The sequence below is a fragment of the Corvus moneduloides genome, chromosome 8 (assembly GCF_009650955.1).
Source record: "Corvus moneduloides isolate bCorMon1 chromosome 8, bCorMon1.pri, whole genome shotgun sequence".
Classification (NCBI taxonomy): domain Eukaryota; kingdom Metazoa; phylum Chordata; class Aves; order Passeriformes; family Corvidae; genus Corvus; species Corvus moneduloides.
Genome location: NC_045483.1, coordinates 28,158,492 through 29,270,680, shown reverse-complemented (window position 1 = coordinate 29,270,680; position 1,112,189 = coordinate 28,158,492). Strand labels below are relative to the sequence as shown.

Sequence of the window (1,112,189 nt, the reverse complement as noted above, 5' to 3'; positions counted from 1 at the left end):
AAGTATTTGTAACATCAGCTGGATTTGTGCAGTTGCTGCTTGGCCTGGGTTATGGATATTAGCTGCTGTTTCGAACAGGAATTGGCTTGTAGCAGAAGGCACTAAACATAAATGCTCCAGCTCTAAAAATCAGTTACTCAGATATTTAGTGCTAATCAGTCAATCTGAAAACTAAAAAGGTGGGTTTCTGTTAGGATTTCCAGGAGTTTTCTCTGAAGCCACAGGCAGTAAGAGCCCTTGGGTCTTGTACAATACGTGGGCTGCCCTGCATGCTTGCTCCAAGTCCTCATGGAAAATACAGTATGAGTTCTTAGTAAGATGCTGAAGGCAGAAGTAATTGACCAGAAGCTCTGTTTTAAGAAGGATTCTGAATTCGATCATTCCAAAGGAGAGCACAATCTGAAAACTTCTGAGCTGTTTGAAGTGCTGCCCTCCCCCACAGCCTCTGAGAATCGCTTCAGTTGTTGAAAGCATTTCATGACACAGGTTGGCTTTTAAAGCCTGTTACAGTGCAAGCCCCTGAAATAGTCCAAGGTGAGAGGCATTTAAAACCAGTTGTAGACATGGGAAATTCCAACAGTTACTTCATTTGGGTTTGGTTTGGTTTGGTTTTTTTTCCGAAAATTCCATAGAAATGCACCAATTTGGGAGAAGCATTTAGATTTCAGTGGAGCTTCAGATTCTGACATGTTGTTGTCAGCACCTCTCCGATCAAAACACTTATTTAGATTTTATTCTGAAGAGACCTGATAACATTGTTATCTTGGGTGCTACAGTTAGAGGCACCCTTGAAAAGCAGCCCTCATTTCCGCATGAGCATCAGAGTGCCTTTTGTGTACACAGTGGTCAGTCTAGGGGTGGTAAATATATTAATTTAGCTGTATCAGAAGCATGTGCATATTAAACCTATGAGCATTTAAGGATTTGGATCATTTGGTGTGATAGATTTCAGTGCTTAGTAATACGAAAGTCGAGCTATTCCCACAATTCCATTTTAATTGCTACTCAGTTTGACAAACTGTGCTAATTATCCCATGCTACCTTTAATCTCTCTGCCTTAGTTTCCTCATAAATAAAATAAGAATAGCACCAGTGTTAGCAAAGTCAAGGCTTGCAAGATTCTATGCTGACAGCATGAAAAAATTCCCTGAGGAAATGAATCCTCCCTTGTTTTCTTGAACACTATATTAATCTTCCTGCATTTGCCTGCTCAGGAGTCTTAAATTTTTTTTTTTAAATTCCTTGCATGCAAGTTTTGTGGACCTCGTTGAGACTCTTTTATTAGATCCAGTGAATTTCCATCTTGTAAGGGTTCTGTGGCAGTTATTTACAGGAATTCATGACATGTAAATGAGAGGGAATGGTTTCTCTGTGTGAGTTAAATATGGCACAGTGAACGAGTTCTCTGAAGCTCTGTAAGGAAATCCTCATGGAAATCTCTATCCCAAACAGTGCACTGGCAGTCTCATGGGGTGGTAGGAACCTGTGGCCCCACCTTCCAGGAGGATCCCTAAGGTGTTCATCATGTTTATACCAACAGCTGTGTGTGGGATCCTTCCTTTTTAATTCCACTCACCTTTGGCTGAGTGATTGTGTGTCACTGAGACTGCTACAGGCAACCCTGAGCTCAGCCCTGGTTTATAACTCTCTGCTAGGTAGTTTCTGGGGTTGTTGCTGTGTTTTCCTGTCCCCCAGTGGCGAGGCAGCAGCCCGCAGTGACAGGGGACAGCCCGTCATGTGAGACGCTGGATCAGGCAGGAGTAGGGAAGCAAGAGACAGCAGAAGGTTGTCAGGCTGAGCTGATCTGCCAGGATCTGAGCTTATGTTTCTAGAAAGTCTGATGTTCAAACCATATGCTGATAAGCTGTTGCAGATTTGGTATTCTCATGCAGAGAAGCCTAATGATGCACAAGCTCTCTGCTAATCATGCTCCTGTGCGTTTTATCCCGGCATTTGATTCCCGACTTCAAAGGAATTAGTTAAGGTCTGTGTGTGAGCATTATATCAACAGCTGTTAAAAGCTCTGTGTGTGGCATTTCTGGGACATGCAGGGCACTGAAAAAATACTGTATGTTTGGAGTTTGTATTTAGGCATGAAAAATGTGTATTTCCTTTAAAATGTGCTTCTAATTACACTTTTTTGAGCTGCTTTGAGAGTGTTCATTTTCTCAAGGGATTACCTTCACAAGTTATTTTTCTGTCATGTAATATAGTCTGATATCATAAAAATTTATTTGTTGTAAAGGAAAAAAAGGGTCATGGAAGTTATTTCACAGAGCTGCATTACACTCCTTATATTGCTGACACAAAAGAACACTGCATCATCATTTGTTCCATATGTTTTCTTGTGTCCCATCCTGGAATGTGCTAGTGCGGGAACAAACTAGCAAATTTGAGGAGGGGTGGGTGTTGGAAATACACGGATGGCTTCATGATAAATGTTATAGAAGGGCCTTTCAGCAGCTACTGTGAGTAGGAGCGTGGGTCTCTGTGTTGTGCTAAGCGCTCTAAGCTCAGTACCAATTGCCCAGGCCTTAGCAAACATGTTTTAGGCAGCGTCTGAAGGGTAAAACCCAAAATCTGATCGTAAACATTTTCTTGGTAAAGCACTTGGAGTCCTACTGACAGGAAAAGACAATAATTAGGATTATTACTTTAATTGTAAATTCATAGCAGGCAGGTGGGTAAGAGCGAGCAAGACGAAACACTTTGTGTGGGAAAAATCCCGTGGGGAAATACTTGGGTCTATTCCCTTTCTCTGTAGGTCAGCTCAAAGCGAATCGGTGTTTTCGGGAGGTTCGTGCGCAGGCTCCTGTGACAGCAGAGGGCAGTGCAATGCAAGCAGCCGGCCCTGCCAGCTCCTGTCCCCGTGTGTCACACACCTTCCCAGGCATAGGTGGGGCTCTGGCGCTGCGACGAGCACGGAGCAGGCGTCTCCTCGCCCTGTCCTCCTTGCTCTGATGGGCCAGCCCCAAACTAAGCACTGCTGATTCACTGTTTGCAGCGAGCAGGAGCAACGATGCTCAGTGGAAAGAAGCAATCAACTGTTAGGAGGTGGAGGAGGTAAAACAGAGTTTGGAAGCCCCAGCTGAAGAATCTGTGTAATTTGAACTGGAATAAATTAGTTGTTTTCCCTGCTTGGTCTCTGTGACAGGCTTGTCTTGTTTCAGCCGGCTGTATTTATCATTCAGCTCACTGACGGCTCAGGTGGGAAATCCGCAAGGGAGATGTGAGATAAAGACTAAACGCTCAAATGTGTTGGCAACTCTAAGTCCTTGTAGAAATCTTTGACTGCTCTTTCAGTGCACAAACCCTGCCGAGCAAATCCTGCTGGGAAGAAGTGATCATTTCACTACACCAACACAATTTGTTGTGCTGGTGGTCACTGTTGGAAAATTACTCAAGGAGAACCTCTGTGTATTTACTTTCCTGTTTAATCGTGTGTAAACTTTCCTGTACATAAGCAGAAATCAGTCTCACTATTGGGTCCTGTTTTCATTGCATTTTAAATGAGCCTGATTTCTTGAGCATACTTCTGTTGTATCTTTAAACAGAAATAATTACTTGCTCATAAGTTTCCTTTAATTTTGTATCCAGAAGGTAACACTTCCTCCTCAGACCTTCAGCAACAGAAGTCATCACTTGTGCTTGGGCTCAAAACTTTATTTGGATTTTATTCCTGTGAAACATGAGGCCTGTTGTGATCAGATTTAATTTGAAGATAAGATTTCTACAAGTAGAGCAAGTACTAATCAAGGTTAGAAAAACTTACAAATTCTACATTACTGCCCTGAATTAAGATACATGTAAGCAAGCAATTTTTCAGGGAATTCAATTGCTAATATATTAGACCTGGGGCTTTACATTGGGAGTCTCTTGTTTGTTTGACTTGTAGCTCTGTGAAACCTTGGACTCAACCTTTTTTATTTTTCTAGCAGTTCCAGTACTCAAGGAAAAGATTCTTAATAACCCCTACAATGCAACTGTTTAAAAATGTCCTTCTGACCCTTCAGGTAAACTGAGTCCACATTAGCCTGTCCCCATGTTCACATATAATTTTTCCCTTATACTGTTTATTCAGAAAATCTTTCCTGGTCTCTCTTCTCAGATGGAATCCTTATTTTAACCAATAGCAAGCATATCACTCTTAAATGACAATTTATTTTAATTTTAGCAGTAAGCAGCCAGGCCTTTATACCTTGACTGTTAGCTCTGTGGAAATACAACATGGTACTCAGCAAACATGCTGCTGCTGGATCTGTGTCATCTCTCAGGACAGTTGTGTTTTGTACCATTCTGTAGAATAATTCATTTTTTCAGACTGAATCCAGCAGAGGGAGTTGTTTGGGTTTTGGTTAGATTTTTTTAAAGTAGTGATGGCTTTTTCTCCTATGTTCCACAGACGCTATAGTATGAGTTACTGTTGGTACCTACCAGCAGCCTCAAGAGCAGGAAGCTGGTGCTGCCTTATGTCAGTGTAGAAGGCTGACTTTTCCTGTCAGTCATAGATTACATTTGGTTTTTGTACTTTGTAATTTGGTTATTGGTAGCTACTTCTTTGTCCCTCTCTTCCGCACTGAGCCGTGAGCATTACTGAGTTTATCTTTTCATTGCCTAACTACAGAGGACACAAACCTTTCAACAGCAGAGTGCAGACTGACAGGGAATTAACCTCTTACTTGTGGAACCAGGAAATGTCCCGAGTCTGCTCCTCAGAGATGTGTCCTTGCTGTCCAAAGCCCTATTGTCAGCCTCTGTGCTATCAAAGATGTGGGAATAATTAATTCTCAGCTTCGGGGTTTGGGTGGTTTTGTGGAAAAATGAAGCACACACTGTCTGAATTCATTTTAACTCAGCTATTTATGAGTCTCTTTGAAGCTGCAGCTTCAGTATGGATTCCACCTCTGTTTTCTTCCTTTAATTTGCTCCATTAAAACATGCCTGACCTCTCAGCATACCTTTGGCACTTGCTGTGTTCTGGCTGGCTGCAGCTGAGCCTGCTGCCATAGCAGGGCATCTGAGTGAGATCTGGTGGAAATGCACAGCCCTGACTCCCAGAGCAGCTGGCCCAGCTGCTGACAGATCTGTACAGGGCTGTGCCTTCTCTATTGCTTTTGTTTTGGAAGCTAATGGCCCTGGCTCAAACAAGACCATTTCCCAGGATGGACCATTTATTCTGACATGGTCTTCATGGTTGGTTTTTTGGGGTTCCTTGGGTTCTTTTATTGTTTTGTTTGGGTTTTTACCTGCACAACACTAAGGTGCCTTCCTGCCATGATGGAAGGTACATGGAAATCTCTGGACACTTGCCCGTGTTGGATGTCCCTCAGACTTTGTTACTTGCCTGTTCAGCAGTTGTTACGTTCAGGTTGGGTGCACACTGGTGCCTTGGCTCTCTGGTGATCACAGTGACCACCTGTCATGACTGACCCGATGAATCTCGTGATGCTCAACGTGGCCAGCAGTACCAGTGCCAGGGATTAAGGAAACTCACTCCCTCAGCCCAGGGTCTCTCTTAATTTTGTGCTTCTCTGGCATGTTTTGTGGTCTGGGGCTGATGCTTTGCAGAGGCTGTGGCTTGGTGAAGGCAGCCCTGAGATTTCTGTGATCCCTGTTAGACCAGGAGGGAACTGCACACTGCAGCCAGGTCAAGGCAGCACTGCTCTGGTGCAAAGATCCACATCTCGGGAGGTTTCTGGAAGGGGAATTGCCATTGTTAGGCATCATACCAGTGGGTGACAGCCCCCAACTCCCTCCTCGTTGGCCATTTCACATGTGTGACACAGGGCACTCCCAGGGGCAGGAGCCAGGGGTCTCTCTGGGTGCTTGGGAGAGTGGGGAGAGCTCCCTGCACTGCACTGCAGAAAAGGCTGTGAATAACCAGCTGCTGGGGCAGTTTCTGGAAGAGGTGCTGTAGCCCTTTGGTCTTGAGGTGCAGAGGCTTTTAGCTAAAACATTGCAGCTGGAGCACCTGGTGTTGGACCAGATTCAAGGAAAGGATTAGTGATGTGTGTTATGGTACGTGGGTGTAATTCATGAGGGGTTTGAAAGGTACAGAGGGTTTCTTGGCACTTTGAAAGGCCTGTTACCTTTTCCCCCTAAATAAGGGGATTGAAGAAAATAGTTGCTCAGTTTTAAAAAAGGAAATGGTTTACCTTTTCTTGTCTTGGTGCCTCAGATACTCCATGGAAGCCAGTTCAGTCTCTATTTACCTTGCACAGCATCGGTCATTCAGGTGACATTTCCATTTGTTTCACTTCCAGCTGAACAGCACCTTATGGGCTCTCGAGGAGCTCAATGACATGAGTGCCCTGACTACAAGATGCTCCTTTTCCCTCTTTGGGTGCCAGAACTTTGAGCCAAGCAGATTGCTGAATGTCAGACTTGGTGGTAGATTTGGAGATTAGCTGGTGTATTCCTGAGGATGAAGCTGGGGACAAAATTCTGACCTGGCATCACCACTTGTGCTTTAGTGGATTTAATTCTGCAAGCAAGTGATCTGCTCTATGCAAATAGCTGATGCTGGGTGTCCTGCACCAAAGTGGAATGATTCCTGCCTAACATGAGCATTCAGTGGGCTTTCTGTCTTTATTTGTGAGTAAATGCTTTTGCATCATGCTAATGAGTCATGAATGGCCTCAGTTTTTTCCTCCTTTCCAGAAGGTTCTGCCACAGGAAAAAAAATGCATTTTATTTCTCAGGTACAATGAGCTTGCTCACTGCTCTTTGATAGCTTATTAATGAGTTATGGCTGTGAAAATTAGGGATGCAGCCACTTCCGGGCAGGTTCATGAGCTGTGGTGCTTTGCTAAAGCCCAAAAAGATGTTATTTTTGGCAGTGCTAGAGACATTTTGAAAGAACATCAAAGATACAAAGATGCATCTTTTGTAAACACCGTCTCTTACTAATCTCTGTGCTTCTGCTTCTGGCTGGATAAAAGTTGCCTGCTGAGATTCCTGCTTCAGCTGGTGCCCCTTTGGGGTCTGATGAGTGTGAGGCTTCTGAGCTGGTGCTCATTATTATTAATTAAGGAGCAACTCTGTTCTTGGCAACCTGAGGCATGGTTTCATGAATCAAATGCAAACTGTGCTGAGCTGATCAATAAGAGTCTGTTGCTTTCTAAAACTGGAACCACTGGTTTATACTGCAGTGATTTTGGGTTACTTTATTTGTAAGTTAATTGCTATATGATCAGCCATAAAAGGTGGTCCAGGAAGATCCACTTTCTCTTGACAATCACTGCCCTATAATTGTCCTTCACTTTCCATTTGACTGATTTGGAGGCAGATGTGTAATTTTTAATTGGTTTTTAATTCTCCTCGGCTCTGGGAGGTGGTGACTGAACAGATCTCCAATTTATTTATTGATTTGAGTTCACAGCTCTAAATTATTCTTTTATCAGCCTTTATTGCTGGTTCTTCTCCTAGCTCATGCAGGAAGCTAACACTTTTTTTTTTCTTTTTTCAAGAAAGAATTAATAGAAAACAGTTAAGTAAAACAGCAACTGAGAGTTTTGAGCTGGTGCTCAGCTAAGTTCTCATCTGTCTTTTCCAGAAGCCAAACTCAGGACTGAGCACAGCTTGTATGAAGGAGCCAAGGGTGAGTCACTTCTGGAGCCAAGAATTGAAGGATCAGATCATAAATTCAGGCTGACTAAGTGTTTGCTGGAGTTCCTTTACCAGAAGGTCTTAATATCCTTCCTGATAGACTGTGGTGGCTTCTGTACACACTGTTTACCACGCTGCAGTTTGAGACCCATAAAGCTGCTATCTGAGGCTCACTTTGAACCCTTGCAGAGCAGGGTTTTCTCAACACAACTGCAGCTGGACTGGAGGCACTGTCCAGAGGGGCTGAGCAGTGCTGGGTCCCTGTTTCAATCCATCCTATCCCCTGCCTTTTGCTGGGAGGTTGTTACTGCTGGCTGGTGTTGCAGAGTGCAGGCTGTGCACGTGCATGCTCTAAAGGTGAAAATACAATTGTTTGCGTTGTTTCTGTTTTCTGCATGCCTTGCTGTGTTTGATGTGGACTTAGATGGTCCCTCTCCTCCACTATTTAACACTTTTAGGCTGTTTTGAGTCAGGGCAGCAGCTGGACCCACCAGGGATATTCATTCTTCTTCAGGGCTCTGGGCATGATCTCCTGTAGTGAAAGGGCTGGGGCCTGGGATGTGTGGGTTCCTGTCTGCCCCCTCCCAGGTGTAACTGCTTCCAGGCTGCTGAGCTCCCATCAGGATGTCTGGTCTTGCCCAACTCCACTTTAGACACCAACCATGGGCGTGTTTCAGGAGGGGAACAGCAGACTCCTGGAACATTTGAACTTCCTACCCTACCTTTTGGGGAGTTAGAAGAAGAGAAATCTGAGAACTGGGGGAGAGAGCATCAATATGGACATTGCCCATCAGGAAAGTTGCAAGGATTTTCCTTGCCATCAGCAGCACTCCAGCTGTGGGGTGACCAGCTGTGCCAACCCCCTGCTTGAGCAGGAAGAGGAACAGGCAGAAAGACCTCTCTGCTTCCACCAGCAGCTGCTTTCCCGGGTTGAGTGCCACAGGATGACACTGCTGTGTCATTGAACAGCATTTTCTGAGAGCTCCTGCTGCAATGGCCAAGCTGGGTCACTCTTGGTGGGAGCCTGGTAATTAAATCTTGTTGTTTCCACCCCTCGCATGCATGTAGTAATTAAAAAAGCTTGTAATTAATGGGGACTGGGGAGGGAAATCAACTGGAACCTGTCAATTTGAGCTCTGCTCTGATGGTGAAGATTTACTCAGCCAAGTAGCTGGTTTTCTTTTACAGCTTTCTTGGGTCACAGCTGTACCTGGCCCTGTGAATAGCCAGTGAGGCTTGTCATACTCTCCCTGTCTGACCAGGGGAAAAAACCGGAACTCATTAAGGATTTTAACTATCCCAGACATTTCATTTTACCTGTAAGTATCTGAGACAGCAACTCTGATGGTATAAGAACATATATGTATGAATGTTGTGGGAGGGAATCCTTGTTTTAAATACATGTATATTTCCTTTAGCAATAAGAAAAGCTACTAAAATAATAATTAAAATAAACTGCATTTGTATTCAAAAAGGGGTACATATATGTGACTCTGAATGGAGCCAAGAATCTTTAGAAATCACTGTAAAAAACCACCCAAAAGAATTTTTCTGCTGTAAAATAACCATGAAACTTATGCCTAATTTTGCATATTTTGGTGGTTTTCTTCCCTTTTTGCAACAGAGACAAACAAATTCCCTGTATTTGTAGGAGCCATAGCTTGCAGGTTCCAACGGCTCCTGTGCTGGGAATCATTCCTGGCCTTCCCAGCAGTCCTTAAACAACTGAGAGAGTAACCAACCCTCTCAGCAGGAGTGGCCACAATGGGGTTTCTGCTGTGATCTTTCTAGGAACCTGCTGCTGCAACAACCACCTGAATTTGTACTTCAATGCAAATTTTACAGCATTGTTCCCAGCCCCCAGAAGCCTGCATCCATCAGGAGAATTGATTTACAACTAGGTTAAGAAAATAATTGATCTGTACTGGCCAGAGACAAATCAGGCTCCAGGGCAGTGAGAGGAAGAATGTTGGTATTTCATGCAAGTGGACAGACTTGTCTGTATCTGAGATAATTACCTCACTGAAATGACGTGTCACCACTCTGGGATTTCAGAAGTGTTCTATTGGAAGGCATCCATCCTCCTTGCTCTAAGTGGTCCTGAGAACCAGCTCACAGGATGGCCTGAGCCATGACACGCATTGCAGGGCTTCCAGCTGCTGATCCTCCTGCCAGAGATGCTTGGAGGCTCCACCCTGCCCTGGAAGCTGCTGAGGCAGTTTTACAGGCTCAGTGTCAAAATGCAGGATGCAATGGGCAAAAAGCCCAAGCCAAACTGCAAAAGCCCAAATCAAACTGTCTTGGAAGAACAGAACAAACTGCTGCTTCAGAAGCCTCAGTAACTTTTCCCACATCTGGGAAGCTCCGCAGAAGAACAGTACCCGGTGTAATGAGGCACGAAGGGGAGCTGGCAGACTCTTCCTCAATGTCTTTTTAGAGCTGCTCGTTTCACAACAGCCAAACTCAGCTCATATATTCCTCCTGTCCCCTTTCCTACTCTAACTGCTCCCTCATTCCTCAGCCTGCCCTCCCTCCTGCCACCTGCTGACTTGCAGAGAGACACCTGAACATTTAGCGAGTAGCTTTCAAAGCCTTTTTAGGGGTTTTAACTGCTCACGTCCTGCTGTTCCTAGTGGAGCCAAGCAGTTAAATCCTGAACTTGAAAACCTGAGAAAGTCAAAGGAAGTTAAATTCCAGGTTAGTGGTGTTCCGAGGTTGTCCCTGTGCGCCGCAGGAGCAATGGTGACTGTGTTTAGTACACAAGCTGCCTGTCTGCTGAGCCTTTCCTTAAGCCTCTGTGGCACTGATATATCAGCAGGGCCATCAGTCATCGTGCTGCTCAAAGTACCAAACTTGCCCTGACTGCTGTGGGAAGAGAATGCACAACACAAGTTTATCCAGGTAGGCGTGGTTCTAGCAAGTACAACCTTTTGAAAACAACTCAATATGGACTTGCTTTCAGTTTTCTAACTGGAAAGTGTCTTAGCCAAATATGAAGTGAGCTGGAAAAACCTCAGCTGCTGAATGAATGGCAGAGAGGCTGTTTTGTGGTGTAAGCTGGAAAACAACTTTTCTACTGGAGGAATATTTACAGGCTAAATCTGTACCTTATTAGCGTGGAGTGACTTGATTGCAGAAGCACTTGAACAAATTCCCTAGGAATTTATGTGAAAGGGTCAAGTAAGACAGATGGCTTTAGTGAAGGATTTATGTCTTTAAGTATTTTAATTTGCTAAGTGTTTTTTAAAAGAATTGCCTTCAAATTCCAATCTTCCTATGGAATTTCTCTTCAAGGTTTTTACAAGTAGCAATGTTATCTCAATTTGGGCCAGCTGGCTGAAATGTGTATTGCCTTGTGATGTACTCCTTGTTTTGCAGTCCTAATTAGACTATTGAAAGAGTTAATAGATGCCCATTTCAGAGCCTGCTTTTGACATCTTAATTGTAGTATAACTAATTCAAGCCTGTTCGAGGTGTACTTATCGATGTAAGGTAATGAAAGCAGCTTGAAAAGTGCTAGTAAGTGTTTAAAGAATTCTCCCTCTCGTTGATATTATGAATCTTTTCAGTTTGTGTAGGAGTCATCAGTGCTCAGTGTATTGGCAGGTCAAATATTGTGATTGACACTGTGTGACCTTCCTATCTCCAAAAGCTACTCAATGATTTCCTTTTGGATTTTGAATACTTGGCTACTTCCAGTGAAGTCTCTGTTTGATTTTATTATTCTTCTCTGTCCTGGAATGAAAACAACTGCTCAAAGCTTATTCCATTTTATTTGGTGTTATTTTTATGTGTTCTGTTTGTTTTGTTCATGGACTTCACAGAATTCAGTGGAAGTAAGATGTTATATCCCCTCACAGATGAGGATATTTAAAGGAGGAGAATGCTGAAGCACTTTAGTTACTACCAGTATTTCAGACATTTTCAGATATTTTATCACTGAATTTCATTGCATATTTCTTGCCATTTTGAAATCATAAAGAGAACTTGTATAAAGAATGATAAGACAGGAGATAGCAGCTTTCTTTAGTCTTTCAACCATGCACATTCCTTCAAAGATAAAATGTGTTGCTGCTGGTTTTAGCTTTTACAAGCTTGATGGTGGGTACAAATAAGATAGAGATTTAATGCTGTGTCAAAGTAATATAACTGAAAAAGGTTAAAGGGTCAGAAGGAGAAATGTTAATTTCAATATTCTGTTAATCACCCCTTAACAGCAAGCTGATGATATGCTCTTTCATTCACAAGAAGAAATTGCTATTCACCTTGAGGGACTCAGAGCTGAGCATCCAACCAAACAAGAAGATGGGGCTTTACAACTCTGCCACTCTCACTGCATCACTCTGTGGAACAACTGGGTGTACCTTACTCTGTGTGAACTGTGTATACATATGTTTCCCATTTGCCCATCTGCTTCTAGTCCTGCATTTGGCTCAAGGTACTGACTATGGCACAGATTGGTTGTTCTCCAGTCTGGGAGGTACCTGTTTCTGTGCTTTTAGCAGTTTCATGCTTTTAGCATGCTGTTGGCATGTCTGAACTGAGTCTCAGGGCTGACAGCACTGAGAATGGCTTCAGATGCATGGGTCTACTTTTCCTTTTCCAGATGTGTTTCACCAGCCCTCAGCCAGCGCTCCCTACTTTCCCCGCGTTTTGTTTCCACAAACCAAATTGACCAAATTATGCTCAGGGATGCAGGCTTGCTGATTAGTTTTAGATTGTGAAAAGCTGCCAACTCCATAAAAGCCTTAGCAGCATTTTGGACCATTCCCTTGAATTTAAATCTTAACTGTGGATTAGCTGCTTTAGAGGATTAGGACTGCGACACACCCAACTTGCCACCTTGAGATTCCTACCTTAAGTGGTTCTGAACTGAGCCTGGGTCACTGATGAATGTGTTTTGCTGCACGAGGCCTGGGTCCACATACTGATCTATCACCTGTGCCAATCCCTTCATGGACAGCTGTTCGCAGTTTAAACCTATCTTTCTGATCAGTGAAATTGCTGCCTAATGCACAGCGTCTCTCAGTCTGTGGCATTTATGCTGCTGTGATAAACAATGCCCTTAATTCTAAGTTAATGAATCGATGTTAATGAGCACTCGTTGTCCACAGACGCCCACACTCCTTCAGAAGGGGGAGAGAACAGTCACTTAACATCCCAGCGGCCACAGGAGGCACAAGGGAGTTCTGTTTGTCTGCAGCTTTTGTTGGAAGCTTCTAAAAATATTCTCTTTCCTTGCCTTGAGCTGACTCTCCAGCATTTCTTTGTTGTGCCTTCCTTGCAGCAGCTTTCTGCTCCCATGGACACGTGGACATCTAACACACATCCAGCCTCTGTGCTTTGTGAGGTACTTCTGGCTGTGAGCCTGCTCTGTGCCTGAGGTTGGCTTTCTGACTCCTGCTGCAGGGTGATGATCCTGGTGAGGAGCTCTGCAGGGCAGTTCTGGGTTTGCTGGAGAGCTTTGTGTGGGAGTTTAAAGCTGCTTTCACAGCTTTGGTAATGGGACTGTGTGGGAGGTACTGCCAAAAGAGATGAGAAATCTGCACCCAGAGCTATCTCTGAAGGATTGGAAGGAGTGCCCCAGAAGATGTGAGCTTGTGGAGCTGAAGGTTCACGTGCCATGTGACAGTGTGGAAGGGAGCGACCCTCAGCATGTTTGAATCTCTTACAGCCTAATGTGTTGTACAGGAAAGCACTCTGAAGAAGTTAGAAGCACAATATATAAAACCAGAGAGCACTGTTTCTAGGCAGTATGAAACAGCATTCACAAGCCTTGTCTCATGGTTTGTGTGAAGGTTTAGTGCACATCTTAATCTGTGGTGCTGACAGTGCTGACTGTTTTAGACATTTGCATCTCCTTGTTTTGATAGTGAGCACATCCTGGAGGTAGGGGTCATTTTTTCTCCACAGAAACAACACTTTCTCCAACAAAAGACTTCTGGATGCATGTTTATAAAAGGTAAATCTCCCTGGGTTTTATTCTGAAATATTCTGGGGTATGTGCTTTTCTGTCCTAATATCCTGAGTCAGGCTTGAAGAATGAGAGTCCACGATCCGGTTACACTGACTTGCATAGAAAGAACTCTTCCCTATACCAATTTACCAGGTTAAAAAAAAAAAAAAAGAGATCTGTGAAGCTTTTTTGCTCCTTACTGAACTCTATTAGCAAGTCTCCGAGTAATTCTGCAGGTTTTGCCCCATTTTCTGTACCCCTGGATCTTTGCAAATCAGCTTAGAGGAGACTTCAGAGAGGCAAGGTTAAGAGCTGCCTGGTAAGTGAAAGTGCGTAGTCAAAGGCTGCCTCAGTCTGTTCACTCTTTCTTCTTTTTTGGGGAAAGAGAATGGAGCTGAGCTCCAGCAGTGATGGAAATGAACACTTCTAAATGAGGGGCCATTATGAACACCGGTGCTTAAAGGAAGATGGACAGTGAGACTTGACTACCTCTTCTAGACCACAATTTTGTAGGTTATTCAGAGTGTATTGATTGCCAAGAAGTAGTCTCTGAGCCAAGTGGATTTCTTTTTCTTTCTTATTTTCAGGTCCGTATTTATTATTGCAATAACAAAGATTGTGAGAACAGCTAATACACTTGTCACTGCACCAGAGTGAAGCCAGAAGGGGTCTTTATTGCTCTGTTTTTCTACTTGTTACTGTGGCAGGGAGGCTGTTTCTAGCAGGGCATGTCCACGACTGTCTATTTTCTCACTTAATGTTTAATGCAGTTATTAATTGTGAAATCACAATGTTTTTGCAATGTAAGGTAGGTCATGTATTGTTGTAGCTCTGCTGGTTAGACCTGAGGTTGTCTGCGCTGTCAAAAGGACCAGGCCTTGCCTACGTGTGCAGTGGAAAGGAGATACATGAGAGGCAAGATGGTGATGGGATGGCAGCCACGCCCTAAAGATGGAAGTGGCACTGTGGGTTCTTTCAGTCTGCCTTGCTATGGGCTCAACTGTGAAAAGATCATTTTGCAATGTAATGGCAGGGAGAGTGTACAAAGGACAGAACCAACATCTTCCTGGAGCTGTTTAAGGAAAGAAAGAAAGGCATCAGAGACAAATTACAGCAAGGGAAATTCTCATTAGTTATCAGGGAAGAAAAATTGGTCATGACAGTGGTGAAATACTGAAATAGGTTATCCTAAGAGCAAGCTCAGCTGACTAACCTGACCTTAGAGCACCCTGCATTGAGGAGGTCTGGATTCCTCCTGCACTTACTTTTTCTATATTTTTTGCTTCTAAATCTGAGAGTTCCTGTGCCTTTTGAAGAAGTAATGTGAAAGCCCAGTTGAAAAAATCACGTATCTTTAATGAAGCCTGCTTGTGCCCTCCGAGCAATCCTGAGGGAATAGCCAGTGCAGAAAGCAAGGCCTGCTGCTGAGTCTGGTGTGAGCAGGCTCCAACTGTTCATTCCATAAGTATTTCAGTGATATTACAAGTTTTGCTGATATAAATCAAAGTGCTCCTTGAAACCCAGCAAATAACAAATCCAACCATATTTTTAGCCCCTACCAGCAAGAGACAATCACCCCCCACAGTTAAACACATCCCTGAGGCAGCTCCCCCAGCATTAAACACAACCCTGTGCTGCCTGGGCCTCACTTACTGCATGCTGTAAATCCAGGAGGAGAGGGAAGGTTTCTGATATTTGCAGATATGCAGTGAAATATGTCAGGACCACCGTGGAACCATGCAAAAAGAAAATTGTGGCACAGAAACAATGTCTCTCACAAGCTTTCTGGATCTGCTGAAACTAACCTGGGCTGGGCATGACAAGCAGAGGGGGATGGTGTGGGTTAGTTCATGTTGCTGTCCCACAGCACTGCCTTGAGCATTCCTTTAGGGAAATTAGTTTCAGATGACTGTTTTCTTTGTTCCCGTAGTGAAGGTAACATGGAAGTTGTGCCTCTGAACAAAGTTCCTCAGTAGCAGGTGACAGTCTCACTCTTGGGGCTGGAAGGAGCTGTGCTGCATCCGTGCCAGAAAGCAGCAGGACTTGAGGTAATACTACCAAATCTAACAGAAAGAGGTGGAAACAAAACAAGCAGGAGGGGAAAAAAAGTGGAAATCAACAATTCCAAACCAGAGCCTAAATCAAAGAAAAAAAGGATATATTAGTTGTGAACGAGCTCTGGTCTGTTGGAATTTCATTTTTGGACATGTTGGTATGGGTGGGGAAATGGATCATAAGGCAGAAACCATAACTTTAATATGGTTTCTATGACGCCAATTTTGAATTCAAATCACAGAGCACTTACTCATTGTCAGATATAGAGGACTGTTGACTTCCAGGCCATTAACAAAATGATATCATGTCCCAGACAGGAAATAAATCATCCTTTGGAACTTGTCAGGTCGGGTTAAACAGCTGAGGCTGGCTCTCCTGAAGGCTCCCTGCAGCTGTGAGGTAGCTGGGACTGGATTCAGAGTCCTCAGCTTCTAAATCAGCCATGGAGCAAGAGAGCTGGAGCACTGGCCCTGCCACTGTGTGCCTGGCAGGGGCTGCATGGCCCTGCCCACCCCTGGTGGAACAGAGGGCTGACAGCAGGGGCAAAACAGCCAAAAGCAGTGTTCCCTGGCCTGTCAGGCTTGTCTGCAAGCTAACATGGACTGTCTGTAGCAATCTTCTCCTAAATGCTGCACTTCCAATATTTTCAGCATGTTCATTTACTTGTTTTGGCCTATGATGTATAAGAAGCAGTGTTGTCTTCCAGAGAGAAATGCATCCATCCTGGCTTCAGCTGGAATAGAGTTCATTTCTTCTCAGTAGCTGATACAGCACTGTGTGTTGGACAATTTGTGTTTTAGACTTTATCAACCTGTGATGTTTTACTTGCTGTGGGAGTTGGAATGAGAACCAAACATAAAACTTTTCTTGACCCATTTTAAGCACAGCTGCAGTTTATCACCAGACAATGGTAAATAAATAATATGGGGCAGCAGGGCCGGGTATATAGTATGGTGATTCTCACCCATTTTTCAGGTTTCTCAGCACTCCGACACAAGCAGTGTTTTGGAAAGCTGATCAGTATTGTGTAGTGGGTTGAACCTGAGTTGATGGACAGTCTTTTAGATTAATGACGCTTCCCACAATTTCCATGTTTAAACCGCGTGGAAAGGCGGGAATTGCCTTTCGTTTGAGCTTGACTGCTGGAAGGTGGGGGGGTCTTTGGGCCCTGGTCCTTCCCTGCCCCCTTTCCCAACGCCATGGCACGGACCCTGGGTCGCTGCTGGGGGAACTGTCCCCGAGCTGCAGGCAGCTAAACCCAGCCATGGACTGCCACAGAGCTAAACCCAGCCATGGACTGCCACACAGCTCAAACCAGCCATGGACTGTCACACAGCTAAACCAGCCATGGACTGCCACAGCTAAACCAGCCATGGACTGCCACACAGCTAAACCAGCCAAGGACTGCCACACAGCTAAACCCAGCCATGGACTGCCACACAGCTAAACCCAGCCATGGACTGCCACAGAGCTAAACCCAGCCATGGACTGCCACACAGCTCAAACCAGCCATGGACTGTCACACAGCTAAACCAGCCATGGACTGCCACACAGCTAAACCCAGCCATGGACTGCCACACAGCTAAACCCAGCCATGCACTGCTCAAACCAGCCATGGACTGCCACACAGCTAAACCAGCCATGGACTGCCACACAGCTAAACCCAGCCATGGACTGCCACAGAGCTAAACCCAGCCATGGACTGCCACACAGCTCAAACCAGCCATGGACTGTCACACAGCTAAACCAGCCATGGACTGCCACAGCTAAACCAGCCATGGACTGCCACACAGCTAAACCAGCCAAGGACTGCCACACAGCTAAACCCAGCCATGGACTGCCACACAGCTAAACCCAGCCATGGACTGCCACAGAGCTAAACCCAGCCATGGACTGCCACACAGCTCAAACCAGCCATGGACTGTCACACAGCTAAACCAGCCATGGACTGCCACACAGCTAAACCCAGCCATGGACTGCCACACAGCTAAACCCAGCCATGCACTGCTCAAACCAGCCATGGACTGCCACACAGCTAAACCAGCCATGGACTGCCACACAGCTAAACCCAGCCATGGACTGCCACACAGCTAAACCCAGCCATGGACTGCCACACAGCTCAAACCAGCCATGGACTGTCACACAGCTAAACCAGCCATGGACTGCCACACAGCTCAAACCCAGCCATGGACTGCCACACAGCTCAACCCAGCCATGGACTGCCACACAGCTCAACCCAGCCATGGACTGCCACACAGCTCAAACCCAGCCATGGACTGCCACACAGCTCAACCCAGCCATGGACTGCCACAGAGCTAAACCCAGCCATGGACTGCCACACAGCTCAAACCAGCCATGGACTGCCACACAGCTAAACCCAGCCATGGACTGTCACACAGCTCAACCCAGCCATGGACTGCCACAGAGCTAAACCCAGCCATGGACTGCCACACAGCTCAAACCAGCCATGGACTGTCACACAGCTAAACCAGCCATGGACTGCCACAGCTAAACCAGCCATGGACTGCCACACAGCTAAACCAGCCAAGGACTGCCACACGGCTAAACCCAGCCATGGACTGCCACACAGCTAAACCCAGCCATGGACTGTCACACAGCTAAACCCAGCCATGGACTGCCACACAGCTAAACCCAGCCATGGACTGCCACACGGCTAAACCCAGCCATGGACTGCCACACGGCTAAACCAGCCATGGACTGCTCACAGCTAAACCAGCCATGGACTGGCACACAGCTAAACCCAGCCATGGACTGCCACACAGCTAAACCCAGCCATGGACTGTCACACAGCTCAAACCAGCCATGGACTGCTCACAGCTCAAACCAGCCATGGACTGCTCACAGCTCAAACCAGCCATGGACTGCTGCACAGCTAAACCCAGCCATGGACTGCCACACAGCTAAACCAGCCATGGACTGTCACACAGCTAAACCAGCCATGGACTGCTCACAGCTCAAACCAGCCATGGACTGCTCACAGCTCAAACCAGCCATGGACTGCCACACAGCTAAACCAGCCATGGACTGCCACACAGCTCAAACCAGCCATGGACTGCTCACAGCTCAAACCAGCCATGGACTGCTCACAGCTCAACCCAGCCATGGACTGCCACACGGCTAAACCAGCCATGGACTGCCACACAGCTAAACCAGCCATGGACTGCCACACAGCTCAAACCAGCCATGGACTGCCACACAGCTAAACCCAGCCATGGACTGCCACAGAGCTAAACCCAGCCATGGACTGCCACACAGCTAAACCCAGCCATGGACTGCCACACGGCTAAACCCAGCCATGGACTGCCACACAACTCACACCAGCCATGGACTGCCACACAGCTCAAACCAGCCATGGACTGCTCACAGCTAAACCAGCCATGGACTGCCACACAGCGAAACCCAGCCAGGGACTGCCACACAGCTAAACCCAGCCATGGACTGCCACACGGCTAAACCAGCCATGGACTGCTCACAGCTAAACCAGCCATGGACTGGCACACAGCTAAACCCAGCCATGGACTGCCACACAGCTAAACCCAGCCATGGACTGTCACACAGCTCAAACCAGCCATGGACTGCTCACAGCTCAAACCAGCCATGGACTGCTCACAGCTCAAACCAGCCATGGACTGCTGCACAGCTAAACCCAGCCATGGACTGCCACACAGCTAAACCAGCCATGGACTGCTCACAGCTCAAACCAGCCATGGACTGCTCACAGCTAAACCCAGCCATGGACTGCCACAGAGCTAAACCCAGCCATGGACTGCCACACAGCTAAACCCAGCCATGGACTGCCACACAACTCACACCAGCCATGGACTGCCACACAGCTCAAACCAGCCATGGACTGCTCACAGCTAAACCAGCCATGGACTGCCACACAGCGAAACCCAGCCAGGGACTGCCACACAGCTAAACCCAGCCATGGACTGTCACACAGCTAAACCCAGCCATGGACTGCCACACAGCTAAACCCAGCCATGGACTGCCACACGGCTAAACCCAGCCATGGACTGCCACACAACTCACACCAGCCATGGACTGCCACACAGCTCAAACCAGCCATGGACTGCTCACAGCTAAACCAGCCATGGACTGCCACACAGCGAAACCCAGCCAGGGACTGCCACACAGCTAAACCCAGCCATGGACTGTCACACAGCTAAACCCCGCCATGGACTGTCACACAGCTAAACCCAGCCATGGACTGCCACACAGCTAAACCCAGCCATGGACTGTCACACAGTTAAACCCAGCCATGGACTGCCACAGAGCTAAATCCAGCCATGGACTGCCACACAGCTCAACCCAGTCATGGACTGCCACACAGCTCAACCCAGCCATGGACTGCCGCACGGCTCAACCCAGCCATGGACTGCCACACAGCTAAACCCAGCCATGGACTGCCGCACGGCTCAACCCAGCCATGGACTGCCACACAGCTAAACCCAGCCATGGACTGCCGCACGGCTAAACCCAGCCATGGACTGCCGCACAGCTAAACCCAGCCATGGACTGCCACACAGCTAAACCCAGCCATGGACTGCCACACAACTCACACCAGCCATGGACTGCCACAGAGCTCAAACCAGCCATGGACTGCCACACAGCTCAAACCAGCCATGGACTGTCACACGGCTAAAACCAGGCATGGACTGCCACACAGCTCAAACCAGCCATGGACTGCCACACAGCTAAACCCAGCCAGCGCGGCTTCCTGGGACCGACGGGTCCCTCTCCTCGCCACACGGAGCCCACGGGAGCCACCGCAGCCTCCTGTCTGCAGCCAGCACACTTCACGCTGAACTGAAGAGGACACCGTGCAGCCAGCAGCACAAAGGGAGAGAGGCTTTCTCTACCGTAAAGCCTGAACAAGAACACTCTTCAACATGGCGGCTTCAGAGTCAGAGAGAAAGAGAAGTGAGTCACGTGGGACGGAGCTGAGCATGGCGACGGGAGAAAAGAGGGCAGTGCCGCGATTCTGGCGCGTAGCTTAAAAAACTTCTTGCAGTCCGTGGTAAGGAACTGTAATATCACAAACTGTTTGTCTCTTTAATCCATTTGAAGAACATGGGGGGATGGAGAATTCACGTGTGGCCCGTGAAGATTGTGAAGAGTGCCTGTACCAGGCTATATAGAAGCAGTGAGAGGCTTTTAGAGACTTGGTGCGAAGAAAGCCTTTGTGTGCAGGCCAAAATAACTCATCCTTAAAAAGATTAATAACCCCATGTGATGGCCCATGTTTTGCAGTGTGAAGGAACTGTAAGATTTTTCATGGGAGAGATGTTTTACACCACAGCAGATTGTTTCTTTCCGGGCAGATCTGCTGTTGGTGGCAGTTTGGGAACCATGTAAAGCAGAAGAAAACCATTCTTTTTCCTTAAGCATAAGAAAGATGCTTTTCAAGAACTGCAACACTGACTAACATCCCATGTTCTGTTATCCTTTGGATGAGTTGGGTAAAAGGAGGAAAGTGCTGGAAGGGGGAGTGGGTTTACTCTAATTTCTTGTTATTTCTTTCTACTTTTAATTTTATTAGTAATAAAACTCTTTCTTTGTATCGCAACCGTTTAAGTTTGAACCTGTTTTGCTTTCTCCTAATTCTTATCTCATAGAAGGGAAATAAGTAAGTAATGGATATTTCGAACCAAACCACTACATGTTCTTATTGGGTTTCCCCCCATCGTTTTAATAATAACACCTTATCTTCAAGCTTCCTGTCTTTGTCCCAACATCGTGCTGATAGTCTCAAACTATGTTAAGACCCCTCTGCTAATATTAATGGCAGGTTTCAGTTCTGTGGAACTGCTCTGGATGCTGGAAGAAATGAGGGTAGAAAATGGCAAAATTGGCTTTCCCAGCTACGTTCTGATGAGATGTGCACAAATTGTTTCTGTGGCACTTGGAATCAGGACTCAGTAGCAAAGAAAAGGAGCAGAAAGGTGTGTGCACACATGTGGGTTGTGGGGGTGGGCCAAAATCTGAGGACGCCTGGAATTAAAATTTATATTTACAGAGCGTGGTCAGGTTTTGCTTTTAGATGTTTTGCTGCCTACTCTTGCCTTTGCCTCAGGGAGTGGTGGAAGACACAATTCTTGTTACTTGAGAGGATGAATTTTTTTGTCTTAGTTTTGTCATTTGACATAATAACATGCAGCTAGAGACAGTAGCTTTCTGGGAAGGAATAAATAATTAGCAGAAATATGTGGGCTGTGCCTCTACAAAGCTTATTTGTATTTCAGACCAGGATGGGAGCAAGATCACAATTGTTCTTGCACCACAGCTGTCTTGTCTCCTTGTCAACAAAATTCCCATGTCTTTTCTTGGTCCTTCCTCTATTGTGTCTCTCCAACAGTTCCTCTGCTGGGGAAAAGAGAAACCTTGGACTTGTGTTTGCGTTAAAGATTTTGTTATACATTTGGAGCAGCTTTTCTGTACAGAATTCTTTACTCCCTCTGCTCTAAAATGCCAGCATTTCTCTTTCCTTGAACTTGTTTCTTTTGAAGAGCATTTTGCAATGTTACAGAGAAGAATGTGACACAAATTTAAACTGTATGGAATTTCCTCAGTGTATTGCTCATATTCCAGCTCAGACCAGGTTATATTCTGGCCAGGAACAAGGCAATCACATGAGAACCTAGTGCTGACTGTACAGTGTTATTTTTTATTATAGACAGAATAATAGGCTCAACCTTCTGCCAAATGCCCTTTCTTTGCCACACCCTTCTTACCTTCTTCTGTTTGTATAAGATTAGTGAAGTATAGAGAATGTTTAATTAAGTTTAATTGCATGACAGCTTAAAAGTGGGAAGGTAATTACTCATTTAATTATTGTGCTGCTCCGTGCTTGAAGTGTGTGTGTAATTGCTCTTTTTATAAGGACAGTCAACTTTGCAAGCTTGCATGAAATTATAACAGCCCCATACCTTTTTAAAATGAAACTAAGCAAGGAGAGAGGTGCATTCTGTTACCCCAGGCATTCCCCCTTCTGTCAGTTTTGCCCTCCCTCCATGACATTTCTGCACAGGGAAGGACTGTAACATTAATCACATAGCCCATTCTCTTTTGCCTATTTTTCATTAACAGTTGTAGAACATGCTGAGAACTTGGGATTCCAGACATGCCAGTGTAAATTATTATTTCCTGCACTGTCTTCCTTAATTATTTCTACCGTGGCAACCCAATATATCATGGAATTTGGCTCTGTTATACAGTCAAAGGTTAAGTGATTCCTAGTTATGAGTGCTAATAGGAAGAGACTTTTCCAGTGTGCATAAGGATTCTCAAAGGTGTCTAAACAACTGCCCTTCTTTGCAACAGTTCAATTCTCTTCTGCCCTGACTAGTACTAGCAGCAAGGCTGAGATACTGAGCTTTGGACAACCCAATAATGCCTGGAGCATCTACTCGTGATGTCCAAAGGATGATTTCCCTGTAGAAGTCACCAGAGTGGAAAGAAGCAGAGCAGTGAAGGAGAAAGCCAGCTACTCAAACACAGTCACTTTTGTAATTGCAAGGGGACTCAGTCCAAGGTAGTTGCAGGCTCTAAAAGATTATTTTTTGTTTAAATAGCAGTTAGATTATATGAAATCCCAGTGCAAAAAGTCCCTCTGTAGCCATTAGGCAAGCCAAAGAATTCCCCGCACTCTCTCAAGGTTACTGTCAAATTAATTTGTGTTGATGAGTTCTCTTCCCTTTCGCAAGTGAGAGGTGATGGGGGGTTGCCTGTTGTTGTGGTGAACCATGACCAAAGCCAGGGTCAGAGGGATCAAGTGGACCCAAAGGTCCATTGGTTTGATGCTGCCACAGCCCAAAAGCCTTGAGCATTCATAAGGCTGTGAAAAATACATAAATCTGTGCCATACCATTGGCTACAGCCCTCCCCTCCCCTTATTTCTCATATTTGGTTGCTTTCCAGAGAGTTCTATGTTATTCGGTAGTTAATTGGTCCTTGTTATTCCTCCCCGCCTACCCCTTCTCCCATTTGCTGTAATTCCTTCTCCCCACCTTGGTAACACCCTGTGGCTGATGTTCCATTGGTTACTGTGTGTTTTCCCTGCCCATATTGTCGAAGTACAGGACCCCCTGCAAGCCACCTGGCTTTGGCTTTCTCTGTGGGTTTTTCCAGTCTGATAAACCCTCTCCCAGCACGTAGGAGTCCCTCCGCTCTTTCCTTCCTCCTTCGCGCGCCCTCGCCATTGGCGGGCAAGGCGAACCCGGCCCGAAGCTTCGCCTGCTGTCCCCACACCGTGATTTGGCTCCCGGCCGCCCCTTCGGAGCAGGCCAAGGCTGCCCGGTGCCCAGGACAGCGGGCTAGCCGCATGGCACCGGGGCAGCCTGTGGCAGGAGGTCTTCATGGTGAGTTAGTGCTTTGCTGTGGCGACTCTGATGTGACACAGCTGTCACAAGGCCAGTACTGTGTGAAAGCTCCTGCAGGAGCTGCAGACACCCAAAAGACGGTGAATGTCTGGACTGGGGCCCTGTCCGGCCTGCAGCTACCCTGGTCACTGTCCCGGTGCCTCCAGGCACTTTCCCTGCTTTTGACAGTGAGGTGGTCTGGAGTGATTTGGGCCTGTCCCCTTGGTGCAGCCCAGAGCCCCTGTGGGACCTCTCTGCTGTGCGGAAGAGACTATTCCTTGTCACTGGCAGCAGCTTTCAGCCTTTCCAGTCCCTCAGTCTGTATCCCTGACTCCTCTCCCACCCTTTGATACTCCACTTCACTGGAGTGCTTCTCCACTGCAGCACTCCTCCTGCAGCTCAGGCTTTTGTTTCTGAGTCAGTACATGAAGGAGGTGATTTGGCCTTTCAGTAGCTCTTCAGGAGCTGCTGGCATTCAGACCATATACTTCCCACTGTGAATCCTATGGATGTTATGGAAACTTTTGTCAGCAAGATAAGGTTTAGTGATAAGGCAGTAAGCACATTTGTGGCATGAGCACTAGGGTAAGAAAATTTTAGTTAAATACATCTCATCCTTTCTTGCCTCATTCTTTTACTACTGTCAGAGGGGAAAAATACTTGCTATTTCCTGACAAGAAATTAAGAGAGCACCAGACTTGATGTTTGGATATTTCAGCTTTTGTCAGATACTTGAAAGACCTGTAGGAACATATTGCCCAGTGATAAGTAATTCCTACTAGTCTGTCTGCTGCAGGAGTGGAGAGGCAGGATTTAGAGGGTGGTGACCTGAGAAAGCAAGTTTCATTGCATGGTCTGGAAAAGAGAGTGGGTAGTTGGCATTAAAAGTGGCATAGGGGAAGAGGAGGATTCCAGAATCAGTAGGACTCCTGATGTGTTTGTAGAGACAAGGAAAATTCTCCTTTGTGCAGGGCTGTGCCGGCCTCCGGTGAGGCCCAGCGCTCCTGGGAGAAGCACCCTTGATAAGGCAGCTCCATTTAAGCACTGGCTCCTGGCACCACAGGATATTGCCAGTTCTCTGCCCTCTGCAAGTCAGCATCTCCCAGCTCTGGATGGGCTTGGAGCGAGCTGTTCTGGGAAATGCCCTCTCAAAGGCAGTAGGCTTCAGAGTTAGCAGAGCTGGAGCAGAAACTAAGGCCCAGAAGATCGTAATGTTTACAGCCTGGTACTGCTGTTAAATCTGTGTTAAATTTTTTTCTAGGAGAAACTGTGAAGAGGAATAGAGAGACTCCGCTGTAGAAAAATGAATTTTTTAGTTTTATTTTTGGTTACCTAGAATAAAAGCATAACCACGGGGTGTGCAGAGGTGTGGGAGCAACAGAAATTGTGCTTAGTGAATGATTAGGTAATGAGGTAACTTCAGGCAGAATTGACCAAAATGAGTGACATGTGAATGTCATTAATGTCATTAATGTTGAATTAACCTCATATGAAGATTGTTTGGGTAATCAGCTGCTTCATTTGATGAACACCAGGTGATCTTGATTTTCTTCCACTGCCACTTGAACCTCATCTGCTGATTTGGAACACCAGGTGATCAAGTGCTAATTTCATCAGCTGTGTGGCCTGGGCATTTATAGTCTCTGGAGGGTTCTGTTGACCATTTAGAGGCTGTGGTTCTCCAGATTTGGATGTTTTATTTGTACATAAGTGCTCTTTACTGTGTTTAAAAAGACTGTCTCCAGGTACAGCCATTTATCTAAGAGTGTTTCTGGAAAATAGGCATTGCCTGGTGTGGTGGGTACAGCATTACTGCAGAAACAATTAGAGGTAAAGATCAGCAGTTGGAAATGTGCCTGAATGCTTTGCTTGAATCCTTAATTTGAATTGTTTGAACAAATGGGGTTTATTTTTTCAGAGGAAGAACAATCAAAATCTTTCTTAATGGGTGTTTTGCAGATAATAATAGTGTCACAGAGTCAATAAAGTTAATAAGGGTGTTCTACTCCTGAGATGCTTTTTGATCAGAAGCTCTGTTGGCAATTGTGATTTTAGATAAGCTGTGCTAATCCTATGCACTTTTTCTCTCCATTATTTTTTCATTTGGTGCAAAGAACAGATCCTCACCTCAGTCCAAGTAGCAACATGGCAACTAAGATTTTTTTTTCTCCAAGAAAGGAAAATTTTCTCTCATGCTTCATGTTGAAAATACAAAAAGAAGTTGATAAATTTAATGCCAGTAATTTGCTTTCTTGGAAATGTCACACAGACTAACTAAAAAATCTTGAGTCGAAAGACCTATAGAAATAAGTCTTGATAGATGGTTTTTATTATTATTATATATGGTTTCTTCAAAAATGTAGAAATAACATGCTGGAAAAGGAAAGGTCAAGGGAAGGTGGTTCCATCTAATTTTGCTCTTGGAATGCATGAAGCATGACTGGAATTTAAAGCAATCTTCTGGAGGTGGGTCCAGTTACCTAGGGGTCTGAATGAGTGTAAGAGATGGGATGTGTGATGACAGGCTCACTTTCCGGGAGAAAATAGATTAATCTTGCACAATGATTTCTGAGAAGTGAATTCACTTTATAATTTCAGTTCTTATTTTACTTTTTATTCGGAAAGATTTCAGGAACACCTGAAATTTTCTGCTGAAAAACTCTTCTATATGGGAGAATCACACAAGCATAAGAAGCTGAAAACAAATCGATTTATACTACAACTTATTGGATACAGTAGCTTAGCAAAATTAGCTGTTAGGTTTCTCAGATGCTGCTGGCCTGAAGGGTAAACATTATTTCTGTGTGGTCATTGGTGCTTGCCATCCCATGAAGTGTAGGTTTGTTGGCCGAGGTGGTGCAAATGCTGCCTTTATCTAGGAACAAAGCAGCTCTGAAGTAGCTTTTGTGTTTCTAGGCTGGCCCGGGCGTTGTTTTGATCTCAACAACTATTTAGGCACTTTCCTTTGCCTTTAATGGCAACCATGCAGTTCTGCTGGGCAAGTTCTGGTTGCTTTTCCAGATGCAGTGCCCCTCGCCAGGAATGTGCCCAGGAAGGCCCTGGGCTCCCAGGGCTTTTATTTGTTGGAGGAAAGTTGATATTCGCCTCCCAGCAACTGCAGAGCAGAGAGGGGCTTGGAGGGAAAGCTCCCCAGCCAGGGAATAGGCAGGAGAAGCTGGCAGAAAGTGCTGTGCAGCAGGAACACAGGAGCTGATTTGTTGAGGGAAAGATGAGGGAAGGAGAGGTTTTCAAAGGGCAAGTACTTACAAAGATTAAATGTTACAGAGCTTGATCCGCAGCTGGTAAACAGGAAAATGCCAGGGTGATATTTCTGATGTGAATGTCTCTGCAGATTAACAGTAATTAAAGCTGGTTTTAGTCTTCTTGGGGTTTTCTTTTCCCTCACTGTCCACGTGCTTAGCCATTAATGTTAAGAATCAAGTATATTAATACCATTTTAAAATGTCTATATTTTTTTCCTCATATAAAAGCTCTAGTAGATTATGGATCAAGTCTGTACTGTGTAAGCCCAATTGCTCCAGAGTGATACTTCCTCTGTAATCATATTTCTTTTTAACTGCATTTCTCATTTATAATCCCATATATTTATGACATGACATCCTTAAACTGTCCCATACAAACCACTCAAAAATCAGTAATATTAGCTAAACTGGTAACATGAGTTGCAGACAAGTTGGGTATCATTACTAAATTCTCCTTTGCTGTAAACAGGAGCAGATTTTTTTTTTCTGTTTTGTTGGTTGGTTGCTTCTTTCCTCCCTTCTCCTGCTTTTGCCTCTTTTTTTTCTCTTTCCAAGAATATTTGCATTGAGGAAGAACACAGTGGTCTCTTGAAGATGCTCTTTTTATGCAGGATGGCTTGTTCTTGGGAACATAGAATCCATACAGCTGCAGGCTTGTTAAATGTGTGCAGAATTGTGCCCTGCATGTTCTCACTGAGCCACGTGGGGATGAGTTAATCTCCTTGACCTGGGCCCTGATGTGAGTCCAGCTGAGTGTTTCTCTGTGTTCACCCCCTGCAAAGCATGAGAAATATGATTCTGCCATCCTGGACACAGCTCTCTGTCTATATACAACAAGGCAATTGCATCAAATTCCAGGGACAAGGATTGCAGCTAAAGCCCTGTATTAGCATAGTATTGCATATGTACATATTCTAGCACCATCTAGCAGTTTTCCAAGGTAATGTCTGAAATAATAAACATAAAATAATAAAGCAATGCCTAATCAAAGTTCATATGTAGTCTGGAAAGAAAAGCCCACTGGGTTATCTCTCATGTCCAAGCTTATGTACAGCTGTAATCTTACTGCTAGACTGGGACTGTTGGATCCTGTTTGTTTCCCGTTCAGGTGGCATTTGGAATCAAGCAGTTCCAATCTGCCTAAGCTGTTCTACGGATAAGCAAGGTCACACCACCAAAGTATTTGCACTTCTCAGAGTATCTGTTTGGCCACTTTGCTGTCTTCCACCTGAGGGCTGTGAAACATCACGTGAAAGATGAAGTGCTGTTCTGAGCCACAGCAGGGGGAAGCTGGAGTTTCAGCGACCGAGTCCTTCCAGGAGGTGCAGTGGAGTCTTCCTGAAGCCCGTGTCTCTAATAAAGCTTTTGTGAGAGATGCAGATTGATGACACACCTGGTCTAATGCACAGCTCTTCCCCCCTTCCCTCAGGTGGTATCCTGTCCTACATGTGCAGTGGGGCTCGCTTCCAAGAGCTAAACTGGCAGGATTTAACCTCACAGAAACAGTTTTAGCCTGTGAAGAACGTCAGTGTGCTCAGCAGCTATACTCAGTGTATCAGACCCATTAGACCATAATTACCTGGTGGTGGGGAGGAGTGTCAGTGGATTATTCACTTTAGGCAGTTTTGAATCAAAAAATAAGAAATGCGCAAATCATTGCATGTGACGTGATATGAAATGAGACCCGTGACAGATTAAAACCTGTGATTTTTATTTTTTTTTACTGAGCATATACCTCTGGGATCTACCCTGTTCTCACTGCATGTAATAAAGTCAAGTAAAGGGCAGAGAGATAACTCAACAGTTGCTGATATAAAAGGTTAGGATATAAATGCTATAAATATTAGGTTGCAAGATTAGGCTGTGTAAAGCATAAGGTATGGCTGTCTTTTTTTTGGAGGCCAATCAAAGAAACAGACAAAAAAAGTCCAGCCACAAGTATCAGATTTTTTTTAAAAAGCCCCAAACATTACTTTAAAATAACTAATAAAACTAAATTTCTACTGGCTTGAAACAAACAACCTAAAGCCAAAGAAACAAAAATAGCAAATCAACAAAAAGATAAAACAAAGCCCAAGCAGGCAAGTTTTGGGATCTTTGTAAATCACAGCTTCCTCAACTTATTTCTAACAGGCAATGCAAGACCTCAGCAGTTGTCCTTCTGATGAGCCTTTAAATCACTAAGCCCTTATCAGCGCAGAGTAGAGCAACTTTTCTTCCAGCAGATCTATCCTGCCATTTCATTTGGATGCAGCAAGGCACAGCACAGAGTCACTCCCCTCAGAGTTACTGCAGCTGGTTTATATTTGTCTCTTTTTGGGGTGGGGGAGGCTTTACTCTGCTTCTCATAATCTTGTCTGTAATGTTGCCCTCATCCTTATAGGTTTATCCAAAAAAGCAGATTACAGGTGCTATGCTCTGATTTGGGATGTCTGTTGGCCATTTTGGCTGAGTGTTAACAGGATTTTTGGTTTTGAAGGAAGCTGTTTGGATGTTTCTCTGCATTCTCCCAGTCAGTGTCTTGGATGAGAGTGGAAGCTCAGATGAAATATGGCAATGTGTGTTTTGACAAAAGGTGGGGGGGTTATGTAGAGGGCATAAAGTTTTACTTAGCTAGAAATAGTAGCAGTAGACTGAAGAACTTTGTTCAGCTTTGTCCTTTGGGCCGGGGTAGGAGCGTCTGAGTGATGTCTCTGAACTTTTTCTCAGGCTGAATTGTGATTACATGTTGAGGTATGCACCTTAGGGCTTTAGAACCTTGAGACTATCCCAAAACAAGGGCTGTGATCCCATTCATCACTGCAGAAGGGAGAAAACTTGTCACACTTGACCTTATTAGACTGCTCTGTGTCCCTGTAGTCCTAACAGGTATCCAGGAGCTGCCTTTCCTAACACACTGTCCTAAAGCAGTTTATTCTCAACAGTGGGAAGTGAAAGTCAAAACCTTCTGCTTCAAAACCATGATCTTTTCTTGTACTTCCAGGTTTTCACATCTGACCAAAGATCTCCTTACCTACCACTGCATCTTCCAAAATTACTCAAACCCACTGGATTTTAACTTGCTATTACTTCTAGTGCAAATGAAAATGTGGTAGGCTTCCAATTCCTAAATTCAAGTAGTGTTGGGAGACAGATGTCTTTTTTTTCCTGTGGTGTCTTACATGGAAAAACAAAAAGTGTGTGTGTTAAATCTGAATGGGAATTGGAAACAGATTGTCACCTTAAGGTGTTCTGCCTTTGAGACCAGCTGGTTTTGTCACACCTGTGGTTAAATTCTGACATCAGGTTTAATTAGTTGTTGGGACTTTACAAGATTTCAAGAGGAGGAAAATATATTTCTTTCCATGAATTGTGAAATGACATAATGATGCCTTTTTGTAGATATTCTTCACTGGAAAGGGAATAGACTCAAAGATCCTCTAACCCTAAGTGTCTCGGCCAATAAACCTGCACACAGGTATCAGTTTTACCTGGGCTCTAGAAACAGCTCTGAGTATTTCTCTGCTGCCTTAGTCTGAGGAAAAGAAATGCAATTTCTGTAACACATTCTTAGTGTGTGTACACACTTGTAATGCTGTTCCATTTTACCTCCTGTCCCCTTTGTTGAGCTTTTGTGTGCAGGAGGGTCCTTTATCTGTCTCCTGTAAAGTTAAGGAATTGCTCAGTTGTTTTTTCAGAAGGCACTGGGAGTCATCTACAGAAGGAATTCCTTGGAGTCCTTTGAAAGAAAGACTCCTGAGGCTACCTGTGCTCAGTCTGAGCTCTTACCTAATCTGCCCTTGAGACTGTGCACTGGCCTGTGGTTGCTCCTCTGTGCCCTGAAAATTACCTCTGTAGCTGGAGTTGTCACAGTGGCTGCTCCTAAGTGCCATGACCTGTTGGTGAACATCATGTAAATGAGGTAAATGCTTCCTGCAGGTTTTCCACATGCCACTGAACTCTACAAACTTGCTCTTCCTCATACTCCTCTAGCCCAGTTTTCTTGGTTTTACTGCCAGCTCCTCTGAAGCATTCCTCTGGTGCCTCTACTGCCTTTCCAGATAAAGAAGAAAGTCTGAAACTAGACATAATATCCTTTTGCTGTTGCTTAAACGGCAGATTTCAAGTGTTCAGGTAAATAACCTGTTTATCTGAAGTTGCATAGACAATGTACTACTTTCTCACCTTCTACTCTGCAGTTTAAAGGGAAACCAAAGAGGCAGAGCAAACTCTGAGGTTTAGAGTAGGAGCAGTGAGTAGAGTGAACATGAAGGAATGAAGTATTTTCATGACACGGAGTCTCACCAATCACCTCTTTGTGATGACGTAAAATCACTTTGCCAGCCTTCCCAGCTCTTTCTTTTCTTCTCAGCTCTCCACAGGTCCTGTTTTGGTTGCTGCCTGGTTTACCTTTGCTCTCCTCCAGCTTAACAGGGTGAGTTTCTAACAACCAGCTCAGTGGAGAGGAGGAGAGCCACTGACCTGTGTCACTGCAATAACTTTGGTAGGCTGGCCATTGGCAGCATTACCCTTGCATTAACCATTTAGACACACAATTACATGCAATAGGAAGATCACTGTGTAAATGAGAATAAAATTGTTCAGGCAGTATCAGGAGAGGACAGAGGCATCAGTGAAGCAGTCACTTCCTGTGAGAGCTTTCTGTTTCAGATAGCACGTTAAAGTCAGCTTTGGAAGCTTGGAGGGACAGAGAGAAAGAAAGAGGGAAGAGGAGATGGCAGGGATTAGTACAGGCATTTTCCAATGCAGACAGAAAATGCACTCTTAAAATGAGCAAAGTAACCTCTGGCCCGAAGATTTTCTGGAGGTTTATGAATGACCCTGTAGTAGCTTAATGTCGAGAAGTGACTGGAAGGAGCCACAGGGAAAATCCCATGGCAGATGAGTGAGCTGATCCATTGCAAATAGCAGTTTATTAATTTTCACTCTAAAATGAAAACAAAACAGGAGTAATGTATTTAGTGTCCAATACATCTGGGCCACAGCTTGGGGTAAAATGCTCTCTTATCACCTACTGAGCAGAAGTGAAAAGGCTCATCAGTGCTGCATTCTGAAGACATTTAGATGAACAGTTGCTGCGAGACTGCACAGATGGTTTCACAGTATCCGAGTGTTACAGCTGCACTTCAGCCTCTGCCTTCAGACACTTGGGCTCCAGGGGAACCTGAGGCTGGCAGTGCAGGATGAGCACCAGCCTGACTAGAGAGGAGGGATGGTTAAATCTTAGGAAGTCAGGCTGATTGGACACATGGGCAACAGAAGATCCATTAGGGTTCCGCCATGTGCGACAGGACTATGGCTGCTGGTAGGGTTGGGAAAGATTGATTTCTCTTCCATTAAAAATCTGATCTTTGCATTTAGAATTTTTTTCCCCTGGGTTCATGCTCCTCATTGGGTAAATACATTTTAAAGGTATGAATATTTGACAAAATTTCTCTCCCGCTCTACAAAAACAAAAGGAGCTTGTTTCAATCTTGTATCAAGATAGGAGTTGTGTTCCCTAGAGTGGAACACTTAAATACACAACCCTGGTTTCTCTGAATACTATTGTAGAAATTCCTGTGCAAAGGGGGAGAGAAAATTATGCAAAATAAGCATAAGGCCTAATTTAGTTCAGTTAGAGATTAACACCTTTAAGCACAGAGGTGGGGTTGTTGGAATTGGTGGAATTATTGTGTTTCTAAATCATACATTCTTCCAGGTCCAGCTGAGTGGGGTTTGGGTGGTTGATGAGAAATAGCTTCTTCGTGTGGGGAGGACACAAGCAAAAGGGAATAATCTGAATTATGTTTTGGAGTGGAATAGTTACTTCACACTAATCCTTCTGATAATTCTCTCAAACTTAATTAACTGCATTTTAATTCAGTTGGTGTCGATTCCCTTCCAAAGCCAGTTAAACTAAGCTAGAGATAAACTTTTACTAATGGCTGTAGCTCACATGTTTGTTTAGCAAATGTCTGTGTTGTGCTGTTGCCAAAGGCGACCATTCCTGTCCAGCACAGAGAAAACAAGTGCCTTGCAGCTCTATCAGTCCAGCAGCTGGAAGATGGGGTGATTTGCCCAGCCTGGTAAGATCTGCTGACACCTCAGCCTCAACTAAAAACCATTGAGATAAAACCATTATCAGTGGCTCACTTGCTCCTCCGCATCTATTTCACAAAGACTCTTCTGCAGCAGTTTATATGGATCCTTCAATTGGTGATATTAAAATGATGACTCATTCATTTAAGCATTGCATTCAGAATTGGAAAAAAAAAAGGGAGACAGCATTTAAAGGAAGTTGGAAAACTTTACTGATACTTCAGATGTTCTCACTGGTATTTCGGGAAAAGAACAATAATCAGTTTTTCAGAGCCTTCCTTCTCTGACTTCTGTTGCACCCCAGAAAAAACCAAACCACATATCTCATGTCTGGGACTGTCTGATTCTCTGCATTTTATATGCTGACATGAATATTTTGAGTTAAACATAGATTTTAAAATCTAAGCAATAATTAAATGGGGACATGAACAATCTGTTCTGTGTCTTTTCTATTGCATCTTGAAGTGGATACTTCTCATTTAATCTTTAAGTGGAGTTGTACTGCTTGGGAGAGGTAATGTGCATCGTTCTTAAACTAATGGCAGAATAAATAAAATTAACTAATTACACAATTCCACTTCCATTCTACAGTAGTTAAGAGAAAAATAACATCTTTCAACATTCTTTAAGAGGTTGTTCATCAAAGACTGATAAGCAAGTACTAGCAAACTGAGGCTGCTTAATCACGTCATAAAAATACAGAGAGAGTTTCCAGATGTGTACAATAAACACATTTGCAGATAAATACATAATTTTAACATTAAAGTATCAATCTAGGAGGAGTAAATTTCTTCAGTCTCTTGTTCCTGTGAAGTTGTCCAGAATGATGTTCATTGTCAGACAGTTTGCAAATAGAGCCCACAGTGTATTTGGGTGAGACACTATTTGCAAGTACTATTGTTGTTGTCTCCGTTTCTGTGGAAACAGAGGGACAAATGTCGTCACCACTACTACAGGGAAGGCAACTGGATCCTTTCAAAGCTCTGCTATTCTGCCTTGGTCTATTACTTAAGATCAAAGTTTTGCCATGTCTAATGAACATCCAGTACATAAAACTGGAGCTGGGTTGAAGCTGTAGAGTAAAAGAAAACATTAGTGATTTACTTTTTTTTCCCCTTGTATAGCTTATGGAAGACTCTGTAATTCCTGTTTGGGTTTTTTCCCTTTAAGTGCTTGCAGTGCTTTCTCTTTCCTGGTTTTGTGGCTCTAGAGCTGCAGTCTCAGGTGCAAACTGAACCTGTATCAGTGCACATCAACTGTTGACCCTGTGACTAGAACCACTGACAAGGTTCTAAGGGAGATCACTGTGCAGAAACAGGCTCAATAGAAGCCAGAAATAGCATAATTTCTGAGAAGGGCAGTTAAGCCTCACAGATCCGTCAATTTTTATTATTTTTTTAGTAGCTGGAAAACAAATGGATTGGACATTCCCAATAATGCAGATTGCCTTAATATTGAAAAAGTGCTTTATCTTCACTAAAGGAGCTTCAAGAAAGAAGATTCCCCCTGATTTGCCATAAGTTGCATGTTCTTTCCATTGCATGGATACAAAATTGGAACGAACATAGAAATGGATGATCAGTTTTCAAGTGGAGAATATTGTTGTTAGAGAGAAGCTTGTATTTGAGTCAGTGCTGATCAACACATAGTCTTCAAAATGGTCACTGTCAAAATAATTCTGGAAGTGCAGTGAATAGACAGGAGACAGTTTGTTGACTGTCCTAAGAATGTCAATATATCAGTGACAAAGGCCAACCTGAAAGAAATGCAGAGAAATCCTATGAGCTGAGGCCATTGAGTGAAAGGAATGTCAGATGTAACTGTGTGTAGATAAATACAAAATGATGAACATAAGAGAACAATAATCTCATCTGTGCATATAAAATGATGGATTCTGAGCTGTCTCTTTCAATTAGGAATCAGATTTTAGCGCCCTGATGGATGGTATTAGCTAAATTCTCATTACTCTCCTAGAAAACATATATGTTAGATACATTGTGGAAAGAATAGAGCAAATCAAACCCATCCAGAATCCTATGCCTATTCCCGGTTTTCTCTGCTCAATAGGCTTCTGGCTGGAAAAGTTACATAGGAAGGTGTAAAGGAGGTTCTGAAACTTCTGCACAATCAGTGATCCAGAGGAAGAGCCTTTAGGTTAGAAAAGAGGTTGCTGAGAGAGAATATAATGGAGAGGCAGAAATACAGAACAGTTTGGTCATTTTTTTCCCTCCTCCAATAGAAAAAGTAAGGGATATCAAATGAAATCAGCAGGTGGTCAGTTCAACACTGATAAAAAGCGATAGTAGATTACACAGCTTGCAGAATGTTCTGCATGCTAAAAGCTTGCATGAGTTCAGAAAAGCAATGGGACAATTCCTCTGAAGACTTGGAAATATCAAGACATTGTTTCTGGCTCCAGAAAGCTCCAAACTTGCCATTTTCTGGAGACTGAAAGGGCACTTGGGGGAAGTAACACTGCATTTGTCCTGAACATGTAGTGTGACCTGCTCCACTGTCAGATAGGCTGGGCTGGCTACTGGACATGAGGGGTCTTTGATCTGTTCAGGGGTTATATCTGGTTGTATATGAAAAAAAAAAGAAACAAAGTTCCCTGTGTTCTGCTTTGTCCCTTCCCTTTGCAAAAAATCCCTATATATCAAAGACGAAGAAAAAAAGCAAAAACTTTGGCTCGTTTAAGGAGAACAGATTGTACAGCTTCTTATGCCAATTCCTTTTTGAAGTGTTGCCAAACAGAGAACTATGGGAACAATGGAAAAGGCTGAGTCCAGTGATTTTTCTCCTTTAAAAGACACACTTTGAAAGCTTGTAAGCATTCCTGATTTGCTGGCTATACTGGCAAATGCTATCTCTAATGGATCGTGGATTAGTGTTTCATAAATTTAAGCTTAAAATTAAAACCTGAAAAGGTAATTTCTCCTATCTAACCCACAAGGGAATGGTGTTTTGTTCAGCCTGCTGGAGCAGTCTTTTTGTGAAAGCATAGCTAATCTGAAATACAATAAGCTGTATTATTTCCCATTCCCTCTGCTAACCATTTTGTTAGGCTGTCCATCCTTTCACATTTCTTAGCAGGCTAAGAAAAAAGAGTTTAATTCTACAAGGGAGATCATTTGCACGCAATTGCTTCTCCCAAGAAAATAAATCATTTCTCTTCTTCCTGATCATTTCTTCAAGCCTTTCTCCTTTGTGCAACAAGCCTTGTGTACATGTTGGATTTGAACTCCAGAGGTACCAGCCCTCTTGGCCGGTTACCTTGGGTACGAGCAAGGTGTGTTTGCCCCTCACTGCCACCTGATCCTCTGGGGACCAGGCAGCAATTTCTTGTGGTGTGTCAGTATTGAGCAGGGAGAGTTTTTGCTAACATGGCAGGATGGTTCCTCTTCATCCTCAGCCAAGAAGGTGTTACAGGTCAGCCAGTGAAGATTCTCATCAGAGAGAGGCACTGGCTGAACAGAAGTCTTGCAGTGGTAGGAAAAGCCTGGTTTTCTGTTAGATTTCGGTGGTACTTCCCAAGTTCCCTGTGCTTGTTACCATTTCTGTGAGACAGCTGTTCTCTAGCTCCTCCATTTGTATTTTGTGATTTGGCTTGAGGAATCACAGCAAATGAATTAATGAAGAGCTAAACATTTGTCTTCACTATTTCTAAGTTTGCAGAGCAAAAGAATAAGCCCAAGAAAGCCAGGGAATGGCTATAATTTATTGCTGTTGTTATTATCTTTGCTTTCCAGACTCTGCAAACATTTGTCCTACCACAGGGCCAGCCTGTCCCTGCCTTCTTTGAGCTGCTCCGTGGGATTTATGAATTTCATTAGAATTGATCCCACTTTCAGGGGGATTTCTTGTTTCTGTGAACAAGCAGGAATGCTTTCCAAGCTACCCAGCAACAAACAGTTTTATAGAAAGTGCTGTGAAGGGGCTTTTTGCTGAAGATTTTACTCTTTCAGTTTTTCTACATTTTCTCCATTTTCTCCATTTTTCTAGCTTCCTTTCATGTTTTCCTTTATCCGCCGCTGACTCACAGAACACACAGGAGAGGCAGCTTTTAAAATGCCTGTATGTACTTAAAGGGCCTTACTTTTTCCACAAAAATTCTAGCTGTATTTCAGCAAGGAATTAATAGAATGAAAAAAGGGAGTGAGGGGAAAGGTTGTCGAGTTTTGTTGCTGAAGTTGATTATACCTTACGTTTGGGTAATTTGTTGCAGTCTAAGAAGGCTGAAATGGACACTTTGTTCCTAGTTGTTTTTTTTTTTTTTTCCCATCATGGGCAAATAGTTGATTTCAATGACTGCAAGGGTAATTATTTCTTTGTTTGCCGGGAACATTCAAATTGCCATGGTTTCCACAGCTGTGACTCCCTGAAAGTAAGTACACAATAGGCTATTACAGCTGCCTTTTCTACTGGAATTGTTTTAAACAAAAATGATGCACAGCAATTAACCCTTTGTGCACATCATAGTCTCAATCAATGGGCACTTAACAGAATAAAGGGACAGGATGAGAAATTTCAAGATTCACTTCTGAAAAGTGTCTACTTGAACTACTGGGAACTTCAATAATAGTAATCTTTCAATAGCATATTGGATTTCTCAGACAGCTGTCTCATGGATTACATCAATAAAATACTTTTTTTTTTTACTCACTTTGAAAAATGTGGAGGTGAAGTTATAACTTGGAAGATTGAGATGCCACATGTGCTGCTGGAGACAATTCTCTTGTAAGTGTAGGCTTTCCTGACTTACAGCCTTTGCCTGAAACCTGGCCAAAACACAGGCCTCCACCTAACTCTGCTAAAATCAACCTCTCCTCTTCATTTGCCACAGAGATAATTTCTGTTCCCCTGAGAAAAGGGGACCACTTGAACAAACACCTTGCAAGTGTTATTTTTCACTTGAAAAAAATGAGACTGAGATGTTTCAATCCAAAGCTGAAAATGGTTTTGAAAATTTCCAAGCAAGTGTACTAGGTTACTTCAGCAGTCCTGGGTTAGAGAGCATGAAAAACTGGTGCTGAAATGCTCCTCTTCAGGGGTTTGAGGCAGGCAGAGAGTCCTGTGCTCTACACAGGAATGCATCTGACATTGGTTAAGTTTTAAGTCCAAGTTAACTTGAGATAATGGAGAGATTTCCATGATTGGTTTCATGGGGATGGATGCAATATTTCCCTGCTTCTGGTACTGGTAAATAAGCAAGCAACTGAAAGGCAGCAGAGTCTCCTGGAAAATTCATCCTTCTTCAGTGTAGAAGTATCCTAATTTAAGGTATAATAAGGTATGTTAAAAAGATGCTTTCTATTACATTTTAATAGAATTCCTAAACGTGCAGAATTTTCTGTGGGTTTTTTTTAAAATCACTTTATGGTGCAAGAACCTGTAAAGAGACCTCCCTGTGATTGCACCTGCTCTATTAGGATCACAATGGATTTCTTCTTACCTGGTTAATTATGCTGAATGCAAAGAGAGAACCCCTCATTTTCCCTATTTATTGCAAATCACTGGTGGTGTTGGTAGTTGCACGTTCTTGTTTACACTTCAATTTCCTAGAGCACGTTTTTTACAGAGAAAGACTGAGTAAAGAAACACAAAGCCTGGTGGCTTGGCTGGAGTTTCTGCATTGTGTACACACGTGTTAAGTGTACTGACATTTTCACATCTGGTAACTGTAGACTTTAGGACTATGTTTGCAGTGACAGAATTTTTATTTTGATAAAAGAAAAGCACTAAGTTTAATGAATAGAGGGGGAAAAATGGGCAGGAAATGCAGCTGCTTTTGACAAGCATTTATCTTTTTAAGCTGAGTATATTTTCCTCTGTGCATCCCAATTCCTCAGCTCTGCAGTGAAATCTGAAGCTGCTTTGACTGGTGAGGGAGAGAATAGGAACTGTACGTTCATGGGCCCTGTCAAAATTAAACTATTAAATTACTTGATTGAATGTAGTGCAATGACAAAAAAAAAAAAATCTTTGAAAGCCCTCTGTGCTGTTAAGGTGCAGGAAAATAGTCAGGGTTCTCTGCATTCAGTATTCCTGCCTCTTCAAATTTAACTAAGTGTTGGCAAAATATTTACTTGATACCTGAGATTGTTCTGTGTTGAGATATAAATTGTGAGGCTATTCCTACTGATGCTGTTTTCTTAAAGACTTGAAACTCTTCTTGATAAACAAACCCCTTTTACAGATCAGATGCGCCTTGTGCTTGACTGCATCAGTGATTCAGATAATGACTTTGATAGGGGATTTATTGTGTTTTAATGTAACTTACAGTTGGGGGTTCTTTTCCCTTCACTGGGTAATTTATACAGTGTAGTTGTAACTATTGTTGATTATCTGTCAGACAGGATCTTTGGTGATGATGGTGAGAGCGGGTTAGGAGAGAGCTTCTGTGAGAATATGTTGGTTTTCATGCTCTGTTGAGGGGGTTTGTTGTGTTTGATTCTGTTTGCGGCAGTGTGTGCTTGTGTTGGGGGAAGAGAGCAGGCAGAACAATCAGAACTCCTGTGCTTAGGGCTTTCCCCTGGACAGTAAGGGATCCAGAAGGTCAAAAAGCCTGTGGTAAGGACTGGAGAGACTTGCAGCTGGATCCTAAATAATACTGCGTATTCTTACTGGCTCTTCTAGAGTGTATACGGTTCTCTCATTATGAAAATGGAGAAAAGGTCTTGGGCTTACATGGAAAATTCAGTTTGTGCAGAAAAGCACTGAAAATATTAAACCTTTCTTGTCAGATCTAACACTCAGCACTCAGAAAATTGACTTGAATTGTAAGCAATAATCACTCCAGGCAAATCCTGGGAAGAGATGTGTTGGGGGAACCTCAAAAAGGTGTGCAGGCAGGATATCAAGAAGGTAGAGCCAGGCCATTTGTGCCTGGAAAGATGGAGGCCAGAGCCATGTGAAAAAGAAAGGCATGCAAGAAACTCCAGGTTCTGCTTGTCAGTGTGAGTGTTGCTGCTCTGGGGAGTCACTGTGAGGAGCAGCAGTGGAGGCACAGAAATCATGGAGACAGGAAGAGAGTAGGCAGGTGCTGAAGTACAAGTGCAGGTCCTGTAGCTGTGTAGCACATATGCCTTGGTGAAGAAGATAAAACACACCAGGATCTCACCAAGGTAACTTACTACAGCAAGAATTTCGAGGAAGAGGCTCAGAAGAAATGTTCCTGATAAAGCCTTTGTTTGTATCAGGTTTCTACCTGGGGTGCAGCAGATCAAAATGTGATGTGTTGGTGCAGCACAGAGACAGGGTAGTTCATGTGCTTGACGAACAAGTTAGATTGCTCTTGGCATGTGTTTGTTACCTGGCATGTGTTTTACCAGACAGTCAGTGTTTTGCATGTGTAGTTACCTTAATTTCTGCATTTTGACTTACTTGCATTTCATTATCATGAACTGATGATAAAACTGAAGCTTTTCTGAATATTTTACTAAGCCTGAATTGCCTATCTCTTTGCTACCTTTCCTTTGCTATATTCCTCTTTTCCATCTTTAGATTGTTTTCTAATAGTTCAGGTATTATATTGCCATTTCATCTCCTAATTTCTATTTTTAGTTCTCATTAGATTCTGTCTGATTTTCTATTACTTTCCCTCTTCTCATATAACCTTTTCCCTATTAGATCCCTTCCTTTTTTTCTAAAGCAGCCTTAAAACCAATTCTGTGTAATTGGGAGCATCTCAAAATGCGTCACTATTCACTCAGTGCTCTCAAAGTTGTGGCTGCTGTTCTCAAAGAAAGATGACTGCTCTAAGCAGCATCGGTGCTTAGAGATGTTGGTGAGGATATGTTGGTGTTTGGATATGGATTTGGGCCTTGAGATGGTATTTTATATCAAAAGGTAGGGTAGAACAGGAATTCTGAGCTCTTCTGAAGTTCTGCTACAACACTGTGCAGTATCCTTCATGAGGCACTTTGCTTTAATTAGTTCTGCTGTGCTTGTCTCTCTGCAGTAACTAATCTCTCCCTGTATTTGCTGGTTAATGAAGAACAGGCACCAAACCTCACAGCCCAGTGGGTTTGGTTATACAGGAGCAGTTGTACCCTGTAAACCTTCCTAATACTTGTGTGTCTGTCTTGCAGGGATTTACTGCAGGATAGAAAACTCTGTAGAGCAACAGCACTAGACAAACCTTGAATTTAATTTTATGTGTGGGTATATATATAAAGATGCAGCACCTTGATGCCCTGAACCAGCACTATCATGCAAGACCAGCCTTGCAGACAATGAACAGTGAATGAGCATAACCAGCAAAAACAGGGAAGCCACTAATGGTTGCATTTAATCTTTGATTCTGCGAATATGGCTCCGCTTAATGCCAATTGAAACTGGTTATAAATGCAAACCCCAGACTGCATACCTGATTAGAGACTGGGACTGCAAAGAAGTGAGAATGTGCACTAGAAAAGACATATTAAGGTTTGTAATTTGATTGGGCCTGGGTAATCCAACCTAAACAAGATTTTAAACCAAACAACAAACACAACCCTGATCAAAACAACAAAAATCCCAGCAAAATAAGGAAGGAAATAACCTCCCCAGGCCTAAAATGGGTAGAACTGACCGTGAGTTGTCTCTGAACATTGTAAGGGTTAAGTTTTTCGTTCCATCATTTATGTAGCTGCCTGCCCAGACTGGAATGGAAGCAATGAAACAGACTGACCCTCTGGAGAGAAGCAAAGAGTTGTGCTTGAGAGATGGAAACCAAGGGACTTTTCTGACAAATAAATTCAGTAAAGTACCTGGAGGTATTGAAGGAGCAGAGAGATGCCCCAATAATGCCATCCAATAAAGCTGCTGCTCATCAGACTCCTATTTTGTCTCTGTGATCGATGTCTTCTCCTGGGAGGGGTGTTGCATTTAGGTATCTTTCTTTCCATGCATGGTTTTTTGCACAGCAGCCACTTAACCACGCCAGGTAGATAAGACAAGTCACTTTAAATGAACTGCTCTGTGTCTGAGATATGAAAATAACTCACAGTGTCTCACAGGTAGATGCATTCAGGTAGTAGATAGTATTAAACTCATTATGGGCCAGCAGGAAGGCTTTCATTTCCCCTCTCTATGGATTAATCTGTGTGTGAAGACTCACCAGCTTCTGCACATTTTTTTTTTAGGGATCTGGAACTTCCTACGCAAAATACTCTAATTGTATTTTATGAAATAATAAGTTTTCACCTTGAAACCAGCAAATACAGAAAAAAAGCAGCCCAAGTGTATATTTTGAGTTGACAAGATAGCTGATTGCTTAATCTCCCAAGAGTCCAATGTGCTATTAAAGAATTTGTGTTTTGCTGTTCTTCTTTCAATTACAGAAATAATTCTCTCTCCCAGGCACAGAGTTTGAATCTTTTCCAGAGGTTTTTAATGACTCGAAGGCTGACAGAAATTATTTAGCATTTTAAAGTCTCTTTCCAAAGCCAAGAGGGTCTTTTAAGAGCCTGTAATAATTTTTATTGTCATGGTATATTGCCTCTTGATTGAAAAATACTCTGGAAATGGAAGATTTAGGAAAGGAAGATACAGGCAGCAAAGGAGACATAATTTTTTGTATTTCCCTTGATTATAGAAGGGTTTTTATACTTTGGTACCTGGATAATTTAAAGATAATGGAACTGGTGTTGAGGAAGTGTCCTCTACCAGCCTGCGTGGCATTTTTGTACTTCTAAAGCTCTCTGCAGAAGAGAATGGATTTTTGCACATCTTGAACATTTCTGTTTCTTGTGATATTTTATAATCTCACTGAAATGTGGTGAGAAATAACTTTGGGTGGTAATCTCTGCTGAATGGCATTTAAATATCTAGATACTTTGTTGGTATGGAGATTTATTCCATAAAACATTGTTCTGTGTGGATGTTTTGCTGATGATGTGAGTGGCAGGATACTGAGTGCTTAATCTGCTTTTATTACTATAATTTAAGTGGTATTTTGAGATATCAAAGAGTTTTATCCCTGAAGTGTAATATTCTGGATATGGCACTTGCAATATGGAGATGTTTTTCAGGACTGATTCAAGAAAATGCTGGCAACAAAAAGTCTTGCTTTGAGACAAAACCATCAGAGGCTGTTTGTATGCTTATAGAATTTTTTCTCCTGTCTACTTTGCCTACTTACTTTAAGAGATGAAATTGGTTTTTTTCAGTTTTAATACTGGGGAATTTTATCAACCCTTTAGACAGCTACCAAAAGGAAAAAAAAGAAAGCTGAGCTGTAACATTTAAAAAGCGTTACCAGAGGAATGGCTGTATTTTGTTACCTCACTGAGTATCGCAGTGTTTTGCTTTTCCCTTCTTGTCTCAGGCATGCTTAGAATAATAAATAATAATGATACTTTGCTCTTACATGGTGCTTTTGTCCAGATATACCAGAGAAGTTTATGAAAAAGAGGTTGGTGTTATTGCCCTGTTTCAAGATGGAGAAACACAGAGAAGAATTGAGTTTCTGAAGGTTATCCAATGTGAGAGAGCTGGCAGAGAAATTTCTGTCACTGTCATTTTTCATTAGGAAAAGCTGATTCACTATAACTGAAACCTTTCATGGAAATTCATTAGTGTCCAGGAAATTCTGCATCTCTAGAAGCCAAAGAAAATGTCACATGCTGTAGCACAGGAGCAGCTAGAAGCCTGGTGGCAAGGACATCTGGTGTGGACAGGGGAGACCTGGGTTTCACTTTTAGAACTGTGGTGAAAAGGGACTTGAATCTGTCTCTCTCAAGGGAACATCCCTGGCTGCAGATGTGAAATGTTGCTTAGTCATCCCCCCATTGGGCTCAGCATGGCCTTTCTCAGACAGCTCAGCCAGCAGTGGGTCTGCTGAAGGGTTTCAGTCTTCTAAAATCTGCTTTGATGGTTGATCCTTGGTGGGGGTTGCATTTTCCATGTGTTAAGGAGTGAGTGGATTTTATAGCTTGTATATCTTTAGTGTGTAGGGAAGAAAAAAAAAATTCAGCTAAAACATGTACAGCCAAGAAACTTTTTGAAGGTGTTTATATTTCTACTTTGGTAATGGAAAGTTTTGGAAGAAAGGATGGAATGAGAGCAGAAGAATAGATGGGCACAAGCATACTGTAAGGTCATGCATGATATTTTCCTCAAGGACCCCAGGCAGAGTCATCTCAGGGTATTGATTTTACCATGACTCCTCTAGGAAACTTTGGAAACAAAAACCAACCAAATGTTCCACTTTCCAGTCCACTAACTCCACCGATGATCTTGGACAAGGGATCATGTTTACAAGCAGAGAGGGTGGTTGTTTTTTGCCAAGGAAAAGCTGAAAATAAAAATCCAGACTGAACCTCTCAGGCTGAGTTTTCGTATTTTATATGGCAAATTCAGTCAGACTTGAAAATACAAAGTTCAGACTGAATGTAAAGTTACTTTTGCATTTCATGCATGTAAGCCTGAAGACAAGAGAATCTGTTTTGCTCAAAAATGCTGGAGCAGCCATTGAGCTTTGGGATAGACAGCTGGAGGCAGCTTGGCTCAGCAGAGAACAAGAAGATAAATAAAAAATAGCAACTTATTTTCAATAATTTAGACTGAAATACTGAAGAAGGGCTTTATTTTTGTGCAAGTCTTTTGAAGAAGTGTTGGCAGTGTCACATAAGGAAATTGTCCTCCAAGAATTTTTAGCAACAGGTTCCCATCACAGGAAAATGCTGCTGACTCCTCTGCCTTTTAAGAGATCCTTGCTAGTACCTAAATCAGTAATAAACTGCCCAAGATTCAGTCAGTGTAACAGCCTCCCTGACTGTGGCTGGGAACCTCATTATAACTTTTTTCCCCATACTGAAAGTCCACCTCTTCTTCATCTTTTTCATATATTTGTAAATCAATTCCTGTCATGGGAGAGTATTACACAAATTTTCAAAAAAAAAAAATTGTGCAGCTGCATTAATCAAAGGAGTAGTGTGCTGAAGGAAATGTCAGGCCTATTAGCTTGTCAGTGATCAGTGGCAGAAAAGCTGCTTTCAGCTAGTTTGCATTGTATCTTTGACACTAATTAACAGACTTGCTATCTTTTAAAATACAATAAAAGGGAGAGGAGGGAAGGCCCCAAGATGTGTGTTGCTGCAGTGGGAGTGAACAACAGGTCTGGCACACGTGAGGATCTTTAAGATGGATGTCCTGTGTCTTTTTTTGTTTGCAGTATGTGTGATTCTTAGGAAGTCAAAATCTTAGGCAAGTTATCAGACAGGTGTCACTTTTTGCTCAAAGAGGAATTTTGGGTTGCCTGGACAGATGGGGACAGCAGCAAGGGTTCACGACTTGCTATGATTAAGCCGTGTGGTAGCATCTGGCTGTGCTGTCCATGTGGACACTGTGCCATAGGCCTGGCCTCTGCTGTGCCCAAGCAGCAGACAAGAGAATGCTCTTTGATTCCTGTTCTCACCCAGCCTCACCCCTGTGTGAATGGTCTGTTCGGTGCATGCAAGGTGCTGTCTATAATCATCTCATCTAAGCAGACTAGAAACCTTTCTGTGATCCCGGGTGTTCTCTACACTTCCTATTATCAGAAAACACCTGAGAAAGGTAAACTTTCCACCCTTTGTCCACCCCTGCAGTGGTTCATTCTCTAAGCAAAGACAGAATCATGCCTGGTTTCCTGAGCCCTGTGAGGAAAAAGAAATTCATGAGCTGTTTGGGTTTAGTGAGTTACTAGGGAAGCACTGAGCACCTCATCCATCATGGGGCTCTTCCCTCAGCCACTGTTTAAATAAGATATCCACACACCTTCTCCCCAGTACTTTATCCAGTAATTCTATCCCAGCAAAGCAAAAGAGATGCTTGGTGCTTTACTTGGCTCTGGGAAAAGGCAGTGGCTGTAGCAAACCACAGCTGAACAGGACCGCGCTGACAAACAAACCAGCTTTTTCCCAGGAGAGCTGATATAGGAGAAGAAGCCAGGGGTGTCAGTGAGTGGACTTTAAGGTGACTTAGAATCAGAATTAGGAACGTACTTGAGAAAGATAATTACGAAATACTTTTATCACTCATTTTGTGGCCACTCAGGAGTCTCTTGTAATCCATGCCTCACTTTCCAGAAACTCTGGTGTTCTCAACATGTGAGCAAATGGGCTCAAGAATGAATATTTTTTGTATTTTTTGTTCTCTTTCACTGAGATACATACACACACACTGAAACTAATAGTTCAGAGATGAGGCAAATAATTTCAACCGTGAGAGTCACAAGGAAATCCTTCTTTTGCCTCAGTTAGGACATTCAGTTGTATAAATATTCCTTCAGAGAGAGAATTTTGTTCATGATTACTGCTTACTTTTTAGATGTTGTAGATTCCTGTGGGATTACTTAAAGCTAAGTATGTATTTAATTGCTTTTGCTGGATAAGGATATTTTCAACTCTGGAAATACACCTGAGCTATGGTGTGTACAGAATCGCTGTTATATTTTCACATTCAGTTACTGCATTTATTCTTCACTCTGACAACTCATAAACCCACCATGAGTCACAAGAAGTTTCTACCATTAAGTTCCCCATTTTTCTGATATATTTCAGAGTGGAAATAGTTAGAAGTTGCATTACACATTACATACCTTGTAGCCTTGTAGTCCCTGTAAAGATAATTACCAGTTGAAATTCAATGGGAAATGAATCAACATATTTTTTATTACTTCCTAAGAAAGGACAGTATGTGTTGATACATATTTAAAGCTATTTAGCATTTTTAGTAAAGATTGTACCTTTTCAAAGAGTATTGAAATGAGTCCTTCCCACCTTTTGGTGGTCTTTATGTGCCAGGCATTGTGAAGGGTGCTGAAAGTGTGACTGTGCTGACAGGTTTTCATTGCCTCTGCTCATGAGAACTCCATACTGCTCATAAAAAATGCTTCACCTCCGGGGCTGGCAATTTGGCACTTCTAGCTAGTTATTTTCAAATGGGCTTTTAATGCAAATAGACTGGGTTTGATTGAATTCAAGTATAAAAAAATCAGGAAAAGCTTCAGACCCCAAAATGTTCCGTAAGAAGATACTGAAATAGCTTGATTTAAGGGACATACTTTAAGAAGCCAGCCTTTCTCCTCTCCCTGGTTCCTCAGTGGGGAGAAAGAGCTTTATCAGAAGTGATACTCTGAGGGCCTGGTTACGGGTCCTGCTCTGAGCTACCCTCCAGGAGAATTCCTTTCTTTGCTTTAGCTGCATGGATATTAGTCTTTTCACAGAAGCTACCTTCTGGCACTGTAAATCCAAGGCAGCAGGAATACCTCCCAAGGGTGGTGAATAAAGTTGGGCAGATAGGCTAGCTTGCCTGAAAATAAAGAAAAAAATGAATGTCCACATCTGCTTCTGACTTGCACCTGGGCTTAAAGGGATGCCATGTGAAAGTAACCAGTGGTGTTATATGTAGTGCATTTTAGAAGCCTTCTCTAAAATCGTTCAGATTGTGAGTTACATTAAAACAAACACACATGGAGGTTTGTGTGAACTTTGTTATAGATACCAAAATGAGAAAATAGAGCTGGCATCCTTATTTTGCTCCATATGGTGCATTCCATGTGACCTTTCATTTTGGACATTTGCAAAAAACGAGTAGATTTGTTGGAAGTTTTTCCACCTGTGCAGCACACAGAAATGTAGAGTGTGTTCTCTCTTGAGAAGGCTGGGCTAAAGATGACCAGTCTCAAAATTCACCTTAGGCCCCTGATGCTAACACCAGTTAGGGATCAGACAGGGGTTGTATTTGAAGGCAGAAGAGCTTGTGTGTGAGCAGGAAATGTGCACCTTATAGGAATACCTAAATGAGTCTCGTATAGAAGGTGGCAGGATAAGCATTGCCCTATTTATCTCCTGGAATTAATATCTTTTTCCCAGCTTAGTGGCTACTACAATTTTAATTTCCACTCAGCAGCAGACTTCTCTAGTGTCTGTCTCTAAAGCGTGAAGGGAAGCTTGTGTCCTGCTGCAAGGAGCAGCATGGGACTAAAGTAGATAAGCGTTGTCATGGAAAAGATGGTCTTGTGACTCTTGATGTGTAGATAGAAAATGGCTGTAATTTGGGGATGTTTTATCCTGGACAGTGGCTGCTGCCATTGTCCAGTAAGTGCTGAGTCAAGTGCTGTAGGTTGTCCAGCAAGTGCTGCTCATGATTGCTGCCAGGGTTTGGGAGTGCAATCCAATCAATGCTGCGCTTCCAGCTCAGCACTTTCAGCCAGCTTCTCTTAGGGTCAGTTTTGTGATGGCCAAAGCATTGAGCCTCAGTGGCAGAAAAGCAGGTTTGACAACTTCCTCTGCTCCTGTCTCAGTAGGAGATTAACTGGTGGCCTGGTGCCCTGTTCCTGTAGCTCTGGCTTCTCAGCTGGATGAATGCTGATTCCTGGTAATCCTTGGTGATTAGTCCTTGGCTCTCGAGGAGAATTTAAGATTTTCCTCAAGTACAGGGAGTCAAATCCATCGGCCATGACTGAAGCCAACTGTTTGGGATAATCCATTAATGTAAAACCAGTCAGCCCCACATCCCAGGGAGGAGTTCCTGAGTTGCTGCCCATGCTAACATGTATCTCCTATAATGGGCGTCGTTTCAGTAAAAAGGCAGAGAAACCCTTTGGCTAACTGCTGTATGAAATTAAGGGGCAGATAAACCCCTTTCTTGTAGAGCAGCTATGAAGGATCTCTGTGTTGTAAATTATGACTTAACGTTTCGGTGAAAGAAAGAAACATTTATTGCTTTTTTATTTGTCAGCCTTGCAGATTCAGCCCAGCTGTAGATGAGTGAGCTGGAGTCTGCTTGCAGGTAGCTCCCAGGATCGTTAACTATTTGTGCTCTTCACTGAGAATCATTAACTATTTCCTTGTCTTTACTGTTGCTGAGACTGCACAGACTCAGAGTCTCAGAAAACTCCAAGAGTTTTCAGGGCTGGCAATTAGGAAAAACATCTTTTCTTTGCTTCTAAATCGAGCAAGGTTGATTTGGAAGGCAGGGAAATAAACACATCCCTGATTTTTCACAAGGTCACCCTAGAGAGTCTAATCATATTTTAATTTGGAGCAGTGCCCTTTGGAGGGTGGCAGGCAGCACTTTATGGTACAGTAAAGGGTGATTCCCTTTCATCAATGGCTTTGACTTTAAAAAAAAAAAAATCAATGAAGGAATGCTTTCATGAAGTCAAGACATGAAAGAAAAGTAAATAGTAAAAGTTCTCCACACCAATAATCTGTATTACTTTCCCTTTCAGAGTAAGGAAGAATGCCTGTAGAAGTAGCATTTGCTCTCACTCACAGGTGTTGTGTTGCTGAATGGAATGAGAGCAGCTTTCTGAAAGTCTGTGTTTTGTTCCAGGGTGCTAAACAGGTTGGCAAAGGATAAATCAATGACAAGTTCTCCTATACAACTTGCATAAATGTATCCAGCACTTATGCAGTTTATCTGTAATTGTAATGGATTGCATTACTGGTGAATTAAAGCTTGGCCTCTGCCAAGATTTCAGTGGTGACTTTGGCTCTCAGAGTACCAAGGAGACCAGTGGAAGCAGGAAATCAAACTCAGATGTAGTCTGTTACTGAAAACAGTGCAAAGCTGAAGAGGAACAAGGAGCAGATGCACACTGGCAATCCTATTGTAAAAGGTATATTCCAGAGATCTCCTGCTAGTTAGAATCAGAATATGAATGTCTCACAAAATGCCATGTCTCCTTTGGATAAAGCTGGGGATAAGCAGCTAATTTTTAAAATCTTAACATGCTGAAGAGGAGGTGTAAGGAAGGTAAGAGATTTGCTGATAGACTTCAGCTTTGTCCTGCAGACAGTGTGGTACTTGAATTTTTTAGGGTAAAGCACGGCAGTTTTTGTTTTCAGAGTCGTCTAATAATTTGTTTCCTTTAGCTCAGAGTGCCAATTCTGAGTGCTCTGGTGGAGCCTGTCCTCAAAGCACTAGAAACATGGTTCCCTTATAAGGCATACATCTTTCCAGCTCGCCTTATTTCCCATTTCTGCTAGTAAGGAAAATGAGCTCTGTCTGCTTATCAGTCCTCACCCCCAAGTTCTCAGCAGATCCGTGAGCCAGGTGTAGTGATTTGGTGTCATCTCTTTCCTTACAGTGGGAGACTGCTTTCTTTAAGCTTTCTTGAAGTCTTAATCCAGGAGAAGCAGCAGAAGCTCAATTGCTCCAGTTCTTTTTAATGACAGGAGATGTTTTACCTGGGATAGTTGCTCAGATGATGTCCAGGTGGGGTTGGCCACGTCATGTGCTTATCTTAATGAGCCTGAACCATCCATCAGAGCAAGCAGCTCTCAATTCTGAGCCAGCACTGGCTGATGGAGCAGGGAAGGCTCTTCTCAGTTTCCATGTGTGCACACACTGGAGCACTCAGTGCTGAGCTGCACAGCAATTACCTGCCTGTTGCCATTAAAATTCCTGCTGGGCTGCTGTCACACATGGACAGGACTCTCAAACAAGGCTTTTTTCCTTCTCTGTGTTGCCAGCCTTATGCTCTCATCAGGCAGTCTCTTCTGACAGTGAAAGGGTTTCAAAAGAGTTTTCATCTCCAACTTCTGATGGAATAGGGAGAGAACTGTACGTGTGAAAATCCATGTGAACAACTGGCACCACTGGAGGAAACTAATACGTGGGAAATTAGGAGCCTTTGAGAAAGAGAACAATTGGCTTACAGCATAGTATTGCAAAGAAATGTGTTTTTCAATAAATATAAGGACTTCTATTATGTTGCAGAGCATTTCTGTCTGTCCTGGATGGTGCCAATGGTGTTCTGTTCTCCTGTGCTTGTCATCTGAACACAGCACTGACCTCACTCTGACATTTTGCTTATCATCAGGGCATGCTCAGAGTTTTGTTTCAAAAGGGGATGGGAGTTGCAGGTCTTTACAGCAAAGCATTTTGACTCAGAGGCAGCAGGTGTAATGCCTCTCCGCTGGAGATATAAGACTTCCCTTTTTTTTTAATTTCAGTTGTGATTTTTCATGGGGTTTGTCTCTGTTTTATTATCCCACACCTTTGATTTGGTAATAGAGACAATTAGCACATAGCATTAAAAACTGTTAAAGCATTAATGTATTTACCTTCTTTGCCAATTTTTTTTCACAGTCAAACAGATGGGCCATCTGTGTAAGGAAAAGAAATGGCTAGGGTTAAACCATGGAATCACAATTTTGAATGAGTTTTGACTGACTTTCAAAGCCATTCAAGTCCTTTTATGTCTTTGCAGGCGTTTTCTGTGGTGGACGTCTTCAGTGAGTGTATTCTTTTTGAAGTTATCAAGCATTCTGATTGTCAGATGTCTTTCCTGAAATGCCTGGTAAGTATTTCTGTAGATCTGTGGGTTTTTTCACAGTGTCCTAGACCTTGGATGCCTTTCCTTATGTAAAGCAACCTGAAGCACTGATCCTGAAGGAACAATCTATATAGTTTAATGGATTTCCTGAGTACCTACATGGTGTTCAATTATAGATTAGCATTAGCTGATGGACATGTTGAAGTGTTATGTTGTGATTTGGGCAGTTTTGTGTGGTTCTGTATTTCCCCCTGCCAATAGGAATACCAATAACAGTAATTTAAGAAGAAGAAAGTGAATATGTGTTTTCTAGAGAGCACATAAACATTTCTGGGTAATGAATTCCCCCAACATAAAAATAAATATTAAATTAGGACCCTGTCACTTAATACGAGTGCAGACTTTGATGTCATAATTTATTCATTTCTTGGCTCACAGTTCAAGTCACTTAAAGTATCACTGATGGACTTTCTGCTAGAGCTTCTGACTTTTGCCCTTCCTCCTGTTTGCTCTGAGCTCCTGTCTGGGCTGATACCAGCAGAGATGTTCCCGTGGCACAGGTGTGAAGGTTTTTCAAGAACGCTCTTGATTGCCAAGTTTTTATCTTGTTCCTTTGCTGCAGTACCTTTATTTTCACTATGGGATAACAGTCCAGGCTGCCCAGCCCACTGGTAGGTGCAGCTGGTGCTGTGTGATCCTTTCCCTGCTCACTGTCAGAACAGGGCCTGTGAAGCTGTAGAGTGTTCTGGTTCCTCAGACACACTGGAAAATCCCAGTGATGTAAAACCACTTTTCCTCTGATCTCTAGTTGGAGTAATAGCTGAAGTCTTTGAATTTTCTTGGATTGATCTTCTCATTAGCCTTAATTTTCTCTTCATTACATTGGTCAAGAGGATTGATCTTCCTTCAAGCAATGTCTCTGTGATATTGTTCCTCTGCATGAATGTGCAGCAGTGCATGTTCATCGAGTGCTATACAATTTCTGCATTCTACATATGGATTATAAATAATTGTGCTGCTGTTCTGTGCACTTGCAGAGGTTTAAATGGGAACGATTATGAGCTGCGGATTTTAAAAATTTATGTGTAAAAACACTTAGTGAGGGAAACTTGGATGGGTAGCTGTATGAAAATCTACCTTTTGCCCATAATTTGTGGAAAGACAGTAGTGATCATATTATCATGCACATATAACACCCAATGACTTTGTCTGCAGCTCAGCACTTCTCAGTAATCAGCCCCATGTTTCATGATGATTATGCCTTTGAGGCTTTCTCATCTCAATTTTTCTCTAACTAATATAATCCAAACTATATTATCCTATTAGGAGGCTCATTTTTTAACTCCAACAAGCAGCATGCACCTGTCTGCTTACCATGAGGGAAGCAGTGGCAGTGTTCTCCCTCTATTGTTTCAGTGTTAAAGGAGATAATTTAGGCTGTAAACAGAGAAGATTGAGCTTGTTGAGTTAAAATGAGCACATTAATTCTTGAACAGAGCCATGTTTTATGTTTTTCCCCTTCATTACTCATTTTACATATCTTGGCTATCTCTGTGGTGGATGGGGAGAGAGGCTGCCTCAGACTACGATTTGGAGCATCTCTCTGAGGCCCCTGTTTGGAATAAACAGGCTGTGCACCAGCTGGGGAACACCACCCCAGAGCTCGGTGGTGGCATCTCCACTTAGGCACGTCAGCTCCTCAGGGTAGAGTGGAGAGAGAGCAGTAAAGAGGAGCTGCTGTGATTTAAAAAGTGCTCCTACATTACAGTAAGTAATGAATTGCCAGTCAGGCACAATGCCAAGTTTGAGCTGCTGGGAACTCTCATCACAAGTAGATATAAATGCAGCTGTGTTGTCAAAACTTGGAGGTGTCACACAGCCTTTTGAACAAGGAGTAGTGTGTTACAACAAAGCAGTTCTTTTTCTCTCCTTTCCCACCTCCAAGATTACATCCTTTCTATTCCTTCAGAGCCAGGCAGCTTGAAATACTCTGCACTATTTCCATCTACATCATAGCAAGTTAAACTTGCAAAGAGAAACAATGCTTGGGAGGTCAGAATTTAGACAATTGAAAAAGCTGAGAGACAAAAATGTTAATTTTAGCTAACATGATGTGCATCCCAGAGCAAATGTTGTTCAGGTTTTCACAGAAGGACTCTGAAAACAGGTCTTTTTCAGGTGTCTAAATAGCCCAGTGTCAGGTTGACAGATGACTTGCCAATCAACAGCATCGTTTAATGAACTCCTATAGTGTCTGAATTTCTTCTTCATCTTTTTATGTGAATGGTTAAGCGATCCTGATCTTTGGGCTTTGGATGTTTCTGTTAAACAGAGCACAGGCTGCTCAGATAAACCTCTGACTGAGAGACTGAAACACCCCTGTTGAAAACTGTCTGCTTGCACTGGCCATCTGCTCTCTACCTCTGTGTATGAAAACTTAATGTAGAGATAGAGCTGGTGCCTGAGGCAAAGAACTTTTGAAACAGGTTTGGATGTTTTCACTTTGCAAATTGTTCACAGAAATCTTTAAATACCTTCTTGAACACCCTTGGAAGCATGGATGGTGTTTGAGTTTGTTCTGTGTATAATTTAAACACACATTTCAGCTGCAGCTTATAGCCAACATTATACTGTGTATTTGTTTGGTCAGCAGTGACCAGGTTTTTTAAAGATTTCATCCTTCACGAGCAGGACTACAACTTAAAAGGACTGATACTGTTTTCCCTGCTTGCTGAGGTGGAAAAGTTACAACCAGGCTGTTACCTTGTGAATTGGGCACCTGGTGCTGAGGGTTAACACCTGAGAATCTGTTTCTCTGCACAGTCTTAAGAAGTGGTCTTGAATTTTTTTCCCCCCTCCCCTTTCTCACAGGTCAGTGCCCCAGTGCTGTAGAGAAAGCTACCCTGGATTTTGCCTGTTGACCAAGTTTATTGCCTTGGCTTGATTTTACAAACCAGAGTTGTATGTCTGCAGCATCCTTCGTGTGACATTCCAGGCGGGTGTTCCTTGGGGCTTGAGAATAGTTGTGAGTCATCTAATGAGACTTCAGATAAAAATCTCCTGAGTGAAATAGTTGGTTTTGAAGTTTGTTGTTTTCGAATAGACTTCATCTTCCTTAAATTTACCTCTACACAGTGTCTAGTAAAAGTGTGTGTCCCACTGAAAGTTTCAAGCTAAGGTTAATGAGAGCCTCATAAAAACTTACACATCAGCTCCTGAACAGAAAATTTCACCTTCAGAGTCCAGGATCAAAAGCGCCATGGAAATCATTCCTCTGATGTCTCCATCAAAAAGACAGTATCATTAGTGCATTTTTCTAAGTGCTATTTCTCTCTAGTGTACATTACCATTAAAACTTCCAGTACTAAAATGTATATTACTTTCCTTTTGAAATGAGGTTTCCCTCAGCGCCATCCCTGGTTGCTTGAACTGTGAATGATTGGCTCTGCATGGAGCATTTTGTAACCCTCCTCATGGAGAGAGCCACATAAAAATAAGCATTACCATCAAGTCTGTTTTGCATACTGTAGCTTGCCGGAATTCCTGAGCCTGGAATTCACCATTCTGCTGACCCTGACTGCCCCAGCCTGCTCTGGGCAAGTTTTGTGACAGTTTAAACAAATGTAGTGTCAAAGGATTGCAAAGGTTGCAGTTGTTATTTCTGTTATGCAAGACAGAAGAACAGGAAACTGTATATAATATATACACTGTTATTAAAGTGCGTCCTTCTTTGAAGGACAATCACTTAAGGGCCTGTCCTTATGAAGTTATTAACTCATCATTTTCAGATTATTCTCTATGGATCCCTGTTGGTCTATTAGCTGCTTCTAAGAGATCTGAGAAAGGTAATTAAGAAAGGCAAGAATATTATTATTGTGCTGACATTGGGGGATCCAAAGGGAAATGCTTAAGGGTCTGCAAATCAGCAGAGAGGAAAAATAAACCCTGAAACCCACTGAATGAGAATTTCGAGGGAATACATGGGCATACCCTGTATTTTTCAGGTCATTCTAACATGAAATGTTTCATCTGCCTCAGCAGATTTCAAATTTTGTAATCCCATCATAGCTTGGAGGCATCTTAAGGGTAGATGTTGTAAAAGGTCATATTAACTTGTATATTCCTGGCAGAAAATAACACTGAATGACTGAAATACTGGCCTGGTAACTTATATAGGCTTTTGTGAATAATGAAAACTGGTTTTTTTAGTAATGCTCCTTATAACTGTTCTACAAAGCACAGGCATCTCAACAAGGTGCCTGGTATGTCAGTGGTAAGGATGCATAAGGGGAAGAAATAAACAGTGTCATATGCCCATCTGACATAAATCTGCTCTTCTTTGGTGGGGCTTTGTAGTGAAGTGTACAGATATACTCCAGCAGGATTTAAGCAGGCAGACTGGAGATTTTTGATTTCTGTTTGTGTGTTGAGAATGTCTGTAAAGAACAGGTCTTACAGAGACTTTGGTTACATCATGTACTGAAGCAGGAAAGTATCAAATTGCTGACCTTGGTTGTGATCCGTGGTGTTGTCTGCCTAACCCAGAGCAGGTTAGGTGTGGGGGTTTGTAGCTCTGGCAGTGGGATTCCCAGTGATTCCTGAGAACAGTCTTGTTATTTCTATGGGTAATTTCATGAGGGTCTGCAGTTGGTGTATCCTGTGGGCATTCCTGTGTGTAGGTGGAAACAGCATGGCTGTGGTTGCTCCCTGTTCTGCACTGCTCATGTTAATGAGTGGCAGAAATGGTCTGGACTTCTCCCAGTCAGCATCAGTCTGGGCTCCTCTGTGGCCTTGGGAAAAAGGTAGATGGAAGTACAGCACACACAGGAGCCATCTGTTTCCAGATTTATAAAAGACTCCCTCCCGCCAAATTTAAACTCCTTGTGTTCTAGGGAGGCTGAGCAGTTTGTGTAGCCCCTTAGTGTGCTTTGCTGGCACAGCTGAACCCTCCTCAGCTTTGTCCTCTCTGTGTTTGCTGTTCTGCACAGGGCACATTTACCAAGAAGCTCAGCTGGGGCTGGGAGTAACTCCTCTGACTTGGAAAATGCCTCTGAATAAATTACCTACTCTGAAAGAACAATATATATTCTGCCCAAGAGCCAGAAAAGTGAGACAATAAAGGATATTCTTAGAATAGTTCTTAGGAACCTGGGTACTGCAAAGGGAAATGGGACTTCTGGAGGGTGTTACAGAGAATCCATGTTAGGAACCTGCCTCTCTTTTTAGTAACTGTACATGGAGGTATCAAACTGGGAATGTCTGAAGTTAAATGGTGTGAACACCTATCAGTGCGCAGCTTTCAGGGTGTTGAGCAGCACAGGGACACCTCTTTGGATAATTTTTGGATGATTATCATCTCTTCTCTTCTGAGAGCAAGAGCATTCCCAGGAGCTCAACGCTTCTTCCACTGCTCGGGCCATGTGAAAGGGCTGTAACATTTCATTTGTTTCCCTCTGTTGTTGTTACAACATTTGTGTAGCTGGATTCAAGCCTGTTTCAGTGCTGAATGCATATGTGTGTTTCTACTCAAAACCCAAGAAATGTTCTGAGGAATGCAAGCACTTGTGGTGAAATTTGTATCATTTTTATCCAGGAAACAAGATTAGATGTTCATAGGAGCATCTTTCGGCCCTGCAGCCAACAGATATGTAGAATTATCAACTCAACCCTGCAAATAATAGTTCATTTTTTGAGACTGATACTGAAAACTCCAAATTAAGATGCTGAAAACAAGATCTTTATTTTGGGCTATTTAGAAGTCTGCCTCATAGAAAGCTGACTATTGCCAAATGTCACGGGAATGAGGGACTTAAACACGTCATTGAAGTGTGTGCTGCAAGTTCCTTCATGATGAAGTCTCAGATAAATTGGAAACATCTCAAATGTACATCTTGGGAAAGCCAAACAAATTTCAGATGAAAATGAATGGAAATTAATTCAGGGTGTAAACTTAAACCCAGCCTCTAGGGGCACAGTAATTGTGCCTTTTAGGAAATGGCCTCCTGCTCTTTGCATTTTAACTGTCTGTAATTACTTTTGTGGTTTGTTGGTTGTGGAAGAGCTTGACAAGCTGGGAATTGGCAGATTCAGTGTTGCCTTTATTTACAGTGCCTTTGCCAAGTTATTAAGTCAGCTATAGGAGGTTTTGTCCTGACAAAACTAATCCCTCAGTATGGCCAGACACCACATTTTCCTTTTAACTTCGTGGTACCATTCAAAACTATTTTGGCTGAGGTTTGGGTTGGCACGAATTGTAAGAAAACCACCAAAATCAGCATGGATAAACCAGGTTTTCTCTCCTCCATTCGTGTCATATTTTGTCTTCTCTCACAATGCAAAGCTGATTATGTCTCGGGCATTCTGTGGCCCTGGCTGACTGGAGTTGCTCCAGTGAGGGTATTCTGATAGTGCCAAAGGGACAGAGGGCAGGAAGTCGGTCCTGCAGGAGGCTTGGAGAAAGCCAGGTAGCCCCAGGAGCTTTCAGAGGCTGTTGGATTCTCTTGCCCCGTAAATGCTGCAGTGTTGCACCCTGACCACTCCGTGTGGTATGCCTGGCTCTGCCAGTGCTGCCTGGGAAGGAGGAGGAAGGGCAGATGCACAAAGTGCTGCTGACCTCCAGGACTGCTGAATGACCACGGTGGGGCAGAGATGGGCTTTGTGAAGTGCTATGGGGTACTTTGACACTAAGTGTGATACAAATGCTAATCACTGCTATAATTCTTCCTTAAGAAATCGGGGCATGTTTTTATCATTTATTCTTCAGGTCTCAGTGTCCTTGTACAATTAGGCCCTGACCTCATCAGAATAACATTTGAATTGGTAACGAGCAAATATCCAACATCCTTACACTGGAATTTCCTCAATTTTATTGACCCTGGATACATTAAAAACCGGCATTAATGGTGATTCTCTGGCACCAGCAGAATCTAAAAGTGCTTTACACTTTCTGCAAAGTGACTTTTAAACTCTGGGATAAAACCTGTACAGGCTACTGCAACTGTGCCTCTTGTGCTTTCTGCCACAGATCATAGAATCAGTTAAGCTTCAGACTGGGTCCAGGCTGAGTTAGGGAGAGGAGGAGCTTGCTGAAGAACTTTCCTGTCTTCAGGACTAAGCAGTCTTCATGAGTTTCATACAGACCCAGTTCTGAAGCCTATCCAGGTCCCTCTGGATGGCATCCCTCCCCTCCAGTGTGTTGACCACACCTCACAGCTTTGGTCATCAACAAATCTGAGGGTGCACTGAACACACTGTCCATGTCACCAACAAAGATACCAGTGCTCTGCTCCCAGTGCCAATCCATGTGGAATGGATTTATCACTGCTCTCCTCTTGGACTTTGAGTCATTGAGCAAAACTCCTGGAGTATGATCATCCAGCCAATTCCTTTTCCACACATCAAATCTGTGTGGGTGTGAATCAACACCTAGAGCCAATCTGGTTGAGCACCAAGCCCCAGGTGCAATGCAAAGAGCAGATTTATTTTGTTGCCTCACCAACAACACCAGGAGGCAGAGGCATACAGGGACACAGGATCTCTCAGGCTTAGTTTGTCCTAGCAAATACTAGTTTTCCCACACTGATACTCTTAGCATTCCCAGATGCGAGGTCACTTCCAGTGAAACTGTTCCCTCGTCGCCAAATCTTCAGGTTTTAATCCTTTTCTCCCAGCAATGTCTCTCTCTGTTTCAGACACGAAGACATCAAACCAGACAGTGTCAAATGCTTTGCAGAAGCCCAAGTAGATGACATCAGTTGCTCTTCCCTTATCCACTAACACAATAACTCTGTCACAGTTTGCCATCCAATTTGTCAGGCACCACTTGCCCTTAGTGAAGCCATGGTGGCTGTCACCAGTTACATTCCCATTACGTTCCCATTACCACTGATGTGCCTTAGCATGATCTTGCTGGGCACCAAGGTGAGACTGTAGTCCCCCAGGTTTTCCTTTTTTCCCCTTTTTAAAAGTGGGGTTATATTTCCCCTTTTAAAGTCAGTAACTGTAAAACTGCCATGGCTTCTCAGATATGATGGATTGTGGCTTGGCCACATCCTCTGCCAGTTCCCTCAGGACCTGCAGATGCATCTCACCAGGTTCCAGAAGAGATTTCCATGATGCAGCTCCCATTAGCTTGGCTTGTATCTCAGTGGTAAACCAGTGTTTAAGAACAAATTCATTTTGATTGATATTTAAATAACCCACAGTTTTATCCCTGACTTGGGGATCTTGCACTCTGGGGTAGATTACTTCTGTGAATATTTGATCCTCATTTTCTCAGTGAAATAAAGCTTTGTTCATGCAGCTATGAAGCATTATTAGGTGGTAATCCCACACAGAGTGGTCTTCATTAGAGAGCACTGTTAATTACGAATGCTGGGCAATTTGCAGACCATCTATTCTGATGGTAATTATGATGTCGCTTGCACACCTGTGTCTTGAGAGTATTTTCCTCTCTAACAAGAGCTCATTCTTTTGACTCAGCAAGGAGCCTCTCCTGATTGTGGAAACAGCTCGTTTGTTGTCTCCATGGGCAGAGAATAAGAAGGGAAGGAAAATTTGGGAAACAGCCAGCAGCTGAAGCAGGCAGTGAGCCCTAAGTGACTGTGTGGGCCTACACAACAGAGGGAGCATGTCTTGAAATGTAATATGATTTAAAAATAGGGTTAGAACAGGCCTGTTTGCTGGTGTGCTTTTTGCTCAGTGCAACTCATGTTAATTAGAGCTTTAGCACAGCTTCCCAGTAAACAGCATTTTCCTTCAAGGAGAGAAAAACAAGGAGAGGGAAAATTCTGATGCTGGGAATAAGGTACTATGAATATGAATCAGTAACAATGGGTTTAGTTTAAACTGAACTGGAATTTATTGCAGCTTTATGTTTTTATAAAAAGGAAACCTGTGTGTCAGCTTCTAGTGGTGACAGGGATGCTGAGAGTTGGCATGTGAGGATAATGTGATAATACAGAGACACCAGGGAGCATGTTCACACAAAAATGCATCTCAGCCAGCCAGAAGGCCATGCTGTGATTTCAGTAAAGAGTTGTGACAGAAAATCAATAGCTTTGAGAAAGGCCCGTGGTAAGGCAACAGCATTATCGGTGCTTTCTGCATTCTGCTTCCCCCTCCCTTCCCTTCACAGAGACAGAGCTGCATGAACTCATGTTTGAGTTTTGTTAACTCTGTGCCTGTGTAGCTCAAGCAGCAAGGCAATTCAGGGAATACAAAGTATCTGCAAACCAGATGGTGGGGATGGAGAATAGGGAGGGATGGGTATGGCTGGGTATTGGTTTATTGACGGGCTCTGATTGCCTGGCAGGCAGGCTGGGGACTGCAATCTCCTGCTCAGTGCTTCCAGCACAGCTGTGTTCTGGTCTTTAGAAAAACTTCCCACTACCTCAGAGCAGCTTCACTCTGCTCTGTATTTTGATGTGTGGATCAACAGCAAGTCCCTTTTCCAGGTTTCCATACGGGGCAGGGCGTTCTGGAAGGATGATCTGGCCATGTAGTCCCACGTTACAGAGTTTACATTAGGCACCAATGTCAAGTGACGTTTTCTAGGATGCCTTTTTTTTTTTTTTTTCCTAGTTCTTCTCCAACTCCTTTTTCATCTAAAAAGGTAGAGTACGAATTGTTAATGAAAAGTAGAGCTAAGAGTGGACTGCTCAGCATTAGCTGAGACGTAGTTTGTAATCATGTTATTGTATTTCAGTTTGTGATACTACCTCTGTATTTTGTCCAAAGGCATGCAGTACACTCAGAGGGGATGCTGACCTTTGGGCAAAAAAAGTCCACCAGTAACATTCAAAGAGAGGAGACTTTTATTTAAATGCATGTAAGCCAGAACATGACGTACAGGAAGTCTGCAGGAGAGGGGAAGTAAAAGGGATGAATCTGTTACCTGATTGGTGAATAGGGCATCGACAGGATTGAATCTTCTTTTCATTGAAGATGATACAATATCTCACTTGTAGATGATGTCATAAAGCCAGGAAATCTTTAAGATTTCATTATTCTTAAATATTTCCATGTGCTTGGGTATATAAGCATTTTTGGACTAGGAGACCATTTCCACGTTGGCACAGAGAGGTAATGTTAGCAATCCCATAGCATTAACTAATAATCCACTTGGTTTCTTTTGCTAACCGATAATACTGAGAAATGTGTGGTTTTCCAGAATTAAACTGACACGGCAGCTAGGAGAAAGTGTGTTGTTTTTGCTGACACTTCTGATTGCTTCTCACCTCATCCAAGAACTTGGTTCTTCCTCTATGGAAAACGATGAGAAACAGCCATAGACACAGGGTCATTAAAAAGAGATGATTCTAATTTGATTTTTTCCATGAAGCCTTCTTTTTGTCAGAGCTTAGTATTTCAATACCCCAGAGCATAAAAGATTATTCAAAGAGCTCCACAGTGAAAAACTCAGAGGAAGGAGGGCGCATTCTCTCGCATCTAGGAAAATCTTCCGTAAGTAAATAGAACTTAATGACTGCTTTTTGCTAGTCTATGAACACTGAAGCTGAGGCAGGTATTTGTTAGCTGCAAAACGTACTTGTAAGCCAAAGTTTGTTAGGGTTTTGCCCTTAGTGCAGCTGAGCTGCATAAAACACATGAAGTACAAGAAAGTAAGAATATACTATGTATTTAATCACTGAGCTTTCAGGGGTGCTGGGGTTAGCTGGTATCTTAATCGCCCTCCAGTCATAGTTATACCATAGTGTGGGTCACAAATACTTGGAGAAGTGTTTGAGAGACAGAAACACCTTCACAGTACACCCTACAAAAGGGTAGGGCTGGGCCTGTGTGACTATAAAGTACTGATCAGTGCCACATTCAGGTTTGCTTGGGCACTAACTGAGCAACTTTTCCAGTCTCCTAAATGCTCTGAAGTGCCCCTGCATCCTAGCTGGGAGAATGGAGCCTGCTCGATTGACTGATCATTTCCTTCCTCAGCCTCCAGACATCATAACTCACTGCTCTTGAGCAGCAGTGGCATGAGGAAAATTAGAACTTGGGAATTATTGTAGCAGGGGAGAAGCACTGTGTGAAAAGTCTTCCTCAGAGATCCCATCACCACAGGCTGCATCACAGCTCAGGGGAATGCCAGCTATAGCAGCCATGAGAGCTTCCTTTGGGAAATGGAGAGCTGAGGATTAAATGCACGGAGAGGCAGCATACAAATCCTCGATTTAACTGTCATGGAAGCCTCAGGGCATTGGAGCATGGCATGCCAGCAGGGTTTAGAGGTCAGGAGGTACTGTGGTGGGACACTGCTCCCTGAGGATGCCCACAGTCCCCTTGAAGGTCCCTTGGGTTTGTTTCCCTGGTCTGTGCTTGCTCATTCATGTTCGTGGCTGAAAGCAGGGACAACTTCTACTGCATGAAATCAATCACAACTTCTGCAAGCTGTCCTAAAACTTAATGTTTTATTTCTTTTCTTATTTCTCCTCTTTCTGGATTCCTAAACGTTCCGTAATTCTTATCCTTGTCCCTGGTATCTTGCTGCTTCGGACTTTTAAAATAACTTGAAGTTAATATAGATGTATGAAGTTAATATATACCTAGGTTATGTTATGTTGTTATTAATTTAAATAATACACTCTTGTGCGTTTCAAGGCAAATGATTTCTAAACAAGGAATGCCAAGCTGAAATCTGAGGCTGGTTCTTTAATAACAGCCCAACACTTTTAGAATCAGTGGCAGTTCTGAAACACTTATATTTCTCAAAATAGAAAATGTATCAAAGTGGATTGTGCCCTTGGGGGAAAATTACTTTTGACAATTTGGTTTCTGCCAGCTCACCAGAAAGCTCTGCCAGTGAGCACTTTCTACAACAGCACTAAATAGCATGGGTAGGAGTTGCAAAATCTTGCACTAATTGGCTTGCCAAGGCCCCAGCTCACTCAGTACAGAAAACTTGCTTTCATTAGGTGAGCAGAGCACTTCATTAATACTTAAAAGGTGAGTGAGTTTGTTCAGAGACTGCAGGCTGGAAAGGAAAGGCTGTCATTTCTGTAGCTGCAGAGCTCCTGAAACCATCTGTGGGGTCTGAGGTAAGGTACCTGCTGGCTGGATACCAATACTGAGCTGCCAGTGTCCTTCCTTTGTAGTGGTTACACAGACAGAAGGAGCTGTTGAAATTCCCCATCATTTGGGTTTTTTCACCTATATTGTGAAGGTGGAGGCAAAGCCACAGCACTACCATCCTTGCTGATTCTAAAAATAGAGGTGAAGGGGTGCAGGGGCATTGCAACAGCTTCTTTTGATGTGTCACCACGTTTGACTCCACATCCAGAGCAGGTCCGACACATCCAGGTGGATCTGCCCCAGCATGGCCCCACATCAGTGATGTACAGCCAGGGAGAGCCATGCATGGTAATCACTCTGGTTTTATTATGGATGTGAGGGTTTCCTAGGAGGTGGAATCTTCAGGTCACTTATGCCAAGTTCATCACTTGCATAAGTTAACTGCTGAGCTGCAGTTTTCTGGAACTGTGCTGTCTTTGCTAATTTGATACTCTGCCTCTTAGTGGAAACATAGATTTCCTGTCAAAGTTGGCATTATATATTCAGCAGAACTCACCTTTCTTCTTGATGAGTCACAAATTCCTCTGTGCAAAACAATCTCTTCACGGATGTTGTCATCTTATGCTGTACATGGCACGTGTTGGGTGAAATATGTCTTAGGGAAACAAAAAAAATACAGTCTGCCCCATGTTTTATCAGTTTGAGGAAGACCCCAACCAGGAATGTACAGCCACCAGAAAACGGGGCTGTGCTGTTGGCCAGCTTGCCTACAGATTTTTGGTTGTACATGCAGGCACTATCTCATCTCAGACATCCTGATGTGCTGCTGTTCAGGTGGAGGACCTGCAGCCACAGCCAAGTGATCAAATTAGAGTCCCCTAACTGAATCCATCCTGGAAGCTTTGGCTTGACACTGAATTTGCATTATGGCAGTGAAAAATGTTGCTTAGAAATCTACACTGCAACGTCAAGTCTTTGAACTGCATTCCATTTACCAAGGGTCAGGCAGGGTCTGACTGCAGGAAATATCAGCCACTTGCTCACAAACAAGAATGGACTTACTGAAGCATATTAATTTACTGGTCTAAGGAATTCTCTCTCCCTCAGAGTTCAATGCTGTAGGTCTTTATCCATGCCTTGCAAAAGTTGTTAGATCTAATTGCAATATAATCTGCTTAAAATGAGCTTTACTTGAAGTCAAGCAGTCAAAAAGTAATAAACAAAATAGTTTTTTATCAGAAAAATCCTGTTGTGTTTAAAAAAGCCAACTGTCAGGATCTGGCAGCTTTCAAAGAATTTTTCAAACAAATTGTTTGGAATGCTAACTGACCAAACTAGAGCTTTCTCATTTCTGTGATTTCTTCCTTTTTTCTTTTCCATTTCTGAAATATTTCATTTTGATTCATTATATTTTACAATAAAATGAAATTTGAGATGGCAGATTTTCATATACAGTGTGTTTTAAATTATGAAAGGCAGGAATAAACAGAGGTAAGTACTTCAAGAAGTTTATGGTGATATTTTTGACTCGTGGAGTTTTTATTCTCAGGCATTTTTGAGACCTGGAAGTTGAAGACAATGACATTCTCTCAGTGTCTCTGTATCCTTCCTTATCCCGGCAGATGTGTTGCTTTTTTGTACCATGATTTCATTTGGTCTGTCTTTAGTTGTGTTCTTACTTACACACTGTTCTGATCCCTGTTTCCATCTGCTTCTCTCTAAATAACAAAGATCATCATATTTGTTTATGTAGTTAAAAATTCAGAACATCACCTGAGGCCTTTAGATGATAATGCTGTGTTTTTAGTAGGAACTTCCTAAGTACATTTTAGTTCCTGTCCAGGCTGCCATAAACCAGTGCACAAAGTGCCTGGAATTGCTCACTGGGAGTATGAAGGGCTTGGATGTGGTTTGTATCTCTTGTACATATGATGGGCAGTGATTTTTTGACTTCCCTGCACTGTAATTGCACTGAGTTACATCCCTTTGAAAAGGAGGTGACCAGGCAGCAGAGGAAATACTTGCCTGTTTTTTTTTTTCTCCTTCAGCTTCTGCACTTTTGGCTCACTGGGGTCTCAGAATGGAGGAGATTGCTCTTCCACAATGAACAGCTTTTTGGTGGCTGGGAGGAAAAAACCTAACTCCCCTGGAATTTTATGAACTTTTGAAATCTCAGGCAGTGCTTGTTGTTAAGAAGAGATATGTGGATAGTTCCACTTAATTCTCGCCTATTTATGTCACAGCTGTGTTTTGGTGGCTGCTTGCAGAGTGTCTGATGGGAAAGAAGAGCCCAAGCATTGGTAAAATATCCACCCATGGTGTGTGCTGAGGGTCCTGCATGGTGTGAGACATGTCAGCCCCAGAACACATCCCACCTACTGCCCTCTCCAAACCCCTCATCCTGGTCAGACCTGTTCCATTTGGCTAACCCAGCCATTTCTTCTGAAGCAAGAAGGGCTCTTCCAAGCAGCTCTGCCAGGAAAAGTGAGGTCCCCCCAGTTCAGCAACAGCTCAGAGATGGTGGCAAGAAGCTGAGGGCTGAGAGCACTAGATGAAATACCCTCTTTTGTTGTAGCTGATGGTACATCTGCAAATAAAACAATGGCACAAAACAAAAGCACATCTGGATCACAGAGCTGTCACGTATCTTGACTGTTCCTGTGTAGAAGATGCCCAGGACCAGTGTGTGTTCAAACCAGTTGTAGGAGAAACAGGTTCAGAACAAGAGACAGCCTGCCATGATTCTGCAAGTTTGGTTTGAAACAAAAGGCTTTTGCCCTATGAATGACTCCTTTGTTTATTGTCAGGCCCTGCACTTCCACATGCAATCAACTCCCTCAAACTTAAATCAAATATGAAAATGAGTGGCTCATAAGCCATTCAAGTGTTAACTGAGCAGAATCTTTTAGCTTGCCCATTTTAACAAACTGTCATCCTGATGCTCCTGGGTTTGACACCTCCACGACAAGTACTTCCAGAAGATAGATGTGTGAGTCCAGGGACCCTGGAGCACTTAAGTTGCCACTGTTACATTATAAATATAGACATTCCCAGTACTAAATAGCTCTAATGTGATTCACCTGAACACACACAACTCCGGTCCATTGCCATGGAGGTGGCTGCAGGGCAGGTTTTGGATACAGCAAAGCCTGGAGCTGCCCAAGGCACTGGGCTGCCTTCCCTGCCTCAGCTGGGGTAGGGAGAACAGCTGGGAGAGCAGCACAGGGTTAAGCCACTCATCCCTGCCCACCCCTGTCCAGGAAAAGCTCCACACGTGGGCTGGGGCATTCCTGCAGTACCAGTTCCTCCTGCCCTTGCCCACAGCAGGAAATGGCAGAGTCAACTTTTCCCTTTTGTGCAGTGAGAGAGGGAGTCTGCATCACCCTGGGGGCAGGGAGGAGGAAAAAGGGGTCCATAGGAGAAGCTGGGCTGTTGGAAAAAAAGATGCTTTCAAAAAGATTCTTTTGTCCTGCTTCCCACAGATCTTTTCAAATCGTTATCCTTTTTACAGTGTTCAGTCTGTTCAGAGTAGCAAGGAGACAATAACAAGGCATCTTTCATCACGAGCATATGCAGCGTGGAGGGAAAACTGAAGAAAATTAAAGAGCTTTTGTATTTATTATGGAAAGATGTCTGTGCACCACAGAATGAAGGTGTGATGGCAGATTGTGTTGGGACTCGTGGGCCAGAGCGCCCTAGCCAGGGCAGGTGGTGGTTGTGATTGAAGAAGTGTTGGCACAAGTTGTGACACATGTGGTAGCTGCAGCACAAACACCTTCCAGGCACTAGCAGAAATTGGAGTAGGAGCAATGTTTGTGCCTTTTTTTTGATGGTGTAGAAGTATCAGGCAGTGTACCAGAAAGGTGCCTCCAGTTTCTATCCATTTTTGTAGAGAAAAATTACTGCCAGTCCTTACAAACTTTGCCTGGATGTAACGCAAGATAAAACAAAGTCTGCACTCTACATGTTGGATGCCAAAGAAAACTGAACATAAGGGACACATTTTAATTAACTGCTACAGTAATTTATTGAGGAAAGTGATTTGTTGATCACTACTCACAGTCTTTAAATAAGAATTTGCTTTCTAAGAGGAGTGCTTTTAGTTCAGCCACATTTTATTCCTTTGGGTGTAGGAGTTGCTGGGGACCATTCCACATACACAAGCAGATCTGATTAGGTGATTGCCACAGTTCTTCCTGCCCTTAAAATTAAAAATTGTTAGCATCTCCTGCTCATGTATTTCTGGCTAAAATTAAAAGATAAAGGATGGCATGTTTAATGAGTTATTGTGTTTTATTTTAAAATCTGTTTGTTCATTTCTTGTTGGAGAGGCAGGTAAGGCATCTCCCAGTTTCAGTAGAGAGTTGAGCTTCTCAGCTAAAATCAGAACTTTTTGATCTTTCTGCAAGAGAAATAAAACTTGGTGGGACCAGTTTTAACACCTCTGACCTCCCTAGTTCCCCAACACTGAACTTGTATTTCCAAAATCTCTTTCTAATAATGCAACTTGGGTGGTAGAAATGTGGATGTCTAGAAAAAGGAGGCTAATAACTGGCTGATGATGTCATTTAGACTTACCCAGAGGAATCACTGCTGTTCATGTCTTTAAAATAGTTGGGATGATTTTGCCAGTATTTTTGTCTGATTCTGCTCCTGCAGAATGATGCCAGTTGTAGGTTAAGTGCTTGTATAGATGATGTATTAATAGGTTATTGAATGGGGCTTGATGTTGATCAGACCATTTATTTCATATGCACTGCTTCAGTTATGTTATTACTGTAAGATTTCCTATTGTTTAGCTTAGGAGGAGTAATTTCCCAACAGATTATAGGAGCCAGCATGTAATGAATGTTTCTGACATTAAAAAACCTTATTGATGGAGATAATCTATGTTAGATATCATCTGGAATAAAATACAGACATTACAGATTACAGATATACCTTTTGATCAGCTTGTAATAAATAATGAAAAAATATTTATCACATCCTGTCACTTTTATTTGATAAGTTTGCTTAAAATCTGTAGAAGTTCGTCTCCATATGCATGAACAAACTTGACTTGTTTGAGGTGAACTATTTTTTGTTGAGCCAAGACAAAAGAAGAAAAAAACAGAAGAAGAAATGCTACTTAAATTTATTCTTATGAGAAATTATTTTTATATTATTCTGTGAAAAAGATCTGGATTTGGATGGATTTGAGAAAAGAGAAGCCTGCTGTTTATTGGTTACTCTCTGCAAGCTGGTAGTTCTATTGCATATGGATTTTGCTAATAGGTGGGTATGATTTTTTTGGGTCACACGGATTGCTTTTTCACGAATTCTGTTTTTTTAGAGTTGAGTGAGCCTACAGAGGTTTTCAAATTTGTGACTGGAAGCTTTTCCCAAACAGTTTTCTTCTCAGCTGGAGAAAGTTGTGTGTTGTTATTTCAAAGTCTTACTGGCAAGGCACTTTGGTCAGTACAGCATGATTCTGCTCTCCTTTGAAAGAGAATTTTTCACCAGATGGGAGCATACTTGTCATTTGAATGTTTTGAGCTCTCTTTGAAATTCTGAGGCAGCTAATTTGCAAACGCAGGGATGCACAGCTCCCATGCATTCAGTGAGCTATTAGAGCCTCTCATTTTTGGCTGTCTCCCTCCTGTCTGTGTCACCAGGTTACTCTGGACATGTTTGGGGACACGTTGAAGCTGTTTGGCTGCCTGTGCCTGGTGAAGCAGTTTGGCTGCCCAGACATGTACAGTGGGTCAAGGCTGCTGTGCGGTGGAACGTGCCCTGAGGTAGGGCATGCACCCAACAGAGTGAAAAGGGATGATAATGGAGGTGTGATTGAATAGCCATTGCCTTGCATGGGCAAGGGATGCTGCTACACCTCTGTTGCAGATGTCCATGGCAGCTTTCTGTGCTGAAGTTCTGAGCAGTGAATGTACCTGGCACATCAGAGGGTTCAGGGTACTGTTATTTTAATCATGTGAGGAAACTGCTTTTAGCTGTTTTATGTATCAAAAATACCTCAATGGATTTTCTCATAATTGTTACCTTTTAGAAGAGACAGGAATTAGAAATAATGATCCATAAAATTCTGCCTTTTCTCAGAATCATTTTGAATAATCCAGTATAGTAGAAATCACTTAGTAGATACAGTCTCACAAACAAAAATCACATTTATAATCTAATAGTTCCTGGTGTAGACTTGCTTGAGTTTGCATTATCTGTGTAAAAGACTAGGGTGTGCAAAAATAAATGTGGACTTATGGAATTGTAGATATTTATATCTTGGCATTCTAACAAGCCACACATAAATGCAGTCATGTTCCTCCTAGATATTGACCTGTAAACTTATGATACCTGAGAAGGCATTACTGATCTTGGTTATCCTAGAGAACTTTTCTGCACTTGTTGCACACTGACCCTTAGGTGTGTGTACAAGTAAGTAGCCTCTAGAATATGAGAGGGAGGAGCTAGAATAATGGAACATGATGCTCTCACATCCTAAAAGTCAGTGAGACTGGATCCTCTCTACATTTCCTCCTCACAGTGAAGAGGATGTTCTTCACTCCCACTGTCTTTATCTTGAGATTCTTATTCCCTGTGGTGGCCTGGACAACAAAGGAACTTTCCTGGAGAAAAGGAGACTCAGAGGTGACCTTATCACTCTCTACAACTTCCTGAAAGGCGGCTGTAGTCAGGTGGGGGTTGGTCTCTTTCTCCAGGCACCATCTGACAGAACGAGAGGACACTGTCTTAAGCTGCACCAGGCAAAATATAGGTTGGATATTAGGAAAAAGTTTTTCATGGAAAGAGTGGTGAAATACTGGAATTGTCTGCCCAGGGAGGTAGTGGAATCACCATGCCTGGATGTGCTTAAAAAAGATTGGATGTGGCACTCGGTGCCATGGTTTAGTTGAGGTGTTAGGGCATGGGTTGGACTCTTAGAAGATGTGATGTGATCTTAGAAGTCTCTTGCAACCTGGTGATTCTGTGATTCTGTAACTTTACCTAGAACTCCAGACATTCACACAGCTGATCTTTCAGTAAACCCAAGCTGCTGGAATGCAGAGGGAAAGGTGTGGAAGTAACCATCTGTCTGCAGCAACCCATCCAGACTGAACCTGGGCAAGAGCTGAGGTGTTTGATGGATCTGACATTCTGTAGGCCCCTGATACAAATCTCTCAGTGCACCTATAACAAAAGAGAGGATCAGAGCACAGTCCTGACATCCCCCTGTTAAAAAGTTTCTCTCCCTTTCTTTTCAGCAAGTTTAAGCTTTTGTCTGCATCTTTTTTCAATAGGATCTGGAGAAATGGTTTTTCTCCCCCATGGTGGGGTGGTTTGGTGAAGCAGCACTATTCTGTGCTCATGGAAACTGGGAAGGTGCTATTTTTCCTTAATTTCATCTGAGTGGTTAATTTGTCTGGATACATCACTGGCTCCTTCCAGCAATGGCAAGTGACAGATGCAATAAAAACTGGGTCTTATGTCCTGTTACAAAGATCCAGGGATTTGTAAACTCCCCATTTTGCCAGGCCTCTGGTGAAGAGGGGACTGGTTGCTGTGCTTTGTAAACACTGGCTCTCATTACACACGTCATAACCTTCACACCCAGTTCATAGGAGCTACATTCTCACCACATTAGAAAGGTGGTAGAGTTTTCAGGAGCTGTAGATTAATTGCAAAACAACCCTTGATACAATAAATCTAATATGAGCCAAGAAATAAATAATGTCTTTGGGCTGCTTGCTCAGTGCTCAGGTGCTACTTCAAGCATAGTTGTAGCTGTTATTAATAATAATCATCACAGCACAGCTGTCAGTGGGTACAGAAATGTCTGCAACCTGGAACTTCTCATCCTTGTGACAAGATGGTGAATTTAATTAGAAAAGCTTTTGTTTTGTTTGTATTTATGTATTGTGAAAAAAGGTAAAGGAATGAAAATAGTGTGATTGGGGTGGTGAACAGGAACTCTTCTCCTCTGGACACTGCAGTGGCTTTATTTTGGGAGAGCAGCCTTGTGAAATGGGTAGGAACTGCTGACCTTGTGCCCTGTGTTAGTCCAAGTCCTGTTTGGGCTTCAAGCTGGTTGTTGTAAGCAGCAGCAAGACCAAAGTTCCCCAAAATTGCCTTCTAGCAATCCCAGACTTTGTATTTGGTGTAAAGCAGGAGGGGGAGGAGAGCTGGCATTTATTCACACACAGGTTTTTGATGGTTTTTTGCTCCACCACTGAGCACACCTGAGGCTTGAGCAGAGCAATCTGTATGCAATCCCACAGACAGCACTGACAGAATCCTTTAGGCCAGTCTGCTAATTCTCATCCACCAGCACCACCTTTCCTGAGGATGTTCAAACAGCCTATTCACACGTGGGGCCTTCAGCTGGGAGAAAAACAACAATAAAGTAGGTTAAAAAATGTTTGTTCAGTTTTAGTTGGGAAGAATGTGGAAAGGATGAGAGGGGTTGAAATATTATGGGTTGTCAGAAACTCAGCAGGAACCTGGGAAGGAAGAGAGGAGGATGTGGATTGAAGAAACTGGAGCCCTGAGGGCAATCCTCTAAAAATATATTAGAACAGCACTGTCAGTAATAGTATTCTCAAGACATGCAAGTCCTGCACTCTTAATTGAAAAGTGCCAGGGGTAAGGTGCTCACCTTGAAACTCATTATCTGTTTAAAATAATTTCTTTCATTTTCTACTGCTAAGGATTTGTTTTAAACTGAAGTAAGAGTTTGAGCCTGAAATGCCATTTTCTTGTTGTTCTGAGGGGCAGTTCTTTCAAAGGGAATGGTAGAGTACAGCTAATAGAACCTGGTTTATTTAGGGTATATATTTATGGTTTACCAGTTATTTAGTGCCTCTGAGTTTAATAATATTCCTCTTCTCATCCCAAAATATGAGAGATTTAACCATAAATCTAGTTTAAAGTGCCATCTTTATGTGTGTGTATATATGTATTTATCTTTGCATGTATCTTTGGGCACTACTGTGGTTTGGGGGCTGCTTTAGGGACCTTGTGCTGAAGTGGTTGAGGTCTAACTAAACAAAAAAAGCAGAAAAAGAGAGAACTATAACTTCTCAGAACAGACTGAGAACAGAAGCATAAAAAAATCCACTGACTTACGTAAAGTCACACACAGAATCTTATACACGCACAAGGCTTATTGAATATGATTATTGATTACTAAATTTTTCCCTGATTATTATGAAATGAGAGAAGATTTTGTGCTAGGATTAGGAGTCTGATATTCTGTCCTTAAAGTTCAGAACAAATAGTTGAAAAACTAGAAAAAGGACAGTTTACTCCCAGGACAGCGATAAAGTCTCTCTGTCAGTTGAAGGCTGAAGCCCAGGGCATGCAGTGATTATTGAGTAATTCATATCAATGTGTTGCAGAGCAGAAGAGAAAGAGAAATTGAAGACTGGGAGGAGCAATAGGGTGTTCCAGCTTTAAGGGCTACTTTACTTATCTCTGGGCTCACACTTAATCCAGAGTTCAATTCAGCAGTTTGCAAAATCAATCTCTCTGTTCCCGATTCACCTTGAGATCCTTCGGCATCTCTCATTAACCCTGTGATTCGGGAATAAGGCAGCCATGTGTGTCTGAAGACAGCAACCTGTAGTAGAGTGCTGCTCTGATTTCTTCTGGGCTCTATTTGCACAGTTATCTTAGTCCCACAAAGCAGGAGCTGAGTGAGCCATGAGCTGGGTGACCCTTCTGCAGCTCTGTGCACGGCTGGGAGTAGCAGCACTCATCTGACAGGCTGCTCTTGAGACTGGTAAAGTAATTGGCTCACTCAAACTGATAAATACTTCATGCTTCCTGAGCCATACAGTAGCAACAGGAATTAGTTTGGCCTTTTTTTGCCTTCCCTTCAGACTCACCAGAAGGCAGGAAGGTAACTGCCCCACCAAAGGCCGTGGATGCTGAGGCAGGATGCTCCCTGCTTGGCAGGGGACCAAAACCTGACAGCATCCAGCCATGAGCTCAGCAAGGATGGGGCTGGGGCAAACTACTGAGCATCTCTGATGGTTTTGTAACACCCCTTATGCAGGGAGACAAACAGCAATACATGGAGCTTGCTGTTCCCTCTAGCTTTTCCCATGTTTCATTTAGTATTTAAGTTACAAATCCAAAGTTTGTTTTGTTGTTTATTTCTTTTTTTCTTGGTGGTATTGAGCAGTGTGACAGTGTCTGTGTGAAACAAACGGACAAAAAAGAATCCTGACTCATTCTGGGAGGAAGGGAGATGGTGGCTGCTTGATTTCACCAGTGGGAGCTGCTCTCCAGACTTCACTAATCCTTAATCCTGTCAGCCTGGGACAGAAGGAATCATACAGCTCTTTTAGGAACACAAAAGTCATGTAATCCATCACCTCAATACCAGGTGTTGGGCTGAGGAAAAGGGTTCATTACTGGTCCAGAACACGCTGAATTCCACAACAAGTTCTTTCACCTAAGCCGTCCCTGTGTCATGTCCTCACTTGTGTCAGCGCTTTTCAGAACAAAACCTGTCCCTGGCACTGAGCTACAGGTCTAGGACCAAGACATGTCTGGAATCCTAAGGTTCATTTCTCCCCATCTCACTACACTTCTTCTTTGTCTTTTAGACCTGTTCATGGCAGGAGGAAGTTACTCTTTAAGGCCACTTTCATGAGCAGCTTCAAGCTGCGCTCACGAGGAGCTACCATTCAAGTCTATTTTCTGTGACTGCTTTGTACTTCAAAATCAGTCCTCAGTAAGTCTTTTGAAATCTGTTTTTATGCAGAAATTTCCAATATACTTGAAAGCTTTGGAAAGACCTGATTTTGTGGGATGTAGAGTTGCGTCAGGAAAGCACTAAAGAAAGTTTCAGGCACTTTCTTTGTGCCTCCTTAGCTTCTATTCACACCAAAATACTTTGTGTGGTTTATGTAGTTTTTCTGAAGAACAAGACAATCTAATTTACTTAAATATTTAAATAAGCTTCTGCATGTTTACTTCCAAGGGCTTGAAGGTAAATAACTCTTATCACTTTCTAGATCAGTGACTGTTCAGCAAAGAGTGACTGCATATGTAGAGGATGGGCCAGTGGCCAGACATATAACAGGATTAAACACTGGACAATGAATATATCTGTGTGGTTGAGAGCATACACACACATTTTTTAGTCATGCTCCAAGCTGGCTGAGTCCTGCTGTGGAGGCTTGGTGCTGCTCTTCAGCAGTTGGAAATGCAATTCCATCCTGTTGCCAAAAGCACCTCAAGAACCCTTGGCTTGATATGGTTAGTCATTGCTGTGGAGGTATATAAAAAGTCACCCAAATTAAATATGCCCTAGTTTATCAGTTTTTTTCTTTTTATTTTTTGGTTGGTTGGGTTTTGTGAGGTTTTTTTTCACCTACATTGAAAATCTCAATCATGGCATCGTCAGTTTACATTTCAAATTAGAGCCATGATTTTCTTCTCTTGTTAAAGAGAAATGTTAAAAGGTTTGACCAGAGGTATTTATAGAAAACCTCGCATGTTTTTAGTGGAATAATAGGAATGTAACTCTCTCATAATATTCAAATTATGTGATTTACCTTGGGGCAAGCAGTGTGAGAAAGAAAGAAGCAGGGAGCTGGCATAGTGAAAACTTACCAATACTTGTCTTCTGTGAGGAGGAACAAACATTCCTTTAGCCCTACACATTTCTAAGTGCTCATCCCGGGTTCTGGGAGCTAGTGGTCTGGGGGACATCCTATTTGCAGCATTGTGATAAGCAGCTGTTTCCTTGGCGAATTCATTTCTGAAAGTGAGATAATCCGATTTGAATGGAGCTGCAGACACACACCCATTCAGCCAAGCCAGGAGAAAAGGGGGAAAAGAAAGATTTTTTTTTCCTCTGTGTCTTCTTTCACACTGCCATGATTCAAGGAGAGATAAAAATCTTGGCCTTGTTTCTCTCTGTCTTGTTTGTGGCCCTTGACAGCTTTGTAAGTCTGTTATTTTGCTGGAAAATACAGACTCACTTAATTCTCCTTGGTAAAATTCTTACATCTGTAAAGCTGAGACTGTGCCAACACACAGGATTTTCATTCTGATTCAGCAAGGAATGTAGGCAAATGTTTTAAATTAAAGCATATTTTAAGCCCACCTGTATTCAGCAGAGCTCTCAGGCTATTTGTATTGAGGACTTGCAGTGCCCAAGAGTGGGAAAAACTCACAGTATTGGAAATGTGTGTGCATATGAGTGCTGTACACCTCCAGGAGCCCATCTCTGATTTATCAGATGCCACAATTGTTCAGAAATTTCACAAGAAGTTTTTGGATGTTTTTCACCTTCATGTAGAAGGAAAAAAAGCTTTTGTATTTCACTATATCTTTCCTCCTACCCCTTCTCTATTTTTACATTTTCTCAAGCTGTCACAACATGCAAGAACTTGAGTGACCCTTTCTCTGGGTGCAGATTTCTCGTACAAGCTGCCTGAGCAGTTTGGTGTGCAAGCCACACTGCTCTTTTATCAGGTTCCCCCAGGCCCTGATCCATCAGCAGTCCCTGGGTTGTTGTGGTTTCTCCTCCCTGCACTCCCCACAGTGCTGTACATGGATGTAAACTGAGGTCTGAGTGAGTCTGAGCCTTGCTTGGTGTGAACTTGGAAATATCCAGTGAGGAACAGACATGGAAATGGTACTAAACAATGGGTCAGAGGCAGAGGCTTTATGGAAGGTAGACAGAAGAAATTCCTTTTCTTTTTTTTTTTTTTTTAAATGACAAATGGTTCAGAATGTTGTTGGCATACAAGAGAGAGCAGGAGGATGGGCTGGCAGCTGGCCAGGCCCAGCTGCTTTACTCCAGGACCAGAAGGAGCACAGGATCAAGGTGCACTCACAAAATACTGAGGCCCACTCTGGGAAATGCACATCCTGGTAAAGAAAAGTGTTTGAAAAAGTTTATGGCTAAGACCTGGTTTACTGTCATTTAGGTGGGATGTTAGGAAAAGCTTCTTTCCCCAGAGGGTGGTTGGGCACTGGGAAGGCTACCCAGGGAATTGATCACAGTGCCAGCCTGACAGAGCTCTGGGAGTGTTTGGACAACGCTCTCAGGCACATGGTGTGATCTTGGGGTGTGCTGTGCAGGGCCAGGAGCTGGACTAAGATGATCCTTGTGGGACCCTTCCAACTCAGGATATTCCCTGATTCTATGATTCTTGCTGAAAGAGGCAGTAACCAAACACAACCCATCTGACACAGGCTCTGCCATGTGACCTTCACAGATTTGCTCCTCCAGAGTCCCATTTTTTGGGGGGAATGGTCTTGATCATCGTGAGGGCACTGTGCTTATATTTGCCTGACTGTGCTGGGAGCCTTTTCAGAGCCTTTGTGCCTGTCACTCCTGTATGTCTTATCTCTCTGATTTTAATGTTATAAGCTCTCTTCTGTCATAGACACGTTTTTTAGATTAAGGAAAGTAACATTCCACCCTCCCTGCAGCATGTACAGTGTATTTACCATTAGATAACAGCATCCCAAAGTCAGGATTCACCCAAGCCTCTGTCTGTAAAATTATATCCTAGCCTTCCTAGAACATGTCTCTGCTGTGAAAAAGAAGCTGCTTCAGTAATGTGAACCCATGCCAGGAGCAGTGAGTGTCTCTACAGTAGAAAAATACATTTGTCTTGCCTGCTTAGATGAGGAACTGTCTGCCTGAGACAGAGTAACATTTCCAGATTTAGAAGTATGTTAATTTTTTGTACTTGTAAAGTATTTATTAGCTATAAGTGATTGAATCTTCTCTCTGGGGACTGAGTGAGTTAGACTTCATGGGAGTAGATTAGGTCTCTCCCAGCTGTAGCTTTGACCACTTAAATGTTTCACATGGATGCTTTTGTAGCTGTGTAGCAGTGGCAGTCCAAAGGTTAAATGACTGCCTTTCAGCTTCTGCACAGCAGTTATAGGGGATTAGGTTTTCTCAGTGGGTTTCTAGGTACTCATGTATCAGAGTTCCCTTGCTATGATTTCTTCCTTTTTCTGTAATCTTTCCAAGGAAGCCAGTGACCTCTTCTCACCGAGATTGTTGCAGATGATGATATTTTTCCCTGTAGCAAGCCACAAAACTTTTCTGTTGTGTTCTTAGAAGGTTATTGTTGGGGGGTTAAAATATCCCGATGCTATCTCATGAGAGAGAAAGGTGGTAACTCACTGATTGATGAGAGTCCCTGTTGCTCTCCATGTTCTCCTGGCCCACACGTCCCTTCGAAGTATTTGGTTGAGCTCTTCTTCCCAGCACACTTTCTTTGTTTACTTTCTGAATTTCCTTCTGGAAATACCAGAGTTTCTTTTTGTATAATAAAAAGGATTGAGCAGTTTATATGTGTATGAGAAGGAGCATGGCAAAGGGCAGTGAATAAAGTATGTGCCTTTAGCCAGCAGCTGGTGTGACTCTGCTGGGTGGTCTGGCTGCACTTCATTTGTTATGCTCCTGTGAAAGGATCAGCAGATTTAACACTTAGTTGAATAATTAGTTCACAGTTATGCTTTTTACAGGACACTTCTCAGCACCTGTCAGGGGTGGTTTGAAAGTGGAATACACTGGATCGAGTCCAGCCAGCTTACAAGAGATTTTTATTATGTTCAGCCCATGCTCTCCTCTTGGAGCATTATTAATCTGGTAATGATACTGGAGGAGATTCTGAAAGAGAATGTTGCTTCCCTGCCTGATATGTGTGGAAGTGGGAACTAGAGGGCAGAACTGGACTGGCACCATGTTTGTGGACTTAGACTTGAGCCTGAGAAAAATCTTTAAGGCTCTAGGCTGAATGGTTCCTAAGGGAATGGAAGAGCTAAGGTTTAAAATTCAGAGGCTGAAGAAAGAAGTTGGCAGCCTGGGCACTTACCTTGGAGGTGGCTGGGAATGCAGGTGGTTCCATGGCTGGGATGTGCAGATTGACAGCATGTATTTGACAGTTAAGACTTGCCTTAATTTGTCTGCCATGGCCTGGGATTGCCTTGGATTCTGAAAGCTGGAAATTCTTTGAGAAAGTGTTTATTTCTTGGGAAAAAGCATATTTGTTAAGTCTAATGTATATCACAGAAATCTGCTGGTTTTGAGGAGCTTCTGACAAACCACGCACAGGGATTGCTGGAAATGAACCTGGTTTGCTGCCATTAAAACTGGAGCTGGGCTCTGGAGCAGGGAATTTTGGAGTCCCTGGAGTTCTGCTGACTCCTCTTTGAGCACCAGCTGGTCTGCAGGTGGCTCCTGCTATAATCTGGTGAGCAGGCTGTTTGTCACAGGTTTATTTTATTTTATTAAGGTGGTGTGGCATCCAGGGACTAAGAGGTGACATTCGGGTGCAGTTCCTGTTGATTTGGGTTCTGGAAGCAGAGTGTAAACCAGAGAGGACCTGTGATACCAAGCTGCAGGAGGGGTGATGGGAAAGCTGTCATGGGTCAGCAGATTCCTCAGATTCCTGCCCAAAAACCAGATGGGTGTGACCCACCCAGAAGTCACCAAGGCTGGATGGTAACTTTGGGACATAGATGGATGTCTGATGCTTGCTGGAGGAATTGCAAGGCACCTTGGCATAGAAACCAGAGATGAGGTCTGGGAGTAGTTTCTCCTTTAAAAGGAGAGGAAATAGTGGGCATGATGGTAAATCATGTTTTTCCTGATTTGAGGCAGCACTAAATCACTTAACTGAAATTATTGTCAAATACCAAAATTGTATATGACAAGTAATGGATTGAAGAATTAACAATAAATGCTGAAAAAGTCAGAGAGGAAAGAACAAAATAACATCTTTCTGGGAAATAAAGATTATTATTTAAGGCACAATAATCTGCATGAACTGATCTTTTTTTGTAACAGCAACTTTAAAAAGAGGTCACAGACCTCAGTCTTTAGAATTAATTAGCTCTCAGGCTGAAAGCTCCCATAATCAAGAGAATAAGAGAAAGCAGATCAGCTTTCTCAAGCTATAATACAGAAAACTGCTGCCAGGCAAGTAAATTGATCTCAGAAAGGAAGGAACAACAGAATCTGAAAGTGCAATAAAAAATGTGATCATAAAACACAACATAAAAACATATGTTTAATGCATTTTTATTCTTTATTTTCCATTTAGGGCCGTGATTATGCCGTAGCTAACATCAGCCATTACACAAATCAGTGGCAGACAGGCTGAAATACTGTTTCAATTACCCTGCTCACAGCAGCTCACCCCAGCCCTGTTATAAATAACTAGCAGATCCTCCATGGCTCCCTGGATTGAGATTAAAGATATGCAGATAATTTTAACCCTCAACATGGATTCCTCCACGGCAGAACGTAGTTTGGAGCCAGCTGCTTGTGTCCCCCAAAAGAGAGCACACTGCTGCGAGGCTCCCATGGAACGAAGCATTAGGCTAATAGTGTTTTATGACAAGGTAATGATAGACTAAAGCAAAGCAATTCATCTCTCTCTCTCTGTGTTGCATTGTGTTAGATAGGTAGGAAATGTGTTTTCTCTTCTCCAAACCTTTCCAGGCTCCTGGGGAAACGAGGCAGTCTGTGCCTGTGTCATGCTGTCTCCACAGAAGGGAGCTATATTCCACCAGCTAGGCTGCAGGGAAGCTTGTTCCTCAAAATTCTAGTGTGTTTAATCTGTTTCAGTTAAGAGGATAACTCATACAAACACAAACATAACTCCTCTAATCCCACTTTCTCTATTTCTGGAGAACCGGTGTGGTACCTGTAGGACACCCAAATGACAAGAGAAGCTAAATTATGCATGGAACAGCATCCCCCAAAAAGTTTTCTTATTGTTTGAATACCTCTGGGCTTAAAATAAACTGGATTGTGAGCTGTGGAAGGGGAAGGAAAGATGAGCCATTCTGGGAGCTGAGTCAGATGTGAAGCCAGGCTGCTGAGCTGTGTGCTGTGAGCGCTTTGCTCGGGGCGAGCGCTGCCTCAGTGACAGAGAGCATGGAATTGTCCTGGATGGAGCTGGGCAATTCAGGGCAGGATATTGCAGTGTCTACTTTGAGCTGACCAAGCCCTCCTCAGGTCCTTGGCCTTGGCTCTAACGTTAGCTTGGGATTTATATTGATGAACAATTTGCTATGAACAGGTCCTTGAAACAGCTCTTTCTTACTAGGCAAGGGAAAGAAGAGCAAAGCTATTTTCTTCCTACTCTTCAGATTTCACTGAATACATCAGTGTTAAGAGCTCATATGCAGGATGTGAGAGACGTGACTTTGCTGCCCTTAACCTGACAGGACCGCTGCCTGCATGTTTTATGGGCTGGTGAAGTGCCCTAGCCATCAGTCTGCTGAGTTTTTTGGTTTTCAGTGAACAGCAAAATATTGATTGAAGCCAAGTAAGTAAGAGTGAGAAGTAATGTGGTAGTTAACTCCTTTGTTTAGCTGCAAATTCATGGATTTCAGGCTTATTTATCTCACAGTAAATGTCCTCAGATTTAGCTTCTTTCTCTTCCAGATGGAACTTGCAATCAGCATGCAATGCAGTAATTAATTTTCCTTTTTTTTTTCTTTTTGTTTTCTGTGATTCAGAGAGTATTTTACAACTTTAACAGGGAGGTCAGATAAAACATTTTGGTTTAAATTTTAGGGAATTTAACTGGGATCTTGTTTATAGTCCCCACAAAAGGGAATGTTGAATCTAAATCTGCCACATTTTAGATAAATTTGCCAGTCACTATGCTAAGAGGTAAGAGAGGAAGATTGGAGGAGAGCCATGCTGAGGTGTAAAAAGCAGTGAATTAGTGAATTTGTGAGCTTTGACCATGACCTGCTCAAGGTGTTGTGGATCCTCAGAGAGGCAACATCTATCACACGTGAAGAACTTAGATAACTGGGAAAATCCAGTTCCTAGGTTAGATGGGCTAACTCTGACCCTCAGTAGATGTCCTTTTCCTTCATTCCCACCCTGCTCTGTACTACTTGGGTATAATATGTTGTTGAAAGTTCTAAATGCTTTATAAATCCTAAAGGAGTTTGAAATGTCTACACCATTTACTAATGCACTGATTAATTAATCCTGTGTATTAGCGAAGGTAATTTGCTCAAACATCTCAGCACACATGTGCTGTGTCTGTGACTACTTTTATTCCCAGGGAGTAGGTTTAGATTGGATATCAGGAAGGAATTCTTTACTGTGAGGGGTGCCAAGGCTCTGGCAGAGTTGCCCAGAGAAGATGTGGATGTCTCATCTCTGGGAGTGCTCAAGGCCAGGCTGGAAGAGGCTCTCAGTAACCTGGGATAGTGGAGGGTGTCCCTGCCCATGGCAGGGGGTTGGAACTGGACAATGTTTAAAGTCCCTTCTTTCTCCTTTTGCAGAGAAGTTGTGGTTATTTATATGGTGTGACCAGATGAGTGTGTGTGAGTGTGTACACAGCAGGGAAACGCAGTGAGTAAAGGAAGAAGAGGAAAACAGCGTCATAGGAATGGATTTGACTCTGGTTGTTTTTCAGTGAGTAAAGGAACCCCCTCAGATACGGCACTGCCTTGTGGGGGTGCGAAATGGTCAATTAGACATAATCTGCTGGAGGACATCTGTGACACTTTACTCCTTTCTGGTCAGCATGCTTGCCAGAATGATGGATGAGATGTTTGCAGGAAGGGAAAGTCTGTTCTCTTGTGTTGGCTTTTGTTGTGTTTTTGCAAGACAAAACCCTTCCCCTGTTTTGGGTTGCAATGTTGAGACATCACATTAGAGACACCAGCCCTGTTAGTGGGACAACAAAAGTACAGCATGTGGTAAATAGTTCAGGAGTGAGAGAGGGTATTGGTAACCATGACAAGGAATACATCTATGAGGAAAAGAACCAACACTCTCAGAGAGACCTGAGAGATTTAGGGACCTCACGCTGCTGAAGTTCCTGAAAAAGGCAGTTATGGGCAGCTCCACAATTGCATAGGTGGGTTGGTGTGTGTTTAGACACACAGATTTACTTGATTATCAGATGTGGAAGTGTCATACTCACAGATCATTAAGCCAAGGCTCCAATACATTGCCTTGTGATGAAATAATTTGCTGTAAAGAGTAACTGTAACTCCTGTACTTAAGACATAAGTGTAACAGCCCTCCAGATGAGGTCAGAAAGTTCTTTTCTGTGCTGCAGCTGGTTTTGTAGTAAAAATAATGCTGTGAAACAGCTATTTACTTTTGTTCCAAATGTGACTTTTAAATGAAAGGGAACTTGTTTCAAAAATAATGACAAGGGGTTTTTTTTTTTTTTCCAGAAACACAGCCCCGAACCTTTTGTTGTGGTAGGACCGAGCAGAGCCCAATCTAAAAATATGCTGATCACCTGAAAGTCCCAGTGATTACTGAAAAGTCTGAGCCCACGAGGAAACTCGGTACTCTTGTACTCTTGCCAAACTGAGAATTAACTCTGGTTCTGTGGAAAGACCACAGCTGCCCCCTTCAAGGAGTGAAGCTTTCCCCCAGCTGAAGCAAATCCTTGCACCTCCCAGGCAAAGCAGTAAGGGAGAGGCACCCGAGCTGCACTGTTTTCCATGTGCAGAGGGACAGCTGGGAAGGAGTCACAGCAGCCACAGTACAAGGCAGGGAGAGAAGCAGCAGTCAGGTCTTGCTGAGAGTTCTCTGAACAGCTCAAGATTTTGGCTGCCTCTAGGAAAGGGTTGGTATTACCTCTGGGTAGATACAGTGAGGGAATAATTCCTGTGGTGGGAAAGCTTAGGTGCCAGAGGGCTCTTTGAAGGGAGTGGTTGAATGACCTTGAACAAAGACAGGCAAGCCAAGTTCCCCTCTATTCCAGTTCCCACCGTGCATTAATCTCCTGACAATGCAGTTAAGTGAGAGAATTCTCTCTAGTCCCTGAAAACACTAGCAGACAGTTACCACAGTGGAAAGTGCAGAGACTTAAGAAGCCAAAGGGAAACTGACAGAGCTTTGCAAAGCACTTTTTTTTCCCCTAAATTTTGTAGGGCTGAGGAGGTGTTGAGAGTTATGAAAGCTCTCAGTTTCTTTTCTGCCAGGGTTTTAAAATCACATGAAGCAGACACAATTGATGAAGTTTTCCATTACAAAAACGAAGATCTGCCATGTACAGAGAACCTGGCTTCCTTTTAGAACAGCAAGCTAAAGAGGCTGGATACAAAGTGCTCCTTGCTTATCTATATCGAGGACTTAGCTGCTCCATCCTAAGTGCTGTCACCCACTCCTAATGGCCACTAATGGCTCTGGACCAGATGTAGAAACCATTTGAAAACCAGTCATCTTTCTGACAGATGTCTCTTTTCATCATTTCCTTGAATCCGCTCAGACTGTTGCATCTTTTAATTTCAGGGAACAGAGTAAGGTGGGGTCTGTGCCCATGCGAGGGAATGTTTTGAAAGTCAAACAGCAGACAGAGAAGCCACAGTCTGTGCCTGTCTCTGCTTGGGTGAGCAGAGCCTGCTGTCACCAGCATTTCTGACCTGAATGCAAATTCAAGATTCAGTTCCTGCAAATAGCCTCTACTTGAGCTTATTATTCACTGTTCATTTGCCTGATTGCTGCCAACAGTCACATTCTCTGGTGTGTTCAGCTGGAGAGAGCACGCAATGGGTGTAAATACTGCTGATGTGAATTCACTAAGGGATCCAAGTGACTGTTTCTGTTAGTTTTGCGGCATTCCCCAGTTCTGTTGGTTGCCATGCAGTCAGTTCTCAGCCATTGCTCCCTGGAGATATACACCAAGGCTCAAAACATTGTAATTTAATGCAAAGGAAGAATAGGAATAAGTTCCTATCACAAGTCAAATCACTCATTGCTCAGCTGGTGACTGATAAAAGTTTTTAAGTCCTGGCTTTCTCAGCTCCTCATTTTATCTGAGCTGGAAGACTCTCATTTATTCTGCGCACATGCCATGAAAGCTTTTGCTCCTTTCACCCCCTTTTTACCCATTGTCTGCTCAGAAGTCTGATGCTGTCCTTCAGTTTGTGGTTTTCCTCCCTCAAAGCAAACCAATAAGGGAAGTGGGGTTCTTCCAATGCCTGCTCCACTGCCTGGTACCCATATCAGACAGACTGTTTGCTTCCAGTTGTACCTGGCAGGATGTAAGCAGTGGCCATGAGCTTGTAAAATGGGGACCTAAGTGCCTTTTTAAGTAACTGGTACCATTACCTTATTACTTTTGTTTCTTATACGCTTAGTTTTGAGCTGAAAGCCTGTTCTCTTCTCTTGTTTTCCATACAAGAAACCAATAGTTCTCATCCCTCTGCCCCGAGGCTGTGAGTAAAGAAGTCTCTAGTTTTGTTTAACGGTTGAGTTGTTTGGCAGGTTCCCTTGTGCTGTAATGAATTAGAGTCATTGCAAGGTTGTTTCTCTTTGGTATTTCTGGACCTTGAGAGAATGAAGCCACCTGGTTTAGATGCTTTTTAGCCTGTTTCTCAGTTGACACTCTTCTCCCCAGTCCAGAGAACAGACAGTTCTGCCATTGCCTGAACTCTCTGTCTTTCACTTTTGACAGCAGCAGCACTGTGGGTCAGTTCTCCTGGGATACCATATTTCCACAGCACTGATTTCCTTCTGGTCACTGCAAGTTCTTTAACCAGAACAGGACTACAGGACTGGGAGCCTTTTTTTTTTTAAATCTGGCCACATCCACTGAAGTTGTCCCAGATCAAAAGATTGTGTAGCAACAGAGGAGTTCAATGCTGATCATCTCAGGCAATTGGTGCGGGGATGGGGTTAGATCAGGCAATAGCACTGCAGTTGGAATTCTGATGAGAACATGATGCCACTGGAAAATGCCAACCCAGTCAGTAAAATGTGGAATGGCAAATGTTTTTCTTTATGAATGCACTTCCCCACTCGGAACAAGCGCTTTTCATTGTGGAGTTACTCTTCTGCACAGTGATTAATGTCGTTATCTGCAACTTTTTAAAACTAATTGAAGGAAATTCAAGCTGACATCAAGCTGCCAAAAGCCAACTGTAAGTAGGTCTGGGGCCTGTGCTGGTTGTATTGCTGCTTTCCCTGTGCATGTGTCATTCACAGCATACAGTGAAGGCAGAGGTCCCTAAGCTGTTCTTTTCCAGCTTACATGCTGAGATGGGATCAAGTGGTTCTTCCCTTCCAGAAGAACAGACACGCCATGGATAAGTCCAGAAAATGAGATCAAAGTCTGGCTGCATTCTTGATAGTTATTCTGAAAGAAACCCATTCATGCTTTTGCCATTTGATCTGCAGCTGAAAAAAGTTTGAAGAACAAGTGCCTGTAATGATGCTTTTAATTGTGGCTAATGCATTGTGTGTTATGGCATGGAGTTAGGAAACGTGGCTCTTCTCTGGGAATTCCTCTGTCAAACAGGCTCTGGATGAACAAGAAGCAACACATGGAATTCTCCTCCAAGGGCTGCAGCAACTGTGGCCATCTGCCAAGAAATAGTGATTCCTACAGCAGTGAACTATTTCTGAAGCAGCTTCAGTGAGCTGCAGGAGCTTCATTTCCACGGAATCCATTCCCAGGAGGTTTCTCTGGATCTCAGGTGGCTGCGGTGTCGCTCCAAAGCAATGAGCCTTGTGAAGAAGCTCAGCAGGAACAGCTGCTGCGTGGAGGGAGAGGGTGTGGGGCAGAGGACCTGCAGTGGTCACCACATCAGAACATGTCCAGCACCCGGGAACGTGTGCGGTCCTGGCTGTAGCTCATGTGAGAAGAGGAAGGAACCCAAGGGCTCCTTGTCTGTCGTCACAGGTACCTGATTCTTGAAACCTCTTACAGCTCTGGGATTTGATTCCACTGTTGATGTAACCAGAGTCTGAGTTGGGTGCCCATCTGCATTTAGATCTCTGCATGCCTGGCCCTCCTGCCCCACTGAATTCCTTTGTGAACATTGATTGCTTCATCAGAGCACACTCTCCCCAGCTGCCTTTGGGCTCCTTTCAGATTTTTCACAGTATTAAGATCCGTTGCTTTGTGGGAAGAGATCAGTGGATGTCTTCTGTTCCATCAGGAAGCTCAGACTTCAGGATTTTCTCATTTGCAAGCAGTATCAAGATGTCACCATTGCATACACAGGTTGTTGCAACCCTTCATACCACTTTTTTAAGATGCCTGTGCAAGGGCAAAGCAGGAATCTGGAGGAGACCCCACAGTTTGCTGGGGCCAGAGATGCAGCCCTTGTGCTAGCAGCAAACACACCTCTAAATTAGGAGTGTTGTCTCTGCCTGGCACCTCACACCAACACTTTCCTGCCAAAAGCAGCACAGGGGAGTGGTGTCTAATAACAGCTGGAGCAGTGGCAATGAAAAGGTGCTTCTGCCTTGTGCTCAGTAAACTGAAGAAAGCCTGAGCAACTGTGCTTTTGGGAGAGAAAAGTGAATCAATAACTCGATGAGGACTGTCAAGTAATGCTGTTGTCTGCAGTGCCTTTAATGGCTTTGGTCAATAAACTGCAATTATTTTACAAATATGTGTTGTGTTCTCTTCTAAATCTATCTCTCAGCTTCCTATATGAATTTTTTAAATGAGAAATATCCTAAGAGCTTGCATTGTGTAAAATCTGTACTTAAAATCAATTGGTGTATAACAAAAGGCCTGGGTTTGCTGTTCCAAAAAGCACACATATAAAGTACCATGTCTTCTGTAGTACATTTTCTTCTTTTTTTAAAAGGAAAGTTCATAATATATCGTCATTAATAAATTTTCAGAAACACTTCAGACATATATATTTTTTCTGTATCTGTTTTCTTTAGAGGCTGGAATTTGTCTAAGTACCACAATACATTTTGCTTCACAAAATTTAAAAGAAGAAAGTAGTCTCCACACACCTCTACTGTATGAATTTCTCTGTCTGAATAATTTTTACTTTTGCTGTGCTGTAAGCTGTAGTCTGTACCTGCCTTTATTTTAGAGTAATAACAATATAAAGATTCTTCTTACTATACCTAGAACTTAGTTGCTTAAGGGGAATTTGCTTTTCCCTTTAAATATTAAAAAGAAGCAATGGAGAGGTAGAAGAAAAGGACACAATTTATTCAAAACAGAAACCAAGCTCAGCATAGGAGGCTGCGTTTTGCTGTCTGCTCTTCAAAGCATATCAAGATGATAGCTTTCAAATATTTAAAGGTGTGCTATTTACTCAAATGTGCAGGTGTCTGTAAAAGAAAATCCAGCAAGAATGATCTTATCCTTAGATAGCAGTGTTCCCCCTCAGTCCTACCAGAGGATCAGCAAGAGCAAGGAAAAGCAAAAGATTATTGACAACGAGATGATCAGAACATTTTCAAAGATGAAGAAAGGTGCTAGGGGTTGTTTCAAATTTCCTGGGCATCCAGCTCCTCTGTAGATTGGAATATTTCTCCTGTTTTATTTACCTTTAGTTAAGTGAGTAGTGTACACAAGCCCCTGGCCTTACTGAAAGAAAATATTCTGGTAACAGTCATTGAAGCCTTTTTGCTTTTTTTCTGCACAATGTGTTGATTTCCTAAAGTGTATTTCAGTGGGAGCAAGAGCTTCTTGAATATTCTTGACATTTTATCTTTGAAGAACCACTAAAATCTGATCCCATTTGCCCAAATGGGCTAATCTGGTTAAAGTGGGAGGGGGAAGAAAATAGAGAACCATTGCAATAGGCAGCAGCATTGAAATTCTATTGGAAAAGGAGGAGTGCTGGCCCCCTGGGGCATCCAGCCTCTCCCAGCCAGCTCCTTTATGTAGAAACTGGCATCTCTGCATCCAGCCAGCCCTCCCTGGGGCTCTGGCACTGGGGGTTCATCTCACTGAGGAGAAGGTGCTGACAACAATGCAGAGACTCAGGAGTTCTCAGAGAAGGACAACATTGTTGCTTCAGAACAAAATGTCTCTCCCCAGCAGCCTCTGCTCCAGCAAACGTGTCCCAGCACATGCTTGTCTCCATCAGCTGATGGGTCTAAGCTGCAGCACGCTTACCTTTCTGCTTTAATAGCCTGGTAATGCCACTCTAAATTAACAGTGTTCACTCCAAGTAACCTCTGTGTTTCACACACTGCTCAGACTGTTGCAGGAAATGTAAAGATCTGCTGAGGTAAATAAATTTGAGATTAGCTACTGTGTATTTTGTAACTATTGTATGTTTTTACATAATATGGAAAAATAACTTGATACCACTTGATACATCAGGTTTTATTCTGTTTGCAAAAGCAGTCTTGAAAATGTGTGGTATATTTTTAGCATGGACCTTTTGCTTCTTTGCTGAGGAAAAAAAAATAGTATCTACCTACCTTACAACTCAAAGGGTAAGAAATTTGAGAAATGATGATAGAGTTCAGAGTGCATGCCTGCCTGTCATGAGCTCAATCACAGGCTTTTCCCTGTTCAGTTTCTTTCCCAACATCTGGCAACAGTGCTGTGAGTTCTGTAGTTCTTTGATATTACTACAGATACCCTTTCACAAAGCCGATAGTTCAGTGGCAGGAGAGGTGGGAGCACCTCGAGACCCCATTTCACTTGGCAATGGAATGGTAATGTATTTCTGGGACTGCTTTTCTGGAGTTAGGAAACATAGGGTGTACAGAAAGGCATTTGCAGGTCTGCTCTTGGAGTATATTCGTGTGTGCAACCTGAAAATGCAGCATCAAATTGCATCTTGAGATAGGTAAAGGTGGGAGATTGACTGTCCAGAGGCACAAGGACAAAAAGGACCCCACATCAAATCATCCCTGTTTCCAGAATGCATGATGTGTTTATGGATCCATAGGATATAGGCATTGCTATTTGAAAACAACAGCTTAGAGGGTTTTTTCCTTATACCCTGTTAATGACATGTTCAAGCTTTGCATTAACCACCTGAGAGACAAAATTAAGGAAGCTTTTTTTCAATGGAAAGGAATTCTCCTCATGTTTAGCACTTGTTTGATAGCTTCTTCATGGGTTTCCTCTGAGATAATTTAGAATATGGTTACATAGGTCCTAGAGATGTACTAGGACCATGCTCTAAGGATAGGAAGGGCTGGATATTGCCGTTCTCTTTGTGGTCAGTGGGAATTTTGTTAAAGCTGAGGCTTTCCTGGAACAAATCAAGACTATTGAATTTTTACTGCACCTTTTAATATTTCAATATTAATTATAATTTAATAATTAATTAATAATTTAATAATTTAATATTTTAATACTTTTCCATATCATGTAAAAACATACAATAGATACAAAAGATTTTGTAGTTGCTTCAGGGTGTTCGAAGGGTTCAACGATTGCAGTACTGGACTTGCAGGCTTTGGGAAGGTAGCAAATTGATTCACAGAAGAGGGGTGGGAGAGCACAGGGCCCAGTGACTGCCTTCCCTAGAGCCCAGGCTGTGCTTTGGTATTTAGGAATTCTCATGATTCATTCCTTCTTGTACACCTAGTCTCTTTAAAAGATGATAGGATAATATTCTTCTCTTTCCAAAAGCTGCATAGAGAGGCAATGATGCTTTCACACGTGCCAGCACCGACAGAGAATGGGGAAGGCTTGAAAATGGTAAGAAGAGGCACATCAGAATAGGCTGAACCATTTTCAGAAGGCTTTTGAAAATGACAATCCTATTTGACTCCTTTCCAAACTAGAGGAAACTTTCGCACGGTTTTCTGGCAGGATTCGCAGGTGCCCTCAGTATTCACTGGGTACAAATAAAAGACTGAAGGGGGACTTACGGCTCCCTGGTTTGAGCCTGACTTTGTTCTGGTCTTGGCCCAGACTAGAACAGCTTGAGTGCAATCCATTAGGTACGGGCCACCAGAGGCCAGCTGGGACATGCTGTGGCCACGCCTGAATGTGCTCAATGGCTCCATGGACAATTGCTTTCATAAAGCAAGACATTTTTTCACATGGAATGAATAATGCTGTCTCTTCTTTACCAGTAAGTGTTGTATGTGTGTGTACACCCGCAGGAGTGTTTACCTTCCATGTATTTGAGATGCCCTTTCTGTGTGATGCAGAGGCCAGCGACACCAGTCACTCTCTCTGGACCCTCTTTATTCCCCTCAGTAACTCAGCTGGCATCATGGTACCTGTTTCTCTACAGTGATCCTGGGGCACAAAAAAGGAGCTAATGCAAATGCCATGGCTTTTTCATCATAGCAGAAATGTGGAGAGGAAAAACAAAAATCAATGTTGTCAAGTGAGCAGAATCAATAGGGAAAGCAGAGTTAGCATCAGGCTGCTTGGAGAACGTTACCAGCAATATGAGGTCGCTTGTATCCCACAGAACAGCCACAATAAGGTGACTTAAAAACTTGCTAATGAGTCTGGCAGCCAGTAAGGGAGAGGCAGTGTGTTGAATTCACATTTGTGTCGGTTTCATCAGGCTTTACAAGCCCTGGGAGGCTTTTTAAAGGGAAGATAATGTTTTGGCTCTGTGCACTATTTGCAGCTGAGGAATAATCAGAACAGAGAAGTATGACTTGCCTTAGTGCCTGTGCCTTGCAAAGGTGCAGGCAGACACTGCAAACCCTGATCTTCTTAGTAGCTGTGTTTATATGCTATTTTCATGTTGTGCAAAGGGCACAGTTCTTAAGAGCTGACCTTTTGAACAGAATAGGAGGGCAATAACCCCTCTGGCTTGTGAGCAGAGGTCTGCAAGGAGGGGAGAGGGGTGAGCCACCAGGAGCAGCACTCCAGTGCAAACACTGTGATGCTGCTTTCACAAATTTCTGCTGGGAATTCTTTGGTGTAATTGCAAGAGTTTTGTCATAGAGAAATAGGCCATATGTTCCCTCGTTGTCTGCCTGTGTGAGTAAAAAATGACAGTCTTAACAGCAAGAAAGAGGAGGAGATGTAATATTCTAGAAAACATGGCTGGTTTTATTCAGAGGACAGAAGGTGAGTGAAATTAAGCAAAAGCTTTCTGCCTCACCAGTTTCCTCCTTTTAAGTAAAAACTTATAGACTGCTGACAACTGTTATGCAAAACCAGAATCAATAGCTCATACTAGGGCTGAAATTTCTAAAGACTGCCAGCTTGATTCATTTTTAAGTACTGTATCTGAACCACTTGTGCTGATTCAAGGTCAAAATTCGTAGATCGTATGCAGCATATGGTGAGAACCTTTGAATTGTTCCTAAAGCTCAGTGTCTTGTCCAAGCACAATGATAGCACAAATTCACTACTAGTGGTACTCTTTTTATTTGCATCTGCTCATTCAGGTGACAAGTGTAGGATCAAAGTGGCTGCTGAGGCAAACTTTGTAGCATAATGATGTTTAAGTCCATAAATCTGTGTTCAAGAAGACTGTGGGCTTAAATACTTTTTTTTCAAGGATTCCTCATAACTGGTGAGTGGTCAGTTGAAAGGAAAGAATTGTTTTCCTGGAGAAAGATGACCCTGGGCAGGTCTTTTCTTTGGACTTGTGCATTCATAGTCTAAAATCCAAACATCAGTATTATGCTTTTGTAGCACTTTGTGGATTGCATCTCTTCTTTACTAGCTGAATAGACCCTCGTAGATATTGTTGCAATGGGCAGCCTGAAATGTGAGAGAGAAACGTGCGGCATTGCTGTGCATCATATTTGTCCTGCCCTGCTGTCAAATTTGAGCCTAACAATGAGGACATCTGATTCCAGCGTGTGAACATATGTGCTGGCCATTTAGCTCCATGAACAGCGGTATTTGCAAATACTAATTTGGTGTTGAATCTCGTAATATCAAGGCCACTTCTGACTGCAGACACCTTTGATATATTTTCCAATTTAATGAAATAGGACAAAAAGCAGAAATTGCTCTTCTTGTCAGACTGAGAATTAGTTTGAATGGTGTTAGGTCAAGCCAGACACAAAAAATGTCAATAGGTCCTGTTCCCCAAAAACATGGACAGAGTGGTACATCTGAACATCAATGCATTGGGGTTATTTTGGATTAACATGAGAAGCAAACCCCAAATTCACACTTTGGTTATGGGAATTCTTCGCTAGCCTGTTGATGTCTGTCCACAGGAGCAGAAACTCTGGTTCATGGCACAGACATTGGAGTCATCTGAAGGATTTAGGCAAATAAATCTGCACAAGCTGCTGACTGCAGAAGAGAGGCTGCTTGCCATCTTGTGCCTCACAGTATACTGGACTTCCATTCTCTTGCCAGCTTTATTTTGATTGTGTTTTGCTCAATGGCAGCACTGAGGAGGAAGAATCCCCTTACAGAACTGTGTTTTAATTTCTGCCACAGGGACACAACAAAATTCCTTATGAAATGAGCAAGAAGGGAATATGTTAGCCTGCCTTACTGGAGGCCACTGTCCATCGTTCCTGCACAGTCCTGAACCTGCTTATTCCAGTCCTCCTGCATGGTGAATTTCTGTGGCTTTTCTCTGGATCTGTCCACGCCCACTTGCCTCTTCTGAGTCCACATGTGTTTTGCTGATTTCCAGCAGCTATTCCTCTATGTGGGACTTCAGTCAGGGGTTCCTGTCCTCTCTCTGTGTTAGTAGGTGGGGGGGACAGATATTCCAGGAAAACTCTCAACTTTTAATTTGTCAGTAACTGCACAGGCCAAAGTCTTTGATGATTCTAATTCAAGCACAGGTTCCCAAGTTTCCCTGGAATTTAATGGCATTTGAGACGGGGAAATGCAGACTTGGCTATAGGCACAATGCATGCTTGAAAGTTTTGAAAATAACTTTTCTCTGCCTTTGTGTCTTCACTGTTATATTCCTCTCTGTGGAAAGCTCTGCCTTTCTTAACCAACCCTTAGCTGGAAATTGATACACTTCTCTTCTAGAAAATTTGCTCTGTGGGGATTGGAATATATTAGCTCTGAAAGTTGTCGGAAATGTTTTCCATTATTATGGGAGCTTGTCAAATTCACAGTCCATGTGGAATGCAGATGCAGCAGAAACATCGACTCTTGTGTTGATGGCATTGCATTCCAATTATCCTGGTGTGGTGCAGGGGAGGGTATTTTTGGTCCTTGGGAAGCACAGTGGCATGATGCCACATGTTACAGGATCAAGCCTCTTCCCTGATTTCAGCTGTAAGTGTGGGGGTAAGTGATACATGAAATCTCAGCCTGAAGGAGTCCAGGAGCGAGCGGTGAAAGGAAACTGATGGAATTACAATAGCATATGGAGACAGAATTACAAGACTGAATTTCAATTTCAGCTACGCCTTTCCAGCCACTCAGGAGTCAATCAGGCATTTTTCATAAGCTAGGGCTCTGTATGGATTGATTTGTTATTGTTGCAAAGCCTTTTGTGCTGGGCTCAAAAGTTTTAACCCCTGCTGTGGGAACAGACCATCTCCCATCCCAGAAGCTGGGGATATTCCCAGATTTCTGCAGCAGAGCTTTGCCAGGGATGGTAACCCTCCTCTGGTCTTGTCATCGCTTGAAGGCAGGACCACGACACTGTCCCTGGCAATTACATCCCCATATAGGAGGAGCTGTGTTCCTAAGAATGAGTTCTGCTCCTAAAAAGTACTTTTGGAACACTGTGGGATAATGTTCAGTTTTTGGAATTCACCAGAGTTCATAAAGCATTCACTGGATGTTTTACTTCCAGTCATTCTGACTCTTTTCCTTTTGTTTTTTCCACAAAGGCAATGCAATTTACAATCTGTAAAGGAGACTTCTGGGGCTGCATTGCACCAGCCTGTCAATCACAGTTCAGATCTCACTGAAATACTTACATTTGGGTGCCAAAAGCCAGAGATTTCCGAAATCATTGCTTCATTCTGACAACTGAGTACCCCAGATTTGCGGTGAGTGAGGAGGCAATCCAATATTTTTATTATAGTGTTGGAAATCTTTTATTAATTTAAAATGATAGTGGCAAATAAGTTTTGTGTGAAATGTCTGTTCTGACAGGTCTGAAAAGGAAAGATGTCAGAAATATGTGTAACTAGAGGATAACTTTCCTAAACTCAGATTTGTCAACAGCAAACCAGAAGGCAGAAACAATGTGAAAATGTCATTTCCCAGTGGAACCAGTTCCTAATTGACACTTGTAGTCTGCAATGCCTGTTTCTCATTCAACAGCTTTCACAGCAGAGGTACTTAAACTTTACTCCATGTTTTCTTGTTTAGTCTCAATTTCTTACTTTGACACACAGCAGAATCCTAAGGGGAAATGAAACAACAACCCTGCTGCTTGTAAGCTGATGAAACCTTTCCGGGAGAATCAATCCAGAAGAAAACTTGATATGATAGACTGCAGCTGGTTCTATGCAAGGTTTACAGAGCAGTGTCTTGAAACATGTTGATTTTTTCTTCCCCTGGAAAATCCTCCAAGTAGAGTATGCAGTTCATTTTCAGACTGTGACTTGAAAATCTGGTGAATCCTTGCATGTTTTCAAAAGACATTACTGTTTCTCTCCCTCCCCATTAAAAAAACTGCAGATGTTGGATGAGCTGGTGGCAGTAAATGAAACTATATTTTTTGTAAGAATTTTAAACACTCAGATACTAGAAAGGAAGATAGTGGTGCTTTTTGAAAAGAAGGAAGGAGAAGATTTCCCTCAGCTTTTGAAAAATGTGGTTAAGGGAAGGGGTTTTGTGGAGAGGGAGCAGGGGCAAAGCTCCTCAAAGCAGGTGTATTACTCAAGCTTTTATTTCTGGCAAAGGTGAGATTTTAGGTTTGTCCTCAGGAAATCCCTGCTGGCTCAGGGAGATGCCTTTCTGCTTGGCTGACTCTCTTGGCTCCCAGTTTGTTATCTGGCTTCTGTGGTTCAATTCTGGGATTATGACAGTCAGGGGAAGAGCCTGGAGGCAACTGTGTGGGGACAATTCCATTGAACACCTGTCCTGACAGCAATGAACCTCACCTCAGACCTGGGATGACATTGCTTAGGTCAGAGCAGATTCCTTCTTCAAGGGGACTCGTCAGATAGTCATGGTTTTCCCTGGGCTCTGTAGGGTTTTCCTGGGGTATCGTACCTTTAGTTCTCCTCGTAGGGAGCACACATATCCCAGGCAGCTGAACTGGGGCTCCCCTGGACTTCCTGCTTGGCAAAAGTTTGTGACACCCAAAGGTGCTGGCAAGTCTGCACCTTTGATTTCTAGGCCTTAATTCAGAAGACAATTGCGTGAATGATTTAACATGAATCAGCTCCTCAGAAACCTGTTCTTGATGATGAATGTAATTATTTGCCTTTCTTCTGCTCTTCACCTGGCCACTGTAGGGTTTCAAATTATTAATATTTTGTGATCATTTTTTCTCTTCTTTCCTGCCTCTTTCCTTCATCATACTACTTTCTTCCTTTGGTCGAAGGTGCTGTAGAGGGTTATCTGGTTTTTATACTGCCATGCAGCACTCTGCTGCCTCATATGTTTGTTTGTTTGCCATTAAACTATTCATGTGTTTCATGTGGGCTATTTCCCTGTGTCTTTCAACTCCTGTTTTTTAAATAGACAAGGCAGCAAAGTCAGTGCTAGGTTTTTTCCTGCTTACAGATTCAAAGAGTGAAGATTCAGTTGGTCATCTAAAATGCAAAGTTACTTGCAGGTCTTTTCATGTAACTATGCGGGTCTTAAATCCACATGTCATAGAGGAATTTAAAGAGGGTTTTTTCCTAACAATATAAGATATAAGTAGTGCGATTAGTTTGTTTAGATGAATACTAGATCAAACTAGGAAAACATCTCCAAACTCATCTTCCACACTGAAGTCATTTTGTGTGTGACAGCTCTGTTTTTTCTGTTTACCAAAATATCTTTCATCTTTTTTTTACTTCTTTTACTGAAAGACATTTCAGTTGTTTGAAGGTCCTTGATCACCACATTCAAACTTCAGTAGTGACAGCTTCTGTGCACAGGACTCTTGTCATGTCCTTGTGCGTTTGCTTTGAGGCTCACCTAATTTAAGGTGAAAAAGAGTTTTGGGCTGCACCACATTTGTCTCTAAACTTCCAGAGCTTGTGTTGTGTGCATTCCTGGAAGCTGGAAGGCAGCAGTGGATAGGATACATGTAGGATGTTTTGGCACAAACTAAATCCACTCAGCACCAAAGAGAGAAGTCTCGCCTTTTTTGGTTGACTTTTAGCCCATGTTTCAAATTCTCCCAGCTGTCAGTGCCTGCCCTCACACATCTGGCTGAAAGATAATCTGTTTCTTTGAAGTTTAGCAGTTTAATCCAGGTTTTAGATTACATTATCTGGCCTAAATTTTCATGTTGATTTGGATGTTCCCTTTTAAGGACTGACCTCAAATGCTGAAGTGGTATGTGCAGCAGGGGCTGGCCTGTGTTTCAGTAAGGCCCCGGCCCTAGGAAAGCCGAGGTGTGTGTTTGACCACCCCTGACTTTGGCAGGACTCACAAGATTCAGGCAGAAGGGCAAAGCATGTAGAATCAGTCCCTAAATTTCACTTGGGGTTTGTCAGAGTGTTTAGCTCAGCTGCCTGATATTACACAAATCTTTAAAAATACCAGTTCTGCTTTGGTAAGAGGGAAAAAAGTTCTGCAGTGCCACCTTTCATGTGGGAACATCCCCAGTCCTTTTAGAATCATAGCTACCTTTAAGAAGGCTCCCTGTGCTGCAGGGAGTCCCAGCAGCAGGCAGGCCTTTTAGCAAATGTATTTTCTGTTAGTCTGAAAGGAGCATGCCAGTTATTCACTTCCTTTTATCAGCTCTTTCGTTTTGTTTTGTTTCCCTTGTAAAGTTTAGCACGTTTTCATCCCCACATCTTACACTTAGTTATTTCTCTTCACAGCTGCCTTGTTTCCCCTTTCAAATTGATTTTGCATGAAATCTGGTCTGTAGGTGGCCACAATTGGAACTGTTAAGAATTTATCTTAAAAACAAGAAGCTCCCTCCTGCTGTGAAGACAATTTGTTAAAATAATATGCACAATTGAATATGACCTGCTCCTTTTTTTAGGCAGCCAAAGTTTCTAAACAGAAGGGAAACTGGCCTCTCTTATCCTGAAACAAGGGCATTTTCCAAGGTTGTCTTCTCTGTAGTGTGAAATGTCTTGAATTTCACTGAAATGCAGTAAATTTCAGGTGGAATTCCTTTATACTTTATTTTGACAACCACTGAGGGAAAAGGCTTGAGGCTAAATCTGAGATCTGTATCTTGTGCATTTTAGAACTAAAAGCTCAGTGAATATACTCTTCAGGGAACTTATCCATGTGTGAGTAACACATGAGCAATTAAAAAATGAAATGATTGGCTTCATTTGGTTTGCCTGAGACTAAAAAAGGAGTAGCCTTAGCAAGCAGATGTGATGTCTTAAAGTGCCACACAGGTCTTACAAATATTTCTCTGGTTCACGATCCTTGAAAAAAATATTCAGGATGGCTGTTGCAGAAGTCACTGGAAAAAGTAAAGAAATAACACTGAAATTTGAGATACTCCTTCTGTCTTGGTTTGAAAGACAGGTGTCTGCTAAGGAAGGCAGGAGCCCCCCTTGGAATGGCAGATGTCACCCCCTTTCCCTCTGAATTATTATAATTTTGAAATCAAGGGGCTTTTAGGCAAAGATGTGGGAAATAGGAATAACAGTTCTTTACTCTCTCTCTATATATGTATATAACCAGTCAAACAAACAACAACAACTATGGCAGTAACAGCAAACACAAACCCAGTCCCAGCCTTCTCGGCTGTCAGGCCCTTTCCCCTCGGGTGCAGTTCCGCTCGCAGCCGGCAGGGGCGCTGGCGGCTCCCGGTGAGCAGGGCAGGTGCGATGGTTCCCCCGCGGCTGCAGGGGGCGCTCCGGAGCGAGCTCGGGGAGCACGCGGCACCGGTGCCCTGGGATCCCGGGAAGGGATGGAACAAAGGCTTCACAAACCCCTGGGCAGCTGATCCCGGGCTCTCGGGAACAGCAGGCTGGAACGGCAGGCTGGAGCGGCAGGGATGAGCACAAATCCCGGGTGGCAGATGAGATGCATCCAAACGGGGAACCCCCCGGGGGTTGGGGCAGGCAGGGCGAGCACGGCTACAACGCAGCGAAGGCTCGAAGCAGCAGGGCAGGGCGGCCACGGCCCAGCTCCCAGCGGGGCAGGGAAGGCGGGCTGGGGATCCTGGGGTTTTCTCCGCAGAAGGATAAAACAGTCGATGAAAACCAGCCTCCCTCTCCGGTGTTCGGGACTGACTGCCCCGCACACCCGGATGAAACAAAGGAGTACCCAGATGCACCCCACCGCCATAGGCACCTCTCTTGTTTTCTTAAGTACCCAGCCATTTGTCCCCCTAGCAACACGTATGGGGAAAATTCCTTTAACAGGAAAAAAAAAACCAACCAGGAGAGCTCCTAAAACCCCAACACCTTCTCTCAATCTTCAATACAGATATAACTCAAACCAAGACTTTGATTTGTTGATGTGAACAGAGTGGCTCATTTAATTGTTGAAACAACTGACTAACCAAGCAGCTCCCTGCCCCAGCTATCCTGTGAGGGGAAGTTTTACACCCTGTGCTCTTTCAGTTTTCCAGAGTTAAATAACACTGCTGGAAAAACAGAGCCAAGAGCGTTCACATTGTGTATATAAATCAGTGATTTGCATCTGATTCGCCAGGTTCTGATTTACTAATTAGCAAATGCTATTTAAATGTGTCTAAACCACAATTTCAAATTAGTATGTGTGGTAAAATAAACAAGCTAATTAAAAACAGGCAAATTAAAGTTCACATGAAACCGTATCTATTGCAAAAAAATCTGTTCTCTCAGTCATAGAATCCCTCACCATTTGCCTGAGTACAGAGTCATTTCTGAAGGGGGCGGCAGTGGTGCTGCAAGTCACAGCTCCTGCCTGCATTGGGAATTTCTGGTCCATGGTATCGGTATGAAATGCACCAGTACAGTTGTGTAATACACTCTCGGTATCTGGGTTACAACCAGCTGGGCTTTGCCTTTGAAGTATGCTTGGAAACACTTTCAGTCATTTTCATATATTGAATTCTCAGAGAATATTAATACCATGCTTAATGTTTTACTTACTCATATTATGAAGTGAAGTGCTCAAGTTAATTAGAAAATGTCATGAATTTCTCCTTTCTGTCACTCGGGAGTAGCATCGAGTGTCAAAGAATGTATCAACCTTTATTATCACACCCAAATGGGATTATGGAGCTACTGAGATGCACCTTAGAATTCTGATTTCCTTTTTATTCTAAGTTTTCAACAATAACTGTAGACATGCCATTCTGGCTTGTACATTACATTTACAAATTATCTGTTACAAGAGTACTACAAATATAAGACCATCATTTAAAGAGTCATTTTGATCAGATGTCAAAGACCCAGCCCAAAACTGTCTTACAAAAATAATGAACAAATTAGGACAGTTCAGTTTGGTATGAAATCTCAATTAATATCCAATCAACTCTTGTAGGCAAGATTCAGCAGAAGCATGTATATATATTCAGGCTGAAGCCCTGTAATCATCAAGTTCAGGGGAAATCACAGTCCCTCAGTATATTTAATAATAAGGTCTTTTCCTCATGAACTGATGATGCCAGCAAAAAAAGGAGGTGTTGGGTCATTGAAAAGAGAGTGGGGAGGACACTAGGCCTCAGCCAAAGCCAGGAATGATATGCTTGCCTAATTCAGGAAAAAGAAAAGGAGTAAAGGAACCGTCTTCCCTGCTTGCTCTGCAAGTTCACAGCTTGTGTTATTCACTCTTGTGAAGGAACCAAGAATGAAAACATCCAGCAGCACCAAGAAGAAACAGGTACTTAAGGTTTTCTTTCCTTGGAGCTTTAACCAAGAAGATGAGGGCAAGAACCTCAGCAGCCTGAGACTGCTGCTCACTTTTTTCTCAGCAGTGATGAGAAGGGATTTGCTATTGCAGTTTGAACACTTCCCAGGTTAAACATGGGACACTGTGTTTCTGGGAAGGGAGCACCAAGCCACTGGTAAACGGTGGTATAAGTTTGATTGATAGATTTAGCACTCATCATGTTTGTGTTCATCTTGTGACACCATACATGGCACTTTTTGGGGATGTGGAGAGGCTTCCTTGGAGTCTGGAGGGTCTTGATCTCATTGATGTTTCCCCCTCTCAGACTTCTTGCACAGTTCTACTGCAAAAAGGGGAGCTTTGCTCTTTTGTCTTTCTTTATTGCAAGGAACAGGTTTAAGAACTTTTGGCTAAAAATTCTTCCTGTTTTAAATTTTAGGACCATCTGTATTTGCCACAGGTCTGTTGGAGTCCCTGTAGAAGCAGAAAATCTGAAAGCAAGAATCTCAAGAAATCTCTATTGAGCACTGGACCCATTTCTTCTTTCCAAGCCCTAAGTTCTATAACTGCAAAATTCAAAAGTTTCGCAGAGTTGATGCATGGGGAAGCTATGTGTTTGCCACATGTTTTTTTTTTTTTTTAGTTGAATGTTCTCATCCTAAGGAAAGTAGGAAGACGTTGTTATTTTCATAGCAAAACTAGTCCTTTTTCCCTACCCATGGGGACAGCATTTTAGTCTTGGAGATAGTATGAAACAAGACTTAAAATACTTGGTTAATGCTGGAAGTTAATTGTGAATGTGGAACCCCTGCATTTGATTATAGTTGATTGGAATATGTGGCTCCCGACTAGCCTGGTTTACAAACTTTGTTTCTCCCAGAGGCTTGGTACTTCTGGGCCAAATTGTGATTTAATTTTTTTTCAGTGTAGACTTCACATGACTTCCCCCAATTCTTTCCACCTCCACAGTGAACTGAAAATCCAAGGACTGATACAGGCCAAGAAATATGAGGTTTTCACATCAATCTCCATGTTTTATTGATTTTTCTGTTGCCTCAAGCAAAAAGTAATTGTATTAAGAACTTTTACAAAGCCTGGGTGTTATTTCCATCCACTATTGCGTGTCATGGGGACAAGTCAGAGTAACTCAATTCTCCTACTGCAGAAGTGAACTACCATGAAGGGAAACACCTGTAATGAATGTCAATGAAAGAGGGTCTTCGCCCCTGAGACTGTACCAGAGCAATCAATGAAAAACATGTTCTCAGGGCCTACTAATACTGCTAAGTTAAAATTAAAAGCACCAAAGTCCTGGTGTTTGGGACACCAAGAGAAGAAACTTACAGTGCTTCATACAGTGCGACCCTAGAATAAATCCCCAAAATAAATTTATTCATTTTTTTTTACCAACTTGTCTTCAAAGCTTTACTTTGATTCTGTAGCTTGCCCTTTTTAGCTTCACACTTATTTTCCTTTTTCCTTCCTAGTTTTGCCTCTTTAGTTACTGCTGGCTGTGGCCCTGGTTAAAAGAGCAAGTTTTCTTTTGCCTCTTGCAGACCTCTCCAAGATCCTGTAATCCAGGCTGTATGGCTTCTTGTGATTCCCAAGGGAAGCCTGCTTAGAACTGACATTGAATGGAGTGTAGTGTGAGACACCAGCTTAGCAAAATTTCCAGAAGGAGAGTCATGAGGTCTGTTGCAAATGGTGTCAGGGCTTAGAAAAATACCTGCTGCCTGCAAAATCCCAGAAAATAGGTGTTGGAACTCTCCAGCTGTCATCGGGATTTCCATCAATGCACAAAGGCATCTGGATGTACCTATATATAGATATATATATATATTCACACAATATATACACAATTTACCTGAATAATTTTCTTTTGCACCAATGTCAGCAAGTGTTAGCATGACAAGGAATTCACCTTTAAGACTTCATCAGGGTTTGAGGCCATCTGTCCTTGATTTGCAGAAGTGTTTCTGATTCAGGGCACTGTTGAACAAAACTTTCACCATGATTTTCTCTCCTGGGCTTTGTGGTCCTTGGAAGGATCACAGCTTAGGAAGTTAAACTTCCAGATGTTTTCCAGTCACAGCCTTCTCCTGTCAACAAGATTCATCTCCCTGCAAACGAATTTAGATGTCCTTAGAAGGAGGAAAAGCCTTTGGCATAACCTTGAACTGTCTGGCAGCGCAAGGTTGACTTATGTGGAGGATGGTCTAATCTGTTCAGTGTTTCATCTCAAAAGCTGTCAGAGCTGTGAGTGTTCTGACGTGTAACTAAACCCAGCAGTGATTTGCAGATTTCTTAGCTACAAAGCAGTTTAGGTTTGAAGGCAAGACAGACTTGAGGACTGCAGTGTGGACTGCTGTGAGTTAGCTGAAGGTCTGTCACATGTCCGTGTTTCTGCTTTGAGCAGCGAATTGTGTACACACGTTCCGCAGGTATTCTCCAGCAGCTTAGGGATGCTTCATCTCTCCTATCTCCCTTGTAGCCATGTCCACTTTCACTTTCATTAGTCCTGTTCTTTTAACTGAAAACTCAGTCTCTGTCTTCTTGAGATGCCTCCAAGAAGTACTCTGGAGCTCCAAGAAGCCGTAATGTAACTCACTAAAGGACACCGTTCATTTCCTCTGTGATTGCTGCTGAAGTGACAACGGATCACCTGCACAGAGGTGGTTTTGGGTAGAATACATGCTTTTTCTTTAATGGAGGTGGTAGAAAGAGAAATAGCAACTTGCTAATATTATATTTTCAACCCTCTAGGAATGGCACTGAGTGTTTGGGAAGAGTTTCTTACCGGGTATCATTTAGAAAATGTGCTGTAATGGCCCTTTCACTATGAAGGGTATTTCTTGAGTATGTAGCTTCCAGCCTCAAATCAATCACTGGCTGGCATGAACTGTCATAATGATAAAGAATTGAGCACTAAAATAAAACACATATGTATAAAGGCAAGTGAACAGCCTTGATTTCTGTGTATATATTACATTGCAGTACCAATATAATTCTTTACATCTCTTATTCTCCCTTATTTACCTCCCTCACCACAACAAGTACATCAGGGATTTTATTAATTCAAAAGTAGAAAGAAATGTTCTCAGAGCTTTCTGTCCTTAAACAGAGAGACATAAATTGCTCCTGGTTGATCCAGGCTTGACTTTGTCCTGCTCACGGAAAGGAGCCAAGGTATCTGTGTCACCCTGGCCACTAAGCTTGTCAAGTGTAGGAAAGTAACACAGAAACATAAGGAGTCCAGAATACTCTGATTGACCCAGAAACATATTTCCTCATCTTTGTATATTGAGTACAAACTATTTTTGTGATACTCATGTTTCAGAATTGGACAACTTTTTAAAACTTTAACTTTTGTGCAAGAAGAAAAACGTATTTTCCACCCAGATTTAACTTTTTTATGTGCCATTTAACTTACTGCTAGAGGAGGGGGGAACCTTTCCTTGCCCTGTTCAGAAGCACTGCGAGAATCTGAGCATTCTCTTACAGAGAAATGTTTCTCAGGGGCTTGTCTGAACACCAGGTAAGGTCAGTCATCTGTGCATGGAGGGAGCAGAATATGATACAGCAGGAAATATAAAGATGCAAGATGCTGCTTATGGCAACTGAATTTCAGAAGGTAAAAGTGAAATTGTGAACTTTGGGTTGAAGTAAAGAGAGTCCAATAACCTTTTCACAAAATTGGATTTTTTTTTTCTGTTGTGCCAAGCAAAATCTTCGACTTTTAATAACTGGTTTATTTTGATTGCAAACTGTGGTACAATGTTTAATAAAACCCTGAGATGAGCTCAGCTGGTCAGAGCATGGTGCTGGTAACACCAAGGTCATAAGTTTGATCCCGGTACAGGCTATTCACTTAAGAGTTGGACTTGATGATCCTTGTGGGTCCCTTCCAACTCAGAATATTCTGTGAAATTATGCAGCAGAGAAATAAGGAGTAGTGATTGAGCCACATGGAATAAATTAGATGTCAGAGGAGCTGCTCTGCTATCAGCAGGTTTCTGTAATGTTATCACATCCTTATTCATCAGGTTATGCTTCTCACAGCTGTAAGCACTACGGATAGAATGATAAAGAACCTTCAGCTGTACTTCAGGCTTCGAAAACAGTGGTGCTGTTGCAATGATGCTTTTGTTCTGCATGTTTACCGGACAAAATGTACTGTATTTAATTTTTTTTTTTGCAGGATAGTACAGTTGTTTTTTTCAAATATCAGGGAAGTTATCAAAAGGAAGTGGTGCTCGCTCAGATGTAAGCTGCACAAATGAAACCTAGGGGTTCTTTTAATGGCATACCTATTTTCAAGATGTTCCTTGCTGTTTCTGTGATCATATTTGAATAACCTCACAAGGTATTGGAGGGAAAGGCTATTTCATTCTCCCATCTCCACCACCTCTTCTGACACACGCAAACTGTGAACTGTGGTACTGAAGTGTTGGAAATGTTTTAGGTTGTATAGAGGACAGAAGAGAGTCCACATTTCCTCTATAAATAGAGGTCCTGGAAGGTAAGAACAAAAGCAAGTTTACAATCCAAATGTAAACTTGTCTGGCTTTCTAGCAAGAACCAGCTGCCTGATCCAGCAGTCTCTCTGCTCTCCAGACAGTTCTGTTATCACTTGCATGGTTAAACATGCCTTACCAGAGAGCCAACAAAGGCACTCTCTTTCAGAAGCAATCACTATTATGCTGCGGGAGGTGAAATGCAGTTCACTGCCCTGGCCATTCTGGGTGAGTGCAAAAGGTGCTCTTGTGATGGCCACAAGAACCTGGGCAGTTTCTTCTCCTCCTTTCAAGAGTTGTTTTAGTTTAAACTGCTTTTATATTTGAGCTGTAAACTCCAAGTCACATTTTTGCTTTTTTTCTAGCCTAGGACTCATGGAAGGTATCTTACCCTGCCTGTGTTAATGCCTCTGACATTACTGAGAATATTCCAGAAGTGACACAGACAGAATAGTCCTGAGCACCAGATAACAGATCCATGGGAAGAGTGCCAAGACACAAAGGGATGTGTTCTTCACTGGAGGTAATTTCTTTTTCATTTTCACATTTCTTTACCTGCCAATTCCAATTGTCTTGCAGCATGTTTGGAAAGATATTTTACAAAATATGGCCCCAGCCCTGAAGTCAGAAAGAAGTGTGTGACCTTTCTGTCTGTGTGAGGATCCTTTTTATTCCAGTGACCCTCTGCAATGGTATTGGGGTCCTTTCTCACATGTCAGACTGACATAGGTGAAACAGAGAACTTGTGAAGATGGCACATTCAGTCTTGTGCTGCCTAGATTCTTTTGGGAAGGCTTCCAAACAAAATTCGTAACAAGGAGTTGAGAAAAGTAGGTTGTTCCATCCTGGAAACAACTAGGGATTGCCAGCTTATTGAGGCTACAAAACAGGCACAAATGAAATTCACTATTCTTGTGCCTCTTTTTCCTTTGTGCAAGGGTCATGTGAAGCAGGGAACGGTTCTCCCTCCCTGTTGGGGAATTCTTTAGACAAGGGGAAGGAAAGTTTGCTGCAAAAAGAAAATTCCTCTGAAGAATAGCTTGGTTACTTTGACAGTAGAGTATTGCTGGTGGAGACACAGCCTAGGGCTGATCTAGGCTGCAGCTGGATTTCATTTGCCTGAAGAACTACCAGTGGAAAGAGCAGTTCCCTAGCTGAAATATAAAGAAACTGTGGAGAAGGACTTCTGGAGGGAAATATAACATATTTAAAATGAAGAATAAACCCATGTGAAAGAAAGAACTCTCTTTTCTCCCCTTCCCTACTGTTCCTACAAGGGACATGTCTGTTCTTTGTTCAGCTTTTCTTCTTTCTTTCATTGCATTGTCTCTTCTGCCTTCACAGCTGTGTTCTCCAAAGGGTTTGTTGCTGCAGAATTACAAGGAGTTCCTATAAATCTCACAGCTGCCATTCATCTAGGCTCTGCTGGTCTCACGAATTGCTAAGATTTAGATGCCTTGTCAGAAGGTGTCCTGTGTGGCTGGGTCAGCATTCTGCCAGACTCTCCTCCCTTCCCCTGTTGCCACCATGCTGAGCCCTGAAATTTCCATGCTGTGCTGGGACAGTGCTCAGCACTTCTCTGCGCAGGAGACAGACTCCAGGGAGAAGGCCTTTTATCTACATATAGGAAATTAAATAGCACATCACCCCACCCATCCAAATACAGTCTGTTTTCTGAAATGAAGTTCAGAGGTGTTAAGCAGACTGCATTAGAGAATCAGCAGCCCTACGTCAGCCCAAACTTGTTGATCAGACTCCAAAGGCTTCTGATTAGTCCATAAAATGGGAGCTGCTCCTCGGAATCAAGCCTTATTTTGTCTTCCAGTCAGGTCAGGAAGCCAAACCCTTTCTGTCTGTCACATCAAAAACCTACGTGTGAAGCCTCAGTTCATTGAAAAGTTTCACTGAGCAGCTTATCTCACCATAGAGTATTCCTTACTACCTACACACCTTTACTGGATACTTGAAAGTTATAGATCTTCTCTTTGGGTCTGAGAAAGAAGTAGACTTGGAAATAATGCCAATCAATGTTTTCTTGTAGCAGCATAAGATAAGGTCATGCCAGGGAATAGACAATACAAAGATAATAGGCAGGCTGGTTTTTATCTCATTGAGAAGTTATAAGGGCAGTTAAACTTTCTAGGGATTTTCTCATAAACCCCAGAAAATGCCACTAATCTCATAATGACTCACATAAAGATAATGTAGAGAGAAGTCTCCTGCAAAAAAAAAAGTAAGCTCAGAGCAACACACAGGAGCTTATATTTGGATTGAAATTGGCGTAATTCAACACTGAAGGCCAAACTTTCTGCTGGGAAAATTCAATCTAAAATACAGTGCAAAGTCCATCAGGCTCATTTGGAAGCTGTAAATTAATTCAGTTTTTCATACTGAAAGGGGGTGTGGAGGGAAAAACTTTTCCAAACATGAGTGATGTTGCTGCAGATATGTAAAACTCACTTGGTGTGTATAACACTCTTTGGATAATGACTAAAACATTTAAAACAAGGCCACAGGCAGCAGGATCAAATTCATTACGAGACAGTGTGCAAATTCCTTTTGAAAGGTAGTACTGCCATCATTAGGGTCACACATGAGAAGATTATTTAGAGCTTTTACCTCCTGCTGAGACCTGGTCTTTGTAGCTGACCAATGAGCAGAAACTCTGAATTAGAGAGAGGGAAATGCTGATCTGCTTTGTGCTATTTAAGGGGCTTGGAAAGGTTTAACCTACTGAGTAACTTAAACAAATGCCTTGAGACTTTTCAGATTCAAGCAAACATCAGTCAGTCAATCAAACCCTCAAATTTGCCAACCAACGGTGCAAAATTCACCATTAAAATACCTTCAATACTTGAGTGAATATGCAGTCAGCTACTTTTGCTATTTGTATGTTATCTTTCTTCCATTTCTTTTATTTCATTGGTCCTTGAAATTCCCTTTATTTTATTATGAAAGCTGACAATACTAAGTAGCTTTATTAATCCTTTCCCCCTGGCTTTCCCAGTAGTTTAATCAGATGTTTACTAGAAAATAAGCACAGATTGAAAGCTTCCTAATCCATATGATACAGCTATCCCTGTCAGAAACACAAAACCTAGCCGGTAAAAGCAAAACCAATGATTCCCTATGGAATCAACTCCGTTGAAATTCCAGGTCCTACTTTTGAGAACTTTTATACAAAATCCTGGTTTTCTGCTTGTGCAGCGAAGGATTTCAAGAGCTCATTTGAGACCAAATGAGTGGCAGCCCTCCCTTCTTTCCCCTTGGTCATGCCAACCATCAAGTGGTGGCCATCAAGAGTCCTGGCTGTTCCATACCACAAGGGATGCGAGCTGGGAGGAGAAAAATTGCTCCTCATAGATCACCTGATTTCTGCAACTGGAACCTAAGGGTGAAATCTGGAAGGCTACAGAGGGCAGAACAGGAACAGACATTTACAAAGAGATGTGAAAAGAACTATAACAACCCTAAACACTCACATTTACACAAAAATTCTCTTGCATGCAGGCACAGGTAGAGTCATATTTCCAGGAATTCACATACAGTGAACTACAGCACTGAAATATGACGCTAACTTTGAATAAATTGGTGGTTCCAATCTCATCTTTCATAAAGGTTAATGACAAAACCCTTTTGAACATCTCAGATTATCTGCATTCTTGGATCTGAAGCTTAGGAAGTGACATTTATGAGATTTTGGCTTGTGCTTGCCATATAAATGACAGAATTCAGTTGGCACAAGGTACCAAGATGCAGAAATGCTTTTAATAGTGAATAAACAAGTCATGCCTGGGATATACACTGCTTTTCATGTGGCTTTGTGAATCTTCAAATTGTTATTCATATATAATTGCCAGGTAAGGCTGCAGGCTCTCCAGGGTATGGCAGTCACCATTTTACTGGCTGGTTGTTCTCATTTCTCTGCAAAAGTTGTGTGACAGAGCCAAACGTAAGAGCAGAGGGAAAAAAATGGGTGGTAGAAACTGATAGTGAAAGCAGCAATTAAAAAAAAAATAGTGAGAGTTTTCATGCGCATCTCCACAAAGGTTATACATCATTGATGACAAAAATTGAAAGAAATTGCAGCAAAACCACAAAAATAACCACCTTCCAACATCATATTTGCTTGGTGGTGTTGCATGTTTAATCATATTTTTCATCATCCTCTATTGTCATGACTAGGAAGAAATGAGCTTGTGTGGCAGCAGAGCGATCAGGACAGATGGGGTGTGGACTCAAAATACTTATTGTGTATGGGGGATGAGTCAGGTATTTTGCACTGTTGTTATGGCAAGAAGATCATATAAACCTTAGAGGGTCTTAGCACAGAGATGAGCGTGGTAGCAAAAGTTGGAAAAAACCTTCAGTTATTTCAAAGTTTTTCCTGCAGCTACCATCAGGAACTGAAGGGCAATTGGGTTTGATTTTTCATTTAGCAATCATGTTTTGAGCAGGAGCTGACTTTGCCCAGCTTTCCTATTTCTGCAGCAAAATATTCCCATTTCTAATGATGCAGAGCTATGTGGGCACAAGCACTTGGCCAGTGCATCAGGTTCCTTGCCAAACTCTGAGCCTGCACACAACTCTTCAAAGACAGCTTAGTTGCACAATGGAGGTGAAGCATTTCTGTGTGTTAGACAAACAGTCATGGCATTGTGGCCATGAGATCTCTACCAGAAGTAGTTTACAGTTGGAGTAAGTCACAGGAAGGGAAAGCATAGTGCAATTTTAGTGTATGTTTTCTATATGCCAGGTTAGATACAAACTCTGTATAAAAATGTCCTTGTGATTTCTCTTGCTTTGTTTGTTTGTTTCTTTGCTCCAGAAGATGCACAGGACCAATTGGAGTTCTAATGGTCTGGTATTGATCTGGAAGTCCTTGTTCAAAATCCCTTCAGACACAGCCTTTGCGGTCTGCTGACAACGCAGCCCCTCCGAGGGCAGGAATGAGCGTTACAGAAGCAGAGCATGCAAATATCATCTGCAATTTCTCCAGCGTCCTGCAGCCCTGGCTTCAGGCTCCACCTAGGAATCGAGCATCCACCACCCAGATGTTCAGCCTCAGTTGGCTGCTAGGGATATTGCCTTTAAGCAATTGCTTGCAAAGTTTGGAGAATCAAGGTTTAATGTGTTCCCAGAAGCTTGCACACTGTCCTGCAGGATATTTTTGCAATATTGCTATGCCAAGGGAACATGTTAACAAATACATCTGGGGTTTTTTGTTTTTAGGTAATTTCTTCTGTCTGTTCTTTCCCTTTTGAAAGAGAAATGAACTCTGTGCATGTTTGCAGGTTTCTGCCAGCAAGAGAACCTTTTGAAAGTGAGTGGACAGGAGCTGCACAAACATTAAAATACACTGCTCTCCATCAAAGTTAAGAACCTGTATCTAAACTTGGCCAGGTTTGTTCATGACTGCTACTGACCCCTGAGCAAATTTGCTTTGGCAGGTGCTTTCACGTGTACTGAAAGCTTGAAAATTACTGTAACTGTCCTTTGTTTCATGCATGTGACCTGTTGTATCTGCTTATTTTTGTAGGTACTTACGTTTTGCCACAGCTTGGCGGTGTAATTGTTAAAAAGAGCTTCTTCTAATTACAGCAGGAGAAAAAAACCCCTCAGACTATGCTAAATCCGTATGTTTGCCTGTCTGACCTCAGCAGTGCAGTCCCTGGTTGCTTCCCTTGAACTATTTTTTGGCATTCATTCCCTCCCCATCCTGGTCCTATGAATATTTCAGTCCTCCTTTCTGTATTTATTCTGTTCTTTGCTTCTCCTCCCTCTTTCATACTTTTGCCCAAATGATTGAATACTAATTTTTTTTATGCACTAAACTAATGTTTAACACTCACTTTGCAGGCTTATCTCTCTTTTTAATGCAATCTAATGGTTTTCTCTGCTTCGTTTGTTCTCACCTTTCCACTTAACTCTCTCTGATACCACACCTCTTAGTTCCTCTTCTCAAATATCTCTAGAAATGAAAAGACTTTTGACTTCTTGTCATAGCAAACCAAGATGTCATACATGAAATCCCTATTTGTGCTTGGTCTTTGCATATTAAGTGCTTTAATTAATTAATTTTGAGTTAAATATTTTTAGATTAAATCTTAAAATTAACCCATCAGCCCAGGTACAAAAATCCAGTTCCATTATCAGTGTTTTCAATTGTTCAAAGTAGTTTATTAAGAGAGTTGCACCCTTCCCAGTTAAAAATTCCCCAGTTAAAAATCACTAACTTGCCCCTTTCAAACTTCAAACCACCGGTACACCATAAGAGTTACCTTTCCTGTGTTTACTGTACACTTTTACAAGTGTTTTAAGATGTGTTGGATGTATTTTAAGACCTTCCTTTTTTTAAGTGTTTTCACTTGCATTCTGATTCCAAGGCCAAAAAACCCCAGTTCTAATAGCCAGCAGCTATTTTTAGCCACAGAGCCATTACTCTGCAGGCAAGCTCCATGGCAACCTGAATACCTGAATTTTAATGAAGGCATTGTAGCTCCCTTATCTCAACCAATACCACCCCTCTGACAACGATGAGCCATTGGTGGACGGAGATGATCTATCAGAGGGAAAGCACCAATCACTTACAACCGAAGGGGCGGGCTGTGGGCGGACTGGGGGGTGAGGGGGGGCGGAGCAAAGACACTATAAAAAGAACGAGGCAGAGAGGCGGGGTCTCTTCTTCCTCTCTCTCTCTGCAGGCTACCTGTAGTAGATGTCGGTGCTGGGCATTCAAAGCCTTACTCCTTTTAAGGGGCCTTTAGTAATTTTTTTTAAGTCAGCCCAGCACTGCAAGTTCTTTTTCTCTACCTGAGGTCTAGTGCTGTCTCAGCCAGAAGATCTCAAATCCCTGCGCTCCTGGGGCATACCATCTACTGAGCCATAGGATCCCAAATTTTTATATTTTTCTAATTTCTGTAATTTTTCAATTTTTCTGTTTTCAATAAATTAATCTTTTTAAGAGTTGTCTCATTTCTCACACAAGACTTCTCCCTTTTCTGATGTGAGACCTGCAGCCCAAAAGATTCCCTCGCTTGTCCTGCTGAGTCTGGAAAGTCTGTTTAGAGACTAACAGGTGAAGGGAAATAATGGTGCCGTTTCTTTGCTTGTCTGTATTGGATTTACAGAGGAATCTGGGATGATTTTGGTTTGCACATACCTTACCAGTGAGGGAACAGCTCCAGCCACACAGGGATGACCTCCTTAGTCTCTCAGTCTGGATTAAGGCAATTGCAATCACACCTCATCCAGAACTGTCACACCTTTCTTAGCTCTCTTTTTCCTTCCACAGTGTGCAGTAATCAATATCCTTTCACTGCATATGGTGTTCCTCTGAAGTTTAAGTGCTAATGGTGCCATTTAGCAAGGTGAGCTGCATCAACTATATACAATATAAGTGTAAATTGGAAATTGTTTAAGCTTTCAAATTTGTTTTATGCCATTAGATTTGCTCATGATTCATTTGTCATTCTAATTGGATTCTAACATGTACTTTACATTTCAAAACTTGAAATTATGAAGACTGCATAACAAAGAATGCTTAAGAACAGGCAGCTCTCCAAGCTGTGTTTAATTTACAACAGATGAGTAAATGAGGAAGGTGAAGAGTCACAAAAATACTGAGTAACAAAGTGATGCTGCCTTAGAAATCCAGTGATTAATTGCGATGATAATAAGAAGAGCGATTAAGTTGATTTATTTAAATCCTCCTGTAGTATTGGAATAGCTCAATTGAACAGGATGCAAGGATGATTTTTACCCTTGGTCTTCCAACTTTTTAGATCTTTCTTCTACTCTTGATTGACTTGACTTTGCACAGGATTACCTGAGGAGTAAATGGAAAACTGTTTCTGCTAGAAATAGAGCAGGACAATAACTTGTTGATTCTCCTTCTGAAAAACAGCAGAAGAGCTGTAAGTCCGTGTGAGAAGGGTGTGTTTCTGACTGTGGGAATCTGGCTGACCACATTAACTTACAGCAAAGTTCTTTAGAGGATCCTGAGGTCTCCATGGGCCTGAGCCTGTTCCCAACCATGGGCAGTATCTTTGTGTACCCTGGCAGACTTCAGACTTCATAGACTTTATGTCTCCTTTTCAATGCAGTCACTGCAGTTGCATAATCATGAAAACTCAAAGTGTATTTTATTCTAGTGCTTTGAGACCTTAAAACACAAAACCGTATATATATCACAGTAGCATTTCATGCTGTATCTTGAAAACAGATAATTGAATCATAAGCTGTTTTTTCAGCCAGCTAGGAAATGGGCAAGTTTGCACTGGTGGCCTGCTAATAGCGGACTGGGGCGTAGATGGAGTTTGTTTCCATTGCCCAGGGTGTTATGCCAGTGACCGCAACACCGTCTGTTCATTCTTTCCCAGTCTTGTATTCTGAAGTGTAGAAGTCAAATCTTAGAGAACAATGTTCCGCTGCACTTCTCTGACAGTTAAAAGTACACCACTGAAAAAACCCTATCCCTTGTTTGGGATAGTCCTTCGTCCATTTTTTGATCTTTTTGTTTTCTCTCCTCTGTCCAGCACACCCATCTTTGTGTGAAAACCCTTTCCTTGAAGAACCCAGCAAAGGCATGTACACTGAAGTCAAGGGTACATCAACAGGCAAGCATATTAAAAAATAAATTCCCTTTATTATCTATGACGTATTTTTACAACAAAGAATATTTAGCACTTCAAGTATGAATACAGAAAAATTTACATAGGTGCTGCATGTTTTTAGACCAGATGGGCCTTTTAGGCAAGAGACAAGAACATACTGGATATAGCAAAGCAAATTTGCATTTTTTTAAGGTTCTTTTTTTTTTTTCCCGTGTGTTATTTCCCATGAATACATCAACAGAGAGTTGTGCTTCTCTTTCTCAACCAAGTGTAATCCAGGCAGCAGATGTGCTGATATCCCCATGTTGCTCTGCCAAAGCAGTGCTCACCGAGCCATATGGATGGATTGATATTTCTGAGGTACCAGCTCCAGAGGTATCCAGGCCTTTCCCTATCAGCTGTAACATGACAGAGGAGCAACTGTTTATGGTGGTGATTTGAATAACTCTGGTGTTCATTCCCAGGAGTTGGAATGTGACTTCTGAGCAGTTCTTAGTGAGCAGCAGCTCCTTACCTGGGCTCATCTCAAATCACTGACTCCCTAGTGAAGAATCCCTGCAGTGAGTGATGGAAAGCAGCTGAGTAATTCGAAAACAACAGTTCTGGGTAACATTAGTCACAATTGGTATTATAATGATTTCCAGATGAAGGTTCACCGTTGTGCAATGTGCTATATAGACCGTGTGAGAAATCACAGTCATCTTCTGTTGCATGAGGGCCTTGCTGCCTTTGTACAATCATGGCTCGGGCCTGTCACTTCGGCTAAGTAGAGAAGGACTATGGGAAAGAGACACAGTTGAATTAGGGGTAGAAAAACATGCTGTGTGTTCACATCGTGGTGTGTGGTGGTTGGTTGAGTTATGTTTGTTGTGCTTTAAAACTGTGTAACCTGATAACAGTGCTTTAAAGTGCTTTAAAAGGCCGGGTTTTTGCAATAAAGGGCTCTCCTTTGCACCTGCCTGGGGACTCTGCGTCGCTCATTATTGCAACAATCTTCCGCTTTGGAAGATGGCTTTCTGAGAGGACCACTCATTCCCAGCAACTTGGGATTTTATGGAATCCTAAAATGTTCCCCTACATTCATAATGTTCCCCCCACCACCCAGTATTCCCAGCTGCAAAAGTCTTTATTACAGGAAGGAGCAATTTAGTTTCATTTTTTGTCCAGAAGGACATCACGTCTGCTTTCCCTGGTACTGTGGTTCCCTGATCAGCCAGACAGTTTGTTACAGGGCTGTGTGCTGAGAGAGTTTTTCCAAGGAAAATGTAAACACAAACCAGGCCAGAACATTTTTTATCTTCATTTGCCTTACAAATTGTCAGCTTCTCATCAGAGAATGTGAAGAGCTTAACTTAAAAAGAAGTTATTGAACAGATTTTTTAGGAACATATAATATATACCACGAGAAAGACAAATTTCATGAAATGTTTTGTTTTGTCAGAAACTCATTTTTCCCTGACAAATGGATTTCAGGGGGAATTTTCCAGAAGGCCCTACTCATTGGTCTGTGTGACTGGAAAAAAAATGAAAAGCCTGAACCAAGAGAAACAGAGACACAAAAAATTTTGTCAGAGAAGTTAATGTCTGATGGCAGCTGGCAAGGGACGTAGTTGGAGTTCCTAGATCTGTTATTTTCCAAGGAAAGCTGTCATAGGTTAGCAAGCATAGTCCCGGAAGGGATGTCCATGCTAAGGGGTGCTTACAGCTTCCTCTGGGACCTGATAGAACCTATCAGCTGGCCAGTTTGAATATGGACAATTCTTTAAGCCACTTAAAATTGTGACCGCCTCTGTGATCCACATTAAGAATAGGCAAACTCCCCCCCAAGCTCTCTCTCGTTTCCGGCGCTGGCACAGGTGGCTGCGGGCCCCGTGTGGGGGCCAGCGGGCCCGGCCAGGCCCTGCTTGGGCCAGGCCGGGCCGGGCCACGGCCATCCTGGAGCCGATGGACCTGTTCCAGCCGTGGAACCCCCCCCCCCCCACTGCCTTGCCGTGGGCAGCCAGAGCGGCTCGGCTCTCCCCCCTCTCCACTGCGATAAGAAAAATTCAACATTCCAGCTGCAAAGCTGCAAGGCCGAGGTGAGATTAACCCTTTTTACTGCTGTGAAGAGCTGAAAACCTGAGGGAAGAGAGAGAGGAGATGCTTAAAGCTGAAATTCTGTTGTGAAGCTATGATATATCAGAGTATCCTGTTGTAATTTCATGAAGATACGGGGGGTGGAGTGTTCAGCTCATAAACAAAAGCACCTGCACTGAGATAGGCAGATGCTGACGCAGCTGTAATTTCATGAGACGTTTGGACAGGGAGAGATGAACCAGATGAGGACTTTTGCTCCAAACGGGAAAGGAGAAAACCTCAGTCCCTAGAGATGCTCCCAGAGATAGTCCTAACGATGAAGATGATGAAGACCCTTTGCTCCCAGGGAAGGAGAAGGGCCTCTGTTTTTGTTTCTGAACAGCTCAACCTTAAAATTGTACCCCAAAAACCTTCAAGAATGGACCCTCGAAAGCAGTTGTGGGAAAAGCTGCAAGTCGGGGGAAGGGATTCACATGCGAGCAGAGAGACTCCTCTTCCTAAATGGACTGAACAATATTTGGAAGTGGGTGGCTGTCTCGTTGTGATAATGTTTTCATAGCATGAGCAAGAAGAGACTTCTCTTTCTAAATAGACTGAACAAGGTTATTATGGAAGTGGTAAACAGACTGAACATCTTAAGGGTTGTCTTTTTACATTGTTAGTGGGAGAAGGGAGGAAGGTGGGGGGAGAAGGAGAGTTCTGAAGGTGGTATAATTTTTTTTTTTTTTCCCCCTCTTTTAGGTCTGTTAATAAACTTCTTTATATTCTTTCAAGTTTGGTGCCTGCTTTGCATTTCTCCTAATTCTTATCTCACAGAAGATAAACAGTAATGAGTATTTTAGACCAAACCACTACAAAAGCTTACACAGGAACTTACTGCTCTACAACAGTCATGTCTGGTTTTAGGCATTGCTGGAGTCCAGCATATTTCTACAGACTCTTTTAACATCTCACTTGTAATTTTAACTGGAGAAGCAACACCTACAGTCTTTGGTTTCTAAAAAGCATAAACCACAGTCAGGAGTTAAGCCGGGTAATTCTTGACCTGTTGAGGCAATTCATTTAACCTGTTTTAAAAACCCAAAACCCCCCAAAAAACAACTTTCTGCAAATGCTTTTGACCAATCTTTGGCTCCTATGTGAAGAAAGGCATACCTTGAAATTTTGAAGTGTTTTTAAAAGCATCTGTGTTTTGACTCTGTGTATCTGCTTACCACTTTATTTTGCAAGAGGACACCTACTATTTGTTTTCTTCATGGGAGACTCCTGCAGCTCTGCTGTGCTGTTGGGAACTAGACTCCAGTCTGTTTATCTCTTTGATGAAATAAATTTAAAAAGAATGAGAGGCTCTCTTGATGTATGCACAGATGTGATCAGAGATTTGGAGAATGCTCTTGATATCTGTTTGATCACATGTGGGTTCTTTGCACACTCCTAAAAAGTAAAAGCAGCAGCAGAGCTAACTCAAAAGAGAGCACCATAATGGCTCAGACTTAAAGACATCTTATTTTCCTTACATAATGAAACCATCCCACTCTAATATCAGTCCTTTTATTTCCCCAGGAGGACTTGAGGAGGATGTAACAGAGGTGATTGTTGCCTGTTGCCATGAAACACAGCTGTTTACAAGGCAGATACCTCTCTGATGAAGGGATTTAATTTTTCTGTATATGGACAGGATGAAGCCCTCCCCTGCATGTGTCAGAAAGGGCTCTGTGTGTGTGTGTGTGTGTGTGTGTGTGTGTAGGAGGCTCCCTCAGTCATGTTAAATTCATATTAGGTAGCACTTCCAGAAATGACTGGAAAGTAGAGCTGTTGTTGATGCAAAAGGTCACAGACATTAATAGCCTGCAGAACAATTCCAGGGTGCAGAATTATTCACAGCTGCCAAAACACAAAGGAAAAGAATAAAAAAAGAGTGAGGGAAATAAAAGGTTTGAAACAATGGCATCTCTCTGTTATTACTGCTGTTATACTTTGGGTTTTTTAAAAACACTCATCTTGGAGGGGAACCAGGGGGTTAATTCTGAACTGTTTTCTGCTTTCATCTTTTAAACAGCAACAGGAAATGTGTGTCTTTTTTTCTCTGCTTTTGTTGCATTTAGAAGTTTTTGTGGAAATATGAACAGCAGTGAGTCTTGATGAAATGCATGTTCTTCTGACTGAGAATGGCCTTTAAAGGGGGTCCAGTCTTTTTTTTTTCCAAGGCTCCAGACCAAGACAGAAGAGGTGGAAGGTCAGAAAAGGGAAAGGATGGAAGGGAAGAGCAGGAAAGCAGTGAAAAGGAAGGTAGGTTGTTGAAGGTTCAAACAAGAATATAGGCTGTTCTTTAGGACTGAGAATATCTTGCTGCTCAAAGAAAATCAAATTCATCTCTTTTTAAGGCTGGTTGTGTTCTTGTGGCAGAGGCACAGAAGGGAAATGCGTAGCTTTTGAAAGCCTTTCCAAAAAAAAAAAAGGAATGAAAAGCACCAAGAATTTCAAATGGTAAAGTTATGTCTGTGCTGGTCTCCCTCCCTCCCGTTCACCAAGGCTCACAACCCCTCTTATTTTCCTCACAACCCCTTGCAGACGGTCAGGGGTTCCAAGCAGGAGAGACAATAACAAAACATCTGTGTTTACAATCCGATATATAGCTGGTAAGATTTGATAGCCCACATAGCTGGTAGCCAGTGCTACGCATGATCCTCTTCTATGTACACTGGCATTTATTATGCCAACAAAGTCACAGATCAATCATTTTCACCCCTGCTGCTGACAGATCAGGTGTAGGCTTACAGCAAGGGAGGAATCAGGCAGATTAGGAGCAAGGTCTGTTGTTTTGATTACGAATCACAAAGTCTTTGATTTGCTGAGTGAAATAGGAACAGACATTTTCTCTTTTTCCTTTCTGACTGAAAAATGGGAATTACTGTTATATTTTTAGCCACCCTTTCCCTTCCCACCAGAATTGCTGATCAATAGTTCTGTCCTTTCCAGCAGGTATTTTCAAAACTCCACCAGTCTGCACTCACCCTGTAAAGGGAGAAAGCCCTGGTCCTTATCTGCATTCTCTTAATCTGACAAGTGCACTCCCTGACTGTCTTTATCTGTATTCCTCCACTGTTCCTCCTACAAAGAAATCTTTGCAGGGATGGTTCAGGAGACAGCCAATGGTCTGTAACACCTTTCCCTTCTACATTTGCTTCCAGCAGTGATTACTGTCTTGTGCTGTTCTGGAGAAGTGAGCTCTCTTCATGCTCCTGGCAGGTAAGTGTCTAAAGAATAGGATTCATGGAACTCACAGATGGTAGTTAATGGTAATACGTAGAACTGGAGCTGATATTAGCTGTCTAATGCTCTGAGATATGTATGGACCAAGTGCCCCTTCCTGGAAATATTTGGGTTGCATAAAACTCGGTAGGTAATGGAAAATGATTGTATTAATTTTATACTTTTTTTTCTATCCTTACACCAAACCTGCTGTGTTTGAGGTGTCTGTGAATTGGCAGACTGTGGTGTGCTGTTACTAATCCCAGCACATATGAAAGCATGAACTGGCCTCTAATGAGTGTAGAAAAGTCTTACCATATTTGTGCAGAGACTGAATCATCTGGTGTATGGACACTTAATCAAGAACTTTTCCCAGGAACTTGCAATCAGGTGCCTACACAAAAAAAATCCAAAACACAAAAACCCAAGCAACTCCTCCAAGCTAAAATAGCTAAAATAGATGTTACTATTGATAAGAAAATGCAATAGCTCCTAATAGTTTAGCCAGTGTTCTTGCTATAAATACGGCCCAAGCAGTGTACATTGGTTTGTCCAAACTATTGACATGACACACAGAATCAAATAACTGTCACTCTGAATGAAAAGGGGAAGGAGATGAAAATCCAGCCCAGCAAATCCTCTGTCTTCTCAGGGAGGGAAAGTAAGAATCTGTATTCCTGTTATGTGCCTGCTACTGATGGAAACTCTCCCATCCTGCCCTTTTCTTTCCTCTAGTCACTGGTAATATAAACAGCCAGGGTATCTGAGATGGGCTTGATGGGGAATTAGATCCCATGTAAATGTTGTCAGTGTGCTTGCCTGACTCTGAATATCAGTTTGTACCTGGCAAGGTGATGAAGAAGGCTGGAGAATTTAAATTTAGCTTCTGTTCAAGTGGTTGCTCTTTGCTGGAGCATTGATTGGAGTTGTAGTTGTGGGTGTGTGGAAGGGACATGCAGGGTGTGTGTTTGTGGCAATCTCAGATGGTTACCATCTAAGGAGTTAAGGAATATTCAAGGATGGCAGTCAACCCTAACATTTATCTTATGTAAATTATGACAAAGAGAGTTCAAAAAAATCTGTTCTCTGCATCACGCTTCCACTGAAGTTGATGTGGGGTATGTGGGTAAAGATATCAAGGATCAAGTAATAGTCATCACTAGAGCAGTGGAGATTTCACCACTGCTGGCAGTTAAATCTATTTATGCAAAAAGTTACAGAAATATTTCCCATAATTCAACTGCCTCTGTAAGAGTTCCAAAACATGCTCTAAAATGAAGGGTTTTGGTTTGGTTGCTTTCTTTTTTTTTTTGGTAGTAACTGAGAGCTGATTCCGGGAGACAGATCCTGTAGGAAATAGGCTGAGGTATCCTGTTGGGGACCTGCCATGTGGTCCTGGGAGAGGGGCCCTGGGGGAGAGACACGGGATTTCCCTGGCCCCTGGTCAGCCTCGTTCCCCATTGGTTTGTGTTCCCCTGCGTGGGCAAGGACCCTCGGGTCCCATGATTGAGCAGTTCCTTGGCAGAGCCCGGCCATGCGGCTGGAGAAATAAACATCTCTGAAACATCTACCAAGAATCAGTCCATAGATATTTCTTTTCCATGGGCCTTGTTGTCTGATATGCGTGTTACAGTATCTGCACTGTAACAAATGGTGGGTAATGCGAGCAGAACGATCCCCGATCCCTAAGGACAGTGACTGATTTGTGAGTAAATTCTGGATTTCTCTTCTTGTTTTTGTTTTGTTGTTCCATCTCTAAATTATGGAGGGACCGTGGAAAGACTCTTGACTCTCTGAGCCGCATATGGACATTTATCTTAAACTTGAAAAGATTCTTGAACAATGATTTGTAAATTTTAGCTTAATTCAAGCTCAAAAGGAACTGAAACACTTCCTGGAATGGTTGTTTAAGAACTTTGTCTACGTTTCTTGGGGTTTAATTCTTACCAAAGACTTTTGGAAGACCGTTTGGACACAGTTAATTTCTGAGTCAAAATATATGCCGATGGAAGAATATTTTCGTGAATATTATTTAATTACCAAGACTGTCGAGCAATGTCAGCTGTGTCCTGGCGAAGGGAAGCCTGGCTCAGAGTCTGTGTGACCCAGGCCACATGGACCAAGCACTCTGTGAGCAGCAGCGAGGCAGTTCCCGCGTGCAGGCGGAGCGAGGCGAGCTGCAGTGTCGGCAGCAGAGAGAGGTGCAGCGGGAGTGGCGCAACCTGGCAGTGCCCGCCTGGCCCCGAGCAGCGCGTGGTGGAGCGAGCCCCGGGAACGCCCAACCAAGAGGGGTGGCACGCGGGCGGCGGCGGCGGTGGAGTGGAGCTGCGCCCAGCCAAAACGCGCGCTGGAGCAGGGCACGGGAGGGTCATCGCTCGGGGGCCTGGCCAAGACGTGGGTGTGGCCCCAGGCAGTGACAGCACAGCTTAGAGCAGAGGAGACGGCGCACAGGGAGCTGAGTGGTGCGGCCCAGCCTGACCCGCATGGCCCTGAATGCAACCCCAGGAGGAGCGTGCAGGCACCAGCAGCCCTGATGGCCGCAGCAGCCCTGGTAGTTCCCACGTGGGAGTGAGCGAAAGTGAAAGAGAAACCAGGAACGCAGCGAGACAGAAAACAGCAGCCACTCGGAAAAAGGAAAAAATCATCGTAGCTAAAGTTTTAGGAATAGTAAAATGGTATAATGTTAAACAAAATTATGGTTTTGTAACAAGATGTGACAAGCAAGAAGACATATTCGTTCATAGAACTGCTATTAAAAGGAATAACCCTAAAAATTACCTGCAAAGTGTAGGAGATAGGGAAGTTGTACAATTTGATATAGTGCAAGGAAAGAAGGGTTTACAAGCAGCGAATGTTACTGGGCCTGGAGGTATTCCCGTCAAAGGCAGCCGTTATGCACAAAATTATGAACAATATCCATCCCAGCAATTTCCCTACCCACAACCTACTTTCCCCTTTTACCCTCTACCCAGTATGAACCCTTTCCTAAGTTTACCCCATCCCCAGTTTATTCCTAATCCATTTTTCACCCCATGGCTTCCCTATACAATTCCCTTTCCCTACAACTCCTCTCCGATGCCGAGGGGGGGATGAAAAGGGGAAGGGAAGAAATTAAACCCTCTCCTGCCTCAGTTTCCCCACAAAGCATGCCCGGAGAGTTCTGTCTCCCTTCTGTCAACCTTAAGATGTTCCAGAGAATCTGTTTGGACATTTAAAGACTCAGGAGGGTGGCTTGTTTTGTTTTGAAACAGTTCTTGTTATGTTTATCCACTTGTTTTCAATGTTAAGTTTCAAATCTCTTTTTGTTAAAAATAAATGGGTGAAATGTCGGGGTCCCTTCCCCCCTGCCGTGGGGTCCTGGGAGAGGGGCCCTGAGGGGACAGACACGGGGTTTCCCTGCCCCTGCTCAGCCTCGTTCCCCGCTGGTTGTTTTGTGTTCCCCTGCGTGGGCAAGGACCCTCGGGTCCCGTGATTGCCTCAGTTCCTGGGCAGATCCCGGCCATGTGGCTGGAGACATAAACATCTCTGGAACATCTACCAAGAATCTGTCCATATCTATTTCTTTCCAGAGCCTTGTTGATTGATACGTGTGTTGCAGTATCCCCACTGTAACAGTATCCCTTCCCAAATGTCAGTGAACCAAGTGCTACACTTGGTGTTTTGTGAAGTGAATATGAGCCCAGGCTCAGAGTGCACCAGATGTTCCTTGGGATGGCAGGAATCTCATGCATTTGAAATGGCTCTACTTTAGCTATTGCACAAGCTATTTTTAACTTTTTACTTCATATTTATCTGTCATTATGTCCGAAATCATCTCATAACAGTCTTGGTGTCACCACTCCAAGCTCCAGACTCAGCAGTCTCAAAATTCTGATGTTCTGTTTGCCTGATCTCAGAGACAGTGGATAAAGAAGCCCTGAGGATGTGTAGGCACCACTCACCAGGAGAAATGGGATTGCAGAGGCTTTTTCTGCAGCAGGATTTCCTCCTCAGCATTTAAATAGGGGCAAGGAAACTGGTGAGATTCAAATGTACAGTCCAGCTGTGCTGCAAGCTTTCCTGGCAATGCTAGTACTTGATTCGCTCAGTCCAAGAAGAAAAGTCAGATTTTTAAACAAAAGTCCTTAAGAAAATTCTGGTCCCCAGTCTTTTCATGCTAGTGTCCCATGAAGTTCACTGAAAGAAGGACAGAAAGTAAAGACAGGAAAGGCTGTGACTTACTTTTGCTTACGTTATTGCATCCTGTCTCTCCTTGTTTCCCAGAAACCACGAGTGTTAACAAAATTTGGAGAATGCAGAGCCTGACTGATTACATCCAATGTTTTCTCTCCTGCTTTAGGCTGTCATGCAAGTCTTTTGTGACAGTGCTTCTGAGAGACGTAAGGAAGGACAAGTCTTAGGTGATGTTTTTTATGTTTCATTGAAGTTTCAGCTTACTTGGGTTTGAAATTCACACTAAAGACAATCTGAGAAGAGACAAAGGCATCTGTTGCTTACTGTCAGTATTTCATTCTCATTCAAATCATTGCAGGACAGATTTGAAACTCAGCTGACATCTTCCTGAGGTGTTGACACTGCTTGATAGTTCTTCATCTCTGTGAGATTAATAGAGGGGGAATACTGTGGTTTTTCTTCCCTCTGGCACTTTGCTCCAGCGTTTCTGTTTTTGGACACATGCAGTGCATCAGGCTGAGCCACTGGAAGATGTGGTGCAAGTATTTTGGGAGCATCCGTTCTCCATGAGACTGGCTTTGAGAAACAGCATGGTTTGGAAATTGATCTGCGTATAACACACCATCTGAGGCATGGGAAGGTTTGCAAAGCATGACAGGGGTTTTGGTTCTCATGACAAAGAGCCTCCTTTTGCAGCTACCATGCCCTGGCTCATTTTCAGGAGCTGCACAGCCAGAGGGCTCTGGGGGAGCACCCTGCAAGGCTGACCCAGCCAGGGGCTCCTTCCCTCACACACAAGCCTGTGTGGCCTCACTCCTGCCTTATCCTGGCAGAGCCAGGAGCCAGCACCCAGGAGTTCCAAACATCCCTCCCAGCCATGCAGAACAGTGGGTTGGCAGATGAGAAATATCTTTGTGAGGCTGTCCTTGTGTGCAGGCGCTCTCCGAGATGAGTGACCTCAGGGAGACTCTGGAGACAGTAAAAGGCAGAAAATCTTTCAGCTGGTGCCATTTAATAATGAAAACACATTTCAGCTCCTCATTTGCAGTCACATGGATGGGCTGCCTCTTTCACTTGAAAAAGAAATCTTCCAGAGAGGAAGAATTAACTGCTGTTTTTGAAAGAGTTTTGCTACATGAGCTGTAACAAACTGACAGCACTATAAAGCTATTTATAGATCCGTAGTTTCAGACCAGGATGCTCAATAAAGGCTGATGAAGTAGATTTGTTATGTGAATTTAAGATAACCTGTGCAAAGGCAGTGTTTCTCTGGGAAATCTGGTTCTTTTTTCCCCTTTTCTTAAGTAGTTCTTCCAAGCAATACTTTGACACCTTCTCCAGTGCAATGGGAATGAGGAAGGAGGGGATGCCCTTGATTGGCACTAAATGGGAAGTCACACACTGATAAACTAAGGGTGAAGAAAATTTCTTTGGAGAGTTCTGGTCCTCAGTAGTGTTTGTACATCCTCTTTGGCTCTGCTACTTCCCACATAGTGGCTACTGACACACTTCCCTGAGGTCAATAAACATTTATCTGGTTCATTTTGGGAATAGAAGCAGTGAGAATTTTCACTGTTTTCCTCCTCTTTTTTTCTCTGTCAGGGATGAGACTTAGCCCATCTTCCTACTTTCAGTGCTTTGGTTTGATCACTAGGCAGTGTCCATCTCATTCAGCTGCCAAAATATGCCTCGTTGAAAATCTGCGTCCCTCCTGTTCTTGAAATCAGGCACACTGGACTTGCTCTGCTGCTTTCCCAGAGCTCAGTTCCTGGGAACAGCATGGGAAAGTTGTGCCACTGGCAGCAGTACACATCTACTGGCATGACTATGGCTGTGTAGGCACCCCTGTTCCTCACCAGGATGCTGCATGCCAGCATGGGGATGAGCTGCTTCTGCTGGAACTGCCCTCCAGGTGTGCATTCCTGCATTCGACACAGCATGTGTGTAAAAGCTGCAGGATTTGCAGGTTGGGCATTTTGCACTGAAGGTTTTGCACACAGGTACAGATATAATGTCAATTCTTTCAGGAAGAGACTTCTACAGCTGGGAAAGTGGCGAAAAATATTATCTTAAACATCTAAACATTGGGCAATTTACTAATAATGAGATATATTTGGTATGTTGGCCCACAGCTTTTTCAGACCCAAGGCTTGCTGTGAGTATTATACTTCTTCCAGTGTGGGAGTCCAGAATAAGACATTATTTCTTCTAAGTGTGTAGATATAAAAATTAAAGGTCTTTTGGCAAAGGAAGGCCATGCTATTCAAGCAAAGAGCTGCAGCAAACCGCTTACTCCACCACAGAAACCTAGCAAATGTGTTTCTCAGCAGAGGAATGTATCTCGGTAAACTAAATCTTTTGCCTGCACAGATGCAACAGTGATTAAGAAAGCTGTATAGCTGTGTCTGTTTATACAGGTCAGAGGGGCTTTGTTCAGTGTGGCTAATTATGTTGATTCTTGGAAATTTAGAGGCAACATGAAAAGAATGTTGGGAGGAGCTGTGATGACAATGGATATTAAGGAAAAAAATCCCCTTTGAATGGGTTGTCAAGTATTGGAATAGACTGCTCAGGGAAGCAGTTGAGTCACCATCCCTGGAGGTGTTTAAAGATGTGTAGATGTGGCACTTAGGGACATGATTTAGGGGTGGACTTGGTAGGGCCAGGTTAGTGGTTGGACCAGATGACTCTAAGGGTGTTTTCTAAGCTAAATGGTTCTATGATTCTATGACAAGAGTAACAATAATTGGGCAATTGTGCTGCACATCACATCTTTCTTTTGGTTGCCTCGTAATTGGTTTTGCATAAAATGTTCCCAGTGTTTGCCTGAAGTCTGTTTACAAACACAGGAAAAGTCCTTTGAAGGCTCGCTGGAAGGGCAGTTTGGATATTTTGTTGTTACTAAAACCCTCCTGGTTGAGTTTATGCTGGTATGTACAGGCCATTCAAAAAGATACCTTCTAACAGGAAAAAACCTTCTCACAAGGGAAAAACCAGTGTAAAACATAATAAAACCTGAATTGTAGGGGGCAAAAAATCACAGAAAGATTTGTTTTGTCCATTCAAATCAAAGGTTTGTGTCTGGCTTTGTGTATAGCTTCAGGCATCCCAAATTTTCCTTTTAAAAATCCTACCAATCGGTACAAAGGAGGTTTAGCTCCTTGCAACAGGAGAACTGTATGAGTAAAGAGTTATGTGAGGCTCCCGGGGTCCATCCTGCCAGAGAGATGACAGGGCAGCCTCCTGGGTGAGTGTGTGCAGAGCTCTTTGATAAACGGCCTGAATTTGTGGGGAGCCAGCACTAAAAACTGGCAGATTTACATTCTTTTGAGCACTCAAGCAGTCACCAGGGAATATGTCCGGCTTAAAGCATTTCAAAATTCATGAGCCAGAATCCCACAATCATTGCGGAGTTTGTGTAAAGTAATGATTAGGAAAAAAAGTTGTGATCCTCTGCTTTTTGATGCTTTAAACTATATGTAACCACGCTTTCTTTGTTTGTTTTCCACTGAGCACCTGCAGTTTGTCCTGAGGCTCACATCTCTCACATTAACACCTAATTCTACCAGAATAAGGTTTGAAAATGTGAGTGCTCCTAGTGAAACTCATGAAAAAGTATCACTGGTCCTCTCCAATACTTTGGGGAAGAGATTATATGCTGTTTTGAGGACCTAAACTCCAGAGTCAACCCCCAGGTTTTGCAGTGTGGCTTATTCTAATCAGTAAGACATTCATGTTTTTCACTTTTACCTCAAGTTTGCTGTGCAGTCTTCAGCTCCCTCCCGACTGCCAGCCAGGGGCTGGAGATGTCACTGTTGCTTTGACCTAGACAGCTGCAGATATTTCTGTACTAATCTTGCCACTGGCTTTTCAGCCAAAATCTACCAGAAGTCCATAACCATCCAGACTGGGAAAAGCGAGATGGATTCTGTTTGTGCCCGGGTCTGCCCTACATGAGCTGACTTTACGCATGTCCCTGCTCAGTGTGAGCTCAGCATCGCCGCTCCCCGCCCGCATTACCACCAGCTCTCACTTGAGGGCCGCAGATCTTCAGTTTAGCAGCTCCTGCCTCCGTCAGATTCATTCCCTTGGAAAGGGAGCCGGATTGCTCTCTGTCTCGCGGTAGCGTTAATTTTCAAACAGAAGGCAGGGTGATCAATAATCTATTCTTCTGGCAGTTTTACTTAGTTTATTCCTGTGTCAGATGCTAGTTTCCTCAGCAATTTTACCACCTGCAGGGTTGATAGCATCTCTTCAGTCTGGCATGACCATTGGCCTGTCCCTAACTCTAGTGTGTCACACCAGTCTCCACGTGGCCCTGAGCCACAGCAGAGCTTGGCATAGTGGGTAAGATTAAATAATTACGAGCTGCATGTAACTGGCCATCCCTGAACTAAGCAATCATTTGTGATTAATCCCAAAGCATTCAGAAAATGGAGCTGTTTCCATCTACCTGTACAGCTCTCTTAAGTTAGGGAGCTGCAGGAGCTGAACCCAGCAGTTCTGCTTGTTACAAGCTGTGTTGTGGTGTGTTACTCATTTGCTGAAGGAACTGAAAGGTCAGATTTTGAGGTCCTTATTCAGAAAGGTTAAATACAAAAGGCCTCCCTAGTAAGAACACAGATTTAGTTTCTGTTTTAGCATAAAAAGGGATATTGTCAAAGTAAAAGCACCTGAAACTAGTGAAATGAAGGGCTTAAGGTCATGATTCTATTTTCCTTATTCAGAACAAAATTAGCAAAAGTTGCCAAACAGACCAAGAAGGATTCCTCTGCAACCACCTAAAGCATGGGCTGTGCCTGGCAGAGGACCTGCCTGTACACCTGCCTTTCCAGCTCTGAGGAAGGAAGCTGTCTGTCCCTCATGCTAGGTCTGTCATTTAATACTGTTTCAAACCATAGAACACAATGTAATTTTGTACTGTTAAGCAGCAGCAGACAGACAATGACAGAAAAAATGGGCAGTCTCTAAACTCTTAGAACAATCACATTTTTGTGGCAGATACTCTCTGTATTTCTCTTTCTCTCTTGTTTTTCAGAGTATTTATGTACATGGAAGAGGAACCTCTGTTTCCTGAGAGATCATCTGTCCCTGCTGCTTATATCCTGTTTGATGTCATGATCTTGGTTGCTGTGGAAATGATTAAGCTGTCATCAACAGATTCAGATAGGGAATAAGCTCTGGGAGAAGATGATAAACATTCCTTCTTTTATGCAAATGTGTGCAGTTAAGAATGGCAAACAAACAAACAAGCAAAATGCAGAGGCAACCTCCCTTTCCCCTCGCAATTCACTATTCAGACTGAGCACAATGTTTTAAATAAGCAGATTTGTCCCAGGGGGTGTCAGATGGTGCCTAGGAAATGTCACCCACTGCTGTGGAAGAGGCAGAGGAGAGCCAGAGGCTATGAAGGTCTCCTCATCCCTTGGAAGGGTACAAATTCCAAAGCAGATGCCAGAACCCTTTTAGTCCTGAGCTTTGAGCAGGTCATGACAGGTGCAATAAGTTGCACAGGTAAGTAAAAGTAGCACCTTTTTTGTGAGTGCAACCAAATATGCAACAGGCAGAGCACCAGAGCTGTGTCCTCTGCCCTTAAATAGCTGCCCAGGGTTGTGTTAAGCACAGCAAGTCACAGTGGGAAAAGTGATGCTCCCAGACATTAGATGAGGTTATGTTGACTCAGGAAAATGAAATGCCGCCCAGAAGTATCTCTGGGTTTAATTAATATGTGTTCAGAGTAGATGGCCATTCTCCAAAGAGGACTGGTGTTAACCACCACCTGACTGCATCTGCAATTGCACAGGGGATTTTTCAGTGTTTGGTGAATATAGATGGGGAGCGGGTCACCTAGGTTGTGTATTTGTAGGTGTAATTAGAAAGACAAACTGTGTGGGAAGAGAAAGTCAACAATGATCCTGATAATGAGTTTAATACTGCTGCGCACGTCTGCTGTGTTCTTTGAAGCCTGCAGTGCTCCTGTCTCAGTGGTGGGTGTAAATACCTTACAGTAAGTCAAACCCAGCTGCTATGACTTTCAAGTCTTGGCAGCACTAATGTCTCAAACATAGTCTATATTCAGGAAAGGGTCAGAAAATGCTCAAGAGGAAGCAAACTAGGGTTGTTTTCTCATTGGAGAATTCTCCTAAAAATTTGGGGCTTTTTTCAGGATCTCCTGGATATAAAGTGCAAAGCCTTTAGCTGCTCTTCACCTTCAGCTAAAATTATACACACAGCATAAGGAAGAGTTGATATGTGACTAAGGTGCTCTTATTCAGACATCAGTAGGACATTATAAGGCATCAGGGTTATAAAGATTAAGGGTAACACCAGGAAAATACTTCTTGAACTTTTTAAATAATTCCTGATGCTTCCAGAAATGTGTTGGGGGAGTTTCCACTCAAGAAATATGTGCTGCTGCTTTGTTCTTACTGATAGTAGCTTCTCAGAGAGGGCACGGCCTGACACGTTTTAAATCAGGGACTTCACTCTCTTTGGATGGTGCTGTGAAACAGTGCAGAGAATTCATTTTGGATGTCATTTTTGTTTCTTGATGTTATTTGAGGGCATTATGGGAATGTTTGGGTCCCAGGCTTTAGAAACCCGCCTACATCTTACTCTTTTCCCTCACTGAACATCTTTAAGACACCTCCACGGGAACTTTTGAAATGGCAAAATGTTGTATTGCAGGGTGAAAATAAGCCCATGCACAAAGGGGAGGGGGTGAAACTGAACGTCACACTAGGTTATTCCTTGCATTTCTAGTCCATAGCACACAGTACTGTAATATCAGAACTCCTGCCTCTCTCCAGGAAGGGGAAGGAGACAGATTGTATCAATGTGCTGTAGAATATTGAGCCTTGTCCATCAGGCTCTTCACACACCTTCACATGCAAATGCACAAGAGCAGTGAGAGAGAGAGGAATGCAACCACACGGCCTCAGGAGGGATCTCAGTCCCCTGACCCAGAACAGCACCTTGTTTTCTGGTGTCAGCTCCTGTGCATTTTTCTCAGCACAACTCCTCTGTACAGCCACGTAGAGGTGAATTCTTCCTCCCTTGGATGAATATGCAGTTCATATACACACACCACAGACATGGTATTACCCAGTTACCAGGCATGTCTGACTGCAGACATGAGAAATACGTTCTCATTAAATAGCAAGACAAAGCAAAGTTTCCTTTTCTTTGTTTTTGACAGGGGCTGAAAACAGATTTAATCTTGGATTTAGTCAAAAGTGCAAGGCTCTATCTGCCTTTTTGTTTTATGCTACACAGTCTTTCCTCCTGCATGTTTTACAGCTGAGAAATTCCACTGAGTTCAGGGGAATTCTTATTTACAGCAAGAGAGGCAGCAAAGTCATTCGCAGTGGAATGTGAGAAAGCCGTAGAGTACGAGGTGGGCTTCTCTTCAGGAGCTGATGTTATTCCATTAGAAATATCACAGGGATTTCTTATATGGCCTTCTTGTTCCCACTGCCTTTTAAATGCTACACTACAGTTCTTGGTTAAACAGTGGGACACACACAGCACTTCCTGTGGCATCCTGGAGAGCCAAGAGTTGTCACTGGCAGGCCAGTGAAGGAGAACAGGAGTGGCTTGGTCCCTTGGCAAGGCTACAAAGTGCCTTATGTTTTAATGACAGAGGCTGTCAAACACTGCACAGATATGCCTCAGAATTAATATATTAGCTGTTAGCACAGAAGGTCCTTGTCCATGACTAGGAGATGTGGTTACAGAAATCATGCAAATATTGATAGCAATTAATCATGGGACTCTCCGTGTAGTTTCTCCTTACCCTTATATCCTTTTTCTTAGTTTTTTTTTTCTTGAGGATTTTTTTCTTTCACAATGTCATTTCTTTAAAAAATCAGTGGCTTCCATGATAAGTCTTTGCACTTGGAAATTATATCTTCATCATCCTTTAGTCCAGTTGTTTAGTTCTTGGGGGTACAAAGACTGCCCTATGTAATGAATGCTTCACGTGTTTTAGAAACTATTTAGTAGATGAGTTCAGAAGCAGAAGTTCACAAATTGGCAGGGAGAATAGTCACAGCAATGGTCCTATGCAAGGGGCTGAGGGCATGTGGGTCAGTTTTGGTGGAGTGACTTAAGCAAAGTGGGGTTCTTTGGGGGGTTGCAGACCTCTCACATTCCTCTCCTGGCTAATGTAGGAACAGGTTTGCTACAAAAAAAAGAAAGCGCTGCTGACACCTAATTCTATGGAGAGTCCATGGCCACTGGTCACTTAATCACCTGTCAACACCTTGCCAGATGGCAGGGGGAGGTATTGTTTTACGCCTGTGGGGCAGCTCAGCAAATGCTCATTTTCTCTCAGAGGCTGCACGTTACCAAGGAGAAAATATTCGCAGTGTCAAACCCTCTTACTGTCTAAGGCCCCAGGCCTGTGGGTGTGGTTTGGGTTGGCTGGCAGTTTTTCAGTGCCTCAGCACCCCTGTTCAGAGCAGTGAACATGGCTCAGATGGCAGGACTGTCCACAGCCCATAAGTCAGGTGCACCTGCTTCCTGCTTGTTGCAGCATAGGAGAAGTTTGATGGATTGCCTTTGGTTCACACAGTAAACAGATCCCATTAAAATCACTCTTCTGAATCTAATGTTTTTCTAATAGATTGCTTTCCTCACATCTCAACATATTTAACTCCTACTAAAGAGTTCAGGCCTCTTGGGAGGCCTTGCTGTTATTTGGCATCTTCTTAGCATGAACAGAAACACAGATCTTACAGGGACAGAACTTCCTCTGTACTGGAGCGGTTTTGTCAGATGCTATTCATGCCCTGAAATGGGAGGTTTAATCGGGTCTCCTCATTCTGAGAATCAGATTGAAGAGATAAAGAGCTTATCCCTTTTCCCTTGCTGCAGCCTTGCATTCCTGAGCACTGTCTTCCTTGAGAGTTCCCGTTACCCTGCACCAGAGGCAAAGCCTTGCAGCAAATGCACACGAGAGGGGCCATGTGCCAGCTCTGCTGGAGCCCTGCAGGCAAGCAGCTGGAACGGAGTCACTGTTCCTTTTCCTCTCCTCCTCCCTTGCTGGAAAAATACCCATTGAAATCCATGTCTGGCAGAGGGTTGGTGCCTGGACTACCAAGATGTAGGACAAGGGAGATGGATTGCTAAAACACAGCCAGGAGGCAGATAGGGGCTTTAACAAGATGTAAAATTGTTTGACATCTTGGTTGGGGCTGAAGGACCTCTAGCAGCACAGCACTGGGGACTGGCAGAGCTCAGCAAATGCTGCTGTGTGTCACCCTTGGTTCTACCATTCCTTCCAGGTAAGGAAAGAAATGCCTCAGGTGAGGGACTGGGAACCTCAATGGAGAATCCAAGAGACAGACACATCTAAGAGCACTGTTCTCTCTGCTGCACTCAGAGCTCAGCCATCATCCTGGGCAGACCCTACTACTACAGGCTTTGAAAGTGTTGTTTGTTTGTTTGATTTGAAGAGAAACCTAAAAGACGTAATCACCATACTGCCTCTATCTCTGTTTTAAGCAGCAGCAGAGATGAGCCGATTACACCAATCCCCCTCAAAGTATGGAGCTTACAAGAGAGGTAAACAATTATCCAAGGATTTTTTAATCACAGCAAAGTAAATTCCCTCCCTTCAATTTCTTCATTAAAGCAATATTTTTCTTTCCTGGTTTAATCAGGTTTACTCTGTGCTGATGTACTGTTTATCTAGATTTCACCTCCACAGGGTTGCCTTGCTGTTCTGTAAGTATGTCTAGCAAGTGAATATTTATCCTGAGATTTAATGTTTTGAAGACTGAATCATCCAACCACAGCTTCCATGTGTTCAGTGTAGCATCCTAGCCCCATCAGTGTTACACATGCTTCACTCCAGGCAGCAGCTCAAACAGAAAATAGATTATTCGGACTGAATGTCAGAGGACAGCAAGTTTCCAGATTTGATTACTTCCAGAACTTGATTACTCATTGATGCCTTTGTAGAGGCAGCATTCTGAGGGACAGTTTTCATGTAAATACTGTCTCCTTCAGAGTCCTGGGTGCTTTAATAGCTCACCTTCTTCCAGGTGGAAAACAATGCACTTGGTTTCTGTTTTTCTGGTTTCTATATGTAGTAAGGAAAATAGAAAGAGTGATATTAAAGAGAAAGAAGGTAGAAACCACAGAAGATCTCAGAATGAAAAAAAGTTATGAATTTTAAAATGAAGCTCCAGATGTGTGTTTGTTGATTAAGTAGCAAATATCTCAAGAGCCAGGAATTCATTGTTCATGTGCAGATCCAGAAATGCTGAGACGAAAATCAAGAGATTGCTTAGCAAACGCCTTGCACCAGGTTCAGCTCCAGTCAGTGGATTTGGTGTTATGATCTGTTTTGTTGTCAGCATTTTAATCTGATGCTGAATTTTTTTGCTGTTACTCCACAGGAATCTCCTGCGTGAGCAGTGTGGAGGGGGGCACATGGGTGTGCAGGCTGGTGAGTGTAGACAGCAGCTTGATTATGCTCAGGAGAGATTCATGTGGCTGCAGTGACACAGCTCTAACCAGCTGCCAGCTGATTCCACACTCCACAATCCCCCAGGTGCATGAAGATGCAGTGGGATCTGGAGTCCCACTGAACAATTGTGGTGGTTTCTCTCCTTTCCCCTCATTCATGCTGTGACTTTGACAGTTTCATCAGGCATCAGAGAGATCTCTGATGAGCAGGGGAAGGCAGAGGAACTCCAGAGGTCTTTACAGAAATCATTCAGATCTGTATGCTATGCCTGAGTTCATTCTGGATCTGGTTTCCCTGTCTGAATGATGCACGGATAAGTAACAAGTATCTCTCTAGAACCCAGTTTATGTGGGCAAAATCTGAGATAATAATGCTGTCCTCCTCCAGAAGGCAGCTTGAGAAAAAGAAAACAACCAACCAAACCACAGCCTTATAATAAGCAGATTTTTTAAATTATACCTTGATTTGCCATTCCTTCTTTCCCAGTTTTTTGGTTGAACACTTTATCACCCACACATCTATTAATTTAAAGTTATCTATTTGTCTGCTAATTTCTTCACAAAAATCTTTGCAAGAATTAGATTAGAATCATCTTATTATAGATGCTGGTTAGTGGCATAGTATCTCAAACTGAATAGCTTTGTCCTTTTGACTGAGTCTGTCTTCTGACTCAAGGCTATGTGTAGCTGCTGTTGAGAAAGCAAAAAGGAAACTAGATTCCACTGATTGTTTCAATGTAACTGCTAAAATATACAGCTAGAAACCAAGGGAAAAGCTTTCATTTTCTTCAGAGATCCGGAAATCAGATATAAAGAATGAAAAGGTACTTTTCAGCTTTAAATGTGCTTTTTCTGTTCTGATGTGTCACTTGACAAATGTCAAAATGATGTAACTGCAGTGGAGTTTAAAATCAGGGAGCCACTGAGTGGTTTGGTACAGCAGTAATTGTTTCCTTTTCAAGTTCTTACAGATAATTATCATGAGTGACAGCAATAAGTTTTAGCGGAGATACCAATTGCCAGAAGGGTTATATCATGACCATCTCTAATGATGATGTTGGACTGGTGAGGTTCAGTTCAAAATGATACAGTGTAATTGCTGTTTACCCCAGTGGGTGTGCTGGACAGCAAATCGGGAACAAAAGCTGAAGAGAAAACCAGGGTTTTTTGAGCTCACATTCTGTTTAACAGAAAGATTGCTTAGAACAAGAATCCACAGGCTCCTGGATCAAGCCCAGTGCCGAGCAGAATAAAATCTCGATTGAAAACTAAAATTGCAGTTCTCAACTGTATGCTGATCGTTGCATTTTAAAACCAATTCCACCAAAAAAATTCCTTAGATGGAGCTGCTCCTGTGACAGACAGCACTGGTTGCACCTGAAAGCTGCAGAGCTCTGAGGTCAGCATGGTACCCGCCCACTTCTCACTGCTGAGCTCTGGGAAGGGTTTTGCACTCTAGAAAAGCCTTGTTGGAAGAGGTATCCCCAAACCACTTTCTCAGGAAGCCTAAAAGTCAGCACCTGTCAAATACGAGGAAAGAGAAATTACATGCTTAAGGCCATTAACAGCCCACAACACAGATAAAATAACGAGAATTAACAATGCTGAAAGCAGGATTAATCTTAAATACAGGGTTAAAAGTGGCAATAAACACGCAGTTTCCCACTGACTGAAGTGATCAAGTGAAGAGGGGTAAAAACTTGCTCTGCGTCAAGTTCTTCCTAATCAGGGCAGATTCATTACAGCTGGCTCCAAATTACAGGGAATTGAGACAGGTGATCTTGTTCCTCTGTTGCTGAGGGGATCTGCAATTAGGGCCTAGGGCAATGTATTGGCTATTAGTGTATTTTTAAGAACTATGTCTTCTGCCACACTGCACGCCTGGCTACATGCACGAATATTAAAGTTGCATTGAGGAGAGGGCAGCACTGATGCAACAGGTGCAATCAATTCTCCTGATTGTGTAAGTTATTAGGAACTTGCTGGTTCTTTTGGGTGAAAGGTCAGGGTGGAGGGGAAACAGCTGTACCTTGTTTATTAATTAGTGGATGATGATTAGGGGAGGAGATGAAAAGCCAGCAGAGCGCTTTTCTGAGGGCTGGTGTTGGCAGGTGACTGGGAAAGGGTGAGTACTTTTTTTAGGAGGCTTTGTGGCGTTTTCTTGTCTGGGCTTTTTTTGTTTGATTTTTAAAATAATGTCTAAGTAATAGGCTAGATGTATTTACCAAGTGTAAAGTATCACTGTGAGGGGGGCTGAGAGTCTAGGGTCTCTTTTTCTTTCCTGTGAAGAGAATGCTGTCTCCTCCGGTAATTGGAGGATCTAATTGCTGATGCCAAGTGTTGCTGGAGTCTGTATGATGGCAGTATGCCTGCCTTCAGGAGGGTCTGGGAGCCTTTGTTTTGCTTTTTTACTGTGAAAAATGTAGATTAGTTTTCTGCCCGTGGCTTCCTTGTGCTAGCAAGTTGTGGTCCCTCTCTCCTCTTCCATGGTGGCTTTTCTTTTCTCCCTGGAGTTACCCCAATCAGCAGTGACTGTGTTGGGCCTCTCAGCCCCAAACTACTGCTCTTTCCAGGGCTGTTGGGATGAGAGAAATGAGATACAGCACTAGCTGTGATCCCATGAGCCATTTTTTGGTTTCTTAGAACACTTTAAACTTCTGTTTGTATTTGAAAACATATTTTGGCAGACTTGTGGGGAGCAGGGGCTGCCTTAGTAGATGGAAAATATTGCCCATTTAAAGTTCTCCATCGCAGCATCCCTGAGCACCCTGTGCTGCTAACACACTAACTGGATTCCATATGAGTGCAGCTTTTCTGCGTGGAGATTTAGGAAGCATAGCATGAGAGATAATCAGAAGAGGTTAAGATGCAAGATACAAGGAAACTAGTGTTTCTGTCTAATAGAAATAAAATTCTTCAGATTAAACTGAAGAACTGTTTGTTGTAGGGTTGTCACTAATTTATTATTCTGAGAGAAAAATAAGCTCCCAAATTTCATATAGTGCAGTACTTGGCTTGCTGAGCACTTTCCATAAGGACTCATTTGTAGTATTCTCCTGGTGCAAGGAGGGGAGGATGATGTTCCTAACTAGACATGGTCTGTCGTTTCCTGTATTGGCAATTGTATTGTAACTCATAAGTTGCAGATGGAGGACTTGAAGTACTCGGCAGCTTTGTGATAAAAGGGGGAAATGTAATGCTTTTATGAAAATAACCTTGAAGGTAAATGAAAACCTACATCCATCCAAGTGCAGGTCTAGTAAATGTTCCCTTGGTGCACATCACAATAGAAACATTTAAGCAAGCTGTATAGCAAAAATTGAAAGAAATATTAAGTGTCTGAAGTCACTGTATTACCTCACTTTTTGCAGGGCTATTTTTGTGTCAAGTAGGTTGATTTTCATAGTTTTAGTTGCTGTCTTGGTAGTGGAGCAGTTGTCTTGTCCTGTGGCCAGGTGGAGAAAACACAACTGCAGAGATACAGGGCTTTTTCTATGTAAGAATATTTAATTTCTTTTCAACTTCATAACTATGTGTGCTATTATGTAACTATGAGCATTCAAAATGTTTCCCTGTACTGCCTCAATTGCATTACTTATTGTCATTTTGGAAAAGCAGATCTGACCTTCTGGGCTTTTTCTTTAGAAGTGATTTATTTACAGCTGGCTATTAATGAATGTGAGGAGGTTTCAAGAAAATTAGAGAGGCAGGGGCTTAGGGCAGTGGGAGAAGAAGGAACAAGAACCCAATAATGTGACACTCAACTGGAGGTGGTGTTTTGGATGTGGGCCCTTTCTATGGCTGTTAGAGTGGCAAGAGGTGTGTGTACATATGTATATAATGCCTTAAGATCCCTTAAGCAACCATGGTGTGAAATAGCCTGACTCAGGCAGGTAATAGCTGAATTTATTGGTGCTAGAATGGGAAACTTGGCCTGAAGGTAAGGATGGAAAAGTCCATTCAAGTTTCTGCCTCAGTACCTGAGAAAGTGCCCTGTCCCTAATGTAGAGGACAGGTGACTTGCCCAGTAATTCTCCTGCCATGAGAACTTAGTTGTGGAGAAAACCTTGGAAGGGTGCCTGGTCTGAAAGAAGTTTAAGGACAGGGCCCTGTGAACTGGACAGTCAATTCATGGCTCAGGGTCTGGGAGACTCTGTTAGCAGCCTGAGGGCTCCCAGAAATGTGTGGGCAGCCCCAGGGCATTCAAGGACAGAGGTATGGGGAAGGCACAGGTGTTTTCCTGCTCTCTGGACACTGAGGGGAATCACTGCCAGATCAACATCGATTGTAGCTTTGTGGAGAGGAAAGGGATGATGAATTATCAGCTTGATGCACCATCCTGGTCCTATATTAGCTTCTTCTTTTAAGTGATGTAGATGTGAATTAAAGAAGGAAAGAGGACAGGAAAGGGTCACTCCAAAAGCAGGTGCAGTCTTTTACCTTTCATCCCACAGCAGTGTCTCTAGAAAGGACATTTTCTGTGTTTCTGTATGTTATCTCTACTAAGTTAAACTTTCAAAAGCCTATGGACAGGTGCTTAGACACAAACATTTCATACAGTGCTTTGGGTTGGATGACTTAAAAGTCATCTGGTTAAAACCCTCCTGCCATGGGGAAAAGGTGGAAGCATTCTAAAAAATAAGCAAGAACACCGTGCTCTTGGCAGTGGGAATGCCTTTCCTGACTGCTGTTTCTCTCCTCATTCAAAAAACCATGACTCTCCAAAGCTTGTTTCAGAATTGCTACTACCCAGCAGAAGTTGAAGGTAGGTCTGCCTTTCCAAAATGACACTAGGTAGTGCAATTGAAGCAGTACAAGGCAACATTTTAAATGCTGGTATTTAAATAATGGCCCATATAGCTATAAAATTGAAAAGAACTAAAAATTATGACTGTCACACAAAGCTATCCCTTTAAGGTTGAATAATAATGATGTGAATGACTTGTGTGAGTGGTGGTAACAATACAATGTTAGCCATGATTCCATGGCAGAGTTAAGAGACATTTCCATATATTTTTGCTAGGAATACCAAGGCATCTTCTCTGAAGCTAAAATGAATAGAGGAAATTACAAAACAAAACTGATAATATATACATTAAAAGATCTGAGGTGCTATCAAGTCAATGTCTCCTCCCACAAACTATTACTGCACAGAAATAATACATATGAAAATGATGGGGTTTTCTTTTTTTTTCTTCTGCCAAGTTCCTGGGGAATGAAAAGTGAAAATAGTCTTCATTGATACATATGGAGGTTTTGAAGCAGCTGTAAGGGCTCAAAATGGCTTGTGCAGGGTTTAAGTGTTGCCGTGGGCCCATAAATTTCTGTAAATGGACATGGCCCTAACACTGGAAGATGTGGTCCCAGTAAGAGAGATGAATGTTAGCAATAAAAGTTAATTTTGTCAGCATTAAATTCTTATGTCTCATTGATAATAGTAAATCCCCTAATAAGAACAATGATGAGATTTAGTATCTCTCAGCAGCCAATGCTCTCATGGCCATCATTGAAATGGCCATGTTGGTAATAACACTAGGAAATATTTAGAAGACAGAAATGCAGTGGAGGGTGAAATTTTTGTGTAGATAAAGTGCTCTAGAAATCACACAAATGTTTTTTGACTGTTCTCAGTTCCTTGGTATCAGGATATTTGGACTAAAGTGATTTCTAGTGGCTTGTGATACCTTCTGGGTCATCATGCTGTTAGGATCTCTCTTACTATCTTGGCAGATTCTCACAGAACTGGGCCCACTTCTAATTTCAGTGACCTTGGATGTGTGTGTGGGAAATGCACTCAAACATTAAACTATGTTTCTAGGTAAAAGACTGAGATGCTGGAGCCTAGTTGCAGTACTAGGTTTTCATGAAGATCTTATTTTAAAATAAATCAGGCACTCATTTTTCTTAGAAAGCAAGGCAAAGCACTTGTTACCTTTTGTTTCCTTTCCTCAATTGCTTGTACAGCCTGTTTTCTGTAGAATTTAAATGGTAGCACTTATATTACTTTCTTTCCAGTACTATTCTCAAAAATAAAATTAAGTGTTGTGACTTGAGCTCAGGCTTAGATGGTGGTTCTTAAAAATATGAGCTTGGGTGCAGCCAAGATGAAGTATTTGCTTTCAAGAGAGTCCATCTTAGAAAAAGGTAAGAATACTTAAGAGTAGCAGATAGCAGAAATCTGCATTTAAGTAGACTCATGATGGGGCAGATTACACGTGTTTTCCTCTGTGTAAAGCTTGATATTAGTTTTTTTCATAGCTTAAATCTGAAGTTTTATGATGGAGGGTTAGTGGGTACCTGCAGGGATCAGGATGATTTACTTGGTTATGAACTGGATGTTGTATTGGTAAGGGTGAGGGGCAAGACCAACAAAGGGAATTGTCCTGAAGCCCTGAAATTAAATCAGATACAGTTCCCATGTTCTTTTTTTCAAGAAGATCCTAAGCAAAGGGGATTGATGAATTTAATTGGACCATGTATGTATAGAGCTTGAAGGCTGAATTATGTGCTGTTTTGAGATTTTCTTTAGTGCTGCTCATGTATATTCGATTTATGTAATTGGGATTGAAGTGGGTGTACTTTCTGACAGCACACTCTCCAAACAGCAGCACTGTTTTGGGACCCTGATAAAAATGAACCAAGTGTCAGGAATTTTTCTAAACTCTGAGTTTATAATGAGGGGAGAGAAGGGAGGTCAATGCCTTGTGGGTCCTAAAAGCAGCCAAAATAAAACCACTTTTTTTTTTTTTATTAGTCTTGCTTGAGAACAGAACCTGCTGCTCTGGTCAGCTAATGTCTGTGGCCAGGGACACCTCCTGACCCGTGGCCGTGGAGGCAGAAGTGCCACCATCTCGTGTCTCAGCAGGTGTGGCTGGGCAGCGGATCCTGCCAGTGTCACCTCCCTGAGGGCTCTGAGGGGTGCTGGGAACCTGCACACAAGTGGAGTTGGGCAAGAGGGAGGAGAGGGGAGTGTGTGTGTGTGTTTTGGTTTGTTTTTGCGGTGCAGGGGGTGCCAGGGGTCCCTGCTGTCCCTGTGGGGCTCTGGGAGAAGGTGGGTTTGTGGCATTGGTAGAACTGTGTGCCAGGGCTCTGTGGGGGCACCTGGAGCAACAGGGGGCAGGGGCCCTGAGACAGGGCTGTCCCCACCTGTGGGATCCTGGAGTGCTGGACTGGGAGTCCTGGGGCTGGCTCTGGGGTGTTACTCCACGATTTCCTTTACCAAAAGGGTGGCCAAGCAGTGGGACAGGCCGCACAGAGAAGCGGTGGAATCATCATCCCTGGAAGTGTTCAAAAACATGTGGATGTGGTGCTTAGGGAAATGGTTCAGTGGTCGACCTGGCAGTCTTAGGTTAATGGTTGAACTTGATCTTAGAGGGGTTTTCCAAACTTAATGATTGTGTGATTTCTGGGGAGCAGTGTGAGGTGAGAGGGTGCTGTGGGACAGCAGGGCCAGGGCAGATGGTCTTTGGGTTCTGCCACAGTGCAGCTGCTTTTGAATCTGAACTGGTTCAAGCAGCTCCTTTTATTATTTCCCTCAGTTAACGTTTGCTTACAGGCTTCTTCAGATGCTGCAGAGCAAGTCAGTCATGATGAACTGCTACAAGGCACAGGAACAGTACAAAATATCAGGAAAAAACAGTTTCTGTGACAGGAGTGGAACATGAAGCTCTGAAAATATAAAAGGGTAGCAGCAAGTGTCAGAAATAATACTACTTTGAACTTTACAGACCTAGAAATTTTTCTGTAAGTCAAGCTGTTTAGGATCATAAACAGTTATTCTCAGTACTGCTGGAACCACTGTCACACTCGTATCATCATTTTGATGTCTGTCATGCATCAGAAGGCAAACACAATTACATATCAAGAATATCTCAGAGCTGTTTAAGAAGTCAATGTTAGTCACAGGATGCTTTTGATGCTCTTCTTCTCCTCATGACTGTAGAGTTCTAAGTGTAGTGAGGATGTTCTAGTTAAGGTTTGAGAGATGGTTGTTGGAGAAACAGGGCAGACACTTCCACTTACATGTCTAACAAATGACAGAGTCAGTGACCTCTTGTCAAACTGTGGGGAGATGATCAGTAGTACTGTGGGCTCTGGGAATCTAAGGTGAAAAGGTAACATTTCATTTTGGAAGAAGTAGAGTTTTTTAAATGAGCCTTGTGCTGTTTGGGCCATGTTTTGCAGTTACCATGCGTCAAAACACCCCTGGTTTGGATTCTGTCCCAGTGATGCAGCCCCCTGCAAGAGAAGCTACTTTGCCTCAGTAATTTTGTTTTGTGGTTTGAAGGAAAATGGCTCCTATGGTGTTGAAATTTCTTCCATGCATGCTCACATTTATGTGCTGATGTAAGACAGAACCAGAACTGCCCTTTCATCTTGGCTAAGGGTGTGTGCAACAGGTTCACTGTTGTACTCAGTCTATTGTTTTAAAACTTGGGGGCAGAAAAGGCAAGGACAACATTAAGTCTGTTTTGATTATTAGGCCACAGTTGTTTCAAAGGGACTTTTTGAGAACCTGAATGTGTTGAAAATCCTTGAGAAGTCTACAGCAGTCCTTGGCATATTTCCTTCTGCCTCTCTTTCCCATGCCCTTCAAAACCAAGTCCTACATCTTGGTGTTGAGATCATCAGTGGTGATCAGATGCTGCTATTATTGCTGCTGTGTTATTCTTTGGGATTGTTTCATCAGTGTGTAAAGTCAGGCTGCTATCTTTCAAATGTTTTCAGCGCCTTTTTTGTACACAAGAGTCCCTTCAGAGACAACAGAATGGCTTGGCAAGTGCAGTGCAGCACATGTAGAAGCACTTACAGAATGAGCCCATCAGTATCATTAATATGCAAGATGGAAAAGCAGATCGTGAAAGCTCAGTGTGGAAAGAGCAATGCGAGAAGAAATACATTCACACAAAGAAATATTTCATACACAGGAAGCAATGTTGCACAGAAACAGGCGATGCTCCAGTAGTGGGGATTCAGGAGTGAAATTGCCAGATATTTGGAGAACCCACTAATCCTTAGCAGTTCTACAGACACAAGAAAATTTCCTTAGCGGTGTTGGGCTTTCAAACTGGTGTGATGGACCATTTAAGCTTTGGTGAACTCCTTGTATTTGTGAGCAAATTGGAGTTGTAAGTATTGATCTGGATCTTTTTGTTCTGTTGGATTTAGTGCTGTGTGCAGAGGAGAGAAAGAGCAGTGAACTGGGTACTAAAAAAATCCAACACTGAGGGTGACTTTTGGGAGGAGTTTGAAGCAGGAAGTCAAAAGGTTTATTCAGCTAAAAGTAAAATATCAAATAATGTGAGAGAGATGTGCAGTCAGTCTGCCAGAGGAATTTCCAGAGAAGGAAAAGGAGAATGGATTGTGGTTGGAACACTCTTTTGACCACTGGATATAATCAAATCTTCCTGATTTAGCTTAGGTTATTTCTCACACCAGTAGTTGTCTCCTTCCTTCTTGCTACCTCCTTTATTTTTACTTGCTTTTTGACGGGGAAAATTTTTTTTTTGTTTTAAATAAGTGGTCCAAAGACTGGATCATGTCTTTGTGAGGGAAGTGTGGAATTCACTTTGGTCTTTAATCCTTTCCTCCAAAAAGGTTATAACAGCTGTAATATTTTGAAAACAGATTTAATAATGAAGAGTCAGTGTATCATGATGCCTTCCTGAGAAGGAAGTAATAACTAAGAAAGGTTTCTGTTGGAAACCTGGAAATGCTGTTATATGCCAGTGTGCTGACGTGGGATGTGCACTCACTTTATGGCTGTTATGTTACTAATGTACATAGCAATAAACGAAGCTTTTTTCCCTGCTGTAAATCACATATTTACAAGCACAATACAATAATGCAGGTGACTGATAGTTTGAGCATAGCTTTTGTTGGCTGTTGCTAAAAAAAAAAAAAAAAAGGCCAAAGAAATAAAACTGAGCTCAGTCTGATTGAGGTGCTTCCTCTTGTGGCTGGCACAGCCTATGAACTCTTTATGCCACCATTTAGCAAGTTTTCTGGCCAGCCACAGAAAGATAAATCAGCTCCAGCCAGATTCCCTCAAGACTGATAAAATCAGAAGTTTTTCACCCAACAGCAGGGTATAAGATGGGCAGGTGTAACCTTGGCTGTTCCACCAAATACAGAGATGTGAAATGGAGTAAGGTGACTTCCTTCTTTTCTCTGTTTGATCCCCTAGTTGTTAATGAATGCATGGAAATAAATGCTGACTACAAAACAAATCCTGTTAAATTTGGAAATTTCACCTCACCAACGCTGCACTTTTGTTGAAGCAGGAAAAATAATACAGAAAAATATTGCATTTCAAGGCAGTAATTTTATCTGGAATGATATATGTAATATAGGAGACAAAGATGAAAGGGTTAATCAGTGTTCTGCAGACACAGCTGATTAAGCAGCTCTACTGTCAGCAGAACTAAAGTCAGATTTCCATATTGAATATATATTGTGGTTCAAGTTTTCTAGTAACAACTAAAACATCTTTTGTTTGGAGTTTCAGTAATGTCTCTTCTTTGCACGGAGTCCAAGATCTGCCTATCATGAATTGAGCTCACATTACAGCCTTTCAGGAGGTAATTATTAGGAATTACCTCCTTTGCTGGCTGTAGTTCCATTAAATGTTTAAGTACTTAACCTTGTCAGATCTTGTTGTCAGATTTAACTGAAATTAGTAATTGGATTCAGGAGATATCCTGTCCCTTGGTCTTGTTATGGAGTGGCTGAAAACACTTGTTTGTTTCTATGACTGGCCAAATGGCTCTAATATTCACAGCAATATCCTGCAACAGGTAACTTCAGGTGCCAAAAATAACAGGCTCCATTTTAACCAATTTCTTCAGTGATCTCTACTAAGCCCTGCACATGGAGGATAATGTACAGTAAGATGTAGATTACTGCTCCCAATGCAATCCCTACAAGCTGTATTATTCTGGTACAATTTAATAGTTTTCAGTTTTGTCTGCTGGGAGAGCTTATTGAGATAGTTTTGGTTTTTGTGAAGGTCCCAGGAAAAGGCAGCTGTACAATGTCACTTGTCATACTTAAGCATAATGAAATGCTGGCTGGAGTGTTGCAGTGGCAAGGATAGAGCAGCCTGCTGCATTGTCTGTTCCTGTCTGGAAAAGCCATTCCAGTCTGTGTCCTGCTTCTTCCATAAAAGTGGAAGCTACTATTGTAAAAGCAGCCAAGTTCTTTCAAAGTGCAGCCTGGTTCGCCCAGGGTGGGGTGCACATCTTCTGTCCTGCAGAGATAGCTGCTGCTGGCGTGTCGTGGCGGGTAGTGGGGGAAGAAAAAAGATGGATTTGCTTTGTTGTTTTTGGTTTTAAAATTCTTAGAATGAAACAAACCCAAACAAAACCCTGAAATCAAACTGCAAACACCAATACCTCAAGCCCAACTCCCCCCACCCAATGACAAGCCCAAAACCTTCAGCTCTTTCCAGGACCACTTTGTTCTGGCAGTTCCACACAGCACACAGTATTGTGAGAAGTGAGCAGATACATTGGATGAAATTGAGGAGCTGGAGGAAATCCAGGTGTGCTGCCCAGCTGAATGGGGACACAAACCTGTTTTACACTGCAGAGGGCTGCGGTGCTGAGCCATGGCAATTTGTCCAGTCCTGAGTCTGAAGAGCTGCAGACCCTCCTGCCTTTTGTGTGCTGTGTCCCGTGGGACTGTCTGCTTTATGCCACCAGATGGTGAATTTCTGTTGTGAATGTGTGGTGAAAGGAAAATTTGGTTCTGCACCAGCACCTTCACAGCTAACTAATTGAAAAACATGTGTGTGCCAGGGATGGGTGAGGAACTGGAAGGTGAAGTCTTTACAAAGGCAGGGGAGATGGGAGGTTGCAGTACAACCTGAGCCCTAGGTCTCACATTGGTAAACAATTGTTTCCTTAATGTTGATTTTCTCTTGGGACTTCTCTGCTGGTTAAAGATATCCTGAAATGATTTGATGGACCAGGGAACTGAATAAGAAGTGATAAACTTGAAGTCTAACTTGGTGTTTGTGTTCTTCCTTCCACATCTGATGGGGCTCAACAGTTGTCAGTATGGCTTTGTACAAACAGGAAGAAAAGCCCTAAATATTTTTAATAATAGGGTAAGGATCTTGTGTTTATGAAACATTTAATGCAAGATCTAGCATTTCATAACCACCTTTAGGCCACCCCATGAAAGGCCCCATGAAGCAGTTCAATTTTAGGTATGTTTAGGAAACAAAGGGAATGACAAGAACTCAGTTGTCCTGGTTATAGATGTGGTGGGTGATAAGACTTGAATCTATGGTGGCTGCTTGCTTTTAAAAAGAAAGCTGTGTTTTTATAACCTAGGTATTTCCTATTAACCCTGTGATGTTTACAGGAACAAAACCTACTTTTTATAAAAACTTATATTTTATTTCAATCTAGTGTACAAAAAAATTTTAATTACTTTTATTGTTTCAGACAAATCACACAGGTTTAAGTAGCAGTGTCAGAACTTAATTAGCATGATTAACAGGGAAATACGCATAGACAGTTTTAAAGAACTTAGGTTTTGGCCTCCAAAATCTTTCAGTCTTTCTATTTGAGAAATGTTCTGCCTTAGGGTCTGGATGCCTCTGAGTGACAGTAAAATGCATCAGCCTTTTGCCTTAAATCACTGGTTCAAGTAGTCAGGCAGGGTGGAGGACTGAACCAGTCTGCTTTTCCCAAACGGAGTTCTCCAGCAGCTCTGAGGACTGTTACAGATAGAGGAGATGTAGTTCATGCTTGTTCTCTTGCCCTCGGCCTGGGCAGTTGTTATAAAATGTTAGTGCTGCTTTTAGATTTTTAGAATTGGTCAGGAATTTCTATAGCAGTGTCAAGCCATTAAGGAGCCATCACATCATTATGGTCTGAACTTCCAACTTCTGAGAAGCAGCTTGGAGCTGAGAACATTCCTTGGATCTTAGTTTCAGATTTGCCTTCCACCAGCTTTTGTACAAAAGCGACTTCAGCATGCACACTTGTTGCACATGAGCACATGTTCACTGGCCACATTTGTAACAGTCATATGCCAAAATGCATTCAGTCAAAAATGTCTTTGCATGACTTCCCAGGCAAAATCTCTTCACAGCTATCAGATGTTTCGACCCCCTTTTAAGGGATGGTAATGAGCTCTATGTCATGTCTGGAAGCCAAAGAAGTTGGCTTTGTTGCACCTCGTCCATCTCTGTGGTCCTGGGTACTATTTACTTTGTCATTCTTAAAAACACCTTTTGGGCCTTTAGGTGCTTTGGGGCAGTTGTGACTGGTGAGGGAACTGGTGTCTGCTCAGCTGTTTCAGGTGACTTGTGTAGTCATTTATCAAAGGGCCTGTGGTGCTCACTGCTTTCCTTCCCAATGGCTCTGAGAGTTCCCTTCTCAATTAAAATTCCAGCCTGTAGAAGAAATAGTGGCTGCTGCCTTCATGGCTGTAGTAATTCCATGATTGCTTGAGGAAATAGGTGGCCAGCTGGGATGAGGATAAATCAACCATTTGTTCTCCTGTCTTTCAAGCAAATGGTCCATTAATCACCTCCTAATAGTCTTGTTGGACTAAGTCAAGGATCTGAACTGTAGCACTCTACTAAAATGGCAATTCATCCTGCAGCTATGCAGGTGCTGTTAATGGCACCAAATGGGAAAGGCTATGAACAAAAAGAATTCTTTAATTTTTTTTTTTTGTATAAGGCAGAGAGGGAATGCATCCTTAAGAAAGCGGTTTTGCCGCAAGTTTTCTTCTCCATAGAAAATCCTCTGACATGGAGTTACTCAGCCCTGCAAGGAGGTGTAAAAATGCATTCTGTAAACAAGCATGTGTCCCACTCTTTTCTAGTCAAAATAGTGAGTTTTTTAATTAAAAGGTGTTATAATTTTGTTCCCTCTTCCTTTTCAGTCTAAGCACCTTTTTTGATTGTATATTTTTCAAACCATTTCAGTTGTGAAGCAGGAGAGGTTACTCTGGGTTGCTATTTGGACACTTGAGTCTTGAAGGTACAGGAAGACTCCTTCAAAGTTGAGAGCTGCTAAACCTTTCTCCTCCTAGAAAACTCCATCTGTTCATCTGAACAAGCCCTTTCAAAGGATGCAGGATGCACTTCAAATCAGACTTTGTTATCTGGAGGAGAGTGGCTTACACAGAGGTTGCATTTCAGACTTAAATGCAGGGCAAGGAACAACAATCACACCTAAGGCCTTCTCAGTGCAGATATTCAGACCTGTTCCTTTACTTTGTGTTTGGAATTTCCATTAAATTAGCTCAATACTTGGCTTCTTTCCTGATGTCCTATCACACTTGTCTGAAGATATTTTCTGTGATCCATAATGAGCCTTGCTGCTATTCCAATACTAATCACTGCTGAATATCAGCCAGGTTAAGAGGTAAAGCAGGGAGCTGGGTAGTTTGAATTGAGAGAACTCTGGGCCCAAAGAGTTTGTCCCAAGTTCTTATGACTTCATGTCTTGTATTTGAGGCTGTAGATCTGTGTGGTGGGGAAGGAGTTACTGGGTTTGGGGTTTTTTGTTAAAAAACCCCAAAACATCATATTTATTAGCTTCATTTTACTTTCATTTTGTTTTGATGTAGATGCAAAGTGGTACATGCTGAGAAGTTAGTGGGGAGGAGGGCGACATTGTGGAAGAACAGTGAATAGCTCTGGGTGAGGTATTTCATCCAGGGTAGGGAAGAGACCCTTCTCCCTTAGGGGGTTTGTGCACCTTGTTCCTCTTGATAACATTGATATTGTTAGAAACTTTTCATTCCTTCATGACAGAATTTATGTCCTTTATTTCTTCATATTTACACTGAAAGCAGATGCTGTAGAATTGCACAACTTGTCTCTTTATGTACAACAATAGGAGCTACTGACTCTTCTCTTATTTGGGAAGGAATTTGTCAGCCAAAGCCAACCATTGTATATATTTCATGTAAGTTCCATTTCCTAAAGTGTAAATTAGAAGCTTTTAAAGCAAACTCATCTTGTTATTTATAACAATCATAAGTGGCTTTAAGATGTATTAAAGCATTTATTAGTAATTAAATACTGGTGTCTAACAGCTACTGAGCTTCCACAAGGATAAAGGAGACAGATATGGTCTGCAGGGTGTTATCTCAAATGTTGCTGAAACGTTGAGCACACAATTACCATCTTATTAGGATAATAATGTTGAAAGAACTGTTCAGACATTTAATTGGTATCCAACAACATGTGATTGTCTGTTGATTAGATATCAATTGCAACAAGGCACAAGCTGACATTTGATAAGCATGGTGAGTGATAGCTTGCTTTTCTTATGCCAATTAAATGTCTAAATAGAATGATAAATCATTAGAAAAATCTCTAAAGTGTTTGGCAGCTTGTCAAGTGATCTGTAAACATGGGGGGTTCTGTCTGTGTGTGGGAACTTGGACATTTTCTCACAGATTGGGACTGCCTTTAGCACAGACACTTTGGATAACCAAATACCCAATTTCATTGAAGTTATGCTATTCCTCACTAGCAAATTAATTTGTTGAAATGGAGGTATAAATATTTACAGAATTGAGTTAAACACAGTAAAACCAGATAGTTCACAAGATCTTCTTACCCAGCAGACGTCCTGTCTGAAAGTTGTTCCTTGCTATGGTTTAATCTATGTATATCTATATACGTATCTGCCTACACGTTGATTTACATTTCTCCATGTAAATTAAGATTTCTTCCTTTGTGAAGTTGACTAGAGCTTTAAGACAGAGTAGTCTGAAAGTCTTGCAGGAGAGAATGTAATTTTCTTTTGCCATGCAAGCAGGATGTTATTTTCCCACATGCTCTGTAGAACAAGGATTTTGTTTCAACCTTGAAACCACTTGGTGCATGTTATAACTGTGACAAGAGTTTAATATAAAAAGTAAATTAATGAACATATAGGAAAGGGAACTTCTGAGGGAAGGAGAGAAATCTATGGGCATAAACCTCGATAAGGCTCTTCATTAACTGGTATAAATGAAAATATTTCAGGTGTTGTGTTTCAGCCCAAGGCTTACTTGGTTTAGTTGTGTTCTCATGCTGCAGCACGGAAAGGTAAGGGATGTGTGTTCCTGGAAGTCTTGTGGGAAGATGCAATGTCCTGCTCTCTCTGTAGTTAAGTTTACAAATACACCCAGTGCACCTTTCCTCTTCGGAAAGAAGCTCCAAAGGGAAAAGGGCAGAAAAGGAGTGTGTCCCATCAAGTTCCAGTATAGATTTCTTCTGGCTGCCCTTTACTGTGGCACTTCTGAATACAAAGGCAGAAGCTCTTAGTCCTGTGACTGACGCTTGGCAGCCTTGTCTCTGTGTTGAGCCAGGTGAGGGTGGCCAGGACAAGAGGAAGTGCCAGTGATCCACAGGGACCACTATCCCTTTTCCCCTTCTCTGTCCTGAGCTCCTTCTTACTGCCTGGGGTTTCCTGAGACAGCTGATGGCTGATGTGGGTGCCTCTCCTCTTTCATATTTGCTACCCTGCAATGGATCTGGCTTTTTGGACTTTGCATCTGCACTAAAGAATATATGTGGTTTATACTATTTTTTTTTCCCAAGTTAACTCAGAAGGAACAAAGGAAGCATTTCTGTCAAATGACAGCTGATGGTGGTGTTTGTCTGAATTTAGTTCCCCTGCATGTGCAGCTGTGTAGAGCTCTATCTTTCAAAATGCCACCATATTAACTTCTCAAGCTCCTGAAGGTTGTGTCCTATGGCATATTTGCTCAAACAAACAATGCATCTTGCCCAGAGCAGTGAGAATAGCTGTGTGGGTAGCATTTTGGTGCTTTTGTCTGTATGAAATGAAATTATATTTACTGCCTATGAAAAAAAATTAATTCATCACAATGCAAGAAGGCTTGTCATTGAAATGTTGTAAATGTCAACAATTGTTTTTATCATGATGTAATGTCAAAATTAACTTAAAATAGCTCTATTACATGCAAATGAAATGTTTCTTTGGGAAATGATCCATTCTGTGTCAACTTAATTACCTAAACTGACTTTGATTACTTTGATGTATAACATCTTGCTGTAATTCAAATACCTTAAATGAGTTCTCTGTAATCATGGTGATGCTTTCAGTAGAGGGAAGATAGATGATTATGTGCTGCAACCTGTACAGCAGAGCAAGTAGCTCTTGGCTATTGTTTGCTCAGCTGGGTTACTGGCATTTGTTTAAAACAATGTTGCCGTCCCGTGGCTGGGAGGATGGGCAGGAGTGTGGTTTTGATTAAGTTTGGAGTCCTTTGAAAAGTTGTCACTAGAAGAGTTGCTGATAACTTTGTATGAAGGGTTCCAAGCGCTACTGAAGCCAACAGCAATCTCGCTTTTTGTTATGGTATTGAACAGAAAGGTTATTCCTCTCCTGTTTCAGATACTAAATATGCAGTCTTGCAGCTCTTCTGTGCAAAACGTTGCTTCTGGGGAGAGAAATGTGCCAGATGGAACATTACAAAGTTGTTGTGTTTGATGGTTTGTTTTGTTCGGTTTGTTGGGTTTTCCTGGTGGCGTGGTGTTTTGTTGTTGTTTTTGTGGTTTTGTTTTTTGATTGGGTTTTGTGAGTTTTTGTTGTTGTTTGGGGTTTTTTTTTCTGTGCTTTCAGGAAAGAAAGAAATCCAGACAGACATGAACTCTGTGACTTATTTTTTTGTTAGAGAGTCTTGCATGGAATCTGGGCTCAGTCTCTGCAGACCTGTCTACAGTGAAATGCATTATGTGAAACTGTGGTGATTCACTGGTATATAATTCTAGAATAGAAGAAATAAAACCAATCTGATGTTAGAACATTCTATTTCAATGTTTCCCAAATGGTGCTTTATTTTCTTTTGGCTGTGATTTGAATGTTTTGTCTTTAGATATATTGATACAGACTGGAGAAGTAAAAATCAAAATAAGGCTTTCCAATTCCCCTGCAAAAGTGTTTTGATTAGTCAAAAATGAATAGAAATAATCCCTCCTTGCTTTCCCACCTACAATTTATCTTCAAAATGTTTAATCTGTATGGGGTTTTTTTTTCTATATTAGATGAAGCAAGAGAGTTGAAACAGAACTTCTGTTGCCTTACTGCTGCTGTCTGCATTGCCTCAGCTGTGCTCTCTGATATGTGTCTCTTCATATTGAGTACTTTGTGCTTCACAAATATACATCAAATAAATACATAACTGCTGTTAATTTTATAACTCTCTTACAGTACAGCTTGTACTGTAAGAGAGAGTCCCAAAAGTGTGTTGCTCTGTCAGCTCACTGCACTGCAGGAGGTAAGAAGTCCTTCATTTCTCCCCCTACTCCTCTTGCAGACCAGATTTTCACCCCCTCTGTGTCCCATGCTGAGTTTCCTGGGTACTTGAAAGACGTTGCTGTGAGTCCTTTTGACCAAGAAGTCACCCAAAATGAGGTAAAGTTGTCACAGCATCTCACTGTCTCTTCACTATCCTAGGAAAAAAATCTTCCCCTCAGAAAACTTTGGAGAAACACTCCTGCTTGCAGCAAATGCTTAATTTCTCCAGTTAATTCGCTTCAGTGTAGCTCTGAGCAATCAATCTCATGCTTGCATTGTTGGGGTAACTTCTGTGTCTATCGGAGGATCTCAAGTTTTGCTTGTGGCTTGTCAGGAATGGTTGGGGAGGGGGGAAATCCTGTTGTGAGCTGCTGGAGGTAATTAATGCTGACAAGGGTGGTAATTCTCCAGCTGGAGACGGGAGATGGTGTTAAGGGGCAAATTTCTGGGCCCATTCAGGTCACTTTTGGTGCCAGTCTGAGGCTGGAGGTGAGGTGAGAGGCGAGTGCCATTTCCCATTGCCTGCTGCTGATGTGAGACAGCCTCACAGCAGGCACTGTCCTCACACACTGCTCTGATTTGAAAGGACATGATGAGAACAAACAGGGCTTTAAAGAGCCTTCCCACTTCATCGTTCTTCCTAACCTGTGACATCCTGATCCACCTTAGGAAAGGAGCCCTTTTTCTGTTGTGTTAGCTGAGATGGATGGAGCTGGATTCTGCTGGGATCTTGAGTTTTCTGTTGTTTCAATTTGTTTCCTAAAGTACTCGCTTTCCATGAGGAATTTGTACAGAAATGCAATTTGCCAGTGAGTGAGTTTGTGTTTTCAGTTAGCTCTTTTCCTTATAGTATGTGATATATGACAATGAGATACCAGTGCAGTTCTCAAAATCACTAAAATGGAGCTGTTCTGAGTGGGGAAAGAGCACTAGCTCTTAACTTGCTCAACTGTTGATCATTTTGCTTTAGCAGAGGTTGCTTCTTGAGAATTTAAGAAGTGTTATCACCTGGATGTCTGCTCTGCTCTAGCTGCACTGTAAATTGGCTGTGTAAGACAGTGCTTTAAAAGAAGTACTTTTATCGATGTAAAGCATGGAGTGGAGATGGTGTTGATGGCATTAGGAACCCCCAGTTTCTCAGCCTGTACTTCGAGGAACGTGTGAAGCTTGTGTTCCTGCTCTCAGTAGGATAGGTGTGACCCTCTTCCCATTACAGATGACTTATCCTCAACTTAAATGCCCTTTCTTCCTGGCAGAGGTTTCAAACACTCCTTTTCCCTGGTTGGCTCACAAAAGGAGGCTGCTGGTGCATTGCTGTGAACAGTGAGAAAAGCAAACCTGCACCTTTTGAAATGTGTGTGTTGGGACTATGGACTCCTGTTAACTTCGGTGGCTCCTAGATCATAGGTGAAACTGTATTCATGTTCTTTTGGCTTAGTACTAGCAGCAATACCTCAAAAATAACATAAGAAGTAACAAAAGATGTGGTCATGGCAGACTGTTAATTTGAGTGCTCTGTCTTAACAAAGAATGTTCATTAGAAAACTCAAAATTAAATGTAGTTAGTTGAGATGCTGAAAACTACCTACCAGGAAAGATCTTTCTTTTTGCACAACCTGCTTAAACTTAGAGAGGGGCTGAGAAACTGAGAGAGTAGGGGAAAAAGAAGGCAGATACACCCATTAATCTTCTTTGGATCATAAAAATAAAGGTGGAAATACCATTTACTCAACTAGGATTTGTTTGAATGGTATGCACTGACACTATAAAACCCATTACACAGGTCTGCCTGGAGAGAAAATAAGAACACTTTGTAAGAGATGGATAGGATTCTTTTATCCAAAAGCAGATTTTTTTTTTGCCCTTCAAAATCTGCTGCCCAAGGAGCAAATTTCATCAAAACTGTTCGATAGTTTGGGATGCTTGTGTGTCACCTTACAGAGCAAACAAAACTTCACTTCCAGAACTGCCACACTACTTGTTGCCATAATTGTACTGAAGTTGAGTGGAATTAGCTAGTTAGCATCTGTTTAACACAGAATTATATTCTGATAAGTATGTAAGAAGCATCTCTTCTTCAACACAATCAATTTTGTTCTCTTGTCTTGGAGCAAAACAGCCCAGGTGCTTGTCTTGCATCCTCTGCAGCACGTATTCCAGCCCAGGAAAAAATGGTTGTACAGAGCCAGAGGAAAGGATCAGAAGCCTTGCCATCTGAAAAGTGTATCTGAATAATGAATGAACCTTTTTTTTTTTTTTTAAATCAGTTGTCTCAAACCCAGTCAGCAGCAGTCAGTTTAAAGAAGCTTGCCCTTGAGCTGAGAGTAAGGATGATGAATTGCATAAAGGAGAGCTTTTCAGTTTGAAGTATTTGAAGAGAAACTTTTGAAAAAAATAAGTGTAAATTCCTGAAAACAAACCAGCAAAAAATAGACGGTCTTCTGTGACAATGATCAAAGCTCTAGGACAGAAGATGAGCTTGCTGTTCTTCTCCATGCTCTGTTTTAGCTCACTGTTTATAGGTAGGTGTGTTGAACCTGTCATCTTGAAGGACTCTGACCCACAAGCACTCAGATCTACTGTTTGCACTCCTCACCTTCTCCTGGGGAAGAGAAATGCATGCAGCTTCATTATAAATACAAGCAAGGTCTGCTTAAAGAAACTAAAACCTCACCTTTCAAAAAACCTGGAAATCACAATCTAGAAGCATCCCCAAAACTTGGATTCCCAGTACCTTTCAGTGAGTACTACCACTGGACCAGATTTATGAAGTGTGTCTTACTTTTCCTGATGGAGTCATCTGATTTTGTTGCATTTAATTGATTTGACAGTGCATGTTGCAATATGGGGACCCAGTTGAATACCTCATGACTTCCATGTGATCCCTGGACTGCTGGATCTCCCTTTGGGATCCACAGTATTGGTCTAGGTGGAGGAAGGAGAAGGCTGGGGCAAATTTAGATCTTGTCTTTATAAGAAATATGGTCATACCTAGGAAAGAAGCCATGCAAAAAAGTTTGGTTACAATCCTTGTGGTGAAGCTGCTTTAAAAGCTCAACCTGAGCTTGAGTGTGCAGTGTCTGGGGTGTACTTTTGCTGAGTGCATTTTAATGTTTTCAGTTCTGAAAACATCTGTATCTTTTAGTGTAGTCCTATTAGACATCATCATTCCATGGATAAAATCTGTACCTTGCTGAAGCTAGTAGCAAAGCACCTACTATTTTATTGGGTCGTGATTGACTGCCAGCTTATTCTGCATTTTACTGACACTAGATGGCATTTAAAACTCTCATATTAGCTGGAAATGGTCCATTGTCTAGGAATTCTTTCCTGTAGTAGTCCCAGTTCAGTGTAGTACCCTTTTCTTTGCCTCTTTTGCTAATAGAAATTGAATTCCATACCATCAGACTGTTTGTTTGTTGTTTATTGGATTTAGTGCTACTTGCTGAAACCCAGATGCATTTTCTCTGCTTTTATTCCTCCTCATGATCCTGTATATTGTGAAAATCCTTAACTTGCCCTGTCCTTTGCATACAGACAGTCCTCCACTCTTTCAGTGGTTGTAACACAGTTGTTATCCCTTGTTACAGTTACAAATTGGGGTTTTTTTTTGACCCCAACATTGTGCCCATTGTGGAAGTGGAGTGTTATATGGACAATTCTCACCTCTGTTGAAAAATAAAGTGAGGCTGCAGTGGTTGGTGGGAAATGGAGCTTATGTGTAAATTTATTAGGCCTATATTTATTATTTCTAGGCCTTGGATTTTCATTTGAGACACTATTTCTTCCTCTGCTGTGCTTTGGAAGGCATTCTCCATTCAGCTGATTTGTCTCTTTCCTTGCTTGACTGTCTGCCTCCAGTCTGATGTGAGAAGTGCGCTTGGACTGCAAAACTTCTGTTGAAACTTGATAACCTTTTTTACCAAAGAAAGTCCTAAGACAGGTGTTTATATTTCTTCAAGATTAGTCATGATGAAGTGGAAGACTGGAGAAAGATGAAGGCTCTCTGCAGACCTGCACCTTCTAATAATCGTGAGGAGTTTGCAAATGCACCTCTCCCCCATGAATGTTTCCAAGTCCAGGTACCACCTCACATCCAACAAAAGCTCATGTTCTGACAGCCCTTCTGTCCCAGTTCCCAGCTTCCTTGGCACTGCCATAGCTATTTGCACTCACTGGTATTTTTAATGATAAAAGAGAAATCGTGGAACAACATCAAGCTAGAAAGCAGGGGAAACACTTTTTGATTTTTCTAGTCTAGTTAGTACTTTAGTTCACTGAGGTTAATATCCCCAGGGTGAAGGTACGTGGGCAGAACACCCAAAATTTCTGCAGTGCTGAGACCTGTTTATGCAGGCCAATATTTTGCTTTGCGAAGCCTGAGTTAGTTTCTCACAAAGCTTTTGGTGTCTTGAGCTCCAATCTTACCATTGCCCTGAAAGTGAGTATCTCTTACTCCACTTTGGGTTCTGAGATCATGAACAAGGACATGTTAAGCACTGTGTTATGTAACCATCTCCTCTTGTTGTGGCCTGACCCTTGAACCACCCCTGCAGCCTTGGGTTTAATTCATAATAATGCTTCTGAGATGCACTGGCTCCATTTAATAGTAGGAAAAAAGGTCCAAGGCCAAAAGTTCAGCCTTCTCTGAGGCCTCCAGTTGAGTCTGGAGTTCAGCTGAGGGCCTGTGCTGCCTGCTGACCCATGTCTTGTCTCTAATTCTAGTCTAATTCTCTATTTTCCTATTTCTCTAAGTCTCTAATTCTCTATTTTCCACCTGTGGTGCTGACGGGGTGCTGGGCAGCCTCCTCTTGCCCCATTTACTTGATTTGCTGTTTGCTTTGGTACATTCAGGTCATTTAAATATCTCCACAAGGGGCTCTGAAAGAATTCAAATGCTCAGACACTTCTCAAGTTGAGAACTGCGCAGATGCCCAGGTGTGTCAGGCGGCGGTGTACCAGACTTAATGAATTCCTAAATTCCATAAGAAAGGAGTGTTCTTCTGTGTCGCTGATAAATGCAACAAACCAAAGGTTGAATTGCAGCCTAGAACTTCAGTCTTCCATCAATGTGCTTAAATATATACAAGTTGCTGTACTAGTTTGAAAACAAACCAGTGGGAGGCACCAAGTCAGAATAACAATTTAATGGGGAAATTAAAGAAAAGGGGGGAAAAAAAAAAAAAAAAGAGAACACTGGTTCAAACTGACAGAGTCAAGATACAACCTGAGTCCCTGTTGTAGCAGTCTGGTAGAATGGTGGCTGCAGTCCTCCTGAAGTGGTGATCCTGTAGAAAAAAGGGTCTGCTCTTCCTCAGGTCCAGTGGTGGCTGTGTAGCTCCTGTCCTCTGGAAATCCAGTGGAAAGGGTTGTCTCTGGTGTTCAGAGTCTCAGATTATATCCACAATGGGATCCTTGGTTCCTCCCTCTGGGTGGAGCATCTCACAATGGGGTAATGAGTCATGAGGCCAAGTGTTGATTAGGCTCATTAACAGAAGATAGTCCGGAGGGAGTTATCTCTGAGTCATGTGGCAGGACAATGATGGGCCATTAACAGCAAGATAGTCTGGGGGGAGGAGGCAAGGAAACACTGCCCCTCCTGATTTCAACAGCTCATGAGGATGGTGATAGAATACACTGCAACCCAGGACAGTTGCTTACATAAGCATTTACCAATACAATGATGGCTGCACCAACTTGTTCTCAAGTTTGATTTGGTGTTTACAGATAAAAATTTTCTTCTGACACAGCCAGGAGATTACACTGTTTGTGTGACATGGGAAGAAAAAGATTACAGTAATCTTTTCTTGTTTTACAGCTTTATGTAGGAGGAGAAAGATTATAGCATGCTTCTGTAGGAACGTGGAAATGATGGGGGAATTATCTGCAAGGTTTTGAATAGCGACCTGGCATACATTATAATATTGTCACACCACTGCTTTTGCCACGTAATCAAGTCCCTTGTGAGCCACTAGGCACAGCTCTTGAAAGGGAAGAGAATTATCACTTATTTGAGTGCAGACAGTAGCAGTTTGAGTAAAATCAGGCATTTCAGTGGCATGAAGGAAAAGGCCTGGCTGTTTAATAGAAATGCAGATTTTGAATGAGCTGACAAAGACATCCTATTACTTGAATGTGTACATTCCTTGTTTTTTCCTCCTTAAAGAAGTCAGTCAGGAAATAGGGACACATTAGCATTATAAATGGTATTGGCAAGGAAGGGAAGGGGCTAGAATGATTTATTTTTAACTTTATATTCAGTGAAAAGCTGTAGATACCTTTTTTCTATTATTTTCTTGATATTTGGTGTTGTTTTACTAGGGGTTTCAAATGAGAAGTGTGTGGCCTCTGATCAAAGGATCAGAAAAGGGTGTTTGGTTTCAGAGAAGGAATTCTTCCTTTTTTTTTTTTTTTTTTCTCCCCTTCATGGAAATCTCCTTTGTGAGCTCTGATAGCAGTGCTCATCAGGGGATGTCCCAGACTTTGTTGCAATTACATGAACAAAACCAGTACTAAGCTGAGATGTTCTTCCAGTCCTGCAGGATTGTTTCCTTACAAGTGTCTGAGGTCTCTTCTCTGAGGAAAAACTTCCTTCCCTCCTTTGCTCCCACCTAAAGTCATGGAAGGACTACCTTGGGCCACAGGGTGATAGCCCCGTTGCCCTGCATACCTAAGTCACTTGGAACACCATTGTTTACTAGAGCCAAAGCATGACTTTTCTAGTGGGTTTGGGTGGGTTTTCTTTCTTCTTTCCTATCTTTCCTAATGCAATATTCAACCATGTGGCAGTAGTCTGAATTGGTGGATCCCCATGGAGGTTTTGGTGATAATTTGGTCTGGAGCCAGTTCTCCTTGCCTGGTGCTGTTTCAGCAGATCTTTGACTGGGCAGTGAGGGATTTTGTTGGGCTGCAGTTACCTGTGAGACTTGTTATTCAGGAGACTGGAGGACAGCAATGTTATCATGTTGGGGTCTGGTTTCTTCAGCGATCAAGCAATGTGGGAGTTGCTCCCTCTGCCTTTGAAGCTGGATAGAGAATCTCTTATGAAAAAATACTCTTAGCTACACACCTGGGACTCTTGTATTAACACTATAAATCATCAGAGACTTCTGCTGGGTGGATGATGTAATTTTTCTTGCTTTTTTTCCTGTTTGATATTTATAAAAAAAATTATTTGGTACTGGAGAGAAGATGGAAATAGGAGTGCTAGTAAGAAGGCCAAGAGACTGACAGCAGGAGTGAAAAGCAGACTGTAACAACTGGTGGAACAAAACTGTGAATATTAAAGAATCTTGTTACCTTGGTAATTTAGAAACAGTGGGCTGCAGTGCAGAGAGGGGAATAAAAGGAGCTTGTAAATATGAGCAGGTCAAGCCAAATCTGAAGCAGGAGGAACTTGTCTATAAATGTGGTGTATCCCAGGAGAACATTAAAGTCTCTGTTAAGAAAACAGTTAATAAAATTCCTGGGCAGCACAGCTGCAGGACTGACATGATACATAAGGTTCCTGCCTGTAGCTGCAATGCCATCTCTGCTCCAGGAGGGCTTGTTAAACACCTTAAGTGCCTGGTGCTGCTGAGTTTGCAACCTAATGTTTGCCCACAGTGGGTTTCCCTATTACGTTAAGGACCTTTGACTCTTCGGATGTTGCAGGTTTCAGGTTGGCTATTGGGTTTCCTTCATAGATATTTATTAGGTCTTTGCTATTTCAGGATACAGATATAATTCTTCCTAATTTTCCTTTCTTCATTTTCCATGTTGCTTCTTTACTTCTGATCCCTTCCCAGTATCTTGCAGCAGAGGTAAACTAGTATTTTGCTTTCTAGTGAAGATCCAGTTCAGACACTCAAGGGTATGAGAACCTTAATACTATGCTGGAGCTGAAGTCTGCCATGGAAAAATCATTCATTGCAGGCCAATTGCATTCAGTAAATTAGACTGTTTTATGCTGATTCTTACCTGGCAGAGATACCACTAGCAGTGAATCCAGTCAGAAGTGTTTTTCCTTCTCTACTCTGTTTTTGCTGTCGTGTTCTGCTTCTATCAGCAATAAACTAGTCTGACTGAGCCACTCTAATAGCAGAAGTAAGAGATTCTCACTAGAATTAGGGACATTTTGTGGTAGTTTCCCTAAGAATTGTAAGTGTGATTTTTTTTTTTTTTTTTTTTCCCTTTTTGCCTTGATGGATGTTTTTCTGCAGGTTTTTAAGAGTTTGAGACTGCCTCTTTCTTCCAGTTGTTAAAACCTGTTTTAGAACAAAACCCAGAGACCTTTGAAGTGCAGAAGATTCTGGGCTGCCAGAATGTTCCTGTCACTGCAATGTCACAGCTACCATAAGGACAGGCAGCAGTGAGAGAGCTGCTGCTTCTCTTGTGTCTCACCCAAGCTACACATCTCAGAAACTTTCCTTGGGGTGTAGTAGGAAGAAGTGGTTTGGGTTTGGTTTTTTTTTAATGTAGTTGAAAGAGAAGGTTATTTTTACAAAAGATCCTAAAAATACACTCTGAAATATTTCTTCAACTCCACAGAACTTTCTGTGATTGAAATGTGTTTTAATCAAGTCCCCATGGAAAGATTATTTCCTCTGCTGAAGAAGATAGGAAGATCAATGTCCCACTTCCATTCTTATAGCCAAAAGACACAGAGTTGATTAAAGCTGCTTTGTACACCCTGCTAAAGCTGAAGAAAAGCGGTGTTTCCTTTTAATTTGGAGGTGCCAGAGGCTGCATCATATGGGATGGACAAAGGGCGGTCTGGGAAGCTCTGATTGCAAAATCTGAGATTTACATAATTGCATTCATGTTTACTTTTGCCCTTCAAAATCCCAAGAACAAGAAGAAAAAGGTGCCCCAACGATATCTGTTAAGAGTTGCAAAACATAGTCTACAATTTAAGTTGTTAATGGGCATCCCCATTATGTTGTAATTTTTATTGATTTTTACATGGTATATCCATTTTATGCACAGCACTCACTGAATGGATGCAGTAGTCAGCAAATTTTAAAATCCTCTTATCTGACCCATTTTTATCCTCTCAAGCCAGTTGTATAACAACGAGATTTTAAATTGTCATAAATGAAAATCAAAGTAAGTGGAGAAATGGGCAGAAATAATTGGTAGAACATGCTGTTGTTGTTTTTCCCTTGCACTCTGAAAAAGCATGTGTGAGCCAAGCCCTACCAAAAAGCTTTCATGGTACTTCTGCTTCTTTACAATTGCTTCATTTTCCCAATAGCCCATATAATCTTGCATTCTATCCCACAGAATGGCCATTACCAGATGCGTCAGAGGATAATTCAGAATCTGTCAGGGAGATAATCAGCTAACACTGAGAAGCAGAAATTTTTTTAGTCCTACAGGCTGAATGTGAAATGCAGCCTGGAAAAGGAAATAACTGTTTTACATACTAGGTAGTGGGGTCACCACTGGCTGAATGCCTTGTATTCACCACTAGGGTTTGACCCCAAGATTTACACCCATTCTTAACTTCATATCATCAAAAAAAACCCCAAAACCCCCTAAAAACTTTGGGAAATATTTGAAGAGCTGGCATTTTCCACCTCTTTTAAAATTATTTATTTCTAATTTGAAATTTGTTCGTGCAACAATTTCTTTCTCCACTGGGCAGGATAGTTTGCAGTATTTCATGTATGTCTGCATGCACACAAATGTGCAGAATAATTTTATGGATTGTTGGCTCAAAGTAAGCTTCTGCTCACTTTTGGAAGTCTTAGTTTAATAAGAAAATGTGGGTTTGGTATCTAAAATGATACTGGGGAAGCTATGAAATAGGATTTAATGCTTATGAAAAATAAAGCCTGTTAATAAAATTGACAAATTCCCATCACCTCAACTCGTGGTGGGGCAATTATCCTTTGTGATGTTTCAAACAGCCCTTGCTTTATTGGTCCCATAAGCCTCTTGACAGACCATGGGGTTTTACAGAAATAAAGCTTGCTCTGCCTTGCCTCTGTCCTTCAGTGCTCTTTAATCAAATCAATGAAGGGACTTGAGGAACTTGCAGCTCTCAGCCTTGTTTTGATTTCTTTGGTGCTGTGACTGAGGGTGCCCTGTTGCCCTCTGAGGAGCCTGCACAGCAAGTGCAGTCCAAGATTGTTGGCTCTGTGACTTCTCATGTAACTGTCATACATACTGACTTTTGATGCATATCTCTTGTAAAATTTGCAGACAGGTCCTCTGGGGATCAAAGAAACCTCAAAATAGAAGCAGAGAAGTAAATTGCTGTCAGGGCAGAGGTCAAAGCCCTTCCTCTTTCCTTCTTCCATGTATATAGGGCAAGAGCATGTTCTTTTACATTCTTTGAAAACTCAAATTCTCTCCTAGGCAGACAGTGTGGCGCTATCCTTGTGGGGTTTTACCTCCAGAAGCTGTCACTGAAGACAAATCTGCAGGCTATGAAGGAGACAGAGCACAGGATCAGCCCTTTGCTGTCCTTGGGGAATGACAAATATTTCTTGCTGAGGAGGAGGCGGATGACAGAGATTGCCAGAAAGCGCTTTTTTATGGTAACTGAAGTAATGAACTCAAATAAAAGGATTAAAATAGAGGTTTAGAGTGGAAGTGCCATTTCTGTTTTAACTACAGTGTTGCTACTGCAAAGCTATAAATTAGAGCAGGGTAGTTAGGTAGGGTGAAATAAAGGAAGAAAGGCAGAGACCTTGGTGATAAGAAACTGAGAGGAGCACAACCTCTGGTAATTGCTGTACATCCCCCACTGGCATGGTCTGCTCTCAGCTGGTAATTAGCAGGGTTGGCAGAAAGATGCAAGGAACAACTTGCACAGGAATGCATGTGCTTTCTTAGCTGGGACACTTGGTTTTGCTGATGATTAAGTGCCTGGTTTTCCAATCTTGGACTAGAGATTTGTAGCTGATTCCTACAGCATGTTTTTCTGACAGTGATACTTAGAGAAATCCATAGGCCACTGTGCCTATCCAATAGACACTCCTCATATTTTTTACCTTCAGCTGTTCCAGGCCCATCCTTGTGACCCAGAGTTGTTGAGATCCTGGTATTATACCATTTTTCTCTGCCCAGGCAGGGAGAAGTCTGTGGAACTCATTGGCCTAATCAATCTCAGTATCATCTATTTTTTCCCCTTCTGCTTTATTTTCTTATGGGCCTTTCTAAGAGTTCATGGAAACCTGGGGGGTGCTGGATTAAGAGAATGGGGAAAACACAGACACTCTTCTTAAAAATCAGAAAAAAACCTCAGAAAATATTAATGTGGGTCAATTGGTAGTTAATAACGGCTTACAGATAAAGGATGAACAATAGCCAAATCCCACAGAACACAGAAAATCCATTTCTTTTGATCGATTTAGTGTTGCAGCAGATGGAACTGCAAGACATTCAGATGCAACCTCCCTGACTTTTTGCTGCTCTGTAGTTTACCCCTGCTTTATTGATAGTGCTCACTGTAGCTGAGAGGGTACCTATAAACATTAAAAAGAAGGTGAGTTGAGGAGGTGCTAAATCCCAGGGAATAAAGGACTGAGTTCTAGTATGTAAGAAAATGCTTTATTTTCTCTAGAAACCTTTAATTTCCAAGAACTCTCCTGTATTTCAATTACTTTGGGGGTTCTAGGCCAGCCTTCCAGCTTGCCTCCATTCATTAGGCTCTCAAATGAGACTGCTATGCCAATTTACACTTGTGAGAATGTGTCCCTGTGTATAAAGTACCAGCTGTATGTTGTCTTACAACAGCCTGGTGCCTGATACTCAATGAAGGGAAGAATGGAAGTGGAACAAACAGTGATAACCAGTCATACTTGAATACGTGCAAGGCTGTGGGTAAAATTCAATGAGCTGAACTTGGTCAACTTCTGGATGTTTTGTCAGGTAGCTGAAAGCCTCATACGTATAAGGATGAATGTCTGTCAGAACTGCTTCCTTCTTGTGGCAAACCAGAAATGCTTCTATAGTTCTCATGTCACAAATGAAACATGTGCTGCTCAAGGTTAAGTTGTTCTTGTCACAGAAAGCTGGTGAGTGTCTCGTAAGTGGATGTTCCTGGAGAATTGATTGCAGGTAACTTCCTACAACCTCTTTCATTCTGAAAAAGTGCTGAGTCACTTAGCAGACAGAGGTCTGAATTTTTTGAAGGAATGATGAGATGACTTCAGTGAGTTTCTGGTTAAATGTGTCATCTGCTGCTGTGTGATTCAAGCAGGATGTCTCTGAAGGACTTCTAGTCACCTCATAGTAGAACACTTGCTTTCCTTGCAGGGGAAGGGTTACAGCCCTCTTCCAAATTAGGTAACCAAGCATTAGTTCTCAACACAGCTTGATCTTTACTTACTTTTCAAATTACTAAATAGAGTGTCCCCAAAAAAGCTTCTACAGTTTAGCTTAGACTTTTTCCTACTCCTCACCCCAACCTGCTGTAGTCCTCATGCCTAGTAATTCTGTGTAATTATGGCCAGAGATTTATGAACCTGAGTCATAATAGCTATTCAGCTTTGTCCTACAACACAACAGGATAGAGCAATAAGCAGGAAACTTGTACTGAAATGGATGGGGGTTTTTGGGCAGAACTTCTGTTCTGGAATTTGAGTAGGACAGAGCTCTTTTCCCAAAGTGTGTAGAGACTACAGGTATCAATGGCTTTCACTTCTCTCTGCAAATCTACTCCATGGCAACATCTTCCACTTCTTTGCTCAGCACAGGGCTCGAGACATCTCCATCTGTTGTGTCATCCTGATGCACTGGCCTGCACCAGAGAGAGATTGCTTAAAGCCCACACGCAGTTGGCAGCAGGGCCTCACTCCTGCCTTTCTGAGAGCTAATGGGATCACAGCCCAGGATCAAAAGGTTACAGTAAATCAATAGTCACAAATCTGCTCTCATAAATCTCTGTGCAGAGAAGAGCTACATCAGGGCCTCTGTGCAGGGTCTTACAGATAGATCTCATTCATAAAAGCCTTTGCCTTGTTACTGGGGGGCAGATACCTGTTTTGACAGAGTATCAATGGGTTGGTGAGCAGCCTTGATCAAGCTGTTTGTGCTGAGCTTGCTGGAGATGATGTGCACCTGCCTGTCATTGCCACAACTTATCCTCCCACTAGCTCTCTTCAATTTAGTTTTTATATTAGTTCTCATACAGTAAAACTTGAGGGAGTGGGAGGGAACACCCCACCTATCACTGCAGGAATTTCTGGGAAAAGTGAGATACTTTTTTTGACTGGTCTCGTTGAAGAATTTGGATAGCCATGTGTGAATTATTTCAAGGGACAAAGATCTTAATGTGTGGATGTTTTCTGTGCAACCTCATCTTTTATGGGATGGGGGCAATTTTACAGGGACAACTGACACATGAATTAGGTTGACTCTTAGAAGTAAGCAAATATCTTGTGTTCAGATGTTAGATGTGTCATCACATCTCATCTGGTCCTCTTAAACACTTTTAGAGTGATTTTGTACAATTCAGAGACTACTTTCAAATTTTTGGGTAAGATTCAAGCCTAATATACTCTCTGCTGCTGGAAAGCAAGGAGACAATGTTCCTCCCATGCTTGGTGTATCTGGGGTCAAAAGCTTTCCTCATTGTACTGCAATGCCAGCTTTATTTGAGTGGTGGGGTTTAGCTGGTCCAGTTCTCTGCCCTGCAGATGGGCAGGAACAGCAGGTGCACTTCCTCTCCCCTCTGTGTCAGAGGGCCTCCTGTATCCCAGGAATACTCTTTATGGAGATGTAGCTCATATCTGAGGGCAGGGATAACAAACCTGGTGTGACCAAGTACAGGTCAGTGCTGCTTGGGGCACTGCTGGAACAGCTTGCAGGAGCACACGGCAATAGATCATCCTTTCCTGTCTGCTCTATTTTTCTTGAGGAAATAAATTACTTGGCTGTAGGTGAGAAGCCATGTGGCTTTGACACATATTCACTTCCCTTTTTGTCTTAAAAGGACTGGGCTTATGAAGGGACAGGACAATGCTGTGCCCTTGATTTGCTATTGAACATGGAAGGGATTTAAAATAGGATAAAAGATACACCTAGGAAGTGTGCAAACTGCAATGCACAACTTCACGTGTTTTGAACTGCAACATACATAGGGCATGGACTTGGGTCCCTTTGCAATGCACTTACCACAGAACCTGCACGAAAAGTAAATATTTTTTTACCTATAACTTTTTGTTCAGGAGATGAAAATCCACTAAGCCACAGAAAATGGAACTTTAATTTGGTTTCTCTGGAAATCTTTGAGCGTCACCTTTGGGTTTCCAGAAGTTTATCTCCCACTGTGATTTTATTGCTTGGTTCCTGGCCTGGATTTTTCCAAGGACTTGAGCTGAGACCGTTTAGGAACCTCAGGTCCAGTAGTTGGTGAGCACTAGATGACAAAAGCCAGAGCATCTAAAAGAGTTGGCACTGTAGTTGAAGCTGTACTGATAAGCTAGCAACAGAAATAGCAGAGGAAAAGAGAAAACAGATGATTATCACTGGTGTTACTGACGTTCCTGATAAATGCAGTTTTTTATAATCTGAATTACAATCTCTACAGTCTCAATGTTGGGGGTTTTTGGGTTTTCTTCCCTCTATTGAAAAGACTTTTACAATATGGTGGGAGTATCTGTTTACTGCTGATTATCTGAGCCTGAGCAGCCTCTCTTGGCCAGCCTTTCACTATTTCAGATTTGTCTTGTGTTGCCAGCATATAAAACTCAGAGCTGGATTTCCTTTCTGAATCCAGCATTGCACTCACAGGTTCTGTAATACACTAAAAACATCAGGTTTCTATGATTGTTTTTTCTGATTTTGTTTTTTTTCCCCCCCCAAACTCTTACAGGAGTTGTGCTTTCATGCCACAATAATTCAAGTGACCCTCATCTGAACAGGGATTCAGGGGTTTGTTCCCTGAATACTGCTTACAGATAGTTTTGTTTCTTGAGTTAGTGTTGCTTCTCTTTAATATTTTTGTTTTGTCAGTTTAAATCATGTCATTTACAAGTACAGAAATCCCTTGTTGTGCTCTTTTCTTTGGCATAAAATGCTGTTTGAAACAGAATTCTCTATTTTATCTCCTGAGATATTAACTTTTTCCCACATGTGCCTTTAGGCACATGAAGAGTCTGCCTGCAGTTGTTCTAGGGCAGCAGGAGGTCTTGTCCTATGGAACTTACTACTCTTCCTTGATTAATCATGAGCTCATGGCAAATAACTAAAACAGTGAGGGGGAATTAAGGGTGAGAATTCAGGATGCTCGGCACTGCAGGGACTGGTGCTGAGTGACTTGACTCCCGAGCTAGACCAACACCCTTGATGTCAGTCTGAGCTCCCCGGAGGTGAATTGGAGCATGTCCCTGTAGTCAGGTGCAGAGCCACATTTCAGAAGGAAGGGCAATTGGCTGGGTATAAGCAATGCTTTGTTTCAATATGTAAAGATGAGTCCATGTGATTTGGCTTTTTTTTTTTTTTTTTTGGATGGACTCTTCTCTGAAAAGCTGTATGACCTCTGTGTTGCTTTGACTGCAAAACCTGACAGATGTGGATAACAGTTCTTGTTTCAAATTTGCTTTTCTGTGTTTTATTTGTGAGCTTTTAGTATGCCTTTGCTTAGGCCATGGAGTTAAATTACTTTGCTTCTGTTTTTATCACCATGCCGGTGTGTCAATGAGTTGGAGTCTGCACTAACTTACAGGATTCCTGTTTCTGACTCCCTTCACCTTTTCAGTTGTGCTTATAATAGGTGAATAAAAAAGCAGGAAGTGTAAAACTATTAAAATTGAGCTTCCAGAACTACTGCAGGGATGGGGAGAGAAAAAGCTGCTTGTACTCAGATGCTGGAGGCAGTGCAAGTTTTACGTTGGTGTCTCTGCATATATGCAATACTTGAAACTGCTCTGTGTTTATCTTAGATCCTTCTTAGGCTATTTATGACTCTAGTATGTCTATTTGTGTCTTTGCATTTAGGAATAAATTAGGTTTTACTTTAGAGTGCTAATGGGACTAATGTGTATTTCAAGTACCGAAGAGCCAAGACATTTCACTAGGCAGACAAATATTATTTTATTAAGGAGATGGGAGTCAATAAGTAGATGAATGCCTTTGCAAGAATTCATTTAATAATGGACAGAGCTATGAAATCAATCAGCTAAAGTGCTAGTGGCAGACATCCTGGCTTAAACATTCACTCTGTGTTGGCTGACTCATGCTTGGAAATGTTGTAGCTTCACTTGGGACAGTATTTTTTTAGTCAACAATATCAAACATTGAAATAGATTTTTTTTTTTTTTTAAATTTCTCTGTGCTTTAATTAGACTTGGGAAATAGTTGTTTTATGATTTTCTGGTGCTGGGAGTCCCTTAATACAGCCAAAAGCTGGTCCTCCCTTTGAGGTTATCCTGTAGTTGTCATAAATGTGTCCAGCTTCTTTTAATCTAGCAAACAGCTGTGGGGTTTTTATCCTTTTCATTGTTTTCCTCTGAACTCATAAGCATAGCTATTTTTCTAGTTATATTCCTAAAAATTAACTCACTAATAACCACATAGCTGCTCGAGCCTGGAAACTTAACTGACACAAACTGGACCATGTGGCATAAACTCAGGAATGAAGTTTAGTTTGTATTATGAAACTGATAGCCCAGTGTTACTGTCCTTTGATATTAAAGGCAAACTAAATGTTAAATAAATTTTTGTCAAGGGACAAAATCAGTTTTGGAAAAGTTCAAAATTATTTTTTTGAAAGTGGTTGTGTTTTTCTATCAGAAAACAGTAGTTTTCTGATAGTCCCATGAGTTTTCTTCTAATCAGAGGATTTCTGCCTGTATATGGTCCATATATCTATATAAACACACACATTATGAACCTATCTGTCTCTCTACAGGAATACATACATATATAAACACATATATTTTTATGATGTTATCAAGTTCCAGCTTTCCTTAATACAGAAGATGTGCAGACCAGCTTTTTGGATTATTTTGCTCCAGATGTTTTAGCCTATGACTTTGCAAATTTCATTTTGTTGGCAATTTCTGCTCATGTTTCTAATCCCTCTAATCTGGAGTTTTCATTACTATGCTGTTTACTATCTTCCTGATCATTATTAAAAGTATTAAATAGGACTAGCAATGATGCCTCCAAACCTCAGTCATTCGTCATTTAATATTATCTTTTGTTTGCACAACTAAGCTGTCTTGTATTTTGTAGGGTAGATCTCACCTCCAACATGATAAGAGTTAATTGAGAGGAAATTTATGCAACACAGTTTTGAATCTCTAAAAGCCACATCTTTTAAATCTGCTAATGGCCTTCATCTACTAATCTTGTTTTGCCAATAAAAATAGTAATGCAATCAGCTCAGTTCAAAGAATCTGCCTGTTGCAAGCTCATTCTCTTCTAGAATTTGAGAGTTGAGGTTGCTGCTGGTTCAAAGATGTCTGAACCTGTTTGCTCAAATGAAAAAAAAATGAAGCTGTGTCTCTATTCTGTAAGAACAGAATTCCAGTGGCAGAAAAATGTATTACGTGTTCTAAAGCTGCTCTACAATTATTAGCTGTGCCAGAGCATAAAATAGTGTGTTGGCAGGTCTCTGGGCTTGTCAGGAAATTTATGAGAAAAGGATAGAAATCTCCACAAGGAATACAGGAATTTAAAAGTATTCAGGTGTATCACCTTCACTTCAGGTGTAACAAGCGAAGTTTGGTCCCATGGTAGTCTTTCCAAAGCAGAAAATTAATTTCAGCAATAGTTGCAGGTGGACGAGAACAATGCAAGATGCTTGAAAACTTTTACAAAAAAGGCCATAGCGAAAATTTTACTCCTGCTTGTGAGGATTGACACTCCCTTCTCTCAGCTGCATTTGCCAAAACTGTTCTGTGGTACTGGCTGTTACTGGTTTGTGAAGATCTCACTTACAGAAGGCTAGTTTTTATTTCTGTGGCTTCTTGCTGATGGTCCAAGTAGTTATTTATTCTCTGTTCATGCAGTGAATGTCTTGTGTCCTTTGGCTCTGTCAGTAGGAGCTGAATTTCAGAACTGATTTGTGTGAACATACTGATTGGGAATTCAGCTTTTCCTGCCTGCTTGCTTGAAGACATTGCTGTGATAGAGCTGTCTGCTCCTCAGAAAAATGCTGCAGAGAAGTATGATTTTCTTTTTTTTCACCACACTGGGCAAATTTTTGAATTCTAGATCAACTGAAAAATCGATTCTGCCTGGCTTTCACAGAAGAGCATTAGCATTGCTGGAAGGCCCCATTTCTCAGGGACTTCAGCAGCAGCAGCACCCACCATAAGGCAGAGGATAATGTTCTTCTCTGTGGTCTTTGTTTTCTAACCAGATTATACTGAGTTAGTGGGAGGTTTTGTCTCCTTTTCCAAAACTGAATGTCTCCAGTTTTGTTGGATCAGTCAGAGACCTCAAAGCAGCCAGTCAGGACAAGCAGAATTTCTGTTTTCTTTGTTAGGGTCACTCTACTCTGGTTACTCGCTTCTCAGGCCCATCTTCTTCTAATCACAGCATCTATTACTCAGCTGGAGGTGAAATCTGGATATTCTGTAGTAGCAATGTTCCATATTGAACAGCCATGGCAGGAGTAAGACATCTGTAATTAGTTCATAAGACTGAGGAGAGCATAATGCAGATGTAACCTTCTGAAGGATTTGACCAAAACAGATGCGAAAAAGTCTTACAGAGCTTTCTAAATTGAAGTTTTAGGCCTTTTCTTCTAGATTATTTGGTATTTAAGAAAGGCTAGAGAAGAAGTAGGGAAAGGAAGGAAAGAACTGATCTAGTCTGTTGCTTCTCTCTGCAAACTACAATTATAATCACATCAGGAGCACAATTCATCTTCAACATTTTCTCTTCTTTGTTTTTCACTGTGTGTGTTTAGACATTTCATCTTGTTTAGAGACTCTGGCTTCAGTTACTTGCTTTTGTAAGTTTGGAAAAGAGGTGAACTTTTGGAATAATCAATGTGTTGCCCCACTGCAAAGTTAAGATGAGGTGCATTTTGCTCTTATCTCTGTAGATTGAGCCAATTAGTGCTTATTGGTGCTACTTAGAGAAAATCTGGTTTCATTAAAGTTAGTAGTGACAATAATATGCAGTTAGTTACTGACCTTTTGGGACAGCAGCTATTTCAGAAGAGAACAGATTAATTTTTAAAGAGCTTCTGATACCCTATAGTACAAAAATTTGTTTCAGACTATACATCTGCCTGGTTTTGTTAACACAATTAAAATGCTGTGCCTAAATAAAAAGTTCTGCTTCTCTGGCTGGTGTTTTAGTATATCCCTAAATCCTTCTGGACAGGAAAGGAATGGCAATGCATGCTTGCATTATTTTAGAAGCACTGTGCAAGGCTTTTTAAACTTTCCCTTTCCTCAGATTGTTCACCAGGAAACTTTTTCCAGGTTTCTTTCACTCTTGCTTTATTTGCAGGCTTTTAAAGTATAGATATTGGTGTTCTCAACAGTGCAAAGGCTATGGGGGGGGGAAAAAAGTTACTGTGGTTCCTAATGTTAGCTAAGCATATTTCTGACAGGCCATGGGGGAAATGGTTTTAAAGAATTGTCTTTTTTTGTTGTTGTTGTTTGTTTTTTTTTGTAGGTGGGAAGAAAGCTGTGTATGGATGAGTCAACCAGAGGCTGACTGACATCAGCTCAAACAAGGTACTGCTTTGTGACTTACATGAGCTAAAGTCATAGGAGAAGTCAATTTTTGAAGAGAAACCACTTTGTTACAGTTTTGGACACGCTGCTGGATTTTGAGTGTTGGAAATGTTTGTATTTTTTCCTTGCCTTTTCACTGTTCCAAGTGAATTCAGTGAGGCTTATGTTTATTGTTAAATCTTTGTATTAGGAAGATGCCTGACTGAAAGGTAAGTGTTCCACTAATGAACACAAAAAGGCAGATTGCAAATAGTTGGAAAAGCACGGGATGCAAACTGTTCCTGCAGATATCAAGGTTCTGCCATGTGTGGGATAATAGATAAAATACTGTTTTGTCATGTTCCAGTAGTAACATCAAAATGCCCCAGAACTGCCTCAATGCAAAGGAACTTGAGTCACAAACAGATTGTCTCACACAGAGAATTGTATCAGTGTTACATTTAATTTAACTTCATCCATACTTGGAAGCTGTGCCTATATAAATGCTTGTCTCACCAGGATAATTTGTTATAATGTGGTTTTTTGAGTTCTGCTTTAGCTTGCTAAATTGAAAGTACCAATAGAAGGATGCAGAATGCTGTGGGGGTGACAGCATAAACCAGAATGCTGATGGCTTGATAAAGCCACAAGGTAGCCTTTGAAATATGTGTTCAGATTCCCAGTTCCTGGCTTTGTCTGTATTCATCCTTTCCCTGGCTCAGTAGGTTTCCAGCATGGTTTAGGTTTTGAGGTCCAAAACAGTGACTTAATTCAGCCTTTTTAACCTTTAAATTTACCTTCAGTTCTTATGAACCTGAAAATGGCTAAATACATCTGCATCTTTTGTCATTTTGGGTTCTTTCACCTGGTTTTGGGCTGTACAGGTTTGAAGTGGATCTTAGTCTATGTTGACCTTGTCTGCATGTAGACAAAGAAAAGGCTGCAATTCAGTGTGAGTGGGTGTGGAGGGAAGCCTAATTTAATTCACTCTGTGGTGTTCAGAACAAGTACAGTGCTGGGACTTGAAAAAGAAACTAGAAAAATCATGGTTGATATTCCTTTTACAATCTTTTCTAAAATTGTGATGCAAATCTGTAGGCAGAGTCTAGAGTAACAATCACTGGATGTATTTTCGTATTCCATTATTCATCTCTTTCACAAGATTTTTTTTTTTTTTTAATGCCAAAGACCCCACAAGTCTTCACTACAAAATAGGATATTAAGGCAAACTTTTATATGTCTCAAAATATTATGGAAAACTGTGTCTTTCAGTTATTTTGGCCCTTTTTTTTTTTTCCCCCAGGTTAATGAAGAATGGTCTTTACAAAACGTTATGTCCCTGTTTTAATTTTACCCTTGTTTTCTTTTGACTTGATATATGCTCCTTTCTTATAGGTATAATTTATGTTCTGTGATGTTAATTAGAAGGAGCACACACAGCAAGCAGGGTAATTTAGCTTGCATGTACAGTTAGAAATCAGATTTTTAGGCAAATGACTGCATTTTTGGCATGGAAAGCATAGGGACATATGGCCATGTGACTAAATGTAAAAGAGCTAATTTAGTTTGTAACTCTTCTGACCATGTCTCAGAATTAAGGTGAGAAATAAGCCACAGATTTGTATAAATTAAGGCTGTAAATTACTACAGTGATTATTTTGTGAGCCCTGACCTCTCCTGCATGCTGGTTTTCAATCCAATACCTTTGTTTGAATTAGACCAGGTGCTGTGTTTAAACCTATTCAAGTGTGATTTCAAAGTGTGCAGAGATGGAGAATTCTGGGTAACCTATTAATGAACCTTACCATAACAAATGTATCTCTTACTTCTTATCTGAATATGCCTGTCTTCAGGTTCAGGTATTGCAGCCTTGTTCTCTCTTTCATTATGACACTGAAGAGCTTTCTCTGCCATCAGATTCTGCTGTCCCTGAAGATTCCTGTTACACCATGATGAAACCTTCCCCTAGCCACACCTCTAGGATAAACAACATTTGGAGATTTTCCATTCAAAATCTTAAGTAATTATTATGGTTTTGTTGCTTTATAAATATTTTCAATTCTTCCACATTCTTATTAAAAGCTGTGCATCAGAACTATATGCAGCATTCCAAGAAGACTTTTTCTGTAGACAAGTACAAAATGGAAATACTTCTTTACATCTCAGTGTTTCTTTGCTTTAGAGTGTGTAGCTCTTTCAAGCTGTCACAGTCTGTGCTCAGTTTTCAATTTTTGAATGTCTGATACATGTAAATAGGCTATGAAAATTCTGCCCTTAGCTGCACCTTCACTGCTGAAGAAAGATAGGCACGAATAGTTGCTGTTATCAGAAACTTCAAGACATTGGAAACCTGTATCACCATCTGAGGTATTTAAAGATTTGTTATATCTGTGGTTTTGGTCACAGGTCTACAGCAGTATTTCAAAAGATACAATCTTGGGTGTAGAGCCTTTTGAAAGCAGGTAAAGAGGGAACTAAAGGGAGGAAGATGTGAAAAAAGTTGGTAGCAGGGATGCGAGTTTCATACAGTGATTAAAGTTTGGCAAAACATGATGGAGATTGTGATGCCATCTGTTCTCTCTGTCTCCATTTGATTACATCCTCTTGGGATCAGTGACAGCTTGATATTCCAGTGGACTTGGGGACAGCACTTCACAGTAGATCAGTAGCCTTGATGGTAAACTTTGCTCCTTTCCATCCTGCTCTTCTCTTTAGTGTCAGATTAAGGGCTGCAAAGCCAGGGGTGAGGCACGAAAAAACCCACTTTGTCCATGTTTTGTTCTCATGTTAAACTTCATCCCTGCCCTCCTTGTGTCTCTGTGTTGAGTTGTGCCCCTGTCCCCTGTCACTCATGGGTCAGAGGCTGCCTGACTGCAGTCTCTTTGTGATGCTTCATTGTTTACCACTCCACTTTTTAGTCACCTGTAGTCTTCATGGTAACAATTTTATGGATAGCATTTTATCAAGTTATTGACAACATTTTAAAATAGATGTTCATTAAGCAATCACTTTGCCATTCACACTTAAAACAGTCTCTTAACAATACTTATTGAACTGTTAAATTTTTATTTTGAGAGCTCTATAATTAGATGGATTTTAATTGATTTATGGCCAGTCACACACTCTTTGATATTTTTAGCCATATTCAACTACTCTTACACATTAGAGTAAAGTTTATATTTGGTACAGCAAAAGAAAAGTAGGCTTATGTCAAGGGCTTCTGAAAACCCTCCCTCAGAAAGAGTTTAAGTGGCTAAAACTGTTGTTTCATTTAAATGACAAACACAAGAAACTAATAAATACAGCTTACCTAAATAAATCAAAGTCAGGATGCTTCTGTTGAAGTGCAAATCTGCTGTCATAAAAGTTTCTATAAAGTTATCTAATTTCCATAAGGAGGCTTTCTATTGGATAATGATTTATTCATCTAATGTTTCTCCAGAGGTCTTAGCTAGCTGAAAGAGAAGATATCTTGAATAAAAAGAAATCCTTACTGTTTTTTAATTTCTGTAGAGAAGGTTGATGCTGCTTTCCAAAGATGTGAGAATAAATGTTTTGTTTCTATTATAGTTTTGTTTCAGAAAAAAGAGGTATCTCAGTCTATTCAGCTCTGTGGTCTATGAACTTTCACTAGTCATATCTGTACTTTTGCAGCTGTTTCATCTCTCCAAGGTGTGAGAGGGGACCTTTTAGGTGTCCTGTAAAACTTCCAGTTAAAATTGTGTTTGAGACGACCAGACTAAACGAGAGCTGCTCTTTTGTTTCAGTCCTGCAAATTGTATAAAACAAGAGGCAGGTAAATGCTTAGGTTTGCTACTTGAGATTGGTTTTAGTTCTGCAAGTGCACGTCATTCTTACTGAGTGACAGTGGGAAGGGCAGAGAGATAGGCTGAGGTGAAATCATTGAAGTAATTGTGATTGGGGGAAAATTGTGGTTGCAGGCTTGAGCTGTCTCTGCTATTGTCTGCAATAAAAGAATTTCTTACTTCTGGTTGCTTTTTTTTTTTTAAACTCTATTATTCTACTGGTGTTAGCAGTGTACATTGTAATCCTTGTGGTAGACTTCTGACTAAATGCTTAGGTAAAGCTTTTATTGTCCATAAGTGGAGATGAGAATGAGTTCATCAGGATATTTCATCTCTTGGCAAAGCAGTAGGAGTACTTGGAAAGGAATAGGAGGAATACTGGTAACATTAAGCTTTGGTGCTTTTGGAAAGAGGGAAGGAATCCTGAAGACTGGTGAAAGCACTCAATGCTCTGCCAGGTGTCATCCTGCTATGTTATCCAATAAGCAGCAAAGAACAGCTTAAAGGCAGAGGGTGGCTGGAATATTAGTCAGATCTGTTTGCAGGCAAAATAACTTTCTAATATTCCCAGGTGGCTGGAAACAAAAGTAGAAGCATATCCACAGGCCCACCTTTTCAGGGTGAGATAATGCACTTCCTTGCTCTTAAAGCCACAAGCTGCCTTCCCAGAGGACTGTTCTCAGAAGAGGCACATGGTTGTGACAAATAATGGACCTGAGGAACTCTTTGCTGCTTAAGCACAAGCAATACATGGAGGTGATGAGAGTATCTGTGCTCACTGAGCTGTGCAGTGGAACTGCACTTCAGCTGAGGTACCCTGTCAGTGAGCACTAAAACTGCTTATAAAAAAGTCCCCCACTGCTGCAGATAATGTTATGACCGTGCCTTGAATATGACAGAACATCAATGGCCCTTGCTGAAACAGGACTTCAGATAAAGTGAGCCTCAGGCTATATGTACTCATTGTTATGGTCCTCTTTCAAATCTGGCATTTCAGAAAATCACTGCAAGTATTTTCTGAGGTGAGCCCCTTGGCTGGCTGGTATTTGCCAGTGCAGCACTCCTACAACACAGTGCAGCTCCTCAGCTATCACAGGAATGCTTTAGACTCTGTGTCCTCAATAAGCGAGCAACCTCTCCTCTGCAAAGTCGTGTCCAGAAAATGTTTAGTGATGAAACAGTTCATTTCCATAGAATGTTTGGAATATCTCGTCAATGCAGTGTTCTTGCAGTGAAGTGAGTAATGAAGCTCGCTTGAAGGGACTCATTTTCAGAGGAAGCTTTGTATCCCAGGTGAGGGCAGAGAAACCTTCTGAGAGGTTGTGCCTGGCATTTGACCACTTGCTTGTGAAACCCTCTGAAATCCAGGCACGGTGAGAAACTTTTGTACACTCTGTCTTCATATGGATAAAAGTTGGGGGGGTTTAGTTCTTTTTTTAAATGTTGTGGCTTCAAAATTATGGTCACAGATATTTAGACACTCCTGAAAGCCAAGTATGGGATGTTTCTTGTAGTTGCTTATCCTTTCAAAGGTAATATCCAGGTCTATGTGGAAAGGTTTATTAACTACTTGCTTTCTAGTTATGTAATAGAAATGGAGTTTGATACACATGCAATTGCTTGAGAACTGACACATTTTAAAAAAGCGTCAGATTATTTTTTTTCTTAACGTTAGGTTCAGAGGCACCTGGATCTTCACAATAAGTAGACATTAAGTTGGATAGCGTGCTGCAGTGGGGCATAAATGTGTTATTTTTTCATTACTTCTTAAAAAAAAAAAAGGTGCTTTGTAGAAATAATTTAAAAGAAATGGAGTGTGATCAGTCTTCATGGCTTGAATACTATGAAAAAAATTCCAAGTGATATTTACAGAGTCACACTCAACTTAGGATGTGAGGCTTTTTGTGTGTATTTGCTGCTCAATGGGGACAGTAGGAAATGTTTGACATTATGTAGACAATATTGAAGTGAAGGAAAAAGTTGTTTCTGCACTCTATCTTTCTGTGAATTGAATAGCAGCACTTGTGCTGTGGCATTGTATAAATGACAAATATTATTTAAATGGTGTGCTTGCTACTGTAAGAGTAAAACAATGCTACCTACATGATGCTAATAATTTTTAGAGGTGCTGCAATTTCTCAGTATCTTTCATGGTATCACTAAAGAATTTATATGAAATGTCTATTTTCCTGGGATTTTGTCTTTCTTAGATCCTGTATACTTATATTCATTTTATCTGGCTTGGTAATGTTGTCTGTCTTTTATAAACTCTATCACCTTCCTGGCCCATCAGTGCATTAGCTGACTGCAGGGCTGGTGATTTTGCTGTGCCTAATGGAAGGCAAATGCTTTTTATGTTCTTTTTTAGCCAAATGAGGTTAGGTGAGTTGTGAACTAAGCAATTTGTACGAGGGGAGGTGGGTAGGTTTACACCGAGCGTGAGGCCTAATAGCAATCTCCAGGAAAGAGCTTGAAAAAGATGCAAGTATTGTGGACATTTGAAAACTTCTTGAAATTGTATTGACCCCAAATTGGATCCATTTTCTGTTGCAGAATAGTGTTCTGCTGGCTGTAGTCACCACACTTTTGCTAAAGCTTCAGTCTCTTTCTGTGAAGAGATTCTTCAGTGATCCAAATTTGCCAGTAAGATTTCCCTGGGCACAGGAAGGAAGTCCTTACTGTAGTGGTTGTCTTTATTCAGCCATATGCCAACATTCTTTTCACTTGTTTTAAGAAGGAAAGAAGCTGGAATAGGTGCTGATTTCTAAAAGGCTGAAAATACAAAAAAAGGGTTGGATTAGCTGTGTTAAGTTGGTGCCAGGAGGAGGAGGTTTGGTTCTAGTTCTTGCTCTTAAAAAAAAAGTAAATAAGACTACTTAGCTTGCCTTTTAAAAAAATTTTTATTAAAGCCATTAAACTGTAGATGCAATAGAATTTAGCAAAACTACTCTCTGTAGAGCCAGATAGCCAAGATATAATGAAATATAAATCTATTATCTTTACACCAAATGGGACAATCAAATGCAGAACTAATCCTCTGTGTACAATAGTAAATAAAACGAGCAGTATGTATTAGCTGCTGAGGAGGAAAAAACATGTGGGAAAGGAAATTTTGGCATCACATTTTAATCCTGTGGCATATTTTACATTCTTCAAAGGCACTGGCCATGTCCATTTCTGGACCTATAACATTTTAAAGAGAGGAGCCACCCCAGCTAATTGATTTTAACTATTCACTGTCAACTTTCAGGTCTGGAGGTTGTTTCTCTCTCTTTTTTTCAAACCCTTTATATTGTTAAAAAAATACGTAGAACTTTGTTCAATTGACTGCAGTGCTCAAACAGTTTACAGCTTCTCCTAAATTGACTTTACTGTTCTAATTAAACCTGCTTCTGAAATCTACTGTATTAGTACAGGCCACATGAAAATGAGACCCTCAAATTACACCCCTTTCACTTCTTGTATCTCTTGTTTTTGGTAGATGAAGGCTCAGCAGTAGTGACTCAGAGCTGTGACTGGATGACTGAGAGCCAGGTAATGTGACAGTGAATCAGTCACCTCTGCTTTGCTTTGCCTGCCTTCCAGGGCAGTGGGGGACAAACCCACAGCAATCTCCCTGCTGGCTTGAATTGGTGTATTCCTGTTCCTGTGGTCACACATGAGCTGCCATAACACATGGATCCCTTGATCAATCTCTTTCCTGTCAAATTGTTCCCAGAGCTGCCAACTTGTAACAGTGAAGGGACAGTCTAAGAGAAGTGTTGTGGGTTTGATTCCAAATCATTATCTCATTGTGTGCCTTTAAAACTAAAAGGTGATCATTATGGAAACTATTTTGCATGATGCATTTAGGATAGTCTGGATCCTTAGCAAGTAAGAGAGCATCTGGAACCAGATAATTCTGAGGAAGGTGGAAAACCATCTGTGCTAGGCAACCAATCAAGCCCAAGACTAAAAGCTCCTCAGAGTCCCAATGGGAAATATTGAAGTCCAGCCTTGAAGTGTCAAGGCTGCTTTGTCTTCCTGGGATCACTGCTTGCTATTCAGTGTTTCAGCTCTTGTGGCTCAAATCAGTCACACCAAACACTACTGCAAGCCTTGCTGCATTCTAACTGTCAGAAAAAGTTTGCAGGAATAAGTCCCTCAAAGTTTGCAGTAATGAGTTGCTTAACTGTGAAAGATATGTGAGCAGTACAGACAGCAAAACAACAGGAGGGGAGAGGTGCTTGCTTCTGCTGCTTCACTGAAAGTATTGATGAGGACTGTGATTATGTTGGTACAAGAGCAGAATTGGTCAGAAGGGGAAAAAATTAAGAGATATACCTTTCTAAAACCTGTTTGGAACTGATGAGATAGCAGGGAGCTAAATGCATTATTAAATACCATTTTCAATAAACAGGTTTTGGGGCTAGTTTCACTACTACAGAGTTGGCTTGTATATCATAATCAGTCCTTCACTATAACCTAGAATTAATCATCTCTTCCTTGGAGCTATTGCTCCAAGTACAAAAATAAATACACCAGAACAGATAAAGGAATGTTGGCATTCATAAGTAATGCATTGTGTGCAGTTCTTTTATGGCACCTGTGGCAAAGTTCCAGCAACAAAAGCTTTGGTGCTTCTGAGCTGCCTGTTATCTCTGAGGGAAGTAATTATGGTTATTTAGTGCAGGAGACTTAGATTTAGAGACTGCAATAGCCATGAGGACTGCATGAGGTATGTGTGAGCAGGAAGCATGTATCTGCTAACTGTACGGATTATTACTCACGGCAGGCACACAAGAAGATCTTTAGATTTTCAGGCTCATGTTTTCTATGAAATGTTTTGATTGTTCATTGGGTATGTGTCAGTAGAAAAGTGATTCACACCCTCTAATTCATGCTTCCCATCAGAAGTGCAGGTTGATGGTGCTCTACAGGAGCCTGCATCTTTATCTCCCTGCAGAAATGCCATCACACTCCAAGAGTCCCTTAAATCCTCAGCTTTCTGCCGTTTAGAGTTGTGGTTCTCTTTGCCTGTTGTTTCAAGGCCAGTACAATGCGTTGATTGTCTGTGCTGCCAAATTGCACTAGGCATGCTTGAAAAGGTGCACCCCTCTTTCCTTCCTGGCTCCCTCCCTCTCAAAAAAAACCCCAAAACTCCAAACAAAAAAACCCCCAAAACAAAACAAAAAAACCCCCAAAACAAAACAAAAAAACCCCCAAACAAAACAAAAAAACCCCCAAACAAAACAAAAAAACCCCAAACAAAACAAAAAAAACCCCAAACAAACAAAACTCCCCCCTCCTGCCAAAAAAAAAACCAAAAACAAAACAGTAGAGAGAACAAGAGTTGCCATTTCTTACTGTTCTGTTTTCTTGTCTCTGGTAATGGAATAAAACTAGGCAGACTCTGATGACTCCTTAGACCCTATTTTATCTCCTATCTCAGGCTGTTTTGCTCTTCTAAGAGCCTTGGAGGGCCCTGGTTCTTCACAGATTTGGTGAAGTAAGGCCATGCGTGTGCTGTGGTCGGACAGTTCACCCTTTGTCCTGCCTCCATGGTCATATTGACTGGAGCCCTCTGAAGGCCTCTGTTTCCCTGTCCAGGTTTTCCAATGGAAACTAGATGTTCTGGGCAGCAGATAACCACCTTTTGACAGGCTTAAGACCCCAAAGTTGGGAAGTATTCCTGGGTTCTTTGCTGCTTGCAATAGTGGCCCCTATCTTTTTCTTCAAAAAACACTCTTTCCTGCAATATAGATTATTAATTTTGGAGACCAGAAGAAATAAAAAAATGACTTAGTAAGCACAGAATTAAGAGAGCAAAACAAATTACTTGGGCAATTTGCAGAATGGGGAGTTAAATAGATTACAGATAAAGCCTTATTAATTAGTATCAAATCTGCTTTGGTGCCATATGGATCACAGTACTTTCTCCCTTTGCCTCTTCTTCCTGTCATTATCTCTCAATTTCCTTTTCTCTTTCTGATGATTGTAAGTGATTGTGTTACTCTGAAAAGATTAAAAGATGGCTTAATCATATTGAGGGAAAAAGTTATGAATCCTCTTGACTTTAATAGCAGCGAAATCTAAATCCAGAAAAGTGCTCTAATTGGCAGGTAAAAATTGTTTGGGTCAAATAATCTTTATCTGATGGAGAAAAGATCAGCAAAGTGGTCCCAATTAATTCTGTGGTTCATTTCATCAGGTCAGCAGAGTGTAGTGCTCTAGCTGTACTGTAATTAGCATTTAATGTTTTACAGAAACATGCAAAAGTGTGCTTGAATACCTAATTTTTAATTTTTTTTTTAAACAATGTCCTACAGAATAAAAAAAACAACAACATGTAAGTGTAGTACAGGAGTTCAGAGAAAGGCAAAACTGAATTTGTTAAAACAACAGAACTTGTGGTTTGGGCTTTGGAGAAACTTGCTTAATTCATCTGTTTCCCTATTTTTAACCTGTTTAATTATGTGCCATGGTAGCAATTGAGCTCAATGCTAGAAAATTTTATGTATAAGTAGATTCTACCTGTTAAAAGCAAAACGAAACAACACCCCAAGAAAACTTTTATTTCTAGATTAAAGGAGCAAAATTTTGATGAAATTGCCAAAACTTTGATTTTGAAGAATATGCACAGGGGGAGGCATCCATAACTTGACAGCCCCCGTGAGTTTTACTGTTTGATGAATAATCCTCTCACAGCTGCTCTTCCATGGAAAGCTAGAGATTAAGTTCTCCACTTTACCTTTTCCACTACCAGTTTTAACCTCCATAAGAGACAAGAGATTTTCAAGTCTAGGAAAAAATATATGGGACCATATAAATTGACCAACAGTCAAGTTACCACAGAGCTGGTGGACTTGCAGCTGTTCCTGTTGCAAAATACATTTTTATCATTTCTGTAAAAGAAATATATAGGTGTAATTCTGCAGCACAGAAGGAAAGTTGGGAAAAATGTGCAGTTATGGGATTTTTATATGTACACTGATGTATGTATTCTTATTGTATTAAAATATTAGACACTGAAATCACACTCGATGCACCCATGATGAAAATCAGCAGATTTGATTTTTATGAATGCTTCCCTCAAGAAGTGAAAGATCAGAAATTATGTGAACAAAAGCACATGCTGAAATACAAAAAAAAAAAAATCCTCTTTATTCCAAGTGAAAAGCTGTATCTTCCCAAATCTTGGAATGCTCGGGGAAGCAGCAGCTTCTGTGAGGTGTAGGGTGAGTAGCAAGGTTGTTAAAGAATTAGAGAGGACAGGGAATATTTTTGAAGGAGTGGGAATGCTGTGTGGAAATAGACAGCCATGATGTAAAGTTATGACATTTGGCAATAGTGTGCAGCACAAATTGGGATTTGTAATGATTCCAGCGAGCCTTCCCAAACCTTTATAGAACTTGAATTAATCATGTACCAGAGAAGCACATCAGAGCTATAGGAAACCAGCAGACATTATGGCTCTGTTCGCTTTATATATTGTTTTAAGTTCTGCTGTGGCGTTTGAGGGCCGGAATTCAGAAATTGGACTTATGCAGGAGCGTTATATATTTGTAAGCTCTGTATGTGAATGTAGCATAAATTTTTATTCAAGAGTAGTATCTTGCTGATGGTGAGCGCAGGTTGGAGTGCTCAGGTGGATTTTTGGAATTTGTCACTGTGGTAAAAAAAACCCCATATATATATATATATATGTATAAACAGCATTCAGGCAGCAGATTCAAAGAACTTATAAACCACCTTCTCTTGTGTTAGTTTTGAGCATGGTTTAGATAAATCTATCTCCATATGTAAAATAGCATCTTAATTGATATTGAAGCATTATCTTTTTGTATTAATTTAGGTTACTTGAAAACTGGATTTGTGCTCATAAATAGAGCAGCACATCAATAGTACTAGAAGGACTTGTTGATCTGGAAAGATTAGTCAGTCTGGAGACTGAACATTATCTATGCTTCAAGAATCTTGTTCTGCCCGTTGCTTCATTCCCTCATTGGAAATTCAGAACACTATCAGCTTGAATAAATGTCCAAATTCCTGTTCCACCTTGGAATTTTTTTTCTTTCCTTCTTCCCACAATATTTCAGAGAACATGTTAGAACAACATGGACGTTTCTCACACTTTGATTTAGCTTAATCAAAAGCATTTGGCATTGCTATGTGTACTGGCACTTGGTTGCTCCTTCCACATCAGATCCTGATTGCACAGAAGCCTGCATCATTCTCCATGCTTCCAGGGCTTGCCCTAAAAGCACACAAGGAAATATGTACTATGTAACACCTGTCTTCTGTCTTAAGCTAAATAAGTGTTAATTAAAAGCAGGAAAGAACACCTAAAGTTAAAAGAAAGAAAAAAAATCTTTTAAGGCTTCTGGGTTTTGATTTAATTAAAAACAAAACAAACCCAAAACCCAAACAGAAAAAAACCATGGGAATTGCATGTCCAACATAAAGGTAAGGGAAAATAATTACATCATGTTTCTGCTTCAATATCCTCTAGTCCATCAGAAATGCTTTTAGTGCAATGTATGTAATTGCTGCTCAGCTGCTCTGATTGCTCATTACATGACAGGCTCTTACAAGGAGAAGGGATCATTTGCCTGTCAAGATTTAGTCACAGTCATTAGCACTCACCTTTATCTTGACAGAGAATAAAATGTTTTACTATAAGCTGCTAGTGATACATTCCATGCACTGCTGCATTTCCTAAACAGGGAATTAAAACTGCTATTACCCTGTACCCTTTCCTGGTGTATGTGGACACTAATTTTGTTTCACTGAGCAGTATTTTTTTTAATTATTCACCCTTTCTGTTACACTTAGATATGCACAAGCACAACGTAATGAGAAGGTCACAAGTGCTATGTCAGAGTAAGGATTGAGATGTGAGATAAATCTCAGGTGTTCACTTCTGATGCATTTTGGTTACATAATTTCATACTGACTGCCCAGTGCCAGAACTGTAGTACAAAGAATTCAGGCTCTATATAACGAAACTATATAGAAGAAGGATTAAATATATTTTACTCATCTTTGGTGGTATGTGAAGCTGTCTGGTTCTTACCAGGTGTTTTGTTCCTGGTTCTAGTGCCCCTGCAGTGTGAAGGTCCCACAGAGGCAGGCACATGAGTAACACTGTTCACAGCCCTGTGATTTCCTTTGGATGGAAATAACTGCACTGCACTTGAGTGCTCCTCCACCGCTCACTGATACCAGCTGGTGATATTGACAGTGCTCAAACACCCTCGGAGCTGTAATTTCAGAAAGGATTTTGTTGGTATAAACTAATACAGCTCTGCTGGCTCAAAATTTTGATTTAGTCTGAAGCCTTCAATTATTAAACAATTGTGTTTTTACACATTGGGAAGTTCAACTCTCAAGTACCCTTAAAAATTTAAAAGGAGTGAAGTCCACTGTGTTAATTTTAGATCAGCCCAGTGAACAGGGAGTGTGTGATCTCCTTCAGTCCTAATTTCAGGGAACTAAAATTATTGCATCAGGAACATTGTTGGGGTCCCTCCCCTGCCGTGTAGCCCTGGGAGAGGGGCCCTGAGGGCACAGACACGGGGTTTCTCTGCCCCTGCTCAGCCTCGTTCCCATAAGTTGGTTTGTGTTCCTCCCCGCGGGCAGAAGGACCCTTGGTCCCGTGACTGGAACAGTTCCTGGGCAGAGCCCCGGCCATGCGGCTGGAGAAATAAACATCTCTGAAACAGCTATCAAGAATCTGTCTGTCCATATATATTTCCTTTCCACGGGACTCCTGGTTTGATATATGCGTGTTGCAGGATCCCCACTGCAACAAATGGTGGAGAATTGAGAGCAGAACGATCCCCGATCCCTAAGCGACTGATTTGTGTGAGTAAACCCTGGAAACTTTGGATTCCTCTTCTTGGTTTTGCTTTGCTATTCCGTATCTAAACTATGGAGGAACGGTGGGAAGACTCTTGGCTCTCAGAGCCGCATATGGACATTTATCTTAAACTTAAAATGATTCTTGAACAACGATTTGTGAATTTTAGCTTGATTCAAGCTCAAAAAGAACTGAAACACTTCCTGGCATGGTTGTTTAAGAACTTTTTCTATGTTTCTTGGGATTTAATTCTTACCAAGGGCTTTTGGAAAACCGTTTGGACACAGTTAATACTGGAGTCAAAATATATGCCGATGGAAGAATATTTTCGTGAATATTATTTAGTTACCGAGACTGTTGAGCAATGTCAGCTGTGTCCTGGCGAAGGGAAGCCTGGCTCAGGGACCGTGCGGCCCAGGCCACGTGCACCGAGCGCTCTCCGAGCAGCAGCGAGGCGGTTCCCGCGCGCGGGCGGAGCCACGCGAGCCGCAGTGTCGGTGGCGGAGCGAGGCGCGGCGGGAGCGGCGGGACCCGGCGGTGCCCGCCCGGCCGTGTGCAGTGCGTGGTGGAGCGAGCCCCGTGAACGCCCGACCAAGAGGGGCGGAGCGCAGGCAGCGGCTGGCGGCAGCGGCAGTAGAACGGAGCCGCGCCGAACCCAAACACGCGCTGGAGCAGGGCGCGGGGGGGTCGTCGCTCGGGGGCCCGGCTGAGATGTGGATGCAGCGCCCGGCATCGGCAGCGAAGCTGCGACCAGAGGAGGCGACGCACGGAGAACTGAGCGGCGCGGCCCGGCCCGGCCCGCGCAGCCCCGAACGCGACCCCGGGAAGAGCGCGCAGGCACCAGCAGCCCCGACAATTCCAACACGGGAGCGACCGAAGGAGAGAGCAAAGACGCAGCGAGACAGAAAACAGCAGCCACTCGGAAAAAGGAAAAGATCATAGTAACTAAGACCTTAGGGATAGTAAAATGGTATAATGTTAAGCAAAATTATGGTTTTATAACAAGGTGTGACAACCAGCAAGACATATTCGTGCATAGAACTGCTATTAAAAAGAATAACCCTGAAAAATACATCCCAAGCTTGGGAGATGGAGAGGTGGTGCAATTCAAAATTATACGAGGTAGAAAAGGGTTACAAGCATCGCAGGTCACTGGACCTGATGGTGTTCCTGTAAAAGGCAGTATATATGCAAAAAATCGTAGTCATGTTAGACAGTATCTCCATTGTAAGTCCCCCCTACAGTCTCCCTTTCCTAATCCCACCTTTCCCTTTTACCCTATGTCCTATTACCCCCAGTGTATTCCCAATCCGTTTTTTCATCCATGGTTTCCCTCACAAAACCATGCTTTTGCCAATTGTTTCCCCAAAAATCCCTTTCCAATGCCGAGTGGGGGATGAAAAGGGGGAGGGAAGAAGTTAAACCCTCTCCTGCCTCAGTTTCCCCACAAAGCATGCTCAGAGAGTTCTGTCTCCCTTCTGTCAGCCCTAAGATGTTCCAGAGAATCTGTTTGGACATTTAAAGACTCAGGAGGGTGGCTTGTTTTGTTCTGAAACTGTTCTTGTTATGTTTATCCAGTTGTTTTCATTCTCCTTTTATTAAAATAAAACGGGTGAGGTGTTGGGGTCCCTCCCCCGCCGTGTAGTCCTGGGAGAGGGGCCCTGAGGGCACAGACACGGGGCTTCCCTGTCCCTGCTCAGCCTCGTTCCCATGGGTTGGTTTGTGTTCCCTGCGCGGGCAGAAGGACCCTTGGGCCGGTGACTGGAACAGTTCCTGGGCAGAGCTCCGGCCATGCGGCTGGAGAAATAAACATCTCTGAAACAGCTATCAAGAATCTGTCTGTCCATATATATTTCCTTTCCACGGGACTCCTGGTTTGATATATGCGTGTTGCAGGATCCCCACTGCAACAGAACATCTTCCTTCCTTGTCATATGTGTCCTTTTATGCCTTTTTCTGTTGACATTAGTACCAAAAGTGCCAGCAATAGTGCTTTATTTAGTGCTGTGCTACACTGAACTAAAACCTGCTGTTGAATCCTTGTCCTCAGAATGTACTATTCACTTTACCTGCTGAGCTGGCCTCTTAGGGCTGTTCAACAAAGTGTTCTGCATTGCATTTGGGCTGATTTTTTGTTTGTTTTCTTTTCTGATTACTGGAATGAAGAGAAGAATGAGATTATCTAACAGTATTGGACACATATAAAATCCACCCCTTATTTTACTGAGGCTGTAGCACTGAACACAGACCTGCCTGGGAAGAGGTTATGGAGAACACCTGATGGTGAGACAGGAGTAAACTCTCTCCCAGAATCTGCACAGCACTGGGCAGCTGTGTGGGCTAGTGATGGAAGGAAAAAGGCAGCAGGAGGGCAGGGAGTGTTGTTGTTCCTGTGTTCAGGGCTTTGTAGTGATGCAGCTCTTGTATGGACACATGGATCTTGCAGTTTTGGAAGTATTTTAACACTTCCATGAAGTGTACTTTATGCCTAATGTGAATTTGGCCTAGATGTCTACCTGTTTAATACTCCTCATAGTTGTATCTGAGGGGGAGTTAAGGCTTTTGTTTAAATTTTTTTAGTGTCAGGAGTGAGCTGGGAGAAGGCAGCCTACACAGCATACAGCCCTGGGTGCCTTCTTCAGTGAAATATTGTCAGGCATTCATTGGCATAATACCAGCACCTTCAATTCAGTTTTGTCGATGTTTTCTTCCACTGAGTAGCCAGGAACAGACATACATAATTTCCAAGTGTGGAAGAATGCTCACAGCAACTGAAAGTCTTTAAGAACTATGAGACTAAGTGCTTGTGAGAGTGCCTGGGGAAGGAATGAGATGTCTGCAGCGTGTTGCTTGTGCTCTGTTTCTGTTTAGAAAACTACAGCCAGCCAGTTAGGAAGCAGAAGCAGTGGCAGCTCAGGTGATCAGTGTGAAAAATGGAGTACAGATAGCACAAATAGATGTTGTTTGATGTATTAGTTGCAGTGGATTGTTTCTGCAAATCTTTGTCTGTATTGGTGGTTGGTGGAATAACTCAGTATCAAATTTATTAGCAATGGTTTTTGCTTGTGATTGGTTTGTGGACAGAAAAATGAGCTCTGTTAGTTATGTAAATGGTGAATACCTCAGCAGAGGCATTTTGTCAAACTGCCTCACCATTTTCCAGGTATTAGTCAGAGCAGGATCTGACCAGTGCCTGCAGGACTCCCTATGGCAGTGGGAGAACTGAGGCCTTCTCATTCTGTAGGCTGACAAGACCTAATTCCATAGAAGGAGTGTGTCCTTAGTCAATCTAACATTTTTATGGTTGCTTTCTTTATCTTTATCATAATCTTCCAGCGTTATGTTCAGTTTCATTTTGAAATAAATATCACTCAGTTTAGGTTGAGGTTAAAGAGGGACTCAAAATTTGTAGTGAATGTGTTTCTGATCAGTGGTACTGAAACCATTACAGGAAGTCACAACATGCCAACTGCAGGAAGGGTGAGCATCCTTTAGTGCTGAAACTGAACCAGCTTGTTTGTCTTTTTTACCCTACTGCAACCTGGTAGGCCCAGGACATCTAGAAACATTGCTCTGGTGAAAACTCCAAGGAGCTTTCCTCTTTGGTTTGTGCACTGTACCTTCATTCATTTATGTGCTTTGTGTTTCCCTTGCTGCTGTCACTGACACTGCAGGGTATCCAGTTCTGATTTGCCACAGGAACTGTCACACTTTTGTTGCCTCCCACCCTCCTGTGTGGCTGCTAAGAACACACTGGAGAGAGGAGAGTGGGGAGAGTTATGTGACCAACTGAGCTCTTTGCATGATGCCTTCTTGAACCTGACTCACAGGCTGCCAGGGACAGATCTCCAGGTAAAACAGAAACCTGAACATTTCAGTCTGTGCATACTGAACTCTTAGTGGTGAGTTTTTCTTGTGTTTAAATGAAGCAGAACTTGAACCAGGGTAAGAGCTATGTCAGTGCACAGTGGAAATCAGGACTCTTTAAACAGCATAGCAGTAGTCTTCCAAAATACCCTGATGCTGGACGAGAACCCCAAAAGTTGCTATTTTCACCATAACTGGTGAGCATTAAGAACATGGATCATTTTTTGTGGATTTTCTTTTCCATTTCTCAACCACATCTGAAGCTGCCATTGCAGAACAGAACAATTCTTTCCAGCTATTCACACTGGATAAGTGGACAAATCTTGTTAGGCACACTTAACTTGTCGTGGTTTGTGATTAAGCCAGAAAGCACTTTTTTCCTCTCTAAAACACACATTATCAAATGAGATTGAAAATTCAATCCATGTAAAGTAATTCATGGAGCCCAGGAGATTATCCTGGGAAATTTCATCTGATGCTGGAACCCTTTGGGCTTCACAACAGCAGCAGTAGCAACAACTTCTTAGTAATAGCCATATCTACACAAAGCAAAACAGAAACAGTGGTCTGAACAGAAAAAAACCCCACTAGATCCAAGTATCTATGCTATAAAGCATTATTAATACAGGAATGGTGCATATTCCTTGTGGCAGAATGACATTCCTAAGTTTTTCTAGGGAATGTTTTCTCAAAGCCACGTTTAAGGCAAGTAACACGTGCAAACAGATACAGCTGGTAGTGTAATTTGCTTGTATTTTAGTTATAGCTCCCATTTCTTCTTAGAAGTTCTGTTTCTGTGCTCCAAAACACTAACGCTAACAGTTTAAAAATAGATTTTTTGACTGGAATACAAGTACTGTTAGGGAAAAGGATTTGTTTTGCCCTGTGGATTCTACAGCAGAGATTAGTGGTGTGCTGTAACAGGTTCTCCATACAGTGAAATGGGCCTTGATTTTGTATTGTATGGTAGTATCTGCACGCTCTGCTTGATACTGGTCAAAAATAACTGGCCTGTTTTAAATGTATCCTCCTTAAGTGTATCCTTTTAGTTTTATTTCCAGATCTGAGGTGGAATAAACAAGGGTCATAGTTCCTCAGCAGTCTGAATTTGTGAGTCTGTTGAAAAGTTAACACAGCATGAGGAAAGAAGCTCTGAGAGCTAAAAATTATGTTCTGTTGAACTGTGACTTCTTCCTCATTTTACTTACAGAACAACAGTCCTGGAATTCCAGCATCTCAAGAAAGATTTAAAGAACTTTAGGATCTTACCCTTTATGACAGAGCTGCAAAGTCTAAATTGCTCTGAATCCAACAGGACTTAATTCAGGAATTCTTGGAGAGCGTTCTGTGACGTAGATAAAAGCTGGGACACTGCTCAGCTGAGAAAGCATTGACAATATGTCAGCATATGAGCACAGAGATGTGACAAAAGCAGTAGGTGAAACAGCAATGTGTAACTGAGATTGCTAGAGTGAGTAGTCTGAATTCGGAGGGGAGGGAGAATTTGGAAAAAGAAAAGGATCACAATCAGTTTCAACTGAGCAAGCAAAAAGAGATTTCATAAATATTACATGAAAGAAGAAAATGAAGGGACGTGTGTAGTCTTCTTTAATAGAGGGGAGGAATAAATTGGTCTCGGGGAATTCAGGAGAGTTATACTGCTAACAAATCCTGGTCCTTCTTTCAGAGAATAGTGGGAATATAATTTGGACAGCATGGTTTTGGGCACCAAGACTCCCCATAGGACCAAACCCCACATAGTGCCAGGTGCTCTCTTCCCATAGGCGCATCAGCTGAGGCTTCATTTTTCAACACACTGGTTCCCAGTCCTGACAAAGCAGGAGCTGTGTCAGTGCAGCAGTGCTAATCTGTCTGACAGCTCTCATGCAGGACAGTTGGCATCTCTGAATTTTGCATCAGTGTGACCTGGAATGAAATACCAAAAATGGGCAAATGTCTGACAGAACGGAATTAATTGGGACTGAGCTTGCAATCTGTTTTCCTTGGAAAAAAGGAATTTTTACCAGTGCAAATACTAAATAATTATTTTTTTAAAAAAAATACCTAACTAATGAACTTCCATATGGTAACGCTGTAAAAATTTTCCACCACAGGGATCAGTGTTAATACCAAAGCAGGTCACTCATCAGCCTCACAGAAATTGAGGAGATCCTTTCTTAGTGTCTCCATGCAATTTCAAAAACAGGTTTACCATTTTGTTCTCTTTAAAATGAGAGTTCTCAGGTCCTCACAGTAAGATTTGCAGACAACAGTTTGTAAGGATGAAATAAAGTGAAAAAGTAATGAAGCATCAGAAAAAACAGCACAGAAAAGGGTTCAGGGTTTCTTTCTTTGTCTCACTTGTTTCTACACTCCTATTTTAAATGCAAAGCAATGCCTTTTCCATATTTCATGCTGACATTATAGTTTTTCTGACGTTTAAAGTATACTGTTTTTACTGTAGAAAAAAAAAAAGAAAAGGAATAAGAATTATCTGAGTGAAAAATTATCCAAAGAAGAGTCAGAACTAGAACAGGTAGTCAGGATGTGCATGTGGTCCTGGAGATGTGCCCTAAACATGGAAGTTGGATTGGAATCTCACACCAACGAAAAAAAGAATGTATAACTAAAACTACTCAGAAGCAAAATCTGAGGGAGAAAGCCAGAAAGGCCAAGACTAAAGAGAATTAAAAACCAACCAAACACATGTAAACAACCCTAGCGAGATTTTATTAATATACTCAAAGTAAGGAAAATGAAGGGAAATACAAGCCCAAGTATGTAAAAAGACTGAAATATTCTTTCTGTTTTCATTTAAGTCATTCCTACTTATATTGGGTATGTATTTAATGAAAATGGGATTAATGAGAAGACAAAAGTGCAGGTCAAATACACAAAATAGTAAAGAATGGTGTAAATCCACAGGGACAGGACCAAGAAAGTCACCCTAAGGCATTTAAAACCAGGCCAACTGCTAATGAATTCCCAAAGGAATTCACTTATTTAAAGGGACTCGAGTAAATTTGCAGCTGATCATCTTCACTCTAATCCCCAGGAGTGTTGTGTACTAAATTATTACCTAGGCAGTTCTTGTGTAGCTTCTGGATAGAGAGGCAGTAAAGTTAAATCCAGCCAAGGTATATTTACGAGTACCAGATTACATTAATTTATCCCTCACTCTCCTTTTTTTTTTTTCCCCTTGGTCTTGTAGTCTTGTCTCTAAAAAAAAAATCAAGTTACATTTTTAAAAGACAGAAAAGAAGACAGTGATAAATGGTCATTTTGGCCAAGGGGTAAAGTTACCAGAAGGACTCCATGACAATATGTTGTGGGAATTACATCATTCCATGCATTTGTAGCTGAGCAAAAAATCAGGTTGAGGATTAAACCAAAAATATTTACAATTGAAGAAAAAGGTCTGGGTCGTTCAATATAAGTCTGCTTAGGAAGAGCTGCAAAATGATTTTTCAGTGCTGAATGACTAGGTGATGAAATGGCAGATGAAATCCAATGCTGATAAATGTAAAATAAGGATACCAGGAAAAATAACTTCTAAGGCATATGCCGTGGTAAGTTTTACCTTAGCTACTCCCTTTCAGAAGGACCTTCTTTAAGGTCACTGAGTGTAGTTCACTGCAGACATCATTTGTGTGCTCAGTCACACTGAAAAGGCAAATAGACTCATAAAAATTATTAGGGGAAAAAAGGAGAACAAAATAGAAAACATCTTTATGCCATCTATAAATCTAGGCTTTCCCTGCCCAGTGAACTCAACAGGCAGTTCTGGTCACTCCTTGAAAAATGGCATAGGGAAAGCAAATACAGAGAAGGGCAGCAGAGATGCTGAGAGGTAGGAATGCCTTGTTTGTGCAGATCTGGCTAGGCACACCCTGAGGACTTGCAGAGGGAACGCAGCTGGGACACACAGACACAGAAGGCACACAGGACATTTCAGTGATTCCCATGGTGTAGTCAGTGGTGCAGAGCACTGCTGCATTCAGTTATAGCTCCTCCTTCGTTCAGCTGGAATTGAGTATGGATATAGCCTCTGTGAAAGTACATGCCTTGGTCCATGAAACTTCACTTGTTTAGGCATAAGTATATTTTGGTAGGGTTTTAAAGAAATGTCTGTTATGGTAGGTATTGAATGTATTTGCACAAAGTGATCACTGCCCTATGGGAAATTAGATGCTTTAATAGTGCTCTGGGTGCTCCTCAGGCATGACTCACATGAGTCTCAATGTTTTGGTCAATGTTACGATTCTGCAGTATGAGCACATCAGTCCTTGAAAGAGGACTGAGTCCAGGAAGAGGAAAGACTGGCTGATTAGTGAGTTCTATTCTGTCAAATGTAATGTTATCTTTGCCACTGACTTCCGGGTTGAGTTGGTTTTTTTCCTACTGTGAATTTTTTTTTTTTTTTTTTTTTTTTTTTTTTTTTTTTTTTTTTTTTTTTTTTTTTTTGCAATAAAGCTGTAATGTCATCATTTTTGGTGTTAGGGACCATAGCTACTAGAATAGAGGACATATGTAGTATAGGTATAGAAGAAATTGTTTCTCATGGGGGAAGTAATTAGCTGAATTAGTATAGGAGTTCTAATGATCTAAATATATTTTGCAGGGGTTAGGGGTAATTGCTCTTGCTTCATTTGCTGGGATAATAGTGACTGGCCGCAGTTCTGTGGTTCACAGTGAAGTCTGCTGTAATGATGCTGCTAAGAAAGTATTTTACTTATTTATGTGAGGGGCACAGCATTGCCTGGCCAAACCTTCTGCCTTCCCCACTGATTCCCCAGCCTTGCTCACTGAATGTAGCCTGAAAGCTGCAAATCTCACAGACCTGTGCATGAGCTTGTGTCAGTGCCTATTACACCACGCTGGAAAGGTGTCAGCCTTCACTATTATTGCAGAAAAGGCACTGAATGCTTCAGCCTTCTCCGTCTCACTTTCCCCTGAAACAAAGTTTGTGCTAAAATGCGGCAAACTTAGTTTGGACAGAACAACTCCATGCTCTATTCCTTGAATAATGGTAGGAAATTGTGGGCATTTTTCAGGTTAAAAAGTAAGACATGAGAGTTAATTTTTACATGTCAGTGCTTGGACTAAAGGTTTGGCAGAATCATTTGTCAGAGACGTACTTATTTTTTTGACAGTAAGACCTCTGTGCATACACTGAAATCTCAATGCTGCTACCATTCATTGATATTTTGAGTTTGCAGCGTCCAATGGCAGAGTCAGGCAGAGAGTCCCTTGGGACTGAGCCATCTCTAAGGCAGGCAGCTGCAATATAGAGGCGTTGGAATTAATCCTGAGAGGTTGTCCTTGTGCCTCACATGTCACAGGGACCCCTCCTGACACTGGAGACCTGGATGACAGATCTTGGAACAGGCATAATCCCAGTTCACAAAAGGCTATGTCCAGTGATGAAAAATTTGTCAGGAAAAATTAGGCTTTGTCCCAGGCACTGCTTTTAGTCAGCTTAATCAGCAGTATGTGATTCTGTGGCACTTCATTTGTTTTAAACCCAAATTAACCTCTGTTACAGAGCTTCTGCTTAGTTTCTGTAAATTAACAACAGGATGTGACTTTTTCCAGCTGAGGTTACGTTAAAAAAACTACACGTGCAGAAAATAATAGCCAGCTAAATGGGAAGCTTGTTATGCTTCTCTAGCAGTTATGTTCCTAATTACTTATTTTAAAGACAAAGTGAAGCTACGAGTTTTCTGTTACCTTGGTTGAAGCAGCTGTATATTGCTGCCTACTTTTAATATAATTTTCCTTCTCCTTTCCCTACTGCTTCTTCACCTCCAAAATGACCCACCCCACTCAAGCAAGCACTGAAAACACGGTGCAGCAGGACACCATTGTCTCCTCTCTGCAGCGGCTGGGTGAAGTCAAGGCCAGGATCTTGCAGAGCTGGGAATAGTACAGTTCCTTCCCAGGGCTGGTGTGTTGTTTGCTCCAAGCCATCTGGCAAAAGAAGCACTGCAGTTCACAGGAGTTCCTAAACCTATAGCTGTGACCTGTACAGGAGTGGGGTTAGGGCACAGCTCAGCTGTGGGGAATAGTGTGGTGTTCTTCTGTCACCTGCCTCTGTGAGACTGAGGCTCCTTGCTGTAAGAGTTATTCCAAGTGCTGGCTTCAATTTTGAGATGGCTCTTCTGTTATGACCACTTCTTGTCATCCTTCTGCATAGTGAGCTGTTCCTGCTCCTCCCAGCAGTGAGTTCAGCACACAGGCTGCCCTTAGAATTGATCCATCTGTTATTTGTCCCATGGATGTCAAAAGAAAGAGGCCAGATATGGAAATGGGCAAGTACAAGTCTTGTACAGCGGCTGTTTGGAGTAAACTGGGGTAGATAACTGGCAATACATGTTAAAAGAGCTTTTCCTTTGACCTTGTGAAGTAAGTAGGGGGAAAAAGCACTTGAAAGTTAGAAACAGACTAGGAGAGAACAGAATATAAATAGATTTATGGCAGTGTCAGTGAGTGAAGATGGAAGACAAAGTACTGTTACAATGCTGCTCTCAAGATGAAAGCTGTTAGGCAGAGCGAGTCCTGTGCTGGCCATCTCAGCACGGTAAAGCTGCCAGGACACAGTTCCTGGCAGCACCAGTGTGTAATCTGAAACCCAGAAGCATTGGAAAGGATAATTTACCCATCCTTGTGTGCACTTCAGAGCTGGTTAAGCATGCAGGTGGGCAAATTAATCCTTATGTTGGAATTAAGATTTGTTAAGAATCTAACTGCTCCTTTTTAATCTGTTGTAATGGAGGTTTCTAAATATGCTGGTATTGCAACTGGTTTCCAGCTTTGTCTCATGAATCTGTGGCTCCACAGTGAAACACAGTTTACAGCACAGCAGTCACTCCTGAACTATGCCTTGAAGTCACATTGTGAGAGTGCAGAACTCCATCAGCTGTAATTCCAAGGAAGGATTGTGGTGATATTACAGACACTATCATTGCCAGTGAGTAACAATCTTGAATGCAAAAGGCCCAAACCTTTGGTTTCATTTCATTACGAAATTTTTAAAGACTGAGCTAGTTACCTGTTTAAACTGTTTTCTATGATCATATCAGTAAATGGAAGAAATCCTGAGTCTGCTGTGGACCGCTGGAATTTACCAGCATATGCATTTTAAATAAATATTTGTGGAGCAGCTCTTCAGCTTGTGTGAAATGTCAGAGTATTAAAGGCAGCTTCCCTTAGCTGCATGTCTCTCAAGACTCTTCAATCTCTAGCTGTGAAAAATAAAAAAAAATAGTAATAAAAAAAAGTTGGGAGGAGGGGAAATGTGCTCAGGCTGTGATTGCTTCCCACCTTAGTGGTGGACTTAGATGTGCCACTAGTGATATGAAGTAGCAAATGCATTTAGATTTCACTGTCTATTACACTCCTTTTGCACTCAAGTGAGTAACAGGGATGGTAGGGAGCCAAGAACCTGTATGTTGTTACTGCTCATGCAGTATTTTTGAACTCTGCTCTTTGCTGGAGCCACAGGACTTATTTCCCACTCAATGCACCTAATCAGTGAGATTATGCAGAAACTCATAGGCCCAGCTCTGGAAACTCAGGAGAGAGGTGCTCAGGAACAGCAGAGGGTGCAGGGTACAGTGGAGCTGTGAGATCTTTTCATGGGAGGCAGATTTTAGCCAGAACACTCAAGGGAAAGCTACCCACAAGGGAATGTTTGTCCATTTGGTTGAAGGAGAAATGAGAGGAAGGATGGAGACAAGGCAGTTTTGCAGTTGCCCTTTTGACTGAGATTTCTTTAATGATTCAAGTCTCCTCTCTGCTGTGCTGACAGAACGGGATTACAAGAAATGTGGGTGGAGAGAGAGGAGGAAGGCATACTGAGTAGATTTTAAGCAGGCCAGCTTCAAAGTTTGGAAGAGCAAGCACCTGTAAGTACATTCATGAAAGCATTGAGCATTTAATTTAGAATACTGATAGGTTGCATTTTTCTGCTGAGTTTTGCTACTGAAGTAGGAAGTTACACTGGAGTCCCTTCACAGCATGTCAGTAATAGCACGTTATGCAATATCTGAGTCTTGATGTCGTGTGTGTCATTGAGGGCTTCAGAAATGTGGTGAAGAATTAAAGACAAAGCACAGACAGAGCTCATTCAGTCACACCAAAGCTCCCCTGTAGTATGCAAGTGGTACAGTTGGTAAAGAGATGGTGCAAGGCTGTGCCAACCTGTACCTTTCTGTGAACACTGGGGTTGTGCAGGGTAAGCAGGAACTCGTTGTGAACTTCTATTCAGTGGCATCTGCCCTGAGCCCTAGAGGGAAATAGAATGGTAACAATTCACTCTGAGCAGAAACTGAGGGAATAAGGCTGCAGCTGACTCCCTGCCAGCAGCTGCTCAGTGTGATTGGGACCATTTTACGAGATTTTCATGATGTTGGTACAACTGAACTAGTGGGTGCTGAGACTTGTAGGATTTGTTATCTGTTCTTCACTATGGGAGAATTGCAATCAAAACAAGTCAGGTGTTCCTAAAGAAATGTGGGACTTCACTCAGAGAGCTGAAGTAAGATAAAAACCACGAGAGCTCAACATTTCTCAGTGGGATGCCAAACCTGAAAGTGTAAGATTAGATCATTAGATTCAGACAGTGGTTTATGATCTAATAAAAACACTAATGTGCTTTGGTGCAGCAGAAGCAATAGGCGTGGGAGAGACCCTATGTCTTGTGTGAAGCAGCACGTAAAAGGATGAACTGTATGGTGTAGCAGATGAAACTTCACAGAGACAGTCAGGAGCTGTGGACTTTGCGAAGTACAGCTGGAAGGGCCAAGTAGATTTCGCTGCGTAGAAGAGAGGAGATACAATGTGCTTGGCTGGTTAGTGACTGAATATTCAGTGTATTTTTGCTCTTAATCATTCATCTGCTTAGTGTCAATGTCAGCTCTGTCAGCTGCTGTAAAAATATTTTTAACTGGAGAGCTGATCACCAGTGAGGTGATCACTCTGATATTATAAACTGCTAGTATTAGTAATTTTTGGCTGTTTTAGCATCCTTTATATCATAACATAGGTCTGAGAGGGGCATCATACTGTATCAGAATAATTCCAGTAAAAAGTTTTAAGTACTTTAAAAGTATTCATTTAATTACTTTTCTTGATTGAGATATCATTAAACGAAGATAATTAAACAGTTGTTCGCAAGCCCAAATTCAGGTCTGTTTGGCAGTGAATTAGAATGAATGTGGTTCTCTTGGTCTAGTTCTCTTTTGTAACTATTCAAGGACCATCTTTTCCTGGCTATATACTCCAGGGGAAATATACAGAGGATATTCAGAGTAGAAAATGCATTGTAAGGGCACTTAAACAATGTTTCCCTCTCCCCTCATACTGACTGTAATCATGTGAAATGCGGAGAGACTGTTAAGGTTGAACTGGAGTCGAAGTAAGTATGCTTGGATAGTTAACATGCTTACTGTGTTCATTAATGACAGATAAGCTAGTCAAGAATGAAAAATCTTTCTCTGTATTCTTTCCCTCTAGGAAAGAAAATGGAAATAAAGTGCTAAGTTTGTATGGAGAGGTTATAAGTAGAAACTGGGGAAGATGAATTATAGAGGATTTTTTTACTCTAAACTTTTTCCTAAATGTCTTTTCTATTTAGTCTCTAAAAATTCTATGAATACAAAGTTTTTTTAACTTAAAAAATGTTTTGACAACATTTTTCATTCTTACTTGCTGCACAGTTTACAAACACTTTAAAGCTTTTATTTTTATCATCACTGTGAAGGCTGATTTTTTTTTTTTTTTTTTCCTGGAAGGTAAGAGGAGGACAACTTCTATCAAAGGCACAGTCTGTTTGCTATAAGGCAGAGAAATAAAATATCTGCAAGTTATCTCAGTTCTTAATAATCACTCGGAAAGGACTACAATTTTAAGGCCAATGGTGAACATTTGGAGAAACTTCCGTGGAGTAAAACTATAAACACCTGATTGGAATTAGTGTGTGAACAATTCAGCAGCAGAATTTTCCATCACATTTTTTGGGCAGAGACGATGCCTTAATTTTTCTGAATGTGCCTAGAACATTTGTGTTGTATGTTTGTAAGTGAACTGAATCTTTAGTCTCCTATGAAAGTTATGGTATTTACCTCCTGACAGGGAGATTCCTAAAATCTTATTACCTAGGCTACATAAACTTTTTCTTCCACTGCAGATCAATCCCATACATGGGAAGATGACCAAGTCTTCTGTCCAGCGCAGCCTCTGATTGAATAGATGAGATGTGGTTCAGGGAATTGTGAGCTTTAACTTGATTTTACTTCTGTGATATGACAAACAACTTGGCAAGTCTGTTGATTTGGAGTTTTTTACCTCACTAGAAAAGTAGGATTGATGCTCCTGCTGTTATCTCCATCCTAGGGAAGTATCTCTGTAGATGGCAGGTTTGGACCACAGGCATATTTTCTATGGCTCTTTGCTGAGGTCATCTGGATGTATTTGGGCCAGTTCTATGCAAACAGAATTTCCTTTGAGGACTATTTTATATATATAATTTTCTCTTTGCATAATGCTACTTTAACTTAATGGTAATTACCGCTATCTTTGCCCACTTTGCTAGTATTATTCTAGCAGGTAAGTACTAGAACAGGACCCTGAAACCATGGACTAGCTTTGCTTTAAGAGCTGGTGGTTGGCTCTACTTACCGTTCAAAACAGCGTGTCAAGTCAAAGTCAAAGGGAGAACATTTTGGATTAAATCACGGGGGGAGCTCTACAGTCTGCCAGGGAGAAAGTCTGATGAGTACAGTGTGATCCTGATGCCTTTCCAACGGCCTGATGTTATCCTGCCTGACATTATCCTATTAGGTACATGATGTGAAATGGCATTGTGTTGCATGTGATAAAACCATGTTGCATTAAAAGCTAGAACGGTAATGACAAAGCCAAACAGGCTAACAGTAACTTCCTTGAAAGCCAACAAATAAGAGTTTTCTAATCTAACTATGGATCTTCCCATTCAGCTGAAGTTAATATAATTTCATGGAGGCTTAGCTTTTTACCATTACATGTACCTTCACACCCACACACAGTTTATTTCTGGTTCTGCTTATGAATTTATAATGTTTAAGGTTTAATAGGAAATGCACTGGCTGAGTCAATTAGTGCTGCAGCTACTACTTGTTTTAGCCCAACTGTAGCTGTTATAAAAGAAAATGTTATAACCTTCACAGCTGTCTCCTGTATCAGTCATGAATAAAACAGGATCATCTGCAAGTTCATCTGGTTTGCCAACCCTCCTGCGTCTTAGCAAAACACACTTGAATTTGATACTGCTTCTTAAAAAAAATCAGAATTATTTTGCCATCCAGCCCTTCTCCAGGCTATTGCAGCAATCAGCATGTCCAGACCTTGCCTTGATCCATCACGAATGGAGAAGTTCTATGACTTGGACTTGTATGAAATTATCACTGGCATTAGGGGAAGAGGGAGGTTGGCCTGCGCCTTTGTAGTACAAGTGAAATGTCCCAAGCATTTTCCCATATGTAATCTGCCACATTCCACTATTTGCAGCTTTCAGGATGAACTCATGAGGGGCTGATCCTTTATGCATTAATGGCAGAAGCAGAGCACTTTTTTTTTTCCACAATGTGTGTGTTTTACTGGGTCGTTCCTCAGTTTATCATTTGCAGGTGTCATGTAATTAAAGTTTAGTCTAGCCTAAGGTTTTTTAAATAGTATTTTTCCCATTCAGACTATCTCAGGGTACTTGGTTGGATTGGAGAATGATTATATAGGCAATTAACTCAGTCATTATGCTCCCAGCAATAGTTCACACACAGCTTTGTACATTATGACCTGAATTTTATAGATGAAACTAATGTTAGTCTAGACATCAGGGTCATTTACTCCTCTTTTCGAAGAAGCCCTGTGGGACATTTAAACTTCTACTTAGAGGCCAACAAAGAGTCTGGCTTTGATTGCTATTAACAGAGAACAGCAGCTGGACTTGCCTAGATGTTAAATGCTGCAGTGTCAACAGCTGGTTATAAAACCATGTCCCTACTCCCTCTAAAGCCCATGACCTACTCCCCCAAAAGGAAGAAAGTCAATCAGTGAGCAGGACTGCAATGATTGTTAGTTTGGAATTGCGGTTGGCTCTCTTGGATAGCGTTACAGCTCCAGATGCCCTGAAAGTCCTTTGCTGTTCTTTGATGATGAGTATTCATCTGTGATACTGTGATTTTTAGGCCCAGCATTTTGGCCAATAAATTTATGCCCATCAGTCACACAGGGTGGATAATGAAGCATTCCCATAAAAAGCCTTCTATGAGAGGATCTCTCGGTGAAACAGTCTTGAATTATATGTGAGGAGCTTGTTTGTGTGATTGACTTTCTGTTTCAAGAATGGCATAACCACGAAAAGATCCTTTTCAGTCTTAGAGTCCAGAGTAAGGCAATGCACCAGATCCTGCTTGCTCTGAGAGTAGGATGCTGATGTCCTGATTGACAAATCATGCAACTTACTCTCCTACTGTAAGAACAGAACTGCTCTGTGGCCACGTGGGCTTAAGGCATTTTATTTGGGGTAAGGTAAGGGCTATTGAGGTCTGTACACTTGGGAGACCCTCACTGAGGGCAGGGAACACCATCAGTCTTGGTCAAAATTAATAAAACTCTTCCACATGTTTGAGATGTCCTTTGCTCATCTTCTCCATGATGGTGAAGGAAGCACCAGGAGAGGGACAAAATTAAGTATTTTCTGAAGAGAAGGACACACCTGGAAGGAATGCAGGTTCCTGCTCATTGGCGAGGAAGGGAAAAGAAATTAATTGTGAAATGTGTTTCAAGAGCAAACAGTTCTAGAGCACAAAAAAAGGTCAAAACCAGAAAGAGTGGATGTCTGTCCAAGAAGGGGTAGGCTCCACATCCTTGGAAGCAAGTAGAGATGGAGAGAGAACAAACTGAGCATCTTCTCAGCAGTGGACAATTTCTTTCACTTTTTAGGGAAGGGAGAAAAGTCATTGTAGCTGTGCAAGTGAGAAGGGAATTTACAGCTGTCATAAACACCCACTGGGCCTAGCTAAGATGATTTTCTACTGCATGTCTATAAGCAGTTTGAAGACTTGATAGTATTTCTGGCTGTGGCTTTGCAGCAGCAGGAGCCATGGGACAAAATATATCTGCTGCAATTTGCGACTTGTCAAAAAAAAGTTGATTACCCTACAGTTCATGTATAATTTCACAGCATTCATTCATACTTTGTCTTCGTGGCACCTCATCTGTTTTGTGGCTTGTCTCAGATGTATGTAGGGAATTTTTTTTTTTTTTTTTGCACTCCTGTGTAAATGAACCAGTTCTTTAAAACTTAGCTCATTGACACAGTCCCTTCCAAAGAGAGTCCAAATTGGGTTTGTTGACTGGAAGGTGATTGCTTTGATAGTCTCTGTGATCTGGCTATAAACTGGAAGTGCCTGATGAAACCCAGGGTAGTTTAGAAGAGCTGGCATGTAAGAAGTGCTTTCATAAGAGAGGATTTTTTGACAGCAACATTAGGCAGTGAGATTTCTCTGAATGCATGGATCTGGTACTTGTCTGAGAAATACCAGTGCGGCAGCTCTTGGTAAAACTGTGTGTGTCACCAGCTGCATTAACACATGAATGGAATATTATTCAAACCTCAACGAGCCCTAAAAAGGGGAAAAAACAACCCACATCCCTCTGGCTTGCAATTGATATTCTCACAGGTGAAAGTGGATTTGTTTTCAAATACTGTCTGAAGTCAGGATGCAGCCATCAGTGTCCAGCTAGCACCAGCTCATTTTAGTCTCTGGAATTTTTTTGGTATTTTTTTTCAGACATTCTCCTATGTTAAAATATTCTGTCAGGGACTTCTCTTGCCTGACGATTTTTGAAGTGATGTTATCCCCATGCTTGTTTTTAATAGCCATTTGGCACCTGACTGCATATATTTTCTTATATATCGTCTTCCATTCTGTATGCACAATGGTTTGTTTATTTTGTTGCTATTCATAGGAGGGTCTCCCACAAGGCTGTGGGCACTGGTAATGATTTTTAGAGAACAGAAATATCCTTGGAGGAATTTCATAAATGGAAAATAACACAGATGATAAACAGATGCAATGAGAGAGCTAATATATGTTATAAACTGGCTTTTCATGCCCACATCACTCAGAGGAACCTGTCAGTCCACAGCTGAACTATTATGGATCTGTCTCAAGGAATATATGCTTTATCCTCCAAATATGATTATTTCTCTTGCCAAAAGAAAATGGCAGTAGACCTACATTTCTTAGGCAATCCAAGTAGTTTTAATATGGAAAACATGGAAATCTCTGTAATTTACATGCAACGATCATTGCTTTAAGTGCTTTCCATAAAGGACACCACAATCTATAATGCTTTCAAAGATAACAGAGGAGGAATTAATAAGTTTGCTGGGATGGGATGAAGCCAGTCATAAAGACTCTTTTTTAAGACGTTGTAGATGTTGTATATGCGGAATTATCATTGAAGAGAATATTACACTGAAATGCTGTTGTGATTCCAGCATGATAATAACAGTTTAGTGCTTAGCCTGTCCCAAAACACTGGCAGTATTTGAATTCAAGACCAATTGCTCACCTGGCCCCGGGTGACACAAGTCAACCCTCTTCATTTACGCTGGCAGCGTGCTGGAAAGTTTAGCAAAGCAAATGCCTCCTTCATTTAGGCTCAGCTTTCAAAACTTTTGTCATGTACCTCTCCATGAAGAGGACAAGCAGGCAAAGAGCTTCAAGGACCTCTCACTCCTTCCTAACTTTCTCCCGTGACTGGTTCATAGGGATCCCAAAGCCAGAAGTGCTGGGACATACTTTTGTACTCAGAACAGGGATTTTTTTGTGCTGTCTTCTCAGAACACAGCCGTCCCCTATGTAGCTTTTAAATTCTTAATCTTCAGGGTCTGTATTTGTGTGAGCACACAATGTGTTTGCAGTGTAAATGAAGGAGGGCTGAACGGACATCTGCTTGACTTTTAATAATTGCTTACATTTCCAAATATGTTAGTTCTAAAGTATCCAATCTGTACCCAAATCTCAAACTAGGCATTCACACACATAATTATAGAGTAAAGCAAAACATTTAGATTAGGAACAGATGCCTCATATTAAAAGCCGAATTTTGAGTGTGCTGCTTTTCTTGCTTTAAGAGGGCAATTGAGCTGTGTGAGTCATTGTAGCCTTCAGGTCAGGTGTTGGGGCATTATCTCTGGACAGAGCCTTCTTTCTTTCCAAGCCAAACAAAATGCTAATGGCAACTAACTGGTAACAATGGGCCAATCTATGTTTAAGGTAGGTCTTTTCCCTCATAAAGCTCTAGGCCTACAGTTCTTCTATGTTAAAGATAGCTTAAGAACACAGGATGAAACCTTTCATCTGGAATAAATGGAAGTTTGTCCAAATGAATTCACAGGTGTGATTTATAACAGCTTCCTCTGCTCTCCAGCACTTTCCTTTTCTGCCCTGTCAGTATTCAAATAGACAAAATTATTTTAGCTGCAGGTTGCATCTCCATTCAGCTGTGTACCTTAGACAGTTGTTTTTTCAGGTTCTCACTGTGAATTTGCCCAGGCTATTATGTAAGCATGAAAATGTGGGCTGGTGCTTGTAAACAGTTTGCATACTTTAGGTATCTTATGTTTATGCTGGGGTAAGGCATTAGCAATAAGCTGTCTCTTCCCAAGACAATGAAGTGGGGTTTTAAAATTCCAAACATGGGAGCCAGCATGAAGCAAGCCACAACTTTTGTACATTAGATCAAATTTTTTCTGTTTCAGTGGTGCTGGCTGAGATCAAATGTCATGATACTGGTGGGAACTCCTTTTTTACCAATATCTGTTAGAAAAACTCTGTTAGGAATTGTGATTGGGCGTGTATCTGTGGATATAGATACAGGTATTGGGCAGAATACCAAATGCAGTTAATAATCAGCTCCAGCAAGTTCCTCATAGAGAGGAGCACCTAACTAGGGACAAACGATCAGCAGTCCCCCACTCCCAAACAAATTGGTTGTTTCTGATTTTTATCATGTTTATTCCAATAATGAACCTTTTTTATTTTTTCCACTTGAAACACAAATTTTAACTTCAAAAGGAACATTTCCCTGAGCATGGATCAGTGGTCAATCCAGAAGGCACTTTGCATGCACCCACATTTTACTAGATAGAATAATTACAGCCTAAAATCTGCAGCTTTTCTAAAACTGGGAATGTGATTAAACCCTGTTAGTTAAGAGAAATATGAGATAGTTGGCAATTTAGAAGTTACTTGTATGTTTTGTTATACTGTTTGCATGCTCAATATATGCTCTCCTTAATAACAGTCAATAGAGAGGATCAAATGTTGCGCTGATAAAAACTGGTGAAGCTCTGTTGAAGTCAGTCCAAGTGTGTCCATTTACAAGTGTTTCACTTCTTTGGACTCACTAAAGGAAATTTTCCCCTTTTGTATGTATAAACTGAATGTTCAAAAAAGCCTGAAGAAGATGAACAACAGATTTGATTCAAACCAGTAAGGAATGAGGGAGGATTTCTTAAAAAGAAATGTTTGCTCTGGTCCATAAGGCAAGGAGGATTCCAAATTTTCTTTGGTCTTCTGCCTCTCCTAATCTGGTTAGAAAATCCTGATGCATTTTTATGGCAACAGAGCTCTGATGTTGCCAGTGCTGCAGAGTCTGGTGATGAATAGTCCCTGACATTTTACCTAGCAGTTTTTTCAGCAATATTTAGCTAAGTCTTGGAGAAATAACTTTAAAGGATTATTTGGGGTTCAAGGTGACATTCTGCCCTGATGGTGTCTTTCTCCTGCTTGTAATTAGTTTAACTGGTTGGGAGTGTTGGGGGCAAGGTGTAAAAGCTAGTTCACCCTGCTGTCTGCTTATCGTTCATTTGAGGGAGCATTGGCTTTCTCTGGAGCTTTCTCTTCCTCTTTTGCCTGGATTCCCCACTCTGAGTGGAATTTAAGCATTTGTTTTCACATGTCTCCATCACAGCAGAGCTTGGGAACTTTGCCATGTTGCATACTTGAATACCATGTAGGAAGTGATAACATCCATGCATGTTTATGGTGTTCGTGCTGCAAAAAAGTCACATGTTCTGGAGAGCCATGGCTGGATGTGGTTATTTCTAAGGAGCTTTTCCACATTACTCCTCAGTTTCCTTCTCTTCTGTCTCCCTTCTCTAGAGGCTGCTTTTGCCAAGTGTGGCAGTAGGAATGAAGTTCTTCGAGCATGTGCAGAGAGCTTAAACAGCATCACTGGCTTATTAAAGCCTGCTTATTCTGCATCAGAGGCTTCAAATTTGGCTGTGGTCTCTAGCCAGACTGACACAGAGTTCATGTTCTCTTTCAAAATCTGCTGGGTGTCTTGGTGGAAACACAATTTTGTCAGTAATAAAACACGTTCTCCCAGCATCCAGGCCTTGTCCTCTGCATTGATTTTTTTTTTTCCCTTCCCATTTGAGAGTCTACTAATCATAAGAACAAGATTCTACTTTTGTGCTTACTGATTTCTACCATCCTCCTGGTGCCACACATAATATCCTTCTACATAATATAGTGGAATATAGTTATTTAATTATAACTCAAAGAGTGCAATTCAATTTATAAAGATACTTTCCAGCAACTTATGTATCAATTATCACCCACAAAAATAAAGTAAGAGCAAAGAAAACCCTCTCCAGCAAAACTGGGATTTATGTATCAGCCACATTGTTGGTTTAGTGGTGGACATTTGACTAATTGGAGTGTCTGTCACAATGAAGAGCTTTCCTTAGCTGGGCTAAGTTAGAGAGCCCAGGAAACCTGAGGCAGGGCCAGATGTGAACACAATAGATGGAAAGTTTTGAGGGTTAACAGAAACCCTCACTTCTTCATCCAAAGTGCTCAGACAATTTTTATTCTATTCTTAATAAGCACCGTGAGTATTTTTGTGGAATCAAAATTGTTTCCTCATTGTCAAACACCTCAGCTCTTTTTTGTTGATCTGGACTGACTTGGCAAAACACCAAACTGGGTTTAACATATTTTCTGTTCCTTTAGGGTCCATTCATCGCTGACAACTGCAACTACTGAAGGGCTGTGTAGGGAGATAAAAGGGTAGGTGGGGCAAACAATCTTCCCTTGCTAATACCTCTAGGGTGGCAGTGTGGCAAACCTCCCCTCCTAATGCTTTCTAGGAAATTCCTGATGTTCTCTAAGTAATTTTTAAAGGCCTTGCTTTGAGTTCCTCCACACTGAATGAGAACCTGGTACACTAGGGAAAAGTATGTACTCCTTCTTGCTGTTCTTACTTGGGATCTAATGTGGATTTCTCTTGTTAATGGTGGACCTAAACCTAATCTCTGCATCTCCTGGAGCCTTAAAAGCCTTTTATACTTCCTCTGTTTTCTTATATTCAGTGACCGATAGCTGAAAACTGATTAATTCTTATGAAACTCTTGTTTACATGGAAGGTTTCACCAGCACAATTTTTATGAAGGACTGACTAAATGATTAAAAAGCTCCTTTAGAAGTGATTGGTCAAAAGTCATAGGTTTTCCAATGCATCAGTACCATGATTCTCATCAGGAGTCTTGCTTTTAATGTTCTGTGTTGCTCGTGGAGGAATCAGCCTCTCCTGTTGGGCATAGCACCATGCTAAGAGGAGCTCAGGCAGATAAGGCAGATGCCAAGAGCTTTGTAGCTGACTCAGGCTTCTCCACTCCTGGCCTGTTTTGAAGTAAAACCTTTCCAGGATCCTACCTGAAAAATCAGGGGATTTTTCTCTTGTGTTGTAAAATAAGCTGAATTCCTGGCTCAGTATTTTCATGGTATTGCAGCTGGACAGCTTAACACATCCAAACAGAATTATTTGGAAATTATATGTGAGAGTTTGCTTGTTTATTCTCATTCTCTTTTGAAACACAAACACATTTCAAGATGTTAGAATTTTCTGGGGAGCTGAAGGTCTGAATTTTGGTTAGTTCTAATGCAGGGAGCATCTGTGGCTCAGTGTGTTCTGTGGGTGCTGCAGGATTATTCCTGTAACTCTGTACCCCAGTTGTAACATTGATAGCTCTGCTCAGTGCTCAGGCAGCTTCTGTCTTACAGCCAGGCTGTTTTCAGCTGAAGTAATCACATCCAGAAGTTCATCATAATTTTTAATAAAGAGAACAGAAGTTTGACAAGATAAGAAATGGTTCATTTACACTTTCCCTCAGAAGAAAATGAAACAAAAGACTTTACTTATTTTAATGGGATTACAGATTCTCTTGAGCATCTGGGGTTAAATTTGCAAAAAGGAACCTAAATTGTGAATTTTTCTTTTATTATTTTTTTCCAGAGAAAAAACCTCTTGTAATAGTCTGTGCCCTATACTCTGTGTCTGAAAAATCAGCAAACAGGCAGTAAACAATCCAACAATGCTGATCTCTGGACTGAGGTTTTGGCCCCCATACTGTAGTGTGTCTTTTGTTCCTGAGGTGGGCAGGCTCACTGACACAGGTGCTGCGGGACAGGGACATGGACAGGTGTTCAAATGGAAAGCAAACACCTTGGAAGTGGATGTCTCTTTTATCCCTGTCCTGACATGCTGGGCTGCACACTGTAGCATTTCTCCTGCATGCTCCAGTGTTGCATTGATGGTGTAATCTGCTGCTTTTCTCACAATCACTTCTGTTTAGCTGGAAAACTGCAAGTGGTCACCACGGGGGGGGGCTGGCCTGCTGCAGTCCATCCTTTCCTCTTTGCTGTGTTAGACATTGGTTGAAGAGTTTATCATTTAGTGCAAAAGGCAGGCGTCCCCACCGTGGCCTCTCAAGGGCTCTGCTTGTGTTTACAGTGCCAAATGTCACCAGATCCAAAGACACCAGGCATTCACCTTGCTGCTTGTTTCCTTGTGCTGAAAGGAGGGAAGGTCAGTCGAGTCAGACCTGTTCAATGCACAGTGGGAACAGCCTGTGGTGAAGGGTTATGAGCTGAACAGGAAACGTTCTTTCTTATTCCTGGGATCCCAGAAATACTCCTTTTGAGAGGGAAGAATATTCACAATATTGCAATGGAAAAAAAAAGAGAAACTATGTTTTGGTAACTATGGTTACCAAATTTTAGTTTGGTTTGGTTTAGCTTAGTTTGGTAACTACGGTCTGTGTCACCATTCTGTGCCTGAGATGTAATCAGTAACCAGCCCCTGGCAGCAGTGACCTGCAAGACTGAATAAACCAGCTCATTTGAAAGCTCTATGCTGTGCTAGGAATTGAAAACATGCTCAGCTGCCTGTTTGCTCTGGATCCTGACTGGCTGGCTTATAATACCAGAATCATAAGCCTGTTTTGTTTTGATTCTGCAGAGGGTGGAAAAAGAGAGACAACAGGAGGAGGCAGGAACTGTTTGTTATTTATGACCATATGTCATTGTACGAGCTATGCAGAAACCAGAACAGTGACTTTATAAGGAAACTCACTGAAAAGATTTGAAAAGGATTTAATTAATTCCTCCCTCCCTCTCTTTTATCTCTGTCTGGAAAGAGCTGGCCTGAGCGGCTTTTTTATGGTTCTGTGCAGGATCAGGTGCCATACTGTGGTAATTAAAATTGGGATTGAGGAGGATGTGGTAAGACAAAAAGCCATTTTTCTTGGCACGCACCGCTGTTACAGTATTATAATTTGCTCACAATTTTATCCAAATTTTCAAAGCTTCAAAATCTCCTTCAAACCACCTCCTCACAAGAGGAGGGGGAAAAAAAAGGGCAAAATTCCACACATTAATTATCTTCTTCAAACTTGCACATCATTTCAGAGCCTGTTCTCATTATAGGCGGTTTTGAGAGGACCTGGCTTCAATAATGGGTAAATCTAGACATTCTGAACAGGGAGTGTTGCTTCTCTAAGTTGTTCATACCTGTAACTGGCACACCCCTGCTGTGCAGTGTGTTCCAAAGAAAACTGTCACTAAAAGGTGGCAAGCTCAGTAAGTGCTGTTCCATAATCAATATGAAGTGAGGAGAATTTGTACCACTGTGTGTCAAGAATTTGAGAGAAACAAAGATTTGTTCCCAAAGAGAAATGCAGGCTGAAATGATACAGGATAAATCAAACAAGTGCAGAAGCACTTACCTGCACTCCACAATTTCTCTTAAAAGTGACTGTAGTATGTTTTTGACACTGTTGGGGCTGCCCAAGGCAGGGCAGCTGCAGACGTCCTGGGCTTCTGGTGCTGCAGGCAGGGGTCAGCTGCAGACTGCAGGGAAAGCTGTTGGCTGCAACAGGCAGGGGTTGGATGTAGCCTGCAGGGAAAGCTGTTGGCTGCAACAGGCAGGGGTTGGCTGTAGCCTGCAGGGAAAGCTGTTGGCTGCAACAGGCAGGGGTTGGCTGTAGCCTGCAGGGAAAGCTGTTGGCTGCAACAGGCAGGGGTTGGCTGTAGCCTGCAGGGAAAGCTGTTGGCTGCAGCCTGCAGGGAAAGCTGGCTCCTTCGCAAGGAGTGAACCCCAAACAAAGGTGGCATAAAAGTGTCGGCAAAGGATGAGAGTGGGGTTGCTGTCCAGGCTCCAGATGATTTGCAGCCTGGGGAGGCACTAGGGACAAAGACCACAAAAAAGCGGCAAGCACAGCATTATATATAGGGGTGGAACAAAGGGGAAACAACCAATGGGGATCGACTGAGGGGGAGGAGTGGATAACAGGGGAATAACCAATGGGGATAACTTAGGGGAGGGAATTATGTGAGTAGACCAATGGAACATCGAAGAAAGGAGAACTTTCCAGAACTAATACAGAAGCAACTAGGGGAAATACATGAATATGAACTTATACATAAAACTGGGTGGAGAAGTCCTGAACCAATAAACTTAAAACATGTAAGAACTGCTAGGAGCATGGGAACTTGCCGTAAGCGTGGGGTGAGAATCGGACTTCTGTGTTCTGGAGGCCTGTTCAGCAGTCCTCTGAAAGCTCTGCTGTAGTGGCCACAGCCACATGCACTGCAACATGTTTTATTATTTGTGGACAGTCTAAACAATGTTCACCATCACTGCTCTAGAACAGCAAAGGAAAAAGAGCCTATATATAAAAAAAAACCCATTAATAATATACAACTACATCCTTTGCACTGTGTCTCAGCATAGCCAGCTTTGCTATGTTTTTATTTGTGGGAATCTTTCCAAACTCTGTCAGTCTGACTAAAAGCCCTTTGCTACACAATATAGCTAAAGAAAGCCAGATCAAGCTATTCTGTAGCTTGAATTTCTTATTGTAGTAAGTAAAAGTCTGCTGAAGTGTGTGAAAGGGTAGAAACAGCAGTTTGGTCTCCCAGCCCACTAATTTCCAGTCCACCATATGGGGATTGTAGTGTAATAGCATTATAGGTAGGCAGGGGATTTGTCCTCTACGTGTAGGGTGGCTGCTGCTTGCACAGTTTATGCAAAACCTCACATTTATTTGAAGCAAGAAGGATATCCTGGTTACTTAGTGAGAGTAAGGCAAAGCCTTACTCTCATTAAGGGTAAAAGCATCATTGCTGAGGTGAAAGCATCAGCACAAGTCGCTTAAATAACCCCAAATATTTTTGTCACGTTCTGCACCCTTTCCTAAGAAGTACTTCACAAGAAGGGTTCTTCAAATGCTAAATAGATTGTAATATTTAAATTCACATTCATATGAAATTTGTCACAGCTTCGACACCATAATGAGCTATTCAGAAAGCACAATCAAGTCATGTTTACAATGCTTTTATTGGCATTCTGCTGTGAGTTACAAGGTGCTTGACAGCTTTTTTCTCCTCCAAGTTGTCCTTTTTGCTGTTTAATAAATACTGATTTGTGTCTCCAGCCAGCAGCTACTGTGACAGCATCATGTTGCTTTATCTTGATGAGAAAGTGTCCTTTGCAAGCAATCCTGGGGATGGTCACAAAGACAGATGGGAGGCAATAGGTGCAGAGGTGGAGGGCAGAACTCATGAGTGCTCAGCCCAGTGCTGGTGCTGTTTTACTCCAGAACTACTCTGTGCTTTGCCGCTGGCGAAGGGCAAGTATAATTCAATGTATTAAGTATATAAGTGGCTTTGCAGGATTAAATTAGTTATTTAGCCATGTGGAAGGAGAGCCAAAATGTCACCCTGCCTTCCACCTGGAGATGAATTTGTATCTGTAGAAGCTGTTGTTGGAAGAATGTTGAGATTCTTACTGAGATGGCATGGGTGAAGTTTTTCTGGTTGGACTCTAGAGAAACAGAAAATATGTCTGGAGGCTACTGGAAATGAACTTTCTTGGTGTCTGACATGAAATGAAAGCTCCAAGGAGATTTAGCTGAGAATAAAGTTGTGATAGAGGTATTAAAATGTCCTCAGAGGCAAATCCCCACACATGAATTTAATGGCTTTTGTCAACTGAACTCACTGTGTGTGTGTCAGCAGCCTCCCACCACCTCAACAGGTATCTCAGGACTTTGACCCATTCTGGTCACAAAGTCAAAGGCAAGGGGAAAGTAGCAAATGGCCTGAAAAACAGTGTGTTTCCAGAAGATATATTTGATGAAGTTGTGCCCGTTTTTCCTTATTTATAGCACTTGTTGACTTCTTTGAATGGGAAGGTTTACCTTTGTAGCCAGGGATGCATGTGCACCTTTTCATCTGATGTCTCACCTTGTCTGACTGTCTCAGAGGTGGAGACTACCTTGGACTGGTGCCTAAAATGAATCACATGTAACAGGAAGAGTGGGCCAGCCCTGGTGTGTTGGTCACAAGCAGGTGTTGCTCCTGGGAACACACACATCCTTTTCATAATGTGCATTATTGCTGGCGTAGGCACAAGGCTGCCCCCAGAGTTCGTCTGTTTTTCTCTGCCCAGGCAGATAGTGGGAGTGCTGGAGTACCAAAAAGCTTGGTAAGTCAAAGAGCCTAGATATATATCGATGTAAGAAGAGTTTCTCAAATCAAGGTCCAAAAAGAGTGAGAGTAAAAACACACTCAAAACCCTACAGACCGTTAAGCATTGTAGGAGAGCAGTTCATTGAGGAACAGCTCATCCAGCAAACACCTGCACTGTGTGCCTTTGGCAGTAAATGAGAGAGAAATTGCTTCCCTTCATGCTACACCCCTCTCCCCTCTGCATTACTTCTTGAAGCACAGGACCTGTGAAGAATGCCAGTGGTTTAGCAAGAAATAGTTCTGGTCCACAGCAAGTACAAGAACTCGGCGTACTCTCCACCGTGTGTGGTAGAGATGGATGGAACACGTAGGGTGATGCACTCTTGCTTTCTCTGCCTCCTAAATCTACCAAGCTAAGCATTCACTTTGAGATAAGCCAGTGCTTTGTACAGAAACCTAGACACATGGGAACATGCTGTCCTGCGGAGTGACAGGCGGGCGATGAAATCCCCAGAACGTGCCTTTGCAGAGAATGGGTCCTTGGTGCAACCTGACAACTCCGTCAAACAGCAGTTTGAAATATCACCAGAGGAGATGTTGTCCTTTGCCTCCCCTACATGGGCAAAAAAAAAAAAAAAAAGCTTTGTTTGCTTTCGACAGTGACATCTTGCTAGTTGTAAATGCGAAATTTCCAAAGTCTGTAATTCACTGCCTTAAAAGCACTCTCTCTGCGTTGTGTTGGCAGCTCTAGATAGGGAGGTGTGACATGCCACGAAGGCTGACTATCAAATGGTGGTCAAAAGACTGGGGAGTGAGAAAGTGACCCAGACAAGTGCCAGGATTCAGTCAGTTTCAGTCTTGAGTTGTCATTACTTGATGTACTCTACACAATTACTTTGTCTATCACCTGCAGTGACAGTCTCGTATTTACTGAGAATTATTTTCACAGGAGTTTCTGAATAGGAGGCATTAGTTTATTTCAGATTCTCTTATTTTCAAAGAAACCTTCTGCTATCCAGCCCTTTCTGGATTCTCTTCTAAGCTTAGCTGAAAAGGAAGACACTACTTTCTTGAGGAACTCTTGAAGATACCAGCATGTATTGGACTGTCAAGCAATTGAAACAGCTTCTGCTCTGAGCTGCTGGATGTTACTGGTGCTGCAGAAAGCGCTGCTGAACAGGACATGTACCTGCTCTGTCACACTGCAGGTCACTGTCCAGCACAGGAACAGCTCCCCCTTGGGGGTCTTCATGGACCTAATACATTCTGTTATGTTCTATTCAGCTGAGAGGGATAACTGCTGCTGCCACTTAGTCAAATATGCTGGAAGGCATTAAACAACGAGGTTTCCATCTTGCCCAGCAACTAAATTCTCCATTGCCCAGCCAGCAGGCAGTCAAAAATGCTGCAAGACTTCCTTTAGTGCCACACTGTGTAGTGTAGTGATTGGTTTGTGAGGAATGTTATTTATTATTTGAACCTACAGCTCATAGGTTGCTTTGTGCTTGCTAGACACTGCAAGCAAGTTTTCAGGAGATAAGAGGCACTGAGGCCTCACACAGTTTGTGGAATCGAGCCACAATTCAAAGTTACAGCATGGTTGATTCCCATTTATCCAGGTCCACAGGTTTCTTTTCTTTTATCTCATTGTTCACAGGGGTGCAGAACTGCACATGTGAGAAACAATTGGAACTTGACTTTTGGTGAGACTTTCAGAAATAGATGTAAGCATGTTATCCTGTACTGCTTACCTTTCCAGATTCTTGTACCCTTATTTTGTTTGGTAGTAGGTTTTTTTATGGCAGAAATTACTCACCTAGCTGGTTCTTCAGGGTAAATATGAATTAAATTAGGTTTTTCAGGTGTGTATATATGTTTATAATAGTGTATTTAGCCAGAAAGAAACCCAAACCACTCTAGGATGCTACTAATGGCTTATGCAGTTATAAACAGTATTTTGCTTGATTAATAATAAAAATCAAGATTTGTGGAGATCAGTAACCTTTCCCCTGTTTGGGGGGAGAGGAGAAGTTTTTCAGAGAGACAGCAGGTATTTTTGAAGGCAGAATGTACACCTGGATAAAGCTTAGCTTTCTTTTCAGAAATAACTGAAGCGCTTTGGCTAATATTGAAAGCAGCAACAATATTAAATTAAAACAACTAATCAGGCCAAGAGAGATGCCAGGAACAGAAAACATCATTCCAGAGAGTAAATTTCTAGCTGAGCCCAACTGCTCAAGAGGCTCTGGTACTAGAAAGCATCAGAAAAGGCCTCCTTGTTCCGTGATTTTGCCAGCCTTCTTTCCTCTCTCCTCTACCTCTGCTTCTGCTCTTGTCAGATGCATCTGAGTTGCACATTCACAAACCAGGGAGTTTCATGGGTCAATAGATCTTTTTTAGACTCTTTGAGATTACACAGTATTACTAATCCACTTTGTTGTTTTAGTCCAGTGAACCAGTGACCTTGTGAAGGAAAGAAGCGCTTAAAAAAAAAAATAAACCTCCCCCAAAAAACCCAACCAAAACAAAAAAACCCCAAGACATTGGCCTCTTTATTACATTTGTAATATTTTATAACATTTAAATCCATTAAAAGTAGAGTTTGGGAGTGCAAACAAGTATAGGAAGGTGGAATACTTGCTAGTAAATTGCTTGGCTTTTGATCCTTAAAATTCCGATTGTTAAGGATAGAGATAAATTTAAAACAGGATCTCATTTTAAGGGAACCTGTCAAGATACTCTCCCATCATGTGTGGAAAACACCTCCCCTCAGGCTCTTCATTATATAATAATACCCTAAGTATTTTGAAATTAAAATCTGTTTTGACTTTGGTTTTAGCTTTTATTTTTAAAAATGGTTACTTCTTAAATGTTAAATGTAGTTAGTTTGCTTATTGTAGGATAATACAGAAAACATCACTCTTGTTTTAGTGTGATAAGATAAAGGAATTCCAAAGAATATGTTTGAAAGGAAAACCTGGAGAAATAAAGAATCTGAAATCCTGTTTAAGAATGCTGGAAAATTAGAAAAAATATATATATTACATATGTTTATATAATATACATTACATTATATAAATTCCGATTCTTTTTTGAGTATGTAATCACATAAGTGAATTCATCAAAATATTTCTTTCTGGTTATGCTGAAATGAAGCCAACACATGCTGCCAGTATGCATTGTGTGTGCTTGTACAGTTTGTGTGCCTGTGCTCACATAGAGTAATCCACCTAATAGAACCTGAGAAAGCTGGAACAAAATGTCCACTTTCGTCTTTGAAATTCCTCTGGTAGCTTCACTGAAATTGGCAGGCTGCCTCCCAAACTCCTTCGCTGCAGTCAGAACGTATTACCTGTGGAGGGAAAAAAGAATCAAGCTGACTAATTCTGAATGCAGTTTTCAGTATGCCATATGAAGAAGTTTATTTAACTTAAATATTATCAACATTGCGTAGAAGGGTGTGATGTTATTTTCAAAATAACTTTTGTTCTTTGTTTTTGTGCATGCTTAGTTATCTTAATTTCAGAAACACAGATATTATTTTGAAGTCTTGCCCAGTGCACACGAATATTTTTATCTGAAATGATAGAAGAGCTTTAATTTGATTGGTGGCAAAGAAGAAAGGAAGCTCAGGCTGGATCAGGCTTGTATGTCTGTCAGGCAAAGGGTGCAGGAGAGTTAAGGGCAAGTGCATTGACTTGTTTGACTGAAAGATAGAAAACATTAGGAGCATTAGCTTTAAAATGTGATTAGGAGTGCTTGTAAGGTAGTATTTCCATCTTACAGCAACTCCCGAAATGAACAGGGACAGCTAAATTTTAGTACACAAACATTCTGCCTTTCACGTGTACAGTGATTTATTCAGCTTCTTAAATCACTTTATCACTTCACTGTTTAAAATATTGAACCCAGATCAGATGTGGTGGACTTTTCCCAGTGATATCAATATTTAGCTTAAACATCAGCAAAAGCAGTCAACACTGGTCCCTGTTAGACTTTACCACTGTGATCCTGAGAGAGCAGAGGCAGGAAGAGCCATAAGCTGTGTGAACAGCTCAGGGGTGGTGGGAACTCTGGCTTGCCTGGTTTTGTCACAGAGGAGCCCTGGGCAGGAATTCAGACTTGTATCTGCGCAGGTCCAGCAGATTGTTGCACAATGTTGCCCTCAAACACAGCCTTAATTTTAATAAGTCTCCTCCAGAAAGTCACTGAGCTGTAGCAGTGTTTGGATGGGCTTTTTACGTACAAAGTAGAAATTATAATAACCACCCTTTTCAACACCCATGAAAAGGAACCATGTCCTTCATTAGCTTACATTAGAAGTATCTTGCTAGCTCAAATATTTTATTTTAGCAACAAGGCAGGGGGTTGAGTTATTTTTGCATTTTTATTGGTGTCCATAATTATTTTTCCCTGGTTTTGCTCATCTTTTCACCACTGGCCACAGCGTGCTAGTGGTTGCCCGCAGGTCAGTTTGCAAATGAGACAGCTGTTCCGATTTGGACACAGAGTGGACAGCATCTCCCTGGCAACTGGAGCTGCACAAAGGCTGCCTGCATGGCTCTGCCTGATACTTTTGTTTCTTCCCTCATTTTCGTACCCATCACTCACGTGGGAAGGGACCCTGCAGGATTAGGTAGGACATAATGCACAGATAAGTAAGGAATGGAACCTAAGCAATGGCATATGCTTTCATTTCCTGCACAATGGGACCCTGATACCCTTTCAAAACTTGTTTTGTGCTAAAAACGTATTCTTGTGTGCTCAAACATGTATGCATGTGGATGGGCTTCATTGTGTGTGTGTGAAAACACTCTCCAGGCACGTGCCATCAGTGTAGGGTTTGCTTTAGTTACCTACAGCATTGAAGCCAGCGCGGGGGGCAGGGGGACGTGAGCTGCCTTGTTGAATAAGAGACCTTTATGCACGTAAATTATAGTTCTGCTTTTTAAATTCTCTGTTAGAGAAAATTAGCAGTTGTTTTTGTTGGCATAAACCACTGTTGAATTATAGGAGGCCTCTCTTTCCTGACATCAGCATCCCCCCTGATGCCAACTCCTTCACTCACCAGTGAATCAGTGGCAACTAAACACTTTGAAGCCTTCTTTTCTCGCTGTGTGGACACTGTCCCGACCGTAGGAAAGGGAAAACCTGAGGTCATGTGTGAGCTTGGTGTATTGTCTAGAGACAGAAACAAGGTAGTTGTACCTGGAAAAATGTCTTGAAGGATGGACTCTCCATTTGCTGCCAGTGAAGCTATCAGTGAATCCTCTCCACTCTGCCCCTGTATTTCCTTCTGAGAACTCCCAGATGCAAAACTGGAGAGGAAGGATGTAAAAGTAAGTTACCATGGGTGTTACCAAAACCTATGGTGGCTGTTCCCACAATTAACATCTTTCATCCTGTCGGTTCAATTCTCTCTCCTCATGGAGATTTGCCTTTTAGACACCCTTGAAAGCATTTTAGTTACTTTTTTTCATCGGTTTGTATACACTAGATGGCTTTGGATGTAATTGCTGACAGATGCCTCGTTAGCTTAGGAGTGAAACATACACTACAGGAAAAAAAAGCCCTGCCAAGAATCCTTACCTAATGACCCGGCCTCTGCTAATTGCTTGCTACTGCAAACAAGAATTTCACTTGCCCCATGTAGTGCTGAGTGGTGCAAAACCTGAAACAAAACCATGCTCATACAAAAAGATATTTTTGGGGGATGTGCATAACAGCAAACCCAAGACCCTTCACCCTTCTTGCCTCGGGGTGTGATTACTCCTTTCTAGTGCAAGTGGGTGCTAATTACAGCTTTATGGCAGCGCGGGTGGTTTGGGAAAGCACCCAGGTAGCTTTGCTGCCTGAGAGCGGATCTTTGCTCAGGACACAGGGCTTTTCTGTCAGGAAGAAGTAAAGAAATAGATTTCCCTACAGTCATGAGGTCTCTGGCATGCCAGAAGGCATTGTACCGCTTTATTAGAGAAAGGGAATAGGAAAGCAGCATGAGATGGATATGACTAATAACAACGGGAGCCCTCCGGCCTGGGTTTTTGGTTCGTTCTTTTTCGGTAGTTTGACTCTCTCTTGTGAAGGTTAACTAGGGAAAAAGCCTCTTCTCCACCAGCAACCTTTCCAGACTGAAATATTGCAGCCATGTCTCCTTGTTCTCTGAAGGCGGCAGAGCCGATTTTTTGGTTGAACAGCTTTGCGAAAAACAGAGGCAATTCTCCTCTTCTGAGAATTTAGGATTTAAATAGCTTTAGAGTCGCTTCCATGTAGGAAAGTAGCACACATGTGGGCTAGTCACCTGTGTTATTTTAATATAAAGGTACTGTGTTGGAAACCTTAAATGGAAAGGCAGAGAACAAGAGAGCAATCCTAGTATAGGATTTTGGAAACCAACAGTTAATACAATTAAAACGTTTGGGGGAGAAGTTTTGGTGGGAGACTTAAAAAATCTAGCTGGGAACACACAACTGCCATCCATCTATGGAAGCTTTGGAAAGTATCAGCAGCAGAGTAGCAAAGTAAGTCGGTGTCTGTGTATCCAAACATGGAACAGGCTAGTTGGTGTAGCTAGGACTTTTTTGGGGGAGGTGGATCAAGTTCTATGGGCGCTGAGGGCTTCCCAGGTGTCCAAGAGAATGGGTCAGGTGGTTGCTGGCTCACCTATAAAAAGGCTCCTTATTTCCAAGGGCAGAGGAAATGGCTCAAACTGGGTGGCTCATGTGCTCCTCTCTTCTCACTGTGCGCTGGAAGTGAAAGACTAATTCTCTTGGCATGCCTACTTAGTGTTTCATCTCTCTTGCAGAAGTTTTAGGGACCTTTCTGTGAGCTGGTGTCAATATTTTTGTGCCAGCAGCTGTTGAGAGCTCGAGCTCCTGGGAGGAGCAGGGCTTGTTAAAGTGCAGTCCCTGGCTGTTGCAGATAGGCTGCTTGATAGAGTGCTGTTTCTTGGTGATTTCTCATTCCTCTGAGGTGGCAAATGGAACAATGGAAATAATTTATGCTTGACTCTGATCCACATCTTTTGTCAGCCATTGGCATATATCCATTAGGAAACAAGTTGTCCTGGCTGAATTCCCTAGTGGAAAGGAGGTGAGCACTTCATTTAATACCCTATCAGTGTATATCACAAAAGCAGTCTGGCATTAATTGCACAGCAATGGTTGCAACAAAGCATCTCCTACTCCAGCGATGGGAGGAGAGAGGGTGTCACAAAGCAAGCCTGAAGTGCCTGGAGTTTCCTCCTAAACCTAATTAGATTTAGAAGATCTTTCTGTTTGGAATAGACTTGGATCTGACCCAAGAAGGGCAGCCTGAGGCAAGGATGATCAGTAAAGACAGATTCAGAGAGCTGGGGGAAAACAGTCCAGCTCTTGCCTGTGCTACTCGTGACTGAGATCGTTGTTAGAAGTCCCAGCTTGCACCAACATTAAAGACTTTCTCAAATGCTACACTGAGTTTAATTTGTAATCTCTAGTGAAATCTTTTTTTCCACTGGTACTTTTAGGAGGAGAAACAATCAAGAAAAAGTTCTTCATGGGAATGCATGAATCCTACAATATCCCATGGAAAAAGCTCTGTTTCTACCTGCCTACTTCATTTTTAAGAAACGTTTTCTGTCTCTCCCTCATGGAAAGGAGAAGCAGGGAGAAGGACTTTAAAAAAGGATCAGAGTTCTCAAACTTTAGTAGTGATCAAAGCAGAAGTCTCCAAAGGCCCCAAGAAGATTATTTTAATAGGAAAAATTTGGTTTTGTATATCCAAAATTGTTTATTATTGTTTATTATGCCTTGCTCCATGCCAGAGGAAATATCTGTCAGTGTCCAAAAATCTTTCAACAGCAGCACTCTTGTTTTTACAATTTTCCATTGATTTACTTCCTGCTGCCTGCCAATCACGTAATTCTGGTTACATGCTTCATCTTTCTGCTTCCCAGGGCTCTTTGTATTTCTCTTGAGTTCTTCTTCTTCTTTTTCAACCTTGTGTACGTGTTCCGGTCAGTGAAATCAGAATTCATTCAGTTTTCTTCTGGCTTCCCTGTTTCAGACATCAGTATCCTTGTCTTCCATGTTTTTCCTCTCCTCAGAAATCCAGAGGGACAGTTTTGCTTTACAATGTGAATGCCTTCCCCTGTTTATTTACTGTTTTTCTGAAATCTCTGTGACTTCTTTTGCTAAGGAATTAAAACATCCACAAAGAAAGCAGCAATCCTAAAACTTAATCTTTTGAAAATTAGAAAAAAAGAATGAAAACAATCAACTGATTCTGTACTTTTTCTTTAGTAGTCTCTTTTGCTTTTTTTGATAAACTTTATGGATATCTATCCAGCTGTGACAATTCCTCACTAAGTCTTGGGAGGAAAGCTAATCAGATCAAATGATGTAACATGACATTCAGTCTCAATTCTGAAGAGTAACAGTTTTGCAGTCCCTGGACATGCAGCTCCAGATTCTGGGTATTTTTTACTTATTGGAGTAGATAGCTACTTTAGTTTTCAGCGAATTCACCATGTAAGTATGGAATCATACTCGCATGTGATCGGGGAATGCAAGATGCCTGACTGTCTCCAGGTCAGTGATATATGAGAGCAGAAACAAGACAAAAGGGCTAAATTCTAAATCATTAAGATTAATCAGGTATCTGCACCAAGTGTAAATTACCTCAGAATTGCTACATTTGTATAGTTGTGGAAAAACCTCCTGGTTCAAAGAGAAATAAGCAAAAATGATTGGGGATTCTGGAAGAAAAAGCAACAAACATTAGTCATAGGGAAATAGGATCATCCTTTTTTATTTGCTTTTAAGCAATTTCCTAGAATTTTTTACCAGAAATACATGCTCACATGAAAGTGGTGTTTCTCCATTGAATTTTAAAAGGGTATTCCCCCCCCCGCTAAATCTAGCTGAACTATTGGTTTTCTCCTGTTTTCTCTCAGAATTGTTCTGCACAGCTCATACTGCTACCTTTAGGCAAATTAAGAGCTGGGGAAGTTTCTCTAAGAGGCATTCACAGTCCTCTTTTAAAAATGCAACGAAGATGCAATCTTTAAGGAGGTGGAAACGGCACCTCAAATTCTCCAGGGATGTTTTGACTAAAGGAGCAAAACCTATTTTCCCCTCAATTGACTCAGTAATGAAAGGATGGAATCCTGGAAACATTTATTAGCTGCTAGGTGAACTGGAGAGAGACAAGCACTTCGGTGTGGTCTCACATCTTTATCAATTAGTAAACGCAGGTGTCAGAGAGGCACGGGACAATACAAATCCTGTAGCAGCAGTGGTGCAGTTGCCATTACCTGCCTGACTTTCTGCAACCTAAACAAATCCCCTGCACGTTAGTTTGGAGAGAGGTGATATTTTAAAAATCCATTTTTCTGAAATGGTTGCTATTGACAGAAGATCGGTCTTCTCAAAAGTGTTAGTAACTCATCAAAGCACATTACCAGCTGGCTGGTTTCAAAGATGTCTCAATGTGAAATCTAAGTTTGATTCCACTGGTGTAATATGGTGTTTGTGTTTGTCAGAGATTAATTGCAAACAACGTTTCACTTGCTTGCAGTGTTGCTTACAGCAGTTTCAAGTTGGCACGCTCAGACAGGCAGGGAGAATGAGAAGATAAACTTGCAAAATCTGCAGCTTGGTCGAGTGTTGTGGCTCTGCCTTTTGTCCCTTGTCCTGTTTGTGAAGGGTCAGTCAGCAGAACCGTTGCCACAGTCTCAGTCTTCTTAGGGTGATGGGCCAGCCCAGAAGCTGCATGCTGGCACCAGCACAAATAATTGCGGTGCTGACATCATCTGTCAGGAAATAAATACATGAATACTGGTGAAAGACAGCATGTCTCAAAATCCAAGCTGAAATAATGAGTCGACCCTTGTCATTATTTTGTTAAATATTTTCCTTCCACTTGAATTTGAAGTACCCACCGCCTTTCTGTGATCTTACAAGATACATCCCTTGCAAGATTTCTGGCAACATTTTCACAGCTGAACGTTGTTCCTACACCTGGGGAGCCTGACTTTTACAATTAAGAACTATTCTTTACTCGACTCTTTCATACACACCTCTCACTTTACATGTTTGCTTCCCTGGGCTTCATTCCGTGGTAGCTGGGGCAGCACGCCCAAGCAGCCTGTTCACAGTCCCTTTTAGCAATTCTCTGTCAGCCTTAGCAGGTTTCTGGCCACCACACACCCTTTGGGCATGCTATTAGTTTTCCTTTGTTTATTCATCCCTCTGCCAGGGTAATCCTGAGATTAGGGTACGTGAGAACATATGTTTGGTGCTGCCGTATAGAAATCGGAGGTACCGATGGGAGGCTGTTACCTCAGAGAAATACCAAAGCGAGACCATCATTAATCTTTCATTTAGGATCCAAACCCTGGATCCAGGCATTCTGTTCTTTTGCCTGGAAGAGAGAAATGCGAAGCATGGATGCCAGAGATTAGTGTACGCTATTTCCCATGTTTCTCTTTTCTTCCTTGTCATTTCCCAGCTCTGGTGTTCTGCTGCAGAGTAAGTGAATGTAGAGTTAAAGGCACTACTATCCTTCTCAGCCTATTGAACAGCACATCTGTAGTTCATTAGCATCCAAATACCTTTAAGCTGATTGTCTCCTTGGCCACACTGCTCCAGAGCTTACAGGATGAAAGTACCAAAAGTTCAGAAATAACGGGTTGTATTGTTGCTGGAGGGAAGATCTGATTAGTGGAGGCTTGCCCATATGCTGTATAGAGGAAATAAAAAAATGCAAAGGAATTTTCTCTTTATTATTCATGTGTAATCATATTTTAAAAATACTAATAATTAGGCAAGTGTTTCTGGAAAACATGAGGCAGTTTATTCATAGTCTTCCCATGTTTTGCAGAGCTTTGATTTTTATGTAGGTAATTAAGAAAGAGGTTATGAACTCTAATAATTGCTAGGCTGGTCTCTTTTAAGGAATTAGTTTGAATAGGAGTAAGAGAAAGGGTTCTTGCTAACTTCTCTCACAGATTCCCACCTGTGCCAGGCTGGAGTTGAAGTGAGGATGGACTCATTAAGAAGAAAATGGACTAGAATAATGACTGTGTTTGGTTAGCAGGTGTATTAATCTGTGGTAATTGAAGCACAACTGAAGTGTAACATTTTTTTTATCGGGAGAGGGGCTCTACTCATTCAGTAATGGACTAAAAGAAGATGCTGCAGTGTGAGAGTGAAGTGCTTAACGTGAGTGCCGAGCCTGGGCTAGCTGGGTGCTGTGCCTCGGCAAAGAAGTGTTTTACGGATCTGTATGAAAGAATTTCTCATGCCTGTTCTCCCCAGGTAGCAGCATCAGAGGTTCACTCAGCGATATAAAAATATGGTAACCAAATGGTGCAAAGAGATAAAAGCTGCTATCTGCTCAGAATAAAAAGGTCACTGGGGTCATGAAAAAAAACCTTAGCAGGAACCATTTGCATTGTCAGCTCTTTCCGTGGAAATCCCTGACTGCAAAACTTGGAAGTGGCCCAGCCCAGCAGCTCTGGGATTTACCTTCATAAGGAAGGATAAGAAAATCAATCTATTAAAGTGTTGGCATGTCTTGCCCATGAAAAATTATATATTCTGTCTCCTGCAGCAGAAGAGCAGGGGAAATACCTGAGGTGGTGGGTGGGCGAGAGGCAACACCCAGTGAGCGGCAACACTGATCTGGGGCCACAACCTGCCAGGTTCTCTGTGGCAGCCCCATGCCCCCAGGTGTGGTTGGAGGTTCTGTTTCTCCTTGTTTTGCTGACTCAGGCCCTGGCAGCTCACGCAGCCAGGTTGATCTGCAGCAGGAATATACCCAGGACCTGCCAGCCCAGCCTGTGCGAGGAGCACAGCGTGGCCTCTCCTCTTGCTCAGCTGAACGCTTTATGCTTTGCCTGGTTGCACTGCTGGGGCATTCTGTCATTTTTCAGCTTGCTGAACACAGATACAAGTAAGTAATGTATACATTTCAGGCCTGCCACTGCCTGGGGTTATTTATGAATTAGTATTTTCCTTTATCATTAGGTAAAAGTAGTTTAAGCGAATACATACTGAACGCATAAATCTGCCAGCTCTGCTCAAGTAGGGGACAGCAGCTGGAAAATAGCATGCCAATTTAGGCAAATTTCAGGGAAAATATTTTTTCTATTTTCATGGCCCGGGGTCAACCTGATTTGAAGGCTCATTTCTGATGCAGTGGTACAGAGGTATAGCTTCTTTAAGGAAAATAAACCAGGATAGCAAAGCCTGCTGAGGGTATCAGAGAATCAGTGATGCAGGAGAGCTGATCTGTCTCAAGATGCTCTGCACCAACCCAAACCACATTTAACTGATGCACTGATTTCTGCTTCTAGATAAAGGAATCTAAAGGGGCTGGAGATCAGCTGGCTATTTAAAATAAAACCCTATTTTGTTGAGACATTTCTTTCTAAAGCACCACAAATTTAGTAGACAAGAAAGAGAAAGGCAAAGATAGTGTTATAATTTGTTATCTCCATTTTGCATACAGGGAACAGAAACCTGGGCTGAAACCTCCATCTTTTGTGAAGCAGGCAGACCTACTGCAAGCTGCAAATTCAGAGTTACTGTCTGTCTAGACAGCTGGAAATGAGTCTCCTGTGCTGACTAAAGGCTTCTCTCCAGCGAATGCAATATATGTCCCCAAAAGTGCCTGGCAGCCTGGCTCTGTATGGCAGCAGCACACAACCAATATACTATTTGCAGAACTTTGGATGTAACCAGTTTTCTGCAGTGTGAATTTCCATCACGTGCTGACTGCCTCCCTCATATTTTCGGGGAGAGAAGATGGATGGATCTAATGTCGCACTGTCCACAAGCTGCGCTGTGGCATAAACCTTGTCACAGGGATTACATGTTTTGTTGCTCTGTCCTCAGAATGCAAATTCATTGCCTTAACAAAAGGCTTCTATTTCTTGTCCGTCCCCTCAGCTGTGTCCCTCTGGCAGCTGCCTTTTGCTCAGGTGTAGTTTAACACCTCAGCAGAGCCGGCGTTCAGATGCTGTTAAGGCAGGCAGGTAAATTGAGTGTGTCTCCTTCATGGCACAGTTCCTCCCCAGCGTGTGGCAGTGAGCTATGCTGCTACTTGGAGCTGTAATGCTGTAAAGACTTTGAGACCATCTGTTTGAAAAAATGCCTCTTTTACCTTGCTGGGCATGTCTGATGGAAGCCATCACAGCAGAACAAGGTACTCTAAAGCCATTTATCTCATCTAATGCTGCCGCTGTTCTCCCTTTATCTTTTTATCTTTCATTCTCTCTTTCCTTTGTGAAATATCAAGAAACAATATCAACACATTACACTAATCAAGGAAGCATCTGTAGCACCTGCTTTAGCTTTTGCATCCGGCCTGAATAAATGCAAGATGTGACAGGTTTGACAGATGTAGTTGCCACAGAAAGGAAAGAAGGACTTGCACTCTGGGGCCAGCACGGGAAGAAAAATAGGAAGAAAAGAGTGAAAAGGACATCCTTTATGTCACACTGGCAATTTACATCCAGTGCTTTCCCTGTTAGCATGCAGCAAAGAGGAGGGTTTTGCTCTGGCAGTGACTTGGGGAAAGCTAGGGAGCGATCAGAAGGATGCAGTACATCTCTTCCCCCCACAGTCTCGGAGGAAATGGACCCATGGTCAGCTCTCTGAGTCCAGCTCTTGTTCTGTAGCACTGGCCAGGAGGTCTTATGGACAGTGTTTTATATAACTGGTGGAGGTCTAGCCCAGGGCCCTGCACTGATTGACTTGACAAGGCACCCCTGTGGGCAGAGCTGCTGCTCTGCACTTCATTTCGGCCTGTGGAGAGCTGCAGAGCAAAATGTGTGGCACTCTGCAGTCTGTCCCTGCTCCTGCCCCACGCTGCTGCCATGGCTGGGACAGACTGTCACAAGGACAGGCCTGTGCTTGGGAGGAGGCAGCAGCCCAGCTCTCCTCTCCTCACCCTGCCTGTGCTGCTGCCTTCTCCTGCAGGGGAGCCAGAAACACAGAAGTGGGGTTCTGCAAAATCTGTTTTGTGCCATAGAAGTATCAGCCGTGTTGTAAATAGAGCAGTAAAGCTCCACTGATCTAGGAGAGAAGCACAAAAAAAGGAGAAAGCTGTGTATGTGTGTTTTGTTTCTTTTTTTTCTAAGTACCAACCTTAAATCAATCAGATATGTTGGGTGGTTACCAGGAGTGGCCAGTAAAAAGACAGAAATTAGTAAGCAGATACATTTCCCTGCTAGGCACAGTGTCATTCCATATGAAAGCAATCGTAGGAGATGTTCTGACATGTTCATAGCCCAGAATGGGCTGTGCTGGCCCAAATTATCTATAACCCTGTGAAAAAATCTCTTCACTTTGTAAAGATTAGGTTATGAGTAATGAGGATTATATTCGGGGACAGTTAGAAACTTTAACTACTGCAAGCATCTGAAGAGAAATCGGTGTGCACAGACTGGGTTATGTTTCTGTTTAAAGGCAAGAGCAGACAAAATACTGCTATAACCAAGTAGTATTAAACTGCACATTAGCAGGGCTTACTATTCTCAAAGGTACTTTATTTGATCAAAAGCAGGCTTTTGCCTCTAAAGTTTACGTGTCTTCATCTTTCTTTCCTCAACTTTAATTCATTTTATTGAAATGGAAAAAATCAAAGTGCTAAGGTATTGTGGACCCAGTTCAGTCAGAAACTTTAAAAATATTTTTAATCTTATGCACTAAGGAAATCAATAGATGTGTTGAATCTTGATCTACAAAGCACATTGGAATGAGGAGGACAAAGTGACTGGGAAGAACGAATTAGAGAAATGACAGTTCTGGCTGCCATCAGTTTTCTGCAGAAGTGACATGTTTATCATGGAAGTCACTCCAGCATGCAGCTGCATACCCAGCGAGTGTCACATATCTGGGATGATGCAATCTCTCTTTCCCTCGTGTCGGATACGTACGCCAGCTGTAAAATGGCCTTTGGAGACAAGCAGGTTTGGGCTTCTTTTTGAGCTGACAACACATTATTCATGTGTTAGACACTGTCAAGATGGCTGTGATTGCTGTCAGACTAGGGAATCTTCTTCCAATTTTTTTATAGGCAAGCATGAGCAATAGCACGAGGGTCAAGCCTTTTCTTCCCTTCTCCTTTCTGTTGTTTCCCCAGTTCTTCAGGCTGTGTAACTTTTTGAACATGACATTTTGATGAGTAAAATACAGAATACGATTCGTGAGGAATCCCAAAAGTCAGGCAGAGCATGGTACTTGACTTTCATGTCCTGTTCACCTTCAGCGATAATTTGGTGTCTTAAATGGTTTCCATCCTGTAAATTTGATGATGCGTGATATGGGAAGGGGAGGCAGTGTGAGGGGGCAGGCAAAAAGGAAGGATGAGTAATACAGCAGCTCAAAAATGTGGTAACTACTAGAAAGTTCCTTTGAGGTGGTTGTGATTTTTGAAGGAAATAGTTTCCAAGAAGCAAAAAGAATTTTCAGACTGGAAAAAAGAAAAAAAATCCTTCTTTTAGGTTTTATACTTGACAGAACTTGCAGGCAGTTGTCGTAGTTAGTGCAGCATTTATGTTAGATATGAGTTTAGTGCTGCAGGGTCCAGGCCACAGAGTGGAAAGAAAATGGAGTGTGCCATAAGCTTTGAAAGCTCACAGTTGTTCGGGCTCTTGTGGAGATGCAACGTGAGGGCATCACAGCAGGACAGTCTGGTTTTGGCACCAGCACAGTCTTCACCATTTTGTTAGTTTTTCTTCTGTAAACCAGAGGTATACTTTAGTGATTAAAGACAAAATCTGTTATGGACTATTAGTTGTGCTCCCTGCTTGTCACGCAATTTATTTACATAACAGATAGTGCTATCTTTAATTTGAACTAAGTGTGTAAAAAAGTATGTTTGTTGCAGGGTATAAGTGCCTGATGAACAAAGTCTTGAAAGAAAGCAGAAACTACGTCAAGAGGAAGTGCTTTATAAATAACTAACACATTTAAAGTCCATTAATGTTTATAAGTCATTTGCATACAGGCTTAGGTTTCTGAGCATCTGAATTGCTTTTAAAATATATGCCTTGCAAATACTTTGGAGTTTAAGTAGTTAGGGTTTTGTTGTTTGTTTTTACTCCCTCAGGACCGTGGAGCAGTTGGGGGACTATGAAAAAAAAAATTAATGTTGCTGGTAGATAAAATGGATATTCTAGAGGGATAGCCCACGCAGTCCTTGCCAGAGCTGGGAATGTGAGACCTGCAGGAGGTGATTTAACCTTTCTGACTCTATCAGTCATTGACAGACTGAAGTTTGCTCAGAAATCTTCATTTCATTCCTTTTCATGATCCAGTGGTGCTACTAGTCACCCATTTTGCTGAGAAGGGTGCACAAGGCTCAGTTCTTAGAAAGCATATCCTGCCAAAGCCAAGAAGAAACAAACAGGTACTGCAAGAAGCATGCCCTGCTGTAAAAGAGCTGTGAAGGTAAATTTTCATCATTTGATTTCAACAGATTTTACAAAAATGCAAACATGTTTACCCAAAGAAGCTCAATCAGACAGAGAGTTGAGTTACAAGTAGGAAATCTCGGAGCTAGTTAAGAATTTGTCCTGGAAACTCCTTGGAATGGTTAATTAAATTGTTTTTTCTTGTCTGCCTCTTTCAGTACTTCTCTGTGGAAGGAAGAAAATTTACTTCAGGGAAATGTTTAAAGTAGTTTAAAATTTATCCAGGCCATGTAAATCCTTTTAGTTCCATTTTTATGCCACCAATGATTTCTGTGAGCTTTCAGTTTGAAATGCACTTAGGCAGTGTGTTTGTAGAAATAAACAAATGAAAGTCCCTCTTTTTGCACGTTGTTCTTTTCCCACTAAAGGGGTGCAGAAGAAACATTATATATGAGAGAGACATGGGGCAGATGAACCTGAAAGGGACCAGGATTTGCTATGTTTGCTGGGCCTAGGAGACGTCATTGAGAATGTATCTTTATTTTCCATCTTTGTAAATGTTTGCCTTTACAAAATTGCTGATAAATTGATATATAGCCTCTCTTATACAAGTCCATCCTCATTTCAAGACCTGTAGAGACTTCAAGTCCTGCATAGGAAGTAGTATAAATTGTGTGGTAAACTTTCAGGGCAGCTCAGTCACAGCAGAACATGAGAGACTGTCAGTTCAAATGGCTGAGAGTGTGGTGGGGAGCAGACTGACATCGTTGTTGAGGTTCTTTTAAAAAAAAAAAAAAAATCAATCCATGGTACTTTTTTTTTTTTTTTTTTTTTTTTTTTTTTTTTTTTTTGGTTATAGAATTGGCAGGAAGCAAAAAAGGATGCCTCAAAAATAAAAAGGCTTGGAAGATGTAAAATGACTAAACCATAGTGCTTGGGGACAGAATATTCAGGCTGTTGGGGAAGTTTTGCAGTTTATAGTGGCATTTCTGTTTCTGAGCTTGTATCATGAGCCACTTCTCCTGTAAGGAGCTGTGGTGACAGTGGAGGTGGGAACGAGCCAGTGGCAGCAGTGATGATTTGGCAGGAGGTAGAAATGGGTGGTTTATTTAAATGTTCAGGCATGGCCACTGAGGTGTCTCCAAGTATGGTGGGTTTATGCCATTTACTCATCCACGGCACAGTGAGGTCTCATCATCTGGAGGTACAGCAGGGCCAAAAACCTAACCAGAAAAGAGAGGATTCCCCCAAAACCCAGAGGAGATGCTCCAGCATGGCTGAGATGTTTTCCATTTTCATATTTTCACTTTCAACTAAGAAATTGAAGTGGCTTGGTGAAAATGCAAGTGTTCAATTGCATGCCTGGAAATTATCTTCAAGTGACTTTGGAGCTAAAATGTAGATACAGAAGCAGGAAAAGTACAAACTCTGATTTGTCTTAGGATGTCATTATGGGAAAAATCCTTTTTTCCTTTCCTCTCCTGACCTCATTTGAAATGTTTCTGAACTGCCACCTGTAAAAACAGGAACCAAGTTGCAGTAAGTGAAAGTGCCTGAGTGTATGACTGAGTGTTGCCTATGTTTGTTGGTGCAATTACTCTAACTTTGGAAACAAGATGCTGTTTTTGACCTGAAAAGCATTATCTTCTGCTTCCAAAGTTTTGAAAAGAAACAGAGAGTTCGGAATTAATTTCAAAACATTATTTCTATTTAAAGTACATTTTGGCTAAATGTTTAACAGGTTTGGCATTTTTAAAATAAAAATACTTTGTGAATATTATTAATACTGGGTAAAATGTAAATTATTTTGGCAGCTGCCTTATAGATCAGTTTTTCTTACTTAAAAAGAAAAACAACCAAGAAAACCCCTTCTCCGTGGAGATTTCTGCTTGTCCAACTCTAAGCCTTGTCAGATGCTGTCAGCTAAGGATAATTGCAGAGCAGCAGGTCAGACAGGAGAGCTCAATATCCATATTGCAGGCTTGTCTCTTTTCCAGATTTGCTCCATGATACCTGGAGTATCATCACAATGAGTCAATCTTGCTTTGGAATTACAATACAGCATTTTTCTTTAAGACCACAGAACTGCTGTGATAGGGATCTACACAAAACCAGAATAAAACAAAATCAGCTCCCCCAAGGAAACAATCCTTCCACACACAACAAAATAAGGAGCTTGTTTATTGATAAAAATGGGAGTTTGTGTTGGGATATTTTCAATTATGGTGACTGGTTTAAGTTTCCGTAAAGCAAGTGAATGCTTAAGTTAAAAATTCTTGCAAAGGCAGAATTCCCTTCTTCTCACACCTGTGCCACCTGCTTTATCTGTATTTATACACATGTGCTATATTTATATATTTTTCTAGACAGTTCTCATTATTACCACCAACCAGGGTTGGGAAAAAGAAAGTACAGATGATGAAATAAATTGGAGTGGGGGATGAAAATTCTGCTTTTTCATAGGAAAGCTGTCAGATGGATTAATGGCTGGGCTGAGCCAAATAGCTCCATTATCAGATCAGATAAAGACCTCTCCCCTCCCTGACTAAAATAATTGAGAAAGGGGGCTCTGATATGGATTTTGTGAGAGATGAACTCCTTGAGAGTAAATTAAGACAGGATAATAGAGTCCCTCACTACGCATGTGTAACCACCACTCTGATAAATTGGGATGAATGTAATCTTATCTAGGCCAGCAACATCCAGGTCTGTCCAAAACCCAGGTATATCTGTATCTATCAATACAGATGTGTTTTATTTTCTTGCAGGACTAGGTGGGAAGCTACAGAGCATATGAATGAAATGGAAAATCACTGCAGTGGGTATGCCATACCCACACAGACAGAAAACTCCATTATCTTCCACTCAACCATAAATAACACCTTTGTTCAGGAAAAAGTGTGTGTGGGGAAGTGCAACAACTTCTCCCAGCTGAGCACAAGGAACATAGGGAAGAAAGCAAAGCAATGAAGGGAATGAATTCAGTGACCCATCCTGGGGGAAGTGTTTTGGGAGGAATTCTAAACCTCTGTGCCCACAGGGGTCACTCAGGCTCTGAAGTGCCATGGAGAGCTGCCTGGATGTGAGCATTGGTGCTGCTGGGTGCTGTAATGCACCGTGTAATCCCTTGGAAGGAGGTGCCTTGCACAGGCACGGTCCTGCCCCTCATGTGGGACCAAGGGAATCAACTCCTCCCAGGCCTCACAGTGATTGCACTGTGGGCAGGGATGGAGAGAGGCTGCTAATCTCTACTTAACACCTCATGGGGGTGTGCTGAAAAATTAATAAAACAAAGTGAAAGGGGAGGTCAGAGAAACTAACTGAGAAGATGAACAATTATAAAGGAGGGGGGAAGAACTGGCTGGCTGTGTGCAGAAGGGCTGCAGATGAGATAGGAATGCTCCAAGCAGTGATTGCAAGGTGACTTGGCAATGTTCTGCAAATATTTGAGGGAATAAACATCGCTGGGGAAGAGAAATTAGTACAACAAGTTTTATCATAGAGAGCAGGGAGATGATCTGCCAGAAAAACCTTTTGAAAGACATTAACAGGTGGTGAAATGAGCCTTTCAGGGGCAAGAGGAGGTGTAACACTGGGTGAGATTGTTTTAAATGAAATTGGAAATCAGCCACAGAAAGCAGTCCTGCTTTGGGTGAAACAATGAAGGTGTGGTGTGCTGATGAAGGGATTCTCTAATGTAGGCTAATGTAGGTTTTGATTCACCTGTACACCGCTACTTCACGTAGGTTTGTCCCTCAGGGATGTGGGTTCTAGAAAAATGTAATAACTAAGAAAAGCAAGTTGGACAAAAAGCATCAGCCCTTTGACAGCATGAGAATTGAATGTATAATCATGCTCAGTCTTGTTCAGAAGCCCAGAATAACAGCTTGCAGTTGTGTGTGAGGGCTTTGTCCCTCATTTGCAGCAGGAATGCTCCATGTTGATGACTTTTTTCAAATTGTGGATGTATAAAATCACTGAAATTTCTTGATGTACACTGATTCTTTAAAACCAGAGTGCAGCACATCTTTGTGACACTGCTTGTCTTCAGAAAAGCTGTGTTAATTCCCCACCACTACATTTATTTGTATCTCCCGATTTTGTTGTTTGTTACAGCTTCTAACAATTTATACTGTGCCGTGCTACAACTATAGTTGTCTCTGGCTCCTCACGCCAGTGGACCCATGGAGGATTGCTCTCAGCAGAGTTGGGTTTAAATCAGAATCTCTGTCAGATTAATAGGTTATGAGCAAGCACAGAGGCAGGAGTTTGCTCTCTGGAGCCCTGTGATTTCTGCCTTCTCTGCCTGGCAGTGCTCCTGGCTGCTGGGGGAGCTGGCTCCCTGTTTCTGCTCACCAGGTGGAACAGCAGATGAACATGTGTCTGAGCATCCCCCCTGGCTGGATCTAAACTGCTTCTTTTTCAGGAGTACTTTACTCGTCACAAAAATATTATCTGTATTAAGATCTGAACACTGATATTTTTTTCCTTCATCTGTGTTCCTGTGTTTTTCTGCTGTTTATCTGGGTATGCTGTATGTCATCCCTTTCAAAATACTGTATCTTCCCTTTTCTTCTGTTGAATCTCTGCTTAGGGATTTGATTTCCCTCCTGATACCTGGTGGTCCAAAAATGATTTATTGGTGAAAGCTCTTAAGGGGGATCTGATTACCTTCAATGAAGTCCACTGTCATCATCACAGCTTTTGTTTGCCACTGTATCCATCATTCCTGAGTCATAGTAACAATTCAGAGATCTCACTGCAGAAGAACCTCATGCTTGTCTTTACATATCATCTCTTTCCAAGAAAATGTTCCATACTACGAAGTGTCTTCTCTCTGTTTTGCCTTCATCTGTTTTTTAATTTAGCATAAATTAGTTACGTAGCCTTGGTAAGAAATGCTTTAGCAGAAATCTCTCTTCAAATACAGAAGAATTTTCTCATTATCTACCCTGCCTTTATTCTGTTCCGCTTTGAAGAAAAGAAGGGATAGATGGACGTGAGTCACAGCATGCTACAAACTGCCACCAGAATGCTCTAGCAAGCATTTCCTGTACGAGGGGTAGTCCATCTGACCCCTGTTAATTGCAGTGGTGCTTTCCTCTTGCTTGTTTGCAGATGAATGCTTGAAATGAGGTGTAGTGCTATAATCTGTTCTGAAAAACCTCTCCAAGAGGACTGGATTTGTGGATGTTGATTGGCTTTCCCTAGCTGGGAAGCCAAGCAGAACAGATTAACACACTTAGTGGTAACACACTTCTGAATCTCAATGGGTGCAACTTGTTCTTCCTTCTTCAAAGCAATTAACTGTATATAAATTTGATTCTGTATGGTGTATGCCTTTTGACTGTTTCAAGATCTTTTCTTGGGGATGGTGAGGTTTTCAATAAAACATGAAATAATTTACGTGACCGGATTACCCAAGGTCCTTTTTCTTACAGCCCAATGTGAGTAATAAAAATGTGAGACCTGAAATATGTCTGTGATCTCCAAAGCCATAATATCCATGCTACTTAAAACTTATTTAAATTGAAAAGAAAAAAAAAAAAAAAAGAGAATGGAAAAGTGAGCTGGTTTTGCTCCATGCTTCTATCTGAGAAAATGACCTGCATAACAATCAGATGCATTTTACTACTTAATTCTTTATTACAGGGTTTTGGAGAGCCAAATTATTTTCTATCTCCCATCCAGAGGTTTTGCTCTGAATGTTCAAGTCTGTCACTCTCTTGTTATCTTGCTTTCCAAGTTCTCACTTTCAGAATATTAAAAAAATGAAATAAAATTTGCTGCTCTGTATTTATATAGAGGGAAATGGAAGGAAGGCAAAATAACAGGAAAAGCTTGTGGGAAAGCAAAGCAGTGCTCGCTTCATCTCCTATTTCTCTGCTGTGACTACATGCCCATTTTGTTTCCCAAACATCTCTCAGCTGGGTTCCCTCTAGGCTGTCTCAGATGCACACATCCCTCGTGTGTGCTTCCTGCAGGAGCGGCACCGGCTCGTACCCGCGGATTGTGTGCCGGTGTCACAAAGCACGTCCTCTCTGTTTGTTAGCAAGATGACCAGCACTAGCAGGCTGCTCAGAAATGCCAGCTTTAATTACAGATTTTGCTTTCAAGGGGAGCACACAGATTATGCCTGGGTATCTTAAAAGTGCCTCTCTCCTTTTGAACTCTCGTTGTTATGTTTTGAAAAATAATAAGGCTTCTGTTCTCAGGGTTACTGGTCCTTGCTGTCACCCTGTCCTGGGAGGAACCCAAACAGAAGCAAATGACAACAGACAACCTTGTGAATCTTGAGCTGGATGATGGTAGGAAATCATGCAATTTCCCATTAAAAAGAAATAAGAAAAAAGCATTGGGGAGTAAGCTACTTGTGTTGTTTTCTCCAAATAAAACTGACCCTTTGGTTCTTGAAGTTAACCATTGTAGAGGGTGTCTGAGAAGTGCTCAGTGTGAAATAGAGAGCACCACATTCCTCAGCTGGCATGACCCACAGCTATAGACTCATCACTATGCACAGTAATGTGAAAACAACTGTCTACTAATTTCTTCCTGGATGATGAACTACCTTGTGTGTAATCATGCTTAATAAATGAGTACATAATAGTTGTATTAGTTACCATTTTGGCAGAGTAAAGTGAGTGAAAGTATAATGATGATATGATATATAGGCCTATAAGAGTTTTAGAGAAATATAAAGCAAATTTGAGAACTGGGTCACAGAAAAACATATTGCCTGAGGTATGCATCTATTGTATTATCTTAAAAAAAGAAAAAATATATATAAAATCACATACACTTAGCACAACACAGGTCCAGGCATTAGGTGATGACGTACTTCAGATTTGACAAACTCAGTACCAATACTGACTTCAAACTCTTACTGTTTTGGGCCAGTTTTACTGCAATATATAACTCAAATTGTTGAGTCTTTCTATGCAATGCTTGAGAAAGATGGCTGGAAATTGATCTGCTTGTTCAGAGTTTATTCTTCAGGGACTTACACAAAGAGGCATTGTACATGGTGAGCTGACCAAAGAGTTCAAGGTCAGTCCAGAAGCTTGGCAGGGCTGTGTTCTTTCACCCATGTTATTCAATTATCTTGCTGACTGGATGTGGAGGTGAGCCCTTGGTGATTACAAAGGAGAAAGCAAAATTTGGGGATTTTATTAGTCTGTTGACAGCTTTTTTAGACTTTGCTGCTGACCTTGGGTATAATCAAACACACAGAATTTGTAGAGAAATCACTGCTTTAAAGAGGAAATAGAAATTATCCTGAAATAGGGGGCTAAGGGTTTCATGGTCAATGACCAGGAGAACTTTTCTGATGTCTTTAAAATTATAGGGGTAAGAAAGGCTGGAGGAAAAAGTCATTTAAGTGGCTTTCTTTCAAACTAACAATACTTAATCCTTCGTAATTTTCTTGGATTCTTATCTTCTCTATGCTGGTATAATTCCACTAATTCTCTGTAACATCTCAAAAGAATGAATTGTCCCTCACTCAGGAGATACTAAATAAAACCAAAGAAGGTGATTTTCATCACTCTGAGCTGCCTACTGACACTATTTTTAGCCGTGGAAGGTGATGGCTGCACTCCAGCTTTGAGGAAAACAGAGATGAGTGCATTGATTCATTCAAACATTTATGCACATTCTTAATGTTTTTCCTGGCTCTCAAACTGGTCACTCAAAAACAAGTTGTTGGTGGTCTTTTGGGGGTCTTGTTTGTTTGATTGGTGTTTTGATTTCTTTTTTGGTTTTGTTTTTCTGAGACAGCATAACAGGATGTGCCCCAGGCTGCGTAGGTTCTAGAAAACAAAGTGCAGGGCATATATTCAAGGGATGAAAATCCACAGCCCTAAATTTGCTTCTTGTTGGTTTATGGGCTCAAAGGTGCGAGAAGAAGAGACAGAAGTCAAGAGAGTAAGGTCGTTGCTTGTTTAATTGGTAGGGATGCAGTCAGGTGAGGTACAATTCTGATTTGAACAATTTATTTTTTGTGCCATAACTGTCATTGCATTAATAAGATGAGAAGAAAAAGATTTAAATTAATTGTTATGGGTTGATTTTCTTTATGGATCTTTTAGGAACAGGTCTAAGTTAAAATCTGTATATTTTTAATGACCTTCTGCAACTTTTAAAAGAAGATTTCTTCACCTCTCCTTTTTTAAACAATTTAGTTCTCTGGTTAAGACTTTTGAGTCAAAGCCGCTACTTCTAGAAGAGTCAAGCTGCCCTCATACATATTCCATTGCAGAATATTGACATCATGTGAAAACGGTGGTGATTAGTCCTAAAATACTCTAGAGTAAGTCACTGAATAGCTACTGCCAGGGAAATTAATTCTAGCTTTGAAAATCTATACTTACTCTGGGTTGAAAAACAGGGAAAAGTACTACATGAGATTCAGGCAGTAGAAAAGTTTTCTTTTGAAGGTAAATAATATTTTCTCATCCGCTGCAGCCATTTGGAACTAGTCTTTTAGTCTTAAGAACCCCTCTGGCACTCCCCAAGTTCTCTTCCTTCCCCACAGTCCGTGGGTTTGATTAGTGCCGTAGGGGCTGGATTTAGGTGACCAAACACACACTGATCAAAGTCTCACTTGAGAGCCACCAGAAAGAAATAAACACTTCCAGGGCCTGTGTCCTCTTTCCTAAAGTGTCTTTATGAAAGTCAATTCTGTTCTAAATCATCTCTTTCCTTCTGCTGACTCCCAGGGAGTTTCTGGTCATTAGCACAGATTTGGGTGTCTGTACAACAGCTGCCTGAACCTCCTGAGCTCCTTGTCACTGTGTCTGAGACAATGTCCACCATGGTCATTAGCAGGTTCCTTAGGCTGACTGTATGAAAAAGAAATAAGTGGAAAACATCTAAAGAATAAAATGGAAACATTTGTGCTTTGATGAAAAAAATGGTAACATTTTCTACTTTGGTTAGAATTTCCTCCATAAACAAAATGCTTGGTGGTTTTGTCTGGTTGTAACGCTAAGGATATTTATGCTAAATCTGGTCTTTGAAATACGAGAGTCTGTGGATCAGGGCAGTGGTCACCCTTTTCAAAAAACCAAAATTAACTGCCCTTATTATAGATTAAAGAATATTCTCACAAAAAAACAAACAAACAAACCCCCAAAAAACCAGAAAAACAAAAAACCCCAAACCAAAATTAAAAAAAAGTGAGGGAGCCATGTCGGCTGCTCAGGTATTTTCTACCTTATTTTCTGATTAAAAAATGACTGTGGCAGAAGTCAATATGCCTCGATCTTATAAATCCTTTGCTACCTCTACCCAATTTTATCCTGATTAAACTTCTCCTAAAATAAACATTAAATACTAACTCAACCAAGAACCACGTGACTGATGGACTGAGTGAAAAGTTGTATTGTCTTATTTCAGCTAGCCCTGGTTTATTCAGGAGTGCCAGAAGCTGCCAGCTAGAGGGGCAGTAGTTGAATATCCATGGCAGAGACAGCAGGCACAGTGGTAGAGCCTGTCTCACTTGTGCCACCCTCCCAGAGGTAGATCCAGCTGTAGCGAGAGGGGGAGAAGTATTTTCTCTTCCAGCTCAGTCAGTCTTTGGATCTTTATGGGAGCTGGGGAACAATTAGAATCAATATAGCATCAAATCAAAATAGTGGGAATGTTAATAGGAAAACCAAATTATTCTGTATTAAAGGAAAATGAAAAGGTTTTTTAATAGTTTTGTGACAGTGAGTGCACCCAGCATGTGTTAGTTTTGACTTCAAGAGAATAAAAGAGCAGCAGCCAAAAGGCACGGAGTTAGCCTTGTTCCAGCATATATTATGAATAAATGAAAGAAGAAGAAATGGCATGATCATCCTGCTCAGGTACTGAGAGGTTCCTCTGTGCTGCTTAGCAGGACAGGGGAGGGTGCTGGTGTGCAGTGGTGTGTATGACACAAGTGGAGTGAGTTGCTCCAAGCAGCTCTTGTGGCTGGAGCAGAGCGTTTCAGAAGAAACCTCTCAGGGCTTTCTCCATGTAAAATAAAATGCCTACAAGTTTTTTCTCTGGAGGAATATAGCTGTGGTCTCTTACACTCCATTCAGCCTGCTGCTTCACAGTGTGTTTCCCAGAGCACGGTGCATGTTGTAGCACTGGCTGGGAGCTGCCCAGGACACAGTGCTGGCAGACAGCATTCATCTTCATTGCATCATCTTAAAACTGCTGGGAGGCCGCTGTACCAGCCTAAACATGACTTTGGGTTTTTGAAAATTGGAAAGTGCTACTAGTCACCTGTCTAGGATCAGCTTTCCAATATCCTGATGATTCAAAGTAAAAAGGCTGATATTCCCTTTCAGTCTGAGGCTCTGTTTTATCTCACAGTTGAGATTTTTTTATATTTAAAATGTCTGTTTTGCTATAATAGCATAAGTAAGGTTAGACTAGAAAATGGTTCCTGTTCTGTAAGGATACAGTTTGATATCACTAAACAATATGCAGTAAGAATGATATGGATGCATTACCAAAAAAAATGTTCATGGAAGTTTGCTTCCATCAAGCTAAAAAAGTAATGCAAATATAAGAAAATCTCTGTGGGAGAAAAGTACATAAGGAAACTTTCAAAAGAAATTGTTTTTAAAATAGATCACTGAAGAAAAGATATTTTAGGCATTGGTTGTATTGTTAAGACGTAGCATGAGAGTTCGTATGCCTGATCCAGGCATTGTGCCACAGAACATCACACTGAGCAGGGAAAAAGAATCACAGCTCTATCTTTTTTTCCCTAGGAAATACTAGGGGGTATTTTTTGAGGGGTGAAGCCATGCAGATGGTTTCTCCAAAGCATCCTACTCGAGTCACAAGAGCTATTTGCAGTAATTTGTTTCTCCCTGTGTTGAACTGGTTCTGAACAGGCACAGTGCTCATCTAAATATTTTTATTTCCCTCCAAAATAATAGAGAGATGCGTTTAAATGTATGTGACAAATGAGTTCATTCAGTGCTGTTTCTGTTCATTATTCATAACAGGCCACTGAGGATAGGTTTGCAAGCAGTAGCACTTCAGATAGTGCTGACAGCCCTGTGACTCGAAATATTCTCGTGCTGTACCTCTTCCTCTAGTCTGGCTTTTTTTGACAGTCACAAAGCTGAAAAGCTTTGAAGTCCCAGAATCGGACTGCACTTTATCTACTTCTGGCTGTGGCCCATGCTGGGAGTCTGTCCCTCCTAAGGAAGTGCTTGTCTTCACCTGGGCAGTTCTAATGGCTGTAGCTCCACCACGATTTTCCTCGAGAGCCTGGGATTCACTATTTGGCCTTTTTTTTTTGGCGTGTCTTTCTTTTTATGTCTTCATTTCACATGACAGGAGGATGTTTCCTCTTTACAAGTATCTGGGCCCAGGGATGAGAATTCACATTTTCAGGCACATTCCCATCACCACGGATGTGTCAGAGGGAGGCCAAGGGCTGGCTGTGTGGGAGGCAGAGCTGTCTGCTTTCTGCATTGCTCACCTCCCCTGGGTCAGGCCCTGGTGGGAGGGCAAGGGGGAGTAAGTGGAGTGGGCTTTGCCTCTGATTATGCTGTGTTGACTTGATTGGTGTCAGATAACAGCATCTCAACATGTGTCAGTCCAGCAGCTTTTTAAAAAGCAGAATTGCTGTTTAAATCCCTATTGGAGATAAAGTAAGACTTGAAGATCAAGCTCAACTATTTTCTTTCTGTAACTTTTGCCACCAATCCTTTTGTCACCTGCTACAGCCTGTTTAATGTAGTACTGGGGCCATTTTTATGCACCCTGCCAGTTTTACTGGTCTGCTTTTTTCCTGGAGTGCAGAGAGAAGTGGATGTCTCCAACAGAGTGAGATCTGCTTCTCAGATTCTCTGTTTCCTTTATAGCTTCTCTCTAACAAGAAGAGAGCTTGTTCTAACTCACATCTGCTGATGGCAGATTTCAAGGGCTTCCAGCCTGGGATAAGGAGTGGGCTTATACTCCCCCAGTGCATTCCCTGTGGCTGAGTGTCATTGGAGAGGGCAGCTTCAGGCTGCCGTGAACCTGCTGGAAACTTCTCTCTGTGTTAAGACTATATCTAACAGAGTAGTTTGCCAGAGTTTCCTGAGTGGTGTAAAAGGAGCAGAGTGTGACAGCATGACAGTGAATTTTTTGGTGTAGCTGAAATCTTCTTCTTGTTGCCACCTTTATTCCATGCTCAGTTTCTCAGTAAATTCATTTGTATTTTAGCTCCACAAAAGTCTGCTGACCTCACGGAGCAAGTGAAGGAAAAGCAGTCACCTTTCCAGTTCTGGAAGTGTTGAAGTGGTTCAAACTCCAACCTTGAAAATGCTCTAATCTACTGACATTTTATTTTCTTTCCCTTTTTTTTTGGCTATCATAGGCATAATAGGTAAAAAAGCTATACTAATTCAAATTCTGATTTCATATGTCTGCCAATGAAAGATTTCTCCCAGAAAATACCTTAGTTACAATTAATCTTCAACTTAGTTGTTCTTAAAACAAATTCAAATGAAGTTTCTGCCATTTCTGCTACAAAACTAAAACACAATGATGAATAACTTTGTGTGGGCAGTCCTTGACACTTTTTCTTTTAATATGATGTGTGGCAACTTATCACTACTCATATTTCTGATTGCTTCAATGGCTTTCAATCCAGAAGATAGTATTAGTACAGCACATTTTTCTATTTGATACAGAAATTTGGGGTATGGGATATTTGACTCAAACCCAAACACTTGCATCCAGCATATTCTCACTGATTTTGTCATTGCAATATCCCAATCACTTAGGACACCGTGGTTTTTTTGCTTGAGTTGCTTTTGCAGGTGATAGCATTGCTCACCAGGAAGAAGTTGTGCCTTAGGTGTGCAGTGCCTCAGGAACAGGAAACCTTTCCTGACTGGTGTGGTGAGAGAGGTTTGCATTGCTGTGACAAAGGGGGATCTGATGTGACAGGCTGCTGTACCTGCAAGAGGCAAAGGTCTGCCCAGGACAAGTAGCGAACATACGAAAAACAAATTATTTCGAAGGCATTTCTGCGTGCAGAGTTATCTTGAGGTCTGGAAAAACAGGATCAGGATGAAATGGAGAGTGAAAACAAGCAGTGTAAAGAAAAGGAGGCCCTCTGGGCTTGCCTGTCCTGTACAGCCCTTAGGAAGGATGAGTGATGCCTCAGCCTGTGTGGGGACAAGTGTTGCCTGTGCAGAGAGTGAGGTGCTGCCACGACTGGAGAGAACATCTGGGATCCTGGCTGCAACTCTGATCACCCACAGTGCACACCAGAGGACTCTGAAGCACCACAGGCACAGTCTGCTGCATTGACAGCCCTGATATGAGGAGATTAGAAAGGCTTTGTCTGTTCATTTGAGCCTAATGAAGGCTGAGAGACACTATGGAAACTGTCTGTAAATACATCAGGAAAGACGAGAGGTGTGTGGATGAAAGGAGTGTGCTGGCATAGAGGCCAAGAGCAGGTATGGTGCCTGTGAATAAACATGGGCTGCAACAGACAAGCAAGTTCTGATCTATAAAGGATGGAATTCTGACAAGGTGGAGACAAACTGTAGCTTTTGGGGAGGAATGTGACTGGTTTAGGGGAGAGTTTATTTCCTAGGTTGTCTACAATAGCAAGGGGACCAGGCTCAACTATTTTATCTAATCTAATCTTTTGTCACTGTCCTGGACTTGCTCTGAGTTGGAGCTCACCAGTCAAGTCAGTCCTCTCTCTCTTTACCTTCTTCCTCTGCTCCCGCTCTCAGGAGTCTCCTATGCAGGGATGTATACCCTCCTATAGCCAGTGACATCTGCAAGAGGGGATGTATACCAGTGACATCTGCAAGAGGGGACGATGTCTCCTTGCAATGTCTCTTTTTGCCAGTGATTTCATCAGACCCAATGATAAATCTGCAAAATATTTGGTTTTCTTTCAGTATTTTTCTAAGAAAAAAAGTTGAATCCCATAGGCTGGATTTTTCAGTGAGATCTTCCTTTATTTTCTGTATAGGGAAGCCCTTTTAGCACCTGTGACTCTTTGTGTGTCTCCCACATTGCTTCTGTGATGATCTGTCTAATGTTAGACACTGATAATTTACTAGATAAGAAAAGGAACATTACCTGGCATAGTAATAGGAGTATAAAATGAAATGAAATTGATTGACTTGGATTTAGCTATTTGACTACGCATGTAAAGATCCTCTCCCTTACCCTAAAATTCAGCATCCCATTTATTTCAGCTGTGATACTGTACCCTGTTTATTTTAGCTGCAGTACTTTGCTAATAAATAAGGCGTGGGACCTTAGTTCTAGATGCTTCTCTGAAACACTTCAGCTTGTAGCTTTTAATCTAGCTAGTTAGATAACACAGTAATTACTCACAGGAAAGATCAATGCCTCCAAAGCTCAGTGCATCCAAGGAAAAGCTTCAGTTATCCTACAGAAGAATATGTTTCTGCATTGACCTACCCAGCAGCACCAGAGATCCTGTTTTAGCTGAGGTGGGTGAGTGCTTAGAGGAGTGAATCTGGATTGAAGTGTGGTCTCTCATGTTTTACAATACTAAAATCCCTTTTACTTGCTGTACCATCCATACTGCATTTCAGCTCCAGGCCTTTTCATATTTTGTTTGTAGCTGTATAAAAATCTGTTTAGGGTTAAGGAGTTATGCCCAACTCTATGGTGTCTGGTTTTATTTCTCCGCTCCCCATAAAGATAAAGGCAAAGAAAGGGAAAGTCTCAGTTTGGGTATATTATGACAGTATGACAGTCCTGTCTCTTAACAGGCATGTGATTTAATCTTAGGTAGCTTTAATATGTGGATACAACTACTGGCATTGTTTCCAAATAGGTTTTCTTGCTTCTGTTCTTACTATTGATCTTAATTATGGTGGCTAAATAGTGCCATATCACCCATATGGTTTAGTTCTTGGAAATTTTCTTGAATTACAGCTGAAGTAAGGGTGTAGGTACTGTGGCAGCAACTTAAAATCTCGGTTTTATAAAACCAAGGACAGGGCCGGCTAACAGAATATGAAAGCAGTAGGTATCTGTAGACTCTGCTTTCTCCTCAGCCTGAGAAGTAGCTTCCATCTGCACAAGGGGTTCCCCCCATGCAGTTCTTGTTCAGCTTCACAGTCTGTTTGCTACTACTTTCAACTTGATTATTGTTTAATTTGAGATACTTCACCTAAATGTTTGTTACCAAATGGGGGACACAAAGCATTGGAATATGAATTCAAAGAGACAGGAACCGAGAGGGAAATCAATGCTGGTTTTCCAAACTTGATGTTACTGCATCCTTGCTGAAACATTCGGAAATCTGCTGGCCTCGTTTACTGTCTCAGCGGGGTTAAGGGCCACAAGATGTCACTGTAGCACCAAACATGAAGGAATGGCAGGCGGGTTTTCCGCAGCCCCTTAAATTGTCCTGCTGGTAAAAGCCTGTTGACTCTAACTACAAAGAGAGGCACAGGGGTCAGGAAGTGGCCCATGTGATGAGGAGCCACTTCTGAGCCTGGAGCACGGGGAAGCAGCCGGGGAAGGCAGGCAGAGCAGGCACTTCCTAGGGCTGTGTATGGAGGTAAAAGGCTGCGTGTGCCTGCAGGAGCTGGGCAGCGCAGCTCCCAATTTCCTGTAAAGCACAATCCTCTGGGCTTGCCCGGCTCCGTTAGTCCCACTCAACCTGTTGGTTGCTATTAACTAGCAGCAACAGTCAGGAGAAGCGTGTTTCATTTCACAGGTCCTACTCTATTACTACGTATAAGGTAGTAATCCTTGATACTGTGGGGGCACGTTACTGAATAGTGGTGAGAAAAAGCAAGTGATAGAAGAACAGTTCCCTGCATTGTCCTCTGGGTGACTGCTAAAGAAAATCTGGTTCCTAAGTTCTGAGACTGATCATAGCTAAAGAGACATCTCCAAAAGCTTGGGTTTGTTGTTAATTTTTTTTTCCCACTTTTCTATTTCTTGGAGAAACTATAGTATGAAAAGTACAGTATGAGTCCAATACTGAACAACCAAGCTGTTTGGAAAAGGCATCTTAGCACACTGGAACTGTGCTTCTCCAGGAGTCACTGTTTCTGGATGCAAAAGGAACTGTTTACCTGTGTGTATCTGTACCCCCAAGTGTGACAACCCAGAGAAAATGGCACTGAAAACAATGCAGAGGTGTCTGGGCCTGATTCTGTAAGTTAAACCAGCTGTACAAGCTAGTCCATTCCCTCACTCATTTCTTTGTTCTCTTCCCTTTGCTCTTGCCTCAGAGGGGGTGCCTCTCTTGGCCTTGCTTAGTTTTCCTTATATGGTTTCCTTTTCCAGTTCAGGTTTGTTCAGTCACAGTATGGATGATTACAGAAATGAGAGAGAAATTGCAAATCATGGCCTCACTGTTGGCTATCGGATTTTAAAAAATAATTAAAGGAAACCAGATATTTTATGATGTGCCAGATGAATAATTCCAGAACATATTTTATTAAAGAAGATGAAGTGCGGTGCTAATCTTTGGGAAAGTTTCCCTTCATTAATACAGAGCTGTTAGCACAGTTGTGGCCTGGAGCTAAAGTTGTGACTGAGCACCACTCTGAGACTCAGACATCTGTGTTTGGGATCTGTTTGGCACAGGGGCTTCCAAAATAGTCCCTGTCTCTTTTATGGACTGAAGCTAAAGCCAGTGCCACAGATATGAAAGACTGAGAACCTAAAATCCAATGCTTGGCCACCATTTTCAGTTTGTACCTCATTAAATCTGTGTTTTTTGAATTATGATTTTCTAGGCCGTTTGTCCATGAAGACAGGTTATGGATATCACTGAGAATTGGGAAGTGGGAGCCATGGCTGGGAAATGAAGACCCCAGTGGGAGCTGCTAACCCCTCTCTGTTTCTCCAGGGCAGAGACAGAGCTCATCTGTAATGATCGGACATAATGACATGCATTTCTCTAACCCATATTTTCTCACAAAATTTGTGTTTGGTTTAAACAAATCTCTCAGTGTTGTGATTTTTAAAGCTGCTTGGGAAATCTGAACTGAGGGTAACAGAAGCTACGGTGTTTCTGTCTTTAAGCTAAGTTTGAAGCAGTACTTCATGCAGAGCTACCAGTCTCATCCAAAGCAAAGTAAACTCAAGCAATCTACATGACAGAAATGATTTCTGAACATCACCGAAGTGTGATTTCAGTGTACATAAGTATAGTTTAGTTTCAGTGATGGAAATTGTGAAAAAGGTCAAAACAGATAATAGTGACACAAAGACCAGACTCGCTCAAGCACTTTTTGTCTCTGTGACCATGCAAGCCAGCAGCTACTGAATGTTGCAGGGTGAGTGCCGAGCTCTCGGCTTGGATGTTTTTGTACAAACCACTGGTTCAGTGACAAAATGATGACCTGATCAAACTTGTTTTATTGCTATATTACTCATTCCCTTTTTCATTAGATCTGTGCTATGGTAGGATATAACCCTCAGAATAACCAGGTAGTTTTGTTTTGCACACTAAAACCTAATCAGGCATTACCTAAACACTTTCTTAGCATTGTAAGTGATAGCAACATTTGATCCCATTTCTGCCAAAATCAATACAGGAAAACTCACAACGATCATGCTTGAAATGAACTATGGCACTTATCAATTCTCCTCTTCTCTGATTTTATGAACATAAAATATTCGTCTTTAGATTGGGGCTTTTAGAACCCACATATATTTGGACTTTTTTTGTGGTGAGAATACAAAGTGCTAAGTCTTCACTAATGTAGGGGCCCCTCTAACAGATGCATATTGATAGATACTCTGGTTTTTATTACAGCTTGTTAAATTATTACTAGTCTGCTCAGCCAAAGTATTATGCCTTAGGTAGAGGAATTAAGTATAATTAGCCTGCTTTGTTATCTTCATTATGGTAGCAGAGATGGATGAGTAGTTTGTGCTGGCAAATATTCTTGATAATATTTTAAGGTTGTTTCTCTTTAGTACTAGTTAAGGACAATCTGGTGTTGGTGAAACATAGCAAAGTGAGCTAGGAGAAAGGAAAATCAAACAGCTTGGCTTGAGGTAACCTTCTTTTCAGTTTTGTCAGATGTACGTTACACTCCTTTTAAAAGCTGCTCTTTGATTTCATGTAAGTGCAGCAATCACATATTGCTATCACCCCAAAGGAAAATGCAAGGAATCTTCTAATCATATGGTAGATAAGAAAAATGTGAGTTACTTTGAAGGCCTCATTTGAGAATGCTAAACTGAAATACGTGTCCTGTGATTAGTATCTATCCATAAATCCAGGCATGAAAAACTGGGAGTGCTGATGCACCTAAAAGAACACATCCAAATGATACAGAGAGAGCTTTATGCAGTGCATTTGTCTGGCAGAGACATGAATGGATTTCTGTTTCTCCTCCTTTTGTATTAAAACACTTTGGTTCACCACACAATCCAGTCACCTTTTGGTGTGAATGGAGGTAATTGCTTCATTGATGTCCTAATTCCCATCAGGCTGTATTGTTTTCAGTGACAGATGATCACTGTATACTTGACCACAGACTTAAAAACCCCTTTGTCCTTCATGTTGCTCTCATATACTTCACACCTGGCACAAAATCTGCCATCTTCCTTTGTGCTTTTGGGAAGGTGTCCTTTGCAGGAAGGCTGGGATTCAGAGGAAATCTTTGTCATTCAGGCTTGCATTGCTGCTTTATCCTTTCAGTTCCCTGTTCCTCTTCAAGCCCATTTTCCCAGCCACTCCAGAAACAAGAAAAAAACCCGAAATCTTCTTTGACCAAATACCCACCAACCCCACCTCTGCCAAGCTGCAGCTCCAGGAGTTAAAGGCTCTAAAAAAAGTTTTGGTTCTGAATTTGAGCAATCTCAATTGCTCAGTAGAACCTGGTTATTAAAAATACATGCTGCTCCTTTCAGGGCTAGCTTTGGATTGTATATGATGTCAGCAGCTGCTTGTCCTTCCCTATCTCAGTCTGGTTCTAAAGAAACGTAGCTGTGGGCCCCTGCCTGCCTGGCACTTTGTGTCCTGCGAGGTGATGCAGCAGCTCAGAGATCAGTATTAACGAGTGTGGGAACAGAGCCATAGCTACATGATGCTATCAGCAGGTTGTGCTTTCCTTGACAAGGGATGACAAATTGTCCACGTTGTGTCTCCTTGCTGATTTGCGTGTGTGCGTCATGTTTGTTTCCAGCACAGATGTATTTCAGATTTGCAGTATTCTGATGTGGCAAGTAAACCAGGCTGAATGCCATGCAGATGAAGGCAATCTCCACTTCTTTGGCAGCAGAGTTTTGCAGTATTGGTGTATTTATAAATACTCTGAAATGGGACACTGAAAACTAATTACTGTAAAAAAATGCAAAAAATTAATAATGCCCAAAGAGAGCTTATGGAAAAATGGAAGTGCTGTGTTCAAGAGCTCTCCAGTGTAATTGCCCAGATAATCCAGGGCCAGATGATATCAACAATATCAATGCTGCTCATGTCACTGCATTGTCCCGCTGCCACCAACAGCACTGCTGGGAGTGCTCAGCCTAAGGCTGTCAGCACTGCTGCCCTACAGAGATTCTAGGAAACTTCTAAATGTCATTAAAGCTCTGCTAATCCCAGAGTCACCTCACCAGCAATGGGACAGCTGACTAAATACAGCCATTGTAAACCTGATTTCAGGTACAGTTTATAAATAAAATGGGATGGATAAAAGTGTTTCTGATATGTGAATTACTGATGACAATGTATTTGTGATTTTTATTTCTTGCTCTACTCATGCTGGGCCAAAACCATACATACCATATCAGGGTCTGTTGCAGATTTCAAAACATGCAAATTTACCCAAGGATAAAGACAATCTTGTGTATATCAGTTTAGGTCAATATTCAGGTCAATAGCATGAAGAAATTACTACAATGGCTGAGCTAAATTTCAGTGAGGATTCAGGTTTGGGTGGATCTGAAACTTGTTAAAAGCTGGATAAAGAAACGGGAATTGTGTAGAATTGCACTGACCTGTATGAATACCTGTAGTCCTGAATGCTGCTAGTAACTGGTGTTCTGAGCAGAAGTGTGTGTTCAAGTATAGCTGCAGTTTAATTTAGGAGAAAGGCTGAGTAGTAAACTTAAAGTAAGCTGATGGGAGGCTTGTTCCTCCTAGAAGTTTACAGGAAATCGACAGCATGTGTTTTAATAACCCATGTTAATAATAATAACTGTTAATAGTCACTGATTTGCACTTAGCCTCAAATAGAAGTGCTTAATTTCCTTTATTATTACATGAAATGCTTTCCTCCTCTTTCTAAAGGAAAGCTTCAAAGTCGTCAACCCAAAGTGACAATAATGCTGTTTGGAAAAACTATCTGTGGCATGAAATTTCACACCAAATGCTATGAAGTGAATAAAATCATCCTGAAAAATAGCACTTGGAAGGCCATCTCAGCATGTTTGAGTGATTCATGCAAGATATAGTCAAGATTTATTGGATCTGAGTTTTTCCTAAGAGCATAAAAATTCCTAATAGCTAGAACAAAAATTCCTCCAGTAACATCTTTGGGATACTTGGGACGCTTGTTGGGAAACATCCTGGAGATCATTTAGGTTTTATTTCACCACTAATAACATGGCTACATCATTCCGCATCTCTCATCTTTCTTGGGAATCAGGAGGAAGGTAGTCTGCCTTGTGATTTAACCCAGAAGACAGGTTGTGCACAAAGCAAAACCATGCTGGGATGTGCATGTAGGTACTCATGAATCATGACCAAATCTATCTTTAATTTCAAAATCAGCAGCCACAGCCATCCCTTTCAGTGAATTTCAATGAATGCAGAGTATTTCAGAAATAATCTTATAAACTGCATTTTTACGATGGAGAGCTTTCTGTCCTTCTGGCCCTTGGACATTCTTTTCAACAGATCAGCAATACCAAAAAAATCTGTTCTTTGCTCTTTTACTTTCTTTTCTTCATATTTTCTTGAATAAAGCCAAGTAGGTATCTGAATTAGGAGCTTTTCATGTTTGGGGCTTTTTTAAAATAATAGCCTGTAGAAAGAGGTTTGAACACCTGCCGTCTCTTGATGGAGTGTCACAATTTGATTTTCCCAAGCCCTGATGTTCTTTCCCTTTCCTCTCTCCTCTTTGGTGTCAGGCTAATATTTGTACCTTTTTTGATAAGCAGACCTCCACAGGGACTTCTGGGCCTTAGCCCCAGCATTCTCAGGCTGTGTTACTTTTGATAAAACCAGACAGTTTTGTGATCGCTAAAAGCTTTGAAGAAAAATTCCAGAAAAAGTCTTTTTTTCCCTCTTCTCTTTTTTCCTTTTTTTGGGGGGGATTTAAGGCCCCTTAACACTTCTCCAGAAAAAGGAATAAATTTTTTAAAAAAGAGGAAAAAAAAGGGAACGAAGTGCTGTTCCCTTGGAGCCCTGAACGAAGCAGAGCAAGGAGCACAGAATACTTATGTGCCTGATAAATGGCTGTGTTGCTGCAAGCTAAAACTCTGAAATGGAAAGACAAGGCACTGAGGTCTTATCTTGTATAAAGGATGATGATGTACACATGTTTTAGGGAAATCAGATTGTTAGGCTGACTTAGGGCTTTGACTTACCTGGAACTTGATTAATACCACAGATTACATATAAAATAGTTCACATGATGGAAACCAGGAATAGTTCTTTGTGGAAAAGCAAAAGCATTTGATAATCCCCTAACCAGCCTATGAGAAAGGAAGGTTTACTGAGCTGATTCTGATGCCTTGAGAGGCCACCTAAAAACAGAGACTAGACAAGAATAAGGGAACAAAGATAGGTATTTATTTGAAGGGTCTTCAAAGCTACACCCTGGGGAGCCAGAGGCTATTGCCAAGATGGACCCCAAGTTGGACAACAGGTCACGAGTTCTTCAGACTTTTATAAGTTTGGTTCATATGTGTATCGGGGTTAATTCTCCAGTTAAAAATTGAGTTAATGATGCTGTTTCCCCAAGCTTGCCTCCCCTTTTTAGAGGCTTTGGTTTACACATTTTGGGCCTAGGACAGTCTGAGTGTCCTTGAAGAGCAGGCCTGGAGAGGCTTTGTTATGTCTACCTAGCATGAGAGAGCAGAAGCCAACAGGCTGCAAGAAGCTTCAGAGTTATACTCTACGCAGTACAGGATTTGAAAAATATGAAAGTTAAAACCTAAGGCATGAATTCCCTTCCATATGAATCCAGTGATGTGGGACTACTTAGGGAAACTCTCTTAGTACCCTGTAAAGAGGCCAGCACCTCATTGGAGCCACGCAGCTTCCCTGGGGATTTTAATTCTGGGGAATTTTTTTTGCCAGCTTCTCCTCTAATTATATTTGGATAATACTTCCTAGACAGAAACACTGGTTGTTGGGAATGTGGTAAGAGATTTTACAAGTCCTGCACTTTGATTTACGCCATGTAGAACTCCTGCTTTGTTTGCCTACAGAATAATGCATGCTGTTTTCCCCTTTGAAACTTTAAAAGTATTGCTTACAATTGGAGGGAATGAAGAGTAGGGCTGCAGTAGAGCATGCACGAGACTGGAAATGCGAGCTTTGAAAGGTGGGGGCCAGACCATAGATTGAATCAAATAATGGAAACGTGAGTTCCACCAGAACAGAGCAAAACAGGGCCAGGAACTGGGAGATGTACAAATCCTGGTCATCAGCAGGGACCCAGAAAACTTCTGGAAATGATCCCTCAAAAGCAGAAGGGACATAAAAAAATGAGAAACCAGCAAGAAAATAAAAAGCTTGGAAAAGAAGAGGTTAGGTTTTCATCGTGTCTCCTCCACAGGATGGGGATTATGGGTAATGGGGCTGAAAAGGCGTGGAATGAGCAGTCCATTTTGAACTGGATCAAAGCTACTGATTTTGGACAAAGTAGGATTTGTCAGGATTGTGACAAGGTTAGAATGTGGGCCCTGAACTACTTTAAGGCATGCTCAAAGCTCTGCAAAGTGAGAGAAACTAACCTACTGCTACAGCTCTCTCAAGGAAAACTGCTGTGTGACAACTTCAGGAATTTAGGACAAAATGAGCAGGGAAAAGCAAAAATATCTTTAAAATTTACTTTGCTATTTTCAAAGTCCCATTGTGTTCCAGAAATTTCTCATTTCCCCATTTTTGCACAGAACTTATTGTCTCCCAATTACAATAAGGCATTCAAATTTCGCTTAAAAGCTGGCCTAAAAAGAAAAAAACTCAAAACCTCTCAGAAAATTGAATAGCACCAAAATCATAGTATAGTGAGAGGCTTCTGTCTTTCTTAATTAAAACTCCCAGCAGTTAAAATAAATAAAGTGATTTGTATTTGATCTAACTTTTTTTAAAAGTTATGTTCATCCACCAAAGTAAAAAAAAAAAAAAAAAAATATCCATCGTTCCCCCTGATCTAATTCATTCTGGATACAGGTACAGATTTTCTGCCTTTTTTTCTTTTGGTTTCAGCATTCACCCAGCACGGTATCTCTTGATCTGTCAATTTTTCTGAGCCTTAACTTAGGGAAGATAGAGTTATTGTTGAAAAGTCTATTGTAAAAAAAAAGATTGATCTAATGCTAACAGAGGCATTAAACCCCAAGGAATTGAAAGACACCTGTGGATTTAAAATAGACCACTTTCTGTGCCAATAAACTGTGGAAAGAAGAGTTCTGTTTACTGCATCTGGCCAGCAGTTGCCCAGTACCAAGGTGTACGCTTCAATGCTGCATCCAGGCAGGAGCCAGTGCTTCAGAGAAAAGCTTGGAGCTTCAGCCCTTAGCCAAGCAATCACCAAGTCATTTAAGCAGCACTTCTGATCCTTGAGACAGCTGTACAGGTTACATAAATTTCCTTCTAGAAAGGCCAGTAAAACTACCCAGGGCAGCACCTAAGCTTTCCCTGTGCAATGTCACAGAGACAGACTGGCTTTCTGCCTTACAGAACATCCCCATTTTCCCTCCTGCTGTGCTCTCCCAGCTGAACCCCCCAGGCTGCAGAGATGCTCTCGTTTTCCTTCTGCCTCGGTGAATGCCTAAGCAGAACCTGCTCCAACAGAGAGAGTAGGGGACTGTGGACTGGGTCAGGGTGGAATTTGCCATTCTTAGTGGACAGTGAGGATTTGCCTACATGTAAAATTGCCTTTATGTAGTGGTGCTTACAGGGCAGGAAGACACTTGGCCTCAATACGCACTTACTTTGTCCTGTCAGTGCAATAAACTGCTGCAAGGGCCGTGTTTGGAGTGAAGGAGCTCAGAGACTCCAGTCATACTCTGGGATTCTCTCTCTTCCTAGCAAATAACAATTAGTGGTCAGTGCACTTCAGAAAGTTAAACCATTGCCAAGCCTAGCAAATCTGTGGAAAGGCAAAAGACAATTTAATTCTGCAAAATTTCCCCCTACTCCTCCAGATGAAACCCGTGTCTTCTCTCCTTCTCTCAGTGTTATAATCTGTCATACACTTGTGGTTCAGACAAGGACCAAGGACCTGAGTGCTGAATCTGGCTGAAGCAACTCAATCTGCTACCAAGCCCTGTGTTCTCCCTCCCCCGTGGCAAGAAGTTGCCAGGTCTGTAGCAGGGTCGCTAGAGAGGAGCATATGCAGCACCTCAGCAATGACTGTAGCAGCTCCTGCATAATTGCAAGCATGTTGTCTTTGACTCTTCAGGCTAATTAGGCCAGAGAGGTGAGATCACACTGGTTAAAGAGCCTGTGAGTGGGAATGGCTGAGATGTTTGCACACATTCACTTCTGTTGCTTTTCTTCAGGCGTTCGGGAGGTCAGCCAGGGAGCAGGGAGGTCAGCAGGGTATGGGAACAGCTTTAAACACTTCAGCTGGTTTCACCAGAGCTCAGGAGTCAAGCCCTAGGCTTATCCTTGTGGGCTTGATCAAATTGCCTATGGTTTCAAGGTCTTTCTTGAAGATATTTTTTCCTGAAATTCTACTTCTTAAGGAAAAGTTGGAATATTAAAAATCAGAATTAAAAAACACACAACAGGAAATTTGCAGGTCAGTTTAAATCCTTCTCTACCTCACCTTCCCATAGAGCAAAAGCCTTTTTTTCTGTCCTCCCGAGAATACAATACTTTTCAGACACTTTTTTTATTTTTTGTTTTTAGTTCCTTTAACAGAATAAGTCCTCTTCACTCATTCTCCTTTATTTAAGAAAATAGCATTACTCAAAACCACCGGTGCCAAATTTTCAGCTCCTTGCAACACTCCTCTGTAGCAAACATCATCCCGGGGAATGTTCCATCTCCTTGTGCCTGCTCTGTTTGCTGGCCTGATAACGTTTGGACAACAGGAATATGTGACCAAGGATTCATGGCTTGGATTACAGCAAGGGATGGGCATCCAAGTCCAAACTTTTAGACTTGCTTCTCTCCTTCCAAGTGAAAAAAGAATGCCATTGCTTTCCCTCTAGTTTTCTGTCTCTAGGAATGCCTGGTTAGAGTTCACATATTTGTCACTGCCACCAAAGCTGTGTCGTACCAGGCAGAATGATGAAGAAATGAAAAGAGCTGGTTAATTCCTTTGTCGCAGTTCCCCGGCTGTGGAGAGGCGACATCATGCTAGAGCATCCCCTGGCAACCTCAATGTTGCTTGAGCCAGAGCAGATGTGGTTTTTCTGAGAGGCTGAGCTGTGTGACAGGGAACAAGCTGCTGGGATAGTGTGGACATCTGGTATGGGCTGTGCTTCAGAAGATGTACAGAAAAGTTGCTGCAGTTTCTGTGCTGCCTGTAGCTGCCCGAAGCAGCACGGTGAGGGAACTCTCACCCCTAGGATGAACTGTGGATGGCAAGAACAGCTCCTCTCCTGTCTTTGCCAAGAGCAGCAAAACCAGGATATGAGCTGGCAGAGGCACAGGCTCAAATGTCTGTGCAATTAAGATTTTTTACAGAGATTTCTGTGCTTGAATAATAAAACCACAACTTTTGGAAACACAGACATAACTCTTCCCCACTACATTCATCATGGAGTGATGAGGCAACTTTTGATTTTTTCTTTCTGATGCCATTTCTCTGATCCAACAAAAAAGGAAAGGAATCAGTAGAGATAATCCCTTGGGAGCACAGTATTTAACAGTCATTTGGCTGGTGATATTTACCCTGTTTTAAGAGGATTAGACACAGTCATAGTCCAGAATACTAGTCAAGGTATCTCCAACATCAGTGATTGCTTTGCACAGTCTTTGCCCTTTTAACCACCTCTTTTGTAACACTGGGGGCCACTCCTGGTTCATCCTCTGTGCAGGGCCCAAGGTTTTTTGAAAAATGAGTGTGAGAGAGAGAAGCTCTGCAAACAAGACCTATCAGTGCAGTTGTATTGAAGTTGCTATCAAGGCATTTATTGGTATGCCAATTGCACTTCAGCTTTCCAACAGTACAACTTCCTTGTTTTTCAAACCCGCTCTTGCTTGTAGCATTTGAAAACACACCGTGGACAAACCATTTACAGGCAGTAGTGCAAAATGCCAGCAGAAAAATAAACGGGAAAGTAGGAGAAATGAAGAGGTTTGTCAGTTCTTGGTTGTTTCTTACTTATTTATTTATTACTTAATTTGTATTTGGAGTGGAAAGTACGTGTAATCGCGTGGAAAGTAAATTGACAGCTCACTTGTGGGTGTTAAAGAAACACCTAATTTTTCTGAAAGAGGTGTCTGTTGAGAGATGATAAGGTAAATCACATTTCTAAGCTGAACTCCACTCTAGAACCTTTTGTAGGGGAGTGAGGGTCCCTCCAGCCCCAGTGGTAGCACCGGGGCCAGATGATGATCCCGACTCCGTGTTGGCAGGGTGTGCTGTGAGGCACAGAGGGGAAGGGGGACTCTTCTTCTTTTTGTTTTCTTTCTTTGCTTTTTCTAAGCCTTCTGCATGTTCCCCTCCTTACCTCTTCAGCTGAGCTGCCACTGTGCCTACCTGGCTGCCCAAGCAATGCTCGGCTGGCAGCTGTGCCGGGCAAAAGTCTGTGGAGAAGGAGTGTCTGAGACCATGCCTGTGGCTTTTATCTGTGTTATAGAAAGGGAAACTGGTATTATTCAATCAGTTATCTGAATTCATGAATGGGTGATGAGAGCAATGCTGCAGCTCTTGGTTAATGTTCACTGCAGTCAGACCTGCTCCCGTAACTGCACCAAAGGACAGCGTGTTTAGATTCTCTTAAAGCCTTGGCAGAAGGGAAAAGGAAAACCTTTTATCACTATGTCTTTATCTCAAAAGTATGAAAAATGGAGCAGGTTGAAAAAGAAGACTCGAAGGCTGCTACATCTGTAGCAGACAAACAGATGGGGAATACAAACAGAGGAGGGATCAAGCCCAGGGCAAGCGAAGAAACAATCTCTGCTGAATGCATTTCTTGGTCTGGGTCAACCCTTTTAAGCAAATGTGTCAGATGTTTGAGGCAGTGCACACCTCTTACATCATACATGGAAACTGGGATGTGAGGCTGACTTTGGCTTGAAAGGTTTGTACAGTGTTCCGTGTTCAGGACTGTGCTAGTGTGAAATGACGCTACAATAAATGGCAAATACTGCCTTTTGTGCATGTGCTTGCTATTCCAGCTGCTTGAATAAACATTCCATCAAACCTCAGCCTGGGGATTGAACCTGAGCTCAGATTATATTTTGTTTTGCCTACCTTATCCCTGAGCTTCCCGCTAAGGGTGGAACTGGCACCTTGAGGCCAGGCCCAGTCAGTTATTTATTGTGGCATGCAGTAATTAGACATCTGACTTAGCAACCTCGAGCCCAGGCAAGGTATCTCCGTGTGATGTATGGAGGGTGAGGAGTCAGTTGTCTCGGAATGGGAAAAAAGGCAGAGGATACACCGAGTGGGGAATTTCAGTCAGAATTCATCAGGCATCAGGCAGAGCAATAAAGATCCTGGAAAGGTTTTACTGCCCATCAGGGAAGTTCTGCACATTTTCTCAAATCTAAAAAGATACAGTGGGAAAGACTAGGAGCTTAATGGCTCATTTTCTGGCTTTCATTAGGTCATTTCATCCATTCTGGGGAATATTTCCCACCTATTCTTAAACCCTCTTTTCATTTACATTTCATGTGCTGCGTTCTGCAAGCACATCTGCATTAATTATTTTCTTGAGTTGCCCAAATATGAAACAATGGACTGAAATGATGAAAATGTTTCATCGGCTAAGACGTGCATTTTCTATTAAATTTAAATATGTGCAACTTTTCTTAGTCTAATAAATAAACTTCTGTTGAAAAATCACTCTAAAAATACTTAATTTAAAAAAGATACTAAATTAATTACTTTGTCTGGATTTTATAATAAAATACTAAGAAAAAACCATATCTAAATGCTGTAATTGTAACAGATTGTTTTTCTTTCTTTTTGTTCAGGCAACTGCTTTGGTAAATATTTCCAGTTAGTCATAAATTCATTATGAATTTGTACTAATAAAATAAGATTTTCTCATAATTATTTAACATTACATGGAATATTTTTGGGAAAAGCTATAGAAACAATAACTGTGATTACATGAGCAAACAGAAAATCTGAAAGGTACTCAGTGGGTATTTTTATTGCTTGTTGCATTGTGGGTCCTTTTTTGGTTGGAAATGCTGACAGGGAATGTGTGTGTGATATGAATGCAGAGTTGTGTCCACAGCCAAGGCTACGGTTGAGTGGGTGGGATTTGAAGTGTGCTAAGAATGTTGTAGGTTTCCAAAGGAAGTTTTTAGCTCTGATAGTAGCCAAGCTCTTAGGATGAATTACCTACAGGGGTGTTGGGAGGCAGTGGGAGTGTTGGGGAGGCTGTTTAGGGGAATGAAAACCTTTATCTCGCTTGCCATATACAAAATGAATTGATGGAGCAATTTTGGCTCTCTGAGTCAGTGAAAATGCCACATGGGCTCATTTGCTAAGAGGTACTTTTCTGCCTGCGCTTGGAGTGCTGCTGAGTTCGGTGGGAGGAGTAATGTATATAAACATGCATTTCATGTGCCCCCAGTGCCTCCAGAGTGGGGCCCCCGTGCAGAGCCACGCGTGTGCTCAGGCTGTTGTATGTCACCTCTATCTGTGTGAGCATGGGGACCGGGGGAGGAACACCAGTGGGGTGGTCTTGCCTCTGACAGTGATTTGCTCCACGGCCTGTCTCACTGTCTCTGTGAATTTTATGTTCTTGGGTTCTTAAATGAGGATAATAGTAAACACCTTGAAATGGGAGCCATGCAGCTTAATGAGGCTGTGTTTGTGAGGTTTCCAGCTACAGAATGTGCTACAAAACTCCAAATAGTCACCAAAAGCAGGATTTGAAGGGCCGAGTTAGTGACACGAAGTACAGGATGCATAGCCTTTGTAACATTGGGTGACCATCTGGAGATGCTGCAGAAGAAAAAGGAAAATCTTACATCATCATTAACTGTAGATTGAGTCTTCTGTCTTCTAAACCAGGGGGGCAGGCACGCCCTGCCCTGGACATCAAAGGGAATGAGATGCTCCCCCGTGGTTACCCTGGTCTGGGCAGCCTCACTTCTGGTGCTGAGCTCTGCTGGGCAAAGTTACTCCTAGGCTTTAAATGAGAGCTGTATCTGAATTATTCTGCTGGATGTGAGCTTTTAGAATGAATCTGTGTAGTGCTCTGCCCCACTGCTGATCCACAGCCAGTGATGCTGGAGTGTGGCTGGCAGCCTCCTTTCTGTGCCAAAATGCTTGAAGGAGCACCAGCAGGGCACTGGCCAGCCTGATGTGCTTCCTTTCTGGATAATGCCAGTGTCACTGTAACATTAATCAGGGCACAGAAGAGAAATGAGCCCTGGAAATGTTAGTGGTATACAAAGTTTTCTTTACTGATATGAAATTTTCCTCAATTTAAATAGAATTTTTCATGTAAAAGTTTTGTAGGCCAAAAGAATTTACCCAGCTGTTCTATTGTGCTAAGGTGCTGGCTCGCATTCAGGATATGTTTTTTGCTGTTCTGAAGTCAAATAGGAAAGCCAATATTCCTTATCATATTTAATGTGTCCGCCTTGGGAAAACCAAAAGGTTCCTGTACCAACACAGCCTCTACAGCAGGGCCATCTAGGTCTGCTCTTCTGTGAGTTTTAATATGCCAGTGCTGTGCTCACGGCTCTCGTTCTTTACCTACTTTCTACCTGGCGTATCAGGAAGAAGGTTTTTTTCCCTCCCCTTTTATACAGTGCTGAGCTGATAGATGTTTTGAACAAGGTAGCTTTGGTTCAAATTGGGTGTACTGCTAGGGCAGGGCAAACTGGTGAATTGTAAATGCTGCTTTGGAAAGATGTGGGCAAGGCACCGCATGTCGTTTGAACTCTAGGAGACCACTGCATCTTCTCACAAAGAGAGGAGAAGGAGGAGGGAAAGGAGGAGGTATCTGTAGCAAAAATACCTGGCAGTGTTACAGAGCATGATAGCCATAGCAAGAATGAGGGATCTGATGTTAAGCTGGGCGCTGGGGTGGCAATCACCTCACCTAGTGCTGGAAAGCTGCTTCTCTGCTCCCGTGCTCTTAGCCCAAATTCCCTTTCAGAGACAACTCATTTGGCCTACTTCAGTGTCAGCTATCAAATGAGATTAATTAGGATCTAGGAAGAAGCTTTGGTCAATACAGACAAGCAGGACATGACTAAGGAGAGCCTGGCTGTTTCTTGGTCATATCAGGTGCTTTCCACCTGGGTCCTGCACTGGGGTCACAATGAAGCAGGGGATTTTTGCGCCTGTTTAGAAACACTTCAGCTATTCCAGGGAGTGCTGGTCCTCTGGGCCAAAGGACAGGGACCTGCTCAGAACCCCCTGGGTCAGCAGGGTAAGGGCCACATGGGGAAGTACATGGACACCACATACAGCACAAGCTGTAAAGGATTCTGTCCACCTGTGCAGTAAAGCTGCTTCTTTTGGGGAGCGTTGACACTGGCACATGTGCTGGCTGTGTGACTGGAAGGGACTCACAAACACACCCTGTTCTGACACTGGAAGAAGCTGGATAATTCACTTCGGTGAAGAAGGAGAAGCCAGCAGATTTCAGTAGTTCTGTACCACCTTTCTTTATGTACCCTGAGCACAGTTCTCCTCTACTTCACAGTGCATAGCACTGTATTTCCCAGTGTAAGACCCTGATCTGAAGCCAACTCAAATAAATAGGAACATTTTACACAGAAACATAATTGAATGAAATTTTTATTGCGTTTGCTTCTCAAGTTGCTCCAAAATTCACTTCACAATAAATTCTTAGAGCTGGAGGATGATTCCATAGGTAAAAAAAAAGGGGGGGTGTGTTGGGGGTGTATGTTCCTAATGCAAAATCAGGAAATGTGTAATTTCTTTCTAGTTAGGAACCTTGTTCAGGTTTTCCCTTCATGGATTAAAATACTACTACTGCTGTTACAGTGCACATACTGCAACACGCATATCAATCAACAAGGCCTGTGGAAAGAAATAGATATGGACAGATTCTTGATAGATGTTTCAGAGATGTTTATTTCTCCATCCACATGGCCGGGATCTGCCGAGGAACTGAGGCAATCACAGGACCCGAGGGTCCTTGCCCACGCAGGGGAGCACAAACCAACCAACGGGAACGAGGTTGACCAGGGGCAGGGAAACCCCGTGCCTCCCCCCAGGGCCCCTCTCCCAGGACCCCACGGCAGGGGGGAAGGGACCCTAACATTTCATCCATTTATTTTTAACAAAAGAGATTTAAAACTTAACATTGAAAACAACTGGATAAACATAACAAGAACAGTTTCAAAACAAAACAAACCACCCTCCTGAGTCTTTAAATGTCCAAACACAGAAGGGAAACAAGACTCTCCGGGCATGCTTTGTGGGGAAACTGAGGCAGGAGAGGGTTTAATTTCTTCCCTCCCTCTTTTCATCCCCCCCTTGGCATCAGAGAGGAGTTGTAGGGAAAGGGAATTGTATAGGGAAGCCATGGATTAGGAACAAACTGGGGATGGGGTAAATTTAGGAAAGGGTTCAGATTGGGTATAGGGTAAAAGGGGAAAGTAGGTTGTGGGTAGGGAAGCTGCTGGGATGGATATTGTTTATAATTTTGTGCATAACGGCTGCCTTTGACGGGAATACCTCTAGGCCCAGTAACATTTGCTGCTTGCAAACCCGTCTTTCCTTGCACCATATCAAATTGTACAACTTCCCCATCTCCTACACTTTGCAGGTAATTTTTAGGGTTATTCTTTTTAATGGCAGTTCTATGGATGAATAAATCTTCCCCTGTATCATCTCGTGTTATAAACCCATAGTTGTTTTTGACATTGTACCATTTCACAGTTCCTGTGATTTTCGTGGCTATAACTCCTCCTATCACGTGCTTGCGTGTTCGTCGTGGGTGCCGGTCCCGCGTGGCTGCCGCCTCGCTGACTCCAACGTCTCGGCCGGGCCCCCGCGTTGTGGCTGCTCCGCGCCCTCCGAGCGGCGCTGCTCCGGCGCGTGTCTGGGCTCTGCGTGGCCCCGCGTTGCCATCGCCGCCGGCCCTGTGCCCTGTGAGCGGTTCCGCTCCGCCAGCTCCACACTGCTTTGAGAGCGGCCCTGTTTCAGCTCGGCGCTGCGCGGCTTCTCATGTCGCTGTGGAAACCACTGCTCCTCTCTCCGCAGGGCTCTCCGAGCCGTGTGCTCAGAGCGGGCTGCCACGCCGATGCCCGGTTCCTGGCTGCACGTGGCCCACGGCACCCGGGGCACCTGCGGCGTCGCTCCCTCACTCGCGGCCGCGTGGCCGGGGACCCTGAGGCAGGGATGGGGTCCGCGGTAAGGCGCGCGCTCCCGAGGGGGGCGGGCGCATCCAGCACAGGCACCTCCGCCGGCACGGCTGCAGTCATGTGCTCCCGGGATGGCGGCTGGGCGGTCTTGGCCACGGGATTACGGCCATCCTCTGCTCTAGGGGTAATGGGACCATACAAACGCTCCTCAAGAGCTTCACTGATTACAAGGGATGCACAGAGAGGTTCTATCACCAATGCATGTTTTGTTTGATCCCTTATCTCATCCCAGATCTCGTGCCAAAACCAACCGTGATTAATTCCAGTAATTCCAGGGGGATTAATATCAAAAAGTAAGTTCCGAGAAATAGAAAAGAAATTTTTGAAAAGCCAGTTAAAAACTGTTCTAGATCTCCCAGAACAAATACTTTCTTGTTTTGTTGTTCAAGGATTCCTTTAACTTCTAGATACATTTTTTTCTGTGGCTCAGAGAGCCACATTTCCCACGATTCTTCCATAAGTCCAGAGAGAATATCCAAACCAAGGTGAGAAGAGAGAGATCTAGAGTGGTTTTTACTTACGAATTTTCTGTCCTTAGGGATCAGTGTCTTCCCCACAATTCTCTACCATGTGTTACAGTGCAGATACTGCAACACACGTATCAAACCAGGAGTCCCGTGGAAAGAAATATCTATGGACTGATTCTTGATAGATATTTCAGAGATGTTTATGTCTCCAGCCGCATGGCTGGGATCTGCCCAGGAACTGAGGCAATCCCGGGACCCGAGGGTCCTTGCCCGTGCAGGGGAACACAAAACAACCAGTGGGGAACGAGGCTGACCAGGGGCAGGGAAACCCCGTGTCTGTCCCCTCAGGGCCCCTCTCCCAGGGCTACATGGCAGGGGAAGGGACCCCGACACACCGTAATCAGGCTTTTTGTTTCTATTGTGCATTTAGAAGGTCCATTCATTCATAGGATTAATTTATCTAACTGGATTTAAAAGCAACGTGTCTTTCATTATACAAATAACTATGGAGGCTTTTCCTGCAAGTAAGTACATAAATGCTATCTAAAACTTCTGTTGTCATTCCTGACTAGGAAATACAGGCAAAAGCTAAAAAAATGGCCAACTTCAAATAAGCGGAATCTTTCTGCTTTGGTTGTGTTTTTTTTCTTGATCAAAACCCAGTAAAGAATCAGTGGCCTTCCTGCTCTATGTGTATTCCACAAGCTTTCTTATTTTTCCTCTGTAACCATTATAAGCATCTGGCAGGGGATGAACACAATTATATCCCTCTTCTTCTTGTGCAATCCCCTTTTTCATTCTCCCAGTTCCCCTCTCAGCTTTCACCGGAGCACCAGCCATCTGGTTAAGAACTGGAATGTGTCTCCCAAATGGAGACCTGGATTTGTAAAAACCAACCTAACTGTAAGTTTTTTGTTTTTTTTTTTCTTTGCTGCTGATGAATAGAACATGGGCTTGAAAGTGGGATTGCCTTTCTGCTGATAGACTGCAGGACTTATCTGTAAACAAAAAAGTATTTATGGTAGTAGGTGTTAGTTGTGGCTTTTCATAGCTGCCTTGAGGTATCGAGGAACTGTGGGTTTATCTGTTTTCGGGGGTTTTTTTTGCCCCTCATCTCTCCAGTATCTGTACATCTGTTGTATAAAACAGACTAGGAGAACAAAGGCCATTGAGGATCTCATGGATATTTGACTCATCAGAGCTTTTTCTGCCCACAGAAAGTTTGGCCTGGTTGAAAAATACTGTTTATAAGTGGCAGGAAAAGCTTTCAGTTTCTCTGGTCTAGTTTGAGATTTTAAAACTTTTAGAGAGTAAGGAATTTAGAAGCATCTTTTAAAAATACCCACTTACACATCCAGCTATTAGATTGAGAAAAGTGTCAGGGAAGAAACCTTTCATGAGCTAGCAACCAGATTTGTTTCCCGAGCAGCTTTCACTGCAGTGTTAACAGTGTCTAATGTGGCAAGACCAACATTCAAACAAAGGTCCAAACCACAAGAAATATCAATAGGGAAAAATACATTGTTTCTTTCCCAGAATTTCTTTTGGTGAAGACTTTGCATGACTTGTGATTTATTGTCTAGTTCTGTGCTCAGAAAATGCTTTGTCTCTCAGTTTTTTTCATATCAGCTCTCCATAATGTATGACTATTGGATTTTATTTATCTCCTAATTTACAGTCTAGAATCTTTAAAACAAGCTTAGGTGGTTTTTTTCCTTTCCTTGGTTACCACCAGCAATAAAGATTATTCAGGCCAAACTAGAAAGACAAGTCTTAAATTTAACAGAGAAGGAGAACAAAACAAATGAAAAAAAATGAACATTAGCTATTCTCTCATATTTTACTCTTTAAATGTGCCTGCTAGTTTCACTTCCAGCCCAAGCCAGTGCACTCTGGCGCTTAAGAAAACACGGTAAGTAAATAGGAGGGGAGACATGGAATGAAGAAAATGTTTTAATCAAGTCAGGTTTACCTGCAAACAGGTAGGCTCAGCTGGGCTCAACTCTTACTGCTGAAGGATAAAGGAAAGGATCAGGGATGGTGGGTCCTCTCTGAGTTGTGAGCTGCCCAATATTGCATCCCAAAGCAGGACTAGCCCTGCCAGCTGACCTGCTCTGGTTGGATAAGTCAACTTTGCTGAAACAGTAGGGTTTGGTAAACATGGATCATTTTAAATGAAATTGCTGAGGGGATGATTATGCTGGCAGCTTAGCAGCCAGGTACAAGGGACAGTGACTTTTAGAAGGCATTTTTTCAAGCTCTTTTGGGCACAAAACTGCTTAACTGGGTGGGGTTTTTTTGTTGTTGTTCATAAGTAATGCCCTAAATGGGATGTATCCATTTTGTATGGCTTTTCTGGCTCTTTCTGTGTATTAAAGAGAGCAGTCATTTTCACTGGAGGCCTAACTGGAAAAGAGAAAATGGTCATGTGGTCTAAACATCCCATTGGGGAAGGCAGCAGTGATGCTCTCAGGTCTCTGAGAAAAGAAGCTGCAAATGTGAGACTGGAGGAGGAAAGGAGAACGATGCAGATGCAGATAACTTGTCCAGCTATGGAAAAAGTAATGCTTAGGAGTATCACAGTCTGTTCTGTGATTAGTCAGCAAGTGAAAAGAGGACATTGGACCGGCACAAGATGATGATATTGAAAACAAAGATTTTGAGGTAGAAAATGGGAAAGGAAGTTTTGCTGACAGTAATGGCCAGATGGTGACATATAAACTTTTTTTTAATTCCACTGTTCTATTCTTTAATATTGAAAATTTTTCTCATCATGCCAGTTAATCAAAGTAGCTGCATATCAGGGCTACAATTAAGACAATCGCACAAAGCTGGTTTTTTCTGGTGGAAGGTGTTCTGTTGAAGCTAGCATGTCCTTGCTCATTACTACTAAAAATAATAAATACATAAATAAATGTGAGATGTTCCAAAGCCCAAGGCTGGCTGTGTGCAGCACATGGTTCACCTGCTGGCGGGGTGTGTGCTTCTGGGCTGTGTTTACTTTCCCTCCAGTAACAGTCTGCACTGATGTCTTTTTCCAAAGCAGAAGTGAAATCCTCCATCAGAGATGTGCAATGCATTGGAATCGCTGTTTTCTGGCCGGCCATCCTTGCTGTACCTCTGTGTTAGGGGGTACTCACAAATACACTAGCAGGAGAATAGTAATTCTTTTTTAGGCATCCCATAAATCAGCAACATTTGTATTCTGGCTTCATCTCTCTGTATTGTTTGGTGCCTATGCAATTATATTTTGTCTTCTTCTGGGGTCACTGTTATTGCAATTTTTTTAATTGCAGCTGATGAGTCGTGGGCTTTTGAAATCATTAGTGGTTCCTATGAGATCTAGAAACAGAATAACATCGTTTCTTCCTTGCTGTTCTTAGTCTTCCATGAAAGTGCAATCTATACAGAACTTAATTACATTTTATATCTTATGTGTTGTTTTAACTGAACTAATATTTACAAATGGATTTGACGAATATCATTGCATTTAAAGGAAGGACCCCCTCTGTGTTGTCTTTTTAAGTTGCTGAAAAGAAATCAGAAAGAATGAGTTCTTCAGCACTTTAATTACTAGCTGATTTCATTGACCTGCTAGGCTGGTGGCATCTGCCTTCCAGTCTTTTTCAAATCATTTCTCTTTCATTTAGATGTTTAGGGATGCATTAGCATGTGGCCATAATAATTACAAATTATAATGTTTAAAAATTAGGGGGTTTCTGCTATCAAGAGTTTTTCTCATTCCAGCCAAAGGCAAAATACAAGCACAGATTTCTGTTCTCTTCGTTGTACTAAGGGGATGAGATTTGCAGATGAGTGTAGGAGGAAGGAAGCAGCTGATGGCAAGTTTGAGGAAGAAAGGAGGCATCTTGTGGGGACTTTTTGAAATCCCTGACTCACGTCCCTCTGTTAGAGGGCACTCTGGTTTCTTGTTTCTGGCCGCAGTCTGAAGCAGCTCTTGAGCAGAAAAGGTTGAAGTCTTGGTTTCTGTTGCACTTTATGATTGCAGTTCTCTGACTTAGCCTTGTCCATCAGTTTTATGTTTTGCCTTCATGTTTCTAAACTTTTAAATGTGGTAAATGAGGTGACTGCAGGCATTTAATTAACAGATACTAACGAGTTCATCTGCTGTATTCAGCCTCTTTACAAGTAACTGCTTATGGCGAGAAAGGACAACTGTGTGTCGGTAAAAGCAAACTGTGCATTTTCATAAGTGAATACATCTGTCAATTAAAGCAGTCCTTGGGGTGCTCCCTGAACCCTCTCTGACCAGTCTTTTGACCCCCCTCATCTGCCTTCAGATGTCTTGTTAGGGAAATTGATTTTTTGGACTTTTTTCCAACCTAAATCTTCAGAATATGCAAAGGTATGACCCATCTTACAGCCGCTCTACGTTTGAGATGGGAACCTTCAGCAATTAGACCAATTACATGAAGACGACTGTCCTGTTCCTCTCCTAAATGGGATAGAAGGAATTTGGTTAAACTAAGCAGCTGGGAGATGGGAAAAAATTGCCCCTATTCTTTCTCCAGTCCTAGACTTTTCATACACACGCCCAAGAGAGGAGTTGGGGTAGAAGCTTTGAATTATTTCTCATTCTCTGGCTGTGAAAGGTGAAGAGGTTGGTTTAGCCCACACAGCCAGCACTGCCAGAGCTTCACACTTTGTAATAAAACTTCTGACTGTTGCAACCCATCTGTAATGAATTCTTCAGTAAGCAGAGAAGTCCACAACACCTCAAGCGTCCCTTGCTTGCCCTGGCATTCCTGACTGCGGAGACCTGCTCTGTTCACACCCTGCAGAAATGGAGGCTTGGTGTGTGCAACGCTCAGAAGTCTCTGTTTGCAAATATTGGACTATGACTTGCATTTTTAACTCTACCACTTGCTTGTCATTCTCAATTTAATAGTAGCAGCTAAGTAAAAGTTACTTTCTGAATTTTTTAGGAAATATAATGATCAAATTCATTTTTAACCTGGCTGCTTTCTCTGTCCTAGTTTTAGCTTCATACCTTTGTTGCTTTTTTCTTTCCTTTGTCACCTTTGTAGGCAGCTGAAATGTTCACTTTCCTTTAGTAATCCAGGCCTTACATTGTACATTAGGCTGAATCAGGAAGGGAGAAACCCCTACACCAACCTGAAGACAATTCTTGCTTGGTAAGTGAATTAATATCTTTCCAAGGAGAAGAGAGAGGAAACCAAACCACAATTAATTTAATAAATTTTCCATCTTAGTGTTTCAGGGGAGGTTGATGCCTCTTACGTAACATGGGAACTTGCCTACCTTTGTTCCAACACAGCTGCTCTTAGCCAGATGTGACTCAGAGTTGCCCTCAGGGCAATTTTTTGTTTAATTGGGCAGTATATCTCTTCTGGGGCATGTAAAGTGTGACTGACAAACATGTGCCATGAACATGACTGCCTCTGCACTAGAAATATGAAAATAGATCTGCCCTGCTCCAACAGCCACTGGCATCTTCTGGAAACTTTTCAAACATATTAGTGAATATTTAGAAATATTTCTGACTTGAGTGTTCTATTTTCTCTCATTTTATTCTCTCAGCATCCTTTATTAGCACAGTCATTTACAGGAAAGTTGAGATGCTGCAGGGATTCTTCTGTTGGTTTTGCCTTTGCTGATGCTGTTATTGGCGTCTCTTTTTTTTAGTATCACTCACCTTTATTACTTAACTAAAATTTGCAGTACCCTGGCTGTGACATCTACTTCATCACTGCTGCAATGTATGAATTTTTCCAAGAGTTTACTTTTCTTCTCTTTAAACAGAGCTGTGTTGATGTACGTGGTGAGAGCTGTAGGCAAAGTAAGCTGTGAGTGTCTGTTATAAAGGTGATTTTTTAATTACTTTTTTTTAGGTAGAGTGGGGTGCTGGTTTCTAGTGACATTGCTGTTTTTCCCTGGGAGTAGGACGCAGGTGTGGCTCTTTGAGGAGTTGAATGAATCAAAAATCCCCATTGTCCACACCAAATTTATTTTTTGTTCTGTGTTCTGGTGTGATTCGGAATGGTTACTAACAGTGAGGCCAACATGCTACAAAGCAACTTGGGAAATGGTGTACCTTTTCTAAATAGACCATTTAAGAGAAGCTGCTGTAGTACTGTGCTTTCATTTTTTTATTTGGTAATTTGATTTTAAATGAAACAAATCCAGCATTCAGAGTATAGCTTTCTGTGTGTTGGGTTCACTGTATTGTCTGTGCCCACTTAAATCTCAAACTTGTAGCATTACAGTTTGAAGCAGGATGGAGTTTTTTGAATTAAGTGTTAAGGATTGCAGAGAGAGTGAGGCAAATTCAGCAGTCACTACTGCATCAACACAATGGCCATGAAAGTAAGTTTTATTGATCCACACCTAAATAGGTACATAAAATATTTTTTGTTTTATAACTAATCGCTGTAGAAAAGGCTAAGATATATTTCTAAATAAAAATGTTTCCTGAAAGAGATGAGTGTAATTCAATTCTGAAATATTTTCCTTTTGCAGTACTTACAAAACAGCACTAATAAAAATCCCAGAGTAATTGGTCACAAAACAACAAGCTGGTTTATGAAATACACACTCTTGTGTAAATAGATAACCCATAGATCCTGAATGAAATTGCCTTTCCTAATAAAGGATCCCTGTTTACTTGCACTTCCTTCCAGATATCTTCTCTTGCTGGTAGAAAGCAGCCTGTGGCTGCCTTCCACACTCCCTCAGCACTGTGCCAATGAAAGCTGCTTCACTCTCATTCTGTTGTCACTTGCAGGACATTTTGTGGTATAAATCAAACTTTCCTGCTTCACGTGTGAAACCTGCATGGAATTAAACCAGGCCTGTGTTTCCTGGGGAAGTGTCAGATGCAGACTGTTCTGCAGCGTTCTTCTGTGCCAAAGAGTTCCCAAGTAACAAAACAGCTGTGACAGGCTGGGGTTTGTGTGTGTTGTGGCAGGGAATCCGTCCTTGTCAGGCATTTATAAGTTCTGCCATGGCCACTGTAAGGAGTTTATCTATCCAATTTGTGCTCACAGATATGAGGTCTTCAGGGAGGAAAAGGCTGCATTGTGGCTGAAGCAAGCCTGGCACAGAAGCCTTCCTGCAGTGTGAACTCACACTGTCAGAGCTGAACTACGGTTCTGTTCCTGGAGAAGCTGCATAATGCATTAAAATAAGAGCTGAGAAAGGCTGAGCAAAATTTTGACTATTTCTGACACAAGGGCAAAAAGACAATTACACGAATACTTGTTTGAATTTCTGCAAAGGGCTGATATGGTAAATGTTGTTACATGCAGACAATCACTAATGCTTTTGCTGCTGTTTTTTAATGGGGTGTAGACTCCTGGCAATACTCACATCATCTTTAAAGCAAGAATAAAATCAGGTAATATACCATATGTATTCCTTTTTATATTAAAATGTCTTTTGGGATACCATCCTAGACCAAAACAGTTTCTCTCCTATGTAAACTAATTTCGTTGAGCTTGCTTGGATATATACAAAATGAAGATGAAATATCTTTAACCTTTCACAGGTTTTTCCAGTTGTTAGAGTGGAAAAAGACAATTCTTTCTTCTTCATCCCTGCAGACAGTATTTCTTGAATAAACCAGGAAGCCCTTCCATATTGTTTACCAAGTAATTCAATGACTGATGAATTTCAAACTGGTATCAAATATTTCTGCAGTTCTGCTCAATGAGTTCAGTCAAAACTCAGTTTACCTCTGAAAAATATTTTAGGTGAAAAATTTCTAATCTGGCCTAGATGTTTTCCAAGTAATGGATCTGACACATTTCTTTCAAGTCCTTATTCCAAAAGGCTGCTGCTTGCTTTTCCACTGATTTCTACATTTCTGCAAATAACTTGGATTAGCAACAAAATCTGTCACTGTGAGAAAATAACGATTTGGTTAGCTTTGGAAGGTAAAACACCCTGTGCTCATGCAAAAGGGGTCCCTACTTCGTCTTCTTGACTTGGTGATTTTATCAACTGGTAATTGAAGAACGAGGGATGTCAGCAGGTCGCCTGCATCAGCTAAAAGGAAACACATCTGGAAAAGTGGGGGAATTTAAAAGGAAAAACTGTTTTGAGGGAGTTGACTGTTTTCTCTTTCCTTTGTTAGTTCTTCCTGAAAGGAAGGAAATGTCATCACAACATGCGTTTCCAGAAATCTCAAAACCAGCAAAATATGAGGTTTATGGGCGTATTTTTGTGTCCACTGCTTTTCTCTAAATACAGTAGTAATAGGCACAGACAAACCTTTTTCAGCTGTAGTCTCTGAAGACTTTCCAGAACAAATATTTAATGTTCCAGTTTTTCTTTCAAAGTTCATCTGAGCATAGAAATCTCACCAAGAGCTTCAAAAATCATGGGGAGTTTCCTCAGCAGTTTTTGGTTTAGCACTATATAATTTCTGAAATTGTGTTTTACAGCTCTCCTCAATCTTACAGATACCAATTTCCTACAAAATGCTTATAATTTTTTTTTTTTTTTGGTAACAATTGGTTTGATTATGATTTGAACAGCAAATCATCAGGCCTTTTGGAGCTTGGCCTCTGTGTCCATCTCACGTTACTTGTGCTCCACTGTGGGTATGTAACAGCTTCTCTTTCTGAGACAAAATAGAAAAGAGATACAACAGTTGCATGTATTTTGTGGTAGAAGAAATAGCAGGAAGGAAAGGAAATTTAATAATCTCTTTCAAAAAGCATGAGAGAGAAAAGTTCCACACATCCTTTATCTCTTTTAGGTGACCTTATTAAATTTTTTGGAAGCTAGAAGGCAAGTTAAAAAGAAAATCTAGCCTACTTAAACACTTGCACTGCTTCAAGAAGAGTTCAAGATATAGTGCAAGGCACAATTAACATTGGCCCTGGCAGTGGCTGTAAAGTGTAAGTTTAAAATGAGTCATAGAAAAAAAATATAACAAGTAGTTTTACTATTACTGTCAAAAATGCACTTTATTATTAAAAAAAATAAGTAGACTTAATTTATTCTAATTAGGACGCCTGTTTTAGAGAGGAGCATGTAAAATAGCGGCCAAGCACAGCTGAATTTTGACTCGTGTATTACTTTTATTACCACCTGAAACCCATATTTAACCTCCTAAGTACAGGAAGCAGGATAGATGATGTGAGAGGGGGACTTCTGTATTAGTTGTGCTTGAAATATTAATGCCTTCCAGTTGTTTTTTTTTTTTTCCTATACACAAGCAAAAGGAAAAAAAAAGTGCAGAAATAAGAGATAGTCTGGTAGACAACAAGGAATGAGGTGACAAAACTAGTGAGAACTGTGGTAAGATAAGGAATGCAGCTGGTGAAAGAGTGGTCCTAAAGACTGAAAAGAGAATGGATGTGATTAGTGAGCCAGCCCTGCAATACCAGTTGTGCTAGTGACAGGAACCTGGGGAAAAGTGGAGAAATGGGAGCTCCTGGGGCAGAACCTGAGGGTGGATATCTAGGATGGCAAAACCCACGGTGGAATAAAGGTTTTAATGGGAATTTCAAAATTGATGGACCTGTGCAAATCAGGAGAAACAGAAAATGCTTGTAATGGGATGGAAGCAGGATGGTAAAGCATGGCTGAAATAGACACTTCTGGACTGAAACTGCTTAGGGAGAGGGCGGTAAAGGAATTTTCAGGTACAAACTACACTAAAATTGTTATCAACTACACAAGTTAAGGAGAATTAGAACAGAAGGATAAAAATTGGTCTGTAAATAAGTAAGATTGAATTGGCAACCCTGCACTAGAGAGCTGAGAAAAGGACCTTGAAATGGTTCTGCCCTGCTCTCCCCACCAAGGCAGCACATAAACAGGGATGACTGGGAGCAGGGTCAGCCTCTGTGGGAGATGGGCATTTGGTGAGCTGGCAGCTCAGAGGCAGGAGCAAAGTATTTTAGGACAAGAGGAAAGTATTTGAGGGGCCATTGAAAGAGCTGACCGAGAAGAAAATGGCCTGGGAGGGCAGTGTGGAAATGGCAGAGAAACTTTCAAGGAGCTGAGGAGGGAATTTCATGGTGCAGAAACACCTCAGCTTGTGCAGTGGTGGATGCACCTGGACACAGTCAAGTGCCTCCCTTAGTCATGGGTTAAGAACAACAAATTAAGAGGATTAAGAAGGATGTGTGAGGACTCTTTGGGATTGCTCTGTTATTATAGGGCTAAGTAGCTGAGGCTCTGTGGCATCACTGTTGAGGAACAGAGGAATGATTAAACAACCTGGGGCAGTGCCCATTGTATTAAGGCTCTTGAGTTCAAAAAAGCTTTGAAAATATGTCATCTACTCTAAAGCATTTAAATACTAACAGTGTCCTCAAGTTACAGGTAGAAAAGTCATCTGGAGTTTATTTTAGGAACAGCAGAAAAAGCCTTCCAGGCAAAGGGCTGTGTGTTCAAACGGGTTATGAAATCACTGAAATAGAAATCAGGAGTTATGAGTTAAAGTAATGCAGAAGAATCTAACCAGGAAGTAAGGCTGCAGCACAGAAAGTCAGGACAAGGTGATAATTATTTCATCACGTTGACCTGGACACCAGTGTGGCTAAAGAAGGGCAAAAACCTTATCAGTGATATAGGTAGAAAAGAGGAGGGGGCTGCAGGTGTTACTCGTGGCCCCAGAATAAAATGCCTGTTTTCAGCAAGGGAGAGATTACTGAACCTGAGACCAGAACAGAATCGCCGATGACGTGGAAATACATTCAAGGTAGAAGAAAACCCAGAACAAATCCCAACAAAGAAGGCAGGGAATGACTGCAATCACGTGGTCATGTGTTAGAAACCAGCTCTGAAGGAGGGCATTGAGCTCAGACTTGCAAGAGAGTTCCAGGATGCCAGCTGGGGTGCCCCAGGAGGCCGGGTGTGTACCTGCAGCCTGCTCTAGTTCCAGATAAAGGCTGTTGTCTCAAAGCACAGGGAACACTCTACCCTCAGAGAAGAAGGGTGATGTTTCCTGCTGGAGCAATGGGCGCCAGACCAAAAACAATAAGCTTGCTGCTGGATAGTTCAGTCATCCTAAAAGGCAGGTATGATACCATAGCCTGATCCAATTGCCCAATACAACAGGGAACTCAGCTTAGAGAGCTCTTTGCTGACTATTTTTCTATTGTAGCCAATAACGACATTCAGTGCAGGTCTAAGATGCTGCTGCTCTGACTTCATTATTCAGTGGCTTAAATACTTTGACCTAAGATTCTTGACTCTTGATCCTGTCCTGTCTAAAATGAAATCTGTACCCAGAAAATACCTTGAAGCAGCACTTCAGAGCTCTGTGACAACCAATGAGCCTTATCAGGTCAATGAATTAAAGCTGTAGCAGAACTTGTTAGCCAGAGCCTTGCAATCAGTGATACAACGTAAAGTCAATTTTAGAAAACTTCCTGTGCTTCCAAAAGACAGCTGCAGGCTATAAAGTTATTCTAGTTTCTCCTAATTTTTGTACACAAGGTAATGGAAGACAACTGGAAGGGTTTCTCACATGTCTCTCTTACAATTAATGCATTTGAAGCCATTTGCAAAGTCCTAAAACTCCACTGGTTATTGAAGATGTTTATTGAATATGAGAAAACAAAACCATACAATTTGCCTCAGAGCCTAACCAGTGGAGCAGTGGGTTAAATTAAATGCAGGTCTCTATGCTAACCTGTTTCTCTAAATCTGGGAGGGAATCCTCAAAAATAGGCTATTTGTACAAAACTCTGGTGTTGAGGGGGTCAGTCAAAACCATCACACACACTGTAGTGCAGCCACTGTGTGAGATTTGGGTGGGATAGTTTTTTCTGAATAGTATCTGCATCTTTTCTTACCTCTGGAAGGTGTCTGTTCCTAGGTAAGCTTTGTCCTTTATTTATGTATTCACGTGCTTATTTTTGGAAATTGCTATTTTATGTACTCGTGTACCAAAGTTGCTGTGCCTCAGCTGTGGACCGCACTGTACTGGCATTTAGTACTTTTGCCTAAATTCACGCACTCAGAAGTGAGACCACAACAGGATGGTGTAGGTGGCTGTGCTGAAGGGTTTTGCCTTTTCCAAGGAACCAGAGGTGCTGGCTGCACTCATGTTGCTGCACAGCTCTCTCAGCACTTGCCTCTAAGCAGAAATTGGCCCAGCATGCATCGATTCCACACTAAGGATTGTCTGCTTTCCCTTTTTTGGCAGATATGGGTCTCCCAACTGGTTCTCCAGAGCTGGTTCAGGAGAACTGAGTCTCCAAGGAACAGTAAATGCTCAAATACTTTTTATTCTGAAAACTGTGAAACAGCAGCTTCATCAGGAATAAAAACTAATCACAAAATGCAGTAAACAAGCTGATAAATGACCAACTGAGTATTATCTAAGTATTCATTTGATTGTATAACACTGCTGGTCTCTCAGAAAAGCCACACCTTTGGATGAGATCAAATGCCCAAGGTGAAATCAGTCGAGGTAATTAGTGAGCATCTGAGAAGCATCAAGAAGCAGAACTGTTCCATTGCGGTATTAGAGGTTAAGTGCCCTGGCCGTGAGTGTCACAGGAATGCAAATATGTCCACATCTTAAACCAGAGAGAACATGAAGTATTAAACATAGACTGCTTAATTATCCATCTGTGAAATCGCACAAGCTGCTGTTGATTATTGTTTTAACCCTCACATTTCCCTGTCGATGTCTGTGGGGCTGCTAAATATATGTTGCACTGCCTTATTTGTTTCAGAAAAAGGGAAGCAAAATGGATGGAGTAGGAAAACAGAATAAAGATCTTTTAGGCAATTCTTTTTCTACATCCCAGAAGAGGGCTGAGAGCTAAAGGGTTCTGATCCAGATCAGCAGGGTGTTACAACACCGAAATAATACATTATGTTTTGAACGAGAAAATGCGTTGTGTAAGTCAAATTAGAATTCTATGCTGAGTCACAACATTTTAAACCTTTTAATTTACTTTTGTAAGGTGATCCAGCTCAAGAGACGTTTGACAACAAAAAATAGAGAACCTTTTTGAACACATACTTCCTGTTAGCTGCTTAACAGACTTTTTTCTTTTCAAAGCTGAAATAAATAAAAGATGGGAAAAAATCAATATGTAAACAGGTGGAGAAATTTATTGGCTGAGAGTGTGGGCAGAACTAATTTAGATAAGGCTATGCTTCTGCAGTAATCCAAGGTTTCAAAATAACCTCCTTTCCAAATGTTTGACCTTATGAGTAATCCACAGTTGATGAAGGTGTACCAGAAAAGTTTGCTTCTGTTCTGGTACTTTGATTAAGTAAAAATTGATTAAGTAAAAATATAGGTATTACTTGTTTTAACCAAATTTTCCTGTTTGTTTGTTTGGTTTGTTTTTGTGGGTGGTTTTTTGTTTTTTTTTTTTTTTTAATTTCTCACTGAAATGTTATAATTGCCTAGCAGCTTGGAGAATGTACCTTCTACTGCCTGGCTTCAGGGAGAGCTCTGAGGAGAGTGGAATCTGTTTTGCCATGTGCTCACCAGAATCCATACAGGAAACCATTCAAGCTGCTCTCCTGTGGACTCCTGAAAGGCCTGAGACACGAGAATGTGCTACTGCCCCTGTGCCAGTTGTTGGCCTAAATGCTCTTCCTGAAACAAGGTACCAGTTCTTTGACCGGTATCCCATTTAGAGGTTTTATTTGAAATTAGGTAGAGGAAAGCATTTCTGTCCCCATGGTTTCAACTTTATAAAAGTTCAGTAGCAAGGATCTTTTTTGAGACAAAAGTTCGTTAAAAGAACTTAGAGTGTGATCCTTTAAAAACAGTTTTTCCATTTGAAGATGCAGCCTAATTGCTGCTCATTCTCATGAAACAATTGTATCTGACAATCCACCTGTTAAAATCTTTTCAGTTTGGGGCAAAAACCAACAACAACTACAGAAATCAATGATTCCACAGAAATTGTTACACCTTTCAAGACTCATTACAGACCCAAGGTATCAGGACTTTCAGCGTCCCACCCACAAAGATACTCAGTTCTGCAAAAAGTATGGGGACAAATAAGGCAAGAATGTTACTTTAGTAGGGCTTGCTCCATAGACCATAAAATCTCTAGGATTTTATTATTTATCTGTCTGAGTGGCTGTGCAAACTTTATGAAACTTCAGCACTTAAAACTCAAGTGAAAATGAGTAATATTTAATTGGTGTCTTTTTCTATACTGTACTGGGCCTGTCACCACTGATTTTAAATAAATGACTAGACTAGCAAAAAACTTAAATTTTCTCACATCCTCTGCTGCCTCATTATAAAGACATTTCAGACAAGAATACCGTAATTTTTTTTCAAGTCCTTTTATTTCCTCAGATAGTAACAAACACTGGAGGGGGAGAGGCTTCTTGGATGAACCTGTCTGCCAGATACAGGAGAACGTGAATCTTGACTTATCAACAGAGTTATCAGATCTCTCAAAACTTAAGTTCTGGCCTGGGTAATATGCACATATTATTTCAGACCACTGACTAGCAGTATATTATCAGAAAAGGAGAGGAGTTTGAGATCGGTTTCCTTCACACATTGGCAATAAAAAAAAATCACTGTTTTTTTATGTTCTTTCACACTTCTCAAAACAAAAATTCTCTCACAGATGTTTTGTTCAGAGCTCAGCTTGATAGGAAAAGACATATGTGGGGAATACATGAATCAGCATCTCCACACTCAGACTTGTTTACTGCCACATGCTGTAGAAAGTCTTGGCCAGAAGGTAAGGGGCATCACCACCAGGCAGTGACAAAAGTGTGGCTCTCTATGATTGAGTGTTTTCCTCTGGTTCTAGTACTAGGAATTTCTGTAGTTTTCTTTTCACTCCTGTACATCTGTGTGATGAGAGACACTCCAGCAGGAGTGAAAGAAGCACTGCATGGCAAGGGTTCAGTGAATTCAGCCCTCGGGTTTCCCTGGTGGAGCCTGGGCACTGGGAGGGAGGCTGGCTGCTGATAGGAGCGTGAGCAGCGCACCAATCCACTGCATCCTTTAGAGATGGGTACTTTCAGTTCTTCTTTCCCGCAGCTGTAATCCCAAAAGGAATAATTTCCTAGAGCTGTGCTGTCAGTGTCAGTAATGGGGATGAGATTCTTTCCTGCAGGAATGGTGAGAGCTCAGTTCAGCGTGGCAAGCCCCATCACAGAGGTCCCTCAGCAGCAGAGCATTGCCCCAGGCATCACTGAGTGTGGGAGCTCAGCAAAGTTCCCACAAATCCTTTTAGAGTAGAAATCCTGTAAAGGTCATAAATCCCAGTCTGGGATAGATGTGAGGATGCCAGTCACAGGTATTTGCTTTAATACTTCAGCCCTGCTTAGAAAGGGAAAGGTTGCTGCTGATTTGAGGGCCTTTCTGTGAGTGCCCCCATGAAGATGGTGAGGTCTTTCTGAAGAGAGAGCAGCCAGCCACACAGCTGGAGTCACCACCAGGCATTGTCCTGAGTGGCTCTGTGTCACTGGAATTGTTTGGCATCCTGTACCACAGTTGTAAAATCTCAGTCTGGGAAGAGCATCACTGCATAGTACCCTGCTAATGTCAGATACTGTTTGTGCTACTTCAGAACATCACTGTAATGGGCACAGAGCAGGGCTCTGGAGCTTGTGCTCTGCTTTTCTCCTGCCTTCTGGAAAACAGTGGGTGACCTGAGGCTAGGAGTCAAGAGCATCTAAATATCAGCAATTCTGTAAAATTCCTCTCTGGCTTTTGGTTTCTTTCATTAAATCCCAGTATTAACATTTGCATTCCATCATGGGGAGTTGCAAAAAGGAATTCTAACATTAAAGAACTTGAATATCTGAATTTGCTGTCCTGAATACTCTGTCCTTTCCTAACTGCAATCCTGAGTCTGTGTCTTTCTGAACTGATTGCATTCCATAGGTTATTTCCAAGTGTTTCTTTCTCTTTTCCATCTCCTCTCAGAGATGCAAAATAATGGTTTCCTCTTTGAGAAACTTAAGAATATCGTCAATTTCTCATTTCTTATTGTATTCAAGTTCCAGTGAAGTATTTTCAGACTAAAGAAGCAGGAATTTTACAGTGACAGTAAAACTGGAAATATTTATTTGAATCTATATTATCTAAATATTTTACTTCTGGGTTCCAAGACACAAGGAAATTGTTCTTTGTTTCTTTTGCTTGAAATCATAATTACTACACTGATAATACCTCATTTTCAAATTCACCAGTTTCCTGTTAGTAGACTCATTTTTATCATCAGTGTCTGGCCAGTTCAATCAACTGTTCCCTGTAGGATATTTTTCTGTGTTTCTGTGTATTTGTTAGAGAGGAAAACAAACGAAAAAAAAACCCCAAAACCACACATTAAATAATCCATCAGAAATCTCAGGAGGCTGAAAAAGCCCCATATTTCTCTTACTCTTTTGTTTGTTTGTTTAGAAATAAAATACCAGAACAGAGCTTCTTCTCCCCTCAAACTCAATACAATTTATATAATAGGGTATCCTATTGCAAATAATTTAAACATGTTGAAAATAAAAATTAGGTTTATATAAACAAGGCAGGTTGAGTAGCCTGAAGGGAGCATAAACTGAAATAATCTTATCACAGGCACGATTTAGACTTTGTTTTGGTTTACTTTAGAAGATGTATATTTTTAAGTTATGCTGTATTAGGTATTTCTTTGCACATCATTTAACATTAAAATACAAAATAAGCAAGGTAGTGTCTCATTTAAATATCCATAAGTGGCTGACTCTGTGTGTCTGTGTGTGCTTTCAGAGCTGTGCTGTATCTCTAAAGAGATGAAAAATAATTTATTATTAGTGCATATTCTCATAATCTAAATATCACCCCAGAACAGGAAGTTTTGGCAACACAAAGTCTGTCTTGCACACTATGCCAGGAAAAGAATTGTCAGGAGATATTTGCTTGTTCTGTATTGTGAGTTCTTAACCTGATGAAAGGCAAGGTGACCATTTTCTCGTACCTGGAATGTCAAGGTTTCAAGACGTCATCAGGAGTCCAGAATGTGTCTTCTGGTGGTCACTGTGCTTTCTAAAGGAAATATATAAACTAAATCAGGAAAAACTGGCCTGTCTCTTTACCCCATTACTGAAATGAAAGTGGCAGCCCATATGCTGCTTTAAGATCAGCTGAAAGTAATGATTATAGTGTATCATATTTTGTATTTCTGAAAAGAAAAAGTAACTGCACTTGGGTTGGTTTTTTTGGGGGGGATACATTTTTTTTAACCCAGTAGCAAAACAACTTTTCTCTCAAGGAGGATTTCATCTTTTTGAAGATGGAAAACTGAGGGCTGAGAAATATCTTATTTCTTCACTTCAGAGTCGAAAAACCTACCAGAAGAGCTTGGAAAATTACAACATATTCAATGTTTGATCCATTCTGTTCTCAGCCTTAAAAAGAAATGATTAAAAATTCATTTTGAAGTTAGCTTTGCATGTATCCTGTAGATACAAGCCTGGTTGACAGAGTGGGTTCAGATTTGTAGACATCTTTGTACATGTAAGAATAAATAAACAAGAGGGCTAAGAATAGACCAGAAAGTGCAAACCCGTTTGTTGGGTTTTGCTGACAAACTCTTGGGAGTGACATGTAATACATTGCACCTGATGCAAATTTATCATGGGGAGGTGGCTTTAAATATTTAATGTGATTGTACAGGGCAGTTTTTCTCATTAGGGATTAACACAGATAATGTAGTTTACTTTGCCTGTGCAGCTTCTTTAGATAAGTTACTTCTGAATTTTACTGCTTCAAATACTCATAAGATGAAACCTAGAATAAGCCATAACCCCTGGTAGCTGGAAATCTGACTAATGAGCCATTCTTATACCTTTGCATGCTATTTGCAGGGCTCTTGTGGAAATTGAAATGCCCAGGTCGATCCTTTTTAGAAGGATGGGTGGTGGAGGCTTGGAACTCGCAGTCAGACACAGGAGTCCTGCCCTTTGCCAGTGTATTCACTGCAAAGCGAGGACGCTCTGATAGTGCTGCACTTCTGAGGAGCTACTGCAGTTCAGAGAACTGACTCAAAGTTGGTTTTGAGGACTTTACATTCTCAGTTAATGAAAAAATGCCATAATTAGCAGACTTAGCAGGAGAAAAGCAATAATAACTTGAGAATGCTTTCAAGCAGCTCATTTATTTATTGCTCTTAAAAGACATCATTAAACTCCATAAAGCAAGAGAATATACCCCATCAGAAGTTTAATATTATTCTATTACAAGACAAATTTTGGCTGTAGTGTTTTCACCTTCCTCTTTTTTCCTGTGGGCTTTCTTCTGTGTAATGATGAGGATTAGTTGGGAGGGCAGAGGCTCCTTGTTCAGATGAATGTGATGTAAAGTCAGTGTCACTCCAAACCCAATGAAAAGTGACTCAGGGTTGATGGAGAATTGCCAGTCCCATCTGGTGGTGACACTTATTCCCTAAGTGAAGTCTGAGCTGAGTGTATGTGATTTTATTTGGGATGTACCTTCTGTAATTGAGGCAGAAATGACAGCATAGACATGAGAGAATCTTCATACCCTCCTCGCTGCTCTCTACACTTCAGCCACTTTCCTTCAGCACAGTTTTCTTTTCTCTTTATTCCTAAATTCGGATTTGAGTGTAGCTAAGAACTGCAGGACATATTCCTCCTCTGCTAGGGTGAGAACTGAACCAATGAAACAGTCCAGAATGCAGGAGGGAAACTGAATTATGGGAATTCACCTGGCACTTCACCTGATACTTTGCCCTTTAACGTGTAGGATTTTTCTGACACAGTAGCCTCATATTTTTCAATTTCCCTTCTTTAGCAGGCTGATGGGCTTGCCTGTATCAGGCAGCAGAAATTAGGATGCAAGAGTGGCCTGTGGCCTCACAGAGTGAATGCTGGTGTGCTTTGTGTGGTGCTGTGCTTGGGAGCTGGGGGGTGCTTTCTCTGGAATATCAGCTAAGCATTGCTTCAAAAGGCAAAGACAGTAAGTGTGGGGGGAGGAAAAATAAAATTGAGTTTTAAACACACTTAGGCTGTAAGATTTGTTTGAAAATCAGAAAAGATGACACAGGGCTAAGAGCCCTATCCCTGGACAGCAGTACTGGAAGGTGAAGCAAACAAAACAAACAGCAGTGACCGTTAATTGGCAAGTATTTGGTATGTGGGATTCTGGTTCTGTCGTCAAAATAGCTTGGTATCTAGAACAGCCACTGTTGCTCCATGTTTTAGTTTCAGCTCTCTGGAGCAAAAGTTCTAGGAAGAAAAGGCCAAGGTAGTAGAAGTTTGGACACATGATGGATAGATGCATGGGTGGGGGGGGACAGGAATGGGGGACGCAGGATTATTTAACATGTGCTGACAGAACTAACACGGCATGCGAAATCCACATTTCAGTACCTGTCCTGAAGCCTCTGGTTGCCATCAAGAATGTACTAAGACCTAATTTTTGTCTAGACAAGCAGTGAAGACCAGCTGCTGTGATTTCTCTAACAGTTCATGCTACCATAGTACTCCACTGCATTATTCATGTTTCCCTGACGCATGAAACATTTGGTGTCAAGTCCAGAACATCTTTCAATTTGAAAAAAAAAAGAGAATGGGAGGGAGAAAGAGTGAGAAAGACAAGAAAAAGGCACCAGGCCTTATGCAGAACTGTGATTAGTCGTGTTGGCATAACTGCCAGTATGAGTAGGGATCTTGAGTTCCTTACAGAAATAAAACCAGAGCAGTTAACTTTTTGCTTCTTTGCTCTTTTTCTTCCTCTGTGTTTTTTGGCTTCTTAAGGTGTTGCTGAAGAACTAAGGATGTCCTTGAATTTCCATTCTTGATGATGAGGCTAAAACTCCTCTAGATGGGGGAGTTTTTCAGAGAGACACTGCATCTTTGGCTCCCAGCATCATCCTGACAGTGTTGCTTTGTGCCACATTTCTGGTGTTCTCCAACTTACTGCCTTTACACGACACTTGGGCACATTCTTTATTTTCCTTTCTTCCTGAAAAACCTTCCCACTCCCCTTTCTCTGTAGGCTTCAAAATTTAAGGCTGCACATTGTAACATATATGATACTTCTGTATGCCTGCCCCAACAACTGGGCTCTTGAATGATATTTATCATTAATTTGGCCATTTGGTTCTTCCCTGCTGGTCAGCTGTCAAATAAAAATTCTCACTTTACTGTGCATGTCTTTGAGTTGATGGAGATATTTGAGCATTTTCAGGAAATGCTTTAGTGCATTGATTTTATTGTCCATGACTTTTTTTTTTTGGTGATGAAAAATGTCATTCAGGGAGCAAGAGAGACCAAAACCTTCCAAGTTTCCCCAGAACACCACAAAAACATTGAGCGGTGCTAGTGGAAGTATCCTCACATGAGTTCAGCCTTTCTGCTCATTCTAAATCACTTTGACACAGGGCATTAAGCAGTTTCCTGTGGTGGTTTCTCAGTCCTTGGTCTCTGGTGAGATTGCAAACAGAGGTGAGAATTTCTGTCAGCTGTGATTGTGTTTTGGAAGGTAGAGACGCTCCTTTTTAAAATTCTGTAGTTTCTCTACAGTTTTCTTTTAGCAGTAGCTCACTTTCTCCACTCCCTCCTTGCGACTTGCATGAAAACTAATTAATGATACAGTCTAATTAAGTCTTTTCTTTTTCTTTCCTGGCAAAAAATGAGATTCTCTTTCAGTAATAGGAAGATCTTCAGAAAAAAAAAAAAAAAAAAAAAAAGAAATCAAATATAAATATTAACTTTCTCAACTGTTCTGCTAAGGTCAGAATTATCAGAGAAAGTAAAAGGAAGATGTCCATGTCTTAGTAAGGAAACTTTTTTCATCTTTTTGGTATCAAAACTGGACTGTGAGGTTTGGGTTTTTTTGGATAATTCAACCCTTTCTCACTTTCTTCAGTATCTTGGGACAAAGTACATGATGTCTACTTGTTGCTAAATAGAAAAAAAAAATAGAGACATTTTGGGGCAATCTTTCTTTTTCTTCTCTTCCTCTCCTTCTGTCTTTGTTCTTTTCTACTGCATCTGCTTTGAATTTTATTTTTTTATCTTCATTTTATTCCTGGGCTTAATTTTCTCAGAAAATTAGGGTAAGGCTCAGTCTGTGACCAATATTCTGAAGAGACATCTGTGTTGTAGTAACAGTGGGGACTGTGTTCTTTGCTCATATTAACCAGTTTGTGGTAGTGCAGTGTTTTTAAATTTGCAGGAAGGACAGCAGAGCTTGCAACTTAGAATAGTGATGTTAGGGATTAGCTCTTGTTGGATTCAAGTTGTTAAATAAGGTGAAGTCCACAAATCATGTGTTTTATCTCCTATTTCATTTGACTAAGCCAAGCCAGTTGTCACACCTGTTCTGTGCGTGTGTGGACAAGGAAAGAGAAGAAATGAAACAGGATGAAAAGGAGTTTTGCGTGTCTCTTCTGTTGGGATTATGGTTGGAAGCTTCCTCCTAACATTCTTGCAAGATCAGAAAGCTTCTGTGTCCAAAGCTGAGGTTGCCTGGAATGTTGCACAAGCACTATAATTTAAAGAAGAAAGACTCCATAATTTAAAATTCAAAATAGACAATCTATTAACTATTTCATTTAACATAAAATTTTGAAGAAATATAGAATGGAGTAGTAAAGGTACTTTGCCACAGTTTATCATTTGATGTGGATCTGGGAAATTGGGGCTTTCCTGGTCTCTTATCTTTTCTTCTATTGCAGCTTCTCTAGTTCTCTTCTGGATTTTTTTTTTTTAACTGGTCTGCATAGACAGCTTGTGAATTGAAGAGTTTAACAGCCTAAAAACAGGTCCTCCAACATCTGCAGTTGTAGGTGAAGGACAAATCAGCTCTTATTGGAGACTGGAGGGAGCAGGGACCACGATGGTGAGCACAGACTTGAATTGCAGGAATATCTTTAAAAAACCATTGAATGGCTTCCTGAATTCCCATTTCTGCTTTTCAAGCTTGCTGTGTCACATTAGGAGCCTTTCTCCTTCATCAGTTCATTGCCATGAGAATAAATGAGCTGTCACGCACTGAGTACTCTGGGCTAAATCCTGCCTTTAGATGTCTGAAATTTTATTTGTGTCAATAGAAGTTTCATCCACATGCACATCCATGCATTTTTGTGCCTTTGGGATGGCATTTGCTTAACATTATGGAGTTAGTAGATGGAGATTGGGAGGAGCTTTAATTTTTAAGGGAAAGTCACGAGTTACTCATCTGCAAATGGGATACTTCTTACTTTTTAAATCATCACATGAATTAATGAAAAAACAAATCTGCAAACAAATTTATGGATTTCTATAAATGGATGGTCTTTGCAGCAGTAAGTTAGATCAGATTTATTTTGTGTTGCACGTGCATTTTGAAAACCCATGATGTTGCAGCTTTCGTATGTACAGCAGGTATCTGTTGCAGCAAAATGTATTAAATGCAGTATTGAGCACCAGTGGTGGCCAGATGATTAGAGCTGGACTTAGACCTTATTGAATCCAATCAAATGTTTTTGTTGACTTCATTAGAGATTTATTTTTTTAATGCTAGACATAGAAATAAGCTGTTGCTATTATGATATTTTCTGCTTCATTGCTAACACTGAAAATTCAAGGATCTATAGCTACTTCCTAGAGTAAGTCTTTGAGAGAATGTGGAATTCTTCACAAGCATTAACTCTGTAAAAATGTATTGTCTTTGCAACAAAGTAAAATCCCACTATCTAGACCAGATAAAATAAAATTTATTATTACAGCACTGAAAAAAAAAATAAAATCAACTTTTCTAAGGCTAATGGAGTTCCTGAGATGAAAGTGTTGTATTTGAGAAATAATAGATATCATGAAAAAGTAAATCAGTTTTAGCAGAAATAGTACTCAGTGAAAGATCAAGGGGGCTGGGGGAGACTTTGGTGACAAATTTGTTGTGACAATGCTGTAATAAGGTGTTTTCATTAGTACTGTGTTTCCTCCTTCCCCTTGCTGCCAGAGCATGGTGGGTTTGTGTCTGGAAATGAAAATAAACCTTAACATGATGGATCAAAACTTGGAAAGAATATTTCTATTTACTTTTGGGTTTTTTTAGTTTGTTTGCCTGAAAACGTCATCTACTCCAGCCTGAGAAAGTAAACTCCCCTGCACCAGACCCTGGCAGCAGACTTGTGATAAGGACGCTGAATGTGCTAAACCAACACCAAGATGATCTATAATACAAAGGTCAAAATAAACTTTACAGGGTAAATAGGAAGGATGACAAGTGCAGCTATTTCAGAAACTTTTAGAGTGACTCAAAGCCTGCTGACTAAAATCAGTGGGAGCCAAGGCTGGGGCATCAAAGAAATGTGAAGGAAAAGTTTGTTTCTAGAGATTCTCTTGCTCACCACGCTATTCTTTTTATTTTTCTCCCTGCTTTGTAGGTAGGGTTGGACTTTGTTAATTTGTTTTTTAAAGTTCTTTTGTTCTTATTCCATAGTTCTCCTCTTAAAAAGCAATAATTTGAGAACTGAATTGCTTCCATCCCATTGGATTGAAAGAAAAGATTATCTGATTACCCTATACTTCGAGATAAAGTACGTTAGTGTTGTTTCCATTTTAAACCTAAAAACTTAATAAAACTGTGTGCAGAAAATTACAAACAGAAAATACTAGCAAATCCTCCTGAATAACAAGCATATCCCCCAACATTAATTTTTTTTCAAGAAAAAAAGCTAAACAAATCTAATAAATTAATTGACAGCTTTGGTTACATCAATATATATCAGGGATAAACTGCCAAGAAAAAAATTAATCGAGAAATAAACATTGCAATATTTATGCAACTATCCTCAGTATTAAAAACAAAAGGACAGACCCCAGAAAATGTGTGATGAATAATGGAGTTCTCTCTAAATAGAATTAGTTGTTATTTTAAGTTCTCTGTGTCACATCACGGTAGTTTGTTAGGATGAGAAGTGACAGGGAAGACTGGGAGGCCAGTCTCTCCCAGTGAGTGCCTGTCTGCTTCTCATGCACTTTGTAAAGGTAGCAGGAGCTTCATCTGGGAAGTCCTGGCGTAAACAGCCCTGGATTTTTTTAGAGCTGGCTTGGTTTGAATCTATGATTTCAAAATTTTGGAGGAAATAGAGGTCAGAGAGGGTAAGACTGCACTAGAAGCTCAAAATGGAAGCAGCATGTCTGAAATTCGGGCAAAGAAGCATTTTCCACCCATCTTGCCCAGTATTCCAAGCGTATACTTGAAGGACTTGGCAGTATTTTAAGTATCCATTAACACACTTCCTTTTTGGAATTACTGCCACTAAAAGGGTTCAGGCTCAGTGGGTATATTCAGTGTACAGCTGCAGAAGCTGGCACCAGGGCCACCACCTGAGCTCTTCTCTCGGTGGCAGCACAGAGGTCAGCCTGTCACCCAACCTTGCTGGCCTTGCCAGCCTTGGAAACATTCACCTCTAGTCTTTAAAAAGGACATTGTAGCTGAGCGGTGGCAAACAGCACAGGATGCCTAGAGCCACCTGTGTCTCCATACAGTGACACAAGCAGCTCTTCCCCTGTCTTCTTTGTCACTGTCTGCTCTGTTTTGCTGAGCAAGGGAGGAAAGAGGAGAGAGAGGAGCTCTGAATTACACATTGCTGGCCTGGAGACTGTCAGGTTTGCACACTGGACCCAATGTGTCCAGTATGGTGGCTACATAACATCCTTTATCAGTCAGGTTCTTAGCGTCAGGGCACAAATAGCATTACTTATGCTATGGAGGAGGCTGTGTCATGGGAGCCAGGTGTATAAATAATATTTCTGGAAATTAATTGTGACCTTTTGTAATGCAGCCATTGACAGTAGCCCTAGAATAGATGAATCTGTGGGGTGTTTTTTCTACTTGCAAAGAGTGAGACACGCAGATATATGAAAATTTTTCATCTTTATTTATCCCTACCTGTCTGTATTTTCTGAACCAACACCCAGTTTTCAAAATGCTTTTTGTTCCTCTGACCATAACTAGGTCCTGGCTAAATAACTTATGGTTTATTTGAGTGGTATCAAAAGATATGCTCACTTCCAAGGTGCTTGGAAAAGTGTCAGGTGATTTTCATTATACCACCTACCCTGTTTTGCATGAGGAGAACAGGCATTCAGGAGAAGTTTGTAGAAGTTAAGAGTTCTCAAACTGCCAAAATGACTTTCAGATTTCAGAGCCTGATTCTGCCTCCTTTCTTGGAACTTTCTGACATCCACAGGTATTCCTTTGGAGTCTGCAATATTTCGTGAGCTGGAGCACCTTTTTTATCCATTCTCTGTCTCTGAAACAAGGGTGGATGTGTCTCACTGATTCCATTCCCTGAGAGGAGGGCATGTTATCCAGAACTTCGCACATGCACAGCGTGTATGCCCCACGCAGTACATAACCAAGGTTTTAGCTGAAGCTGTAGATTTTCATCCTAGGGTGAAAGGCTAAGTTAAGTTTCCTGAAGAACTTGCAACACATTTGAATGATGTCACTGCTATTTTTCTTCCATGTGTTCAGGGACTCTGAATTGCCATAACTTTTTCTAACATTAGCAGCCCTTCAAATTTCTCTCCTCTGTGCCGTGAGTTCCACACATTAATCTCTCTTAGATATTCTAGGGAAAAAGAACATGTTTTCATTTTATTTGCTCTTTCTGACATATGTCAAAAATGTGCTTGTATTTATTATTTTTTTTCTGCAAGGAAAGAAACCTTTTAGCTTTCATTCTTCTCTCTTACAGAAATCAGCAATGTCAAGTAAAGTCTTCCCTTTTTACGCTGATGTATGTCCCTCATGATAAAAGTAAGCTATGACTCATACATAGGGTACTGCAGAAACATCTCTACACAAATGGGCTGAGGTAAAAGCACTCACTGGAAGCTTCTTATGTATGTGTAAGAGATGGTCTGAAGGTCCCTCATCTGTGGGATGCAGTGTGTGTCCGGATTGAAAAACTGGCCAAGGTGTGAGTGGGTCTCCTATGGGGCTTTAGCTGAGGACGATTTCTAGTGAAGCTCTGGCACTGATTGCAGTGCAGGGCCACTCCAGGATCCACACCACAGATATATGATAGAAGATCCCATCCTAAACAGCTGCATCTAGCACGTAGGGTCTCACAGTGAGACAGGGAGCAAAGATGTGGCAAAAATGTGCCCAACTAGAGGAGCTGGAGAGAGCTGGAAAGGGAGGGATTTGACATCTGGGAGCACTTCAGTAGCTGGGAAACTCTGTGCAGCCCCTTCAGACTGCTGACAAGGGAATGACAGCTCAGAAAAAGTTGACTAACACCAATTTGACAGAATTTGCTTTTGACAGACCATTTTGTAGTTTTAATTCCTCCTGAGACTCTTTTAATAGCATAAAATATCTCAGTTATGATTTTACTTATCCCTGTAGCAAGCAAGGGATCAGGATATCAATGTTGACTTCCAGAGCAGTAATTGAACATCAGGGTCACCCCTGACAAATTCTGTTCATAGGTAGATGGTTAGGTGCAACTCTGGACTTGTTCGGTATCATTTTATCATGGTACAGTGATCAGAAATTTATCACAAAATATAACCCTCCAGGCTACTCATGCTAAAAGCAACTAAATGGTAATCATATCATTTTTCTCTTGGTGCATACCTAATGGGAACAGAGTACAAGTAATTATTGTACAAGGGGAAAAGCATCTGTTGTGAATACGACATAGGAAAGACAAGTAGTTGAACTGTGTATTTGAGAGTGTTTCCAAGAACAATAAATGTACTATATGTATTCAAGCTTGAAATGTGTTGCTATGGTAGATACATTGGTTACTAAAATAGCAGCACATCAGTGAAAAAAAGACTTAAAAGTCGTTCTGATATTGTGGGGGGAAGCAGCGTGGAGCGAGGGGGATCTGTCTTTTTAAAGTAAATACGTACCTGAATGCTTTTTGCTGGCACAAAGGCATTTTGAGATTATCTGGTCTATTTACAGCTCCTTCTTTACCTGCCTGATGCAGGGGGGACTGGGAAGCAGGAGGACAAGGATAACATCTTCATGCCTGTCCATACCTCCATCAATCTGTTCCCATTTTTCTCCACCTCTGGTCAATAGGCTATCTCCCATCCAGCACTGAGCAGAGCCTTGTTTCCAAGGAAGTGCCCATTCTCCCATTTGACAGCAAGCAAAGCTGTTCTCTGTCACTGAGCTCTGCTTTATCTGCATATTGAAGGGATTTTTGAGATTTTTTTTTATTGAGCCTCACAGTGACCACTTTCTTTGAAAAAGAAATCTGTCGCCTGACTGTGTAAGCAGACAAGTTTCCTGACTCCAGAGGCACTGCAAACTATTAGTAGTGGAAAGAAGTGATCTGTCAGTATCTAGTTCCCTGGAAAGCTCATGGTCTGTTCAGGTGTTTAGAGAAAACAGCTGTAATGGAAAACTGCTGGACACTTAAATAGTCTTTAGAAATTACTCAGGTGCCCCTGCAGAGCTCATAAGCCTTTGCACAGATGTTCTGAACTGAGAACTTGGTGCCAGAGGTACAGTTTTCTCCCAAATTAAAATTGGTGTCAGATCTCGTCTTGAATGGCAATCTTAGAAGAAAATGTCAGTAAGATCTAGTTCAGCCCTTCCTTCAGAGTAAAAAGCAGCAGTGTAGGAACCTCTGTGGGGCAGCAGCAGAGCATTTTCTCAGTTGTTCACCTTCCCATCGCATGCAGTTTAAATTTCTTCTTTTGAATTATGCTAAGATGTAAAAAGGCCCAAATGTCACACAAAATGTTGGGTTTATGTAATTCTGAGATTAGTGGAAGAAAAAAAAATGCCAAGAGAAAATCCATGAGGAAAATCTATTTTGTAGTCACAGAACTAAAACACAGATCTAGAACAATATTCCAGATTAAAAATATTTTTATGCTTTACATAAAAACATGTGCACACACACAAAATGTGTCTGATGCCAAGTGTGGTAGTGGTGCCCAGCTTTTATGGATGCAGAGGTGGTGTCCAAAATGTAAAATGACTTTCAATGAAATAAGTTTTGGAAGGGCAGAAAGAATGGCCTCACTTTGTCTCTGGCTCTGAAACATAGCGATGACTGTGTAATTGTCAATGAATAATCTGTATTTTTATAGTTTTTTGTTGCTGGATGCATGTGAAGAAACAAGATGGCCCTACAGCACGGCTTGCTTTTACTGTTCCATTCCCTTTCTCCTCACAGAAGTCCACTCTGTAACAAGACTCTTATCCATAGCAGGAAAGCCTCAGGATGCTTCCTGGAATCCTGCACACCTACCTCTTTATCAATAACCACAAAATAACAAATCTACCTGTCATCCAAATTCTTCTAATAGTCTATGTTAACTTCTATAGCATTTGCAAAATGAAATTTTACCTGTAAAATAAATTGAGGGGGAAAAACCCCCGAAGATTTTATGGAAACAGGTACCACAAATAATCAAATACTAAAGCAGAGGAGAAAAGACTAAAAAAAGAGAGAAAATAAGAAAGAGAAAAGAATATATTTCTTGCAATTTTTCTTAAAGCTTTGCCATTTCAGCATATGACAGAGCCCAGTCCTCCTTGGCCATATGTCTCAGGTATTTTCGTATGAAGCTGAGCTCTTATAAAGATGCTCAATATTTGTTCGATGATTATTCCTCTTTTAAATACTGTTGTGGTTTCTGTGAACCTTCCATCCAGGTGGTTTTTGAATACAATATAGTAGTTTTATTAAAGGAAAGAGCTGCAAGCAGAACTCTGAAGAGATCTTATTCATGCACAGTGCAAGAGAAGGAACAGAAAGTCAATTAGTTAGCTGTAAAATTCTTGAGGAAAGCAATTTTAGGGGATAAATCCAGAATTGGAAGACTGGAGAGGAAGTGCACTGGGACTGGGTGATTAAAATTTATCAGGGAGGCTAGAGACCAGCAGTTATGTTCCACGAACATACACCATCACCTCCCTAATCCACTCAGCTCTAATAACTACAGCTATAAAAGGACTGTTAATGAGGGGCTAGTCAAACTAGATTGAAGGGACTTGGCCAGACCCCAAAGAGACTTGGTGCAGCACCCTTTCCATCAAAGTTTCTGATTGTTCTCTAGCCAAGCAGTAGCACAGCTGAATATTGCAGCAGCAGTTGGTTCTGCTGACTGTGTTACCCTTAGTGGTTCATTAGAAGTGCAGCGTCAGTGGTAGAAAATCAGCAGTGGTGAATGTTTAGCTGGTGAAAGAAAGCTGGTATTTCAAACTCTAGAGAAAGAATGAATAGCTGGTTTTATTTCATTTTTTCCTCATGAAAGATAATGCTGTAACATTCCTACCACTGAAGGAGGTGAGGATATTAGATATTTGGTGTAATAGATTATACTTCTTTTTCCTTCTTCCCATTTTCTTTGGGGAAACGGATGTGAAGCTTGCATTTTCACTTACTCTGCTGTTGACCTCAGTCATATTTACTCATTGCTTGGTTATTTTGTTTCTTTTAAGATATGTTTCTCTTTCCCTGTCTCTAGTGTCTTGATGTGTTTTTCCAAATAAGTGGCTGTCGGAATGAGCTAATAGTGAGAGTCACAGATGGACAGGCTGCACTTCAGAGTTGGCAGACGGGGACTTGAGACAGGAAGATAAATCTCTTGCAGACTGCTGGGTTTCTGGGGAGAGTTGATTAGGGGGTCTCTGAAGTAAACACACACTGCTATGTATCTGAGGAGTGGAGAGATCAAATGATACTTTTGGTTGGATTGACTCACTGCTGTGGGCCAGTGATGGCACAGAGCAGGGTGGCCCATGGGAGCAAAGCTGCTGTGGTCACAGCCCTGCAAAAAGCAAGCCATGGAATCTGAAAGCACCAGGGAACAGAGTCAGGGACTTAAGGACTTAGGAGATAGAGACATCCTGCTTCCAAACACACTCTGTCAATTCCTGCCTATTCACATTTATGTTTTCTTCCTTCTTGTGTGGAAGGAAAATACCCTATATAAATAGGCAGAATGGCATTTAAATGTCACCACTTGCTGTCCTTTTGACTTGAAAGGAAAATGAGAAAAAGGATTAGTTATACCAGGGCTAGAGGCAGGAGTCCTTTGCCTTTCCCTTCCTCCTCAGTGTCAGAAGAACAGCCCAGAGAGAGCTGTGGCTTGGGCTGAGCTGTGGCTGTTCTGCAAACACACTAACACACCTGCAGACGCGGTCCTTGGTGACACTGCCCTCCCAGGAAAGCCTGCAGATAAGCAGGAGACCAATTTACTGGCCTGGTTCTTTTAATTCTGCTTCCCACCAATGCCCAGTGGCAAGGCTTGGGAAATGTTATTTTTACCAAAGCTGAGGATTTTGTGCATATTATTGAACAAGCAAGAGTCAACATCCGAAAAAGAAATTAAATTATTTACCCTCAAGCTTTGCAGAAGTCAGCCAACATGCAAAACCTTGCATTTTCAGAGCACACGAGGATATGTCTCTGTTCTTTAACAGTGTTTTATACGTCCCTTACAAACTGCCACTTTCAGAAACATTATATGTGTTCCTTGGTAGTTGTTGTAATCAAGAAGTTTTGTAACCTTCTTTTAGGAAGACAGAAGAGTGGGAACCACTTGCAGAGATACTTAGTTTTTCTTTTCCATGAGTAAGTCATGGCAATACAAGGGGATGTGGTGGGAATGCTTTTAACAGAGCTTCTACAGCATTGTTATGAAATGTGGGAGGTCAGAAAATATCTACTTCATATATGCACCATTGTGCTGATCCTTGCTTGTTTCCCGCAAGACATCCGTGATGGTCTCTTGTGATCTTTCAATTTGAAAAAAAATGCAAAGAAGGAGGTTTTTTTCTGACCTTTAAAAATATAATTTGTATAGTCTCAAGCTTCCACTGCGAACGTATTTTGTGACTGCACTGCATTTCCCTCCCTTCCTGTTCAGCTCCAATTTCTTTGCTTTAACGTTCTCTGTTTCCCCCAACAGCAGCATCATCTGTGGCCATACACAAGGATTGGACTTTTCCACCTTTTCCTTGCCTGCATTGGTATTGACAGGCACATGCCTATAAAAAGGAGGCACCTTGTATTTCTTAAGCCGTGTCAAATCCTGAGGCAGTTCTTAGTGTCTTAGGGCACAGAAAAGCAAAGGGAAAAAATTAACTTGGTGAAGTGACCACTCCTGTTTCTGAGTCTCACTGTGAGTGTTGGTGCTTTGTTTATGTGCCACAATAAAAGGCAGGGGGTTGGACTTATTTGAGATTTCCCCCTGTCACATAATGAAAACCTTAAATCGATAAAAAAGAAAAATCAGTAGAAATTGAACCGAGAGGAGATAGATATATGAGGCTAAACTATATTCTTCATTTTGTTCCTGCTTTGGAGTTTGGTTGGACTTTGGCCTGAGCAGAAGAAATGCCCAGGAAGTTTGGACGTGGGAAGACACCTGGAACAGACACCGTGTGGCCTCCTGGCCATCTCTTGGTGGATGTGCCCTCTGTGCAGGCTGAGATCCATAGAAACGTATTTACTGAGTGGCATTTGTTGTTTCTAAAACACAGAACACAATGAGTCCTGCTGTAGCCCATGATCAGAGAGAAATTTCTTTACTGTTATTATTAGTTAAGCATTACTTCAGTATCAGCTGAATATGCACAGCTCGTTAAAAAATTTTTCACGTTTTAAAAGTAGATGAATTTTAAAGGGTTATCCCTTCAAAATCCCTTTGCTACCCTTTAGAGTTAGGGTTATCCTTCTAAGGATAAAAGGATAGCAAAGACTCGTGGCTGTCAAAAAGAGAAATTAGTATGTATGGATTTATTGACTTCATTTCACTGGTAAAACCTGCTTTTGTGAATAGCAGTTGTCTCAGCCCCTTGCTGGTCATTGGTTTGTCACATCCTGCTGACAATACCAATGCTGTCCCTGTGCTGACAGGGCAGGTGAGGAGTACTGGGACTCCTGAAGACCTTACCAGATCTTTGGTCTGGGCACAAAAAATTAATCTGTTTTTTCTATATAACTTCCAGGGAAGTGATGATAATTCAAACTCTCTTTGATCCCTATGTGTAGACTTAAATTTGTGATTTTAATATAGGTCTGTGTTCGAGTAGCTGGAATCCTCAAATATAACATTTTTAGGTTCTACCTTTTAAAGGCTCACAGCAGTAAGCTTTATTATTTATTCTTGGAAAATTGCATTTGGCAAAAATAGAGGGTGAGCTGAGATTTGAAGAAAAATCCGGAAGATGAGTGCAATCTTGAGAGACAAAGCGTGGAAGAGTGTATGAGTGTGTTTTTGTGTCTCTTCACACATCTTACGTTAAAGTTAATAGAAAGGTACTCCCATTGTCACCCACTTAACACAAGTGTTTTCCAAAGATAAGGGAAGACTCTGAAAGTTTCTTTCTGAAGTCTCAGAAAGTTTTTTTTCAAGCTAATTCCAAGTGTGGTGCATAAGCCTGGTTATAGAGTGAGGACAGTCACCTAGAGATGTCAGGTTACTGTAAAAAAGAAGTTAAAGTTTTTTTTCAATGTGTATTTATGCCATACTTCTTAAAAAAAAAACCTGTAAATTTTTTATTTTAATAATAGGCTTTTCATTCTCAATAATTCAAACATTTAATGTTCTATCAAACTTTAGTTTCCTTTTTAATAGTATAAACTACATAACATGCATAGTATAAGGGAAAATATTTTTTGCTTTCATATATTCAGGGACACACTTTAAAATGTTTTCAAGTACACTTTTCAGGGAAATAGGAATTGCACAGAATATTAATTTCCTTGATTACGACTCAGAACTCATCTAAACACTTAAAAGGAGGGGAAGGTATATAGAGAAAATGTTGCACTTTGTACTGAACCTTAAATCAGACTTTAAGTGTTTGCAAGTGTTTGTGTTCATATTGGCTTTCATGAATCTGAGGCCACATTTATCATTCCAGCTTTTTTTAGGATGGCCCTAATGCTTCATTGCACCATACTTGAAAGAAGGAAATAAATTTCTAATAAGCAGCCTCGGAATAAGCATCGAGAGCAAAACAGTTGCCTGCCCACTTAAATGAGAGCCAGGTCCCAGCTCAGAGGTGCAGGGAAGGTGTGGTGTTTTCTGAGGGTGGGAAATGGCTTCATCAGAGAGACCTTTCTCATCACTCCTGCCTGAACTTAATGCATCGAGGGGTTGGCATTAGTTTTCATAAGCGTTCTGAACCAGTGACATGTGCCGCGTTCATCATCAAAAACAGCCATAAGTCACACAAATGGTTTGCTTTTGTTGTTATTTTGGAGTTTATTTGTAGGATTTGTTGCCTGCTGTACAAACAAGCTGTATTGTTTGAGCTGCCAGTGTAGGACATGCAGACAACGCCAAGGTGCACGCTTACTTGCAAATGCTTTTTCTTAGAGCCAGTGGCCATAAAAGTTGCACATAAAAGTTCTTCAGTGTTGACAACACATGATTAGAGTTGCACAAGGAAACCTAACTGAAGATCTTATCCTTTTGATATCTGTTCAGGATTTCCACAAGTACAAGAAAAATTGTACCTATCCCGTATCTACAACAATTTGCGCAGGCTAACAAATATACTTTTTATAAAGGAAGGCAAATTTCTGAAAAATCTGGGTGGTTTTTTCCCCCCATTATTTCCTCCTATATCTTTTGGCAAAGTGCACTTGATTCTTCATGAAACAAATTTTCCATTCTTCATTAGTGCTCACGCTTGACTAGAAAAGCCATCACTGCCAGGTGTGTGAGCCTAGGTTGTGTGATGATTAGCAGGAGGGTAATGAATCAGCCTGCGCTTTACATCTGTGGGATAAATGACGGGCTCCAGCTGAATGTAAACAGTGTGTTGTTCTTCTGTTTTATAGCATTTCTTCCTACCAAAACCTTGTGCTTAAGAAAGAAAGAGGTTACTAAAATCTCCAAAAAGTAAGGATGGGAAAACTTAATGTTGCTTTGCTTTCAACAAAGTCTGAAAACTATTTTCACCAGGTAAGTTTTGTAAAATCCTTTCTTGGTTCATGATCTTTTTCACTTCTAAATATGAATGTTATGTAAAGCTTTTTTAATATGGTGAAAAAGCATTTACTTTTTCTCCTAGACTTCATAAGGGAATAGTGTAAAAACAAACCCAAACCAAACCTTTATATTTTCATAAAAGCTAGATTAAATTAAAGCTTCAAAAGTTTCGAGTTCTGCTCAGAAATTCTGATTTTTATTTACATTGCCTCTTTGTCACCTTGGAAACAGTACTCTATGCAGAATAGCACTGTGGAAATGTGGGTCCCAATTGCAGTTCTTAAATTTCTCCTTTGCAGAGCACCTCCCAGAACCTGCAGATGTAGAGGGAAAATTCACCTATGAGTATTTCAGTCTTTTTCTCCAGTGTTGGTGTTTACATTTATTGTTTGCAAAAGGGAAAAATTGACCCTGAAATGCACACACACATCTTGCTCCACAGTCGCCTTCCTGTAATACAACAGAAACCTTTCCCCATAAGGCAGAAAACTGCACTACATGAGCAATACAGGCTCTTGTTGCTGATGCTGAAGTATTAGGTTTTTCCTGAGACACTGATGGAAGAGATTAGAGAGAGAGACACATATTTCTGCAAAGCAATAATTCAGCCCAGAATTTTAATATAAAGAACACCAAGGCAGTATCCTGTTATCTGAATTTTAATGACTGTATCTTTTTTATTCTGTCAGTTGTAGCAAGGATGTGAGAGGTTTCATGAAACATTAATGGCTCTAACTGCAGTCCTCTCCCTTTCCTTTTTTCTTTCCTTTTTGTGTTCTCCTGATGTGATGTAAAATATGAATTTGTGCAGTGGAACTGCTTTCTGCACAGGGCTGTATTGCTTGCTTGATCTTGCAGCAGTGACTGTGGTTCCTGTTTGGGTTGGGAGCTTCCACACAGGCTGCCTAGGGAGAGGGAAAGGGCTGGAGGTGCTTGGAGAGGGAGATCTTGCTGATGACAGATCATAAACAATTTTAAATATTGTCCATATTTTAGGGACTTTTAAATAAAGGGCCAGCTGGATGCTCTGCAGTAGCCTCAGTCTCATCTGTAGACTGCTGGTTGGTGGCTGGATGAACTGCCCAAAAGGTGAAAAGCCACAGGGGATGTCAGATTCTCTCTCCTCCTCAACCCCTGAGAAATAGGACTGAGAATGGGGTAGAGAGGGATTAACCTGAATAATTTTCAGGGTTCATTGGGTGCAAGGGCACACCAAAGATGTGGAGATTCCTGTATGTGCCAGGCACTGCAGTGGGGCTGCTGGGCAAAGTCCTGAGGGATAATGAACTCCTCCGACAGCCAGCCTCTCAAACCTAAAACCTGTGCAAGGAGTTGTTGGCATTTGACTGAGTGCTCTCCCATTATAACTTCCAGGGGAGTGTTGTAGGAAAATAAATAGTTCCCAAGCCAAGTGAAGAAACCTAGAGGCAAACAAGCATAGTTTTACACAGGCACTGAGGCCAAGCGTGTTTGGAATCCAGTAGGTGAGGTGCTGCAAAAAGCAAATTCAGCACTCTGATCCACAAGATGCATAATAGGAAATGCTCCTATTTATTCAGAGGAAGCCTGCTACAAGCATAAATATGCATTGTGTGATGCCATAATATAGTGACTATAATGTGGCAGCAGCAGATGTAAGCCCTGATGTGTTTATTTTCATCCTAAGACAGTATGACACTGACACGTTTGGTGACAGGGCTGTCACCACGCCGCTGTGACATGTTTGTGCCATGCTGTCTGCCATTTCCTGGGACTGGGATATTTGCCAGCAAGTGTTCTGCCCTCTGTGAACATCATCCTGAGAAACAAACCCACAAGGCTTTGAGGAGCAAACACACCCACAGTGGCTCTCAGGCTCTGTGCTCTCCTTACCTCCCCATTCCTTAGGCACCTCCAATGACTTGGGAATAGCCTGGCCTCCAACAGTTTCCCTTTTGTTGTCTCTGGAAAATAGATGGCAAAAATATGGCTTACTCTTCCAGAATCTGGAGAGCAGTTTTCTTCACTCTGTTGGAGTTTGTGTCTGTCTGGAGGCTCTGGATGAATTGGGGATAGCAGGGATGCACTGAATGACGCTGAGGCCTGCTACCATGAGTTCATTTTAATTAAAGCAGAGGTTTATATGGAAAGGTGGATGGACTGATGAAGCATTAGCTGCTTTGTTTTGTTTTTCAATAAGGATTCTTTCAGTTTTCTGTGATTTGCTGCTCTGGGAGCTGTGAGGAAGGTCGGACAGGTGCACTGGGTGTATCACGGCCTGTGCGCACCAGGTGTATGATGGGCTGCGAGAAGGAGCTTGGGATTTTGGGTCTGCACTGGTACAGCAATATTTTGTAACAGCACAGGCTTTCAGCACTGAATTTGGTTAGAATGGGCACACTGAACAGCTGGAGAAGCAAATGGTGTGGCAATGTAGTGTGCAGTTTAGCCATGGACCAGTGGAGTCTGCTGCCGTCCACAGAGCTGAACTGATAAATGCGGGTGTCAACAGGTCTGATGCATATTTAGATTTCATCCATTAGAATGATCTATTTGGGAATAAGCTTGCAAACAAATAATCAAGTTATGTTCTCTGTGCAACAGACTTGACTGCTGGTATACTGCAGAGCTTTGATAAAAAGAACTGCAGAAAAAGTAAGGCCCAAAGAAAGTCGATTTGAAATAAAATTCAGTTCACCCTGACTATGCTAATTAAGGGAGCTTACACATTTCACCATGATTAACTGAGATGCAGTGGTAGAGCTCAATATATGTGGGAGTTCATTTAGTTGTCTGTAGTTTTACCTTTTTGTTTAACAAATGCTTCTTGATTTAAATGGAAATCTCTAATTGCAAAATGATCTCTGATGCAGCGTGTCACAACAAATACACACATTCTGTTACAGAAAGAAAACTTTGTTTATATTATTTTCACTATTGTCCCAGGCTTTCTTAATTCTTCCACTTTCCTTCATTCAGCATAAAGTTTACGGTATGTCCATCTGAAACAACAACAACAGCAAAAAAATGGGATGCCTGTTATCAATGAATCAATGGCATTTAGAAGTGGGATGTAAACAAATCTGGTGTTTTGGTTTGAAATCTGAGTTTTCTTCCTGATACAACTAGAAAAGATTTTGATGGAAAACAAATACAGAGAAGGAGACATTTTGTGCTAGGTGACATGGATGCATTTCCCTGGACTTTAAAGAGATTCTCCTTATTGCAGAACCAGAGATTAAGGGTTTATATGACAGGCAGTTAATAGAAGGATGTTTGTGGGAGGAATGTCTGGTTGTCCTAGAGTAAAAAACAGAGGGAGAATATAAAGTGAAGGAAAGGAAGGGTAAAACAGGAAAAGCCAGATAAAACGAAGGGGAAAACCCTCTGAAATGGAGTTAGGCCAGTCTGAGGGCTTCCAGGCACTGCTGTTTTGAGGAGGAGAGTGGATTTGCGTGCAGTGTAAAGAACAGTAGAAGCATCCTGTGCCTGGCTTGGTGTGTCCCCTCAGTGCAGCAGCAGAAATCCCTTCAACGTTAATCTGGATTCACTGAAAGCAGTACACACAAGGGAGGGAAATGCTTCTGTTGCTGTAATATTCTTTGGGAAAACAGGAAGCACTTGTAATGGAAAATGTGCAATACGAGTGATAAAGAAGGTCACCGAGGTTCAGTCCTGCAGCAAAATGACCTTCATTTGTTTTCTAAGTATGAAGCAGGAGGGAGATAATATTTCCACTGTGTCAAAGCTGATTGCTCTAGAACTAATGTGAAAACCCCAAATTAAGAGGAAGGACACAACAGCCAAAGAATAGAACACAGACTAAGACAATACTTCCTGTACCATTTATTAGATGCTGTTTGTAGTTTCAGCCAATATACATGCAAGGCCTGATCATATATAGAAAATCACAGTACACTGAAAAAATGTTTTTCTGATTCTATTTAGGACTTTAATAATAACTGACAGCTTTATCACAATATAAGTTAATTACATGTAGAGCTACATTTGCATAACACCACAGCTGCCATTTGAAGCAAAAGCACACTCAGATGTTTGGTAGATCTAAGCATTTTGTCTGGATTTCAGAAAACGTGGCTGTCAGGAGATTTAAGTAGACCATGAAATAAGACAATTTCCCTGCTGTTTTTGCCTATGTAATTTATTCAGCACAGGTGATGAAGAGATACCAGATACTGAAGGAGGTGTATTCCTATTGCCCTGTGGTCACTGGGGAGTCTTTTTTTTTCCATTTGGCATTAAATTCACTGCAAAGTTACTACTCAATGTGGTATGCTCAGAATGTTTAACAGATGTAGGGGATTTTGGGGGTTTCTGTTTTGTTGGTTTTTTTTTTTTTCATTTTTTTCCTTCTGCCCAATATCAAGTCCTGAAACAGGAAAATAATGATATAGTATATAGAATTCGTCTTTCATAGTGATGGTCTTTGTCATTACTGTATAAACCTGTAAATTAATGTCCTGCCAGGTGTGTAATATTTTAAATAATAGCTGGCTGTGGAGGCAGGAGGTGTCATTTGCCTCAGGACAGACAGACAGACAGACAGAGGAGAGCTCCAGGTCTGTCCACGACGAACCATTTCCAAGCTCATTTTAGATGCTGTATGGTGCCACATCCGGCATCTGTCACACTTCTTTGCAGCCCTGCCTATGAAGCCTGCAGTGAGACAGGGATCACTGCCATCACTTCCTGTCTCTGGTGGAGCTCCTACTTCTTCCTGAGTTAGTGTGCTGAAATGTTGACTTTTTAGAAACTCCTGGCATGTGAGTAAGCGCAAGAGTAGCAAGAAAAATAGCAGCAGTGTTGAATACATTGGTTGTTTCCAACTCAGCTGCTGAGTATGCAATGCTGTTGTTTCTGACATACTACTCTCTTGCATAATACATTTGTATTTTTCTTTTCTTTGCACTGAAAATGAGTCATTGTGCTTATGGGCCTGTGTGTAACTGGAGCCTCATTCACCATTGCACAGAGCACAGTCCCCAGACAATGAGCTGAGCATTAGGTTTCAGACAGGTTTTGAGTATGTTTGGGGATCTATCATCTTCACACAGCTGCTGCTCTCTGTAACAAATTTGTGTTAAGTACTTGCCCTTAAGTGTTTCCATTGCTGGAGATCCAATTTCCAGAAAGTCAGCTGTCCATTAAATACTAGTTGCACAGTTTTTTGGTCTCAATATCCCTTGTTCAATTTCCATCGAGAAAACTGACTTCAGCTGAGTTGCTCCAGGTATAAATCAGCGTGATAGAAGGCAGAATTTGTCCCTTTCCTTTTCAGCCAAACTGTGTGCTTTGAGTGTCTGGAAAACTATAATCTTCCCTCTTTCTGCCTTGTTTGATGCTTATCAGAATCCCCTGAAATGTACAGCTGAGATTAAATAATCCACTTTAGTTGCTGCCTCAGTGATGTAATCCCACATCTTTAAATATTTGCACTGCTCTCCATCTTGGTATTTCAACATTCTGCTGTTTAAGTACTCCTTCTACAAGTGAAATACCTGTAAGACTGATGCTTAAAAAACACATATGGGGAGAGGTGCTCTCCTCAGAGACCAAACAACTTTTTTCCCTGTTTGCCTCTTGCCTTTCATTTTTGCCTTCTAAGCAATGTGCTTTTCTCTCCAACCCTTGCACATTATTCATCCTTCTCACCTCATTTTCAAGGCCTTCTCCTGAGCTTGGAATTTTCCCTGGGACCGGATAGTCTGCCACCGCTTTTCCCTCTAAGACTGTCAGTATTCAGTGCTAATTCAGTACCATATTTCCACTGCTCATCGGCAATTCAAAGCTTTTTGTCCAAATTTCATATTAACCTGAAAATCTAACTATCAAATGTCAGCTTCCTTTTGGGTCAGCTGGTAGAAACTGATGTAATAGGCTGGAGCTGGGAAAGTATGGTGCCTGGTGGCCTGGGCATGTGCACTGTATTCCTTTGCACTAACCCAAATGGAAAGCAATGAATAGAGAGCTCCTGAAAGTGAGATAAGGTTTGGGTCCCAAGTAGAACGTGTTCTGGGTGCATTCCACATCAGCACGTGGAATACTCCATGCTCCCCTCCCTGGGGCTGTCTGGCACTGTAAACAGGCAGCAGTTGCATGTCTGAATTTACACCAGAAGTAGGTTAACTGCAAGGAGAGACGAGATCAGCCCCAGCTAATCCCTGGTCCTGAAGCAGCGGCAGCTCTTACCTTCTTAAAGTGAAAATGGGCTGTGCATAAAACGTAATCTCTGTATTAAAGATGGTATTTATGTTGAATATAAGTGATGATAAGCCTTGTGGATATATGGCAGAGTGCCAGGGTGACAGCAGCCTGTTCTTGCTCTGGTAATCAGGAGGGCTGGCAGAACTCAGTGTGGGGCAGATATTTACTCTTGTCGTGTGTACAGGAGCCGCCCAGTGCTGTTCCACGTACTCTCATTTACTAATGCCTATCCTACAGTGAATGGAACTGACTCTCCCTTTCTCACCAAGTAAACAGGTATGCAAACAGGTCCCCTGGCAAACCAAGCAAACAAAAATGAAAACCCTGATGGAATCCGTGTGATGATGGAACGCAGTCAGTTAGTGAAACCACGTGGATTTCTGGATTTGTCTAATACTCACCCAACTTTCACAGATGTTTAGAGCTTAGGAAAATTTCCTTGACCTGGGTTCAGATCTGGGTTTAGGTTCCCCTGCCCTACGAATTTTCTCATTTCAGGGAAGGCTATTGGAGAAGATCAGATATTTTGAAATTCTTTTGTACTAGAGGTTTTGGGGTGCAGAAAAATAACCTGTAACCACTTCTCCTTACTTCCTTGTTATTTCAGTTATTTAAGCAGCTATTCTTAGGTTCAAGCAAACAAAGCTTTCCTGTTTTCCATAGCTGCATAATTAATCTGTAAGAACTTTGACATTTCAAAGAATGTGCTGTTCCTAGCCTTTGCTGGTATCTGCATATTTCTCTCTAGATTTCTGGCCTGATATTTACACTTAATGAATGAACATGAACCCAGACTCTTGAGGTCTGATCGGGTTTTTTGTGATTGACTAAGCCACAGAGGATAAACATTTAGATATTGTTTCCTTTATTAATATCTAGTCCAGTCCAAACTGCAGTAGTGAAGAACTTGCTGGATCCCTTAGGAGTTGTGAACAGTTCAGGATTTGGGTCTCTTGGCTGCAATGGTGAGCTGGAAAATTCTCCATTTTGGTGTTGACTGCTGTGCCTCAAACTGGTGTAAATTTTGTTACAGCACAAAACTTTGTAGCCTTGTGAGGACCATGGGTGAAAGAACAATGAGCCACAGCTGGGCGTTTCTAGGCCCATACAATGAATGAAATCACAGTTAGACCATTGGTTGTACATCTCACAATGTGTGGTTTTATTGGGAGAGGGCTGAGAATATAAGAAATTTGCTTTTCATGACCTTCTACCTTGTTTTTTCATGGGAGTGTGAAGACTGGTACTGCTACCCCAAGGCATGTGGTACAAAAATAATCACATTCCCCCAGTCTGTTGAAAGTTCAAAGAAAAATCAGTGTACTTTTTTGCCCCCTTTTTTTTTTTTTTAATATTTTGGTATGCTAAAGGGAATGGTGCACGTGCCCCTCTGAAGAGCAGTTGTTTAAGAACAGTGTTTGGTACCTGAAGCCCAATGGAAAATTGCAAAGAGTTGCCCTTTGCACCCTGAATTTCAATCCCCAGGTACCCACTGGGTAAGAAGATAGTGTGTAAGTCAAGGCAAAGATCCAGTGAGATATCACCCAGACTGCAAAATCCTGGTCAGTAATTATATAAAATCCTGGGTGGCAATTATATAAGATATTGCACTTCCTGGTTAAACTTGGGTTCAACATGTGTAGCTGAAGAAGGTAAACTACCTCAGCATTTATTGGTCTATTTATTTAGGCAGCACTAGTCCCCCCACAGATCAGGTTGTTCCTGTAGGTCTGCTGCAACAAACAGAGGTGATTGGCATTAACTTCAGTGGTCTTTGGATCTAGCACAGGAAGAGCTGCAGGGAATCCCTGGAATGCCAGGCTTTAAAATGCTGGGCAGTAGTGGCTGGTGATCAGCTAATGATGAAGTGCAGACCATGCTTGTTAGCAGTAACATTTTCCTTGGGAGGCCTTAGCAAATCAGCCCTCGGGAGACTTCAGTGCAGCTACAAGAACCACCTCCTCCCACCTCAACACCTGTGGGCTCTGCTCTGTCCTGCTGCATTCCAGACAGGTTTCTGTGGTGCCACACCAGCTCAGCTGTTGGCATGAGCAGAAGGGAGCTGCTCAGCAGCAGCTGGCAAGGGCATCCCAGCAGGCCAGATCTAACCTGGTACCAGACACTGAGCCCACTGATCCAGAAAGGGTTGTCATTTCAAGGTTAAGTGCACAATGTGGAGATGTTATGTGGGAGAGCCATTCCTGTGTTCATAGAGTGTGTGCCTAACAGGTATTTAGCTTTACTACATCCGTACAACTTTCCTTCAGTTAGTAATGCTGTACAGATTGAGTGCTGAAAATGTTATTTACGGCTGAGGGACAGGATAAGTGTTTAAGAATAAGCCTTTGAGAGTGGTGTGTGCAGATGCTGGTGTTGAACCATCAGTGAAAACAGTCCTTTAATAAATATGTAAGGTATTTCATTGAAATCACATATAATTTCATACCCTGGTAGTTCCACAAAAGGCAATGGAGTGGTCTGTGCTGCTAGAATAAAATCAAAACATTAAACTTAATCTACTCATAAAATCAGGGAAAAAATGCTAACTAGCTCTCTTTGGTCTCTGTATGTGAAAACCTTCTGTCTCTCCTGTAAATACATACACACATACTCTTCCAGGGCAGAAAAACTGGAATTAAAAGTGGGAAGAAACTGCTGTTGAACAGAAAACTGCACATGTGGCGTTTCCGAATATATCTTAATCTTTGACTGTGGGGGTGACTCTCAAGAGTGGTTCAATTTTGGGTTTGTCAGTCTTCTGGGAAGAAGTTGTCACCATCTGCAAAGGCAGCAAAAAATCGGATAGAATATTTATAAGAGTATGTTTTTGTTTTACTGTGTAACTTTGATAAAATCATTTTCTTAATAATATGTAGCAGTTTTTATAGGCAGGAGGTGACATCATAAAACATTTTAATGAGAATTAGGTGAAGGTATTTGTAGAATCTGTATTTCATTCTTGAATACAATAGAGAATAATTCACTTTCGATCATTCGACCAGCAGTCTGTTTTTTAGGGGGTTTTTTTGAGTAAAATAGATGAAATCTTGCATCTAGATGTTTTCAAAACATCATTGGATCTGCTATCTTTTATTTTTTCCTCGTATCATCTTAGAATATGCTGTAGGACTACCAGCACAGGTTAATCATAAGCAAGATACACACACAGATAAATTCAGTCAAGAAGAATTATCAGCGGGTCACTGCTAAATTTGAATCATGCTAAAATGGAAATTCTTCAAGTATATGACAATTTTGTTGTTCTTCATAAAGCAATGAAGTAGCAGAGTGTCCAGTGCAAAAAGCTTAGCTTTACCCCTGCGTAACTGAGCTAAGAATTCCGAGTGAAGGAAAAACTCCTGTGCAGTGACACTAACATCTTTTTCACATGCTGAGACAGAGTTCTAATACAATTATCATTAAACATGTCATAATATTTGCAACACAGATGTTCATTTTTGCAGTCGTTTAGACAGGTTATTAGAAGTAAACTTAGAAACCTCATTATTCTTTACTTTCTTTCTGAATCTATTGCAGGTAATAATTTTTCTCCCAACAATAGGCTGTAATTTTGTTATGGCTGGAGAAATTTCTGTATCAATGTACTAACAGGCATAATTCTCTGATAGCATAATAGATCCATAACAGATTAAGTTAATTTTCTGTTGTTGCATTGTCTGTGATCTGTGCTCGTTAATTAAAGTGAAACAGCGCAGGATTACGTGTCTTCCATTAAACTGCTGTTGCTGGGGTCTGGCCTCATGTAGGGGCTGCCCCAGTGTCAGGTAAAGTCAAATCACAGCTCCCATTAACATCACTGCACAAAGTCTGTGTCAGACAGCTGCTGCTGTCATAGGAAGGTTTGTGTTCTGCCTTAGTGGGGTAGAGGGGAATGATCTGTCAGGCCCCTGCCCCAAAGAACACCCAACATAAAGAGCACGAGAAAATGGGCAGAAGCAGGAGGGGAGGATCAGTGTTGCAAGGGCACTTAGATTTCCTGCCAAAAAATGCCAGTATTTCAGATTGTCCTTCAAATTTTAAAGGATTACATTTGACTTAACGGAAATTACTGAAAATTGCTAAGAAATATGGAAATATTTATTTTCTTAGCATTTTAAATGTAAACAAACAGTAAAAAAAAAAAATCTCAGTATCATAAATTGGGTTAGGCTGGGGATATTATAGAAATATTTCCAGTTCACTTTGTTCAAAATCCCCCTGAGTGTCCGCTCACTCTCAAGTATCAACATTGGACTGTTTTAATACCCAATCTGCCTTTCTTGCTGAGATCCTTCAGACAACTTGCACATATAAATTTCAATCAGCATTCTCTACAGGACTTTTTGAAAATACTACCGAGATCAATTTAAAATAACATTTCCAATGAAATTGTAAGCTTCCTACAATTATTTTCAAAAAGTACTTCTCATATACAATTATGTTATTAAATTGTTGTCCATATCATAAAAGGAAAGACAACAAAATTGCTGTTAAGTGGAAATACAGAACAGTTTTGTACTCATTAAAGAACAGGATTGCAGAAATGGGATCTTGATATGACACATCAATTTTAATTTCCACAAAAATGTACCTGCTGTATATTTTGGTTTGTGTGCTTGTTAAGCTCTGAAATTCTACAGGCTGGCCTTGTCTTCAGAAATGCAGGAGTTAGGATCACTGAAATGGAAGTGGGGAGAAATGTGTGGGAAGCAGGTGGATATAAAGAAGAGATACACCCTAACACCCCCCAGCATAAATAGACCACTGCAAAGAATAAATTTGCTCTTCCTTATTAGATTCCTCTTCCTTATTTTGCTGTCATTCTCCCTCCATCCCCCTAACCCCCCAGTTGCCAGGCAGTTACATCCTACTCTTAAAGAAAATCTTTACAGCTCTCCTCTGGCCTTCGCAGGTAGAGTCACAACCACCTCATACAAGTGGCTCTGTTGCAAAGTTTGTGACGTGTGCCAGAATAATGTGCTTAATAACGATGCTTAACTCAACACTTTGGCTAAGGGATGCTGCCAAGGTGATATTGCCTTGGACAGACGAGGCTGGGGGGTTCTGAGCAGCTGATAGAAGCTTCCGAGAGGCAGAATATGACACTAATGGGATTCTGGGGTTAATTAACCCCAAATAACGAGGTTAATTAACAGGGTAGCAGTCAGAAATAGAATATGACAGGTTACTGATGGCTTACCACGTTCTTATATTGTGTCAGAGACAACTCTGCATGTCAGGAGATGGGATTCCAGACCAGTAACTCATTTAGGCTTGTCTCTCATCAGCAGGAAATAACTGTTTGATTAGTTTCAGTGGTCAGGAATCATTTGGGCGACAGTGATTACAAGATGAGTAGGAAAGGAAGGAGTGAGAACAGCAGGACTAGATGTAAAAGTCCTCACAAAGAAAATTTTAAGAAGTGTTTGATAAGTTGGGTTTCCAAGGTCATTTTGGGGATTGAAGTGTACAAAATGCTAAACCAAACCAAACAAAGAAATCCCAGCAGTTGCTCTGAGGGACTGGGCCAGAAGAAAATCAGTGATGTCTCTGATGAAAGGGAAAGAGAAACTGAACAATCATAAGAAGTACTGTGGTTCCATCAGGAGTTTAGAAAAGACTGGACAGTGAAGCAAATGAATAAACAAGGTAAAAATGAACCAAGTATAAATAAGACACAAGGTTAAGGATGATTGGCATGGACATGCTGAAAGAAAGCTGGAAAAGCTGAGGCCCAGAATTAATTACCAGAACATAAAAACAGAGTAGAGGGCTGGCATCGTCACAGAGTAGATCTCAGTGCAGGAACAGCAGCCAGCCCAGAGCAAGGAAGGACTGAGATGGAGAACCTGTAGGCTTGAAGTGACAGGATATGAGGATTTTCATCAGACTGAAGAAGGATTCCTTCTTGGCCCTTGATGTACTCAAACATCCCCACTGAAAAGAGCAAGCCTGTGCTCTTGCTTGCCTGGAGATTCAGTCTGGCTCACTGGTTACTGCTGAGCAGTCTGTTGCAGCAGCCAAGTTCTCTCTGCCTTGGGCCCTCTCCTCCAGCCAAACACCATTATTCACAACAACAGTGAAGTGTTCAAGAGGTCTGCTTTTCTTTCAAACACGATCTAAATTGTTTTCCAGGTTTGCAGGCTGGGTGTCTGCCAGCTGTTTTGCAGAAGCATTGTCTCTTTAGGAACCCAGGATAAAAAAGAATTGGGAAAATGATAAATCTCAGTTGTAAAAAAATACAAGAAAAAGAATTCAGTAAATTTCTTCACACCAGAAGAGTAACTTGTTGAGAAGCCTGCACTAGTCTTCCATTTCATCAAAACAATATCTAGAGCAGCTATGATGTGTTTTCCAGATATCTTCAGTTGAACTGTGGGAAAATCTTCAATAAACCCCTGTTTGTGATTTCTGACAGCCAACAGACTTGTCCAGCAAAAAGTGGTTTAAGCAAAAAAGCAAATATGCAAACCAGTTCTCAGGCCAAATAGGTTGCAGCACTTCCAGTGAAATCAGCATGGTTTCTATAATCTGTAGGCAAACTGCAGTTCCTTGCTTGTGCCAAAGATGTGGCTTTATACGGTGATCTCTAAGTTCTTAGGAAGCCTCAAGTAATGCTGTCCTGCATGGCTGAGAGTGTGAGACCAGCACACATCTTCCTGCAGAGGTTTCAGCTTGGGGCTCATGTTCTGTGAGGAGAAAATTGCCACTTCCCAGCTGCTGCTCATGGTCATGTGTGGTTTGAAAGAGACCCAGAGCTGCCGAGGAGGTCTGGGCCCGATAATATCAGGCTTTTTCTCTTTGCTAGTAAAACCAGTTATTCTCACAATAAGATGCAGTACTTGCCAAAGGAATAAAAAATGGCAATTTTTACCTCAACAGGAGCAATTTGGGAAACTGGAGTCATTTTAGGAGCACACTCCAACATGGCTGGAAATGCATTAAAGGTGTTGGCATTTGTTGAAAACGAGGAGGGCTAGCAATAGCAGCAGCCAAGTTGAAAGTGAGCGCTGCACTGAAGGAGCTCAAGCACACCAGCAAACCTCGAGCAGGGTCTGAACCTTGCTGCAGCCTGAGCAAGGAGACTTCAGGGTAGTGTTGCTTTTGTCCGATCTAAGCATTAATTTTTAATAAATGTGACTTCAAAGATTCATTCCTGTCCACTTGTATGTGCACCTTTGCCACTTCCATCCAGCTCTCTCATCCCATGTTTAAGTAAATACTGTTTGCAGCAGTGCTCCTGTGACAACCCTGGTGAGTCAGTGGCAGCAAAGGCCTGGGACTGGGTTGATGTTTATCTATGAGATATTGGAGTCGTATCTAGCAGAAAAATCACACTTTGGTGGTTGCAGAGAAGATGAGCTGGTGTCTTGGAGATATTGTTGAGACTGCTGGGAGTGCATTGTGGAGCATTAATACATCTTCCCTACACAGACAGTGTCTGGTACTACAGGAATCTTAGCAATAGCACAAGGAGTGAATAACAGCTCTGGAAACTGTGATTTCTTTGTCTTCAGCACAGGCACCTCCTAAGCAGTAGCTTTGGGTCCCTTTCACTGTCCTTGTCATGAAATGGAAACCCCCTTTTTCTGCCTTCTGCTCGTTTGTTACCATGGCAGGTGACGCTCCTGATGCCCCTCCCTGTCCCATCCTTTCTGTGCCAGGGTCACCAGCACAGCCATGGTTATGGGGGGTGATCATTACCTGTACAGTTATGCTGAGCTGTATTCTGTATTACATTGTTACTATCAATAGTTAAAGCAACACATCATCTTTAAAGTACAGAACCACTACATTTTAGAATCCATTAGCGCTTTAAAAATAATTGGATATCTTCTCATCTCTGTTAATTTCCAGCCTTTGGTAATTCACACTGGGTGATCTAGTCATTAGTGCAAATTATATTTAAGAAGTAAAACTTAAATATATTCCGTTCTACAAAACCTTCCAAGTATGGTAGGAAAACAATTATGCTGCCTGTTACTTGATTCACGTGGTATTATATTAAAGAAACCCTGGTAGAATTTAATTTGGTGCTCTGGGTTTATGGTGTATCACAGGTTATGTTATCCTCAAAGAAGTAAAATTTAATTATAACTGAAACACTAAAACAAGCATTTTTAAAAAAAATTGTCAAAAGAAAGAGATTTACTTATTTTCTTTTTCTCTTCCAATATCTTGTTGGAAAGAAGAAACCATCTCTCACTGATTTTTTCAGAGTGGAATAATAAACACACAGACAGACTTGCAACACTATTGTTAAAGACCATAGAATTATTGTTTCAAAGAGCTACACAATTGCTACAGTAAAAAAATTCTTGCAGCTCTGGTGCCAGTATAATTTCTTTTTGCCATACAAATAAACAGGTTTTTAGCTACAGAGTACAGGTAATAAAGGTGTTGTCAGATCAGAAAAGAGGGCTTTGCATTAGCTGATTCTGAAAATATAAGTTGATGTTTTTCAAATGGATAAAATCAGAAGAAAAAATGCTTCTGCAGCTCTGCAGCTTTGAAAGCAAAGAGTGCTAATGGAGAGAAGGAAACTGAAGTTACAAAATAAGTTGAAGGAAAATAAGATATCGGAGGATGTTCTTGTACACATGTTCTTCTTCTTATAGGGCTGATATAAGGACAAAAATACGTCTGCAGATCTTTACTTTTTACTGTGTGAACCATTTAATACAGGATCCCAAACTAGGCTGGTGGTAATAAAGTGTAAATTCATAACATACCTCTTCGAATTAGCAGTCAGAAAATGACAGGTAAAAAAAGCAGCCCTGCTATTTCCAAATTTTTTGTTTGTTAGTGGTTTGGTAGCTCTAGATCAGCCTCAGGGCAGGAAGGGAGGCTGCAAATTAAACCTGCAGGGTTTAGGATGCAAATCTCTGTTCTGTATTCTGAAGAGTAAAAGGACAATTTTCCTAAGTAATGAAGCTGGCACAGCAGTGCAAATTCTTCTCTGTTCCTTGTCCTTCTGTTATTTATCAGGGAAATTAACAGCTGTATTTACAGCCTCTGAAGTGCTCGGCTGAGGAGGAGTCCTTGGAGACTGCCGAAAGACTCCTGAAGGATGGCATCTCACACACCACTCAACTGTTAATTCAAAGGAAACAAGACATGAAATGAGAGCAGACTATGGGCACAACATCAGCATGGCAGCATCTGCAACAGTATCTGCCGCTGCTGTTGGCATGTGAGACCCAGCACGATCAAACAGCTCTGTCACGGTGGGTGGATGCACCAGCTCCCACATGCTGCTGCCAGCTTCCCAAATTGTCACATTCCTCCGTTCTTTATGTTTTAGGACTAAAGGGTTTTTTTCACAGCCTTCTAAAAGTGTGGTATGGAGAATCGAAGTCAGCTAAGTGTTTGTTATTTCTATATCATGGGTAAATAATTATTGATATTGCTGGGTTTAAGTACCACCTGTGCTGTGGTTAAGCTGCAGCAGGGGTTGCTGTAGGTCACAGGGTTGGCAAGGGGAAGGAGGAAACTGGTGACAGCAAATGTCAGGTTTTTTCCACATAGAAGAAATAAGATAATTTACAGGGAGACCCACTATAAATTATCCAATGAATAGACATAGTATGACCTCCCTTACCCTGTCCTGATTTTCTGTCTTTCTGAGGGAGCAATCTTTCCTCTGCTTACTTCAGTTGCTGCAGCGTGGAGTCTGAGGCTGCCCCTCACCACTGTCCCAAGAATTCGCACAGCAAGTGCTTGCTTTTCCTCTTGAACTCAGTAAGTGGCAGGTATTGGCCCTTCCCAGCTTGAATGTGTAAGGTGAAAAGTCTTCCAGGATACTTCAGGGAATTTCACAGGGTCACAGAATCACAGAATATCCTGAGTTGGAAGGGGCCCACACGTATCCATAAAATAAGAGGAAGGCAACCCTGCTTTTTAGTAGCAATTGTCAATTGGCAGATTAAATCTATAGTAGCTATGGGAAGCTGGCCCTTATAAGGAGCATTTATAGCCCCTTTAACCTGTTCCAGGGGAAGCTCTGGGCTGGCACAAGAGTGGTTGTTCTAAAGGTGTTACAAGCAAGTGTCTCTATAAAGTGGGCAGAGAGGTCAGTAAACGACTGGGAACTATTGCAAGGATGATATAAATTTTGTGCTGGCCTCCTCTGAAGAGTCACCTTCAGAAAGAAACTAAGTTTTGTAATATAGCCCAGTAAAAAAAAAAAAAAAAAAAAAGATGAATTTGCCAAGTCAGAGACTGTCAGAGACAGGAAAATTCTGGTACACTTGATAAAATAATACAGATTTATTCACACAGATATGGGGGAGCAAATCCCAGCAGTTTATTTATCATAAGCTAGTGTTTGGCTATGCCTCTTAGCATAGTTGTATTAGAAGATTGTAGAGTTCAGCAGCTGATAGTTTGTACTAGATCTGCTTTTGCTAGCCATGGTAAATCTGACATAATTTTGTCAGACAACAAGATGCCATTTCACGAGCATATGCTTAAGCCATTGCAATGAATTATGGCACAGTACATCCCCATTATCCTCAGTCTAACTTGTTGATAGAAAACAAAATAATAAAGTGTCTACTAAAATGGCAATGGAGCCAGACTCTGACCCATATTTAATGTTGTTAAATTACAGAATGACATCAGTGGAGCATGGGTTGTCATCTGCTGACATCTTGTTCAACAGAAAACTGAAAACAGGGTTGTCTGGGCTGCTAGAAGTGTATGTCAGAGTCAGTGGGTATTTGTGGACATGCAGAGCGATAGATAAGACAAAACAAAGATACCCAGTGTGATTTAAGGCCCCAGAAGCTGCAGCTGCCTCACGAAAATGAAGCTGTGCATGTCTGTGCTGGGCAGCCGTGGCTGTGAACGGCACAGTTGTCAAAACACGTAGCCTTGTCTGACTGTGTGTGTCATCACTCAGGTGTGTGCTGGGGAGAACTAGGTGACCCTCTTCCAATCCCAGCAGGCAGGAGATACAATGAACTGGTGCCAGAGAGTTAAAATTTCCAAGGGACTGCAATGAACAGGGTCTAGAACAGAACAAAACCAGAACAGCTGAAATCAGAAGACAAAAAGGGAGTTGTGCTTTTTTTCTCAGGGAGTCAGTGCAACCCCAGTCTGAAAGGGATGACTGTGTGGTCCTGTGTCTGCACTCCTCTGGAAACAGCTCCATGTCATTCCAGGGGAGCTATGCCCAGCTCCCATCAAGTGCATGTTTCCTCTGCCATTGGAAATTACCTTGTCATTATTGGGTGATGCTGTTCCTTACCTTCAGAGGAGTTCTTAATTGTAATGGCTCTTTCAGCTTGTAGGAAATGGCATTTTCTCCTCTTTCTGTGGAGTCTGCTTTGTGCAATGGAGAATCAAACATTGACTTTAATCATAATACGTTTTCTCTGGCATGCAGTGGCTAGTCTGATATATTTAACTACAGCACCATTTCCTTTTCTGCTCCTCCATTCTCCCCCAAAAAGGAAAGGAGATTCTCAGGCCTGTCATGGAGGTTGAACTGTCAGCTGGTGAACTCCATCAGGTTAGATTATTCTTTGTTACATTTTCTCCATAGCCTCATACTTTGCAATAATATGCTATATAAAATGTAGGGACAGAATTAAATCTTTAGGAAGCAGTGATCATTCAGTAGATATTTCACTCCTTTCTCAAAAGCAAAGCCTTCAGGTTGCTCCTTGGGGCTTTTTGTTGTTTCTTTTTTTCCTTTCTTTCTTTCTTTCTTTTTTTTTTTCCTGAGCTTATGTTTATTTTCAGCATCTGGAGATACACAAAAGCAAAAAAAGAGAAGGAGGGAAAGAGAGGAAATGGATGAGACAGGTCTTAAGGTGTACAAGCATTCAGACCATGAGGTTAATGGATGCACCAGCATCCTGCCTAGCTGTGCTAGATCACTAACACTGTCTCAGTGGTGCCATTTGAGAGTTGTTTTGGGACATCAGCTTCCTTTAAGAAATACCTCACCTCACCACTGACCTTATTTTTTGAACATAATGTTAGAGGATAACCTAGAGGATAGAAGGTAATGGATAGGAACTAATTTAATCTGAGCAGTTGTGAGTGTTGGATGAAGCTGTTCTGACTGCATGTTGACTTTCCAGGTACTGTCAAGGTACAAAGTTTTGTTCAGATTTCAAAACTGCCATCAGTTCAAATTGCTGTGACAGCACATCGAGTCAAGTAAGGATGTTCCAAGCCTCTCCCTTAGCCATCCTGACAAAGCTGCTATTTAGCATCCCCAAATGCTGGTGTTCATTTCTTGATCAAATCAATCTGGGTTTCAGATGTGGCAGAAATGCCATGCAGGAACTGAGATTACTAATATTTTTTGTTGCAGTTGTTTTTTCTTATTTTGCTTTCAAATTATGACTTCAGAGAAAATCTCTTTAAAAATGCAGCTGGGTTCTACTTCATGCCATACTGGTGTAGCTTCATTAATTTGGTGCTTTTTCTCCTTATTTCTGTGTTAGCATCAAAAGAATACAGCTAATTATTTATGGAGCATGGAAACAATTCTGAACAGGCCACACTTGCCTCTAGCATATCCTCTCAACTCAAACTAAATATGTTTTGATATCTAAAGGAGTCATTAAGAAAAAGTTCCTTTGTTACATGTCTCCATTTTATTGATGTTTGAAAATGCTAATGGTGAAATATATCATAAAAGAGTAACTTAATTGTGCTTGTAGTCCAACAGAATACAGATAATACAGGTTTCCTCTACAAAATGAAGTAGTTTGTTAAAATATCAATGTATTAACGAGAGATCGCTGAGTGGTTTAGTAGCTATTGTGGGAGACTGCTAAGGGTTTCTTGCTTAAATAATCAACTTTCTGCTAATGATGATTACTGCTCTTAGGAGGGAGAAGTAGCATTAGAGAAAAATATCCTTTTTGTCTTTTATGTGTCATTTTCCAGTATTTATAAATTACTTTATAGCTCCTAGTTATAAGTACTAGTGATTAAAAATATTGAGCTATAAAGTCAGATTCTTTTAAAATTAAGACACTTTCTGGGGTGGAAGCATATGTAAGCATATTTCACAATCTCTGAAAAAAGGTGAAAATTTGCAAAAATATAGATCTTAATTACTTGATTTTCATGTGCCTGTGATCTATAGTACCAACTGCTTGCCAAACCTCATGTCATATTATGATCCCATATGTAATATAATTGGTTTCAGCTACAGACTGCCCACACAGGGAGTTAAACGTGCTCAGTGCTCTTTTGGAAGAGGCCCCACATAGCAGAGATGATGGTTCTGCTCCAACAACACAGTTTTTGTGCTCATGCCTTCAGCCCAAAAGCAAACCCCTACTCACAAGTGTAACTCATGGCAAATACTTGGTTTAGGTTTCTTGGTTTAGGGCCTATTCCAAAAATATCTTCCAGCAACCGCTAATTTGGGTCTCTCTCTTCAATCCAGTCCCCAGTTAATAAGTATCCAAGTAGTTTTGGTTGTTTGCTTCTCTTTGTGACATCTCAAGACATTGGTAGGGATAAAAGGTCCACATTGGCGGGTTGTGGGGTCTTGTGAGCATCATTTCCCCCAAGCACTCCTGGGAGGCGTGGCACACACGTAAGGGACCACGGTATTTCTCAGCCTCCCCTTCTCCTCAAAGATATTAAACTCTGCCATTCCTCTCTCCAGGCTTTCAGTCTGCATCTCTCTGAGTTCCTCAGCCCTCTCCAGGGAACTAAGTTTGCCAGGGACCCTGTGTTTTCCAAGCTACCTTTCACCTGTTGCTGGATGGCATCCTATAGCTCACCTTCACCAGGAAGTGACAATGTATTACGGTACCAAATATCACCGTGTCCCGCAGCCGTAGGGAGGAGAGAAGATCCAGCAGGCAGGAATTGTGCAGCAAGATTGATTGATTTAATTATTTTACAAACTCTTTTATAGACTTTTTTCTTCATAGTCTAATTGGACAAGGATCACCCACCCCCTGGGTGGATTGGCTAAAATCCTAAAACATCCATTGTCAAAATATTTTTCTACTGTACCACAAACAGCTCTACAAGGTCACAGGTGTTCATGGTTTATAGAACTTCTGCTGATCTCTTCATGACAGAAAAGTATCCCACGGGCTTAGAAAGAAGCAAGAAAATTCTTGCCAGCAGCGATATTGTATCCACAACAAGGGGTGTCACTTCCTTGCTTATTATGTGGTGACTGGGATATGGAAATCACCCTCACAGAGCATATGGGGGGGGTGAGAATCACAGAGAGCTGCTTAGTCCTGAAGTGGGATCCTTTAGAGATAACACAAAAGGAAATAAAATATTTAACCTGAGGGAACTTATGTAGTGTGGCTCAGGGGATGGGAGAAGGCTCCAGGGCACAGAGGGGGAAACTGTCAGGCTGGAAATAGTGGGGTTACAAGGATAAGAAAAGATGAGCCTGATGTGACAGACAGAGAAGGCTTGGATATACATTTCAGCTTTGAGTGCTTGGACAAGCAGAAATTTCTAACAGCTTTTGGCTTCTTCCATTAGCAGGTTTTCAGTGCAGCACTCTGAAAACAAGTGGTTAAACCAGCAGTGGAATAAATATTTTTCAAGCTACATCTGAGAATCTTCATCTTTCCAGGACAGAGAGCCTCCTGCACTGAGTAGAACTGCGGGATCTAAAATTAACAAATGCTTTGTTCCCTGCTGTTTTTGGAGAGAGCCAACAAGGAAAAGCTCTTTTACTTTGCCTAAAAATGGGTTTCAGGTCTCACAGTTGTCTAGAGAAAGGAGAAGGGAGAGGAATGGAAATGACATTTGCATTTTAACTACAGACAGGGGAAACAGATGTTGGCAGAGTTGAGTACTCAGAAGTACAAGGGATGTTCAGGCAAAGTTGCTGTGGGTTTCAGTTTGGTTTTTTTTCAGAGTGGAAAGAAGGGCTCTTCGTTTTGTTTGTGTGTTTACTCTGAAGGGACAGCACTGGGGGGGCAGGGGGGAGAGGAGGCCTTGAGACAGTACATGAAAAGGAACATGAAATGTGCCCTAGGGTTTGCTCTACCTCCTCACCAACAAAAATTTGTGCCTGGCTCAGGTTCTCCAGACTTTGTCTGAATGCTTTCAGCAAGTTGAAAGCAGCCTTGAGGGGTGTCAAGTGGGGCGGAGAGACTGTCACACAGAAACCACCATTTGATTAGTTTGGATACACAACTGCCCTGAAATCTGCTGGCTGTGAGCAGAGACATTAAAGTAAATTAAGATTTCTTCCCTGTTTAACTCTTCAAAACCTTAACTTTTCCTTTCCACCCTTTAATTGGGAATAAACCAGCACACTGTTCTTTGAAATATCACTGTAATCAGCCTTTCTTTGTCCCCTGCCCCTGTTTCTGGCAGGAATACAACCAGTGAAACTCTGTGGTACAGCAAACCAGCGGTCAGCTATATAGCAAATTACTTTCTTATGGACTTGGGGTAAACAGAAACACATTTTTAAAAAAGTGAATAAAGGAAAAGGCAGAAGTAATGTAATGTATTGTATAAATTCCAGAGATTAAAGAAACTCTTTTACAGTTAGGAAGCAGCAAAAAACTATCAGTGATAAAATTAGAAGAATATTCATAGTACTACTACTAATTAATGTGTGAAATATTCTGAAAAAAGCTTTTGAATTATGTATGATAGCTCATTGCTTAACTGGAGACAAAAAAACTTGGCTTTTAATTCTGGCAAAGCTTTTATTATGCAGGCTTTTGGTAAATCACTCCCTTTCAGTTTACCCTTTAGTGTCAATGGGGAGCAGAAGAGCCAGAATTCAGATGAAGCCCCAGCCCTTGGCAGGGAGGTTGGAATGAGCTGATCTTCCAGTTGCCTTCCAGCCCAAACTACTCGATGATGAGATGAGGCATCACCCCAACACCCATTTCTCTCCCAGGCAGCAAAGTCACCTCCAAGGACCAGAGAGATGCTTGGGACTGGCCCCTCATGCTTCGACTCCAAGTGGCTGCTTTCACTGGCAGCAGAAGCTCCCAAGTACTCAGCAGGCAGGAGCAGCTGAAAGCACAATTAAGGAGTAAGGCTGGGGAAGCGTTTTGCCCATTCTGAAACCTTGTGTTTCCCTCCCTGGCAGAACCTGCCTAGTGCAGATCAGGACATTCCTTGCTTGACTTTGCAGCAGATCTGCTGAGTCCTCCAGGCCTGCATCTGCCTATTATCACATTTGTGCCACGTACCAGACATGGCTGGATCTGGAACTTTTTGCAAGAATACTCTGTAAGGGAAGAATCAGCCACTAGCTGTTCCAAAGTGTGTTCGTGTGTGTCACAGGGGCAGCGATAAATCTGTTCTGTTCTTCCCATCTAAACATACAAAAATATGCTTTGCTGGTTTGGTCTGGTGTTTTTAACAGGTGAAGGGTCGCAAGACTCCGATAGACACACATAGACAGGCATTAATAAATAAAGTATTCCATAGTGTTGCATCTAAGACCTAGACAAAGTTTTCCCAGCGCCTTGGTTTTCTTTTCAGTCCTATTTTTATTTACATAATTTGTTAACTTCAGTGCTTCTGGGCTCCTGTTGGAACAGAAGATGTGCTCATCGCACTGGCGTTGGTCACCATAGTTACTGGCTGCTGCAGGGAGGAACGCTGCTCCTATCTCTGCAACTTCGGGGAAGTGAAATTAGACATATTATAACCCGAAAGAAATACACGAAAGCCAGACAATTGAGGTTATGTTGTGCTGGTTTGCAGCGGTGTGTCTTGAATTACAACCATCTTCCAGGTGATTCATGCAGCAGACCATTACTTGAAAACAAGGTGCTGGTGATTAACATTCACGGGGAGTAACAAAAGGCAGGAGTGAGTGTGTGTGCTCGCTGAACACGGTGAGCTCGATGAGGAGTCAGGCTCCGCAGCCCACATGGCGCAGCCCACGCAGGGATGATGTGCACAGCACAGGGACGATGTGCACGGCGCAGCCTGTCTTAAAGGAAATGTTCTTGTCCCCGTTAATCCCATCTGCTGCTTCAAGGAGTGGTTTCTGTGCCACAGGAGCAGGCAGGCTGGGGCAAGGGAAGAGTGTGCTGCTGTGGGCTGTCCAGAGATGCTGACAAATGCAGGCAGTGCTGCTGCCTCTCTTGGCAAAAATGGAAATATTCACAAACCCTGATCTTCGAGCTGGTTTTTTCTCAGCATCTTCCACTTCCTCCTCTGGAGCTGTGTGCTCTAAGCGAGGCGGGTGCCTGGTCTCAGGGAGCTGCACAGAGCTTTCACATGCAAGTCAAGCACAGCATCAGCAAGGCCTTTCCCACTACCTGTTGCTCTAATAATCCCTCCTTGCTGCTCTGTGCTTTCCAGCCCAAACTCTGGCTGCTGCCTGCAGGGTTAATCATTGCCTGAGTTGTTCTACAGACAGGCAAGTGGGTGTCTGGTCAGAGATTCCCCAGCAGCCAGGCCACCACGAGGGGAATGATTTTGCCTTTGTGCAGCTGGTCGATGGCCACTGGCCAGGCACCACTCTATATTCATTCGATTTTCACTGGGCAAGTCTTCTTGCTGATATTAGTGCTGAAGCAGAAGCGAATCTGCAGCTCCTTCCTTTCCCTAGTGACATTTTGATCTAACAATGCTATCTTTCATTATTTTGGGAGGGAAAGTCCTTTAACTTCTGCTCCTCTTACTCTGTCACTACTGTTTTGTCAGCCTTGTAGCCAGCTCAAATGAGACATCTGAGCAGCCAGAGCCTGCTTCAGGCTGCAGAAAGGCAAGGGAAAGCCAACATGGCTTTCTGAAGCTGAATTTCTTTTAATTTGAACTTCATGTTCAAGTGGCAGAAAAAAAATCTAAGCAGAATTAAAACTAAGTCAGGATTGCCCATCTCCTGTGGATTTGGGAACACAGTGACCATATTTTGCCCTGGTGAGTAAAATAGTGACCATTTGCTTTAATTAACTTAAAGATACTCATACAGAATTTCCATGTCTTTTGGAAGTAACAGTTTAATTAATACTTTGAAGTCTTATCTGGTAAAATCTAGCAAAGCTAGTTCATTCTTGCTGCCTATTTAGGGATAAAGGAATATTTTGTATGGTACAAATACTAGAGCTTGTGCAGGACCACCATAACAAGTTGCTCTGGGTTACCAGGCTCCCCTTTTTGTATTCCCCAAAGCGTCTCACTGATGTGTCTGCTTCACTACTATTGACAAACTACTTCCACAGAGTAACCAATTTCTGTCGGTACCTTGAGCAGAAATTTAAGAGGCTTTGCTGTACTGTACAACTTGAATGCTCAGCGTGTATCACCAGGGCTTTTTGGAATTAGTTTCAGCTGAAATTACTCACAAAATGATGAGCTCTTTTCTTCCTAAATTCAAACACTTTGAAAGCTAAGGTAAATACTTCTGGATAAAGAGAAGAATGATGGAACCTCCAGGGATACTGACACCAAGATTTATGGCTGAAAAAAAAAAAGAAACTGCCTTGCTCCTGGAGATGCAGAACACTGAGTTTTGCTTCAATTGTCTTCATTAGTGTGCTGAGAGGAGGGGAAGTAACCAAAATTTCTCTTCTCTCACTTATTTTATTTTTTTCCATAATTAAAAAGGTTTTCTGAGAAAACAAAAATACATTTAGCAATAAAATAATTATCTATAATTTTAAAAGGGTGATGTATTTGGAAATTCCCAGACTTGAAATCACATTTTGTCCTCTTCATCATCTAGCCTCTCCTTAGAAATTTTGACTTTAATCAAGTTCAAATACACATAAATGAAAAAGAAAGTATAAGCAGAACTTCAAACTTTAAAAGATGAAAGTATGCAAAAAAGCTAAGCACAAAAACGAATGCAACCTCACTGAGATTTTTTTGGAGAGCAGACTACAGCCTCAGCTGGGTCTCAAGGCAGTGCTGCTCTGAGATGAGGGTGATGGAGGAACTGGACCTTGTGGTGCTGCTGAGGGCACAGGCAGCTGCTCTGCTCACAGAGAAGCCCAGAGCAGATGAGAGCAGACAGAGAGGTCAGGCCGTGGCATCCAGTGTGAGACAGGGAAGGAAGCCTTAAATGCACTCCTTGCTGAAGCTGCAGTGCTGTACCTTCAGCAGAAGCTGTTGTGGGTTTGGGGGTGGCAGTGAAGATTATTTTCTGTACATATGTCTTTCTACTCTTTTTGGGTTTGGCATAAACAAGCAAACAATACCTGTTTGTTTGCTGCTAAGCTATTGTAATTTGTCTCTAAGAATTGGAAAGTTACCAGAAATTTGTGTGCAAAACTGATTCTTGTTTCCCTCAAGACCTAAGCAATTAAAGGCTTATCTTTTTATTGCCAATTTTTCTAGAGTCATTCCTGTGCACAGTTCTGAGACCACTCTGAAACAATTTAAACAGTCTTAATATCCCTGCTTCAGGAAGCCACAGCACTGTGGCAGCTCCACCTTCAGCCTCAATGACTAGGAGTCCTTCTGCTGCTCCTACAGATCTGTCAAACATATCTGATCAATTTTTTTTAACTTAATGATACCAACTTGGTAGTATTTAATGAGGATATTTAACATTGTCTAATGACTTTTCAGTAATATTTTCTCCGAAGTGTCTAGATCAGTGATCAAAATATACTCTTAGAAAGAATTTTGTTGGCAATAGACATTTTGTAGCTCACCTGTAAGGCCTGATGGTTTCTTTTAAAAGTATCTGTCTGTACTCTATACTACAGAACAGGATGAGACTGCAGGAAAACTCCAAACCCTTCAGTTTCAGGAAGGAATTTCCTAACCTAGAGCTGGGAATTTTTAGAATTCACATCTCTGAGGTGCAGTGGTGAACAGGAAAATGATACACATGGCAAAAGAGATGGCAATGCAGCCATGCCTTATGTTAGTATCTAGTTTTAATGTAGAATTGATATCCATCATTTTAATCAGTGTATGACATTGCTACAGTAGCAAAATCTGGAATATGATGTTCGTTCTTTCGCAGTTTTGGTAAATATTTTGGCAGGTGTCTTCATGCCTGTTTCTATCTCCAGTCCGTAGTGCAAGTGCTACCTCGCAGGACCCTGTGCAGTTCAGTGCCCTCTGCTGCACCTGCTGTCTTTCTCCTCCTTCCTCTCCTCACTGACTGGCCACTTTGGTTTCCCACTTTGCTGGTCCTTGCCCACCAGTAGTTTGTGCCTTCACCCCAAATCAGTCTTGACAATAGGAAAATAATGAAGCTGTTTCTGTCACCCTGAGAAGATGTTTTCCAGGACTGCTGTGTTCCCAGCCCTTCTGTGTGCTTGGTGTTTGTGGTGGTGGCTTTTGTCTTGTCTGGCTGTGAGCTCTTCAGAACTCACACCAGCTCTTGCTCTCTGCTGCACAGTGATTTTTGCATGACAGGGCCCTACACTCGTCATGTCCCTGGGCATAACTGTAATGGATATAATAAACAAAATAACTTATCCACTTCCTTCCACTTGGCTGAGCTTTGCTTTTCACTGTCACTTCTCCCCATTCGTAATATGTGAAGATAGGTCTGAGTGAAGAATGTGTTCTTTATTACCTTCAAATCCTTCTCTGGAAAAAAGAAAGCCAGGTGGGATATTCCAAATGTCCACAATGAACTGTGTTCAGAGGAGGCTTCACTGGGCTGGTTTCAAGTAGTGTAACCCTCAGTTCAGGGCTCTCCTTCTCTTCTCATCACAAGTGATTGGAAGGATGTTTATTTTTACCATGTCTCCTGATCTTAAACTTCTTACCCTTAATATGACATCACTACAGCTGCCACGGATATACATGTATTCTTACACTTCCTTAGCATGGGGAACACTGGGAGGGTGACCCTACTGTAGTATAAAAACAAGGGTTGTGTCATAGAGGGATTCATCTTACAGTAGTGGGTCTAGTACAGCCTAGGGTCTAAGTACATGCCATAAGAAAGTAGCAGTCTTTGAAATTCATTATCAGTGGGCCTGAAAAATATCCCAAAGGAGCTTTTCCTTTTCGGTTGGTATCTCTTCCCTCCCTGTCAGCTGTGTTGGCTGCAGTTACTTAAACATCTTTAGGGAGAAACAGATGTCAGCAATAAAGGCAATAATAGAGCTGATTCAGTTTTTAGGTATTTGCCAAGATCTGCAAACACATATCTTGATGATACTCTGCATTTGCCATGATAAATGTGAAAGCATTTAACCTGGAAAGCCTTCAAGACAATGCAGCTATTTCCACAGGGATTTGATGTAACTCGACCATAATCATCTTCAAAATCATCTTGTTTTGCCTTTGGCAAAGGTTGGTCTTCACCTTTTGAGCAATAAGTGGTATTGCCTAAAGACAGCCACATCCAGGAATCCTCCCTTGGAAATGGCATCAGTGTGACTTCCAACATTTTTTTCTCTCTTTTGAAAAATTTTTGCAAGGAATGGAATTTCAGGGAGAAGAATTGGTTGTACATACTCTGAATAATTAATTCTCATACTGAGTACATACCAGTGCTGCATTGCATGGGTTAAACACCACAGGAGGTGGTGATCAGCACATGGAAATGTATTACTGGGAATAAATTCAGCTACAATACTGTGTTTATTCTCCTCTTGGGGCTTGAGTGCTCTGGGAAATGAGGTCTCTGAGCCAGCCCCTGCAGCCACCCAAGCCATTTACTGCTTGTGTTACACAGTCAGGACAAGTGTGAGGCAGAGAGATGGGATGCAGAGCCCAGCTGAGCCCAGCTCTGCCGCCTGCCTGGGAACCAGCTGAGGGCAAAGCCCAGGCCAAGCAGGAAAAGTCTGACTTTTCACCACTTCCCCTTGTTTTGGATGTAAGAGGTGCTGCTGCTGATCCCTGCAAGGCAGTAATCACATGCACTCCCAACACAAAGCAAGGTAATCAACTGACAAAGTGAAATAATCTAAGAAACCATTAGCTTTCTAATGACTCTTGGAAGTCTCATTAAAATTGGTCACTTACTGATTGTTCACATTACTGGAAATTTGAGCAAAACGTTGTGGGCTTTTTCCATGGCTGAAAAGTTAGGACAATTTTCTGTTTTCTACAAACAAAATTAAAAAGAAAGAATAATGGATTTTTCTCAAGAGGCTTTAAGAGCTCCATTTGCAACCCCTCCCTTTATTATTATAGTAATCCCAGTACCAATATTAACTTTTCTCTCTCAGTTCCTCCATTCCAAAACACTCCCCTGCCCAAAGCCAGTCATGTTTAAGTGTAAGGTTTATTACCCATGCTTCTCTTGGCCAAGGAACTTGACAGTTTCCTGAGTTTTTAGTTCATGTTTCCTGATCAGACTGTCTCCTGCTAATTACTTTTTCTGCCTAATCATCACTAGCCAGTTTTATTCCCTGATATAAACTCCCTTCATGGATGGCAAATAATATGGGAAGTGAACAAGAGAGGGCTCATTCTCTCCAACAGCGTGCATTGTAGGCTCCATCAAGGAGAGAGAAAACCATTAGTGCAATACAGAGTTTACAAGTTTTGTGTTTTCCTCAGAACTTAGAGAGTCTCAGTTCTTCTCTGGTTTAGACCTAACTCCTCGATGACTAAATTAGGATAAACATTCTTTGCAGACATTTTGGCCTCTATTTTCATGACTGCTCCTCAAAGTGCTCAAAACTTCTTTTCCCAGACTGGAGGAAGGAAGGTCCATCATATTACAAACCAGGGCAGTTCTCCCCAGCCCCACACGGGAGCAGAATGGTCTCAGGGCAGTGAGGGGGACTGTCAGAAGAGTCTGCTTTGAGATTTGGGAGCTAGATAAACAAATTGACATATGTATTCCTGAGTAGCTGAAAAGACCCCTCAGTTTAATGCTTCAGTGCCTTAACTGTCAGTGCATCAATAATCAACTTAACAGGTGTATTTGTAATATTCTTAAAAATAATGGAGACATGCTTCTCCATTTTCACTATCACGTTTTTTATTTGTTTGATAATGGAGTGGAAAATTTTTGTGAGCCTGGAAAATGCTCTCTAATTTGCTAGAAATGCAGAGAATTGCTTCCATCCTGTTATACTGTGCACCATTGAGTGATTGCATCCAGTTGACTTCCCCAGCTGTTAGATGAAATTTCACTGGCACTGGCTTTTCCGTGTTGTCTGGCCTCAAGCAGTTCTGTGGTTTGTTTTTGATAGTGTCCATCAAACTGAATCCATACTCTCAGGCAGCAAATGAAGCTTGATTTGTGCCAAATACATTGTACATTTACAGGTAGTGAGTGGGCTGTCAATGCATGTTAATAATAGGGAATTGGTTGTTAGGGAGTAGGAATTTAATAATGCCTGGAAACTATCTTCTAGCAATAATGCTGGAAATAAATAACTACCTGAACTGCCTCTCCAGATGAGAACTGTCTGGCATGGTTTGCTAGAACTTTGCTACTGGGACTATAGAAATTGAAGTATTCTGTGTTTTGTGATGTATGTAGCCTGTCTGTGCATGTTACACCTGGAAGGGCCAGCGAACTATAACCCCTTTGATGGCTGCAATACTGAAATCTGGTGTGTAGCTGTATGCCCTCGTGGATAAATACCACAGGATAGGTGACACAAACCCTGCCAACGTGTGTCATCCATTGCCTGGCTCAGGGACCATTCCCATGATACACTCAGACTAAACTCTGCTTTTGCTATTCACTCCAAATAATGCCTGAGTTTGCTGAATTGTTCTTCGACAAACAGTGCTACTACAGCCTATGCTGAGTGGTACCTCTTTGCCCATGTGCATTCATTCCAGAAAGCTTATTCGAGGAGCAAAGCAGTATGGTAGGTTTTATTAATGCAGCCTGAACCTTTAGACAGTCTGGAGGCTTTATATTAAAGCAGTCTTTTTTTACCACAGTAATGAAATGTAGTCACTGACTATTTTATCTCTACATGTAGTGTCAAATTTAATAAAATTGCAATGATTTCAGACAGGCAGCTTCCCCAGAAATCTGATTCAATATTCAGATAATCATGTCCTGTTGTGTTTCATTGTCAAGTCACAACTGAAATCCTTGGTCTCACTCCTAAACCACAAAAAGATACGTACTGGATTTGGGATTCCAGATAGCCAGGGAAGCACAGGTGTTGCCCTTGTTATGACAGACTTGCTGCTACTGTGCCCTCTTCAGAATAGTTCCAAATAACTTTTGAGGATGTGTCTTGATAAGAGCGACTGGGAAAAACATGCACCAGGCAGGGAGTTGGAGGATCCTGTTTGAGGGCTTTGTTGTATATCTGGAATAAGGACTCTTTCTAGCATTTTTCTTATCAAGGTATTCTGAGTATTACATTAAAAAGAAACACAGGCTTTCAGTGATACACTGCAACTGAATAATGTTTTATTATTCAGCTCGAGCTATCTTTGTCACTAAAAATACACTGTATGTAAGTACGGATACCAAAGTGACTGGATATTTATTGATATTTTATGGTGTAACTTCAGTTACCAGGCTGAGAAAAAACTTGCAGAAATTGTTGTGATATAAAGGTGACCCTTGAATCTGAGCTCCTTAAGCAAGTCCAGAGCCTTGATCAACAGAGGATTTTCCTTGCTCATAAGTTTAATGAAAGTACAGACTAAGCTTCTTGTGCCAAAACCCAGCCTTTTTAGTGAAAAGAAAAATTCTACAATAATTTCTACTGCTGGATTTTGAGTAAGAACTTTCCTAAATGCATTAGTTTAGTAGCCCACTAACAGTTTCTAAAGTACTTTATCTGAATTCTATTACTTTTTTTCAAGAAAGTTGTTTTAGTTTTTTTTTTCTGCTACATTTTGTGAAATTCTGTTTGTCCAGTTTTCATTGATCCAAAGCATAAAAATCTTCTCTTTATTTCTTTTAAGAAGTTTTTTTTTCCCATTCTTTAAAAAAAATCTTCAGGAGCTATGTATGCACTCAGATAACTCAGAAATAGATTCTCTTAGAACTCCTGTCTTGCCATGAGCTTGCCCCTCAGTCAAGGAAAAGTGGCTTTGACTCAGTTGAAAAAAATGTGTCTCAGATGTTGAAAAGTCAGTGTTTGAGGAGCTCATACTGTGCATGGGCAACAGATTTGCCACAAAATTAGCAAGATGCTCCTGCAGAGTCCCTGGTGTGGAGGGAGTTCACCAGTGCGAGATAAAGAATTCTCGGGGACTTCTCTCTGAACTACACCTAATCAATTCTAAACCACAGCTGAAACCTTTGGCCAAAACACAACAGAGTAATACCAGAATACTGGAGTTTGGTTTTCCTCTGGATTTGTATTGTGGATGTCAGATTCTTAGCTTTTCCCTTAGAGCCTCTTATAACCCACCAGTGAAGGCAGGACAACAGACTTCTTTCTTCTCATTTTTATGTTGTGTGGCTGTCCCTGCCTCATTCTAAACTGCTGAAATAAAACGACAGTACTAAAATCATCTTACTGTAGAGGTTGTGGTAGATAGCACATTTGAAATACACATAATAGAAACTGGAGAAAGGAGAAAAATAGGAAAGCATTGGTAGCCGAATTCTGAACCTCAAAGCCAATTTAATTTAGTTCAGGATCCTAATTGAAGGCTTTGCCTTTATTTTGCATTTTTGGAGTTGATATTTTGTCTCACTCTTGCATGCATCACAGTGCCATTTTACCTTTTAAAACATTTTAGAGGTATTCAGACATTTTTAGATAGTGGAAGTACAGTACAGCCGAGGAACAATACCAGTGTACATTCACTTTCAGAGTTCCATTTTTCCCTGGGATTTTAAGGCAATGTAAGATCTAAAAGTTGTTTGTTTATGTGCTGTGCAGACTATGGCCTTGACTTTCAAAAGCAGTTTTGAAAGCTTCTTTTCAGCAGCAGTTTTGAGGTCTGAGAGCATGTCAGTCAAACACACAAAGGCTGTAGCTTGTCCTGATTGCTTCTGAGTGCACCAGCCTTGCTTCTAGGAGTCTGCAACTTGCCCTTCATACGTGAGCTTTTTATCAAAAAGGTATATTTATCTGGAAGCTAATCACAGGCTTTATTTTAATATGTGTATGGTGGGGAGCTGAGTAGAGGGACTGTAGCTTGTTGATACTGCCAGAGATTCGGAATAGAAACTATGTGAGGCTTTTTCATCTCCATCCCTGTAGAGAGCTTGGGGAGGAGGAGCTGTAAGAGCAGCCACAATGACCATGAAACCAGAGAGCCCCTCACACACGTGAGCTTGTGGCTCTGCCTGGAATTGTGTCTGCTCTGAGCTCTTGGTCCAGCTCTGGCAATTCATTTTCCTGAGCTCTGACACCCTTACTTTCCACTCAACACCTGGCAGCCACTCAGCAACACTTCAAAGGGAAACTTCCCAATGGAATATGTTATTAATTTAATATCCAGTGCCAAGGTTAGTTGTCATTCCTCCAAGAAAAATGTGATCGAACCATGAATCTTGCCATTGTATTTTTACAGAACTGTTATGGTCTGGCATTTCTAATCATGTCCTGGTGGTACAGTATAACAGAACAGAGATGAGATGTTTTCAAAAGCAAAGCCAGGGTTGTTAGCTGATAATGCTTTCCTTTGGCTTGACAGTATTGCAAGGAATTTGATATCAACTGGAGATTAATAATGAATAATGTCTGTTCAGCCTTGCCTTTTTTATGATGATGCTTCTGAATGCAAGTGCATCTTATCCAGTGGGCTCAACACAGCAGACATCTCTGTTTTGGCCTCTAGATAGATTACGTTTTATATAAAAATATTTTCTTTCGTGGTCTTTATATGTGTTCAGCCAATAAAAGTAGACATAAAATTGTATTTTACTTCCCAGAATGCAAGGAGAGGTAACAAGAATGAATGAATGTGGAAAATGTACGAGACTGGTTTTAATATGAAATTAGCTTTTGCAACAAAGAGGTGGCCCATAAAAACTTGAAGTGTCTGAGTTTGGTGGGTATGATAAATTCAGGTAGAGGAACATATATATGTAAGTTACTGTTTGTCAGGTAGCAACAGGCTGGGAATATCAGGATCAAAGGAGTATTAACAACTTGATAAATTCCTGAGTTTTACGTGAGACCACCAAACAAATCAGTGATGACAGAAAACAAATAAAGCTAGTCAAAGATAATTTTGGAGGTGACATTAAAATCAGTCTGTGCAATAGTGATGAATTGGGAAATTTGACAGGCTGAACCCCCAAAAGGTACTTGGAGCAAAATCTATTAACAGAGAGGTGATTTTATAACAAGTGAAGAACATGAAACTGTGGGACACGATGCATGTGAGTGTCTGCACAAGGATTGCTTCTCCATCCATTCAAGTTGTCTCTGTGCTTCTTAGGGATCCTTTTAACAGAGGCCTGATCAAAAAGTTGCTATTAGAAGCACAAAAAGACAGGGCTAGGTTGATGAAAAGGAAATTTGAAGTTTATTATAGCAATTTTACCAAAAGAAATGAAGACAAAAAGAAAATGAACAAGTTTTATACATTTCAAGGAACAGCAAATGCAGGAGGCTTCTTTTTTGATAAAATACCTGAAAAGGGATGAAGTTTATGAAGGAAATGGCAATTTCCCCCCCTCCCCATATTATTTTATAGCCAGATTTGCAAAAGTTTATGCTGTTGATATAAGAGGGAGTGTCATCAAATCACTGGATAGTGAGGCAATTCAGAGTTTCTACAGTTGGTGAATAAGGCAAGATCAGTGGCTTGGCATTTGCTTCTGATCTGGTCATTTTAAACACTTCAAGTTAAGAAGAAAATTATTGTTAAATAAATGAAGCAATGTGGAAAATTAAGCCGAAAATGTGCCATAAACTTTGTATTAGTCAAATTCAGGAGGCAGGTAAGGACAGCAAAGTGGGGCTACCTGGATCTGAGAACCTAAATATGACTTTTGGGGGTGAAAGGTTATAGATATTATAAGATATTAGAGATATTATATGTCTCTACATGTATGGAGGTAGTCAAGACTGTTCTTTGTGTGAACTTAAAATTCAGGAAGGATCTCCCTCCCCTAACTGAAATTGGATTTACTGGACAAGTTTGCAATTTTAAGGTTTAAGTAAAACATCAATAATGCTGTTTCTAGGCCAGCCTGCTTTCTCTTCATGTATCTAAAATATGGAAAGCTGTCAAGAAATGGTCAGAATCTTCATAAATACTTTGTTTCATTTTAGTCCTATAAATGAATTCGTTAACTGCAGTGTGGATTTCTGTTGCTGGAGGTGAGGCATGTATCGATTAACCTAGTAAAAATATTATTCATTGTGCCGTTTGAGATGAAGATATAGATCTGGGATGTGTAAAACTATGGATCTGGGCTTGTGAAAATGAAAGTCAAATATTTTCAAACCTTTTGACAGCTGCATTAGCATCAGTCATTTGAGAAGCTTTACATGAAGACCTAACTAAAGAAGCATAATACCACTGGAAAAAAATATATCCTAAGCAGACAAACTGGAGAAATTGTTACTTGTACAGAAAAAACCCACAAGGACTGAATACTTTTTGAAAGATTGAATTAGTAATAAAGGTAAATGCAGAACTATTGTTAAAAGTTGCTCTGGAAGTTGAAGTGAAGTATGCTTTCCCCGGGAATTTTTATCATGGGGTCAGAAAAAAAGTAGAAAAACTTCCTCTGGCAGAAGTAAAGTTTTTCTTTACATGTAAGGGGACTCTTGGGAGTCTTTTGAGGCCAAAATTAGGAGGTATGGCAACTTGTATTCTTTTGAGACAGAAAGAAAATAATAGATAACATATTATAAGCATCATAATATAGATATTAATAATAAATATGAGAAGCCAGATTTGACTTTGTCAAGTCTTTTATCATCTGGCCTGGGGGCTAGTGTGAAACTTGGTGTGAAAAAATAATGTTCTTTTCAAACCCAGTCTTTCAGAAAGTGTTGAAAGTCTGCGCTGCTCTGCACAACCCATGGCATTGACCAAGTCCCAGGTGTGGCTCTGCTTGGCTTCCTCTCAGAGCCAGGCACACACAGAGGTGACCAGACACTGTCAGGGGCCTGGCTGAAGGAATGCCAAACAAGGCTCAACCCTATATATTGACATTATAAATAGATTGTTAGATCTGTAAGATATGGGCTGGTAGCATTTATTTTCTGGTTTGTATTGAAAATGTATTTGTCTCTTTAGTTTCACTGTGTCATTTTATGATTTTCGCTTGTTTCACATGATTAAAATTTTCTCTGTCTTTTCTCCCTGTATACTTTTATTTTAATCTGGGGATCTCATAGTGATTCTCTATTGATGGATCTTTACATGAACTTAGACTATGGTGAATGAACCTTCCTGGTAACTCATAGAAGGTTTTCTCCTTGAGGCAGATCTTCATGGAGCTTTTTGAACAGGTACTTAAGTCAGCTCTTTCACAACCTCTCTCGTATTCCGGTCCTCTCCGTGTGGCAGAAGTTGTTACACTCAGAGCCTGATTCTGTCGCTTTGCTGCTGCTCCAGGCTGAGGTACCTGACACTTCATGTGCTGAAGGTGGCACGTGGCTCCTGGCTCCTAAATCTGGCTTTGCTGCTCCACGGTGCTGTGGATCTTTGAGCAGGAATGTGTGTTCCTCCTTTTGCTGCTCCGGGCTTGGGGCCCACGAGTTCCAGCCTGGCACAGAGACAAGAGGGTGATTGGCAGGTTTGGGTCTTTTTGAGAGACAGCAGCTCGCCCCTCCTGCTGCTGTTCTTTGCTTCTGCTTTGGGAAAGAAGAGTGCAGTCCAGCTCACTTCTCTGGAGAGCTTGAGAAATTCCGTGAAAATAAACAGGGTTGCAGAGGTGAGGTGTTTCGTCTGAGTAGAAGCGCAGACCTGTCCTACCTGCTGAGCCTGGGACAGCAGTGCACAGTTTGCTGGGACTTTATTGAATTTCCTGGGGGAATTGAAGCGCAGCCCTTAGGTCTGGCATTGATCCTGGCGCTGGAGGCTGCACCAGGATTGTTTCTGTGGGATCACATCCACGTTTCGCAAATGAGTCACCGCAGTACACTCTGCTGTGCGCAGAGCAGTCCCTGCGCCAAAGCGGGGCCGCCGTGGGAGGGGTCACCAAGGGCTGCTCGGTGTGTTGCTCTGAGTCCCTAATTTATCCATGGAAGCAACACATTAATGCCATCAGCAAGGGAAGAACAAGCGTTGTGGCGATGATTTACGTGCTGTGAGAGGAGGTTTCCACAGGTTCCTTTTGCTTAGTCACCCGCAGGATGCTCATTTGAAAAGGAACAAATACGGAGCATGATGATTACTGCAGGTAAAGCCTGTTCAGAAGCTGTTAGGTACAAAAATCAGATACACATCCACAGCAGTCTCACACAGCACAAGCAGCCATCTTTTAACATGGATATATGAATCTTCTTTTTTTCTCCTGCATATAGAAAAATATTACATGAACATGTTTCTCCTCTCTTGGAGGAGAAGGAGGGATTTTTTTACCTCTTTGCAGCAAATAAAGCCAGTATGATCACCCTCTTTATTGTACTATATCCACTTATACTCCTATATCCATTTACATACCAGAGATGTGTCTTTATGAAGTTCTTCAGCATTAACCCTCATGTGCAAAGAGCTTGAGTGGGCAGTCTGTCAGTCAAAATGTATCAGAACATTTGTAGTAAAAGCATCCCTTGTATTCAGGTGTGGGAGTGTGTCTTGTTTGGTTCAGTCTGGGTCTCCCCTTTGGGTTTTGTGTTACTGTACCATCCCAGTTTATACCCTCCTGGTTTTGTGTTCATAACCCTGCTTTCTCTATTTGTCTCCTCCCAGACCCCTGCCAATCGTTCCGGCACCCCTCCCAAGCTTCTAGAAAGTTCTGGCAGGGGCGTCGAGTGATTGGTCTTGGGGGGAGGATCCCTCCCTTCCTTTCCCAAGATAGGTTCCCTTGTGTGTCCCTCATCCCGCAGACCCGTCCTTCTCCTTCCCTGATTCGATGCCGTTGTCATCCCTCCCCTGTCGCCACCCCCCCATAAAACCCCTGGCAGGCGCGCTCAGGGTTGCTCATTGCTGGACACCCCCGGGGGGCGAGGTCTCCTGTTCGGAGACACAATAAACCTTCCGGATTTCATCCACAATTGAGCCTGCCTCCTTCTTCCACCACCTGCCTCTATTGCCACGGTCCTGTGGAAGGACCCACGAGCCAGACCTCTGGTCTCCCGGATTCCGAAGGCTGGTCCCCGCAGTCTGCTGCGTCCAGAGCTGACCGGGCAAAGTGGGAACTGCTCCAAAAAGGACGCAGAGGCATTCAGGGAAAACCTTCGAACAATAAGGAAAACCTCTAAGCTCAACAAAACCCCAAGAGGCAGTCTGGCAGGGATGGGGCAGCATGGGATTTGCCTGTTGTAGGCTTAATACCCTGTCTGGAGGCACAGGAGCAGCTGGTGACTGATTCCCTGGGCAGCAGCATCTGTAGGAAGGTGGTCAGTGACAAAGAGTTGTCCCTGTGAGGAAGCAAGAGTTGTGTAATGTGCAAGTAACAAAGTCTCCAGTTTAGATTATTTTATTTATCTGCAGCTTGGTCTCTTACAGATGGGAAACTTTTCTGTTGCTGAGGATCAAAGGTGTGGTTCACATTTGTTTGATAGGATATAGAGCAATATTTATTTTCATATTACCCCACAGTAACATGAAGGACAATAAAGCCAGAGACATGAAATGTGTGAAATGAAGACTCTGCCTGTATGCAAATTCATCCGTAGATTTCCAAGTCTCTCCTGCATTCTTTATTTCCACTTTCTTCTTTCTGGCCACAGAGAAACTCTTTTGGGAAGGGCCTTGAAATTACTTAGCAAAATGGGATGCTCTCTTCACTCATTTTTACTGAATAAATGCTGCTTTCAGGCCTTAATGACATCAACTATCCAAGTTCCTACCAACCAGTGTGACTGTAGGCAGAGTTGGCAGAGGTATCTTATCCCATCGAAGGCTTAATGAGGGAATAGGGGCTGGCTATGGGAGCACTGGTATGGAGCAGAAGGCTATTTCCACACCTGCATTAGAGTAGCTGCTCAACGAACACAACTGCTCTGCTTTCACACAAGAGGTGCAATTAATGCTTTTTAATGGAAATTAAATTCTATAGCAGCTGGTGATCCAAAATGTTGACCAAAAAAAATGGACCCTAATGAACTGTGCAATCCTCTTAATTCAGTTAGTTTACATAATTACATTTCTACCTCCTACTCAGCTTAATAATGGCACCAATGCCCTATCTTGAAAACCCATCTTCATGCGTTAATGGAAAGGTTTAAATTATGTTGATCCACTCTGCTAATAATAGTGATCAATAGCACTGCTTCATCTCTGTTTGTTTGCGAAGAACTATCTATGTTGCTGTGTTGTTGTCACTGTAATTGGGATCTGCAGTTCCAATCAGCTCTTCTAGGTGTTGCAGAGGTGGGGAGGATTGTTTCTGTTCTGGCTGTTTGGGACAGTTTGAGGTTTGTTTTCTTCCCTTTTCCTTTTGCTTCCTCAGTGTCTGAGAAATCAGTGAGCAATCCACTGTTGTTTTGTAAACAACTCCTTGGGAGCAGCTTAAGTTTACAAAATAGTAGCTTGATGCCAACCAGCTGGTGAGAGCAGCTCTTCTCATGCCACATGGTGACACGTGAAGTCAATGCCAGGTCACTGTTTATACCAGCTGGGTGTCTGGCCTTACAAACCTCCTGATGCCTCTGTCTATCTGGATCTCTCTCCTGATGTCAGGCCTGTGACCAACATCAGTGCACAAGGACAGACAATGGTTTTGAGAAGTGCAAGGTCACAAAATTGTCCCTCCCATTCAAGAAGAAAACCCACTTTTTACTCCTGAGCTGTTACATGTGTTTTGCTGGTTTGGGTTTTTTTTCAGACTGTTTCAAGGTGAAGGATTAAAATCTGCAATCTAAAAGCCATGTATGAACCTGCAGACCTAATGTGCTCTGCAGGAAGTGTTTATAATTACTCGTCTTCTTGAACCACTCTGCATGTATTATTGTTCTTGTTGCCTTTACAAACACTACCACCCCTTCTGTTCAAGCAGCACACGCTCACATGCTCAGCAGTGGTGAGCTCATAGGCTGTAGTAGCTTTGTCTATTTATTTAATTTAGAAATTGTTGGGGAAGATGAAACAGGAAAGCCTTATAAAGCCTGACAAAAGATTTTGGGACTATGAAAACTACAGGCGACATCGAAATGAAAGCCACTTTTGAAATACCAAGTCTTAGTTACTGAACAACTGGAAAACAATGGTATGGCCGACTGAAGGTAATCCCCTCTTGATTGAACAATACCCTCTGCTTGCAGGCAGGTCCAAGGGTCAGAGCAGACCCTACTAGCTCAGCAGAAGGGGTCCAAAGAGTAGTTTTTAGAAGTTAAGATGTAACACTCTATGGTAATATAAGAACTCTTATAGGCTGTATGTAAATGCTATAGGATTTGTATCTTGTATTAGATTGGTTAGTGACAATTACAATATTCAGTACAGAAGATGATTTATTGTATTGTAACCAAGACTTCACCATTCCACTCTTACACACTCTTCTTACTTCTTCTTCACTCTCATTCCTCTCGCGCTCTCTCTCTCTCGTTACTTACTCGCTTACTCTCTTGCTCTCTTGGGCCTGCTCAGAGCTGCCAGCTGCAGCTCTAAGCAGTGCCCCTATACCTACGCCCTTTGCAATAAACTGCATGTTCCAAGATCTGACTATAGAGATCTCTCATCACCGACCGTCTACGCCCAGTCCAGACTGAACCCCAAAGCTCTTACAAGAAATGAAAGAGATTTTATTTTTAGTGTTGTAAGTCTTTGAAAAACTAGACAAATAATGGTTGAGCTACCAAAGGAAAAAAAAAAAAAAAAAGGACTTGTTGATCTTAAACCCCAGAAGGGTTTTTTCTTGGTGTTATTTTTCACTGTTATCCCTGCTCATCCTGCAATGTTATTGGATGTATCACTCTAAAGGAAGCCAGGAAAAAATCCTGCTAATGATGAAATAGTATGCCATAAATCCTGTCAAATCGCCTTCGTATTAACGATACCTTTATCACTGCCACTGAAGCTTTGCTTTGCTGCTGTTGTTTGGCCACTGTCCCTCTCTTTCAGGGGTCATTTCAAGTCATTCCCTTTTGACTTCTTCACCATGCACGGTGAGCCATGCAAAAGTATCTGCCAAAAATTCTGTCAGCTTTCTTCCCACATGTATCTGCAGTCGCCTGTGCAGGCTTCGGTCACAGTTTATCGGTGGATCAATCAGTTCACACTCACTGGCTGTGAGAAGTTTTAGTTACAAACAGAAATCTCACTGTAGGTTACGGGCGGGTTCGGTCGGGACGGAGACGGATGGAGAGATCTCTAGTTTATTGTAAAGGGCGTGGGTATTGGGGCACTGCTCAGAGCTGCTAGACTCAGCTCTGAGCAGGCCCAAGAGAGTAAGCAGGTGAGAGAGAGAGAGAGGGTGTAAGAGCAAGAGTGGAAGTAAGAGTAGAAGTGGAAGAGAGGAATAGAGAAGAAAAGTCTGAAGTCCTGGTTACAATACAATAAATCATCTTCTGTACTGAATATTCTAATTGTCACTAACCAATCTAATACAAGATACAAATCCTATAGCATTTACATACAGCCTATAAGAGTTCTTATATTACCATAGAGTGTTACATCTTAACTTCTAAAAACTACTCTTTGGACCCCTTCTGCTGAGCTAGTAGGGTCTGCTCTGACCCTTGGACCTGTTTGCAAGCAGAGGGTATTGTTTCATCAAGAGGGGATTACTTCAGTGGCCATACCATTGTTTTCCAGTTGTTCAGTAACTAAGACCTGGTATTTCAAAAGTGGCTTTCATTTCGATGTTGCCTGTAGTTTTCATATTCCCAAAATCTTTTGTCAGGCAATCATATTTCCAAGGTTTTCCTGTTCCATCTTCCCCAACATCTCACCAGCCTAAAACATGGCTGTGTGGGATACTGTGAATACTCTGGGAAAATACTGCCATGGCAAAGAGGTTGAGGTGTAGGTGTTGACTTTTCCTCTACTGGAACATATCCAGTGGTCACTGCTGGATAGCAGTGCAGTGATGCTGCAGCTCCTTGTGTGGCCATGAGCTTCCTTCAGTGGACACCTCACATGCTCTTGAACCATGAAGCTGGGCCATCAAACCTAACTGCAAATGGGGACCTTCAGCTTCAGACGGAGAAACTTTTTCACAAGCTCTGGAACAGTCCGAAGTAGCTGCAGGCAATGGCAAATCACTTCTCTGGGAGAGGCAATGTACAACAGTATTTCAAGGCATGAGGAGAAGGCAGGGCTCCTAATTTGGAAAACAATTGCCTCGAGACATCCTCAGGAAAACCAACAGCTTTTTTCTTAGCACTTCAGTGGATGGAGTGAGTTTTCTCTGTCTTTATTTGGTGTGACCAGGCAGTGTGCAGGAGATACTGACTTCTATACGAATGGTAATCCCTCAGCTTTGAAAGGAAGGCAGAACATCTCAGAGGCTCACCTTGTTGGTGCAAATGCCTGGAAACCTGCTCAGTAAAGGTTCTGTGAATGTGAAACAAAGAAGCTACAAAAGCAGCCCCACCTATGCCAGATCATCAGAAATACGCAAAGTATTTTTTTTCAGGATGTCATAGGTTAGCAGGCATAGTCCCGGAAGTGATGTTGTTGCAAAGGGGTGCTTACAGCTTCCTCTGTGACATAACAGAACCTATCAGATGGCCAGTTTGAATATGGACAATTCTTTAAGCCACTTAAAATTGTGACCATCTCTGCGATCCATACTTAAGAACAGACAACCCTGAGGCAGAGCCTCTCTGTCTCATTTCCAATGCTGGGACAGGTGGCTGCGGGCCCTGTGCAGGGGCCAGTGGGCCCAGCCCAGGCCCTGCTCGGGCCAGGCCGGGCTGGGCCACGGCCACCCTGGAGCCGATGGGCCCTGTTCCACCCGCGGAACCCTCCCCACCCCCAGCCCTGCTCTGGGCAGTCGGAGCAGCCCAGCTCCCCCTCTCCAGTGCGGCCAAGATTCAGCTGAAGCTGCCCCACTGTCCAGCAGAGATCATGCAACCAACAGCGATAAGCGAAATTCCAGCTGCAAGGCCAAGGTGAGATTAACCCTTTTATTGCTGTGAAGAGCTGAAAACCTGAGGGAGAAGAAAGAGGAGATGCTTAAAGCTGAAATTCTGTTGTGAAGCTATGATATATCAGAGTATCCCGTTGTAATTCCATGAAGATATGGGGGGTGGAGTGTTCAACTCGTGAGCAGAAGCACCTGCGCTGAGATAGGCAGATGCTGACGCAGCTGTAATTTCATGAGAAGTTTGGACAGGGAGAGATGGAAGCGATGAGGACTGTTGCTCCAAATGGGAAAGGAGAAAACCTCAGTTCCTAGAGATGGAAGCGATGAGGACTTTTGCTCCAAATGGGAAAGGAGAAAACCTCAGTTCCTAGAGATGCTCCCAGACATAGTCCTAAAGATGAAGATGAGGAGGACCCTTTGCTCCCAGGGAAGGAGAAGGGCCCCTGTTCTTAGAGATTAAATGCTCCCAGAGATGGGTGAAGAGAACTTTTGTTTCTGAACAGCTCAACCTTAAATTTATACCCCAGTGATTCGAGAGTGGACCCTCGAAAGCAGTTGTGGGAAAAGCCGCAAGTCAGGGGAAGGGACTCGCAGGCAGAGAGACTCCTCTTCCTAAATGGACTGAACAATATTTGGAAGTGGGCGGCTGTCTCGTTGTGATAATGTTTTCATAGCATGGGCAAGAGAGACTCCTCTTCCTAAATGGACTGAACAAGGTTATTATGGCAGTGGTAAACAGACTGAACATCTCAAGGGTTGTCTTTCTACATTGTCAGTGGGAGAAGGGAGGAAGGGGGGGATGGGGGGGAGGAGGAGAAGTATTCTGAAGGTGTGGTATGATTTTTTTTTTTTTCCTCTTCTTTTAGGTCTGTTAATAAACTTCTTTATATTCTTTCAAGTTTGGTGCCTGCTTTGCGTTTCTCCTAATTCTTATCTCACAGAAGGTAAATAGTAATATTTTAGACTAAACTACTAAACAGGGGAAAAGAAATATATATATATATATATATAGTTCTCATTAGTAAGTGCAGCCCTGATGGTATGAAGAGGATTGTGTTGACTTATTTTATAGGAGGATTTAGTTTTGCAGTATGTGTGCTTGGATACTAAAAAAAGCAGCAGGTTTCTTCACAGAGTGCATAATTTTGCAAGTTTTATACTTACTTCAGGCTGATGATTTCCTGATTATACTGTGTCCTTTTGCTGCAGAAGCTGTTGATCTTTGCAGGAAAAAAAAAAAAAAAAAGACAGGACTGAAATGTAGAAACTGTAGTGCTGTTATTCTGTGGTGACAGGAAAGATGCACCAGCATGCAGGTTTATTCTTATGTGACACATAATTGCTCAGAAACTATTTTTAAAACCAGGCTGAAAGAAATCACAAGGGTGGCATAGATAAGCTGTCATTTGACAGACCTGCTTAGGTTGCATGCGGGGAAAGTTTTGAGTGGGGTAGGAACCATGACTGCAGCTACCAAGGAAGGAGGAGAGAGGGGAACAGAGCATCGCTCTCCCAGCCTGCTCAGCTCACATTAGTGACCACATCACCCTGCCTGTAATGTCCACTGCTTCCCCACTGCAGCATGTAGTAGGCTCACCACCCCAGGGAAATTCTGGCTGAGCAAAAGCTTTCTAGATGCTCTGCAGACCCATCTCATTCTGTTCTAACTGCAGTTTGCAGGCACTATAAGCATTTGTAAGTCTCCATAATGCCAGACATTGCCTCTACTTATAAACCTTCCATCACTAATGTTCTTAGACTATTGTGACTGCAGCAACCTTATCTCCGCTGTATCTTTGGTTTTTGCAGTGCTTTGTGCTACCAGGAAGTTTAGAATGCCCAGCTCTCAGGGAAGCCAAGCATGCTTTCTTTAATGCTTAAGAAACACTTTTCAGCTTTTCATCCACTTCATTGTGTTCCCCATTTCCTATGGAAACCCTTGATGCGCAGCTCCAGGAAAGCAGGATTCAAAGGCATCTGCTTTATTTCTCATGCATCTGGCAGTCCCTCCTTCGGTGAGAATTGATAATACCTGAGTAGGATTATTTCTGTGTCCTGTATTCTGTGGGTATCTGACATGACAGTCAAATGTCCTTCCTGCCAGCCCCTTCAGCCCTCATGAGAGTGAAGTATCCTTACCAAAAGAGGAACAAAGTTCAGGTGCAGCTGAACATTCATGCTTGTGTCTGCTCGGGGTGAGAGTGAACAGCCTCAGCTCCAAAGGTCACCTACCACACTGACAAGGATCTCCCCATGCCAAAGCTCATTTTACTGAGACTGTCAGTGCTGGTGAGAGCAGAGGGATTTTGAACAACCTGTTGATATGACATTTAAAAAGAAAAGGCTTTGGGTTGCATTATGTCCAGCCTGGTACTCAAAGTCCCTTTAAGCAATCCTAGATTGCTTTAAAGCACAAAGCACGCAGAGTGCACCCCTGCTGCTGTGCCATTCACAGAGTGACCCTGTGCTGTCCACCCAGAGAGGCAAAAACCAAGCTTAGACTGAAAGCTGCAGTCCTTAAGCTGCAATATGAGACAACAGACCTTTGCCAGAGATGTGACACTCCCAGGAGAAGCTCATTCCATGGGCCACCTTGGTAGCCATGCTGATTTCATAGACATAGCACAAGAAACGTGTCCTGTTTCACTATGATACGGTACATTAAAAACTGATTAGCCTTTATAAGATGCAAAGACATTGTCAGAAGGGCTACCTTTTAGTATCTGTGCAGCTCTGCCACGTTCAGTCAGCCATGATAAACCATCCATCTTGGCTTTCATCTGGCAGCCAGCAAGCTGGACAAATATGTTTATACATAAGGCACAGAACCTCTGTGATGTAACTAAGAAACTGAATTATTACTTCTGTCCCTGAAGGCTGACTGTTGTTTAAAATTCCAAGTTATTCGCTTTTATACACTTTTCAATACAATTTATTCACTTATTCTTCTTGTAAATTTTCAAATACAAGTATCAGAACATGATCAAGGGTACTGTGGAAACACACTGATTCAATTTAAAGAGCAAGCAACTAATCCTTATAGAGCCATGCTTCTATAATTATGTACTTATAGTTTCAGAAAGTCACGAGTATACTTGGGGGAAAATGTTCTGTTAATGTGAATTACTCTAATTTCTCTTGGGTAGTAGTAGGACAGTCCCTAGAAAGTGTGAAAGATAGGTGGTAACTCACAGTGTCCTGCAGGAAACAGCAAGAGAATGCCTACCCAAAATAGCTTGTTGTCTCTATAGCCAACACTCAGAGAAAAATGGATGAAAAATCGTTATCTTACCTACTTTCAAATGTGCTGCTGAGATGGAGAAATGAAGTGACTTGGCCAGAGACATTAAGAAAATCTGAGGAAGAATTTTCCACTGAACTAAAGAAGTCTCCTGAAAAACTTTCTGTTGGGACCTACCTTGTACTAGAAAATTTGGGGGCATTTGTTTGCATTTTTTTCCTCGTAACAAGGGTGTCCTTTCCACATTTGTTTTCTATGAATTAAAAATGAAAAAATCTGACATAGTGTTTCAGCAAAAACATTTCAGATTGCAGACAACCTTCTTGGAAAATTTACAGAAAAACATACAAAAGCTTATTTTATGTCATGGACATTCTCTAGTAAACATTGCTAATTTTCAGGTAGCTCTGGTATTGAGGCCCCAGAATTTCGGTAATCACCAGGCAGTCTGTAGCCCTAATTGCTTCACCAACAGTGTTCATCCAAAAGCAAGAACGACTGAAACTCAATTCTTGCCCCATGTGTGTGATCTGTGAAACAACAGTGAATATTTGTGGAGTCACTTCTGCGCAGTCTAGGAGAAATAACGTGCCTGAAGGTTATATATCTATTTATTTTTTAATCTAGGTTGAACAGCTGACTGCGGAGTGTGCAATCCACTAGGGGAGAGAAAAAAGAAAATCCACCTTTACCTTATAATTAGCACGAATGAGTACAGTGGCCTAGGGACAAAAACTCTTGTGCCAGTGAAGTTTCTGGCACAGGGATGGTTCCCCAAGAGAAGACCATGTGAATTGGAAAAAACATTGAAATAATTGTATCTCTTATCCCAATCCTTTTCTCCTTATAACAGTTAGAATCCCTTGCAGACTGCAGTAACACAGTTTTTCCTGGCATGCAAATGAACAACTCCAAGTGCTGCTCCAGCAGAGCCCTGCATTCCCTGAGGCTCTGGACCACTGAGGACGCAGCACTGGACAGCTCTGTTGGCTTTGTGCTGCCCAGCATTTGACCCATTGCTGGAGGGGCTCTGCAGAAGGTGGCTCACAGCCTCCTTGCACAAGAGAAATTGCACAACAGTGGCTGGGATACAACTGAGAACTGGGCCAACAGTGACCTGGAGCACATTCAGACAGAAACTGTCTGGTTTCATGCTTGTACACAGCTGTTTCTTGTAGCTCTGGGAGTTATAAAATGTGCTCTGCTTTTGCTGTCAAAGACCCTAATTTAAAACCATATTCTTTAGGACCTGGAGTGGCTCCTAAAAAAAAAAAAAAAGGGTGACAAAAAAACCCAACCACCACAAAAAAAAAAGCTGGACTAAGATAAAGTAATTTGTGTCTATGTGCTTCTCTCATCAAGTTAATAACTCATTCTTGTAGTTCAAAATGACACAGCTTCTCAGAGATCATAGCAAATAAGGATTTAAATGGCTAGCTACAAGGGAGAGGGCTACACCTTGTAATGCAGTAGTTCACATTTCATAGGCTCTAGAAGATGATTTTTTCAGATTTGTAGGACTTTTTTGCATTCTTGAAGAGGCAGAGGCAATGACCCCATTTAAAAACAGTGTGACAGAAGAGAGGACCTGTGCTTTTTTGAGAAACGTATTTTGCGTGCACAAAATGATCATTAAGAGATTTAGTTCTTTTAATCAACTTATGCTTGCTGTAAAGATACAGCCTGCCTTTGGGTTTGTCATCTAGGAACAGGTGACAGAATAAAATGCTAGCACATAAAGAGACAGGAGGACAAAAAATCCTCCAGCTTATATAAATTTCCATGCTGATAACACACCAGAGGGTCAGTTCATTGCCAGAAAAAGATAAGCGTTTAAGCAGAATAGAAGCTTTTTCCTCAAAATTGCCTAAAACCCCAGTTGTATATACATTCTGACAGGACTGAGCACTTGTATTTTCTTTCATCTTCCTCGGTGCTTTCTTCCTTCCAGTGTCTTCTGCAAGGTAGAAGAGTGGTACAGGGCTCTATGGGGGCAGCCAGTCTGTCCCCCTGTGCTTACCGTGCATCACTTCTTGGCCTTTCTGGGCTGACACCTCCTCAAAGCTCTGGACATGGTGGTTTTCAACCACCTCACTGGCTGGAGATGGGCTGCCTTTGTGCATTTCAAGGTAGCTTAGTAAAGAATTCTTTGTGTTTTGTTACTTTTGGCAGAATTGGGTGGTTCCCCTATGGCTCTTCTCTGAGATGCATGACACAGGATTCCAGGGATTTTTTTATATGTATATATTTTATTATTTACATCCTTGGGCCCAGATGCATAAAAATTTTTCAGTACCCAATTGATTAGATTAAATTATGAGACAAATATGGAATCTCTTTCAACAGCACGTGAAGTCCCATAAACAAAATTGAATGCTGGAAAGTTGTCCTGAGTGAGACTGCTGAGTTTGTTAATGCCTATTTAGCTTAAAATGATTAATGGCAAAATGAGTTTGGGGCAAAGAAGACGCTGATAAAGATTCATATAGTTCATATCTCAAGCTGGGTCTTGTGTTAAACACTGCTAAGGCCATTCTGAGCTTAGGAACCGAAGCCACATTTGGTGTCTCTGTTACTGCTATCAGCTACAAGCTGTGACAAGCAAACAAAACCACCACTTACTTTAAATATGAAAGAACAGGAGACGCAGTCTTGGTAGTTTAGCATGGCTTATCCAAGCCAGCTTTAAATATCTTAGAAACTCTTGCAACTTAGGTGTTTATGTTTTCACTGCTTACCTCAATTAACACAGTGATTGGCTGTAGAGAGCCCTGCAGCTGGCACAGCTTTGAGGAACATATGTTAGGAAAACATCAGTTTGCCTGGAAGCTGATTTTAATGGGCTGGTTTTGTGGCTGCTGGCAAGATGGGGAAAAGATTCAGAGCTCTTTTTTTGGGCTATTTTTTGAATTGCAAACCAAATTTCCTTTCCGTGCTTTATGGGTAGATAGAAAGGTAGATAGAAACCTCTGATACTGCAGAGGAAAATGCAATTTAATAAGATTACTTAATGTTCTCTGCTAAAGTAAGGGAGAGCTTCTAGCAGTTCTATTCTTTGTCAGGGCTGTAAGGGAAGACTTAAGAGATGTGAGAGGAAAACCAAAAAGACCAGGCAACTATATAGGTAATCTACCTGCCTACAAATAAAGAGAAGTGATCACTTATTCTCAGGGAAAGGGTGACAACTGAAGACTTAGAGGTGATAGACTGAAGACATTCCAGCAAAATATTTGGAGAAAACATTGTTATTTATAAGTGAAGGAAACTGCTGTGCCGTTTATCAGCAATTTGTGGAACAGGTGGATCGTCTCTGTCTGCTGTAAGCTAACCCATGATGAGGTACTTTGTCTTTCTGAGAAAGGGTAGGTTGAATCTGTAGTGTCAGAGAGTTAGAGGGAGGCACCAGCCCTTACTGGGAGGTGTGTTTCTGACTCAGAAATGTGGAAGAAAGTGAGTTTTTGGGTTGGTCTTTCTGCTGCTTTTTTTTTCCTCTGCCCTGCACATGCTTCTCCACCCCACCCCCCCCCCCCCCCAACATTTTTTTTTTCACGGAAGTGTTGGTCCTTAAAAGCAGACACTGTTTGAAAACCACTATCCTCAGGTATGGGCTTTCATTTTTTAGATGGTAGGGTATAAACTCTGAGCATGTACCCACTCAGAAACAAAAATATACTTAGTCCTTCTTGAGTAGCTTTACCATTGCTGCCCCAGGGTTGCTGTTGGATAGGATAACAAGGATAGCAAGGATAGCACTGTCTTCACTAGCCCACTCCACTCTGCAGTTGTGAAAACCTGGCATTCTGGTTTAAAAGGACAAAAGATACTTTATCAATTACTAGTTAGCACCAAGTACTTGTGCTACAAATGGTGCCAGAACTGGGGAACTAGTTACAAGAATTCATGTCCTCTACTTTCAGTTCTAGAGTTTGAGTTTAGTTTTTAGCCATACATTATACCCTCTTTCAACTTGGCAAATGATTCAAAAAAGTATCTTCCTGATTAAAAGTGATTCAGGGATATAAAATGCTTCAAGATATGTTTAGATTCCGAGATTATCATAAAGTATGAAACCTGAGCAGAATGCATGGGAATAGCCCTGGTTTGTAGTCACCTGTCCGGTGTGAGAGAGGGAATACTGTATCCCTGTGCTTCATTTAGTTTCTAGAAGGATCCTGGGTTCTCAGAAGTGTTTGCTGAGCCTACTGGCAGTGAAAACAGAAATAGGCAGTGACTGATTTAATTAAATGATAAAAATCTCTCACCACCCTGCCAGAAAAAGGTACTCGAGAAAGAGGCAGATGGATAGCTGTCATTTCTGCCTTTGACAGGTGCCCCTGGGTTCCCTCTGGGGCTGAGGGAAGGCAGCACCAAGGGGTGGCAACATGAAGGGGGAAGTGATTTATTCTTCTTGCTCCGAAGAATTTTTCATGTGTTGAAACTGACCCTCATAGGGACAGTGAATTGAGGGAGCTCAGCAACACAGAGCTGGAAGGACACTTCTTCCCATGTGGTGTGGAGTCCATAGGCTGCTGCTGTGCTCTCACATACATCAGGGTAATGACAGAGCCCTTACTTTCTGACAGGAGAAAGAAAAATAATCCTGAAAAATCTGGGGTAAACCTAAGGTTGTAGGTCAGCAAAACAAAATGCTGAAAATACCTTGGTGCAGACTTCAGACAAGCAAGGAAATGGGGGGATTCCCATGGCTGGTGAGTCTAAATGAAAAAGCCTCCTCTAATCTCTGAGGGGTCTTTAACCCTGCTACAATATGAGGTGGTGGAGACTGAGCTGCTCTGTTGCTGATGTGAGGATCCCATGCTCAGGCATTGGGGTCCATGTACCATGGTAATCACACAGAAGAAGAAAATAATGAGAAAAGCTAGTAAAGCAGCAGAACTTTTCAATATCTCATGCAGGTAGCCAATTACATGAAAATATTTAATGATTGGAATGAAAACTGATGCTTACCAGTTTTTGGCTGCAATCTGATATTATCCCTTTAAAATATTTTTGTGGAAGGTCAGTGTTCCAGCTAATTTTAGCTGTTTATTTTAACTTTTCCTCCTGAATGAATTTGACAGTGCACACTTTTTTCTTCCTTTAGAATTAGAATGTATTTTTTTTCTTCCTCTGAAGAAAAGAAATATAATTACTGCAGTAAAATTGTATTATTGGGAAAAGGATGTCTTGACAAGAGACTTTAGAGTTGATCAGTAGGTCTTGAACAGCCTAATCCCCTTGCATCCCACTGCTTTTAGAACTTTCTTTTTAATGTGACCTTAGATTGATTTGATATGCATGTTTTATATATATATATATATATATAGTTAAGAAAGGTTGAGCTGTGAAGAAATTAATAAGTAGAGTGAAGCAGTGTGAGATTTTACACCAGCTGAAGTGAAAGTTGGCCCTTTGGGAGAATTCAGGAGAGCCAGAGATGTCTTTTTACTGAGCCTGTTGTGGAGAAACAGCAGTGATGAGCTCCAGCTGTCTCTCTCACTAGAGGCAATTACAGGTGTACTTCCCCACACTTGACATCTCATTTTCTGGATCTGTAAAGCTGGGATAGCACTTAGTTCATTAGCTCCCAGTGGTAGTGTATATATGATTTAGGTTTTAATGAAAGTTAGACATAAAGCCATAATACATTCTGAGCTTCTCCAGTGCAAGGAGACAGGAATTGTTCTTGACAGATCTCATGCCTGCTATATTTTAATATAATGGGGTAAACACTGCTGTAGCCTATACGAGCACCAAGAGGGAGGAAAAAGTTGGTGTCTGTGTGGGGATGTATGGGATAATATGGCTTTGTAAGTTTATTACAGTCAGTCTTGAAGGAACCTGTTGGGATTGATGTCTTGTTGCACTAGACATGGTATGCAAAGAACACCAAGAAGGAGGGATGTCTTGATGAGAAGTGATCATCCTCTCTGGATCGCAGTGACAAGGAGGAGACAAAAAGTCAATTCCCTTGGCACATGCTATTCAGTCTTTCTTTTTCCCCCCTTTTATTATGTCTCCTCTTTCCTGTTACACAGTGGTTTTCCCCAAAGAGTAACAAAAATATGACATACTCATTCTCTTCCGGGAAAGGGTACTATATTATTCACAATACATGGAAAAAAATCGGAAGGGTGCTATTTCTTTGTTTCTTCTGCAACTTAGAAAAATTGAATAAAATCATAATTTTAGTATACCTTTCTACAAAGCTCACCTAGTCCCAGAAGAAGACCTGGAAAAAGGGACACCAAGAAAGAGAAGTAGACAAGTAGACTGAAAACTAGAATAAAGAAAAGTAACTTAAATACAGTTGGGACCTTAGAACTTCTCTCAAACAGAAATTTTTCACTAGATTACAAAAAAAAGTTCTGTTTGGTAAGGATGTTAAAGTTTCTTTTGTGGCAAGTGATTTGTGGACGTCAAGGTTTCTTCCCAGTCAGAGCAATTGCAAACATGTTAATAGTGCCAAGTTAATCTCACACAGCTCAAATTGCCTCCAAAATTAGTAGTTAATGTTCATATATGTTAAATAAATCCTCTGTATCATGATGAACTTTTTATTAACCAGAAATGTTAAATTGTAAAAACGGTGGGAGATTAGAATACAATAACAGAGCTGAGACTGAGGAAACACGTTCTTCAATTAGTGTACTCATGCATGTCCTGCTTTTCTACTAAAACGCTATTGATTGAAAAATACTCTTCTCTGAAGGTCATTCTACACCTCAGTGAAGTTGTTCATGAGTCAGAGATTAAAACCTTTAAGCATGAAAGAGCAGCACAGTTGGAACTGCTGCCGGTGGATAGATCAGTCAGTGGGAGTGCAGTTTGGTCTCTGTCAATAACACCACTCTAAATAATGTGAAAATTGCACGTTATCCTGGTAGGTACAGGTGAAACAAACCAATGAACTTACAACTGGGTTTCTTTGCTGAGAAACATGGAAGAGTTTACACAGGAAAAAATGTAACATCCTCCTGAAATTCCAGCATTAGCTTCTCCCAGCCACCTGGCTCTAGTTGCACTGTATCCAAAGTGGATTTAGTGCAGACCAATACCATTGAATATTAGATACCAGACTTTTCCTAGAGTGCTCTCTGCTGGCATGGATGTCAGGCATGAAAATGAGAACATCACAACAGCAACCACAGCCTAGGACATCTGTGAGTTGCTCACACAGGCCAGGTAAATCCTTGGTATGGAATGTGTTCTGCACAGAGCTGTTTGGCACGGAACAACGCACAAAGTCTGGAAATGGCACATGCCTTTCTTTAGATCTTCATGCCTTCTCAGCTTAGCATTGAATGTCGCATCCTGGTTTTATTCTCCAGATCACATTTCTAGTTTTCACATGGGCTGTGCCTGAGCTCTCGCCTACCTCTTCTGTTCACATCTCTTTCTGCCACTCATCTCCAGGAACCACCGCTCTTATCCCACACCCTCCACCCTGGCTTTGGTGCTGGCCAGGGACTTTGATCTGTGTGGTGTGTGGGAGGTTATTCTGTGTCTCCTGAAGAAATCCAGTTCCTTCACTAGGAGAGCCATAACCCCTTCACAGGACATTCTCTCCACATAACTAAGAAAGGCATGTGTTATTTCTGCACCCACAGAACTGCCCCTGGAACCCCATGTTCCAGAACTTCTCCAGATATGTGAGGAACAGCAGTTTTCCAGACATTTGGAGAGTTCATTTTCCCTTGTGCAGATCCTACTGCACTACGCACCATGATACCTGACAAAGTTCACACAGCAGCTGCCTGAACATTCTTAAAATTTTATTTTATCTACAGCTGAGAACTCGCTCATATTGATTTTTGGGTTTCATCTTTACGAATTCTCCGAGGGCCTGGATGTAGCTGTTCAGTTCAGGCGGCTCGGAGTGCGGCGCTCAGAGCTGAGCACGAGAGGCGGCCAGTGGCGCTGGCGGTGCGTGCCCGCCTGGCCAGCAGGTGGTAACCAGCAGCTGCAGTTCCCAGAGGAGACACCGCTGACTCCAAGGAATGCAGTGTGAGGCACTGATATTCAGTGGGAAGGAGGAGCATGGAAATAGTAATACCAAAAAGACGAGCTAGAAATAGCCAGCGGTAAACTAGATCTGATTTTGTTGGATGGTATATGGGGGGAGGAAAAAAAGCCCAGTGGGCTTTTATGCTTCAAATGTGGGCTTCTCAACACACAGCTGTGGCATACTTACTCCTCTTTCTTTAGCTCTAGGGGTGGCAGTACCTAGAATAATCCACTGGGTTCTGACGATGGAATATACATACTCCCCCAAAGGAAAAAACAGACAGCCCTGAAGAGATCAGGCATGGAGAAGAGTATTGCTCAGACAGTCTGCAAATGAAAGGCTAACAGAAGTCCATGGATTTGTAGTGGAATTACATATGGGCAGAAAAAGGGGTGACAACCTAAATTTATGACAGAAAGATGTGAACACTCATCTACTCATAAAGAAAATGAGTAGAGTAAAGTTGTTAGTCACACAGGACAAGATCTTCTCAAAGTAAGAAGTCAAATTATTAGAAGTCTCCAACATATTTAAAGATTGGGAAAATTTTTAATGTAGAAGAATACGAAGATGGACAAGCTACCAGAAATACAGGCAAAGAAGAGGTAAAGGTATGATGTCCAGTTGCTTTGTTTGCCTTTTTCTGGTAAAGCAGTAAGATGCAGCGAGGCTTTGTTTTTCAAACATGTTTGGGGAGTGTTGTGTCATGAAGCAGTGCAGGAGCTCAGACATCTGTGCCCAAGTTCACACACAACTGTGCCTGACTCCTGAAATTTGCCAAGTAAGCTGATTTTCTCCTAAAGCATCAAAGTCTTTATAGCTGAGACTTAATAGTCCAGGGGCTACCACTAAAAGAAGAATTGTGAGATATACTGAGAGTTTAATCATCCAAGTAATCAGGACAAAGATGGTATTGCCCTGTCTGTACACAGACACGGTTCTCCTCTTCTGCGAATGTTTAAATGACCAAGTTAAGGATGATGCCTGTTAAATGTCATCAAACAGAACAATTCAATGGCTGACAGAATAATTGAATAATTTAGATTGAATAGGATTTTAGGAGGGCATCTTGTCTGTTTTCTTGCTTGAGCTATGGTCAACATTAAATTCAGACCATACCAAGATTTTTTACAAATGCTTAAGTATAAAGTATCTGGACTAGCAAGTACAAGTACTTTTGTAAACAATTGAGCAATAAATCTTTCTAAAACATACTGAGAAATCTGATCTTAATAAAAACTTTCTCCTAAATTCACAATTATTTCACTTTAAATAGAGGAAGTATTTCTGAAAACTGTTAGCACTCACCTTCACCTTCTGCTGAAAGTGCATCTTTTCCTAAACCAGCACAGTTAGATACTGTGCCTAGATAAGAAGTTACTTCAGCATCCCTTGTGGTCAGACATGTCTTTTTTGCCTGAGATGGGAGAATTTTGACCCCAGTTAAACATGGCAAGGACTGTCCCTCATCCCTTGGGAAGAGTGTATAGAACCACAGCTCAAGTCGTCGTACAGGAGCTTGCAAACCTCAGAGTTTGTAGAAACAATGCAGGGAGTTTGTGGTTTGTCTGGTGTCTCTGCACCAATAACCTGTACTTCAGTGTGTTCCCACTGTAGTGCTTTAAGACCTTCTCCTGTGTCCCCAGCTGCACTCGTTTTAGGTTTTGTATTGTTTGTTTTTTCTCTACCGGTTTTCTTCTTTCACTTTTCTTCTTATCTTCGTACCCCTTTTTGTCCCTCAAGGCACAGCGTTGCAGCCGCCAGCAGAGCCTGATGCAAGGCTACCATAGTACAGTGAACTGTTTAATTCTCCTAGACATTTCCCTATGGCAACTATCCATAAAAATTTGTTTTGCTGAGGGCAATTCATGTCATCTAATATAGAGCCGAAACAGGAAATCTTATTTAAGGTAAGAAGGCTGTGCACTTCCCATATCACAAGCATGATGCTAAACTCATTTTGACTATCACAGATTTTCAGTTTTTCTCTGAGATTATTTCTCCCTCTTGGCCCTTATTTGAACAGAAATAACTTCTCATATTCTCCCACCCATGAAGTGAGGTTGTCAGTTTAAAGGAACTTTTATTCCTCCTGAGCAATGCTCAAAAGCAATGTTCCTCTCCTCCTTGAGCTGGGCCCATCAGGAAAACAGTGTGGACAATACCCTCTGAGACAGCTGTCTCAGTAAAGGAGAGCAGAGCAAGGGCTTGCATTAATACTGTGAATGGATCTCAGAAACCTTCCAGAATAAGGAAATCTAGTATTAATGAATTTGCAAGGCCAGTGAAATCATGCTCCATTTACAACTGATCAAGCAGCAAGGAAACCATTCCCAATTTCCCTGCACGTGAATTTTTGGTCTTATATTGGTTTGGTTTTTTTTCCCCCCTGTAATACTCAGTAGTTCCCAGGGATGTTGTCTGCAGAGAGCAAGGGCCACTATGTTATTTACTGCCATAACCCCGCACATCCTCCGTGTATCTCAACTACCCATCTAGACTTCTATTTATAGCTACTGAAAATCAACATTTCCAAGGTATAATGTAGCCTATTCTATACAGAGAGCTTTGGTGTCTGCTCCTGTGGGACAGTCTTTGCTCAGGAGGGGTCATCTTATCTCAGAAGCACACACCCACCTCTATGGGCGTGTCCCTGCTTTGAATCCTGCCCTGTGCCACTTACAGCCAGTAATTTCCTTCAGTCTTAGGGTAAGGAAAAGGAGGCCATGAATTGTTCTGAAAATCTCATTTCTGTTTCAGTCCTTGAGTCACATGATGAGTGCCAGCATAATGTCATGCTGGACTTCCTGCATTTCAGTGCTTCTCAGAGCTGTGTGAAGAACTGCTTAGTTCCTGCAGCTGAGGAATCATGGCACTGGACATGTTGCTCTTTCCAGTTTGTGTTTGGAAAGAATTAACTTGTGAGTTGAGATACCACGGGAATAAATGCTTCAGTGTTCATGGCATAACAAAGTCATCTTCTTTTTAAGCCAGTATTCTTTTACATGGACAGGTCACAGGCATTTTTCTTCAGCTGGGTGAGAGGAACAAAAATGTAAAGCAGTTTCTTTCCTTCTCGGGAGAGAATACTCTTGAAACAAATCTGATGTAATAGGAAATATGGTTGTCCCTCAAACACATTATAATAACCTCATGGTCCTTTCTTAGATTTTTTATGGAGAATTGGACCAGAAAGTCACAAATGAATGATTCCACCCCTCCTAGTCTATACATAAAATATATCCCAGCTGGCACAGCTCCCCTTGCTTGCAGCCTAAGCTTTTGAAAGCGGGTGGTTGTCGTGAACTCCGGGTCTGTTTTTTTTATTTAAGTGACACCCCTCTACCCCCCATACATATTCTTTTAACTTTTGCAAGTTTAAAAGAAGGCTTGGAAATGTAAACCAGGCACAGTGGGAAGCAGCTGCCTGAGCTTGCAGATGACTGAAACGCAGCTTTGAAATGTGCAGCAGGCTTCCCAGGCAAGACAACTGGTGTGGTAGAACTTGGGAGTACAAGGAACTTGGGAGCAGTTCAGGCCTATGTCTTGTTATGTATGGCCCTACTGTCTTCCAGATTTCCCCTAAAATCAGACATTCCGTTCACCTTAGCACACTCTGCTAGATTGTTACTGAGGCAGCAGCTACATGACCAGTGTGAAGATGTAAGAATTATTCAAACTGAGTACATTTTTCCAATAGATAATGGATTTGATTAATGTAGCCTCTTCATCTTTGAATTGAATGTAATGTCCATCTGCAGATCACTGCCTGACTGAGTTAAGTTCTTACATTACTGCCTATCATAGAGTACATATATACATCATTTTCTCATTATTAAAATTTACTTGGCAATTTTTGTTAACATATTTTTCCATTTCCTTTGGCCTCATTATGAAGAAGTCATTGACTCCACATAGCTTGTCTAGCCATGAGGTCTATTAGAAGTTACTGGAGCTTTTTCAGAGAAGATTTATAACCAAACAAAATAACAGAATCTTATAAAATGTCTTCTTTTTATTCCTAGCCCCATGGATCTTGCAAAATACTGACCTGTACCCATATTGCAGCTATATGTTAAGTATATATATTATATATCACATATATTAATTGCTTTAATGATATCTTGTTCGAGAATTTAACATGAAGTTTATTAAAAACATAATTTTTGAATTAAAATGGCATCAGTGTCAAATATACCATCACTTTCATTGCTCTGAAATAGCTGTAATCCTTAAACACTCTAACAACATTATGAATCTACCAGCACTCCAAAACATCTTTATCAGAGTGTTGCTGTGTTTGCCCAAGCTGATGGATATTTAGAAAGGAATAAAGGAATAACCCAAATGGTGATATTAGGTGTTCTATAACTGCTCGCCCACACATCATCCTGCTCTCAAAAGCAAAGCTCTGTCTCTTGTTGTCATGCTTGATGCTTCATTTACAACTGATTTTCTGAAAATGCTTCCATTGACAGTTTTGGAATTTGCTCTCTACAGATCATCATGCAGGTAGCACTCATTTTCTGCCGTGTTTCCTGCAGAGCCAGTGTGGACAGAGGGCACGCATAGCAGAATATGATTATGCTTCCTTGTGGAGAAGCATTCCCCAAGAACTGGTCACCTGGCACAGGAAGCCTGGCAGTGACTGCTCAGTTGTGTCCACTAGAACAAGCCTTCATTTGTTGTAGGTTGGTTAACAAACATCTCTTATAATCTTCGGTGCCTTTACAGGTTTTAATGTTTTTTGGACGTGCCATCTCCTGCTTACAGCCCCTCACATGTCTAATTTATCTATTTTAAGCACAGACCATTGTGACTTCACTAACTTTTATATGAGGCAGGTGCATATATCCTGTAAGATTTCCCATTAATCCATGCTTCCCATTATTAGGCATGAAGCTGCAACTTTATTTCTGTCATAGTATTGAAGATGTTTTGCATCTCTTTGTGTCCCCAAGTGTTGACTGGAAGGTGACAGGAGTTATCTGTGTGCTTTCCTTTTAATGTAGAAGGAAGCATTAGTAAGTTCCCCTTGTGCTGTGTGACATCATTGAAGTTCTCCATTTGTGCAAGGTTGGGGAGCACGAAAAACTTGGGGTAAAATGCAAGTGGTTTCCTAGATGGGTCATTGTTTTTAATGGTCTCTTTCATTTTAGTAATCTCATGAAAAGGCAAATGATGGTCAAAACCAGATTACCTTTAAGTGCTAAGACTTGTCAAATTATAATTTCTTTCACAATGATGTACAATATCAGTGCCTTACATTTAATGATATGTAGGCAAATTTTTAAAAAAAGGTGTAAGTTTCATCAATTTTTTTAAAAATACTTCAGTATCAAAGAAAGTACTCACGTCTGAAGAAATACAGTTTACATAACCAGTCCTCAAAAAGCTTTGTTGGAACTTTTCCAGAGGGGCAAAAGTACCTATTTAATGACACGATAAGAAAGTGAGAGAATATCGCATTAAAAAAATTAAATTCCCCTTTTCTTCTGTACCTTTTTTGACCTACAAGTCAGCAACTTGTCTTCTCAAGAAATATCTGAATGGACTGCAGTCAAACTGCTGAGGTACTGCATGTAAAACTCAATAAATAGGCCTTGATAGTTGCTGCTCTTGCTTTATAGAATATATAGCATGAATTCTTAGGAAATCTTGCATTATTTGAACACAGAAAAATTGTAAATGATTTTATGCAATGGTACAGGACCGTTAAAATATTCTTACATTGGCTCATATTTATTATGTAGTAAATCTATTGGTGCTCCTCTTAATTCTTCTCCTTCACTCTTCCCTGCTTTTTATCTAATTTGAATCTAAGTGTAACAACATGGCATTTACATATCTATATTTCAAGCACAAGCACGTATAAACATTGCCCTTGCTCCTTTTTCAGGAAGGATTTCTCAGTCTCTGGGGTACGATTACACTCCGTAGTGTGTGTCAGTTAAATTTGTCAAAGCTCGAGAACAATGGCAACATCCCTGTTCACGTCTCCTTGCAAACCCTGCTGGGAAATGAGCCCTTTCTGCAGCTTAGCTGCCAGGGATCAGCCATGTGCCCTGCCAGGCTGGGGCTGTTACAGTCAAGTCGTGAGTTATAACTTCAGGAGCAGTGACTGCGCCCATGGCGGGCACCCTTGCTGTCTCCTGGGGAGCTCTGCGGGACCGCAGGGCTCGAGCACAGCAGCCAGAGAGTGCCTCAGCCCATGCTTTGGGCACTGGGCGCTGCAGGGTTCTGAGGATGGAACCAGAGGAAAGAAACAGCCCCCCCCCTCCCAAGAGCATCCCAGGGCCCGTGCTCTGAGCTCCAGCTCCTCTGGGTGTGTTTCCAAGCAGCTCCATCCCTCTGTTGGCAGCAGCCTCCAGCGCTGAGTGCCCCGTGCAGTGCCTCGCTCTGTAAACAAAGCAAGTCCCTCTCACCTACGGTTTGCTTCTCTGCTTTCCTTTTGGCCAAGGTCAAACAGTAATTCGATGAGCGCAGGATGTGCTGCTGGCTTTCTTCTCACACAGCTGATGGAAACATTTATCCGAAGGTTTCTCACTTAGATCACTACATCAATGGCTTTAATCCAATACTTTTTAAGTCCATCACTAACAGAGGGTTTACAAAGACCACCAACTTTCCAACAAACTCCCTGCCCCCAGGCTGGTAAAAATGCCGTCAGTCTTCCAATAAATTCAGTTCTCTGCATTTTCATTATTCTCTGCTGTTGTTTTTAAGACATTTAAAGACATTAAAAGCACTCCTCCAGTGGGTGTGCTTCCTTGTGTTTTTACTCTTTTGTGTTTTGTTTTAGTTGAAAGGCTTGATAGCTTTAGGGCAGATGTCTTCAATATTTTTGATTAAAAATGTGACCTCTAGTAGATAGCTTCTGCTATTTTTTCCCCTACTTGATTCAGTTACTGCAAAGATCACATATTGCACCTAAAGAAAAGGTTAACTGCCCAAGATGTGTTACCTATTAACTTATTAGTCATGATAATCCTGAGCCTTCACTATGAAAGTGTTTCTGCTACAGATCCCAAATGGAATTTAGTTTGTCCAGGCTCCAAGCATGTCTGGTTAATGCATATATTTTTTTTTTGAAAACAGTTAACAATTTTCATGTCATGTGTGGTCTTTAATTCAAACTGGGATTGGAAACAGAACTGCTGTGATGTACAGAAGGTCACTTAAATCTTGACGTTTCAGGGTGTACCAGGTGGTCATATTTAGCACTTGGAGCAATCACCATGGGTGATGGTACTTTTGTACTGAGTCTCTTAGCCTGCAGAGCTCGTGACCTGCTGGAACAGGCCACATAGAGTGAGCAGCCCCTCTGCCCAAACCCCTCAGCTGTCCAGTCCACTCCTGCCTTGTCTCTGTGATGCTGCTTTTTACAATTGTGTTTAGTCAAAGTATGTTCAGCCACACAGCGTGTGAAAACTGAATTTCAGGCGCCTGTCCGCTTTTTGGGTGCCGGGGAGCTGGATGTGCAGCTCTTCAGGCCAGAGCTAAGCAGCTCAGAGGAAGTTCAGCAACCCAGTTCCTAATGCCTAAAGGCTTCTGAGATCAGAAGGAAAGGGATTGATGAGTTTTGTTCTTACAAAGGTGAGTAGTCCTGGGGTAGACGTTTTGGGGTCTCTTTTCAGGTTGTGCATTGAAAGTCCTCAGCTGTTTTTCATTCGTGTGTCAATGCTCCTTTTTGAATCCCTGAGTCACATCTGGGAACTTGGGCAGAAGCAGCACTGCCTGCATTAAATACTTGGCAGTAAGTTAGCACTTTCTATGCAAGAATATTCTAGTGCATTGCAAACATTAATTACATTTTACAGACCCTCTGAGGAAAGACGGAAAGCTAACTCTGCTTTTGGAAGACATGCTGATTTTGTTGATTGACTGCATGCCGAAAGAAATGTAAAATCAACCTTTATGTTGCCCAAATATATAACCAATGTAAAGTTAAAAGAAAAAGCAGCAAGATTCCAAACCCTGCTGCTCCAGTGCCAGAGAGGAAGGAATGAAAATCAGTTTGTGACTAGGAAGGAGTACTTTGATAATTGGGAATATCACATTACATATGCTACCTGATGGGTCTCTTTTTTGTCAGTATATATGACACTGTTTTTTCTAATTATCCCTGACATTTCCTTTTGGGCTTTATTTTTGTTTTGTATATACACATTGGAGAAGAAAGGTCTGTCAGTCCCTGGGAATCATGTATAATTCAGAATAACTATTAGCCCTTTTATGGATAGAAAGCATATTTAAAACATAGGTACAGAGCAGCAAACAAAAAAGGGAGGGGGAAAAAAATGAAATGCAATTAGTGTGCTCAGCACACCAAATACAGATCCATGTTCTCGTGTTCAGTAACTGTCTGAAAGCATTAAATACTGCATTTGGGTATTGGCCAGCATGAAGGAAAAGAGGAAGCTCATAGGAATCCTTCAGGGAAGTGTGAGATATCATAGGATCTTGTCCAAACCCATTCTCACAGCCATGCTCCATTCAGTTTGTGGTGTGGAAGTTGGCACTGCATTCCTGCCACGCTTCCCTGTAAGCCTGAGCCTGGAGCAGCTCATTCCTTGCCTGTTGTCATGATCCCCATTCCCAGCCTGCCCAAGTGAGAGATACTTTGATCTTTAGTTTCCAAACACAACAGAGGAATTGGCAGATGTTATTAAGACAGAAACAGCTTTTAAATTTAGCGTGTGTTTAGTTGTTCTTTTTCTACAGTCCCTTTTGTAACACATTGTTCTCTTATTATAGCTTAGATATTCCTTCTAATGATAATAGAATCCTTTTGGGTTTTCAGCACCTGTGTGAAGGATGTGGTTACTAATTTGGAATAACAGTCAAGCTGCTGGAAAACATCCCACTAGAGGTTAGATCCATGTTGTGTTTTAACAGAAAGAAACAGCCCTTGGTACTTTCATATTTTTTACTTACAGGAAAAAGATATTACAGAGCTAATGTACAATGATTTTACTCATTTAATTAGAGATAGAATAGTGCATTGGACTAACTGAAATCTATAAACTCTGAATTAGTTACTTTGGATGGTACAAGCGCCAGTGTAACACAATAGGTGATCAGTCTAAGTGGGGAGCCTGACAAACAATATGATATTTGAGCTGGTTGTGGAATGAGAAGGATATAAGAGAAGTGGTATTTTTGCTCTATTTGTGGCCATATTTTTTTGGTGCAAGGCAGAGTGATTGAGGTTTGGTTGAGCAAAAAATGTATGTGTGGCATGGGGCAACAATCTGTGGAGGCACTTGCTTTGTACTGGGAAACATTTCAGTGGCCATAACTGACAAATGGATTCATGTTGGTCTGATTCCTGACAGTTCCTGCATGGCAGTCAGAGATACTTAGGCATTAATAGCCTAAGCAAGCACTAGCACTATAGCATTTGAAGCAAGCCATTCTTTGTGAAATACAAAGTGTGTACAATAATATACAATTTACAATAATACAAATTATTGCATTGACTTCCTTGGGAATTTAACAATTTCTAAATTGTTAAATTGCAATGAGTTCCTGTGTTGCTGTGTTTGTAAGCACAGCCTGAAGTCGGGGGTTCTTGCCCCTTCAGACTGGACTTGTGAACTTCTCATCACCTGCCAGCACTGGCCTGATCCAGCTTGAGTTCCATGCAGATTTTATTGTGTCTTTATGTAGGTCCTGGAAGGAAGGGGAAGCATCTTCGCAAATTAAGGTTAAAGTAGTGAGATGTTATTGTTTTATAAGAGCAGGATGAGTCCATGCAGTGCCTGAATGTGACTGTGCAGCCCTGATGTTTTCCTGTGGGCTTAGCTGCCGTATCACCAGCTTTTGTGAATCCTCGTCCCATGGCCTCCAATTGCACTGCTGTTCACAGGACCTGCATACTTCCTGAAGCAAGAACTCTGATTTAATTTGGTGGAGAGTTTTGAGTGCTTGTGAATTGTGGAGTGGAGTGGTTGTGAGGCTGAGAGTGCAAACCATGGGTTCTTCCTACTGTAATCTCTATTATCGAAGCACAGAGCTCAGCCACAGTTTTCTCAAAGTCAAAGCAGGCGAGGGATAGCTGCATGTTCTACAGAACAGCAGTCTCTCCCAACTTATTTGTAAGGCTCGAGATGATAATTAATGAAGAGAGTAACACTGAATTTTCATTGGGCTGTAATTATAATACAGCAATTTATAAAGTGAGACTTTCGAGACTGTTCATCCCCTACAGCATTTTGTTCCTCAGCTAAATCGAACTATAAAAGTTAGAGGGAGATAAATAATTGGTTCTGAAACATACTTATCACAAGTGGGTCAAGTGTATTTGTGTGTGTGGGCACCATTTATTATGATTTACGTGGAGGAAGCGCCTCTGTGTCAGATCTGATAGCCTGGAGAGCAGGCAAGAGTGCATTTGCTAATAAACAGGCAGAGCTGACACTGGAGTAGCACTGGACTTACCAGAAGGCAGGAGACTTCCAGCTGGATTCTGTCCGTGCCACAAGACTCAGAGAATCTCAAATATGACCCCCAAAATTGCCAAGAATATGAGTGGGATAGATGCAGGGATTTCCTTCCCCAAAATATTACAAGCTCCATCTAAGGGAAAATTCAGTCCACCTAAACTTGGATTAGCCGAGAGAGAAAGCAGTGAAGCTGATGTAGTTCTGTAGATAGGGGTCTTCTTAATTGGGCTTTAGATATTAAGAAACTGCAGATCAAATCTCTTCCCCTTATTTGGATTTTTGCGTTAGCAGCATGAACAGTGGTGGATTTTTGCTGCTTCAAAAAGGTGTCAGGACTTATGAATGGGAAAATCTCAAAAATGTCCACTGCTGGGCTGGCTCAAGAGATGTTTATTTCAGATACCCAACCATTTGAAGATTTTGATCTCAACTTCTCCTGTGAGATCTCTAATTTTTCTTGCTTCCAACTGGGCTAGAAATGTTAGCAGGGCAGAGTTTCCTGTGCTGTGGAAGAAAGATGTAAGAATGGTGCTATTGCTTGCTTCTGTCTTTATTTGTAAAATTCCAGCTGCAAATGCTGCTTTTCCTCAAGTAAAGGCAGTCTCTAGGAGAAAAAAATCAAAAGATGGCCAGCTGGTCACAGTAGAGGTCGGCATTAAGGATTCCTGCAGGAGGAAGGTAAAAACAATTACCTGTCCTCAGGCAGAAAAAATCCCAAGAAAAATAATACTAGCAAAGTCCATAATCCAGGTTGAATCATTAAATAGGTCAGGTCCAGAAGGCTGTAAAGACCCCTGCCTTCAGCTAGCTCATTAAGAAGCCTCCCAGATCCCACAGGAAACTTCTCTTGTTTACTGAGTTTTCAACCCTGAGATGACAAATAATGGAAGAAAGTAAATGCCTAAGTATGTTGGAGCAGGCTTTTAAACCTGAGCTTGTAAAAGCAAGTCGAGAAGCTGGAATCCCATCACTGTAGAGCTTCAGGAGAAGTTTAGAAAAAAATCTGAAATGGAATAGCAGATATCACTTGGGAGACACCTAAAGTAGTTAAATTACAGAGGATATTGGCAGGCCTACTTTTCTATAGTTTGTGGTTAACCAAAATTTTGCCATTTTATGGGCTATATTTTAAGATGTAACCATTATTTTCCAGCAATTAATAATGAAGGGATTTCTGACTGGGTTTTTCTGGAAACTGCTGTGGGCTAATTTTGGTAACTTCTCAAAAGGAGTTAGGACAAAAAGGAAATAACAAATGCCTCAATTTGAATAAAAGAATGTCATTTTAAATTGTTGTCCTTATAGAAATACAAGAGACCTTCATGAAAGATCTCCCAGAGAGGGAGATCACTCGCACACACAAACTTCCACCACTAATTCTGCATGAGCCATTTCTGCTTCATACAAGGAAATATCCTTTTAGGAATCTTTGCATATACCAAAAGAGAAAGCTTTGGATACACGGAAAGCAATATAGGTGGTTACTGCAACTGTTATTTTGTATGGTTGCATTTTTTGTTACTCCCATAGAAACCAATCATTTCAGTTTAATGTGGAGTCAGAGGAATCTTTTCTGCGCAGGAATTGAAAATATCTGGAATGACTGACATTTGGTTGAAGGAAAAAAGAACAGAACATAAATCTCTCAGAGCTGAAGCTCTCTACTCAATAAAGGAAATAGTTTTTAGGAAAGAAAAACATGCTTCTTTTGTGGTGCTTGATTATGATTTCCTTTACTGTTGGCTGGCAGAGGGGGGTTGATGTGTATTGTTTTGTCTGGGAAGGGGTTCTGCCTCTTCTGTACCCGCAACATCAAAATTGAGAATTATCGCAGTTTACCACAGAGAACTTAATGAATTCAGACTGCACGAACACGCCGTTTCCAACAAGGACTTGTGTTTATTTGCTCGGTTCATGGTGTCGTGAAACTGTGTCTATTCTGGAAACTATCAAGGCTATGCAATTTGGCTGCTGATAGAAAAATTTTCTTCCTTTATGTTTCCTTTCTCTCATGTGGAAGTGTTCAAAGTTATTGAAATTAGTAAAAATGCTTCAGTTTGTTTCTTCAGATGTGTCAGTTAGCAACAAGTCAATTTGCAGCTGCCACTCATGTTTAACCAAGCAAGTGAGCTAGTGAGCCAAGAAAACAAAATTGTGGTTGTATGCTGACTGGGTAAAATCTGTGCTCTTGTTACAGTTTCCATTCTTTCAGCTTCTACAGGAATTAACCGGGCATGGACACTGCAATATCTAGATGGGTTTTCCACCAAGGGGAAAAGCTTAATTAGGCTGCAGGAAGCAGCAGCAACATGTATTCCACAGTGCTCCACAGCGGGTGACATGGTGTCATGAACAGCTCTGAGGCTCTGGGTGAAAATTAGGACAGATTTGAGCTCACACTGTCTTTTATGGTGACTGTAAACTCTGAACAAGTGCACACTAAACACAGCCAGGTTTATCACATCCTCCCTTACTGGGGCTTCCAGTAATGATATCCAAGAATTGGACTAGGTCGGATACTCCGAACTCAGGTAGTGCTGGGAAAAGCAACAGCTCACTGAAATGCCCTAGGACAGGCCATATGCCAAAATGCAGCCAAATGCCAAAATGCAGCTCAAGGGTGCACTGTGAGTCTGTAGCCCCTGGAGACCAAAGCCTTGGTTAGCATGATAAAATAAGATAACAGGATTGCCAGGAGATATTGAGAAATCCAAAAATACTGCTTGCAGGCGGTGTAAAATCAAGCCTTAGAAAATGTTTGACTGTGGCTGAGTTGGACTATGAGGGAAAAGACCCTTTGTACAGAGGGAGAGCTAGGACAGGAAAGGCAAGTATGATTTGGAGTTGGAGAGTACATGTCTGATGTCAGACTGCTGCTAACACAGCCTTGAACTTTCAGCCCTCCATATCTCCTTGCTTTTGATCACCTCTATCATAAAAAGGCCAAAATGTTGCACTATTAAAGTCTGCAGTGCCTGTAGACATGGGAAAACTGTTACTTGTCAGCAATTATCATTTTGCTTATTGCAGAATAATCCTGAACACCTTTCAAAATCCATATACACGTAAATCTGGCATGCATATGCATATTTGAAACGGTTACTAATCAGCTTTAATTGCTCAGGTCTGTGGTTTTAGGATGCTTCTCGATGTTGCTTCTTGTTCTTTAAAATACTACAACAATTTGTTGGAAGATTATAGTTATCTTTGACTAGTTTAATGAGCATAGCCCATATGGAGAATCTAATATGCTGCACGTTCATGCAGGAAACGAAAGCCAGCAGTAAAACCCAACACCATGGCAACTTTTTAGCAACAGAATATCAGCAAGAATTTTCCAGGATTTTCTAGGACTCTGAAACAGATAGTTAAGGAAAAATCTCCCCATGACAGTGAGAATTTTTTCTGTTTGTTTCCTACAGATGTAATTTCTCCCTAAATTATTGGTTTTGTTTGAAAGAATTTATTCATTTTTTTGACAACAAGGCTATGACAAAGTGATAGTTTACCTATTCTTACTAAAACAAAATGGCATACTGGATTTATTTTAGTGTGCAAACTTGAATGAAAAGAATCTCTGGAGTTTTAGTGACAATATTTTAAATAGCTTTCTTTTTACTATTACTTTCCCAGAAAATACTGTAGCCCTCAATTTATTGAGGGCTTTGTCATCTTGAAGAAAAGTTATTGTAGAAATGCAAGTAAGGAAGCCTTAGACATAAGAATTGTTATACAATAGATTATATGTTAACATACTGAAGCTACTCTATAACTAAAAGGTTGTAATGACCTTGTTAATTTAGAAATTAAAAAAAGTTTTGTATTTTTTTAATTGTTCAGATTGTTACCATGAAGTTTTTGTGTGTGTGTGGTTTTATTTTTATTCTTTTAGTTTCTGTTGATTTTGTAATGAAGTGCAAGATTGATTTGTGGTAATTACTTGACAGTACTAGCAAGTGCTGATACTGGTTTGCCATAGACGTAAAGAAAGGATTTGTGTTTCTAGAATTGGAACCTTAATATGCAGATCACATACAAGCTTGGAAGTGCCTGAGAATGGAAATAATCATGTAAAACTGAAGTTAGAAAAGATACAAAGACATGCATGAGGTAAACAAATTCTAAAGCTTTCCTCAGAGCAATGTTTTTGTCAGAAGACTTTCTTGCTGTGCCAGGTCACGCTACATGCAAAGAAGAATTTGTGTCAAAACCAGGATGGAAAAGTGCTTTGATGATAGAAGATTAGCTTTGTCTTGTTTTTTTGCTGAAGAAGGGCCAAAATAACTTGTAATAATTTGAGGAGCAGGTCAGAATCAAAGTTAGTAAAAGGATCAGAGGCCATGTGATTCGCAGCCCGGGCTCACAGCCTGCAAGGCTCTTGCAGATTTCCCGGATCTGGCTGCAGGGCTGTGTGTTACTGGAACCTGGGGAGCTTAAGCCTCTTGGATGCTGCTGTTTCATTGGGCTGGCTGATACAGTCTGCAAATTAATTAAGGGTATAACCAGATTGGCACTGAATTTGTGTCCTCACAGGAACACAGCCAGCTTCCAAACAGATTGTTTCTGCCCTCAGAAGCTTTGTTTCCAGGTACAGCCCAGAAATCGGCATATTTGCTTAGGAAATGATTTTATTTTTGAGTAGTTGTCACAAGGAGCTTGCTATAAAATTCTGCTGTGAGTTAATATTCTTGGAATTTAGTTTAAGATGCTGGTCTTGGCAGAAACTTGTTATGCAAATAATATCCTCCAGATGTGAAGTGTATTATGGAAAATACTAAAGAAATCGTCTCTATGAGTGCAGCAAGAACATACAAAGTAATCTATGCAATGTCTTTTTATAATAAGAAACATAAAATAGGAATAAGAATTGAGACCAAGGAAATGTACATTATATTGGTCTCACAAAGCATTGACCCTACCCAAATTCTGAGCAGGGATTTTTCCTGATACTTTTCCTGGAATAAGTTCCTTATAAAATAATGTGAATTACTCATGGATGGATTCACCTGTAGAATCCATGCACTCATACTAGGTGGGCACTAGAAATGAGGAAAGACACACTTTAAAGAGCTCATAATACCATTGGCTTGGTATTAGCCCACAGTGAGTCAGAGAGGTGTGAAAACCATAAGTCTAGGAAATAGCAATGAGATCTTCTGTATTTCAAGATCATTTTTATATAATTCGGAAAATGAAAAATGAAACAGATTATTTGTTTATACTGAAAGAGGAATGCATTCCTCAGTGACAGCTTTTGTCTTGAAATAGAGAGGCGAGGACCCTGAAAATATATCCAGCATAGCAATCAGCTTTGAAACCCTCAGAGTTCCTGTTGCAACATGTGAAAATTTTGATCACTTTTTCTAGCAATTATTATATATCAGGAAAAAAAAAAAAATTAGCTCTCACTGTAACAGGGCTTAAGGCACAATCATGCTTGATTGAGCCTCATCGTGGTGATTTCCACCCTCTACTATGCCACAAAGCCCCATCTCAAGCCAAGATGTAATTTTTAGGCAAGAGGGATAAACGTGTTACAGGCTGTCAGGATCCAGCAGAAGTGAAATGAAAAGTTCAGCGAGGAATGCTCAGTCCCAGCTCACAACTTGCTTAACAAATCCCAGCTCTGCCACACTCAGGGCTGCCCCAGCAGGATGGGGATCCTCACCACCTCTGCAGCCTTGGCTTCAAGGGTCATGACTGAGAAATCTTTTTAAGAAGGCTGATGAGATGATGTCAGAAATAGTCCAAGTCCAAAACTGTTTATCAGCAATATTTACTTATTTTACAAAGATTTGCCAGGTCCTTCAATGGATCTTTAAATTGGTCCTAGAATTAACCAGAACTCATGATGCACTTTATACGAAATGCTGGATCCTGACCAAAGATGCTCATAACCTGGAATATACCCTTGTCTTCTACCTTAAGAGGGTTTTGTTCCTCTTCACATCATAATTGTAAGCGTTTCCATTTGTTTCAGCCTGCTTTTTTTTTTATTATTTTAGCACAAAAAGGAAGGCAGTTGTAACTCAGAAAAGTTACATCTATATCTTATAAAGCTCTCATTTGTTTCTTTCTTCTGCCCCCATAAAAATTTGTTTATTAAATATAATAATAATAATAACAACATTAATAAAGTAGAGATAAGCTCTTTCTTAGCTGGCATTACTTCAGATTCCAGTGTATTTTTCCCCAGCCTCACTTCATCATAGCTCCATTTCCCAGTGCATAACCAGCATGTGTCACACTGAATGAAGGCTGGCTTTGGAATAACACATCAGTAAGATGATTGCTCTTGGAACACACAGTGACCTTACTCTATAATTAAATGTGAAACCTGTGTGGAAAAAAATTATGTTAAAAATCTTAACTTGGGCTCATCAGAGACTGGTAGTGCAGAGACAAATGCTGTCACATTAACCTCAGTTGCTTAGTTTTGGCACCAGAGGACTCTTGCCAGGTTTTGGGAAACCACAGGCTGAAGTGGGAGTGCAATGGTTCAGCTTTCCTGTTCAGCTGAATTTGTAATGGATAGAGCTTTAATCGACAAAACTTTTATAATTTCATTATCACGAAGGATACCAAGCCCTCAGATTCCTAGAATGGCATTTTTAGATGAGTTCATTTGGAGAAAGTTTTTTCTGAGATAAGAAAGAAAAAGGAGGGGACTATGCCAGGATTTCTGGGTGCCAGTGCACATCTTGAACTTTTTCATAATTCATTTCAAGCATGCTGGAAGATACCCTAACAGAATCAGTCCAATTTTAAGCTAAATGCAGAATATATTGCAATATTCTCCCCAAGTAAAATGGGTTTTAGGGAAATTTGAAATTTTTTGTAATTTCTTTAGATTCATTTGAAAAAGTCTGAAATTAGGAAAATAATTTTAAATAGTAGCTCCTAACCCAACTTTTTCAGTCAGTACATCATGAACATTTAGATAAGTGAACTGGCTTTCTGCAAGGTGAACAGAGTGAAATTATTTTTTAAAACATTAGAAATGTATCATGTTTTCCCCTTTCAATTTCCCTTCGCTGTCCCCTGACCTTTTTAGTAGAAGTGAACAAAGTTTGCGTTCATCCAGGACAGCTTGTAGACTTCCAGACTTGTAATTATCTATTTTTTTCTTGTAAGGTTACCTTCATCCCTACCAGCCCTTCCATTCACTCAGTTCTCGTAAGTCGTAGCCACATCATCCTTCAAATCAGCCCAGCATTTGAAGGCTGTGAGGTGCAAGCTCCTGAGACAGCCGACAGGATCTGTTTGTCTGATACCCTCTGTGTCCTCTCTTGACCTGGCTCCCCCACTTCCACAGCCATCTTTTCACTCTCTCTCCCGAGACAAGACATTCACTTTTGATCTTGTCTGTGTCTTCTTCCTTCACACACAACTTCAGCTTTTCAGAAAGGCCATCGCAGTCAGCTGTCAGTTGGAGGAGCCCACCTGATTTCCTTCCCGACTTAGCTTTGGAGTTACACTGTGAAACAGCAAACAGCAAAAGGAGTCACCTCAGTCACCATCTCAGTCAAGACCAAGGCCCTCTGAGATGTTCAGTGAGAGTTTCTGGGTTTTTTTCTCCCACTACCTTTTAAAATCTTTAATTTCTGCTCTTTGACTGTGTTAAGTTGAGGAAGCCTAGTTCTGTAGCAGGTTCAGCTTAGAATGCTGTATGTTGCTGAAGCACGGAGTCAGTAGGAAGTGGATGGCTTTTATCAACAGCTTTTTTTGGCTGAGGAAAATAACAAAGAAGTGTGAACCTTGGCTGTGTGTCACTGCTATCAGTGTTCATTTTGGTTTTGACATCAAAGTGCTCTAAATGACCAAGAAAATGATCTGAGAGACACCAAGAAAATGTTATGAAATTTTCTGTGACATTGCCAGCTCCTTTCACTCTCTTCCTTCACATCTCTGCAGAAATCTGAAGTAAAGTGGTATCAATGGATGAACTCTGAGTGTCCTCTTGGGCAGGTTAGGTAAACCTTGAGGGTCAGACTTTGACTGGTCCTTAAACTGCTTTTCACCAATAACAAATACTGCATTTGGTAGTCTTTTAAAACCCTGACAAAGATTTCTTTTTTAATTTTTATTTTTTACTGCCACTCCAGGCTATCAGTCAGGGGTCTCCCTGTCCTCCCTGCAGGAGGCTGTCTGAATAGAGGAGCTCACCATGTGGAACAGGCACAGTTGTCACCCTGCCTTACTCTGTGATGTTGTTTCCTGTTTCTGTAGAATCCTCAGGTACCACAAAGCCCAGCTGGTGTAGCCCATATTCCAAAAGGCTTTCACTGGGTTTGCAGTAAGGGAGCTGGGCAGGCAGTACTGCCTTGAGGGTCAGCTGGCTGCTGCTGTGTGATCAAACCCCTCAGGAATGAGAGAGTCAGGGTCTGATAGGCCACGTGAAGTTTCCTTGGGTTAAAACTTTGCCTCTTCCTATCCAGCCAGCAGCCAGTAGAGAGCAATATTGCACACACATGAGAAATTAGTTCACTAAACTGTATTATTCTAAGGGGAATTAGCCACTATAATTATTGTTTTCCTTCTCAGTACTGCTGTAATAACTAAGCTATACATAAAGGAGTTTAAGCTTTGCTAATTTTTTCATTCTTCTCAATACTTACTTTTTATCTTGTGTGTAGTCAATGGCTTGTCAAACCAGCAGCTGACTTATTTGGTATTACATATTTGAAATGATTTATTCACTAAGAACCCACTAATGGGATGTAACACATAAAAATTAGATTAAAGAAAAAATCCTTTAATCAGCTAGTTGAATAAAGCTTTCTGCTTCTATGATGAATTTATATAGGCTCCCTATTTTGTATAAACTAATATTATTTTCAGAATTCAATTTGGATTAGATTACCACAAAGGAGTCACGGAATTGTAATGTGTGTACATATTACGTTAGTACATTAGTACTTTGGGATCTCCTTCAACTCATATTTTACCATCTCCATTGTCAAATTTAGTCCAAATTTTTCCTGATATAATATTTGTGATATAAATATATACGTGTTATATATATGTACATACAGACACACATAAAAAAAATATATAAATATCTATATCAAAATGTACAAGATGACTCAATTTCTGAAGCAAAATTACTTATTACCTTAATACCTGTCCATAATCATAGTTTTTAATCTGGAGTCTTTCAAGTAAAGAACAGATGATCAAACTTGAATAATTTATCCAATACGTCCTGGAGTCTCTGAACATGGTGAAGAAAAAAAAAAAACCATGGATACACACTAAATATATCTATACAGTTTTATAATAGACCCTCTCTTTGAGTGACCCTCAATAAAAAATAAAAATCCCAGCCCATAAACCAGCACTGGTCTTCTTTCACACATCTTTTCTCGAGCAGAAATGATTCTGATCCAAAAAATGACAACATCTTTACTCGTTTGGGTCCAGACTCTGAGAGTGGCCTCTGCCTCCCTGGTAAGTATTGCAGGTCTAGCTTTAGGATGTGAGCATCTGCTCCCAGGATCTGAGAGCTCGTCCCTTGCCTGACTGGAATACCCTTAATGAAATAAAAGAGCAGTAAGATCAGCTACATTACTCAAGATTATTACTTTCTGCCACATTGTGTATTCATACTATAATTTACCACCACAGGAGATCACAGGAGCAAACTCAGGGTTTCACAAAGGCCTTTGTGGTGTTGTGGCTGCAATCAGAGGCAGCTACACCATAATGAGGGCAATCAAATCCCACACTCCAGCACGCTTGGGGCTTGCAGAAGGGGCTGAAGGGACCTCCCTCCTCTTCCCCACCCACCCACCCAGGAGACAGTGCACAAGTGGTTGTGAATTACATGGATTTTGGATTTTATTCACGTATCAAGAGCCAGAGGCTCCTGAAGGCTAAGGAAAAGATGAATGGAATAAGTGTCCATCAAATCCACAACAAAATTTCCTTTGCTTTGGGAATTCCTCCCAAACTGTTGAAGATCTATTGATTTAACTGATCATCTGCCAGAGAGAACATAGCAGTGGCCTTTGAAGCAGAGATACTGCAAAAGAGGAAAAGAAATTAAAATGTGGGGGAGAGCCAGTATATGTCTGTTAACAGAAATAGACTGGAACATGTTTTTGCTCTTCCCATGGAAATCTTTCACTGACTTCTGAGGCATGAAGTTTTTTATCTTCAGATTTCAGGGGATCTTTCAGCTTCCACCTGTTGAGTCTTAGTTTGGTGGGGAGTGCTGCTATTAGCTTTGGGATATCAGCATAAAGCTCACATATCCAAGAACATCTGACTTGCTGGGAGTGGAGGAAGACATTTGTTTTTTATAGATTCAGTCCAGCTTGTCCAAAGACATAAAGGGTCACAGATGTGCACAGTTGGCTGAAAAGAGCAGGGTGTCCCTGTCTGAGTCCTCAGAGCTGGGCAGCAAAGCTCAGCTCTCTGTAATGACTTCCCCTGCTGTCCCTGTGCCTGCTGGCCACCCCCCCTGGGTAGCACATCTGCTGGCCTCTGTTCCTTCAATGTGCCTTGTGGTCAGCAATCTGTACCATATTCTATGCTATTCCTGAATAAAGGCAGCTCAGTCTTTTGCTCCATTTGCTCTATTATTCAGAGTTTTCTTTTTTTAGGCACTGGTCTTTATTAAATTTTAATCTTCCGAGACATGATTGATACAATGACTGGAGAAAATAAAAGAAGACTGCAGAGCTTCCTCCTTAGGTCAAAAAGCTGTGACAGGATAGCTTGGTAACATGAAGCAGAAAAGAGCTAACAAATCTCACTCACTCATTTCTCCTTCTCTCTGATGAAATCTTTTCAAAAGCTCCTTAGCTAAGCCCAGATTCTTACTGTCTCCATCAGCCTACCTAAGTGAAGGCCAGGAAGGACCCCAGGAGGTCATGTTGGACACCAGAATGTGAGATGCAGGGTCAGCTGGAATGAGGCTCTGCCATCTGCTAAGGTTTGTGATAGCAGCGTTTCCCGGGGGGGCGTGGGAGTTGGGAGGTGTCTGTGCAGTGGCTACGAGGGGAAAAAGGAAACCTGAAGTCTCTGCAGTGTATTACTCTCAAAGTGCACCTTTTTGCAATGAGGGGTCCTGGCTTCTAGCTCTTTCTCAACATTTCCTTCTATCAAAAAGAAGGAAACTGAACAGAGAGGTATTTTCAATATGTAGCAGGACAAACGTGAATAGGAAAATAAATAAAGGGGCATCTGGCCAACTTTCTCCTACTCCCACTGCTGAATTCTGGCTTTTCTCTCTTTTTGAAATGGTTTTACTATATTGTTTGAGGGAGGGATGATGAACCACTGCAAGTTATTTTGGACGACTTTCTAATAAATCAGATTTATGAAGAGATCCAGAAGTAAATTAGGATTAATTTTTCAGGGAAAATTAATCTTGAAAGAACTGTGGAAAAAATGTACCTTTCAGAACTTTTTGAGATTTTCTTCCAATGACAACCTTTTGTTTGTCCTAGGTTCCATCCAGACCATTAGTAATTATGATAACTTTAAAAAATAATAAAAGAAGCCTCTTAAAAAATTCCTACAGCCAAACCTGATTTAAGGTATACATGTATGGAGACACTTCTATTTGAGGAAAGGTCAGGTCCTGTGTGCTTTGAGTACTCCCAATTCAAACGTCCTTCAGAGGATGTGAAGGGTTCTGAGAACCAAACAAAAGCCACCATCCCTCTCAGGAACCTTCTCTCCGTTTAACATCATCTCTTGATATTAGCATGGACTCAGTTTGCAGCCTTGAGAACTCCATTCATTGCTCCAGTGTGGCTGTTTTCAAGCAAGAGTTTGCTTTCAGTCTGAATTTGTTGGGGGTTCCAGGTAGATACCCCTGGGACTGAGAGTTTGATGCTCATGATGAATTCATTGGAGAGGAGATGGATGTTCCCGTGACAAGATGGGCATCAGCTGTGTTTTTCTGGCCTGCTTGGGATGCCTCCCGTGCAAGCCCTTCCCACCCATTCTGTGCTGCTCAGGCATGTTGTGATGGCTGTGTGCATCCATAAATGCACAGAATTAGCTCATGATGCTCAATTTAAAAGAAATTGCTGTGCAAAGAGTCAGTCAGGCTCTGACCAGCATCAAGGACCTGCTTTGACAAGATGGCAAAGCAAACAGCAGAAATACCCTGTTGTTTCCTTCGTGTTCTTGAGTTCTTTTTCCTTTGTATGGTTTTTGAAATATGTTTAACAGTAGAACTGCATCATACTACAACTTCTCCTTGCCTCTGAGGAAAGCTCCAGAGGCTTCATCTAGACAAAAGCAAAAGATTTGTACTGTGAACGTCTAGGGAGAGATTCAGAGGACTGAAGTTGACATTAGCACCTTCAGAGGTGAGTGAAACAAAGCTTGAGAGGCAGAGAACATCCTCAGCATTAAAAGAATGAGAGAAAAAGAGAGAGATTGTCCCCAGCAGGGATGATATGGGGATATGCTGGGTCAGGTAGGGAGTCAATCCTGAGCAAATTTCTCCTTTCAGCTCATGGTATTATAAAAGGTTATTTCAAATTCTTATTTCGGATTTACGGTAGTTAGTCTAATCAAACTGGTTGAATAAATAGAACTGTGCTGCTGTCATCTACTGAACTAAAAAATCTTCTCAGTCTACCGTGGTGATCACCTTCTTACTGGTGTGCATCATAATCACACACAATTAAAATCATAAACCCAGTACTTGATCTACGTTAGGTGCCGTTTATTTTTCTCACTCCCCCCAGGGCTGCCAGTCCTGTGGGACAAACCTGTGTGTCTGTGAGTGTCCCAAGCACACAGACTGGCAGGGTTCTGTCTGCCAGTGCAGCCCAGCTCTGTCCCTGTACTCTCCCTTGCTGTCAGCGTGGGGCACTGGTTTCTCTGCTTTGTGCATCGTTGTTCCCAGGCTGCTGCAGTGATTCCACAATGTCAGCCCAGAGCCTTAATGCAATGAGAAGAGAGAGAAAAATAGATATTGCTGCTGTCTGAAAGTTCAGAACAGCCATGTTATTTTGACTTAGTAGCAGTATGATGTCAGAAGCCACTTGGATTGCAAAATAATCTATGGACTGGTGTGTGTTTCTGCTGTACTTCATGTACAGCCTATATGTATGGCACAGATACATTATGAAATGACAAAACAGTTCAACACAGTGAATAGGCAAATGTCATAGAGGAATTTCACATCGATTCAATCCCATTTACAGCTCATAAATTCACTTAACGTTTCCACACACTTCTGCCTTTGCCACTGCCTGGCACGAATGGTCTGATTCTGAGGAGACGCTCCCAGATTCTCCCCTCAGCCTGTATTTTTGGCAGTGGGGATGGGAATATGTAAATGGGTTTTATGCCTTCTTTTTGGTCACCAGAGCACAGAGCTGAGGCAGAGAGCATCCCAGGGACACAATCAGCAGCCATCCCTGTGTAAATGTTAACGGAGGGGAGCTGCAGCTGGTGTGCTCCTTTCCTGGGAAGGGGCAGTGGCTCCTGCTGAAATCTGCATCCACCATGTGTTGGAGGGAATCCTGGCCATCCAAGGGAGCCCCTGAACTCCCAGTGAGCCATGTGCTGTGTCTGACACCCTGTGCTGCCAGGTGTCTTGGCACACCGCTGTACAAGCTGGTCTTGTTTTTTGGGAATTCCATTATCATTATCAGTACTCTGGAAATGTGTAGGCTGCGTGTGTACAACCAGCACAAAGGCAGATAAAGCAAAGGTTAATTGGATAAAGCTGTTAGTGGTCGTTATGCAAGGCAGACAGGAATGTTAGTTTTCAGTGTGTGTGCATGTTCTCCTCAGCAGATGCAAAGGCAGGTCCTACCACTTCTGGCTAATAGCTCTTCTTGTAGGAAGCATAACCCTGTCTTCCACTTAAGAGTGAGGATGGAAATTGCTAGAGAGAAAAAAATACCATTATTCTGATGTTTTCTTTAGGAGGAAAATATAATTGTGTGAATGCACTAATTTATTCAGAATTCTGTGTGTAAGGACAGTAGCAAAAATAAGATACATTCTCCTAAGACAATGGGGAGCAGCATGTTATGGATTTAATATGGAATAACCCATAGAATAATCTGTGAAAACTCTGTGTTTATTTCAAATGTCTCTTACTTGTTATCATAAAATCCAAATACATCCTATATCACAATGTGAATATTATATATTAGAATATTTTAATTATTTAGAAAGGTTACTTTAGAAAAAATTGATGAAATAAACATATGTGATAGTTTTACATTGCAAATATATTTTGCTATTTTATTAGGCCTGTAAATTCATCTCAGCAGCAGCTAAAGCAAACAACAGAGAAAAGTTACTTGTTTATAGCTACCAGGGCAATTAATTAAGAATAGGGAAGTTTTAAGCTCCTTATATGCATGGAGTGAAGGCCATGATATTTCAAGGTGGTTTTGAGGACAAACACTTTTTAGAAAGATTTTGAAATGCCTAATCAAGCTCATGGATGTTGCATATCAGAAACAATCCCTTTCCTTGGAGCTGTCTTCCTCCCACAGTTGGCATCCTTGCTGCACCTTCCTGCTATCTCACTTTTGCAAAGAACAGATGTGGAGATAAAACTACTTTTTCACCTTCAGAGCTGTTTTTTACAGGTCAAAGCTAAAGGATTCTAATGAAATGTTATAATGAAAAACACACTACATGCTATGTAAATTCTTAGGTGTGGAAAAGCAGAAGTTATCACTTGCTACTGCTGTGAATCTGGCACCTTTTAATAGAATAATTCTCTTTTAAAAGAAAAAGCAAGAATTACAGTTAATTCTGTGCTGTACAGTGCACTGGGAGTGATATATGAGTCTTATTAGTATATACAGATTTATGAGAGACCATACAGTCCTTGAGAAGAAAAATCTCTCAAATTATTGCATTTTACCTCTCTAACCTTTGCTCTTATGCAAGGTCAGACTGCATATTTAAAATGCGTGCTTGTCACATACTTTCTGTAGAGATTAAGACTGCTGAAGACTGGGCTGAATTTGCCACCCTAAGCACCCTCAACACTTCAAGCAGCATGAAGAGTTTGTCAGGTCATGATTCCAATTTGCCTGAGAGACAAGAAATGATTGCATTCTCTGGTACTCAGATCCCCACTCAGGCAAACAGAAACTTTTCCAGAGATGGTATTTAAGACAATTAAACCTTTCTTAACCATTTGGTGCTTCTCTCTTGGTGAAACCAACTAAATATGCATAGAAGTAGCAAAGAAATAGCTAAATAATTGTTATTTGTACTGGTGGAAGAAGAAATGTAGGTGTAGACCTGCTAAAGAGAAGGAGACAGTGGAGGCAAAAGGGAAAGGTAGAAGGCGAGAGGAATGGAACTGAATTTCTTATTTTCCTCTCAGTAGCTCGTGTGTTGTAGTAGCCCATTTAAGCATTAAATTTTGCTGTATGTTGAAAGTCATCAGCTATGGGTGTGGGAAGATCCAATAAAACTAATTTCTTATTGGCAGATAAAGAAAAACTTTCTGAATCTACAGGCAGGTTGTTAGGGGAGTGTGTCAAAAGGCAGGGTTTACCTAAGCTTGCCTATGAATAGATTTGGGCAACTGGAGGTTTAATGAACAGGGTTGCTTTTAAAATTGAGCTTTTCATAATAATTTTCATAAAGAAATGCCCAAGCATCCCCCTCAGCAGTGAAATTAAGCTTTGCCATCCAGTCAGAGGAACGCTGGCAGTGCTGCTGGCTCCTGGGCCGGGTTGGTGCAGGGCTCGCTGCCCACAGGAGGTGTTTGGTAAGAAACCAAGCACAGAGGAATTAGTGATTTAGCAGAGATGACTCCATGACAATTCCTAGGAAACAGCAACTCACTTAAAGGAGTACAAATGAAGAAAGCTATTTCTTATAAGCTTGGCCACTGCTTCTCTTTAATGATCTGGATAATCAATTCATACTAAGGTTAGAATGAAGGAAATCCAAGCATAATCTCGTTTTGACACAGAGTAATTAGGCACTCCCCAAGAGCAGATGGTTTTGTATTGTAATTATAGTGCCCCCAAATGATCACTAAAACAATACTCACAATTCCTCTGTGACGTGTCTTGACAGATTCATAAATTGAAGAGAACTTTCCTAGGTCCCTTACTGCTGCAGTATTCTTAAGTTTCATTTAGAAAATGCACTCATGTGTATATGTTAATGACTTTTCCTGCTTGAAATCAGTCACTAGAAGTGCCCTGCAAAGGTTAAATCTTTGATTTGTCCGGTATGCAGGCACCTGGGCCCTGCAAATGCGGTGTGGAGAGGATGATTTGCACAGGACGCAGTGCACTGGTTTCCAAGGAGACACGTGCATCGTGCTTGGGGTAACAGAGACCTTGGGAGAGTGAGGGTGGGTAGAACAGTTCTCTGTTTATCAGTTTCCTTACTGATGGGGAGCTCAGAGTAAGAGCCTGGTAGCTTTCTAATGACGGTCCCGCTGGCAGGCGTGACCTGTCAGCTGTGTCAGTGACCGCTCACAGCACCGATGCTGAGCTGCTTCACATCCAAGTTATTTCCTGTTAAAAGAGACACATGTGGGCCTCCTTGTGTGATAAAAATCATCGTGGTGTTTGTCACCAGTAACATGCAGTGATTAAGGGGCTGGTTGCTCTCTCTGCTGGTCACCCTACAGCTGACTGGCAATGGGGCTGCAGAGCTGCTCCTCGTTCCTGTGCCGCCCACCCGCTTCCAGGCTGGAATAATCTCCAGAAGGACATGGCAGGGTTCAGATTAGTGAGGCAAACAGGAAGATTCTTGCCATCAAGAATCGGAATAATACCCCAGTGTAGATACTGCCTTTAAAGCAGCAAAAGCTTGTGGTGGAAATCCCCTGGAAGAGTGCTGGAAGTGGATTTAGAATAATCTCACTGAAAATTAAATAGAAGTGCTGTCTAGACACCTTGTTCTGAAATAATCTTTTATTCTGTGGACAATTTAAGTGGATTTTCTAGTCAAATTGCATTAAGCCTGAGTTTAACTGTGTGCCTGTGAACATATATATGAAATAAGGTACCAAGCTGGAAAAATCGGTGTTTCAAATTGTATCCAGCAGAGGTACAGTGTAACAACCCAATGTCATAATGGCTTCAGTGACAAGCCATACTACGGCTAAGTGGAAATTTTTTTATTCCTCCTCAAAAAGTGAAGTTATTTGTAGGTTATTTTGGTGGGTATTCTGAATGGAGTGCACAAAACTGCAGTGATGTAGCTGACAGGTAATAGGAGGGAGATATGGACTATAAAAGCAATCACATTCTCATCACAAGGTAGGTTGTAAAATCTGGATTTTTCCTTACGCTGTGAATTCAAGCAGTAGCACTCTCTGGAGCAGATCAGAAAGTAGCTGTAAAATACACATTCACTATCAGGTGCTGCTTTTAATTCCTTTAATGTAAGATGTCTCTCAGCTTATCCATTCTCATTGCCCTCCAGAATTCAGCTGAAGTGTAGATAATGTGGATAGTCATGGGGTCTTTTTTTTTGTCTGTTGATAATAATGTATTTATTAAAAGACTTACAAGAAGCCAGACCTTTCTAATTCATTGTTTCAGTAAAGGAGGTGAGCATAATAACTCCGTTTCTTATATGTGCCCTGGTGACAGTGCTGTGAATTCTCTTCTCTCTCAGCTTAATTCAAAGATAATTTTCACAACTTGATTTAGTCTTGTACCTTCTCCAGATATGTTCATTGAGGTAATGGATGGGCAAAGAAAAACAAATCAATGCTCATATCACCGTACATGCTATATTTGGCTCAGGCTAAATTATATGTAGTATTTTAAGTACATCTATCTTGCCCTGAAGAAAAATAAGTGGGAAGGACAACCCTTTTGGGGTTGAGTGATTGCATATAGCATTTTCTGTAGGAGATTCTGCAGCTTCTTTTAAAATTCCACAGAAATTAAAGGAAAATCTACGCAGAATAAAAGCGTGAAAGAGAGAGTGCAAGGAAATGAAAGACTCTCCTAAGACAAAATCTATTTAGTTCGGGGCTTATGGTTGAATGTTGGTGTGATGTGTTCAGATGGCACTCGGTACACCAAGTATAACCTGTCTGCATCAGGGATGGCAGGAGGCAGTTGTGCTGCATTGTTTGTGGGTTGATGTTGCCTGCCAAGAGCAGTCAGCGTAATAGCAAAGGCGTGGGGCATTTCTAATGTAGTAAACACCAACGAGTGTGAGTAAATGTCTCCACGGGGAAGACAGAGGCAATGCCCTGAGGGGAGGAGTGTGGGCAATGCAGGGGAGGAATGTCTGTGTGGGCAGGGGAGGATGGAGAAGAGCAAAGTGAACTCTCTGAATGAAGCACATCAGAGCAGGGTTTTATTTCGCAGAGCTCATGTTCCTTTTGCAATCACGCCGAGGCAGCTGAGCACGGTCTGAAACCTCATTCTGGTTATTATTATGTGGTTTATAAACCTGCTGATTTGGAATGCATATGGTCATTTCAAAACCATGGCTTTGGCAGAGCACTGTGACCGCAGGAGGATGATCATTATTACATTTGCAGTTGTTACCATGCCAGTGTGGGACTGTATGAGACAGAAGTCCCCAGTGCAAGTCTTTTATAACCATATTGGAACAGTTAAATAAGAGCATGATTTGAACGTTCTGAGCATTACTGTTCCATCAAAATAGATGGAGAAGTTCTTCTGATCACATAAAATACATCGTGACTACAGGTTGATTTCTTCAGAATTTCGTTGAGGAAAAAGGCAGCATTCCTGCAAGACAAAACATTACAGTTTAGCATTGCAAAACAAACTGCTTCAAATATCATTTAAAGTGGGATAAAAATGAAATATTTATAACAGGGAGGGGAAGAGGCAACATCAGAAGGAAAAGAAAAATGAGATGTTTGGATGAGATGCGAACATTCCCTCATCACTGCCCCTGCTCCCTTCATTGGGAAACATCTTCGTATCTGACCTGACTTTAAAAGAGGTCTTGTATCTTCTAGCAAAAAAACAAAACCAAAAAAAAGCAAAACACACATTTTTATCTTTAAGAAGATGATGGTATTCCTTTCAGTGTTTTTGAAAATGATGTCACTAGTCTAATCTATGAAGACAGTTTATGGTGGTCTTTAACAGGACTACTTGCTGTGTTTGCTTCCAATCTCATCCTCACAGGGTGAAGGCAGGCGATGTAGATCAGGTCACAGCCCTGCTGCTGCAGCTGGGTATTTACCTTTCAAGGCAGCTGTCCATGGAGAGCTGGATTTCCTGGCCAGCAGGGCTTTGAATCAATATTAGGGAGGTGTCCTGCAATGGAGCAGCCGGAAGGGTGCCAGGCTTTCCCTGCTGCTGGAGCACAGGGACAGCCCCCTGCCATCCCCTGGGCTGCCCGTGCTGAGGCCAGGCCAGGCCAGGGCCAGCAGGACAAAGAGGACAGGGCACAGTGCACAGGGCACAGGGCACAGGGCAGCTTCCCCCAGAAGGCAGGACCTGCACTACATCACTGAGTTCTGAGAGACATCCCCAGTGTGCAGAGTTAATCAAGTTCTGGCCTAATTAAACCACACTGCTGCTGTTACACTTTCTTCCCGTGGTGTCCAAGACAATAAGCTGCAATAAAGGAGACCTGGCAGTGTGGTTTTATGCATCTCTTAGCAGGTCAAATAGCTGTGGTATATGAGTGCTGACCATACAGAGAGACAAAAAGCTGAGATTTGTTAACTTTATCCCTCCTGCCAAGTTAAATTTGGTACCTATTTGACAGTGCTAATTAAAGCATCTTTCATTCTTTTCCATTCCCTACTAGATAAATACTTACAACCAGAACTATTGAACAGCTGAAACCTATTTAAAATTACTTCTACTTTGTCATATCCAAAATTTTGTGATGTGTAAAATACTTTAAAGTCAAACGGAAAGTCTCCCTTTTAAAGACACTAGAATGTATTTATGCTGTCAGTCTCTCTGAGATCTCTAATGATCGCCTAAACACCCTGAGCACCACTAAACTAGGCTTTATTTGTACTTCTGGCTTTGTGGAGAAATCCAGTAGTGTTCAATGACACATGTAAAATTTTCCCTCGCTGCCTTTCTCAGTGCTGTAGAAATAACTATACTAAGCTGCAAACAAGAACTATAACAACACAACATATTTAAGAAAGTGATGTAGTTTTGTACAAACATAGAACTGACAGGCAGAAATCATTAACAAATAATACTTAATTCCTTGTTTATTTCTATTGAAATTAAATTCAGAGCTTAATTTATTTTTTCTCTATTACGAGACAGTGTAAGGGTGTAATGATGGCACGTTGTGCAATTTTCTTGTGAGTTTTCCATATCTGGTATTTCTTTGTAAGTTCAGAATTCATCCGGAACCCCAGCTTGGATTTCTTTTTGGGGTTTTTTTTTTTGTTGTTTTGTTTTGTTTGTTTGGATGTTGTTGTTGTTTTTTCCAAGCAAGTTTCAGCTTGCTAAAGGAAAGGACTTGTAAACCAATTCTAATAATTCAACAGCTAATAAACTAAAGAATTAAAAGAATTTGAAATGCAACCACTTTTTAGTAGTACTGTGATCTCATGCTTTGCAAATAATCTTGTTCATGAATGGTTACTATTTACATTTACCAGTGTGACACATTCAATGCAAGGCTAGACTTTTTTATCAATTGGTGGCAGAAGAGCCCTCTGCCTGGAATTCTTTTTCAGTTTTGCACCCAAAATCATCTTGGAAAAAAATAGAAAGTGCTTTAGAAAATGGACCACATAATGGTCTTGTAATAAAGCAATTCAGGTACAATTAGTCTAAAAGCAAAAGAACAAAAATTTTATTAGCTCTTATGAGAACATAATGTGGTTCTTTGTTTTCATTCTGCCTGTGGTATGCAAAGTAAGTAATTTATTATTTCTGTGGTGCATTCTTTTTAGTAACCACTGTTACCTCTTAATTCATACATCAAACACCCAAAGATCTGCTTACTAAAATCATTCCAATTTTCCCCATAAGCTACTCTTCCCTTTTTGAGGAGAACATCAGAAAAAAAAAAAACCCACACTAGAACTGAATGACCTAATTTTTTTTTATCTGAGGGTGACGAAACTTTATATTTGTTCTTCTTAATCGCCCAAGGAGCAGTGAGCCCCTCTCACTTTTCTTACTGCTGGAAGTGCAAAGCAGAAGCAGCTGACATCACAGAGTGGCAGGAGTAATTTTTGATTGCTTCCACTTCAGGCTTCTGAGCCCTGGAGATTCTTGAGGATTTTGTCTTTCACGGTGCAGCTGCTCAATATTTGAGGACCTGAAAACTACCTACAAAGAATCTGAAACCTTGACACCTGAAAGTAGATACGTTCTGGGAAATGGGAACTCAAAATTGAAGGCTACCTAAATCAAGAGTCCCTTTTCCACAGCACAGAATTCATACAGCTGCTTTAAACCTTTTGCCTTGGCAAGTCCATCTTTAATTTTTCCACAAATTTATCTCATCTGAAAGAAACACAATGCATATGTGAGAGTCTCTTGCAGGGTCACCATAACTGAAAATTATGATTTCACTGATGAAAACAGTGAAAGCTCCTCATGGGGAGGCTTCAGATTGGCTTCCCCTGAGCAGTTTGGCACCAGGGAATGTCTAGAACCCCTTTATTGGCTCTGCAGTGTCCTTCTGAATTTGTGTCTCAGAAATGCTGCTCCCCATATCTCAACATTCAGCTACTCTGGAATCCAGGATCTGAAGCACACAAAGTACCCAGATGAGGGAGGGAGGGCAGGAAAAGAGATGGAATTTTGCCAATGGTCATACAGATTCCCGTTTAAAAATCCCATTTTATATTTGTTGAAACTACTGAAAGGGTATATTTTTCTAATGAAAAGGTTTTGGTTGATTAAACAGAGAATAATTGGAATATTTTTGTCCATCTAATTAGACAGAATGAGAGGCCACCAAATGTTGAGGAATCAATCTGATAATGGAAAGAATTTTCATTAAAAGGTGCCTGAGTCTCATAGAGGCAGAGAAACTGTACATGAAAGTCATGACGATTTAGCAGGTTAGCTCTAAGTATTCGTGTGACATATATAATTTAGAAAGCAACTTTTTATATCTGCTCTTAGCTAGTTTTATGATGATTTGCTAAAGAAATCTGCCATCTCTAGTTATGCTAGAGGTCCATTCATCTGCCTGCCAACTTCTCTTTGAACCTGATCAGCCTGACAGTAAGACAGACCTCAGAAAACTCTTTTACTATCAGTGTACACAAAAACACGTGCCCAAATAATTCCATACTCTACTAGAGGGAAGGCTGCAATATCAGCTCAACCGTGCTGGGAGATTCCAGAGAATCAGCTCTTGAGAAACCTGTGGAAAAGTAGCCTGTGTAGATGCTGCTAATTGTGCTAAACTTGCCTTTTTCTTGTCCAGTTTGCTATCATTGATTAGCAGAAACAAATTCATCTCAGACTTGGGTGTTTTCCTCAGAAAGGAGGAAGGTTGCTATGTGGAAGGAAAGTCTGAACCAACTGACCAAGTGCTGCAGGACCCCTCTGGTGTTTATGACATGAAGAGGTTTCCAAGGCTTGGCACGTTTGCCATGCCAGCTGTAGGCACGTTTTGGTCAGATTGGTGGCTATTCTGACAAGTCATGCCAACCTTGCAATGACACAAAGGACTGGATATGTGTTGTCAGATGCTATTTTCTGTTCTATTTTCTCCCCTCTTACCCTGGTCCCTTCTCTTGCTTCCAGGATTTTACAACATCTGAAATGACAATGTCAGAAATGACACAGAACTGCATCACGCAGGATGTTGCCACCGCAGGAAAAGATGACTGAGGCAAGCTCAGGCTGTCTGAACATCTACAAGAGCACTGTCATGTCTCATTCATTCCCTGATCACAGCTGCAGGACCAGTGATTTTTCCTAGCACTGTGCTTTATTTCTGGAGAGGAGGCTTATTTGAATGAAAATACTAATACAAGCAAATACGTATGGGGCACGCTGAACTGAGATGGAACCATTTGGTTTTCTGACTTATTTCCTGTTCAGTAATTCAGGAGATATATATGCATTCTGTCTCTGAGTGATTTTTCTTCTGATGGGACTCACAGAAGTGTGCATTTAGAGTGGGTAGCCCTGAAAACTCAGCTTCTCACACCAGGGTGCTGATACGCTGAGACCAGACACAATGAGGTTCCTCTGCTCTCTCCTTTCCTCTGCAGAGTCTCTGGTATGGGTCAGAAAGCCAGGAATCACCTTTCTGACCATGCAGCCTGACCTTGGGCATCCCACAGAGCTCTTGCCTTCCCACAATAGCTCATCCTTTCTCTCCCATGAGCTGTATTTGTCGCATCGTCACTTTATTCTGTAACACATTCTCTCTCTGTCCTTTATCAGCTGTGGTTGTTGTGGCCTTTCATGGGCTACAGGAAAAAGAACACAATAGACACTGAGAGAGATGTCATGGAACTTCCACACATTCATTCCCAGCATGCTTTTGAGCAAGAACTGGGGAAAGGGCCATGATCTGTATGAAAAATGTGTATGGTGGGGGAGTATTATTGTAGCTGCCAGGTACAATAGCATTTACTCAGGGAACGCTTATGAATCAAGAGGATCACTGCATGCAATCTATGAGGACACACATCTCAGGGGTGAAAGGAAAACTGCTGTTAGTGTTATCGCGTTGGTTTCCTTATCAAGAAAAGAGATAGCAAGTGTACAGTGTTGAAGGGGATGGAGGAAGTCCAGTAAATGTGGAATAATAGGTGTCTTGAAGTATTAGATCAAATCAACCTACTGGACAAGTTTTGTAGAGGTTATTTCTTATTCCTTGAGTTTGCTGCTTCTGAAAATAGTTCAAGTCCTGTATCACACAAGGCAAGAGGCTGCTGTCATATTAAATAGCCCGAGGAAATGTGAGAATTACAAAAATAAAAATTAAATTAGAAAAAGAAAGACTAAAAAGGACAAGCTTGCATTCAGACTGGGAGTCTTTGCTTCCCTCTTGCTCTGACTGCAGAATAGCTTCAAGTGAAGTCAAGATGTTGATAAAGTTAAAGCAAGAAGGGGAGATGGAGTAATTTCATTTTCTAATTAAGTATGTCCTTCTTTGGAGGTAAAGTATGTTAAAGGAATAACAGGAAAACTAACCATGAGGTTACAGAAAAGTGTTGAAGACCACCTCATGATTCCAGCAAGCCTGGACAGTGGGTGACAAGGCCAGCAGTCTGTTGTAGGAGCTGGAACATGGGAGCACTCCTCCTGCTCTTCACTGCTCCCAAAGATGCAGTCAGAGCCAGATTCTGGCCCACCATTTGTCTACCACTGCTTCCTCCATCCACCAACCTTCATCTGGTGAAGTTTCCATGGTTTCTTTGTTGAAGACTGAAGGCTGCTCTGTGGCTGGAACAAGTAATAAGAAAATGTATTTACAGTCCTGCAGAAGTTTTAGTGGGCACTTTTGCAAACAGGACTCCAGAAACACAGGAAAAGAAAATTATCTAACACTTAAAAATGGTTTAAAAAGAATTTATAAGAAGACTTGTATGAAAAATTTTAAACAACTGCTCCTTAAAAAGAAGATACTCTATAATCTGGTGGCATATGGTTTCCTATGTGCTCATACCTTTTGGTCTTCTAATCCTAATTTGTGTTCTCCCCTTGCTTTTTTAGCTAATGTCCCTATTGGCTACTGAGGGAATATTATGAGACTTCATGGCTCGTTCACAACTTCTACAGGATAAATCTACACTGAGTTGTAGCTGACTTTCCTCCAGAAAGTAAGTAATTTTCTTCTATTTCACACAGTTGCTAACTAATGTTTTTAGGGACTGGATATATTTGAAAGTTACCTCTGTCGAATTTGAATTTGAAATTGCCCAATTGCCAGAAATTGTTAGTGAGTGGACTGGAACAGACACATGTAGATCGACAGTGCAAGTCTTGGTTTAGCTGGAAACCAGAATACAAATGAAGTAAAAAAGATATCACTTCAAAGAAGGGTCATCTTGGGAACTGCTGACTGTCTTTCCCCAAATGTTGCAAGTCAGGGCTTGCTCGTCCAAAAAAGAGAGGCAGGTTGTTAAGGAGTTTGCTTTATCTTGCTCATCACATATCTATTCTAGTTAGGGATTAAGATAAAATATTTAAGGTACCAGGAAAACAAGATGACTTGCAGTGGCTGTGCCCCAGCAGATTTCCCCAGCCTGCTCATGTATTTTGGTGAGACAAAGTGGAGCAGTTGCTGCAGCACAGAGACTCGGTGCCAGAGGGGCTGCAGGACATGCTGCTGCCTCCCTTAAGGCAGTAGATACCTGCTGCAAGATGTGCTCATCATTTTGCTATCCCTTTCCTTAAATAATAAATGTGATCACTGTTTTTTCCTGGCCTACGTGGCTAGGAGTGCTGGGCTTTCATGTGAGTTGGGGCTTTGAGCAGGCTGAGTTGGGTTCTGTTGCAGTGAGAGCTGTGTGATCACCTGCTGTGCTTATTCATGGGACCTGACATCATCCAAGACCTGGATTTTCAATAAAATCATGATACACGTTTTTTTCTTCAATGAAAAAAATATATGCTTTCAGGAATAATTTTTAAAAATGCAATTTATAATTTATCTCCTTTTTGTTGCCAGTCATGTATAATTAGTTTGAAATTAATGTAACATAGTTAGTCTAACTATTGGTGAGTCACTTCCAAGAATAATTCTTGGCTTAGAGTTTGTTCCTTTTGTGAAATTCAAACAGACCAGGTAACTGTTCTCTGTCCAGCTAAACTCTTCAGAATGATCCTTCTGGTAAATCCAGGAAAATTGCTAATCACCACAGAAAATGGACTTTAAAATAGGCAGTTCTCTCTCTACAAAACTAGCATGTTTAGATATATTTGTGGTTCTTTGCTGTGGAGGTATACAAAACTTCAACTCAAATGACATGAGGCATCCAAGTAGCCAGCATTTAATCCAGCCAGGTGTGAGATGTGTAAGGCTCAGGCAGCTGCCTAGGATGGACTGTAGCTAGCTAATGGAGAGAGATGGGAATGGCCCAAGCATCCCCTGTTTCCCACAGGGGGAGATGGGCCCCTTCTGTGATACTTGTGTTCTTCACTGACTTGGAGGGAAGCCTAGAGAAACTCCCTCAGGCAGAAATCTGCCCTAGCGAGGGAAAAGGATAGTTCACATTAAGGCTTTTAACTTCTTTTCACCAGGGAAAAAAAGAAAACCCCAGGATTGTTTGTGAGTCCTGCATATGCATATTTGCAGAGAGGCACACGTGTGCCTCTGGTATGTTTGCCAGGCTCTGAACCACTTTACTATAATTGTACTTTACAGAGTGGAAGGGCTGGGCTGGTACTTGGGGTTATGGCACACTGGCACTTCTCCCAGCCTGTCGACACATACAATTGAACCTTATTTTTCATTCCTGCTCCTGCTATGAAAAATAAGCCTTAAAAACATTTATTGAAGTGCAGAGTGATGCAGCAGTGTCCACCCACATTTGCTGCCTGAGCCAGAGCCAGTGAGAGATGTGAGCTGGCCCTTCCATTTCTGTGCTTATCGTGGGGGTTATGTGATGGTGCAGGAGTCAATATTAAGTGCTGCTTTGCAAAAGAGTGGGGAGGAATCTCATCAGGAAGATTTACACACCTATCTCTGAGTGGTCCTTCATTGCCGTGCAGATGGAGCTGGGTAACAGCACCTCTCCCTCTTATGAAGTCGTAAATAGCATCCCTGCATATCCCACTCATCTCACACGTAATTTTTAGGCTACAAATAGATGTAAACTCCAGATTTCTGTTTTGTTACACTGTTAATATTATTTCTTCATCTGCTTGATATGATCAACATTTTTACTACCTTTGGTGTTAGATTTTCTTGCAGCAAAAACTTATCTTAACTGTGTTCCAAATTAAACTTTCATGCCTTTTCAGCCTGCATACATTTTTTTAGTCAAGGATGATATTGGAAATATTAAGGAGTTATTAAAAATTATGATTAATCAATTTTATTACAATAGCACTTAGAAGTCCCTGCTGAGACAGGAGACCTATTGCACTGGGCACTGTAGGGAGACATAAAAGACTGAGTTTCTGCTTCAAAGAGCTGAAAATTGAAGCAGAAAAGACATGTTTCTCTTGGCTTCAAGGGAAACAGAATAAGGGCTTTTGTGATATTCTTGAGCAAGCTGGAAGCCCCATGTTTCATTGAAGCCTTTTCTTTTTCATTCCACTGTTTCATAAAAAATATATAATGAATGAAGCTGTATTGAATTTTCAATTAAAAGGATCTCAGTCTATCTCTGCTCTATCTCCCCACAGCCTGCTCCTTTTGCTCTCTTCATTCTTCCTGTGCAGGAGCTGTTCAACAGCCCTATGTTCTCTGTTCAGCAAACCTTTTCAAACAGCTACATTTGTGTCTTCTCATCACATTTCTAATATTGAATTTTCACGTTTCAAAAGCCATTTTACTTCTCATTTTTGTTAGCTCTGTAATTATGTGAAAATAGTCAAAACTTTCAAAGTAGTGAAGAAAAGGAGCAAGAAGGGAATGTCCTCCCCTCTGTCATTCTCCTCTCTATCAGCTCTGTTAGCAGAGGAGTTACCAAAATGCTGCATGAGAACTGCAATGGTTAAAGACTATGCTCTCTCTTACCACTAACCTTGAGTCAGTTTTTCTTCATTGTACAACAAGAGGAGAAAAAAGGAAGGGAGCAGAGCTGAAGGTTATTGCCTCTGTTGATGCAAAAGCAGAGAGAAATCTACCTTGGGAAACGAAGTAGAGATGGCAAGCTACCAAGTTCACAAAGTAAATGTTCCTTCGTGCTTGGGTTTAGCCTTATGCTTCTGAGGTTCCTGCTCTGCATCTGGTGACTTGTCCCTCTGAGTTCTCTCCCACCAGTCTCAGAAGTTGGGAAGAAGTTGAAATGAGAGGGTAAGGAGAGGCTGTGTGTGGGGGGCAGCCCCAGAGGGTGCCAGGCAAACTTTGAAGTGACTGATTAGTGCAGACAGTGACAGAACAAGTTCCAGCCAAGCGTGATGGCTGCTAAGAAGAAACGGCCTTGTTTTAACTTGACTATTGTTCCCTGATAATCTGTGAAACGAGTGGAATTCAAAGCAGCATTGGTCTGAGTGTTAATCTAATGCACAGTGGTTCCTTGCAACTTGCTCTGATCTCCAGTGCCTTTAATCTGGCAGTAAATTTTGATTTGGTTTCTTTTGATGATATACCTCCTCGTGGAGATGGACAAAGGAGAGCTGAGGGAAACTGCCCAGGCCAGTTAAGTATTGGAGGACCTGCTTGCAGCCATTGTGAAGAAAAAAAGACAGCTTCTCAGGCTTTGTAATCTATTTTCTCTTATGACTAACAGGCTGACTGTTTTAAATAGAGTAAAACAAGTGGCTAAATCACTTTCTGAACATGAACTACTGAACAGGAACGCAGAATCTCCCATGAATTTCTGTAGACAACAACCAAGCTCCCTGCAGTCTCTCTCTGACACCAAATCCTGTTATTTAGTCTTCTGTGGAATCTGCTGAATTATATTAGCTGACTCAGAAACTCCATCAGGACTCCTGTCTGCTTCGAGGCATCTGGCTTTCTGGTGTGACCACCATCTCCCCCTCTAAGTGTGAGGTGTCGCCGTCCCAAACCAGTTGCAAGGCTCGTGATGCCCTCTCAGGTAGACTGGGTGGTCCAAACCCAGGCAGCAGAACTGGGAGCCAGCTCCTTCCCCACATTTCTTGCTGTCAACGCTTTCTTGCTTCTCCTGGGGGAGGAAAGCTGCAGCCTTCCATGTGCAACTGTGCCAGGCTCTGGCAGAACTTTGTTCTAGGAGGGGCAGCCCCAGCTTGCCCTCAGCTGGGTAGTGCTGCCCAGTGGCAGGAATGTGGCTGTGTCTCTCTTCCCTTCGATTCAGCGCGTGCTGTTAACAGCCTTGTCTTGTACTCAGCCTGGTGAAAACTTGGGATCCGTCGGGCTCGGCCACTTCAGTGCTTCCTTGGGAAATACAACCAGGCAGCCTCTTGCCAACGGCTCAACTATGGAGCCAAGTGGAGCCTCTGAAAATATCTTAGACTGTGTACATTTCTTCCCCATCCATAAATGCTAGGAAGGTAAAAAAAAATTTTAAAAATTCTTTGTAAATTGAATTATGCTGCTGTGATAATTTTGTAACCTTCTATTCTCATTCTGTACGATTTCAAAACAATGAGCAATTCTTTAATGGAAAATTAATTGGAATCTTTCAACACTTTTTAAATGCTTTCACTGTTTTTCTCTCTCCTGTATCAGGAATTTTATTTTAATTGATATTTCCCATTTCTGTTGGGTGAATTCAAATCTCTTTTTCAAAAAAAAAATAGAAAGGGAGTGGGAATATTACTTACTGATAATCACACCTGGGGTGAACCTGTTACTGTTATGCTTGTGGATTATTTAGGAAATAGCACAACAGCAAGGTGGACTGCTCTTAGCTACTTACTCAAATTGGCAGCAGCTGAAGCTCGCAGAGGAGTCCTTGATGCCACACGCCTGGGCAGGGGCTAGGGAGCCATTCCTGTGCCCTGAACACCTGCTGCAGCTCTGCTCTTCTGTCCTGGGGCCACATCAAGGCCTTCCAGTTAGCTGAACTGTCAGTAATGGTGTATTGAACAGCAAGTTTCAATAAACAGGGTGGTTCAGCAGATGTCTGGATTAAACCTGAAGCAAAGGTGAAAGCAGGAGGTGTCTTTCAGGAAGAAAGGACAATGAGCATAATAGGAGGAGTGGATTATTTTGTTCATTCCTTTGATGCCTTAGAGTGTCTGTGTTCTGCTGTTTCCAGGTTCTTGGTGCATGCCTCCAGTTAAATTTTCATGGTACTTCTCTCCCCACTTAGCCCTGCTGTGTTGCCCTGCCCTGTAGCACCAGGCATCAAAACTTAATAACAGAACAAACACAACAATCACTTTAAACTAACGCTGCCCCTCTTTGTGAGTCACATCCTGGGCTGCTGACAAAGATGATCTTGGAAGTAAATTTAAATGCATATTTACTTAAAATGTCTATGTGTGTATCTAAGTAAGTAATTTCAATGCTCTTTTTCTGTGCACTCAGTTCTCCTCTTAGGAGAAAAAACTCCTCGTTCAGTGAGGACATGAATAAAAGGAAGAGGGAAGAGGCACAAACATGAATTCTTGAAGAAGAGCTTTATACATATAATATACATCTTTAAGCTCAGCTTCCTGCATTTTCGGAAGGTTTGCATCAGCCTCATGTTTAACATTGCCTTAATTTACAACTGCAATTTGTAATATTATCCTACTTCAAAAGTCAAGTGCCTTGCGGATGAGTTAAATCAAGATTGTGCTATTATTGTTTGGTGAAATATTTATAATTAGTTGGTGTTGTGACTTAAGAAAATAGCAAGACAATGCTAGTGGTTTTTTTCTCTCTTCACACAAATGCTGGGAGAATGAGTGTGAATGGCAGAATTGGCAAAATATTGAGCTTGTAAATGAACACAGTAATGAAATTAACAGGCAAGTTGATCACAGTATGAAGTCATACTGATCATTCACTTGGCATGTGTGGATTTAGTACTAATTATTTATGATACTTTATACTGTGGTAATGAATGTTCTTTGGTATGCTTTGGAAAGCTAATGAAGTTCTACTGCCAGATTCTGACACCTTTATTTTTAATTATCTATCAGTTGTCATGTGCACGGCCTCCATGATTTAAGAAGGAGTACCATGTCTCTCAACATGGAAAAGAGGAACAGCTTTGGCTGTTCAAAAAATTGGATAAATATGTGACATAGGACAGTCTGGTTCAAAAAAAGGGTTTGCACTGATGTTCTATGAAAGTAAGAAATAAATCTATTTTGATTCAGAAGTCTTGCTGGAAGAGTTAATCAAAAAGAGCTCCAGCAGAGGACACAGAAGCATTTAGAAGAGGCACAATGAATTTTGACTGCCTTTGAATCTATTTATCAAAGCCATAGCTGTTCCCATTTCAACGGAGGTGGAACAATAATAAATATCGAACAAAGCAACTCAATCTGTATTCAGAGCATTTCAATACATGGAAAGTTAACTGTAAAAAGAAAGCAGGCTTGCAGAGTCAGAGCTATTGACTCCTGCTACTTCTATTCCTCATTGAAAATGAGTGGTGAATGGCGCACAGAGATCTGCAAGATATTTACATTATTGCCATTAACATATAATAAGAAACTCATTCAGTAATGTGACTTTATTATTTAACAGAATCAATAATCTTTTACATCATAGGAACCTACTTCAGCTGTAAACCTTGTCACTTTCTTTCATTTTAAGTGACTAACTTTACATGCCAAATTTCAGGCTCAGTAGGGCCGTGTTATTTGCCTACCTGCCACTTATCCCTCTAGGATGGACTTTTTGCCTTGAACACTGTACGACTAAGAACTGCTTCTTCTGTGGAGGATGGGCAGCAGGAAGACTCCAGTTTCAAGTGGTGAGTTCTGGCTGCCACAGCTGCCATCCCCTGCGAGCAGGCAAGTGTGGCACCAGTGACTCTGCAGTCCTCATTCACAATCTTTTTAAGACCATAGTGTCTGCACACCCCCCCTCCCTTGGATTTTTCTCCCACTGTCACTATAGTAGATACTTAAAGAAAATCACTGGAGAGAGTTCCACCTGGCTCAGGCCAGGCACAGCTGAGGCTGATGCCTGCCAGGCACTCAGCAGAGGTTATCCTAAAGAACGCTCCTTCAGAGGCAGCCTGGGGCCTGCATAATTCCTATTTCAACCACAGATCCAAAGTAGGTCCTTGATGACACAAGGGGAAAACAAATGAACAAAACCTGGGTATTGGGTGATTATAAAATGCAGTTGAACACCTAAAGGACATCATCAGATCACTGACAAAAATAACTAATGTTCAGTTCATTGCTGCTGCTGTCTGGGCAAAAAACCAAACCACGACAGCTCTCGCCCCACCTCTCCGAAAATGCCCAAACCAAAAATTCACTACCCCTCTCAAGACAACTTAATCCAAAATTGTAGTGTATATGTCTTCTGGCCAGATATAAAGTGCTCTGAGACCAGTGGCAGAAACCTCATTGCCTTCAATGCTTCCTCTGGCTTTTGGGTCAAGTCAGCCAGTCTAAATGAGTCTTTTATCTCCATGATTAGTGCCTTTCAGCAGATGATAAAAATTCAGTCTCTCTCTTTTGTCTTGAAATTTCCAAGGCTTATGGGTTTTGTCTGATTTCACCTGAGTATTCAGCAAACAGCCTGGCACATCACTGTTTGCTTTTGGTGATTTGATCTGTCCTTTGGGCAGCCATTCAGGCGTTTTTCATTTCAGATGTCCTCATTCACAGTGCGCTGCAACACTTCCTCAAAGCTGGTTCAGACCCTGGGAGCAAAACAAAGCAGTGGATTTTAATTTTGAGTTGCAGCTGCTGTTGTCAAAGTTCAGTGCATTAAGCATGGATTTCATTTTCATTGCTCTCTCACAACACCAGGAACTACATTAACTACAAAACACATGTGCTTAAAGTAAGTAAAGTAATGGGGAAATATATTGTTCTCGTTATTTGAAACGTCGCACAAGATCTTGGGTTTATTTCAGCAGCACAATGAAACCAAGCTGCAGTTTCCACAGAGGCATAGTTAGGGATGCTTAAAGTGAATAGATGAAATGTTCTTTTGTTTTCTTTTGCTGTTGCTTCACAGCAACACAGCAACCAACTGCCTCCATGCTGTAGTTATGAAGTTATGGAGCCTTTTTCTAGCTGCCTTGAGTTTTCTGGGAGTTCAAGGGAGAGGATTGGATGATCCCCATGCCTTGTTTGCAGCAATATCCCGTCTATTCAAATTGACCAGCTTTGTAGCATCTTTGACCGATGTATTTTCTCAGCTCAAAATCCATTACACGGCAACTAATTACCATGTTAAACTGTAACTTGAATAAAATGGAAATGGGAAATGGAATGGGTTGGAGAAGAGCCCACAGTCTTGGCAAAGGATGGCCTGGACATCAAATGTACAAATGTTAAGGTGTAAGTTCCCCAGCTGGCTTAGCCAGAAAGAAAAGGTGGTGCTGCACACCCCTGTGAGGCTGTCATGAGTAAAGGTGTCCAGGCTGTAATCTCAGTCTCTGCTCACTTCCCCAAATGCTTCTGTTCCCCCTGGTAACATTTTTCATCTTTCCTACTCTACTTTTGGAGGGTTTTTCTCACCCTTTTCATTCCCTAGCTGTGTCATTGAATAGGTGAGACAATGCCTGAGACAGCCTCAGTGCCTGGCTGGCAGAAAGGAGGAGGGAAGATTGGTGTTGCTATGGAGCAATGCAAAGGTTACTTCAATCCCTTTAGTATCATTTTGGCTGCAAAAGTGTTGCAGGGGAAAGCTGCAATAATCCTATTATTTCTTCTATTTTTTTTCAACCCTTGACTTTAAAAAATATGTTCTCTAGAAAGAAAAACAGAACACATTACAGAACAATAACGTAAAGTGTTGTAAAGCTCATCCTGTGTGTCTGATTGCTCTATTCCACATTCTCAGTTAATCTCTTTCTGTGGCCATCTCTGCCACTAAGGTTGTAATACAAATCAAGAGTTGTTCACCTCCACCCATCTTCAGGCACCATATTTAAGAGATTAACATTATGGAAACCAGTTTCAAGTTTAAAGTGTCATCCTGAGCATTTCAGCCCTGGAATCTCATGCAATTACTTATCTAAATCTTGTTAGTGGTGGATTCCTTTGTTGCCAAAAAAAAAACCAAAACCAAACACTATTTGAACTGATGACTACAAATGATGAAATTGATATTATCATATTACCAAGCACAGATATGTAATAAAATGATAGTTCTTTTTGTGTCTTGTTAAAGAGGATTTTAAGGCACCAAAACAGTTCCCAATATGCAGATGTTCATGACAAAAGGAGAAAACATTTTAGTTCTTGTCACCCTTATAGGAAGTCTCAGTCCAAAAGGCAAGGAATGAATACAGAAGGCAGAACCACGCAGGTGGAACTGTGGCACTCACTAGTTCTTCCACCATTTCTGAACTAAATTTTCAACCTAGGCTGACTCTGCAAGAAGTTTCCTTGGTTGTGGTAGAGCCTTCACCACCATGCCCTGTGCAGCTCATGCTTAGGACTTAGGTACAGAATGCTGTCAATCAGGCAATGTAAACTGGCTTGAAGGATCTCTCACAAATCAATTAACTCAATGATAAGTTAAATAAGAAATAAAGGTTGGCCAAATATTAAACAGCCCTGTGTTCCCTTTCACTGACTTCTTATCTCCACTTGTCGACTTGGTTGCATGAAGTACAAAAACCATCCTTCAGGTTTCAGGGAGCCAAAGAGTTTCTTCCTTGTAGAAGGTTTTGAAGACCCTTGCCCATGGGGCTGGGTTCTTGACATTTCCATGGACATCTCTTCCAAATATGAAGGTTTGTTCTCTCTGTAACAGTTTGAAAACTTTGTTTTGTTTTGTTTTGTTTTGTTTTGTTTTGTAAGCCTCCATTTTTGTATCTTTGTTGAGCTTTTTTTTTTTTTTTTTTTTTTTTTTGAAACACTTCAGAAGCACCATAAACCAAAAAGCACTTTAAGGCCATAACTGACTATGAACTAAAACCTCCCTTCTGCAGTGTATGGATGTCCCATGAGCTGACTGCAAGACAGCTTTCAATGAATAATCTCATCATCCTTCACTAGCTTTTACATCCTTTTCCAGAGATGGAATTCTGAATGCTATTAGTCTGTTCCTGGGATTTCCTTTAATTCTGTCTGTGTGCATCCGGTGGGAGTCTGTCAGTGTGCAGAAGTTTCTCATTCTCCTGCCACCTATTACAGACAATCCCAACTGGAAACTCATTTGGGTGACTTGAAACTGCAGAGATGTGAGGAGAAACTGAGACATGTCCCATATTTGCTGTGAAATGGTCTGCCTGAAGTGCAGATGCACAATTAGAAAAAGATATACAGGCTTAACATCCTGCTTTGCTGAGTTACAGACCACAGACAGACACATATGAAATATGAAGGATGTCTCTTTGCCAGCTTCTGAATAAACTATTAGTTACTCATCTGAATGATTGGTTTGATGCAGTTTTGGATTAGTGTCTCATGACATGTTAGGTCAAAACTGAAAGTCTGATGCCCCAAAGTACTCATGTTTTCAATGCAGCCCAAGGCAGAAGTTTATAGACTTTTCAAACCTGAAATTTGGTGCCTTGGGAGGTTTGTTTTATACAGACAGGCTTTGGAAGCCCGAATTCACAAATAATGAGATACCCAGGAAATGCCAGGGAATTAAACTATTCCAGACGAGGTTTTCCATAGAATTAATAGCAGAAAATCACATTTGTGGTATGATGCCATTGTCTCAACTAGAATCCCTCAGCGTGAGACAGATGATGCATGGAGAGAGTTGGGAACTGCATAATGCATGAGTTGAGAAAGAATAGTTTTTACTTAAATGTAAGGTTGAGAAAAACTGCACAAAATTTAAGAAAGAATGAAACAAGCCAAAGCTGTTTTTTAAGGCTTTACTTTTTTAGATATTTCCTAACCAAATTAATACACGAGCACAAGTAAACACAGTGTAACATGAAGCCAGTGTGCATTATGAAGCCTGGCAAAAACGATGGCAATTCATCACTTCATGCTTCATGGCATTTCCCAGCTCACTGCTGTAGAGGGATTCCTTGTGGAGCAGGGGCATATGATACCCCTGGAAAGATTGGACAACCCAGGGTTGCTGAGGAAAAACCCCTGAACTGGCCCCTGGCTGCAGGCAAGCCTGGAAAGCACCTGAGAGTCCTTGGCAAAGCAATACACTGGTCGGCTCCCCTGCGGATTAGGGGCCATCTAGAGGGACTAGGGTGTGAATCTTTGCAAAAGTAGATATGAGCTTGTGTAGGTAAACAATAAAGGGAGAACGATGCTCAAATCATATGGGTCGTTACTCTGGCCAGCTCTCCAGCACTCAGGCTCCCCTCAAAACACTGACATTTCACATCACTGATAGAAACTGCTGTGCTCTCTGCCTGGAATATCTAGAACACTGTCCTCATAGATGAGAGAGGACTTTTGATTCAGCTGCACATGTAACACGAGCATGCAGAGTGAACTTGTGCCTACCAAGTAGCATTTATATGTCATGGAAAGGTAATCCAGGCCATACAATGAAGTATAAGCATTGCTTTTGTTTGGTTAGGTTTTTTTCCCTTTTTCCCCTAGGTTTTTTTTATTTAGAGTCATCATTGTATTCTTGAATCTTTCCTTTTCACTGTGGTAAATAACATCACCAGTAACAAGTTGAATGTGCAGCTGTTGCCATAAATGGGTCACTATATTGCTAGTAGGAAAATATGACAGACTTAAAAGCTGAGGGTGGAGAAACACAAAATAAAACATCAGATGATTCCAAAGGCTTTTACAATGTTGGCCACTCTTTCAAACACCATATGTTCAATATCATCTGTACCCACAAAAAATTCTGGTATTTCAAAAGCTGTCTGCAAGCTTTGCAGCACAGATGCTGTACTTTCCCTTGGTATTGCCATGGAAATGGATAAGTTCGAAGGCAGAGTAGCAGCTCAAAATCTCAGCAAACTTGGATAGTCTTTTCTCTTTCCCAGTCAAGACTGGGATTAGTTATCCTACTGCTGCACCTGTAGCAAAGGAAACCTTAGATGGAGACCAAAAGGATGTATCTCCTTGACAAGGACAAAGATAGACCTGATCATATTGGCCATAAAATCTCAAAAACCTCATGAGTTAATCATATAACTATCATGAAATATTTAACTTGCAGTCCACTGAGCTTATTCATTATCCCAGAAATAGTCAGACAAAGAGGTTACTATTCATGTGTTTGAATTTTGGGACAGTCCTGTGCTGTTATAATTTATTTTCACCTGATAAGTCAGAGCTGCACAATGATGACAAGTAGATAGTAGCAACCTTGGTAACACGATTTGTAAAAGCACATCTTCCCATAATAATGGTGTGCATGCATGTGTGAAGAAAGAAACTTTGGGGTTAAGAGAAGATGTCAGGGAGTTAATGAACACTTTTCCAACTCACGTAAAAGGACAATAACTCTAGACATGGATGATAAAGAGGTTTCCACGGCAATAAGTAAAGTTATCCCCCTCTTACACTTCCATCACCTGAACTCTGCAAAACTGCAAGTGGCACAGGAGGTTTATATGGTAATATATGTGAGAAAAACCCTGACTGAGCAGTCTGCCCTGAGTGGAGCCATAAATGCTCTGTTGCTCTGTAGTCTGCCATAGTAATTCAACATTTTTTTCTTTACAGTTACGACTGTTCCTTTAGCAATGCAATAATTTTTTATTCCATCATAAATGCAGTTTTGATAAGGCAGAATACTGAAAGTGTATTCATATTTACTCTATATCTTACAAGCTTTATTGGAATTATTTTGGTTTTAGATTTGTCTCTTGCTCATGTATCCCAGAGCTTTCTTTATAGCACCAAACTTAGAATTGAATTTTTACTTGGGTTTCTTCCTGTTTTATGCCACTCACCATAATCATCAAAACTGAGCCTGAATGCCTATGGATTCCCCCACCCCATCCCATATGGCTCAAAATGCCTTAAAAATGAGTAGAATCTTTATGAGTCCTTAACAACTGGGAAGACAGAAAACAAAGAGGAAATATTTAGCCTGTGGTCACAGAATGAATGACAGAGTTTGGAATAAAACTCTAATTTTTCAAACCAGTGAGAAGACTTAATGAGTTCAGGGCTGTGTTGTGCAGACACAACCATCATGCTGGAGCTGGCATGGGCACTTCTGGTTGGATCACAAACACTGTAACTCATCTCCCATGCCTTGCCCACTTGTAGGAGTTTTACAGAAATTGCTTATACTGGGATTAATATTTACAGAGCTGGTTACAGAATAGGCAAGCATTAAAATATGCCAGGTAAAATAGAGGGATAAATATGGAGGTGAAAAGGAAAGAAAATTAAATGATTAGGAGAAGGTTATTTTTTGGAAAGAAATTCAGATGTTTTATTTACATTTTTTATTGTTAGACTGCTAGTTATTGTGTCACAGTGAGTCTTGGCCAGCATAGGTGTCTATACATACTTCATGCCTAGAACTCAGAGCACCAGTGCCCCTCTCTGTGCAGGATAACGACTTAAGATCTGCCAATGTTTGGCTTCATGCATTAATTTTCTTACCAAAAATGGGCTGTCTGGAAGAGGATGTTCAATCTCACTTGAGATATTACCTTTGGGAAAGCAGAAAAGAAAAAGGGTGGCCCAGCTGAGTCAGATCTGATAGGGACATGGAAGAAAATAATGGAGGGTGTCTTTATTCAGGGCTTCCTCACAAAGGCATCTATTAAAAACTAACAGTAATAATAACGAAAAAAGAGAGGGAGACTGGCCCAGAACAAGAGAGAGCAATGGAAGAGGAAATAGTCCAGTGCTTTGCACTTGAATCCTGCTGTGGTCTGGACTCATAAGAAGTATATCCTTGGTCATTAACTTCTATGAAGTGCTGATTTCCCTTTTGGCTTCCACCCATCCATCAGCCCTGCAGCAAGGGCTGCCTTTCTCTCTCAGCTGAGCCAAGCAATTGCTCAGTGTGATCCTCCAGTACAACATTTTCTCGCTACCAACCTCTCCCCACCACCTAATAGCCCTGAGACAGCCGTGCTCTGTCTGACTGAACGACTGCTAATGGCCCAACTGTTCTTAGGAAGACATTGAGGGGTTTTGTGCCAAGAGTTTAAATGTTGCTGTTATGTTTAGTACTCACCGGGTACTTGGTGCAGTGGAAAGCCAGCACAACCAGCCGGGTGCTCTCAAAGACATCTTTCTTTCCCTTCCTTGTGTATGTAGCTTCTCTACTCGCTATGAATCACCTGAGGCTTGTGTCTTCAGCACTCTGAAACGTGCAAGTCTGGGCTGGTGGAGCTCTCCAGGGCCATTTAGTGTTGGTTTTCAGAAAAAAAAACCAGTTCTGAGATGAGAAAACTTTGACCATCCCATGTAAGTTGTTTTCTGCTTTTTACAGAAGAGCACAGGTGGGTCTGAAGCCTGAGTTGCAGTAGTATAAACCACAATTTCCTTCATAACCTCACCATTACTCCACAACTCACACCATTTAAAGCATCAGACTGAAAAAGGTTCGTGCTGTGTGCTTTGTAAATATTCAGGGAAAGAAAAGGATATACCTGTAAACAGTATTCTATATAGAAGGGGTTCTGACACTCCTCCTAAATGCCTAAGGAATGGGGAAACAAAATTACCTGTTGATAGTAGTCAAGGGATTCTCTTAAAAAAAAATCAACCCAACCCAAAAAACCCCAAAAAAACCCAAAAAAATCAAACTAAAACTAAAATCTCCAGAAAATGTCAGTCATCTGATGACTGGAGGAAATGTGGATCCATGCCTGGGACCTTGTTATCACAAACTGGCCATGCAAGGGAGTATCCAAGGAAGGCAGAAATTCCTAGAAGGGAAGTCGGGGGTGGTTCAAAGTACCTGTATATCCTTAAATGACTCTTTAAAAGTCACCAGATCTTTTATTGTCTTTGTTTTTGTCACACCAGGAGTTTTAAAATCACACTTGTGTGGCAACCAGAATGATAATGGGCAGAAGCATAATGGGAGTTGAAAATAAGGCAGCCATTCTTAATGGCCAGAGTGCACAGAAGTGCTGCTAATATTCAGCAACTAAAAAGGGAACTTTGAACAATTTTCTCTCAGGAAAACAGTCAGTGGTTTTTCATCAAACGTTGTAAAGAAACATGGATTAAAAAATAGGTTAAGAAAATAGAGAGATAGCTTTATAAAAAGGCATTTTTATTTAAGTGTCTGCTCTAGAACAAACTGGGAGAAACAAGAGAAGGATATGTTTTTATACTATGGAAATCAAATGAAACCCATGGAAGAGATTAGGTTTTTAAAGATCTAAATACATGTCATCTCCCATACATTTTTCTCTCAAAAAAACCCAAAGAAAACACTTTAATTAGGTATTCTTTTTCAGATTCTCTTTCTTAAATAAGAAAGTCTCCCATTTTAGACAGAACTAGTTTTTGCATCTTAGTGATAAATTGGCTTCTGTAGCCTGAATTCTAAATCCCTTCACTGAAAATCCAGACTTGTTTTGGGGTTTATGGATTCAAGAAATAAGTAAAGAAAAAAAGTAGTGCATTAAGACTTCAATAAACTAAATACTTTTTCCAGCAATACCTTTTGCAACACTTAAGACATAAGATGAGACAATTTATACTCATTGTGCACCATTTGAGTGTGTCATTTCTGGGTCACTTCACTGCTGGATGTCACTGGACGTGACCATCACATCACCCTCACTTTTCCCCTTTAACAGTGCCATGGCTCTGCCTCTGTGTTTGTACACAGTAGCACAGTGTCTGAAATGCAGCAGTAAACATGCCTTTCTTTCTGAGCAGGTATTTCTCCAGGCTGTACCAGACTGATTCTTAGAGAGGAAATAATTAATCTCATGTTTCCACTGAAGACCTCAGTGGCCCCATGTGTAAAGGGGGGTTCTTCTCTCACCCACTTGGTCAAGAAACTCAGCACCTCTTTTTTTTCCCTCTTGGCAGCACTGTTCTCACAAAAAGGATAAACTTCCCAGACACTCGCTGTCAGGGAGCACCAACCATACAAGTCCTTCTCTGAGAAACCTGGCAATAGATTGCTGGAACAGAGAAGGAAGTCAGTGATGCTAATAATCCTCCTGCAGCAGGGAGAAGCTGATATTTTAATAAGCATTGCCTTTTAATACGAACTTTTTCTCTCTCATGTTAGGAGGATTGTTTATATATAACAAGGGAAAAAATCCAATTCTCATGTCTCAAAAAAAAAAAAAAAAAATTCCTCCTGTGGGTCATCGGAGCTGAAAATAAACCAAGCTGGCTGCCTCTGGGGATTTGTTGAACTTCAAGTGCCCATGACTCATTCCATGATTACAAAAAGCAGAGTAACTTTCAAATTTGCTACATGAGAGACTGAAACAAGGTCTTCCATGCAGTTGCATGCTGGAGAGAGGAAAAATGGAGAGACCATACCAACTCTAGTATAAAATGTGGCTCTGTTTTACTTCCCTAGCAGGCGGTGCCCACTGGAGCCAGTGGAAAAAGGTTTTTTAAAAAATCCTATCTGATTTAAAGAGGGGAAATCTAAAAGTAGCTGTGCATGCACTTTACAAGGCTCACCATCAGAAAGCAAGTGAACTCTTTGTGCATTGAGTGTAGCGGATGTGGAAACAAAGATGCTGTTAAGAAGAGCTTTTCTGAATCCATAAGGAAAGAGCAAAATGTATGGCAAGACTCTTTCATCCTCATCCTGTTGAGGGTGGAAAAGAAAGATCATTTGCTGCAAGGAGAGCGCAGATTGAATAATACTCTGGGAGCATTTCCAAATGTAATGGTAAAAAGTTCTCAGAAACAAGGAGTGCTCTAAACATCACACCTTTCCTGAGTCAGTCACTGAAGAGTTAATGCTGCTTCTCTCCTCCCAAGGTGTGTAATTAGAATAAAAGGTTGCAGCTGTGCCCTGGATAAGCCCTTTTTAGCTACCTCCAGTCCTATATGAAATGTAAATTGTGTCTTTCTGGGTTGGAGCTGTGCTTGGTTAGTGCTTGTCACAGCTCTTCTTCCTTAGGGGTTACACAAATATCTTTCTGATTTGTTGCAGTCAGTGAAACCTGGATCTCTGCTCCTGACTGAAGACTTGTTGGGATGATGGTCTTCAGCTGCTTGGAAGCTGCAGGTGAACTCTGTAAGTACCTCCCAACTATTCATAACTCTGCACGTCGTAGGTGGGACACTGCAACATTTCATTTACACCCCAGATACTGGAAATGTGGACCACATCTACAAGAGAGTGAGAGAGGTGAGAGAGTGTTGCAGCTTGAAAAGAGGATAAATCAGGGAATAAGATTAATGTGTTTGTCTGTGGGGCAGCCTGTATTCTTCAACAGGTGGAGGTGTCTGATAACCAAGGCCTTCAGCTCCTTTTGTGAGTATATCTGTAGTTGCTTACACATGAGGTGGTCCCTGTACAAACTTCTAAGTCTCAAAATCAATGCCCTGGTAAAAAGGATAATGTAGATTAAGGCTGCTTACTTCCAGTCCTTGTTCCACCAGTCTTCTTTCATTGCAGCAGGAGGCACCTTACTGAGAAAGCTGGGAGTTAAGTGAAAAAAAAAGTGAAGGTCTCAGACTTGAAGAAAAAGAATGGCTTATTATTTTATACACTTTTAATGCATTTTTGTCTTTCTGGGAGAATCATGAAGATTCATTACTCAAGAATCAGTTCTTAAGGGAATTAATAAGTAATTAGTAGCATGATGCCCATCTGTTTCTGTATTTTATGCCTGCATGCCTCAGTGCCAACCCCTGCAGTGGTGTCCTACAATCCACAGCAGTGAACTTGGGGTTGCTGGCCCTGGAGGAGCAGCGTGGGGTCAGTGAGGGAAGGTGCTGATAATGTCCCTGGCCTGGTCAGGTGTGGGAGCTCGTGGGTGGCGGCAGTTCAAGAACTGGCTTTGGGAGCACAGGTGATATGGGTCCCTTCAAAAGAGGTTCAAGTGACTCCTCGTCTGTATAGTCACAGCTGTAAAGTAATTTGGCTTCCCTGTGAAGCCCTGGATTGTTCAAGGAAAATAGAGAGGGCAGTGGAACATTTATGGATTAGGAAGAGCTGTTAGTGGTCATGGTTGAGTTTCTATCCTTTTTTTCTTTTAGTGTTCTTGATTGTTAAACTGCTGTGCTTGATGCAGGGAGGGGCACAATTTGCTTTCTGCTCCTTCTGCTAGAAAGAATTTAGAGGAATGGGAAAGGAGACAGGGGCAGGGAGACCAATCTTCTGTCTAGTGAAGGTGGTAGTGTCCATGATTGTGGATATCATCTGTAAAAGGCTGTCCAAGGAGGATGGGAAGGACTGAAAGAGAAAAGGAAGAGATGTTAGAACTGAAATATCTTCCTTCTCATTTCAGCCCAGTTACTGAATCCACTGAAAGTCTGCTTTTAACGTCACCTTCTCTACTGTGTCTTTATTTTGAAAAGCTCACCTCTAGTAGACGGTATGATACAGTTTTGTAATGGTTGATCCAATGGGATCGTTCCTTCATGAAGTCTGCACTGAGCACAATGCTTTGGGTAAAGCATTCCCCAGAAAGCAGGCTGGCTTTCATCTGAATAGGAGTTGTCTACTCATTCTCTGAGTAATTTCGTTTCTAACCTAAATGAGATCTGTAGAATTGGCTACGTAAGATACTATGCATCCGGTGTTAGTAAGAAATCCCAGTTTCTGTACAATTTCAGAGTAAAATGCAAAGTAGTCAGTGTGAAGAGTAGACTGAAAAAAATAATTAAATTAAGATTCAGGTCTAGCTTTTTCCACACTTATTTCAAAGTCTGTTGTCATAGCTACTGCAGCATAAGGCTGGCTTAGTTTGTTCACTTTTTCTTTAAAGACATGTTCACCTTTTTAAGAAAATTGAAGTAAGTGAGCAAATACCTGGAGAGAAAAAAAATCAAAGTTGTCCTTTGTGCAACCATAATTCTATTATGATTTATTATTTGGATCAGGGATAGTCAGCCTTTATCAGCTAGGAGTCCTTTGTTCCTCAGGCCACAAAACCAGAAAATAGTTCAATGAATATTAAAGTACACTGTAGAGCAAAACAGTTGCAAACTTCAGCATGGTTGTGTCCCCTCAGTCTCGCTTGTTAACACAGGTTATCTAAACATAGTATGACCTCAAACTTTTGGTTTATAAGAACAAAATAACATTTCTATTTCTGGACTCGGGAAGTACCCAAGGTTTAGACATATCTGAAAACATTAACCTTTTAAATGTGGCTTAAGCTGTGACAGATACATAGTATTACTTAGCTCTTTATTTATACTGCTCATCTTATAATATCAATCTTTTACTCTGGAATTAGTTTTTACATCCCATTATTGGACAATTAAGATGAAACATTCTGCTTAGGTGAAATTGTGGTCTTTAGATCGGACTGGAAGTTGGAAGTTAATGATTATTTTATCGCAGGTCAAGTGTAATTTATGTCACCTGTCTGAATCAGCTTGTGTGCCTGGCCTGTGAGCTTGCTCCTGTATCCCTTGCCTCTCTTGTGGCACTGCCCCTGTGCATGACTCATTTCTTGAGCGAGTTTCTTCACAGCTTAGGGCACTCTGCCCCTTAGCTGAGCTCTATCCTGGTTTACCACATTTGGGGAATTCCCTCTGGCCAAGAATTCCTTTTTGTATACAATATGTCAAATAATAAGCACTGGCAGAGATCTTATCTCTCATTGCTGTAATGATCTGACAGATGCGTGTCTTATCTCAAGAAAAGATGGAGAAAGGAATGTCTTGCTGTGCAGATAGAAAATATCTCTAAGCCCCAAGTGTCACCCACAACTTGATAACATACCTTGTTTCTGCTTTGCCTGGTGGCAAGCAGCTTTTCCTTGCCCAGTGTGAATACTTTGAATCATAATTTAGTCTGATTTTTAAATGTTCCTAACTCTAAAATTTCATATATGTAGTTTCCTGAAGTCTGCAGTGCCAGTAGCTGTTTTATTCCTTTACAGGGAAACTTTTTTTCTATAAAAGTGAGTGAGAAATGAGGAGGAATGAAATGAGGTGTTAATCAGCTTCAAGACAGTTTTCTAGAACTTTCAACTAGGCAATTCTCTGACAAGAGGGAAAGCAATGATTGTGCAAAATGCTTGAGGTTGCAGATAATCCTGAACCTATGAGATATCATTTGTAAAAACTGAAACCCATGCCATATTTAGCTTTCTGCTCTCTTTCGAGGCAGTTATTTTAACTTGTTTGCTGTCCATAGGCTCTCTTGCTGGCTTAGAGATATGTATATAGTTCACTGGATCTGGACCTAATTAAACAAATTCCATCTGGTTTTGCCCCTGGCTTTTCTGGCTGATAGTGATGCAGTAGTTCTTGGGGACTGTATCTCCCCAATTTTTACTCTGCTCCATAAAATGAGATCATTAACTGTTTTCTTGTGTGCTCTTTCAAGGCACACAGAGTGGTTCTTCAGACAATCTAGAGAGAAATAAATGAATGTTTAATGCAGTTTTTTACATGTGGCAATAGTTACATGCTATACATTGCCAGCTATGAAATACCTGACTGCAAGTGGAAGTTCTTTCATTTTCTTAATTATAATGCACTCATGTTCTGGAGCTTGGCTCTCCTAAGCACAGTCCTAGAAACAAGCACACTGTTGGTTAACTGGCTGGGCTGTGCTCCTGCTGTTTTGTCTTTTTTTTTGTCCAGTATAAAGCTGAGTATGACCTGTTGTTCAATATTTCGTGGTTCAAAAAGTGAAGATTCCTATGGCAATAGCAATGAGCGTGGGTGGGTTTGTGTGTTTTGGTGTAAGGGTTGGTTGCTGTAATGCTGAATGATCAAGCTCTAAGAGGGTTGTGTGCTGTGATGGGGCTGGGAGGGGGCAATGTGCAAATTCAGGTAAGTAAGCATGCAATTACTCACTGATGTCAAAGTGAAATTTTGTAGAAAAATCAGATTTTGTTAAGCAACCACTTTTTAAAGACACCAAGCCACTTTTTGGTGTAAAACTAAAAGTACTGAATGCACACCTGTTCTTTCTTCCTCCTAGACACTTTTTGTGCCTAGCATAGCGTGGATGGATTGGTTTCCCTTACACCTGGCTGCTTGAGGGGTGGGCAGGGAGATAAATTTAGCAGTTGCTATCCCCACCAGGGCCCCTTCATGTTATCCAGCATCTCTTTAGTATTTAAAGAGCTGTTTCAGCTTTCCCTGAGCTCCCTTTGGCTGGCAGGAGGGCTCTCATGGCAGACTCAGCTGTAATGCGACAGAGAGGCCACGCTGTGCTCTCAGGAGGATGGGGTTAATGGCAATCCAGCCAACCCAGAGGGCAGCTTGATGTAAACCCCTTGTACAGCACAAAGTGCTTCCACCTCACCTGCACACGGGGCTGTGGCAGTGTATGCTTGACTGCTGCAGATGGCACCGGGAAGGAGGACAACTGTGCACCAGAGGCCCCCAAGGCACAAGAGCAGCAGCCTCCTCCCTTCCTGCAGACAAGCAGGGCCAGGCCATAGTCAGCAATACTGGTGCATTATAAGTGTCTTAATTCAGCATGTCACACCAACTTGCACTTCACAAAAACTGTGATTTCACTGAAAAAGCTTTGAAGTCAACTGTAACAAGAAATTTTGCTTGCCAGCTGTCTCTGTGTTGCTGTGAAGTTAATATAGCCAGGTATAAAACACTGCTAGGCAGCCAATCGGATCTGGAAATACAAATTTTGGATGTGCCTCCCTTTTCTTTCTCTAAGGAGTCAGCATCCCCCATTGCTGCTCCAAACAGGCTCCTAGGAACCTCTCCTCCAGCAGGGTGGTCCATGAGGTGAAGAAATCCCTGCTGAGAGTGAAGATCTTAATGGTGATATGATACTAGGAAAAATTTCTACTATCTTATCTTGTCTCTCTCCCACATAATGACATGGCCAGAGAAAACTTGGGCTGCAGCATTGTGGCCAATATTTTGCAATATTTTGTCCTTTAAGCAAAATAGAATTGCAGCAATAGCTTTGGTGTCCTGTCTGATTTAGTAGAACTAAGACTGCTTGGCTTTATGAGGATAGATGAGTAATCTGGAGTAGATTTGGAAGGAACAAGACAAAGCTCTCTTTGCTGGTAACAGAACTGGATGAAACATGCTGCATTTGAACTGTTAGGTGATTCTTGGAGTCCTGGCAAAGAGACTTTGGGAAGTTGAACTGTATTTTTCTGATTAGATCTGTAGATATTGAAGGTTTAATGTTTGATTTGAGCATTTAGCTTTAAAAAACAATCTACCTCCCAATGAATATGACTCTTCTTTGGCAGCAAACAATCTGGCTGCTTTCTCCTCACTTTGAAAACTCAGTTATGGTGTCCCATTTAAGAGGAAAATTGTTAGCTGGCCCAGGTAGGAGGGGGGCTCTAAAAAAAACTATGAAGTAGCAAGAAGGAGGAATAAGGATATTTTCAATCTCTTTTCTAAATATTCCATTAAAACTAGAAAAATCATAAGTTCAGAGTCTTAAACAGAGATAATATTTCTGGTTTTGGAACTTTTATTAAGATGTTGAAAACAAAATATCTTCATGTGACTAGCTGTAACTGTTTTTTATAAGCTGCTGTGCCCATTTGGAGGTGGAAAAGGGTGAGAAATTAAGTTAGTTAGGCATGTGAGTGATGAATCCAACAGAAATTTAATAGTAACAGTCATCATGAAGGTGGTTAATGATGAACTTTTACAGAGTAAAACTCAAACTTTCTGGTTAGTCAGTGAAAAAGACAGCTTTTATCTGAGGTGTTCTGAATCACCACTTGGCAAACACCCCTGAGAGGACAGAGTGTAGACTGGTAGCTTAGGTGCACAAGTTAAACAGCAACATCTCAGCAAGTGCTCCCTGAGTTTTTTCAGCAATGAAATATTTGGATGGTTTTATGTGGGATATTTTTTAGGTAAAGTGATTTGTTCTGTTGCAGAAATATCTCAGTAGGTGCTCATCAATTTTAGGAGATATTTCTAACTTTATTAATATTTTGTGTGGTTGTTCCCCAGAAATTCAAATTCTTTTTCTAAATGACATGTCTCAACCTTTCATTTTTAATCCTTTAATATCTTGTCGAGGCATTGTGTTCTTTGACCTTGTGCACCCATTAAACACTGAGAGCAGTTATCACATATGGGAATATTCACCTCCTGCTATCCCTGAGCAGTGCAGAGCAGTTGCTCAGGATCATTGTTCATGTCTCCATTTCACTTGCATGTGTAAGCACACCTACTTTTCAGTTTTTAGATAGTGCAATAGTGCTCCATCAGTAACTTAGCAAAGCCTGAGTGACTGGGAGACTCTGTGTCCCCAGGCTGATTTCCCTTCAGGAGTTCCCATCTGAAGGTGCCCAAGGGTGGGGACTGCAGGCAGTCCAGTCAACCACCCTAATGACAGAAATTCAATATCACATTACTCAGGTGTGTGTCAGGCCCTGTACAGGTATTTTGCTTCTTTAACAGATAAAAAGGTTTCACAGCTTGAGCTCTCTCTAGGTGGGCAGCAAGCAGCATGGATGACACAGAGGCCTTTAGGAAGGTTGCAAATAAAGCCAGCTTTGATCCTCTTATCCTCTGTTAATTTCTATCACTGGCAGGTATCTCAATCAAAAGTGTAGTATGAGAAGGAAAAGGAGACTGTGGCATTCATATAAATAAGGCAAAGGCTGGGGATGTTTAACCAAAAGCGCTCAGAGAACAGAGCTGTGCAGAAGGGCCTCGCCGTGAGGCAGGTGGGTTGGCTCCTAAAGAAATCTGCTCAATTCTAAACTAATTGGAAGGGAGGAAAGAGGTAGATACATAACATGGATGCTTTGTGGCTGTCTCATGTGAACTGGAGAAATCCAGATAAGTTGTTGATTACTTGAGCTTATTTTTATTTTTCTAAAGAATAATAGCTTCATGGAAAATCAATTTTCCCGAGGAAGCAGCCAAGGGATATCCAAGACAACAAATAAGTGTACAGCCATAAAAAAATGTCTTTTGCAGGTAGAATTAGTACACTGGGGGATGGGATCTTGATGGGAAATTTAACACCAGAAAAAAATCATCAGAATAGCTGAAGAAAGCAGATATAAACAAGTTCTATAAGAAGTGCTTTGGACTTATGTGGTAATCCCAAACACCTGCAAATAGGAAACCAACCAAAGTCAGGGCACCCCACTGCTGCTGGGTGCAGGAAAAGCCAGGTGTGTTGTTCAGGCAAGCTCAAAGAGACAAAAAATAAAAATAAATTTCTAACTGGTCTGTAAAATCCTCAGCTAATGTCAAGACAAAAGTAAACTGCATGGCAGAGGTGAAAGAGAGGGAAAATTCAGCTTGTAGCACCAGTATCTGTTTGACATGTGGTAGAGAAGTGGTTTCCCCTGCACAGCAGGGAACAGCACTGATATGCACAAGTGAAAATGTTGCCAGCTAGGTGCTGCGTGGCACATGCATCACAAAAAAAGGCAGTGGGGGAAAAAAAAAGTGTGATTTTTCTAGATGTGTGTTTCCTTAGGGTACTCTACTTGCCCACTGCAAAAGCTTCAAGCACAAAACTGACTCTCATTAGGAGTAACACCAAAAGTGATGGATGATAACGAAATAGAGGAACTTTTGTGAGGTGATTTGTGGCTATTTTGAGAAATGATAGATGTGACCCAGACATGTGAAAATCTTCCAAAGGAAGAGACTGAAATTACCCAATTTACCCAAACAAATGGAGACTCTTTTGTGCTGGCTTTGGCTGGGATAGAGTTTTCCCTTCGCTTAAGCCAGTACAAAGCTCTGTTCTGGATTTATGCTGGAAGCAGTGTTGGTAACACAGAGGCATTTTTGTTAAATCTGAGCTTCACTTATACAGAGCCAGGGCCTTTTCTGCTCCTTGCCCCACCAGTGAGGGGTGGGGGTGCACAAGGAGTTGGGAGGGGACACAGGCAGGACAGCTGACCCCAAGTGACCCAAAGGATATCTTGTATACCTTGAGGCCTCATGCTCAGCATGTAAAGCTGGAGGAAGAAGAAGGAATGGGGGAGGGATATTTGGAGTGTTGGTATTTGTCTCTTCAAGTAACCACTGTGCACAATGGAGGCCTGCCTTCCTGGGGATGGCTGAACCCCTACCTGCCCATGGGAAGTGGGGAATGAATTCCTTGTTTTCCTTTGCTTGCATGCATAGCTTTTGCTTGCCCTGTCCCATGTGTTTTCTCCCTTTTACCCTTCAGATTCTCTTCCTCATCCCACCCAGGGGTGAGTGAATGAAGGGCTGGGTCATGCTTAGTTGCTGGCTTGGATCAAATCATGACATTTGTCCAGAAGTGTAAAAATATATTTATTCCAAGCTTGGTTAGATAACTCAGTCTGCTGTTTCATTTGGTTCAGCTGGGCAAAAAAGGGAGAATTTACTGCTTTCAAAACTCCATTTGGTAGATGACATTTCATGGGCTATCTGTTCAGCAAAAGAGACATTCCAGAGATGATACCATGTACATTTTGCATGTGACAGGATCTGAGAAAAGTGCAGGATAAAACTACTTGCATGGCTACAAAGGAAGGGTTGAATGTTAAAAGCAATTAGAAGCAAGAGTTCTTTCTGGCCCTTAGAAATGAGGTTAGGAATGATTAGACAGCAGTGATGTTACTCTAGATAAGTAGAAAACAAAGCACTTCTGTAGCACATTAGGGACAAGGATGTGGGTGTGTCTCTAAGGAGCAGCTGGAACAGAGAGAAGATGTTCTGAAGATAACTACGTTTAGAAAACAGATTGCTAAAAATCAGATGTCGTAGCTGGAGAAGTATTGTTGCAAAAATCCTCTCTGGTGGGATTTGTCTCATGAGTGCAGATGTCAGCTCTGCTGTCCTCAGCTCTTGTCACTGTCTGTAAGAAACGTGTCAGGGTGCTGCATTGTGTGGCTGTATGGTTAAAGTATATAACTAAATACAAAAAAGGTGTTCTCAGCATAGCAGCAGCTTTTACATTGCTGAGATTGCTGTGTTTGATCTTGAGCCCACAAAGGTGAAGCCTAAGGTGCAATATTGTTCTGGAAGGAATTTCCAGGGGCCAATCAATTCCTGCACTGTTTCAGAGAGATTGAAATAAAACCAACAAGAACAAAAGATAAAATGTGGAAGACTCAAAGGAACAAGTGAATGAAATACAATAAGTGTTCTGTATAAAGATGTTGTCAGAAATAGCAAAAGAAATGGGTGAGGGTTTATGTAATTGTCCTGAAAGCAGCAATGCAGGCAAGATTTCCTGTAATGAGTTCAGGCCAAGGTAATATCCACCTGATGCCATGCCATCTTCATTGTGGTTTGTGGATCTGCATGTGCTCCTGAAAAATTTCAGTGGTTTTCAGTTCATCCTTCTGCAGGCAGGCAGAGAAATAATCCCATGGCCCAGTAAAGCAAGCAAATAAGGCTGGGGGAGAGGCTCAAAACTTTTTGGTTTTGCAGAGCATTCAGACCTCACCTTTATGGCCAGAGTTTTACCCATGCAATTTGACATCCTGAGCATGATGCAGTAGTCAATAACACCTGCAAGCATCTCTCCTGATCCCCAGCATTACCAGCCATGGCAAAAAGAAAGATGCTTGTATGGAGGAAGGCAGCAAAGATCCTGTTATAATAAAATGCCACAGGTCCGGAACCTCTGAAAAGAAACATCATAGCAGGAATGGGAAGTTGGCGTATCTGGAGGTCTGTAGCAAAGCAGCTGAGTCCATGTGAAGTTAGGGAATAAGCATCTGTCCAAGTGACCTGTCAGACACCTGAGGGTGGCTTGTATTACTGCAGCCACACCTGACAATGAAAATACTGGCCTGAGGTGCTGAAGCAGCCGGTGAGGAGAGCACTCGCTGGGGTCCTGAGAAACCATTAACAAGCACCCGCTGGGCAGAGAGGACACTCTGCAATTGCAGCTGCCACCACAGGGTCCTTGGATGCCACTAGTGGCCATGTGCTTCCTGCACAGGCCTGCTCAAAGACTGAAAGCCCTGTGATGCTTCTACACAAGATTAATAGGCAGCTTCGTTTGTAATGACACCTCCTCCCTGCCTGTGTGCCTGAAGTGGATATCCTGTACTTATGCCCACAGTGGTGACTTCAGATTAATGTAATCAGGTCCTTGTTTTTCTGTCCCAGCTTTAGATCAGCCTTATTATGTTCAGTACTCTGACATCATCTCCCCAACCATGTTTAAGAATCCTGTGAGTTCCCAACCAGCTATTTAAAAAAAACCCCAAACCTAATCCTTACCTGCAGACAGCAATGGTTGTTTGCATGGGAGGAAGGCAATTCATGGCCCAGGCAATGACTAAAACATCTGCACCTCATTGCTAACAGGCTCTGTGCATTGAGTGTCCTTCCCAGTCACTTATAAACTCCTGGAAAGCATTTCTGCAATGCTTTCAGTCAGTAAAAATTTGCAGGTCAAATTTGGTAAAAGGGGAAGGAAGTGAAAATTATGATGAAGATAGCATAGCAATCGGAATAGTGAAGGTGCTACTAAAGAAAAGAATAAGAAAGTATGATTTTTTTTTTAAAAGGAGAAGAAATTTCATCAAAAGGTGGTTGCATATATCAATGGTTGCCTGATATTTCACAGAACATGTAATACAGGTTTTCAGTAGTGATGGCCAGGAAAGCAAATGCTGTCATTAGGGATCATTTTACGATGTAAGGGGTGAAGAGTAGATAAAAATATTGAATTATGAAAATTTCGAATTTTTTAAGATCTTAGGGATTAAATTAATAGGTTTATGAATATTTTTTCAGAACTTAATAAATAAAATCCACATTTAGCTGCTACGCTATGGGTAAATTTAATTTGAATGATTCTCCTCTATCTCTCCTGCAGGCGTTCATTTACCTGTACTGAAATTAACTTCCCCACCTCATAAATAAGCAAGTAAATAACAGGGCTTTTCACATAAACAGAGGGGAGTGTTGGCAGAAGTACCTGTGTGCAAAGGGGAAAGGACAATTTGGAGACAAAAGCCGCCTTCTCCAAGTCTGACTGCAGGGAGAGAGGACTTCTGAGCGCTCCTTCCCTTGTGTTCAGCCAGCTCATGCTGAGAAGTTCAAAAACAAGGTTGAAAGGAGAAGGGAAATGTTGAGAAGTTAGTGGGGAAGTGGCTTAGAGTGGCTGAGGGGTGGCAGCTGGACCCACATGAGAGAGATCAGCCCCAGCTGTTTCGCCTGCAGACTCGGGGTCTCTCTGCACTGTGATCAAGTGCTTCCCCCGTTGTTCCTAATGAGCTGCCCTGCTGAGACATGTCAGACTCACACTGTCCTTTTCCTTGCCTGCCTTTGAAGAGAGCCCTCATCACCTACTAAAATACCTCTGGACAGAGAAGCTCCTATTTTCAAGCTGGTGCCTGCAAAATTGTCCAGACTGTGTGCCCTGTAAACAGCAAGGTGATTCGGGCATGGAAATGGAGGAATCTGTATTACACACAGGAGTGGATTGCAGTTCTGGCTTGGCGTATTATAAGTTGATTTTATCTTTTTTCTGTATCTAATGCACTTATTTTATCTCACATTTATTTCACCTTCTCAATTTTCCTGCTAGAAAATCATTTGCTGTCTCAATTGCAGCTCTGTAATTCCTCAAAGCCACGGAAGTTTGCTTCCTTCAGTGCCTGCGTCTATCCAGCCCATGCTGTGTATCCGAGCTATTGAATGGCACAGCAGCTGAGTTAACGGCTTTGTGTCACTTTATTTGAGCTCTAATACTTTATCCACAAACTAAGTATGATATTAGAGGCAACCAACCTGAAGATAATACCTGTAGTTTCAAATAAGCACCCTATTAAGAACAGTTTTTAGCAGTGTCCTGGTATGTGTGTTCTGAGATCAGGACAGGGGAGCCCTTGGGCAACAGTGTTATTGTTAGAAAGGTATTATCTTGGTTTCATTTCTGTCATTTCTCAAGGCTCAGTTCTCTTAGTTTTGTGGTTGGCTTGTTTGTTTTTTTTCTTTTTTTGTTTGTTTTGTTTTGTCTTTCTTCCTAGCTAGTCTTTTCCAGCTCATTGCGTTTTGAAGCAGTGTTGTGTGAGGAAGCAATGGCAGCACTCTCATCTGATGCCACAAGTACTTTCAACCATTTTTGCCCCTTAGCACCACCCTGGAATCCTTTTCATTTTCAAAGAAGAACATGTTCTATGAGGCTGCTGGTGTTATTCACCACACGGGCTGCTCCCATTTCTGCACATCTTCGAGCTTTGTAGGTGACTTCCTGCAGTCTCTTTGTGAGGACTTAATTGAGTCCAGTGCTCATGGCTGAGAGGAAAGTACAGAGAAGTTTCTTAGTAGGGATTTGTGTAGGCTCCCAAATTTCTAAGATTGTTTTCTGAACTCTAAATCAACTATATGTTTGAAAAGCCCCAAAATAGCCAAACATTTCCCCCTCTCTGCCCCTCCCCCCCAAAAAACCAAACAAACCACCCCCGCCACCTTGTCTCCTTTGTATGTACAGTCAGCAGTCCCCAAAGTATGGTAGCACAATGTGTTAGGCTCCTAAACACTCTAAGTCTAATCTTTTAATCTACATGTTCCTTTTCTCTGCCATGAAGTCTGGACTTCAGGCCTTGTTCGAGGGCTTTAACCTTCTCTACTCATGGTTCTCACTGGTAAATTCTTGTCTCTCTTTTTTTTTTTTTTTTTTTCTTTTTTATTTTTTCTTCTTTCTGGTGTTCCTTCCCTCTCTCCCCCCAGCTTTGGCAGAGCTGTTGACTGTTCTGAGGGGATTTTCATGTTTGTTTCCATTTGGAGTGCTTTCCTCTGTCACACTCCCAGTACTACTGCCAAGGTGCCCGCTGGGTCTGCTTCATCCAGTGGCTGCTCAGCAGTGCCTGACATGACCCTCCCTGCAGTAGGACACCAGCATTCCCAGCTGCCTTTTGCCAGAGCTGTTTAAAGCACAGCTCTCTGCAGCTGGCATGGAGAGTTTGGTAAAGAGACAAAGCCAAGCCTTAAGGGAGTTAGAGGAACTGGGAGCTTTTACACAGGGAAGCAACAGTTTTGATTGAAAAACTATGGAGCTGATAGACTCCACAGGAAGCCTCTGGGCCCTGCAGCAGTTTGTGGCCATACAGACTGATCACTTTTTTGGTGACTTGAAGTAATTTATCACCTTAGCATTTCTATGCAGCCTTTTCATGCTGACAGTGATTTAGCTCAATAACTAAAATTAGCCAGTGTCACTGCCACAAATATCTTAACACTTGCAGCCTAGCAGAATTTAAAAAGACACCTTTCCTTCCCTGTCAGGAAGGCCTTATTCTCCAAATGGAATCCTGAGTTTCTGAGAACCAGGATCCCAAGCCTGACATGAAGCCAAAGCAGTCAATTATACCTCAGGTGACCAGAACTTAGGTGCCTCCTCTAAAGGTGCCTTTCTCTTTTGATCTTGAGTACAGGTCTCAGACCTAGAGCCAAAGGACTGAAAACAATTTGTTTTATGATGGGGAGTAAAAAATATCAGTAGGTTTAGCCAAAGAGCCAAGGATTAAATTAACATCAATATGATTTGTCTTCCAGAGAAGGGCTGAGGCATATTGGCAAGAGAGCTTGCAGAGACCTGGCTTGCAGTCTCACAGCTTGGCTTGTGCAGTGCTTGTAGTGCATGGCCACTTCACATTTAGCATTCTCTCATCTGCCAAATGCTGCTATTAGATTTTTTTCTTTACTTTTTTTCTTTTAATGCTGTTATCAGTTTATATATTCCAATATGTAGCCTGAACATCAGTGGATCTCACTATAGATTGCCTCTTGTTGACAATTGCACCTTTCCTAACTCATAACCTGGGAAGGATTGGGACCCGTGCCCTCAGGCCAACCCTTAGAGTGCAACTGTTCTGCAACAGAGTTTTAACTGGACTCTTTTGACAAGAAATGCTTTAATTGCCACAAGGATCCTTTAGTGCTAAAAGTTTTGTTCTCTCTCTTTGCCTTGTTTTGTTTCACTCAGATGGAAAAAAAGGAAATGCATGTTTTCTTTGTTAGGAAATGAGAAGTGACAAACAAAAAATTATATTATTGTATAATATCTTAAAATATTTGACATTTAACAATGTTTACAAAGAATAGTATTATCAACTACATGTTTTTGAAGAGCATAATTACTTTTACATGTTTGATGAAAAATCAAACAGCAGTGTATTTTTATTTAAACAAATAAGTATTCAAGCATCATTGGATGCACATAGGATTAATAATAACATAGAAAAATATTTCCCTTAGGGAAAGTATGGAAAGCTGTGGCATTGTTCCCTCTTCCTATTTTTACTTCCTGAAATATTAAATTCTTCCAGTTCTGCTTTGTAAGAAGACACATTACTTGGAATCTGCGTGCAGTCAGAGGGAAAACCCTGATGGGAGACAAGCACTTGCCATAAATTAGCAGCTTTATGAATATTTGAGTTGGTTGCACTCCTGGAGCATCCTAGTGGGTCAGCTCTGCTGTGGCTGCACAAATGTGCTTCTCTGTGGCGTGCAAGTAGTGTGAGAAATGGATCCAGGCTGACTGGAGGCAGACTCTATGTACGCTGATTAACATCTGAGCGTGATGTAGGGGAAGATTAAAATGAGGATAAAGGATCTTTTCTGTTAAATTATAAAAGAAGAACATGTTGTATGAATTGCCCTCCTGTAATTTTCACTGTGTATGTATGTAGTGAGATAATGTGTGTTAATCCTCATGAATCAGCCAGCAATATGTTAAAAAATTTAACTCATTTCTTCCCCTTGTGGGTGGCATTCTCAAAGATTTCAAATACCCTGGACATATGCCTTCAAAGGAGTAAGACTTGAGAGGGTAATAGCTGTGAACTCAGCACTGTATTTCACCTAAGAAGCTCTGAGTAATTTACAAGCAGCCTGTTCCTAAGGTGTGAAAGTGTTACTCGATCACCTAGGACTATATGAGGAACCCGCAAGGCACGCTGGTCACCATCTGATTTTGTTTGTTTGTTTGTTTCCTACTGTGTAGATAGAAATTTTGGGGTTTAGAATGAGAGAGATGACCTGAGAAAGTCAGTGTAAGAAGTCAGGGTCAAGTTCTAGGGATAAAAGGGTAATTAACAGAAGATTGATTAAGTAATGAAAGACTGACGTTCTGTGCAAAGGGGCCTGGATGACACGGTGAACTTGAAACGCAGAACAGCAGAGGTTGTTTCATAGTTACCAGAGGCAAGAGCCTTGAAAGACAATTTTCCTTTTCCTGAACATTGGATTTTTACTAATAAATAAATAAATAGTGTGTAGGCAGCTTACTCCTGTCTCCATTGCTATGTGATGTTGATCATACAGCAAGCCTCAGGACTGATGTTGCCAGTGAAAGGAACTGTTGTGAGGGAATTGTGTATCTTTCAGTCTCATTTTTAACAAAATAGCTGCTACCTTTCTAAGTCTCCTTAAGTCTGGCAGATGTTTTTCACCCTTCCTCCCTAGAGTTATTTTTATATATATATATATATATATATATATATATATATATATATATAATCTTCGGTAGAGACATACATAATTCAAAAGATATAATTAGAATATTGAATATAAACACTTAGTGATAACTTTATTATGAATGTTATTGTAACAACGTGAAGCGGTGTTCAGTCTGCTTGTAATGCTACTGGTTTAAACGAGAGAAATGGGCTGCCTAACTTGGAACACCAGTCAGATCTGGGGCTTCACATGGGATTGGCCTGAGAGCAGGGTTGTAGCCTACTTCTGTCAGACCTTTCCAGGCAATTTTCTAAAGAGGGAGGAGAAAAAGCCAAAATACATAGAATTGCTGTTGTGATTTGTCTTAAAAGGAAACGCGTGCGCGTGCAAGTTTATGAAGCACACAGGTATTTCCTTTTTGGAAGAGGTTTTCTTTGTTAGACATTCTTCCCACCCTTTAAAGCTCTTAGATTAATCCTGATGCAAAACAGGAAAACCTATTAATTACGAAAAACCCTTCACAGGATGGAAAACCCATTTTACATAAATCCTTATTAGACATATCTTCTCAGTGTAGCAGAACTTTACTTTTCATGCCTCTTGACAGGTCCCAGTTTGACAAAGGAGGCTTAGCTTCACTAAAAAAGCAAATCCATTTTTTGGGGGGATTCCAATTAATACGCTGACATTGTGTTATAAAGCTGGAGGTGTATGAAATTATTCCCTGGGAGTTTACCACCACTGGGAAAGGTGATTGATTCTGCTACCTGGAGAAAGTAATAGATAATGTATTAAGTAACACAGGGATGGATTTTTTTTGTTCCACCTAAGCAAAAGACAAATTCCATCTTCATTTTAATTTTTACATGAGAGGCAGCACCGCACAGAGGCACAGCTGTGAAACTCAAACTTCTGCTGCTCCATATTGGGACCCCAATGAAGCAGAACATTAATTTGTACAGCAAACAAATGACTATGATTTACATAATTACATTTAGTCACAATTTATAACATATTCATAAGCGCATGAGTGAGAATGATGCATTTGCTGTGTAAGGGATAGAAGGTGTGGATCAGCCTGGGCTTTGCCAGGACAGGAGTAACACAAAGAAATGATTTTCCGGTGCGTTAGAAAATTCACACTTGTGGTTTTGGGTCCAGCTGTCCTTACCTGTCCTTTCTGGTCTTTTTGTACTGATGGGTTTTATTTTTGGGAGTGACTGTGGGCTGAGGCTCTTTTGTGTAAACCTATGGTAATTCTTACAGTGGCAAAAATGTGTCTTTCTCCAGAAATGTTTCCGTCGACAACTCATGATTTACTTGAAAATGAAAGAAAAGTGACTGGAAATCACAGGGATTTCCAATAAATCTGTCTTTTATCTTTATCTATGGCCCTTATGATTACCATAGTTGCACTACACCAGCGATTAAAGAGCAGAGTAAAGCTTTCATAAAGTTTAAGTCCTCTTTCCCCAGAACAGTATCAACTAATAATCTTAGGCAACACTTTTATCCCTACTAATGTTTGCTTTCTCCTGTCTTATGTTTTTTCTTATTTTTCTTATTTTTAGCTCTTTTTTTCTGCTTTACTCTCCTTTTTTTCCTCTTGATTTTTACAAGTCTAAAGGGAAGCACTCATACCACCAAATGATAGAGCTGGTAGAAATACCATAACAGTTGCTTATATCTCAGTCTCCATATTTCACGTTTTCCTGTAATTCTGCCACTTTTTGAGCAATTGGACAACTACTTCTGAGATTTTTTTTTCCATTTTTAACTTCAGTTGTTTCTCTGGGTTTTAGAGTTCTCACATAAATGCCTCACTCTGTAGTTCTGAAGAACATCCAACCACAACTCAGATTTTGGAGAAAACAGAAAATTAAATGATATAAAAAAGACTCTCATCTGATATAATCAATTAAAATAAAAAGGCAACATTCCACTGAAACTATTCTTTTGTTTTCTCCTGAAAGTTAGAGCCCTGTCAGATAACTCTCTGTCCAGAAGGAATCAGTCTCCTAATCAACATTTTTGTGTGTGTGGTGGGTTTTTCAATTGGTTGTTTGTTTGATTTGGTTTTTTCCACCCAGCAACTTGCTGAGGGATTATCACTCACTCAGAGAGCAGATCAATAACACAGCTAGGAGTAGCAGGTTGGAGATTTCACTCCTTTTCTCTGGCTTTGCTGGGACACTTAGCTGACAAGGTGCTCGGAGATTGCATGTTCAGCTCTGGAAGTCTGAGGGGTTCAATGACAAAGGATGGACTCACAAAAAGGTAACACTTTAGCGAATGGGAACTACTTAGATGGGATGAAGAAAAATGTCTTGGTTTGGGCTGTACATGACTTCACTTGTCCACTTTGCCAATCAGCAAAGAGCCTTAGACGCTAATCTATTTCTCATGAGTAGTGCTGCATTTAAACACGAGGCGAGCAAGAGGGCTGACAGTTTTCCTTTTGAATCAAAACCTTAGTCTAAATTCAGCTTTGGGAACACTGCCTGCCAGGAGGGCTAATATTCCTACAACTCTGAGTTACTCATGTCTTTTTAGACTGTTGTGTCGGGAAGAGACGCAGTCAAAGAAATCCCGAAGAGAGCTTTTAAATGCAATAGCAATGTTCATTTCCAACTCCCACCCATTTTATAAGAACTTAAACGTAGTAGTTCCTAGAGTAATTTTCATGCAAATCTATTGCATTCTTCATAAAATCCAAATAGACACATTTTAGTTGCACTTCACATGGCCTCCCTGTTTTCAGAGATTTAAAATCCCAAAATCTCATAACTCTTCATGCATTCCTAAGCACTGGGTTTGGTTGAGGTTTTTTTGGTTGTGGGGGTGAGTGTTTTGTGGGGGTTTTTTTGTTTTTTGTTTTCTTTTTTCGTAAAAAAAAAAAGTATATTGTGAGAAGAAAAACTGTTCCTCAATCAATTTTTTTTTTAAATCCTGGAATCTAAACTTAGTGAATTAAAAAGACATCTTGGAAATGAATTCACAATTGGTGTACATTTCAGACCATGGATACTGGGGTTTCTTTTGTTCTAATCCAAGTAGTTAATCTGTGGGGGAACATGAGAAAAGTTCTGTGACCTCTGGAGTACTTCTGGATTCAGCCTTTTTTTCTCAAATAAATCTTTTGCCTTTGTGCAACTCTTATTAGCTCTCTGGTAGTTCCAATGATATAGTGTAGCTTTATGCAAAGCAGGACATTATTTTTCCTTTCAGTGGGGTATCTTGTATTGGTTTATCTTGTGGTTAATCTCCGGCCAAAGGCAAGGAAGTGCTTCCACATGGAGCTACTGCAGTCTGCTGTACATGAGGTTCCCTTGAGGGATTTGGTACTTGCCTCTGGAGTTTTTGAAGGGGTAATCCTAATTGATCCTTTTGTTTCATTCTGTTCTTGAGAACTGCAGGCATTCATTTCGACTGGCCACCTGGCTCTATGACTGACCAGGACAGCTGAAATTTGAACCATCAAAGAATAATTAAGATCATGAAAATTCAGGCCAAGCTTTGAAGGCATGTTTTCCTTAATTTAGTTCTCGACAAGAGGTCAGATGACTCCTGGCCTTCCTTTTTTGAATATTGTCCCAAAAAGCCTCAGGCAAACATTTCTAAAGTCCAAACTTTGCTAAAACTTATAAAGAAATGCATTGCAAAACATCTGTTCTCTCTGGACTCAGTCCTTTCAGTCACATGCGAATGATGTGATACTTGATACAGAGGAAATAAACATTACAGAGATATCAGGGGCACCAATGGAAAATGTCAGGATTTAGAAAACAATACTTGAACAAGCGAAGAGAATGAAAATGAGGCAGTGAAGGGTAAGAAAAGACCATGAAGAAGGCTGAAGGAGTGGGGAAGACATAACATTACAAATACATAAAAGGCTTCTCTATATAGAGAAAAAAATCTATGGAGAGAAGAGTTATATTGTGGAAATTGTTTCCTGAAGGAAATGGTAGAAGTTTTGTGACTGAAAATCCTCTTAGGGAAGGTTAGGTCAGCAACTAACAAGGTTTTGAAATGACAATCCTACAATTCAGTCTGTTATGGACCCCTTTATCCCATGGAAGCAATTCCTTTTCTTTTGTCATTGCATCTGGTGCTGCATCTCTGTCTGGGCTGTGCTTGGTTCTCAGAAGTGTGGTGCAAATTGGACTCATTGTTATGAGAGGGGGAGGGATTACTGTGGCTTCCATAAGCAATGGGAAAGAATCTAATGGGAATTATTAAAATGTGCTTGTCTAAAATACCATTAAAGGTTCTCTGTACTGCCCTACTGTGAAAGGTTTCTTTCAGAGAATCTTATAATTATTTAATCTATGGTTCTAAGTAATTTTGCTAAGTTTAAGTAAAATTTAAAAAATAGGGTAAATACTTTTCTGGTGGGGGTAGTAGAAATTAGGTATAATAGAAGCATATTCCAAATGATCAGTAACCTTATAGCTTAATACTGGGTAGTGAATTGTTTTACTACGTGTGGTAATGTGTTATTGGAAAATAGAGATGCCTTTCCCCATATGCTTGTATCAATGAAATTGTATAAAGAAGATCCTTAATGCCAATCAACCTGATCATTTAGTGCTAATAAAAAGCTATCTTCTCATTTTTATTCACCATGCAATTACGGAACTGTGTTTCAATAGGAAGCTGACAAGCCCCTTGGAAGCAATAAAATAGACAGGTTCTTGGAGACCAGATTCCAATCCAGCCTTCTATGTCTCTATAATCTTTAACAGGTTTTAGAACCTATGGGATTTCTAACTGACTCCTGTAAAAATGATCCACAGTTGTGAGGATTAAATAACACTCGGAGAGAAATGTGTTCTCAATCCAAAAATGACCAGATCTGGAATGGTGGTGATATCTGTCAAAGAAATGAGAGTAAAAATATAATGAACACTTCTTTTCTAGCCATTATGAAAGGGATATCCATGCTGAAGAGACAACATCTGTACTGCACAAGAGAAATCCAGACGCATAATTTCCTTCTGTACATCGGTATGCTCCAGCCCTGCCAAGAGCCAGGTTGTGGCATTTTGGGAGGATGAGAGTGAGAGGAGGAAGGAGAACATGCTTTAAAAGACTGCTTAATAGGATTTAGTCTTCATTTCCTGATGAAATGATAACTATTGTTTTGGGCTATTCTTAGAACCTAAATTTGCTTAAAGTATCCCAGCGCCCTGATGACAAACTCACAGCTGTAACAAACACTGCAGGATGGCTTTTGGTTTTGTTTATAGAATTTGGGACTTGGCAAAAAAGAGTTAAAACCCCCAAACACTGAAATGACTAGGAAAGGCTTACAGCTTTCTGTAAAGCTACTGTGGTAGATGTGGGGGAGCAGTGAAAAAGAATGAATTTACCACACAGTAGAGTGATTAATATCATGAGTCAGTCATAATTTATGCAAGTGCTGTGGCAACTCCTTGCCTCTGAGATTTGTGAGCACAGCCCAAGCTCAGCAAGGGAAGTGAGCTGCTCATCAGTCAATGCAGGTGATAGTGTTAGCTTTATCAAATCTCTGGGAGTCACAGGGCAATTTTATAATCCAATCCAACGTGCTGCATGGTGGCATCCAAGAGGCATTCTAGGAGGTTGTCTAGGCCTTCTTTTCTTGTAACTTTGAGGAAGAATAATAGGTTTTGCACATTTCTCTCACACTGTTGCAGTTGCACTTTTTGATGTGGTTATGGTCCCCATCTCAAAACCCAGGGTCCTTTTTCTCCAATTTGCACAAGTGGTTCAGATCATGCTTACTTACAGTATCCTGTGCTGCTTCCTTACCCCTATTTCACAGTTATGTTCTAGCAAATAGAAGGCTATGGAAAATGAGTAGAACTTCAAAATTTACCGTGATGTTCAAGTGCATTTGCCCTAATGACCCATGAAGAGAGTAAGGCCTGATGGTTTTTCCTTTTGGAGTAACACAGCTCAGAGTGTACCTGCTTCCCCTCAGAACGCTGTTACAGTGGGATTATCATGCTTGATGGCAGTCTAAAATTCATCTGTACCACATCCTGACCTGATGTGCTGTGCAGCCTCAGTTGAGCCCTGGCCTGGCAGAGCTCGGGCCTCCGACCTGTTCCTATTTCTTCATCCAGTCTGTTCCCGCCTCAGACGCATCACAAAATGACAACGTGTTCACCCCAGGATCAGTTTCCCTTTGTTGTCTATTGACTTTAGACTCTGCCCATATCCTGCTCTCTCTCTTGAAATATTTCCCTTTCAGATCTTAGTACTGAGAAGGCACATGAATTATTCAAAGAACGGGTGTATGCAGCTGCAGTAATCACAAAACTCTTCAGAAGTGGAACACCTTTTTTATTTTTTCGAGTTTCAGTAAACTCTAAAAAAAAAAGATCTTTTCTAACAAGCTGGCAAGAATGTATGCATTATTGAAAGAAAGCAATAATTCGGTAACAGTATGATAACACAAATTAGAAGTTATCTTTTATAGTACATTGCTGTAAGTTATGAACTTTAAAGGTCACATGACAGGCTGATGGAAGATGATGTAGTATATTCAGTAAATGTTTACTGCTCTGGAGGCCTGCATCTCTTCTCAGCTCTGAGGCTTTCTTCAGCCCCAACACACAGTAATTGCCATTTTCACGAAGTCCAGCTTATTAGAGTATCTGAATGTGTCAGGGCAATGGAGGGCATGTTGCAGCTGAAAGATCAGTGGGAAAACAGCTTCCCAGGAAAAGTACCCTGTAATTGAAAAGAATGGCTAGTTACAAATTAATAATTTGCCTTCCCTGGAAATTACTGGGTGTGATTACACTTCAGGCCTGTAGCCATTCCACTTGCAGTTGGCCAACATTTAATGTTTGCTCATCATGATCCCATTAAACCAGAAAAAAACCTGACAGCAGACTCCTGTGGTGCTACTTGGTGTGCTTTTCAGAAAGGGGATGGCAAGGTTCATATGGAAATGAGTCTTGAATGTTGGAAAAAAATTTATCTTTGCATGGCTCACCACCTCATTTTTGCATGTGTGCAATAAAATAAATCAGTAAAAATTCAGAGGCAGTCCAAGTGCCAGGAAAAGCTGAGCACATTATAGTTTCACTTGAGTTCCACAGAAGTGGCAAGGCGGACAAGTTTCCTCGGAGAGTTGCCTGGAGATTATCAGTGAAAGTTTTGCCGAGTCTCCACAGCACTGGGCAGTTTGAGATGCTGTCTTTAAGGCACTCTTTGAATCTTTTACATTCTGAAGCTCAATATCCATCTATTTTTTGTTGCCAGAGGTCTGGAGACAGACATGGTGAAACTCACTGAGTAACTTTTCAGCCTTGAAGCTGCTATCCTAAGCCCTCCCCCTCCTTCCCAAACCTTCAGTGCCTTTTGTAAGGCACTACTTTGAGTGGCAATAAAAATGCTTTGCTGTTCAGCAGAATTTGGGAAAACTCAGCAGTGAAGTGTAGCATCTCTGTCCTTGAAGCAGATGCTGCCTTTAGTATGGAAGGGGAATGGAAGCTTCAATTAGATATTTGTTTCCTTGCTTTTCCCTTAGGGTACCAAGCCCCCTGCCAACACAAGGGAGTTAGAAATAGAGGAGGTGGATGAAAGGCTCATACACACATACTGCAGGAACTTCTTCAGGACTTAGTTTGCACCAATGGAAATCTCAGGAGTCTAATGACAAATCAGTATGGCTGGCATTCTTTATTGACATTATGAACCCTCAGTTTAGAGGTTTTTATGATCAAGAACCATAATTGTATTTTAAATTTCCTAATGCACACTAGTGGTAGAACCAGTATTTTAAACTTCAGGGCCTGCAAGCTGAAACAAAATTCAAAGTAGAAGCAATTTCAACTGAAGGGGCGTTTTTCTTGGAGTCAATGCACAAAGGAGGAGGCAGCAACACTCTCTCTTAAAGGTTTCTGAACAAGAGAGGAAGAAATGCTTTGGCTGATTAGAGGCTGTTCTGCTCACTGTGGGAGGAAAGTGTGCTTCCTCTTAGACTGATGTTTAGTTGCAAGGACAGCGTGACCTAGCCTAATCTCAAGTCTATAAACCTTTTATCTGTACAAGAGCGCTTGCTGCTGAATCATAGAAAAATAGAATGGTTTGGGTTGGAAGGGACCTTAAAGATCATGTGATTCCAACTCTGCTGCCGTGGGCAGGGAACCTTCCACAAGCTTCAGTGCTGAGGGAGGAAAAGAATGCACAAAGAATTGACCAACCGGTGCTGAAGTGCATAGGGCCAGGGAAGCCTCATTTGTCAAGTGAGCCTTCATTGACTGAGCAGAGTCCAAATTCCCCCAGGAATTTTATCAACAGTGCTTGAAAACATAGCTCTAAATACTGTAATGTGTTTCCTCAGGAGCTGCGTGCAGAGCCTTTGCCACCTTGCCTCTGCTGTGTTGGGAGTACGGCCAACAAGACAGGGAGGCATTGAGTTTAAATATTTCTCTGCAAACTAGATTAACTAAAAATGCTTCTCAAAGCACCTTGCCCTATTGCCTCGTTGCAGCTAAAGCCATCAAACTGCTGCATCAAGCCTGTGGCACAGCCAAAACTCTCATTCAAAGCTCTGTTGGCCTGGCACAGAGCATGGCTTTCTATCGCTACCTACCCAGTGGTGCTGCCTTACATCCCACCTGCCTCCCAGGAGGAGTTTCAATGAACTCTTCACCACCATCCTGCAGGCATTAGCACAGGAACAGCTTCTGGTTTTCCTCAGATTTCTATTTTTGAGGAATAAGAGGTGAATATTGCAATGTGGCTTGGGTACCTGGGCAGCCAACAGTGCTTCTGACCCCTGTGGAGACAAACATCAGACGGAGCATGTATACCCATGTGGATGCTGCCTCTCTGCTCATCTTCTGTTGGAAAATTGGATAATAACTGTTGGCTGTGACTTGGGGCACATCAGTAAGTCAGAGTGAGTTCTGCCTCGACAGCCTTAACCTCATGCACACTCAGCTGTACATGGAATACATAGATATTTTAGCAGTGCAGCCAGCTTCTGTCCCTACCCCACAAAAAGGCTTTTGTTTAAGGAACTTGCTGTTTCTCTTTCTTACACTGCAAGCAGGGCTCAAGGATATGCAAAAAGGGGAAGTAATAGCAGAGACCTTTATTGAAACTGGTCCTTTCCCTTATTACCTTCTGCTGAAGCTGTGATGGGTAAGACTTAACTCATAATCTTTTGAAGTTCTGTTTTTTTTCCTTTTTCCCCCCTCCTCGGTTATCTATCAGCCACTGAACTGAAACTTTGCTGAAAGTGTTTAAGGAAAAAGTGTTTAATATTTCTATAGTTTCCATTAGATATGAAGGGATTCAAAATCTTAACAAAATAGTTTATTACCTTAGATCATTCCTGTTCCTAATGGTTTCCTTTTTGTCCTCAGCATCCCGAATTCTATGGCTTTAAAAAGTCTTTGACTAGATATTGCATTATGTTTTATAGTACATTAATTTCTCATGTTTTACCAGTAACTTGCTAATTAATCTTACAAAAAGCATAGAAATGTGTCTGGTACAAAACTGATAAACAGGCCTATTCTACTGAGCAGCACCCATTCCCTGTGTACACAGGCCTTCCTTTCAGACCTGGGTAAACTTTAAGACTTTGGTCCTGTTTTGTGACACAGGCTTCTAGAATCTTTTGTGTGTTTTTAAGATAATTCTTTCCTCTTGAAAGCCTTTCCCTGCTTATCTGTTTCCCTTTTTTTTTTAATATTGTATTTATTTAGTTGCCAAGCCATATTTATAATTTTGCTTCTGTTTTCATTATTTACTACATTAGTAACTGCTTGGTTCAAATCTTCCCACACATCAAAGTGCAAGTCAAAATATTCAAGTGAAAATGCAGCTCAGATTTCTTCTATTTACGTTATTAAGAACTAAGCCTTGAAGGCAGGAGGTAAATTATTTGAGTAGTTACTGAATCATTGCCTCCTAAATATAATTAACTCATGGTAGTGAACTTCTATGGTCAATTTTTAGTGCTAGAAGATCAGTGTTAGCAAAGCTGGAGCTTTCTCTTGCAAAATCTCTTCCCAGTTACTCTGTCACGACTCTGGATTGCATCTGCCCACTATTCTTATGCTCAAGTTTGAGCAAGATCACCAGATAAGGTAATACAGACTTTGTTACTGGACACCTCAGAAAGATATAGTGAGTGATTACAAATATTTATTGTGGAAATTTCTCCTGACCTTCCGTTGATCACTCTCTACAATCATTCTAACACAGATAAGATCTCTATTGTCCGTGTGCTATTTGACTGATAAAGCAGACTTCCCTTGGCCGCAGGGTACACCGTGGATCTTATTTCTGGGATTTCTTTCTAATCACATTTCAGTTTTCTTTCACTGCTATTAGCTTGCATTGTGTTAAACTCAACTGAGATATTCTTTAAAAACAAAAGTCTCCTGCCTTTCTCTTACAAGTGTATATATACATACATATTTTATCAGGTGGTTTCCTCTCCCTTCTTGTGGTGTCGTGGGGTGACAGCTTAGAGAGGATGTCCGTGGGCACTGGGCAGGCTGCTCACACAGGAGACTTCAGTGCTTTTTAGTTTCTGGAAGGGCTAAAGCAGGAAAGACACACATTCTGCATGGTTACACATTTTTATAGAGCATTGTAGGTCTTCTGTTAATACAATTTAGAGGCTCAACAGTTTGCTTTTTGAAACAAGTACTTTGGATAAACATGTCTCACCCTTCTAAATTTTCCATTCCTTTGACATACAAGATACAATGAATAGGAAGGAATTTTCTCCTGTAAGTGAAGGGGAAAAAATATATTCCATACAGTTTTTAAAATCAACAGAGAGGAATTTGTCAAAACAATTGAACAGGTTTTTTGGGTTTTTTTTTAGGAAAAAAAAAGGGAAAAAAAGCCCAAACCTCTATACTCTGCAGTTTTTTATTATAAATAAATCATAAATTCTGTGCTGGAAAACTACGATTTCTTGTCCCTTCAGTTGTCATTGTGGAGTTTGCCTCATGATTGCACAAAGGGATAGCCCTCTTCCCCATATATGCATGATTTATTTTCACATGTTCTGAGATAACATGTGAAACTTCTCCTACTTTTTTTACTTAGTTAGCAAATACAGTGCTCTAGAATTCAAATAAGTAACACCTCTCATCCAACAGCTTTCCAGGTCACTGCAAATACCCACCACTGCAAAAATGAGAGCACAAGGGGGCTGGTTTGTTTGCTTTTACGTAGAGCCAAGAGTTCTATGTATATATCCTGTGTATGACCCTGCCAGTTAGAAACAACAACAGCCTGTTTTTCATTTGTCATTTGTTTGCTTCTTCTAGAAACTGGGTAATGCTAAAATAGTGGCCTCTTTGCCCAGGTCAGAAGCGTGGTGACACATTTTTATGGTGTCATAAATTTGCATGCCTTTGCATGCCCTATAAGACATGTTTTTGTTTGCCACTTGGTTGACCTCGGAGTACATGGGATTTGGGCAGCAGGTTGGCACGTGTCACTTGATCCTTTCTGGATGAAGTCGAAGAGGTGATACAGGTCCAAGTAAGGTGACACAGGAGTAAAATCCATATTAAAATAGGCCTCAGGTGCCCACTGGATGGGGAGCAGTGCAATTATCCCAACAAAGTCGGTGTTTGTGCACTGCAGCACACAAACACTTCTTGTGAGTTGCCTCTGAGTGACTGTAAATGAGGAAGTCCTGCAAATGTTCAGTGGTTAGGGTTGAAAAGAAAAAAAAGAGAATACATAGAAGCAACAGTCTCTTGGAATGGAGCCTTGTGGCTGCTTCCCACAGTTTCCCTCTGGATTGCCATGGGACAGGGCGGGTGAAACCTGCACTGCCTTTGTTCAGCTGCTTCAGGGCATGCTGCAAAATACCAGAAGTGTGGGTTTGGGAGCTGCCCCCTCCCTAAATTCACCTCTTTATTGTCCAGATGTGCAACACCGTTGAACAAAAGACAGCTATAAGCTTTTTCTTCATTTTGTACATACAGGTGTGGAGAGAGGGATGAGGAAGGTTTTGTTTTCAAAGAAAAAAAAAATGCATAGGGCAGTGTTTCTCAGCTTGGTGAAATTTGCACATATGTACATATGTACACAGATATGTACATGCACAAGGTATTCCATACCTTACACTTCTTTGTGACACAACCCTGCATCATCTGAACATCTAAAAAATATTCTTTTATTACAGTAAAGTTGCTGAAGGTCCTTTTCTCATTTACTTGGGGGAATGAGGGATGGCAAGGCTGAGGGCCACAGTCAGATCTCCTATAATATTAAGACAATCTTGTTACCCTGTTTTTGTGTTATTTGATTTTAGCAGCAATTTATTGGGCTTAAGGGGAAGTGGATGTTGACTTTTTTCTTTGGAATTTTTTTAAATCATAGAAAGGAGTTTAATTTTCAGTGTTTGAAATTGAGAGATTAAACTCCATGTACATTTGCACTTTAAAGATCTATCTGCAGCTGTAAAACAATAAAGGGTGGGTTTTGGTGCATCTCTTGTGTTACTCCTTTCTAAAATTTAATTTCTCAGTTTATGGAACCTGAGGGGGGAGGTGGAGGTGTGCAATGCAGTGTGAGAGGATAGCTGGTCAGGGTGGAATTCATCCTGGGTTTATATCCTCTCCCATCTATGTAACCCCTTTGACTGCAGCAGTCATGGCAGCATGTGACTAGAGGAACATGTCTGAATAAACTGGATTATGTAAAGTAAGAATTCTGGGGCATGAATTTGTGTGGATTATTGCCAGAGTGAGATCAAGAACTCCCACTTTTGTACCTTCCTCTGTTCTTATAGGAAGTGTAATTTTGGCAGGACTGGATATATATGTTAACAGAAAATGTGTATTTTTATAAAAGCACTGTACATTCTTGTAGGTTCAGCCTGTTGCATGGCCCTGGCAAACAGATTTGTTTCAGATTTGTTCTGGGAAATCTGTAGCTGGAAGAGGGCTCAGCAGTGTGGTCTTGGCCCATTTGTCACAGCTGCTCAGGATAAGTGAGTGTCACAGCCTCTCGTGGACACCTGCCTGCTGGCTCCTTGCCAAGATCCTTCCATGTGTCATTCCTAATAAACCCTTTCCGTGATACTGTCACAAGAGAGGGGGGATGGCACCTAGGGCAGGCACTCACATCTGGGATAGGACCCAAAATTTTTGGTTGTAAGTGCATTGACAGGACATTGGATGTCTCTGAATTATGCTAAATTTCTATTCTATTTTGTTAACTGTGCACAGCCTACATAAATGCATGGAAAAAAAGATTTTTTTATTTAACAAAGTGGGAGGTTTGCTTTTTTCATTCCATAAAGAAGTAGATGTGGGTGGATTTCAATACGTGGGCAGTTTTCAAGAGTAACAGAGGCACAAGAACTGAACAAGGGGAAAACAAGGACACCACCAGTCCATACTCAGCCAAGCAATTTAGGCCATGCCATGGTGGCCACAGCAACTGGACTTGAGCCTTGTTTCAGCATGTTGCTAGTCACACCTTACATTTACTGTGTCAGCTTCAGCACCTGATGGATATCAAACTTCTCACTTTTAGATCAGCCTGAATCATATTCTGTCATAGCCTTGGGGAATATTAATCAGCATTTTATTACATTTGTCTGAAGAAGCCGGAATTCATTATTGTAATTTTCAGCTAAACATTATGGAGTAACAATGAGATTGAACTAACATATATTTACTGATTAGCATTAATGGTAATTAGGAGGAGAGGAAAAAAAAAAATTGCCAGTGATAGCTTTTCCCATATGATTCTGAACAGGGTGGCATAGAGCCATCAGAACTACCTTACTTTGAATACTTTCTAAAAATCGTTGCTCAGCATTTCAGAAGTGTAAGTTCTTTCCTTGTGAAATACAGGTCAGATTGTATTAGAATGGGATCTAATTTAATGTAGCTCCTACTACTCCCTTCATTTCCCAAAGCACTTTACAAAGCAGTAACAGGAACCAGTAGTGTGGTACAGGAGCAGGTAAATCTACAACTTATGTGCAGCAGGCCAGTTCCAGGCTTGTTTTTAGCTTGTGTAGCTCCACTACCTGTGGTGTGGGACTGATTTACACTAGTTAGGATTTGGTCCAAAGCCAAAGGTGTGCACATAAAATGGCAAAGCATATGAAATGCTATTTTAAAGAAAAATGAAAGGTTAGCCAGGAGAACCCATTTATTCCTATTACTTTTTAGAGCCTTGTGATCCAACACCCATGGAATTTAATAAGAGGTTTTGGCTCGGGTCCCATGTGAGCCATAAGATGCTAAATTTTTCTCTGAAAGACACTAGCAAAGGAGATTTCATCCCATCCACTACAAGTCCCTTTTACAAGTGCAGGTGTGTTGCAGGCATAGAAAAGCACATGGGAGAACATGTATCATTATATGTTCAGAAGAGGAAAACAAAGCATCGTTTCTAAAATGATTTCTTGTTTGTCACTGGCACTTTGCACTCTAAGTGAGAGGCAGATTTGAGGACAAGAAGCTGATCTACCCAGGTACTAGCCTGAAGTACTTGCAGAAGTATCCTTAGTCTCACTGTCTTTGCAGACCCTCCCTGACAGAGATCAAGACCTGAATGAGGAATTGTTCTTGACACCACAATTCATCTTACTTTTTTGCCTCTCTCTTTTTCAAACATCTTCTCCCACGGAGGGCAGCAGATGCACATCTTTACATCAGCTGCCACTGGTGTGTACTATCCCAGGGAGCCAGCTTTTTTTTTTTTTTTTTTTTTTTCAGAGTTGTGGATGCTAAAAAGCTAGGGGCAGAGGAATTTTCCAGCTGCTGTACAATTCAGTGAAGTTTTTCCTTTCTCATGCAAGCTAGCTGAAAACAGTGTAGAGATTTTTGTAAACTAATTCTCTATCTCTGCACCTGCAATTTGTTTTCCAAGTCTTGTTGTGGTATATGGGAAAAAATATTTTGCATGGGTGTTAGAGAACCTCAGCCAATCCTTCTAAGGGGTGGCTGGTCAAAGGACCAATGACCTCCTGCCACCCTTACGTACAAAGGTATATAAACTAGCTTGTAATTAATAAAATAATTCCATATTCTCCTTGGATCTGTGTCATGATTCTTGCCCTTTCCCAGTACAACAGTGACTTCGAGTCTCTTCCCTTTTTCACTGAATGAAAGGCTCATAGATGACAACTCTGCTTCCTAATGTTAAAGCAAACCCAGTAGCCACTGCAGGTGAGTTGGAGTTAACAAATTACCTGTCCATTCTTCTGGCTGTTAGAAACATCACGTCTGTTTGCTTAGCACCTTCTGAAAATCTTGTGCTTGACCCCTGGTGCTGTTGATATCTGAATCAAATGCCTTCCTTCTATTGTTTGGACATTTTATTTCTTGACTGAACAGCATGACCATAAGTGTACCACAGGAAGGAAATGCGAGCCTTGTTTAGGGATTGTGCATGAAATTTGTTTTTTCATGGACTTCTTCAGCATTATGTGTACACAACAATCTCCCTTTAGCTGTACCTCAGTTTGAACTTTCTGGTTTGAAAATAAGAATCATGTTATTTCATAGTGTACTACATATTTTGCTTATTCATATTTTAAATTTCTTGGGAAGGGCAATTGCTTTTTCTGGTGTTTTTTTCCCTAATAATGTTGTACATTTTCTACACTAAAGCATTGATTCAAAAACATTTTTCTTTTTTAACAAAACTTATCTTTTCATCACTTTTCCCTCTCATATATGCAAAATCTGCTTAATAATACTTTGTCCAGCTTTCCAAGAGTGTTCTCTTAGCACCTATCTTTAGCAAATTGGAAAAGCTGACTGATTCCTCCAGCATTTCAGTTGGAGGCTTTGGAAGTACTGATTATTTCAGCCTCAGCTTTATCAAAAGATCTTCACATTCAGTCAAAAAATATGCAGCACTAGGATCTACAGTACTGCTATGTCTCCAGAGAAATGGGAAGTGAAGGAATCTCCTGTGGGAATTCTTCATGAACAGACAACAGCAGCATATCAGCTATTTTAGCTACTTCTTTGCAGAGGGTTTGACAATCTGCTGCAAGTTGTACCCCAAAATGCAGCCTTCCCCTCTCTGCTTTTCTTCAAGTGATGATGTGTCCAGATATCTAGCTCCAAAAAATATTCCCCTTTGATCCACTTCAAATGACACTTCTTGTGTGATGAGCTTTCTGCAGATGCCCACTGATCAGCAGGATGGCTCCAAACCCTATTGTAATCTGCCAGGCAGAAATAGATAAATCTATTAGCCCAGACTGGGCTTGTTTCATCATTGTGACAGCTTCCCATGAGCCTGCATTCATCAGATTCCCTCAAAGCTCCCTGCTTCCACATCATCTGACAGTTAAATTTCTATGACTGGACTCTAGGTTACTACATCTTTAATCTGCGTTTAATTGCTCATTAATAATCCAGGTACTTATCCACCCCCACCACCCTCCTCTCTTTTTTTAGTTTTAAATTGATTATGGGATGTTTACTGGGATACCAAACCAATGGCTAAAATTGCTGCCATGAATGTTTTTACGTGAACTTCCTGAAAATTTTGCCAATCAAAATAAAATAAGCAGTTAAATATCTTTTGTTGCTTACTAAAAGATGCTGGGCACGTCTAGTTCAGCCTAGCAACCAGTTTCTGTTTAACAGAGGTGGCAGGAAGATTACCATGCTGTTGTACATGCTGCCACAGCCACTCTGGAGATCCCATCAAACACATGGATAAGCACTCTCTCTGCAGATTTAAAGCAATTTTGCCTCTCTTTGCCTCCTGTGTTAAAAGAAGGAAAAATAAAAAGGTCAAAAAAACAATGAGGGGAAAAATACTACTTGTAACCATATAATGATATGTTGTCAGAATTGTACTATGTAAAATACATAAATTACATCTATCCTAGTGTGTTGTGTATGGGACATGAAACTTTTGACTCAGTCATGTGAGAGGACAAGTGACACAAATCAGGTTTCTGCATGGCATCCACGAGAGCTTTCCTGGCACCCAGCACGAGCAGGCTCTCCTGTGGACTTTTACTGAGATATGTAGCACCTTTAACCCTGGTGGGCCAATTCCTTATTAGTCCTTCAGAGCTCTCTGTCTCACCCAAGCCAGAGTCGAGCCATTTTCTATCTACTTTTCTACAGTTCAAGTCACTGGGGTTCATTTTCCACCTTCAAATCACTCTGTTGAATAATTATAAAAGCTAAAATAAAATTAGTTCCTTCAGTTCTTTACAGATGGAAAAATGAGAGGCGTTGATGACCAGGGTATTGCTGTGGCTCTTTACTAGAACTGTGTGTTTAGTAGAGTGGCTTTAATCCCACAGCCAACAACAGTCACAGTGGGTTTGGTCACAGCAAAATATCCAGGGTTGTGTGTCAGCATTGCAGCTCTCTGTGGCTGCAAATCTATTCATAATGACATGAGATGATTGCATCAGGCCAGTGTGAAAGTATATTAAGGCAAGACATTTTACCTCCTGCAGAAGAAAGCAGTAGATAGCTAAGAGTTGTATTTCCAAGGTATGTTCTCCTAAACTCCTCTGAGTTGCAGCTTAAATCTTCAGATGTGTCGAGTGCCTGCATGGAGAGGAATCTCAGTGGGGGTTTTTTTCCAGTATGTTATTCCCAGAACTCACATAAACTTTTAGCATCTCCAGCATCCCGTGGTAATGAGCTCCACAGTTTTAATTGCATTTTGTGTGAACTTTTTTATATGCTTTCTAAAATCCATGATCTGTTCACTTAACTCCTCTTAATCCTTGCATTAGAAGAAAAGTGAATAATTGTCTTCTGTGCACTTTTCCATTGGTCCATTGATTTTATAGATCTCTGTCATTTCTTCCTTACTTATCTGTACTCCAAACTGAAAAGTCTCAATCTGCTTAGCCCTTCCTCATATAGAATTGTTCCTTACCCTGGTAAGATCACCATCTCAGCTAGTTATTTGAATAGACATTGCAGTAAGTCTAAACTATTGGAAGATTATTTCCTTTTTTTAAGCTGGCTGTAAAGTTATACAAGAGGTAACAGCTCTGTGGTAAATACTTGTCTTCAAAGATTTTTTAGTAATCAGTGTCTCTTAAATTTTCTGCACGGTGAGGGGAAGTAGTGCTCCTAGTCTCCAACTGCTGCATAAATATTTTTCAGCCCCAGGATCCTGAACTGATTGAAGGTATAGCTTAGTGTCTGTTGCTCTCTCTATTAATCCACAGATCTCATCAGATATCACAGTCCTCAGGCAGAAGACTTCCATGGAAGGCAGAGGATGTGGAAGAAGCATTGTGGCCAATTAGCTGAATAAGAATATCAATTACTTCATTATTAAAGCCACTGTTTCTTTGTAACAGCAGAGGGAACTCCCTTGTGAGCAGCAAAACCTGATTCACGGTTTCTGGTGTTTGCAGTGAGCCTCTGGCCCTTGCCTGTTTCTGGTCAATGTGCCACTTTGTCCCATCTCAGAGCTGCAGTCTCTGACAGCAGTGACCCACCCTCCATTCCACCCTCCCAGGGCAGCAGATCCTTCAGCTGTGCTTGGTCTCCTCAGGGCAGCTTCTCAAATGAAGTTCATTCTCTCCATAGGTCTCCAGAAATTAGTCTGATCCTTTTAAGCCACTCTGTCTTTAAATGAGGTCCACACACCTTCTAAAATGCAAACTTTTCTTTTTCAGAGGTTTTCTTATCTTCTGAAGGAAGGTGTGATACTAACACATGGCAGCATTCCTCACACTTGTAGCCCACCACAAACATGGGACAATAATTGAGGCTTTTGAACCCAAACTCACAGGCCTGTGTGAGAATCCATCTACTGTGTTACTGTGTAACAGGGTTGCACCAGCTTTCCAGGCAGGCACTACACAGCAAAATTTTTGTAAATCTTCATTCAAATTCCACCTCAGGAAGGGACTGTGTGGAAGCAAACATGGCACCAAAGCTGTGGCTCTACAGAAAGATGAAGAACAATCCTTTCCTGCAGGGAGCTCCTGGGCTGGGCATCCTCTCAGCAACATTGCTCCAAGGGACAGGAATTTTTCCCCAGCTGCCAAATATTTCCAAATGCTGGACACACAGGCATCGAGCTGTGAAAGGACAGGGTGTTCTCTGATTTGTGTTTCTCAAGGAAACTGCCAGTGATCCACTCTTTCTGTGTTTGGCATCTGAGGACATGCTGGAGCAGAGAGGGGCAGGGACAAGCAGTGTGGCAGGGAAAGGGCACATGCAGTAAGTCACACAGGGTGTAACATATGACAGCTTGCAAGTACAGAAACAGAAACGGATAAAAAAGCAGCAGTTAGCTTTCTCTGTTGATCTGAGTCACAGAAGAAGACTCTCCAATATCTTCACAGGACACTTTTTTTTTCCTCTTAGTTTGAGGGATTGAGTTCTCATCAAAATAAAAGACAGAAAAAAAAAACCCAAAAAGAAAAAAACAAACCAACAAGAAACCAAACACCAATCAAACAAGACAAACATGAAACTGGATATAAATTCTTAAAAAATTAAAACAAAAAAGAGGAAGCATTTATATCAGCCTAACAGTGGAGAGAGTACTGTGGCTGTACCCTTGAGATATGCTGTCCATATTTGATCACCTTGCCTTAAACTTCTCCTTCGTGGCTCCCCAGGTGAACACTTCAATGCTGATATGAAATCCCTAAAAGGACTAAGGTCCTGGCTCCTCCCTTCCATTGATCATACTTTTGGTGAGGAGTACATTTAGTGATTAAAGTGCCTGCACTCATTTTCACTTGTGACTTGAGTAGGAATATTCAATTTAAATCTTAAAATCTGGCAGTTAAAAGCTGTCAGTAATTGATTCAGTACTCAGAATGCTTTCCCTTTCCAAGCAATGGTTCAGATTGATTTTTATTTCTAAATCCACATCACTGTGTCTACCCTGTTATGAATTACAAAGAACCTCCCTGGCTGGTTTCAATCCATTCTAATCTGTCAGTCTTCGGAAGAGACTACAACCAAAGGCACTTGAAATTAGATTAATTTCTACTAAGGAGAAAAGAAATTACTGTTTTATTGTTAGCATCTGTGTCAGAACTTTCTGAGCACCTCTGGGGTATGGAGTTATCACTCTCAAACCTCTGGCCCAACACTTACCATGAGTGCCACAAATTTGCTCCACCTCAGGTCATATCTGACTAACAGCAGGGTTAGATCGAAGCATTTTGGGTTGTGGTTAATGAATGTGTCAATATTTGACCAGTTATCATCTACTGACCATGGCAAAAGCAGCAGTGCAGCTGCCTGGGGTCTCTGCGGGTCTCGGGGTGCCGCTGCTGTGGGCAGGCTTTGATTGTGCTCCCCAGCCCCTTTCCCTGAGGACATTCACTGCAGCCATTGCTGTCTCCTTATGGGTTACGTGGGGTGTGACCCTGAAAGTCTTTGCCTTTTGACACCCATGATTTGTGGTGGGATACCTAAATCACATGGTTTGTGTTCCTTCTTATGCTGTCTGCTAAATCTCTCAGTTTTAAATCTATGACTGCTCAATCAAGGGAACAAAGGAGAAAATGCTGACTGCATTGTAAAACTCTCTGAGCTGTGAGGCTCATAGATCAGCTTTATTTGAGCAGTAACACTTTTTGGAAAAGCTACTGGCAGTATGTCCCTGGGTTAGATGCGTGGTGAATGTGTAATTTCCTTTCTACCTCTTCCAAAAGGATGCAGATAGAATAGCAACCCAACACTGTTAATAAGCCCTTTCTTCTGTAAAGACAAGTTGTTCTCTTCCTCATGCTGGAGAGTGGCTTTTTTATATTGGTGTCCCTTTCAGTTGCAAGAGGATTTCTGGGAGTGGAAGGCACAAATAAGTAGTGCAACACAAATTAGCATTGAGATGGCAAAGGTTATGTGCCTGGTCAGAGACCAAATTAATTACCTTCATATTTCATGTTTCACCAGCTTTTCTGCTCACCTTCAGGTTAAGCTGGCGTGGCTGGTAAAAAAAAAAAAAAAAAAAAAAGGAAAAATAAAACTACAGCATGAAGTTGTGTGCAAACTCAATCATTTTGCCTCTGTAGGAGATTCTTACACCTGCCTGATGACAGTCAGCCATCAGAAGGAAAATCAATATATCTGAATCTATTTTTTTCATATGACTGGACCTGTGCAATACAGGGAGGATAGCTGAGCAGAAAGGTGGCAAGCCAAACTAAATTATTTCTGGATGAAAACCAGTTTTCTGTGAACAAATGAAAATAATCCCTTTAGCACTTTCTCACTGAAAATGATGCTCATTCAGGTTAAGGTACTGTTGTAAATTGGGGCTCCACTGAATTTTAAGGTAGTAGGAACTAAGAGCTGCTGGACCACTATACATAACCTAGAAATAAATAGTTCTGTCTCTGTGAAATTTTTGCCTCTATTAAATTTAAATCTCACAACATGAAGTAGATTTCATATAGTGGGAGAAAATCTTAAGAAAATTTTAATGGGGTCTGTTTATGTTTCACTCCTATTAGACATTTCATATCCATAAATATCATCATGCAGAGTTCCTTCCATGGTCTAGGATGTGGAAGAACATTTATGGCTCACTGAGAACAGGAAAAAAATCTCTGCTATCCATCAGGTAGTTGTTTTTCTGCATGGGACATTTGGGGTATATGAGCTAATCATTTAAGAGCAAAACATTTTTACAAGTATTTTATTACTTGCTGAATTTCACTGCTGCATCCAAGTAGCCCATTTAATAAATATTTACTGAACAGTAAAGTACATTCAGAGTGAGTTCAAAATAAGGAACTGCACTGAAATCTGAAGGAGATGAACATGCTGAGGGTTGATCCAGTCCTGGATCTGTATAAGAGTTCTTTGTTTAAGCACAGTAGAAGAGAATTTGCATTAGTGAAATGCAAAGTAGAGAAATTAATCAGGAAACATATTTTCTGAATAATATTCTACCGGATCAACTTCTGATGGATTTGTTGTTGACAATAATGTAAGATTAGCATATGCCACAACTCCACCTCCCTGTAACAGATCCATGAAGGGTTTGAGCAGGAGCATCTGGCAGGGAAGAGTCTGTAGCAAATCAGAAGGGTACAATTACTGGGAAGCTATTTGAGAAGAGGTGGACTTCAAACATGCTCATCAATCAGGGAACTCTGGAGATGAAAACAACGTCTTGGGAAAAGCCTGAGTGAATCTCAGTCAACATCTTGGATAAAGATGGGTTTATAATTTCAGGGCTTTACATCTCCATGAGTTCTATTTCTGCGGTACTCATGAAACGCAGTGAAAAGATGAAGTCAAAATGGTTTTTTAGATATACTGTTACCAAAACATCCCTGCTACTCTTCTTTTCTTACTTTGACAGCCCCATTTCTCTCTCCAGATACTGGGCCTTGTAACTCTTTCTTCTTTTTAGACAAAAGTGCCATGCTGAAAATAAATAAGTAAACACCTCTCATTGCTACCTGAAGGTTCAAACACTTTCTAATCATCATTCCTTTTAAGCTGCTGAAACCACTCTATATTTTGCCTACCTACACCTGTGGATCAAACTCTGATCTAAGGTATTTTGGCTTACTTTGATCAGCAATGCTGCAGCTCATGTTCTGCACTCTGCTCTCGCCAACTGGTACATTTAGGAAATAAAAAAAAGAGGAAAAAAATCCATTATAACGAATTTCCAAAGAGAGCCCAGGAAGGTGTTCTGGCCAGAGAAAGTACAACAGAGGGATTAGAGTATAATCCCAATTGTTGGTTGTATCAGCAAGGCTGAATTTTTCCAAGGACATCTTGTACTCTATTTTCCATGCTGGTGTTATGCTGTGGCCATACTTGATTGACCATATTTCTTAATTTTGAATATTAGTTATTTATTTTGTAGATAAGCACCAAAATACCAGTTCTGGGTACTCATGCCAGGTTATGCATGTACCAGTGGTGGTCAGCAGTGGGGAAATGCATGTCCACCTTTAGCAGTATAGAAGTCTAAGTCAGCTCACCCAAAACAAGTGTTTCCCTCTTCCTCAGATGATCCTGTGGTCAGTGGCAGAAGGGAGGTGCCCAGACGGGATTTTCATACCCCCAGGGAGTGTGACAGCAGGCAGACTTACTTTAGACAGACATTTATCTTTTGGGTAGGTAACATTAGCCCTTCTTCAGGTATGCAAGGGCTGGCACACAGCCTAAGAGCACCCTTCTGAGTATTTTCATCTGCGTGAGGGGAGAAATAACATCCTCAAATCCTCCAGCAGAAAGGGCTCTTGTTAGAAAGCGGTGCTAACAGCTGCTGTAATCTTTTCCTAGTGAAATTAATCCCTACAAAGAACTCCAGCAAAGCTCTGTTCATAACCTGTACTTTGCTCACATCCTCTCAACAGCATCGAGCAGACATTGAGTGGTGCTCTCTCCAGCAGTTTGGCTGGCATCCTTGGCATGTAAATAATTTAATCAGTAAATTGTGGGATCTTGTGATTCCTTTAGAGTCCATAGCATTACGAGCACGCTAAACTTGGAGAGTTAAGGAGACTGCTAATCAGAAAAAATCTGTGATAAGGAAGTAGTAGTTGTGGTCTGCAGAAGGTCAAATAGTCAAAGGTTCTCATTGGCTTTTGGTGTATCTTCTTGGATTAGTGTTTCATCATCTTAATGTGGATTAGATCCATTAAAGCCCCAGAAACCTGAGAGGAAAACAGTTCCTGAAAATCCACAGATTGTCGCTGTAATACTTGCAGCACAAGGATTGCTGGTTACACATAGAAATATCTGGAGTTTTTACCTCACAGTGAAAATTCTGAGTGAAACTACAGTGAAGGCAGGATCAATCCCTCCCTTCCTTCCTTCCTTCCTTCCTTCCTTCCTTCCTTCCTTCCTTCCTTCCTTCCTTCCTTCCTTCCTTCCTTCCTTCCTTCCTTCCTTCCTTCCTTCCTTCCTTCCTTCCTTCCTTCCTTCCTTCCTTCCTTCCTTCCTTCCTTCCTTCCTTCCTTCCTTCCTTCCTTCCTTCCTTCCTTCCTTCCTTCCTTCCTTCCTTCCTTCCTTCCTTCCTTCCTTCCTTCCTTCCTTCCTTCCTTCCTTCCTTCCTTCCTTCCTTCCTTCCTTCCTTCCTTCCTTCCTTCCTTCCTTCCTTCCTTCCTTCCTTCCTTCCTTCCTTCCTTCCTTCCTTCCTTCCTTCCTTCCTTCCTTCCTTCCTTCCTTCCTTCCTTCCTTCCTTCCTTCCTTCCTTCCTTCCTTCCTTCCTTCCTTCCTTCCTTCCTTCCTTCCTTCCTTCCTTCCTTCCTTCCTTCCTTCCTTCCTTCCTTCCTTCCTTCCTTCCTTCCTTCCTTCCTTCCTTCCTTCCTTCCTTCCTTCCTTCCTTCCTTCCTTCCTTCCTTCCTTCCTTCCTTCCTTCCTTCCTTCCTTCCTTCCTTCCTTCCTTCCTTCCTTCCTTCCTTCCTTCCTTCCTTCCTTCCTTCCTTCCTTCCTTCCTTCCTTCCTTCCTTCCTTCCTTCCTTCCTTCCTTCCTTCCTTCCTTCCTTCCTTCCTTCCTTCCTTCCTTCCTTCCTTCCTTCCTTCCTTCCTTCCTTCCTTCCTCCCTTCCTTCCTTCCTTCCTTCCTTCCTTCCTTCCTCCCTTCCCTCCCTCCCTCCCTTCCCTCCCTCCCTTCCCTCCCTCCCGCCCTTTCTCTTTGCTTTCCTGATATATTTTTTCAGCTACTGTGATCTCCTAATGTCAGACCTCATAACAAGAGGGGTAGTGGACATGATAGGGATAAATGAAGCCAATAATTCCAGAGAAGGGAAAACAATCCCACACAGATCAGTCATATGTTCCAAAGCAGCGAAGAATTGACTGCAGTAAGACAAAGAGACAATCTAAGATTAATAAGTCAAAAGTTATAAATAAACACACAGTTTAAAGATAAAAATATCTGGAGTCACATCATGTGTGTTGATCAGGATGTGTACATTTTTAAGTTTTTGGTCCAAAAAATAAATATAATTCAGAATTCTCTAAAATTTAAAGTAGCCACCCTATTTTGTCTTACAAAATTCATTAGATTGACTCTCTGGTTCATAAACTGAGACAAAAAAGAAGCACTGATGGTAAAGCAAGACAAAGTGAGCCTACAGCCTGTGATGTGCTGTTTCACCCATGACACCAAGGTGTCCAGCTAAACATCACTCATATCACCACTTCCTCTGATGTAGCTGAATTTTCCTCAGCTTTTCTGTGTATGCAGTGGATATTTCAGATGATGATGTATTTTTCACATGATGTAAGTTGAAGACTGCAGTAAGATGAGTTTGTAACCAAAACCATCTGACTGGAAGGTCAAAGCGTAGGCTGCAAAACATTACTTGCTCAACTCGTTACCTAAAGGCCTAAAAAAAGGTCAGAGACAGTTCAGCTGCATATAGAGAAGGTGCATGCCCCAGGCAGCAGCAGAATCTTCTATTTTTCATGCTAGAGAAAAAATAATTACATTATAGATATAATTTTTGCCATGTAACCAGGTGGGGTTTTTTTCTTTCCTGTATCTTTTTCTTTTCTATATCTTTAGGAAGTCAATTAAGTAATAAAATGTATTTAAAATTAAAAGTGACCCTCTGTTAGCCAGACATTTTCTAATAAGAACCACATTATCTCCTACTGAGTATCACACCAATACACCTGCTTTCTCTGGGAAAATTTACATTAATATAGATAATTCTACCTTGACTTGATGTAAAAAATGAAATAATATTTTCAACTACTGATAACTATTTTTTTCAAATTATAATAGGTAGGAAAGAATAAGGTGTAGTTATAAACTCTTTTATCCCACATGAAAAATAGATGAGGCTTCACTGAAATTTGAAACACTAAAATCTACATGAAGAGAATTATCATGGAATATTGAAATCATAATAAAACTTGGATTTTAAGTGCAAAATACCAGTAGTTTCAATGCAGAAGTATTAATATTTAATTCCCAACTGGCGTTAATATTGCCTAAAATGGAATATTTAGAGATTACACAAGCAGAATCTAAGGCATTTTTCCTCTCTCTAGGGAGACTGAAGATTTAATTGTAACAGAGACACATTTTAGTTGCAACAAAATAGTGAGCAGTGCCTTGCTTTTCGTTACATAGCCCCTTCTCTAACCCAGTTATTCTTTCTGTTCTTTCTCTTACAAAGCCACCCAAAATGTAATTTCAAATTCCTCAAATGACATTCATAAAGGCTGCCCAGAGAAGCTGCAGATGATCCATCCCTGGGACTGTTCAAGGCCAGGTTGGATGGGGCTCCAAAACACCTGGGATAGTGGAAGGTGTCCCTACCCATGGCAGGGGGGTGGAACTAAAAGGTCTTTAACGTCCCTTCCAACCCAAACATTTCTGCAAGTCTGTGATATCACCAGTGGCACTTCATGTTCAGATGGAGTGCAATATATCCAGTCTTGAGAACAACAAATGTCACACAATTCAGATGAAGAGTGCAATTCTAAAAGAGTTGGTTTGTGGTTCTTGAAATTCAAGATACACTCAGAACACTTGCAGAGATTTCCAGATGTGAGACACCTGTATCTCACCTCCTGTGGGGTTTCTGGAACATCACTGAAGTCCTGCCTTTGCTTTTACTCTACAGAAAAAGTGTGCAGTGTGAACAGTGACACAAACACAATACCTCATATTTTACTCTGCCTTGTGTAGGGACTGTCCCCCTGCAGTTCAGGGAAATCCAGGTTCTCTCTTTACTGATGTTAGCCTTTTGTCAGAGAATCGTGGCTTCCCCTTTAGAAATTCAGCTGGATACAGCAGTGTAGAAAAGTTGAAATAACATAGTTTTGAAAACAAGTGGATATGGGGTTTTTTTAGAAAATGTTCAATAGTTTATATAGCTCTAAACCATAAAAATAACATTGTTTTATGGAAAGAATTTACTAGCAATATGGCAGCAGAAGTTCTAAAAGGGACTGGGGAAGGGGGAGAGAAGAAATGTATACTGAATGACAGGAAGCTGCATGCTTTCAATGCTTCCTAACAGCTACCTTCTGTGCCTGTGCAGCACTCAAGTTAGAAGTTCAAAGATTGATTAATCATCCACTCAGATGCACCATAAAGTTTTAGAGTTTTTCCCTTGGTAGATGTCTGGAACATTTGGGGGAAAAAAAAAAAAACAACTAGGCAATTTACAAACAAGGACAAGGAAACCTAAATAGCTGTTATGATTTAAAACCAAGCATTTACTGATAAAAGCTGCCTACTCACTTTCAAGTACTTTGATCACAGAGAATTGAGGGAGCTGACTGCAGTGTGTCCTACCTTCCTGAAGACTTCTCTAAACTGGGGCATGCCAGTCCTGTGAGCCATTAAGTGTTTCTTGGCATGACGTGTGATTTCAGACTGTGTTGGTTTAGTAAATGATGCACTTTCATATTCAAGAGTGCTTCTGAAAGGCTACCAAAAAAAAAAAAAAAAAAAAAAAAAGAAAGAATAAAAGCCCCACAAAACAGAGAAATTAGATCTATGCTAATTCAGATGAAAGCAACACTGCTGAAAAGCTGCAGGAAAGTATTTTGAGGAAGTTATATCCTATTGTTGTGGTGTCAATGAAGACAGTTTGCAGGTGTCAATGAAGAACTGAAATAGGTCTGTGCACCTGAGTCTGAGACATCACTGTCTAGAAGGCCAGCACCTGGTCATTGGTCACGATCATCCTTCTGCATCCTCTTCTTCACTGGGATTCTTGCATGGGAAATCTAATTTTAAGTGCATCCTTGACATTTTCTCCCTCAGCAATAATTTGACATTTTCCACATCTTATTACTTATGAAACCTGACATCATGTCAGTCTTCCAGCACGAACCTTCAGCCACTGCAGTTCTACTTAATTACAACCATGACTGAAGGAAAGTTGTTAGCTGCTCTTGTACAGCAAGCACACTTACAGATAAATGATGACATTTCCAGATCATTCTTCTAAATTTATTAGCATATTAATACAATAATGAAAATATATCATTTTATGTATATTTGGCTACACATGCATACACGTTTAGCTACACATTTTGCAGCACATGCATCTTTGACAGTGAAAAACTGTTCTGACTGTTTTCTTTTCAATCTTGTTAAGGTAAGCACTTCCAAAGCTATCTACACCATCACTTTGCAAATACCTCTGGTTTTCAGTTCCCACAGGTTACCTGTGGCTTGGTTACTGCCTTGCAGGCAAGGATTTACAGAAACAGAAAACTCTGCCCTAAATAGAAGTGAAAGCAGTGTGACTAATTTATAACAGATCCTTTTGACTATTGTGCTTTGATACAGCATTATCAGAGAGACACAAAAAACCCCTCTCTTGTGCTTGTGTGATATCTAGAATTTCAGTGTTTGCACCTGCAGCTTTTGGTATTGCTTGTGGCTGTTTGGAAAGCATTAAGTAATAACGAATCTAAAGATGTTTTCTGACTTGTTTTTACATGAAGCAGAACTTATATAAATGGTCTGATAGTAAGGTAGTGCTGAGAAAAATGTATAGAGTGAAAATCCTTATTGCTTCTCTGTAGAAGAAGCCAGGAACTCTTCAGCAGCTTCCCAGGGATAGATGTCTGTGACCAGAGACACGCTGATGGGTCATGGTGGCTGAGCCACACTCAAGGCAGGGATAGCAAATCCTGTCCTTACCCTGCTGCTCCAGAGGCTGCTGAATCCTGGATGAGATCCCAGAGGCTTTGGGACACCTTGGCTGAGCTCCAAGTGTGGCTGGAGAAGCAGCAATTGTGTCAGTCTCACTTTGTGCCCCTTTCCCTAACTCCAGGATTTCTGCTGCTTCCCAACAACAGTGTGAACGCTCTGGCAGATCACAGGTAGCATGTTACACTGCATGTAGCTTATTCTCCTGTTTTGCTTTCACAAAAAATCCAAACCCTGGTGGATTTATTTCCCAGAACAGATATTTTATTGTGCTGATTGAGGAATTTTAAAAGTTTACCCATGCTCCATATTCAAGCAGTGGCACATCCCCACTAGCCAGAAGTGAAACAATGCACGCTGTTCAAGCATTTTGGGATGGGGAGCTGGCAAGGGAGTCCCAAACTTCAGGGACAGGCTGGTTGGCTGGCATGGCTGTGCTCTTACCCATCTGCTGAAGTGGCAGAGTGCCTGCTTAAAAATTACTCAGCGCTGCAAAAGTGGATTGTGCACTGTAGGTGAAAATGGCAACTTAAACATTCCTATTTGTCTTGTGAAGAACAGGCATTTCTCAGGAATTTTTCATCTGAGTTCTTTTACATGTCTGCACGTGTGTGTGTATTTCTGTTATACATATATATGTGTGTGCATGTGTACACATGGAGATTTATGTCTCTTGCTTCTTCCAAGGAGAGAATATTTCCAACATTTATGTCCTTAGAATTTTAGATTCCTGTTTCTGTGCCCTTCACATGTAACTCAGTGCAGAGAGTGAGGACTGCTCCACTCCACTGAGCCAGGCTTTAGCCTTAGCTGGGAAAGACACGCTCTGCCCTTCCCTCTTTCTCCCAGCTGGCTACTGAAATCTATACTGGACTATTGCTACAGTGTGAAAAACAAACTCTTTGAAGCTGTTGAGCTCCAGAACCCACATTTCATATAGTAATTGAAGAGTTTGGGGTTTTCATGCCGGCTGTTCTGCTTCCCCTGGTGACTGAACAGAAGCAGCTGAGACTGATTTCTTTCCCTTACTACCATCACTCACTTTTCATCTAAAAATGTCAACTGAGTTTCAGGGTGAAGTCTGGATTCATCTGGTCAAATTAACCTTCTCAATAGTCTTAAAGGGAGAGCCGACCTTTGCTGAGGTATAACCTACATCAAAGGCTTTAAGGAAATCTTTAGAACTTACAGATGGTTCTGTGAGTGAGCTGCTGTCTTGAAATTAGGAACATTATTTGTTATATACAGAACTTTTGTCAAAATACAACACAAAACCCCATACTTTTCTTATCATCTTGAAACAGAACCTTTAAATGGAGCTTTAGTTTCCACTGTAACAAAAAATTTCAAACTGTGAACCTGTTTTTCCATCTTATATGATTGATACTTTATGCAGTGAACTTTAATTTGAAGCATATAGTTTTCACTTCTGTCTATGAGGGATTAATCTTGAGTATGATCTTATTTCTTGACTTGGCATTTTGGGAGGAAAGGGAAAGCTGAGAGGAATCTCTGTGTGTCCCAGAAGAGGGAAAGGAGAAAATCCATAACTGACATCCATGGTTTTTGAAGACTGAACCCAGTCTATTGCAAGCTCACTGTTGGATTGTATTTCAGCAAAATGAAAATGGGGAAAAATACTGGTGGAAATGATAGAATAGCTAAATTTGATACAACTGCCGCAGGTTTTATATTGGATTTTTTTTTAGTCATCACAATACTCAGGGCAGCACTGTGTCCCAAGTCTGTTCAACAGCAATTTGTTACTTTGCCCTTTTGGGTTTGGAATCTGAGTAAATGTTGACTCTTGACTTACCTTGATCAGTATCTTATATTATAGAGGCATTGTAAGGAAAACATACCCAGGGTCAGCTGCAAGAATTCATTCAGCCTAAACCTTGCACATATGACTCCTTTTTTAAAAAAGCATGAATTGCAGGAGTTGCAGTTCTCTGCTATTCACAAACATCTGTCCCACTTTTCCTCCCAGACTACAAGGAGCAGTTTAAAGAGGTCCAGGAGCATAGAAATGCATCACTAAGCCCTGCCCTGAGCTCAAAAGTATTGCTGACATTTTCCTTTTACTGCAAATGTTGAATAGATGGTTATTTCAGCAACTGAAAACCGGGGGGATGATGCTGAAATTTAACTGTCCCTGCAAAAATCTCAGCTGGGAGTAAAGTCACAAAGCAGAAATTGAAAATAATCTGAGAAAACTAGAAGAATGTATTTCCATGCATTAATCAAAGAAACCTTGCTCCAAGTGCAAAACGGCCTTGGGAAGTGGAGAGTGGCAAGAAGGAGTTATCAGTAGCAGGTTTTAGTATCAGTTTGAAATTTAGGTTCCACAGAGATGGACTGAGAATCACAAAGAAATGAGCATCTGTTCAGCTTCCAGTGATGCTAAGCAATCTTATTCCTCTGGCACAGATTTATTTATATGAAGTGAAGCACTGAAACAAAATGTTGTCTTAGCCTCAATCTGTTTTTTATTTTTAATTTTTTTTCAATCCAGCATCATGAAAACCATTTTGTTTTGCTGCAACTGTAAGTTACATTTCCATTTTCATTTTTGGCATTGTGGAAAATTGTTCTTACCAAGTAAATATTGATAATTTATAAAGGAAAGCTGACCTGAAAACTGAATTTCCAAATTGTGTGGAAGTTCAGGGTCTGTCCTGAATTTATAAACTTCTGCTGACACAATCCTCTAGGAAAATAATCTGGAGCTACACTTGCATTTTCAAGTGCTTCTGTATGTGAACTCAAAAGCCCAAGGTAGATTTCAAATGCATAGTTTTTGGTCAACTTAGAAATTGAAAAGCAGCTGTGTTTTGTATCAAATAAACCCCCCAAGGTTAAATAGTTGGTTTCAAAGTAGGTTGTTTTAGATCTGCCTATAGCCCAAGGATTTCAACAGAAAGGTTCAAAGGTCTTAATGAAAATTTGATCTTTGTCTCCTGAGAGTGCAGGGTTTTGTGCGAGAGTTCAGCCAGTCTGCTTGGGTTGGAACAGCACTTAGAGCTGTGTTTCTGCACCTCTCCAGAACAAAAATGAACGCATAACTTACATTTTCTGCAGCCTCATTAAAATTGAACCAACTTTTGAGAACGTTATGCCATAGTTTCATACTTCATAATAAACTGTTTATTTTCTCCCCGTATAAATGCATGTGAACCATTAAGCTTTCAACAACAGCACCTAAATAATGAGGAGGAACACATTTTTATAATGAGGATAATTGTAATTGCAGAACTTTCCAAGTGATGCAGTGAATTTTCTCTCAGCTGTAAGATTGGCCTTTCTGTAAAATAAATGCTTTAGTTTATCTATAAGTTATTAAGCTCATTACAGAAGGGACTGTATGAAGTTTGGTGGCCTAAATTTTCCAGAACAAACTGACTAAAGTTTATCTTTTGCTTAAAATCTTTGAGTCTTTGAAAGTATCATTTACCTTATCATTGAAATGAATTGCATTTTTGTCACACAAATTTTCCTCTGCTACCTGCCACGTTATTGCTAATTAATATACATTAAAATAATTTATAATGAAAAACAGGAATCAGAATTTTCTGCACAGGAAAAAAAGCCACTGGTGTCCAGGAAAGGCTAATCCACTCTCACTAGCTGCTGTCCTCGTCAGGGATTCCCTGCTGTGTTCCCTATTTCCAGCCACATGAAATGCTAAAACTCAGGTTTCTCTGGGATGTAGGATAAAAGTCACACAGCTGCAATTGAGTCATTACTTGAAATAACGTTTTTTTTCCTGCTTTTTTTTACATATTAGCCACAGGGTTAGAGGTGGCCAATTAGATAGGGTCTGTTCTGGTTCTTCATGAAGACAGGAAGACAATTAGTAAGAACATCTTCCTGCCTGCTCCTGCTACACAGGCTGTCACATTGACTCCTTTCTTTAGGGCTTGGGTCATGAAGGCTTGAGAAAAGCTCCAGTTCTCCTTCACCCTCCCGTTGTCCTTTAAGTTACTTGGCAGAGCTCCACAGAATATGTGGGTGGTTATCCTCAGAGGTGCAATGAATGTGTCTTCTCGTATTTATTTCTAAGGATATATTTGATTTCCCTTTCGAGGTCAAGGCACGTAAGTGATCATACAGCATTTGGTGCTTCCAATTAGTAGCCTTTCTGGTCCAAAATCCAATATCAAAACCTAATGAATGGCCCTTCAGGGTTTAACTGAATTGCCAGAAAAAAAGGAACAAATCTTCCCACACTCAATGAGGAATTTATTTTCTTTCCTCTTGTTTTTCCCTCAGCTTTCAGGAACACAGATGCATAGGGCTTAGCTGCTCAGAGTAGCAGACAGATTGATTTGTTCATGTGTCAACATAACAAAACAAACAGAATGGACAACTAAAGAGGAAGTATCAGAGAGAGCTGAAGAGAGGATGAAAAACACTGACTGATGATACACAAAATGATGTGATTATTTATGTAAGGGCTTCCACCCCCCACGCCCATCTACCTGCTGCAGTTCAAACAGGTTTTTCCTTTGAGTCAGTTCATCCCATAAAATATGAATTAGGATCCAGTGGAACGTTTATTTAATTAACAGTCACCAGGCTGAGATAAAAAGGAAAAGTCTATCCTATCAAAATATGCTAAAAATAAGGATGGCAGCACAACAAAGTGATTGTGTCAAGGATCTGAGCTTTTGTGCAGAGCTCTCCTGAATATTGGTTTGGTTTTTCTGTCTGAGTGCTTTTCTGTAGTGTTGAACAGTCAAACTGCAGCCCCAAGGCCTGAGGCGATGGATGTTCATTTTCACCAGACACCCAGCCCAGCACTCTGTGATTAGCACCTCCAGTCTGAGGCTCTAGCAATTTGGGCTGCTAACATGCTTTGGGGCTGCCAGTTCTGATATGGGCATTAGTCTGTGCATTGTCCCCTTTAATGTCACTTTTAAATGTTTAATAATCTGATTTTGATAAATGGTCTGAATATTTATCTCCTTCTTCACACAGAGGGATCCCATTAGTGAATTCAATAATTTCAAGAGGGTCAGGCTTGCTTGCCAGAGGCTCAGGTCGAATTTAGCACAGGATTCATTTCTTTCCATGCACTATGCTCCTACCAGAGGTATCGTAAGGGCCCATTTTTTCACCATAAAACAGACTGCAAGCTGCCAAATGTTGGTGTAAAACCAGTCCTGCTGAAAGGATGCCCAGCAACCCTGAGGCCCTTCAGCCCAGCTAACCCTTTGTTTCCCCTGACACCCTGGATGTTTGAACATTGATTACTTGTTCCTGGCTAGGAGCCAAGTGCATCTTTTCCTTCAGAAGGACACCCATTTCTGCTTGTCTCATGGAAGAGAAATTCCACTTAAGTCAACAGAGAGATTTCAAGTAAAACAGAATACAGCTAGTAGACTTTTCTTGTAAGGTGCTGCTGCACAACCTCAAGACAAGCTTTGTTAGTTACATAAATAATACTAAATTACTGTTGTACTGTGTGACTCTTTCTTCTTGCCATTCACACATTTGTCCCAAAAATAAAATTTATGTTTAGATAACAATTAAATCACTCTCGACTGTTTATTGCCTGTGCCAAAGTAGTAGCTGTAGGTTTGAAAAAATCATCTGAGGTAGGCAAGTTTCGAAAGTCCCCCCTGAGACTGCCAGCACACACTTCACTGAATCACATTGATTTAGCCTAAATAAATTCCCATCTGCAGGTGGCTCTGGGCACACTGGCCTTCTCCAAGTGCTGTTTTAATGAGTTACTTGGATTTGATTATGGTGACTCAGAGATCATTAAGAGGGTGAGGAACTGCCAGGCCACATCCTGGACCAAAACTAAGGTATCCTGAGGACTCTGTGTCCCAGGCTTGCTGTGACGTCTGTCTGCTGCCATCAGTTTTCTCGGGCTGCTAAATTAGTCTTGTAACACTGATCTGTCTTGCAGATTTTAGTCAGCTGATTTATGTTTAATATCACTGACTTTTAACTCAGTGTTTTTTCCCCTTTTGCACTCGTGTAAATTCATACAGTGAAATCCTTCCGGAGCACTGGCTCGTGTCCTAGATTTCCCCTCTGCTGAAGATAAGAACGTACTTGAATGGTCCCTGTAATTTTTCTTTCCATGGACAGAAATGGTATTAAAATGTAATGCAGAAAATTATAGGGAAAACAGGAGTAATGAATGACAGCTTTTGTCTGCTCTGAGATTTGCTGTGTGGTTATAAACTCATCAGTGTATCACAGATGAGTATTTTGCCCTATGTGGCCCATGTTCACTTTTTTTTTTTGCCTGGTGCCTGTCATGAGGAGCAGCTGTAAATTCCCAGGGAGAGAGAGACCCTATGAGGTATGAAATCGGATGTTTAATGCAGTACCCTGGGCTTCTCTCCTAAGTAGGAAAAGCCTTGCAGAGGACACTGAACACGGTACCTAGTAAAGACAAAAACTCTCTCACAGAGGAAATGCCAGTGTAAGATAGGTTTCTTTGTGCCAGTGGTCCTTCTGTTTTCATGAGGCAGATGCCTCATTCACATTCATATAACACAAGGAAAAGCCCAACGTTTCTAGCTTGTGAGGTTAAAAACATGAACTTGGGCAAAAAGAGCAGGGCAGATATTTCCCAGCTGCATCTCCAAATTACTTCCCTCTGGCAGCCTGCTGGGTGCCTGAAAACTGGCACTGCTGATGCCTCTCTCCAGAAAGCACATCGCTGGTGCTCTGAGTGCCAGAGGGGGGGAACACTAAAGAAAATGGAGTTCTGCAACCTCCTTCCCCCAACAGAGTGGGCACCACCTTTCCCTTCCCTTCCCTTCCCTGCCCTGCCCTGCCCTGCCCTGCCCTGCCCTTCCCTGCCCACCGTGACCTCCTCCCATGCACTGGGCACAGGGCACAAGTCCCTGCTGCAAACAGCAGAGCTGCTCACTTGGCTCCCTGGCAGCCCCAGCCAGAGCCTGCCAGTGGGGCTCACATTTTAGAAATCACTATTTGAGAGCTCAGGCAGGCAGGGAATCAAGATAGACAACACGAGACACAGCTTGATTCCCCCAGGATATTCAGGGTACAAGTTGGATTCACAGAGGCTTTTTTTAGCTATGGCCATCTTTCTGTGCTAAAAGTTGCCTAGTTCTTTTTCCTTTCTTTTTTTTTTTTCCTACCCTGCAGATAGACGCAAGTTCAAAGACATTTACAAAATAGAGCTGAACTAGTGTAATGCTTATTATTATGGACAAGTACAATCTTATATCGGGGAAGTGTTTAGCCTGAAGACTTGCATTTTCCCTTCTGCTTTTCCTAAAATTGAAACATACACAGCAATGCAAGTGATCTTTCACCAGCGTGAAAATTCTGACTCAATTTCAACTTGAAGTCTGAGAGCTGCTGAAAGCACTCAGTGAACATTGTTATTGGAATTTATCATGCCTATCTTAAGGCATGCTGTTGAGTTATCTCAGTAGCTTGGATTCCTTCTCTGGGTGGTGGGTCTTTGCTAGAGGAATCACCCAGGTTTCTTTTCCTAGCTTTTCCTTGACTCTTGACACAAAACTGAATGCTTAAGTGACTCTTCTTAGGGAAATCTAGGCCTTTGTACATGGTTATTTTTAAATGGTGAGTAGTGATTTGTGCTGTTTTGGAGTGTGTTGTTTTCCTAGTTTGTATGCTGCCAGCATCTGTGCTTTTATCTGATTTGAGTTTTTTATGTGACTGTGACCACCCTTGTTTTCTGCTTTCCTATCAGAAAACAATGACTGAGCCTTTAAGAAGCCTGTGCTGAACAGTCACCCCAAATGCTCTCACTATGTTTCCTGTTAGAAAGTGTTAGCAACTCCTGCAGTGGAGTTTCCTTTCTTTTTAATTTTTTTTTTTTAAATATTTGATCTTCTACTCATACTTTAAAGAGATGTTCAGCTCCCAGTTGTCATCATCTACAGCACTACACGTCTCACAAGTAACAAAAAAGTGATGCAGATGCCTTATATGAAGAAAATATTTCTGAGGTGAAGGGATGATTTGTTGACGTCGGGGAAGCATCCTCCAGTTAAAATTTTACTTAAAATAGAAAGAGCATCCTTTGTAGCCTAATGCTAACTGAAGCAGCTGCAGAATATCTTCATTAGTTGAACCACCCTGTATTTTTTTCATGGGAAGGCAATATGGGGTGCAGTGTGAGTCCCTGTGCCTTGTCTCAGATATGGATGTTGGTATCCACTACACTCAAATTGCCTTGGTCTCGGGAAAAAACATTACACAAAAAGTAGTTAACAGAAGACTGCCCTGGCTCTTAGTGCATCCTGTGCCCCAGAGCACAGGCAGGCTCAAGGGTGGGAAGAGCAGGTGACAGGTCCCTCAGCAGCCCCTGAAGCTGTGCTGGGGCATGTCCCTTTGGAGAAGAAACAGTGGCAGGGAACAGGTGTAAATGTCCCCTGTGTTAAATGGCGATGGTTTTAATCAAAAGCACATTTCCTCCATTAACCCATATTTTTCTTTCTTAAAGAAGTGGCACTGCCGTTCATCTTCTAAACAAACACATAACCAGGTAATTCCTGGGAGATGGAAACACTTGTGTTAGATATGTGTATCCATGAGCACATAGGAAGTGGCTGTGAGCCTAGAGAAGCCATTGCCATTTCATGTCAATTTTTTGTACATTTTATAAGTCTGTTTTACTCTCCTGTTTTCCCCCAAATGATTGTTACCTTAGCAACTGCCAAGTTGCATACACACGCTTGCTCCAAGAAGCAGAGCTTAACAAAGTAAAGTATCAGTGTTTAAGGAGCCACCAGGAATACAGTGTTTATTGGAGGCCTTTTAAATCTCATATATACTCACCTACATAAGTGGTGCGTTCTTTCATTTTAAGTTTTCCAGAACTTGAAATAAAAAAAACCCAAAAACAACTCCCAATCCTCTTAGCAGCTAGTCAGCCATAGCATCAATTTTGCCCTTTCCTCTTCTATCAGCTCCCCAACTCCTTTCAAAAACGAATACTTCATTCATAATAAGGGTGAGTGAGCCTGCAAGGTCAGTGATATGTGTGGACCAGGTCAGGACTGAGCTGAATTGGGTAAACCAGGCAGCTTCGTGTGCCAGCTGGTTCATATTCACTTCTTGTGTCCATCTGAGAAACATTTTGTTCCACGTACAGATTATGACTTTTGGCATGAGGAACATGTTGGGATAAAATTCAATTTAATTTTGAACTTTTTACCAACCACTTAAATCTAATTGTTATTTTGTAGGATTTGAAGAAAATAAGATAGAAAACCATCTTCTGTGTACTGTTTAATTTAAATGTGCAGGAACTATAACCTTTTGTGCAGTAAATGAATACAGGTGCATTTTACATCTGTTGTGTTTTACTCTTCCCCTTCCCCCACAAGGCAGCCCTCCATCTGAAGAAATACATGTCAATTAGGGCTGTCACAGGAGCATGTCTCAGTTTGTTCCAAGCAGCTTGTCAGAGAGGCCAGGCTTTATGTTCCTTTTCCAGGCAATTTCCTGAGATGTAATCAGACAAGTGATTTATCCAAGGTCGTACACCAAGTCGTTGGCTAAGCCAGGACCAGGAGATCCTGGGATGCTCCTCTTTCACATGCTTTTGTTTTCTTTACTTCTGCCACAACACTCCATTCCTGTGCTGAAGTCCCAAGACAGTGATCCTAAAATTGAATATTATTAATATCAATGAAGTTTTTTCTGCCCAGAGTCTTCAGGGTTGTTTTTTTGTTGGTTTATTTAGTTGGTTGTTTTACAGCAATTGTCTTCCTGGATTTGCTTTTAGTGCGACACTTGACTGGAAAAAATCAATTCCTTCAATTTAAATATCCTGCTGAATACACCATTTGGACGATATTTCTTACTTCATTTTGTTCTAAATTCACTAGAGGCCACTTCTGTGGGACATTATACCTGTAATCTAAAGCATGAGCCACTAAGAAGAAATAGACATCAGGAAATTACACCAAGTGTAATGCATTTAATTTGAAATCTATTTCAAATTGGTTTTCCCATACAATGACTGAAGATCATCAATTCAAGTCAATTTTGTGGAGGAGTCACATAGCCACACCACTGGTACTCTCAGAGAACCTGTTCTTGGGACTATTGAGGCTTTTAGGTATAGAGTTACACAGGTAAATAAAGAAGTGGGCAAGGCTAAGCCTTTTAATTTTGTACAAGCCTTTTAATTTTGTATGCGCTTGAGTCACAGTCATCCAATTCTATGTTAGCCAAGGGAGGGGAGAAAAACGAAGGGCAGGAAGAAGAGGAAGAGAGATATTAAAATTCAAAGCTTCACTGCCTTATTACTTTCTCTTACAGATTGCCCCATCATAGGCAAAAAGTCAAAATCAGCATTTTAATAAACTGCATTACAAAGAATTTTTTTCCCTTTCCTACAGGTGAAACAGAAGTGAGTCCTCCATTTATCACAGCACCTCAGCATTCCAACATGGTGTTCAACCAGAGTTTTATTTTATTGAAACACAATTTTAAAGTTAAGGCATTTCTTTTTTATCCTCTTCTCTTTCAGTCTTCTAGCTCTGGTCTTTTGCAAATATTTATATCAAAATCTTTTGCGTGGTTGAACATTCTAATCACTTTTCTTGGGCCTATGTGCTTTCTTTCTGAGCATGCGGTAAAGGAGTGCAGGACCTTAGAGCTCAACACTGAAATGGGCTATACAGTCATTCTCTTGCAAAAGATTTTATAAGAAAAGAAAATAAAAGAAAAAATAGATTTAAGTCTGTTAACACTGATGGTTTTCATTGCAGGGTACTGCAATTCTTTCAACCTGTCATAGGTCTGTTTGGGGTGTCAGGGGGTGAAGTACCTGTGCAAAGATGGCAGAGAACTAAAGCCAGAGGAGAATAAAACAGCAAATAATTGTGTATTTCCATTAAATGTTAGGAAAGGAGTAAATAAGATCTAGCTTGACAGCTTGCAACCAAAAAATATTATCAGAGAGCAATAAACTGCAGCTGCAGTTAGTGCAAAACATGATGTCCAGCCATGTTTTTTCAAGGAAAAATTTAAATGAAAAATGATGGGGTTTTTCCAGTTACAAAAACATGGCACCATAAACCATTCTTTGGAAATATTCTTTCATTTCTGATCTCTCTTCCCAGTTTCAGAGAAGACCATTAGCATTGTTATATACATAAATCAACATTGTATATTCTTCACCAATGGTCTCTAAAATGTGACTTCTCAAGTATGAGGTCAAAGGTGAAAGCTGTATCCTAATTAAAAAAAAAAAGTCCCCATCTAACTGAATTCGTTTTCTTGGGCAGATAACAGCAGAAGCTTGGGTACTGTACTGATGTAATGATGAATCTCACCGATGAACTAATTAGCCTGCCTACGCACACTGTGTTGTTTCTCAGTGCTGTATCTGATCAAGATATTTGAAAATAAAAGTATTGTCATGGGACAGAAGAGCACTGATCCTCTTGCTTGCCAAGCTCCAGTTAAGCTGTAGTCTGCCTCCCTTAGATTTTCCTTTTATTCTGTCACACATAAACAACCTTAGTTTGTATTTTTTACCTCCACTTTTTTGTTGCTTCTTGAAAGTCAATAAAATGTAATGGTTATCAGGAAGGACAATAAGCTAGAAAGTATCAGATACTGAGAAATTACTTACTAAATTTGGTATTCACATTCTTCACAGGTATGATAACATTTTCCAGACTTAGAGCTGTGTAAGGGCTAACATTTGCCAAACTTTTAAAAATACTTAAATACAGGCTATGCTGAAGCTGAAGAATAATATTTTTTATTTTTATTAATGTAAATAATGGATGAACTAACCACTGTGACAGTAGCTCTGCATTAGCAAAATTTGAATACATATGAGTGGAATATATATTTACTTAAAGTACTTTTAAGTGGCAGCTGATATTTTATGAAATGGGAGGTGCTAGTCATAAATTAATAATCTCAGCACTGAAGTAGCATACTTTGCTTCTGGAGGGGGTACGCAGAAGCTAAATGGTCCAGTTCATACAGATGGGTCTGCATTAGGCTGAATTCAGAAAAGCTCAGTTGCCACCTCTTCATATGTGTTTCACTGCTAAATCTATTAAACGTTCTGGCACAAATGCAGCAGCGGCATTCTGGATGGCTCTCTGTGGAAATGGACTTGAAGAAAGTCTCTATGGATCTCAAGCATCCATTTCAATGGTTCTTCCAGAAGAAAGGAAGTAGATCTTCTTCTGAAGTGCTGTAGGTAATCTTCCTATCTCACATCTTTGGGGCCACTATTGTTTATGGAAATAGCAATGTGGAAGAAAAGAGATGAAAGCACAACAAGATTTTAGCTCAAGTCCCCAGCAAAATTCAATTCAGATCCAGTTGTCATGAATGAAGCCTTTTTTCGAGGTTGGGATAAATCACACATTCCTTTGGTTCCACTTCCAAGGCTTCACTGAGGATTTGAGGTGTAGAAGATCTATTTTCAGCCCAACTTCACTCCCATGGCCATCCCAACCTTCCTCACTTCTGTGCTCTGGGACACCAGTGCCCAAGAGTGTAGATTAACAGCTATCTACCATTTAATAGAGTTGGTGCTACTTTTGAACTTCAATCCTTTGTGCAGCCAAACTGCAACAAAACAATCATTCCAAACAGTAAAACGGAATGGAGTGGAAAGTTGATTTTGTATTTCTGAAGTGTCAGAAGAGCTGCAGGGTAATAAAGAGGCTCTTCGGAGAGCAAAGCATCTTTAAATTCATGGGTCCTTTTTCAGTCGAAGGTGCACAGGCTGAGCAGCAGCCACACTATCTCAGACAGGAGAAATCTGCCAATCAATCATTCAATAATAGTGAGTTCAGCACTAGCAGAACATTTTGTCAGATCTGTGCTAAAGGAAGTGGGAATTAAAAAAGTTAAAAGTAATATTGGGCTTGAGGGCTTTTTCTAGAGCCCACTGTTTCAAGAGAAAGGTTTAAGCTGACTTCAGGATAGTGAGGATGTCATGTCTCATGCCAGACATGACTTTTGTATCTGATCTTTTTCATACTGTGCTTTTAAATTTTTTTTTTTCACTTTCTGGTAAGATAGTGACAGAGAAAAACCCAAGCACTATATAAATAAGGAAGGGAAAAAGGAGTAGGAGTGTGATTCAAAGCAAAGAGGGCTATCTTGTGAATAAATCCTGTCTTAGAATAGGATCTATTCACTGACTCGACTGATGCAAACAATCATTGGTGGCTTTCTCTTCCTTCCTAAATCCTTGACTAAAGAAATTAAGTTTAAGGCAACTCAAATGCTCTTCCCAGCCTTTACCTGAGGAAGGTGTAAAGTTTGAGGTAAAAAGTTACAGAACAGTGTGAAACCCACATCACTGGAAGCAGTGAGACTTCCCCACAAAATGGGGCCAAATGACCCAACAAGTTCTGCCTCTCCAGAGAGAGTTCCTGTGGTTCCCATATCCCTCCCTCTGCTCTCCAACCTCTTCCCTGGGCAGCTGAGAGATGGAATAAGCAGCTCCTGGAAACAGAGTCAGAGCAGTGCAACAGCGAAATGGAGGTGATGCTGGCACCCTGAGTGTTTCCTGCATTGCCAGAAGTTGGAGCAATGGGTTTCAAAAGGAAAGGGGGACAGAGAAAGGAGCACAGTAATTATCCCCACCAGTGACTGTGGCAGGGATGGAAACAAGCAGAAACTAACACCTTGTTAGAGTCTAAGGTGCTACTGTGTGCCAGTACTGACAACAACACTGCATGTAAGGCTAAAACAAAGCTATTTAAAATGAGGGAAATCCATATGATGAGCTCTGTGGGGAGGTCAGAAAATCCTGTAGCAGAAGAAATTCTTACTATGCAAATGGCTGGAAAAACAGGTGGCAGTTGGGGGGATGAGGATTATTGCTGCTGCTTTACTTAGAAATCACCTTGTCTGCACCAGATTTTAACAAGGAAAAGTGAACAAGATCACTTCTTAGCCAAGGGTTTATTTTGTACATACACATCCATGCATTGCAATCTTCTAAACATTTCAGTTTTTGCTCCCCTTTCTAAATTTTCCACATTACAATGTAGTTATGATACGACGGGCAAGGTGTGATTATTTTATTTTTCCTCCATTGCCTTCTCTCAAAAAACCTATGAAATGAAACATTACATAGGTAAGCTATCTGCATGCTTGATAATTTCACTCTATAAATGGAAAAAGAAAAATAAAGCAGAGAAAATTGTGATTCATGGAATCTCTTTGTTCTGCTGATCTTCTTATTCCTTGAGTAGTTCTTCTCTCAGTTCAAGGGGAAAAAAAATCACTTCTCATCCCGTTTCTTCACAAATGCAGCTATTTTACTGCAGAAAAGAGACATCACTGAGAAGCTGGAGATTTACCCAGCTCCCAAATCTAGTCTTGTGTACTGCTCTAAGTGTCTGAGCAATTCTCAAGAACTATACAACCTCTTTTTGCAATTATTTGAGATTTTTTTCCTTATCTGCTTCTATTTAATCATCAGGGTTGCAGCAGAGAAGAGGAGCAGATGATGTGCTAGAGGGAGGAAGTTGGATTGGGTTGCCCAAAGAAGAACCATGGAAATGTAGTAGCCATGGACCCAGCCTCAAGTTTTTCTCTTTCAAAATGTTTTCCATGATAACTTTTCAGCCAGGTATATCCAAGAATTACTACTAAGCTAAGAAACACTGCAGTAAATACCTGTTTTACAAAAACTACATTGATATTTATATCCTACCTTATAATGAAAACATCATCCAAAATTTTTATTCTTTCCCTTTAATTTTATTTTGTTCTGGTTATTATTAATTTATGTAGCCGTACTTATAATCAATACTTGTATCTCTCTGAACTATGCCTCATTTCTGTTCAAGCATTTTTAGATTAAGGCATCTGAAGCTAGAAACCAAACTTCTGTGGCAGGTGAGAGTGTGATGACAAGCCTTTGCCCACTTGTAAGTTCATATTCATTGGTAAGATCATATTCAAGGGCAAGATCCCACCTAGGCCAATGTGTGATAATCAGGCACTGAAGGGCTCACAATTTCTTCTCATGAGAACTTCCTCTAAATACCATCCAAACATGAACACATTTAGCAATAAAGTTAAGTTATGAGAGCCCTTGGGGAATCTTTTTGCCCTATGAGCCTGAGAACTATAATTTCCACCTCATTCTTGAGGAGAATGGGAAACCTTATTTCCTAGGAGCTACTGCAAGTGTAGAGTGATGCTGTGGGTTTTGGTGTGGGGTTATTCCTACATCATCACAGTTTCTCTGAGACAGGGCAAGGCCACTCCTGTCAAATAGTTCTGCCTGGAAAAGGCAGTGGTCCCTCTTTATGTTTGCTCAGCATTTTGTAGAGTTGAGTAACCAGCTCATTGCTCATAAAACTGAACAAAACTACTTTAGCATTTGCAATACAATAAGGATTGATCAGCGGGAGATGGAAAGTCACCTCTGTCTTTTCTTGCACTGTAAGATAGAATCTGCCTTACATTTATTTGCTGTCTTTTCACCTGTTTAAATCTGCATATCTCTAAACAGTGCTTATTCAGGTGTTTCATAAAACTATGTTTATTAAATTTAGGGAAACAATTCTCCAAGCATTTCTATAAACATGTAGGATGCTGATAGATATCTGGAGTACCTGACAATTTATGGATGTTTAAGGGAACTCAATTACATCTTACAGGGCAAAATGAACAGTACTCATAACCAAAATATTTATCACGAGAACACTGAAATACCTTCCTGGTCTAGAAGATAATGGTGGGTGTTGTAATGACAAAGCATGACTGGTCCTGAACATTTCAAAGTGGCAGGCCAAGCAGCTGCAATATTTCTTATTTTGGAGGATGATAAACAGAGCTGTGTTATGAACCCTTCTCCTTCTGATGGAAAAGAATTTGTTTCCACTAAGGCTGCTGTCTCCATCACCTTAGTAGGAAAAAAATAATAAGAAATGTTCTCAGTTAATCCTGAAGGCTTTCAAGATGAAAGTCAGCAAGATGAATGAGCACAGAAAAAAACACCATAATACGTGGGCTTATTTTTTCCATGCTCTGAAATGGAAATTAATCCATGCCCTGAGTATTGGGAGATGACCATGTAAAGGGTGAAAGGGAGGTTAGAAATGTGGGATTTTTGAAAATTTTATTTATGTCTGAATTATTCAGATAGCCGCTTTCCTAATGAGAGAGCTGTGGGTGAGGAGCTGCAGATCTTTGTCCAGAACATGTGTTTTTTTCAGATACATGTAGTTTCCTGGAGAAAAAAATCTGAACAAATTCAGCAACAAATTCTGAAAAGCATGGAGGCCCTCCCCTGATGCCTCATGTTTGTTTTACTGCTAGGCCTTATAGTCCTCTTGTAAGCATCGCCCCTGGGATTAGGTTAAGCAGTTTAGGAATAAAAAAAAAAAAAGGAAAAATGACCATGAGGAAAAAAGATTACCATGAATAAGAGGAGCAAGGAGAGACCCAGAAGGCTGCTGTGATATACAGCCCAGAACCCAGCGTGAAGGTCACTTTGCCATTGAACTGTGGGTGAGGACAAAAGAGGAGAGTTGAAAAAAGGAAGCTGAGACCTGGAAACCACCACAGGACATTGAGGAAATTGTACTAATGTATATAAAAAAAAAGAAGTGTATGAGGAAATGATTGTCTGTATTATTGAGGTTTTATTTGGTCTTGAACAGGGTTTCAAAGAAGGGAAGGGGACGGAAATAGGAGGTGGGAAGGCATCACTCTTGGAGTACCAGGCTGTTGTTCTGGAAGTGGGAAGCAAAGTGGGAACACCATGAACTGGAAGGAAGGCTCTCCTCTATCCATTTGAGATAGTCTGGAAATACTTTAGAAGCCTAACCTTCAAAAACTTGGTGTGGGTCACAATCTGGTCTCCTTAGGAGAAATCGCTGGTACAGATCTGCAAGGATATGTTCCAAGGGTTAGGAGGAAAATGACAAGATATAAATCTCTTGAAGACAACCATTAGAGATAATTGAGAAATGGATGGTACAAGGAATGATGAACTCACAAGATGATACTGAATTCACATTCATCTATCTCATCAAGATCTATAATTACACAAAATTACAAATTAAGTGTACTTTCATTAGGCTCACACGTAAAAGGAAATGGCTTTTCTAATGATACAAGTAAATCTGCACTGGAGGCCCCTCTGTCCCAGCGCCAAATCTTTTCTGGCAGCTTAGAAGGGCCCCATTACCTTTTTAAGGTGAACTGGAAGAGCTGAACCCCACACTAAATTTGGAAATACATTAAGCATAACTAATTACACTGAAACCTCCCCTCAGCCCATCTCCTGTTTTGTCTCTGCCGCTGGGGCTCTCGTGTCTCATTTGTGAAGTAAATTAAGGCCATTGTTCTGGGGCCCTTGTTTCACCTCGAGTTCAGTCTTGTGTAAAAACATGGAAGACGAAAATTTAAATAAATAAATGGGATTATTTTGTCTCAGTTTTTGCACAATAATATTGCAATTCTCTGTGAAACGCTTCTTCTCCTATCCCCACAGTCTCGATTGCTTAGCTAAACAGTGTAAAGTACATTTGGATAAGAGAAAGGAGAGAAACAAAAGTACTCCTCTGAGTTACCTGGATGTGTGAAATAGGTACAAGACCCTTATCTGGTTGCAAACCCTGGGGTCAAATCCACCAATTAACATCTAACACAGGACTAATTGCAGTCAATTTGAGTTCCTGTTTGATAGCTGGAGCCCAGTGGGAGCAGACATTCTTAGTGGGAAATCCTTTGGAAAGCCCTTACCTGGACCGGACTGCTGTCTAAAAAGGCACCAGGGCTGAGCTAAGTTGGATTGGCATGGATGTGTTATCTCCATGTCGGAATGGGTGGAGTTAGGTAGCCTTCAAATCCTCTTAAAACAGTTTTCCTTGGATTTTAATGTAAAACAATGGCAACTTTAGGAAAACTTCTTTGTTGCAGAAGCAAACATCCAAAGAATGTGACAAAGTTAAGGAAGGGAACAATTTCAGGGCCTTGCCAATTGCCTTGTCAGAAGCTCTGCCTTGTGTGTCCCCACAAACTGCAGTCATGGGGACCTATCCAGCAAGACAAGCCCCTCATGGAGAGCTATCCTGTAGGACACCACACTTCATCTTTTGGCTCTATGCAGAGCATGTGGAAAGCTGAGAAAAAAATGCCTGAGTAAGTGCCGAGACTATTAAAGTATTACTTGGAGAGATGGGAAATTAAGGGATTGTAATTTTGCCTCTGTCTTCACCAGAGTTAAGATCTCAACCAAGATATCTAAGTCAGTTTAAATACAACTAGAGTCTATAGTGAACTAAATTAATTATATTAAAACATAAATTATGCCAATGAGATTACTGTAGATTTAAAATAAACATAAAATCTGATAAAGTGTGTGAGTCTCGTGTATGAGAGAAGTTTAGCACTCCCTTAGATATTGCAACTGTAGGCTGCAATGATGAGTAAAACGAAAAAAAAAGGAAGAAAGGGGATATTTATAAAGCCTTATGATCAGTATTTTCTGATTTCTTGACATATTTTCACAGCTTTAAAATATCCTACTTTCCCATGGAATTTACCCTGAAATAAAACAAATATCATAGCTGCAGCATCCTTTACAGCAGCGTTATCATGGGCAGGCAAGGGTCTCTAAAAGGTTGCTGAAATCAAATATGTATCAGACATCTGTCTAATCCCATTAAAATAGAGCTTTAGAAAAGATGACTTTAAAATAATCCCTTTGGATCAATTTGCCAGTAAGTCCCCTTTTGCCACACCCTCCTCAGGTTGCATTACACAGCTCATTTTCTTCCTGTAATCCTACCAGCCTCCTGTGTACTGCAGATCAAACAAAATGGAGAATTAGGAAAGCAAGGAGATAAAACTAAATAGGCAATTTGCAAGTGTGTACTAAATCAGGGACGGCATATTGCTTCAACTGAGGAAGTATTAATTTTCTTTTGCTTCTTAAATGGACAGAAGCATAGTGAAGAAAAGCAAAATTCAAGTGGGATAAAGGGAGAAAAAGGAACGTGTCCCCTTACTCCTCATTCAGAACATAAGAAATACTGTAAATATTTAAACCCTCTTTTTCTTATTGCTAGGAACACAGTGCTATCGCCAGCTGATCTGGAAAGAAAGCATTTCATTTTTCAGCAGAAACCCACATTTTCCCTTTCCTAAGTGTTAGAGAAGGTCTGTGCAAATATGCTTTTCTCTCAGCAGAGTGCAGATGAGTAGCAGGCAGTTCCTTGTCTCTGTGTCCCTTATCTGACAAAGTCATCATTTATTAACAGCTCTGTTGACAGAGCCACCTGGAGCCCCATACTTCCCCCAGTTGCCTTAAATCCAGATTTGTCCAATGGTCCCTACAATTAGAGAACCAAATTTGGATTCTAGCCTTTTCCTAAGGATTCATGTTCAGGGCTCACATTTTTGCAGCTTCTTCCCAGCAGAATTAGTTCTCTTTTTCCTCTCCAGAAAGACCTCATCTTTTTCCCATCTGAGGAGAGGAAGGAACAGGCCATTTCATCAGCAGAGAGCACCTTCCTCTTCTCGGGGCTGGTGGACAAGGGTGCAGTGGTCACCTTTTTAGGGAGGGGCTGCAACTCTACCTCTGCTGACAGAGATCAGAGATGCTGGGTGGCAGAAAGAAGAGAGAGAAGCCCATCTTACTGCTTCTGTTGGAAAATAAGAGAGACATTCTGGAAGGGCTTCTCTAGAACTTTTAAGGATTTAGGGGCATAAAATTTGTCAGATAAAGTGTATTCAAAGCCAAAACATTCTAAAAAAAACATTTTAAAGTCACATCTAAGTTCATAACATAGAGGAAGCTGACGAGTAGTAGCTTTTACATAGTTAGAAAACCTAACTATAGGCTTCAACAAGCACATATGTTTTAATTACACTTTTATGGGGGGAAAGGAATGTATCATAAACTTTCTTTTAGCTTGTCTGCCAGTGGGTTTGCCCCACATGGGTATCAGGGACACATCAGTCTCCAAAGAATTTGACAACTTTGTCCTTTGCCTTTTTCCTATAACTGAACCATCTACAATTTAACCAGTGGTTTTAGACATCTTTTTATCATGGAAGAGAAAGGGCAGCACAGTTTTATAACTACACATTTATTTAAATGCCGGCAAATTGTCCAGGGCTCTTTTCATCCCTGTATGACATTGGGATCACCACTTGGGTGACTGATCCTTCATTACACTGTCTGCTTTTTGTTGTCTTGAAATCATCACATTTATGAACAGAAATAGCACCCGAGATAGGAAAATGTTATAGAAAAAGATGTGTTAAGAAATTAATATTACCTTTCCATATTGTGGTGCCTTCAGTGAGAAATGTCCTTCTATGTGTACACCTGAGGGTAGTTTCAGCTCAGTTTTTGGGTGTTGCGTTTACACACCTTTAGATGCAACCAATTGCTGAAAAGTGAATGAGTAAATGTTTGCTTTAAAGGAGCCTTTTTTTCTTTTAAACCAAGCTCAGACTTCCAAAAGGATTGAATTTTACTGCCAATTAATTTTCAAATAGTCTATATTGAATAACACTAAAGGCAAAAAGAAGAAGTAAGTCCTGGAGATCCTAAGTCAATGAGAAACTGATTTTTCAGGTCTTCTCTTCTGCTGATTCATCCAACAGCTATTGAGATTTATATGGTGTTGGAGAGAGACGGGAAAGAACATTGATCCATTTGTACATGCATGAGACACCCCTGCCAACTGCAGTTAACTCCTTCACTCTATTTTTTAAAGCCTTAACCTCATTCATGGCAGTTCTCACCTGGTTAAATGCACCCACCTCTACGGGTTTCAATCAAACTGAGCAGCAGGCAAAGTTCCAGTTGTATTCCTTCAGCCAACTAATACCACATTCCATTATCTCTTCTGGAACTGATGCTTTGCACTGAAGATACTCTGCTCCCTTAGTCCATTCTTACTGCTTTCCGGAAGCAATATCTCTGCTGTCATCCAAAATCTTCATTGAACTCTGGAGTTTTATAATTCAATGTATCACCAGCACTTGTGCCTTGAACTTAACATTATACATCTGCAAAGCATGGTTGGGTTATCTCACATATTTAATTTAATTTCTTTGTCTCCATCTCGTTGTCGTGCCTATTTTAGTTGTGCATCAGAATAAATCAATATCCTGTTTCACAGGAACTATCACAAAATGCAAATAAACTGCAGGGAAAGGATTCGGGGGAAAATTAAGATGAGATAAACCCTCAGGTTATAACAATATCTTATTTTTATCATAGTCCCTTTAAAAAAAAAAAAGAAAAAAAACCAGAAAAATCATAAACATTTGTGTGGCTGTGGGGAAACTTGCACTCCACTTGTCTGTGAGAGTTTTCCTGAGATTGTTGCTATCAGGCACGTAAATTTCTACTGGGAAAGTTGTGTGGCTTCTGTCCTTTGCCACCAGCTTCTCAATTGCTTCCTAATTTTTGTGTGATACCACAGTTTTTACAACTCCCCTTGATGCTGGAAAAAAATGGATACACTGGCTACTTTGCCCTACCCAAAAAAGAAGGACAAGGAACAATTCACATACGCTCCTCCTTTGTGTTGACCACTGAAATGAAATGCTGACTGGGCACAGAGCTGTCTTGGGCAGTCTTTTATTTCTGGTTTCCTCTGATGGTGGATTTCTGCTGTAAACTGAGAAGACTTCTCCACACAGAAGATTGTACTGCAAAGAGATGATGTTAAACCTTGCAGGGTTTTAATTTCTGAACAACTCAGAGGCACTGGGCCTTGCTGAGATGGGGTTCCTGTGTGTCCCTCTGGACGAGTGGCACACCCAGCAGTGCCACCTGCTTACACCCAGGTGTCTACACGTTCCGTAAGTGCAGATGCCTGGGTAACTGCCTCAAATCCTCAGTATCATGCTGATAATAGTATTGTGAGCACAGAAAGGTGTTGTACAGTTCCAATGTGCTCTTTGTGGCACCACAAAGTTTGGTGATCCATGCCTCAGGTTTTCCTCAAGGGAAGGAGCTGAATGAAGACATAAGAAATGTGGCAGTACCATTTCAGGTGAAGCCAAGCATGTGCTTTCTGTGCTTATGGCAATTGCACCTGTCTCTGGCAATATGAAAGGCAGAAGTATTTAAATTAATATTTAGGAAGAAGTCTGAATTAAGTTTTTTGTTTTCTGTCTCTGTGCTTTAATATTACATACAGCTAAAGCACGGTATATAAAGATACATTGAGAAGAATTATCAAACCATGGATTCTTGAGAATCATTTAAAAAAAATCTTTAGAGAAAATGTCAAGGTAGAGAAGCTGAAGAAAGGTGGCGGTCAGAAAACTAAAGTTTTAGACTGTGGTTAAAAGGAAAGCCAAGAAATCAATCACAATTGTTAGAAGTTGCTGCAAGAAAGCGCTGCATATGACAAAAGAAAGGGCACACTCAGAATACATCAGAGAAAAAAAAGGCATGATCAAGACATCTTAGAGGGGATGTGATGTCCTCCAATTCTTATTCTACAGCAGAGTAGAAATAAAGAAATGACAAATGGGGAGCATTTGGTTCACCTCAAGCATGTACAAAAAAATTTAAAAGAGAAAATTAGAAAATTAAACATGATCCATATCTCAATTAGAGCTAAACAAATGACAAAATAAAGTTACACATCAGAGTAGTAAAATGCCCTTTGCAATAGCATGACCCTTAGGGATAAAACTGAAATGCTCTAGATATTTCACTGTTTTCAGACCGGCAAGTAATGATGAAGAAAATCACTCCCATGAGAAAAAATAAGGGGAAAAAAAAATGGTAAAGAGAAAAGAGAAGGGAAAAATTAAATTTCATCTTTCTCATGAAAGTCTTTTTATGTTTAGATGTATGCCTCAGCCACAGTTAAAATTTGCCCTCTGTAGCTCTGACTCCTCTTCTGCCAGATGGAGCACCATACTCCCTCAGCTGGATTTCTGCAGAGAAGAAGTGACATCCAGTGACTTTTCCCCCCTGTTTTCCAGGAGTTTGATCCATGCAGGCAGCCCACCTGTTGCTGCTTTTCAGGAGCAGTCCCTTTTTTCACAGCTGAATTTCCTTATCCCAGACAAATGCTCATAAATACATTGATGTATCCCTTGCTTTGATACATCTGTCTCCTCTCCTATGGACTCACTCCCTTCTGCAATAGTTTTGCTCTTTTTAATTCCTTCTGCTCAAATGCAAGCCATTGTCCACATGCCTTTTCAGGACTTTGTGCATTAAGTATTCAAGATTACACCAGCTGTTTAGAATGATGTAATTGCTGCCATGTGCTGCAAGGATGAGAGTGGCAGAGTCATCTCCAAGCCATACATATTGATTTGCTTTATGAATTCTAAGAAGAATTTTAAGGAACTCAAGGGGGACCTCGCAGAGCTAAGGTGATTAGAGGAGATGATGATGCAGACGTCAATTGGGAAGAATAAAAATGCAACACAAACTGTAAAGAAATGAGTTGTATGAAGGAAACCCTGTCACAGTGAGTGACTCAGCAGAGGTATCAGCTCTGTGCAGTGAGGGGAGTGGAGCAGAACCATCATGATTATTGACAATATATGCTTGTCTGTTCCATCTGAAGGATGCTCCTGTGAGCAAAACAAATGCAACTCTAATGTTCTCCCCACAGAAAACCATATGGCAGCAGAGCTAGAAAGCCTTGAGGAGTGATTACTGGATTAGTACAGGAACTTGTAGAGAGAAATTCATTTGACATTATCTCTGAAGTGTCTCAGAACAAGTTCTGTTTGCTTTAGTGAGAACTATGCATATGAAGTGTTTTAGAAAACAGTTGTATAGGTTGGTAAAAATGGATTTATTACTATTGAAAATACGATGCCTTATTTGGACAGCTGGATGAGTGTTCTCATTTAAGCTTCTGCATTTTAATCTTATTTTCTTTATCAAGAACACTTATTGGGGAAAAACTTTAATAGAAGCTGTCTCACAACCTACAAAATGGAAGGTATTCAAGCATTTGATCTTTAAGAGTACATATATTTCTTTCAGTTTGGGACAAACAATACTGAACAAAAATTCAGCCAGAAGTTTCTGCATGTAATTTGACTGTGACAGCTGTAAAGTTTTGACATTTACAAGAGGTACTGACTAATAATAAAAAACTGTTATTTCATATAGATGCTGGAGCACACAATTGTATATATGGGGTTTTTACTCTAGTGCAGTACTGATATGGACATTCAAGCAAATCAACAAATTAAACTCAACTCTTCTTAATACATTATATTCCTTGCCTGAAGACATGAATAAGGCAAGCAGTGAAGTTTTCTTTAAAACATGAGATACTTATCTGAATAGGAACAAAGAGCAGCCTGGCTCTGTTGTGCCCAGATGATATTTTTTAAGTTTCTTAACTTTTAGGAAACTTACACAGCAACTTAATAATATCTCAAGGCTGTAATAAATGCCTTGATTCAAGTCAAGTTGAAATCAATGATAAAGTCAATGAAATCAGTGTAATGCCAGTGGAAATTCAGTCAGGTCCAACATTCTGGCAGGCAATTGCTCCTGTACAAAATGCTGGATTATGTCATCCTTATACTGATTTACTTCATCAGAATCAAGCCCCATGTACTGAAATGCCCCTAGAGGGCTGTAGTTTTAATTCAGTCTAAACTACTCAGACTAAAAGGGGGGAAAGACTTTTCTAAGCTTGGGCTTCCCTAGACCTCCCATGTTTTACTGCACTCAGTCACCAGAATAGTCATCTCTCTCACAGTCATATTGGCTCACTCATTTACAAACAATCTGTCCATCTTTCAATGGGATGTGCTCATGTAAAAACCGGCTAGCATGGAACAAGAGACATTTTCAGAAGATTATTTATAATTCATTAATTTAGAGCAAAGGATTTGTGCTTCAGCCCATGTGAAAGATGATTCCATCAGGTTAGTAAGACTACTCTCAGGCTGAAGGTGTTGCAGATTTACTGTTAGGATTTTGTTCCATTTATTTAGAGTAGGAAATGCCTAAGAAATTAAATGGCACAATGCATGATGTGTAGTTGAGAGCACTTCTGTGCAGCAGTGGGATACAAGACAAGATCTTCCTGTTTTAAATGAAGCTCCAGCAGTATCTCTGAAAGCAAAACAAAGGAAAAAAAAAGGGAAGAAAGATTAGAATCATAACACTATACTTGTACAATTTCTTGTTCCTTCAAAATTAACAGAAGCCAGAGTAGAAGATAAATGATCAACATGTTAAAAGTATGTCTTTGAACTGTTACAACCCACTAGGATAATGAAAGAAAGCAGCTTAGTTGGGTAGATATTCCCACTCTGCCTTTGTAGATAGAAATTGATTTTTTTGCTGTTGTTTATGACATTAATAGGGACATAATGAATTAAGGGACATAATTAATTCAGCCTGAATTTCAGTGGAGACTCTAGAGAAGGAACCTAAAAGTTCACAGGAGAGTGGTTACATCTATGCCAGCAGGAATTCAGCTTCAGAGGAGTGGCTTGGTTGACCAAAACAACTCATGCAGAGTTGTTATCTACTGATATTTTGCATGTCTTGGGGGGGGTTATACCAGATGAGAGATAACAATGTGGTCCTTGAGGATAAAGGCCTCTAGGGTTTGTGATTTGAAGCTTTGTGCAAGGAAGAAGCATTAGGGATGTACTGAGAGAGCTTTGTTGAGGCGACAGGGCCTCTTGGGCTGCGTGACTTGTGGCATGGAGCCATCCCAGGCGTTCATTCCTCCCAGAAGGAATCTACCCTGGGAGCATCAGGTCACTCTGAGAACTGAACCAAAGGCCTGTCAGGGGTTTCACTTCACAGCTGCCTCACTGGTGTCCAGCAAACCACTTGAACACAGCCAGGCATCCCCCATTCTGTCTTCAGACACTGTAGGGATTTGTAATTTTCCATAAATAATGGCATAATAGGGCATTTTGATGCAAATTGGTTTTGAGCATCTCTGCAGAACAATGATAAAAGGGAGAAAAAATAAATCAACTGAGTGGGAAATAACAGGGAATCTGTCTAGAAATGTCACTAAGAGGTTTCACATTATTAAATAGAACTGGAGTTACCAGTGAGATAACACAGGAAGAGCCAGCCCCAAAATTCCCTGCATGTCACACCTCAAAGCAGTGCAAGCAGTAATGCTCACAGTAGCTCCAGTTCTTGATTTTGACCTCAGTTATCCCAATGGAGCAGCATGGGGCTGAGTTATAGGAATCCTTATTTCCACCAGCATTAGTAAGATCAAGCTCTTGTTTGCAAATGAGGGAAATCTGACATTTGGAGCTCTGCAAAGAGCAGTCAGTTGGCTTGTGCTTTCTGTCAGCTTTTATATATGCACCTAATGAATGGTGGGAAACGATTACAGTGGAGGCATGGAAGTAAGCATGGGTGCTATAGCTTACAGCTTATAGCAATAAATAAGAGCTGATATAAATCAGTGGCATTTTATTGACTTCAGTTCTGCTGGTCTGATTTAAATCAAGAATGAATTTTGCCCTAGGGCCTCCAGAGAAATCTCTGGGACTGAATCCTGCCGTCTTGGCTCAAATAATTTTTTCCTAAATTTCAGTGAGAGTCATGGTTGAACAAGGATCTCGGGATTCTGCTGTCACATAACACAAAAAACAGCTCTCATCAGCAGCTCATTTAGATTTGAAATGTATCTAAATGTTTCATGGAAATTATAAGCTTTAAAATAGTTCCTGTTGTGTTTTTAATGCTGAGGTATTTCCCCTCTTCATATGTTCAGAAATGTCACATTCTTCAGTTAAAAAAAAATCAGAAGCATATATTAAAAAACCTCCAAACAAAATAATTTTTTTTTTGGTGTGTTACCTAAAATGTAGAAGTTGCACATTGAAGAGCAACAAGTAAAATACCAGTGGGTTCAGCACTGTAGGTGGGGAAGCCAAGCAATGTGAGGTTTCTTCATTTTCCTTTCTTGCAGCTTTTCTTTTGCTGTTTTCAATGCAGACCCATCAACTTTACAGAGTGTCAGACTCTGAACAGAACCACACATTAAGATAATTAGTAATTATGGAGAAAGGAAAAAGGCATGAAAACTACATGAATTTTTTAAGAGACCTGGTAGTCTCCAGGTTTTCTACTTCCCAGGGTAAAGTAACTGCATTGCTTTTGAAATCACAAACTAAGGCGAGAGTATAATTCCATATTGCAGTTAAGTGCTAAAGCAGATCTACATTTTTATGATCTTCGGCCTCATTTTCAGGAGCCCATCCCTGTCTGTGTGTAAGAGAAGGATGGCAGGTCAGGCTCAAAACTTGCTCAGAAAGGGCAACTTCCATAACCCAGCATCCAACATGGAGCACACGCGCCCCGCCCCAGGATGGTAAAGGCTGCCAGGGCCCAGGGGAGAGTGAGCACCAGGGCTGCCCTCACACCTGGGCCTTGTGAGCCTTAATTAGGCTCAGCTGCAAAGCACCAATCAACCCTGACGAGGTAACAAGGTGTGAGGGCAGGAGGGACATAAATGCCTGAGCCACCACGGCCTCTAGTCTGCTACATTGGGATTCCTTCTCTTTGTTGTAAAGAAGCTTATTTCTCCTTAGATTGAGCCAGGAAAGGTATTGTCTCATTTGTTTTATGAAATATGTGGCTCTAAATAGGCATTTGAGGGTGGTGGGGTTGGGTTGTTTTTGTCAGAGTTTGCTCAGAACAGAAATACAGTTCAGGTTAAATAGGAAAGATATTTCTCTTTTTTTTTTTTTTTTTTTTTTTTTTTTTTTTTTTTTTTTTTTTTTTTTTTTTCGGGGGGATGGAGAGAAAGGAGAAAGACGACCAATGTAAGTAACTAGCCAGTTTAATATAATCCTCAAATAGGCATTTCACTTTCTGTGGGGAAGAGGAGATTGTGTTAAAAGTAAACTTGTATGAGTTCCATAACAAAACCATTATTCCCCTAAGAAAAAAGGAGGGACTTTATTTTTAAGATGTTGCTCTGATGGTTTTGGTTTCCTTGCAGTTTTGATCTGTTGGAATTGCTTGACCAGTTATTGTACACTCACATATTGATTCAGGCAAATGCCTGTGAGAGGTCTTTCTAATTCAAAGAAAGTAGCCTCCTGTAATGTTTTCCTATTTCTTCTTCAGAGCACGTATAAAAAGTTCTCAATTTGGCCTTTGACTGGATAAGGGGCTCTGAAGAGGTCTGAGTGTCTAGTTTCCATTGAAGTCATGAGATAATGTTCTGAGAGCTTGTAGCATTTCCCAGGGTTATGTTACTAGCTCCTGCTGAAGTTCTTACACGTATTTTAGCTGCTCCCATAACTTCGTGGCTCTGAAATGTCTGTCCCACTCAAGAGTGTGCTGCTTTCACAAGCATGAGCAAATTGTCTGGTTTTGTATTGCAATATCTGTAGGCTGTGCCTTTTTTTGTAGCAGATAGATTTTAGTTTGGGTTAGGGATGAGTAGCTCAAGGAAAATAGTGAAAATATCTGAGCTTTATTTCTTAATGATGCTGTGAGGGGATATCCTTCTGTCAGAAATCCAGCCTTATGTGAGTGGTTATGTGCTGTCCTCACCCAAGTTTGTCCTGGGAAAATTTGTGTGTCTCTTGAGATGTGGTCATTCAGAGTTTTCTAGGAAGAGGAAACTCCTGTTTAATTTACTTTAAATGTATTAAATGCAATTCCCCCTAGGAATCAGCCACCCTGGATCCCTCAGACTCCCTGTTTTCAGAGCAGCCCCTTTCTGCTCCTTTCCCTCAGCACAGATTGCTCCTTTCCCATCACCTGTTGGGCTGTTGCTCATATTCCCTGACCTGGCTCATCACTAAGGCTGCAGCCAGCAAAGCCAGGTTTACTTTGCTGCTTCAATTTTCTGGGAAAGTGCAGTATTGATCCTGAAGCAACTCACTTCATTGCTGTGGTTTGCATATCCTGATGATGAATCCAGACTATACTGCCTGTTGCTGTGCCTTTAGTGCGCAGGCATCTCAGGTGTGCAAATGCAACCTGCAGAGGGGTCAGGGCAGTGCAGGGCATGCTGGAGCTGCCTGTGAGCACCGTGAGGAAGGGCAGTGATGTCGAGGACAGAGACAGCACTTGGCTGTCAGGCCTTGCTCTCCAGCACATTCCACAGCCTGTGCTTTGTGTGACATTCACTGCCTGCACCTGCTGACTCTGGAAAGCACAGGCTTTGCCCAGGGAGGGTTTCAGATGATCTGTCGCTGTGTTTAGGAAAACAAGTCGCATTATTTTTCTTTTTGAGGTTGTAAAAATAAGAAATAATTAATGGAGGATAGGAAGTAGCTATTGAAATCAGAAATAAATGTATGTTAATTGGTCTGTTTTCTTCAATTCCATTGGAACACTTTTGTGTAATATCCTTGGAGTTCCAAAGTGCCCTTTATCTGCCAGAGAAAGCTATCCTTTGCCATTACCATTTGCTTAGCCCTCAAGTGAAAACGTGTCAAAGAAATGAGCAGAAGTCAGTGACATTTATCAGAGTGGAATGATTAATTCTGAGTTATGTGGCTTAGGCATGGAGAGACATGATCAATGTTTCAGCTGAGTGAGAGGAGAAAAGCTAACCCTAAACTGCCCAGGGGAAACAGTAGGTTATACAGTGAGGGGGTATTTTGGCCAAGTGGGGTAAAGCAGCTTTGGGAACAAACATGACAGCAGAAGAGGATTCTGTAAAACAAAGAGCTTACACTTGGAAAGGAATACCGTGTGATGATGGTCTTCCCTGTTTCTTTCAACTTTGAAAAGAGTATATTTAGTTCCTGTGCTGTCTGGGTGAAGGTGGGATGGTGTGCATATGATCTCAGCCCAGTTTTTGCAGATGAGGTAGGTGCACGTTTCCATGTATATGGATGATTGAGCTGCGGCAAACTTTAGACTCTGCTGAGGCTGATGCATGTGCTAAGCCTGGGATGCCCCAAGATGTTAATTTCTGTGACACTTCACTTCTGTGACAGAAATCTTTGGATTGCACATTGCTCCTGATTTATAGCCACGTACCTCCATTATGAAGATATGTAATATTCAGCAATACTAAAGATTTAGAATGCTTACCTAAAACCCCAACTGAGCTGGGAAGAAGCTTCTAATGTCAGTGTGGGTAGTTAGGAAAATGCTGGGGATTTGGGTATTTTAAGCCTTAGTACACAACTGCACTTTAGTGTTCTTTGAACCACTCTTTCTGTATTCTCTGAGGGAAAACACAATGATTTGTGGACACATATCACTCTCTTAAAGAGTATTTAAATGTTTTCAGTGACAGGAATAGTGAGGGACTGTTGTTGCTGAAAAACATGTCCCTGCTTTGAGGGCAGAACCCTCCTGACACCCCTCAGCTCCCTGGGATGAAAGGGTGGGATAATGCCTTAGGGCACAGCAGGCTCATGAGGGACATGTGACAGCCCCAGGTAAGGCAGAAGGATGTTCTGGATTGCAATGGGATGGGAAATAGCCAATTGCAGGCAAGCACAGAGGATACTGAGAAAATGTGGAGGTCAGCGTGTGACACCAGATCAATGTCCCTTAGCTGGGTGGATTAAATAGCTTAAAGACAGGGTCTAACATTAAAGTGACAGTGAGGAAGAAGACATCCTTCCCTTGGCATGCAGAATTTAGTCCAAAGCCACAGCCCTGTTCAGAGCATGCTCCAAGCACAAGGATCACTGTCAGTTCTGGTGACAGCAGCCACCTGGCTGCAGCAAGGTGATACAGGGACACCAGGTTTCCAGTGCTTTTTTTGTATCGTTGTCTTGATTCTTCTTGATAGGTCAGGTCTGCTTTTTGTAAGGGCCATACTCTTCTGTTAAGGTGGAAACATTTATTTATTTATTTGTTTGGTTTTCCCTGCAGTGGGACTGTTGCCATGCGGCACTTTACACGTAGAACTGTAAAGGACTTCCCTTGGAAAAGGTGTGTCACTGCCACGGGTTTGTTAATTTATATGCATGTGAGATCACCCCATCTGAGCTTAGGCAAACTTCGTTCAGCAACTGAACTGTATTATATTGGCATCAGTGATCTGAAGAGCTCACTGATGGGTTGTGAATGATATTGTGTTTATCAATCTAAGCCATGATTTATTGTACAAGCTTTCCTGTTAATGGCTGTTTTCTGGGATGTGTGGCTTCTGAAAAATGAAGAGTTGAAAGAGCTGCATTTATCACTTGGCAGTTTTGAAAGTTCATAAAGCTCTGAAATAGCTGAATATTGTCCTCAGTTTCAGTTCCAAGCAGCCCTAGAAGACCTCAGAGAATAGTTTTTAATGGAAACACTGAGAAATCCCTCTGTTTTATGCTAAAACCAAAAACACATGGAATATTTAAAATATTTTTACTTTGGGTCTACCTACCAATATGAGGAAGCAAATAAAAAATTACCAGAAGAAATGTCCCTGAAAGAGCAGTCTGAGTATTCTTCCTTTTAGCAGGCCACAGCTGGAGTGTTTACCAGGCTGCCTCCAGCTGAAGTGTGCCACTGCTGTTGTACAGGGGATGAAACACAGAAGGAAAAAAAAAAGGGAAAAAAACCCACAAAACAAAACCCAAACAAAAAACCAAACAAAAAAATCCCCTGTGACTTACAACATTTGCATATGCAGGGTTTTCTCTTTCTTTTCAGTGTAGCTGGTTTGTTAGTTTGCAAATTGATGGGAGAAGTTGTGTTAGTTTTGTCTTGTTGGACTAATTCTCTAGTATTTTATTTTTGATTTTAGCTGAAGTGAAAAACTCAAAGCAAGTTAAGACTTAAAGAAAGCACCACTTCTAAACTGTATTTAGTGGTTAGTATTAAGGAAGATAATTGTGGAAATAACAAGGAGATACTGATGCTAATGTTTGAGCCTTTGTTCAACATGCCTCAAGAGACTAAATTTTCTGCTTTAATTGATGTCAGAAGAGATACGGTAATTAAATAACAATGTTTAGAAATCAGGCTGAAGATGTTTAATGGGTTTAGTTGGTTTAAAGTTAATGCTATTTGAGTGTGGTTACTGTTTTCTTAATTAAATGTAATTTCTACTACTGAGTAAGCTAGGACATCTAAATACATCCTTTTGCATCACAGCTCTGTTTTGTAAACCCTGTCCCTTATCCTTCACAAGATTGAGACAGTGGGAGTTTAATCTCCTATGTTTCTGCCTTTTGCACCAGCTGAAAGGCACAGATCAGTGTTACAAGGCCTCATGGAAAATCCCAACGCTCCTCTCTACAGACTTTGTATTCTCTGCAGAGCCTCATGGTGTGAGGAGAGGCAAGGAAAATAATCATGTATAGCAGCTGGTGGGAGCTTCCCCTGAGCTGGGCAGGGACAGGTTCTCCAGAGGTGATTGTTTTCACAGCAGGGTGCTGGGCTGTTCCCAGATTTGCCTGGTTAAGTGATGTTTGGGATGGGTGTTAGCCTCTGTATTATCTCCTGGGTCAAACTGGGAGGCTGGGATGTCCCTTACCAGCTCCACAATGTGCACCTTGCCACATGTGACCCTGCCAAGGCCTTGCAGCTTCCTCCAGCACAGCCAAGGGGCCTTCAGCCCCTTCTTGTTCCTCACAGCAGCCCACCATCCACACCCCAGCTGCCTCCATGCAGCAGATGAGTCCCCTGCCTTGTTATTCTCAGAGAGCTTCTCCCAGATGTGAGCAATCCCAAATGCAAGATTTGACCCTTGTTTTATCTTCCCTATTTTTACTTCTTTGGTTGTGTTGTTAAAATACTAGTTTATTTTGGGGATTTGTGAGAAATGTCTGAAGGTAATTCTGGTAATTTAACTTATATTTTCACTGCCTGATGAGTTGGTTATGGTGAGAATGGAAGCAGATGAGATTGTTAGTACAGAGAGTGACTTCAGCTATTCCAGAGCTAAGTCAGCTCTTTCATGTAGCCAGTGGGAGGTTACATTTAAAACTCATGAAGATAACCCTGAAAAGACTAGATTAGTTCTGATGTGTTATTTCAGCCTTTACCCATTATACAAGCAGCAGATGGTTCATCATGTTATATCTTATTGACCTAGAGGAAGTGATAGAAGAGGTGTTTTTGTCGCTCCTACTTGCTATAAAGCCTACAAAAGTTGCTTTTAGCTGTTAACCAGTGACTTCAAATTGGGTATCTGTCTTGTTTAATGAGGAGAGGAAAAGAGAAAAAAAAAAAAATCAATGAAAGTAGGGTTTGTAAATATATTATCTGAATCCCCTGGGCTTATTAGGTAGGATAGTCTTGTAGACAGCAAGATCCATATGGAAATCCTTGAGGTAATTTCATGCAGTGTTGTTCCATACTTGTAATTCTTTGGCAGTGCAGATGATTTCTGATCTGACCAGACTAAGTAAGTCGGGTGAGTCACCCATTAAGAGGATTAAATGCTTCTGGCTAGAAGAAAGCAGAGACCAAGCTTTCATGTGTGGCATGGAAGCGAGCTGGTGTGATAAAAGGAATGCAAAAAACAATCTAATTTTCATTTCTGACATGCTTAGATAACAGAAGAATTTGTAGCTGCTCTATTTTAAATGGGAAACATAAATGGCTTACAAAGGACCATTCAGGAGTAAATCAAGTTTTGAATATAAAAAAAGCAACCTTTGTAACTTTTCTGTGAGTTATTCTCCTGAAACAAATGTAGTCTGGAGCTGTCTGTCTCTTAAATGTTTTATAGCCTAAGAAAGTTATATCAAAAATCTGTGCTTTGACAAAATTCTGACCTTAGGGCATAGGAACTCTACTTTTTTAACTTGTACAGAGAAGTGGTTCTGTCCAAGCCAAATTCAGAGATACGGAGACTGGGAAGTGTGGTTGCAGCTCCTGGAAGTGTAGACAAAACCCCTCAGATATGCAAGTGCCATAGTTCAGTAAAGTTTGCAGATCAGCCATAAAGCTGGAAGGAATTTATGGATATATTAATTTCAATCAGCGGGGCACAGGTGGCATTTACATGTGAAGGACTGAGGCCACAGGGATGAACAGACAGGAAAGTGGACTCTACGAACTGGTACCAATCCTGATTCATACCCAGCTTTGATCTCTTTGGACACCCTGAACCTGCAGTGGGAAGTTGCATATATTTAATGTAAATAATTTCTGAATGATGAAGACTCCTAGGGGTGGCTCTACTCTGCAAATTGCTTGACAGGTTATATCCCCAAGGAAAACTTTGGAAAGCAAAATGCTCTGAGGTATTTAATTTCCTTGGAGTGGGTTTTGAGAGCATAACTTGAGCCAATGTCTGTCCAGCTTTACTGTTCCTCCATGTGTGCCTTGAATGGGTCACCTTTGTGTTCCTCCTGCTTCAAATCTCACTGTTTACAGGAGGATTGCTGGTGATGACTTGTGCTTTCTTGCTGTAGTAAACAAGCCAGGTGCTCTCATTTCACACACAGGGAGAAGTGAGAGCACATTTCAACAACCCAGAAAAGACAGTTCATTTGGAAATCCTCTTGAATTATGGTTGGTGCTTAGGGAGAGATGCCTCAAAAGCAGGCAAATGTAGTATGAGGCCAAGGCAACCACGGGCCTCTTGGAGATCTCATGCCTCAGTCAATCCTCTCTGCTGTGAAAGAGGCACAGTGGCTTCCTGATGAAGTAAGGTACTTGCTCAGCGAGTTTCGACTGGTGCTCAGTGTGTTTTTCAGCTGGGAAATTTCTTGTCAGCTCTGTAGCAGCTTTCATTGACTGAGCAGAGAAGTCCAACCCAGTCAAAGACAATGAAGCAAAAAATAATTGACTTAGAGTAATGCCCATGTCACGTGAAAGCCTGCTGTAGTAAAGAGTACAGCAAATCTTCTTAAACATTTTTCCTACTTAAGTGCATTTTGAGTTGCTGAAGAAATGCAAACAAACAGCAATAAATCAGGGACTGAATGAAATGTGTATTTGAGCCAATTTTCCTGTGCATCCCAGCAGCTTTACTAGAACAGTTTGGCATCTATCTCTTTTATCCAACAAAGCTTTGCCTTCTAAATACAGCATAATACTTTTTTCTTTTTTTTTTTTTTTTTTTTTTTGCAATCTGAGTTAAGTCACTTGATGTCAAGATTTTTCTCTAGCAAATCCAGTTGGTCTATTAAAAAAGCAGTTTATTATACATACATGAAGCTTGATACAGGCTTGGACAGGGAACAGAATGAAGCCCTCCTCTGCTGTTGTGGCACCACTGTGCTACCCTTTGCCCAGAGAAACTGTGGATGCCCCATCCCTGGATGTGTTCAGGGCCAGGTTGGACAGGGCTTTGAGCAACCTGATCAAGTGAGTAGCAAATGACTGAATGAAATTATAAGAATTGGGTGGTCAGAGACCAGACTGCAGTTTCTTGGAGAAGGTACTTACTCGTGTTAGGGAATCCAGCCTGCTTGGTCTGTATCCCTTCTCATACCCTGCAGCCACATCCCAGAGTCCTTGAAGTGGATCCCCTTCCACCTAACCCTCCGTTCCATCTGCCTTGCCTATAGGAACAGGCATGATGCCCAGTCCACTGGGGTCTGGGCACTAATGTGTTGTGTGCTATGAGTTATTCACAGCCCCACTGGACTCGGTGTAGGAATGGAGAGATTGCAGCTCAGAAAGTGTCTGTAAATGTGTTAGCTCTGTAGCGTGCTTGGACTTGAAATGCAGTCGCGGGGAGAAAAATAACTCTAATTTACTCACTGAAGGTCAGAAAGGGGGAGCAAATAGTGAAAAATAGCAGAGTGGTGGCTGTAGGAGGTACTTTATCTGATATTCTTAGAGAGAAGCCCTGCAGAGCTGTAGGTGTGTTGAGTTCAAGCCAGTAATTTTTTTTTTTTTGAACTGTGGGGTTAACTGCAAAGCTGTGTGAAGTCACCCTGCACTCACAAGCAGTGGTTTGAGGCCTGAGAGCTCAGGGCCTGTCTGGCTGGTGCCAGGCTCCCTCCAAACTGTCCTGCTTCATTTTCCCTTCTCAGCAGGTCTCAGCCAGCTTACTCACTGAATGACAGCTTGGGACAAACCATGGTAATTTTCTATATGAGCTTTGCTTTGAGCAACCTGTGCATGTCGTGAAAGATACCTGCATTGCCCAAGTGTTTTTCCTAAATTACAAGCATCTAGTCATATTGAGAGCACATTTCCTATTTGAGAGCTGGATATGCACATGAGTGGTTTGGCAAATGTTTTCTGAATAATGGACAAACAATTGGAAAAACCCAGTGTACATTGGCCACACACACAGAGCACAGGTGTGGTATGTGAGCTAGGTTATTTTTTACTGATTTTTTTTCCAACAGGATCTAATATACTTTTCCCTTCTCTTGAGGAGAGACCAGGGAATATGTTCTGTGGTGTATTTCTATTTGATTTCTTCTCTCACTGAATGGGGTTTACATTTAAAAATTATCTGCTGCAGATAAACTTTGCCAAAATGGCCTATTCCCTCATGTCAACCTGCCATTATTTTTCTCTCTCCTTATAGTATCCCACTTTTTTTTTTTCCCCAACCTTCAAAGAGTAGAACAGTATTTCCAAAATCCCAAGCTACAGCACATTACCCTAGGAGCATCTTGCAGCCAGAGCTCTGCAAGGTGAGGCATGGAGGGGAATTCCCACTGCTGTTAGAGTACAAACAGACAGAAAATATGCTGTGCTGTTATTTGAAACATCAGTGTCTTCCCTTTACTAAAGTTAATAGATGTGTGCAGGATCAACATCAGTGAAAAGGTGGTTTCTTCACTCTACTATTGCTGGAAAATGTTATTATTTTCTTTTTGAATTAATAGGTTTAAATCCTTTCCTCCCAGAGCAGTGAGTGCTGGAAAATAGCGCACCTTGGAGGTTGTCAGAATTAGGATTTGCTCACCCCTCGGTGCCGAACGCTCAGTGGCAGTGAGCTGTGTCTCCAGCCAGCTGTTGGCAGGGCCCTCAGAGCCCACGCAGGGCACAGCCCAGAGGTCAGATAACTCAGTATCATTTGCTCTTTCTGGTAGCTCTGCACTCAACAGCAAGAGCTAAACCTCAAAATGAGCTGCTGCTATGAATGTGGCTGTAGGGGGAGTTGCTTGTTCTGTGCTTGTTCCCTCTGGGTGTCCTTGGGGAGCTTCCTTTTCCTCTGCTGCTGTTCAAGCCAGGATCCATGGAGTATTTAGCATTGCCTGTGTCATGGCTGCTTCCCTGTGTTCCCAGTGAGGATGGCATGGGCTGGCTTTGCCTGGCACAAGCTGTGACTGCTGTGTGTGACATGGTTTGACAGCCTGACCCCTCACCTTGGGGCTGCCAGGCCCCCTCTGCAAAGCTGTGCTTGCACAGCCCTTGACTGCAAGCCAGAAGGCCCGTGGGACCAATATTTGATTATTTGCCAGGTGGCACGTGAAGCAGACTGTGTGGTAGTGCTGGAATGAATTCAGAGGCCAGCAGAGCTGTGCCCATCACCTGCCCTGACTTTGGAGGAGAAGGGAAACCGGCCACCTTTGCCTCTGCAGCTGGAAACAACAGACCTACCCCAAGTTCCTTCAAGAAGTGATAACACTTCTCCTCCCAGCTCACCTTTCCCCCAGGTGCTCCAGGCTGTTACCATTTTGAGGTATTTGAATTAGAAAATCTTCATGTTTATTCTTTTGGGTGCTTTCTCTCCCCACCTTTTTTTTTTTTTTTTGTGTGGCTTTCTCGACATGATATTTGAAATTATATCTCGAGGTGCTTCAATATTGAATGCTTTCCTCGCAGCTAACCTTGGCAAGGCACAGGCACAAATATACACATTTTCTATTTTGATGTTGTGTGCAGTAAGTGATATCTATGCTCCTTCATTGCTTATTTTTATCCACTTATCCATTTTCATCCTCTGTTGCTACATTGCAGCTTTGCTAACCCTTTTCCCTTTCTGTAGCAAAAAAAGGACACTCAGATGAAGAGATCTCTTTCAGCTTTTGCAAAGTTTACGTTTTTTAGGTTGTCCTTTTCAAAAGTGAGATTACTAAAGGTAAAAAAAGAAAAAAGCATGAATGATTCTATTACATGCAGTGAAAACTTTAAAGGGTAGGTTTTTTAAGCTCTCTGGTGTGGGATTTTCTGGTGGGGGGAGTAGGGGGTGGAGTGTATAAAAAAACTATTGAAAAAAATGAGCATTTGCTGTTAAGGACATAACTGAGAATTCAGGGTTCCCCAGCATGAGCATTTGGATGATTAGCAAGGAAACAGTTTGAGTATCCTTGTGAAAAACATAAGGTGACCAGGCAGAATTTGGCTTGTAATGATAGCTGCTTCTGGAAGTTACTACACTCTATTCCTATTCCACAGATTGCATGTGTGTAGCTGGAGGTCAAAGGTTACCAAAAGTCAGGAACAATCAACAGACTGGGATTTTTGCTTTCCAGAGCTGGCTTTTTACCTTGGGCAGGCATTCATTTCTCATGTTGTTGGATAAGAGACATGTTATTGTTTGCTGAGTCATTCAGTAGCTTGAGGTCTGAGCCGGATGGGTCCCCCCCACATTACCCATTGAGGAACAGAGGATTTCAGCTCTCCCAAGAACTCTGTGACTCTCTGTGACAAGGAAGGCTTATGTTCCTGGTGGAACTGGTGATGTTTGTTTCTGTAGGAACTGGTGAGGTTGCTGAGGAATGGTTTGCTTCTCCAAAGGCAGGGCAGTTCTGTGGGATGGAGTGGGGCTCGTAACACCCAGGATTTTTACATCCCACCACCCCAGCACACAGGTTTGTATCTGTCTCCATCTGCTCCCCCCTACAGACTGAGCCAGCTAGGTGAAACAATGCAGCATTTGCATTTCTTGCTGTAGGGCTTGAGAAATTCATGACCAGTTACTGATGCTTATTTATATTTGGATGTAAACACTGCATCAAATGTGCTTTTATTGCCATTTGTTCCAATAAAAAGGTAAAAATACATAATCTAAATGTAAATTTGGCAGTGAATAAAAGGGGGCCACAAAAATAGCTAGAAAGTTATCAGTCTTGCTGAACATGAAATACTATGGAAAAATATCGTAAATGCATATGGAAGGCGAAATGGAAGAAAATACATTTGTTTGGGGAAAAAAATTGCAAAGAAGGAGACAATTGTACTCCATTCTGCCAGAACATAATATAATAAGCTCTCCTGATTCTTCAGGGTAATTTTCTGTAGCTTTTAAAACAGTAAACAATAAAAAACTAAGAATGCAATATGGATTACTCCTCTCAGGAGTGTCTGCAACTTTAGGCTTTCACAAAACCCTTGTCAATAGAACTTCTTGGCCTTTGTTAGGAAAAAGAAAAGTGTATTTGCTGTTCAGATCATCTTCAGAAGAGCAAAGCAAGGCAATAAGAAGATACTTAAAACAACAGGTTTTCAGCAGCACAGAGCATTCTAACATGCTGCTTCTAGAAGTCTGCATGGCTGGTGTGCAGCCCAGAACTATCTAAATGTAACTTCATTCAGAACTTTAAAAACAAGCCCACAAAATCTTTGTGTTAAAGCTGTGTCCTTCCCTGTGCTGATACAGGCTGGCTGGTGCTGCAGGGTAATGCACTGTCTGTTCCCCTTCATGTGGTTGAGACCCTGGGTAATTGCAGAGGAGCAGGACTCCCCTGGTCCCAAAGGGAACTCCTGAGCAAGCACAACTAATGAAACTGCTTTCTTCTTGACTTGGGTCACTTGGGTCAATTCATTTTTAAACTTGGTTATAGATGGAGTGTTTTGCTGACTCTGCATACACCAGAATGATTTCTCTGCTTTTTTTGCCTTGAAGCCTTTCCCCTTTTCCCCACACTGAGTATTTGGCAGGATTCACCTGCAGAAAACAGCTGCAGCAACCATCACCTGGGTTTTGTAAAGTGCCAGCCTTTGTTCTCTAAGTCCCCGTTTCTGTAAAACTCCCAGGAAATTGCTGACCTTTGAGAAACAGGAAACAGGGGCATGGTTCATGTAGCATTATTGTGTGGTTCCTGTAACAAAAAAAATCCCTTGGCTTTTTCCTATTCCTGCATGGATGGCAAGTGGGTTTAGTGGTCATTTGGGGATTTGCAATTTGGGTGTATCTGAGTGTCCTGTGTGCCAGGTGAGCTGCATCTCAGAAATGAACTCAGGGAATGTGTGCAGAGCCCTTGTCTGTACCTTGTCAGCCCCAAACCAGCGCTATGTAAAAGCTCATGCCTTTGTCTCTTACAGACCTTAAAGTGGCTATTTTTCAACTTTGAAACACTGCTTGAAATCATTAATAACCTGGAGTTATAGGGTGCTTCACAATCTGCTTTCTGGAAGCTTTCCTGACACCTGGAAATAACCTCCATGTGAGGGGACAAACCAGGCTTGGTTTAGAGAGTTTTACATGCAGTAGTATTAATTTTGGAGGTTGAAAGTTCTCACGACCTAATCTGAGAGTAAAGAAGTATTTATCCTATCTGATTGCACTTCAGGGTGGGTTTTTGTCCTTTTCTTAGCACATGGTCATAGTTGCGCTGCTCTAATGTAAGCCAGGAGATAGTGCTGAGATTAAAGAGTTCTGAGCTGCTTGACAGTGCAAGTTACAATCAAGACATAAATTATTTTTATTCTAGATTGGAACAGCAGATTAGAATAATTTAGTATTTTAATAGTACTTTATAATAAATGTATTGGCTTTTATTACTTGTAAAAATACTCAGAGGATGCACCAAAGACTTGAAAACAGAACAAATACCAAAGCAAAAGGGAATTCTTGCTAACAGAGTGATATATTTGAGTAAGATTCCTTTGGTTTACACCAGTTGTTCATGTTCTTGGTTTTATGTTGCAAGTCTTGTATTTGGATAGTGGCCTTTCCTTCTAAAAACTTTTTTTTTCTTTTTAATTCTCCCTTGTTCAACTGCAGAGCAATATGACTTAAGGTCCTGCCATGTCAGAGGCAAAGGTTTTAAGGATTTAGTCACTGTTGACATCGCTGCTGTGCTCCCAGGCCCCTCAGCCTCCTTTTGAGAGACCAAACGTTTGTGTGAATCATGAGGGCGGCATTGAAACAATCAGGCAGGGTCAGGCCAGGAGTGCTGAACAGTGTTGTCCCTTTCGTGCTGGCTTTTGTCCCTTCTTCTTCTGGGAAGCTACTTACAGTGTCTTTCTTTCAAGGAGAGCATTTAATTTTGGTTTGTGTGGAGCAGCATGGAAATGGGATTGAAGGGATCAGCTACTGAATTGTGTGTCCTTTACCTTTTATTAGAGGTGTTAGTCCACATCTTGATGAAGGATGTATTATGTGATCACAAAAATAGAACAGATTTAACTCTTTTTAAATGCCTTTTATCAATTTCCTCTTGCCATAAAGTATGAATTATTGACAAACCCCAGGCCTTCTGTCACACCTACTCCTCTGGTTTAACAGCCCTCTCCTACGTGCCCTTGTTGCTATGGTGCTCCGTTTCACAGCTACAATGCCTTATATATTGTAATAAGTGACATATGCTCAAGGCAGCCCAAAAAAGTCAGCACACTAGCAATTGATAACTTTGAATTCTTTGCTTAAGCAAAAAATTGTGAGGTAGTAAGGCTACCAAAGGATTGACGGTAATGGCAAAGGTGCTCAGGAGATAATTCCCATGCTACCTTCCTCTTGAAAAAGCATTATGGGATGAGGGATTTGACTAGAAGTGAATAAAAAGACAGTTTTCTCAGATGTAGATTATCATATTTTATTGATGTTTTTGGCTAAAATTAAATAAACAAACCTATTTTCTATGCTGATTTCCTTCTGTCTTATAAGTAAATATTAACAGGAAGAGTGCTGATGGCTTAAATGTGTGTGAGATCTCAGATGTTTTTGTGCAACAACTCGAAATGAAAAGTCTGGAATTTTTCAGATAGGAAAAAATACCCAAGCAACTTTCCATTACCTCCTTTCCTATGATAACAACTTGTATTCTGCACCTTATTTTGCATAGAACTGCCAGGGTTATTTTAAAAAGAAAAAAAAAAAAATGGAAAGCAAAACTTCGGTCTTGGGAATTGAATCTTTAGTGTTGTTCCAGGAAAGTTTTTGAGATAGTGCTGTCCTCGTTTGAGAAGCATAGGCCATTGAGACAGCTGTCCATGTAAAAAGCATTTTCAATCCCCAGTGTTTGAGCATGCGCCTTCATTGTAGTGCTAATGAAAAACTTAGTAAAGCTACATTTATTCACTGAATATTAAGGTTTGTGCATTATTATTCATGCACAATAAAGTGAAATAATATAAGCATAAAAAGTAGTATTTGACATGAGCTCCTAGAAAATGTCAAAGAGAAATGGGTCCAGGTGTAAATCAATTCTTACTATGTTAAAACACATCTGTGAGGGGTCTTTCTAGATGAGTATTAATGCTAACACTATACTGAAGCAAAATATATCACCCAAATTTTAATTTTTTTTTTCTTCAAAATATGGACTGTAAAAGTGGGAAATAAACACAGTCTTAAAGATCATGTTCCCACAAATTAATGGAACTGAAGCACAGGCCAGCAGTTCTCCTGACGCTCAGCTGGACATGCTCTGTGATGGGCAGCCCACCCTTCTGTCAGCCTGAGTGGGAGCATTGGGAGCCACATGGACAAGACACGTTTTAGAGAAAGTGTTGAGTGTCTAGTCTTGGTGGACATTGAATTTTCTGGCAGTGGTGAGTCCCCTGGAGGGCAAAACCCACTTAGGATATCCTGCAAAAGGAGGGGTTTGTCTGATTTTTGTCCCATTTGCAAAGTCCTCTCATCACTGTTTTTCAAGGTTTAGTTGCCCAGCCCTTTTCTGGCTGCCCAGTCCTTGTTCTGAGCTGGTTCTCAGCCCTGCCAGCCCCACTGCCAGGCAGGTGCTGCTGTGACCCTGGTGGGGAGGGCAGGCAGGTGGTGGCACACGACTCCCCAGCGGTGGCAGTGCTGCTGCTCCCACTGTCCTGCCATGAGCTGTGTCCTGCTGCCAGCACAGAATGAGGCAGACATCCTTGTCTCTGTGCTTTTTCTCCTGTGTCACCTTGTGATGTTTATCTAGCGAGCAGGAGTAACCTTAAAAATAACTCTGGGGAAGAAGTCTAACTCTGGCTTTGTTCTGTCTTTAACCTCAGGCAGACTGTGTCAGCAAGAGACTTTGAAATGATTTTTTTTTTCCCCTCATACCAGCTTTTTTTCTACCAGGCAGCACTGTACTGAGACCCAGAGACAGACTGTATTCCCAGCTCTGATGTTTTTGGTACCTCTCTTTATCCCTTTCCAAACCTTCCACTGTGTATCTGGCTTGTCATACACCACCCCTCTTGGGCATCAATTTTTTGCTCTTTGCTGCACGATTTTACGCCGCCTACCAGGTCTCTACTGGTTCCATGCAGAAGATAAATAACAAAACTAAGGGGAAATTGCTAATAGGACCAATCTCAAGATTTCTTTTTTTTTAAATATTCTACCAAAAAGCCTGAGTAAAAGGCAGGAGGGGTAGATAGTGAAAAGCACAGGCTTTATTTTAGCAAGACTCAAAGTGATGTGTGTGCATGCACAGCAGCTGCCAGGCAAACTTAACTCCATGGAAATTTCTGATCTCTTAAAATATGTTTTCAACCCAAAATGGACAAAGGCTGCATTTTGAGAACCTTAGAACTGACATGTTCCTAGTTTTTGGTATGTCAGATCATTTTTCAGAGTACACAAGAGAATTCCTTGCAGGGAAACAAAACTGAAGTCTTTTTGGAATAGGGTCAAGGCTCTATGATATAAACATCAAATAACATCCATTATTAAGCAGGCTGTATAAATAACAATTGCCACTAAGTTCTTTCACTCATTAAATCATTGAATAATTTAGGCTAGAAGGGGCCACTGGGAGGGTTGAACAGTCAGCTTGCTGAGGGGTTCATGCAGCCCTGCACTGACCACCTGTGACGGAGACGCCACAGATGTTTTGGACAACCTCTGTAGTGCTTAACCTTTTCATGCTGTTCTGTTTGACTTTTTTCCCCTCTCACCTTATAGACAGCCATGATTTATGAACATTTCTTTAATCTTTCACTGACCACTTCTGAGAAAGGTCAGCTCCATCTTCTCTGGATCCCTCTCCAGCTGATTGAAGACTGTGGCAGGTGTCCCCCTTTCTTCTCCTTGCCTGGAGGCTGAGCAAGCCCAGATCCATGGGCCCCTCCTGAGCTGTGTGCTCCATCCCCCTCCATGGGGTATCAATACCCCTCTCCTAGGGAAGGACAGTGTTTTAGGCACTACACGTGTGATTGAACCTTCCAGATGCCCCATAGTAGGAAATAATTAATTTCCAACCTGCTGGCTGCTCCCTTGCTGAAGCTGCCCAAGGTGAGGGTGCAGGGCTTGCATTTGCCTTTGCTGAGCTCCTTGAGGCTCCCCTGGGTTTTTTCCTCAGTTATTTGGTCCCTGGTAGAGGTGCCCCTGTGTTGATTCCTAAGGATGCCACTCATAGCCAGCCCCTGGTTTGAACCACTGCCCACCCAAACACTTCAGCCCCATTCAGGCTGTTACCCATGCCCAACGACAATTAATTGTTACAGTGCTTCTAAGAATTATTCTTTCTAATTTAATTAAAAGTGAAGGCAAACAGAATGGAAATGGGAACAGTGGCATGTTTTCCAGACCTGAAATGGTGTTTCGGCATGCCTTAAAACTGGTGTGAGTTATTTTGATATAGTTATCTTTCCTTTTCCTGCTTTTTATTTAAAATTCAGAGATTGCTAGAATCAACTTCTGAATTATTGAATTTTTAAACAAAATTAAATAGGCACTGTCTTGGCTGTTCTGAAAGTAAAATTAAGACATAGGAATGATCCTTTGAATTTGTAACAGAGAATTTCAGGATATATATATTAATTTTTTTTTATTAAAGGAAAAAGACAGATATGGTTGCCAGCCTGGACCTGAAATTATGAACACCAAGGAATAATAATACACTGTTGCTCAGTTTCTTGCTTTTTATTGGCTTGCTTGAGTGTTATGGCTGCTCTGGAGTACCAGTTCTGCTGAGAATGTGTTTGACAGCAGCCAGACAGGTTCCCTCGGCAGAGCCGGCACGAGGCCGGCATCAGCGCTGCTACTGCTAGGAATTCCACGAGGCATCTCCCCATAGCTGGTCTGAACGTTGTGATGTCCAAGATTTATCTTGGTAATTTTAGTGCTGGCCCATTGGAAATGTTTTTTAGCCTTCAGGCATGCTGCTGGTCAAAGCTTTCCAATGGGATGTGAGCCACAGACTTTCTCAGTCGTCATAGCTGAGTTAGTTTGCTACTCAGCTATGCAGAAGCAGCAGGCCTTTAGGCTAATTAATAAATCATCAACGCATTTGTGGTGTGAAAAATGAAATATTTATGCTTGCCAGAGTAATGTTTCTGTCTTGCAGCCCCATGCTCTGTTGATGCCTGATGGAGGATGAAGTAAATACCAGCTGGTGCAGAATGAGCAGAATATAATTACTTTCTACAAAGTTAACTGAATATTAAAAATAGAATTCAGAGAAGCTGGCAAAAAGGGAAAAAATATATAGATACATGCCTGTGAGGCAGGACACAGCCAATACATGAAGGGAACACTTGCCTAACTGGTGCTGTGGGGCTAGGAAACCTGCAGGATCCATATTGTGTACAAATGTGTCACACAGAGGCCTTTTCACAGAGCAGTTAGTGGCCAGCTGGAATAGTTAAAAGGCCTGAAGGGAAGCCAAGGATGCTCTCCTTTTCTGGTTGGTCATCATTGGGGGACCAGTGAAGGACTTAAAGCATCAGCTGTTGTTGCTTTTCAAAATTGTGTCCACTAATAAAAGAAAGAAAATATTACTTCTAGGTTTTAAGGCAACCAGGAGCTAGTTTCGTTCTTTGTGTTCTGACACAATAGTAGATTTACTGGGGCTGTGCTGGGTGTCATTTTTGCAATCACTGCCCTAGTCCTTCTCCACAGAGTTGAATGTATGAGCACCAGGCCAATCAAACCCCTTGAAGAAAAACATTATCATGCAACAGAAAGAGGATTTAACCCCTTATTTGAAGTGGAACCTCTTTAAAATAATCAGCTAAAAGTGATTTACACAAGTGGCTGATTTTAAGTGCTGGCAGTTGCAATCGGAGGGATTGAAAGGGTGAGCCATCAAAAAGGCTTTTCAGACAGGTGGAGGGGTGGCACTGTGCAGGTCAGGCATCAGCCTTCCCCTGTCTCCCAGTTCTAATTTCAGGGGTTTTTTTCCCCTGGGCAATTTAGTCTGACTTTTTCCCTTTTGTTTTGTGTGTACAGTCTGGGGTTGTGATAAAATTCAAATGTTCAAAATCCAGGAAGAACATTTGGATTTTTGTGATTTTTATTTTTTTCATTTACTTTCACAGCCTTTTCAGAGATTTTGTTCAGGGGTTCAAGTCCTGTTGAGTAAATGAGCCTCTGAGCCTGTCTGGGCCAATCCTCAATTCCAAACCCTTCTGACTGGTCACACCACCTGTTGTATTTGTTCAAGTCTGAAGATTTGTAGCAGAATCTGTATGGAAGGATGGACTTCTAATGTGGATTATTGGTCTAGTTAATGAAGCATTTGTTTTAAAATAACAAAGAAACATAATTTTCCTTTTTGGTTGTGACATTTCTGAAAGCAGGCAGTGGCCTGAGGTGGGCACACAAGACAGTAGACAGGTTATCAGGCTGTTCCTCTTAAGGGGAGTGGTTGGCATCAAGAGGAAGAAAAAAGGTTTGCGAGTTGTGGGGTTTGGTCTGCTGGGTTTTTTTTCTCCTGTTAAAGATTTGTTGTGGAATATTCTTACAGCATCACTGTAGCTGTTTAACAGTTGTCCCTGATGTGTCCTCAGGGCTGTTATGATCCAATGTCCCCATGGGATAAAGCATTGTCCCAAGGCACTGCTCCCTGCCCTCGAGCACCTTGCTGAAGGAGTGGAGGAAGCTGGAGGTTTTGCCCATTTTCTCCCCATCACTTCGAGTTTGTGAGCACCAGGGCAGTCATGCAGAGAGGGGAAGTGACATGCAAGAAGCTGGAAGTCCTATTCCCAAACAGGGAACAAACAGGATGCAGCCAGGTCCCTTCATCCCTGTCAAACTGCCTGCTAATTAAGATTTGAAGGAGCCAGTGGTATAGGAACAGAGAGGGATGGATGTACCCTTTTGCACTTGTCTGACAGATTAAAATCAACTGCTTTCAAGGAATTTGAGAAATAGATATAAATATTTCAGGAAGAAGTAAATTTAAGATCTTCAAATGCTACTTTAAAAGGATGCTGGACCATTTGAGAATACTCATTTTAAGTAGAAGAGTTACAGAAGCAGCAAATGATCTCTATTTGCAACAGGGATTAGAACTAAATGTCATATTTTAGGTCCAAGCTTCATGTTTGCTTCTACAAGAACAGACAATTTAAATGTCAGTTATTATAGCTTGTCAATAAATTTCAAAATCTAAGCAAATCTGGAAAACATGACTGACAGCTACAAATTAATTTATCTTTGTTAAATAAGCAGGCAGCACTTCACTGCCATTGCTGACATGCATCACAGTATAACACTACTAATTCAGAGTGTGAGCTGTTGTTTTGTCATGAAGTACAAATTATGCAGATTCTACTCATTGCCTAGGAAGAGGGAAATCTTTGAAGTTGTGATGCCCTTTAGGAGAAGAAATCAGTTATCCCAAAAGCTCTATGGTTTTATACTCACAGAGCAATGGTATGGTTTAAAACAAAGCACGCCTTCATCAATGCATAAAATCATAACTACTAGTGGGGATGGTAAAAATCACTATTTGCTGCTTAGTAAGAAAAGAAATAGTGTGGAAATAAAGGCCTTCACAAAGTTAGAAGTGAGTTAAAAGCCAGCATGAGCCATTGGTTGGTATGAATATGAAGCCATTAATTTAATCACTTAAATAAAGACACAGCAGACTAAATACAGGGGTGTGTGTGAAACACCAGGCTCTATCCATACTGGGGTGTTGTACCTGAAAATAATTCTAAGATTAATGCCAGTAGCTGGGGTTAGAATTGCCAGATGCTTTTGCTGCAGATTATACAATAAACAGTGTCCTTGACAGCAGTATTGTAAAAAAGAAGAGAAGCAGTGTAAGAAGGGGTTTTATTCAGAGCAGGTGGCCAAACCGGGATGATGTAGAAATTCCCAAATTGCTTCAGTGGTTCTTAGAATGGTTGGGATTGGAGGGGACCTTAAAGACCATCTAGATCCAACCCCCCTGCCATGGGCAGGGACACCTTCCTCTAGACCAGGATGCTCAGAGCTCCATCCAGCCTGGTCTCAAACACATCCAGGGATGGGGCATCCATGACTTCTCTGTGGCTGAAGAAGTTCTGGTGAAGACCGAGGCAAAAAAATCATTGAGTACCTCAGCTCTCTCCATATGCCACTTTATGTGTGCTGCTCAAATTCTCTGCAAATATTTGACCTTTTTTGGGTTTTTTTAACTCTTTTCTATGTTTAGGTGGGTGGGCTTTTTTCATAATTTTTCACTGTTTAGCAAAACATTATGAAGAAGGAAAATAAATTCTTGTTGTTTTTATCATGAGGCTGCTTCTCCAGAAGGATTCAGCCTGATGTGTGTTCTCCCATAGAACATGCTAAGTCAATCTACAAAACTTACAAAAATGCTCAGTTATTTCAGCTGGCTGTTAATCCCAGGGTTTAATGATGATGGTTCAAATGTCAGCACTATTAATTATTTCATAGAGATGTCTAGAAATGTTTCTGTGGTTTGAAGCTTTTTAAGAGACCAGTCGACAGAAGTTAATTTTGGGGCTATAAAATACTCCAGTTGAAAATTTTTGTACTTCAGTAGAAAGCCTGAGAGGAAAGCAGAGAGAGGTGTGATTTGTAGAGCTCAGAGGGGAAATAAAGATATTCTAGGAGACTGGACAATTGGAATAGTTGATTTTGTTTAAAATTATTCCACCACAGTATGACTGCTGTATTCTATAATTTATCTGGACTTTGAGAGGCGTTGTGAAACCAGGTTTGAAAGCACCTGAGCAATAATCTGAGGGGAGAACATGGCAAAATGGACACAGTTTCTCTCTCTGCTCTAGCAGCCACCATGTAATTTAAAGTAACCTTTTCCTGCTACTTGCCATTCATCTGGCTCACCATCCTTCAGGTCTGCTTGCCATGGGATTGTGGTACCCTTTGGATCTACCTGGTGCTGAGCATTTTGAAACTCCAGCTGTTTCTTGAGGGCCCAAAATAAGAGGTGGCCTGTGTTTTGATGACACCTGCTATGTGCCACTTGTAGGTGGCAGCCTAGGGGTGATATCCTTGCAAGTCAGGAAGTGTTTTGAATGTTTTCAGTGCTTGCTTAGCCATTTTCCCTGACTAGTCTCACAAACTAAAGTTTTCTGTTACTGTCAGTCTTTTCAATGCCCACAAGCATCCCTGTGATGTCTTTACTTTTAACCACTGGAGCCTTATCTCCTCAAGCATTAAATTAATGTGTTATGACAAATAACACACTATTTAACACTGTTAACCTCTTGGGTTGGGAGGTTCAGAGCTTTGTCTCCTCTGTCCAAGGGCCCAGAGTCACTGTTCATTTGATAATCACTGTAGTTAGCTGATCAAATTTGCATGCCATGAACGTGTCAGGTTTGAGTGTTGTTTTTTTGGTGTGGGTTTGTTTATTTTTTCTGTTCTCCTGTCAGATGAGGGAAGAAAGAAAGGTGATATAAATAGAACATGTAATGAAATTGGTCTGAGCAGGAAACTCATCAATCTAGAACTCATAGGTGATGCAAACCCAACAGGTAATAGATAAAAGGTCATCCTATTTCATGGACATTGCTTCAGATAAAATACCTGTTGGAGTTAATAATTCTCACAATAAATCTTGCTAACATAAAGAGCTCACTTGTACAACTGTAGTTATTTTTACATCAATGGCCTTAATTAATATGAACTGTTTGCTGTACTGGATTTTGCTCTGTCACCTGAGCGTGGAGGTCCCCAAAATGACCACTAGGGAAAGGAGTTTGTATTATTGCAGTATTTAATTTGTGTCTGGTACCTTAAATTCCTCTAACTTACAGTGAACCGTATCAGATGGACCAGTAATTAGGTTCAGCATCAAACAAAACATTAGCAAGGAGCCATATAAAGCACTCTCAGTTTGGAGTCAATCAGCCTGGTTTAGACTTTGACTTACCTCAAAAAGAGGTTTTGGACATATACAACATCTATATGTTTGGACACCTATAAGTTTTTCTATGCTTTTAGGTGATATGAGTTGGCCTAATGAGAGCTCCCACCTCCCACTATGAACCCAGCTTCCACATATCATGCTTATACAAGTTAAATTTATTAGTTAAGCATAAGATTAGGTCTGAGCACCTCTCTGATCAACCCTTCATGGGGCCATGTTTATTCTGCCTGCACCACTAGGGTTTTCAGGTCAAACATGACCCTCTCTCTCTCCCTCTCTCTCTCTCCCCCTCTCTCTCCTGAAGCTGTAGAGCTAGACTGTCTGGAAGAGGGTAGCAAAGAGCTGAGGTGGTCAGAGTTGTTTGAATTTAAGTTTCTCTGGTAATGGGTTTTTTGTCAGCATAATGTGTAAATACAGAACATTATTCTGATTTATGGAAAGCTTGCTTTATTTCTACACTCTCTTGTGAAAGAGCTGAAAGTTTTCTGCTTGCATTGGGGAAGCCTGAGAACCACCCTGGATGATCAGGGGCTGAGTGTTGGTATTTTGTCTTAGTCAGCCTCTAAAATGAGCTTCCTGGAACTAACTATGAATATAAAGCATGTCTCCTGCAAAAATTATCCATCTCTTCTTTTCCTGAAAACAAAAACCAGGTAATTACAGGGAAGACTACAGGTAATCTCCAGGTTATTGCCTTGCTAGCTGTGACTTCATTCTGATATTTTCCTTGTGTTTTCTGTTCAGAGATAAACCTTCCTTCCCTCTTAGGTTGGCAGTCTCTTTCATGGCATCAGACAGATCCTGCTCTGGGTATCACAGCAGGCATTTGTTCCAGGGCTGGCAAACACCTTTGCTGCTGTGTTCGTGAGAGAGAGAGGCAGATTTGGAATTAGTTTTTGAGGCTCCAGGACTTAGATTAATTGGTCAAGAGGTCTGATTTGAACTGCTGTAATTGTGCAGCCAGCAAGTGTCCACTGCATGTGTTTATTCTTTCCTACTTTTGAGCCAGAGGGCTGAGATCAAGTTTCTTAATTAGTTTCTGAAAATAGGAAGAAACCATTGTTCAGTCAGTTCCTACAGAAATGAGGCATGCTGCATATGAAGCAGGGCAATGGGCACAAAAGTTACCTACAGATGGAGGACAAAGTATGTACTCACTTAGTGTCCTGGGTTGCAGTGTATTCTATCACCATCCTCATGAGCTGTTGAAATCAGGTGGGGCAGTGTTTCCTTGCCTCCTCCCCCCAGACTATCTTGCTGTTAATGGCCCATCATTGTCCTGCCACCTGACTCAGAGATAACTCCCTCCGGACTATCTTCTGTTAATGAGCCTAATCAACACTTGGCCTCATGACTCATTACCCCATTGTGAGATGCTCCACCCAGAGGGAGGAACCAAGGATCCCATTGTGGATATAAGCTGAGACTCTGAATGCCAGAGACAACCCTTTCCACTGGATTTCCAGAGGACAGGAGCTACACAGCCACCATTGGACTTCCTGAGGAAGAGCAGACTGTTTTACTACAGGATCACTGCTTCAGAGGACTGGAGCCACCATTCTACCAGACTGCTACCACCACCCTGCCTAACAGGGTGTCAGGTTGTACCTTGACTCTGTCAGTTTGAACCAGTGTTTTCTTTTACTTTTTTTCCTTTTCTTTAATTTCCATTAAACTGTTATTCTGACTTGGTGCCTCCCACTGGTTTGTTTTCAAACTAGTACACTTAGGTATCTGCTGATAGCAGTGCTGCCAGCAATAGCTTATGGGTGTGAAGAGGTAAAGCAAGTTCTATTTCTGGAACCTTATAATTTCTAAGCTTTTTTCTTTTTCTTTTTTTTTTTTCCCCCCCCAAGACAATTCTTGCTTTCTGAGTAAAAAAAATAACAAGGAGAAAGGGTTACAGTACCTTAGAGTAGGGTACTTGTGTGCAAAGTACCTAAGAAGACTTTGTAATGAAAAGCAAATTAAAGGTAACTTGTAAAACATTCTTCTCTAGCATACAAGATTTTGTGGTGTTTAGTTAAAGGCAGAACTAGGTGAATGGTTATGCTTTATTAAGTGACATTAGTGGAAAAGGAACTATGGAGAGTACAAGAAAAAAAAGTTGTAAGAAGCTAATAGAGTTACTTGCAAATTTAACATGGAACATTTCAACTTTTCCTAAGTAGAGATAATCAGGCCTTGCTAATCTGTTTTACAAATTCTCATCACGTAGGGATGATTATATTAAAATTGCTTCTTAGTATAAAGCAGAATTCCCTACCCATACTAATATGACAGATCTCTCCTCAAACTATTTGCTTCAATGAGTGTTCCTTTAGTATGGTTCAAGGCATCCCAAAAGCTTGCAGTGAACTGACAAAGGTGCCTTTGAATACTTTAATCATGCATAGCCATCTTCACCCTCTTTAGACTGAGACTAATCTAGATTACATGATTGGTTAGCCTTTCAGAATAAGTTGACCCTTAAATTAAAATGTTGCCTCTTTGAAGATTACCAATCAAATTAAAACAACCAGTCACACTTTAACCTCTAAAATAAATTGGGGTTTTTTTAAGTGTTCTCTTTTAATGATCAGTTCCTATAAAATAATTTGTAATTGTCAGTGCTCCACACTACAGAAATTCAAGCTCATTTGAAGACTAGGACTGCAGTGGGCCCTTCATCCAGTACTTTCTCATCTTTAGAGCTATGGTTTTGGTAAGATCAGAGAAAAAATTAGGATAACACCACTCTCTAAACTGGGTTCATGGTTGAGATGAACTGAGTAGAATGCCTGAAAACCGGTTCTCTTCTGACCACCACGTGAAGAATTCTAACTGCAGAGTCAAGATCTCTTCTTCCACTGCTCACTGAACTCCAGCACATTTGGAGGACTTTCCAGCATCCATCTAGTTCAAAGCCTTTTGAAAAGTTTCTGCTTTTGCACCCTGCCTCTGAAGCTGGCTGTGTAATCCCAATGCTGGCAAGCTCCTCTCCTCTTCTTAAGTGGCTTTTTTAGGTGGTATCACCCACAATGGGGGAGGCTCCCTGAGCCCCTGGTGTGTTCTGGGACTCCAGAGACCAATGTTTCTTCCTCCTCCTCCTTGCAAATTTGTTCATCAAGAGGCAGCAGATAAAACGAGAACATACACTCTTTTCTTTTCTTTCATTTTTTTTTTTGAATTTTGTCTTTCATAAAATCTCTTAAAGTGTTCTGTGAAGTACTCTTAAGGTACAGCTAGAGCTAGCTGGCAACAGCTATTTTTTTTTTATTTTTTCACATGCATGTCTCAAAAATACTTAACCATAAGAGAATTTCATCTCTATATTGACAAAACTGGTAATTAAGAGCTGATGTAAAATTCTTGCATGAAACTTGCACATCTCTCCTTCAGTGTTATCCTTCAGATAGTAATTACTATTACTCATGTTGGTTTAAGCCTCAACATTGACAGTGTGAGTTTGCATCCAAAAAATGTGATGTTTGATTTAAACCAGTGTTTTTCAAGTATGCTTGCTGAAGTTGTGAACTTGGGGGATATGCTGGGTGCTTCTACAAAACATCTAATTCGACTTTTTTTTACACAAAGTGATCAGTATCTTTAAATCAATACAATATTTCAAAATAGCTTTAAACTGGAAATGTTTTTCACAATAAAAATGTGTCTGTGTGTCATGATGCCGTATGTGAGATTGGGGGGATCTGCTGGATCTTCATTCTGGTCTCTTTTTCTTGCCAAGGAGAAAACTTGGGGATCTCTGGGAGGGGTTTCTCCTCTCATTCCAATTTCTGACAATTTTTGAGCTATTTTGTTGCACACATCATGCATATGAGCTTATGCCCACTCTGGTCAGTATGTATCATCTGAATTATTCCATCAATGGATAAATAACTATAATACAATATTATATAATGTATAAATAGCTATTTCAGTATTTCATAGACATGATTGTGTTCCTGGGTATAGTTATTATTTTAACTCAGAGTTAAACTGTGTCTTGGGCTTGAGCATCATAAGGACAGACCTCATGAACAAGGGTTTATTCAAAAGCTGAAAGCACAGGCATGCCCTGGTAGATGTGGCTCTACTTAACAATTTCAAATTAACTCAGCTGAAGCTCTGTTTGAGATGTTTAGCAAAACCTAATCAGGGTGTGTTCATCTGGATGTTATTTCTTCCCAGTGAAAGCAGGAGAAAACAGTGCATGAGAGAAAAGAGCATCGACAGCAGTATATAAAGCATAAAAAAAAATCAATAATTATAAATAATAGAAGGTACTGTAACAATGAAATAACCTTTAATGCCAGTTCTCTATCCACTTCTATGAACTTCTGAGAAGATACTTTAACTGCTACTTCCTTCTTTTCCATCTCCCTCACCATATGTGGGGTTATACACAATTTTTTCTTAATGGATCTAAAAAGCCAATAATACAATGGCCTGAGCACAGAAGTGCAGTCAGAAAGGCTTTTCTTTCCCACTCGACAGAGAGATTCAGAGGCTCTGCTATCTAGCCCAGTGTATTGATCTCTGCTTCTTACATGTTAAGTAGGAAATTCTCTCCAGAGTTTATTTGTACTGACACTTTGTTGCCTCGAGGTTTCAGTAAATAGCAGAATTGCACAAAGCAGTTTCTTCTTTGTAAAAATATTCCTTTTAAAGAAAAAAAGGTGTCTATTGCTTTGCAGTTGCATCTTTTCAAGGATCTTCCCTCTTTTTTTTTTTTTTTTTTTTTTTTTTAGTATTACTTTAGACTTGGAGCTCTGGAGGCAGTTCAGAGCATCTCTTGAAAGACTGGATAGAAAGTTTATGTAAATGAGCTTTGTACTTTCATCTCTCTCCTAGTACACCTTGACAGAATATTCTTCCCCTTTTTCTCCATGGTCATCAAAAAAAGCGAGAACTGTGTTCTCTTCTAAAGGTTCCCTTGCTGTTCTGTGATTTTGTGGACTCCACAGGTTTTATTAGTGTAAACTGAAATTGCTTTCAAAAGCTCTTAATTGGTTTGTCCTGGCTTAGCATATGCCTTGTAGTATTTTTGCAGGTTTTGTTTGGTTGTTTGCCCAATCCTCCCACAACTGTCTAGTTGATCTAGGAGACTTTAGATCAAGTGTTGAAAAATGACATCATGGCATTCTGTGCCTCTTTGTTTGAGCTAAAAACCATCTGTCTGGAGTCTCCAGGGGGTCACAACCCAGCCACTTCAAAGAGAGGTTCTTTTAGTGATTTACTCTCCGGATTCTACTTAGGGTCTATAGATATATATGTGTCTTCTCTGGCTCACAGTAAATAATTCACTGTACTTTGAGGAGAAAAATACATAATTATATATATAATATACAAAAGCCCACAACAATATTGAACATGCTTTGAATTTCTATCATTTTTACTTTACTTTGGGTATGCCAGTAGAATGGAAATTAAAGTGCTGTTAAATGGCATTAATGTTGACCACAAAGCAACTGCTTTCAGAACGCCATTCTTGTGGGCAATGTTTTTGCAAAATGGTTTGATTTTGTTGTGACCTTTTCTCTTTTATTGTTTGAGGCTTACCCAAATGTATAAAATTGATTTTTTTTTTCTTTTTTTTTTTTTTTTTTTCCTTTGTGCAATTACATGTTGGGGGAACTTCTTCAGGGACCTATAAACCTGTATTATGCTTTTTTTTGTAACTTATGGCCGTTGCAGTTTGAAACCACTGAACAAGGGAGGTTCAAATGTGAATTGAAAGTATCTGACCTGGTGAGAAGAAAGTTCTGACTGACTGTACAGCAAATTCCTCATGTACCTTCTTATGCATAAGGATGATTATTGTTGGTCCCAATGCACATGGAAACCTCACCTTCTTCAAAAACAGCAATTTTAGGGACACACTTGAAGCGTTCTTTCCTGCTGGTGTGCAGTCCTGCCATACGTTTGGGGAAAATGGGAATGCTACCTGGAAAGATTAATCCTTGGCACACAACCCTGAAAGCAGCCAAGTCTGGGAGAGATTATGACTGAAATTTGTCTTGATTCAAGTTTCTCTGAAGGGCAGAACTAACCTCAGTAATGCATGGAGAGCATAGGGGACCTCTGCATCTCAGTGGGTCATGCCCCTTCTGGAAACAGCTTATCAGTTTCTGTGTTTATTCAGTTTTAACTCAATGGGCTTAAAAAAAAAAAAGTTTTGGAACACTCCCTCCCAAGGCATCTCAGAGAGCAGTAAATGAGAAAATATATTCAAATATGTTTCTGTGCTCTTGCATGACAAAAAAAAGGTCTTTAGGGAAAGAGGTTTCACAAAAACATTTCAAGGAGTTGGACACCTTTTCCCATTTTTCAGTAAGTCACAGGCACTACAGGGAATCCCAGAAATTATGTTTGGGGGGATTCTTCTGCTTCATGCTGGAGAAGCCAACATTAGGATATGGTTGATTTTGTAGATACTTTGGAAATAATCTTATAATTATGTGTAAAGACCTTGTTGAGTAAGGTTAAGAGCATTTGCTGTTATCCTTTAGGGAGAAGTTGTTAAAGCTGAGGTCCTAATCTCTTGCCTGGTTCCTCTCTATATCAGGTTGAATTTTATTCACAACAGATGCTGAAAAGTGACAAAGTGTAATTTCTCCATCTACTGCAGAAAATTGCTCATAATTTTTTGATAGCCATTTAGTCTTGATAAGGTCACATCTTCCAGCTAAACTAGGCTTAGGCATATTTATTTCTCTGCATTTAAGGCTGATAGCAAACACTATTTTAATTTTAACAAGTATTTATAGTCCAGGTCTGCACTGCAGTTTATGCCAGGGCTGTGGCTGGTTCCTGGAAGGTGTGAGCTCACCTGTGTTAAGGAACGGACTGCAGGATGAGTGGCCTTCTTTGAGGAATCCCAGGAAAATAAGTCCATGTACTTGACTCAAAGAGACAACAGTTTATCAGTTACTTAGATGTGCACTGAAGAGCTTGGTGGGCTGTGTTTAACTGGTGGCTTGAGATGCTATAAACAATGGAATTGAAAACACAAGCACTCCCTGATAAGTACAAGCTCCAGTCAGTAACAGGTGATCTTTTACATTTGCCATCTTTGGAGGGAAAAAAAGTCCAGTGCATTACAGAATTAATTTTATTGAAATGCTTAATATATTTTACTTTTTAAAAGCTTCCAAGTAGTTTACCAGTTTGCAATTCATCAAGAAATGCATTTGATGTTCCTCCAAAAGGCACTTTCATCACTCCTTCTTTGAGAACATAACTGAATGCAAAGTAAAATATCCAATTGCTAGTAGGTTGATGGGACAAAGGGTTTTTTCCATCGGGGAAGAGAACAGAAATAACTCTAAAGGCAGCTTTGCTAGGCGTCTGGGGACAGAGCTGCTGCTTGGGGTGTAGTGTTCATGAGCTGTCCATAGCAGGAGGGAAATAAGCAGTGTCCCTCTCTTTTCCATTGACTTGCAGTCTGCACTGTCCAGGAGCAGGAAATGAGATTGCACTGGCTGGAACAGAGAGCACCAGGCTGGTCCCAGGAGGTGCACCAGGCCCACAGCCTCCCCCAGGCAGTGAAACAGCCAGGCTTGGGTGACATCTGAGGGATGTGGAGTCCCAGAGACCACCTGGGAATTCTGACAGCATTACATCAAGGTGAGAAATGCAAAATCCAGCATAGATGCTAGAGGTCTATTTCCCTAATCAAACAGATGCAGATGAGGTGAACAGGACTGGGACTGCCAACAACACTGTTTTGACTGTCAAAAATTAATATATTTAGCATATAAAATTAAGCTTATTGCAAATGTGTTAGATTTAATGTAGGATTTTTATCAAAAGTGCAGTATCTCTTCATGCATTAGATAACTTAGCTTGCAGGTCAGGGCTTTGCCTCACTGTTGGACTTTTATTGTGACATTTGATCTGAAAGCCAATATTTGAAATGAGGGCACAGAAGCTTTCCTTCAGGCCTGCAGGTAGCTAAAGTGACAGCTCCATGTCCCAGCTTCACACCAGAGGTTCAAAATTCTGCACAACCAATGTAACCTGGGGTGTTTTGCTTCACAGCTAAGGGACTGTGATCCTAAATATTATTTACCTACTTAGTAGTAGTTATTTAAGAAATAGTAATTAGGCACATTGAAATAGTTAACACATATAAGTAGTTTATGTTAATGTAATACTTTTAAACTGACATCAACAATGTTCTTATCAGACCCATTTGTTGATTACTAATTATTTTAGTCTGAAAGCATTTTTGTGGGTGTGGGGAGAAGTGACTTTAGCAAACAACTTCAAGTGCTCCTGTAGTGAATGTATACGGTGATGTCAGATAGAACAAAACCTTTCTGGTCTTGTGGCCTTGTCTCAGTTCCTTTGAATTTAATTATTGAAATTACCTACTATTGTTCCTAAATTAAATATTTAAGCTTTCTAAATGGCTGCCGTCCTGGTTTAGTTAAGGTGAGGTGATTGGTACTGACAGAAGAAGTGAGTTGGATCCTGGTATTGGGGGGGATCACAACTTGTCACTGTTTTCTCAGCACTGCCACCCCTGTGAGGGCCAGTCCAGCACTCTGGTACTGCACAGGCTAGGAATTTCCATGGAGATTTGTTTGCAGTGTCCTGGCTGGGCAGAGGAATATCTGGAGCCAGCTTCCACCTCTGGAAGTACCATAAAAGTGAATATCCTTTCTGCATTACCCGAGGTTTTTTCAGTCTGTGTTTTTCACTTCTCTGATGTTTAATGAGATAATGAAGGAAAGTCACGAGGGGAAGAGAGTCAACTTAGTAATGCATTCTTTGTTTTTGTATGATTTGAATGGAGCTAGGTGTGAATTTTATGCATCTATCTGTCATTCTAATTATGGGGGGAGGGAGGTGGTGTAGATATCTGCAAAGTCCGAAGGCTGTAAGGGTACCCCGTACACAAGAACTTAAATTAAGGAGTAATAAAATAAAGTACCAGTTTATTGCCACTATGGTGCTGAACAAAAGGGCTGGGAATGTCAGATTTATCTTTGTTGCATGCCTTTAGTTTTTTTTAAAAGGCAGGTGATTATGTTCTAGCTACATGTTTTCTGATTTTGGTTTTTTGGGGTGTTTTTTGCATGCATCTTAAAACTTTTGAGGGCATGTAGAAAAAAAATATTTTTAAAATAATTTTAAAATGAAGACTGGGAGACAGTCACATTTTCTTGAATATAATGTGAGATTCTAATGATAATTTAAATTATTCATAAAGCCTAAATAATTAGTCACTCTAGTTTTCAAGCAGACAGACAAGCAATATATACTGCATAACTAAGGTTAGAATTCTGTTTTAGGTGTTAAGTAGCATGAACACATTTATAAAATCTTATTTTTAAGAGATCCACCTTGTGCTTGTAACAGCACAGCCATCACATATTTCTTCTCAAATTTTGTATCATCAAGCACAGATTCCATGCTAACAGACTTTAATAGTTAGAGGAACTTGAATATTTTTAAGCCCCTTCATTTGCTGGCCAGGCTGCATTAGCCCAACATGTCCCTCATCAGATCTCCAGGAAACACCTGAAGAATGAGGCAAGGGCAGACTGATGTCCCCAGGGTACTCTGCCATCCATAAAGGATGTATGGCAGCTGATTTCTGAGCCACACATGCCGTCTTTTGACTTCCATGTCCTCCGTGGTTTTTGGTGTTCTCCATGGCTGTGTCTTGTTTGGTTTTGATTCTCTGCAGCCTTTTAACTGCAGGCCATTCAAAAGCAGAGCTTTTTCTCAGTGTAAATTCACACTAAGGGAAGAAACACTTCCTTTTGTTTGTTTTGAAACTAGCAATGGTACGCTCATATCCTTCTGTTGTTCCTAATCACTGCTTTACAGATAGCTGTGACTGTTCCTGACACACACTCTTGCCCAAGGCCCATATTTTATCATCCTCTTCCAAGTCATGTTCAGACACATTAGGCTCTGGAGTGGCCTTGTTAACGTAGTCCATCACAGAGAAACTGATTGATACCCGATCATCCTTTGCACCACCTTTTGTTTCTCTACGCCCTTTCATGAGACATAAAGAGGCAGGAAAGCAGCACAGCAAGCAGTAATCATGATACAGGCAAAGCAGAGATTTATGTATTGCCTAATGAAGGCTTTTCTTTGTGCTCTGTGCCTGGCCTAGGATTGCTCATATCAGTTTTCCTTTATTCTGTTGTTGTTTGACTGTTAGCACTGTGCTGAAGCTGCCCTAAAGCTGGCTTGGAGGTATGGCTTTTCTCGGTCATTAGGGAGGATGCAGAGGCAATCTTTTCATATGAAAAGCTGTCTGAGGGGTGGGGGCTGAGGGTAAAGGTCTCTCATGTTCATTTCTGTCACTGAATTTCCTCTGCCTTTTTTTTTATGCCTTAAATATGATTTTTAATCATTTAATAGTCACGAAGTGGTTCTTTCTGTGGTCCTGAACACGTGCTCCTCTCCTTTGAGAACTGTGTTTGCTGTCTTGAGCAGATGTCATCCATCCCCTCCCTGTTAAGCCCCTCTGAGTCATTTATAACAGTGTCTGCCTGTATTGGTCCCTGAAACCTCTCCTGTAGCCCTCATCTCTTCCGTAGAAAATTATATTCACATGTCACACTTGACCCTATTCTTCAGGATCTGGCCTGGAAATTGTAAAAATTCAGCCTGACACGGAGCCTGGCACTTTCCAGTTTCTATTTCCTGGGCAGTGTTAGAGCTGTGGATGGCACATGGCAGCCAGGAGTGCAGGCACCCCACTCCTGTGATGGGTGACAACCACTGAGCCACCTGCTCTGTGCCCATTGCTGCCTGGCACAGAGCAGGGTTTGGGGCACGGGGGCCTGCCGAGGCCCTTCCCAGCTGGGGTGTGCGTGGGGCTGGGACTGCCGCTGGCTCTGAGCGATTGGTGCTCACCTCTTGGTCCATGATGGCTTCTGCCACTAACAGCTGTGACAGTGTCTTTGTTATTTCCCTAATCCCCTCCCCAGGTAAGTGTTCCCAGCACAGGACATCATTAACATTCTCTCACATCATCAGAGATACCAAGTAAGACTTTATTTTTCTGGCGGGAAGTCAAATATGCACTAAAAAGAAATGAGAACCAATTGTGAGTATTTTAAATCAAAAACCTGCTAGAAATGGCATGGCAGTATCCTGTTGCCCACTTCTATGGGAATTAAATATGACTCCTGACTTGTAGGTACTATTTGAGTATTTCCCTGTGCAATATGCTTGGTAATGCAACGAGGGCTGGAGCTCAAATACATTTTCACATGTAAAGATTGTAAGGGAATTTTCTCTAGGAAGAAAAAAATAAAAGAGGCACTGGAGAGCAGAGCAGCCTATAAACCATGCAGAGACACAGCTCAAAAGTGACTTTATTTTGAAACAAAGGAGTTGCTTATTTCCATGAAGCTGAACTGTGTTTATTTCAACTCTGATAAATGGAGACACATGTGACAAATGAATGTCTTAGTAGTTTTGGACAGGGAAACTGATAAGGTCCTATCTTGTTTGCATCAAAGTCCTAAAATCCATAGAATTTAATCAAACCAGAAGTGTTCACCGAACTTTATAACAAAATAATACCTTCTATTTTCCTTAATAAACCTGACATCAGCATTGTTAACATTTGGCCTTCAATTTCTTTAAAATTATTTTAAATGTCACCTACTATCAGTATAGAAGGAATGATTTCTAGTAAGACACCAGGATTGAATCACTCTGTAATTATAATAATTGTATTTACAGAGGAGGAAACAGGTTCTCTCATAGGGAGAATATTTTAATTTGTTCTGCTGTTTGTGGTGTCTCCTTTTCTTTTTCTTTTATTTTTTTTTTCTTTAATTCCCAGTGGGTAGGTTACAAAGTAAAAAGACAGAATTTTCCCCAGGAGACTGATTCTCCCCAGGCAGAATACATATTTTAAAGTGACTACCATCAATGTGATGTGGTAATAGACCTTCATCCCTGATGCAAGCACTGGCAGTAACTGAGGCATCCGAGGCATCATTTACTAGAATATAACTGCAGATGACTTTTTGTGGCTTTTTGTAGCAATCTGACTTCAATTCAAACCATAATCAGCTAATCACTGGCAATTTTCAGATATGAGTCAAGCTAATTTCAAGACAATCCGCCTTAGTTTCATTGAGCAGCCCTGGGGATGATGTTTATGTTGATGTCCATTAGTATTCCAACTGACAGTAATGTAAGCTCTGCAAAAAGGAAAAAAAAAAAAAAATCCCACAAAAAAAAAGGCCTCTCTAAAATGAGCAATAACAAAAAGTCTGCCAGCCTTTCTGCAGAAGTGCAGAAAATGGAAGTTTATTTTTCACCACCTGTGTTCCCCCAGCAGGAGATCTGAACCTGGGATGGAGCTGTGTAAGTAAGCAAAGGGTCATTGAGGATACTTACCCTGACTGGAAGGGGTACTTTAGCTTCTCTTCAGCACTGAACGTCAAAACATTTGCTGTGCCTAAAATCATGGAAACTAAGAATGGGGTTGGAATCAAGGCCTCACAACATGTCTGTGACTTTTTGCAAGAGCTTTTAGCTTCAAACCACCAACAACTCCCCTGCCATGCACCACTAAGGTATGTAAATGAGTCTAGAACCTGATAGATTGAGGGGTCTTTTTCCTTGTGTTTTGCCTTTTAACCATTACTTGAATTGTTTCTCTCTTTGCAGCCTGTAGACTTAGATATACACAACACCCCATTTGCAGAGAAACAACCCCCACCACACAGAGGTGTGGGTCTTCGAGTCATGCAGCCAAAGAGATGCTGTGAGACTGAAGTGGATAACTTAACCAAACGAGCAGATTTCTTTTATGGAAACACTCTATAAGTCCATTAGTTTATGAGCAGAAATTGGGTGGGTAAATCCTGTCCCTGGCACTGCTGAACACACAGGGGGGTGTTTTTGGCATCTATTTCATGGTGGGGGGAGTAAACACTGAGGTCCATTTCGTGATGCAAGATAATATTGTTATTGCAGTACTAACCTTGCCAGGGAGCATTTGTTTCATTTTGCCATCGTGGTTAGCAACTGCAGCTTTGGAGCTATTGCCAGTGCTTCCTTTGTCTTCAGCATGCCAGTAAGAGGAAATTCAAGTGCTGTGGGATCTCTTGGCCTCTTCTTGGGAGCCTCGGAGAGAAACTTCTCAGTGCCTCAGTGCCAGAGACACGCAGGGTCTGTCCCTCCCCCCTCAGAGGCCTTAGTGGTCTTGGCACCTCACTGTGGGGGAGGAACAAGACAGAATTTTCACCTAAACCCTGATGGGGAATCCCCAGAGAGAGGGACAGGAGTCTCTTATTGCAGCTACTATTATTTGATCAAGCTTGAAAACAGCAAATCCCACAAAACCCCATGAAATATGCAGCACTAAAAAAAAAATCTTTATTCCAAATCAATCACCACTTAAGCAGACTGAAATGAACAGTAAAAAACTACACCCCCAGTGTGTTGGGCAATCAGATATTCAGTGCTTCATCTTGAGTAACACCAGCCAGGAAACACTTCTGTGGCCATCCCCTGTTTGGATCTCTATTAACTGTGATCACTGAGGAAGTGGACCTGGAGTCATAAACAACTTTATTCAGGGTACAAGGGTGGTGAGATGGCAACCAGAGTGATAACACAGCTAAAAAGGGAATACAGATTAATAGAAAGTGTTCAGAATGTCATTTGAAAAAGCAGCGGTCCTTCACCCTTGATAGCGTGTTCAGCTGGCTGCATCTCAAAAACATGAAGAGCAGAAACAGTTCTACAGAGATAACATGATTGGTTCTGTAGGAAAGCTTCCATAAGGAGAGAATGTGAAATGACAGTACCTGTTTATCATGGATGAGATAAATCAGGCAGAACAAGCTCCTGTTAGACAAAGTAATTAACGGCATCCTTGTTCTCAGAAAGGTCTTCTTTAAGGAGATTTTAAAAAATAAAACATGATTTAATTATGGTGGGTAACAGCAATTGTGAAGCTTGCACTGATCATGCAACATAAACATTATATTGCATGTCACAGCTGCACATTAGAACATAGGCAACATTCTTGTGCTATCATATATGTTTTTATGTGGCATATGGCATAGAATCTTCTGATGTATTATATTGGACCACATTAACTTTTATTGCAGTATTACACTGTGATAAGTTGTGTGTATATATCCACATTACAATACATTATGTATGAGATGTACAATGTATGCACACAGTGTTATAGGTCCATGTCTATATAAAACATAATTAAAAATCTAATCTTAATATATTAATACCAAATTTCTTTTTGGTCACATTTAACAAAAATATAGGAGAGAAATAAAAGAGAGGAACCTAAGATGGATGAGAAGAAACTCCCTAGGTGTGTTAGATATAATTATGTAATTGCTATATGAGTTTAGATTATATGAGTATGTATATTTTTATAGACTCCAGATGTTGGACTATATGTCTAAAATGCATATTTCAAATATATATACACAAATAAAGCATGTTATTATTTTTGTATTTATAAAATCTACAAATCCTATACATGCAGATATTTTTATATATGACATACATAGAAGAAGAGGTGCCATCATGCTCTATGGGTATATGGATTGATATAACAGCAGTTTTTTCCACGCAGGTCATTCCATAATTGCTCATTAGGAAGGAGGTTGCCTGAAAAACAAAAGACTGAGTAGCAGCAAAAAAATAATTACTGTGGAGTACTGGACACAATTTTTTCTGTGTGTCAATCTGAGACACAGTTGAGATAGTTACACGTTGCCAATGTCTTACAGCAGTTACAAAAGAAAGCTTCCAAGGCCCTTTTTGAGGCGGCTCCCACCACACCCAACCACAAATCCCAAGATCTGTCCAACTGCAATAGTTCTAAATGTCATTCCTTTGTCATTGCATGTTGATGCTGTAGCCGGAAGAGCAGACTTGGTGCTGTGTGCTGGGGCCCGTGGAGGTGTTAAGAACATTTCTGTGCATTTGGGAAGAAACTTCTGCTGCCCAAAGAGGCTCCCAGCTCCACAGAGTGCTGCAGTTGATCCCACAAGGCACCTCATGCCACTTTGGCCTGATGGGGAGTGTGGGAAGGTGTAGTGCCAGTGTGACTGGCCCACAGAGTGATTTAAAATACCTTCCGTGCAGATTTTGCACAGCAGCGCTGCCAGCGCCATAAATATTCATGGGAAGCAAATACAAGAGGAATTTGTGCACAATGAATGTATTTTAAAAGGGTTGTAAAATACTCAGAGAAAATATGTCCAGCATGAACTAGAGGCCCAAGTCTGGGAGTTACTGACACATTCCCCCAGCACTAAGCACCTGATTGCAGCTCCTCAGATTCCTGAGACAGGCCTAGGTCCTGAGCAGAACAAGTACCCATAGGCTTGCTCAGTACTTTGTATATTCCAGCCCTACCAGAGTGCTTGATCCAGAGATACTCTGCTAGAAGCTCTTAAAGCACTCTCTGACCTGTGGTGCTGCCATATGTCAAAGTCAGATATTCAGTGAGAGAAATGTGGAATTCCCCTGAATAAATAACACAAATGGAAGATTATGAATACAGTTTTGCTATTAAAATGAGAATTTTGTTCCACATTTAAGTAATTTGTCATTAAAAAATACAGCCCAAGTAGTAGATCCAACAGTACGAGAGAAAGGTAAAGTCATGTTTGGTAGCAGGAATGCTAAGCTGTTTTTACCTGGGCTCCTCTCAGAACTATCTTTTAGCAGGATCACGATTTATTGAGCCCTGCTTGTTTGAGATGAACAGTGGCTTCCCCTTCATAGCTTTTTGCTGGGGGGGAGGTATTCATTCCAAAGGTGAGGAAATGAATCAATATCCATTCCATTGGATGTTGATTTATTGCCATTCTGAATTCCTCCTTCCTTGAAAAATGATGAAGTATTTCCATCATTTGTGTGTGTGCAGAATGCACCCAGTAAAGCCTCCAATAGGATCAACATTGTTAAAGGATGGTTTCAAGCCCTGGCAAACACAGAGGTCACAGAGCTCTCCTCAGTCAGACTGATGGGTGGAGTATCTCAGGAACACGTGTGCAATACCTGGGCACTGCACCTGGAGGCCTCTGAGGAACAGAAAACAAAGGCTGTGCTTCAGCACAGACCCCAGCGAAGGCGAGGGCACAGCCAGCAAGCAAGAGATTGAAATGGGAAATTAAGCAGCAGCAAAGGCCAGTGCTGGCAGTGTCAACCCAGCTGTTTCCTGTGCTGCAGGAAGGGCTGGGGACAGAGTGTCCCAGGCTTTCCCATGTGCAGCTGGCTTGCCAGGGTGCAATTCCAGCCACCAGCCCAGTCTCATCACTGTGCATCAGCTGTGTGACCTAAAAGGGGGCGAGGAGCTGAGTGCAGACAGACCTGCATCATTACCTGCAGTGAAAATCCCAGATCCAAAGCCTTCAGGTGCTCTGCAGTGATTAACAGTATCACAGCATCCTGGTGATACATCTTCCTAAAAAACACAGGCTGGGAATAATCCTAAAGTTCATTAATTTATTAATGTGTCAGATGGCCACCCAAACACCTGAGCTGAAACCAGGAAAAGTCTTTAGCAAACTTCAGTTGCCTCCAGGCTAAAGTCTCAACTTGGAGTGCTACTGGGATGGCTGGGAAGGGGGTCCACAGAGGCACAGTTGTCTCACATGTGCTCTTATTAGCACCCACTCCTCTACTGCCATATGGCACCTTCTGTTGAGATATGCTGTAAACAAAATTGCAGAAGTCTAAATAATATTTAAGTAAAAGCAGCATAGGCCCAAGTGCTTCTTGGTGCAACTGAGAGTTGTAATCATTCCTTTTCATCATTACAGCTAAGTCTGCTCAGCTGCCCTTACAGTGAGTTTCATCTCGGTCTAATTCTTTTCTGAAGTTAGAAGAGAAAGTTCATTTGACAATAATCAATGAATCACACACTATTGGCACTGGGTTAGTTGAGTGCTGATGTGGATGGCAGCTCAGCTGGCCTTCTATTGTAGTAAAGAGATTGAATTTTCAGTAAAACTGGCATCCTTGTAGAGCCCGCGCTGAATTATGGCGCCTGTGGGAAGTCAGCCTTTCCTGGCAAGGAAAAATGAAGTGAAAAGCAATTTTCAGTTAAGAATTTCCTTTCTTCAATGATGAATTCTGGAGCAAGTCTTCAAGTTTATTTGTGCCAGACACCCACAAACACAGGGCTGTGCAGCTGCAACCCTTCTGGAGTAATAGGTCAGTACAGCAGTACAAGGAGAGGTGAGACGATGAAAGTAGTAGTGATTACAAACACTATTCACAGAATCACAGAATATTCTGAGTTGCAAGGCACCCATAAGGACCTTCAAGTCCAGCTCTAAAGTGAGTGGCCCATACAGGGATTGAATCTACAACCTTGGCATTATTAGCACCAGGCTCGAACCGAGTTAATCTCAGGGTCAACTCCAATAACATTTCAAGGAGATTTTTGTTGTTTGGAGAAGATAGCAATATGTGAAGCAGGACACATGGGCAGCAGTTCTAGACAAAAACTAACCAGCTTCAGCATTTGTTTAACACTGGCAAATCACCAGCTCCTGTGGATTCCATCAGACACTTCTACTGATTCCTGTCATGCTCACACTAAACCCACCGTTTTCCTGCCTCTTTTCAGTAACTCCTTCCATAGCATTAGTCACAATAAAGGACTAAACTGTAATCACTATAACTTTGTGGTACACCTGCATTTAACCTGACAGAACAGACAGTCCAGAAGAAAATAAAAGAAAATCTTGCTCTAGGTTGGGAAAAAACTTTTTTTATTAAAAATGGGTCTTAAACCCTGTGTGAAGTTAATTGCCAATAACTTTTTTTTTTGTCCCGCTCCGTTCCCTGTAAGGATGCTTTTTAACTTTTCCCTGCAATTGACCTAAGCCTTGTCCTCTGCTTGCCATGGCTATACAGTGTGTGTGTCAATCAGCTGCAATGACATACATTTAGTTGCAAGTAATTATGTTTGGCCAGATAAAATTGTACAGTTAAACTTAATTATCACCAGATGTGTTTCAATATAGCCTTTCAACCTCTGAATTATCCAATATACTCTCACTCACACTTTTACTTTATCTCATTAATTGACTCAGTAACTAATCCCAGGCAACTATCTGTACTGTAACCATAATGAGGGAGGTTAAGCTAGGTCATAGGACTACAGGCTAGGCTGCGGCTTTGCCTGAGCTTCAGAAGCCTGAAAGCCTGGCTTTTGAAAGGGCTGGCTTATGGTCCCGAGTTACTCCAGTACCTTAGATATTACCTGTTACTTCCCAGGCACAGCTCCATTGGAATGTGGAGGTGGTTTTGTTTGCATCTCCGTTGATGAGTCAGAGGAAGCTGGGGACAAGAAAAGAGCTGAATACATCAGTGTTCCCATTCACTTGGCTGAAGAGAAAGCAGAGGAAGAGCTTTGCCTCACAGCTTGACTTTTGGTTCCCAGGACAGTCTCAGGGACACTTATGTGGAGTCCATGGATCATTGCTGGTCTTGGGGCTTTTCGTCCCAGAAGAGCCCCTCAGATGTGAGGAGCAGGAAGATCCTTTGAAAAGAGAGGAGCCAGGCCACTGCGACCTTTCTTCTGTCAATGCAATTGAGTTGCTGCCTTTTTTATTTTTAATGTATCTTCCAACCACTTCTTTTTTAAATTTGCACTTCCTCTAGTAATGATGTATCCCACTGGGGGGGAAGAAAGGGAAAACTTACTGTTTACCTTGGAATCTTTGCTGAATTGATTAAAGGTATGATAAAATACCCAAGCACTTATTGCCATGATTTATTTAATATGGCTATATAAAAATAGACATTCCAACACCAAATTTTATTCAGAAGAGATAATTCAGAAAGCATATGTTTTATTAAAAAGATAATAAAATGAAGGCAACAAATCTTCATAATTCAAAGTATACTAATGGTCAGATTCTATGATCAATAGTGAGCGCTCTCTTCATTTTGGGTGCCAATTATTGGTAGATAGGGTTACTACAGTAAATTCATATTGAACATTTCTTTCATCTCCATACCAAGAATGATGTAAAAATGGAGTCATGAAAATTCCCTGCCTTAGAGAAAACTTAAAATGACGAAGGTAACATATTTTTGGAGAGTGTTGGCCCAAAAGGCCTAGGAGAACAAGGTTTAAACTGAAGAGGTGGAAGAAGGGTGGGAGGAGGGGTGTGGAATTATATTGTCAATTAAACCCTGGGTGAGGGAATGGAAAATGACATCACCTGCATATTTCTGACACCCACGCCAACACACAGGGCTGATAAACACAGCAAATTTCAGCTTGGTGAAGTGGGACACTTAAGAGTAGATTTAAAGGGACAAATATGCTGTTTTAGGGGACAAAGAGAACAATAAAACGGCTGTGTTGTATGTTTGATGCTCATCCAAAATGATTTTGTCTGGCTCATGAAATAGTAAACTTCTTGCCTTAGAGGTGGTCATTCTTCTCATCCTTTGCTTATTCCTTTCTTTCCCTCCCGCAATATCAAGCTCCTTAAAGAAACAACAAAAACCACCACTTTGAATGAGTGAGTTACCTCATCTTCAGGAGGCTTTTATAAATGGAAGGATTAGAGGTACACAAATTAAGGATAGGAAGACCAGGAAGACAGGCATTTATTTTATTGTATGTGTGCCATGTCACATAAACTGTCAGATGATCTCAAACTTGTGCTCATGTTTCTCACTACAGAACAGTGATCTCCCTTGAGAAGGTGAGGATAAATCTCCCTTGGAACTCCACAGGATTTTAGAAAGCAGCTACTGAACCAACAAGCCAGGAGTTCATGGCTTGCCTTTGAGTCCTAACCAACAGAAGCATTTAGGAACCTTGGACAATCTAAGCCTCTGATACGGGGGTTATCAACATCTGGCTTTTAGTGAGTGTGCACAGACCTTCAGGGACAGGAGATGGGCACAGGGCAGCAGCTCCATGCTGAAACCTTACAGCTGAGGTAATGCTAACCTCAGACACCCATGAGTTGTGACTGCAGTGATGAACAGCAAGACACCTGGGTGAGTGCCTGGATGGTCACACCTTTTCCCAGCTCTGTGGTCACTGCCAGTGAGGAAAAGCAGAGAGCAGGGAGGGCCCAATGCAATGCACAGGCTCTTGAAAATCTCAGTCCTCAGAGAGAAGGAAAAAATCTAATAATAATTACAGATAAAATGTAGTTTGTTCAGGAAGCACTGGTTTCCAAAATTAGAATGGGCTCCTTCTACAGCAGTAAAAGCCCACTACAGTAACAAAAATTTTAAAATTCCCTGTCTGTTGCTCAGAGTGGAGTCATGAGTCAAGCATGGTGTGAGCTTCTGCCCTGCACACCTCTCCAAGCCCCTGGCTCAGGAATGTCTCATGCAGCCTGGCTGGCTGGCAGCACCCCAAGGGCAGCCCCTCACCCCATGTGCCTCACACAGTCCTGCCCAAGGTCCCCCTCGTGCCCACCACACGTGGCTGGCTTTCCCCAGGTGGGGCAGGGCTCACTGCTGCCCACCGTCCCCAGCCCCCTTGCTGATAAGATCGAACACAAAGGGCATTTTCAGCACCATATCCATGGTTATAGCCAAAGAAAAGCAATTTTCCCCTCAGGAGGTGAGTCCTATGAGCTCCTTTGCACAGTAACCTCATTGAGCAGCTCCAGAAGCACAAGGTTACTGCACTTACTTAATATGCAACCCAGCACTGTGTATTTTCATACTTAATATGCAGATCTAATTGCTTGCCTGCATTTTGATTACCTTCTCTTCCTGGAATTTGCTCTTGTGTGGCTAATCCTAGTGAACTTCAAAGCATGAACTCGGTGGCTTTTATTTTTTTATTTCTGCAGTTTGTGTCTGAGGCCAATGTCAAAACTCTTTGTAAGGAGCAGGATTTACGTTTTTTAGTTTAGAAAAGAAAAAATAAAGTCTCTTAGCAGTCAGTTGTCCTCTTTTTTTAACCTCAGGACCTTTATGTTACTGACCTGGAAGGTTACCCATTTGGTCTGGCCTTAATTAGCACTTCCACATTGTCTCCTGCCAGCAGTATCCTCAGTCCTGCCTACCTAATACCAGCTTCAAGAATGGCTCATATGTAATCCCTTTCAAGACAAGGGCTATTCTTCATTTCTGTGTAAATGCAAAGCAATTTGTCTAAGTACTTCTCTGTCTCAAACTGCTAAACCCAACCCACACAAATGCATTTCCCTGTAAGTGCCCCCACTTCCCACACTCTCCCTCACTTTTCACATCTTTTCCCATTATCCACCTCACCAGCAATAAAATGCAATAAATTTGTTTGCCTCTTTTGATGTGGTGAGTGTCTACTTTAAATGCCACCTTGTTTAGAGATTAAAAAAACAGAAAAAGGAAAAATAGCCACAGAACAAACTAATCTCCCTTTCCAAATATAAAATAAAAGCTGTCTTATTTTTAGGCTTTGCAGCAGCTCATGTGTCATTTTCATCATTTCTTTCTCTCTCGATGACTGAGAAGCAGTGAGAGGAGGCGAGAAAAGACTTTTTTTTTTTTTTTGTTCCCCCTGGAAAATACATATTCAGAGCTTTCCCTAACCTGATTTCCTTCTGTATTAAATCACCCATAGCCAAAGCTAAAATGAGCCTCGATAACCTGACGTATTTGTCAACTTTTTGTAAAATGTGTATCAGTGATTAGACATTAATATAAGAGCATCAGCAACGTGAATCATGGAGGCTGTAATTTTTAATGTTGTAAATCATTAGATTTGCAGCACATGGCAGCAAGCTAAGAGAAGCAGGGCTTCCAGGGGTGGTTGAGAGCAGGCTGGGAAGTAGGGCAATTTCATCAGAAATGAACCGTCCCTTTAGCCCGAGAGCAGAGGGAAGAAGTAGTGCAAGAATCAATTTTAGACAATACTGGGCCCATTCAGTATCTTGCATGAGTCACACAGGACCTGACTCCTGCTCAGCTGGACCAACAATGAGCTGTTCCAGCAATTCCAGGGACAGCAGATCCAGCCATTAACTCTTTCAATTTCTTGGATTCCTCATGAATAAGAGGAGATTTTTTTTTTCCCTTTTAGTTTTTTTTTCAATACCCTTCAACAGGGAGATACCAACACCAGATGAGCTTCGAGCTCCTGCCCTTGAGACTTAATTTCCCCAAAATGACAACTAATACCTTCACAGAGAGCAGCATTTCTGGCAGGTAACAGCTCAGTGAACACAGGTGGTAATTCATTCTGATGTCTGTATGTCTCTTCACAGGAGGTTTTGTTAGCCAGTGTACTATGCTAGTAGAAACATCTAGCTGGGCTGCACAATTACAAACACAACATTCTGTGCCTTAAATATTTGACTTTTAGGTTAAACTGCCAGGAGAAAAAGGTGAATGCTTAGTTCATACTACCACAGCTGCTTTGCATCAGAAAGCCCTTTCGGTGTGTAAACACTGAATTTTTCTAAAGGTGTTGACTACCCTAGGAGAAGAAAGCATGAATACATCCAATAAACACCCTTGAAATCCATTCTTCTGCCCTCTCAGCTGTGGTGAAGAAGGTTATTTGGGGAATCTGCCAGCTGATGCACTTTACAGTGATGTCATTTGCCTGTTGGGACCTTTGGCTGTTGATTACAAGTTCCAAGCGTAAGGAGCGAGGGCAGCTGCAGAAGGGCTGGCTGTGCTGTGCTGTGCCCCGGGTTTGTCGCTGTGCCCCTGAACAGCAACTCAAGATCTGGCACCACACGCTGCTGTGAAGGGGTGGTACTGCTTTGCCCTGAGCTCTGTGTGCCTCTCCCCCCTTTTAGCCCTAGCACCGGGCCTATTTGCTTCCCTGGTAGTTAAGCTGAGTATTCGCTGACTAAACCATAACTCCAGCTCCAGCTTCTTCCTTAGTCTTGCTCCCCAAGCTGTCCCCAGGCCTCTTGCTTGAACCTTTGTCCCAGCTTGCCATCAGCCATGCACAGCCCCAGTCCCTCTGTGTTGGACACGCACCACCCTCTGTCACAGTCCTGCCTTAAAAATAGAACTTTTCCTGTTTCTCTCAAAGACTGCCAATGTTTCTAGTGGAGGAGCTGGAATAAATAGCACATAGCTATTAATTAACACTGGTGCTTCATCTGAATGTTTTAAAGTCTGACAGATCTATTAATAGTAAAGAGTCAAGGCACCTAATTTCTGGGTACTCTAAAATTCAATATCAAGTCTGTTTGACTGTCCTGGATTTCTATTGAAAATTATCATGCATAAGTTTCTGCTAAGCTGTGTTTCTTTGTCTTGATGTTATCAAGTTTGGTGCTTATTTGTTCAATGGATAATCTGGATCCTGCAGCAGACTGTCCTCAGGACTGATGCAAGATCCAAAAGGATTGAGGAAAATGTCACTCTGCCAAACTAAAACCACCAAACCTCAAAACAATCTCCTGAGATTAAAAAAAAGAGCAGAAGAGACAGTAAAAAGCAAGAAGTCTTGGAGGATCTTTTTCAAGACTCCAGAACTGGACAGGAGTCACAATTTTCCTTTAAGGACTGCAATTAACCTCCAGTCTTGTCAGCTGTTGGTAAGGGTTTTGCTCTATCCTACTCATCAGCCACAGCTGGTTGAGGCCCTAAAGCACAGGGCAGCACAGAATCTACATTTAGCTGGTTTTAACTCACAGCAAGAGCATTAGGACAGGAGTAGGTGCCCTACTAGTCTTTTCTTCATATAGTGGAGGAAGTAGTTTTCTGTCATTCGAGAAAAAGAGAATATGTGGCTGGATAAATGATGATGACAAATAACATGCCCAATAATAATAATAAGCAGACTTCAGGTGCAAGATAACATTGTATTTTCCTTTAATATTCACTATTTACCTATCCTCTTGTAGAAGGTCTCATCACAATTAGAAATTTCAGTTCTCGTTCATTAGCACTTAAAGCAGCATAATGTTAATGCTAATTGGACAGAGCAAACAGACATCCTGCTTTTAGAATGATAACTCCCTCTGTGTGCATTACCCTTCTTCTCGTATGTATAGCATGGATCTTGCACACTGTGTCTTGTAAAAAAAGAAAGAGAAAAAATAGAGAAAACACTATGTTTCTGAAAGCTAGAATAAAGATTTAACACAATATCTTAAAAAATACAGCATTAAAAGTGAGAAATGCTGAGAGTGAACAAATGATTTTGTTAATTTTTGCATCCATGCGTGATGGAATTCACTCTCTCATCACAGACTGGATTCGTTCCTCCGTTGTGCACTGTTCTGGACATAATGCCACAGAAACTGATAAAGATAAATGGTGATAAAGAAGCAGGAGCAAAGATAGAAAAACTATGAAGGATGAGGTTTTTATATCCAAAATAGGGACCTGACTTTTAAAGATAACTACACCAAATAAGATCAATAAAGGAGTAAATTAGACTTGAATTAGGTCCTGCAATGAATCTGTGGGACTTTGTTATTATTTAGCTAATTCCGTGCCAGCCTGAGGAAGCTGGAACAGGGGTTTGTGTGAACAAGGACCCCCAGGTCACACCAAGGGCACCAGCTGCATGAATTGCCCTGTTTCTTTAGCCACCAAACCAGTACACAGGAAAAAGTGCACATTGGGTCCTCTGGAAAAGCAGAAATCCAGATGAACCACAGGGACTGTGGGACCTGAACCAGCTGGAAGAAACGCTGAAGTGTGGAATGATCTCCCCAAGGACAAGATCTTTGCAAGCCAACAACCAGGGCTGTGCCAGGACTAAACCCAACTGCTTGTTCAAAGACTATGGAAGAGTCCTTAGCTATAACTGTGAAAATACAAATTGCCCTGTTTTATTGTATAAACTCGGGTTTTTTTTCTTTCAAATGCAACTCAGGAACTATACACCCCTGAAATAGATGAGTATGTTTCATTCATCCTGAAACTTCTCTACACTCAGCTCTCCCTTATAAATAAGAGCTCGTTCCTCTGATCAAACAGTGCCATTTGGAGCACATCCAGAACTGTGGATCAAAATCCACACCTCTTGGGCAGTAACTCATGCCTTGGGAAGCCTCCTATCCGTGCTAAGAAACCATTCAGAAGCATAGCTGTCTAAACAAACAGGCTAAATAGAATTTATTATTTTTTAGTATAGTTTAATGCTCTTGTATTTAGCCATTTTTCAAGTAAAATGTCTCTCTCTACAATAATTAAGTAATTCCAGGTGCATATGAGGGACAGTGCAAAGGCCAGTGTCCAAAATGATTTTGATTTAATATTAATGTAAAAAATATCATATATTTACTATAGAGAGTTTGAAAGAATGGCATATATATAGGTGTCACGTATATTAAAAAGAAAAGTAAAAGGAAGGGACACTAGGGAGAACTAGAATTCTAAGCTTGTTCAAAGATGATAGAATTTTGAAATTGGATAATTTTAAAGCTTTTCTCATTTTAAAGACAAAAACCCCATGATATAAAAACCCTCCAGCAAAGGTGCTTGCTTAAATACTGAGTCTGTATCATAATTTTCACAGCCAAAAAAAAAGAGTAACACAAGAGGCACTATTCTCCAGAAAAGACACTTCTGTAAATTTTATGTATTCTCCACCCTGGACTTCCATTTCTGACATGCAGTCCATATTCTCTTGATATGGAAGGATGGAAGGAAAAACAACATTTCTTAAAAATACTTTCTTTGATATGGTTTCAAATCAAATTTAGTTTGGAGTTAGACAAGACTTTCAGTAAGAAGGTTCAAAAGCAGATTTTAGTCACAAAATACCCCAGAGGCCTGCTGTATTTTTAGTATCTACAGAGGCATCTCCAGGGCAGGAGCTCTTCATTCTTTCTCTCTCATTTTCCTGACCTCTTGATTGGGAGAGTATTTTCTAGCCGTCAGGATGTTTTTAATGAGAAATATTAAAAACTTCATTACTGTGAGAAAAAGTGGGGGGTTTGGGAAAACACACAATGATTTTGTATTTAAAACTAAGTCTTTATAAAGACTCTGCTCTTCCAATTCAGTAGACATCTCTATTCACAAGACCTAAAAAATGGTAATTACCCCTGACATGCAGTTTGAGTTGAAAATTTAAACGATAAGCTTTACATTAAGACCACAGTACAGGAAAGGTTTAGTAATAAACAGAGAGTTTATAACAAAAAGTCTTTATAATAAAACTTATAGAAGAGATAAAACATTTCAGCAGAATTTTCAATAGTATTTTTTCACAAAGTTTTCTGTAAAGAACCTGCACCTAATTTTATCTCCAAAGACCAGGGGTGTTAACCACTGATTGAGTCCTTATGTCAATTATATCCAAATTTCCCAGATTGCCTAAAAATATCAGTCATTAAACTCAATGGCAGCTAATCTAGTTACATCCACAGAAACAGAGTTTTCTATTTATTTCTTTTGCCTTTTTCATCTCCATTTTTATCCCTCTTAACGAGTTTGGGTCCAGAAAAGATGCTCTCTAAAAACTGTACGTGTAATTTCTCAGCTCTAAACAGGAAAATATACTCACAGTACACATAACTGAATTTCTTTTCCCCCCACATGGAGAGCTTGGATCCCATTTGCAACACTTTGACTCTAAAACATTCCTACTTTTTCCTCCTGGGGGGCACTGATAAATAGACTTTGGTGTTATTGCTCCACAGTGACTGAAGTGTGCAGTTCATTGACCTAAGTTTTGAGGGCAAATTGCACACTGAGGCTCCTCGCTTTCCATAAGGGTGAGACTATTTTTTTTTTTTAAACCTGCCAAAATATTATTCCTATTTTTTAATGACCTTATAATGGGTTCAGCATACTCTTTCCCATATTGAAGAGCAATGGCAAAATTACTCCACTGTTGCCCAGCATGTCTGATGCCAGAGCAGTTAAATTAACATTTTTTGAGAGTATTGAATACACCCATGGGCACAGTTGTACACATTCGTACAAGTTATTAACATAAATAAGAAAGAAATTACTGTAACACTTGAGCTGACCTATGATCAAATTATCTGCTGACAAGTCCCACTATATATCAAATAACTTGCTTTTATTCTTTAGCAAAAGTGATGCTTGACAGAGGCACAGTTACAAAACATTGGAAGAGGAGTAACCAAAAATTCTCCGGCTTTACAAGAAGTAAAAATTTTGCTATTTTACAAAAATAGATTTTAAAAAATATATACCCTGGGAGAAAAAAAACCCCAAATCACTATAATCTTGATATATGCCACTTAAAATTCATCTCATTCCCCCCACTTTCCCTCATAAATCAAAACTGAATGCAGAGATCCCAGGGATGAGGAGCAGGTGGTAAAACAGCATAAAAATCTCTTTTCTATACTTCCACAGAGAACCAAATTCATGTTGAAAAGAATGGGTCATTTTTACTGCTAGTTTAGCCACATGGCTCCCAGGTACCAATTTTGTGAAGTATTATCCATTTTTACTGTGGGTCATTTGTTTCCTCTACAGATCTCCTTGAGACTTACGGAACCTACAGTCATGGATTATTCCAGTTATGCTTTTGAGCGTAGAATGATGATCGGACAGGTTATCTTCCCTTTAATCTGCACAAGGCATGGCAGAGAATGCAGAAATTCTATCCTCTCTAACATAAAACAATTCTCCAATCCCAGCACCTGAAAGAGACATGGGCACTGATACTCTGTAAATTGTCCATGCCTCACATTCCTCTAGGCCAGCTGTAACTGCTAAAACCAAACCTACCAGGCAGGTAGCTCAGAAATAAATGTACACAGTTGGAGATTTGCTATAGAAAAGCTTATAGCTTGGATTCACTTGAGAAGTAAGAGCCTTGTCCTTGAACAGAAAATCTCTTTCCCTTATTAACCTCCAACTCTTCTCCAGCTTCTGTCCCGATCACATAAAATCATTTGGTTTCCTTCATTTTTTAATATCTGCTCTAAATCCCGAGGCACGTGTCCCAGGTCTCTCGCCCTAAGTACTTCATGTCAAAAACCTAATGATATCGAGACTAGCAAGTCATGTATCCCTGAGAGCCAAGAGATGGAACATGGATGTCACCAAGTCATGGGTGTCACTGAGACCCTGGACTAAGCAGTGACACAAGAGCCCTCATGCCACCACCACAGAAGGCCCCTGGGGACAGTCCAAACCAGAAATCTCGGATGCATTAAGGCTTCTAGTTTTTCTACATCTCTACTTATGTATGTAAAGAGAGCTTGGGGTGGCTGCTGAGACATTTGCTGAGCTATTGCCAAGACAAATTGCTGTGCAATCCTGGGACCAAAGGCAGGTCTGAGAGTTAAATTCTTCTTGGTCATGGAAGGTAATGTTCAATCCTCAGGCACGGGAAGGAAAAAATATCACGACAAAACACCCCGAGAGAGCAAAGCAAAGCAGTGCAAGGCTGAGCAAGCATTCTGTTTCCGTGATCTGTGTGTTCAATCACACAGCACTGGAGAATTAAGTAGTATTCAGGAGGCTGAGAGCACTGAATAGAAATTCATATCAAGTTCATTCTACGGTATCAGACATGGTTTGTCACCACATAAGGAAATGTATTTGAGCTACATGAAGGTTGATGCCTTATGTTTTTTAATAAAGTGGAGGACAGATTACAAACCTTTGCCTTCAGCCCCAGCAGTAGATGGAAGCTATTTCCTTTGACATGCAGAATAACTTGCCTTTTTTGAAGTTACAATAAGATAATGTAAAAAGCTTTGAATACCACATAATGTGAAGTGGGAAGGTGTTAAACTACAGCATCTGAAAGAAAATACTGCTGGATGTAAAAGAAGGTAGGGCACTAGAGCGAAATAGACCAGCAGAATAAAATCCAAAATGACCATGTGGTACCAGTCTAAAGGGAAGAGTAGACTGATGTTTGCTCCTTTAATTATGGTTTCTTGGAAAGTTCTAACATTTTAATACAGTGCTCCTCATTCCTATCTATGCTCCAGAAAATAAAAAAAAGCAAACCCTTCCAGAGCAGTTAAATCAAGACCTGCTTCCTCCTGGCCATGCTCCTCAGCCACCAGGTCTCTTCCCCTCAGTGATGGCCCTGCCCAAGGCCAGGCTGGCCCAGGCACAGGATGGTGACATATCTCCCTCCTTTCTCAAGTGCAGTCAGCAGCCAGGAGGGATGCTGCAAGCATTCAGCTGCACGGCATGGGCAGATTCCTTGAAAGAACCCACTCTGGAGCACCCCTCCATCTAAACAGTAGATATGGAAGACAGGCAAGGATAGGCATCAGGAACTCAGCTACTGGCCCAGTGAAGAGAGAGAAAAATGTTTAATTGTCTCCAGGAAGTTCAGAAGTTCACATCAGCCCTGGGATAAAGGCAGGAAGGTTGTAGGTGTTACAGGAATTATGTGACACAGTTACTGACAAAAGTCTACTAATCCCTTAGGGCACCAAGTATTTTGAGACCTTTAGTATGCTTTATATCCAGTCTGTCTAAAACTCACAAGCTTAGAGGCACAGCTCCCTTCTAGGGCATCTGTTTTGTTTTGGGGTTTTCCTTTTTTACTATTGCACATGCTTTAATTTAATTTCTTCACTTCAGCCAGTGTTGATGCTCCCTTTTTAAGAGAGCTTTCGAATACTGCAAAGAAAGACTTTGCAGAAGCAGCTTTCAGAAAGCTGTTTAAAGATCTGCATCTCAGTGGCCCTGACATCCTCCCACCACAAAGCTTTCCAAACACAAACGTGCATTTTTATGATGTCTCAGAAGAGGCATGTCAGCCTTCAGGGCTGGCTCCTCACAATGCTGAGGAGGCTGTACAGCAGATGTAGGGAACTAAATCAAGCCAGTTGATTCCTGTGCAGTGTCATGGCTGTAAAATCCTCCACGAGGAACAATGTGGAAAGCAGTTGTATTTGTGCATTCATCATACATGCCATGACAAATGACAGTTTTATGGTTAAATGCACTTGAATGGAAGGTTAAGGTTCATCTCTCTCCTCTGCCCTAGACTTCATATATCACCTCAGGTAGAACTAGGAGTCAAATAGTACCTTAAACAGCAGATTTACTTTCCCCTGCCTTGTATTTTCAAGTGTGTAGTAGCAATTCTTCCCAAGCTTGTCTCTTTAGATTAGGCACGTGTGCCTGGAGGTTTGCTTGGGGCTTGGAGCAAGGGCAAGCCTCAAGTCAGGCAGGGACCCTGGAAGCTGTAGTGAAAGCAAAACCAGCAGCACATAAAGGAGGCAATACCTGAGCTCAGTCCAGCTCCAGGGAAGACAGTGTCACGCTGTCCTTTTCTGGTTCTGAGCACTTCCCCAAGTCAGCTCTCAGCTGCAGAGAGCTCCTACAAGAAACCAGGCCCTGGCGCTTTTTCAGAGTTGTATCAGAACTAAGGTTGAATTAAGGCCCTGACAGTTCCTGTGGCATTAGACACATAACAGACAGGTTTTATTTTCTTGTTTAAATATGTGAGTTTCAAAATACTCATAAATCTGGGAGGAGTAAGTACACAAATTCTCTGTATGCAATGAGGAATGCGCTGGCCAATAAGTTTGTTAAGGCTAAAAACTGAAAAAAGAAAAAAATAATTAAACCAGAATGCTTCTGTCATTCTTGAAGTAAACCCAAAGATAGGATTCTGAACTTTTATAAAAATCAGAAGGCAGTGAAAAGGTGGGGATTTTTGCCAGCTGACTGTTCAGCACTTTGCCAAGTTGTTGGTGTCTCCTCTCCATCACCTTTGCATGTTATGAACAAATATATTTCTCGGTTGCAGAGGTTCATCAGTTCAGTAGTGTTTATGTAGCCCTCAAGAAACCAAAGAACTGCATACTTTAAGTACATGCAGATTTCTGGAAACCACGACATTTTTTGGAGCTGCTCGTTTCTCTACGGGTAAAATAAATTCTGAATTTAATTGAGTGGGTTTTTTTCCAGCCACGGTGAAAGATAAGGGGGATGCTGGTTAATGACTACACAGGGGCTGGGCTCCAATAACATTGTGGGCATGGTGGAAGCTGTAGAATGCAGAGATATTGCACATGATTTGTAGGTTGTGAAAAGAGAGTTTTGTACATTTTGCCCTGTGTACTAAAAGAAAGGATTTATTTAATAGGCTGGTGGGGATACTTTAAATGGATAGCACTGTACCTTGAAAGTACTATCCTTGTCTACTTAAATAGATTGGAACTATGCTCTCTTCCTTGTTGCTCCCATCCCAGAGAGATGTTTTAGAGGCCTTGTGTGTTCGTTCTGCAGGCACAACCGTCAGGCAGATTTTGCTGCTTTACTTCCAGCAGTTAACCAAATCCACATTTCTCCACTAGTAATAGCAGCTGCAGTTTGGCATATTGAATAGGAATCAGAGAGAGACAAAAATCACACTCAAGGAAAGCACAGCAGTGTCTTCAACTAACAGCACTTACCACAAGAATGATAATAGAAGATATGTTAAATGGAGGTATAATTCAAGCAAAATAAAAATGTGTTTGCTAGAAAAGATTGTAAGAAACAATCTGGGCATTGATTATCCATGTCATAAACAGTTTAGGGGAAGAGAGAGTCCTGAATCAGTATTTCCCATGCTTTTTTCTCTGCTGAATTCCCTTAGTAGTGTAATAAAAAATTCCTGGGTAGCTCATACCCCTCCTCAGCATGTTTCCATTTATTTGTTGGGGGTTTGTTTGGTTTGGTTTGGTTTTTTGTTTGTTTGGTTGGGTTTTTTGGGTTTTTTTTGTTTTTTGGGGTGTTTGGTTGGTTGGTTAGTTGGTTTGGTTTTTTTGTGGGTTTTGGTTTGTTTTTTTTTTTCTTGGTCGGTTTGAGGTTTTTCCTCCTTTAATTATTTTTTTTACCCTTTATATCTGTTTTTATCCTCTCTCATGCTTTCAGTCCTCTTTCTCCATCTCCTTCCTTGTACATTTATTTTCTTGTTGGCAGTTCTCTTAACTTCCTTTCCTAATGTATTTATTTTTCCAGGTATTTTCCCCTCTCCTGGTTTTTTTCAGAGGTGCTGGAGATGCAGACAGTGCTGCTAAAGCTCAGGGCTGAGCTGCTCCTCGCTAGGAACAGGGTGAAAAAAGGCTGAAGAGAGCAGGAACAGCTGCCTGGAATCTGAGCCTGTCACCTGCTCCTTATCAGCTGTTCCTTCAGGAGAGTGCCCTGGGGTCAGAGGAGTGGAGAGTTCACTGGGAAGGGGGGAAGGATGTGCAAAGCCCTCACTGAGGCCCAGACCCAGATCCAAAAGCTTTTCACAGCCATGAATTGTGCCCTACACAGGAGTGGTCTCCTGGTAAAAAGAGGCAGTAGTTGCCAGGTTTGGGAATTTGGAGCATTTGGAACATTTTCTCAGACATGCTGTTCTTCAGGCTAATTATTTCACATTTTTCATCCAAGATGAAGGTCATTTGATGCATTGAGCTATCATCCAGGGCCTTAGGGGCTTTGGGGGGACAACTGCACGTTATGGACATCAGCTGTGTTTCTTCCCAATTATGCTAAGAGATGCTAAGCCCTAAGAGAGACCTAAAGAAACAAAACTTGCCAGATTGTAGGGGATTGTATCATTCAGAGGCTCTGACAGGCACCAGTTGGATCAGCCATCATGCAATGCAGCTCCCATGATCCAGGATTAATCAGCCAGAGCTCAGTCCCTAGAAAACCCCTGCAGAGCAGAAATTGCCAACCAGCTTCTCCTGCAGCCCTTCAGCTCATCAATACCTCTGAGGCTTTAAGAGTTATCCTGCTTTAATAAAAATGCAAAGCTACTAATAGAAATCTCCACGTGGAAATTCTTTGTGCTGATTCAATTTCCTAATCCAATAATTTTATAGAGTCTTGAGGAGAGCAGGTATATCTTGATCAAAATCTTGGATTTTTTCAGAACGGGAAAGATGCAAAATGTAGGAAAACATTTGTGCATTGAGGCTAATAAAAGAGCCAAAAAAAAAAAAATATTTCATTGGCCTTCAAGGCTTTTGGAAAAGCCATTCCTGTGGCCAGAGACAAGCAGTGCAAATATGACTGTGTATTTACACAGGTTCTAGTGTTAGAAATCACCAGTGTGGCCCTCAGACCAGAAGATCCCTGTATCACCATCCACTGGCTGCTGGCACCTCCGTGGTGACAGGCTGTTACAGCAATGGATGAAGAAGAATACTCAGTTTTTTGGTGGTATACTAATCTGCAGTGAAATGGTTAATTTTTGGGAGTTTCACTGCACATTCATTACAAGGCAATTTGACTGGAAATTTAATAGGATTATTTTTGACTGGCTGAGGTTAATGGTATTACCTGTTTAGCTTTTATGAAATCTCAGTAATTTAGCAATATTTATCTGAGTCACCATAAAAGTATAGAAATTGATAGTAAAATTAGAGACAGCTGGGAACAGGAGGAAATGAGACAAATTAAACCAAACCCATGCTCTTAGGAAAACACAAATGCCAAATTAAGTATGTTAGGATAACAGTTTAAATAATCCAATTTAACACTAATAAAGGTACTTTAGACCCAAGTTCTGCCTGATTTTATATATGATTGTGCAGAGGAAAACATCAGTCGAGAGGCAGAGAGCCTGGGCCCCACAGGGATACCAAGGGAACGGGCAGCTTGGACACCTGTAACTTTCCATACTCATTTCACGTATTCCTAATAGTTTTTCACTAAACTACAAAGGCACAGGTTTTGTCCTAGAGAATTGCTAAGGGACAGCATTTATAATGAAAAAGTATATAGAGCAACAAATGGTTTTGGTGTTTCTTAAGGCTTTGATTATTGTAATATTTCTAATTGGTTTCTGGGTTACACAGAGAGTTAGAGATTGTTTATCCCAAAGGTTTTGCCCCTGTCTCGTGGCTGCACCTCTGTTTGAAAGCGATGATTCAGGAAATTCTTTTTTTTGACAAAATCATTATTTAGATGGAGGTTCCAGCTAAAGTTTTTGCTTTTTATTTGTCCCTTCATTTTCTTTGGATATGGGCAAGCCAACTGAAGAGAATACTTACAGGTTTTACACTGTGGTGCCACTTGGTGAATTTTACTCAATGGCTGTTCAGACAACGTTCAATGCATATAAATCTTCCATTCCACAAGCAGAACTGAAAGAAAAGGAAATTTCTTTTCAGGGATTGAGAGCTTTGTTTCACAGTACAGTACACATGTACAGTATGTGGCCAGGAAGCAAAAGTCAAAGAAATATAAAGAGAATTGTTACATGGCATACATCAAAAGATGTCAACAGCTGTTCCAAAAAGCAAAATAACTGAGTATGACTATCACCCACAAAGGATGATGACACTGTAACTTTCACATAAGATGCAATTCCCAAAGATCCTTGACTCTTCTTGTTGTTTTATTGTTAATGTTTTATTCCTTTTTCTGTATTTTCATGTAGCTGTGATACTCTTCATATCTTGCTGTTTACATCTAAAATGGGTACCTGAGATTTTGTACATGTAAAAGATCTGTTTGGATCCATGCTAGAAGAATACCCTCACAGGAAGGCCTGCAAGAAAAGGAAGCAAATAGAAAAGGTGCTTCATACAGAGGCCTGCAATGACTGTCAAGGTGTGAAACCACTCCAATCTTCCCCTTTGTACAAGCAATTTCACAGACATCACTAGAGCAGGCCACTCAAGTTATGTTCATGAAGAAGCTTTTACTGTAAGCACCTCTGATTCAGAGCCTCGTGAGTCCAGGTCTCCTGAGGACTTTTGGTAGATTTACAACAGAGAAAAGTTGTATGTGTTGACTTGCTGCAGAAAAAAAACCCCAAACAAACCCATGTATTTATATTGCTGCATAAATGTTAATAAAAATATGTTCAACTCTAGAGCTATGACACTTGGAGGATTCCCAGGGTGCAATAGTTCAAGGAAAAGAGTACTGATACTTAATTGTGGGGACATTTGCTATTTCCTATCCCAAGATTGTACATCCAGGGCTCATTCTATGGCTGAACTCCTAGACACAAGGATGAACTTCCCTTATTTAGGCTAAATTGAAGAAAAATATTTTAAAATCAGGTTAAATTTAAGATTTAAAGAAAGGAATTTGTTCCTTGCAGCTGGTTTTAAGAGCTACTTTATCAAGAGATTTGATACACTTCATGATTTTGAAAAAGGAATAGCAATAAGGTCCTGTGTCTGGACTTCTGCCTGTGAAGATATTGCCTATATATGCTGGCAAGTGCTCCAGAGCTGGGTCTATGGGACTTTCCTGGCTAGTGCCAAGCTGGAAGAGCATCTTTTCTTCTTCTCTTCCTGCTGGAATTTGAGCAGCGAGAAGAAGGAAGGGTAAGCCAGGGAAGTTCATTTCTGGAAGGAAGACACTCATTAAGTTCAAATGGGTCCTGGGAGACAAAAAACTGCTCCTTGACCAGACCAAGGGATAATGGAATGTACAGAGAGTGAAATGCAAAACCAGGAAAAGGAAACCTGTGTTAACATTCTAGTTCATACTGCCCTTGTGCTACTCCACACCCCTGTGTTTTGGTTTCCAGCAGTGAGCAGGACAGGCAAACCAGGCCCCTTTCAGACAGAGTTAAACTGAAAGGTGTGCTCTGCTTGCTCCCTACAGGACCAGGCTAGAAGCTGCCCAAAGCAATATCTCCTAAAATGTGCACAGGGTGGATTTCAACCACCAGCTGCATGCCAACTCCTATCATCTTCAGATCTTCTCCTCATTTGCTAACATCAGCATAGTCCCAGAGACCAGGGCTTCTTGGGATAACAGGAATGGGAGGATACCCACAGTTGACAGTCTGGGACTTTGCTGACTAAGAAACCTGGAAGGGTAACATCTGGTGAAGCATCAAAATAACAACACAAAGCCTTGCTCCCTCTTTAGCCAGTGGAAAAGAATAAAATGTAGTAGAGGAACTGGAGTGAAAGGAAAGAGCTGATGACCTGGCACAAAGGGGAAGAGGGAGAGGGAGGGGAAGGCCGAAACAAAAAAGAACTCAGACATCGTAGCTTGAAACTGTGCTTATGTTTTACACCATAGTGAGTGTTTTATCAAACATTTCCTTTGATGCCAAAGCAAAACATCATCTCTCTCCAAAAGCTCTTGCCCTATAATGGAGTCTGTTTAAAGTATTTTTGAAAAAATGCTGAAAATGCTTGAGGTTACCCCATGATCAAATTACAGCTTAGGGAGTTAGACTCATGGTCTATTAGAATTCTGGTTAGCATGCACATTTTATCACAGATGTTTTATTAAAAGGGGTTTCCTTGTCATTATCTAATGACTTGGTTTTTCAATCATGATAGGTCCCGGGTTTGTGACGTGCTCCTGAGAGTTAAACAGAAAATAAATATTCCAGTTCTTACCTGCTGCCCTTCCAGTTTGAGGTGGAAACAGTAAACAGTCTCATGGATGTATCTGATTTGATTTGCATTGCTGAGAAAGTAAATCTTACCAGAGAGAAATCTAAGCAAAAGGATATGCTACTTTCTTTTTTTCAGTCTGTGTTATTCCATGCTGGATGAGACTATACCGTGCCACATCTTCAATTTAACTGCATTCCTCAGTTTCTCTGCTCCCCAGTATTTTCATCCAAGGCCCTAAAAGGGGTTGCAGGTCTGCAGATGTTGGCTTGTGGTGCCTGAATGTTACTTGACTGAGCAATAGAATGATGGGATACTTCCCCCACGTCTCGGAATGAACAAGGAAACCAATTAGCTTACATGCATCAGCTGAGAAAAAATAAAGCAAGTTGGACAGCACCCAAGCAGAGATACTCAGCAGGAGGAGGTGCAGCACCAAGCACATCAGGAGGACAGCAGCATTTGAGAGGTTTGGTTCAACCAGGTGACAACTTAAAGGTTTCAGGAAGCTGGATGGAGATAAACTGAGACTGAAGAGTAGATTCATCTGTCTTCAGCATCCAGTAATGGGTACCAGACGCTGGAGAGCTGCTTTGGTCACTGAGAAGCCTAACTCAGGCCATGACCTCCTGACAAGGCAGAGCTCAGCCTGCCTGGCCCCAGTAGACTGTGGCTGATCCCAGACTGCAGATCTACCCTGGTGCTGGGTAACTGAGGGCGGAGCAGCGGGATTTGGCACACATCAAGACCCCAAGGAGTAACACCCCCATGGTTTACTGTCTGATGACAGCTCCATCCATCACATCCTATCATTCTGCCATTGCCTAGAGGTCTCGATTCAATAAAGGCAGTAAAAAGGAGTCTCTGCATTACTGCTGGTAGTGGTGCAAATGGAAAAGATTTCTTTATGTAATCATATAATTTATGAAAATACTTTTCAGTATTTTCTGAAAAGTTCCAAAAGTCAGGAGTTCTGCTCACAAGAGCAACTGAACTCACATACTGTTCCCATGGCCAGTCCTTACAGACTCCCAGACAGGTAGATTTTTAGCAAGGACTGGATAAGAATTTGCATAGCCAGATTTCAAAACTTATTTTTAAGTACTTTCATGCCAGCAATCAGGGACTGGTTTCCACTCCCTTCCCTTTTCCCACACAAATATGGCTTTGCACCTCAGAGTCCCAGCTACTCTGCTCGAGACATTGCACTCTGCTCAGCTGCCTGCCTGGTGCAAGTTTTGGAATGAGAGCCACTGAAGAACAGTGAGGAAGGCTCTCCTCCCAGGAGGATTCATGATGGGAGACCCGCACTGCAGGACATCTGAATATATCTGTATCCCAATCAAAACCCAGGCTTAGTTACTGTTACATTGCAATACTGCAAGATGTAAAAAGAAATAACATATAAAATGTTATACAAGCAAAATAAAGAGAAAAAGAAACTTACCAAAAATACAGAGACAATATATATGTGACTCATCATCCCAAAACTGTTTGAATGCCATGCCCACCAGAACCCTAGAAAAATCAAGAAAAATAATATCATTTGTGTTTGTTTACCAACCAGTTTAGATTTATTCAGTTACAGGGATTTTTTCCCTTTTCATAAAGAGCACATTAAGGGAGGAGCACATTCACAGTGTGCAACATTCACACTAATAGGGCAAAGGAAGCTACGGTAAATTGATTAGGGAATTCACCATTCAGTGCTTCCCTCAAGTGTTGCATCCATCTTTTACTGATTAATAATGAAGCATTAATGAAAATGTTTCTGTGTCTCCATGCTCCCACCAATTAAATGTGGTGCAGAAAAAAACATACTGCCTTTGGAAATTTTTATTTGTCTCACTTGCCAGACAAGCAGTAGAGTAATTCTTTATTGGGAATATTGGTAAAACAAGATCTGCATTTAGGGGTTCAGACTGGTAAAGATGGATTCTTAAGCTGACATTTAAGAATCACTGACTCTCAAATACCACATTAGCAATCAAGAAATCAACAGTGTTTAGAAGAAATATAATTAGCTCGGCATGCTCTGCTTGAAACAAATACTGTAGCTATCAGCTGCACCAAGTGCCAGAAGAAAAGAAATGGGGAATTTTTTTTCCATTGTAATACATTATATTTTACTTTATTAAAGCCATAAGAGCTTGAGACATTAATATTTCTGAGAAACTGCTGGAGCCAGCTTAGATCAGGGTGGATTTTTCTCCATTAGCTGAGCGAATTCTGGGAAAGCAATCTGTCTTCTTCTTGCTTGGTCTGTACTAAATGCATTGCCATGACACTGGGCGAGACAGCCGGGCAGGATGTATGCAAGGTTATTAACGTGTTTTCATTTCATTTATGTACAGAAGTTACTGAGATTGTGTTTGAGACGTAATTGCATTAGGCTTTATCTAAATTGACCTTCTTATTCTAGACTTAAGTGGGGAGGATGTCAAGCAAACAGGCCATGAAAGGCAGTGCTGCTGGGTACAGATGGCAAAGCTTACAAGTAAGGAGAGAGCAGAAATTGGAATCAAAGTAGTAAATATTTACTCAAAGCCAGTCAACACTGGAAGGGCTTTAAACTGACTGCTGCTTTGAAACTTGTTTGTGTGTATGGTGGTCTCAGACCACTGCAGGGTTGAAAGCTGCCACCCTTCCTGGATTTCTTAGCAAAGAAGGTGTAGATTAAATCCTAAATGTGTTTGGGAATTGAACTGTACACACAAAGCTGATCGCTCCAGTACATAATACAGGATGACCATTAGCTCCTACTGTGCCTCTTCTCCAATCAAAAAGGGGCTTTCAGTTCCTCACTGTCTATCACTTTAGCACTTCTCACAAGTACCTTTTGTGCATTTGGAATTGGAGAGAGAGCTGAAGCATGAAATCACACTTCCTTAGCTTGCTCAATGCCAGCACCACACTTTTCTCATCAGGGAATAAGAAGGAAGTAACACCCTTCATGGCCGTGGACCTCCCCAGCACTAAAGGTTCTGTCCCTGCCGAAACCACAGGGTGCAGTAACCCGGGGAAACAGGTCACCCATCACTTGCTGACAAAGCACCACTTCAGCCAACAGGTACCAAGAGAGCGAGAAGTCTGTTGATAAAAATTTCATAGAGCCAGAGACTGACAAAGAGTTTTCTAAAATAAGCAAGAAATTTGAAAAGCACTGGGTTGGAGAAGAGTGACAGAAACAGGAAATGTGCATTTTTAGGAGGAGGGCAGGGACACAAGTTGTAGTGAGTGTTGTGGTGCTCTTAGACTGCGAGCCAGTGTGCCTAGGTGCCCTGGTCAGATAAATAGCAATGCATTAGTTTTAAAACTCTGCTCTGAAATGTCACCTTCATCTCCATTGATCTCTATTACCAAACAGGTCCTTCACTGTCACTTGTGACGAAAAGCATTAGTCAATGAAAAGCTCTAAATAACTTGAGGAAGACAAGAAAGCTCTTCTCTCTTAGCCACACAAAATAACATTAGAAAAAAAAGGCTGAGAAAGTAGGGCACTGAAAAAAAGCATCTCATACTGAAACTAAAAATTGAAATATTCTATTCTAATCCTGTCACATTTATCAAAAATATTTGGTGGTAGGGTTATTTTTTTCTCCTCTAGAAAGGATGTTTCTGTCAATGAGGAAATAGCCTAGTGAAATGTTCTTAATATTTAATCCCCACACTACACCAACTGCTACACCAACCAGGGCAGCTGGTGCCACAGATCTACTGCAAGACTGAAAGTTACCCAAGATGTCCCAAGGCTGAAGTTGCATTTGAACCACTGAATGATCTCCACCAAACCACTGAGAAAGAACTGGTGGCTGGCAGATGGCAACAACCCAGGCGACTTCAGCAGCCTCTTCACACCAGGTGTCCTCCATCCCCTCTTACTGAAACACAAGCACCACGCTCCCTGGCATCTCTGCTGCTGCAGGACAAGATATTCCCCTGGTGTGTAACCAGCAGGATGTGCTGTTCCTCTGTGTGCTTATGAGCACACCCTTCATTTTAGGATAGGCAGCTCTCTGGCTTGTGCCACAAGCTGTATGTGCTTCCCCACTTCAAACCCAAGCGTGCATCCACCACTCATGGAACAGACAAAACTTGTATTTTGGGTGAGACTAGGTCACAGGCTTGCTCACAAATCACACCCTGGAGCTCTGAGCTTGGGAAATGTATCAGCAGTGTTTAAGCACAGCTGCTTACGGTAGGGAAGAGGGCACTGTTTAAATTTATCCCAATTGCAAAATGAGCACTCTGCTTTCCTGCCGTAACAGTCTATTGCAATATTTGTTCCCTGAGCAACAGACTTGGTGCTCAAGATAGGCAGTTTTGCTACCTGTACTTGGTGCTCAGTCCAACAAACATTGTCAGCAGAACCAGGGTGGGTCAGTTGTGACGTCCAAACACTTTTGTCCATCAGCCTGCAGTCAGCCTCCCCTGGGCTGTGCTCCTCCAGCCACGCTAGCTGTGGAGTACTTGCCTGCCATAGTGCTGACCATGCCACCGTTTGGGGGGCATGCAAAGTAAAAACTTGGTTTTAGCAGAGCAGTTGTCCATCAGGAATAAAACAGGTGTGTTTAGGCAATGATTTAGAAATCTGGTTGCACCAATTCCTATGACCAGTTTGGACAGGCACAGCTACATAAGAAAAAAGAAACAACCAACCAACAGAAAAACCACAACCAGTTTTGGAGATGTTTTTGTCATTGCTTCAGGACTGAGAGCAATGGCCCTGCTGTAACCACTAACATATCCATGAACTGCCATCATATCCATCTGTCAGAGCTCGGTGTTTCAGAAGCTGTCACTAGAGAGGAGTTTCCAGGGAATTTATGTTTCTCTGTTCTTCCCTTAAATCTTAAGCCAAAGGCAGACGAAGGTGGCTGTAAATCCCCCTGGTGCTGTCCACTCAGAGGGACATCTCCACAGAGCTGAAGGCTGAGGCACAGTTCAGAGCAATCCTTTCTGTGACACAGCTCTGAGACTGATTTGCTCTGCTGACACATCCTTCATAGCAGAGAAGACAAATGGAAGCAAGAAGAAGATGTTATGAGGGAGGGGGTGCATGTACTGGCTCCACATCACCCAGCAGGATACAAAGGGAAGGTCTGGGCTCTCTGAGGTCTCCCCAGAGCCACCACCCTGCCCTACAGCTTTTCTTAGATCATGCCTGTACCCCTATACTCTGCAGCATAAATGTTGAACTACAGCTTTTGTTCCTTGTTTTCCATAAATATTGCACTAATTAGCCGAATTTAATTACAGTTATCATGAAATAACAAGCATTAATCAGATTCTAGGAGCAGCTGTATTTTGCTCTTTTGAAAGCAAGAAACTATTTTAAAACTATTTCATTAAAAGCATAAAATTATTTTAAAATCAAAGCAAAAAGCATTCTATATATAGAGTGGCATTATCCCAATGCACACAAACACCTCAAAATAATAATAAAAAGGCCATCTTGATAGGATGATGTTGCATTAAGGACCTTGTACAGGGACAAAATCAAAAGTAACATTTAGCTGGATAGTGCACTGGACCTAAAAGAGACACAGAGAGAACAACATAAAATACAACAGTTTTCTCATCTTTTCCATTTAGGCTGCTGACATGTGCTTTCTGTAGAGATGCCCATCTAATTACAGAATCATGGAGTTCTTTAAATGTGCATAAATTGCTCTAATTCACACATCAGTTCCTCCTTTGCATTGCAAGAAACGTGTCAGTGCAATGCAGATCAAGCCCTTTATAGATAAAAAGCAGTTTGCTTTTGAGATCCTCTGCTCATTAGCTTTCCGTTTTCCCTCCTCCTCGTGTAATGTGGGATCCATCTGGGATCAGACATAAAAGAGCAGAAGTGCTGTGGAAGGTTCCCACCTGCAGGCCACTGAGGACAGTGGGCAGGACAAGGTGTCTCCAGGGAGTTTCTGGGAAGTGCCTGCACATGATCACACTCGGTATGATTTGTTGCCTGTCTCCTGCACATGTTCAGGGTTCTGAACCCGTGGGATTCTCCTGGGAGGTTTTTGTATGCATAAAACTATAGATGTGTGAATGAGTCCTGATTTAGGCTCAAAATTAAGACACTGCAAACTGCACAGCATGTGGAGCATCAGCTACTCATTGTTATTCACAGGAATTGGGATTTAGATCCCATTTTTGTCTTCTGAAACTGATTATCTCATCTTACATGAGCACCCCTTCTAAGCTGAAGGTGCTGTTGTTAGGATACAACTATTGCTACTTATGATGAGAAAATGTACCAGACGGTGCAGCAATTCCAGAAAGATCTGTGATGTCATGCAGTGACCTGGGCAGCTGCACCACAGGCAGAGGGAACATGTGGTTACTGTACCCCACACATCACCATACCTGGGAGCAGAGAGAGCCCCTCACTCACGGTACAAACCCCAGGAGCACAACAGCCCGCAGGACTTCTCACTACGCACACACAGGACAGGCCCACCCGTCTGCTTGTCCACAGGACTTGCAGAAGCACTTTAACAACTGGTTCATTCCCCTCCAAGCTGAAGTGTCCTATAAAATGTGTCAAGGCACGGTGGCAGTGCTTTACAGACAGGCAGTCCGGGGCACGAGGCCAAGGTAAGTTACAGCTTTGCATAACTCTCAAGTTGTAAAACAGCTTACACAGATTGCTATTTTAACTCCGGTAGTTTTGACTCTCCTCCTGGCTTTGAAACCAATCCTGCTGCTTTCTAGAGCTTCTCAGGAGAAGCACCCCAAGTTGTAACATATTTCATAAGTGCAGAGATATTAAAATGTGAAGTATCAAGTCTCTTCTTATCCCAGATGAAGAGGCTTCCTGTGATTCTTCACTACAATGACACAGAAAGAGAAATACTTACCATTATCAGACCAATACCTGGAAGCAACATAAGCAATATAAACTCCCTTCTCCCCCTTCCAAGTTAGAAGTCAAAGTTTAAATCATACTTTAGGAGCTCATATAATATATTTATTCCTCCAGGCCACACACTTGCATTAATAGTTTTCCATTTCTAGCTCCTGACACACTGTGGAGAGCACTTTGCACTGGTTATTTCCTCCCTTGCTTGACAAATGAGCCCACCCCTTAAAGATAAGTTTGAGACACAGTCCTGTCTTCCCAAAATCCAGTTATTAACTTCTATACATACTTCTTAGAGAATACTAAACATCACAAATACTTGCTGGGGACACAGGTGGCTTTGACAAGTAACAGAAAGTACACGCAACAAAACCTACACAGATTTGGGGGCTGGGACTAGATGATGGTCAAGGTCCCTTCCAACCCAAGCCATTCTATGATTCCAGGATTCCATTCCATGATTCCACCAGGTTGCCAGGGAACCTGCCTGCACTGAATCACGTTTACACAGGGAAAGGAAAGGGAATGTTAAATATCTCTGACTTCAAAGGCAAGAAGGAAAGGGCATGTGCACACCCTTATACACACACACACAGACACACACATACATATATAGCCATCCTATATACACACACCAACAGCCTCCTCCACTCTGTGTTCCCCTCTCTCTTTGCCACAAACAGACCCCTGCCTTCCTTCATTTCCATCACAGGAAACTTGATCCAGGGCCCAGTCCAAAGTCTTCACTGCCTGAAAAGTTTAGACAAGTGTAATGGTGAGGGCGAGATGCTAAAGGAGAACTACCCAAAAATACACCTGCCTTCTGATGCAAGTCCCACTGCCTCCTGTTTTTCTTGGATGACTCCCCATGCAAATTCGCACGAGCAAAGCCTTATTTAGCAATTAGATAAATCCCAATTGTCACTGCAGGAAAACAAAATGGTTGATTGAAGCAACTCCTCTGAATTCTAAAAACAGTGCCTGGGACTTTGATTTTAAAATGTCCTGTGGTAGGTAAACAGAGAGATGGAATAGGTCCTTGGATGAATGAGTGCTGACAGCCTTAAAAAAAAAAAAAAAAAAAAGTAAAAATCAAGCTTTGGTTTTGGAGCCTGCTGTGCAGCGGAACATTAACCTACTTTAAGCAAAGTTTGCTAACCAAGTAGCAGAGAAAGCAAGCAGGGCATGCTAAGGGGAGCTGCATGGAACTCCTTTCTCGTGCCTTCAGAGCTGCAAGGCCTGAACACAAGAAGAAAAACCCAACTGAAAATCTGGCTGCCATCCAAAAGTTTAAAGCCTTTGAAAGAACCCTGTGGTGAAAATGAAGGTACTTAACATTTTGGTGTTTCCCCATCTGTTTGGAAAAAGGAAAAGGCTGACTTTAATTAGATTTATTGGCCAAAAATTGAGAAGTTTTATGTGTGTGTGAATTTTGGTAGTGGTGACTGTAGAAATCTCCCCCAGGTTGTTTGTAGGGGCTCACATACCAGTTTGTCTCTATGATGAGATACCAAAAATTATTACTTATTGAAATGTGTAATCCCTGCTAAGAATGGCACTGCTGACATTTCCATCTCCTTCAGAGCACTACTGACATTTCCTAACTATTGGAAGGGATAAATAACTATGGACCCCAAAAGGTGCTGAACGTTTTTATCTTGACAAAAGAAAAGCATTGGGCTGTAAAGTGGGAAATAGTTTTTAAGATATCATTTTCCTGGAAAAATTGTTTTCTTTTATGGATTATTTTTTACAACTCTGTAATAAAGACTTCAAAAAAGGACTTTCCAACTGCATATGAAAAAACCTTATATGCCCCTCTAACATAACTCCCTTGACTTTTCACTTGTAGCTTGCTTCTTCATGCTAATTATCATGTGCCCTTTAATTATGGGAACAAATTCTTGCAGGGAATGCAATTAAAGATGTAAAAGAGAGTTTCACCCAGGTTTCCTTTTTCCCTCATGGAGTTTCTAAGTTTCCAGCATTTGATTTTTAAGAAAGCTTTTAAGTCTGCCTGTGTAGCATCATAGTTTACAGAGCAGGACTCTCTCTCATATCCCAAATAGCAGCTGATGAATTTCAAAGGCTTCTTTCTGAATAAACATCTTAAAGTCTGGATAGTTATTGAGCTCACTCAGCCTCCTTTTCTCTGGAAAACAGAGAGCTGTGTGTGCAGACACAAATTGTGTCACAGGCTGTCCAGCAGCTGAATGTCAGGCTGCTGATTTTAGACAGGTGAGAATTCACGTAAGGAATTTTGATATTTCTATTTCAGAAAACTAGATGTGTACAGAGTCAGAGAAGACAGAACACCTCTTGGCTTTTTACCTAACAACTCTGAAGCCCCTGAAAGGCTTGCTTTTGGTTAGGAACAGTAGTCAGATACAGATATTGATTGCTTTTTATTTAGCCCACTCAACTGAAAGCAAGCTCAAATATTCTGCACTAAGTTTTATCTCTGCTTGAAGCCTAGAAGATGACATTTCTATTTAGTGCATACATAATTTAAAGAAATGCAGTGATGAAAAGGAACAAAACAAAACTCAGAACTGCAGGGTCCTTTGTAAAAACTCCGCCCTTCTGATTTTTGGCTAAACTGTAAGAAGGAATACAATAAGGGTTGAGGAGGAATGATAGACCATAAATTATTCTGAAGTCTGAGGTGGAGGAATCAGTGTCATTGCCTGGACAGAGGCTGAAATAACAATGCAGACTCTGAGTTCTGCATCCTGTCTCCCCAGCAGTCCCTGCTTGGCTATGTGGGAAAACACGCACTGAGTCAGGGCTGTCACAAAATCCTTGGCAGGATCTCACTATCTACAGGACAGGGATTTTCTTTTCCTTTTTTTGCCTCCCTCTGACATCTGTGGACTTTAAATCTCAAATACCTTGTGGCTTCCTTGGGAGACAAACAAATAAATGCACATTGGGTGCACAGGATGCCTCTGCCCTGCAGCGTGCAGTGTCCAGCATTTAAGGACACATTTGGTGGGAGGGTGTGAGGGAAAAGGCTACTTGGTACTTAGTTGCTGGCTGGAGTTAAATCACAAAAACAGTGGACAGTCTTATTTTTCTGCTTATAAAGTGACTGGGATGCCAAAAGTACTCAGTTTTTCAGAATTTTTCAGATTATGTGCTTGAAAGGTGCTTTTTGGCAATGGGCTTGCATCCTTCTTTGCACAGCACTCAGGAAAACGTTCCCCAACTCCCTCACTGCAATGACTGGGTGTTTGATGGAGAAAAGTGAATCTTAAGACAGAAAAAAAAAGTCCTAATGAATGTTGAATGAGCAACACAGTGGTGACTTTAGCAAAAAGCCATACAACCACTGTGAAAAACAATCCAGAATAATGGTGTTTGTGAAATCGCTTGTCCAAGTATGGGGAATTGCTCAAAGAGAGTCAGACTTTCCCTGGGAACTAAGTTGAATTCCACTTAAGGTTTCCATCTTTAATTGCTACCTCAAGTGTGAATGTTGCCCTGACTTAGGAGAGCACTGCAAGCACCAAAATCAAATCTGAACAGAAATTTCAAGCACTTAAGGGTTTCTTTTCACCTTTTTTCAGAATAGACCTCTCTTTTTGAATCTGAATATCTTTCCGGGGGTAAAAAAAATTAAAATATTAATTTGTGATGATTCTCATAAGATAATATTTAACAAAAATGATTAAAAATGAGGGGAGAAGATGGGGAGGTTTTTGAAATGTTTAAAGGAAAACTCTTTTTCAAACACAACTGAATAGGAAGAGAAACAACAGGGAGGCAGGAAGAGATAAGGACAAAAGCTCTGGTCTGTTCAATTTTTGTGTGAGGTTGTAATTATTCTGTTGTACGTGGGAAGAACAATGGGACACGGAGGAGCTACACAGGTAAATCCTGCAACTTTCCTCTGTGCAGGAAGGAGCTGCTGCAGCCAGGCTGGGCTGCTGGGGAGCACATTTGCAGGGGTGCACAAGTTTATCACCCCAGTTATCCTAGAAGCCTATCACCAAGGGACAAAGCAGAAGTTGCTCCCTGCTGGAATTTCCCTAAGGAAGGGTGTTCAGGGTTTGCAGTGCAGACCAGGAGCTCGAGGTCAGGAGATGTGCTGCACCATAGGTGCACTCCTCGGAGCTCAGGGGCCAAGGATGGAGGTGGGCTCTAAGCCATCATCCCCGTTTTCATGTGATCTCTAGCTGATATTTTAAAAGAAAATGACTTCTGGCCTCACCAAGAGAGAACTCAAATTACACAGAGTTGGGTTCACCCATCGAGGGCATACAGATCTGAAATTTTTCTCTCCTTGTCCTTGAAAATTAATCTGACTCTGCTCTCTGCTCAGCATCCTGGAAATGCCTTGCTCATACAGAGGTTTCATGAAAGATCAGGACTGAAGCCAGCAGTTTCTCTCTAAGCAGCACTTCTCCAGGCTCTGCAAATCACTTCCAGAGGAAGTTTTCCTGTCTGAATTCCAGGGCCCAGAGCAGCACCAACAATTAAGTTGCTGCTGTGCTCCCCAAGGACTCACTGTGCAGGGGACAAGTGATCATCACCCGTGGGCTGCTACTAAACACATTTTGGTTTTTTTATACCTGTGTCCATCCTTCCTGCTGAGCTACGAGGTGAAGGTCCAAAGCACAGTTTGTATGGAGATGCCAGGAATGGGATTCCTTCTCCATACACTTCCCCAGGGCTTGGGGAAAGAGCAAGCTGTAGTGCTGCCTCACTCCCGCCTCACTGAGTGGTTTGGGGAAGCCAGAGGACACTTTTAATGAGGGAATCAAGGGAGTTACTTTCATTCTTTATGATCTTTATTTAATGATTTAGCTTCAGAGTAATGGAAGATGGGTGGCTTGGGAAGGTAAATTGTGACTGGGAAAGACATTGGAAAGGGAGCAAATATGCTGTAGGCATCAAAACCACCAGAATTAATTAGACCAATAAGTTCATGGTACAAGCCAGTTTAGACTTAATGAAATGGGAAATCAAAAAGAAAAACCAACCAAACAAAAAAAATCAAAGTTTTATTGAATCTGATGCATTCCCATCACTGAATTTTTTGGGAACTTTTTTTTTTTTTTTTTTTAATTGACAGAAAACCATTCAATTAGAAAATTATCATCTTGAGCAGTAAGAAAAAGTTTGCAAGTGATGCAAAGGCTGGTTAATTCATTGCTTTAAAATAGCTTTCTAAACCACAAAAAAGTTATTTGGATTTTTTCCAGTGTAACCTCTACTGCTAGGGCTCATCTAGAAATACATGCTTTAGTTTTCCAGTTAAATGGAAACCTATATGGGAGAAATGTGGGAGGTGAAGGAGGGGTTATTGCAAATAATTCTGGGGTAAAGACTGGCACGTGCTACAGCTCTCCCATGTGTTTTGTATGTTATGTTCTGGATCAGAAGCAACAGTCAAAAAGCCTACCAGCGCAGTAGCTTTTAATTAGATCAGAAGAAATACAATTCTTCTCCTTTTGTAAACAGCATATTGGGCTCCTTTCCACCATTTAATTTTATCTAAGAAGACAGCACCACAGTATTTTCAGATGTCTACACGCACATGCCAACGTTTCAGAAGTTCTTTCAATTTCTGATTAAGTGAATAGATTTTATTTTCAAAAATTACTGTTCCGTTAACAATGCTTGAGTTTAAAAACAGTGTTTCTAAAAGACTCAGCTTTACTTTCACAGCAGGAATGAACAGAAACGACCTTTAGAAGTCGAAAGTTGAAGGGAATGCGTCAAGTTTCAGTCTGAGGATTTAACCACTCTCATTTCTCCTGTCTCCCCACTGAGAGGAAGTCCCACCTCACAAAGCATGGTGAAGGGCTTTCAGCCTGGCAAATAGAGGATGCAGAAGAGTAAAACACCAGTGGGGGTGGATTTATGTCTTTTAGAGGTCATGTCAGGCTAATGACAGCCTGTGATTGATTTCTGGGGTCCTTTTACCACAGGGGACAGCAATTGTAACTCACACCATACCTGTGCTCATGACAACAACTGGCAATAAGTAGTGTTTATTTTACAAACCCTAACACTACTAGATAATGGTTGGCAGTTCAACTGCACAGCCCTACATTACACAAATGCTTTAGCATGAAGTATACAACAAAATCACCCATAGGAAATAGTACAAAATGCAACGAACCTGGTAAATTCATAACCTGAAGCTGTTTGAAAGCTGACATGGTTGAAATAGCACTTTTTTTTTTACTAGAAGGGTGAATCTACTTTCAGTTTCGGAAAAGGGATATTTTGTGGGTTTTTTCCCCAAAAAAACTCACAGGAGTAGGAAGTCAGAAAATGACCAGCTAAGTTGCTAAGCCCTGTTGCACCACATTTATTGATCACCCTGCTGCACACACATTTTGTTTTGATTCTGGCCATGCTGGGTTTACAGTGTTATTCACTTCTGTACAAGTTTCTGAAATAGATGCAGGGCTTTATGGGCCGAATTGACTCAGGCTTTGCGTGAGTGTTCCTGCTGATTCCAGTGGCACTGGCCCAGCTTCTCCCGGGTCTCCACACCCAGTGGAGGTCACAGCTTACCTTGAACTCCGCTGGCAAAGCTCCCAGTGCATTTCCCATCCCCATCCACCTCATCTCCACGGCACTAGCATCGCAGCAGGAGTTCTCTGTTGCACAGCTTTTTGAGTTTTAGCAACGAATCCTAAGCTGCTGTAGGTATGAGTGTTAGTGCATGAATAGAATAGAAACATTTGATTTTGTCATCAATCACCCTGTTTATATGTTGATGTAGGGGAACAAAACCACATACTTATTGCTCAGTAATAAGCATCACTGAATCATAATGTTACTGATACCTAATGTTTAATTCGGTCCTTTCAAAGGCTGTTTGTTTCAAGTCTTTGTACATTGATGACTGTTTATGCTTAAGGATATGAGAGTGACAAACTATGGCAGAATGAGTGCTGGAAATCCACTGGGATAATAATGAATGATCAATTACTATGTGGTTGTGAGGGATTTGTTGAACTCTTCAACTACTCTGAGGCATGCACCACGATGCAGACCTCAATTTACATTCACCTAAGTAAAATGACTATTAAATTTTCCTGTACAGAGAACCTCCCTCTCCTTCCTTCTCAGGATATAAACGAACGTGCACTCCTCTCTGAATAGAAGTTCTTACCTAAAATAGCTTTCACAGTAGTGACCGAGCTGAGCTACAAGTTAATGTACAAGCTACTATTCTTGAATAATCCAGATTTTTCTCTGAATTTAAAACCAATTTTGCTTCATAAATTACATGAAAGATAACGTTTCTACAGTGTAATGTATCATGAAAGTAGATTTAATGTACTGCTCACGGAAGTTACAGCAGTGGCTGTAAGGGTCTGAACACTGGGTAGCACAGGAGTTACATGAGGCAGAGGATGCTCAGCTCTGACAAGGTCTGCCCAGCTGCAGTTTTTGCAGCTTCCAAGAGTCACAAAAAGAATCATAGGCTAAGTCACATTGGAAGAGGCCTTTAAAGCTCAGCAGCTGCTGATGGAATACAGGTCAGGATCTGCTGCATCAGGATGTCAGAGGGTGCTGTGTCCTAACAGCAGGGAAATCCTTGCGTCAAGGACGCATAATCAGAAGACATGAAATATCCATATTGTGCTAAATAAATTAATTGTGATGGGATCTATTATAGTGAATAGCAAATTAATTAATAATAGAGATGCCTGAAATGCAGCAAAGTGTTACTGAGCTGGGGAGCCTTTCACTGGAGGGAGCAGTTAATGGAAAAGTCATGTAATGGTAGAAAGAACTTAGTTACAGGCTACAGTCACGGCTTGTCTCTGATGATAATAATAAGATTAAGTGTCAGAATCCTACAACTACGATTGATTTTTTTTCCCCCCAACAGAAAGAAGGGGCAAAAATGCAGTTTCTCATTGCTCTTCCAGGTTGGTCCATTACACCAAGAGGAAACCAAGCTTGCGTGTCAAGGGGAAGGGTCAGCTCTTTTCTCTGCTTGAGCCAGCGAGCAGGAGCAGCAGCAAGCAGCAGTGGCAGTGCTCTCACCATGCCTGACTCATGCAGTAATGAATGTGGTGTGTCACTTTTGGAGACTGCACAGTTGACAACCCTGCCTGCAGCTCTGGCTGCTCCTCAAAGCACAGCGAAGGTCACAGTCAGCGACTTCCCGATTCCAGGTCACCGTTGCGCAGAAAGCTCCCCTCCAGCAGTATATGCATTTCACACCTAGCTGCTCCTTTTGTCAAGCTGTCATATTTAATTAAAATGCTGACAGCCTTTAAGGATCTCTACAATGTGCAAAAAATACATAAGATCAACACTTCACACTTCTACCAGCGACTATTTTCTTCCAACAGTAATTTAATTTGCTACCTCTGCTTCTGAGGTTTTTAAATTATTTTTTCCTTTTGCTGTTCTTCATGAAAGGCAGAGGAAGAGTCTTCTAATCAGTGCCTTGGACTCCATTGTGCTGGTCTGCTCTCAGCCAGGACATTCTCCACCCAGAGAAACTCTCCTGCTGCCCTCATCATTAGATTTCTGCAGAACTTGGGGTGCTGAGAGGAAAGTTCTCACTTTGCACTCTCTCTCCAGCTACCTGATCAAAGAAGGATTCTCTTTTAAACCCACAAGTTCTTTACTTGGCATTAAATCCATAGATGGTTAAGGCATTTAACTCTCTTTGAGGTCTCCAAAAGCCTTAATCCACTTCTGTGGTATTAATTCAAGTGCTTGGTTTCCTGACACTGTTCTTTGGGCTGAACCACGAGGTGATGACTTCACCACCATGTGTAATCACAGACAAACCCTTTCACATCTCTTTCTTCCAGGCACCATAAACCCTCAAACTCATCATCTATTTTATATGATGTTATATATCAACTAATTATCATCTCTTTGTTTTTCTAAATACAGCAATAAGGTGCTGTTGTAATTACAAATAATTTACGAGAGCTAGAATTTCTCTCTGCTTTCAACGAGGTCTAGGAGATATTAATCTTTACCAGCACAGGGCTATCAGCACCATAATTTTATGCGTGTCCCTGTCCCTGCATTAACTCGTGCTTTGTTTTGGCCATTCATGCATAGCTATGGGGACTAATGACACCTTGTGAGGTTGGGTCCCAGTTGCACCAGATGCTCTACCTCAGTAATTTCTATTAAAGCCACCTCTGACCATGCAGACAGACAGACCAGGCAGGCTGGGAGGAGGAAGGCTCTAATCCTCAACACAAGCCCTGCTGTAACACAAGAAACCAGAGACAGCATCTGAAACAGGCCTGATCCTTGTGAGCTCCTGTCCAAGTCCATCTACCCCTCCAATTCCTGCATCCTCTCGTCCATGTGCAAACTTGTCCAACCTTAGCTTGCTCAGGCCACCAGCTTGGCTGCTGTCATGATCTGCTAATACAAGTGAGGGTTGTGATGCTTCATTTATAGATCTCAGAGTGCAAAAGCACACAAGGGATTTCAGTTTTAATCAAAACAGTGCACCTTCATTAAGTGCCCAAAACACAGTAATGCGATACAGGAGAGAAAGAGAGAGAGAGATAAAGGAAACAAAGTAAAAGGGTAGAGAGGAAGAAAAAGGGGGGTTAATAGCTACCAACAGATGAGACAAAGTCCTCATGGCCTTCTGCCAATAGATTTGTCTTCTTTCCATGGGGAGATCTCAATCTGAGTTGTTTCAGAAAGTCCCTTTATAGTCCTTTTCAGAAACGAGGGGCAACTGGCCAAGACCATATCTATGTTTTGTAATAACATTGCAAAACTAGGAGCTAGCGCTGGCTATCACAGGTACATACCAAGCACGCCTTTCATAGGCAGTGCTGCCTGCTATGTTTTGCAGCCTAGCAGTGTTAGCTGACATGAGCTTAGCAGTGCTCTCGCTTCTGCTTTCTAGCTGTATCTCCACATCTCCCTCCTTTCCCCAAGAGGTGGGGAGATCCACAGCCATTGTTATGGGGCCCATTGCTTTGGGAAACAGGTACAGGACAGGCGTACAGGACAGGTCATTCCTTTCTGCTTCAGCGCAGTCCTTCCCGCCTGGGCAGCAAGAATGGCGCAGTCCACTGTGACCTGCACTAATTATCCTCAGGAATGTGTACCAGTTCCCAGTGGGCACACCCGCAGGCAACACTTGGCAGACATCCCACCTCAGCCAGGCCAGGACTCCTGTGCTCAGTCTCTGTCCTTGGCAATGATTATGAGGCAGATGAGGGATCTTCAGACTGTCTCTTACAGCTGCTCACCAGGGCAAACCTATCCCCAAAAATATGACAGAGGACCTCTAAACTGAAGACAGTTCAGGGAGAAAGCACTGAGGAAATAGGAATATTCAGCCCCAGCACCTCCCCCCTCCATGAGGAAGTCAGTAGGAAATCACTCCCTACACTGTCTCTCTGCTGGCAGAAGGGTAGGCATTGCTACAGAAACAGCCTTCCCATCCACTTTGGGAGCTCCTCTGGGAGCAGGTCAGTGCCCAGGCTGTAGGATGGGGCAGGCGGGCCCTCTCCTCTGACCTGATCACCTTCCATTCCATCAGCTCAAAAGAGCAACACCTATTCCCAGCCCCAGTGCCTCTGCTCCATTGGAAATCAGGTGCAAATAATTTCTAAAGCTGTTCAAGGGAGACACCTAAAAATGGCCAACATACTCAAAAATAGTATCTTTCAGCAGTTCATCTCTATAAAATATGCTCAAGGGAGCATTATGGTAGAAAATGGATTTTGCTTTGCAAATGTAATGATTCATATCATGATTATCTGTGCATTCATCCAGTCACAGCAGAAGAACAATGCCATATTACACATCTGACCAAACACAGCTAATCAGTATAGATTGACTAAAAATTGAGATCCTCACAGAGGGGTTTTGTTGTTCTTTTCTTTTCTTCCAACTCAATGTGTATAGTTACATAAATGTAGTACAAGACACCAAATTGGTAAAGAAAATTATGTTTTTCTATGAAGTCTGAAGTAGAAAATCTGTGTAAATTACTCATTTTGATTGAAATACTCCTCAGGTGTTAGAGCTACTTATTCTATAAATACATCTAAAATATATATATATATACATATATTTATATAGACTAAGTAAAATAAAACTGGCTGAAAGGTCTAAAACTCAGGAGGATTTACTTCAAAAATTATTTATATCTGTTAATTTAGAATATGAAATATCATTCAAAAACTTAAATTGAACTGAAATTCTTTAACACACATGAGGATTGTTTAAGGCTCCAGACCCCATTTGCTGATTTCAAAGGCCATGATTTTGTGAAGATGTCTGTGCAAAACCTGGTGCAAATACATTCACATTCTTGAAAGAGAAGCTAACAGGAGGTCATCCAAAAGTGAATGAACACACTTAAAAAGGGGGAAAAATGATAAAGGAGACAAAGGAATGTGCTTCAGCCCAGTCTGCTTGGAAATACCTCTCTACCTGAAAGTTTTCAGAGGGCTTGTGCCTGCACAGTTCTGGCTCCTGAGTGGGCTCCTGAGAGTCCCCACGTGCACTTAAGGGTCACAGGAATGTGGGGTGCTTCACCCAGCAGCAAGTCTGCTTAAAGCTGGCTGAGAAGGTACACCCAGAGGCAGATTATTCCCCCTTGCAGCCTCTGTTCAGAAGCAGCAGAATATCCTGCATTCCTAAAACACAAAATACAGGCCAGTCAGCTCTGCAAAGGCCTGGATCCAACTCTCACTAATGGCTCAAATTGATTGTGATGTAGCTGAAGTTCTACATATGTTAGGAATTAGGAAACACGAAGCTGCCAAGCCCTTTGGTGTCTTGTCAAGCTCCAGGATGCTCGGTGCACAGGCACTGAAACAGGCAGGTTTTCCAGATGGCATCTGGGCACCCTCATCATGGCTACTCCGTGGAGGGAGTCCGTTCACAAAGGCTGCTCCCCGCTGGGGACTTGCAGACTCAGATCCCACCACTTAGAGGCTGAGCAAAGTGCCTCACGTTTCCTAGGAAGGACATTATTTTGCACACCTCCTGGTTTAGACAGCTCCAGAGCTGGTGCCTGTTCTCTGCTGATTAGAGCTGAGAAGTTTGGCTGCACCTCCGGCCAGCTGCAGGGTGGAGGAGCCCAGTGTCCTCTGCTGTGCTTGTCACATCTGTTTCCTGATTCCCCCAGGAGTCACCAGGTAATGAAGAGCAAGTTGTTCTCTGTCCTCACAGATTTCTGGCTGGCAATGACAGGACTCTGCTGCCTGGCAGAGGTCCTGTCATTGCTGTGAGAGTCAGCTGGCAAGTGGCACTGACCCACAATGTCCAGTCCCCACTCCCAGGGGCTGCACGTTGCCCTCCCCACACCTGCCAGCTGGGCTGCAATGCCCCGACGCAGAGATGTCCAACCCTTCCTGTTGCAAGCAGAAATCTTGGGCAGTGACAGCTCTACTTGTAATATCGTTTCCTCAGCTTGGACTGTTCACAGGGATACTGTTCTAGAAAATGTCTGAGAGCCTCATGGGAATCTCTTTGGCCTCTACCATTGGATGGGGACTGCTGGCCAAGAAATAATTAAAACAAAGGATGCTCAAGATCTTGGAAAAGGGAGGAAAAGGAGACCTCTAAGTTATTTTATACACTGTCAGAAACTGGATTTCTGGGTGATTCCATTGTTTCTTCAGGTGGTTTTTTTCATTTGTTTTGGGTCTTTTCAATCATTAAAGAGTGTCATAAAATAGTCAAGGACCTCATAACGCACAGAACTATACTTTGGCTTGATTCAAGCATGTACTCTTAACTATGATCACATAAAAATACACATCAAAAAGATCAACTTTCATGAATCTGCTTTTTTATTTTCTTTGTTTTCCTCTTTTCTCTTGAATATACTGATTGTTCTCAGAATTTTCCAAAGTCATTGAGAATCCCAGTGACATGGCAGAAGGAATTGAAAGTGATTCTTACCTAGCACGTGTCAGCTCATTGTCAGCTACCTGCTCTTCAGATGAGCTCGTGTTACTCCCATTTCTCTGTCAAGCCCTGCTTTTTTATCTGCACATCTCAGCAAAAGCCTCTCTTTCCCCTTCTCTCCCACACTGTAGTTCCATCATAAATCTCAGAGTACAATGAAGTGTCACTGTGTTTATCCAGAACCAGCAAGGCAGGAATATATCAGAGCATGCAGAACAGGCTCTTAACTCTTCACTTGTTTATTAAACTGCTTGAAATGCATAGGGAGAACACGTCAATGCTGCTAAGGTTAATGACATTGATTCATAGCAAGAGGGAACTAGCATTTACAGTCAAATGATCCTTAGTAATTGTTGTAATAAAGTCTGCAGATAAGCTTTCAAGGTACCTGGTTATGTACAGCGTCTCTCTTCAGCTCAGCTCAGAGGAGGGACAACACATGGGGTCCTCTTAGAGGAGTGGCAGGTGCTGGAGGAGCAGAGGAAATGTCCAGCACACACCTAATTGTCACCAGCCTAAGCCATCATCCCTTCTGTGATACAGGGCAGGGAAAAGCCCACTACTCTCCCCAACAACCCTCTGATGCAGAGATTAGTTCTTGCACCTCCCGCACTACAAGAGATGAAGCTGAGGACCAATGCATGCTCCATTTTCTGTGTGGTTTATAGCACAGATATATGATGAGGGGAAGAAAAGTGGGCTCCACAGAAACAACCATTCTTTAGAACAGATTTGTGTCGTCAAGCAGCATGTGGGAATTAACAGCACTCACTGTCACTGTTCAGATAATGCTGTCCCTTTCTGTAAATGAATATTCTAGCTATGTAGTTGGTGTCAAAAGGATGAGATTTTCCAGAGAAATTATTTTTAACCTGCAGCTTCAAATACAATGCAGACAAAGTTATCGCAATTCCCACCAGTGAATGAATGACATCACAGGAGTTGCGTGAGGACAGGTCAGGTACAGGTGAAAGAAGCAGAAGCAGCTTCTCATCTGATGGTTTAAAGTCAACAGGAGGCTACATTTGGCAGGGGGACGGTTTTAAAATAACAACACCTAAAACTGGGGCTTTTGGTGTCCCTAGCTTTCCTCTCCAGAGATACTCACTGAATCACATGCTGCTTCTACCACAAACTAAGAAAACCACCTGAACTCTTCCTGTCTCAAAGATCACTGCCTTATTTTAGCTGCAGTAACAGCTCTGAGTCAGAGATGAGATGAGATTCAAATCTCCTTTGCAGACTCCTCTAAGCTCTGGACTATTAAGTGAAAGGAGAGCAGCCCAGGGCTGCTGTGTGTGACGAGAGCATGCTGTGCTGGCCTGCCCCAGAAAATGTTGTGTTTGCTGCTGAGAGGACTCTGCCATCACATACAACTGTGTAGCTCAGCACTCAGGCAGTTGTGTGTGTGATGAAACACAGAAACTGAGGCACTTGCTTTTCTGCCAGCAAACTTCCCAAGTGCCTTTAAAGCTGATGTGTTCCCAGGTGAGACATGGGAGACCATCACCCTGCCAGCAAGCATGCACCAGCCTGAGTGAAGGGGTTCACTACAACACCAAGTGGCAGCAACTTTGTGTCAGGGTGGGGAAAAATCCCTCATACTCTGACTGCTCTTTGTCCCCTGAAAATTCTGTGGTTTGCTGGGGGTTGTTTCTGTGCTTCCCTATCCAGCCACCTCCAGATGAGAGCGGCAGTGGTGATACATGGCTGCAACGTCACCCTCTTGTGTGGCTAAAGCCACATGTTCATTTAGGTAAAGTAACCACAGACTGGCCGACAGTTCATTTAGTTGGCCTTACTACTTCAACACCAGTTATATCCTGGAGTCATTCTATGTACATAGTTTCCATCTTTTAAATTTTGAAAGTTATATTTTTCAACTGTTTCCACACAGACTGCATAGAAAAAAATCATCATTTTGCATAGGACACATTAGTGTGACCTTCACTGACATGAAGTCAGATGCACTGTTCTCCTCAGAAACAGAATTTCCCTCAGTATATGTGTTTGGAAGAGATATAAGTGTCACCCTGTTCTGCTCAAAGCCCTAGAAGAAAGAGTGAACCTGTGATAAAAGAAATGCCTTACTCCCATTTTAGGCTTTAAAATGGCATTGTTTTTTTACAGACATCCTCTCTGCCTCTGAACACACGAGAAACACCCTTCCTGTGCATTCCTGCATGAGCCAGTCTGGATGTGAAGAACAAGCAGGAATTGCTGCTTAATTTCAAGGACAGAAAATGGAATGGGATTTGGACATTATTTAACCTGCATCTACACACTGTGCTAAAAGAAGATTTGAGCTCTGGCTGAAAGGGAATAATTAGCAATAATTAATTTCTGCTGCAGATCATTAGCAATTTACAACTCCTACGAGCAAATGAAAGGAAAACCATGGTTCATCAAACTCCTAAAATTAGCCCTAACCAAGTCTCTAACACCAAGGATGGCAGCTCTTCCTAAAGGGCTGGAAGGCACAAGAGCCCTCCTGTCCAGCAGCTGCTGGCTGGCTGCAGTCCAGCACACGGAGAGGGCTGTGCTTGAATTCCAGCACACTCATGACACTGATTCCCTGGCACTGGCAGGTTGGATTCAGGGAGTCTCTGAGGCCTTCAGCTATTCAGTTTTTAATACCTACAACTTTAAACACCATCAGTTGCATTCCTGGTGGTTCCCCTTTTTCTCATTAACAATTTTTCAAAGTTAGAAACCAACTCACTACTGCAGTGGATTATGTTAAAGCCCTCCAGATTTAGAGCTTTATTTGGGAAAATTAGCTGAAACAAGAGTTTCTGTTCAATAGGTCTGTAGGATAAATGACCTCAGTTATTTTCTATCTGGTATTAGGGGCTTGAGAGTTTTCTTTCAGGCCACAGGAATGCGATGATGGATATAGTTTATTTCTCTGCATATTCTAACTTCTCTTGACAGATACCACAATTATAATAATAATAATTTCCTTCATATGTTACTTGGGGAAAACCCCAAAGTAAAAAGATAACTACTGTATAAGCATGAAATAGGTTGTATTATTTGAAATTAAGTACTGCCAGGATGCTAGAAACTTCAGCAGAGGGCTTTACTGCAACCCTCATTTTGCATCATGCCAAGATTCTCTTCAATTAGGAATTCATTAACTGAAACCTGGAGCAGGTCTTTAATAGCCTTGCCCTGCCAACAAAATAAACAGTCCACATTTGAAATCCCTTGAAGAAAAATTGTAAGCCAGAAGTTCGCTGGCTTACAGAAACACACACATCTCCACCTGAGTCATACCTGGAATTTATTACTCATACTGATTTCACTGAAACTCTTACTGAGAATCTATTAAAATGGATGGGTACTGTTTAATCAGCTCAGCTACAAGCAAGACACTGACTTGTGGTGTAGAAAGCAGACTGAGCTCCAAGTTTTCTACAGCACAGGCTGTCCCCATTCTTCATTACAGATGTTGCTATGATTAGACTGAAACCCAGAGCTTTAGGCTTTCCTGTGGCTGCTGGAAGCAGGTAGGAAAGGTATTCTTTATCTTTAACTGAAATGCTCAGATAAGCAGAGCTTCCCATCCCCATCTTGTGCAGCCTTCTAGACCAGCCATGACCCAAGAGATGCAGGGATGCCACAGCCCAAAGCCAGCTGGAAGCAGAGAACAGCCCCCTGGGACCCCTTTCACTGCTGAATGGGGTGGAATGCTCAGGACAGGGACTCCCCTGCTTCCCTGCAGCAGGACTGCCGTCCCTCAGCAAAACAGAATGTTACCCTGAAGCCAGGATCTCCAGTGCATTTAATGGCAATTAGTAAAAACCACAGCAGCATCTCAAAACAAAATTTTCCGTATCACCAGCTGTTACCTTTTCAAATGCATTCAGGATTGTCTATGTACTGTGCATATATATCAGGATTTTGAAAGACTGCTAAATTAAGAAATGCAATCTATTTCTGCAGGGCTCAGGTTTTAGCTTCAGGTAGAATGTATTCATGAGTACAGATCTCAACCCAGGAAAGATAACTTGAACTTTTAGCTTGAACTTTAATAATAGTGAAATGCCAGAAAGCACATTTTAGATTCTAGACTTGCAGATTAAAACACTGTAATCTCTTTACTCCAGCTACTGCACCATTTTATTGCTACTTATGTATACATTTACAGATACTCAGTATCAATACCTATGTGGACTGTTAAAATAAGTGATTGTTTATGGATATAGTCTGCAATCTGAAGTATTTTTGGCTGAATTCCCAGTCTCCTATATGAAATTCTTTGAGACCCATGGAAAAAAATAATTATTCTATTTCAGGTTTCCCATCTGAAAAAAGAGTGAGAAAATAATGGAGATAATGCCTCTTTAGACATTCTTCGTCTTACAGAATTACATATAATAAGAATAACCTCTTTGAGAATGAAGCACTTTTTACAGTATAAATTTGTGCAGAACTAGCAGCCTTGGGGGATCAAGGATAATATTGCAACATAAATGATAATTAATTTATATTTTACTGGGGAGTTTTTACTATAAATATATCCAGAACAGCAGTCAATGGGAGATCATGCTATGAATCCCCAAACCAGATGCAGTTTAGGTAATGTAGGTAGAAACACATGCATTTCTAAATACAAGAAAGCAGCAAATCCGTGTTGCCTGTAGTTTTGATCAGCCAACACACATACCTGCTTCTCCAGAGCACCGAGCTCTCTGTGCAAAGCTCCCTGCCGAGGCAGTGGGAATGGGGCTTGTGCAGGACAGGGCTCCCCATCCACCAGTGTCAGCAGCCCAGCTCCCAGCTCTGCTGAACACAGCCTGAAATTACATGTGCCACCTGCATCTGCACAGGGCACAGGTCCCTAAAAGCTGTTTGAGAATCACAGAATCAACTGAGTTGGAAGGAACTCACAAGGAGCATCGAGTCCAACTCCTGGCCCTGCATAGGACCAGTGCCAAGGATCACACTTTGTGCACAAGAGCATTGTCCAAACGCTTCTTGAACTCAGCCAGCCTTGGAGCTGTGACCACTGCCCTGGGAGCCTGTTCCAGTGCCTGACCACCCTCTGGGTGAAGAACCTTTTCCCGATATCCAGCCTCAACCTCCCCTGGCACAGCTCCAGGCCATTCCCTCGGCTCCTGTCACTGTCACCACAGAGCAGAGATCAGTGCCTGCCCCTCCTCTTCCCCTCACGAGGAAGTTGTGACTGCAGTGAGGTCTCCCCTCAGTCTCCTCTTCTCCAGGCTGAACAGACCAAGGGGCCTCAGCTGCTCCTCATACGGCTTCCCCTCAAGGCCCTTCACCACCACTTTTGTTGCCCTCCTTTGGACACTCTTTAATGCCTTTATACCCTTCTTAAATTGTGGTGCTTCAAAACTGCCCCCAGCACTGGATGTGGGGCTGCCCCAGTGCAGTGCAGAGCAGAGCAGGACAATCCCCTTCCTTGCCCGGCTGGAGATGCTGTGCCTGATGCACCCCAGGACACGTTGCACTAAAACTGTGCTTTGAAGTCCAGTCCTCTGGGAAGAGCAGTTCTGACCTGCCCATTGTGTCAGCTCTACCTGGCATAGCATTCTCTCATTTGGGGAGCTGTTTCTCCCTTCTCCTTTATCCCAGCTTTCCAACTGGTGTCCCCCCCATACCCTCCCTAAGAGCTAGTGAAAGCAGCCTCAGCCCACAGCGGTGTCCGAGGATCTTCCATTGCCACATTGTCATCATGCCGAAAAAGCCTTTGGAGCGTGCTCTGTGCTTTCAGTCACAGATCTGCTTTATGGCTTTTTCTTTCTTTTTCTCTCCAGGGGAAATAAAGGAATAAAGAACCTTTTGAAGGACGGCGGCTCCTGGGTACTCCCAATCAGCTGCGAGGCAGGGAGCACAGACTTAGTGACACCATGCAAAATGCTTAGAAAACCAACATTAATGTGATTGCTGTGGGTGAAACCAGCAGCCCAAACACCTCCTAACTGATCCTGCCTCCCCATGCCATCTCCTCTGCTGAGCCCAGAACCAGCCATGGCACCTGCAGCACTTAAGGACCACGATTAGGACACGCACCTGCCTACCAACCTCTACTTGGTGAGGTTTGTGTGGTGTGGTATCAACATGCACTACACAGCCACAGGCGTGGTAGCGCTCTCCTTTCAGCATTTTCCATGGAGACTTTATTTTTCCATTTTCACGATTACTTATTACTATTATATTGGTTCCTAGAGCAACAAATGTAATTTGGCAGAGTCAATTTGGCACCTACAAAACCTGAAACCAACTATACCACAGTGAAAGAAAATGGTCTCTGTATCCGTGCCGAATTTATCATTGCAAAAAATAAAACATTGTATCATACGACGTTTTTTCTATTGTATTATTTCTTTTACTTCATGTATTTTAAAATATTACTAAAAACATTTTCTAATTTAAAGTCAAGTAAACCCCATAAGTCAATACATTCTTTTAAATGCTGAGAGTAGAGTTTTGAATCTTTCAGAAATAAAAAAACAAAATTACTGATGTCAGAAAGTATTAGCAAAATATTTTATTGTTGTCAGGTTTGCATATTTTGTGGAAAAGTTTCATGTAAAAAGCTTCACTCAGTCCTCGGCCTCCATGAATTTTCCCTTTACAGTCTGTTAGATGTATATCCTTCATGCTACCCTCCCACAGAAAGGGTCTGTTAATGGGTCACTGCTATGGCTGAGAAAGACAAAATTAGATCTGTCTCAAAATTAAATATTTCATTCTTTTTGTTTACCTCCATCAGCCTTATGTAAGCATTTCTATTCAGCATCCACAAACTCTTCTGAATTCCTTTTCCTGATTTGTATCCATTTCACACTCCTAAGGCAAGGATACTGTCTTCCCTCAAATATTACCTCTGCTAATACATCCTAAAGAAACTATTTGAACAGTGTCTAGGTCGTACAGAAATAAGAAATTATGAGCTAAGTCTCCAAGGAGGGCCTGGAGCTACAGAGCCCACGGCAGAGTCTGTTTGGCAAAACTTCCTCTCGGAGTGGGAATAGAAGCAATGAAGCTCACTTTGCTTGCCACCTCATATTTGCTACACCCCTTCTTTAGCCTCATCAATAGCTAAAACACCACCTCTTGTGCTACCCCACCTGGCAGCTGAGCTCAGGCCATCAGGGGCTTTTTGGTGTTTTTAAGGCTGGCAATGCAGTGGCTCATGTGACAGCAGACATTTGAAGTCACATCGTTTGTATTAATTGCCTTACGAAAAAACATGAGCCAGAATTGATTTTATAGTTTTGAAATCAGATTCTTTGTAATAATTGTTTGATGAACAACATGAAGCAAAATTGATTTTACAGTGTCAGAGACTGATTTATTCAGCAGTGCATAAGTCATCACCCAGTGCCTGTAGTTAACTAGCACTTTTGAATGTCTTTTCCAAACCCTTCTTGCATCCACTTGAATATGATTACAAGTGCTACATATAAATCAATTTGCTTAATTATGATTAAAGGTTTCGAAAGAAACCCTCCTGAAGTGACTAAATCCATCTAAGTGAGAGGAGAAAGTGCAGAAGAAGAAAGAGTTAAAGTAGCAGCAAAAAAGTTCACATCGGTGCAGCTACTGCTCTGCAATAAATAGGGACAATCAAGGATTTCCTGTTGGAGTCTGACAAAGCAGAAGCTTTCTACATTCATATCCATTTTTGAACTTGCTTTGCAGAGCAGGACTCAGCCTGGAGACTCAGGTCCCATTTTGGATCCCCATCTAAGCCCCATGGCACTCGAAGGTTTTCTTGGCATTAATTACAAAGGCTGTCAGCACGGAAGGGCTTCCTCTGTCCAACGCGTTGGAACCAGATACAGACTGACACTGGATCAAACATCTTTGGTTCAGCCTACAGCAACAGCATTTCTGTCCAAGCCAATGCAACTTAAGAGACAACCTCTTAATGACACCAAAAGTGTTAAAAAATTTATTTAAATGTCTGTTACTCCACTTTTTCATACTGGTTTAAATTAAGTGACTTTTCTCAAGTTGTATCAGATTTGCAGCTCCTTAATTATTAGTAATAAGAGTATTATCGTAACATTTTAGTAAGCCCTAAATAACCCCTTTGTTTTCTGCATATACTAATTTTAAAATTCTAATTTAAATATATAAATAACACCAGAGAGCAATCAAGATTTCTTCACTGTGTGCCTCTCACAGGATAATTTTCTCATACATATGCATTAAGGCCAAAAGATGCATTCTGCATACTGACAGTAGTTACACAGCTTGGTGTTCTTGGGTGCTGTGATAGGTCAACGCTTTTTCATATTGAGTTTTTAACTAAGCACTTTTTTTTATATATATATATAATGATAAAATATTACTTGCTTTGGTAAGTTCACTTTCTTATCAAAATTACAAACAGCAAAATATCTCCATGTGAATAAAACCACCAATACTTCACAGAAAATGACTGTGTCTTTCCCTCCTTTCTCTTCTTTATCTGTCATTAAATTATATTCACACTTCTAGCACCCCACTCCACCAAGTCCCATCACAAGAGAAAAATCGTGATGCGTTATTGAATATAGAATCCAAGGATGGCACACACAAGCACAAGGCACTTAAATCATCTCCCCAGAGGAAACACAGTGGTAATTCAGAATTAAAATATTTTTTTCATTTGCTACTGGAATATATCAGCTTTTGATTTGCAGCTGAAAACAAAAAATATTTTCAGCTGAAGTTTTTACGGAAAGTTCCACATTTTCCAGCAGTCACTTCTATTGATGATATAAACACCAGCTGAGAAGCATTTGTAACGGCTGAAGGATATGCACAAACTTGCAGCATTTCTGGAAGAGAAACTTCAATTCTGTAAGAAGCTGTTAATAACAAACTTTATTATTACCCCATCCATGATTCATGGTATGCAGACTACAGCCAAACAGAGCCATGTGGGTGAAGGGAGAGGACAGTTCTCTTCACAGATGTGATTGCTAATAAATTAGCATGGTTTATATCAAACACTGACAGAACTGGTCTCCTTGCACCACTGAATTATCCTTAATAACTTAGTGAGAGCAACAATAAAAATGATTTTGTTATTTTTTCCAGTATCTTAATGTTCACCTCAGGGCATTTTTTTCACAAAGGCATGTTTAAAAAGCAAGTACTCTTTTTCAGCAATGACTTAGTGAGCTAGGCCTGATTTTCAGAAAGGACCAGGCATTCTTCAGTGAACTGAGCCATTTTTTTAAATAAGAATTTAATAACACCATATTTCACTGAGCATTAGTGTTTGTGGAAATGCCCTACCCTGTATATCCTGCCAGCAGATGAACTACTCATTGAATGCACTAACGTCAACACTGCTGTACATCCAACACATGATATACACTGGTTCTGTAAATATGGCTTGTGGTTTTTCAGAGCAGGAGCTGAAGGAGAAGTAAGGATTTTTGTGGGGTTTGTAGGTCCTGATAATCCTTAGGCTCCAGCTGCCTAGCCTTTAGGGTTTTTCTACAGTTTGAAGAAAAACTGTTTATAACAAGGAAGTTTTGCTAAGAGAACCATGACCAGTAACACAATTAAAAGTAGTCCATGGTTCCTTCCTGTCACATAGGAGGCCATTAGAGACAAGATATTTTCTGCCTGTGGATTTAATCTTTGCATTATTTAGAGAAGTGTTTTGTTGCCAATAAGGAGGAAAAAGCAGTGGGAAATGAAGGATGAGGTTTGCTTGGAGGTAAGCCTGTGTGTGATCTCTGCCCAGAACACCAGCAGAAGATTCCAGAAAAACTCACCTCCCCCATCCTCCATTCCCAGAGAGCCACAAGTCACAAAGCTATCATTCAAATGATATTTCCCTCAACCATTTATAAAAAATTTAAATATTCAGAAGAGGGAAGAAAAAAAACCTCACATATGCAACAAAATTACCAGGACAGCCATTTTGCTGCTAAAAGTAGTATCCTCATTACTGACCTTCAGAAGAGGTGGGGAGGAAAGACAAGAAGGTGAAAATCAATAACCCTTCTTGCAGACAGCAGAGAGCTGTCACGAGTTATGCAACCTAGGAATTTTTATCCACTCCCCCCATCTTCCAGAAAGACATAATTAATTTACAGTCATTTTAACCTGCAAATAACACTTGTACGTTTCGAGGACTGACAATCAGCTTCCCGTGCTGGCAGCGGGGGGCAGAAGTCTGAGTGTTGCAGCATTCATGCGGATGCAGTGGAAAATATAATTGATGGGACTTCCTACCTTGTTAAGTGCAGTAGCTATAACTGCACGCAAGGCGTGAGGGATACACACATTTCCTCAGCAGGGAGAATCAAAAGAAAATAAATTAAACAGTCCTTTAAAATACTGCCTTAAGGAAGAGTTCCCATAATGCTTGCATCTCTGTTTTAACTCATGGGATGTGGTGGTGTGTATATGTACACAAACTGTCTGGTGCACAGTTTTATCTGCTTCAGATTGCAATAAAATTGGGACATGATGTACGTAGTTTCTGCTAGAGCCACTGTAAATTGCAAAGGTTAATGATAGTTCTGTGAGGAGAAAAAAAAAAAAAAGACTAGGAACAGTAGATGTGTGCGTGTATTTGTATAATAATTCAAGGAACTATGGGTGACAAGGTCTCCTTTACTGAAAAATTGTTTGAATAAAATGAGCCCACTTTAACAAGATTGTAAATACCAGACACCATTTTCAACACCTAGAATGCCCAGAAAACAGCCTTAAACTTACAAATCCCTCCAACTCTCATCACAAGTGCACTCAGGGCTCTATGGACAACACTGTTAAGAGTTGAAACTGCCAGTCTGAAGAGTGGGAGAGCCTTACAAAGGCTTAGACTCCTGCTTTATTGGGCCAGACGTTTTTGGTGACCCTCCCAGGTTACTGAAATAGCATTAAAGCATTTTAGTTGGAAAGTGTCTTTGCTGGTTTTGTTATGGAGAGCATATTCACTGCAAAGTTTGTCTTCAGTCAGAATCTGCAGTCTTGTCAGGTGACCCCGCATAATCACAGAATTCTATTCACAGACTTTCTGGTAAATTCCTTACAGCTGCACATTTCCATACCCTCACCCCACTCCTTTTTGCGTCCTCTACAGCCTGGCCTTGAATCCAGTATGGTGAATACCAGGCACTCCAAGAGAACAGCTTCAGGTCAGGTTTTGCTCAATAGCAAAAGAAAAGAGGCAGTGCCATTCAGCTCGTTAAGCAAAAATCCTCCTCCGTTTACCTGAAAAGTTCCCTTTATTTGTTGGGGAAGGAAGATCTTTTGCACTTTGGAAAAGCACACGTGCAACCAGCTTTCCTTTCTGCCAGTTCTGCCAAAGGGTCCCTTCCTTTTCGCACCCTTTCCCAGTTTTACGTGTGGAGTCAGCAGTACCACACTCCTCTGAATTTTGCTGCTCTGCCAAGGTGCTAAAGGGACGATATTCTCTTTACAAATGCACCTGGTGCATGATTGTGCTCTCCACGTCAAAGGAAGACCCTCTGCCTAAGAAATATCTGGGAGTGGCAGGCAAGGGAGACACCCACCCTGCTCTGGGTTGGGGAATATGCACACGAGATGCTTTTTCAAAAAAAAAGTTAGAGAAGCAAGCTCAAGCATGATAAATATCTGGTTTAAACTGGTAGAGAAATGAAATAAGTGATAATCGATTCACTAGTTCCAAGCTCAGGTACTTAAAAAGTTTTCTTGGTTGTAAAATGTGAGGTTAGCCAGGAGTTTGTTATATTTCTTGAGCAGCATGTCAAATACGAGCCTGCCTTCCGGGGGTGGGAGCCCTCCTCTTTTGAGGGAGCAGCGGATGCCCTCGGGGCAGTTTGTCATGTGATACTGTACCACAGAGCTGAAAATAGGGAATTGTGTCAAACTAGATTTACAAGAGATCCCTTCCTCTATGTGCAGACAGATGGATTTTGGATTTATTTAGCTGCTTCAACTGCATAAAAGTGTTCCCTCCTGAACACCTTCAGAGGCCATAAAAAAGTCCAGTGTGATACAATTGTAGTGATAGAACCGTCCCACTGTCGCCCACTAGGATTAAAAAAAGAAAAAGACAACCTAACAAACGAAAGCCCAAAACAACATTCTAAACACAAAACCTGAAGGGAGAAAAAGGGTAGATCTGCAAGTATATGCAGCAAATGTCACGAGCACCACTTTCTGATCCAAAACTACACATAACCCCAGACATTTTAAAACATGCTATCAATTTTATCAGGTCAAAAGCAGAACACACTTGCTTTGGTTTTGGTGGTTTTTATGATCCCCACTTCAGCTAATCACTTTTAATCACAGTTGAATTTAGTTTCTATTTTAATTTTTCCCTTAGAGGATCTACAAAGTGTTTCTGCTATGCCCCTGTTTATCTCCTCACCCCAAGAGCAGAAGACATGACAGTAAGGTATAAAAGTTTTATTGGCCTGTATTTTGGCTGACCAAATTACTCATGAGCAGTGAACTCATGAATAAGTTATGAAAGTCATTACTACAAGTGCCAATAAAACCTTTTTTATACGGGATTGCCGTATATTCTACATATGCAACTTATTTTACAGGACAGGCAAAACTCTGTATAAGACACTTTTTAGAGAGTCTTAAAAAATTTTATGGGGATCATTTCTTCTATCTTTGCAACTTCAAACCAGGCTTTAATTAAAATAAGCCATGCTGTATTGTGCTCAGAGGTACAGAAAATTTAAAACATCTCTCACAGTTACTGCTGTCAGCTTTTACTTTCTCAGAACTCACAACTCACCAGAATCTGAAGAAAGTGCTGTCATACTAGAAAATAATAGTTTTCCTCTTCCTGTAAGTGAAAAACTTCTAGATAAAATTCTGGATGGTCAGGTAGTTAGAAACCTTGCATTTATCAAAAATCCAGGATCAAATATGGTATATTCTGAACATTAATCATTACAGTTTTCAAATGGATGGAAAATTCCAAAAGGAAGAGAGGGACATGTTAGGTTAAACTAGTTTTATCAGAAAAATGCCAACTTTCTGATGACACTTGAAAATAATCAAATCCTAGGAAGATGAGTCAGGAGAGTGTTAATGAGGATATCTATCCTGCTCCATTTTCATTTACCCCACAACTATAGGACAACAAGAGGGGAAGAAGAGCAAGAAGGATGAGTGTACAGACGTTCCCCCCCCCCCCCCCAAGATTTACAAACCAGTCTGCTTTTAGTCAACACAGTTGTGATAGAAAATATGTTTCTTGATACATGACCCTGTTCAGCATTCCTCACAGAGTTAAATGCTTGCAAGTATTTTTTTCCTCGCTGAAATGTCAGACAAAGGCGCAAATCCCCAGGAGCTGGTAATTGGCATTGTTTTCAGGGAAGCTGTGGGCACACAGGGTGCAATTAAATATACATATAGATAAAGATAGGTTTTTCCATCTGAATGGGTTATCTACATTTTTTTTTTCTTCAGTAAGGAATAAAAGTAAGAACTTTATCAGCACCCGAGATAGACCAGTCTGAAGTAAACAATTTGAACTCTGAAAGTGCTTTCTTTCCCTCAGCAGCAGAGGCTCTCTCCACAGCTCTCCACCACCTTTTAGGCATTTGCAGGCAAGGCAGAGGTGAATCCAGCCCACAGAGTCTAATCCTGGCTGCCAACTTCTCCACGAGTTTGCTCCACACACCACCATTTCCACACATGTAAAATTAGGAATCAAAGACCTTATAAACCCAGTAACATTATTAATTCAGATCCTACCAGGTCTGCGACTGCAGAGTGGACATCAGCAGTTAATTTATCTGTGATTTTCCTTCTAGCAAGAGTAACAGCCAATGACAGGGCTTCTGCTGATGCTGGATCTGCAGCGTGGAGCACATTTTGACATATTTGCAAAAATATGTTAAGATATTTCCTGGTGATTTTTTTTCAGTTATCAGTTGCAGTACTGTAATACCCTTTGCTTGCCTTTGTTGATTTCTGAAGTGATTTGCCACTGCTTTCTAAATACCAACATATCAAAGAACAAGAGTGCAGACGTCAGCAGTCCTTGATGATTGCTAGTTCTGTGTCCCCAGTGTAATTCTTTCCCAAGAAGTTTACAGGCACAATTTACTTAAGCTATCATGTTTTGTCTTACTATCTTTCAAACTCTGAGATGTCAACTGGACTCCTGTGCTCTTGCCCAGGGATTTCCAAGATACACAGTCGGTGGGGAAAAGGAAAGAAATGCCAGACATGTGCCATGCTCCCACTGCTCTCCTGACTGCTGCATGGAGCAAAACCTCCATCCTCCTGCCAGAGATCCCGGGGTCCTGCTGCGGAAGGGGGCTCCTCAAAACAAGACTTAGCAGATGTGACAGGTAATGAAGGAATGGCACAACGTATCCAGCAGCTGAATGAATAAAAGCCCTGGTAAAGCACTCCCTGCGCCCAGGCAGCCAAGGCATTTCAGCCCTAGAAAAACTGGGCTGCTGACTAAAAAGCCAGCAGTGACATCTTCCCTTCAAACCCATGGGGAATGCTCAGTTCACAGCACAGGACAGCAAGAACACAGGAGGAGGGGCCATTTTACAGGATTTAGTCTGCTATGAAGAACTAATGTGGCTGTACTCTGTGTCTTACTGGCACGGATTGAAACCTGCTGGACAGTCATTCGTACACTTTGATGGATCTTCACTGACCATCATTTAAATCCGATGTGTGTCCTTTATGTTAGCAGTAGGAGGCAGTTGGGGATTCACAGGCCAGAGCTACACAGCATCCAAGCTGTGGGCACATGGAGCAATTTAGATTATTTCCATAATGGCTGTTCCCACCAGACTCTTCTGAAAATGTGATCTCTAATCCTGATTTTTTTTCCAGCCTGCCATCTTCTAGCCTGTGCTTTGCCTCTTGATCTCCCATCACGTGTCAGCGGAGATTTGCCTCAACCTCACAAGCAAGCTGGTTGACTGCTTTCAGAATTTCCTTTTCTTTCCAGTTAAAGTGAAATGACAGGGAACTGCACAACCAGGGAACAGAGCAGAGCACCAACGGTGCTGAACTACAAAAGATGGAAGCACTTGGGAAGAGGGCTCAGCTTGTCACAGCAAGCTCTTATCATCTACGAATGAGGAACTTACACCTACACTTGTTGAAGGAGGGGAAGGAAAGCAACATGAATCTGAGTTACAGAGCTTTAGCAGAAGTTAAAGGAAGAGGTACAAAAATTGTTAGTGGGAAGGGAAGAACAGTAGGGAATTGGAGAACTGTGGAAAGGAACGTTTACACTAGCTGGGACACAGATGAAAAGAGCTTGCTTTTAAAATGCGCACCACCAGCACCAAAAGTAAAAAAAAAAACAAACCAAATCAAACCAAAAACAACAGCAACAAAAACACCCAGAAAACCACAAAACAAAACACCCCCCAAAAAGCAACAAGCTAAACTTAAAAAAAAAAAAAAAAATGTTTAGAACTATATGATGTCACTTAAGAATATCTGGACATCCAAAATATTAGACATTATCTCCAAAACCTGATATTTGGGATGGTGTCTTGCCCTCTAAGTCCTGAGCCCACTCACTTCAATAACATAGAAAAAAAAGACATGCAGGACAGACAACTTTCTTCTTTTATGTGCTTTGTTCTGCAGCCTCATCCATGCCTGCTGTTTGTTTTGCTCTGTTCAGGTGTGGTTGTACCTGCAGCATAGTTTAGCAAAGCCCAGCCTGGCCCAGCAGATCCAGTGCAAAGCCGAGCAGTAATCCAGACACCAAAGCAGGAAGCTCAGCACCAACTCACTCTGGGTTCGAAGTTCAAAGCCAAGCTACATTGCAACCTGCACTCCAAGCATTCCCACTGTGTTTCACAATCCTAAAATGCTCTTCTCTGTTTTTCCCTCCCAGTTTTACTTGCACTGATCTGACATGCAGCCATAAAGATGGAAAATGAGTTGGAGGACGCAGAAAGAACATTAACATTTTACTTATGCCTTTTTTATTTATACCACGGTGACCCAAAATAACTTCTGCACATAGATGTAGCTGTAAACACTGACTATATTTATGCCAATTATTCTGACTAGCTCATTGATTTTTAAGGTAATTCTTCATAGGTTTAACACTTCCCTGAACTTTTCTAAACTCCAAGAAAGTCCTGCCTGTCAGCAGGGGCAGCCGCTACTTTGCTTGAAAGGAAAAGATACTGAGGGATCAGGACTTAAGTAACCAAAGTAAAAGTTGTAATGGTAAAGGAGAATCAATATCAGGCAGATTAACCTGATCCGGTTTGTGATCATGGTCTGTGGTCAATCTTAAGCACTGTGTTTTGGGAACAGTCCTTCAGAGATCTCTGCATTCCTTGTCAAAAAAAAAGCAACTCAGGAAAACACAAATCATTCTCCCAGGAGACAGTACTGAAAATACTCATGATACATTCCCTGTGTAGGGCAGCAGTTTCAGACTTTCAGACTTCACAAAGGTTTTTCCAGCCCCTGGGGCTGAGACAGGCATGGTAGGCAGCAGCTCTGCCTGACGTTTCTTCAGACAAACAACCAGCTTCTGCTTCTGCTCCAAATCTGGGGCACTTTATTCATTCCTCCCAACTGAATGCAAATCTCTCCCCAGAAAACCAGACTGAGCAACACTCGGCCACAACCCCCCAGGGCGGTTCCTTTGTGACAGAGCACATATACGTACATGCAGCAGAATCTAAACTCAGTTAAGTCAAGGGTTTGCCTCAAGTCTGGAAAGGCCAATGAGTTATTCCAGATAAGGCACATTATCTCACATAGCTCATGGAAAGCAGACACAGGCCTGCTGCATCCATTGATCCCTCACCCCCAGCTCTGAACCACCAGCTGGCCACGCTGAAGGCAGCGCTCCCGAGCTCAGCACCAGGCTGGCACTCAAAGCCCTGAATCCCAACCACCATATCTTAATCCATATGTGCTCAAGCAGCATTGCAGACTGTGCAACAGATGGCTGAGAACAGCTGTCTGTGAAACACCCTGAGAAACATGAATGAGCACCAGAAGGAAAATAGAGATTCCCAGGGACTTCTTCCTCAGCAAAGGGGTAAGTTACCGCTTGATCTTCCAAGAACCAGATAGCAGACAAGCTCTTCTGCTCTGCCACAGAAACTTCTTGAAAAGTGATCCATATTACGAAGATACACAAGTGGTTAACAGACTTTGCAAAGTGTGTTCAAGAGAAAATGAGAACAAAAAAAATATTTTAAAATTGCCACTTTTATTCCACTCAGAATATGATTTCAATTCAAAACTGGCTTATAGTCCAGTACAAGCTGACACAAGGCTTGAAAGATGTGCCTGAAACATCACCCTGAAGAACATTTTCACTGACTTCCTTAGCAGAAATATCTTTTATCAAACATTTCATCAGCAAAACTAGACACATATTTACAAGATTAAATTCAAAGCAGAACTATTGATTTTGAATCACCTTCTCAAAAGACAAAAAGAAAGATGAAAGGAGATGAATGAGAAAAAGCTAAAATATGCCCACGGCAGAAGTACCATACTTTTTTTTACAGGGCTATGTTTCTGTATGCCTGAGAAAATTTAAAGTTAAACCAACGTTTAACATAGGCAGACGCTTGCCTAAGTCACTTCATGCCTTTGGTAACATGCAGGGAATGGTGCCTCCTGAAAACTCCAAAGGCTGGAGTCCCTGCGCAGATGGAGCTCTGTGGCAGCAGCTTTGGAGAGCCAAGCAGAAGCAGCAGGTTCCATATCCAGGAGCACCTTGCGTGCACAGTGGGGATTTCAGCTGCTTCCTAACCACACTGAAGCACAGCAGCAGGCAGGGCTGTGAGCAGGAACTGGCAGCAATGCACTGGGCTCCTGGGTCGGCTAAGAGCGAGGTGGGCGGCTGGACAGAGTCTGAGGCTCTGGCTGGGTAACTGCACGAGGCTGCCAAAGGGGAGAGCTGAGGCAAGAACACTCTCACAGACCTTCCTGCAGCTCTCAGGACCTCAGCAGGGGTAGGGTGGCAGAAATGCTGAAAAGAGTGGCCTGCTTAGAGCAGGAGAGGAATCTGCACAGCAGTGGGGTTCTCCCAGCCTCAGGAGTTAAGTGTAGTTAGCAAGGTCCTTAGGCAGAGCTTAGAGCTGTGGGAAGAATCCCAGGCCAAAGGATCCCAGCACCCAGGCCGGTGTGGCTTGGGTGGATGAAATCTGCTCACTAATATAGAATCATTAAGGTTGGAAAAGAATTCTCAGGTCCTTGAGCCCAACTGTTAACCCCACACAGACCATTAAACCATGTCCCCAAGCGCCACATCCACCTGCCCTATGAATAGGGATTGTGATTCCACCCCTTCTCTGGGCAGCCTGCTCCAATGCTTGACCACCCTTTCAGAGAAGAAATTTTCCTGATTTCCAATCTAAATGGCCCCTGGCACAACATGAGGCTGTTTCCTCTCCTCTGTCGCTTGTTACTCACACTGACCTTAACCTCAGGTAGTTCTAGAGAGCAAGAAGATCCCACTAAGGTCTCCTCCAGGCAGGAGAAAAGGAGGCACAAAAGGAGTAAATGGAGGCACATTTCCTGGATTTTTGTGCATTTCTTTCTTTGCCACTTTTCTTTTCTTCCTCTAACCCCTTCAATTAATAAACGTGGAGAAGTCCTTGGCTGTGGCACCACTGTATGTTGCTACCTCACTTGTATTTATGGCTAGTGCTAACTTGCAGTTACATTCACTATTTTCAACAGAAATCCCTAGAAATGGAATCTCGCTCATATTACAGCCAGTCAGTTCCCAGCAAGCTGACGGACAATGCTTCCTCATCTATTAAAAAATGTGCATTTAGCCAGCTAACATATGTGATTTCCTGAACACAGCAGCCAATACATTGAGTGTCCAGTGAGTACACCTCACGTCTGTGAGGAGATTTGCTGATAAATAGCGATGCACTAACTGTTCCTGTCGTGCACTTTTTGATACAATTTTAAGCGACAGACTGGGATGTTTTGTTCCCAAACAAGACTTGGATATCTCTCCAACAGCTGAGAGACCACAGAGAGCTGAGAAAGCAAAGGGTTTAGCTTCCAACAAGCTCCTTGAAAGCTCTTGTAATTTCATTTGCTTTCAAGGAGAACATTCAGTGGGAAAGAGTTTGACTTTTCTGACCGGCTCATATTGCCAGCTCTGCCACCAACCCTGCTGTGAGACCTTTTGCAAGGCTTTGTTTCACCATGTCCTCTCTGACTCTTCACAAGTTTTTCTTACTTAGAAATAAGCTCTTCGGGAGGCTTTTTCTTACCATGTATTTTTGCAAGTCTTGGCACAATTCATCTTTAATCTCTAGATGATATCAAACAACACAATTGTGGCACTTCAGGGTTGAGAGCCAGACCCAGGCAAGGGTGCATCTGCCAGGAACTCTCACCAGCAGCACCTCCACTGCTTGGGCTGGGGCCAGCTCTCAACGGGATCCCTTTCCACGCCTGAAGAGCCCATATTTTGCAGACACAGACCAAACACACTCTTGGGTGGTGTGAGCATTTAGCCAAACAGCAGAAGAGGGGACATGGCTGCCAGCCATAATCTTCCAAGCTTGCAAAGCACCTCAGAGACCCATTCCCAGAGACAAGTCCTTCCCTTCAGCTTCACGTGGCTGCACTCGTTAATTATCCCCTTTATTACTGTGGAGGGTACACCGGTAACCTGTGCATCTTCTGCAACTACATGAGTGTGGTTGGTTTTATACTAATAGCTCTTTTCCAGAAATTTGAATCTTGTACCAAAAAAAAAAACCAAAACCAAAACTATTGCTCTGAGTTACACCCAAAACTGGATGTAGAAAAGCACAGTGGACCTAATTTGGCTTCATTTTGTGCATGATCAGGCTGTGTTAATTTTGGCAGAAATTAGCGCAGTGCTGGGATTGCTGGAGCCTGTCACTGTGCATAAACAACCCTGGGCAAGAGCCTGAGCCCTACATTGCACTTCTGTACTTGACAAAGGCAGTAGGAGCCCGTATGTCGCTTCCTTGCAAAAGGCACACACAAAAAGACACAACCCTATTTAAAGGAAAATTAATGGCACCTTTTATCCCTGCCACCAGTCCTGTGGTTTCTTGAAGAGCAGATGGCAGTGCTGTGTGGAGCAGCTCTGCTCCTAGCCAGGGCCTTCGGAAGCACGTGGCAAGGGATGCCTGCAAGGGTAGGCAGACAGCTGTCCTTAAGAGCAATAGGATTCCTGCTCTCCTTTGTCTTGCTCAGAGCAGCCCTTTCCCCACACTCCTATTTGACATAAAAACAATGAGGTCTTATGTACAGTTAAGCATTTTTTTATTCTTTTTTTTAATAGGACTTTTAGAAGAACCATTCATTCATACAGACTGCTACTTCAGTAATATTTAGAAGAATGATTTTTCTTTAACCACCTCTATCTCTGCCAAGAACACTGGTGCAAGATTGCTGTGCTTTCAAATAGCCCTTCCTGAACCTGAGGGGGGAAAAAAAAAAAATCTAATTTCCATTGCAAGTGCTTTCCATTTTTAATTTTTTTTTAAGCTTGAAATGCAGCCTAAATAGTTTGTGTGGCTCTTTTGAGAAAGAATACATGGTAGCAATGCCTTTCGTGTTGCAAGGGTGACCAAGGCAGGATGTTGGATAACTTGCTTTTAATCTGACAAGAAACATACTGCAAAAATGTCTTATTACAGTCTGTGCAGATAGTCCCTGTATTCTTTGAAATGTGAAAAAGCCAAAAGCAGCAAATGGTTTCTACAACTCTCACGTAGCTGTTTTCTTCATTCTCTGAGCAAACTTTAGGAAATCTTCACCTGGGCATTTTTTCTCCCCTCACAATTTATGTGACCCAGTGAGCATCTTCCAGAATTCATGGAATTAAAGTCTGACTAGACAAGTTTCAAACTACTTGAACGTGTGTCTCAGATGGAAATGCAAAAGAGAACAAGCTGTGGAAGATTAATATTTGGTCTTGCAGCATTTCTCTAGGCAATTCTTCCTTAGCCCCCAGTTGCACTTGCACATCTATCATCAAATATTTTCAGTGTGTGATCAACAAGCTATGAATGAGGTGGCTTGTCCTGCCTGCTTACCCTCCTGGCTGCATTGTAACAAAAGCAGAGATTTGCAAAAGCAACCTGCAATGCTAAGTGCCCATCCTTCTTTCAGCTTTCCATCATGTAAAGGATCTAAGTCATACATCAGGGAAATGCATGTTACCATTTGTCCTACACTCATGTTCTGAGATGCACTTGCTTGCAAAATCACTGGATTATTTGCCATCTTCTGACTGCTGCTTATCTGCTGCCTTTGACCACCTATTGTACTGAAGCCCTCCCAGTGATTTCTGACAGGCTGCTGTATTAGTCCTTCTACAGGAATACTTTGTGTGCCTCCTTGTAAGTTCTTAACTATACGGATTCCATATTCTACTAATTTATGACTGAAACCCAGGAGGAAACTTATATAATTTAGCAAATCCCCAAACCCCCTTGATTTTTAACTGTTGAGTGGTCCTTGATGCCAACACCAACCACCAGCTCTGACATTGGCTGGGCACGCAGCTTAGCTACTCTGTGTGGTGGTAAATGTTCTCTAATCACTACATTAAACTTACTGAAGGGGTTTGTGCTTTGATCAAAAGAAACAAATGAGCTTGGACTCAGCTGGGGACCAAGCTGGTGATCTGCAAGATGAACAAGTAGCATGGCAACCTCTTTTCCAATGAATTCCAGTTACAGATCACCTACAGGGCTGAAATGGTAACCTGAAGCCTGGTTTGGTTTGGGGTTTTTTTTTTCTCCCCATCACTGCAAATTTCCCCATGACTTCTTTTAAAGACATTCCTTACTATAGCAACAATTATTTTTTATGCTTTTCACAATAACTGAGAAAATCACTGCCATTCATTCCCTTTGTGGGAGCTGCACAAGTGGGAAATATTGATTTCTTCAGTTATTGTTCTGCTTGGTATTACTGCTTGGCATGTTTCTGCTTTCATCTCTCATCCCCAATATACTCTACATTTCTAGTAGTCGAGCACTAGTGAGCATTGTCATAGCTACATAATCACATTTAGCTCCAAATAAACTTTTTGGGCATCTGGAAAGCGTGACTGCTTTTAGTAGTGCATGTGCTTACCACATGCCCTGAGTTGGCTGAAAATATCAAATATATAGGATTATAAACATCTTTTGTTGAGCTTTGCAAAAAAAAAGAAAAGCTAAAATTATTAACTTCTGACACACATACAACTCAGAGTAAGGCAGATCATAGAAGAGAGAAAAAAAATCACTAAAACCTTGACCAGCTGTCCTCCCACCTGCTTTGTCTTTGCAGGCAGATTCATGATATGGTTTTATTTGCTCAATAACTTTCTGAATTACCAGACACAGTGCAGTGCACTTTGGACCCTAATAAAGCTCTGCTGTCACCTCTGAAGCCAATGCCCTCTCCTCCTCACTGAAATGATCTCCAGTAGAAGTTAAGCCACCCAGCTCTGCACCACATTCCTCCCGTCCCCATGGACTTTTCTCCCCCAGCGCAGTCCTAGAAGATTCCTGGATGCCCAGGGTGAGCAGGAGCCCCCCACACCACAGCTGGCCCTGATGCTTGTGCAAGCCACGATGGCAGAAAGGTGGGAACAAAACAGTTCCAGCCTTGGTGAGCAATGTACTTATCACAAGGAATAACATAGCCTGGGGCGCCTTGTCAAGAAAAAGGAAATACAGCCCACAATGAGTTTGAAAAGCTTATAAAAATTAAATGCAATCAGGAAATAACAGCCTGTTCAAACAAGGAACAAAGAAACCTCCCTTTACCCCTCTGCACAAGGCCACCCTGCCTGTGCCTTGCCATACGCACAATAATGAGGAAAAAATTTTGTTCCTCTGCTGCAGGTTCCCCGCAGGGTGATGGTGTCTGAGAAACACCTCTCTATTAGCCAAGACAGGAGTAACATCCACAAGATGTAGCCTAAGAGGCAGCTGAGCACCTTTATTGTTGATGCTACCTGCCAGCATGAGGCCTTGCTTCCCTAAAATGGATCAAGGAACACCAAAGCTCCTTCCAGTGCAGACAACATCTGGAACCATTTGCACCTATTCACTTTAGAGCAGAGTCAGGAAGAAAGAGCAGGTTTTCTACTCTCAAGGTGAGTGTTTATTTATTTGCCTCGATCTCGAATGAGTGGTAATTCCAACTGATCCCACCTTGGTCGAGGGTGGAAGAACTGGGTCACACTCAATGCAAGCATCTTCCTGGGTCAGTTGATGGATTTTCCCCACATCTCACAAGCACAAAATTCTATCTACCCCGAGATGAAACTCAACTGCCATTCTCACAGAAATATTCCTGCTTAACATCTAGGTAGTTTTTAAGTTGTTGAACCACATCTGTGCTGGATGCAGCCCATGCAGAGGGACTCTGCTTTGCCGTGGTCCTACTGCCCAGCCCTGAGCTACCATCCCTGCACTGGTCAGTGCCAGGGTGCTGGTTTCACCAGGAGCTCTGCCATGGCATCACATGGCATGAGGACAATTACTAACAGGCACTTTGACAAGTTCAGCAAATGTAATTGTCCTTGTTTTGCCTTGTACTTTAATGGCATTGATTTTCCCCCTTTATTTTAGCAGTTCCAGCTAGGCTTTGACTTCCCCAGCTTTTTGCTTCCTTTGAACCACACTGCTCCCGTTATTGCTACAGTCAGTGATGCCTTAGTGTTTATTTTGAATCCTTTTATGAGTATGCCTTGAGTATACAATGTTCTTCTTGACTATAAAAGACACAGCCTTTAATTTGAGACATGTTTGTAGTTTAAATTTAATCTTTGAATTTTACTGGTTTCTCTACATCTATTAAAATGGTTGAAGAAACGTATTACCATTTCTATACTTTTCTTTAGATTTGAGGTATTTCTGTACAGACTGGGTAGATGCTGTTGGGTTTTTTCCTTCATTCTTCTTCACTCTGTCAGAGCCAACATCCGTTGCATAGTTTCAAAAGCAGGTACCTAAATTTCCTCTGTAGCCAGGGGAGGTACATAGGAAACACAGAGACTGTTCAGAGCACCACAGTTCAATGCTGACAAGATAAACCCACACGTTTTTTGATGCCATCTAAAGCTGTCATGTCGGTGTCTGCCCTCTAAAAAGCCCTCAAGAGAATGCTCTGCACTTACGTGGGATAGGTTACTGCAAAGCAATGGGATATACCTCCTGCTTCAAATGCAACTAGTCCTGCCAGAAACACCATGGAAGATAAAACACTGTTCTTTGTTACAAAAAAGAAGTTCCCCGTTGTCACACCTAGTGTTAAATTTTCATATGTATGGAGTTCTCCCATGTTATTCCACGAGTGAGAAAATCCTTCTTTGCAATACCATTATAAAGATCCAACACTGTTGGCCCTGGGTCAGAGATGGGAGGAAGAGGAAGATGTGCTTTGCCCAGCACAGACCATAGCAGGAGAACTTGGCAGCTTCTGTGTGCCTGCTGCAGGGCACGATTCCCCCTCAGTTTATTTTACTCCTGCACCTGTGCCAAGGGGCTGTTTGAATTCTGCACTGGTCCTAAGTTCTGGTTCGACAACTCTCCAAGCTGAAATAATTTATTTATCTAGAGAGCAGCTCTTTCTGCCCTGTTGAAAGCACTCAGTTCCTACCTGGCCTTCTCCTGTAACAGGGAGGAAAGGACAATTCATCTCCCGGGCTCATTCATTATTCATAGATCTCTAATGAGACTGCAGCTGAAACAGCCAATCTGCATCAGGTGAGACAATGACTACTGCCAGGAGAGGACCCCTGTGAGACCAGGGGTTCGTTTCACACAGTGCTCAGTGCTCAGCTTGTGGCTACAGCAGCGCTAGAAGCTGAATTCACACTGAAGATGCTGGAAGTTAATTCAGCTCTGGGGGCTTCTAAAGAAGAAAGAGGAAAAAGCTGAAACCAAAAGAGTCTGAAATTAATTTTCTAAATATACCTGGGAGCTGTGCAGAGAATGATAATTCCCAGAGAGTTGGTGAAGTTTAATATTTTGCTTTATTCCAGTTTGGAAATGGTGGGAACCTTCAATGGCTCAGGAGCCCAGAGCACCAGACACTTTTTTTCAGAGTTTTGGGATTCTTGTCTCCCCTTCAACACACAGATTGTCTGGGTCCTCTCACTCTGAGAGATGACCTGGAAGTCTTGGAGCTGCTGCCTTCAAGGAGGTCATAATCTTGGGGTCTTACACAGCAAAGTAAACTGGTAAGGGGCCAGAGAGGACTTGGACAGTCTCTCAGCAATCAAAATAGCCCCCTGAGATAGTTATATCCCAAAGAATCTGCATGCACTGACAAACTTCTGCTGCACAGGGGGGTTTTGTAACACTAATGACATTCAGGTATCGAAAGCACTGACCCACTGTCACTGACTTCTACAGAAGCTGCTACCTCTGGAGTGCTTCTTCAAACAGAAAAACATCAAGGAAATATTTCCAGACCCTGCACAGGCATTCAGAAACCTTCCTTCCAATGCCAGTGCTCCTGCCTGGTTTAGGTTTCACTATCAGGATCACTTTAGACAGGAAATCAAAACTTTGAACACAAAGGACAGCTCCTGAATCTTTATCACTAATTATCTTACGAGGTCGGAGTGGAAGGACCTCTGGAGCACCTCTACTGGAGTTTCACTTCTCTGTGCCCAAGACAGACTCCTTTGAAGCACTGCCTGCCTCGCTGCCGTTCCATTTCATTTGGCAGCCACTGACCATCAGTCCCACGAGCACCTTTGAAACCCCAAGTTGTTCTTGACAAAACCCCTGACAGCACCATCAAATGTAACTTATGAAAGCTTTCCCAGTAAACACAGCCATGTGTCACTGCTCGCCCTCCCACCAGCCAAAAGCAGCAAGCATTTTGCTTTTGTTCTTCCTTTTCAAAGAGAAGTTGTGAGCAAAAGTAAAAGTGTGAGGCTTAACTGGGTTAATCAGGTCAAGAAAAGAGGGAACAACTGAGACAGAGCAGAAATGGCACACTTATTTGCCATGGCCAAAGAATAAGAGCAAGGCCCAGTGACCCCCTAAGGCAGAAGGGGGACAGGGAAGGGTAACACTGAGCTCAGGTCCTGCTCTCAGGTACAGGTGAGGCACCTGGGGTGAGCTTGGTCTGATTTGCCTCCATGGCCAGGTTTCAAACCTGACAGAATCGGTGGCAGCCCTTGGTGGGCACTTGGCTCCTGTGAACCCAAAGAGAGAATTATGGTCAGTGTCCACTTCCATGTACTTCACCATCATCTGCCATGCCCAGGAATGGGTTCTGAGAAGGGTCAGATCAAGGCAGGTCAAACAGCGCCCAGAGCCCTTCTCTGGATTTATAGTGAAAACCACTGTACAATCACTCTTCAACATGGTTTTTCCTTCAGAAATTTCCTTTGTTCTTTTTCGCTCAGAAATTAGCATGCACCAAGTGACTAAGTCTATTAGAGAAAATTGACCTTGGAGTCATTCAGCTAAGGATTTGCCAAAGCCCAACGGTATTTATTATTCTTATAAGCAATGAGGCATATGGTTGACTTTTCCAAAGACCATTTCAGACAGCAAAGTAAATGACCATTTCTTGAAATGGAAACAAGAGATATTTAAGAACCTTTAGTCCAGATCTGGGCAGGAAGATTTCATCATAAGGCTATGCAAAAATGCACAAAATGTGGAAAATTAACACTTGAGAGATCACATGTTGCGGTTCTCAAAGGATGTTACCACTCCACCCATACTGCTAAAGCACAGAAAGGTCAATGTCAACAGATGGGCAAGTATTTGTCAAGTGGCTTTCATACCTCTGCTCCAAAACTTAAATGGAGATGGTCTAACAGAAATAGAGGAGGTTCTTTATTTAAGAGTGGCCCAAGGTCTAACACAAAAGCCTGGAGAAATTTCAGTTTGAGTGAAGTTTGTAACTCAGATTTGAATCTGCAAGAGATTGGATTAGACAGCAGGTTCCAGATTTTCACCTTTTTTTTTTTCCTCTCATTACCAGAGATCGAATGCCGCCTATAAAATGCTAAAATAGTGCTTTGGCAAAAGCACAAACCAGAAAAATGTCATTGACAGAAATTTAACCCAAGGCAAACAATGTTTGTTATCAAACAGCAAAAGAGTTTGCAAAGGAAGATAAAAGATTCCATATCCTCAGCCTCAAACCAGAGCGACACCTCTGTATTTGACAATCTTCTAGTGTTAGTCAAGAATGTCAGAGCTTCTGTGCACAAGAACAAGGCAAGCAAGCAAAGTTTAGGAAAAAAAAGTAAAGAAAAACCCTTTTGTTTCTTCAGCACTATTTTGATTACTTATCTCTGCTTCAGATGTCAAGGAAGGCCAAACTTGCCTTAAAGAGAGAGTGTAATAGACTTAAATAGTAAAATGCAACATCTGTGTTTGAAAATAAAACTCAGTACATTTAACAGACAAGCTCATTCAACAATTTGATGAACATGGGCACCAGTGAAATTTTTTGTTAGTAGAGTAGGTCATTAGTCTCAAAAAAATCCAGAGCTAGGTTTTTATACAGACATAGCATAAAAGATGTTCTTCAGATATGCTACACTCAGCTGACTGCCTGTGGCAGGAGTTGGTGCTGCCTAATGTTAGGGCTACTTTCCCAGAATTTAAACAGCCCAAGATTTTAACCAAATTTTTTGGTTAAAAAAGAGGTGCAATAATATCCAGGCTAGGGAAGTGCACAAAAGAACAAAGCATGAAACAATGCAAAGAATCCCACTGCTCAGAGGAAATCAGAGCCCCATTTCTCCACGTAAAGATGCTCTGTGAGCTGACATTGCACATTTCATGGGGACAGAAAGCATGTTTGCCCTTTTTTTGCCGCACACAAAGACTTCTATAAACAGGGTTTGCAACCTTCTTGGCCAGCCAATGGTCCTTAAGTTCAGAGCCCAGCTGCTGCTGTCTTTTCAAAACAAGTAAACTGCGCTGCTCTTGTGTTTCCAGTGCTACAGCCAGCCACCATCAGCTGCCAGATAGTCTTCACAGCTATAGAGAGCAACACTGGCCCACCTTGGAAGGCAGAAAAACCTCCACTTCTGAACTTCAAGCTACAAAGGATTATTTTTTGTCATGCACTCAACCGGAAAGAGTGCCAAAGCATGTTAAAATACTACAAGAAAAACACAACCATTATGGTTCTACACAACAGGAACATTCACATGGAATATGCCAGGCATGACTGGTTCAACACACATTTTGCTTTGCTGGAAGTATTAAAAATGCACTGGGATGCCAAAACAAAATGCACCAGTTCCTATGGAACATCATTTGCTGCTTTTACAGAGACATTTCTCCACCAGAAAATAACACTTTGTTAAAGCTCAGCTACTTGTGGAAAGAGAATCACTTACAGCAAGTTTTGTTTGCTAGGTTTTTTAAAATATTTAAGTTGAAAGAGTGGAATACTATGACCCTGCTAAACACAGCTCCTTTTAATGAAGGAGAACATATTTTTTGTTTCTTCAGAAGAGAAGTTAAATTAAAGAAACTAGAAACTAAGTGTTGTAAATGAATTTGGTTTACGTATCTGTTGGGCATCTTGAATTCCTGGAAGTTTCCAAGACAAGCTGTTCAAGCTGAGATCCAGAACTAAAACCTTTTCATTTAAAACATTATTTTGCAATACAGATTCATTTCAGCAACCAATTCTGTCGAAAACATTTCAGAACCAGGCCAGTGTGTTAACCTGAGGAGCAATTCTCATGCACAAGATACTCTGCATAGCAAACTAAACTCATTTCATCCCATTGCCAATGGAACAATTACTTGGGTTTTTAGGAGTCCCTTCCCCTGCTCTGTGTTCATGATACAGAGTCACTTGCGAGTAACTCAGGATTAACTTTCTTTGACTCAAGAAGCTCGTTAGGTGCTGGCATTACAGTTTTCTTTGAGCTGCTAATCTGGTGGTGCTAATTAAGGCTTCCAAAGACTATTGCAATATTCTAATTACAGCAGCTACATGTCCTTTAAATCCATTTACTGTAGAACAAAGTGGGGTTTGTGATCCGTGTTCCTCAGTGCTACGCTCAGAGTGGTATGCTACCACTTACCCAGGTCAGGATTATTTTAAAATTCCAATGATTAGACAGACAAAGGAGGAAGAAATGAAGAGGGCAATAGATACTGAATATCAGGGTTATTTTAACTAAACATGCTCCCAGAAAACGCATTCTTGCAACTATGCATCAAGGTACTGTACCCCTTACAGGCACCTCCTGAGTCCCAGATGCTCCAGGGATGACAGAATACTTTCCTCCCACCCACACCCTCCTGCTCTAGCCCCAGCCCAAGAACACCTCCTGGTCCTTGGGTTATTACTCATGGCACAAATAAATTGGTCTTTCCTGGACCTCTCCAGGAGTTCAAAGTCACCTATCTCCATCACAAAAATTTGCAATACAGAGTCAGCGCTCTGCCCGGACAGCTGGGTGCATGTACATTTCTGAGGAGACACAGCTTTGAGGAACAAAGCATTCTTTCGTTTCTGAGATTTTATTAAACATTTCATTTTGCAGTTTCTAGTTAAACTTAATGCTCCTGATCTAGTATATTCCAAAGCCTCTGGTTTTCTTGCCCACAGTGCCGAAAAGTGGCAGGTTCTCAGTTAATGGCATGTGATTTGTTTTCAGCTTATGGACTTTTAGCCATCTCCTTCATATCTTTTGCAATCACTTCCAATCTGGCAGAATTCAGATGGCCCATGTTCACTTTGCCTATTTTTGCCAAACCTGCCTTGTTCTCAGCACAGCGAGTAACAAGGGAGCAGCAGAATGCAGACAGGACAGGGAACTTCATTCCCTTATTTTCCATCACTTTAAGCCTGCATGACCCACTTCAGCTCACAGATCCACAGAACAATTCTGCAGTTCTTGCCACTACAAACTGGGTTAAAAAAGAAACCTTTCAGAGGAGCAAACCAAAAATCTGAAGAAAAAAACCCTGCACATCCAGTGCGTTCAAAACAATTTGTTTTTATTTCAGTTTCCCCAATCACAAATTCACTGATCTTTCAAACTGGAAAGCTCTCTTGAAGTCCAAAAGTTTCCTTTCCATATGCGTTAGAACTAAAATAAAATCCACTACAGTGTGAAAAGGAAAATGAAATGCAGTGCAAAGTGTATGGCTGGTGACACACCAAAGGGCTGGAAACCAGAGTTTGAGAAGTTTTTTTAGCAGTGCTGAAAATAAGGGGAGGCAAGACAAATTTGTGGAGCATCAAAACTTAACTTTTCATTTACTACCAAATTACCAAAATTACTACCTGTCACACAGCTGTGAGTAAAGGATCAGGTGAAGTTGTAGGAGGGTATCCCTTTAACAGAGCAGTGAACTCATCTAGTTAACTAATGGCAGGACAAAAGGTAAATTGTTTCTAATCCTCTGATGTAGAGGTGTCAGAGGGGAAAAAAAGGTGTAAAACTCAGTATCAGTAATGTGGCTCTCCACACTCCTCAGCACAGAACAAGGGACTCACATAGAGCACGCCTAAATGTCAAAGCTATTCAAATATTACATACAGCTAAGTATAAAGAAAGCCAGGTTAGTCAGGTGGCCACTCCATGAACCTAATGACACTTATCTTTTAATGTTTCTCTTACTTTCTCTCTTTTGCAGTGTTTTCAACCGTGCTGTTTGGAGGAAAATGAAAAAGAATAAAGAAAGGGGGAAACCATGAAAACAAGAAAGTCCTCAGCACTATTTCTATCCCACAATTAATATTGATTGCTTTCTGATTTTCATAGGAATTTGTCAGAATCCTGTCAGTGCAAGATTGATTTCTGTACTTCTGGGAATGGTAGGTTATCAATATAATTGCTACCATCAGTGCTTTTTCACAATCTTTCCTGACATTTCTGCTCCAGGGGCAAATTAGTGCCACGTTGACTATTTCCTCAACTGAAGCAGCTACCAATTCATGAGAATTTTAGTTTTATTTTCCCTCCCCAATAGGAAAGGTGAACACCTACTCCAGCCCCAAAGTACCATTTTTCTATTATTACTGAGCACTAAAAAAGCATTTACCAAAAGCCTAAAAAACCCAAATATCTTTCTGACACTTATTTCTGCAGGTGGTTTTTTTTTCCAAATAGCAATTCTGTATGCACACAACTTACACCTGCACAATTTTTGTGCCTCCTTTGAGAGCACAGGGAATTTAGGGAACCTTAAAGCTTATGCTGCATTACTGCACAGGTAAATAACAAAGCAGCAGAGTCAGACTGGTGTTCATCATGCAGATAAACCAAGCATGTGTTGCAATCAAACCCTGGAGGTGCTGAGCATCTCCAGGCCAAGAGGAGATTTTTAGATGCTCATCGCCTTCCAGAATCAACCTACCAAAATGTACTCAATCCCCTATCAACTCACACCTCTGAGCAGGGATCAGGAGGTCTTCATCACCACCCTTTCATACAAATGGCACCCAGATTTTCATCATCCTAGGTACACTGTGAAAGAAGAAAGCATTCTGCAGGAGCAAGAGCACTCATCCACACATGAGCCAAATCCAAAGCAGCCTCCTAAGGCCAAGCCAAGTTATTTATGACCTTCTCTCCAACTTCCCACCAAGAGAAAAGCACGCCATAAGGGCTAATCGGGGACCTTTTGAAGCCACTGGGCTTTGGAGAAGGCCTTTAACTCCAGCCATCACAGCTTACATGTGGCTTCCCTACCTCCAGAGAGGTGCCTTGGAAACATCACATCCCACAGCAGCAAAAGCCTCAGACTCTCACTTCAATTGAGCTTTGATTCACCTCTCAAGTGTCAAAGGATTTAGGATCTCCATTGAGAAGTAATAGCAGGAGCTTTACTTCTGTGGTATCCAAGCCTTCGTAGTAGTACATCCTCTGAAATACAGCAGGTCAGAAACCTTCCACAAAAAAAAAAAACCAAAAAGGAGCTGCTATTCTTTCCCTTTTCAATCTGAGAATCTATCAAAGTAGAAACTTTCTGTGGGAAAATATCAGTTGGAGAACAAAGTATTCCTCAGGCCAGCATTCCAAATGGAGACCAGCGCTTACCCCCTGAAAAAAAAGTCAGGACATACAGCTGAGTAGAACATGACTTAAGTCCCAGCCTGTTTGCCAAAAAGGCACCTACAAGTAACATGGCATCCCTATCCCTGGGGTTCTTTAAACTCCAGCACTACTTCTGGAGACCTCTCTCAGAACTTTAAACATTCACATGCCCAATCTCAATTCCACAGAATTCAAACAAACAAGGGGTGAAAAATCCATATATTTCTTTTAGTTCAGTGGGAGTTTGTTTGCAAGTCAAGCCCAGCTCTATAATTCTACCATTTCTCCACCTCCCTCAGAGGCTTTTCAGGCACCTCCAGCATCCCTGCCCATGTGTGGTTGCAGCCTGGGGAATGACATGTTAGGAATTCATCAGGTGATAACAGGACTGGCAGCAACAATCCCTCACTGTGGTGAGCAGGAACTCACAAAGTCTCTGATAAAATCCTGCTTCGCTCCCTGAGACAGGTTTGCTGTAAATCTCTGTAATAGGTATAAAGGTGGCCTGAGCCAACTCAGGTAATAGAGTCTGCTGGCAGCTTGGGAAATAGGCTGAGCTGAAGCTGGACATAACACCAAGCCACCATCCCAAGGTGCACATCGTCCCCTAAGCTTTACTGTCAATGTGTAACCACAAATAATTCACCCTGAGCTCAGCACAGAGCCGCTGTTTGCGAGGAGGAGGCTCATTTGGATGTTAGCAGGGCTGGGGAGCAGCACTCCCAGCAGCATTTCAGGCTGCAGAGACCTCTGTGCCTGAGAACTGATTTGGCAGCAGCTGTGGTATTACAAAGTTAGACACAAATTCTCTTTTACTGAACTCCTGGCCCATCAAACATACATTTACAATAGATAAATATGTACAGCACAAACAAGTCAGAGAGATTACCAGGATTAGCCAGTCTCCTCTGCTGCTGCCAACGTTTCAGGCAATCCCTCGTATACAGTGAGGGCAGCACATCACAAATGCACTATAAACCACATCCACTTGATGAACCAATGCACTCACTGTGGAATATCAAAGATATATGTCAAAAGATGTATGTTTGGCAAGGAGCTGCTCCTTGCCAAAAGGAAAATATTGGAAACAGTGCACGCCTATGGATAGCATCACAAGGTCAGCCACTGCCAGGCCCAGCTCCATGCTGGAGCTGACAAACCAGTTCCAGCATGTGAATCTCTTTCAAGTGAAGCCTTGAACATGTTAAGTTATTCCTGTTAGCCCTCCAAAGCACCGGAGACCTGCTCCCTTTGGAAGAGCTTACAGAAGCATCCAGTTATTACATCTAGTTTCTGCTGTCTGAACAACACTGAGGAGTTGGAGAGCCCTGTACCTCCCTTTGCCAGTTGATGCTTCACACCCCAAACCACAGGAGCAGCCCTCTCTAGGACGGAGAGGAAACACCAGAAGCTACTACCAGCACTGGAGATTGGCTTCAAACCAAACAGATTTTGAGTTTTTTCTTTGGTTTGGGATTTTTTGCCTTGGTTTTGGTGTTTTTTGGTTTTGTTGGGGGGGGGGGGGGGGGGGGGGGGGGGAAACAGGGGGTGTTTCTTTGTTTGTGGTTTTTTGACTTTGAGAACTTGCCAAGTTTTGTTCCAATCCATTGCAAGTTAACACATAACTCAGTTAAGCATCTCATAGAATTTGGGGTGACTTTGGGTGGTTCTGTAACGAGTTACTGTGATCAATTAGAAAGAGACCCCTGGTCCTGAAAACTAGAGGGGTTTTTCTTCTATAAAATAAAATAAATGCTCTCTGTAATATGCAGGCATGGGCACACATCCACGCCCACCCACCATTTATTTAACAAATAATGCCTCATTTATTAGTATTCTACAGTAAGTTAGGCTTGTCTAGTGAAGCATTAATATAACATTTCTCAAACAAAGTTCTTGTTCTGCTTGATCTATTTGGCAATCTATCTTGATACACTCCTGTCTGTCAGGGGCTGCTGCCTCATTCATGCTTTTGCTAGACAAGGCAGGCAGCAGCACTGGGAATTACCTTCCTAGGACACTGTAGCCCTTCTTCCTTAATTATATATGAGAACAGTTTCACGGATTTCAAAACTGATGTGAAATATGAATAATTAGAACTAATATGCAGTATTTATGATCAGCATTTAACAGTCTGTAAAGAAATAGCAATGTTTAACGTGAACTAGAAATATCTCCAGTCTTTGTTTCCCACACTAAGGATGAGTACCAACTTCTCACCAAGGATTTAATACTGTAAAATTGCAGGATAACTTGCATGGAAATATATGGCTTAATTTTTGAAATTTATTTCTGCAGTACCTTTTGGAAGCAAATTTTTGAGGAGTATTTTTTTTTTTCTCCTAATAATTTTGGATTTTATGGCCTAGGCTAATTTTACATCTTCATCCACTCACTATAAATAATATCTAATTTGATAGACACATAACATGATTCACCAAGGATATTTTCAAAGAAAAGACTTCACTAGATTCCCTCTATGGGGTTTACTGTGCATTTTTCAAGATGCTGGCTGTCCATATATATTTTATTTTGTCAAGGAAATGATAAAACTTTTTTTTTTTTTACTGTGAAAACCACAACAAGCCTCTACATTATTCCAAATCACCAAACCTCTACAACACTTCACTGTCACAAGACTCTGATCAAAAAACAATCCACAAGGACTACCTGTGTAGTCAGATACAGGAAGCTCCTGACACAGCACCCCACTCAAAACCAGCAGGTCACACAATATTCGTGGTGTTTTAGGAAGCTTCTGGAATAGATACTCCTCCTAACAGGTGACTCCCAGCACACCAGCTGTGCAACTGGTGCCATCCACTCTGATATCAAGGCCTTTGTTCCTGACCAGACAAACCATCTTCAAGCAAAGGAGCAATGCCCAAGGAAAACCACAGTGACTAGAGAAAGATGGCAGCACCTGTGGTGGTAGGGTTGGCCAATGGACAGGGCACAGACAGCTCTCACAGTGTCACTTGTCACTGAATGCCTGTAAACAACAGGCTAAAGTTCCTCAAAAACACCCAAGTCCCTCTGAGCAAACTGGAATACAAGCCCAGGCATTTCAGCACACTGTGGTTTAGAGTGGATTAAGAAATCAGGAAGCAGAAAGAAACCATTTCACTTGCTTTTTTCATGTTGTAACTTCAACCAAGACCAAATATTAGAGAACAGAAACTACTGAGACAAGTTCTCTTGCACAAGCATGGATGCCACTGCACAGAGCCCTGAGGACCTCAGCTGCCCACTCTGGCACAGGGCTGCACAGCTCCAGCCAGGACCACAGGGTGTTCCCCCAAACAGCATCTGCACAGGGAGGGAGCACCTCTGAACAGCCTTGAGAACCTGGCAAAGGCAAAACAAAGGTACCTGCAACAGTTTGAAAGAAGGGAAGGAGCTGGATGGGGAAGTCCACTTAGCTTTGACACTAATGCAAGCTGTTCTTCCTGCAGCACAAGTCCTCTCTCCAAAGGGCAAGGCATCACTTAGCTACTACACCTGGACTTTGTGTAACTCCTAATACTCCTCTGCCATCTGCTAGTGGAATTTCAGTGTAAGAGCTCCTAAATTGTCTCTAAGTGCTGCAAGTGGTATCTTTTCCACGCAACTTATCAGCACAACCTCTTAAACAGCAAGCTGCACTTGCTTGCTAAGTTTGCACGTGTTGGCAGCAAATTGAAGCTAAGATATGAAGCCAGGGCCTGTGGATTTAAGAGACAGGATCTGTGGTACACAAGAGCTAGGACTGTGCATGGTGTGCTGCTGAGCATGGCCTCTGAGGAGCACCTTCTCTGTTTTTTCTCCCCTGCACTGTCCTTGAGTTCCTCCTTTTGAGGAGAGTTGTAGAGTTTCCTCTGGATTCTCAAGCAGCTTCCCCTTCAGAGATACAAGTGCTCCAGCACAAAAAAATAAGGATGATTTTTCAGAGGAGTTTTAGAGGTGTAGAAAATTAGCCTCTCTTTCAGAGGAAAGAGAAGTCTCCTGACTGTGAGCCAAGGTCATTGCTAATCAAAGAACAAGACACAGAACATTTGGAGAGGGGCCTACTTTTCAGGGAGTCAACACCTCTTGGCATGTGGAAATAAACAAAAAGATACTTCATCCGACAGCTCCACTTTTTAGTGAGGAGAAAAAGGAACCCTTTTTCTGTAAGAGGCAATAGATGTCCAGTACCTTTTCTCCTCTGTGTAAGGCAGTTCCAGGTGAGGTGTCACAGGGATGCAGGTGGGGACATATTCTGGAGCTCACACTTCCCCAGCACTGCCACTGGGTCAGGAAATGTAACTGCTGGTTAGCCCCAGACCATGGGGGAAGCATGCCCTGCCCAGCACTTACACTGTGTTCCCCATATTTTAAATAAACTGTGAGTGCCTGCACCCAGTCACACGCACAGGGGAAAGACAGACCCTGTGGTTGCTTGAGGGGAGGGAAGAGGTTCCCCAAGAACTCCATGTGAAACAGCCCCATGCTTCCCATCCACAGACATACATCTGATACTAACAAGGGCTGGAAAACTAGAGCAGAAGAGGTGGAAAGCCTTAAAGATGTTGGGAAAGTTTGAAAGGTAGGGTTCTTTGTCAGTGAAATAAGATCAGTGTTTGGAAAAAACTTCTACAGATCTCAGGCCTGGGCACCTTGAAACAAGAGCAGTCACTTCTCATTTCTGTTTAACCTTGAGATCATAATTGCTAAAGCAGCATCACTGTGTTTCTGTTGGTAATTGGCAGTCACTGAGCTGAAGATGAGGCTAGCATGAAGACTGAATTAGCACTCAAGTCTTATAATAAATTGGCAAAACCAGCTAACTAGCCTATACTACTGCATAGGAACTAAAGGTTAAAAATGGCAACTCCTGCTCTTTGGGTTCATACGTTACCTGATGCACTGAAAATAGGATCAGAGTTGACTTTACCATGATACAGCCTACAACAAAGAGAGAGAAGACCTTTCCCAGCTATACTAATACAAGAGCTCTGACTCTTTTTCTCTGTGCTTTATTTTAAGTGTTGCATAAAATATGCAGTGAATAATGAAAGGATGCTTGGAGATTTTGCATGGAGTTCCTTGCTAATTCTGCAGTTTTCTAAGGAGTATTTCACAGCAGTGGAAACTGAACTTTTTGTAGTTATATAATTCCAGGAGTAGAAAAACCAGACCAAGACAATGGGATATATTTTGTGGAATTGAAGAGCACCTCAGACATTGTTTTCCTCTCCCATGGATTTAAGCCAGCTGTCACCACACTAAAACCAAGAAAGCTGCTTGGGTAAGGCTAAACAGAGAACCAATGGACTTCATCAGCTCCCTACTCAAATGCACTTGTAGTTGCAAGCTGTAATCTACCACAAATAGCCACATTTAGAGAATGCAATTACATGGAACAAAGCTGATGACTCTTTCAGTGCACAGAGATCATTAGAAAATGGTAACCAGTTGCAGCCTATTATTTCTTTGCACCAGAGAAATAAATTGATTATGCGTCACCTGATTTTCCGTCACACGTAAGTGGAGGTGTGCTTATAAAAAACTATTCAAGCCTGCCAGCTCTAGCCCTGCTGCTTGCAGGACAGGCATGCAGAAGGAAGACAAGGTGGCTTGAGGATGCCAAGGAGGCCACAAGAACTTCATTTGCTATGGCAGACACTAATACCCAGCACAGGTGAATACAAATTACAGCATCATTGGAGCTTGCACCAGCTTGCCCCAGACAGCAGATTACTGCCCAGAGTTAGGGCTGACAAATGCTGTTATGTGCTACTTGTACATGAAGGTCTATTAAGACAGTTTCTGAATGAGGCTGAACTTGGTACACCTTCACTTTTTGCCATCCTTTTCCAGGAAAAATAATATGGTTAACACTGAAGGACCTCCTGGCCATTTATTGGGCAGTCTGTCTCTCACTGCAAAGGGAAGCAGTCAGAGCTTACAACAAACACTGCCCATCAGGTGACTCCCTAATTCTTTTACTTTTTAATAATTAACCTGAGATGTTCATTATGTATTCATCTCACCCAACAGAGGAGAGCCTAAAGAAGCTTAGGCTCACTTCAGAAGGTTTTCTGTGCAAAGGTTGGGGACATCACTGTGGGTTTCCAGAGTAACCAGAAGATAGGGGCTCCAGGTTTTACAGCATCCCAAAAGAGCATGCTTAGGTGATTCCCAAACCATAAGCTGTAGTAAACTAAATTCTGAGGTATTTTCTATTCTTATTCAAGCATCTGTTCCATTTATTAGGAAGCAGTTATTGAATCCATTGCAGCCAAAAAAGACTCCACTGTCCTTTGCCATGTAGTTCAGCTGTGCTCAGTGATGAAGAATTTTTGTCATTTAGAAGGAAGATTTTTTGAAAGCAAAGGTTTTGCTGCAGAAAATATTCCAGCAAAGTTTCTTTTATTTCAGTTCTATTGTTAACTCTCAGTACAGGAACAAACTAATACCCTTTGTAAATTTTTTCCAATACTATGCATTCAAAGAAAACAGGATTTTCTCCCCATTTTAACTGGGGTGGGGAAGTCTTCCAGCAGTGATAAAACTCACTCAGCTTATCCACAGACAAACTCCACAGAGGCACCATTTATTTTAAAAGTTCTTCACTGAATTTGTAAAACTTTAAATAGAAAAAAATTTTGACCATGAATTGAAATATCAAGTAGTTCACATAGAGTAGAGAAAAACCAAACCACCCTCAGAACCTCACTTTAAAAATAAAACTCAAAAGGAATAAGTCAAAGTTTTGGCTTTAAATTAAGACAAATCTTGGGTTACTCCATGCAGATCAACTTAACAAAGCCACAGGGCTGAAGTGCTCCCAGACAGCCTTGGAGTGACCCAATCCCCCTCAGGAGCCCCCAACCTTGCCAAGGCAGGTCACAGCCCCGTGGCTGCTGAAGGTGCTCCTCTCCTGAGATATCATGGGCATCGCTCTGCCTGCCAGGCAGGTGCTGCTTATCTCTGGCACAAGGCTCTGCCCAGAGCCACGACCTTGAAAAGCAATTTTGCAGATCACTATCTGTCAGGGCTTAGATTAAGGGAGAGCATGTGCTGGTGGAGAGACTACAGAAATCATATTGGCCATTTCAGAGATACCAAGAAAACCTGCTGTTTCCATCACCCATCCACAGAGAGAGGATGTATCTTAGGAATCTGCAGATGATGCATCTCAAAGATCAGTTCTCTTTCCTTTAACCTGCCTTCTTACTTGCATTAAAGGGTTAAACACAGTCTCTCTTGGAGCAAACAGTAGATTCCCCTTTGGATTCACAGAAAGACTTGCTCCTGCTAAGCAATTTCAAGCTTTTCAGACAAAGGAGCTATAACCAAAGGAAATTTTGCAGCAAGTAAAACCTGGGGGAAAATAAAAAAAGCATTGTTTCTAAAAATATTTAAATAAATACTTTATATAAAATGCTTTCAAAGAACAAAACCAAATAAAACACCATTAGAGAAATTTATTTTCCAGATGTCATGGTGGCATGGTCACAGCTTCATTACTGTCAAAAAAAGCTTAATTACTATAGACTTTTCCCAGCTCCATCTACCTCTCACTTCCCATGCAGACAGCCGTATTAAACATAAAATAGAATGGCTTCTCTTCAGGAAGTGTAATTAAAGAAAATTGGGAATATAACTAAGGAAATGAACTCTTTAAGATTCATTTAAGGAATAGCACACTGGTTCTGGGAATCTAGCAAGGACTGTAAATCCTGGCTGAAGAACAGGCACAGGGACTTCCAGAGAGATTGTTGGGAGTCTTCCAGAGGCAATAAGTGATTGATAAAGACAGACAAAAAATGTTACACCAGTGGACACTCAAATCCAGGATTTGCTCAGGGAATTTTACCCTAAAGATGCCAGGTGAACTCACACAGTGCCAGCAGTTGGATGTCTGGAGAAGGGAGGCTCCACAGCCGGTGGCTTGGGGTCCCACCTGGGTCACCATAATGTTAAGGAAGCCTCCCAGTGTGACCATTCCTGAGACTCCCTGGCAGTTACACTCCCAATTCCAAGACTTTCACTGCTGGGGCTGAAGCCCCTTCACATCAGGCAGCTCCAGTGACCCGACAGGTCCCATTCAACTCCTGCAAATCCCACACTCTCAGCTAGACCAGGTTTCCTCACCACCTCAACCCCAGGCTTTTTAATCCCAAATTGCTCAGGCAATGTTGTAATAATAATAAATAGTATCTGGGAATATAGGCAGATTATTAGGTATTAATTCCTCCTTTCTCCAGGACAAAAGTTTCTTGCAAAGAAATAGTGCCTGCCAGAAATACCAAGCTGAATTAGAGATGTTGGTGTCAAATCATTCTCTGCTCTTAAAAGGCCTTGGATTCAATTGACCACTGGCCTTACTATAGATAGAGGAATAAGTGAATCCATGCCATATGTGAGCAGATCATGCCTCTGGTATATTTTCACTCTTTCACCTTTTGAAACCTCTATTTGTGTAACCCTCCAAGGCATTTTTCCTCATTCTACACAGAAATTGTTGGGGCTTTTTCCTGTTTAAGAACCAATGGTAACTCTTAATACTGGCTCTCAGCATGCTAGGAATGGCTGTATTTTCTTACCGTTCCTAGCCTGTGGAAGTACCCTGACTGGAGCTCTGAATCCTATAAAAGCTCAGATTTCACAGCCAGCATAGAAATCCTTTCAGCAAGATCACTCTGAAAATATATTTATATTAGTATACATCTCTCTCTCAATCAACAATCAGCTCCCACAGTGAGTTAGCAGTGACCAGGAGGGTCACCTCTGCCATGCTCTGATTGTGACACCCATAACGATTATTGGCATTGCAAAAACCACAGTGACAGTAACTGACCCCTCATCTCAAACAGGGAAAGGGGTTTTTCCTGCTTTGAGATGCAACCAAGTGGTTTGTACCCCTGAGTGCTCAGCATACAGACAGAGCCACAGCTTTTAGAGAGCTGCCCTGGGATAGAGAAGGCAACAGTCATAAACTGTTTCTGGCTGAAGGAAACCTGAGCCAAACCAAGTGGCAGATGAGGCAATGATTCTTTATCCTGGCCAGAACAGGCAGATTACAGCAGTTAACAAGCTACAAAAGCAGCATTTAGTTTTTCATCCTGAGCAGAAGACAGGCCCCAGGCCCAGCTCCTCCACAATTAACCCTTACAGCAGGGTAGGCCTTTTAGACATGCCTCAGACTAAAACAATCTGGTGACTTTGGTAGGCAAGAGAGGCAATGCTGCAGAGGAAAAATTCTGATATTCTGGAATAAACTTGTCATTACATTTGACAAAAACTATTTCATCTTCCATCAGAATCACCATTTCTCAGACGGGGCAGTGAGTCTTCAGCAACAGGCATCATTAAAGAGGCTTCATTCCCCTAATTAGCTATTACTACAAATAAAAATATATCATATCACCTAGGAACTGGAAACAGAGGGTTTACCCTGAACCCACAAATCATAAGATTTCAGTTTAACAAAGAAGGCATTGAAAGTATTGTAGTCGGTGACAATAGCTAAGAAGATAGCAAGGTATACAAGGTAGGAAGAGGAAAAAGCTTCAAATTTAAGCAGACTTAAAGGACAACAAAACCCCTTTCTAGCCTTCCCAGATTTTCAGCAGCATCTGACACAGAAGCTTTCCACAAGATGACCAGTGAGGGACAGATGAGCTTCTTGCCATTTCCCCTGCCTTGGTCACTCTTGACTCGGCAGCACAGAGGGAGCTGTGGGTCAGATTTCAGCTCCCAAGAAGATCATTTGCCTGCACACTCCAGAGGGGAACCTCCACCTAGCAGTAAGACAGCAAGTTCCTCATCACTGCACCGCACTTTCCTCTTGAAAGCATACGGATAGCCACCAACGGAACAGGCACTGAAGTCAGATGAAACAAACCCATTTTCTCCCCTCTGTATAGGCTGGTCATAGCTGACAATTGTGCAACCCAAACTTTCAGACTTTGGGCTTTAAATACTGCACTGGGGAGAGCACACAACTCTGCTGATCCCTTGGGCTCCATCCTTAACACGTTATTCCCCTGGGGAGAAGAGCTTCCAAAGTCTGCTGTAGGGGCTTCAACTATGCTGGCACTTTTATTTGGGTGTTTGAAATAAAAACACTGACATCACCACAAATCCATCTGATTCTAGCTGGACAAATAACAGTTACTGGAAGCCAATGTCTGCTTAAAACAGTTTTAGCTTTATCATGAACTTAGAAAAATAACATTGGTGGTGAAATATCATTACTCTCTCCAAAATACAGAGCAGCTCTGAGTGACAGGGAATTATTACATTCTTCCAGACAAGAACACAAAGACAAGTAGCTTCTTTATGAAATCTCTTCTCACAGAGACACTGGCTCAGCTCTGAGCCAACAAGTATTTTGGACCAGAAATTTTCAAAGGAAACACTAACAAGGTTCTGAGGACAGGAACTGACCATGGGCAGAAGCTTTAAGGGGTGGGAGGTGTCTACAGCCAGGAAAAGTAGAAGTGATGGAGAGCTGGATAAAGTAAGGGGGATCCCCATCCAGTACTGTTTGCTACTCGTTTATCCCACACCAGAAAATTTCTACATGGAGTTCAGGCCCACCAGAGTTTTACTGACCCAGACAGAGACAGTCAGGGGAGCACAACACCATGGCAGAGGGGAAGAGGAGCTGGGCAGGAGCAGAGCCAGGAGCCTCTGCACACCATCAGCCCCACAGCTCAGCAGGCTCTGGAAAGGCAGCCCCACTGCAAGCTGGCAGGGAAACCATGACTGAGAGCAGGGAAACACTCAGGTCTGGCTCTTTTTCTAGTCCCATCCTCTCAAATTACCAGCACAGGCTGTGCAGCAGGGCCTGTGCAGGAACAGGTGTGTGAGGCAGGACAAGAACCCCGCACGCACCACGCCGGCTTCTCAGGAGGAAAAAGCCACAGTTCTTAAACCCTGTGGCCTTTTGAAAGGGTCACAAAGGATAAGCCAGTTGACATAACAAAAGTGCATTTTCAAAAAAGCATTTGAAGCTGTTTCTCAAAAGTTCTTCTTAGTGTAACTTGGTTGTTAAGAGATAGCAAAAGATGTTTTCTTGGATTAAGAATGGATTAATCTTTTAGCAACTTATCTCTTTACACAACTAAAAAATAAAAAGTAAGGATAAGCAAGTGGTCAGTTTCCAAAGGAAGTGCCTTCCAAGAAAAGATATCTCCTAGCTTTCTGGCCAAAAATAGTCCTCATTCCAGCTTCATACTTCAAAAATATTCATATAAATTCTGAAGGTCTAGAGGAAAACAATAGCTTTCTTAATACATAAAAACAGCTCAAAGATACATCTCAAATAGCAGTAAAGGATTCATTCATTTTTTTGGCAAAGGGAGGTATTTATTTAATATACCACAACCCCATTTTTCTGATTATTATTCAGCATTGAAAGAAGAAAGGCCTATACTGCTGTATAAGAGTAAATATTTCGATTAAACTCCACCGGGATGTGTCAGAACAATTCCAAACACATCTATATTTTAATAATGTATCAGTGAGATATCAATTATTACGTACCAATAATCCAATTAAAAATGCACTCTGAATAAACTGTCTGGCCCAAATCCAAACCTCCAGACTATTTAAACAAGCTAATGGAAACATTAGGTGTCAGGCTGCATATTTTGTTTTCTAATTAAGGTAGTATTTGGCTGACATAGAACCAATTTACATGTAAAAGCCAAACAATTAAAAAGGTCACACAACTAAAACTTTGGCATTTCACACATGCAAATTGAACTACCCAGCAGAAAACAAACCCACACAGAAAACAAGAGTGAGTTACACTGCACACGTAAGCACAGAAAAGAGCCACAGAGACATACACCCAGCCTGTGATCTCATCAGTGTCTGATAACTGCCTACAATAAAACCTAAAAAGAAAAGAAGTGTGCAACAAGATTTTTATGAGTGGTAGGTGAAGATTCAAGCCAGCCTTCTCTCTGCAGACACCGATGGCCTGTCCTCTGGATCAGACTGACCACTGAAGTATTCACAGCTGGGATCAATCCTGGGTGCCCCAGGTCAAGTGTGCTCTCTTCTGGGTCTCCAGACAGACTCAAAGTGCCTAGAGAGGCTTCAAGGAACATGAGACACGCAGGCTTGGTAGAAATCAGACCCCAAATGCTTCTTCCCCCAGGGGTGGGGAGGAGAGGTCTGGTCTGGAGCAGTAGGGGACGAGCCCCCAGGCTCCGGTCAGCCCTGCAGAGCCCCAGCGAGGGCCAAGCCTCTGCCCAAGCCTCTGCCCAGGCACCCCAGCTTTTCAGCCAGTGGCGATGTTCAGAACAAAGGGGACTGTGTGATGGCTGAGGAGGTAACTTACTAAGAGGGGAAAAAAGAAAAAATCAAAAGAAACGAAAGCAGCGATTGCCATGTCTCAGAGCATGACAACTTTCTTAATTTACCCTTCATCCAGCGCTGACCCCATGGGCGAGGCTGTGCTCTGCTGCTGCAGCAGCTCTGGTGCAGCTGCTTTGCCCAAAACCAACCTCAAGGAGATGCACAGGCCAGGCTGAGAAATCCTCTTGCTTACACTGATGATCATTTTAATGCAAAACTGCTGATATACTGTACTCAAGGGACAAAGTCACAAATCTTTACTGGCTAAACTGAATTATCCCCAGAGACCAAAATTTAGAATTTTAAATGATTTTATTATTAATTTTCTGCTGAATTGCCCCACACACATCCCTCATCATTTTTCCACGCCCTCAGCCGCACAAGTGTATCAGCCAACAAGAATATAGGTATTCCTAAATCCCCAAGTTATTCTGTGAAAAAAATAAATTACTCCAGTGGAAGAAACATCATTCATGGGAGCCATGTCAAATGTACAACAGATCACTCCTTCAGGAAGGAAAAGGACTTTCATGCAGGCAAATCCCAAAAAGAGAAGGAAGGAGCAGTTAGAAAGCATGGATAAGCTCTCTTGGATAAACACAACTGGGATCGTCAAAGTACAGGGGAAGATCAAAAGAAAAAGCCCAGTTAGAAATCTCATCTTCCTGGGCCACAAGGCAGACCTCCAACTCCAGCAAATTTTGCTGACAAATAGAGCAGCCCCAGTAAGGAGTCACACCTGATGTGCAGGCACACAGGACAGCAGCAGCGCTGGGAGGAGTGGAATGCTTCTCTTTCCCACTGCTTTGCTTTTCCTTCAGCTATAACCAGATGGGGATTTTAGTCTGGTTGGAACATCTGAGAGAATTGCCAACTGTGCCTGTGACAGTGCAGAGGGGTCAAGCCTGAAGGTGACATAATTAAATCGCATTTCATAGAAAATTATCCTCATTTACACCAGCCATAGCAATACATCAAAGCTTTTAGTTCTCTAGAAAGTTGAGTAAGAGTTGATTATGATTGAGTCACAGAGAGGACAGATCCTGCCAGACACAAAATAATTCCATGATGTTAAGGCTGAGACCTGGTGGCCATTTTCTTTAGACATTATTCTTCATTACAACAACAGGAACACCTACGCAACCCACAAACAAACAACAAAAATCCCAACCTTATAATCCCCCCAAATCTTCATATGCCACATGTATCACACCAACCTTAAAAACAAACATGCAAAGGAAAGCCAGAGAAACACTGCGCATTTTTCTCTTCCTGGCCAAGATCAAGAAAAGGCATTTCAAACACTTGAGAGTGAAACTAAAAATCTACCTAAAGACAACAACAAAACATTTTAATTTCAAGGTTTTCTGACAGGCCTATTATGTGCCCTATTACTCAAAAGTGCTTTAGATTTTTCAGCCAGATCAATTCACTTACACAGGACGATTCTCTGTGCTTTTAAAATTAGTGCACTTTGAACAACAGCCACAGTACAGCAAACAGATTCAAAAAATTATTCCTTCCTTATCCCACTGAAAGCAGCAACATCACCTTTGTGTTTAAACACTAATGTAATATTTTAAAAATCTATTCTATGAGGAGCTGCAGAAATTATTGAACTAAATTAACTAAAGAGGACTGAAACGTACAAACAACATTAGCATTAATAGAATATAAGCAATATTTACTGCAGTTTATTTCATGGCCTCTGCATTAATAGTCCTTGAAAAGCACTTTCTCTCCTCTACACACAGCATTAGGAGTGAAATAATAGCTGTTTACAGTGCTGAAAGGCTTCTGTACTGCTTTTACTTTTGAACAGTTGGATTTTTCCATGGGATTTAAGGTCTCTGTGGCCCATAAAGGTGGGCTATACAGGATATCTAATAGAGGACACAGGTAAACATTAAGTATTTGAAGATTCAGTCTATCTGAAATATTGTGCATTTGTGAATTCTGACAGGGTACATCTCTTTCTATATTATGTATTATACCACAACAGAGACCAAAGACCCCATGGCATGAAGCTCTGCTCAAAGACAGAGCAAAATGGCAAGTACTTAAGGTATTTCAGGTAATAATTGTGGTTTAAAATCCTCTTTTCAGTATTGCCTCCTGGCAGAAGGATGCAAAACTTGTCTGAAGTTTTCCAATTATTAAGATGAAAACGTATTCAAACTAATGAAACTTATCAAATTTAAAAAAAAACCCAAACAAACCCCAAACCAAAAAACCCACCTTCCATAAATATTGGGGTAAGGGTTTGAATTAACAATCCAAAGCAGTGAAACGGCTTGGAAATCTCAATCCATGCCTCTGATGTGACATGCACAAGATAATGTTGAGCTGACATCTGCTTTGACCAGGAACTATCCAAGGGGCTCTGTAGAGTTAAGCTTATAAATCCCATAGAAACTTAATAGTTGGGAGATTTTAAATGCCTTAGACTCCATTATAGCACTAACCTTTACCTTTTTTTTTTCTTGGCTGTCAGAAGACTTGAACTATTTCTTTCTAGTGCTTGAAAAAACAAAGGCAAGTGACATCTAAACATAATCAACATGTGCCAGCATTCAATCTCTCAATAATGACTTAATAAGCCCATCATAACTAAAGCCAGGTAATTTAATGCTAATTATTTCCAATTAACTGCTCCTTTTAAAAACAAAAGCAAAGCAAAATTTTAATGTTTCTTTATCAACTACAAATACTTCTAATTTGCAAATCAGAGTAATAATTTTGATTTTTGCTGGTGTTTATATAATTGACCATCTCATTTAAAACCAAAATCCTATACAATTCCTAACTAGATAAACTAGAGACCCTCAGTTCCAGTGTAAGCTTTGATCAAATCTCAACTTTAGAAAATTTCAAATAATATATTCCAGTGCAAAAAACATCCAGAAGCACAGGAAAAGCAGAGTAGGAATTTTTTTTTTTTCCTGGTATTTCTTTTCTTAATATATTGTTATCTTAGCTGTTCATCAAATCCCACATATACAGAAGCTTTTGTCTTTGAGAAAATAAGCACCCCATTGGTGAGGAATAAACTAGAATTTTCCCTTAAAGTTTATGAATTTTTTTTTTTGAACTATCTTAATGTTTGTTCTTAAAACAGCTTGAGGTCAAGCCAGAAAAACAAAGTCCCAGCCACTGACATGAACCCACCAGTCCCAAAGTGTTTGGTGTTGAGCCTATTCCTGCCAAAGGCACCAGTGTACCCTGACAGGTGCTGCTGACTCAGTGTCAGAGTAAAACCAATTCCTGTTGCCCATCCTCAGCCAAACTAAACCTCCAAGATCCCAGGTCAAGAGAGATGTAATTCCTGGCTGCTGGCACTGTGCCTCATGCCTTGCTCCCCCCAGGCTCACTGCTGGCCACATTTGTCTGCTCCACCATGGCTGTATCTCTCACTCCCTGCTCATGCATTAGTCCTGCTCAGCTCTGCCTCCACCCCTGTGTGACAGCATTCCCCAAATCCCCTCCCTTCCCTCTCCCCGCAGGACCTCTGCAACCTTCTGCAATTCTTCCCTGAAAAGCAGAGAAGGGTTTGCCTTCAACAATCCACACAGGTAAAGGGATTACGTGATAAAGAGTAATTGTATTGACAGTCTAATTTAACACTTTCCCTTTTGCATGCTTTCGCTGTGTGCTGTTTGAGTTGTTAATAAAAGGTTTAATACACTTTTCATGGCACTTAATACTGTGGAGCTAAGCAGCTTTATACCTAAAGGTCTGGGACTTGCCCAACTGTTTCATATCCAGGCTGGCACTTAAGGATGCTTCTTTTGCAACTTGAGGGCTTTTCATGGCAAAATCCCTATGCCCTAGTGGAAGTTTTGCTCTGGGGCCAAGCAAGTTGTTTACCTGTCCCACATTCTGGTACTGGCTCTCCCTAGTTCTGAGATCTTTCTATCACTGCCTTCCACCACCATTTTCTGGATGTGATATTCCAGCCCTTAGAGGTGTACCTCAATGCCCAAATCCCACTAGGCAGGGCACAGGGAAACCTTCACCTTTGGTGCTCCTACAGATTTGTGGCCAGATACTCCCTCCAATCCAAACCCCTCTTTCTGTGCTCAGGCAGGTGGTCTCCCTGAAACCATGGGACCTTTGCAGGTATTGTCTCAGAATAACTGAAGTCATTGACTGCACCAGCCTTCAGAGCAGCCCAGGGACAATCAGCAGCTGCATTGAGCTGTCAGGAGCCAGAAATGACATGTCTATGGATTAATGACCCGGCTTGTCAGGATGGCATGCATTTGCTGTGTGCAGAAGATGAAACATCTACTTTCCAAAAAGCAGGATTTGCTTTACAATAGACCTCTGCATTGCCCAGAGCACCGACATTTTTCTGTCACTGAACATAAACAAGCTACAGTCTGGAGTAAAATATGGTTTACTAAGTCCCTGAACTGATAGAGCTTCATATTCCTCCGTGGCAGATGTTACAAATACGCAGACAGACAGTGCTTATTGATCCAAATGGTTTGCAGAAACTCCACTTGAAAGCTTATGTTTCTCTGCTTGACATTTTGACATAAATGACGAGACAGAGCTAGGAATACAAATGCACAAGAAGAAACTGTTCTTGTGTTGTAAAAGCACATTCCCCCTGTCAAAGACTTGGGTAAATATTGCACAACTAATCACAGCCCAGAAAGATGTGTGAGCCGACCTACAGACACAGAACAGGAGGGGAAATCAAACAGCACGGACTTAAAACAGCCTGATAGGATCTGCACAGCCCCATACAGCCACTACTTGTTCTCTCCATGTGCCAGGACCAGTCTGACAGCAAGTTCCACCACTTAGAATCACAAGAATTTCAGGAAACCTTTATGTAAATAACGACAGCAGCATCCAGCAACTTGAGTGTTCCCCAGTCCACACTGCATTCGTACTCCAATACAGAATTTTCACCATTTTATTTCCTCACCAGCTCTTGTCAATGGGCCTGCACCCTCAGCACTCCTCTCTGGACACCTGCAGCCCCCTAGCTCTCCCCAAAGTTGTCTCTGATTCCCTTTCCCCAGCAGTTTCCCATCCCAGTGCTGCTCTGGGGGTCCCTTCCCTCCCCTGCTCCCACAGCAAAAGGCAGGAGGTCTCTGGGAAGCCTGCAGCAAACACGGCCTTTAAATGCCACCTCACCCCACTGTAAGCACAGCTGGGGGCTCTACTGCCACCTTAGTGTCTGCTAGACAGGAAGCTAAAAGCTTTCATAACCGAAGCACTCTCCCAAAAAATTGGTTCTCACCATCATCCAAGCTGGCTTTAGAATCAAGCAAAACACTGCAATACATTTTCCTGGCCAGCTCTTAAGTGGCAGCTAAAATGCAGGAACTGCTAAATTTCAACAGCCTGCCCTTGTCAGGAGTGTCTCCTGATATGCTCTCTGCCCCGCAGCAGCAACAGAGCCAGCACTGCAAAGCAGCACCCTCATGGATGGGCAAAACCCACAGCACACACGGACACATTCCACTGCCTCATCCCCAGCAGGACACCCCGGCCCTTCTTCTGGGGGCAATGGGCAGCAACCAGGACCAACCCACTGCTCTGGAATCCTCAGTAATGCCCCAAAATGAAAAAGGGCCTGCAGCTGCAGATAACCTGTAACCATACCCACTACAGCAGACTGAACACCAAACATTTCAGTGTCTGCTTAGATCTACTCGCAATTACCCATCTCAGCACTTCGGTGGGCTGGAATATTTTGCTTCTGGTAAGCATTTAACTTGACAGAATTGCTTCAATATAAATCATATAAAAACACATTAACACATTAAACAAAAGTCTTTCTTTTTTTTTTTTTGCTGCTGATATATAGAAAAAGCTACATAAATCTGGGATCTCTTTTCTTCACAGTTCTTTGTCACAGCATATAGACCTATAGTTCAGTGTAGACCCTGGTGCAGGAAAGCACTCAAGACTTAAGGTAAACTTAAAGCAGCTGAGTAGTCCACAGGGTGTTTGGCCAGCTCACTCACCTGCTTACAATTAGGCACATAATTCATTTGAGATGTGTTTTAACTCCATCAATCCCTTTTGTTCTTTTAGCTGCAATTCTCACCTGAAGTGTCAGACTCTTCTACTTAACCACTTTGGACATAATTTCATCAGGAAACAAATACACACATTTTACAAGATAAAAAGAATTGTAGAAAAAATTCCAGGATGCTTCCTTTCACGACTGAGTGACTTTTTAGAATCAGAGTCTAAAAGCAGACTGATAATTACCCACAGCTATAGGTAATAAACCCTCAGATTCCATCTCCCCTCCCATACAGTTTCAGTTATGGCACCATAACAAAACAGTTAAAAAATTAAATGAAATTTTTTATCTTGAAAACAATTTGGGGACACAATGAGCTGCAATGTGGAGTTTCCACCTAGAAATGCACAGCACAGTCACATATAGCAGATTAGTCAGAAATCAGATTCTGTCCCAGCCAGTCATCCAAGCATTTGAAACTTCGGCAAAAAGAGCAGAGATATTTTTTTTTCTTTTTTGTTCAAGCTTTTTCCTTACCTCTCTGTGTGTATTTATGATTCTGAGGATTTCTCCCCCTCCTTATGTGATATAGAGGCCAAACAGACCTCCTCAAAACTACAGAGCTTTATAACTGCAACAACAGAACTAGTTACTGAAAGATAAGACATCTTTCAAAGAAACCTGTAAAACAATAAATTAAAGAAGACAAAACAAAACAACTTTCTCATAGTTCTACTCTACTACAAGGTGATGTGAAGCTTCTGCCAGCATTAACTGTTTCCAAAGAAAGCTATCAGCTTCAACGGGGATAAAAGTAAGTAATTTAGGCAGTACCCCTGAAAGCACACAGTTAAAAGAAAAACCCAGTTAAAAAAAAAAATCTCTACGAAGACTGAGAGTAAATTCAGGAGAAAACAAAGCTCAGTAAAAATCTGAAGCTTTATACATTACTTGCTTCTCTCAGTGGTTACCTTGCAAGCTTGGAGAACCCACGTGTCTGTTCTGCATCCCTCCAACACCAGAAAAAGCAGCATCCCTCTCTAGGAACCCAAAGGTGTATACAACTCAAAGCATAAAGCCTGAACTCTTCCCCACAGCCAGCGAAGTGAGAGGTTTATGTGGAGCTGATTGAGGCTGATTTGTCCCAGCTGCAGACCTAAACAGTCCTTGGGACTGTCTCCCAGCAAACAGCTCACAGCTGCTTTGGGTGAAAGCACTGATTAAAGCTCATTCTCCCCAGCTGAGCAACAATCAAGCCAAAAAACAGGCACCACCACACAAATAATTTCAACTCTTAAATAATATAACAACTGTTTCTGGTAGAACAAATGCTGTTTTTATTTGTTTCCTAAAAATTAAGAAAAATAATAATTAGCTGAGGCAACTGCTTGTATGATGGAATTGAGGCTTCTCATACAAGTAATACAGCTTTACTAAACATGAGTTGTAACGATCCTTTTCTCCCTCCCCCTTCACCACATGTCAATTTTTACCTTTAATTTTGCTTTTCTTCAGAGTTTTCTTCTGACTTTCTCCTTGCCTTTCCCAGGGCTGCCAAAGGATGTGGTTTCTTTGAGAAATGTACAACAGGGTCCCCCAAATGTGTTAAGATTTATGCCACTCTTTAGCTGCTCACATATAAGTTCAAGTCAGTAAAGGAAAATAAAAGAAAATAACAAGGTCTGAACACTGTCGTTGCTGTACTGCCCCACTAACATGATTTCCTCTGAATGCTCCTCTTGTCACCAACCCAACAGCTTTAAACCTGTCTCAGAGAAGAGATAGTCCTAAATTTGAACAGATTTAAGGAAGAATTTTCTTTCTTTAAGCAATCCCAGCATAAAGTTTAAACTGTAATCCACGTTGCATGCTCAAAATTTTAATAACATTCCTCTTTCTGGTTAATTTTTGAGACGTTTTCCTTTTCAGAGCTACCCCTGAAGACCAGTTTATGGAAAGCAGTGCTCTTGAGCCCATTATTAAGAGCTAAACCTTCACCTGCTGAAACTCAGTATGCTTGACCCATTCCCTGGAGGGAAGCTGATTTACACAGGTGAGAACCCAGGTTTAAGTGGTTTATTCTATCAGCAGACTAAGAAAAAGTGAGCTGTTTTGCTGAGACTTCACCTACAGTGCAGCAATGGTTATCAAAGCAAGGCAGATATGGGGAACTTCACTTTGCAAGACAAGTATTGCACACATGTAGTTGTAACCCAGCATAAAAACATTCTATCAAGTTTCAACTCTGAAATTAAAAAGCACAATTACTCTTTTTTTTCCCATTGCAATAGGAAAACATGACATACTAAGAAATAAGAGCAAGGCATTCTTCAGATCAAAAGCAGATTCCCCATGGAGTGCAAGCAAATAGAAGAAACTGAGTCACATTTTTGTAAGAAAATAATTTCTAAACTAATGGGTTGATAGAACAAGACGCACTAGAAGTGCTGTGCCACAGATGTCACTTTTGTGAAAGCTCATCATCAAAAGAGCACAATAAAAGGAAGGTACATTTCATGTACAATCACCTTTGCAGTGTAAACATCCTGGAGGAGCTGCAATATTTGGGATCATATGTTATTCCCTATTTTAAGTACACTCAGGGGAAGTTCCATTTGAAAATCAAGGGCACAGTTTGGTCTTCAAAGTTTTCAGAAACTTCTGCCGTTTTTCTATTTCAACTTGCCAGATATTAAAGGTGAAGGGTCAAATCTGCAGGTGGTGTAAACAAGCACAGCTCTGTGAAAGCTTTCACCTTATGCTCATTTACATCACATGGAAATTATATTTCTCACTTCTTCTGTGAGTAATTGCACATGAATATATATATGCATGTGTGTGGTGAATACATATTATATAGAAAGTGAATGCTTTGATCCATCAAAAGGAAGATACAAATATAAAACAGCAGACAGAATACGAAAATCATACATTCTGCATTTACTTTGAAAACTGAAAATTATGAGGAAAGAAACATTGCTTATGTTCAAGGAGAACCTGGTGATTTGCTTAAATAATCTAAAACCAAACCACTAGCACATGAAGGATTTAACAGCCTCCTGTCAGGGCTGACAGGCCCAAGCTATGACTTGCTAACTTTTATATAAACAAATAATTACTAGCCAGTGAGAGATCCATTGCAGATTCCTACTTTTGCAGTGTAGACCCTGGTGCAGCAAAGCACTCAAGAGGTAAGGTTATCTTCAAGCAGCTGAGTAGTCCCAGAGTTTGTCGAGCTCATTCACCTGCTTAAAATTAGGCACATATTTAATTTGCGTTTTAATTCTACCACAAATCAGCAATCCACTTCCCCTGTGCATAAAGCAGGTGCTCCCTATAGGGCTCACACACATGCTTAAATACTCCTCTGAGAGAGGGCTGCGTGGGTTGATTCTTCAAGATCCTGCTCATTTTAGATGTAGCCCTGCAAAGCAGCCAAACAGGTGTGTAATATTCTGTGCATGAGAATAAAGGAGATCTGACATTGCTTGTAAGTTAAACCACACTCCCAAACTTTACAGCATGTAGCAAGATTAAGCCAAGAGGAGAACACTGAAGAATGTTTAAGTTAATCCCCCAAATATATTGTATTCACAATTTCTTCCACAAATGCAGGTCCGTTAAAATTACTCAGTACAGTGTTTTAGTCCATAATATGAGAAAGGTCTAAGGAGAAAGCAAAGGTGCCTCAGTAAAAGAAGCTTTCAAGCCCCTGTTCTGGGCTTTGCTGCAGCAAATCAGCAGCATGCTTTGTTTTGTGAGGAACAGCTGGGCAACAGCTCAGGAAACCTCCAACAGGTTTGTGTGCCACAACACATTGCACCCTCGTGGCCACCCAAGCACCTCCTTGCACCTCTGCCTCAGCACGTTCCTCTGCTGCTCCTAAAATCTTAAACTGGTCATGAAATGAGAGATTTTTCCAATGCAAATCTTTGCACTCTTTTGCCAAAGCATCTTTACAGATTCCTGTGTGTGCTTAGACTTTTAGTGCAGATATTTCTGTCATAACTAATACATGTATTTATGGAAGATTTTTTTTTCCTGTGGCCATAGGTTTGTTAGGACAACAAAAAAGAAAAAAATATGACAAAAGAAGAAAAAAAATCCAAAGTTTTTGTGGGCCAAGTCTCTAAATAGCATAAATCTAGTCAGCTTTATTATTCATTTTAATTAGTTTGAAGCAAATAGTGAAATTTGTGCCAAGCTACAAAATTGCCCTGTCTTCATGAGGAACCAGCTTGACAACAGAGACAAATTAATCCCTGTAAGAGTACTCCCTCTGTAAGCTCACCATCAACATTCCTCATTTAAAAAGTAGTAGGCTGAGCATGCTCTTCCATAAGGCTGGTTTTATGTCACAGTTTGACTTTTCCTCCCTACTGCTTAAAGTGGAAATGTAAAAATGTGGGGACTTTAATCACCCCATAAATATATGTGTTGTGTAATTATGCAAATCAAATTAGGAGCAGTGAATGGAATGTTTATTTATCCAAAAACCTGACCCGGATCACCTGCTGACTTTCCTGGGATGTGAATGCATTTTTACCTCTGTTCAAACAGAATTTTTCACCTTAATGTAGACAGTGATTTTGCTGCACCAGGATCTACAGCCTTTTCCAAATAGCGGTGTTCTAATAAAGTGAAGAAATCCAGCTACAAAGGGAAATTACAGCCTAGTACCAGGGATACATTTGAGAAGACACTAAATTATCCCAATCTTGAAAGAGAGTGATGGTCCATGAAGAGGAGGCGGGGGGACAGGGATCCATTATGTTTGGCATTCAAACTTCTGTTTGGGAAGGAAGCAATGTGTTAGATTTTGTTTTGGTTTTTTTCTGCCATATGAAATTGCACTGGTAATATTTGCATGACAAGACATTAAATTAGCTGTATGTGTTGCTCTGTCTTTGTCCTCTGTGTTTCACAGACAAAAGGTTTTGTACAGCCATTTGTACCACGATTATAGACATGGCCATTAAAATGTTCCTCTTTACAAAATCAATGGAAAAAAAAGCAGAGCTGTGCTTATAGTCTTGTCATTCAGGGATATGATGTCAACAGGGAGCACTGCATCCATTATGCAACAAATTCAGTGAAATCTTAAAGAAAGAGATGGCACCAGAGGGCACAGTCACTGCAATGCCATTATCTCCTGCCCTTACAGTTCCTCCTTGCCTCACTCCATTGGTTCCTCCCCATTTTCAGTCATGTACACAAGAAACAAAAAAAAGAGCTGAGCAGTTTTTCTTAAAAGCTTTCCCTTTAACCTAAAACCTGTTCATCAAAGCATTTATATATATAATATATGTCATAATATATATAATATATATTATATATATGTATAACAAAACCCAGAAAGTTAAATTAAAAGAGCCACACAGCACAGCAGACACGTAAAAGCACAATCCAATAATCCTGTGCGTAAATTTAGAAACTGTGTGGAAGTTTAAATCCTTGTTAGATGGAAAACGTTCTCTGTTTATTGTTTGTTGGATTTTAGTTATAATTCACCTTTAAAACATTTTTTACTGCTATGCTAATACCAGCTGTTAAGTTCTCTGAGTGAATTGTCATTTTGGCTATAAAACAGGATTCTGGGGAAAGGAAAGATCTGAGCATGGTGAATTTTTCTAGCAAGAAACAGATAAATTTTTTGCTCTTAAAAAAACCATACCTGTAAGGGAATAAGTGTTGAAATCCATGAAAAAAAAAGAAAAGTATGGCCCTCAGTCCCAGTAACAGGTCTTCTTTGGCACTTGAGAACGACCACAAGTAGTTTGCCTTTTTATTCATATAGAACAAAATTTACAAAGTCATTCATACATTTTTGTTTGTTTTTTGTTTTGTTTTTTACTTACTTCGAAAATTGGGAATATTCAAAATACACTTTTACCCCACTTCATTCTTTCATTATTTACAAGTATATACAAGAAAAACGTAAGAGTTTGTTTCCTTTTTTTTCCTTTTTTTTTTTTCGTTTCTTTTAAATTTTGTATTAAAAATCTCTGCTGGTTGTTTTTACTGTTTGTTTTCGTCATATGGATGTTCCATGTGAGGGCTCCATTGCTTCTGGAATGACTCCCCCCGGCACGGACTGGAATGACATCGGGATCGGGGTTTTCACGGGGCTCTGCCGGAATAGTCCTCCGTTGGGTGACCTGTGTTTGCACTGTATGGAGGGCATGGTGGCTGAGCTGCTCAGTGGCAGCGGCAGGTTGCTGCCCGAGGCAGCTGTCAGTGTCCTGCTGGCACCATGAGCTGTCTGTTCTGGTAAAAAGGTGGTGACAGAAAGTTGCGTGTTCTGGTACTCGCGCACCGGCTCCAGGGTCTGAGCTGGCTGCATGCCACCGATCTCCAGCGCCGAGATCTCGATGGATGCGGGAGAGATCTGCTTGTGGGCTATGTCTTCATCAATTAAACTGTTCATGCGTCTGTGGACCTGCTCCAGATTCACTTCTTTGTCCTAGTGAGGAAGAAACCAGAACAATCAGTCCAAACCCAATCTCCAACCCCGTCTGGTCCCCCTTCCTCTCCTCTGTGTGACCAGAGTTGCTGATCACTCACTACATCACTTGGATTTCAACTGTGCCTGTACAAAACCTCAAGCTCCACCGACCTCAAGGTCCGCTGACATCTCCAGATGAAAAACCTGCTGAAGGAAATGCTGAAGAAAACACCAGCTCAATCTCAGCCCATTGGAGCTCCTCATGTTGTCAATCCCATCCTCCTGGGAGGTAAACTGATGGCTGTGCTTCAGCTAACAGGGTCTGGCACCAGGGACCAGCACATCCCTTGAGCCCTTGGCTCACCTTGCACAAGCTCAGAAAAAAGCCTATGGCAGGCAAACAAATGAGCTGGGACTCCAAATTCCAGTGGGCAGCTCAGCCCCTTGTCACCACATGACAGCTCCCCACTGTCTCATCTATCTGCAGAGCATTTACTAAAGAACACATCAGCAAAAAAGCCCTGACTTCAGGGCAGTTGCTTCATGTGTCCAAATCTACTGGCCAGGGGTTGCAGTGGTGATGAATTCTTGCCTTCCCATCAGGAAGCCCTGTGTCACCTGTGTGACACAGAACATAGACCTACTGGAACAGACCTGAGAGACACCTACTCTGAGAGCCCTAGGGAGGGGACCACACATTTGATTTGTGTTTGGAACAGTTGCATGAGAGACCATAAGATGTCTGTCACCTTGACACGTCATATGAAAAAAGTCTGTCTGTAGTCAGAGCTCAGTAAAACAATGCTGGTCTTTAGAAAATGCATCAGCATCTTCTGAGAATGTGTTTCCTAAGGTTCCCAGAGCAGCCTCTTCAACTGACTGTCAGGACCACTTACTCAACACATTTGAGCTTCCATGAGGAAACATAGCAAAAGGAGTTGTCTTTAAATCCTGAGGTAGCAAAGACCTACAGTGGGCTGTTTATCATCTCAGCACGGCATTCAAGACGCTCAAATTGTGAAGCAACAAAACTGGCAGGGTGAAGTCAACCACCTGGGATGCTGTATGACTGAATTTTAGCAGCTAGCATTGTATTGCCAATAAAAAGGTATTACATTATATCATTTCTCTACATTTCATAAGGACCAGCTGTGACTGCAGTTGTAGTTATTTGATGCAAGTGTAACAAACAGCAGAATAGCAGCAAAGCATAACAGCCTAACAACCCTGGAACTGCAGCAATTCCCTGGTCCAACAGAAACCTGTAATGACATTAGTCAGACAGCAAGACTCCAACCTAGGGAGCAGGACGACCTGAAACTTTTGTGTTCCAGTAACCCCTGGCTGCCCAAGGTCAGCTTGTGCTTAAATGTTGGTTTAACTCAACAGCAGCAGCCTTAATGATTCAGATCTAGGCTCAGGGAATGAAGAAGTACAAGGTGTCACTGCCACTCACTCCTCTTAATCTTTTGCCACTGGTGTTCAGGTGGAGCACAGAGTATTACAATCTTTTTCCAATGGTATCCTCTGCTCTGCAGCTTTGCTTTCCCGTGTAAATTGACAAGCCAACTTCAAAGTTCTTGATTCCAGTCAATGTCAACTACAGATTCAATTTAGCCTTGTGATTTAACACCCCTTCTACATTACTCAAGAACCATTGAATTTGCTGATCCCTCCATGGGTTTGGAAATGAATTAATGTTACATGATGTACAGTCCAAACCTGTGTCCTTAGCTTAGGCTAAATCCATATTGATTTCACCTGGAATACAACTGCTCCACAATTACAGGGCTGAGCTGCATGTTGCAAATTCTTTGCTAATCAGTGGAAAATTAATTCCTATTTAATTTATGTCATAAATCCACCAAAATCCCAATGAAGCTCCCAGAAACCTGGGGGATATAATCTTCCTCACCAAAGAAACAAATAATTTTTTAAAAAATCTTGCTTTTTCAGCCAAATCCTCTAATCAGATAATTTTGAGTTAGAGAAAAATCAGTGGATAATAAAATAAAAAATAAACTTTTTTGACATGAAGGGATCACACAACACTTGATCAGATAACCCCTGCAGCTGTACTAAATCCTTCCTGACAACAACCACACCTGACTTGTCAAGCCCTTCATCCAATACATTAGACAATGCACTAAGCTGATGATAACTCAGAGGCTCTTTTCTAAATTCTGTAGCTAGTAAAATTAAGGATTTATGGTACAGTGGCCAGAGGATTACACGGATTTAATTCGTAAGTTCCTCAGTTCCTCTTTCTTGAAGTAAAATTGTAGACTTGGGGCAAATGTGAGAAAAGTTCTTGCATTATTCCCCAGTGGGAGTAAGAGCTTGACCTCTCTGGGTGGGTTCCTTTTGAACAGATGTCTAGCTACTCACTGCTGCATTTTCCTCACCTGTTTGCCAACAAAAGCTTGCTGCAAAGTTCTGCATGTCCACAACTTCAGCTACCACCATGTATGACGATATTGTGTCTAAGGAGCTAACCCCCAGAAGCCCATAATGCAATGCCTCTTTAGGTATCCTGTACTATTTCTTTTCTAAACGAGGCTGCTAGCTGTGATGTAGACTCCTAGCTGGCATTCTGGGTGTCTGGGACTCATATTCTTGTCAAGCCTCCACTACAAAATAAGAAAACAAAGGAGAACTCAGGTTAGAACTGAGCAAATATTGGAGTAAATATTCCTAAATGAGGCTGTGGAGAAATGTTCATAACTCATTAGCATTTTTATGAGCTTTTGCCAAATACTGATGCCTTCTTCAGATCATTTCAAGTGAAAATATACATCATTTTATTTATATTTTAGTTTTTTTGATTGCAGATACATTCTGAGTGCATTCATCCTGCTTTGCTAGTGGAACAAGTAAAATGTGACTTGGATAAAGCCAAGCCAGAGGGAAAGGTGAGGTTTCAATAATTGCAACAAGCAGTCATTAATTGTTTGCAGAGCGAAAATAAATTTATGAATGAAGCAGGATCTTCACTTGAAGCATCTGTGCAAAAAAGGTCATAAAATTCAAAGCATGAATTAATCCTGGTTGCATATTTAGCTGAGCCCTTTTAAAATGTAAATATAAAGAGGCACAGCTGGGATGCTCTTAATACACATCTCCTGGTCCAGACCACAGGGATTATTAAGGACCACATTGGTTTGAATATTCCCCTCTCCTGGCCTAACAGGCCTTTTCTTCTGCTATGCACAGTCCACCTCGGGACAGCATTGCTCAGAAAATGGTGCATTTGCAGCTGCTTATGTTTCACAGTACAAACTCATGTTTCACTGTGCTAAAATTTTCCTTCTCAATAAAAATTAAAACCAGCTCCTGCAAACAGACATCACATTCTATCTGTATCAGAACACTTTATGAAGTATGTAGAGAAGTAGATGCTTGGGATCTCTTTAAGAAGTAGGGGTGAGGATTTCATTTGCCTACTTCTCTTCCTTCAGCATTAAGGACAACTTTCTGGCCTTATTAAGATCAGAGAAAACTTTTTAAAGGCTTTCGACAGACCAGGAATCCACATTATTCCTTCTTTTCATTGTCAAAATAAAATGTTTGCAAAGGTTATGGAAAACAACTCGTCTCTGAGGAATTATAAAATCACATTTTTAAAGGTTCTTCCCTTTTTCTTTGTCTTATTAGACAAAGAGCAGCTAAATAACCAAATGTCAAGGTTTGCATGAGACTATCTTAATGGTGACTGAATGATTCTTCAAATACTTTAAAAAAAACCAAGATAAAATTCAGAAACCCTTGAAAAGATTAGTTTGTCACTGCACACTGTAAAACTGCTATGAATACTAAGATTTCCAGAAGTGAAGGTTTTGGATGGCTTTATGTGACAAGACAACCTTTCAGAATTTGTGAATTCTATAAACCTAATCTTTTTGTTTCCTTTATTGTTCTTCTGGGAAATTCAGTAGCATAGCATATGTTACTGAAAACTAACAAGCTAAATGGAAAAAAGTTTAAACAGCAATAAAGCCAGAAAAAATAAATCCTAAAAGTTACAGTGTTTTGCTCCATTGTCAGCTCCACATTCTCCTTTATTTTTAGTTCTGTGCTTCTCATTAAATATCAGTAATTTGTTGAAATTTCTTTTTTGCACTTAATATACAAAATTTAGTTAATATTATAAATATGTCACATCTCAGCCATTTCATGCCAGTTCAGCTTCACTTCTCTTCTATGGCTGTGCTGGAGACAAGTATATGCTTGTGTTGCCAGAAGAAGATAAAATATTTTTCCTTTGCTGGCTTCATAATTCTATTTTCAATATTAATGTTGTACTCCAAATAGATCAGTTGAAGAAATTAATCAGTGAAGGAAAGAAACGTGTAAGGAAAAATTAATTACACACCCAGGCTTAACCTCTGCAGGCTTGAGGAAAACAGCTCACCAACCACTGCTCCTGGTCAGGAAATTCTCTTATTCATAAATACCAAGTGAAATGTCACCGTCCCCCAACGAGTTTGAGTTCTGGAAGGGCTTTTGAAGGGCAGGTTTCTGATATGTCCCAAACACTCAATTGTGAGCAACAGGTTCAGTGGCCTATGACTGACTGCACGAACACACCCTGGCTTGGAGTGGATTTGCAGGATGCTCAACAGAATGATCTGAAAATAACTAAACCTGCATGGCCACACCTACAAGAAACTCTCTTTCAAGTCTGGCCTTATCACACAGAGAGAAATTAGAGCAAGATACAAATGCAAACAGCATGATTTACAGAGTAATCAATATTTTTTTTTCTAGCTTATTTTCTGTGCCTCTTGACAGTGGGTTCTAATAAAATCCCATGGGCAGTCATATTGAAAGAATATGGAACTAAATGGGACGTCTGGAGTCAGTTAACGCGGTCAAATTCAAGGGTGTTGGAAAAGAGGAACTCGCTGATGTTTTCAAGAAATTGCCTACATCACCCTAAACACAATTAATTAAAAGGTAACACTGCTCAGCTGACAGGCTTGCAACACTGGGGATTTTCCAGGGGAAAAATTTTTTGAGAAAAATATTTTTATTAAAGACACCTTTAATAAAAGATGCAGCATCTGGTTTTTTGCTTGTGATTTCTCTGAGCTTATCACAGAGCTCAAGAGAAGCCACTTGAAGACGTAAAAATGCTACAAGATGATGAAACAGTTCCAGCAAGGCAAAAAGGAAGATAAATGCCCAAACTGGAAAGTCTAATATCTGCAGAAATGTGATGCTAAAACTATGCCAAAACTGTGATAAGTTGCATCTGCATCCAGCACATGCAAATAAAAGCACACTAGACTAGAGAAGAAAAAGATAGATGGCCCTGACCCCAGAAGGACTCAACTTTCAGAAATGTAGCCAACGTGGGCAGACAGGCTCACACAGGGAGGGAATATCTTGAATATGTCAATACCTCCCAGTCAGGTGCCAAGAATGAAAAGCCTGTTAAAGTAGTTCTCAGTAAGACTCAGGAGACATGCAGGAAACAATGCTGTTAAGGTAATATAGCCTTAATCATCAATCAGGGCACGTTTCTGGTTTGTTTGTTTGTTTCCTGTCCTGGGTGACAATATGAAGGATTATCTTTCGGTGAGAGAATGAAACCAAGACACAAATGCTAATATTAGATTTTCATTCTGTACAAGAACTATTTAAAAAAATGTGGTAATTTTGTGATTAGGGCTGGCCTTCAAAATTTGAGACAAACACAGTGTCAGACACTTGCTCTTCTGCCCTTGACCAGGAAACATGCTAGTTTCTCTCCCACTCCTATAAAAGTCCTCTTGACTCATATATGTTGTGTTCATAATGACATGGTCAGAGGTCATGCGACACAAGTGCTGGAAGTCACACCTGTACCCAGTTAGAGAGAAAGGAACACTGAGGCACTTCCATGCACAGATAGACATACTGCAAAACTGAAAAATAAGGCAGAGAAATAAAACTGAAACAGCAAAGTTTCCATGCTCAGGTACCCACAAACTATTCTCCTCCTACTCAGCATCAAAACCCACAGCTCCACCAAGCAACCACCTTCAGTCTTTGAGGTTTAAGACATCGTGAACTCAAACATTTGCTTGTTAAGGAGAAATAAAGCAGCAGCAGCTCTGCTTATGTACAGTTGTTTAGGATTATTTTGAAATCCTGTATTCACCCAGGGTCACTATCATTACTTTCAGTTATAGCCACCGCATATGCAAAGCTGTAATTTTAATTTATTCCAGGAGGCTCTGACAGACTGGCAAAACCAGGCATAATTGGCTTGCTCAAGAAGAAAAAGCAGTGATGGTATATGTAATAGATGTGCTGCAAAACAATGACAGTAGAGTATGGTGTTACATTAATACAAATAACCCCTTTTTAATATGTGTGTGACACTCATTATTCCAGAGATTCTGCAGCCGACAATGCAGTGAAATGCAGAGAGACGTGTAAACAGATGCAGTGATGATCTATGTCTGCTGTCATTAATTTAACACAGGTAACTGACCCAGTCAAATGGCACTTAATGTTACATAAAATTTGCTGAGTGGTTTCTGAGTGTGCTCTGCTCGAAGCTGGTTTGACCATAACAGAATCTTATTAGAAATATGCAGGGATGCACCTCAAGAGTCTACTTGAAAAACTGCTTTTAGAAATAGGCCCAATCCTGCAATCAAGCTTCTGCTCTTATAAGTGGAAGCTCTACCATGTATTTTAAATCAGCAATTAGCTAAATTATTGTCCATAAACCAGCTGCTAGAAGAATGCACTGAGACTGACATCAGGTGAGGTCCAGTTGGCTGTTACCTGATTGAAAGAATAAAAGAAATGAAAGTTTTGCAGTATGTTAATTTCACTCAATGTGGAATCATCTGCAAAGAAACAAAACATAAAAACTGTGTACAAGAGGCCACCTTATTCACTAGGTGATGCCCTCCTTCACCAGAGAGCAGAAATTCCTTTATGAAGAGACAGTAACACTCTTTTTCCTTCTAAGTAAACCTGAAAAAAAAGTAAGATATTACAGAATACTGCGAAGTTGATGTTAATGTGATAGAAAATTGTTTCAAATACACTGCCAAAGTTTATTTCCAGCTACCCACAGAAAGAAAATAGATGCAAATGAATTATTACTAAAAGCCTAGACACCAAACAAGAAACAGTGACTTGCTACAGAACTAGTGCAAGTAGCAAGAACCTTCATGAAGAAGTTCACATCTTCCCATGCGCCTGTTGCGCACCTTACCCAGGTTGGATTTATCTAACCTGGAATCACATCTAACCAGGGGTCTAATTCTGACATGTCCCACGGGTCCTGCCTGTGAGCCTTGCTAGGAATGCTCCAGACAGTTACCTCCCCAGCAGGCCAGTGAAGCTGACAATGCACACCACTTCAAACCAGCCAAACCTCTCTGTCTTATTTATTGTCTTCAGCTGCATCCCCGTCTCTGGCACTGTGTGAATAAATACACAGGACACAGTCCTGATGGGAGAAGAACCACACATGAGGTGACAGCAGGTCTCTCCACAGTGTCTTGCTGTGATCTGCTCCCACATTCACCACCATCCATTAACTAAGTGCAATCACAGAGATCACAGTCTAGTCCTCACAATTCACACCAGACCTGCCAGGAAAGAGGCTGTGATAGCATTTTCATTTCTTTCTTAGTATGAAAGGGGGCATTCAGCCTCATGCTGAGATATTCAAGGTTTAAAATCCTTACCAACCTTGGTTCACCAGCTGGTAACCCAACTACAAAGAGAATGAGTGAGCGGTTCACATGGTTCAGATGTTTCCACAGTTTTCATGAGGTTAAAAATAAGAGAATGCAAAGAAACATTTCTCAACACAAGCAGCAAAATGCAGTACAGAATGAGTGCTGGTTGATGAGCATGCCAATGTCTCTGCAAAGGAACTTGGGAGAAAGGAGAACTTGCAACCAGAGAAACCTCTACTGTGTACACACTACAGACTGCAGTTACAGGCATTTCCAACAACACAGAGGTCAGGAGCAAGGGGAGTTCCAGGGGAAGGTAAAGATGAGGAGAAAACTAACAGGGATTCATCTGTGCAGGCATTTTCAACAGGAAACCAATTATCTGTATATTTATTATAAATTCTCACCATGCTTCTGAGGCCCAGCCTCACATCATTGGCCATCTCCAGATGGAAAGGGAAAGGAAGATGTGGGGAGAAAAAAAAAAGGATCAAGATAGTGAGGCTAATAATGTAATTAATATTTCACTCTTTTCAGCAAATATATACTTATTATTTCTTATTATATCTGAAATAGCATTGCAACAAAGGAGGATGGCCCTCAAGAGGGTGGTGTTTTAAGAATTTGACATCATCTAAAGTTACACTGTGAGGTGACAGATTACTCTTTCATGAAGGAAAAATTAAATTCATGAAGGTTCTATTCCAAAGCTCACTAAAACTTAATGGCTTCTTTACATTGCTTTACACAGTTTTTAAACCAAAATTATAATCTAGTCCATAAGGGATGTAATTTTTCACTCTAGTGAGCCCAAATCAGAGCAATGCTATCCTTTAACACTACTGAATTACTCTACTGGAGCATCAGGCATAACAGATTGCTCCACACCCTCCTTCTTCACTGCTCCTGTCTAGTCACATCCAAATCTCAAAAGTTCCCATTTTTTCCTATTATGCCAGGAGTAAAAGAGAGTTGGCACAGGAGACAAAGAATTGCTTCTACAACCTGTTTGATGCCCAGTGTTAGCTGACTTACACAGCCTCTTGTCTCCACTCCAGCTATGGGAAAGTCTTACTAAATCCTTACTCCTGACTATTAGGCACATTTTTTTAAATTAGAAAATGAATTTTGAAAAGGTTTCTGCGCTTCCATTCAGGGTTGTATTTTGGAAACTACCCAAGCTCCTATTTTGACATAAGACAAGACATGACCAGCCAAACCATTAAAATAGCTCAGCATAAAAATCTGGACACCAGTTTCCCAAAAGATAACTCTTGCATACTGAATAATTCTGAAGATACAATACTTCTTATGTTGAGTGAGTTTGAGTAGCTCTTTTCTATACATGTGCCTAAAAATATGTGTCTGGAATTATGGAAAATCATAACCAAGCCATTGATTAATTAAAAAAAAAAAATATTTTCCACAGTATTGGAATCTGTGATTCCTTAATATTTTGCTGATATTGACCACAAGTTATTTCAGGTACTATAAAATTATTTAAATTCAATTGGCAAAAAGGTTTATAAATTGCATGGTAATATTATTGCATTATAAGGTCAATCTTCAGCAAATAACTTCAATGCACAATTAACTCCCAGTTTCTGCTTCATACATGTTGGTTTCAAAGCAACTGAAGTTTGATCCTTGCCACTAAAAAGAATGGAAATGTTTTGGTGCTCTGGGTGAGATCAGAATACACCTCTTATTTAATTTTATGTACATGCTTAAATGCTTAGTCAGATCAACACCTAAGGCATTTTACAAACCACAAAAATGCAAAAGAAATTTGAGAAAAAGTCACATTTTATGCTTCTTTTTTTTATTTTAAACTTTTACTGATTTTGTTATTTTACACCCCCTTCAAAAAGTCAACTTTAAAATACCGCCGTAGGCTGAGATAAGACATACAAAAATTAGCTCTGTAAACATTGTGTGAAGAATCTAAAAGAATCTGACACATTAAGGCTCCAATTCAGTAAAATACATAAGCTCATGCCAAGCTCATGAGTAGCCACAGAAGTTCTCTGGGATAGGCAATGTAATGCAAATTAAGCAAGTACTTACACTCATCACCAAACTGAAACTTTAAACAGGTTATTTCTTTTTGATCTCCCTGCATGGCAACATTCATTTTTTAAGCTTATTTCTGTTGAATAATTTTCTTCCCCCCCCCCCCAGGTTCATGCCAGATAAATCCAGATTATATCCCTAAGGATCCCATTAGCAGGGTTTTCTTACATGACAGAGAAAAACTAAACCAAACATAAAAATCCCTTCCTTGCAGTTAGGGAAATATGCTGGTACAAAACTCAATTGCTTCACCACTGCTTTGGGTAGAAAAGCCTGGGCACAGTGACATAAATCACATGGATGACATGTCACTTTTAAATCCATTACAGCCTTGACCAAAATCTATGGTGATCAATAGCAAGAGCTGACTGATTTCATTCGATTCTGGATGTGCACCCTGCCAGGGACCAGGAATTACAGAATTTCTGCTTTACTATAGGCACCTCCAAAGAGAAAATCTTGTTTCTTCACTCACATAAAAAGCCAACATGGAGTTTGTTAAGATGCCCTTCCAGCTATTATCAGTTCTGTACAAGGTAATTTATATATTATATATTATATCTTCCTTTTTTTGTTTTTCCTTTGACCAATTCTTCCAGCTTATACTTTATCATCAAACAACATTAAACTTTGCATTCTGGGATGACTGATTCCTAACACCACTTTGCTGATTTAAAAATGCTAGTTAAATGAAGTTTCTCAGCTTATTACATTCAAAGCTGGTTGAAACAATTTCTAGATGGCATTAAAATGCATTATTTTGCCAATGCTTGCATGATTTATTTTCCCCAAAAACACCTTTATTTATTCTTAGAAAAGTAGAATACAATACAGTGGTACAAACAAATGATAATTTATATGCAACTGAGCAAAAAATGTACAAGGATTTCAGACATGTCATTAAAATACAGAAAAAAAAATTTAAAATAAAAACAAGATAAAATATAGAGAACATGCAATGAAGGGAAAATAAAATATCGGTTTGATGATCTCGTGTTTCCTTTCACTCTCAAAAGGAACCATCCTGGGGCAAATCAAATTGTCAGATAAAAAGGTAACACCACAAAGGACACAAGGTCAATGAAGTGACAAGGAAAAAGACAAGGAAAGTGAAAATAATGGTGAAAGCAAGAGACTCTTTAACAATCAAAACCAACACTGCTGACACCATGCTGAAGGTACAGAAGCCTCAATTGCCATGGAATAGTATCTGGCTGGAGAGCTGAAGTGAGATGAACACAGTGCAAACCACAATTCTTAGCAGTGAAAAATTTGGATCCATTGGACTCTTGTCTGCCAGCTCCTATTTCCATTTGTAAGGTACACTGGGATTCCTGCTCTTCTAATACCAGAAAAGAGTCTTAGTGGGTAACTTTCACGACTGCTAAAGCTGGAAGGATGGATTTTTGAGGTAGGCTGGGTAGGGACATCAGTGGACATAGAAACAGGGGAGTTTAAGGCAGATCACAAGAGGCTGCCCCGGCCAGAGATACAGGGCTCCTTTCTTTCATCTTGCATACTGCCAAAATACTTGTGACAATTTTTAGAGCAATTTTGCTACCTCCCACTATCTCGTGGAGCTCACAGAGTCTAGACTTTCTGAGATTCAAGACATCATTAAGCTTGGAGTAGCAGGATATAGGAATTACAAGGCGCTGTTCTAGAACACAAGACCATTCGCACTCTGGACAGTACCTGAAATGCTGCCCCCTTTTAATAATTTAAAAATAAAAAGGACAGAAAAGTGAGAAGAGTCTATTGAATAAAATGATTTTGTAGAAGTATGAGAAAGCAAAGAAATCACAAACTAAGCTGTGAAGACTGTGATTGTTAATGAATTATAAATTTGACACAAGTTATGAGACAATGACCAGTAGCAACTCAGAAGGTGGAAAACTATGCTATGCCTTAATCAATAAAACCCCCAAATCTTCTAGCACTACAGAATTCCAAACACACAGTGACCGGTTTCTGAAACACTCACATTGCTAGGAATAGCACAGCTGGTTTGGAAAAAAAAGATTTCTGATTAATCATATCTATTATCTGTGCAATGAAAGAATCAAACCAAGAATTCTTGAGGTCATTCTAACACTGTCTTTCAAGAGCTATATTAAATATAAGCGAACCAATATCATCTCTTGTGAGAGATGCAACAAGTATCAGTTCCCAGAAAAGAAAAAATCATCCTGTATAAGTGACTAATTTTGTTTAACATGGGGCTGCCCGTTAATTTTTTTTTTTTATTGACTAATCTCATGCACAGTGAAAAAGACGAGAGTTTAACTTTCCTTCCATGAATAGGAGGATATTTTATCTTTGCTTACAAGTTTCCATTGTTTTGTAGTATGTGGATGAACTAGGAATGCTTTGTAATGGTTCTGAAGAGATCTCAGAAGTAATAATCTTCAGAGGAATAGCACATCACACAAAGACACAGCTGATAAAGCACAGAGGATGCTGGGGAGCCCATTGCAGGAAGCAGCCACGCTGGTTCATAACGACAACAAAGATGTGAAAACTGCCTTTCATTCCTTCAAAGGGGATAAAAGATACCAACAATCTGATGATGTGGCAAAACCCTTGGCTGTTAAATGATCCAAATTACATTATGGCTTACTGATCTTGTGAAATAAATGCATAGAACTCATACAAAAAGTTACAGAAATTCAGAGGCAATTGTCAAAAGTTCAATATTTTTATGGTACCAGGTTTTAATAACTTTAGCTGATTGCTCAGTCATTTAAAAGGGATGTAAAGTGACTCCATGTAAAAAGACTCCATAATAAATACTAATTTATCACAACTCTCTAATTTTCTGAAGCTTATCAAAGTCAAAAGATTAGGTATCAGTATTTCAGGCTGAGTAGCAGCTGTGTAAATTCCAGATTTTAACACACAGAGACAGATGTATGAGCTGCCTAAATTTCACTGTGTGTATCATATGGCTGGGAACTAACAATGACGAGAGGGTGATTATAAATTCCAGAATATCTTTTTGGAAAAAGATGGCCTAGTGTAAGTTTTTCTGAATTAGAAAGTAATAAGGCAATTTTAACATTACCAGATATTTTCCAGCGTGAAGAGATTGCAAACTTGAGCCCTAATAGAAGAATGTGGCATGATGTTGCAGCAGTACATTTTTTTCTGATGCTGGAGCTAATCTTTCTTTTGTTAATCTGATCTGATAAGGATTAAATGAAGAATTAATAGGGGTAACATTAAGATTTGTACAGCAGAACTTATTAGAAACATTTTTACGAATCTCCTTCAAATAGAATAAAAATATCTTGTATCAACATCCTGAAAAAGATCAACCCAACCTTCACTGTTCTAGCAAGAAATTTCACTATTCTTTAAATGATACAATTGTGAACCAATGGCAACATGGAAAATAAAGGGAATTCATCTTTCCTGGAGGTTTGTCTTAATGAATTGACTTAGTGCATAGGAACAATACTATTTTTTTTTTTAATTTTGTGGGGTAGAGTTCCTTCATATGCAAAAAATGTAAAAAAATATTCTAATTGGAAGCAGTCTCCCCCTGACATAACTCTTCCTATGAACTCTCTACAAATGCAGATCAGGTTAATACAAAGTCCAGGTTACATTGTCAGGTTTCAAAAGACAGGCTTCCTGTTCCTCCCAGGTGCATGGTTAACACTAAATTCCTCACACTCACTGTAATTAAGATCTGTGATTTATACCATGCAGACATCCGAGTCATTGGACATCAGTGTATTGGCTCTGCCTAACCTCCACAAAAGCCTAAGGAATACAAAGTGGAAAAAGAAAAGACAACAAACTGGCAAAATCCACCACCTTAATGTCAGCTGAAAACATTTCTCCAATGCCAATGAAGGCAGTGCACATTCCTCTGGCCACAGACTTCACAGACCCTTGACATATAAAAGAAGAGTCTCTAAAAAAAGCTTTTTCTCTCTCGCCACCAAGCAGCACGCCACCCAGCCCTGTCATAAATCTGCCATAGTAGTTGTGCATTCATTGTCCCACATTTCTCTTTTTTTTTGAGTTGGCAATTGTTGACATGACACAACCAACTAAGTGGGTCATGCCAAACAGAGAATGCTACACAAGGGCTTCACAAGTCAGGACAACTCCTCGTTCAATTCTGGTTCCACCATAATTTTTTCCAAGGGATTTATAAAGCTCCTGACAGGGTGAGGGGCACAGAAGCCAAATGTTGCCACCTTCTCTTTGCCTCACGGGCAACACCGAAATCTAATCTTAGACTGCAAGAAAATCAGCCTTTTCTGTGACTATCCACAAGCTCTGCTTCACAGAAGAAAGCAGTTGGGAGACATTCCAGTTCCCACAATTTTTAGGTGATATCACAACGCTTGTGTTTTGCCAAAGCCTTCCCAAAAGCAGAAGAAAATCAGCGGCATGACTTGAGTTTGCAGCTGCTATTGAACTAATGACTTGGCTGGAGTAGCAGATGCAGCTAAGAGGCAGATTTTAATGGTCTGTGTATGCTACTCGCACTGAAGCTCTGTCATTCTGGCTCTTGCTGTAGAAATGCTGGGTAACACACAGTGCTAGAAATGAGATATCCTGAATACACTCCTCCTGGACATCAAATCCTCCTTGTGCTTTTGGTCCCCTATGCCAGGCTCAGCCACTGCTCCTGGCTCAAGCAGAGTGCGAGCACCCAGGGCTCCACACTCCCCTCAGCCCTGGATCCTGTTCTTTCCACAATTTTGAAACTTGGTTCTTCTAAACACGTCAAAAACCTTCAACCTATATTCACCATCTCTTTTGAAACTTGGTTTCCTACCTTAATTGCAGTAGCTATCAGATATCCCACTTCAATCCCTCCTCACTGGTAGCACATAAATAAAATGTCTGGCCACTAATCTGCCAGGATATACTGCTACATTCGTTTACCAATTTAGTTGAGTGGATGTTGTGGTCACTGTGACCAGAGCCCCCAACCCCTGGTCTGCAGTGGGGCCGGAGCAATGTGGCCATGTGGCCACTGGCCTAGGCAGAGGGTTCCTGAGGATCCTGCCTGTCCCTGGCTCTGGGCAGCAGCCACCCTTGCCTCGGGCTGCTCTGATCGATCCAAAGGTGCCTCTAGCTGCCTGTCTGTCATTGCACCCAGCTGTCCCTTTCAGGGGACCCCTCATTCCATCCCATCCTGCCTGGCATACCCTCCGTACATCTTCCTCCTGCTGGCTCAGCCCGGCCCGGCCCCGCCCCGTGCCCTCTCACTGGGAACATGCACTTCCTCGTTCAACCTTTACACCTGCTCATGCCAGGGCTCCCACTGACTCTGCTCCCCCTCTCCTGGCAGCACCCCCGTCACTGATCTTTCTGGAACCTGTCCGTGCTCTGTACCTGAGTTTAATTTGCCTCTAACCCAGCCTAGTTGTGCTCCAAGGGCAGGCCCAGCCCCATACACAGCGATCTCCCCAAGCACAGCTCTACCATGGGGGTAACTTCAGATTCCTTTAAAACACAGAAGGTCAAAAGTATTCTATTTTTGTCAAAGAAACTGCAAAAGAGCACTACAGATGTACAGAGCTACCTTGATCACTGTATGGAAAGGGGAGGAGGAGGAGGATGGGAAAGGGAGAAAAGATGGGATGGGGTAGGCACAGGTATGCAATAATCCTTCTTACAGTTATTAAAAAAAGAAATGAAGGGGACAGGTGAAAAAGAAAATATTTAAACTCAGGAAGACAGAGCCTTTTTCAGTAACGGAAACTCCTTGCAATAAAAGAGTGGATTACTTCACCTTAGCTATATGAAACTGCCTTTAGGTCGTGTTCTCATCTCACTCTACAAAGATACACAAAGGCAAGTCCCTGAGCGTAGAGAGGGGAACACCACCTAGTATGGCCAGGTAAGTGCTTGTGCACACAGCATGAGGACACTTTGGAAAGCATCTCTGCCCTTGCCCAGCAGGATTTCACACCTACTGCTGGGCTTTAGGCCTTCGCAACGCTAGCATGGGAGCACCTTTGGGGTTACAGCAGGAGCAACTTCTACAAGGCAGAAGGGCAAAATGGTTATGGAACCGTTTGGGTTGGAAGGGACCTTGAAGATCCCCAATTCCAACCTCTCTCTCATGGGAAGGGACATCATCCACTAGACCAGGTTGCCAATTGGCCAAAATTGCTTACAGGTGACAGGTATGTCAATCAGTCTAGTGCTCCTGCAACTTGAGAAACAGAGATTAGAAGTGATGGGCTATGTACTATTTTCCAACTGTAGTGCAGCTCACTGCTATTATTTGCTTGTAAGAAACATCTATTCTAAGATGATGAAAGCACCTACGAACACCTCAGTGTCTCCAAAATTACAAGAGGTTAGTTTGTTAAACATTTAATCTACTTAAACAAATACAGACTTCATGCAAGACAGATCTGAGTATAGACTGATAATTCTATCTTAGCATTGCTAACTATCACTGGCTGCTGTGCATGGAAACTCCAAACCCAAGAAATTCTCAGATATAATTTCCTAGATAAAACATGTTATATGAAGGTCAGCTTCCTCAGAGGCTCCTACTTTTAGACATAAAACTGACTTTAAAAGAAAGGAAGCATTTAAACAGTGTCATGGCAATATGGCTTATTCAATTATTAACTAGCTGATTTATTTTTAATTACTCATGTACCTCTTCAAACTCAGCCTAGGTCAGCCATGAAGGAGAGCAGCTACCAGATGTCTGGCAGCTGCAGAGCCTGCACAGGATGGACATGGATCTCCCAGCCAGTGGATGGGGGCTCAGATCAGAGAAAACATCACCACAGATGGCACAGCCGGGTGCCCGTGACTGGCCCCCCGTCACTCGCAGCAGAGTGGCCGAGGGCGTGTTTCTGAACCACTCTCTTACCCCTAAAGGTGGTCTCTCCAGGTCAGGGTTGAGGCACATTGGTGGGGCAATGAGGGGAAGTTTGCACTGCTGCTGCCCATGCTGTATCTGCTCTACAAATAAATAGAGGACTTTAGTCTCCAGGGCTGTCAGTTTGGCACCTTCCATGTGCACAAAAGACACTTTCGTTTGTTTGCTTTTATTTTCTTAGAAACAACCACCCAAACAGTTATATGCAAAGCTTAGTATGGCAAATCAAAATAAATCAAATTTATTGCATGAGAGCACCTAAAATCCCACAACTTCCACTTGCTCTCTCTTTCTTTTGTGTTTTCTACTTTTAATTGTGATAAGAATAAAAGTTATGGACCTCTTTCGGTGTTTCTTGATGACAACGGTTGCTGTTCCACCACAACTCCAATGCTGCCACCAAGCAAGCAAGAAGAAGGCCTATTGCTAAAATGCAGAAAACGCCTGCAAAACTGTGCAGCTTGAGTGCCTTCCCATCTGTCTGTGCATTGGTATGGCTATTCAGGTCACAACGTCCCATCCGTGGCCACCACTTCTGTTTAAGAACATCCAAATCTCCACTTTCTTGCAACTCTAGGATCCTGCAGAAGTTTCAAAAGACAAGTATTATTTGCAATGACACTTTTTTACAGGTTTTTTTTACAGGTTTTTTTTGTCTTTTCCTTATGCTTCACAACTCTTAAGTCTACCATCCCACAGTTCAAAACTCCATCCCCCTGCACCACCAGTGTTGTATTCTTTCTCTGAAAACTCCCTTACACCAAGATTTCTTTCTACTCACAGCAGCAGGTACACTCCACTGGGTAACTTTGGGAAAAAAAGAGACTGTCAAAAATTACACTGCAATGCAATCAGCATTTCCAAGGGAAATCACCACATTCCAGTTAGTTATGGCTGGTCTGGCTACATTCAGCTGCAGCAGCTGGTCCCACTAGTGAAATGTTCAACCCACTCCACTGCTGCTCTCCTACAGTAATTCCAAAAATATGTGAGGCTAAACATGCTACTGTTTGTGCACCACTTAGTGCAAATCTGTTTAAGCAGCGACCAACTCATTTACTTCAGCAAATGTAGTTTATTCAAAAGGATTTTACTTCAGTGCTGTTACTTAATGCCTGAATTACTGTGTTAACAGTTGCTAATTAATCATTGTTTTGTCTCTTGTGAAGTGTCCCTTCTCTGCATGAATGATTCATTTTGGATTTGGTTTGATAACTGTTTTAGCTGTTTACTAACAATCTTTTCTCTTGAGGCAGCTTTGTCTCTAGTTATGCAGCTGGAGTTTTGCTCCTGTTTCTAAAGGAAGAGCAAGATGAGGCAACCTTGCTTCAGTTCCCTGCCTGGAGCAGAGCACCCGCTCACCTTCTGCTAAGGCCACACATGCCTGCACAACTGCATGTCTTCATTTCAGGGTGCACATTCACATGGACAAGAGACACCCAGCTGATAGCTCAGAGATCACTAAATGTCATAGTTTTATAGTCTCCTGGTCTTGGCAGTCCCATGCAATTCTCAGCAATTCTTGTTTCCCTGTACCATTGTGAGTCTTTGACCTGTCCCTCTCCCCTAAAGGATAACCCAGGGCATTGCTACTTGCTTGCTGCAGGGAGCAACACATTGCTTCAGAGCCTGCAGAATGTGGCATGAATCCAGGATCTCTCTTCAAACTCCCCTCTACCTCACACAGAGCTCTGAGGACATCAGTCCTCTGCCAGAGGCAGTGCTGCCTGAAGGTGTGAGGCCACACATCACCTCCACTCCCCTCCTCCCAAACCAGATGCACATGGAGCAGAAGTAGCAGCAGCTTTGCTGGAGCTTGAACTCATAACCTCTCTGCTGTCATGTATTCATTGTTCTCTATTAATGAAACACCAAAATTAATGTGAACCACAAACAGTTGCTGGCTGCAGAAAGGAATCCTATAAAACAAGGTTTGCTTCAGTTTACCTCTGGGAGAAAAGATCTCTGTAGGGACTGCCATGCTGGAGTGCTATCCCATATCCTTTGCTGCTGATGCTGTTTCCAATGACTGTCACAGAGCATTCATCATCTGTCAGCGCCGCATATTCCACCACCGTCACATCCCACAGGAAAGCATAATTTCCTTTCTTTGCCTGTAAATACAGCATGAACACAACACAGTCTAAACTAAACTCCATTTCTAGGTAGGGCAAAACCCAAGCCAGCAAACAAATCCGGATCTTGTCATTATTCTTTGGTGGTATTTCATCAGGTCACAGTTTACCTGCAGACCTTCAACATCTTAATACATTTCTAACACTCTTCCCTCCCAGCAGGACCTCACCTACTTCAAACCTTGCTAAAATATCTTCCTTTTTTTAGTAGGAATACACAGAATAACAGAGCCAACTATGAATGTAGGTAAGGCTTATGGAACAGGTTATTAATTAAAAATGAAAGCTATTGCTTTAGATGATGGAATTTGATGCATGTTTTGTAGGAGACACAGAATGTGAGTGGTTCCATGCATTTATGTGACAAGACTGGCCTAGTATGAGCATTAAGTGATGAGCATCACAGGCACCAAAATTGTAACTTTGCAGCTTTGTTCATATAAACATGCAAATAAACAAATTTCCCTTCCAAATAAACACAGCCGTTCTGAGAGCTATGTTAGTCCTGTAACAAAAGGCACGCACTGAGCTGAAAGTGTTCCCTCTTTTCTTCACAGGCAAGAAGATTCACAAGCATCTACTATTATCTCAGTTTTGAGGTAAATATTGTTTTCTTTTAACACACACCCCATGCAGATATCCTTAAACATCAGCCTTAATTGGGACTGAAACCAATGCCTGCACACAGTGTATATAATGAATGTAAATCACCTTAACACAAGATGTAAGAAACACATCTGGATAGGGATTCAGTAAAATAAAATATCATCTTGTTGGTTAAAGTAACCATTGGCTGCCAAATAGATTAAAGTAGCTGAAGTCCTGTATATATTTCTTTATGTTACTGGTTCACAAAGCTCCCCTAGCAAATGGCTACAGCTCTGGCACAGAATTAGTTAAACCTTCTGCACACTTTCTGTTTTTATGTAAGCTCAGTTTTGAATTCACCTGTAAGTTTGAAAGACTCCATCCATTTTTTCATTACACTGGATTCCTCAGTTGAGCAAATAAGATAATTTACTTCACCATAGTTTGATATAAAACATACCTTTCTAAAGTCCCTTACAGTTGCTTACACATGGCAAAAAATCAAATGGGTGAGGTATCTTCTAGTAGGCAGAATTCAGGGAAACAAAGATTTAAATTATGTTGCCTGGACTGTCTGTAAGGTACTTGCTGCAATCCACCTCCTTTCCCTGCTTCCCTTTTAACAGCATAGCGGCAATCAAAGATCCGCAAATTCATTTGCTTCTGGGTTAAAACAGAGTAGAAATGTTATATCCTTTCTCTTTAGTAAGATTTGAATGAGTCTGTACGCTGAACCCTTGGAAAATATTATTTTTATTATTCAGGCACGTTGTGTTCCATGGTAAATAATAATACATAGCATTTTGCTACCTAAGACAGGAAACTGTCAGCATTAATAATATGTCCTCATGGGAACAAAAACAGCAGCCCTTGTTACTGTGCACAGAATTTATTCAAAATCCATGCTATTAGAGAACAAAAATCCTGCCTAATGGATATATAGCAATCAGACACCCAGGAAAGATTTGGCCTTAGTCACTGTGGTAAAATGTGTTTTACATTTCTCTGGGTATTTTTTTTTTGTTGGTTGGTTGAATTTTTGTCTTTTTTTTTTTGTATTGTTGTTTTGTTTTGAGGGTTTTTTTGGTTTTTTGGGGTTTGTTCAGTTTAAAGAGCAGTATCTATCTTTTGTTCTTTCAGAACTGGTCAGTAAATCATCTTTTCAAATTTACAATTTAGAAAAGAACCCTGACAACACAATACATTCCTTGCCTATATCTTAGTAATACTTGGGGAGCACAATGTTCCTCAAATATTCAACTTCCATTACAATGCACTGGCTAAAGATAAAAATCACATTAATGATTCTACTTTTCAAGCCTCAATCTTCTGTATGTTATTTTATATAGAAGAGCTTTGTACACTGACTTTTGATGCTGGACAGCGGATCTTTTGTAAAGGTCTATTTCTCTTGCATTTTTGGTATTGCTATCCTAAATTACATCCTGCGACTGTAAATGGTCAATAAACCAAGTCTGCCAGATCTCTTCACATCTATTTTACATTTTTTTAATGACATAAATCATTCTATCCAATGTCATCACATCTGTAGAGCATTGTTTCTCTGACAGCCTGATCATTTTAGCATAAACAGGAATCTGACTTTTAAACTCTTGGTTGTACGTATGTCTCAACTCCCAGAAATCCCGAGTGCAAGACTGCATCCCCTCCCTCTCTGATTGCCAAAACCAGAATCTCCGAAGATCCCCTTTTCCTAAGGGAAGAGTTAGTTCTTTCCAAACTTCTTCCACTTGTGAATTTTTCTTCCCTGAAGAGTGGAGACCTCACACTTAGTGCGTTCATTGTGTGGAAAGTTTTCTCATAACAAAATGTTTAGTTGCTGTCTAAATTCAGCATCCTTCACTTCCCTGTTAATATCTGTTGTGACAGCTAAGCAGTATCATTTGTTCAATTTAAGGAAAAGCTGTCAAACTTTGAAAAACATATGTACAAGACACATAAATGCACACATACATGTGTGCTTGAAGTATGCTGACATTTTATATACCTTCACTAGGCAAGCAGTAAAAACCAAATAAAATCAAATTGACATTTATTTTCCATGAAAAATCAACCTTTAATTTTAAATGTAGTTTAAATTTTATTTCTTTTTTTTTTTTTTAACAAAAGACTGCATGTGTGCATATGTGCCTGCCCCTTAACCTCCAGGCCATCAGGGTAAGAAGAATGGCAAAAGGGCCTGTGGCAAACATCAGCTGAGAATAGGTGAGATAGCTTGAATAAATGACTGAAATTAAACACAGTGAGATCATATTTATACTTCAGTCTTCTAACTGTATTTCATATTTGACTCTCAGCATACAGGCAGGCTGTACGACAAAACAAAAATGACTTGGTTAAACTTTCAAAAACCTCCTTATCAGAAAGTCAGCCAAAGCAGCACTCATTTATTCCACCCAGGCAGAACAACTACTTTGGCTTACACCAAGGACACCAGATTTATCTTCGGTTCAAGAGATTTAAGAAAACAGATAGAAGAAAAAAGAACCCTCTGGGCAAAACTCATATTAAAAAAAATATTTCTTCTTCAGAATCCTAAAAAAATTAAAAGGCCGAAGAAGATTGCTTCCTAGACAAGAGAAGGACCACAAAGAAAATAATACTCCAGGAAAGCAGTAAATTACCCCATAATGTTACTCTTCACTGCAGATGGAGATAGAAGAATATTTGTTCAAAGAGGCCTGGCTTACTGATGGCTAAATGATGTTGCTTCAAAGAAAGCATGGTAAGAAATAATAACATGAAAAAAAATTGATTCCAGATTGATCACTGATATGTCTGTGATTTATCTGAAACTATGAAGAAGCTATCACACTAAAGACAGAAGTGCCAGAATAATGCAAAATTCATCATTAATTTGCTGTCAGAAGAGAGTGCCACTGCAGCTGATCCCATTATATGGCTGGTACCACAGAAATATCAAAAAGTGACCTTTACATTGGCATTAGAGGAGTAGTTTAAAAACATGCTTGGATAACATTTATTATCTATAAAAAGTGCTTTAAGAGAAGCAACACAGTTCTAATAAAAAGAAAAACATGCCATTTAATCCTATTGAAATGTTCCAAACACTAAAATAATTACGGAACCACTGTAGGATGCAATAGATTCAGGTTTAAGGAAGCATTTGCTCTTGCTTCAAAGGCTGATGGATCAAGAAATGAATAAATTTATGAAGCTCCATGAGAGCAACTGCAATTCACAATATAAAATTCATTGTGGACAAAGTAGATTTTAAAAAATCATATTAAATGAACTTTTAAATTACTTCTGCTCTCAAAATTAGAATGAAGAGAGGTGGCTGCTCAAGAAGATCACTCTGATTTAATGCTCAGTGATCATTAAGGAAGCAAAAAAGAAAAGGAATAAATTCTTACTGTGCCATTGCCTAAATCAATGATGCATTCTCATTTTGTGCTCTACTTGGTTTTGATCGCTTTTGATCAAAAGTGATATACAGGAAGTAAAGAAACGATTCAGAGAAATTTTGGCACCAAATTGGTTGGACAGGGGAACAAACAATTTCAACCAAAGCAGGGCATTATAAAATGCATTAATGAGTTTAATTCTGCTATCTGTATATACAGCAGATGCAGGATCACATGACATGGGGATCATATGAGTTCATTCTTTCAAAGCAAAAATGGGTGCTCCCAAAGGAAATAAAAACCACAGGTTATTATGTATGTTGGTGTAATCAATAATTACCCTGAATAACTGATTGCCACTGGATGTAACGCAAACATCTGAGATCCTGAGATCCTGCCTGTAGAAACTTTCCTGTGGCAGCATTAGTCAATCGTCACCTGTGGTAGTCCCAGACAGCTCAAAGTGGAAAAACAGCAGTGCGTATGGACTGGTGGTTTGTGTGGTTTCTGCTCCTGCGCTGTGCAGAGGTACTACTGAATAGGAGGAGGTTTTCCATCTTCAATGACCACTTTCAACTATCTTGGGAACAGCAAAAGCAACTTGCCCCCCACAGCCCTCGGCTCTCAAGAGTCCTCCTGTCACTTATGTGACACTGAAGTGCATTCCTGCCTTTTCCGTGGCTCTCCCAGTGCTGCAAAAGCTGTGCCTTGCCCATGGGAGGTGGTCACTGTGGCTGCAGGGATGCTGCTGTGTCTGAAGAGACACCTCTGCTATGGCAACCAAATGCCATAAAAGCTCACAGGACTTTCTTCCACTGCCATCCTTTAGTTTTCAGACAGTCAAAGAGAGTAAGAAAATCTCCATGAAATGGAGAAAGATAAATGGAATGGGGACAAACCCATGAAATACCTGTCTGTGGCATAAATAACCAGCACTCCCTGTTTTGCACTGAGGTGGCATTGCTTTGTTTGGCATTTGCAGCTGAACTGTGATACTGAATGAAGAAAAGGAAAGGAGAAGGAGGGATGAAAGAATAGTAGTGATTATTTTCTTTTTTTGCATTCTGTCAGGCAAGTCCTCATTCAGAAAAATGTTTTATGAATCTTTCTATGCTAGAGAGTTTAGAGTTCCCATTTCCTACGAAACACATTTTTAAGTCATATTTACATCTCTTTCATGCAGCAGTATGTGTTTATGGATGGAAACTCTTATTGCCTTGGCTGACATCAATTCTCCTTTAGAAAAAAACCAGAATTTCTAGCCATAATACTTGACATGGAAAACTTGTCTGTTTATTCAGAGAACTCAATGAGCTAGGAAGAGTGACACTTAAACTATAAGCACAATAGTTTAGTTGACAATGTTATTAAATATTAATCCCAATTTATGTAGGTGTCTAATCAAATAGCGGCCTCGGTCATCTTTGGGGACTGAAATAAAATTTAGTTGTTGTTGACATTAATTGAATGAGCTGATCTAGTTATAAAAAATCACCCTACAACACTGAAATCAAACTTAGTATGAAAAGTTATTATCACATAGATAGGATGGAGCTGCCAGCTCCATACAGACAATATAATTGGTATTCTCAACTGCCTGCCAATCTACAGTTACATTTCTGGCTTAGCAAATGTAGCTATCATAAATGGCAGCATGCACTAGGCTTACAGAATAAGAGTTTTTACAATTTCATGGATAAAGAGCATCCACTGCCATGAGAATGTTACAAAAGAAAAAAGAAAAGTAAAATACTCTACATTTTTCTAAGGTGAACTGTTTTATTATTGGCTTAAATGCTAAGGTACGTAGACAAGTACTTAATGTCTCTATTTTTCCTCTAAATGCTACGAAAACATCTCAAAAGAAGCCTCATTTTAATAAAGTGCTGAGAAGATTAAGAAAAAAAAAAATCAACCACTGCTGTGGATACAAAATGCTGCTAGAAAGGATTTTCTTGCTATTTTCTAAGTCTGTGAGAGACTTTTCTCTCTCACAGAAGAGGTAGCAGAGTTATGTAAACAACCAAACACCTGCAGCCTTGAAAAGTCTTGTTTATGGTACAGTAGAAAAATATTTTGACAATGGATGTTTTAGGATTTTAGCCAGTCACCCCCAAGGGGTGGCTGATCCTTTGTCCAATTAGACTATGAAGAAAAAAGTCTATAAAAGAGTTTGTAATATAATTAAATGAATCAATCTTGCTGCACAATTCCTGCCTGCTGGATCTTCCCTCCTCCTCCTCCCTATGGCTGCAGGACACAGTGATATACCGTAGGAACCAGGCCTGTGGTAATATTTGGTGACCCCGACGTGATCTGCACTCTCTGACATGTCCTGCTGCTGCGAGCCAAGCTGAATTCCTCTAGAGGTATGCTGTTCCTTTCCCACCCCGGGACCGGGAGGTCCAACAGGACTGAGAAATGGCGAACAGCGGCTCACAAACCGATGCTGTGGTACTGGTTTGGAAAGGTGTGTTTAGCATATTGCAAACCTCCATTCCTGAAAACTCACTTCTAGAATTATTAACTTGGGCTGCCTTGCAAGGGATTCCCATGGGCAGAGACACTGCCCTGGACTTTGCCTTATGGCAGGAACTTGGCTGTGCTGTCCGACACGAGCTCCCGTCTGGGGACCCAGCAGAGTTAGAATTATACCAAACCTGGCGTTTGTTATTTATTCTGCTGACCAACTTCGACTGTGGCAGCAGAGCTGGCTCGCCTGTTTCAGTAATACACTGCAGACCTTGCTATTGCCAGAGCTCTACCTTGTCCCATGGAAGAGAGGATTTTGGAGCTGAGGGCAGACGGCTTTGGGGAAGATCAGCTGAGAGACAGGCAAAAAGGCAGGGTGAACCCAAACTTTTGACTGAATACTCCTATGTTAAGACATGAGAGTGTTTCCATAAAGATTTTATCCAGAAGTCAAGCAAAGAGTTGGGAATCTTTTGCTAAAGGAATTTGAATTGGGAAATGGGATGGCTTGCATTACTTGTGTTCATCCTCTTTACGGCACTGTAAAAACAGGAGATTTGGATACTTTCCCTCTGACTCTTCCGAAAAGGTTTCAAAAATTCAAAGTAGAAAAACGAAACACAAGCCCAAACCATTTTATTATTTCCCATGTACAAAAGCATAAAGAACTAGTAAATCAGTGTTTCACTGACAAGAGTGTCTCTGATCAAACATTCACTATGGTAATAACAGCTTGTTTTATGAAAAAAATCAATTGCTAGATAAAGAGGACACTTTTCACTAAAGGAGCAGCAGCACATCAAGGCTTTCAGCATGCCTGCATCCCTTCTGTGTAATGTACTCCTGGACGTGTGTTTGATGTAAGGTACTGTCTGGTTTTGTTGAGGTTCAAGATGGAGAGCAGAGGGGAGAGGCAGGCTATGAGAGAGAGAGAGGGGATTTGTAATGGCCAATATTCTTTATCACAGTACTCAGAACTAAGATGCAGCATCCTAAGCTGTTATACACCTGTCCTTGAATCCCACATTAATTCTCTGTTCTGGAAAAAAACATGTCGTTTTATCTGAGAGAAATAAAATTTTGGTAAAACACGCTGTCATGTGAATGCATTTTTCAAAGTCTGGAGTAAACAAAGAAAAATCTTGCATTAAATTTCTGTTTTAAGAGAAATGAGTATACGTTCTGCGAATCCCTTGATTCTTACTCATGTTTCCAATCATGAACTCAGAAAAAAGAAAACAAACTCAAATGAGCAAGGGACAAGAGTCAGTACTGGATAATGTAAAGAATTACATTCAAAAAGGCATTATCAAAGCTCCCAAGAAACTGAGAAACCTTAGGACCAGATCCAAAGAAGGACTTATGTACTGAAGACTTAGGCAGAGCTGAAGTACTTTAATTCAGAACAATGACACCAAATACGAATCTTATCTGCCATCGAGATACTAAAAGGAACTTTAAATAAGAATTTAGGGGGCTTTTAAATGACTATAATTTTTTTCCTGTGACTTAACGTTAGCTCCACAGAAACAACATTGACACAGAAATTAAATGAAAAGCCCTGTGATCCAGTCTTACCTTCCTGATGCCTTCAGAAGGGTTTGATACGCAATTATCTGCCCCATTATTCTTACTGATAGTCCTCCACAGTTCAGCAAATGTGTTATCCTGCTCCAAAGGGTTGGTCCCTTTTGCTTTAAAGTATTCATACACTGCTGAGTCCCTGACTGTACCATAAGATATATCCATTTGTTTGGACAGATCCTGAAATGTTCTGAAATTCAAGCGACATTGAGAAATTAGTATTATGTAGTACATTAACAAGATTGCATTAATTAAATGGTTTCTTTCTATGTCTGTCATTCTTCAGAAAACACTTACCCTTACCAAGTAACATTTCCATTTCATTTCTCACCATAAAAGAAAACGAAGTAGTTATTTAATTGTACTGAGATCATATGATTTTAACTACACCCAAGCTCTGTTTCACCCCAGTGAAGATTTCTTTTTTTTGACAGATAACATTCATGTTAAATATGCCACCATGACTGCACAAGAATATAGTGGGATAAAGACTTACCTGAACACAGGAAAAACTCAGATTATAAACTTCCAGCCCCATCAACTTCACCAAAAATACCTTGCAGAATTCAGTGGAATTAGTTTGCAGTTATACCAGTGCTTCCTCTGACTCCAAATCAATACAACTGTTTTTAACAAATAAAATCTTGCTTCCAATTTCCACTAAGTCTCTCTTGCTCTCTCTTTTCACAGCCTCTGGTAAAACAGGCATTTTTCATTCACACAGAGGCCTAACTTTCATTTACTCATCATATACCACTCTGGAAGTGTAAATGGGCCTCACCCTGAGTGGCTGTGAATGCACAATTTATTTTCAAATTGTACAGAATGTAATTCACTCCTGTTTTACAGCCTTTTCTGCACCAAAAGGTGTAAATCACTGCCTGCATCAATGAAAACCAGCCCAAGCTTCAAAACATTTAAGGTGGTATCACAGCCATCAGAAGCAGCATCCTGGCTGTTTTCCCCCTCTCAGACGTTCATTCCCATTCCCATGCCTTCTTCCTTTGCCATCAAGTATCACCTCTGTGCAGTGCCCCCATTTTTCCATCTGAGCATACAAATATACAAACACACATTCGACCACTGACCACCACACACAGCAGCAGGGACCAAACCGGATCTCACAAATAATGGCTTATTTTCTGCTTTATAAATGTGTGACTTCACATATTAACAACATGCTTCTGATATAGCCAACTAACACTGCTTGACATCAGTTAAACTAAAGCAACTCTCCCTGCCTCACCCCTGCCCCCCGCCTCCTTTCTTTTTTCCAAAAACAACCTTTCTGAAACAAAAACTTCCTGATCAATAGATTTGAAAGGCCTACTGTCACCACCTCTCCCACACCTCCAGTTTCTGGAGCCACAAAAGCAGAACATTTTGGTTTGCAGCTCGTGCAGATTTTTCACAATGCTCCTGAGGAACCTTCCCTTGGCCCATGAGCTAAAGCTGTTTTCCACAGCTGAAGACTTGTCATAGACAATATTTTTCTGCCACCCTCTTCCCTGTTTCGCTGGGGAGATGCCACTGCTGACACCTCACATGCCTGTAAGATTCCCTGCTAAACTATTTAGAGCAAAGCAATCTGGGCATATACACAATGCCACATAAAATATGTAGCAAACTCTTCCCTCTTCTCCCTCACATCACCCTCAGGCCTCCCAAGTTTAGCTCCCAAAGGCACCCTTTTCTGGGACTCCTGGCATGGGAGCCCTGTCCCCAGGCTGCAGCTCCACAGGGCTGCCTCTCAGCACACCCCTTGCTCCGAACTCTTCCAACTCACAAGCTGCTTCAAACAGTTTAAGTGGTTTAAGTTCTTAAGTTGTGTTAAGGACTTTTTATCATTTTAAGCTGTTAAGCAGCTTTAAGTAAGACTGTGTGAACAGTTTCTCTCGATATACATTGCACACTTGTGGATTTAGGCTAACTCTAGGAGTTCCACCAAACCCCAAACCTCCTGTTATTTCCCTAGCTCTGTATATGGCAATTGATAAAGTACAACACAAACATCCTGGAGGTTGCTGGAAATTCAAAATGCTAATGAAAAATGGGAGAATTTTTTCAGATTTTATTTCTTTCTATAAGAATCCTGAAAGGTCTATTCTGCTCCCCTAAATGTTTCCTGTACATTTTATGGAACCCTTTTTCTTCCAGTCTTGATCTACATGATTACATGCTGCATTTAGTTCTGTCTTTATTTTTTAAAGTAAGTTTCATCACATCCTAGGGAACTGTTAAATCCCAGGAATAGATGATTTGGCTGTTAAAAGACACATATCTGCCTACAGGGCAAAGAAAGGTACTCGATATACACAGGAGGGTTTCCTGTGGCAACCCTTCCACACCAGATTTAGTGCAGAGATCTTGGTGTGTGTAAGAAAGCATTTTTGGTAGAAGCACAGCAGCAGAAATATGTTTAACTAATATACTTTAACACAGCTTGCAGCTGGTAACAACTTTACAAATGCCTACTGCTACTCTGTTTGAAAGTTTGAACATGAGGGTTCGGATAGTTAGAAAAATAATTAAACCTGCAATTTTAATACTATCAGTATTTTCTGTTTTCCTTTATTGCCATGGAAGCTTTTACTCAGAAATTGCATTTTGTTTTAGCTAAATTGCACTTTATTGACAATCAGTATTTTTATTTTAGCGAAATTACATTTTATTGACAATCAGTACTGCACAAAAGCACAGTACATGTTGCTTTACGAGCAGCACAGTTTGTGCAATTCTCTAAGCATCACAGGGCAGAGCGAGCAAATCTGGGATTTAAATCAAGCGCTTGCAATAACCACACAAGCATACAGGTGGCAGGGAGTGAAGCACAGCTGTGGCCTGGGTGTGGAGTAAGGTAACTACCCCTTCAGCCAGCAGCATTTCCTTGGGACAGAATATGTGGAGTATTGTGTGTCTGAAAGAGTTCTTGCAGCGCACTGTTGGATGTTTTGGACCACTTAGCCAAAAAAAAATCCCAGAAATTATCCTGACAGGGAGTGGTCTCAGCCACAGTTCTTACCCAGTGTAAAAAATAGCTCTGTGCTGTATTTCTGCAGTGCAAGTGGAGATGATGCTCAGCACCTCCATGGCCAGAGAAGTGGTCTAAAGATTTGGGCACGGTGGGGATAGGCACATACATAAGCGATATTGAATGGAGATGAATATTTCCTACTCTTACAGGGTGAAGTAGGACAATCACAAGGGCAAGTTTTAAATACTGTTATTTTAACTCCCTCAGATTTGCCTTTGCCAGACAAAATTATTCACTGCTACTTTTCAGATACTGGCTGTATCTTACAATTTTGTCATTTTCCAAAGGTAGCTGCTGTCATTGTTCTTAAGCTTTATTTCTGCAACCAGCTGTTAGCTGGACCCGTCTCTTTTAGCCACTCAAATTCTTGTCTCACCTTCCTATGGCAAAGATTTCATGCATTTAATATACAAAATTATTTGCAACAAAAATGTGCAGCATAAGAAGATGCCCCATTACCACCTCAGTTATTGGATGTCACACGCCATTAAAGGCTCTTTGTAAGTGTGACTAAAGATAAAGCCAGTAAAGCAGAAAAAAGCCAATGTTCCTCACTTACAGTTACAGGAGCACAACTTCAATTTGTAGATAAATACATCCACTGTGTGATTGCTATAATTGACAAGTACATGTAAACCAATTGATTTAAGTAAATGTATCTGCAGTCAATGTAAAGAAAAATTTTTTCTTTTAAACCTGTATTACCAGCCAAAATATTTAATGCCCATATTTATGCTTACTAGATGAATGCAACAACTGATATGTATTCCCAGTGGAATTGCAATTTCTTCATGCAGAGTCAAGTGAAAACTGGGCTCTCTGCTTGTTTTGTTTGTTAGAAACTTATTGACATAAAACAAACGCTGCAGAAGACACAGACAGGCAATAGCAGTATTGGCATTCATAATTAGACCACTAGAAGTAATTGCCAGAAAAACAATACTGGTTAAGATACACTTTTTGAAGATGTTTTCTTACTTGTAAAAGCCTTGTGTAGCTGTAGATATACAGACTAAAAATATGCTGCCAGTGTGGGTTTATTTTACTCTGTTACTGCTATATGCCCAAGACTTCTGCATGAATAATAAGTGACAGACTAAACTTGACACCAGGTGCTTTGAGGTAACTGCTGATCAATTAACTCAGCAGGAGGTACTGGATCATCAGATGCGATCAAAGCATTTTTCAAAAGAAAAACATGTTCCTGTCATTTCAGAAGAAAAAAAAGGGGGATTTTTTTTTTTTTTTGGTAGTGACCCTGAGATTTTTGCTCAATGCAGCATAATGTTCTAGGTGATGGCTGCCATCAAGATAAAGTGTCCCAGATATGATGAGGCTTTTTAAGCTGCTCTGCCTAAATGAAGCCTTAAAAATGTATACATAAAATATATAGTTCAAGACCTAAATTTCTATCTTTAAATGCCTTGAGGCTAGTTTATTTTCTTTTAAACTTTTTTCTCCAAAAGTTAGGAATTCATTACATCTACAGAATTAAATATAAGTGCAGTTCCTAACAAGAACTGTTTTCTCCACACAATTATGTGAGAGGGAAATATGTGTTCCATGGACTGGGAAAACAGTAAACCCAGTAAACTTCAAAGTAAAAATAGAAGTATCTGAACTGATTTGAACAAGCTTATACCACCACTGCAAGCCTAAGAAATACGTATGAGCTGAAACCTAGAATATAAAATCCTATCTGAAAGGAGATTTATTGGATAAAGTTATACCCAGTGGAAAGCAATGAGCTGAAAGAGAATTCTGCCTACTGTGAACTGCAGAAAAGTGCAGAATTTTGAGACCTAAAATTGCTCAGAACTCCTCCCTCAAAGGAAGAATTTTCCATGACAATGAAGACAAATAAGAAAACGGTGTTAGTTGTTGTCAACCACATCAATCCACCCACTGAGAGATGAACTTAGAAGCCAAGCAAGCCTTGCCAGATCAGATTCTCATTTGTAGATGCCCCCAGAGAGAAAAGAATCAAGGTTGAAGTGGTACTGCAAGAGTACAATGTCTACATGAGCAGATCTTACCATTCAGAACCTCAGTCCTGACCTGAGTCCTGATTCATTTTTATATCCTCTTATGAATCTGCAAGGCAAAGGATTTGAGCCTCAGTCCATTGTTCACAAATGAACAATCTTTGGAACTACAGTTTTAAGTAAAATTTATGAGTGGGAAGGGTAAAGCTTGTCTTCAGACATCCAAAACGGAGTTCAAACTTTCACAAAGACATCCTCCAGAGCTAATCTGCCCAAGTTGAACAGTTTAACTGGCTGAAGAGCTGGAAGAAAACAAAAATTCCCTCTGTTATGGATATAAAGTACCACTAGGGGATGATAGTCTCATTGACACAGACTTGCATGAAGAGTTTCACTGTCTTGCTAAATGCGAGTTAAAAAAGCACAAGCCCACTTAGAAATGGAAAAGACAGCAGTTAGTGTCTCTAAACATTAGTGCAACTGATATTTCATGAGCTTTCAGTTGTACAAGAAAGGGGGATATAGTGGCTGAACAATGAGGTAACATTAGAACTGACCTATCTTTAGCACCTACAAGTCTAAAAAGTAAATATACTTTAAAAAAAAAAAAAAAAGTATTATGACATATTTTGATAGATTTTCAATGCTTGTTCCAGGTACATATAGGAATGTTAAACAATGTGTGTTAACCTGGACATACATCAACTAAAAGATGGACTACTTTAAAGATTATTCTTAGTGGGGACAATAAAACTGTTCAAGGTATTCTTAGAATGGCAGTAGCCTTAGCACAGAGAATATTAAAATGAAAACAAGTTTATCTCCTCATCTTATAACCTTAGACTTCAGAAGAATTGGGTCCATGATTTTAATATGGACATCTCTGATTTTCTTTGAAATTATGAATAAGAGTAAGCTGGACTCTTAAATCAATCCTTAAATTGTCAACCTCTCCATAGTGACGTGATCAAATTCCGCATTGTTCCATTTCACTGCAAGTCACTTTAAATGCTCTTAATTCTGTCTCAGTGCAGTGATGTGCAGAGCAACAGGCTTCTTCACCAAATACTCTTAAAAAAAATTTAAGTTTAGCAACAGAGGGAGTCCAGTAGAGATCAGCAGCAGTACTTGCATGCTTAGTATACACTTTTCTGGGTCAAGTCCTTCCCCAGCAAATATATACTGCTTTACAGTTCATATGAAACTCATTTTAACTGCTCTCCATGAAAAACACCATCCACTTTAAACAAAAGGTTTAGCAGAAGAAGCCACATGGGAGTTTCTACAAGGGAAGCCATAAGTATTGACAGATTAGACGACACTGAATCAGTGGAGTTGCAGCCCTTCACAGCAGGACTGAACATTTCCAAATCACAGGAGGAGACAAAGAGTGCAGACAGTCAGGGCTGTGTCTGCTCTTGTCCTCATCGGTGGGGCAGGAACAGCTGCTACACAGGATTTCAAAGAAGCAGGGATTTTCTCCAGTGGCAAAACCAATCAATTGTCATGTGTCACAGAACACGTTGCCATGTCAACCACCTACTCTTACTACACTTAAAACAAATAGTGATTGAACTCCTCAGCAGGTAATGGCACTGCAGCAGCTTTTTTCATGATCATAATGGTCACTGCTGCCAGTGTGGTGGCATCTCTGAGACTCTCACTGGATTGGGACTCACTGCCCTATACTAGGTGCAACCAAAAGTAAAATGTAACATTCAGTTCTAGGGAAAGGAAGCTAAAGCCAGCTTTATTTCTGCCCCAGGAGGGAGGGGTTTGCCACACATCCTGCATGCCATGTGTGATGGCAACAGTTCTGTCACCGACCCAGTGCAGGATTAGGACCCTCTCTCCCCTACTGCCCCAAAGAAACTTCCTTTGTAGGCTACCTAACAGACTCAACAGGTAGAGCAGTACTGCTGAGACCAGCCAAACTAGTCATGCACACAAAAGCACATGCTCGAGGTTTCCAGGACTGGAGACAAAAATACAAACAGGAAGAAAAATGAAAAACAAAATAGACAGATCATATTTACACAAAGCACTAGAAGCACTGAACTTGTACAGCCTCCAAACAGATTTTATTTCTTTCAAACGACTTCCAGTAGCCTCTGTTCCTAAATGCAAAGGGAAAGACAAGTAAACTAAACTAAACTGTTTTCTTAACTCCTGATACAGCAATGACTTCCCTGCAGATTGTTTTCACTGGGACTCTGCTCCTGCAGAGCTACTGCCTGATTAAGTTTTAAAAGAAGGGAACAAAATGTAAACCCACTGAAATGCAAAGACAGTCAAACCATTAATAAATGATACACTGTCATGTTTATGATTTTAGTAGTCATTAATTACTAGCTACACACATTGTATTGGCAAAACATTTGGAAGCTTTGTGCGCTTTCTTAGAGTCTGAGATGCAGCAGAAATACATTCTATTACCAGTACTTGAATCTGCTTTACTGATCTCAGAACAATCTGCAGCACTTTTGCTGAAGTCAAAGTGCGGAGGATGTAGGACAAAACCCAATACAAGTAGGCTGTGTCCCATTGCTCATGTAAGTTCTTAGTATCTTCCAGCAGTTTATTTAGGAAACATGCCCATTTTCAAAAAAGGACTTAACATTATTTCTGGCTGTGAGACTCAAATTTGGATCCAAAAATCAAACTGGATTCTCATCATAATCAGTAAAACAGGTTCTTATGTAAACAAAATTAGACCTCTGGGTATTCCTATCCATTGCTATTTCTAAATTATGCCCTCAGGACCACCTCAGCAACTCCAATCATCTGCAGTGATCTGCGTGAATGTGACTTCACTTGTCACTGGATCCTAAAAGTTCATTTTGCCTAGAGCTGACACTGGCTCTACTCCAGTACTGCACATAAAGAAATCTGTTAAACAGCTAGAAATAAGCTAAACATCTCCTGTTTGCCAGTCCAGTGTTTCTAACTATACTTCCAACCCTTCTCCTCTCCAAACCTCCTCCAGGCAATGAAAGCATAAGTCACTTAGATTGCTGATTTTTTCCATTAGCTAGCATTCTTTTTTTTATTTTGGTGCTTATTTGTAATTTATTTTTTCTTTCTGGATGTCCCATGTTCTCTGAATTGTTATCACATTGTAAAGAAACCACAATGGTCCTTACTGTACAAGTTATGATTGTTTAGCTTGAAATGTTTTCAAAAACATAAAATAGCGTAATAAACAATTCTGTTAATAGTGGTAGCAATGGAAACTAGTTTCTGAGCATTTGCATCTCAAAGCTGGATCCACTGGGCCCCATAGCTTGTGATCCCTGGATGAAGTTTCTCTTGTGACTGTTTATGATGGTATATGAATTCATCTGATGTCTAATTAAGGGATGAAGTCAGAGGGCAGTCTTTCCTTTATATTTACAAGGGCTGTTTACAGAACCCCTTTTAATCACTCCATTTTTCCATATTTCTAGAAACTTAACTACCCTGAGATATTACCCAGTTTGTCCACCATGTTTGCAATTTAACAATGAAAAGTATCAGACTGACAAAGAGACACTCAAGAGCATATAACACATTAGAGTCTCTTCTCAGATGCAGGCCCGGGTTTTCAAAATCTGGAGCTTTAATTTGTATGCTCAGATCCACATTTAAACTGCTACATGACTGGGCAGATTTTCAGAACAGATCAAGGAAAGATTTGGCACAACAGCACATCTGTACAACACTGGCAGATTCAGCTAAAAGTCTGGAAAGGGATTCAGTGCAGCTATGAGCAGTTGCTGTTCATCCTGCAAATCCAGAATAACCAGACCCGCTAAAAAATCTGGGTAATCCTGGATCCTTTATCCATACTCCATATTCCATTCAACAGCAAGCAGGAAATTAAAATGCAAAGAAAAGGTGAAAACATCTCAAGAGCATGTTTGGAAGAAAAAATACTCCTGTTTGGACTACCTTTGGGTATTTTCTTGCTTTACTTTTAAACCACTTTGCCACTGTGGCCTTTCTCTGAGTAGCTTGAAGGGTTAACATGTCAATTAAAGAAAGGTATTCTACTCCTTAAATTATTAATTAAAATAAGAACTGCAGCTGGTGTTTAACAGCACCTCAGTCCCAACAGCAGGTTTTAGTCACTTCACCTAAATCAAATATATCATAAAGTTGGCATGAAAATCATATTGTCTGAATCAAACACATCTGGCAACTGACACATGCTTTTACCTATAATGAAAATAACAAACTACCTATTATATACACAGATGCACTTTAAATTGTTTGCTACACTGATGTCTTCTACCGCTCCCATTCAGAAGCTAAAAATCCTAATGAAGATTAATGATTAAGATGTAGAGGGAAGAAACTGCCTTCTTCCTTTTCCACTGCTGTTTTAAGTACTGATAACGCTGCCATTCTGTTTTGCGCTCGGATGACAAAGAGCAGCTTTTTAATTAAATAGAATGGGGAAGAGATAATCTTGGCTTCTCGGTGCTGGCTTATAAAGTCTTTACTTGGGGTTAGTGGTACTTTATACAATGACTGTTAGGCTATCATTAAAGTCCATGAAATCCCAGTGTGGAATAAGGTCCTACACAACTCTTTACTAGGTTTTGATTTACCAGGAGCTGCTGCATGTCATCAGTCTCATAGCTGGGGTGGAGGGGCTGGATGAATTCAGATCTGTCAAAAGTACAATGTGACGCTGGAAAACAGCTTCACACCCTTGCCTTACCACAGGGAGTCAAGCAGAAGCTACCGCTGTTGACAGAAAGAAGAGAAGAAAACAGAGGGGCTCTGAAGAGGCACCTTGATTGCCAGAGCATGTGCTGCATACTCCTGGGAAATCCAAATATAGGACTCTTCATTAATACTGAAAGCACATACAGCATTCATCAGTTATCACTGATGTCTAAAGTGCACGCATTACATACGCGTATTTTAAAGTCTGGATGCACACTTGCTGTTTCTCAGAGGACCCAGACTGAGCACACAGTGTGTGGTGCACTTCCCATCTCATCCTGATGTACAGCAAGGTAAACAGGAAGAGAGGCCTTACTGGAGACCTTACCCTTTGTCCTCTCTTCCTGCTCACCCTGAACACAAGTCTCCCTGAATACTGAACCTCATCCTAGAAAGCACCAAAAAAGCACATCAAAAACAACTGGCTGTTCATTATATTGAGATTAATTATTTTATTCGGGTAGCCTAATTATATACTTTGAAATATGAGCTTGGAAATTGCATTATTGCCATATGCAAGAAACACAGTATTTAACATCCACCCCATTCTAACTGATGGTTTTCTATTCTTTTCTAGATAGGCATGACTATTCATTAAATCAATTAAATTAAATCAGTGGCACATTCTCTGGTTCTAATGGTTTAGAAGGCAAACAACTTCAGTGCCTGTGATTACATTTCTTTTAATGCAACAAACTTTGTCAGCTGTATCAAAACAGCTTTTCTGAGGCAACACCATTCTCTCCCTCATCTCCAGAAGAGTCTGGAAACACTCCTGTATTATACTATACAGGGGGCACATGCACAGAAGAAGAGAACATTGCTGAGTAAGGCAGATGAGCCCAGGAAACGGAAAGAACACACGCAACCCTTCTCTTAGCAACACAGTACTATTCCAGTAAAGTTTTCTTTCTCTCCAGAAAATACTTTGCAACATAAGAACTGAGAGGAAAGCACCTATGGCAATAAACAGTAGTATCTTAGTTCCCAAGGAAAATAAGTTCCTTTCTCCCCTAAACATCCATAAGCTGCATTGATTAAAAATGTTTTGCTGGGCTTTTTGTTTGGTTTGGTTTGTGGCTTTGTTTGGTTTTTGGGGCTTTTTTACATCATCAGGACTAGTTTCTAAATCTCTTTATAAAGATATTCAATTTTTAAAGCCTTTTCTTTAAATGGCAAGTTCACAGATTTTCGCTTCATGGCAAGATGGTTGATAAATATTTGAGAATGTATTAGAACAACTTTTTTTCAGCAGATGAAATATCATCCTATGTTTCACTTAATGTGTTAAGAGTGTCAGGTGTGAGAATGAATGATCTTCTGTCATGGAGACATTTACGAGGGGAGTGGCTATTTTAGACTAAAAGTGTTTGCAAGATGCTGGAGCTCAATATCCTGAGGCAGAAGAAAAACCCAAACAAGATTAACAACATAAAAATAATGCATTTCAAAAGACCAGACTCTGTAAACATCAAGAACTCGAGGAGAAAGCCTCTTGGGGTGTTGCTTTAAAGGATAAAGGCTACAGAAGGGCTGGCAGTTCCTGAAAGATACCATATTAAAGACACAAATGCAAACTATCTTAACATGAGGAACAACTAAAAGAAATTATAAACAGCTGCAAGAGCTGCTGCAAGAGCTCTTTCAGGACCTAGAAAATCAAAAGCATTCTCTTTAAGTTTCAAAGGGTAGTGCAACCATTTGACTAGCTAACCCTACATACTATAAATGTATGGGAATTGTGCAAATGCATGAGATAAAAAGAATCAAGAAGCAAAAATAAATCCTCCTCACAACACCAGTAAATTTAGTTTGCATGATTTGTCACTGCAGAAAGTGATTTAGTCATCCTTTGACTGAAGTTCCAGTGTCCAGAGCAGAAGTTGGAAAAATTACCTTTGCTGTCAGGTGGGTGAGAAAATCTGATGCTGAACAATCATGGTACAAAAATGACAGAACCCCTGCTCATGTGAGGATGTTGGTGACGAATTATGCAAGGTGAGAAGACAGTTTTTTTACATGAACAAATGAAGCATTTCCCAAAATATTTCAAGAGATTAGCAGAGTTGGAAGCCTACATGTCTGAGCTGACAGTAATTAAAAAACAGGTACAACTTCTTGTAAGTGAGAACAAGTGACTTTCAACTTCATCTCATGGTTTTGCAGGAATTAACTTACTGCGATTAAGTGTTTACTAACTATTGGTAGTTTTGTGAATACAATTTACTTGTTCTGGCTTCAGGAATGCTCTCAGAGAGACCTTCTGGTAATTTGTAAACACTATATTACCCTGTAACAGAATCACAGAATCATAGAATAACCTGCATGACTTTTATAATACGGCCCACTGTTACACTAATGACTGATCAGTACAGATAAATTATATAAAATACAAGTTATTTTACAGGGGATTTGGTTAGGTTGGGATTGGTTTGATTTGGTTTGCAGGCAGCTGCTGTGCATTAAGATATCTGCCTGAAAAGTGGAAAAACAACCCCACTGGCCAGCATCTTTAATGATTGTTCAGACATAGAATCATTTCCAAATAAGAATTCACTACAGAGTTTTTCTTCTTACTCCTGTTTTTTGTCTTTAGAGATGATGAATTGAGTAATTAGGAGACATCTGAAGCTTTAAGGCCATTTCTGTTTGATTTGCTATAATAATAATTATTTTGCCTTTTTAATATCCTGCTATATTAGATCATATTATCAGTTCATTTAAGACGTTAAATCAGCTTCTTGAGAGAAAAATAATAGAAATATAAGTATCCTATTGAGCAAAAATCTTCTATTACTGTGTTATGTATTGTTTATCCCTTAGGAGTCAAATAGAAAATATAACCCAACAAAACAAGTCATAGGTGCTATCCATGTAATAAAAAGAAACCTCATCCTACCACAAGGAAGGTGTAAGTCAGGGGCCAGTGGGATTTAATGCATGCAGAAAGCATACAGCTACTCTACAGACAGCCAGGGAATAACCTATATTGATATGAGACAATCTAACCCAAAAGGTGACTCCATCCGAGCTGAGGAGAGACTATGTATCAAATATCAGATTTAAACCAAACCTTGTACATTTTGATGGGCTGTCCTGAGGGCTGCTATTCTTGCTAGATTTTCATCCTTTCAAAGCAAAAGAAAAAAATAATAAAGGTTTTATTACCTGCACAGATGGTAGATTTTGCTAATGTCGTATCCAAATCATTTTCTTCTCTAAACTGTACATGCATCTGAATTTTAATGCCTCAACCCACCTCAGTCACAGAACTTCTCAGAACCAGAACAAATGAAGAGATGCTATGATATAGGTGTCTCAAAAGTCAAGCTGGAGAGGTGTGGAATCACAAATCTCTTGGTTTGCCATTGATCTCCAATATACGCCACATTTTTTAATGGCAACTGAAGAGATGGAACGCAAGCTTGATTTTCAGCTGTGCATTCTCATTTTTCTCAGAAATGTCCCTGGGAAATATTTGCACTTAGATGCTTGCCGGCTTGTTCAATTACGGGAGTAATTAGGATCTATTTGAAACCGTGCTTGAACGGCATATGCCAACATTCAGAAAGCTTTTCAAAAGGCTCCAGACTCTGTGGCTTTCCCAGCAGCACCCACTGGGCAGCACCATCAATAGGAGTGAAATGAAAAGACAAACAATGGGAGCTGGAGCACTGGCAGCAGACCAATGTCTTGTCCTGAATAGAGCCTGAAGGCAAATGCTGGCAAGCTCTGGCCCTGAGCACTGCTGTCCTGCTGCACCCAGCATCTCCCAGGAAATTTCACCCCTGTGCTCCAGACAGGGAATGTTCTGGAAAGGAAAAAAAGTTTTGAGTTCTTGCTCATTCACTTGATTCTGCCTTACACTATTTTTTAGCCTTCGTTTTTATGGAGGGACCTAATCTAGTTATTTAATGATTGAAGCTTTTGCTCACAGGCCTTTAATAATAATCACAATAAATACTTTTTATCATGCTCATTCATACATGCCTCCTGCCAATGTGCCTGAGGTGCTGCACAGACACTGCAAAACACAGTACAAATTAAACATAAGAAAAGAAAATCCAATGAAATATTTAAAAAGCCACATATGATATTAACAAGACAAAGGCTGCTTTCAAACATGAGGAATTTCAAGACAAAATTGCTGTGAATACAAAGGGATTCTGGTGAGGTTCTTGCCACCAACCCTATCAAATCCACTTAACTACAGCAGATGAAATGTTTGTTCATTTCCCTCTGGCCAGCATCTTCCAAGTACTTTTCTCATTTATTTTAAAATATTTTGAGATTGCTTCTGTTTTGTATGCATCCCAGAAAATCTTTTTTTTTGATACCTGCAGTGCTACTATAATATGGTCATTTATGGCCATCATCTTTAAAGCAGCTAAAATGACAACATGCCATATAAGAAAATATTATTACTGCGTTATACAGAAAGAGAACCAAGACAGAGATGAAGCTAAGCTTGCCACATCAAACAAACCTTGTGGTAGAAAAAGAATGTGCACCCAAGTCTTCCAAGTGCCAGCCTATCACCCCAACTAAGCTGCACTAAATCTTCAGCTGTCACCAAAACACAAGAAACTGGGGGATTAAAATAAAATAAGATAATCCCAAATCATGAAACAACAGCTGTGATCTTAAAGCAGATGTATTATGCATTTGTATGCAGTCTGTTAATGCATATAATACAGATGCTTCTCAAGGCATCCACAGCATGGGGAAATGTTAAGGATCAATTTGATAAAATCTTAAATTTAAATCCTTTTGAATTTGCAAATAGAATACCTTTTTAATGTCCTATTTTTCTTGCATGATTCTTAACCTCTTGTCAGACAAGCTCTCCTAAACCTGAGTTTCAGAATATCTGTGCAGCTATTGAACTGCATGTAGTCTGCTTGTTAACAAGAAATGAAGCTGGAATGTGAGTCACTGCTAATTAAACTCATAATTACAAATGGAAGGTCAGACAGCAGATCCAAGAGCTGTTTGAAAATGTAGTAAGACAAAAGAAAGAACAAACTCCCATGTAATAATTCTGCCTTACCTGGCACACTGACCCATTAGAAGACTCCTCAGTTGCATACAGTACTGAAGGCAAATATTAGAATAATAAATGCAAATCATTTGGGTTTAAACGAGTTTGTAGAGGATTAGCACAGGCACTAAACATTACCTAGATTTCTTATTAAAAAAAAAAAATTGAGAATTGATCATTTACAAAGTTAGAACATGGATCACAGCTCCCTAACCTGAGCTCCAAAGTAGTTGCCACCAGCACATTCACATTCCCTTTTTCATCCTGAACTGGATAACATCTCTCTCCTCTGCCCAGAAGGGGCCAGGAAATCTGCTTGATGTTTCACTGCCCTGCCTGTGGACCTCCAGAAACACAGAAATCCTGAGATAACCACGACATTGCCTTTGTTCCCTGGTTGGGAGGTGGGGCAGAGAGAAGATGGGAAGTGCAGGAGGTAATTTGGACAAAGGGATTAGAGAAGCAGCATTAAAAGATCAACAGGGAGCAGAAGTACCAACCACTAGCGAGTGAAAAATTGAGGGTAGCCAAGGAAGGAACACCATATTTCCTGTTAGCTTTGATCTCCTGAGGGGATAGAGGTTTTCATGTGGGTCTCAAACTCCACATTCAGACCCTTCCCACCACTGTGTCACACCAGGATGAATGATGGGCATGCAGAACACAATAGGAGCAAGGAAGCATGTACTACCATGCCAGACCTGAAAGCCAGTGCATCTTCTTGTTAGCACACTTGACATGAAGCCCTTGAGGTTTTGGGAAAATCTAAGGAGAATAGTTTTTCTTTCCAAGTTAAGCATGTTTCTTACTTGGGATCTAGGCACCTGGACAAAAATTCCTTCTTTGGGATTTACAAAGTATCTGTCAGGAAACAAATTCAGGTGGCAGATCAAAGCTGCTTTCTGCCACGCCTCTGACACTGGTATTTCACCTTTCTATGAGCCACATGCAGCCTCTGAAACTCACTGCAGGGTGGAATAGCCTTGTGAGACTTGCCAATGCCAGATTTAAAAAGCAAAAAAAGTATTCTCTTATCAGCAGGCTTTCATCTCACATGATAATTCTAAAAAACTGCCTTCCAACAGTTCAACTTCGCTTCAGTCAATGTCTCACCAAGCCCCTTCTAATAAATATTGTTTATGATTTCTATGACACACTTGTTTTGCAGTGAAATTGTGGAGGCAGTGATCACTGGATTGATTGACACCCAGTTATTCAATCAAACATACTTTTTTACATAGTGATTTCAGTAGTCACAGACCACACATGCCAAATTTGATACTGAAACAACTTCTATTAGGCATTTTGGAGAGGGCTTGGGAAGAAAATCGGTCTTGTAATGAAAATCTTAACTATGTGGCAGCTACTGCAGCACCATAATACTTATTTCTCTCCTGCTGACAATTTGGAGGCAGCAGCACTGAACACCAGAGGACTTTTCTATGGAAGGAGAGATAACAGCACACATTTACTGAGAGGATGCGGGTTGTTTTCCCTTAACAATGGAAGTACACACAGATGGATTTGGTAGTTCTCAGCTGGTGAGCAAATATTCCGCTCTAGCTCATTGTGCCTCTTTGGGTGGCAAAAATGGATTTCACGTAAGTATTCCTTTCTGGGTTCATGAAAGACAGAATGTGGGCAAGCTGAGTGGCAGAGATAGGCAAAAGCAGCCACTGAACATCATATGACATAAAGCCAGTTTGTACTGGCAGCCAAGGCACAAGGCCACGATTAAGTCATGTAAGGCAGTTATTTCCTTTCTCAGAAAAAAATTTTGTTCTAAATCTGACTAATCATACTATAAGCTGTTTCACCTAAAGAGTGGGGACATGAAAATATATCCATCATAGCTCAGAGATGGATGAAGGTTCAACAGAGTTTTCAGAGAAACTACTACTTTACCCTACCTCCTCTCCCCGAAGGCACCCCAGGAATGATTTGGGTGCCTAAGCCACAGCATCCAGGACCACTTTTGACACCTCAGGCAATATGAACAATCCACATTGTGCCTGACAACACCTGCTAGAGACCCCTGCCCTTACAGCCAAGTAAGTGGAATGCAGGCAGTGAAACTTCTGGCAACTTAAATTTCTTTTGGCATTTATGTTTTGGCACCTGAATAACTCTGCTGATGTTTTCAAACCACAATAGACTGTTTTGTGACTTCTATATCCTCATCTTGTATGAGGGGATGTGATAAAGGAACCTGGGAAGTGGCAGCTACCATTAGGTATAGAACAGCATTTAATTACCACTCTCCAGCTGCCATCTCTAACGGTACAAGGGCGCCTGAGTTCTGTACTTGTGAAACAATCCCAAGCAGTTCCTTTACCAAGTAACTTCTCTCCTCCTCAAGATTCTTAGCAATGTCCTTTCATGTTAATAAGAAGGGGAATTAAAACCCCTTGTAAATGTTGTAACAGCTCAGACTCAAAGGCCTCCTCTAAAAATTCATAGTTTTGCTCTTAAACCTCTTTTTTTGCAGATTCCTCACGTAATTACACTCCAACTTTTGTCCTCCTCTGAACTTTGCTGAGTTTTGGAAAGTGCTGATTAGACCAAACAGAAAATTTCTTCTGCAATGAAAGAAATAGAACCTTCAGAAATTTTTAAGAATATCATTATTCAAGCTTTCTGGATAACTATTTGTGTCCTGCTTTTCAAGAGCAATTTATTCAGAGCTTAACCTTATTCCCAGTACATGCAAGTCTCACACACAGTTAGTTTTATTCTACACAGTTTCTCATCCTGCTTCCAGAAATTACTTGGAGTACTTATTTCTTTTACTGTTAAGACCCATTTATTATGGTCCAACTAACAGAAAGTGAATTTAAAATCAAAGTCTGTAATAGTTTTGCTTGGTTTTATTACTATGATGATGATGATGCTATATCCACACAAAGCATTACATTACCTGCAAGTACACACTGACAAGCTAAAAATTGGAAATTCTGTTGAACTCATGTTTAGAAGAAATGCACTTATGTCCTCCTGTGCAGAAATCACAGAGAAGGCAAAAGCATTTTTTCAAGTGCCCGCCTCACCTCAGTGACAATTCTTCTGTTTCAGGAAGTGAGCACAAACATTCAGTGCCAGTCTTCCCAATGCAATCCCAAATGAGAGCAGCAGCTTAACTGTGTCACCCTCTAACACCTGAACTCCTTGGCTCAGCACTTTCTAGGAGGAGAGCCTGTGTTGCACTGCCACTGCTCCACTCCATCCCCATCACATCAAACATGAGCTATCAGGCTCTAACCCGGTCAGCACTGGGTGTGAAAGGCCAGTGACCCTCCCAGTACTCCACACCAGTGTGAAGGTGAAAATTTTGTCCTCGTCTTGTGAGAAAAAAAGTGAAAGCCTTTAGCCTTTAAATTTGCTGAAAAAACCCCCAAGTTACACACACACAAATTACAACCACCCAACCAGTAGGACATGAAAGACCTGTCTTCTGGAAAAATACAGAATTAAAGTGCCATTGTTCCCCCCATCAAAACTGCTTGGGGGCTGTTGGAGTGAAGGTGAAGAAGGGGAGAGCAGAGAAAAACAGCCACTGCAAATAAGCAGAGTATTTTATTAGAGAGTTATCTCCTTCTTGCAAGAATGAGTGCGCAAATGGATAATACCTTCCTGTGAAATCCAGGTTTCCAGCTTTGTGTTAAGAAGAGACTCTTACCTTATGGGATTATCCATCCTTGATACTGTGAGAAATGCTGCTAAATTCGCTGTGTAGGAAGAGCACACAATGAGAGTGAAGAGCCACCAGCTTCCCATTACAATGCGCATCGCCACAGAATTGACAGTGGATTCACCCCCTGCAAATAAACAGAGGAAAGTAGGGTCTCTCAGCAGCTCCTATTTACAATCACCCCCTGTGCCCTGTAACGTTAAACTTCGTTGGAGTTCCTCTCTGCTTGCCCTTCAGTCTGCCCTTTCACTGTGGGAAAAGCACTGCTTCTGTCAAGGCTGATAATGTGCAAGTATTTTCGCCAGTCAACCTCTTGCCCCAGACAGTGTTCTACAAAATCATCTTCCAAAATATTTCCCTTGAGAATTATTGAGGATCAATCTAAAGAACATGAAAAATGTTTTAAATAAAGTTGAATGGTGAAGCACAACGAATATGCAGGAATTAAATCATTACAGTGCTCAGAATATTGTAATATTCTGTTTTCAATTACCCTTTTAGAATTGGAAAAAAAGCGCCACGGAAATGCCTAATGGTTTGTGTGCTATCTTTGCTGTATTTAAATCTGCAAAGACTGAAGCATTAGTGTCATTACTTGTTACTCTTTACAAGATTTCAAATCATGCAAAGATTTCTTTCCAGCGGTCTTCAAGAAGAGTTATGCTTGAGCATTGTTGGAGACTAAACCTTAGCATAGAGCTGGTCCAAGTTACTTCAGCATATGTTTGTGCTGATTATATCTTACTGCACTTAAACCCATCAGGGCTGCCACCTTAATGAGATGAGGGACCAAGTTTCACAGCAATAGGATGGATTTTCCAGCTGAAGCTTTAGAAACTTACAATCACAATGAAAAGAAAAGAAAAAAGTTAACAACTTACCCATATATCAGCATGCAATACAACCTGCCTTCCAAGAATACAACTAACATTATAGATATGGCACCAAAACTGCACGGGCAGATTTTGTAAACAATTAGTTACAAAAGTAACTTTGTTAATGGCAGCAGTCCTACTGAATTCAGTAGGATTAGTCCTATGCTTAGAGATTCCTGAGTGTAAAGTTAGTTACATACTCAGTTCAAACAACCAAGAGATGAACTGTCTCACGTGAGTTCAAAAACATATACATTTCTATTTCTATTTATAAATTAAATTGAAACAATTAAAAGGGTGCTAGTTTCAGAGCTGGAGAAGTGTTGCAATTCTGTGCCAGGCACCACTGGAGTTTATCTCTAGTGTAACAATTTTCCCAAAGAGGAAAAGCCTGCTAGTGCTTTTTCTGGAGTTACTGCGAGAGAGAAAAGGCATAAAAAAAGACATAAACCTCCAAACTTGCCTACCTTTCTCACTTTTGATCAGCTGGGCTAATAAAACACATTACCTCCCCATATGGGCCTTCTCTTTCACCTTTAGCCCATCCTGGGCAGGACTGACCTGTCCTGACCCGCTGCCCCCAAGGCAGAGCTTTCTGGAGGCCGCCAGTGGTGCTGGGGAGGGGGTGAGTACCTTGCTGGACAAAGGCCCCGTACACCACCCAGATGGCGCTGTGCAGGGTGGAGGACACCGAGGGGCTCGGCTGGGCCGCGCTCTGCGCCCGCACTGCCTGGATCCGGTTCAGCACAAAGATCAGCACCCCAACAATCGGGATGGCCGCCGCAATGCAGGCCCACACCGCGAAGTCGAAAGGAGCGAAGAGAGAGAAGATGTTGATTTTCTCCTCGGGCTTTTTGATCAAGATCCCCACGGAATAGTCCATGTAGCGCTTGCTGAAGTCCACCACGCTCTCCCGTTCGGGTGTTATGGTGATGGCTGAGATGGCCAGGTCTGCCCTCTGCAAGGCAAACACAACGCATCACATCGCTCCCTGCCACCAGGAGTTTGGGCTGCGAGAGCCTTAAGGAGAAGCTTTTTAAGAACCAAGTGACTCCATGCATTTCTTTCTGTAACTTAACACATTTAGATGCATTTATATAAATTGTCTAAAAATAAAACCAGAATCAGTTTTCACCATGAAAACATTAGTTAATTGCACTGGTCTAAAGAAGAGCAATGAAACACAACCTGTCAAGGTACTCTTGAACAGAAAGCATGACCTTGACTTCTTTCTGGAAGAAGGGCAGCTTGTTAACCTTTATCCCTCGCTTCTTTTCCAAAGGAGGCCTAAAGCTCCAAACCATATTAACCCAGTGCACTGTAAGCAATAAAGAAACACCATTTACTTAGCTTGTGTATTTGATAGCAGGGTGGGAAGAGCTAATGTTTGTTTTTCTCCCTGCAGAATTGCCAACTTTCCATATTCATGAAGAGATTTCATATGACAGCTGGGGAGAAGATTTTGTTTATTTTTTAAAATGAATAAAGTGATGGAAAAAGCTCGTAACAGGAAGAATGCACAAAGGCAACTTTGTTCCTGAAACTGCTTTGACTTCAATATTTAAAACAAGTAGGTTTTGCATGTAGACAATCCTTAAAGAGTATGTACACTTGATGAAGGGTAAGATAGGAGTTAATAAATAAGATTCCCAAAGCTTTTGAAGAGCTTCAATTAGATTTTCAATATTTTCTGTCTTAATAAAAAGAGTTCTCTTAAAAAAAACCAGAATATACATTCCATTTCCTATCTCTAATTGTGTTGGGAATGTAAAGCAAATATTAGATGAGGGAGGTTTGCTTTGAAATCCTTTAGAGTCTGTGGAACAAATGGTAGCAGAAATACCATCTAAAAAATACAATAATAGATACTTTATTGCTTCAAAGAAAGCAATTTCCAAAGAAATTTAACAGAATTTCTTACCTTATTTTTAAATCAATGAAATTCAAACAGTTTATGTCAATGCAAAATAAGTTAAAAATTCTTTATGTTCCCTGGCGCCAACCAAGATCATCCCATTATCACACACATGTTTGCTATTGCTTTAATTGCTTCTATTTCTTCCTAAACATCTCCTTACAGATAGTGATCCGCCTGCTAACTAGATAATGAGAAAGCTTTCACTTTCACTAGTAACTCCACTGCAGAAGAGTAAGCTTTTCTACAAAAAGCAGCAACATGAGATATTAATTCCTTTGACTCTTCTTCTTGATTAACGCTTGTCCCATGTCAGATTGCGAGAACATGAACAAAATACACTTATTTAATTCTCTGGGAGATTCTAACCTACAAACTCTACCCATTTACTTAAACGGAGTTCAATTAACTTACTCCTGGATTTGTCATACTTTAATTAAGAAATTTGGTCCTCTCTGTTTTAAATGAATGAATGATCTTGAGACCAGTCTAAATTCTGATCCCCTGTTACTGGGGCTACTTTTCCTGTTTGGGTGTCAAACTCATTATCATTACTCATGGATCATTATCAAATCCATTGTCGCAGAATGACAGAAATAAGGTCCCATCTACAAAAAAGTTTCAAAGACATAATGACAAAAATAAAATACTAGTAGTTAATATTTTATGGAGAATATTTTATTTTTTCTCTATTTTCTATAGTCATTCCCTCACACACACAAACATGACCTCTACTCTTATAGCAATGTAAACACTTAGATTTACACCAATATAATTAATGTTGAGAGCAGCTGGAAGCAAATAAAACAAGAGATTGTCTAGTTCCTGTCCTGTATACAGGGTCTTAAATTGCAGTTTATATCACACTCAAACCATCCATAGCTCAGAAGCATTCTGCACTGCTGCCTTCATCCTAATTCATTCTCTTGTAATTTTTTCAAATGCAGCTTCTTCTCTGTGTACCTTATTGATGAGTTCTCCGATCATGCCATTCCAGGAGCTGTTTTGGAGCTGGTGTCCATATTTGCCATCAGGAGCTTGATATATCTCATACTTGAAGCCCAAATTCTTGGCCAGTGCATCCAGGACGTCAATGGAAAATCCTTTATATCGTTTTGGCTGCCCAAGGATGTTCTCTGCCACCATCACAAAAGGTTCTTCCTGAGAACAAAACAGTATCTTAACTGACACTTGAAACAAGATTTTTAGTTTGCTTCTCTGAGCAAAAGGGTGTTTTCTGAGTTAATTCTGGACAACTTGGAGCAAATTTTGAGACACTCATAACCTTCTGAGGCAAAAATTTTAGGTCATGTGGGATACTGTGAAGCTTCCCAACCAGGCACCACTGCCTCAGCACTTGAGCCCTATTCATAGCCTTGGTTTTTCCATAGTTCTTGAGATGAGGCAAAGACTCCAGAAGAAATTCAACCCCAGATTTAGAAAGCCATCTTTTACATACAAGGCCTAATCTTTTATCCAGGAAACATACTGAAACACAAGCTAAAACCACAGCAATTTTGTGAACATTTAAAATTTTGAAAATTCAGAGAACAACCTTCATGGGTACTGGTTTCTGGAGTATTTTAATTTCAGAAGTCTGTTTTGGGACCAAGGAAATGCAGCATTTTGTGGTATGTTTTCTGCTGGGGATGGGTCTGCAGGGGAATCCCAGGGATGTTGGTGGCATGGCCACTGCAGTTGGCTGCCTTTTTAGCCTGCTACTGTCACAGAAGGGATCTGCTCACCTCTCACACCAGCAACAGCATAAATTGAGGAAAGAAAACTGGGGGCTGGAGGGAGTGCTTTCATGTACATAGGTACTCTTAGGTACTCCCTATTAGTACCATGATTCAGAAAAAGAGAATTAAAAACAAACAAAAAAAGACCTCATATTCTGCAATCTGCAGATAACAATACCTTAGCCAGGAATGCATTCAAGCCCTAATTTGCCCCAATTTGCCCCTAATGTAGCACTTGCCTGAGAGGAGCTCTTTACCACTCCAGAGTCTTACAGAGAGTAATTCCAAAAGCGTAATGATTTTTTTGGAAAGATGACACCATTCTAAAATATATAGTTTATCTCAATGGGAATTTATGAGCTTGATGCAGGAAACACTTGATTAAATTTTACAGCCTGCAGTGTACAAGAGCCAAGATTAGATTATCATAATTGGCCCATCTGATCTTAAAATCCATGAAATGCTGAAAACTGCCTATCCAAGCTGGAGCATGGTATCTGGAATACACCCCTGTGCACTCAGGCCCTGTGCTGGTTTGATGCCTGCTAGGAATTACAATGCAGAAAAACAGCATAAGCAAACAAACAAATGCTCTCTATCACTGACACTGCACAGCTTCACATAAAATAATAAAAGGCCATCATCGATCTTCTTTGCTTATGTAACTGATCATCTAAAAATACAGAACTGAAAATGATAGGGGAAAACACTGCGGGAAGTGCCCAAAATATTCAGTCAGATCCTTTTTATTTTGAGCATTTTGTTTCCTGAACTCAGAAAGGATCATACCAACACAGTCACCACTTTGAGTGTCACTCCTTGTAAGTCGTTGCCCAGACGTCGCTCTTGGAGGCTGCCATTCAGTCCTTTCTCAGAGTCCCACGTCGCCAACTGGAACAGAAAGTACAGAGAGTCTGAAGCACTGCCAGGCAGCAATCTTTAGCATTTACAAAACATTTAACAGCAGCTTGACCCAATCCAGAGCTGATACAGAGAGGCTGAGAGGTGTGCGGCTGTTTTCAGTGTAGAATCAGAATTAGTGCAATTCAGAGGACAGACATAAACAAGTACCTTGCCTGAATGTATTTTCATTGATGCATGCAATATAAATGCTCTATTATCTGTAGTATTTGTCATATTATTTCACTCAGTTCGTTCTGAGATTACATGTCTCTTCAGTAAGTTTATATTGCCTGAGAGTCCTCAGGATTACCCGTGGTGGCACTATCCCAGATTTCTCTCTCTGCTCAGATTCCTGTCTATTTTCAAATAATTCCTTATGTTTATCAAAGACCAACCTTGTTTCCACAGTGTTTTAGCTCACCTACACTCATAAATTCTTGACACAGGTTCTACACTGTCAAACTGTCTCAACACGTATTTTTTTCAACTCCTATCTTAAGTCCTATTTTCTTTGTTGCCCTACTTCTACCTCATCTCTAAAAGAGTAACAGCCTCTTGAGCTCCCAGGCTCCTGATGAACAACTATCTCATATCTACCACTACTTCAAGCATCTACCAGATGCACCCAGATGCACGTTTTCAGGATATCTCCCTGGGACACTACATCGAAATATTTTATTTTCCAATTAAATGTATCATTTTAAAAATCAAATTTACTGCATTTTCTGAAGAGAAATACAGTCCAATTCAATAGAGCAGGTTCAATAGAAAAGTCAATCTTAAGTGACCTTTGGATTATTCAAACTAAATATGCTCCTGAGCAGCAGCAGCAGCAGTCAGACACTCTTTTTGCCTTCAAACAGAATCCACAGTGTCATTTTGCTCAGAAGAGACATAAATAGTACCAAGTAGAAAGTGTTTTCTTCTTCTTCTTTTCAGCTCTACTCTTAAACACCAATACTATGCTCACATATTTGGAAGCAATGTTGTTAGCTGAAGGCATGCCCTGTAGAAACTAAACACAGTCCAAGATCTGTGAAATATGGATTCCTCCTGCCAGAAGCTAATTTTCATGTAACAAGTCAAAATCTTGTTGGAAAGAACTTATTTCAATGAAAACGCCCGTGGGTAGATGTCTTACATGATTTATTTCTATGACTTCAGTTTTATCCTAAAGCCTCACAAATCAAATCAACAAATAAAATGTGATGGAAGAGATCTGTATAGTTTTATTTTTGTTTTGTTGCACTAAACTGATAAACAGGGAACTAGAAAAGAACAAGACACTCAGTGAATATTCAGCAACTATCACAAATGATGAAAATTATTCCATAGTCACTAAACCTTGAAAGCTGAGACACAGGAGAGGAAAGACTTAAGGTACTCCTCCTCTCATCCAGATGACCTGGAGGATGGAGGAGGAGAATGAATGAATAATATTCAGCTTTCTAATGACACTCCTGGAAGCTAAAATGTCTCAGATTGCACACTGTCCTCCTGTGATGGCAGGTTAGAGTGAAGAGGAGAGTGTCTGCACATCCAGTGGCTGTAGCAACACAGGCAGATAAATACCTGTAGCCATGGTATCTTTTGAATTTGAATTTAGATGCTTGTTCCGAAACATGTCCAGATGTTCCTCAGCCCTTGCTACCGCCAAACCAAATGGACAGATCTTTCCTTTGACATAAATCAGCATGGTTCAACAGACTTCAAAGATCAGTGTAGGTGTGTGTAGTACCTGTTGTGTCTCAAATCTGTAAAGAAAGCTCACTGTTTAAGCCTTCTTCCCTTGTCCTAGGCATATGATTAATATTTTTGCCAAAATGGCTTGCAAAATCTACAGGTGATGATTAAATAGTCATTAAAAAATGGGAAATGTAATACATTCATGTTATTTCTTCACCACTGGTGGACTGACATATCAATTCCTTCTCCCACACCTTTCAAAATCTGATTTCATATAAGGGCCTTAGACTTCTTGAATACCCTATGTTTCACATTCTGCACTACCTCGAAGGGTTCCAAAAATATACTGGAGACAAGACAGTGCAAACCCATAAATTTATTCTTTTTTTTCAAAAGGAGCAGGCAAAGATTCTTCTTTCATGCAGCAGGGGTAAGTGCAAGGAGAAGGAGCATATTTTGCTTCAGAACAGTACACCAGAGTGTTCTCTATGGAGGCACAAACTTTCCAGTCTCTTAGAAGCAAACTGTACAGATAAAAATCATAAATGGAACATAAGGGAAACCATTTCCCGAAGGGATTTTCCCTGTGCATCCTTGTGCATTGGAACACTTCATTTGTTAAGAACTGTGCCAATTTTATCTTCTACGTCTTGCAGACAGAATTTTGTTTATAGGACTGATGTATTTACAGATATGTATATCAATTTGTGACAGCTGACCTGTCATGATCAGCTCCTGAGAAACTAATTTCCAGCACTGTTACACACCATGAGTAATGGTGTTAGGCCATTAGAGTTTCATTCTTTGTAGAAATACGTACAAATTTCCTACCAGAAGTCTGGAGCCAAAGGTTATAGCATAGCCATCAGCTGATAGGAGATAAAGGGCTTTTAGACCTGATTATGAGAAACAACTGCTTGCAGAATCAGCACTTGCAGGATGTGTTTAAAAAAAAAAAAAAATCAATGGTCTCTGGAACATGTATTTAATAGCAGTCTGGGTGCGATTTTTTGATTCTCAAGTCACCTGGTTATGTGAGTTCAAGTTTTGAAATCAGCTACTTTATGAAAGATTTTCAGCTTAAAGCTTCCAGCTTCTCTTTCTAAAACAGCCCTGTTGCTGGGAATCCTCTAGTTCTAGCCATAGAGCAGAAGCTAAATCATCCAGTAAAGACTACCCAGAGGAAACAAATGTGGAATTCAGACAAAAAAGTAATTTGTTGGAAAATTCTGATTCAAAACATGCTTCCAATTTTTGTCAATATTTATTGCATTTTCAACTAGAACTGCAAGGAAAGGTTTGGAGAGAGAAAAATCACAATTTTAACATTGTTTTCACCCTCCACAAGCTATGCAGGATGAAACAAAGACACTTACTCAAAACACAAGCAAAACAAATGTCTGTCACAGGCTCAACCAAATGGAGATGCAAATTATCCCAAACTGCTAGTAAATTCAGTTGAAAACAGACATTAGCAAATAAAGTGTTTAATGTTTCTATCACAGTATTGAATGTGATTATCTACACTATTTTAGTTCATGATGCAGTAGTTACTGTCCAAATAATGCATGTCACTGCTATCTAACACCATTTTAAGTATGACACCATCCTAAACATGATCTACTTTTCAGGGAAAACATGATTCACATAAGAAATTAAAAAAGATAATTTTCAGCAGAAGTATATTAATGTTTGAACTGGTTACCATCTATCCAGAGTATACATCTTCTATTTTACCAAAACCCAAAAACTTTGATTGGGTGACTTCTATGGAACTAAGGTTACACTATCCAAAGAAAGTAAATTTGGGAACCTCTGACTTGAAATCTGAAAAACTTCTAAGAGAGAGGAAAATGAAAAGAGTGCAAGACAGGCAGTTCTCACACCAGGAGACAAAGACACCCACATCAACCAGAGCACATTATCTGTGAATACGAAAGCTGTTCTGTCCATGGAGTTAAATAAGTTAATCCATGCCACTCACAGTCTAAAAATGCTTTTAGATTAAAATTGGACTCAAACAGATTGCAGTTCAATGACAATTTGTTTCTTAAGCTTGAAGTCAACAGAATTTATGTCAAGTATGGTGTCCTTGTACCATGTACATGTATTTTACATGTTGGTGCCTCATTCCCTTTGCAAGCCTTGCAACATGGCTAAAAGCAGATTTTAAGAGAACCTGATTAATAAAACAACACATAAACAAGAAAATTTACGTTTACAGGAGACAATCATGAAATAAGGGAGCAGGCCGTTAAATAAATGGAGTAAATTGGACACTCCTCTGTTGCAGTTCTAAGGAATAAAAGGAAATTCATTTAAATGCTAAACCAAATTTAAGTCCACAATTCCTTTTCAAATGCAGTATAACAGTAATCTACAGAATTTGCTGCCATTCACAACAAGGTAGTAGTAGGACTAACAGTTTGAATTAGTAGTAGCAGTAGTAGTAGTAGTAGTAGTAGTAGTAGTAGTTAAAAACTCTTTCGCAGTAAGAGTAATATAAAACAGGATTATAAAACAGTAATATAAAACAGGATTCAGAAACAGAAAAGGTATTAAATCTCTTACTCGCAAGCAAATCCAAACACTGATGCAATTCATTTCCATCAGAGCTACATAATTATTAGGAATATTCTAACATTTCTACTCGAAAACACAAGCTTATAGTCAATATAGGGATAAGATACTGGACAAGATCACCAGATGAACTGATTTAAGATACATTCTGTGGTCCAGCATAACTCAACCCTGTTTGCAGTGAAATACCAGCCAGTCATCTACATCTGGATATTCTATTCTGATATTTTGCATTTGTTTGTATTAAAAATGTATCTTGCTTCCAAATAATTGCAGTGTGACTGGAATACTTGTGCACCCATAGCCACACTCCAAAACATGTTAAAACTGTGAAGCAGAGGATTAAGAACCAAGTCTCAATTGATACATAAACTCCCAATCTTTTGGGTGAAAATTTTATGCCATCCTGTTCAATGCTCAAGAATCTCAGTTTGCCATTAAGTGGCACCGTAAGGATTGTATCTATTTGATAAAAGGTCAGAGAAGGACAGGGACATCATGGAAAGCTGCATAAAGTTACAAAAATGGAAGAGAGAGAGCCTCATCACTGCTGCTTCTCCAAGAGGACCCTGGTTTTGTGTGCAGGACAGTGAAGGACATAGATGGCTGTTGATGCTTTAATGGGCCTTTAAGAATTCAAGATATTCAGGGAGAAGAATGCCAATTTTTCCCATTTTAGTGCAATTTTTTTTGCAAATTTATGATGCTGTATCAATGATAATAAAATTTCTCCAGAGAATCACAGGAGAATGAGCATGAAGCAGTAAGACCTAAAAATTACCAAGTCATTCTGGAAACACTTGACTGCTTCTTCAATAGTACTGCAGTTTTTCAGTACATAGGTGGCTGAAATGAAGAGGACAATATGCTTGTATCTGAATTTTAGTGTTATTTGATATGAGGTCTTATGAACCCTCAACTAGGGCAATTTGTTTCCCGAATAAGGACAATATCACATGATTTACAGATTAGCTTCTATGGAACAATGAACAATGATGTATCAAGATGAGGAGAAAAGTTCCGTGTAGCTTAGAGCAAGTCAATATTAAGATCTTGACTTAATAACTTTTTTACGTTTTGGAACAGGAAATAGGAAATTACTAATATTAAAATGGCTAAGATGCAAAGACATCTCAAAACTGGGGAGTACTGAAAATATGTCAGACTAGTGCAGTTAGAAAAAGAAATGGGAGTGGTAAGAACTCCGACATGGCACAAAAATATGCATCTTGCATAAGTAGAAGTGAACACTTACGGAACAGAAAAATGGGAAATAGAGATACTTCAACTGAAGAAAAAAGCACAGAAATTCATGAACAAGTTGTGCAGGGTGATGGTGAGATGTAAATGATGATGAGCTTGTAAAACGGTACTGCTTCAAAAGCACCAGTGTGGTCCTGGACTCCACATCTCATGGCACAGGCTGAACAGAGCAGCCACAACACAGCTGAGAAGGATGTACAGCCTTAACACTGTGTTAAGCATCCGTCTAACAAGAGTTGGGCATGCTGGAAGAATATCAAGAGAAAACAGGACAACTACTACTGTGACGGAGAATTCAGTTCATACAAAAAGGATGAAAGATGCAACTGTGAATATTTAAGATAATGATAAGTAAGAAATGGGAAAATTAGAAACAAAACTAGATATAAGGCAACAGAACTACTGCTGCAAACTTCTTGTAATCTACAGAGACCCTTTCACATGAAATACAAATTGTTTCCTAGAAACATTTATTCGTTCTCAATGCAGACTGTAAAATGAGAAATAGATAAAAAGGCAGGGATTTTTTCCGTATTTCTAAGCCAAACAATTTTTCATGGGAAAGGCTTGGCACATCTAGGATTTGAGGAAGTACATATATAAAAGAAATCAGAGAACACTCTGGTGGTTTTTGAATTCACCAGAGATATCAGATCCAAACAATTTTTCCACATAATGCTGGATCCCAGCCAAAGGTGATTAGGATGGTTTTGTCCTATATGGAACAATTTCATACAAGTCCCAGCATGCAAGATTTAACCTGTGACGTCCTCAGTTTGCCATTTCTCAGGTGAGTGGATAGATTGCCATCTTTAATGCTGGTATAGGGGCATATTATCCACAGAGTTAAAAGGTATTGGCGTAGTCTTTTCAAAGAATGTCATAATTCCTGAACACTTGAAAACGTCAGCTGCTTTCATCTCCAAAAGAAAAATCCATTCCCCACTGCTGAAACAAAGCCATTCCTAGAACTCTGCCAGAGAGAAATTCCATCAAAAGCGCACAGGAGCAATTTGAGGTTCCAGCCTACAACCGTTAACTTCGCAAGCCTACGTAACACCACTGGGTCCCGAGAGTCACACTTCTATAAAGTTAATTGAGCATAGACCTAGAATAGAAAATAGAGAAAGTTCAAGAACGCTGAAGGAGGGATTGGAGCAGGAAAGAGCAATTGACCTGAACTGACATATCTAAGGAAACAGATATACACCACTGCTCGCCTGAGCAGCCAGCGAGACAAATGGCAAATGTCTAGGACTAGGATGGCACATGAAGTCTGCCCTTGAAGCAGCATAATGCCCTTCAAGCCATGTGAGGGAATGGGCTCACAATTAACACAGAAAAGCAGCACTAACGGAGTCCCCACCGTGTAGATAGTCCCATGAAACTCTGATTTAGAATTTAAGAAAACTAATCTCCAGTTGTGCCAACAAAATGCACTTTGGCAAGAAGCTGCACAGCAACAAGCGGAGAATTTACACAAGTTGGAATAAAAATTTCAAATTAATTCAAACAGCTCAAAACCAATGCAAAATACAAAAAATTACACTGCATTGAAACAAAGTGCAAATTAGTATCAGAAGTATATTTTTGCAGTTTAAGATCAATTATAGTATTTAACTGCTATTATCTAGAGAATAACTAGAGTCTAGGATATAGAGTCTCCCTCTCCATGTCATTTACAATACATAATAAATAGGGAGAACCTAGAGGGGGAAAACTACATTAGCTAACCCAAAACTGTGGGGATAATTTCGGAGGACAGAGGCTTTGGTAGAGCTATTTCAGCATTAATATCCTTATTCTCAAGAAGCCTGTGTATTTTTTCAGGTCTTACTCTACGAATTCTGCCATTCACTGCAGCTAAAAATTTTGACCCCACCTACCATAACTCAGCAGTATCTTGCTCTACTATTTTTATGGTCCTTCATTGCAGAGAATATCAAATATTTTGATGTGAGAGGAAATATTTTCCCTGATGTTTTTCATTAGCCAAAGATCAATTCAACTAAATGTAATGACCATACTATTAAAAGCCAGCTATTTTACATATAATAGAGCTCTACAACATAAATGAAAATTAGACACATTATGCCTTCTACTACTAATATTAAAGAAGTCAAGGTATTCTCACATACTGCTTTCTGCAGAATTGTGACTGAGAAGTTTCATGCAGAATTGAAGCAATAGTTTTCTGTAACCCTATAGGTTTTATTAACACAGTGTCAGACTTCTTACACCTCTTGGGAATGGATCAGCACCACATACTTTATATTGCACATACATCACATTTAATATTACGTTGACGGACGTAAATTACGAGAATGATCTCTTTTGCTGAAACAAGATAGTGCTCCATTATGTGGCAGAATGAGACATTATTGTGCTAGCAGGTAATGAAGGAGCATTGATACCAGGTCAGGGTTGCTCCTCTTTACATGTTGTGATAGCTGGTGAGCATCTCTGACCTCTTATGCAACACAGAAAACACCTGTGTTCTACTGTGCTGAGCCTGGGCAACGCACGGCCAGGGGAGCAAACCCACACTTGGCAGAAAAAGGAGTTGAAAGGACATGACAAGATAAATGTATTCTGTAATTCATTATATAAAAGTATAAAGAGGCCATCTTCAGCTCTTCTAGAATAAATTGCTTCAATTAATACTAGTCTTTGAAGGAGCAGTGACTGCAACATGCTGATGCTATTAGTGCAGCAACACAGACACTGAGAAAGATGTAATACTAAATGAAGCAATCATGAGAGTGATGAAAACAATATAAACAAGAATCTTATCCTCTGATGGCTTCTTTATGAAGTGCAGGGAAGTATTACTCTGTCCCCAAATTTTTGTATTTCATTTCCTTGACATAAAATCAAAATGTGGCGAAGAAGGTGTTGAAAACAAATTGGAGGTATTTTCTACTAGACTCTCACAGGCTTCTCTCTTGAAAAGCAGGCAGGAACCTTCCACCCCTGTTCATCTGCACTTTTGTCACTTTTCAAGGCATTAAGATACAAACAATATGCCACAGTGCTGTTGCTGAATCAGATGGCAGCATTGCTATAGCAAAAGACGTGTGTGCATCACCACAATTCTTTTAAGGGTCAAATAAATTAACTGTGAGTACCCAAGGTACTGCTGAATCAGGCACTTCCAGGGGCATTGTAAATTACCCTTTGATATGAACAACCAAGTCTCCAAGCATAAAATTAGAACTGATAAGTAATCATAAAAGTTAGACCAATCAAGGTATAAAGTCCTCAACAGATGTCACAAGTTAACTGGCTAAAAAACATTGCCACTGGGTTACCTGTTTGAAAGACAAACAAGCTCCTCTTCTTTTTCCTGCAGTTTAAAAGACAACGTCATTGTCCAGTGAGATCCAACACATCCTGGACTCCAAGGACACTCTGAATGCTATGGCAAATTACTGAACATCAGGTAGCTCAAGAGTAGCTGCTTGTGGGCAAAACTGAACCAATTCCCTTTACCATTTCTCATCATGTGTAGGTAAAATGGAAACAAATCCATTTCACACAGAGAACAGATTGTTTTCAAAGCTTCCAAGTGCTTTTTTGTGGCCAATTACTAGCTTTTGAGAGCAGAACTATCCTCGTTATTTATGCAATAGTGAACTCAGCAGACTGTTTGTAAACAAAACAAAGTCATCATTGAAAAGTTGGATCTAACAACAAATATAAATTCATGTTGATTTCCTATAGGTTCTTGTCCTGCTCTGTGGAGTGTAGTAACCAAATAACTCCCTGTTGTGATGTTCTGAGATTTTACTTGGGAGGGAGAGCACGAGAGGCTTGTGCAGCTGGACAGCTGTCAGGACCTATTTTTTCCAGTCCTTTTATGAGAGAGCTCTGCACGTAGGAATTAATCGGCACACTACAATGGGTTGTGTCAAAATTGCTCTTTTTTTTGCAATTCTTCACTGGATTTCTTGGACATTTCCTGAGCTGAATGCTTTTGATGTCTCACATTCAAGAAACCCATCCATATTTCTGCAGTTCTAACAACAAAACTTTTCCTAGCCTGGCTCCTGAGGCACAGACCACGGTGTGATTTCACCAGCTGTGATTTTCACCTTCTGAAGCTTGGCCAGCATGAATTCACTTTCTGATTCTGGTTAAAGGCACTGAGTCATCTCAGAATGAAAGCAAAGTTCAACCCACTCCTGGGTATCACCTATCAAGCCAGTTCTCAATCCTATATTGAAAACTGCTCTTCTCTCAAACTCCAGACACTTTTGAAACGCTCCACAACATCAAGAGCAATTTTTTGTAGAAACTCATTGAAAAAATAAGTATTGGTATTATCTAATTACCTCATGATATTTTGGTGGCCTTGATATAGCAAGGACAATGTTCTAGAGAAAAAGATATCCTCATAGATGGATTCATAAATGTAATTTATAAACCAAATTCAAAACTTAAACACAAAGAGGTCAAAGTCTTAGATGAAATATTGGTACTTAAAAAAAACCAATTAAAAAACTAATAATATATTAACAGAATTGCTGTTAAGACAAGCTAGTACTCTCTCTTGGCATCAGTAAAAACCCCATGTAAAAACCCCCAGTAAAAATCCCTGCTAAAGATTTCAAGTGAATTTTGACCAGCTCTGGTTATTGGCACTGGAATCTACATCTACATGAATGGAACACTGAAAATTCTTGTAATAAATTTAAAAGTTCCATTTTTACTGAACTTTCCCTTATTTTGATCTTTACCATATGACTTCATATTTATCCTTGCTTCTCATAGAAAGTGACACAAAATGGCTTCAACAAATTGCAGATTTTTTTCCTCTACAACAAAAGCCACTGAGTGAAAAAACCATAACTTGGTGTTAGGTAATGGATAATTGCCTCTCCAAGAAACAGAAGAACTGTAGATAGTATCAAGGAAAACATGAATTTTCTTCTCTGTAATGACAGGCATTTAATGGTTTTAATTAACAACAAGCTATATTGAGACAGCTTTCAAAAATATATTTATCCCTTGGGCTTTGTTACATACATAGAACAGGTTTTGTAAGGCAAATAAAATCAGCTTGCTCACAAAGCCAATTAGCAGAGAATATACAAACACCAGATCCACAGATATTATAGTTTATATAAACTATGTACCAGTTGCTAAGTATTCACAAGGAATATAACAATACACTTAGCTCATCTTTGCACAGTCTTCATGCAGAAGCTGTGGTAAGCATGAAAAATACTTGTCCATGTTACTGTCTACAAACCTTTTGCTTACTACCTATTGCCCTACTTCATTTTTCCCTGCTTCAAATCAACATTCAGGAGAATTTTTAGCTTTTTAAAAAAATACTGGACAATCAGAACTTCTGAGCAATTTTGCACAGTGACAGACAGTGCACATAGGGCATATAAGAAAGATTACAGTAGTAAATACATTTCCCCAGCTCCACGTACCAGCAAAACTCCATCAGTAGAAAGGACGTGGTAATTTCAGCAAAGTAGTCAAAGGTAAGAAATAAAAGCAGGTAAGAAATACAGCTTGTACTATGTGTAATGCTTAAAGGCTCTCCTTTCAGATTCCTTATTGCAGCTTTAAAAATAAACACTGATCTCCAGGAAGCTTTATTAGAGTGCCCTACATCATTTGTTTAGGAGGATTCAATAATTTAGTAGGTTTATGTAATTACTACAGAGCTTATTTAATATAGCACCTGATGCGTTGTTGTTTTCCAAGTCTTGAGAAAAGCTTCTAGAAAGGTCAAAGCTGATCAGATTAGAAAACAAGACATGATTTATGCGTGGTCCAAACTTCTCAGCGGAGGGAGAGAAACTTTGGGTCCATGGAGGGCCACAGATAAGCAGCAGAATCTCTGCTGAGGGAAAGGCAGCAGCTCTCTGGGAATGACCTGGTGGTCAGACCTCATTTGAAGATCACCCTACCTTAAAACATTACAAGATTTATTCCTGCACTCTAAATGGCTCTTGGTCACTGCAGGGCAGGTGGTTCTTCAACAATGAACAGCAGAGCATTTGTACGCAGAATTACGGGTAAAATGGGCAATGCCCTCAGAGAAATATGGATGTGGAAATATGGCAAAGAATAACCACAAACATATCTGAGGAGGAAAAAACCACACACGTTACATTCATTAAATCCCTTTCTTACTGCCTTAACCTGATATTCTTTCCGTTGCTATGGTGATTGTTATCCAGCCATTTATACATTTAAAGAAAAAATCAGTATTCCCTCTCATGAAATTCAAAGTGTGAGAAATATCTCCTTAATGCAATATAAAGACTATTTCCTCAGTGGACCCATCAGACATTCATTTTCCTAAGGTCTTCCGAGTCCATTTAAACTTCTCTCTTCCACACATTATGTGGCAATGAATTTCAAAATATAAGCAGGCAGTCTCCAAAATTGTACTTCTTCCTATAGGTTGTAAGCCGCCTACCAGTTCATTTTATTAAGTATCATCTAGGTTTCCATTATGAGAAAAAATGAATAATTGTTCCCATTTCATCTTTTAATCTCTTTTATTTCCTAAGCACCTAGACACGCTCCCTCCTTTTGTCTGCTCACTGAGCCGAAAAATTGTGGCCTGTATGTCTCTTCATATAGAAGCAATCTGATATCTCTAGTCACCCTTTTTCCTCTTACATCTTTTCTAGTTCTTCCATGAATTTTTTGAAAGGGGAAAAGAAATAAAAATCACAAATAATCCAACCCAATCCAAATTATAGACTAAAAATCAGACCATGGAAAATTGGAAAACTGACTTAGGAAAGGCAATGTTTGAGTGCATTATTAAGCCTATATTTTAAAACGATCTTAGAAAAGTTGTCTTAAAATTCTTCAACACTGCATTTCAGCATTAAAATGCAGAAACAGCTGAACAAGGAAAGTAGAAAGCAAATGTCACCAACAGAAATTGTATACATTTAGATAATATATACTTAGGAAATGGAAAATAAAATTTTACCTACTATATGCACAGTAAAATGTAGAATTATTTAATGTTTCTTGGGGAAAAAAAAGCACTTTCATTTATTAGAAAAAAATGATAACACCCTCCATTGTATTTGCTGGGAACTCTTCCTAAATCCCTTCCCTTGCACAAGCAGAAGGTGGTACATACAAAGTAGGAACTATGAGCCTGCAGTAATCCCCCTCCTCTCACTAGGTCTACAGTAAAACAATTTGTTTGTAATTGATGCCTGCAACTTTTCATAAAGTTAATGGGAATTTGCAGCAATTGCTGAATTTCCACTGTTTCTGTTTCCATTAAGTCCATCAGGCCTATAAAAGTGGTCCAGCCAATGTGGATTTTTTTTGTAACTCATAGAATTGCCTTATAGATCCCAGAATGTCTGAAGGCTACAGACTTTGCTCAAAAATCAAATTAATTTAAGGAAACAAAATTAACAGTGTGTTAATAATTATGTGTGTTTGTCCATATCTCCATGGCAAAATATACCCAGCTGCTTTGAAGCAGGCTGGGGACAAGCACTGATTGCTCAAAGGCCCTACAGTCTGCTGGCTGTCCATCAACTTAGGAGCTCGTGATACTCGAGTGAAACCTTGCTCATTACTGAACTCTCAGGGTCTGCATTAGGGACTGACAATGAGCCTCACTGCAGACTTCAAACTGCAGCAGCTGCCAGGAGGGATGAGTGAAAGGGTGACAAATACAATCATCACATCAGCCCAGGAGATGTTCATAAAACGCTGCTAATTAGCACTGCCAAGTTGACAGTTGAGAATCTGTGCTCTGATGGACCTACAAAATTGTCACGGTCAAGGACTGGGAAGAAACTCCAGTAACTGAGGTCCTTCCAGAACTGGCAGCTCAGACCATAAAAAAACTACATCTGTTCATTGCTCAGAAGCAGAAGAAGGCCTCCTACACTGAGGGCTGTCAGGCTGGTACCAGCACAAGTACACACTCACTTTTAGAATTCAGGAAGGGAGAAAGATTTGACTGTTTCTCATCCAGAACATATTGAAAAGCCTGGCTAAGAAAGATGGTTTGGGTACCCAGGTCACAGACCCTGCATCCCAGAGTGACAAGATGCAACTCTTCAGGAGGTCCTTTAAAAGGCGTATTAGAGATAGCTCCCCCAGTGGGTGACCTTTCCTTCACCCTGCTGAGCAACACAGGCTAAATCTAAGATCATAAATGAATCAGCTAAAATGTACTCCTGTAAAAATATACCCCTTCCCACATTCACCTAGGGCTGTCATAAAAATGGCATTTCTTCATCTCTCCTTTAGGAAACACAGCTGTCATTAAATATATATGTATTATATACATGATATATGTAGACAGATATATAAGTATATACGTACGCATAAAGAAGCATGTGCAGCTATCCCTCATAAGAATCTGGGTGAGTTTAAATTGCCTTTCAGTACTAAATGTCACAGTCACTATAGAGAGCTACAATTTTAAAAAACTTACAGGGCTGAAAATATTTTTCTCAATACTCCTAACTAGTTTTCATAGTTTTTAGACCTAGTTACTTGTTCTTTTGGGATGTTTCTATCTCCTTATGCCAAATCTCCTGGTCTTGAATTGGTGCTGCATCAGTTAGGAGAAAGAATATCAGATCTCTCAAAACAGGAGTTTGCTGTTAATGTGAATAAATCGGATGTTAATGACTTTCATGAGGACTTCGGGCTGTGTTAGTCTGGCAACATTACAGAGGCTGCATGTGCACACAGAAAATCAAAGAGCACCAAAGCTTATTTGTATAATGGGCTGCACAGCAATATGTCAGAACCTTTTGGTTAAGGAGTCTCACAAGACTAAGAGACCAGCAATCACATCAAACAATGACAGCCACCAGCACATCACCCCTGTCCTCCTAACAGCCCGCCATATCAACACAGATTTCTTCACAGGCACATAAAGGTCACTTAGTGGATGCTGGACAAAGTGCTGACACTACAGCTGATGCAAGATTTCACATTCAATATTCTTCAATAAAATAAACTGACACTCTTCCCGTCTCTGGCAGATATGGCTTAGGATCTGATAATCATTTCAATGATCAAATCATTTCAATTTCAATAAATTGCCACAGCAGACTCGCTATTAACGTGTTCCAGGCTATCACACTGTTAAGCCAAATAGATGTAAGAGGACTAACACCAGACCCATATTTTAACCAGACTTCCTAGGTAGCAAAGTAGCTGCATATGAAAGAAATAAGGTAAAAAGGAAAAGAAGAAGGCATATGATACTGGCTTCCTTGCTCTTCACAGATTTTCTATTTTTAACTTTTTCTATGGAAGTGCAAAGCTAAATTGAAGCCTGCTGTGAATATATTTAGGAACTTCAACAGATCTGCACTCATTTTGTTTGAGCTGACCTGTGGTCCAAACCCTTTTTGTTGCTTCATAATCAACACCTTCTATGTAGCAACACAAACCGACAGGATCTACCTTTAACTGCCACCATTCCTGCCTCATAATTCCTGATATCTGCTCTAGATCTTGTCAGCTTTCTCCCAGGATACTTGCCCTAACACAACGTGAGCATGAAACTTCTCAGGCTTACTGCACACCATGCCATTCCAGCTGTGGAACTGCTTCCCAAGCATTGGCACTCACTTCATTTGTTTATGTATGACTTACACAGCTTTCTGTCACTGCCAAGAAAGCATTCTGGCCAAGCATCTTAACACCACTCTAAATTTGGACTGGTTCTGTTAAGGCTGTGACCCAGGTGGCTCCTTCAGTTTAGGGAGTGCCTTAGGCTCCAGCCTGCCACCAGGGTGGAATTGGAAACAGGAGCAGTGCTTCATTTTATAGTTCAAGGGGGAATATTTCCATAACTAGTCCAAATCAAACAGGAAGATGGATGGAAAAGTGAGGAGAGAAGACTGAAATGGTGAAGTAGAAGCCTTAGGTTTTCATGAGAGGATTATTATGAAATAGCATCAGCATATGATATATTGACATATGTGCAGTTCCTGCAGCTGAAATATCAGAATGAGGAGCCGTTGTTCTTCCACTACTGTAACAATTTGATTACTCCTGGTTTCACCACTAGAGTGATACCGGAATTGGTTTAAGTACATTAATGCCACTGGAAGTCATAAGGGCTTTTAGCAGAACCTAAAAAAAGGGGAGAGTTCATATGTTCCATTATGCTGATGATGTTGAAAAGCAAAGTGTGCCAGCCAGAATGCACCCCATACAACCCCAAACCTTTAATTAAGAAAGCCTGATATTAAGTTGTACTCAATTACAACATCTGTAATTTGCCACTGTGCTCCCAGAACTAGGCCATATGCTTGTGAGGCACCTTTTCAAACCCGCTTTTGGGCACACTATGACTATCATACAATGCACTTGTATTATAATTAAATTTAGTATAATTACTTTACAGAGTGATCAGTGACAGTCTATTGTTCAGAAAGAATTAATCCTTTGAGCCTTCCAACATCATTTTAGTTCCTGGTTCTAAATGAGATTTCAAAGAATGCAATTTATAATAACCAAAATCCCCAATGCATACTTCAATATAGCCTTCCTTTGTTCCAGCAGCTCACTAGTAAAATGCTTCTGAGTTAGAGCGCTCCTGGCGTAATGATTCACCGACGCTGCACAGGACCACTCAAATGGGGAAGAAAGCAAGCAGGAATGTTTAAATGATCACTTTGATGCCTTCTCTTTCTGCCTCCTTCCCAAAACATGGGTGTTCTAGAACCCTTTCAGAACCAATTCCACTGTTACAATAGAATCCTTCCCCTAGGAGAACGCTTGCCTTTCCAGAAGCAGCCCAAGAAATTCTCTCATCTGAAACATTACATTAATTCACGGATATAGTTAAAGGAGGTGTGATGGCTGGACTTGAGAAAAATCTAGAACTGCTACCATACGAGAAACCAGGAAGTCTGATTTCCTCATAAAATGAGCTGCTTTTCCACAGAGCAAAATCTAAGTTGAGCAGTGTCAAAACATTTTGTTTAGACATTTTTAATTCAAGGAAAATGTTTTGACAAAGTGGAATCCTTGGAAAAATCCTTTGCAGATCTCATCCATTCCAGTATTGAAACCTATTTCTCTGTTCTATATTCACTGCAATCCTAGTTCTCAATTTCTTTCTCTGCACCAGTTGTTAAGCATATTGTGTATCCCACTGAATAAATTCCTCCAGTTGCACTCCAGTCCCTCAGGACCACCATGCACAGGAAATATATGAGAACCTGACCCACAATACAAGGCAGAAGATATTAAAACAGGTCAATATTGTGGTGTTTTTTAAATTATCTTGTCAAAATTAAACCCTTCAGGCCAGTTGAAAAATTCTAAATTTCAATTTAATATCTTTTTACCAAAATAAAAGTTTTTCTTGTGCAGCTTTATCCACCAGAATATCATTTCAATGAAAAACTGCCAACTGCCGACTGTAGCTATCACTACAGCTGATTTTATTGATGTGATTTTTTTCTAAACACCATGTTAAAAAGCTCTCTTTCAGTCTACTTGACTAATTAAGTTTTCTCAGCTATCAAGGCTCAGTCCTTTTTACTGTCAGCAAGCTCTGTTTGTGCAATCAAGGATGTTGGCCACAGATCTTCTGGAGGTGACATTCCAGGAAAATGTCACTGTTAGGATGATCAGCACTCAATAACATGTGATATTGAAACTGAATCAAAAGACATGGCAGAACACATTTTGGGCAAAGCCTGAAAAAATCTGCATATTTCACACTTCTGCCACCTAACAGAACAAAAATTTGCTCAAAAAGCATATAATTTTTTTTCTTTATTGGCTGAAGTAATTTAGCAAAATAAAAGAGAAGCACTGGCAGTCATTCCGTTCATGCCTCGTGTATGAGGTTAGCTGGTTTATGAGTTAGTTTGTGAACGTCAACTGCAATGTCACCAGCAAGTGTGAGTAAAAGCTTTGGAGACTCCAGATGCCAGAGTAATATGGTTATAAGGCCATCACATCTCTAATTTTAAAGAGACAAATCAGAAAGCTCTTATAACTATCACCCTGTCTTTTTTTTCTGCGTGGATCTATGAAGGGAAATATTTGTTGGAAAACGTAAGACGTATCAAATGCATTTTCTGGGAGAAATAGAAGGTTTTAGGTACTGATACTCAAAACAAGATCAGAGTTCAGCTTACCCTCTTCTCTATGGTAAAGTATACGATAAAGAAGAGAGGGACATAAGCGAAGTTATAGGAGGAAACACAAGTGCCAAGAGTAGCTTAGTGACAACATCTCTGGGTCCTATCTGACTTCTTGCTGAACCTAAACAGTAACATTATCGGGTTTATCAACTTTCCCCTCCATAAAGATCTGGCCATGTCTATCCATACATCAGAAAAGGCCCGAATACACAAGAATAAATGCAGAGAATGAAAAAATGTGGCACCTTCAGCTGGAACAAAAGCCATCAACTCTGCAGGTTCAATCTTAGTTGCACATTATGTGCCTTCCTCCTGCAGGTTCCCTGTCTACTCTTCATGATAATTTTAAAGTTTCATATTACAATATTCATTCTGAATACTCTTGATAATCAAATAGTTCACTGCGTAAAATTTCAACTACATTTTCACCTATGAAATAACATTAGAGGCATTTTTCTAAGACAGTGCAGTTCACTAGACTTGGGTCGCTTCCCAGAAGTGGAGATTGAGCATTCTTCATCAAGAGATATAAGACGAGTTTCCCAGGTGAGGAGTAAAATAAAATAAATGCATATTTAAAAAAAAAAAAAACAAACAAACCCCGCAACAAACAAACACCACTTGCTTTGAAAGGTTTGCCAACAAACTTAATACTAATTTACTGCAGAAACAACAGTGGAAAATGACAGCTTTTAAAAGAAAAACAGCTAGAAAAGGTGACAGGAAGTTTGTGGGGACCTGCTACACCTGATGATGTTACATAGTGGATGGACATAAAAGAGAGAACGTGAATGTTTGTATGGACAGTTTAAATTGCACAGAGCAGTGGCACAGAAGGTTGACAAGAAGAGGAGGGGAATGCCCACGAAAAAAATGAGCGAGAAGGCCAGGAAGTGGAAGGAAGATGGACAGAGGAAGACAAAAGGAAAGGCACTAAGGGCTGAGTAGACAAGAGTTGCACAGCACAGAAGAGATGGCAGGCAAGCAGGGACACGCAGCTTATTTTCCTTGATGGCAGAGTCAGCAGAAGCATCACTTACTGCTGATGCACCTGACAGGCTGACCAGCTCAGTAACCCAACAGAATCCTTTAGAAAGAGAGGAGTATTTGTTTGTTCCTCCCAGAACACCCTCCAGATGTCATGGCAAAATACTATTAGTTGTGTCTCTGATGAGATATCTAATAAAGAGCCTCTTCAAGGTTCTTCCTTCCACCACTATTCAGGTACCATTAGGTCACAAACTTCAAATTAGTACTTGATAAAGATGCTGTATTTTAACATAAAAAATTTCTCTGTGTAAGCAGAACTCCACAATATAAAATATCAAGCATTAACATCTGCAAATATGATTTGTATTAGACTGTATCAGTTTACTCTTGCAGAATAAATATTCAAAGGAAAACCGTGGACATGCCACAATTATACTACTTCTGTTCATTTTTTTCTTAAAAATTGGAGATGTTAGACAGTTTTGAAAATGTCTAACTCTTGAACTATAAGAGTAGCACTGACATTATAATTTAATCCATGATACAATAAACAAGTTCAGTAAATTCTCCCATGCTCATAAACAAACAGTATTATCTTTTGATACCAAGAAATGCTAATACATGGTTAAAGAGAGCTTGCAAGAGAATTACTTGTAGATTGACACAATCATCACATTCAGTCCAGATTTTCTCTGTAGGCTGGAATTCAGGCCTTACCAGCCATGTGCCCTCGGAGACAAGCATGAGGGGCTCACTGGAGTCAGCAAGAACTGGGGATGTTAACAATGGGCAAAGTTTCAGTCCCAATTCAGCAAAGAAATTAAACACGCCAACAGTCACTCTACATGTTTAGGTTAGACTCAGGTTAAAGGCCCTGCTGAATCAGGACCCCTTCCTTGAAGTGTTAAACATCATAACAAATAGATATCATTATTAGCCTTTTTCATAAGCTGCCTAGATAATTCCTCTGATGTATAGAGAAATCTGACAAGAACAAAACCCACAAAATAGACCTTGGTTTGGGTAGTCAGAATCTTATGAGCAACATAAAATCAATTGGATAAAAAAACCCCAGCCCTCACTTTGAATTTGGTATGCTACTGCTTTCTACACTTTCTGACTGTGAGCATGACTCAGGTAAAATGGGAACATAGGAGGCCTAAAATGAAGCCAGATCAGAATTCTTGTCTTCAAACCCCCCAACAGTCTTGAGTTCACCACAAGAGGTGTAAGACAGACAAGCCCCACTGCTCCAAGATGTGGTAAAAGACAAGTTTTTCAGAAGGAACCTAGTGTGCTTAAGACAATTAAATACTTAGTAGAACGCTGATATTCTCCTACTTAACCCCCATTTATTAGCATAATGCCAAAAGGAACACAAAATTTCATGAATATGAGCAGTTAATATAGCAGTCCTGTTTACAATAATTGCATTGTATTTACTGCATCCACAGAACTGTACTCGCTAGGTTTTTAGCAGCAACACAAGTGGGTTTTGAAGTCTTTGTATGAATTTCATGGTGTTGTGGAAATAAAACTAGCAATGCCTAAGCTAATTTAAAGCTAGGTTAGATATGGTTAGGCAAACTGTTATTACACAGCCAGCAGAGCGAATAGAAGCCATAATTCTACTGGGAAAATATTCCAGGCAAGATCCTTAATTGGCAAAATCTGATCAATATCCCTTGACTTGACTGCCCTTCCACAACTGCACAAAATCTGAGGTTCCAGCTCACTCTTCAGCAGTGATATCTTTGCTAAGTACTCCTACTGATTTTCTGTATGTGCTAACAGGAACAGTTCAGGAACTGGCTCTTAAATTATTGCTACAATATTCTGGACATCCATGTCCTAGATCACATTACCAAACTATCATAGTGAAATCTGTGAAACTGGTATCTTAGAGATTAATTATCTTATTTATAGCTTTCTTCTTTTGAAAGCTTTTTATTGGCCTCATTTGGTCATTCTTAAATTACCATTAAGAGAAGTGAACAGCAAATCAGTCTCTCTACACCTCCTACAGTACAGTAGAAGCCTTAAATTGTTTTAATGTAATGAAAGCTGTCAACATGACATTCCATTTATAGAAAAGGACAGTTTGGAACTACAGCACAAAATAAAACTGCACTTAAATTTACAGATCTAGAGACATTTCCAATGGTTTTTATATGAAAGGAAAAAAAATTTTTACAAATGTAGTCTTAAATGTAATGTTTACCCAGCTCAGCATATTGCTCAAGACATAGGGTAGACTCACAGGAAAATAAGAATATTAGTGGTCTTTCTTTTTTATTCTACACTGATCTCCTCAATTCTCTCCTCAATTCATTAGAAGATGTTGAATATAGAAAAAGCATCCAAACATCTGACAGTGTTACCCACTACACCAGCAGAAATATGACAAGGTTAATCGTCTGGTTTAAAGGAGTCTGACTTCCCCTTGCAGGAGATTGCTGCTATCAGTTTTCTTGTTGAAGAACAGTCAATAATGTCTTCTAATCTCTAATAACAGACACAGGACAAACATTCTATTACAACCTAAATAAATGAGACAAACTTTAATTTTAGACCTGTCTATCAAAGGGCTATTCCAGTAATTATTACCACTATGCTTGGCATTTTCTTTTTTTACTTTTCCAGGTTAATGTTTTTAGATACTCCTTCAATTAACTGTCATTATGGTTAAAAACGAGGTGAAATTATATTTTGAGATGAAAACACAATTTGCCACTTATCCTCTGTTTTCTAACTTTAATTTCTTCCAACTCTCTTCTCCCCTTTTCAGTCACTTCTGTATCTTCCCCCACACTGCTCTCTAATTATTCCCCAAGTCAATTTATGGGGACCTTGTTCTCGCCAACAAGGAGGGGCTGGTGGGGAATGTGAAGCTCCAGGGCAGCCTTGGCTGGAGTGACCATGACATGGTGGAATTGTGAAGTGTTAGGACAGTGAAAAGGGTGCACAGCAAGCTCACTACCCCAGACTTCAGGAGAGCAGACTTTGGCCTCTCCAGGGATCGGCTTGGTAGAGTGCCATGGGATAAGGTCCAGGAGGGAAGAGGGACCCAGCAAAGCTGGTCACTATTCAAGGATCACTCCTCAGGAGTGATGCATCCAAAAAGAGAAAGCCAGGCAAAAACACCATCAGGCCTGTGTGGAGGGACAAGGAGCTCCTGGACAAACTCAAACACTAAAAGGAAGCCCACAGAGGGATGGAAGCAAGGACAGGAAGCCTGGGAGGGATACAGAGAAATTGTCTGAGCAGCCAGGATCAGATTAGGAAAGCCGAAGCCCTGAAAGAACTAAATCTCATCAGGGACATCAACTTCTGTTGTACTGCTGTATTCAAATAAGTTGTTTCTGACTTTCTGAACAGTCACATATAAATTGTATAGCACCACCTGATCTCTACACGTATTGCAAAGCAAGATATTCAGGGCAGATACAACACACAGAAAAATAACCATAGCTCAAAATACATAAAACAATCAGACTTTTCCAAGAGCATATAAAACACCACCAAGGTTCTGCACCAGCTTTTCACTTCCTGCATTTTGATATTAAATATACATTCTGCAACATGAAATTAAGACACATAGATCAAGTCTGAGGGGAGAAGTCAGCAAGCTCGTATTTTGTTTCCACTATTTATGTACGGGTGTTAGGCACTGTCACTCTTGTGTTTCAGATTGTTCTGTCACAATGAAACAGGAAAAAGTGAACTGAACAGATCCCAAAATTCTGAATTAAAAACAAAAATGTAAACAACATTTCTACTAAAACCAAGCTGCAAGTGTTTTCACACTAGGACAAAGAATAACTATTTTTGAAACAAAGTTTTCTATTTATTAAGGCAAAAAATATCAGATAAATAAATATATTTGGATATTTCCCCGTACTGCTAGGTTTGGACCTGATTCTGAGCTGAAAAATAGGAAGCCCAAACAAGGTAAATCAGAGGCAGCTGAAACCCAAAACATTGGGTTTTTTCCCCCCCATGACAGAGACCAGCTGTGAAAGACAGTTCCATTACCACATTTTGGAGATATTACACTTGATTTTAAGACCAGAAGAGGTCACTATGATGACTCCATTTTGGATTCCTGTACTACAAGGACTGAAGATAAACACTTAGGCATGTAGTCTCTATTAAAATAATAGCATGTCTCTGAGACATCTAACTTTGACCTGATAAGTGAACTCATGGAAATGTCATGTCTGTAAATAGGTTATTCTACCATTTATTTTCCTCATGTAGAAAAACTGATGAGGAAATTCATGCACTTTGCTCTTCTTTAAAAATAGAGAAAAAGACATACACAGATTTGAAAGTGCCACTGCTCTGCAGTCTTTGTCCAATATGAATTCTAGAATACAGAATAATTATTATGGCTGTGGTGTTGATAACATTGATCAAACTACCCTGAGCATTAACAAAACACTGCATTTTCTGCTTATGAAACTGACCCCATGGCATCTTTTCACTGCCATTAAAGTAGAAGGTGACAAGAGAACAGCGCTGAGAGAACACAGATCCTTTGATTTTAACCACAGATCTCCCAACAGCACAAATGGCAGCTATTGTTGTGTAATGAAAGAAACACTCTTATTAATAATTTCACTCTTTTCATCTTCAACCTACTAATTTTCTACATGTTTCCTAAGAATTTATTTCTCCTTTATTACAGTTCTTGATTCAACCCAAAGTTAGCATCTTGTTTCAAAGATCCTGGATCATTCTACCTCATACTGGCAGAAAGCTTTTAAACAATCATCAATTCAGTATTACATCTACTGTGCTATTAGCATGGAAAAAATCTTACTGTTCAAGAATATTTCCTCCGGGTCATAATTATAATAAGAATAGATTCCTGAGGGCATAATCTAACAGAGTACTGAAGTTGAAAGGTTGTTTAAAACCTTATTGAGGTAGATGTCTACCATTTTATTTCAAAAAACAACATCAGATGTTCGAAACACATCAGAAAGTTTTAATGTTTTAATTTATTTCTTGTTTTGAAGAAAAAAGAACCACATGCAGTTGAGAGTTTCATCAGTCGGCATAATCACTGTAGTATAGAGATTTTCATCCTAAAGGGCCCTTCATCTTTTTGCACATGTTCAAATATTCAGTAATTTTTGCAGTGAATAGTAACAACTACTTCACAATGTCAACAGTTTGAAACATGACAGGTAAATCATTTCAAAGTACACAACAGTTGGAGAAGGGGAAAGTCAAGGGAGTTTTCAGGAGGATGGGAACTAGCAGCTTATATTTATCTCAATAGAAGTCAATTTGCATCACAAATTAACTGATAGAGCTAAGAATCTGCTTCAAACTCAGAGAAACAACACAATTGAGAATAAACTTCAAGGAGAAGCTAGCTAGGCACAAATGGGCTAATTTGCACTGTAACACAAGCAAAGAAGTTAAACAAGAGTTTATGTCGAGTTTTATACACATAAAGGAAACATGACCTAGGTTGGGAAAGGGACAGAGCCAGACTGTGATAAGATCCAAATCAATTTGCACTTCATTCACTGGACTTTGGTCACCTTAAAGACACACTATTTTCACAAGGAGCCAGGCAGCTGCTCTTCTCAGATGTCCTTTCTCCCCCGCCCCCCTCGCCATATTCTCCAGATATATACCCTAAAACATGCATAAAAAACCAACCTACAATACTGATGCAGTTGGAAGAATTTTGGTAAATAAGGTAGTTTCTATACATTTGTATGCTGGTCCCCTATATTTAATTAATAATTTAAATTATATAAGTGGGTCCCTTACAACTCAAGGTAGTCTATGATTCAATGTAAGTCATTATCTACCAAACACATCTATTAAGAGAATTAGAAATTATCTAGCTGGGAGATGTTCAGGTAGAGCACATCCTCTGTCATTGCAAATAAACAGGTTTTGGTTCTTTTAAGCAGATTACTACAAAACAGTAAGAGAAAATATTTATAAAAAGAGATTAAATGATAGAGTGAAGTAATGACACATTTGGAGGCAGAGGGAATTTAAAAATCCATTCAACACCCATTTCCAAGGCAGCCTCGTTTTCTACTAAGGAAAAATAAAGATCTGCAGATGTACAATGGTCTTCATATGAAAGTAACTTTAGGGAGACCATATTTCTATGAAGACAAAAGGCTGCAGTAGGAAGAAAGACATTAAAGTCCAGCTAGCTAGAATTCAATGTTTTAGTCTCTGCAAAAGAAAAATTAAAAGAAAAAAAATGTTTGCCCATTTTCTCTCAGATAATTAAAAGAAATGCCAAGTGAGAGTAAGTTTTAATAAAGGAGATTTTATAAACTAGAATCAGAGACACATTCATGAATAGAAAATACCTGGTTTTAATAAACTCTCAGCTGAGGCATATATATGCATGGTAATGATGCACAGCCAATCAAAGGTGTTTGGAATGGCTGCAAAGAGAAGCGACAGGCAGGGAAAAACAAGCTAAGGACTGCTCTATGCTCTGTGTGTTTATCTGGATGACCTTATATGTGCTGCCTTTCTGAAAACAGAACCCCCACTTGCACTGGTTGTACTCGCTGCCTGCCAGTTACAGTGGAAGGAATTATTGCTTGCTATTGGTGAAACTGGGGTAAAATTTAATTTGTTTTTTACATAAAAGCCTTATCTTTACATGAAAGAAGCTAATGTATGTATATATATACACACACAAAAAATCCCTATATGGAATTAGTTCCTGAAACTGAAAATCGCAAAGATAAAAATGATGGCCAAAACATTTCTTAGCTTCCTGAAAATGAAGAAAAAAGTTGACCTAGAAGATGAACTATCCCTTAAGTCTATGAAAAACTTCTATTATTTTTAAAAGATGCCATCTGATTTAAATAAGAAATATTTGCACACGTGCTAAGATAGCCTGCATTTTCTTCAAATCCAAATTTGCCCTATTTTTCTTTCTAAACTATTATTGGACAACCTGTTGCCCTTTTTTTTTGACATTGTCCAAAAATATCCATCAAATCCTCATTGTTTGATAGATGATACAGGAATGTAGCAATTTCCTATCCTGGAGGAAACTGAAGCATCCCAGGTGTGCCCACGTTTCCAGTGTTTCCCAGTGTGTCTGCCCACCCCCTGAGCAGAGGTGAGGCTGCTCTCCCTGTGCAGTAAGCACACCAGGAGTGCCCCAGGTGTGTTACCCTGACGGGAGCTCGGATCCTCTGCTGAGGGCAAAGGTGAGTGCTGAGCCCTGTCTGTGCTCCAGCCAGGCAGCTGTGCCAGCTCAGAGAACTGGGTGGGACACTGCAGGACTGTCTGCAAAATATTATACAGAGATAATACAAAAAAGCCTCTTCCTCACAGCAATATTCAGTTCTATAATAGAATGTACAGTCTGTAAAGCATAGCAGTGTTTCTAGCCTGTAATCAGCTAAAGGAAGCGCTGATATTGTCTCTCAGGTTTATTGATGACTTGTATCCATAAATTCTTTCTGGTTTTCTCATATCCCTGCATTTCCACTGGGCATGTCTTGTTTCTCAACATTGTATTTTTGACAGCATTAGTCAGCACACCAAAGTAAAATAATGACTTTTAACTGCTGTGCTTTTTTCATCTTAAAAACGTGTCCATATAAAGCCTTCAAAATGCTCCCAGAAGAATTGCTTTTTGTTGATTTGTCATTTTTTAAGTGACTGACAGGAAAATCAGATTTTAATATGCCACAGAGAAAATTTAAGAGACAGTGAAATCTATAGATGCAGAATACATGTATAGGAGTTTGCATGCTTTACAGTCTTGCCCAGAATTTAAAGATTCAGCATGTTTATGCAAATGGCTAACAGCAACAAAAATAGGGAGACCATTTGGATTTACAATTGAGCACATTGTGACATAAAAAAAGTCTGAGACAGCCAAGACCAGACATCCTTCAGTACAAATACATCAGGAAGGCAACAGAACTAGTCCTGAAGTGGATTTCAGCAGAGATGCTGTCAATCAAACCAGTATTTAAATCAACAGACTTTGTCAGCTTGCTTAAGTTGCAGGCCAGCTGGAGGTCCCTTCCTCAAGAATCACTGCATCCCCAGGTTTCTGGGATTGCTCAAATTAGCTGCCTGTGCTCCTGGTGCTCTCCCCACAGAGCATTGTGCTGCTGCCTGGCTCTGGGGGCAGACACTGACCTCTGTGGAGACAGTGACAGGAGCCAAGGGAATGGCCTGAATTTGTGTTGGGGAAGGCTTAGGTTGGATATCAGGAAAAGGTTCTTCACCCAGAAGGTGGCTGGGCACTGAACCTGGGGCAGTGGTCATAGCACCAAGAAGTGTTTGGACAATGTTCTCAGGCCCATGGTGTGATCTTGGGGCTGCTCCTGTGCAGGGCCAGGAGTTGGACTGCATGATCCTTGTAGGTCCGTTCCAACTCAGCTCATTTTGTGATTCTGTGATTTTGAGATGCCTACAGAAAAGCAAAGAAATTCTGGAACTAAGATAGATCAAACTAACAGCCATCCCAATTTCTGTCTTGGGAGACATTGGTAATGCCTGTTTTTGGTGATGGGAAGCATGGGGAACAGGGAAGGATTTGAAGCTACGACAGGGGGCAGAATCATGGCTGTACACAAACACACAAATGGCTTTGGGTTTAAGGTGAGTTTACTTCTAATAGAAAAGGAGGAGAAAAAATCTCTTCCTTTTCTCATTCATCTGGAGCAGTATTAACCCACCCACTGTCTGTCTGGACTGGACCATGCAATACCTACTGAAGAAAGCCAGAGCTAGGAAAGGGAGACATCCTAGAGTGGTGTTTCAAAACCAGAATTAAAACAGCTCACTTCAACTAGAAGGTCAGGCTCTACAGAGCCTTGCTAGTAGTTTGATCCTATACTTCTAAGTAGGGAAATACCCACAGCTATTTTGAATTCAGAATAGATAGCATTTCTGAAATAATTAAAGCCAGAGAGGAAGTAGGTACACTGATGTACCTGTTTTATACCACCTACATCTAGAAAGTTAATTCAGCTACAGGAAAGGATATTTAATCTCTGCTGTAGCCTAACTGCTGTGGAGCAATGAAGATTATTAATGTGGGCAGGCTGAGCTGGGAGACACAGGAGAGAAGGAAGCTGAAGAGATCCTTGCTGCTCCAATTCTTCTCATCCTTCTAGGAGATCCTGCTAGCTCTATTTCTTTGCCAAAAAAAGGGCAGCTTATCTTCAAAATCCAGTATCAATACTCAAAAGACCTACCATAAATCCTCCTGTACAGAGACACAAGCAAAATGAGAGCAGGTTCTTAAAGAATATTTTGCTCAAAATCTGTGAGAAAGAGAATGATAATCTGGCAGGCAGCAGGAGCAGTGGGCAGGTGAAGATCCTCTCTGAAGTGCTGTATATTATGAAGAAACAGGCTGTACCGTACCTGTTCTTGGCAACTGATGGATTTTAAGCAAGAAAATTTGTTTCCTGATAATATTAGGATCCAGCTCTGGGGTCCCCAACATAAAACAAAGATGTGGACCTGCTGTTGCAAGCCCAGAGTAGGCCAAGAAGATGATTGGAGGGCTGGAGCACCTCTTCTAGGAAGACAAGTGGAGAGAGCTGAGGTTATCCAGCGTAGAGAAGAATCCAGGGAGACCTTATAGCACCTTCTGATACCTAAAGGCAGCTACAAGAAAGCTGAAGAGGGACGTTTTACCCTCATGGAGTGACAGGACAAAGAGGAGCGGTCCCTTCCAATCCAAGCTGTTCTGTGTTTTGCCTGCAGTGTGCTTGCTAAAACAGCTCACTAGCTCTGCAGTAACTCTCTCCCGTGAACTTGAAAAATCATAATAAATTATACTAAAAAACTAATGTAATTGCAATAATTATTCTAAAGCCCAAACTATTTACTGCCTTAAAAATTTGATTAGTTCTGAAAAATGCCTCTCTAGTCTAATCTGAGCTCCTTTCCTTATGAAATCTGACTCTCACCAAAAAAAAAAAAGAATGTATTAACAAAAGGCCATCCAATCCATATTTCCCATTTGGCCTTCTCTACTGGCTACAATAAATGACTGTTTTGCACTGCAGCTTGGGAATGGAAGAAATAGAACAGGAGCATGGTATGTGGATAATTAAAAAGATTCAACAAGAGTCATCATGGAGCAAGTGTTATGATGGTGTTAAGTCCTGTCTGACACAGTAGGATTGGTAATAAAATCTTGTCATACCACCCATAGGAAAAATATACAGAAGTACATTACATAAAAAACGAAAACATATATGAAAACTTCTCCCCTTCTTCTTCTGAGATTTAACACTAGGCATTCTACACTTTTTCTTTACTTTTTTAATAAATCAAACCCTAGTTAGCTACAGATCTTTGAACAATTCATCTGTCATTCAAAATAGAAACAGGAGACATACGGATTTGTGGAATGGATGGAATCTATTTAATCTCTCAGTTCAAGTATGACAATATGTTTTCTATTGAAAAGTTGTGGTTGGGCAGCAGAAGTAGGTAGCAGTCTTTCAGAGCCAGACTGCACACAGAGTCACCCCAGATTTCTTGCCAAAATGTGGGGCATTGTGGCTTCTCTCCTCAACAGAGAGAAGTTTATGGGGTGCAGGACACAACACACAAGTGAGAGCTATCAACTAGGTCTGAAACTGGGGGATGCATGAGAGGAAGAGAAGCAAACTCAGAGAGCAAGCCTCTGACATAAGAAACTCTTCTTGAGATCCCAACAAGACTAGACATTTTGTTTTAATTAAGAAAGGAACTGAAATGCGCTGTAATAAGAGCCACACTAGAGCAGCAGAATCTGTGGGCTGTACCCTAGATTCAGATTCATGTTTTCATTTTAAGCCAGCTCAGCCAGCAAATCTGTGTTTTTTGCTTCACTGGTTACTGTGCTCCTATTTGAGTTCAAAAAAAGAAGAAAGCCCTGAATGCTGAATGGTCTTTCAGTGAGTCTATTGAGGAGCAGTCCTCCACTGAACACTCAGAAACCAATCAGAGCTAATGAAAAATAACAACAAAATCTCAGCGCACTTCCCTCATGCTCATAAAGTAAATGTTTTGTGCTCTCTTTTGCCCTCTCTTACCCTAGAAAGAAAACCCCAAAGCCATCAAGTAATAAGATTTGTTTCTCTAGTGCAATTACCTCGCAGTATTACTGAGAAAGTTTGGAAAACCTACTATGGAATACTTCACTCCCCATTATTTTAAAATTTAGGAGAAAAGAAGGAAAAAAGCAGACACAGCTTCAGATTCTATTCCATAAGGGAGCTGCTTTCTCCACAAGTTTGAGCTGTGAGCAGCACTGTTTGTTACACCTACCCTGAAAGTCGTACCTTACACCTGATCCAGAGAAATATTCATCCCTATCTTGGCAAACACCCTGGAGAAGCACCAATATTGAATGTTCTCCAAACTTAGATTATGACAGCATTTTCCTGTCAGAATGGCAAAACTGCAGTAGCAGATTTCTGTACACACAACCACATGGTTTATATATATTACACAATAATTGTACATTTAATTACCTCGATATCTCTTGGTGTAACAAAACCACAGCCTCCAGGTGCTACTGAAGTGTAAATAGCTACAGTGGCCTTGTAGCTTGGTATTGAATAGCATCTTGAAAGAGAACATGAGCTCAGTTTAGATTCAATACAGCTCAGACAGCAATCTTGCAAAGCAAACTTGTGCCTTACTGTATTATTAATCTTATGGCAGAATAAATTGCACATAAAGCTTTAAGAAAATTATAGATGGTGCTAGAACTACTCAAACTGAAATGTTCTTATACAATTAAATATCACCCACGCTCCTAGTTACTAAATTTTATCATTTTTTCTTCCATGTAAGCAATTCGTTATTGTTGTACTTGTCTAGGACTACTTTCTGGTAAGGCTCCAGGAACCAAAAGCATCGGTACCTTCAGTCACCTCCCTGGCCAACCACAGTATTTGGAGAGCTTTAGGCTACTTTGTAAAAGTACACCTAAAAGTACACCTGTTTTTGCATTTAGCCAACATCATGTATATTTAGATGACGATCCTTACTTAAAAACAACTCAGACAAATGCCCAAGAACTGGTATCAGCCAGATACCATCCCTAGATTGTGCTATTTCAACTCCTTTAAAACATATCCACTTCTCTCAGAGCAGAGAAAATATACCAATGCATAAAATTTGAAAAATTTAAGATTTTAGAATGAGCAATGCAGGGAGATATTGGTCAACCTGCTGAAACCAGATATTCCCTCAACAGGCTGGCGGACTCGCCAGTCCCTCAGGCAGCCACAGAACACAAAAGTGTCACTGCCACCTTCACCACTGACACAGTATCCCAGAACACAGGGCATCTAGGAGAAAAAATTTGACTCCCCATTTTTTTCCCCTATAGTTCTGTGGTGGTGGGAGAAAGGCAGGATCAGAAGACAGCTCAAGAATTTCAGACACAGCAAGAACAAGTGCAAGTGTTGTCCTAAGTAAAGCACAACCTTTTGGGACCTTTTGGTGGTATTTCAGTTGAGAGGAATTTACTGCCATAGGAAAGCAAGCTCTCTTTCTTCTCATTCTGCTTCTATTCAGGGAAACTGATCTTGGTAAGTAAATGAAAAGCAAATAACTGGTGTCAGATTTAACTATTTTTATGCTCTTTCTTTGCCTAAAAGAAAACCTATATCTGGCTACCTGCTTTGGTCAATAATGAACAGCAGGATATTTTCCTAACTCCTTCACAGAGAATCCCTGGATTATTTGTTTTCCCTGTACTCCTCATTACATTTGCTTTCCAATAAAGCCAAATACTCACAAGTTCTTCAGACCTCATCAGTAAAGTCTGTGGGAGTTTGCAATTTACCTTTTCATAGGAAAGATACTGTTGTGAGTTAAGCAGATGTTTGTGCATCACACTCATTAACATACTAAAAACACAGATGTACTATGGCATGCTCAGAAAGAATATTCCATTTGAGTTATGTAAGCCTGTCTTCATTCCAGTAAAATGATGTCTCAAAATGCAAAACAAGTTTTATTACATATCATCTGTGTATTTTACCCAAATACATAAACTCATCCACTCCCACTGCAAGAGATATTGTGGTATTGGACCAGGCATATTTTGGAATTCTTTCCTTGACACAGGCTCACATTCATTATAGATTGTACCTATTTTAAGGTAAAACTCAGTGTTTCCTGTGTAGTTTGAAAACAGAAAGTCCTCACCTTCAAGGCAGTTCAGTGAGAAACTGGAACAGCAGCAGGCAACCTCTGCCAAGTACTGTAATTGCAGTGAATTAGCTAATAAAGACAAAGAACCCTCATCACAACACTGATGCCCTTTTGAACGTATCTTTCCAAAAATGTAAACTGAGGAATTAGGATTATTCTTTTTTTTTAAGCATAATGAAATTAAGGAACCAAGCCAAACCAAGCCAGACAGTTTGTGGCACTTTTTGCCACAGAAGTTCCTCATGTCCCGCATTTGGGCTAACCACTAAGAAATCTTGTCATTAAACTTGTCTTTTAAAACGTGCATGTGGAAGTATTTACTCACATACAGTAATATAGTCTGGCATGAAATGGCAGAAATAAAAATACAAATAGAAGGGGAAATCTAGATAACTTCTATTTATGTTGTTTATTTTAATAAGACTAAAGAGAAACCATAAGGTTCTTTCATTTTTCTTAACTACAATGGAAGCATGACCAAATAAATTAACTACCTATATTTAAAGATCCACTTTTTGACATATTGAATATATCAGAGCAATATACACAGGCAGGCACCAGAGTTACCCTGGATTTTAATATTACTGCTGAAATAAATTACTTCATAAATTATGTTTGGCCTACATGTATTTGCAGTTTATCAAATGATACAAGGCAGCGACCATTAGAAGAATTAAATACATTTTTCAAATACTGCAGAGAAGACACCCTGAATGGTGTCCCTTAACATCCAGTCCTTGCAACTGTCCCTGACACTGAAATCAGGCCACAAATGAAGAGATGTTAGATCTCCTTAGTTTATGTCTTTATAATAGCTAAGATGACATCTATTCCATCTAACAGTTAAGATAACAGTATTTTGGCATTACTATTATTATTATTATTATTGTTGTTTTCTTTCAAAGCAATTTTGCTAAACAGACATTATACAAAAAAATGTTACTCTGGCATTCAACAGAAAGTTCTGGAATAGGTGTGAATTTTAAACAACAATCATGGATCAAAGGTATTTCTCATGGCAGGAAATTAAAAAAGACAGACTGTTTCTCTTTTCTGGAGTAGTGAGCTTACTGCCTTTGTTCAAGATTGATACTGTGAAAAAGAAAATTGCAAATAATCTCCATTTTTGGATTTTCAAAAAAGGTAAAAAGAATTTGTGTAGTTTTTTTCAAATACTTTTCTTTTCTTTGTTAAGCTCAGTAAATCTTGACCTGTTGCTGTATGAAAATACCTTTTTTTCATAGTGTCCACACTTTAGCACAGATCCTTCATGAGCTGAGCTACAGAAAGGGGCTTTTCTTGTTATCCCACTCTGATACCCTCCTAGGATTCATCAATAAATTGCAGGAGCTTTGGCGAAAACTCCAAAATTAAAGATGCAACTGTTTTTACAAGGCTGATTTTAGCATTCCTACTATCACAATTTTATGCACGATTGCCTATATGTGAAAAAAGGAGAATGTTATACCCAAGATTCATTATAACCTGGCAGGTATGATATGGTATGTGACTTATAAATTAAACAGAATTTCTAAGCATACAGGTAGTGGTGCATGTGGCCTGTGGAAACTTCTGCAGTGTCCTAATTGTCCTGGCCCCACTCTTAGCTCAGATATGGCTGCTTTTTAAAATCTACCCACAAGCTTCACACTGGGAAAATGTCATATAGACAGTCTTCCAAAGGGGAAGACCAGCATGATCTTACTCTTGGAGAAGTTTCAACTCAAATTTGCAGGACATCCCTTTGACTCTGTGTTGACACTGGCATAATTTGCAAATACAAGTAACAGTTTATACACAAGCATAGTCCCATGGGCAATGCTTTCCAAAAACACCATAAAATGGAATTAAGAACAATTTTAAAAGAACTAAGTATCACATATCTGCAACAGAAAACACATTTTTTAAATTGCCTACCTACTTTTCAGTGAGTGTAATAATTCAGCTAGAATTTTACAATGAAAGCATACAGAACATGAAGTATATTTCAATTAGAAAAAAAAGCCCAGTTTGCAGAACTTGGGCAAACAGCGACCCCACTTCATTTCAGGAAAAAAAAAACAAAACAAAATGCTCAAGGTTATTATGTTCCTTCTTTAGTTTTCTTCTATAATTTAAAAATTGATCATAGCCATTTCCTATATGTTAAACTGTATTTCTCACCATGAATAATTCAACTTATGGAATATGCAAGGAATGCATTTAATTTTATTCCTCATACACATCATGTACAGAAAATCAGAACTAAAAATTTAAGGGGGTTTATTATTTTGAGCAAAATACTTCAGTTCTTTTTTCAGTTTGACACAACATGGTTATAGGATGAATCTCAATGGTCTTTTTCCAAATTGTTCCACCGTGACACTCAATCAACTGAAGCAGAAAGTTTAACCAAATTTAAATATGTGGAAATTGCATTCTACCCAGAGGGAGAGGACTATTAGCCCTTCCCCTTTCAAAGTAATGGGGGGTTTTCGTGGTCAAAAGTAGCCACGACTTCACTCTTACATTTCTGCTGAAAGATACCTTGGCCAAACAGGTTAAACTAAAACACTACACCCAAGTGCCTGTTTATGAAGCGCTCAAACAGGAGGCAGGAATCTGTTTTACAGCTAAACTCAGGCAATTAAGTTATGTATTTTTCCATGTAAGTAAAATTGATTCAATTACAGTAGGAACCACATAAGACAATTCTTTTGGTGTATATAAAACTTTTAGCAGCATATGATGGGATTTGTCAATATTCTTGGAGGTGAAAGCACTTGATACTGCAGATCTTTAAAAATACCATTCCTTTTTGCAATGAATAAGAAGCATAGGATTTGTCATCATGGTAATAATGAGATTCTGTCTAAAAGTAACAATCCCAAATAAATCACGGTATCAAAATTCAAAAATGTGGTTCCAACAACTGTGAAACATATCACAAAAACTACTTAAAGTGACTTCTGCAGTCTGCCTCAGAAGTGTTGTAGGAAACAACTATAACTGTTTACAAAGCTGATGATATTTCAAGAAAATCTAATTTAAAAAAAATTTAAACATACCAACTGACAGAAATGAATAACCAATCATAAACATTATCATTTTGAACAGAATGCTTCTTATGAAATACAAAATGTGTGCAAACCATTAGTTCTGCCTTCATTACAGCCAGCTTGGGAAAGAAATGCAGATTGCTTTAGAAAAAATATGTTCCCTATCATAAAATAAGCTAAATACCCACATCGTTTCACACTTACAGAAGATCTTCCTGCCAAGGATGAAGATGAAGATTATAATAAAGCTCCTTACAGGCATTATCTAACTTAGCCTAATCACATCCCTGCAAGGGATGTTAGCTGTTACGGTGTTCTCTGCACACATGGTCAAACAAGAACAAATATGTTTACACCTCAAGAGCTCGTGGTGAGGTGGTGACTTGCTAGGAATGCCACCCTGGAGTTCCAACTCCCTTAGTTTTGCTTTCCCAGCTGGGTAGTCCAACTCTTACACTGTGCAGAATCCATCCAAGTGCAGGAACATAAGAAGTATGAACCATCCCAGATGTTCTGAAAGTTCCATCAAGGCTTTCATTAATAAGAACTAATAATACAGATGGTGGCTAAGGAATGAATTAATGTAGCCCTGCTTTCCTTTCCCCTTTTGATCATTGGACTGTGAAAGTAGGACATCAGCTTTATTCTCGGTCTTTCCTTTTTGATTTATTCTGTTCCCTTATCACTTTATATCCACTTATTTTTCTTATTCTCTTAAAATATACAGATACTCTGGTTGCTATTTCTGAAGGTGTTTACAGACACTGGGAACATAAATCATAGTGGTAATCATCAAGCACTAGACATTTAAGCCTTTTCAGTTTCTCTAGCAATCTTCAACTTTCAAATGCCCTGATAAGCCACCACACAAATCTCTATTTTAAGCATGAATACACGATGCTTTCCAAACTTCCACATGTACACAGTGAATAGAAGGCAATTACCCAAGCCTTTTGTAAAACAAGGTGATATACCTTAAGGGACATATCCTGTTCTTTTATGTTTAAACCAAAGAAATTAGAGCATTTTCTGAAGTTTCCTTTTCAATAAAGTACACCTAAAGGAAAAACAAATGGTAACACAAAAAATACACAGAAGCCTTTGTGAGCCTTTACCAAAAACACATGGTGTTAGACTTCTGTAAGAAAGAAGAAGATAGACTAAGTGACTTGTGGAATAAAGACCCCACACTAAGAAATCAGATACATACATTTATGTGCACTCATACCTAAATCACAGCTAGAGGAAGGAAAAATGGTCTGTGGAAAGACCAGATCTCAGGACAACTGGAGAGTCAAGATGCCCCTGCAAAACAGCTCTGAAAATCCCTGCAGATTTGTTACTGACTTGGACATCCTCCCAGGAATCTTTCTGGTAGAAATGATCCCCAAGAAAGTTTGTAGGTGATGCTGAGTGTTAAAAGTCCAGTTAAAAGCTTTTGACTGGATTCCGTCTAAGGTTCAACACTCAACTTTACAGTCTTTTGCCCTACCCTGTCACTGATCCTAAGTGCAAAGATTTTTTGTAGGGTCTGGACAGGGATGAATAACTACAGATGTTCTCCATACAGAATTAAATAAAACCATGTAGAAAGAGCCCTCTGTTTTCTACCCAAAATACATGCCTCCACAGCTAAACCTGAGCAAAAGCTGAAATGGAAACAGCTGACAATAAATCAGAGCTGGTCTCTCACTCAAGTAATATAAATAAGACAAGCATGACTTTCTGAGCCTTTAAAAGTACTTCTAAGCTGTAACATATTTTTGCTGCAATAATAAAAAGTAAGGCTGCCTAAATAATTGAATTCCAGTAGTTCCATGGTAATTTTGCTCTAAGAGGGATCTTCTCTTCCAAGTTCTTCTCCAAACTTCCGTAGCATACTGCTGACTTTTTATTCTCTCTATATATTAGACTGAAAGGATAACTTCCAGAACCTCATTTTAGCTCAGAGCAGTATTCTGCAACCATTAGCTTTTTAGCCATTTAGAATTATACTCCCTTTCAATTTTTCGGAACTCTATAGTGTTCTGCATTTAACACCCAAAGAGTTAAGCCTTCTGTATTAACCACCTAGCAGCACCACCTCAAAGTAGCACATTAAGGATCAAAAGTAATCAGTAGTATATCAGGTCAGCCATTTTAGTAATTTTCCCATTTAGTAATTTTACTTATTTCTTTGCCTCGTGTTTACTTTTGAGCGATATTTTAGCTATCTCCACCTCACACTTTTGGATTATGTGTCAATTTGGTCAGTGTGCTGCACATACCAAAGTGAAAGCATTTGTATCTGTGGTACCATATTTGAAATGCACATTAGAAAACACCTAATAATGTACACTCACACACCCCAATTTGTCTGTAAGGCTCAAACCTGTGCTCTGTGGTGTTCATGCCAATGTTACTGAAAAGTAAATATCAAAGCATCAAACACTTATGTGACTTAAGCAAAGTCACTTGGGAATTCTGTAACAAAATGGGACCAAACTTGACACTTTAGCGTGCCATAAATCGAGTCTCTTCTGATGGGAGAGAATAAGTCCTTGCAAGGAGTTTGAGAGATAAAGCGAGACGTCTTCTGTAGTTTCAATGCTTCTAGATAGTTGTTTATTAAGTCCTATCAGAGGAACTGAGCCACTAGCGTGACCCAGGTACAGCATAGAAGGAGGAAAAGTAGGAGCGAGAGCAATTATCAAGATTTATACAGCCTTTTAAAGATATTTTAACCAATAGTTACTAAAAACATACATTATTTTCATTTTCCTACCAATTATTCAGTAACACGACTAGGAACTGAGGAATTTTCTATCCAATCAATCCAAACCACTTTTACTGCAGAATATGGAGTAGTAGAAGAAGGAGAAGAAGGTCTAGAGAACAACAACAATCCTCCATTTTGGTATTTTTTACTCTTATTCATTTGCTATAAAGAGAAGTCTAAAACCTCTAAATTTTTCACCCTGTGACAATCTTACATAGTAGTCTATCACCTAATTCACACCACTGTATTTTCTAGTTCTTGTCTGACTGTTGGTAATTTTTTCCAAGGTTTGAAGCTAAAACAGTGCTGTTCAGGGGGGTAAGAACCCTTAAAAACAGGCAGAGAAATATTCTCGGCACTCTGGGTTCCTACACAAACTTAAACGGCCCATGGCATCCATGTTCTAGGGATAACACAGCACTGACAGGACACTCAGGCTTTTCTGGAGGGGCAGCTGGAAACAGTGGGATAGTCCACAGCATCTCACACGGCACCAGATACTTCTGGCTTGCATACTTGTGCATAAAGTGAGGAGCATACTTCTGTCTGAGAACCAGGATTGATTCCTACACTTCCTAAACCAACCTTGTTTTATTAAATAGGCAACACTTTTTCCAAAATTAAGACAATAAGATAGTCTTTTATAATTCACATAATGTTTGAAACTCAAGATTTCCTCATTTTCAATCATCTAGAAATGAAAGTGGACCAAGAAATAGCCTTTTCTGGTCACCACAGTATAAGAGGTTGCCTAGCCAAACTAAAGTGTTCAGAGACATATTTCTGGCAACAGAAAATTTTCAATTATATCTCCTGGAACTTTATGTATTTCAAATACTTGTCTCCCTTCTGTTGAATTTCTAATAGATATTGCACAGCTTTGGCTCCGTGTCCAGAATCCTTGTGCCAAATTAGACTCTGAAAGAATCTCATGTTTAGCTGATAAAGATGATTATATAAACACACGTTCTTTGCTTGTTTTTCCATTTACACTTCTGTAATTCAGGCAAATCAAAACAAATCACAGAAACCAATGGCCAAATGAAAGTAAGAAATTACATATGTTTTAATTATTTGTGAAATCCTCTTCACTCAGCTCTGCTTAATGTAGGACCCATTGATCATACCACAGTAATGTCTGTATTTCAACCAGCTGAGCAGTTTAGGAACTATTTATAGCATGAGTTCCTATGAGAACCTCACTGTTCAACTGAGAGTTTCATGTATTTTTGGAGCATCCCCTCTGCATGAGCATGTTCAAGGTAGCCTTCTCAGAACAAGACAATTTTTGTTAATAAGCCCATGGAACCACTTTAACTGCCTTCTAATCCTTGGCTGTCCTTGTTTTATCAGCTACCACTGATAGGTCAATATCTGTCCTGATATAGCAGAGTTCGTTTTGGAAATTATCTTCTCAAGAGCTTTCTATTTATCTCAAATTCTCGCAGCAGCTATGCTTAAAACATCCTAGTGTGTTTATGTGATTTATATTCTCAGCTAGCTTCCTTAGTAAGACAAGTGCCAATTGTGTTGTATCTTCCATATTTACACTACAGTAATCCTATCTTAATTAACAATAAAATACATAAGCTAAATTGTGCACTCTTCACTATTATATTCACAGGATGCTTATGGCATTGCATCGTTACTGCACATGGGAAATAACTTGCAGGATTCCTGCCTACCAGTATAAAACTAGTTTTCAAGATTTAAGTGTGTAATAAATTAGAAAATATTTCTCATAAAGTAAATGTCTTCTGCAGCATAGCACTAATTCATTCTTAAAGAATAACATTTTCTCCTGTGAGGCAGGATGTATATTATTTAGAGGAAAACAAAAGAGAGGAGGAAGCAGCATATCTTTACCCTCCGCACGTCTTTGCCGAATGTTTCGCTGTAGCTGGTGCCCAGTATTTCAAACTGGACATAGGGGTTGGCTCCATCTTCTCTGAACTCCATCACACCAGTTAGCCCAGTTATATGGCCCTAAGGAAATAAGTTTCAGGCATTTTAGAACAGAATAAGTTTGCATTCATAAACACTCCTCCGCATAAAATGTGTGCCAAATATGCTTTAATCATGTTTACGGTGAACTTAAATGTGGCAATTACATGTTCTTCAGTAGCTCAAACCCAGCACCACACAAAAGACTAGCTTTTAAAGTTTTTTCAGAAAATTACTTCAGCACTAACACACCCAGTGTTTATGGCCATCAGGTCATTATTGTCCACAGAAACAGACCCTAAAGAAAAAGAGAAGGGCCTTAGGGGATGGTGAGACAACAGCCCTCCCAGTGTAACTGAGGGCAGCAGGCTCAGTTCTGGGCTTTAGTGCACAGGCAAAAGAAAGGGTCTGCCTGCTGTGCTCCCAAGAGAGGCAGGAAGTAGAGATAAAATTGCATCTCTGTGAAAGTATCACAGAGTTTGATTATGGCTTGTAGCAAAGAAGCTTGACGTGACACTGAAGTTTGAATTAATTTAGCAACAAAGGATGGCATCATTAGGACTTGTCAGAATGATCAAATTGCATCATTTTACTAGAGGAAAATGATTTCATCAATGCATATTTGGGAACAGGGGGTTTCTTCTGAACAATTGCAAAAGTTAGTATGGTAAAAAATCAGGGATTTTTCTACTGTTACTTTTGATCAAGTAACTTTTATACAAGAAGTTCCATGTGTCTGCAAAGCCACAGTTCTGTCCATATTTGAGTATTTCAGCATGGTGCAAGAGAGTGTAACTGTTAGTGACAGCTTAGCCAAATCAGATCCTTTCTGCTCTGCTCTGGGCTACAGCACACAAATGGATCCTTACCAATGATCAGCTAACTTACAAAGCTATCTCAGTGTAGAAAATGGAACCTAAGTCTTAAACCCCATCATTGGCTGCCCCCCACCCTGAGCTCCTTAAATTGTTTTCTTGCAAAAATTCATGAATCAATTCCCATGACTACTCCTAATCCTACTTCCTCCACAGAAGGCAGCTTTGAGAACAACAGAAGTGGAACACACACCACTGGACTCACACTGCACTGTGTGTAACTTGTTTATCATAAATCATTTGCTCGTGTAATAGCTGTAGATTGTCCCTGGTTGTTGTAGATCACCTGCTTGTAATAAATCAAAGAAAAGTTGAATAGAAGTGAAAACCCTCTTCAAATGCTCAAGTAGACATGAAGCAGCTCTTTCAATTGCTCACACATTGGTGGGTTGTCTTTTCTCACCTTCTTAATAGTCTCTAGCATGGATCTTCCCCCATTCCAAGGTTTGGTGGATTTCCTCATGCAGTTCAGACTTGCCATGCTGTGCCATTTCCTGTCCTCCAGTTTTCTGTGGAAAGCATTGGCCAGCATGAGCACACTGTCATACAGGTACAGGTTGGAAACCTGCAAACAATAACAAGAATAAGCCTCATTTTTTTATGTGAGCACCTTCCAAAGAAACTACAAAAACCAGCAAACAAACAGAACAAAAGAAGGCATAGGTAAGAACTAAAAGCTGGGTATGTTTGACACGTTCAACAGTCAAGGCATTTGAGACAAATGCCTGTGCTCCTAGGTCCCTCTGGCCAAGGGATTCTGGCACACTGGCACTGCCTGAGCATTACTGCAATGCAGTGCTGTAAAGAGAGATCACACTCCACGTATAAACTCAAGCTACAGAGGGAGTACAGCTATCTGTCAGTGAAAGACAACGGTTGCTACTTTGTCAGTCCTTTCAGCAAGGAGGGGAAGATAGAATGGACTTAGGTTCTTGGGGGATTTTATTCATTTGAGCAGTTGGTAATTTCTGGCACAGCAAAATCTAATACGCAACTGTTTAAGAACAGAGGGAGCAGAAATGACAGTATTATTTTGGTCTTAACATCTCTCCACCAAATATACAGGACACTGGTTACATGCTGCTTTCTCTGGAGCTATTGATTTTAGCCTCCTTATTCTTCAATTAACATGAGAGATACAGAAATAAACAATTGATGACAAAGACTCCAGTAAGAACAGAACACCACACTAGTAATGTTGAGCTATGTATTAATTTTTCAAACCAAGACATGTCCAGCAATACATGATCAGAACTTTGACAGGCAGTGGTATCCACCTCAAACGGTAAAACTTTAGCAGTGGAAGTTGGCTGAGACAAGTGATTTAAAAAAATAGATACTCTTCGCCTGTTTCCACAGTTCACGTGCACTCTTCATCAAACCTATGCACAGGGGGTTTGATTTAGTCTTTACTGAACTCAAATCTTCACTTTACATCATTGTCCAGATACATATTTTTCTATTATTATTATTAGTAATAATAATTTGTCTTTATCTCCTGATTTTTCTAATACACCTTAGAAAGTAACGCCTAGAGACCAGGAAAGGAATACAGGTGGAAGTTAATGCAGCTGCATGCTTCCTACAAATGTGACTCTAGGTGTCCCAATAAAAGCATCACTCTTTGAAAGCTTAAACATATATTACTGTTGAATCATTGGCTGGAAGTAAACTTCTGATGTCTGTAAGATGCTAATCTTCAGAAACAAAATGTTTCATGTTCCATGATCTAGAGTTTGACATAAATTGAGAATATAGGCACTTTGAAAAATCTTCTAGTATAAGTAAATCTGAACAAAAGATATATAAGCAAAAATTAATTTTGAAAGAATCAAAATACAAAGAAAAAAAGATGTTGCAAAATACACACTTTTTAAAGTGACTAAACATAAAAACAGATCTTAACATGAAAACAGTGCAAAACCTAGAAGATACTATCAGGGAGAATCTCTCCCATCTGGCATTGCCATCTTTTTCTCCTTCTTTTCGTTCCAGCCTTGCTGAACAAGCACTCCACATTGCCTGTATTTGCTATTTTATCCGGTTAAACATTGTCCTTTTACAATGGTTTCCAAAGTAGCTATACGGCATACTTCCTCTCGTTTTAAGAAAAGTAGTCGAAGAGTTAATAAGAGTCCCAGCAACCAAGTTTCTTCTGCTCAATTGCATTTGTTTCCCTATTCTGCAGATATTTCCAAACAGCTTTCAAATAAAGCAACCAAGCGGATCCTTATTATTCACAAGGGCACTTTTCTTCTGGGTTAAACAACTCTTCATAGAAAAAAAATCAAACCAAACCTCAGATCCCACAAGATCCAAAGATCCACCCCAAACCACACAGCACAAAATCCACTTTCTTAGAAATAGGTTCTACATACATAAGGAAAAATTCCATTTCTTCTAAGCCTTCGTGGTCCTCTTTGTTCCCAAATGAATTTGTTTTTACACACTCACTTTTAACTAACAATTCAGTGGCTGTTGCCTTGGAACTCCCACAGACCAGAAATGCTTTGTGTTTTCTCTGTTTGGCACTGCTCTTTTGCAGTTCTGGAGAACTGCAGCCTCATTCCCAAAAACAGTGCTTGGTTTGCTAGCAGAGAGCTCTACGGCAAAATACAAGATGCACTTGGATACACTGTTTTCTGCTTTTCATGTGCTTGGAGAAGACGCCACAGTTGTGCACATATGACTGACCAAGAGCTTGGGAGAATTGCACTGAGGATCTTCGCCTGCCTGACCTTGCACCCGACTCAAATTACCTCCCTCTGCAGAGCAAAACAATCCTGTGTTTGCCAACCTAATCCTCATTGTTCAGTTAGATTTATAATGGACTTTGCATCACTATTGTTCCATTAATTTCTTTTGAAAGAATGATAGAGACAGCAAGACAGGGTCTGCACAAGAGGAGTCTCTCACTACATTTGTCCTTATTCTACATCTGGAGATTCATCCCACAGCAGAAGAAAATGTTGCAGAGAATGCAGCAAGTTACTTTTTGCCATGGAAAGAATATTCTGCATTCTGTTGTACACACTCATCCATTGGTATTTTGCCACTCTGGTTCTCTTCTGCCGAAAGCCTCATCTCAAACATGAGTAAATGGTGGGTTTTAATCAGCAAAATTCCTTCCTTCATATAATCATACTCTATTTACTCCAGTAAAAATGACATGCATGCATAACTACATTTTACTCATTACTCACTGAAGAGTCAATATCCTATGGAAGAGTAAGTTGCATCTTATTCACACAATCAACACTTCTATTTTAGAACAGAAAATATGCAATCTAGGAAAAAAAACAGCATCAAAATTTCCACAACTAAGGTTGGATCTGTAATACTAAGAACAAAAATTAAGACACAAATATTCTAGTCTGATCTCACAGTACATTCAGGGCTATAATAATTTCTTTTATTACATTTAAGTACAGCAAAATCTCTCCATATGTCCTGGATCATATTTGCAACATGAATTTGCTGTAACCTCCAGAATAGCGATGCTGTGAAAAGAAAACTGAATTAGCAGACATGGCCTGTATGCACTCGTTACTGCACCTGCACACATATTTTAATTTTCAATGAACTGTCAAATTCCCTGGGAGTATGGACATGACCACTGAAAGGGAATTTTTGAGATGCCCAAGGGTTCAGCTGTACTCTGATTCCACCAGTACTATCAGAGGCATGAGAAAACAGTGAATTTAAAATATTCGTCTTCAGGTAGCTTTCAGAATTGGTACCAAAGCAAGAGAGAAGAAAAACAAGGCAACATACTTGGCTACTTTGTGTTTTCAAAGCTCTGGAGCATTTTTTATTTCCCTCATTTGGATATTCACAGGGGAACAGAGAATAGAAGGACATGTATCTACCTGAAGAGATTCCCCTTAATAGAATAAAAATTCCTAGACTATAACAAAGTATTTCGTTACAGTCATGTTTGGAGGAAGTGACATTAATTTTTAGTTCTTCTTTCACTCCACTGCTGACAGTGTAAGAGCTGGAGGTACTGAAATGGTTTTTGATCTATCTGCTAAAAGAATGATGGTGACTGCTTCACCAATATGTTGAAGAATATACCCTGTAAGTGAATAATTTTAGGCATGTTCTGGTTTATCTTCTGGAAATTATTCCAGACTTTATGAAGCTCTTTTTTGCACTGGAGACATAAATCCACCATACACTAGTAGAGCACAGCAGAAATTTTCAAGAATGGAAATCTGTCACAGTATTAAATGTCATTTCATAGAAGTTTCTATGTGAATTTCATGAGATTTTCCAGAATGATTTTACTTTTAAAGTTATATATGAAGAAAGGTTTTAGCTCCTTCACAGGGACTAATCATAGACAAGTGCTCTTCTAAGAAGGCCAGCAAGCCACAAAGACTGACCCCAACTCCTGAGCAGCCAGCAGAGCCAGGAGTCCTGCCAGAGACTGCTGAAGAGATCAGCTGGAAGGCAAGCTGACGCTGAGATGCCACTACTTCAAAAACTCGTTCCCAAGCTGGGCATCTGTACCCTGCTGCTGCCAAAACCGCTCAGTGAGTGGCCACAGCAGTCAGCTCCAAGGATGAAGCAGATGGAAGAGGAGTTCAGACCAAGCGCAGCCTGCCAGAAATGCCTGCTGCCTGAGAAGGGAGATCATGGTGACTGCTATGCACACCCCAGCATGCCCTAAAACTGTGTGGCAACTTTCAAAGTTCAAGTACTGCCAGGTGCAGTTACACACTTGTCTCTAACGAGAGTGCATCTTATCAGGAGCAGCAAAGATCAGTGGTTTATTTATGGTATAATGGTGTGCTAACAAGGACATTGTTAGAGTGGAGAGACTGAAGAAAATTTGACCCATTTCATTTTCTTAAATATGTTTCAAAGAATGGCAGAATGTCTTGGGTTGGAAGGGACTTTTAAGATCATCTAATTCCAACCCCCCTGCTGTGGGCAGGGATGCCATTTGCTAGACCAGGTTGCTCAAAGCCCCATCCATCCTGGCCTTGGACACTACCAGGGATGGGGCATTCACAGCTTGTGACTGGAGGACTTGCCAGTAAAGACTGAGGCAAATAAACCATTGAATACCTCAGCCTTCTCCTTATCCTGAGTAACCAAATCTCCTATTTCCATTCAGAGAGGGCTCATATTTTCCCTCATTTCCTTTTTATCACCAACTGTACATATAAAAGATTTTGGGTTTTCCCTTGACATTCATGGCCAGACTTAATTCTATCAGGGCTTTAGTTTTCCAAACCTGATCCCTGGCTGCTCAGACAATCTCTGTATTTCTCACCAGCTTCCTGACCCAGGTTCCAGCCTCTGTAAACTTCCTTTTAGTGTTTGAGTTTGTCCAGGAACTACTTTTCATCCACGCAGGCCTCCTGGCATTTTTGACTGATTTTCTCTTCCTTCTAGATCCTCCTCAGACCACTCCTGGCTGTATCACTGGTGCCCACATGGATCAACAGCAACACATAATGGTCCGTGGACTGTATGAGGCCTGGTAGTCTCTCGGTCACATCACTGGTACAATGTCAAATCAACAAACAGATGCCTCCATGTCTCTTAGAAGAAAGTCACCTGCTACTCTCACCTGTTGCCTTTCCTTAGCTGAGCCAGTTGTTACACATGGAGCAGATGGGGCCACCTTACTCAGCTCCAGCCCCTCCCCTGATGTGAAAGGTCTTTTCAGCCTGCAGAATGGTGAAGTGGCTCTGCAAGGGCACCTCAGACTCTGGGGAAAGTCTCTTGCTGTTGCAAGCTTTCACTCTCCTCATCACCGGCCCCCCTCCCTCCCTTCTGGGTGTGCCAGCGGGAAAGTTTGGGTCTGTTTGGCTGTGGTTCCACTGCAGACTGCGCTTGGAGCCTGTGCTCTCCAACCCATTCCCAGCCTCCCTGATGTTCCTCCCCCTTTCCATCATCTCCTGCAGCTCAGCCAGATGTGTCTGTAGGTTCTGTGCCTAGGCACAGCTTTCACAGGCAGGTCCCTGCACCAGGAGTAGTACCTGGCATTCCTGGAGACTGACGCCTGCACTGCAGCCTCCCCCTGCAGCAGCCCCAGCTGGGTGGAGGCACACAGGTGCCACACCACATCCCTGTCACCACTGCCCCCAGGGCTGCCTTGGGAGGCTGGAGGCTGGATGCTGTTCCTCCTGGCCCTGCCCACACCTATCAGCCTCTCTCGTGGGCAGAGCCCACTGTGAGACTGTGCACCAGTGACTATGTTATAAATACATAAATACACAATGAGCTGCTCAGGAAGAGTGAAATCACAGCCAACAGTCTGGCATTCATGGGAAAAACAGTCAGAAAACAAACATGCACATTAAAGACTCAAATGTCAGCTTCAAACTTACAAGGGGCTATTAATTTATTTATTATCGCTGAGGCAAATGAAATAAAACTACTAAAATTACTAATACCACCAAAAAACAGGCCTCAATTGTATATTTATTCAAGCCTTCTGACAGTAAGGAATCTAACTAGTGTATTAGTGTTTTGTCCACTCCAGTTTTAAGTATCTCGATGAGCTTTCCAAAGATTTCTTTTCATGACTGCGCTCTCAGGATCTCTTTTTAATTGATAAGCAGCTCTTCTTTCCTTTTTAATTTTCTCCTGTTTTTACATAGTTACTGTCTTGGGGTGACTTTATGATGCGTATCCCCTATCTATGCCCAGACATGATTCCTCCTGTGCCTTTCTGTGTCTTTAAGCTGGGTCCAAGAGAAAGGAAGAACAAAAAAACGGAGTGGTTTGGTGTTCAAGGACACAGATGTACACTCTCCTGTGTTCCTGGCTGCTACAGAGCAGAGGAAAGCACCTTCCTACTTTTCCCAGCTCTTGGCTCCTTTTCTCAGAAGAGAGAGACGGAGAGTTAACTTTGTTTCCCTGGGACTTTGGCTTCTTCTTCTTCTCTTCTGGAACTGTTCAGAACACCAGAACATCAGAACCTCACTGGGAGACCTTACACCAGCCCGGAGGGGGGGCCCTCCACGCCGAACTCCAGCTCCAAAGGGGAGAGAGAGAGACTACAGCCACAGAAAGGACTAAAATCTTACCAGGTTTTTCTCCACAGTGAGAGGTTTTATTATTTAGCATTATTCTTCCCCCTCCTTCCCCCCGCCCCGTGCCTGTGTGCACTGTGTTTGTTAAATAAATAGGGGTTTTTTTCCTCTCACTTTCCTCCAAGGAATTTTTTTTTTTCCCAAACCTGGTGGAGGAGGGGTGGCTGTAACCTGCCTTCTATCAGAGGACGTTCATTTCAGATGTTCCTCCGAATTTGCCTCAAACCAGGACTGTTACACATATCACAACACTCTTCCCTTCTTACAGGTTCTATTCTGTGAATGCGCACTGTCCTTCAGTTATTTATTATGGGCATTTAACATCATTATGAGTGTTTTCTTTGCCAGTATGTTTTGTAACAACATGTCAACAATAATACAAGGCCTGGATTACCCTGTAATGCTCAAGTTTGTTAGCTGGAGGCATTGGCTTCACTCACTAAACATCTCAGGAATTTGGCACAGCTAACACTAACTATCCAAGGAAAGTCTAGTAGGAATGCCTCGATAGAGAAAACTGAACTCAACTAAGAGTAAAACAGGACAAGAAGCAATGCTGGAATTGCAAAACAGCATACAAGATCATAATTTTATCCTACCTCATTTATAAATAAATATAGGTACAACTTAGGTTTCAGAGGCAATAACAAATGAAAAATGGAGATACTGATGCTTTCTTATCGCCACTGTTGTCTGTGTCCTGATTGAGCACTGAACAAAAATTCAATGAAATAATTATGCAAACAGAGAAACCCAGCAGTCAAAAGAGGCAGAGAGGAAAAGATGACTGCAGAGCCTACCTGGGGTTTTAGCCTCCAGCATGGTCCCCCACAGCCACGGGACACCCGCAGTGCTTTGGGGTTTTTAATGAGTTCTTCTGCTAACACACCTTGTAGAAAACACACGTCATTGGGCTTCAGGGAGAGATTTGTGCTGTGCAATGGGCAGTAAAGTCAGTTCAAGGATACTTTACATTCACGTTGTACTCAGAAACAATTTTACTGTGACTGAACATCTGGCCAAAAATCCAAATTAAACTTTGCTAAAGAGACAAGCAAATATAGGTTTGCATTGAAAGAAAAGGAAAAATGTGGCTCATCAATCCTTTATGGGAGAAAGTGAATGCTTTAATAGGGTTTAATCAATATTTACTGCCCCTCAGTAGCACTTTACAGTTGTGTAATAACAGCAGTGTTAACAAGTCAAGTGAGAATAAGACCATTTAGTTGGACAAAACTGCAGGATCAGGCCCTTAAGTTTAGGCAGTCAAACACATGCTAAAAAAATAACTTCACTTACAGTAGTTAAATTGCAGTGACTCCTGAACAGAAGATAGATCAGAAATAAAACCCCAGCTTTGTAGGAGCAACTGCTAAGAGATGCCTACACAGATGTCTGATGGACATATTGCTGAAGAATGGAATTTTTACTCAAGGAGATCATCAGCTCTTTCAATGAATATCCTCCCACACTTCTCAAGATCTCCTCAAATACGTCAAAGCAATGCCTGGAGTAGTTCTTCAGTAGAGAGGCTGGACTCTCAATCAGGAACAACCTCATTAATTTTGTGACACAGTATGTTGGGGTTTTCTTTTTGCCTTTTCAATCCTATTATCTATTTTGGACCATGCTGAACAATTTCAGATACACTGTGTCCCTGTAATATATTTTAATATCTTTAGAATCTAACATGGATTGAACTCATCGAATACATAAATGGTAAGCAAGGGCAAAAACAAGTTAATGGGAATTACATTTCTAAAGAGAATTCTTTCTTAAAAAAACGTAAACAGAAAAAGATCTGATTTTGAATTTATGAATGCATCGTGACTAACCTGATGAAAGAAAAAAATACCTTCATTGAAAATCAAGTTTGTAGAGTGCCATCAAAACGAATACTTAAAGAGAAATACTTTGGAAAGAAGCAAGTTATACAGTAAAATTTCTTCAAATTGAGTCTGTAAGAACATTTGTGAAATAATCTACAGTTTAATAGCAATTATACCATTGTATACCATTCAAATGCCATGTGGGGATACATACTAGGTCTAGCTAGGACTAACTAGATTTAACTATAAATCCTGAAGTGCTTCAGTGCTTTCTCTCCAGATGAGTCAACACTGACAACACTGATGGCCCAAACCACAGGATACCAACAGTCAGTGGAAGAAAGCAAGTTCTAAACTGTGTCTTTTCCATTTACCAGAAGTAAATGAGATGGACACAAAAAATCCTACCTGAAGAATAAGAGAGCAATGCAGTCCTCTGAAGTCAAATAAAATGGTCAAGACAGGAAACTTTATAAAGCTTTTTCTCCACTTGAAGCAGAAACCCAGATGAGTATATTATATGTGCAAGAAATAAGGGCATGAGCAAAATTTTGACAAGTGGGTTGATGGAATAAGATTGGATTTCCACAAAGCATTCAGAACAGATGAGTTTTTGGATGAGCTTGCAGAACAGCCTGATCTTTAAAAGGCTTGTCAGAATGCCAAACCGGGATGATCACCCACTGAAAAACAACTTTCCAGGATATGGTACTAAAGACACAGAGAACAAAATCATTCCAAAAAGATTTTCATTAATTTAGCCAGAACAAAGTTAATAATCCATGACGTAAATGTTTCTTTTTTCACTAGCTTGTTAAAAACGCTAAATTCTCCCCTAGAAAAATACTACAGCTAGAGGTTGACAGAGATTAGCTTATTCTTCTTCAAAGTCATTAAATAAATAATTAACCAACAATAGCTAGTAAGTTACCTTGACAACAAACAATTATTAATATGAGACCGCCCAAGGGAGAATGAGGCAGGGATTTCCAAACTGTGGTGTTAATCAAAGTACTTCAAAGCAACACAAAGACTCGGTGCTGGCAGGCAGGGCACTGCCTCTGGTGGATTCATGCAGCCTGATACAGAGCTTGGAGCTCCTGCAGCCTCTGGCAACGGGGGTAATTCAGTGATGTACTTCTGTACAACAAAAGGTCACCACTATTTTTTTTAAGCAAGAAAAAGGAAACAGAAAATTGCAAGTACCTGAATTACAGGACCATTAATAACACGTCAGTCACACTCGGAAATTAATATGAGCCGTAAGTCCACAAGGTGTTACATAAGGTATACTGGCAAAACCTATAAAACATAAATGAAGCTATACACTTCAGGTATAACTGCTGTCTTGGGTTTTGAGACAAAACTTCAGGAGGAAAAACTCCGGATTGAGTGTCTCCTCCAAAGGGATAATGGCCTCCCTTTTTCCTCCACCAGTAAGACAAGTGGGTCACAGCAAGTGAGAGTGGAAAAAACCAAACTGTTTATTAAGACCAAACAAAACAGGGTAGAACAGGGGGAAAAAATCCTCAAAATACAGGAAATTCCCAGAGAGGGAACAGACACGCGGGCTCGGACCAGCCGGGGCCATCCCGCGGGCCCGCTGGGGCCGCCCCTGCAGGCTCCCCGGACCGGCGAGGAGGGAAGGGAGGCAGTGAGGCAAGGGGAAGGAAAGGGAAAAAAGAACAAGAAGAAAACCAACAGAACCTTTTCCCAGCTGGCTGGAACACAAAGGAATCCCAGAAAAGCAGCACAGCGCTCCCGGGCACTCCGTGCCGAGCCCCGGAGCCCCCGAGCCGCTGGGCTGAGCCGTTCAAAGGCCCCGCACCCGGCCCTGGCTCCGCCCGGCCCCGGGCCCAGCTTAAAGGCACAGCGGCCTTGGGCACGGAGCGGACGGGTAAGGAATAAAGCGGCTTCATAACGTCACCCCAGGGCACCTGTGCACGAGAAAAGCGCCCTGCATCCAATCTATAGACACTTAAAAATATACTGGGGACGGCTAATTCAGAGAGCTCTCACGTGTGCCCTTTGTCTTTCATGCCAATGCAACTGGACATGAAAGTTATGGAATCAGCTGCCAAAAGGTGAACATTTTACTTCTGCGCTTCTTTGTCTCTCTCTCTTAAGTTCATAGAGAAGGCACTAATGGGCTAAGCAGAACATTACCATACCATTCTCTCAAAGACAGTTTCTAAGGTGGTATCATATTTCTGGAAGATAGAAGCTGAGAATGTTTTGCTTCCCAAAATCCACATTTGGGAATCATCAGGAAGAGGGTCCTTATCTAAGGGTCCTTATCAATGAAATTTAGTAATAGGACATGAGGCTGTTGGTGCTAGCAGACCAGTTACAGTTTTAGCAAATTAGAACTTGCTCAGAGGCCTGTCAGAGCCCTTCAGATGAGCCTCTGAATTAGATTATGCACAGACGAGCACAGGCAGCAATACTCAAAATCCCGCTGTAATGGAAGATTATTCCCCAATGAGTGATTTGTTGGTGCAGCACGGATAATTTTTCATCATACTGGAAATTGCTTTGATCCTCTGAAATGAGCGGCCTTTGTTCTCATTACAGCATACCTCAGAGTTACTAACAAAGATCAAAAGTGTCTTTTCTTTCTGAGCCAAGACAGGCATAGATTTTCCCCTGTCCAGAAAGAATACAGCCACATTCAGAACTACAGGGGGTGTGATTGGCATTTCCCAAACTTTGCCATGGCTAGGGCAGAATCTGAGCCAGCAGAGCTTCTCTTCAAGGAGGAACTCTTCATATCTGTCCCTTAAAGGATTTCAATTTCAGCAGCTACAACTTTTTAGTAGAGTGCAAATAAGTAAAATTAACACCCCTATCCCCCTGGGACATCTTAACCCACCTCCATTCCTGACCATCTCCCTGCCTCTCCCCTGGGCTTCTATAAGCCTCACACCTTGTTCTTGAGAAACTCTTCCAAGCCAGGACTTGAGTTCCCTCTTGCAGGAGCCCTGACCCCACACCACCCTCCTGACCAGGCTGTGGCAGCCCAGGCTGGTGACAGCCCCTCCCCAAGCCCTAACCAAGCCCCTTCTCGATCACTCCACCACACACACCCACACTGGACAACCCACAGGCTCAACCACTGTGTCCTCACTCAACCCATCTCAGTTTAAGACTAAGTTTGCAATTAGAAGATATCAAGCAAGTTTATATTCTAAGTCCCACTAAAGTTTACAGCTATATCCAACACCTTCAACAGTGATACAAATGAGATTTTTAACTGTGTCTAAAGTAAACCAAAACACACAAGGCCCATTGAAAGTCCAAGGCCTGTGTTTCTAAATTATTGCACTATCACTGGAAGTAGCACCTATTAAATAATATTTAAATTACTGCAAGAAAAATTCTGGTATCTGGGATAAATTGCCAAGAAATGTCAAGATGGTGCTAACACCAGAGTCAAATGTGTTATCAAACCCCGACACTTGAACTAGCAGTGCATATTTCACACGCTCAGACAATTATCTGCTGGTGGAAACTTCTGAGACTGTTGAAAAGGGACAGACTGAATACATCAGCTTGATTCAGTCCATTACCTAAATATGAAATGCTCTACAGCCCAATACCTATCAGAGTTCTGTTATCCTTCCAGATTAACTCTTTCACAACAGAGGTCTAATAAGCATAAATACAGTAAGCAAGCAGTAATACCACAGGACTATGATGGCACAATATTTTTCAAATATAGAAGGATTCTTAAGACAATGAAATATGCAAAATCAGCTCTGGGTTAGTGTAACCACTTCATGGACGTAACATCACAACTAAAGCACTCAGTCCTGGGAAATAAAATAAATTGATAAACTCAAGGAAAGCTGACCAAAGGTTACATCCTCAGATTTATCTGTACTCATTTGATTCCCCCTGTGAGTTAATACAGTCGAAGAAAACTGTCCCATGGCAAAGTCCTAAGATGGGATTTTTTCTGCTGTGCACAGCTACTGACCTGCAGCATCTGAAGATAGCCTTCCTGTGGATCACACAGCAGGGATGAGATACGGTGGTTGTTCCTCATGCACCTCTGGTTGTTGTCCCTTGAGAGAGGGAAGATTTGCCGAATAACTGTCATCCTCCCCAGAGCACTGTGCACCAACTCTAATATTTCATTATCAGTGATTTCCTGTGAACGGAGACACAGCCATTTAAAAACATATATTTGTCCAGACAATTTATGTTTTTCTTTCATTATTGGTTAAATGTTTCTAAAAAGACAATAGGAGAAAAATATTACAGATGCACATGCTTAGTCTAGGCCAAATGTTATTTTATGTTTAACAACAAAAATGCTATTTTTTTATACATCATATGAAACCAAAGAACACAGCCTAGCACAGTACCATCTATCTTGGCAATACTACAATTTTGCAGATATAGTTCCTCGAAGGAAAGCACCAAAATGGTCTCAATAAATTTCTTAAAAAAAAAAAAAAAAAGAGCCTTGAAATGAAATTTATATAGAAAGAATTTTTGTTTGACAGACTAGAACCTCACTATATCCTCAGGACAAAATAACAATTGAAAAACATAACAGTCTTCAGGAAATATGGCTCTTTCACCTGTGAACAATGGTACAAGAAAGCACTTTTCCTGTTAGTACAATAGATCATTTCTGCAGACTAATTCTGATAATGACTCAAGGAAGTCTTTTGAGCTTGTCTGTATTAGAAAATAAAAAATAGGAGAAACTTTATGGAGGGGTTTGACACATTTAGGAACACCAGTTTCTGCACACAGAATAATTTGGGATAAGATATAAGGAGACCTCAAGGACAGGCTGCTTTTCTTTCCAGGCTTCACACTTTCCAAAGCGCCCCTTCAGACACCCCAACCCTCTAATCCATCCTGGGGCAGAGCCTGCATCTACTGCTCTTACAGGGAGACTGAAGCCAGCTCAACTCCATGCTTTACACATTTTGTATTTAAAGAAACACACAAAACAAAAACCCCTTTTTTTACCCCAGTTTGAAAATCAGAGGCTCAGCTGATCCTGAAATCCTAACCAAGGTGCAGCTTGTGATGTTTTTTGTCCTGGCAGGAGTTCACTGTGAGGAAAGGCAGGCACTGCTGCTGCACTCACCCCCCAGGCAGCTACTGTCCATCCCAGCCCCTCATCAGGGCCACCAGCAGCATCTGCAAGTCACATCAGCCTGTCCCCAGCACAGCTGGACTGCCCTGGCTGCACAGCTGGGCCAGCCCAGTGTCCAGCCTGCACAGGGCTCTCTCAGCCCCTTGCAGTTCAGGGGGCTGAAAATTACTCATGTTGCTGCAATTACTTGGTCAACAGGGCCCATACCTTGTGTCATCAGCAGAAGTGAACTTGGCCCTGGACATTTAACATTCAAGAAAAAAAAAATATTTTGTTTTCTTGCTATTTTCTCTGTCAAGCTGTGAGTGAAATGACCATGGGGTTATAATAATTACTTGTTATGGTTGACTAGTACTGTACCTTGGCTCAATTTAGAGTTTCTTTGCCAATTTCCCATCTTTTTTTAGGAAGGAGAATTTTTAACTTTGCAGAAGGTGAAATTCATTGCATTAATGACAGACCAACTGGTGTGGCATGAAAACAGTAAATCAGAAAACAAATATATTCTTATAGAAGGCAAAGATTTTGAGGCTTAATAGAAAATGCAGCACCACCTGCAGCCTTGCAAGGAGACAGTGTAGCAGACCCCCAAGCTCTACAGACCCCTCCAGATTTCTCCTCTGTGGAGCTGAGGGCTGTTAAAACCACACAGCGTGTCAAAGCCGAAGTCTGAGGGAGAGACAGTTTTATGGCACAGCTTTAACTCATAACCTCCTAGACTGCATCCCTTGGTAGGCACACTCAGACCAAATGGCTGAAAACAGAAAAAAAAAGCACCACAAATCACCCAAACCTTCAGTTCTGCTCTCACCACACACATTTTGTGTCGCCTCTAGGTGATACACAGCCTGTCAAAGATGTCTCAGAAACACAAACGTTGGTCATTTGTGGAATGGGTTTATCTGTTTATTTATCTGCACACACAGAACTTCAGTTAGTCTGCAATACCACGTCATATTGCTCAGGGGAATACTTAAATCCACTTTAGTCGTGCTCAACTATCATAACACAAATCACAAAATAAGACAATTATGTTTCACATTACAATCTCTATTTTCCTAGAGGTAATGACAGAAAATTATAAATTTTAATGACATTAATAATTTAAAGAACTGAAACATATTTCCAGAGAACACATCCCTGAGAAAACTGGAGGATTAAACAGAACAGCAGTGAGAACAAGGATGCCTGTGGAGACAAGCTAGCGATTTATTTGGATATTTCAGTAGTATTAATACTGTTTTCTGGGTTATTCTAACTCCCCTCAATGCACTATTTACATCTATAAATGAACACTTGTTGAAAATCCAGAAAACATCATTCAATTAGCTATTTTTCTAGAAGGTTCACCACAGCTTACCCTGTAGATAGATTTATTCAACATTTACATTTTGCTGGCTTCTCTGCATCCCACATGAACAGACACACACACACACCTATGGATACACACATATATGTAAATAAAAAGATCAATCTTTTAAAGAAAGGACCCCATCCACTTTTCTTACCCCAGAAAACATTCTAATACAAGTGTGCACGATCACCTGTCCAACTCCCATCCTCATTGTTCTCCCACACATCCAGCACTACCTCACTTCTTTTTACCCAATGCTCCTCAAAATATCTGCAGGGATGTAGTCATAATTAAAATTAATTAGCTCTAGTCCTAGAAATAAGGCCTCTGCACTGGGTGTCCAGATGTCTTTCTCAGATCATAGTGAGTGCTTATACAGTAAGAGATCCTCTGATTTAACAAAATATTATTCCATATTAAAAAGTAATTCTCTTGGGGGGGAAAAAAAGCACACAAAATGATAGTAAAAGCTGGACAAAGCAAACAAAAAACCCCACCACTGATTTTAGTGTGGAACTCACTGATAAAACAACTCATCCAAGCTCATCTCTGACCTTGCTCCTAGCTGACAAAGACTCTTTCTGTGTAATTTCACAGCATTAGAATTAGGTCAGTTCTAAGCCCTACAAATTTCTTTGGGCAGGATGCAGGTACACATGGAGTACAGTTTCATGTCTATGTATAACTTTCAAGCATTTATCAGAAAAAGAAAACCCACAGATTTTTGTGGAGATAAATAAATCAATAAAAATTCTGTGGTGTTAAAGAGAGTGGCCAAAGGAGACAAGTGAGATTTCCTTAAGCAAGTAAAAGAGTACCTGGAATACAATTAGAATAAAGTGTAATTGCAAATTGCTACATTTTGCACTGAAATATGTCATTTACTAAATCTTATGAAACTTCCACATTGTGTTCCTTGTATTTCTATTCCATTTTTAAACTTATTTTTTACTCTGTATTTTTGTATAATTTGAGAATATCTTAAAATGCTTGCCCCACTTGCATTCATAAATGATCATTAAAAGGTCTGGATTTTTCCAACGAAAAGTAAGACAAGGGGAAGTGTTAAAGATTTACTAACTTCTGGTTATCAAAGTGAACATAAATATCATTACACAGATAGGTGCTTTAAAATGAAACAAAGAAAATAATCCTAGGTACCTCCATATGAAGAGAAAAAGTGAGCAGAACCCCAGTCCTGGCTCTACCCAAACAAAAATTAGGCCATAAAAATTTGCACAGGGCCTAGCTGCTGATCACCCAAAATGCATATAATAAAGGCATTTCTAGAAAAATATTTTCCAAAAAAGTGAAAAAACCCCACTGCATTCATAAGGTTTTTTTTCTTCCAAAGTGAGTTTTCCCAGTGTTGCTCTACAGCCATGCTCTAAGAAAACTCTGCTCATCATTCATTATCTAACACCTTCCTACATGCTGCCCTTGGGGAAAAAAGTAGCTTGCTGAGATAGACTTTATCTGATAATTAGTATTCTATTTTCTGCTCAATTTTTCTCAATTTAAAAAAAATATTTTATAAAGGAAAATAATAAAGAAGTGCCCAGATGACAGCTGAGAAGCCACTTGATTCTCAAATCAAGAGGACCAGTACCTGCAGACATATACTGGGCATGTGTGATGTGGTGAAAGGAAAGAATACAAATATTGGCAGAAGCAAAGGAGATGTGGGATAGAAATAGAAAGTAAGAACCAGGATGTTGATGGGACACTTTCTTGTCCCTCATAGAGAAAACTGCCTCCTATAGACAATGAAACAGTGGTGAATAGAGACCTGTAAAACCAGCAGAAAAAAGAATTGAGCTTGAGTCCAGAGAAGGACTAGAAGAAAGATGCTTTGAGTGGATGTTCTGAGAGGGAAAAGGAAAAGCATCAATAGCCATTTTTCTGCACTATGCTCTGACTGATCACCTGGGCTGAGCTTGGGAAAGTTCTATCTGTCCACTAAAGATCTATAAATTAATCTGCTGGCAACACCACCAGCATCATTTGGAAGGTGTCATCTGTCCAAAATGGAAGAATAAGGTCAACTGCTGTCTAAAATTTTTGACTGGTAGTCAAGAGATGAGGACAATGTCATCCCCACGTGGCCCAGAGCTCTCCAAGTCCCTTAGCACTCTAACTTCCTGTCTAAGGCTTCTCTGATGAAATGTGTGCTCTTGCTATATTTCCAAATTTTTTTATTACTTTTCCTTCAAAAAAAATTCCAAGAACTTTTCCTCCTACTTCACTTCTCCCTTCTCCTTTTCAGCTAAGAGAGCTTTTCTGGCAAGTATCATCATAGCTGGGAAGAATTTAACCAAATACATTACAGCTGCATTTACTTTAGTAGTTTCTCTGTGCTTACTGACTCAAATATTTTCAAAACAGTATCTTATTGAGGACTGAAAAGAGAAAATATTTAAAAGCAACTTTTAATCAGAGTTTAGTTTGATTTTTTAATTAAAGCTTACAAGAATTTCAGTTGTCTTCTTACCACTGAATACTTTGCCTTCCTAAGGGCTTGGAATTTGTATAATACTCTATTTCTACAGCTATTTGTTTCAAACTTCTTATTGAAAAAAGATTTCCACCAATAACAAACTGGTCCCTAACTTTTTTTTTTTAAGACTGTTTTTGCTTATATATATATATAAAAGCTTTTGATGATTTTTAAAAGCCCCAGTTATTCAGCTCATGTTCATACACGAAGATCAACTGGCTTTCCACATTGTATGTGTAAAAAAAGCATCTTTGAATTTGCAAGAGCCATTAAAAACACTACTTATCTTTCTGCTATCCACCCCACAATGCTGCAGCATAAGGTGTTTGATTTTTGTTTGCTTGCTTTTAAATGGGACAAATAACAGCACAAGTTTTTCTAAGTGACAAAGCAAAGAGCCCATTTTCAACCTTAGATTCAAGTTTCTCTGCATAGCATTAAACTATACGTTGAAATACAGGAATTCAGAAATTCAGTCACCCATTGAGCAGTCCCTGTGAACACCTCCTCACTTTTTAAACCATTGTGCCATCAGAAATACCCACAGGGGCTGGCACTTAACCTACAAGGAGGACTTCTTTATCCCATAGTACATTCCTTTCTAGTGCCTACCTGATCTTTTAGGCAGTAAAATAACAAAATTTCTACTAGTTCTTCCCACTATTCCTGTGGTTGCAGTTTGAGAATTTAGAAGCGAATACTGAATTTCAGCATTTGTTAGTCCATATGGTAAAGAATGTGGTGATTCTAAAACTAAAAAAGAAGTTATTTTGTGTTAATGACAGACGTTCCTTTGTGTCTGCTCTGATGTGGATTGATCTGAATCAATGAGAATCAATGTAATGCAAAAGCAACAAATGAAAACAAAAAATCAAGAAGGAGCTCTGATCTTTAGCTTTCAGACTTATTTTTTACACCTTACAATTAAATCTATTTTTAAAACACTAAAAGTGCAAGAAATTCATTACTAGGCATACTTCTATCCAAAGCACACACAGTTACCACATAATCCTCCATTACAAATGACTGATATCAGGAAACACAACGCTCAGTTCATCCCTGGCTAAGTCAAATCGCTGAGGTGATCCCAAGGGTGGATTTAGCTGACTCAAAAAGAGTCATTCCAGCTTATTCACTGGTAGGCAGAGAAGGATGGAGGTCTGTGATGACTGGAAATCAACCATGAGTCACAGATCCCAAACATTCTTGTTTACCATGAAAAGTACAGAATAAATGCTTCGATAAGAAATATATGCAGTGACTCTTTGCATAAACTGCCACTGTCATAACCATATTGAAAAAAGCTGTGTGGACAGACCTAGAACAGAAGGTGCAGATCAGAAAATACCCAGTGGCATTCCAAACACTGTTGTATTTGTCCTTGCATACTGACACTGAAATTGTTTAGCTGACTTATATAATGTGAGTAGGATGCTGAAAAATAAATAATAAAAAACAAGAGCAGAACCAGGTATGAAGAGAGATAATGGGACGGAAGAAGGTAACCAAGGAAGTTGTTCCTATACGTTCTCAGATCATAAACCATTCTCCAATACTAGATCTAGTTTCCACTGCAGAAGATTAAATTGTATTTCCTTTATATTTCCAGAGTGGAAATGGGATCATATTCTTGTTTTATTTGTACTGCTATACCCAGGTTTTTCAGCCTTTTCACATGGGTCATATTTTACCAAGCTTTTATCACACTTAGTGCTCTCCTCTACATTTTCAACATTGTTCTGCATGTCTTGTTTTTTTTTCAAAGTGTTTTGCCCAAAACTTGCAATATTGTTCCAACAAAGCCAAGCTGATATCAAACAGAGTGAAATAATTGCCTGCCTTATCTTACAATGGATGTTTCTGGTATCCTATCTGAGGACTACATTTGCTAACTCAGCAGGACCACAACAGGACTGATTGTCACTCTGATTTTATCCACAAGCATTCTAAGCTGCTCCTGCAGATGCTCACCACCTATACCCCATTTTGTAGCCACAAGCAAAACACTCATCACTTCTCTGTATTAAATCTCACCTGGTGGAATGCCTCAGATTCATCTAAATAATCTGGAACTACCAACAATATGTTTTTAAAAGTCTGGTCATAATTAATAGTCTCTATAAAGTCAGAATCAGGGAACTAAGTAAAAACATTAAATTCTCATTTTTCAAGTAATCACCTCTCACTTTTCTTTATCTTCTGCTATACCTAAACTTTTTCTTATTACTTTTCATGGTCTCTGGTATGAGTCCTTTTGCAACACAAAGGGATTATTTTATAATCCCTTACTTTGTTACACCTTTACAGTCTTCCCTAGCCCTTTTTTACAATCACTTTTTCTTTAGAATTCATCTCTGATTTCAAGTTCTGTGAAGATAAGCCACTGGCACCATAAGGATACCTTGTTATGCCTTCATCTTCAGAGAATCCCACAGTTCTTTTGCCACCCTTTGCTTACTGTATTATCTTTCCAAAAGCATTAATAGTTTCCCAAAGCTGTGAGGTTGGACAATCTTTTTATTGATGTCTGTTAACCCTTCTGTCCTCTTCCCACCTCTCCCTCTTCTCCAAAAAGTGCATGTTGCCATGGCATGACCACTTTCACACCAACTGTCTTCTGGCTTCTAGCCCATTCTTCCTCAGCCATAATGAAATCTGTACTGATGACTGCCTTAACTTTTTAAGCACGTACAGATAACGTCAATCAAAGGAAATTTGTGAAGCCCTGCCTGTATCTCAACCCTACTTTTTCAGCTGCCAGGGAACTTAAAATCTTCCTTTAATTTCTTGTCTTTGGGGCATTTTTGTCCAAAAAAATGCTCTTTCAAAAAGAGTCTTCCTCAGTGTCTTCTGTATATTTCCAGGCAAAGGTTTTTCCTTCTCTTCAGCTCCAGAGCAGATATGGATGGTTTTGACATGTTACGCTCTTCATCCTTACCTGCCCTTCACAAAAAGTGCTCTCCTATATCAATGAGTAGTCTTGGGCTTTGCCTGACCCTGTCTTACAGCTTTCAATTAAACTTCTGAATAGTTAAAAAAGAAATCTAAAAGAGGGCATCATAGTAGTGAAACAACTCATTCAAATTATCTGCCAAATTCTGTACCATTCCACTTGCAGGAAGAGTAGCTCATTACCTTTTCTACTGATTTACACATAAAAACAGTGAATGTTTAGAAACCTGGAATCAGAATTAAATACATTGATAGAAGGAATAAAATCCTGTGTTTAATTTGACTATATTTTTGTTCCATATTCCAGTTTTGCAGAATAATTTATCTTTTCTTTACCCTTGGAATGGAGATTTCAATTTCAAAACCATGAAATGTCCCACAAAAAGGGAAATATGGTTTCTAATTCTATTTATACCCCCAGACCTACTGCTGCTGCTAGTAAAGAAGCAGACACAGGCTCCTGGAGCACTGTTCCTGATGCAAGCACATCCAAATTCAGTTTCAAGTATTGCTCTTGTACCTCTCCCACAGACACATGCCCTGGGGAAGGCACAGCATTTTCTCAGAAAAGGCAGAAAAAGAGAAGGGGAGAATAAAAAATGTCATGAGGAGCCAGCAGAGATGCTTGATGTCAGGTATGAAAGAGAAAGAAAAGTAAGAGAAAAGTAAAAATAATAAAGAAAACTAGGGAAAAAAACCCAGGAAACAAACATCCAAAAAATAGGGGCCATCTGCAACTGTGCCAGTCTTGCCAAAAGAAGCAGCAGCAGATGGCTATCAAAGCTGCTGGGTCACTTCAACCATTAAAGGTATAAACAGCAAAGGTTCAAACAGAACACCAGATATGTTCTAACAGATCTTCCATTGGGTCAAAACTGCAAGCAATTGGCAGTTCCCAACACAATCGATGATAATAAAATGTTTTGGACTATTCTGGAGACACAGCTAAACATGGAGTAATCATAATTTGGAAGAGTTTGCTTTTACACAGACAAGAATCACAAGCATTCTTGCTTTTAACAAGCTACCTGGCATGTTTAATCCAGAATTCAGGTAGCATCACTACCTAAATGAAAGCAAGGGATTATTTAGTAATTCTAGATGAAGAAAAATAAAAGTGCAGATGATGAAACATGAATCAAAAAGAGGGTGGGTAGTTAGAAACACATTTCTTTTTTTTCCCCCCTCTAATCTCCACTACTTTTGACAGATCTGCAATTTTGAAGCATAACATTTGAAACCAGAAAAGTGGACACACAAATATGTATTTTTAAACCAGGAGGGTTTTTAGGACTTTGGCTCTGAAGAGCACACATGAGGGCATGATACTGTCTGAAAAGACCAATCCCTGTGTATTCTCTTCTCCTAGAAAACCTGCCAGGTAATGTTTCAACCTTCCAACCCCACACAATAAATTCAACTCCCAATTCGCCAGCCTTTTTCTAAAGATGACCGAGTCCTTTCTCACCAGCATGCCATCCAACCTGAACAGTTACCTCAGCACAGACCCAGGCTATTGAAAACCAGCAAAGAGCATTTTGTCAGTACAGCTGTGTAATTCAAGATCAACTCATGTTCCACATTTGTTCATTTGTTCTGTAATAAGTTTATCAGCCATACGCATTTAAATTAGCTCAACCAAACCTTGGTGGTCTTGCTTAGGTAAGGAAAAAGTGATAAAATATTTCTAACTCTGAAACTTAACTCCTATTCTACCATATGGGAAGGTGCACAAAGGAAAAAAAATAACCAAACACAAGTGTTTATTGGATTGTCAGTACAGAGAGAGTAAAGTAGATTTAATTAAAGTAAGAAGACAATAAAATCTCTTACTGAAAAGATACCATGCTATATAGTCATTCTTACTACAGCAAGGTAAGTCCAAGTTTCAGATGCTCACTGGCTTGATGAGAGGTGGGAAACAGAGCTCACTGTAAGGTGTTCTGGGTCAGGAATCTCAGCAGTTCAAACTGTGCAAAGCCCTTAAATGGTTCCCTGAAGTGCAAAAGGCCTGAAAAGCCTGTTTACAATCCAGTGCTCTTCATACAAGGAACCTCAGTGGAAAAAAATTGTCCCTGTGTTCTCTTCCTGCTACTGCCCCTTCAATCAGCCAGCCCTGCACTTCTGTTTCCTTGCAATGGCATCATTAGGTCACGTGGTGAACAGGGAAATAAATGTAGGGTCCTTAATCTATCCAGGACAATAAAAGGACTGACTAAGGTTTTGGTCCATTTGCATAATGGACCTTTACTCTTGTGGAAACACATCAAAAAGAGATGATTTGACTGCTGGGAATTAAGGGTTAATTCCATTCCACAAATCACAGTTAGAATCAGCATCATCTTTTCCATCAAATGTTCATGCAGTTCCCACTACCACCAACAGGAAACATGTACATGGAAAGCATGATCAGTCTGTCTTCTTACTAACATCGGAGGATGCACACTTAAATAAGAAGCAAGCCCTAAGAAACCTCCATTTTTCTATGGATGCATCCATGGGGATGCTCAATGCACCTTCTTTTCACAGCAGCTTTAAGCACACACCCAAACTCCAACACTTCTGTTAAAGAAAGGACAGCCAAGACATTTCCTCTTCCTTTTGCCTGCAAAGATTTCTCCAAAATTTCATGAGTCTAAAAAGCTTCTATAATTGTCTGTTTGGACTTAATTGCATTTTGAGACATAAATTGTGTGCACTGGTATTTTTCACTAGAAAGTTATACTCTAAATTCACACGCTGCTCTCGAGCTTCTCTACCCAGTCTTTAGGCCCAAAGGAGACAAAACAAAAGCTTGCAAAAGAGAAGCAGAACTGACACCCTGTGTGATGTGTTCGTGTGTGTACGTGAGAGCACACGTTAGCGCATGAGTGCCGAGGGCTTTTATCACGATGTTACAGACTCAGGCTTCGTGAAGTGAGGTTTAACATCTGAACAATAACAGCAGCAGTAAAAAATTCACAAACACTCCCTCTCTGTAAATGTTTAGGGAAATATGCACTGCATTATCTTTATGTGAATATAAACACTGGCTCTCTGGGCATCTTGCTGACGTTTTGTAGTGGGTCATTACAGCAGCTGACAAACCAGGAGGTACTTAAATGTAACAAGGACTAGAAAGAATTTATAAAGCCGTTACAAGCAGGGATTTGACTCGCTTTCCCTAACCCCTCTTTAATTACAGAGCCTCTCTAATGCCACTCTATACAGTTTATAGTTACTATTAAAAGTTGCCTATCCAAAATTATTAGCTAGGTGCAAAGAAAGGAGTGAGAAATTAACAAAGGAATTGGCTGTTAAATTAGAAGCTATGCATTTATAATATAAAAATAAGACAGTGAACACTGTCCTTTTTAAATTAGATATTTTGTATCTTTTAATAAATCATTATTTAAACCAGAAATTTATAAAACACTGCCATTTATCAGTGATTTATAAATGACTATATATTGTGCAACATTTCATTGTCTTTTAAATGAGAATCTGAACAGATTCCCATTAGGGTATCATGGCACTAAGGTAAAATAAATAATCATTGTAGCAGGACAGGATACCATTTGCTGCAGAGGGAAAACAGCACATTTTGAATTTAAGCTATTCTGGATCTTGGCCAATACACTAACACAGTTCTGCACTAGAGAAAGCCCGTGTATCATGTAAATACATATTTCAATGGACTAAACTTGCAAGTAGCCTCAGTGCTCTTTCCTCTCCTGGCATCTGTGTGCAGGCTTTCACAGCAGTGGAGGGTGAGCTTCTGGCAGAGAGATGCCTGTATTTGAGATTTCTTATGAGATATTCTCTGCTTCCTAAATAGCTAATGAAATAGTGCCAGCAGGAAGGTAAAAAAGAAGTCTCCCAGCTGCTCTGAGGTATACTGGAAGCTTTCTCTTGACCTCTGGTGTTCAACATATGCCAATTCAACTAAGACAGACAAGCAATGACACCACTGAGTTTGAACCTTGTGCCATTCAAAAAGCAAAAATGCTACATGTATGCTCAGTTTGGTGTGTCAAAACATATGAAACAAAAGATGGTGGTGAGTGAATGTAGCGAGCTGTGCTTTCTCTTTTGACTTTCTTACCTCATTTACATAGACCCAGTGACTATCCTTTGATGCAAGGTTGGTTTCCACAGCCTACAAAAATAAAAAGAAACATAATAATAAAAATAAATAAAACATGGAAAATATATTCCAGAGAGAACTTATATAAAAATGTACTGTAAAGCTAATTTTTATTGTTTTCAGTGCTACTGACATTGTTTCAGTATAGTTCTTTTCATCTCTTCCTCTGCTGCTTCATAACTAATTGGTGGTAGCCACCTTTCTCTGACTTCAGTTCCTAAACCAAAGTACCCTGACTGTTTACATGTACCACAAAAGCACACTGGGGCAGGGTGTACCTCAGCATAAGGGATCCTGTGGAGAATAACTGCACAGAACATGCCGTTCATGAGATCTAACTTATCTGAGGTATATCTAATGCATCCTACTCGGCTGGCTTTCTTTTCAATATGCCTCCCAAAATATATTGTCTCTGGCTCACTACGCCTCTGATAGCTTATCTGTTAACTAACCTAGTTAATTCAAAACATGACTGTGAGATGCTCAAATGAAGTCCATGTGTGTCATCCTCTCTTCGTATTTACATAAGGCTCAAGACAAAGTTATGATTTGCATGGTCACTTTTTTTGTCTTCCTGGTACGAACTCGGATAATCACTATATATTATAAAGAAACAGCCCATCTCAGCAGTTTGAATATTTATCCATACACATATAACCCAGCAGGAAGTTAAAACTGGGGAAGACTGCATTACTAGTACTGAGGGAGAAGCTCAGTGGAAGGATCCAGCAACATACATAGAAGTTCCCTTTGTTTGACATAGATGAGTTCACTTCAAGACACTTAATAGTCCAATAAAATGATAGCAAGCATGGAGAGATGTACACTACACTGCCAGTGATATTGTTAATGCCCTGCTTAATACATGGTTAAACAATTACTGCTGTGTGTTCATCTCTCCTAATAAAACAGTGCACACATGTATTTCAGGAAGCAGTTCATTACACAGTTTTGAATGTTCCTGCCTTCAACCACTTCTTTCCTCTGCGCCAGTACGACCCCATTTATTGAAAAGATATTCTTATCTCTCTGTTATAAATGGCCCTATGAACCCAGTTAAAAAAAATCCAAACAAATACAGACGAAAAAAATACTTCGAGTTACTGGGTTTTAACCTGGATAATTTCCACACTATTTCAAAAACTACTGCACTAGTACAGAGAGGCTCTGTAGACTGTAGCACTGGGCTGAGCAGGAACATCATCAACCACCTTCCTCTTCAGAACACATTTGCATAATAAGCCTCTCAGATATTTAGTGTCAGATGGGATGAATCACCTTCTCTTACGACACCGACTACAGATGACTGGCTCAGAATAAACACCCACGACTTCTAAGGCTGCAGTGGAATGACAAGAGATCCATCCTTAATACAGGCTAAGGGATATCCGATCCCTTCAAAAACATGAAGCAGAACTTCACTAAGTAACCAACACCAGCATCTTTAACAGTAATCTTAGCTTACACCGTGTCCTTAAAAATGGTATCAATTACTTGCCTAAGTAACTGTGTTGTAAAATTTTGCTCATTTGTGTAGCCCACACAAACATATGAGAAAATTGTGGGCAACATACATACCTCCACCTATTTCTCATGTCCACAAGCTGAAATACTCCTTTAAAGAGACAAAAATCCCAAGAGAAACTGCAAACTCATCAAATGACGAAAATCACCACAGACAGAACACAGTAATTCTCTTCACCATAAAGAGCATTATAGGAAAGTAACAAAACCTGGTGTCAAAGCAGATGAGACCCACTAGAGATAACACTTCTGACAAAATAATCCTCTCCTAAACATGCACTGAAAACTTGTCCCCTTGGTAATTGCCTCCCTTGCATTTCTTTAAGCTGGGAGGAACATTAAGCTGACCACCTAATCGAGGAACAGCAGCTCTTAGGAAAGATAGAAGTGATGAACAGGAGGGCAAAAATGTGTACATTTTCTCCCTATTCACCTCCCAAACACATTCAGACAAAGCCAAAAGAGCCAGGTGCTAAAACACATAGAGAAAGAGCAAAGTGCTTCTAGCATTAGCAAAGCAGAATTAAATAATGCTCAGGTGCAGAGTTATTGCACTGGCTACATTTTGTGATTCATCTGCAACAGTGAGCAATTTGTATGAATAAATGCTCAGTCTGGGGAGATGCAAGAGCCAGGGAATTTGAAATGAATTACCATATCTCATTCTTCTGGGTTCACATTTCTGGGCCAAAGTTTTTAAAATGAGGTGCCTAAATTTAGGCTGCTAAGAGTTTATCTTTAGTCATCAGAGTGCCAGACCATTCAGCGCTCCTCCTACAGAGCTGAAGGGAGGGAGGTGAAACTTCTTGCATTTTGTGCTTCAGATTTTGTACCATGTTTACAGACTTGCCATCCTAAAAAATCTTTAAAAAAACCCTATTGAAAAACAGCTCTCCAGTTTCAACTTTCTGGTAGCACCAGTGTATTGCTGGAGGCTCATGAAAGTTAAGCAGTGTGAAAAGCAAGGTCCTGAAAACCTGTGTTATCATAAGGAAATTTATTGAGAATTTTCAAAGTAAGAAAGAATTTCATGTTCGTAACTTACCAAGGTTTTTTACTTTAAAGAGGAAAAAGGTATCAGCACTTGGGAGATTATGGTCATCCATCTTTAATTATTCAAGCTGTTCAAGATCTTGCCATTTGTTTGAGATTGTGTCCATCCATTCAAAATAAAAAAAAAAAAGTCTATGAAACATCCTTGAAGGACCTATTCCATCCTACTTGATAAATGTACTCTGTATAAAGAAAGTAGGCTATGAATTTGTGAGATCATTGCAGCTGAGTAAAAGCGCTGCCATCTATTGGGGAAGGATTCACGGGTTTAAATATGTTCTACTTTTGTATGGAAAAATTATTAATATGGGTGAAAAATGTCCCAGTTCTTTTCATACTTTCTATGCAGATGGGTTCTAGGTGACACTTGGGAGTAATGCTTCATAATATTTCTATCAAATAGAAAATCTGCTTTTGAGATAAACAGCACACTGGAAATTAAAGAGCATCCACTTTTCATTTGTTTTATCTCAGCAGCAAATAACTTCCACAAATTTGGGAAAAAAAGAGGTTTATTTGAGATTGTGCCCTTCTCCCTCCCCAACTACCTTTCAAGAGCCAAATGTAAAATGCAGAACCCAAACATGAGAATTGTAATTCACTCGGTGGACCACGACAAGTGACAACATATAAATGATACTATCAGAATCAGGCCAGAACTGGAAGACGGGAAGGGGAGCAGTGAATGCAGGAAACTGTTTAAAATTTCTCAGTAGAAAGCATTTGCAATAGAAATGAAATAAGAAGACACTGAAAATCTAAATACGAGTATTTCAGATCTCATAGCAACACCAATAAAAGAAAGGAACAACAAGCTTCATGAAAAATAATCAAAGATAGTTTAACGTATATAGTTTTGTTTACTTTTAAATGTATAACTTAAAATAATTTACTGCCAGTAATCCATGACAACATTATTTTATTGAAATACAGTGGAAAACAAATATTTACATTGCCTTTATGAGTAAGTAACTCGGTTCATTATTTTATCTAATGGCAGTTGCAAGATTAAAAGGAGAAGTTAGGAAAGTAAGCAATAAATACTGCTATGTTCAGAAATAATTCTGCAGAGAAAAAAAAAAAAGGGGGAACAGAAACAATCGTTTCCTGACCTTCTAAAAAAGTCTGAAACTGAAAACCTCTCCAAGCATATAATGGCTGGCCAGTAATAGGGAAGGCTCTTTTCCACAATACCTGGCTGCTTTGCCAGGGTCAGCACCTTGCTGTTCCCAGCAAAATCCAGGCTGCTTAAAAAGGGATGCAGGGCTGAGTGGCCAGACACAACTGAGAGGAGATGCTATGGGTGTTCAAGCAGACCTGGGCAAGCTGCGTTCCAGTGACAGCAGGATGTGCTGAAGAGTTCAGAATTACATGCAGCACTGTTATAGTTACAAACCTGGTGTCTCCTCACTGTGCACCCAGGGGAACAGGCAGTAGGAATGTCTGGAAGTCCTGTAACCAGCCCTGGGATCCTAGAAGGAAAAGTCTTGCAGATGGCAAAGAGATGTTCCTGTTGCGTCTCAATTTTTGGAAACAAGGGTTGCCACCCTGAAATCTATGATATAAATGAACCACCAGGCTGTTTTGCTAGGAGAGATATCAAAGTAGCAAAAGTTATTACTTGCACATCCTTTAACTTAATGGTGAGGATAAGGAGCATCATAGCTTTCCACAATGAAAAAACAAAGCAGAGGGTAAACTGGGGAGTTCACAGTTAGAAAATAATTTGAAAAGGGTGTCCTTAGAGAGGCTGGAAGAACTTAAAACCAAATCTCTTGGCAACTGCCATGGTTTAACCACAGCCAGCAGCTAAGTACCATGTATAAACTTGCTCACCTCCCTCACCTCTCCCAGTGGGATAGGGAGAAGAATCAGGGAAAAAAAAGTAAAACGTGTGTGTTGAGATAAGAATGGTTTAATAATAACAACAACAACAACAATCTTAAAAAATGTAACTGTAATGAAAAGGGAGAGAACAAAAAGACAGAGGAAGATAAACCCCAGAACAACAATGATGCACAAAAGAGCTGCTCCCTCCCTGCTGACCCCTGCCCAGCCCTTTCCTGAGCAGCCATCGGTGTTCCCAGCAACTCTCCCGGTTTATATACTGGGCATGATGCTCTATGCTATGAAATGTGCCTTTGGCTACTTTGGGTCAGTGTCCTGGCCATGCTCCCTCCTGGCTCCTTGTGCACCTCCTCAAGGACAGAGCATGGAAACTGGAAAGTCCTTGATTTGGAGTGAGCACCCCTTAACAACAGCTACAACATCAGTGTGTTATCAGCGTTATTCTCACACTGAATACAAAACACAGCACTGAACAGCTACTAGGAAGAAAAATTAACTCTATCCCAGCTGAAACCAGGACATGAAGTGATGACTGATTACAGCTGTCATCAGGGAGCAGATGCACCTGCATTGCAGTGAGTGCTCTGTGGCACCGGATCATCCCTAGACCACAGCTCCAGGCCCCAGGTCTGGTTACAAAGCTCCTCCTCCACAGATGTACTCCCATTGCAAGACCCCCCACTGCAGACCCCCACCATCCAGACAGACCAGCCCCAGGGTGCCTGTGCTAAGGAAACTTCCCTGTCTGAGCATCCAGGAGCCCCTGTGGCCGTCACACTCACACCACCTGAGTGACCACCTGAGGGACAGAGGCCCCCTCACAGCTGCACCCCCCTCACTCACACAGATCAGGTTCCCTTTCTGACTTGATCCCAGCTTTCCCATAGCAGTGTCTCAGACATCCCAATCCTTAAAATAATTTAATCTTGGTGCAATAACTAAATAACAACAGCTTGAGCTGGTGCCTTTGAGGAGACACCACAAACAAAGGAACTCCTGAGTTTTATCCCCTCCCAGTGTGAAGAAGGAGAAGTGTGGGGGTCATTGGCTTCTGCCATGTCCCTCAGTGTCCCTCAGCTGGCCAGGCCACAAGTCCCTGGGCCCTTTGGCATGCCAAGGGTTGTCAGTTCAGGGCCTCTGGTCTCAGGCTCCCACCCAGAGCTCCTGCACCAGATGTCTGCCTCAGCACTGAGAGCAGAAGCCAGGCACAGAACTGCTGGCCGTGGAGTATCTGAGGAAACAGCCCGCAGAAGAGCTGAGTTCTTCCCGGAGAACAGCATGACAATGACAGATAAACCCATTTTTTACTTTTTTTTAAAAAAACTTTTTTATTATTATTCATATTGAAAGTGTGAGCAAAGGAGGGCTTGGGGAAGTAATCAAGTCTAAATCTCAGCTCTTTGCAAATCTTTCATAAGGGATCAGTCTCATTAATTCATTACCTGCTCAATTTACATTTTCCCCTGAACAGGTTTCAAAAGAAAACTGTTTCCAGCTCTTGTCCCAAGTAAGGTTGCTTCCAAAAGCAGCTTTTTCTTTTTTTTCTTTTCCCTTCACATCTTTGGAGAAAATATTCACTTACTGTGTTTTCTTTCCCTCATCCCTCAAAAATAAGAAAATTTCTTTGGAATCATTTTGAAATCTACTCCAAAAAAACTGCAGTAGGGAGAAAAAAAAAAAAAATCACTATCTTCTTTATAGCATTTTGTAACCTGAGTCAAGCTTAGGTCCAGCTGCTGGGATTCATTGGAAGAGATGGATTTGTATTTTTTAAAATAGCTTTGTTCTTGATTTAAATGTCCAGGAAAGCATCCTAAGAATCAGGGAACAGGTTTTGAACCCAAAGAAGAGCTACAGACCAAATTTCTACTGCATTACAACTGACAGTAATTAATTGGACAATATCAAAGTGCACCTGTTTATCTGAGAAGCTTTGTATTCATCTTGGATACAAATAAGATAGCAGATATGGAAAAGTCAATTTTGGTTGAACAGATGGGTTCATTCTACATCCCCTAGATACCCAATTTATATTTAGATATTTCTTCAATTAAAATAGTGCGGTTCTTGTCCAGGTGTGACTTGCACAGGTAATAGCAGTTCACAGAAAAACAGTTTCTCTGTAGCAGTAACTAAGATTTTTGTACTTCCCCAGTACCGTCTTTCCTTTATATTTTAAATAAATACCTCTTGGCTCAGTATCTCCAGAGGAGCATTATTAGATTAAAAATAAAGTAAGCATTACTAGCCACAATAAATAAATTATTTATATAAATATAAATCTTTCAGGATACTAAAGAGCACTCCAAACTGATACTATTTCTAAAGCTTAATTGTTAATGGTACCATTAGAACAGAAATCAAAACAAAATTTTCCAGTACAACATCCCAACTCTAGATAAAAAGTCATAAAACTAAGATAATTCAGACTAAGAATCTCGAAGAGAAAAAAATCAGTTGCAGTAAACTGGATCAAACCTTTAAGCTTATTTTATTATTTAACACAGGCTAACTAAAATTTCTAAGTATCACTTCAAAGCGAAATATGAAATTTTTCTTCTCTAACCAGTAAAATGGGACCTTAAAGAGTTTCCATGATGTATTTTTTCAGATCAGAACATTTTCTGACTGTCCCTTACTTACTGAACCTCATTTTCCAAGAATTTGAACTTTTAATAGAAAAGTTTTGCCTGAAATTTTATATTTTTTCTGGACATACTCCCAGAACTGTGCATGCACATGTTTCTTCCAAAGCACCTAGCAGGCTCACCTGTGTTTCCCTGAGCACCACACCTCGTGTCAATGGTGGAGTTCATTTCCCTACACTTACACCAGAAGCTGTCAGCTCTGAACCCTGGTACATATGAGCTTCCTACAAGCCATTAATGAACCACAAGCATAACCTGCCTTTAGCATCCACACTTTTTGGTATTTCTCTATGTGTATGACTTCATTCTTGGTCAGCACTCTATAAACACATCACTGACAGCCCTCTCTCTGCAGGGACATAAAGTCTGAGACTTCTGCAGAACCACACTGCTGAGAAAAGCTGTTCTTCCCTCCATGGTCCTGATGAAGCACAAGTAATAACTGAAAGGCTATCACTGGTATTTTAACCATTCCAGGCTCCTCCATTAATACAAGCCTATAAACCTGGCATATTCAGCCTGAATCTCCCACAAAAGAGAGGCCAAATCGGGCATGGAGATCTCTATGCTCTCATTAGTCTGAGTCAGCTCTCCAGGGTTCCTGCTCCCCATAAACTCTGTAATATTTCATTTATGTTCTCTGTCCTAACGATATGTGATGGTCCTTTCTCGACCTCTGTCTCGGCTCCTTCACAAGATAAATAACTCAGCCTAATAGGGTGGGGAAGAAAAATAAAAAAGAAGGGTGGGAAGAAGTAAGAAAAAAAAAAAGAAAAAGAAAAAGAGGAAAAAATAAAACACATCCCTGAGCAAATTCCCAAATACTGTCCACAACTGAATTCCATTTTTGGCTGCTAACAAGGCATTTCACACAAAGAAGAGTAAATATGACCCAAACCTTCACCCGCTTTTTGCACCTACCCCTGGAGTTGATGAATGCTAATTAGAAGGTGTACCTGACATTTTGCACAATGTAATTTGATAACAACACAAACCATCATATACAATTTAAAGTTTGCGCTGCACTAGTTGCCTGTTACTTGGGTCATAGGTGATCACCAAAAAAAATAGGCTGAAGGAAACCTACATAAAAGGTAAATGTTAATCAAGAGAAATACTGGAGGTGAAGAAAACTATAGGAAGATTATGAGAAGACTGCTGAAACTTCCTCTGGCTACACAGCTGCATTGTTCTTGAGTAACTACTGTAATAGATGTGGCACTGCCTATCGTTTTAGCCTTAATCACTTCGATGTAATGCCCTGGGATTTCTGTTTAATCTGATTCCCATTTCATACGTAATGCTTATTAGAGTCAATCTCCGCTGCCATTCCATTTAGTGCACATTCCACGGAACGATGCATGAAAATACCGTATATGGAACTCTTCCAAAAGCATTCAGTAAGAATTTACTCTTCAAAGCTCAAATGTCACACAGTGTTTATAAACATGGTAACTGTTGACCATTTAACTGCATGGCACAGTAGTGACACTGGATAATTGCACGGCTGTCAGAAAGCAACATTTCCGCAAAGACATGAATCTAATGTTAACTAAAGAACAAAACCTCCCAGAAATATGGTACTTAAAATTTTACCACAGCTACATGCCAAGTTGAATTTGAAGACCTAGCTATTAAATTATTAGCTATTAAAAGAATAGCTAAATTTTGCTCACTTCGAAAACGCTTTTTTTTTTTTAAACAACACGTTTGTATATCCATATTCTAATAAAAAGCCTCAGCTTTTTGGAGACTTTTTACAAAGAATTTTGTAATGTTTTGTTGAGAACTGTACCCTTGAAAGAGTCACAATCCGAAGAATAAACTGAAATTCGTCAGAATTGCCCAGCACTTGGACGTTGGCTTTTTTTTTGGTTTGTTTGATTCTCCTCCTATCTTCCATTAAGAGGAGAAACTGCCATTGAAACAATACAGCAGTTTAAGTCTTCTGTTTGGAAAGCCTACAGGGGGTTGAGTAGACATTGGTCTGAAGGTTGAAAGTGCTTTTTCAGGCATAGACCCTAGGCAAAGAAACCTATTTTAAGCATGGACAATTGCTCTCCATCCTTGTAATGAGCACCACTCCACAGTCATGATACAACACTCAGTGCATACCACCAGTCCCATTCACTGGGCTTTCACAGCTCTGCTCAGAGCAACAGCTAAAACTCCAGCTCCAGCTCGCACTGCAAGTTCAACATAAATATGTAGAGTTTGCACAGAGGTTTCCAGAGTTTGATCTTTTTGCAGGTATAAACAGAAGATGGTAACTATTCCATTAAAGATATAAACTTCTTACCTCTCTAACATGCACGCAGCACCAAAGACCTAGCTATTAAGTTAAGGAGTGAAAATACAATTTACACATTCCTAATTCTCCCTTCCAAAAGGCTTATGCTTTGTCCTGATAGAACGATAGCTGAAGCTCTGAGAGTCACATACCACAAACTCTGAAATGAAAGAATCAGGAGTAGGATGAAGGGACCACATTGATTTTCAGGAACTTACAGCTGAATACTGATTTACTGCCTCTAGCACAAAGCTGCTGATCATACTGATGAAGCTGCTATTTTACATAGGTTATGGGGTTTTAAACTATGGACTTGGAAAGGTACATCAACATCAAAGGCTACCCTGTCCAATATTCATATTTTCATCCATTCACATACATTCTATCTCTTCTCTTAAATTTCTTAAAAATCATGTCTGGTTTTAAAGGAAAGATGGCAATAGTCAGCCTGAAACATAATCCCTTTCAAAACAGTCTTTTTCTGCCTACAGCACTCTTCTGCTTTAAATTGCAAAATAAATACATAAATAAAGCAAAGTCCTTACAGGTCTGAGGACCTTCTTGTCAGTCACAGGGCACTTTACATGCACAAGCAGTACCAAAGGCTGAGTGAGTGTTAAAGAACACCTTAAAGATCACCTTAACCATCTCAAACCACAAGACTCTTCCTGACCAGCCTTGCCAAGAGGAATGAATATTTGCTGTCCTTCAGACTGCCTGAGGATACAGGCCTGCTGTGCATTTGCCAAGTGATAACTTTCAGGATGCTGTAGGAGGAGGAAACACTTGGGGATCAGCAATGGTGGTATGGAAGGGCTGCCTCTCCCTCAGTATGTCCACAACCTTAAGGACTTTATGCAAAGCCTCACAAGCTTATGAAAGGCACATGAAGGCAGCAGTCACCCAGCATGGTGTGCATGTGCAGCTCATGCCAACAGGGAGCAGACACAAATAAATTTACTTTTTGTTCACAGATTTTTCTTTCAAGCAGATGTTCAAATATTCACCACTTGGGTCCAATCCCGTCATGTTTTGCACCTATACTTTCTGAAAGCTTGCAGAGATACAGTGGAAGCCCCACAGTGATCTCATTACTGCCAGTCTGCATCAGCTTTATCTTTGGCAGCAAGAATGATATTAAAAATATACATTACAGTAATGGGGCATGATCAGATTTGACTGGAAAACATAATTACTTTTCCTAAAGGCTTGCACACAGTTATTCAGAAGTGTATAGCAAAGTTACTAATTTAAAAAAAAAAAAAACATATTTCATCCTTGGAAAAAATTTTGCTTCATCTAACTAACACAAGCTCACACAATGTTTGCAAAGTTATAGACAAATGGGTTTTGAGCTCAAACCTTTCCACACTGTCTGGAGCAACAGCTTATCTTCTGACTCAAGGGACACCTGCATGCATTTCAGACTAGGCCTTGATTCTGCTCTTGAAACTAAATAATTTCTAGCATTTTAAGTACTGCAATTTCCCCCCAATGTTTCTGAGGTAGAATTTAGACAAAATACGGATTTTTGTTAGAATTTCCATGTACCTGGGTTTCCCAAACATCCAGAGGAGGAAAAAAGGGAAACTGGTAAGTTTCTAATTTTAGAATATGAGTTGGTTTGACTTGTGATATACTATCCTTAGCACGGATTTCTATCAGTCCATCCATGCAGGTATGAAAGGATCCACAAGGAAAATTTCTACTATGTTTAATTAAAGTAGCCTACACCTCACTGACAAAAAAAATGAAGTCCACTATATGGTACATCATTTATGCAGGATAATTTATGTAGAGGACTACCAGTCTATGTTTTAAACCTCTAATGATTTGCTTAGAGAGAAGAAAAACAGTCCCCAAATATTATGGAATGCACAGAGTTTTAATATAACAATTACATTTGTGTCAAGTTATGACTAGAAAACAAAAAATTGTCTCAGTGTATATCCCATTCAAATTTCAGGTTAATGTATGAAAGCATCCATCAAGTGTTAATTTCTTTTTCTGAAGAAGAAGTGACAGCAACCTGTTGTGTAACAACACAACAAACAGTGCCGAACAATGAATTTGGCATGAAATCCATCCTCCTTGAGGGAAAATCTGTGGGAGATGGAAACAACAATCAAGCCTGTTAGTTGATAGCTTTATCCATAAGGTCTGTGCTGTGGTCAAATTTCTCTGTTTGCAGAATCTACTTAGGCACACCAAACTTTTGGGCAAGGCCATGCATTTGACCACATATTCCAGTTACCTTCATCTGGGACTGATACTCTTCTCTGCAAAGAGAAACAGAGATGCTGCAGAGAGCAAACACATGAGCAAATAAAGAGACCACAAGAACTCAGCAAGCACAGAGGAAGATAAAATCCAAGGGCTGAGACCTGTGGGTGGTGGGGACAACACAGAGAAGATTAAAAAACATAAATGAAGAAGAGGGGAAAGAGGACAGGGGAGGTAGGAAGTAACCACAAACTACATGAAGGAAAAATAAACTTAAGAAGATTGGTGATTCACACAATCCCAGGAACTGTTGAATTGCATGAGGGACAAATTGACTGGCCTGCCATCAGAGAGCACAGAAGGAAGAGGTCAGCTAGCTAGGACAAGAAATACAGCCTTGAGACAGAAAAGAAATAATAAAGAAAGAAAAAAAGTCTTTCTTCACTTAGGTCGGTCAGGTGTCACTGTAAAGTTACTTCTGGATAAAGTAAGATTTATATATAGGTGAGATAGATGTACAGTGCAAATTGAACTAGGATGCAGCTAATGAAGAGGAACAGACAGATAAGACTTGTGATAGAAAGAAACAGTCAGCAAATGCAACCACTGAAAAGTATTTTCATTAAGTGAACATTTCTTAGCTGATGCTTTTAGGTAAGGCTTCTGTGTAGGGTTTGAGGGACTAAATCTGAAACTACAAGAAGAAAATTAAACATTAGAAAGCACACAGGGCTCACAGTCTCTAAAAATACTTTTAATTTGTAAGACTATAAAAAATTTTTAATGAGGATATACTAACAGCCATTTCCAAAGTGCAAGATGTAAAAACATCAATAAGAAAGGGAATGATACTTACTTAGTAAGATAACAGACAACAAAAAATAAACAGGGATATCATGGAATCTATGTTATGTGAGGGAAGTAAAGAAAGACTACTTGGGATAGCAGCCTTATAGTCGAAGCTGAATAAAGAAGACTAATCCTTACCTATTAAAATAATCTGCAGGAGTGGTGTGAATTTAATAAAACCTAAATTCTTGAAGTCAGAGAGAAAAAACAATAATATATCTTGTAAGAAAGTGCAATCGTTATTTAAATGAAGCTAAGTACAGTCAAGGTTTGTAGAGTCACAACAGAGACCTTAAGAAATTCCAAATTCCAGATTTTTACATTTTGAAGGTTTCATTTATCCAGTTTACCCAGCAGTTACTCCTTTGGAACTTGAGAGCTTTAGTTGCTTATTTAATAATATCAGCAATGAACCTGACAAATACTATCAAAGGAATTAACTATGATAGCAAACCAGGAAGTACGATAAATACAAAAAGTATTTAGAGAACATTTAAAAATTGATGGTTTCTGAAGCCAGATAATATAATTACGCTGAAATTCACTACTATGAAAAACAAGGTCATGCACTCTGATAACAAAGTAAAGTCTATTATTTGAAACTTCAGCAGTTTGAAAAACACCAGAGGTGTAATTACATTATTTGTGGCCTAGCAATTTCTACACTCATGAACAACTAGACCTTAAGACATATATAGATATAGACATAGCTGGATAGATAGGTATAGATAGATATGGATGTGTAACAGATGAAATGTTGTCAATAAGAAAGTACGAATACCAACAAAGAGAGACTTCTGTAGTCACTGGCAGGTTGGAGTAGAGTTTAAGTTTGATAGTTGAGTGGCAGAACCATAATAGAATATGTTTCCTGTATTTCAAGTACTATATTAAGTATGCCAAGAGGACAAAATAAAGCATCCCACCTGCTGAAATCACGTGGCCATGCTATGAAAGACATATGGATGCAAGTATTATCACAGATATATTCTGGCCTAGAATGAAAAGGTTTCTTAGTCTTATGTGGAGACTTTATATTCACCTTACAACAGTAGTGGCAGGCCAAAACACACAGTTCCATTTCAGAAGACTGCACAATCGGTTTATGAAAGTGATTATAGAATACATATTTATGGCCCCTCTTCTCAGGGGGCAGAAGCATGCAAGCCAGGAGTTCATATCTTATCTCGTACCACTGAGACAATAGAGAAACCCAGCAGCAGCCTCCTGGGTTTTATGAGGAAGACACAAAAATATGCACTTTACATATTATAGACTAAGCAGAGCTGAAAGAGTTAACACTAAAGCCCTATTTCTATTAGGAACTTAGGCATTCAAGGTTTAATATCTCAGATGCTGCAAATTGCATCTCCTGGAACTTGGCAGGCATCTTGTCAGCTTCAATGTAATTTGTTTTTCCAAACCCAAATTGTTTTTAAAAGATTAAGGTGTTCTAATTTTTTAAAGCATTAAGTACAAAAGCAGTAATCCTTTACCATTGTGATAAGGATTGTCTACCATAATGTTTATTATTTACTAAAGCTTGACTGCCAAAGAAAAGGAACTCATTTTTCAAAGTCCATTTATTTATGTAGCTGAATTGCTATATTCTGAATTTGGGGCTGAGAAGACTGATTACTTCAGCTCTGAAGAACTTGCACAAAAATAAGTATGATTCAAGAATTAATAAAATAATATGGGATGAATATTAGCTCCATTCAAGTCAAAGTGGGCAAGATTTCATCCTCTGGGGTCTTTTTTTTCCTCAAATATTGCTTCAAATCCTTGAGAACTGATGGATTTAGAAGACTATTAAGACCCAGTTTGCCCAGATGTTTTAGTAAAGTAAATCAGTTAATAGGTCCTTATAAAAGATTATCTATTACCACAAAAATACATACCAAAACTAAGTAAAGAAATCTGGGGCTCTACTTTCTTGATGAAAGTAGGTATGACAGTTCTGGGGAGGGGGAAAACCCACCCACCACGATGTTCAAATCAGGCTGATACCACTCCCACTGCAGAAAACCAAGATGACACAGAAAGAGTTTTCAATAGAAAAGAGCAGGAAAAAACCCATAAATACAGTATGACAGGACCTTTTCTTGCAGTTGGAAATTGGGGCAGAGAGATCAAGTCCATGGTAAACATCACCCACAACATGTAACAGAACAAGGAGCTCAAGTCACTCATCCTTGTCCAAGACCTTCAACAGTATCCTTGCTTTAAAACCTTGGAATATTTCTTGCCTTCAGGAGAAGAGTTTGTCACAGCAAAGGATGTGCTTAACCTGCTGCTTTCTGCCCCAGAAGAGGGAAAAAAGAGCACACACCTGGAGATACAGTGTCCCAGAGGCTGTGACCAGAAACACATCCTTACTGTTGGCTCACTTGGTATCTCTGCTTGAAAAGTGCTTGAGAGATGTGTTCTGGCTATGCACATTTATCTGTGCCTTTTACCACTTTCTCCATTACAGCATTCAAACTGAAAACTAAAGCTTAGCTTATAAGAATATCACTGCAAGTTTGCACTTGCAAATTCCACCCTGCAGCATCACTCCTGCAGCTACTCCTAAGTCTGTGGCTTGATTGTTAATTGAACACTGGAAGGTGGCAGAAGGATTGTTCCTTCATGAATCTGAAGCTCATAGCCAGAACTGTCAATCCATAATCCATACCTACCCCTTCCCTGGGTAAATATACACACTTATGTATGTAAAGCTTTTTGTGGATATAGTCCCACACAGATATATATATATACACACACCCACATCTGTCTGGGGACAGGCACATAAAATAGAAAAAAGGAAAATGGAAGTAAGAAAATCGGGTCAGTAGTGACATCCAAAGCCAAAAGGGTATTTTAAACAAAGTTGTGTTCTCACCACACTGAACAGAGACTCAAAAATTGACTCCTGGATTTATCACACAATTCCTGGGAATATGTGAGCAAATTTTCTCAAGTTTGACGTAACTTGATAGTATACATGTGCATTTTGATAGATACATACACAATATATTCATGCATAAAATGTTGCAAATCTAGCACTGACACAGATAGGAAAACCACTGTTGCAACTGTTCAGGGATCATACAGAACAGCAGGATTGTATTAATAGGTATGCTAACAAGTAAAAAATGTTGGCACGTCCTAGTCATTGATTTTAAGTTTGGCTATATCTAAGTAAGATTTATTGGTCTAAGTATACACTTACCTGGAAATCCAATGTAAATTATCAGAGCACAGAGTTTGTTTCTGTTCTACCTATGTGTCATGCCTTCATTCCTTTCTGTAGCTTTAGGAAAAGGAAAACAGAGGAGGGCAGTCCTTTTGAAACAGTTTGAATAACCACATTTTTATGTCAGCATTTGTTGGCTTCTGGGAGAGAGATGCCTCTCCCATGCAGGGCGACACTTCTAGGACGAGTGGCAAGGAGCCATTTCCCCCACTAGATTTCCTCCTGCCTTGCCTTTGAGAGCACATTCCAGCCCTTCAGTTAGCTGTGTCAGAGGAGATAGCACATGGCTGAGCTCTGTGCAAATTGCCTCTCACAGCAGCCTCGTACCATGCTCAGACATCACCCTCCCTCACCTCCCATTGTTCCTTGTTTCTTTTCATTAAATCTGTTCAGCAATTCTCTCTAAAACCTGTGTCTTGGCTGTCTCTCTGTCGGCTGATTCCTTCCTGTCCCTCTCAACAAGCACAAGACATGACTCACCTGTCTGTGCTGCACAGCTGAAACAGAAAAACTATCAGTCAAGTGAGAAGACTGCAGCACATTCCTATACCATTATTTTGCTTTCCCTTAGCTACTCTGTACTCCTATTCCACAGAAAGATTTATTTCCCAAATTAATTAAAAGTACACAGCCTGTCTTCATTCTGAAACTCTCACCAGCTATTTACTCCGTTCCAAACCCAGAGACAGATTGAGCAGTTTGCTCCCAGCTGTAGATAAACCTCTACAAACATCCAACTCTTCCTCCCCCTCTACAGCATCTCTGGCCCCCTGTGTCCTCAGACAGATTGAAGAGTCTACTGCAGCTGTGTGAAAACTCTAGACCATTGGCTCCCCTGCTCTTTTTAAAATGGAAGACAACCTGGAATTTTGAGCCACGTGTCTCTTGCTTTCTGGGTCTTGCCTAAATAAGGTATACTCAGCGCAGTAAGGTGTACTCAAAGAGATGAATTTGTAACATCAACTTTCATTTACTCAGTTTTGGTTACTCCAACAGCTCTGTACTGTTGTCCTCGTACTCAAGCCTTCTTGCCCAGAGACCACTGCCACTGTTCTTGGGATGGAATCCATAACAGGATTCCCCAGTCCTCACACTTTCTTTTGTTCAGAGATGTGACCTTATACCACTGAAACTGCGCTGTGAGAAATGAACAAGCAGAACAAGTCTTTACCAGCTTCCAAAACCCAAACAAAGTTATTTTCTACTCCACCTACCTACCGAGTTAAAAAATGAAGAGGGCATTTCTTTTCTTGGGCTCAGTAAACATAAATAAATAGCCACTGCAGTTTGCAATTCTCATTTAGCCTAACTACAGATGCTCAGTCTTAGTTGAGGAAAAGCTATGCATACATACTCTGCCAAATACCCTCTACAACAGGGTACACCTTTCAGCCAAGCCAAGTGCCATAATTTTGCCAGAAAAACCCTACTTGTTCAAAAAATCCAGAATAGTAACAACAACCAAAACTACTCCATGGCATTGTTACACAATTCTTGTTTGAAATTCCACTGATATAACCTGTGGTGGGTTAAGAGCAACCAAAAAATATAATCTCAGAATGGATTTTAAACTGTTTCATTCCTGTAATTTAAAAACAATTAGAACATCATACGGCTTTCACAACTTTCACATGGTCCTGAATCCTTCTCTCTGACTACTGAGCATTATTAGTTAACAAAACCTGAGCTTTCATTTAGTAACTGATTATGAATTGCTCAATATACTGATGCTTCTCAAGTTCTGCTTTTGAACTCCATGTCTGTGCAGCTTGGGAAACCACTACGTGCAATCTTGAACTTTCTATTCCATCCTATTTGCCAAGGAAGGCTCAAAACCTTTCTCAGATGAATAATTGTGGTAATAACTGAAATAAACTAAAATGTCTTGTTTTTATCACTGCTTGAATTACTACCACAGAAAATGAGGAACCTTGGGAAAAAAAAAAAAGATGTTAGAAGCATCTGTCTGATGCAAAAATCAAAGTTCCTTCAATGTTTTAAGTAAAGTGACAGCAACTCAAAAATGGCTATAAATTTTCAGTACCATACTTTTTAAATCAATAGGATTTAAAATGCATGACTAATTGGGCTGATACAAATTCCCCTTTTGAATTTACATATATAAATGTTTGCAGAATTATCCAAGTAATTATGCCACCCTCAGTTACATGATACACATCATATACAGTCTAGATAAGATAGAAACATTGATAAATTACTGATCAATCTTTCCAACAAGCTTTTCTTTTCCAGTAATCTTATGGCAAGCACGGGTACAAGAAGAAAATCAGAACAAAGCACCGCCACTCCTTCCATCCGAGTGTGTCAAAGGCACACAATGCATAAATACCATGTGGTATTTTCAGAGCAAGGCAAGACCTGTCAGCTTTTCCTCAGCCTCCGCCCTGACAGAGCTGACAATGTGTTGCCACCACCAAAGTGTTTTCAGAAGACCCATCACCTTCCCTCTCTCTCCCAGACAGGACTGCAGCACTGAAAGTCTTTGTGCCACATACAACTCCAGGCTGAGGAGACAGACTCGATATCAGGAGCTGTGTTTGATGCAGAAAGAGCAATAATTGAAATTTTCACCCATGTTTAAACAGAGAGAGCGGTGGGGATGGCTGAGAAGAGAGCAGCAGGAATTCCCTTCCATGCCCTGTGTAGGGTTTCAGAGGAAATGCTGCAGGAATATCCACCATAATTCCAGCAGCTCTGGGGGCCTGCTAACTTGTTTGCACCTCCCTACAGCTGCTGTACACTACATTCAGCCTCTCTGACCGTGTAGTTTCCAGTTTGCTCCTCAAGGAGCTGTTTTACAGCCCTTTCTGGAACACCTGCACTGAGGATGCTTTCCAATACCTCTTCTTTCTTTCTATTCAGTGTAAGGGGAGTTGGATACTGAAAAAATTACTCCCCTCAGCTTTCTTTAGATATTACTGCTTTGATCAGAAATCTACTGAAATTAGTGGGTCTCTCTTCAGTTGTTTTCAACAAACATGGGGCCAGATTTAGAAAAAAGAATATGAAAAAAGCAACAATTATGTCTTTTTATTAGACCCTATCATAATCATCTTGGCAGAAGAAATAATCATTTACATGAGAGGACAAATTAATATCTAAATAATAAACTCTCCATGCTCTAGAGTCATCTCTTCACAACTGAGCCCTCTATGCATAATGTAAGACTGCTGAGTCGATGACTTTGAATAATCACAAGTGACCTGAAATAACAGCAAAGAAACACAGAGAACTGAATCTTTACCATCATCTCCCACAGGGACTAGAATCCATTGTTCCACACTGTAAAATGTTGTTTGTGTAGATAATAATTTTATCTTGTCTAACTTTAAAGTTCAAATTCATAGGCTTTTTTGATTAATCAAATGGCTTTGACAGCCAGAAGCTTCTTTCCAATGTTAGAGAGAAAGTGGTGGGTGCTAATTTATGATTATTCAAACTAGTAATCTCCTGTGTCTCTGACTGCTATTACTCCCTTGCCTGTGACCCAGTCACTTAATGAAGTGAAATTAATTTACAGTAATAGGAAATTCTCAGAACTACATGAAAGCACAAGCATTAATATGAGAAGAACAAATGGCTATTTCATGCAAGGCTGACCACAAGCATTGTAAAGAAATTCGAAAGGACTTTATACCTTTTTGAATAGGTATGGTATTAGCTGGAACAATATACTGCAGTAAATACGATAAATCAAATGCCTCTTCAAATCAGAAAGCACCAATACAATTTTCTCCTTTTGTCACACAGCAGAATTTCTTCATTTGCATATAAATCTATGACACACATATATTTTTATAAAGGTAAAAGCAAGATCTCATCATCCCTCAAATCCCTTTTAACTCTTCTATCATAATACCAAACTCCCAGCAGCAAAGCAGTAACAGGGAGGTTGACATTTATTTTGCTTACTTGTCCTTTAGAAATGTATGTATTGGGATGCATTAGCACTGAAATAAATATGGGTGTATCTTAAATGGCTAAATAAAGCTCCCATTTTTGTCCAAAGATATTGTTTCTCTACAAAATTCTATAGAACTGTGCAACTGTAACTCAAATCCCTTGCATTTTTTAATTTCCTTTCATATGGCAAAGTATCGCTTTTCTAAATTCTGCATTAATGTTCTTTCCCCACCTCTGCCCAAAGAAAACAAGAGGGTGTGGAAGCAGAGAGGAAGAGGTTTGCAAGAGCCACAGCAGCTGAGACTGTGTTTTTTTTCCTCAAAATAAATTCCTTTATTTGAGGCTTTAAGCAGTTCAGATCATTTGCTAACTAGCTCTAATATTTGTTTTGTTCTCCCTCATATACTCTGTATTCTTATAATAATTTGTCAAGCCTTCTTAGGTCCCCCAGGAGCAAGAATGGTTTTCAATGCAGGAGTTAACATGATGATCCTTCAGTGTGTCTGGGGGCTGAGGGACAAAAGCCACCACTCGAGTGTTGGTGTATTCACATGCTCTCATTGCACACATATGGTGGGGATGCTCCAGCAACACACTGCGAACATCCTTCGACATTTCTCATCACCCTCTTCCCCAACCTGAAACAAGCTGATTTCTGGTGCATTGTCACATGCTGCAGCTCCTCCCCTTTCTGTTTCGCTTTTCCCTAGTCCCAGGATAAACCTCTTCCCTTCAAAAAACCTAAAGTGGCAACAGGATGCTGTGGTGACACTTCTGCTTCAAGTGGTGGCTTTTCTATTTTGCCCAAAGTTTCATATTATCTCCAGGTGAAATCAACCTATCACTGCACAAGTCTTGGCTTTACAATTACCAAGGTTGGAAAACAAGCTGTTTTGCACTGCTAGCAAAAATCTGTGCCAACTGCTAACCCTGGATGGACCTCTTTTTTCCCCAAGAGACTGTTAATTTATGGAGATACTGCATGGAAACCAGGCTTACTTCCTACCACACCTGGGGATCTTTATGCAAGGTGTCGGCTGCTACCCAAGGTGTTACCAGCAGATGTAACAGGTCCAAGCTTTCTTCTGCTTTTATCCTTACGTGCACACTTCTGTAAAGGAAAGAATCCAAGCTGCATGGGTAAGTGGAAGGGCACTCATACTCCTTGGCAAACACAATGCAAACTCCAGCCTCTTTCAGGTCCTTAAGCAAACTGACTCTGATTGACAGACAGCCACAGAGAGATACATGAAGAAAAGGCTTTACAAGATAGAAAATGATTCATATCTAATGATAATTCAAATATTTCTCTCTCTCTTCCCCTCTATTCATTTACTTGTTCAAATAAACTGAAAAGCTCCTCAGTCTACTTGATATTACAAATTCATCCTTTCAAAAACTGCTTTTCAAAACTGTGATTTAATTTCTTTTCTGGCAGTGCATCTAAATCTTCTGTAACCCAAACACAGTATACACACATTACCTCACTAAAGCTGAATGGGATGCATTAGGTCAGCAACGTGTTCAAAGCACTCTTTCCTCAGGAATCCTAATAGATAAAATGAAGAATCTTCAACTGCTAGCTGGTGGAAGCTCAGAAAATATATGCAATGAAAAATATTTCAGTATTATGAATAAATAAAAAAAAGACAAAACAGAATCTTAAAGGAGTTAACTGATGGGTAGTTTAAACCACTAATTTCAATTTTTAACTAATCTCAAAAAGCCCAGAAAAATCCAAAGTATTAACAGTTCTAAAACAGACAAATATAAAATAATTAAGGGGTGGTGTAGGGAATTATATACCATGGATCAATCATGTCAGGTAATAATTTATCAATGACTGGTCAGCAAATAATTAGATATTTAAGAATGTCTGTATCGGGGCTTTCTGAGGTGGTTCAGCTTTTTTTTATTTTCCTTTAACAGGGTTACTGGTAAGATTCAGAAAAAGCAATTACTGATACAAATTGTTCAACTATATACAATGTTTGTTCTTTTAAGAGTGATTTTACACAGATTTAGGATAACGAACAGTGGAAGGATTAGCGACTGGTTAACTCCCCTTGCCCTATCACTGTGCTAATTCTGATTAAAAGTGTGGAATAATTTAGACACCCTGCAACAACCACAAAGGCTAGGTTACCTTTTGCTACCCTTTAGCACTATACATTGTGAAGTTAGAAAGTATTCAGGCCAACTCAGAGATAGTTAAAAATGCTTTAGCCCACACATCCCTCACCATTTGCCTGTCCAGCATAAAGGTGTTACTGGATTCACAGCAGCTTCAAGAAATACTTAAATCAGTATTTGCAAAGGTCCTTCCTGTCACTTGTACTTAGAAAAAACATGTGGTTTGTTCACCAAACAGTCCATGTTTCTGACACATGAAGACTACAGGTTACAGGGAGGAAATTCAGTTGAATTATTACACTTTAGAGAAAAAAGTAACTTTGCACATTCATAAATGTGCCTAAAAATACTAATTGCAAATTGAAGCTCCATTCCAAAGCACAGTGCATTCATCAGGGGAAAAAATTAAACCTAAACTGGTAGTCTTCAATTTACCTTCTACATTCCGTGTATCAGAAAGCATCTATCTCCTCTAAAAAAAAAAAAAAAAAAAAAAATCATGACTGTAGAGGCAGTAGCTTGGAGTATTTTTACTGTGAATGTTTGTCTATTTAAGCAAAATACAACCTTATAAAAATAAGCAACTGTCCTGAGATTAATACATATTACTTTAAATCCCTTGACCTTCACAGATTTCATTTGTAACCTTGAGCAGGTGATTCAATATCCCAATACTTGGTTGGCCAGAGCAAAAGAGCATAAAAATGCTTTCTTAGATCATAAGGTGCTGTGTGAGTAAAATTTATTTTTTCTAAGGACTCAGAAACTGTAAGTGCAAAACCTCAAAAAGTACACAAGACACAGATGCATGCTAGAAAGTTCTCATTTGAAATATAAATATAGAAATCTTAAATCAAACTCAACATTAAGAAAAAAATATTTCTTCAGCTCTAGCAACTGAAGCAGTCTGGAAATTTGTATGCATGAAAGTTAAAAATATCTAACTCCTGTTACGATTTGCCTCATAAATTCCCCATATAACTGTATCTCAGCATCTGAAGGTTGATCAGAAGAATCATGAGACACAGAAGACTGGAAAGACCCAGACAAGCCAAGGTCCTCTCTGAGCAGCATGCAAAAAACAAGACTGGACTGAAGTAAAGAAGATCCCAAATCATTAAAATACATGAAACTCAACACCTTGTGGACACAGCTCCTCTGCAGGCAGTTGCATGTGATTTCTAATGGGTAAAGCATAATGTATTTAGAAAACCATCTATAATTTTGGGGGGTTAATGGTTTAAACCTTCCTGAAAAATTCAGGCACTGCCTGAATACCAGTGAGTCTGGAGCTTAATAAAACTCTGAGACTGTGATTTAGCTGTACACAGAAATGTTAACTCAGATCCTGCACAAGGAAAGCAAGTGTTGGGGTGTGAGCCTCTAAGCAGCAAGCGTAGGTAAGGTCTGCCCCTGAAGTTTGCTGCCTGGGACATACACAGGCTGGGTGTTAACATAACTGTAATGAAACATCTTGCTTTTAACAAGTAACTAACACAATCCATTACATTTGCAACAATTAGTAACAACAGGTGAAAAGCTTATTAAGGCCTGGAATTATTGTTTCTTTACCCTCTCCCTCCCTCCTCCCTCTCCTCAGCATTTACCCAGCTGCTGTAGAATGGTTAAGGTTGGAAAAGGCCTTTAAGATCATCAAGTCCAAATAGTTCATTTTTAAAAGAGCTAAACTATGGAGCAGCTTTTCAGAATGAACACTTCTTGTGAGCTTCTTCAGGTACAAAATTTGTATTCAGACATGAATTTGCAGTCTCTTTTTCAGTGGGGTTTAGGTGTTTTCTGTTCTGGGTGTTCCAATAGCGGTTCCTTCAAGAGCATTCATCTAAAGCTATTTTTGTGCAAAGAGATAATCAGAAGAATGCGTAATAAAGGATCTTTCAAAAAACCAACACATTCAATATATGTGTACTCAAATGCAGAGCTAGAATACTATTCTCAGGAAAACGTTGCTCATAAGGATTACTGAACAGAAAGGCTTCAGAGAAAAATCAAGAACACCTGAAAAATCTTCTGGAAGCGGACTTTTACATATTTAAACACAATCTGAACAAGTCTTTCTTTGCCAAAAGGAATGCACAAATTCCCCGTGAATTTACTCATAGCAGGAAATGAAAACAGACCTTTTGTGTTCCCCTGCAGACTTGGCAGCAGAAACTCACAGCCAATTCACACTTGAATGACTCCAGAGCTGATCCAAAGCTCGCAGTCCCTCCCGCACTTCCAATGTGCTCTAAAGAAAAGCTGAGCATCCCACAATTAAGTAAATACAGAAAGGTAATGTCTGATATCTAAAAGTGACAGGATGGGCAGGACATGTTGATACAGGATATAATGGCAGAACTTATCAGGATCACTAACAGCTTAATTTCGGAAAAGATGTAAAAAGAAAAAACAACCTGCAAAATTTTTTGGTTTGGATGAATCATCTGGAAGTGGAAAAAACTGCATGACATTTTCTCTGATAAAGTAACCACTCAGACTTGTTGGTCTGCAGCTTTTGAATAGGTTTATGAATGTTTATACATTATGAGATGGTTAAGATTTACCACCTGTGTGCTTCCTACTAGGAAACTGATGCATTATAGCAATTGCAAGACCATGGAAAATTTAGAGTTTCATTACTCAGAAGTACAACTGAATATAGAAATTATATATGTGTATTACTGATTTTTATATAAAAATATTCCTCTAAGTGGGATTTCTTGCCTTTCTTCAAATGTCTGTATTCATCATTAGCTAAAAAATCACCTTTATGACTTCAATATTTTGACAAAACGTGACTTCATTCCACTTGTGAACAGAAAAACAGCATGATAAAACTGTTTCATACTGTAACATACTGACCTCTTCACATCTGACTCTGATCGAAAACACTCTTGGTCAATAGAGATCATTTAGCACATGTCTAGTTATATTAAGATCTTTGCTGGCTAAAGTTATACCAAGCCAGGTGCTGTGAATAAATATCTACATTTTAACATATTTTTAAATCATACAGGGAGAAGGTAAGTAGAGTCTGGGTATGATGGTTTCTTGCTAGGACCTGTAGGTTGTCTGGTTTACAAACAGAAATGAAATTCATTCAATAATAATCTCTGTACAGTATTTCCTGTGTTCCCCCAGCACTGTACATCAGTGCTCTGGTACTTGGGCTATTTACAATTCACGAGTAGAGCTGCAGTGAGCTCACTGATTCTGAAAGGCACAGTATATTCAAAATTACTCAAGCACTATCCCAGTAATTCCACTCTGTCCAGTCAATGCTGAGGCAGTAAAAGGCAATGTCCAAAACCCAGTAACCTTCTGGGTCCTATGCCATGGTGTTGCTGAATGCCCTCTCCTACTAATGTCATCATACTTGGAGTACCAACCTCTACTGTTGCTGGCACAGGATTTTGGGAAACAAGTTGAAATCTTTGAGATAGGACAGACATTTCTGCTATTGGGTAGCACAGCTTCCAAATGCCTGTGCTGTCCCTTCATGAGGTAAGGCTACCAGTTTCCTGGTAGACTGTACACACAGGGTTTTGTGGGCATCCTGGAATGGTTCCACACTTCCACAGTGCACTGTGGAAATTCAGAGTAGTAACAGCAGAGCCAAGGACACAGGCAAAGACAGGAAGGTGGAGTGTTTTTCCAAAGTCAGAGATGTCAGTGTTGGACGTAAGAAGAATGATACTTGTATCTACTAATGGAGTGGCTTAGGTTTTTTCCAGTTTCTTTCCCATTTGTTTAGTTTTGGGTTTTTGTGTCATTTCCTTTTCTTTATGGTTTCACTAGTCCATCCAAAAAGCCCTAAAAGTAGTTACAATTAAGTGCCAATTTCTGACCCATAAACATTGGTTTAGAATAACAAATGACATTCAGTTTGAATGACACTGTAAATGCCTTTTGGTCTTAACTGCCCAGTTCTTTAGTTCACAGGAAAATAATGTCCTTTCACTTGAACAGAAAGGGGGAAGTTTTCAAAGACTGCTCAGGAAAATATCACTAATGACTCATAATATTAAATCTCTTTTAAAGCCAAGGATATTTCCTTGATGCACAATTAGGTTTTTCATGCATTTCATGCAGTCCTATTAGTGTCTAAGATACTGTGACCCCAATACTTTGTTTTTTGTAAGCAATTTTCATGAAATGATCATTACTGTAAACCTGAATATCCCATGTCATTAGGTAAGCCCCAGTCCCTTACAGAGATCTGTACAGCACCCAGCACCACATAATGACTTTTTGTTTGGGTAAGAAAGCTAAATGGGGTAATGAGCAACATTTTATTTCCAACAACAATTTTGCCTGGCATTAGAAAAATTAGTCTTTCCTTGTGTGCACTTCTAAGAGACTTAGCTAACTCCAGGTATGTAAAATTAGGTGCCTCACCCAAGCAGCTCACTTACAAAGCCAAGTCAAAAGAAACAGGCATGCAGCTCCAGAGTGACTTAGCCTATTAAAGGCAGGTCTAATGAAGAAACACTTTGAAGTTGTCTCTCTGTTGATTACAGAAGAAACCTTGCTGATAAGTTTAGAGAAGGACAGACTACTGTAGATTTCCCTTGTTTGTCCATCCCTATATACAACAGCTATAATTGTTTATTATAGCTCCAACCAAGACTGTCAAGTCAGCAAGACATGACCAACATGACCAGCAGAAGCAGTAAGTATAGTTCTTCCAAACTATTTTCCATTATAGCTCTTCTCTTTTTCTACTTTTAATGACAGGACCTATGGCTCTGCATTCCAGCCCCTAAGGTGCAGACTCAGTAAAGACCAAGGGAGCAGTGCTAACACAAGGCAAGAAGAAAGCAACTACCAGACACTTCTAGAGGGACTTGTAATGCAGGGGCCAAAAGGTCTCTCAAAATTAGCACAAAACATGAAGACCATTTAGAACAGATATCTGCATATTTATGCAATGCACAGTAGAGAAATCTTTGAGCAGCCTTTAAATACTGAGAGTTGGCTGTTGAAGTTAAGATACAATTTAAAAAGGAAAAAAATAAACCAAAGAAAAAAGCTGTCCAATTTGTGATTTCATGAAGTGGACAGCTTTTCATTACACCATGTTTTCATGGCTGTGAATCACACCATTAAGGAACAACTATGGTATGAATCATACAATGGAAATCTCACTGTAACTCATTTCTTGTGACCGCCTGCACTACAGAGGATACAGAAGAAATGTATTCCTGCCTGAACCACACCAGAACTACCAGCCATGCCCTTGATCCAGAAATTAATCATGATTAATTCTGAATTAGTTATCTCTCAGTCCTGTTTTTGAAGATATCTCTCTGTTCATTTTCAGCTAAATGCACACTTAGGTACTTTCCTGAACAAAAATCTCCTTTTTCAACTGAAATTCCTGGGTTTACGTATTTATGTGTTAGTACAGCAGAAAACGCAAGAATTCATGTAATACGAAAACCTGAATCAAACATTTAAAAACATAAACTCCTTATTAAATACTGATTTGAATTTAAAAGTGCCATATTGTATAATTCAAAGGCTCTATATTTGCTAACTTGAAATATATCCACTTAAGAATGTAACGTTAAACAGGTATTAAAAATGCAACAGTCTCATGGAAAAGAAATATATCATATTGTTGTAAATCATGCAAAATACATACTAATCCAAACTAAGGAATAAAAATTTTAGTGTTAAAAGGCTAAAAAATAAGGAGCCTTAAAAAAGGCTTCAACATTAAAATTCCACTGAAAGGGGTAACACAAGAAGATTAAGAAGAAAACTGTGAAACTTTATTTCTTTTTGTGTCCCTCTAGACATGTCCCTCACTTCCACTTTGTAGCCTTTCTGCACTTTCTGTCCTTTTCTTGACCATCTCTGTAAAGGCAGAAGGATTTCCAAGCAGATGCCTCCACAAAGCTCTACTTGGATTAGAGTGCTATTTTTTTAAATCCTATTACAGAACAAATAAAAGTGAATCATATACATAGATAATGGTGTTATTAACATTTAAAGTCTACCAGGTAATACAATGCCATGTAAGCCTCAAAAGAAAATACCCTCTTGCTAAACTGGATTTCAGATGCTCTATGACAGTGCAATTTCTCTAATACCATTAACAGCTTGTGCAGTATCTCTTCCTGCCAAGCAAGAAAATAAATGTTTGAGGATTTCATAATATCTATGGTAAAATTTTGAGAGCAACTTGGACCATGTGACATATCTCTAATACAATAGTTTTCTCATGTAATATGTCCATAAAATAATTGACTAATACACCAATTAAATATATTGATGTTTCCACTCCAGGAGACTATTACAGAGGAAATTTTAATGAGTAATAAATCTCTCATATGAAAACTCAGGTTTTGTTTCTTTGTTTGTGTTCAAAACTCTTTTCTTTCAAGAGTAATTGCAAAAGAAAAAGAAAAGCTCCCCCATTTATCCCTAGTATAATGTAACAGTAGGATTCTTCCTTTATAGTAATTAAAGATCACCTTTCTTTTCAGAAAAAATTTTGCTGAGGAAGACAGAGAGGGGGTTATGTTATACATGATTAGGGACATCAAATATTTTACTTATGTGACACTTGAAAATGCTTTGTTCTCTCATGAAAACACACTTTTTTTTGTGATTGGTGCAAAATCTGGGTTTTATACATGAACAGATATGCCTTATATGCAAGGAAAGTTATATGCTGCTATAATTTCTATAATTAAATTCCTTTGCTTACAGCTCAGTTAATAATGGTGTGGTTTTGTTTGGTTTTCTGGCAGACAAGTTTAAAACGCATAAAACAATTTCAACTAACTTAAACAGTATTTTCTGAAGAAAAGTTTTTTTGAAAAAAGTTTTTTAAAATAATGAGAAATTCAATTTTAGGTCAACTGACAAAAGTCATTCAAACCAAGAGATTTGTTTGTGTCCTAAAATGTTGCTGCTTTTCTCCTTTTGACAAAATGTTCTTTTGAAATGAGAGAGAAGTCAAAACACCGCATTTAAAAAAACATCAAAGCATTTTCTTTTCTCTGAAATACTCTTTTATTTTGAAATGACCAATAATGTCTGTATTTTATGCAGAGGGATAGACTGTAAAATGGTTGGAGGTGGTGCTTCAGTACAGTTCTTACTTTGACTTAACTACAAAAAATGCGTGAATTAAAATAACAATAAAAGTCCACCAAGCAGCTTACAGCAGGGCTCTGGAAAGTGAAATAAATCCCTCCTATTCCGTTTCCATCTCTATTTGTGCTGAGCTTAGCCACAGTGTAATACTGGCATTTGTACAGCATGAGACAAGAGGAGAGACATCGGAATAATTATCAGAGAATCACAGAATATCCTGAATTGGAAAGGACCCACAGGAACCATCCAAGCCCTGGCCCTGCACAGGACAGCCCCAAGGATCACATCACCCCCTGTGCCTGAGAGCATTGGCCAAACGCTTCTTGAACTCAGCCAGCCTTGGAGCTGTGACCACTGCCCTGGGAGCCTGTTCCAGTGCCTGACCACCCTCTGGGTGAAGAACCTTTTCCTGATATCCAGCCTCAACCTCCCCTGGCACAGCTCCAGGCCATTCCCTCGGCTCCTGTCACTGTCACCACAGAGCAGAGATCAGTGCCTGCCCCTCCTCTTCCCCTCACGAGGAAGTTGTGACTGCAATGAGGTCTCCCCTCAGTCTCCTCCAGACCAAGGGACCTGAGCTGCTCCTCATAGGGCTTCTCCTCAAGGCCCTTCACCACCACTTTTGTTGCCCTCCTTTGGACACTCTTTAATGCCTTTATACCCTTCTTAAATTGTGGTGCCCCAAAGTGGCCCAAAGACTTGAGGTGAGGCCGCCCCAGTGCAGAGCAGAGTGGGACAATCCCCTCCCTTGCCCAGCTGGTGATGCCTGATGCTCCCAGGACAGGGTTGGCCCTCCTGGCTGCCAGTGTCCATTAGATACTGTGAGAAAAGCATTTGAAAAATACCTTGTACTGAGTTTCATCTATTGATGAATTGATGTAATGACAAATCTACAGAAGTCCTCTATAACAAACTTTTGGACTTGATATAAATTGCAAAATCATATCAATATTAATTCAAAAGGCTGAAAAATAAAAATGTGGTAACTGAAGACGTAAGACTAGATGACAAGACCAGGCCAGGCCACAACATTTAAAATAGTGATTCTACAAACTCCACAGAAAACCTGAAATGGAATAGTATTTCACCCCTGTAGCCTTGTTCTTTTTGCAGTGGCATTCCAGTCATTCACTTTGGCACAAATTACTATTAATTTTCTTTTCTTTAGGAATAAAGAGGTTTTACTGAAGGCTTCAAAGAGTTAAGCCAAAATTTAGCTATTTTAAATGTCCTCTTTTTCATTTTCTCCTTGTCACTTGTGTATTTGTTTATTTAGCATCTCTTGCCAGATTTGAATTTTCAGTGCTGATACCTCATCAGTCTGTAAGAACTTCAAGGAAAAAAAAACAAATTGCAAGAAAAAAAAGTTACAATTTTTCAACCCATATTTATGACTGAAAACTGCAATATCATATCATCAATGATTCTGGAGAAAGGAAGGAATAGGTTTCACTACTGTTGGCTCCATAGTAAAAGTCAGTGTTTCTTCTGGGGAAAAGCTTACCAGCATTTCCTCTGTATTATTCTGTAGATCGTTACTCCTATACAACTCCTTAATAAAAGTATAACATAATATGCAATTTTTAAACTCCTCATAAGGCGTTCTCAGCCTGCTCAGTTTCATTTCAGAAGCCTCAAGTAAGTGTTTATAGGCAAGTAAGTGTTTGCTCTTTGAGTTTTGCCTTATATTTTTTTAGTGCTCATGCTTTAATAATTTCCAGGGGTGAAATTTCACCATCCAATACCACATTGTCACCTGAGAACTTCAAGAAGACTCACACTACAAAAAATTACCAGACCTCTCATTTCTTCAAATGAGGCTTTAAACTGCTGTGAAACATTTCTCTTCCCAAAGGTTTGCACAAATTCTGCCCCAAGCATGTAGGAAACGAAACCAAACCTTTCAAAACATAGATCTTCTAAAGAGAAAATGTCACATTTTGCCTAGCAATAAACAAAATACCCCATTTGTCAGTGACAGGAAGAAAGATTTTGTTGTATGTATTAGCATATACAGATTTAGAATTAATGTTAGCACTTTTATTGCACCTGAAACATGAAACTCAGGAAAATTTACACAGCTTCATGACTAAAGTTGAAGCTAGGACTTTTTAATGTATGTTACAAAAATTATTTACTTTGATATCATCTTTTCCTTCCTGTGACGGATTAGTGGCTTCATTCCAACAGAGGAAACTCAAACACTACCAACATTGGAAGTTTCCCTTTCCTGCCAAGGCTTTGCTAATTCCAGAACAGGCAGAGCTACACTTTGTGTCCCTGTGGACCACAAGCATCCACATTACATAAAAACAGTGATCACAAATATTTAGGAGGTTCTGAATGTATTTCAGATTTCTTTGTTCAAAGATATGAGAGCCAAAACAAGAGCTGGGAAAAAGTAAGAGAAAGCAAGAAGAATAAAAAGCATGATGATACAACAAAAGAGAAAGGCAAAGATTCTTTCTACTTTATTGAGTCTTAGGATGCTTTCATGCTTATAAACATCAGGTATATTTAAAAAGGATAACTTGTCCTATAGAGGTCACACAGGGCACCAGCAGAGATAGGAGAGGTGCTCTTTAGCGTCAGGCTAAGATTTCCTATGCTGGAAGCTCAAATTTACTGCTTTTACTGCTGAAGGGTCTCTATTAGTAGTCAAGATAGTTAGCAAATTCTTGCAAGCAAAGATTCCTTCTGATATATAACTGCCAGCAAAATTTTACTACCCATATTTCCTACCAAATGTTCAAAAAGTTATATTTATCTAAAATTATCCTTCACACAGTTGAATGATAGGTCTTAATGCTTTACTACTTCACTGCAGCAAATATGAAATAAGTGAAGGGATTCAACATTATTCATGGAGTAATTTTTAAGAGGGTTTTTACTGTGCATCACATGCATCAAACTGCATAGGCCTGAATTTTTAGTTTCTTTCTGCTTAACCACTGGATCAGAAAATGACAATTTTTTTTTTACTATAAAACAATAAATAAAACATTTCTATTTGCAAAATACGTACTCCAAACATTACTTTTAAATCACAAGGAATTAGCTCTTTCCCAAATCTATGAATGATATATACAAATGAATAATAATTTTAGTTATGAGAGGGCTGCTGAAAGATTAAAATAATAAAGAGAAGTTACAAATGTTGGGAACAAAGCTTTTGTTGGGAGTACATTGTATTCCTACCCCACACAGCCTCAATTTACTTCCTTGCTGCTGTGCATATCCTAGAGCCTTGATTAAATTACTTTATTATCTCACATAAAAATTTAATTTCAACTTTCCCCTCCCTCCTTCCTGAAGTTTGTAAAAATATTATTTTTCTGAAAATGTAACAACTGATTTTAAATAAAAGGCTTGGTTTAGCAAATGCTAGAACCACTTGTTTGATTATTTTCCCAGCATGACATTCTTCAAAAAAAGACTCTGACAAATTTTCAGCTTTAATTTAATGACACAACTTTGATGAAAAAGTTAACATCAGAATATTGCCCTACATCTCTAGTGCTGCACACAGTGCTGTTAATCCCTAGTAGGTTGCTCTTCAAAGTTTTTTTAATGCCTTGAGATATTTTGTTGAAAACCTCTGCGTAAGTGCCAAGTGCATTATTCTGAAGGAAGCGTGGGATGAACTCGGCAATCATGCAAATACAGACACACAAATGCAAGCCAGGGAGCCCCCAGGACACACATACCAGGAGAGTTTTGTCCCAAGCAGAGGATTCATTCAGATCTCGAAGGCCTTATTTGTGATACAGACAGACAGACGCTCAGGTTGTCTGGTTTACCCCAAATCCTGCAACAAGCACTTTATGTCAGTTGTGAGTAGCCAGAGGCCAGTCCTCTGGTAAGAAAGGGTCTGAAGTACCAGAATTTGCATTGTACCACTTCTTCAGAAGACTTCTAAGTCCAGCCACATGTTTGTCCAGCCAAATGTTTGTCCAGTCACACCCCAAAGTAGATAATGCTTTGGGAACAAAGGCAGGCACTATTAGATGGGTGGGGGTCATTTCATTGCACTGCTATTCTCATTGGATATAACTCATTTTGACTACACAGTGAGAGTGTGATTTACACTGATCACAAAAGTCATAACTACCAACTCCCACAAGAACAGAACAAATAACAAAAATAAAGGATATATAGTCTCATTAAATCTGGAGAGATTAAAGCACTGCATTATCAGTAGTGATAAAGCCTCTGATGTAGAGGTATTTCCTGTTCTGTCAGAGATTTCATTTCTTGCTCATCACTGTGGATACTTCACACCCCCAAATAAAAAGACAGATAATCTCCTGAGCTCAGCCTAACAACAAGTACAGTTCACAGTAAGACAATTCCAATTTCTGAAAACAGGAAAAAAATTAAAAGCAGCTTTTTCTGAAAGGGGATTATTTAGTCTGTACATCACCTATATGTGTACCTGTAGTATGGAATGTTTCTAGTTACACACTCCTTACTGGACTGCAAGGGGAGTGAGGCAACAATCAAATGTGTGTCAGAGAACACACGTCTTCACTTGACTCTCAGCAACAATATTTGAAATGGAGAAATCCACACTGACATAAACAGCATCATGCAAAAAATTGGCATGAATTGGATCTCCAGAGAATAAAAATCAACACCATCACCACCTATCAATTCTTTGCCTATCCCAACCCACACTAACTTGAAATTCTTTTATGGTTAAACAACTCATAGTCATTTCAGAGTAGTGAGACATGAGTTCAGACTGAGCACCATCATGCTGCAAACACAAACAATGAACATAAGCTTAGCAAGTTAAAAAACACAGAGAAAAAAAATGGCACTGCAGGGATCTAGAAGTTTCAGGAGTAAATGGAAGAAGATAGTTCCTGCTAGAATGGGAATCATTCTTCAATACTATTTGCTAATATTGCAGCCATGGATAGAAAGAGATTATTAAAAAGCTGCCTTGCTGGTGCCCCTGCTAGTACAGCATCTAAAACATGGACAAACCTGTCAGCTGCACCATGTCCTCACAGCTACCACTGAAAAACACCCTAATATGGTTAGAACACATTCAGGAAAGAAAATGGCTACAAATAGGATGCAAATATGTCCCTGATCAATGGAAATATAATGGATCTTCATTGTGGAGAGGATGTTGACAGCTTTCTTTTTTTTTTTCATTGAGTTTATTGAAGTGAAATAAGACAGTCATTCACTCAACCTCTGCAAAATGTCTTTTCTAGTGAAGAGCACAATCTTATAAATGTTTCTAAGGGCTTTTGCAAAGGAAATGTTAAATAACATCTACTGTACTTTGGAGACTTGTGATTCATACTCCACCTCCAACAATCCTTGGTTTCTGTTATAATTAGGAAATACTATTTGTTTTCATTGGTAGTGCCTAGAGACCCTATTCCTTGGCACAAGGCACTGCAGGAATATGTAGGTGACCTTTTTAGTGTAAGCTCACCAAAACCACTCTAAAAATAGAAATAGAAATATTTCTGTCTACCACTTCTCGGAGGGAACATAAGTAGCAAAGGAGTCTCTGCACAAATTAACAATTTTATAAACGTACTCAGTGCTGAAGATGCTGAGCACTTCAGTGCAGGGAGAACTCCACAGCATATGGCAGTCTGTAAAAATCCTGTTTATAGTGACCACAAGCCTCTTTGTGCTGGGAACAAATGGTGGTCTGGGATTGAAAAGGCAGCCCAAATCCATAAACTACAGCTGTGCTCTACATGATTCGTTTCACACGAGTCATTTGCTGTCTCTGTCCCCTACTTCCCCACTGAAGAGGCAGGAATCTCTGTCATCCAGTGAACTTTAGGACACTGAGAGTAATTAGGAAGTCTGAGGGAAGGTGGGATGTCAGGAGCTTGGCACAGAATAATCTTAATGGACAGATGATTTAAGCAGAGAATACAGAATTCTTTAGCACTACTCCATCCTGTGCTGCTTGTTTCTAGGCCTCTTGCACCGTGCAAAATCTCCTCTTTTAAAGGGACAAATAACGGTTTCTCTGTACTGTTTAAGCGACTTTGATTCTTGCAAAACACCAGCCCAGGACAAGTTTTAAGTGACCCTGATCAATGGGAAGTTAGATCTCACAAGGCAGCTGAGAGTCTCCCACAAGCAACAGAGGGGATGCCAGCGGATCAGAGCAATGGGAGAGCCATGGCAACAAGTGATCTTAACCAGAACACTGCACCCCTTGTAATTGCCAACCTCAATTGTAACACAGCCAGCACTTCAAAGAGTAAAATCTCTGACCTTAGCACTTGTTTATATCTACTGCTTTAGAGTTTTCTGGAAAACACTTCCAACATTTTTGTATTCTTACAAGTTGGATTTACAAAGGGAAAAATGAGAAGGGAAAAGCAGAATATAGTAATTGATGTAAATAAAGAAACAAACAAACAACCCAACAACAAACCAAACCAACTCAAACAAAAAAACCTAGAGAGCAAAGCTCTGGCTCAGTAAAACACTTTTACTGTTGATTTCTAACAAGCAGCAAGTTTTTACTTAAAAAATAAATAATGAACAAAAGCAGCACATCCCCACCACTGCCACTTAAGTCTTTTATAAGTCTACATTATGCCCTAAGCAGGTGTTCATGTTGAGTTTCTCTCAACTCCTGACAACAATGAGTTTTCTAAAAAATATGTAAAGGCATTCTGAGACTCTGCAGCAAATGTTCTTGTCTATTATCATCAGACAGAAACGTGCTTTCAAGTTAACCAAAAGATATCTGTCCATCAGCCAAAACTGTCAGTATTAAACTGGTGTAAGAACACACTCACACTGGTAGCCCAGTATAGAAAACAAATGTGACAGACAGAATTTAGAGTTTCTTATGGACAATGATAAAAGGCAAAGATGTAAATCCCAGAGGGACATAAAAAGTCCACACATTTTCACACGTTCATTAGTCAGAGAATTTCCATTTTTCCATTTTTATCCTACAGAGTCAAAATACAATGATGACTTGCAACCTTAGAAGTAATGGGAGGTATAAATATGCTCAGAGCTCATATCAGTTTTAATAAAAATAATTTTCTGTGGAAATTACATACTGAACAAATAAAGATAAGAATTAATGGGTTCTTTCTAATATTGCAAGAACTATTTTCTGAACATTCTGTTTTCTCATAAAGTGTGTTAATAAAAGAGAACAAAAACTCCATGTTGTGAACACTCCTGAAGGGAAGTGAAAACATTATAGATGTGGGAGTACAATATTTCACCTATGCAGGTAATTTATAAATCTCTTGGACATATATTTTGGTTTATTTTAAATGGAGTGCTTTCTCCATAAGATTTCATCTCCTCCTGGTATTTATCCCCTTGACATTTGTGCTGTTACTATAATGGGATTCAGTTGCACACGTGAGTTAAATTCTTATAAAATAAAATCCCATTTAATGGAAATTTTCCCGGTAATTAAAGCAAGAACAAGGACAAATACAGAAAACGCATTGTTTGTGGCATGCAAACAAAATGTGCCTGCCTGGAACATTACACAATCTCAACAGCTCTAATGTAATTCAGAGACTGAAGAATTGAGGGGAGCAAGAGAATAAACAAGCCGTAAATTCTCACAGCCTACTGCAAAAATAATATTGAAAAAGTAAATTTGATTCTTTGATTTCAACTGAATTTAAAAGAACAGTGACATTTAAAAGTCACACTGTGAAGAAATAAATGCAGTTCTATGAACTACTGTTCGTTTAACTTGTATCTTATTTTTGTATCTGGCAAAGAAAATGAATCTTATTAGGCATGTTTATGTTCTGTTTAGTTTTCTCTAATGTTGTACTGGATGGCTAAGAATTTAGGGATATTGATTTGTTTTAAAACAAACTGTTCCATTTAAAATTAAAAAAAAAAAAAATGAAGAAAAAAAAAAGCACAAAACATTTCTATTGGTCTTGGGTTTTTTCAAAAAGTTTGAGCTATCCAAAGCATACACTGTCAGCACATGTTGACATGTTATTAGTTATTATAATTGTCTCCAGTTTTATCAGTCAAAAAGTACATCCTGCATTTACAGAAACACCACTGCCTGGAGAATGACACCACATTGAATGGGAAGAAGCCTGATTATTCTTCAGCACTGTGATAGTGGCAGGTCATATCCTACCTCTGTGTCACTAGAAATAACACCTTCAAACAACTGTCATTGTGCCTGGCTGAATATTTTGTGTAAGTGTTGCATAATCAAAATCTCTGGACTTTGTCCATTTTGTGCTGCTTAAAAACTGAACAACCAACTGTCTCTGCAGTATCAGAAAAGTGCCAGCACATCGCCATTCATGGCACAAATTAGGAGTGAAAGAGTCAATTGATGAAAGGTAAGATGTGATGCATGCAGAATTAAACTATCTTCGGTAAAGCAATATAAGTTTTTTTAGGTAAAAGGCTAAAAGGGGAACAATGTCAGGATGATGGACTTAAACACTATATTTTAGTCAAAGGAAAATACTGATATTCCTCCAAGGAAAACAAATCAAAGACATCTAGATAAACAGCCAAACTTTAAGATGCTTATTAAGTTCAACTTTTACATCACCTTAAGTCCACTGTCATAAATTTACTGTTTATTTATTGTATGCTGAGGGGTAAATAATTTCTCTGGTATCAAACTTCAGGGCAAAAGAGCTGTGCTGTCTCATCAGTCTGGATATATATTAGAGAGATTCACTACCCCAGTACATATGGAAAGAAAAACCCACACTACAATTTCTGATGCTTTGTCATTTGCATCTGCTGTTTTTCAGGGGACTTCTGTTCTATAACCTAACTTTAATTCTCTTAAAAATACCATTTTTTAAGTTAATGAATTCAAGAAACTCCCTTGTCCAAGTTTTCACTACTTAACTGACAGCAAAGCCAATTTATCAAAATAGGAGAAAAAGAAAAAGTAGGTTATATAAGCTCCTAAGTAGCATTTAGTCTAAGTGTTTCAAATACAGCTGGTCCTTTTGATACCAGGGTTCTGGCATCTTTATAAACCATTATTAACCATATGCATTTAGTATTAGCAGAATTTTGGCTTCCAAATGAACACAAATAACAGCCATTCTGCACAGAAATCCTGTTTTACAAGTCACTGTGGAGCTATGTGAGACCAGACCATAAAAATTATTAACCAGAAACCACGCTCAATTTAATGTTTTTCCAATTAGCAATTTAGATTATATTCTAGTTGGTCATATTCTACACTGTAACAGAACTGTATTTTAACTGAAGAGCAGTAGCAAAGGACAACTCAGTCCTCAGAGAATGAATCTTTTATCAGTAGAATCTGCACTTTGGACCCTGTGTCTACTGTGGGAAATGTGAGCCTAGGGACTTTTCACACATGGAATGCTGTGAAAATCCAAATTCTGAAAAACCAAAAGGTGATAATAAAGTTAATTCCCTCTTCTAAATTCTTAGCCCAGACAGGAAATCCCTTGACTTGGTATCTTACCGGTGTCAAAAAAAACCCCAAATTGTCAGGGAAGGGTGGGTCACAAAGGGACACACCAAATCCAAAACACATGGTAGCAGACACAGCAGGTTTGTCCCTCTGAAAGGGTCAAAACCAGTTCTGCTGGAGACACAAGGAATCAGCTTCTGCAGGGGTGATCAGCTGTAACAGAGCATGGCAAAAGACTTTGAGCCAGCCCATTGCAACAGAAAAGGAGCATAAAACCTTTTGGCTCTGCAGTTCAGGAAGAACACTACAGCTGGGTTTCCCTTGCCTTCCTTTATTACCAGAAGAAAATGCAGAAAGCAGGAGCTATGTGGTTACAACTTAAAAGTTGTCCAAAAATTCTCTCCAAGGTAGACAGTAAAAGCAGAGCAGAAATGAATCTGCCTGAAAGGTTGTTGTTGAGAAGACTCCTAAAATAGATCCTGAGAACATCTATAAGCTCAGATATATGGCAACTGTGTTCCTGCTCTCAAGATTTAAACTAATGGTGCTGAGTAGTCCAACTATTAAAATAAGAAGTATACATTAGAGTTTAAAAATAGTTACAATTAAATCTAAAGTAGCTCATTATGCACTGATGTTTATAAATGCAATTCAAAACCCACAGACTGTAAAAAACCATTATTCAAGCAAGAAAAGACAACTTCTTTTTTAAACATCAAATCAGGGACAAAAAAAACCCCAAATACAACCCAGAATAAAAGACAGCAGATATACCAGTGTGCCAGGGTCATGAGAAATCCTTCCTTCAAGTTCAGAGCTGGCTTCAGAGTCAAGCCTGTTCTGAGCCTGTAATTGGACCACAAGAGAGCCACTAAAATATCAATTGTCTTATCATCCCATAATAGATAATTGATGATTTAGCAGTCCTTTTCTGGTAGATTATAGAAAACATGAACTTTGCTTTATCCATAAACAATTTATTATGAAATTGGGGGGTCTATTCTGCTTCAGCCTGCAGCAAGAACTTCTGCTAAACGTCACTAAGGGTTAGATGAATCTGCCAGAAGGAAGGAGCAGACCTGATAGAACAGACATCCTCACAGTGAATTACTGTACATAAGAATCCCTTTTGAAGTACTATACGTGGGGCTGTCTTTGGGTTTGGGGATTTATTGGAGAGAGGTAAGGGGGAAAGCAGAAATTTAGGATTGTACAGCATTTCTGCAACCTTTTTGTTAGCAGAGCGCAACATTTTAAGTAATTTCAAATAAAACATGATACTTTCTAAATTTCTTAATGACCTAAAATAGTTCCAGTACGATGACTTTTCAGTGAAAGAAGTTGAAAGAAGTCAGCTGTGTCAGTCAATTGACTCCTCCACATGAGAAGAGGCTAAATAGAATGCAGCTTTTCAGCTGGAAAAAGATATGACTGAGGGAATGTAGGATAACTGCTCTAAAATTTTAAACAGCCTGGAAAAGGTGATAGGAAATGATTATTCACAACTCAAGGACCAGACAGAGCCAAATGATGTTATCAGCCTGTAGTTTAAAAAAAACCCAAACCACTTCTCCACACAAAGCACGTTAAAGTATGTAACTCACCTCCAAAGACTGAGGAGAAATCAAACGATCTGCCTCCAAGCCTGGAGGAGGCACATTCACAACTGCTGCCTCCACCATCCACACAGCTTTTTGCCCATCAGAGTCACCTGTTTAAGCCACGAGCAGCCAGTTTCTCCAGGAGAATGTTGTGGGAAACAGTGCCAATGGCTTTACTGAAGTCCAGGTAGACAACATCCACAGCTTTTCCCTCATCAACAAAGCTTCATGAAAGGAGATCAGGTTGGCCAGGCAGGACCTGTCTTTCCTAAACCCGTGCTGGCTGGATCCCATCCCCTCATTGTCCTGCAGTGAGTGTAGGGAAACTTGTCCTGCTGCTTGAAATAAACTCATTCTGAGGGTGAAGAGAGGAGCACCCATTCCAAGCCTCTGAATCAGATTCCCCGTGTGACTGCTCCCATGTGCAGGGGAGACAGAGCAAGCACACCCAGCACCAGCTCTCCACTCAGCGCTGAGCCCAGGGAGTGCAAACACTGATCAACAGATGGCAGCCCTCATTTGCATCTCGTCAAGATTCATGGCCACAATTTTCGATGATTAAACTATCAGAAAGATATAACAAGCTCTTTAATTGGGAGAGAGGAAAGGGAAAAGAAATGATCATGCTTGGCCTCCGTGCTCGTGACAGCCTGAATGACATGCTTACATGATAGCTATTTAACAGCATCATTACTTCCAGCATGTGGCTGCTGGTGGCTGGAAGCTCAAGGCCGAATCCAAGAACACCCCGTGAATACAGAGCACCCCAGAGACAGAAGACAGTCTGCAGGCACAGCCCTGCTGCAGCCTGACTCTGGCCATAGGGCAGCTCACTCTGGAGCCTTCACACTTCTCCTCACTTTGAAATTTTGCATCTGCTCAGGACAATTTTGATGCATCATTCCTGCTCCAGCTAAATGCAGGTCCTGGAACCAGTTTGGCTGTATAAGTCTGCCAGACCCCGCTTAAGAGAGCCCAAGAAGGAATCTCCAGCCAGTGCCATGGCTGTACTTGACCGTGTGTCAATGCCTGGTCACATCATTCCTCTCCTTTTCTCTTGCACCTTTTCTCTGCAGGAGGCATTCATGTGCTCAAAAGAACTTCAGCATGAAAGACTCACCATACTTAGCGATGAAAGTCTGTCCCTAAGTCTCTCTCAAAGTGTGTGTTTCTAATTCTATCCTTAATTCAAATTGCAGGCTTGAGTTTTTCTCCTGTTTTTAAACATAAGCTTAAAGCAAAAGCAGAAATGTCATAAGAAAAGCTCTGAAAGAAACAGAAAGTCTCTTACATATATCAGTCAAGGGGATATATGAAGATGAGAAATCTTAGGTTTCAAAACTGAGGAGAATTTTTAATTACATGTATTTGAAAAGCTCACTGGTAAAGATCTCAGGTATTTGCAAAGAACATAAACCAATAAATACCAGTATATGATATGCATAGGAAAGTATGTACAGATAATGAATATAAAACACCTGTGATATAATATTATACATCAGGCATTTTATATTTATTATGTATGTGATGTAACAGTTGATTCTAAAAAATGTTACAAACCTAGAATTTTTACGTTTTTCCAACTATCAGTGATGTTCTGATAGCATTTCATCACCTTAGCAAAGCTCCCTTGGAAATTAAGCTTAGTTACTCCAAAGTTTCCTGATGAATGCAGAAGGAAAGGACAATAGGTATGGTAATTATCTTGTACTCAAGAGATTTAACTTCACTACTTATAACTGATAAACATTTAATTTTAGAAAAATTTCCTTCATTTCCATTTTGCCTTATTTTCCTCACTCAAATACACATGACACATATTAACTGTGCATAAAACAAATAATTGCATAGTAAGTTCTTTAACCTGTCATCTTAACTCACCTGACATGGTAACAATGCGTAGATAATTTGCACAATGTTATATTCTAATTGTGTATTTCTGCCTTTTCCTAACTAACACCCACCTTGCATTTTAATACAAGCAAGTTTAGCTTAATAAGTCTCATGCCATTCATTAACTGAGTGGTAAGAGATGCAATTGTCTTTTATTTTAATGCAAACAAAGCATACAAAAAATAACACGTGCAAAGAGACCACATCCATGAAAAGTTTATGCTTACAAAATAGTTACAGATGAGAGGAAAACTGCAGACATTTTCCAACACCAAGTCTCACATAGTTCAACTTCTTAAACAAGAAATATTTACTTTTATCAGGAAAGCATCAGAATCTATAACAGCATATCTAGCACTGCTGGAGACTTGGGTTTGTGTGCTTGGTCACCAGGACCACTCCACATTTTCAGCTGCTGAAAGCAGCAGAGGCCACTAGACCAGTTTCCCCTCCTGATATTCTAATGGTGTCTTTGTCAGGGGAACCAAATGTTTATTGCAAAAGAGGATATAAACTGCCTACCCTCCCTGACATTTATTGAACCAATACTCAACATTAAATTTCCTCTCTGGCATCTTAGAGTAAGATAAATAGGGATTAAAATGGCAGCAGAGCAGCAGAGGAACTGTGGATTTTTATTTATGCATTCATTCTCCCAGAGCTAAGAATAAAGATGTACCAGAAAACAATGTGCACAATGAAAAGTTAACATTGCCATCAAACTATAGGATTTCTAAAAGAAAAGGGATAAATCAGGCTCTCTCCTAAAAGCTGAAACTCACTCGATAATCCCTAATACAAATTACCCAGTACAAGGCTGCTAAAGGAATTTTATACAATAAATGAACTTGAGCAAGAAGATGGTGCTGGTAGCAGCATCTGCAAAGAAATATGAAGAAACAATTAAAAAGAAAAAATAATCTTATATTTCTCTTACTATCATAGAAATTACCCTGACTCTTTTCATCAGGTTGTTTTGGTTTTTTTCCTCCTAAATTACCAAGCCCATTTTTCTCAGCTCCTGTCTCTGCACCAGGAATCCCAGAGCTTTCATTCACACTCTCTGTTGACAAAAACATGTCTGACTAGGACTGATGGCCTTGTCCTCCTGAAATCCATGCGGATTTCTTTTCTCCACAGAAATGAAGTGGCCTCAAGAGTTTCTGCCACCTATAAGAGAAATGCACGCTAGATCTGTGTCTTCCTATAGTCCCAGACAACATCTCCCTTTTTTCCACCATGCAATACTTAGATTTTTTTTTCCCCCCTACCACACACTGGATTTATGTTGAACTTAGCTATTTTCAGAAAATTCAAAATGCTATCACATACTTGCTAAAATGGGTTTAAAGAGTAAGGAGAATCAATCAAGATGTTGAGGCAATATTCAATTAACAATAACACATACTGCACAATGGGGAAGCATACACATAACTAAAGCATTCGTTGGAATATATCACTTGTTCTGAGTCTTTTACAAAAAGAACTAACTGAGCAACTAAAAAGATACTTCTTTCTGATGAGTACTTGAATTCAAGATTTGAATATTTTTAATCTGCCTGCCACACATACTAAAAGATTAACTGTCTGGTTTTGCATCCCAGGAAAACAAGGATTTCATAATTGTTTTTCATTTATAACTTTGCCAAAAGATACTTCTCTTTAAGCTTCTGACACAAATATGTGATGATAGGCATGTCTCTCCAATCAGCAGGTTGACTGTTAGAAAATACGCAGTTGTAGGAAAAATAATGTTTAAAGAGTCGCTGTTATCCTAAGAATCTCCAGACTATCATAATAATTTGTCATTTTATAGATTGTTCCTTAGCCTTAAATCTTTACGAAAAGACAAAGATATGGAATTGAGATCTTTGCATCCAGAAACCCCATGAGACTGCTCAAAGGATCTTGAAGTGCTGCAGTCAACTTCCTCCTCAGCCTTCAGCTCCACCACGTCTGGAGAACGTGGATCCACAGAGGACAACTACTCATAAGCCCATTGCCCACAAGTATTTTCCTGGAGAGTATCTGGATAAAGAGGAACCTTCCAATGGAATCGTGTGTAGGTGGGAATTACATGTACAAAAGGTGTTACAGATGTGTGAGGGGATGGTGACACACCTCAAATGATTGTTTTCATTTGGGTTTTCTCATTTGTTCAGGTCGCTGTCCCCCAAACATAAGCACTGCAATCACAGCTTTATTGACCTGGGAATACACGAGGCCATGAAAGGAAAAATTCTCCTTTCCCCACTCATTTTTAAATCCAGCCAGTGAAGGCCATCACACTCCCCACTCAGACTTCTTGTATCAGAGGTGTCCCATTACTGCCAGGATTCCCCCTTTTCTTTGATTCTTTCTTTTGATTCCCCCTTTTCTTTTTCAACATAATTGGTTTTGAGCTTCTAGTTTTGTCATGTGCAGCCTAACACAGATCTGAAATCAGAACAGTGATTTCACTTAAACGTAACCATCCTAATTCCACTGCATGGTTGCTTCAATCTTCATTGTTTTAAAACATCATTGTCTAATTAAATTCAAACTAAAAGGGAATAAAAGTACCTAATACCTTATTCTGTTTCAAGCAGTATTACCCACCAGAATATGGTGGACTTCAAGTCAGATCTTCTAGAATAACTAAATATTTCTGAGTTGCTGATACACATTAAACTAATAGGGGTCCCTGCTTACTTCAGCTGGTGGCTGTATAATTTTTCCCTTTGAATAACTTTAAAGAATTGCTGACACACACAATCATTCTCATGCTCTGTACTCTTTTATAGATTATGCTCACTTAAAAAGTATTTTATAACATCACAGGCACTATACAGGTTCTTTTCTATGGATCCTGCCTTCCCCAGTGAAGAGCAGTGGTCAATAATCAACTCAGAACACTGTTACTGTAAATTCTTTTTGACTGTAAAAAATTCATCCCATACAAAGAAGTTACCAAGTGCTCTTTTTAGTGAGCAAAGCTTTTAACTCTCTACTGGTGAATAATGGAGAAAAATAGAGGGCAAAAGAAACACTGCAGAGATTTTGTTACTATTATTATGGTATTACTGGTCATTTAAAGATAAATTCTAATTTTAAAACTCCAATTCTAAGAGTAGCTCTAAGTGGCCTATATATTAATAGTCATAAAGGGGCTACTCTGCCTGACGCAGGCTGGCGTGGAGCCACTGCCCTTCCCTGCCCACAGCCCTCGAACAAGGAAAGGCTCCCTGCCTTGGAATCAGCCTCCCTGCTGCAGGGCTGCTCCATCCCAGGCAGAGCAGCACTTCTACAGCCTCAAAACACAATCAGGTCACAACCTAGTTCTGTATCTTGGTATAATGAGGTATTTTTCTGTAGTTTCAGTATATTCTGTACCTGAACTAAATCTTGTTAAAGCCAGCAGAAAAGTCCATCCCGTCGCCATTAATGAGTTTGTATCACATGCTTTGAAACCTCTGCAGGTACAGCCTATCACAACTATAGCCAGAAAATAATGTTTCACAAGTGAAACTGAATCTGGATGAAAATTAAAGAAATAGCAACGTTTGTTTAGATAAATGAGGCTTGCTCCGATTTTGACACATTATATATTTTCAGTATGCTGCACTAATCAATAGCAGCTAATTAGTAAAATGAAAAGAGCCAAGTCTACCTAAGGAGAAACAATTCTCGTGCTACCATTAATTTCAAAAGTCAGCCTGGAAAAAAAAAACTGCTTTGAGCTTTATAAATATAGAGACAGAATTGAAAAAACCACAAATACTGTTTTTATTCTACATATGATAATGAATGAAGCTATCAGAGATGTTTTTATCTAAATACAAGCAGCTAACCAATGGCATTTGAACTTACTACTCATAACACAAGCAAACAACTTCTATTTTCCACAACCCATGATAAACAGAATCCACATAACTTTTCTTTATAACCATGGTTGTTACTTTTCCAAATGCCTTTTGCATAAATGATTTGCCAAAACACTTCTGTGGGAAAAAACAAACAAACAAACAAACAAACCCCAAATATCAGAAAAAAACTAAACACTGTCCCTCAGCTAAGACTAGGTCTCCAAATGAGTCTAAAAAAATGGAAGTACTTTCTCCAAAATGAAAAGGCAAAGACAAGTCGAACTAGTTTACTTCTGTGGTTGTCAATATTTTTCACCGGAAAAGGTTCCAAGTCAGAAGTAGTCTCATATGAAACAACAACAACAAAAAAAATCCAAAAAAACCTGACCCAAAACAATCAGCCAACCAATCTCAAACAATCCAAGCTAAAAAGCCCCCGCACCTATGAATATGGGACCAAATTCAAAATTACAACATGAAAATAAGCTGCCTTACACAACTCTCTTAGTCAGCAAGTTAATAGAACTGGGTAATTCTATTTTGAGATCAATTTCATATCTTTATAATCTCCATAATGGAGTAATAAGAGAGGTATAGAGTGAAAAAGAGACAACCTATTAAAAATGTGGTGCATGCGACAGCACTATGACAGCCAGTGCTCAAAGAGAAAAGTGCGAGCAGATAGGGGAATCAGCCACATTTTCTGCAGTGTGTTAAAAATAGCCAGGTGGAACATGCCAGATTTTTAATATATACTTTCTCATCTGATGCATGTTCCCTCAGCAGTCACTGCAAACCACCCTCCACTAGATATTTACAACAATGTTGATTTTCTCCAGGAGTTTTCTGCTATTAATAATTCCCATTCCCCTAAAGAAACCCTAAACCAAACGAAGGGTTACAAAATGAAGAGACAGGCAATCACACCACTGCATTATGCTGCTCAGGCTCCCAATGAAGAGTCCAGGAAATTTACTATCAAAATTTTTTTTCCAGACCTCCAGTCTTCCAGTCATTTAAAAGCTTCATATATTACTCTGGAGTTCCTTTCAAAATTATTTTTGTAATTTCCTTTATTTCTTTACAGCATAACTCTTTCTCTTTGTTTATCTCTTGGTGTATAAATCCAACTTTATTTACATATATATACTGCATCTATTACTGACTGCCATGCTGCAGGCATTACTGTGCTGCACTTTAAAATTCAATCAAGGCAATCCATTTAGGTGCACAGTTGTGTTCCCTATAATTGGAATTAATCTACAGGGAAAGGTACTTCCCATAGATACACTGTGCTATCATGCATCAGCCAAATACCAGTAGACATTACCTTCGAACATAAACAATTTTTATGCATTTATTTTTAAACCCTACTATTTCTGTGATATAAATCTCTAGGTGGGAGTCAAATTTTCCTGCATGTGAGATATTTTTGTAGATTTATAATAGAAACTATGTAAATATTGATCTCTTTAAAGTCTTTCCTAATAAATTTCTTCTACTTCAGCCTCTCTGTCATGTACTTCTTCAGCTTTCAGCTTATTTCTTCTTTAAGCTGTTATGAATTCCTGTAGCAATTAAAACTGTGAGAAAAAACCCCAAACCATTGGCCACAAGATCCACATACATTTTGACACAGATAGGCCATGCATGCATCACTTTCCAAAATGCTTGCACGTAAATGACATTTTTGAAGATACACTCTTCTACATGGCAGTGGAATTTAAAAGGTATCCTGCCTCTGTTAAGCCAAAACAGTAATTTCCCACCACGGTTGCAACTGCACTGACCATTTAACAGTCTGCTAATTTTTAAAATCTCCATCACAGAATGTACTTTCATTAAAATGCAGGAAATTAAAACAGTTTATTGGAGAAAGCTATTGTATACCCCAGTGGGAAGCTGCAGATTTTTCACATTTGTTTATTCTGCAGAAATGAAATACTTAGTGCTGAGATCATGAAGGTGACTTGGAGAACTAAACATACCTTTAACTGCTGAGGTCTGATGTCTCATAAAACTGCTGTTCACAAACCTCTGTCACCAAAAAGCTCAGGAAACCTTCCTTGACTACAGAAGATGGAAATTTAAGCCTCTAGAGAAACTTCCAGTTAAGCACCACACTGTTTTCACATTATTAGCGTTATTTGTTATTATAGAAAAATGGTTTTGGCCCGTTTCCCAACCATGTAGGAACTACAGCAATTTAACACCACCAGCAGCAGATCTGTTCAAAGACAGAATTGCTACTCAACAATCAAAGAGGTTAAACAAGCATAGCTGGCAGAAATGCCTTGAGTCGTATTCTCTCCATCAGGAAAATAAACAGACCAGCAAGAAATGCAGGGGAAGGTGACCAGAAACAGAAAAAAAAACCTGGGAATGAGCATTAATTATTTCAGCAGAGTCTCCAGTCACTGAATACAAAGAAAATGTTATATGTTACTGAATTTGTGCTGTAGGAGAGACAGGACAGAGTGCGGGAAGCAGTTGGTACCTACAGTACACTCCCAATAAATAAGAGTATTACTCGAGGAAATGTCACCCAACTTGGCTCACAAGATCTTTTAAATGTCTTGATCCATGTTAATAGCTGATAGCAAACAGGCACTGTCCTCTTTTAAAGCAGCTGGTGATTACAGATGGCACATTTTAAACTGCTGCTTTCAGAAGCTGGGAACAGATGCAGAGTGCTGCCAGTGCAGTATTAGTTCTGCTGTCCAAATCTACAAATCTTCTAATTTTCATCAACAGGATTCTCATTCTTAAAAGTTATTGGTATCTGACAGGGAATTATGGAACTGATTAAATAAATCTGAACATTTTCAATTTCCACAAGTTTCATATCAACTACATTATTCAGCAATGTGCTTTAACACAATAAACTATAAAGAAATCTAAAAGGTTGTTTTGTTTTGTTTCACTACTTTGGCAGAGCCAAGTAGTCTTAACTTCTACGGTTCTGTATAAGCATTTTAACAGCAGAAAAATGTTGCAATTTCAAAACCTTCTGGACGAATGTTCTGGGTGTGATTGAGGGAAGGGCAATATTTGAAACATTTATATCTGACAGCCTAATTTTCAAAGCCATCAATTTTGCATTATAACTGTAAGATTTAGAGTCCCTGATGGTGAAAAAATCAATATGAAATTACAAATTGTCACTACTTGCATGTGTGCACACCCCCCCTCCATGGAAACCACTAATCTGACAACAGGAGCGCAGCCCTTTCACAAATCATTTCTCATTAAACACGACACTCGCAAGGCACAATTAGTTCAGCACAGCATTCAAGAAAGGAAATAATACTTTTAGACATACTCCTTTCTACCTGAATGCATGTACCAAATTACATGTTATAATTAGTCACTAATTGATGAGGTAATTCACAGCATTATGCAGTGACATTTGAGAAACAGTACCTACAACATAATGGTTTGAGACAGTATTTTCCTATGACAAGCACCCAAGAAGTGAACAAAACAAGTGATGTACAACACAATTCAGGACTTTGCTGCTGTGAGCCCACAATCACCTCAGACAAACTTGTGAAGAACATAAAGAATGAAAATTACTGCAGAATATTAAAGAGGGATTTGAGCAGACAAAGGTTGGTACAGTGGTAGTGAGAGGTCCCAGCCATTCACATGAAGTACAGACATTGTAGTTTCAGGAAAGACCAAATAACAATTCAGTTACCAAAACACTGTTTCGTCTTTCCAGCATTGAAACTTATCAGCATTGAGGCTCTCTGGAAATTTCTGATTGAACTCTGGGTCTCCATGGGAATTTTTGTTTGTACAAATTATTGATCTTTCACAGTGAACTTCAAGCCCTCATTTAAATTCTGTAATCTAATAAAAAGCAAAAATTTTCCAAAGCATTTTTGGAAGAGGGAAAACCACCTTGATTTAACAGATTATTCCTGGATACATCCTCTTGGGAAGTTTTAATTAAGACATGCTAACATACCAAAGTGAGCTTTCTTCAAAACCTCTCCAGGTTTTGAAAAGCATTCCCAAATACTAAATTCAATCCTGCTTCACTGCATAACCACAGCAGAAAAACATTGTTTCCCAAGATGCATTCACATGAAACTTCAGCCCTGATTTAATTTCTAATCCAGTACATAAAATATGTCTGATTCTGAAAACATCTGCTTTTCCAGAATGAAGGTGTACATCTCAGAGTAACATATTGGGAATTTAGCCACCATCCATTCAGTTCTGATTCAACCATGATCTCTACAAGTTGAAATCCCACTGACTTTTAATTGAGAAGCATTTTCAGGTTGCAAGTTTTACTAAGTTATCCAAGTATCAGCAGAATAAAATTATCTTGGGCTTTAGTACTATTTCTGGATCTGTAGTATCAGAATTTGACCCCATATCTCAATCAGATAAAACCAAGTGCAGCAAATGAAAGCTCTGCACAAGAAAAGTCTATAGGGATCAAAAGAAAATATAAGTAGAGCAAACAGGCAAATGAGTCCTTTTTTTTGTAATTTTTAACTTAAGGCAAAATTCCATGGCTTTTGTACTAAAATAGCACCAGCACAAAAATGTTCTAAATTAGGTTTGCATTAAAGACTTAAAGCACCTTTCAGGACACCCATTTTAAAGGCTTTTAAACCAAATTATGTTTATATTACACATCCAGTTTGCCTCAAATGCCTTAACAGGATTTATATCTCAAACCTTAGATGAGAGAAACTTCACAACTTCTACAACAGCTTCCTAAAATTTTTGTGTAAATTTAGCAGCAAGCCTGTCAAATTCCTGCCGATAGCAATGACTTTTGATCACTGCTGCAGTGGCTCTGGAGAGCTGAAACTGGGAGTTTCTGAGCAATCTCAATTTCTTCTTTTTTGAAAAAAACTCAACCAAACAAAAAGCCAACACCTAACACCACAGAAATAATTTGAGTATATAATAATAATAATAATTCGAATAATGAATAATTTGAATCTTTAAAACTCATTAAGAAAAAAAATAATTTTTTGTCAATAGCTGAGTTCTTACGTTTTCCTAAGATGAAACAAATATAGAAAACTCTGCTGGACAAAGATTGCTAGGGGATCAACAAGCTGGTGTAACTTGGAATTGTAAGGGAGACACTACAAAAAAATCTGTTGTTCATTAAGATTGAGCCATTCCAGCTATCAAAAATGAGCAGGTTTTCATACTTGGAAGTCAAAGTAGAGTTCAAGAAAGAGATCTGCAACAGGGAGCTTAATGGTACTGTAAAAAGTAAAGACCAACCAAACAAAAAGCCCCACAATAAACCCCAGAAGTCTATAAATACCAGGACTGTTTCAAGGATACTTTCATTAATGCACCATCACATGCTGCAAATGGAGTAGGCTACCATTATCCAAACTATTTCTTTCAAGACAGCTCTCGAGGGGTAACAGGAAAAGCAAGTTAGATATGCAGTGTCTAAATGGGTCAATTTTCAGACAGTGTTGGTAACACGTGAAATCAGAAATATATACACCATAGATGTGATTCATCTCACTATCCTAAAATCATTGAATTTCAAGATTGAAAAGCTCTATTTTCCCATTTCAGCTAGTGCTCCACACTGCACAAATTTCACTCTACAGACCTTTTTCTAGTGTTTTGTCAATTCCAGTTATAAAAGTCTCAGAATTGGTTTATACTATTTCCCTGAGATGACTCTTTCACAACCTAATATATCTCTGCCATAAAGGGGTTTTTGCCACACAGTTAAATTTCTCCTTTGCTTGTTTTTGTCTGATGGGCATAGTTCTCTCACCTGAACATAGATCTGCGTGTGCTTACATTTAAACATTACATTAAGATTCTGGCACAAAACACCTTCAAATATGCAACAAAACGAGGTAATGGAACAAAGCTGGCTTGGGGGGGGGGGGGCGGGGGAAGAAGATTGCATTATTAAAGAGCAATTCACCAGCATGATAAAGTTCAAGTATGTGAAGAGAAAAATGCTGCTCTATTTAGCCTTGAACAGAGAAATCAATTTTTTACATCTAACGACAGTAATGAATTTACTTAATTCCACCAGTACAAGCAAATTCATATAAAACATCAGGAAAAATGATTTAAATTCTGCTTCGGTTTGCTTTATAAAAGGGAGACAATGCTTCGCAAACCAGAGATTACTATCTGCTCAGAGTCAATGGCTATCCATGAGGATAAAAATTACACAAAGGCATAATATATCTGCATTTCTTTGAGGAGTTGCATAGAATACTCTGCTTCACACTTATTTATAAATGCACACAAAATACTAGACTGCAATTTTGCAAGTTCTGTTCCATACTTATGCACAGATAAACAGTGCTCACACAAAACCATGCCATTAGCTATTTGATTGTTCATTTTTACTTTAAAAATGGTCTTTTTATTTTAATTATTTTTCATGCATTTTAGCAAGACTTGCTAAGTAATTTGATTACAGCAAAGAGAATGTTGCCATTTAATCAATATTGAAAGTTGAGCAGCAGATGTGAATGAAGAAAAGATGACATTAGAGGAAGCCATAACAGTAAAAATACACTGCAACTTCATTTCAGACTTTCATAAACACATTGCAGGGAGGGAATCTGTACAACATTCAAATTGCATTTGCTCATGTGCTTAGATTCAACAGGCTCCTTAATTAACATTTTTAATATATTTTTAGATATGGATAATCATAAACAAATTATTGTTAAAGAAGCCTACAAGCTTCTCTTTGGGTGTTTAGAACTTCACTTTCTGTTTCTGGAAAAACAGCACCAATATTTGTCTGAAAACAAATTAGCCACCAATGTTCCAAAATTTGGACTGAATATTAGAGCTATGAGTAATGCTCTGAGTGTTCGACCAGCCACTGTTTGGATAACATTAACATTAACTGAGATTTCAAAGCCAAATCTTTCAGCTTCAGAACAACTGATTGACTGCAGCTATTTATTCTCAGCATCAACTTAGCTTTGTGGAATACACAGGAACATTTTCTACTGGAGCAGAAACATGCAAAATGGCTTTAACAGGTAAATAATTTCCTGGGTGCAGATAAACCCATTGACATGGAGAGAGATCTGGAGAATGGCTCAGTGCCACCCCTGGTACGCACAGACCTGGGCACATGGAAGTTAGAAAATCTAAATTAACCTGCAGATATGTTAATGTACAGACATACAGGAACAAGTGAAGTGGAAGGGTCATATTTAGCAAGATGAGCACAGATCATAAAAACACAAGCTTGGAATCACTTGTGCTGCATTACTGTGATTCATGATTTCGGTCTTTTGCTACAGAATTGCAGCAGGCCTGAGAAAGATGCAATTACCTCTTTTGAAGAATGAAGTTGAAAAGACTTGCTCCTAAAGGGCAGTGCGCACAGTCTGGTGCTTAATTAAGACTCTTAGTGAACGGTTTCATTACCTTACTAAACACCATTCTTCGTCCCACTAATTTTCCAACGTTTCCATCGTTACAGAGTAAATTGCAATTAATAAATTGACTAACCCACATTTATTAAAGACGGTTGTTATGTAAAGTCTTTCAACCACCTCAAACCAATCCTCTGAATCTTCAGATACCCAAAACTTGGAAACATTATGAAAATTAGATAGGAAAGACTGTGGAGGTTTCGTAATTCTCCCTTTGAAAGTCATTACAGTTTTTTCCACGGTTCCTGGCAGGACCACCATAATTTATTTTTCAGCCTAATGGTCTCAACTTTCTATTTTATAGCCCCCTATCTCTCACTCTTCAAACGCTTTCCCTATTACCTTTCCTTCTATCTACCAAACACAAAGCTGGAGAAAGTCTCAGGGTAAAAAACTAAATTGCATTTCAAATTCAACAGTCTGCAGTTTCTGTAAGTGAATACAAATAATTCTACAAGCCCAGTCTAGTAAGGAAAAGAGATGTCTTCTAAATTAGTATAGAATCATCTCACATATAAAATATTTACTTATTTAATAACCACTGGTGATCTATACAGACAGTCCTGTTAACCATCAGCTTGTTATAGCTTAGCCTTGTGAACCAAGAATTTATATAAGTAGTATGTTAAACACTATGTATTTGCAGCAATCAAAGCAATAAAAAGGAAGGTTGGGTCAATTGTTATTTGTGAACAGCAGCACTACATTCAACCACTGCCTCAGTGCCTTTCTAGGCTGTACAGGGGTGGATGAAGGCACAACAGCAAAGCATGTCCAGGAAAGCACTTCAGCTCAGCGTGGGAGAAGGCAGAGGAAAGCACTCAAAGCTGACAATACCACAGAATTTTCCCTCCATGTCTTTTCTTCAGAACTATCTCCAAGGGACACCAGCCTTTTTACATTCTCTGAGTGGTGTAAATGCACAAGATGAGCACCTGAATCTGTATTATTAACAAGCAAAATGATCTTTTCTTTTTTTTGTAAGTCGTAAGTGTACATACAAATGTTTAAAAGCAGTAATATGCAAAAGGCTATATTAAAGGTGAAAGCATTTAGTAACCACATTAAAGAAATCCCCAAACCCAGACAAAACCGCCTAATTTTACTGAAGTCCTCAAAGTTAATCAAAGCATTAGGCTAACTCTTGAAAGTGATTTTCATCAGAAAAAGCCTGTGTCTTAAAGCTTATAATAGTCCCCAGACAGAGTTCATGCTCTCTCTTCGCTTGGTTACTTATGTTGCTTATAGGTAAAATTTGGTTTACAAGTTTGCATAAAATCCATTTAGTCACAATCACTAAAGCATGGAAAATTTTGGTTTTCCTTCAGATGAAAGGAGGATAGGGAATGAAAGAAGAGACTTTTTTTCTTCCATTCTTGTCAGAATTATTTATCATTAATTTAACAGTAATGGGAGAGCAAAAAAAGAGAATCCCCCAAATACCCAAACTCAGCAGTTCCCAAAAGATTAGGGAACGATAAGCAAGCCAGGTTCAAAGCCATCAGAAATGAGAGGGAGCACATACCTAACTGCACAGCTGACATGAGTTTCATCACACAAGTGTGATGGAGTGGACACAGCTTTGGGGCATTTGGTGGCAGATCAGAAGTTGTATCTTCCCTCTGGTGACACTGGTGAAGTTGCATGTCCGATCTGGTGAGAGCTCAACAAGGGCTCAAAGAGAGAGGCAGCTACTCCAGCTATCCCAAAGAAATACACATCAAGGTTTACAAATGGAAGCCAATCCATCCCTAGCAAATTCCAATGATTAAGCTGATTTGATTTACTCTTGTTCAGCCAAGCCTGTACAATATCCTTGAAACCTGCTCCAAATGTTACCTAAGTAGGAGGTGCTACTCAAACTGTGTATATAAGACTTGAGTTCTGATAAATGAAATTCAATCAAACCAATACAATTTTGTTTCCTGAGTTCAGATTCTTCTAGTTCTGGAGAAGTAATGAAGATTTTTCTTCAGCAATGTTTTCAGCTGACATTTTATGATTGACAGAGTATTTTTAAAAGATAGCTAAAAACATTTTAAAAGCATGAAATTGTGCAATCCTTTAAATAAAGCTTAAGTTTTATTTACTCTAGAAAGTGTTAACTTACATAAGAAAATATTAACATTCCATTGTGTTGGGTTGCACAAGTGTTAAACTGGTCAGCCCTCACTAAAAACATTTTCCATGAGAAGATGATACTGTAATGAAATGTTCCAACTTCAACGGTTAGTTAAAAATTTTTAGGTTCCCCTGCCCACAGTTTCTCATATAAGTCACACTATCCACCTAAAAAAGAAGAAATGTTTTTTGTATTCTATTTCATTATAATACTTTAAGTTCATGAAAAACATTATTTCTACAATGGCACTCTAATGTTATAAAAGTTATTTTAAAAATTAAAGTTTGCCCCATTTTGAAATGGAATCTGGGTTATGCAATTAGGAAAGACACAATTTCAGATGTGAGGCAACACACCTGAAAATAGATTAAATCTATTATGTTTTAAGGTGTGGACAAAGGCTGCTGCTCTGGCTCCTTCTCCATCAGGTGGAGGCACCTCTGTTCTGTGCCACCCACAGAGCTGTGCAGACCTACTGAGGCTGGACTCGATTTGCTCCTGCAAAGTCAATGCACTTGATCAAATTTAATGTCAAGTTTTACTTTCAAATCATGATTTTAGGAAAGTATAGTACTTTGAAATAAAAAGCTAGAAGACTGGAAGGCAAAGAACAATTTTGATTTGATTATTGGCTGCTGTATCTAATATTAATACTTCAAAATTACTGACTTTACCTCTTCCTACTGATTTAATAATCAAAATAATTTGTCTTGAAATTCCTCCCAAGACTGGCTGCAGATAAGCTAAGCTGTCAGTGGAGCATTCAGATCAGGTGGATATCTGTTCTTAACTGCAGGTTTAATGCACAGACCCACCGCTGGCCGAGACTGAGCCCGCCCGCAATAGTGGTGGCACCACTGGGATAACAGATTTAGGAAGGGAAGAAAAACTGCACAATTGCAGCCAGAGACAGGACTGGGAATATGTGAGAAAACAAGTCTGTAGACACCAGTGTCAGTGGAAAAGGAAGGGGAGGAGCAATCCATAAAAGACTAACAAACATCTGAAAAAACACTTGTGGAGAAAAAGATGTACAGGTGGGGCCATATCTACAGATGATATTGAACGGAGCCATGAAGGAAACAGTGTTGTTTTAAAGAAGTCACAATTTGGGTTGCTTGGGATTTAGGCATCTGTGTGGTGGGGCAGCACTGGGCACCTGGCAGGCATAGTACCCACAGTGGAATCCCCACTGCCCTGAGAAATGAACCTTTCCTGACAAAACCAGCATTGGACTGATCCTGGTCTCTGGGCAGTATTGGCTAACCCAGTTTCCCAAGAAGGATGAACTCACATTGCAGAGCAGCCGGCAGTGGCTGGGGGGAGCAGAATTACAGAGCACTCTGTAATGTTAAAACTGCCCACAGCTCTGGCCAGTGACTGCTCAGGAGAGACAGGCATTAGAGGAAACAATTAAAATAAGGAACCCTTGTATTAGGACAAATTGACTGAATTGATTTTTTTTGTAGGAGATGAAAATCACGGGGAAGTTTCTGTGATGTGTTTCAATACTGAGTGAACGACATGTTTTAATACTGAGAGTCCTGCCTTGCAAAGAGGGAATCCTGGGTGAGGCTGTGCTGCACAGTGGACATCAGAGCAGGGAGCTCCAAGCTAGCGCAGACGGAAACAGAAGCTCAGTAACATGAGAATAATCCCACCTGGAGGGTGCAATTGCAATGTCCCTTGGGACCATCTACAGTGCTTTCCACTCCACAGTAGGAACATGCCACAGCTTGCTCCCAGCTCAAGGTGGAGAGACTACGTTATGTGTTCAAAATGACTCAAATATACTAGAGAAATTAAATTTCCCAGAAATGTAGGTGTTTCAGCATGAGAGAGCAGGCTCAGTCTACACTGGGATTTAATCTGAAAGCAAAACATTAGAACTGATCAGGTCCATTTGATCCAAACCAAATCCACTCTCCCCAAGAAATTTCACGGCCTGTGCTATTCAAAGGCCATGCTCACTTTCTGGGAAGTGGGTATTCCCACTAGAAATACTCTCATCCAGCAGAGCCCAAGAAGGTAACACAAGACAATACTGTCTCATAGCCTTAATTAATTTGATCTTTTCTATATGTACCAGAATTGTTCTACCAATAGCAATTGTCATAAATTAGATGAGATTTTACCTATTACCACCATAGCTGTTCTCAGTTACACTAAGCTATGCCTGCTGAGGTCTTTTAAGAATCAGATTTAAACAGTGGTTTAGATACCATTCAGTCTCAATTATTACTACAAAATAATACATGGTATTTTGTTGTTCATAGCTTGAATTCATGGAAAAAAATACAGTCCTTTAGCTTATCCATGATAATTGCCATTATCCAGGGATACTTCTATAAACATGGATTGCCTCTGCAGCCATGACACTGATGCTGCACCCGTCCCTTACTGCAGTCATACAATTAAAACTAAATCTCCATTTCTTTTTACATTACATGTTGTTGATTTGTCTAACCAATGCCTCCCTGACAAAGCTCTGAGAAGCAAATGAGCCGTGGAAAACACCTCAGCTTAGGCTGTTTTCAAATTTCATTAAGTGAGATAAAGCACAGGAAGAGTACATGTGTGCTGAGCCTTCCAAAGTCCTGATAAGGCATTAATAAACTTTATCAAATTCTGATTATGGCTGTCTCATTATGGATATTGTTACACTTTCTACAGATAGCACCGTTGGTAAATTAAGCGCCAGAAGTGCAATGTTTGAGTCTGCTCACCTGAGTGAGCAGTGATAAGTAACAAAAGGCAACAGACACCATCTCCCTATTTTTCCAGCATTCATTGGACCAAAGCAAATTTGTAGATGTTTAAGTTCTCTATTTATTTCTAACAAGTACATGTCACTTTTTAGGAGGCAAAAGTGCACAAAATACAGTATTTTATTATCTAAATTCTTCAAGCACTTCACCTGAAAGCCCAAGTGCCACCTCTAATCATAAAACAGCATACACTAAGCAAATTCTTTTGCCAAAATCTCTTACATTCTTTATTATTACATCGTATTAGGAAACTGCTGATTCAACAGCAGCTATTTTGCTGCAGAATGGATAAATTCTTAAGTAGGCACAGATGTGTCATGCAGAAAATATTAGCAAAATACTTTACTATTATGATATACGTGCAAAGATAGAAGGAAATGCATTCTTATTAAGTAGTCTTGTTCATCCTAGGGAACAGGAGCTGTGTAAAACATTAAGGTACCTGCCTGTACACAGATATGTTCATAAGCAGGTCAAGCCATGTGATTGCTTCCAGCATTTTATTCTGCTGTTAATTTGGCTGTGTGACCCTGGGAATTCAGCCTGTCTTTTCTGCATTGCTGTAATGACACTGAGAGACAGAGATGGGAACTGTTAAATGACTCTAGATCTACAGATTAAAAAGTTCTACACACACACAAAAAAGGTATTTTTAGCTCTTTCTCCACATGAGCAGAATGCTGGTTGACAGCAGTGTGGCAGAGCCAAGGGAAGTGGATCTTCACTGATGAGTGAGAAGTGGCATTGCAGTGACTGACAGAGGTATGTGGGACATGCCAAAACTATGAGAGAAGTTAACACAGATATCATGCAAAACAAATGCAGTGGCCTGTAAAACAGCAAGGAAAAAAAACAATGATAAATAAATCTAAGTGAACTTAGCAATGTTCCCATTAAACAAAACCCCTAGGGCTGCAGCAAAATGGCAGGAGAGGAAATACAAGAAAGAAAATATTCTATTTCCAACACCATGTAACAGGTAAGTAAGACAAACAGAACTTAGACCTTATAGATCTAGAACAAGAGCCTACTAAACTGGATTTCTCCTTTGCCCAAAAGCTCATTAGCTTTCACAGGGTCATTAAAGGACACAAAATCAAAAGCCATGTATACATATATAAAACAGATTTTTCCCTTTAAGCGGTAAAAAGTGTTTCATGAACCATCAAGAAAAAAGACAGGTAAAAAAGTCATATTTTATTGTAGCTGATCTCTCCAAAAAAAAAAAAAAAAACCCAACCCTCAAAACCCTCCCTAGGTGCTTTTGCTTTCTTCCACAACAATTTAGACATTTTCTAGTGAGAGGGCCCTTAGGTATGTCCAGTTACTGCTGCTTCAATTTTAGCACCTCCAACATGAGGATTAAGCATGAGGATCCAAGCATGAGGATTAATGAACGTTTAGGGGAATGTAATACTTAAATAGTGTCATTCAAGGACAACTTTGTTTTCCAAGGTGGCAATCAGTCTTACTCCAATCAAAATAAAATCAATAAAGTGGAACTCAGCAATCAGACACAGCATTATTAATTCCAACAGTAGTCACCCTTTGTTAATAATGAAAGAGTCAGCTATGGTCAACTATGTGAATGAATCTGAATAAAACCCCCTCTGATGCCGTCCCTACTGTGCCAGTTTGGCCAAATTTAGAAATAGATCCCCTGAGAGAAGGCAGGTCACCACCCCTCCCCCACCAGGTTCAGGAAAAAAGAAATTTTCCTCAAAGGAAAGTGAAAGAGATAAAAACTATTTATTTAACAAACACACGGGAAAAGAGAAATAATGCTAAATCATAAAATCTCGCTGTGGAGAAAAAACCTGGGAAAGTGTCAGAGTCCTCCCTTTGGTCTCCTCAGAGCTGGGGCTTGGCCCAGGGCCAGGCCCTCTGTGCCTGGTGGAAAGTCCTCCCGATGTGCTCTGATACTGAAGCAGTCCAGTGGAAAAGGGAGAAAATCCGAAATTCCAGGGAAGGAAAAGAAGTTCAACTCTCAGTCTCCCTTTGGAGAAAAAGCAACTGAACAACTGGCCAAAAGCTGACCCGGGAGCAGCGAGCTGGGTGCTTCCTCACTCCCCTGCTGCAGCTGGGGAAAAAAAAAATTGCTCTCTCTGTGTGACCTTGAACAAGCTGCAAACTGCTTTGAAAAAGTTTTGCTCAGTTTTCCTTCCCCCTCTCAGGCTCAGTTTAGAGGCATAGGAAGGCACAAGAATTAATTTCTGGGCACAGGGCAGCGATATGGGATACACATCATAAAGTCACCCCAAGACACCTACATAGAAAACCACTGCTTGTTACACTTCTGGAACATAGGGAGCAAGTTCACCTATCCTTTGTCCCAAAGAGTGCAAGAACACACCAAATTCCACACTTTTATCTCTTCTTGATTTGCAATGACAATTTACTGCAAAAGGGGACAGAAACCTGCCAATACTTCTTGGGGAGATGAGTGGTGGGCTGTGAGCATCTTTTTATTTTAATTATTTCAGCAAATAGATGTTACCTCAGTCACTGGGCTGCTCCATCCTAGTACTACTCGAGGCTCCTGCCTCTGCAGGTGATTCAATGGCTGCAGAATGTGTCAGAGGAATGTGAACTGAATCCTAAGCAGGACAGGGCTATTGCTAAAGCTTATGAACAATGTGGGTGCTGAGCAGAGTATCAGCAGCACAAACACACTTCTGTCTTCCAGCTGTCCAGAAGACCACAGCCCCCCCACTTTTTTATGAGGCGCTGATTTTTAATTGTTTTATTACCATAGAAATATTGGAAGAATTACTCCACACAACATAAGCTTCGTAGCATTGGCTTTCTATTCAACACACTTTCCTCCTCAACTTTATTCATGATGTTCTAGTTAAATCTCTGACATTTCTTGCAGAAGCTTTTTTTTATTAAGAACTTATAACAACCATAAAAATCTGCTCTGGGCAGAAACTCAGCATATAAAGGCTCAGTGAGGGAATACTCACACCATTTAAAGTGAATTTAGTATTTGTAAAGGCACTGTAAATGAAAGAATCCTCAATACCTTCAGTAATTTTATAGTTCCAATGATAACACTAATGCAAAATGTCTCCTCTCACTTTTCCCTCTCCTCCTTCTCATTTTACTTCCTTCTCAGTATTCTTCCACAATGGTACAGCACAGCCTCTTCCCAGAATGGGAAAAATAATTCAAGATGATGGACAGTTCATCATTCAGGCTTTGTGCTGAACCTATCATTGAGGAAGGATCCTTCTCCATCCTAAAGGGCCTCAGCCACAAGGAGCAGAGGGAGGTGCCTCAGCTCGTCTGTGTGAAGTTTCTCAGAGGCTGTACCTACTGCCTGTCCCATAGGTCTGATGCTACATGCAAGGGAGAGCCTTCTGCTGCAAGAAGCAAAGTGACCAGAAAGAAAAAAGGCTCTCAAAGGCCCAGCCAGGACCGTGAATAGGTCCATGGGTTCGTTTTATGTCCAGTAATCCTATTAATTACTCCTTACGTGGTTTAGCTCCTCTCTACATCCTGCCACAATCCTTTCTCAACTGTTTTATCCTTAAAAAAACCCTTGAGAACACAAAAACATTAAAAAACCCATACCCTGACAGTAATATCGTGCAAGAAGTCAGACATTCCTGTGCTATGAATCGCATGCAGGCCATCAGAATGCTCTTCCAATGTTCTGCCAAAGATTTGCTTAACCAGTTTGTCCAGTCTAAAAAAAAAAGTAGAAATTCTACAGGCAGAAAGATGGCACTCAGAAAATATTTGGTATTTATACAACCAGGTATACAATTCCCAGGACTAAGAATTTCCAACAAAATTGTGAGAATCCATGGAAAATGTAGTGCATTAAAAGGATTAATTTGATTGTTCTTTCAGAAGTCAAAGTCAGGACACTGTAATTTGCCAAGCAAATGGTCCTCAGCACCTTGTACCAGGTCTGACTGCATGAAAAAAACTGAAGAAAAAATGCTTAAAATCCAGTTTGAAAACCCTGTTTGGGATTGAAGGATATTTTTTGTTGAATATATTATTTTTTAAATCTTCTTACACAAAGTATCTTTTAAAATTTCATCTTTTATAAGCTAAAACAATTACTAGAAAATCAAACCTTTTATTTCACTTATTCAGCTCCAGTTAATAGCATTTCATAATAATTATATAAACTTAATCTATCTAGCTACACAGCACCCAGAACTGTGAGGAATAACTGATTTTAAAAGTCTTGGAGTGTGACTATTATTAATTGATCACTTAAAGAGTATTATTAGTGGTTCCTTTCTAAAGAGTCCAGTACTGCTTCATGGGGAAAATCTCTATTTTAATGGAGACTATTAAATAAACTAAGAATGTTGCAATTTTTATGGTTAAATGAAAAGTGAAAAAATACAAATGTTTTGGCTGCCATAATTTATTGCATTATTTTAATCTATTGTATCCATTGCAATGCATGAAAAATGTTGACTTTAAAGAATTAAGCTTTTTTGTTTTGTGTCCCAACTTTATTATCCTCTCTTAGCCCTAAAAGAAGATAACCAGGATAAGGCAACAGATTATACATAAACAGAAGTAAACAACAAATGGGTACAAATCAGATTATTGGGATGCAAATCAAGGGAGTGATTCATAGTATAAACCTTGGAAATAAAAAACTATTTTAAGCCTTCAAGGCATCCTACTTATTTCCATTATATTTTACAGAATATTTTATAAAGAAAAGTTTTGATATATCTCTGTCAGTAAAATTACTGTAGGGAGAGCAGGTCACATCGAGCATCACTCAGTTTTCATTATAATGCCAAAACACTTCATTCCTTTTGCTACACCCTATCAGACCCAGGGAGGGAACTGGCAACACCCTCAGGAATCATTATTACAGAGTCTCCATGCTCACAAACCTCTTCATACAACCCCAAATTTGTGTGGATGTGTTCAGAGCCCAGCACCTCACCTGCTATTAGGAAATTCCTCCCATTTGCTGCCAGCAACTGGTGAGCAGCTCATCCCTGTAAGCCTCTGGTGTGCTCTAGAACAGCCTCTGTCATGTCCTCATGTGAGCCAGGACCCACTGTTCCCCCTGCTCTTTGGGTACTGCTATTGCACCTGACTACCAAACAGCTGCCTCCAGATGTTTTTATCGGGATCAACATACTCCACAGGAAAATGGCAGAGCCTGAGAGAGAAAACACTTCAATTCTGCCATAAAGAACTGTCAAAGGAGGTACAAGAATGAAGGAAATGAAAAATTCAAAAGCCAGAGAGGGCCATGAAGACCTAGACGTTGCTTTATATGAATGGAGTTCAGTTTCCTTGCAAGCACCTTTTTCCAGCCTGCAAACCCCAGCACAGGCAGCGGCTTCTGCAGCAACTCCCCAACCCAGCCTGTGCCCCCATGCAGTCTGTAGCTCCCCCTGCCAGTCGTGCCAATACTTTGAAGCCACCAGCAACCCAGAAATGCACTGAAAAAAGTTGGTAACATCTTCACTCCTGACTTCATGTCCAGAAATCAGAAGGCAAGTAGATACCATCATCACACCTCTCTACTCATAGAAAAGTCAAACTAATTTGTGCCCTTAGGCCTTAACGCCAGTGGGGGATATTCTGACTCCCTGCCCTAGAAAGGTTCTCGAATTATCATCTTAAGGTACAAAAAGCACCCTTACAAGCCTCGCAGTTTACAGCGGACACCAACAAACCCTTTCCTTGCATCCCATGACAGACACCCTCCAGCCCATGACAGAGAGCAGTGCTGGCAGTGTGGACTGAGGCACACGTTTATCCCAAAAGGTCTGAAAATGTCTCACAGAAAGTTCTCAGGTCTCCAGGAGATGAATGAGGTTCCATTAAAATCAGGAAGGGAGAAGGGTCAATGCTGAGCACCGTCTTTAGAGGATGCCTTTATACAGAGAAAGATGCCATGTAGGGACGCTCAAGACAGCCAAGGAAAACCGAGGTTTTGGTTTTCCAAAAAACTAGAAACACACAGCACTGTGTATCTCCCAGGCCAGAACAGACTGCTGAGCCTGTCCCCCAAGAGGGAAAACTGCAGGTGGGAGTAGCAGATGCCTATAGGAGAAAGGATGGATGCTGTCAAAAGGGTAGAGAGCATCATCTGATGTGGGCTTGTAAGTGACTTTCTCTCATTTTTCTCCTGAAGGGTCCAACCCACAGCAGATATCATTAGTACAATATTGTTATGCTTTCATGTTTGAGTACATGCACTTTTAAACATTTGAAGTTCTTCATTTTTCTTTTAAAAAAAAAAAAAGCAAACAATATCTTCTGATCAACTGCTACAGACAAAATAATGAAGTGCCCAAATTTGCACTGCTGAATACTTTGTTGAGATAATTTTTTTGTTGTCAGAGCTCAAGAAAGAAAAGTACAATCAATTTAATCAGAGGCTAATAGTGGGACTGGAGAAGAAAATACAAATGATGGCGAAAACCACTGTTAGAAGGAAAACAATAATCATAAATTAATGAATCAGGGGAGTATTTTAGACTCACAGCTATTTTCTACACATTTGTTAGCATTTTTCCAAAGATACAATTTTGCATTTACAAAATGATCTGTTAATAGAAGCAGTCTTCTAGTTTTAGAGGATTCCTCCCTTAGCCTAAGGATATTTTGTCAGTTCTTCTGAAATAGGAGTACTTATGCTGTGTTCCACAATTGACCAGAAAATTTCCAAGTCTATGTTTTAACCTGTTTCTCTGCTACTAAAAACCCCGAAGTGCAAGGCTGACAATACTGGGTGTTTTTTGACACACACTTAGATATGTTTGTGCTTCTAAGTGGGTGGAAAAGACTTCCAAGAGCACAGAACTTTCCAATTGCCCGTGAAGCTCATCAGTGGCTGGCAAAGAGCCAGAGAAGGGCAGTTGGGAATGAACAATCCCGAGGTTTAACACACAGGGGAAAACCACTTCTATGTAGCACCCACAATGACGAGATGTCACATATTTAGACTGAAAGCATTGCTCTGAAACCAAGCATTTTATCTGGTGCTCCTGGGTTTAGCAGCTACAGCGCTGAGCTCACGGATCTCACACCACACAGTGCGTGACAGAGAGCTGGCACCTACACCTGCAAGCTAAATGCTGACACGTGCTGCTCTGCTGGACCACTCCCTGCATTATACATTTTCACACGAATAGCAAATTTTAAAGTTCACCTCTGTTTTAAATCAGACTGTTAAACAGATCTGGCCCTCAGTTCTTACGCAATACTACTGTGATGCGGCAGAACAAAGCAGAGTTGTAGACGAGCTTTACTTTTACAGAGAACACAAGAAAATCGTTGAGAATTGAATTTTCTCACCATTTTTGAAGTCCAGATTATGGAATAACTTTTGCTGTCTCAGGCACAGGTAGCAAGTTTATAAATACATCAGAAAGAGGATAAAAAGGAGGGTCAGTATGATTCAGTGACTGAATTACAAGCTCACTGAAAAGGCCAGTTGCATGGTTCAGTGCACAAGGTGTTCAGTAATTAGATAGCAACTGTCTGAGGCCAAACAGAAAGATGAAAAAAGTGCAGCTACCTCACCCACCTATGGTTTTTTCAGAGACACTGTTTAACACCGACCTTCCAGGCCAGTCTCTGCTGTGCTGCCCTGTGACAGGTGTGCACAATTTACAAAAAGGCACAAGAGCAAGGGATCTTCTAGGGACAGAGGCAAGTGAGCCACCAGCAGCCAAATGCTCACGGTGAACCCTGCGGGACAGATCTATTATTGGAAAATATGGAGGGAGGCCTGAAACAACATAACAGGGGAAACACAACAAAGAAACAGGAAGCCACACGCTGCATCACAGACCAGATCTGTCACACATCAGAGATCCCACACCACTGTCCCCTGCAACATCTGCCTGCCCTTTCCCTGACAGGGATGCCCCTCCAACATCCTGTGGAGAGAATGTTCAGACTGTTATGTGATCTCTAGTTCTCATTCTCCCTCTAATCACTGATTCTGCACTGATCCTTCACTTCCCACTGCTGTCAGCCAGCCCTCCCTCAAATTTCTTTAAACATCCCTCAGCAGGACCTGCTGTGCCCCTTCCTCTCAATTGTACAGAATCCTATGTGAGCTTGAGGTTCTCCCTCCTTAATCATCTAATGATGCTGAACTCTCCCTTCAAGGTGTTTTTACATGTGTGCACTCCTTTCTTGTGCCACCCCCTCTCTCCCAAACCTTGTTGATGAGGATCATATCTCAGTGTGTTCCAGCAGCCTGAAGGGCCAGCCCTGTCCTGGGGTGCATCAAGCCCAGCACTGCCAGCTGGACAAGGGAGGGGGTTGTCCCACTCTGCTCTGCACTGGGGCAGCCTCACCTCCAGTGCTGGCAGCAGTTTTGGGCACCAAAATATGAGACTTAAACCTTTTAGAGAGTGTCCAAAGGAGGGCAACAAAAATGGTGAAGTGTCTAGAGGGAAGACTCTATGAAGAGTGGCTGAGGTCCCTTGGTCTGTTCAGCCTGGAGGAGACTGAGGGGAGACCTCACTGCAGTCACAACTTCCTCGTGAGGGGAAGAGGAGGGGCAGGCACTGATCTCTGCTCTGTGGTGACAGTGACAGGAGCTGAGGGAATGGCCTGGAGCTGTGCCAGGGGAGGTTTAGGTTGGATGTCAGGAAAAGGTTCTTCACCCAGGGCATGGTTGGGCACCACTGGAATAGGCTCCCAGGGCAGTGGTCACAGCACCAGCCTGACAGTGCACAAGAAGTGTTTGGCCAATGCTCTCAGGTAGTTGGGTGATCCTTGGGGCTGGTCCTCTGTAGGGTCAGGAGTAGGCCTTGATGATCCTTGTGGGTCCCTTCCAACTCAAGATATTCTACAGTCACTTCTCTTCTTCCTTCCTCCTCCGTGCCACTCCCTCGCACACTTTGGTCACCCCTATGCACTATGGACCAGGCAGGAACTGAGCCCTTTATGGTGCTGCCCCACGAAGGGGTCTGTCCCCCAGACCAGACCTGCACCAGGTATCTCCCCCAAAGGTAGACCTGCATTGTACATTTGTTCCACATCTTCTGTCTTCTTCTCCTGTAGTACTGCAGGAACTAAAGCAGTAGTGAAAAACATTACTTGCTGCCACAAAAAAAAGCTCTAACAAATATCAGAACGTTCAAACTATTCTGTAAGGTGAGATACCTGTTTTCCCTGGGCTGATATTCTGATGTTTTCCCAAAGCAAAATACTCTGTCAGAGATGCTAAGAACATCCTCTAGCATTATAAAATTGATCAGTGCAGCCTTCAAAGGCAGCAGTTATAGACAGATCAATTAGGTCCTGCAGTAAGTTTTCAGACTAGGGGAGCAAGCTCACAGATGAAACTATGAAAGAAAAGAGTGCAGAGATGCAGAGAAGGGCAGTGAGTCCTTACCTCCATATCCTTAACACTGAGGCAAGTGCATTTTAACCCTCAGCTTTTCTAAATGATGCTTTTCGTAGGGTGGGAAATACAACCTAGACGGCACAAACCTTACTAAAACTGAAGCTTAGCTGACAAGTTTGGGGACAAATATTAGAATTAAAAAAGTAATCTACTAAAATTTTTGAGGCTGATCTAAATCTTATTAAAATTCTACCAAAGTCTATCACTCCAATAAAGAGAAGGATCTTAAACAAATCATGCCACAAGCATTTGATAAACAAGACTTGAAATACTTCAATGAAATCCAGAAGGTAAACTATGTATCCTGTGAGTACAACAAAGCAAAAGCTGGGCAGAAATTTCAAAGTTTAGTCCCACACCATGTAGGGAAGTCTTTAGTGCTTCCTGATTATTTGCTATAAGCAGAATACTAAAAACAATGCTAAATACTAGCACTCCAGTATGCGTCTCTGCTACAAATATTCTCCTGAAGTTCATTCCTCAGCTCATTAAACAAAACTACAACTCTCCTATTCATCCTTTGCAGTATCTTCCCACTCACACAAAAGTTATTACCATTTATATTACATAGAATTGATATAAGCTCACCTCAATTAAAAAATTCTTTTTCCAAAGAGCTGGCATTTCTTTTTTCCTTTAGTTTTCTGTTGTTTCGGGGTTGACATCATAACATTTCCAGTCAATTAGCAAAGAAAAGTCTTTGCCAAAGAGCAGTCCTAAAACTTCCCCACAGCTAAAATTAAAATGTATATAATTACTCAGCTAAAGGTTTGAGATATGATTGTTTATGTATTAAATTGGTCTTACAAAAGGGATAGCCTATTAGGGAGCAACATAATTAAAATATAAACAATAAACAAACCAGGTAATAAAGCATCAACTGGCTTTTCATTATAGAGCACCTACCTTTTACCTGGTATGTTTTATATATTTTGTTCCAGTTATGTTTTTTTAATAACACAAATTAATTCATTCCTTTAACAAGGCTTTAAAGAACATTATTTTCATGTTTATGGAGTATTGGTAGGGTAATTTTTGGGGGTTTAAGATTAACACCACAAAAAATATATTTAAATCTTTTACAAAATCAATTTTTTTTTCCATTTATAAATACAGCAGTCACCACTTCAAGGTCAGCTTCAGTTTTCTAATAATTATGCAAAATGATCAGAGATTACAAGGGAATCATCTGTACCTAAGTTGAAACTCTATGCTATAATGCAGACACAACAGGGGATAAAGGTTGGCTTTCCAAAGAAAAATACATTTTGCTGTTTTTCTTTAAATGAAAGAATCAGACATTCAATGGAGTCATAGAACTTCTTGTTACAGAGTCTGCTCCTGAATGAAAATGTACAGAAAAACATCTTGGACAAGCCTCTATACATGATAACCATGAGCATTCAGCTGGATGAGTGCGTGGAAAATTACTACAGAGGTCTAACGGGCTTCATGTGTGCGAACATGAACAGAAGCATGAAGGAAAGGAGGAAATGCTGCTCCATAAGCATGAGCCACCCTTCTGAGCAGCAGAGCACTGGTGGGGCACAAGCAGTCCCTGTTGGGGCAGCATCCCTGTGTCCCCAGGATGCCTTCGGCACCCCGGCACAGCTGTCCAGGCTGCGAGGAGCCGCTGCCGTGGCTGTGGCCCCGTGGTGGGCAGCCAACGCACCTCGGCAGATGGCCGGAGACACAGCAAATGTGGTGTGGCTGCCTGAGCCGAGCGCCACGGGTCAGGGGCCTGCTGGGAACTCCCCTCCTATTTCCTGCCAGCCTTATTAGGCCTCTTTCCTGTCTACTCTTAACGAAGACAAACGCCTAACACAAAACAGGGCCGGGCCACTGTCCTGGGTTGCAGTGTATTCCATTACCCTCCTCATGAGCTGTTGAAATCATGTGGGGCAGTGTTTCCTTGCCTCCTCCCCCCAGACTATCTTTCTGTTAATGGCCCATCATTGTCCTGCCACATGACTCAGAGATAACTCCCTCCGGACCATCTTCTGTTAATGAGCCTAATCAACACTTGGCTTCATGACTCATTACCCCATTGTGAGATGCTCCACCCAGAGGGAGGAACCAAGCATCCCATCGTGGATATAATCTGAGGCTGAACACCAGAGACAACCCTTTCCACTGGATTTCCGGAGGACAGGAGCTACACAGCCACCACTGGACCTTCTAAGGAAGAGCAGACCCTTTTCTACAGGATCACCGCTTCAGAGGACTGCAGCCACCATTCTACCAGACTGCTACAACAGGGACTCAGGTTGTATCTGGACTCTGTCAGTTTGAACCAGTGTTTTCTTTTAGGGTTTTTTCCTTTTCTTTAATTTCCGCATTAAATTGTTATTCTGACTTGGTGCCTCCCACTGGTTTGTTTTCAAACTAGTACAGCTGCGAATGAGATCCGCTCTGCGCTACGATTCTTCTGCTACTGCGCAGCTCGAAATGTAAGGCCTTGTTAGGGGTGAAAACTTCTGTGCAAGGTGCAGCAGCACTGAACAAGTTTTATAATGTTCTTATTGCCAGCACAGTCAAGGACAGTGCTGAGACAGGTGACACAGAGTAAACAAAGCTCACTTCTTTTACATTCCCTGCATGGTCTGCCTCCAATCCCTGCCTTGGAGTGGCCCCGTGCCGTTAGCCATTTACACCATCCAATGTTCAACTCTTTCCCCATAGCCTGCTCCTCACCTGAAGTTGCCATTTTGCAGCACATCACAGTTAAAGTTTTGTAGGAATGAGAACAGCTCACAAATGAAAGCAAAATATAGATGAATATTAACTATAATAAGTGAAGAAGCTCTTGAGAAAGAAAGAGCTGCTACACCAAACAGGAGTTCTTAAAATAAATAAAGAGTCAGGAGAAACAAAATATGTTCAGTTACCAAAATTGTTTCTATATAGACTGCTGTAAAACTTCCCATATGGGATAAACAGATGTTAGCACGTACTAGGCAACAACAGATATCCCTTGCACGACATCTTGCACCTTATTTGATTGGATTATATTTTTATCAGCTAAAAATAGTGCTTGCTAATATAATGTGAGGGAGGAGGGCCTATACGTTCAAGGAACCAGCTTCTGATATTTTTAGAACTATTTAGAGCATACTCTAGCATCTGAGGCATTTCATATTTTTTGTGTTCATGTGCATTTTTAGGCTCAAAATGGTCATTTTTCCCTCACACCCTTCTTGGTAAGCACAAAAGAGACTCCAATTGCTTTTAGACACCAACTCAAAAGTGTCTCTAACATCCAAAGGCCCCACTCCAAAGTTCCCTGTATCCCATTTAATCCTGTATTTTAATCATTTCTTGCAATATACATTAAAAAAAAAAAAATACCCAGCGCTAAGTGCCAGACGCCTTTGCAACAAATTGATGCTAAAATCAGATAGGAAGTTTGAACTGACAGCTGCTCTTGCCCTCCTTAACCAACAGAAGAGTAAATAGTAAGCTGAATCAAAATCTAATCAATATTCTCCATGAACATTCACTCCTAGGCTTCCCTGAACACATTAGAGGATAAGAACATATTAGACCTCTTAATTTTTGAACACAGCAATGATTAGATTTCACTGTTGACCAGTAGTTTCCTGGGAATACAGGAAGAAATGAGGCTTATTATTTTACTATACCATCATTAATTTCTTTCTTCAATTTACAGGTCTTCATCACACTGTCAAAATACCCAATTAAGAAAGATGTGAAACAGGGATTGGTTTATGCATTTTGACTGTGCTTGCCCTGGTGGGCCCTTGCTCCCTGATTGCCCCCTGCAGCATTAACCCACCTCATCGTGGGGAGCTCCCCCAGGAATGCCACACCAGCCATTTCCCAAAACATTTTAATAGGAAAGTTTCACTTCAAAGACAGCCAGTGCAATGACAGCAGCTGTGATGGATTACAGTCAGACCTACATTGTGCCTGAAATACTCATGCCTCCACATGAGGGAAAAGCAGAAGGAGAGTACATAAAGATGTGCTAATCCTTTTCCCCCTTATTCCTGAGTGATCCCAAATATTGGCTTCCCTGGTAACATCCCAGAGCCTCTGCAGAACTATGTCTCCACTGACCTGAAGGCAGGTTCTCTGAAACATCACTTCAGTGACTGATGGAGGACACAGGGCAGGAGAAAATGCAAGAAACATCATTTGCTACATCAGAGCAAGGTGCGGTAAAGCTGCTTTATTGTACTGACACAATACAAAGGAGTTTGTGGCAGTAATTGGAAAGAGTATTTAAAAGTCTGACTGTCAGGCATTGTGGGAGAAACAATTAGCAATGTGGTTTTAAAATGCACCAGAGACTGTTTTGAGTGAACCTCAAAAGAAAAGAAATCCTTTAAAGTTTCAAAATACTTGGATCCCAGGTGAGTTCATCCCAACTTTTTTTCTTTTGCAATAGCTTTATCTCTTTTTTTTTTGAAGTGGATTCTGTCCTCCTTCCCATCCTCATTCTAACTAGACCTAATTACCAAAATCATTCTGAAAACTTTTGTTCTCCCAATTACGATTCTTCCCTGACTCATTTTTTTCCTCAACGATGACTGTCTGCACCATCAGAAGAAGCTATACCTAACGTTATGTCTCATGACATCAGTAATGGAGAATAACTTACCATCAGTATTGTATTTAACCCTACACAAATACAACTGTATGCATCATTTCTCTCTAGTTATTGTTTAATACTGCCACTTGATCTTAACAAATAAGCCTATAGTAGTTAATAAGAGAAACTGAAAACATTGCTTCCACAAATGAGTACCATATAATACAGAATACCTTCCATTATACTCTTATTGCTCAAAATGACATTTTTCGATTCTGCAAACATCTTCTATTCTTTGCAATCTCCCAAAGAACTGGTGCTGTACCCCTTTCTACACACACCATTTCTGTTGCACTTGTTCACATCTGTTTCCTAAGATTTGCTCCATTGACTTCTGAGGTTTGGTGAAAGTGAGAAATGGTGTATTTACCCTTTTTAATTAAAAAATATTTGGACCCACAGATCTAAAGATTCATTTTTGTTTCAGATCCACATTTTCTCCTTGCAAAAGCGTGTCCATAAACACACACTTGTTCTATTATTAGGGAAATCAGGGGAAAATGCCACTGCTGTTTACAAGCAGAGCAGCAGCATAATCCACAATGAGGAACCCAACCCAACATGGGCAACCTTTGCTTTGGTTGAAAGCAATTGGGATACAACATCACGTAATTATACACTAAGAAGCTACAGCTTACCGGTGTGAAAAGCCCAGCAAGATGTTAGGAGCAGTAGCACCCTTCCACAACAAGTACCAAAACCAGCTTTCAAGGAAGCTGGACCAGGGAACATGGCTCACACACAGGGACATGCACAGTGTACTTCATGAGTACATTAAAATAACCTTTTTCTATTTACATAATAACTTACATAAGAGGCAAATGTCAGGAAGTCACTTAAAACTCAAATATGTCTGTTTCTGAGCAGCTTAACTGACATGTTGTTGCTATTCCCGGAGTCTGAATTCCTGGAAACCAAGAGGTTGACACAAATGAACAGTTTACATTTTTAAGCCAATGTAATTGGATTCATCTGAGATAAAGATTTTGATTAATTGTATTCGGTGCTCTACTTAGAGGAAGTGCATTATGTTACCATAGCCTCAGCCCCGGATTGATTTGTTCATTTATTCTAAAAGGCAAATATTATCTTTTTAAGTGATACATTGGTTCTGGCTTTAACTTTGGAAGCGAAGGGCCAGGTCTAACAACACTACTATGTTGGAAGACATGTTGGAAAGTAGCAACTGTGATGTTTCTGCTTCTACCTCAAATCTGGCTAAAACAGGTCAACAAGTTCAAATTTCTAGACTGATAAGTCCCACATGCTTTCATCATATAGTCTTGCTCCCTTTTGATTGTTTAGCATCTTAGAAAGTGTGTGTGTGCTCATGTGGGCAGGGAGGGGATACTGTTTAAAACAACAAATAGAAGTGTGGAATTACCTTAGATGAAAACATTTTATTTTGGGCAAAATGCAGCTATTTATTTGGACAGATTTTTTTTTTTTTTTAATAAATTTTTAAAAGATTCTTTGATTTAATTTGAAGTGATTCTGTATCTGACTTTCAGGCTACAGATCAAGAATTCCCCTGTCAGATGGTCAACTCTGTATTGAACTTGAAATAAAGCTGCAAACAACTAGGGTTTAGGTGAGGTTTGGCATTTTTAAAAATCTACTAATGAGAAATTTCAGCAAGAATAAGAAAATAGAGCAGTATGCTTTGGCTATGTTATCCTCTTCAACAATTACAAGCAGAGTCTTTGTAAAGTAAGAAGGGTCTGAGTTTCTTTCTCCATCAATGTTTATTTCAATGGCATCCAGAGTTTTTCACACCTGTCACTTTGGATATTCAGTTTTGCTATCTGCTTCAAGATGGGTGTTTTGGGTAAGGAAGAGCATAAGGCAAAGCCAGGAAGAGAAGCAAAGATAAACAGCAATGAAGCAGTTGTCCTCCTCAATAGGTAATAGCTTTCTGACAAATAAGGTGTCAGCCCATGCTCATACAGTTCATGTTGAGATTCATTTACCTGACAAATTACTCCCCCAAATTTCTAGCTTCATTATTTCCTTAGATCATTATGCCTGCATTTTTTATTTCTGGAGTGATTTGTGATGGTAGCAAGCATCTGGCATCGTGTTATACACAACTTTCTTTCCAATTAATGTGAGGAAACAAATGTCATTTTCGGGATGTTTTGTTTTCTGTAAAGGTTATGCCCCAGGTAAGCTTCAAGTATAAATGTAAACACAGACACACTTTTTCACGCACTCAAATCCAGTCCAGTGAATGCAAAATCAGTTGCATAACAGAGTATGTGTAACCTTTTCACCCCTCTATGATTATTATAAACATGGCATGAGCTCTTCAGAAAGAGCAGTAGGAAAAGGTTCTTCAGGGAGACTTGCTTTCAGTAAAAGCCAACAGGTACTAAGCCCTGAGGGCCTCCCTACATGCCAGGGTATTGCTCTGGAAGCATTTATTGACTTTTCAGTGCATCTCGTTTTTTGTCTTTTCTTCTCCTCACTAATTTCAGTCCTCTGGTAGAGCTCTTATCCCACTCCTGGTTCCCAAATTGAGGATGGAAAACCTTAAAATGTCTATGGAGATATTTATTATGCACAGAGATAATTCTGTCCTAGAACTAGCTGTGTATCTGCTGGAGGGTATCAAATTCAGGTATATCATCACTGCAGATACTCTCTGCACCCAAGTAAAGGTGTCTAAACTAACTGAGCCAGTTGAGGAAAAGTAGCAGGGATGTCTTTGAATCCTTCAGATTTTCAAATCCTTTGTTTCAGATCTCGTGTTCACCTTACAACTACATGGACTAAGCAGGTAGTTTGGCCAAATTTCTCTTGACAGCTCACAGTTGCAATGAGCCCCTTCTTCATCTCTTGGAATGGTATTTTAGAGGCAGCTTCTCCTTCCTCTACATTTTTTCTCAGTTTTGAAAGTGTCCACCTTTCATTTACCTTTTTTTGTGGGGGCGGTGGGATGTTTGTTTCAGCTCATTGTTCAGACCTGAACTTGAATATTTTCTCATTGTGTTTAAAATTGCTTCATGCCACCACTAATCTATTTCTACTGCTGTTTCCCAAGATAAAAATGTCATCTGTGTAGACCACATGCACTCTGTGACTTTATCAAGTACTTGTACACTAACTGTATCTCACAAAGGAAGATAAAAACAATTCCAGACAATCAAGGAAATCAGTGTTTCTTTGGGGGTCTTACCTATTTCCTAATAGGTACACTGGTTGTTCTACCACCCCCTGGATATCCACTGGATATCCGTCCCCTGAGCTTGCTTGGCAACAGGACCACTACCCTGAGCTGATTATTTTTCAAGTGTCAACTTTGAAATTGACAAAAAATATCCCAAAAGTTTGAGGACACAGGAGTAGAGAGCTTTACCTTGGATGTGAACTTCTCTTTATGAAGCCATTAGCCCTTTTGGGCACCTCAGCTATGGCAGGCCATGCAATATTGAAGCTACCTCCCCTGCTCCTCTCTGTACTTCAGCCTGCATCGGTGGACACAAGGGCCAGCCCAGGTACAACTGGTTGCTGCAGCACCACAGGACACCGTGACAGCCCCTCTCTGGAACAGGAGCATTTACAAAGGTAAGATTAACAAATCATTCCTCTGACATAAGAATTCATATTCTCTAGAGCTTTTGTATTCCAGACCTTCACACAAATGAACAATTGCTGAAGAGAGAAGCCTGAAAAAAAAACAAATTTGAATTAACGTTCTAGAAGTGTTAGTGCTAGGGCTGAAGGGTTTCTGACTGCAATTTAGCCAATGCATCTGTGTCTGAAGTCTTAACATTTGTAGGAAATGGCACATAGGAACTCACACATAATCTACCAGACATGCCAGTGCAGCAGGTCTCCGTTCAGTCCCAGTTGAATACAGCTTCCTGACAGTACCTGAGTTCTCCCTGGTGAAGTTCCATCCAAATAAATATCCAAATTCAGTGTGTAAGGGTTCTCTACAGACTAATTCCTCATTAAAGTACTACCTGAGCAGTGGAGCCAGTCAGTTTCCACATCACTGCTTGTGATTGACGTGGCTGTGGCATCAAAACAATTTTACTGCACCACCATAACTTCAACTCAACATAAGAGGAAGAAAATCATCTGTAAAGATAAAAGGTACACTTTAAAGAAATATGTAATTTAAAAACTGAGGATCACAAATTGGCCACTGAAAAAAAATATCTTGACCTAAACTCAGCTGTAAGCCAACTTTTGCAGTGATGGGCACTATGCATACAAGCTTGCAAATACCAGTAAACTCAACTGCACCCCAGCTTGAAGGAACTGAAGGGAGGTTTTAAGTGAACTCCACAGCTGTTCATCCAGTGTCTTGTTCCTGACAGACTCAATCAGGTACTGTCTGAGCTCCTAAAGATGCCCAGATCTAAAGCTATGATGTTTATTCTTTATTTTCAGCTTTCCAAAATACATGAGGGTTGCAAGATAGGGCTGTCAACCTCTAAATATAACAGGGGATTCATACCCTGTTGTCCACTGTCTGGTTTCTGCTTTTCTGCTTACAGATCCATGATATAAATTAAATGCCACGAAACTGCTTATTATCTTTTTGTTTTCCATTCAGACTCTCTGGATGTGTTATTTGCAGCTAATTTTATTTCCCCCACTACTGTCTGAAATGATGGGAGGCAATTACAGGTACATTTACTAAAACTAGGTATCCTTTTCAATTATACTCACCCTGAGCTTTGAAAGTTGGCAGTTTGGTCTTTATTATGGGAAAATAATTTTTACAAGGAGATATTGAAATGGAATGAGTATTTGGGGGAGAGGAGGGAGGGTTTTTTCTGCTTGTGGCTACCTCATTATGTGGCTGAAATTGCAACTATTTGTAATGCTGTCTTTGTACAACACACAGCACCAGTGTCAGCATTGTTCAACATGCTTCGACACAGATTTATTACCCAGAAAACTTTAATAGTGGTAAATGTTTAATTTATGGCTTCATTTAAAAATATTAATCTAATAGGAAGGCAGATGGATGGAAACTAGTTTCCATTTCCTCTTGCAGGGCACTATGCAATGTTGTGAACGTTGCTGTCTTCAGCCAGGAATATTGGTCTACTGAGGTCAATACAAAATGCAAATTTACTTCAGTGATACAAAAATCAATTCTTAAAATCTGTGATGTCCCCAAACCTTTCAAGACAGTTTATTAATGTCAGTTGATGAAGCCCCATAAAGCTGCTGCTTCTTGTAAAGAAGAGACTAAAGCAAGGTGGAAGAGTCAAGAGTTCACTCTTGAAGGAAGAAAGAAATGCAAATATGTTCAGCTTTCTTGTGTGGTTGTTTTTATAAGACAAATGACCACATGCAAAAGTACAACATAAAATTCAATAGAAACATAATGACCTTAAATGGGATTTTGTCCATCTTTTAACAATCGAATTTTTTCCACCCACGAAGAAGCATCAAGGGTCACACCTGACACAGCTACCCCTGAACATCAAAGGCAGTCTCTCAAAAGCTCAGTGTGCATCAAACAAATAATTGATGTAAAAAGTGAGGACTGACTCATCATATTTTGTTGGAGTAAAGGGCATTCAGCTGAATCCCTGCAGAAATTTTACATTGCAAAAACTGAACGATATTAATTATTCTCCCCATTTACTCATTTCAGTCTCTCAACAAACTCCATGACAGCATAAGCCTTTCAATAAACCCAAAAGTGAACATAAACAAGTGAGTGAGTTTCCGTAATGAAGACGCCCACACATCCATTGCATGGTAAGACAGTGCCCTGTCACAGTTAAATACCACAGAAGTCCCTATGCCTGTGCAGAGCCTACAGGAAAGGATGGTATTAAACTACTGCTGTGCTCCCCTATTTCAATCTTAAATTTCAATCTTAAATGATCTGAAGTGACTGAGGTATTTAACATTTTTTAGGTCTGTAACTCCTGCATGTATGTTTTGCTTCCCTTGCAACAGGAAAACGTAGAGTTCCATTGACAAGAGTGCCATAGGAACCAGGTAGTTTTTTAGAGGATGGTTGTAACGGAGATGATTATTCTGTTATCAGCATCAAAAAGAGGACTTAAAAGAGTACACATTGGTGCCTGCAGAATACTATCTCAGTAGCAGTTTCATGATCCGTCAGGAAAAGAAACATACCCACTGAAAGCCATGGAAACCACTTCTAGGAAAGAGTCAACAAATCCTTTTTGTCAAGTCCTTGAAGTCTGCCAAGAGCTCTAAGATAATTAGCAAAGGTTTCTTTGACCAGGCAAGGCAATCTAGGAGTTACTGCTTTGGGCTGAGATGAAACAGTCGAGAGCTAATTCTGTGACTGCCACTGGTCTAGTGAACAATCCTGGGCAACTCAGTGTGCTCTCCTCTATTCCCCCTATTCCATGAAAATTAAAGCCAATTGTGACAGTTTGAGAAACATGCCTGTGTCTGCCCATGAGTTTCTGTGGTTTTAAAACAGCATTTATCCTCATAACCTTCCAGACAAAATAAAACTTCAGAGCAGAAACATATCTCCAAGGGGAAAAAAGCTTAGAGAACTAGAACATGGTCATTGTTAGGCTGCTGACAGCAAACATTCCTCCAAAAGAAGGCATAATCAAGAAGGAAGCGTTGATCATGATCACCTAAATTATCAGCATACAGATATATATATATAAAATATATACGTATTTTTATATATATACAATATATTCTGTAATATTTTTATCTTTTATCTGCCCATCCCCCCAAAAAACCAAACTTGGCTGAGCATTTTGCAGGCCCAGTTAAAACCAGTGCTGACAACTTGGCCACCACCTGCACCCCAGACAGCCCATTTATAAGTAGCTGAACTAAAACCCAGCTGTGCTGCGTCAGTGCTACAAACTCAGATTCAAAATGCCTTGATAAGACTCACAACACAACAGCTGCATTTTGTGTACTGCATTCTCCCCTATATCTGTGCAGAGAGATTTACAGTTTTTCATGAGACTTGGGATGCAACAAAAGCCCAAGTGGTCCTTTTTCACACTGTTCTGGGCAGAGCCTGCAACTGAAATACAGAAATATCAATAAGGAGGTTTACAGCCTGAAAAATAATGTGTCTTTTTGTTTCATTGCTGCTGTGGATGAACTCCTAAACAATACCCCTTATTGACAGAGAACCCCATTGTTGTGTCCCCACAATAAATTAACCCATCGCAGTACTTCAGTGACTGATCAGTCCCTTTACAACCACATTTATTCTACAAAAAGCTAAAATAAGGAATAAGCTGGTACATTTGGAAGGGCTCTAGACACTGGATACCATCAGTGTGATATATCTTCAGAAGAATTTCTCACAGAAGTAACCAGGGGAATAGAAGAAAGCACTTAACTCCCTTTAACTACTACAGGATATAATCGTACCTCTCTACCTCATCTTTACTACAGCACAGCACTTAGAAATAGCCCAATAGAATATTTTGTCCATTATTTAGACAGAGGACAGCTATATGGAAGCTCTTCTTTTCCTTGCAGCCAGTCCTACTTTAGTCATGTAAAAACACTCTACAGTCCAGCGAGTTAAACACTGGCAGACAAGCAGCTACAGCTGAAACACAGCTGGGAGCAGCCAGATCCCAATCCTGCAATGTGTTTATCTGCAAAAAGTGAGAAAGTTATCACCCACTGCTGGCTTCATTGTTCTCATTTCAAAAGTTGGATGGAGAGAGCAGGATATCATAAGGAAGTAGATTTGGGGGGGGGGGGGGAACCAAAAAACAAAAAACCCCACATTTCTTAATTTTAGGCATTGGTTATGAGAAGGAATGGCAATTAGAACAAATTATCTAAATGCCTCACTAGTGTAGGGAGGTGCATTTTAATATAATCAAATTATTGCCCTAATTTCAAAAAATAAATTTGTTCTTTATCACTTCATGTTAATTTGGTCAACTATCACTCCCAATTTAAAGCTGAATTTAAAACATTCGTGGTTTTCTTCTAAAATCTTCAAATGAATATGTTTTCCTCAAAGCCTGCTAATAGCAATCGAAGGAGTCTCCAGCTATACTCCCTTTGTTCTCCTTTTTTTCTTCACAAGGGTTTTGCTAGCCTAATTAACTCACATCATGCCATTTTACAAAAACTGTATGCCTCAAAAGCATCAGCAACCAAAAGAATTATAACCACAAAGAACCAACCTACACAGAAGGACCACCGTGAAAAGGTTAGTAAAGACAAATCAGGGATTAAAGCAGGAATGCCCCACAGTTTACTCATGGCAGAAGGTTGAGCTCTATGATAAGGATATTTACCTTTGCAACATTACAGAAGAGCTACACACCGTGAACCTCTCCATCCTAACAACTGTCTTTTAAAGAACCATGCAAAGCTGAATGAAAGCTAAGACTAATTCTGGGAAATATGCTTGCGTCCTATAAATCAATGAACAAGTTATTTTGAGGTTGACCAGGTAACCAATGAGCAAGGTGGGACTCTATTTTCTAAAAGAGTTTTGTTAATTTTCTTAGAGGGGGATAACAACCTGCAGCTCCATTCATCAAAAAAAGTTGGCATTTCGAAATCTTCCCACAGATACCAGAATCCCAAAGGTCAAGCCCTTTTTTTACCCATCAGCCTCTTTGCCTTTCCTCATCTTGAGTTAGTCACAAGCTTTTAAAAGTCATAGCTGAGCACAAATGAACAGGAACATGTGACGTAGTCTTCACAAAGCATGTAGTGAGATCTATTCCAAATTACAGACACTCATTTAAATTTTCACAGCTGAACATGCCCTTATTCAGTATTTGGCAGAAAACTGCTGAAATCCATTCTATATCCACATCATTAACTTGTGCTGGGGTTTTATTCTTCACTTTCTGAATCCACTTGTTCCCAAATCCCAGACAACTTTGACCCTGCAGGTTGACATCACCTTTAAAATTTCTAATTTTTTTGTGTCCAAAAACTTGACTGAGGTCTCTCTGCCAGGTGTCACCTGGTCCATCAGGATCAGGCAGCTAAGATCATACACCCATACACTTTTAACAGATCCTTTCTTACCCCTAGGGGCTTTACATCTTGGGTCACAAATTAGAATTTATTGCTACGTGAGTCTGTGGTGGCAAACATTTCCAATAGGCTCAAATTAATAAATAAAAGGCTAATAAATAAATAAATATTAAAAGAGTATCTTTGCCTTTTCTCTTTAATATTTCTAATCCAACAGATGGATGTTGAGGAGATGCTGAACAGTAGAGGATGGCCAAGCTTGCCTATTGTCCCCTAGCATCTCCTCCTGCCACCATCACAGACAGAATGCCAGAAATGTTGGTATGACCCAATAGGGAAGTTTTTATTATTATTGTTATTTCTCTGAAAACACATTTTTGAGCTCAGTCATGCATTTTATCCCAATTTGATCACCAGCTCTAATTTTCCTTCTCAGTTTTAGTCTCCAAAATACCTTCATTTCGTTGTTCTGTCTTATCTTGATATAAGCCATTTTACCCTTCCGTGTAAAGATCATGTTTGCTACTAAAGTCTTCTGCCTGACTTTGTCCAGCCTGTGACAAACTCTGTGCAGGACTGCAGCTAAAAGACAACTGAAGGAAGAATAACTTAGGATTTGGAGCTACTTCATTGCAGTCAGATAGCAAGAAGCAAGCTTTAAACCAAGCATGATTCCATGGGTTTAAAAACCAGATGAAATGTCTAAATATCATACAAAGTACTACACAGGCAAAGTCAGAACTGCACCTGAAGTACACAAGTCAACATTCAGTGCACGAAGCAGCCCAGCACCTTGCTATTCAAGAGAGGAATATTCCTTCTATAGACAGACTGGTTTGAATGCAGCCTTTTGTGACAGACCCAGACACACACACACACGACACCAAGGAACCAGGTAACAATAACAGAAAATTAAGCCATCGTCCTATTCTCTACTTGACTATTTAGTAAGGTCTGGTGAACTCCTGGGAAGAGGCCGGAGCCTGTTTCTGAATTCAAGCTTGAAAACCTACGCAAGGCAAAGAGAGTATTTCTACACCCTCATCTAGAAGATACTTTTGTCTAATAAATATATTCATGGCTAGAACGCACCCACGTCCTTGTATGATGATGTAAGAGCTCACTCTCAGTCAATTTAAACAAGAGGAACAAAGACTGCAGTATAATTACCACATATGTATGCCTAAAGTGGTAATATATCAGTGTATTTGCTAATCCTTACCTATTTTCTTCTCAAGAATCTAAAGTCTGTGTGGTTAGGGCTCTTCTCAATGCATTTTTTTTATTTAGTAAAAAATATGTGGAAAAATACACATTATTTAAGTACAGGATATCCTACAGAATGTTTACTACATGCAGGATGTATATTTAATATGCATATACTACATTTAAGAATATAATACATTTTAAAGTATTATTTCATATACATGTATCATAGTTTATGCATATATGAAAAGTAGTGCTCAAATATCTGTAAGAAAATGATGAATGATATCCAGATGCATTAAGCACATTATTACTTCAGATAAATAACCCTTAAATTATTCTGATTTATTATTCAATTTTGCTAGAAAGCATATTTACAAAAATAAGATAGGGTTTTAAGACAAGAAACTGGATATAAATCATTAACCAGACAGCTACACTTTTCTCACTCTGAAACTATTGAACTAGAAGTATTAATGATGGCTTAGAAGTGTAACTGATGGTGAATTTTGAAACTTATCATTCCAAAGTGAAAAAAAAAAAAAAGAGCAATACAGTGTAGAAGCTCATTTACACACTAAGATTTAATATTTGTACCCAATTACTCCTGTACAACTGAAACCCTTAATGAAACCTCCCCCGACATTGCCAACTTCAGGCTGCTTAGGGCACAAAGAAATTATATCTCTTGTACAGCATGTTTTTTTCTTATAGGTTCAAAACCACTTTAAAAAGAAGGTGATGATCCCTATTTGACAGATGGGAACAGAAGAAACAGAAGCAAGTTAAATTAATTTCCTGAAGTTAGACCTTCTGCCACAGCCTGGGACAGAAAGCTCTGTTTCTGTGTCAGCAACCGACCAGAAAACTTCTGGTGTGAAGATTAATTGTATGGTCTCCTTTTAAATAGAGGTGCAAAGACCAGCCATTGCTCATGGTTGTCACTTAGGAATATGTTTGATCTTCAACACATTTTAAGGAGCAGGTCAGTATCATTAAGTGAATTCTTACTAAGTGGAAATTAAGGCACACAGCACAGTGATGGCCTGCCAAGGTCCAGAGTCAGCCAGCAAGCGAGCCACAGAGCTGGAAACTGAAATCAAGGCAGCTCAGTCCAGCCAAGTGCCAAACAGCTCAGCTCAGGAACACTTACCAAGGGCCCAGAGGGCTGAAGTAAAACTCCAGATCAATTATGTACTCCCTGCTCAAAATCTGGGGTTTTTTTCTTAAGTACTGATTTATTTTTTAAGTCTTCATATTTAAGAAACAGAAATATTTCTTCCCCCACCCAAAAAAACCCATATAAAAAGGTGGGATCTCTATGTAACCAGATAGAGAATTCACAAAAAAGTCCTAAACTGCAAATGAAGCGTAAGTTTTAAATATCTGAAACCCATGTACTACCATTGTACTATCTATTACAATGTAATACATTATTCATCTTAATTGCAAGTATCTAATTTCCAATGTAATGCCAATATTCCCATAAGCATGAAATATCCTTCCCTTGATTACAGATTTTAAAATATATATTTTATTGGGTTAACTGATGTCTACTCATCAATAACTCATTCAAATGTGCTGAATAACCTTGCTCTTCCACACTTCTGTTTAGGTCTAACTGGCAGATAATATGGAAAGGAAGATCAATGATGGACAGAAGTGAACTGTTCCATACCACGAGTTGCCCATGTCTTTAATCATCACTGTTGTCAAAGACAATGTAACTAAGAAAATCTTTAATCATTATTAGTAAACTTGATGAGTATAGAAAAAAACTAAATTATAACAGGCAGGATTTGAATGATAGCAACTATCAGTCATTAATGTTTCAAACTGAAAGGCATTTTCCATGTATCATATATTACACCAAATTAAATACGTGTCAGCCAGTCAAATAAAGGACATTGATTCATTGATAGAAGCCCCAAAGACAAATAGTACATCTGAATGAGTCCATCAGTCTTTACAGAGTTATTTAAAACAGAGTCACAGTATTTAATGAAAGGTTGAATTTGTCTTTGGCTGGTTAATGCGTGCTGTTCCCAGTTCAAATCAGATGAGAGTTTAAGAAAGTTATGTGAGGTCATATCTGTGCTACACCACTTTCCATTTGGTAATTTCCATCCAGTAATATTCTTTTGCACTGTTGCCCACTTTTCTTCATCACTTAGATAAGTTGCAGACATACTTTACCCTCCCTTTCTTCCATTTCTTGGTACATTTAAAAAAGAAATGTCTCTTCTAGAGCTCACCAATGGGGTCAGTTTGCAGAACACCACAAACAAAGCCACAATACTTCTATATTAAGTGAAAGAACTTGAATTCCAAGTGAGAGGGATTCTGAAAAGCCAAGGAAAAGTAGTAGGAAGAATTTAAATGATGGAATTGTATTCAGCAAGATGATTAATAAAAGGAGATGTAATAGAAATACTGTGAGCAACAAAGTATCTAGAGACAGCAGCCTTTGTTTTGTTTGCCTCACAGCACAGTAATAGAACATTTTTCTCACATGACATTAAGTAAACTGAAATTTTATTACAGAAATCATCAAGATCAAGAATTTAATGAGCTTTTAAAAAAATAGCTGACACTAAATCAGACATAAAATATGTGTAGAATTTAAAAATTAATTATAATAAATATTCTGGAACTGATTGCAAACTAAATGTTGCACGTCCTCTCTCAAAGAGTATCAGTAGCTTCAGAACAGGGGTTTACCTGCTCCACAGTTGCCTGATTTCCTTCGGCCCATGTAGAGCCAGGCACCAGCAAAGCTTGATTTCATTTCATTTCCCAGCTTGATACATCTCTGGGACGTGGTGTGGCCAGGCCGTGGCTACACTGCAAGGTCTTCAGAGCACCCATTGTCAATTCACCCATCCCAGGACATCTGATGCCACCAGGAAGGGAGGACTGAGATCACAATGATTCATTTCTTGGGTCTCAGCAATTGCTTTATGCACTCCAGGGAATGCAGGGGTAATTTCAGACATATGAGCAGCCTGCCACATTGACCATCTCTCAGGAGGTAATTACTTTTGGTCAATACCAACTTATTTGCTGCAGTCTGGCAAGTGTTTGCCTAAAACCAGCACACTGATAAAAAGTGATTACCTTATTTGCACATTGTTGGGGAAGGAACACTGTCCCCACTACATCACTGCTGGGAATTCGCTTTCTGAGGAAACTGAGTGTACCAGCAAGGAAGTCTGGGAGCTTGAGAAGAAAAAAGAGGAGGATTTTCAAGGCCTCTAATTTGAACTCCATTTTTAGGAATGAAAACTTAGCCCTGGGAAATGAATACAGTCTGGCCTGGCAAAAGGTAGAGAGTCTGTCTCAGATTTGAGGTAATGTAAATGTCAACATACAGACCTGAGGCCAGAGGAGCAGAATTTCCTGCGGCCTGATAGAAACAGAAACTCCAAAGTCTTTAAATGTCCGGGGTATGGGGGACAAAGGGAACCCAATTCTGTGTTACAGTTACAGTAATTTTTTATTTCTACCAGTTGTGACAAAAAACCCCAAGCTTTCAGTATGTGACACAAGGGTAAGAGATGTTACAGCAATTCCCTGAGCCTGCAGTCAGCACAGAAGAGTAAAGTGGCACTGGGAATTCCCCTGGGCCCTTTCTGAACATGCATTTTTAGAACTGTCTTGGTTTGAGACAAATTTGAAGGAACGTCCAAAATGAACGTCCCTCTGTTAGAAGGCAAATTTCAGCAGCCCCTTCCCCACCAGGTTCGAAAAGAAATTCCTTGGATGAAAGTGAAAAAAACTATTTATTTAACAAGCAAAGCGCATGCAGGCACAGGGAAAAAAAATGAATAATGTTAAATAATGAAACCTCTCACTGTGGAGAAGACCTGGGAAGATTTTCAAAGTCCTTTCTGTGGGTGTGGCTCTCTCCTCTCCAGAGCTGGGGTTCGGTGTGGGCCCCTCCCGACCACGATGTAGGGCCTCCTGGTAATGTTCTGGTCTTGCTGAACAGTCCAGACGAGAAGAAGAAGAAGCCAAAGTCCCAGGAAACTCCTTGCTTCAGCTACAAACAAGAAGCTAACTAAAAAACAAAGAGTTTTAACTCTGTCTCTCTCCCTAGAGAGATGGAGAGTCTCTCCCGAGAAAAGGAGCCGAGAGCTGGGAAAAAAGCAGGAAGGTGCTTTCCTCAGCTTCACAGCAGCAGAACACAGGGGAATGTGTGTCCTTGAGCAAAAAACCGCTTGGCTCTTTCTTCTTCCCTTTCTCTCGGACCCAGCTTAAAGACACAGAAAGGCACAGGAGTCATGTCTGGCATAGAGCAGGCAACAGGGAATACAGTATCATACAGTCACCCCAGGACAAGAACCTACAGCCCTGGATGCATTGGTATCAGCACAGGAAAACCTGATCACAGAAATTAGGAGCATTACTTAAGGACATGCTCTGCTCCAAAACAAGTGCTGGGAGTTCATCCATTCACACCCTCATAACCATTACTTTTCTTCTACCCACGACAGAAAAATCTTTGTGATGTAGCTCTGCTGTGTGAGGTCCTAGAGTCATCTCATCTAAATTTTCCCTCCTCTGAGATTTCCTTGAGTTTTTTTTCCAATGGCATTTATCCCTGATTGACAAACAGAGTTGATTTTAAGTGTCATGGAGTCAGATTTAACCAATTTTCTAATTGATATATGACCTAAGCTTTTGCTATAAAGCACCAAAAAACAACTCATCACAACAAGGTAAACTGCACCAATGGAATTATAGTGTTCTGCTTTATTAATAGAGGGCTCCATTTCACCTAATTTCTCTCACACAATAACCACATGGCTCAGCATCACAAAACAAACCCATTGCTAAGCTGGCTTAAGTCAACAATCCAGCTCCTTAATTTCTTTGGATCAAAAAAAACCCACAAACCAGTGCAAAGCCTGTGACATTCGCTGACAAAGAGATAAAGCAACTGAATTGCACTTTATTGTTGAAAGAACATGAAATAATGATAGCCGTACTACAAATCAAGTGATAGAAAGGCCTAAAAGAATGTTCCAAACTGCATGTGTGTGAGACAGCTCCATCTGTAAATGACCCTGCATCCAAGTATTCCTTATTGATCTGCTTCTCCCGGGACCCGGCCGAGCTTTGTGGGCAGGCAGGACAACTAATGGGTCATGGAACAAGTTGAAATAACAAGCCATAAAGTTAAATCAGAGATTAGTTCAGTTTAGTAGAACCTAGCTATCAACTTTCTCTTTAGGAAAAAACACTGTGGTAAAACACTGAATTAAGACAGCAAAATAAAATCTGTCCAATGACTTTGGCACTCTCTGCACGCATTCTGTAGGTAGCTCAATAAAGATATGACAATTTTGTGTTGGTTGCTTGGTTTCTTTGACATCTAAAGGCAGAAAGTGTGACCTCATCCTAAGTATGACTTAAATCATTCATAAATTAATATCAACTTAAATTCTTATTATCAATTTTCTCTAGGAGAGGCATGCCATTAAGTAAAGCTCCTAGCATTTTTCAATCATCTAATTTTCTCAAAAGGAGCATTTTCATGGCTAAAACTGTTTTTGATCCTATAAATAAGAATCATCAAACCAATTTTGAGATCCAGTCAGACAAAGCAAGCATGGAAGTTCCTGCTATACTTTTGTTAATGTATTATTCCAAACCAGCTATTGAGAACTGCAGAGTGTGAAAAATAAGGATGAATACTGGGATCACTTCCGGGAGGATATAATTGTAGACCAAACAAGGTAAAGCAGAACCCAAATTTCAGAGGAAAATAAAATATTGTCCTTACCAAAACTCATACATTTTATCGGACAGAGCATTTTATTGGCTGCAATTACTGATTTCTCCATCAAACCCCTAAATTAAAGATTTTCTTACAGTCTTTCTTATAGTCTATGCATATAGATTCATATTTATACTATTTAACTACAATCAAAGTCAATATGCATTACTTTTATTGTATCTAGGAATAGCAAACACAAAACTACAAGTTCAGTTCTATGCAAACTTGTATATAAAACTTGCGTGCAAATTTGAAGAAACTCATTTGTAACCTTAGCAACATAGCTAATGAACCAGATTTCTATTGGTAGTATTTTTAATAGCCTGTATCATACTTCATTTGCTAATCTTGAAGGGAATTTACTATTTACTGGCAGAACTAGCAGCTAACTCCAACCCTTCTCACTGAATTACATTTAAAATTCACTATTTGCTTATAAATATTTAAATTAAATACAAACAGGATTCTAGCAAGGCAAACCAAAAAGACTCCCAAAAAACAAATACAAGTCCCTGCATGCTCTATCCAAACTTATCATTTGCTCTCCGTCATAGGTTTGCCTTCTCAATGCCATAGAGCTACATAATAGAAATATAGATAAAATAGAAGACCAACAGTTCAAGCAATAGTCAAATTATGAGAAGCAGAAGATTCAAGAGGTTTGTTGAACCCCTTCCCTCCGTGACACACTTGCTCTTAGACATCAGTGGATGTCTCCAAATATTCATCTCTCTCTATTCGTGTTAATGTCTTCGACACAAAACAAGTAGCCCTCAATTTTCAGACTCTGCAGTTTCAGATTTCTATTGATCCCTGAGGGCTTAAGGGTAAAATTCATCCTTGTTTAGACAGCCTCCACTTAATCCTGCTGACCTACTCAAGAAAGGAGATATAATGGTAATATAACATTATGAATCTGCAGATGGCATTTCCCTTAATTCTATCAAAATTCTGTGACTCTGCAACCCCTCTTGATGCTCTTCAGCCTGTTATGAACTTATTTTTTAAGCACTAAGAGCCCTCAGCAGCACATTCTGAAATCTCATCTTTACTCCATACTTTCTCTTTTGCTACTATCCCCTGAAGTCTGATTTTGTCTTTGATGCATAGTCAATTTTTTCCAAATATTTTCTCCCAAATGATTTAGAAGACTTTCAAGGGAATAAGAGAAAAAAACAGCTCCTTTCTTGCTCTCAGAAAAAAATCTGCTCGTTTTGAAGAAAAATGCAATACAGAAGCAGAAGGCTGTTCACAGCGATGTCTGAAGTCTCCTTTGACTAGACATTCCTCCAATTTGAAAAGGAAAAGACAGATGGCCCTCACCTGTGCCTGTAGAGCTCTTATTTTGGCATCAAATAACAGGGCTGCCCTCAGAAAGGAGACCAATGGAGAGCACTTCAAAAGCCTAGAACAGAACAGGTGCAAAGTGGCAATTTCCACTTTTCACAGATCCACTGAGCAATTCACTGCCATTTTACACCTTGTTCAGCCTAACTGTGGTCATTGACACCAGGAGCCTGGTGACACACCCTGGTGGAGCTAAAAAGACTGAGTGGGGACACAGGGCAAAAGGGAAGTATCCATTTTATCACAAGGTCTGGAAACCTCTCAAACCAAGAATGTTTCGAGTGTTGGAACAGAGAAGTTTTACAGAGAGCACCAAGAGGAACGCAAGGTCAAACTCAAATGAGGGGACTGGCACCAAAACTCTGGCTACCTTTGCTGCCAGAATTCTAGATGAATAGGCTCTACTTTAACCTTTCCAGAAGTCGTACTGCCAATAAACAGCAGCAGGAAATGCACAAACCCAGCCATTTTGATACAGTTCCCTTGTGCATTACAGAATTTCATGTACTCTTGTCAAGAGCAACAAAAAGAGCTGGAGGGAGTTTGCATGGGATTTTCCTCAATAACAATTTGACATTCTTTAGGAGATTCAGCTGATGAGCGGAAATTCCCTACTCGAATGAGGGCATGACACACGCAGCACTCCGCTACTCCATTCTCTCTTGCTCTTGTCTCACATGCAGAGAATGCTCGTCTGCCCAGCTTTTTAAAAGACAAACCCCATTCTTGTGCAGGACCAAGGGAGAATAGCACAACACTGAGGGACAACGCGCACAACAACAAATAGGCAGGTTCAGGAAAAGGGCAGGGCTTCAGAATCATTAATTTGCTTCCTAACATTAACACACTGTATAGAAATTGGTCATTCTTGATAACTGAAGAATTTGTTAATTAACAAAAAAGGCTTTCAAAGTTTTCTCAAACACTCATATGGATAATTCAAACCCAGGACACTGACACAAATATCTGACTCACCCAGTCATCTAAACTATTCCATCTATCTAGCTTGCCTCATTCTCTTTACTTTGCTCTCTGATTTCTTAGGAACATCACCGGATTTTATCCTCACACTTTTCCTGTGATAGGAGAAAGTTATCCCTGAAATATTCATATAATTATGAATTTGTAGTAGATATACTGCAAACAGATTCTCCATATCCCAAGTCTTGTTCTAGAAGATTAGCAACTGCTTTAGGACTGCTTATATTAACAAGTAAATAATGAGCATTAGCAAAAACAGCGGCACACATGCTCTGATTTCCCATGCTACATTGTCCTTATTAAAACAATTGAAACATTGCTGTATTCTTATTCTTTAAACTTCATTTAGTCTTTTTAAGAACTTGAGTACCAAAGTACTTTTCTAGCTCACAGTTTTTTATTCTGGGTTTGGTGGGTTGTTTTTTTCTTATTACAAGTCTCCATTGCTAGGTCTCCTGATCCTTTCACAACTGAGTGATAAACAATGAAATCCAGAGCCCTTGGAAAGTTGCTGCATCTTGGCTGGAACCCTTTGCTGAAGTAGTGGTGATTCCAATAAACAAACAGTCATTCATTTGCAAATCAATGCCAGAGTGGGAAATTGAGAGGTGCCATTATGCTCTAGAACCATCGGTCTCTTGATTTAACTGTTTGCCCACAGCCACTGAGGGTGTTCACAGCACCAGCGCTGTGGTAAAACACAGTTCACTGTGTTTACTTTTAATTACAGCAGCCAGCATGAAAGCTTCAGTGGTTTAGCAAGGTCTTGTGGGTTTTTGTGGTTTTGGAGAGGTTTCTTTGTAATAATTTTTTGGTCAAAGTGACAAGAATTTACTTGAACTTTATACATAAGCAAAGCTCCTGGACACAGCATAACTGGCTCATTACCTCTGTAAAGATTTAGATATACTCTTAATTCTAATTTTAGATTAGCAATTGCAACAATGCAAACATAAAGTGCCTATGTAGATCATTTTAACATCAGCAGCACTATTATTTACTGTAAGGATCTCTGAAACTCTTTTATTTATCACAAGTAGTGAGTTAAATTTATCACAAAGGGAAACTTTGGAAAGCAGAGTGAAATAAAAGGAACAAGAGAAAGACATAAATTCTCTGGCTAGAAAAGCTGAATTTCATTTTTCAAAGTAGCAAAACAAGACTAGAGATAAGGATTACGCACACCATGTTGTGGCCACATCAATGTGACTGCTACTCCCCTGACATATGAGGCAGCTGCTATCAGCAACACAAGGGCGAGTACAGCCAGGTTGATATAAACACATTCATAGATTCCCTACTTAAACGACTATAGAACTCAGCACCCCCTTTTACCTTCTCAGTAACTCCTAATTCCATATAGCCAGCTAGGCCTTTCCTCTGCAGGTGCCGGGAGGACCGGCCTCGAAATGCCAAAATTGACTGTTCAGCCTCAGGTTATTCACAAATTTGTCGATGCTTTGACACTGCCACTGAGTCATTTCATTCAGGATTGCTTTCCTTATCATCTGGGACTGCAGCATTCCACAAATTTCATGTGGAAATCACAAATAGCTGTTTCTGCTCAAGTCACCATTAAACTATGGAGAGTTTTGGGACCAAAGCCTGACTGATGTTATCGCTCACACTGAAGCATTCCTCACATTCCCTGAGACCTCTGCGCTTTGCCAGGATACAGCTTTTTCCTGCTCACTCATATTAAGGATTTGACCTTTTTTTAATTTTACTTTTTGTGTCTTCATCATTCACAGAAAACTCAGGGCCAATGAGCCTCAGTGAGGTAGTTTTTCCACACTGTTTCTGTTCCATTTGGTCAGCGTTGCAAGTCCCCTGCATGAAGAATACTGAACTCCAAAAGGCTTTTAAAGACACAGTTCTTCACTCAGTTTATGCTGCAAGGTGCCAACACTATTTGCAAATATCAGTAGAGCGCATCAGAAATGCGAATGTTCTTAATGAGGTGAAACAGAAAAACCCTGAACAGCTCACACTCTCTGGTTCATTTCTGCTCCAATATCTTTATTCTCCTTTTCAGCTGCACAGAGCACAAACATTTACTCTCTGTTCTTCCATATTTCCAGACACGCAAATTCCTTCTTAAGTTACTGACCTGGACATGGTATAATCTGCAAGTTGTGTGTGTGTCTGCATATATAAAATACATACAGTACATACATATTTTTATACTTATGTATCTATTACATAAGTACATATATTTTACTCAAACATGCTCAGCATTAACATAATAGCTATTAATTGGCTTTATTAAGTAATTAATTATTAATTAATTTTATGGGGTTTTAGGGTCCTCCTTTTATTACCATTTTGTCTCCTTGGTATTATTTTTAACACTTCTGCATGCCACAGATTTTTCAAATTGGACATTTCCACTGCTTATTTACGCTGGATGCTATAACCACCTTATTTACACAGGGGCACTTCCAGTGTTAGGGTGCTTCCTGTTCATGGGAGCCATCAGGGATGACTCTGTCTTGAACTGCACACTTTTGTTAAGAATTCCTGACTGTATCCCGGCTGAAATGCTCTATTTGCTAGGTGGTTCTTACTCTCAATCAAGATGCATTCAGAACTGACATTGATTTTTAAAATACCTTGCATGCTGGTACAGTTTAGCAAATGAACACTGTGGTGTAATGGGTTTTGTTTGGAGGGCTTTTTAATGTGTTGCTGTACATCCCAAAATATTCTCTTTAATAATTTTATGGAAAAACTTTTTAGGGAACTTATAACATTTTCAAGTCAATATACTTCCATTAAACACACAAAGTCATTGTATACATCAAGGCTTAAGTTTTTCCCCTTTACAGTATTATCTAAAAATAATTTTAATGTGATTTTTTCCTTTGGAAAGCTGGAAGCAAAATATGAATTATATATCAAGATCAATCACTCAAGGTGCTTTCCTAAAGAGTGTCCTTGGAACCCAGTTGCTACTGCACACACATTAATAAAGTGCAAAGCTTTTAAATCTGATTGCTTCAAGTTAAATGGATGGGTCAGTGCCAAACAAATTGATCTCTTTCACAGTGCATAGTCTATAGCAAACTATAAGTCCCTAAAAATGAAAACACTCAATTCAATAAATAAAACAGAGATTTTTAAAGCTCCCTGAGCACCTCTTAAAATGCTCTATAGGCCTGTATGTACAAGCTGCGTTGTTTACCTGAAACTAAAGCCAACACGCACTATTCAAAGAGAGTTTTAATATTTGACACAGCACATAGAGGTTAAAGGCTGCATGTCTGACAAAAGGATCACTGGAGTGACAGGACAATCAGTTCTGTCAAATGAAACAACCAGGGGCCAATGGTGGCAAAGACATACCTGGCAGTATCAAATGAAAGGATGACCTTTTGGGCAAGTTCTTGGTTTGGCATTTAGAACTTCAATCTCTGTTTCAGGTGAACTCAGTAAATTGCCTACTTTCTCTGTAACCCCATGCCCCAGCTGGTAAAAAAGGGACTACTGACCCTCTAGCTCCACATTTAATGTTCTGTAACTATAATCATTAGGTACCTGTCTCAATAGAAAGAGATAAGCCTTGGAAATTGATCTCTGAATAAAAGCTGTGAAAACGTATCTTAACAAAACCCTGAACAAAACCAGTGAACAAAAACAATAGCAAAACCAGCAAATCGTGTACAGAAGCCTGATAATATTTCCTTCTCTGCAATTTTCAGCATGAAGACTTATCCAGTAAAAAAGTATTACTAAAAACTAAAACTATCAGAAATCATCCTTGGGACACAAAGTCCTTCCCCACAAAGGATACTGTCAGAGCCGCTTTTATTCTTTTAGCCCTCACACTGCAAAGGAAATGCTCTAAGACCTGAAAAACTCTTTTCTCTCTCAAGAAATTCTGCACATAAAAGAACAACCAGCAGCAAAACATGTAATTTCCACTGTCTACCAATACACAGCTCTGACTGCAGGACAGCACACAAAGCAGCTGCACATCTGATGAGAACTGCAAAGACAAACAGAGCTGATTCCTGATTTGTCACACTGGAGCTCACACAGTGCCCACCCAAAAACGGTGATGTAAACCCCAGCTCACACAAAGTGCTCCCACTGCCTGTCTCTCCATTCCACGTGTACAATGCCTTCCAGCCTTTGGAACCTTTGAAGACATCTTCCACACAGCTGCCCTCATAAGAATTAGAAGATCTCACTACATACCTTTAAAGTAGTTTCTTCTTACCCTGTTTCTCTTCCCTGAGACCAGAAAGTGTTTTAGACCTGTCCTTTCTCACTCTTTCTAGTCTCTAAACTTATCACCCCATTTTTCCTCTCCCTTCCACCTGAGGACCCTTTAACACATGGCTCACTTGACTAAAACTGTTCCTACTGACATTCACTTTTTTAGCCACACTCCAAAATTGTTACTGTCTCCTGTTGGACTTGCCAAATGTTTTTAATAAAACTGATCACATTCCTTCTTGATAAACCTCCTCTTCCCAGTAGCTCACTCCTGGCTTTCCTCCTATGACACTCCAGCACAGTCTCTCCAGGGGATACTTCCTGTGAAATTCTTCAAGTTCCCAAGGAGGGTCCCACAATCATTCACACTGTAATCTTCTTTCTTTACATTAACTCCATCCAGCAAGAAAACTAGCACAAAAAATCCACTGTCATTCATATGCTGATGAGTCTTGATCTACTTCCCTGTGAGGCATTTTTCATATTCTGGTCAGTCTAAATTACTAGGGAGGATCTTGCTTTCAAGATATCCTCACTAGCTTCATGTGGATAAAGAGATTTCTCAACCCTCTCCCTAAAGGGGAAGAAAATCCTTTTTCTCAGTCAAAATGGATAGCCCGAACATCAGACCTGCCAATGTGGACTATAACAAAAGAGTCATCTTTGACTCACTTCTCATCCAGGATAAGCCCAAAAATCTCTGAGATTCTTTAGAGATAATCTTTCTAATAAACAGGTCTTTTTACCCATCTGTAATGCAGAAATTCCTTTCCCAGCTCCGATGATATTACGTATTAATTACTTCCAAGTTCATCTTTCTGACCTTAAGAATCACAAGCTCCTCTCATATCTCAGTGAAACTTCTGCTGCAAAGAGGATCTCTAACCTCTTTCTTTGATCATTTCACCCAACTCTTCATATTGCTTCAACAGCTCCCTTGTTACCTGTCACATCGAAGATATGCTAACGATCTTCACTTCCAGTATCGCACAATTTTTATTCCAATCTTTCAGGTTATCTCTAATTCACCATGAAGATTCTGGCCTTGGTGTCAACATCCTTCACCTACCCTTATTTATGAAAACATTTCCACAAATATTTTAAAATCCTTATTTTACTTTTAGTTCAGTTTAATTTCTTTTGTTTTCAAAATGATTATTTCTAAGATCCTGGAATGAAGACACTATTTGTGTTGCAGAACAACATTCATCATCAATCCCTTTTACTCCCCAGATGTCCCTATCTGCCATTTGTTGCACACTGCAAATTCTTTAGGGACACAAATTCATACAGCACTCAGTAAAACAACATCCCAACTCATAACAAGCCACTTGAGTACAACAGGCATAAGCACATCAGTTATAACAGCACCAGGAAAAATAATTGTTAGCACAGGACTGCACTCCCTTTTCCAAACAACTCTTAAACCCTTGCTAGTTTGCAGTATTTGCCACCCTCCAAGGTACCGAGGTAAATGAAGTGACACCTGGCACTATTTCTCTGGCACAGAACACTCTTTGCCTCAGGAAAAGACAAATCTCCTTGCACAGTTTCCACACTGTCTCAAGTTATAAGCTTAATTTAATCGGATCTAACCACTTGTCCTTGATGAACAAGGCTCCCAAACATTTCTCCCCCTGCATTTGCAGAGAGCTCCCTCAACCCTCTATTTTGGATTTTTTCGGAACTCTACCCTTTGAACTGTGAAGGAACAGCATAACATTCAGTGTTGTCTCCTACTCCAACAAGGCCCACCCTCATACCTACACTGGGTGCTGCCTGCCTGGCACAGAACCAGAAGAGAAACACAGCACCAGTCCTACGATGCCTTCCTTGGGATTAATCTTAAACCCACATAAATCTCACCTGAGCTCTTCTCTCATACACAGACAGCACTAAACTGTGTGCTGCCAGCAATTAGTAAAGGCTTAAATAGATTTTTTAATTAGTTTGAAACTAAAAATAAGTCTTGGGTAAATATAATTTTATTTCACCTGCTAAAAATTGCTAAAAACCTCCTGTGAAAAGATGCCAAGCAGGTGCAAATTATTATCAGCAATTATTACTCATCCCTTCTAAGGCTAATGGCCTTCTTCTGTGACTTCTGGGACAACAAACAAAATGAATCAGTGATTTCCTCAATCCAGCACACCCGGTCTGGAAGTGCATTGTAGGGGAGCGATGACTGTGCAGAGTCCTGTACTCCAAGTCAATCCCCGTGCTCAGAAACATGGACAAAGTCAGCATGTACCTCTGGTGTGTGCATGCTGCTGCTGCAAGTTCAAAATTTCAATATTGAATAATTACACTATGTATGTTCCAGTCCTCAAAGCCAAGCTTCCCGAGAAGAGTCAGCTGAACAATTCACTAAATTTATATGAAAAAGTATAACTGGGAGATGGCAATAGCTTTTTTATGGCCATTACTTTTTCTGATTTTTGTAAGGCAAACATATTTTCTCATGTACCTGTGCTGCTTCTGCCAGTGCCTTACAATAGGCAAACACTGGTATAGTGATGAAATGCAACTGCAGGAGCCTATTTTAAAATTAATCATCCATAATTAATTAGTAATATCTCCTTTCTGGTAGGTTATACCTAAATTGAAGAAAATTATCCTTGCTGAGAATGATGAAGTCATCTAAAGATTTGCAGTATTTCAGAGAAATATTTTGCATATATTTATGTATTATAATGACCACAGGTATGTCAGAGTATTCAATTCCACTTTGCACTATGCTAAAAATTCATATACATCCGAACCTTATCTTTAAATTGCACAGTACTCAAGGGGTCACCTGAAGTGAAATAATTTGGAAAACAGATCCATGAAGGAATAGGTGGAGGTGGGGTTAGTTTTTGATACCCTTGTTCTTTTAATGCCCACTAGATTGTCCTGTCTCAGCTCTTACAAGAGCCAGCACTGAGTGCTTTAAAGGCAGTACTAAAGGAAATGGATTGTCTGTGGCCCAGTACAACACTTGTGCGCTTCCAAATCATTACTAGATCCTGTTCCTTCAAAAAAACCCCAAACATAAATGCAGCCTCTCCTGACAGCTAGAATCTTCCCTATCTTGAGGTTAAATCTCTTCAGAGTTGTAGATCAGTACACGAAAAATAATTTTTAAAAAAAGTCAAAAAAATTGGTTTGTTAAAAAAATTAGTGAAGCTCACAACACAAATGAATTTTAATTTAAGATATTTTAATAAAATTTTCAGCTGGATGTTTGGCACAGTTTCCTTTGGACTTGACACCCTTATGTGTGGACAGCAGCAAAATTTTGCAATCAGTCACGTTTTAGCAACTGAACGCCCACAATGAAACAAGGACCCAAAAGTGCACAAAGGATGAAGCATTTGGAGCAGGAGGAATGCTTGGTTCCTGTACATACAGATTTAATGACATTTAAAAATACATGATCCTCTATGTATACGTGCCCAGTCATCAGATTCAGAACATGAGCTGAGAAATCAGGTTCCTTCAGACCAGACATCATTGCTGACACCAAGAGACTTGGTAAAACTGCCAGTAAAGCATATTTAGACTCAAAAGGGCTTTGTGTACCTCTAGCCCCTGTATCCAATTTCCATATATTTTTTCTCAACTGACCCATAAAGCCTCACAAAACTGTTATCAGTCATTGTTAGAGACATACAAAACTGGATGCAAGCCTCCTGTCTCTCATGATTGCAACATTCAGGTTCAAAATCTCATGTAACATTCTAGTGGAGTTTAAAAAAAAAAGTAATTTAAAATCATTGTCACTTCTACCTGCAGCAGTAAAAGGAATGCCATTGAAATGAAGCTATGTAAGCAATTCGTAGTCATTTGTTTAACAAGTTTTTTCCCTCTCTTCACAGTGTCTACAAATCCATGTAATTGAGCATTCCAAACACATTTGATTGGTATCCCTTTGTGAATAACCCCATCCCTTGGATTAGTCATAGTGAAGCAAAATGTAGGAGGGTTTGTGTTTTGGGAGGTTCTTTGGCCCAGTGGAAAAAAACTTGCTTCAAAGACAATTTATCCCAAAATGGGAGGGCTTTGTTTTCACTTAAGTTTTAGCAATTCAGTGAGGTTTGCTTGGGCTTTAATTATAATTATTATTCTCTTTAAGCACAAAGAGTCTTAGCATATTGAAAATGTCAACAATAGCAGACAAGATTCTAGCTCTAAGGAAGAAATAGAATACAAGAGGAGGATTTAGAAAAAAATAAGGCGGGCATAATTTAACTTGAACTACTGAAAGAAGAATGTATTATTTCTACAGTTCTGTTACCAGCACTCACAAATCACTAGCAGCTCTTTAAACATAGAAATTGCCTTCTAAAAACAGAAGAGGCATAATATTTTTTCCCAAAATTATTCAACAATATTTCGAGATGTTTATATATGGCATATAAAACAGAGATATGGACTAATATGTTGAATGTTTGCAACATAATAAAAAGAGAGAGAGAGAGAGATGAAGTGCTAAGTGCCAGAAAATTAATATTGAACTTTTTTCCTCCTAAATTCTGAGAAGTGAATGTCCCTGGAAAACCATTTCGTACAATTGCTTGTGGGTGCAAACTGTTCAAAATGCCATAAATAATTCATTCAGCTCCAGTCAAGCAACAGCATGTCACCAACTGCAGAAGGGAAAAGGAAAAGGCTGAAGCACTGTTCTCTAACAAGTGCCAACTGAGAGTGCTCTGGGAGGAAGGAGCTCAGCATCTTCAATGACCAGGATTGAAGGAAGGCCACAAATCACTGTGAAATGATCCCAAAAGCCCAAACCAAATGCAGGATATCTATATTATTTTAAAGAATCAGTCAGAACACTTAGCAGGAACTAGAGTGAAAGAGAAACAGAGAAGTCTTTGCTTTCCAATGAGGACATGGAGGTGATTATATAAACAGAGCAGAGATAAATTACAGCTGTTTAACACCCTTAGTGTTATACTGGAAATTTTTAGTTTCAGCTCAAATTGGAATTGCTGTGATACATGTAACCCTGCTGCACTGATAGAGCAGTTTTGTATTAATTTTTAAAGGAATTTATCAGCTCTCTTTTATTATGTTTTGGGGTTTTTTTTAACTTACTTACTATCCCAGGCATGCAAAGAGTTCTGCTTTAGGCTGCTGTGCTGCAGGGATATGCATATAACCTTCCTGCAGTCAGCTCACTAGCTTACAGGCGAGGCAGGCTCACAAGGAACTTCAGCATTTTCAGAGATCCACCTCAACAAAAACATTTTTCACTTCAGTGAAGCTGCCAAAAATACAAGTAATGCTGAGTTAAAGATTTTGTAAAGCTGATAATGCCTTCTTTTTTCAAGTCAATAACTACATGCAACTGGGTTACAGCCTCCATTTCACTGGTTTTCAAAATAAAAGTTGTATATAAATACTGCAAAGAAGGAAGACTAAAGTCTATGAATCAATTGGTATCACCTATATTTATAAAGACAAATTCTATTAAAATACATATCCCAAATAAACCATGTGTTCTGTGAAGAATCAAGAAACCAAACCCTCCCCACAGGTCAGGAACTGCACATCTGCCACAGGAAACTTGAGAAGCCTCGAACTACTAGATCTTTTCCTCCTCTTCAAATAGTTTGTATATGAAAAGTACAAAGTTGAAACTTACTCACACAACAAATGTTTCCTGGTAGGTCTTCAGAAGGGCTCCTGGGTCATCTAGAACATCCTGCACACCAGTTCAGGTCTGACTGTGAGCCTGATTTACCAAAGTGTTTTGTCTAGTGAGCTCTTGAACACCCTGCAGAACGATGCCTCCCTGAACTCTCTTGCCCAGCACTCCCACTGTCCGACTGACCTCCCTGTTAGAAAGCATTCCCTGTTTAGCTTTGGGTCATTACTTCCTGTTAGACAACCTTAAATAATTCCTCCTCCTCCTCTGCTCATGTTTCCTCTCAAGTACCTGGCAGCTATATTCTCTTCAGCAGGCTGTATATAGTGTGTTCCTGACACCTCTCCTCAGACGTCATGCTCTCCCATCCTTTTAGCATTTTTGTCACCTCTTTGAACTTTTTTCCATTTATTCATTTCACTGTAAAGCCCTTAATGATAAAAGCAATCCTACAAATAATATCTCTGCTTGCAAACAAAAAAACATATCCATTGCTAAGTGAAAGAGGCAGGTGAAACCTCACTGTCTCAAGGAGGGGACCTTTTGAGTCTCAGCTTCCTGTGTCTGGGCCAAAGAAACTAACAGAAAAGCTAAAAGTGCTAAATCTCCCCATTTCTGAATTATTAGTTTTTCTTCTCTTCTTTCTGTATATCACCTTGCAAGAGGATCACGTAGCTTTCAAAACATAAAATTGTTTTCTGGCGCACACACACCTGTTACAATTGAAACAAGTGTATCTGGGATTTTTGCTGGTGGAGAAGGGAACATTTTTCTCAACTGTTTAAGGAGGGACACTCTTTAGATTAGGTTTGCTTCAGTCTCAAAGAGCCCTTTTAATGCAAAGATAGTTAATGTTTTACAAATGCATTTACCTTCCCTGTTCTGAATAAAGGATGATTCCAAGTTTATAGCAATACCATTGGAAAGATTTTTTTCCTTCTCCTCCTTTCCATTCTTACAATGAAAGCAGTTTCATAGCAAAATACTAAATTTGGAAACTTCTGAAATGTCAATAATTTCTGCTGCAGTAACTTTGACACATGACAGAACCAGGCACTGAGATGTTAAGGCAGTTAAATGAAAACTATGCCTAAATAAAAATTAGAGAAATTGAATTCTTCTAGGATTCAAAAGTTTTTCACTTATGAGATGGCACAGTCCCCTAACTTTGTACATCCAAAATCAGATGACATCTCTCTGGCCCACCCAAGACATGATAAGGGAGACTGAAACCCGGATATGCAGCCTTAGCAGGAAAAATTTATCACTTGCAGTATCAAACCAGGCAAAATAGATCTTCTACCAGCTTCCAATGGCTGATATCTATGACTTATGCTAAGAAAAATCTGTTAAAACTGTTTGTTTCAGGTTTCATAATCCAAAAACTGTTCTTATTTTTGTTCTGCATTCCACCAGAGGGTTGGTGTTCAGCACCTGGTTTTTATGAATATATGCTATTAGCCAACACACTTTAATAAAAATCTGGTTGAAGTTTGTCAGAGATTTTTTCCTTCTTACGAAATATAAACTCAGCAAAACTAAAAATCTTATTAAGAAACCTCTTTCACACGAAATTTTCCATTTCCAGAAACAGAGCTTTAAAACCTTTCTTCTTCAGCTTTTACTTCTCATTTGAGTTAAAAAAAAAAAAAAAAAAAAAGAAAAGAGAAAATAAATCTGTTCAAAATCTAAACATGAAATATTTGCATTTTCTTCTAATGTTGCTACTTATATTTTTTTCAGAGGGCTATTTTTTCCCCCAGAATTGAAAAGAACCTCAAACAATTTCCAAGGTGCAGAGCAAGACTGATAGCACCACCAGTCCGTATAGAGCTATATGGCACCTATAGCATGAAATACCAACTGTGGAACTGAGTAAACCCATCAAAGGCACTTACTGCCACACACAGTGATTGATGCATTTCAGTAAAATACATTAAAAACGTGTATTTCATTTAAGCTGCAGGTTGTTATTCTGGACTCCCTGAAAATGTGCTGTAGATAATTAGCTGCACTTATTGACTGAGATATTGAAGAACTGCAGTCACCATAACTCTCCACAAAATGTAAGTTCAGCCTCTGCCTGGGAAAGAATCTCCCCTACACTGTGCACCTCGTATCGCAAGCCTTTTGAGAATTCTTTTCGAAGATTTAAATTTTCTTTTATAAAGCTTTTCTGAATCAATCAAGATTCAATATAAGAAGATTGCCAAATAAATTTCTTTTCAGTTCTGCCCACTGTTAAACTCCTGCAGGGAGCTGGAAATATATCAGGGTCATTAGTCTTGATACACAGTGCTTAAAGGTGAGGTGAGTAGTAAAAGAGTTTAATACTGGCCTCTACCCTCGAGAATCCTCAGGGTTCTGACAGAGCACTCACCTAATTCATCAAACAATCCTTGAGCCCTGTGTTCCCAAGGGACACACCTTCCACCCAGCTGGGGTTTGAATAAAACATTTCCTTTGAACACCTGGTACTTTGTTAGGACTTCCTGGAAAGCCAAGCAATGTGCATTTCTGCTGGAGGCCTCCTATGAAAACAACTGACTGAGATGTGGAGAGCTACACACACTCCCACTCCCTCATTCTTCTACTGGAAATACCTGTGTGTGCACAAACCTGAGGAGAATTTATCCCTGTTCTTAGTCTTTTCCAAACTACTTATTTGCCTCATTTATTTAGGATAAAATTTACCCTGTTATTTAAAAAATCACTGATGAACATAAATGTGGATAATTTACTAATACTGTTATAGTTAAAAAAAACCCTAATGAGCTAATTTGAGTTGATTTTTTTTTTAATTTAACAGGCTTTGATGCAGCAAAACTGATAATTGGAAACAGGTCCCACCCACATTTTAATTTCTTGGTTCAGTCATATCCCCTGGTTAATTAAAAAAAAAAAAAATTAAAACCCCTGCTTTATTGCCAAATTCTTAGCTAATGAATACACAAACTTAAACTGAGGCTCAAACTCTCATTCTCAACTCTGACATATAAAGCACTGTAAAATAATTCATTATTTAATATTAAGAAAGCTGGATAAAACTAATTAATGCCAAAACTTAGCCCACAGCACAACTTTAATTAAAAGTTTGCCCAACAGCTACCTCCCTGTTCTAATTAGCATCGCTGATTTCGAGAAACCACTAAGAAATTAAGACAAACATATAATTCCAACTTCATCTTTCATAAAGATCTCTTTGATTCAACTTTCAAACATCAATAATGTGCCCTTTTAATATGAATTTGGAGACTTCCAAAGCAAAGACAGCTCTCTCAAGCACATTATATTTCATTTCTAATAGACTGTTGCAGATTTTCTGATCACTTGTTAACAGTGGTTGAAATCCAGGCCAAAATTATTGATACAGAAGACAACCAGACAAAAATAATTACACCCCACTGAGCTGTATATTATATGATATAATATCTGGCCCACGCTGCCCCATTTGCATTAGCCACAAAGCAACCATTCCATGGAGCATGTGATATTTCAATTCCCTGGCACTAGAGTCTGATAATCTTATTTGGCATTAAACAACCAGCACTATCAAAAGGGCAAAACATGGGTCATAATACATGTTTCTGAAATGTTGATGATAAAAAAAAGCTGTGCACTGACCTCATTAATAAAAGTCTGGGCTCCCCGTGGGCTGAGGAGTAAGATAGCCCTTCGCAACGTGTCCCGATAGCGGTTCAGCTCTTCCGTTTTCATGGTGGTAAAAAGGTTGGAAAATACTCTGCTGATGTTCCTGTCCACTTTTTGTAATGATACATCAAGTCCCAGTCTTGAGGCCTGATCGAGAAATCCCTGCAGTCCACGTATATCTGTAACACAGGAAGAGGGGGAAAAAAAAAAAAAAATAAAGAAAAAAGAGAAAAGAAAAAAGCCATTGCATCAACCTCCACCAGTTAGGAAAGCAGCACTAATTAGGTAGGAAAAAAAATTCCTGCAGTGCTCTCTAAAGAAGAGTATTCCACATAGCCATCTTCCACAGCTCCCTTTCACAGTCAGTGCCAACAGGGAAACTCCATCAATTACCTTTCCCTGAGGTCTGACAATGACTCTTAGGAAGAGCCAGTTCATTTATCTGGGTGGCTCTGCAAACCTCCCCAGAGGCTCAAGGATATGGGGTTTAATACTGCACAAGCAACAAAGTCCCGCCCCAACAGCATCACAATTCAAATGCAGAAATCCAAGAACAGGTAAATAAGCAGGGGATAAATCACTCACCCCTAAACTTATCTCCTTCTACCACAACCTCACACAGCTGCTTTTGCCAAGAAAAAATTACAATATCCAGAACATACACAGCCCTTCTTTTGACTTCCCCCTTTTTTTTCCTGTCAATAACCTACTGTTATGTAAATAACCTACCTAGCCAGATGTTTACTATTTATCCATAAACTTATAAAAGGATACACAAAGCCCCAGTCTATTGGAATATATTATAGTATTAAAATAAAATAAAATAAAATATAAACAACAAGTGGTTCAAGAAGAGAAATCATGCAAACAAGCCCCTTCAAAACGTATTACTTTAAGCTCTGTGCCTCAACCTCAGGATGATTGAAAAAATAAATTTTCTTAACCACACTTGACATTGAGGAACACATTTCATATGTTCGTGCTAAAATCTGCTTGTTCAAACTGTACTCAGTCTTCATGACTCTCAGCATTTGTGTGTAATAAATGTCTGAGTTTTTATTTTGTAGTGAAATTTAGAACAAGAAAAATGTCAAAGCTTATATTGAACCAGGTTGCTCTCAAAATTAGCGGTGACTCGATCACAGCTGTACCATGTCCTTAGAAGCCTTTAACTTTATGGGAAACATGTCTAACTTATCCTGCAAAAGAAAGTATTGAAGCCTCTCAAATTCATTTCTCACACTTCTGTCATGAAATTTCAGCTCATGGGTGAAGCCGAATTCTGTAAGTTAGAGCACATTTACTGATCCCATAATGAAACCTTCTCTTCAGAAAACTTCACTGTAACTCTAACAATCTCTAAAAAGTACATTGTAACAGCTGGTGGGTAGTTTTGGGGTTTTTTTAAATCCTGAAGTAAACACGTTGTGTGTCCTGGGTTGCAGTGTATTCTATCACCATCCCCATGAGCCGTTGAAATCAGGTGGGGCAGTGTTTCCTTGCCTCCTCCCCCCAGACTATCTTTCTGTTAATGGCCCATCATTGTCCTGCCACCTGACTCAGAGATAACTCCCTCCGGACTATCTTCTGTTAATGAGCCTAATCAACACTTGGCCTCATGACTCATTACCCCATTGTGAGATGCTCCACCCAGAGGGAGGAACCAAGCATCCCATCGTGGATATAATCTGAGATTCTGAACACCAAACAGAACCTTCCCACTGGATTTCCAGAGGACAGGAGCTACACAGCCACCACTGGACCTGAGGAAGAGCAGACTCTTTTACTACAGGATCACTGCTTCAGAGGACTGCAGCCACCATTCTACCAGACTGCTACCACCACCCTGCCTAACAGGGTGTCAGGTTGTATCTGGACTCTGTCAGTTTGAACCAGTGTTTTCTTTTATTTTTTCCTTTTCTTTAATGCCCCATTAAATTGTTATTCTGACTTGGTGCCTCCCACTGGTTTGTTTTCAAACTAGTATATTGTGACACTGCTAAAGTCAGATGATGGAACCCAGTAGCACTCCCTGCTGCCCCACCTGAGTGGGCTCGTAGACCATCCCCAAACACGGTGTCTCATGGCCACAGAATATACATGTGAAGTCCTTTTTATCCCCCTTAAAAGTTGCCATATGAAAACTGATACAAGTAACATCTTGTGAGGACACACCAGTTTAGCTCACATACAAGTGTAAGAGCTTCACACCTCCATCCAAACATGAGAATGCTTGTTAATGGGATTAATTCAGCTTCAGAAATCAGCTGAATTGCAGAGAGACATCAGAAATGGTAGAAACTAATCTTGGGCTGTGCCAAGCAAAGCAGCCTCCCTACTGACTTTTTAATTTTGGTTTAGTTGATGTGATTGTCCAGCCAGCCACGCCCTCAGGAAAGGTGCACTCAACGAGGGCTGTGCTGATCTTTTGCTGCTCAACTTAGGCAAGTCCACAGTAGCTTTGTCACACTGTCATAAACCTTAGACTTGCTTACCATCCAAAATCCCAAGCCAGGGTGGAAAGGAAGGGATTTATTGTTATTCAGGAATTTCTGGAAAGCGACAGAGGACTTTAGCATGTGTATAACTGCTAAATATTGCAGGGGTGCTGAAATAATGACAGTGACAAACAGATATCATTTACAGGTTAAAGCATTTCACTAAAGTTGTCAAAGTAAGTTTGGATTTTCTTAATTTAAATTCATTAGACAGTATTCTTTACTATACCTATGCAGACTTTACGGATATGTGCAACACAAAACACAAAGATTTTTCTTTTAATGATGTTTAGTCCTTCAAAATTACTGCAGTACTTGACAAGCAGTAAGAAAATTCCCTTTCTCATGGTTTAGTAATGACTTGTCTTTTTGTGCAAGCCTTCCAAGAAAAGCTGTTTACAAAATATTAACTGAGCTGACGTTGCTCTGCGGGGTTTTGCCTCACGTTTATCAGCTGACCTGATGAACTACTGGTTAGAAACATTCTTATAGGCCAGTGCAAAATACTTGATATACTTGGTAAGGCTATCTGGACTTGGAAGGGCATTTTATACTCCCTTATAAACCTTTCCCTCAAGGAACACGAACTGTTTTCTGTTTTGAGAAATGGAAAGGATTCTGAGTTTTTCCAGCTTGGTGAGAAAGCACAATCTGAGAGGGATGAGATTGTCCAAGCTCAACCGTGCAACTTATATCTGTGAAAAACTCACAATCTGTGAGTTTTTCACAGATATAAGTGAATGTGAATTTATTCAGTGTTGGCAATTAAAAAGAACTGTGTGATGATATCTTCCTGAATGCCGACATGCCAGCTCCTACTTGACACTGGGAAAAAGAAGGAGGCTTGATGGGAATTCAAAGGTGGAAGTGGGAACTGAAGAGAATTGTTTGAGGAGGTGACTAACAACTTTAGGTGCCTACATAATGGAATCTTTTTTCACAAGTAATTATTCACAACCATTACCAAGAGGGCAATCATTTCTTAAAATGTATCAGTACACAAATACACAAACACATGCCCATATGCAGGAGCATCTGTTTATAAGACATAACAAATTAGGCTCAGTCTTATTTTATCTGACATCATACAAGGAAGTGAGTGCCCTCATTTTTATTTTTTCCTCCACTTAGAAGATCACAAGTCCATGCAACGTTAAAGAAAAACAGAGCTTTGCTCCACAGCAGCTGGAACAGAAATACTCACAGGTAAAGTTACGAATTTCTTTCCACTCCTCATAATTTAGGACTGCTAATCCTTCATTTTCTTCAATGCTAAAAGGAGTTTTATACAGTTCACACAATTTTATAAAAATAAAGGGTTCTATAAAGAGTTTTGTCTGTTAAAACACATGTTTAAATAAATGTTTCCTGTCTCTTGTAGTCTTAACATTGACTTTTTATTAAAAAGTTCAGATTCTAACACTAGAGAGTTATCCTGGACCATTACTCACAAAATAATTCCTTGTGCCCATTCATTTCACACTTCCTAGAGAAAGTATAAGCAATCCAAATTCTCACTTCTGTCTGGAACACCTGACAAAGGACAGACCAGTTTGTTGCAGCTACACAACCTACAGCTACCTCTGCCTTCAGTCTGCAATTACTTGTTTTTGCTCAGACTGTAGCCCACACTCGGCCTTTGAAATCACATAATCCTATTTCATTTTCTAATTGCCCACCTGATTTGTCCATGCTCAGCATGAGGACTTTCAGAGGCAATATTTGAACATTTCCCCTTAGAGAACATCAGTTTCTTGAAGATGATGAAACACACCCTTCAGAAAGAAAACCACGCTAGAGAAAACGCATCTCTCATAGAAGGGATCCATAACACCATACAGTAATTGGGTAAGTTTACAATACTCTGGTGTCAACCACAAAAATGGAATCAGCAGATTGGAACCAGAACTAGAAAAAAGTGAGGAAAAAAAAAAAAAAGGGCAAATTTCTTATGAACATTGTGCCCCTTCTGCTACATCTGACCAGAGAGAGAATCTCTCTGTCTGAGAGCCTTCCTAATGCTGACAGATAAACCGTATGCGCAGGTCTGACAACAGAAGAACAGGACAATTTTGGGGATAACCATTAAAAGGAAGGAAGGAAGGACAGCTTTGATACACTGCTAAGATACGAATTCTGTCACTGTGACTACAAAACTAGTGCTTGCCATAAATAAAGGGCTTTATTGTACTATAAGGAATAATGGAATATATAACTTCCTGCTGGAGGTTAGGTTGGTTACTGTGCTGGCTGATTGGAACACAAACATAAAAGAATAGTACTAAATGTGGCATTAGCTACCTGTAAAGCTTATTGTCACCTACAAAGCACTTCATTTTTATTACATTACTAACAATCCTTTTTATACAAAAAAGTTCACAGAGTTTACTGTAGCATTCATCTTTCATGAATTTACAGGATCTGATTCTTGGCCTTGACAAAAGAGCTTGAAGCTATTGTTTCTGTGTAAAACAGCTGTGTGGCTGGGCACAGCTGGCCTTTTAGGATGGCTCATTGCAGAAAAGAATTTCCAGAAGGTAAAGAGCACTATATCATCTTTTCAACACCAGTTCCTAACCCCACTTGACAGAAATAGAGGCAGCACATGGCCAGGAAACATTTTACTTTGGGTGGAAAACAGCTGGAAGCAAACTGAAGCACCAAGTTGGAGCTGAAAGCACAGCTAAAGAAGCACCAGGACATAATTTCACAGCCTGTCATTCTAATCCAAGCAAATTCTGGGAGGCCTAAGTGTCGTCACCGAGTTCTGTTTTCAAATAACCTATGCAAATCCTTTCACTGGTACATTTGTAAAAGGGAAAAATAAATAAGTGTGAAAAACGATGAGATCAGGCAGGATATGGTGAGGTTTGGAGTTTTCTCATTTGCAGGTTGCAGGCTCTATACTTCACACATTTTTTTTCTCAGTGTCAGTTTTATTTGAGCATTATTTTGACGATATTTAAAGTAGTGAGAAGAGTGTCAAGAAGGCTTGGATAGTTTCATTGTTTTAGCATTTATACACTTATAAGAATATATTTACCTTTTCCAAGAATTAGGAAGGGTATTCAAGGCATTGTTCTTTATACTTAAACTCCAAGAGAAGAGGAAAAAAAAGAGATTATTTCTTCTCTTTCATTCAAAGATATGCTTTACTGTCATTTTGATTCCCTTCAAATTGCACAGGATACTTCCCATTTATTATTTCATTTCTTGGGACAGAATAAAACACACATTTCTAGGATCCATTGATTTGAAAGATAACATATAAGCACTCTGAAACAGGTTTCCTAAACCACTTCAGTTTCATGGGTTTCATTCTTTTTATTTTACATTGGCTGTTCTCCCTCATTTTCACAACTGCAAATTGTTTGCATTAGAAGTAAGGGATAATATGCCTGGTGTTAGAAACAGAGACACACATCCTGATGATTAGACTCTTGCTGCATTGTCAGCTTTCTGAATAAATTATTTTGAATACCATCTTTGTGTCCTTGCTGCAGATAATAACCTACTTGAAGGATCTGAACATATTCTAGAATTTTAAAAAACTGGAAGTGGACATATTTCTCTTATTCTTCAATCAATAAATAACCAAATTTTATTTCTTCAAACAATAGAAAGAAGATTACTATTTATGTTTCCAAAAGGGAATTATTTTGTCCAAATCATCTAGAAGAATAAGACTTTGAGCAAGCACTGAAACTTTCAATCTAAAATACTCACAGAATCATTTTAACTGCTCAAATAGAGTGAGTAGACCAGAAAGTATAACAACACAATCTGTTACGATAGGTATGACTGCATAAATATTAGAACATAAATGCTTATTGGAGCCAAGAACAAATGTGAAGTGATATTAATAAAATATATTTTCTACTTTTTTTCTCTGCTCTTACCATCTCTCTCCAAGCATGTATTTCTCACTTCACCCAAATCATTTCTTCAGGTGTCTTTGCCTGCCATATTCCCACAATCACTGCTAAGATAATTTTTTTCTACAAACATTAGAACTCACAATTTCAAACTATGTCTGATTTAGTTGCCTCACTCCTAATTAAGTTTTAGTTTGAGAACTTTCTGCTAAAAAAAATATCCTTGGCTTCTTGCATGCTTTTAGATACGCCAGCGTTCACAGTAACACCTCTACAATTATATCCCATTTCCTTTTTCTTTTTTTATAAAGAAATGAAGTCAGTAACTCAGTAGTTGTTATTATAGCAAGTAGATATAATATCAAGTACAATAAATCCATTAATTAAATTGGATACTTTCTATTATTCAGTTTAGATAAGAACAGCTGGACCAAATGAGACCAGACAGGAAGCTCTGCTGAGCTCCGTGACCCATCTCTGACAAACAGAGTGCAAACCAGGAGGAACTGTGGATACTTCCCCTGAATATTCTCCCAACAATTCAGTTTGCAGTGCGGGGAATTCCTCAGACAAATGTGGTTTCTCTGTATTTCTATGCACTAATGGTCTACGTAACTCTCCATAGCTTTCTCCTCCACAGAACAGCTCAGTTTCCCTTTAAGCAAATGTAAACTTTGAGCATCCAAATCAGTTGACAACAAGCATAATAACCTAGGAATTTTTGGAATCCCACTGGATCTCCCATTTCCCAATTTTCCCTTTCTCTCCTGGACAGTTCTACTAACAGGGATCAAACACAAAGCAACATGCCAGCACTTGCACTGCCTGACCAAACAGGCCTAGAAGCTGCATAGTCCCTTCTCAAAGACATGAGAGAAAAGCAAGAAATCAGAAGAAATCAGAGATTTCAGGAAAAAAATAAAGCAGGCTATCAGAAACTTAAACTTTGAAAAATGCATAGAATATTGATTCACCATTTAAACTGAGATCACAGACTGACATTTGACCACCTCTCCACAGAAACAGAAAGTCCTACCATGTGTGTTTCAGTCCAAGCATGAGGATTAACCAAGTGCAAACTTCTACTCCAAACTCCTTGTAATATCAAAGGTTGAAGTTTCCATAATGGCTGCAGAAATTTTCTATACTGCCCACATCAATAGTATTTTCAGACTTTCAAAGATAAAAGCTACTTTGAATAGAGCCAAATCACAGGTTATTTCCACTCCCAAACAGATGGAAAAGGGACAGAATGCACCATAAAGCCAGATGTGTTGCATGCATAAACAGATGTTTCCAGACACATCATAAAAGGTTAAAAATACTTAAGTTACTCTGCACAACTGATGTTTCACACCTGAAACAGCTGATCCAATCTGAAGGTAACTGGAGCTTCCCAGGAGGCCCAGAAGCACAAAAGCCTTTTCAAGGCTACAACAGCCCTTTCACATTTAGCATGAAAGGTCAGCTACAGGTCTCTCCTGCTGGATTTTAACACTTGGCATTCAAAAGCACAAGGAAAAGCACCTCAGGAAATTCATTACTGTTGGAAAAAAACATGGACATATGCTATAATTGATGTAAAAAGGGAATTCACTGAAGAACCAGCATTTCAATTCAAATCATCCATTCAATTCTTCCAAGTGCAATAATTGCCAACTGTTTGCCCAATGGTAAAGCTCTGAAATGAGCTGTGACAGCTTCTCACCTCACTACTGCTGTTTATACATTAAAATACCTTTCAAGACACTACACAGTGCAGCTACCATACCTTCTTGTGAGACCAAAAATACCTGTATTGGCAGAAAATATGCTTTTACTGATGTATAGACTCAGTTTAAATGAAATATTTTTCGCATAAACTAATTTTAATCATTGCATTAAACTGATGAGTTTAATATTTGCTGTGACTGAGTACCAGCAAATCTAAACATCAATCCACCAGTACCTTAGGAAAACATATCTTTTACCCTTGAAGGGCTGAGATGCAGCTTCCTGAAGCCATATTGTTTTTCATGAATATCTGAGTTAATAGTACCCACTTAAGATGTTAGGACTGTACACATGTCAGCTTTCACACAAACGTAGCTGTTACTGTGTGGTAACTTGGGTTATTGTATTTTGACACTTGAAGAACACCCTTCAGAAATAAGACCAGTGACCCTAAACTAGGGATAAGCAAATACAAATAAAAGCATTCTGAAACAAACCAAATGTGCAAAGAGCATGCCTGAAATAGAGAGGAAAATGTTCTCTTTTCTCATTCAGAGAAAACCAGAAGTAACTTGAGAATTTGAGAGATTCATTCTCTGCACGTATAGCTAAATGTCCAGCAGAGAAGTTAGAAGCACATCCCTTTGGATTTAATGGATTGCAGAGTGAGTTTCTCCCCTGTTTAATCAGCTTTAAATACTGCACATTCCAATCTCAAGAGAGACGGCAATGAAATTACTGCAGATAAAGAAATTAAATTGCCCCTTGAGGAAAGGCTACTGGCAGGAAGACCTTATTCTTTCATATGTGTGACAGTAATTATTGCTTGTGTTCATACAACTCCTTTCAGCTAAGGATCTCAGTGTACTTTATAAACACCTGGACAGCATAAAAAAATATAAATACATGTCACAGGAGCTAGTTGCTCTTATCTGCTTAACTACATGCCAGCAAATAATAATTCAACTCTTTATTGGTGCGGCCTCACTTTGAATACTGTATGCAGTTTTAGGCATCAAAATATAAGATCTAAAGCTATTAAAGAGTGTCCAGAGGATGGTGAAGGGCCTTGAGGGGAAGCCGTATGAGGAGCAGCTGAGGTCGCTTGGTCTGTTCAGCCTGGAGAAGAGGAGACTGAGGGGAGACCTCACTGCAGTCACAACTTCCTCGTGAGGGGAAGAGGAGGGGCAGGCACTGATCTCTGCTCTGTGGTGACAGTGACAGGAGCTGAGGGAATGGCCTGGAGCTGTGCCAGGGGAGGTTGAGGCTGGATATCAGGAAAAGGTTCTTCACCCAGAGGGTGGTCAGGCGCTGGAACAGGCTCCCAGGGCAGTGGTCACAGCTCCAAGGCTGGCTGAGTTCAAGAAGCGTTTGGACAATGCTCTCAGGCACAAAGTGTGACTCGTGGGGTGTCCTGTGCAGGGCCAGGAGTTGGACTCGATGATCCTTGTGGGTCGCTTTCAGTTCTGCTTATTCTGTAATTCTGTGATTGAAGAAACCTTCTCTCATTTCTGTAGGTTCAAGTAAAAGTTGTGCGTCTGGGCACACAAATCACAGAGAGGCCATCAGAGCTGACAGCTCTAATGCTGTTGGCACCCTCCAGGGATGGAGTCTTCACTGAGGAAACAAATTCTCTACTAGGTTACTATTTCTCAGCCAGTCTCACATTTTTCATAACCAAGTCGTTAATGATGTTAATTTGGTACTATCTCCAATCGCCTGCACTGCCACTTGGGCAGGTGCCCCAGTTTCACTCCGTTGCTCCCTCTCCAGAGCATTCAGCACAAGGTGGTTCAGGGGCTCTGAGCCCAGCCCTTGTCTGGAGCCTCATCCCCAGGAGCCCTCCCTGACTGGGTGGGCAGCTGGCTGCAGTTCTAAGGCTCTGTGTCACCACACCACAGGCACCAGAGGGACACCGGCTCACCAGGAGCCTGAGCTGCACAGAGCTCACTGCCCTGCCAAGCCCATCCTGAACTACTTGGCCAGTATTTGCTCATGTGCGGCAAGGCAAGGACAATGGTGGGCATATTTTTAGCTCAGAAACAGGGAAGGAGGACCCTTTGGCTGATCATTATTTTATTTACATGATGTCCATCAGGCCATAATGAGTATGGTAGTACTGGAAGTTTAATTTCCTTGGATAGCTGTTTGACTCACAAAGTGCATTTTTATATAGACATTGAATTTGGAAAATGAGAAAAAAATATGCATCCTTCTTTAATTTCCTACTTTTTTTTAAAGGCCATTTTTCCAATATAGTCTCCATAAAACTCTGCAGAAAAATGCAAAGGGATAAAAAATCAATTGTAGATTCCTCTGTTCTCCAGTGTTTTCTGACAAGAGCAAGATGAGAAGGATCCCTACTGAGATAACAAATCTCTTGGCAGGAGAAAGAGGGAGTTGAAAATAAAAACTAAGTTCATGTCACATATAATGACCACAAATTACTCCCTCTTGTAGGAATATGCCAATAACAAACAAACAGAAAAAAAAATCAATTGCCAATTATTCATTTCCATTATGACAACTACTATAGTACAATGGCAAATATAAGTGCTCCATTCCTAACAACAGAACTCTGAACGTGGGGGAGGGAGGGGGAAACAAAAAACCAACATGCTAGAGAACAAAATTATAAAACTTCTTGGTTTTTTTCATCAGCTGCATCTTCCTCAGGCATCCCTCTCTTAGCTCCATGCTTTGGGAACATAATGAGTAATTATTACTGAAAAGACAACTGGTCACACTGAGGTGGAACACTGCAGCAGGACTACTGTCAGAAGACTCTCCACTCTTCATACTGTAAACAAAATCAGCACATTTTTACAAACCAAAAAATGAGATGTTGCAGGCCTTAGTCCCACAAACATTCAAGTCTGTATTTTGCTCTGTGTGAGGAGACTCAATGCCAAGTCTCCTCCCACATACAAAATCACTCAACATATGAGTAAGTGCTCACATAGTTACTACACGCTGCAATTTATTGCTACGATGATGATAATCAGGACCAACACCTAAAACACACAGGACACACACCTTTCTGGATGTGAAGTCCTTCTTTCTCAAAACAGCAATAAAATACTCAAGCAAGAAAAAGCTTCTCAGCTTTTAAATCAATGCACCTCTGCAACTCTTCTCTGTAAGCTAGAATTCTGATAGTTTAGCAGCTTATGTTCATGATGGAATTTGTGGCCTTTGTGAAGGCACTGTGTACTTTTTTTTCTTCTTTTTACTTTATTTCTATAGAGCCACAGCAAAGAGAAATATTTACAGGCCTAGGACAACAGTGTCTCCTCACTAAATACTCAGCTGTAGAAAAGGATAATGGTAAGCAGATACCTGAGGAGACAGCCCTTCACATCCAAGAGCAAGATGTATTCAGGGTTCTCTGTTTACTTCAGTGGCAGCAGGGGGTCTATTTGCATTTTTATGAAGTTGGGGCTTACTATACCATCTCCTTTATGTGTATTTATGAATAACTGAATTGAGACATCTATATGCATCAGTCAATTTTAATTTGGTTCTAAGACTCAGAGACCAAGGAACTCCCTCAAAATCTGACAAGCTTTTATCCACTTATCACAGTCATTAATCTGAAGGCCATTTAGGAATTCCAATATACCCTAAAGTTAATATTTCAAGAGGTCTTACTTTTTTCCCCCTAATTAACTTAATTCCTTAGCTAATGTCTTCTAATTTACTGGAAAGGAGACAGGCAACTCCAAAAGTCACCAGAGGAAATGTTATTAGAAAAGGATGTGAAGGACATCTCTGGCTGAGCAACACCATGCAGGTGCTGCTGTCTTTGGTGGGTGCTGGCACATCCACACATCTGAACATAGCTCAGAGCAGAGCAGACACTGTGCTAATTCCAGTTACTTTAAATAAAGCAATGGCTTGGAAGAGGACAAGATGTCGTGCCAAAAAGGACAAGACAATGTGTTACTGCCAGACATCTCAAAACCCATCAATCAGGTAAAGAGAAAGGACTAACATAATTACTGACTTCTCATTTTTCTGTTCTTGTGGAGAAGCTGGAAAAGGGAAAACAGAAACCCCTCCTTAAGAAGAGATTACAATCACTACAATGCAGTGAAAGGAAAACAAAAAATATTAAAACTACAGCTAATAAATTCACATAACTTTCACATATTCCATTTTCTGAGGGGGGGAAAAAATTCTAAATCTGCTGAGTTCACAGGAACAATTCAACTATGTGCTGTTTTATAAAGACATGGAAAGTCTATTTGAACTCTAGATGAACCATACAAGGTTTTTATTTTTATTTCTACCTTTCATTCTGCTCTTCACTCCAGGCAGACTCAATCTCAGGTTTTTATTCTGGGGACACAACACATCAAGTTCTTCCTCTTTATAGTTTGAAGATAACTTCCATATACTGCAGTTAATCATAAAAGGAGCAGATGAGAACTAACAGTTCTCATTCTACTAGCTCATTAATGCACCAAGTGTAAATAAGGCCTCTTTTAGTTGTCTTAGGGTTTGAGTTTATTGATCATGATAATCATAGTGCTTTTCCCCTACATAATATGTTCAATCACTTCTGCATCTGAAATATATTTGGTTATTATAATTAATAACTTGGGGCAGGGGGAAGCAGGATTAGACACTTCTTGTCAGAAGAACGTGGCCTGGAAGGCCACTTAAGAATGCCAGCTGGAAATCTTTGAAAGGCAAAATAACACTGAATGGGGGTTTTTGCTTTGTCATTTTATCCTCCTAATTTCCTCCTTTGAGCAAAAATGAGGTTCATTCAAGTTCAGGCATTTCTTCAGATCTCTTCATTCATTCATATAATCATTTTTCTCACTATCAAGAGGTTGCTCTTGGTCACAGAGTGCATTAACAGATGTCATCTGCACCTTTTTCCTTCTCACCCTAAACATCCCCATACGAGCCATTCACCTGAGAGTTGGACTCGATGATTCTCACAGGTCCCTTCCAACTCAGAACATTCTGTGACCTATTTAGATGCATTTCCTGCCATGGCACTACACTGACTTCTACAGCAGCAGAGACAATACAGCTGTAAACTTCAGGGAATGAGACAGCGATGTAAACTGCTGGAAACACCGTGACTTCAAAACCTTCTAGCAAGAGGTTGCAGATACAGTTTCACACTTCATTTCTTCTGACATGTCCCCAGAAACACCGCTGCGCGTATCCAGTGACAGTACTCGAAACCACACACCCCAGCCACCTCCGAGGCTTTATTACACTAGCTACTGTTTCCATGAAAAAGAAACATTTTTTTTCCCCTGGAAACAAGTGCTCAGTGTTTGTATGAACAGAGGTCTTTTGCTCAAAAGACTGGAATGAATGATCAGCAAAATGTGCTTTAACACCGGAAAAAGAGAGAGCTGGAAGTTGAGCTCTTGAGATTTAGGAGGTCACTGAATGCATTCTTTAGACAGCAGGACCAATTTTTTTCTTGTTTTTTATGTAGAAAGAGTCTAACTAAAAATACCGGTTTATCAGTTTCTGATTCTATTATAATAGTATCCTGATTTATTCTTTCCTTCACCCCCCTATCACCAAGCCTTACAAGTTTAAAAAAAAAAAAAAAAAAAAAAAAAAAAAAAAAAAAAGAGACATTTTCCTGTGCTTTCTGAATTTAAATGATCTTCATTCTTCTGGTTTATACTTCAGTGATTGAAGCCTACCATTTTAATTGCCCTTTAATGAGTGGAATAAACCCCTATTCTCTTACAGAGACCCCACTCATCTCTATATGAAGTGATCAATGATTTATTGATTCCAAAGTGCTGAGAGATTTACATATATATACATAAATGTATATATAAATACGCATACATAAAATGGGTATGTATACATATAGTAAAAAAAAGTATCTATAAATATGTGTGTGTATATAACATATGTCTATAGATATAAGGACTCTTACCCAGCCTTACAAAAATAAGTTTGACCAAAACCATGAAAATCTGCTTAAATCTCTGTAGCACAAGAGGCAGGAGGGGGTAATAGTATTCCATTGCTATAGCAATAAATAACAAGCAATAAAAACATTTCCCTTGAGCAGCCGTGGTACAGTTTAACTGCAGAAGCTGAAGGAGGAATATTAGAATGAATATAGCCTAGTTAATTGAGAATAAACATACCAGGGGAAAAAAAAGAGATTTCTTGAACTTTGCAGTATACTGATGACAATTTGAAGAGACAGTGAGTAAAAAAAAACCTACTTAGAAAAGAAGAAAATGAATCATGTGAAATTTGCAGTGGATTTAGTGAAGTGCATAGTCCCATGGGCTAAAGAGATGTGAAGAGAGATAGCAAGGTTGACTGTGAAAATGAAACAACTGGACACTGAAGAGTGCCATGGGAATATTGAGGCAAATTCTTCCAGCAACTACTAAAGAACAGAAAGGAAAGAACCAACACAAAGTGAAGTGTATCCTCAAGCCTGCTGCTTCATTTACATTTTTGACCTGGTTCTGAAGAAAGAAAACAAATGAACGAACAAACAAAATTCAAAACCACCCACAAACCAAAAAGGAATTCAGAATAATCGAAATGAACTGTTCAAAAACTTTTCCTTTTTTCTGATTTTATAATTCACTCCTGCAAGTTATTTTTGGTGATGCTTATCTGACACTGCCTTTGATGCTTTATATCTTAATTTGTACTCTTCCTTTTTTTATCCAACCTATCCCTTATTCCCAATGCAATAAATAGTCGCTTTGACTTACAACTCCCTTCAGCCAACTGAACAGGATTATATACATATATACATACATATATATATATAAAGCTGATAAAAAATGAAAGTTCATATTTTGTAAGGCTCTTTATGTAAGACAAGGGTTTGAGCTTTTTTTTTTTTTAATTTCTAACTGTAAATTGTATTTACAATTTTAGCGTGACGCTGTCAGTGGAAAGATTAAAATAAGCTCCAAACACAGCCTTTAAAGATACAAGCAGCTGTTTGTTGCATTTTCTACATAAATAATAGGACTGAAGAATCAAAGGAACCGGTGTTACTGAAGGGATTTAAAACTCAAAGTTGAATATCGTTCTGTTTTCAGACAGATACTACTGCTTTCTCCTTGTTAAAGACTTTCCGAAGGTCTGCATACACACTCAAATGTCTGATGTCTCACACTCCTCAGATGCCTGATGTCTATTTTTGTTGCAGCCTGCACTTCAACTAATTTGAATGTCTCATATTAGTGTTCTAATTATACATTTCATATAATCTGATTACTGTTACAAACACAAGGGTCAAGCTCCTTTTAACGTTGCCTAGTTTCTTTTAGCCTCTACTGAAAGTAGCTGAAAATGATTTTAAAATGACAGTTATTGTATCCTGAAAGTTTATAAATAGCAGCTGATACAATTTTTATGTCTTATGCTACATGGAAAGCAGTAACTGTATAATTTTGTTTCAATGGGCACATTTACTAATGGCAACTTAAGGAAGTTAAGAGTTTATTTTTCTTCAGAGCCGCAGATATAAAATTTTAATGTCATTTTTTCGGTGCAGGTCTCTGGATTAAACTGTTCCCATCTACTCACCTCACACCAGAGCACCCTCACTGCTGCTCCTCACTCACATTTCAGTCATTCCCTCCCATAAAATCATTAATGGTCTACCACCTTCTCCCCTTTCCCCTAAAAAACACTCTGTTCCACCCTTCAAAATGTCTCTAAAACAGAGCGAGGTGCCCTTAGGACCTGTTCCCCTCAGTGGAACAGCAGGCAGAGCTCTCCCATGCACTGCAAGTCAGCAAGGATGGCCACTGACCTGTAAGGAGCTTGGCCAGGCAGGGAGCTGGAGAGCCCCCAAAGCCCTTCCTAATTCATAGAGTCTCACTCTTGCAGGTCATGTTACCCCAAAAGTGCCCTTGCTGCAGGTGACTCTACAGCATTCTTCACCAGTGGTGCCAGAATCCTTTCACGTGTCCCTGAAGGTCTCTGCAGATCCTGTCAACTGCACATGAGCTTTGCTTTTCCCACACCTCCCAGTGCTGCTGCAGCAGGGGATGGCAGGATGCAGGAGAAGGCAAGAGAGCTGCGAGAGCAAGGAAGGAGAGGAAGCAGAGGGGTTTATTCTGCAAAGGCATCCCCTTGACTGGAGAACCGCTGCCTTGTAGGATGGGACCTGGCTGTAACTTGGAAAGCAAACAATCAGCTCCTGAGGGTCCAGTGTTCCACTCAGCAGCAGCAAACTCGTGCAAGGGGTTAAGAACTCATAATGACCAGGCTAGGATCATTCCCTACAATAACAAATCCATTCAGAAGAGGTTTTTTCCCAAGTCTAACAGTACCATTTTTATATGCTTCTGCAGAATTAGGAAGGTACGGTTCCATAGCACACCTCCAAATTTCCCTGTCCCTTTGGGTGGCATGGTACCCCGCCTCTCATATGGACTCTAAGGCTCAGTGTGTGTGAGTTCTTAGCTCCATATCCCACTCTGCTTCCTCTCCATTTGCCTGACAAGGGCTAAGATCAGAAAAGACAGCTTAGTCTGACGTTTCCAGATGGAGAAAGAAGCAGGCAAAGCGAGTCCATTTGGATAGAGGTGGGATGGCCAGCTCACAGAGAGAAAATGCCAGCTCTCCATAGAGGAGCAGATTACTTTTTTTCACGGCTCCCTGCTGTCTTGATCCTGAATAATCTGTAGCTAACTGTGTTCATCAGCCCATGTTTGTCAGGCTGACATGCCCTTCCCTGTAGGTGGCCATTCCAGCAAGCATCATCCAACTATTCTGCAAAAGCAATAATATTAGGAAAGCAATGGCAAGGAACCTTTTGGTACTAGCAGACTTTGATCATGATAATGCTTATTAAATCTGATACGCTGGATGAATACACACAGTTTTATTACTCATCTAAGGAATTGTATTATCATGCATATAAATAATTACATTCTGATATTAACCTCAACCAAGGGCTGTGGTAAAAGAAATTAAAGAAATTAAAGAGATGTAGGCAAAAACTTTGAAAATGCTGTCAAGTCAATAGAGCCATGATTTAAGTGATAAGAACACTCAGTCTTTTCATCACATACAGATAAGGTACAGTTAGAGAGAGTTGGATATTTTGACCACCAGTAACAACATGCCTGGAAATGCAAAAATTTAACTTGTGATTAAAATATGATTTATATCACTGACAGTGGTAAGTCTTAATCAGTTTTAATAACTGTAACACTGCAAAACTAAATTCTGCATGTTTATTACCAGTGAAAGTAGGCATGTGATTATTAATTTTTAAAAATAATCTTGAAGGGCATGAGCCAGAAAACAAGAGGGAACACTTCCAGACTCCATTTTTACTCTTAAAAATGCCTAAATGATGCAAAGGAATATCTGTAACTATGATTTTAGATATGTAATTCCCAACAACTACTGGAAGAAAAGTAAGTATTTTCAATATTCTAGCATTTAGTTTTACCTTCAAAAAAAAAAAAAATCTTAATACCCACAGCACATTTGAATAAATAACTTGCCAATGCTCTTCATGGTTTCATGGGTTTGCTTATTTTTCATTATCAAGTTATCATGAATTTACTTCTTTGTGGCAGCCTTTCTTGCATGTCATCCACCCAATGATAGGTCCTGTCAGCACTTCATGAGAGAGGATTCATTCTCAGAGGAATTACGTATCCAAACAAAAAGGAAAAATGAGGAAAGAAAAAATTAAGAGTAAAATGATTTAGTCTTTAGAATTGCATTAGAAGTAAACCAGAGGAGATCCTAGAGGCTTCCTATGCTTAAGCTATTCACCTCTGGCTTCTGGCAGGTCTGACAGGATCCTCTTCATTGACATAGTTAGAGGTCTGATGTTGTAAAGAGGTGACTTGTGACAATTTCAGAACTTTCCAGCCTATTCCCCAATAAAACTCTTAAGCTGCTGGATACTTTTAACACTACTCTAAAACAAAACCCTAAAATTTAATTCTGGATGTCTCTGCCTCCATTCACCATCTAAATCATTTAGAGCATTATTTTATATGGTTATTGCAAGGACAAAATGCTTTTAAGTGAGTAAATTATCCACATTCTACATTAACAGCATCGGTATTCACTTAATTTAAATAGTTCATTAAGAAACACATTCAAAGGCTCGGAAATCCCTTGCATTTTATCTTCATTAACATCCAAGCATCTGTGGACCTGGCAGTGTTTGGTTAATGGTTGGACTTAACGATCTTAGAGGTCTTTTCTACCTTAATGATTCCATTCAAAGCCAACCACATAAGAGGAAAGGCATTCACACATTTACAGTTCTCTTCTCTGCCTCGTCCACCAACTACATCTCTGCATAGCCCAGTTAAAAGCTGAATATGGCTTCTCCTGTTGTACTACAATGCATTTTACAAAAATATTTCAGCTGCTATGCCTGGACCAGGGCAATGTGCTGTGCTGTACTCAGAGATATTTTAAAATTAAGTGAAAGAAATATTTTTTCTTACCTGAATTTCCCTGTTTCAGATCTGCCCTGGAACACCAGCAAGTGTTCCCATAAGCGACTGTAAAGCAGAGCATGGACTGAAGAAAGCTGACTCCATCCCAGCAGACTCGTACACAAGTCATCCACTGCATTTCACTTTTGGCAACATTTGTTGCTGTTTCAATCCCTGTCCTGCCTTAGAACAGCCCCAGAATTTAACCAAAGGAATGGAATTCCAACCCCACAGTACTAAGAGACAATCAAAACAGCACCATCAACTAAATTTTAAAATTAAATAGTAGCTAGATTTCAGTTATTAAGATAAAAGTAATGAATATAAAAATCTTTAATATTCACAGACTGATAGATTAAAACCATTTGCACCTTGTGACAAAATCTATTTCCTTACATTGTTTACTGCCAGCATGAAGGGACTTAGTCTTTAGAGTGACTTATTAGAAATATTACCAGTGATTCTATTCAAGAATCAATTCTTGCTGAAAATATCAAAAAACCCACTAATTAAAAAGCTATATCGGCAAAATAAAGCTGGCCTAATAGGATCCTGGAAGAATCAATCACTATAATCATCTACTGCCATAAACTCTATGGGAAGATTACAAATGTGATGCTTCAAAGGAGGGGAAAATTCTTTTAAAATATAATTTGAACTTTACTTCTGAAATACCATGACCATCACGATCCATCAGCCACAGTCACTGCCCAGACCTACAATAAATCAAAGCTATGATTCAATGGTTACAATCAATCTTTTGAGAGCAAACGGTGCTGCCATGTCCAGTACATGCATTTCAGACTATTCACGAAGGAGGCTGTGTTAGTAAACTGCAAACAAAAAGTTGAGAGTGAATGCACAGGACTAATAAAACCTTACATAACAACTAATTAAAGCAAACAAACTGAGAAAGACAGAAAAGCAGCACAGAGATGCAGCTGAAGCCAAGCTGCATGGCCTAAGGTGTATGAGAGAGCATGATCATTTAGAAATTGGGAATTAAAAGCTTACTCAAAAGAGATGTTATATACCACTTTACCAGAGGAAGCAAATGACCTTGGAAGAAGTTCGAGCTGTGAAAGAGTTATTCAGGTAGAAAAAAAGACCAATTACCAGAATATAATTGGTGGCTGTTTTGCAGGAGCCTCAGAAAGCAAAGGTTCTGGGAATGGATTTTATACAGGAACCAAGTTATTTGCCCATTTTTCAGCTTGAGAAAGGTGCATTTCAGGCTACTCATACTCACAAACAAGAATACAGTTGAAAAAAATCAGACCCAGTTAGGCCTATAATACAGTTGAAGTCTAATGTAAGCCTATAGCAAAAGAAAGATTTCACTATGTATATCCTAAAAAATCCACAAGTAACATCAAGTTAAATAATTTGCCAGGCTATTGCAGAGACTTTTTAAGCAGTACTTTTATATCTACAACCATGTATCTTGCTACCAGAAAGCATTTTGACAGTCTTAGTTGCTGTGTTGAAGAGCCACCACAGACAAGGTGCTTTAGACAAATACCTGATGCAAAGACTTAACCAGGATAGATGATTTTATACTTGCACTTTCAAAAAGTAAATCTAAATTCAATAATTGGAATAAATCTTCTTCAAGGTGTGCTCATAGAGTTCAGGCAATCTATTTGAAGTCTTCCACTTCCATGCAATAAATTGTGGGAAACAAATCATGAAGCACCATCTCAAAGTAGCCTAACCTTCGTTCACCACAGAGGCTGAATTTTAATAGAGGAATTGCTATCATTTCCTGTGAGGAATCAGAATGGCTTTTCTCCAGTAAACTGTGGATGTCTATTAAACAAAATTATGGTAAGAAACAGAAGATGAACATTTAAATTCAATGTCAAGAGTTTTCACTTTAATTAGAGCAATTTCCAGTTTAAAGGAAATGAATATCCAAGAAAGCATTTAAAATTGATCCTTCCCTTCAGAAGTAGCACTAAAATTCAGTTAGGACTGAAATATGATTATTTCACTTCAAATCATGTAATCCAGAAAAAAAAAAAATATTCCATTGCATATTTATTTGGCAGTAGCTCACCAGACAGAGTAAGGTATCAAAGTTCCTAACAGAGTTCTAAAATTCCAATTTCAGCTTTGCTGCTTTCCCTCATAAACTATACATCAGTGATAATTATGGTGCCAACCTAGATGTTCTACATTTTCTTTCCTCAAATTCCAAGTATAGATATCAGTGAGGAGTACCACTATATTTTAAGGTAGAAAGAAACTGCAAACCCTCTGTCTGCATAAAGGTCATCTTCCATCTTCCTTTTCTAATTCAAAACGAGACATTTGAGAACAGACAAAATACACAGTTCAAACATAATAAGAGGGCTAAATACCATTTCAATTCTATCTACAATTACTGCACACAATAATCATTAATATTAATAGGAGTTTAGGGAATCCAACCAAACAACAACCTGAGCATGAAACTCCCATCATCTTTGGAAGGGCTGTCTTTGAAAACTCTGCTTGTCATCTTGACTAGAATAAGAGTGTAAGAGAATTTGCTGCCCAAAGTGATACACGCTCATAAAATTAAGCAAATTGGCATGTTTTAATAAGTCATTTGTCTGCAGACAAGCCTTAACATTTCTGAGCTGCGCAAATGTTACCATATTCCAGTACCCTCCCCATTTGGTATTCCTTTCATCCCCTTCTCTCTGGCTGAACTGCAGAAGCAGAGTTCCATTCTCTTTCCTGGAGGCTTTAATGTCTGTACATTGGGTCAGCCAAAAAATAGCTGCTCCTTTCTTCGTAATATTTTTACTGTCCTCTGTCAACACACTGGGATTTATTCTCATATTGTTGATGTTGAGTATGTACTCTTTCAAGCTTTTCTAACAGCCACTGCACTTTTTCTAGTCCACACAAAATGCTGGTTATTTTCCTGCTAGGCTGTATTACCCCTAGGAAAACTCCCAGCAGCACAAATGATAGTCTGTTAGTTCAAGCTTGGAGCATTGTCCTTCCTCACGATGTTCCATCTCCATTTTCCCCTCCACTCTTTTGCAGTGTTACCCTGAATGTGCCACACCAAAACCATCAATTTCACCTGCCAATGTGAGAGTTCCTGATATCTACCCACTTGTACCTTTTGCTGCATTTTCAGGAACTTCTAAAATTAGAAATTTCTAAAATTAGAATTTTATCCTCTCAAACTAAAACACTTTTCTGTCACATTCCTTGCTTGCAGAAAATCCAGAATCTATGAGAACTATCATTAATTACAGATGCAGATGCATGTGAAACAAGAAAATTAATACCCTCCCATGTATTTCACTTATACACATCTATACGTATACAGGCATTCTCTCACCATGCTTTTGTGTGACTTTACAAAGTTCACAAGGAAGTCTGATAACAGTTATTTAATGTCTGGGAACTCAACAGCAGTTTGAGATGAACAAAAGCTACTGTCAGCCCTAATGCAGAATGAGTGAGATTTCAGCTGTTATCATTTCATGTCCCACCTGTAGCACTGAATAGAAAGGTGCCTCAACCATCTGGGATATGGCCCAGTGCACACCCTTTAGCTTTTGCCATTCTTGCAGTGCAAAGCTCACCACCATGGTGCTTAGACATGCCCTCAGAAAGTTGTAGACTCAGTAAAGATGCACATAGGAGTGCCTCCAATTCTGCAATTCAGAGAAATTTGTGGGAAGGTAGCACAAATCTTATTTGGCTAATCAAAGTTGCATTAAATGCACCAAATGAAGGGATTCTGTGACATCCTAGCTTTTCAAAACCTATGCTCATTCACCTTGAAATGTAACACAGCAATATGAGCAATAAAATCCTCATTTTGGAAACTACACTGTACAGAATCAAAAAGATAATCTCTCCACTAAGGAAAAAAACTCTCAATGCCTTTAATCTCCCCTCCCTCAGATACCATGATTCTTTCATTGCTTTTTTCTATTTTAGATAGAACAGGAAATATAAAGGGTAAACTGGACCACCTGGAAGACCTATTATCTGCTTATTACCTTACTGACTTTGGCTCAGTGTGCAATTTCTAGTGGATTGTTCTTGAAAATGGCCCTGCATTGACAAACTCCTGGAAGGAAATCTCACCCCCAGCAGCAGCAGCAGCATCAGTGAAACACAATTAACACCAAGCTGCTGTTTCTTGAGTTACTCCAGGCAGCCACAGCCCATCACAACCAGCCTCGACCTCTCCAAGAGACAAACTGCCCTCCTTCAGGATCAAATATGAATCTATCAGCAATCCTGGCCCAGGAAGGTCGCTGCTGAGACACCTTGCTCCATGTTTCACTTATGCATCTAATCATTTAAGAACAAATCTATGAGTTAATATACAGAGCTCACCACTGATGGGAGCCTTATTAAAAAGGACCCTTAACAGTTGCTTTTTGAATTATTCCTCCTTAAAAGTTTTATTTATATGGAAAAGCCTTGCTCACTCCAGGAATTCTGCAACTAACCAATGATTTGAACTGAAGCAATTATGCCATCCTTGTCACCACGGCACCCAGTACACTCTATTTGATGATTCCTTCCTGTTTGCTTATTTCAAGCATGCTGGTCCAGCATTCATGAAGCAAACTCCTTTTGCTGGCTTAAACATACAATCCTGAAGATTTCAACAATAGCTCACAAACACTTAGCTCTACAGTTTCCACCGATTTGTACATTTAAAAATGAAGGCAGAGCCTTGAAAATGTGAGTCTAACATCACCTGTCTGACCACATCAGCTCTTACTGCTGGCTGTGAAACAGCCTCTGAGCATGTAACCACTTTTCAGCAGTGCTAGAAAAACACCCTCTAAAGTACATGGTCCTGAAGATAAATAGGACCACACTGAATGATTCAGTAAACAAGTAACACAGATAAAATTACATTAACCCCTCAGTGAAACATGTTGCATGGGCTTCCTAAACAAATTGTTTTACAGCTTCCATCCTTTCCCCCCCATCACTCCACCAACTCAGGCTCCACATCCTTTAACCTCTGTCACCTCACAGGTGCAGACTAATGCTCCCTCAGCATATGGCAGACACACAGAGACTAAATCAATCTCCTTTTTCTCCCTGTCTCTTTCCCCAAAATGAGGTCAGACCTAATAGGAAAATAGCTGCTTTTCTCTACAGTACTGAACTACTTGGCAGTGCCTTGGCCAGGACAATATCATTTCAAGAGCAGGGGAGCAGTACTATGCAGTCACCTGTCCCAGCACACCTGTGCACACAACTGCTCACACCCACTCCCCTCTTGATGCACTCCACTTCCCTGTGTGGGACTGCCATGCTCCCAAAGGGCAGCATGCCAAACAGGAACTCAGAAGGATTCCTTCATTTTTAATATTTTTATGCCCTATCATGGTAATCATGGAAGGCAGGAACTCAGGAGAAAGGGAAAAAGGCAATACGTGCAACTTCTGCCAGATTAATTTCTTTTCAGGCTGGTGGAGAGTTTAAAAAAAAATTAAAAAGCGTGATTCACTTCCTATTATTCACTGTGAGATCAATTCAATTACTGCTCTAACAGTACATTGGAGCAAGGATAGCTCTCAGACACGAGAAAGATCAGTCTGACCTCTACTTCTGAAGTCTGCCTAACACTTGCTTCCAGATCATTCTCTTTCAAATGCAATGGCAGAGAATGCACACACAAGTCCAGAATGCAACTTTGCAGCTGAGGACCCACTCACTCCAGGTAAGAGAGGAGCTGTGAATTTAAAAAAAAAAAAATTACAAAGGATATTTGCATAATATTTGTTGTTGGAAATAAACTTGATTTGAGGAGCTTGTCTCCAGATACAAAACCACCTTTCCAGTTTCCTTGCTTGCTTAAATGTAGTTTGCTGTGGTCTCCTAAAGTAATTATTCTATGGTTAAGCACTAGCTTCAATAGTATTCAATAGGTCTTGTAGCAAAAAGAACTCACAGAAGAAAAACTACCAAAATGTGCCAAAAAAGGGGGGAAAAAAAACCAATTGCATTTTCTAGCTCACTCAGTCCTAGAAGGAACACACCTTGTGATGGATCTTCCCAGGCTGGGAAGATGCTGGGGAAAAAGTCTCTTGCAGCAAGTCTTCCACATAAAAGAGTTTAGGTCAGAGACTCCGGGGTAAACTTCTGAACAAAGTAGGACAGTTATAAATGTCAGTGAAGAACCATGAGGATCATCTCTCTGAGGGAGGCAGAGAATAGATGCATCAAGGCAATTCTGCAGTTGTCTCATAATATCTTCCTGTCTTGGGGCAGGGGGGTCAGCTACAAAAATAAGCATCAAGTTTTTCTTTTCCAGTGGTGCACCAGCATAGAATCTGAGGATAAAGACTGAACAATGGAGACAAACACCATTTCACCTTGTAGATTTTGGTTGCTGGAGCCTTCTCCAGCCCCCACCAGCATAGGCCCCTCTTTCTTTATTGAATTCCATCCTTACCATGACCCCTGTCCTTCCAGAGCTTCCTGGCCTCCCACCTTGCCTCCTGGTCCTGCTTCATCTTCTATTTTCACTCTCACTCATGTCCCAAACCACCTCTGTCCCACAACCCATCCAGACTCTCAAGCCAAAATACAGAACTAAAATTGGTACCATTATCTCAGTGTAAGATGAACCTGCTTCTCAAGGAAAGAAACTGGTTGTGTTAGCATGACAGATCATATTCTATGCATCTCTGACAGCATTTAGATTTTGGGCAGAGCAGATGCAAGAACAATGCTAACTTTAAACAGAAGACAAGCACGTACCATCTGACAGCTACAAATGATAGAGTTTTGTAAGCTCTGCCCTGATCTGTTCTCATGCACATGTGTCAATTCTCCTTTGAAGTTAACAGGCGGCCCCCCGCAAGAAGAACACTACACTTGAGGAAATCAGAGAAGCTCCTGTGTTTTGTCAAGACTGTGTGTCTATGTTGTCTTGTGCAAAACATCTGTGTTGTCTTGTGTAAAACATCTTCACAGCTGGATTCAAATTACATTGTCTATAAGGTTACACAGGTCACCCATCTTCCCGAGCACACAAAGTGTGTTTCAGTGTGCACCTGGATTAAAACAAAATTGAAAAGTCCTTTTTGCACTGTACAAAATGAGAAGTTCTGTTAGCAGGAGCAGCTCTCCAGCTCAGAGGCTGGGCAGGCCATGACCAACTGGGTGTCTAACAGGAAATGGCACTGGACTGTCTACCTTGTCCACTCCAAAGGGCTGCAGCATAAAGCAGCCAAAACTCTCCCCTTCAAAGACAAAATCCATCAATTTCATTACACAGCATCCTCCTCCAGTTCAAAAGACCAAAGCCTCACTGAGTTTATCAAAATGCCTCTTCTGCTTGGCAGGTTGGGATACAAACCAGCACACATATATTAGAGACTACTGACAGTTCAAGGGAAACAAATAACACACAATTTCACCTAAAAGGATATTTAAGGGTTCTAGCATTCCCCAAGCATTTAACCACAGTTTGGCTCTTAAATTATTAATAATGCAAAGGACATTTGCAAAGCAATTGCATCTGATTTAAGAGGCAGGCTGCAATCTGCTGCTGCTGCTGATTCCGTCCCTTGTAGTTACACTCCTGTATTTTGACACAGTCATTATTTTAGCTCTAACCAAAACTTTGGACAAGGGTAAGAGAATTTTTTTTTTTCTTTTCACATTTCAACCCATTTTAATGCTTCAACCCACTTAGCCTCGATCTTGATCCGGAGTTTCACATTAACCCACCATGTCAAAGGGCAACTGTTGCATTGTGCTAGGCTGCAGCACAAGATTAGAGGAAACTACTGAGTTTCAAGTGACTGCTTTAAAAGTCATGACTTCGATCAGTTCTCCTCAAATCTCAGCTAGGAAAAGCCAAAACGACAGCATTCAAAGATTAAAGATTTCCACTTACTCCCTGAATAAACACAGCATAAAATGCTCTAACAGAAGCAGCTACTGTGCTGTTCTCCATGCCTCAGTTTTGATCCACAGGGATCATTTTGTACAATGTTCATTTATTCAGCTCAGACAAGGGTCCAACATATACTTAGTTCCAGGTTATTTTATAATATGAGTTTTTTTAGTAAAAACAACTCAAATGGATGATTAAACCTGTACCATGTACTTCAAATATCAGTGCTTACCACTGCCTTGTAAGGACAAGAAGCTTTCCAGCTCATAATAGAATGCTCAGTGTTGCAAATGAAAATTTAAAAGCATTCATACATCAAAGAGTTTCCACCTTATTTCTAAAATAACAGAAGTACTTAGACCAGATACATGGACATTTGAAGAATACGGAATTTTCTAATTCACACCAGTTGTTTAAAGTAGTCAGAGTTAGCAGAGCCACCAATCCACCTCAGCAGTAAAAACTGCTATAAAAAGCTTTATAAGCTGTTATAAAATGGCCTAATTATCAGAAGATTCCTGTACACTATTTGGATGAATCAAAGATAGATATGCTTAACCAAAGGTTTTCATAGGACAGTAAACCAGTATTTATCAACAAGTTGAATGTAAATGACACGAAGAAACTAGGAAAAGGAAGAAAAAAATTATCAAAAACCACTTAGAAATTATCAGCAGGAAAAACTCAAAGGCAACTGTATGTATTTACAGACCCTGAGGTGTTTTTAATATTAAAACCAAACAGAGCTGAAAGTAAATTGAAAGGCTCTTAACCTCTTAGACACCAGCAAAATATAATAAGACTTTATTGCATTACTTACACAGCACTGCATCATGGAGTAGATCCCTACATGTTACTGATATTTTAGTTTAATTGCTTCAAAGTCAAACCAGTGGTGAGAATTTTGGTTCACCTCTGAGAGCTAAACCCACAGCTAAACAAGAACAGAGAAGGGAACAAAACCAAATAAAATCACCTTCTATGTTTGGAACCACCTCACAAAATGAAACAACACCTTCCTTGGTAGATGCATACATTTCACATCAAATTAGATCTCTACGCAGTCTGTCTGATGCCATGTTTTAGTATTTAGGAAAGCAGTACATAAATATTTAGCACATTTGAAAAACACACACATCAAATTTTGTGAAATGTGTTTAGAGAGCTTAAACAAACAATACTGGTCATAAATTTTGGTTTGTTTTATTCGAGCCAATGTGTTCCTCTCCACACCCTACCAATTATACATCATCCAGATTGCTCGTGTTTGCTCACACACATTTCTGCACATGTGTATGCAAATGCCTAAATGGAAGTTTGTGCTATATTCAGTGGGTTTGTGATTTCGTAACAACTGCTTCTAATCACAGTTATTACCATTATTTATTACTCAGCTCATACCCCAGGTGTGCACAGTGCCTTACAGGCAAACAAGACAGATGTCAGAGCTAGACAGCTGCCTGCACCAGCCTTCACACTGCTGAGGAAACAGCAAGCACTGAGACAGTGACAGGACTGACAGCGTGAAGATCTCTTTAGTGAGCATAAAAATATGTACTTAAAATTAAACACAATTTGAACGAACTAACCTTGTTCCACAGCACACTTTACCTGTCTAGTTACTACACCAAATACTTGCAGTGCTCCAAAGGGAACAGGTGGCAGTGGCTAATTGAGGTAGGACTTTCACTTTCCACACCCCTACTGTAACTCAGAATTCCAGTTTTTCAGTCACAAAAGTTCCTAGTGATATAATTGTGATGGAGCCATGCAAACTGTGATCACACTCAAAGACTTGAGGAATACCCAGTGCTCTGTTCTTTAGAGGTGCCAAAATTGGACATCTGGTTCAACAGGTGCAATAAGGTTATTTTTAATGTATTTTACTAATGACCAGGGCCTGGCAGGAAGCAGTGCACTGTGTCTTCATATGACACCTGACTTTGGAAGCATCCATGGGTGACCTATAAGACAAATTTGTATCTTCTCCTCCGATCCATTCATCCTCAAAGGCAGGGAACAGACGTACATCTCAACCTCACACCAATACCCCTTTCTCCAGAAACTGCCAAATTATCTGAAGACACCCCAAAACTCTGGAAAACACTGGGGTTTGTCTTATGGCTCTTCCCCAAGTCAACCAGTCAAGAAGAGCTTAGAGTGAAGACTGTGTTGCCCTGTAGAAAATGTACAATGTACTCACACACTTGCCTCTCTGTGGGCAGTGCAGCACCAAGCCTTCCTCTGACACTGCAGGAAAGAGACATCTCCAAAGGCCTTTGCTTTCAGTATCTCTTCGCTTCAGAAAATGAACACCTTGCAAAGAGCAAAACAGTTCCTCATCTTGCCAAGTAGGCAAGCGTATGCCACTTTCCCATGCAATTATTTCTATCCATGTCCACGTTACCACAAATGTCATGGTGACAACAGAGACCTCTAACATAGCCTACCCTCACTATTAAAAGAGGTACAGAATAATACCAACTATACATTTTTAAATACAACCAACACAGTACATCTCACCCTCCTTTTAATTTAACAAGTGATCAAAAAATATTGTTGGGCTGGGATTTTTTGGGGTTTTTTTAGTGTGCCTCTAGCAGTATATTTTCTTACCTCCACAGGTTCTCCTTCTATTGTGGTTATAGAAAAGCAGTGTATGGGTAGGTTACCTATTCTTTCTTTCCTTAATACCTTACAATGGTGTTTATAATAAGAATTCCAAATAAAAATAAAATTTTATTGGGCTGTATTATAAAAATCTTCCAATAAAGTGTCCTTGCCTGAGGCTAAGTATTTACCCTGGCTTTTATTCCCCTCCAGATTTTTACAAGATACCTGTTCAGCCCATGTCAAAATCAGACCAGTGAATGCACAACAGCTGATGATCAAGATTAATTCCCTTGTTTCTTGTAGCTGGACAACATTTTGATTTAAATGGGTTGTGGTGTGCAAGTGATCTATAAAATGACTTTGTAGCAGTATTAAGTTGGAAAAGTTTCAAAAGCCAATGCCCTCTTTTGTATTCCTTCCTAGTTTGAACAGTTATTTCCAAACACATCTTTCCTTTTTGGCATGATGAGCAAGTCAGACTAGAAAGGATGTTTTCTTTGTATTTCTTTCCCTGAGACTGAACAAGGTAGTTAACCAGCCAGCATCCCTGTGCTCTGTGTGTTCTAAACAGAACACACATCAGTGCAAGGATAGAGCATTCCCTTGAAAAACAACAGAGAAAGACAAAAGAAGGAAAGAAAAAAGCTAACATTATGTCTGACACGTTTGCCATTTTCTAACTTGAATGGCTATAATAAACCACTTGCTATTTAACATTCTACAGCTGCAAATATATGACGTTTCTCCCTTGCTGTTTGAAAGAATCCTCCTATATTCTGCTGTTCCTCTCTGTGATCCATGCAATTAAATTTCCAGTGGAAGTTACTTTGAGAACTGGCAGAATTTACTTTCATTTACGGCCTCCAACTGTTCTATATGTCCCAGTGCAGGGGCCAGACTTACATGAGCTCCATGCTCCTCCCTACCTATCAAGGGTGTAGAGAGCCACAAAAAGTTCTGTGGAGAGAGGTCAGCCCCCTATTATGCTGCTCAAAGGGAATACAATAATTCTATTGCACAGGATGTCAGGATTTTTTATTTAGGATTGCCACATTTCCACTTGCACAGCCATCAGCAGAAGGGGCACAGAAAAACTCATGGCTTGTACCTTCTTTGAAACGTAACTACCAACTTTATCGGGAGTAATGACAAACAAGTCTGGAGTGGCTCAGAGTCCAAAATTTAAACCATGTTCTGAAGATACTTGGACATGCATTTAAATGAATCCAGAGCACCCCAAAGAACAAAGAAATTATGCAGTCATATCTCATCTAAGAATCAAATAGTGTTATTGCTTGGAAATTTTACTTGTGGATCTCACTCAGCATTTTCTGTAGTTCTCAAATTAATTTCCACACAAAAGAAAAACCAAAACAACCAAACAAAAAAAAAAGCCAACAGTAAAATAAAGCCTAATTAACTATCCCCATCTGTTCCCCATCTTTAACTGAAGCTTTTGATTGTCAGACCCTTTAGGAGCAATTCAAACATCTGCATATAGGTGTCTCGTGACATTTGAGATACAACACAGGGTCTGCAAGTGACCCTTGCCTGTTTGTGGTGGCCTGAAGGAAGAAGGTATAGATGGCCACTGCAGACACGCCAGACACCTACAACCAGCTATTTTTAAGGACAGAGTTACTATCTTCATATTTTCACAGGTTATACAAAACCAGCTCAACAGAAACTCAGTTCACAGAGCCATAAATGACAAAACTCCAGTCTACATGTCACAGCTTCATTAAACAGCGGTATTAATCATGCACTTGAAGCACTCTCTAATTTAAGGGTCCATGGAAATCCAAATTAAGATGGTGATGGAAAAAAATACTGTCATTAATAATGTAAAGTAAGGGGTAATTAGTGCTCTCCAATTACTTTCAGAATAACATAATATTTTTCTAAGTATACTAGAAAGTAAATTATTGGGAATGTATGAATTTACTTATTTTGCTCTCAAAATGAACCAACTTTACACAAAATTTTTAAGTTATGAAGAATCAATCCCCACTTGCTCCCTCACTGGGAAAGATGAAATTTGTCAAATATTTAAACTTTCAGGGTTTCATCAGATTCTAAAGCAGAAAAAATTCTCCCATGACAGAGGAAAGTGCAGCAAAGTCGCCATTCTATGATTCACTGTTCTTTAACAGCAGAAGAAGAACTGAAAGGTGAAGAAGAAAGTTGGAAAACAAGTTCAAGTAGAGTAAGTACCACATAACACATTGTTTCCACCTCTACAAACCCATCTTTCCTCTCATTTTCACACTATGTGGTATAGACCTAAAGACTTATTTCTTCCTGAAGAAAGAACATGCTCTTCTTCAGTGAAGAAGAGGAAAGGAGCGCATTCTAGACTGGCTGATAACCCAGCTAACAGAAATAAAAATAAATGCTAGATTGTCTTGAAGCTATGCACATTTTGTGAATTCCCAGCACCCGAACATTCAGGACCTAACCCATCACTACCCGCAGTCCTTTGCTAATCATTTTATTTCACTGAAAGAGCCTCTTGGAACCAAAAATTAAGGGTTTTCCCTCCAGCAGTCATTTTTCATTTGTATACTTCCATAACTACTTGCTTAATGAATCAAATCTGATTTAAAAAGAACAACTGTTGTTCTGTTTACTTCTTTCTGGTACCTCTGTAGCACTCACTTCTGACAGAAAGGTAACTGTCACATCTCCATCTGCAAATATGTACAACAGGAGGGCAGAAATGTCTAGCCCTGAGTCTGGTGGTTTAATCCTGCTGGACAGAGAGCAAAATAATCATAGACACAAAAAAAGAACTACTCCCCCACCATGCTTTTTGATAATCTGAGCAGACACTTTAAAGTAATTCAAATACACAGAGAATCTGGCATTATTCATGTTCGACTATTTTCAGCTGGGTCACTTTTATAATCTAATCAGCTAAACTTTGTCTTCTGAAAACGTTTTCAGAATAAGAAATACAGATTTCTCTATATTCATTCCACATGACAAGCCATGTGTCAGCTCAGAGAATCTGTGGATAATACGAGATAAATTGCTGCCAGGCTGAAGGCGGAGCCGCCCTGTGTGGCAGCGTCAAAACAGTCTAAAGGGCAGCACATTATGAGAGGTCCCCCTCACAGCTGGGCTGGCTGATCTAAAGGGTCTTTTACAACATAAAGGATCCTATAATACTAATATTGCCAATATACTCTTAATTTTGACCTCAAAAATTCTGTCATGCCAGGCTCTTAATTCTCTTGAGGTGACTTTCATGCAAATTTGTGATGACTTTTAAGCCAATTTGGGAGAGATGAAAGATGTTTGATTGACAGTGATGTCTATGTTTTACAGCAGACCTGCAGGGGACACTGGCAGGGCAAAAGAAGCTGGAACAGCATGAAGACCATCTCGTTTGTTCAGATAAGCTTATTTCTGGGACAAAAGATTAGTTCCCTCTAATGCCCCATACTGGTTTCTCTAAACCAGGATTTGGGAGGTAGTAGCCACTATGTAAATAGCCCAGCAGATTTTAACTCAACATGTGGATGTAGAAGGCACACTGCCACTACCTACACTGAAAAAGGCAAAGTGAGAGTTATTCACATTAACCTGTCTCTTCCAAATCCTGAAAGACAACACAACTCAGTTTCTGAGTTTTCGTGATAGTGGCTAGACAGACAGCTGTCCACCAGAAAGCTAACTTTCCATCTAGTCATTTTGCATCTTTCCAGCAACAGGTTAATTACTACCACATTACATAAAGAAAAACCCTCCCCAATTTGCAATGCAAAATGTATATATTGTGACTATGTAAAAATGTATTATCACAAATCAAATCACACAGACTAAAGCATATAATCGCAGCATATCTTCTAGTCATGTTTAAAATTCACAACCCTGTTCCATCTGTTTGTCTCCAAAGTCAATATGATTGAATTTTCTCTCCATATACTTCACTAGAGAAATTCCTTTCATTCTAATGAAAAAAATCTCTGCCCTTAGAAACTGGTAGATGCATTTCAGCAAATGCACTAATAGCAATATCTGCTTCTTAAAGCATGAGTTTCAGTTTAGTGGGGTTCTTTTACCACTGAGTTTTATCCTTTAAAATGCATTGATTTCTTTTTCTTTTTTTTTGCTGACCTTTACAGTATAAATGTCATTGTCAGATAAAATAATCCATGTAATCCATGCACAGACTGGAGAAAACCTTTGACTGATTTCAACATGATATATCCCAGTCTCATAAAAACCTAACTATATTTCTTTGACAGACAAGTTCCTTTCCCTTAGTCTGATTCAGGTGGTATATGAAACACAAAGTTTATACTAGGGAAATATTCTGAGAGTGACACTGGTGGCTAATGGAAATAATAAATTATGAACGTGGTAAACGGTGCCCTCTCTTCGGCGCACAGGTAACTCGCATGCACCACACCATTCCCACCAGGATGCAGCAGCCAGGGAAGGCACCAGCACTTAATTTTTCCTGAAACAAACACTAAAAGAAACTGAATCCACGCTGCCATCAGACAGACAAGCGAAAAGCTGTTATCATTTTTTGTATGCATCTAAATTTAATACCTGTGCAATTCCATTCCTCTAACACACCTCATTAGTGCACAACATGGGTGAAGCCATGAGATCTCTCTCCTGCCAGGTATTTACCTGGAAACTTCTTATTTCCCTCAACAGGTATCAGATCAGGCCTTTAAGTAATTAGATTCTTGAGAATAAGCCCTATTTTTGGTGTGCTTTCTGCAAAGTGCAGTGACCAATGCTTTACAGAAATAATAAGTTTGTCTATTCACTGTACAGTCACTGAAACATCTACACATCTCAGCAGGGGGGAAGCAACTTCTCAGCCTGCTTGCACCTCTGTCAAGCTTCATTTTTATTGCTTGTCCCCTGTGCCAAAGCTGTTCCACCGCAGTGAAAAGTAGGCAGGATACATCGATCCGAAGAGACAAAGCACAGACAGTCATTTTAACCCATTAGGAGGCAAAGCTCTATTTTGAGAAAAGGGACAAGCGACTACAAGTACAAAGCCCACTCAGCTTCCTCCTTGCCAGGGCGTGACACCAGCCCCAGGCCTGCGGCCACAGGTGTGCCCTGTCCCTTTTGCCAACGTGGAACAATGCAGAGCCCAAAGTCACAGCACTGGCTGGCACTGCCAGCAAGGCAGCAGGGAGGCTGTGCCTCTCAGAAAGCACTGGCTTGGGATCCCAAAACAAGCCTAAGCTGACAAGGCCCAAATGCCAAGCTCTATGAAGACAGGGACATTCTGGGCATGGGCTAGAAGGGAACATTTCGTGCCTGGCAAACAGGTGGAAACATCAGGAGCTTTCAGTGTGTATTCCTGGTCCAGAAGCTACTCTGCTGCGTTGGCTTCATCCAGTTCACAGATTTCTACCCAGACTTTAAAAATATTCAAAAACCACTGGAAGTTAAGGTTGGAACCTTATTTATCTGCTTCATTGGCTTGGTTATGAGCTTAACCAGAGCTTTATAAATGATGTCAGTCCTTCCTGGAGCAGGCAGAGAGGTTGTACAAGGTGTTCAGTTGGAGCAGCTGCTTTTTCAATCAAGAGATACTTAATTAAGCAGAGAGGAAGAATACATAACGTACAGAAACAGGCTGGCTAAGGATTCTAGCCAGGCATGGGAAAAAAAAGTGAGCTTGCAAGAAAAATATACCCACCTATCTCCTTTGTTTTAAGCTGGTTTTCTAAAGGAAACCTAAGAGTACTGTGAAGCATGTTAGAAGCACAACATTCAAGAAATAAGGAAGGACACTTCTGGGAAAAGCAGTCTGTAGTGCACTATAGATAATGATCAGGAATGCGTGCTCCATGAAATTTCAGGACAACAATTAATATTCACTTCCACAAACATAGAACTCTTGAAAGCAAATGAAGCATGAAGGAAACCCAATTGCACTAAGTCCAGGAATGATCTGAACATACAACAAAAGTCAGTGATCTTGCTGTGCGATAGTGTCATGCTCTGTGCCTACCAGATTATGGGACTGTTTAAATCTATTATCACTTTTTAAACACCCTCTTCTACATTTAATTTCATTGATACATGAGGAGAGCTCTCTTCTCATTCTTAATGAATTCAGCAGTTTTACTATTACTGATGAAATGCCTACAGACTCCCAGAGCCCAGGCAAGCAAGAAATCAAATAATCGCAGTAGGTGCAGCAGGCTCTCATCTGCCTCCGGGCATTCACAAGCCTCTTATCACTGGAAATGCCTGTTTGAGGATGCACCAGAGTACAGTTAAATCCTGCATTTTTATCACAAGCTCACCTAATCTGGGCTCGCACATGGCATGCAGTTCTTCCTCTGTCATGGTGGCTTAGATGTGCTTTTTGGGACATTAGCATGGGCTGTGACATGTGAACTGAAAACACAGGTGGCGACTATGGCTTGTCCCCACAAACTGCTCAGGCTTGTTTACACTGATGGGGTGCTCAGCTCCACTCACATTTTAGTACCTGAGTCCACCAAAGCTAAAAAAACAACTCCAGCTACACTGTAACCCACATTGCAACCATTCCACAAAAAGAAATAAAGGAGCAACTCCTGCAGCACTAGTCTCCCACACAGGAAAAGAGACATAACCAAGCACAGAGAACTTTCAAAACGGGTGAGCCTAAAAGTAAACTGATGTAGGAAAACATTAAAAAATATACCACACCATTATTGCCATGACCTTTCTGTATAAAAGGACATTTTAGTGTAGACTATCTTCCTCTGTACAGAGCTGGCATAAAAAGGCTGTCTGGCTTTTTAAAAGTTTTATACATCATAGACTTAAACCATATTACAACAACTGTTTCTAGACAAATTAACATCTGGTCTGCATCTGCCTGTATAGCCTTCATTCACTCATGCACAGTTGTTACAATTTCTTTCTCTATTGTAAAAACTGGAAGAAAAAAAAACCTCAAAGAGAGTAGACACATCACTTGTTTCAAGTTTTTAATATCCTCTTCAAAATCACCACTGAGGTAGTCACGGTCCAGATTATTTTGACAAAAATTTATCCCAGGTTTACCACTTTGAAGTCATTTACACACAATCAGTTCATATTCACCCCTCAGAGCTGACTGCTCCTGAATAATTTCAGGTATTTCTAAGTCTATTCCACACCTCACAGTCATCTCATAGATGACTCAGTTTCAGTGCCAATCAATGGCTTCAATTGTGCAGATTATGAACAGAATGGTAACATTAACACTAACAGCTGAGAATCTATGGAACTGATAAAATCACTTTGATGCAATGGTGATTAACCATTGCTGAACCTCACCACAGGAACTGGGCAGGGAGGGATGAGTTAATTATGTGTAATTCCACAGAGTATTACAGACAAAATACCTGTCAGCCTCAGCAAGCAGAAGTTTCCCATGCAGGTGACTCTCTTGGAGGAATCTGCAAAGGCATACAGGGGTCCCAGTGCTTTGCTGCCCCGCACCCCCAGCCAGCATCTCAGCTCCAGCTCATTTGGATGCTGCTGAAAGGAGCCTGGGCTATAACATGCACTAGCTTAGCCAAGATATGGACACCTGCCTAGCACAAGGCCCATCACTGGCTTTACTGCAGGTTACTGTCTACAGGCTGGGCTACCGTGAGCCAAAAACAAAGGATGGGCACCAGTAACACCAAGGAAACACAAAGGGGTTTTTACATTCATCAAGAAAGTCGGAGCTAAGAGCTACAGGCTAAATGATGGCCTAAGTGAAGCCTGTGTGAGTTCTGCCAGCCTTCCCACACACCTGTGAATGATTTCTGATCTGGCCTTCACCACCACCTGTGTTTCAGAGCTTCTAAACAGGAAGATGCTGCAGAGCTGCCCAGTGGGTTTTACAGAACCAGAGGAGTACACCGGGTGCTGCCAAGCAGAAATGCTGCAGTCAATATTCACTTTGGGGAACATTCTTCCAAGCATATACCTAATAAAAATGTAGAGACCTACAGAAAGACTGCACAGCTGAGAATTCTCTGGTTCTCTGGCATGGCCCTGCCTCACTGTTTTTAACCATGGATGCAGCAAAGTGCCTATGGCTTGCTCTCTTCCCTCCCCATGGAACACAGGGCTCCAAGACATGATCACTTCACCTAACACCTATGATATTACACCACCCTCTGGTTACTCATGGGCAGGGGAGATCCCTGAGGTATTTTTTTCTTTTTGTGTTTCCTGAGATCAATATTATAGTTTTTAGCTTTATGACTTTGTCCAGTCAGTATTTCTAGTCACAGCCATCCAAGAATAAGGACTCCAAAACCCACAGTACTTACTGGAAAAATGCAGACAGGTATGGGAGACATACAAAATTATCATTAGCTTATCTCACAGTTAGATTTCCTAGCACTGAAGTTTTTCACCTCCCTAAAAATCATATCTCACAGGAGATACTCATGTTAAATAAAAAAACCAAGAGTCACAGTAATCACATTCTGTTATAACTCCTGGAGCTGGAATGGGAGGAGAAGGAACCAAATAGCACAATACCCACGAGGAATTCACAGAGCTGGACAATACATGTGGTGGTGCAAGTGGCTGCAGCCACCCTGACCCCTGAGGATACAACTGACACTGAGCTGTGGGGGTCAGGCACTGAAATTTAGCAACTCCCTCTGTAGTTAGGGTGAGAACCCACAATTCCCCAATTCAGGGGTTTGCATACTTTTGTAGGGTTGGTTAATGTTTTCCCCCTCCTTATCTTATGCATAAGTCTATGTATATTTAGTCCCCTTAAGTTAATATGTATTAGTTCTGGAAAATTCTATGTCACTCAGCACCCCGTTGGCTCCTTCCCTAAATCCCTCCTATGTGTTGTTCCCATTGGTTCCCTTGCTCTCAACCCTGCCTCCTATCCCACATCCCATTGGTTGTATCCCTTATCCCTGCCTTTCCTACCCCCACTATAAAATCCCTGGAAACCCTTAGATCCTGGGCTCTTTGTCCCCATCCCTTCACGTGAGTAAACTTCTGCCTGGAACCTCTGCCAGGAGTCCCCTGTCTACTTCTCGGCCTCCACCTGTGTGCTCTCACACTCTGCTCGGAGACAGCTCCCTCGGGTGAGGAGCTCATCCCCCCTCTGCCCCTTTTGTGTGCCACCGCTGCTCAGAGGGTCTGCAGCTAGACCTCCGGGCTTCTCTTCGAGCTAGCACACACAGATCAGTTATAAATACACTGCTGACGAGACAGGGAACTTTAAAAAGACCAAAAACAATTCCTCTGATGATAACAACCTGAATTGTACTGAATCCTCAACACTCCATCCTAAATGGCCGCTTTTAAAATGCATTAAAATCTATCGTAATAATGCCTTGCTGCCCATTCCCCTACTTACAAAGCACAGAACAGTCATCTAAATCTCCCATGATAACATCTTCAAGACAGGAGTTTATCAGCAGTACAGGGAAGGAAAAATCCTGTGGGTTGGGATTACACTTTTGATTATAAATTTCCTGAGAGAAAGATGTCATCAATCTACATTCTTCATGAACTCTACCACATGAAAGTACTCTTTTACTCTAATAATAGCTATCAGGTTTTGTGCGAACAGCACCTGCAACAATTCTCCTACATGGAAAAGAAAAAGTTGTTAAATACAACCCCACAAAAGAAAATCAGTCAGCATTATTTTTTTGTCATGAAGCCGATTTATTTTTATCTTTCCATTGTCATCAGCATACCAGCTGTTACACATCCCTTTAAGGAAGATTAGAGATTAATAGCCCTGTTTTCAAAATATATTGGAGTACTTACTTCCTTACTCTCTAATACATGTATCCCAACACAGGGAAAAAATGGAAGGCCCATTTCTAGGCATCTCACAAAACAGGTGATGGAAAAAGTTCATCAGGATCTTCCCAGGCACTTTTGTTAGAAATAGTCAGTTTCATATTTTCCATCCTGGTTCCCGTTTGCTCCTCTGTAGAGAGCAATGGCAAAGGTCACAGTAAATTACAAGTGACTCAGAGCAGGACAGAGCTCAGGAGCCTCTAGAGGGAGGCCACTGTTTCAGAGGCTGGGCAGGTGCCTCAGCCTGGGTTTTGAGGCAGGAATGGGTACCGCACAATGTGAGGGCCTGTTCAGATACCCACTAACCCACATCATTCTGCATTATAGAAGCACACTAAGCTACCCTTCGTGACAAAAATCAGTAAAGAAAATAAAACTGGTTCCAGAAAGAGCCCTCAGCTCTCTGACCTATCCATACCACTTTCAGCACAGCAGGTTACCCCTTTCTCTTTAGCCACTGCTGGCATCCCTGTGTCAGCCCCCTTTGAAACCAGCAATTTTCCACATGACATCGCACAGAAGACTTTGCCAAAACACAGACGTATAAAAACCACTGCATTTCTTGTAACTAAGCAATTAGTGGGCTTACCAGGGAAAGACCCCACATTAGTTTAGCACACATTGCCTTCAGAGATGTGATCTGTTTTCATACAATTTTCTTTTTCTTGTATGCATAAAAAGGTATGTAAAACCCTTTAAAAAATAACCCCCAAAATACGCTCCCCCTCCTCTAAATTCTTACTCTCTTTTCAAGGTAGACTTCTAAAGTCTGTCCTTCTCTGGATTACTATTTCTCTCTCCTCCTTGTCCCTCCACTACAGGAATTTCTAAAGTGATTATTCACCCAGGTTAACCTGTGTGTGTGTTGTTGCTTTAAAGAACTCTCATACTTCCTCCTTGTTATTGTTCTTGAGCTGTTCCGTTCAGCAGCATTTGAGACTTACCCCCTTTACTTCCTCAGAATTACACCTTCACTTTTTTTTTTTTTATTTTCACTTAATTTTAAGTAAGTTGATTTACGTTCTTGCTGCCCAAGCTTCTTTCTTTACCTAATTCCTTTGTAATATATTTACTATTACCAGAAGAAAATCTGGAGTATTTTGTTGGCCCAGTACATGTGTAAGTAATGTCATGTTTCTTGGGATAAAACACACCATATGATTCTAACTACTGTCTTGCAGTTTGGATGGAGATCCAAACACTCTACCTGCTTGATCTTGATATGGCCAAGAAAAAGTAAAAAATACAGACAGGAGAATGAGACTGTGTATTGCTTTAAACTAAGAAAATACAGAGATCAGAGAAAACTTCCGGAGGAGATTGGCGATTGTAACACATTGTGTAAGCTCTGGGCTCAGGGCCAATCACCAGTTAAAGCTGTGCCCTGGGCTTCAGTTGGCCAGGCCAGAAATAGTGATGCTATTCTCGGGAAGGTGCAGCTGGCTTCTTTTCTGGGACTCTGGTCACTAGCAGATTGCATAAAGGGACTAACACAATTAGCACAACAGGCTGGGCAAGGATGCTCAGCACTAGGATCACCTCAGTTTCTGCACTTGACCAGGAAACCTCAGGCTCCAATTTCCTTTCAGTAATCTTCAGGCAGTGATGCTTCCAGCGTTACTTCAAAGAAGTTTTGTGCTGAATCAACACACTGTCAAAGCCAGTTTTCATTTATTTCTTTGATACTTTGATTATATGCAATCATGTATTAAAAGAGATACTGGACTTCCAGGGAGAAAAATTACAGTGAGAAAAATTCAGAGAGCTACCTCTTTCTATCAGGCTCTGCAACAAAATGCTTTCAAAACAAATCTACACTTCCTATTCATGTTATTTATTAAAGTAGGTTTTAAAGAAACATTTTATAGTAGATATACTAGTATTTTACAGGTTCTAACTCTTAACAAAAAGTATCAGGGTTTTTAGAGTGTTCACTGTGTCACCTGACAAGTCAGATGATTCTCAAACAGGAGGAAGAGAAGAAAAAACTCTCCCCTTCCCCCCCAGAATAAATTCAGTGTTTCTTTTGTATTTACTTCTAAACAAATGTTTATTTAGCTTTTCTGCTGCGCTGAGTTATGAAATTACTATGAAATTACTCAATTAATTAAGAAAGCATCAAGAAAGTCCTCATACCTGCATAAGTCTATATTCAAAGCTACAGGTGACAAACCATAATCTAATCCCCTATTCGGTCTTTTTAAAAATTGAAGCAAACAAACACTTTCTGAAAAAGCAGTATGGACATGGCAGGGGAATGCTTAATATCCAGCCAAACTATTCTTGAGTCATGCTTTACTGTGTGCAGATGTAAGTGATAAGATACTCAGAAAAAAAGTAATAGCCATTTATCCTTTCAAAAGCACAGTTCCTTCATTCTGTGCAGTTCAGTGCACAGCAACATAACTCACAAGTACAACACTTACCTTGATCTCAGCTAGATCAGTACATCAGCAGCCCAGGAGATCAACACCGACAGTTATCAGGCATCTCCATGATGATCATATTTCACAGAGGTGCTCACAATTTATCCCACATGTTTTCAACTCTGCTCACATTTTCCAGCATGCAGACTGAAACAGCATCACTTCTCTACCTGTAGTGCTCTTAGCAAGCAAGGAAGACTTTCAAAGTTGAAACCAAATAATTTGAAGGCAGTCCTAGGACATAAAATACCATCTGCCAAATACTAGGAGCATTACTGCTACAAAGTGAAATGCTTCCACAGCAAAACTCTAACAGAGCAGATCTAATGCAGCAGTCAGCTGGGATGAGAGTCTGCTGTGGCATTACAGGGTGAATTTTACAGGTCTGTCTGGACCAGGACACCTTGGAAAAAGAATGTGTTTAGTGAAAAAGCAACTTCCGCTATCCCGGATTGCACTTTTGTTCTCAAGCAGCAATGCAGCAGCATTTCCTGAGAAGATCACACACATGCAAGCACCCGATCTCTCAATGACCAGCCTTCCACACACAGCGTGGAGGATCATCAAGGGTGAATAGCAGTGGAAGTAGCAATATTGAAAGAAAGAAGCAATTTCTGTAAGAAGCCAGCTGCAGACGTGCTGGAGCAAGTCCTACAGTACAGCACTTGTGTACACCACTGTCACTTGTGCTGCAGTTCCTGAGCAGCTGCTGTATCTGACCTGATGCAGGAAAGGGGAAAAGTGAAATCAGGACAATAAAAAACAAAACAAACCAGTAACAGAAAGAGAAATAAAAATGTTAAAGAACTTACAAGAAAGGATAGGAGAAATATCTCACCATTTTTTTTCCCATGATAGATCCTACACTAACTCACTATTTACATAGTCTAGTTGTATATTTGATACATTCTACTCTTGGGGCTCTTCTTGTGCACCTTTATTGGAAGTTTGCTAAATATTTACGAATAGTAATTCAGCCATCCTGCACCCTTTCCTGACACATGTGGTTTCGTTCTTGTTTTTCCTCAGAAGTAATTTTCTTCACTATAATGAAGGTAGGACATCATTAGAGACCCTGCTAATAAATCTTTGTGAACAAGATCACTTCTCATACTTTTGTACAATCCAGAAAAGGACATTTCCTTAGTTTCACAGAAGAATTTATATCATTGTAAAAGGGCCATGAAAGGAACACAAGACAACCACCTGACAGAATGATTCGTGACAGCATACAAATTCCAAAGACCAGGATGAAGACAGCTCTGTGGATTTTCTGCAATAATGTTGGAAATAAGCTTAAGAACCAAAAATGTTCTTTTGTGACCTTTGCATGATTCATTTGCTTTTACATGCAGTAAAAGAACCACAATTAGTGGCTCCTGTAAAAGATGTCCAAACTGTTTTTGAAGCCTATCACATTGTGATGAGTTTTATGAAAATGTTTCTGCCAATATCCCTTTCATTGCATTAAAGCTACAAGATCCTGCCACACAGTAGCCTGTCTCTCCTTGGGCCCTGCTCTCGGATTCAGATGAAAACAGATGAACACAGAAACAATTCAATGAAAACATCATTTTTAACAATGCCTTCCAGGAGACTTTAAAAGGAATGCAGCTGTTCTGCCTTGGCCACCACATGGACCCAAACATCAAAGAACAAAAGCAGAGCAGAAAGGAAAGGTCCAAAATGCAGGATTGTCTATCAATTCCTCTTCTTTATTGGAACAAGGAAGATAAAAGATGTCTTCAAACAAAGATGAGAGTTGTGTAGAGGGGTTAACAGAAAAAGGCAGAAAGAAGGAATTAAATAGGTGCGAAAGAAGACTTCATGGTTTTGGTTTGGTTGCCTTTTTTCTTTTCAAGAGAGGACCAAGTGCAAAGCCTAAAAAGGCAGGACAGAAAAAGGAAGTGAGAATCAGACTAGTGACACCATGAGAACCATCTCCCTGAGGCAAAATGCAGCTTCTCCTTCATTTGAGACCCTTTGTCTAAGGTAACTCTCCAAGCGCTCTGCTACAACTCAATCAGTCTGCTAACCTAAGTGATATTCAAGACAGATCAAATCAGATAATCCTCTCTGGCCTTAAAATACATGAATTTATAAAAGGCTCAGATAAGGAAGGAAGTGAGCAGAGGTTACAGAACAGAAAGGGCAAAGCTTAAAGAATGTTGTAATATATTTCAAAAAGGGCAAGACATAAATTCTCACTGTTTCCAAGCTTCAAAACAAATGTGCAACCATACAAGGAATTTTAAGTGCCTAATTCTTGTTTTCCTATATATATATATATATGTGCTTTCCAATATTATTTTCTTCCCAATACCTCAAAAAAATACCCCTAACTCTATTGTTTTAACTAAAAAAAAAAAAAAAATCAAATCCAAAAATGCAGCTTTCTGTGACATCCTGCACCTTTCAAAGAAGATATTCCACAGTTATTAAATAGTGCCTGGAAGGTTTCAAAGTTTTCCAAGTATTTCCTATTTATTATTAATCATTTCCTAAAGTTCAAGAACATTCTTCTATAGAGAGGACAAAAAACTCTGAACAAACACAAGTTCTCAGAAGACAGATTTAGGCCTTTATATTTTCAAAATTAGCCAGTATTTTTATGACAGTGGATTTTTCCCGTCCAAGTTTGCAATTACACAGTTATTTTGCCTGAGAATCCATTGCACACACGACTACAGTTTTCATGACAGAAAATTTATATTTAATATAAAAAGACATAACCCAGTGGCAGAGACTTCAAGCACACAAAATAGCAATAAAGTAGCTATTACTAGCACTGGAAGTTGCCTCAGAACATTTCATGTTTCACAGTTAATGTGAGTTTAAATTTATGCTTGAATGTATATCTCTTGTGAAGTTACACTACAGCTACTGTATGAGTCATAATGTTAATTTTTCTACCTTTTTTCTACACTGAGTTTCCTTGTGTGATGTTTTGTTTAACAAAGTAAAGCAACAAAACAAAGCTGGAAAAAGGATGCACTGGCAGGAGTATACAAACACAACATGCAACTGAGATTTAAAGAACTGCACATTCAGTTCAATGTGCTACAGCCTGTTACTCAAACATAAGACAAAGATCAAAACATTGGAATACAGCATTTGGCATACAATAACATTCTTATATTTCAGAGGGACAACTGCATCATTTGAGTTCATTTTAACACACAGAAGTCCCAAGACAGCCATGAGTGTTGTTATTCCACATGTTACCACTGCTATTTGTATTTGAAGCTCCTCAGTCCAATATTGGCATGTTGAAAATTACGCACTAAGCAATGAAACAACATTTTAATGTTCAAATCTCCTTATTCCCAAAAAGGACTTTCTTTGTCAAATATCACGGTCACAGTATGGTAGAAGTTCTTTAAAAGTATTACTTAAGTTGTTGAAAGGCTTAGAAAAATATTTAAGGAAAATATTAGCTAGAGTCCAGGAAAGTATGTCCAATAAAGCAAAACCTCAATATAAATGCATTTCCTCTCCAAGTCATTATGTTAGTACAGCACAAATGATGGTGAAGCAAGGAGCACCAAATTGAAATACAATAATTTTCTAAAGAATTTACCATAATGACAAGAGCAGCATACAAGAAAAACATTAGGTCAATAAATAATACATTTGAAATGACATGAAACACATTTAGAACCTGCCTCAGCAGCAGATTCAAAGCTCCTTGCAGAAGCCCTACCTGTGTTCTCACAACACTGTTCTGTACCAGAGACTTTTTCTCAGTCCCAACCCAAAGGTGAGAATTGCTGAGAAAGCAGCTTGATGTTTTCCAAAACTGTGCCACCAGCTAGAATTGGAATTTAGAAACTGAGCACTCAGAAGATGGTTGACTGTCTCCAGGCAGGCTGTATCCAGCCAGCTTCTGCCACCTCCCAGGTCTCAACAGCTGCCCAAAATCTCTGCCTGTCCACAGTTCCAAATACCAGTGCTGGAAGGTAAGAAGCCGGAAGGTAAGAAGCCGGAAGGTAAGAAGCCAGACTGCTGTAAGGGTTAGTGGGAGCAGATTGCCAGAGAAAGCAGGGATGATAGAAAGAACATGGACGATTTTCTAACTACCTTCCTGTGTTTCCCCACAGTAATAAGTAATAATGTCCTCCCCACATTATTGAAGGCCTCATATTTGAACACACCATGCAAGTGAGTGCTCTGAATAAGGTTGTATCGTTGCAGCAGCACCACATGAGTTAAAACCAGGAGCTGAAATGTATTTGGTGAAAAGCTCACCACATCAGTTCACATCTGAGCATGCCAAAAAATCCCCATGCCAGATTTCACTGCAAATACTCACTTTGAGGTAAAAGCCTCAAACCTAGGGCACTTTGCCTTCTATTTGGGGTAGGTCAGCTCTCTGCTGCATTGACAGAACTAGAAAAAATTATGAATTTAATTTGTATCATCAAAGTTACAAATCTGATGGGAATTCGATGCCAACATATTGCCTTTAAAGTCCCTCCTTCCAGAGTTCAGACACCTGAGCATCCTATTCTTTTGTCTCCTCTTTTCACTGCTAAGATACTCCTTTCAATCTATCAGTACCTATTATTCCTCTCATATTGCCAGAGAAAAATCATTTACTTGAAGACACAGAAAAAGAAAGGTTGAGCAAACATGCACAAAGGAATTGTGGGAAATGGAGCAAAGTACACTCATAAAAAATGAATGCTGGCAAAATGATTAAAAATCCAACAAGTACTACTAGATAGATGGTAAATTCACCCTAAGATTTTAGTCTCAGTCCTTGAAGGAGCTGTACTGCTTTCACAGTAAAAAAAGACAGAAAAAAACCCCTGGGAATATGGTCTAAGAGTCTTTAAAACCCAGCTCATGGCCCCAAAAATAAACAGCATAATATTTAAAAGTCCATCCAATACACATAGCAGATACTAAAGACATCACATACAGTCAGCAAAATGTTGAGTGCCCTTCACAAATTGCAAGATCAAGCTGAAAATATGAAAAGCTAACATGATACACTTAATACATGCAACAGCTCTAAGGGCACAATGGAAGACACTGAAATTTTGGTATGCTGAAAATCATCTCTAATTTCCAGCTTCACACTTTCTCTGCTGAGCTGAGCAAGGCTTGATGTTGTCATTCCAGTTTATTGAAAAATGGAACCCACAAGGACGTATCCTGTGCTCGATATATCTGCACACATAAGAGCATATTTCTATCTTAAGCACACATAACAGTTTCATCCTTCTTTAATTTAATAATGAGAGGGGTAGAGGGTTACTGAAGCACTTCAGAAATATTTTCACGTTTATGTAGAAAAAAGCCACACTTTGTTCAAATTGATATAGTTTCATCATATTATCATTATGAATAATAGGCTCTCTGCAATCTTATCTAAGGAAGTCATAAACATCTGAGAGAAGTCTGATGCCTTAGAAAATGAACTTCTACTTTATCTACACCATCTGATGATGGCAGTTTAGTGTGAAGAAATACTGATTATATTTACTCAACCTCTTTCCTGACAACAATAAAAATATTAGTTTTAGAGTAATATTTGGGGAGATTTGGAAGAAAGGTTGATTTTGTTTGTCTACTTTTCTTTTTGCTTTTGTTTAATTTATAAGTGATTTATCTGCAGTGCTATATTCACAAAGGAATTGTGCAGTCTGGATCAGAATTCAGTCTTTGTGAAGCAACAGACTTTGTCATAGTCAATCTCAATACAGGTGGCGAATGATCTGGATTTCAAGCTGCTACTGTCACTAAAGCCCAGGTATCTAAATCATGTGCATTCAAGCAAATTAAATTTTTTAAAAAGCTATTATTTCTACACTTAAGCAAAACAGCCATACTGAAAACCAGAAATTCTTTCACAAGAGGAAGCCAGTCAAAAAAGGCAGGAGCTGGATACTGAAGTATTTGATCTGCTTTCAATTTGGATATTCATTTTCTTTTTAAATAAGTAACATGAAAGCAACAGAGATGTCAAACATGAAATGCAAATTAACTGATAAATATTTTTATTTCCCAAACATTGACATAAAGCTCCTGCTCAAAAGACCCCAGAACACCTGACAGAACAATAAAGTCCCAGTTTTCAGGCAGAGAAATGCATGACAAGACAGAGAAATGTTAACAACAGACCAACAGAGGACTCAAGAATAAAACCCAAACTACTGCTTTGTTAAATTACTTTTATTTCCAGCAAGATATTTTTAACCTGGTGACTTTTATCAACACAGTACTACAAAGCATTCATTCTAGCTTCTTTTCTAATCAAAGAGAAAAATATGCCTGACATGCAGGATTTTTCTTAAATTGTGATTAATCACAGTTGAGGAGGAGAGGGGAAAAGTCCCACAAATATTTTCAGTGCTGTGTTTGCAAATCCACCCATAAGAGCATGTTATATTCACTTGTACACACCACCCTTCAAGGTTTGTGTTAAAGTGTCCTTTCTAACCAGTTATGAAAGAGAAAGAGAGTGTTGAAAAGAGTGAAAGAGGGAGTCTTAGTAGGAGTGGCAGCAGCATCCTGTGCTCATTCCTGGATGCAGGTATGAACAGAGAATGCAGGTTTGCCAGGATAGGTATTTCTGTTTCCTGCCCCGTGGTATTATCCACCCTACTCAAATAATCTACACATGGGATTACAAAAAATGATTTACAGTTCCCTAAATATCTGTGGAGCAAAAGACCCTGCTGCTATGGAAAGCTCACTGACTTGGGGGCTGATCCCTGCCCAGAAGAAATATTCCAGATCACTTTAGCAGCTCCAGACTGCAGCCATCCTGACCCCAAAGGAATTGATGCAAACTCTAATTTATATCAGAAGTAGAAAGGAACAGGGTGGGTTTCACCTGTTCTCCATTTCTGTGTAAAAAAAGCACTCTGCTTCCGATTTTCAAAGAATCCTAATGTTAAAATATGAGACAGGCTGATGGTAACATACCATAAAAAAAGATTTCAAGTTCAAGAACTAGTTCCTAACTTCAATAAACACTGGTTTCAATGTTAACACATTTTGCAAACATGTGCAATATCTTCCAAATTATATTATATTGTAATCTTACGTTAGTAATCACTGGGGCTGAAAAAAAATTACAGGCATTAAAAAAAGATAACTAAAACTCCTTGGCATTTCTCAGTGATTTTGCATGCCTGTAATTTATCACTGTAATTGTATCACAGTTATGCCAATGACACTCAAGCCTACTTTTCTATTTGTGGCAATATATCTTGCAAGACAGAATGTAAACTACCATCTTTTGGGTCTAAAGTTGGGATTATCAAATAATTTTTTTAACCAGACACTGGCACCCCTGGATATGCCTTCCTGCTCTAGTTATTTGCCTTTGTTTTCTGATCATTTGGGCCACCACATCCTCAATTTGGGACAATAGTTAGATTAACCCTCGACTTTAAAAAAAAAACCTAGAAATAATCCATAAACTTTGTATGCAGTCAGAGAGTCTGTCTTCTCCGTCAACCCCATCATTTAAGTTTGCAAAAAATGTAGAATACAAATAATTAAATTACAGTGCAAAAAGCAGAAAGAGAAAACTGGCATAATAACTGGTTTAGACACCAAGACCTGAGGGTAAATCTTATCAAAGAAAGAGAATTATTTGCTCTTTTCCATCACCTTAATCTCAGGGACAATAGATATTTGCCATCCATGTCCCTAAAAAAACCCATAATGCTTTAACCTCTGAAACAGCATGCTAAATTTGAAGTTCATTTCCAAGGTAAACCCCCCAAACACAGAAGAAATAAATAGGTTATATTCTGGTAAGACTGAAGCACTACTTAATTTTATGATAAAAATAAAACTTTTTTTTTGTTTAAAGTACTTAGCTATAAAGAATTCTTAAAGGTTAATCCCATTCCCATGAAAGCTGGTCTTAGTATATATTTGCAAACTTCTCTATCATGCTCCTTTAGGACTTCCCAAGGTATGCACCAAAAAGGAAGCAAAGACTTATTCACTGCACAGTCTTTTATTGACAAGATCTTTCTTTCTTTGCACAACACCTCTGCTGTGCTGCTTAATTTGTCTTCCAATAGCACTCCTTCAATTTGGTCTTTATATTTAAACCATATCAAAGGAAAACATATTTTTTCATTTGTTTTCAAATTTTACACGGCTACAGACTTTCTTTCAGAGTGCTTTATGGGGTTTGGAAGACAGTAGTTCTATTCTCTTTTGAAGTCCAAGAGTTACTGAACTACTAATTTTTAATCTAGATTAAAAATATTTTAAATAAGCTTTGAAAATATGTACATATTGCTTTATCTCTCTTTTACCTCTGTTAGTCAGCGGAAGATACTTGCTTTGTATATAGGCTACAAACTAGCAGAGGTGAAGTTAAAAAAAATTAAAATAAAAATTAAGCCCGTTGATGCTATTATAAATAGTGAGAAATTGTATCTAAGCCCTTGTGACAGAAACTCCTGAATGGTGAAGAGTCCAAGATGCTGAGTTCATCAGTATGATGTCATTTAAGTACATTTACAGCAGAACATGAGGAGATCAGGTTGTCACCAGCAAAGGGCTGTTGACTGCCTGTCTCCCTTTTGTGTCTAAAGGAAAAGTAACAACAAAAACTGAAGTGAAGTCACTTTCTTCAGAAGAAAAACAGTGAAACAGTGTCATGGAGTCTTAAGAGACAAAGAAGGGAAGGAGCACTGTGAGATACCAACCATTTGTTGTTGTTCTGGTTTTGTGGTTTGTTTTTGTTTTAAATTAAGTCAGTAGGAGTTTTGCTTCCTGACAGTGGCAGAGTGGAATCAGTTTGTTAGCTTGCTGAATATCCTCTCACCAGGAGAGAACAGACCTGACTCTGCTGAAGCTGTGCTTAGAAGAGAAGATTAATAAGTTGTGGGAGAAAACAAAGCACAATGCAGGCACCTGTCACGGCTGTCCAGAAAAATCTCTTCTTGCTTTCTGTGTAAGATTCTTTATATGCCAAATCAATGGAGGTTTTCTTTGCCCACAAGTCCAGCACTGTTCCTTCTCAAACTATCACCTGTAAGAGGAGCGCCAGAGATGCCAAACCCCATTCCACTGTATTCCCAACTGGAATTAAAAGCACCAGAATATTGTAAAGCCTCTAACTATCTGCTTTACCACTCCTGAGGAGCAAAACAGTATAGAAAACTTGTTTTGCTCCAGAAGTCACAGCACAAGAACATTTCAGTTTGCAGAATAGGATGAAGGAAGCCACTGAAAAAAATCCCCACCATCTTTGGAATTAATTGAGACAGCTGCTCTGTACATTCTGTCCTGCTTCCCAGGAAGCCTGCCCCTTTCTCTCAGTGCACTTGGATCAAAACACTGCGCCTGTCTCCTTGTGGGCAGAAGCGCGATAGCAATGGGAAGTCAGCATGTGAGTCTATCTGTGCAAGACATTTCCATTTTACAGCAGTCTTACTGGGATTTGATCTTCCACCTGCACAGTTTCTTGTCTTTCTGTCAGAGATGACTCCTAAAAACCCTTTGATATCTAAGGCATCTCCCTAAAAATAAAGAAAAGAACCAACCACATCCAAATGACACCAATTAAAGAAAGGAAGAACAGAGGCAGAAAGAAAGAAGTCACTCTTAGAGGTTTACAATCTCCATCATACAAAACAAACTAAACAAACAAAAGAGAAAAGAAAACAAGCAACAGTTGAAACAACATCTTCAGTAAACGAAGATGGCTTAGCAACTGGCTGTTCAGATCTCTTTTAATTTACACCTCATTACCCAGGAGAGGTAGCAGAGAAGTTGGACACATATTAATGGTCCTCAGCACATTTGAACTCTCTTGCATTCTATTACAAAGCGTCCTGCCTGAAGCTATTACATTAGCTCTTTGTCACAGGCACCTACAAGCCCACCCACTCTATATGAATTCATATGTGCTACTACTGTAGGATAATTATCCATTCAGTGGGAAGTCAATGCTAATCTTCCCAAGGACACTTCAAGGACTATCTGTGATAACCACCAGTCACTTAAGAAAAACACAAACGGAAAATGGAATCTTTGCAGCTTCTTCTTAAACTGGTTAACAGTCTCAGAGAGTTTTGCTGAAGACAATGAAATATCCAGATCTTTGGGGGTGGTGGGGGGGGGTGTGTGTCTATCCTAGTCATATTAGGGAGTCTCCATAGCTTTTAGTGTATGTATCAAAGTTAACATTCCTTATTTTTTCATGCAATGCACAGAAAGTTACTTCATCTAGTTTCTCCACAGTTTGACTCTCTTATTGTGTTTTGATTAGATTGCCAATGGCACCAGAGGTTATCAATAATTAAAATCAGAATTGCTCTCGTTGTGCATCCTATATGTTTAACGAAGAATAAGAACAGTCTTCCGTAGAGAGAATGATAGGGATTATCAAAGGATTGATCAGAAAGATGTTTTTTTTTTTTAAGAAAAGCACTCTGTAGCTAGAGAGATTGCAGGTCAGCAACATCCACCCAAAAGTTAAATTCCATATTCACTTGTGAAGCAACTCTGGCTGCCTGAATACAGAAAGGTGCTCCCACTATATGAACATAGTGGACAAATTAAATAACATTTTTGATGGATATTTAGGTATCGCACAGATTCACATGGCATATGAACCAAAACAGGCAGTGAGGGCAAGCTACATCTAAAACATGTTTTGGAAAACAAAGAGGAGGGAGAATTGCGTGAGAAAAGAACACTGAGGGAAATATGACATCCTAAGGTCCACTACTCCTCCAGTGGACTCTAAGAAACCCTTGAGAGAGCTTCTAGAGCAGCTGATTAACATTCTGTCCAAGTTATCCCAACTGTAAAACCTGACACCTAACCTTTGAAGTTGAAAATACAGATCTAAAGGTCTGCAGATTTAAGTGTCCAATAAATGTAGCCAATAATCTTTTTTGTTAATGTGACAGTTAATATGAAAACACAGAACGTAGCTGGTGTAGAAATTCAGACTGCAACCTTCACAACTGAAGGTACACTGGGCTTGTAGCATTACAAGGTTTTGCTTAAGAGGCCATGGCCAAACATGTTTTGTTCACAGTTCTTCAGAAAAGTAAAACCAAAATACATTACTGGACCTACTTGCAAGTTTTCAGCAGCCAGATATCTGCTACATTAAAAAAGGCTCTCATTCCTTGTGCAAGCAAACAAAACCAAAAAAAAGAGAACCAAACAGACTGATCCAGACTTTCTACATTATTCAAACCGTTGTGACAAAGATTGATCCAGAATCATCTTTTTTTTCTGCTGATAAGAAGTACTCCTGTGCTCTTCTGCTTCCAAAAAGAACAGTTCATACTTCTGCACATTCAAACAACATGAGGGAGCACCCAGATGGAAACTGAACAGACAAGCAAGATGAAACAAAGAACCAAAGCACAGACATGTCTCAAACTTAGCATGCTAAGCAAGGCATATTGTTGTCCTCCTCCTGTTCTTCTAGTTTCCTATAGAGACCAAAAGGAAAGGCAGTGCCTCTTCCTCTAGCTCAACAGAGAGAGAAAAGCTTAATCAATTTAAAAAAAGGTACCACTGTTCTTTCCTGAGCATTCATTTCCACACTGGTGGAGCACCATCCTTGGATCACAAACAATTTTCCTCTAACATTTGATTCTTTGATTCCCTCCCCTTATTTGTCTGTGAAAGTATTTTTAAGCGACTATTACACTATTACACAGGCACACAATCCACACAGTCAAGAGCAGAGGTTCCAGGTCTGGACTGTTACAGTACTGGAGGATATCTAACTCCTGTAGACACAGCAAGTGCATGACATTTCTTCCTTACCAACTCCAGTGACAGGATCTGTACGTTCTTGACTCTTTTGATAATGCCTGAAGCTCCCTGCAACATAAGCCATTCTCCTCAGCCTGCCAAGTTCAGGAACTAAAATTTAAAAACTGAGCAATGAGAATCTTGAAAAGGAGAAAATAATTCCATTCTATCCTGACACTTTTGCTGCTGTTGGGAATCAATTTAATCTATGAAAGAATTTAATTAGTTGTATCACTTGTCTTAGCTGATGGCTACTCAAAACTGCCACACTCAACCTCAAACCAACTTTTAAGAATTATATATACATGTCAATGTATATATTGGGGTTTTTTCTATCATTTCTTGAAGTGACATAGGCAAAGAGCTGCTTCCCTCACATACTGTGGGATTAAATCACATGAACACACCAATTTAAATTCTATTTATGAACTGGGGGGGGGGGGGGGTGTTGAGAATTGAAATAAACGTCTTCTTTTGCTCAGCTTAATGATACCAGCTGGAACAAAATTCATCCATCAAGCATTAAGAAAAACTCACACATTAACTTCAGGAATAATATTTCCCACTGAAACCTTTGAGGCTCCACTCAATTTATAAATCATGAAGAGCTGAAGTTCATTCACTGAGAAGGAGATGATCATGGTACTGCTTAACTGTCTCGGCCCAAACTTCTCCATTAGAGACCATCTCACTCAGCAGCTTTGAGATTTCAAGTTATCTCCTGAGAAGCATTTCCTAGCATGAGAAGCTTCTGTGCCTTGAACTTTGCTTTCACAAATAAATAAATATTCAAGCCATGCATGGGACCAGCTTATCTCTCTTACATTTCAAGCATTCTCTGGGTGTTGGTTGGAACTCCTAAAGTGAGTCAGTGTGTTGGGAAGCTTCTTTCTCACACAAGTAAAGCAAGCGACAGAGAGAAATTTTGGGAGCTGGAAAGTGGTGAGAACAAACCTGGCAGGTCTAATTTACAGGAATGCTGTGTGATAGCAGCTGGATCTGTAGTGATCATACTTACTTTACCTGCACTGCAGTTAAAGGTGCGGCTGTAGCTTTCAGTCATATGTGAACCAGCTTTCAAGAGATAAACTCAATTACCAATTATGCTGTGACCAAGACAGACCAGCTGGAGAAAACCATGCTAAAGAAGCAGGACACTGAGACCTCATAAGGCTTTTGTTGTTCTTTGTATCTGAGCTAATCACATAAAAAATTGGATGTGCCCTCAAAAGCTGAGGTACAAAAAAAATCCTACTCCAAAGCTCATTTTCAGAAACATAGAGCCTTTCCCAGCCATTCAAAAAAATGCATTACAACTAACTTACCAAATCAAACAAGTTCATCTACTGAGTCTTAAAATACATATATATAATAATTAAAATCACCTGAGCATTAACTGATTTTAATACTGTCTCATTTCTGCGAATGGAGGCAGAGAGGGATTTGTCAGGAGCAGCTCCTCACAGCAGACTGTCCTCCTGCTGCCTCTTCCAGGCTGACAGCTCCTTGGCTTCTGGCTCCTTAACCCACAATTGTACCTGTTATTGTGTAAAAGTTTTCTCTATTTCTGGTGATTGCATGGGTGGATGACAACTTTTTTGTTCTGAGTCATTTATTTCTTTTTGGGCCTTTAAGCTGCTCCTTTACAGTATAATCAGTCTCAGCAAATGACTAGTAATTACCACTGCTAGAACACACTTTTTCCAACAAAATCATTTTTGAGTATAGGCTGTCCAAAAACTAACTTTGCATAAAACCCTAAGCTTACTCCATTTTCTTCTGTACTCCAAGTGGAAAAGAGGGACAAACTTATTTTTATGTTTTCTTTCACTGTATCTTTACCCTGGTGAGAGGAGCTTTCCCCCTTTCTACCCCTCACTCTGGACTTTGGTCTGGAAGGCCAAGGTGTTTCAGTGATGTCAAGTTCCCTCAGATTGTACATAAGAAACCACTCCTTTCCTAGAAGAAAATCAATGAAAGTATTCTTCAGAAAAAATGATTGCCATTAGTTTCCTAACTGTAAGTTCTTCTTTGTGTAGAGTATTTACAAGGGCACATAGTGACAGGACAAGGGTGAATGGCTTCACACCGAGAGCAGGTTTAGGTAAGATACTAGGAAATAATTCTTTACTGTGAGAATATGAGGCTCTGGAACAAATTGCCCAGAGAAGTTGTGGATGCTCCCCATCCCAGGCATTGTCCTGAGAAGAAGGTGGCAAGTGGGTTGGAACTGGATGTTCTTTGAGGTCCCTTCTAATCCAAACCATTCTGCAACTCTGTGTTTTCTCTCAAAATCTACTGATGCGTAGGTATGAAATTAAAGGATGCTATTGCTGTCATATCACTCCAAAAAAAAATATAACACTTCAGCAGTGCACCTCAGTATTCAGGTCCAGTCTTACTTGAAAATAAATATATTTATACACATACAGAGTAGGATCTTGGGATTTCCTGAGGCTTCTCTCAGACAGTGTGACTCATAAAGCACCTCTCTGCCTCAGCGCGGAAATCGCAACACACAGAGGCTCCACAGAATTATTAGAAGTATTTATACTGCATTATTGCTAGAAATCTCAACTCTGATTTGACTCATTTTTTACAGTACTTGCAGACTAGTTTTGCCTGTGAATGTCAATGCTCAGAAGTAGATAGGTAAAATAGGCAAATTGTAGAAGACAACACAAGAGGTGGCAGAGCCAAAAACCAACCCATTTACAAGTATTCTTCTAATACTATATTCTACAGACCAAGTTCTCTCATTTGTGTTATCTATTTTCATTCTTTATCAAAGTCTTCCCTCTGCTAACCAGTAATTTAGCAGAGAACTCAGTTTCAAAACAGTTTTAAGGAATTACACTCTTGAAAGGACACAGCCCTATTGATATGGCAATAATAAAGTCATCTCATCATCTGCAGGCAACATCCACAGGCAGCTCTTTGGGACACCCTTTCAACACATACTTACTCTGCTACATTTTGCTTACCACATTTGGGGGTTTTGTTTGTTTTTAACACTGAGGTGATCACATTAAAGCGATTAGGCATCACTGCAGTTTAATACACCAATACTTGATCCCTTTCACAGCGTTAAGTGGAAACAGTTTGCAGCAGTTTTCAAATCCAGCAGGTGAAAAACAACCGCGCCAATCTGATCTGAGCTGACACAGCACATCAGTTACAGACATGAAACACGGAGGTTTCCAAAGGACATGCAGAGCACTCCAGCCCTCTGGAAGCGACCCCGTAGAGAGAGAAAATACTGGGTGATCTTTCATTCTCTGGCAATACGTTTCATCTCCTTAAACTGTAATTTGAGAACTGTCAAGGAATCCACCGCTGAATGATCTCATCGACAACAGGTTAACAGCAAAGACTGATGGGCAGGTGTTAAACAGCCTCAATAAAGTGCTCTGCTACAGGCAAGTACATGAGTCAACAGACTCAGGCCAAAACTTTGGATTCTGTATTGAGGATTAATAAATCTCTCCCAGCTCTTCAGAATACCTTTGAATCTGCTTTTATCCACAATAATTGTTGGTTTCCACAGATAAAACAAACTTAACCACCACAGAAAAATCAGGTACCGTCCAAGCTTTTCCTAATAAAGAACTACAGTTTCTGATAAACATAAAAGTATGAGAAAGTCTAACAAACATGTCAAATCATATTACTTATAAATATATTCACATATACGTGTAGGTTCACATAAATAATCAAAAATTCCTCAAAAACACTTTTAGAAGACATCTATGTGGCTACCTAACGTCAACAGAATTTAAAATAACTGAAAAACTGAAACTCAAAGGAATTGGTTCTATAAAGGTATGGGAAAACTGGGAGCATTTCTGAACAAAAGCAATTTTAAAATGCTTTTTAAAAATTGGAAAACAAAAGGCATAAAATAAATAATCCTTTGTAGTCAACACTTTTTGTTACTGTTCAGTCAGTACTAATTACTGATTCAAACGATTTAAACTGGAATGTCCAAACCGGAAACAAAAACTTGAACTCATACAAAGAAAACACATTTTCTTCTGGGTTTGTTTGGTTTTTTGGGTTTTTTTTAAAGTAGCAAATATTCCAAACTGGGCAAAAATACACTGACAAACCTGTAGAAGGGGAAGAGTGCCTACGTTTAGTGCCATCTTTCATAAATACCTCATGTTATACTTCTGTATAGCAATTTCCAGAGCAAGTTTCTCATTTAAAATAGAGTAAAATAAATGAGCTCTTGATGTAGAAGTCTAGCTGAACCAAGTCCCCAAACAGTGTTGTTTTTCTAAGGTTGAAGATTATCACCATTTTATTAATAGCATAGAACATGCAAAACATAATAAGGCCCTAGGGGTTGAGATATGGTAAGGGCTCTTCAAAAATTACAAGGGTTAAAAGGAAGTAAGGAAGGAAAACGATGTCAAAATGTTGGTAAAGTGTGCACAAAGTGTCTGTTTAATATAAAGATCAGTGTGCTGACTGAAGCTGTGCTGTACTGAAACAAAAAGTGCCTGCCTGTCAACCAACAGAAAACTAGGTGGAAATAATTCCAGAGATAAAAGTAAACATTTTCCATTTATGTTTCAATTTAGCATTTCAAAAATACAGAAAAGCTCTAGAGATAAAGTGAGAGGCCTGCCTTCAAAACACCAGTAATCATTACTGCTGTTCTGGGAAGGTCAACATCCAAAAAAAAAAAAAAAAAGCATCTGCATATTAAATTTATTTGGCCTTTTTTCCCAAGTGTTTTCAGAAAGAGAGCATGCAAGAGAAATAATATTTACCTCTAAAGATGAAAACTGCATCTTTTGAAACACTTTATTGCATACGCTGACTCAAAGTGTTCCCAAATAAATTAAAAATTAAGTAAAATACAAGCAGTTTTATATTTTGAACTCATGATCAAGATATTAAATTCTTTTCTTCTGGACCAAATAGGCCCAACTGCCCCAAATGTTTACCAGCAGCAGGTCTATACTGTCCCAACAAAACCGGCATTTCATCTCCTTGCTAATGTCTGAAGATACCAGTGTCCCTGCATTTCTCATGGACAGCAATTACTATGATAAACTATTTCTCCCTTTTGTGAAAGAAAATATTAACAATTTTCAAGACGTTTTGCAGCACAGAAATGACCCAGATCTCAATCATTCTGCAATACATTGTAGCTGTTTTCTCACCAGCCCTAACCTGCAAGAAATATTACTGAATGTAGAGACCTGTCCTGCACAAATCCCCAACCCCAGCCATGGTTACCACTGTGAAATTGGAGAGCAGAACACATCCATTTGTGCTGCCAATCTGCACTGAATCCATGTAACTCATAACGACCTGTGACAGGGGAGAGAAAAGCTGTGGGAAAGGGACCATTTTTTGCCAAGATCTAGAGCCATTTTTCTATAACCTGGTCCCTGCCATTTGGGTCTCCCAGCACTCCTTCTGGAGCCTTCTGACACATCCCAAAGCCAAACCTGTCCCAATGCCAAACCTTTCCCTGGTACTGCAGCGTGAAGCAGAACGCTGCCAGCAGTGGCATCCCACCTTTCATTCCCCAGGCACCAATGCATCCCCCACTGTCCAGGGATAATGCTCTTCAGAAGATTCTAATAAACAAACCATCCTCCATAGTGCTATGAAACAATTCCAACCCCAATACACTCTTAAAATCAACAGACACAAAAATAAGAACCCTGCAAGGTGTCCCTTCTTGCCCCATTTCACTGAGAGACATCTTCAGGAAAAAAAAAATCTTTAATCGTGAGAATAGGAAGATTAATTAAACACTTGCTATCTATACATATCCCACTCTCAAAAGAAAATGACCACTTTCATGCAGGAATCCTCTAAGTGTAAATATATTAAACTTCCAATCATCAGTATACAAGGAGATTAGAGAAAAAGAGCATTACCTAAGGCAGAATTAACTTCCAGTCGTAATGTTTGCCATACAAGCATCTGGGTACAATGAAACAGAGACCAATACAATGGGAACTCAAAATTAATATGGAACAATAAGACTGAGATTATGCAATTATTGCCATTTTAATACACACTGGAAAGCAGAAACAAGCTCTCAATTATCAAAATGTCTCAGGGAGTGGGAACTAGCATAGAAAGCCTCACTGCTGTATTACACTCCTGTCTCTTCAGGCCTGTATACCTTTTGTCACTTGCCTTAATGGTGATATCAAACACTGCACATGACAGAAGGAAAATTGTGGAGGGCTTTACTATCAATCACTTTAAGCTTCTAACAGTAAACAAGAGTGTTCAAGCAGGAAGATCTGTGCAGCAAAGCAACGTCTCTTCATGGTCTCCCGAGTGCTCGTTCTTTAACATATGGACATTCAGGTTGAAGTCCTTCAAAGTGTGATTAAATCCACACTAAGATAGTCTACACTCTCAAACACCTTAACATCACATTTAATTTTTATCTTTTAATTTAACTTAGGAGATATGTTAATCCTTAAAAAGAAGTTGAATTTGTCCTTGAGACAAGTCCTTCAGGCAATTTTACTTCAGTATCATGTAAGTTACAACATCTTTTACCTTGGCTATCATCAGGATTTACAGCCAACCATCTCCAATATTTATCAGCTGGTCTGACTTTGATTATAATGTGCATGGCGCTAATGGAGCTAACTTCCAACACCACATCTATCAGACTCAGCTCTCAGAAGCTCTCAGTAAAGCCTAAGCATGAATACTAACGAAGGTAACATGGATTTCCTTGTGCTTCCCAGTTTGTATCATGCATTAATGACAGTGCTGATTGAACCAGGAGATGGCAGGGAGAAGACACTTCCTACGTCCAGTGTATGGTAAAGGCAGCTTTACTTTGGGAAGCCCCAGCCAACAGACTGCTTGGCACACACTGTGGTGTGATGGAAATCTTACACTTTCCATTTTATAGACCAGACAACGAGAAGGAAAAGCAAGAGAATATTAAGAGGTAGTCAGCTCACAGCACTCAAACACATGAACTCCTCTGGGTCTGCCACATACTTGGTCTTCACAAATCAACATCGTATTACCTACATAACCTGACCCTGCTAAAATCACTCACGCTTCAGGACAGACTGAACACAACAAATTAAATCTGAAAAGCAAAATGGTAAAGAAACTTAACGGGGTTACCTGGAAACAAAGTTGTAACTTCAAAACCTTTATAGCTCTAACAGCTACAGGCGGGACTCATTACCAGTGGGTTCTGTGTTAGTTTTTTAACGTCTGCACTTGCAAAGATGAATACACAGCTCACCTTTGTGCTGTGTGCACACAAAGGAAGTAGCACAAGGAATCGTGCAGTTTTAATGAAGGTATGTTCCTACAAAGCCTGAATGCTGTGTATTAGTTCCTACCCTCCAGCTTCATAAAACTAACTTGCTTGGGAGCCTGGAAAGCTAGACGTTGTTTTTCAAAAAAAAAAAAAAAAAAAAAAAAACCTCCACACCACAAAAAAAACCCCTCCACAAACAAACACGTCAAGAAATTTGTACTTTTTTTCCCCAGAAAAATCACCTTTTTTCATGTCTCTAAATGGTACCAAACCAAACTCCTATTCCTACAGATTTTTTTTGTATTTATGCTACCTCTGTATTTAGAGCTCAACTTCAAAGTACAGGTTCCAGGTGACATTCATCAATACAAACACAGACTGTCTTTGATCTTCATTTGCACATAGGTGTACACATTTGAACATACATATCACACACATATATAGTACAATAAGTGATGACGCTTGATGTCAGCATGAGGACATGAATACAAACGAAAACTGTCCCCTCAAAATGGTCTCAGCACATATGTTCATGTGTGTTGTGTGTGTGAGGGTTTATCCCATTTTTCTCCTATCCCTTACATCACCAATCAGCCTCAGCAGCAGGTGGGCAGCTGTAACGACAGACACACCAAATCAACAAATCTCTCCCAAAAAGCTGGCTGTGCTTTATTAGCCGCTGTGCCACTGTACAGGCAGCTGCTACGTCCCTAAGTGTGAAGACTGCAGGGGAAGGAAGACAACCAGCTCCTGATTAGCCCCCCGATTAATGTTGCCCAAATGACTCCACAGCTCTTCATATCATGAGGGAAAGCTCACAAGCAAAGGACAGAATCATAACCCAGTCCTCACCACTTGCATTCCAGTGAAGCCTCAGAAGCGGCGTGTGATCACAAAGGGAGAAAGGCAAATCATTTCGAAGGCTCTGACTTGCAGCCTCAGCAAGTAAGTGGTGCATAAACCTCACTGTGTAGTGTGGCAGTAGTTACGGCTTTTTACCAATTACCTCTAATAGGGATGGTTCCATTTCCCCATTGCCGTGTGAAGCAAGGCGAGAGACAAAGCCCGTACCTAAAATAGAAACACTAACTGCAAAGTGCACGGCTGTCAGATGAACCACAAATGAACACAGAAGCCACTCCAGACTTAATAAATACTGATCTAACTTCCTCACCCTTAATACAAGGGGAACAAAATTGCCTGCGAGTACAGTGAGGCCCTTCCTGAAGCTTGTAGGTCGAAAAAAAATCCCCATTGGTTCAATAATCTCTTGCCTAATTAAGCCCTTTTGGTCAAGGTGTCAAAGAGAGGAGGAAGTGCCTTCTCCAGTAGGAATGCTAACAAATACAACTCCTACTGTGAAGCAATAATCGGAGTTTCTTTTCAAAACTGGTGACAAAGTGGGGCACACCACCTTTTTTTGAAAGGATTCACATGAAAGGTATGAAAAACTAGATTTTAGGTTGGCTTCTGTTATTGACGTTTTTACAAGAAACATTAGAGGCGAGACTTCAGCTCAACCCTCACCACAGCCATTAACTTCCTTTGTGATAAATGTTTGCCACTTTTAAAAAAGCAAACAAATCTAAACCACACATACATCCTGTGACCTGAACATTTTGAACAGAAGAGCTGTGGAAAAGCCAGAGGGATGTGAATGCTGCTTGCACGCTCCATGTGGTAACTGGAGGGTTATGGGCCATGAGTGTAAACCTGACTGATGAAGGCCAAGTGCAAATTACTCTAATTGATAAGAACAAGATGCATTGAAGTTCCTGACTGACACATGGGATCAGGCTCATTATGACTGATGAGGACATGTACATGCAATTGTGGTTGGAAGGAGTATTTATGAATTCTTCTCTGCGAGGGCCTGCAGTCACCAGACAGATTAAACTGATATATGGAAGATTCCCTTAAATTTCAGTAAAATTAAGTTTTGTCACATTTTTTAGAAAGGTCTTGGTAAAAACATATTCAAAAGGCAAAACCATCTGTAGATCAAACACTGAGATTGCTTTCAAAGCCAATGAAAATTGGTCATCTCCCTGACACTGAAACTCCAAATACTTCTCCTTGGGAATTGATGTTCAAAGCGTAGAGATTAAGCATCTTGCTGGCTTCTGTGGTCTTTAAGTTTAATGACTATCTTGGCTTATTTTATTTTAAACATACGATATTTCATATCAGTAAGTCAAGTTCTGTAAGAGACACCCCACCATGAGACAGGCTGTAGGCAGAGTCTGGTGTCTGACAACATGGCTACATCCTACACAAGATTTTCTAATGAAAAACTTGCTTGTGGATGCATTAACATGTTTCAAATAAATAAACTAGGAATTAACATCACACATTACCACTTCTATACAATTACCACAGTAATTAACAGAAATAAACATTAAATGTTCAAAATACTTCTTTCAGATCATTATCAGAGTCTTTCATTTCCCTTAAAATAAATAAATAAAGATTTTTCCCCTAACGCCACATCTCTTTAACACATAAAGAATTAGCTAAATAGAAAGCAGCCATCCTCCCACCCAAGACATATGGGAAAACAAAGCTATTTGCATTTATCCTCACAGGTCTCCTTTTGCTTGCCAATTTCCAGTCTTTAAACCGTAATTAAGGAAAAAAACATTTAGCTGCTTATTTTGGCTAGTGTGTTCTGCTAAAGAGAATACTCAAATCAATATTTTTTTAATCAATTTTTTTTTTTTTTTAGTTAGATGGGTAACATAAATAAGAACATTCAGGAGCATGTTAATCTAAATATCTCTAAAATCACTCACACTTACATGAAAAAACCATAGGTATTCTTACCTCCTCATTTTCTAATAAATCCATGACAAAAAAAATGTGTCTCTACAGATTTCTGCTGAAGCAATACTTGAAAAGCAGCAGTGACCACAACTAGGAGGAAATTCAACTAGTCTTTTTTGTTTTCTAAACAATCATTCTGAATCCCCAAATGATTGTCCCAATTGCCTAATTCTAACTTCCATCATTATTAAAAACCAAATATCTAATTAGCTATTGTTTTGCTAGACAGCAAGGGTAATCCTTCTTCATACACTAATACTAAAAACCTGCTATGAAAATGTAATTCTCTCCTGAAAAGGGTCAGAGCTCCTCAAATACTCCCCCCTGCCTGAGGTGATTATTAGTTTTGTAAGGATGCTCCTTTCTCTCAGGTGGCACTGCCAGCCCCTCTGCAGCAGAAGGGTCTCAAATTTGTTTGATTTTACTACAAAGTGATTAAAAAATTTCATGAAGTCCCAAGTAAAAGAAAATTCCACCTTCAGAGTAATTTAAAAATGTGAACAAGAGAAAGTTAGAACTTGCATTAACTATAATTAAATTAAAATACTTCTAGCAGATTCTAAACCAGCACAATAACTACTGTAGACCCGGGTTTTTAGAACTCTTCTAGAGATGGTTTACTCCATTCCAATCCATGGTACAATATGAGAATAACAATGACTCTTCCTGACATCAACTAAGGAAGATGGAACACAGAAGGTTAATTAGCACACAAAAGGGATTAAACAACACCAGAACATTAGGAACAAACTCTTTCCTAAGCAGCAGCACTCACTAGTCCTGTGACTTTGTGTCTGAGGTTTGGATTACCTCACGTTTAACAATGCCTGATTAAAGCTTTTAGTACCCTTGGATATTCTATAAGAGCCTTTTCTTTTGGAAAGCCCTGATATCAAACCTAAGCAAGCAGCTGCTGCTGCTGGGTTGATTCTTTGCTAAGAGTCTGCAGAATCAAGTTCACAGTACAACCTTTTGCACAGCAGGAGTTTGGAGCTCTCTCTTGCCTTGATCATCTGTTTTTCCTAAACATGTAGAAAAGGCTTAAAGCCTCTGCCATAATAGATTGATTTACAGCATGATTCAGAACACAGGCAGGCTGACAGATGACCTCACATACAGAGTGTAATAACAGATGCTGTACTTTTTGCATCAAGTAAAACTCAACACATACTGAACAATTCAGTCTTTGCATCCATGTGGACAACCCATTCTGCAAAGTTTGGTGTGTGTCAGTTTGAGGTTATATTTAGCCTTTGCAGTCCCTCTATTCAGCCTGGAGATAGAGCACTTAGTACATGGATGTGTTTTGCAGGACAGGAGCACGAACTGCCTCATGCATCCTCCTGGCATGGATGGTATCAGGCTCCGCCTCATGTAGGTGCTTCCTCACATCACACAGACCTTCCTGCAGCAGGACTGAAATTCAGGAGTCTGATTATTTTAGACAGGCTGCTATAAATTCTCCAATTCACTTCCTGTATTACTCATTTGTATCTGGATTTCAAGGAGACTTTCCACTCATTTTTCAAGTTAGTGGTATGCCAGCTCTTGCATAATTTGAGAAAAAGAAAGTAATAAATTTTTCATCTTTATTATCTAAACTGGCTAAGTCCAGATTCTTTAACTTAAACAAGAAAATAGATCTCAGTCTTAAAAAAGAGTTCTTTCTCTTCTTGCCCCAAAAGTGAAGCTTTTAGCTAATTTTTACACTGTTGATTTTTTTTTAAATAAAGTGCAGTGGAGTTGTTGAGTTAGTGAAATAAAGCCCTTCTATCATCTTTACTACAGCTAAGCCCAAAAGGGAAGCAGACAAATCTCGCTGCTAACTTTGTAGGTTTCCCTCTTGCCACTTAGCTCTACTAAGTGGATGGTTGTTTTTCTTCAAGCACAGCATGTTATGAACCATCAAACACCTTTCTGATGCATCTGTCTGAAGAGATCCTAAATGACTTACTGCTCTCTGGCATAACCAAAAAACATTCAAGACTTCTCTTACTCCTAATTTGTTAATTTTCTGTCTAAACCAGATCCAAAGGGAACTGGCTAAATAATAGGAATCCGAAGAGGAAGAGGATGGTTTGAGATTCCCCCCAAAAGCACTTCCAACCCCTAGTGTCATCACTGCCATTATACCAATGTCACATCTCCCTGAAGCTAGTCTGTGGTTACTGAGGGTTGCTGAACTTGTCAAACTCACTTGTCTCTGGGGCTGCAGGCTCTTCTACCATAATTTGGAATTATCTTTCTTTCCAATGATTTAATTAGGATTTGTGAGAAAGAAGACTTAAATACGCCTGTCATCAGCACTCAGTCAACCCCATTAATTGGCCAATAATCCAGCATTTGAAATGTTCATCTTTCCTTGCCTCCCACTCTTCCCATTGCAAGGCTGCCCTTGTTGTTCCTATTTTAGTACCATAATATATTGTTTCACTTAATGACATCTTGTCCAAACTTATGTGGCTGCACAAGATGGGAGAGAATAAAAGATATACAGCACCACAAAGACTCCCACAGATACTACTTTATACAGCAGTGTGTCACCAAATGCTCCTTGCTAAATTGGGAGAGTGCACTTTGGGGGGTCCAGACTACTTTTTAATAATTTGATGCACTCATATATGCTTCCATACACAAGGGAATCATAAAAAAGCATCCTCAATGCAGAGCACGAGGGAAAATCTTCACGGAAGATTAAAACACACTGCTGTTCCTTCAGCCAAGATTCCTATTGCACCACGAGAGCCTGGTGGGGTGTCCAGTTAGGTGTTGGTGCTCAGGCTGTGCTGACTCATGAATACAATGCCAAAATTTGACCTTTAATTATTCTTCCACAGCAGGAGGGATTATTATTTCTATGACAAAACCAAATGACAGTGCCTTCCTGTAAAGATTCTGTCATTTGAAGGATAAAGGTGATTACAGAGAAATGTTGGTTCTAGTTAATGGATTATTCCTTTGTTAAGAAAGTTCCCTTGACATTGTTATAAGGCTTTTGGAAGATGAGATAGGTCTTAATTCCTGTTAATGGCAGTGCCATATATTAATACAAGTGGGCCAAAGCAAAATGACTTTCAGAATTACTGAGGAGCTGCATTAGGACAAGTGAGATCACTGGGTTATGGCCCGTTATGCAAGGAAGGCTTTTTTTACTTGAGGCACTGGATATTGCTTGGTCTTTTGGTACAAACATAACAACCATTCTTCCATGGCACTGTTTCTTTATTTTCCTGACTCCCCATGGATGCTTTGCTAGGAAGATACTTTGCTGTTGATATAAACAAACGGCGGCCAGAAGCAGAACAGAGGAAATCACTCTGACTTTGCAAATGAAATTCAAGCCAGCCGTAACACACACCAGTGCTGAATCGCTATCCTGAATTCCCTTCCTCATCTGCTATGCCACAGCTGAAGATTTATCCACCCAAAGGTTTGATTCTTGCTGATGGATGAGGTAGGGTTCTGGGAAGGTGCCAGGGAAGGCCATGGAACAGGTAACTTTGAGTGACATCGTGCAGTGCTTACAGGACAACAAAGCTCGTGAAGAGTCTGGAGCGTAAGTCCTGTGAGGAGCATCTGAGGGAGCCACAAGTGTTTAGCCTGGAGAAAAAGAGGCTCAGGGGAGACTTCTCTCTTCCTACAAATACCTGAAAGTAGGTTGTAGCCACGTGGGGGTCCATCTCTTTTACCAGGTAACAAGTAATAGGACAAGGGGAAATGGCCTCAAGTTGCATGAGGGGAGGTTTAGACTGGATATTGGGAAAAATCTCTTCACTGAAAGGGTCATCAAGCCCTGGACCAGGTTGCCTAGGGAAGCAGTGGAGTAAGTGGAGTCACCATGCCTGGAGATATTTAAAAGACAGGTAGACATGGCACTTAGGGACATGGTTAATATTTGGACTTTATGATCTTAAGGATCTTTTCCAATCTAAATGATTCAATGAAGTGGGGACTGTCAATAGTTCCTGACCCCACAAGACATTCCAAATTGATGAACTCAACTATTGTCTCCAAATAGTGTTACAGTAGCTGTTTCCATTTAGTGCTCTCCCATCACAGGGAATAATCAATGAAATTATTGCAAGGGATGTCCCAGCTCAATTTTTGTCTGTTTCTTGAAGCCTTCTGTGATTCTCCCGTACGGCTTTGTAAGAAAGAGTCTATTTGAGTCTTGGTTACTAAACCAAGAGACACTAAAACAAAATATCCAGTATTTAAAAGGATCTCTGTAGGACTCAACGTTCCCCAGTAGTGAGACTAATCCTATTTACTCAATTCGTACACAAAAAAGAATGCATTATTTCCACTTAAACAAATGCTATAATAAGATGATGAATATTAAATCACTCTCCAATAGAACTCAGACATTCAGATTACATTGGTAATGGGCTCTGACTCTGAAAAATCCAAACTTTGAAGCATTTTTTCCTCTGCTTTTTATTTAACTTTTACAGTCCAATGATGCGTTATCTTCTAAAATGATTGAAATAACTCCCAGGGCACCAGATCCAAACATTAAATACATCAGAAGGTAAATGCAGAAGGCATAAAAGGCCCACACAGCACAGTTGAATAAAGAGCAAAACTCTGCCCCCTTTGCACTTCTCTGGCTGGGAGGAGAAATTTGTGTGGCTGTGGACAGCTAGCTAGACATTAAAAACAATTTGGACAGGGTGCTGAAGAAAGCCAGCAAACCCACAAAAAGGTTTAGCCATAAGAAAAATAAATAAATAAAACACAGGATCTTAAGAAATGTGAGAAGGAGAAGGAATGGGATTTCTGTCTCAGTAAGGAAAACGGAACCGTGACGGGAAGCCACGTCAACTCTAAACTGGGTAAAACAAACAAGAAACAATCTCCAAACAGGAAAGAACCCAAAGGAGTCCTGCCCATAGCGGCATTGGAAAGATTACTGGGGGAACTGGGCAAAGGCACAAAGGAGCAGAGGAAATAGGTTTCCTTGATTCTGTATATGGACTCATGTACACATTTGCACACAAGTGTATACACATGCATATATATAAATACACACGCTCCTTTACTATTTTTCTTGAAATTCATACATAAATATTTATCTATATATCTATATTTCTGTATCTAAATCTATCTATATACGTGTGTGTTTGCATATTTATATATACACATAGATGAATCCTCTCCCCTACCCTACTGCTTTCATGAAAGCCAAGAGGGACTGGGAACTTATTGAAAGCTCATTGCAAATTGAGATATGTGAATATATTTTCTCAGAATGATACCACTGCCTGAAGCCCTGCATATATCCCTCCAGGACAAACTTCTACTTCTTTCTGTTCAATTTCCAGCTATGCTTTTATCGAACAATTTCTAAATGGATGCATAAACATTCAGTCCCCAGCAAACGTGAACTAAAGAGACTCCTTCTGGAACGCATTCCTCAAACTCCCTGCTCAGGTACACCAAATCACCCTGACATTTCTCCTCATCCTTTTCACACACCTGAACAAACTGCTTAGCTTTGTGCCATGGGTCAAAAATCAAGAGATTCAAACTACCATTGGTCAAGGAAAGAAAGTCAAGAACTTAGGACCTTCTGCAGATGACATCTACAACTTTCAAAGACCTCTCTGCCCAAAATGAATTAATTTGCACCCTCCGGTTCAAGGCTGCTGAACTCTGTCCTTTCTTTAGACAGCATGTGCTGCATTATTCTGTTTCAGAATATAAAGGGGGGAAAAACAGAATCACCAATAGCCACTAGTTTCTGCAAAGTTGAGCCTGAAGACTGGTCACTAAAATGAAACAATGAGTTGAAAAAGAGACAGTTAAGAATGAACAGTGAGGGCTTTTAGGACTAGAATAATAACCACTTTTGACCAGATAACTGAGCCGAAAAAGTGGTGGAAAACTGCTTCTAATAAAGCCTTTCATTTCTATTTTTCATGAGCATCCACCCAGATAGAGACTTCTGAAATCTTTTAAGATACCAAGTGATTTTAAAAATATCTATTTTGAATCCAGAGTGCAAACCTTCTGTTCTGAAAGTGTCAGTCAGGAGATTTTGAATTTTTCAAAAGAACTTGCATCACCTCTTTGCAAAACATTTTTCAAACTATTTGAAAGGTCAGAATTATTTCTTGAACTTCCCTTGAATTTATGAGCAAGACCAGATGCCTGAAACTGTCCAAACTCTTGGTCCAGAGATCTCTGACTGGTTTTGCTACCACTGAACTTACAGGTAAGCTGTGATAGTACACATTGAGAATAAAGGCTGTACCATAACTGCAAGATCATTTGTGTATCACACCAGGCATTGTCCTGGAAGCATTTAATAGCTTTTATGGGAAATAACCTCCGTCCATGCTCCCATACCATGCTAGGAATTATCAGGGGGTTAGAGAGGGGGAAATCTTACTGCTGCTATTAGCACACTCACATACCTTAAAAATCAAAGCACTAAAAGTAATGTATAAGTAATAACTTGAAGTGAAATTTACTTTCTTTAATTACATTTGGTGTTATATACTGTGATGCACTACTAAATAAAAAGAAATACTATAAGAAATGTCAAAAATCCATGCTTAATTTAGGTAGACCAATTACTTTAAGTGCTGCTACAGTCAGAAAAGTGATTCAAGGATAAGTATGGAAACACACAGTGCCATTTCTTCAATAGCTTCCAGATCAAATTCAATGTAAAAGTCAAAAGGTCAATTTTTTTTCTCTATCCCGTGGTATCACAAACTCCCTGTTAGACTTTGAGAACTTGGCTGAATTCTTTCTTTCCTGGCATTCTCTGCAGCTGCAATGATGATCATACATTAAAAGAGACAATCTTTTTACAAGAAAGGCTCCGTTTTTTCCAGGTAGGTTTTATATTAGTCTGGAAACTAGACATCCGGTATGCAGTTATGCCTGAACAGGTAGGTAGTGCAGAAACTGTGCAGAATAAATACTCTGAGGATTGTGTTCCTTGTTGGGTGAAAAGGTGCTTAGCCCAAGTCTATTCCTCCCCTTTATCATCTCATACAACAGCACCAATGCAGAGATGCCCAAGGATTCCCTCCCTAAGTGATTGCTGTTGCAGATTGATGACCCTAAAGAAGTTATATTTCTCTGCAGCTGGCTGCTTAAAATCTATATATCTTACTATTCAAACAGCAATCTCATTTAAGCTTCTCTGCAACAGTTCCAGCTGGGATGCACCAACCAATTGGAAAAAAACCAGGTATTTTTAATAACACATTATCACACAGCACACACAGAAAAAGTCAGACACTTCCTGGTCATGTCAGGTGTGCTGAATGGGCACCTACCTGTAGATACAAAAATGCTGCTAGCAAGGATTTTCTTGCTATTTTCTAAGTCCGTGAGAGACTTTTCTCTCTCACAGAAGAGGTAGCAGAGTTATGTAAACAACCAAACACCTGCAGCCTTGAAAAGTCTTGTTTATGGTACAGTAGAAAAAATATTTTGACAATGGATGTTTTAGGATTTTAGCCAGTCACCCCCAAGGGGTGGCTGATCCTTGTCCAATTACACTATGAAGAAAAAAGTCTATAAAAGAGTTTGTAAAATAATTAAATAAACCAATCTTGCTGCACAATTCCTGCCTGCTGGATCTTCTCTCCTCCTCCTCCCTCCAGCTGTGGGACACGGTGATATACCCTAGGGCCTAGGACTGTGGTAATACCTACCAATACATGTGCAGTTGGCTCAACACCTCAGGTGCCAGATTACCTCTATTTACATTAAGCAAGGTGTGCTCACTGGAAATATGGCAGCCCCAGCGATGCAGAAGTCATTGTCTGACAGCTGAAATCATGACACAGAAAGCAGAAGATAACTTATGTTATAAACAGACCCAGATAAAACAAAACTTGAAGTAGGTGAGGTGAAAGTGGCTGATGTGCTCTGCATTGCTTCTTTTTTATTGTGACAGCCAGTGCTTCACATCACAAGTGATTTGCAGTGTTCCATGGGGACCATGGAAATGCATGCATTTCCCAATTTTCATTACAATATTCCTCTGCAAATTAAATAACTGCACAAGTAGAAGCCTGCACAAAGGGATCTTGACAAAAGACAGAACATTCCAGGATCAATACCTTGTTGTAAAATTATTAATAGCACAATTCCTGTAATTTACAATCAGGGCTGAGGCCCTTGGCAGGCAGGACTCAGAAATAAAACTGCCACATAACTGCTGTGGGAAGCACAACTTCCCACAAAACCAATCATATCGAAAATTAAGTTCTTTCCACGTAGCAAGATTGATCAAGTAACATTCAAAGGTAATGCAGCATCAATGAAAAAGAACAGACCTCTAATCTTAAAAGAAAAAAAAAATCAAAATAATTTGGAAAGCAATAAATTGTGGCTTTGGGGTTTTTCCCCTGTAGGAATCATGCTCTCTACATACAGGTTTGGAAAGTCAAATGTTCTTAAAAAGCTTCTTCTGTAAAACTGTTATGCAACACTTTTCTTCAGCAGACAACACTCACTTATTGACACCAAAACCTAAGAATAAAATATTGCAGCTACTTTTCACAGGTCTAATACTATTTTCATTGACAAAGTGGACTAAAACCACCCCTTTTTTATCTTACATTTTGTAATATGGATATGCAGACATGTATGAAGGAAGGCAGAGAGACCTAATCTAACTACAGAGATAAAAAGTGTTTTTCAGTACTAAGGTGATCTAGTGAAAACATAGCTATTACTCACATTTCTCTTCAGAAATATGACTTAATATTCCTAATTGTTTTCATTTTCACATCCAGCCTCCAAAACCCTTCTCAAATCCATCCTCTAACCACACATCTGTTTATTTGCTCACCCTAGAAGCACGGTTTCAACTGTTTATTTCCCAACCTCATCTTCTGGTGGGTGGCACCCACTGCTTTTAACTTATAGTCATTTTACAGCTTGGTAAGATTCTTTATGAAACTTGCCCCACTACCAATTTTTCTGTCAGAAAATTTGATTACTTATGCTTCTACATCCAGAAGGTCAGCAAAATAAAACATTAAACTTCCCAACAGGCCTGTACACATTGTTGCAATATAAGCAGAGACACAAAAGATGCTCTTGTAGATGAAAACGCAATTCAAAACACATCAGCAGAGTTGAAGCTTTTTAGGATGACACCAACAGATCTGAATTCTGTTGCAAGTTCTTTTACAGCTGTGTAGACCTGGTTCCACAGAACACCATTTGAGAGCCATGGACAAACTTAGGGTCAGCTTGATTTTTTTCCCCAAAAAATGAATGTCAATGTCAGCAACAGAAACCTCCCAGTGTGGTCAACGGGGAGCAAGTTTCTGTGCACCTTCTGAAATTACACACAAACCACAAATGAGAGAAGTGGGAAAACAAGGGTTAAATCATGAAGATGCACTATCTGTATGAACTCCTATCTTTTCTTATGTAAGTACAGGAGAACTGAATGGATAATTATCAACCAACCTTTCTCCTGTTGGTACAGCTCAGTAGGAGAACAGAGAATCATTGAGGAGAGTTTGAGTGCTGCAACTCTCAAGTCTGAGGTCTTTAAAAGGTCACTAGTCCAGAACCAAGCCATTATCCATTCACCATGAGTGACAAAATCTAAGAGCTGGTTTCACATTTGGGTGGAATGCCACAGTTTGCATCCTGCTTCTACAACTTCCACTTAGCCAACTTTTGACTAAAACTTCCACATCTCTTCAGTAGAATCTCTCAATTTCTTGTTGTAGACTTTAACACATTTTATTGTAAAGGACCATATCCTTTCACTGAAGTTGTGCATACATTTTTATCTGTCATTTCAGTGTAAAACAAGGCATATTTTATTGCAACCACAAGAATATTACGGGCTTGTTAGGCTGTTCAGAAACTATTCTGTGTTTCTAACAGCCAAGTCCAGTGCTGAAATTATAATTCAAAATGTATGTCAGAGAAGGGACAAGTAATAACTTTAATAAATAATTTCCAGCTTCAATCTAACACAGCCTTGCTATAAACATGGGACATCTTTAAATTGGGCAATGCTATTTTGTCTTCAGAAAATCTGACAGTTTCCACAATGAGGACACCAAAGGCTTTTAGAGATCAAAAAATGAATAAATTAAAACACTACTCAAAGAAATGGTACAACTTTCAGAGATCACGTAGAGAAGTACCACTTATTACAGAAAACCACAAAAGCCCAGTGCTGGAAACTCTCTGTAATCACAAACACATCACCTCCCTCATCAGGGAACTCCTGCCCATTTAGCAGGGAGGTGCAGCTGGAGAAGCAGGAGCAGGGCTCTGTGGGAGCTCCATGATGAGGAAAGAGCCATGCCCTGGGAGCCAGGCATCTGTTTTGGAGCTCAGCATGCAATATCCTGGGAACTGGGTTATTTATCCTCTACTCACTGATCCTTGCCCAGAGCTGGCAAGGTTCAGTTGGCTTCTTTATGGAATCCCCTCCCACTCAATTCTTATGAAAAAAGTTATTCTAGTGGAATTAGCCTAAGATGGATGGCGCATCCATGAGGAAAGGAGACCAAACACCACAGGGGCAGCTGCAGCACATAGCACACTCTCCACTGGAAGAAGCAGAATTGCCTGTGGCAATTTTCCATAACCTTACCATCTTACTGATACAGCCTGTGCTACATGGAAGAGATAAATCTGATCATAACTGAATTTAGAGGTATGTGAATTAAGGGTTTCAGAATTTGCTGCTGAGATGTTAAGCCTTTGCAAAAAAAAAAAAAGAAAAAAGAAGGCAAAGAAACACAGATGCATCACTGGAATAAGGGATACCATAGTTCAGTAAGCAGGATGGCTAGCAGGGAAAATAGGCAATAGCAGTTTACACACAGAGCATCTGGGGTGTTTCTAAGACAGCCTAATAAGATTATTTTTTTCTCTTTCATTCTTGAAATAACTGTTAGAATAATTTTGACTCTTTAAACCTAATCCCCTGCTAAAGAGCAACTATCTCATCACTACCACAAGGCCACCAAAAGAAAACCTACCACATACCTTGTGACTTCTGCTTTCAAAGCATTCACTGTTCAAGCATTACCTAGGACAGTAATTACAGGGCAGTTTATTTGCTGGGTTACTAGATTTTTGAGTCTACAGATTAGCTCTACAAGCATCATAGAAGTCTTCTCATGCTTAAAACAATTCTATGTCATTAAAAGGAGGTTAGAGTCTCAGTTGATTTCTTACTTAAAACCATCCTCATCATCTTCAATGGTCCTGTTAAAGAAACAGCAAGTAACTATCTAGCAATTGAGAACAGAAATCTGCACCCAAAACTTTCAGAACTCTTTTAAACTCAGGATTGCTGTTTTTTCCTTTGTTGGATTTTGGGGATTTTTAAACCAGGACTAACCAAACTTCAAAAACAAAGATGCTGTTTCTCTCTGACTTGCCACTGAAAATCTGATAGTATATGGGGAGAATGCAAATAAAGATTTTTTTTTGCAATGGTGGAAGACTGTATAAAATCTAAACTATATGCATAGACACACATAAGATTATTTTTCCTACTGTGATTTAACCTTAAGTTTCCTATTTTTATATTCTGTTCATGGTAAATCACCACATCAAAAGATTATGCATCACATTTTAAAGCAAAAGTGTTAGCAGGGTTTTAAAACATACCACAGAAAATTTATTTTCCCTATTACAGCTCCTATATCCTAAGACAAGAGTGCTGAACGTACCACAAGTTAAACACATGGAACAGTGTTCATATCTGCTGAGCAGGGGTAGGGGGGAGGGGGATATAAAATAAATATACACAGTGCCCTTTCCCTCTGAGAGCCTAGCACAGTGAGAGATTTGGGGTTTTATTATTATTTACACCTATCATCAGTTACCAAATTTGCTTGGGCAGAGACTCCTTTCCCTCAAGTTTCAGCCCAAAGTAAGAATTTTGCTGAAGGAAATGCGTGAGATTTAGTAAAAATGCTGGGTGTACCTTTTGGTTTAATGCCAGGAAGTAGATCACTGTGAAATTTAGTCCAGATACAGAACAGTGTGAGGAAGCATGCGAAAAAAGTAATAGTTATTGTGAAAATTAATTTTTAATGAGAACAGTTCTCGGCTTTGATAGAAAGAATTTTCTGGAACAGGTAGAGACCATGTTGAACTTCCTTACACACCTGTGTGACCCCTGCCGATCAATGTCAACACTTGATTAATATTTTACTGAGAAAGTGTGAGACGATTCAAACTTTGTCTGTCTCGGTAGGTGTTGCTAAGCAACTTTGCACCTTGTCTGAGAACAAATCTTCACAGCAACCTTTCCTTCAAGCCAAAGACCCGCATCCACTTGAAACACTTTCTCCTTTGCGAATGCAAAACCCAGCAAGCCATATTCCACCCTTCCCTTTCTATTTCCCTCCCCACCTCCCGGTTGAGAAGAAATGAACGGAACAGAGTCTGAAACGCTGTCCTTTGCTTACCGTAATCGCTGTCGTAGAAGACAATGAACTTCTGCCAGCGCAGCTCGGTGACCAGCTTGAGCATGACATCGTTGAGGCGCACGGGCGGGCGCGCGGCCAGCGTGTACTCCTCGTCCTCCAGGCTGGGGTTGAGCTGGCAGGCCGTGCGCGGGGAGCCGCCCGTGCTGCGCTGCACGAACAGGTGCGGGATGTGCATGGCGTCCGTCAGCGACTGCAGCGCGTTGGCCGACGCGCAGCCCGTGGACGTCACCAAGGCTAAGATCCCCAGGGTCATCAGGTCGCAGGCTGGGGAAGACAAGATGTAAAGCAGGGTTTGAACGAGCTCAGCAATTCCTTTGGCCAACCTAGATGCTAAGGAGGGAACGAGGCAGGTTTTGCCCTTGCCATCAACACGGGGCTGAAATGATTTGTATTACACTATCAGCTGAAGCCTTTCAGAGGTAGGTCCTGTACCTTTACAGTAGGAGACAATATCTGCAATCTTTCCTGATATGCCAAAGTTGAGGACAGATAACGTAGCTACTGTCAGTCCTTGAGACAGCAGCTGATGTGGATGGAGATTATGGCCCTTGCTTCAGGTCATTCCTGGTGCACACAGGAACTGAATTCCCATTTTTTAGAACTCACTTCACTGCTTTAACCCCTTAGTCCTTGTTGGGTACATTGGATGAAGATTTCGGACAATAAAAAGCAACTTCCATCCCAAGGTTTCGCCTCATACAGCAGAGTTTTGAAGGACTTTTTAAATTGATAAGAAAACATTCACTGGGTGTCTCAGAGCAATGCAGAAACAACAAAGGCATTCTTTAGAACCAAGACAACTCATGAATAACTAAACAATTATTAGCAACACCATAGCTGTCCTTAAAAAGATCTGGAAAAGCACGTACCATTTAAAAACACAGCATATACGTTTGACCCCAACTGTTTTGAGAATGAAGCATTATTCTCATGCTGAGTTCAAAACACAGAGTGTGGAGAGGCCTGGGCAGCCCACTCTGCTGCTCAGGACATCCCACATGGTGTGTTCTTCCCAGGACTTCTCCAGATAAGACAACCTCATATTCAGCTGGAGTTAGAAAATGTTTCCAGCCAGGGCTCTCAGCAGCTATTCAGTCAGTAGTGGTGAGAAGACTATGTAAGACTATAAGGCAGCCAGTGATGCAAGGTTTTACTAACCCTCATGAGTAAGGGGAAGCAAAGTCGGCCCTGGGAGCTCAGCACAGGAGACCCTCGTAGGTTAGGATGGCACCATTCCTGAGGGTCCCCCAGGGGCACTTAGAATTGCCTGCTCTGCCTTTGAAGAGGGCTGGGGGCAAGTTCAGGGCTTCGGCAGCTGTTTCAGACCCCAACCAGTACCTGCCCAAGCACAGCCTGCCCACAGGAAACCCATGGCTCTGCTCCCCCAGCACAGAGGCCCAGCATAGCAAAGCCAGACAGCAGGGGACTGGAGATGCTCCACAGCCCTGTGCAGTCTGCACGAGCTCATGAATAGTGCAGAAACAGAAGAGCCTCTGGGGTGCAATTCAGAGCCCCCTGGGACACGCAGGGAGCTGAGCAGGACATTCAGCTTGCAGCTGGAGAGGGGAGGCTGCCCGTGCTGGTGCCTCCCCCCGCAGGGAGGGTGCACGGGCTGCGGGACTGCCAGCGCCATGTCAGGGCTGGTGGCAGCAGGTGACCTGCAGCCACACTGCCACTGCCCTGCTGCCTCAGCTGCAGGGGAAATGCTCCGGCCAAAGGCAGAAAAGAGAACACAATCTATTGAAAGCATTTCTCCTCCTCGAAACACTTTCAAGTATATCTCCACTTTCAGAGGCCAGAAAGTCAAAGGAAGTAGGTTACAAATAATTAATAGTAATTAACAGTTAAGTATCAATTAATATTAATTACATAAAGCCTCCATAGTTAAATACATAACTGTTTCTCACACAACGGCTCCACCAAAAATCTTCTTAGACCAGACAGAAAATAGATATATTTCACTTTGATATGGGATAACAGAAAGAAAATGTTTGATCTTCTCTATGCACAGAATGTTCAACATGTATCCTGATGCAACAAAGCTGAAGAGCTTTTAAAATTATTTCCTTGATAGTCTTTACAATAAACACATGTCAGCTGCATTATCTAAATTTACTCTGTGTTGATTATAGTTATGTGAAATTGTTCTTTGTTTTTCCTGAGAGCTGACCTGATTTAACAGCAGGAAGGCATTATATTTGCCAAATGGGAGACCCAGGTTTGGGAACAGATTTGATTTCCCAGGCTTCTTGCCAGAGAAAACTGAACATGTCATACAGGTAATTTATTTAGTCACAGCAGGGGAGGGAACAGAGAAGTGAGAACAGAGGGAGAGAACAGCAGAGCTGAGCCATAAACCCCTGCAGAGATCACCAGCCAGCAAGCTTTGCTGTCACCAAGGGTGAGAGCAGCAAGCCACACGGGGCTGTAGCAGGAATAATTTACTTGCAAAGCAGACAGAAGGAGACGAAAAACAAAGCCCTTTCTGATGGGAGGCTGCATTTGGAGAGCCACTTACTTGTGCAATACAGAGCTGATCGCCAGTTGTGTAACAAGAAAAACCTTCATTCAGTGGTTGACACTAATCAAAAGCTGCTGCTTATTAGCAGTAGAAAGACCAGAGAGGCGACAGATCATGGCAAATGGGCCCCCTTATCTCCCAGCACAGCCCACCAAACACAGCAGAAATATCTCAGCAAAGACCATTTCAGTTGAGGCATTTTCCCAGTGTTTCATCGTTTGTGTCCATGGGTTAGATTGAAGAATTAGTCAATATGCTTCCACATTCTGATATTTTTGTCGATTGATTATGTTCTGCCTGAAAGCATATGCTACTTAGTAAGTGTTTTCTCCTCTTGCCTCTCTGTTTTGAGATAGCAGGCAATAAAAACTGGGATGACTAAGGAAAAAAAAGGTTTCATGTTTTCTGAATTGCTTTCTTTAGTCAGATTACAGAACGTGAAACAGAACATGTCATTTCTAATAGAAGACTTTCATTATACAAAAATACAATGGATTCCAAGTAGTTCAACCTCTCCACAATTATTGCACTGAAGGGTGAGAATAAGCTTTGAGCACATAAAGGAGGAAAGTATTACTTTTTACATGAGTAACACAATGGGGAACAACAACATAACAGACTCCATTAAAAAACTCATTAGCTCTTAAGGCATCTCAAAATTCCTTATCAAGGGAACATTCAAGGCTTACACAATCTCAAGAGAAAACTCTGGTGGACCACTTTTTTTTTTTTTAGGATTCCCCCCACATTCCTACAATTTCTTGCACAGAAAACTAACCTTAGAAAAATGTATAGTTTTCTGTTTAACTTCACACTTGCTATGGATTTGCAGCAACAATCAAATATCACTGACTCTGTAACTGAGTAAACCACTAATTCTGTCTATCAGTTGCAGTTTCATAAACATTCAAAAGAGCATGCGATCTTTGCATAGAAATTTCAGAACCCTGATCTTGATTTTCTTGGAGCTGGATACATTTGATTTGAAATGCTTTGGTCCACATCAGACTACTAACGTAAGGGAAAGGGGAATCAAAACACCTTGAGAACTTCAGTGATCTTCAACTACTATGGTTATGGTTATATATATTTAATATTGTTGTAACTAAAATGCTACCATATTTATTTATCTTGCAGATATATTTATTTAGATAGGCTTCAAGAAATAATCCTTTTAAAGTATTTGTTCCACAGATGAAAAGACACAAATGTTCTGGTAATCCTGCCCCAGATTTGACTGCTACTTGAACAGCAACAGTTAGTAGTTTACTGTACTGAATTATTTCATCACCAAACTTTGTTTTAAAAAGATACCAACATCGTACAAATCATACAGTAAGAAATGTGCAGTCTAGCATGATGAAAACATGAACAACATCATCATACCTAAAGAATAAATCTTCATTAATCTATTTGAGCCAATTAAATCATGTCACGGTGCTTGTTCAGTGTTGGCCTCCATGAACAGACCACCTCTCAAGCTTATTCTTGGATTTCATTGAAGTTTCCTATTTATTGATTAACCCAGTTCACAATGTTTCGGTGAAGTATCTCCCCTAACCTATTCTTTTGAAGTCTGTTTTCAGAAACTCCCCTTTACACATCTGGCTTGACATTCTACATCTTGAACTGTTATTTCTGTCACAGTGTTTCACAAGACACTGCTTTCTTCTCCATCTATTGCCTCTAATTTGACTCTCACTTCATAGCAATACATACAAAACTCTCTCATTCTGTGACCCACATCTCTAACTCCAGATACATTCCATTAAGACCAAAGTTAAGCCTGGAAAAGAAGCTATTAATTTGCAGACTGAGTCTTATCCATACAAGCTTTTTCATCAGTGGGACTCTTCATGGTACACGAGACAATGCAAGACTTCTACTTTGCTGCAATCATGCTTCAGGTCTTGCATTTCTACCACTGCTTCCTGTACTTCCTATTTCTGAAGACAGGTGCAGATGGGAAAGTCCTGATTTGGCACATTCTTCATGGGGATATTTGCATTAAGAGCTTTATCTCAGATCTCTGTAATTAAATCCCTCTCTCTCCAAACCACTGGGAATTAAAATACTCTAAGAGAAACTGCTATCTTGCTCCTGGCAATGTGACAACGTGACCATCTCTCAGTCTCCCTTTCAGTGATTTCCTGTTATCAGAAAAGGGTAGAAACTTGCTCCTTTGTTTTCTCCATTATCAATAGAGCAGCTGCCAGTGTAATTTCAGCTCTAACAATACATCCTCCTACTGGCATTCACACTGCCTCTTCAAACTTCAGTGTCTTTCTGTCTCTCACTTCTGGGCATCACCATCCTACCCACTCTGGACACCCTCGCATATTTAATAAATCCTCTTCAAGTTTTTAGTTGAACTTTTTTTCTTCTTTTTCAGTTTGACTAATCCTTAGGAACTCTTTACTGCACTGCAAATAGACAATTATCCAAATCACAAATGACTTGCATTTCAAAAATATTCACCATCTGAAAATTGAGAGGCTGCTGCCTTCCTGCTTGGAAAGATTTTCAAAGGAAGGAAGATAACTTCAGACATGGCTGTATTACTCTGCAATGAAGTGATTAACTAAGTTGGCACTTAAGTATCTGTGATTAGGTTTGAAAGCCACCTTCCTGCTGAGACAAGGGACTTCATGCTTGCCTCGGTACTACTGTCTCAATCTGGCACAAAACTAATTTTTCACATTATTTATCTTTGAAAACCAGTAGGGGAAAAAAATTATCACTAAAACAGAAATCCAGAGAACACAGCAGATTCTGGGGAAAAAACCCTATTTTTGGGAACCTAAATCCTAATATTCCATGAGATTATCAAGGCCTGCAATATCATTTGCTGAGAGTGCATAGTTAGATCTACCAACTAAACTAGCAAGCAGATGCAGAATGTCATGTGCTATATACAAATGAACTATTATTTGTGGGTACTAAATTTAATAAGCAGTTTGGTTCATTAGCCTATTCATACATATAAACAGAGATACATGTAAAATTTTGGGGTGAAACACTAGAACAACCAAGAGTTAGGAGATAAAAATATAGCAGTTCAGAAAATTGTGTCTTGAATCAAGATGTAAGGCCTGTGGGAAACACACCCACAGAGGTGTTCTCAAATTAAATGGAAAAAGTCCTTCTGGGAGGTTTGTTGGAGCACTGAAATGAGATAGAAAAGACAATGATGCAAGGAGAAAGACTGCATCCACCAAGCAATATTTCAAACTCAAGAGGATGACGATACAATTCTTTCAGGTAAAGCCAAAATAACACAAACCACAGAAGTGTTTTCACACATATCTAAGCAAAACCTGAATGTTTCTGCTGTAGTACATGAGAAACTTCCATGAAGTCGAAGCACAAGCCCACAGCTAATTCAGTCATACAGAAAAATGGCATAAGACTATTAGCTATCTATGTTTTACTCCTCTTTAGGCCTCAAAAGGCCTTTAAAATTTTATGCTTTTGTGCAAAACCAGCTGATCAGGCAGAAAAAAATTATAGAATAATCTCATTTATATCACTGGGAATGCTTCTATTAAAAATATTGATCTATATAAAGACTCCTATTATTGGTTTATTAAGAACAACGTTAAAATTAGTTATCTAAGCACTCACTGAACCCCTAAATGGGGTTTCCTGAAGAGCCATTTATTTCTTGCTTCACATTTTATGATGTTTCTCAATCTTCAGCTTCTTTCTTTAACTGAGAAAGGCAATTCATAATGAATTTGCATCATTTGCACTTAATGACATGCTATGCAGTTGTTCTTCCTTTGGATACTCAGCGATAAATATATTTTTCTTTGTTTCATTTCTGTAGGCTTTTACTTACTTTTATGTTCTATACTATAACACTATGTTTCTACAAATAAAGAATTTATTATTTTTACTATGAAATCTACATGAAGCTATAGTTAGTTGTCACATAAAGACTGATAATACAGAGAAAAGATAACAAAGGTAGACAGCAAAAATCTTTTATGTGGCACTTTTATTGCTGTACCACCTTATATGTAGTGAAGATGGGTATTTCCTACTCCATTATCAAAACAAAGTGCATCTTAGAACAAGAAAGAAAATTCACAATTTCTCCTCTGTGGTTTGATTAAAAAAAAAAAAAAAAAAAAATCAAGCCAACCAAAACCCCAAAGTACCTCAACTTAGATGTGTACATTTTTTGGATAAAATATTTGAAAACAATAAATATTCCCTCCCTCCTCTTCTTCTGTATCTGAGAAAGGGCAGTACAGAGGTGTGCCAGCCCATTCATACATTAGTGTGTGTACATAAGAGTTCACATAATCACTATGTCAGAATATCTCTGGCAAAGCAGCATCTAAAAAACACCTCAAAAGCAAGGAAAGCATGAGATTTTGACATGTTTACCAAAAACACTGGGAAAAATCACTTCTAAAGGTCATCCCCCAATTTTTGGGCAGTGTTTTTATTGTTTTCCCATTATTCAAGGAGGAGGAATAAGGGAATAAGCTGCTGGGGTGAGCAGCTGGCTCCATCCCTCTGGCCACTGCTCAGGGCACTAACAGGGGCCTCATCACTGCTCAATGACATCGACTGCTCAGGAGAAGCCGTTTTTAGCTCTTCCACTTCCTTTCAACTCTATGTTTTACGACCTGATGTCTTGTGGGCCAATTCTCAGCATGTATAAACTCTGAGAGCTCCCCTAACATTTCCAGAAGTGTCCTTTACATCTACATAATTGCCACTGTGCCTTGTTTGCTCCATCACCCCCTTGGTTCAGCATTTTCAGTACACTGTCATTGCTGGCTGGCGCACACACAGACAACTTTTGGTACGAAGGCTGCAAAATGCTTTCACTTTATAGGACCTATAATGAACACCAAAACTGCATAAATCCTTTCCTTAGCATGCACATTGACTGCAACGATTGGAGACTTAAAGCAATATCCCTGGAAAGACAAACCAAAAAGCCACTTCAGTGCATGACAGCATTCTTTGTGTCAGTACTAACCCACTAAACCATTAACCGCCATCCTTGAAAAATTAACCAGGAGCAGGAAGAGAAGCAGTCTAGACCACTCTTCTGTTTGCATTCAGGCAAACAAAGAAATTATTCCAAAATGGTAAGTAACATACAACAGAGAATAAAAACAGTGATCAAAACTAGAGTTGTGGCTTTCATTTAATTTATGGGAGTGTATTAATAACTCCCTTCACTCTTTGATGGTCAAAATAAAACACCAAGCACAAGTAACACTGCTCTACTGACAACGCAGTTTAGTTTCTGCACAACTGAGTGATGCCATCAAGTGGTCAACAAATGCACCAGTTGTTTTCCAAATAAGGTTTTTGGGTTAATCTTCAATGCACATGCTACATTTTGTGTGGAAAAGCTACTGCCATGAAACCAGCAAAAAGCACATTCCACTGATAAAAGTGCATCAATTGAGAGCACTAGTGACAGGTAAGAGTTGGCCTTGTTTTTCCAAAAGACAGCTCTGATAGTGCTCTCTAGCTCCTCCTAAGAAGGTAAGAGTCCCTGAGAGCACAAACAGCTTTAGAACTGCTTTACAGTTGATTTTTGCTATTGGTTTTGCAGTTGGGTAGATCTGGAAGAGCACACCAGGAAAGACTGCATTATGTAGCTATTAAAAGTATTTTAAAATTCTTTAAAAATTTACAAAAAACAATTTAGCATTATGAGTAGTTAAAGATGTGCAACATCCCAGAATTCAAACCTCTTCTAGTCTTTCTCAATGAATAATAAAAAGATCCTTAAAGCAACTAAATAGAACTTTGATGATACATAAATTCTGCAGAATAACTGTACTTCTGTTTTCTCAACAAAATGTAACTCCAATTGTGAAGATTTTCTCTCAGAATTTTAGTTTGGCATGATGTTTAAAAATGTGAATAAGCGTTTCTGGTAATTTTGAATAGTGTATGGGTTCTACAGAACTACCCATTAATCGCAATGGCATCAATACTATTTTAAGGCACTAGGTGGAACTGAATCAGCTTTGAGTTTTTTTTTTCTTTTTTCCCCTTCAGCACTAGTTCTGAGGTAGAATTAGCTGCAAACCATCTCAATTATTCACAGGACATAACTGCTTTTCTGAACACTGCATATTTGATCTCTGTTCTTTGCAAGTTCTTCAAAAGTTATGTTTTCTTTTGCCCTTCAACACGGAATGAGCTGCACTTTCTCACCCTCTGCTTTTTTCACCTGCCTTTCATGACAAATCAATGACATAGAAGTATTTTTTTCACCCTTGTTACATTCTGCAGGGATGCCTGACTTTGTCACCTCCTTTGGGACCATTTTACTTGTACAGGCTGAGTACTGTTTTAATGTCAGTGTGTTTCAGGCTCAGTTTGGGCACACACAAAAGGAGAGCACTCTTCTGCCATCTTCGAAAAGCAGCCAAACACGGCAATTCCAGATAAGCTGATAAAACCTCCCATTCTTTGGTACTGAGGAACATTTTTGGATTGGGAGCAGTATTGACAACCAAGGAACACATTAGCCCTGCTTGCCTATCTAAAGGTATCTATGCACAAATAGGGCCAAGAGAAACTTTCATTTGGGGGGAGGCTGAAATTCCTCCCTCTGCACCATGCCTTTAAGCTGAAAGCAGGAGGGATGAGCATCAGCCTAAGCCTCTCAACATTGCTTCTGCACTACCTACAAAAGATTCCTGTTGTTTCCCCAGCACATTAGGAGCACGTGCCACTCGCTGCACACTCCCACTCATGCAGACATTTTAAGCAAACCAAAACACTGACGCATGATCTCCTTTCCAATCTGCCATTGTGCTCAGTAACACGCCTACTTGAAGACAACAGTCAAATAACCCCAAACATCGCTCCGAAGTGGCACTTTACATCCCCAGGCTCTAAGGAAGACTCTGGGGCACACATAAAGCTATCAGGGCTGCTGTGTTACCAGAAATAAAATGTTATGAGGCTCAAGGTAAGTTCACAAAAGCTACCATTGTCTCATGCACAGACAGGAAGTTCTGTACTCCAGCAAGCAGCTCCAGAAATGCACAGCCCTAAAACTTATCCTTTTTGTCCTGTCGATGATTCCCCCCCTCCCACAGCTGTTACTTCTACCAGCAAAGGGGACAGCGATGTTACATAAGGCAGAGGAGATACCAGAAATCATCACACAGCCAGGGAAGCACAGCCGTGGTGAAGGAGCCCACTTACCTAAACAGCATTCATTTATTTATGCCAACTGCTGAAAGACTTGTAGTGTTTATGAATCTAGTTGTGACTCAGTATGTATTTATAGCACATATTTATCGACAAGCTTTAGGGGCTGATCTATTGAAAGATCTCTGCAATGTATCACATACTTACAACTGCATTCAAAGATTATGCAAATATCCCAAGCCTAGCAACAGTCTAAAGCTGCTATGTCATTTTCTAAAATCAACTTTAAAAGGAACACTTTCTCCTTTCCTCACTCATGAAAGACATAACAAATGCCAAAATTATTTTTGCTCATTACTAAGGAAAAGTTCCTGTCCTCACTCAGCACTAGTATTCGTGATATAAAAACCACTTTGCCTGCAGATCTCAAATCCTTCATGACCATCCAGTGCTATAAACTGGGTAGCATTAAAATACTGCAACCTGCATTCTCCAGTTTTCCTTTTAGCAGTTGCCACTGAGTAACTTCAGACACTACACATAACTTTTTTAACATCTACTAAAGCTAATTTAACTTATTGGAGTATTACTCTGAATTTATCTCTCCCCTTCACCTCTGCATGAGACGAATCAGGGGAAAACACCAAAACTCACAAATTGTCAGGAGTTCTCATCTGAATACATGAAATTAGCCACTTGTTCAAATGTGTTTAACCCTGATAGTTCCCACTGTGAACCTGAGGGCAGATTTTCAAAAAGTCTCAACACTTACACACTTCTTTGCCAGAAGCTACTGCAAGACCAGGCCTCTTGTTTTGATGTTTAAATGAGACCTGACCTCTTGAAAGTTGTTCCCATTTTCAACTAGACATATTTTCTTTTTTTTTTTAAACTATGTCAACCTCTGTGTCTAGGGATAAACAGATATTACACAGGGGATAACCAGGCTTACCTCATACCAGTACAAATGCAGAATATTTTTTTGAAACCCTATTATTAAAAATTGTTTAAAAATCGGCCTAATTAAAATTTGCACCTAAGGTTTCTCTCCACATGAAAGTCACTCTACGGTAGACACTAATTCAGACTAATCTAGAAGAAGCCATGTAGAAAAGATCTGCTTTTAAAACACCTCACATTCCTCTAACAGATACTGTTTCACTTAAAGGCTCTACTTTCAGCTGTTGTACAATTCCTTCAATTGCACCTGATTTCAGTAACTGCATCATAGAAAATTATCAGAGTAGATAAATAATACAGGATAACTCAAGCCCTGTGGCATGATCTATACAGAAATATCATATTACACTTCTTATTAGGTGCTACTTATGCTTTATTATTAAGAAAGCTTAACTGGCTGTTATGTTTAATGTTTGCATTCATATAATCTCATTATATAACACCTTCAGGTAGCTTTCTTTAGCTGCAGACTAAAACCAAAACAATTTTGTCCCTGTCCTCTTACCACTGCATTTGAATGTATTCTGCAGAAGGCCAAAGAAGTACTGCTGCACTGTGGTCAGAGGAACAGACAGTTACTGAAGCATTATCATGTGGGAACAAGTAAGGAATTCAATATCACACCTTCCTGAGTCTGTTTCTACAGGGCTTTGTAACACCAATAACCAGTGCTCGTGCAGAGAGTTAAACACAGATGGAAGGAAAATGCTTAAACTAGCAAAGTAAACCTCATAACAAAGAAGTTAGTGCCTAATTCCAAGCTGGGCACGCAGAGAGATTGGTTTAAGGAAAGGAGAAGAGGCACTTCAAATATAGAAGCAGAAAGAGTAGGTCAGAGAAGGCTCCTGCTTTCAAACATCATTTTTTTTTACCAGTTAAAAAAATTAAAAGTGGCTTATTACAAAAATGAATTTCTAATGAGAAGTACCAGTACAAATGAGGAATTTTTGTTTGTTTGTTCATAGGTCACCAGATTCTCACTGAAGGCATTCATTTGATCATACAGATTTTCTGAGTATACGTATTATGGTTGCATGCTCAAGTCATAAGCCAAGTAAAAAAAATTCAGATGTTAGAGAGCCACAGCATCTAGAGCCTTCATGCAATCCTCACACTGTCCCAAGCATTAGGGAATTTTACTGTGAGAAACACTCAAATTCCAGACTGATGAAAATGAAGTTACAGCAGGATGCCATAGACAGCAGTGTCAGTTTGAGAGCCTGGGCAGCCTGACAATAACCGTGGTATTCCCTGCAGGGCTGAAGGGGGCTTGTTTCACTCGTCATTGTATGACTCTTATACTCTGATTTCTCCTCTTTTTACTGCACATCATCTTTATAAAATCACTGTCTCATCCAGAACACATGCTATATACACCAGCTAAATTGTCACATTCTTCATACCATCTATTCTTTTCTCATAATCACTGAATTGTTTTCATAAAGCAGTCTGACTATAAGGTACGGGACTGCAGGGAATCAATACCCAGGCCTGGCAGTACATTACCCTCTTGTCTGACTGATAATAACCTGCACAATTGACACTGTGGGCTTTTAAAGTTTCCCAAATCTCTCCAAAGTGAGGCATTGCCTTCTGAGGTTAAACTTCTAGACACATCGCGAGAGCTCTAACACCATATCCTGGTTCTGCAGACTCAATGGTCACTGTTAGCTCTCCAGTCCTTCCAATTTACTTCAAACGACCATTTCCCAAAGATCCAATTTCATGAGCATTAGGTCATGAGACATTTTTTCATTCAAGGACCTCTATACAGACCCTGGATTTAGAAAACACCTTGCCCCTCGCAACATCACCTAAGGTGAGTTCTACACAGCTCTTGAGCATTTTCTACAGCATTTATTATACATGCAGTACTATGAACCACTTGTATTTTGGACCTGAGTCATCTCAGTAAGTAACTACTTTGAAATCAAATGAATATATTTCCTCACAAGCTGAAAATATTTTGCGCAACCAGGAAAACTGCCTCCTAGATAGACATGTCAGCTGATTTCTCAGGGGGGCTTTTGTCACAGAGGCTCTTCATTTTCACATGGTAAGAATATTTTGATGTAGTCCAAATCTACATCTTGAGGCTGTCTGGCAGACAACGACCTTGCACATTCATTAGTCTTGGAAACTCCATGGAGATCACTCTTATTTTTTATACATACATATTTAGACTGACAACCATTTCTCAGTTCTACAAGAGTAAAGTGATGCAGTTTTTTTACTATGGTAACAGGTTTCCTTAGCGGTAGAACCCAAGGCACAATATGTTATCCTTGGCCACAGTACCAACAGAAGGTGTTAATGAAGCCCCAGACTGAAGCAGGGTTAAAGTTTGGGGGAAATTTGGCTCCTTCTTGTACTCTTTACACAATTACATCTAGATGTAATGAAGGCATGTATCACATGCTCCTTCCTCACAGCTCTCTCCTAGTGCAGGGTGGCTGCACATACCAGACACGGGCTGGATACCCTGGAGACCAAGGCCAGCATCCACTATAGGGACAAACTGCTTCTGCTGTTCTCTGAGCTACAGCAAAGCACAGCCAGGTGTTAAAGTGAGCTGCAGGATTGGACCCTGCTGAGCAGGGGAGTGATTGCTATGTACATTTAGGCCTCCACCACACAGCACTTGGGTGGTTAGAGAAAAACACTTTTTTTTTCACTTCCACACCAAGTCCCTTCCAGTCTAAAACACATTTCTGTGCAATGTAACAAAAGGCAACATCTTCTCACTTAAGACTTTCCCAATCTCCTTGGCCCCCTGTGCATGCAGGAGACTGCATTGTGCACTTCTTCATGTTAGGAAGAGGGGATTCTAAATGGCAAAAGTGCCTATCATTTTCTACCCAGTTTAATGATACATCTGATTAACTGCACTGACCACAGCTAATCAGGTAACTCACTGGATTTGACTGTCTTGGAACATCAAAACTGGATAAAAAGTTTTTTGTGAGCAATGACCAAATACCTCAGCTAAACTGTCAGAAAGACTACAAAATAGAAAGGTAGGTAATGTTCGATTTGTAGACTAATTTTAGAACATATAGAAATGCATAATGAAAAGAAAGGCAGTGTTTTCTACCAATGCTCCCAGACACTTTTATCTCTGTTTTGCATCAACTGGAAGAAAACTTTCACATTTTGTGAATATACCCTTTCTAATATTCAGCACAAGATGCTCAGAATCCAACCAGCTGAACTGCACCAAGGCCCAGGAGCTGACACAGACTTCTAATCAGGGACCTGGGTGCACACAGAGTCCCATGAGACAAGCAGCTAAAACACCTATTTGTGCCCCACAATGTGCTGATGCACTGGAAGGCAAATGTGATCCAGAAACGGCAGGTGTTTTGAAGCAAAAAGGTTCTTGCCCACTGATCTTTGCTAAAGTTATTTAAATATAAAGCTCTACAAAGCAAAAGATCAGCCACAAGAAGTTTCATATGAAGAACACAGGAAACTTTTTTAAAACAAAGGTTAAATGATTAACTCTAACCTTGACATTTCAATCCAGGTAATGCCTTTTTTTAAATTAATTTTTTATTTTACAACCTAAATAACTTGGGGGGAAAAAAGAACACAAAAATGCAATTTTTTAATACAAAAATTGAAAACCAGCTGAAGTTCAACGCACCAGCCACTCCTATCACCACCACCATCTCCCACTCCTGCCTCCCCACTTCCCTCAAGACAGGACTCAGGTCGAGCCCTCCGGTTCTGACTCACACTTACCATCACCCTGAGCAGGAGATCCCAGGTCTCAGCTGCAGCTAAATAACCAATGCCCTCACCTGAGACTTCATAAACCCATGTTCAACTTCACCCCACAAGACAGTCACTTTTCCCAAGGGTCTGAAAGCCAAAAAAATTTGGCAACTGATTGGCCTCTATAAGCACCAGTTGGGGTAAGCGTCAGCTGGGAACTTCTTGCTTCAGTTCTTTGCTATGAAAAGTCTGAGATCTCAAGGGCAAGTTATACAAAGCCTCCAGCATAAAGCTGTCCTGTACACCTTGGGTATGTGCCAGCTAAGATGGGGACTGAATCTGTCAAACACAATCCCAAACTTCCATCACTCAGAAACCCTAACCAGCAGTGATAGGCTTTCTCCTTCACCAAGAATGCCAGTGTTTGTTTAGAGTGCAGTGAGTGCCACTATAAGCACAATGCTTTATGCCACTTACACAAATTAGGAGAGACTAAACTTTTGTTATCTTCAGGTCAATTGGATTTAGCTGGGAAACTCCATTTCTGATCTCTGCACATTTGACAGAAGGCAAGGAGTCACATGGATAATTTATACAGATAAATGAATGATAGCAAGGTCTAACTTCATTTGTGTGGTCATTTGCTTATTTCTTTTATTTGTGTTCTTCCTGAAGTACTTGCATGAAACATGCAATTGCATTCTGTTGGAGTGGTTAATACAGCATGAAGAGAAATGCATACTTGTCATGTCATTTCAGGCCCTGCACAGCAGAATCACATGTTAAAGTGTTTTTGGCTACTGACAGCGAAACAGTGCAGATGCTATAAAAAGCAAATGTCCAGAAATCTGAATTCCTATAAACTACTTCTAATGTAAATAACTGTCCATGTATCCCTTGTGCAGTGCAGGATCGGCCCTCTTCTATTACAAAGTATGATATAACAGGGGTTTGCAGCCATCTGTCACAGTTGCACTGAAAGGCTAAGGGTGAAGGTTTTTTGGGACAAAATTTTGGGGCCATCTTGTGAACATTTGTTATCCCCCAATTGTTCCCCTATCAGAGTTCAATTTTGTACTTGTGTAAGCAACATCTTCACTGAAGGTAAATACAATATTGAATCTATCATATTAGCTAGCTTGACTTGTCTAGGCCAGTGTTTCTTCCATATCTGTCACTGACACCACACCAATCTCTCTAAAGCTTTTAAAATCTTTTGCAGAGATACACAAAACCAAATTCCTATAAGAAAATATTCTTCAGAATATTGTCATATTCATTGGCTTTTGTGCTGAAGCATGAGGATTTAAATTCTTTATAATTTCTTAATCCTATCAAGTATACTTGTGCATTTTCTAATTATCTGTATAGAGTCTAATCCTTACCAAAAAAGGGAAAAGAAAAAAATCCTACTAAGATTCTAAGCACTCAGTATGTTAACTCTGATTTCACAAAGTTCTTGCTGGTTTTTGGTTTTAAGCCTTGACGCTGCCTCCTATGGAGTTGAAATAAAGTCCCTCTTGCTCTCTCTTTGCATCACCGTTTTCCCTCCTCCAATCATGATTTTTTTTAATAACAGCTCCAAATCTCTGCTCTTTTCCACATCTTTAATCAGCTTTCACTTCCCTTCAAATACTTAAGTGTGTGTCGTATATATCTTCACTAAACACAGTCACCAGAAAGGAGAATGGAAAACCACGGCATTCCTAACACATTCCCACTGATCTCTCTCCAGTGAGACTTGGGCCCTTTCTTCCATAAACCCCCATACAGCTGTGAAATCCCTTATTTTCCCATGAGCACACCTTTGCCAGTCTCAGCAAGGAGTTTCAGCTGCCATTACAATGCCCACTGGCCTACTCGTGTTGGGGTCACTGACTTACTGCCTTCCCTAGCCTGGATGGGTGTCACCCACACGTAACTGTTCTTCCCAAATCCAGATTAGGGATGAGAATGTTAAACAGTATTTCTAGTATAGAACTCATGGGTCCTTAGCTTTAGCTTTTTGCTGTGCTAACCATTCGTGTTTACCTACCTCCATAGAGCTTTTGAATTACAAAAACTTCCCACCTCCACTCTCTCCTGAACTGCTTAGATATTCTGCTGGCTTCTGCGAGCATTTGCCAGAGCATGATTTTTCCATATGGTAACCCATTGACCTATAATAGTTTTGTCTGAACATTCTGAAAAAAAAAAAAGTATACCTTAGAGCAAGTGTTTCCATCTTTGGTGAAGATCACATTGTCTTATAACCCTGTGTTTAATTGGGTATTGCTTTGGGAAATCATGTTGCAGCTTCAGCAAAAGCCACAAGCTGTCTCGTAGGATCTGAAAGATATTGTAGCTGTCCTATTTTAATGAAATTGCACTTGCAGTGTTGCAGCAAAACATCTCATACATCTCATTCCAGCCCCTTGAAGAGATAATAAACAAAACCAAAAGAATAGTGAGCTGATTCTAAAGCTACCCTGGGTTTTTTTAAGATTCAGTAGTACCAAATCTTGCCATGTCTGGAAAGACATGAAAAGCCAAACCAACACAACCTGCAAATGGACTTTACATTTTGTCTACACTGTGCAGTTCACAGCTGCATGAGCTACTGGTACATGAGCTAGGTCATGTTGAAGTCACACAGACGGTTTTTCTGTGCTACAGTGCACTGAGCAGTGCAGACAAGCTCGTAAGCGGCACATCTCTCAAATGCAAAGTAGGGCAGAAGGTCTGACATTCTGGGTAAGTCCCACGTTTCTGATGCACTCAGTGCAGTTGTTATACCACAATGGTTTCCTCCATCAAAAAATCTTGCAAAATATGATTGAACTCAAGATTCAACAGGGATGCAGAACCCACCCTAGAAGCCTACACTGCTTCCTAAGGAAACGATACCACAAAAAAAGAACGATCCGGTGTTGAATTAGATCTAGTTTGCAGTTACCCTTGCTCTGGAATTCACAGGCTGAACACATGAGGTAAAAATCCCTCTAAAATATTTCAAAATCCTGTACAGAACTTTTCAACAAGGTTTTCACCCCATTAGATGGCTGATATGGAAGGTGACATTATTCACCCCAGCACAGATTTCTCTTTATGCAAATCACATAGGATTTACTACTTAAAAGTGGAAATGAGGGCTTCCTTCTCATGGCTGAGATGTAAAAAATTACCACATGCTGCTTATTGTCAGCAGCAAATCCTTATGACTCATTTCTTTGTCCTCATAAGACACTTTAAATGGAAACAAAATTTCAAGATGTACAGATAACCCTTTTAACAGGGTGAATAATTTATTATACATTTACAGTGTTGTTACTGGTTTTAGAAGAACCTTTACCATATATTTCACTTGGATCATGACTGTACCGAATTTTCAGTTTGGAATATTTGTTGTAGTTCAGTGAAACACATGCAGATATATGCACGTCACATAGCTCAGTATTCTACCCCAATACACTACTGAAGAACACTAAGTACTTAAACTGCATTTCTAAGAATAGATTGCAAGGAGATAAAAAACAAAAAACAACAAAAAACAACCAAAAATATTTTTTTCTGAACCAAAGAGCAGATTCACGGTCAGATTTTTCACTTACTGCCTCCGCAAGCATCAATTAAAATCACTGGGTTCACGTACACCACTGGATACAAGCAAATAATGGATAGAGAGCCTTGCTACTGCATCAAGTGTTCCTTTGAAGAGGAGCCTCGGAGTCTGCGGTGCTGATTCTGCTCTGTTTGATCTACCACACACTAGCTTGCACAAAAATATTCACTTACCCCTGACAAAACACTCTTCTGTTTGCATTATCTTTGCTGGACTGTCATAATGCCCTCTCCACTTTGGAACCTCTGAGAGCACAGAGCAGAAATTCAAACTCAATTTATCTTACAGCAGTGGAAACAGATCTACTATTCAGAGCTGGAATAAGAAACACCAAACTGGAATGAAAACAGGACTTTGTATTCAAATATTTATATACGTATGTGTGCACATACATGTACATTTTCAAGTCAACTGACTGGCATAATGCTCTTCTGTGACCCCTAATAATTGACTTATTCTTTATGGGATGTGCACTCAGCCACAATCCAGCTATGAATATCCAAGAGAAACAATGGCACTGTCAACAATTACCAACAAAGAAACTAAACTAAGTCCAACAAACCCTGCTAATCCCTCTTTGACACAGAGGAAATACCATGGCTAAATAGTGCCATTTTTACTTTTTTAAATTAGAAAAATAAAATAGTATTTGCCTCTTAGATCTTACAACTAAAAACTAAGAGACAAGCACTACAGAAAAGCCACACTCAGTGAACACAGACATTACTATGTTAAAAGGCAATAAGAAACCACCTATCCCAATATTACCTTCCCTTTTTTCCCCTTAGTGAATTAACATGAAGCAGAGCATGTATTGTGTGACCCTCCTGTCTGTACACTGACAGTGGTTCCAGCAGCTCAACAGAATTAACCTGAGTTACAGCTGGCTTCCAATCCACTTATTGGATTGGGTGTAGCCTACAAAAGAATTATTTTTGATGAAAATTCTTGAATTTTACGTCCTTTATAATTTATTGTCCTTCATATGGGGTGGTAGCAAGCTCTGCAATTTAACTGTGCTTTCCATGAAAAAGGACTTATTTTAAAACATCTATTTCTGCTGGACACCCTTTAGATCCCATATTACAACATGCAGGTAACTCTTACTCCCTACCCTTATTTCTCCCCCATCCACATTTTTATATTCTACTATTACACTATTATCATATCTTTTCATGCAGCAATCCTAATCTATTGTGTTTCTCCTCCTGTACAGGCAGCTCCACACCTTTAACCATTCTTCTTGTCTTTCTTCTAGATTTTATCAGTTTTACTGTGACCTTTAAGAGACAGGATCATCAGATCTGCACACAGAAACTGAGACACAGAAGTACACTTGAAAAACGAGGTTGATTTGTTCTCCATTCCTTTCCTAAAAATCCCTAAGATTTATCTGTCGTTTCTTACTGTCACCAATAATCCTAGTAGCGGTTTTTGAGCAATATCCACAATAGACACAAGATCTCCTTCCTGAATGGTAATAACAGTTTTCAAATTTACTATTGTGTACGTGAACACGTATATATTCTGTGTGGAAGCACACACGTAGCATATTGCAGCAGAAAATGTTTCTTGACAGCCCCACAATGCTAAGAAAACAAAATGCCCAGATTAAAAAAAACCAACAATCTGTCATACCAGATCAAAATAATTACTGAACTATACGCATCTTCCCATTGCTATGCCCACTTCCCCACAAATTATTATTATCTATAAAAGCAGACAGCCTGAAAAACAGGAGGACACACATTTGGTAATTGGACAGTGTCCAAACTAAAGTCAAGCACAGGTATGTCCTCACCAGCTAACACGCAGATCACCATCACATGCTCTTCCCACTACACAACACGTGTTGCAGGGGGTTGTCATGTAGCCAGGAATCTGTCACTGCTCTCAGACTGCTCAAACAGCAACAGCCCCTCAGCTCAGGGGTAAATAAGTTGCTCTGTCGGTCATTATGAAGCCCACCCAGCACAGGGACTGCAGGACTAATGCACAGCCTGACGCAGAGTACCCCCAGTCCACTGGAAGTGGCTGTGTGGCACAAGAGATTTTGACCTTGAGGTCCCTGCAGGGCAGTGTGGGGAGCAGCTGGGCGTGGGTTGTCACACCGACCTTCTGGCTGGCGCCCTGCGGGGCAGTGCGTGGGTGTGCCCCCAGCCACACTCCCACCTGAGTGCAGGATTCTTTTCTGCCATCTTCACACACACCTTTAATACATCCACCTGTACCAGGGGGAAAACTGGAGCACACAGGACAACAGGGATGAACACATCTAATAAAAACCACTAAATACATACACCACAGAGAGCAGGCATGAATGTGTTTGTTAGGAAAGAAGAATATATATCCTGTAGAAAGCAGAACAGTCAAATTCTGTCTCTAGTAACTGCAAATAAATATGACTGTGTTCCTTCAGAAAAGTCTTTCTGCGCTACATGTAAATTCATATTTTTCAGAAAATATCAAGAACATCTTTACCTGCCTCAGTGAAATCAAAAAGAGCATATTATGAAGCACCAGAAGGTATTTCCTTGCCAGGTTTTCTATTTGTGTTTTCTGATTGTCTGGGTGTTCTTTTCATTTGCACCCAACTGAGCACTGCTACATCACCAGCTCCTTTGTTCTGGTCTGCTCATCTGCTGCAATAACTTTTTTGTTTTCCATTTGGTAATTCCATCTTCTAGCATATATCATCCTGTTTGGGTACTTTATTCAATTTTATGAAGTTGCCAGTGCAAATTGTTTGCACAAATGGAGAGTGATTTCTTTTTACATTAGCCCTCTCCTGTTCCAGACTTGCTCCAGCAATGCATTGGGCAATGCTGGAGTAAATGCTGGAAAGGAATAGCATAACTACAAACTGGAATAACTGAACTCAGGTGCCGAAGGAGAACCACACAGTTGCAAAAGTAATGCTCATTTCATAAGGCATAGGAAACCAAGACAGCTTTTCTTAATTCCAATCACCTCGGAAAAATATTTCCTTAAACTCTTTTATGATCTGTACATGCAGCATAAATCCTCCTTTAGCCACAGTTAATTTAAAGGAGAGAAAAGAAGAGTGAGAAGCTTCATGTTGTTTCAAATAAGTGAAAAATTACACTGCAGCAGCAAATAACAAGAGTCTGTTCCTAACATCAGAAAGATGCACAATGCTAACAGGATCTGAAGAATGAGCTATATGTAATCTTGTTGTCTTCAATTTCTGCTCATCAATTGAATCACTCCTATTAAATGGCCTTTATATGCTCCCTAATTCAAAAAATGCCAAGAAGTTAATTTAATCCTCAAAGCAGATACTCTCAGAAGTGTGTCTGGTGCTGTAAACAGATAATAGAAAAAGCAGCTTAAAATCAGAAACAGAAAATTTCAGGTTTTTTCCATAACATTAACTTCCTGCACTTGACTACATCTCTTTTGCACATCTTACACACTTTCCAAGCAGCACAAAAATTCATTTTCTAGCACAGCTGGAGGCCTGGCAGATAAAAAGTATCCCCAGCCAACTTTTAACCTTAACCGTGTATCATCCTTGGTTTTAGGAGTTTAAAATACTTTACTTATAGAAACACTTCATTTGTTTCAGAAGCCTGAATTGCTCCACATTAAAAAGATTAGGAAAGCTAAACTCTCAGTCTGAGCACCATGATCTATATACATACATTTATTTTTCCCTATTGAAATAACATTTCAAGAGCACTTGGCTCAACCCACTTGTTGCCCATCAGTGGCCAGCCTGATTCATATCACAGACTGATGATATCCCTGTACTTACTTCAATGCTGTTTCAAACAGGGTAAGATGGCAGGCAGAATGGAAACAGCCTCTCTCTTTCAGGGGCTTCCTTTGTCAGAGGTATCTTACTGACAACAGGCTGAGGCTTTATTGCTCTGTTGCTCACAGGAGACACCTGCCCAGAGAGTTACAACACATGCAACTGCAGGAAAAAGCAGGACAGCAGGACCTGGAGGAGCAGCAGGTAGATAGGGACAGGCTGAACTATGGCTCCTATGCAGGGAGGGATGAAGACTGCATAGGTGATGCCCACAGGACACAGGGGTCACAAAGATTCCAGATGCTGTGCAATAAAACACCCTCATGCACAGCTGTGTGGGGCTGCACTCGAGAAAACACACAGCTGCATTTTCAACTGATTGTGTGTCTTTGGACATATGTAGCAATCTGTCTCATATCAGTATTTAGAAAGTTTATTCACAAAATCATTCATTTTTAAATCCTGATGATGTTAATCCTAGTCCGTGGTTTTCCTTCTTTGCAAGGAGGCTTTCCAGTGGAGGGATGGGAGACTGGAAATTCCACAGATGGCAGGACAGCAAGTGTCACCATCTCCTTTCTCCACCTTCTCTAACAGGCTGAGCAGTCCTTGAGGGCCCTGCAAGAACCTAGGGACAGTTGACTAAAAATTAGTCATGCAAGATTTTTTTCCATGTTTAGGGAAATGGTATGGAAGTGACAGCATCAATTACAAGATGAATGCACTGTTGAGTGCTCTACAGTGAACAGGAGTGGAATCATATTATTGAATAAATCAGAATTACAAGAAACACACTGAAAACCAGATTAAATTTGTTTGGCTTGAAAAATCTTTCATTTCAGTATTCGAAAGTTTTTAATATCTGGAATAAGTCTTGCATGAATAATATTTAAAATATATTTTAATCATTTTTTATTATTACACATCATGAACAATATTTGATAATGCTTAAATATTACATATTTTAAATTACTGTTTTAAAATATACATGTAATAAAGTTGAGGGTGTTGGGTTTTTTTCCCCAAAAGAGAAGTCATTATCCTTCTGCTACTGGGCATACTTAAGACCAAAAAAACTGAAATGAGGGTGTAATATATCCTGAGGAATAAGTCTTCTTGATTCTCAGTCATTCCAATTGCAAGACTCCACTGCCTGCTGCAGAGCAGAAATCATCTTATGATAGAATCCATAATGTATACCTGTGCAAATAAAAATTTACAGCAACATTTCCAGAAACTTCTAGCTTTAGGTGTGCAATTAGATCCACCACATAAAGCAGGTGATATTCAGGCAGGAGGTCATCTGCATGTTTTTAAAATGAGATTTTTGCACGCCAAGTCTGAAAGCAACAGTCAGGTGCAGTAAAGGGCAGGTGCACTAAAGGCCTGTAGTGATATTCCCAGCTCACTGCAGCTCACAGATGTCCTCAGAGGAATGCTCTGGGCAGCAGCAGCTATCCCAGAACACCATGTGCAGCCCCAGGGTCAGACAGGGCTGTTATCAATGCAGAGCTGGCACAAGCACACCCCTCTCTCTTCCTGCGCTCTCCACAGCCATGGCACAATTCAGCCCACCTCTTTTCCAACCAAAAATGCAAGTTTTAGCCATGATACCAGACAAAAATTCGAGCAGATCTAGGGAAAGGGCACATGCTATTGTTCTCATAAAACACCTGGCAGAAAAATCTTTAAAATTACACTTGGGTGGCAGGGGTGAAACTCTGGCTGTTGAAGGCAGCTGGTCAGAGGAAATGGCCAGCGAGAAACTAATGATACTATTACATGAAGATCATGGTATACCCTTCCAGACTTCACAATAACAATCTTGAACTCAATAATATTTATATATGCCAAAATAAGCTACATTAAAGTTACCACCATGCCAATATAGCAGCTGCCACTGACCACTTAGAAAAATCAAATAGAGACAATGATAATATAAAAACAATGATAATAATACTTCACCCTTTAAACACCTGACATCTTCCTTTCACTAGCTAGAAATTACAATGAAGTTTCATATTTTTAAGGCCAGTAGATTTCACTACAGCCATTAAGTCTGAGGTTCTGTACCATATTGCTATGAAATTTTATCAAATGACCCTCACATCAAGTCTAGAGCAGCTTCAGTTCAGCACATGCTCAGCTTCAGTGATCCAACATTTTATCACTCTTACTGTTTCAGAATCTGTGGTTTGTTCCAGCCTCAGTTTTCCCCAACTTCAGTTTCTCTGTTTTGTAAGGACTTCTACATGAGTATGGAGCAACTTACTACCAGAAATATTGTCTCAGAGTCATTACAGAAAGATTGTCAAACTTTCTTTTTCTGAACTAGGTGAACCTTTTTTAAGTTCTTAGAGCACCAGAAACAGATGTCAGCTCAGCCTTGTAGTTCTCAACACAGTGACTTTCTCATATCCTCCATAAAGCCCACACAACTAAGAAAAGTTGTATTTTAAGACTGCTTACTGTAACAGTGGTACTACTGCTATTAATCAATATTCTGCACTCATATCTGCCACAAATCCTTAAAAGCTTGTGTTTAGAAGCCACAGAAGATAATGACTCATATTGTTTACTATGTCAAAATAAACCTCTGTGTTATGCAAGTATGATACACACCCTGCATTCCTAGAAACATGAGTTCCTGGCACTTAATATGATTACAGGACAGAAATGCTCTTTGCAATAACAGTAAATACTTAAGTATCAGCCCAAGTTACAAATCTTTAGTCAGCATCATTGTAGACATTTCCTGTATAATTTACCTGAAAACTGAGTTGGTTACTCCTTAATGATTCCTCCTCCTCCTCCTCTTTACTGAGATATTAGAAATTATTTATGTTCAAAGGAACTAGAGTTGGTTCATAGCCTCAGAAGATAAAAATCCTAAGCAGGGTGTTAGGTTCAGGTAGGCATCTGAATTACTGAAAACGTAAGTCACCATTTTCCCATTCTATACCTGCATTTATGCGTATCCAGACTTCAAATACTGATTCCCTTCATCTTAGAGTAACAGCAGCATCCATCAGTTAGAGGGAAACCATGTGAGTGAGAGAAATGCCAAGCTTAGCTTGCCCATAGTTCAGAAGGGACATGAAGAGAAATTCTCATCCATAGGATGATCAAAGACCTCCAAACCCTCAGAGGTAAGGTTACATGTTCCTCAAATCACTGCTCAGCAGGTCTGCCTACACTAATTAGGATACAACACCAGAAAAGGTCAAATTCATAAAATACCCAGAGAATTAATACACAGTGACCTTGCCATTTCCTTTGATGTGATTACATGCACACTGCCAGAGGAAGACTTCATGGGTTGCATTTTATGCATATCCATTTTTGTCAAACAGCTCTTACAGAAACAGTTTTAATCTCAAGATGCATCTATTCAGACAAATAGCTTAAAAACTAACTTGAGTTACTGGGACTGGGTTTTTATGTTTTGTTTTAATAACAGTTTTCTTGTTTCTATTTTTTTTTTTCCACTCACATGCTTCATAGTGACAAACTGGTTAAGGGGAATTCAAAAATAAGTTTTACAAAGAGCATTTTAATCTTTGAAGTCTCACTTTCATGGATAGCATTACTTTTCTTCTGAGCAGTGGTCTGCTAGGTGATAAATCCTGCAAGAACTCTTGAGCAGACTCTTTGGAGAGTATAACTACACCTCTCTTGTGTATTTTAGGGATGCTGGGTGTGGTTTTTTGTGGGAGTTGATTGCTTTTTTACCTAACAAAGAGAAGCCCCACAGAAAAGCATTTTCAACGTTCAATTAATCTGAGTTAACTAGAAAAGGAAAAAATCTATTTCCTGAGGTCCACTGTTTTGTTCTGAATTTTGTTATGCATTATTCTTCCCTTCAGCCATGATTCAGATTATGTTTTTCAACATTCATTTTCCTGTTTTTCATCCTCTTTCTAATAATTCTCAATAGTCTTTTGCATTATTTAACTATTTTCCTCTATATTGCAGATATTCGTGGTTCAGTACCTCCACAGAATTTAGTTTACGTACTTCATTTTCTGTGCTACTAACAAAGATATTAAACATTAGAACACATACAGCATTATTCCCCAGGCTATTTCAGAGGCTTTTTCAAAGGTTCCAGCTTCATCCATTCAAAATTATTCTTCATTTACACTTGCCCTGCCAACTCTTACATCATATGGCAGTATCTCCATCACAATAAATTTGAACCAATATTTTCAAGTAAGATTTCATGAAGCAGATTATCATGATGCCTTATTAATGCTTTACTTAAGTCCAAATCCATTACATTTTTTGAATTCCCTTAATTCAGCAGATTTGTAACTCTATCAGAAAGGTCATCAAGTCTGATATGCCTTTCACACCATACTTTTAACTTCCCCATTTTCTAGCCAAAACACATTCATCACACTGTGCTTGCAAAATACAGAACCACCACACATGCAAAGCTGGAAAGAAATAGCTTTGTGGGTTTAGAGGTGGAGCAAACGTTACCATGTGAGCAGAGGCTGAATTTGTTTAACTCTCATCTCCCATGTAAGAAAACTGACCTCTCATTGTGATTCAGCACAAACACAAATCAATCTAGGGCAATTAAGTTGCCTTTGATACAATTTGTGCAACTGTCTATAGCTCCAAAATCCAAATCAGAGTTGTATGCAATCAGCATCAATACCCACTTGGCTCTGCATCATGTTAATTCTAGACAATAAAAGTGTCCTTAAATCAACAAACACACAGAATGTAGGGGTTTTTCCTTCCGAAGCCAGACATGATGGCTGCTTCTGAGGTCAAGCTGTGAAATCTGTGGAAGCAAGACAAATTATGGATGGCTGTTCTCATCTGCTGGCTTCCCTCATACTTGGCTCTGAAATGCATGTTATAATGGCTGGGGAATCACCCTCAGACAGCTTGCACCTGGAGGCTGCTCCTGTATCCATTCAAATATAGAAATATATGCAATTACTTTTCAGGATGTATTTTGCACTGTAAAAGCAACAGGTACAGCGACTGGACAAAGGCACAGGCTGGCTGTTACTACACAGGACCTTCATCAATATTTCCCCCCTTCTTTCTCAATCACACCAGGATTTTAAAATATTCAAGAGTAGCTGCATAATGAACACAAGCCAAAGATAATTGTTTCCTGAAAGCAACCAGCTTTCCATAAAAGCAAACCAAACCAGGCTTCAAGTCCCTCTAAGTGAAGTGGATCCCCAGATAGGCAGATTACAAGGTATGCATTACTGGCTCTTTGTGCCAATAAAAATAAAAAAGAAAAATTTTCTGTGAGAATACAGTAGCCTTTGTCCAGAGCACTCTGGGTTCTCTGTCCCATTCTGCCCGAGCTGCTTTCTTTTTGATCTCTATACTCAAGTGCCCTTAGCGAGAGAATCATCTCAGACCCATCAGTGGGACATCACTCCCTTGTGAGAAGTTCATGCTCAAAGAAATGCAAAGCACATTGTGATGTGTCGGCTCCTCCCTGCAGCACAATCAGATTTGCACAAGAATAAAAACAACATTCTCACTGGTCTTTAACATAGATTCCTCCTAAAGAACGGACAACAACCCCTGCCCAAGGGCAGCACAACCAGACCAAGATAATAACCTATTATAGGATATTCTTTTGCCTTTACTGCTGTGAATCCTTTGGGAATTTCTCTTGCCATGCTGCTCGGTGGGAGTCACTTGTCCTCTCTGAAGAGCCACTACTACACTGCCACAGAGAGAGGTGAGCCTCTCCTTGGGGCACCTTGGGCTGTGTGGCTGGGACAGAGCCTCGTACAAGTGCCACCACTCCACCTGATTGAGGCCTCCTGGACAGCACACTCCGCTCAGTGCAAGCATTCCTGCACTCAGATCCTGTCCCACTTGAGCAGAGGGGCAGAATCCAAAGCAGGATGTCAGACTTCATTCATCCTCACCAGCAACAGGCTAAACTTGACACCACCAGCAGCCTTTTTCTCTGCGAGCTCCAACATAACACACCAACTCTGCAATGCTCATGCACCAGGGTTCAGCACAAGGTTCCTGGCATTCAGAAGGGCCTTTCATTGACTACTTCCAATTAAACATCCAAAGCTCTTTTCAAACTAGGTCTGTCTCAAGGATACAATTCCATTTATCTGCTTTTAAAACACTCACCAACAATACCTTTACGTTTTCAAAGTACAGATGATTAAGGAAGAAAACAACAAAACGTATTTCATAGACTTGGCATTGGTATGCAGATTGACTAGAGAGGTAGATTTAGCAGCAAAAAAATCTTTGTAAACATACTACCAGTCATAAAAATAAAAACATTTTGAAATAATGCACTAGCTGTATTCAGCCAGATTAGTAATATTACAATTAAGGGACTTACAACAAATACAGTTTAACAATGAGAATCCCTATTAAAAGTATACTCAAAACAATTATTTTCAAAAGCTTTAGCTTCAACAGCTGCACAGGGCAATCCACATCAGCTAGCTATTGCCAAGCACTTTTGAAAGGTTCAGTATTCAACCAAGGACAAGCTGAATTAGCTTAAGTCAGAACCATCAGTGGCTAAAGAGAGAAACAGGCTGTATCCAAAATGAACTGTTGTCTAGCTAACTTATATAAAAAAGCTGTATTTTAAAAAACAAAACAAGGAAAAACAAGGTTTATCCATTGAAAAGCACGCATTTCCTGCAGAGATACAGCACAGATAGTTAAAAAGACAAAAACAACAGGATGCTGATCAATGCTGTGGTGCCCAGCAGAGCAGTAGCAAAGAAGTACAAGCCTCCATCATCTCAGTCTTAATCACAGTTTGGTACAAGCTGGACTGAGCCAGCCTAACACCTCCTCACTGGCACACGGCCACTTCTGTGAATGGAGCTGTTGATCTCATTACAGTTTCTAGTAAATTATGGTAGACACATCAATAGCTATCAGCACTACTGTGACATTCTGAAAGGAAGTTAAGGGTTGGAAAGCTCTGGCCCCCAAGCAGCCCTTTTCCCCCCAGAAGAGTTCCCATCACATCAAAGTTGGTAAATACTGCTAGATGGGGTAATAGTGACAGACACTGACAGACTCAATTCTGTTTTGATGGCAATCCAAAATCTCTATCAGGAAATTAATTCATGCTAAAGAAATAAATCTACTCTCTTTAAGAGGTCACTTTATAATTAATTGTACTCCAGCTTTTAAAGCATTTTGCAGACTACAGTTCTCTCTAACATAATTATCTCACGGGCTGCTTTTTATGGTAAATCCGAATTGAGAACTCTAGTCTGGAATTCCAGGAGTGAGATCACTTTAATATGAAGCTTCAGTAGGTGTTTGTAACAAATATTGGAAAAGGAGGTAATAAAATATTACACAGCCTTGAGACAAAAGTTAATGAGACAATAAACAGCAAGAAATTAAGAAGCTGGCATGTATTCTGTTCCAGAAGCAGAAATGACACAATCAGTTGTCTCTGAACACTACCTTTCATACTGACTGTAATGTTCCAGACCTTGTTCAGACATCTGAATTATCACACCTGGTTTCCCACAGCAGAGCTCCTCAGTGCCATTACATGGCCCTCTCCAGCCCAGCAGCACCAAGTTCTTCCATACACAGCTCCCTGCACCCAACACAGCCCCCCTTGTACTTCCAGCACCATCCTAAGAACCCCAGGTGACACGCTCACCACCACTGCCACTGTCTCACAGCAGAGTGACACACTCACCACCACTGCCACTGCCTCACAGCACGGTGACACACTCACCACCACTGCCACTGCCTCACAGCACGGTGACACACTCACCACCACTGCCACTGCCTCACAGCACGGTGACACACTCACCACCACCGCCACTGTCTCACAGCACGGTGACACACTCACCACCACTGCCTCACAGCACGGTGACACACTCACCACCACCACCACCTCACAGCACGGTGACACACTCACCACCACCACCTCACAGCACAGTGACACACTCACCACCACCGCCACTGTCTCACAGCACGGTGACACACTCACCACCACGGCCTCACAGCACGGTGACACACTCACCACCACCACCTCACAGCACGGTGACACACTCACCACCACCACCACTGCCTCACAGCACGGTGACACACTCACCATCACCACTGCCTCACAGCACAGTGACACACTCACCACCACCGCCACTGTCTCACAGCACAGTGACACACTCACCACCACTGCCACTGTCTCACAGCACAGTGACACGGTCACCACCACCGCCACTGCCTCACAGCACAATGACACACTCACCATCACCGCCACTGCCTCACAGCACAATGACACACTCACCATCACCACCACTGCCTCACAGCACAGTGACACACTCACCATCACCACTGCCTCACAGCACAGTGACACGCTCACCATCACCACCACTGCCTCACAGCACAGTGACACGCTCACCATCACCACCACTGCCTCACAGCACGGTGACACACTCACCATCACCACCACTGCCTCACAGCACGGTGACACACTCACCACCATCACCACTGCCTCACAGCACGGTGACACACTCACCACCACCGCCACTGTCTCACAGCACAGTGACACACTCACCATCACCACTGCCTCACAGCACGGTGACACACTCACCATCACCACTGCCTCACAGCACGGTGACACACTCACCACCACCGCCACTGTCTCACAGCACAGTGACACACTCACCACCACCGCCACTGTCTCACAGCACGGTGACACACTCACCATCACCACTGCCTCACAGCACGGTGACACACTCACCATCACCACTGCCTCACAGCACGGTGACACGCTCACCATCACCACTGCCTCACAGCACGGTGACACACTCACCACCATCACCACTGCCCCACAGCACAGTGACACACTCACCACCATCACCACTGCCTCACAGCACAGTGACACACTCACCACCATCACCACTGCCCCACAGCACAGTGACACACTCACCACCATCACCACTGCCTCACAGCACAGTGACACGCTCACCATCACCACTGTCTCACAACACAGTGACACACTCACCACCACCACTGCCTCACAGCACAGTGACACACTCACCACCATCACCACTGTCTCACAGCACTGTGACACACTCACCATCACCACTGCCTCACAGCACGGTGACACACTCCATCACCACTGCCTCACAGCACAGTGACACGCTCACCATCACCACTGCCTCACAGCACAGTGACACGCTCACCATCACCACTGCCTCACAGCACAGTGACACGCTCACCATCACCACCACTGCCTCACAGCACGGTGACACACTCACCACCATCACCACTGCCTCACAGCACGGTGACACACTCACCACCATCACCACTGCCTCACAGCACGGTGACACACTCACCACCACCGCCACTGTCTCACAGCACAGTGACACACTCACCACCACCGCCACTGTCTCACAGCACAGTGACACACTCACCACCACCGCCACTGCCTCACAGCACAGTGACACACTCACCATCACCACTGCCTCACAGCACAGTGACACACTCACCATCACCACTGCCTCACAGCACGGTGACACACTCACCATCACCACTGTCTCACAGCACGGTGACACACTCACCACCACCGCCACTGCCTCACAGCACAGTGACACACTCACCATCACCACTGCCTCACAGCACGGTGACACACTCACCACCACCGCCACTGTCTCACAGCACGGTGACACACTCACCATCACCACCACTGCCTCACAGCACAGTGACACACTCACCATCACCACTGCCTCACAGCACAGTGACACACTCACCATCACCACCACTGCCTCACAGCACAGTGACACACTCACCATCACCACCACTGCCTCACAGCACAGTGACACACTCACCATCACCACTGCCTCACAGCACAGTGACACGCTCACCACCACCGCCACTGCCTCACAGCACGGTGACACACTCACCACCACTGTCTCAGAGCACGGTGACACGGTCACCACCACTGCCTCACAGCATGGTGACACACTCACCATCACCACCACTGCCTCACAGCACAGTGACACACTCACCATCACCACCACTGCCTCACAGCACAGTGACACGCTCACCATCACCACCACTGCCTCACAGCACAGTGACACGCTCACCATCACCACCACTGCCTCACAGCACGGTGACACACTCACCACCATCACCACCGCCTCACAGCACAGTGACACACTCACCATCACCACCACCGCCTCACAGCACGGTGACACACTCACCACCACCGCCTCACAGCACGGTGACACACTCACCACCACTGCCACCGCCTCACAGCACGGTGACACACTCACCATCACCACCACTGCCTCACAGCACAGTGACACGCTCACCATCACCACCACTGCCTCACAGCACGGTGACACACTCACCACCATCACCACCGCCTCACAGCACAGTGACACACTCACCATCACCACCACCGCCTCACAGCACGGTGACACACTCACCACCACCGCCTCACAGCACGGTGACACACTCACCACCACTGCCACCGCCTCACAGCACGGTGACAAACTCACTATCACCACTGTCCCACAGCACAGTGGAAGGCACTGTCCATCTCCTCAGGGAATATGGGGGCATTTCCCTTTGCAGAGGGCTGCGTGTACAGCTCATGGAGAGATTTATCCACACCTGAGCCCTGCTCAGGACTGGACATACACCATGGGAGAGTGGTACCAGCTCACCTGGAAAGGGGGCTAAAAACCAAGCAACAGGTCCTTCCACAGCACAGTTTGATCCTCCCCATCAAAGACATTCTCACTCCTCCATCAACTCTCTTTTGTCTTCACCTCTGCAACCTGAGTGGGTTTGGTCATCTTTTTTTCACCCACTCTCTCCTTCAGTATTTGCTCCCTAACTCATTCCTCTTGGCCAGATTCTCACTTTTTTTTTTTCTCTCCTCAAAAAGGTTATTTTACTCCCCTTTCCCCTGGAATAATCTGAAATGTTCCTTTTTCTCAGAGATGCACAGCTCAACGGAATTAGCAATCACTCAAGACTTGAACAAGAGTTCAACTTAAATCTTTGAGAAATTCAAGACAGGTTGTCTTTCACTGGAATTCCGTATCTCCTTCACATTATGTTAAAAGGTCCTCCCCTGTTTTGCAGGTGCAAGTAAATTGGAAATAAGACTGAAAATATATTTTTCATTCTATATGAAATCCTGACATTTGAGATCATATTTTCTAAATCAGCACAAAAGACTAAAGGTCTAAGACTGCTAAATCATATTCATTTCACAGCATTACACAATGGTAGAGTAAAATGGTAAATCAAAATCTCAAACATGAAATATTAGCTAAATTATTCTCAAAAATGCATGTCATAATAAAAATAAGCAAAACAATGTAACATAAATCATAAAAATAAATAATATAATCAGAAGTAAAATTTAAAGATTTTTTTTCATCAAAATAAAAATGTTCCCACTATGGATTTTTAGTAGAACTGCCTTTATCTTCCACCCCAGTTTTGCAGGCCAAAAGGCACTGCACAGTTTTGAAAAGCTTTGTGGGTCTATCCAGATTTTAGGGTACTCTAAGGCACTCACAGCATTACAGTCACTACACGTGGAAGATGAGTGTCCTTCACCCCAGCCAAATTAGACCTCTTCAGCATACACCTCACCCAGTAGGGCTCTGCATGTCCCAACTGATGTTCTGAATTTGAATTCAACGTCTATTGCAGATGTAAATGAGTTGCTAGCCACATTACAGGTTTCATTAAAGATTTAAAGAAAAAGAAAAAGTTTTGTAAGTTATTTCTATCGATAATGGAAAAATTTTCAGTGACAGTAATAGCAATGTAAACATCTAAATAGCATGTAAATAGCAAGAACATCTTGGCAGTGCCCAACCCACACTCAAACACTATTTTTTAATACAGCAATTAATAATAAGTGCCATTTGTTTAGTATTAATTCACACCAGCAGCCTACAGGATCAGACCACCCCCGAGTTATTTTTGTGAGCAGTATTTAACCTGTACTTACCTAACCATTTAAATAAATATGGCAGCCAGGTTTTAAATGATGAACCACAAGTACAAGACTACATTATTTTAAAAAGGCAATTTAGAACTACTTATATTATTATTAGAAATCCCACTGATTCTGGAAAAAAAAAAAAAAAACAGCTGCAATACGGAATCCATGGTTTCAAAATGTAATTTCAGAAAAATACTAACTACAATCTGAATCTAATTTTATTTTCTATATTCAAATTTGGATGAATAGATGCTATGAGTATTGTCTATTAAAAAGCCCATACAACACTTTTCTATATATCTCATTTGCAATTCTTCTCTATTGAACGTTTCTAGCACTGCAGCTGCAAAGGCTGCTGTATCTGCCTGGCTTTCTGACCATTTGCAGTTACACACAAAAATATGTGGGCTGCTCAATTCCTTCAGTTATATTCCTGCTACATTACGGACACTTGTGCTCAGTCCCCCACTCCCTCTCTCTCTGTTGGGGCATTAGGTTACGTAATAGGCTGTGATATAACACAGTAATATGAAATATAACCAGATACAACAGAAAAAAAAGGTCTTACCAATTTCCAGTGGTGCAAAGCATATTCTCTGGATGATTGTTCTGTCAGCACGTGCCCATCGGTTACAGTATGTTTGATAAAAATACACAAATGTTTCATATAAGATGTTTCATTAACACAACTATAATCTCTTCTGCTCTGCTTCTTTAATCCCTGAAGATCTTTTTTAATAAGCCTCTCCCACAGAAACTGATTAAAATCCACATTTTTCATATCTTCTGAATACAAGAAATAGCACAAAGAGTCGTTCATATCCAGTGTTAGTAATTATGCTGAAAGTGCACTTTAACAGACTGTTTCAAACAGACTGTTTGATTTTTTATTTCTGGATATCCATGAATGAGCATAGTAGGCCATTAAATGACTATTTCAGCATCAACAGGATATCACAGGTATACAATTCACTGGATGACAATTCTAGTATGGGAAAGAAATAAGAAATCAACTATATTGGTGTTATTAATTACCTTGGTACAATCTGAAATTCACTTAAAAGCAAGAATATTTCTGATTATGGTAGGTAAAGCCATAACTCCCCCCCATTTCAGGCCTTAGGTCAAAAAATTAACAATTCCATATTAAATTTAACATGAATCATCTGTATTTAAGAGTAGAATAGACTTCTCCACGATGGGCCATCTTAGCTTTCTGGCCCTTTTGCATGAAATCAGTCATTATTAATTAGGTTTTAACTATATACTTTGCAGTCCTTGCTTCAATTTAGCAAACTCCCACAGTGGGGCTGGCTGCAGAATGGGAACTGTCAGGCAGCAGCACAGCCAGGGGAGTGGAAAGGGGCCTCTCCTGTGCTCTGCTGAGACTTGTAAGAGACTATCTATGAATTAAAATGACAAGGAATGAGCCCTTGCAACAAGGAGTGTTAACAAAGAAAAACCCTGCCCTTTGCTGTATCTATTATTTCCCAAGGCCACCTGAAATCATAGTCTCCAAACAGAAGCTACATATATAGGAAAAAGTTGCCAAAGCCAGAGTTTAAAATCCTCCTGAAGTGCAGAACCAGTGCCTTGTTCCACAGGAAGATGAATACCCCAGCCGACACTTAGATCTGAATGTACGCGCTGCCAAAGCATCAGGGAGATGTGGCAGACAGCACTGCAAACATTCACTCAAAATGCATCATTTACTGTCCAATTCCTCTGTATTTATCGCTATGGAAAAACTACAAGGGAACAAGTTAACGTCAGCAGCCTTCCCCACTGTGGCCTTCCCCTTTGTTCTGTGAGCAGGGCCAATCCAGCTTCTCCCAGCGCTCCAGAGAAATGTCACCCTGAAGGGCATCTTCCGAAGGTCTTGTGCAGCAAAACAAGCCTCAAACAGGTACAATTTATCATTAAACTGAAAAAGACTGAAAATTGTAAATTCTAAGTACGTACAGAGTAAAACAAGATCATAATGCACACTAGGGATTGTTAACTCACACTTCCTTGGTTCAACAACTCAAAAGGATGAATCTCACAATGGAATCCACTGCTAATTATATCTGAAACCAAACAGGAGCTTAATATGATCCAGGCTGCTCTAGCTTCCAGCATCCCATGTCTTGTTAGGATTGCATGGACTCGAGTATAAATCGCTCTAATCCAAACACTCTGCACAACGGGGACTTGTTTCCCTTCTCTGGTTCCAAGGCAAGCCTTTCAACACCACGGGGTAGGCAGAAGAGAGCAGTGTTAGCATAATTATACACACGGTCTAGAGTTACTTGCAAAAAACACAAACCTTTGCATATCAAGTTTTGGATATCTGCAGGTAATCTTGAGAGAAGTCCATCACAGAAACACTTCACCAATAGTTTCCCAATCTCTGACCCTCATCACCAGCTCCCTCACACCCAAAAGTGAATTCTGTTGCTTTCTCTGGCTTTGTGCAGGTTATCTGACAACATCCAAAAAAAGGACCTTTAAAGATGTTGAATTCATGCACATGAAAATGTCTCTTTCTATGGTTTACAGCTCAATTTTTGATGAAAGAATAGGATTTTGAATAATTCTAACAACTCTAAATCTACACATGAATAACTCATGGACAGGGCTGCCTGACCAGCCGTGCCTGTCTCCAAAGAGCAGCGTTGCAGTACCCTGCTGAAGTGTGGGCAGCCATATCTTAGAGCACAACCAGCAAAAAGAGCAAAGTGACCCTCAGTTTTGTGACCTGGTCGTATAATTAAGAATCAAGAGTAAATTCTATCAGGTTTACTCCCTGGTAAACCTTTGTAAAAAAAATGATAAGATTAAATTTCAGGTGCCCTGAAATTCTATGCATTTGTAAATAAAATATTCTTTTCATGCCTAATCAAAGCTAACAGAAATTTGGGGTGAATTCATTTGCAAACAGCTGATTCCAAAATGGTATGTTTGTGACCTCATTCACAAAGTGAGGCGATAAATATTTGTGCCTTGTTATGAATTGCTGACCTACTGTACACAGTATTTCCTCACAGTTATCCACATAATTGTTCCTATTTAATACTTGACTTCTCTTCTGAGACTACCGCTGAAGCTGTCAGGGTTACAAGGTTTGTACGGATGTCCTGTAAAAACTAACAAGCAGAATGAAATGCCTACCACCTTCCTTACAAGCCACCTAACAGCTTTATAGGGTGGTTAAAATTTGCCTGATGTGATCAAATTGAAACCTCTGACCTAGTGTGGAGGAGGTTCTCACTCTCATTAACAGTCCCTGGGAGCAGCTCCTTACTAGAAAAACAATTTGGTCAGTGCCCTGTTTCTCAAACAGTTTTGTCACTGAGTAGATTATTTTCACCAATACAATGTGATGCTGAAATAACTCAGTGAGGGAGAAACCCAGAAGAAAACAAAGCCACACTCAATGGGCCCTGCAAAACAGGCTGCAACTTAGGAATAAAATTCTCCACTAATGAGTTTCCAAGTCTCTACAAAATCCCAGTATTTGGCAAAAAGCATTCCATTTCCCATTTTAAAATCCTCTGGCATAAACTGTCATGCTTTAATTAAACACAGAATGCAAATCACATCCCCAGGAGACGACGCCTCTAGCTGCTTCTCTTTAAGTAAGTCGGTGTAGAAATCAACGACAGCAGTAATACACCACAGAGACCAGGGCAGCTGTGCAGCCCCTGGGGCTGAGCTGCCCACATGCCACACCAAGGGGCAACTCCTGAAGAGTTCCTGGAAACATTGCTTCCAGACAGGCTCCCTGTGGGCAGGCAGCAAGCTGTCCCTCTCTGCTGCTGCCCTCTTTGTTCATAGGCTGCATCACTGGCAAAGGCAAAAATGAGCTAGGCTGGTCTCATACACATCTCATTGCCTTCTGCTCTAAGGAACCAAGTCTCTGCTCCAAGACCTTGTCCACACTGCAGTTCCCAGTGAGAAAGCCCCCACCAGTGCTGGGAAATTAGGAGAGCTATCTTCCATATGGCAAAGGGCGGACAACACTTTGTTCACCTGCTATTTAAAACTACCCTTTGGAGACAGCACCATGCAAGAATTGCATACCCATCAAAAACCCTTTTTGTCCAGTCACTGACTACCTCTCTCTATTGGGTACCTAAGAAAAATACAGACATAATATGGAAACTGAAATTGTACTGGCAGAAAAATATTGTGTACTTCCAAGTACCGTATCAGGACATTCCATGTATGTTCATTTTCTCTCCCCCTCAAATCTACCAGCTCAGGAACATCAGACATGTTTTCATAATAAATGAAACCTGGGGTTGGGAACAGAACCAAATTGTGTTTAGCTTATCACACGTGGAACGAACCACAATTCTTCCAAGGCAGTTTTTAAAAATAAATGATAAATAGATAGAGCTTCCACAGATTTGTTATGTACACCTTAGGGAAGTATCTAACAACAGCTAATTCAAATATCAGAGTGTAAGTATATAACACTATTCCCAATACTGGGAATCCACTGTTAAGGACTCCTCTTTGACTTCAAACATGATACATTTGAGACTTAGGAACTCTGTACTACAGCAGAAAAAATGCTCAAGAGTCTTTCTTATGAAAAGAGTTTGTCCAAGCTAAGTGACCGAAGTGAGAAAAGTACAGCTCATCCTACAGCCCACACCATGGGAAAGAGCCAAACACAGGGTATGCATACATTTTAAAATACACGAAGCACTGTATTCTAGAATGCATTTACTCTTTGAATTTAAAAAATGAAGCAAGGAAAATCTACTCCACACCCACATCCTTCTAGTCTGATTGATACTCGGAGTCAGTATCCTCTGCTGTAGAGCTACAACACACCCAACTCCCCCATCATCGTCAGGAAATTATTTTTTAACCAATATTCTGTAATTAGGGTCCTGCATGAAATACTTAAATGCATTAACCCTTAACTTTCTGCAGTGTGCCTTTAGACCTCTCAGGGGGGCCAGAGCCACGGGGTAATTCAGTGTCTGGCTCCCTGAAGCCATTCAGAGCTAGTTAAAGCTGTTGGTTAACTTGGTCTTTGCACGGAAACATTTCAGTGATGCTGTCAGCACCACCTTGGCTGAGACTCACAGGTAGTACCACAGCCAGTAAATGGAGAGTAAGGGAAAGACAAGCTCCAGAGGAAGCATCAATTTCACAGGAAAAACAAACTGATTCCTCTAACAGAGATAAAAAGATGTGAAATGTTAGATGTCTTTCATCCTGAGTGGGAGAAATAAAGACATTTCCAAGTAGGTATTGCACAAGGTTCAAAAGTTGAGGAAATGTCACAAGTTCAATCTTTAATAAAAAAATCATGAACATTTATTATTGATGATCCTTAGTGGTAAATATCTTCATCTAAAATTCTTAACTGATAGGGAATTTTCAGAATTTTTTCACAAGGCAATAAGAAGAATTTCACTCGGGCGTCTGCGGCTGTGTGCACCTTTCTTCTCACTGGGGAAAATGATTATACAGTTAAAGTAAAATACAAAAGAAAGACACTATGTTTAGACAGGCATGTCTATGAATGCTAAATAAGGGGGGGTGCTCTGAAGCTGGTGAAGTTCTTGGTGTTTTCACACTGGTCATGCAGCATAACATCAGCCCAATATTAATGAGCCAGAATAAGACGACCAGAGTGCCCATGTGTCAGAGCTTTCTTTAATGACTCAGCTATAGAACTGTTCTTCAGGCCAAGATTGTTTTCAGACTAAGAATCAGAAAAACTTGAATTTCTAAAGATATTAAGATCTTTATTTTGTTGTTGTTGTTGGGGTTTTTTGGTGGCCCAAATGGCATACTGTGATTGGTACATCCAGGATCCGAACTGCTGTGATTCTAAGCATAAGGTTACAGTTTAAATCACAGTGCAGTTAGCAATACTGGAAAATACACAAATTTACCTTCCTGCATGTGATTTTGGGGAGATGCTGAGCCTAAAAAGCTGTTGAGGATTTCGATAAAGTTGCAGATATTTTGCTCCTCAGGGCATGGGGATGACAGGACAGGACACACAACAGCAATCTCGTCTAGAGACAATAAATTTCAGATCCTCTCCATTAATCCTTCGGCCTTATATAATAAGAATGAAAATCACTTTATGTATTTCTTAGGTTTCTTTTTCCTTTCACCTTCATTAAGGTCTTATTTCCCGGGAAAGCAAAAGAACCACCAATTACTGCAAACCAAAATATTTACAAAAGTTAATGTTCAGACACTCCACTAGAACAAACAAGGATGTATCTTCTCCAAGTACATCCAAATTCCCTTTTGGGTGATTAGCAACGCAACTTTGCTGTAGTGAGTCATCAAAAGAGGCAAGTTTCATTTGCAAAACACAAATGCTGATTCCAAACTGCCACTGGTACACATGTATACTACTTTGGGCAAATAAATGCTATTTCAATATTTAACTGAGATTATACGCTTGTTCTTACAACTTTTGATCTACCTTAGAATTTTCCTAGCTAAAACAAAAGATATTCTGCACATGTGCATGCACTTTTTATATAAATGTAATTTTTTTTTAAATTATCATTGTTATTTTGTAACAAAATACCCAGATTTATTCTCTTCAATGCATTTTCTAGTTTTCTTCAAGAAAGAAAACTAGAAAATGCATTAATGTTAAGTCAGGTCCTGGGGCTCTGTTTTATGCAATCCCCAGCTAAAATCCAAAAGAAAAAGATGGCATGCTGCTTATTAAAGCCATTTACTGTTCAGTTCATTTCCTCTTTATTTGTTCACATTGTGCTGTCGCATTATGGAGACCTTGCTAGATAATCACTTAAATTTATCTCAGAACAAAATAAGAATAAAAATTCATATTTTACTTTGTTTTTATGAATATACACGTCTCAAAGAAAAAAAAATTAAAAATTGAAGGAATAAAAAGTATTTTCTCCTCTCAAATTTGGCTTTTTTCCTACCTGCTTGCTATTGCAAAATACTTAGCTTCTAATCAAAATAATGAAAGCAGGGCTTCTATGCTCAGAGGTTTTCATTTGAATAAGCAAGGTAATTTCCATTTCAAATGTATGTTCTGCCATGCTCTCACGAAACAATAAAGTGTCACTTCTCATTTAATGCAGATGCCAGGTTATTGAGGTTCTTACACCCCTCCAGAAAAACATAAAACCACCTCAGCCCACTGCTCAGCAAGCAAGATTACACATCCAGCCTGAGGTTTGACTGCAAAGTTTAAATGTAAAGCCTGCCCAAATCCTGGTTTCTATCCTTATGTCTGACCTGGCATAGGAATTTTCTAAAGTTGCTGCATCTCAGTTTCTCCTCTCCTCACTCACTCGGGAGTATTTATGACCTGAAAGTTGGACAGAGGCTTTGATATACCCAGATAAAAGATGTCGAGTACTGTTCTTATGGAATCAAGCTTATGCACCAGCCAGCACTGTCTGTTGTGCAAGGTCTTCTCCATCAGCTCATCTTGTTGGAAGAAATAATGTAGACATTAAAGTGAAACTACAGATCAAAATTTTATGCTGAAGTTCATTTTTATAAGAAATCTCCTAAGAAAAATAACTTCTTTAAACAGCCGAAGCAACTTGGCAAAGAGTGATTGATAAGTCGCTTTGTTTCATGGTGTAAATCTTTAATTTCATTTGCTGCCCTTGTTACTCTGACCCTAGCAATAGTCCATAAATATTTAGGTAGCTTTCGACCAAGATGCTTTCAGCTTTTGAATACTAATGCTAGCTGCAGTGAAGAAGAAAAGGAATTGCTGTAATGGACCACAGAACTAGCTGTGAATATCTAACCTGCTGTTTGTAAGGCATCCTGTTTGCTGGAATTAAAGCAGTCATTACCAGCACACAGGAGCCCATCACATTCTTAATGAATTGTGAGGCTGTCTTGGGAAAATAACAAATATCTTTACCTGAATAAGCATTAATGTTCTAACAACCAGAAAAAAAAAAAAAAATCAATAGCTGTATAAAGCCCAAGGCTAAGAACAGAAAAACAAGACCAACATGCATACAGATAACCTTACCAGCAAAGAAATCAAAGAGATTCTGGTTTACTCTGCATCTCATCATGCTGCCTGACAGATTATCAACAACTTTAAAAGTATCCTTTGATATAAGTACACTCAAGGCCCAGGGACATGACCTTTTACCAGCCATATTCCCCAATTCCACAACACCCCAAGCTTATCAGACTTCAAAGAAAGGGCTTGACAGGACCACTCTTGGCAAAGAGTGGTGTGCAATAGTGTGGTGAGCCTTCCCCTGCTCCAGCCAGGAGAAATGCAAGACAGAGTCACAGAATTCCCCTGTTCCCCTGGTCAGTGAATGCAGCACCCACGTTCAGTCTCCAAGGGGACAGAGACAATCAATCCATGGGGAGGCACTTCCCTGCCAGCTGGCCAGATCTCTCAGGGACACCAGATGTAGAAGCAATCATTTGCCATTCCCAGCAAAAAGGGGTGCTGAGCATAAGTAACCATTACTGCTGGAAGAGCAGCTGTGGAAAAGTTGCCAAAACTCATCTCTACCTTGTTCCCAGCTTCTGCTAGGAGCCTTATCTAGGATTTAATTCCTTCTTGTCTCCACTACTGAAATTGCCTTAAAAAATTACATTTCTATGCTTTCAGAATTGCAGAAGGGAATTTAGAACACTGCAGCACAGCTCTCCTTGCTCTGGAAAGCCCTTATCACTTCCTCTTGAAAGTAAAAACTACCCTCCTAAGTTTTAGATGCCATCCTTGTATTTTTCTGTGCATGTAGACCTTGCTCCTTAAATTCTCCTTTCTTATGCTCTGCTTCGTTCCACAGGGACTATCCAGAGCGAAGCGTCAAGTGCCAAAGACTTGCCTCTCTTTGACAGCCACTAGAATTCAGTGATAGTGAAACCTCACCTGTTCCTTTTTGATCATTCTAAGGCTAAAATGGAGCCAGGAACCGGGCTCTGCCTTACACAATAGCAGAAGGGGAGCAGAGTCTAACATTTGCCTTTTAGAGTCACTGGAGCAAACTGTGTTGGTGCAAGTCCTCCCAAATCCTCCATCTGTTTTTTCCCTGGACCGAAAACTGAAAACTCTGGCTGCTAAAAATGTATGAGCAACGGCAAAGCAACAAGTCTAACACTAAATCAACAAGTAAAATGAAACTATTTTCTTCACATCACATTAAGAAGCATTTGCACATGTGGAAATTACTTGGCAAACAACATTTGTACTGAGCTCATGTCTGGCCTGTGCTAAAAGGCTCAAAAGTGACTTGGCTTGACAAACCCACACCCCCTGCAGCCCCCCAGCACATTTCATTCTCAAAAGCAGAGTGTATTTGTTTGCAGCTTAAGAAAAGGCATAAAAATCTGCAAATTCACTTTCCAACTCCTCTTCCAAATTAAGTTAGCAGGTTTCTGCAATACAGGAGATGGAATTATAGCTACTAGCAAGATGATGGTTCCTTAAACTCTTAAGAATCACAGCTTTTTCTTCACTTTACACAACTGCTTCCTGTTTAGACTGCATTTTACACAACTCTCCCAAGCCCACTCCCGGCTGCCCAGCATGCCATAGTGAGGTACCATTTTATCCTTTGAGTTCTGCTGCATGAAAGGGAGCAAAGCATTCAGTAGAGCTCGCAAACGGTGTGGCTCACAATAATGAAAAGTAGGCTATCTTTACCATAAATTTCAGGCACCACTGAGATAACAAGGACCCACTGAGCGGGGCAAAGAGCACATTAGTAGGTTGGAAGTTTCATTTTCCTGTTCAAGTATAGGAGCTCTGTTGTTATGGCTGCTGGTTTGCAAGTTCTCTTTTATAGACAGTTTAACATTAAATGTGAACAGCTGTTATTTGCTACTAAAAGGATTTTCATTAAGATTTTTTTTTTTCTTGTAAAATGAAAAATCACTTAGGTACTATTTCTCAGAACACATTGATCCAGCAAAGCACAGGTCCTGAACAGACCAGAGCTGCAGAATCCTAACACACATTTTCAGAACATAAGCCTCTAATATTAGAGCACAAAACCCCCTTCAGTGATATATCTTCCTTACAGTATTTACACCTAAAATCAGAGTCTGACACCCACTGTCGTCAGAAGAAAAATTCTAATATTAACACTGACACAAGGCTCCAGGGTCTCCTTAAGGTTCGAATTATCAATGGAGACTAAAACTAACATATACATGCAACCACTAAAGGAATCGATAAAGTAAACAGTTATTACTGAATCACAAGCCAATTTCTTTAAATACCACCCATTTAACCAGTTTTCAAGGAGATTTAGTGACATACTGGGAAGAGTTAATAGTGACAATTTTTTCACCTTGAAGGGCCTAAGAAGACAGAAGACAATAATAGTATCAAACCACTAATAATGGTTCATTCAAAAGCACTCAGCCCAATTGTTTTCAATCTTTGCTTTCAGAAGTAACCAAGTTATTATCATGCACACACAAAGTTCCCAGCAAAGCATCTATAATATAAAACATATCTCCATTCAAAGCAGTGCAGCTTTACTGCTTTAGGTGCTTGAACCCTCTCCACAAAACAAATATCTAACAAGTGGGTGCACACACATACACAACACCCAGATATGGCATTCTTTAAAGCAAAGTTTGGTCATTCAATATTCAACCCTTCATGTTCTGAACACACATCTCCACCTTAAACTTTCTTTGTGCAAAACCAACAGGTTTTAAACCCCTCCAGTATGCTGTCCATTTCTTATATAAAGATTCTGGTGGTTTGCTGTTGCTAATGCAGACTGAACATCCTTTCAGTGCCATATTCTGAGCACTGAGTTGGCAGACTGAACTGTAAGCCAAGCCTGCAAGTACCGTTATCCAAAAAACCGTACGTGTGATACAAAGAAGTTTATCACAGGAAGAGTGTCTTTCAAGTGAGTTGCCTTTTACCCACAATTCTTCAAGCTTAGGAACCCAGCAGCACCAGCAGTGTGGGTACAGAATGTATTAAGCACTTAATCAACAACATCAGCTCAGAGATGTCAGAAGTCTGGCTGAACTAGAAGGGAATCATATGTGGAAATCCTCACAAAAACCTGCACTTAAAGTACTCCCGCTGGTGCACTACACAGCATGGGGAAGTTGCACAGCTTAGAAGTGCTGCCTTTCAGGTAAGTACTTACAAGGTCTCTTTTGCTTACCTCTAGAGACTTTTAAAGAGAAATTAAGGACTCCAGGATTCTTTTAAAAATGTGCAGAGGGAGTTAGTCATTATGTACTAGCCAACACAGCCTCTTTCAATAAAACGATACCATTAGCCATAGCTAACCCTCTAATAGCTGCTGGGATTTGTCATGACCAGTGCGATGCTACTACTTAGCTTTTCATTTTGGCAAGAGCTTTAGGACACTTTGGGGACCTCAAAAACTACACAACCAGCCACACCAGTGCCTCATGCAGTGCTCACTAGGTTAGCACCTGTAAACTAGAAAGGGAAAACACTGAGCCTGGCAGCCCTGGCTGGTAGCTGTGGCTGCCTGACAGACACCTGCACTCCTTACAGCTTCCCTGCCCACAGTGCTGCACTCCATGGGGCAGTTGGCTTTACTCTGCTGCCCAGCACACAGGTAACACTGGCACCTGTGTTGTTCACATCTATAAGTAAATGAACTCACTATGTGGGAGCTGACATTTTTTCAGAGGCTTCTGAGCAAGTCCTGGGAACATGCCAGAATTTGCCCATTGTTCATGATAAGGCACAAATAATATATTCGGGACAGACACTGTCTTGTGTCATTTGCTCTGTCAGACTATCCTGGAGCTGGAGTTTAATAACTGATTCACCAAAAAGTAATCTCAGTCCACATATTTCTCACAAAAACAAGAAGTTTATGGAATTAAATCTCTTGGTATAAGCTTGATCAGATGATTACATTCAGGAAGGCAATCTTCAAGGATTTTTTCTATGATACCTTGGAAAAGAAGTTGTTTCAACCTCTCCCTTGCCAGCATGAACTTTTAATGAAAGTAAATCAGATTTCACTCAGACCTCTAAATATCTGAATTGCCAATGATGGTCTATAAACATTCAGTTCTTCAACCAGTTTTCTTAAAAAGAAGAGCTCTTTTCCCACCTTATCATTCCTAACCTATAGCCCACTGCCAACACTGCCCTCAGAGAACCAGGTTTACTTTGTCTTTATTCATCAGCTGCATCTCCAGCTGCTCTGTTAGGCTTGCACAGCCACAGACAGCGATGCCTTCTTTCTTCATGAGCAGCCTGTGCTCCTCACCTGCTCAGGGATTTGATCACTGGTCTGCAGCCAACTATGACTCTTAACAAGGCAAAGAGGGTTTAGATTTACAGTCTGCTACATACCAGCAGTTGTGACCAGATTCTGTATCAAAGACTTCATTAAAACCAAACAATACAACAACACACCCAGCAGATTTGTCCCATGCTTAGATCAGGCAGGCAAACTAACCCCAAGTGTGTAATGCCCCAAGTGTGAGATTAGGGTATCTATCAATTCTGTAAATTACTGCCTCCTAAATTCAGACTTAAGTTTACTCTACCATACTATTTTTCCCCCAGAAGACCTGTAAAACCTTAGACATCAAATACAGTTTTAGCATCAAAAAAGAAAAAGTGCTGTAAAAGTCACTTGTGTCAGTAAAGCGACATTGAAATACAAAGTCAATAAAATACTTGCTAGTATGTTTCTAAACTTCTCTCATCCTTTTTTGCCAGAAGCTCCCTGACTCCACACAGGAAACAACATGACAGTCAGATCAGACACATACACAACATTCACAGTATAAAGGCACCTTCCAGCTACTTTACATTGATAGAATACTCCTGAAATGATGTCGTTAGTGACCTTCTCAGTTACCTTTCAGATCTCATTTTGCTCATGATTGTGTACATCCAGCTGCTCTAGTCCCTCAAAGGTGTTTTTTCGACTGTGTTTGTCCTTTGTGGTTTTGCATAGCTGCATCACATGGAACAGATACTGTGATCTGCATCTGTGCTCTGTTAGATATGAGACAAGAGGAGCCACAATTCTATTAAAGTGATCTTTTATCTACAAGTTTCCAAACACATGGTACTAGAAGACTGCATTTAAATCCAGCACTTAATTCCCTTAAGTCAGCGTTTAAATTCTTTAAGGTGTGAATGAGGTGTTAACTCCATTGCTGAATTGTTCCGTATGATAGGAATCTATTTTTTTGAAGTAATTGAATTTCATAATGGGCTAATTCTTGGGGAGTAAGAATTCAGTTAGCCTGAAATATGTTTGAATTACTAGATTTTAAAGCAGCTGTACCTAAAATCAAGCATGACACACAAAGTAAAAGAAAAGCGTATTGTCAAGGTATTTTACTGAATAAAAGCTGTAAATTATAGATTAAGTAACTACCTTAAGACTCTACAGAAACAAGTTTGCAACCAAAAATGAATCCATATCTTCAGGATACAGATTTGTTTTCAAGCTGAAAAATAATTAAAATTGAAGAATAATTATTTTCTTTGTTTCAAGTATTTGTTTTAAAGCAGGCATGATTCAGGATGACTTCAAAGCCTGAATTGTTTTTTTCCCCCCTTTGGATAATTAGTCTTAATATTTTCCCCATTGTTTTTGTTGGATTTGTTCTAGTATAAACTAAATTCACTCCTAAAAAACAAAGTTTAATTATTTTGTGCCCACTTTAACCAAGTTGAGAAATCATTTCATAAATTTCATGTAACATATTGAATACACATCACACGCCTTTAATAGGTAACTACACATGCAGAAAAAGCACCCAGCTCTATGGAGAAACTCTGCAGGCAGGCAACCTGATCTAGCCACAGAGGCAGAGAGGAGGCTGTCATCTCAAGCAAAAATCAGTAACAGTCTCACAGGAGTAAAAAGAATTATATTTGTGCTTCAACACCTGCTTCACGTGACAGCACGGTTAAACTTCTCAGTTCCAAGGGTTCATGCCTTACATCCATCCGCCTTTTACTGAAGTTAAACTTAAACAAGGCTCAAGACAAGTCTTGGAGGAAAGGCCATCCTGTGGCATATCTTGATGTTGAGCATAAAACTCTCCTGTTAAAATTTCTGAATATTAAAGTGAAAAATAATAATTTACTTTCCACTTTCCAGATGTTTATATTCAGCTACATAGCCTGGTTTACACTGTCTTTATTTCTAATCTATCTGTACAAGCACAGCTTTCTTGCAGTTCCTGAATAAGAATTTCTGAATAAAGAAAAAAGTTGGCAGTGATGTTTTCCGATCATGAAAATATTCAAATTGACATCCAGCTACATTTTTCAAAACAAACCCATAGCTGTACCAATGCAAATCACTTCTGTACCCAATAGGTCTATTATCATATTCATACAAGTTATTTGTTTTATAGACTTGAAATCCCTCTATGGTGGATTTTATTTGTTCATTGTTACATTAGCACTGTTCTGCCCTTGGAAATACCCATGGCATTAGTTGCTGAATCTTTTTCGTGTTATCTATTTCAACAAGAAAACACATTGTTTTTCCTGTATCACTTGAAAATAATAATAATATGGATACAGGAAAGATGATTTATACAAAACAAGGTGAAGGGGGAGAAGGAAAAACTGAACATTCAGAATAAGAGGTTCAGATGAATAACTGAACTTCATGGTTTTAATAAGCATATAATGGAAGTCAGAATTCAGATATAGATCTAGATTTAGAATGAGCTTCAACTGGCAACAAAAAGGTGTTGTGTTCTGCCATAAAATTTACCTCTCCCATAATTTAAAGCAAGATACATTGCAAAAAATATTAAGATCGTGTTTTGTAGTGAAGAGCTGATAGAGAATAGGCACATAGATCACCTTGATGGAGACACATGACTTAGGTCAGGCAGTAAGTAACAAAATTTGAGACATAACGAATCCTATTATTTTCACGTAAAAATGGGGAAATTTTAGAACTCACTACAAGCTCACAAACAAAAGACCATTTAAAAAAATTTTGATCAATTCCTTATGATAATAAAGGCTGTTACAAGGAAGAGCTATTAATCTGAAAACATCAAGTAAAGGTCCCTTAAGTCGGTCAATGTTCAATGGCAAACCCACCTCAATTTTTAAAATTTTGTAAAGATCCTAATAATTACAGAGAAAATTAAAAGTTTTAGCTATTTTTCTACAATCTTCTCTTTAAAAATCTGCCAGAAATCTTCACATCGTGCAGATTGATTTAAACACTTCAGAAGGCATTTTCTAGAAACTTTAAACCATGCAAACAAATGACTGAATTCAGCTAACGACATGAATTCTTGTTTTCATGTACAGTTTTATTTTTTAAGCATAATGAAATCCAGCATTAAAGAAGATGGGCCATTCATTTCAGAGTTCCCTGGCACCTACTCTCAAGAACAAAGACTCCTCTAATGCTAATTCAAAGCACAGAAGCAAACAGTCACCTCTATTAAAGTCATGTTGTTAATCAAAAGACAAATTTGACTCCACAAAATTTCATGGCCACCCTAAACAGAAGGCAGACCAATTCACCTCTTTGAACTGTGAAAGAAAGAGATTATGGGCAAAATCCAATCCTCTCAAGTTATCCCTTCGGGCGAATGCCAGTTAATTCCAGAGAGTGACACAGTGGTTGAGGCTGGAAGTCCACTCACACACACACAAGAGGATCAGCAACAGCAGGTTGCTCAGGACCATTAGAGTAGAAAATCTGTAAGAATCACTCTTCAGGATAAAGGACCTCAAGTTTTGGAGGAAAAAAAACCAGCAACCACTTGATTTAATTCTAGAGACTTTCCAGAGGAAATTCTGTACTCTGTTGCTGCTTTCATTCCCACTAAATTCTTAGACTCCCCTTGTTAGATATTATCCAAAACACAACATTTTTATTAAAAAGCACATTTCTCAGTAGCTGTTCGCTCACACAGATTGTTACACAATATATTGACAAAATCCAGAGAGATTAGGTTTTCTTAATCATTTAACATAATTCCACTTTCAAAGCAAACCAGACCTTGTTAATCCTTATGTACCTCATGTTTTACACTGTGCAGAGGTCAAAGAGTCAGCTGAAACACTGTGCACTATTTTCTCTCTTGGTGGAACATACATGGAAAGGATGGTGTTGAAATTGGAAACTGAAGCACACATAGATTAAAATCTCTCTCAGTTATCACAGACAGGATTATATCCAATAATTTTAGCCATGTTCCCAACTGCCCAAATGATGTTATATAGAATCAAATGACCGACTAAACACACTAAAACAAAACATTTACGATGAAACTGGAAAAATTTTGTCAGGCTACTTACTGCTATTTAGTGACTACTAACATGTAGAACACTGGTTGTGATTTAATTTTTGGAAATATAGCTCAGCATTTCCCAGCATGCAAAACCAAATGGGTTTATTTTAATATTCAGACCCCCCCAAACCAATTAGATTTAAAAATTAGAAATCCATTCAACATTTTAAAAGAAAAGCAACTAGAATATGCAAGCCAAAAGAAGGAATGAGAGACATAAAGTCAACTGCATAAATACAAGCTACAGTTGAAGGTTCACGTGCTTAGCTCAAAAGAGATATTTGACTATTTAATAGTCTAGAAATGGCTTGAGAAGCAGCAAACCATATGTCAGAGGACATGAGTCAGTAGAAGAGTAATTGTCTGCTAAGAGTAATAATGACTGAGACGTTATATCCATGACTTCTCCAATACAGATTAAATGGGATAGATACTATGAACAAGAAATTGTACTTTCTGTAGCCTGAAATTCACTTACATACTTTGCTGTTACACTAACCAAGACAATATTGCCATGGTTTAGTCTAACCTTGATCATAAATCTTCATCTTTGGCAGGATTTAAAACTGCAGATTAGACTTAATATGCATATCCTTAGCTAGGATACAAGGAGATTTTTTTCAAGGACATTCCCCAAAATGAATCATCTTCAGGTAGGAGAAGCTCTTTTCACTTATTACACTAGTAAAGATATTTGGAATTTGAACATACTGCCATTTAGAAGATTATTGTTAGATAACTGATTGAGATAGTGCTTATAATGCTATAAGTAACATGGGTTGAGCTAATGAAATCTGTGCATGTACATTTTATGCCCTGCTGAACCAAATTTTAACAAATTTCATAACACATTGAGTGGATCTACCTTTTTATTTGCAGAAATGTTCCACATCCAGTTCGGGAACATATTTAAGTTTCTACATTTCAAAGGAATGGTAGTGCTGAAATTTGCAACTTTGATTCCTTGGGAAACAGTTTAAGTTTGTTTCATAATATTCATCTCATTGACTCAGTTCAGCTTTAAAACTGTATGTCCATACAAGGCTCCTGTATGATATCAACAGAAACTGCTCTGAACTCTTTTGCATCTCCTAACCCAGTCCACACATACATTTCAACAATTACAGAGTATATTTAGAAGAATCCAATTTTAAATACGCATTTTATGGCAACAAATTACTTTTATAGTACAGATCCCAAGTTATTGCTCTTACGTGTGGTAATTCAAAATACCACATGACAGGCTCCTCTGTGGTACTGGTCTTGCTCCTATTACAGTTTCTAGGGTAACCTGCATTCTGCTCAAGACCATACAGTGCAGCTACTGTCTTAAGAGACCTCATGCCTGTACCTCGAACAGATGAATATTTAATGTGCTAATGACTAGCTCCAATTCACAGTCTGTGCAGTTTTTTTGCTTAAAAAAAAATCCCAAAACCCAAACATAACAAAAAACACCAAACTGTACAACCTGTAGGATTCATGCCAGAATTTCACAAGAAAAGTCAAGAACAATCTCTTCCCTTACTGTATTTTTCCCTCTTCCTCAGTTTCCCTCCCCCACCAAAAAATTTAAAAAAAAAAAAAGAAAGAAAGAAAAAAGGTGCATGTTTACCTTTGTCAGCTATCTGGATGCTGTTCCTCACCAGGACAGAAAGAGGTGGGTTTCAATGCAAATAACTGAAGGGGAAGAACCAATTTACAAGCTTGGACTTATCTGTGCCTCACCTCAGTTAGTTGTTGTGAGTACAGGTAACATATACTGGCTTCAGAAGTCTGGTCCTAAATGGTTCATGGCCTGTTTAACACAAGCAACAACTCTCAGACAAAAAAAAAAAAACCAAACAAAATAAACCCAAAAAAAACCCCAAATACACACACAAAACCAACCAACCTACATGGCAGAGATCACTTGGTTGTCAGCTCTTTGAAGCACCAAGCTGCATTAGCTACCACAGAAAACAAACCCATTTGATCTCCCAACAAACAAGAGGAAACTGAGCTCAGCCAGAAGCACAAAGACTTCATATGTCATTATTGAACCCAAATGCACTGCTTTGCAAGACCATGTTCAAGGCATGAACACATCACTAGATCTCTTCAGGCTGTCCAAGCCGAGCACATTTTGAGAACTAAGTTTATCCCACTGCTAAAGTAGCATGAAAAGCTAGCAGATTCCTTCCCAAAAGAATGAGGTTACAAATGGAATATACCCCTTAAACACCATTTGTGGGCAATAAAACAAAGGAGAAGCAGGCCATTTCCCCCATAAGCAGCCACAGATTTTGTAAAAGACTTCAGTGTTCTCCAAAATGCTCCTGAAGCAAACATGAGGTCATCCTGCATGAGAAGAGTTCAGAGAAAGGATCATCAGTAACTCAAAAAGTGAATGAAGATGCTAAAACCCCTTAGTCTGCAGCTGGCTCCGCTGCTCATTGTTCACACAGGTTACACAGCCTGCAGGACAGCAAATCCTCCAAACCAAATTAGAACATTTGCTTTGCACAACACAGCAGGGAAAAAGAAAAATAAAAAGCAGGTGAAATGCAATACCACAGATCTACTGCGAGTAAGGCACTGCCCAAGTGCTGCTGATGGAGTAGGAGGAACAGCCAAGGCAGGGAACTTTGCTACTTGAAATAGTTGCTTATTAAACACAAATCTAATGTCTTTTGAGAAATTGCTTGGGCTGTGTAGAAAATGCTTTTTTCCTGAGGTCTGGCTTTCCATGATAGCTGCACCACTAAGATAGCTTTTATTAAAACTGTTCTGCACTGTTCTTCCATTTGTGAGAAAAGAGCAGCCATGAACACCTAGAAATCAGAAATCACTTCTGCAAGAATTAGGACCCTGTATGGTGAGTTCTTTGGCTTATCTCCCAAATGCAGTGTGCTAACATGTATGTACATACCGTTCTTATATTTAAAACTACAGTCAAGGCTAGACATACTTAGAAGACATAAAAGAACAAATCTGCTGGTAATTATTTAGCAGAGGCTTAGTTACTATGGTGATGAGTTTCCTATAAGTACCATAGACACGGCACCACACATTTTTGACACTGTATCTTTATTTTTCAATTATGTTAAGAAATATCTTTGTCCTACCCTAATGCTTTTAAAACTGACCAAAGTAAAAAGCACTGAAATAGACAGATTTGACAGGTGGGAAGTGCTGAGTAGAAAGGGGTTGTAAAGAAAAATTTCTGATTTTTCTAATGTTTTAATAAATGAATATTAAGCAAATACACTACTGAATTAAACATTAACACTGATCTATTTATTACAAGTAAATATCAACTGAATGAAACATAGGCAAGAGAGAGTAGATTTTAATATTGACTAAAAAGAGCACTCATGCTTTTTACAATCGCACGCCCTAAATTTTATTACCAATACTTACTATGACATAGGTGCAATTTTGATTTTAAATTCGAGTCCAATATGTAGGCCTGCACTGAACAGAGTTTTGGACTAGACTAGTGCTCAAAATCTCTAGCAGTTAGAGAAATTTGAAATTTTATTTGCAACTGGTGGTTTGGAAGACATACATGACACCACAGGGAGATATTTCCAGCTGGCCCAAAGGTGGCAGCACCAGCTCTGAACAGTTCTCCTGTTAATGCTACCCAGTTTGCCATTTCAAAGTCAATACAGGGCTCTGAGCTGGGTTTTCCTAAAGGTTTGGGGTGGGATAGAGATACCCAACTGCCAGTTATGCAGGCAAACTCCTTTCCTAATAACAAACCAAGCTAGAGCCTGAGAAGTAATGCTTCTCACCTACCTACTGACCTATCCCCCAACACTTCAATGCTGCTACTTCCTTGTACAGCTTCATTTTCAGAAGTCTTTAACCCTGGTATTCAAATTCAGACATGGCCAGATAAGTTAAACCTGGGGGTTTGAGGCAGGGGTTTTCTTTGGTTTTTAATGGTATTACTTGCATCACTTGCAAACCCCCTTTCCACATACAGATGACAATGGATAGGGTTGTCTGTCAAGCTAGAAGTGCATTAATTGAGATAAACAAATACTCAACACAGTGCTTGTCCACTAGACCATATTGCAACTGTATTTTGTGAAGGGATTAGCTGTCCTTTACTCATATTTCCTAGAAAAAGAAATAAAATAAATAGAAGCTGGAAAAGCTGCTTGCAGAGGGCACAGAGGTCCTGAGCACCCTGAGCTGCAGTCACTGTGGCTGGGCCAGCAGGATCCAGCCCCACGTTCTAATATTAGAATGGATTATACTCGCTGCACCGACACCCTGCTTTACTCATCTCATTGAGACAGACGCTTGGCATCAGAAGCAACATACTAGCTCAAGCATGTGCACATCACCATAACAAACTGGCATATGGCTATTTTCAGAAAATCTGCATTTGGCACACGAGGTGAATCATGTTTCTGGATTCTAGCATGTGACCTTTCTGACACTGGAACAAGGGAACTTGGTCCTAGTCCTCCTACTGAGGATTGACTGTAACCACCTGGGAACAGTTAAAGGTTTCAAATGCAACAAATATAACAAATGAGGCTGATTCCCTCCCACTCTCCCTCAGCATTTTGCTAAATTCAAAAGCCATGTGTAAAAATACATGGTCCTTTTCTTGCTGCCTGCAATGAGCTGTTCCATGCATCCTCCTTAGAAAGGTGAGGAACCCTTACATACATGTTTTTTCTAAACAAAGATGAATAATCATTTACTGCTTCTAATAGTTCATGTGTGTGCATTTTGATATCCTTTTAATGTGAGATCATTCTGCTATAATGTAAAAAGCAAAACTATACATAGATAAAGAAAAAAAAAAAAACCAGTGGCCACAGCTAGTGTTTTTGCATTCTTTTGCCATCTCCCAGCTGCATGGGGTGGAAGGCACCAAATGCAGCTGATTCATTTAACATCACCCTACTTACAACCTCTGTCCTCAGAACCTTTCCTAAATCCTCAACAAGATGGTGTTACTGTTACTGACCAATATCATCAATGGAGTTTTAATGAAGATTCTCAAATGTCGGCCTGCTGGTATGCTACTAATTAATGCTCTTTGCAGATCATTTTAGAGAAGCCAAGAACTCAGCTGACCCAGCTTAGCTCCTATTAGAGCTGGCTTTTCCAGGCAAGCTTGACGTTGCTTGGTATTGGAACCTTTAAACCATTTCTGGCTGCTTGGTACATGGACGACTGTGTTTGCCAGGACTCATTTCACCATTAATTAGAAAACATGATATCTTTTTCTGCATATTGATGTAACTCAGAGCAGGAAAGGAAAGGAAGATTTTAAAACCAAGCCATGAAAATACCCAGCATGACCAAGGCACTGGGAGCATTATACTTCCTCTTTCCCCAAACCAGTCACACTGGGTTTGATAGCAACAAAGCAGGAATTTTAGCTGGAATTTACTCTCTTCTCAAAATGAAAAGGCAAAACAGATCCCCTCACTGAAGGGGCGCTCTCAGGTTAGAAGCCAGCTCAGTGAGCTGTGCAACTGAGCACTGGAATTGAGCCCGTCCAGACGTGAACCTGAAGTGAGGGAGAGAGGCTCAGCTCATCTTTTTCTCATCTAATTAAGTACAGGAAGCATAGCTCCCAGGAGAAGGGCCAGCAATAACAGGGAGCACAGCTTGGTGAAAGCATTATTGAGCCGCCAACTCAGGAAATGGCTATGATTTGGAAACCAGTCTTACTCAGCTGGACTAAACTGCCTCCACGACACAGACCAATACATATTCCAGTCAAAGAAATGCAGGAGCTAGTTTAATATTGAGATATTTTTTTTTCTTTTATCATCAATTATCATCATTTTACATTTTGTAATAAGCAACACATTTTTCCAGATACTCTGTGTCCAGGTTATTTGGCCTGTCCCATGCTTTGCATTTCAAATGAATTCTCAACACTGTACAGGTTACTGGTCACAGAAAAGCTATCATCCCTCCTAAAACCTCAGTGTACACTGGCATTTTTTAAACTAGTTTCCTTACTTATTAAATGCATTGCTACCAACTCTGTTAAAGTATTTCCTAATCACTGGTTGTCATTTGTCATTTCTACAACACAAAAATGACACCCTCATATAAAACAGTCTTTTGCCTGTCTCAGAAATCTGAAAGAACTTTGCCCAAGATTTATTCTTTTATTTGATGCACTGAATCAGAATCATTTCAAGGGTTGTTTGCCAGTTGAAAGGTTATTTTGCAGAAGTTAAATCAGATCATGTAATTGCAATCTAATTACATTGCTCTTATCAGTCTTCACGAAAGTTCTACTAACTCAACTTTATCAAAAAACACAACCAAAACAAGAAAAAACACCAAAAAAACCAAGATTTTTTTCAGGTTACATAGAAGTATTTTTCAGATTGAAAAAAAAAAAAAAAATGGAGAGAAAAACATTCCACTGTAACCAGCCAATTCTTGGCTGCTACAACATTGCCAGGCAATGCTGACACTGGGGCTAGGGAACAGCCCTGGCTCGGCCATTGTTTGTTAGCTGCACTATCAACACAGATCAGTTTCAGGGATCTCTAACTTCCAGAAGAGAGCTAATTATTAGCAGTAAGTGAGGAACAGAAAGGAAGAGATAAGGAAAGAAATCCAGAAGATATAAGAGAGAAGTATGGAAAGCACCCAGTGGGCAGGAGATGCATGGCTGGCAAAGTTAAAGAATAAAGGGTATGAGAATGAACAAGTGTCAGGCCCAGCTCTGTTGAAACAGAATTCAAATTGCAAAAGGTGCTATGTTCATCTCTGCTTCCCACAACTTTGACTTACTCTGATTACCACATCCATCTAATATGAAATTATATGAGCACAATATTGGCTCCCACAGGACTGAGACAAGAGAAAAAGTTGTTTTAATTTTTTGTATGATTGTCATTTTGTCTTCAATTTGTTGTTTATATTCTTCTTTATTAGTGTTGCCAAGGAGTAATGAGAATTGAGAAAAAGACAACTGAAAGTGCTCACCTAATTAATTTGAAATCAATGAAGCAGCTGTCACGAAATACTGAAATACCTTTCTTTTCTTTCACTCTGTCTACAACCAACATTATGCAACAGGAGGACTACACAGAGCAACCAGTGGAGTTTAAAACAGCAGCACAGGTGACACCCAAAGATTTTACAATCTGGTTTGTGAGTGGTACTTGTAATGACATCAGACTCTGTGCAGGCTTTAAAATGACTTCTCCCATTTACAACTCTTAGGCTGTAGTCACTTCTCTTCCTGCACTATAACTTAATACTGAAATGGAAAATTTGAACTGGCTTTTAAAGTGATTTATTGTGAAGAAACAAGCATAAGCTAAGCAACCATAAGATTAACTATGTGAATGTAAGACAAATTCAGCTTCTCTCCCTCTTTTCACATTTTACTTAGAAGAACTGTCATTAAAACAATGCAAAGGAGGCAAATAGTATTGTTTAAGTATACACCAAAATCTGAAGAGATGTCAGATCTTCATCAACATGGAAGAGCAATATTGAGTCTCCTGATGAACTTAATAACCTCCTAAGCATACGATTGATATCCAAATATTTTTAGCTCTGCATTCTGCATTTCTAAGTGTTTTCTAAACAGTCTACATTGCAATCAACAATAAAACCACAGCAAGTACAGCTGCTGCATCCTGTGCAATACAGATGCCCTGCATACACAAATCACTGGTACTACCACATAAAACAAATGCATTATTTGATTCACATATATAATACAGCTGAGCAAGTCACAGCAAGACACTGGAGCGTTGTCCTCCTTTTGCACCCCAGCAGGCCTTCAGTGCCCCAAACACCAAGTACATACAGCAAGAATTAATTAATTCTTGCCAGTCCTGAGGAGTAACTTCATCTCACAGCTGCAACCCTCTCCCTGCTCACCCCAGCAAACAGCAGCTGGCAGGGAGGGAGCCACGCACTGGGGAGCTGCAGGAGAAAGGCTGAGTGTGGGGCAAGAGGTTCCCATCACAGACCACGTTCCTCTTGAGTGCAGCAGTTGAGTTTCTTGTCCATGCCCTGCATCCATACAGAACGTATAAATTCCCGTGTTCCTGTGCACACACGCAGGCAAGTCTGTTTTCCTGTCAAATCATTTTTTAAATTGTGCACTCGCTAAGCAAACCTGTGTAAACAATCAAATCCCTAAGCGCCAGAAGAGGAAACACCACCCATGTACCAAATGGAGGGAACTGGGATCCTGCCTGGAATAAGCCCAAACCTCCTCCTTCCTTTTCTATATTTATAACGGGTGCTATGTGTAAGAAAAGGAATTAACAATCTGTCAACTTGCTTCTACGCCTTTTGATGCTCAAAGAACTGCAAACAAAATGCAAGCAACCACTGCCCATTGATTGCTTCAACCCTGTAATTTTCTTGCTTTTCCCCACCATGAATGAGATGGTCATGTACCAGCTCTAATTTATGCTAGGGCAAACCACAGAATCAGCATCAGGACTTTGCTGGCATAGCTGCTCTCATGCTAGCTAGCTGTCAGCTATAGGAAAAAAAGTAAATTGACAGGGAACTGCTAAGCCCCACTCACTGGTGACTCCATCATGAGAGTCTGGAGGAACCACTATCAGGTTCTGTGTGTCAAACTGTCCTGGAATGCTCCTGTATTCTGCCCTTACAATGTATGGGATGCAGGTCTTGTGATTACTGGCCACAATACAATTTAGCACATGGCAACGAAAGCTGGCCATGGTCAGCCCATGCAATTCACTGACACTGTCCTTCCACTCATCTTAAATGGTTTAGACCATGCTCTATACTGGCCCAGTTAGGCTCAGTAATTTCACACATAATGTTTCCAAATCTGTCAAATGACAATCAGAACAAAACCAGCAAATATCTGACAAGTATAAATACGGACATCGACAAAGATGATAACAGACTAAAATTTCAACTACCAAGCTGAAAAACTTCTGTCTTTGTAAGCAGTTTAAGTCACAAGAGGAAGTCAGCCCTTAACCAACGCACCAAAACCAGAAAGTCCATTCCTAAAACTAAAACCCACTTTCTTCTAATTTACTGTATGAAGAACTAAATAGATACACACATCCAAATACACATGCACATGTAGCCACATATAAAGAGGATTTTTTAAATATATATGTGTACACATACATACAAACAAAGCAAATATTTGGAGATGCATCTCATGCACACAAGGAACAAGGTCACCAAGGTCAGCTAGTTCGTCTGGAGGGACAAAGTGGCAGCCTGCATCAACCTTTTACTCCCCCTCTCTGACCATTTAGTATTCCAGAAAACTTTCTATAGACTAGCAATGAATTCTTATTGCTTTTTGTATCTATTCAAACTCTAAATGTTGTACCGTGTATAATCAAAGACAAGAAGTTCAGGACAAATAAAAAGGGCATCCTTAAACAGGCCACTTCTGATTCTAGTGCTTGTTTCAGTCCAATAAATTGAAATGTTAATTTACCCATTATTTTGAAAATTTCTGGCGTGGTGATAATTTGAGCCTTTGTCTAGTCACAAAGGGCAAAAGTTACTTTCTTCATTTTAGTGCAGTCAAAATATACCAGAGGTCTTTTGAGCAAACAACCAAGGTTGTACAATTTTCTAGGCTAATTTTCATTTTTCTATAATAAACTCAGTTATTTATGTTCTGCTACAATGTCCTTCATTGGGTCAAAAAAAACTCCTTCATGCATATCCCTTAAATGCCTCATACTCCACAACTGAGAAGTTTGTTCAGCCTGAATTGTGCTTTACATTTTATCACTTTTCATCAACAACCTTTCCTAAAAGAGAAAAGTCTCCTTCCTCCCACAGAATAATTATGAGGCAGTAGCTGAAAATCTGGCTGTAATGGACAAAAGAAAAATAAACACACTTTACCTGTTTTCTTTTTTGTTGTTTTAGAAATTACACGGTCTAGCTTAACCCTGCATGGCAAGTGTGTATTTGCATAGTTTGTAATCCCAGAGATAATGTTATGGTCTCTGGGGTGTCTCTGGTTTAATGCAAGATATTGGAGAATGGTATGAATTATCTCTGCAGTGATTTCACACTGAATTTGCAGCGGTATGTAACAAACACAAGAAAATGGACACACACACGATATTTTATTGTCCTTCCAGAAAATAGATAGCAGTAACATTTGTAGAATGCTCACAGACAGAACCCTAGGCTTATAAGATAAGTCTTACAACAAAGTACTTAACTAAGACGGAAAATAGTATAACTGGTGTGGAAATCAAAATGAGCGTTTTGTCCCAGACAGTCAAAAAAAAAGTCATTAGTTACATCAAGTTACAATGAAATCTGCAAATGATATTCTTTAGAAAATATATTTACCGTAGCTATGAAAACAAGCAACATCAAGTTCTTTGTATCTGATGATTCTGTGCAGATACAAAATAGTATTGTGTTTAGCCAATATAGAAAGGAGAGTGATATTAGTGTTTTAGAAACCTGTTTGTGTCTCATTTATAATCAATTTTTCTCTGAAATAAAAGGAAAATATAAATCTGCTTTATGCTTCCTTTCCTATTCTTGTTTCACTTCCCTTTCTTTTTATACTCTTTTTTATTCAATCCTTTGTTTGGGATGTTTGCTTTATGAGGCAGAATAGATGACAAGGGAAAAAGACACAACGCTATGAGCTGTTGCATTGTCTCCCCTATTTCATGTGTTCTCAAGCTCAGAAATCATTTGCAAAATAAACTCGTTTTTGCAACAACCTAAGCCGAGGGAGGGGAAACCAAAGAAAATCATGTAATTAATTTTTAAAAATTAATTAGAGTTAGCCTAGGATCACAAACACAGTAATACCATTATCAAAAACCTACCACAGAATTCCAGGAATTCTGACTGAGAATTAACTGAGTATGACTTCACTTTTCTAAGTGAAGATCTGTGAGGCATCTTGGACTTCTTTGGACCACAGCCTTATCCATTCTGCTTTTGGTTATTTTCCACTTACACTGCTTCACTTAAATTCCAGTAAGCCAAAACCAGGCCTTGATTCAAGCTCAATATATTTATCTTGGTATGACAGAAATACAAGTTAGTTGGTGCATCTTGCTACCATGTGCATAACTCAGAGACAAGAATTTCTAAGGACTTAGTAACAGCTTCTCCTTATTGCATGATATTGACACAAATTTAGATTACACCCTAGTTAATGATGCAAAACTGTTAACAACCCTCTTTAGACATTCTTCTCTACAACCTGAAATAATACATGTACTGAGCAAGTACAGATGCCCAAAAGAAAAGATGTCAAGATAACCAACTCCGAGGACCATGTTCTCCTTCTAAAATATTAGTTTCTCAACATTCCAGGTCAGCTTCCAATTAAGAAACGATACTTTGCAAATTAACAAGTGGGGCTTAGAGACAAAAATTTTTACTTAATCCATCATGTATTTCTCAGAAAATCACTGAAAATTCACTGATGGCAGGTTTGAATCAAACTTCTCAGGTTAAGGCCAACAGATGATTTCTTTAATTCACCGAGGAGACAGAGTCTCTCATGGGAATGCACTGTCTAAATACACTCTCTCTGCCATCTGCAGAGGCCTTTGCTCCACACAGTAATTTACTTCTGACGATCTGTTTTCCACCCAGCAAAACTGGGATGGCTCAGGAAAATACAGGATGAACAAGACAGTTGGCTGCAGGAGGAAAATAGAGATGATGACATGATGCAAGAGAGAAGGAATATGCTCTCCTTGAGCTTTCCCCACTCAGGAAAGCAGGAGTAGCCACAACAACAATCTCCAGATACCAAAACAGAGGATCTTTGTTACAAGTATTACAAAAAGTCTAAACATGAAAAAGCATGGACTCATGGAGAATTCTGAAAAAGAAGCACTCCACTATATAATTTGTGATTTGAAGCGCTAGTAAAGCCCCCTGCTGACGCCAGTAATGAGCTTTAGGCCCAGCAGAGCCCAGCACTTCCCTTTCCTGTGCCTGAGTATACGTCCTGTTCTACTGTTGCTCTTCTCAGGAAAAATTTTGACAAATCCTGGTATTTCTACAAGGAGTTTGCTTTGATAATTCAGAAAACATTTCTAAACCTTCTAACTTTTCTGGTTTTAATGTTGACCTAGTACACGCAACCTAAGTTACCTAAGATCTTATAAGCAACTCAATAAGTAGAAATGATCTCTCAACTTCCAATCCGGCAAGTTAATAATATGTTTACTTTTTACCACACATCTGTAAAGCACAGAAGACATTTAGAACCTGAAGAAAAAGCCATCTGTAGCAGGTAAACGTCTATTATCAGACTATACTAAAAGAAATCTCAATTTTAAAATGAAGATTCCTGTCCATTAGACTTATTTGGTTATTACTTTAGTCAGACCCGTGTTTGTGAAGTAAAATCTAGTTTTTCTGTTGAAGCAATAACACTGAGGTTTTCTGAGAACTGGCAAACGATGTTCTGTAATGCTCAAATCCACATTATGCCATTTTTTAAGAGCACGAAATTTGGAAAACAGCTACTGTCACAGAACCAACGCAACATTACATTGCTTTGGGTTTTTGTTGGCTATTTCTTTCCTCTAATGAAATTAAATTTGGACTGCTGACTACAGAAGTAAATCAAGACGAACAACCACACAAATCTTCCATTCAGCTAGGAAGGGCAGCAAAAATCCTCAGGAGCCAGAATTTTCCTTGTTAATGAAGTACACACATGCTATTCACAGCAGCTCACAATGACATTCAAATTCCATGTATAACCTGGAATACTCCTTGGGAAGATTACAAATTAATTTTTTTTAACACACACTCCCACCTGCAGCACCAAATATCTCATAGAAAAAAAAAGCACCAGCAAAAAGTGTTATTAAAAAGGCTTATTGTTATTAAAAACACTCTGAGGCCTTTCCTGATGGTTACATAAGTACTGTAAAAGCAAGATGTTCTTGGCAATCAGCAGAGCTTCACTGTGCTTGCTACACTGGTTTCATTAACTATTACATCATGCTTAATTTCCATAATTGGCTTCAACCTCACTTTATAAGCTAGTCTAATTTAGTTTTTATGCATATTTTAATTTAATACAGTTTGTTCTTCACTGTAAACCCTTCGTGGGCCACATATTCATCCTGTACTACCTCATTTAGAGCTTTCCCTAAGAGCAAAACTAAAAGGACAAAGACCACAGTGTCTAGGAAGTGACCTTTCCTTTCAGCTCTGACAGTTAAAACTCTCATCCAGGCCCCCATCACACAGATATTTGGCTAGCAAAAACTTCTCATTTTGTGCACTCAAGATACAAGGACACACTCCCCCCCAAAAAAAAAAAAAAAAAAAAAAAAAAAAAAAAAAAAAATCACAGCTACGAAAAGCTGTATTCCTTATATTACTCTATTCTTTGGCTAATCTAGGTCTCTGTACTAATTATCTTTTCTTCACACACAAGAAAGTTTGGTTTTTTAGCCTTAACCTTCTTGGCTTCTCTGTATATTTAAGTGTATTTTCAGTCTTTCATCCAGATCCATAGTTAAACATGATCAAATATTCAGGGACTTGGGATTTGGCACATCAGACTCCACAGAGCACCCGCTTCTCCCATAAAAAACCCTCCACTTCTTGTCCCCAGTTTCACTCTTCAGCTACCCTCACCATACCCATCTGCTCTGCTCTCCTGATTCACATCTCCTCCAGATCTGCTTTTATGCTGACAGCTGTAATGATGAGCTAACAAAGGTCATTCATTCTTTTATGTACTTTCCTTCTACGCGTTCCACTTTTACTGAGTAAATTCAGAACGTTTACTGATCTAATACATCCAGTTCTCACCTTCTTTCCCCATCTCTACTTCTGTTATACCCTGTTTTCAAATGTCTAAAATTAGAGTGATATCTCCTGAGGGAAGAGCACACACTTTGTTAGCTGAAGCCTGACAACTTTGGTAGCACAGCTTTTGCAGATACAACATCATCCACAACGCTCTAACATATATCATAAGTGAAAACGTGACACTAACGTAATGCAGAGCCCAACAAACACTTCACAGCCACTGCCTCTCAAAGCACAAACACACTGAAGAAAGCACTGACCTAGAAAGGGAGGAATTATTTGGATGGCATTGTTATCCACTATGTATCAAACCGTACTCACTTAAAAGACACAGATGCCGCCTATGCCGGGGAAATATTTACTAACATGATTAAGCTCAGTAGTTACTCAGAGTTAAATTCTCAGCATAACTAGGCCTCCAGCTGCTACTTGCATTAAAATAATGGGTACTTGCCCCCTTCTCCAGTGGCCTAATGAAAACACAGTGGAAGAAATTGCCACATTAACGAGCAATTCCTATGCACCTCTCTCCTTTTGAGTGATGCAGAATCTGATAATGCTCACCAGATTGGGAACAAAAGTCTTGGTCTTTAGTATGAATTAGATTTTCATGAACCCTTGGACCTTTGAATTTGAGGCTGAAATTGTCGGTATCTTATTGGCTTCTACAAAGAAGCCAAGTATTTAAAAAGCAATACAAAAAAGAGAAGCTGGTGATGACTAAGAATAAAATTACATGATGTATCAACTTTCAGAAAAAAAAAATCTTTATTCTTAGACTGAATGTGATCCAGCCACAACAATTTAATATTCCCCAGTAATCCTCTAAATCTTAGATTTGTACATCACGCAACCCACAGCACTTCCCAAATCATTCTGAAAATAAATAGGTCAGGCGTCATATTTATCCGTTAACATGATACTATAAGGCTCAGATTAGGGCAGGGACATTGGGAAACTGGCCACAGAGTCACTCTTTTCCATAAGCCAAACCCATCAGCAATGACATGCACAGCTGACTAAGCTGGCTTCGGGAGCCCATGAGCAGAGTTGTGGTAGGTCTCAGAGCACCCAGGGATCATCCTGGTCTGTCAGCAGAATCCCATAATGATGGGAGATGCAGGGATGTTTCACACACTGTCCCATTGTCCAACTATTTTTTGGAAGAGGAAAAATTAATGTAAGGTTTGGTGACTAAGTTCCCATATAAGATCTATACCAATTTTAGTTCTGATAAAACATGTAAGTAGTTTTAAAGGGGTAGTTTTGAGCAGGTATGAGCCACACAGTACGGGTCTAGACTTGGAAAACCTTGCGTAAACTTTATCCATACCCTCCTGAACTAATTACAGTAAATTTACTCACTTGCTTTAATGGCTTTAGGATCAGGGGCCTGATTTACAAGTGGTCAAGTGAATACAAAGAATTGCTGAGCTTTTATAGCAGTTCTAAATTATTTACCATGACAAGATAATTTCTTCTTCCCTGTCTCCTCCCCTCCCTCAAGTACTTATTAACCAGAGGTTTGAAGCTGAAGATAAACCACCAAGTAATAGAACCTTAAAGCAGTTTTTTTATCCTATTTTTTTCTCACTAAGCTTTCATAATGCCTAAAGCCCTTCACAAGTCGGTACATGTTCTGTTGTGCTTGTCTCAGATGTAAGGGTCCCTAGAGGAAACGGCAAACAACTCTGGAACAAGAAAGACATTAAATCACAACAAAAACCATCAGAATAGGTTAGACTGATACTTCCAGGCTATTTCTGTAGCATCAGAGAGGCACATCCTATTCCCAATACCAAAGCCCACGCCAAAGGGGTTTTCCCCCTCAGAAATTTAAAAGCCTGTAAGTAATTTATAGGTACAAAGACTTTTGCCTGGATCCAGTTCAGCAGAGCGGTAATTCCTCAGTCTGAGTTAAGTGGGTTCCTTTCTCATCGCCAGCAACAGACTCTGCTCATTGTGGCTGCTGCGCAGCAGGAGCTTCCTGTCCTAGATCCTGGCAGAGGGAGCTGCATTCTGACAGGATTTATGCCACTTTTGTAGGAGTTGATGTTCAGCCATTGCAGCACATCAGACACCAAACCGAGCCCTTAGACAAGAAACGTAAAAGCTCCAAAGTCTCTTTTGTGCCACCGAGTCAGGTACTTCATTCTAGTGCATGTTTTACTTTCTTTCTAAATCACATCTATCCTCTTGGCAACACTGGACAATTTATCCACCGCCAGTTTTTCAGTGCTTCCAAAAACACAGATAAACTTTATGAGACAGCTAGTTCTTGGGCACAGTACATAACTCGTTAGAGCGTACAGCACCTCGGGAGAGCAGCAGCCATAGGATTTTCTGATTGGCTGAAGGAGATAATCAAATTGCAGTTCCAAACCCCGAGCAAGCAGCAGGGTGCTTTGCGCCAAGCTCCTGGACAGGCTCCGAGCTGCCTTGCCCGTGCCTCAGGTCAGCCCAAACCTGCTTATCCCTCTGTTATCTCACTCTCAGCCTCTCCAAACCTGAGGCAGCCAAGTGAGCCAAACAGGATCAAGCTCTGAAGTAGGGTAAGGCCCAACCTGAAAACAACTTCCACTTCCACACAGTAAAATCAAGCACAAGCAGCTAGAGGGGAAAGGCTGCTGTGCACACTTAGGTAGCTGCCAAGGGCCTATCAACCCTCAGACTATTTTATCAAAGGCAAAAGTAGAGTCTCCAGACCTTTTAAGACTCAGAACAGCTTTGTTTTTTTCCACAATAGCTGCCTACTTCAACAGGATACAAAGTTGAGGCTGGGTGAGATCTTTCAGTTCAGGTTTTCCTCTCAACTCAGAAAAGGAAAAGAATGTAGGAGTAACAGCAGGATTTGGTAATAGAGGGATAAATGAAGTTTTTAAGATTTGCCTTCATAAAAATCAAACTGTCTGCACATTTTTTAGGGCAAAATATTGCTGATGCTTCTAGCAAAGCATTTCAATTTTTAATTGGTTTTTAGTCCTCTACATTGATATTTTTAACCCTTTTATTGATCTGAAGCCCTATATTTCACTGATTTTAAAGCAATAAAAATTCCATTTACAGTGCATTACATCTGTTGACATAGATTTAATACATTGATATTATGACACTATTACTTGGGCCAAGCAAATGTTTCACTCAAACGTAAAGACTTTTTCTGCTGCTTAAAATCATTTAAAAAATATTTCATGTTTTGTCGACCCATGTTTTCTTCCTCCATTTTCAGAATTGCTAAAGTTAGCTAATAATAATTTTAAAAAACAGTGCAACATTCATATATCCTGTATATCAACATGGTCTTGTAAAGAAGAGAATCCTACCTAGACTTTCCAGCCTTCTAAAGCAATGTGTGGTTGGAGTTTTTTGTTTGTTTGTGCATAAATACCTCCAATAGTCTTTATCTGTGCTTGAGAGAAGCCAGAATCACACATGAAAAACAATCTGGAAGATGGATTCATTTATATGCTGGGATATCCATATAGGTCTATGGGTACCCTATCCTGTTTTTTGTCATCAATGACATTAAGAAATAAATTTTAACTTTTAAAAAAAAGCATTTTGAGCTTAACGCTATATAAAATAACACTTAAAAGTATACAAAGCATTAGATACCTTGTATAGTTTAATATTATATATTGAAATATGTGCATTAAGCTAATTGTACTATTATATTATAGAAAACTATAAAATACAGTACTCAAACCACATTACCTAGAAATTACAGGGGAAGCTACTGCAGTGATCATGCCCTAAAACAGCAGAAGACTGCTTGGTTACTATTTGAAATTACTGCCTTGGGGGTTATGGCTATGAGTCAAGAACTGAGGGAATTTCTCTATGTAGTGGCTTACCTTGTGTCACTAAATGCCCTTTGGAAAAAATGTGTAATTGACTCCTATCGTTCAATTGTTATTGAACAATATTCACTTATAAAATCACCACATGGTTTAATTAATGTTTATAAACTACCCACTGTTTTTGCTTTGCACACATCTCCACAAACACCCCTGCAAAAAAAAGTGACTTGCACAGCACAGATTGCCTAACCAGCCATGGTTCAGTCTTGTTTGCGTTGTTATATAATCGTTAATTCTATGATCCCACTTCCCCCCCAAGAACCTTCCCCTGCCATCCAAGGCACTGAGGAGAAATAGACTTGGAAAATATTTTTATCATTCAGTCTGCTTAGTGAGTTCTATCTCTTGTTTTCCAGTTTTCTCTTCCAAAACAGATGTTTACCAGGATTTTTCTATGCTGTTGGGGTTTTGTAGTGTTTGGATGCTTAATAAAATTATGTCACTCATTGTACCAGTTCTGCACATGAAATGGTGAGCATACAAACATGCAAAACATTGAAAAACCATTCAAAACCAGTAAAATCAGCCCAGATATGGATCCTCAGTATTACCTATAGCATAGCCTAGCTCAGCTCCCACCCTTACTTCTCACGCCTGTTGATGATCAGGAGTTTTGCAAAGCAAACTAAGGCATCATGACAAGTCAGATGAAATTTGCAACCTGTAGAAAGTTTGGCTTAGTGAATTTGCTTAGCATTATGTTGGAGTTTTCCTACAAATGCACTAAAAAGGCTTCACAAACAGTTTTGTCTTTTTGAAACTTCAATACAAATCATTCCCCCATTCAAATTCCATGGCTCTTCAGAGCTTTTTGTGGTTCAGTGTTCGGGGTTGGGTTTTTTTAGCTTGTTTGAGGTTTTTTTTTTGGTTTGTTAGTTTTCTGGTTGTCATTTTGTTGAGGTTTTTCTCTTTCTGGGTTTTTCTCTTTTGAGGGGAAGAGCTGATTTTGTTGAGGTTTTTTCCTCCGTTCTGAAGCAGCTAAAAGCTGTTTTAAGCTTTGAAAGAGCAACAAAATTGAGATCTCTTATCTTGGATCTAAGTCAAGAAGCTTGTAGATACCAGGAGCATGATAGCATCCAAGGTAATCAGCCAGAGCAACCATGCCTTGGCAGCCAATACAGAGCTTGCACTGAATCCATGGAATCCAGCCTCTACCTGATTATTACATATTGGAGCACTTCATTTTGGTTGCTGGCATAATAAGGTCACCAGAAGGTGACTCTTGCTCTGGTGCTCTCCCACTCCGCAGGTCTGCAAGCCACATTCAGCATGATGGCACATCCAACAACCTGCCAGCACACAGATGATGCTCTTTTTGATGAGCAGCCCAAATTTCCCCACAACACATTCCCCTTCATACATGCCTCACAGAAGGAGATAAAGATACACAGGGAGAAAAGCCAATCACTTCAGATCAAAAAGAGAGATTAATAAAAGAACAAATGGCAGTTAAGACACTCAAAGTCGGTGAGAACTGCACACCTAATTCCCATTTGGCACCTCCCTGACACAGCTCAATCACTTGCCAAAAGTTTTTGGTCATGAGACCAAATGTTCTTACAGAAGAATTTTTCACTAAAAAACAAAACAAAAACCAACCAACAAACCACCTCTTACCGAACAAGCCTACCAGTTAACTATGCTGCTTATGGTCCTTCAAAGGAGAAAATTACTTACCATCTGAGAGAACAGGCTAACTGTATAAACCCATTTTTTACTAGGTTTTATTTGATGTTTGTTTCTGAAATTTAAACCAAATACTTTAGATTTGCCCATTGACTTTCATAACTGGCTACACTCAGAACTCGTTCATTGGCATTCATTCAAATGTGCTCAATACTATAGACACACATTCTTAAGTGATTACACTTTATGGTGCTTTAGTCTTTGAGGACTGCTAATGGGATACAAACTTTTCCACTCCATTTGGGCAATTACGAACCATTTTCCCCTATGTCCTGGCTGAGGCAATGCTCAAATCCTATCTGCTTCCTGGCAAATAACAAATGAACAGCACAGGATAAAGGACCATGTAGAATAAAAGGGATTTATCTTCTCTTTTAAGAGGGAAAAGCACGCAGCAAGGTCATTTCCCACAGATAAATTGGAAATCATCACCCTTTCAGTTGATACTATTTTTCTTTGACAAGTGAGTAAGTCTTAAATGTTTTCAACTTGAAACTGTATGGTTTTTTTAAAAGCTAGCACTGAACTGCAGTTCCACATTACATTTTTGTCTTTCGAGCATCAATTTTCTTCTTGCTTCAGAAAAATCCCATTACCTACAACATCATCTTCATCTCATTAAAAGCCATACATAATTACTCAGTCTCCATGGATTATTCAAAGCACTCACATAAGCTTTCTTTCTGCTTACTCTGCTCCTTCCATTCCCCCACCCCTCTATCCATAGCTATGGCCATAAGAAAAGGGGCACTTGTCATCTGCAACAGAAACAAGGCCAGGTTCATGAAGCCTTGCCAAAGTAGGCTCTCTCAGAAACTGCCATAAGAAAAAGATCTTGCATTCCTATGTCACTGCAAGGCCTGACTGAGGAAAAAAAAAAAAACCCACCGTTTTCTATTCTAAAAAAGTCCTTCAGGAAGACATTTCTTTTCATTTACACCAACTCATTAGCTGCCAAAATTGACCTCTGCTTTAAAACCACACATCTCCCTTCCAAATGGCATTTTCATTAAGATGAAATGCTTCTTGATGCCTTTGGAGAATTTGCATTTGGTAGACACAGCACACTGTCATCAAATTGTATACAATTAACCTGAAATTAGAATGAACTACAGAAAAGCAATTAAAGTAAACTACCAAAGAAATGAAAAAAAAATAATTTGGTAACTCTTCAGTGAACATTTTTTGGAACAAATACAGGTGGGCTTGCAACAGGTCTATTCAAGAAAGGTCCAAGACACACCACACAGTATAGCGTAAATCTGTCATTCTAAAAGCTTGCCAGGTAAGTATGTCCTGCCATGCCGAATTTTGCTCAAGTTTTTCTCTGATGCTCTCTTCAGCATCTATCATCAACACCTGAACTGGATGAAATCGCATTCTTCTTGCCTTATTGACCCTCACTGCCCAGTGCAAAAATGGACATAACCAGACAATGCGTTCTCTAGGGTTTGCTTGGCAAGGTGGTTTTTGTTGTCGTTTTGGTTTTTAAACAAGACAGAAAGCAATTATGGAACCAAGACAGGACCCGTGCACTGTCTGGGGGAGGACTGTCAGTAGCAAAGCTCATAGGCTCCTTCGCTCAACAGCTTGATGCAAAGTCCTGACAAGCCACTGGGGTCTTCACATTTACTCCACCGTGTTTTAGCTTAACTCCTACAGAGCAACAGAACTGAAAGACCAGACTCATATCATAGCAGATTTCATGGAAACTTGCTTCCCATTCCATGCCTACAAAGCACCCGATAACATTCTCAGTGAGTCACAGCCCTAAAGCAGCAAACGATTGTTCTCCATACCAAAGAAGAAACACACATGGTCTTCTTCAGGCAAACTTCCTTCCCAGAGCTGATCTTAAAACTGCCATTAATAAAGGCACTGGCATCATACCGGTTGTTGAAGAGCATGACAAAGGCAGAAAAGACAAGATGATGTAATGACTTTTGCTTCTATTATGATCACTCTTCTGTGTCTTGTTTGCAAGAGCCAAACAAGCTTCCACTTACTGCTCTGGCTCCCATTTCAACCCTAAATCCTTTCTCTGCATTCTAATGGCCTTTCCTATCACCACAGCAGCACTTCCCCTTAGTTCTTTAGCCGGAAGCAATAGCCCCTGGCCATAATGGATAAGCACTGGGGATGGAGGGAAGGAAAAGAAAAGCTCCCTGTCAGAACAATTGCATTGCTGTACTCTGAGGACAGCAAGCACAAAAGGAACCAAGACCCATTGCTTTGCAAGAGTGGCTCAGTCCTAAGTTCCACACACCTCGGGGTACGGAGCAAACTGAGCACCATGATCTCTATGGTAACCAAACTGCTTGTATTCTTTTTTTTACCCAGGAGACTCCTTTTAAAATATAGATGCTTAAAGCACATTTCACAGTCTAGTTTTGAAAATGTGGATGGAAATAGAAGAGCTTTACTTAGCACTATTTAAATAACAACAAAAAAACCCTTACAGCATCAGCATGACGACATGTCCCTTGCCCACTCTCCAAAAATAGCCCAACAAACAAATGTCAACAAGTCACAACAATCTGAAAAACTAACCCTAAGTCATGTATTTTATAGCAATCCTAAGGGAATATTATGCCTGGAAAGACACCCTCTTGAGTCTTAAATAATTCTGTAGCTTTTATAAATAACCCTAAAATTCAGACCTCAAAGAAATATTGACTATCATTCTTGTGCTTCTCATTAACAGGACAAATTGGTTTCTTCTCTCTAACCTTTAGTTAGCTTCAGACAACACAGCTGAAATGCTACCAGAAATCTTAAGAGTGGCAGGTAGTATTTTCAGGCTGCCATTACCATGAACAAATACAAGTTTCATAGTCTGAGGAAATACCTAGTTCATTGAAGGTTGTCACCACACTGCCTTCCTGCAGGTCATCTCTACACTGCAGCTGTACCTGTCAAAAAATGACATAACCTTCAAACATGTTTAAGTGAACATTGTTCCATGTCCTGCCCTACTACAATAATCGCACCAACCCATCAACATTTCTTGAGAGATTTGGAAAGCACAGACCATAAGTTTTGTTCCTGCCTCTCCTAATTTCATCTGAATCCAAAAGTTTTGAGATATTTTGCAGCTTTTGCACATTTTCTCCATTTGAATTATAACTGGATCTACCACCTTGCTGTGCTTAGAGTAATACCATGGAAATTTCTGAATTCTTTAATGCAGTACCTGATCCTGTACATACATCAGCAATACTGTCTTATACTACTTTATTCTATAAAACAATAAGCAGAAGTTTAGTTAAAATAAGCTACAAATGCCACCTTTTTTTGTCTCTGTAAAAATTTCTAACTAAACCTGTGGTTTTTTTAATGGCTTGAATTATCTCATTTCTACTATGTATGTTAGAAACTCCAAGCCCACACACTTCAACCAAGACACAAAATCAGAAAAAAAAAAAAAGGCAAAAACAACCATTACAATTTTCACAAGACACTGTTTAAATTTTTTGCACCTCATAAGCAGAATGACTGGGAAACTTGTGACTGGGGAACACCTACAACATATGGATTTTAATTTCAAATCGTTCTAATCTAAACAGTTGGAAAAATTTACCTCCTCACACCACCTGCTTAACACAAGTCTCTTTTTCTACCCCAGAGTAGTATCCTGCTTTAGGGCCACACAACTACTGAAAGTGTTACATTCCGGATTTACAAGCAGGATCCTAAGATTTCTAACTGTTGACCCTCCAGTGTTTTTTAAAAAGCCTCCAAAGTAATTATCACAATAACAGATGTTGGGTAGAATGTGCAATGTCCAAAAGGTTCATCGTGCCATTTACAACCCAGTATGACAACCACAGTGCAGCATTTGTATTTGACTTTTCTTTTTAAGTACTTCTAGGTAGCAGTTTTCAAATTAAAGGATTCAACCTGTTCTGACACAGACTCATTCACATGACCTCCACTGACAGATGGAGCTAAATTACTTCCAAGTCAAACTGGGGGGGGGATTGGCTTGTAGTTTAGAGTAGGGGAGTAGGAGGGAAGATGTCAGGTGGGTGTTTTGGCGTTTTTAATTGTACACAGGACTATTTTGTCTGTACCTATAGGCAAGGCATTCTGCTAGTCTCAATTATGTTTTTTGTTGCAGGTACAGGGGAGCATAGCAACAGTAATGGAAAAACATCACATGAACTCTACAGATCATTGAAGGCTGCTCCCAATTTTCAAAGGGACAGTCTGCTCATACTTTATGATCCAGACATTCAGCACACTGTTATTTCACCACCGTGCCCCCTAGAGCAAAGACCAGAAGACTACCTCATCCACTCAGCTCAACAAGGATGCTGCAGCTGGAAATTCAAAGGGGGGAAGAATGATTGAGTAGTCTTCAAGAGGTTTGGGCCAATACATTCTCCCTCTCCCGTGGCCAATGAAACCAGAAGGTATAGGTTAAAACAATAAATGAGGCTTCAAAAATATCCACCTCTTTTCATACAAAATAACATGTTTTGTATTTTTATTTAATTCTGGTTAGCTTATCCAGCCACTTGGTAACCTAATACTACTATTTATGTTGTATCATGACATTGATTTTCTAATATCTATGCCTGTAATTTGGTATTAATTTCTATGTTTTGATCATAAATTCATGATAGAAGAATAGATACAACTGACTACTGCAATTCACAGACCAGTAATAAACCAGTAAATTAACCCATGTAAACATTGAATTTCTGCCAACAGCTCTCAACCTCTCAAATTATTAAGTGTAAATTACAGTAACAGATGAGGCAGGAAGGAAATAATTTTAATAATTACGGAATTATGCATATTAAGATAAGACTTAGAATCTTAATTAAACTCTGGCCTTTGCTTAAGCACTGTATAGGCAAGTAAGCAGAAGCATTAGTCACCACAGGGAAAATAAAATGGGTGAGTATTGAAAACTGCAGGCAGTTCCTAAGCAGACTTCTTCCCTGGACTATGCATAAAACTTTAAAAAAAATAATTGAAATGTTCTATGTGAATGATAGCAATAGCAAAAAAAACTGCTAATACTTTGATGCAATAAAGAACAGCATTATATATTTCCAAAGTTTCCATGCATCTTGTAATTATACAGTAATGCTTGTTTATATGCAGAACCCTGCTTGGCAGGGCATACAAATATAACAAGGAACAATTTTTCTTTCCTAGTTAGCTATCCTTAATTCTTCCTCAGTACAAGCAACTGTGTGAGGCATGGAATTTCATTTACAAAGCGGTTTCTATGCCGCAGTTGTTCTGCATGCAGTGCCACAGGTGCCCTGGGTGCTTTGCAGACAGAGCAGCGAGTCTATAGAAGGCAGACACTGGGAAGTACCTGCTGCCTTGTTTCTGAAGTCTGGAAATGCACCTGCAAGTCTGGTTTCTGTGATCTACAGCAAATGAAAACTGCACAATTTACTCATCCCCACAAAGCGTCTCAAAACCAGCAGTGTTTATCCCCAACACCGGCACGCGATCATACAGAAGTTACACGTGGAAAAACGCACGGATGGCAGGAATCAAGGGATCAGAAACAAAATTCCTTCTTACAGTGTACTGCTGTAACTGCTGATAATGAGGGGGAAGCCTTCACTGCTCCTGATTCCCCCAGTGAGGACACGCTGCTGTGTCCATCTAGAATTGAAGGAAATACCTGGCCACACCTAGAGCCACTCAATGCTGTGTCTTGCTACTGCTGCTCCAGTGAGGCTGGGCAACATTTCCAGCTTCCTTCTGTAAGTTTAGTGCTTATGAAACGAGTAAGACAATCCTTTTGACAGAAGATATTAAGTCTATTCATTCATTCTCTATTTCAACTATACCTTCAAAAAATAGTCATAGTTTACATTGCCAGTTATAAGGTTTCCTTTAAATTTATGTTCTGGACCTGGTCACAAACCCACAGACAAAACCACATAAAATAAAAATAGCCACCTAACCAGACCAAATCTCATGGGCACCAATATAAATCCCACAGAGAGCACAGCATCTCTGAAGCCAGCCTTCACCAATATATTTGCAAACACATTTGAGGGTTTTCACTTTATTCATTACCCACTGGCATGAAGCCACAGTTAAACTGCTTCTGGTAGCAAAAAAAAAAAAAAAAAAAAAAAAAAAGAGTGGTAGAGGGTGGACACAGAAGGGAGAAGAGGAGAACAGGTGATGGAAACTGGTACAGAAAACATTTGTCCCTTCTTTTATAGGCTAGTTCTTGTATAAATCAACAGCTTCCACACAGTTTCAACTTCCTGAGCTAGGAGGGCTTTGCTATTCCTTCCCTAATGGAGATCAGAACCACAGACCTGGGCATGGTAAATAAATAAAGCCACATCCCAAATATACCACAGGCTGACCCAGTAACTGAGTAGAACTTTTGAAACATTATCCCTTTCCCAAAGGTATGGTTGTTCAGACTGCCTGCACAGAAGAGGAGGGAGAACAGCATTTGATCCTTTTTTCTACTTCCAAATATATTTCTCAGCTGACACTACTAAAAAAAAAAATTATTCTTTGTGTACTTACCATATCCTGCATGCAGGAATTTTATTATAAATCCACACTGGCAGACCAAGTCCACCTGAACAGTAAATGAGGATATTTCACACTCACCTGCTGCTCATACGGTACTTTTTTTTCTGCTCCTTACCAGCACAGGAAAGAAGAAAAGGCTCTGGAATTTTTCTTTGAAGACAGACCTGATCTTCAATCTCTCACCTACAGCTCCTACATTATAACACACATGATTCAAACATGAGCATTAGATTAATCTAATAAATTAGATCGCCCAGGAAGGGGGTCCTGAACTACTGGGGCTGAGCTGATTTTTGAGGGCATTGTAGGGCTGCTAAAACTCAAGGGGATTGGCAGTAACAGCAAGAATTCTTATATTATTACAATTCCACCCCAGCATCATTCCAAGTAACTTCACACAAACAGAGGGATTTTCACCATCATGACTAGACCTTACTTTGAAAAGTAATGGAGGGTTTGTTTGTTTTAAATGGAAGTTATCTTACTGTGGAAATAAAGATAAAAATGGTATAAACTGTTTGCACATATTGAAAAATAGGACAGTTACAGTGCAATTCCTACCATGAAAATATCTTTCAAATAATTAAGAAGCCAGCTACTTGACAGGGTACTGGTAGCCCTAAAGTAGATGCACAGCTGGACAAGCATAAATCCCCTATTTTAAATTGGACTTATCCCTTTGCTAGTCAGACAATAGTTTCAGTTTTGCAATTCCACTGCCCAGGCACTACATGAGTTGGAAATCCTCTCTCACAAACGCTGAATTCTTTTCTTCAAGCATTGTTATGAAATAAACATACTGATCTCTGAGACCTTTTAAAGATGGGAACCAACTCCACAAAAGCAAACTAAAAGCTGTGCTGGTGTGAAATACATTATTCCCCAAAGTCTTCCATCAAGTATGCAAGCAGAGAGGAGACTGCATCACAGAAAGTTGGAGAATGCACATTTATACCCATCTGAGCTGCCTTTGATCAAATGAGAACACTCTACGGCTGGGGAACAAACTCTACCACAGCAGAGCAACCAGCTGACAGAGTGTAGATGTTGTACATGTAGCTGTCTTGGGATGGAAATTCTTACAGACCCTGATTTCAAATCATAAAGTAAAAAGCAATTGATGGAGAGATGCCTGGTGATAGGACCTGTCACTACTTCCCACCTGCCACACTTCTTTTAATTTTAATACATGACAGAATCACAGAAGCAATTAGTTGGAAAAGACCTCTGAGATCATCAAGTCCAACCTATGACCAACCACCACCATGTCAACTAAACCACTAAACCACAGCATTAAGTACCACATCCAGTCTTCCCTTAAACAGCTCCAGGGATGGCAACTCAAACATCTCCCTGGGCAGCCCATTCCATTTGTTACTAAAATTCCAGTTACTCATTTTCTATTAAAAAAATTAAAAATCCTATTTATAAGATCACTGTTAGCTACAGTTTAACTACCACTTATAATATCACACAGGGCAGAGTAGGTCTTTATATGAGAAAACAAGTACAAAAAGCATATGCAAAGCTTAATGGAAGAAAAAATTAAAGCACGAAGAAAGATGAGGGAACCGAACTTTAAACAAAAAAACACAGGCGCAAAATATTTGAAATAGCAGGATACCTGCTCCATAACATATAACATTTTGCAGTAAGAGCCTGAAAATTTTTGAATTTGTAAATATGAATGCTGGTGTGTGTTCTATGTCTTTCTTCAAAGAAAGTATTTATGATGAGCACTTACACATACACATGTCAAGAGCTGGTTTACCTAAAATAGGCAAAATCCATCTTGCATTAGCAGGTTAGAGAGAATGTGTGTATGTGTTCAATGCATCATAAAACCCCAGTTTTCATCCAGGATGATGTAGGGGAAGGAGGCACATGATGTCAGCAGATCATCCAAATGTGGAACAGACTGCTCGCTAAATAAAATCTGTTGGGGCTGCTGAACGAAACTAAGTTAATTTGGCAGGTGGACTCCTAACCCAAGTTGCTGTTAATTCACAGACGCTTTTTGCCAGACAAGGGAGTCTTGCTTACAAGGCATTTGCAGGGTACTAGGATGGAATGCAGATTCAAATATGTTTCTTTGTTCCTGAGGAAAATTCCCTAAAGGGTGCATGGCACTGGAAAATAACAGAGCAACATGCCATCTGGAAGTTCACAGTAGCATAGATGCAAATAATTAAGAGTTCAGAGTTGCAAAGAGAATCCTTCCCCTTTCTCCCACCAGATCTCCACAGTTTTGTTTCTTCTAATTCAGCCAGACACCTGAAAACTTGTGAACAAATGCAACAAGCAAGGTCACCCCAGACAACAAGTAGTGCAAGGCCTTTGGGGCATTTTTGCCCCTTCCAGCTCAGCCCCCATGCCACGCCATTAGGAGTGCACCTTCCTTGAGCACAGAGCTCCCCCCACTGTATTGAGTGACTTCTTGTCTGCTCATCAGCATGGCCAGAAGGTACAGGAAACCAAATTCGCCATCAAAAGCAGCAATGCACCTCTCTGAGCTCTCCCAGGTAAGGATGGAGGCTCAGGTCTCAGTCAGTGTGCTTGGAAGTGTACAGTAAGTACAGACATGGCAAGAGTGTCTCCAACAGGAGTATAGCATTGCCTCCTTACTGCAAAGCACATTTTTAACCTGTACAGTGCCACTGAAGAGTTTCACATCAATGTTTATATCTAAGGACTTTCCTTCTGACTCCATTAAAGTGGAACTTTAAAAAAAGAACAAAGTGGCCTCGTGGTGACTTCAGTGTGCAGTTTAAGACCTTCAGCATACAGAGATGTTAATGATTAGCATCGTCCCAAGGGCTGCACACATGCATATTTGAGCAGCCTGTTTGGTTCACAGCTCCTTAATGACAATGCCTGTGTCTCTGCCGTAGCAGTTATGCAATCATTCCTTTAGCCTGTGACCCGATGACAAGCTAAGATGATGTGAATGAATGTGACAGAGTCCATCCACTCTTTTCTTAATTCTTCTGAGATTGCCGAGTACAGGCTGGCAGGGTTTCAAAGTAGTAGAACGTAACAATTCAATCCTGCTTTTTCAGACTTAGAAATCTTAGTGTGTGGTAGGGAAGACAGAGAGGAGTGATGGGTCAAGAGAGCTGGGCTAGAAGCAGTTCTTATGAAAAGCCAAACAATTACACTGAATCTTACTTTCAACCAACATTTGAAATGCCCAGAAAAATAACTTTGGAATCATTACCCTGAAAAATGTGTAAATCACGGTCCTAGTGTGCATGACTTTATATTTAATTAAAACTGGATACAACAGTTATTGTGTGTTAAACAGCAATGTAAAAAGCCCTGAAGTACAATAAATAACTACTGACTTCTGCGTGCTAATTCGTGCACAATTGTAATAGGCTGAAAATGAAAATGTGTCCATTTTCAGCCTCAGAGGCCCTTAATAAACTATCATTCCTCTTTTATTCATTTGCAAGAGCTGAAGTAGCTCCTATTCTTCATTCATTTGACTAGCATTCTCCTTTACCAGTGAGGCTGATGATACCCTAAATCACATTAATGCTCTTGCTACTCCTTTTTTCTACTTTGTACAGAAATCTTTCACCACTCCCCACCAGCTTCATTACATCCATTCTAAATCCTGTCCAGCAAAGACCAGATCCGTTCTTCAACAACCAAAAGTCTGCAGGACTAAGGGTATGAGAAGTCTTGCTTTTCAAATCCTAACTTCTACTGCAGAATGAGAACAAGTAAAAAAATCCAGGTTTTTTCAAGGCTATGAATCAAATTCAAGTCCAGGGAAATGACCTGGCTGGAATAGGAAAGCAATCAAAAAAGTTCTAACAACTGCAGTCTTTTTCCTACTTGCTAAACTACCTAACCACTTCTCACTACCATAATACTATAACTCTGATAAATGGTATTTATTAATGGAAAGCCTCAACAGATTAAACTTTCAGAGTGCAACAACAAAGGACAAATACATATCAAACCAAATACTATAGAGGACAGCCTCTTTTCCAACTCTCTTGTTGCATTATATTCTGCATCACAGCAGGACATAAATGAATGCCTTCCAAAAGTGAGGCAAGAAGCAAAGGAAGGCAAAAATGTATTTGGAAATATTCCACTTTTTTGCAGGTCATATGCTGAAAATAAATATCCTTTTAGACCACACATACCTCACAACAACCTTTCCACAGCCCCTAACCTACCAGCATGCTGCTTATGTGAGAACTACTGAAAACCACACACGCCCAGTTCAGTCATTCTATCGCCACGTCCTTCCTCCAGGATAAACATGTAAAAGTCTACAAAGCACATCCTCATCTTATGAGGTGGGTAGCCATACCGTAACATTTCTCAATTTTGGAGCTATAGCCTTCCATCTTACCCAAAGAAGAGTAAGCCAAGTTTTCCAGATATTTGCATGTTAGCAATTCAGCATTCCCTCACCTGAAACCACTTCTTCCCTGTACAAAAGCAAACAACACAATGTCAATTGTGAGATTTAGGAACAGGTCTATCAGTCCAGAGAGGCTTCACTAGAGCCATTCAAAGCTTCACAGAACATCCATTTTCCCAGAATTTCATCATATTGGTTGACCAAAAACACTTTCTCTAACTAACCAGCTAGTTGGGAGTAAGATAAACTCTGAGTTACATTCAGAGGACTGCTCAGAATTCCTGTTAAGGACAATGTAGCTGGATCAAAAACACATTTTACTATTTTGCTTCTCTTCCTTTTTTCTTCTCAACACCACACCACTGGCACAGCACTGTGAAGTATTGTTACAACTGTGCTTTTCAGGACATGGATATGTCCTAAAGGGCCTATCATTGATTGCTCTGAATAACACCTCTTAACTGCAAAGGAAAAGATGTAACAGGAATAAAGAGGTCACCTATTAAAAAAAATAAAAAAGAAAAAAACCCATGAATTCTTCAAATATTGTAAAATCTGATTATTTTATTATGAAGATCACAGAGACATCCCTTTGCATGAGTTGTGAGGTCCACCTGTAAAGTACTTTGCCCTTATCTGCCAGACAGCATTTCTAGTAATTAAACCTCCTGGACTTCTGATTCTATGTTCTGCATGGTAACTTCATGCAGACATCATTTCAACATAAATTTTATGATATATTACTGATTCTTTGCCAGCTAAGAGGCAAGTTCCTGTCAGTGAAACTGAATATTGAGCAACACTAACACCACTCTTCAGCATGGAATTTGTTAAATAAATAAATAAATAAATAAATAAAAAGAGGATGAGGAATTTAAAAAGAAAAAGATATGCAAGCTTTTCTTACATGAGTTTTAATAAGTTATTTTTGTTTCTGGTGTAGCAGACATGGAAAAACCAGTTAACTGTGACTGCAGAAGTCAGGAAGAACTGCTGTTAGACAATTTTATTCTCTGTACAGGTTCTCAAAGAAAATATTTTCAGATGACAAGAAACACAGTGGAGGGCAATAAGCATAAGAGAAAAAAAACCATACAAACGTGTCTTACTTTAGATTGAAGGGCACCACAGGTGAAGCTCACACTGATTTATCCTATTTTCATGGAGCTATGAAGATAAATAGTGAAAGAACAAGCAGAGCTCCCTCACCTGTTCCATACAGCTGGAGAAGAGTCAGAGCTTGCAGTGACAAAACCACTGCAATGCAAATCATTTAACACCAGAGAAGCCGAGAAGTACAGACAATGTACTGAGGGAGGTGACTTGGCTCCCTGGGGTTGGGTCTCTACTTGAAAGCCTTCCTTCTGAATACAGCTTGCAGGGAATGAAATTACTCTATTTTGAAGAAAGGTAGAGACCATGGTTCTCTTCAAGCATAACCCACAATCTTCCTGGTGGAAGAACTTTCATGATAAGTTCACTACAAGTTTTAGCTTTAAACAAGCCCTCAAAAAGGCTTCTGAAAGCAAAATGGTTTTCTATTCTTTTTGGTATTCTTCCTCGCTACAGAACTCTTCACACCTTTGTCAAGAACAGCCAGATACACCACAGCCATTCTTTTGGGTAGAAACAAAAGTACGTAAGATTAATTGGCCACCTTCAGGCACTGAAAGAGATGAGCATTTGAAATAAACATAAGGGTAAGAAAATGAGAAGTAATTAACCTTTCTGGCTCATCTGTCTCCCTATGCTTGCAACCTGGCATGCAGCTTTGACACATCAATAAGAAAATATCTGATACAGGTACTGGTACTTTTGTCAGCCCAGCACTCCTCAGTGTTCTCTGCGAGATGAAAATAAAGTATATTCCTCCTTCTGAACCATCACCAGCATGGAGGTGAGAATAGAGACTCTATTTCCAAAAGGCAAAAACTATTAAAAAATGAATTCTATATTAAAGGAAAAGCTTTTGTGTCACATTTAAGTGACTGGTACAGGTGTGTATCATTGAAAAGTGTTCTGCAATAGCCATTTTTGAACCAATATCCTCTATATGAGGTAACAGCATGTTTGGCAGTGGGGAAATCAGCTTTTTCTCCCACCAATCACCTGAGGTTTTTAACTCTAAATCAGTCATAACTGGCTGATTCACTGCAGGAATAGATTACATCACCAAAAGAGAGTTTTGGGCAGAAATGTGATGAATAATTATTCAGAAACAGGCTTGCAATGAAAACTAAGTGAGGCCACTATTGAATAAATCATAGAAGAAGAAGGAAAAAAAACCAAACAGAAGAAAATTCTGCATTTTTCTGAGCATAATATCAAGACACAGTCCTATTGTATAATCCTCTGGCTTACTAACCTTGCACTTTATTTTTGCATGATGTCAACAGAAGACTCAGTTCAATACAAACTACTTACATATGGCCAATGCTTGTTCTAACTAAAAATACAAGAAAAAAAGAAAAGCAACAATCTTCTCACATCACATTGCTGTGCTGAGAGTACAATCCACTGAACAACCCCAGTTCCAAACAAACAGCCAGAGAATTTCTCAGCCAGTTACTGTCATCTTCAGTACATGGGCTGGGGAGGCACATCCACAGCTGGACAGGTGACAACTCGGACATTCAGCAAAAGGAACAGGACAGCAGAGTTGGCTGGGATAATTAGCAGTTTTGAGTTAAGATCCCAAACTTCCCAGCACAACAGTTTTCTTGGTAAAGAAATTCAAAGAGAGACCTGTGAATTCTGCATAGCTCTCCAGTCCCCTAATAAGCAAGGGCTAAAAAATTTCTAACAACTGAACTGAAACTCAATTGTCTAAATCATTTTAAACTCTACTCCTATTGTACTGAGAGGGAAGTAGAACCTTCTATGGGTGTTTTCAGAGTTCACAAGAGAGAAGAATCCTTTTTTCTTTAGTATCCTTTTTACCTTAGATAACAATGACATTGTGAAGTGCATGCAGTGATGAAGACCATAGAATATCACATACATCCAGACTCCTTCCTCTTTCACTCCCACCCACTTCCCTCACCACTCCCCAGAGTGACAATCTTTTTCAGTTTGTCATATGAAAGCCTGTCAAATGAAAATTTATTCTCCATCACCATATAAACTCCACTGATGAATGATCAGGAATCTCACCCAATTTACACAGATAAAGATTTCAGAAAAATATGAGAGCTTTTCAAACTAACAAAAGTTGACTGATTTGAGTTGCACATAATCTCTAGTCATGCCGAGCTTTAGTTTTTCTGCACAAGACGAGACAGTGATGCTCTCCTGGAGAGCACAGCCACTCATCTCGTATGCCTCGTTCCCTTCCGGTAGCACGCACACAAGGGGAAGATCAATGCTGCGCCCGCAGTGCAAAAACAACTAGTGACAGCACAACTGCCAAGCTTTAAAAAGAACCTTGGCAGTACAAATTCTACTAAAAAAAAGGCTATTTTTCTTTGGTATTGCTATAGGTTAGTAGTTTAAATCCTGTCCAAGTGAACACCGCACAAAGGTTGTTATCTGATGCCTGATCTTGAGATGCTAAATGATCTCAACTCTGACAGCAGAATCTTACCAACTTCACTCTCTAGGGGCTACTGTGACATATCTGGAAGGGGTGATTGCATTTAGCTGCTCTGAGCACAAACCCACAGAAAAACACCCTCATTAGAACTGTCACCTTTCTACCCAGCGCTCCACAGAGGAGCTAAAGACTCCAGCAAGCAAGTGATCTCATCTCTCCTGCAGCAATTCCCCGAGGCCTGAGGCAGCTCACGGACAAAACTTGGAGATTACAACTGATATCTGGATTCACAGGTTACAATTTTCCCTTTGGTTACTCAAGGACATTTTATATAAGGCAATAAAAACTAATAAAGCAAAAAATTAACAAGTAACACCTCCTAAGTAAAAGGAAATAGGGCTAGTGACCTAATAATTGTGAAGAGCACATCAAATTTTGTTGTTGTAAGTGAGAACAGGAGTTTCCATTAAACCAACACAAGTGTGAAAAAGGCAAGAATTCCAAATCTGATGGAGTTGAAGCATTTAATCTTCTGTTAATATACAGCTAATATTTTTGAATATATGACATCCAATAGAGGCAATTTCACCCTAACATTTCTAACAATCTAATAAACCCCTGAAGAGATTCACATGTCTTGGGGTGACTTTACGATGCGTATCCCCTATCGCCGCTCTATGCCCGGATGTGATTCCTGTGTCTTTCTGTGTCTTTAAAACTGGGTGTGAGAGAAAGAAAAAAAAAAAGGGCCAGATAAACTTTTCAAAGCAGTTTGTGCTCCAAGGTCACTCTACTCCTCTGCAAGCTTCCACAGCAGCAAGAGCAGAGGAAGCATCCTTTTCCCTGCTTTTCAGCCAGCTTTTGGCTCTGTTTTCTCCAGAGAGAGAGAGAAAGTTAATTCTTTTTTTTTTTTTTCCTGGGACTTCAGCTTCTTCTTCTCTACTGGAACTTTACAGAGCTTTCCACCAAGGCCCAGAGGCGGCCCAGGCCGATCCAGCTCCAAAGAGGAGAGACCACACCCAAAGAAAGGACTCTGAGAATTTACCAGGTTCTCTCCATAGCAATAGGTTTTTTTATCTAGCATTATAATTTTCCCATTGTGCATTGTGTCTGTTAAATAAATAGGGTTTTTTCCTTTCACTTTCCTCCAAGGAAAATATTTCCCGAACCCCATGGCGAAGGGGAGGCTGTAACCTGCCCTCTATCAGAGGACATTCATTTTGGACATTCCTCCGAATTTGTCTCAAACCAGGAAAACATATTTTACCTCAATGTTTCATTCAGGTCCAACTCCAGATTTTAAAAAACATAAATACATTCTCAGCTCAAAAAAAAACCCCAAACAACCAAACCACATGCAGTATTGTTCCATTTACAGGTTACAGTTTCAGCATCATAAAGCCCCATGCAATTAGAGATGGGAACTGCCCAATAAGCAGCAATGCTTGCATCTCACTCTGGAAGGTCCCCAGATACATGATTTACAATCTGTAACATTTTTATAGATCATAAGGCTGGTTTACATTGCTTTTATGAGATGTTTTAAAATTTATAAGTTTTCATTTTCCCCTCCCTTGGAGTCCAGTTATTAGTGAAGAGAGGCTTTATAGGTAGCAGGGAAGAAGAAAATGATCAGATTAAAAAACCAAACAGAAAAAAAACATAGAATATTTCAACTCCTTCATTCTGTAAAAGAATGGGGAATAAACTAGTTTGGTAGGTCAGTGCTTAATCTTCCAAGATCTATTTGGACACTTCTGAATCCATGTAAAGCCTATGTTATAGAATATGAAATCAATATTATAATTTCTTCTAAGTACACAGTTAAAAAAAACAACTTTAGAACAAATATTTGATTTAACAAATAGGTTTTAATTGGTAAGCAAATTTTACAGAGAATTAGAAATTTCACAAAAAAGTCAAACCTCTAGCATCATAGATTTTAATGCTATAAATTACTACTCACTGCTGCTATCATGCAGAAGAAAATTCTGACTGGGTAATAAACCCCCTCCACACAAACCTAAAATACCTTTGTTCCAATATTTAGAATGGTTTCTCTCTAATTCTCCTCTTTCTTTTGTATTTAAAATACTTGAAGTGGCTAAGGTTATTTACGGGGAAGAGAGGACAAATACCAATGAAGAACTTCAAATAAATAGACTTCATACAGCTTAATAAGAATAAAGTACAGCTACAGATTCAACTCTGATCAAACCAGCTCTAAGCTACACAGATAAGATTAGGATCTATGACTTAATCATACATTTTCCTCAGAAGGCTTTAGAATTTTTTAAATAAATATTTTACTATTAATAACATGTAGTCTCCACATCATTTTAAGATACTTATCTTAAGAACGAATCTTTGTAGTTGAAAATTATGCTTTTATCATTTAACCCTCTTGTTTTTTAAAATCTTATCAATCTTTTTTTTTACTAAGGTATTCACCTCTATTTTGTACAGCATTCATCCCTATTTTTCAAAAGGCCAATTAAACAAGTGTAAGGAAAGTAAAAATATCTTGTTTTTAAACAGATGAAATAGCACTTACTCTAATTATTATCTTAAAATAAAAAAGCTGTAGTAGCTTAACATTATATTTATCTTTCAAAAAAAAAAAAAAACTTAAGAACCATTTTCCAGTAAGATGCAGACAATTGTCAGAAGGTGTATTTTCAAATTAAATTTAATAGCTTAACCCATGTCATATAACCCTAATCAAGCACAGGAGTTTTAAAGGAGAGGTTTTCCCAACAAGAGAAAACACTCAGCATTTGAAAAAATCCTACACTACATATAAATGTAAGTGCATTCTTAATTCCAAAGATAAGCCATTAACATTCACAGAAATGAAGTTTTGTGGCAAATGCAAGGGCAGGAAATCTGAACCAACTTTCATACAAGTATACGTGTTGCTAGAAGAGCAGTCATTTACTAGAAAACAAGATTTTGAAGAAAATGTTTCCAATTTAGAGTGATATTTTTAAGTAAAAAAATGGGAACAGAAGCCAAATGTCTGATAAATATATGTAACAACCACTGTTTAAAACAAACAAACAACCAACCCAACAAAGAAAGCATGCAAAGGTCCTGACATACCCAGGTAAGCAACAAGCATGCTGAAAAGAATCATTGCAATGCCCAAATATTCATAGGGTAGTCAAACACAGCCTTCCACTCACATGGAAATTGGGCAGTAAAAAGCAGATATAGAACAGATGACAGTGACAACTTCATTTAGAAATTCAAGGGCTGTTTTCCAAACAAGTCTCTGTCTCAGTTTCATTAATACATAGGTCAACCAAAGTAGCCTGACAAATGTAAATTGGCTAAAGCCAATCTCCGCGCCTTTTGGCTCAAAAAAAGTAGCTCCTCCCTCTTCAGTTCATATTACCAGCAGATTCAAGAGAGAAAACAGGGAGAAAGACAGATAACTTTTGAGTTGAGTTTGGGGCAAAGTTCAAAATTTCAGTTTTGGCTGTAAAAGCCCAGTAGTACTTGCTCATTTCCTCACCCTCCTTTATCACCCTTCTTTCTATCCATCTCTCCTTTTCTCAGAAAGCTTCACAAGGATTCTTAGACAAAGATTCAGCTCAGAGACATGTGGCTCCTCTTTATTTCATACAAGGTCATGATTTTGCTCAGCAGCTGGACAAATACCACGTGGATTATCCTGGAAGGCATTGTACATGAGGATTTCAAGCTACCAAAACATGTCTCATTCAGTTTAAAGAACAGAAATGGGCCTTTTGGTAATGATTTTATAGGTTTGTGTGTTTAAAGCCTAATTTCTATTGTTTACATTCCTTGACCAAAGATGACTATCACATTTCACAGGTTATTCACTGCCTTATCAAGAGACATTAATACAATTGTAATAGTCACACACTCAGATAATCAGCATGTTCTGTCTGAAGCATGATAAACACTCTTCAGAACTTTAGTCTAAGGGCATAACTTTTTGCAAAGCAAGGGTCTTCCACAGCAACTGCTGAGGGACCATATAAATATAAACACAATTCTAGTAGTACCCAAAAAAACCCTTGGACCACATCAACCAGCAAACTTTAGTATTGGGTTGGGTCCGTTCCACAATTCCAGAGAGAGATCGGTCATAGCTGAAAACCTGTAATTATCAATTCCTCAGTATTCACTCCCCAAGAGCACAGGAGTTAGGCAGTGCACTACAGCTTAGCTTCCAACACTCTGTCCAAGACTTCAAGTGTTGCACCAACTCTAAGTACAGTTGCAAGTGCTTTGAGCACGTCAGTTCACAGCATGTAACAGCTGAATGTTTTACATTCAGCTCTGTTCAGCTCATGAGTACTTTATCGAACAATTCATCATCCAAGACTCCAGCACTCCAAAACATTTGTAATCTGCCTCATGTATTGCTCCATGAAACAATAAAGAGCTCAATATCTCTCCCACTGCTTTATGAGAAGGTTAGCCTTTCTCTTCCTTGAATAATACATCAGTACCACTGGAATGCTTATTCCTTGAGTTGCTTCCAAAAAAGTTAAAAACCTCCTTCTCCTCAATCCAGTGCACTACCAAATAATTAGTAAATAGCCTTTATTAGAAGTGCAGACTATTCTTCCAGCTACATTTCCCTTCCAAAGAAAAATTTTGCTTTGCTCATGGTTTAACTAATATCACAGAATCCCATGCCCTCCCTGGGCAGCTGTTCCAGTGTTCTGACACCCTGAACATAAAGTTCTTCTCTAGTTCCATGCAAACCCACACACAGTTTAAATAGAGAAGAGTTGTAAAAAGTTGGCACCAGCAACACCAAACTTTGAAGTAACCTAGAAAAAACATTTGAAGCAGAGCGTTTATTTCTTCAAGTAACGTTGTTCAGTTGTTCTGAAGTTAATTTAGCAAGATGATCAAACAAAAACCTTAATTAACTTAGGTTATTCTGTCTATATAAATTAGGGGTTGTGATCCACCTACAGCTTTAAGAAAACACACTTTCTAGATTTACTTTTCTGAAAGCAAGAGTAGATCTTCACTGTTCTGGTGTTTTAAAGGAGCAAGGTGAGGGGGATAAACGAGGGTGGAGGAAAACAAATAGTTCTGAAAGTAGGAAAACTAGTCAGAGCAATTTCCAATGGATTTGTGTCCTAACAGGAGCCAATTCTGGAATCTAAAGCATAAAACTATTTCAGGAAATACAAGGGCTTCCATGGCCAAGAAGCAAACGAGACTGTTCCCCTGCCTAGAAACTCTGTTGTGGTAAAAACAAGGAAGCCCCTGCTCCAAGCATGGGGCCTCCTCCTCAGCACGATCCTAATAGGATCTCCCCAAAACAGCCCTCTCTTCTTTGATTTAGCCCTCCTGCCAAGTTCAGCTGAAATTAAATCGGACTACAAGAGAAGAGGAAATACACATGTAAAGCACAAGCAGATTTCCCTTGGTAAACAAGATACAATTGTAAAAGTAATATGAAAATTTTAGCTAGAATTAGCATAAATCACAGTATGTGTTTCTGGTTTATAATTACACTATGTTGTGTACACTACAAGTTCTCAAAGTCATCTTAAATTTCACATTTCTGTAACTGTGTATGTATGCTTAAATGTAAAGATCCCCAATTATGTGCACAGATAAAAGCCAAAATGAGTTATACTATTCCCCCTTTTGGCTACTCAGCTTTATGCAACCTCTGAAAAAATATAACCCTGAAAACACTTTGAGTTGCCCAGTTACCTCATGCAAGAAAAAGTTTTCCTTAAAAAAAAAAAAAAAAGATAAAATCCAGAAAGAACCCTTTTAAAGAAAGAAATTCGGATTGAATAAATGTGCCCAGGAATCACTACTCCCTGGTTTACTTCCTTAATATTTGGTAGCATCCTATGTTAAGAGATCAAAAATAATTTTACTTCTGCATAAAAAATGCATCATTTGTGACAAGACTTTATTGTAACTTCTGGTGAGGATACGTAGTTTTATATTTCAAATGACAGTGCTTTCATCTAGTGCTCCTTTCACAGCTTTCATGCTATTTTAAGATACAAAAGACCTGCAAAAACTGCTAATATCATGGGTATATGTGATTTTTCCAGTATGTTAGATTCCTGTTTCCCCTACATCAAATAGCTCTTCATCACTGCAAAAGGTATAGCCCAGCCCCACAGCAAAAGGGCACCAGGCATATCAAACCCTAAAAAACTTTGGCATGCTCTCAAACTAGAAAGAGCACACAAAAATCACAATTCATCTTTGTGAATAAATAGTGGCAGGAAAGGAGAAATGACACACTATCCCCCACAGTCACAATGGCACAACAAGCTCTCAGGAAAAAAAAAATATATCACCCAGGAGACAGATTAAAAAGAATCCATAAAATGTGATGAAGAGTAAAATTGGAACAGTAGAAGGGAAGATGAAAGCGATACATTCCCATAACCTTAATTACAGAGTTTGGGGCTTGCCTCACCCTCCCCCCCTCCAATCTGCATTTGCTCAATCTTACAGAATTCAAACTATCACTTTCTTTAAACATTCTTTTAAACACAGTCCTAAAAGTGGCACTCAGATTAATCTTCACTACTAAGAACATGACACGTGCAATGCAAATTGCTAAAGCTGCCCCATCTTGCACCAGAGGACTGGAGTGCAGACTGGGACCTGGGGGTTGATTATCAGCAGCTAGAGTCATTCTCCTCCACTTTCTCCGCCTAGAAAACACACAAACGTTTGTATGCAAAGTGGCAGCCCTCTGTGGGAAATGCTGAAAGCAAACTAACCACCCACCACCAATCACTTACACAGCTGGCATTTACCTTGTCCCTGAAAGAATTTACAGATGTTTACGTCTCATCAAAGAAGAGATTAAAAGATGTTTCTCCCATCTCAGGGAAGTGCCCTACATGTTTCACTGACTACTGTCTTAATGGAGTAGTGCTGTCATAATCATCTCCTGTCCTTTGTGAACAGTGAGAAAGGCAAGATTTTCATTTATCCTTATTAAAACAATAAAATCCAAGTATAAATAGTTTTATTCAAATGAGAAGCACTTCTGATCCTTTTAAGTTCGTCTCAATAGACACTTCACACTTCTCCTCCATCCCTCAACTTCAGTCCAAAAAACACCCTCCTTTAACAGAAAAACTAATTAATTCCCATGCTTTATCTATACTAGCCAGTAACTAAAGACAGTGTGAGGAGATCTTGCACTCTAAGCAGTGAACCAGCTGGTGCTGATCACCAAGCACTCCCAGAAGAGGATTACAGGGCTTTACTTGGGAGTAGCACTGATCCAGTGCTGTGGGCTAACTGCCCCTTATCAGCTTTAGGAGCACTCCTGGAGAGCATCTTCGTGTTGAATTTAATTTGAAAAAGCCTGGTTTGTGAAGTCTGAAATTGCTTCATGACACAAACCAAAAGGTACTAACTGGAGCAGGGACCAGTTTCAAAATTAGCCTAGTGATTTAAACTCACATCTACACACTCACACACTTAAGTCCCTGTTGTGACATCATTTTTTTTTTTGGTGAAGGTCACCTCAAGAAAACCTGCGGAGTATCTCCACCTGCATTAGTACAAGAAATAAAACAACCTCACAGCTTTCACCTGTGCTGAGAAGTACAAAGGAGAGGCTGGGTCCCAGCTGGTCCAAAGGCAGGTGCAACACAGCCCCTAACACACTCCACCTGGCTCTCCACTGCATGAGCCATGTCTCACCTTCTAAAGCATAAAAATCAGTCCAAGATGAACTTGCAAAAAGCTATTATGTCAAGAACTCACACTTCTTTGGAGGTACATTATATTCTTCTTCTATTCTTCTTATATTCTTGCATTGTAAACATCAGCTTTCACATGCAGGCCTCAGCTTTTAAGATCTCTACAAAAAGTCACTAACCAATCTCAACTTGATTTGAGAAAAAAAACTTTCTTTTTTCCCCCCTAGAAGGCTAAAAGAGTAATCTTACAGCTTCAGCTTAAGACTAAAAGTACAAATATACTCAGTCTTAAAAGTACTAAGACTGTTATGGGTAAACCCTTGAAAAATTTAGCAAGGTCTAGCAAATTTATCAACGTAGATATATGGCTGACTCACTAAGTGTAAGAAGAAAAAGTCTGATTTACTTTTAAAAATAAGACTTTGAATTTTAATCAAAAAATATTGATTTTAAAATTTCTTGGCACAACATGTAGGAAAAACAAAATACTTGTTTATTCAAGCATGTTATGCCTTAGCTTCTGGACAAAACACAGCTTCTGGGAGCTCAAACCTCTTGTGCTGTAGTATATCCAATAATCCTTTGTTAATATACTGCCCTAGTTGGGCTGGGGAATGCCTGGGTGACACCTGATGCTTACCCCTGAAATTTTGCATAAATCCATGAGGGAAGATGTTAAGCCGCAGAAATCAAGAGTGAAGAAGTGAAGAGAGAAGGCAGAATTCTCTAACACACCTTGTAATGTTTGAACAATTGCATCCTCCCTGCATCCTTACTTGAGTCATCCTTACTTACCCTGGCTCAGACTAGATTCAACTTGCTGAGTTTGTTTCTCCTTATTTTAGGGCTAGAGGAGATCCCTCAATTTCTGCTCTGGGTGTGAAGTGGAAATGGGTCTTTTATTGGGAGCTGAAGGCTTGGCTAGAGTACCCAAGGGCAGTCTGCAGACCACTCACCATCAATTTTTCTCCTTTCTCCCTTCCCAAGGCTACTTAAGGTTGGATTTCAATGGCAGTAAACTTGTCTAATAGAAAAAAAAAATACTTCCTAACAGGCAACTACAGTACAGCTACACTTACCATCCCTGACAATTGCACACATCACTCCTTCCACCCTTCAGGAGAGATGTGTTTTTGGGAGTAAAGCAACCCAGTCTACCACACCAGAGACAGGTAACAGCAGTATAAACTCTCATTATTAGTGACACTCCACATAAGAGCTTTTAGACATGACAGTGATGAAAGATTATGGTTGACAAATCAATACTGCATATGAATAGTACGAAATAAAATAATCAAGTATGTACCCCATCAAGACACGAATCAGTCATTCAAAGTGGGAGCTAAAATAAAAACCTCTCTCTAGATGAGCTAGTGGGATCAACAGTAATCCTTCACAGCTGGAAGTGTGCACCCTACAGCACTTCATAGAGCTCAAAGAATACAATCTAAGAGTTCATTTACACACTGGTAGTTTAGGAACACTGGGCTGCCTTTCAGCTGATAGGTATCTCACAGTTTTTGCAGCCTCTGAAATAAATCCTTGCAATTCCAAGTGTGCCATTAGCATTCACAAAAGGTGAAACAGTCCCCCCAAACAAAAGCAAACTATACCCCTGAACGGTTAATCAGAAGCCTCTGCAATAAGTTAATGAAAAGAAACTTCTGTTTACTAACAGCTAGCAATTAAAGCCCCAGAGCATACACCTTGTTCCATTTCAAACCCTTGTAATTTGTAAGAAAAAACTCTCTAGAAGAGGCAGAATAAAAATGAACTGTCTGTTAAAAAGTGAGAGAGAGCTGTACCTAATTATAAACCACAATACGTTTCAGCTGGTGCTTTAAAAACATTTGGTCTTAGTTTCCTAATACTAGAGCTTAGCAGTTGCATGGCCAAGCTTTTCCAACTGACCTCCTAACTATAGATGCTCTAGTTTTCCAAAGGGGATACTGTTACAGAAAGAGCACCATGAACATCAATGTATTATCTTGCAACTTGGATTTGTTTCTTACATCCATAGCACCATTAAGAGTTAGATTTTGCTCCTTGCCTTTTACAGACACTTCTCACAGGTGCAAAAGGTCTCACAAAATGAGCAGGAGAGAATAAATCCATAGGGTACAGGGTGTAATAGCTGCCACCCAGCATAAAAGCAGATAAATAAATCCAAAGAAGTTTCTAGTATACATCCTTCAAAATCTGTCCCATGCACTAGAATTCCGTAACACACACAAAAAGCTTGATTTCATTCTAGTTTACTAACAATGAAGAGCCAATGCAAAAGCCACGCTGCAGCAAATCAATCAGTATGAAAATCTAATGAATATTACTTCAAAATATTACATGTAATTATTGGACACATGTTCCAAAGAATTGCCTTTTTGCAGGCACAATAGTTACCTGTCCATGGTTTCCGGACAGACACCCAACACACACCTAAACACCAGGTGAGTAACAATCCCCTGCCCAAAGGAGGCTAGGTCTGAAACATAGATAAATTTTTGTCAGTCTTCTAACTTAGACTTAACTCTTTCCAGCCCAGATACTTTCTACACATGGATCTTCTCACTCTGAGACAGTCCTAGAGAAGATTCATGCCTTACCTAGCTCACAAATACCAACCAACTCTCCTAACATATACAAAAAATGTATGCTCACAATAAGCAAAAGTGATGCAAAATAAAGCAAATAAGCAACTCTTATTTGTTACCCACAGAGATGAGCTATACCACCAACTCCTAAAATGCAGAAATCTGACCTGAGAGCTTGTTGTTTGAAGGAAGAAAGGCAGGCAGATGACCACCTCTCTACAGCACCGTCAGTGTTCTGCTGCAGCAAGGTCACCTCCACCCCAGGTGTTGCCAATTCCCTTTGCCCGGCCCCCTCACAGCTGCCTCTCATTGCACCTTGATGAGCCCACACCTGCTCTGCCCTGCCAGCCCCCAAGTACCCTCCCCTTCCTGCCCCATCTGTGGTAGGGGTAAAGCTGCCAGAAGTCCTGGAACAAAACACTGCTGGATTCAACATATCAGCAAAAAGAATTTAACCCTGGGCTTGACCCAGCCACTGTTGCAGTCAATGGTAACTCTCCCAGTTGATTTCAGTGCAACAAGGTCAGTTTTCCTGCTGAGGAGCTGCAATATTCCACGGTGTTCACAAAGGAGAGGGGCAGGAGAAAATAGGCAGGTTTCTGTCCTACGGTGATGGGAGCAATCAGTCTTTTTACTACCAGACAGACAGTTCAACCAGAAGAACTGCTGTCAATGCAAAAATCTCTCCTCAACAGAAGAAAAGATCTTTCTTTAGCCCAAAGAGCTGAGCATCCACATCTTTAAGAGAGGCAAAACTTCAGACGTTTTGTTACTCACCTTGCTAAAGCTTGATCAAAGCTATTTTTTCCTTCAAGAAGTCATAGTCTCCTTAGTCACTGAATCAAAATAATGTACAGAAACACAATAACCACTCATTTACTTCATAGCATTCCTATAAAATTTCTGTAAAATACTGCTGGTGGTTTTCCTAAACATCAATTTTCCTCAATACTAGGTTTTAAAGATTTACTGGAACTGGATACTGGAACTTTCACAAAGGGATGGAAACTCAGCCCATAAGTATCTCCACAAGATGAAAGTCTTGATAAATCAATGATGCCAAACAAACACAGGCAATTTTTTGCCCTCCACATCTGAAAGCTCAGGTTCTTGAGTTTGTCTGATTCAATAAACATGATCCATTAGATGATGAAGAAAATGAATCCTGCTACATCAAGTAATATAAAAAATTCATTTGAGATGCTGGATTTCATCTCAAAAACATGGCCCTTTTCCAGGAGGAAGTAGTAAAAAGTAACACCATTTGCTTTAGCACAATAGATCACCTGGGTATGCTGTTTGTGATGTGTAGCTAGATTTTATTCTAACTCTAAAAATTGAAACCTTTATTGTTCTGTCTTCTTATCTGCACAAATTAACATACACATAAGCATACATAATTTAGAAATTGTGTCAAGAGATTCTGAAAATAATAAGAAAAACTAATAAATTTTTTATTTAATAAATAATAAATATATGGGTAAAAGTTCACTTCATGCAGAGTGAGCTTGAGAAAGAACAGATGGAGTGACTGCATCCATCAGCAGTCCAGGAAGACATTAGAATTCCAGGTATGAAGGGAGTATTAATTTCTTCCTCACTGTGCAGATATGTAAGTAAAGTTACAGTTCTCTGGCTCAAGAAGTTCTGCATCTTCGAACCAGACAACACCACTAAACCCCTCGAGTTATATAAGCACTGCTCTCCCCACCATAGAAGGAAAAAATGTATTAAGACTAAGAAAAAAAAAATTTTTTTAAATATCAAAATAGACATGCTTCAAAGGGGCCTAACTCCAAAAACTGGGGTAAAGGAGTGCAAAGAAGGGTAGAGTGAGGAAAGGTTGTTCAGGGCAATGAAGAATGAAACCTGGTTCCCAGCTGTGACCTCCCTGTAAGCGCCTGGCAGCTCCCTTAGAAACTTCTGTTGGGGGTTCCTTATCTGTAGGAAAATTATCTGCTCTCTGAAGGTACAAGAAGGTCAATTCATTTACATTTTTTAAATGTGCTGTGGCATTTATGTTGCAGTGCCACAAAATAAGAAGCTTTATAAGAAACTTTGATGCAGTCATGACAATTATCTGTTTTACTAATACTATACAACATTTATCCAAAGTAGGGTATAAATCCCTCATGGTATAATTTAGAAACTCTCTCTGACCCTAAAAGCTCAGAGTCTAAAACCTTGATCCAACACACATTTAGAACATGCATTCTAGAACCTGCACCAACATCTACAAAAAGAGAGTGAAAATATCTCCTTTTCCTCCTTTCACTGACCTTTCTCTTTCCTTCACCTGAACTTCAGCAGAATCAATATCTTGTAAAATCAGAGCCAGTTCTCATAACCACTAACTGCATTGCTCAGACAGAAATAACATCTTAACATAAATCATTCTACTTGTTCACCATAATAAATACTTAAAATGAATTCTTCATAGACGCTGTTACATTTAGGAACAGTTTATGTAAATCATATACAATGGCAAAGAAAAATATATTTAAGACTTGAAATTGTACTGCTTGCATATCAGGCATCTGGACCCTAGCAACTGGATTATTGCCTACTCTGCCTGATATTCATCACTATCTGTGCTCCACAGAGATCCAAGACAGCAACTACCTTCCCTAGGTTTGAGGCAGTAAGATGAAGGAGGGAGGTGGAAAGAAGAGGAAAACTATACTTGAAATTGTATGGGTCATATCACTGCATCAAATACCCTTTACCCCTCCCAGGCTGTTCCCTTCTATATCTGAACAACCTCTTCCTCCTCTCCCAAGGAGTGTACACAGGAACACTCCTCAGCTCATCATCATCTCCAGGTGACATGGAGAGTGCCCATCAGAATCCATCTGAAACACTCTATACAAGTAGTTTATTTAACCTTAAACATCCTTAATCCTTAATAGGAAAGTTTGTATTTCAAAGACTGTCTTCTAATAAGCAGAAAAAACTTAAGTGATTCAAATTTGCTTTGGCACTCACTACATCGATGATGTAGTGCACTTAGGGGTCTGAGGACTAAGAATGCAAAATTAAACACGAGCCATAAGAGCTTTGTTACCATGAAGGCCATCAAAACCTCTAAATTTGCAGACTGTTTTAAAATGCACCCTCCTTTCTAGCTGCAAATAGCAAAGTCCTGATGTGGTTGCCAAGAAACCAGTACTCGCAATTCACAGAGTTCACGTTTGAGAGATATTTGCACTCACAAACATTTACAAAAGCAAAACTGAAGCAAACCAGAAAATGTGGTATAAATTCCTCTTATGATTTCTCAGTATCACCCTAAAACAAAGCACACATCCCAAACCTCCCATCCTCAGATTACCATGCTGTCAAAGAAATGGACTTTGCTCCAACTGCTTCCCTGAAATATGGAATTGTCTCCCCAGGTACTCTGCCACACCCGGCCTTGATGGGTTTCACTGACATCTCCTCATGAATTATAGCGTGGTCACTGGGGTCCTCACCAACATCAAGCTCTTCTAACTCATTGTCCCACTTTGTGGATTACTGCACTAGTTCACTGATTAAATCCAGAGTTAATCATGATTATTGTGCTGTAAAGCACCTTGGGAGACATGACATGAAAAGTACTAAAAAATGCAGTTGAATTTGATTATGCTTTATCTTCTCAAACCCATTTATATGTTAAAGACTCTTTTATTACATTCACTATTATGCTTCATACAAACTCCAGTCTCAATCCAATTTTCCTGCACCATTTTTCATTATTAATATTGCTGTTTGCAACCAGAGATTTGACAAGGTTGGGCCCTGTTTGTGCTAGGCCCTGTACAGACATAAAACAAATGGCATTTCCCAGTAAAAATAATTCACAAGGTGTAACAGCCAATAAAATAAAAGAAAGACAACTCTGAGACAAACAAACCAAAAGCTGGAAGAAAACCCACAGGTAAATTACAAACTATCCATGTAAATATTTTAAACAAAATTGGTCACTGCTTTTTAAATTCCCCAAAATATACATATTCACCAACTTCAGTCAAGCAATGCTAGTTTATTTTACATATTCATTCATTTTAGGGGATGAAGAAAAAATAAAATATGTAGTCAGAAAAGTTACAGGTGGTTCTGAAAATCCGAATCTAAATATTTAAGACTTCTGCAATTCACTAGGACACTGCTATGTTTATAGTAGTGCAGTGAGTAGAATCTCAGTGCAACAGAACACAGCCCATACCCTGTGATAGTTTTCTGTTGTTGGGATTCCACAGATAAATACTTCACAAAAGGACATCCTAAGATGCTCCTTGACAGTTCAGCTGTTCTGGTGGTGGCACTGTTCAGCTGGAGGTACTCTGTAGTTTATCAGGGTATCCTTTCTGTACTTACCCAGACAGATGTGCTTAATCACTTCACCTTTTTTTTTAATATTTTTTTTTCCAATTTTTCATTTCTTTTCTATTTTGTCCAGTAGTGGTGTCATTGTAGAGGTATGAAAATGAACAAAGCAGTTACTAAGCCAGAAAGGTAAATGTCTGTGAAGCACAAATGGCAAAACTCTGAAAATCTTTCAGGTATGAACAGCAATTCAGAAAGGCTACAAAGCTTCAGAAATGGTGTGATACACCAAAGTTTTCTTAAGGTGCTTTTCAACACAGTCTCAAAAGGATGAGATCAGATGACCTTCTTCCCCTATGAACAAAAAGCTTTTCCAAGAGGAACAGATATCAATAAAGACTGCTGCATATCCACCATTAGGTGATGAAACTTCCTTGTCAATGCCCATTTGCAAAGAAAGAAAGACCAAGTAACCTAGCCACAGATTTAGAAACATATCCAAGTAAAAAATTCCATTTTCTCTTTAGGAAATATTACTTTGTTTAATAGAGAATTAAAAAAGAACTAGGAGAAAGTCAGGCTAATGGCACAACTTTGGCCTACTTCAGTTGCATTGACTCTACCAGTTCTTGTATCTTGAATCCATGCATAGCATCCAATACTTATTTAATAAAAACCCTATTTTTAATGAAAAAAGTCCTTCTTCCATTTAAATTTGTTTGCCACCAGCAGCACATTTCCTTTACCAAAAAATCTAACTATATCTATCTACCAAAAAATAATAACCATATTATTTTAAGTTGACTGTAGCATTTACCTGCAGTAAAAAAACCCAAATAATAAAAATGCAGAATAGTAAGTGGCAATTTTAAAAGCATAAAATCCCATTCTTTCTTATCTTATTAGTCCTGCCCATCTTCATGTATTAAGGTTGTATACTCAAAGCATTATCCTATTTGTAATCTTAAAACATACAGGGCTTTAAGACCAGCCTCTCTAGATATCAGTGACAGGCAAGATTCTATCCTGCTAAGGAAGGATTATTGTCTTCCTGTTTCAGAAAGCAAGTGAGGGGGAATAATGACATAAATTAACATTGTCTGTCTCTAGAAACCAGTGTGACTTCCCCCTTGTTTTAATTTCTGTTGTTATTAAGGCTTTCATCTAAAGCATATCAGCAGAAACAGCAGAATAGAAATATAAAGTGCTACTGGAACAGGCTGATGCTGGTGATGACTGATGACTTGGATTCATCACTTTTTAGTCACTAGACAAAGAAGGGAGGAGGAATGGGGGGAAATTGTATTGTAGTAATTAGAGGTCCAGGTTTATTAGTAAAGGTTGTTTTTATGCAGTCTAAAAGAGCACTCTGTACCACAAATCACAAAAATATGCATACATGCAAAACAAGCAAGAAATTTTTCCATAACTTTTAATATAAATAGATGAAGAATAGATTACAGTACAGTAATAAAGCAAGGAGAGATAATTGTATTACTGATTTAACTGCTCACTAGCTATGCCAAGGATGAAGTCAGTTTATTAGGTATCTTCTCACACCGGAGTAGCATCCACGTTTCTTTTATATCATAGAATGTATTCTTTTAAATGATCAAGGTCACTCTTTAAACAGACTTTTTCTCCCTCTAGTTGGGCCTGTATCAGACTTTAAAGAATATAAAAGGAAACTTGATTTTATTCAGGAGTTCCTTAAATACTTGTCAAGTTTGTCACTGTTCACTATAAAGCAGACATTTGTGAAAGTGAATCAGGAACTGGCCACTTGCTGGCTAAAGAAAGCTGAGTCACTGCATCTGATCTAACAGCAATGTCCTACATCACACTCAGAATACACATCAGTGTGTTGTTTACCAACCTAAAAGGAAAATAAGTTATTGCTCTGAGTCACGGAGGGAAGGGAAAAAACACAGAAATGAAGATGAATGTCTGGAGCCCAGAACAACCGGAAACAATAAACAAAACCCTGACACACAGAGAAGGCAGGAATTGAGTGCCAGGAAAAGACAAATACTGCTATAGATTCAGATGTCTTTTTCTGATAACAACCACGAAGATTAGTGTTCGCTGCCAGCTAAATCACTAAGAAAAATCTTCTACTGTCCTGTACTCCAGCCTGGATTATTAGATTGTATTGAACTGTGTAATTAGGCTACCACCAAATTAAGTACAGCAAAAGTTCAACTGCACTTCATACAAATACAAATATGCTAAATTAAGGGGTTTGCTCACTGAAAATCAATAGTGATATAATCATGCATCACTTTAACATTGAAGATGACATGTTTCCTTTCCATTAAAAAACTGCAGATTTGCCATGATTAAAGAATCAAATGAAAAAATATGAACATTTCAGAGCCAGCGAAAAAGGAGCAGCTCAGCTCTGGTTCTAGCAGACAGAAACTCATCACCAAGAAAATGAACTGAGGAAGGAGGGTGTTTCCAGCATACCAACTAAAAAATATAATCAGGAAGAGGATTAACAGCATGCTTGTTCTGAATGATTCATGAAACATAATTTCTGCTCTTGCCCGGGTAATTAGAAGGCTTTCAACTCCAGTTCAGAGACCTCGTTTGGGACATATTTTATTCTCAAAACTATTCAGCTAAAAGAATTTTTTCTTCCTTTCAAACATTGAAATCAAGGCAAGAGATGTACAAATGCAAAATATGCTTTTATCAATTAATAAGAGTCCAAAATTTTAAGTTCCCCAATACCAGTCAAGGGACAAGAAAAACCCAGATCACTTCAGGGTGAGTTTCTGAGGAAGCATCCTAAACTACAACTCCATGATACTCTTGGTTGGGAAGGAAACATATGAAAAAGGCAAACAGTATGTAATTTTAAAGAATAGCTATAGGGCAAAGCAGATCACATTCACTCACAAGCTTTTTTTTTTTAGTCTGACTTTAGTTAATAAGAAAAAATAAAAAAGCAAACAAAGCATGATCAAAACTTTACTGCTGAGTCTGCTTAATTATACAACTACTTGGAAATTCATGACAACTCTCAGCACAGAAGTCTGATCTGAGTGCCTATGCTGGAAGACTTTACAAACATTAGGCTTGTGAGACAGATCTGTTATTTTTGTGCTCTGTGATGGGCTAATTTATTAGATTCATTTGCATCTTGCATTATGTGTTAATGAATGTCTTACATAGGATAATGCACAAAAATTCTAATAAAAGATGAGGAGCTTTCAGATGTAGCATTGTCAATGGAGCTCAGAAAAACAGAAAGCTGATAACAAAATGAATGTCACAGATCTGTTGATGAAGCATGAAAAAGCTTCCTGAATGAACTAACTCAATCTCTTGGGAGAGCAAGAAAATACTTCTTCATACAACATCAGAAGGTCTCTCTTATTTTTAACTCTTCTCCAAGTTCTTTATTTTATTAAGCTTTTGTTGCTAGAGATTGTGTAAGCCTTTTTTCATAAGGTATCCACTAGTCGTTCCTTTCCAAATTCAGACTAATATTTTTAAATTCTTTAAGTTTGGCTTTAAGAAGTTCCCTCATTCATTGGTGTTACAACAAGTATTTGTATTGCTAAATAGCTCTAAAACATAATCAAACTTTTCACAAAGGTTTTATGTTTTGTAAAACATGCACTGCCTTATTTTGCATAGACTGCTGAGCAACAGTCACACAGCATAATCCTATCACATGGTCAGGATTAAAAAATGACAGGAACATGAAATATCCTATATTCTCATCAATCACTTTAGCCATACAGTCATAAATCATTTTTCCATCACTTCTATAGGGTTTTGGACTCCAGAAAGATTATCCGCAACAAAACGTAAGGGGAAGAAAATTTGTCCATTCTCTAATCCTTTAAAATAATTGTTTACTCTGTTCTAAAACAAGGTGGTCTGCAAATCCTGTTTCCCGGAGCTTTTAGCTAACTGAGGTAAGGACAGAGGCGTTCAAAAAAAGTTCCAATTTTAAGTTATTTCAAGTCAGAGAGGCACTAAATGTGGCATAACTTTAATTCCTGGCTCCAGAGTATCCCTTTATTACCACTTTGCTCCTTGGAATTTGTGCATCTGTTTGTGTGTATGTGTGTCTGTGCACACCCAGAGCCTTCTGGCCAACCCACATTCAGCTGGGTTACATGAAGGTTATTAATTATACTCTCTCAAAATTTTTATGGCTTCTGTTATGGTGACAGAAAAAACAGATAATTTTAGGCAACAAAGTATAACAGTCAAGATTTAATGAAAGGTAGAAAACTCTTCAATACATTTATTTGACAACACTGTTCTTGACCTCAGCAAAATCACATCAGCGACAGGCATAATGCACTCTAGAAGTCAGTAATTGAGATTATTTTTAAAGTAATAATAACAAACTTATTTTTCTGCTTCAAAACAATAAACAAGAGAAACATCAAGCTTTCATCCTTCCCTGCTCTCTCCCAGAACTGCATTTCTAGATACGACAGGATGTAGCCACTGTACAATAGTCATTCCCTATTTAATCGCAATAAAGCAGTTGGAGCCGTTTCAAAGCTGCAAAGCCTAAATGGTCTAAGGTGCTCAGGGGTGTATTTTTATGACTGTCTTTCCCCTGGCTGTGGGCATTTAACAGACATGAATTGTGGTGCTGTCCAGGGCAAGGAAACATTGCCTTCAGTTTAGAGCAGAAGAACTGCGTGGAACAGAGAATAAGTATCCTGAGCAACGTTACACATCCAGGTATCTGTGGCAGAACCGGGAGATTCTGGTTGAACTATCAAGTTCATGAAGTTAATAAATTAAGGAGACAAGCAAAAGTCTGTTTTCTGACTCCACAAAATGTGGTAGGTTTATACAACACACTGCAGTGCAGTGGGTAGACCCTAAAACTACCCTTACATTAGTTAGACTAGGAATATGAAACCAACTTCCCATAAAGCTCAGTACTCTTGGATATAACCTACAGAGATGAGAGGCAGAGCAGTGTGGACTGCACTGAAATTCATTCTGCCATAAAAATTGCTCTCAAAGTCTAAGACCATTTGTTTAAACCCAACCAACCAGGTTCCAGTGCAGTCTCAAATAAATTTGGGGGTTAGCCTTCCAGCCCAGGATGCGGGAAACCAAGTTGCCACTTTCTGCTCTGTATCACACATCTTCCGGCACCTTAGGAAAGCCAGAGTCTACCTTGTGTTTCAGTTCCCCAGCTTTAAAATAAGGATACTTTTTTGCTAAGGATACGATTTTTCTGCCTCAGAGGCAAATTGAAATACATCACAAAAATTCAGGGAGCATTGTGAGCATCTCAGAAAAATACTACTTTGTTTTTCCACAGATTTCTCCAACTCATTATTCTTGGTGAAAGACAACTTACCACTGCACATTAAATCTTTAAATTTACTGTTACTAATCTTTTGCATTCAAAATGTAAATATATTCAATTAAACTTATGTTGGATCTCTCTTTGCGAATAATCTCTCATTTATTTTTCATATAAACAAACTGAAGTTTTTCTTTCCCTCAAGTTACTCATTTGTAGGTTACATTGGCATATGATAATACTTCCTAGTTACAAAGGTTAGCTGTGCTGAGAAAATTGCCAGCAACATTCTGTGCAAAACAAATCCCAAAAAGCAAACCAAAAGAAACTATAGTATGTTTTATAGGGGGAAAAAAAAGGGTAGAACAACTGTCCTGTAATAAGTACAACAAATCTAATTCATATTTGCACTGAAGTGATATACCCATGATAAATAACTAGAGATCCCTCAGCCTGTGACCTTCCTGAAGTAAGGTCTCGACATTTACTTGCCCTCTCTGACGTGACAGAGCACTGATTAGCTCTTTTTGCTTCCTATGAACTACAGGGGAATGTGCCACCTTTCTTTTCCAAAGACTTTCTTTGAATGACTCTCTGGAGACTCATTTCTCTCCCCCAATACTAACAGGAATGTCTACACTATTTCTTTCTGCTCAAAAAATTATAACCTCCACTCATGTGTTTCTTCCAATGTGTCACTGCATTCATTATGGAGCACATCTCTAAATTCTAAGACAGCAGGATGCTGATCCAGACAACTTTTGGAAAACAGACTGTCTCCTCTAGCCCTCATAATAAAGCCATCTAGGAGGACAAAGAGATAGATATTGGAAAACAAATCCTGAAAGGAGCCTCTGTTATCACAGCCAGTGAAATATATATTGGGCACAATTAATAAATCAATCAATAAATGAACAAGTAAATAAAGAATAACTAAGAAACTCAATATGACAGAAAAGAACAAAGAATGTCCTTTTCAAATCTGTACCCCTTGGACTTTACCATGTTCCAGTGGGATAAAAGCTTTTATGTTTATAAATATTTATAAAGCCTTTATGGTACATCTTTAGAAATGCTCTTCATTTAAGCATTTAATGATAAGAAAAGCACAAGCACGAAGAATTTGATTCTGGTATATTTAAATGAATCCATTATTAATGACTGTATAAAAACTGTGAGGAGTGAAGATTCTGTCACTTTTCGTTATTTAATTTCATATATTCTTTCATTTCTTATTATTGCATTGAGGTGAATATTTCCCTTTCTGCAGCAAATCCTTAGCCTTGGGATTACACATTTGCACAAAAAATACAGGATTATCTTCACCTACAGGAAACGAGGAGATTGTCTTTGTGCTGCATACTCCATAAATGACTTTTTATTGTTAATACAGTCTTTTTTCCCACTGAGGCATGGAGAAAACTACAGCAATTACTGTCTTTTCTGAGTTATTTTTCCTATTTATGGTCAATTTTTGGACAAAACAAATGAAGTTGCAGCCTAACCTGGTGGAAAGATAGTTGCAGCCAGAAGAGCTCTGTAACAGATCTCATGCTTGTACTGGGGGAGCTTCAAACGCCTAGCTGGAATTATTTTTGAAGTTCATGAGCACAGCAGCTGAATAACCTGATCAGGTTTGCCTGGCTAAGTCCATGTGCACTGACCATTAGTGATTGCATTATATTGAACCCACATAATGTCTTTGGGGGGACTCCTAATCTCTAGAGAAGACAAATAGCATGGCAGGACCATTTGAACAATGGCCAGACAATACTGATTTAAACAATGAACATCTGCAATTTGAATTTCTCTGTTTTCATAGAGACAGGTTGTATTATTTATTAACTGGGGCAAAACGAAACCAAAGCAAAACCAAAATGCACTCCTGTCCTAAAACCATGTGAGGAAGAAAAAGAGAAAGAGCAATTCAACTCCGTGATTCAAACCTCTGCTCTCTCTGATCTATGCTAAGAAATGAGCACCTCACCCTCTAAAACTCACATGGATTGTGAAATCTGCAGCCTTTAAAATACTCAAAATTTAATTTGACAAGGTCTTGAGCAACCCTATCTTCACTGGCCCTGCTCTGAGTAAGGGGATTGATAACAGAATCTCCAGAAATTCCTTCAAGACTAAATTATCTTATGATTCTTTTCACATCTCTTAGAATTAACTCTTCACTAGGTTGTCTCATCTTAACCAAAGCACTTCAGTTTAAGTTGCCACTTGAAAATGCAACCACAGGCCCTATCATTCAAGGTTTCTTTTCTTACATCTCTATTTTCATTTCCTTTAAAATAACAAAGTGACCAGGGCTGAAGCGTTTCAAATTACCACTACTCACTAATACCAAGAGAAAGCAATTTCTTAGGGCTAATTTAATGCACTTCTGAATCCTGTAATTTATTTTGATTCTATGTTCTCTCTTTCTTTCCAGGCTCTCTGCCAAGGAAGTTAAATCGGGGTTTTTTGGCTAGATTTCCAATATTCTTCACAGTTTTTTGTTTTGTTTGGGATTTTTTTTTTTTTTTTTTGGGGGGGGGTGGAGGGTTGAAGTCTACAGACATAGGTGGACTCATGGCACAGGGCCAAGCTGCCGTCATTAGTGAGGATTAAGCCATGTGAAGCTGGTATTACAGCAGAGAAAGTAGAGAAAATAAACACCTCTTACTGTGGCAAAGTATACTTTGAGAACAAGGATGTAGACTTCTTCTAGGGCAGATACAGGGAACAATATTTCCTAAGAAAGAAATATTTGTTTCTTCAAGAGTGATCTCACAGAGAGAGATATTCAAGAGTTCAGGAAGGGACCCAGAACCTTCATGGCTGCAACTTGTACTAGACAAGATGCAAGGTATAAATTTTAGGCCATTTTTAAAGAATGGGCAGAATGGGATCTCAGCCCAAAAAACAGGGGCATCATGAATTAAAGTAACTTCCTTATCATCATCATCTGTAAAGCAATGAACACTCCCCAGAGGGTCCCTGCCAGAGCATTATGGTCTGGGCACCAGCAGATGCCTGCCCACTCTGTTAAGTGCAAAGCAGGCACAGACAGACACACAGACATAGCAAGGGCATCACTCAAACCTCATTTTCCATGTCTAAGGTTGTCCTGGAGCACTTCTACAGCTGAGCAATGATCCATAAAGGGAGGGCAAAACCAAACACTACAGCTACTCCTGATGGCCTTCATAGGTGTGCCAGCTAGAGAGGGATGTAAACCTCCATGCAAAAAGACAAATGCTTTCATTCTGAGCATCAAGATGACATCTGCAATTCTGTGTCTACAACTGCATGTCTTTTGGTCTGTTTGCTGGCCAGAGAAACTCTTCAGAGACAGTCACTGTCCATCACAGAAAGCATATTAACCTACAAAATTCAATTACATGCCACTGGCCCACAGAAAATTTACAGGTGCTCCATTGAACCTCCACAGGATACCAGCTACAGAAACAGTGTGATCAGCAGTTTTAGAATTGGGTTCAGATCTTCTTTCCTAATACTGGATTAAAGAAGGCAGTTTTTCATTAAAAAAAAAATCAAAACAGAAAAGAAAAAAAAAAAAAAAAGGACACAAAACAACAGAGAATTTCAACACTAATTATCTGACTTCACTTGTCACAGTATCAGATGCTGGATACTAAGCTCTCTGAAAACGCTGATTCTCAGTAACGTGCCTAAAAGGGGAAAGTGAGCTGTCACAAATCCTCATCCTTGTGTACTGAAAGCAAGAGACCAAATTTACAATTAGTACATGTCTAAGAAGGTGGGCTGTCACCTGCCTAAATCTCCTGATCCAGCCCAGTCTACTCCTATCATCACTTTGCTGCTGAAAACAGAAGAGAGAAATTGGAAGGACAGATCTCTCAAGCTCACATTTAGCTCAGAATGTATTAAAAAGGAATGAAGGTGGTGTATGTTACTCTTTCTAGAGATGGGGATTTCTACTGATTCTAGGCCAGAGTGAGTGCAAATGCTCTTCATAGGGTAAAACACTATCTTAAGCAGAAAATACTCCTGGTGATATCTGCACTCCTTGGTTTTGAAGTTGCCTGATCCATCCATTGTAACTTGTTGTAATACTAATGCATTCTCTACGTCCCATCTACTAATGAATATAAACAGAGGAAAAGCTTGGTGCAGAAAGGAAAACACAGCAGAAGGAAGAAGAGTTGTTAGAAGAAGGGAACTTATGACTGCTCTCTAAATAAACAAATTACATGATAAACTTTTTTTTTTCTCTATCTATCCTGAAAAGATAATGTAATACCTTCTTTATTTTTTTGAGGTGGAGTAGAAGACAGTTAAAGGACGGTTCAGTGACATCTCCTTTTCAAGGGTGTAAGTAGTAATATGGTGCTCTTTAAGACTTAAACATTTTTAAAATATTTGGAATAGTTAATTGCAAGTTGCTGTGAAAAAATAATGATCACTTATAAAAGTGAACTCTCAGGATCATCCTGTATTAGTCAAACACTGTTCTTTCAGTCCTTGATATTGATTAGTATTCCACTTGAAGGAGGAGATAATGAAGTAGATTATTTTTTCTGCAGTGCACCTGACACAATCAGAAAAGCTGACACAGAGTATTTTCCTACTTTCCAATTTGTCTTCCCCACCTATTTTCTTTTCTTTGAAGGCCACGGGGGAGAACAAATGGGAATTAAATTAAGACATTCCAGAAAATAACTGAGAACGAGATGCATTTAAATTCTACACAAGACACAGGAGGGATAAATAGTATAAAGCAAAATTCAGATGTCGTACCCTTTGCTAACTATGAAAATACAGAGTTAAAGGTAGTTAAATGGTTTTCTAAGGCTTGCTAGTCAGTGTAAATGCTAACGTAGTAAGACAGATGTTCCACCAAAATAACATCTTTCTCACTTTAGAGGGATTTTTCTTCTGACTACATATGCACACACAAACTCTCAGCCTGTTGGCGTATTGAAGACGTCAGAATAAGCATATAAGCAACTGTGATTGTTAATTTATTCACAGAACAAAAGGCAGACAACAACCATATGCACTTCCTCAGCTGGAAAGCACCCGGGGCTGGACAGCAAGGAGAACCCTTGGTGAGCTGCTGGACCACACAACCTTGAAGAGACTCAGCCTATGAATCCTTCTTTTATGTTGCTATTTATGTAGCTGCTGTCCAGCCAAGTGCTATTACATGGCCATGCACTCCTGGCTTCCCAAAACACTTGCGTATTCAGCCAGCTGCAGAGTAAAATAAGCAGCTTTGGCACCTGTAACAAGACCCCACCATATTCCCAGCCCATTCCCACTTGCAGCAGAGCAATAGGAGTGGGATGAGCACAGCAGGACCCTTGCAGGGGCACAGGTGCACTCAGAAAAACAAACAAAAGGGCATACTGGTGTGGAGAATATAAACCAGGAATGTGGCATACAGAAAATGCAAAGGATTAAAATGCACCGTAGTCAGCAAAACGGGGAACATTTCTCTTCTTTGTATCTTTAAGCCTTCCTAATGAGCCAAACTCTGGGCTTTGTTGACCTCAGCCCTGCAGCAGAGGAGAAATTTGTTAGCTAGTGACTGTAGCTGCTTGACTGCCAAACAGAAATAAGACAAGACTCCTCAGGAAAGGGAGCAGAATCCCTGCTTCCAAGCATGCATTTGGGGGAACACAAACCAGAAATATAGAAACACATTTGCATTTATTTCTTGACCAGTTTACATGTCTTTTGATGAACTTGCAGAGCCACTATAATCCCGTGGTGGCTCTAGAAGCCAGCATTTTTGATATGTTTAAATTGCTAAATACTAATTAGCTGCTCATAGTCATTGAGTCAGCCAGAGTGAGAACAGCCCTCCCATCACAGGCCTTGCTTTGCTATATTAACACAAGTACCTGCTGTGTGCCCTCCATTTTTAAATTTGCTACCATTTGTGAAGTTCTAGGGATTACCCAATGTTCTCCCACAAATAGAGAAGACAACCTTTCCTTAGAATTCCCTTGAGCACTTAAAAGCAGTCTCCTGACACTATTACAAGGAAAGTCTTATTTAAGTGTATTTTTAGGCTGCTAGATGTGCAGAAGACACCTTTATCCTACTTCTAAACACACTGTTTGATGTGTAGTGTGACACACCAGCTTTTCAAGCTTGCATGTGACACTTGTGTTTACCCATATTTGAAGAAGCAACCCACGAGAACAAAAGCCTGCCCTGAAAGTAGCTGGTTTATGGTACTAGGAAATGACTGAGAAGAACATTTGCATGTCAAGGTTTAGGATAAAAACAGTTCCCAAGCCTGAACTGAAGTTTACAGTGTTATTCCCACATTAGTGTGGTGCTCAGCCCTGCTGCTTTTCTTCCCACAGCAGTCTCACACAGAGTCCACTAAATCAGCAATGCTGCAAGGAGCTGGGCAGCTCCTTCCAGGCAAGGCTTGCAGGGCTAGAGAAAGACTGTGAGCATTTTCCCTTCCAGAGGCCTCTCCAAGTCTCATCCATGTTTCACATGATACATAACGACTACGAGGTAGAAGTAAAGAATATCCAGTCTGAGCAGGGCTCTTACAATGTCTGGGAACCATCCGTAATTCCTTTCCTCAGCCTCTCCTCACAACTCATCTTTTCTCCTGGGCTGCCCTGACTTTCTTCCCTTTTGGAGAAGTTGAATTTCAGAAGAATTTTTTAGGTTTGGGAATTTTTAAATTGAACTTCAAAATTTTATATTGCTGAGAATTGATATAATCCCTTTTACCAGAAGACTAAACAATTACCAATAGCTAACAAGACATTGCATTCTGAAGATGGATTCCTTCTTCTCCCTGTATAAAACTCAAGTATGTTTTTTTAGTTTTTTACTAAATAGTTCTCAAAATCATGTGCTAAATCCCAAGGATTGGATAAAAGCATAAATGGGTTTCTATTTACCTGACATTCCAAATAAATCTCAGCGTACTGGAGCTGCTAAGCTATAAATAACCAACTCCAGCAAACCTTTTTTCTTTTGTTATCTTCAAACAATGTCCAATTGTCTTTTCCAAACTAAAGAAATTTGTCATTCTCTTTTTCAGTTTTGCCATCAATTCCTTCACTACCTTTGCCCACAGCACCCACTGGATAGTCTGCAAGTATGTGAGGTACACACTACCAACCCTAGAACAGCCAGTGTTTGCTCCAGAGTAACAGTCAAACCACATCCCCTTCAGGTCATTTTACTTGTCAATTATCTTGCAAAATTGCACTTGCATTTTTATTCCTTCTAAAAAGCATTCACATTGTGAAGTACTACATTAATTACACATCAGGCTGTGTTGAATTACTCATGTGGCTGGAACCACGTTTGCATTGTGTTATAATGTTTCATGCTGTGTTAAGCTGTACTCTAAAATTAAAGCGACATTTCTGAGAAATGTGAAATAATTTTTAATAAAAAGTATTTTCTTAGACTGACTGTATGTTCTAGATTAACTTTTGGGTACATTAGAAAGCACACAGGAAAAGCATGGAAAATAAAAAAGAATGGAATTAAAATATTCCTTTTCTTTCTAAATTCATTCTGTAAGCTAAAAGAATATTTCACAGAATTCACACTTTACATTTTAAATGCCTAGTAAAACATTCCATTATGGATATAGTGTTGCTTCTACAAGATACAGCCTTTAAAATAAATTGCTAAGATATAGCTTTAAAAAAGAGAAAAAAGGAGGGTTTTAAATTCTTCTAAATTGACAATCAGAACATATAGGCCAAGCAAAAATCTTGATCCTGTTCTCCGTACCATGATTCTGCCCTTGGTGTGTCATCAAAAGGTTCAAAAGAGAGGTGAGAGATGTCAGATTATCATGAAGACACAGCCATAAGTCTTTAGCCTTTCACACATTAATAAGTTAAGAGACCTATATCCTATGTTCCAAGCACTTCTGGAATATTGTTCATTAGGAGGAAAGTCTTCACCAACTACAAGACAGAGAGGCATGCAGAGATCAGCCTTCCAATCCTACTTACATATTAACTTTATTTTGGCCATCTTAGAATACCAGGGTCTCCTAGCCCAGCAAGTGCCCTGCCCAAGGGACAGTTAAATATTCAACCTTAAATGGGCTGAGCTAAAATCCCATGTTCAGTAAAAGAGCAATGTAGTCCTAGGTGCCATTGTCGGTTAGACAGAGCTAGCAGGCTAAATACCAGAATCAGTCTCCTTCTAACAAAATTCTGTTATGGGCCTGTGTATCTATTCCTGATGGTACCATTTCAACAAATTGGCATTTTCAGATCAAAAGGCATACTTTTACTCATGCTTTTAAGGGGCTGTAGAAAGACTTGAGCTGCTTGAACAGAAAACATACATTTCCCTGCTTCCCAGCAAAGTGTGAACTTCTGTAGGAAACCACCTCTTCTGCTTCTTCAGAAAAAAGTAAGAGCAACAAGAATTTCTTAAAAAGGAATAAAGCATCTTTGGAAACAGGAACATAAGTTAGTACCTAACAGTATTTGACAGTTAAGAAAACAGAAGGTCAAACCCACCTCTTTGTACTGAAGCATCAGTGCTAAGGGGCATGAATGATCTGTTTTCAGAGTAGTAAATACCTGAGCTTATCCAGATACTATTTTCCTTCCTAATTTGGCTTGGGCCAATACCACCCTTCAATAAAGGCATAAAAACTGACATGAAGGATGCTGAGCACTGTTACCATTATTACTAAAAATCTACTAATCTATTAAACCTAATCTATTAAAAGTAGAATGCTACCAGTCCCACTAATTTAACACAGCAGCCAGTCCAACAAATCACATCCCAGAATAACAATTGCTCCTTATGTCCCACATGACAAATTCTGTATTCCTTCACTTTTGGCAGAAGTTGGCTTCACAAATCCCTATTTCTCTTGAGGTATATTGGGAGCTTGAAAGGAAAGCCAGAAATAGTGGTGTTCCTCCTTGGCAGTTAGCCTCATCCAAAAAAAGTAGTAAACTACATTTAAATCAGCAAGACATTTACCACATATCACAGTATAGAGTTTTAAAATCAGATATCCTGTTGTACTGAGAGTGAACCAAGCCGTCCAACCAAAACGGAGAATTCGTCCCCCAGAGACACAGCCAGAGTGTCAAACTTGTCCCTTCACCAACCCAGAGCCCCATGATCAGCACCCATCTTCAAGACTGGGCAAGAGGAGGTCAAGGACCCACAAATACAAATCACAAGAGCCATGAGGCTTCTGGAGAGTCCAGGTACAAACTGAGTCTACAAAGCATCTCAACTGGGTCACACAGAAAAGAAGAAAGGCCATAAATGTTCCCTTGTAAGTGAATGGATCAGTGATCACAACAGGCCTCGGGAAGTAAGGACCCTGAGTTCAGCAGTCTGATCTAAAGCAGGCAGGGGATCTAGCATTTGATCAGGTTTCCCATCATCTCAATGTCCTGTGCATGAACAGCAGCAGAAATCTGGACTGAGAGGAACTTCACATACAAAAACTTCAGCCCCTCCATGGAGTTAGAAACTACCTCAGTAAAGGTCATGAGAATCTTCTTGGTACCCAAATATCTAACTCACTTCATGTGCTTGGTACTCAAAATGGTGGCAAAGGAGTTTTCCCTAACCTTAATTCAGGGTTTTAGGCACTGCTTTTATGTTCTGTGAACACCTTTACCATCCTCTAGACCGCTGCATTTGAATAACCTTCATCATAATGTGCCTTGTGCACCAGGCACAATCATCTTTAATTTTAATCTCTGATTGACATTAATTTTAACATTGCTAAAAGAAAGACAAAACTTACTAAAAGACTTGATAATATTTAATTTGCAAAGAGTGAACTTGATTCATCTTGAGGAATATTTCACGCTTAGTTTTTTATGCCAGGTATTGTTGGGTTTTTCTTCTTTTGGAGGGAGAGAGGAAAGGGAAAGCTATAAGAAAAAAAAGAATCTTCATGACCATAATTATGTCAAGCATTCCCCATGAAATACTAATATCTGGGGAGTTCCAGATGGAAAATAATTGTGATATTTGTTCATTGAGGATACAATAGCTGAGTTTAAGAATTAAATATGGCAATGAGTTATGTTATACTGTTTCCTTAAAAAAAAAAAAAAACAACAAAGTAATAGTAACAAAAATCGCCAAAAAGAAAAAAATTACTTTACTTTTCATAGAAAAAGGATGATATGTAAATTCACTAATTGGAGAATTCATTTCACATGGTTTAGCTCTACAGGACATTCCTGTCTGAAATAACAAATGTTCAAGCACCTAATTACAAATGTTGCTATAAATAAAGTACTTTGGGCAACTATTTTAGTCGTTATGCTAAATAACTTCAGTAATCATTATATTTTAAACATGCTGAAATGTGGCAAGTGTTCAGATTTGGCACCCTTGCATTTGTATTCTGCATGTGGAGTAAAGTGCTAACAAATATTTAACTTAGAGAATTGCATTCAGTTATAATTTTTTTTTCTTCCACTGACATATTCATCTCCAGTTCCTGATTCATTTCAAGTCATACTTATTCCACACCAAGCTTCCAACAATAATATGATTATACTGACAGCTCCTATCAATTATTTCTTTTCAGAGCTGTTAATTTTTGTGCTGTAAACATCATCAATAATCATGTGGGAAAAAAATTATTAAAACCCTGATAACCATTATCTCTCCATTCTGTTTTCTTCTTTCCATCACAATTTCTACACAGACAATAAATTCAGCATAAAGTACAAGCAACATTTGAAGTGAAGACCTGCCGCCTCTGCAATTCATATTAAATTTCTGTAGTTGCTTCATCCTTCCCCACCCTCAGGATTTCTCATTTCTGTGCTGAATCCCACTTTGACTTCTAGATAAGGTTAGCAACTAAACTGCAACAAAAATAACACAGCACATGTCCTGTCATTTGTAAAAGCGTTAATCAGGAATCCATTACTGATTGACAGCCATATTTCACACAGCTCCTGTGGCCCTGCTCCTGATCGGGGGCAGGCTGCTCTGGGGCCATGAACCCCTCGGGACCCTGCTGTACCATTTTTGCAGAAATTTCATGCCTTGGAATAGAATGAGTTTCTGTGTGGAAATACAAAGGATTAGAGGATGTTAAAAATACAGAGGGGTATGGCTTTCTCTCTGAAAAGCCACAGGGGAGGGGACCAAGTGCTGCAGCAGCAAGTGGAACTACACACGAGGCAGAGCAAGGGCACTGCCTGAACGCTGAGACTGACTCGGCACCGTGTCAGGAGCAAGGAAGGTCTGCATATCCCACTCTTGTAGAATATCTTGCAACTGGTGTCTACATGAAAACAAAGAAAGTAAGATATGAAGCCCCAGGTCTGCTGTAACAAGTACACCAAGAGGACGTCAGAACACAGGAAGATAGCTGGAGGAGACTGGCTGCTCCACAACTGCAGCAAAATTAGAGTGCAACATCTGATGGTATACATTAATTTAAGATTAGCACTCTTGGGGAAAAAATAATGGAAAAGTTGTTTGGGGTGTTTTCTGAACAGCTAAGATAGAGGAAACATGATGGTTTCAAAAAATGATACTGAATTGTGAAGCCTATCCTTGGATCAGTCTGCTACACACTCACACTTCCCCTGGGCATTGCTGTTTCATCCAAATCAAGTCACAAAATAACACCTTCTTTTTTATCTTCTTGACTTTCAGTAAGAGTCACTTCCCACTTGGGTCTTATGGGACTCTGGAGCATGAGGAGGAGCCCACTTGAGACTCAGATAAAACCAAATATTCCTTGACAATATGGTTTCAGAATAGGAAAAAATATCCCTCAATACTGTTTCTTCTAGATAAGAATTACTCTGGCACTTGGTTCACTTCTGTAGCTTTGTTAGGTTATCAAAGTGACACTGATTTCATATAAATACATACATACCCCACTCATGTTTAAAAAAGATCCTAGAAGCCCTTATAATCTACAATTCCATATTCCACATCCTTCTATCTACAAGAGCCTATCCATCGAACAGCTACTATTAAAATAAAAAGCACCAATTTTACACAATTTTAATGTTATCCAAATAATTTGCTTGGTGTTACATTATCTCTCCTTATTTGGTTTTGCATGCTGTTAAAGGAATCCATAAGAGGCTTTGTTCTATTTAGCTTGTTTTGCTCACTATTAAAAGAGGTTAGAGAGATTCAACTAAGCAATAACAATCTCAGCTGACAAAAACAAGGGAAAATAAGAATAATCACCTCCAGATACTTTGCTGTCCAAGTGGCTTATCTGCTGTGTAGTCTTTGACTAGTCTACTACCACAGTCAGTATCAGGCAGCCTTTTAACATGGTGTTTGAATGTCAGAGACTATTTAGAACATGGGAAAGCAGGGATGGTTCCAGCTTGTTCCTTTTTGGTTTGCTATGCAGCACACAGTCTCCACTGACTAAGGTGATAAAACTATAAAACATCGTGACAAATTGACTGAATTTTACAAGCTTTCCCAAAGTGCTTTTTCATATTGTTTAAAGCTTTCCAGGGAAAACATGTTGGCAGTATTAGCTGGGCAAGGTACTGACATGCACAGCATTAAAAGGGAGATAATACAGTGCTCTCTGTGCTAAAAAAAGCATTATTCTACCAGCCTGTAAGCAATCTGCTTCTCTGTGTGTCTTGGATGGCTCAAACGGACGAGAGTAGCTGCAAGCAGCTCTAAATAGGAGCAAGGAGAAGCATGTGTGATAAACAGCTACTCCTCAAAGCTTTCTTCCCTCTGGTATTTCAATTCTTTCACAACCTCACAGTAGACAAGCACTTGGACAGGGTCCTATTCAGTGCATGTTTGGTTTATATTCCTTCTTCAAGCTGTGCACAGCACCTTGTAGTGTTCAATCACCTTCTGCACTAACAACTGAATTTCTTGCAGCAAAGCCTTTCCTTGTTCTTCCTTGAGCACGGTGAAGCCCTCCAGATGTCTCTTAATATTCCTTAAGTTACAAAGGGAAGGACAACTTACAAAAATATGTGAATGGGATAACACATTTCTGCAAATTTGGTGACAACATAAGAAGCAGCTGTATGGGTGGCAGGCTCAGGACATCATTCCAAGACTGCAGTGCTACAGCTGGGTGAAACACAAGTGTAAATTGTCTGCTTGTATTTGTGCTCTCCTTCACATTGAGATAATACTTGAAACTAAGATACAAAATAAAAATAGACAGAACCATGTTCTTTACTGCACTTTCCCTAACATGGCTGTATATTTCAGCTGTTGAAATACATGCTTGGAAGTCCAAATGATGAGCCAAATGTGCATCCTCGCTCATACTCCAACACTCAATCCATTCTAAAGCTCTTTTCTGAACCACTCAGATGTTCACCATCTCACCAACACCACTAAACCAAAATCCTCCTCCAGTCTGGCAGTGATTTGGCCTAGACAGTTAAGAATACCATTTGCTTTTGTGGCATTTTTCAGCTAATTCAACCTACCATTGCTTTTTCCCACAACAGCAGTTATAGAAGGTATAGATAGCAAAGCATTAAATAACTACTTGGCAAAAGCTTGCTTTGTATCTGGGATGAATAAAAATGTGAGTATATTATGCCCAAGAGCTGCAGAACAACCAAAAAAAAAATAATTAAGAGATTACAAGTTACAGACAACTGATTTATTTTTCTTTTGACTTCACTATTATCTGAGAAATATTTTAAATTCTTGACCTGCTAAAGTTTATAAATATCTTCCAAATCATATGGGCAATAAATCTGCCTTTTTTATCACCAGTTTGTTCAAGAATAAGCTGATCATTCTTACAGGTAGAAATTATTTTCTGCTACCCATACTCTTACTATCTCACCTGTCTGCTCCTCTCCACACCAGGGGTCATGAAAGGATTCTTACAGAAGAGAATAAAAAAAGGGTGAACTTGTTCCCTGCTTCAACCTAATATTCTCAAGCCAACAGTTTTCAGACTAGGACCTGGATATGGTTTCTATGCATTTAATTACTCTCTGTACTTTTCTCTCTCATTAACTTTGCCAGACTTCCCTGTATCAGTGTAAAATTTTACCTTCACAGCAATCTGGAGCAAGAACAGCCACATTCTCTCATGTGTTTCAAATTTATCACCTACTACTTTCCCCTGGTGAATCCTTGTGCTTGCATTAGAAGAAACAGTGAGCAGATGACTCCTCTCCATCTCAGTCAAGGTTTTATACACTTCTATCATGTTCTTCTACAGCTGTCTCTTTTCTGAAGAAACTCCTTCCAATTATTTTAATTGGATTCAAAAATTGCAGGTGTCATGGAGAGAAGACAGGATGCTATTTTATTTCACCACCCAAGAAAACAAAACTGATTAAAATTTAAATGTTTCTAGATAACATAGGCAAGACTCTCCACTAGATAAACAGATAAATTGGCAGACTGAGGTGGGAAAATGAATTTTGATTACTTCCTGATCAGAACCCAGTCTGTATTAGGCAAAAAGCATTAGGCATGTTATCTTAATAACCTGCTTGATGACCTATTTCCAGTAAGCATTGTGGTGCCCACTTTGGCAAGAAGATTCTCAAAGAGGATTCCCAAATTCCAGAGAACAACTAAAGCTCTCACCAGTGATCAGGCAACAATAAGCAGAGAGAAGACTTGGCTAGGCTAACATGGTGATATGGAGCACTTTGAAATTTCTGGAAAGACAAGCCTAGGTCAGCTCTTCAGAGTTGATGTATGCTTTCCTTCCTTATGTACCCTAATATAAACAATGTATACGTGTGTGCATCTATATGCCTATGCAAAAACAAATATATCTTCCTGCAGAAAGGAATTCTTGGTGAAAGGTGGCTTTAAGTGTCTCATTTCTGTTTCGAATTTGCTATTTACATCTTTAAACTGACTTCACCGTAGGACTAGAGGTTCTTTGCTTCCTCCCCCGATCACCAAAACACGAAAATATTTTCAAGAAATCCAGAATATAAGTGCCTTTAGAAAATATAAATACACTGTAAGTGGAATCATCTACTAGAATGGAAATTACATGTCTGAGAGCGAAAAAAAGCACCTAATGCAAAACATAATAAATGTCTGTCTAGAAAAAGCATATGAATATTTGATGCCTGATTCTATTCCTTTTTAAGTTATCTCCAACACACTACTTACTTGGGCATGCTAAAATTTCTCTGAGGTTCTTTTTCAAGCCCCCATTAGCTCTCCTCATAGTAACACTTGCTGGAGAGAGAGATCTGTCATCTCTTTTGTTGTCCCTGCCTACTGCAGGAAGGTTGAGCTGGATGAGTTTCAGAGGTCCTTTGCAATCCAAACTGGGTTCTGATTCTGTAACTGCTGAAGGCAGTGTTCTAAATGGCACTGAAATAGAAGGATTTATGCAATCCAAATCACAATCTCCGTGTTCTGGACAAAGTTAACCTGGCCCGTGTTCTTATACTCTTACATTTTCCATTCCCTAATAATTTTTATTTTCTATCAATATTCATTGAAGTATAACATAGAAGACAAGTTGAAGAGCCTATCATAGGTATGCTGAGTAGTTGAGAAACACACTGCTCTTACAGAAAATTTTTCCTCTAAAGTTTTTCATTCCCAGTCCCAAATATTTACTAATAAAGCCTTTGGGAAATGTGCGTCTTCATTTTAAATAATGAAAATATATGTTCCCAAAGCACAGAAGGAATGGCCAAATTAAGGAAACAACTAGTTAAGCAACTCTGATCTCCATCAAAAAATGTGTGCTGCAAATTAGCACCTGCAGAAAGAAGATGCCCTCTTTTTTTTCCTCTACCCAGTTCCCATTGAAGGATCTGCAGTGCCTGAAATTACTACAGTACCATGAACTTCTCAGTGTCTTTAAGTATGATAATAAAAAATAAAAAGATGCCTCTGTACTTTGTGAATATAACTGAAGAAATTATGAATATCATTCTTCAAATAGGACCTTAGGGTGCAAATTCAGCTCAGCTGTAAGTGCATATAAGTGTATGGAATAATTCCAAGAATAAATTTGTCCCACTATCCAGAAGGGTGCTTGCTTTATTGAATTAGGAGAATTGAGTGCACTCATCCTGTCCACAGATCCATTAGTCAGTAGTTATGACAAGCCATAAGCAAAAGCTATTATTAGCACATTTACTGAAAATGCAGTTTTTCATTTGCAGAATCAGTAGCCATGATCTTAAAAATACTAAAAGAACACTGAAGTCTACCAAAAAAAAAATGACCCAGTTTCAATTTCAATAAGGTGATATATATGCAGGGTTAAAGAGGGGGATCTCAGAACATGCTAAAATTTCAGAAAATCTCACTAAAGCAGTTTATTTCATCAAAGCCAATTCCATATTTCAGGATAATAAAAAGGAGAAGCTTCCCTGCTGGATCTATGTAAAATTCTCTGTGCCACAGTGCCAAGTGGTGGCCAGGCACTAAAGCAGAATTAACCAATTAGCAAAGTGTTCCATCTGGTACAGCCTGGACTTCCTGTGTCTCCATACCTCATGTTACCATGACAGAAACTTCTAAAGGGACATCTTTAGCAAGAAAGCATCTCACTCTCTGAAACATCTTTCTTTTAATCTTTTCTACACACAAAACCAAACATGGTCACTTTACAGGAAACCAGAGCATTCAGAGTTGGCTCGTTCCCGAAAGGGCTTTTTTATATAAGCTTTGCTATACGTCAATTCAAATATTCTTCAGCTCTGAGAAGTAGAATATAATCACCTATCCCTTTGAGAAATACAGTGGATCAAGACAAATGGTTTTAAAGTATTGAAGAAAAAAGAAACCAATAGACTTTAACATAAATACATCCAATTTCCCATACTCCAGATTTCACTAATTATTTATTGCAAGAAACCAACAGAAGATTCCAGCCTAACAGGTCTGGATAACAAACTCTTGTCCTAAAAAGACAGCAGAAGCACAAGCTTCCTGCAGTGCCAGTTTTGCACTGCCGTCAGCTTAGAGAGGTATCCTCATTTTTGAAAGAGTAGATTTCATATTGAAACTGACTTTTGTCATTGCTGAAATTGCTAAGCTGCATATTAATTACTAGAGACAAGCCACTAACATGGATAAAAAACACAAAGGGAACCAGACTGCTGGCCAAACAACAAGGTTTCACAATTGCTCTGACTCATGCAGAACCTGAAATGGAAACTTAAGAGATTAAAAACTTCAATGTCTCATCTCTTAAACTACCTATCTCCTTCCCAATTTGCATAATGTGAAACACAACTCAAAATTAAGCATTCGTGTCTCTTCTGCAAGAACAACAAGCCTATAAATCAGTCTCTTCAGTGTGTCTGCAATTTGCAACATTTCAGTAGTCTCCTCTCCCCTCGCAGGATGCGATACTGAGGCCGTGCACGGCGTTTGTGCGGTGGAGTTGACGAGATCACTGCAGTGCGGCTGTGCAGAGGACCGGGAACGTGCTTAGGCCAAAGGAGCCCTGCAGGAAGGAAGCCACAGCCCTCCTGGCACTGAACATGTACTCTGGCAAACTGGGAGAGACAATTCCCCATTCTTAAGACCAGAAATACAAGCCAGGCTGATCTGTCAATCTTTTATCCGTTTCTTTCCTTACTATCGTCATCATCGTCATCGTACAATATGCTCTTTCAAAACTAAATTAGCCTGGACTCAGTGGATCAAAGCTACTGCTGCTATGGTTTAGGTAAATTATTGTTAGAAAATCAAATGCCAATGAAATTTCTAAGACCAGCTTGCTCAGTGGTGACAAGATACTGAATTATTTTCATTACAGTATATTGAAATATATAGCAAAATTTTATTTATTAGCATAAAAATCAGCTTTAAATGTAAGATTCTCAAGCATAAACTAATTCAGCATTTGCATTAAGTAAATATAAACAGAGAGACAGTGTTTTCTTTTTATGACAGAACAGCATTGCTACCATGCTAGGTTTGTATACTTGCTTATAAAATTTAGTAACAAATATAACAATGACAAAGCTTTCCCTACTCAAAATCAGAAATACAGTACTAGGAAATAACACACTTGCAATGTTGTGGATATAAACTGTTCACCAGAAACATGTTTTCTGAAACTACAGTTTTGTGTATGTACATATGTACATGTCTGTGAACGGCAGACATTAAATTTAGGAGGTTGGAAGAGCTGTTTCCTGTGGGCCTGTTGGAGTAACCTTCTGGAAGGAAAAAAACAAACAAACAAACACGAAATTGGGAAACTCATTTAATAGTTTTGTCTTGAAAAATATTTTAGTGATTTAGAAGGTTTTTGAGATGCCTAGAAACAGATGCTTTTTGTCCTAATGATTAGAGCACTTTGCTGGGTCACAGGAAGCTCTACAACCTCCTCCCTTTTCTCAGGGTACATTCACACATACAAATCAAATCCACCTTTTGATCTGAGTCCCATTTCCAAGTGTGCTCTCTCATTACTGAGAGCCAGCATGGTCAGGGGTGAGCTTGTCTCTTAAAAACACCACTGAGGAAGAAGGAATAAGGGTTTGGACAGTCAGCTTGAAAGGGGAATATGAATTCTTCTGCAGAATCTTACATTTTCTCTAAAAAATATTTTTAATCTTAGCATATTCTAGACAAAAACAAGGATATTATTTTAGGGGATGTACCCAAGACATTAACAGTATAACTATACCTACTCTTATTATACTTACCCTTTCTAAAAGCTTTATTGTTTTCTGACATATTCTATCAATTTCAGTTCTTTTGTTGGTTTTTCTTTGCCAAGAATTCTGCAGAAGGGAGGGAAGTAAAAAATTATAATAACTGAAAATAAAGCTTAGATTTCAGTGTCTCTTCTGTCTTTTTCAGTGCAAATTACCAGATTCAGTAAAACACAGATGCAATCCAAAGAAAGATAAAGAGTTGGGATTACATCTGCTGTGATTTGCCTGATGAATTTATAGTAACTACTGATAAAAGGAAAAAAGAGTTGTTGGGGAAAGGAATAGATTTAAATCAAAGCCAAAAAGTAGGTCAGTTACTACTTTAGGTATGAAAGTATGCAAAATGACAAGAGATCCAGTGCTGTGTTCCCAGAGCAGGCTCTCTCCATGTGAGACAGGGTGCTCTGGAGGGGCAGTGCCGGTCACTCCCCCCCAGGGAGAGCTTGATGTTGGGGGCCGAGCAGAATGGCAGCACCACAGCTGCACTCAGAGCTCACCTCCTTGCCAGGACAGCAACACACACAGAGCGCTTGTCTGGTCCAATCAGGAGAAGAAATATATATAAAAGCATGCTAAAACCCATCTTTTATTGGAGAGACAACATTTACCTGCTCTTTATTAAAAAAAAAAAAAGGTAAAAAAGCCAACGTTCACGGAATGGAATGAGGGACAGATGAAGAATAACAACCCATGAAACTGCTGGTCGCTGGCAAACAGAAGAGATCTTCACTGCTATGTACAAAATGTGTTTGGTAGGAGGATTTCACCATTCAACCAGCAAGTCTGATTTTTTGCCGGAAGCATGGGAATACTGCACCCCTAAGCAATCCTGAAGAAACGGGAAATTGTCTCTACTCCAAAAAAGCTATTGTTACTTTGGGTTTTTAAAGCATTGTGACTATTTGCATTTTTCTAGTGTGCATACAATGCTTCCTTTTATAAGATACCGATGACACACTTGAGGGAAAGGGAAAAAAAAGTCATGGTATTGTTATGAAACAATAAAATGTGCTTTAAAAAAGCCCACACACACAAACCAAGTAACAACTCCATATGCACAAGAATATTTCCTATCAAGCTACACTAAACCCTTTCAAAGGAGGCCTAGAAAAATTATATCCAAATATTTTTATTTATGTTCGAACAGCATGAATATACTATTTATATTCTAAAGGCAAATCATTTGTTAGATTCATTTGATAAATTTAAAGAGCTGAACATAACTCAAATAATATTTAGAGGTACTTTAATGACCTTACTCTGAGTTGCATACTGCTCTACAAAGAGTGCCTTTGACAAGTTAGGCTGCGCTTCCATCACACAGACATTTATCCTTTACCTGAAGACACACAGAAAAACAAATATGTTAATAGAAATGTCATATGGAGGGCAGATATATGACCATCTGGAGGTAAATTGGGACTACCTGGTCATAACCCTTATAACAAAAACATATCCTCTAAGACACTGTCAAAACAGTAACACTTCGTAACCACACAAGACTGCAGCAATGCAAATTGTATTTGGCAGGGTTGCCCCAAGGTTTGTTCACCAGCACTGCTGTACTTCTGAACCAGCCTTGACAGAACCCTGAAGTTTCAGCCATAGGAAGGAGAGTTCAAATGAAAAACGAAAGCGTGAGTCAACAGTGAAAAGCTGCTCTGGAAGCATGCCTGCCTGATACACTGGTGCCCACAAAACAAACCAGGCAAAGGGAGCAGGAGAGGCAAGTCACCAAAACTGAAAACTTTTTGCTGAGAAGAAGTTAATTTAACTGAGTCAGAACCTTTTACAGGAAAATAGCAATGGCACTGAAACTCAATGGAAGAATACCTATCAGTGCCCACCTATCTCTCTTGGCAGGGTGCTAGCACATACAACCCATCTCAGCAAAATCTGACAGCATACTCCAAAACCCTGACATCTGGTAAAATTCTCCCCTAAATCAATAGGGCAGAGGAAGAAGGAAAGAATTATCGATTGTATACTCCACTTTCTGCCCCTTGTATGCCCCTGTTTCAGTTTTGCAGAGAAAAGGAGTTCAGTAGGGAAAAGAGAGCAGAACTTAATCCCTGTATAGCTTCAAATTTGTGTTCCCAAAACCTCACAAAACTCAAAATATTCTGACTTTTTGCATTAATATAGGTCTTTAGACTCTGCATCTAAATAATAAATACATTGTTAGAACAATTACTATTTATGGCTGTATAAACTTCTCAGTTTTAGAAATGCCCCAAAAGATCACTGAATACTTGCTCCATTCTTGCATGATTCTGTAACTTCTGCAATATCCAATAAGGCCTCATTAAACTGAAGTTCTTGATGAAATAAAAAATAATAACTTGAAAAGAAATTAAGGTCCTTAAAGTTACACTGCTAAGGAAGACATTCATGTATGCACCCACAGCTCCTAGGAGAACTGAATTCAAATTCCCAATTTTCTTATTTGGAAGAGGAACATAAATGCAAGAAACAACTGAGCATAATAAGCTTAAGAAATAAGCAAACAATCTGAATCCAGGAATTGAGTCTATTTCTACAGCCACATTTCATTAAACCTACAAGTAACAGAAATTGCTGCACTAATGATCTCTTTGGGTAACAAGGAAGACTCAGTTGTTTTGGTTTTTTGGGAGGAGGATGTTTGCTGTCCCTCATTACATTAACTTTGTTTTGTTCACAGGTATTTTTAAATTATTGAAGTTCCTTGGCAAAACCATTTGAAATACAGCGTCCTTCCATCAACTTCAATACAGTTTGTTATAATCTGTTTGCAAGAACTACGATAGAATACAAATATACCACAGAGAACCAGAAGTAGCCTTGCTCTACTTTATATTCAGCACAAAGCATACATTTATTAAATATCTGTGACCATGATAGATTTCAACTCCAGCATCCTGCCTTTCCCTCATGAATGAATCTCCATTTTAAGTCCCTGAGGTCTGTAGTCACCTTAACAGCTCCAGCTGGCAATACTTACTTTGAAGATTTGAAAAGAAAATTCTCCTGTTTCTCTTTGAGCCAAGATATTTTACATATCCAAACTTTACTTCACAGCTGGATATGCCCATGAGTTGCTGGATTTCTTCTTACAATCCTACAAGCAACCCTAAATTATAAAATCAGTCCTTGCCTTCACAAATCAAGTATGCAACAACAGCATCTCTAACAGTAGAGATTTAAACGTGAAAAAGTATCTTTTGACAAGATCCAAGATGAAAATGTACATGCAAATAAAAAATGTAATTCCTGAATTTTAGAACTTACAATGCATTGTCTATAAAAGTTCAAAACTCACCCAAAACTCAAATCCTCAAAATCCTCACACGTAAATCCTGATATGTAAGTCTGGTTCAAAAACCTGAGCCCTCTACTAGAATGACCACCAAGAAAGAAATTAGTAACAGTGTTTGATCCGTGAAATTACACTTTTAAGACCTGATATAGGTGCTACTATGTCAGATAGCTGTCCTCACTCACAGGGAGGGAAAGGTCACATTCCTGTCTTCTAATTTATTAGCACTATACAAATAAATATTTGAGAAGAACATGAATATTAGATTGCCTATGCAACACTGGTGCCTTGGGCTTTTTGCTACTGAATACATTAGGTCTGAACTTTCAAAATCATTTGAAGAAAGGAGGTGAAATCACAAATGTCTTGGGAAAATACAAAGGCAGAGGAGAGAAAATTAGACAGCGAGGGACCCTAAAGCATAAGAAAATCCTTCATTTTTGGCAGCTGATGTGTATTGCATGCATTAATATGCAACAGTCCCCAGAAACACTAGCTGATGTTACAGTCACCTCATTTTAAGTATTGCTTATAGTAGGGAACAGTCCTAGCTCAGACAACTTAGTGTCTCAATAGGCAAAACAAATTATCTCCATTTATAGAACTGCTTGTCACCCAGAGTCAGAAATAGCATTGCATTAGCACTGAGCTCACAAAAGCAAGGGGAGAGTCACAGCTTGTGTTAACCACATGGTGTATATATTAAATGGCTTACAATAATTAGTGGTTAGGATTTCTTTTAAATAAATAAAACAAAAATGCACCATATAATGTGAATAAATTTCAATAAATCAAACACACCAGAGAATGTGGTCAGCCCTACAGAGTTTACTGCATGCTAACCTGGTATCTGTATATTGGTACTTGGCTTTTCACAACAGCACATCAGTATTGTTCAGAATAGAGTAGAACAGGTGTATCCATGGATAGAACATGGACTGGTATCTCCCCAGGCTTTACTTTCTACAGCAGGCGAAGGCAGTTGTCCACTTCCAAATAAATGTGGTTTCTTTAGTTCAATTTTTGAAGCAGAAGAAGGTGACAAGAAGAAGGAGAAGACAGAAAAGAAGATTAAGTAATTTTAAAACAGGAATTTGCCTTCTCAAGCCCTCATCCTGTGTGTCTTATCTGTATTCTGTACTACACTTTATGAACTAAATTATAAACGGTTAGTATTCACATGTGCATGGCATTTATTGCAAGCTAAGCTATTTCTTTAAAAAAAGATAATTAAAATTAGTTGTGGTGGGCATGAAATGCCTAAGAAATCTTTCTAAAAATGTTCCCAGAGCTTGCCCTTGGACACAAACTCATGACTGACAATTAAAACTCTCTGACTATACAAAGAATTAAAACACTTGCATAATTTTCTGACAGCAGAGGCTATTGAATTAAAGTGACTCATTATTAGCATTTACCCTTTTGAAGTTATTTCTAATTTGTTTTGAGTACTCCAAGAGAAAGTATGTTAGACTAGCCAGAGGTAAGGCTTTCAATAAACTGTCTTCTAAAGCAGACTAGCAGAGTTTGGTAACAACTACCTGGACTCATTCAGTATCTCAGTTGGTGCAGTCAGATAGTGAGGTATCTTCATTCCCTGGGGAACAAATCCAGCCTCTGAAACGACTGAATGGACAGCCTTTCACAATCCCATCGCCTGATGTGACAGCACACACAGTTTCTGCTGTAGCCTTGGTCTCATGCAGAGTAGCTGCCAGCACTGGACACCAGCCTGAGACATGTGAGCAAAACTCGGAGGAGGTTACACAGAGCATCATCTGAAATGTGCCCAGCAACTGAGCCAATGTTGATGACTCCTCAGCAAAAAATGCAGTGATGGGTTTTTGAAGAAAAGCAAGTGGTTACCAGACTACCCAACAGCTAGAGGGTTATAACCTTTTCTTCAGGGATACATCATTAATGAAGGTGTGTAACAAGAAGCACAACAGGGCAGCAATCCAACCACAACCTTGGAGGTTTTCAGAAATCACAGAACAAGCTTTTATAGCCCCAACACCACAAAAATATATTGTGCATGTTCTCTTTCAGTAACTGTCATCACCAATGGCTCAAATGGCCCACTTTGAACCAGGGGGAATTTGGACACTCTAGTATTATAGAAAGTAAGCTCAGACATCGACTTCTTTTGAAACAGCTCAATTACTTTCCTGTGGTAGTGAATTCCAGACATAAAGGAAAAAATACTGTCCCACTGTTATTGGTTAAGGATGACCATCGGCAAAGCACAGTAATTGGGAGAAAGACCTTTGCTTTCAAACACTGAAGTCAGTATCACAATGTTTAGAGATAATGTTTTGATCATGTAATGTCTCACTTTAAAACGCTATTTATACCTCTTACTTCTGTACAAATTTTCTTACATAAAGAACAACGTGTCAGAGCCCACTGCCTTAGAACTATCACTACAGGACACAGTTTAGTTTCAAACCTCTTAAAGTTCTTGAAGCACATAGCACTAATTACATTTATTTCGTCACTGTAAATCTCTGGGTGATTAGGCAAACATTGTAGTGCACACTGGATGACAAACAGTCTGCTTCAGGTCTCGTGACATGGAGAGAGTGGGGAAGAGCACATAATCTACTTCCTTATGTCAATGCTCCCCAAAATATTCCATGGATGTCTCTGGTGATCTCAGAAACAAATGGATCTGAGCAAGAACAGTGATGGCATATGCCTGTGGCACTTGAGACCACAAAGCTCAAGTAACACAGTAACACATCTGCCTAGCACCACACTTAGGAATTATTCCTTGATTAAAAAAAAAAAAGAGATGGAGGTACTCAAGCATAAGCCCAAATATTCATGAGGTCCTAAAAATACCCCAGATAGTTCTGAATGGTCAATAATATTGCAGACTGCTAACAGGTTTAAATAATCAATGCAGACACCTGTCACTAGTCCATTAACCAGAAGGAATCAGTAACAACATGAGAACTGGAACAGCATTTTGCATACAGAGGGAGGCCCTAGCCAGTCTGAAAAGGGTAAAGGAATTCTGAGGACTTCAGGTAATATCAGATGAGAGTTGCCTTAGAGTTGTCAAAAAATTCAGCAGTGAACATTTTTGATAGGGCAGCATATGTTTAAGTGTAACAAGAGATGATTTTTGAGCTTTCCCATATTATATGTGAAGGTAACTTTCACTTTGTTTTCCTGGGGGAATCTTTTCATCAGTAAGAACTGATGCACTCTCCTCCAAAGCCTTGAATAAGCCAAGAAAGGTATGGGCAAAAATATAACCCCACATTCTCTAGAGTTCAGCAAAAGAGACTTTTATTTATTAAATTAGTTGAGATATCCCCAAAATAAACATGTTATGTGTAAATCTAAAATGCAAAAAACTGAGGAAGAAAAAATGTCATGGGTAGTATTTACAATTACTATGAATATTGAATTACAGAAATCATAAGCTATGAAGTAATTTAATAAAATACACTGCAAGCTCATTTTTCATTCGTTAAGTTCATCAGAACTTAATAACACTAAATTATGTGAAAATACATAGTAAATATCTGCACATATAATTTTATAACCATCCACATTCCTGATAAAATGAAAAAATGACAATTTAGCTTCATGACAAACAGTGTAGCAATAGTCATTGATGAACAGCTTCTAAGAAGTTCTTTGAAAGTGTTTATAAATTGAATGTATATACATTATGGGGTTTACAGAATGTAGAAAAGAAAGTCATTATTTTGTGACTCCTGCTAGTATCCCAAGTAATGACAAAAATATTATGTAAATTTAAAAAGCAGGAAAGATGTTGAGTAAATATTCAGAATATGAAATAAAGGTCATCTGTATTGTCATTATAGTTAAAAGAACAGAACAAGTACTAACGAAAAGTTTCAGCTGAGATTATGAGACTGAAATTGATGAGTAGCAGGTGTAGGAAGTAGGATCATGCAATACCTGATACATGCTAAGATAAAAAGAACATAAACATATGTATAATTTGACAGCAATAACTCATTAATTCTCTCCTAGAGTTTTGCCTTTTACTAAAAGATCTTGTTCAGGAAGAATTCTGACTCTGATCTTAGTTACACATTTACATAAATACCTTCTTAGCGAGAGGACTTTTCTTACTTCTGTTCAAAATTAATGAAAAACATTGGTGAAAAAAATTTCAAAGTATGCCAAAAAATAAGCAGCAGGGAGAAAAGCATTGGTATAATAAAAGAACTTGCTTTAGATCTTGTCACTTAAGATTTGATATGACTGATAGAAAAAGGTTAGAGAGAGTCTAAGGATCACTGGGAAGAAACAAAGCTGTTCTGAGCTTGACAAGCATTATGATAGTAGAAAATGTCGATGGAATTTGGAATAAGCTGTCTGTCTGGGAATAGTTCTGGGTTGGTGACTTCATTAGGAGGCTGTTCCCTACTGGTGAGAATGATGAGAGTTGGTGCTGTTCAGATATTTGAGCTGTGAGCTGTGAGTTAATACTGAGGGAAGAGCTGTAACATCATTTGGCAGTCCAGAGCAAGGCAGGAATTTCCACTTGGAGCCACGCTCCTGCCAGGCCCATTTAAGTTGCATGAGCACCTCTTCGGCACCCAGGCTCTGTATGAGACAAAGTTTGTGCCTCAGTTGAATAGCTCCTGCCTATTTTCAGTAGATGCCTCAGATATAGATTTGACCTAGCAGACACTGAAGAACTGAGAGACTTCTTTCAGGAAGACATTGTAAAGATAGTGTATTTGAACTACAAAAATGAATACGTTTTATGATGATTTGCACTTTAAACACCCCTCAAGATGGAAAAAAAAAGTGCTTTGATTCTTGTACAGTATTGTTAAAGTGTTTTTCGAAAAAACTCAGTTTTCTGTCACTGTGAGAAAGGTCTTTGGCAAGACTTTCTTCCCTCCACATCCTAGATTTTCTTCCCTGATAATGTCAAGGACTGTTCCCTCATACAAATAAGTGCCATTGCTCTGGCTGATACGCCTTGCAGTGTGTAAGCTTTGAAACTCAATACAGCGAAGATCGTGCTCTAACAGAGATTGTGCTCTCCTGTGAAGAGAGGAGGCAACAAAATCCTTTGCTAAGAAAGACAACTGGAAATTCAGCTCATTGCAATTTGATTGGAAGGAGAAGCACTTTATCTTTCTGTACAAATTACTGGCTTAGCTGGACTGTGTTTAGTTCAGATGTTAAGAGCATTGCATTAATCCTCCGAACAATTTAAAAGCCCTAAACCCTCCAGAACTGACTTCTAAGAAAACTAACAACAATACTGATAAATAACAATATATATATACATGAAGGACAGTGGCTGTATTTTTGACTTAAAATTTTAGCTCAGAGCTGGTTGATATTTTTTAATCTCAGTCTCATCCACACAAAACGTCATTTTCCTTTCCTTCCAATGAGTGAGGTTTGATTTCTTTAGGACAGGAAAGAAACACAACCTCCGGGTCCTTCAGCCCTGCAGCACATCCAGTGGGATTCATCCCAACAATCACAATTTTACACAGCTTGCCAGGCAATTTTTCTGACTATGCCTGACCTGGGGAACGGTGCTGGGACCGGGAAAGATTGGCAGGGAATACTCTGCCTCAAGATCAGGTTCTAGGTGACATGTCTAGATATGTAACAGGCTGCAATGTTATTTTCTCATCAGTACAACTGATGTCTCCCTCACAAAAAATAGGAAAAAATATGCCTTGAATATATGCATAATTAAATAGACGATTCCAATAAATGTTAAATCACCATTACCTATTCAGTCTTTATTGAGAATTCTGAAAACCAAACATTTTCTCTATTAAGTGCTGGTCCTGAGAAAGATGCAGTTCTCTTTCTCTTCTTGTCCAAATACTGAAACTAATTTTTCCCTAAACAATAGTTACTATTTTAAAACATCTAATCATCATCTAAAAACAAAAAACCCAAAACCAAAAACAAAGCACCACTTTTTATTATAAAGAAAATTATTTATCATTCAAACACTTCAGAGATTCTGAAAAAAAGACAAAGAAACTTATTAAGAATAAATTAAAGAAGAAACAAACAACTTCATCAAATTGGCAGCGTGTCCAAACTCACAGCGTGTTATTAAATTAAATCAGTGGCATTTAAATGAGTGCACCTGTGTGCATACAAAAATAATTTCCTAGTTAATTAGCTCTGCAGCTATGGATGCCCTAATAGGTCAAAAGTACATTAATTATATATAAATGAACAGAAATAATTTACAGGTGGCCACAAACCAGCAAATATATCTTAACACTTCAGATTCTTGCACTAGGAGATAAAGTCAAATATTCACTTATCATATTTTCCAGGTGTAGAAAATATCATTGGAGGCAAGATGTTGTATTGTTATTGAGTGCAACGATCCAGATGGCACAGGACGGACACCTCAGACAGGATTGTCCTGGGCAGAGGGAGCTGCACGCTTGAGGAAACAGGAAATAGGTATAGCCATGTGCTTTGGAGTGCAGCACACTGAGAAAGGCAGAAAGGGGGTCAGAAAAGTATACAGAGATAGGAGAAGATGGGAGAGGGAAGCAATGGATCTGGGAAGGAATTTGAGAGTTTGATAAAAAGAGAGAGCTGCAGACATGGTGATACAACCCTCAATTACTGAAAAAAAAGAAAAGCCCACACTTAGCAGAAAGGATGCTAAATGTTAATCAAGCATCTGTACACCCTTGCACTTGCATTCTGTTAGAGGACCTCTGCAGAGCATGAGCATCTATTTGACCAAAATATATTATTCCAGTTCTATATTCAGAAAGTAGAATAACATGTTAAAAACTATTGCATGTTCCAAACTTGATCAAGACAGAAATTCCATTTTTATTTGAATTTAAAGGAGGGATTCATGTTCAAACAAAACATCTATTCAATAATTTTTCTAAAGAAACCTCATTTTTCAACTTTTATTAACTGTAGAAGCAATAAACTGGAATAGGAACTTCCCCTGAAATTCCCTGTGAAAAGTCCTGTGTATTATTTCTATATTGGTTTGGTTTTATAAAGATATGGTGGCAACAAAAATATGTGGACTCAGAACATCCATGCACCAAAATAAGGAGCTGTAAGTGAAAGCCCCTGATATTGTGACAACTTCTGTCCTTCCAGGAGGCTTAGAACAAAAAACCACTTGTAGCCAGGATCACTAATTCTTAAACAGGAATACAGCTTAGGGACAAGTCAGGCTTGTGTTGCTCAGTTTTTTTGTAACTTCCAAAAACTGTTTCATCTCTCTATTGCAACAGATAACCTACATGAAACTGCAGAAATGGCCCACTTTATCTTCAGGAGGGAACTTAAAACAGGATGAATAGCAGAACAGCTGAAGAACTGGGGAGTATTTCTCAACAGCAATAAGTAAACAACAACAAAGAGATCTAAGAGCGATTATTTTTGCACTAATATTTTGTTGATTCGGTTTTTTGGCAGATGAAGTATATACACTCCTTTATTAAAAATCAGGTGTGTTACCGAGTCAACACTAGGACTGTTCAACTACTGTGAGCTGTGTTCTTCAATATCTTTGAAATAAAGGAATTTGTTCAGAATTTGACATCCTGATAGTTCCTTCCACACTGCAAACTCATCTGCTTCTATCGCTTCACTACGATTTTTCTCTCTGGGACTTTCCGTGTTTCAACCGCATCAAGGAGGGTCAAGTGTGACAAAAGGAATCAGATGTATGTTTTCAAAAATTAGTTTGCTTGGGATGAACATAGTATGGATTGCATCTTATATTGCATTGTCTCAAGGCTGACTGCATGTTTCTTCATTCAGAACAAATAAATCAAAATTAGAGCAACAAAGCAATTCAAAATTCTGACCATCAAACCACATATTAATCAGACCAAATAAAGAAATTTAATTGATCAACCTAAAAACAATTATTTCAAGGCAATGCATGGAACTGCAATTTATGCAAACTATTTGGCTTTCCACTGAAAAATAGCACTAGTCAATCAAAAGACGAAGAAATTGTCAAGCTAACAGCATTGATAAAAGACTTGCATAACACATTGTTGATAATCCAATTTCTAAGAGCTTTTTTAAAAGATCTGGAAAATAGCCACTAAAAGGATTAGATTTTAATGAAGATTGTTAGCCTTGACAGAACAATTACTTTATTCTACTTTTTTCCTTTCTCTGTGGATTTTCAGCAAGAAGTAACACTGAAGTACAACCATCTGCTTATGAACTGATGTTGCAAAATAACTGAGAAATAGCTCTGTAACCTTCAAAACTCTTGTCTCTCAGGTCAGTGGGAAAATCATAACAGCAGACTATTTAAAAGGTTCAGTTTTGTTAGCTGAATGTAAGGTTCTGCTCAAGAGCAGAAGAATTAGGCAGTGTCTATACTTAACTGTGGAGAGTACAAGGTCACTGGCACCTCAGTGCTGTTGCACACTGACATGTAAAGACTGGCAAGCACATCCCCGCTCTCTGATTTTCAGCCAGTTCTGAGATGAAGATAGGCTATTTAATTACTGCAATTTTAGGACAGGAAATGAGGACACCTATCAGAACCATTAAAAAACCCCCTCGGATAATTGTATTCTAACTCATTCCTTATAATGAAAACACTGAAAGATGATGGAATTGCCTTGCAAATGGGGAAACTGCACTAAAAGTAAGTGGCAACCACTGGAGCTCTCACTATGTGTTATGAGATTTTTAATACTGTAAAGTAACTCTAGTAACTATTTTCTTTACTACCCATCAAAGAGCACCTCCAGAGAGGGGCTGAAGACCAAGTCCAAGTCCAAGTTATGATGCACAATCGTTAGACTCCTCTCCAGCACAAGGGTTGTTCCTAACGTGCTCCCATCCCAGAGCAGAACTGGCCCAGCACAGCAGCACTGGGAAAAGCTACTGTACGTAATGACCAAGACAGAGAGCAAGAGACCCAGAAACTATAACCTAAATACCAATGGTTTGTCAAGGGCACACCACCTGCTACATTTGCCTGAGTAATTCTTGATTTGCTGAAAACTAAACATCTCATTTTTTTGAAGAATTCAGTGATTCCGCAGTTGTGGCAGATACCATACAACACAATTCTATCATAATCAGCTTCTCGTAACGCATCCCTCATGAGTGAGCAACGCGAGCAGTCCTGCCACTCTTCACAGCTGTCATCCCCACATCATTATTTTCCAGGTTACAGAAATACACAATACTTCAAAAAGCAATCAGTCAAGATAAAAATTTTCATGTCATGCCATGGAGAGCTTTCACATTAACTGCAAAGACAGGCAGTATATCATGGGGCAAAATGTCTTTGTTACGTTTTTCCAACGGCACAGTTCAAAGCTTAAGGCTACTCAAGATGGCAGGAGAAGTATGGAGTAAGAAAACAAAGTATATTTCACAATTTGTTTATAGGAGTCACATGTTCTCTGCAGATACAGTTTTAACTACAGTGTTAAACTAATCCCTGTAATTTAAGCCAAAGGCAAGCAGCTGAGAAGGGGGAAAGAGGTGGACTATCCTTGCTACTGCTGTTTAGCTCTTCAGGTATTTTATAAAAAACTATTGCTATTCTCTTTGGAGCCAATTACTGCCAAGCAGGATTTCAAGTGTACAAGGAAATAAAAAGAAGAAATTTTGTTGCTTCACTACAAATGCTTCTCAAATTAGTAGTTGTAGACATGTTTATTCAAGATTCTACTATGATGTCTGAGGTTTTGTGCCCCAAACACATATTTGAGAACTTCTGACTACAAAGAAACTTAACAGAAGGTGTAATCACCTCTGAAAAGTAAGTCTTCTCTAAAAGAAGACCATAAAGTAAGCTGCCACACAACCTCTGCATCTGTCATAAATTACTTTCTAGAGCATAAGTATGTTCTTTAACTTCACCAAAGTCAGCACACCAGAATGCAACTTACCCAGCTGTAATGCAGCAGTACTGCTGAAATGTCCTTCTAATCAATAAAGCAGCAAACTGGCCTTTTGGCTGATGTATGTGGCTATAGGTTCACCTCCCACACACTATTTCTACCCACTGGAACTGCAACCCAGAGATCAACATAATTTGATTGCCATCCACTTGGCTTTAGCAGCAAATAAAACCAAAATATATTTCCTCCATTACATTTCCTCTCCTCATCTACTTTCAAACAAAATACCAAAATAACAAAAGAGAGGCACCCTTGCCAAAATGTAGACTCTTATCCTTGCTTTGTAGTTATCAAGCTGTGAGAGGCCATTCAGTGTCACAAGAAGCCAGCACACTGAGCAACACTAAATCCCTGCTGGTCTTGCTATATTCCCACTTTCACTTACAAGCTCACAGGTATTTTAGCACTGTAACATCACTGGAATTCTTCCTACAGTGCATAAAGAAGGTGCATTTTGCTGGAAAAGGCTTACAGTATTTTGGGTTTGTGTCAAACCTCCTAACTTTCCAGATGATTATATGGGTTTAGAGCACAAATGCTATGATTTTGCCACTGTCACACAGCTGTTCCAATAGAGAGCAGAGCTGTTGTGGATGCTGGCACTTCAGCATAGTAGTGGCACAGAGCTTACTGCCCACACAGCATGAGACAGGAGGCAATGACTGCAATGAGCCACCACAACTCTGACTGAGGGGATACAAAGGAGAGTAGCAAAGAGAAGTACTCTCCTTTTTCCAAGAGCTGGGAGACAGCTTGCTCGCTTGCATTTCGTCAGGAATTTGATGGCAAGGACAGGCCTACACCTATATAAGCACGTGTGATGTTCTGCTATAAAACTGACTTATGTATTGCCAATGTTGAATTTTAGTTTAGTGCAACAGTCCCCAGTAAAACAGAGAGTGAGTCTTATCCTTTAGTCTTATCCTCTCTACTCTTGTGTAGAAATAAGGAGGCTCATTCCAGTGGTTTATAGAGGGGTTTGTCCTTCCCTTGACACCTGCACATAATTCTCATTAATGGAAATATGAGTTCAGTCTGTGTACAAAGGGGAAACCAGCTGCATGCAGACATCATGTTGCAGATGCTTGAGGGACTAACTACTAATTGCAACCTTTCAGTAACATCCACTCCTCCCTAGGAATTTTTTGTCACCTTATAAATCTCCAAAGGAAAGCACTGGTAAATGAAGCTCTCCAAGGAGTATCAGCAGCGTTCTGACCTGGTCAGGAACACCAGTCTGATAGGCAGCTCACCCCAGAATGCCTTCCCTGGCAGAGTCTTAGGTAGCTCCAGAGTACCTTCTTACATTAATTTGGAATTAATTACTGCAGAACAAAAAGCACACCGCACATTAAGATGCTGGCCCAGCCCACATACTTTCCAAAGAGCCTCTGAACAAGTTCAGAAAAACAAACGATAAAAAAATTCCCAAACTTAGTAAATCTCAGTGCTGAAGGCATAACAAGGATCATCTCATCTGAAAGATGCTACAGACACTTGAGACATGACAAAATACAGTTCAGGCATGCAGTAAAAATTGAAAACTCCATTTTTGTATTGTTTTAAATGCAAGTACCTGAACCTAAATTTTGAGGTCATACCCAAGAGAATTATTCATTTAACTTTAATTTGCAGATTGATCATTAAATAAATAAAAATTGCTAAGTCTGAAAGATTTCTTCCACATGGATAAAAAAAGCACAAAACTAACATCAAAACTAGAAAAATAAATCATTGACATTTCATTACAAAAAACCCGAAAAACAGTTGATTACCAAACTCCTGAAAAAAAAAAAAAAAGGCAAACAAGCAAACAAACCCAAAACAAACAGAAAATCTCCACAACCAAGGACATATCAGACAGAGAATTAAGAAAGATTTTATTTTCTACATTGCAAATCCAACTTGGAAATAAAACAACCTACAACCTTTGCAAAGCATAAAAGTCAACACAGTCTCTGGATGGCCACACCATCAAAAGACGCTGCCAAGCAAAAATTGTATGTCATATGCAAACAGTGATCTTGTCCCAGAAAACTATCCCAGTACAAGGACAAATACAATGACTTCAACAGATTTCCCAAAAATACCCAGTCAACAACAATAAAATGCAGGTAGAGACAAGTCACAGAGCAAAAATAGGATCATTGGTGCAGAGAACATAATGAAGGAGAAAGTGATACATCAAAACTCTGTACAAAAGCAGTATATGTATAAAACTCTGTATAAAAGAGTACAAAAGAAGAGAAATTTATTTCTCTCAGACTGTCAAAGATCATAATTTATTAAAGAAAGTGAAAGAAAATAAGAAAGGGCAGTGATAAAGCAGGAACAGAGGCCCACTTCCCAGGAACCTGTTCCACATCAAGGGTCCAACAACCTTTACCCCCCAGAGGGACAGGCCTCTCTCTTCCATGCTTTGGCACTTTGGCTAAGAATGAGCACAGCAATGCAGCCTCAAGGAAGGGGCAAGGAGAATCACAGTTTATGTTCTGAAAATTCACCAGTAATTTTTCATCTGAGATTGCCAAGATCTTAAAATCTGAAGTCTTTATGAAAGAACCTGTTTCTAGTGTCTAAATGGGAAGGTTAATTTTAATAATTTTACTTTTAGTTTATTATACACATTTTTAAGTGACAGCAAAGAATTCTGGTGAGTATATTACAGTTTTCTTAAAGAATATTAATACTTTTTCCATTTCAAAATTAATCTTAATTAATTTAAACTCCTAGAATTTCCAAATTATTGGGTTTTCTCTTTGTGTTTTTCTGAATCAGCTCTATTTGTCTGAATCTTTGATGTTCAGACACCACAGCAACAAATGTATATGGAAAAAAGTGGACATAAAACTGTCATAAGAGAAATAGCCTAAAGGAAAAAAGCACAAGAATAGAGAAAGAATTTGAAGTGACAGAAGAAAGGCCTAATAATAATGAATGTAAGAAAATAGGGAATGGTTTGTCACATTTCAACACATGAGTAGTAGATATCATATTTACACACAACTTGTTTCACTAAATTATGTCATGACCTTGGGCAAAGACTGGTTTAATCCTCTGTGGCATATTTGTTCCAGCATCTCTAAAACAGATGTCATTCCTCTGTCTCTGTAAACACTGGTCTCACCAATCTACAAAACAGAATTACCTAAGATTCTGGCAAGAGCTAAGACAGATTTGAGTCAACTTTACTCACTGTGCCATACGCCATTCCTGGTTGCAGGTCTTCTGCTACTGTTTTACTGTCAAAATTGCAATGTACTATAAAACATGCTGGAGCTCTTTCTCTCCAAAGAAATTAAAAGCTTCATGTCTTAAACACATTCATTCTGTTGGCAGTACTAGTCCAGCATATACAAGTTTCTGATTCTGAGACAACGAAAACATTCACTCCCGTAAAACAGAAAAATATCCTAGGATAAGACAAACTGACAGCCAACAATTTCAGAAATCGAAGACAAAAGAGCAAAGCCAACCCTATGCTGAGTTAATAAAAGCCTGTTTGTGTAGTTTTTTCCTGTCAAGAGTTCTGTGTTTTAAAAGAACATAAAAACTTTGTTGGTGGTAAAATTAAACTAAAAAATGAGGCACTTGATTTTCCTTTAGCCATGGCTCAAACTTTACATTTTACTCTAAAGAATCATGCCTTATTTTATCAATTTTTAAATATGAATTGGCATGAAATCACCCATTTCTTCAGTTAGACAAAACCAGTCAGAAAAAACAGCTTAACTCAACAACAAACGATTTAGCTGCCAAATGGATAATGGGAAGTTAAATGCTTGTTGTATCTCTTACACTACAGTATTGACAATGAAAATTACTTTCTCATCCACTCAGAAAAACCATTTCTGGGTGTCATAGGTTAGCAAGCATAGTCCCGGAAGGGACGTCCTTGCTAAGGGGTGCTTACAGTTTCCTCTGGAAACTGACAGAACCTATCAGCTGGGCAGTTTGAATATGGACGATTCTCTAAGCCACTTAAAGTTGTGATCACCTCTGTGATCCACATTTAAGAATAGGCAAACTCCCCCCCCAAGCTCTCTCTCGTTTCCGGCGCTGGGGCAGGCGGCTGCAGGCCCCGTGTGGGGGCCAGCGGGCCCAGCCAGGCCCTGCTTGGGCCAGGCCAGGCCAGGCCACGGCCATCCTGAAGCCATGGACCTGTTCCAGCCGTGGAACCCCCCCCACTGCCTTGCCGTGGGCAGCCGGAGCGGCTCGGCTCTCCCCCCTCTCCACTGCGATAAGAAAAATTCAACATTCCAGCTGCAAAGCTGCAAGGCCGAGGTGAGATTAACCCTTTTTATTGCTGTGAAGAGCTGAAAACCTGAGGGAAGAGAGAGAGGAGATGCTTAAAGCTGAAATTCTGTTGTGAAGCTATGATATATCAGAGTATCCTGTTGTAATTTCATGAAGATCTGGGGGGTGGAGTGTTCAACTCGTGAGCAAAAGCACCTGCGTTGAGATAGGCAGATGCTGACGCAGCTGTAATTTCATGAGAAGTTTGGACAGGGAGAGATGAACCAGATGAGGACTTTTGCTCCAAACGGGAAAGGAGAAAACCTCAGTCCGTAGAGATGAACCAGATGAGGACTTTTGCTCCAGATGGGAAAGGAGAAAACCTCAGTTCCTAGAGATGCTCCCAGAGATAGTCCTAAAGATGAAGATGATGAAGACCCTTTGCTCCCAGGGAAGGAGAAGGGCCTCTGTTTTTGTTTCTGAACGGCTCAACCTTAAAATTGTACCCCAAAAAACTTCAAGAGTGGACCCTCGAAAGCAGTTGCGGGAAAAGCTGCAAGTCGGGGGAAAGGACTCACATGCAGGCAGAGAGACTCCTCTTCCTAAATGGACTGAACAATATTTGGAAGTGGGCGGCTGTCTCGTTGTGATAATGTTTTCATAGCATGAGCAAGAAGAGACTTCTCTTTCTAAATGGACTGAACAAGGTTATTATGGAAGTGGTAAACAGACTGAACATCTTAAGGGTTGTCTTTTCACATTGTCAGTGGGAGAAGGGAGGAAGGTGGGGGGAGGAGGAGAGTTCTGAAGGTGGTATAATTTTTTTCTTCTTTTAGGTCTGTTAATAAACTTCTTTATATTCTTTCAAGTTTGGTGCCTGTTTTGCATTTCTCCTAATTCTTATCTCACAGCAGATAAACAGTAATGAGTATTTTGGACCAAACCACTACACTGGGTACCCCATGAAACAGGAAAATGGAGTGCTACTGCACATGGTGAAAACTAAGGTAATGTGACGAACCAGCAGGTCAGAAGCTTTCTGGCCTTGACAGAAGAATGGAAAGAACCTTTTCTCTTCAGCCTAATGCAAAGCACAGCAATTACTACAGTGTTACTATAACACAAGAACAGGTAAGTAGCTTCCTCAGTGATGTGACAAATGTGATCTAAAGTTACAAATGTAATCATGAACTCAATTACACTTCTAACAGTAGTATGACTACTGGAGAATATTGTCACTAGCTCATTTTATTGCCTGGTGATCCCAAACACAGAAAAGCTAAATATATGCACTACCTAGTCTTGCAAATCTGCTAAGATCTATTCGTTTTCATTAAAGAATGCAAAGAAAAAAAAATGAAATTATTATAGATTCCTTGTAGGTGGATGATGACAGAAGGAAAGGCAGAGAGGAAATAAAACTGCATCACCCACAGCTGACAGTGGTCAGAGAAACAAAATTATGTATCGATGCTGCAGGTGTATTAAGAGGCAGGAAAAACACACCAAATATCAAAACTCTGCAAAGTTGGTGATAATCAAAGGGACAAGACTGCATATCCTCCAGGTGTATTATACATTGCAACCCAGGCCTAAGCAGAGTCCCAGGTGGGGTGATACACCGTGCCCCATCCCTGGGACACACAACAGCCATGGGCACCCAGGAGCAACCAGGCTCTGCTCACCTCCTGCTCTGCTTGGGATGAAGGTCTCACCAGCCTCCTCCTCACACTCTCATTTTCTTCCTTACAGTAACTGAAGGCTTCACCTGTCCACTTCTGCTCAGCTCCCAGATTGCCATCTGGAGCAGGCAGTGTCTTCTGGCATCAGTCATCACTGTCTTCCCATGCTCCTGATTACTTCTTTTCCTAACCTGGGCTCTGACTAAAACAAGCCCCAGTCTTCAAGTGGCCACGCAGTACGGGGGATGCTCCCACCACTCTCCCTGAGGCTCAGTGTTCTCACACATTGGAACAACATAAGGCAGTCACTTCCAGGGTGGCTGTCACACGGTGAGTGACACAGCCCCTGCGGGCAGCCGGGACTGCAGCCCACCAGCACGGCATATGGCCTGCTCCTCAGGGCCCTGTGGTGTCACTGCTGCTCTCAGAGTGCCCTGCTCATCTGCCACTGCCACTGCCAGGGTATTAGTGGGAAGCACAAGTGAGAAGCACAGTGCAGCGGAGGCCCTGTGCTGACCTGGAGGTGTCAGAGAAGACGCAGCTGACACGTCTCCTGCTCTACCTGTCACATCAGCAGGGTCACAGTGCTCATGTAGCCGTGCCTCACCCTGACAGAGCCAGTTGAGAGAGCCACTTTGGGCTCCCAGCCTCCCCCAAGCTCCTGAGTTAATAGGGACAGGGAATGTTACCTTTTACTGCAATAAGATAAAGCCAATTAGCTTCTGTCAGTGGGCTCTTACCTCTCAAATAAAAAGATTCTGAGATCCCATTAATCTATCAAATACAGCCTTATTTGTTAATCTCCCCCTTTCTTTTCCTTTTTTATTCCCCACTGTACTTTCAGTTGCACACCCTCTAAGAGGATATATCCCAATTGGTAATTCTGCTCTAACCTGGGAAGTCACTACATCCAATTTACTGGAAAGGCCAATACAAAACTGCAAATGTGCAATGCATACATTCAGTAACCAGCAGTAAGAGTTTGTACAAGGAGACAACGTTTAACAGGCATTTGCAAAACTGCTTTTTGTGGCCTAAGCCTGTATCTGGAGTGAAGAACAAGGCCACAGAGAGGAAAAAGCAGAGATACTATACGAGAAAAAAGGCTAAAAACATCTATTGCATAAATAATTAATGCAAACCAGTTACAGTGGAGGGCTGCAGTAATGAAGAGGAAGAAAGGAAGTGCAGCTTAACTGGTTCCATTTGTTATCCTTCAGGATTTAACAGTATGCTAATCACAGTACGTTAATGATAGATAAATATTAAATACATTAAACATCTATAAAACATTTAGTTCTCATGCAATGGTTAATATATATCAAGAATATATTTGCCCCTAATTGATTTATTTTGCAAGTTACTATTAAATTCATACTAAATACCTAATTCTACACATTTATACAGTTTAATTTAATGGTGTTTACCCCAGGTATTGTCATTATTAAGAAGTTAACATTGACTAGCACTTATCTTATGTTTAAAATATTTGTACTTGAATTTTCAGTTTCCTAAAACAGAATTAACTAAGCACAAATGTTGCTGTCAACCAACCTTCCACATATCCCATTGAGCACAAAAGGGAGTATGGAAAAATTAGGATGCACTTACGTAATTTAAAATTTTAACAAAATTACTTGGCACAACCATCTAAATGCACGTCAACAAACCATAGATCTGGAAGTGTTTTAGTTCCAATTGCTGAGTTTTACAGAAATTACCATTAAAAATAACATCTACCAAGACAGAAAGTTTTACTCTGGACAACTGTTTCCTCGTTTTCCCAGACAGGACCTCTGACCTGGGTTTGCTCTAGCCTACAGTATCCATCAACAAGCATTTGCTATGAATTGCAGCTGTTACACCCACTTTGACCATCAAAAATTCACATGTGTCCTTTCTCATCCACATGTGAAGCAGAGCCATAACATAACTTCACATTTCACAGAAAAGTAATTTTTAAGTGTTTCAAGATCATTTCTCTGTATTTTCACGGGAAATAGAGAGCAAAAAGTAAACAAAAACACTGTAAGTCAATCAGCCACAAGTATTTCACCCTATCAAGTTCTCAGTTGTCATCAGATTTTACAAGGCCCATTTTGAGACCTATTTCTTGCTGGTTTACTCTTGCTAACTTCTCAAAGTAAAACAATGACCTTTACTTCAGAATCAGCAGTCCTTTAGATTCTATCAAACCAATGATTTCTTCTGACTGTTAGAAGAAAACTAACCTCTATTTTAAGGACTCTGTGCTACAGTGTTTAAAAAAACCAACCAACCAAAACAAACAGAAACCCCCAAAACCTCAGAGACCTAGAGTTAGTATTTATTACCTCTTTTATCGAGCTGAAGTATTCCTTAAGGCTGCTGACAATTTTTTTTACTGGTCCTATGTTATATGGCAAATAGGGACATAAACAGAACAAAAGGCTTTGTGGGTCCTCTTTGTAAATAGGTTTTTTTATTGCTTGGTTGTTGCAAGCTATTTCCAGCAATAGACCAAAAGACAAAGACAGAACTTCGACAGATGTGAAAGGAACAAGTTTATCTGAAGTGTGATACAAAAGGTTTCCTATGAAGTTACACATTTTTGAGCGGTGGGTACCACAATGAAAGAACCCACTGTACCATTCTAAAAGGATGTATCCCAAAAGGCAGTCCTGCTCCAGCCTGTGAAGTCAGGACGTCCAATTTACTTCTACTCTTGTGTGTCAGAAATGTATGTAGGAATTGAATAGCCCAGATTAATAATATTGTTCTCCTTCTCCTCCATGGCCTCTTTCAAAGATGAAGAAACCTGTGTCTTCTTTCAGTGTTACCCACCCTCCACGGGCTTCCACAGGACAGCTACTCCTGGCCCTGAGGTTCACTCAAAGAGGTTTTAAACACTGTGTCTTGAACATGGGCTGTTGTGAAAACATTTTTAACGATTTTAACTAAAGTGCTAAATTCAAAGTTCTTTCCCAAGCGGGGAACTTACCACTTCCTTTTATTGTTAGCATTAATTTTGTTCTTATTTATATTTGATGCCTTTAGAAAGACCTTAAGAATAATGGCCTTCTTAACACCACCTCCTGAGAAATCTCTTTTCTGTTGATACAGAAGACCAAAGCTTTTCCTTTTGCTGCTATGATCATAGAAGTAGTTCTTGTCATCCTTAATGTTTCTTTCTAAACACATCTAATTTTGAGCCACAGTTTTCTAAGTACCTCTCCATAAATCTATGTTACTTTTTTATAGGTGTTCGTAGTAAACTAACTAATTTTCTTTTCTACATAAAACCAGTGGGGAGTTCATGATTCAGTCAAGTTAGTGTTTAATAATCTTCCTCTGCTATCCTTCTTCCACACATGGATAATTTTGAATTATGCTGTTAATGTCATCTGTTTGAAAGCAGGTCACCTTACTTTCTGCTTTCCTTAAACTGTCCCCCAAGAGATTTTGAAGTTTTATATATCTGTCTTCTTAAAAGCCCTTGTCTCCCTGTTCCTCTAGCAGTTCTCACCCAACTTAACTTCCTCAGCGCTGGATTTTTCTGGATCAGATTGAAGGCTGTTTGAATAATTTCCATTTTTGCACTGTCCCTATCAATAAACAAGTATTTGTCAGTTAATGAACCTGATGAATTCTAAGACTTTGCTCAGCATCCACCAATGTTTGCCCCCCCATAATGCCTCCTTATTTAAACTTCACAATCTGCCTAAAATTCTTAAATTCCTAAATACCTAAAACCTTAAATTCTGTGTCAGTACAAAATCATTTAATAAAACCCATCTCACCAGACTCCTGATTTCATGATCTTCTGTAAATTATCAAAATGCCAAAATTTTCTCTTTGTGGTGCGGCATTATGGGTTTTGACCTTTATATAGTTGTTCAGGTTGTGGGCATTTTGCTCATGTTTTCCTTTAACCTCCTTTAAAACTTTTACCCTAAGGCAGTCAGCATATATTAAAAACTGAAATCTCTTTAATCAAATGCTCCATATCATGTGCCAGTGTTTCTCACCCATAGACCTACGCAGCCTATTTGGTCAGTAATTTTATGTGTCTCAGAAGAAAATAACTCGTTTAAAAATATCCAAATTTCATTGTATATTTTCCACAAAATGCAGTCTACTAGAATAGCATATGAAAGAAAGCAATTAGTGGGGATCTTAATAAATTAAAACAGCAATCCCCCTAGAAATATTATGTCATTAGCAGAAGTCATTTTTCCAAGTGAAAATAATCATGACAGAACCATTTAAGAATACAGACAGGAAACAACATTCACCAAGAAGTTTACTTGATTATTAAAGTAATTAACAAGTTTGAAGATGCTGTATCTGAATTTATGGTAGAAACAGAAATTAAAGTGAAATTAATCCATTAGACAGTCCTAAAGGATGTCTTCACCAGATTTGGGTATTTACATGCATGCAGGAACTATTTCAGTGTATTCTGAAAAGTTTAAAGATTAAGGATATGAAAGCTGCTCTCGTTATCACTGATATATGTATGTGGCCAACAATGAGTCTTTTTTACAATTCTGAATATGGTCACCAGGGCCTACTTGCTGCATATGCAAAAGAGACTACAGGACTAAAGCATAGAGTTGAAAGCATCCCAAATGCCCCGAGCACCATCAAAAATGAGCAGCTTCCAAAGCTTCCAAAGCAGCAATCAGTAGGGATGGCAAAGCCCAGAATGACAGACAAGAGTTGGGACACTTTCCCTCCTACATTCCAAACTTTTGAGTTTTGTGGTTCAGACAAATATTGGAATGGAATTACCTGACCTTCTTTTTTAAGTGATCAACTTTCTTATGCCAGTGTTTTCCCTTGGGTGGATGGAAGTTTCTCCTGCTTAATGTTTAGTTTCTCTTCTTAAAATAGATAATAATTTACAGGTTATTATGTATCTACACCCTTATTTTTCTTTTTAAGCTGAAATACCATACTCTCAATTTAAAGTACATATTGTAATTAAGCACAGCAAACAAGAAACCTCAAGATCAATGTTTCATCACAGAATCACGTAAAAAAGAGCAAGAAGAACAGAAAGAAAGAAAATCCTATTACATCACACTATGAAAAATAAAGACAGGATCCATTATGAAGATCACATTATAAAAGAGAACCTTAAGATTATTTTTGTAGTAAATCTATTGGTTTCAGTAAAACTATTGCATATAGAATGAATTTAGAAAAAAAATCTCTAAAACTAACTTTGAAACAATGCTGGTTTTCAAAACTATCTCTGACTCTTGGAATTAAAATAGTTGTTTATACAAATTTCTGAGGCTAAACGATAGACTCTATACGGGCAACAGCTAGTGAAAGGGAAAGTCAAGAGGGAAGGTCAGCTGGGTGCTTTTAGAAATCTTGTTTTCTTAATCAAAATCTTCCGGCATCACAATAGTTCCCAAAAATACATATACGTAGCATGATAAAGTAAGGCCATAAGGAACTGTCTCCAGCCATTGCTTGGGGCCAAGCAGAGAACAGCTTTGCAAAATAGATCTGAGAAAAGAAATCTCTTCATAAAGCAGTAACAGGGAACAGTAATGGGGGAGAAATGGAAGAGGGAAAAAAAGAGGCAACTGGTTTTTTTATCTATTTTTACTCCAGCTTTGTGCCCTACTGCAATGAAAGACTCTGCTGAAGTATTTCAGTCAAAATCAGTGCTCAGCCCGGTTCTTCTTCCTGAGGTATGGTCTTGAGTGTGGAACTTTTCTCAAGATCCCTTTTCACTTTGAACTGACTCATTCTGGTTCATTACAATCTCTAGTATAATTGAACTATAAAGTGAAGGGCTACTATTCCATGTGAAATTAATAAAGGTAAAAGAAGGGAAAAAAGACTGCTCCAGATGGCCTACCAGAGCTGCAGACAAAATACGTGGTGATGCTTATAAAATTAAATTAAGAACGAACGGACTGTGTGTACAATAAGAGTAAAACAACCTTGCCTATTCCTGCGCAGGAACCTCACAACAAGAGGCTTCAATACACAAATTGCATCTCAAGAGCCAGGTGTGTGTTTATGAGCCCTGGGCCCTTGAAATATGATAAATTCACCATGGGAAATAAAGAAAACTAGCTTTGGAGAAAGTCTGCTTTTATCTTCCAGCAGTACCAAACCTTCCCTTCTCCCTCTCTTCTCCTCTCACTTCCCCTGGCAATTCATCAGCCTTTATGGACCATTTCAATGCTTTACAAAGTTGGGCCTCGACTCGTAGTCAAGTGAAGTCTCTGCATACAGGATCTGCAGGAGCACCTGTTCCAGCAAACATTGTCCAGTAGTGTGCAACTTTGTGAGGATTTTTCAGCAGATAACAAGCACCAATGAAAATATTTTTCCTGTTCCCTCAGTAAAAGAAGGACAGGCTCCCACTCCATTTATGACATGAATAAAGGTTTGGGGAAAATGAAGTGTCTGGTATCCTTTGTTACCATGGTGACCACCACCTTTGGAAGGCCAACTGATTTCAGTTTGTTGACAGAATGATTTGTAACTGAGTTTCAGAGAAGTGTGGTGTTCATCATATTTTGACTGAAACAACTCATTTTTAGTTTCGCCTTTTGCCTTGTCTTTGCCTTACAGAGCAATATGGCTAAAACATGAGAAAATCTGCTGATGTTATTTACTGTTCTGAAGCCCCTGGCACTAGCAAACAAAGAGGAATGCTGTTCAGCACCAAAAATGTCTTCACTGGTTAGCAGGAAATGACTTATCACTTGGCCCCACAGGACCAAGGGGGAGGCAGTTTTAGATGCATTGTGCATTAGAGTTTGCAGCAAAAGATTCTGCATCTTAGCTTCAAGTACTCAGCCAGAATATAGAGTGCACAAGTTCAGGTACAGATAATAATTGGAAGCTGTATACACCGGACATTATCCCATAGAGGGGAGAAAACAAGGAAGTGCTAAAAATCATTTTTATTCAACTAAGCAGCATCTGAAATTCACAGCTGCTTCTTTAACAGAGTAACACCTGGTGCACAGGGACAGCACTCTGCATTGTGTCTGACCGGGTACTGTGTGCTGCAGAGAAGGGCTCCCCAGCTGGGGCAGTACCAAGCCTGGTATTCAAAAGACTCCAGGAACAGCAGGAGTTTAAATATTTTAAGGCAGCAAAAGCAATTGCTGTTACCAAGAGAAGTCCTGCTTTCCTCTAGTCCCAAACATTCCACCTAGTCCATGACACTCTAAGCTTTTGTGCTAGCATAGCGTTTTGTGTGGCTGCAGTTTCATCTGGATCCCAAGGCTGAAATAAAGTATAAAGCAAAAAGGCTCATCATGTGGCTATGGAGGTATGAAAAGGAGGAGGGGCTAAAAAGGAGAGGTGGCTACAGTTTTGTTTTGGTGCCAGTGCTAAGCAAAAGCCCTCCTACCTCCCCCGAATGTATTTCCAGGTTTGCAGCCATGATAGGGTATTTAATATGTGAGCTTTTACCGCATGTGAATGTTAAATGAAATTGCTACCAGAACTTCAAAATATTTTGTGCAATGAATTACTTTTTCTTAGTTTTCTGTTTATGCCAGGGTATCACAATTCCCAAGGGTTAGGGTTATTCCCATTTATTAATTTATTAAAGCAATGCAATCATCAAGAACTCTGAAGTTTGTGAAGTGCTATTGCTGATCCCTCAAGCTGGTCATCTGTTTCTCTTTCAGATACTGCAGTCAACATTCTGGAAAGCACTACAGTGCCAAATAAAGAAGATTCATTCTGGTACAGCATTGCATAGCAGGAGATCATACCTGAAAGTCTTAACAGGTGCTTGGCCACCACCAAACCAGCTGTAGCTAAAACACCTTGTTAACTGTAAAACTATAAAGTAGCAAGCAAACTCTGCATATTAACATGCAGATTTCTGAGATTTATTATTTTAGGTGTTGATTGGTTTTGGTTGGAAGCCAGACTTCTCAGAAGACTTTACAAGGTTCAGTGAGTCTCAGTGGAAAAGAACTTTTGGATTCAGAACCAAGACTAGAAAACACGTACACCAAACAGCAGTTACTAGCCCAGTGTCTATGAAACTCAGGGCAATAGGGAAGACAACGCTAACGTTTCTGTTCTGTCACTCCAAAACTGGAAGTGACTGCCTTCACTTTTTTTACAGATTATATCTTCCCCATTTTTTGGGAGCAAAAGTCCCACACAAACTTTCATTTTGACATAAAATAGAAGTTTTCAAAACCAGAATTTTTTGCAGTGCCAAGAACAGTAACAAATTGAGAGGAAGTTCAAATTATGCTGGAGTAAACACTATCAAAAACCACATTGCTATCCAGACAAGAGAGCACAATATATCTGTCACAACTATTCCACATAGCAGAGAACTATCTTGAAGTGTACAGAGTATAATTGAAGAGGATTCTCAAATATAAAAGTAAATTCAGATTACATATTTTGAAATCTCCACACAATCTCATTTGCAACAAGGCTAAAATATAGAAGCCAACATTCAGAGTGTAGCAAATTAACATTCAGAGATGCATAGCAAGACTTCTCCTAAGAAGCCCTAAGGTTTTTTAAAACCAGGCAATAGATGAGAATGAAGCAGATGTAGGGTGTCCAGAGAAGGACACTAAAATCCATCATTTAAAATAAGGTCTGCTTCCACACACTCCTGAGCATGCCAATGCTCTAGCCTCATTGCACTTGAAAGTAAACCCTCCAAAAGAGGTAATTAGAACAGTAGCTTGATATTTATCATGGAGATGCCATTCCCCAGCATGTCAGTTGCGTTTACTCTACACTAATACTGAGCATAAATTTCATCTTTTATTGATTTATAAATATTTCATACTATGTAAAATATTGTCAGATTATAATTCTCTCTCCATAAAATGGGAGGCAACCGTCCAGCCATCTGTTTGGCTAATGAGAACAATCACCCAGGCTACTTTTCAAGCATAACGCATCCCAGTTTGAAACTGCTTTCAGTGTAAGCACCTGTTCATACATATCAATTAAAATGATAATTACTCCGTTAGTGAATATAATCAAAACAAAATAGTTACAGCTCTATTGTTTACCAATTAAGACTACAGAGTTCACTGGTGATATATATCTGGGCTCATTTTTTTTCTTCCTTACCCATTCTAAGACTGGAGGAATTTCACACCAATTTAAGGCAATATATGTTTCAATATTCGAGAACTCACATTTATAAAGTAGCAAAACTACACATGCTCACCTGGAAGGTGTCTCTCTTTATATAGATCGTGCTCACATACCTTCCCATGAAAAAGAGAGGACGCTTCTCCCATGAAAGAGAGGGCCATTCTTTCCAAGTAGAACAAGTGAATGATGGAAATAAACAAGAATGAGAACTCTACTCTTTGTACAGAGTTCTTACTACAGGGTAATTGTCTGACTTTTTTTTATACTAATAACTATTCACATTTAACAATGAACTCATTATACAAACTGGATTATGATGGCTTTTTATAGCAGACATGTTAAAGTGCACTTAACTTCAGCACAGAATATAACTCTCAGAAAACTTACATATCCTTTCACAAAATGCAATGCTGCTGTTCATGTGCTCATCACTATTCCAGTTTTGCTCAAAATTCCTCTCAATGTAGAAAAAATTCTTCATCTCTGTATTTTTTGCCATTTCTCATAATCTTTCTGAAGTATGACTGTACCCAGATGTGCGCTTGTGCTCCTGCGTGGCGACCAGACGTATTTTGGAGTACGTCATTGGCACAACCCTCCCCTCTTGCTACCCCTCACCACAGTGAATGCTGTTCTCTGTTTTTGACAAGGATGCTGGAGATTCACAGTGCCATTCCCAGCTCTGACAGCTACTGAGTTTCAAAGACTCCTGTTCATTGAAAACCAGTTTATCCTTCAACAGCCACAACAACCTGAGACATTCCTTCCACCAGTGCTGTATGGGCAGCCCTATAAAGTCACTGGGGATGAATGCAGTGTAACCTTTTCACAGTAAAAACACATCCTTACTGACTTAATGTCCCTTTAGCTGTCTTCTACGTTGAAATCAAATCACACCTTCCAAATGCAACATCCTACTCCCAACACATATCTCCTAAAATGGGTTTCAGGTATTGCTGGAAATATATTTCTTCCCTAGCTGAAGCTACTTCAGTGTTGATAGACGTAATTGATGTTGAGAATGTAATTGCTGTGAATATAGATTCTAACTTTTATATGAGTTTAATTCATTTTAATGTACACAAAAAAGGGAGCTCTTCGAAACAATACACTATATATGGTAATAGAAGTAAGTTTCTTCCTTGTTGGCATGTACCAGAGCTAGCTTATTGACATAAGCAAGAATTGCATAAAGAAAGAGATGTAAATCCAGGTATTACACCCATAGTCACATTGATGCCTGAGCTCCCCGAGCAATGCTTGTGCACGTGTAAGATATTCTCATGTTGACACTGCTTTTTTGTGCACACTGGAAAGTGAAATTTGTTCATTCCCTCTAACAAGCTGAGAAGCAGCTTCGAGTTTCCATGAAACAGACTTCTGATTCTCATTCTGTCTCCTGAAAACTTCCTCCAAGCCCATGTTCTTCCTCCCTTCTTAGGCTCTGACCCCATCAGTGTACAAGTCAGTACTGGAACTGAATTCAGGGGTCCTCATTCCACAAAGGTGAAATGAGTTAACACATGAGGTGAATTCTCTGACAACTGTGGCTACAGCAAATTTATGCTGGAATATCTGTGGACAAGAAAAGTTTGCTATTCACATCTTCTCTTGTCTTTGTTACCAAATGGAACTCGGTACATCTATCAAGAAAACTATTTTCTAGTTTATGGCTATACAGTTATCTTTTCCTCCAGGGAAATTCGCCTCAAGAATTACGACGCAAAGAGAACATTTATATTTCGTATACAGTGCTGTAACAAGCAATACTGCAAAAGATCACACACTTTGCCCATAGATACTTTTCCATAGTTCACTGAAATGTGGATGTTTGGTACAATGGATACTAAATATTTTTCTTCCTCCTTTTACTCACACAATCTATCAAAAGTTGACATCAATAAACATGACTATGTTAACCAATTGCAACACTTTCCAAGATAGGAGAGGCACCTGGAAACTGACAGTGATTTTAATATTAGCTTTGACTGAGATAAATTCTGACATGGCTTCCACCATATATATAATTCTCTAAAGATTCTGATAGACAGAACCCATTTTATGTCCTCAGAGCACCAAGTGCACCCTGTCATTTTGAAAGATTTGTCAGCCTGAAGTCACCCTGAGCCATCATGACAAAAAAAGCAATTGTCTAGAGTACAAGAAACGTGGAATGAAAGAAAATTGATTTTTAAAATGGATCATATGTACTTAGTGACTTTTACTTAAAGAATTGAAAATGTTCCCTAGTTTGCTTCCACATAAATAATTATTCTCTGACAATAATATACTACCCTTTTTGCACAAAGTTGTAATTAAAAATGCAACAGGTAACTGTGGTCATATGGTGGACAAAGAAAACATTCCCTTGCTCTAGACTCAACATTTAAATTGTCACTTTTTTTGTGCAAGTCTTGAAGAAATCATAAGATCTTACTGCAAAAGCGTTCATACCTACTTTAAATTCACAGAGGTGCATGAAAAATTTCCATGTGGTTTCATTGATTTTTCTGCCCATTCCTCCTATTTCAACTTGCATTTCCAATTTCCTGGTTGCCCACAGATTTTGTAATTGCCTTTTAATCAACCACATGAACAATGTACTTGGCATTGCATTTTTACTGGTTCCTGGTCTTTCTGTAGCTATCTCGTGATATTTCATTTCTGTCAAATTTCAGATCAGCTTTCATTCAAAGGCAGCAAAGGTAACATCAAATTGCATTAATGACATTAATTAACTATTTCTGAAACTCACACAAAGAAAACGTATCTGTCAGGGTCCTAGCAGTCAGTGAGCATATTGAAAACTCCATCATCAGCTTCAAAGTACTTTGGATTTTCTCCTAGATAGTATCAACACCATTTTGAGCTCAACATGTCAAATATATTCTGTAACCATCTGAGAAAACTTCATCGTGATAAGCATTTGTAAAAAAGCTTTGTTTTATTATAAAATAAAAAACATTACATGGAAAATTCAACTTTATTACTGAGAAGTATAAAAGAAGAACTTTATTAAGATTATTTGGGAGTTCATAATGGAACTGACAACACAGGTTCAATAATATTTCTTTGCTTTTCCACTTGTAGACAATGGCTGACATGCCAATGCATGAAACAGACCATATGGCTAAATTAAGCAACGGGCAGTGATGGAGAACACCAAATCATCCAGAGCTTACCTTCTGATACTGTTTCTACCACTGAACTAAGCATTCCTAACCAGAACACATCCCTGGTATTTAAATGGCCACATCTTACTGCTCCCTCTGGAGCTGTTCTACCTGAAGTCTGGCTGCTAGGATACAGCAAGTAACAGGAAGAGAGGGGAAGAAAAGAAGACAGGAGAAAGGAATCAGCCTTGGTGCTTTCCTCCTTCCTCAGATTTGCAGCTTTGGAAACAAAAGAACAGAAAACATTATTTGTATTCTCGCAGTCAACATGCATCCTTCCTTGTGACTTTCCAAGACCACAGTTCCCTGTGATAGCTCCTACTGTGAGAGGGAAGCAGAAGGTCCACACTGCATCATCTTGGGGAGCCCAGGGTTCAGCGAGAATGACAGCACAGTGTTTTACAAGGGCCTCAAGGCTTTTCCTCTACTCTGCTACATCACTCACAGCTCTCTCCAAGTCTGCTTGGTACTCTGTGGCTCTCAGCCACAGCTTGAGCCCTTCATGCAGCTACATTCAAGAAGAAATACAACTTGCTGCAACCTCATCCTTCTTTCAACTTGCCTGCTTCCTTTCCAAGAATTCACTGAGGCCATGATGTTGCCCTTCTTCCTGCTTTTTTCTGAGAATTACCTTTAACTCCTTTCTGACTAGAACCTTACCATGTTCAATTTACTGTTTCTCAATTAACACCCCACCTAGATTCATGTAATATGTGTCAACAGTGTAGCCTGGTACCCACATACTCCTCACTGAGTGTAAACAATGCAGCTTTATATTGTTGCCTGCACTGGGATGAGTAAAGTCATCTGCAGGGAAATGGCATGGAGACTGTTCTGGGAAACAGTCTATCAGCACATGGAGTACAGAAATGAACAGCTGCCAAGAGGAAATCCCAAATGTCCCTTCTGACCCTCATTCACTTGCTTCCCAAAGAACCTAGACAGACCCAACTGCTTCAACTGCTTAGGCTCAGGGTTGCTGCACAGTCACTGCAGAGACAAAACATCACAAATAAGAAATTGCAGTCTTGCTACTTTGGCTTTCCTGTCATTCGCCCAGCTCAGTGTTTTCAGATGGAGGTAAGGAAATCAATCCCAGATCCCATGGTTACAAAGGACAAGTTCAGAGGTACTCCAAAGAAGATGTTTTAGTTGTACAGACGTACTCAGTGGCAGATCCCTAAAAAAAAGTAGAAAACTAAGAACCATATCAAATACCTGGGGCTGCTCAGAAAGTATGTCCTGAAAATATCAATGGACAAAAGTTCTTTCAACAAATCTTGATTCAGAGAAAATTAAAATATGCTAAGGACAAAAAATAACAGATACACCAAGTACCATTTTGCGTGTTTTCATGAATAATAAATAAAGCAATTAATTTCTCAGAAAATAAAACTCTGCTGCAACACTTATGCATATGTTCTAGCAGTGCATTTTATTGAATTCAACAGATGTAATTAAGTGTGTCATTCATTTGTTCTCCATTATGGTATTTCAGTCAAACATAAACAGCTTTCAGACTTCATTTGTGAGAAAGATGCTTTGAGCCAAGTAATTTGCTAACTTCAGAGCAATAGCTCGAGAGGTATTCACAGGCATTTAACTTTTCTTCCATGTATTTACAAAGCTCTACACATGCACACATGTAGGTAAGCACCAGTTTATCATGGCACTAACATACAGATCAGTTGACATATTCTTTTCCCCCACATAGGCTGTGATATACGGTGCCTTCATGGCATGTTCTTCCTATTCCTGGTAGGTTGTGATATATTTAACCATGCCTCTGATTCAGCTGTGCTCAGTGGTTTCCATTTCATTTGTACAGCTGGAAAATGTGTACTGCTGGCAGTTACGCAAAGGAGTCTGCTACAGTGAATGACTGAAATGGAGAGGAGGGAGAGGGCATAAAGAAGTTGTGAGTGGAACTGGAGTAGAGCATTTAATTCTTGTGTTTTAATAAACAAGTCCAAAAATCCAGCCTATCGAGGAAACTCCCTTTTATGTTACAAGTGATGTGGCTTGACTGTGGTAGAATTCAGCTCAGCCATCATCTGCCTGAAAAAGCCCATTTATAAATGGGGTGGTGATTGCAAAATGAATCCCTGGAAGCATTTTTTTAGAGAGGAGGCTATTGACAAGGCTGTACTGCAGAAAGGATGGACTGTGAACAAAATTATCTGTCACAAGATAACTCACTGCAAGGTCAAACGTTGACCTTGCACTGATGAGGCAAAAGAGGCTCTCGGTAGGCAATAGAAGAGGAGTTGTTTGAAGGTGGCATTGGGCCAGATCAGCTTCCTTTAAAAGACTGCAAGCAACTGTTGCTGCTTTCTGAAAGGATTAGCTACCAACACAGGACAGTTAGAACCTTTTGGGGGCCTCATCCTGATGTGCCAAAAGTCAGGATTTTCCCATCTCTTGCCTACTGCACTTTCTTCTCAAGCCTCAGGAAAGCCCGCTCTGAATATTTTCTGTTAGAAAAAGGTCTGGATCTCATACCAAGAATGAATCACTTAGAACAATACAAATATGAGTCACCAGAATAATTAAGGGATCACCCATTAAGTATTCAGAGCATGCCCAAGATGAATTGGAAACGCTACCTCGTTCCTCTTCACAGGCTGCTAACCAGAATTTCCAGAGCAGCTTTCCTAAGTTTATTTGAAGCCCCGCACCATGACCCAAAGCAGCGTATATTTTGGATTCTCCACAGACAGAGGGGTGTAAAGTTTTGCACTGTGGCCTCCTGAAGGCCTCTGCTGCTACACAAGTACTTCAGTAGCCCATGTGATGCCCCAGAGTCTGTGAGCCCACTAAGACACGCTCATTTCAGTGAGAAATTCAGCCTTCAGCATGAACTCAGTGAGTCACTTAGTTCTGTCCTTCACCTTCTTGAGAGGGAAATCACACAGTGCCCAGAAACAAAAAATTATATTCAAAAATCTCTGTCGAGACCCACAGCTGCTGTACATCTGTCTATCTATCTCCTATCCCATCTTTAGCAGGACTAGAAAATTTTTAACCCTTTAGTGGGCTCTCAGTTACAAAATTAATAATGCATTTGCAATATTAAAAATCAACTTCTAAAATTACAGTCTGTGCCTTTGATTACAGCCTTCTTCCATCTGGATAATAAAGGCAGCTATTTCTGGGTTTTAAGTGAAGTTTGGTGTTGTTGATTAAATATTTACCACTGCTAAAGCCCTACTTCTTCTTAAAATGTAGAAGATTTTAAGACACAAAAGATCTCCTTTAATCTGTATCTATTTCTGTACTTCTCACACAGTGTGCAGCTTTTTAATTCTCTGGTTTAACTTAATTGAACATCATAAGTGAAATGCTCAGACAAAACCTTGCATAAATATTGGCCAGGGAAAAATCCTAAAATCGAGTCTCTGAATCTGAGAAAGCAAAATCTGAAAAAGAAACTGAACAAGTTTTCTCCAGGTTAAAAAAAAAAAGGAAAGTGAATGCTATTGAAATCACTATTTCTAGCGACTATACTATTACAGTTGTATTGATATACTATTGTCTGATTAGTAACAATTCAACTGGTTGAATTCAATTACTCCTGTTTGGGGGAGGGGGATTGTCTTTCAATATAATTTCATTTTTAGATGAATTTGCTATGGTCTTCCTTTGTATTTTCCCCCACTGAATTTAACACAGCTGTCATTACACATCATAACTGTAATTACAGGTTTCAGTGGAGAGATGACATATAATTAGATGTAATTATGCTCATTATGTAAATGTAACGCTATAAATTAAATATACAGAAAAACCAACAAAGAAAAAAAAATCACAGGGGAAAAAAGAAACTGAACAAATCCATGAGGTAATAAACTCACAAAGAGAAAAGGAAACTGATAAAGTTAAAAAACCTGTCCACTAATGTAAATATCTCTTTTTACCCCTCTTTGTAATTTCATTTTACTTAGTATAAGTCTTTATTTTACTTCTTAAAATGCTTGCAAGAATAGGACAAGATCAAACTCTTATTAGCCCTTAGAGTAAAAGCATTTAGAATATGAATCCTTCTCCTCTCCCAAATTGAAGCACTTTTGTTAACCAGGCGGTAAAAGTCCCTGGACTTATTCATCACTGATATCTTTAGAACCAACACACTTCTCCTTTAGCCATTACACTTCATCCTCTTTCACTGCACTGCAGACTGTACACCCAGTCTCCTCTATTTGCTATAATCATTCAGGTTCTGGCTAACTGTGGAAGCAAGCGTACTTGTCTGGCTTCTCGCAGCAGACACCAAGAGCTTAAAGCTACTCCCTCTGTAAGTGGCAGTAATACTTCTGAGGGAAATCGTACAGAAAACTCTGACAAAATTAGGGGACATTAGGAGACACTCCATTTTCTCCCAGATGGAGTTTGATCAGGCTCAGAGAATCTGGTCTAGAAGCCACAGGAACATGCTGGCTCTGCATTGGATCATTTAGTACTTTACCACTGTGATCAGAGCCTTGCAAAAGAAATTTGGGTTTGCCCTTTAATGTCTCTTCATGGCAGTGACTGGAAAGCAAAAACAGGTTCTGTCTCTCCTTTCATTGCTGACATTGTCAGTGCTATTGACAGAGTGAGGTACAGAACTCGGTACTTAATCAGACAAGCAAAGGGGAGATAGATTCTCAAGTGTTACTTGTTTAAAATTTGGGTAACTCTCAATTCCTAAACCTATGGCTCTACACTGTTCCTAACCTACAGGTCTTAAAAACTGCAAGAACTGTTTATTAAAGACTTAGCCACTCACATTTTATGGGGGCTTAGCTAACTGTGAAAGTACCATTTGATTTAATGACTGACTTTCTGCAAGGTGAGATGAAGGATTTTTCCTGTGTCTACAGGAGATGCCAAACACTCTCCAGCTCTCAGGAATTACAGGTGGTCAGATGCTCAGTCTTCATGCAATAGCTTCAATAGCAGCAGGGGCTGCTCACTATATTCCTGCAGGTGACTGATCTTGCAGTCTTTCCTGCAGGATTCAGCCTATAATACTTGTGAATTCTCTCTTGTTAGCATCGGTAGAAGTTTCAGACACCTGGATATTATTACATTCTGCATCATTTAAATAAATAAAAGCTGTATCCCATAAAAAATTAATTATGCCAACATTTTATAACCATTCTCGGGGACTCGGAGGCAGAAGCCAAGGCCTATAGGTAAACATTTGCTTCCAAGACCAAAATGTGCAAGTTATTATTTTGTGGCAGCATATGGGAAGCTGTTGGTAAAGTAGCAGATGCGTGTTAAAAATCCAATATGGGCTGGAGGAAAACATTTGTTATTTCCCATAGAATAATTCATCATATGTTCATAGATAGAATATCCACAGGGCTCTGCCCACCAAGGAAATGGGAACCATTTTCATATTGCAGGCCCATACTACACATATTACAGAAGGCAGAACCTGGAATGGCTGTTGTTAAAGTGTGTCTTGATGTCTTTGAAGACTGACAGACTTTTTGTCTTTTATGGATAAAATATAAGTAATCAGTCATGCCTTTTGTTCTTACTACACTACACAAAAAAGCAGCTTTACCAGCTCTTTGTGTTTCAAGCACATTTCATCAAGTGCTCTTTTGCACAGTATATTGCTGAACTTGGATCTCTGAAAACTATATACTAAAAAGAGACGATGTATTTGCCTCAATGAAGACTTTACCATTCCTTGTACCCATGCACAAAGTCTGAACAAATAAAAAATAAAAGCTTTATCCAAAAAAACCCAAAATTGTTAGAAGATAAAAACCTTACTACACATTCTAGAAGCCAGCTGATATTTAAGGCCTAGTCTGAAATCAGATTTAATAGAAGTAAGAGTAGTTGACCACTTAGTCATACCCATAAAAAGCTTTTATGAATACTCTTAATTCAAATTAAACCATACATAATAATTCATGCTAAAATACACCCATCAAACCCATACACATTTTATATTTTAAAAAGGCTTGGGTAGTAAACTTGGGGTGCTTGACCAGTTAAGCAAAAATCACCAATATCACTGATTCTGTTCTGCCTGAGCTGAAAGAGCTATTAGGTTGCTGAGTAAACAGTTCCCCTGTTCCTCCTACCTGCACACTTGTTTCCTGTACTTATTCTCAGCTTTATTTCTTCTTTCGTGCCAGCACCCACACTTGAATCAGCCCACCCACTTTTCATCTGCCAAGCAATCAGCCGCCGCTCCTTAAATCTTACAGCTCTTTGGCAAAGACTCCCAACGCTGTTCTCCGAGGACACGCTCATCCTTCCCTCTTTGAACACTGAGCCAGTGTCACGCATGTATTTACAAATGCTGTAGTAGAAAGCTTAGAGCAGCAGCTCCAAATGGAATAAAACCATCTCCATGGAAGAGTGAAGAATAAATGGCCTAAAGAGTGCCATCATTTTCTACCTATACTCCTCCTCGGAGAGCCAGCTCTAGCTGGGGATTCATCATGTGTATAATATGTAGCAAGAAAGACAGGAGAATAAAATTACATTTGAAAAAGGAAGATGATTTGGAAGCCAGGATAGATGAGTTGTGCACCTGATGCTACACCCAACATTGCTATCTGTCTTTGGTGGAGAATATCAATTTAGCTGACATCACCTTCTTAGGATACATTCACTTCATTGAAACATTTCTAAGAAGGAAGAAGAAAATCTCCAGACTCTGACTCTCCAGAATTTTTAACCAACGCTCAAAAGCAAAAGGATACCTTAGAAGAATGAAAAGTAGAGAGCGAGTACCAGACAGAAAAGAGCTCAGCAATGGCATATACCTCTGCTACTGTGATTTTTGAGAAACAGGAAAATGTGAGGCCCTTATCCTCTGAAGGGTGCTGGAATCATTCTGCAAAGTCAAAAAAACTATTGGTCTCCAGTTAATCAGACAATGTACCAGATGTCCTTCACAAAAAGTGAAGGTGAGCATTTGAAATAAGGCCTCAACTACAACAATCAAGCACCTTGTCTTGTGTGCTAATTTAGGGCAGAGGCCAGACACAAATCTTTAAAGAAACATCACACACCAACAGCACTAAGCAACAGTTGAGCAACAAAAGTGTTTCACAGGTATCAGAGAAATTCATTGAGTCATTGATGGTTAGCAATTCATAAACTCTTGTTAACAAGACTACTGTACCACTCATGCTACTTTTACTTAAACTCACCTTCCACAGGCCATCTAGTGAACTCAATTAGCACAATCATAGACAACTCCAAGTACTGAAACTACTTTATACACGTGTTCCTTTTTACAAACGGACATTTTTCAAGAGGCCTTTGTCTTCCGAGTCTCTCAAGTAACTGAAAGTCTGCTCTGCAGCTGACTGAGAAAGTCACAGAGAGAGAAACTGAGAAGATGCCACATATGCAATAAAAGGTGACAATACTCTCATAAATTCTCCTGACAAAATAGATGGTATTCTCAATCAAAGCAAACCAGGAACTAGCTCATGGCATGTCCCATTCCCACTGTACAACACACTTGGGGCTTTTCTCTCCCCATCACGTCGTTCAGTTTAAGTTAATGACTTAAAAGTAATTAAATCCAATAAACCATGACAGATTAAATAAAAACTAATCAAAGTAAATAAATTACTGTTTTCAAACATGGCTTTTGTTTGGGCAACAGAACAAAAGGAAGTAGATGATGGCAGTGAACAAAAGTGAATAAATAAGAGAAAAGAAAACATTAGTGGTTGAGACACATTATAACTCATTAATGTTTCTGTCTGTTCTGCTGTAAAAAATACTCTGTATCAGCTAACAAGACAATCTAATGAGACCTATCAGGGGAATGCTATAACAAGATTAGGAGAGGGACCAGTGGCAAGGCTGTTTCTGCACAATGGAGAAAAGGATTTGTATTTAATTAACACCATTTATCTCAACAGTCCATTCCTAAGGAATAGTCTGATAAAGGCAATCAGTCTCTTGAACCAATTGGTTGTTTAACCTCACAGATGGTTTTAAAAGAATAAATCTGGGATAACCCTTTGTTGATTACTGTTGATTACTATTTGTTGGAACTAGCATTTGCTTGACACTGGCATTAAAGTAAGTTGGATTTAGCCCTTTCCATTCTCCTCCCAAATAACCCTTACCAAAACACATGCCCACAGTTAACAGGTAGTGTGTGCATGTGTATAGCTCAAGTCATAAGCATGATGGACCAAAGACTTCAGGATTTTTCCAGAAACCAAGCCCCAGCAATCACAGCATGTTCTTGACTGAGTGAAGAAAACTAACACCTGTCCCTGTGGAACTGCTCCAGTGAGGCACAAGGAGTAACTGCTAAAACCTAAAGATTGCTGCCTGAGTGTCAGCAATAAAAACAATTCTTGCATTAATAAAATTAGGAGAATCCTATGAGAAGCAAATGCCATAGAAGGATTAGTTTTAGTACTGAGATTAAATGTCACAAGTTTCTGCCTCCCAGACCTGCATTTGAATGATACTTCTTGTAATTCTTCACTATTATTTTTATTATTGCTCCCTGCAAAGACACTGGCAAGTTCTTTAAAAATAGCTTCGCATGAAAGTACAAAATGAAAAATGTTGAAATATTTAGAGAACAAGTACCTACACACTTCTGAAGAGTTCCTGAACTTGAACAATTTAAAACAAGCAGCATTCTGTACAGATGACTGATCTAAAAGTAAGAGAGACTGTTGTACTCATCTCTAGCTACAAGAGCAATAAAAATACAGTGAAGATAATTCTTTTATTCGTATTTTTCAGAACAATTGAACTGACATGCTCCAATGTGAACCTCAGGCTCTTTATGAACCAGAGCTGTCATCACCCAGGCAAAAAAATCTTGTTCCTCCTCCCACCTACTTGGGCAAAAATAAAAAATAACCTGCCAGTTACTCCAACACCAAAAAAACCCACAAATACAAAATCTTCCTTTTGCTTATCTCTGCTGGAACTTTCAGGTGTCTTGTCACTTCCATTGTCATCTTATTTCTTAATTTACTTACAATCAATATAATTGAGCAGCTAATTGGCATTAATGCTTTGTGATGATACTGAAGCCTCTAAGCCTTTTTTTTTTACATACACAGTAAAAAACTATCTAACTCTTGCTGGCTATAACTTTCACTATTAACACTGCTGTCTCTAATTTTAGACTTCTGTAATATGGCTGACAAACTTGGTGCAAGACACATAGCTATGACATGCCTTTTTCAGGCATGAACTTTCTAAAAGATCATTCCCTTAGTTTATTCCATGCCCCTTTTTCAAGAGTTCTGATTCCCTTCACAAACTGGGAAATCCTTTCACAGTGGTCACTGCAAGGGACTCCTCAGCTGCAGCAGCATTATGCATAAGCAGTTTAATAATCAGATTCTACTTCACTGTATGAAAACAGGAGAAAATCTTGAGCTGCATAATTCAATTCACATGTACTTCCCCCTATGGCATGCAGGCTATAAGGCTTCAGATAGTCTTACGCTTTTTCCTTTTTTTTTTTAAATAAATTTTATGTGAAACTGTAGAAGTCCTGGTAAAAGCCTCGGTCCCTTGGGCTGGCAGCAATTGCTGACCACTCAAGGCAATTGCCCCTTACATCTGGCTGAGACCATACAGATAACATTCTCCAGGTCTCATTTAGACAAAGGCATTCCCCACTTGGAAATAGGCCTTACTGAAACCATGAACCCGAGCCAACAACCCACTTCTCATCACCACCTCTGTGCCATTCCCTGCACACAGCTTAGCAGCAGTCAGGAGAGGCTCAGCCAGCCCTCTTGGCTCGGTGGCCCGGGGCTGCACCGGGTACATGAGGACACAGGAGCAGCTCCCCAGCTGGTGGTGGTTGTTTCCAGTGGGCTGCTGGCCATTAGCATTCCAAACAGATCCCTCCCCAGCGCTTGCTAACATGCTGTATTGATCAGTGGATGCCCGTACTCAGTGGAGACCCGATTTCACAGCCCTTCATTAATTTAATTCTCTTAGCTCCAGCTAAGTGACTTGACACCTTTTTATTACATAAGGCCAAATCTTTTGCAGGCCTAATCTTATATAGTTTTGACCATTAACAACGTGCTGTTCCAAAGAACTGTGAGTTCATTTGGAGGGACTCACTCAACCTCCATGTCAGTGAACACTGGCAATCTTAGCACTTTCTTTTTTCTTGTTTTCAGCCTCTCCAAAGCATAAAGAAAGTTGTTAGTCTTGAATAAATTGCACATTTCATTTAATGGAATCCAACCTTACGGAGTACGGATTCTGAGAGTTTATTTCATCTATCATAAAGCCACTTTCAATGCATATGTTCTACAAGACTTGGCACTGTACTGCTGCAGACATGAAAGCTATTATTGTAACTGAACAATCAGTTGTCAGTAAAATACTGTGCTTTTCCTTAGAGCACCTAATGCTGTCACAGGCAGCCCTTCCCACTTTTTACAACAGTGCTTGGTAAGTCTTCTGTAATCCAGATACCCCTCTGTTCAAAAGAAAATGGACAGGACTGATGAAAAACTATTAGCTTAGCAGAAATCAAAGTTGGATCAATTACTTAAATGTACCTAATAATGTTTCAGTATCTGTAAAACCTAAAACAAGCCCTGCAACGATTTATTTTTAGATTACTCAAAAAAAAACAAAACAGTTGGAGAAAAAAGGGAAAGGAATAAATGTTTCAAACTTCCACAGTAAATACGAAGTCAGCAAAAATAAACATTTTGCACATATGCAATGCTGTTACACTGCACAATGCATCCAATTCTCAATCAAAAGACAGTACTTGGCAGTTCTGAACCTACCCTGCAATCGAAGCTAATAGGATGCACATACATATTCACATTCACACGCATGGATACGCGTAAAAACAAACACTGACAATTTCATGTTTTATTATCACTAGAAGTGTGAATGCATTTAGAGGCTTGGCATCTGATAGTAATAAAACAAGAAAGAGGAACTCAAACAGCGTAATTCTGAGCAATTAGAACATACTGCACCTGTCACACTTGTTAGCCAAAGAGTACAAAAATCCTTTTACATGTTTCATGAACATACCACACTTCTTGGATTCCTCCAGCGTACTGTGGATTTTGGAGTGTGACCAAACTAATCCTTCAGTTTCATGCTTTCATCATCTGAATAAATTATACCCTAAATCTTATCTTGCAAAATGCTGTTGTATTCTATTCGATTTATGATAAACAGAGGCATTTCCCCACTATAATCTTTCAGATCTTAATGAAAGATCGTAATTCCCACTGAAGTTTGCCCATGAAAAGTGTTAGAACCATCCTAACCTGCTGTGTCAACAGAGGGCAGCCAGAAGCTGGCACCGTAGATTTCCAGGTAAATTAAGAAGAAAATCACCTGATTAGATAGATATCCTTTATTTTGCAAGAAAAGTTTGTTTTCTTCAAATTGTTCAACACACTTCAGCAAAGTCAGTAGTTTTGACCACGTAGTAGGATTTATGGCTTTCTACTGATGTTGTGATGCACACTGTTACCTTTCTGAAGGTAAGTTGATCTTCAATAACTTTAAAAAAGCCCTTGTGTCACGGAAACTGTGCAGAAATGTTAATTTGAATTTAAAAGGAATTTGGTTTTGTTACAGACTCCTCTGTATTTAAAGTCACCATCAAGAGAGAGAGGGAATTGTATCTTCATCACTCCTTTCCAGTACAAACTTGCAAGATATTAATTCTAATTTTAATTTCATAATCTCTATCTTTTAAATTTAAGAGCATCTGCCTAATTTTTTTTCACAGAACTTGAGAAAAAGTGACCATGTTTCTTAAAGTAAAATAAGAGCATGAACACAATAAAAATACAGCTATGCAATGCACAAGGACACATCACCAGCAAAGCAAGAAACACCCATCTCACATCACTACCTTCTTACAACATCGTCAACCAGTATTTCACTACATACAGAAAGAAACTCTATTTCACAAGTTGGTTTTGCCCTGATTTTTAATGCACTTTTAAACGTTTACTGCAATTCAGAGGTCACACAGCATTAGCAGGTTTGTTTTTTTTTTTTTAAAGGCAAATCTGTTCTCATGAATAAATACTGCACAGGCAAGAAGACATTAGGTTTTTCACATACAAGGCCTGAATAAGTCATTGGTGCATAGTGTTAAGAAGTCTTCAGTGTTTATGGGATGCAGTCACCCTTCAGGGTAGAGATGACCAAAAGCATGGTCCTGCCTCTCACTGCAGCAAGGGCACCTGCTGCTGCCTTACTCAACTGGGGAGGATATGGGTTTGTAAAATGACTGGGGAAGAGAGATGAAAAGAAATCTGTGATTCAACTCTCTGTGACCTTTCTTAGACAGCTGAGATGCAGTTATCTTTTCAGCTTAATGATGAAGAAATCCAGAATTTGCATTATGAAAATTTTGAAAATGTCATTCTGAATAGCAAGACTCACACCAAGAGAAAAGGAATCAATTATTCCTTTTGACTAAAGTAGATGGCAGAAGCTGAAGTAATTGCTCCTTAAATAAACTACAGCATTCCCCACACAAGATTTAATCTTTTAGACTGAAAAAAGACTGCAAGTCTTGGCATATCCCACACATGTTTATTGTACTATGGCTGCTGCAGAAGGGAGGGTTAGTATCTCATTTGGTCTAGACAGATCAGTCACAACATAGTTTTAGATTTTTCATGTGGACCCTGCTGGCCAGGAGAATCTCAACAGCTAACAAGAGAATACAGTTTCAGTGTACAGCTATACTTTACCAACTTTCTCAATTATCCTCCAACTTGTGAATATTTGTTTATTTTGGCAATTTCCTGTAATTTAAAAGTTGAGTACAGTTCTCTCCAAACTAATACTAAAACTAATAGGAAAAAGCATATGTAGGTGAAATTTCTTAAACAGCATTAATAAAAAAAATTGAAATAGGAATAATTCTAAGTGTTCTTACTATGTCCTGTTCCTTCCTCACTTTTTTTTACTCAACCATGCAAAAATAGTTTAACTTTCCAGTGTAAATGCAAGTTTCCAACACTGGAAAAAAATACAGACGTACATTTCGCAAGTCATCCTTATGGTTTCTGTGTTGCTCTTGCAGTCTACTGTTCCATTAATCTATCTCTACTACAGATCCAATTCAGCAAATATGCATGTACAAGTTTTTAGCAAATACCAATCATAAAGTAAAAATTATTTACACATCTAAGCTACAGGATGGTATACCACATGCAAGAAAAACATGCAAATGGAGCATTTAAGGAAGCACTTTACAACTGCACATGACAATACATTTAAAACACACTTGATGATACTGTAACAGTCACCAGAGAGGTAGGCATCACTTGAGCTGAGCAATTAATCTGCAGTTAAAAGATTATTCAAGCAATTTCACTTCCAACAAGCTGCAAGGTGCTGAGTCACACACTTTTCTTCTCCCTTTGCCACAAATCCAGTCAGAATAGTTACAATTCTAGACCTCAAGCTCTTCTGGCTAACAGCGACATGTTGGATCCTGCCTGGATCTATTTGTTCTATATTGTCAAAAAACCCCAGCCTTGTGGAACTCAGCAAAGCACCCAACCACAGGCTCCCTTAAGCCTTGGTGTGGCCAGGACCACCTTGCAGGGTTGGTTACCTTTGTGTAGCCCATCAGCAGCTGAGTGCTCCAGCTGAGTGAAGGACAAAGGGGCATTCCCTCCTTCTCAGCTTTAGACAACGGCAGGCCACAGTGTGATGATACAGCCAAGTGCTATGGATATGAGATATAAGCAGGGCACAAACTCTGCACCAAGTGCCACCTGACTAATGCTCAGTTTCATTCAACTTTACCTGCATTCACTTTGCTCCTGAAAAACAGCGTTTACTGTCCTGTATGTGCCCATGCTATAGTGATCAAACCAAGCAACCAGCAATTAACATAAACACAGAATTAAAAGAGGAAGGTAGTAACAGACTCTGGGAACGCAGAATTGCCTACTGTCTTAGTGTTTAAAATTTGCAACAGCAATAAGAAACTCAGAGAGGGACTAATTAATCCTGCAAGTTGCCCTGCAGTATGAGCAGCTTTTAGCAGAAGGGAGTCACTGAAGTGGTCTTTGCATGTGTAGGAGCACATGATGTGTTACTGAGCTGCTGCAAATGAAGCTTTGTTAAATGACATGACTACTGGGGAAAGGCATAAGGGGTTAATTATAGTCAAGTGCACATGAAATATTTTGGTCTCCATTATTTTTAACCTGAAACTAATAGTGCAAATAAAACCGTCACCTTCCTGTTAATAGCACATTATAATATCATTTATATTAGTTTTCCCTTAGGAAATAATAAGCTTTCTACTCTATGGGGGCTGTTAACAAGGGAACTCAGCAGAACTTAGAGGCTTATAATTCCTCTTTTATAAAAGTAATCACAGTAGAACTACAGTCATAAGGCTTTTCATTACATTCATGTGAGATCTTCCAGCAGGCTTACTCCTATGGATGGTATGTAAGAACAAAGGTTTAATATTCTTCAGATATTGCATTCTGCAGAGTGATTTGGACATATCTAAACAGTGCCAGACAAAACAGTTAAGCCTATGACAAGTGTAAAAAGAGTAATACCACAGACCTCCATGAATCTGAGCAGCATCACCAACTCTCACTCACTCCTTGTCTGGCTGCTTCCTTCGGGTTGTGACACAAGTTTTCACCAATGCAAATAATTCAAGGAAGATGTCAAATATTTCACACAAAGAATGCAAAATGAGAAAGATCCCAGAATGTTGTTTCTTATTTTTAAAATCCCTACACCCATATAATTTTGGAGAAAAAAAAACCCTCTTCTCTGAATACCACTTAACTTCAACAAGAACATGTAACATTTGAACACAGCACAAATGGTCCCAGTATGGAGGAACCTGTTTGTGAAATGATACACATTCACAAAAATACTAAACCCAAAAGTTCTCTCAGTGGTCTTATAACAGATAAGCTACCTTAAACCTAATAGTAGATAGCAGGTTATTAATGGATCTCATCGCCAAATCCACACTGTATCTTGCAGTAGTATCCTAGATCAGATAAAAAACTCATATCCTAGAATAAGAAAATCTATATCAAGTCCATCACCATAAATAAAACGCATTGCCTCACAAGTGTCAAGCATTGGGTTACACATGGCTTTGAGGACCAGATTAGATGTTTTAAGACCTCTGTAGGGTTCATTGGCACACCTCATGTTCAAGTTAATGGCAGCTACACAATATCCATCACTGAAAAAGCAGGACTACAAAGACTCAGTGTTCCTCCAACATTAAGTATAATGAAATGTTAAAATTCCAACCTCCTATCATATTTTAAAATTTGGTTAAAAGCCAGCACATATTGAATTTCATCTGTTCTCTCACTGAGACTCATCCTCCAAGTGACAAAGTAACACGGTTTCATGCACCACACTGAAGCACAACCCAAATAGACATATATTTTTTCTGCTTTTTTTCTGCCACGAAGCAATTCTGTTTTCTTACAGCAATACATCTGCAAGCTGTTCTTTCAATTGGTTGTGTATTTTTGCTGCCCAGTAAGATCACGGTATGCCAAGTAGCTGTTTCTGCACCAGTCACGGCTACAACCGAATTACAGACTGGGAGCAGTTGGGATTAAATGACATCCTACAGACAGTATGTGCTATTGGAGCAAAATCTACGTTTCTTCCATATTAGCATACTATAAAGTACCTGCCTTCATCATAGTTGCACAGAATAACACATAGAACAAGAGAAGGCCACCACACAACCGTACTGCCACGGTAGAAGAGAATTTTCACCTTTGTTTCTTTCTCCTTTTTAATGCTGACCTGCCGCAGTAAAAATAGTGACAGACACAGGCTCAGAACCACAAACCTGCAAGTAGAAAATCATCCTCTAAAATATCACTGCAGTTGGAAAACACATCGAAGACTGGTTCACCTTTCCAGTTCCCAATCGTCCATCAGTATTTAATGAAATTGCATTGCCATAAGGAGTACCTCATAAAACAAGATGGTAAATAATACCACCGTATAATACCCACACTTTATGAACAAAAACACTTAAATGTCTATCAGAAGGCTGGAGAAATGTATCTGTTTGGTATTTCAGTATCATGCCTACTCTAAGCAACAGATGTACAATGTTTTTGTACAAAGAATTAGGACCGCAACTTTACTAAAATACCTTGTATAAGAACACGGGAAAGCTCAAGGATTAACCACTAAACTGCATTTTAATATCCGTTTTATGTTACTGAAGCCAAGAGTTAATAGATTATTTAAAAGGCTCTGAGTGATATACATTCAAGTTTGGTCACATTCACATCTTCAATTTTGTAAAAATCAACTATTATCTAATGTTGGCATAATTTCGTTCCATCAAGCAATCTGTGCTGAAAGTAATTCTGGGATTATAAATCTAATGAGAACAAAAGAGGTCTTATCCTATCTGAGCTAAAAGGTACAGTGGAACGGCTCTGAATCTTCAATGTAAAGACAATCTGCTATGAAGACACTGCGAAATCTCTTCCTTGTAAATAACAGAAAATTGAGGTCCAGGTTTTTCTTTCTGGTTAACTTCTCACAAGCATTAGGCAGTGTGAATATATGGATTAAAAAGATAGCTTTATATCTATTTCACAAAAAATGTTGTTTTCAATGCTGATTTTTAAACCATGAAGAGTAACTATTCAGAAGTAAGACCAAATTTAAGTTGTGTTCAGGTCCACACAAGCAGAGTGCAGTCCCAACAAAGACCATTAGCTCCTTACTGGTTCGCAAAGTCCAGCTGGAGTGCTGGACTAATCCTGCATCTATTACATGTTTAGATTGATATTAAAAGAATGAATGCACTGCTCTTTCAGATATCAGGAAAAAAATACATAAAAACTTAAGAAAGAGCAAAACCAAATTTATTATAATAAAAGTAAAATGTCAAAGACTGCTCTATTCTGTATCATTGAAGTCCAGAAAGAGTAAGTCACATACAAACGGAGGTTGAAGCCTAAGTCTCACACTTAGGCTCACACAAAGTGAGTTCTGCTGCTCACAGAAGTAATCCATTTGAAGAGAACACAAATTTTTAACCAATTTTTAAGAATACAGTATTACCTGACTTATTTCATGGCAAGGAAAAGTAGATGTTATCAATGATTTGCATTGGAATACAAAATGCACTCTGTTTAAACATAACTAGAAGAAACACAGCTTGAAGACATAACCATTCTTCTATCTACTTTTGTCGCTGTACAGACAGTAGAAAACCAGTTCATCATCCTTCAAATTAAATACAAATATTACTGTACCTCTGCCAAGGGCAGTCAACTTCCTATTGGTGAACACAGCTGATAATTTCCTAGCTACCTCTATGGAAGCTTCACATTCACTTCACCTATCATTAGCATCAGAATCCCCAAGCACAATGAATAGGCCCATTGCCTTTAGGAGGTAACATATCCCTCTGTCACAGGCAGCTGCTATCCTTTAATTCCTCCTATAGAGGGAGGGCATATTCTGAAGAAGTGTAAGAACAGTTGACTTTATTAACACAACTCCACATCCCCTTCCCTTCCACTCTGAACCACCTCTAAAGGTCTCAGTCAACATATTTTTAAAAGGCAGTTTTCCTCTTCCCAGCAGCTTGCCCCCAAAGGATCAGTCAACACAAATCTGCAGAGAACAAAACACCACAGAAAACAGCAAAGATTTCTAAAGACAACCAGCAAATTCCATTAAAAACAGACTTTCAATTGTGGAATTCCCATTCCTTCTGGAATTCCTATTCCCTCTGGATTTCTCCAAGTTTCATTTATCTAGTCTTCTTCATAATGGCTCAAAAATTCTTCAAGCATATGGATTGCAAATGGTATAAAAACCTGGATTAGAAATCAGCAGGCTAAAAGCTTTGTAACACTTCTAAACAGCTGGAAGCCTGCAATTCTCTCCAGATCCAACCATTCTCCATCCTAATTAGAAAGCAACCTGAATGAGACAGTGTTTCCTTCTTACCTACAGCAGCCCAAGATTAAAGGCTAACTTCCCTGTTTATCTAAACCAATGCACCTGCCAGTTTTAGGCTTATACTGGTAACTGAGTTCCACTATTACTGCATAAATTACAAGACAACCATATCAAACAGTTCTGCTCTGTCCCTTCCCTTTTAAAAAAAAACCCAACAAAACACCAAAACCAAAACCCAAAACTTATAAGCAATACAGACCATCAGGCTTTAGAATAAATTTCCAACAAAGTGATGTTGATGTGGAATTTAGGATTAAAAGTAGTACAAGCACTCTAACATTGCAAAATTAATAAAACAAGCTAGATTGATGTGTTCTTGACAAATCAGAGAACAACAGACTAGAATTAAGGAAACAAGCAGTAGCTACTGTTTGTAATTAAACAGTAAATGTCTGTTTTAAACACATCAGTGTATCAACAATGGAATGTCTGATGAAGAGCCAACAGTCACGGAAATGCTTGTTCAGAGAAAGGATGCAAGAGGTTCACAGGGACAAGAAGCAAAAGAGCCTAAACTGCATTTTACCCACAGTCCAACTGCAATGTAAGAATCAAAAAATGTATTTGGAAAATACAGTAGACAAGTAAGGAGTCACAGGCAAGTTTTTCTCTCCTGGTGAGATGCTGTAATATCCTCTTGAAGCCACTAACACCATTTATATTGGAGACATCAGTGACTGCACAACAGGCAAGCCTTCTCTCCTACTTCTACTAGGAGGAATTTAGAAAACAAAGATACCAGAAATACCCATTCAGAAAGGAATAAAATAATTAAATACTCCAAAATGAGAGAAAAACAACTGTTCTTCAGCAGTAACTTTAAAATATGACTTAACTTTCAACATGGCTAATATCTTATGGAGGGACTGTTTGATAATAACTGGAAATAGACAAAGGTTGAGAAAATACTGGAATTTCCCAAGCAAAACTTGGAAACAGTAATTATGGCTAATCCATCTGGTATTTCTTTGAGTTGGGTCAACAGAACTGATCCTGTGATAGTTATTGAAGAACTATAAAAAAACTCACAAGTTTCTAGTTCTTAAAACTGATAAAGAAGATTCCTCTGCAGAATATACCAAAACAGTCATCCTTGAGCAGACTGATGTGTAATGGGAGCTCCCTTTTAATTCATGGAAAAACAAAATTATCAAAGAGCAAAGGAAGAGATTCTTCTCACTTGTCCTGTTACAATTCCTGTTTTGTGTTCACGGGGCACTGGCCAACAGCACATTGCTTTTCTGCCCTCACTTTGTTTGCAAAGTTTGCAACAAAGGGTATTGGATGTAAAAATACACGGATTAAGGAAAATCCCATAACAGTACCTGCACTTTATCTGTGTGCAGTCCTGGAAGCTGCATACTGGCATGCAAAGGAAGAGGAGAGTGCCCTTCCTCCCAGTCATAATTTTGGATACTGCAAATAGGTGTTATTTCAGTTGTGACAGGTAAAAAGATCCAAGGAAAACAACTCGAAGAGTTACAGAATGACCCAAGGCAGCCTCCACTCCATGAAGGCACTCAACTCTCAGCAGCTGTGAAATAAAGGAGCTTCTTAGTTCTCCTTGGCCCTCACACTGTAATTAATCTGGACTACCAGAGCTCCATTGAAGCTAATTAATAGCTATTAAGGAACGTGGTTAATGACACTATGGGCATGCATCAACACAGACACCCCATTTGTAGCTTTGCCAGAAATAAAGCATTTTTATGACAGATAATTTGCAGACTCGATTTCTCACAACATACTCCCTCCCTGAAGGGAATATCAGAATGCCAGGCTGTCTGCATGTACAGAAATATGCAGAGATATTTCATTTACCTGTGATTATTTACCAGTTACAGCTCTTAGAACTATAGCTGGAGCTAGGCTTAACAAAAAAAAAAAAAAATTAAAATCCACTAGAGAACCAAAATTCTGGGGGGAAAAAGAATGTTTCTTTAAAGCATTTTTTTTTCTTATATACCAAATATTCAATGCATAGTATTTTTTACATTTTTATTCTTTCAACAATATTTCCTTCTAGTTTAGAGAATTCTTAGAGACAAAAATTGGGATATAATGGTTGGTTATAGCTGGAGATACGGGAAAGTTGGCAAAGATATAAAAACTTCCTAAAAACTGTTAGGGTTCATCCCTGAACTGCATCTTTTCCAAAAGCAAAAAGTCAAAATATTTTATGTGAAGACACTGCCAGAAGTGTAGCAATACATTTTTAATTCCACTTCTTTCTGTGAAAAATTTCTTGCATTTCACTCTAAATCTGTCTGTTTTCTCCTCCCACCATAAAACTCCAGTTTTTGGCAAGTATAAAATCTGCCAGTATCTAACTAAGAGTTCACGTCAATTACACAAGATGGTTTTTGATATTCCTGTACATTATGTGAAATTTGTATGCATTTCCATATTTCTAATTATAACAATGGAAGAAAATTAAATTTAGTAGACAAGTTCAAGATTTTGGATCTTCTGCATACCCTACAAAACAAAAACAGTGAAAGCACATGTAAGGCCCATATTTCCAAAAGTCATGATGTCAGAAAATGTCACTGTGTTTTGGTCTCCAAAACCAAATCTTGATCCTCTGATGGAAACCAAAAGGAGGTATTCAATAGAATAGCATGGGTTAAGGGAGATGCCTACTTGATTATCCTTCTTACTACTACTATCATGAAGATTTAATATTATTTCAAAAATCTTAAATTTCAGTTAAATTATTAAAAAAAAAGTATAGAGATCACCACCTAGTAGAAGTATGTGAAAAGAAACTTTCATTATATCCTTGTCTCTGTCTTCATAAAAAAAATAAGAAATTTTTTTTTTTAATACAAAAACTAGAAACCGAAGACACTAAAAGTTCATAAAGCAAACCCAAACAAGACAGATATACAAGGAAGCACGCTCAGGGACAGTATGATATAGACCATAATGCTCCCAACACTGACTGTGTCACATCAAACTTGCACTGCTTAGCAGCAGGAATTGTTTTAGAGTAATGGCAATGTGGTACCCATTTTTCCCTCACAGATAGAAAACTAAGGAGAATCAAACCAGAGGAGAAGGGAGAAAATGCTTTCCCAGTAACTTTCATTTCCCACAGATCTTTTGTATCTATTGGATTCTATAAGCTGTTCCCTGCAGAAACAACACAAATCTTCAGAAAACTGAAAAACACAGAATAAATTTCACGTAATGCAGCTACATGACAATGGCTGCATGGATCTGGAGTTGTTATTTTTCAGACCTTGCAAACAGTCCTCATTTAATGGTAACAAACTCACTCCAGAGCCTCAACTAAAAACATTAGTCTGCAGATGCACAATGCCTTCAAATAGGCATTTTGACTAACAGAGACTCCAAATTAGCTATCTTCAAGCCACTGGAACACATAAAGCTTGAAACTTGTCACACACATGCAGAGAACCAAAGCATTTGGGTTAGGTAAGTTGAACCATAGCCAACTGTAAATGTCCAGACTGCAGAGTTAATTCATCAACAAGCAACTACCAAGTACACAATTAAGAACAGAGCTTTTGTGCCTACTTCGGCCTCCCACCTAAGGAAACTCATCCTACTTAACAAAATGTTCACAGAAAAATGTAGCAAACAAAAAGTAAACTACAGCTTTCTTCCTTTCCCTACAACAGAAGTACCTCTCACTTACTGATGCTTCTACTGAAAATGCACCTTCTACAGTGCATGAAACCCCCACCCTCGCTAAGAGAGGGAACCTCACATCAGGAAGACCCAAAAGGCCATCTTTCTCTACCCGGCTCAAGTGCCATGTTCATGGGCAAACTGGAGACTGACAGTGTGCTGGTTTGATACTCGCCACTGTACACCCAAGGTAAAAACAAACACTCATCATTCTTTCTGATTCAACATAGTAGAGTCTTGTCACCTTAACCCAGGAGAATAACTGAGCATTTCATGTTTACTTATAAAATTCACGTAGCCAAGTTAATATGAAATACTTCCCTCACTTCCTGGGCACTGCCTTACCTTACTTCTCTAAAATAAAGTTCATTTGAAATGCCACTATTTTCCTACAGAAGGACAGATCCCAAAGCACCCACCACTCTGACTAGCCTGCAGAAAGAATGATTATTATTGCATACATTTCTGAAGAGTTAGTCTCTCCATTGTGTCTGCAGATAAGATATGCTGTTTAAAGATGAACAATGGAAATGAAAGGGGAATCTGTGGTGCCCAGTGGGAGGCAAGAGCCAAGCTAGAGCCCATGATGGAAGTGTTTTTATGACTGTAGTGTTTGTTGCTGCAAACAGTACAAGAATTCAGCACTCATTTGAAGTGTATCCTTTAGAGTTACAGCTTTGCTGATGCACAGATGGGGAAAAAATATCTTAAAGATATGATGCATCAGTTCTTTCACTTTAAATAGGAATTACAGCCTAGATAGAGAGGGAGAAAATATGGATACCAGGGTACATAAAATCTGAAAGCATGATTGCTGTAATAAAGATGCACATGCAGTGATTTTGAGACCTGGGTGGTCCGAGACAGTTTATACGGCTCCTGCTTTGACTTGCCACACAAGCACATTTATGCATATCCAGTCTGAGAGGAACATGGATGAAATACAAAGGTGTGGGGGATGTGTTTTCCTCCTGGTGAAGTCCTCAGATTTCTCCTGAGTGAGGAACACAAGGATTTTCTTCTGGTGCAAGGATGCCTTGCACACTGACTCCCCTCATCACTAAGCAATGTGAGGGTTTGTGTCCTTTTCCTTTTCACATAAGCTTTCTGAAAGTACTAAGGCAACAGACATCCTACATCACTAACATCTGATGACTGTGTCCTGGCAGGAGAAATAGAAGAGATTGGAGGTCCAAAAGTAAAGGCAGACAAGAAAAAAGAAAAAAGATATCAATACATCCAAAAAGGGAACTTGTTTGTGGTGCAATGATTTACACAATACAAAGCAAGTGTTCTGGAAACTGCTGTTACCCACATGTTCAGAGAAGGGAAAAAATGGAAGAGAGTATGTTTGTAAAGGGGCAAAAAACAATAACATGATGAAGAAATACATGTATTTGCTTCCTAGGGCAGTAAAGCTGCAGAACATAATGAGATCTGAAGGGAGATAAACTCAATCTTCGAGGAAGCTGGAAATGCATTCTGGCAACTATCAAAGATATGTAGCAAGTGAAGATCAGTCTAAAAGGTAAACAGAAATGGTGCAGTCTTCATTTTTATTTTCCTTTAGAAAATTACAGGCAGATATCAAGGCCAAACCCTGCTTTGACATAGCTCTCTGAGGACAAATGTAAACCAAAGGGACAACAGCAAGGACTGGGAAAGGTCACAGAAAAGAATTCAAAGGCTTGATGGACTTGGCCAGGGAGTTTTCATCCAATTACAGGATACTGCCACTCTCAAGACACACAAAATAACAGCCTTTTATCGATATCATATCACTTATTCCATGCAAGAGCCTTCCACCTAGGTCATTTAGTAAGTTTACCAAATAAAGGCCTGTAACTCATCCCTGGTAATTGAAGAAAAGCCAGAAAAAAATAATGGTAAGACCAAGGATGATCACTAGGAAAGCCAAGAGTTATTTTAAATAAAAGTGATCCATATGAACTGATGTCCTGCTATTTTTTGTGATTAACCAACAATTTATTACTGGTTGCTCTGCAGAAAACCCCAGACACAGATGAAAATATTCTCAAAACAGGTACCACTACGCAACCAGCTGGTTGTAGCTTTTACAGGAGCTTGCCAGTTTTCTCACAAAACATGCTATTAACTTCACTTTCAGCTTCAAAGTCTGACACCAGTAGAGAAGCTATGCTCAGAAAACTTTTGGTGCAAAGCCATCAAAAGGCAATAAAAACAGCAATTTCAGAGACTCTCTCTTGCAAGTGGTGCAGCAGCCAACTCTCACCCCACCATCTGAACACACATCCCTGATGTCAAACACTGCAACTCTGTTTCCTGACCTTTTATCCTAATACATATGGGGAAAAGAAAAGCACTTCCAGGCAAGATCTCTCAGAATAAAATACTTAAGAGTGTGCTGAATATTCTTATCAGGACTTGTTAATTAATTCTCACAATTCTTGTTACAAGTAGGTAGAGCAGAAAGATTGTATTATTACAGAGCAACCAGATGAGAATCTATACAGTGATAGGCAATAAAATGGTCTACAATAGCTAAAATATTTCTGTTTAAGAAAATACAGATTTTACTGGAAAGTGACTACATTTTTTTTTCAGATAAAGACTGAGGCTTTTAAACTTCAATTTATAAGCCCGAAACTTATAAACATCCTGAAGAACCATTTACAGGTACCTATCTGCCTTTTTGAAATATCTAGGCTATCAGAAATTTTGACATTGTTAAAATAACAAAGACTACATGTGAAACAAGTCAGTACTAGTATCACCTTGTCTTTCACTGTTCATCTAAATCCCTCTTGATGAAAGCCCTTTTAGAGTCCTTCACAGTGACACACAGCTATTATATAAAACACAAAGAAGGTTTATATAAAGCTAAAAACTTTGTCTAACCCAAGTCCTCTCCATTTCTGTGTGACAGGCTATAGTTGGGGGTTTTTTTACTGATTTCAGTCATTAGGGGGTATACGAAGAGAAAGAAAAATCCTCTGCTGTGCAAAGCTTTTCCTTTTTATGAGATCTTATGGCCCTGTGCAAGCAGTGATCTAGTTTTCTTTTCAAGTATCTTTATGAAGACTCCTGGGAAGATTTCCTCTGGATAAGAAGACTTTGAGGGGCTGTAAGTCAGACACATGCTTTTGAGCCCTCCATGTCACCAGGGATCTGGGGAAGGAAAATTATCTCTCAAGGCACTTTCAAAAGGGAAATCCACAGTGCTGTCTCTAGAGCAGTTAACAGCTCCATCTCTGAGGCCTCCCATTAGAGGCAAGAATGACAGCTTCTCTCTTTCTTATGCTTTAGAAGTGCTCCCTAATCAAACACAGGGCAGGTACACAGCAACCTCCCTAGAGATTCTTACCATATTTGACACCTCCTTGTTTTATCCTGAGTCTCCAGCTAATTAGTAATTTCTAAACAGAAATTGTTCAGTATCAAAAAACTCAGGCTTGCAGAGGTAAACCCAAGCACCAGAGCTATTTCTGAAGCGTTTGGCTGAACAAATGGAAAGAACAAAAGTACTTTCAATGGAAATATGCCTTCATTCTGTTGCACTAAATCACCAGGAGCTGTCTTTACAGTAAGTTACCAGACACACATTGTTAGGCATCACAGCAGTTCTCACTGGGATTCAAGTGGTGTGAAAGCCTGTGTAGAGTGAAAGGAGATACTAAGTGGAGGGTTCAATATTCTGCGGGAAATGAGGACGCTGAGATGGTCATGCAGGTACCTGATTGAAGAGTTCCAGTGGAAATGCAAACACAAGGCTAAGTGCAGCAAGAGCTGCAGGGACCCTGTGCCTCAGCAGCTGCTGGCTGAGTCACCTTGTCAAAGACCAGCCTGGCAGAGACGGGGCCTGCAAGGGAGATACCAGAGTGCGCAAGAAACTGCTGTTCAAGGTCTGGGGGGAGGGCTGCAATCAGCCTAACTGCAAGCATTTCATTCCTATAATGACTGGGTTTGGCATAAGACATACCTTACAGGAAATATGCACAAAATCTTCCTAATGGCGAGCAGTTATTTTAGACATATATACACACATATAGATATATATGAATTTCACAGAATGGGAGAAATACAGGCCAGCTGATTGCTTCAAATTCCAGATTTTGGGACTTGCTTGCCTCAGTTTGTAGCTTTTTCACTGAAATTAAAAGGGAATTTTGCCCACATACACAGACTTCAGTAACAAGTTTTGACAGAGAGACCAGATGATCAGTCATGAGCAATCCAACATATCCTGCTCCCTCATTAGACCAAAGAGTCCCAAGGGCAGTTTGTGAGGTTCCTTCTGTGACTGGCCCAGAGTCAGAGCAGAGATCTCCAATGGCTGTGTGCAAAGCTCAGCAGCCCCTGGCCAGCTGCCGAGGCAGCAGATCCAGCCACACCACTCTTCTGCTGCCTCCTTTTCCTTTTCCCTGCCAGGGTGCCTGCACAGAAGCCGGGTCAGCAGCACTGGGACAGCCTCAGTGAGCCCTGGCACCAGCAACCATCGACTACAGGGATGGCAAAGTCCACCAAAGCTCTCAGATCAAAATCATTCCATTTGCTTCCAAGTCTTCTATATGACATTAACGCTTTGTTGTCGGGTATCCAACTACACTAAAAGAATTAACGGTTCCCTGGAAATTTAGTTAGGAGTTTTTCCAAAATATTCTCATTATATGAAACAATAGGAGCTACAGAAGGTAAAAAAAGGTAGTGGTTCTGTGCATCTACTGACACTGTCCAAGACTGATTAGCCACCTAGTTTTCAGACAAAAAATCTTCTTTACCACAAAAAAAATCTGTACTGACAGCAAGGGCTTCCTTGGATTTTACCTAGGAGAATGAGCAGAGGTAACAGAAAACATCATTGTCACCAAAAATTATACATTCTGAGGCAGGAAAATATTTTTAATAAGAAGTCTGTAACAGAAAAACTGCACTCTATTCAGCCTTCAAAATACCAATGATGAAATAAAGGAGTTTTCCAACCACTCTTTCTCAAACCTCATTGAATGGATTTTTATAAGCAGTTAGGGGGGTTAATTTTGTTTGCATTTTGTTTTACATTTTTCTGAGAAGCTGAGAAAGGAGCAAAGCTGCTTGCATGCCTTTTCAAAGAACTTTTGTTACATTTTGCCACTGAAAGCTCTCAAAAATTCATTATGGATCTCCAATCCACTGTGGAATACATTCTGTGCTACATGTAACAGTTTTTGTGGATTAAAAAAATGTAGGTTCGGACCTCTTATCTTCTGTATGACTTGCACTATCCAGCAGCTCCAGTTCTGCCATATCTCCTGACACACCTGTTCCCAGGTTCACTTCCTGAAGCTACAGTAAATTATTAAATGCAGTGTAGTGATCTGGGGTTAGTAGAACCTTTCTCTTGTTACAGTTTAAAGATATTCCCATGAAGGGATACCAAGCTTCATCTGCATGGCTGACATTAGGGCCTGGGAGACCCCTGCAGGGAATTTTCTGTTTTTCTTCTCCCATTGTCCATACTTGGCTAGCTCTTTCTCATCTCTTAGCAATAGCTGGCTATGAGCTTGGAAAATCATCTGATACCAATCATAAATCTGCAAACATACTCTCCTTGAAAGACCTAGATACTCTCAACCCCAAATCTCTGAACTCCGTAGATCAGACCCTTTAAAGCCTCCTTCTGGAAATTATTTGTCAATGACTAGTAAAACAGGCAATAAATTTTTAAAGCTGTGTTATCGATAACTTTTACAGTCAGACTTAATACCTACTTCAGTTACCATAAAAAGTATTGTAACAGATGTTTTGGGGTTTAATGAAGACAGTCAAGCACATTTATTGCCTATTTCTTCTAAAGGTGACTGAGCAATTTTCAAAAAATAACTTCCCCAGTATAGCCTGTATTTTGTGCCTATATTGAACAGCACATATCAGACTGCAGTTCTTTCTCTCAGAATGGACCACTTCAAGTCTTTACAGATCAGTCAAGCCTGCTGAGGCTTGTGACTCAGCTGGAAGCAGTTAGTCCATGACAGAGTCCTGGTTGTCTTCAGCCAGCAGCTGGGCACGCTGTCACCTGTGAGATGATCACTTGTGTCTCAGCTAAAGGGATGTAACTTTGACAACACTTAGCATTGTTCCAACTTTGTTCGTGGGGCAGCTCTATCTGTGAAATTATTTTCCCATTGCCTGCACCTTCCAGAAGCATGGACTCAATTCCCCCACGGTCAAAGTTTAAGCAAAATTGAATTTTGATCCCACAAGAATTCTGGTCAAGGCCATCTGCTTCTGCCACAGGAAATAAACATGAAGGGACAAACCCCAGGTGAAGTCCCAGCGGTGCACTCAAGTAAGCAGATCCTATTATTCCAAATGTCAGTTGGGAGAAAATGGAAAATATGAGGGGTGCTCCTACCCTGCCCCCAGCAACAGCTGCCTATCTCAAATCCCATCCCTTGCCATGGGGCAGTGGCAATACTGGCAAGCCTCACAGAGCAGCAAAATTCATTGCTAGAACTAAAGCTGATGCTACACTTGCAATCCTTTGTCCCAGAGCTGCAGTGGAAGGATCAAGTGTCGACCTTCAGAAATACCTGCAAAAGACTTCAAGTGACTGCAATAAGCATAAGCAACAAACCAGTTGAGTTGCTCTCTTGTATAAGACACCCACTCACTGAGGCTGAAGAGCCAAGCTAACCTGGGAAGAAAGAAGAAATGCATCCCAAAGGAGACTCCCATGAGTGTGTCAAGCTCTACTACATGACAGGGTAGAAGTAACCCTAGGACTGGATGTGGTTCATGCTCACTGTAGTTACACTGTGTTGGTCACAGATCAAGTCTAAACACACATGGGCCTGGAAAGCTCTTTTGTGCACAAATTCTGAGCCTACTTGTAAAAAATAACAGGGATTTTCACTATTTAGAAACAAGAGTTGCCATGAGGTTATGTGTGGTCTAAAACCTCAGCTCTGACATGGCTGAGGATCAAGCCAGGCAAAAGTTCACATGGTTATTGATGGTCGTGAAGTTATGCTTTCAAATCTCTATGAACAAAAAGAAAGCAAGTTGTGGTTCTCATACTAAACTTTTAGGAACTGAAGAAAGTTGAAGAAGCATCTAATAAATTTAATAAATTAGAGCAGTAAAACATTATCAAATACAGTGATTTATTCATACTTCTGAAAACAGATAAGTTCATCAAAACACACAACTAATTCTATTTTCTATTTTAAGCAAATGGTCTGAGTTTTTATAAAGCATCAAACAACTACTGTTTGTTATCAATTGCAACAAATATAATCAACTTCAAATGTTCACATGCAAGATACAGAGGGAAGCACTTCCAAGGAATTTGCTGCAATCGGTTCAAATGAGGCAGATGGGGAGGAACAGGCAGCTCCTATGATTCAGTGAGTCAGTGACAATAGAGACTGTGATATTAGAAGTACTCAGCAACATTGTTGTACAAGAAAGGTCCCACTGTAGCACATTGCATTAACAGCAGCAAACCCTTGAGAGTTTTCCAGGCCTTGTCAGCCTAGACTGCTTTGATGAATGATATAAACAGAAGATGAAATAATCACTCACTAGTTTTCAAGCACTGAAATGCAGCTATTGAAGATTTCTAGTCTGCATTATGACAGTGGAAGTCATGCTTGGCAAACAGGCCAATATCTGAGCTTACAGTTGTCAGACATCCTGAATTCTTATCTTCATTTGGTATTTCTCAGGCTTATACCTCCAAAGACAGAGGGTTCTCCTCCTTCACATTGTATTTCCCTACAGAAAACGACAAGACTGGCAAACTCAAGGAGGTCGTTCCTCTGCTTGTCAGCACTTAGATAAAGGCTTATCATTCAAGAATGCCAGTCAATTTTTCTTGTCTTTGTAGCCAGCTAATGATAAGAGAAACCCTCAGTACTACAAAATAAGAAAAGATCAGACTATTTTAAGGAAAATAAACATAAGCATGAGGTTAATGACAATGAGCATACTGTCATTTTATGGCTGGACTCAATGATCTTGAAGGTCTTTTCCAACCTAAATCCTTCTACAATTCTGTACTTATGTTCCATGCCAGGGGGTCAAAGCTGGAAAGATCATTTGGGTCACTGACTGCAATTCTCTGCAATCACAGGAAAATACAATAAAGGAGTAAGTAGCACATGGGTCCTGTGAACACCAAGGACTATTTCCTAAATCTTCTACAACTAGTTTCAACCTGTGGGTCACAGACCAACCTAGGCAATTAAGAAAAACAACCTAAAAACCAACAACACCACCAAGTTTCAGTAGATTTAAATGATCAATGCACTTAGAAACTTTTCCAGAGGTACGGAAATAGAAAAAATTTGAAAACAACTGCTCTACAGCCAGCCCAAAGTCTACAGTAAGAGCCCAAAGGCCAGAATCACAACACCACTCAAGGGAAGAGCAGATGAAATTCAAGCTATCGTACCAACCCCCAACAATATCAAGAAATGTTCTATGTCAAGTAGTTCAGAAAACCCTGAGAAACAGATCACAACCAACAGAGCGCAGAGAGTGAAAATGAAACAAGCAGCAAGTTCTCCACTTATCTCACCAAGGAGAAAAATTTCTTCACAAGTCCACATCTTGTTTAACCCACTTCTGATTTAGGCAAGTGCTGTGGAGTGATAATACAATTAACCAAGAGGTGCACCAGGCTAATTTACCAAATTTCTCATCACTTCCTCTGGTACTTCGGTGATCAAAGGATGCCAGCAGTAAGAAGGCAGGGAAAGAAAATAAGGAATGAAGCTAAAGACGACCACGGACCTCAAGCTATCTTTCAAGAGGAAGATCCCTTCTTGGGCCCATCTTGTGTCAGGAGAAGGCACGAACTATGTGATAACACGTCGTGAGCACTGGGAAGAGGAACTCCAAACCCAATGACACACACAGTGGTCACAAAGTTTAGTCTTCCTTACTGTGTTTAACAGATCAGAGCTTGGAAAATATATTGGGACTCCCATTTCTCCTCACCTGACTATTTTCATTCACCAGCAACCAGAGTTAAACTTCCACAATTTAAAACCTAATCCAGGATCTGCATCCAGAAAATCAATTGACCTTTCTCTGTATCAAGATAACTAGTAGTCTCAACAAGTTTACTTTCTATAGAAATACTTTTCTATAGAAAGACAAATGAAATTAGTTTCCTGTTAAAATCTCATCAAAAAGAGAATATAATTACAAGGAGAATGGCATAATCCTTTTTTAAGCCAATATATCCATCTTGAGACAACCATCAATATACTTTAGAACATTTCAAGCAATTTTATCAGCATTTAGGAAGGAAAAAGAATGCCTTGAGGCCAGTCCTGTCAGCAAATATTTCCCATCATTAACTTAAATCTCAGTATTATTTCAGATGATTGCATTGTAGGCACAATTTTCAAAAGCAGTGTGAACACTCTACTACATTGATGGCCACACTTTTCCCACATGAACCATTAGTTGCAAATATGGATACAAAGGTAATTAGTAATCTTTTGGGAAGTTCACAGGCACATTTCATATTAACAACCTCTCATGAAGAAACTCACAGAACTTTGTAAAATTAGAATTTATGAGACCAAGATCAAACTATATCTTCATTTGACTCTATGGTTTCATAAAGAAAATGGTTTTGTAATACCTGTTAGAAAACTTTCTGACCAAATGCTAAGATAACTTGACTTTTTTTTTAATACATATAATATCACCAGAAATAATAAAAAAAAAAAAAAAAAAAAAAAAAGAAAACAATTGCAAAGTTCACATATATACTAATTTTTTTCAGGAGCAATTTCATTTTCCCTCATGCATGTCTATTGGAGAGTTAGTCCAGCTTCCTCAGATAGTTTCGATCTTATCAACAGTATCATAAGCTTTTCTTCAATTCTCAAGCTATTTATTAACATTGTAATAACATGCTAAATCTTGAAAATACCCCTTAAAATTCTCAGCTTCAAAGTGCATTTTCCAAAGGCCCTAGGATATATGACTATTTCCCAGTTAATGTGATAATCTGACAAGATATTTGCAAATTATACATTCAAAATAGCCCTGAAGAGATGGAGATACGACAGAACTTTCTAAACCTATATATTTATTTGTATTTCCTAAGTCTGATTCACCTCAGCAACAAAGTAGTTCGGATCAGATTTAAATGGCAAATAGATGTGAGCCTTTAATTTGCCTTAAGGCACTTTTCAGAGGCACTGGAGCTAGCAGAGCCTTCCCAACTGTTGCTGTGCTGTTCTGCACTCAGAAAAACTCCTTCTATTTCTTCTTCAACCTCAGACAGAACAATCTTACCTTATTAGTTCCACTAATTGTCCCAGAAAGCAAACTGAGCAATCCAGGCTAACACCTTTTCCTGCCTGTCCTTTGATCATCTCGTGACTGAATTTAAGTTGAATTTAGCCAGGTAAAGTGTTGTGTGTATATAAGATACATATTTTTCTCCAGGGCCTTGTTCAGTAGTTCTCTGGGCTCCTGTGCTGCATTTCACAGTGTATGAATTTTACAGTTAACTTAGACTCCATGCACAGGTTTTGTACAGAGGTAAACTACACCCCTGGGCAATTTAGCAATGCTACTTCTGGAAGAAAAAAAAAGAAAAAAGAAAGAAACCCAACTTCCTACATTGTAAGTCTGTCACAAGTTCCAGACTGTAAGTTTTTCTCCCTTGAAAGCCCAAAAGAACGCATCATTTTAAAGCACATTTTCTCTTTTTACAAACACAAGAGATCTAAAAGAATTTGATTCCCTATTAATTACCCCATGTCACAGCTTATTCATCTATTCTTCAGAGAAAATATATTTCAGAACCAAAACATGACACACATCCTGCTCCACGCCTTCCTCTTACAGCATCCTTTAGATGTGCCACTTCCACTGAGTCAACACAACCACCCACAACTTCTCAAGGCAAGAGTCAAAACACGAGATTACAAATAGTCTCCCTGCAGGCCAGCAGCAACAAAGACCAGTTGTCAGGATTACTAAAATCCTGTTTAGAGCCCCAGTGCCACCGTAAATGCAGGACATGAACTCCAATCTTTGATCAACAGCTATTTCTTGCATACCCACCAAGTACTTTTCTTCATGTTGAGCTGCCCAAAGTGCAACATCTCTTTGGAGATAATTAACCCAAGAAAACACAAATACCTTGAAATTACGACAGTGCATAATCCGCCTCAGGTTCACAGAAGTTTTAGGAGGTGTGTTTTTGACCAAACTACCATTTTAGTCTGAATGTATTTAGCTACTAGCATTGCCAGAATGCCCTACAGCAAATACAACTGACCACTGCTGTCATTTTTTTTTACATTCTGGATATTTTGCCATTCTTTAGAGCTATTGGGATGTCCTGAAGAAGCAGCTGTGGCTTCTTGTCCATTTGTGCTCTCCATTTCCTTATAATGTCAGTGATAAACAGCTTTAAAGGTTAAAATCTAAAATAAAATGGTTTTAAGAGACTAAGATTACCCTTCATATCAGTGAAAGCAGTATGAGAGACTTAATTCTGTAATGCAAGGCTCACTGCAGCAGGTAACACAGAGGAAGCTACATGAAACTTAAAGGCTTCCCCTGTTGGTCACTGAATGGCAAAAAGTCTTCCAGAGACACTTTTCATTTCCATAATGCAATTCCACTTCTTGTAATGTAAATGAAAAAGACAAAACCTTAGTTTTGTCATGTAGCTATAAGTAAGCATTTACAAACCTTAGAATATACTCTGACAAATTATCTGTGTAGTGCTGCCAACAGATGTCATCACAATGATTAAAATGCAATGGAAATAAAATAATCCAGTAAATCATAAAAAGCATTTCCACAAAATCTATTGCATTGAGCAGTGGCAGGGAAGAGGGAAGTATGGGGGAACACCATCCTGCCAAACAAGAGAAGACAGGTAAAAAAAGACATCAGAATTGGAAGAAAAAAACCTATATTTACAAACCTCACCAGGAGGTAGAATGATGGACCTGCTGTTCATACAAAATGGGGCATGGTTAAAAGTGATGAGGTGCCTCTGAAAAGTGCAACTACAGACAAGAAAGTCTCCTCAGCTAACTGCTTTTGAGAAACTCGAGTTTTAGTTAAGAACTCCAGGCACAAAGGTACCAACTACAACTCTACAGTCCCTGACTTGGCAATAAGAACAAACCAAATGGATAACAGAGAGACACCTTCCTGAGAAAAATATTGGGTTACCGAAAAAAGCCTACTCAAAGACAGAAAAATGGCTTTTGAGGCTTGCAGATTTGATTCTAAAAGAATCAGGTATCACTAATTACATTGCCCAGGTGACTCTGAGTTTATCTGACATTACATTATATTTTTGAACAGCAGTTTGAAAGCAAAGAGGACACACCATGGTCACAAAAATGTAAACTGCCCTCAACACATAACAATGCATTAAGCCTTTATGAAGGAGGGAGGGGGCGGGGGGGGGGGGGCGGTTTAAAGGCAAAACAAAAGCTAGGTAGTGCTGAAACAGGAGTTAACTTTTCATGTGGACTATACAACTCTTTAAGGCAGATATGGGCACTCTCATGTCAAGCTGTCCTGGGCAAGTGGCTTTCTACAAGCTGAGGCTTAGTCAACCTCAACTTCTGCTACACCGTATCTTTCTCCATCTTGTCCTGTGAGCAAAAATTCCTTTTCTCCTCTTGGAAAGTGAAATGCCTTGCACAGGCTGATTATTTGCAAAATGATTGCTTGCCTAAGATGTGAAACCTCTACCCTTCTCCAGCCTCTTTAAAAATCCAGACCCATACTGTGCAAACACCTTGCTCAGACCATAGGAGGAACAAGCTTTTTCTATTTCTGTTTGGGTCACTAAGTCCTACCTATATCAAAAACACTGTTACTTCCACAGTAACTGAAGAACTTCAGGGCAAAAGCAAGCTGAAAGGAAAGAAAAGAAAAATAAAGTTTCAGTAAAAATAAACTTAAAGCAGATAATTGGGTTGCTCCCTTTTATTTTTTGTGCACTTCAACATCCAGGCCCTCTATGGTTTGACCCTTGAAGACATCACATCCTCAGTTCCTTTTCTCTAAGCTTCTCAGATAACTGTTCTCATTCCAAAAATACTCTCGAGTAGGATAGAAAATGGGCAATCATCAGTCTTTTCAATTAAAATGCAGCTAATATTTCACACAAGGTAATGCTCAATTTACACCAGAGTTTACCTTGGAGTTCTAAAGCATTTTTTAAATCAATGTAAAATTAAGTCAAGGGTTTGCAAACATGCAAAGACACTGAGAGGCTCTGTCTCCCATAAGCCAACTTCTCCTTCCACTATCCCAAGTCTGACCTTTATATAGGAGCAGAGAAGTTAAGAAGACAAAGGGCTATGGAAATGCTCTAGATCATTACACAGTTTCTACTGGAAGTATTATCAAGCAGCAAATAATTGGTGTTTCCTAAATATCGTGTAATATGTAAAGTAGGGTCATTCACCCACTGACAAAGGCAATTCTCGTTAACTTTAGAAATGTTCAGTTCTATGGAAAATCCTTTTATTCAATTTCTAAATAAGAACAAACCAGATTGTCAATGAGATTTCGAGGATATTGAAAGCATTCCATCAGCAATGTTACGAGTTACAATCACTAAGACTCAGATAAGTAAATTAAAAAGCAGAGGATTAAATGACTAGACTGAGGAATAGGATAGTTAATGAGTCCCTGGCCCCACTGGGAGTTTTTGGTTTGAGATTGGTGTGTTTAGATGAGCGAAATTAATTTCTTAGATATGATTCTGTTGACTATGTGGGGGAGAAATTGCTTTCTTACTGTCCTTTTACTCCCTCTATGAAAGGTTGCTAAGGGAATAGTTCTCAGTAAGGTCAAGCAGTAGCAACCCTGCTGTGTGTTTTAATGCAGCCAAACAACACTTGAAATTAATGCTTCTTACTTCTTTCTACCTTTAAGGACTAGTTGTTAGTGCTTTCCAGTTTTCTTACTACATAACTGAATACGTAATAGGCAGAAGGGAAAAAAATGGACAAGCACAACAGGGTCAGAAGAAAGGAACTTCACAAAAGCTGTGCTAGTGCAGACAGCCTCTTCCTGATAAGACAAACCTTTCAGACTATAAAAAGCACTCCAAACCCACAAGCCTGAACACTTTTTCAAACACAGCAATCAAGTCTCCAAATTATAATTAAATGCAAGCTATTAGAAAAAACATAAAAGAAAGCCTTTCAACATAGTTCTCATTTCAGATATTTATTGCCCTAAAGTTATGTAAATGAAAGAAAACCTGGCATATTAGCATATCATTATTATCTGCCTTTGAAATTATTACAGATCTACATATGATATAAAATGAGGTTCTCAAAATATTGTATACTATTTAACAATCTCACTTCAATTTTCTTGACAAGAATCCTAATAAGAAAGGAGCAACACTAAGGATCAGCATCAGCTGCTCCCTGGCCTCAGTGAAGAGTGAAATGGAAAGGATTCTCAGGATGACACCAAGATTTCAACCTCAGACCTGACACAGTTCTGTGTAAGGAAGTCTGCAGGACTCGGGTGTGCCCTGTGCATAAAACATGCCATTCTTCAGTCTGAAACCTGACCACTTTCAACAGGTTTCCAAATGGAAAGGACCACACAGAATTTCCGTGTGTAAGAAAAATCACTGTATTATTACATAAAAAAAAAAAAAGCGAAACAGAATATGTAAACCATTTTTCAAAATCATCAACTCAAATAACTGAAAATTATGGAAAAATCTCTTGCTAAGAAAAAACCAAAAAAAACAGAGCTCTGTGGACCAATTTTATTCTAGCAGGGCACTTTCAGAAAAACACAGATATTTGCAGGTTTAAAAGAAAAAGTTACATTTCCTACAATTACAAGACTCACACAGCAGCATGGTTACAAAAATCTAAGTAATATTTTTTTTCTGAGGGGCAAGTTGAAAAAACACCTCTAAGCATGAGATGACAGAGACTAATAAAGGCACAGCAGGAATTCCCCTCAGAGGAAATTTATTACTAATAAAAGTATGAGAAACATTTTCATCTTTGCCTAAAAAAAGACTTTGACTATGGCTGCTCTGAAATGACAAAAAGTTACATCTGAAGTAACTGTTTCAGCTACAGTCTTGGTGTGCTGTAGTCTTACAGTCGGGCAGTATTATAGCTGTATAACTTGGCTTTGAGGCTTTGTTTTGTTCTCCTTCCAGTAAACACCTGTGGTAAGCCACAGTTTTAATAAACATGATGACATCCCCTCTGTTCAAGGAACATGTAACTTTAGCTACTTTCACTGTATGGCTCAACCTTAGCATGATAAATCACATCAAAATATTAAATTCATCTCATTCAGCAAGTATAAAGATGTAAATTAAAATGTAATACTTAGATAGTCAATCCCCTAATCATCTCTAGCTGGAAGATTCTGAAGAGAGAAAGGCTCAAGGCATATTCCCTGCTGGACACATTACAGTAAGTCTAGCAATTAAATTATTTGTACAGGGTATTTGGGCATGCATGTATATGCATACATCCAGATTGTATTTCACAGTTCAGGATCCTTTTCTTGAGCCATTATTTTAACTAGACCAGACTGAGGAGGTTTTGTGTACTCATTTCACATTTACAGATCCTCCTCCACATTAATGACTGAGAACAGCTGCCACAGACAAACAAAGCGCTCAGAAAAATCTTTTCTTTAAAAAATCATAAATAAGAGAAACACAAAGAAAATATTTAACCCTGAAGCACGTTCACTAACATTTTTATGAACACTGCTTATTTCTGATCTTTCAGATAATTTCTAGCATACCAGTTAATGATGTAGCATACTTTCCATAATGAAATCCCAGAAAAAGGAACCCAACTGCAGCTGCTTGGTAAATGAGCAGGATCAGCAGCAGGATCAGTGGGAAAGACCATTACATACTGAAAAAGAACTGTAGGCTAACCTGCAGCTAATTTTCTGTATGAGACCCTTAAAATAGATGGGTCACCCACACCTAACATGGAAATAAAGATATTAGCAATTAGAAGAAAGAAGAAATGCATTTAACCTGCTATGCAGATGGAGGAAGTAAAAAAAAACAAAACAACCCTTTCAAACTAAGTCTTTTAACTTCAAAGCATGAAAATAATAAGGCATACCCTGTCATCCTACAGCAAACAGGGACTGAGATGCCTCTCATGGCCTTCTCTCCACTCCCAGACTCTGCCAAGCTGGGGCAGGACCCTGTGCTCTGATCAGGTCCTATCCACACTGCTGGTGTTTCCACAGAAAGCCTCTTGCTCTGTGGGGATGCTAAGCTGTGACCCCACAGCACATCCTTGTTCCCCTGAGTGCCTGCAGCACTCGACGTGTGACAGTCTCACACCGAGCTCTGGGCCTCGTCCCAGCACGAACTGATGGGAGCCCCTGCAAAGGCAGAGCACGTGGCTGGGGTGGAACTAACCCCAGTACAGCCTGGGAAAACACCTAAACTGCACCAGGGATGTGCTGAAGTGGGACTGCCTCCAAAAGTACCAAATATTTTGCACCTGCAATTAAACTGTGATTAGAACAGAACAGCTGTTGGCTACCAAGGAACAAATAGCAAGAGGGATGAACCAACAAAACAAAAGTGGATATTGGGCCATAGTCTGCAGCCTGCTGCCATCCTCAGCACCAAAGGGACTCCTTCATGGGCTATCAGCTCCTTTCCTTCCTACTGCTTTCAACGTAACAAAAACACATGAATACTAAGATGGACATTTTAATTTGCTGTTTTATTTAGCTCTGCAAACACTCTTGTTTATAATACACTAAGACATACAACTATAGAGCACAAAAACAAGCACAATGAGATGACAACGTCACAGATGTCTTCACTGTGGCAGTCCTTAATAAGTCATGGTCTGATCTCAGAGGGCCGAAGGAGGTAAAACTGTTAAACCCATTCACCCCACTGAGCAACATCTTTTAAATGCAGAGAACTAGTAGAAAAAACATGTACTTGCACAGCAAGGCTTCTCTGACCAAGGGTGGGAATCCCTACCTACACTTTCTGGTTGGCTTTTAAAAAGTGTTGAAAGCTGATATTAAACCTAGGATAAAAAGTATGTAACAATATGTGCTTTCCAGAGAGTTCAGAGTGCACCTGTCAAAACTTCCAAACAAGACCTTGCACTCCGATGAAAACAGTGTGAAATCTGTGTTCAAGCATGGAAGAAGAGCAGATAAAGGTAAAGTTACCTGACAGTGAAAGACTCAAGAGAAAACACTGGAGAAAAACTGACAGTACATCAATATAAACCAATCCTTTGCCATTCTGGCAGATGAGATTATTTTTTTTTAATGCTTTACTTTAAAAAGCTAGGTACAGCCTATAGTTTCTACCTATGCACCCAGTACCCCAAGCCAGTGCAGTCAAATCAATAAAGCCTTGTTTCATGGGGTTATTAAAAACAAACAAACGAAACTAAACCCAAAAAAACCCCTAATAATTTGTACATGTAATATTTCATGAATAACTGTAAATAGCAATGGAGCTGCTGAGTCTGGTTCTACGGTTCTCTATTTCATCTTACTTGATCAGCTTACACCTTCTCAACAAATAAAACTGCTGGAAAGCAACTGTGGTTGTAACATTAAATTTATGTGCTGAGACAAGGTAGATCAAGAACCATGTGCTGATCTCTTCTCCCTGAGATCCAGTGGTATGATGTGTGGGAATGGTTCAAAGCTGTGCCACAGGAAGTTGAGACCGGACAAGAGGAAGCATTTCCTTACTGCCCAGGTGGTCAGACACTGGAACAGCCTTTCTGGAGATGTACTTGATGCCACAAGCCTGTCAGTGGTTGAAGCATTTGGACGTGGCTCTTAACAACATGCTTGAACTTTTGGTCAGCCCTGAATTATTCAGGCAGCTGGACTAGATATTGTTGTAGGTCACTTCCAACTGAAATAGTCTATTCTGTCGGTTCTATTTTATGTCAAGTACATATCATTACCAAGTGCTACAGACTATAATAACAGATTGCATTCGCTCAGTGGTATACAGCACAGACACCCAAAAACTCAGCAGCTCTGAGTTGCTCTGAAACCACAGCAGTGCGTATGGGACTGACAATAAACCCATTTATGGAACACCATTCTTGCTCTCAAACCACATTCTGATTTTCCAAATTTGTTCTGGTTTCCAGAACTGACAGCATTTTAACATCAACAAGCACACATACAAGGCCTCCCAAATTAGAAACAATTCATTTGAAATTGCTATGCAGAGGGAACAGCAAGTTTCAGCTCCAAGAAAGCTCCATAGATGTGTAAGCATCATCCACTGAGAAACAGGGGCTTCAAGTTTTGCAGTTTCTGAGTAACAGGCTCCTTTGATCCCTTCTCCTAAGGGCTCTACAAACGTTAAGTATTAGCTTTCTTGTGTCCCAGTTTTGACCTACAGCTAACTATGCCCCCTTTGAAAGCAACATTTTAAAAACTTACAAGTCTTGTTTGGGTTTTTTTAGTTTAAACATGCCATTGCATTTTCAAGCCCATCCGCAAACCTGTTTGCCACCCATATGTCATGCACACAGTCCCTTCTCAACACTAATGACAGGCTCAGAAATCCCAATTTGAACTGAAAGCGTAGAAGTTCATACCTTTGAACTTATTTGAATCCTTGAATCACAAAAAGGTTACTAAAGTACTAGTTTAAATACACACCACACACAAACAAGCACTTAACTGAAACTCAGCACATAACTCTTTTGGAAGAAAAGATATAGTTTAACTTCATGTTTGTCATTTGAGTTCATTTCTCTAAATCATATGAAAAGAACAATGATTCCCCATGTAAACTGCCTCCTGTAACAGTCAGTGAGAAAATAGTTTTCCCCTCAAGTAATTGCCACATGCATAAAAGCAATATTCTACAAAATGCAATGACTGCTTGCAAGGGCAGACAACACAGTCCTGTTTTATGCATGCAGCCAGGGTCTGTTCACTCTTTACTGCTTCATCCCTTGCCACTGGAGTTCCTTGCACCCATTTGCTGCACTTTGGTATCGAATGTTTGATGGGGCCAAAAAAATCTCATTACTTATCAGCACAACAGGATCTTGTTTATGCAATAAACATTGAACTGAATGACAAAGGAGGAAACAAAATTTATACTTTAATTGCAGTTCTCTGGCACTTGACACAACCATTAACATGAGTGTCCACCAAGTCTTTGAAGAAAAAGTATCTCTGAATTTTATTTACCTATTTCAGTCACCAGAAACTACCACTTATCCTGCTATATAGACTTGCTATAGTTTCCTTATCTCACTACAGCAAAGTCCCTAGAGCTTTTTTATTTTTCCCCAAAATCTAACAACAGTTCTCAGCACATCCCAGCACTGAAAACTTATCTGTATGAAAAGCAAGGTATCTTCTCTTTGGCCTTCAGTTCCGTGAATGCACTGCTCCTCCAAGAAAACCGTACTGGTACTACTCTCCTGTGCTTCCTACCCATGCAGATGTTCTCCAACTGCACAGTAAATGCCAGGAAAAACACATGCTAAAAACTATCTCCATCAGTAATTAAAGCCTTGTCATTGTGTATTAGACATTGTTACGTGGAATAATGACTTGCCGCAATTTTACCAGCACAATACCTTGAAATGAAGGTCCCTGATAGCAACACTCTTTTAAAAGGATTTAAGGATAATTTACAATGTCATCTTACAAAACCATGCAAAAGACACTTCCAATAAATACAATATTTGTGATTGGTTTACTTGCAATAACTATTCTGGTGGTGATATCACAATCGTCTGTTTTTATTCCAAATTAGTTTTTACTTGTAAAAAAAGTTCCATCCCTGTGAAGCTAAGGCTGGTAACATTGATTTCCATGGTGCTGCTTGGAAAGATGCTGCAGAAGAATAATGTGAATGTCAAGGCATTTTACATAGCAGCAGCAAGATTCTGTGAGCAGTCTGGGCAGTGGATTTGCTCCAGGTTGTTTTGACTAATACATGCAATATTTTACCAAAATGAGCAGGACATCCATACAGTGAGATACAATGAGATTTTGAATAGCCAGAACAACACCAAGTAACACTGGGTCATGAGACACTGCTCAGTAAGAACACATCAGCACTTGTACATCCCATGGATCATTCTGTCTGCGTGGATGAGAGTTTCAAAAGTAGGAAATTAAATCTTAAAAAAAAAAAGACCTGACCTGAACCAACAAAGCAAGTCAGGAAATTGAGCAAAGTCTGACACTTTTCTTAGGTAGGCCTCCCATTGTGGCAAGCTTTTACTTGCAGAAAGGATCATTCTGCAGTCCTCCCAAAAGACACCTTGACGTGCCTTAATGAAGCAGTGATAGAGAACAAGTTCTTTTTGGAATTGAGAAGAATCATCAACCACTTCCTTAACTCTCGAGTATGGTATCAGTTCATCAAAGAGCAATTCGAACTGCAATGGACATATGAGCCCTGAAAGAGTATCTTAGAAGGGACAGTAGAAAACATCTTTATTTACATATATTGAGGTAGCACAAAGCTCCTGTACCAAAAAGGCTAAAAATCTGACCAGACTCTTTCCTGTGGATACAACATAGAACTTCAACAGAGAAAATTTATTTTCATAGTAGTCTTCATAAATGCAATCCCAATCTTCATGGTTAGCAAATAACTCAATTAGAAAATCATATCACTGGACCAACAAAAGTCCTTCACTAGGTCGTGCTTTCCTGTTTTTAACAAAATTGAGCAAAGGGACCCCATCCACCAGACTGTCAGCTCAGATCCCTGGGCATTCAAAATGGTTTCATACAGTTTTACTTCTGAGAAAAGACATTGTTGAAAGCCATTGTTCAACCAGCCAACTACTGTCACTACCATGAATATGAATAAGCTCCAATATAGGACACCGAGTTTTTGGAAATGTAAGAAGATCCAATTGTTCAGTTATTCTTTGCCAATAAATCAACCCGCCATTATTTAGAGATTTTTATTTTCCTTTGGTGTCTGAATATGTGGCTGGAGTTTCATTTTAAAGTCCTTTTCTTCCCATTTTCATAAAGATTTTTTTTCATAGCACCTTGCTAAGTTTTCAGAGCAGCAGAAGGATCCTACTGCCAATAGGATGAGGCCCTTGAAACGACATATACTGCTGTTTCTCCTGGTAATATTAGCTAGCACCTAGTCTGAGGAAAAGATAGAGCAGAAGAAATTGTTCTGAGTTCACAAAAATTAACATTTGGTATAATTTTGTAGCCATAATTTGCATGTACACAACTTAGACATAAATACATATGGATTAATGCAAATTTTCATACTGGGAAAGATTCACTGTGCTCTGTAAAACTAAGGGTAAGGCTGGTGATGAATCATTTTTTTTTAATATTCTAGTCTGGATATATAAATAGCTCTCTGTTTCTAGAATAATTACTACTGAAAAACACAGCTTCTTAAATAACCTAGGCCATAATTAATCTTCGCTTCATTAAATCACAAATAATATCTTTTTAAAGTCTTATTTGTAAAGGCAAGCTGATTAATTTAAACATTTCCCTTTTGCACAAAAAAAAAAAAAAAAAAAAAAAAAATCTAATTGGAATGATTTACCAACGTAGCTACTTTTCACATCTTGTAAGCTCTGGGAAGGCGGCTCCCTCACCCCCTGCCCAGCCCCTCGAGGGAGCTCCACGCTCACGCTGCCGCCCCGGCCCTGCCTCCCCGCATGCTCGGGGAGAGGTGACGGCTTGTGCCCCGCACCTTCCGCGGCCGCTCCCGCAAGAGCCGAGCCCCCTGCCCGGCCCCTCCGCGCCGCATCGCCCCCTCCCTCCGTGCGGGCGGGACCCTTCGCGTGCCCTGTCCCGCCGCGTCCGCGCGTGGCCGTGCTGGTGGCACGGGGGCAGCGGTGCGACCGTGGTCCGGCCTTCCCTCCGCACTGGCGGAGCCAGGAGCGCTGTGGAGCGCTCCGTGCCTTGTGCTCTCCTTCGCCGCGCGGCTGCCGCCCCAGCGCGGACTGCGCACGGCCGGGCACGGCTGGGTTGGGCCGGGCACGGCGCCGCCGCCGCTGCTGCACCGCGCCGTCCCTCCCCTTTCCTTGTAAGACAGCGCCAACCCCCGACCGAAGAAAAGTTTCCAGCCGAGCGCCAGGACAGGTCCGGGCAGTCACCGGCGCTCCCTCCTCGCCGGTGGGACGGGACGATCCTCCCTCAGCCCGTCCCCTCCACGTACCCAACCCGCCCACGCCGTGGGTGCCGCCCGAGGCGCTCACCTTCCTGCACCGCATGGAAGGGGTTGTTGGCCTCTATGAGCTTGATGGAGTAAGTGATTTTCTCGCTCTGGAGGATGTCGTCATTGAGGTTCAGATCCGACACCGCCTGCTTGAACACCTCGTCGTCCTTGGCAGCATTGCCTTCGAAAATGGCACCTGATGGGAGGAAGGCGGCAGAGGGTGAGGAGGGCTCGGCCCGTCCGCCCGCCGCCCCAGGGCCCGCGCTACGTGGGTAGCAGGGCTCTGGGACGGGCAGGGCTCAAGCCGGCTCGCACGGTACCGGGTGGCGCAGCCCTGGGGACACCGGGCGCCTGTGGGGCCGGGCCACACACACGTGGGCGGCCTCGTCCCAGGCACGGGGAAGCGCAGCATTCCTCCCGGCCACTTCTGCTCCACCGGCATTTACGGAGCCCTGAACCAGAGCCACGGCGGGGTGACGGACTTGCTTCGCCAGTGACGGGAAAAGGAGCAGGCTTGGAAACTCCACCAACTTTTTGCTCGCTGCTCGCCTCTCCCTGGGATGCTGCCTTTCGGTCCGCGGTTTTATTGAGGCTTACAAGCACGCACGAACGTGAAGCCAGGATTTGTGTCCAGTAACCTGGAAGCTTTAATTTCACTGTCCTGTTTATGCAGTTAACTTGAAAACATCTGGCGATGTGTGTTACATAAAATCCCTCTCTACGGAGCGTGTGTGTGCCCACGCCAGGCTTACTGCCCTGCTCTACGCGGCGGTGGGAGATCTTCAGAGCTGGCAAAAAAAAAACCCAAGCAAAAAACGTTATTCCCCAGCCTGGAAAAGTCCTGCTGATTCACACCGTGCGTGCCTGTGGCTTGAACCTCTGTGCACTGCCCGTGTGCATCACAGCTCTGCACACAGCAGCTCCCCGCTCCTGCCCAGCGGACCGCTCTTTCTGCCAGCACTTACTTAGCAAACAGCACTCGGGCTAAAGTTCGTGCGGGGAGAAGCCGAGGTGGCACCGTCCACGCGCAAGAGAAGCGGAGCCGAGAGCGAGACCCGCGGAGGCTCCTTCACCCACACTTCAGCCCTTCCCCAAGGCCGCCCCGCCGCCGCCCTTCCTCCCCGCGGGGCTGGCCCCGGTGCCGCGGGGGTCTGCCCTGCCCTGGGGACTGCCCCTGGGCCGGAGTCCCTCGCTGCGGTCAGGGCTGACCCCGTCTCCTTAATGGCTCCGCAATGCTGTCTGCCTTGGCTGCGCCCCCAGGCTCCGGAGGCGAGCGGCGACGACCGGAGCCTCCTCCTCACCGGCCCCAGAGCCGTCATGCTGGGAAACTTGCTACAGGGCTGGTTCCCTTCTCCCCTCCCCTGCCTCGGGTCGACACGGGACTTTTCTCCCGTCTCCGTGGAGCCTCCCCTCGCCAGGATGGCTCCTGCCCCGGCCCCCTCCTTTTTCTGATCTCCTATCCTCCCCGAAAGGCTGGTGGGAATTACGGCTTTTCATTTCCCGGCCGTACTCCCGTTTCCTCCTCTATCATCCTCTACAAGTGATTCTCTCCCCCCTCTCCACCCCTAAACATCCTCATTTTCGTTCCTGCTGGTACCTTTCAACACCAGCCAAAAGGTGACTGCAGAGCCTCGCTTTTGCTTGCCAGGCTTCCCGCGGACATCACCATGCCTTGCTCCCAGAAGCCATAAAAGTTCACATCAGCCTTTCCTTTTGCCTCTTATTCATCCCCCTCTTCCTCCCACTGCTGATACAGCCTTCTTGCTGCCCAGGGGTTTTAATGAGATCTTATTCAAACCACAACAGTTGCGCGCATAGACACACACACACACACAAGAGCCGCTGCAAAGCTCGCCTTTCTAACCCTTTCCCAGCCAAGTTCCCCTCTCCGCCCCCCGCATTCCGGCTTGGCTGACACCTGCTACGGCAGGAGATGGAAACCAGGGGATTATCTCCCCGAAAGTTTTCCCTGCGAGCACGTTCAGACTATGCCTCTCTCCTGCTCGGGTGATGGGGGCGGTTGTTTGTTTTCGGTGGCGAGGAGGCGGGGGGTGGGGGGAAAGAAAGCCTTTCCACGCAAACAGGTCCAAGCACAGACTCCCCAGCCACATGGGAGACCGCAGCGGCGGCCCCGGCGGGTCCCCTGCCCGCTCCCAGCCCGGCGCACAGGCGGAATTTCGCCCCTAACTTTACAATCGGGGGCGGAATACAGCTGTCTTTCTCCCATCCGTCCTCCTGTCTCTCCGCGGAGTTGGGTTCCACCGCTGCCCGTGTCATTATCGCGGCTAAACGAGACGCTTCCTTTATATATTTATTTATCTGCCGCGTCCCTTTCCAACCCTCCCCCCCGCTCCCTCTCTTACCAATGTGGATGATGGAGTCCGCCCGCACCGAAACGCACTGAAATATCCAGGGGAAAAGCCAGAGCATCAACACTTCCATTTCCAGCCTCTCGCACAGCACATCAGCCCGGGTTTCGTGGAGAGACAGACAGGGGGAAAGAAAAAAAAAGGCGCAAGGGCAGGTGGAGCAAGGCAGCGGGCGCGGGGGGGGAGATGCCCAAACACCTCCCTCTTAGAAAAAAAAAAAAACCAAATTCCCCCAGCGCCCCAAGAATTTTCCAAGATTGAGGGAAACGGGCGATGAGGAGGAGGAGGAAAAAAAAAAAAAAAAAAAAATCCGGGGCTAGAAAATCACGGAGGTAGATCCCGGGTTGGCAGGCGGCGCGGCGGAGCCTCCAGCGCTCGGTGTGTGCCGGGGCGCCGGCAGACCGCGAACTGCGGAGCGGCCCCCCCGCCGCCGCCGCCCGCCCCCCGCGCCACGTGACTGCGGAGCCTCGGCGCTCGGTGCCGCCGGGGCACGGCGCGGCGGGCGGGCAGCGGGGCGCACGGGCCGCGCCGGGGCGAGCGCGCAGCGCTGCGGGGAGCGCCGAGCCGGGGCCACAGCAGGGCGATTGGCTGCGATGGAATAGATTAGACAGAGCCAGAATTGTATCTATCTATATATCTCTTTCTATATCATGTATGTCTCCCCGAGGAAAGGGGTAGGGGACCGATGCTCGAAGCGCAGGCATGCGAGGCGAGTGGGCAGCTGCCGGTTGCCGGGCGCAGGCTGCTCCGCGGGGCCGCAGCCCCTGCCCGGAGGGTGCCCAGCGCTGCGCGGCCTCCCGCAGCCCCCGCCCGGCCCGGCACCACGGGACGCCCCCGCAGGTAAGGGCGCGGGGCTGCGCCCGCTGCCGCTCCTCCAACTTCAGCGACGGGGGGCGGCGCGGGGGCACCGCACCGAAGCGGGCGGTGGGGGGAATGCCCCTTCCTCCTTCCACACGCTCGAGCCCGGGACGTGATCCGTGTTTGAGGAACGAAATGGAAATGCGAGGTTTTTACCCCTGCGCTGGGGGCGAGGTGGTAGGGAAGAAAAGTGGTACAGCAAAACCTTTTCTTGTTTTGTTTTGTTCTAGCTTTCAATGAAATCTAATTCATAAATTGGACATGCTCAGGCTCAGAAGACTAATTCATCCCCTAAAACAAACGCATCAGTGATTGCAGGCACCTAAACGTGACAAGCGTCTCAATATACCGAGGATCCAGAGAAAACAAATTCATTCAGGAGCCCGAAACGTAATTAAAACTACTGCCAAGAAAATGAGTTGAGAGCAGGATGTTACCAAGATTATTAAGTTGCTGCGGGGCTGAGGCACACGGACCGCTATAGGGGTACATACAGATAATGTCAGCCTTTGGGTAACGGGAGGCAGAGCGATTCCTGGAGGTCGCCGTCTTGCAAGCGCAAGCCTGGTAACAGCTCGCCGTGGCCTCATCCTGCTCCCGGGAAGGGACTGGCGAGCCCGGGGGCTCGGCGGGGAAGGAGCGGGCCCCCACCGCCTGCTGAGCCCCGGCAGAGTGGCGACAAAGGGGCCGGCGGCGCCCGTATCTCTGGCACTGGCTACAGCATCCCTGTCATGTGTATTCAGCACACTTTTAATAACCATCACCTGTACGTGCGCTAGTAAATGCTCCCGACGCTGAGCATTGCTTGCTTGCAGGAGCGATCGCTGCAATGTATTTTTTCAATGTAGAAAGCATTTTTTTCATGCAGGGCACAGTACGGCAAGAACTGCTCAATACTAAGGAGTAGGAAATATAGATAAGGGGGCTGGGGATGCAGAAGGGGGAGGGAACACACAGTATAGATGGAGCAAAGTGAAAAGGAAGGAAGCTGAAATGGAAATGATATGAACAAGAATCCCTGTTGATCCCCATGCATCAACGACCTCCTATTCAGTGGTAGTTACAAACACAGCATTCGAACAGGGAAGAGCAGGGGTAAATAAAACAAGATATGCTTTTTAAAAATAAATCACTTGTTAACTACTCTTACTTACAGTCCTTGTCTTAAATATGCAATTTCACACTGATCAATGCAGAATGATATATACTATACTCTGCATTTCACGTAATAAAAACACTTAATCCAGATAATTGGCTTCTGGGACAGAGATCAATAGAAATGTTCCTTATTTGACTACGTTAGCAAGTCAAAATTAATTCTAATTTACATTTGCTTCAAATCAATATGCACTTAGTGACTTACACAGGCTCTTTAAAAAGTTAAGCACCTATATTGACCAGAGTCATATATATGTCAGTAACAAGTACATGTGTGGGAATTAGAGAGGGGGAAAGTGTTACTGCAGAACCAAGTCTCTGACTTTCATAGAGGAAAGGAGGCTAAATTTATTTGTGTTTGAGAAGTGCTTTAGCGTCCTAGCCTAAAACCTGTAGAAATATGCAGCTATTAATCCCACGATTTATGCAGGCATCCAAACATCAGTTATAGTTGCACTCCAAGCACTTGGGAACAGGCTTGCCTCCTACTTTAGTTTGTACAGCGAGGTCTTGACCTCAGCTGGGACACCTCTGGGTGCTATTTTAGTAATAGTAAAATAGTAATATAAAATATTAAAACTCTAAACTCAGTGGATTGGACAAGTTACAAAATTTCCTGGGAAATCCAAGAGCAGTGCTCTGAATGCAGAAAAGGATCCAGTCCCAGCCAAGGGCAGGAGAGGGGAAAAGACAAGAGACCAGAATACAGCAAAACAGACCAACTGAAATAGGCACCAAAAACAGACAGAAGGCTACAGTCAGAAGACAAAAACAAACCAGAAAAATGCACAGAAGAAATCTCAAATGCTATAAAATCTGACATGTAACACGCAAAGTACAATGAGACCTAAATGGATCCACCACAGTAAAAAGGAGGATTGCAGCTTCGGTAGCATCTCTGCAAGATAAAAAGATGTCACATCAAAACTTCATTGCATCTGGTTTTAACTCAGGTTGCATTACCTTTTCTTTCACGTTACTTGCAAATTTTTTTCCCCTTTCTCCTCTCCTTCTACTCTTTTTTTCTAAACCAAAAAAATCCCAACAACTTTGGCTTGGATTATGTTTTCATAACAATTACTTCTTCTATGATTTCCCCTCCTTCAAAAAAAGCTATCAATGCTACATTTCTAAGCCCGGTATAAATGAGAGCTCTCCTTTCAACCCTCCCATTCCTTGTTTGCAGTCAGGGGAGTGCTGACACTTAGCAGTGGGTGTACATTGTTTAGGTGCAGCAATTGACACCACAAGGCCAATCCCTTTGCCAACACTTTGTATATTAAGAATGTTACAAGCTGCTGTGATATTCCATCATCATCATGTAGGGGGCAACTCATGACACATTATTCCACAAGGTACCACTGGATTTATAGTGCCCACAGAAGAATGACATCTCAACAGAAATAGGCCAGGTAAAAACCCAACTCAAGTGACAGCCACTTGGTCACAGTTCAACTCTGTGGCAACAGATGCGATTCTGTGCACACCTCAGACAGCTCTTACCACCTTTGCAAACCGCTGTGGTGATTTTAACTCGTGACCCATCACGAGTTATTGCTGTGCTTATTTCTGTTATCTGAATGAACATAGTATGAAATCTGTACCAAGTGGGTTTTGCTACAAGAGAACGGCTGGAGTAACTCTCCAAAACCTACACCGCAATTAGAAACATAGAACTTCCTAGAAAGGCGCACTGAAAGGCTTGTGCAGTGCCACACTCGGAGCCTTGTGCCCAGGGCTCTGTCCCTCTGTGCTGCCATAACAAGAATGAAGCACATTTTGAAAGACATCATCAGAACTATGGCTGCAGGATATGCCTCGATCTGGAAAGCACCTCACATTTACAAAACTGCTTCATAAGCAAGAGCTCTGCAAGACCATAACACTGAGACTTTTATCATAGCCTGTATTCAGAATAAATGGAAGGCTTTAAGATTAAACATTTCTTGAGTCTTCTCCCAAGTTTCACCCATTTACTATAGCTAAACTGAGGCTTCCCCACATAAAAGTGTGTATATATCTATTTGTGTACGTGTAGCAATGATTTATTCCTTCTGAAAGCAAATGGAACTCCTCCTCTGTATCAGGTGTAAAGATGCAGATAATACCTCCAATTGTTAGCTGCTCACTTTGTGGAGCTGGAAGAATGAAAAGAAAAAACCCGAAAAATATCCTAATACACAACATGGTAACAATCTCCCTCCTTCCCCAATAGCCAAGATGTCTACTGTTAACACACCCACAAAAAAGTAAAATTTCTTACTCTAAAATGCCATGAAATTCAGCAGCTGTGCTTCTCTTCAGAAACAGTACTGCAAAACCTCAAGCCTAACTTAATTCCAAAGTTTGTGGATGCTTATATTTAAAAATTCATTATGTCATTCTCCTGTGGTGACAGCCCGAGGTTTCAGTTGCTTTGTTGAAGCTTCCTTTAGCTTATTGAAACCACCTTTTCTCTTTTCATGGTTGATAGCATAGTATGATAATCTTGCAGGAGTAAATGGACTAGAGTCTGCAAGAAAAGGCTGCTGAATTATAGAGTTCTTTGCAGGACAGTTGACATTCTTGATTAATTTGTTGTGTGCCTACTAACAATCTGAAACTTTGCTACAGTCAACACTTTATTTGGATTGACATGTCTTTTAAGATGCCATAAAGAAGGCAAAGCACTGTTATTTCCATATTTTTTACCTGATTTAATTCAGCAGAGTACACACAGCCTAGATTTGATTTAATTCATACTTATGTTTGCTTAATTTCATCACTTCAATATCTGTTGCATCTTGATAAGATTAATATATACTTCCCTACTCCTCTCTTCCAACTGTGACTTTTCACACCCTATTTTTCTTTAATGGGCATTTTCTTTTCAATACACAAGGGTCTTTATAGGCCTTTCCGGCCTCCCACATTTTTATAGTTGCATAAATGCACTCTTAATGTAGTGCAAGGCAAGTTGTATCAGTGTTGGTAAGTGTAATCACTATCCTGGCATTTGTATCTAATTAACACTTTGATTCAGAAGAAAAGGAATCTCTTTATTCACAACATTTTAATATCACCAATATGTGTTTTATTGAGAACTCTTAACACACAGATGGACCAAAGAATCCTTTGTTACTACTGTAAAGTGTGGGAGTGTAACTCCTAGTTAAAAGAAAACACTTTTCTCCCTCATTTGTAAGCAAGCAAGCCCCTTGCCATTATATCCACTGGACACTAACTGGAAAAGGCTAAAGTCTGTAAGTTTGTTTTCCTGACTAGAGATCCTTCCTTTTTTTTTTTTTTTTTTAAGAAAATAAAGTAGGTATGGTTGCCATCTTTGTTACAGCACAGTTTCATAAGAATGAAGGCTCTCCAAGTAAAAGTGTTTGTCAATTGTTTATAATTTAATAGTAGCCATATAAAGATAATCTTTGAACCAACTTCACTGGCATTCATCTGAGAGAAAAAAACAATTTACAAGATTCTCCAATATAAACCCATCTCCAGGGGAACTCCATTCCAAAACATCTTGCATGCCTCATTGACCCATCCACATAGTACACACAGTCCAGTCTCATAAGCTGTTCAGTGAGCTGCCTATTACAGATAATAAGACATTGCTAGGACAGCTGTCCTCTGCCATCACAGCAACCCAAAGAGACAGACACATCCCAAAAGGAAAATCACAACAGGAAAAACCCCTGATGTCATTCCATGTACAGCCTTCATAAATACATACTGACCAATCTCACACATAGTAACAAGCCAAGAATGACACCTCTGGTTTACAGATACTTCACTGTGAATACATATCCCAGTACTTCCACTATTATAAAACTTCCCAACACTTGACCACAGAAATATATCCTTGCTTTGTTAGAGTCGATTGAAGCTGCAGGGTGGTTATGCCAGACAGAGGAAAAAGCAAGTTACTAGAATTTAACCTGCAGTTCACCTCAGCTGGTTGAAGATTTTGGAGAAGTCACGTTCCTGCTAGCTACTTCTCACTTTACCCATCTAGACAGTAACAAGCCAGTAAAGTAGATGCTGCTGCATGGTGAAGCAGAGAACCAGAAAAGTCTGAACACGTACATTTAAAAAGTTCTGCCCTCCAGCCAAGACACAGTAACTGATCTCGTGTTTGTTCCTACTTCACTGCAAACTCCACCGAGAAATGATGGAAGCAGAAATATTTTGCTACAAGCCAGAAACTTGAATGCTGCCCTTTCTGCATCTCAGGCAAAGAATAGGGACCTTTTCAACTGCACTAATTCAATCCTTTGCCATCACTAAATACTGATGGAGTTTGTGCGTGCAGAGTCCTTCTAAAAGCCTCACAATGGAAAGTACTCTAAGGGGAAAGTAATTTTACCTTAAAGAAAAACCCTGATCTTTCTCAGCAGTCCATTCTAAACTATATTATGTTTAGTGACTGTCTCACAGTGGGTCACTTCTACCAGTAGGTAAGGCCTCTCTTTTGTCTCGCAATGCTGTGTCACAGAGTTGGTGGCTTGGGTTTGTTTGGGATGGAGTTGGTTTGTTTGTTTTCCAGTGTGTTTCTGCAACCATTAGTAAAAATGAGGTACAGAATTGGCCTTCTCAGTGACCCCATTAGCATTAATGGCAGTCACATACAGAATATATTCTCCCAGGGATCTGTGTTCTCTTTGGGAAAAGATTCCCCGTAATGGAGTTCATAATTCATACTCATGTTTCCAGGAAGGGTTGAAATGAAGATTTTTTTAGCAAAAACACCAGCTTCTCATTGTATGCCTGACTTAAAAAATTCTACCAAAGCCTTTGTTTGTTGTATTTTTTGTCCCTTAGCGGAAAGAAAAAAAAGGAAAAAAAAAAATCAAGCCAAAAAGTAGGGTAAAGTGTCATGGTATATCTTAAATTTCCTACTCAAAGAAGGGGATACTTTTTTAAAGGCAGTGCAATCCAGCCATTGGAGCAGAGGAGCCATGATTCCTGGGCTACATTCCCACCACAGTCACCGATTCATTTCATGACTAATTGAGTGGACTGTTGCATGAACATTGTATTCAGTTCTCAATTTAAGGGTGAACAAGAACATCAAGTTCCTTTCCTCAGTTCCTGCACTCAGTCAGCTGTCCTACTTCTCTAGGAGGTATAGGGGAAACATGGTAGGTTTATTTTTGGTTGGTCAAACAAGTAATTTTAAGTAATTTCAAGTTTGTAGATCCTACAGAGATTAGGAAAAAACTATCTTATTTTAAATAATTTCAAACAGAAAATGCTCGTTATTGTACTTGAGACCAACCCATTCCACTTAACTGAGTCTGGATGCAAATTTTCAGTATCCAAGCTCCATTGTTGACTGAGTGACAGGACTTCAGATGTCTAATGATTTCTTTTCCTTTCAATTTTTTAACCATGGTGGGGAGGGGTACGTGAAACAAGGGACAATTATATTGAGATGAATAAGAAAAGCTCTAGAGACAAAGCCACCCAGAGCTACAAGCTGGTTATACTCTCCTCTAAGTTACATTCAAGTGATTTCTTCTGTTCTGCTGGAGTAAGCACCTGAACTAGGTCTCCCACATGAGAAAGGGGTGTCCTGATGACTAGGTATTGGAAGAGGAGCGGGGGAAGAATATACACCTCTTTTGAGAGAGAGAAAGAAAAAAAAAAAAGAGTAAAAACCACCTTGAAATATTTCCATATGGCCTGGTGAGAAAGGGAGAGAAGAGAAAAAGAAAAGCACACTGCTTCCTTTCTACTTTAGGCTGTAGAAGGTGTTTGTGTGCAAGAACAGCTTTCTAACCCAGGCTTCCCCATGTCAAGAAGTTTGTTTATGTCAGGTTGATTTTCTGTTGGCATTTTATGCTGCTTCCTGCAAAGAAACTATTTCTATGAACATACCCAGGCATTCACAACCCTTCCAATGGTTTGAGTCACATAAGCCACACCTTAGTGGTGCCTCATCCCTTCAACACCTATGCCTTGCCATTCCCACAGCGTCAGCTGAAAACGTAAGTGTATCATAGACCTGTTTGCAATAGTCTATAGTATGGCCAGTGGAAATAGGAAACCCAGGACCAGCTCACTTTGCAACATTCCACATAGCACCATTTGGGTGTTATTGCCATAGTGTAGAAGTTTAAGCTATAGAAAAAGTACATTGGTTTAAGAGCTCCAAAATACTTTGGTTCCTGGTACACAACATCTGAAAACATCTCTCTTTACTGATTCTTATTCAAAGTGAACTTTAAACTATTACTCTATATACTTGACTCAACAGTTCCGAGAAAGAGATAAAAAAGCCCAAACATTTTTTCTAAGTCTTCTGAAAAATTGTAGTTATTGCAGTAAAGCGTTTATATGAAAAGGGCAGAGAGGATAAAAAACAGGCACCACTTTAAGCATCCAGCACTCCATGAGTCACAGACCCTGTCACTGAGCCCTAATGAAACTTCACTGACCAACAGTTTCTAAAGGTCCCACGCTCTCCAATGTCTTCTTAATATCACTAAATACACTTTTACCTTGCTCCCAGTCCAAACTGTGCTGCACTATACAGCAATATATTTTACTACAGCTACATGCTATCCATCTGAATGCAAGTCTGCAGTGGAAATAGCTTTGTTTGCTGCAGTGCTGTATTATCACACATGACTAGACCAGGCAACATTGATTTTTAAGCAATGGCATTGATTACAACTCTTATTTTTAAAATGCTGGCAGGATACAGCCCTTAGATAAGCACTTCAAGACCAAATTTGAATTGCATTTCCCAGCAGCTCTCCTTTTTTTACAGAGACTATATAATAGAATTACAAATAATGCTACTGACTTCAACATGTACTGAGGATTTACACCAGCATGGTTTCAGTAATAGAAGCTTTTAGCATTCACACTTACATAATGATAATATACTTTAGAT

At 40.5% G+C, this 1,112,189-nt stretch overlaps 1 protein-coding gene and 5 long non-coding RNA genes across 12 annotated transcripts; 4 read left to right on the top strand and 2 right to left on the bottom strand.

The window, feature by feature from the left end:
* Nucleotides 1–11,846: 11,846 nt before the first annotated feature.
* LOC116447615 lies at nt 11,847–114,236 on the top strand. The gene is made up of 8 exons (XR_004241612.1): nt 11,847–13,570; nt 51,532–51,621; nt 92,703–92,823; nt 94,070–94,231; nt 105,028–105,185; nt 109,491–110,065; nt 111,957–112,032; nt 113,200–114,236. It is a non-coding gene; the product is annotated as an uncharacterized LOC116447615 (long non-coding RNA).
* A 21,094-nt stretch (nt 114,237–135,330) lies between these two features.
* Nucleotides 135,331–401,482, top strand: LOC116447649. Its single transcript, XR_004241629.1, has 4 exons — nt 135,331–135,379; nt 171,117–171,178; nt 384,378–384,484; nt 401,398–401,482. It is a non-coding gene; the product is annotated as an uncharacterized LOC116447649 (long non-coding RNA).
* Nucleotides 401,483–502,476: 100,994 nt separating this feature from the next.
* Nucleotides 502,477–513,768, top strand: LOC116447091. The gene is made up of 3 exons (XR_004241481.1): nt 502,477–502,939; nt 507,639–507,879; nt 513,581–513,768. It is a non-coding gene; the product is annotated as an uncharacterized LOC116447091 (long non-coding RNA).
* On the bottom strand, nt 511,975–533,033 carry LOC116447090. Its single transcript, XR_004241480.1, has 4 exons — nt 532,955–533,033; nt 529,186–529,278; nt 513,764–513,982; nt 511,975–513,643 (listed from the first exon to the last, which is right to left on the bottom strand). It is a non-coding gene; the product is annotated as an uncharacterized LOC116447090 (long non-coding RNA).
* Nucleotides 533,034–602,895: 69,862 nt separating this feature from the next.
* On the bottom strand, nt 602,896–1,103,696 carry GRID1 (glutamate ionotropic receptor delta type subunit 1). Of its 7 annotated transcripts, none has more exons than XM_032115777.1 (18): nt 1,103,276–1,103,696; nt 1,100,953–1,101,108; nt 903,376–903,660; nt 827,782–827,987; nt 724,096–724,149; nt 712,069–712,242; nt 699,609–699,770; nt 698,253–698,372; nt 658,609–658,710; nt 657,044–657,241; nt 654,799–655,123; nt 653,279–653,417; nt 634,824–635,019; nt 626,609–626,775; nt 625,002–625,242; nt 624,653–624,739; nt 616,122–616,157; nt 602,896–608,041 (listed from the first exon to the last, which is right to left on the bottom strand). In XM_032115777.1, exons 1-18 carry the CDS (start codon nt 1,103,352–1,103,354, stop codon nt 607,613–607,615), a joined length of 3,156 nt encoding a protein of 1,051 aa, XP_031971668.1. In that variant the 5' UTR covers nt 1,103,355–1,103,696; the 3' UTR covers nt 602,896–607,612. The 7 variants fall into 7 exon arrangements, with proteins under 7 accessions (XP_031971668.1, XP_031971670.1, XP_031971671.1 ...); XM_032115783.1 differs by having other exon boundaries at nt 608,004–608,041; nt 624,653–624,744; nt 1,103,276–1,103,695; XM_032115779.1 differs by lacking the exon at nt 616,122–616,157.
* A 107-nt stretch (nt 1,103,697–1,103,803) lies between these two features.
* Nucleotides 1,103,804–1,107,237, top strand: LOC116447635. Its single transcript, XR_004241619.1, has 2 exons — nt 1,103,804–1,104,121; nt 1,104,370–1,107,237. It is a non-coding gene; the product is annotated as an uncharacterized LOC116447635 (long non-coding RNA).
* The last annotated feature ends 4,952 nt before the right edge of the window (nt 1,107,238–1,112,189 follow it).

Bases quoted from the DNA above. Each gene is read 5' to 3' on its own strand.
- GRID1 (XM_032115777.1), bottom strand. From the start codon at position 1,103,354: ATGGAAGTGTTGATGCTCTGGCTTTTCCCCTGGATATTTCAGTGCGTT. The intron at 827,988-903,375 runs GTAAGCAAAGGA...CCTGTGTTACAG, and splicing joins CTTCTACGACAGCGATTACG to ATATACGTGGACTGCAGGGA. The intron at 699,771-712,068 runs GTCAGTAGCTGT...TATTGTTTGCAG, and splicing joins GCTATCTTCAGATGCTGCAG to GTTTCCAACCTGTACCTGTA.